The sequence below is a fragment of the Penicillium argentinense genome (assembly GCF_028826775.1).
Source record: "Penicillium argentinense strain IBT 30761 chromosome Unknown utg000004l_segment0_segment0, whole genome shotgun sequence".
NCBI lineage: Eukaryota > Fungi > Ascomycota > Eurotiomycetes > Eurotiales > Aspergillaceae > Penicillium > Penicillium argentinense.
Genome location: NW_026622663.1, coordinates 4,579 through 912,742, shown reverse-complemented (window position 1 = coordinate 912,742; position 908,164 = coordinate 4,579). Strand labels below are relative to the sequence as shown.

General features: G+C 51.5%; 309 protein-coding genes across 309 annotated transcripts; 162 read left to right on the top strand and 147 right to left on the bottom strand.

Moving 5' to 3' along the window:
• Nucleotides 1-332: 332 nt before the first annotated feature.
• N7532_003282 (uncharacterized protein) lies at nucleotides 333-1,373 on the top strand (the record flags this gene model as incomplete). Its single annotated transcript, XM_056615776.1, has 3 exons — nucleotides 333-538; nucleotides 710-769; nucleotides 830-1,373. 3 exons carry the CDS (start codon nucleotides 333-335, stop codon nucleotides 1,371-1,373), a joined length of 810 nt encoding a protein of 269 aa, XP_056476133.1.
• A 2,204-nt stretch (nucleotides 1,374-3,577) lies between these two features.
• N7532_003281 (uncharacterized protein) lies at nucleotides 3,578-4,419 on the bottom strand (the record flags this gene model as incomplete). Its single annotated transcript, XM_056615775.1, has 2 exons — nucleotides 3,578-3,838; nucleotides 4,084-4,419. 2 exons carry the CDS (start codon nucleotides 4,417-4,419, stop codon nucleotides 3,578-3,580), a joined length of 597 nt encoding a protein of 198 aa, XP_056476132.1.
• Nucleotides 4,420-6,199: 1,780 nt separating this feature from the next.
• On the bottom strand, nucleotides 6,200-7,774 carry N7532_003280 (ankyrin repeat domain-containing protein; the record flags this gene model as incomplete). The annotated part of the gene is made up of 3 exons (XM_056615774.1): nucleotides 6,200-6,501; nucleotides 6,881-6,899; nucleotides 6,965-7,774. 3 exons carry the CDS (start codon nucleotides 7,772-7,774, stop codon nucleotides 6,200-6,202), a joined length of 1,131 nt encoding a protein of 376 aa, XP_056476131.1.
• A 4,991-nt stretch (nucleotides 7,775-12,765) lies between these two features.
• Nucleotides 12,766-13,192, top strand: N7532_003279 (uncharacterized protein; the record flags this gene model as incomplete). The annotated part of the gene is made up of 2 exons (XM_056615773.1): nucleotides 12,766-12,824; nucleotides 13,000-13,192. 2 exons carry the CDS (start codon nucleotides 12,766-12,768, stop codon nucleotides 13,190-13,192), a joined length of 252 nt encoding a protein of 83 aa, XP_056476130.1.
• A 539-nt stretch (nucleotides 13,193-13,731) lies between these two features.
• N7532_003278 (uncharacterized protein) lies at nucleotides 13,732-14,702 on the top strand (the record flags this gene model as incomplete). The annotated part of the gene is made up of 2 exons (XM_056615772.1): nucleotides 13,732-14,030; nucleotides 14,174-14,702. 2 exons carry the CDS (start codon nucleotides 13,732-13,734, stop codon nucleotides 14,700-14,702), a joined length of 828 nt encoding a protein of 275 aa, XP_056476129.1.
• A 1,407-nt stretch (nucleotides 14,703-16,109) lies between these two features.
• N7532_003277 (asparagine--tRNA ligase DED81) lies at nucleotides 16,110-17,912 on the bottom strand (the record flags this gene model as incomplete). Its single annotated transcript, XM_056615771.1, has 2 exons — nucleotides 16,110-16,236; nucleotides 16,309-17,912. The coding sequence occupies 2 exons, from the start codon at nucleotides 17,910-17,912 to the stop codon at nucleotides 16,110-16,112; spliced, it is 1,731 nt and encodes a 576-aa protein (XP_056476128.1).
• Nucleotides 17,913-19,571: 1,659 nt separating this feature from the next.
• On the top strand, nucleotides 19,572-22,076 carry N7532_003276 (putative differentiation regulator (Nrd1); the record flags this gene model as incomplete). The annotated part of the gene is made up of 1 exon (XM_056615770.1): nucleotides 19,572-22,076. One exon carries the CDS (start codon nucleotides 19,572-19,574, stop codon nucleotides 22,074-22,076), a length of 2,505 nt encoding a protein of 834 aa, XP_056476127.1.
• A 931-nt stretch (nucleotides 22,077-23,007) lies between these two features.
• N7532_003275 (Iwr1 domain-containing protein) lies at nucleotides 23,008-24,991 on the top strand (the record flags this gene model as incomplete). The annotated part of the gene is made up of 2 exons (XM_056615769.1): nucleotides 23,008-23,074; nucleotides 23,262-24,991. 2 exons carry the CDS (start codon nucleotides 23,008-23,010, stop codon nucleotides 24,989-24,991), a joined length of 1,797 nt encoding a protein of 598 aa, XP_056476126.1.
• Nucleotides 24,992-31,958: 6,967 nt separating this feature from the next.
• N7532_003274 (uncharacterized protein) lies at nucleotides 31,959-32,228 on the bottom strand (the record flags this gene model as incomplete). Its single annotated transcript, XM_056615768.1, has 1 exon — nucleotides 31,959-32,228. One exon carries the CDS (start codon nucleotides 32,226-32,228, stop codon nucleotides 31,959-31,961), a length of 270 nt encoding a protein of 89 aa, XP_056476125.1.
• A 3,026-nt stretch (nucleotides 32,229-35,254) lies between these two features.
• On the top strand, nucleotides 35,255-36,010 carry N7532_003273 (uncharacterized protein; the record flags this gene model as incomplete). Its single annotated transcript, XM_056615767.1, has 1 exon — nucleotides 35,255-36,010. One exon carries the CDS (start codon nucleotides 35,255-35,257, stop codon nucleotides 36,008-36,010), a length of 756 nt encoding a protein of 251 aa, XP_056476124.1.
• Nucleotides 36,011-39,950: 3,940 nt separating this feature from the next.
• N7532_003272 (uncharacterized protein) lies at nucleotides 39,951-40,382 on the bottom strand (the record flags this gene model as incomplete). The annotated part of the gene is made up of 1 exon (XM_056615766.1): nucleotides 39,951-40,382. One exon carries the CDS (start codon nucleotides 40,380-40,382, stop codon nucleotides 39,951-39,953), a length of 432 nt encoding a protein of 143 aa, XP_056476123.1.
• A 773-nt stretch (nucleotides 40,383-41,155) lies between these two features.
• N7532_003271 (uncharacterized protein) lies at nucleotides 41,156-42,349 on the bottom strand (the record flags this gene model as incomplete). Its single annotated transcript, XM_056615765.1, has 1 exon — nucleotides 41,156-42,349. The coding sequence occupies one exon, from the start codon at nucleotides 42,347-42,349 to the stop codon at nucleotides 41,156-41,158; it is 1,194 nt and encodes a 397-aa protein (XP_056476122.1).
• Nucleotides 42,350-43,569: 1,220 nt separating this feature from the next.
• On the top strand, nucleotides 43,570-44,526 carry N7532_003270 (uncharacterized protein; the record flags this gene model as incomplete). Its single annotated transcript, XM_056615764.1, has 4 exons — nucleotides 43,570-43,688; nucleotides 43,754-44,107; nucleotides 44,157-44,368; nucleotides 44,417-44,526. 4 exons carry the CDS (start codon nucleotides 43,570-43,572, stop codon nucleotides 44,524-44,526), a joined length of 795 nt encoding a protein of 264 aa, XP_056476121.1.
• A 1,271-nt stretch (nucleotides 44,527-45,797) lies between these two features.
• N7532_003269 (glycosyltransferase family 69 protein) lies at nucleotides 45,798-47,363 on the bottom strand (the record flags this gene model as incomplete). Its single annotated transcript, XM_056615763.1, has 1 exon — nucleotides 45,798-47,363. One exon carries the CDS (start codon nucleotides 47,361-47,363, stop codon nucleotides 45,798-45,800), a length of 1,566 nt encoding a protein of 521 aa, XP_056476120.1.
• A 951-nt stretch (nucleotides 47,364-48,314) lies between these two features.
• Nucleotides 48,315-48,897, top strand: N7532_003268 (uncharacterized protein; the record flags this gene model as incomplete). Its single annotated transcript, XM_056615762.1, has 2 exons — nucleotides 48,315-48,415; nucleotides 48,447-48,897. The coding sequence occupies 2 exons, from the start codon at nucleotides 48,315-48,317 to the stop codon at nucleotides 48,895-48,897; spliced, it is 552 nt and encodes a 183-aa protein (XP_056476119.1).
• A 1,913-nt stretch (nucleotides 48,898-50,810) lies between these two features.
• mirC (siderochrome-iron transporter MirC) lies at nucleotides 50,811-52,903 on the top strand (the record flags this gene model as incomplete). Its single annotated transcript, XM_056615761.1, has 4 exons — nucleotides 50,811-51,031; nucleotides 51,099-51,229; nucleotides 51,324-52,064; nucleotides 52,113-52,903. The coding sequence occupies 4 exons, from the start codon at nucleotides 50,811-50,813 to the stop codon at nucleotides 52,901-52,903; spliced, it is 1,884 nt and encodes a 627-aa protein (XP_056476118.1).
• A 2,503-nt stretch (nucleotides 52,904-55,406) lies between these two features.
• cdc42 (Rho family GTPase CDC42) lies at nucleotides 55,407-56,364 on the top strand (the record flags this gene model as incomplete). The annotated part of the gene is made up of 4 exons (XM_056615760.1): nucleotides 55,407-55,426; nucleotides 55,479-55,598; nucleotides 55,790-56,168; nucleotides 56,269-56,364. The coding sequence occupies 4 exons, from the start codon at nucleotides 55,407-55,409 to the stop codon at nucleotides 56,362-56,364; spliced, it is 615 nt and encodes a 204-aa protein (XP_056476117.1).
• A 1,287-nt stretch (nucleotides 56,365-57,651) lies between these two features.
• On the bottom strand, nucleotides 57,652-59,012 carry N7532_003265 (agmatinase; the record flags this gene model as incomplete). The annotated part of the gene is made up of 3 exons (XM_056615759.1): nucleotides 57,652-58,640; nucleotides 58,697-58,823; nucleotides 58,878-59,012. The coding sequence occupies 3 exons, from the start codon at nucleotides 59,010-59,012 to the stop codon at nucleotides 57,652-57,654; spliced, it is 1,251 nt and encodes a 416-aa protein (XP_056476116.1).
• A 269-nt stretch (nucleotides 59,013-59,281) lies between these two features.
• On the top strand, nucleotides 59,282-61,308 carry N7532_003264 (putative beta-ketoacyl synthase (Cem1); the record flags this gene model as incomplete). The annotated part of the gene is made up of 8 exons (XM_056615758.1): nucleotides 59,282-59,504; nucleotides 59,735-59,901; nucleotides 59,961-60,068; nucleotides 60,133-60,204; nucleotides 60,261-60,347; nucleotides 60,398-60,664; nucleotides 60,720-61,088; nucleotides 61,144-61,308. The coding sequence occupies 8 exons, from the start codon at nucleotides 59,282-59,284 to the stop codon at nucleotides 61,306-61,308; spliced, it is 1,458 nt and encodes a 485-aa protein (XP_056476115.1).
• Nucleotides 61,309-61,704: 396 nt separating this feature from the next.
• On the top strand, nucleotides 61,705-63,264 carry N7532_003263 (deubiquitination module subunit SGF73; the record flags this gene model as incomplete). Its single annotated transcript, XM_056615757.1, has 4 exons — nucleotides 61,705-61,885; nucleotides 62,002-62,115; nucleotides 62,190-62,813; nucleotides 62,885-63,264. 4 exons carry the CDS (start codon nucleotides 61,705-61,707, stop codon nucleotides 63,262-63,264), a joined length of 1,299 nt encoding a protein of 432 aa, XP_056476114.1.
• Nucleotides 63,265-63,748: 484 nt separating this feature from the next.
• N7532_003262 (ribonuclease H2 subunit C) lies at nucleotides 63,749-64,413 on the bottom strand (the record flags this gene model as incomplete). The annotated part of the gene is made up of 4 exons (XM_056615756.1): nucleotides 63,749-63,787; nucleotides 63,839-64,053; nucleotides 64,123-64,197; nucleotides 64,257-64,413. 4 exons carry the CDS (start codon nucleotides 64,411-64,413, stop codon nucleotides 63,749-63,751), a joined length of 486 nt encoding a protein of 161 aa, XP_056476113.1.
• Nucleotides 64,414-64,927: 514 nt separating this feature from the next.
• Nucleotides 64,928-67,725, bottom strand: N7532_003261 (Nop53-domain-containing protein; the record flags this gene model as incomplete). Its single annotated transcript, XM_056615755.1, has 7 exons — nucleotides 64,928-65,525; nucleotides 65,587-66,040; nucleotides 66,149-66,186; nucleotides 66,327-66,539; nucleotides 66,590-67,528; nucleotides 67,593-67,630; nucleotides 67,681-67,725. The coding sequence occupies 7 exons, from the start codon at nucleotides 67,723-67,725 to the stop codon at nucleotides 64,928-64,930; spliced, it is 2,325 nt and encodes a 774-aa protein (XP_056476112.1).
• Nucleotides 67,726-67,983: 258 nt separating this feature from the next.
• On the top strand, nucleotides 67,984-70,493 carry cef1 (putative cell division control protein (Cdc5); the record flags this gene model as incomplete). The annotated part of the gene is made up of 3 exons (XM_056615754.1): nucleotides 67,984-68,009; nucleotides 68,070-68,103; nucleotides 68,169-70,493. The coding sequence occupies 3 exons, from the start codon at nucleotides 67,984-67,986 to the stop codon at nucleotides 70,491-70,493; spliced, it is 2,385 nt and encodes a 794-aa protein (XP_056476111.1).
• A 631-nt stretch (nucleotides 70,494-71,124) lies between these two features.
• On the top strand, nucleotides 71,125-72,999 carry N7532_003259 (NuA4 histone acetyltransferase complex catalytic subunit ESA1; the record flags this gene model as incomplete). Its single annotated transcript, XM_056615753.1, has 6 exons — nucleotides 71,125-71,207; nucleotides 71,302-71,329; nucleotides 71,392-71,456; nucleotides 71,517-71,551; nucleotides 71,609-72,777; nucleotides 72,841-72,999. The coding sequence occupies 6 exons, from the start codon at nucleotides 71,125-71,127 to the stop codon at nucleotides 72,997-72,999; spliced, it is 1,539 nt and encodes a 512-aa protein (XP_056476110.1).
• A 1,478-nt stretch (nucleotides 73,000-74,477) lies between these two features.
• Nucleotides 74,478-76,121, top strand: N7532_003258 (Mg2+ transporter protein CorA-like/Zinc transport protein ZntB; the record flags this gene model as incomplete). The annotated part of the gene is made up of 5 exons (XM_056615752.1): nucleotides 74,478-74,608; nucleotides 74,667-74,865; nucleotides 74,920-75,178; nucleotides 75,685-75,890; nucleotides 75,912-76,121. 5 exons carry the CDS (start codon nucleotides 74,478-74,480, stop codon nucleotides 76,119-76,121), a joined length of 1,005 nt encoding a protein of 334 aa, XP_056476109.1.
• Nucleotides 76,122-76,873: 752 nt separating this feature from the next.
• N7532_003257 (uncharacterized protein) lies at nucleotides 76,874-77,159 on the top strand. The gene is made up of 2 exons (XM_056615751.1): nucleotides 76,874-76,953; nucleotides 77,057-77,159. The coding sequence occupies exon 2, from the start codon at nucleotides 77,065-77,067 to the stop codon at nucleotides 77,155-77,157; it is 93 nt and encodes a 30-aa protein (XP_056476108.1). The 5' UTR covers nucleotides 76,874-76,953; nucleotides 77,057-77,064; the 3' UTR covers nucleotides 77,158-77,159.
• A 71-nt stretch (nucleotides 77,160-77,230) lies between these two features.
• On the top strand, nucleotides 77,231-78,141 carry N7532_003256 (uncharacterized protein; the record flags this gene model as incomplete). The annotated part of the gene is given in 4 exon segments (XM_056615750.1): nucleotides 77,231-77,332; nucleotides 77,348-77,382; nucleotides 77,398-77,606; nucleotides 77,621-78,141. The coding sequence occupies 4 exon segments, from the start codon at nucleotides 77,231-77,233 to the stop codon at nucleotides 78,139-78,141; spliced, it is 867 nt and encodes a 288-aa protein (XP_056476107.1).
• A 1,003-nt stretch (nucleotides 78,142-79,144) lies between these two features.
• N7532_003255 (uncharacterized protein) lies at nucleotides 79,145-83,193 on the bottom strand (the record flags this gene model as incomplete). The annotated part of the gene is made up of 4 exons (XM_056615749.1): nucleotides 79,145-80,750; nucleotides 80,798-82,421; nucleotides 82,482-82,646; nucleotides 82,707-83,193. 4 exons carry the CDS (start codon nucleotides 83,191-83,193, stop codon nucleotides 79,145-79,147), a joined length of 3,882 nt encoding a protein of 1,293 aa, XP_056476106.1.
• Nucleotides 83,194-84,076: 883 nt separating this feature from the next.
• Nucleotides 84,077-84,728, bottom strand: N7532_003254 (F1F0 ATP synthase subunit f; the record flags this gene model as incomplete). The annotated part of the gene is made up of 5 exons (XM_056615748.1): nucleotides 84,077-84,102; nucleotides 84,180-84,245; nucleotides 84,302-84,449; nucleotides 84,594-84,608; nucleotides 84,681-84,728. The coding sequence occupies 5 exons, from the start codon at nucleotides 84,726-84,728 to the stop codon at nucleotides 84,077-84,079; spliced, it is 303 nt and encodes a 100-aa protein (XP_056476105.1).
• Nucleotides 84,729-84,896: 168 nt separating this feature from the next.
• Nucleotides 84,897-85,803, top strand: N7532_003253 (ETC complex I subunit; the record flags this gene model as incomplete). The annotated part of the gene is made up of 3 exons (XM_056615747.1): nucleotides 84,897-85,255; nucleotides 85,325-85,435; nucleotides 85,494-85,803. 3 exons carry the CDS (start codon nucleotides 84,897-84,899, stop codon nucleotides 85,801-85,803), a joined length of 780 nt encoding a protein of 259 aa, XP_056476104.1.
• A 783-nt stretch (nucleotides 85,804-86,586) lies between these two features.
• On the top strand, nucleotides 86,587-86,906 carry N7532_003252 (uncharacterized protein; the record flags this gene model as incomplete). Its single annotated transcript, XM_056615746.1, has 2 exons — nucleotides 86,587-86,596; nucleotides 86,668-86,906. 2 exons carry the CDS (start codon nucleotides 86,587-86,589, stop codon nucleotides 86,904-86,906), a joined length of 249 nt encoding a protein of 82 aa, XP_056476103.1.
• A 2,834-nt stretch (nucleotides 86,907-89,740) lies between these two features.
• N7532_003251 (deoxyhypusine monooxygenase) lies at nucleotides 89,741-90,829 on the top strand (the record flags this gene model as incomplete). The annotated part of the gene is made up of 2 exons (XM_056615745.1): nucleotides 89,741-90,228; nucleotides 90,304-90,829. The coding sequence occupies 2 exons, from the start codon at nucleotides 89,741-89,743 to the stop codon at nucleotides 90,827-90,829; spliced, it is 1,014 nt and encodes a 337-aa protein (XP_056476102.1).
• A 183-nt stretch (nucleotides 90,830-91,012) lies between these two features.
• N7532_003250 (DNA-directed RNA polymerase I core subunit RPA12) lies at nucleotides 91,013-91,482 on the bottom strand (the record flags this gene model as incomplete). The annotated part of the gene is made up of 2 exons (XM_056615744.1): nucleotides 91,013-91,305; nucleotides 91,368-91,482. 2 exons carry the CDS (start codon nucleotides 91,480-91,482, stop codon nucleotides 91,013-91,015), a joined length of 408 nt encoding a protein of 135 aa, XP_056476101.1.
• Nucleotides 91,483-91,832: 350 nt separating this feature from the next.
• Nucleotides 91,833-97,777, top strand: N7532_003249 (putative sister chromatid cohesion protein Mis4; the record flags this gene model as incomplete). Its single annotated transcript, XM_056615743.1, has 4 exons — nucleotides 91,833-92,010; nucleotides 92,083-92,272; nucleotides 92,752-92,885; nucleotides 92,940-97,777. 4 exons carry the CDS (start codon nucleotides 91,833-91,835, stop codon nucleotides 97,775-97,777), a joined length of 5,340 nt encoding a protein of 1,779 aa, XP_056476100.1.
• A 621-nt stretch (nucleotides 97,778-98,398) lies between these two features.
• N7532_003248 (putative NADH-ubiquinone oxidoreductase 64 kDa subunit) lies at nucleotides 98,399-100,580 on the top strand (the record flags this gene model as incomplete). The annotated part of the gene is made up of 3 exons (XM_056615742.1): nucleotides 98,399-99,719; nucleotides 99,773-100,504; nucleotides 100,564-100,580. 3 exons carry the CDS (start codon nucleotides 98,399-98,401, stop codon nucleotides 100,578-100,580), a joined length of 2,070 nt encoding a protein of 689 aa, XP_056476099.1.
• Nucleotides 100,581-101,493: 913 nt separating this feature from the next.
• Nucleotides 101,494-102,790, bottom strand: N7532_003247 (glucose-induced degradation complex GID8; the record flags this gene model as incomplete). Its single annotated transcript, XM_056615741.1, has 4 exons — nucleotides 101,494-102,045; nucleotides 102,232-102,427; nucleotides 102,640-102,719; nucleotides 102,776-102,790. The coding sequence occupies 4 exons, from the start codon at nucleotides 102,788-102,790 to the stop codon at nucleotides 101,494-101,496; spliced, it is 843 nt and encodes a 280-aa protein (XP_056476098.1).
• On the top strand, nucleotides 102,777-104,849 carry N7532_003246 (uridine kinase family protein; the record flags this gene model as incomplete). Its single annotated transcript, XM_056615740.1, has 9 exons — nucleotides 102,777-102,882; nucleotides 102,974-103,263; nucleotides 103,337-103,464; nucleotides 103,523-103,667; nucleotides 103,719-103,761; nucleotides 103,818-103,931; nucleotides 103,987-104,028; nucleotides 104,081-104,312; nucleotides 104,366-104,849. The coding sequence occupies 9 exons, from the start codon at nucleotides 102,777-102,779 to the stop codon at nucleotides 104,847-104,849; spliced, it is 1,584 nt and encodes a 527-aa protein (XP_056476097.1).
• A 1,649-nt stretch (nucleotides 104,850-106,498) lies between these two features.
• On the top strand, nucleotides 106,499-107,152 carry N7532_003245 (uncharacterized protein; the record flags this gene model as incomplete). The annotated part of the gene is made up of 2 exons (XM_056615739.1): nucleotides 106,499-106,607; nucleotides 106,716-107,152. 2 exons carry the CDS (start codon nucleotides 106,499-106,501, stop codon nucleotides 107,150-107,152), a joined length of 546 nt encoding a protein of 181 aa, XP_056476096.1.
• Nucleotides 107,153-108,635: 1,483 nt separating this feature from the next.
• On the top strand, nucleotides 108,636-110,907 carry N7532_003244 (pre-rRNA-processing protein ESF1; the record flags this gene model as incomplete). Its single annotated transcript, XM_056615738.1, has 2 exons — nucleotides 108,636-108,714; nucleotides 108,797-110,907. 2 exons carry the CDS (start codon nucleotides 108,636-108,638, stop codon nucleotides 110,905-110,907), a joined length of 2,190 nt encoding a protein of 729 aa, XP_056476095.1.
• A 622-nt stretch (nucleotides 110,908-111,529) lies between these two features.
• Nucleotides 111,530-115,150, top strand: N7532_003243 (uncharacterized protein; the record flags this gene model as incomplete). The annotated part of the gene is made up of 1 exon (XM_056615737.1): nucleotides 111,530-115,150. The coding sequence occupies one exon, from the start codon at nucleotides 111,530-111,532 to the stop codon at nucleotides 115,148-115,150; it is 3,621 nt and encodes a 1,206-aa protein (XP_056476094.1).
• A 283-nt stretch (nucleotides 115,151-115,433) lies between these two features.
• On the bottom strand, nucleotides 115,434-117,959 carry N7532_003242 (putative sugar hydrolase; the record flags this gene model as incomplete). The annotated part of the gene is made up of 5 exons (XM_056615736.1): nucleotides 115,434-116,573; nucleotides 116,630-117,563; nucleotides 117,628-117,691; nucleotides 117,753-117,867; nucleotides 117,927-117,959. The coding sequence occupies 5 exons, from the start codon at nucleotides 117,957-117,959 to the stop codon at nucleotides 115,434-115,436; spliced, it is 2,286 nt and encodes a 761-aa protein (XP_056476093.1).
• An 815-nt stretch (nucleotides 117,960-118,774) lies between these two features.
• Nucleotides 118,775-124,267, bottom strand: iml1 (GTPase-activating protein IML1; the record flags this gene model as incomplete). Its single annotated transcript, XM_056615735.1, has 1 exon — nucleotides 118,775-124,267. The coding sequence occupies one exon, from the start codon at nucleotides 124,265-124,267 to the stop codon at nucleotides 118,775-118,777; it is 5,493 nt and encodes a 1,830-aa protein (XP_056476092.1).
• Nucleotides 124,268-129,456: 5,189 nt separating this feature from the next.
• On the top strand, nucleotides 129,457-129,812 carry N7532_003240 (uncharacterized protein; the record flags this gene model as incomplete). The annotated part of the gene is made up of 2 exons (XM_056615734.1): nucleotides 129,457-129,459; nucleotides 129,525-129,812. The coding sequence occupies 2 exons, from the start codon at nucleotides 129,457-129,459 to the stop codon at nucleotides 129,810-129,812; spliced, it is 291 nt and encodes a 96-aa protein (XP_056476091.1).
• A 1,824-nt stretch (nucleotides 129,813-131,636) lies between these two features.
• Nucleotides 131,637-134,177, top strand: N7532_003239 (putative C6 transcription factor; the record flags this gene model as incomplete). Its single annotated transcript, XM_056615733.1, has 3 exons — nucleotides 131,637-132,218; nucleotides 132,361-133,013; nucleotides 133,109-134,177. The coding sequence occupies 3 exons, from the start codon at nucleotides 131,637-131,639 to the stop codon at nucleotides 134,175-134,177; spliced, it is 2,304 nt and encodes a 767-aa protein (XP_056476090.1).
• Nucleotides 134,178-135,107: 930 nt separating this feature from the next.
• Nucleotides 135,108-137,614, bottom strand: N7532_003238 (transcription factor domain-containing protein; the record flags this gene model as incomplete). The annotated part of the gene is made up of 4 exons (XM_056615732.1): nucleotides 135,108-136,496; nucleotides 136,544-137,141; nucleotides 137,189-137,284; nucleotides 137,532-137,614. 4 exons carry the CDS (start codon nucleotides 137,612-137,614, stop codon nucleotides 135,108-135,110), a joined length of 2,166 nt encoding a protein of 721 aa, XP_056476089.1.
• Nucleotides 137,615-138,176: 562 nt separating this feature from the next.
• On the bottom strand, nucleotides 138,177-139,870 carry N7532_003237 (putative MFS transporter; the record flags this gene model as incomplete). The annotated part of the gene is made up of 3 exons (XM_056615731.1): nucleotides 138,177-138,475; nucleotides 138,624-138,933; nucleotides 139,373-139,870. The coding sequence occupies 3 exons, from the start codon at nucleotides 139,868-139,870 to the stop codon at nucleotides 138,177-138,179; spliced, it is 1,107 nt and encodes a 368-aa protein (XP_056476088.1).
• A 1,549-nt stretch (nucleotides 139,871-141,419) lies between these two features.
• On the top strand, nucleotides 141,420-143,172 carry N7532_003236 (Major facilitator superfamily domain general substrate transporter; the record flags this gene model as incomplete). Its single annotated transcript, XM_056615730.1, has 4 exons — nucleotides 141,420-141,533; nucleotides 141,631-141,777; nucleotides 141,847-142,389; nucleotides 142,450-143,172. 4 exons carry the CDS (start codon nucleotides 141,420-141,422, stop codon nucleotides 143,170-143,172), a joined length of 1,527 nt encoding a protein of 508 aa, XP_056476087.1.
• A 297-nt stretch (nucleotides 143,173-143,469) lies between these two features.
• Nucleotides 143,470-145,257, bottom strand: N7532_003235 (uncharacterized protein; the record flags this gene model as incomplete). Its single annotated transcript, XM_056615729.1, has 2 exons — nucleotides 143,470-144,827; nucleotides 145,104-145,257. The coding sequence occupies 2 exons, from the start codon at nucleotides 145,255-145,257 to the stop codon at nucleotides 143,470-143,472; spliced, it is 1,512 nt and encodes a 503-aa protein (XP_056476086.1).
• Nucleotides 145,258-145,724: 467 nt separating this feature from the next.
• Nucleotides 145,725-147,109, bottom strand: N7532_003234 (MCT family MFS transporter; the record flags this gene model as incomplete). The annotated part of the gene is made up of 2 exons (XM_056615728.1): nucleotides 145,725-146,845; nucleotides 146,902-147,109. The coding sequence occupies 2 exons, from the start codon at nucleotides 147,107-147,109 to the stop codon at nucleotides 145,725-145,727; spliced, it is 1,329 nt and encodes a 442-aa protein (XP_056476085.1).
• Nucleotides 147,110-148,349: 1,240 nt separating this feature from the next.
• Nucleotides 148,350-150,092, top strand: N7532_003233 (uncharacterized protein; the record flags this gene model as incomplete). Its single annotated transcript, XM_056615727.1, has 3 exons — nucleotides 148,350-148,482; nucleotides 148,545-149,558; nucleotides 149,890-150,092. The coding sequence occupies 3 exons, from the start codon at nucleotides 148,350-148,352 to the stop codon at nucleotides 150,090-150,092; spliced, it is 1,350 nt and encodes a 449-aa protein (XP_056476084.1).
• Nucleotides 150,093-151,656: 1,564 nt separating this feature from the next.
• N7532_003232 (tryptophan synthase) lies at nucleotides 151,657-153,875 on the bottom strand (the record flags this gene model as incomplete). The annotated part of the gene is made up of 4 exons (XM_056615726.1): nucleotides 151,657-152,897; nucleotides 152,978-153,324; nucleotides 153,378-153,681; nucleotides 153,740-153,875. The coding sequence occupies 4 exons, from the start codon at nucleotides 153,873-153,875 to the stop codon at nucleotides 151,657-151,659; spliced, it is 2,028 nt and encodes a 675-aa protein (XP_056476083.1).
• Nucleotides 153,876-157,420: 3,545 nt separating this feature from the next.
• Nucleotides 157,421-160,318, bottom strand: N7532_003231 (putative C6 transcription factor; the record flags this gene model as incomplete). Its single annotated transcript, XM_056615725.1, has 1 exon — nucleotides 157,421-160,318. One exon carries the CDS (start codon nucleotides 160,316-160,318, stop codon nucleotides 157,421-157,423), a length of 2,898 nt encoding a protein of 965 aa, XP_056476082.1.
• A 7,381-nt stretch (nucleotides 160,319-167,699) lies between these two features.
• N7532_003230 (hydrogen/calcium exchanger domain-containing protein) lies at nucleotides 167,700-169,973 on the bottom strand (the record flags this gene model as incomplete). The annotated part of the gene is made up of 11 exons (XM_056615724.1): nucleotides 167,700-167,709; nucleotides 167,802-167,944; nucleotides 167,998-168,011; nucleotides 168,074-168,637; nucleotides 168,691-168,938; nucleotides 168,997-169,038; nucleotides 169,087-169,134; nucleotides 169,188-169,251; nucleotides 169,305-169,564; nucleotides 169,623-169,839; nucleotides 169,970-169,973. The coding sequence occupies 11 exons, from the start codon at nucleotides 169,971-169,973 to the stop codon at nucleotides 167,700-167,702; spliced, it is 1,614 nt and encodes a 537-aa protein (XP_056476081.1).
• Nucleotides 169,974-174,291: 4,318 nt separating this feature from the next.
• Nucleotides 174,292-175,143, bottom strand: N7532_003229 (uncharacterized protein; the record flags this gene model as incomplete). The annotated part of the gene is made up of 1 exon (XM_056615723.1): nucleotides 174,292-175,143. The coding sequence occupies one exon, from the start codon at nucleotides 175,141-175,143 to the stop codon at nucleotides 174,292-174,294; it is 852 nt and encodes a 283-aa protein (XP_056476080.1).
• Nucleotides 175,144-178,709: 3,566 nt separating this feature from the next.
• On the top strand, nucleotides 178,710-180,344 carry N7532_003228 (glycoside hydrolase family 72 protein; the record flags this gene model as incomplete). Its single annotated transcript, XM_056615722.1, has 1 exon — nucleotides 178,710-180,344. The coding sequence occupies one exon, from the start codon at nucleotides 178,710-178,712 to the stop codon at nucleotides 180,342-180,344; it is 1,635 nt and encodes a 544-aa protein (XP_056476079.1).
• A 956-nt stretch (nucleotides 180,345-181,300) lies between these two features.
• Nucleotides 181,301-182,441, top strand: N7532_003227 (uncharacterized protein; the record flags this gene model as incomplete). Its single annotated transcript, XM_056615721.1, has 4 exons — nucleotides 181,301-181,412; nucleotides 181,460-181,654; nucleotides 181,706-181,740; nucleotides 181,914-182,441. 4 exons carry the CDS (start codon nucleotides 181,301-181,303, stop codon nucleotides 182,439-182,441), a joined length of 870 nt encoding a protein of 289 aa, XP_056476078.1.
• A 440-nt stretch (nucleotides 182,442-182,881) lies between these two features.
• N7532_003226 (cytochrome P450) lies at nucleotides 182,882-184,320 on the bottom strand (the record flags this gene model as incomplete). The annotated part of the gene is made up of 3 exons (XM_056615720.1): nucleotides 182,882-183,322; nucleotides 183,371-184,101; nucleotides 184,161-184,320. 3 exons carry the CDS (start codon nucleotides 184,318-184,320, stop codon nucleotides 182,882-182,884), a joined length of 1,332 nt encoding a protein of 443 aa, XP_056476077.1.
• A 397-nt stretch (nucleotides 184,321-184,717) lies between these two features.
• Nucleotides 184,718-184,993, top strand: N7532_003225 (uncharacterized protein; the record flags this gene model as incomplete). The annotated part of the gene is made up of 1 exon (XM_056615719.1): nucleotides 184,718-184,993. The coding sequence occupies one exon, from the start codon at nucleotides 184,718-184,720 to the stop codon at nucleotides 184,991-184,993; it is 276 nt and encodes a 91-aa protein (XP_056476076.1).
• An 840-nt stretch (nucleotides 184,994-185,833) lies between these two features.
• N7532_003224 (3-hydroxyacyl-CoA dehydrogenase family protein) lies at nucleotides 185,834-187,814 on the top strand (the record flags this gene model as incomplete). Its single annotated transcript, XM_056615718.1, has 2 exons — nucleotides 185,834-186,498; nucleotides 186,554-187,814. 2 exons carry the CDS (start codon nucleotides 185,834-185,836, stop codon nucleotides 187,812-187,814), a joined length of 1,926 nt encoding a protein of 641 aa, XP_056476075.1.
• Nucleotides 187,815-188,646: 832 nt separating this feature from the next.
• On the top strand, nucleotides 188,647-189,966 carry N7532_003223 (lactonase family protein; the record flags this gene model as incomplete). The annotated part of the gene is made up of 2 exons (XM_056615717.1): nucleotides 188,647-189,026; nucleotides 189,120-189,966. 2 exons carry the CDS (start codon nucleotides 188,647-188,649, stop codon nucleotides 189,964-189,966), a joined length of 1,227 nt encoding a protein of 408 aa, XP_056476074.1.
• A 570-nt stretch (nucleotides 189,967-190,536) lies between these two features.
• Nucleotides 190,537-192,493, bottom strand: rfeD (uncharacterized protein; the record flags this gene model as incomplete). Its single annotated transcript, XM_056615716.1, has 5 exons — nucleotides 190,537-191,226; nucleotides 191,285-191,616; nucleotides 191,661-191,700; nucleotides 191,768-191,919; nucleotides 191,986-192,493. 5 exons carry the CDS (start codon nucleotides 192,491-192,493, stop codon nucleotides 190,537-190,539), a joined length of 1,722 nt encoding a protein of 573 aa, XP_056476073.1.
• Nucleotides 192,494-194,591: 2,098 nt separating this feature from the next.
• On the bottom strand, nucleotides 194,592-195,623 carry N7532_003221 (type 1 glutamine amidotransferase; the record flags this gene model as incomplete). Its single annotated transcript, XM_056615715.1, has 1 exon — nucleotides 194,592-195,623. The coding sequence occupies one exon, from the start codon at nucleotides 195,621-195,623 to the stop codon at nucleotides 194,592-194,594; it is 1,032 nt and encodes a 343-aa protein (XP_056476072.1).
• A 778-nt stretch (nucleotides 195,624-196,401) lies between these two features.
• On the bottom strand, nucleotides 196,402-197,265 carry N7532_003220 (uncharacterized protein; the record flags this gene model as incomplete). Its single annotated transcript, XM_056615714.1, has 1 exon — nucleotides 196,402-197,265. One exon carries the CDS (start codon nucleotides 197,263-197,265, stop codon nucleotides 196,402-196,404), a length of 864 nt encoding a protein of 287 aa, XP_056476071.1.
• A 1,953-nt stretch (nucleotides 197,266-199,218) lies between these two features.
• On the top strand, nucleotides 199,219-200,520 carry N7532_003219 (uncharacterized protein; the record flags this gene model as incomplete). Its single annotated transcript, XM_056615713.1, has 3 exons — nucleotides 199,219-199,515; nucleotides 199,571-199,836; nucleotides 199,896-200,520. 3 exons carry the CDS (start codon nucleotides 199,219-199,221, stop codon nucleotides 200,518-200,520), a joined length of 1,188 nt encoding a protein of 395 aa, XP_056476070.1.
• A 2,505-nt stretch (nucleotides 200,521-203,025) lies between these two features.
• N7532_003218 (uncharacterized protein) lies at nucleotides 203,026-203,801 on the top strand (the record flags this gene model as incomplete). Its single annotated transcript, XM_056615712.1, has 2 exons — nucleotides 203,026-203,460; nucleotides 203,628-203,801. 2 exons carry the CDS (start codon nucleotides 203,026-203,028, stop codon nucleotides 203,799-203,801), a joined length of 609 nt encoding a protein of 202 aa, XP_056476069.1.
• A 1,052-nt stretch (nucleotides 203,802-204,853) lies between these two features.
• On the top strand, nucleotides 204,854-205,681 carry N7532_003217 (NAD(P)-dependent oxidoreductase; the record flags this gene model as incomplete). The annotated part of the gene is made up of 2 exons (XM_056615711.1): nucleotides 204,854-205,251; nucleotides 205,321-205,681. The coding sequence occupies 2 exons, from the start codon at nucleotides 204,854-204,856 to the stop codon at nucleotides 205,679-205,681; spliced, it is 759 nt and encodes a 252-aa protein (XP_056476068.1).
• Nucleotides 205,682-208,885: 3,204 nt separating this feature from the next.
• On the bottom strand, nucleotides 208,886-209,329 carry N7532_003216 (uncharacterized protein; the record flags this gene model as incomplete). The annotated part of the gene is made up of 1 exon (XM_056615710.1): nucleotides 208,886-209,329. The coding sequence occupies one exon, from the start codon at nucleotides 209,327-209,329 to the stop codon at nucleotides 208,886-208,888; it is 444 nt and encodes a 147-aa protein (XP_056476067.1).
• Nucleotides 209,330-211,901: 2,572 nt separating this feature from the next.
• On the bottom strand, nucleotides 211,902-214,884 carry N7532_003215 (anaphase promoting complex subunit 2; the record flags this gene model as incomplete). The annotated part of the gene is made up of 2 exons (XM_056615709.1): nucleotides 211,902-214,193; nucleotides 214,255-214,884. The coding sequence occupies 2 exons, from the start codon at nucleotides 214,882-214,884 to the stop codon at nucleotides 211,902-211,904; spliced, it is 2,922 nt and encodes a 973-aa protein (XP_056476066.1).
• Nucleotides 214,885-215,280: 396 nt separating this feature from the next.
• N7532_003214 (V-type ATPase assembly factor PKR1) lies at nucleotides 215,281-215,787 on the bottom strand (the record flags this gene model as incomplete). The annotated part of the gene is made up of 1 exon (XM_056615708.1): nucleotides 215,281-215,787. The coding sequence occupies one exon, from the start codon at nucleotides 215,785-215,787 to the stop codon at nucleotides 215,281-215,283; it is 507 nt and encodes a 168-aa protein (XP_056476065.1).
• Nucleotides 215,788-216,987: 1,200 nt separating this feature from the next.
• N7532_003213 (sugar porter family MFS transporter) lies at nucleotides 216,988-218,862 on the top strand (the record flags this gene model as incomplete). Its single annotated transcript, XM_056615707.1, has 5 exons — nucleotides 216,988-217,166; nucleotides 217,226-217,566; nucleotides 217,630-218,102; nucleotides 218,156-218,578; nucleotides 218,632-218,862. 5 exons carry the CDS (start codon nucleotides 216,988-216,990, stop codon nucleotides 218,860-218,862), a joined length of 1,647 nt encoding a protein of 548 aa, XP_056476064.1.
• Nucleotides 218,863-219,455: 593 nt separating this feature from the next.
• Nucleotides 219,456-220,823, top strand: N7532_003212 (acyltransferase family protein; the record flags this gene model as incomplete). Its single annotated transcript, XM_056615706.1, has 1 exon — nucleotides 219,456-220,823. One exon carries the CDS (start codon nucleotides 219,456-219,458, stop codon nucleotides 220,821-220,823), a length of 1,368 nt encoding a protein of 455 aa, XP_056476063.1.
• Nucleotides 220,824-221,130: 307 nt separating this feature from the next.
• On the top strand, nucleotides 221,131-222,738 carry N7532_003211 (F-box protein; the record flags this gene model as incomplete). The annotated part of the gene is made up of 1 exon (XM_056615705.1): nucleotides 221,131-222,738. The coding sequence occupies one exon, from the start codon at nucleotides 221,131-221,133 to the stop codon at nucleotides 222,736-222,738; it is 1,608 nt and encodes a 535-aa protein (XP_056476062.1).
• Nucleotides 222,739-224,036: 1,298 nt separating this feature from the next.
• On the top strand, nucleotides 224,037-224,797 carry N7532_003210 (uncharacterized protein; the record flags this gene model as incomplete). The annotated part of the gene is made up of 4 exons (XM_056615704.1): nucleotides 224,037-224,098; nucleotides 224,202-224,362; nucleotides 224,416-224,531; nucleotides 224,600-224,797. 4 exons carry the CDS (start codon nucleotides 224,037-224,039, stop codon nucleotides 224,795-224,797), a joined length of 537 nt encoding a protein of 178 aa, XP_056476061.1.
• A 280-nt stretch (nucleotides 224,798-225,077) lies between these two features.
• Nucleotides 225,078-225,981, bottom strand: N7532_003209 (putative pyrimidine 5'-nucleotidase; the record flags this gene model as incomplete). Its single annotated transcript, XM_056615703.1, has 4 exons — nucleotides 225,078-225,259; nucleotides 225,316-225,777; nucleotides 225,836-225,864; nucleotides 225,920-225,981. 4 exons carry the CDS (start codon nucleotides 225,979-225,981, stop codon nucleotides 225,078-225,080), a joined length of 735 nt encoding a protein of 244 aa, XP_056476060.1.
• Nucleotides 225,982-226,699: 718 nt separating this feature from the next.
• On the bottom strand, nucleotides 226,700-227,188 carry N7532_003208 (GlcG/HbpS family heme-binding protein; the record flags this gene model as incomplete). Its single annotated transcript, XM_056615702.1, has 1 exon — nucleotides 226,700-227,188. The coding sequence occupies one exon, from the start codon at nucleotides 227,186-227,188 to the stop codon at nucleotides 226,700-226,702; it is 489 nt and encodes a 162-aa protein (XP_056476059.1).
• Nucleotides 227,189-230,970: 3,782 nt separating this feature from the next.
• On the bottom strand, nucleotides 230,971-233,134 carry N7532_003207 (glycoside hydrolase family 15 protein; the record flags this gene model as incomplete). Its single annotated transcript, XM_056615701.1, has 5 exons — nucleotides 230,971-231,177; nucleotides 231,264-231,328; nucleotides 231,378-232,420; nucleotides 232,474-232,688; nucleotides 232,967-233,134. 5 exons carry the CDS (start codon nucleotides 233,132-233,134, stop codon nucleotides 230,971-230,973), a joined length of 1,698 nt encoding a protein of 565 aa, XP_056476058.1.
• Nucleotides 233,135-233,676: 542 nt separating this feature from the next.
• On the top strand, nucleotides 233,677-236,042 carry N7532_003206 (putative nucleotide-sugar transporter; the record flags this gene model as incomplete). Its single annotated transcript, XM_056615700.1, has 2 exons — nucleotides 233,677-234,621; nucleotides 234,696-236,042. 2 exons carry the CDS (start codon nucleotides 233,677-233,679, stop codon nucleotides 236,040-236,042), a joined length of 2,292 nt encoding a protein of 763 aa, XP_056476057.1.
• A 470-nt stretch (nucleotides 236,043-236,512) lies between these two features.
• Nucleotides 236,513-238,307, bottom strand: N7532_003205 (DNA-(apurinic or apyrimidinic site) lyase APN1; the record flags this gene model as incomplete). The annotated part of the gene is made up of 5 exons (XM_056615699.1): nucleotides 236,513-237,302; nucleotides 237,355-237,489; nucleotides 237,545-237,664; nucleotides 237,729-237,765; nucleotides 237,830-238,307. 5 exons carry the CDS (start codon nucleotides 238,305-238,307, stop codon nucleotides 236,513-236,515), a joined length of 1,560 nt encoding a protein of 519 aa, XP_056476056.1.
• Nucleotides 238,308-238,789: 482 nt separating this feature from the next.
• On the top strand, nucleotides 238,790-242,605 carry N7532_003204 (putative checkpoint protein kinase (SldA); the record flags this gene model as incomplete). The annotated part of the gene is made up of 3 exons (XM_056615698.1): nucleotides 238,790-239,785; nucleotides 239,892-240,324; nucleotides 240,387-242,605. 3 exons carry the CDS (start codon nucleotides 238,790-238,792, stop codon nucleotides 242,603-242,605), a joined length of 3,648 nt encoding a protein of 1,215 aa, XP_056476055.1.
• Nucleotides 242,606-243,792: 1,187 nt separating this feature from the next.
• Nucleotides 243,793-244,088, top strand: N7532_003203 (GFA family protein; the record flags this gene model as incomplete). The annotated part of the gene is made up of 2 exons (XM_056615697.1): nucleotides 243,793-243,913; nucleotides 243,970-244,088. 2 exons carry the CDS (start codon nucleotides 243,793-243,795, stop codon nucleotides 244,086-244,088), a joined length of 240 nt encoding a protein of 79 aa, XP_056476054.1.
• Nucleotides 244,089-244,675: 587 nt separating this feature from the next.
• Nucleotides 244,676-245,513, bottom strand: N7532_003202 (SDR family NAD(P)-dependent oxidoreductase; the record flags this gene model as incomplete). Its single annotated transcript, XM_056615696.1, has 2 exons — nucleotides 244,676-244,995; nucleotides 245,048-245,513. The coding sequence occupies 2 exons, from the start codon at nucleotides 245,511-245,513 to the stop codon at nucleotides 244,676-244,678; spliced, it is 786 nt and encodes a 261-aa protein (XP_056476053.1).
• A 1,672-nt stretch (nucleotides 245,514-247,185) lies between these two features.
• N7532_003201 (uncharacterized protein) lies at nucleotides 247,186-247,530 on the top strand (the record flags this gene model as incomplete). The annotated part of the gene is made up of 1 exon (XM_056615695.1): nucleotides 247,186-247,530. The coding sequence occupies one exon, from the start codon at nucleotides 247,186-247,188 to the stop codon at nucleotides 247,528-247,530; it is 345 nt and encodes a 114-aa protein (XP_056476052.1).
• A 1,900-nt stretch (nucleotides 247,531-249,430) lies between these two features.
• On the bottom strand, nucleotides 249,431-251,476 carry N7532_003200 (uncharacterized protein; the record flags this gene model as incomplete). The annotated part of the gene is made up of 1 exon (XM_056615694.1): nucleotides 249,431-251,476. The coding sequence occupies one exon, from the start codon at nucleotides 251,474-251,476 to the stop codon at nucleotides 249,431-249,433; it is 2,046 nt and encodes a 681-aa protein (XP_056476051.1).
• Nucleotides 251,477-253,207: 1,731 nt separating this feature from the next.
• On the bottom strand, nucleotides 253,208-255,039 carry N7532_003199 (cytochrome P450; the record flags this gene model as incomplete). Its single annotated transcript, XM_056615693.1, has 5 exons — nucleotides 253,208-253,647; nucleotides 253,713-254,441; nucleotides 254,501-254,603; nucleotides 254,654-254,767; nucleotides 254,815-255,039. The coding sequence occupies 5 exons, from the start codon at nucleotides 255,037-255,039 to the stop codon at nucleotides 253,208-253,210; spliced, it is 1,611 nt and encodes a 536-aa protein (XP_056476050.1).
• An 866-nt stretch (nucleotides 255,040-255,905) lies between these two features.
• On the top strand, nucleotides 255,906-256,774 carry N7532_003198 (putative pyroglutamyl peptidase type I; the record flags this gene model as incomplete). Its single annotated transcript, XM_056615692.1, has 2 exons — nucleotides 255,906-256,013; nucleotides 256,082-256,774. The coding sequence occupies 2 exons, from the start codon at nucleotides 255,906-255,908 to the stop codon at nucleotides 256,772-256,774; spliced, it is 801 nt and encodes a 266-aa protein (XP_056476049.1).
• Nucleotides 256,775-257,260: 486 nt separating this feature from the next.
• N7532_003197 (MOSC domain-containing protein) lies at nucleotides 257,261-258,373 on the top strand (the record flags this gene model as incomplete). The annotated part of the gene is made up of 1 exon (XM_056615691.1): nucleotides 257,261-258,373. One exon carries the CDS (start codon nucleotides 257,261-257,263, stop codon nucleotides 258,371-258,373), a length of 1,113 nt encoding a protein of 370 aa, XP_056476048.1.
• A 2,413-nt stretch (nucleotides 258,374-260,786) lies between these two features.
• On the bottom strand, nucleotides 260,787-264,029 carry N7532_003196 (DNA-directed DNA polymerase POL5; the record flags this gene model as incomplete). Its single annotated transcript, XM_056615690.1, has 5 exons — nucleotides 260,787-261,725; nucleotides 261,773-262,087; nucleotides 262,142-262,947; nucleotides 263,003-263,582; nucleotides 263,658-264,029. The coding sequence occupies 5 exons, from the start codon at nucleotides 264,027-264,029 to the stop codon at nucleotides 260,787-260,789; spliced, it is 3,012 nt and encodes a 1,003-aa protein (XP_056476047.1).
• Nucleotides 264,030-266,393: 2,364 nt separating this feature from the next.
• Nucleotides 266,394-266,597, top strand: N7532_003195 (uncharacterized protein; the record flags this gene model as incomplete). The annotated part of the gene is made up of 1 exon (XM_056615689.1): nucleotides 266,394-266,597. One exon carries the CDS (start codon nucleotides 266,394-266,396, stop codon nucleotides 266,595-266,597), a length of 204 nt encoding a protein of 67 aa, XP_056476046.1.
• Nucleotides 266,598-267,426: 829 nt separating this feature from the next.
• N7532_003194 (uncharacterized protein) lies at nucleotides 267,427-267,757 on the bottom strand (the record flags this gene model as incomplete). The annotated part of the gene is made up of 2 exons (XM_056615688.1): nucleotides 267,427-267,682; nucleotides 267,720-267,757. 2 exons carry the CDS (start codon nucleotides 267,755-267,757, stop codon nucleotides 267,427-267,429), a joined length of 294 nt encoding a protein of 97 aa, XP_056476045.1.
• A 2,350-nt stretch (nucleotides 267,758-270,107) lies between these two features.
• On the top strand, nucleotides 270,108-271,882 carry nimT (putative tyrosine protein phosphatase MIH1; the record flags this gene model as incomplete). The annotated part of the gene is made up of 3 exons (XM_056615687.1): nucleotides 270,108-270,337; nucleotides 270,434-270,501; nucleotides 270,561-271,882. The coding sequence occupies 3 exons, from the start codon at nucleotides 270,108-270,110 to the stop codon at nucleotides 271,880-271,882; spliced, it is 1,620 nt and encodes a 539-aa protein (XP_056476044.1).
• A 1,954-nt stretch (nucleotides 271,883-273,836) lies between these two features.
• On the top strand, nucleotides 273,837-275,273 carry N7532_003192 (uncharacterized protein; the record flags this gene model as incomplete). Its single annotated transcript, XM_056615686.1, has 2 exons — nucleotides 273,837-273,949; nucleotides 274,022-275,273. 2 exons carry the CDS (start codon nucleotides 273,837-273,839, stop codon nucleotides 275,271-275,273), a joined length of 1,365 nt encoding a protein of 454 aa, XP_056476043.1.
• A 557-nt stretch (nucleotides 275,274-275,830) lies between these two features.
• On the bottom strand, nucleotides 275,831-277,575 carry N7532_003191 (CwfJ domain protein; the record flags this gene model as incomplete). The annotated part of the gene is made up of 2 exons (XM_056615685.1): nucleotides 275,831-277,511; nucleotides 277,562-277,575. 2 exons carry the CDS (start codon nucleotides 277,573-277,575, stop codon nucleotides 275,831-275,833), a joined length of 1,695 nt encoding a protein of 564 aa, XP_056476042.1.
• A 370-nt stretch (nucleotides 277,576-277,945) lies between these two features.
• Nucleotides 277,946-286,112, top strand: N7532_003190 (uncharacterized protein; the record flags this gene model as incomplete). Its single annotated transcript, XM_056615684.1, has 2 exons — nucleotides 277,946-285,798; nucleotides 286,103-286,112. 2 exons carry the CDS (start codon nucleotides 277,946-277,948, stop codon nucleotides 286,110-286,112), a joined length of 7,863 nt encoding a protein of 2,620 aa, XP_056476041.1.
• A 1,381-nt stretch (nucleotides 286,113-287,493) lies between these two features.
• On the bottom strand, nucleotides 287,494-288,996 carry N7532_003189 (GTPase domain-containing protein; the record flags this gene model as incomplete). Its single annotated transcript, XM_056615683.1, has 2 exons — nucleotides 287,494-288,740; nucleotides 288,804-288,996. 2 exons carry the CDS (start codon nucleotides 288,994-288,996, stop codon nucleotides 287,494-287,496), a joined length of 1,440 nt encoding a protein of 479 aa, XP_056476040.1.
• A 736-nt stretch (nucleotides 288,997-289,732) lies between these two features.
• Nucleotides 289,733-291,103, top strand: N7532_003188 (P-loop containing nucleoside triphosphate hydrolase protein; the record flags this gene model as incomplete). The annotated part of the gene is made up of 2 exons (XM_056615682.1): nucleotides 289,733-289,817; nucleotides 289,869-291,103. 2 exons carry the CDS (start codon nucleotides 289,733-289,735, stop codon nucleotides 291,101-291,103), a joined length of 1,320 nt encoding a protein of 439 aa, XP_056476039.1.
• A 5,804-nt stretch (nucleotides 291,104-296,907) lies between these two features.
• On the top strand, nucleotides 296,908-298,593 carry N7532_003187 (uncharacterized protein; the record flags this gene model as incomplete). The annotated part of the gene is made up of 1 exon (XM_056615681.1): nucleotides 296,908-298,593. The coding sequence occupies one exon, from the start codon at nucleotides 296,908-296,910 to the stop codon at nucleotides 298,591-298,593; it is 1,686 nt and encodes a 561-aa protein (XP_056476038.1).
• A 261-nt stretch (nucleotides 298,594-298,854) lies between these two features.
• Nucleotides 298,855-299,669, bottom strand: N7532_003186 (uncharacterized protein; the record flags this gene model as incomplete). The annotated part of the gene is made up of 3 exons (XM_056615680.1): nucleotides 298,855-299,117; nucleotides 299,208-299,302; nucleotides 299,362-299,669. 3 exons carry the CDS (start codon nucleotides 299,667-299,669, stop codon nucleotides 298,855-298,857), a joined length of 666 nt encoding a protein of 221 aa, XP_056476037.1.
• Nucleotides 299,670-300,490: 821 nt separating this feature from the next.
• Nucleotides 300,491-301,949, top strand: N7532_003185 (ankyrin repeat domain-containing protein; the record flags this gene model as incomplete). The annotated part of the gene is made up of 3 exons (XM_056615679.1): nucleotides 300,491-300,493; nucleotides 300,689-301,047; nucleotides 301,103-301,949. The coding sequence occupies 3 exons, from the start codon at nucleotides 300,491-300,493 to the stop codon at nucleotides 301,947-301,949; spliced, it is 1,209 nt and encodes a 402-aa protein (XP_056476036.1).
• A 1,078-nt stretch (nucleotides 301,950-303,027) lies between these two features.
• N7532_003184 (Srpk) lies at nucleotides 303,028-304,304 on the top strand (the record flags this gene model as incomplete). The annotated part of the gene is made up of 2 exons (XM_056615678.1): nucleotides 303,028-303,701; nucleotides 303,752-304,304. 2 exons carry the CDS (start codon nucleotides 303,028-303,030, stop codon nucleotides 304,302-304,304), a joined length of 1,227 nt encoding a protein of 408 aa, XP_056476035.1.
• A 2,698-nt stretch (nucleotides 304,305-307,002) lies between these two features.
• N7532_003183 (uncharacterized protein) lies at nucleotides 307,003-313,309 on the bottom strand (the record flags this gene model as incomplete). The annotated part of the gene is made up of 4 exons (XM_056615677.1): nucleotides 307,003-312,074; nucleotides 312,130-312,405; nucleotides 312,471-312,804; nucleotides 312,869-313,309. The coding sequence occupies 4 exons, from the start codon at nucleotides 313,307-313,309 to the stop codon at nucleotides 307,003-307,005; spliced, it is 6,123 nt and encodes a 2,040-aa protein (XP_056476034.1).
• A 2,526-nt stretch (nucleotides 313,310-315,835) lies between these two features.
• On the top strand, nucleotides 315,836-316,269 carry N7532_003182 (uncharacterized protein; the record flags this gene model as incomplete). Its single annotated transcript, XM_056615676.1, has 2 exons — nucleotides 315,836-315,861; nucleotides 315,969-316,269. The coding sequence occupies 2 exons, from the start codon at nucleotides 315,836-315,838 to the stop codon at nucleotides 316,267-316,269; spliced, it is 327 nt and encodes a 108-aa protein (XP_056476033.1).
• A 1,497-nt stretch (nucleotides 316,270-317,766) lies between these two features.
• N7532_003181 (uncharacterized protein) lies at nucleotides 317,767-318,196 on the bottom strand (the record flags this gene model as incomplete). The annotated part of the gene is made up of 2 exons (XM_056615675.1): nucleotides 317,767-318,031; nucleotides 318,087-318,196. 2 exons carry the CDS (start codon nucleotides 318,194-318,196, stop codon nucleotides 317,767-317,769), a joined length of 375 nt encoding a protein of 124 aa, XP_056476032.1.
• Nucleotides 318,197-318,842: 646 nt separating this feature from the next.
• On the bottom strand, nucleotides 318,843-319,418 carry N7532_003180 (DNL-type zinc finger protein; the record flags this gene model as incomplete). The annotated part of the gene is made up of 1 exon (XM_056615674.1): nucleotides 318,843-319,418. One exon carries the CDS (start codon nucleotides 319,416-319,418, stop codon nucleotides 318,843-318,845), a length of 576 nt encoding a protein of 191 aa, XP_056476031.1.
• Nucleotides 319,419-319,720: 302 nt separating this feature from the next.
• Nucleotides 319,721-322,378, top strand: N7532_003179 (cullin family protein; the record flags this gene model as incomplete). The annotated part of the gene is made up of 4 exons (XM_056615673.1): nucleotides 319,721-319,765; nucleotides 319,827-320,213; nucleotides 320,269-322,154; nucleotides 322,207-322,378. The coding sequence occupies 4 exons, from the start codon at nucleotides 319,721-319,723 to the stop codon at nucleotides 322,376-322,378; spliced, it is 2,490 nt and encodes an 829-aa protein (XP_056476030.1).
• A 375-nt stretch (nucleotides 322,379-322,753) lies between these two features.
• On the bottom strand, nucleotides 322,754-323,608 carry sld5 (putative GINS DNA replication complex subunit Sld5; the record flags this gene model as incomplete). The annotated part of the gene is made up of 2 exons (XM_056615672.1): nucleotides 322,754-323,374; nucleotides 323,432-323,608. 2 exons carry the CDS (start codon nucleotides 323,606-323,608, stop codon nucleotides 322,754-322,756), a joined length of 798 nt encoding a protein of 265 aa, XP_056476029.1.
• A 653-nt stretch (nucleotides 323,609-324,261) lies between these two features.
• N7532_003177 (resistance to Congo red protein) lies at nucleotides 324,262-324,870 on the bottom strand (the record flags this gene model as incomplete). The annotated part of the gene is made up of 3 exons (XM_056615671.1): nucleotides 324,262-324,607; nucleotides 324,666-324,770; nucleotides 324,845-324,870. The coding sequence occupies 3 exons, from the start codon at nucleotides 324,868-324,870 to the stop codon at nucleotides 324,262-324,264; spliced, it is 477 nt and encodes a 158-aa protein (XP_056476028.1).
• Nucleotides 324,871-325,185: 315 nt separating this feature from the next.
• Nucleotides 325,186-325,490, bottom strand: N7532_003176 (uncharacterized protein; the record flags this gene model as incomplete). Its single annotated transcript, XM_056615670.1, has 2 exons — nucleotides 325,186-325,383; nucleotides 325,476-325,490. The coding sequence occupies 2 exons, from the start codon at nucleotides 325,488-325,490 to the stop codon at nucleotides 325,186-325,188; spliced, it is 213 nt and encodes a 70-aa protein (XP_056476027.1).
• A 925-nt stretch (nucleotides 325,491-326,415) lies between these two features.
• On the bottom strand, nucleotides 326,416-327,326 carry N7532_003175 (ADP-ribosylation factor-like protein; the record flags this gene model as incomplete). Its single annotated transcript, XM_056615669.1, has 6 exons — nucleotides 326,416-326,689; nucleotides 326,741-326,812; nucleotides 326,865-326,927; nucleotides 326,983-327,002; nucleotides 327,121-327,193; nucleotides 327,277-327,326. 6 exons carry the CDS (start codon nucleotides 327,324-327,326, stop codon nucleotides 326,416-326,418), a joined length of 552 nt encoding a protein of 183 aa, XP_056476026.1.
• Nucleotides 327,327-328,337: 1,011 nt separating this feature from the next.
• Nucleotides 328,338-332,138, top strand: N7532_003174 (DNA-directed RNA polymerase I core subunit RPA135; the record flags this gene model as incomplete). Its single annotated transcript, XM_056615668.1, has 2 exons — nucleotides 328,338-331,278; nucleotides 331,336-332,138. 2 exons carry the CDS (start codon nucleotides 328,338-328,340, stop codon nucleotides 332,136-332,138), a joined length of 3,744 nt encoding a protein of 1,247 aa, XP_056476025.1.
• A 2,504-nt stretch (nucleotides 332,139-334,642) lies between these two features.
• On the bottom strand, nucleotides 334,643-335,862 carry N7532_003173 (uncharacterized protein; the record flags this gene model as incomplete). Its single annotated transcript, XM_056615667.1, has 2 exons — nucleotides 334,643-335,108; nucleotides 335,192-335,862. 2 exons carry the CDS (start codon nucleotides 335,860-335,862, stop codon nucleotides 334,643-334,645), a joined length of 1,137 nt encoding a protein of 378 aa, XP_056476024.1.
• A 1,892-nt stretch (nucleotides 335,863-337,754) lies between these two features.
• Nucleotides 337,755-339,065, bottom strand: pre2 (proteasome core particle subunit beta 5; the record flags this gene model as incomplete). The annotated part of the gene is made up of 5 exons (XM_056615666.1): nucleotides 337,755-338,090; nucleotides 338,152-338,310; nucleotides 338,343-338,561; nucleotides 338,634-338,741; nucleotides 338,934-339,065. 5 exons carry the CDS (start codon nucleotides 339,063-339,065, stop codon nucleotides 337,755-337,757), a joined length of 954 nt encoding a protein of 317 aa, XP_056476023.1.
• Nucleotides 339,066-339,413: 348 nt separating this feature from the next.
• On the bottom strand, nucleotides 339,414-340,503 carry N7532_003171 (Eisosome component PIL1/LSP1 family protein; the record flags this gene model as incomplete). Its single annotated transcript, XM_056615665.1, has 3 exons — nucleotides 339,414-339,824; nucleotides 339,911-340,454; nucleotides 340,490-340,503. The coding sequence occupies 3 exons, from the start codon at nucleotides 340,501-340,503 to the stop codon at nucleotides 339,414-339,416; spliced, it is 969 nt and encodes a 322-aa protein (XP_056476022.1).
• Nucleotides 340,504-341,454: 951 nt separating this feature from the next.
• On the bottom strand, nucleotides 341,455-343,488 carry N7532_003170 (uncharacterized protein; the record flags this gene model as incomplete). The annotated part of the gene is made up of 3 exons (XM_056615664.1): nucleotides 341,455-343,014; nucleotides 343,100-343,360; nucleotides 343,453-343,488. The coding sequence occupies 3 exons, from the start codon at nucleotides 343,486-343,488 to the stop codon at nucleotides 341,455-341,457; spliced, it is 1,857 nt and encodes a 618-aa protein (XP_056476021.1).
• Nucleotides 343,489-345,507: 2,019 nt separating this feature from the next.
• Nucleotides 345,508-347,399, top strand: N7532_003169 (putative MFS transporter; the record flags this gene model as incomplete). The annotated part of the gene is made up of 6 exons (XM_056615663.1): nucleotides 345,508-345,718; nucleotides 345,795-345,828; nucleotides 345,896-346,060; nucleotides 346,144-346,615; nucleotides 346,688-347,015; nucleotides 347,089-347,399. The coding sequence occupies 6 exons, from the start codon at nucleotides 345,508-345,510 to the stop codon at nucleotides 347,397-347,399; spliced, it is 1,521 nt and encodes a 506-aa protein (XP_056476020.1).
• Nucleotides 347,400-348,572: 1,173 nt separating this feature from the next.
• On the top strand, nucleotides 348,573-349,612 carry thiA (thiamine thiazole synthase; the record flags this gene model as incomplete). The annotated part of the gene is made up of 2 exons (XM_056615662.1): nucleotides 348,573-348,915; nucleotides 348,966-349,612. 2 exons carry the CDS (start codon nucleotides 348,573-348,575, stop codon nucleotides 349,610-349,612), a joined length of 990 nt encoding a protein of 329 aa, XP_056476019.1.
• Nucleotides 349,613-350,049: 437 nt separating this feature from the next.
• Nucleotides 350,050-351,519, bottom strand: N7532_003167 (inositol phosphosphingolipid phospholipase; the record flags this gene model as incomplete). Its single annotated transcript, XM_056615661.1, has 1 exon — nucleotides 350,050-351,519. The coding sequence occupies one exon, from the start codon at nucleotides 351,517-351,519 to the stop codon at nucleotides 350,050-350,052; it is 1,470 nt and encodes a 489-aa protein (XP_056476018.1).
• A 180-nt stretch (nucleotides 351,520-351,699) lies between these two features.
• N7532_003166 (WD40 repeat domain-containing protein) lies at nucleotides 351,700-353,318 on the top strand (the record flags this gene model as incomplete). The annotated part of the gene is made up of 3 exons (XM_056615660.1): nucleotides 351,700-352,225; nucleotides 352,288-352,451; nucleotides 352,518-353,318. The coding sequence occupies 3 exons, from the start codon at nucleotides 351,700-351,702 to the stop codon at nucleotides 353,316-353,318; spliced, it is 1,491 nt and encodes a 496-aa protein (XP_056476017.1).
• Nucleotides 353,319-356,151: 2,833 nt separating this feature from the next.
• On the top strand, nucleotides 356,152-357,687 carry N7532_003165 (uncharacterized protein; the record flags this gene model as incomplete). Its single annotated transcript, XM_056615659.1, has 8 exons — nucleotides 356,152-356,249; nucleotides 356,321-356,368; nucleotides 356,436-356,565; nucleotides 356,618-356,661; nucleotides 356,711-356,810; nucleotides 356,874-357,230; nucleotides 357,282-357,360; nucleotides 357,410-357,687. The coding sequence occupies 8 exons, from the start codon at nucleotides 356,152-356,154 to the stop codon at nucleotides 357,685-357,687; spliced, it is 1,134 nt and encodes a 377-aa protein (XP_056476016.1).
• Nucleotides 357,688-357,888: 201 nt separating this feature from the next.
• N7532_003164 (Transcription factor) lies at nucleotides 357,889-360,366 on the bottom strand (the record flags this gene model as incomplete). Its single annotated transcript, XM_056615658.1, has 8 exons — nucleotides 357,889-358,037; nucleotides 358,111-358,325; nucleotides 358,583-358,827; nucleotides 359,101-359,602; nucleotides 359,748-359,916; nucleotides 360,067-360,134; nucleotides 360,202-360,247; nucleotides 360,303-360,366. The coding sequence occupies 8 exons, from the start codon at nucleotides 360,364-360,366 to the stop codon at nucleotides 357,889-357,891; spliced, it is 1,458 nt and encodes a 485-aa protein (XP_056476015.1).
• Nucleotides 360,367-362,262: 1,896 nt separating this feature from the next.
• On the top strand, nucleotides 362,263-363,978 carry N7532_003163 (TPR domain protein; the record flags this gene model as incomplete). Its single annotated transcript, XM_056615657.1, has 1 exon — nucleotides 362,263-363,978. One exon carries the CDS (start codon nucleotides 362,263-362,265, stop codon nucleotides 363,976-363,978), a length of 1,716 nt encoding a protein of 571 aa, XP_056476014.1.
• A 622-nt stretch (nucleotides 363,979-364,600) lies between these two features.
• N7532_003162 (tetratricopeptide repeat protein) lies at nucleotides 364,601-366,337 on the top strand (the record flags this gene model as incomplete). The annotated part of the gene is made up of 1 exon (XM_056615656.1): nucleotides 364,601-366,337. The coding sequence occupies one exon, from the start codon at nucleotides 364,601-364,603 to the stop codon at nucleotides 366,335-366,337; it is 1,737 nt and encodes a 578-aa protein (XP_056476013.1).
• Nucleotides 366,338-367,214: 877 nt separating this feature from the next.
• On the top strand, nucleotides 367,215-368,540 carry N7532_003161 (putative aminotransferase, classes I and II family; the record flags this gene model as incomplete). The annotated part of the gene is made up of 1 exon (XM_056615655.1): nucleotides 367,215-368,540. One exon carries the CDS (start codon nucleotides 367,215-367,217, stop codon nucleotides 368,538-368,540), a length of 1,326 nt encoding a protein of 441 aa, XP_056476012.1.
• A 3,366-nt stretch (nucleotides 368,541-371,906) lies between these two features.
• On the top strand, nucleotides 371,907-373,677 carry N7532_003160 (uncharacterized protein; the record flags this gene model as incomplete). The annotated part of the gene is made up of 4 exons (XM_056615654.1): nucleotides 371,907-372,308; nucleotides 372,373-372,553; nucleotides 372,606-373,069; nucleotides 373,123-373,677. The coding sequence occupies 4 exons, from the start codon at nucleotides 371,907-371,909 to the stop codon at nucleotides 373,675-373,677; spliced, it is 1,602 nt and encodes a 533-aa protein (XP_056476011.1).
• Nucleotides 373,678-374,664: 987 nt separating this feature from the next.
• On the top strand, nucleotides 374,665-375,978 carry N7532_003159 (MCT family MFS transporter; the record flags this gene model as incomplete). Its single annotated transcript, XM_056615653.1, has 1 exon — nucleotides 374,665-375,978. The coding sequence occupies one exon, from the start codon at nucleotides 374,665-374,667 to the stop codon at nucleotides 375,976-375,978; it is 1,314 nt and encodes a 437-aa protein (XP_056476010.1).
• A 243-nt stretch (nucleotides 375,979-376,221) lies between these two features.
• N7532_003158 (aromatic ring-hydroxylating oxygenase subunit alpha) lies at nucleotides 376,222-377,466 on the bottom strand (the record flags this gene model as incomplete). The annotated part of the gene is made up of 1 exon (XM_056615652.1): nucleotides 376,222-377,466. One exon carries the CDS (start codon nucleotides 377,464-377,466, stop codon nucleotides 376,222-376,224), a length of 1,245 nt encoding a protein of 414 aa, XP_056476009.1.
• Nucleotides 377,467-378,122: 656 nt separating this feature from the next.
• On the bottom strand, nucleotides 378,123-378,680 carry N7532_003157 (GNAT family N-acetyltransferase; the record flags this gene model as incomplete). Its single annotated transcript, XM_056615651.1, has 1 exon — nucleotides 378,123-378,680. The coding sequence occupies one exon, from the start codon at nucleotides 378,678-378,680 to the stop codon at nucleotides 378,123-378,125; it is 558 nt and encodes a 185-aa protein (XP_056476008.1).
• Nucleotides 378,681-379,282: 602 nt separating this feature from the next.
• N7532_003156 (YdcF family protein) lies at nucleotides 379,283-379,924 on the bottom strand (the record flags this gene model as incomplete). Its single annotated transcript, XM_056615650.1, has 1 exon — nucleotides 379,283-379,924. The coding sequence occupies one exon, from the start codon at nucleotides 379,922-379,924 to the stop codon at nucleotides 379,283-379,285; it is 642 nt and encodes a 213-aa protein (XP_056476007.1).
• A 729-nt stretch (nucleotides 379,925-380,653) lies between these two features.
• On the top strand, nucleotides 380,654-381,120 carry N7532_003155 (uncharacterized protein; the record flags this gene model as incomplete). The annotated part of the gene is made up of 2 exons (XM_056615649.1): nucleotides 380,654-380,844; nucleotides 380,898-381,120. 2 exons carry the CDS (start codon nucleotides 380,654-380,656, stop codon nucleotides 381,118-381,120), a joined length of 414 nt encoding a protein of 137 aa, XP_056476006.1.
• A 505-nt stretch (nucleotides 381,121-381,625) lies between these two features.
• N7532_003154 (enoyl-CoA hydratase/isomerase family protein) lies at nucleotides 381,626-382,669 on the top strand (the record flags this gene model as incomplete). The annotated part of the gene is made up of 5 exons (XM_056615648.1): nucleotides 381,626-381,688; nucleotides 381,744-381,894; nucleotides 381,950-382,027; nucleotides 382,079-382,591; nucleotides 382,647-382,669. The coding sequence occupies 5 exons, from the start codon at nucleotides 381,626-381,628 to the stop codon at nucleotides 382,667-382,669; spliced, it is 828 nt and encodes a 275-aa protein (XP_056476005.1).
• A 765-nt stretch (nucleotides 382,670-383,434) lies between these two features.
• N7532_003153 (uncharacterized protein) lies at nucleotides 383,435-384,873 on the top strand (the record flags this gene model as incomplete). Its single annotated transcript, XM_056615647.1, has 2 exons — nucleotides 383,435-384,634; nucleotides 384,736-384,873. 2 exons carry the CDS (start codon nucleotides 383,435-383,437, stop codon nucleotides 384,871-384,873), a joined length of 1,338 nt encoding a protein of 445 aa, XP_056476004.1.
• A 430-nt stretch (nucleotides 384,874-385,303) lies between these two features.
• On the bottom strand, nucleotides 385,304-386,452 carry N7532_003152 (ankyrin repeat-containing domain protein; the record flags this gene model as incomplete). The annotated part of the gene is made up of 1 exon (XM_056615646.1): nucleotides 385,304-386,452. The coding sequence occupies one exon, from the start codon at nucleotides 386,450-386,452 to the stop codon at nucleotides 385,304-385,306; it is 1,149 nt and encodes a 382-aa protein (XP_056476003.1).
• Nucleotides 386,453-387,986: 1,534 nt separating this feature from the next.
• N7532_003151 (glycoside hydrolase family 128 protein) lies at nucleotides 387,987-388,790 on the bottom strand (the record flags this gene model as incomplete). The annotated part of the gene is made up of 1 exon (XM_056615645.1): nucleotides 387,987-388,790. One exon carries the CDS (start codon nucleotides 388,788-388,790, stop codon nucleotides 387,987-387,989), a length of 804 nt encoding a protein of 267 aa, XP_056476002.1.
• Nucleotides 388,791-392,561: 3,771 nt separating this feature from the next.
• N7532_003150 (frataxin family protein) lies at nucleotides 392,562-393,323 on the top strand (the record flags this gene model as incomplete). Its single annotated transcript, XM_056615644.1, has 2 exons — nucleotides 392,562-392,939; nucleotides 393,048-393,323. The coding sequence occupies 2 exons, from the start codon at nucleotides 392,562-392,564 to the stop codon at nucleotides 393,321-393,323; spliced, it is 654 nt and encodes a 217-aa protein (XP_056476001.1).
• Nucleotides 393,324-394,026: 703 nt separating this feature from the next.
• dph3 (CSL family zinc fnger-containing protein) lies at nucleotides 394,027-394,354 on the bottom strand (the record flags this gene model as incomplete). The annotated part of the gene is made up of 2 exons (XM_056615643.1): nucleotides 394,027-394,083; nucleotides 394,160-394,354. The coding sequence occupies 2 exons, from the start codon at nucleotides 394,352-394,354 to the stop codon at nucleotides 394,027-394,029; spliced, it is 252 nt and encodes an 83-aa protein (XP_056476000.1).
• Nucleotides 394,355-394,586: 232 nt separating this feature from the next.
• Nucleotides 394,587-395,960, bottom strand: N7532_003148 (uncharacterized protein; the record flags this gene model as incomplete). The annotated part of the gene is made up of 4 exons (XM_056615642.1): nucleotides 394,587-394,869; nucleotides 394,964-395,562; nucleotides 395,637-395,735; nucleotides 395,817-395,960. 4 exons carry the CDS (start codon nucleotides 395,958-395,960, stop codon nucleotides 394,587-394,589), a joined length of 1,125 nt encoding a protein of 374 aa, XP_056475999.1.
• Nucleotides 395,961-396,792: 832 nt separating this feature from the next.
• N7532_003147 (putative transcription regulator BDF1) lies at nucleotides 396,793-399,472 on the bottom strand (the record flags this gene model as incomplete). The annotated part of the gene is made up of 2 exons (XM_056615641.1): nucleotides 396,793-399,274; nucleotides 399,369-399,472. 2 exons carry the CDS (start codon nucleotides 399,470-399,472, stop codon nucleotides 396,793-396,795), a joined length of 2,586 nt encoding a protein of 861 aa, XP_056475998.1.
• A 2,285-nt stretch (nucleotides 399,473-401,757) lies between these two features.
• Nucleotides 401,758-404,274, top strand: N7532_003146 (WD40 repeat and Utp12 domain-containing protein; the record flags this gene model as incomplete). The annotated part of the gene is made up of 2 exons (XM_056615640.1): nucleotides 401,758-402,305; nucleotides 402,366-404,274. The coding sequence occupies 2 exons, from the start codon at nucleotides 401,758-401,760 to the stop codon at nucleotides 404,272-404,274; spliced, it is 2,457 nt and encodes an 818-aa protein (XP_056475997.1).
• A 285-nt stretch (nucleotides 404,275-404,559) lies between these two features.
• On the bottom strand, nucleotides 404,560-405,240 carry N7532_003145 (uncharacterized protein; the record flags this gene model as incomplete). Its single annotated transcript, XM_056615639.1, has 2 exons — nucleotides 404,560-404,812; nucleotides 404,969-405,240. 2 exons carry the CDS (start codon nucleotides 405,238-405,240, stop codon nucleotides 404,560-404,562), a joined length of 525 nt encoding a protein of 174 aa, XP_056475996.1.
• A 283-nt stretch (nucleotides 405,241-405,523) lies between these two features.
• Nucleotides 405,524-408,341, bottom strand: N7532_003144 (uncharacterized protein; the record flags this gene model as incomplete). Its single annotated transcript, XM_056615638.1, has 2 exons — nucleotides 405,524-407,187; nucleotides 407,399-408,341. 2 exons carry the CDS (start codon nucleotides 408,339-408,341, stop codon nucleotides 405,524-405,526), a joined length of 2,607 nt encoding a protein of 868 aa, XP_056475995.1.
• Nucleotides 408,342-408,607: 266 nt separating this feature from the next.
• On the top strand, nucleotides 408,608-409,879 carry N7532_003143 (Rab geranylgeranyltransferase BET4; the record flags this gene model as incomplete). Its single annotated transcript, XM_056615637.1, has 4 exons — nucleotides 408,608-408,616; nucleotides 408,684-408,791; nucleotides 408,849-409,428; nucleotides 409,509-409,879. 4 exons carry the CDS (start codon nucleotides 408,608-408,610, stop codon nucleotides 409,877-409,879), a joined length of 1,068 nt encoding a protein of 355 aa, XP_056475994.1.
• A 2,383-nt stretch (nucleotides 409,880-412,262) lies between these two features.
• Nucleotides 412,263-415,279, top strand: N7532_003142 (putative GTPase activating protein (Gyp5); the record flags this gene model as incomplete). The annotated part of the gene is made up of 4 exons (XM_056615636.1): nucleotides 412,263-412,295; nucleotides 412,351-414,153; nucleotides 414,217-415,158; nucleotides 415,217-415,279. 4 exons carry the CDS (start codon nucleotides 412,263-412,265, stop codon nucleotides 415,277-415,279), a joined length of 2,841 nt encoding a protein of 946 aa, XP_056475993.1.
• Nucleotides 415,280-415,953: 674 nt separating this feature from the next.
• N7532_003141 (uncharacterized protein) lies at nucleotides 415,954-417,249 on the bottom strand (the record flags this gene model as incomplete). The annotated part of the gene is made up of 1 exon (XM_056615635.1): nucleotides 415,954-417,249. One exon carries the CDS (start codon nucleotides 417,247-417,249, stop codon nucleotides 415,954-415,956), a length of 1,296 nt encoding a protein of 431 aa, XP_056475992.1.
• A 1,176-nt stretch (nucleotides 417,250-418,425) lies between these two features.
• N7532_003140 (bZIP transcription factor) lies at nucleotides 418,426-419,937 on the top strand (the record flags this gene model as incomplete). The annotated part of the gene is made up of 3 exons (XM_056615634.1): nucleotides 418,426-418,484; nucleotides 418,543-419,253; nucleotides 419,343-419,937. The coding sequence occupies 3 exons, from the start codon at nucleotides 418,426-418,428 to the stop codon at nucleotides 419,935-419,937; spliced, it is 1,365 nt and encodes a 454-aa protein (XP_056475991.1).
• A 1,600-nt stretch (nucleotides 419,938-421,537) lies between these two features.
• Nucleotides 421,538-422,023, bottom strand: N7532_003139 (uncharacterized protein; the record flags this gene model as incomplete). Its single annotated transcript, XM_056615633.1, has 1 exon — nucleotides 421,538-422,023. The coding sequence occupies one exon, from the start codon at nucleotides 422,021-422,023 to the stop codon at nucleotides 421,538-421,540; it is 486 nt and encodes a 161-aa protein (XP_056475990.1).
• A 1,082-nt stretch (nucleotides 422,024-423,105) lies between these two features.
• N7532_003138 (Homoserine dehydrogenase) lies at nucleotides 423,106-424,265 on the bottom strand (the record flags this gene model as incomplete). The annotated part of the gene is made up of 2 exons (XM_056615632.1): nucleotides 423,106-424,166; nucleotides 424,229-424,265. 2 exons carry the CDS (start codon nucleotides 424,263-424,265, stop codon nucleotides 423,106-423,108), a joined length of 1,098 nt encoding a protein of 365 aa, XP_056475989.1.
• Nucleotides 424,266-424,847: 582 nt separating this feature from the next.
• Nucleotides 424,848-426,444, top strand: N7532_003137 (NAD-dependent succinate-semialdehyde dehydrogenase; the record flags this gene model as incomplete). Its single annotated transcript, XM_056615631.1, has 3 exons — nucleotides 424,848-424,871; nucleotides 424,926-425,013; nucleotides 425,066-426,444. 3 exons carry the CDS (start codon nucleotides 424,848-424,850, stop codon nucleotides 426,442-426,444), a joined length of 1,491 nt encoding a protein of 496 aa, XP_056475988.1.
• A 2,402-nt stretch (nucleotides 426,445-428,846) lies between these two features.
• On the top strand, nucleotides 428,847-430,568 carry N7532_003136 (uncharacterized protein; the record flags this gene model as incomplete). The annotated part of the gene is made up of 7 exons (XM_056615630.1): nucleotides 428,847-429,007; nucleotides 429,075-429,088; nucleotides 429,150-429,222; nucleotides 429,281-430,175; nucleotides 430,229-430,256; nucleotides 430,310-430,425; nucleotides 430,482-430,568. The coding sequence occupies 7 exons, from the start codon at nucleotides 428,847-428,849 to the stop codon at nucleotides 430,566-430,568; spliced, it is 1,374 nt and encodes a 457-aa protein (XP_056475987.1).
• A 280-nt stretch (nucleotides 430,569-430,848) lies between these two features.
• On the bottom strand, nucleotides 430,849-432,691 carry N7532_003135 (uncharacterized protein; the record flags this gene model as incomplete). Its single annotated transcript, XM_056615629.1, has 8 exons — nucleotides 430,849-431,166; nucleotides 431,226-431,310; nucleotides 431,370-431,539; nucleotides 431,591-432,097; nucleotides 432,147-432,228; nucleotides 432,290-432,365; nucleotides 432,418-432,550; nucleotides 432,617-432,691. The coding sequence occupies 8 exons, from the start codon at nucleotides 432,689-432,691 to the stop codon at nucleotides 430,849-430,851; spliced, it is 1,446 nt and encodes a 481-aa protein (XP_056475986.1).
• Nucleotides 432,692-433,301: 610 nt separating this feature from the next.
• On the top strand, nucleotides 433,302-435,250 carry N7532_003134 (acyclic terpene utilization AtuA family protein; the record flags this gene model as incomplete). Its single annotated transcript, XM_056615628.1, has 3 exons — nucleotides 433,302-433,926; nucleotides 433,994-434,605; nucleotides 434,664-435,250. The coding sequence occupies 3 exons, from the start codon at nucleotides 433,302-433,304 to the stop codon at nucleotides 435,248-435,250; spliced, it is 1,824 nt and encodes a 607-aa protein (XP_056475985.1).
• Nucleotides 435,251-435,324: 74 nt separating this feature from the next.
• N7532_003133 (fungal specific transcription factor domain-containing protein) lies at nucleotides 435,325-436,816 on the bottom strand (the record flags this gene model as incomplete). Its single annotated transcript, XM_056615627.1, has 2 exons — nucleotides 435,325-436,417; nucleotides 436,479-436,816. 2 exons carry the CDS (start codon nucleotides 436,814-436,816, stop codon nucleotides 435,325-435,327), a joined length of 1,431 nt encoding a protein of 476 aa, XP_056475984.1.
• Nucleotides 436,817-438,557: 1,741 nt separating this feature from the next.
• N7532_003132 (S-adenosyl-L-methionine dependent methyltransferase) lies at nucleotides 438,558-438,812 on the bottom strand (the record flags this gene model as incomplete). The annotated part of the gene is made up of 1 exon (XM_056615626.1): nucleotides 438,558-438,812. One exon carries the CDS (start codon nucleotides 438,810-438,812, stop codon nucleotides 438,558-438,560), a length of 255 nt encoding a protein of 84 aa, XP_056475983.1.
• A 743-nt stretch (nucleotides 438,813-439,555) lies between these two features.
• On the bottom strand, nucleotides 439,556-441,798 carry N7532_003131 (fungal specific transcription factor domain-containing protein; the record flags this gene model as incomplete). The annotated part of the gene is made up of 6 exons (XM_056615625.1): nucleotides 439,556-439,915; nucleotides 439,974-440,340; nucleotides 440,396-441,005; nucleotides 441,057-441,426; nucleotides 441,466-441,665; nucleotides 441,780-441,798. The coding sequence occupies 6 exons, from the start codon at nucleotides 441,796-441,798 to the stop codon at nucleotides 439,556-439,558; spliced, it is 1,926 nt and encodes a 641-aa protein (XP_056475982.1).
• A 369-nt stretch (nucleotides 441,799-442,167) lies between these two features.
• N7532_003130 (ankyrin repeat domain-containing protein) lies at nucleotides 442,168-443,382 on the top strand (the record flags this gene model as incomplete). Its single annotated transcript, XM_056615624.1, has 1 exon — nucleotides 442,168-443,382. The coding sequence occupies one exon, from the start codon at nucleotides 442,168-442,170 to the stop codon at nucleotides 443,380-443,382; it is 1,215 nt and encodes a 404-aa protein (XP_056475981.1).
• A 221-nt stretch (nucleotides 443,383-443,603) lies between these two features.
• Nucleotides 443,604-444,015, bottom strand: N7532_003129 (Dabb family protein; the record flags this gene model as incomplete). The annotated part of the gene is made up of 2 exons (XM_056615623.1): nucleotides 443,604-443,816; nucleotides 443,914-444,015. The coding sequence occupies 2 exons, from the start codon at nucleotides 444,013-444,015 to the stop codon at nucleotides 443,604-443,606; spliced, it is 315 nt and encodes a 104-aa protein (XP_056475980.1).
• A 1,776-nt stretch (nucleotides 444,016-445,791) lies between these two features.
• On the bottom strand, nucleotides 445,792-447,025 carry N7532_003128 (IucC family-domain-containing protein; the record flags this gene model as incomplete). Its single annotated transcript, XM_056615622.1, has 3 exons — nucleotides 445,792-445,887; nucleotides 445,945-446,410; nucleotides 446,463-447,025. The coding sequence occupies 3 exons, from the start codon at nucleotides 447,023-447,025 to the stop codon at nucleotides 445,792-445,794; spliced, it is 1,125 nt and encodes a 374-aa protein (XP_056475979.1).
• A 731-nt stretch (nucleotides 447,026-447,756) lies between these two features.
• Nucleotides 447,757-448,983, bottom strand: N7532_003127 (4-hydroxyphenylpyruvate dioxygenase family protein; the record flags this gene model as incomplete). Its single annotated transcript, XM_056615621.1, has 1 exon — nucleotides 447,757-448,983. One exon carries the CDS (start codon nucleotides 448,981-448,983, stop codon nucleotides 447,757-447,759), a length of 1,227 nt encoding a protein of 408 aa, XP_056475978.1.
• A 682-nt stretch (nucleotides 448,984-449,665) lies between these two features.
• N7532_003126 (Ctf8 family protein) lies at nucleotides 449,666-450,142 on the bottom strand (the record flags this gene model as incomplete). The annotated part of the gene is made up of 1 exon (XM_056615620.1): nucleotides 449,666-450,142. The coding sequence occupies one exon, from the start codon at nucleotides 450,140-450,142 to the stop codon at nucleotides 449,666-449,668; it is 477 nt and encodes a 158-aa protein (XP_056475977.1).
• Nucleotides 450,143-450,574: 432 nt separating this feature from the next.
• Nucleotides 450,575-451,174, bottom strand: N7532_003125 (Cnl2/NKP2 family protein; the record flags this gene model as incomplete). Its single annotated transcript, XM_056615619.1, has 1 exon — nucleotides 450,575-451,174. The coding sequence occupies one exon, from the start codon at nucleotides 451,172-451,174 to the stop codon at nucleotides 450,575-450,577; it is 600 nt and encodes a 199-aa protein (XP_056475976.1).
• A 1,883-nt stretch (nucleotides 451,175-453,057) lies between these two features.
• N7532_003124 (Chromatin modification-related protein eaf3) lies at nucleotides 453,058-454,650 on the top strand (the record flags this gene model as incomplete). Its single annotated transcript, XM_056615618.1, has 4 exons — nucleotides 453,058-453,209; nucleotides 453,461-453,695; nucleotides 453,988-454,366; nucleotides 454,424-454,650. 4 exons carry the CDS (start codon nucleotides 453,058-453,060, stop codon nucleotides 454,648-454,650), a joined length of 993 nt encoding a protein of 330 aa, XP_056475975.1.
• Nucleotides 454,651-455,090: 440 nt separating this feature from the next.
• Nucleotides 455,091-457,471, bottom strand: N7532_003123 (ARMH3 family protein; the record flags this gene model as incomplete). Its single annotated transcript, XM_056615617.1, has 8 exons — nucleotides 455,091-455,754; nucleotides 455,811-456,221; nucleotides 456,278-456,612; nucleotides 456,667-456,779; nucleotides 456,843-456,996; nucleotides 457,056-457,136; nucleotides 457,200-457,325; nucleotides 457,388-457,471. 8 exons carry the CDS (start codon nucleotides 457,469-457,471, stop codon nucleotides 455,091-455,093), a joined length of 1,968 nt encoding a protein of 655 aa, XP_056475974.1.
• A 785-nt stretch (nucleotides 457,472-458,256) lies between these two features.
• On the top strand, nucleotides 458,257-459,029 carry isa1 (Fe-binding Fe/S cluster assembly protein ISA1; the record flags this gene model as incomplete). The annotated part of the gene is made up of 2 exons (XM_056615616.1): nucleotides 458,257-458,932; nucleotides 458,992-459,029. 2 exons carry the CDS (start codon nucleotides 458,257-458,259, stop codon nucleotides 459,027-459,029), a joined length of 714 nt encoding a protein of 237 aa, XP_056475973.1.
• An 881-nt stretch (nucleotides 459,030-459,910) lies between these two features.
• On the top strand, nucleotides 459,911-460,921 carry N7532_003121 (DSC3 family protein; the record flags this gene model as incomplete). Its single annotated transcript, XM_056615615.1, has 1 exon — nucleotides 459,911-460,921. One exon carries the CDS (start codon nucleotides 459,911-459,913, stop codon nucleotides 460,919-460,921), a length of 1,011 nt encoding a protein of 336 aa, XP_056475972.1.
• A 332-nt stretch (nucleotides 460,922-461,253) lies between these two features.
• N7532_003120 (v-SNARE protein VTI1) lies at nucleotides 461,254-462,097 on the bottom strand (the record flags this gene model as incomplete). Its single annotated transcript, XM_056615614.1, has 3 exons — nucleotides 461,254-461,341; nucleotides 461,401-461,807; nucleotides 461,918-462,097. 3 exons carry the CDS (start codon nucleotides 462,095-462,097, stop codon nucleotides 461,254-461,256), a joined length of 675 nt encoding a protein of 224 aa, XP_056475971.1.
• Nucleotides 462,098-462,809: 712 nt separating this feature from the next.
• Nucleotides 462,810-464,378, bottom strand: rvb1 (RuvB family ATP-dependent DNA helicase pontin; the record flags this gene model as incomplete). The annotated part of the gene is made up of 4 exons (XM_056615613.1): nucleotides 462,810-463,274; nucleotides 463,343-463,890; nucleotides 463,950-464,169; nucleotides 464,235-464,378. The coding sequence occupies 4 exons, from the start codon at nucleotides 464,376-464,378 to the stop codon at nucleotides 462,810-462,812; spliced, it is 1,377 nt and encodes a 458-aa protein (XP_056475970.1).
• A 291-nt stretch (nucleotides 464,379-464,669) lies between these two features.
• On the top strand, nucleotides 464,670-465,350 carry N7532_003118 (mitochondrial 54S ribosomal protein bL28m; the record flags this gene model as incomplete). The annotated part of the gene is made up of 1 exon (XM_056615612.1): nucleotides 464,670-465,350. The coding sequence occupies one exon, from the start codon at nucleotides 464,670-464,672 to the stop codon at nucleotides 465,348-465,350; it is 681 nt and encodes a 226-aa protein (XP_056475969.1).
• Nucleotides 465,351-466,083: 733 nt separating this feature from the next.
• Nucleotides 466,084-467,128, top strand: N7532_003117 (putative alpha-1,6-mannosyltransferase subunit; the record flags this gene model as incomplete). The annotated part of the gene is made up of 2 exons (XM_056615611.1): nucleotides 466,084-466,600; nucleotides 466,656-467,128. 2 exons carry the CDS (start codon nucleotides 466,084-466,086, stop codon nucleotides 467,126-467,128), a joined length of 990 nt encoding a protein of 329 aa, XP_056475968.1.
• Nucleotides 467,129-467,800: 672 nt separating this feature from the next.
• Nucleotides 467,801-468,916, bottom strand: N7532_003116 (trans-2-enoyl-CoA reductase (NADPH) TSC13; the record flags this gene model as incomplete). Its single annotated transcript, XM_056615610.1, has 3 exons — nucleotides 467,801-468,480; nucleotides 468,578-468,793; nucleotides 468,880-468,916. 3 exons carry the CDS (start codon nucleotides 468,914-468,916, stop codon nucleotides 467,801-467,803), a joined length of 933 nt encoding a protein of 310 aa, XP_056475967.1.
• Nucleotides 468,917-470,691: 1,775 nt separating this feature from the next.
• On the top strand, nucleotides 470,692-474,292 carry N7532_003115 (peroxidase/cytochrome P450 family protein; the record flags this gene model as incomplete). Its single annotated transcript, XM_056615609.1, has 6 exons — nucleotides 470,692-470,943; nucleotides 470,996-471,093; nucleotides 471,161-471,209; nucleotides 471,259-471,451; nucleotides 471,532-473,710; nucleotides 473,773-474,292. The coding sequence occupies 6 exons, from the start codon at nucleotides 470,692-470,694 to the stop codon at nucleotides 474,290-474,292; spliced, it is 3,291 nt and encodes a 1,096-aa protein (XP_056475966.1).
• Nucleotides 474,293-475,249: 957 nt separating this feature from the next.
• On the top strand, nucleotides 475,250-485,007 carry N7532_003114 (uncharacterized protein; the record flags this gene model as incomplete). The annotated part of the gene is made up of 2 exons (XM_056615608.1): nucleotides 475,250-475,297; nucleotides 475,369-485,007. The coding sequence occupies 2 exons, from the start codon at nucleotides 475,250-475,252 to the stop codon at nucleotides 485,005-485,007; spliced, it is 9,687 nt and encodes a 3,228-aa protein (XP_056475965.1).
• A 205-nt stretch (nucleotides 485,008-485,212) lies between these two features.
• N7532_003113 (uncharacterized protein) lies at nucleotides 485,213-487,719 on the top strand (the record flags this gene model as incomplete). The annotated part of the gene is made up of 2 exons (XM_056615607.1): nucleotides 485,213-487,553; nucleotides 487,625-487,719. The coding sequence occupies 2 exons, from the start codon at nucleotides 485,213-485,215 to the stop codon at nucleotides 487,717-487,719; spliced, it is 2,436 nt and encodes an 811-aa protein (XP_056475964.1).
• A 454-nt stretch (nucleotides 487,720-488,173) lies between these two features.
• On the top strand, nucleotides 488,174-489,347 carry N7532_003112 (ribose-phosphate diphosphokinase; the record flags this gene model as incomplete). The annotated part of the gene is made up of 4 exons (XM_056615606.1): nucleotides 488,174-488,250; nucleotides 488,318-488,409; nucleotides 488,493-488,865; nucleotides 488,921-489,347. 4 exons carry the CDS (start codon nucleotides 488,174-488,176, stop codon nucleotides 489,345-489,347), a joined length of 969 nt encoding a protein of 322 aa, XP_056475963.1.
• Nucleotides 489,348-490,890: 1,543 nt separating this feature from the next.
• N7532_003111 (40S ribosomal protein eS6) lies at nucleotides 490,891-491,988 on the bottom strand (the record flags this gene model as incomplete). Its single annotated transcript, XM_056615605.1, has 5 exons — nucleotides 490,891-490,987; nucleotides 491,042-491,459; nucleotides 491,551-491,571; nucleotides 491,674-491,746; nucleotides 491,884-491,988. 5 exons carry the CDS (start codon nucleotides 491,986-491,988, stop codon nucleotides 490,891-490,893), a joined length of 714 nt encoding a protein of 237 aa, XP_056475962.1.
• Nucleotides 491,989-493,453: 1,465 nt separating this feature from the next.
• On the top strand, nucleotides 493,454-494,841 carry N7532_003110 (SGNH/GDSL hydrolase family protein; the record flags this gene model as incomplete). Its single annotated transcript, XM_056615604.1, has 3 exons — nucleotides 493,454-493,690; nucleotides 493,791-494,524; nucleotides 494,709-494,841. 3 exons carry the CDS (start codon nucleotides 493,454-493,456, stop codon nucleotides 494,839-494,841), a joined length of 1,104 nt encoding a protein of 367 aa, XP_056475961.1.
• Nucleotides 494,842-496,233: 1,392 nt separating this feature from the next.
• On the top strand, nucleotides 496,234-498,516 carry N7532_003109 (putative HMG box transcriptional regulator; the record flags this gene model as incomplete). The annotated part of the gene is made up of 3 exons (XM_056615603.1): nucleotides 496,234-496,675; nucleotides 496,831-496,976; nucleotides 497,029-498,516. 3 exons carry the CDS (start codon nucleotides 496,234-496,236, stop codon nucleotides 498,514-498,516), a joined length of 2,076 nt encoding a protein of 691 aa, XP_056475960.1.
• A 1,209-nt stretch (nucleotides 498,517-499,725) lies between these two features.
• On the top strand, nucleotides 499,726-503,557 carry N7532_003108 (DEAD/DEAH box helicase; the record flags this gene model as incomplete). Its single annotated transcript, XM_056615602.1, has 2 exons — nucleotides 499,726-502,666; nucleotides 502,728-503,557. 2 exons carry the CDS (start codon nucleotides 499,726-499,728, stop codon nucleotides 503,555-503,557), a joined length of 3,771 nt encoding a protein of 1,256 aa, XP_056475959.1.
• Nucleotides 503,558-503,845: 288 nt separating this feature from the next.
• Nucleotides 503,846-504,861, top strand: N7532_003107 (ribosylnicotinamide kinase; the record flags this gene model as incomplete). Its single annotated transcript, XM_056615601.1, has 2 exons — nucleotides 503,846-504,024; nucleotides 504,087-504,861. 2 exons carry the CDS (start codon nucleotides 503,846-503,848, stop codon nucleotides 504,859-504,861), a joined length of 954 nt encoding a protein of 317 aa, XP_056475958.1.
• A 398-nt stretch (nucleotides 504,862-505,259) lies between these two features.
• Nucleotides 505,260-507,745, bottom strand: N7532_003106 (uncharacterized protein; the record flags this gene model as incomplete). Its single annotated transcript, XM_056615600.1, has 2 exons — nucleotides 505,260-507,590; nucleotides 507,650-507,745. 2 exons carry the CDS (start codon nucleotides 507,743-507,745, stop codon nucleotides 505,260-505,262), a joined length of 2,427 nt encoding a protein of 808 aa, XP_056475957.1.
• A 482-nt stretch (nucleotides 507,746-508,227) lies between these two features.
• On the bottom strand, nucleotides 508,228-510,330 carry vosA (the record flags this gene model as incomplete). Its single annotated transcript, XM_056615599.1, has 11 exons — nucleotides 508,228-508,466; nucleotides 508,539-508,653; nucleotides 508,726-508,939; nucleotides 508,987-509,052; nucleotides 509,127-509,235; nucleotides 509,293-509,339; nucleotides 509,406-509,490; nucleotides 509,556-509,701; nucleotides 509,807-509,876; nucleotides 510,084-510,151; nucleotides 510,281-510,330. The coding sequence occupies 11 exons, from the start codon at nucleotides 510,328-510,330 to the stop codon at nucleotides 508,228-508,230; spliced, it is 1,209 nt and encodes a 402-aa protein (XP_056475956.1).
• A 4,414-nt stretch (nucleotides 510,331-514,744) lies between these two features.
• N7532_003104 (uncharacterized protein) lies at nucleotides 514,745-518,308 on the bottom strand (the record flags this gene model as incomplete). The annotated part of the gene is made up of 4 exons (XM_056615598.1): nucleotides 514,745-517,449; nucleotides 517,534-517,581; nucleotides 517,674-517,753; nucleotides 517,824-518,308. 4 exons carry the CDS (start codon nucleotides 518,306-518,308, stop codon nucleotides 514,745-514,747), a joined length of 3,318 nt encoding a protein of 1,105 aa, XP_056475955.1.
• A 657-nt stretch (nucleotides 518,309-518,965) lies between these two features.
• Nucleotides 518,966-519,492, top strand: N7532_003103 (NADH dehydrogenase [ubiquinone] 1 alpha subcomplex subunit 1; the record flags this gene model as incomplete). The annotated part of the gene is made up of 5 exons (XM_056615597.1): nucleotides 518,966-519,013; nucleotides 519,063-519,155; nucleotides 519,222-519,225; nucleotides 519,313-519,407; nucleotides 519,472-519,492. The coding sequence occupies 5 exons, from the start codon at nucleotides 518,966-518,968 to the stop codon at nucleotides 519,490-519,492; spliced, it is 261 nt and encodes an 86-aa protein (XP_056475954.1).
• Nucleotides 519,493-519,651: 159 nt separating this feature from the next.
• Nucleotides 519,652-522,861, bottom strand: N7532_003102 (uncharacterized protein; the record flags this gene model as incomplete). Its single annotated transcript, XM_056615596.1, has 7 exons — nucleotides 519,652-520,158; nucleotides 520,212-520,257; nucleotides 520,323-520,738; nucleotides 521,052-521,169; nucleotides 521,224-521,624; nucleotides 521,684-522,412; nucleotides 522,475-522,861. Coding segments are annotated over 7 exons (2,604 nt in total), but the record flags the coding sequence as incomplete, so codon positions are not given.
• A 713-nt stretch (nucleotides 522,862-523,574) lies between these two features.
• Nucleotides 523,575-524,396, bottom strand: N7532_003101 (sugar O-acetyltransferase; the record flags this gene model as incomplete). Its single annotated transcript, XM_056615595.1, has 4 exons — nucleotides 523,575-523,664; nucleotides 523,730-524,135; nucleotides 524,166-524,200; nucleotides 524,253-524,396. The coding sequence occupies 4 exons, from the start codon at nucleotides 524,394-524,396 to the stop codon at nucleotides 523,575-523,577; spliced, it is 675 nt and encodes a 224-aa protein (XP_056475952.1).
• Nucleotides 524,397-524,990: 594 nt separating this feature from the next.
• N7532_003100 (Major facilitator superfamily domain general substrate transporter) lies at nucleotides 524,991-526,625 on the bottom strand (the record flags this gene model as incomplete). The annotated part of the gene is made up of 1 exon (XM_056615594.1): nucleotides 524,991-526,625. The coding sequence occupies one exon, from the start codon at nucleotides 526,623-526,625 to the stop codon at nucleotides 524,991-524,993; it is 1,635 nt and encodes a 544-aa protein (XP_056475951.1).
• Nucleotides 526,626-527,214: 589 nt separating this feature from the next.
• Nucleotides 527,215-528,384, bottom strand: N7532_003099 (uncharacterized protein; the record flags this gene model as incomplete). The annotated part of the gene is made up of 1 exon (XM_056615593.1): nucleotides 527,215-528,384. The coding sequence occupies one exon, from the start codon at nucleotides 528,382-528,384 to the stop codon at nucleotides 527,215-527,217; it is 1,170 nt and encodes a 389-aa protein (XP_056475950.1).
• A 1,547-nt stretch (nucleotides 528,385-529,931) lies between these two features.
• N7532_003098 (uncharacterized protein) lies at nucleotides 529,932-530,256 on the top strand (the record flags this gene model as incomplete). The annotated part of the gene is made up of 3 exons (XM_056615592.1): nucleotides 529,932-529,972; nucleotides 530,016-530,080; nucleotides 530,135-530,256. 3 exons carry the CDS (start codon nucleotides 529,932-529,934, stop codon nucleotides 530,254-530,256), a joined length of 228 nt encoding a protein of 75 aa, XP_056475949.1.
• Nucleotides 530,257-530,431: 175 nt separating this feature from the next.
• N7532_003097 (uncharacterized protein) lies at nucleotides 530,432-530,701 on the bottom strand (the record flags this gene model as incomplete). The annotated part of the gene is made up of 1 exon (XM_056615591.1): nucleotides 530,432-530,701. One exon carries the CDS (start codon nucleotides 530,699-530,701, stop codon nucleotides 530,432-530,434), a length of 270 nt encoding a protein of 89 aa, XP_056475948.1.
• A 164-nt stretch (nucleotides 530,702-530,865) lies between these two features.
• Nucleotides 530,866-531,303, bottom strand: N7532_003096 (FluG family protein; the record flags this gene model as incomplete). The annotated part of the gene is made up of 1 exon (XM_056615590.1): nucleotides 530,866-531,303. One exon carries the CDS (start codon nucleotides 531,301-531,303, stop codon nucleotides 530,866-530,868), a length of 438 nt encoding a protein of 145 aa, XP_056475947.1.
• Nucleotides 531,304-532,532: 1,229 nt separating this feature from the next.
• On the bottom strand, nucleotides 532,533-535,191 carry N7532_003095 (ankyrin repeat domain-containing protein; the record flags this gene model as incomplete). Its single annotated transcript, XM_056615589.1, has 2 exons — nucleotides 532,533-534,185; nucleotides 534,265-535,191. The coding sequence occupies 2 exons, from the start codon at nucleotides 535,189-535,191 to the stop codon at nucleotides 532,533-532,535; spliced, it is 2,580 nt and encodes an 859-aa protein (XP_056475946.1).
• A 2,658-nt stretch (nucleotides 535,192-537,849) lies between these two features.
• N7532_003094 (uncharacterized protein) lies at nucleotides 537,850-542,608 on the bottom strand (the record flags this gene model as incomplete). Its single annotated transcript, XM_056615588.1, has 4 exons — nucleotides 537,850-541,453; nucleotides 541,500-542,404; nucleotides 542,455-542,505; nucleotides 542,564-542,608. 4 exons carry the CDS (start codon nucleotides 542,606-542,608, stop codon nucleotides 537,850-537,852), a joined length of 4,605 nt encoding a protein of 1,534 aa, XP_056475945.1.
• A 4,661-nt stretch (nucleotides 542,609-547,269) lies between these two features.
• Nucleotides 547,270-549,249, bottom strand: N7532_003093 (uncharacterized protein; the record flags this gene model as incomplete). Its single annotated transcript, XM_056615587.1, has 1 exon — nucleotides 547,270-549,249. One exon carries the CDS (start codon nucleotides 549,247-549,249, stop codon nucleotides 547,270-547,272), a length of 1,980 nt encoding a protein of 659 aa, XP_056475944.1.
• Nucleotides 549,250-552,372: 3,123 nt separating this feature from the next.
• N7532_003092 (putative ABC transporter) lies at nucleotides 552,373-554,659 on the bottom strand (the record flags this gene model as incomplete). Its single annotated transcript, XM_056615586.1, has 7 exons — nucleotides 552,373-552,893; nucleotides 552,951-553,104; nucleotides 553,156-553,235; nucleotides 553,284-553,746; nucleotides 553,814-554,072; nucleotides 554,137-554,377; nucleotides 554,467-554,659. The coding sequence occupies 7 exons, from the start codon at nucleotides 554,657-554,659 to the stop codon at nucleotides 552,373-552,375; spliced, it is 1,911 nt and encodes a 636-aa protein (XP_056475943.1).
• A 1,025-nt stretch (nucleotides 554,660-555,684) lies between these two features.
• Nucleotides 555,685-557,792, bottom strand: N7532_003091 (arginine--tRNA ligase; the record flags this gene model as incomplete). The annotated part of the gene is made up of 3 exons (XM_056615585.1): nucleotides 555,685-556,105; nucleotides 556,176-557,470; nucleotides 557,571-557,792. The coding sequence occupies 3 exons, from the start codon at nucleotides 557,790-557,792 to the stop codon at nucleotides 555,685-555,687; spliced, it is 1,938 nt and encodes a 645-aa protein (XP_056475942.1).
• A 1,130-nt stretch (nucleotides 557,793-558,922) lies between these two features.
• Nucleotides 558,923-560,008, top strand: N7532_003090 (phosphatidylinositol phosphate kinase family protein; the record flags this gene model as incomplete). Its single annotated transcript, XM_056615584.1, has 1 exon — nucleotides 558,923-560,008. One exon carries the CDS (start codon nucleotides 558,923-558,925, stop codon nucleotides 560,006-560,008), a length of 1,086 nt encoding a protein of 361 aa, XP_056475941.1.
• Nucleotides 560,009-560,194: 186 nt separating this feature from the next.
• Nucleotides 560,195-561,202, bottom strand: N7532_003089 (metallophosphoesterase family protein; the record flags this gene model as incomplete). Its single annotated transcript, XM_056615583.1, has 1 exon — nucleotides 560,195-561,202. One exon carries the CDS (start codon nucleotides 561,200-561,202, stop codon nucleotides 560,195-560,197), a length of 1,008 nt encoding a protein of 335 aa, XP_056475940.1.
• A 373-nt stretch (nucleotides 561,203-561,575) lies between these two features.
• N7532_003088 (uncharacterized protein) lies at nucleotides 561,576-562,232 on the bottom strand (the record flags this gene model as incomplete). The annotated part of the gene is made up of 1 exon (XM_056615582.1): nucleotides 561,576-562,232. One exon carries the CDS (start codon nucleotides 562,230-562,232, stop codon nucleotides 561,576-561,578), a length of 657 nt encoding a protein of 218 aa, XP_056475939.1.
• A 3,635-nt stretch (nucleotides 562,233-565,867) lies between these two features.
• N7532_003087 (uncharacterized protein) lies at nucleotides 565,868-567,203 on the top strand (the record flags this gene model as incomplete). The annotated part of the gene is made up of 4 exons (XM_056615581.1): nucleotides 565,868-566,038; nucleotides 566,098-566,299; nucleotides 566,364-566,720; nucleotides 566,776-567,203. 4 exons carry the CDS (start codon nucleotides 565,868-565,870, stop codon nucleotides 567,201-567,203), a joined length of 1,158 nt encoding a protein of 385 aa, XP_056475938.1.
• A 1,201-nt stretch (nucleotides 567,204-568,404) lies between these two features.
• Nucleotides 568,405-570,205, top strand: N7532_003086 (uncharacterized protein; the record flags this gene model as incomplete). The annotated part of the gene is made up of 5 exons (XM_056615580.1): nucleotides 568,405-568,522; nucleotides 568,572-568,984; nucleotides 569,044-569,453; nucleotides 569,509-569,752; nucleotides 569,807-570,205. 5 exons carry the CDS (start codon nucleotides 568,405-568,407, stop codon nucleotides 570,203-570,205), a joined length of 1,584 nt encoding a protein of 527 aa, XP_056475937.1.
• A 430-nt stretch (nucleotides 570,206-570,635) lies between these two features.
• N7532_003085 (uncharacterized protein) lies at nucleotides 570,636-571,241 on the top strand (the record flags this gene model as incomplete). The annotated part of the gene is made up of 2 exons (XM_056615579.1): nucleotides 570,636-570,803; nucleotides 570,909-571,241. 2 exons carry the CDS (start codon nucleotides 570,636-570,638, stop codon nucleotides 571,239-571,241), a joined length of 501 nt encoding a protein of 166 aa, XP_056475936.1.
• A 957-nt stretch (nucleotides 571,242-572,198) lies between these two features.
• N7532_003084 (uncharacterized protein) lies at nucleotides 572,199-573,166 on the top strand (the record flags this gene model as incomplete). Its single annotated transcript, XM_056615578.1, has 3 exons — nucleotides 572,199-572,617; nucleotides 572,673-573,092; nucleotides 573,154-573,166. 3 exons carry the CDS (start codon nucleotides 572,199-572,201, stop codon nucleotides 573,164-573,166), a joined length of 852 nt encoding a protein of 283 aa, XP_056475935.1.
• A 331-nt stretch (nucleotides 573,167-573,497) lies between these two features.
• Nucleotides 573,498-574,001, top strand: N7532_003083 (uncharacterized protein; the record flags this gene model as incomplete). Its single annotated transcript, XM_056615577.1, has 1 exon — nucleotides 573,498-574,001. The coding sequence occupies one exon, from the start codon at nucleotides 573,498-573,500 to the stop codon at nucleotides 573,999-574,001; it is 504 nt and encodes a 167-aa protein (XP_056475934.1).
• A 1,058-nt stretch (nucleotides 574,002-575,059) lies between these two features.
• Nucleotides 575,060-576,853, top strand: cpdS (uncharacterized protein; the record flags this gene model as incomplete). Its single annotated transcript, XM_056615576.1, has 5 exons — nucleotides 575,060-575,225; nucleotides 575,285-575,430; nucleotides 575,494-575,914; nucleotides 575,974-576,702; nucleotides 576,753-576,853. 5 exons carry the CDS (start codon nucleotides 575,060-575,062, stop codon nucleotides 576,851-576,853), a joined length of 1,563 nt encoding a protein of 520 aa, XP_056475933.1.
• A 167-nt stretch (nucleotides 576,854-577,020) lies between these two features.
• Nucleotides 577,021-579,327, bottom strand: N7532_003081 (sodium:solute symporter family protein; the record flags this gene model as incomplete). The annotated part of the gene is made up of 4 exons (XM_056615575.1): nucleotides 577,021-578,334; nucleotides 578,393-578,670; nucleotides 578,724-578,985; nucleotides 579,040-579,327. 4 exons carry the CDS (start codon nucleotides 579,325-579,327, stop codon nucleotides 577,021-577,023), a joined length of 2,142 nt encoding a protein of 713 aa, XP_056475932.1.
• Nucleotides 579,328-580,214: 887 nt separating this feature from the next.
• On the top strand, nucleotides 580,215-581,476 carry N7532_003080 (xenobiotic compound monooxygenase DszA family; the record flags this gene model as incomplete). Its single annotated transcript, XM_056615574.1, has 4 exons — nucleotides 580,215-580,384; nucleotides 580,486-580,616; nucleotides 580,669-581,043; nucleotides 581,112-581,476. 4 exons carry the CDS (start codon nucleotides 580,215-580,217, stop codon nucleotides 581,474-581,476), a joined length of 1,041 nt encoding a protein of 346 aa, XP_056475931.1.
• Nucleotides 581,477-582,079: 603 nt separating this feature from the next.
• N7532_003079 (cytochrome b5 reductase family protein) lies at nucleotides 582,080-583,234 on the bottom strand (the record flags this gene model as incomplete). Its single annotated transcript, XM_056615573.1, has 4 exons — nucleotides 582,080-582,208; nucleotides 582,280-582,905; nucleotides 582,992-583,128; nucleotides 583,230-583,234. 4 exons carry the CDS (start codon nucleotides 583,232-583,234, stop codon nucleotides 582,080-582,082), a joined length of 897 nt encoding a protein of 298 aa, XP_056475930.1.
• Nucleotides 583,235-583,403: 169 nt separating this feature from the next.
• Nucleotides 583,404-584,274, top strand: N7532_003078 (GIG1 family protein; the record flags this gene model as incomplete). The annotated part of the gene is made up of 2 exons (XM_056615572.1): nucleotides 583,404-583,563; nucleotides 583,640-584,274. Coding segments are annotated over 2 exons (795 nt in total), but the record flags the coding sequence as incomplete, so codon positions are not given.
• Nucleotides 584,275-584,670: 396 nt separating this feature from the next.
• On the bottom strand, nucleotides 584,671-588,503 carry N7532_003077 (chromosome segregation protein SMC; the record flags this gene model as incomplete). The annotated part of the gene is made up of 5 exons (XM_056615571.1): nucleotides 584,671-584,963; nucleotides 585,020-586,917; nucleotides 586,971-588,181; nucleotides 588,238-588,397; nucleotides 588,466-588,503. The coding sequence occupies 5 exons, from the start codon at nucleotides 588,501-588,503 to the stop codon at nucleotides 584,671-584,673; spliced, it is 3,600 nt and encodes a 1,199-aa protein (XP_056475928.1).
• A 328-nt stretch (nucleotides 588,504-588,831) lies between these two features.
• Nucleotides 588,832-590,532, top strand: N7532_003076 (serine/threonine-protein kinase RIO1; the record flags this gene model as incomplete). The annotated part of the gene is made up of 1 exon (XM_056615570.1): nucleotides 588,832-590,532. The coding sequence occupies one exon, from the start codon at nucleotides 588,832-588,834 to the stop codon at nucleotides 590,530-590,532; it is 1,701 nt and encodes a 566-aa protein (XP_056475927.1).
• Nucleotides 590,533-591,269: 737 nt separating this feature from the next.
• Nucleotides 591,270-592,898, bottom strand: N7532_003075 (autophagy-related protein 17; the record flags this gene model as incomplete). The annotated part of the gene is made up of 1 exon (XM_056615569.1): nucleotides 591,270-592,898. The coding sequence occupies one exon, from the start codon at nucleotides 592,896-592,898 to the stop codon at nucleotides 591,270-591,272; it is 1,629 nt and encodes a 542-aa protein (XP_056475926.1).
• Nucleotides 592,899-594,213: 1,315 nt separating this feature from the next.
• N7532_003074 (F-box/WD repeat-containing protein) lies at nucleotides 594,214-596,298 on the top strand (the record flags this gene model as incomplete). Its single annotated transcript, XM_056615568.1, has 2 exons — nucleotides 594,214-594,543; nucleotides 594,595-596,298. The coding sequence occupies 2 exons, from the start codon at nucleotides 594,214-594,216 to the stop codon at nucleotides 596,296-596,298; spliced, it is 2,034 nt and encodes a 677-aa protein (XP_056475925.1).
• A 3,076-nt stretch (nucleotides 596,299-599,374) lies between these two features.
• Nucleotides 599,375-600,376, top strand: N7532_003073 (YoaK family protein; the record flags this gene model as incomplete). The annotated part of the gene is given in 3 exon segments (XM_056615567.1): nucleotides 599,375-599,690; nucleotides 599,750-599,913; nucleotides 599,930-600,376. 3 exon segments carry the CDS (start codon nucleotides 599,375-599,377, stop codon nucleotides 600,374-600,376), a joined length of 927 nt encoding a protein of 308 aa, XP_056475924.1.
• A 569-nt stretch (nucleotides 600,377-600,945) lies between these two features.
• On the top strand, nucleotides 600,946-601,444 carry N7532_003072 (uncharacterized protein; the record flags this gene model as incomplete). Its single annotated transcript, XM_056615566.1, has 3 exons — nucleotides 600,946-601,036; nucleotides 601,100-601,198; nucleotides 601,260-601,444. 3 exons carry the CDS (start codon nucleotides 600,946-600,948, stop codon nucleotides 601,442-601,444), a joined length of 375 nt encoding a protein of 124 aa, XP_056475923.1.
• Nucleotides 601,445-602,215: 771 nt separating this feature from the next.
• Nucleotides 602,216-602,674, top strand: N7532_003071 (uncharacterized protein; the record flags this gene model as incomplete). The annotated part of the gene is made up of 1 exon (XM_056615565.1): nucleotides 602,216-602,674. The coding sequence occupies one exon, from the start codon at nucleotides 602,216-602,218 to the stop codon at nucleotides 602,672-602,674; it is 459 nt and encodes a 152-aa protein (XP_056475922.1).
• Nucleotides 602,675-603,330: 656 nt separating this feature from the next.
• On the top strand, nucleotides 603,331-607,539 carry N7532_003070 (putative ubiquitin-specific protease UBP12; the record flags this gene model as incomplete). Its single annotated transcript, XM_056615564.1, has 1 exon — nucleotides 603,331-607,539. The coding sequence occupies one exon, from the start codon at nucleotides 603,331-603,333 to the stop codon at nucleotides 607,537-607,539; it is 4,209 nt and encodes a 1,402-aa protein (XP_056475921.1).
• Nucleotides 607,540-608,512: 973 nt separating this feature from the next.
• Nucleotides 608,513-609,394, top strand: N7532_003069 (uncharacterized protein; the record flags this gene model as incomplete). The annotated part of the gene is made up of 1 exon (XM_056615563.1): nucleotides 608,513-609,394. The coding sequence occupies one exon, from the start codon at nucleotides 608,513-608,515 to the stop codon at nucleotides 609,392-609,394; it is 882 nt and encodes a 293-aa protein (XP_056475920.1).
• Nucleotides 609,395-610,767: 1,373 nt separating this feature from the next.
• N7532_003068 (putative endo-arabinanase) lies at nucleotides 610,768-612,140 on the bottom strand (the record flags this gene model as incomplete). The annotated part of the gene is made up of 5 exons (XM_056615562.1): nucleotides 610,768-610,830; nucleotides 610,952-610,980; nucleotides 611,054-611,232; nucleotides 611,294-611,985; nucleotides 612,051-612,140. The coding sequence occupies 5 exons, from the start codon at nucleotides 612,138-612,140 to the stop codon at nucleotides 610,768-610,770; spliced, it is 1,053 nt and encodes a 350-aa protein (XP_056475919.1).
• Nucleotides 612,141-612,464: 324 nt separating this feature from the next.
• On the bottom strand, nucleotides 612,465-612,647 carry N7532_003067 (uncharacterized protein; the record flags this gene model as incomplete). The annotated part of the gene is made up of 1 exon (XM_056615561.1): nucleotides 612,465-612,647. The coding sequence occupies one exon, from the start codon at nucleotides 612,645-612,647 to the stop codon at nucleotides 612,465-612,467; it is 183 nt and encodes a 60-aa protein (XP_056475918.1).
• Nucleotides 612,648-613,471: 824 nt separating this feature from the next.
• On the bottom strand, nucleotides 613,472-615,662 carry N7532_003066 (Sorting nexin-41; the record flags this gene model as incomplete). Its single annotated transcript, XM_056615560.1, has 6 exons — nucleotides 613,472-613,567; nucleotides 613,632-613,745; nucleotides 613,801-614,859; nucleotides 614,922-615,188; nucleotides 615,247-615,512; nucleotides 615,569-615,662. The coding sequence occupies 6 exons, from the start codon at nucleotides 615,660-615,662 to the stop codon at nucleotides 613,472-613,474; spliced, it is 1,896 nt and encodes a 631-aa protein (XP_056475917.1).
• A 1,132-nt stretch (nucleotides 615,663-616,794) lies between these two features.
• Nucleotides 616,795-618,125, top strand: N7532_003065 (uncharacterized protein; the record flags this gene model as incomplete). The annotated part of the gene is made up of 4 exons (XM_056615559.1): nucleotides 616,795-616,854; nucleotides 617,289-617,607; nucleotides 617,740-617,778; nucleotides 617,836-618,125. The coding sequence occupies 4 exons, from the start codon at nucleotides 616,795-616,797 to the stop codon at nucleotides 618,123-618,125; spliced, it is 708 nt and encodes a 235-aa protein (XP_056475916.1).
• A 121-nt stretch (nucleotides 618,126-618,246) lies between these two features.
• Nucleotides 618,247-623,473, bottom strand: N7532_003064 (Armadillo-like helical; the record flags this gene model as incomplete). The annotated part of the gene is made up of 5 exons (XM_056615558.1): nucleotides 618,247-619,074; nucleotides 619,127-619,953; nucleotides 620,006-622,270; nucleotides 622,321-623,249; nucleotides 623,307-623,473. Coding segments are annotated over 5 exons (5,016 nt in total), but the record flags the coding sequence as incomplete, so codon positions are not given.
• A 291-nt stretch (nucleotides 623,474-623,764) lies between these two features.
• Nucleotides 623,765-624,441, top strand: N7532_003063 (protein transporter TIM23; the record flags this gene model as incomplete). Its single annotated transcript, XM_056615557.1, has 2 exons — nucleotides 623,765-624,358; nucleotides 624,418-624,441. The coding sequence occupies 2 exons, from the start codon at nucleotides 623,765-623,767 to the stop codon at nucleotides 624,439-624,441; spliced, it is 618 nt and encodes a 205-aa protein (XP_056475914.1).
• A 563-nt stretch (nucleotides 624,442-625,004) lies between these two features.
• N7532_003062 (uncharacterized protein) lies at nucleotides 625,005-625,493 on the bottom strand (the record flags this gene model as incomplete). Its single annotated transcript, XM_056615556.1, has 1 exon — nucleotides 625,005-625,493. One exon carries the CDS (start codon nucleotides 625,491-625,493, stop codon nucleotides 625,005-625,007), a length of 489 nt encoding a protein of 162 aa, XP_056475913.1.
• A 1,647-nt stretch (nucleotides 625,494-627,140) lies between these two features.
• N7532_003061 (Zn(II)2Cys6 transcription factor domain-containing protein) lies at nucleotides 627,141-628,640 on the top strand (the record flags this gene model as incomplete). Its single annotated transcript, XM_056615555.1, has 1 exon — nucleotides 627,141-628,640. One exon carries the CDS (start codon nucleotides 627,141-627,143, stop codon nucleotides 628,638-628,640), a length of 1,500 nt encoding a protein of 499 aa, XP_056475912.1.
• A 468-nt stretch (nucleotides 628,641-629,108) lies between these two features.
• Nucleotides 629,109-630,085, bottom strand: N7532_003060 (SDR family NAD(P)-dependent oxidoreductase; the record flags this gene model as incomplete). Its single annotated transcript, XM_056615554.1, has 5 exons — nucleotides 629,109-629,298; nucleotides 629,344-629,419; nucleotides 629,470-629,582; nucleotides 629,630-629,990; nucleotides 630,037-630,085. 5 exons carry the CDS (start codon nucleotides 630,083-630,085, stop codon nucleotides 629,109-629,111), a joined length of 789 nt encoding a protein of 262 aa, XP_056475911.1.
• Nucleotides 630,086-630,653: 568 nt separating this feature from the next.
• Nucleotides 630,654-632,273, top strand: N7532_003059 (flavin-containing monooxygenase; the record flags this gene model as incomplete). The annotated part of the gene is made up of 1 exon (XM_056615553.1): nucleotides 630,654-632,273. One exon carries the CDS (start codon nucleotides 630,654-630,656, stop codon nucleotides 632,271-632,273), a length of 1,620 nt encoding a protein of 539 aa, XP_056475910.1.
• Nucleotides 632,274-632,491: 218 nt separating this feature from the next.
• Nucleotides 632,492-633,718, bottom strand: N7532_003058 (uncharacterized protein; the record flags this gene model as incomplete). Its single annotated transcript, XM_056615552.1, has 5 exons — nucleotides 632,492-633,057; nucleotides 633,105-633,212; nucleotides 633,271-633,313; nucleotides 633,366-633,477; nucleotides 633,534-633,718. 5 exons carry the CDS (start codon nucleotides 633,716-633,718, stop codon nucleotides 632,492-632,494), a joined length of 1,014 nt encoding a protein of 337 aa, XP_056475909.1.
• Nucleotides 633,719-634,267: 549 nt separating this feature from the next.
• Nucleotides 634,268-635,218, top strand: N7532_003057 (alpha/beta hydrolase; the record flags this gene model as incomplete). Its single annotated transcript, XM_056615551.1, has 1 exon — nucleotides 634,268-635,218. The coding sequence occupies one exon, from the start codon at nucleotides 634,268-634,270 to the stop codon at nucleotides 635,216-635,218; it is 951 nt and encodes a 316-aa protein (XP_056475908.1).
• A 290-nt stretch (nucleotides 635,219-635,508) lies between these two features.
• N7532_003056 (uncharacterized protein) lies at nucleotides 635,509-636,408 on the top strand (the record flags this gene model as incomplete). The annotated part of the gene is made up of 1 exon (XM_056615550.1): nucleotides 635,509-636,408. The coding sequence occupies one exon, from the start codon at nucleotides 635,509-635,511 to the stop codon at nucleotides 636,406-636,408; it is 900 nt and encodes a 299-aa protein (XP_056475907.1).
• Nucleotides 636,409-637,691: 1,283 nt separating this feature from the next.
• Nucleotides 637,692-639,687, top strand: N7532_003055 (putative protein kinase; the record flags this gene model as incomplete). Its single annotated transcript, XM_056615549.1, has 2 exons — nucleotides 637,692-639,084; nucleotides 639,140-639,687. 2 exons carry the CDS (start codon nucleotides 637,692-637,694, stop codon nucleotides 639,685-639,687), a joined length of 1,941 nt encoding a protein of 646 aa, XP_056475906.1.
• A 1,180-nt stretch (nucleotides 639,688-640,867) lies between these two features.
• ilv3 (dihydroxy-acid dehydratase ILV3) lies at nucleotides 640,868-642,808 on the top strand (the record flags this gene model as incomplete). The annotated part of the gene is made up of 3 exons (XM_056615548.1): nucleotides 640,868-640,935; nucleotides 640,997-642,387; nucleotides 642,441-642,808. The coding sequence occupies 3 exons, from the start codon at nucleotides 640,868-640,870 to the stop codon at nucleotides 642,806-642,808; spliced, it is 1,827 nt and encodes a 608-aa protein (XP_056475905.1).
• Nucleotides 642,809-643,517: 709 nt separating this feature from the next.
• N7532_003053 (MFS transporter) lies at nucleotides 643,518-645,130 on the top strand (the record flags this gene model as incomplete). The annotated part of the gene is made up of 2 exons (XM_056615547.1): nucleotides 643,518-643,867; nucleotides 643,930-645,130. 2 exons carry the CDS (start codon nucleotides 643,518-643,520, stop codon nucleotides 645,128-645,130), a joined length of 1,551 nt encoding a protein of 516 aa, XP_056475904.1.
• Nucleotides 645,131-645,383: 253 nt separating this feature from the next.
• Nucleotides 645,384-647,917, bottom strand: N7532_003052 (uncharacterized protein; the record flags this gene model as incomplete). Its single annotated transcript, XM_056615546.1, has 7 exons — nucleotides 645,384-645,637; nucleotides 645,704-646,119; nucleotides 646,176-646,690; nucleotides 646,767-647,089; nucleotides 647,149-647,394; nucleotides 647,463-647,738; nucleotides 647,791-647,917. The coding sequence occupies 7 exons, from the start codon at nucleotides 647,915-647,917 to the stop codon at nucleotides 645,384-645,386; spliced, it is 2,157 nt and encodes a 718-aa protein (XP_056475903.1).
• A 1,084-nt stretch (nucleotides 647,918-649,001) lies between these two features.
• Nucleotides 649,002-650,659, top strand: N7532_003051 (lipase family protein; the record flags this gene model as incomplete). Its single annotated transcript, XM_056615545.1, has 3 exons — nucleotides 649,002-649,395; nucleotides 649,450-649,609; nucleotides 649,666-650,659. Coding segments are annotated over 3 exons (1,548 nt in total), but the record flags the coding sequence as incomplete, so codon positions are not given.
• Nucleotides 650,660-651,573: 914 nt separating this feature from the next.
• N7532_003050 (uncharacterized protein) lies at nucleotides 651,574-651,753 on the top strand (the record flags this gene model as incomplete). The annotated part of the gene is made up of 1 exon (XM_056615544.1): nucleotides 651,574-651,753. One exon carries the CDS (start codon nucleotides 651,574-651,576, stop codon nucleotides 651,751-651,753), a length of 180 nt encoding a protein of 59 aa, XP_056475901.1.
• A 2,063-nt stretch (nucleotides 651,754-653,816) lies between these two features.
• On the top strand, nucleotides 653,817-654,488 carry N7532_003049 (pyridoxine/pyridoxamine 5'-phosphate oxidase; the record flags this gene model as incomplete). The annotated part of the gene is made up of 1 exon (XM_056615543.1): nucleotides 653,817-654,488. One exon carries the CDS (start codon nucleotides 653,817-653,819, stop codon nucleotides 654,486-654,488), a length of 672 nt encoding a protein of 223 aa, XP_056475900.1.
• Nucleotides 654,489-654,607: 119 nt separating this feature from the next.
• Nucleotides 654,608-655,740, bottom strand: N7532_003048 (lysophosphatidic acid acyltransferase LOA1; the record flags this gene model as incomplete). Its single annotated transcript, XM_056615542.1, has 3 exons — nucleotides 654,608-655,340; nucleotides 655,394-655,631; nucleotides 655,710-655,740. The coding sequence occupies 3 exons, from the start codon at nucleotides 655,738-655,740 to the stop codon at nucleotides 654,608-654,610; spliced, it is 1,002 nt and encodes a 333-aa protein (XP_056475899.1).
• Nucleotides 655,741-656,012: 272 nt separating this feature from the next.
• N7532_003047 (putative MFS transporter) lies at nucleotides 656,013-657,830 on the bottom strand (the record flags this gene model as incomplete). The annotated part of the gene is made up of 3 exons (XM_056615541.1): nucleotides 656,013-657,060; nucleotides 657,124-657,370; nucleotides 657,464-657,830. 3 exons carry the CDS (start codon nucleotides 657,828-657,830, stop codon nucleotides 656,013-656,015), a joined length of 1,662 nt encoding a protein of 553 aa, XP_056475898.1.
• A 369-nt stretch (nucleotides 657,831-658,199) lies between these two features.
• On the bottom strand, nucleotides 658,200-660,906 carry N7532_003046 (uncharacterized protein; the record flags this gene model as incomplete). Its single annotated transcript, XM_056615540.1, has 3 exons — nucleotides 658,200-659,622; nucleotides 659,736-660,673; nucleotides 660,727-660,906. 3 exons carry the CDS (start codon nucleotides 660,904-660,906, stop codon nucleotides 658,200-658,202), a joined length of 2,541 nt encoding a protein of 846 aa, XP_056475897.1.
• Nucleotides 660,907-661,283: 377 nt separating this feature from the next.
• Nucleotides 661,284-662,036, bottom strand: nctA (negative cofactor 2 transcription regulator complex subunit BUR6; the record flags this gene model as incomplete). The annotated part of the gene is made up of 1 exon (XM_056615539.1): nucleotides 661,284-662,036. One exon carries the CDS (start codon nucleotides 662,034-662,036, stop codon nucleotides 661,284-661,286), a length of 753 nt encoding a protein of 250 aa, XP_056475896.1.
• A 665-nt stretch (nucleotides 662,037-662,701) lies between these two features.
• Nucleotides 662,702-665,607, top strand: N7532_003044 (RING finger protein; the record flags this gene model as incomplete). The annotated part of the gene is made up of 3 exons (XM_056615538.1): nucleotides 662,702-662,912; nucleotides 662,980-663,359; nucleotides 663,421-665,607. The coding sequence occupies 3 exons, from the start codon at nucleotides 662,702-662,704 to the stop codon at nucleotides 665,605-665,607; spliced, it is 2,778 nt and encodes a 925-aa protein (XP_056475895.1).
• Nucleotides 665,608-666,933: 1,326 nt separating this feature from the next.
• On the bottom strand, nucleotides 666,934-669,190 carry N7532_003043 (coronin; the record flags this gene model as incomplete). Its single annotated transcript, XM_056615537.1, has 8 exons — nucleotides 666,934-667,116; nucleotides 667,177-668,395; nucleotides 668,458-668,570; nucleotides 668,624-668,672; nucleotides 668,728-668,870; nucleotides 668,942-669,001; nucleotides 669,061-669,089; nucleotides 669,157-669,190. The coding sequence occupies 8 exons, from the start codon at nucleotides 669,188-669,190 to the stop codon at nucleotides 666,934-666,936; spliced, it is 1,830 nt and encodes a 609-aa protein (XP_056475894.1).
• A 622-nt stretch (nucleotides 669,191-669,812) lies between these two features.
• N7532_003042 (putative kinesin family protein (KlpA)) lies at nucleotides 669,813-672,846 on the top strand (the record flags this gene model as incomplete). Its single annotated transcript, XM_056615536.1, has 4 exons — nucleotides 669,813-669,830; nucleotides 669,907-670,045; nucleotides 670,108-672,584; nucleotides 672,670-672,846. 4 exons carry the CDS (start codon nucleotides 669,813-669,815, stop codon nucleotides 672,844-672,846), a joined length of 2,811 nt encoding a protein of 936 aa, XP_056475893.1.
• Nucleotides 672,847-673,265: 419 nt separating this feature from the next.
• N7532_003041 (translation initiation factor eIF-2B subunit family protein) lies at nucleotides 673,266-674,886 on the bottom strand (the record flags this gene model as incomplete). Its single annotated transcript, XM_056615535.1, has 2 exons — nucleotides 673,266-674,691; nucleotides 674,759-674,886. 2 exons carry the CDS (start codon nucleotides 674,884-674,886, stop codon nucleotides 673,266-673,268), a joined length of 1,554 nt encoding a protein of 517 aa, XP_056475892.1.
• A 563-nt stretch (nucleotides 674,887-675,449) lies between these two features.
• On the top strand, nucleotides 675,450-676,058 carry N7532_003040 (GFA family protein; the record flags this gene model as incomplete). The annotated part of the gene is made up of 3 exons (XM_056615534.1): nucleotides 675,450-675,557; nucleotides 675,635-675,796; nucleotides 675,855-676,058. The coding sequence occupies 3 exons, from the start codon at nucleotides 675,450-675,452 to the stop codon at nucleotides 676,056-676,058; spliced, it is 474 nt and encodes a 157-aa protein (XP_056475891.1).
• A 42-nt stretch (nucleotides 676,059-676,100) lies between these two features.
• N7532_003039 (phosphoribulokinase/uridine kinase family protein) lies at nucleotides 676,101-676,814 on the bottom strand (the record flags this gene model as incomplete). The annotated part of the gene is made up of 1 exon (XM_056615533.1): nucleotides 676,101-676,814. One exon carries the CDS (start codon nucleotides 676,812-676,814, stop codon nucleotides 676,101-676,103), a length of 714 nt encoding a protein of 237 aa, XP_056475890.1.
• Nucleotides 676,815-677,548: 734 nt separating this feature from the next.
• On the bottom strand, nucleotides 677,549-677,995 carry N7532_003038 (transcriptional regulator family TF; the record flags this gene model as incomplete). The annotated part of the gene is made up of 1 exon (XM_056615532.1): nucleotides 677,549-677,995. One exon carries the CDS (start codon nucleotides 677,993-677,995, stop codon nucleotides 677,549-677,551), a length of 447 nt encoding a protein of 148 aa, XP_056475889.1.
• A 348-nt stretch (nucleotides 677,996-678,343) lies between these two features.
• Nucleotides 678,344-680,608, top strand: N7532_003037 (uncharacterized protein; the record flags this gene model as incomplete). Its single annotated transcript, XM_056615531.1, has 1 exon — nucleotides 678,344-680,608. The coding sequence occupies one exon, from the start codon at nucleotides 678,344-678,346 to the stop codon at nucleotides 680,606-680,608; it is 2,265 nt and encodes a 754-aa protein (XP_056475888.1).
• Nucleotides 680,609-681,203: 595 nt separating this feature from the next.
• Nucleotides 681,204-681,473, top strand: N7532_003036 (uncharacterized protein; the record flags this gene model as incomplete). The annotated part of the gene is made up of 1 exon (XM_056615530.1): nucleotides 681,204-681,473. The coding sequence occupies one exon, from the start codon at nucleotides 681,204-681,206 to the stop codon at nucleotides 681,471-681,473; it is 270 nt and encodes an 89-aa protein (XP_056475887.1).
• Nucleotides 681,474-681,701: 228 nt separating this feature from the next.
• Nucleotides 681,702-682,022, bottom strand: N7532_003035 (Con-6 family protein; the record flags this gene model as incomplete). The annotated part of the gene is made up of 2 exons (XM_056615529.1): nucleotides 681,702-681,897; nucleotides 681,946-682,022. The coding sequence occupies 2 exons, from the start codon at nucleotides 682,020-682,022 to the stop codon at nucleotides 681,702-681,704; spliced, it is 273 nt and encodes a 90-aa protein (XP_056475886.1).
• Nucleotides 682,023-682,695: 673 nt separating this feature from the next.
• N7532_003034 (uncharacterized protein) lies at nucleotides 682,696-683,012 on the top strand (the record flags this gene model as incomplete). The annotated part of the gene is made up of 2 exons (XM_056615528.1): nucleotides 682,696-682,894; nucleotides 682,951-683,012. 2 exons carry the CDS (start codon nucleotides 682,696-682,698, stop codon nucleotides 683,010-683,012), a joined length of 261 nt encoding a protein of 86 aa, XP_056475885.1.
• Nucleotides 683,013-684,350: 1,338 nt separating this feature from the next.
• On the top strand, nucleotides 684,351-686,351 carry eng2 (putative GPI anchored endo-1,3(4)-beta-glucanase; the record flags this gene model as incomplete). The annotated part of the gene is made up of 1 exon (XM_056615527.1): nucleotides 684,351-686,351. The coding sequence occupies one exon, from the start codon at nucleotides 684,351-684,353 to the stop codon at nucleotides 686,349-686,351; it is 2,001 nt and encodes a 666-aa protein (XP_056475884.1).
• A 288-nt stretch (nucleotides 686,352-686,639) lies between these two features.
• On the bottom strand, nucleotides 686,640-689,991 carry N7532_003032 (uncharacterized protein; the record flags this gene model as incomplete). The annotated part of the gene is made up of 4 exons (XM_056615526.1): nucleotides 686,640-687,806; nucleotides 687,864-688,878; nucleotides 688,932-689,680; nucleotides 689,734-689,991. 4 exons carry the CDS (start codon nucleotides 689,989-689,991, stop codon nucleotides 686,640-686,642), a joined length of 3,189 nt encoding a protein of 1,062 aa, XP_056475883.1.
• Nucleotides 689,992-692,072: 2,081 nt separating this feature from the next.
• On the bottom strand, nucleotides 692,073-693,146 carry N7532_003031 (sugar phosphate isomerase/epimerase family protein; the record flags this gene model as incomplete). The annotated part of the gene is made up of 1 exon (XM_056615525.1): nucleotides 692,073-693,146. One exon carries the CDS (start codon nucleotides 693,144-693,146, stop codon nucleotides 692,073-692,075), a length of 1,074 nt encoding a protein of 357 aa, XP_056475882.1.
• Nucleotides 693,147-693,858: 712 nt separating this feature from the next.
• On the top strand, nucleotides 693,859-695,280 carry N7532_003030 (uncharacterized protein; the record flags this gene model as incomplete). Its single annotated transcript, XM_056615524.1, has 4 exons — nucleotides 693,859-694,029; nucleotides 694,093-694,228; nucleotides 694,318-694,441; nucleotides 694,500-695,280. The coding sequence occupies 4 exons, from the start codon at nucleotides 693,859-693,861 to the stop codon at nucleotides 695,278-695,280; spliced, it is 1,212 nt and encodes a 403-aa protein (XP_056475881.1).
• A 173-nt stretch (nucleotides 695,281-695,453) lies between these two features.
• On the bottom strand, nucleotides 695,454-697,561 carry N7532_003029 (putative glucokinase regulator family protein; the record flags this gene model as incomplete). Its single annotated transcript, XM_056615523.1, has 2 exons — nucleotides 695,454-696,818; nucleotides 696,875-697,561. The coding sequence occupies 2 exons, from the start codon at nucleotides 697,559-697,561 to the stop codon at nucleotides 695,454-695,456; spliced, it is 2,052 nt and encodes a 683-aa protein (XP_056475880.1).
• Nucleotides 697,562-698,425: 864 nt separating this feature from the next.
• Nucleotides 698,426-700,008, top strand: N7532_003028 (putative MFS transporter; the record flags this gene model as incomplete). The annotated part of the gene is made up of 2 exons (XM_056615522.1): nucleotides 698,426-698,599; nucleotides 698,665-700,008. Coding segments are annotated over 2 exons (1,518 nt in total), but the record flags the coding sequence as incomplete, so codon positions are not given.
• Nucleotides 700,009-700,186: 178 nt separating this feature from the next.
• On the bottom strand, nucleotides 700,187-700,949 carry N7532_003027 (uncharacterized protein; the record flags this gene model as incomplete). The annotated part of the gene is made up of 3 exons (XM_056615521.1): nucleotides 700,187-700,342; nucleotides 700,387-700,583; nucleotides 700,670-700,949. The coding sequence occupies 3 exons, from the start codon at nucleotides 700,947-700,949 to the stop codon at nucleotides 700,187-700,189; spliced, it is 633 nt and encodes a 210-aa protein (XP_056475878.1).
• Nucleotides 700,950-702,164: 1,215 nt separating this feature from the next.
• On the top strand, nucleotides 702,165-703,777 carry N7532_003026 (major facilitator superfamily domain-containing protein; the record flags this gene model as incomplete). Its single annotated transcript, XM_056615520.1, has 4 exons — nucleotides 702,165-702,248; nucleotides 702,327-703,063; nucleotides 703,118-703,493; nucleotides 703,544-703,777. 4 exons carry the CDS (start codon nucleotides 702,165-702,167, stop codon nucleotides 703,775-703,777), a joined length of 1,431 nt encoding a protein of 476 aa, XP_056475877.1.
• Nucleotides 703,778-704,114: 337 nt separating this feature from the next.
• On the bottom strand, nucleotides 704,115-704,972 carry N7532_003025 (uncharacterized protein; the record flags this gene model as incomplete). The annotated part of the gene is made up of 1 exon (XM_056615519.1): nucleotides 704,115-704,972. The coding sequence occupies one exon, from the start codon at nucleotides 704,970-704,972 to the stop codon at nucleotides 704,115-704,117; it is 858 nt and encodes a 285-aa protein (XP_056475876.1).
• A 2,249-nt stretch (nucleotides 704,973-707,221) lies between these two features.
• N7532_003024 (NAD(P)/FAD-dependent oxidoreductase) lies at nucleotides 707,222-708,497 on the bottom strand (the record flags this gene model as incomplete). The annotated part of the gene is made up of 3 exons (XM_056615518.1): nucleotides 707,222-707,887; nucleotides 707,947-708,218; nucleotides 708,275-708,497. 3 exons carry the CDS (start codon nucleotides 708,495-708,497, stop codon nucleotides 707,222-707,224), a joined length of 1,161 nt encoding a protein of 386 aa, XP_056475875.1.
• A 1,415-nt stretch (nucleotides 708,498-709,912) lies between these two features.
• Nucleotides 709,913-710,810, bottom strand: N7532_003023 (uncharacterized protein; the record flags this gene model as incomplete). Its single annotated transcript, XM_056615517.1, has 2 exons — nucleotides 709,913-710,356; nucleotides 710,421-710,810. The coding sequence occupies 2 exons, from the start codon at nucleotides 710,808-710,810 to the stop codon at nucleotides 709,913-709,915; spliced, it is 834 nt and encodes a 277-aa protein (XP_056475874.1).
• An 817-nt stretch (nucleotides 710,811-711,627) lies between these two features.
• Nucleotides 711,628-712,898, bottom strand: N7532_003022 (D-galactonate dehydratase; the record flags this gene model as incomplete). The annotated part of the gene is made up of 3 exons (XM_056615516.1): nucleotides 711,628-712,381; nucleotides 712,436-712,657; nucleotides 712,723-712,898. The coding sequence occupies 3 exons, from the start codon at nucleotides 712,896-712,898 to the stop codon at nucleotides 711,628-711,630; spliced, it is 1,152 nt and encodes a 383-aa protein (XP_056475873.1).
• A 498-nt stretch (nucleotides 712,899-713,396) lies between these two features.
• N7532_003021 (uncharacterized protein) lies at nucleotides 713,397-715,163 on the bottom strand (the record flags this gene model as incomplete). The annotated part of the gene is made up of 5 exons (XM_056615515.1): nucleotides 713,397-713,983; nucleotides 714,033-714,496; nucleotides 714,551-714,617; nucleotides 714,673-714,883; nucleotides 714,948-715,163. 5 exons carry the CDS (start codon nucleotides 715,161-715,163, stop codon nucleotides 713,397-713,399), a joined length of 1,545 nt encoding a protein of 514 aa, XP_056475872.1.
• Nucleotides 715,164-715,518: 355 nt separating this feature from the next.
• On the top strand, nucleotides 715,519-718,530 carry N7532_003020 (uncharacterized protein; the record flags this gene model as incomplete). Its single annotated transcript, XM_056615514.1, has 8 exons — nucleotides 715,519-715,606; nucleotides 715,661-716,648; nucleotides 716,700-717,028; nucleotides 717,315-717,375; nucleotides 717,433-717,526; nucleotides 717,586-717,640; nucleotides 717,697-717,896; nucleotides 717,958-718,530. 8 exons carry the CDS (start codon nucleotides 715,519-715,521, stop codon nucleotides 718,528-718,530), a joined length of 2,388 nt encoding a protein of 795 aa, XP_056475871.1.
• A 508-nt stretch (nucleotides 718,531-719,038) lies between these two features.
• Nucleotides 719,039-720,789, top strand: N7532_003019 (uncharacterized protein; the record flags this gene model as incomplete). Its single annotated transcript, XM_056615513.1, has 5 exons — nucleotides 719,039-719,117; nucleotides 719,192-719,698; nucleotides 719,758-720,034; nucleotides 720,082-720,358; nucleotides 720,415-720,789. The coding sequence occupies 5 exons, from the start codon at nucleotides 719,039-719,041 to the stop codon at nucleotides 720,787-720,789; spliced, it is 1,515 nt and encodes a 504-aa protein (XP_056475870.1).
• A 449-nt stretch (nucleotides 720,790-721,238) lies between these two features.
• On the bottom strand, nucleotides 721,239-725,099 carry N7532_003018 (DUF3433 domain-containing protein; the record flags this gene model as incomplete). Its single annotated transcript, XM_056615512.1, has 2 exons — nucleotides 721,239-724,909; nucleotides 725,045-725,099. 2 exons carry the CDS (start codon nucleotides 725,097-725,099, stop codon nucleotides 721,239-721,241), a joined length of 3,726 nt encoding a protein of 1,241 aa, XP_056475869.1.
• A 469-nt stretch (nucleotides 725,100-725,568) lies between these two features.
• N7532_003017 (sugar porter family MFS transporter) lies at nucleotides 725,569-727,428 on the bottom strand (the record flags this gene model as incomplete). Its single annotated transcript, XM_056615511.1, has 4 exons — nucleotides 725,569-726,329; nucleotides 726,397-726,782; nucleotides 726,847-727,047; nucleotides 727,121-727,428. 4 exons carry the CDS (start codon nucleotides 727,426-727,428, stop codon nucleotides 725,569-725,571), a joined length of 1,656 nt encoding a protein of 551 aa, XP_056475868.1.
• A 2,031-nt stretch (nucleotides 727,429-729,459) lies between these two features.
• On the top strand, nucleotides 729,460-730,985 carry N7532_003016 (alcohol dehydrogenase family protein; the record flags this gene model as incomplete). The annotated part of the gene is made up of 5 exons (XM_056615510.1): nucleotides 729,460-729,801; nucleotides 729,868-730,651; nucleotides 730,705-730,756; nucleotides 730,828-730,872; nucleotides 730,928-730,985. The coding sequence occupies 5 exons, from the start codon at nucleotides 729,460-729,462 to the stop codon at nucleotides 730,983-730,985; spliced, it is 1,281 nt and encodes a 426-aa protein (XP_056475867.1).
• A 261-nt stretch (nucleotides 730,986-731,246) lies between these two features.
• N7532_003015 (putative GPI anchored protein) lies at nucleotides 731,247-732,162 on the top strand (the record flags this gene model as incomplete). The annotated part of the gene is made up of 4 exons (XM_056615509.1): nucleotides 731,247-731,331; nucleotides 731,385-731,500; nucleotides 731,562-731,695; nucleotides 731,781-732,162. The coding sequence occupies 4 exons, from the start codon at nucleotides 731,247-731,249 to the stop codon at nucleotides 732,160-732,162; spliced, it is 717 nt and encodes a 238-aa protein (XP_056475866.1).
• Nucleotides 732,163-732,720: 558 nt separating this feature from the next.
• On the top strand, nucleotides 732,721-733,113 carry N7532_003014 (uncharacterized protein; the record flags this gene model as incomplete). The annotated part of the gene is made up of 1 exon (XM_056615508.1): nucleotides 732,721-733,113. The coding sequence occupies one exon, from the start codon at nucleotides 732,721-732,723 to the stop codon at nucleotides 733,111-733,113; it is 393 nt and encodes a 130-aa protein (XP_056475865.1).
• A 219-nt stretch (nucleotides 733,114-733,332) lies between these two features.
• On the bottom strand, nucleotides 733,333-734,169 carry N7532_003013 (uncharacterized protein; the record flags this gene model as incomplete). Its single annotated transcript, XM_056615507.1, has 1 exon — nucleotides 733,333-734,169. One exon carries the CDS (start codon nucleotides 734,167-734,169, stop codon nucleotides 733,333-733,335), a length of 837 nt encoding a protein of 278 aa, XP_056475864.1.
• A 3,453-nt stretch (nucleotides 734,170-737,622) lies between these two features.
• On the top strand, nucleotides 737,623-739,840 carry N7532_003012 (glycoside hydrolase family 71 protein; the record flags this gene model as incomplete). The annotated part of the gene is made up of 4 exons (XM_056615506.1): nucleotides 737,623-737,757; nucleotides 737,827-738,644; nucleotides 738,699-739,156; nucleotides 739,215-739,840. The coding sequence occupies 4 exons, from the start codon at nucleotides 737,623-737,625 to the stop codon at nucleotides 739,838-739,840; spliced, it is 2,037 nt and encodes a 678-aa protein (XP_056475863.1).
• Nucleotides 739,841-743,389: 3,549 nt separating this feature from the next.
• On the bottom strand, nucleotides 743,390-744,623 carry N7532_003011 (major facilitator superfamily domain-containing protein; the record flags this gene model as incomplete). The annotated part of the gene is made up of 3 exons (XM_056615505.1): nucleotides 743,390-743,997; nucleotides 744,048-744,465; nucleotides 744,531-744,623. The coding sequence occupies 3 exons, from the start codon at nucleotides 744,621-744,623 to the stop codon at nucleotides 743,390-743,392; spliced, it is 1,119 nt and encodes a 372-aa protein (XP_056475862.1).
• Nucleotides 744,624-748,109: 3,486 nt separating this feature from the next.
• N7532_003010 (sugar porter family MFS transporter) lies at nucleotides 748,110-749,729 on the top strand (the record flags this gene model as incomplete). Its single annotated transcript, XM_056615504.1, has 1 exon — nucleotides 748,110-749,729. The coding sequence occupies one exon, from the start codon at nucleotides 748,110-748,112 to the stop codon at nucleotides 749,727-749,729; it is 1,620 nt and encodes a 539-aa protein (XP_056475861.1).
• Nucleotides 749,730-749,927: 198 nt separating this feature from the next.
• N7532_003009 (uncharacterized protein) lies at nucleotides 749,928-751,136 on the bottom strand (the record flags this gene model as incomplete). Its single annotated transcript, XM_056615503.1, has 5 exons — nucleotides 749,928-750,048; nucleotides 750,110-750,223; nucleotides 750,274-750,449; nucleotides 750,507-750,724; nucleotides 750,776-751,136. 5 exons carry the CDS (start codon nucleotides 751,134-751,136, stop codon nucleotides 749,928-749,930), a joined length of 990 nt encoding a protein of 329 aa, XP_056475860.1.
• Nucleotides 751,137-752,288: 1,152 nt separating this feature from the next.
• Nucleotides 752,289-752,621, top strand: N7532_003008 (uncharacterized protein; the record flags this gene model as incomplete). The annotated part of the gene is made up of 1 exon (XM_056615502.1): nucleotides 752,289-752,621. The coding sequence occupies one exon, from the start codon at nucleotides 752,289-752,291 to the stop codon at nucleotides 752,619-752,621; it is 333 nt and encodes a 110-aa protein (XP_056475859.1).
• Nucleotides 752,622-753,056: 435 nt separating this feature from the next.
• Nucleotides 753,057-756,626, bottom strand: N7532_003007 (DUF3433 domain-containing protein; the record flags this gene model as incomplete). The annotated part of the gene is made up of 4 exons (XM_056615501.1): nucleotides 753,057-753,298; nucleotides 753,339-753,564; nucleotides 753,622-755,788; nucleotides 756,205-756,626. The coding sequence occupies 4 exons, from the start codon at nucleotides 756,624-756,626 to the stop codon at nucleotides 753,057-753,059; spliced, it is 3,057 nt and encodes a 1,018-aa protein (XP_056475858.1).
• A 3,616-nt stretch (nucleotides 756,627-760,242) lies between these two features.
• N7532_003006 (uncharacterized protein) lies at nucleotides 760,243-760,461 on the bottom strand (the record flags this gene model as incomplete). The annotated part of the gene is made up of 1 exon (XM_056615500.1): nucleotides 760,243-760,461. One exon carries the CDS (start codon nucleotides 760,459-760,461, stop codon nucleotides 760,243-760,245), a length of 219 nt encoding a protein of 72 aa, XP_056475857.1.
• Nucleotides 760,462-763,151: 2,690 nt separating this feature from the next.
• Nucleotides 763,152-763,978, top strand: N7532_003005 (uncharacterized protein; the record flags this gene model as incomplete). Its single annotated transcript, XM_056615499.1, has 3 exons — nucleotides 763,152-763,240; nucleotides 763,327-763,809; nucleotides 763,867-763,978. 3 exons carry the CDS (start codon nucleotides 763,152-763,154, stop codon nucleotides 763,976-763,978), a joined length of 684 nt encoding a protein of 227 aa, XP_056475856.1.
• A 5,036-nt stretch (nucleotides 763,979-769,014) lies between these two features.
• N7532_003004 (HAT dimerization) lies at nucleotides 769,015-769,857 on the top strand (the record flags this gene model as incomplete). Its single annotated transcript, XM_056615498.1, has 2 exons — nucleotides 769,015-769,022; nucleotides 769,527-769,857. Coding segments are annotated over 2 exons (339 nt in total), but the record flags the coding sequence as incomplete, so codon positions are not given.
• Nucleotides 769,858-771,760: 1,903 nt separating this feature from the next.
• N7532_003003 (uncharacterized protein) lies at nucleotides 771,761-772,327 on the top strand (the record flags this gene model as incomplete). The annotated part of the gene is made up of 1 exon (XM_056615497.1): nucleotides 771,761-772,327. One exon carries the CDS (start codon nucleotides 771,761-771,763, stop codon nucleotides 772,325-772,327), a length of 567 nt encoding a protein of 188 aa, XP_056475854.1.
• Nucleotides 772,328-776,278: 3,951 nt separating this feature from the next.
• N7532_003002 (sugar porter family MFS transporter) lies at nucleotides 776,279-777,943 on the bottom strand (the record flags this gene model as incomplete). The annotated part of the gene is made up of 3 exons (XM_056615496.1): nucleotides 776,279-776,997; nucleotides 777,056-777,281; nucleotides 777,332-777,943. 3 exons carry the CDS (start codon nucleotides 777,941-777,943, stop codon nucleotides 776,279-776,281), a joined length of 1,557 nt encoding a protein of 518 aa, XP_056475853.1.
• Nucleotides 777,944-780,503: 2,560 nt separating this feature from the next.
• N7532_003001 (uncharacterized protein) lies at nucleotides 780,504-781,876 on the bottom strand (the record flags this gene model as incomplete). The annotated part of the gene is made up of 3 exons (XM_056615495.1): nucleotides 780,504-781,082; nucleotides 781,210-781,369; nucleotides 781,476-781,876. Coding segments are annotated over 3 exons (1,140 nt in total), but the record flags the coding sequence as incomplete, so codon positions are not given.
• A 5,292-nt stretch (nucleotides 781,877-787,168) lies between these two features.
• On the top strand, nucleotides 787,169-788,185 carry N7532_003000 (arginase family protein; the record flags this gene model as incomplete). The annotated part of the gene is made up of 1 exon (XM_056615494.1): nucleotides 787,169-788,185. One exon carries the CDS (start codon nucleotides 787,169-787,171, stop codon nucleotides 788,183-788,185), a length of 1,017 nt encoding a protein of 338 aa, XP_056475851.1.
• Nucleotides 788,186-789,840: 1,655 nt separating this feature from the next.
• Nucleotides 789,841-791,067, top strand: N7532_002999 (DUF3716 domain-containing protein; the record flags this gene model as incomplete). Its single annotated transcript, XM_056615493.1, has 1 exon — nucleotides 789,841-791,067. One exon carries the CDS (start codon nucleotides 789,841-789,843, stop codon nucleotides 791,065-791,067), a length of 1,227 nt encoding a protein of 408 aa, XP_056475850.1.
• Nucleotides 791,068-795,104: 4,037 nt separating this feature from the next.
• N7532_002998 (C2HC-type zinc finger protein) lies at nucleotides 795,105-796,274 on the bottom strand (the record flags this gene model as incomplete). The annotated part of the gene is made up of 1 exon (XM_056615492.1): nucleotides 795,105-796,274. The coding sequence occupies one exon, from the start codon at nucleotides 796,272-796,274 to the stop codon at nucleotides 795,105-795,107; it is 1,170 nt and encodes a 389-aa protein (XP_056475849.1).
• A 1,884-nt stretch (nucleotides 796,275-798,158) lies between these two features.
• Nucleotides 798,159-798,500, top strand: N7532_002997 (DUF4219 domain-containing protein; the record flags this gene model as incomplete). The annotated part of the gene is made up of 1 exon (XM_056615491.1): nucleotides 798,159-798,500. One exon carries the CDS (start codon nucleotides 798,159-798,161, stop codon nucleotides 798,498-798,500), a length of 342 nt encoding a protein of 113 aa, XP_056475848.1.
• A 1,843-nt stretch (nucleotides 798,501-800,343) lies between these two features.
• Nucleotides 800,344-801,501, bottom strand: N7532_002996 (uncharacterized protein; the record flags this gene model as incomplete). Its single annotated transcript, XM_056615490.1, has 1 exon — nucleotides 800,344-801,501. One exon carries the CDS (start codon nucleotides 801,499-801,501, stop codon nucleotides 800,344-800,346), a length of 1,158 nt encoding a protein of 385 aa, XP_056475847.1.
• Nucleotides 801,502-801,750: 249 nt separating this feature from the next.
• N7532_002995 (uncharacterized protein) lies at nucleotides 801,751-802,578 on the bottom strand (the record flags this gene model as incomplete). Its single annotated transcript, XM_056615489.1, has 1 exon — nucleotides 801,751-802,578. The coding sequence occupies one exon, from the start codon at nucleotides 802,576-802,578 to the stop codon at nucleotides 801,751-801,753; it is 828 nt and encodes a 275-aa protein (XP_056475846.1).
• Nucleotides 802,579-805,643: 3,065 nt separating this feature from the next.
• Nucleotides 805,644-806,093, bottom strand: N7532_002994 (uncharacterized protein; the record flags this gene model as incomplete). The annotated part of the gene is made up of 3 exons (XM_056615488.1): nucleotides 805,644-805,670; nucleotides 805,749-805,796; nucleotides 805,881-806,093. The coding sequence occupies 3 exons, from the start codon at nucleotides 806,091-806,093 to the stop codon at nucleotides 805,644-805,646; spliced, it is 288 nt and encodes a 95-aa protein (XP_056475845.1).
• A 2,879-nt stretch (nucleotides 806,094-808,972) lies between these two features.
• N7532_002993 (uncharacterized protein) lies at nucleotides 808,973-810,008 on the bottom strand (the record flags this gene model as incomplete). The annotated part of the gene is made up of 2 exons (XM_056615487.1): nucleotides 808,973-809,910; nucleotides 809,972-810,008. The coding sequence occupies 2 exons, from the start codon at nucleotides 810,006-810,008 to the stop codon at nucleotides 808,973-808,975; spliced, it is 975 nt and encodes a 324-aa protein (XP_056475844.1).
• A 2,987-nt stretch (nucleotides 810,009-812,995) lies between these two features.
• Nucleotides 812,996-814,410, top strand: N7532_002992 (male sterility protein-domain-containing protein; the record flags this gene model as incomplete). Its single annotated transcript, XM_056615486.1, has 3 exons — nucleotides 812,996-813,129; nucleotides 813,186-814,018; nucleotides 814,088-814,410. The coding sequence occupies 3 exons, from the start codon at nucleotides 812,996-812,998 to the stop codon at nucleotides 814,408-814,410; spliced, it is 1,290 nt and encodes a 429-aa protein (XP_056475843.1).
• A 5,981-nt stretch (nucleotides 814,411-820,391) lies between these two features.
• On the top strand, nucleotides 820,392-822,210 carry N7532_002991 (uncharacterized protein; the record flags this gene model as incomplete). Its single annotated transcript, XM_056615485.1, has 4 exons — nucleotides 820,392-820,470; nucleotides 820,527-820,922; nucleotides 820,988-821,427; nucleotides 821,488-822,210. 4 exons carry the CDS (start codon nucleotides 820,392-820,394, stop codon nucleotides 822,208-822,210), a joined length of 1,638 nt encoding a protein of 545 aa, XP_056475842.1.
• Nucleotides 822,211-825,041: 2,831 nt separating this feature from the next.
• Nucleotides 825,042-832,385, top strand: N7532_002990 (uncharacterized protein; the record flags this gene model as incomplete). The annotated part of the gene is given in 4 exon segments (XM_056615484.1): nucleotides 825,042-827,700; nucleotides 827,736-829,399; nucleotides 829,417-830,160; nucleotides 830,214-832,385. The coding sequence occupies 4 exon segments, from the start codon at nucleotides 825,042-825,044 to the stop codon at nucleotides 832,383-832,385; spliced, it is 7,239 nt and encodes a 2,412-aa protein (XP_056475841.1).
• An 840-nt stretch (nucleotides 832,386-833,225) lies between these two features.
• Nucleotides 833,226-834,955, top strand: N7532_002989 (uncharacterized protein; the record flags this gene model as incomplete). Its single annotated transcript, XM_056615483.1, has 2 exons — nucleotides 833,226-833,361; nucleotides 833,424-834,955. 2 exons carry the CDS (start codon nucleotides 833,226-833,228, stop codon nucleotides 834,953-834,955), a joined length of 1,668 nt encoding a protein of 555 aa, XP_056475840.1.
• A 6,757-nt stretch (nucleotides 834,956-841,712) lies between these two features.
• On the top strand, nucleotides 841,713-843,986 carry N7532_002988 (ankyrin; the record flags this gene model as incomplete). The annotated part of the gene is made up of 1 exon (XM_056615482.1): nucleotides 841,713-843,986. One exon carries the CDS (start codon nucleotides 841,713-841,715, stop codon nucleotides 843,984-843,986), a length of 2,274 nt encoding a protein of 757 aa, XP_056475839.1.
• Nucleotides 843,987-845,939: 1,953 nt separating this feature from the next.
• Nucleotides 845,940-848,840, bottom strand: N7532_002987 (uncharacterized protein; the record flags this gene model as incomplete). The annotated part of the gene is made up of 1 exon (XM_056615481.1): nucleotides 845,940-848,840. One exon carries the CDS (start codon nucleotides 848,838-848,840, stop codon nucleotides 845,940-845,942), a length of 2,901 nt encoding a protein of 966 aa, XP_056475838.1.
• A 510-nt stretch (nucleotides 848,841-849,350) lies between these two features.
• N7532_002986 (uncharacterized protein) lies at nucleotides 849,351-852,216 on the top strand (the record flags this gene model as incomplete). Its single annotated transcript, XM_056615480.1, has 4 exons — nucleotides 849,351-849,719; nucleotides 849,801-850,137; nucleotides 850,228-850,503; nucleotides 850,565-852,216. 4 exons carry the CDS (start codon nucleotides 849,351-849,353, stop codon nucleotides 852,214-852,216), a joined length of 2,634 nt encoding a protein of 877 aa, XP_056475837.1.
• A 4,630-nt stretch (nucleotides 852,217-856,846) lies between these two features.
• On the top strand, nucleotides 856,847-863,159 carry N7532_002985 (uncharacterized protein; the record flags this gene model as incomplete). Its single annotated transcript, XM_056615479.1, has 3 exons — nucleotides 856,847-857,651; nucleotides 857,715-857,984; nucleotides 858,043-863,159. The coding sequence occupies 3 exons, from the start codon at nucleotides 856,847-856,849 to the stop codon at nucleotides 863,157-863,159; spliced, it is 6,192 nt and encodes a 2,063-aa protein (XP_056475836.1).
• A 765-nt stretch (nucleotides 863,160-863,924) lies between these two features.
• N7532_002984 (uncharacterized protein) lies at nucleotides 863,925-864,460 on the bottom strand (the record flags this gene model as incomplete). Its single annotated transcript, XM_056615478.1, has 2 exons — nucleotides 863,925-864,295; nucleotides 864,343-864,460. 2 exons carry the CDS (start codon nucleotides 864,458-864,460, stop codon nucleotides 863,925-863,927), a joined length of 489 nt encoding a protein of 162 aa, XP_056475835.1.
• Nucleotides 864,461-864,914: 454 nt separating this feature from the next.
• Nucleotides 864,915-865,865, top strand: N7532_002983 (SDR family oxidoreductase; the record flags this gene model as incomplete). Its single annotated transcript, XM_056615477.1, has 1 exon — nucleotides 864,915-865,865. The coding sequence occupies one exon, from the start codon at nucleotides 864,915-864,917 to the stop codon at nucleotides 865,863-865,865; it is 951 nt and encodes a 316-aa protein (XP_056475834.1).
• A 2,502-nt stretch (nucleotides 865,866-868,367) lies between these two features.
• Nucleotides 868,368-869,755, top strand: N7532_002982 (putative solid-state culture specific protein; the record flags this gene model as incomplete). Its single annotated transcript, XM_056615476.1, has 2 exons — nucleotides 868,368-868,756; nucleotides 868,807-869,755. 2 exons carry the CDS (start codon nucleotides 868,368-868,370, stop codon nucleotides 869,753-869,755), a joined length of 1,338 nt encoding a protein of 445 aa, XP_056475833.1.
• Nucleotides 869,756-878,292: 8,537 nt separating this feature from the next.
• Nucleotides 878,293-879,107, top strand: N7532_002981 (UDP-glucuronic acid decarboxylase 1; the record flags this gene model as incomplete). The annotated part of the gene is made up of 2 exons (XM_056615475.1): nucleotides 878,293-878,455; nucleotides 878,512-879,107. 2 exons carry the CDS (start codon nucleotides 878,293-878,295, stop codon nucleotides 879,105-879,107), a joined length of 759 nt encoding a protein of 252 aa, XP_056475832.1.
• An 880-nt stretch (nucleotides 879,108-879,987) lies between these two features.
• On the top strand, nucleotides 879,988-881,645 carry N7532_002980 (UDP-glucose 6-dehydrogenase; the record flags this gene model as incomplete). The annotated part of the gene is made up of 3 exons (XM_056615474.1): nucleotides 879,988-880,027; nucleotides 880,078-880,472; nucleotides 880,524-881,645. 3 exons carry the CDS (start codon nucleotides 879,988-879,990, stop codon nucleotides 881,643-881,645), a joined length of 1,557 nt encoding a protein of 518 aa, XP_056475831.1.
• A 2,316-nt stretch (nucleotides 881,646-883,961) lies between these two features.
• N7532_002979 (uncharacterized protein) lies at nucleotides 883,962-884,465 on the top strand (the record flags this gene model as incomplete). Its single annotated transcript, XM_056615473.1, has 1 exon — nucleotides 883,962-884,465. The coding sequence occupies one exon, from the start codon at nucleotides 883,962-883,964 to the stop codon at nucleotides 884,463-884,465; it is 504 nt and encodes a 167-aa protein (XP_056475830.1).
• Nucleotides 884,466-884,509: 44 nt separating this feature from the next.
• On the top strand, nucleotides 884,510-888,226 carry N7532_002978 (uncharacterized protein; the record flags this gene model as incomplete). Its single annotated transcript, XM_056615472.1, has 1 exon — nucleotides 884,510-888,226. The coding sequence occupies one exon, from the start codon at nucleotides 884,510-884,512 to the stop codon at nucleotides 888,224-888,226; it is 3,717 nt and encodes a 1,238-aa protein (XP_056475829.1).
• A 502-nt stretch (nucleotides 888,227-888,728) lies between these two features.
• N7532_002977 (uncharacterized protein) lies at nucleotides 888,729-891,903 on the top strand (the record flags this gene model as incomplete). The annotated part of the gene is made up of 2 exons (XM_056615471.1): nucleotides 888,729-891,609; nucleotides 891,806-891,903. The coding sequence occupies 2 exons, from the start codon at nucleotides 888,729-888,731 to the stop codon at nucleotides 891,901-891,903; spliced, it is 2,979 nt and encodes a 992-aa protein (XP_056475828.1).
• Nucleotides 891,904-901,651: 9,748 nt separating this feature from the next.
• Nucleotides 901,652-902,591, top strand: N7532_002976 (uncharacterized protein; the record flags this gene model as incomplete). The annotated part of the gene is made up of 2 exons (XM_056615470.1): nucleotides 901,652-901,698; nucleotides 901,775-902,591. 2 exons carry the CDS (start codon nucleotides 901,652-901,654, stop codon nucleotides 902,589-902,591), a joined length of 864 nt encoding a protein of 287 aa, XP_056475827.1.
• Nucleotides 902,592-905,008: 2,417 nt separating this feature from the next.
• N7532_002975 (uncharacterized protein) lies at nucleotides 905,009-905,197 on the bottom strand (the record flags this gene model as incomplete). Its single annotated transcript, XM_056615469.1, has 1 exon — nucleotides 905,009-905,197. One exon carries the CDS (start codon nucleotides 905,195-905,197, stop codon nucleotides 905,009-905,011), a length of 189 nt encoding a protein of 62 aa, XP_056475826.1.
• A 1,833-nt stretch (nucleotides 905,198-907,030) lies between these two features.
• Nucleotides 907,031-907,684, bottom strand: N7532_002974 (uncharacterized protein; the record flags this gene model as incomplete). Its single annotated transcript, XM_056615468.1, has 1 exon — nucleotides 907,031-907,684. One exon carries the CDS (start codon nucleotides 907,682-907,684, stop codon nucleotides 907,031-907,033), a length of 654 nt encoding a protein of 217 aa, XP_056475825.1.
• Nucleotides 907,685-908,164: the final 480 nt, after the last annotated feature.

Sequence of the window (908,164 nt, the reverse complement as noted above, 5' to 3'; positions counted from 1 at the left end):
GTGGCCCTGCTCTAGGCTATCTAGGGTATTCTCGGACCCCCCGACTTCTTATCTCTCCCCACTCACAGCCCGTGATAACCTCACCACCCACCCCGAATCGTGACACCGCTGACCACTTATCAGCACCCTTTCTCCAAGCATCTGGGGTACATATCCCTCGTTCACCTCCGCAAGGGCTCGAAAAATAAACATCGTGAATTCCAGTCGTCGATCTCGCGTGCTCGCAGGGTTGCGCGCTAGCTCCACACATCTGAAGGCCTTGATTAAAGGACCCTATCTGGCTGAGATAAGAGTGAGGCATTTCTGAAGCCAACGGCTTCACCGCCATCGCAATGACTCAATCCACCCACCGTCGTTCTCATTCCTCCTCCCATCCCTCCAAACCTCGCTCGCCTAAGTCCTCGCGTCCCGTCCTGCACCGCCGAGGCGCCTCCAGCGTGAACGTCTCCATCTCCAAGCTCGGCTCCGGCTCGCACTCGACTTCCACGAGGTCAACCGACGAGACCGATTTCGACATGGCCAGCTTCCTCAACTTCTGGTAAGACATTCTCCTCGGTCTCTCAGCCTTATCTCTGCTCTCGCCCCTGCAGGGTCCTTCCTGGGTCCTTGCATGCCGGCTGCCGTCATCCGCCCTCTTATCTTGATCTATATTTATCCTTGCCACTTTGTTCGAAAATCAACATATAAGAACCCAGCTAACACCTCCCAGCGCCATGTGCGAAAGACAAATCACCGTCCCGAACGACACCCTCCTTTACTGCAGTGAAAGGTATTCAATTCCTCCACTCCTCAACTTAATCAAATCATTTCATACTGACTCACTGAATAGCTGCCGCCGCAAAGACTCCTGCAAACCCCTCTCCGCCTCAATGCCCTCCATGACCAACATGTCCACCGCCACAACCACACCTCCGTCCTCACCCCCTCTCTCCCCCCGAACAATCGTCGCTCCCCTGACCCCCACCCGCCTGGGCACCTCCAGCAGGATATCCGCCGAACCCAGCCAAACCGGCACAGATCTGGACCCCACCGAATGGAAGCCGGTAATAAACACCGCACCCACCGACGCCTGGAACTACCTCTCGCAATTCCACGGCGGCGCCCCAATCCACCGACGCAGCACCTCCAACCGGAGCACTTCCAGCCTGCCCGCCCTCGTCGGCGGCACTGGCAACGCCGGTGAGCGTGAGCGCGGCACCCCCTCCCTCGCCTCCTCCGTCTCCAGCATCGCCTCAGACTACCTGGGCATGTACGAGCGCCGCCCGCTCCCACCGCGACACAACCCGTCCTTCAGCATCTCCAGCAGCGCCGCGAAAAAAGGGTGTGGGCCTGGTGATGCCGCATGTTGCGTCGACGCCGGATATTGTGGTTGAGCTTGCGGATTCCGGGTCCATTTTTCCGGCGTCCTCGGCTGTTTGGGAGGATTTCGCTGAGGAGAAGAGTCCTGCGCCGATTACCATGGCTTGCGCTAGCGGCCGGTCCGCTGTGCGTGGTTGATTTCTTTACATTTACCTTGGCCTACCTGGCGGTAGGTGGGTTTTTAGAGCTTGCTTGATTCGATTCGATTGGATTTACCCTCCAGTAGCGGGAGGCATGATGGATTGCTGGTTTCCCTAAGCTTTTAATTTCACATAAAATGATGGATTAATTTCATACCGAACATGAGAGTTGACTCCACTGATTCGACCCTGCTTAAATCCTATATGAAAGTAATTGTAAATTGTTTTCAGCCGTTGATTTTAGCGTAAGCCTTATCTAAGCTGAAGCAAGTTTGTCGGCTGCCATATTCTCCACGATCGTGACTACCCTAACATTCGGCTTGAGGTTCAGCTCTACATCGCTACCACCGGCCCGGTCGGCCAGGTACCTACCCGGTAGTGTGATATTTTTAGTTTGGTTCACCTGTGTCTCAGACAATGTGTCTAATACCTTAAGGTAAGGTTGTTTAATTCTTATCATATCTAATGTAAAAATAAAATCGACCCTGGCAGCATACATATTGTTTTGAATAATAATCTCACATTCTACTACACCTTATCGCAATGCTCTGCAATGCATATATCACTTATTTCTTTCAGTAGCCCACCAAAACACCACCACCACAATTGTTAACGTTATCTCTTTGTTCATTCAAAGTAAAATCCAACTAAAATAAAACACGATGCAGCTGAAAAAGGGGGAGAGACCCTTAAAAAATGGGTATGGACCAAAAAAAAAAAAAGTAAAGGCCCAAACCGGGATTTGAACCCGGGACCTCGCCGAGTTGAGATATTTCGTTAGAAATGTCGACCCAAACGGCGAATCATACGACTAGACCATTCGGGCTTTTATTCACTTTATTCCGGGGTGAGATCATTATCAATGATGAGAAGGTGCGCGTTCGTCCTGATTTGGTTTGGGTATTCGGTGTTCAGCGGTCGGCGCTGAATTGCGATCGCAGTTGTGGTATTATTTTTTAATTTTTCAGTTCTTGACATTATTATCTGAAAATTGATTTCGGCCTAAATTACAGTGGCAATGGCTGCCTGTTCTTCTTAAATGGGGTCCGGTCGGCGCTGTTGAGGGTGTACTTGCGATCGCTAAATCGGGTACTATTTTTTATTCTTTTGTTCATAAAAAGAATAATTTATTTAATAATTTAAGAAGGTTTAATATTCCCAAGCCCTCCTGTCGTCTAAAATCAAGATGAGAACACTCGTTTCGTAAGTGGTTCAACAAAATCAAAGGTAATCGCCCGGCCCACTTGTTCAAGTAGGAAATACTACACTAGTGTACATTTTGCCATCGAGCGAATCATGTAGTACTGCTAGCATTTGGCAGGCCTTCATTGCATGGAGCAGATCTCTGCTACATGCGCCTGAAGCGCCTCAGCCTCTCCATGCCGATTCTGTGCCGAGTATATATACCCCAGTTCCTCCATGCAAGCTACTGTATGAGGATGACACGGCCCCAGCCCTCTGCATGCATACAACACTCGCAGCTGCAGCTCCTCAGCCTCATCCCATCGACACTGATTCGCGTATATGCAGGCGAGATTATCCATCTGTCGCACAATATCCGGGTGCTCTGGCCCAAGCACTCGTATATCCAGCGTCAGCGTCTGCAGTCCCTTAGCTTCGGCCCATCGATCCTGTCCTGAATACGTGCAAGACAAATCGTCCATGCTGGTTATTGTCTCGGGGTCATGTGGCACCAGATCTCGCTTGCACCCATCCAATACTTGGACTCGTAATTCCTCGGCTTTGTCCCACCGGCTTAGTTTTGTGTATGTGTACGCCAGATTTCTCATACATCTTCGAATTTTTCTGCGTCCGAGGTAAAGGGTCTGCTGTGCATCTCTGGAATTTTTGTCTGATGTGATTCGACAGCGGCCCATCGATTCTGCGACATGGTGCGACCCAGATGCTCCATGCTCGTTGTATGGAGGTGATCTGTCCCGAATATTTGCTTTCGCGCATCCAGCACTTGCGTCCGTATGGCCTCGGCTTCATCCCATAGCTCCTGTCTCGAGTACGTCAATCCCAAATCTTCCATAAATTTCATAATAATTGGGTGGTCTGCCGCAAGGACCTGCCTGCTAGTCTCTATCGCCTGCATCTCCTTCTTCTTCTGCGAGACGGCCTTGTCCGGCGTAGATCAGAGCCATGTTTTTCATGCTGGGCAACGTGTCCTGGTGATGGAGGCCTAGGACCTCCTTGCTCGTTTCCAACACCTGCGCCTCTATCACTTCTGCCTCATCATACAAGCCCTCGCGGATATATGTCACGGCCAAGTTGTTCATGCTGACCAGCGTTTCCGGGTGCTTGGAGCCAAAAACCTCCTTATGGGTTGCCGTGACCTAGAGCAGGAGCTCTCTCGCTTCCTTGAACCGGCGCTGTTGTCCGTACATAATTGCCAGGATAGACATGGTGCTCACTGTATCCGGATACGTTGGTCCATGGACTTGTCTGTTCGCTTCCAAGACCTTCAACGTCAGCTCTACGGCTTCCGTCGACCCAGATCCCATTTTATAAAAGCCAACTTCACAATGCTTGTTGGAACATGAAAATGCTCCAATTCCAGCATCTTATTGTAGGCCTGTACAGCCGGCATTTCTAGCTCCTCGGCCTCTTTATTCTGGCCTAGGAGCAGGTATGTCGAGGATAGAACCGCCATGCAGGTCAATGTATCATGGTGCGTCGGTCCCAAGACCTGTCTATTGGCTTTGATAACTTGCACCAAGATCTCTTCTGCTTCCTTCCACTGTCCACAAGTATTATAAGCCACCCCTAGCATCCCAGTACTGAGGAGCGTGGCTTCATGTCTTGGACCAAGGATTTGCTCCTCGTCGCAGCCGCGAGGCCGGCCATCCTTTTCGTCGCGCGAGAGTACCTCGTGATATTCGTGTACCGCGCCGCATTGTGGAGTATGGATGCCCATTTCAGCAATGCGGACTCGGCATTCGGCCTTTGGCTGGTCATATGCTGGACATGGGGGAAAAGGACGCGACAAATCGGCCAGGTGCGATAGGTTCCTTCCGGGAAATGGGAATTGAGGCATTGAATGAAGCGCGTGTTCCAGTATTCGAACTGTTCTTGCGCTTTGAGCCATTCTTGCAAGGCTAGTTGAAAGAGTCGGTGCATTTCAAAGTCCGTTCCGCTGGTTCCGTTCGATATGAGTGAGTAGTTTGTCAATATGAAGATATCATCTTCGAATCTGTCGTCATTTTCCTTCGTTTGGTCTTTTAGAACGAAATCTGGAATCCCTTGGCGATCGAAAAAGCTCATGAGAGCCAGCAAGTCTGCGACTGATGGCCTTGTTTGTCGGAGATGGTCGAATGAAATTTGCCATGTGAGAAATATTGCATTAACCGCATCCTTGTCGTGGCGGAGCTGACCCCCTTCATGACGGAGAAGACCGATCTTTTTGTGATCGCTTTTCTCAAATCCATTCTAGATATTGAGAGACTGAAGTTCGAGGTGCATGCTGCTTGATATAAGCTGCTGCCTGTACAATTACAAGTGGCATAGAGTCTAGCGCGGCGATGAGTCGATGGACCTCTTTTTCTTCGGATGGCATGCCGAGTTTCTTCTCGAATAGCGCCACGCCGTCAGTTTGGTCCATTGGTTGGATTTGAATGATGTCTTCGGCTTCTACCAGAGAAATCGCGACATTTTTGCTTCGGCTTGTTATTAAGATCGATCCGGGTAAGTTTTGAGTGAAGTATTCCCAGATTGTACGTTCTAGCATGCCATGTCCTTTGGTCTGTCTGGCCGGTGGGACCTGATGCAGGAACTGGTCGTCATCCAGGTTGTCGAGAATAAGAATCCAGTCACCATTTTTCTCATCGAGAAGCCAGTCACGAAAAAACCGATAGATATTCGATCTTTGGTCCTGTCGGCCGGGAATCTTCACCCCATCAGCGATATCCCGACAACTCTGCTCGAAGCGCGTCGCGTTGCTCACGTGGATCTAAAAAATCCATGTCTTTGGCGACTGCTCTTGGACACGGTAAGTATACTCGATGGCGAGTTGGGACTTGCTTCAATATGTTAGCAGCGAAGAGGTCGGGCTGCCATTTGAAAAACCCACCCAACACCACCGAGGCCGACGAGCGCCAGCCTTGATCCTGGGATCGAAGCCTTGCGAATTTGGTTGAGCAGTGTTCGGCGCTCGACAAAGTCTCCATCGCGCTTGAATGGGACTGTTGATAATGGGCTGGGTGGTGTTTCGTCTGGTTGGCCTGGAGAAGCAGCGGTTAGTCAGGTCTCGGGCCCGCCTGCTGTTCCCGACATACGTGCTGCTAGATGGAAGACTGGGTTGATTGAGCCGTAATTGTACCCCACCTGGAGGCTGTGGTTGTGGTCACCGAAGGTAATCGGCTCCATGATTGATAGCTCTATGCTGCTAGAATTTTTGCGATAAGGCTTGTTGACTGTCAGCTAAGGGGCTGTTGTCTATCAGGTGATCTTGGTGGCCCCATCTGCACTATATTGGGCTGCTTGCTAGAATCACTAGCAGCTGTTGAAATTACTGTGCTAAAACCAGAAGACACTGTGAAAAGGCAATTTTCAGATTGAGATGTATTTTGTTGAAATTGACTAGCCGGATCCCGGTATCCCAGATTTGAGCCTCTGTGCTTCTGAGTGAGAGATCTATACCGGTACATCACGATAGATCGAAGCTGATGAATTCATCCCAAGGGTAAGTCTTCGGAAAACTAAAACGCGTCTTTATTGTCTACTTCAGCTATTCTCAACCCACGCTGCATCAAATACTGCATGATATCAAAATTCCCCAGCCGAATAGCATAGTGAAGAGCAGGCCGGCCATTAGGAAAGTAAAGTGAAGTATCAGTTCCCAAGTCGAGCAGCAATTGCACAATATCCAGCGACCCCTGCGCAGTCGCAAGATGTAGAGACCCGCTGTTTGTCAAATCCCCAGATCTAGGCTTCAGCTCTGCAAGCAATTTCTCCATCCCTAGGAGCACCGCATCAACCAGTTCCTCCATAGACGACTCGTCTGCAAAATCGCGCTGGATAGTGCATATCGCCAGAAGAACAAACTGAATTTCGATCCACGGTCTTGCGCAGCCTTGCCTAAGGCCATTTTATCCCACTTCTTACTCTGATGGAGTTCAAAATTCAAGAAATAATTCAATACCAAGTTATGAACTCAACAATCCGAATCCCAGTTCCAAAATCCTAACCTAATTTTCATTAAAGCAGTATATAAACCCGACAAAACCACACTAAAGAAACGAAATTTAGCTCGCTCAAGCTAAATCAACCTAAAGACCCCCTGAGAAAAATATCAAAATACCCCAAGAACTCCAACCTGATCCCAGCCCGAACCCCTTAGAAGTTCTCAGGAGTAAAGCAGCACATATAGCACCCCTCACTTTTGAGCACGGGCGAAGCCTATACAACCATTAGCAACTAATCCTCAGACCTCAAAACGTCTTTCGAGAAAAAGATAAACTCACATAAGGCTTCGAGCAACTAGCCTCCTCCTCAGAAGGATAACACTGCCCCATACAGAAAGAATTACCCACATCCGCACCAAAGCTCTTTTGTGGCTGCACGGGAGCAACATTCGTTCCGGGAGCCATGGGGGCAACAGGCGCAATATCCTTGTCGCTCCCGACAGGTGCCTCTCCGCCGGCGCCAGGACCAAGCTGGTAGTTACTGCTCTGCTGTGCCGGTGCGTTTCCTTCAGGTTTATCAGCCTGTAGTAGCTGGGGAGCCTCCGCGGAGGGGGGCACGCTCATTCCGCCGGCTGGAATGCCGATGTTTCCGTTCGGCACGATGGCGGAGGCGTGGTGCGCGGAAGGTGCCTGGGCACCGTGGTGGGCTGAAGGCTTAGGCGCGGCATGCAGGGCGTGACTGAAGCGCGGTGTCGGGGTAGGCGTCACCATTGGCATGTACGAAGGAGCCATGTATGAAGAGGGCGTGGCGTGTGCATGCGAGTGAGGCTTGACGTGATGATGCTTGATGGCTGGGTGCGAGGCCTTGGGGGCGAATATGTCTGAGGCGTAGGGGCGGCTGGAGGCCATGGGCATGATGGAGTGCTTTGCGCCGGAAGCCATGGCGACCATTGTCGAGGGGGTGGCGTGGGCCATCGGCTTAGGGGTTTGAGCGTGTTGCTGGTGTTGTTGGTGGTGGTCTTGGTTGATTGGGCGCCATTTGCCGGGTCCTTCGAAGCCGTAGGCGTGGGCGACCTGTGGCACGAAGGATTGCACGAATTGGGCGCTTGTGCCCGCTGCGAGCAGGGTGGTGAGGAGGGTGATGTGCATTTTTGCCGGCGAGTCGGTTGGTGTCGGGTGTCGAGGTTGTCGAGGTTGTCGAGGTGGGAGGTCCTGTCTATATGTGTGGGATGAATTGGCTTTTAGGTGTCAAGGGGTTGGTTTGTTTTGGTGGTTATCGTTGCATACTTGGACGCGTTGGAATGTTGTTCGTATACTCTAGGAAAGCTTCGGATGGATACTCTCGTCGACTTTAGCAGATTAATTCATCTCAATTTCGATTACAACAAGGATGACATCGCATTTGATGATTTTTATTATACTGGATGGCTTTTATTGAAGATATTTGTAGTGTTTATTATGGAAGTGAGGTTGCGACCTGATATGCGTACGAAGCGGCGAATTCTCCCTACATACCGCGCCGAACTGACAATCATCAGCCACCCAAGCACCGATTAACTACTACCCTATTTCAAGTCATCTGACTACCAGCTGATGATTTTCAAGGGATAGTATAATCAATCGCTAATTCGGTAAATCAAAGTATACCCCAATAGAGTCATATCTTAAAAAAAAAAAAAAAAAAAAAAAAAAATTGGAACCCATAAAGCGTAGTAACCCCCGACATAGAGCCCACACTGTAGTTCAGCAACAGCCCACCTGCAAGACGATCTGCTAAACTACAGCAAAGGCTCTAAGACCCTACTGAATTCCTAAGATCCGCAGCGCTTGATTCTAAGATGAAACAGAAATTACCTACTGTAGGTAGGGCGCGGGGCGAAAGGGAGGCGCTGCCAAGCATACCGTGCGTCAAGCACTGCGCAGGCTGAGCCAATATCATTGTATCTACTAGTACAGTAGATAAGTTTCAGCAAGGTAGTCAAACATCAATCTACACCACAGCAAAGGAGTGAATTCCAGCATTGGAACAGATAGAGCTAGCTTCAGTTATATGCTGACATACTACTGGATAACATGCGATCATTGCGTCACCGTAAATAATTTCCACCACGTAGAATGACGCTCTACACTGGGAGATGGAAACTGTACCTACGGAGAAGAAAGGAGGTAATTAAGGAAAGGCGGACATTTAAGAACCTGATAATTCAAAGGGTAGACGGAAAGATTCCTCGTGTCTTGAGTAATACCTACGTCTATCTAAGGGCGGGTAGCTAGATTACGTAGCTTGATCAGCTGCTCTCTGTGGCGAATACTGCCTTCAAATGATTTGGCGTTGCGGGTTGATCAGCTGCGCAGAAATGGTTTGCAGCCTCTTACCCGCTCTACGCGTCAGTGATATCTGTTCGCGATAATCAATTTTTCTTCTTTCTCCCCAAGGGTTGTGCCAGTGCTTCAGATACTAAGGGCTAATGGAGCTGGTCCGTCTGCTTCCTTACAACCGCAACTCATTCCGGATGTTTCGCCGGCGGAATTGCTGGCAGGTATCGGTGCTGGAAGTGAATTGGATAGATGTACCGAACCTGCTTTCTGTCTGCTTGCTTGGGACAGCCCGCCTCTTTTGGGTGGGGCGCAGGCAGGTGGAGCCGTGCTCCAGTAACCTCGCCAGGAACCTATTTCCTTCATGACGGGTAGCCCCATTGGCGCTACAGGGAGGAAAGATAGGCTTTTCCCTTCTATCCCGCGCCCTTTGACGGGCAGCGGCTTCTTTCTCTGACTGACAAGATGGACGGTGCCGACGAAGCACGGCGTTCACGGCACTTCGCCTGGACAGATGATCATCGTCCTGTTTTCACATCTCGAATACTTTTTGGCTTTTGCGAGGATCCGCTTCTCGGTTTGTCTCGGAGAGTATGCTAGATGGAGGTTGGACAGTCGGATCGATGGTGTGGGAGCGGAATCATGACAAGACTCAACAACGACTCACGCAGCATCATCATCATCACCACCTTCATCTCATCGGATTCCGGCTGCTGAGCATGATGTCTGATCAGCAGTGACGAACAGTTGCATGCCATCTGGACGAGTTTTCACGGACTCATCCTGATGACTGCTGTGGCAACCAAGATGATCAGACGCGTCTTTCCCAGCCGGCCTGTGGATGGACCACATCTAACACGGAAAAATCAGAATTCGTTTCCAAGTAGGAGCGAGAGACGAGTGGCCGGGGGTGGAACCCGGAGATGATGGACAAGCTCATCTTCCACGAGTTCCGGATTGCACAACAGTCAACGCACTAGCCGGGTTCCATGGAGGAGGACCACATCCTAACACTAACGCCAGAAACCGGACTAGGATGGACGATGCCTTCGATACCGATGATCGAAGTCAGTCACGATGCCTTGAATGATGACACCAGTCCCCCGTCGATGCCGTCAACCACGCTGCCCCTAAGCTCACAGCGACCCTGATCCAGGTACACACCACACCGGCGACACCCACACGCCTTCATTGGCCGAGCACCGCTCTCAGCACCTATGACAATCGCCACTGCCATGACCAACAGTACTGCGGATGATTGTAGCCCATGAAGCTCCAGAACGGAACAGTCATGGCACTGGCGGAGGGTTGAGTTGGGTGGCTGCTGTTGTCGATTTCATGGCGGGTGCAATTCCTCGGCATTAGTTCGTACAAGACGGCTCACACCACGGCTGCTAAACATCATGGAAGTAGGAGAACGGGAAACGAAGCTGATTGATAACATGGACAAGGATGTCGGAGGACAAACGGAAGTGAAATGGCCGATCGTGCTGGACTTGGCTTCATTTGGAGCCCCATGTTGCTTATGTGGGCCGTTCGTGGCAGATGTGTACAGCCCGACATTGACTGGTATAGTTCGACATCTTCCAAAACCAGATCACCCAGCATTTGGCAAATAACGTGCAATCGGGTGTGGGACCGTTCGATAACATGCGCAAGACTGTTGGGGGGAAATCGGGTGGAATGGCTGGTAACTCGACCCATGTGCTGCATGTGCGAAAGCTGACTTCAACTCCAGTTGCTCGACAGGTGCCTGGCCTGAACTCCGCTTCCATGTTTGCATAAACGTTGCACGGGGCGCTGTGGGTGCTGCAATGGTGCATCATAACTAAGATGCCATAAACCCGAGATAGGCCTGTTAGGGTTTGGGCCGGGTGTATTTTCCGGTACCCGACGACGACATACCCAAGACACGACAATGAACCATATACGCCAGCGATGGCTGCATATCCTCGTTTTATTGGTCGTCCCAGAGATATCGACATTGTTGCGCCTTTTTGTCCATGCGTCTGGTATCGAGAGTCGACCAACGCCCGCGGTGTGACCTGTCTGTTCTGTCCCAGAAGTATCTTGCAATGCTCTGTTCTGCGAGCGCAATTTTCTCCAATTCCTTCATGGTATTGCTGCGCTTTTGTCGATGTTTCTGACTTGGGGGACACTCGCGAGGACTCGAGGTACTTGACGCGCCTAACCTTGCCCCATGAGGATCTTGCGTGCACCATGCTGTGATGGGGGTCTTGCTGCATGGCATTCCCTTACGGTATGGCTGTATCGCAGTCGATGCCCTTCGCTGCCATAAACGTGGTCATTGTATGTGGCGATGGCTGCATTTGCCATTTGCTTTGCTTTGCTTCTGGAGGATCTCTCAAGTCTCTCCCAACGATGAAGATTCGCGGTGGAAGAGAATCTCATTTCTATCGTCCGTCAGGGATCCCCATCGTTGAGACGACTCTGCTGAGTCCTCTCGAAGTACTCCTCAGGACCTTGGGTAATTCTTTCTTGGTTTGGGATGCTCGTTGCGATGGGAAAAGAAAGGGCTAACGACGTGATTAATCGGCGTTGAGGGGGCGGCATGGAGGGACGGACGAGCTTCAAAGATTAGTATTCGAGGAAAGTATGAGATTGAATTGCGACGGAGGGAAAACAGGCTTTCGTGGCTGGTGGTCGTGTTGGACGTGATGGAGGTGATGGTTCTGTAGGGAGGAGCGTGTTAACAACAGCCAGCAGATTTCCGGGGAGAGGGAGAGGCACCTTTATGTGAGCCATCGACGATGACATCTCTCCTTCAACCTCCTCGTCTATCATCTTCCTCGCGTCTCTGTCCTCGGTCAAGCAACCTGCATCGATGGTCTGGCTGAATAAAGGTGGTGAAGAACGTCAAATTCCGGCACTGGTCTGGCCGCCCAAACTCCTAGGACCTCGGGCGACTCTAGTGTCCTGTCCACCACGACCACCATCATCCATCAACTTGGAGCCACATGAGCGACGATATAGGGGTGATGCATCAGGGCAAGTATTCTGCATCCGAAAAAGCAGTACCCAAAAAATGAAAATGGGAGACGGCTAAGCCGGTGATGCTTCGCGAGCCCGGAAAGATGGATGGATAGAGACACCGACGATTGGCCGGCACTTTTATCCGGCACAAACGAATTCGCTACGATTAGTGAAGAGTCAAATAAAAATGGGCAAGATGGAGCCCATCGCAAAACACACGGACATGCCCCAGCTGCGATTGCCACGATGCGAAGAAAAATTAAAGGCCGCTGCGGTCGAAGATGACATCGCCATGGGCGCCTCCGCGGCTGGCTCAGGGCGTGTTTTACTGGGAATAGTTCAGAGCGGCAATGCATGGTTTAAAATGTCCCGCTTTCTCCGTCTTCTCCTTCTACCCACCCCGCGCCGACTGGATTTCCTGACGAACTGCGTCCCGTCCCATCGAGTTGGTTTGATCGTCGCGTCGACCCGGTTTTCAGATAGTCAAGTATGGCCGACCGCTCTCCTTCCACCTCCCTCTGCCCCTGCTCCACACCGTCGCCGCCCTCGCCATTTATAGTCCCTGCTTTATGCTATATATCTTTCCATCTGCCTCTTTTTATTCGTCCTCTTTGCATTTTCATCTTTTCCATCCTGATGCTGCTCGACTCGTCGAATACTAATAGACAGAATCAACAGTTCGGTCAATCCGAGGACTCTGCCCTAACAGCCTTGCCACGGCCTGAAAATCTTCAACCGTACTCATATCGTGACTTTGATCGTGACCTTTTCTTCAGGACTTGGTGACTTGCATTTGACACTCGAAAGTATCGATTGATCGCGTTGACGAAATGGCTTCTCAAAACCCCGCCCAGGGATTTGGCGGCAAGGCCCCGCCCAGCAGTTCCAGGTAGGTCGACTGTCCTCTGCGCTGCCTCTTTCTCGGCGTTCATCCTTTTGTATCGCGCTTCTCGTCTGAATCTCTAGAGGCTAAGACGAGGACGACAGCGAGACGACAGCTGACGACGTCGATGAAAACAAAAACCCACGTCCATCCCCAACGGACGCCTGCTGACTCTCAACAGTTCGAATCCAGCCTCGCAGGCAACCCGCGACAAGGAGTTCTACTCCTCGTTCCTGCAGAAGCTGCTGGACGTCATCGGGCAAGCCGACGATGCCACAGTGAACCACGTCGTCACTACCGTTCGCTCGGGCGCCTCGCATGACCAGATCCTCGCGCTCGTCAACGATCTCTCGAAGCGTGGGAAGGGCACGTAACCAGCCCTTTCCCCTCCAATTCGAATAAACGCCGCCTCAAAGGATATTCGCCTTCAAACCCCAAAAAAAAGACCCCGGAAGCGGACGAGAAGGGAGCGGTTGCCCGAAATCCCTGATATGTTACCAGAAGCACGGACGACGTGCGACAGTGCTTCTGGCTACCATCGGCGAGGATCGTGGCGGGGAGGGGGTTGGTTCCCGGGGTCCTGGCGAAAAAGGTTGAAGGTGGCAAGACGAGATAGCTCATGTCGTTTTATCTCTTAGCAATGCTCCATTATGCGCCTTGGTTCATCGATCTTGAAAGTTAAGACACGAGTGCTAGACACACGTAAAGTGTGGCGACATGGACGTCGACGCCATAGCAGATGCAACGTTTTAAAAGACCGACGCGACCTTAAAACTTTTTGAATATTCGAGCATGTTGCTGACGCTGTCATGGTTAGATAAGCTGATTGCAGTGTTCAAAGCCGTAGGGCGACTGCGGAGAAATTCGCCTCCTGATATCATCTCGAGTTTGACCCTGGCGAACCATCAGATTTATGGACCTTCGCCCGTGGATGCAGTATGACGTTGGTCTGTCCCGGTACCTAGGGTACGAGGAAGGTATGACGGAACCGAACCACTGGCTGTTGGAACCATTGGCTGTTGGAACCACTGGCTGTGGGAACCACTGGCTGTGGGAACCACTGGCTGTGGGAACCACTGGCTGTGAACGAGGACGAGATGTAATCAAGATGACTGTGTCGATGATTCAGCAGTGTGCAGAGGCGTTGCAATATGAACAGGCGATACTAATCACCTCAGCTGTTGTCCAGTCAAAAGTCATAGGAGGTATGGGGTTAATCTGGACCCAGCTGATCGATAATGGAGACGGCAGAAGAGAAAAAAGGACCAATGTGGATGCGAAAGGAAAAAGGAACCAGGCCGGATCGACGAGAGTCCGCTAGTCACGCCCCTGCAATGCAGACTAGCCCTTAACAGAACGAAACGTCCCGACTTCGTGAAGGCAGGCTCAGATAAAGCTGGATGTCTCCGACAAAACCTGCGGATCTCGGACGAGATCTCAGACGATGATGAAGACAGATTGTCCCAGCAGGGAAAGTTTGTTCGTGCTCGAACCCAAACAGCGGAATGGGTACGACTGGTGGGCTTCTCGGATTCTATCTCCGGACCGTCTGGTGCAATAATATCACCCCAGTGGAGCTTGCACCAGGCATGTCCCATTGGTCCCCTGCGAACAGACGGTCTCGCGCTCTGCGTGCTTCTTCCTGGGGATGGGATCAAGCACTGCAGATGGGATGCCATCCTCCACAGGATGGGGAGAGCAAGAGACTGCGAGACGATCTGCTTTGACGCACGGTATCCAACGACAACCCCAGTTTCTGCCGACGCGGCAGAGTCAGGACAGGCCGCTGAATCTCATCCCAACGGAACGCTCATCAAGACAGGACTTACCCATCAGCTTCTCTACTCGGGTTCTCTGCTCAGTTTCTCTGCTCAGCTACGCTAGTAACGACGACTATCATGTCTACCCCCCTACCATCTCACGAGACGCATGATGAACCAAGCAACGGCCGGGTTGGAAATGAGTCTGACAGGGGGGACTGGCTGTGTCCGCAATCCCGGAGACCTGGTTCTCGGGAGGGCTTCACGTGTCTAGGTCGGTGGTGGACCGGATGGATGGTTTGACTGGACCAGGCAGAGCCTTCATGCGAGTGATGACTTGAGCTTATTCTAGGGATGGTTGTTGGGGATGGACAACGCGAGGCTGGGACTGCCAGGGCAGAGTTTTACAAGGTTGACGCCTGGTCTCCCTACGTTGACAGCTGAAACAGACAAGAACACAGACGCCAGCATTGACGATACTCCCGAACAACCTATCCAAAGGACGAGGCTCAGCAAGAGACACGAACGCGAGACCGAGACTACCACCGCAGATTGACACCTGATTGACAGCAGGCATCCCTTCGTTGGCAGCAGATACGGACACGGACACCGGAGACGCAAGCATTGACGGCACGCCCGAGAAATCCGACCAAGGGATCAGAATCAAGAATCAGCAAGTCACGAATACCGCGAGTTGGCAGCGAAAAGCCGAGCACTACATCTATCCATGGTGGTATATTCTACAACGGACCCCATATCATTCGATCTTCAGTGCTGAGTGTACAAGCGACCCAGCGAGTGTTTTTTATCGGAATACTGGGATACAATTATACACCGACCTCTCAACAATCCGCCGCCTTCGATTCAGCAAACTCACAAGTTACGACATCTTATGGTACCCCCTCGGTATTGGTGTATTGGACATGGATAAACAGTGCTATGCATGGATGTAAAGGGTTTGGGAATTCACTTTCCTAGCAGAGGCACGGGCTCACAGCTCACGTCTGGTCGAGGATCTGGATTTCGAACCCTTTTACGTGTGCATACATACGTGTCACTGTTTGGATGCTTTGAGAAGATCTGGTGTCCTGTTTCTGGTCCTCGGGTTAATATTCAGGTGTGCCGGTTTGTGTGGTCGTGCATCGAGATTGATATTGGGTCGTGGGCTGGACTGCACGCTTAATTTTAGTGTACGTTGTAGGAATATCGTACTGATTTGGTTTACAAGTATGGTATATTAGGGATTTATCAAGTTTAAATGCTATAGATCGTAGGAGGCACCTCGAGGTCCAACAGGACGGACGGTACATGCAGCCTGCATGATCAATCAATGACCATAGCACAACGTCATGACAACTTGAAAGTAGCAGACTAAAGAACCAACTACTAGATACTACTACATCCGCATTATAAGATTTAAATACCAAAAATTGGTCTTTAGAAGACACTCATATGATCCATCGAATATAATTCCTCATAAATGCATTTTAACTCATAGGTCTCCTTTTTATGACATCTAACATTACGCCGTTTACGGGGTGCAACGGCCAGTGAAGCGCGGGTACAGCGAGCAATCACGAACAGTGTACCGGGCACACAGCCAAGCAAGGAATCGCTCGAGACCGAGGCCGTATCCGCCGTGCGGGGAGGTTCCGTACCTTTTTGTTTCATATATATTAGCAGATATTCAAAGATCCCCGGTAGGGGCTGGGGGTGTTGAAGGAACTTACTTGCGCTGGTCGGTGTACCAGTAGTACGGGCTGGGATCCATGCCCTCACGCTTATACGCGGTCATGAGCTCATCCCAGTCGTCCATACGCATCGAACCACCGACAATTTCACCGACGCCGGGCATGAGGACGTCGACGCTTTCAGTGACGCGCCGGTCAGAGTCGTCCTTCTTCATGTAGAAGGCCTTGATCTCGGCGGGGAAGTGGGTGAGGAAGATGGGTTGGTTGATGATATCGGTCATCTTGCGCTCGGCAGCCTCAGCAATGTCATCGCCGAACTTGTGCGGCTCGCCTTCTTCGTTGGGGATGTTGTGTTCGACCAGCCAGTCGATGGCGTCGGAGTACTTCATACGGCGGAAGGGACGGGTCGGCTTCTTGAAGTCCGGGTTCAGCTTGTTGATGTAGCCGGCGATCTCGGGCTCGGCGAAGATGTTGTCGATGACGCGGCAGATCACTTCTTCGATGTGGTCGAGGAGGTCCGCGAAGGTGATGAAGTCCAGCTCGGCTTCGATGTGCGTGTACTCGGACAGGTGGCGGCGGGTGAGGGACTTCTCGGCGCGGAAGGATGGGCACACGCAGAAGACGTCGCCCATGGACGGCAGGCAGGTTTCCAGGTAGAGCTGCGAGGATTGGGTCAGGTAGGCGTTTTGCCCGTAGTAGTCGAAGCCGAATAGGGTGCTGCCGCCCTCGACTTGGGTTTGCACCATTGCCGGAGGAGTCACTTCCAGCAGACGGTTCTCCTCAAAGGCCTTGCGGAAGGCGCGCAGGGTCGCGGCGCGCACCTTCATGACGGCGGACGAGGTCTCACCGCGCAGCACGAGGTGGCGGTTGTCGAGCAGGGTATGGGGATCAGCGTCCTTGGCCACGCGGGTGGTGATGGCCTCCTTGTCACCGGCGGCACGGCCGATGATGGTGAAGAAGTCGGCATGCAGTTCACGGTCGTTGGGAGCGTGAGCGCCGGCGGGGACGGCGCGCATCTCACCGTGGATGGACATGGAGGTCTCGAGGGTGAGGGTCATGATATCGTAGGTCTTGACCAGGTCGCCGGTCAGAATGCACTGCATGTATCCGTAACCATCGGTAAGAGTAATAAAAACAACGCCCTTCTGCGCACGCATACGGTGCACACGACCCAGGACGCGGACCCGCGTACCGGGGACATCAGAGTCGGCAGGGCGTGGCTTCACGATGGCGGGATCGACGACGTCCAGACGAATGCGGACGGGGGCGGGCAGCGAGGTGTCCTCCTTGATGATGACCTTCTTTGCCTCGTCCAGGACCTTCTGGCGGTTATCGGCCTCGGCCTTCTCGCGGATGGCCAGCTCTTGCTCCTTGGCGGCCTTCTTCTTGCGCTGCTCCCACAGGTTGGTGGCCTTCTTCATGGCGGACTTGGTCGCGGCCTTCCACTCCAGCTTGGCCGCGGGGTCGACATTGTCGCCGGGGGCATCGGTCTGCGACTTGCGGGTGAGGTACTCGATACCCTCGGTGGTGGGCGCGTGCTGCACGAAGGCGTGGACGAGAGTCTTGTAGGGAGCGGACTCGGTGCCAGTGGCGGTGGTGTCGTCCCGGCCGACGTCCTCGTCGATGTAAATGGAGAGCGCCATTGCATACAATGTGTCAATTGAGCACAGTGATCGAGGGGGAGGGCTGGAGGGGCGCGGAATTCTGCGTGGACGCAATTTAAATTAGTTCGCCGCACGTCTTGCATGTGAGTCATCTCGCAGGAAGGAGTGGGAGATAAGAGTGTTCAGCGCATATGCACTGCGCCGGTTCAATTGCGATGATTCTGACAAGAACATACCTATGGTACCCTGACCCAAAGTGCGCGAGATAATTGTCGTAGTGTCAAGCCGCGGGAATCGCACAGAGCGAAGAGGAAGTGGAGGGGTAAATTTCCGTTCCCCACGGTTGCCTGAGGCAGCGACGGGAGGTTGTTGCGATGACTACCATGCCTTAAGGTAATGATGATTCGATGAAAACCCTAGGGTAGATTAAGTATCCAGTGAGGTGATGCCATACGAAATTCGAATGATTCAAAATGACCTGTATATTTATTGTGAGATATATCCGAGGTGCGCTGGTGTGTATTGCCTGCACTAGTTAGTTATATATTTTGGCTGACCAAATTGATCAGAATAAATGATTCATCCGATCATACTCCATGTACTTATCCATTATGATATGATCACATCAACTATTACCACCCATATACATACATCGTGTATCGTGCTCGTGCTCTCCTCATGCTGACTACTACTGGGATGTCACGGGTTGTGCCTGATCTCCCCAGGTTCGGATTGGCGGGGCTGTTCCAGTTCTGCAGGAGCCACGGAACTTTGTTTACCACTCCAACATCAACAAATCTTCTACGATTTAGCTGGGCTAATAGTAAAATATCTTATTATAATGCCTTAATTTTTATTCTCTATTAAACCTTAATACCGCAACACTGAATACTTACAGGTGAATACTCTCAGCTTCTCGACAAAGTGGATCGCCACGTAAAACTCCAGTGGAACGGCGGTTCCTGGTTGCCGGGCCCCTTAAGGGTGAACGAACTCCTTTTCGCGGAACCCCTTTTACCATCCTTGCTCCTGCTGGCCTGGTCCTTGCCGTTCATTCTTTCTTCATTCCTTCTCCGAACCTCGTCGCTCTCTTTTTTTGTTCGTGTTGTGTCTGGTAAGCCGCCCTTCTCCACATCTCATCTCTCATCGCTCTTCCCTCTTCCGCCATCCCCCTTTCTCTTCATCTTCAGCCTTGTCCCCTTTCGGCTCATCCTTTCCACTTATCCCTTTTCAGCTAATGTCGTTTCTGTCTGGATAGTCTCTTTTCTTCTTCGGCTCCGCACCTTTTCTTTTGCAGGATCCCCGTATATATCTGACATTCCCCAAAACGAAAAAAAAAAAAAAAGGTGCGATGACCCCCCTCGTCTCGCGCCCTCCCGAGGCACATTCCAATCAATTAACCTTTGGCGCCTTTTCAGACACGTCTCCAGTCGCTTCGTTTCCCCCCGACGGAGTCCCGTTTCCTCTTCTCCTCTCGTGTTCCTTCCCCTGGTTGTCGTTGCGGAAAGAGGTGGTCCCCTGAATGGTGATCTGATATACCCGTCGTGACCGCATCCCGGCTCCCCCAGATCTTTCTTCCACCCCCTGGACCAACACGCTCAAGAAGAAAGACAAAGAAGCTTCCCCCTTGGTTTGCCCTGGCTTGGTGTCTCCCACACGGGACGATTCCGATTTCCCTCGTGAGCGTTTCATCTCGCCATGCAAACCTCGGATGCGTCCAGCATCCCGAACAGTTCGCGTTTGATACCTCCTGGCTCCAAATACCTCAACGGCGACACGGGCTTTTCCCACGGCGCGTATAATTCCAACCATCCCAATCAAGGCTTCTCCAATCGAAACGGTCGTCGCGCCAATATCCCCTCGATCAACACCGCTGCCGCCGGTCAAACCGCCGACATGGCCTCCGGTGCCGGCTTCGATATGAACTACACTCCCCTCCTCCCGTCGCAGCTGCTCGTTGGCAGTCCCTTTCAACCCGGAACCCCGTCGGCCTTTGCCTCTCCCCAGTTTGCCAACTTCGGCGGCTTCCCGCAAGCCAATGCCAATGGACACGCGCAGAACTCCCAGAACCATCAGCTCGGCAGCCCGACCCAGGGCATGCAGAACCCCGGAATGTTCCCGGGAATGATACAGACGGATGGGTTGGGCGCGTCGCACCTGCTGGGCCCCCAGTCTCCCATCAACGGAATGGGCGGCCTCGGCAACGCGGCTTTGGGCAGCCCGGCGGCCTCAGTGACACCCGGAATGTTGTCGGGCACCAGTCGCACAGTCTATCTGGGGAATATCCCGGCTGAAACGAGCGCCGAGGAAATTCTGAACCATGTGCGCAGTGGCCAGATCGAGTCGGTGCGCCTGCTCCCCGATAAGAACTGCGCCTTCATCTCCTTTCTCGACAGCAGCTCCGCCACCCACTTCCACTCCGATGCCATCTTGAAGAAGCTGGCCATCAAGGGCAATGATATCAAGGTCGGCTGGGGCAAGCCCTCGCAGGTGCCGACCTCCGTGGCGCTCGCGGTCCAACAGTCCGGGGCGTCGCGCAATGTTTACCTGGGTAACCTGCCGGAAGAGACCGCCGAGGATAACCTGCGCGAAGAGCTCGGCAAGTTCGGCGCTATTGACACTGTCAAGATTGTGAAGGAAAAAGCCATTGGATTCGTGCACTTCCTGTCGATCAGCAACGCCATGAAGGCCGTTACCCAAATGCCCCAGGAGGCTCAATGGCAGGCCCCCAAGCGCGTCTTTTATGGTAAGGACCGATGCGCATACGTGTCCAAGACGCAGCAGCAGAATGCCGCCCAGTTCTTGGGTATCGCGCCGGGCTATGCTCATGTTCTGAACTCGGCCGATCGCGATTTGATCTCCAACGCGCTGGCTCAACAGTCGGTCGCGGCGGCCGCCGTTGCGACCACTGCTGGCGGTGTCAACAATCTGGGCAACCGCACCATCTACCTTGGAAACATCCACCCCGAAACCACCATCGAGGAGATCTGCAACGTCGTGCGCGGCGGCCTTTTGCACCACATCCGCTATATCCCCGACAAGCACATTTGCTTCGTGACCTTCATCGACCCGACCTCCGCCGCCTCCTTCTATGCTCTGAGCAACCTGCAGGGCCTGATGATCCACAATCGACGATTGAAGATCGGCTGGGGAAAGCACTCTGGTCCTCTCCCGCCGGCCATTGCACTGGCTGTCAGCGGTGGCGCTTCCCGAAACGTTTACATTGGAAACTTGGACGAGGCTTGGGCCGAGGAGCGTCTGCGTCAGGACTTCTCGGAGTATGGCGAGATTGAGTTGGTGAACACCCTACGCGAGAAGAGCTGCGCGTTTGTCAACTTCACGAACATTGCCAACGCCATCAAGGCGATCGAAGGCATGCGCAACCGTGAGGAGTACCGCCGATTCAAGATCAATTTCGGCAAGGATCGTTGCGGTAACCCGCCGCGCCAGGCCGGTAACCACTCCAACTCCCAGCAGGGTCGCAACGGCCAGGGCTTGGAAGGACCCCAGTCGCCTACACCCGCCATCAATGGATTCCAACAGCCCCTCAGCCAGTCCGGCTCTCAGTCAAGCCCGACTCGCCCTGCCCTGTCGCCCGCCCCTGGCTCCACTGGATCACAGAACGGACAGCAGCGTCACCCGCTGCAAACCGTGTCTTCTCCCTCGGGTGTGCTGAACGTGGGTTCGAACAACCCACTGACCATGTACCTGAACCAGATGTCCGCGCAACAGTCGCAGGACCAGGAGAACAGTCTCCGCGACCCAATGGCCCTGACTGGCCTGCAAGCTCAGTCCCAGGCACCGCAACAGTCTCTCTATAACGGCACTACCACCGGCGAGCTTTCCAATGGAAACATTGACGCTCCGCTTCACCAACACAAGTCCTCTGCCAACGGCTACCTGAGTGTCGGCTCTGGCAATTCTGGTCCTGGCCATCACTCTACCGCCAGTACCAGCAACCTGAGCGTGCCCCGTGCCTCGCACTCTCGCGCTGTTAGCCTGCCATCATTCTCGCAGGAGCCTTTCGGCCCCGTCTCCGGCCAGAGCGGTCACATCCGCACCGGTACCACCCATCAGCCCCAGAGCAGCTTCTCGAGCTTCTCGTCTGCCCTCGGTGGATTGAACCACTCGGGCTTTGGACTTGCCATTCAAAACGAGAACTCCCTGCCTGGCTGGGCCGAAGAGGAGATCGGAGCTAAATAAAGCTGCATCCCTGCATCATTTGGAAGATGCATAATTCCGACTCATTACCCTTGGTGAACCCATCTAATGGCATTTACTCCCTTCTCTTTTTTCTTTTACTTTTTACACATAGTTCATTTTGATTGTGACGCCATCTCTGCATTTGACTTCTTTTCTTGTATTGGTCTTAATATCTTGATTTTTTCTGACTTTCGACATTCACTTCTGACCCCCTTTTCTTTTTCTGTTTTTCTCGATGTTTTGACTCTTTGCTTTGTCCGAACATGTTTCCTTCACCGACGATGACCTTCTACTCCCTTTAATCCGCTTCTCTTTACCACTTTGTATTGCTAGCTGGCTATGGTTTTTATTCTCTTTTTGACTTTCGACCGATTTCTATCGAGGCAAGGGTGGCTTTTTGTCTTTTTATTCTTTCCCCCTTCTGGAGAGCTTGCACCTCTCGAGCATTTCTGAGGTTGTGTAGGTCTCCTCTGCCTTCAGGTGTCGGCCTTTCTTTTTTGATATGGATTTAAACGTCTGCCGTTGGGCAGGTTGCATCGGGTGTTACGATCCAGTGAAAAATACCCAGTCTCTTGCTCGCTGGCCCGTTGGCTTGGGCGGTTGAGCTGCAGATGTGTAATTACATAGTGGAGAGTTCCCGGGGAAGAATGAAATGAGTCGACGCAATGGTGGTTTTTTAGTGTGCTGATGTGTCTGGAATAACAATAACAAAGTTATAATGCGACAAGATGTCTTCGAACTTGAAAGTGTAGGAGAATAATGAGGTAGCTGTAGAAGTGCTCGAACGGCTCATGTCGTGAAAGCACGTGACCATATGGACATTTCTGACTCAGCAGCCGCACCCTAATCTTCCCACCTGGGAAGGTGAATCTTCACTGCATCATTCACCTTGCGTTCCATTCCCACAAACGCCATCCTCGTCACTTTCACGATGGCGCTTCCACCGGAACAGATCAACATTAAGCGGCGTCGTGAAGAGGAGCCCGTCGAGACGCTGTGTACGTCTTCCTGCACTTTTTCCCTGTGTTGTTTTTCACCCCATGATCTACACCCCACCAAGATCTGACCATGCATCAAATGCCATCGGTATTCGACGCTCAGCCAGTGTCCCTTACCCTGCACGCTATATCTTAATCTCTTCGACGTTCGCATCCTGTCATGACAGATCAACTAACAAATTTTCAGACATCCAATCCGCGCTCCATCAAACCAAGCGCCGTTTCACGGACTACGTTTTCCAGCGAGTCCCAATCAAGGCGGGCGATGGAGATGCACCGACTGATGCTGGTGCACCAACCACTGCTGCTGCCCAGAGACTCTTGCGCAGCCCTCGCTCTGTGAGCAGCCTGCATGTGAACCGACGTGCTCCCCAGCAGAGCACCACTCCTACTCCTGGCATCACGTCCAGCGGTGTTCCGCTCGTGCGCAGAACATCTCCTGGCGCCGAACTTCGTGATGCACAGCGCCGAGCTGCTGCACTGAAGGAGGCCGATGAAAAGCGTAAGCAGGCTTTGCAGCCTTCGCCTCTCCAGCCTTCGCCCGCACAGTCTACCCCACAGGATGAACGCCGTACGCCTGCAACTGGTACTTCTGGATCTGGTGCTTCGTCTAGCCGAGATTCTGCCATCCGCCGCTTCCAAATCTCCAAGGCTAACAGCCCTGCACTCCGAGCTGCCGGCGGTGGCATTCAGAAGCGTCGACCCGGTGCCCCGCCCGGCGTTGCTGTTCTCGTTGAGCAGCTGCAGCGTAACCATTCGCGGAAGGCATCTATGGTTGACGACTTGGTTTGCCAGGCTGAACTCGATGACTATGTGAATGTGACTCCGCCCTCGGAGCCGGCCAAGCCACGCAAGCGACCCGTCGTCAACCAGGCCGAGAAGAAATGGAGAGAAGAGCGCAAGAAGGAGATTGCCGCTGCTAAGCAGCACATATCCGAGGGGCTTGAAAATACCGCGAAGTCGCACCAGAGCACCTGGGAGGAGGAGTCTGACCGGCTGGCAAAGGAGTTTGAATCGATTGCGCTGGAGATCGAGAATGGCATGGAACTCGATCCCAGCAATGGAGGAGATGCCCTGCCTGGCCACGAAGATGCTCCCGCCAAATCTTCTTACTCGCGATTCTCACAGCCAGCCTCCTTGAAGTATCAACCGCGCTTCCCGAACAAGCTTCGCGCGCGGGCTTCGGACTCGAACCAACCCCCTGCTCCCGAAGATCCCACGGAAACGGATGGCGCCGATACCCAGGCTGTGGATGACAATGATGGAGACTTCGTCTACGATGTCTACATTCGACGACCGCTGACGGATAATGACAAGCTTACGAACCCGTTAGCTGAATTCGAGTCGGACAAGCAGCTGAAGGAACTCGAAGCAGCTGCCAATGCTGGCGTGGGTGTCATCGTGATCACGGAGGAGGATGAGGAATACTGGGACCATTTCATCGAAGATGATGAAGAGGAATGGGACAGTGAGGACGCGGACTCGAATGGTGAGTTTCAACCGGACCTCCTTGCCAATCCCGGCTTTTACGTTCCCTCCAACCCTTATTTCCTTCTTGCTGCCCTGATTGGCTCAAGCATTGCAAATACCCTTAGCTTGGACCGTCTTCCCACTCGAAACGAGACAGAGCCATTGGAAGAAGGATGGGACAATACTGATGCGCCTGTAGCTGAGAACAATCCGGCCAATGATTATCCAGAGGAAGAATTCTCGACTGGCGACGAGGAGGACGATCCTACCTCCTTCTTCGGCAGACGTCACATCGCGTCCGACGACGAGGAATTCGACATTGACGACTCCGACATCGAGGGTGGCGCCCGGCTCGGATCTACTACCCACACTGGCTATGGTGGATATCTGTTCTTTGGTCGATCCCCGACCGACCGACACGTGGATTCGGACGACGAGAGCGTCTGATAGGAGCGACTTTTTTCATGGTCTGACAAAAACCGGATTGATTCAAACATGACTTGGACAGACAGACCGGACAGGTCTTCGTTGGGGTGGCTGGTTGCGATGGTGTGCCAGATGCAGATAGCCGTGAGTTTTGATCCATTGCAACCCTGTATTATCCTTTCCCTCCCCTTATGTTGGTTCTAACGCAGATCGTAATTGGCTAGCTTTCAGTCGTGTTCTTCTGCAGGCGCCGTGGCTTTGGTCTTGGGTCAATATCCTCTCAACGACCAAAGCCCGGTATGACGCCAAGGATAGACGTAGGCCCTTGGAAAGAAGAAATCCCTGCGACGCCAACTGCCAGTTGCCAGTGGCTCTGACGTGTCGATCTGGAATGATTCCGACTAAGCCCTCCAAAACTTTTCCTCTTTCCGCTCCTCGCCCGAGGTCATCCGGCCCACCATCGCATCACAAATGCCCGCTTTGGCTACTCTGCTTGCGATCGTCGGAAGTTTCCTTAGCCTCGGAAAAGGATCGTGGGCTTAACAGCCACTCATGCCACGTGGGGGGCTGATGCGGGGTTGTCGTTGGAATACGTAAAGTGTAGGGGTAGGATAGGCAGTCGGGTATTGTCGGTGCTGACGATGCTTGTCTGCCATGAAGAATCCTCCTGGAAGTTTGGGAAGGATGAGTGGTGGAAAGTATTTTGCCGTGACGACTCGAAAAGGCAGTTCACTACAAATTTCTCCATAGCCAGAGCCTACAATCTCCAACTCAGGTGCTCCTGTCAGGAGCTACCTCCAGTACACTGTGTATGGGTAGGGAGGGTCTGCTGATAGAGTATGAATGATATCAGCAAACTCAAACCCGGAAGTAGGAACTAAATGCCGATACTATATTTGCTAGTCGTAACTACCGACCGAACCTAATCCCATCAGCACAGCACTTTATTGCTCATTCGTATAAATCTCTTTCAGGAAGGAGACTCATATCCCAGATCCATCGCTTGCGCGGGATTGGTCGGATCTTGCGACCGATCGGTCGTCCTGCAGCGCTGAAACAGTTTGCTATGCATGCAGGCTGTGCTGATCTCTGTTGGAATGTCGTTGCATCGCACTGTGAGGAAGGTCGAGACGGACCGGATACTGGATCGGATGTATGTAGTATTGGCTTTGGGTGGGTTGGATGCATGTTTGCTTGAGTACCAACCCTACCTTAAGGCAGTAGTAGGTATTGGTAGACGAATAATATGATTGTTTCGTGTTGGTGTAATTCGTATCACTACATGTATTGTTAAGCCTCGCCTAGAATAGCCTCAGCCAAGGCGCGTACTGCACCAGTGTGTAGTGTGTTCAGACAAGTCTGAGACATGTCTGCTGTATACTTCAGAATTGGATCAAAAATGGATCTCCCTCAAAATACTGTGCCTAGAGTCGGTCTCAGGGTAAGTACTCGTTTTGCATAAACTTCTCAACCCCGTCCTCACCGGCAGAATCCTACACAGTCAGGTTAACTAACATCATATCCCAAATCACCCGCCATCTAACGCTCAAGATGAACCAGGCTTTGTATAAATCAGTGTAGACACTTCAGTAGGAGTAGCACCAAACACCGAGCTCCACTGTGACGGAGGTTTACTGCAGGTGACTCAGCTGAAGAAAATCCCCTCTCCGTGCCCGCGTTCTCCGTCCCGCGGTGGATTACGGAGGAAGACGGGCGCATCCGTGGATATCGAGTCAATAATTGCCCCCACCGTGGCCAGATTGCGAGTGTTCAGGGCAGGGTAAAATTAGCGATCTTGGGTTCGGTATACATTTAGATTCTTCCCTCAACACAATTCTCTCCCTGGGTGAGTTCTATCCAAGACAACTGGTGAGGAGCCACTCTAGCCCCTCAAATACTGCAGGTTTAGTCTGGCACTCGACGGCAGCCAGGCGGGTCTCGTCGTTAGTTGCTCTAGTCTCGATGGACGGCGGGTCTGAGGAGTACTGTGAGGCTCTGCTGGTTTCAGGTATTGTGTTACGCGGGTTTTGGTGATACAGTACGTGTAACTAAGTATCGGATACCAGAATACTCAGCAGTGCCGTCGTCGTCGTCGTCGTCGTTGTTGTTGCAAACAAAATGAGGTGTTTAGTAGTATACTAACGTTGGATATTCTACTTGCTGATAGTTGTCTTAGCCCAGAAATAGACCTACCCTAAGATAGTAGAGTCGTCACCGACTCGGAGACGAGGCTGATTACAAAGCGTAACCGTACCATACTTGGTATTAAGGAATGCCAGCCTTGTCGCGATACCGCTAATCGCCGGGGCTTCAGGAAAGTTCAACCAAGCGCATAGCCGACTCCTCGTATCTTTTCGATATCCACTAAAGATGTCGTCAGGCGGCCCACGGCGATCAACAAGAGATCGTCTCAAACAGAGTATCGTGGATCCATTGCGTGCCGGAGATCACCGAGGAGGTCTGGATTGAGGTGGGCCAGACAGTGCCCGTGGAACAACTGACAAAGGAGAGTATCGGGGGACGAACCAGCAAACCAGCCCTGCAAAAGGGTCAACGGACGCAGGTATCCTAGGGTAGGAAAGAATTCTGGTGACGGGACGAGCTCGTATTACTGTGGAGCTGCCGAAAGACATCGGCCGCGGAGATACTGACGGTCCGTGAAGAACCTGTAGGATCACCAGCGACTACACCTTCACGCAGGCAGTGCCAGGCCAGCCATAATGCGACCTCATATCGCATCGTCCTCAGACCCCCAAGAGTACATGTACGATGGCAGGTGCAAGGATGCGCAGCGCAGCCCGTGCTAGCCCGACGCTAATGCCCCCTACCGACCCGGGTGACGGGCTCGCGGTGTGATGGTTGAAGCATTAGTCCCGTCGGAGTTGTCGTCAGTGCCTGTGTCCGCAGTGATTGGATTGTCGAGCAGAACTTATCCAACGTCTGGTCTGCATCGATCCCAACGTTTTGCCCGTGCATGGGCGGTCGATTCATTTTCAGAGTCGGAGATAAACTCGACTCCTTCCACTGTGAGCGAGCTCGCTCTTGCCACGCGAGTGCTTGGCGAGTGCTTCGCGATATCCGAGGCAGACGTCCGACTTGGTCCAATTCACCAGCAAAAAAAGGCATCTCCGATCGGGGTTGCATTATTGAAGGAAGGCCGTTGCGACTATCGGAATTCGGGGATAAGACTGTGCCTTACTCGACCGAGAGTACCACCTTGCAGAGAAGGAGGAGTGCAATGAAAAACCAACACAAAACTCTCGATATCATTCGTGCTGGCACGCCACGATTATCAGCGGCCGCGTCGAATCAGATCCACCCCAGGTTGGAGAAGGACTCCGTGCAATTATCATCCTGCAGTCTTCCCACTTGATGCACTTGCAGACACGCAGACCTTGCCGGCCTTTGAATCAGGCCGCGATGGATATTCCGGGCAGTACAGTGTACTGTACTCTGGAGGTACTGCACGCTGTAATGTCTGTGCTAGTGTAGGCTTCAAAATTAGCCTGCAGAACCTGACCGGATCGCCGTTTCACGACCTTCCCGTCATTCACCGTTTCACCAGTCCCTGATCAGCTCAACCCACCACTATTGCAGATCGTCGATACTTCTTACAGTGGATGGATATGCCACGGTGTATGAGAAAATTTACACTATCTGGAGTATGAGCACGTATTACTATCTTACTCTGGAATCGTGCCACGAGGTTTTGTGTATTGGCAGGGAATGCAGCGCAGGATATTGTATGGGCCCAATCCAACACCGACCAGTTTGCAGAAATAGAAACCCCTTAGCAAGCCTACGCTGCTTGCGCGCGGAGAGATACCATTCGAACACGGAATCCCGGAATCCTTCGACGCCTCCGCCCCGCCATCGAGGCCACGATCAGGAGATTGCCAATTTGGCAGAAAGAGCGAGCTGGAGGCCCGAGTGCCTGTGCTTTTGTCGCTGTGGGTTTGCTTTTCTAATTCCCCGCTAGGTCCTCACGAGGCTGTCTCCATCAGAAGTCGGGAGGCATTTCTCCGCTGCTACTAAGCACCAAGTTCCGACGAATGTAGAGTGTGCAGTGATGTTCCTACCGAGGTCGACCCGCCTCATAAATTACATCCACATCCGCAAATTGTGGCAGGCGGTTAGTGGGGCCAGCAGCGAGGCGATCATGGTTCATCTGACACCAAAAGCAATATTTTGTTTTTCTCTTCTCTGGGAGTAAATGTATCACCGCATCCGAAATATTTTGCGAGTGCCTCGCAAAGGCAAAAAAAAGCCAGCGATGCATGCCACAACATCACAATGCTGTACAACCTCTTTGCTTTTTCTTCACGCCTCCCTCCACTGTCAGGAAGTACGTATCTCCACACCCCAACCTTCTTCATGATCAGCAGAACCCAGAACGCGTCCACTCACGCCCCATGACGATCACCGCGACAATCGTGTGGATAATCCTGCAGACACTGTAAAGGGAAGACTCTGGCTGTGATCTAAGCTCCCCGGAGGACATTTCCACCGAATCCACATTCCGAGTGCCGCGCCCCCCGGTGTTTTTCCTTAGTGTATGCTAGTCGTGTTCCCCGTAATCGAGGCTCCATCGTGCTAAGGAGCAAGAGCCGAGGAGCTTACCGATATCTTGCTAACACTGACCTTGCTAAATTTAATCATTTGCGCTTTGACAGCCTGCTTTGGGTAGGAGTCCTAAGCGCTAGACTTTGACTAGACTGATTTCACTACCGTGCTACCCACTTGTCATTTCTCGCTGAAGTCTACTTTATAGGGTTGATTTGCGTTACTATTGCCGAATAAACGCCGGATATTAAACTTGCGGTGGTTCCATCCCACGAGGCTTCGCCTCAAGTGTCTCTCTTAACGGCATGTGTCACCGACCGTGGCAATTACAATAGATAGATGGCACCTTTGATGGGAAGCTGAATCTAAGACATACCCACACGGATGTGGTTCGACTGTTTTTACAGCAAGTGAAAATGATCCAAGCTGACTTCGCCACGTCCTGAAGAAGATCCGCCGCGGCCTCCAATGGCGCGCGTCGGAATTGCGAAATCACATCGGATGAGATCCTGGTGATTGCTCCGATGATTTTGGCCGAGCATCCACCCCAGGTGGAACGTGCGCAATACTGTCGAAGGGGGTAATTTGAAATTCAGCAGCCTTGCGTTTTTTTCAGCGGTACCAAGCCGTATCCAGCCGTATGCTCCGGTATTGAACCCGAAGAATGGAAGAGGTCGCGATTGGAGGGTGGGGGGCAATTTCTTCCTCCCCATACAACATACACATTACCCAGTTTAGAACGGATTGACGTGGAGAACCATAGGCAAGACGTCATCTACAGACGGTGTAGTTGAATACTGTGAAGACCGTGTCGATCGTGATACGTTTCTGATATCACACCTCTGGCCAAGCAAGCAAGGCTCGCGAAAGTTTCCGGGCGCCGCGCTCATTCGCCGCTTCGCTTACTCCTTTCTTTGATTGCCGTTGCTTTGCGGTGATCTTTCTAGAATCGTCTTGATAACGGCTTGTATGTCGCTGTCATTTCGTCATGAGCAACGGTTGAACCAACCCCGAAGGTTAAGAGTCTTTTCATGGCCATTTCAAGATTTAGGTGAACTGGACAGGTACTGGCGGGTGGTTCCTACAGTACCATATCACTACTGTACAAGTTAGGATGACGTTACCTTTATAGTATGTTGTACCCAAGTAGCTATCCTCAGTATTCATGTGTATTTACTATAATTTCGTCCAGTTCAGCTCCCGCTTACACAACCCACTTACACAACTCACTTACACTGTACTTTAGAGTTAGCACTCCTTACGATACTTCACTGCACCTACAGTGTCATTCTTCAGACTGGCCACCTACCTGCACCACCCAGCAGATCATTATTCTGCACACCTACTATAGAAAGTAAATAGTTTACCCCAGCACCGATCTCGCACACGACACACAGTCGGACGGCCGCCCCTACTCCGGAGTGAGCAGGAAGTGCGAAATGGAGTCCCGCCCGGTGGAGATCGTCCTGCACAGCGCTTTTTAGCTCGAATATTCTTACTTGCGTACAGCAGCGTACTGTGTAATGAAAATACCATCCCTCTTCCCACCTCAGGAAAGTACATAAGTAAATACGGTAGTGTAAGTGTATGAAGGGTCTGTTCTGCACAACCATGCGGCTGAAGATTCACAGCGCGTTCTCGGGCCCGCCATTCGGCCGGTTATGGGCCCACTTTCGCTGATAGACTGAATAGGTTAGAATTGCGAGCTGTGCATAACCCATTGCTCAGAGTTATTTGACTGTACCATGAATACGAGGACACTGCCCTAACACAATAAAATGTCGCATTACGGGTGACCAAAATTCGAGTCGCTTGACTGACTTTCAATGCACAGTTTAGGGATTGCACTCAGTGGTAGAAGAGACAACTGCGAAGCTCACCCTCAAGTGTAATTTCGTACCTTACCATACACCACGGCTGCTGGCCCAAGCTCCCGCGCTTACGGCTTCAACGGCCACGCGTACCGATCTGACAGTTCGGCGCAGTTCGGGGCAAATTTAGGGTTTGCCAACCAATTCCATGCAGGTTTTCGAACAAAGAATACCGCCCCAAGGCATGCCATGTTCCACGGTTGACGCTGGACATTTCCCCTGCCTGACCTGACCGGGCCCATTCCTAGTCCTAGTACTAAGATCATGTCGTTCTGAAACCCCTGTCGTACCCCGGTCTCGACCATGATAATCGCGCCCCCTCAAAGTGGTGAAGTGCAGAGAGAAGAGGGGGATGCGCGACTCGGCTGCTCGAGTCCAGTGTACTATTCTGGCGTAGCGGTCGGCGGACCCATTTGGTAGAAGAGGAATGACTGCGCAACAATTTGGACAGGGGTTGATGCAGGATTGATGACGAGTCATCTGTTCGCCGAGGCTCGTGGTCGCTTTACGAGCAGCCTCACCTACAGGGGAGATTCCTACTGCTCAGGGACTACTTAGAGGAGTAAGTGTGGTGCTGCGAAAAGTAGTACCTCGCCTACAGCGTCGTATTCGTAGGCCTCCCGCGGCGCAGGCGTCGGCATCCTAGCGGGCTCTCGTGAAGCACCGAGGACATAGGTACCACCACCAGTAGAGGGTAGTTCTCCGTACCTGAGTTCGCTAGGACTGTCGGATCGACCAGAGTCGTCGGTACCGGGCTTGGTGCGGCGGCTATCGCTAGCACTTTCTAGCAGACAGACGACGCGTGAAGGGATGGATCGGTCCATTCCTTACCGGCAGGTGGCATAATGATCGAATTTCCAAATCCTGTTCGGGATCGGCCAGACGGGACCGATTCGACAGGTTCATCTTTTATCACCAGGGCCTATAGGCGTTCATTGAGTTGTATTCTAGTGTATCGAAGAAAGGGGCGTTCGATCTGCAGGAATTCGACACATCGCAGAAATTTGGTCCATCACGGAAAATGCATGGGGCGGCATGCTGTGATTGGGGCAGCCTCGAAATCCTGTGGAAAAATATTGATTGAGCGCCCACGTTCGACCCTGGTCATCTGCCGATGAGTGGCTGATCGTTCCTGCACGACATGACTCGCGCGCTCTCCGCCGCCAGTGGTTGCGCCCTTGTGCCGGTGGTTATGGGAAATGCGAGTGGCTGGTTTTTTCGCCGCTCGAACCGGAGACAACAGTAGAGTCGGGTTTTGGCGCACGATGCACCTGCTGGAGGCCGAGGGACAGGGGCGTATTCTGCGTACAGGAAAACCCCTGGAAATGTAATATCCACGGAGATGCCACGGAGGCGCGGGCTTCACGTGATTCACTCTGTCTGCGGCTACGCGACGAAGACTGGTAGATGATGTGACATGATTGGCATGGCAGGTAGGAAATTGGAAGTGGGCCGGCGGGTTAGCCCCGGGGGCCATGTTGATCGGATCTGCACTGACAAAAAGACGGAGGAGAAGGATCGCTGAAAATGCCTCGGGCGAGCTGCGAATGTGGACTCTGCGCTGCGAGACAAAGTGCGGTACAGCTGTCGGCTGTAGGGTCTCCTGTACCTCTGTGGGAGAAGAAAAGGAGGGAGGGAGCGGGCCCTCGTTGCCACCATGTAGCTAGCAGATGGTGCAGTTCGTCTTCTAGAACAGCGCGGTTATCGTGAGACACGGACCTGCGACCCGTTGGTCCAGGCCGAGATGATCATGATCGTACTTTTGCTGCAGTTGTCCATGCCTGGGTAGTTCCTCATTCACTTCCAGTCAGAGTAAGTAGTAATGAAGAGGTGTGGTCAGTCCTACTGTAGAGTCACGCGTCTGACTACTCCGCTGACTACTCACTGAGAGTTCCTCCCGTGAAGAAAATCTCACCGTTGCCAGCCTTGCTGATCTTGCTTGACATCACGCGCACGACTCCTACTCCATTCGAGAAAGCTCGAGGTGGAGAACCAACAGCGCTTGCATCCTCGAGTGGAGGAGTGGAGAAGCACGGTGTGAAAGAGAGCCGAGCACGTACCGGCGCCAAGTGGGCAAGGGGACATTCGCTCGACGTTTTCCCCAAAGCGCAGCATCCCCGCGTTGGTCGGGCAGGACCATGGTTCGCTCTATCTCAGAGTCCACTTGGTGAAACAATTCATATGCGCTCGGTGGCTCCGAGATCTCGAGGAAAGTGGACTCGAGAAGATTCGGCATCCAAGTTTTGGCAATGAGCTCTCCTGAAGACACCCTCCGTGTCCCGGATGGACTTGACATTGACCGCAGTCAAGTATGTCTGAGAATACTCGCAAGCAAGTTTCTCGCCAAATTGAGCTGCATTAGCCCCTTCCTCCCATTCGCCCGCCCGTCCCAGTGCCATGGCGGGTGTCGCAACAGGTGACGGTCGCTCTCGCCAATAGACGCCGCGCGTTAACTGTTGGTTTTTGCTGCTTGTACTTGCTTCTGCCAAGTGCTTGCTTTTGCTGCACTCTGGCCATCCCACTTGCGACTCTTGGCTAGTCAGATCACATCCGGCAACGTCAACCCACTTTTATGAAGAATGCCACCTTCACTGCCACCCCTCTTCGACAGCAGCTGGATATTGCCAGTGGATTGACACCAAAACAGAAAATGCACGCGAGAGCCGGTGGACTCCTGATTCTGTATGATTATCTCGAGCGGGTGCGCGGATTGGCCCAACCTCTGCTTGGCCCCCGGTGGAGGCTTGCGTGCGCTTGCAGGCGAAGTCAGAATCCGCATTACTCTCGAGCGTCTTCACGACTAGTTTCCCGTAGGGGAGCTAGCTGGAGGGTACGCTGTACGGGGTATTCAGGCTGATCCACAATTTGTCATGCCCGTATTGTATTGTTGGTTCCCCGCATGTATTAAATCAAAATGACCGAGGATCGGCCTGGAAGAGTGTGTCATTGCGCGCAGTTCCACTATTGCCGCGTCTTGAGACAAAGAGCTCGTAAATATTTAGAAACTAAAAAAATAAAAAAAAAATTATAATTAATATTTTTATCACTAGGGAAGATTTGATGGAAAATCAGCCGATCATAAATTACCCGATCCAAAAACCAAAATACAAATACTCTCCTTAGTGAGCATGGAGTAGGTACACCACGCCCCCTGGTACAGTGTGTAGACGCAGACTCACCGATCGCCACTTTGATATCAATTCCCTCGAATCGCGATCAGTGCTACTAGTAGGTCGAGAGAGGGGTGGCGAGAAGAAGTAAAAATAAAAGGAATAATAAAAAAATGGATTTCACCGGCCCATCTGCTCGACCCTAGTCTAGTCTCTGGGGGTGGAACCTGCCCACCCTCCCAATTTTCCCCTTGGCCCAACGAGCCTTGTGCTGTATCCGCGGTACACTATGTACAAGGGGGGCCAAAGGAACAACCAGCCCGACCCGGGTCTTCGGTACGCTGCACCCAACAGTGCTGTTAGCCTCTGCCTATTTTTTGATTCCCTCTTAAGCCCGCGTCTTCCAGTGATCTCCGCGATTTCTTCGATCTATGTTTCTGACAGTAGATCTATACCACCACAACACACCACCCACAGCAAAGCAGAGCAAACGCAAAGCAAAGCAAAATAAAACACAACACTTGCACCACACTACACATAGACCACTGGCTGTCATTGCATTGCGCTGTCTTGCAAGGTGTGACGTCTGCGACAACTGCAACGGTCCGCAGACGAAACAGTTTCACGATATCCACGATCTATAAACCCGCAACAATTCAGAAACACAACCCAACCAGCCCACTGGCACTGCCAGTATAAGCACACCACGACCACCACAAGACAAACAAAAGAAAACAAAAATGGACGACTATCCCGCCAAACGCCAAAGCAGAATGAAAATCGACTCCCTGCTGAACCCCGACTCGGGGGCCGACAGCCACGCCTACTCCCACGCGAGCATGTCGCACGGCTACCAGCACTCCCCCGGCTACCCGCCCTCGCCCGGAAACCATCAATATTTCAATGGCTACCGGTACAACTACCACGACACCTCGCCGTCCTCGACGGCCACGACGCACAGCAGCGCCTCAGGCCCGGCCCCAGGCTCGCACATGTTCCTGTCCTACCGGCCTTCATTCACGTCCACACAGGGGGAGTCGGTGCCCTCGAGCCCGGATCCTTACCACCCGCGTGAACGGTACGACTCTGTCTCGAGCACTTCGTCGAATAACGGCGCCGATCGACGACGGCCGCCCCGGCCCAAGTACGAGGAGGAGGAAATGTATTTTATTTGGTACCACCGTGTTGACCTGTGTCAGGAGTGGAAGGAGGTGCGCGAGAGCTTTAATAGGCAGTTTCCTTCGCGCCAGCGTCGCGGTTTTCAGGGCATCCAGTGCAAGTTTTATCGCTTTATTAAGGAGAAGAAGTGTCCGACTCTCCGGGAGCAACGGCGGATGCGTGATGGGGAGTTCCTTCGTGAGGGTGCCGCACTGGGCCCGGACTCGGGGGCACCGCGGTTTGGCGTTATTGAGTGGGCGAATGTGTGGTATCCGTGGATGAGGGAGGATCGGGAGACGGCGTTGCAGAGGCAGCGTCTTGCTGCTGCAGCGACTTGAACACAGAGGTGGCTACTTTCTTTTTTTTTTTTTTTTTTTGCGAGGGTTGGAGTTTTTGCTTTGGGGAGGCTATTCGTCTTTTTTGTTAAGATACCTCATGGGCGTTCATTTCTGGCGTTTTATACTCATGACCACCATGGGCGAATTTGTCTCTTTTATCATGATACAGCAGGCCATTCAATAGCCTCTCTCTTTTCTTTTCTTTTCTTCCTTTTCTTTTTTTCATTTTTTTTTAATGGCTTTGCCTGAGCTTCTTCAGTGTGTTGGTACGACTACTCGACAGTGGACAGAACAGTTAACAGCCAATGACAGATCCAACGTAATTAACATTCCTCGATGCAAGCCGTCAGCCTTCACCGACACTCCAAATACCCGTGCTATATTTGCATCAGCCCCTCCTGTTCTCGAGTTAGCCAACTGTACGATGCGATACAGGTCCTGCCAAACTAGCCCGGATTCGAAACTAACACTTCACATGTTAGTGAACTAAACACACAGCCTTGCAGCCTTGTCGCTGATGAATTCGCAATATATGATACATACATTGCAGTAGGGGACTTGGCCATATCGGTGCTATCACGGCTGAGTCGAGTATCCACAGACTTAGAATATTTAAGGTATTGACATTGTGCTAGACTATGAACGGCCTCAGATTCATAATCGACTTCTCAGTATATGTGACTCGAAGCTGAAAAAAAAGCCAGTCTTGCCATGGCACCCATGAAACAAAAAAGGCAACCCAACCATTTCCATATTCTCTCTAGAGTAGGCTGTGCCACGCAACCCTGAATCTCCACCAACTACCGAAGCTCCAGACCAGGCGCTCCAGTAACAAGTAACGTCGAGTGGCAATCTTCACTATCTCCACTGATACCTCACAGCCACCTCCCCGCCCGATCGGGCTGATCTAGCTGGGGCCCGGTCCGGATTCTGGGCCCCCAATGCACATTTCGAGAAAGGAGTTGCGAGAGCTGCGACCTTGTTCAACTCTCCCTGCCGTTCTCCGTTCTTTTCTGGCCAAGCATCTGACGACCCGGATCTGGAAGGGATCGGAGAGTGGGTTGAGCGATCCTCCAAGTAGTGTTCCCGGGCAGATTTCTTATTTTAGTCAAAGGATTCGGCGAGGATCGAGGTTGTTTTTATCCTTAAGGTAGTATGGTCAGGGTGAATAATCCGTAATAACGATGTACTTATTCTACTAAGTAGTAGAGTAGGTCTAACAATGACATTATGCAGCTACGAAGTATGAGGTATTGCTGGTCAAACCATAAAAATGTGTCATTCGTCACGTACCTCATGATCATCTGTACTATACTAGTCATCCATGAACAGTAGAGCTGACAAAAGACGACTCACCACCCGCGTCGCACTTCTAACCTAATCGGACTAGCCTAACATCGGACTAGTCCCCGTATTCTTCACACCTTCAACGTGATTCTGCCCGCCAAGATCTCGCACTTGAGTACTGCTCGCAAACTACACCACAACCATCGCCACTGCCGAAGTGAGTACATCCCATAGCCACCTGGATTTCCTACCTCCTGAGAGGGTCATAGTGTTGCAGAAGTGGACTCTTACGACACGGTCGGGTCCTACTAGTAGGTACATGGACACCCGTGCCGTCTTAAGAATTCAAACGCCGGTACCAATTCCTGAATCCTTACCTAGGCACGTAACGGTGAGCACGTAATCAACCTATACTTGCCCAAGTGGGCTACACTTCAGGATCTGGAGGTACCGCCGGATCTCGAATTGAGCGACCCCTAAGGAGTGACCCTTCAAGTCATAGTTTGTCATAGTCGGTCGGTCGTAATATACAGTGGAGCAGGATTACGAATACAAGGCATTGACCTGCGATCGTCGTTTTTCGGGGGTCTTGCAACTTTGACTTCCGCGAATCGGCTTGGTTTTATTCGGCTTTAATCATGCCGTGCAAAAAATATTTTGCACGGCATGACCTTTTTTAGGCGTGCAGGTCGATGAGTTGATCAGCTTCCTGTGCGAGTTGTACCTAGATATTTCATCACATCCTAGCGTCAGTGGCCCGAACTCGTGAGAACACTCGGCCTGGGTATCTGTGCCGTGCTGGAGAGATAGTGTGGGCGAAAAAGAGAAAAACGGTTCGCCGTCATCTCCAATTGGGGGCCTGTACGAGCTCTAAGGCATCCACGGTCCGACAGTAAAATTATGTTACTTACCTCCTGCAGAATTCTTCACCTCGTATACTCGGCCAATGAGCAGAGAGTAGGGAAATCCACACCCGAAAAGAGTATCATGGCACGACGAAATCATCTTCACCCATACCGTCAGGGTTTGGGTTTGGGTTTGGGGTTGGGTTTGAAGAAACAGATCTCGTAGCACCGTCTTACAATACCCTACCTTAGGTACCTCCTTCGGACAGTGATACCGGGTAATCCGAAAGACATCCATTTTCGGCCGTAAGCACAACCCAAGGTTTGTTCCCGAAACTCAGTACCCAAAACACTGCCAACACCAGTGTGTATCTTGGACGCAGTAATACAATGGTGTACCTGCCCGGTTCGTATATTCATCGAAAAGCACAGTCAGCTCTACCGTTATCATTGACCATAGTAGTACCTACTTTACCTTAGTAGGGATAGTGTAGGGTACAGTGTAAAAACGGCAAAGGATCCAACCCGGTGGCTTGACAACTGTACTAGGGAAAGCCGGCTCGCACGTACTGTGGCACTGACTGGGGCGTTCTGTGTTTTCTGGCTTGTAGTGACTGGGGTTGTGGAACATATGCCGATTCTGTCTCCTACTTGTTTCGGAATAGTGCTGATGCCGATTATCTTCAGGAACCTAAATCTGATGAGAACATATCCGGGCTCATGAGGAAATAATTCGCGACCACTTCGGTGATTCGGAGATATTTATGTGGGCACTAGTTGTGCTAGTAGCTGTATTTGAGGGTTTGGTTAGGTTGGACTTGGCGAGCGTTGAGGACAATGGGCTTTGAGTCGTGGCTTGCGGGCTATTTCTGGATCGTAATCCGGCCGAATGGTTTTGTGCATTTTGGCCGGGATTTGACTGAGGAAGGTATGAGAGCTTAATACAGCGTTAGCTAGAGCTAGAGTTGCTCCTTGGCAAGCGGAAAATTTGGCCGTTGATCCGAAAGGACTGACAGCTGACATCTGTGTTGGTTTAAGTGGTTACCGCGGGCCGATAGTTCGTTGCTGATTTGAAGCTTGAGGGCGTGAAATCGAAGGAATGGGGGTATGTCTAGCATCTTGACCGAAAAAAGTATCAAGAGGAATGGCAGAAATTCTAGAGCTTGTTAGCAGTTCCAAGTTCAAGGTAGAGATGAAACGGATACAAAGAGCGCATTCGTCGTGGAACAATATCTAATGATATGAAGCTTGGGGAATAATGAAATCGGTGCCTGCCAGCGCACCTTCACCAACAATGCGGTATGGGTATACTGGCAGCCACGCATGCTGGCTTGAGCTCTTTCGATTGTGATCTTGGCAGTAGCAAGAACAGACACTTGAGATGAGAGGACGCTCGATTTCTTGCGAGTCAAGGGACATTCCATAATTCCAACAACAAAAAAGCGAAGAAGCTGGAATTGATTTGAGAAATAAGAGATTGTCCTCGGTCGTCTCCTTGGTGAGGCTGCCGACATGGCCATGAAAATTCATCCACTTCCCCGAATAGGAGAGTTTCGAAGGACTCGTCATAAATATCGTTCAGGACATAGCGCCCTTGATTGCCGCGAAGAGTCGTGGATTGCAAGGGAGTATACCGGGTCAACTTCGACACGATCGCAGGGTCATTTTCATACAGCTTCACAGTCGTCAGCTTGAGCGTCATGCTGATCTGGTACAAACGCGGTATGAAGAGACGCAGGTTTGGCGAGAGAAAGGGTTCCAGGACCATCATCTCCACTCAGAACCTGTATGCTAATCTCAGAGCTCGACTATGTCTGCGTGTTGGTCCAGCACCTGAGACCAGAGAGGTACCAGAGATCCTCGTTGTTGTTAGACATGTACTCCGCCATTATGGCCATGGATCCAGCCTCAGACTCCGTCATATGCGAGCCAGTGTCGGAAGTGCTGGGCACCAGCTTCACCGTTGAGGCCATACGTTGAGCTCTGGCTGACGATGTCTTCGTCGGAGTGGGGGTAGCGGGGGCATTGGATACGGTATCAGCGGCGCTTTCAGCCTTACCACCTGGAGTAGCAGGGGTATAAACCCTCTGCCTGCGCTTGCGAACCTTTACAGGCGTCACTCTCCTGGATGTGTCAGTGGCTACAGAAGGTGCTCTGGAAGGTGACGACGTGCTACGAATCTCCCCGGGTTCTACGCGGGCACCGGTTTTCGGTGGTCTGGTAGCACCATCTGCCACCATCTGGCGTATGTCGCCGCCACCACCGCTACCTGAGAGCCTGACGAAGATAGAGACGCTTCTGTTGGGGATCGCTGCTTCGGCGGTGCTTCCTCGAACAAGCTTAGCCCATCCATTGCAGTCTTATCTTCGTTGAAGATGACAATGGCGCAGAAGTGGATTGGATGGTTCGAGTAGATGAGAAGCGAGCACATGTTTAACCTAGGTCTTTGTAGTTCTTGAGCAACTCCACTGGAAAGCTTCTTGTTGAATTAGGCTTCCGTGTTCTCCTGGAATAGGGATGGGGAGTTGTCCCATACATAGGAAATGTCCCAGATTGTCGTTCGTGTTCACGTGGGGTTTCGTCGTTGGTTCGTCGGCGCGAGTGTTGCTGGCTTGATCTTGACTTGCGTGTGCTCAACACAAGTTTCGCCTCTTCTTTTGTGGTTCGAGAGCCCAGGTATAACCTTGATCTTCGGCCGCACATCTGTATTGAACCCAGTTATAAGTAAATTTTTAATACAAGTGTCACCTATTCATGCTCTTGCTGTGCTACGCCTGGGTGATGCGCAGTGAGAGAGGAAACTAGTAGACCTATAGAAATCGCCTCTTTGCAGATTATCGATTAGAATAGGTGTAGATTCCTAAGCACTCTCCTCCTATCAGGGATTCCCCTATCGAGCTCCATGATCTAGTGTACCTATATGCTATTATTATCTTAGCGCTCTTGACAGGCTGGGGTGTTATTATAGGGATAGCTGACTAGTCTTGCTACTGAAGCGTTGCTGAGGGTTCGATTAAATGTCGCGGATATGCTTAGAGATACTATTATACCATTCGAGTGGATGGAAGTGGAGATGGCCTGTTCGTAAGAAAATAGCTACAGGTTGATCGAATAGCCATAGTTTGCTCGCAGGGATATAGGTCAAACTCGCGATGGCAGTGCTATCAGGTGCCAGGATGACGTCCTTGTCCATATCCCAGCAGAATCCTCTCTCCTTGATTGTACCGAGGGAAACGAGGTTCGTGTGGAAGCCAGGGCAGTAAACTGCATCGATCATGGTCAAATTAATTGGGCTTCCGCTGACCGGGTCTGCAACCTGCATGACAGCATTTCCGATGCCTTCAACCTTAGAATAGGTATCTCGGGTTTTGACAGTGGTGGAGATAGGTTGGAACATGGTAAACAGGTCACGGCGGTTACAGACATGGTAGGAGGAGGCACAGTCAAGAGTCCAACGGCTTTTCAACAGGTCACCGGCAGTGGTGCTATTTGCCGTGCTTTTTGAGATGATGATCGTGTCTGGGAAGCGAATGCCGACTGTGTTCATGGCCCACCCGAGGCTTGATGCCATGGTGGTAGCGATTGTGCTGTTCGCCGAGGGCTGTACTGTAGCGGGCTTCTCCTGCGGGTTGTTGGCATTGTGTTCCTTGATCTTTTGATCAATCCATTCCTTCCACTTTGGCTCGGCATTGAATTTCTCCTCGATTCTCCTCCTTGTTTCTTCACGGAGAGCCCAGTTCTGCGGGCGAATAGCCTTGTTAAGGGCGTAGCAAGTCTGTGGCTTGTGCCTCCGGTTGCCGCAGGGGCACCAACGGTCCTTAAAGGCTCTTTTCCGAGGCTGTTGTTGTTGATTCTGCGAGGGATCTTGCTGCTGCTGGCCAAGCTCGTTGCCAGCTTCATCAAAGCCATGAAACGTGGAGAATGCTCCACGGGATAGGTTTGCCAACGGCTTTGGCTTCCGCTCAGCGTAACAGCCACGGAAATTCTCCACAAGGTCTCGGACTTCCCAGGTTTTTGTCTTCTGCATAACGATCTCTTGGAAGCGCATCTCGTGCCATACAGGCAGGAGATCGGAGGTTGCAATCAGGAAGTCTCGTTGGGCATCGTCGGTGTGGAGCTTGAGAGTTACGGCTTGTTGCCAGAGATCGAGCCAACTATCAAGCCATTTGTTAATATCCACGCCTCTCTTTGGCGGTTGTGATGTCATTATCTTCCACAATCGCCGGATTTCCTCCTCATGCGCTCCGGCGATTAGCACATTAAATAGTCAGATTGCCCTGGACTTTTTATAAGTTGAATGGAGTTGAGTTGTTGGAGGAGGGAGAGAGAGAGAGAAGTAGCAGTAGTAGTGTTCATTAGGGTTCGGGCAGAACCAATGTGGCAGAACATTGCGACCCTTATTCTAATGCATCTAGATACATCTAGATGCATGTTGGGCACTCTGCACCAGTAACGACCTCCTTGTCCGCGGGCCTCCCAGGGGTATAGTGGAACGTGCTAAGGGGGAGGGGGGGAAATAATGACATGAAAATGGAGGCCCCTAGAATCATACCATGAAAATGACAAATCCCGGTCACCGGCAGGAAGAGAGAGAGCGTGATAAAATTAATCGCCACGAGCTCGTCGCTCGGTCTTGTATAAAGTATATTGCGTACAGGAGTATGGCCAGGTTCAGGAATTGCTGACAGGAGGTATGCGAAAGGGGAATATAACGGCGATACAGAAGGGAACTAGAGATGAGGGATAATCTATTTAGATCTCAGTTAGCAATCATTCAGATTGACCTCATCGGCTCCGTATAAACCAGGCCCGCAAACTTGCCAATTAGTAAACGTGTACTGGAGGGGGATGTTAGAAAAACGACCGCCTACAAACGCTCCCCATAGAAAGAAAAAAACGCAAATAGTGAAAATGATCCTTTTAAATGGCTACCAGTAAAAAAATCACATCAGCACCACCGAAGGATCGGCGAACTTACTCAAGGTTCCTAGCAAAAGAAAGGATCCGTTGCCCCGGGACACAAACAACAAACAAGCCGCTGACCGGCACGACGATGAGACATCAGGGACAGGAGTCCCTGGTTCAACGTTAGTACATATTTAAATCAAACAAAAAAAAAAAAGACAAGAACAAGCCCTGGGAAAACTCACCTAACATCCCACACGCACGGCAGGGCATTGCTCGAAACCGAAAAGAAGCAAAACACCGGGGCAACACAGAGATCAACCGAAGGAAAGGTGACAGTGTCCTTAATCAGATTTCAATTAGTAGAAGTTCTAATTGAACTTTGATTAGTGCCCAATCTTACCTTATCCTTCTTACCAGTCAGGGCCAGATTAGTTCTGACCCTGGCCCTGGCCCAGGTTCTTCCGAAAGGCCGGAGTTCCAAGGTCCTGGAGGGAAGCACGCAGGACATTGAAGTTCGCCATGAACTCCGTGGAAGAGCCGAGTCTTGGCTCAGACTGGGTAGGGGTGGAGGCAGCACGCTCTTCCTGCTCGGGGGAGGTCTTGGCCTCGGGGGGCGAATGGAAAGAGTCCGAGGAATAGTCAGTGACCGAGTACTCGGGCTCGGCAGGGACGAGGGAGTTACCATGAGCGGTGTATTGGCCAGCGTCATCGTGGAAGCGGCCAGAGACACGAGAGAAGGTATCACCTTGCTCAGCAGAGTCGGTCGCGGTGTTAGGAGCTTCGTGGTCTCCATCCTGGCTGAACTGGGCAGAGGAACCAGACTCAGCGTCATTGTCGGCGGTGTACTTGTCCTTCAGAGTGAAGGAGAAACCGGAGCTAGCCTCATCGTTGGCGTGACGGTCCACAAACGAGTCGAAGTAGTCAGAACGGGCCTCGGAGCCAACAACCTGGATGTTGCCCTGCATGAAGACATCAGAGCTGAAGTCGCCTTGGGTAGTCTCGTCCTGGACATCGGGAGGGTTCTATACAGATTAATCGTCAGCAATGATCCAAATCGGTGTTTTCACCATAAGTTAAACGAGAGAAATAACTCACCTTGACAACAGGGCCACCCAGGGATCGCTGCTGAAAATACTGCATAGCAGACAGGACCGAATCCTTTCCAGAGGCCATGAAGTCCTTAGGCGAAGCAATACCCTTGTAAGCAAGAGTAAGACGGACGGACGCAGCGACCGTGCCAGGAGCACTCACCTGGAGTTGATTGTCCGAGCCATTATCATCATCGACAGGAGTATCAGCGAGAGTGTCGACAGTCACGGTAAGAGCCTGGGCATCCTCGGTAGAGGTACTACGCTTGGGCGTGTAGATGATAGTGCTCACATGGCGGACATCAGCATCATCGGTCGCGCTTTCGATAACGGCACCATCACGACGAGCTTCCTCCTTGGCGTAGTGCAAAGCCTATTTATGAAATGAATTAGCAAATATTCATAACAATTGTCGGGATGAGGTTTGTTGTCACAAGACATGACAAGACATGACAAGGTCATGGAGGATAGGTGGGATGTCCCGTCCTCGATGGACAAGCGACTCGAGAACACACCTGGTAGCGAAGGGAGTTGAACAAAACCGAGAAGTACTTAGGCATCTCGACGCGTTGATCCTTGTTGACAGACTGATCCACGCCGGATTTGAAGACCATTTCATGCGTTTCCTTGATAAGATTGTAAATGATCTTGCCCAGTTCACGGAGGGCGCGCTCTCGTGCAGCTGTAGCATCGGCCATGGTGGCTTCCGAGACCTGCAGGGCCGGCAGAGAGTCCATGGTGATAGAGAACGATGAAAACTAATGAAATGGGATTGGAAAATATGAGGTTGGGAATGGGAGTTGGGAGTGCGAAAGAGGATGAGGAAAAAGAAGACGAGGATGGAGGGGGTGGGAGAAGTAGTGGGCGCCTGGACCACAACAAACTCGATTAGTCGTTATAGCGACTAAGCGCGAGTACATGCAAAAGTATCTATTCGTTTCCGTGCAATTCCAGGCCGCTCCTTCCTAAAAAGAAAACCACCCTTCACACCTGCCGAAAAGGATAAGCCGCACCGAAGAATGCCTTACGGTTCCCAGAGGCACATGCAGCGCCAGTTGTGTGGCCATGAACAAAGATCTCATGCAGAATTATCCGTGGATACACGCTGTATGGTACAACAGGATAATTCTACTTGATCTAGAGAACCAATGGAAGCATCATTGCAGACACACGTGAAGCAACAGCTCCATTGATACGGCTTTGGAAGTTGTCAATGTATTCATGTCCTACTTGTGATCTTTCACAGCACCTGCAAAGCACAGAAACCACAACAGTGTGCTTTTTAGTTGTTTTATCCGCAAATTGTAAATCAATTCCTTGTGCCTGGCTTGATTGCTTACTGGCATGAACTGCCCAAACCGTCCCAGGTCTTTGTTGTATTCTTGGCAGGGCCACCTGACCATTGAGCTACAGGGCCGACGAAAATGGCTTCCTTTCTCTTCACATATTCACAAAATCTTCTGATTGTATGCTCAGACCATTTCGAAGTACTCGAGTGGTCCTCTTATAGTCCGTTTGATAGGGCTGACACAGACTAACGCTTTTAGGTATAGTGAGCCACCTCAACTCTCTAGATCAATATTTTCAAATCTCTCATCCAGGAGACATCAGCAATACAAATATACATTTAATTCGCTTATATTCATATGCGATCATGAATTAATATGGTACAGGAATATCTTCAAATCCCTTCTGGCCCGGCTTGCGGTCTTCCACAATAACCTGCAAGCCACGACGACCGCAAAACCCATCATTTCCAGCAATCCGATCGACCGTCTGGAAAGATCCGCTTCCATTTCCTCCGCCATCAGGAACCCAAACCGTCTCCTGGACACTTTGGCCCGGGCCCTCGGTTCGACGGGGGTTGTGCCAGGGCAAGCCGACGAGGTAGTTTCCGAGCCGATGGATGAAGGAAAATAACTTCTCGAATCGCCTCGTTACGCCTAACCAAGAAAGTGTCCGGCTATCATACGCAACCCGCACGTACGGATTCATGTAGATTCCCGTATCGACAATCTTGTCCACGTCCATTTGTGGGTCCTGGATGTCCGCGTGGATTAGACAACATTCCGACGCCTCCCAGAATAGATCCGGTCCAGAGCGGAATCGGACTGGGGATGTACTTGTTGGCATTGGGGTTTGGAAGTACTTTGCGTCGAACGCTACCATCCCGCCCCAGCAGCTCCTTACGCGTACCGCATCCTTGCCTGCTAGCACATCGTGCCGACTCTCTGCTCGCCCGGAGCTGGAAAACCACGGGAAGAATGGGAGGCCCATGCTGTAGCCCTGCAAGTCGCGGGTTGCATATGTATCGTAGAATTTGAAGGGGTTGTCGAAGTCGACTGCACAGGCGGCGCGATACTGCGCCTTACCCGAGTCGTCGGCGTTCGTCGAGAAGAGTAATTGCAGCGCATCCACGGGGTCGAAGAGGATATCATTCAAATAGAGGAGTTTATCGTAGTGGGTATCGGGATTCTCTTCCAGTGGTTGTAGCGCCTTATTGCGTACCTGCGCGAGGTATTCGATGCGCTTCACGCGTTGCTCGCCGCCCGGTATCGTTACACTGTGCATGCTCTTGAAATCAAGATGTTCTTCGAAGACGACACGCTTGGGCGATGTGATTCGCTGTTCCAGTTCTCGTAGCGCGGACTCTCCCTCCTCACCGCTGTCGTTCTCGTAGATGCTCACGAATACATTGTCGGGTCCGATCAAGTCGACCAAGTCTAGCAATTGCGCGCCCCATTGGCCTCGTGCGAGATTTCCGTCGCGATCGTACAGACTTGCTGCGATGAAGACCTTCTCGTGTCGTGGGTTGCCTCGTCCGGGATCTGAGGTTCCCTTTACGGATTGTTGGAGATCTGCGTAATGGGTTGGAGGTCTGGTGTAGGAGGGTCGGAAGATAGAGGTAAGTATAACGAGAGCGAGGATTATTCCGAATACGACATGGATGTAGCAGAATCGGCGGCGAGGGAAGCAGCGGCGCGCGCAGGTTGGTCGTGTTGTGCTGGCGAAGATTGGTCGGCTGTTGGTCTTTAGGCGGCGGTAGCCGGATGAAGAGAAAACGGAAGTGAGGCGGGTGAATAGTGACGGGCGCGCATGGATTCGAAAAGTGGAAGGGGTCTGGGATTCGAAATCGGCGTCGTCGAGGTTGAAGGTTCCTTCAGAGTCGAGTGATGAGCGCGATGCGAGCTCGTACTCGTCCGGATGGAGGAGGCGGGAGGACATGACGGGCGCGATCGAGCGATCGAGCGGGTCGGAATGGATCTAGTTGAGCTCATAGTCGGACATTTCTGTACTGTGAGGGTCCCTCGACGAGGTATGTTGGTATATGCCAGACGTACTGGCAGGCCTCATGTTCATGTCCAAACGAGGTTAGCCCCTGTCAATCTACATCCCGTTATGTCATCGATGTCACATGACGGAAACATGAGATCGAGTCAGAATTGAACAGAATATTGATGAGGGGAGCTGGAGATAACAATTCCAGTAGTTTACGCATATCCTGTGGGTATCCTACAGTAGAGGAGCTTTTTGAGGAAGGTGCCCTTCATGGCGTGTGGAGCAAGACCGCGGTGACCTACCAAGTTATCCTCAGGCAGTCGAGGTATGCAGTAGAGGTACCTTCACCACACCACTTACAACTCAGCAGTTCCCTATCTGCTTTTGGTGTATATCCGATAGGTAGAATTTGTCCCGCAATGTCACCCTAGATGACCGTCATTGAAACAGACGCAGCATCCAGAGTATAGTCCCCACATTCTGCGGGCATTCATCCGACGTCTTGCATCCTCCAGGCCAAGACGAAGACCACTTCCCAACCAGTTCAACAGATCCGACATGCAACTAGCTCTAGCAGTCATTTGCCGGTGACATCCGGAAAAAGTACCACCCGCAACCAACCAACGGCAAAAGCCGATAAGTCGCAGGGTTGTCCGTGTGAGTGACGTAACGGCCCAAGTGTAGAGCCGAGTCCGCCTTCCATATCCGGGGTAGCTTAGCTTTCCCTTTTCACCTACCTGCTACGGTAATTCCTCTTGCCCCAGATATCCTCTACTTGTAAAACTCATGCCACTCTCACCAGTCTGACTCAACCCCCTTACAAAGGTCAAGGCAACAGATATAAACTCGAACCCCCGCATCGCCATCCCAACCCCGCATTGCACCAATTCAACCACCATGACCCAATTCCAATTCGCAAACTCCGACGACCCCGTCCCAGGCAACGGCAACCCACCCGCCGAATTCACCATCAAAGCCAAACCCGGCCGAGACCTCTGGTCCAAGCCCCCTCCCCACCGAGGTCTTCAGCGCTCCCATCCTCTACAAGCCCGTCGCGCTGTCAGCCTTCAAGCGGGCACGCGTCGCCTTCAACGCGCAATGGACACACAGATACGACCAAGGCGGTCTCCTCTTTGTCCTGAACTACCGCGACGGCTCCCGCAAATGGCTCAAGGCGGGCATCGAGCTTACGCACGGTAAGCCGCATCTCAGCGCCGTCACGAAGGATCGCTATGCGGATTGGAGTCTTCTTCCTGTTCCGTCGGGTGGGAATGCGGCGACGCTAGAGATGGTGCGCGAGGCGGATAATAGTCTCTGGGTGTATTTGGTGGAGGGGGTGTCGAAGTCACCGATTCGGGAGGTGACGTGGGTATTTGAGGAAAAGGAGGTGACCGAGTGTTGGGTTGGTGTTTTTGCGGCCAGGCCTGGGAATGAGGGGGGTGAGTTGGAGGTGAATTTTGGTCATTTGATTGTTGAGTAGGTCTGTGCTATCATTCTGCCAGTGGATTGGAAGTCGAGGTGGATCTCAGTATAAAAGTCTTCGTCTCATCTGGATATGAATGTCATTGTCGGTCTATATTTAGGTATCACGAATGAGGATAATACTACACCGGGGCCTTGGGGTAGGATAGAGGCTCGCACAAGATTCTATGCCGATTAATAGTGTGACTCAGGACAATACTTTGTCCTAAGGCAGGGGAGCCAAGAGATGCAGGACTTGCAAGACGATTGACTCTGCAAATCACCGCGCTTGTGGTGGTGATGGCACGGGCCACGATCACAGGGCAGTCGAGTTGACGTGCAGACCTTATCGCGATCTTCATGCGGACGCAATCCGAGTGGATCGTAGTATACTCCTCGCAGTACTTTGTTTTGTCACTTGCGACTACAATTGTATATACTCTGTAGTACCTAAGTGCTCGAGTACTGTACAATGTTGAAAGTATTGAACCAAATTCAACTACCACGTGCGGCATCATGAGACAGCGTCACACCGCACTCTGCAGGGGCATCGACATTATTTCTATACACCTGTGCGCTTTGCACTACACCAAGATTATCAGAGGATATCAGGTCAGTATCGAGATCTTCAATGTCCGAATACATCCCGGTCTTAACACGCTATACTAAGCCCCCACTTGCTGCGCCGCGACCGGGGAATGCACCGGCGGTTCCAACCGACGAACCAACACCGCCGCCAGCATCTTATCGATCAATCATATCTGATGCCGAGCCTCTTTTCCGGTTACCTCCTGACTCATTTCCTTGCGAGTCAGCCCACTCAACTTGGAGGACACCTTGCGCAGGAGTAAAGGCTACTCGCTTCCGAGGATCCGACAATCACCCCACCGTGTGCCTGACATCTTGCCACACTCCACTTGTCCCTCGTCAGCCCCGATCTTTTTCAGAATCTGTCTTCACGACGGCGACACGACCAGAGTGCGAGAGTGCGCAGACGCCTGCATATACCATCTCCTTACATGGTACATATGGATTCGATAGCAGGGAATCGGCCCACCTGAATCGTCCTCGTGCATGAGCTGCTTCGAAATGCTGGCGAGTTCGGACCGCGCCTGACCACTCGTCCTCTGCCACCCCCATCGACGTGCATAAGTGCGACCGACGATCGTGCGGCGTTCCATCAGCCCTTCCTTCATGTCCTGCTCGGCCACTCCCCTTACACTTGGCCGCTCCCTGCCTGTCTGCATTTTGTCAACTACCGTGACAACTGGGCGGATCTATCCTTCACTCCCCCTCCCCACCTTTCGGACTTGGTCCTGCTGAATTGAAGGTCTAGCTGGGAGGGTCCGCTGGAGACCCTGCTCCTTCGAGCATAGCCCTCACCTGCCATTTATTCGACTACCGCGTTTGCCTATTGTTATTGTCTATTTCGGACGAACAGCGCCCCATCTTTTTTCGTCTTGAGGTATTTTCTTTTTCATTCTGTCCCCTGATCGTCCCGCCGATTTGCTGGTCGCATGCTTTTTTGCGTGTTTACTTTTGCTTGCTGCATCGGCCTGCGATCCTGACTGGCTCGGGTTCAGCTCGCCCCAGGGGAGCCCACCAGGCGCGCTGCCTGCGCTGTCCCCTCGGTGCCTAAGTGGTGTTGGGTTGGTCGTGACTCCAGCCGGATTTCCTCTCCCTTTTTTCGGCCAGGGTTTCGAATAGTATTTGACAAGAACTCCCCGTCGTGGTCACGCCGATGTTGCATGAACACTTCGATGATTTTCTGGTCTACTCTTCAAGATCGCCTACCGTCTACATGCTCTGCCCGCCAACCTCGGCTGCCACCTGATTATATGGAATACCTCCGCTGCGCCCAACTCGTGATCGCATAAGCAGAGGAATACTCACGTCGTGTTTCTTGTAGCGATTGTGTCTTTCCCCGCGGCAATGCCTCTTATCGACCCTCGTACCGGTCCATCCTACGGCGCTATCGACCATGGAGAGAATAGCAGAGACTACGAGCAGGATCGGTTGTTAAGGGATGAATACGAAACAGAAGAGGAAGAGAGCGAGATCTCATCGCTGGGTGAGGCTCAGGAAGGTGTTCGCAAGATCGAGGCGATCAATATGACCTGGACGACCCGCTCGTTGATGATTGCCTACGTCAGGTTCGTGTGGCTTGCATTTGCAGCATCCCACCATCCGATGATGAACCCCCGCTAATTTGGCTTAAAGTATATTCCTCATGGCATTCTGTACTTCGCTCGAGAGCCAGACTGTCATGTCCCTGTCAGCCTATGCGACTAGTGCATTCAGCAAGCATTCGTTGATTTCCACTGTGCTGGTGGTTCAGAATGTGGTTAATGGTAAGTGTGGAAATAAGATAAATTCCGTGCTACTAGTAGCTCGGATGGAAAACAGTAACACTCTGATGAATGGTCTGGCTAATTAATCGTCCAGCCGTGATTAAACCGCCCATGGCCAAGGTCGCCGATGTCTTCGGTCGCTTCGAGGCGTTCTGTGTGAGTATTCTGATCTACATCCTCGGGTACATTCAAATGGCCGCCTCGACCAATGTGCAATCCTACGCCTCCGCCCAAATCTTCTACTCGGCTGGCTCGACCGGACTCCAGATCCTGCAGCAAGTCTTCATTGCCGATAGCAGCGACCTGCTGAATCGTGCGTTTCTGGCCGTCCTCCCCGAATTCCCGTTCTTGGTCACTGTCTGGCTGGGACCGACGATTGCCGGAGCGGTGCTTCGCTCGTCATCCTGGCGATGGGGCTATGGCATGTGGGCGATTATCTTGCCCGCGGCCTTCCTGCCTCTGGCACTTTCGTTGCTTTTGAATCAGCGGAAGGCGCGTCGACTCAACCTGATCAAGGCGTCGAAGAAGATGAAGCGCAGACGCAGTTTTTTTGCCATCATCCGTCGCACCTGGTATGATCTGGATGTCGGTGGTCTCACACTGCTCTCTGCGGCCGTCACTTTGATCCTGGTACCTCTCACCCTTGCGGCGAACGCCAAAAACGGCTGGAAGAATACTAGCATCATTGTGATGATCGTTGTGGGTGTCGTGTGTCTGTGCTTCATGCCATTCTATGAAACCTCGAAGAAGCTGGCACCCAAACCACTTCTCTCTCTGCACCTCCTGAAACAGCGAACTGCGCTCGCAGGCTGTGCTCTGGCTTTTTGGTATTTCAGTATGTTTCTCTTCCATCCACATTCACCCACGATACTAACCCCAACAGTGGCATTCTACTTCTCCGTTCAACCATACCTCTACTCCTACCTTCAAGTCGTGCAAAACTACGACGTCGCCACCGCAGGCCGAGTAACCCAAACCTTCGCCTTCACCTCCACCATCGCCGCCTTCAGCGTCTCCCTCCTGATAAAGTACACCCGCCGCTATCGCATCTTCATCACAATCGGTTGCGTCATCTACATAACCGGCCTGGCCCTCATGCTCCTCTGCCGCAAAGAAAACGCTTCCCACCTGCAAGTCCTCGGCACCCAAATCCTCGTCGGCTGCGGCGGAGGCCTCCTCAACGTCCCCGTCCAACTAGGCGTCCAAGCCTCCGCAAGTCACCAAGAAGTTGCAGCCGCAACAGCCATGTTCCTCACCTCCATGGAAATGGGCGGGGCCGTCGGTGCCGCCATCTCCGGCGCCGTCTGGACCCATTCCATCCCGCAGAAGTTGCTCAAGTACCTCCCCGAGGAAACAAAGTCTCAGGCCGCGGAGATTTTCGGCTCCCTCGCCAAAGCCCTAGAGTACCCGATGGGCTCGCCGACTCGCATTGCCATCAACCGCTCCTACCAGGAGACGATGAATCGGCTTCTGACGCTTGCGCTGATCGTGACGCTGCCGCTCATCCCGCTCAGTCTGGTTATGGAGAATTATAAACTGGATAAGGTAAGAGAACCTGACCCGAATCGAAACGAGGAGTTGGAACCTAACGGAATGCAGATGAGTCCGAATAGCCATGATGGCGAGGATGAGTTGCTTGTGCGGCCTAAGGATTCGCATAAGCGGACGAACTGATTTTGCATTGAATATGCCCATCTCCCTCCCTTTTTTCTTCCAACCCACTCTCCTGCCATCTACCTGCATTTTATCCTTCTGCTTGCAGATTTGCATTTTGCACATGCTGAGCGGAATAACGACTGTACGAACCTGCCTGTGATATCTTACGCCTTCATCTCCTGCATCTGAGATCTAGCCGGCGTTTTTTTTCTTTTTTCGGTTTTTATCTACATTTCCCCCTGGGTTTGTGCTTCATGTTACATTGGCGTTGTAGACACCTACCAATTCCCAGAATGTACACCTGGTTTTATAGACGTGAATAAAATGAGTTGAACCGTATACTTCCGATTACCATTTATCGTGAACCTCGGTATGGCCCTTGCCCAGACTGATGCAGACGAAATTTGACAAGATATTTTTATCCTAATCCTAGAAGCCACTGCATCCTGCGCCATCCCGCTAAAGACGGGTGAGACTGAGCTGGCAGCGTCGAGACCAATATTCCGACGCCGTCGGGTTGCCGTGCAGCCAGTGCACCAAGACATTGAGGTGTTCTATTTATCATCTTATCATAGATGGACCTCTCAATAGCAAGCAGTACTTCATCTACATACTACTACTGTAAGCCGACCGTACTTCTTGAACGAATAGCAGAATTTAGCTGGTCGCGCACTTCCGTGGCATGCGTGGCATTTCAACCCCGGCCGACAAAGTACCGTACATACTGCTTTGCTGGATCCTCTCCAGGAGTTCACGCGCTACTTTTTTCTCTGCAAACTTCACCTCGAACAACTGGGATAAGGACGATGTTGCAACGTCATCATGGCACCGATTCAATCAGTTGGCCTGTCTGCCACTTCTACTACAGACAGTGTGTTGTACCTAATCATAATTCATGTATCGCTGCCTAAGCTCATAAACACAACTTAACTAATCTCGAACACCCCAGGACTAATTCAAATCCTGCCCCTGCCACGTCCATCTCAAACTACCTACATACCTTTGGTGTGTTGACAGGTCATACTTCACAGCCTTTATAATCGCTAGTCTGTTTGAACGATGTACCTCCCTCCCCCTTTCAACGACTCTCATTACAACACTTGCGAAGCTGAGTTTAACTAGATCGAAAATAGACTAGCTTTAATACTGGTGGTAGCCTCATCCCGCCTCATTCTCCGCCTCGCTGCGAACTTACTACGACCTCGTTTTTTACTCCCCTAGAGTAGTATGAAGTAATCACCCCCCTGGATTGGCGCTGCAGGTACCTGCATAATCGCTGCATGCACGCATACCAGACATGCCCCGTTGGAGCCCCGTGGAAATGGATCGGGCCGTGCCAAGGGCTTATCGACAGCCTCAGATTCGCAACGGTCCTACAGTACCCTAGGGTATCTACTTGTCAGTGGTGAGTACCTGTACCAAAGACATCGGGTACCGGACGTACAGACTCAGGTACCGGTACCAGTGCCGTGTCAAAGTGGACCTTCCCTCCTAGCTCTCCTAGGGTAGGTACATCGCGACATCTTCGCAGCTAGCAGTGAGGCTTGAGTAGTGCCGTCCAGTCTAGGGGCAGATTGTATTAATTGAGTGATCTTGTACGCTGTCTTTCTAGCTGTATTGGGATCTCGGAGTCCGGGGTGAAACACCCGCGAAATATAGGGGGCGTCTTGGTGTGTGCGTCTAGACGGGGCGACCCGCCTCACCCCCTCCTTTCTTCTTTCGCAATTTTGAGGCGTCGGGTTGTTATTGACAGAGGCGATGGGATTACTAGAGGCAGTCTGTTAGTTATACCAAGGCTTCTTGAGCGACCTACTCGTAGAGGAAAGAATGAGCGGATTAGCCTCATTGATGGCTGAGAGGCATTGGTAATGGAATTACCAGTTTTGATCTATACATTTGAGAAAGCTCCAAGGATATGGATCCGGTCTGGCGAAAGCTTCCACCCTAGTATACGGGTATCATCACCCTCTCACTGCCTCTTTGAAGTACCTTCTGAGCTCTCGCGACGGCTGGTACCTAGATTAGGTAACTCTTGTACGTGCCTCAGGTATAGCAACGGCACGGCTTTGTGTCTTTGTCCCGGCCTAATGGCCGGTGGGATGCGATGTTTGCCCCGGCCTGAATGAAAGCCCACTCGAGAATAACGGTGAAGTGTGTCATGACCCAAATTGTGGATCGCGCGCTTAGCCGACGCGGTTGGCCGTCACCGTTCGGGTTGACTGCTGTGTCGATAATCACGAGGAGCAGTGCAAAAAAGAGAGAGAGTAAAAGAGTAAAGTAAAGAGGCCAGGCACGCAGTCCGAATGAGGGGTGGTGCTGGCCCTGGCTGGCCTCGGATCAGGTAGATGTAGATGTGATAATGCAGTGTGGGTGCAGCCGTCTAGACTCGCGGGTGCCCCCAGCAATCCCCGTGCAGTCTGGACCACAGCTCTTCCTCCCTTTTTGTCTCCCACAGTCCGCCTTTTCTTCCTCCCCCAACTACCTCCATCTCTTTTCCACATCTGCTTCCGTCGTCAGAATCATGGTTGTCGCTACCATCAAGTTTGTCGCCCCTGTTCCCTCTGTACCCCTCTCCTTGCTAACTCCAGCACAGGTGTGTCGTGGTGGGGGACGGTGCAGTGGGCAAGACCTGTCTGCTCATCTCGTACACTACCAACAAGTTCCCCTCGGAATACGTGCCCACTGTGTTCGACAACTATGCCGTGACAGTCATGTGAGTCGCTTTCCACCCTGCGCCGCTCGCGGTCCGCGGTCGCTATGCCATATCCCCCCCTCAAGCTGAGCAGCAACCGCCCGGCTCGGGGAGCGGAGGCTTTCTCGGCGGCCAACGCCACCAGCACCGACAAGGGGAGAAAAAAAAAAAAAAAAAAAGAACATCTGCTAATATCGTCTTTCGTTTCGCAGGATCGGCGATGAACCCTACACCCTCGGACTGTTCGATACCGCCGGTCAGGAAGATTACGACCGTCTGCGCCCGCTGTCCTACCCTCAGACCGACGTTTTCCTCGTTTGTTTCTCCGTCACCTCCCCCGCCTCCTTCGAGAACGTCCGTGAGAAATGGTTCCCCGAGGTCCACCACCACTGCCCCGGCGTTCCGTGCCTCATTGTCGGCACCCAGACCGATCTGCGCGATGACCCCGGTGTGCGCGATAAGCTCGCTCGCCAAAAGATGCAACCCATCCGCAAGGAGGACGGTGACCGTATGGCCAAGGAACTCGGCGCTGTCAAGTACGTCGAATGTTCCGCTCTGACGCAGTACAAGCTCAAAGATGTCTTTGACGAGGTATGTGTTTATATGACTCCTGTGCTTTTCGTTTCCCGCGTCCCTACACCCCCTGATCGAAAAAGCTCGGACTGCTTCCGATCTTGGTCTCCCCCGCCAGCTGTACACCGCTAACTCACCTCTCACCGAAAAGGCTATCGTTGCCGCCCTCGAGCCGGCTCCCAAGAAGAAATCGCGTGGCTGCCGTCTGCTTTAATCGCGCTCCGATGGATTTCTTTTGATCTGCAGGTTAGTTTTGTTCTCCCGCTCTACGCATGTTTTATTTTCGGGGAGGGGGGCAAAATGGCAACTAACATGGTCCTCGTTATGTTTCTAAGATACGACGGAATGAACCCTATTTGTTTTGCTTTCTTTCTGAGGGGAAGGTAAGCCCAGCTACCTGACTGGGTGATTTTGCTTTTTTTATGGGATATCCACATGCAGCGAGAAAAGAAAGGAATTGTTTACGAACCAGCGTTGCTATCTAAGCATTTCACTCTTCCCGGTGCTTTGCTGAGTTCCATACACCCCAAAGTTCTGGAGCTCTATCTGGCGATGGCGAAGCTGCAAATACACAGTAGAGCCGGAGCGAGAGCTTTCTCTCCGCCTTACTTTGGTACAGCTCTGCTCATTCCTTCCGAGTACTCGTGCCCAGATATCCCTGAAAGGCAACAACACTCAGTCTCCGCCCCGGCGAGGCCTTCCCTTTGTTTACTTTTTTCGTTTTAGCTTCGCCCGGCCGCGTCCACTGCCTGCGGATCCCTTTGTTCTCCCCTTTTACTTCAAGTTACCATCCCCCCAATCCTCTCCTTACGATAGCGCCTCATCCTCCTACCATTCTCCCGCATTTCTTTCCACCTTCCCTTTTCATCGTCTCTCGGCGTTGGACGTCTGGGCGTCGTTTTGGCTATGATTTCCGTCCTGATCCCCCCACCCTGTGCTTGCACTTGTGTGTTTACTTGTGCAAGTCCCGCCCTTTGAATGATTTCTATCCTCCTCACGGTGCTTTCGACTGGTTTGTCCGTCGACCTGCTGGTTATTACCACGGGGTGCTGGCGATGTGCATGCGCCTTCTCTATATTTCTACTGTGCTCGCGATCAGCTCTAAGATACAAGCATTTCGTTCAGTTTTGTTTCCCCCATGCGCAGCTCTGTTTATTGGTGAGCTTGTTGTATATGCTGGTTCTTAGAATGCTGACAGGGTTTCTTGATGATATTGGTCATTTTGTAATCAAATATTGAAATTGAGGTTGTATGGCCTTACCTAGGAAGAGTATTGTTCTGTAATTGTTTTGGTCTTTTCATTGCATGGTAGCAGGGGTAGGTCAGCACTGCCGTGAATTGGATTAGTCAACCTAAACCAATGAAGGAAAGCTCCATAGTGTCTGATCACACTACACTTTGGAGTATTACTGTTCAGAAATTGAGTATCATTGCATTCATTCATTCTTATCTTCATCTATCATCACATACTACAATCATATCTCATAGTTTGATACATCATCTAGAGCTCATCCCGAGAAACATCGGCAGACTCCGTCTCGCCAACAGAAGCATCCTCGTAGAGGTTACCATACCAACCACCCAGATCCTCCTTAACACCTGACTTGACCATGCTAGTAATAATCTCAAAAGCAACCTGAGCAGCCGCAAGCGCAGTAGTCTCGCCCTTGTTATCATAGGCAGGCGAAACCTCCACAATATCCGCACCAACCAGGTTCAGCTTCTCAAGACCGCGCAGAATACGGATGAACTCGCGCGTAGTCCAGCCGCCAGGCTCAGGGGTTCCAGTTCCGGGGGCAGTCGAGGGATCCAGGACATCAATATCAACGGACAGGTAAACCGGCTGCTCGGGGTCCAGACCAGTACGCTGGATGATAGTCTCCACAACGCCCATAGGACCAAGGTCATCGATATCATCCGCATGGATGCGAATAAAGCCCTGCTCCGGTCCGGGGTTGGTATAATCGCCCGCATCCACGCCGGTCAGACGGGTGCGCAGACCTGCGTGCGCGGAGGTCGAGTTGCAAATCAAGCCCTCGCGACTGGCCTTGTGGAAGAACGAGCCGTGGTTGAACTGCGTCTGCTCGCTCTGCCAGTACGCGGAGTACCGTACGGGATTCCAGGTGTCGAGGTGCGCGTCGAAGTGCAGCACCGTAATCGGCTTCTGGTAGATCTGGTGCAGGGCGCGCAGGGCCGGCAGCGCAACGCTGTGGTCGCCGCCCAGTGTGACGAGCTTCGGGTGCCCGGTTCCAATGCTGTCGCCGCCTTTCGGGGCCTTGTTCACGACCTTCCGTGAGCCCAGCTCCAGGAAGGCTTCGTACATTTGCCGCTCCGCGAGCCCGTTATCGAAGGGCGTGATGGGGATGTCGCCGCAGTCGGTGATCTTAGCCCACGATTTGTAGGGGTTGATGCCAGCGCGCGTGTTGAAGGATGTACCGGACATCTGGCGGGCGCTGGCGGCGCGGATGGCGCGGGGTCCGAAGCGGGCGCCTTTTCTTTCATTAGTTTGACTCTCTGCGAGCTGGAGAGAGTGGTGGTTGTCTTACCGGGTCGGTAGCTGACGGCTGTGTCGAATGGCGCGCCAATGACGGCGATATCATAGTTCTCGCTCGGCTCGATAAGACACTTGACCGGCTTAAGGTGGGCGAAGCTAGCAATGCCAGAGAAGGACCACTGCAATTATTAGTATTGAGTATTTCAAGCTGTAGCTGTCAAGGGTCAATGTACCTCTTGGTCCCACTTCTTCAGCAGTTCCTCGCGCTCATGCTCGGGAACGACCTCGGTATCGCCGTGGTGCGCGCAAGAGACAGCGCCACCAGCCAGCGCCAGCAGGCCGACAAGAGACTTGGTCCAGGCGGGCATTGTGAAGCTCTAGAGATGCGAGAGCAATTGCTGAAGACGAGGAGAAGACGTCGCCACTGGTTATATATGCATGCTCGGCGTGGCTCGCAGCTTCTCCGCCGAACTTCCTAATCAGCGGCGGTTGAAAGGGAAAGACGAACAGACGGGCCCCGCCTGGATCCGCCATCCCGTCGTGCAGACCTTCCCTTCTTGGCCACTCTCCTTCTCGACTCTGCTTGCACCAACCTCACAGCGAGAGTATTTGCTAGACACCTGAGCTCTACGATGCCATGCGTCGCGTTGTCGTGACGGGTTTGGGCGCGGTCACGCCACTGGGCGTTGGTATGTCTTCCTATGCTGCTCTCCTCTACCTAGACACAGCTTCACCACCAACCCCATCGCGTCGCGACATCTCCCTTCTCTCCATGGATCATTGTCCGAGGGCCCCCGATAGAACTATTGCGCCCGCGCGACCGGAGCACGCACCGCAACCCCAGACTGCGGGCTGGGCTGGTTTGCTGCTGAAAAATTATCGGGGATGCTCCACTTCGCCGGAAAGGGAAGGTCATGTCAGCCAATGACGGCAAGCGCGATCGCGGGTGTTGATCTATAGAGAAGTCGGAATGGAGATGGAGATGGAGATGCCGAGAGAAGCACCGGACATCAACGGAGACGGCGATCGTGGTGGTGGATACTAGTATGGTGGATGCGGAGTCGCCTGTGGCTAACTGTTTCGGATGCAGGTCTTCGTCGGACATGGAAGCGTTTACTCGACGGTCACTGTGGAATCGTGAATGTTAATCATCGTGATGCCCGCTTCAAGGAGGTGCCTTGTCAGATTGCCGCTGTTGTGCCGCAGGGAAGTCGCAAAGATGGTGGCTGGACAGCATCGGAGTGGTTGAGTCGTGGGGTAGGTGTGGTCTGATCTGTCTCTTCGTTTTGGCATTCCCTACTAATGTCGGTCTTTAGGATGAGCGCAAAATGGCTATGTTTGCACAGTATGCCATGGCGGCTACAGAGGAGGCTTTGGAAGATGCGGGGTGGAAGCCCGAGCCTTTTGAGCAGAGGGAAGCGACGGTATGACTATATCGGATGAATTGCAGCTGATCTAGGATGAGAATATGGGCTGACGTTGTCAAAGGGTGTCTGTCTCGGCTCTGGTATTGGAAACTTCGATGAGATTTATGACACTGTGGTCGCATACGATAAAGGGGTGAGTTTGATCTGTTGACGTTCAATGGAGCATTGCTGACCACGTTCTTGCTGCAGGGCTATAAGAAAGTCAACCCACTTTTCGTACCCAAACTGTTGATCAACCTTGGCGCGGGCCATATCTCCATGAAGTATGGATTCATGGTACGTTTGTTGTTACTCGACAATTGGTTCATCACTGACTCTATCCTCAGGGTCCAAACCATGCCGCCACAACAGCTTGCACAACTGGCGCCCACTCTGTCGGCGATGCAGCCCGCTTCATTGCCTGCGGCGATGCCGACGTAATGGTCGCCGGCGGCGCCGAGTCCTGTATACATCCATTAGCCATTGGTGGCTTTGCCCGGGCTCGAAGTCTGGCCACCGACTTCAACGATAATCCCGCAAAGGCTTCCAGGCCATTCGATGCAGACCGTAAAGGCTTCGTCGTTGGTGAAGGTGCAGCAGTCCTCGTCCTCGAAGTAAGTCACCCTCCTTTTTTGTCAGCTTTCCTATGCACTGATTGGTATTTTATAGGAACTTGAGCATGCCCGCTCTCGAGGCGCCCATATCTACGCCGAAATCAAGGGCTATGGCTGTTCTAGTGACTCGCATCACATGACTGCACCCAAGGAGAACGGCGAAGGCGCCTTCATGGCCATGAAAAAGGCTCTCAAGCAAGCACAGATCACGCCCGCGTCGGTGGACTATGTCAATGCGCACGCGACCTCCACGATTGTCGGCGATGCTGCGGAAAATGCAGCCATCAAGTCACTTCTTCTTGGGCCTGACGGTAAGAAGGAGGCGCAAGATGTCAATATCAGCAGTACCAAGGGTGCTGTGGGACATCTTCTTGGTGGTGCGGGTGCTATTGAAGCTGCTTTTAGTGTTCTTGCTATTCAAGATGTGAGTCACTTTCCCTGTTTTACCTTGGTTGTGAGATTCCCGCTAACTTTTTTAGAATGTTATGCCACCGACTATTAATTTGAATCGTTTGGCGGATGGCTTCGACTGCAACTATGCCGCGAATGAGGCGCAATCCAGAAAGATCGATGTTGTTTTGACGAATAGTTTTGGCTTTGGCGGGACGAATAGTAGCTTGTGCTTTGCTCGGCATGAGAAATAGAATGGTTAGTGTATGATATGTAATAGTACCGATGCCGTGAATTACTACTTTGCTTTCCTTGGGTTGTTTCCAAGTGCCTTAGACTAAAAGGACGTAGCACCAGATGCATCAGTATGTAATGCTGGTCGTATGTGAACACTTGTGAACTAGCCAAATCACATATATATTAAACGTCCTCTACTACAGTCTGGTGCAGGTACACCTGCAAACATTTAACTAGAATGAGTCCAAGGCTCTCCACAATCAGCGATTAAACAGCTAGCAGAAAATAAAAAAAAACTAGACATTTTCAATTTCAACTCTTACATGCATCTCAAAAACATAAGATACCATGTGAAGTTCCGCACTGATAAGTCCAGTCGAAATAACATTTGCGAAGCACGTGACCCACCCCAAATGCGGAGCCGCAGCCCGACCGTCCTCTCCGGATCTCGATGTGAACGCAGCCGTGGGATCCACGATACCAGACTCCACACCACCACCAGAAATCTGCAGAGGGTGAGAGAACAAGACTCGACGACTCAGGGCATCTACGAAATCGCCCTCATCATGGCGACCAACGGCGACTCAAGTCGAGGTAAGTGCGCCATGCACCCGACCCTTATGGCGCGAACAAGGAAACACCGCGCTCGTCCTCAAGGCAAACAATTTACACCAGATGGATTGCTTAACCTCTTTTTCCCTCTTCAACAGTATCGGGGAGCTTGGTCGATGCCTCGGGCTACAAGTTCTCGGAGAAGGATACCAAACCCGGCAAGATGAAGGTTAAGAAGACGTCCAAGGCGTCGACGAAGAAGAAGGCCGATGGTAGGACTACGAGTACCTTGAGATGATTCAGATCCTCTTGTGAATGGGACATGTGACTAACGTAGTGTTTCCAGATAACAAGGATGGACCCCTCGACACCTCGCCCGCGTCCTCGCCGCTCCCGAAATTGGACCCTAAACTCGCGGCTTTCTTCCCAACTGGCAAGCCGCGCGAGTATGATCTTCTCGAAACTGTTATCTGCAAACACTGCAAGCGTCCGACCCTGAAAGCTACCGCCGTCGAGCACATCCGCGGCTGTCTGAAAGCCAAGCAAGAGAAGGCGCGCAAGAAAAAAGAGGCGCGTGATGCGGCGAATCGGGCTAAGGCTGGTGATGCGGGTGACGACGATAAGGATGGAGGCGATGATGCGATGAAGGGCCAGAAGAGCGCGAAGAAGAGTGCTGTTAAGGGCACGGATGATACGAAGAAGGGCAAGAAGCGCAAGGCTGATGAGGATGATACTAAGCCGACCAAGAAGAAAAAGAAGGATGAACCCAAGGCAAAGACAGCCAAGCCTAAGGGTCCTGTTGATGTTGAGAAGCAGTGTGGTGTGACATTGCCAAATGGTGCGCAGTGTGCCCGGTCCCTGACGTGCAAATCCCATAGTATGGGTGCAAAACGTTCGGTACCGGGCCGGTCATTGCCATACGATATGCTGCTTCAGCAATATCAGAAGAAGAATCAGGCACGCCAGCAGAGTAAGTTAACGAACCCAAGTTTCATCCTTGCTATGAGGCAAAGATGAATTATTAACCCGATATGTTTACAGAGGCTGCTATCGACGCCAACGCCCCTCTGCAAGAGGATCTTGAAACGAACGGCCCCGTTGACTCGGATGAAGAAAGAGATTCTGTCATGGCGGCCATTGCTCGATCCACGCCAAAACCACTGGCCGAACACACACTAATCACCTCGAAGTCGAAGTACAAGTATGTCCGGATCAAGGAGCAAATGCTGCACGCCATCGGCGGACGAGGCGGCGGTTCCCTCTTCTCTACCGACGACAGCCAACCTTCCTCTCTTTTCGGCGGTAACCTCTTCCAACCATTCGATCCTACTGTGGATGGTTCTTCGTCTCCGATTGTTCCAGCCATGGACCCCAACGATCAAACACAAGCTGCTCGTAAGACGCCCGTGGCGGCCACTTGAATACCCTTAGGTCCTGGCAGGCTCGTGATGATTTATGATTCTTTCTCGGTTCTCGGTTTTCTGGTGCAATGGACATGGTCATTGGCGTTGAGGTGCTGGCTCCCTTCTTTCTTGCACACTTTTGTTTTACCCCCTGGATTGGGTGTGCGACAGGCTGGTTCTGTTTGATTCGGTGATGACATGATACCCCGGCTGGCGTGACTACGCTTTGAGTAGTTCGCGAGTTGCTTTAGTGGAATTTACTCTTTCCCCTCATAGTCAGGTTCTTTACCTATGTAAGGTGTGAAAATGGGCATGAACATGCGTAGCTGCCCTACGCTCTTCAACAGACAACATTTTCAGGATCTGTTATCAGGGTATGCGTATTCAATCAATGAGGTGGATAGGTTATTTATCCGTTAACTAAACCATCAGGGTATTATTCTCAACCTCCAACTTCTCGGAATCCTCGAGTCTCCAATCCAGTGACCTACCTACTCGTAGATTATTTCTTCCCATTCACAGCAGCCGGCGTCCCATGTATCTAATGAAAATCGTCAGAACCTGACCCCACAGCGTTGAAAACGAAACATACCGTCTCAGCAAACTTAATCCACTCCTCCAAACCCTTAACATAAGCATCATCCGCCGCAGGAATATGCTCATGTCCCCAAACCACCACCTCATCAAACGTCCCCTGGACTTCAAGAACCTTAACCGGTTCCTCCGGCTGGACTTCAACGAGTTCTTCGTTCTTATCGATCGTTTGCGAAGAGGGGAGAATGCGATCTGTTGGTGTTGCAATTACACCTGTGCCATGTATACCATTAGATCTGATCAGTCCCACGGTGTGTTCTATGTTGCTGGGATCGTACGTACCCTGGTATCCATCCGGAATGGCGACGCGTCGGCCGCGCAGTTTCCGGCCGCGGAAGTGCGATGTTTCGATTTTGTCTGCGCCGTGAGTATGGTTCGGGACAACGTGCGTAGTGAAGGTGTTGAGGGTGTCCTACCTTGCTCGTCTGACTTGGGGGCCCAGAATCGGTTTGCGGACTCGATGGGGCCGTCGTGGTGGATTCGGCAGGGGAGGATGTTGGGCGTGTATTTTGTGCCGTTCTCTTCTGATTGTGTACTTGGCATTGTGCCTTGGAAGGCGTACAGGCCTGGCATTGTTTCGAGAGATGTTGCTGGAGTGGTCCTGGGGGTGTGTTTGGAGATAGCTGGGAGCCTTGTACTCCGTCTATTTGGTGCAATTATTCGTGAACAACAAGCAATCAAGTGAGTGGGAGCTGTTCTTGCGATTTGTGGCGACACTGTGGTGGTTGCTGAGTCTGCGGTGTTGAGGTCGGCGCGTCGCGTGCCGCGTTAAGTGGGATTGGGCGGAGAACGGAGGGCTGCATTTCGAGTATGCTCTACATGGTACAATTGCAGACAGCACTTACTGTTAGAATAGCAACAACAATTAGGCTCGCATGATACAGATTTCTGCTACGATTAAAGATTCAAAAAATCATCATGTTGATTGTTTGATGGTAGGTGGCACATTCAAATACATTTCTCGAACTCCATACAAATCGGGGTATTGAAAGCATTTCAAAAACACAGTCTCAGATCTCACCAACAGCGTGAAAAAAGCATCTCAACAGACACGGCCTCGGATCTCACCGAAGCGCAAGCGCGAGGATCAACGCTTCTTATTCTTCTTCTTCTTGTTCTTCGATCCATTTCCCTTGTCCTTGTTCTCGACAATGTTCCGAACAGGCCACTTCTTCGCATGTTCTCGCTCAAACCCGTCCTTGTCACGACGATACAAAGCCATAGTCGCACGAGCATCCTCAACACTAGAGTGCGCTCCATCCTGGATCTTCAGACCCAAGAAATACTCCGCAAGCACCTTGAGGCGCGGGGACCATCCACCAGCAATCTTCCGGTATTCAGGGTGTTTGCTTGTATCGCGAATATCGCGCTTCGGGTGTCCGATCATAAGAGCATCCAGATCATTGCTCACAGCATGACCGACCAATATCCGTCCATCCATGATCTTGGATACTTCTTTCTGGACGTCTTCGAGGCTTCGTGCTTCGACCATGTGTTTGGGTGCGATGCCGCTGACGTGCGTACGCCAATCCGTGACCATTTCTTTGGGGCGGACGTAGGAGTCATAGACTTGTTCACCGTTGAAGTTGACAATACTAACTCGAGCGAGCACGGAGTCGTTATCGGGATTCGGGCCGACGCCAACCATCTCACAATCCATGGCGATGTATTTGCCAACCTCGGCACTGAATGGCGTCGTGTTGGTAACGTGGAAACAGCTATGAGATCAACTGGAATTAGACGTACCTCTTCGAGAGACCCTCGTTTTCCTTTGCTTTGGCTGTCTCGGTCGTAGTCTGCGCCGAAACACCGGCGCTAGACTTCAGCCGCAGAGTATTTGAGGCTGGATCGGCCTCCGTTCCGTCTGCCAATCCGTCGGCCATTCCCTTCCGTCTGGGTGCTGGTTTTGTGTTTCGGGACTTCGACTGGTCCTTTTGTGTGGTCTTCGTTTTCTTGACTTTCTCGTGTCCGGAATCGCGGTCCGCAGCCTTGCGTTTCGAGGTTGGTTTCGAAGCCGAGGTAGAGGTCGAGTCACTTCCTGTCTTGAGTGTCGCCTGTAACTTTTTCCAGTTGCTGGAAAGGCCTTTTTTGTCCATTACCGGATGCAAATGTCCTTGAGGAACCAGGACAATGCGTAGAACGAGCGTACTGGGAAGGATGAGGATGGCACTCACCTTTTTTTTGTCGGCAGAAAAGGTGGCTAGACAGACGTAGACAGACCGCCTTCTATGATAAGGAATTTTGGGTGGGGGCCGGACATCGGCACTCGGAGAATTTGCTTAACTGTGATCTATGCTTGTTTACTGACATCCCAGGGCTACGATAGCACTTTGAATGCTGAAGGTCCTGATATAATTGTGAAATTGTGAATCTCTCTATTTGTCCAGAAACAATATGTCGAGCGCTGATATTTTGCCCATAAATGTATGTCCAATCATCCATGTACGCCGTTTTGATAGTAACGAAAACCAAAAGATTAATCTTACTCGTAGCCAGTCTTGAAGTCCTTGGCCATCCACTTCTCGGTCACCTTTCTCTTCGCCTTGCGAGCTTGTGTCACGGGCTTTCGGGACTCGAGCTTGCCCTGCACGATCAAAGTACGGAAGCGGTCATCCAGAAGGTTACCCTCGGGCTTGAGCAGTCGAAGAGAATCCTGTAGCTCATCGGGAAGAACAAGTTCCAGCGGCTTCTCAGGGGCACTGTTACAATTGTTAGAAGTTGCTCCAAAACAGTATTTGAGTGTACGTACGCATTTTTGCCTCCAAAAGGCTTCCGTCGGAGCTTGGTTTCATCACCCTCCTCGTCGTCATCGGCATCCGATTCTTGCGCACCATACAGCTCGCGCTGCTTGGCCAGTTCCGTGAGCTCCTCCACTCGCCCCATCTGGGAGTTCTTCTTGGCCTGCTGAGCCTCCCACTTAGCCTGTCTTTCGGCTTCCTTTCTCCGCTTGATCTTGTTGCGTTGAGACTTGGTCTTTCGTTCGGGACGTTTCTTGTTAAGCCACTCGGGTTTCTCGTATTCACTCTCGAAGCCCTCCCAAGCGCTCTCGTCATCAGACTTGATTTCACCATCGTCATCCTCAGCCTCGGCGATAAGGCGTTGCCTCTCTTCTTCCTTCTTCACTTCTTCCAGCCGCTTCTTCTCCGCCTCAACTGCCTCCTGTCCATGTGTCTGAAGTAGTTGATCCCATTCCTCGAACACGGGGTTATAACTGGTTCCCGCATGGGGTGTGCGCACCGACGGGATGGTTTTTCCGTTGGCAGCAAGCGAGATAGGAGCGTGCTTCAAGGTCTCCGGGGCGACCTTAGGCTTAGGCTTCGGCAAGAAGTTGAATTGAGGGTCTTCAATCACGGCGGTTTCGTTGGCATCGTCCGCCCAGGGGTCGTAGAGTTCACTGTTGCCCTTCTTGCTAATATTGGCGTCCCTGGCTACCTGCTTCAGGCGCAGCATTTCCTTATTGGAGACCCAATCCTTCTTCGGCTTCTTGGTCTTGGGCTCGATAACCCCATCGGTGACGTTTGCGTTACTACGCTTGCGAGAGTCGATTGCGGGAATGGCAGATCGTTGGGCGATGATCTCGTCGGCCTTGAGCTGCTTGTGTTTCTTCGCGATGGCCTTGCGCACATCCTCGGCGCCAGTCTTATCGAAGGTAAAAAGCTCACCAGATGGCTTCTCAGCAATGACGCCACTATTGGAAAAAAATCAGAAAAAGAACGGAGATATTTAGTAGAACAGCCCGAGCGCAAACATACCCTTTAATCTCTTCATCTTTCAGCAGGCGCAGGCCCTCCTGCACCTCTGTAACATCGACATTCTTGCGCCAGGCCTTCTTACCCTTACGGGAAGGCTGTTTGAATTGCTGAGGGCATCCACCTTGGTCGACATGGTTGATGATCTGTCGTCAAGCCTTATCTTTTTTTTTTCCAAACCAAAAAAAAGTCAACGGGATCCGCTTACCTAACGCGGGGGCGGCCGGGCGGGCGGTGAAGGCACTTGGACTTGCCGAACTCGCTTTTCTTCCACTTGAAGCTCCACCACTGCGCGTCAAGTCGTGTCCGGGGCGCTCTTTCTATCTGCCCGAGACTCACCTCTTGATTTCATCTATTTACAGGGTCGATCAGACGTCTGATCCTATCGTGTGCCATGCCTGTCGTCAAGGGAGGTGTCTGGTAAGTTTTACCGTTCAAGTCCGACGTGAGAAGTGATCAGAGACCAACACTTATGCACAGGACCAATATCGAGGACGAAGTCCTTCGGGCGGCCGTAAGTTATCTGCGAAATAAAGGGAGTTGAATCCGCGATTGATGCAAGTACTTACTCGACAAAAGGTATCGAAATACGGTCTCAACCAGTGGGCCCGAGTTTCCTCTCTTCTCGCTCGAAAGACGCCGAAACAATGCAAAGCGCGCTGGATTGAATGGTTGGACCCGGGCATTCGCAAAGTCGAATGGTCGCGTGAGGAGGATGAGAAACTTCTGCACCTGGCCAAGTTGATGCCTACGCAATGGCGCACCATCGCCCCTATCGTCGGTCGCACCGCCACACAGTGTCTTGAACGTTATCAGAAACTTTTGGACGAGGCCGAAGCCCGCGAGGACGATGAATTGGGACTGGGAGGCCCTGAAGGTGGAGAGGCCGCGGCCCCCAGTGCCGACGATGTGCGACGTCTGCGCCCCGGCGAGCTGGACCCCGACCCCGAGTCCAAGCCCGCGCGCCCCGATACAGTCGATTTGGACGAGGATGAAAAGGAAATGTTGAGCGAAGCTCGTGCGCGTCTTGCCAACACACAGGGTAAGAAGGCGAAGCGCAAGGCCCGTGAGCGTCAACTAGAGGAGTCGCGCCGCTTGGCTGTTCTACAAAAGCGTCGCGAGCTCAAGCATGCCGGTATCAACGTCAAGGTGGTTACCCGAAAGCCGGGTCAGATGGACTACAATGCCGATATCCCGTTTGAGAAACCCGCCGCGCCCGGGTTCCACGATACGACCCAAGAGGAAGCCCGTAACGAACGCCAGCGAGAAAATTTCGACCCCCGCAAGCAGCAGCTAGCGAACAAGAGAAAGGGCGACCAAGACGACGATAATGAACGCAAGAAACAGAAGAACGATAAGAACAGCAATTCGGCTGCTTTCGCGGCTGCAGCGCGCGCTGGCCAAATGCAAAAGATTCGGGAGGCAGAGCAGAGGAGCCATCGACGAGCTCTGAACTTGCCAGCGCCGCAGGTTGGCGAAGGCGAAATGGAGGATATTATCAAGCTGAGCTCTGCTCAAGAAAAGGCCGCCCAAATGAGTGGCGAGGATGATTACACCCGTGCTCTTATGGGTAATTACGGAGCCATGGTGGGAGGAACCCCCATCAGAACGCCCCGAGCTGCCCCCGAGGAGGATCATATTGCCAATGAGATCAAGAATATTCGGGCTTTGACCGAAACCCAGTCGTCTCTGCTTGGAGGCCACAACACTCCTCTTCATGAGGGTGGCTCTTCCACCGGCTTTGATGGAATTGCTCCTCGTCGACAAGATATCGTCACTCCTAACCCCATGGCTACACCTTTCCGACAGGGCAGTGCCGTTGGTGCTACTCCTATGCAGGGCGGAAGCGGGCCTGGTGCCACGCCGCTACGAACACCACGACGAGACCATTTCGCCCTGAACCGTGATGGACCCCAGCCGGTTGGAAGTACCCCGCGTGATATCAAGATGCATGAGAATAACATGCGCACGGAAATGCGCAGCAGGCTTGGCTTCCTCCCCAAGCCCAAGGAGACCGAGTGGGAGCTGGAAGAGCTGCCTTCTGAGTCCACTGAGCCTAAAGCTGCTGTCGAATGGACCGAGGAAGATGCGGCTGAGAGGGATCGTCGTGAGCGTGAGGCGCGTGAGAAGGCCGCACAAGCAGAATTCAAGCGTCAGTCGCAGGCCTATCAGCGGGGTTTGCCTCGGCCAGCCGTTCTCGATCTGAATGCTTTGATGGAGCGGGCCTCCCACGTCGTCGATCCGGTCGAGGCGCTTATAGCCAAGGAAGCCGCTACCATCATTGCTCACGACTCGCGCAAATATCCTGTGCCCGGCGCCAAGGTCGAGGGCAAGGCACCCCAGTTGGATCGTGTTGACGACCAGTATGTGGCGGCTGCGCGGGCTGCTGTTGCTGCCGAGGTGGCATCTGCCGAAATGCAACAGCAGCAAAAGAACTGGCAAGAACAGTTTGACAATGTGTGGTCATCATCCCGTGCCCAATCTCTACCCGGCCTCGAGAACTATGACGATGAAGAGGAGCAGGATGCATTCCAAGAAGAGCAGCGCATGATTGCTGCCTTTGATAACGTCCAAAGCTCTCTCCTTGCCACCGCCGAGAGAGGGAACAAGCTCGAAAAGAAGCTGTCGCTGCACTACGGTGGATACCAGAACCGTGCCAAGATGCTGCGTTCCAAGATCCTGGAAGCCAGCGCCAACTTGCCCAAGGCTCAAGATGACCTTGATGCATTCCGCACGCTACAGATCTCTGAGGAGGCTGCTGTATCGAGCCGACTTGAGCGACTGCGAGAGAATGTTACCTCGGTCATGCGTCGTGAACGTGAGGCACAGGAGTTGTACAAGAGCCAGAAGGACGAGTTGGATGAGCTTGTTGCCGGGACAGCGACGATTAACGGCTGGCATTAAGCTGCTTGCTGATCTGCGTTGTATTTTTTTGCTATCTTTTGGCTGATCATGACCCATTACCCGCTTCAGTTGTATCATTAGGAAGGTTTGCCTATTTGCGTCATAAATGCAAATCTATTCGGAGTTCAAAATGGCATTTATCATTTGATGCTTTAATCGTTAACCTTGTATTTCTCAGACCCCATTCAAGCATGCCAATTGTTAGCAAATACAAATGTTTCAAGCTCTTGATATGCGGACTCGAGGTCGTCGTTGACGATGATCTTGTCATGAACTCCAGGGCAAGTCGTGTATTGAATCTTTGCCCTTGCCCAGACTAGCCTTTTTTGAATGGCGGATTCAGAATCTTAGTAGCAGTGGATACAGACTACCTGATGCCATAATTTCGAGTCAGTATCCAATAGACAATAGGCGATGGCAGGCTGCTTGGTAGTGAAATGCGGATATAGTTACTTCGGCCGCAGAGTGAATGGTCGTGGGCGGTCAGGCCAAGTACGAGAAGAACTGCCGCCCTCCGCTGCTTCCGCCTTCATCACGCTTCATCGCGCTACCCTTCTATCGCGCATCGCATCGCGTCCATCGCTTTTCATCCCGGCGTCTGAAGCATCGCTTCTGCACGCAGCTGTTCAATATGGGCGTCCGAGATTCCCACGGTGAGGCGACGGGGACGCCCGACCCCGTCGAGAAGGGGTTCGCTACCCTCAACACCATCCGGTGAGTCCAATATCGATCGCAATGGTTTAAAAACCATTTCATTTGTGGCTTTGAGTCGCTTTTTATCGGTCGCATTTGCTAACCCAGTCGATAGGATCGGTGTGAAGGCCATGGTGCAGAAGGTTCGCCCCCCAGCGCAGACTCTGGTGGCCATCACGTGATATCATACTAACGTCCATTTTAGGATGGAGAACTACGCAAGGCGGAGATTCTTTCGATCAGACAGCGCAAGGACGGGCCTTCGTTCTAGTATGTTCACATCATATCTCCTGGACCAAGGGAGCCTTGCATGCTAATATGAATATCTAGTGTGCACTATGTCGACTTCAACAAGCGTCTTGATGGTATGTCAGCACCAAATCAGCAGATGGCGCAGCCGAAATGCTAACATATCATTCTAGAATGGGTTGCATCTTCGCGAATTGACTTGACCCAAGAGGTCGAGTGGCCCCAACCAGAAAAGACCGACAAGAAGAAGGCCGCCTCCACCAACAAGGCGCCTAGCAAGAACCCCAAGCAACAACGCGTTGGCGCTGATAGTCGCGAGCAGTCCGGCACCCCGGACGCTCTGGGCGGCAAGAACATGAATGTCGGCAAAGCTTCACGACCCTCCAAAGCCGGCGGTAAAGAGAACCAGGATATCCCGACCCCGGGTGATATCTTCGGGTCCGAGGCCGTCTCCGCTGATGGCACGCCCAGGGCCGGCGACTCAGAAGATGTGGAAATGACCGATGCCCAGGATGAGAAGATCCCCAACGAAGATGAAGTGAAGACCGTCTCGGGTGAGGTCATTACCCGTGAGGAGGAAATCGAGCGTCTCCGTACAAGCGGCAGTATGACCCAGAACCCAACTGAGATTCACCGAGTGCGAAACTTGACCCGTCTTCAAATGGGAAAGTTTGACGTCGAACCGTGGTACTTCTCACCGTACCCTGATTCCTTCTCAGACGTGGATCTGGTCTACATCGACGAATTCTGCCTGAGCTACTTCGATAACAAGCGTGCTTTCGAGCGTCACCGCGCAAAGTGCACGCTGGTTCACCCGCCCGGCAACGAAATCTACCGCGATGAGCACATATCTTTCTTCGAGGTCGATGGACGTCGCCAGCGGACCTGGTGCCGAAACCTTTGCTTGCTTAGCAAGCTGTTTCTCGACCATAAGACCCTCTACTATGATGTCGACCCTTTCCTTTTCTACTGCATGTGCACTCGCGATGAGACCGGCTGCCACCTTGTCGGCTATTTCTCTAAGGAGAAGGACTCCGCCGAGGGTTACAACCTGGCTTGTATCCTGACGTTACCGCAATACCAGCGTCGTGGGTTCGGCCGTCTGCTCATTTCTTTCAGCTATGAGCTGAGCAAGCGTGAAGGCAAGCTCGGCTCGCCTGAGAAGCCGCTTAGTGATCTGGGTCTCCTTGGTTATCGACAGTACTGGCGTGAGACACTTGTCGAGCTGCTGATGGAGCCAAACCGAGAGGCCATGAGTGAGAATGAGTTGGCAGTCTTGACCGCCATGACTGAGAAGGATGTCCACGAGACACTGGTTGTCTTCAATATGCTCCGATATCACGTATGTTACCCCCTAGCTAACCCCGTGCTAACTACTGGTGGTATTTGCTAACTTCCATTACAGAAAGGAAACTGGGTTATTGTTCTTACGGACTACGTTGTTTCCGAGCACAACAAGCGTCTTCAGAAGGAGAAGGTTAAGGGTGCGCGCAAGATCGACCCGACCCTTCTGCAGTGGAAGCCACCGGTCTTCACGGCTTCTAGCCGTACTTGGAACTGGTAGAGAGGATTTGGCATCTTGACCGATCTGGTTCTTTCGGAGTTGTGTCTCGAGTGATATTTAGGTGGGCTGGATAGAGACGTCAAGTTATGGTGATTTCGTGGCGTATGTGCTTTGTTACGTGCGGTGTTTGGAATCGGAATTTTTGGGGCGTGGTGTTCTGGATGGGATGTCTTCGGATTTACTTGATACCTCTATTCTATTATTACTGTACACTAAATTATTTTACATTTTCTTCAAAAGACATTCAAAAGACATTCAAAATTTCCCAGCCGCACTTCATTTCAGTCCTCAAGCTACTCTGCGCGTGTCTATGGTGGAGGAGGCTGGCCCGTCCAGGGCCTATATCTTCTTAACTCGACTCGAGTCTGACTTGAGAATTCCTTTATTGGATTTTCCAGCTCGCATGGAACGAGCTGCAGTGGTTATCTCAACATCTGTACTTGGATGCTCACTTGACCTGTGTCTTAGTCACATTACTATATTCAGCGGCAGTACAGGATGCTCATAAAAACCGATAGAGAGATACGAACTTCATAATAATCAAAAAATGGATTAGTGAGGACTTTCAGGAAGAAATTTTTAACCACACGAGGCGTATTCGCGAAGGAAAAGCACTTGGTCAAATAAACAAGGATAAAAGCGATCTGAAATTTACCCAGCAGAGCTTTTTACCCAGCCAAAACTTCGAATATGAGCCGCCTGAATGCCTTTCAGAACCCCTGGGTTTTGATATCAATCTGAAAACGCCTGCTGTCAAGCGACCTGTCGATGAGCTGAGAACCAATCCATCTCATCGCGGTTATCCTAGCCGAAGTCTTGACGTCGTTGGCTCACAGATGCCAGACTATGGAAAAGTGGTTCTGTATAAACGAAACGCTACCGTTGATGAGAGCCAAGATGTCCAATTCTCATGGAGGTAAGTTTTCGCAAAGCTGGACAACTTACATCGGACTGACCCATTGGCCATCACTATCAGCCACATGCAGGCTGAGACAAGAAGCTTCGACGACTTCATGGTAACTCAAACACTCGAGAATAACGATCAATGTTGCTGATTTTTGACTTTATATAGCGATTTGCGTCCAACGTGCCGAACTTGGCCGACGAAGACAGAGCTCTGGTGGTGTCTTTGCTCAAACGAGTGTAACCAAAAACGACAAATATCAGTCACGTTGCGTAGGTTTGGACTCCACTGTGATAGATAAGATGACGAGTGAGAAGTCTGCTATCTTTGTCGAGTTTCCTTTCTTCTCCGTGCAGGAGAGCAACGATGCCGCGAAATCTCGCTACAGGACTGAAAGGGCCACGCGCAGCTTCATCCAATCTTTTTATCAGATGGACTCTACTCAAAAGCAAGTCAGAATGGTCCCCGTATCAGCTTGAGCTTCCCTCCAGTCTTTACTTGGCCGGTCGGGAAAAAGCACCACCTGAAGAGAGTACAGGTTCTAACCTGAGCGGCCATTTCCACAAACCCAATGATGGCCATTCCAAACCAAAAAAGAATACTCAAATGGACTAGGGAATGTTGTGGACGAGGAGGAAAAACAATTGATGATGTGTCTTCGCACATAGATACACAGCTCCTCAGGACTGGCAGTAAGGAACGTCGGTAGCTCTACAAAGACGCGCCCACGAATTCTTATTTTGATTTGGATGCAGTCATAAAGAAAAAAATATTCGATCTCGCTTCCTACTTTCATCGCCACAGAAGGACATGTCGAAAATAGTGTGAAGGATCCACCGTGGGAAGCAGACCTCAAAGAGGTCTTTTGTACCTTGTGTCGTCTTTTCAACTTCTTTATCCCTCTTGAATACCCTTGCAATGTTGGTCAGAAGTTTTGGGGAGCGGTTCAGGATCTCATAGAGGTATGTTGTCAAATCACCCCTGGTACAAACAGCTTCTAATACCGAAGAACTCAGAACATACCTCGGATGTGCGAAATATCCGCCATGCAGGAAATGACCAAGCGATCACGTCGGTTCCGCATGGTGAAGTCCTTCTTTGTGGCCGATCTAAGTCATCCGAAGTACGCAGACGTTCGAGCAGGGACTGATCTGGAGCTACTCATCCAGTACCCCGACGAGTGCGCAACGTGCAAGACTCAGATGGCATACTCCTCGCAATCAGATGCTTGCGATCATTTATTTACACATCATCTTCAGGCTTCTCCTGAGCAGCGTGCCGCTATAAGCTCCCAGTCGCAGTGGGTCATGGACGTTGGCCAGTATTTTGTTGAGATGGGCTACGACGAAGCACTGAATATAGAATGAGGGCCTGCTAGACAAATCGACCTTAATGAATTGGCAGAACTTTGACTTGACTGTGTTGTGTTGAACTGTCTACATGCCATTCTGGGGGTATTTATTCCTGAACGGGCGGCAAGCCCCTGACAGTAGTAAATCCCTCATAATCGGTCTCGACCAGGGTCCTTCCATAAAGATCTCCCGAATGTAGAATATAATGGTGGCAAGAGCGCTTGAAGCGCATATCAAGCTCAGTGCCTCCGGTTTCCCTGGACAGGCATGCCAACAGAGATTGGGAATGAGGCAACAATTCGGTGCCTTATACTGGAACCTCAACATATTTGACGTTCATTTGTCGACGAGCGGGCCAGAATATTCTTTCCTGGCTTAGAGAGTACTTGACCATACTGGAGAAGTTGGCTGTTCAGATTCAACATGCAGTGTCCGAGAATGACGAATTAGACAGAGACACCTATCGGATCCCCTCGAGTCTGGTTGAAGGCTTCCAGCATCTTTTAATGATGCTCGTGACGACCGCGAGCCTGTCAAAGTCTGCACTGCGGAACCGAGAAACTTATGCTGATCCTGATCCTGTGTCGACATTTCTCCAACCCTACGAATCAAACCGGGTCGGTGCATACGGCTCAGTCTGAGATATTTCTAAAGAGTGCGATTGTAGAGATCGTTCTCATGGCTATACTGACGACAGAACTGATGTCGTGGCCTATGAAGCCGTAGGGCCTGGCTTGGCTCTAGCTCTGGTCATGGGAAACATCCAGTCAAGTGACTCGAGAAACAACACTGTGGACTTGCTCGATATCTATCGAGAGTCTATCAGATGTCTCGCGAGTCCATACAGTTGCCTACTCGGGCACTGATATCTAGATTCATTGTCGCTGATACAAACGATTATAGCAATTCAAAGTCATTCAGCACCCGCAGCAGCGCTTATTGCGAGATATTTATCTCGTCAAAGAGAAGCTAGATATCAATTCCAAGATATTCGCCAATAGAGGCGGGTTGAGACGATTTCGGGACTAAAATGAAAAGTAAAATTAAAAAGGATAGAAGGAATTGTCTTGGTAGATGGGTTTCTGGCCCAGCATAGCCACCAGCCGAGGAGTCATCAAGGGGATTTTCGTTGTTTGAGCAATTTTGGACCTCGAGCCGGGCACTCACTTGGACGGGCAGAAAAAATAGGAGTGTCTACTGTTTCCCTTCTTCCCGTTCCTCTGTATCACCCGCATGCGCATTGTTCTCTTCTACATCCGAATCCCGGCCATTTCCTCTCTGCCAAACTTTGACTCATCTTCAATTCTCCATTCTTCAGCACCGAATGGATGATAACAACTTGATGAATGCCTCTCATCCAACCAACTTTTCCATCCCAGGCAGCCTGGCAGGACAAAAGTCATTCTATTGCCGCTCTGCTAAGTGGTAGAACCACTTTAACTACTCAGTTCCGTCAAGTGGCCCACCCAGTCAAGGATAGCACGTCTTCAGATCAAACATCTAGCGTCTATCGTGAACAACCTTCAAGATGAAGTCCCTCAGGCCAATCTTTTCTATGTCTCATTGAGGGAGCCAAGAACACAGTTATACGACAACGGTGATAATGCGAACAGTCCAGTTAGTACAACTGCCGAGAGCGTCACTGACTCCACAGTCAAGACAAGCCCACGACTCCTCGACCGCTGGCTCGACGCAGCCGTAAGATTCGCCGGATCAGACCCCATGTTCCTATTCCTCGTCACAGGACTGCATTTGATACGGCAATTCGGGTATTTGGGTGGCTGCAATCTCGGACGTCCAGGCTATCCTATGCTACATCTTCGACTCGCTCATGCGCCAGCTCCTTCGTGCATACTCCGAGTTCCAGGTAGCCATGGCTTGTTTCCAATCCCGCTTCGCTAGCTAGGGACGCATGCTTCGCCAAGTGAAGGAGTAGCTGGGTCCGGATTGAATCGCTCGTGTGTCTGAACTGTGCATGAATGAGACCCTGCCTCCGTTCGATCGAGGACTGCGTGCCCAAGGCCCTTTTGCTCGAGTCAGTATTTTTTCGGCGAAGATTTTCGGACATGTCGCTCCTGTTGGTCTATTCTAGATTGGTGTTTTCGTGTGGTTGGAGTTTGGGCGTAAGTGAGTCTGGTCGAGTCGGTGGCAACTGTATACCAATTATGCGACATCTGCGTTGATGACTCTTGTCTTTGCTTTCTTGGCTTGTCTGCGTGAGTGCTATTGTACTTATACGAATATCTGCACGGACGTCATTTTCAAGTTGGACGCAACGCTTGAGGGAGAGCTCCGTCGACTCAGCAAGGATTCAATTCCATATAAAACGGAGGATATCATGCCTCCCAAGGGTAACTCCAGGTAGCGATCTTCTACTATGGAGATGTTATCGGTACACTCGCGAGTATCATCTTCCTTGTGATTGTCATCATCACCTGGGTGGCCGTCGGTCCAGTTTTCGAGTTCAACAACCCCTGGTGGCTTCCCATCGGCACTTATGCTGGGCTGGTTGGTCTGTTCGATAGTTTTGTGCTGCGCAATATTCAGAGCAAGGTCAGCGAATACACTAACGAGCAAATCCGGGCTCTGGAAAAGCATGATATGGCATTGTATTATGGACTGTTGATGCCGATTCCGTATGGTCGACTGAAGGCTCCCTCGCTGAGCCAGCGCATTTCACGCTACATCAACACCCTCAGTTCGCACTTGTTTAGGGTTGTTTCCGGGGTTTCTCTCACTATAGGATGCATTGTGGCTTCTAGTGCGACGCGTTGGAGCTTGACAGGTCAGCTGGTCTCCAATGTTCCACCTAGTATTATCGGGACGTTCTTTATGATCATTTTGATTACTGGTCACAATTATGCCGAGAAGAAAATGCGTGTTTGACATTACGGATATTTACTATCGACGACAGCGTCTTTTGTCATTCGTCGGTCATGCAAGTGTCATTGAGACTGGAGAGGCTGTTGAGTTGATGTGGAAGTTGAACAAATCGAAGAGGATGAGAATGCTAGGTGAATGCCAATGCTGAGGACAGCTGTGATTAGGAGGCTAGAGGCTAGTCGGTCAAAACCAGAAAATTCGTTGATGTTGAATCTGTAAACAAATATGAACGAGTGTAAGCAGCATGCCTCTAGGGCAACTTGGGGTGCTGCGAAGAGATTAAAGCACTGAATTGATTCGGAAGGTAGGTCTACATGACAAGCTTATAACGAAAACGTAAATCTTCCTACAATTTACCAAGAAAGTGAAACGTATTCAAGTTGCATACTTGATATTGGCTGAGGGAGCACTATCATAAATCCGGCAAACCTAGGCCTGCGCCGCCATCATGTAAATGGCATGCCAGTAAAATGCCTGGTGGCAAGAGAGCTTGCGCCGTAAATGAAAATTAACACGCAGACGGATTAGACTCGCATCATCTGATTCATGGCATGAAGGTGGAAACCAGTAACAATTTCCACGACAGGAACGCCTCGAAATCAGCATAGTGTCTTGGTGCGAAACCATCCTCATTGAAAACCATTTCAAAAAGCAGAACCACCCTCATTGCTCATGTTGCAGCGCGCACAGCTGTGGCGGCAGGTAAAAAGACAGAAAAAAAGTACATAACACGAAGAAAGCGTTGCGGTGATGAAGGGTGGGGGAAAGGTAGAGAGGTAGAGAGATTAAGGTGGAATGAAATGTGTCTGATGCTCTCCATCACTCACACAAGTGCCTTTGGTTTGACAGTTGAAAAAAGAGGATGGGGCAGATCACAAATGATGTAGGAAATTGATCCGATGACTAAGCCATCTTCCATAAAATTGCTGACCGGAGACCAGAAAACCGAAATAACGAGCACATCCAGAAATTGCCATCACGAAAGAATGACCGCAAGGCCTTCCCTTCAGTTGGAAGGGCTGACCTTTCGCGGACCCCAGTTTGCGTTGCGTGACTGGTGACGGTGGGAGGATGGGGCACTGCCCTGCTGAGGAGAAGGTTTCTTGGACGGAGCATTGTTGCCAGAAATGTCACGCGGCTTGGGACCACGACGAGACTTGTTGTAGCCGGAGGAAGAACGTTGCTGGCGCGGTACCTGAGCCTTCTTGGGAAGGCTAACAGTCTTCACTTCAGTGGAACCGGGAAGGCGAATCAAAACCTGAAGGTGGCCAGTATGATCCCTGTCGCTTGGTCCAAACTGGTAGGGATAGGCAGTTTGGAATTGCAACTTCCCATACTTTGGGCGGATTGGAGCCTGCGAAGGCGCGGGAGCTGAACGCCAGGCGGCAGGCGGAGCCATATTGGGAACACGGACAGGAGGCTGAGAGCCTGGCTCACGATCTTCGAAAATTTCATCCTGCTCATCGACTTGGCGAACGGCCAAGTCTCCGTCTCCGCTCTGGGAGCCAATGTCCTTGCTTGGGAAAGAGACAGAGACAGGCACAGCCGTAGCAGGGCGCTGCACATCGAGAGGTTCCTTCGTAGCGGAGGTGACTGCTAGAGAGCTCTTCTTCTCCGGAGGAGTCTTCTTACCGAACAGACCGTTGATCTTCTCCTGCCACGAAATCGCACCTGCGGGTGCCGGGACGCCACGCGGGGGTGCAGCTGCCATCGACGCGAAGGTGGGTGGAGGGACAGGAGGTCCATGGGCCTTAGCCTTGGCAGCCTGGGGAAGCTTGACGACCGGCTTGGGGTTCGGAAGGTGCACGTGAGGGCGACCAGAACGACCGCCGTACACAGGGTGGCTCGACTCCTCGGGAGGAGGAGGGGAGGGGCTTCGTGAGTGTTCAACCTTGGCAGAAGCCTTGCGCTTTGGCTGTTCGGTGGCGTGAGGGAAGAATCGCGAGCTGCGTACAGGGACACTAGCAAGAGGGCGGCCGTTATCCGTAAAGGGGAGGCCATCAGCGACAGCATCAAGCCCAGTCAGCGGGTTAGAGGGTGAAGCATTGTTGTTAAGCTTCTTCTCTTCCACATCGTCCCGCTTGACCCGTCCCTCGGGCAAAGGCTTAGGCTTCTTCCAGGAGGAAGTGGCCTCCAATGGGGCCGAGCGTTGGTCATCCTGGCGCGCCTTTTCAAAGTCGATGCGCCTCTGCTTCCCCTCTTCGATTTCCTTTTCGCGGGAAAGTGCATGGAAGCTGCCCCAGGTGCCCACTGTGCGCTGCAAGGCAGCCGGAATCGGGAACGAAATGCCCGTACGAGAGCCGGGAGGTGCAATGGGACCCGGACGGCCGATGGGGCTCAGAGGTTCGTACGCAGGGAGGGTGGTCTCGGGGGATGGCAGAGAAGGGAGGGCCGTGGCCTCCTGGGGCCCCGATAAAGTCTGAGCAGACATTGCTGGCTGGTCCAGACCCAGGCTGCTTCGTAAAGGCAGTTCTCGTGGAGGGAATCCTCCAAGGGCTTGATCGAAGATACCGTTACCGAGAGTGCGATCGCTACTCAGCGGCTTCCAGGGGTTTTTGACTGAAGGCGAGGTCGCAGCGAGGTTGGCGTTAGTGGACCAGGGTGGATAGGAGCTGGCGGTGTTCAAGCCTCCACGCCACTGGTCGGCGTGTTCAGGCACACTCGACTCTTGTGGGGGACTTTGATCTGAAGATTGAGGTTGCGTCTGGTGTGGAGGAAGAGGTTGCGGAAGTTGAGTTGGGTTGGAAGGCGGGGGTGGACAGGTTCACGTTTTATGTCGCGGGGAGAAGTGGTCTGGCGGGAGTGAATGGCGGGCGGCTTGGACGCGTGCTTCTCGGCGCCACGGTCCCGCTCGCTGGCATTCACTGGTTTCTTGATCGAATCGGGAGGGTGAATCTTGATCAAGCCATATTGTGTGGTCTCGCCGCTGGGTTCAGGGACGGGGGGTTTGGGGGGTGAATTCACTGGCGCATTCACTGAAGCCGAAGCTGTGGGTGGGGCCTTGCGGGATTCACTGTCCTTGCGCGGCTTGTCCGGGGGTGGGCCCAACGCCGCCAGTTTCTGCCGGATGCGCTCCTCCTTCGCTTGTCTCTCCTGCTCTTCCTGCTCCAAGCGCCGCTGCCGGGCCAGCATGCGCGTCTCCTTCATGATCCGCTCCTGGAGCGCAACTGGGTCTTCCTGTGGCGCCTCAGGGACCGCCGCAGATGGATTCTCAGCTGCCACACTGCCCCCAACACTCGCAGCCGGAGAAGCTTGAATAGGCGCGCTAGGATGATGTCTTGGGGTCGCATCGTAGTGATGACCGTAGTCACGTTCCATCAGAGCAGGGTCTACCATACCATTCGACAGAGAACCTCGCCGAGCCTCGAAGTGCCGGGGAGGTCCATCCACACGGCCAAACGACGGGCGACGCCCATATCCTCCACTACCACCACTTACATTAGATGATGTACGACGGCGATTCCAACCCATGCCCTCCTGGTGATGCCGGTGGGTCTGGAAAGCGGCAGAGGGCTCTGCCGGTCCATTCATATCCTGACCAGACCGCTGCAGCACAGCCGGAGCTCGAGGGCCCTGATCATGCCGCCATGATGGTCGTCGGTTATCCGGCACCGGTTCATACCGGCCGGAACGTGAGTTGAACAGCTCACGCGGCGCACCCGGCGGGGAATCCCGCCATTGACGATTGAAATCGTCGGCGGCGATTTCTTGAGGAGGCAACGATGCATGATAATGGTCGTCCCGGTGCTGATAGTGAGGGGGAACGCGCGAGGGAGGTAGGGGGTGAGCTGTCTGATTGACTGGCGAGACTCTCTCCACTGGAGGCAGAGCTGCCCATGGTGATTTAGCCGGGGGAGGTGCAGGGCTTGTAGATCCAGAAGGGACTCTGTCGTTAGATGAGATACTAGCACCCTTGGCCTTGCGCTCAGCGTTGCCTCCGAGTCGAAGTACAGTCGGATTCGGTCCAACCGATGTTGTAGGCTTGGGGGCTGCGATCTTGACGGGGTCCTTTGCGGTGATAGTATCAGGTGTTGCATCTTGCTTCGGCTCTTCCTGGATATTCTCTGGGGGAGGCGCATTGTCATTGTGAGTGAGAGTGACCTTCGTTCCATCGGTCCACTCAATGGTCTCCGGAGCCCAATCATCCTCGTCATCATCAATATCAGCCCATTTGGCTTCCGAGCCGCCGCCGCCGTCTTCTTGGATCCGAGATGTCATGTGGATACCATATTGCTGCTTTAGCTCTTCATCGGTGAGGTGCTTCGTCGGAGTTGGCTGGACGGCTAAATCATAAAGAAGGTTATTTAAGCCAATTAGGACTTCGTAGTTGCGACAAAACTTACGTCTGTTTTTGTTCCAGACCTGGTTCGGATCTGGCCCCGTTCCTCCCGGTTTCGCAGTGTTGGATCCGGACTTTGACAGAGAGTTACCAGGTGTGGTCTTCGCTACCAATCGTGGCCTAGAGCTTGGTTGCGGTGTTCCGAGGGGAGTAGTCGAAGTAGAGGGAACTACGATCGTATTAGTTATCAAATTCAGAACAGCACTCGCTTTCACTCTTTTTTGCCTACCTTTCTCTGGAGCCTTAGGTGGCGCAGCAGCTCCGGGAGCCTTTGGTACGGCAAATTTGGCAAAGGAAACGGGTTTGAAGGTAGCAGGTTTCTTGACGGAGCCGGTACGAGTGTGGTGTCTTCCATCTGTTCGGCTGGCATCTGACTCCGAACCACCTTGTGAAGCTGTATCGTCCCCAGCATCCGAAGCTGATCCCCCTCCGTTCAGTTCGAGTGCTCTAGACGCAACCAATCCTGCCCCGATATTCTCGCTCTGAGGGTCGGGCGTGCATCTCGTGTCGTGGTTCGATTGCGGATCTGTTGAAGATTGTGTAGTCAGGTTCGTCGCGATATGCTTGGTCTCCCCCTCGTCCCCTCCAGCAGTGAACTTGTCGTTGGTGCTCGCAGGAACGTCGGAAGGCGAAGGCTCGCCGCCCGACAGGGACTGATCTACCACATCGCGGCTGCTCTGCTCTGCCATAACAATTTTTGAGTCTGTAGCGGACATCGAATGTGACGTCGGTCAGAACTGCGCTTGAAGAAATCTAGTTGGATGAAATCGAGCGAGACGTGAGCGGGCAGCCGCCAGGTCACGCTCGCATAGTATCGGGGAAGAAACTGGCGATAGCGTACCTATGGTCAGGTCTCAAGAATCGCCGCGGTAGAACTGCTCGCTGGACTGGTTGCACCCTCAAAGATCGGGATTTCACAACCAGGGAAGGGGAAGTTGGGCGGCCAACCTCCAGGAGCTGAGAACGCCGGGTAATCGTGTTTCGGAGAGCGGGCGGAATCGAAAGGCGCGCGAGGAAAACCGCCAGGAACTCCCGGGATAGGAAGGAGGGTGATAGGGATGTGGTCGGGAGAAAGAGGGGTGTTGATGGGGAAGGTTGGCTGCGTTGTCGATGGTTCTCGGGTTTGAAGCTGAGTGTTGGCTGTTTTCGGTTAGTGCCATCCGGGCAAGTGAGAGGTTTCGCAGTGGCCGCCCACGACAATTTAGGCAGGAACCAGGCAACGAAAGCGGTATTTATAACGACAGTAGACTTAGTAGTGCCTGAGAAACTCTCACACAATGTTTCCTTTGCGCCGTGCGACAGGGGACAAAAAGCCCACTATTTACGAGTATGTGTGGTATGATTTGAGCTGGTGCGGCGGTTTCCTCCCGGCGCCCTAGCATCATTACCTCCCTCTACTTTTAAATACTACAATTATAGATCGGATCCCTGCCACTAAAGATGGGAAACAGACCGGGTAAATGGGAAAATAAAACTATTATAATGAGACAAAATGAGATTCCAGGATGGCTCTCTAATTCCTACACTGCCTTGCTCTGGGTCAGAGGATGCAGTATGTACATCAGTCCTCCTCCCATGATTGAATCAAAAGAAATCAGTTTAGTGAGGGTGGTTCTTGTGGTGACCTGTAGTAACACTTCGTTAGCGTGTGGAACAGGCCGAGCAACAGACTGGATAAGGCGAAGCCTCGCGCGAAACTTACGGAGGTGGAAGTAGTACTCCATGCTGTAGCCGAGGATTAGGATACCAGCGATGGCGTGGACGATGGCTGTTCCAGTCAGATTATGTCACTCTACTTATCTCAACCAATATATTAAAACTTACGGACGCCGGAGTTCTGGTCGAAGTAGCGGGCCTTGTAGCGACCGAGGATGCCGGTGGGCTTGACCTGGGGAGCAGGGCCACGGGGGAGACCGGCGTAAAAGTTCACGACGCGCTCCATGCGGGCAGCATCCTGGGCAGCACCAATGGCCTTCACAAATATGTTAGCCGTTGTCCGGGGAGCAAAGAGTGATGTATATGGCTTTTAGTCGGCACGAAAAAGCCTTCGGGAAGGGACGGGGCCGAGAGGGGTGCGAGGTGCATTCGAGGAAAGAAGGGCATTCAGGGAACTCACGTTGGGGGAGGCGATCTAGGATGTCAATTAGTATCATGAAACAAAGGCACGACGGTCATTTTGGGTATCAATTCGAGGGTATCGTACCTTGGGAGGGATCAGGGTCGACAGACCACGGCGGACGATGTAGCTCATCTTGTCGGGACTAGAAGGAGTCAGAAGCAGGTCGCAATGAACGCAGGTGCGAAAGAGAGCAAGAGCGTGATCGGGAGAAACATACGGCGATTCGCAGCGCAAGTGAACCGGGGATTGATGATGCAGAGGGGAGAGAACTTGCGTACGTTCGGGAAGCGGGTGGTCGGAATGGCCTGCTGCCAAGCCGCGCTAGTCCCTTTTCGGATGTGCCGTGACCTGCACTTCGATCCGCGCAAGGCCTCCTCGACCATCTGCTGCGTTGTCGACCTCATTCTTCTCCCAACTCCCCCTCCGTCCAGAATGTCGCTTCTCCGAGTTGGCGGCGTCGCTCGCCTTCGCGCCGCCCGGTTGGCTGCCCCCCTCAATGCCCGCTTTGTTTCCAACCCCGCCGACCAGGTCAAGACCAGCCCGGCCGATGCTCCCACCGACACCCACAAGGGCAGCTCCTTGATCAACAAGCAGAGCCCTGCTCAGTCTCTGGCTCGTCACCAGCCCGATTATGAGGCTACTATCGACCACGGCACCTCGTACGTTCTCCCCGCCATCAATGCCGTGCGCAAAACCCTTTCGCTAATCGCCATATCTCTTTTTCACAGATCATTCTCCCCGGTCCCCAAGCGTGTGATGGATGGCAGTGAGCCCGGCACTACTCTTCCCGCCGCTGTTTTGTCTGGTGCTCCCACTGACCTTCAGGCCCGCACGGTCCGGTATGCAGTTTTCTCGAGTTTCCCCGATCGATAGACCACAAGCTAACGAGATATATAGCATCTACCGCCCCGCGAAGCCCGCCTCTCAGTCCGGCACCTGGCACTCTCACCACTGGCGTATGGACTGGGACATCCTGCAGAAGGGCCACCGTTGGGAGAACCCGCTGATGGGATGGCAGTCGTCCGCCGACGGCATGCAGGGCACCAACATTAAGTTCAAGTCCAAGGAGGATGCCATTGCTTTCGCCCAGAAGCAGGGCTACGAGTACTTCGTTCAGGAGCCAAATGAGCGCCGCTTTGTGCCTAAGGCTTACGCGAACAACTTCCTTCACGAGCACAGGAAGCTCAAGCACATCAAAACCAAATGATTGTGCTGTCTGTGTATTATGTACATATTTTTTGCGGTTTTCCTTTTCTCGATCAAAATCAGACCCATTTCAACGATTTCATTATCTCTGCTCAATTCTGCCGCGGAAACGTTCCTTTTGGCGGTAGTTCGGTGGTGTTGTTCTTAGTGACAGCCTGGGACTCGGTTTCATGCTCTTTGGACATCGTCCTCGGTTACTTACGAAGGCAGGAAGAAAAATTCGGTCGGTGATATGTCAAGGCTTGCATCAAAACAATTATTTGCATGCATTCTCCCGGGACCTTACGTTCATTGCTAGGCCTGTCGATCAAGTAGATATCGGTCTTGTGGCAGTGAAGAAGAAATATATGACTAATCCACACCCACCACCTTTTTTATATTCAAAACCACTGGAAGCTTGTTACAAAAAAAGGGAAATCAAAACGCCACGTGCTGGTCGATACGATATGTCGTTATGCAAAACCGCAAAGTTATAGAAGCACTGGATGCACCTAATAGACTTTCCCCACACTCGACACCCAAGGTGCCGGGATGGGGTCGATGATGCGCTCACCACTCTAGCAGCCTATAACAAGACAGTCGCCTTGGAAAGTTCCCATTATGCATTGTGAAGCTCCTCGCAATGACATAGCTGTTCCATTGTTCCCCGCTGTGGTCGAGCATATATTTAAGGGTATGATCTCCGCCGCCCGGCTAGCATTCTACCATCACAGCCGGAATATCGCCCTGCATAACTTCATCCTATCGAACGAGTAACCTTTATCGAGTGGACACAACAGACATCATGTCCGACCGTGAGTTACTTCTTCCACAAGATTTGTCTTCCTTTTCTTCCATCCTATCCTGCGAAACTGACTATCTGCAGAAAGCAAGGCTCAACCTCCCCATGAACATGAGGGCTTTTTCGAGCGAATCCTCCACCACCATATGGGTCAGCAGACCGAGGAGAAGATGAAAGATCACCATGAAGACCACGACGAGGACGAGAATAATACTGCGAAGCAGGAAATGAACAATAAAGGGGAGATGGATAAGATGAAGGACTACTTGCATGAAGATGAGGAGCTGGAAGAAAACGGTCAGACCTATGCTGGCTTGATGTAAACTGTGTCATACGATTGCTAGATAAAATTGAAATGAATGAATGCTTGATCTTGAATATTGAGTACCCGAAGCTGTCGTATCACATTGGTACCTATATGTATTTGCGTTGATCAGCTCAACACGATTTTCGGATGTGCCGGATCGAATGCGAGGGCGCTTGGAGTTAATTGACCAGCCACTTAAATGTTCATGATAAAAAACCGCTACATAAATATCGGACCAAATGAGAAGCTTACCTTTTGAAAAGAGAGAAAATCTCGGGGCTCCTACATTGGACAATGAGCTCACTCATTCGTAGGTCCTTGGGGAGGTGAGTAGGTGTGACGTAATATTAGGACTATAGTAACTAACTAGAAACGCGAAAGGAAAATCAACAAAAGATACTTTCGATGATCATGACCTCAATTACCTTGGAGATTCTCAGAAATTTCAAGAACGTACAACTCGCCGCTCGTGTTAAAGCTCCCAGGAAAACCCAGCCTTCGTCCTGTCAGAACAGTATTATACACTGGCCGAAGGTAAGCAATGCCTCTTCGACGGAAGAAACACCTCACTTAACTGCAACAGGCTGTCCTTTCGCAAGCAGCAGCAACGACGTTTCATTGCGAAATAACCAAGGCGGCACTCTCGGTCTACTCCAGGACACCCAACTACTAGAGACAATTGCTCATTTCTCTCGCAAGAGAATCCCGGAGAGGCGCGCGTGGATTATATGAGCAAGAATTACCTGATAAACTGACAGTAAAATATAAGAGTGGTCCATGCAAAAGCAACAGGGTGAGTGTATCCGCAACGGCTTGAGACAATTGTTGACGAGAATACCAGGGCTTACGGAGAGTTCGAAGCAAGGGCCGATTGCTCAGATATCATACGTGCCAGCTTCCTCAACAAGGCTGGCAAAAAGTTTCCTGTCCTCCTTCGCGTTTCGCTTGTTGCCGGTGAATCTGGCGCCGCGGACACGTCTCGGGATGTTCATGGTTGGGCTATGGAACTCTATACCGATGACGGGAATCTGGATTTGGTGTTTGACAATAATGTAAGGGAGAGGAAAAGCTGGACTGAGGCTTTTGCTTACGTCCATGTAGCGTGTTTTCTTCATCCGCGATCCGATCAAGTTTCCCTCGATGAACCGGTCGCACAAGACGCATCCGGCGACTCATTTGCAGGATTGGAATATGGTAAGTGAAGTCGGCCTGGAATGAAACAGATAAACTGACGAGCGTAGTTTTGGGAGTATGAAGACCAATTACATTCTCAAGGGCTGTTCTAACATGATTAAGCTTCCATACTGGCAACCCAGAAAGAATTCATGAACTTATACAGCTGTTCAGTGACTGGGAACTCCACAATCGGTTCGACATCTCAATGGTTATAGTGGACACACATTCAAGTTCACCAAGAATGTCAGAAATAATAAATTGACTTCCGGTCATTCCATCCCAAGAATAACCGATGTGGGTGCAAATAGGACGGAACATTCAAGTACATCAAAGTTCACATCAAAACTCGACAAGGTATCAAAAACTTCACCAGAGAAGAAGCGACCATGATGGCTGGAGAGAACCCAAATCATATTATCAATGATCTCTACCACGCTAATAATAGGAAAGATTACCCGGTGAGGGATGTCTATGTTCAAGTCATGGATCCCTCAGAGGCAGAAAATTATCGATGGAATACTTCGACATGACGAGAGTTGGGCCACATGGGGACTTTCCCCCGAGAAATATTGGAAAACTGAGAAAACTGACAATCAATCGTAATGTACGATCCTCTATGATTGTGGCTTTTTAGAGTGGAAGTCGGATTGTGACAACCCCGAAACTAGTTCACCGATATCGAGTATGCGGCATTTTCTCCGTCTACGATGGTGCCAGGATGGGCAGCATCGGCCGATGCAGGTCCGTCTTATTCCTTTAATCATATCATGCTTTTAATTTATCATCTAACCTACTCGCAGTTTTGCAAGCATGCTTTTACGCCTATCCCGATGCAGCCCGCTATCATATCGGGGTCAACTATGAATAATCCCTACAAATGCCGCCAAAGCCCCCGTATATTGTCCGTTCCAACGAGACGCAAAGATGAGATTTGATGAAAACTACGGTTCAGATCCTAATTATGTCTGACCATCGCCCCACTCGCTCAAATACTACCAGGACTCCAAATTCGTCCAGGCTAGTTCGTTGAGTCAGATCACGAAAATGAGAAATGGGTTGGAGAAGTGGTATGTTGTACGAGCCACATCTGTGCCGAAGATTTTGTACAACCGGCCGCACTCTGGAAGATCATTGGACGGGATCCAGGACATCAGGACAGACTGATTGGAAATCTTGCTTCGACCATCAAAGGCGTCGACTCAACGCAATTGCGCGAGAGGTATATGTAAGTCGCCTCGTTACCCCAGTATACCCATAAATTTCAGAAATTTCGGAATGGTAAGCTGACTCTGCTTAGCTCTGTTTTCTTGTGTTAATCAAGATCTTGGCGCGCGACTTGAAAGAACGACGGAGGCCATTCAGAAGTCATAATGTGGGGTTCTTTCTTTGTCGATAAGTTCTTTGTTGAAATTGAATACTTTTTTTTGCCTCAAGTTCGAATCCCAAAGAAGGATTGTCTCGTATAACACGGTACCGTAGGATGTCCTAGGGTAGGATGTAGAGAGAGGATGGTGCTAAGCCCCATTTGATAGGTTGCGCGGATCAACACAAGCCGAATCGGCACAGGCACAGATTGAGCCCCGCCACCCCACCCTAAAAATCGATGATAAGATCATCGCCAACTTTTCCAATCCACCATTCCCTCCATTCCCTTTGTCCCTTTTGATACCCAACATGGCGCCCGAAGCCACCGAGGACCACGGCGTCGACCAGACCGTCCTGGCCCTTCGCAAGGTCCTCGTCTCCGAGGCCGAGCCTCTCGCTCGCCGATTCCGCGCTCTCTTCTCCCTTAAGCACCTGGCTTGCCTGCAGCCTCCTACCGAACAGACCCTCCCCGCGATCCAGGCGATCGCCGCTGGTTTCGTGTCGCGCTCGGCGCTGCTGAAGCACGAGCTTGCCTACTGCCTGGGTCAGACTCTGAACCGCGACTCTGTTTCGTACCTGCAGCAAGTCGTGAAGGATGTTGACGAGGATGCGATGTGCCGCCATGAGGCCGCTGAGGCCCTCGGCGCCCTGGGATATGATGACAGCTTGGACCTGCTGAAGAAGCTGCGTGATGATAAGAATGAGTTGGAGATTATTCGGGAGACTTGCGACATCGCTGTCGACCGTATCATTTGGGAGAACTCCGAGGAGAGGAAGGCTGAGAAGTTGAAACCTAGGTATGATTTACACCTTGAAACATAATTTTGGAGTTGGGATGGAGTTTACTAATGTATTTTTGTTCGATTGTGCAGTGACTTCACCTCCATTGACCCTGCTCCCCCTATGCCCCTGCAGGCCAGCGAGCCCTCCATTCCCGACCTCGAGAAGACCCTGCTCGATACCAAGCTTCCTCTCTTTCAAAGATACCGGGCTATGTTCGGTCTCCGCGACCTCGCCTCTCCCCCTGACCTCCCCACCGCCGTCGGCGCCATCAACGCGCTTGCCAAGGGTCTGAACGACCCCTCTGCCCTGTTCCGTCACGAGATCGCCTTCGTCTTTGGTCAACTCTGCCACCCCGCCTCTATCCCCTGCCTTACAACCTGCCTGAGCAACATTCAAGAGGAAGGTATGGTGCGTCACGAGGCCGCCGAGGCTCTGGGCAGCCTGGGCGACGAGGAGGGCGTGGAAGAGACCCTCAAGAAGTTCTTGAACGACCCCGAGCAGGTTGTGCGCGACAGTGTCATTGTGGCCCTCGATATGGCCGAGTTTGAGAAGAACGGAGAGGTTGAATACGCATTGATTCCGGACGGAGCTGCCACCCCGGTTTCCGCGGCATGAAGGATGATCTTGAATGAATTGATGAATTGGAAAAAAGTTCGTAACGTCGTTATTTGATACTCTCTGTTATACAACCCAATAGACCCTTGTCCCATACTTGCACACCCTTCCCTTTTTGCTTTTGCTCTAGCTTTTTCGATCAGTTGTTCATTGTTTCCCTGTGGTCAAAAGTAAAAGTAGTGGTTAGGAGGGTTTTATGGAGCTCTGGTAAGGAGTAAAGTTGATAGTAGAGTTGATAACGTACTTGTGACCGCAGACGCAACGAAGGAATACCGTACTACCTTCATCGGCACTGCGCAGCTGGACGGTAGTGAAGAACATCTCTTTGCGACCGCACTTTTCGCATGTGTGGTTCGTGACAGCCTCGGTCTTCCGATCTTCGGCGGAGAGGGTCTGAACCGCAGAGCGCTTGGATCTCAGTGCGGACGGGAAGGCGGAGGGCTTGGATTCGGAGACAATGGTTTGCGGAGTAGTGTCTGTAAAAGTATTAGAGAAAATTCTGGAAGAGGAGAATTCCAGTGTCTGTTCAGCCACTGACCTTTGTTGCGAGTACCGCAGACATCGCAGTGTAGAATCGCATCGGCGTCTCCAGTGGACTCGCGAAGCAGATTGCCGCAATCCGTGCAGAAAATGAGAGATCCGATGGCCGACATGGTGATAGTGAAGAGTCAGGAACAGCAGCAGGAACCCGGGCTCTCTTGAATGGAATTATTCGCGATTGACGGCAAAGTCTTGAAATTCATCGGAGGCTTTTTTTTGGTCGCACGGGCCACTCGCGATACCCGTGCAGGCGGTCGGACGCGGCAGATCCCGATGAAATGATGAACGAATATGGTCATCGTGAGCTCTCCTGTCTCCGAGAATCCACTCGTTCGCAGGAAATCCGCCCCGTGAAGCATGTCGTAGATGCTCTCAACGCACCTGCCATGTCGCTGCGTCGAGCAGGCCTCTCCTCCCCACATTAGCGCCCTCCCTATTCGCCAATAACCATCACAGCGCCATCATGGATCAGAATGGACACCCGAGTGTCCAGGTCGTCATCAACGCCCATTCGCAGTCGCACGCGGGCTACGGGTCCAACGGGGCCAACATGCCCTTCCAGCAAGCTCAGTCCCGTCCGCTTTCAGTAGACGAGGCGTTGCAGTACTCCTCCATGTCTAGCGCGCCGGTATTTGGTCTAGGTCAGTTCTGTGAAAGAGAAAGCCGCTAAGTTTGAAAGAAACTCCTACTAATGCGGATTTTGAGGATTTTAGACTGTGTAATTCGCCCTGACGTCGGCCGACCCTCTACTACCACCTCCATCAACCATGTGCTTCAAGCTGGCCGGAATACCCTGAGTGAACTGGATGAGGAGATACAGTCTGGACAGGACGAGTCGAACCACCTCGAGACCTCTCGTGAATATCTTCAACAATTGCTGGATGGGGACCAGTTGACAGAATTGTAAGTTTCTTCACAGTCCATGGACGGTTCATAAACGGTTCATGGACAATCTCCTTTTCCTATGCATTTGCATATTCCAATCATTTCCACTCTACACCAATTCCATTTTGTGCTCATTTCTATCTGGTGACCATCTTCATTTGGTGACCGCTTTCCATTTGGTGACCGTTTTGCAACGGTTGTTCAACCGCATTTCGTTGTTCAACCATAGTTCATGGACAACCATATTTCGTTGACAACCTTTTTTGTTTGACGACCATATTCCATTTTGCAACCATTTTTCGCTCTGAAACCGTCTTGCAACCGTTCTCCACTCCGCAACGTTTTCCATTTGGTAACCGTAACCCAACGGTCATACTACGGTATCCATTTGGAAAACGTATCCACGCGCAAAACACATCCGTCTTCATGACAGTATTCATTGCAAAATGGTATTCATTCCAATACGTATTCAGCTGACTCTGGACCCCGCCTCACAGCAAATTCAAGCTACCTTCCGCTCTTTCTCGGAACAACTCCCATACCAGCACCCCCGATGGCAAGCCCGCAACCCATACTGGACTCGGCCCGTTCGCCCAGATGATGCTGAACACCACGGATATTGCATTCAGATGTGAGTCTCAAGAGGCGCTTGGCCTGATCGACCGGCCCTACTGACTGTTTACAGACCCGGAAGTTGCCTCGACCAATGTCAAAGCCGAGAAGAGAGACGTCCCCAAGAAGGCCCCAACTGATCACCACCACCAAACACCTTCTCAGATTCCTTCGAAGCCCTCGTCTGTTATCACCCAAACTTCAAGTCAGATCTCAGTTGTGGTCCCCGTGAAGCCAACAACCGTCAAACCTGGAAATCAAGCCGCCGTGAAGCAAAAACGCAGCGTGGACAGCGAGATGACAGCTATCCGCCTTAAAGATCAGAAGGCTGAGGCAGACGACGCGCTCATGAAACTGCAAGATCTCTTACTCGAAATATTTGAAATCGAAGACCAGATTGATCCTGACATGACGATTGATCCAACCCGACCGAACCCTACCTTTGTCAACGCCCGATCCTTAGAAATTACCGGCATGATATTGTCTTCCGATGCTCACACTCGCCTCCAAAAGGCTATTCGGAAGGTAGCTGGCTTTGATCGGCTGCCCGACATTCCCTCAGACTACCTAAACCGTGTACAAAAGCTGTGCGAGAAACCAATTATTGCCGCGCAGGCTCCGGATCTGAGCCTCAACGACTCCTTAAACGAATCTGAATCCCAGGACTGGATCAGCAGGGTTGATGATGTGCTGAATGCCATGCTTGCAATTGGTACTCTCCTCCAGACAATGTCGGGACGCCAAACGGAACGTGATCTTTGTCCCGAGGATTTGATCGAGGCTATTCCAAATGTGTTGAATCAAGCCTTCGACAACTGCATTATCCCCGCAGTGGAAGCGCGCTCTAATGGGAAAGATTCCGAACGCTTCTCTTTCTTCGCCAGCCAGAAACGGATCATTGGTAGTCTGATCAATCAGAGCAAGAAAGTCCTCACCCTGTTTGCCGACTTTTTGTCTCGTATTGAAGTCTCGGAAGGGACCATCACGTCGGCTGAGTTCTTTGCAGCGAAGTTGATTTTTGTGGAAAATGCGCATAATGACAACCAATCTGCTGTCGGCTATCAAAAGTACGAACCTGCACGTCGCGGCGCAATGGACGTGCTGGCAAAAATTTTCTCCAAATACCCTGATCAGCGTCCATTCATCTTGGACGAAATTTTGGTCTCGTTGGAAAAGCTTCCCTCCACGCGTCAAAGCGCTAGGCAATTCAAGCTTGCCGATGGCAAGAACATCCAGCTTCTCACAGCCCTGGTCCTTCAACTCGTGCAAACTACTGCTCTGGAAGTACCACGAGCGTCGAAGGCCAAGCGCCGCCTTCAAGCGCAAGGCCATGGCGAAGACGAAGACGAAGCCATGACTGACGGCAATGGAACCAAAAGGGATGATTCCGAGGACGAGCAAGAACTGGACGAATCTTTGGAGCGTTTGGCCACAAAGGCCAATCGCCTGTATGATAACGCGTCTCGCAGCGCGCAATACATTGTCAAATTCATCGTTCAGCGCGCCATGACATCCACAAAGAGTGGTGACCAACCATACCGCAACATCCTTGACCTCTTCACCGAAGATTTGATCAATGTACTCGGATCGACAGACTGGCCTGCTGCTGAGCTTTTGCTTCGAATCATGGCATCACACATGGTTAACATCGCGGATCAAGAAAAGAGCCCGGCCACCGCGAAGAGCATGGCTCTGGAACTTCTGGGCTGGATGGGATCTGCAATTTCTGATCTCATCGCCACGGCGCAACATATGCTTCCGGCTTTGGAGGATGGTGACGCTGATATAACCGACTACCTCAAACAGCAGTTTGACGATTTTACATCCCGAGCTCTCCACCCACAAGATCTCGTTGCTCCCAACGGTCCGTATCGTATGGCTTTGGAGTATCTGTCGCACGACAAGAATTCGGACAATTGGCAGTTAGCGAGCGCACGAGGCTTTTATCTAGCCACATGGGCCAAAACCGTTTGCTCCCTATACTACAATGCCGAGGACAAGGAAGAAATGGCCCATGACGACATGACCGATGACTTGGTGGTTCTCCTTTCAAAGTCATTTCACGATTCCCGCTGGTTGGAAACCCACCGCCAGTTCGATTCAATCTCGAACGTTCACGGCAGATTCGCGTACATCTTGACTGTCTTGAACTCGAGTTTTGGTAAAGCCTTTAATACGATACTCAAAGTGCTTTTGAACTCTATTGCCAGCGATCAAGCAAAGGTTCGAACCCGCAGCTTGAAGAGTGTAATCTACATGCTTGAGAAAGATCCAAACCTTCTTGACCGCGATGCTTCGGTCATGCGAGTTATTCTCCGATGCACAACAGACGCCTCTCCAATGGTCCGAGACTCGGCCCTTTCGTTGATTGCGAAGTGTATCGGTCTCAAGCCGAAGCTTGAAGAGGACGGATGTAGAAGTATCCTCGCATGTGCAGCTGACCCTACTGCTGGTGTTCGGAAGCGTTGCATTAGTCTGCTAAAGGAAATTTACCACAAAACGTCTCGACATGAATTGAAATTGGCAATTCTGGACAGTTTCCTACAACGCACAGGAGATCACGAAGAGAGCGTTGCGACTTTGGCACGTCAGACATTCGAGGAAATTTGGCTTGTTCCTTTCCACGAATCCATCGAGTCTACCTCGGATGGACCCAAACTCAAGATGGCTCTTGGCGAGCAAGTTGGCTTGATTGTCAGTCTCGTTCAGCGCAGCGATGCCGCTCTCGATTCTCTTAGCACTTGCCTGAAAGCTGTGTTGTCAGACAAGTCGAAGTCGGCATCTTTGAACTTCAAGGTCTGCAAGTCCATGGTGGCCATTATGTTCCAAAGACTCGTCGAAGATGCAGATGCCTCGGGAAAAGATTTCCAGCAAGCTCTTCTCCAGACGATAACCGTTTTTTCTAAGGCAAATGCAAGACTGTTCAGTCCCGACCAGTTGGAAGCTCTGCACCCCTATATTGGTCACCTTGCTACTGCGGATGATCTGTTCATATTCCGCTCAGTTGTCGTCATTTATCGCTGTGTCCTGCCACATCTTTCTTCCGCGCACAATACACTCCTCAAGGAAGTACAGAACGACCTCTTCAAGAGTGTAGCCAAGCTTGCACGAGCCGAATTGAATGAAGTCATGGCCTGTTTGTGGACAATCAATAGTGTTTTGCAGAATACAGACCGACTGGTCAAGCTTACGGTGTCTGTGCTCAAACCGCTACAGCAATACAAAGCCTTGAAGGACTTGGGAGCAGAATCGAATGCCTCTGTGCTTGCTCGTGCAAAGAGTTACATCCGAATTGCTGGTTGTGTTGGTCGACACTGCGATCTCGAGAAATACTTTCCTCATTTCAAGAGCTCGTTCCCCACCTGGTCCGGCAGCACCGTGGCCGATTTGATGGTGGACTCCATCTTACCTTTTACATCCTTCAATCAGCCATTTGATCTGCGAGTCATGGGTCTAGAAAGCTTGGGATCAATTTGCCAATCTTGGCCCGGCCAGTTCGGCCGAGATCCTACGCGAAAAACATTTGCTCAAGTCTTCAAGGAGGATGCACCGGGTCTGCAGAATATTGTGCTACGCTCATTCGCAGACTTCTTTTCCATCCACGAAGGAAGAGCCGAGAAGGCAGTTATGCCGACTGCCGAGGCTGCTGCTCAGGAGGATTCTACTCGGCTGGGGGGCTCGCTTAGGGCCAGCGATAATGACGGAGCCGCAGCATTGATCGCTCAGCACTTCTTAAAGAACATGCTTAAAGTGGCGCAATCGCGCCAAGACACATATTCGCTTACAGCTATCGAGCTGATTGCGTCTATCAACCGACAGGGACTTGTCCATCCCAAAGAGTGCGCAGGTGTTCTGGTCTCTCTGGAGACCTCAACTGTGCCGGCAATCGCCAAGGTCGCCTACGATACCCATAAGATGCTCCATTCGCAATTCGAGTCCATGTTCGAACGAGAATACATGCGAGCTATCCAGGAAGCTTTCTACTACCAGCGTGATGTGGTTGGCGACTCTAACGGCGCAAGTGCTCGACCGTACGTGGCCAAGTTGGCACCATTGTTTGAAATCGTCAAGATCAGTAACAGCAAGTATCAAAAGAAGTTCTTATCGAGCCTGGCATTAAAGGTCAATTTCGAGCTTAAGGAGCTCGACCCATCCGGAGACCCGCCAGAGCATCTGCTCTTGGCTCGGTTTATTTCTCAGAACTTGGCATTCTTCGAGTACAATCAGTTGGCTGAATTGGTTCCCACTATCACTGCTATGGAACGCATCGTTTCATCGACAGGTACCGTTGTCGCTCATGCCATTGAGGTGGATATTTTCCCAAGCCCAATTGGTCCGCCCGTGATCGACACACCGACTGGAATGATGGGACTTCCCACGGAGATGGCGATGCAAACCAGCATGCCACAACAAGTCGATCCGACTACCCTGCGATTACTCGCTACGGCCGCTGCATCCCTCTCGATGCTTTGGGAGGCACGAACTTACCTGCGACGTCTGTACAACGTCAATTCTCAAACTAAGGACAAGGACGGAAAGGCGGCCGCCAAGGAGCTCAACAAGGCCGCGTCCAAGTCTCATGGCGTTACCGGCGACAAATTCTGGGAAGCCATCGCGAGAAACATGGCTGCTCTCAGCAGCCAAGGTGCTATGGTTGCTAAGTGTCGAGAATTCTCAACCCTCCTCGCCATAGATGAGGAGTTCAAGGTCGACCGAGGCGATGATATTGAAGGGGATAGTCTTGATGCTATCGGCGAGGCTGATGAAATGATGACTGGCCCTGATAGTACCCGTCCACCGAAGCGCAAGAGCTCAGTTTCGAGCACGGGCGTTAACAAAAAATCTAAGAGCCGGAAGTCTTCCATTGGCAAGAAAAGGTTCAGTAATGAGCCTGATGAGGCATGGGACTGATGGACTGTCCCATGTGTTTTGCGTATGATGATCATCTTTTTCTTTCTTGGGCTTTTCCTCCACCATTTTCTTTTTCCCATGATTTCTTTATCATTCAGCATTTCAGGAGTCACCATCATGTTTTACGCGATGTTATGCACGAGGCGATCTATGTTAAGACCGGGGACTGAGAGTACCTTTTGTTCTATTTTATGCATCATGCGGCGGGGCTGGGGAGTTATTTTCTTCTTTGGAGCCACCAGGCCGGTTTCCTCGGGCTCGCAATATTCATGTCTATTAGTACATAATAGAATTCAATTCATGTCACAATATTGTTCTACTGTATTGATCTGGTCTCGCCGAACCCGCTTAGGGCTGTTTTCGGGTGTGCCGGTTTCCGTGCCACGTGATCTGTAAATGACGTCGGCAACTGCGCTGGCGCCGCAATGTCCGCGAGTGTCCCTGGCGCCAGTTCCTCCTCCCAAAGTTTTCAAGTTGAGCACAAAAGCCTTCGTTGCATTCTTTCTCTTACGGTCGTTTTTTTCGCCTGCACAGGGTGGGCCGTCGATCTGCTTTGTTTTCCTTGGCAACCGTTGATCTGCGCTCTTCCCCAGCTGTACTGCAGTCCGCCTAGTACTCAGTATGAGCGTAGCGTTGCTTCGGAGTCGTCCAGAAGGCTCCACGCTGAGGGCAATTGGGCGCTTTCAAGCTCCATTGCACGCGCCCCGGACGCCATTGACTGCTAAAATTCCTGTCTTGCCTCACTCGCGTTCCTTGCACACCACCTACCGACGTCCACTGCAACGACGTGCCTCCGGTCCCGTACCGAATGTCGCGTTCCCGATCCGCTTCAAGTCCGACGATGTGGCGACAGCTGCTGCTCCCGCAACTCGTTCCAATACTTTTCGGGTGTTGGCGAAGATTTTCTCTTACTGTGGTTTCTTCGTCGTCGCCTCTGGTGTTATTGTCGCCGCATTCTTCGTCTACGACGCCAGTACATACCGCGAAACTCCCACTGCGGAGGATATCCCTGTCTCTGAGCTAGCTCTCAATCCACGCCATGGTGGTCCCAAGAACCTTCCCATTGCCGATTTCCTTGTGGGTGACTATGACTCCGAGTCAATGCTGGAACAGAAGGATAAGCCTCGTCTGGTGATCTTGGGAACTGGTTGGGGTAGCATTGCGCTGCTCAAGAACCTGAACCCTGGTGATTATCATGTTACTGTTGTTTCCCCGACCAACTACTTTCTGTTTACGCCCATGCTGCCTTCCGCCACAGTCGGTACTCTGGGCCTTCGCTCTCTTGTTGAACCCGTGCGCCGCATTATCGAACGTGTCAATGGCCATTTCTTGAAGGCCTCTGCGACAGATGTCGACTTCTCACAGAAGTTGGTTGAGGTCTCGCAGGTTGATCATGATGGTAACAAGAAGAACTTCTATCTGCCGTATGACAAGCTTGTCGTTGGCGTCGGTTGCGTGACGAACCCGCACGGCGTCAAGGGATTGGAGAACTGCAACTTCTTGAAGACCATTGATGATGCGCGCCAGATTAAGAACAAGGTTTTGGAGAACATGGAGTTGGCTTGTCTGCCTACCACTACTGACGAGGAGCGCCGTCGTCTGCTTTCCTTCGTTGTTTGTGGTGGTGGACCGACTGGTGTCGAGTTCGCTGCTGAGCTGTTTGACTTGCTAAACGAGGACCTCCTTTACTCTTTCCCGCGCATCGTCCGGAATGAGATCTCCGTCCATATCATCCAGAGCCGAACCCACATCTTGAACACTTACGATGAGGCCCTCTCCAAGTACGCCGAAAGCCGCTTTGCTCGCGACGGCGTCGAGGTCCTGACCAATGCCCGCGTCAAGGAAGTGCAAAAGGACAAGGTCATGTTCAGCCAGGTCGAAGATGGAAAGACTGTTATCAAGGAGATCCCCACCGGATTCTGCTTGTGGTCTACTGGTGTCTGTAAGTGATATAGAATGCTCCCAGCGCTCTGGATTGAACTAATTCGTTTGCAGCCCGCGCTGAAATCGCCGAAACTCTCTCCAACAAGCTGGAAGGTCAGAACAACAAGCACGCCCTCGAGACTGATTCCCACCTCCGTGTAATCGGTGCGCCTCTCGGCGACGTCTACGCCATCGGTGACTGCTCCACGGTTCAAAACAACGTCGCCGAAAACATCATCCGTTTCCTCCGTACCATTGCTTGGGAGAAGGGTCGTGATCCTGAGAAGGTTCACCTCACCTTCTCCGAATGGCGCGATGTCGCCAACAGGGTGAAGAAGCGCTTTCCTCAAGCCTCCAACCATCTCCGCCGTCTTGACCGTCTCTTCGAACAATACGACAAGGACCACTCCGGTACTCTCGACTACGGCGAGCTTTCCGAGCTCCTCCACCAGATCGATACCAAGCTTACTTCTCTTCCCGCCACCGCCCAACGCGCTAACCAGCAGGGTGTGTACCTGGGCCGCAAGTTGACCAAGATTGCCGCGTCCCTGCCGGGCCTGAAAGCTAACCAGATTGATTACGGTGACCTTGACGAGGCAGTCTACCGTGCTTTCAAGTACAAGCATCTCGGCAGTCTGGCGTACATCAGTAACGCGGCCATCTTTGATTTCGGTGGCATGAGCTTCAGCGGCGGTGTCATTGCCATGTACCTCTGGCGCAGTATTTACTTCGCCGAGAGTGTCAGCTTCCGAACTCGCTGTATGTTGGCCATGGATTGGGCCAAGCGAGCTCTATTTGGAAGAGGTATGATCGTTCCCCTTGGGTTGACTTGATGAAATAAGATGACTCTAACGTTTTGCCAGATCTCATGAGCTTCTAGATTCATTTGGATTTTGCGCCATTTCGAGTACTTTCGTCTGGGGCGTGAACGTTGTTCTTTCTTTCTCATCTTTGCTGGCTCAAGGGGTGATCTCGGATTTACCTTGTATCTCGCATCTACGGACTGAGCGACGAATGGTGGATTTTTTCCAAGTTCCTGGTTAGTCTTTGTGGTCACATTATGTTCATATGTACACATCAGCATTTCATGTCTCTTTCTAGTATGCATGCCTCGTTGTATCTAATGGCTGGATATATTCTGGCTTCTGCGGAAATTATGTTGATACTACCATGATACATATTCGATATGCCAACGTCTTCGGAGCAGTACGACAATATATCGAGGTCAGCATCAATTGATTCGTAACACTAGCTGTTGCAATGAATAAACATATATTTCAAGTTGAATGATACCACGTGAGACGTATTAGTGGCTCGCAATAATGAGGCACCTCACATGCTTTTCACGCACACTGGTGCAGTGAGAGTGACTGCGCCTCGGCATACCGTGCTGTATCACAGTAGTGCACCTACTACCCGTCACCTTGGCACAGCATTAACGAGGACGCATCTTTTGAAAACCAATAGGCGTCATGCGTAAGGTGGAGAAATACACTAGCGAACGGCCATATACTTATACGAAAGATTAAATGCAGAAGAAATTTCGAGACAGATGAACTGCGCGTAAGAATAATATTGTGTGCACAGCAGTGCGACGAATTTACCTGTATCTGGACTGGTAGACCAACTTCCAAAGAACTCCGCCAGGAAGAGAAATAGATGGAAAAATACACCGAAGCGCCATCGCTAAGCAATCAAAAACAAAAGCCGGATGATGAGTGGTTAGAAACGGGGAAGAATTTCCCCGAACAAAGGCAGGCCGAAGCCGATCACGCCAGACTAGATCTTGGTTTTCAAGACATCATGGAGTCGACATCGCCGTTGTTGGTCATGACTATGTCGCCGTTTCCGTTGGTGGATCCGTTGACGTGGTTATTGTTACGGGAATGGGTGCTGTCGTGAGTTTCGCTGAGCAGGCCGATGTCCAGTTTATCAGGAATATCCTTCTTGGCCTCGCGGGCCTTGTTCTCGGCAAAGGCCCGAGTCTTCACCAAGTGTCGGAGTCGCGCCTCTTTACGGGCGCCCTGGTGCTCCAGGATAGCTTCGTTCACACGAGCAGCGATTTCTTTACGGAGGCCTGGGTCTAGGAGGGTGGCTAGGCCGGGGACCAGTTGGTCCTTGGGGAAAATCAGAAGCGAGAGGGTTCGCTCCATGTCCTCGAGGAACTGTGGGTTGGTAGGGGCTCGCGGGGCGAGTTGCAGTGTCGCGAACTCCAAGGCTGGCTTGATATCGCCATTGGGAACCGAGGTGCACGTACGAATGAGCTCGATCAGCTGCAGACGCAGCAGCGCGAAGTGCAAGGATTGGTTCTGGTCCAATATCTGGTTTATCTCGTTAGCCTTGCACTGAGAAAGGTGTTGTGTGCGTTGGTAATGTGAGATGAGTGATTGCTGATCATACTGAGGACTGAAGATGTTTGTTTTTCCGCAACTCCCCGGAGGGTATGTAGGAGTGGTGCATGAAACTGATATAATCATAGCAAGAGGGGAGGTGTGATGATGATGGTGCTGATGCAAAGAAGGATTGCTTACCTCTGGGTTCAGCTCATTAAGCTTCTCGATCGCCAACTTGATATCGCCCGAATAAATGGCACTCCGTATCTCAACCCGTTCGTGAATCGATTCCAGATCCGTCTTGAGTTGGATGTTGGCTTCCGCTGCAAATCTCTTTGCGGCACCGGGGTATCCGTTGGTGATGAGGTAGTCCATAACCAGATGATTGATATCACTGCGAATTGCTATTAGCAACTATGCGCCAAAGTATGTGTGAAATGATACGAAGATCAAATGAGGGCAATTGTTTCAGATAGACAAGTTAACATGTTCTCTTCAGTTTTTTTCAGAGAGATTCCCAACTTGATTTTCAAGATGCATCATGCAACAGGGTAGGTTCGGCAGAGCCGATGGGCGGTAGGGCCGATGGGGAGGAGGGCGACTCACGTCTTGGTTGTCTTGACCTCGTCAACCTTGCGCTCGAACTGGTTCCATACCGGCGTCGCGGTAGAGGGAGTACGAGACATCTGTGAGGTGTTAGAAAAATGAGTAACCACGGGTGAGAACACCCCGGGCATCATACAATGTTAGCAGACATGCTGAGGATAGCTGCTGCGATGTGGAAGCTATCCGTAAAGCTCAAAGGCAGCCCGGGAGACGACGGCCATGGAGGAAAGGCTGAACGCTGGGGTGGGAGAATGCCCTGAAGAGATGGGAAGAGAAGAAGATGGGAGAGCTGCGGGAGAAAGAAAATGACTTAAGCGATTATGTCAGCCGCAAGCGAAACGGGTCCGCGCTAAGCCCGATCGATCGCCGCGATGGAGGCCGACTCGACCCTCAACTCTTCGAGTTAAGACATTCGCCTCGGTCAACGTTCCGCCGGTGGTGTATGAAGGGGCCATGGAGTCTGTCTCTCCCTTTCAGTCGCTGACCCCGGAGGTCAACTACTCGCCGCCATGGCAGGACCTGAGCATCATCGGTATCGCTGGGAGCTCCGGCTCCGGCAAATCCTCGGTGGCTACCGAGATCGTCAAATCGTTGAACTTGCCCTGGGTGGTGATTCTCTCGATTGTATGATTCGCAGACTCTATATATATGCTCTCTGGCTGTGTGATATTCGGATTCTAACATACGGTCGGCTTAGGATTCATTCTACAAGTCGTTGAGTCCCGAGGAACATCGCAAGGCGCATGCGAATGAATATGATTTCGACTGCCCGGAATCAATTGATTTTGATATCTTGGTGGAAACTTTGCGGGACTTGAAGAAAGGGTAGGTTTGCGTGGTTGAGCGTTTCGCCCCAGTCGACCTGACCGGAATACGTTATCAGCAAGAAAGCCCACATCCCGGTCTATTCGTTCGCCGAGCACCAGCGTCAACCACAGACGCAGACCCTCTACTCGCCTCGAGTGCTGGTTCTCGATGGTATCCTGGCCCTTCATGATCCCCGCGTTGTCGATCTTCTGGATGTGAAGGTATGGTTTCATGCTCCACCCCACGTGCGTATCTGGGCTAATCCTGCATAGATTTTTGTTGAGGCGGACATGGATGTTTGCCTCGGCCGTCGCAGTAGGTGGCCTGACTTCTAGAAATCTGGTGGTCCTCGCTAAACAGAATCAATTCAGTTCTCCGTGATGTTCGTGAAAGAGGACGTGACATCGAAGGCATCATCAAGCAATGGTTTGCTTACGTGAAGCCATCGTACAACAAATATGTGGAGCCTCAACGGCGCATCTCTGGTATAAATGAATTTCCTTTATCCGCTAACTCTGCCAGGTCTAATTGAATCTCCAGATATCATTATCCCCCGCGGAATCGAGAACTTGACTGCTATCGGTAGGTGATCTCGTGACTACACTTATCCAATTTTTGACACTAATCTATCCAGACATGGTGTCCAAGCACATCCAACGAAAGCTTCAGGAGAAGTCAGAGAAGCACACTGAGGAACTCCGCAAGCTTGGTCTGATCGCAGCCAAGGTGGAGCTGCCGCCAAATGTGCATGTGCTGCCCTCCACGCCTCAGTTTCTAGGCATGAACACTATTCTACAGAATCCCGATACTCAGCAAGATGATTTCGTGTTTTATTTCGACCGACTTGCCTCAATCCTGATTGAGAAGTACGATTTTTTCTGCATTATTTGTCAAAACATGCTAACCTGAACTTCCATAGGGCCCTCGACATGTCGACGTATGTTCCAACCGCCGTGGAGACTCCTCAAGGCAATAAATACCTGGGTCTAAACCAAAATGGCACCGTTTCCGCTGTCGCGATACTCCGTGGTGGCTCCTGCCTAGAAACAGCCCTGAAACGAACCATCCCCGATTGCATTACCGGCCGACTCTTGATCCAGACAGACGAGAGCAGCGCAGAGCCGGAGCTCCACTACTTGAAAGTACAACAGGGTATTGAGGAACACTCTATGGTGATGCTTCTGGATCCCCAGATGACTAGCGGCGGAGCAGCTCTGATGGCTGTGCGAGTGTTGATCGATCATGGCGTGCGACAGGAACGCATTGTCTTCGTGACTTGTGCTGCAGGAGAAACTGGGTTGAAGCGATTGACAGCGGTTTACCCCAAGATCCAGGTCGTCGTTGGTCGGATTGAGAATGAAGGCGAGCCGCGGTGGATGGAGCGACGCTATTTTGGCTGCTAGTTAGCCCTTACGATAGAGATCATGGTGTCCAGGCTACGAAGTACATATACGAATGCTGCATATACTATTTCCGTGTTGAGAAACCAGGATCCCTTTAAGTCAGTAGTAGGACTATTCGAAGGTATGTTGCACACTTAAGTAAGATACGATAGAATGTGTTTCGGTCAAGTAGTCGGAGGTATGAATATCAAATGTTCCGAAAATGCTGCTGATTACATTCTATATTTATTCACTGTCGTAAATTGCATTTCTCGACCCCAAGTGTAGGTTTTCTACGTGGAGAACGCCTGGCAGACAGAGGTGGGACAGAAGCTTGTTGCGGATAAACTCCACGAGGTACCCCTGGCCGGCGCGTCGACCAAAAAATCATCAGCAACGCTAGACATCTATCCCGCGGAGACTCAAGAAGCGAGACTCTTATTACCTGATCCAAGAGCTTGCGATAGAGGGTCATGTTAGTACAGGATCGATGTGATTCCGATGGGGGTCACCCTCTGAAATTGAGCTCGCGTCGAGGGGGTAGCCGGTTCTCTTGCACATCTGCAACGACCCGTCCCAAGGCCAAACCCTCGAAAAAGTCTGCTAGATTCAGAGGCCATTATTGCCCCCCAAAACGGCTTCAAAATATTGGGGTGACAGTCAAACAGAGTAAATGCATCCGCAAGTATTGCAGTATGTTTCAAATAGCCATAGGTGCCTGTGGCTTGCTACAGCCCATCTGGCATTCGTTGAAGGTATGCTTGGCAACGTATACAAAAATGTATGGCAGCTCGGATAGGACATAGATCGGCAGTTTTGGATCAAGATATCGAGGTGCTACGCGCTGTGAATGGCAAATATCTACAAGGTTTTTTCAAGTGGCATTTATGCTGGGTTTTAACATGAAATTACCCTCGTTTCCAGCCATTTCATGCCTGTAATCCATGAGTGAGTCCCTCAAGCCCATGTACCTTTCAGAGCTATACGTATTCTGCCAAAGCGGTGACTCCTGCCAAGGCCACTTACTATTGGTTACCACTCAGAGCGTGATGCCGCCCCAGCCAATAGGAACGCGCCCGCGATTGCTCAGCATAAGAAGGCACATCTGCACTCACTTCATTTCTTCCCTTCGCAACTCTCAGCTTCTTCAACACCATCTCATCTCACCAACCCACATCGACTTGACCGCCTTCCGTCATGTGACCCATGCTACTACCACATCCTACCTTGGTCCTTCATCCTTCATCACATGTCTTCACTAAATGTCCTCGACACTTACCTGCCCTTGGGTCATGACTTGTATGCTTGGCTACATATAATCACTATTTGCCTTCACCACTTGTATTGCTCATGAGTACTCTCAATCTTGTTTGGTATATCCTTGGAGTTCCCCCTCTTTCGATCTTCGTTCCTTGCTGACATGCCCTTCACAGATCTCATGAATTGTCGAGACCTTCACGGGTCTTGACCCTCTTATTTCTTCACCACATACCAACATCATGTTGAGCCATTCGTTGCTTCACACCCACACCGGCCTTCACGAAGACACGTTGCCGTGGCTCATGTTGATGTTCATACAGCTTCATGAAGTTCCCTCATGACAAGTTAAGACATCCATCATCTGGCTTTACCACTGTCTTTGTCAGCGCCTCACCTTGCGCTTCGTTATCATGGCGACCTCCATCATCGCTTGTGGTCTTCATTCTCTTCCGACGTCCATCCTTGTCCATGACATTTCATCAACCTTGCTCTTTTCACCTTTTACCACTCTTTTGAAAGGTATATGTGGTCCATTGATGCCTTACTTCCCGGCCTCGAAACAATTGTCTAGGATACACTGCTAATATCCACACAGCTCTTTTTCGGGACTTCGATTCCCCACTCAAGTCCTTGCCTCGTGTCGGTTTTCCGCAATTCATTACGACATCCGACCGACCGATTTGAATCATTCTTTACATTTGCAACTCATCATCCACAACATCATCCACAACAACATCCACAACAACATCCACAACAACATCCACAACATCATCCACAACATCATCCACAACATCATCCACAACATCATCCACAACAACATCCACAACATCATCCACAACAACATCCACAACATCATCCACAACATCATCCACAACATCATCCACAACATCATCCACAACATCATCCACAACATCATCCACAACATCATCCACAACATCATCCACAACATCATCCACAACATCATCCACAACATCATCCACAACATCATCCACAACAACATCAACCACCAAACATGTTTCAAGTCCAAAAAAAGATCAACAATATTTGCCGGCTTCCGGGGATAATCTGAAGAGTAATACACTCAAGCTCTCAAATCCTTGCTCTTGAACCTTGCTGACAAGAATACAGGTTATGTCGAGGCGTTCAGTCTTTAATATGAACTACCTCTCATTTTGTTTCTGCATGCCCAGATCATATTGGACCGCGCGGTTCATACGGCCATTCACAACCTGTCTTCGCCCCTTCGCTTATGCAACACCGCTTCAATCACGTTCGACAAGATGCTGATTTTACCACCTGTCTTAACTACTTCGTTTTCGCGACGCCTTTCCGACTGCACCTTGACAAGATGCTCTGCATTTGCTTCGAGACAACACCACTACACGAGACGTTCCACCTCCTATCGAAAATCCTGCCCCGGTACCAACACAGATCGCCTGAGACAACCTTGAACTACTGAACAGCCAGGAACACCATTGATTTGGGTGCAGTTACCTTCGGGTATTTTTTTATTCTGCGGTGAGGTAGCGGGCCTTCGAAGTCTCTCATCAGGTTGGTACCAGCTAAGCTTCCCTTCGCGGTCTGTGACTTCACTGTTGCAGACTGGTTGGTAACCCCCTCTGGGGGAGTGGTTTGAAGCTTGCCGTAAATCCTGCTCTCAGAGACCCGGAGATCGCCTGCTACTGGCGCGAGCCCAACGTATGGACCTCTTCCTGTCTATCAGTATTATAGTGATGTCTCTGCCTTTTGTGTTGTCCACCGTCTGCCAGTGGATTACCGAACGTCTCGCGTGTATACGTCGACATTGCCTCGACCGAAAAATATCGACAACGTCCATCTACTGTCCACAATGTCTTTTGTCTCCTGTTTTCACTTCCAATTGGCACCTTCAGTATGGGGCTCTTTCTGGTTTAAAGGCATGAGGGAGATGTTTCTGGCTTCTAGGAGGTTCACTTTCTAGGGCGTCGACGACCTGGGGGTTTGTCCATACATATGACCGCGCGGGCTTCAATCATTCATTCCTTCGGGGTATGCAGCATCGTGTTTAATCAATTGACTCTTTACACCTCCAAGTATCTTCAACTGTAAAATTGTAATCGAAGAGACTAAATATTCCCGGGGCATGTATGAGCATTAAGGGCCTTGTGCCAATTGTACCTTAGGGTAAGACTCTAATAGAAGAACGTAAATGCCAGTGATTTCAAATGCATGGATGAGGATTCCGGGCCTTGCAATCAAGTCGATTCCATTCTATTCAATCCACACTCATGGAACAAAACAGCGATTTCCAATGTGTTCAAGCAAACAATCAGACCAGGCTTATTGGTCGACCGGTTCTGGTACCTTCAGCGGAGGTGATACAGTTCGACCGCCCGCCCTTACCGTTTTGAGCGACGCTGCACGTGCATCACCGCCTCAAAACATAGGACCGGCAGAAAAAAGAAATTTGTCCGCGCCGCAGTTCCTCCATCGACACACTTTATTGCATCTTTGAATCACAGTTCCCTTTGGCCTCAGTGTACTGTTACTCTACGGGCGCAGAACACAATGGCAGGCCAAGACAAGAAAAAGTCAAGGAAGGCCGGTGGCGCGAAAGGTGCCAAAGGCGAAGCCGGTCCGGTGATCAGTATGTACTACGCCGGCTTGCTCTCACCGTGCGGAAAATCGTGGGAAAAGAATGACAGTCGCTAATTAATTGATATTCATAGCCGATCCGCGATTCTCCAACATTCAAACCGATCCTCGCTATCGTCTCCCGAGCAAGCGCCAGACCCATGTCAAACTTGATAAGCGCTTTGCGCACATGCTCGATGATAAGGATTTCTCCTCCAACGCTGCTGTGGACCGATACGGACGGAAACTGGCCCGCGACGATACCAAGAAACAGCTGAAGAAGTTCTATCGATTGGACGAGGATGATGAGGAGGAGGACGACGATGTCGCAGACGATGTCAGTATCGACGACGACGATGAAGTGCAAAAGGAACTGAAGCGGGTTGAAGGACGCGCTTACGACCCTGCCCGTGACGGTGGCTTCTCCGAATCTTCGTCTGAAGAGGAAAGCTCCAGCGAAGAAGAAGAAGACGACGAGGTGGAGAACGAGGACGACGAGGTCGAATTCCCCGATAAGCAGCAGGCCAACGTGCCCCTCGGAGAAGTCACCAACCGCATTGCTGTCGTCAACCTGGACTGGGACAACATTCGTGCCGAGGATCTGATGGCCGTGTTCTCGAGCTTTGCCCCGACGGGAGGCCGTGTGCTCAAGGTCGTAGTTTACCCTAGTGAATTTGGAAAGGAGCGAATGGAGAAGGAAGAGATTGAGGGTCCGCCACGAGAGATCTTTGCAACCAAGCAGGGCGAGGAGGAGGACGACGAGGAACTCGACTCTGACGAGGAAGAGGAGCAAATCAAGAAATCTATGCTCAAGAGCGATGAGGGAGAAGAGTTCAACTCGACACAATTGCGTCGCTACCAGCTCGAGAGGCTCCGTTACTACTACGCAATCCTTGAATTCTCTACCAAGGAAGTGGCGAAGCATGTCTATGACCTCGTGGACGGTGCCGAGTATCTTTCTAGCGCCAATTTCTTCGACCTTCGTTTCGTGCCCGATGATACCGACTTCGATGACGACAAGCCCCGAGACCAATGTTCACGGATCCCCGACGGTTACAAACCTAGTGATTTCGTCACTGATGCTCTTCAGCACAGCAAAGTCAAGTTGACTTGGGACGCGGATGACAAGTCTCGCAAGGAAGCCCAGGCTCGTGCATTCCGTGGCTCGCGGAAGGATATCGACGAAAATGACCTAAAGGCGTACCTTGGCAGCGACAGCTCGGATAGCGAAGATGAAGATGACGAAGACGGTGGTGTGGAAGTTGTCGACAACACAACTAACGAAGGCACGTCTAGCAAACTCTCGAAACGGGAGGCTGAGAGACAGCGGATGCGGGCATTGCTGGGTCTCAGCACTGAGCCTACAAAGTCCAAATCGGTTGGGCCAGTCGGTGAGATGGAAGTGACATTTACATCGGGTCTGGCTGGTGGCCACGGCAAGGACACTATCTTTGAGAACGAGCCGGAGATCGAAGAGAGCACAATCGACAAATATGTGCGGAAGGAGCGTGAGCGCAAGAAGCGGAGAAAGGAGAAATTGAAGGCTAAGCGCGGCGATGACAATGCCGAGGAAGCCGAGGGGGCTTCAGATAATGACGACCAGGCGCCTGCTACGACCGAGGCACCGCAAGATGCGGAGGAGGACCTGGGCTTTAATGATCCGTTCTTCGATGAACCTAGTGGCAAGGCCGAATCGGCAGCACGTCGCAAGGAGGACAAACGCAAGAAGCGCGAGGAACGTGCTGCTGAAGAAGCTGCCTCCGCTGCTCAACGAGCCGAGCTGGAGCTTCTCATGGTGGACGACAAGAAGGCAAATATCAAGCACTTCGACATGAATGAGATTGAAAAGGCTGAGAAGCAGGCCAAGCGGAAGAAGGGCAAGGGCAAGGCTAAGGCTAAGGAAGCTGCCGCCGCAGTGGCTGCCGATGAATTCAATGTCGACGTCCAAGATCCTCGATTTGCTCGTCTGTACGAGAGCCACGAGTTTGCCATTGATCCTACCAATCCTCGGTTCAAGGCTACTTCCGGTATGAAGGCCCTGTTGGATGAAGGTCGTAAGCGCCGACGCACCCGAGATGACGGTGAGGCCGAGGCAGCAACTGAGCGCCAGGATAGCTCGAAGAAGCAGAAGAAGGCATCGAAGGAAGCAGGGTCTGAGGACCTCAAGCGGTTGGTGGACAAGGTCAAGCGGCAGTCAAAAGCATAAAGCAGACGCTCTGGTTGGAGCTCTGATGTTTAGATACAGGTTGGACAGATGACATATCACATAACACAGCGATTGATCCAGCATATCACACACGCGTAGCCAGGTATCAGACATGTAGCGCGCTTTCACCGAGTCGAGCCGGCGTAACCAGCGATGCGGTGTCACTGTGAGGCTGAGATCATGTGGCATACCCGTTGTCGCTACTCACCGCCCTTTCCATCCACTCCACCCTTCCTCTCCAACTCCCCACTCCATTGAAGAACTGCGTCGTCGCTGCTTCGTTTCTTTTTGACTCTTTTTCTCTCTGTTCACTGTGGGGTGCCCCCGCCAATTGTCTCCGACTTGCCTGTTGTACCCGCCCCACTGCTGCAGCTCATCCCACTTTCCAGTCACTGCTCTTCCATTTCTCCCCTCCCCCAGCCGCCTCTCCAGACTCTCGCCCCTCCGTCCGTCGATGATGGTAGCTGCCCGGTGGAATTAAGCAATGGGTACATGCAGTCTAGTCCCATACTAGCTGTCTGATACCCATCGTTACACTGCGTTCCTCGAACGGACCGTTTCTCTACACTTCCCGAGTACTTTCCCTGACGGCGGGTATCCCCCCTCGCCGTGGACTCCGACCATGTTGGGCCGACTTTTAAGCACCGCTGCGTCGAGCCTGAACCCGACCGCATATTCCTCTCGAAATCATGGTGCCCCTCTCGAATCGGTGACCGAAGAGGAACACACTTCCGGCCTTCTCTTCCCTGATGCCAGCCTCCTCCGCCGTTCGAACACCCATGCATATCCCTTACAGACGACCTTTCACTCTCCTAATGCGTCCACCGCTGGCGCCTATGATGACCGTGGGGGCATGGAATTGGACGCTATCAAAGACTTCCGGGTGATTGTGGCACAGAATGCGCTGGGTGACCGGGATGCCTGCGTTTTGTTGGACACACGTGCCTCCTCCGATTCACCCCCAACGGGTCTCGGCATTGACTCGCAGGGCCTCGAACAAACCAGGGCCCGGCATGCTCGTGCTGTATCCAGCCTATCTCGTGGCTCCCGTCGAAACTTCCTCACACAATCCTCCGTTGTCGAATCGAGCCCCCTTTCCTCCGCCGCCGATGCACGACGCTCATCAACTGCGAGCGCCGGCGCCTTCTCTCGTGCTCGAGGCCGCAGCTCCACGTTTGGTCTCACGGGGAATGACCCCGGTAACTCCCGACATAGTACCGACTCAAATGATACAGGCTTGCTCAACTGTATCTTCGGCAGTAGCGCATTTAGCTACCGGGGCTCATCTACAAAAATGCATATCATCTCCGCCGATGAAGATCCTGGGACCGCTGCAAGCATGCCACCTGCATCGCGCAGCCCTATTGCTCGTGCATACTCTACTGGAGGAGGACCGTCGGAAATCATGGGTGCAGCTCGTGGTCCGGATGGCAAACCACCAGCCAAAGTAACTATTCTGCTGACCCGCATGTTCAGCGTCAACATGCCGGAGGGAGCGGATGCTTCTGCTGACCGACAAGATTATGCCAATGCCATCTACCAAGAGTCTCTGCCGGAGATGGGCTTTCCTTTCCCGGACGTGTCGAAACGCAAGAAGATCAAGGAGAAAAAGACACCGATGTATGCGGTTGCCATCACGATTCAGATTCCCTTGCTAGCACGCAGTGCAAATCGGCCAGTGTCTCGATTTAGTACTCGTGGTCCTGACTCTCCTCGAGTTGGGCTCTCTAGCTCTCTGGACTCAGATTTCCGTTGGCCAGGAGGGCTTTTTGACGATAGCTTATCAGCTGCTTCTCCTCCAGCAAGTCTGGATGAGCGTTTGGACTTGCTGGTGGACCACTGGGATGTCATTACCAGGACCTTGTCTCACCTCGAAAGGCTCGCTCGGAATGAAATTCTCTTCCTATTAAGAAAAGTGGACTCCCTCTCTGGACCGCACCCGAAGCCTGCGAAACCACCCAACATGCAGCGCACCAATCAAACAATCGTCCATCTACCCGCAAACATTCTTTCAGTCAATTCCAAACTCAAGGAAGAGGCTCTTCGCAGCACTCGTCGTATCAGCTTGGCGCTCCAGACACCTTACGTCGTCACTGGCCAAAGTCGCTGGGGCGTTTGGCGAGAGGAGGGCCGTTCCATCGTCCGCGGCCTCGGCGACAAAGAATCCAATTTCTTCTTCTTGGTGCTTCTAACTGCATTCCTGGGCAACCACACAGAATGGCTTAATGCCCTTGGACCGGAGTGGTACCGGCGACGCCATAACCAGCAGCAAAAGGCACAACAGGACTCCGAACCCATTCTCACCCACCGAACCGTGGTGGTCTGTCCGGACAAGATGACAGCTCGTCGTCTGATTTTCCTCCTCTCTGCATTCCTTCCCTCCAAGCAGCGCCTCGAACCGTTGCCCTCTCCACTCCGTCCTGGTACCTCGGCATCTATGCGTGCCATCTCCCAAAGCCCACCTGCTGTGCCCGTTTTGCGTCAAGAATCTCTTCGCCGGGCAATCGAGCGACGCACACGAGCTCAACGAGGCTTTCCTGCAAGCAGCGAGAGCGATAGCCACCGACGTTCAGTCAGTGTCTCATCATCCCAAGAGGCTGCTCAGCGATCGACCGAGGGACTTGACATTAATCCACCCGCACATAATACGTCTGCCCGCAGGGGCTCAGATGCTCGATCGATTCGGACATTGGGGCCTAACCCCCAGGCTAGAGACCCGCGCGCTCAAAACACCAGTGGGGCAACTACCTCAATGACGACCCAAAGCAGTACCGTCCCTGTTCCTCATTTTACTTCACAGCAGAGTCGTACCGCGCAGGGAGGCCCTGACCGTGGTGGAGTGGAGGCCAATGATAGCCTGGCATCGGAGAACTTGCTGAAGAACCTGCAACGAAGCAACAGCTCTGCGATGAGCTCGAATGGTAGCCTTCCATCCGCCGGGGCCCGTTGGGGCGGACTTTTCTCTGGTCTATGGAGCTCCCGACAAGACTCGTCTACCGATGGCACCGATTACTACTCCCCATCTGAAGCTCGCAAGAGGTCTGTCTCAACAGTCGCCGGCCCTATGACTCGAGGCCCGCCCACGTTAGGTCAGATGGTCAAAGAAGTCACCGAGGACGAACCAGAACCTCGCCCTGAAACCAGGCCCAGTGGAAATATCTCGATCCCAACAGCTGCATCCCATGGATCTGAAGATGATTCCCCGGAGCCGTCATCTCTCACAAGTCAAGTCCGCGAGTCTCCACTGAAACTTTCCGTACGAGCCGAAGAGGGCGTAATAGACGTCGATCTTCCGCTCCCTGGATTTTTGTCCCTCTCCTCCTCTGGCGATTCCACCATTGCTTCACCTAAGAAAACCCGAACATCCGTGACCAGTGTCGATGCTATTGCTTCTACGCACAGTAGCGGCTCTGGCTTCCACAACGCCATGAAAGAGACGAGCGACGGCCCCAGTTCCCACGTGGCTGGTTGGCTAAAACTTTTCCATGAAGATTTTTCGCTGCAAGCCGTTCGACCTTATTCTTCTTTAGAAGCAGACATCAAACGTGCTATGCAAGCCGAACCCTCCCCATACATTCCATCAACTCCTGATGCAGATGGTTCTGAGCGATGGGTTGATGTCGCAACTACCCTGATTGCGGACACTCGCTCATCCTCTGTTAAGCGGGTTCGTCTCAGACGCAAGATTATTGTGGGCCGCCACTACGCAACAAGCCACACTCCTCCATCGCCAGCCAGTGGCCTCAACCAAAGCAATGGCCGTTCTCCCGCGTCCCAGTTCACTAGCATGTTCGGCTACAGCAAGTCACCCGAGAACCCCGTTGTCGATGGACTAGATCCCAACTATGTTGAAGAACGATTCATCGAAGAGCCTGTGATGGACCTTGATGGTATCCTTGTGGATGCCGTTGAACGTGTCCTCGGCCAGAGCGGATATTCCTCACTGGCACACTCCCGTGCACCGTCGCCCTCGCGCACCCGACGAGGTGATGATACAGGCCAAACTACTCCCCGCGGGGAGGATCCACCTCCAGTCGAAGTTCCTCGTGCCGAGTGCCGCAAGATGGTTCTCGGCGCTCTGGAAGAAGTGGTTCGCATCGTCACTGCTGAACACTGTCGTGAAGACGTGGATGCCGGGCTAGGGCTTGCTGATCGTGAGCGGCGGCGCGCCATGGCAGGTGCTGACAACACCTTGCGTGAGGGAATTCGGAAGTGGCTCCTCGATGTTGAGGAAGCCTGGTGATCATATCTATCCCGATACGGGCCTATCCAATCTCCGCCTACGTTTGGCGTTCATGATATGCCATTCATCCACCCCTAATTTTCCTATTGCCAATTGCAGCATACATTATTCTTACGGGCTGCCTGCATTACTGCTTTTTTTGACCATGATACCCAACTCTTTGTTGCTGCCTCAAGTATATCCTTGATAGGCATTGAATTTCAAACTTGATATTAGCATACTTTCACCAATTGCGTTGCACAAAACAAAACTGTCAAAAAAAATTGTTCAAGTAGATGGTCCACTAATTTAGATGCATCAAGACTGCCTCGTGCCCTTCGACGCTGACGCTATTCCCATCCGCAGCTGGAGTAATCCGAATTGTCTTCAATACCTCGCCCGTCTGCGCTGGATCCACGACCTCGACCAGCGTCTCACCTCCCAATTTTCCATTCACCAGCAGTTCAATACCTTTCAACGCGGGATCTTCGGGCGCCTTCAATGAGTGATTCATGATCGTGACTGTACCCGGCCGAACAAGAATAGGCAACGTATCAAACCCATGAGTTTCGGTGTACCACCTCCCACCCTCATAGATCTTCGCGTAATCAAACCAGCTCACCCAATTGCCGGCGTTCTCATCTTCAACCTGCGGTACGTAGAAGGTAACCTCGCCCTCCTCGCAGAAAACAGGTGCAACCATCAAATTTGACCCAAACATATACTGCGTATCAACAGCATACGTATTCAAGTCCTTCGGAAACTCAAGGAAAAGCGCCCTCATAAGCGGAACACCTTCCCTATGTCCCCTTAATGCCTCTTGCAAAATATAAGGTGTAAGCAAAATCTTCCTCTTCACACAATCCCGCAACACATCTGAACAATCCTCCCCATAGATCCAGGGAACACGGAAAGAGCTAGACCCATGCAATCGCGAATGAGAAGATAACAATCCAAACTGCACCCAGCGCTTATACAACGCTGGCGGCGGCGTTCCTTCAAACCCGCCGATATCAGAGGCCCAGAATATGTACCCGCTAAGCATTAGGCTTAGTCCGCCGCGCAGAGACTCGGCCATGGCCTCGAAGGTGCTTTCGCAGTCGCCGCCCCAGTGGACCGGGAATTGTTGACCACCTGGTGCGGTGCTGCGCGCGAAGAGGATTCCTTGGCTTTTGCCGACGCGTGCATTGAGCGCGTTGTAGGCGACGCGGTTGTAGAGGAGGGCGTAGTAATTGTGCATTCTGGCTGGGTCGGAGCCGTCGTGGTATTTTACTCCCTTGATTGGGATTCTCTCGGCGAAGTCGGTTTTGAAGCTGTCGATTCCCATGTCCATTAGTCGCTCTAGATGGCTGGTGTACCAGGTGCATGCGGCGGGGTTGGTAAAGTCCACGACGGCCATGCCGGCTTGCCAGAAGTCCCATTGCCAGACGGAGTCGTCTGTTCGCTGTTTATTTTCATGATTAGTCTGAAGTAGGTGAAGCGGTGGACGGCGGTTCATACCTTGATAAAGTATCCGTTCTTCTTTCCTTCCTCGAAGAGCGGAGACGCTTGTCCGACATATGGATTGATCCAGACGCTGAGGCGTAGCCCACGGTCTTTCAGTCTCTTGAGATACCCCAGTGCATCAGGGAACATTTCCTCATCAAACTCGAGGTCACACCATTGATACGACTTCATCCAGAAACAATCAAAATGAAAAACACCCAGCGGAAGATCCCGCTGTTCAAACCCATCCAAGAATCCAGTGACAGTCTGCTCATCATAGTTCGTCGTAAAGCTTGTCGTAAGCCAAAGATTGTAACTCCAAGCCGGGACGAGAGCCGGCTTGCCAGTCAAAGAAGTGTACCGTCTCAAGACGTCTTTCGGCGTCTCGCCAAAAACGACAAAGTACTCGATCTCCTCGCCCGGAACAGAGATGTTGACTCTGGTCGTGCGCTCGGATTGCACTTCCAGACTCACCCTTCCGGGGTGGTTGATGAAGACGCCGTATCCCTTGGACGAGATATAGAATGGGATATTTTTGTATGCCAGCTCGGAACTGGTGCCTCCATCCTCGTTCCAGATATCGACTGTTTGTCCGTTTTTGGCGAGAGGGCCGAATCGCTCGCCGAGGCCGTAGACTTTTTCGCCGACGCCGACGTCGAGCTCTGCGAGCATGTATCCCTGTCTTTCGGCGTAGATACCGTCTGCAGTGTTGTATTTTTCGCTGCGGGTGTCGCGAACATACCCAATTGAGCGCCAGGAATGACCGGTGAGCTTTTTATTTTCTGAACTACGGAAGACGAAATCAAGTTCGTTGAGTGCTGTATTAATGGTCAATGATAGAGGTCCGCTGGCGTAGGAGAGTTTTTTGGTGCCTCGATCCAGAGTGATTTTGGCGTGTCCAGTTTCTTGGTTGATTGTGTAATGGGGACCATTGTCCACCTGTCCAGCCCTAATGTTGGTTAGTATGCACTGTTTATGTATATTTGGTGTTTTCAAGATCGATAAGCGCATACCAATGCACAAGTTTCACGCCAATAACACCCTCTTGTGGGGACGTGACCTTGGCGGAGATCGTAGCTACAATGAACAGCTTAGTTGTCTGACATTGCAGTGAAATTACGGATTCTCGAGGGCTCACGCGAGTTAAGAGTGTCACCACGATGTCTCTGGAGCTTGTTCAAGAGCAGATCAACAGTCTCCTGCTGAACCCGCATTCTTTCGACATTGCTCATCCACTCGATACTAACGCCCTCCTAAGTAGCACAATTAGCATAGCGAGCGACCAGAACCCCGATAAAGAAGACAAACAAACCTGCAGACACCACATTCCCTCTGTGAACTTCATCTTGACTCAACTCTATCAGCGTATCGCGAAACTGGCCAAAGCCCCGCAGCGTGCGGGGAAATCGAGCTCAGGAAATTCGCTGTCAGAGGAAATGGTATTCAAGATATGAAAAGGACAGCAAGCCATTTTCAAGTCCCTCAGTCCCCTCTCACGAAACCACTTTCGACACGGAGCCGTTTCCGACATCACCAGATCGTGGGTCTGCAAGCTGCGTTGAGCGGGGCTGGTCTACCCACTTTGTTGGACGAGTGTACCTATGACAAGGATTGGATGCGGCGATGGCAGGGATTTTTGAGCTTGCACCAACCAGTTGTGCTCATGCGGGTCTCGGCTGAATTGGGTGTTTTGGCTAAATCCGAGTACGTCGAAGAGTGGGCTAGCCGTGGCGGGAGAGGTGGCTGACGGAACGACAGCTTACCAGAAGGCACACGTAGCAGGCGGATTGCGAAGACTTCAGACCAACGAACGGTGCAACTGCATCAGAGTTGCACATACCTTTTGGAAGCTAAGCAATTTCATATATCAGTCGTGTTCTCGGAATAGGATATTAGTCTCACAACTCGTCCATGGGCAAAGTTAACGAAACACGATAGTGGGTTCATCCAATGGACCCCAGTGCATGTATGCAAAGGGGTATAGAGTATATAGTTGTTTGAGAGGTGATAGCCCGGTAATTCTTCATTGAAACATATTCGCATACATTATAGCAACAACAAGAAGCGTACAGGGTATTCGTAACATCGAAAAAGCCATCGCCGGAGGGCGTCCGAGAGATAAGGCATGGGGGGAATCAAAAGGAGCTCGCGAACCTAACCCTAAATTAGAGGACGCAGAGTCCCACTCCGCGGACTGCGAGTATAACTCAAACTTTCCCCACGCGCTCTCGAACGCACAAGCTCTGGCGACCGCAGCCCCTCCCTCGACTCGCGATTCTCGTTCGTAACCCGCGACGGCAGTCCAGGCGGAGGCGAGATATGATGGCTCACCACACTAGCAGGCAATTCCAACGAAGGAATAGATGTATCCATCAGGTGATGGCCAGTAGCAGGCTCGACCTTCGTCGAAGCAGGACGCAGGTGCGATTCGTTGTAGAATTGTTCTAACTGAACCGAATCGTTGCAGAATTCCAGCAGGCCGTTGAGGATGTGTTCCGGTGCTCGGTAGAGATTCGCCGAGTCAATATTTGCTGGACCTGATATTGGGCTGCCGACGTCTGAGTGCAATGGGCGGATGAGGGGTGAGAGTCGGGGCGAGATTGGGTCGTGGGAGCCTGTTCGACCGCGGAAGTCGGTGCGGGTGTGGTGCTCGTGTCGGGCGTCGCGGCTTGCGCTGCCGCGAGTGCTGACAAGTCGGTTTGCGAGCAGGAGGAAGTCGCCTTCGTCGGTTATCTGGGCAAGGAGACTGCCTGTTCGGTGGATGAATTGCGGGTATTTATAGTCGGGTTTGCCCCAGGAGAAGGAGACTTCCACGTCTGCGGGGAAGGCGGTGCAGGCTTCGAAGTCGAGGACGAAGTCGAACTTGCGTAGGATGCATTTCTGGTAGTACAAGTGGTCGGGTGGGCCTGGTTGGGCGAATGAGGCGCTGTTGAAGACTGTGTGCAGGGGTCCTTTTGGTGGTGGTGTTTTCAGTTTTATTCTGTATGGCTTGCGGAAGGGTTGTGTTCGGTCGATTGCGCAGGCTTCGGCGATGGGAACTTGGACTAGCTTCAACCCGAACTTTTCGGCTGTCGAGGCCCACGAATGGACAGCGTCTTCGATGAGTTTTGGGGTTGTGTTCATCCAGCTGAGTTCGATGTGGAAGCAGTTCTCTGGATTGTGCAGGCGGTCATAGTGCAGGTCGATCACCTCAGCGCGATTCGATCGTTTTCGAACGTCCACATCGTACTTCAGAGACTTTGAAAGCATGATAGCAACCTTGTTCTTGGCCTTGGATGGAGTTGTTGGTGTTTGAGGAACACGATCATCGATACTGTCAGAGCGAGTGCGAAGACTTGAAGGTGAGTCTTTCACATTCCCAATGGCAGGCGTTGACGGGGTCGATTTGTCTACCCGAAGCTGAGGGAACCAGCTGCCGCCCCGGGATTCCGGACGTGTGAGACGATACTCGGCTGAGATTTGATAGAAGTAATTGCCGTCACGGAAATTGTGCCGCCTCTCGACGTGTTGGAACAACTCGTGCTTCATCAGCTCGTTGCCAAATTCAACAGCCTCGTCACGGGTATCAATATCTTTGAAGTTTTGCAGGAGCCAGGTGGTAAATTCCACACCAATGAAACAATTGTAGTGCAGTCTCCAATGCCAACGTCGATCCATCAGTCGCACTCCCTTCTCGCCCTGAATCCTTTGTGCTAGCGAGGAGAGATTCAGACTGGATCTCTCCAACAGCTCGGATTCCGGCAGAAGCTGAGCAGGCGGGTTATCGAGTCCAGGATCGGTAAGTAGAACCCGGTCCAGTTCGGCCGCGACAACCTCGGAAGGGTTACGCGTTTGATACATGATGTTGAGTGGATTTTGGTCTCTTTTCTTGGCTGATGACTCGAATCGCTTTTCTTCTGGTGACACGTATTTGTGCTTTTGCCAGAGAGACGTCAACTGGCTGATACCAAGCAAGTGGATTTCTTCCTCATTGTCCTCGTTGAACGATTGGAGGTGACGTCGGGAATTGGGATGCAGTTGCATGGGAATCAAGACGTAGCGAACTCGCCAGAAGTGCAGTTGTTGCGCTGGATTATGCAGGTAGTCGCGATGACCAGCTACATAGTTGTCTGCGTAGTTCCAGTTGTACTCTTCCGCAGTCGGATCCAACTTGATGTCTTTGATCTCATACTCTGGGCTCAAGATTGTTCTCATAGCCGGCTGGTACAATGTGAAGTTAGATCTTCTTGGCATGTGGAGTGCGGCAGACGTCTGATGTGTGAAGCGCGTGACCTCGATTTCTCCGCCCTGAATGCAGATGAGACGGTGGATGGCGCTGCCCTTGGACAGGAAAACAGTCACTCCGTCGCGTTCAAGACCTCGGGTGTCGAAGACGTTTAACGACTCCAGCGCTGGCTGTGAGGTAACTTCGGCCACATTCTTCCCAATAATTATCTGGAAGCCATGAGACAGTCGCAAAGATATCATCTCACGTAGCAGTATCCCTCGCGTCTTTGGTGCTTCGCATCCGTCCGCATCGTCATTGGGGAAAACGCGGTACGGGGTTTGCAGGTAGTCTGAAGCGAGTTCGCCCACTGTTGGGAATTCTTCAGTGGTCAAGGGAAGCACCGCAGGTGACTTCAAACTCTTCCACTTCACCACAGCGACATGAGGAGGACGAGGATATGCATGCTGCCAGCGGCCGAACCAACTGGTATTGCGCAACACATCCTTTGGGGTGTTGCACGGGTTGACAGATCGAACCCAGGGAGCCAAGGCTTTGCTTGGAGATCCCTTCGCGGATACATCGCGTGAGCCGTGGTTGATCGTGATTTCTGGCTTTTGCTCATGAGATCGAGCCTGTCCTTCCTCGCGACCGCCTTCGTCAAATGGATTGTCTGTCCCAGCTGCTTCGGTTCGTCTGTGCCCCTGCTTACCCGAAGATTCGGACGGTTTCTTAGGAGGAGCCCTGATGGAGATTGGCTTGGAAGGAGTAAGGCGACCCTCACGTAAGTCTTTGGGAGGAGTGGTTGGCCGAGATGACGAGACCTCCATAATTGTTGGCGTAGGGGTGGTTTCTGAAGGGCTCAGAGACGCGATACTTTTCGTGTCGGAAAAGGTGCTCCCAGGGTGTCTTTGATTTGACATGGGTAGTGCATTGGCGTGTTCAACATGGATTCCAGTGCTTGCTTGTGCTTTGGAGGGTGCAGTACTCAACCCTCGAAGGGCAAAACTGATTGTTCTGGAAATCCTCGAGGACTTCGGTGCGATCAACGGTTTCAGCGCCGGCTTTTGAGGCGATGAACTGCCATTCGAAGAGAGAGGGCTTTTGGGCGTGACCATAACCGAGGTGTCAATCCGTCGAGGGCCAGCTCGCATCGCTGGATTTGTCTCGAGAATATTGTTGTCTTTGTCCCGAAGACGAGAGATGGATCGAGCAGACATGCGTTCATGGGCTCCAGCAGCTTGAACTTCCGGTTCACTTAGGCGCTTATTCTTGGGTCTTTGGTTCCGACGCTGCTTGGGAGTTGCCACAAAGACACCATCGTCGTACTGATCCATCCATTTCATGGCTGACTTGCGTGGCTTTTGTTGGGATCTCGTTCGAAGTTCGCTTTGGTCTTCGATATTCTCGAGGAACGACCTCGGCCGGAGACTATCGCTATATTCAACCTTCAAAGAGGACTGCGCAAATCGAGCTTTGAGTGGCCCGCGAGAGATGAGGCTATTTTCTGGCCAGGACGCTCGTGGTCTCGTCATGTCACGGCCCTCCAGAAGATAAGGAATAGAGATATTTGACTGTTCGCTCTCCATGACTCCCATCATCTGTATCTCGTACATCCGAACGCGTGGTGTGAATGCTTTGGATGGTCTAGTAACAGTCAATGGAATTGGTGCATTTGGGTCGTTCTTCAAGATTCGTCGAGCTTCTCGGTAGGTTTCCGGGTTCCAATATGAGATATCGAGCCAGTGAGGAATGCCGTAATTCCAATCGTTGGCGCAAGGGGCTCCTCTTTCACGCAGTCTCGTTGCAGACAAGTACGAGCTCGGTGAGAGGTATGATGATCTGCTCACAAGACTGGAGATGGAATGGTGTATTTCCGGTGACATATTGCCCTTGGAGGTATCACTCGCGCCAGCGGTTGACGTCGACGGTCGCTGCACCGGTTCTCGATACTTGAAAAGAGGTACCGAGTGAAGGGGCATCGGACTGAGACAGACGAGATCGATGGCAATTCCACGGTTTGCCAACGCTTCCGTTGTAGAAGCCAATGACTCATAGGATACCTCAAATACACCGCTGCCTGGGGTGATGACAATGATGGAGGTTCCGGTGTGGACCATGTCTCGATCAATATGGTCATATGCTAAATGAGCCGAGGCAAGATGGATGGCCTCTAAAATGTTGCCTCGCAGAGCCGTGCTTGGTTGCCCCGCGATCGTGGCCGTATATGGCTTGGAAGGGATTTTAACGCCACTTCCAACTGCGACGTCGAGGTCCTCCGTCTTCAAAATCGAGACGTCTCTCAGGAACGTCCGAAAATTCCTCTTGAGCTCGTCCAAAATGGTAGTCCAATGGCCACTAGCCATATCGTTGACCACCACGCGATAGAAATCTCTGGTAGGCACATGATTTGGATCATTCGCACTCTTGAGGTTGCCCGTTGTCAGGGAAGAGATGCTTGGGTGAGCAGACGCGTCGTATTCCACTCGAGTGAAAAGCACGATCGTGACCAAATGCTTTGCGTCTGAATTTACCCATCTTTTGAACAGCTCCGGCAGGAACCCGTTGATCACTCGACTGAAAAGGACGTCTCCGGACCCTTCGGAGTCAAAATTCCACATCTCCCTGGACATCTGTATAAACAGGACATATTTGGCAGACTCGCTTCGAAAAACCGGGATGGTGTTTGGAGCAAAGTATCCCGAGAGCACCTTCTTCTCCCGAATGAAGATATTCTTGATTGTCGCTTTGATGCTGCCCATGAACAAAATCTTCTGACCCTTGTATATAATTCTATCGGCCAGTTCGGACATAACCAATCTCCACATGTCAGACCGAACCATGTATTGGTCTCGAAAGGCGATGTCCACATGAGACGCCGCACAGTGTTCGCGATTCACGATGGACAACAAAATCTGGGTGCGGTTCTTGAAGCCAAAGATGTTGGCAACACTATTGGTGATGGAAATTTCCAGTCTGGGATTCCGGGCCTTAATGTCCGGCGGCATCGGTTTCACCACGAACAAACAACGAGTCTGCAGCGGCGTCTTGAATTTCAACCGGCTGTCTGTTTGTGATGAAGTATTCAGATCCGGGTGAGATTCACGCGCTGTCTTGACGTTGATGTCCGGCTTGAGGCCCGAGTGGACTGTATCGCCGGCAGCGCGTACGGGCAGAATCTCCACCACATCGCCGACTTGAACTCCGCTTTCGCCCAAGGCGGATGGGTTGAGGAGAATCTCCTCTCGGGAGAAGGTCTCATCGTGGACCCAGAGCGTGCATTGGTGCCGAGTGAGGCTGGTCGACAGCCGGACAATGCGCTCGTCTGGCGTGGGGCCGGGATCGCGACCAGCGGTCTCCATGGAGGACTGCATGGTCGACACAGTCTCCAGGCTTGCGGCGCTCACCTGCCGCAGGTGCGACTGGCGCATGGGCCCGCGCAATGACATGGTATCACCTTGCTTGCATTGCCGAGCTAATTGACAGCTCTCAAGTTCGCGGCATTTGCTCTGGTGACTTGGAGATACGGGTGGCCACGTGATGGTTCAAGCTAGATCACGTGATTTATGGAGTGTTTGTGCCTGTGCCTGCGCCTGTGAATGCCTTGGTGCCTCAGCGTAATTCACCACTGAGTGACGCACACCTAAAAAACGCGTTCTGACGCCTACCCACCATCTTCAGCCACCCATCATGCCACCAACACGCGCTCAATCAAGCGAGGATTCGGCTAATCGCAAGAGAAGAATCTTATTAGCTATACAGGCTCTCCAAAACGATCAATACCTAGTCTTCGCGCTGCAGCCAAGACATACAGCGTATCTGAGGCTACGGTCCGCCGCCGATGTGCGGGCTTGTCTTCTCGCGCGAATACACGCGCTAATAGTCATGAAAATGACTGAATCTTTGAAGATGAATCGCTTATGCAGTGGATAATATCTATAGATTCTTGAGGTGCAGCGCCTAGGTCTTCTACAGTGAGAGAAATGGCTTATATTCTACCGACTCTGGAAACACCCCCTACTTACTGTTGGGATTAATTAGGTTACTAAGTTTATTATATACTGGAAGGAGCTTTGAATACGTTTTTCAAAGCTCTATGACTATCAATGTGCGGAAAATGTGAACCTAAAGTCCGTACGTGTTTATTCTTGTCATTGATGAGAACGATATCTAACTAGTGAAGAGGGGAACGCTCGATGGCAGCACGCGCTGAGACGTGCGGGTCGATTCAGTAGAAAAAACCACCACAAAACACACGCGTAGCAATCAGGAAATAGCGAGAACCCCAAATGTAGGGGTCAGGTCGGGGAGGTGTAAGGTGTATTTTAGAACTAGCTATCCGGCCACCGTATACTGCCGGCTATGTCACATAACATGGATGGCACCCATGTAGTAGGGCGAGGGGGTCTCCCCAACTACACTAGATAATATTTATAAGTTTGACAAGGCCTTATATCAGTAACTAACTAACGTGATTCCTAAACGAGTGGGCCACCGAAACGAGTGGGCCACGCGTCCACGCGTATCTCCAATTTTGATCTCTGGCAATTTCCAACCATCCAAAATGCCACCAAATCGCGTTCAAATTGGCCAAAAATCTACAGAACAAGAGGGCAGGATCCTATTAGCTATCAAAGCCATCAAAAATCAGGAGATCACCTCTGTTCGTGAAGCTGCGACCGTCTTTTCCGTCCCGCGTACGACTCTACAGAGACGCCTACAAGGCCAACAATTTCGGACTGAAATGCGTGCCAACAACCACAAATTGACTGCCAATGAGGAGGAATCGCTTGTGAAATGGATACTCTCTATGGACCTACGTGGAAATCCTCCTAGGGTCAATATGGTGAGAGAAATGGCCAATTTACTACTTACAAGCCGTCAAACCAACCCTCGACTTACGGTCGGACGAGATTGGGTCAATAACTTTGTTCGAAGGCACTCAGATGTGCTAAAAAGTCGCTTCACGCGCCGATACGACTATCGAAGGGCTAAATGCGAGGATCCTGAGGTTATTCGCGATTGGTTCGACCGGATTCGACAGGTTATTATCCAATACGGCATCGCACCTAACGATATCTTCAATTTTGATGAGACGGGCTTCGCAATGGGCCTAACTGCGACCGCAAAAGTCATCACTAGGGCTGAATACTACGGTCGGAGGGCATCTTTACAACCTGGAAATCGCGAGTGGGTGACAGTTATTGAAGCTATCAACGCCACTGGTTGGGCGCTCCCGCCATATATCATCTTTAAGGGCAAGGTTTTTATCGAATCCTGGTTTGATGAGCTTCCAGACCAGTGGCGATTAATGATTAGCCCAAATGGTTGGACAACAGACGAGATCGGACTCGAATGGCTTCAAAAAAGCTTTATACCAGCTATTCAAGGTCGGTTAACAGGCAAATACTGTCTCCTAGTCCTTGATGGGCATGGTAGCCACTTAACACCTCAATTTGACCAAATATGCGACCAAAACAACATCATACCAATATGCATGCCAGCACATTCATCGCATTTACTCCAGCCACTAGATGTGGCCTGTTTTGCCACCCTCAAACGTGGCTACGGCGATTTAGTTAAACGGCAAATCCACAACGGGATCAATCATATTGACAAGCTTGATTTCCTATCTACATATCCAATAGCACGGCAAAAGGCACTTATTACTGCATCAATCCAAAGCGGTTTTAATGCTACAGGATTAGTACCATATAATCCTGATCGCGTGCTATCTAAATTGACTATTCGTCTAAAAACGCCCACCCCTCCTCCCAGCCGAGGGAGCACTTCTTCAATTGCAAAAACACCTCAAAATACCCGTCAGCTACAGCGACGGGCATTATTGATGAAAGGCCTCCTCAAAGTAGGGTCTCAAAGCCCTCCTTTAGCTGTGCAAACCACGTTAAACCAGCTCGTTAAATGTTCAGAGTTACATATGCACAGAACAGCGCTTTTGACCGAAGAAGTTCGAGGCCTACGTGCAACTGTGGCAAATTTAACCCAAAAGCGCACTCGATCTAAACGTCGGATATCTCATAATAGCAGTATAGCTGCTCATGAGACCTCTACGTTGGTAGAGAGCCCTCAACATGCAATTCCGACCGAAGCAGCGGGCACAGCGGAGGTGACAAATCAGGCCAATACACAACCAAAAAGGGCACAAGCACGGTGCAGTGGGTGTCGAGAGACAGGCCATGATATCAGGACATGTCAAAAGCAGTAATTAATTCAATATCAGTACGTTGTGGTTGATATATATATATGTATAGTAAGTGTACTGTTGATGTGTGGCCCACTCGTTTCGGTGGCCCACTCGTTTAGGAATCACGTTAGTTATAAAAGGTGATTACTTAAGCTAAGTTTATGGTCGACGAGTAATTCTACAGCCTAGATGCGTGGCAGAATTGTGTGCATAGCCGAGTCAGAAGGCACGGTCAACCTACGGGTATAAGATCCATTACCTAGGGATTGATACGCTGAAGTTCTTTAAGCGTTAACCTTGTTAGCAAGGGAAAAGTCGCCGAGATCATTACTGCCTAGATGCCTGGCAAAATCGTGTGCATATCTGGGTCAGAACGAGCGGCTAAGCTACAGGTATAAGACCCCTCACCTAGAGACTGATACGCTTGAGTTCTCCAAGCGTCAATCTTGTGTTTACGAGAATACGTAAATCCTACCCTAAGTCTCTCTTGCCTACCACTTAGTCACCTGGCACCAACCAATCTGGCTTTTCTCTCTACAACTATCTCTCAATATATAGCACTACACTACTAGTGCAGATAAATACTGACCAAGGGGCTACGAATAAGAAGAAACAGCAAACATGAGCACGAACAAGTCGCTTAGTTCGATACGAACAGACTCTTACATTTTTAGAGAGGGCCTACCACCGCCAGTACAGCCAGTGCAGCCAGTTAAACAGCCACCACTCACCCTCGTCAATTCGGCTAAAGAGCCTATTTTGGCACCTCAGCCAGCCAGGCGAGCACCCCCTAGATGTAGTGGTTGCCAGGATGTTGGCCATTTAATCACCTGGTGCCCAATATAGATAGTTTTTTTGAATTAAATGGCGATTTTGGTGGTTTAATATGATCTTGAAAATTTAGTATTTGCTGCTGTTGGCTTGAGATTGGAAAAATAGGCTGCACATTCGTCAAGCCTACGGGAATGGAGCCGGCGCTTAAATGGACGCCAAACCCTGAAGCGTAAACGCTCAGGCGCGTCCTGGTCGAGTCCAGGTGTACCACCTCCGGGGTGGCAAGAGTGGAAAGAGCAGAGGCACCCGTTGTACGAAAACCACCTAGTCTGAGACGATGGGACGTAAAGTAGACAGCAACCCACGTGCTTTCGACGGAGATGCGTTGAAGGATAAGCGGGGACAACTCGTCGAGGGAGGCGCGGGCGCTGGACTGGCACAACCCAGCAGCAGTTCAAACAATCCAAACGACGGGCCCCTGTGAACCTGACAGTTCCAATCGACCTGTCGACTCTCCTCCTCGGCGTGTTTCGTGCACCACTCGACCTTTCTCCCGCCAGCAGTGTGGTTTCGCAATGCCGGGAGAGGTGACTTCCTGGCACGATGCCTTGGAGCACCGTCAGCGTCGGATTCTGCAACAGGCACTTTTAGATGGCGATGCTTCAAGGGCCCCTAAGGCCCGTTGCTCTGAAATGCGGCCCTCTGGTGGATCACGGCAGGAATCCCCGAGAGGATCAGCCTGTGCCGGCATGTAAATGGTGCTGTGATGCCGGAACCCTTTTCCGGACGGGCCAACAAACAAAACATCCCTGGGCTTTTCAAGAATTAACGTTTTCCTTCTTCCCTTCACGTCGGATGTCGTCTACCGGCTTCGCTTTAATTGCCCTGCGATGGAGTTTTCCCTCCGCACTGGTTGAGAAGCGTCCATCGAGATTGACGTATCGTGGAGACCCGATCGCACTTTGAAGCCACAGCCGCGTCGACCAGAGTTCTCTGAATTGGACCTCCGCCACAAAGCGCGAGGTGGCGACGCTGGCTGGCATAAGAACAGCGCGAATCAGAAGAGTATTCCCAATGCTTTTGTGAGCCCCAAGTACGGGTGCCGTGCCTTTCAGCGTTACGGGGCAGCCATGCTCCATGCAATCCAAATGTCGATCCCTATATCCGGCATTTGCAGCTCAAGCGGGAAACGACCAAGCTATGGCGGCGACCATTTCCCCACTACCTCCAAACGATCGACGACAGTTCTCGCCACAGATCGTGTATGGGTGGATGTGACTGACCAAAAGCCATTTAGTCGTTTCTGCCTCGTGGGCCTCGCGACGTTTGGCCCTGGCGATCAACGATGCACTACTGCCTGATGAATGATGTAACTCGATGATGGCTCCGAGTTCACTTTGCCCCAAACTGCCCTATATCCGCAAACTATCACCCGCCTCGGCCGCCATTATATTGTTTTTGAGACGGAGAGCGCCTTTTTTGAATGGTATCTTCGTGAACTTTCAGGGAATGTTGGACCCAGTACGTCTGGGACCGATACCCAGAACTCACTCGCCCCAGGAACTAGGTGAACTGTCCGAGTTGTCGCCCTGGCCAGGCATTCCAGTTCTTTAACCATATATCCCTTGGAATTCCAAGTATTCGGAGCTCACACAAGTCATGGTAATTATCTTCTTCGTCAAAACCTACAGAGAAATGGCCATGCTGACGTGGTTTTCGTGACACAGAACCCGCACCAAAATAGCCTTGACCGACTCTGGAAAGAGTACGACTGGCGAGTGCATTTCGCCAAAGGAAAATGTAACCAGCTGTCTGGAACCCTTCGCGAGCGTCTCATGCAGGACATTATGAACAAGCGAAGCCATCACATGCGCGAGAATGAACAACTCGACATCGCCGGTACGAACGCCCTCCTACTCCACCTCAACCAGGTCTGCATTACCAACCCCGCTAGGCCCGGGTGGTATTGGCAGCAACCGCAAGACCAAGTACTCTTGAAGCTCGGGGAGGTATGACGATTACCTCGTTCATGCTCACCCTGAAGCACCGCGCTGGCGCAGTGCGGCCGACCGTGCGAAAGGCCTTCAGGAGACGCAGGACTTGCCATCGAGAATGTACTTTTCAAGCCGTCTTTATGGTCGTCCCTTCTCGGTACATACGAAAGAACCTGGGTCGAGTATGGGATGAGTGCCATGGTTCGATCGGTGTTGCGTTGTCGGTTGAAGCTCGTCGCACTGTCGTTGTCCTAGCTCTGGCCACGGTTCGAGTGATTCGTCTGCTCCTCACAAGATGCAAAATCAACCGTCCTGCTCCGAAGCTCATCAGTGCCAGAATACCTCTTTGTAACTGACGACCCGCCACTGACCTACTGGAGTGAATCGCCAACTGTTCTTTGCCAGATCTGGTCCCTGCCATCGTGATATCTCAAGTCTTGTCAATTGCATTAGTAATTCCAAGCAAAATCATCACTATAAAATCGCCGCTCAAAGGGAACTTGGTACTCCTCAGGAATCCAACGGAGATCATGGCTCTGATGTCTCGGAAGGCCATTTTCGACGCTTGGTGATACTGATGAGTGTGTCTCTTCGTTGTTGTGTTGTGTCAAGGGTAGATTATACGATCGTCCCGCAAATTCGTCCTCCCCGGGGGAGTCAGCTCGCATTGTTGATGATCATGTGGCAAACGCAAAAGGAGGCGCCAGGAAGTCTCTGAAAAGATCCTGTCCACAGTAAGGAGTGATGGACAGTCTCATGGTATCCAAAGCCAGATGGTTGTCAGGATCATTGCTGATGCAATCCGATCCTAAGGGGGTCGTGCGTGTTGCGGGCCCCGTACTTGCAAGGCCCCGGAACAGGAATGGCGACGCCTCAGCTTCACCGGCTCTATCAGAAACCTACGACCAATCCAAGTGTCCTCTCAGCCACATCAGAACCTCCCTGGCCACTCTCACGGGCATGAGCACCCGGAGGGTCTACTGGATATGATTGAACTCGAGGCCAGCACCCGGCATATTAGGCAAGGTGGACCCTGAGGGGTATTTTGGTACGGCCATGGGCTTGCCAACTTCTCAGTCTGTGAGATTCACCGACAAAAGTCATGGGTACGGACAGGGAAGTACGCGAAAATCTTCGGTCCAACCAGCATTCTGCCCCAAGTACTGTGCCCACTTGAAGACCGCGGTCCTATCGGTCTTTACTGGTACCTAGTACAACTGCGGAATTGGCTCTCTATTTGTTCAACACTCACGTGCTGCCTGATGCTCAATTTGGTGGCTACGACCAGGGCCAATTGGTGGCCAGGTTTATTCTACACGACACCTCAGGTAGCAACCGACAGTACGGAAAGCGTGGAGCGACCTCCACGGCAGGACTAGGTGCGAACAGAAAAAAGAAAATAACAAAAGTCGGCCCCAAATTAAGCGCCCAGCAGGCTCTCCACTGCCGAGTGCCCAAAGCTCCTTGCAGATATCGCCTATGAAAATTACCTAGCGTGGTGCCGCGATACCTGGGGTTCATCGGGATTTGGTGGCAAAACAACACGGCTCTGCTATCCGACATACCACAGCGCAGCATTGAGCGGGCCCAACCCACACTTCCGTTTCGCTATACCACTGTGTGTTATTTTGCGGTATACAAGCCCATAAAACACATCGGCGATCTCAAATCGCAAATAAAACGAAAGGAAAAAAGGGCTATGTCTTGTGCAGGCCCCTCACTACTAGTAGGGCTAACTCTAATGGTGAGTCGCTTTCGCTGCCAAATCCACTAGGCTCGAAAGGTGCTCCCTGTATGCCCTTTTCCCACCTGGCGCGCCAAACGTTACCAGCCCACCTTGACGCGATGAGCGAGAAATTCCCCCCTCGCCTGTCGCATCCCGAGCAGGGTCGCGACGCCGCGGAATACGAGTCCGCGCCTTTCATCTACAACCAGCCGGAGCCAGGATATGTCCAGCAGCCATCATTTGGGTTTCACGCTAATATGGAGCCTATCCCTGGCGATGTCCGTCTAGGGTCCAACCCGGGGGAGCGGTCACTGAATGCCAAAGTGCCCATCCCCCGGTTTGCCTATCCCAGTGCCTCCACGGCCAGCGGGCGCACTAGTCGAGCCTGCGAGAACTGTCGGGAGCAAAAGGCCAAGTGCACTGGAACCCAGCCCTCCTGTCAACGCTGTCTGGACAACGGCATCAAGTGTTCCTATGGCGATCGGAAGCGGGAAAGGATGCTCAAGTGCGTTGATAACCCCTCCAACACCTGTCGAGTGGAGTTCATTCCGGTCATTCAACTAACTGAAAGCGTTAGAGAGCTCAAGGATCTCACGGCGCAGGTTCAGGTGTATGAAGGGCTGGTGCGAGACTTGTATCCACGCCTAGACTCTTCGTCGGCCCAGCATGTTGATCAGATGCTTGCCGGCCAATTAGTCAGGGTAAGCATCCACGTCCCTTTCATATCCTCTCCCAATCCTTGGCCCATCAACATGCCCAACCCCTCTGCCTACCTCCTCAAACTCTTTTTTTTTTTTGTGCCCAGAGCCCTCAATTGACATTCCAACATCTAACCATGACCAGTCCCCAGGGGCCTTGGGGTCTCGTTCCAACACTGGGAGGTTAGGAAATCCGATGGCCACTATGGACCACACTGAGGAGGACTTTAACCGCGACGAAGCATCTCAAGCAACGGGGTTTGTGGGGGAGCACTCCGAGATGGCGTGGTTATACAGGCTCAAACGCGATCTCGACCAGGACACCTCGACCCCCGTTGGCGAAAGCCCCGATCGCATCTCGATTTCATCCCTCAACTATTTCCAGGACGATACCAACATCGCCGGACCCGACGGTATTGACTTGATGGTCCGGCCACCTCAGCAGATGGCGGATCGGCTTGTTGATGACTACTTTCAAACCGTTCACCCTGAATTTCCCATCATCGGCAAGGAGCTCTTTCTCAGCCAGTACCGATCTTTTTACTCGAATTCCAACGTGCGACCCGGAAAGCGATGGACGGCCGTGCTCAACCTCATATTTGCCATTGCTGCCAGACATTCACATCTGTCCCAAAACCAACAAATCCAAGGAAACACTGCTGATCATCTGGCGTACTTTACTCGGGCCTGGCGGCTGAGCATAGGCAATGTTGCGTTATTGGATCATCCCAATCTCCAGCAGGTTCAAGTGGAAGGACTCGCAGCTTTCTACCTCCTATCAACGGGACAGGTCAATAGGTGCGTCACTGGTGAAGGTCTTTCGTCCACTCGACAATCTTTTCTTTTCGTTGGCTTCCGTTACATTCTCCTAACACAAATCTCGTCTTCCCTAGGTCGTGGCGGATTATCGGCATCGCGATTCGGTCAGCCGTGGCGATGGGTCTGAATCTCCGCAGCGAAAGTGGCAGCGTTGCTCATATGTCCAAGGAGACACGGTATCGCGTCTGGTGGGCGTTGTTCATGCTGGATGCCGTATTGTGTGTGATGACAGGGCGGCCTCCCAGTACCGGCGACGATTTCTGCACCACCCCGCTTCCAGTCCCCTATCGAGAAGAAGACTTCCGGGATGAAGGAGTCGCACAAATCATCACCGATCACAAATCGCGATTTGCTCTGTTGACGTCTCTGCTCTCTACCGTCGATCTATCCTCCCCTGGAGCCTCGGAGGCCCCCTCAACAATCTCCACATCGAGAACAGCGCCCGAACGTCAACCGCTGATACAAACTCCTTCTCCAAACATCTCCCTATACTTCCTCTATATGGTAGATTTGGCATTTCTAATGCGAGAAGTCATCGAGACGCTGTACGCGCCCGGGTCAAAACGGCGCTCTTGGCTGGAAATGGAACTGGCCATCTCAAACTTCAACACCTGCGCAGACAACTGGGTCTCTCGCCTACCCGCGGAATTCCAAATTGGAGACCTAGATCCAAACCGACCATTTGCTCGCCAACGAGCCAGCCTCGGCTTCCGCTTTTATACCACGAAACTCGTCCTTACACAGCCCTGCCTACGCCGCATCGCTTATCAAACACCCAATACACCCCCGTCTGGCATCGTCTGCGACTCGATGGCCACAATCTGCGTTGATGCCGCGCGGCAGATGCTTGATATTCTTCCCGAGGAGCCGGACGTCGATTGGTTATACGGAGTTTTGCCGTGGTGGTGTGTGCTTCACTATGTTATGCAATCGATCACGGTTCTGCTCGTCGAGCTTTTCACCCGTGCCCCACCGCGTACGCCAGAGATTGTTGTCCTGGTCGAGAAGGTGCAGAAGGCTATTCGTTGGCTTCGCGCCATGTCTGCCCGCGATGCTTCCTCAAAGCGAGCTTGGCTTGTCTGTACGGATCTTCTCTCACGACATGCATTAAAGCTGTCATTGAAAGTTGACATCGAGATATAGGCCCGGGTTCGAGTCTTGAGTCTGATTCTTCGCTCTTGCCGGTCCGTGTCCATGAAACGAGACGTCGATACTTGTATTTGTGCTTGTGCTGAGGGAACATCGGTGGGTTTCTTAAAATCCCGTGTATTTTTTGCCTTTTGAAGGTTATCTCTCCTGGCTTTTACATCTCTGCCGCATACTGAGCCCTGGAGCATTTTGATCGCGTCCAGCATTGCGTTCAGCATTTCTTGCGAGTCTTGATGAATTCCGAGCATATGTCATAGTCGACATTTTCTGTCTGTTGTTTCAGCCGGGGCGTGTCGTGGTTTGCGTTTTTCCTGCAAATTTGCATGTTGTTTATGCGAGATGTCTTTACACCCTGAAAGGTTTGCGGGCTTCGCATGTGTTCATGCCGAAGTCCGACTGCCTTACTGAAATCTGGCTTTTAGGCCGACTCAAGCCAGCTATAGTTGTCTCACACTACTGATCCACTGACCCTTCTACATTCAATACTAAGCTTAACTAACGGTATTATTCTCGCTGACTCAGACGAGGATGGCAGATTTTCGACGTTGCTGTATTGCTAACGAACTAATCACGTGACGTTCAAGCGATGTTTTAGCCCGGTGCTGAAAATATATCTGAATGGTGCATTGTCGATTACCTTAAAGTAAAAACTTAATTTTCTGGACATTAACACTACCCCACAGGAGCTCGTAGGATTCAAATGGCTATATCACAATATGATGAGACCTGAAAATTTTAAACAGGATATGAATATGTAACTCCGAATTTATGGAAGTTCTCAAGGTAATCGCAAGGATACATGTGGCTGAATGACCTGCGTTACCATACACCCATGATCCATGCCAAGTGTGGCAAAAGTGTGGCAAAGCAGAAGGTGTGTCATGAGAACCTTTAAAGTTCACACCCCAAGCCAGTATAACAACACTAAAATTCATGCGAAGTATAAAGATTCTCCGCCTCACTTAAAAATGTATCAACGGGATGCAAAAGCCCCAAATCAATATCCGATTGTGCAAGGAAATCCTGCATCGTCGGCTCCAAAAACGCCATCTCAGTCGTATATCCACTAATCGTTTCCCGGACAGGAAACGTATAAGCCTCGGCCGTGTGGACTACGGGTGCAGGTCCGAGTAGGTCGTTTTCCGGATGTAGCTCTGGCGCGGTGGATGTCGAGGCTTGGAGAACATTGCCTTGGCCTTGTGCTTGCATTTGTGTCATGGTCGAAGATGGAGCGAGGATGGGGGGTATATTTTGGTCTGGAGCTGCGTTTGAGATGGGAGCGTCGTTGGGTGCTTTGTCTCCGATGAGTCCGGAGCCAGAGCTGGAGGCAATGGGACCAGTGCCATCTCGACGTGGTCGTGGAGTCCCTCTGTAAGCATCAAGGCATACCTTGACTTGTTCGAGGTTGTGGTAGAATTCTGCGGCGGCTAGGTTCCCGTTCTCGGTCATGGAGCGGAGGAGGTCGAGTGCAGAATCGAAACAGCTCATGTCGTTCGGATTCCCGATTGGTACGAAGCTGGACATGGCGAGAATCAGCGCCGAGGAAAAGAGGTAGTGTGCGTGGAAGTAGCCGAAGGTTGGCATTGTTCCGTTTATCCAGCGGGTTAGGATCATTGAGTGTGAATGTCTTGCAGCGTGGATACAGGCTTCACTGAGTGTCAAGACGGGTTGGGAAACAATTGGTTCGGCCAGTTGGCCGTTATGTCTGCGTCCTTCCGCGGTCGATATGTTCTTCTTTTTCTTCTGCAGGGTGATGAGAAGATGCAAGAGTGTCGGTCTCGTTGTTAAGATCACACATTGGTTAAATGCCATGTGCAGCGAGACAAGTGGTTTCTTGCTTGATTCCAGATCTTCCATGTTCAGCCGTAGACTTTCGGGCAGTGTGTCGACCCAGTTCTTTAGTGCTTTGAGCAATTTCTGCACACGCTGCAGGAAGGTTTCCTGGTATTTGCGCCGACTGTACAGTTTTGAGATCGTTTCGCCGACAATGCGGGCTAGTTTGATGTTCGCTGTCATGTAGTCCGTGTCAGAGAGTTCTTCTTCGTGTCGCCAGCGTGGATTGATTGGGCTCGGCATGTCGACGTGGATGTCTTCGTCGAGGATTTGCATTGGAAGACCCATTTTGGAGCCCCACATTCGGTCGAAGATATAGATTGTCCACCAAATTTCGATACGGTGTTGGCGTTCGACTGGGTCGATGAGTTGGGATTCGGGGATGTTGTGGTTTAGACCGATTGTTAGGCCCATACGCATTGCGTTACCGATTAGTACATAGGCTGAGTGTCGGCGGTTGAGGTAGTAGGAGAATAGAGACTAGCCTTGTTAGCTTTGAGCATCATTTGGGTGTGTGAGAGTCTTACGAGAGTTAATAGTGTTTCGAGGTGGGTGATGCTCGTCCTTTCAGGTAGGATCTGAACCAAACTCATCGCCTTTGCGAAATATGCAGTCCCGGGAACCCGGAGACCAGGCGCAGGCTCCGAACGAATAGAATAAGCCTGTCCGAACGCAAATAGCGCGAAGAATTTGCATTTATTTGTCGCACAATCAAAGTCCCCAGTCAGATAAATTTCCTCGAGTTTATCGAGTGTTGACTTCCGCATCATGAGATGATACAGATACCCGACCTGGTGGATCGCGATGCGAACCAGTAGTCGCGCATGATGCAAACTGGGCCACTGGACGTCAGTCTGGTTCGCCGCTGCAGCGATGGTCTCCTCGCGCTCCCATTGAGTGCGGGCAATATGCGCCGTGGCATTGTTGCCTGTCAGAAATCTTCGGAAGCGAGTCGCGAATGCAGAGCAGGCTGCTTCTCCGATATAAATCGGTGGTGACGATGGGTCGTAGCGGTGGAACCAAGCGCGGTCACCAATAATGGGGTTCTGGATACTTGTTGGATCTGTTGCGTCTGCGGGTCGAGATGGTCCTCTGCGAAGCTTAGTATCGGGTGTTGCCCAGTAGCTCATCCATGTTTGGTGACATGCTATGCTAGATTTGGTGTGACATACCGCTCTTGTGGAGGGTCATTTGCTTCGGTCGCATCCGCCGAAGTCACAGATTGCTCCTTCAGCCGCCGATTCTCCGCTAAGAGCTGATCGAGGTAACTAGATTATTAAGATTCAGCCGGTGCATCATTGGCATTTGAATGGGTTGTGCCTACTTCTCGCTGACTTTGACCTGTCTGTCCCGCGGCGCGTAAACGCAATCATCAGCGCACCCGACGGCACGACATTTGCTGCAGGGCAAGTCGCCGGAACATTTGATTTTGTGCGCGTGGCATCTCTGGCACCTGTTCCTTGCGTCAGTGGGTTCTGCACGAGGTTCGGCGTGGAGGGTGGAGCTGGTACGCACGCGACGAACTTGCGGCGCTGCTGTCGGCCGTCGTCTTCGTCTTCGAAAAGCGAGCGTCGTTTCAGCCCTACACTTTTTGGCATCTTGAGAGGCCCATTGTCGGTCTTGGGATTGGTCAGTGCTAAAGGGAGGTTGAGGCAGAGAGGCGGGTGGTCGGCGATGCGCACCGAGACGCCGAGCAGTTCGGTGGATGTTGCCGAAGTTGCATCAGCTATGACCAATTAGAGACGAGTAGGTGGGGCGCCGTAGGGCGTGAAGAATTGTTGGGCAATATCTGATTCGTGCTGATGGGTTCGGCAGCATGTGGTGAGTCATGTTTAGACAGACAGCAGGTTTCGAAGAATGAGGTGCGGCTAGATATTCGCTGACGTGAAATCAATCATGGTGTCGTGGACAGACTTTTGACGGTTGAGTTCTACCGGAATACATGAGTTCGGACGAACAGCATGGTAAAGATTCAGTCAACAAATTCTAGAGAGATATAACGACATCAACTTCAAAGTATTAGAAGAGGTATCAAAACTTTCGAAAAAGTTCTTGTGCTTTTGATCTAGTCATCACGTCATGTAATCTATGCATATGTCTAACTCTATTGCATGGCCATGTTCATAAGTTCAAATGCAGGGAAATCGCTGTCAAGATGCATTACGTCGGCTTCGCCTCCTCTCCAAGCTTCTTTTCAACCCATCGCTGCATATTGATTCCCCATTTGGTGATAATCCAGACAAGGACTCCGCCGATGACAGCAAAAGCAACACCTACAATGCGCATTAGACTTGATCGTGGTCTTTTTGGCTGATAGTCAGACTCACAGATTGAAAATGTCCACCCCACACCAATGGAATTGATCAAAGGCTCGACGGAAGCCGTGGCAGCTGCGCCGAAGAGGTATTGCACGAGATATTTGCCACTGATTACCTCTGACCGCATCTGGGGCATGACCTCTGGGTAGAGTTAGCATCATTTTTTTCCCGCATGAGACGGTCGCAATTGTGCATGATATACCAGCTGAATATGTATTGAGCCCATTGAAGGTTCCAAGTAATCCAACACCGGCTGTGAAAGCAAAAATAACTGGCACCGGCATCCCACCTACTTCCTCCTGCAGGGTCCATGCGTAGATCAAGGTCGACGCAGGGAGCACGAGGAAGAGAGTGGCCAGACCGCTGTTCAGTCGATCCTGAGGAAGGCGGACGCCATTCCGGTTGACGATCCATTTCTTCACTGCTCGGTCGGATAGCTTGCCGCCCACAACACTTCCGATCAAGAAGCCGATTCCAGGAGAGAGATAGAACAGACCGCTGACTAGTGGTGTGGTTAGATTGAAGCGGGGGTTGAAAATTGAACGTGCAGATGTCAAGATGGCGTATTGAAAGGTAGCGAGGAGGCCGCAAGTCAGGTGCTATATCACTCAGTTAGGTTTGGTTTAGTTGAGGGAAGAGGTGGCGTACGCAGAAGAACACATTTGGATAGATGAGTGGGCGGAAGATGCGGAGGGGATTGAACATGCTCAGGATATAGGAGATGTTGCGTGTCTTCTGAGAAGCATCCTGTTTTTGGATCGTTGGAACGAAGAGAATTGACAGGACCAGGCCGAGTAGGGTCATGCCGAACTGGAGCCAGTAAATGATTCGCCAGTGGGCGAATGTGACGATGATGCCGCCGATACAAGGGCCTGAAATTGTTAGTTTTCTCATACAAATTTTGGGATGGAAATAATTTCTACCGATTGCAGGTCCACTGACTGAGCCCACCATCATGAATCCAGTCGCCGTCCCTCGAACAACCTAGTAGATATCAGCATGTGTGAGATACATTAGTATGAAGCGAGTCAGACTTACCGGCTCGAAGATATCGGCAATAATAGTTTGCCCAGCAACCATGAAAAAAGTTCCAGTGAAACCACTGAGCAAACGCATAGCAATAAACATGTGCAAGTTAATCGCAGCCGCCATACCAACCGAACAACCACATAGAACGACAATAGCCATATTATAGGCCATCCGACGTCCGACAATGTTCGCCATGGGACCCCAAATAAAGGACGAAAGCCCCATAGCAATGAGCACACCCGCATTGACAACATTAAGGATTTCCGTGGAAGTCGCGAATTCCGCGGCGATTTCCGGTGTCGCGGGCAGTAATGATGTACTGGAGAATGTCACGGACAGAGTCATCCAGCTGACGACGAACAAGATGAGGCATTTTCGCCAAAATGGAAGGGCATAGCCTGGCGAGGATAGTGGTGTTGGTTTGGGCTCTTCATCTGTGTCGGAGTCGTGAGGGGAATGTAGTTGCGGGAAAGGGTTTTGCGATTCCAGATCGGCGCGGGAATCCATTTTTGATTCAGCACCCATGCGGTGAAGACCGCGAAACTATAGCAAGGAGCGAGAAGAGTTCGAAATCCAATGTCGCATGTTAGGCTTCAAGGTGGACCGTGACAAAATTTGGTGGATGGTTGATTTAAGGCTGATCGCAAAATTCGGAGCCATTTTGTATTGCGCGCGCCTCGGCGTGTTGAGACGTCGCCGAAGTCCACTTGCACCCCCACTTCGGACCGATTGAGAGGATGCCGCTGGTTTTGACGGGTGTGAATTCATCGACGAATCTGTATGTCTGATTAAGGTGCTTTGAGTCCCTGAGCTAAGTTTGACTCACTCAGAGTCCGTAATTGGTGATGCCCTGGCTTGAAGGTTGAGGTTGTCTCGTGGTTCGGCCCGCAAACTTTGAAACAACTCTATACACAATTGGACTCTCGCGAATATTGTAAGAATATATGCTCAACATTAAAGGGGCAGAATGCGGACTATAAGCAGCTATTATTGAGTTCGAAGGTTTCGTTGAGTATCTCAAAGCAAGGGGAAAATCCTCACTTCGGTCAAAAAAAATTTCGAGAGGCTCCAGTCAAAAGTTTATGGTATACTGTAAGCTAATGATGCCTTCGTAGAATAGAAAAGTAGTAAATTGTTCAATGTTTGTACCCATGCCATGATGCATTTTATTGAGGCAAGACGGTTGGCCACCTTGGCGGGCAGCTCCGCGATCGGCATTGCCGTTTACGAAGTAGGGGCCAACCGGTGGTAAATCGGCGTCAAAGTCTACAATGAAGGATTGTTGCATAGAAATTGACTGCTCGAAGAGATCAAAAGTCATTTACCATAGAGCAGAATTGCAGGCTATATTCAGGGCATAGTTCAGTGTACCTGAGTCTTAAGAGCTCGGCCTTCAGCCACTATGAACCGACGTGGGTCTCGATATTTTCCGGTGGATTGCGTCGACAGCGCTGTCACCGCGATTGGCTTTCGTACCGATCCCATCTCAGCTGGTTTTCCCGCCCAGAATGGTCCCTGCTTCCATGATCGCGAACCTTACCTCGACACATCCAGCGACAGGGCATGAAATAATGGGCCACGTAGGATACACTGGCGTATCGCTACGCACATAGCTATGGCACGAAACAGGCCTCGGTCGCGCCACCTCGTAAACATAGCCGGATACGAAAACGCCCCCGGACGGGAAGAGAGCTAAGCTTCGCAGCCAAGCCCGATTGACTCTGAACATTATGCCAGCAGCCATCACGGACCAGATCAGCCTTACCAAGGACCAACAGCGCCTTGAGGATAGCTAGTAAAAAGATACCGCACAGTCATGAGCGCACACTGGGGCCAAAAGGCCAAGCTGACGTGTCTTAACCCATCCATATGCTCGGCAAAAAAATTAAGCGTAGGCCGCCAAGCCATTTGGCGGCGCATTAAAAATAAAAAATAAAAATAAAAACAAAACATCGCAGGCGGAATGTCGGAGCTTGGTGCCCCCTAACCCAGCCCAGCTGTTCCCCTAGCTCTCGCCCAGAGTCATCCACACCAACTTGACCTCACCATCAACGCGATGGACCTCAAAGAGTCACAGTCCAAGGACGTGGAAACGTCCCCGTCGTCGCCCGCGCACGATGCCCACCTCATCCTGATTCCCCAGCCTAGTGACCATCCCCGAGATCCTCTGGTATGTGATGTGATGGCCTGGCGGTCAGTCCCTGCACGCTCGTGAGCCCCAAGATTTTGCGGAGTCTGTGAGTTAACCCAAACCCACCGCTCCACAGAATTGGTCGATTCGACGGAAATATGTGATTCTATCTGTCTTGTGTCTCGCTTCTTTTTCGGGCGCGATCGCACCTCTGTCGGGGCAACTTAATCTTGCTGATCAAGAGAAGTTGTATCACAAGACTAAATTGCAGGAGTCCTATGCGGTATGTTCAAACATTGACGACTCTCGTCTGACCCATATTCTCGGAAGTATCAAAACCTAACTGGCATAGAACTCTGCCGCGCTGGCTGGCATGGCTGCGGGTCCATTCTTCTTCGCCCCAATCTCCCACGTCCTCGGACGTAGCTCAGTGATCTTCTGGTGCATCCTATGCACGCTCGTATGCCAGATCTGGGGCGCAATTATGATACATCCCAATGACTACATTGCGTACATCATCTCGCGTCTGTTCGCCGGATTCTTCGGCGCTGTGCCCACAGTCCTGGGCCCACGCATTGTTACGGATCTATTCTTTCTCCATCAGCGTGGCCGTGCCTTTACGGCGTTGCATATGGCGTTCCTCTTTGGCACGATCGCTGGTCCTACCTTTTCAGGATTTGTTTCTGCAAATGCGTTCTTCCCGGTTGAGTTCTGGTGGACGGTCGGGCTACTCGGCTTCACGCTTATTTGTTGCTTTGCTTTCTTACAGGAGACTGGTTTCGATCGAGAATGTCTCAAGAGAAACCCAGAGATTCCACGTGGTTTGGTGGCTAACCGGGCTGCGACGTTCTTCTTAGGGCAAAGTGTCGTGTTGCCGACGACTTGGAAGGAAACTGTATGTTCATGTTCACTAGCGAAACTCCTAGTCGTTGTTTGTCTAACCCACGAAACGCAGGCCAAGGTTGGAATCACTCCCTTCCTCATTGGAATCTGTCCCGTGACAATAATCATGGGTATTTTCACACTCATCTCATTCGGATTCTACGTTGGGGTCAACGCCCTTACCCCAGTCTGGCTACAGAAACCAGTCGAAGCGGGCGGGTACGGGTTCTCGCTCAAGCAAAACGCAGCCTTCACATTCTGTCACTGGATTGGTATTATCTTCGTCCAATTTTTCGGCCACTACCTTAACGACCATATCCCCCTTGCCCTCGCAAAGCGCTGGAATGGAGGTGCTTGGAAGCCTGAGTACCGGTTACATGTTCTCTGGCTGCCGAGTTTGGTGATCAATCCCATCGGGCTGGGCATCTTCGGAGCTGCACTGCAGTACCACCTGCACTATATGGTACTTGCGCTGGCGGTCTTCCTGGTTACTATCGGGTCCTTGGCTAGTGTGCCCGTCACTGTCAATTATGTCGTTGAGTGCTTCACGCGGTATCCTGCTGAGGCGGGTATTGTGATCGGTGCTTACCGTATTGTCTACGGATTGACGATTAGCTTCTATATCGATCCATGGGTTGAAGCTGTGGATGTGGGCTGGGTTTATGGGATGATGGCTTTTTTTGCTGTCTTCTCTTTCTTCTTTGTTATGCTGCTTATGTGGAAGGGGCATGCTATTCGGGGCATCCAGTTCTCGAGTATTTCCTCTAGCGAGGAGGGTAAGAAATTGGTTGAGTAGGAAAGTCATGACTTTCAGCTATTTATTTAGGGTCTGAGGATGACCAGCACCTTATTTGTAGTGTATTTATTATTATAATAAATTTCATTATTCAGATTCCCCCTGAGACCATCAGGACATCGTCCATGTTCTGTGTCGTATTGGATCATCACGAATGGTATGTGTCTCTCTCAACTAGTGTGAGGACAATCACCTCCCAGGGCCTAGTCACGATCTTTCTTGGCGGTCTGGGTACTAATCATAACAAGATTATGATGGAATAAATTTGGCTATCATCTCGGTTCCAATGTAGCCGCTTCAAGTCTTCAGCGGAACCAAGGTGGTGTGGATTGGAAACTCTGGCTTGAAAGGCCACCGAACAAAATTCATCATGATTTCAGAATTCTCCTCTTGGAGATCGGCCGAAACTTTTCGTATGCGGTGATTTTCCGGAACGTTGTTTTGGTCAGCGATGATAGCCGCGTCCTGTTCCTCTATCTCGATGATTCGCTGCGCACAGAGGCCAGTATAACGGTCTTGCCAGGCACCATGATAAAAGGGCGATTCGAGAATCAGATTAACTGCCCTTCGACGAATCAGAGGATGGCGACAACGAGAAGCGACGAAGAACATGGGCGGGGCGAAACCAAGATCGAAACTGAATAGCAAGCTGAAGTCGAGAAGCTCTTGCTTCCACATCTCGGTGATATCTTCGGCAAGACTAACGACTTTCTCGAATGTGGCAATGTATTGGTCGAATACCATCTCAGACTTGGAACTATGAGTCTCTGCAATGACCAAAGAAACATGGTAGTAAAGCTCTAGCAGCTTGTATGTGCAGTCGCGCAGAACTGGAGGCTCCTCAAGGAACACTGAATTATCCAGCGCGGTTTTCCATTGCCGTAAAGCCGTGGTGGGAGAAATTTCTGGAAAGCTAGGATCATAGGGTATCTTCCGTTCCGAAGAGGAAAACGTGTAGTGCATGATACGGTCATAATCCTGCCGGGCAGAATCCAAGGAAGTGTAAGATGGCGGAATGACCGGGAGTGGCAAGCAAAGTGGGACACCGAGGCTTCCTAATGCATGGCGAGCGTCCATGCACAGAGAGAATTGTACACGCAAACGTTGAAGGATCGGCGTTATCTGGTTATTGATAAATTCCAGAGTTGGCCGAGAGTATTCTTGAAGCTGGTTGTAGGAAGTAGTGCGGTTTCTCCACCAGTATAGCAGTCTAAGACCAGCGGTCAGATGGAGGAGACATGAGGCATCGCCGTTTCGAAATTGCTCGAAGCAGATGAATAGGATGCAGAGGGTCATGATAACATCTGGTCTGTGAGACATTGTTGGGGACTCAGTCTGTACAGACTTAATAGCGCAGGTATAGTGTTTCAGGGCCAACATTTGTGATGTGATCTGGGCATGCTTCTCGGACTGTCGAATACTGATGGAGGCATTCCCGGGTTCTGTGCTCTCATGTAGGGATGCCAGAGCGGTGACGGCATGCTTGATCGATGTTTCGTTATGGCCGAGTTGAAGTAAAATTGAGATCCAGTCATTGGCATCACGATGACCAAAAATCCGGTGAGCAGTCCGGCTACGAAAAAAGAGAAAGGCCCGACGTTCTTCGTCGCTCAAAGAGTCAGGAGAGAGGGTCCGCTGTGGCGGACTGGGATAGCCTTCACAGATTCGTTGAGTCGTAACGCAACGCAGACAAGAAGGTTTTGATTCATCACATTTAACACGTCTACACCAAAATAATGTTAGCTTATGGAAGGACATGCCGCTAGGTTTATTGCACGCATGTACCGAGATCTGGAGATCAGTTGTCAGCAGTGATACTGAAGAGCAGAGTTTAGCGAGACATACTTGCAGGTAATACAACCACTTCGAGATTTCCGGTTTCGTGAGATACTTGGCCGAATAACTTCCATTTCAAATTTGAGCCCAGGCACCGACGGGCAGCTTAGGGCAGCTCGTCGTGCCCAACGCCAGATGTGAGGAGTAGGCAGTGTGGAAGGCGCCAGGCAGATCTCCAACACCTGTGGTGTAAGCGGTAAGGAAGTCAATAAGGCCAAGCACCAGGGGTTGGGAGTAAGCGGGTGCCATGCGGCGGACTTTTGTCGATAGCTAACGTTCCGGAGGGATGCGATGTGAAGATCTGGAGGTGACGTTTGATTGACGCCTGAAAGGCAAGGTGTCACTTGTTGCCTTGACACCTGATTTCTTTTCCACTACATTAGTACTGAGACAGCCCGCATCAAACAGACACATCAGAATAGATGACAAGTCTCGATCGCCCTACGGCGTTTATGTTATATTCAATCGTGCGGTATATGCTGAATAACGGTGTCCAGAGGTCGAGACTTGTGCTGACACTGGCAACGCAGACACCGGCGCGACAATCACCGGGAACTTTTCAGAAGACTTCACGTGATTCTACATTAAAAAAATGCATTCGCGCTTGTATATACCATTGAGTGAGGATTATGAATGTCTAGAAAATACGTATGCGCGATATATAAGAGGGAAGTGCCCAACAGGCATGATGATTGACGCAACTCGGTAGGGTAAGATCAGATTTTGATCATCCATCTCCATTTCCAATCCAAAAGCGCCCAACGCGACAAAGTGATGCTTATCATACCAACAAGCAAAACTGCCGAGTAAAATCCAATAAGGACCTTTGGGGTGGTTGACTGCAATAACTTTCCCCCGACAGGAACCGTAAGCAATACTCCAAATGATGCAACGCTGTATATTGTCCCATAGAATCTTCCGTAGTCTTCAGTTCGGCATAGCTGCCCAGCACATACTGGTGCTAGGGACAACCATCCACCTGAGCCAAAGCCAAAGATAGCGACAACAACATAGAGTGTGACCTCATCATGAGATCCATATGGGAGCCACACAGCCGCCATAACGATCAGCGTAGCACATACCATGGACAGAAGAGTGTTGAATCTTCCTAGCTGGTCGGCTGCAAACCCTGGGATAACCCTTCCAAACAGACTCATACTATTGAGAAGCGTCAGGGAGTAGAATTGGACGTCTTCTGACATACCTGCGTACCGCACATACGTGGGGAGCAGGGCAGCGCAGCCAAAAATAATGAACTCGAAGGAGAAAACGGCGACCGCAAGGAAGCAAAGACGTGGTGAGAAAAATGCTTTTATATCGATCGTTGCTCGAGTCGTTTTCTTAATGGGCAGACGTTCCTTCACGAGAACTACGCCGAGTATGTAGCATCCGAGGGCCATGAACGCAACAATCCGGATGGACCATAGCCAGCCATATTTTTGCAGAAGTTTCCGAAGCATCAGTGGAATCACAGCTCCACCCATAGATGAGCCTGCCATACAGATTCCTGATGCAAGACCCCGGCGTCGATGAAACCAATGACTTAGGACTGCGATAGAGACTGTGGTGATAACAGCAGACGATATACCGCCAAGGACCCCCAGGCAGAGCATAAAGTGCCAGTATTTAGAGCATTGGGCCAGAATGATGTAGCAGAGAAAGTTGGCTAGGCTTCCACATACTATCAACACCCTTGATCCGTAACGATCAAACAGTGGACCGACCTGGACGCCCAAGAAGAGTGTCAAGAACACAAGCACGGCAGTTATCCACCCCACATCGCTAACACTGTATTCAGAAAGCTGGTTGGTGCTGATATAGTCCTGAACAGATCCCACTGAGCTTTTTCAGTTTATGAACGAGACAATCAGGAGGGAGGGGCTTGCTTCGTACCAGCAGTTTGGAATCCAAAGGACGGGAACATCATCAAAAAAGAACCCAATAAGCAGAGCCAAGCTTCGTGACTGTTCTCTGGAAACTCATGTTTATCGTCTTCGTTATCATCTTGTGAGCCTGTCTGCTGCTCCGGCTCTCCTGGTTTGTCGCCGATGGGCTGCTGCACTGATATTGTCTTGGGTCCAGGTACCGCCGATCGACGCATGTCTATTCGAAAGGTCCCTGTGATTTTTTTTAAAATTCGTTAGCGATATGCTTCTGGGAACAGGATATTTGGTTTTAGTGGTAATTGATGCGAACCTTGATTGATGTGAGGTCGGTACGTGGTGATCAGCGAAAATCTTGTAAATCAGAGACCTAGATATGCGTATATTTCACCTGATTCAAGCTTCTTGATAATAAAAACTAGAGTTGAATGAATGAGAGAAATCTGGCGCAGTGTTAGACTCTTTCTTGTGGCGAGCTTCTCGAGTCGCCCGAGAACGGTTAATGGGGCGGGCATACTGCTGCTTGGCTGAATGGTGTCTCGTGATTGGCCTGGTCGTTCTTTCCGCTCGCAAGCCAATGAGCGCGCAGAAATTAGGCACTGGATCCACATCTGGCGTGTATCGGTGTATCGGATGTACGCCGTGTTCGAACGGTATTTGCCATGATTTTCATGGCGAAGATTCAGAGAGATGACGATGATGAGCGGTGAAGGGAATCCCTACTATATTGAAGTGGCGGCTGGGCTATCACATGACCCTGAGCCACCTGAGCCTTTAAGGCTTGGGAAAGTCCGATATCACTGGAACGACGCAATTCATTGTCGACTTATCGATCCAGGGAGTTCGGCAAGCCAAAGAAGATCAGACTATTTGAACCTCTTCATGTTTCAAAGAGTTGCGAGAATCAACCGACTTGTCGAAGGGTTACTATTGAGGCAGAATGGACACGACGACACATCGGACTAGCTAGATGTAGTCGCATTCTCTCGACCACATCGCACTAACATCATGCAGATTAAATTAAAAAAGACTAAACCGACAAGAGAACGAGTCGGACCATCTCTAAATGGACCCACCCAATTTCAAAATGCTGTTGTCTCTTGGTGCTAATATATTGTACATTGGGCACAATACCGAAGAATGTGATTGGCTCTTCTCGCTGAGGTGCGATGAGACCAATGATAGATGAAGCCTCATCTCGAAGGGCCCACTTCTCCATGGCACGTACTAATAGCGTGCTTAATCCTACATGATCCGATCTGAAAAATACAAGAAGACTAGGTATGCAGCAGATTTTGTTAATTCCCACGTATTCCTCTTGGGCTTCATTGGGCCCTGTTCCACAGCAAAATCTGGGTTACACCGGACGGAGGCATTCTCGTGCTGATACCTAAACAAGAGATTTCGCAAAACATCATGCGTACAAATATCTTATCACGGAACAGCAAACTCCCAGGAATGAATATATACCTGGATAAGAGGAGCCCTAATGACGATCATCTCTACACTACGGGAGATCATATCGATGGGGTAGTCTCTGTCAGCACTGAACGCGATATTGAAATAGAGGGAATCCAGATCCTGTTTCGTGGTAGGTTTTGAAGAAGACGAGGCGATACCATACAAAGAAGACTTTGACTGATTTTAAGGCAGGTGTATCGCAGGTTGAAATCGAGCAGCTTTCCATTCAAAGATTATCCCGCCTAGAGCATGTATTCTTTTCAGTGCATCAGCCGATGGCAGAGATGGGAAATATTATTCCAAATGTGCTTAAGGAAGAACATAACTACGACTTCAGATTCAAGTTTGTTGTCCCTTCGAAATTGATGCCTCAAACCTGCCGCCACTTTCGACAGAACTCCCATATCTCCCAAGCTCACACGTTGCTCCCACCAACCATGGGAGGTGTGAAGCTTCAAATGTGCTCGGAGGGCGATGATCTCAGTCCTGAGTGTGTCAAAATATCCTACTCCATTCAAGCAACCTTGTTCGCGGTCTCTAAAAAAGCGGATTTCCCCAAAACATTGGCTAGCATGAGTAAACCGTTGAAAATAATGCCGATAGTTCACGAACAGCCTCCCATCGACCGTTCCAATAACGGCCTATATTGCTTGATGAAGGAGAAGACCATGAAACTGGGTCTTTGGAGATCCCCAACGGGAAGGCTTTTTGTATCGGCTTCTCAGCCTCAACCAATTGTCATCTCAGCGACTGGCCATCAACGACAAGAATGCATGGGTACCATTGCTACGATCGAGCTCAAGTTTTCTCCAGGGGGAGACGAGCAGCCCCCAGATTTACACTCTTGCACCGCAGGTCTCTCCATATATACTTTTTACAGCGCGAGACAATGGGAAGACTTTCCAGACTCGATATTTGCGACAACCCAATTTGGCACTGGAAGTCGAAGCATTCATCAGAAAGATATCGCACTGTCCAAGATATGTCTCAAGTCAGTTCAGTGGACTAGAGATGTCGCAGAATCCATTGAGTCGACCTCTTTGATTTGTTTCACGGCCTTGGTGCATGTCCCAATCCCAACACCCCGGAATAAGGTACTCGTTCCGACCTTCCATGCGTGCTTTGTATCGCGGGTCTATGTCCTCAACATTTCGATCGCCTACCATTCAACGTGGGCAAAGGCTTCGACATCAAGTGTCAAATTACGTGTGCCTATTCAAGCCATAACAGTCTGAGAGTCAAATCCGCTGTGCGACGCATGGAATATATTCTGTTTCTTACCTGAGCCTGATTATTGCTTTCGCCATTGCGGCCTCAAGGGAATTTCTCAAGAGAACCTTCCCAAAACATTGAAAATTTGGAGTAAATGACTCACTATTTGCAAACATCACATCGCATTGCATAGTTAGTGGATTGTTTTTCCAATCAAACACTAGAAGCCTTGAGTATGTAGATTTAAGTTGGTATAGATTTGCATCCCACCTATTGAAGCTGCAGACCGGACCCATTTCGAACGCATTCTGATCTCCGAATTCAGGTATGAAGTATTCTCACCGCCACAATGCGTCCCATCTGCCAAAACAGACAGAAAAAGATGCCGTCGTCTGCATGAGGAATCTCGCGAACTGGATCGCTGCCGTCGACGAAATCCGCTCCTGGCCCGAGGACTTGCCGCAACCTCTCCACGCCCTCCTGAATCTCGCGCGCTCATACAGGCCCAACCTCGGCTCCGAGGGGTGACCACAACCCCTACTGGTCCCATCCTTATCACTCTGTGGTCTCACTTTGCCCGTTTGCATATTCCTGAAATCAATTGAAGTACAGAACAACATTGACATATCACGTGACAATGCATCGTGCGGTGCTCATGAAAAGATGACGTTTCTACTGGAAAGGCAGTGCACGATTAAGGAACAAGCTGAACAGGGGGAAATTCGCCTTTGACAGCTGAATTAAGCCTCGCCCAGACAGCCAAGCGTCGTGGGGCTGAACAACGAACTTGAAATCTTACGGCACTCCGAAATGGTTGCATATTCGCCTTAGCTCTGCGAAGAAGCTTAATCCCTCAATTAACCTTATCTGCAAGAGGGCTGAGCTGGCCCTACAGCTTGTTTTGAAAAAAAAAAAAAAAAAAAAAATTTTATACAGAATTACTACGGTCGACACGATACTAGTTGCGTACTGGATGATACGCACGTAAACACAGCCCTCAGCTGAGGTGAGACGAAGTCTATCAGCTTAAATCGTACTTTCTGAGCTTGGAACATTCATATAAAAGCTCCCAAGCATTTTTAAATGAAATAGTCCTATTATCACCGATACATACTTCACTTCCATTAAATTATCTTTCTGTTCCGAGTATTCGATTCTCTCCGATTCAAAGATCGCTTTGTTCATCCGGTCTTCAAATCTCGATCCATACCATCCATCAAACCCGAAGATACCTTCACGATTCGTCAATATGACATCTACATGTGTCTCTTAATTCCATATTTTTACGCAAAAAAGAGGCACCAAGAACGTGCTACAATGGACGAGTTGCAAAGGGCCCCAGTTCCTTCCAATACGAGAAACCGGAACCAGGCATTCGCTGCACCGCGTTCATCCGAAACAGTGGACACCAAACCGCTGCCAATGACTTTAAAATGGATGAGTACATAAGTGCTACGATGAGGTTAGCAATCACACAATACAAAACTCAAGCTAGATTTTCTAATCATCTTTCCGAACAGGATCTTGGTGTGGATTATTTGAAAACGCATAGGTGACGGACCCATAGAAACATCATACCGTGTGTTTATGACGAACATTGAAAGATTAGAAGCCAAACGTCTATAAATAATGCTCGAGATATTCCAGATAATGTGATTAAAGTCCATGAAAACTTTAGAATCAATTCATCCTAGTCTCCTTTACCCGGAATCAAAGTAAACCCACGACTTCCCTCCCTAATAAGACGCGCCATGATATGTGCCTGTTGCACACCCGCAGATCGCGAAATAACATCAAGAGTGTCAAGATCAAGCAAGAGCTCAAGATGGGTTGCTGTCGAGGAAATGAAAGGTGCAAAAGAGCGTCTTATGTGATATGCTGCTTATCTGTATGAGGCTGAGGCTTCGAGAACAGTAATAACGCAGAAGCGAGGTGATATCAGGCAGGACGTGAAATAGAGAAATTTTGGAAAAACTTAATCAAGCAAAAATGCAATGCCTCAATTTTGGACTCCCGATAATAGCAGCTTCAATTCCATTTCCATAGTAATATCCACCTCGAGCTTCATGACTCGAGTCGAGTATATCTACTTCTACTCGATATCAGGCATCAGACCCGGAATCATCTTCGCAACCTGCTGCACATCCTTATCACCCCGTCCACTAAGACAAATAACAACCTCCTTCTCAGGCCCAAGCTCTTTTGCCACCTTCACAGCACCGGCAATAGCATGCGCACTCTCAAGAGCAGGAATGATTCCCTCCAACTCGCTCAAAAGCCGGAACCCAACCAAGGCATCATTGTCATTAGCAGCAATGAAACTTGCCCGACCAGACTCTTTCCAACTAGAAAGCTCCGGTCCAACGCCCGGATAATCTAGCCCGGCGGAAACAGAGTGCGTGGGAAGAATTTGACCGTCCTCATCTTGCAAGACATATGTTCTGACACCATGTAAAACGCCCACTGAGCCTCGCGCGAGAGTCGCGGCGTGTCGACCGTTTGAGGATCCGTCGCCGCCTGCTTCGACGCCGACCAGCTTCACGGAGGTGTCTCTGACGAATGGGTAAAACATCCCTGTTGCGTTGGATCCGCCTCCCACGCATGCGACTACTGCGTCGGGAAGTTTTCCATTCATCTCTTGCTGGAATTGTGAGCGGGTTTCTTCGCCGATGACAGATTGGAACTTTCGCACGATGGTCGGGTATGGATGAGGGCCGAAAGCGGATCCGATGACGAAATGCGTTGTCTTGAGGTCTGTCACCCAGGTCCTGAAGGCTTGATTCACTGCGTCTCGGAGAGTACCTCCTTCTCCGGCATGTGCACCTGGTACAGGGACAACTGTTGCACCGAGGAGCCTGATTCGGAAAACATTCAGTGCCTGGCGTTCGACATCCTCGGCGCCCATGAAGATCGTGCATTTTAGACCCAGCAGTGCGCATAGCGTTGCGGTCGCTACACCGTGCTGGCCTGCACCTGTCTCGGCAATGATAGACGTTTTTCCCAGTCGTCGTGCTAGGAGGATTTGTCCCAGAGCGTTGTTGACCTTGTGGCTGCCGGTGTGGTTCAGGTCTTCACGTTTCAACCAGATGCGGGCGCCGCCAGCGTATTCCGATAGACGGTTCGCTTGGTGGAGGGAGGATGGCCGGTTGGTGTACGATGCGTAGGAGCGGATTTCTTCCCAAAACGTGGGGTCGGCGGATGCGGCGTTGAATCCGTTTTCGAGCTCCGCGAGGCATTCAATCAGGGCTTCGGGGACATATTGGCCGCCGAACTGGCCGAAGCGAGTGTGTTTGTTCAATGAAAGTGCCTCAGGGTAGTAGGGGTATCTCGGCTCTCGGGGATGTCGTATTGGGTTATCGATTTAGTATCGAGCTTTTGAGCAGGAGGCGTGATGGTTCGCGCTTTTGCACGACCAGAGACGTGGAGACAGTACTCCTTGATCTTCTCGGCACCAGTACTCGCAGGTGCGTCTGCCAAAATGTTGATAATCTTACTGCCGATGATAACACCTTGTGCAATCCGGGCGATGTCCACAAAGTGCTCGCGCGTGCTGACTCCGAACCCTACCGCAGCTGGTACCGAGCCCATCGTGTAGCGGTCCACGCGAGCAAGAAGATTATCGAGTCCAGTATCCAGCGCTTGGGATACACCGGTGACGCCCATTCTGGAGGCGACGTATACGAAGGAGTCGGCGATACTGCAGAGCATCTCCATGCGGCTGTCGGCTGTGGATGGTGCGACGAGGGGAATGTATGATAATCTGCGAGCTGAATCAGTATTCTAATTGCCATTTCATGAGCGTAAATGACTCACCCTTCCGTCTTGCACGAATTTCTAAACCGAATAGCTTCCTCGGGCGGTAGATCGACGATGATGAATCCATTGATACCGGCGGCACGGCAGTCCTTCAGCATTTTGTCTTCTCCGTATGCGCGGACGGGGTTGTAGTATCCCATCAGTAGAACGGGGGCAGTGAGTCCCGATGCACGCGCACATCGCACGATCTGCAGAATTGTCGGGATTCGAGTACCGTTTGCTAAAGCTTGGGCGTTTGATTTCTGGATGGTCGGTCCATCTGTGAGGGGGTCTGTGAATGGGATTCCGAGTTCGATGATGTCTAGATGCAAATGACAGTTGTTAGCATAATTCGCGAATGAGGCTCTAGGGTTCCTCACCTGCGCCACCCGCCTGCATGGCCAGCATAATCTCAGGCGTCTCTTCGATTGAAGGAAACCCTGCAGTCACATATGTGACTAAGGCTGCGCGGCCTTCGGCTTTGCATGTTGCGAAGACCTGTTTGATTCCCTCCATAGTGAAGTGTCCAGGTGGTGGGCGCGAGTAAGGTAGGAAAATGGATGCGAGAGGGAAAATTAAGGAAGGTGTGTCCTCCTTAACTAACGATCGAAAATGAATGGGAGGCAACTTTTGGTTTTCCTCCCGCGAGATCTCACTTTGGTGAGTCAGAGCATGTCTCTACGGCAGGTGCGACCCATTAAACATAACGGGAAGGAATAGTGTCTTATTCATTCATAGTGTAACGATATCAGGGTATAACTACTAATAGAATTAAATGAAGCATAAAGCTAGTAAATTAATTGGGCTCTGCGCTCACGGCAACAATTCCCGAAGAGCGGATCAACAGTGAGATATCGGACCAACACATTTTTCGGGATGGTATTTGGAATTCCGATGACATTGATTTTGTTAGTAGCCTTCTGAGGAATGATTCATCAATTGACTGGTTTCCGCAATATTCAGTTTGCAATCAGTATAGGCTCACAGTGCATGCAGAAGCCAATGAGTCAGATGGGGTCGGGATCTAGGTCAGACCATCTAAAAAAAGCGGTTGTCGTGGAGCCAAATAATGGCTCAATTAGGAATAACCCAGCATTAAAGTGGGGCAGTGTATACTAGCACACTGGTGCAGCTCGCACTTCTTACTACTAGTAGCCACAGTCTAGTATTGCTGTGTTGGTCAATTCGCCGAGCAACGCGTCACCTGGTTGAACGGGCATAGTATTCAGGGGTATCGTGGACCAGGGATACTTACCTACTTTACACTGTCTTTATACCTGATTTCTGCTGGCAGAGAAAATATGATACGGGAAATACAAATACACCTGGCACTCAAGTCACTAAAAACTCGAGAATATCCTGACCAAATAAAACCAGCGAATATAAACATATTTGGAGCCGAGTAAGCGCGTTGCCACATAACGACTGATGAAACATGCGATCAGAAGAGTAGTGAGATCTACAACACACTCATACTACCACGAACCCTCCCTCTCTATCTTTACCTTTCGACATCCCTCCGCTGCCGATGTCACTTCGCTGGACCCATTCACCTTACATATGGCCAATCCCCGTTATTCTAGTGCCTGCACTGACTGGCGTGGGGCTCCAGGTCCTGCGGCTCTTACTGACACCGATCTCACTGGCCCCCTCCAAGCCTCCCCCTGACCTCCGTGGTCGTTCTGGTGTTCGCGGTCCCCCGTTACAAGACATGTATGAGTGGTTAAAAGGGCGATCAGAATTCAAAGGGAAATTCAGACTAACAGTAGGTAATCAATCCCGGTTCACGATACCCCTGCATAGGCGTATATGCAGACTAATATCAGTTCTTACATTCAACTTGAAATTGATCTCTTCTTATGTCCATCTCCGCCTTACAGTCGATGAGCAGGTTAATTAAATTCTTTCACCTGCAGCATCTATCATGATTTCAACGTATCTGTGGAAAGACTCGAAAGCATGATATCACGGAGCGCCATTCATTCCGAAGCGTGGAAGAGTCCGGCCTGTGATAGTATCCTCCCTTGGCCCGGTCCGATAATACCATCGGACTATCTGGATGAAAGCTTTTGATTGATATTAAGATAGATTTGAGCTTCCCAGGGCTCCAACCGTATGAGCCTGACATCATAGCCGCCTATCACTCCTCAATTACAGTCCCAACATCACGGTGCCACAGGTACAGCAGTATATGGACAGCTCCCGAACTGGGGCCATTCAGGGCTCAGCCGCATACAAAAACGCGAACAACACTTCGTATTCATCCAAACCGAATCAGCATGGGGAAATATCAAGGCTGGATTCTATTGGCTCTAGATTTCTCTTGTGTCGGGCCAAGGCTTCACCAGAGTATTTCACCTCGGTTCCCCTGAGGCCACATTGGAAACCTCTTGCTCTCTACCTGGACAGCTCGAAGTGGGTCCATTCACGGCTTAGCTGTATCTACCACATGGAAAAACATGAACGGCTGTAGCATTCATCCAAACTTAACTGGGAATACAAAGGCCAACGTTTATTGGCTCCTCTCTTCCTCGGGCTAATGCTTATACCCGGGCATTCTACCTCGGCTTCCCTCAGACCATATTATGAACGCCTAGGGCTTTACCAGTTTTCTTGTTCCCAAATGAATTCAAAGTCCCCATTATGGCTCAGACTTAGCTACAGAAAATAAGACGCAAGTGGCATTCCTCTTCCTTTTTTAGCGCTTACGAGCAGATCAGTTATCGTAATGTGATCACTCTCAGCCGATCTCAGAGCAGTTCCAAAGTTATTTGGAGTGCAGGGATTTTTCTGACGAGTGATTTTCAGTGTGACAATCAATTCCCGAAGGTCTCTCTTAGCATGCCTATACTCATTAGATGGGTCGTGTACATCTAGGGACCTGCATTTATTTGGTTTCCCCTCCTGAAGAAATGGCGATCAAAATGATTGGCACATAAGACCCACAAAGCGAGGAAGCCTCACTTCCAAGTAACCCTGATTGGCTGGTGCATGGATCAATCACGGCTCAGCTATAGGCGTTTATAGGGTAGAAGAGATCAGAATGGCATACTTGAGAGTAGATACGTAAACTCATTGGTTCGTACTGAATTTGTAGAAAGGTAACATTACCAGGATATTGGAAATTGCAAGGCAAATTACAGGCTTATTGGGCAGTGTGTCTATTCCGGCTTGATGGTCGTCTGATGGTGGGCTGATATTTTTGTTCTGGTGAACGAAATTCAGCAGAGGGGAAGGAATTCATGGTTATAATTGGTTTCTGCAAGCCATACTAAAGCCACCGCTTAAGTGACGGGTCTGTATTCAGAAAGCACTGCCCAACCTGTAATTACTAATCAGGAAGATTGAAATCCTTCCGAGCCTGACACTGACATAGGAAGTACGGTTTCAGAAGGAAGTAGCAAAAAGAATGAAGGAAAAAGCCCGCAGGCAAATAAATTCTCCACAGCATAACGCCGTATCTCGTCATAATCACATTCCGCAAGTCCGACCTTCGGCAAAGGCAAGGACAAAATCACCCGATCCAATCCATGAAAGAAAAGGGGAATAAAAACAACCCTGGGGGAAACAGACGCTCGAACAACAATACCAGGAAATCGAAAAGCGCTGGTTGATCCAGTTGCAAACACACATAATTTGGGGGAAAGAAAAAAAAGAAAAAAAAAGAAAAGAAAAGAAAAGAAAAGAAAAGAAAAGAATTCCATCCGGATTGGCCCGCCTGCGCCGGCCTAGCAAAACTTGAACCTCGCAAAAAAAAAAAAAAAAAAGGGAAGAAATGGAACGTGATGGGAAATGGAAGGAGAATCACGGTGGTGGGTATTGGTGAATTTTTTCCCCTTCCATTACTCCAATCGTTCGTTTTTGATCAAGCCAGATCACGCCGAATTGGGGATTACGGGCGTAGCTGGTGATCGAGATAAAAGCAAAATACCGTCCCATCCCCTTTTGACTTCGCCGGCGAATCGTAGAAGATAGTCGTACAAACGTAAGACGTCGGGACAGCGTGAATATAAAAGTACAAATGAAATCAAGACGCGCATGAGACGCCCCCGCGTTCGCATTTACCGCGTGAACTGGGTCCACACGGCACTGAGCCAGCCGACCGGGATGCCGACCTCGGATGGCGCATTGAGAGAGAGTTGGGCCCAGTCGCAGCCGTCCAGGAAAGCGAGGACGTCGTCGCCGCTGAGGCTAGTTGACAGCATGCTCGAGTCTGGCCCGTCGGTCGAGGTGAGAGGGGGCGAAGGGGCGAGCTGGGTGACTGAGCCCGGGGGCGGGAGGACAGGGTGGTTTTGTGGGGCGGCGTTGATGGGTGGGAGGGATTGAGAGTAGGGGGGTGGTGGCACGGAGGGGCGAGATGGGAGCCAGGAGTTGATGGGTTGGAGGCGGTTGCTGGTTGCGTTGAGATATGAGGATGGCGACTGGGTGGTTGCAACCAGTGAAGGGAGGTTCGGGGGTGAAGAGGTGTACATGGGACCATCGGGGTGGTGTTGCTGGAGGGATGGGAGAGAGTATGGGGATTGGGAAGGCATTGGACGGCTGTTCGGAAGAGGCAGACTGGGGCGGCGGTCTCCTTCGTGGCCAGGGAGAGGGAGACCGGGGCTGTTGATGGGAACCCATGATTCACGGCGGCCGCCGGCTCCATCGAGAAGCTGGTCGGCTGGATCGCCGACATCGCTCTTGACTGCGTTGCTTCCTGCGTCGCTGAGATTGGTCGAACGATCAGGCATTGGCTCTCCGGTGACGGCAATGGCGACGCCATCGTCGTCGACTCCGGACTCGTTCAGTTGATCCTCGATAGTTCCGAAGTCGAGGAACAGCTTCTCGAGCAGCTTGAACTCCTCGAGACCACCGCCAAGACCGCCCTCACGGATGGACCGGACTCCGTTCGGCGCATGATCAGAAGCATCCGACATGCTATCCAGACGGTTGCGGGAATATCGGCGGAAATCACGCTTGACTTTAATGAAGTAGCTGTGAAGGCGGTTGAGGGTACGGAACCATCCGGTGGTCATTCTCAGACGGGGTCGTTGCTCGCGCAGAATGTCTAATGCCTTGCGAACCTGCGTGGAGCCTAATTGGGAGCTGTCGTGGGCTGCCGGAGGAGCCTTGGAAGCCATCAGCCCTTCGGTATCCATGTGCTGGAAGTGCACACCGTAGATGCCAATGAATGCAGCATTGTAGATAGCAAACCCAACCAGTGGGCTCTCGACCAGAGCGCCACGGCCATGGCAGGTCGCCACTAGGTCGATCATCTGGCGAGCAGCCTTGAAGAGCTCACGAGAGCTATCACGCCAGAAGCCGTCAGGAGGGCCATTGACCTTGTCTGTGGGGAACATTGGCTCATCCAAGGGACCGACGGGCTCATTGCATCGGAGAGGCAAGAACGGGATGTATGCTCGGTGAAGAACAATGACGGACAGGAAGTAGACGACGTGCATGACGGTATATGGCGCCAACGTCGTCTTGTACATGATGTGGGTGTCGGTATTCCGCAACGAGTACTGCAAGTTGCGGGAAAGGCTGTCCTGGAATTCATTCAACTGCATCCGAAGAGTAGCGAAACGGGATTCGGGGTGCCACGGCGGATATTGTTCGTTTCGTCGGCCACCGGCACAAGACCATTTGGCAATGCTTCCCCAGATGCGAATGATGCGAATCACTCGACTCAGAACAGGCTCTTCGGCCCCGACCTCCCATCGATCAACGTCATCCTCGCTCGAGTCCTTGCGGCGCGAGACGGGCGACCAGGCGGCTTTGGGGTCCGGGGTACCATTGGTGGTGGGTAATTTCTCATCGGTGAATCCGCCCAAACTCTGTCGAATGCTAGGGATTTGCACACCTTGAGCGCCAAAGCTTGGTGGTCGGCGAGTTGTCGACTCATTGAGTCGGGCCGTTCGCACCCGTTCGCCGAAGGCAAAGGCATTGTCGCTCGGCAACTGGATCCCGAGCTCCTTTATCCGGATCATACGCGGACGATATTTGCCACTGCTCAGACAACGATCCAGAATAAAGCATGCCCAGAAAGTGCGGCGCTTAGTTTCCTGTGCAATGATGTCGTCGGATGTCTGTTCCTTGGGCTCCGATCGACGGCGGATCCCAAAGTGATCGGCCTCTGCCTTGAGACCCGGCGACGAACGGGACAGATCTCGTGGAGGGAATTCATTTTCGAGTTCAAAGGGCAGACCCATGGCCTGTGCGAGACGGATTGCCATTCCAACATAGACCCAAGCGCTCTTGCCGCGACAGATGCCCCACTCGTGCAGGGCGAGCATCAACAGCGCTTGGACCCGTGCAAGATCGGGCATTGCCAGGCTCACCCCGTCGAGGCCGGCCAGACGACTGCGTAGCGCGGTAGCATAGTATTCCGAGGCAGTAAGGGGGTTAGAGGCGTGGCCGGGCGAAGCCGGGGAGTGGTATGCGACGAGAGTCGGGTGGAAGCGAGCTGTCAAGGCAAGCACGCCCAGCGGGATCAATGACGACGATGGATCCGTCTTGGGGCTGGCAGTACGCATAGAATCAGGCCCGTCAAGAGCAGCCACCGGTGGCGGAGCAGGAGTCGAGAGTTGTCGGATCTGACCGAGGAAAGTGGCGGGATGTAGGAAGGGCAGCAGCGTAGCAAAGTGAGACTGGAAGAGGTCAAAGACGGCTTCCCAGACCTTGACGGTCAAAATCGACGAGTCCAGCGCATCGAGGCCAGCCTTGGAACCGGCGGAAGCCCCCGACAGCGTCATCTTGCGCGAGCGCTGGCGCTTCGGGCCATCCCAGTCGCCATTCCGGTCCTCACCATCCGCCAGGGCGGCCAAATCTCGTTTCGCGCCGCTCACACCGATCGCGGGGGTTGGGTAGACACAGTCTCGACCGGAGGATTCGCAGGCGCGGCAGGTCGTGTCGATGCCGGCATTGACGCACTTGATCTTACTGCGCCGGCATCGAGCGCAAGCGATGCTGGATCGCATGGTGAATGGGGCAGACCCAAGGTCTGCGGTTGCGACGACTTCGAAATCGGGTGATGTAGTGGCGTCGATTTTTCCTCTGGTCGAAATCGAGTCAAGGAGGGTTGCGGAGGGCCGAGATGTGAATGCTCAGGCTGGCGGTGCTGTCACTTTCGGGGTGTCAGGCGGGAAAGGGACCTTTGTTTTCGGGTCTTGCAGGTTCCGCGTCAGCATTGCATCTACCGAGCGCGCACATCGTGGGCGACTTACCTTGGAGCTTGAGGGCAGGCTGGCTGCAGGGCGAGGGGATACCGAGCAGTAGGCAAGGGTAGGAAGGGAGAGGGGAGAAAGTAGAGACAGAAAGGCCAGGCGGAGTGTGGGGGAAAAGAAGTCGGGGCACCGGACCGGCAGAGCGAATTGGGGTTCGGGAGGGAACGGAGTCGAGAACGCCGAGCAGACCTTCAGAAAAGAAAAAAGCCAAAATTCGCATGGAGCCGAGAGCCGCTGGAGAACTAACTGTTGGAAATTGCGGAGGCCCAAGTATGCAAGGACGCGATTCGTGGAGAGTGGAGCCCCGGGTTTGCAAATGTGGAGTGCACACTAACACATATTATGGATGTATGTGGCATCGGCCGGCCTCCGTTGGCTGTCAGTGGGTATATTCTCTACTACTGTTTGGTGCTGCCACTGTTACCACTGGCAGTCATGGTCTTACCGTCTGCTACCGACTTTACTAGTACTTCGGGTACGAGTATTACTTGAGGTAGGCACGAAATGCCGGGAACTGGGGAAGGGCCTGACCGCCCGGGCACACTTTTCTCTCAACTCTACCCGTACAAGAGTCAACACCAGGGGAGGGCTTGGTAGCCTCCCACCCAACACGACGGCTTTCATGATCTCATGATCGTCGCTCGTTCAACCCGATCCCCCCGACGCTCGCCGACCGAAGCACCGGAACAGCAACCAGCCGTGTGGAACAATCGACGTCGCACCCAGCCCGGTTGAAGATGAGCCCGAGTCTTCATCTTTGCCCATCGCTTTCTCCTGGTGCAGCCGTGGAAGGCGAGGTTGCCCCGGCGTCGGCAGGTTTTCTCCCCAGGATGATCCCACAGAACCCTGTCCGCGGCTGATGCCCGATCGGCAATTGCCCTGGATCGGATTCTCACGCGGACCCAAAGAAGACACCGTCTCCATAATTTCTTCTCCCTCGCGGCACCCCCATTTCCCGGTCGGGAACTCCAGAACAGGCAAGCGGGACGACCGTTCGGAGAGTACAGCGACTTGACACGGAGTCCCTTCCTGCTCCACCTACCACCGAGACGGTGATGTTGATGACCGGCCCTCAGTGCCATTGATCTCTCTCTCCTCTTTTAGGGGCTCTCTCTCTCTCTCTCTCCCTTCCTCTCTCCCCGTTGGAGGAATGCTCCATTCGGGTATCCTAGGGTATTTTGTACTATGTAATAGTGCTGGAGCTGGAGAGTATACCCGCTACCCGCCTGGCTCAGTAGGGCTCGCCCACATGGCTGCTGAAGGTCTGGGTCTAGTGAGGGGGAGCTGTTCGGGATTGGAGAACACGGCGACTCTTTGTCTGTGATCCCTCGGGTAATCTTCGACTGAATGACAGTTCCGCCTCCCAGGCCCCCCTCCCCAATCCACCTCCCCCGGACTTTGACCTCCCCCGGCGCCGACTGGACGAAAAAAGCAAGGAGGAGGCGCCCAATCGTCTGTGGTCCCTGAACCCCCGGGCATCCCCGCGGGGAGACCAAGGCGATCCGCGATTGATCCTCGTTCCTCCTCTCCGAGAAGTTACATTCGGATGGCGTTGTGAGTCGTCGCTAACCCGTGTCGCCCCTTGGCTGAGGAGCGGCCAGGATCGGCCATGGCGATTTTATTGTTCCCCAGGTCATGCCCACAAACCACGGCGGCGGTCGCCGTGTTACGGTTGCTCTTGCCCCGTCCGTGCTTTCCCCGTGCTGCCCCCAGTGCTGCCACTGCCACCCCTTGGCTCGTTGTTCATGTCTGTCGGGAGGATTGGTTGCTCGGCAGACCAGCGGAATACGACCGATGCATCACGGAGCGATCCCTGTCTGCCAGTCGCTGTTGCCTTTCCGTGCGCGGTGACATAGCGACGATGGATGGCTGCAGACAACCCGAGGCCGACCGCGTCGGCGATCCGAGTGATCCATCGCATCGCATGTGCATTCCTGTGCGGTCTGTCTGCCCGTTCTCGTGCTCGCATTCATGAGTTGTACCACGGCCTGCTGGAGTGCTCCGTCTCTCTCTCGAGCATAGTGACACGGAAAAGTCATACACCGAATCTCCACGGCACTTCGGCCCCGTCCGAGTGGCACGCTGATTGGCCCCCAGCCTCCGAGACGCCAGCGAACCGACCCCGGCCAACCCCGCATTTGCTGAATTCGCATTAGGTAAGTCGGCTATGGGCCGATCTACTCACCTTCCCAGGCATACGTGACGGACGAGTGTATCCTAAGGATGAGTACGAGAGTAGGGATACATTCTATGTTGAGTACTAGGTTATTCAACACATCTTTACTATACGATATCACCGAGTCAGGCACAGGCGACGACTGTACACATCCCGAGCAAGCCTAGACTCGACCCCGAACTGTCCGGAATTCCTTTTGCCTCGTGTCAAAGTGGATCCCCCTGACTTTTCCCCGGTGGATATTCTCGCCCAGGCACGAAAAAAAAGCGAAATATGATTTTCGCGGAGAACCACTCACAAAAAGGGAAATTTAAGCAGCGCCGAGTCTGTTACGACAATGTAAAATCAAGGTTGGCCTGACAGCAAGCCCCTTCGACCCTAGACTACCCGTCCCTCCCCTCCCCTCCCCTCCCCTTGAGGGTATACCCTACACTAGAGTACCGGGACGATCGAGATAGATTGGCAGCTGCAGATGCGACATGGCCATCCCCCACACCGACCCCGGCTACCCTCTGTAGAGTAGAGGCAACCTCGCCTAACACAGCCACGTTCCTAATTGTTGTGCCGCCGGCACCGACGGTAGAACCTACCCAATGCCACCCGCAATTCGATGTGGTAATCGGGGGAACGTGCCCGCCTCATTTCTTTTGCCATTATTGTCGCTGCCCAGGTGGTTCAAGGTTTGGGCCGGGACAATGACGCCCGAGCCGGGGCAGAGTCGCCCTCGCCCAGCTGACCCGACAGTTCCTGGGTGAGTGATGGCTTAGGGTAGCCCAGGGCAAGGCAAGTCTGTCGGAGAAATGAGCTCATGCAAATAAAATTTCTCCGCCAAAATAAAAATGTGACCCCCCAGCTGACCACCGGACCCGTAATTTCCACACCCCATCCCCACGCCGCAAATCTTCGTGGTCCTGATCCTGCCATTCCCACTTTTACCTACAGTAGGTTGCCGCCGGGAGAGCGAGAGCAGGCGTCCTGCGGAAATCTGGTCTGAATTCGAACTGGTTTGCTGGATCCCGCCGTCCGTGGCTTTCACCCTTTGCCCGATCAAACGAGGTTCCCGTGCCGCGCTCCGGACTACCGAATCGGTCGGTGTAGCCTGTTTGTCTGGAATAGGAATATTTATGAGCTCTACGTCTTCTATGCCATCACGTCTAGCTTATCTCAAGTAGTTTTAACTTATCAATGCCTGCCATTACCCTACCCTGGGTACATTATTTTCCAGTCAACCGAGACGTACCCGATCGGGATCTCGCCGTGTTTGTACCGGCCCCGACCGAATTATGTAACCCGGTCACTGCCAAGCCTACCTGAGGGGATTTCTTCATGCAAACGTCCAGACGTTTACCCTTGGTAGACTCAGGTTTTAGCTACTCGTGAACAAGGAAACCGTCCCGCAAACTCAAACGGTCAAGGAAACCGTCCCGCGACATCCTCAAAGGACCTCCCATAGGACGCGGCGGTGCAATCCCCACATCGGGTCGGGTAATAAAATAAAATTCAGCAAATCTCCGGTGACATCCCGATTCCGAGCCGATGGTTTCATGCCGTGTGATTGTTTAGCCCGGGACTCACATGTGGGCAGTGTGGGATTTCTGGGACGACGTGGGGGTTCACATGAGTAGGAGGGTGTGAGATTTTGCGGTTGAGAGAGTGCTTGGCTGGCGACTTACCTGGGAGTAAGTGGGTGATGGTTTCCGCGTATCCCACTTTTCTCTTTGCAATACATCGAAGAGCACCTGAGGCTTACTGGACGTGGAAGGTAGGTTTGCAGGGACTTGGCGGGTGTAGGATTTACAGCGGATCTCTGACGTAGTGTACCACGCGTGACTCTTGAAACTAGCCAGGTCCATATTTCGAATTCTTTTTCTCATGTACCTCCCATGTAATCATCCCGAGTCGATTTAGTTTGGTTCTTAGCTGCGTCTAGAAGATGTGGTTCCGGGTCGATTACTTTATCTGGGTGTTTAGTCTTGTGTGCGGAGCTTGCTTCGCAGTGTGTATTTCAGGAAGTACAAGTCTAGAAGGTACTTTCGCAGCGTACTCAAAGTCCTGGAGATAGTATGGTGTTGAGATATGTACGTACACAATACACAGCTAGTGTACCATCCAGGATCAATGCAGGGTCAACGATACACGACCGGCTCTACCGCCTGTTCTGTTTAGGCTATTTGTGTGTGGCGTGGGGTACGTAAGGTTGCATGAGCTAGCGTCGGGGCTGTGTACATCATAATGGATGAGTGTATGTATATATATATTCGAGGATCTTGGTCGATTTGGGGTCTGAGTGTAGTAACGATTCACAAGTGTTAACCGCAAGAGCCCGAGTGATGTTTATAGTTCTTAGTGTATTGCTTTGCATTCGGTGTTTTGTCGTGGTTTTGGCCTTCAGAGGCTGGATCCTGTGTTTTCCGACCGCGGTTTCTGCCTTCCTTCCATCCATCTCCATCTCAACGATCGCCTTTTTTTTCTTCTTAGACGCCTCCCCTAGTCCGTTCTAGGGGTTCCTCATCTTTTGCTTTGAACCTTCTTCCTGGACCTCGGGTGTAATCATAGAACTGGCTGATAATCATTGGAATGCAGTGTGTATCGCGATGAATTTACACTTCGCTTATACTCATCTCGAGATGGATAGTTCATCCATTCAAGGACTACAAGAACTAAGAGATAGAAGACGCATTGCAAACCCAGAGAGTCATTCCCCCACCCCCATTCAATTTAATCTGTTTATACCAACATCTACCTCGAACTCTCAAACTCCGCTCTTTCCCTCTCCCGCATCTTTCTGTTCATCCTAACAACCTCCCAAGTCGACACCAGCTCCCCTAACTCCCGACTACAGCCCAGGCGGAAGCCCCTCATTGCACCACCTCACAGCAAAATCCATCCCCACTGCACAGCCAAAAGATTGACACTCTCCATATCCCTGCGGTAGGCAGACCTCGAATAACTAATCCAAAGCCGCACAGCAACCTCCCTGAGACAAGGCGCAGCGTCCTGAACTGAAGTAAGAAAAGCTTGTACAGCGCGTATGGTGGAATACACGCCCCAGTTATTTCCCTCGACGCCCATATCTTGACGGAGGGTGAGTCGGTGGAGGCTGCGCGGGAGGAATGTTGAAATGTCTAGTTCTGTCGCACCTGGAAGGCCGAAAAGGAGGAAGGCGGGTAGTCTGTGGTTTCGAGGGTCGTGAATGTCTTTAATATCCCTCTAAACGGATTGACGCGTGGTGCCGGGTTTCTGTCGTCCCAATTCTCTTCTGAGACCAGGGGTAGGCATTCCAGTCCTATGGAAAAGTGTTGTAGAGTGTCTTTCATAGCACTGAGGCCGTATATAAGCCCTTCCGCACCGGCAAGTAGACCTGGCTCTCACCTACGGGTGACCCTCCGGACCCTCCAACCCGACCCGCACCACGGGTGGGTGAGGGTCTGACTTCTAAACCCTCAGGGTCGGACACCTCTATATCCGACCCTCAAGAGAGTCACCCGCCGGTGAACCTCAGGGTCCACAAACAGGACAAACAGGTAAAAAGCGTGACTTACTCGTGATGCATAAATTATGTAGATTTAGAGAGGTTTTCTGTGTATTCATTTGTAATTTTTAATACAGGATTGAAGATTTAAGAATCAGGAGAGAGATAAAATCATAAGAAACGTGTATTTTTTGTCTTACGAATGATTTGACATAGGATATATATAATAAAACAATGCAGTAATTATTGAGATCCAAGTACATAACCATTAAGTAGCTTCGAGCGCTTGCGCTTTCTACTAGATACACGCTGCTGTATGTCAGGCAAAGGTGGGTTTGTACAGTCGTCATCATCGTCATCATGATCTATAGCCTCTCTATCTTCAGGGTCAAGTGTTGCCGTGCGAGACCGTGGAAGGGACTGCGTATTAGGAGGCTGTGTACGCTCTGCCTCATATACTGGATCCTCTGTCTCTTCCTCAGTATCACTGATCGGATCAAACGATTCTTTCCATATTTTATTAGCCTCTGTTATGGCTGCGATCTCTCGGTGTGAGAGATACTCCTATAGCATAAGCCGTTTCTGCTCTTGGAGGTCAAAACTTATCGTACACATCCACAGCATGATATCCCAGATAGACTTTGGCTTTAAAGACCCTCGTCGATAATGACAGATGTCCCGAGCGGAGTTAAAGAGATGCTCCACTCTTGCTCCAGTTGCTGGGATCGACAATATATCCCGGGCAAGGCTTGCAAGTAGGGGAAATTCGCGTTCATGGTCTTTCCAAAAGACCCGAGGGGAGCCTCGTACGGTTGCTAAAAGAAAGAGTTAGTGTCATTTAGTAAGAAAGGAAGGAAGCACGTACGACTTTCAAGGTATCTCGTAAGCTCGTTCTGTTGCGGAGGCAGTGACGCTTGCGAGTTTTCAAATAGTAAATCAGCGTCTGTCATTGTCGTCATCGACAACTCGGCGTCTGATCGTAGCCTTTCTTCCGGATGTTTCTGGTCGTAAACGCTTCTGAAGTGAAACAGCTTGGGGCCCAAACGTTCGAGGTCCACTGCATCACCTGTGATCACCACCAGGAGCAGGACAGTGAGCCACTAACAAAAGGAGCTGCAGCTGATAGTTCTAGACTCATCTAAATATCATCGGTTAGAATCAGTCCGGTCAAGGCATTAGGTTCCACTCGGTTATCAAGTGGCGGGCAGGGGCACTCAAGGAAAGGAAAGAAAAGCAAGAGTTGCCAGACATCATCCTTTGCATATCAGAAACCAGTCAGTGTCGTTGAGTTGCTGGATTTTCTAGAGCACTCTCTATCTCATTTCCTACAGCCCGCAAGGCAAACCACTCAACGAAAAGAACCAATCCCAGATTATAGACGTAATATTCAAACGTGGGTAAAGAAGATAAGTATTTTACAATAAGAGAATCCAGAAGAGAACGGGCACCCAAACTGATTAGACATTACCTAATGGCTCCAGAGCGCATTAGAAGAACCTGTCACAAATTAGCACAGCACTGGAATCCTGGTATGGATCTGGAGCACTCTGAGAATATATTGAGCACCCATTTATTAGTTATGAACGTACCATGCGGCAAGGGCGATGATCAGGTACATCATCATAAGCAGGACACCCTCCAGCCAATGCGACTTGCCGTCGGCGATGAGGTAGTTTACCAGCAAGACAGAGACGAAAAGGAGGATTACTTGGAATCCGTCGAAACCCAGGGTCTATTCAGTATTAGTATTATACCTTGAGGAGTATTCGTGGGTGTTGAGCGTACCATGTTATCAACACCTGGGACAATGTTAGCCGAATCCGAGGAGAAAAGATACGAGTGAAAGAGCTGGGAAACATACCAATAATCCACCCCAAAACAACAATCAACGGCAAAACGAGCAGTGCAATCTGCATACTCGAGCCAACAGCAACCCCAATCGCAAGATCCATCTTATCCTTACAAGCAACTGTAACAGCAGTAGCATGCTCCGCCGCATTACCAACAATAGGCAACAAAATCAATCCAACGAAGGTATCAGAGATATTGCCCGTAGCCGTCAATCCATCAATGGAATCAACCATGAACTCCGCGCAGACGGCGACAAGCGCCGTTGAGGCCGCCAGGGTCAGTAAAGCCACGGTGATGGTTAGCTGAGGCTGCTCGGGCTCGTCCTCGGGGTCTTGCATGTCGATTTGCTGCGCGTTTTCACCGCCGATTTGTTTTGCGGCTGCGTTGCCTATTTTCGCGAGTCCGCGGCTCAGGTCGCCTTCGCTGATGCGGCGTCGGCGTTTTTCGACTTTCTTGCTCGGCTCGTTGTACATTTCTGTATGGGATTTTAGTTGGAAGAAGAGGTAGCAGCCGTAGATGATTAGCAGGAGGACAGAAGTGCCGCGGGAGAGAGCGGCAGTTTTGTCTTTGTTGCCTATTTTAGGAGTTAGTGGGTTGATGCTTGGTAAGTGGGGAGGGGATACGGACCATCAGACCACTGATGGAATGCGGTCGGAATGATTAGACTGCTGACGGCCAGGGCGAGAAGACTGGCGGCCGTCTGCGCGACGACGACGTTAAAGTGCTGCTCGAGACGGTTGACGCCGCCGAAGAAGAAACACATGCCCATGACCAGTAGCAGGTTGGAGAGCATGCTGCCGATCAGTGAGGTTTGGACGATGACGACTTCTTTCTTGACCAGGGCGATGATGGCGACGATTAGTTCGACCGCGTTACTACTGGTGTTAGATACACTAGTGCAGTGGCACATTCGATGAGGGTTGAGTGACCTACCCGAATGTGGCATTCAGTAGACCACCGATTGTCTCGCCGGTTCTGGGATCGTCAGTTGAGTTCTTCTGTGTGTTTTCTTGTGGCACTTACCGCAGGGCGATTTCCTCGGTTGCGTAGCTCAGCATGGCTGCGAGGGGACTATAGTAAATAGATTAGCCAAATCCAACCATAGTCGAGACAGTCGCTCTCACATGATGGCAATAAAGTTCACGACGAAGATGGCAATGGGATTCGCCTTGACGCAATAAAGCGCAACTAAACAAAAGAGTCAGCAAAGATCAATATCACACAATTAAAGGTCAACATACTCCCAGCAGGCGCCGCAAAAATAAGCACATTAATCCAAGAATTGAACACGGTCGCCCGAATCTGCGACGCAACCGTGAACTTCGGCGCGTCATCCTCTTCTTTGAACTCCTCCGGCTCCTTCTCATGACTAGACCGCTTAAATTTCAAGAACCGCGATCGCGGCTTCCCCGCCTCGACATCAGGCTCCAGCCCCCGCGCCGAACTCACATTGATCGGATCCTGGCTGCGCATCGACGGCTCGGGATCGCCGCGATACGGACTATCCGGCGCGACGTGGTCGCTGCCAGCGGACTCGGGGGGGGAAGGTGCCCGAGTACTCGGGGCCGCCGATACCGTTGGTCATTTCTGCGCGCCGGCGGTGGTCTTCGGAGAGGCGGAGGTCGCCCATGCTTCGTGAGGCGCCGGGGCCGTCTTCGAGCGGGATGGATTGGGAGTGGCGGGGGCGACGGCGGAATTTCTTGAAGGGGTTATGGGAGGAGGGTTCGCCTTCTTCGTCGTACCAGGCAAGATTGCGGGCTTTGCGGCGGTAGATGTCTGGGAGAGTATCAGGGAGGATGCTCAAAGAATTGGGTTTGATTGAATGCATTGAGTGCAATGCATTCAAGATGAGGTGTGGTTTTTATGTGCGCGAGGAATGGTATAGCTGCGGCCTTCTTTGACTTACGCATTTTGACAGTGTTTGAGGCTCGACGCCGTGAAAGGAGTGATAGCTTCTGAAAGCACAATTTAGCAGGTGTCCCAAATGTTATAGTATGGGATTGATAATATAGTGAGGTGAGGTCGGGCAGTGAGGGCGGGCTTCCCAACAGACCAGCACATAGCCGACGATGTTAAGATCAGGCCCCGTCAGGCGGCCACTGTTGCCTTGAGCTCACCGACTCTCGGACACGAATCGCATCACTTACGCGTTAAGGAAAGGGTTTCGGGTGGGCCATACAATGAGGCGCGAGTGGAGAGAGAGAGCGTATAGGTCGTGGCTCAGCACCGCCGCCACAGTCAGATCGAGGCTGGAGTTGCGAAAATTGCGAGGATGAAAGTCGCAAGAGTTTGTCGCGATTGTTTTGACCACGAGCGGTGGGAGGTGGAGCTAGCAATTGGCCACGCAAGGGAGAGAGGGCGCGAAGCGAATGCGTGATGACCAAGTAAAACAAAGAAGGAGGGAATGACAGGCAGCCTAGGGGAACATTGGAAAATGCAGGTGGAAATGAGGAAATTCAGGATAAAGTTGGTCAATTATTCAACACAGCCACACTCGCCAGGGGCGATCGCAGCGCTGCAGTGGGGGGAAGCTTGGCACGAGCAATCTGGAAGGGGTTTGAAATTGACGAGTACCACGTTCAACTTGAATTATCTGGTATAAACATGGCAATGCTGGTTGAGATTGAAAGCAGGGCTCTTGACGTTGGTGTGACTGTGGTGGTAGGCGTATTTGGGTTGGGGCGAGTTGGCAGTGTGTCTTTGTTCTTTGCATGTGTTCTGCTGACTGCGCACCCAAGCAATCTCCAAGCTTCTCCAAGACTCTTGGAACCACCCAAGCACCCAAGGCTTCGACGAAGCTTGGTTTCAGGTTTTCTGCTTGGCGACACTCAATCTTTCGATCGCGATCGTCGACACTCGTGAGGTCACCCTGCGTGATCGTCGATGCGCTGGCGACCATCCATCAGTGACACTCACACGTATTGTGGCACAACGGGTCCCCCCAGTCATTGGCGCAATCTAATGAAGACGTCTGGCAATTTCCCGACCCACGCCAAATTGTTCTGCTCCGCCCAATCGCCGACGCCACGAGCCCGCTGGTCCGGTCCAGTCGTCGCAGCCACGACGCGTTGGCAATCACGTGAAGTCATTTGCCGGTATTCACGCATTGTTGGCATTTTGGCATTCAGAGACACTCGGAGGACTCAGGCATTGTCCGGGGTCTCAGACAGTGCCACAACGAGGCGGCCGGGTAGTGATACGTCGGTGGCTGTTCGCCGATACTTGAAGCCGCACAGACGCGACGGCGGTCGCTCCCTCCAGGCTTCTCGTCGTGTCGTCTCAGCCACGGCCAGCGTTATGTCGGTGAGAGCCTTTCAAGAGTCCGGTGTTGCTCGTAATGCCTGCGTTGGCAGCGTTGGTCGAGTCATGGCGGTGCGCGCGGATCAAGTCAGCGTAGCTGCGTTAGTGAGCGCCCATTGGAGCCAAGAAAGCTCTCGAGACTAGTTGACCTAGTAAGGTAGGGGTGCAAGCGCCGCGGTCCACGTCAACGTGAGGCAGCACTGGAGGAAGGTATAGCTCGGAGTTCTAAGGTGTAAAGGTCTAAGCAGCCCTATGGATTTATTTCAGCCCTGTAGAGATGGGTGGGATTGCTGCTGCCTACGGCGGGTACTAAATTTAGGGTGCCTACTTGATTCGGTAGGTAAGCTCTCCCTTTGCTCGAGACGGCATGCATACCCCATGCCTACTGGAATCTGGTAAGAGCTTCTTAGCTTGGTCTGGTCTGTTTCTTGGCTTTTACTATTGTTTCAACTGCACTGTAGAATATCACAGGAGTGAGATGTGGTGCGCCGCGGGATCACCTCGGCCAGTGTTTTGTCAACACCCAGTATACTTGGGGCGTCGCACGTAGCACAGCAGTGTTATGTTATAGCAAAAACTGGATTAACTATTGGTAGTGTATGTTTAAGACTCGCATGCTTGGCAGGCGGCTGCATGTTGACTCTGCAATGCATCGGCCGCACAAACAAATCTCCGACCAGTCCACACGCGCTGAATGGCTTTCGTCTGAAGTTTTCTTGCTGGCAAACGCAACAGCTGACTCCAGAGGCGGTTTAATTCCCACGATCATCAATTGAATAGTGTCCGAGACTCTTATCTTGTTGGCAATTCATGTGATGGCGCATCTCCACATTCATCATGGGGCGAAAATCGCGAAATATATTTTTGAACATCTTCCTTGAGAACAACACCACTACTACCAGCCATTCCCAATCCAGTTTCCGTCATGTGACATGTGAAGGAACTTTACACCAAATCGTGATAAGAAGCAATACACCTGAGTCTGATGAACACTTGCGCAGTCAATGTCCATTGCTCCTTCATTGATGCTGTCGTCGGTGTGAAAGTCATGTATCACGCGACCTAGACACCCTTGCGATGCTTACAAGAAATTTCCGTATAGCCCAAATAGATGTGCTTATCGCTTCAGTACTCTGGTGTCGCGCAAAGCACCGTGGTCTTCAAGCTCGGTCTGGTCCATTTCGAGTTTATATGGAGACGATGAGAGGGAAAGGCGTTGTGCCGACTCGTTGCTTGACGTTATGTAATGTGGTCGAAAGCACCGTGAGATGTGGAACGAGTGCCTTTAAGGAGAAATCCGTTCACCCACATTTTCAGTGCTTCCACATAGGTGTCTGAATCCAGATTTCTGTCTTTCCAGGAGGGCGAGCATCCCCGTGTCCCTCTCTACTGCTTCATCCAGCGTACGAAAATAGACGGAGCCGATTGGGTGAAGAAAGAGTGGTGGTCTCCTGTTGGCGAGCTCGATTTGAGCATGCTTGCATTGCATGATTGAATACCATGTCTTGCCTTTCTCCATTTTGTTGTCTGCAGCTTGTCTTCGTTTTCGGAAGGAGGTACTATCGTATCTCTCCTGGGTCTCTGAACGTACCGGACATCCGCTCGCTGAGTAGTCTGGATTGCAGATCGAGATATACAAGTACGGGAGATGTAGCGACTCTTTTAGCTCGAGCGCGGTTCGGCGGAAGGCGGAAAGACATCATATCCGGTGAACGCCCACTAGGCCAAATCCCACACTAGTTGATTGTACCGCAAATGCCAGGACCACAACCCCAGAGTCTACCTGGCTGCCGTTTGAAGATCCGGCTCGGACAGCGTCTGAAAAACTAACATCTGCTCGAAATTCAAGTAAAAATATAGAGCCGGTATTCGAGAAAACACAGACACTCGAGGTTTGCAGGTTGTGTTGGACCGTCCACCGCGTTTCAGTCTGAGCCGTGACACCAATGACTGGACGTGGTTCGACTAAGAAGGAGCGGACCTCGCCGTCTGACGTAGGGGAAATACGTTAAAAACCGACTTAGGGATAAGAGGGAATTCATCAGTTCGTCTTTTGTCTTCGCTGATCTTGAGGCGATACTGCGAGTGGACATGGTATTGGGCATCTTCAAAGTCATAGCCGTCTGGGTAAAGATTTCGGTATGTCTCTCCTCGCCAGAGTAGTAATTGGCATCCATGCGTGGACCGAACTCGTTGAAATCTTATTCGTGCTTGTCGTGGGAGTAATGCCACTTTGACAACCACAACCCCATCATCCAGCTCATGACTAGTCCCAGACACGGGCTCAGAAGACTCTTCGTAACTCAGCCTCAATCGCGTCGACTATGGCACGAAGAAAACATTTCGGACTTCCTCGAGAACGTCGAGGCTCCAACATGTGTCGGGCTTGTTTACTTCCCTGATCCGGAATGCGAACGAGCATCAATTTGGCAAGTCCCTCTCGAATATGCTCCTATCAGCTTCTCGTAATAGGCACTCGTCCTTGTTCTCGCGTGGTCATGATTCCGGGGACCAGCCACTGAAAGTTCATGTCTCCAAAGCACCGGGGATTCACTATTTCCAGGAGGAATACATCCATGTCAAACCCCCACTCGCAATTGCGAGTTCGATACACCAAATCCTGCCGTAGTTACTCGAGGCACAAGTTGTCTTCCAGCACCTGGAGGCTCGGGCTATCTCATTGAGGCAGTCTCAACGAGCCCAAGCGGGCTCGAAGATAGCCCGCGCACCGGAGTTTGCCACCATTTTACCAATTCATTAGATGGCAGATTCAGGGCTTCCAAGAGCGTCCCCTCCTTCACATTTGAATGCAGCGGGTTCCTCCACGATGCTAAAGGTATTTGCCCCTGTTGACAGGCGACACCAGGGGCGCATTCGACTGGTTCATTCCCGAGTTCGCGAAGACTGCCACGAGACTCGATTGGTGTGTCATGGACACAGACGCCAGGAATGCGATATGCGACACTCCAACTTATCGCACACCTCGGTTTCATTATTAGAAGACCTAGTAGACCTTGTTTGGCGAGGTCGGGCTGAAGGGTTTGCCAGCAACTTCGCAGGCAGGGTAAGATTGTGACGGAGATATTTTTCGCGAAATGAGGCTGTGATGAGGTTGTTCTCCGTCGACAGCTCTCTTTTATCCAGAATGTATTGGTGGAAGTCAAGGGCGAGCGGCAGTACTGCTTCTGACCACTGATAAGTTTGAGCGAGATCGAGGATCTGCCTCATGAACATGAGTAGGTTGGGAACTGCCTTTGGATGTTTCTCGCCGAAGAGATATCCTATGACGGCTAGGTATGTAAGGAAGCAGCTCGTCCATGTTTGAGGGTTGGGGACCCAGTCCTTAAGCGATGCCGCTGCCTTCTTGAAGCCTTCTGTGCCTCCCGACTCGGTCATCTTGAAGACCCTGTCCTCCTGATCCAGCTCGGTGACTGATTTCTCTTTGAAGCGTATGAGTTCAGTCGCCTTCAACTTCCTCTCGAAGACGTGAGTAAGAAGGGCGGCGGAGACACCCGGGAATATGTCGAGGAGTGGTTTAACCTCAGGGGGTGGCTCGCGGTTTTCCTCGAGATTATCGTCATCTTGCAGGTCCACACGAGGCCTCCTGCGGCGGAGGTCGGTCTCTGCTACATCCATTTCAAGGCGCCTGGCCCTGTCTCTCTGTATCTGTTTTAGCCAACTAGCACGGTCCACTGCGCCCATGGTTTCCCAGATGTGGACCGGAGGCCAAGCAGAATCAAGTAGGGGAGGCGTGACACTGCTGGACTGGCTGAACGTCATGGTGGAGAGCGATACATGTATAGTCAAGGCGTATTGGCGCTGTTGCCGTAGAGGAAGGATGTAAACAAAATCGAGTCTTGACTGCGTGAGAGACGACAAGCTACCACCAGAGGCAAAGCAACTGACTCTTCAGAGGCAGTTGTAGGAGGAAGGAGCCCTCCGTAATGTCGGTGTAGATGTCATGTGAGACAGCGTGGGCAACGTGAGGCAACCCCAATAAAACTCCTCTCCTTATTGCACTTCCCAATGCTCGTCCGCAATACTCGGTTATGCCTCGTCGAAGATGAACCGCGACAGCCACCATCGTTGAGATACCAAGACCGCTGAAATTCTGCGCTTGTGCCAGGTGGAGCTCAGTTTATATGTTTCAGCGGTAGGCACATCTCAACCGAGCCGGCTGTTCTTTATGCCATATCCGAGTCATGGCGCAGCCGGGCTGTCTTACGCAAGGCGAAGGAAAAACAAAGTTAGCCCGGCCGGGGCATATCCTCGACCGGTAGACACACTGGGACAAATCACCTTTCTACCCCTAAGCTTCGGCTTACATATGGTAGCACGTCCAAATTTGAAGGTACTTGGACTCACTTTAGTGGGTGTTCCCTGCCCTTCATTGCAAGGTCAAGCACCGTATAATACCGCCCCGCTACGGGTGTTTGGAATTGACGAATGTCGAAGTTACTGTACTTGTCGAAACCCAGCGTGAAGACATTTCCGATAATGAGATCGAGAACGAAATCGACCAAGTCTGAAAAGACCACTCGGCGCCATTCGATTTACGGCAGGCCTGAGGAGGGGCGGGGGTTAGGTCTCTTAGGTCTCGAGAGAGCCAAGCGAGAGAGAGGTCGTTCCCCCGAAACAATTGCGGAGGATTGGACAGAACCAAAGCAAACCAAATCCGAAAAGCGCAGAGATTTCTCAGTATGGAATGCATTGGAAGGCCGTAAAGCGCCCGTAAAAAACCTGAAAACCAAGAAGCAGAACGAGACATGCTTCCAAATTGAATCTGGTCGCATCGCTGAAAAAGACTGATGGAGACAATGATTGTCAGCCAGATTGAGGTTGAATAAGCGCTACATCCAAGAAAAATGAGCCTGGAGGTTGTGAGCGCTGACTGACCGATCGCGCCAGGCCAAATATTATTTTGGGGGCTGGGACTACCCAACGAATTGTCTCCGGTGCTTCTTCGTGTCAATACTCAGCAGGGCAATGATGCTTGCATGCCAGTTCATGCTGGCGAAAGACCGTCACAAGTGCCCCGATTTCGGCCTAACGTTGGCCGACCACCTATTGTACGCGCGTTTGGTACCCCCTGGATTCCCGTGTATAGAGAGTACTACGTGTTGCAAGGCGGACTGAGTCCAATGCTGGCACCACTGCTCTCCCCTAACTACAAGGGAATGAAGTCGATGTACGACGGTGTGGAACGCCTTCGAATTTGGCTGGGCATTGTTGCGGCGACGCCTTGGCATGTTGCTGTAGCCTCTTAGGCTAGATTTAACTTGCTGGCTCGTGGTCAAGGAACTCGATCTATTGTTGCTGAGTTGGACGTACAATGCAGCAATAACAATAGATCGACATTTTCACGACGGCGTGCAGTGCTGACTGGCTATCTTCCCCTGACCAGTCATCGGCAAGGGAAGGAAATCATTACCAGCAGCTCGAGGGTAGGGTCGCCTATCCTTTTGACTCTATCCTTTTGACTAGGAGTCGCGAACTTTAACGGTGATCTAGTAGTCCGTAGCTGAGGTTGAATTTCCAGGATATACATAGTATCCGACTGTACCTAGGTAGCTTCGATGGTCTTGCACTGCAACCCGATGGACGGCACCCAGACATCGGAATTAAGAACTATTGACGCGATAAAGATTAAGTTGAGCTTTCCAGATGGATATTCCCGGCAAGATGGTAAATCGCGCACATCAGCGAACCCCTGAGCTCAGTCCTTGCGCCTGCAGGCTACGTCATTTGTCACGGATCAGCTTTTACGTCTCGCGAGGCAGCACTATTTGGGCGCTAAAAAGCTTGGTCGGTAGCAGATGGGGACGATGGAGCCCTCAATTTCGTGGCTTTCGAACCATTCGACCTGTGCATTAGCTTTAAGGGTACACAAGCAAGCGGGAGGGCAGCAGTGGTGTTTATTTGTGTTGTCGCCGCGTTTGCATTCGGCCCGCGATCGTCAGGGGTAGGGCCACCGCGATGAAATAGGATTTTGGTAAGGCACCACACGCATCAATTGAATGCCCTGAGCCCTTTGGGTAATTGTGTCCATTGTTGCGCAATCGCTCCTGACGCTGCCCATCTCTGATCGCTTCGATTTGTGCCGTCCTGGGGAAGCGGGAGACGCGGGAAAGCCAAGGTTGGGGCCCCACCGACGTGATTTTGCGTGCTTGCGACTGAGGGATCAGGGTCTGCCCTCTACGGAATATGTCTGCCTTGCACGCCACAAAAACACAGCAGAACGGCTGGAATGCGATATACCCCAAGAATACCTACCTGACCTTGAAGATTTAAAGACTGGTGGGTACAGACAAGCCTTGCTACAAGACATGCCAATTCGCCAAGGATGCTTGTCTCGTCGAGATTAGCCGCACGGACTGGGCGCAATCTCTAGATATTGTGAGGCGGAGGAGGCTGTTTGGAGTAAGGCCGAGATTTGGCCTTCAGCCCTGGGTTAGGGGCAGTAATAATAGTAATCCCACGGGTCGATTGGTGTCATCAAGAATGTGCCATCCGAAACAATGCTCCGAGCCTGCTGGGTGGATTCCAACGACATCATCCCAGGAGCGATCGCCCTTGGCGAGAGACAAGCTTTTCGACGCAGGCGATACGATGCAGGCACGGGCTGCCATCCAAGACCATCGGATCCCTTTTGGTCACGGAGGAGACCAATTCGGTCCAGTCGTTCTATCACTTTCCGTAATTTCCTGCTCCTTTTCGAAGCAGCAACATCAGGCGAGGGGACCAAACAGCGTCGATAACGGTCGGTGGGGACGACGTGGACCCTCGCAACCCCAGCCATTCAGGGTGCGCACCCCCAACTAGCCCCGGATCGAGAGACCCTGAATGGTCCCTGGAAGTCGGAAAGTGGGTATGCAAGTGGAACGGAAGTGTCCCAGGGGTCCCAAATTGATGCAGTTAATTGGGCCGATGGCGATAACTGGGTCTGGCGCAGGGAGCGAAGGGCCCACGGGGGTCAGACACAACAAACAATGAGAGCCCAAGTGGAACACCGCAGGGAAGCGTACCCACGTTGCAGGGCCGAGTCCTGACAAGCCTTTTCCAAGACCACCCAGTGATGTGCGGTGCCCACCGGCACAGCCCGGCTGATGATGCGTCACGGAAGGAAGTGGTTGTAGCACATGAAGTCGGCCAGTGATGGCAGATGCGGTGGAGCAGAGCAAAGCGACCCCAGGGGTCGGACTGGGCCCCGTCCCTTCCTCCCTTTTGTCTCGACGGCTACTTCTTTTCTTCTCTCCTCCATCCTTCGCTTTCTGGCTCTTCCCGCCAAGTCGTTCTTTCCACCCACTTCAGTTCGTCTCGACACTCGTTTCGAGCCGTAACACATAATGAAGTTTTCCCTTCTTGCCGGCCTGTCCCTTGTGGGCGCCGCCGTGGCCACGAGCTCCATCCCCTCCATTGAAGTCAAGGGCAAGAAGTTCTTCTACTCCAACAACGGCACTGAGTTCTTCATCCGCGGTGTTGCCTACCAGGCCAACTTCGACGGCGAGACTAGCGGCGGTGGCAGCGACAGCTACGTCGACCCGCTGGTGGATGCGGCTACTTGCAAGCGTGATATTCCCTACCTGCAGCAGCTCCGCACCAATGTCGTCCGTACCTACGCCATCAACCCTGACCAGTCCCACGATGACTGCATGAACGCCCTCGCCGATGCCGGTATCTACGTGATCAGCGATCTGTCCGCCCCCGACGAGTCCATCCAATCGTCTGACCCTACCTGGAACGCCGAACTGTTCACCCGCTACTCCCAGGTTGTCGACACTCTCGCTCCGTACCCCAACGTCATTGGTTTCTTCGCCGGTAATGAGGTCTCGGACGCCGTCAACAACACCAACTCCATGGCTTACGTCAAGGCTGCTGTCCGTGATATGAAGACCTACATCAAGGACAAGAACTACCGCTCGTCTCTGGCCGTCGGTTACGCTACCGATGACAACCAGTACGTCCGTGAGCAGGTCTCCAACTACCTGGTCTGTGACAACGCCGATGACTCCATCGACTTCTTTGGTTACAACATCTACGAGTTCTGCGGTCACTCCTCCTTCGCCAGCTCCGGTTACAAGGAACGCACCGAGGAGTTCTCCGACTACCCTGTTCCTGCCTTCTTCTCCGAGTACGGCTGCGTTCAGCCCCCCAAGGCCCGTCCCTTCGATGATGTCCCCATTCTCTTCGGTCCTCAGATGAACGAGGTCTGGAGCGGTGGTATCGTCTACATGTACTTCGAGGTCGGCAACCACTACGGTCTCGTTTCCACCTCCGGCAGCTCCGTCTCCACCAAGCAGGACTTCGACAACCTCTCCTCCCAGATGAAGAAGGTCACCGCCACCGGTACCAACAGCGCCGACTACAAGGTAACCACCACCGTTGGCCGCTCCTGCCCCACTGTCGGCTCCGACTGGCTCGCCGCCAGCAAGCTGCCTCCTTCGCCCAACTCCGACCTGTGCGAGTGCATGTACGACTCTCTCGAGTGCGTCCCCAGCGACGACGTCTCCAACAAGAAGATCAAGAGCACTTTCGACTACCTCTACGGTCTCAAGGCCAAGGGCACCATCGATGCCGTCTCCGGTGTCTACTCCAACGGTACTGAGGGTGTCTACGGCGCCTACTCCATGTGCAACGCCAAGCAGCGTCTCGCCTGGGCTATGAACCGCTACGCCAAGAAGCAGGGCGGCGCCTCCGCCTGTGACTTCGGCGGCCTCGGTACCTCCAAGAAGGCCACGACCGCCAGCGGCTCCTGCGCCACTCAGATGTCCTCTATCGGTGCCGCCGGTACCAACTCCGTCAACGCCGGTCTGGCCGCCTCCACCGGCGCCGCTGGTGGTGCTACCGGTGGTAGCAGCGCTACCTCTTCAGGTCTGGCTGCTGGCATGACCCAGCCCCATGCCGTGCACGTCGGCGCTTGGCAGCTTGGTGCTTACTCCCTGGCCGCTCTGGCTTCGGGTGTTTTCATGATTATGCTGTAAGCCTAAAATGGGTTATATTCACTTCTATTTCAGTCTCCTTTAGCCTGCTCGGCGCCTTCATGTGCGATACTTGGTCATTTCACCTGGCGCGATTCATATTGAAAGCTTGTTAGATTGTTTATAAATAATTTTTCTTTGGTCTTTAAAGACTTGTCACCCGTAAATCTACAACTTCAATATTAAACTTGTAATTCGATGACGTCTGTTGATATCTAGTGTGTAAAAAGCCGGGGACTTTGGGTTTTCGTGGTCATGCTATATAAGACGTCTTGATGTCAAATTAGCCTATTTTCTGCTTTGGCGTCCTCCAGCCACACCAACTCATATCTGCAACCTCCTCCAGGGCTGTCCGGCATCTCTTGAACACTTCAATTCTTACTTAGAGTCAATATCAAGTATACACTTGCAATTTATTTTGCCTTACATTAGGCATCTCCACTGGTCCACGACATGGTGAATGCCACTGAGAACTAGTGCAGCCATCTTTCCCACTCCCACGGAATACCTCAACTCTACATAAATTCAACACTCTTCTCCTTACAAAAGAAACCATTCCATGCCGAATGTCCAATCCACCACCGCTCATAGGGCGCAGGATTAAATACTTTACTACGAGGATACCGGGGCAGTCGCATGGTCATTCTGTGAAGCGATTGGTTGCTGTCCTGGAGCTCGAAGAGCGCCAGTCTTCGTGGGAAGATGGGGATGCCAATGTGAGGCGGTTTGGATCGTACTCGAGGGCTTTTTTAGGGCACTCAGGCAAAGCTCCGATGATTCTTAATGAACAGGGGAACCGAGATACTCCTACGAAGACATACTAAATACATCGCTTTTCCTCATCATATGACGCCTGTGAATTCAGGCATTAGTTGTCTTTCTTGGCATCCTGGTGTTTTACCCTCGTATTCCCGAAATATCCTCATCCCCTTGCCAATCGATACAACCCGCATTCAGCCATGGACATTCCCGAAATAATCTTCACAAGCCTTGGATTGGTGGTTCTTGATGAAATCAGGTTCTCCAACAAAAAGCCATTGACCAATGTTCTGGGCGGGTCTGGGGCATACGGTCAGTTTGAAAGACAAGCATGCGTGGAGCTTATTGACAATGTGTAGCAACACTCGGTGCTCGATTGTTTCTGTCACATCCACAGAGTTCCTCGGTGGGCCTTGTAATTCGAGCTGGGAAAGACTTCCCAGAGACTACCAAGGCACTACTGGACAGCTGGGGCGTAGCCTTGACTATGCAAAAGGAAGTTGACAGGCTAGCAACAAGAGGATTGCTTGAATACAAAGATACGACCTTCGGGCGTGGGTACATTATGACTTCGTATTGAAAGACACGGGCTGACATTAAAACAGCGAAGGACTTCCAGTACACAACTCCAGTTCTCGCGGTCAGTGATGCGAGTCTGGAGGGGACGGCATATCTCAGATCACAAGAATTTCACTATCTTGCCTCTCCTCAGGAAATCAGGTCTATCGTCTCGACCATTCTTGAAATGAGGAAAAGGGCGTGCATCCAAGAAGCTCCCATTATAATTTGGGAGCCCGCCCCCTCTCGTGCCAGGGCGGAAACGTCCAGAACTTTGTCGAAGCAGCGGGCTTGGTCGATGTCTTCTCTCCCAATCATATTGAGCTAGCTAGGATATTTGGTGAAGCTGTCGGTTCACTGTTTAAAGGAAAAATTGAGCAACTAGCCTTGAAGATTGTCGCTCGCGACGTTGGACAGGAAGGGAAAGGCGCCGTCATTATTCGCGCTGGCGAACATGGCTGTCTCATTGCCAAGAAGAACATGTCTCCTTTATGGCTACCTCCGTATTATGACATGGCAGATAACCAGAGAAACAAAGTCATTGACCCCACTGGAGCTGGCAATGCGTTCCTGGGAGCATACGCTGTTGGCTATGCCAAAACAAGAAGTGTTATCCAGGCAGCTTGCTATGGATCAGTTGGGGCTTCCTTTGCCTTGGAACAGGTTGGTATGCCGGTGAAGTCAGATGAAGGAGGGTGCGAGTTGTGGAACGAGGTTCATGTACAGTCAAGACTGCAAGAGTATATGTCAAGGCGCGAAGTTGCCGCGATTTTGGAAGGCTGAAAATCAAGTGGCAATTCAGCTCCGTAGCTCAGTCAACTACTGGAATTAAAAGTCAAATATCAATTTTGTATGATAATATACATGGAAAATAGAAAGCAGTGCCTTGCAAATCACGAAGTCTGTCGCAAGGATGTTCGATCAAACAGCTCCATCTCTCTTCTTCCCCCGTGCATAGAAGTTCAAAGGTCGAATGAGCTGGAACTCAGGGTCATATTCAATGGCATCAAAGCCCTCTCTGAAGAGCTCATATCGAGATACAAGCTACGAGAGCAGGATTTTCACTTCCAGTAGAGCGAAATTGAACCCTATGCAGCCACGCGGCCCAGTTGCGAAAGGAATGTATGCACAACGATGCTTATTCTTGACCTCATCACTTTGCCAGCGATCGGGATCAAAGCGGAAGGGGTCGCGCCAGTCTCCTGGATTCGTATGGATGGCATTCAGCGCGGGGACATTACACTGTTTTCAGGGAGGCGATATCCACCTGGTAAGATAACCTCGGTTTTCTTCGTGCGGCCCGGCTGGAAAAAGGCATTGTGTAGGCGTTGTGTCTCCTTGACGAAGGAATCCAAGTATGGGAGGCCGTGTGCGAGCTCGGGAGACCATTCCACGGGCTCCTTAGAATTCGCAATGCCATTTGCGCATAGCTCTTCGTATAGTCGTTCCTGCGTTCCTTCGTAGTTGACTAGGCAGTAGATGAGCCATGACATCAAGGCAGATGTCGTTGTGAATCCGGCGCCGGTGACAATAAGCATGTTGGCAAGAATGAGGCCTTCGGGAAACTCTTGGCCTGTTTCGTCGACTGTGTTGAGGAGGTAATCTACCACCCAAGACGCGTTGACTGCTGCTTCCACCATCGGCATGCCGGCAATACCGGAGCCCTTCACTTATCGATTTGCTCTTGAAGAAGAGTATATTGTTCGCTGGACCTGCTTCAGGCGCGCTGGATCGCCAAAAGGCAGATGCCGGTACCATTCGCCGCGGGCTGTGACTTTCTTGTTCCGCGAGAGGAGGCTGGCGATGTTCGTCACGATCGGATGCAGAGGGGCGTCGATGGAGGTGAAGTGTTCGAAGTCGGTTCCGAGCGAGAATTTACCGATGGTTTGAGAGGCAAGCTTGACCATGTACTGATGGACATTCCATGATTGGTCCTGCGAATCCAGCTCGTCGAACACGGCGAAAGACCTGCGCGCGCATTCTTGCATCAAGGGTGTGTAGTGGCGGACCGCTTTGAGCCCCATGGCTGGAGGGAGGAACTTGTGTGCGAGCCGCCAGTTCTCTGTTTCGGTGTCACCGACGAAGATGGCTGTATTATCTTTCACGCCCCAGAGTGGGTGGTTCTCGTTGATCTTTTTCGTCATGTAGGCGGATTCGGCAAGTGCCACGGCGGCTACCTCAAGGCTGTCGGTGAGGTACGTCGTTTTGCCCATGTTCGTTGTTCGGATAAGGTGCCCGTATTTGCGGAAGAGACGGTAGTGGTTGCCCAGATGGTCGGGGAAGATTTCATAGAAGCTGCGGACTAGCGGAAGGCCTTCTGGGCCTTGTGGGCTTTGAACAGCTTGACCATCAACGCGGAGGCCTATTGGTGATTCGGCGAATGTGTTCAGAATCTCGTCGACTGTAGTAAGCTCTGGGCCATTTTCCGCGTGGAATGTGATACCTGATATGCCGTGTGAGATTTAGACCTGTAACTAGTGTACTCAAGAAGTTTATACGTACCCAGCGGTTGAGCGACGTGCAAGATGCCACCCACGGCTCTTTTCACATCTTCCACTTTCCAATCCGGATCCAATGCGACATTCTGTGCTGTGGAAATGTCGTCACCAACGAAGTAAAACGAAGGGGCCTGGTTGTGTATGTCTGCAAGAGCGATGGGCATGATGATTGATGACTTGATTTCAGATGCACATGTTTTCAGCTCATTCATCGAGCAAGCTGCTCTTATGTAGTATGCATGCAATGTGTCCGAAAGTATTATGCTATGCTAGCTGCCTAGTGGACCTTGAATTGTGAATGTCTATCGACTCATTCGTTGTCTTCCGTTGAGGCCTTACGTCCGAAGTTCGGGCGAAATTCGCACGAGAGTAGTGTGGGTCAGCGGCAAATCGTGTCTCCATCATTAGGATTACTATCGACTCCGAGCAAATCCAGCGATATAAATTAACAATTTTTGAGGATTTATGCTCATGGGGGAAACACAATTCGCTGTATATATAGTTCGTGTGCCATTGTCGACATCAATAGTCGCAAGGCACTGTTGAAATCGGTACTTCGACATGTATACTCTTCAGGAGGTGCAAAAGCACAACAAACCAGACGATGTCTGGATCGTCCGGCACAACAAGGTCTACGATGTGACAAAATACATGGATGATCATCCGGGCGGAAGTTCTATTTTGATCGAAGTCGCTGGTACAGATGCCACCGAAGCTTTTGAAGAGACTGGTCACTCGGAAGAAGCACGGGATGAATTGGTCAAGTATCATATTGAAGATTTGCCTTCAGAGGCGAGTTGTAATCCGTGGAATCTGCATGCGCGTTGGGGTCAGTAGATTAAAATTGTGCTTTGTGAACTACTGCCAAAAGCTCGAGAATTCTATATAGCATTTATTTCAAGAATGCAAATAGATTTTTATCTCGTGGTTTCCATTCTACACAATCCATTCATCACCGAATATTCAAATCAAATGAATTGCGTATCTCGTTCAGACAAATGGTAAATTCCTTCTAAGAACAGACGAAAATGGTATTTAGACCCCCCTAGGAAGACAAATCGTACGAAGCTGTCCGTCCTAAATCTACCTGCATCTCATTTGCAGGTGTAATGAAGTTAGGGATGGTTGTCTACGGTAACTGGGCCGGCTCTATGTACGCCGACGATCCTCGGCTAGCCGAGATCCTTGCGCCGAATATATCCGACCAGTTTCCGTACCGTTTCTGAACTGAGTCCGGCCGACTCAATAAGCCGCAACAGATGGTTTACCCAAACATGGGAGCCCACGCAGTGGATCTATGCCCGATTGATTCCGATCAAATAGAGGGTCAGAGACTTTGCTACTTTGGAACTCTCTTGTGAATTGCTATCCATGAACCGAGTTCAAGGTCACTATTCATCCCAAACAGGAAATATGGATGCCGGGTTCCGGTGACGGAGGTCAAAGAAACCAGTAATAACTATCAACTTGGATACATGACCAGAATGCACAAACCCCAATAATATAGGGCTGCTCATGCTCACATGCCGACTCTAAAAAATATAAATAGCAATGTCACGTCTTTCGCCTCATATTCCCTCAACGCCCCCAGTACGTCATACCTACATATTCGCACTCGGCAATCGACACTCACAACCTGAACCTTCCCTCTCTCAACACCATTCCATTTCAATCGAGATGGCAGTCAAGCCTCGCACCGACCGTCCCGTGGCCGTCATCGGCGCAGGAGCCCTAGGCCGACGCATCGGCTCTGTTTTCATCGCAGCTGGATACAATGTGCATATCCAGGATCCCTCACTAAAGGCGCTTGAAGATTCTGCAGCCTATATCGAGGCTCACAAAGAGGAATTCTCACTGATGCCTCGTATCAGCAAAGAGAAAGAAGAGATATGTGGCGTGGGCGAGGGCGTTGAGAAAAAGAAAGAAACTGAGACGGCGATTACTAAGATTGATCTGGAATCTTATACCCAAGCGCCTTTCGGTACTTGCAAGGCGTTTACTGATGTTGAGCCCGCGGTGCATAATGCTTGGTTGGTTATTGAGGTTGTGCCTGAGAAGCTGGATCTTAAGATTGAGACGTTTGCGGAACTCGATGCGAAGGCTCCGGCTGATTGTATTCTTGCTTCGAATAGTTCGTCGTTTAAGTCGAGCTTGATGGTTGAGAAGATTTCGGCTGCTCGCAAGAAGCAAGTGCTGAATATTCATTTTACAATGCCACCTGCTATTCGGACTGTGGAGCTTATGACGGATGGGGAGACGGATCCTCAGATATTTCCTTATTTGGAAGACGTTCTGGGTGAATGTGGAATGTTGCCTGTCACAGCTCGTTGTGAGTCGACTGGGTGAGTACACCTTCCGATCTTGAGCGGGCAAGACCTAATCGAATCTCAAAAATAGGTTCATCTTCAACAGACTGTGGGCAGCTGTAAAGCGCGAGATCCTGCAAATCCTTTCTGAGGGTGTCAGTGATCCAAGTGAGATTGACCTGCTTTGGGAGCATATGTTCAAGAATGGGCCCTTGCCCTGTCAGCTCATGGACCAGCTGGGCCTGGACACGGTTGCTTTCATTGAAAACACCTATATCAAAGAGCGCGGACTCGAAAGCAAAGGAACAGTCGACTGGCTGCAGAAAGAGTACATCAGCCAGGGTCGCATCGGCAGAAAAAGCGAGAAGGGAGGTCTTTATCCACCTCTCACCAGGTCTTCATCAGCCAAGGAAACACCATCTCACCCACAATCGGCCGCCAAAGACATCTACCTACTCGACGTTGGCCTGGGTTCCAATGCCCGGGATGTCTCCCAGGTCCACCACAATGGCAAGATCCTGCGATTGAACCTGGCAACACAGCGCCTGACACCCGTTATGGTCGGTCAGAATCTTCCAGATGGAATTGACGTGTCGCTCGGTAAGCAGCGGATTTTCTGGACAAACATGGGACGCAGCACCGCTGCCTGTGACGGCTCTGTCTGGTCGGCGAACTTGGATGGCAGTGATGTGAGATGTCTTGTCCCACAGGGTAAAGTGCACACTCCGAAACAAATCGCCGCGCTTGAAAGCTGTCAGGAGATTTACTTTTGCGACCGTGAGGGCACCAGTGTGCATCGCTGCAAATTCGACGGCAGCAATCACGAAACTCTTCTCAAGCGACCCACAGACAAGAATGCCTCTCTTCTCGATCAGATGCGGTCGTGGTGTGTCGGAATCGCTATCGACGATGAGCGCGGCTTAATGTATTGGTCTCAGAAGGGACCCAGCAAGGGCGGCCGAGGCCGAATCTTCCGCGCTGGCCTTGACATTCCCGCTGGCGAGACTGCCGAGAATCGGTCGGATATTGAGATGATGTGGGATGACCTTCCGGAGCCGATCGACATTGAAATCGACAGTGAATCGCAAACTCTCTACTGGACTGATCGGGGCGAACATCCCTCGGGGTGTGCGCTGTATCGCGCCTACGTGGGAGGGGAGAGGATTGATTTTCAGAAAGTGATTTTGGCGCGGCATTTCCATGAGCCGGTTGGATTGAAACTTGATAAGGTGAACAACATCGTGTATGTGGTTGACTTTGGGGGTAGTTTGTACTCGGTCTCTCTGGCTGATGGCCTAAAGGTGGAGCTGGTGCGCAACAACGGTTGCTACACGGGTATTACTTTGGTTTAATCATGGGCTGTACATTGGGATGGAAAATTTATCTACTGTATATCTACCTCCCTTGCTCAACGTCATACCGTAGCACCAGAACTACTGATCCCAGCCTCGGGCATTGCAAGTACCTTGCGGTAACTAGTTAGTTAGTATCCAACCCCACACGGACCAAAACATGCAGGTCCATCCAATTCATTGTCGACTTAAAAGTACATCCGACTAGACCCATTCAATCAAAACCGGAGCTAAGATATGGCGACCATTGCTCCGAACTAATCTCTTCTCAGGTACACATTACCCCGTCACAGATCGAGCTACATACAGGAATTGATCGACAATGCCATCGGAGATAAGTCCAGGGTACCATCGACAACAATTAAACCCCACGATTTCTCCGGACTTTCTCCAGCTTTCAGCCCAAGCCTAGCCACTAACCATCATTACCAGCCCCCTCTCCACTCCTCATCACTCTGCGAGGTGCGAAGCCTTCAAACCCCCACGCAACCCGGATGACACTTCACTGCAACCCGCAGCCCCTTGACTCGCAACCCCCTCTCTTTCCAATTCTCCACCGCGCCTCCACCATAACACTACCGAGCACAATTACGAAGGAGAGCCCGCCGATCCATTCCAATTCCCCCGAAAGGCAGACGCGCGCATTCATTAAGAGTCCTGCACCGGGTTTTTTTCCAGCTTTCCGAAGATCATCATCCCACTCTCGCGTGTAGGTCCCGGCGCGTAGCGTACCAACCTCCACCAGCACTAAAGAAAGCTGATCCCCCGTCTCGATCTCTCTCTTCTTACTACCGTGACCGGATTGCGAAACCCATCATTGATAATCTTCACAATGCGCTTTACAAACGCGCTCCTCCCAGCGCTCCTCTCCGCGCCCCTCGCGGCCTCAAAGCCGGCGCGTCTCTGGGCAACGCACTACAACGGAAATGTCTACACCCTCACACTGGATGAATCCGACTTCTCCATAACCGATACGCAGAAGACGTGCGGTGCAATGCCGTCCTGGCTAACGTATGACTCGGAGTCGAAGACGCTCTACTGCTCAAATGAGGATGGGACGGCTGATCCCACGACCCACGGCTCACTATCGGCCTACCACCCCGATCGCGAGGGTAAATTGCACCAGATTGCGGAGGCGAAAACTATCGGCGGTGGCGTCGATAGCGTTATTTATGAGACAGGGAAGAAGAAGTTCATTGCTATCGCTCATTAGTATGTTAAGCTTTGCGTTTCCTTGGTCCCGAGCCATGCCGCCAACTAGCTTAAATGCTCGTACTTATACTAACTAACAACTTATTCCAACAGCGAGGGGTCAGCCGTCTCAACATTCGCCCTCCCACTCCACGACAACAGTGTCGCAAGCCAAGAATTCCACTTCAATCTGACGCACCCTGGCGCCGTCGCGCAGCAAGACAGTCCACACCCACACTCCGTCTTCCTAGACCCGACAGGCTCCTTCATCGTAAGCCCCGACCTCGGCGCCGACCTCCTGCGCATCTACTCCATTTCCTCGGAAACCGGCAAGCTAGAATCCTGCCCGCCAGTAAACGTCACCTTCGGCAGTGGCCCGCGCCACGGCGTTTTCTGGACAGACGGTACAGACAACAACAACACCGCCGTCCCCGGCGCGCCGACGCACCAGCGTGAAATGGCCGCCGTCGGTAAAACGATGATGTACCTCGTCAACGAAATCGGGGGCACGATGATGGTATTCGATGTTGCGTATGCGCGGTCTGGATGTCTAGATTTACAGAAGACGCAGACGCTTGTTCCCTACCCCGGTGGTAAGATGCCTGAGGGTGCGACGCCGTCTGAGATTCGGTTTATTGGAGGTAAGTTTTATGTTTCTGTTCGCACGGATCAGGGCTTTAAGCCTAATGATTCGATGGTTACGCTTGAGCGGTCACGGAAGAATGGGGCTGTGAGAGTTAGTAGCAAGTCCGATGCTTGGGGGAAGGTTCCGAGGACTTTTGCGATTAATCGTGCCGGTGACCTGGTTGCGATTGGGAACCAGGCTTCTGCGAATGTAGCGATTGTGCGTCGTGATCGGGAGACTGGTGAGCTTGGGGAAAAGGTTGCTGTTTTGCAGGTTGGGGAACCTGGGAAGGTTGGTTCGGCGGAGGGATTGAGTAGTGTTATTTGGGAGGAGTAGATGACTCCAGCATCATTGGGTATGTTCGGATTGTTGGTGGATGTAAATTGGAATGTCATTGCGAAGATGGTGTTGAGATTCACTGAATGAGAGTGGCTTCATCCCTGTTTTTCCTTTCCATCCTCTTTCTATAAAAAGATGATCACACATTGCAAGAAACGTACATATAAAATAGTGAAAATGAACTCATGGCAGTACAAGATTGCATTCGTATGAGGCAAGGCATGAACATCAGTAATCAGCGCGTGATTCATGATCCAAAAAGCATCAACATGAAAATTTAAAACCCAACTCAAAATGCCACCGGATTATTCCAAAATGAAAGACGAATACCATCTGAGATCAAAAAAGACCAGCTTTTTTTTCGTGATTTTTGTGTGTTCGGAAGCCTGCACCGAGATTATAAAATTGCGTGGGCGCGAGATAAGTGCACTGACGACGCCGAGGCTGATCTTGCCCTATTGCACGATGGTGAATATATATAAAAAAGAACGTATATCAAGCATTAGTCATAACATCCGTAAAGCCCTTCCAGTGACCCTCGGAGAGCTTCAAGCTCGGCTCCGGTGATCATTTGATATCCAGCTGGAAGGCTTTCCACTTCCCACCTACTGTCCGGCACCGCGGGCATCCGCGCGCCGCCCCAGCGCTTGGACTGGGAAAACTCGTCGGTGCGGGCGGCATGTTGAGGGAGCCATTGCCGGGACTTCGGAAGGAGGTCGGTGGACTGGTGATGAACATGCCAACGCATTCACGACAGACTCCACAGATACACTCTGTACAGGCGTAACATTCATTCAGGGCCCAGGGGCGCTTGCAGTGGGCGCAATAGATTTGAATTTCCCTGCTGCGGAACGAAGCTGGGGTGGGGTTCGAAAAGCGGTGATGCTGACGTTGCGAAACTGGGGGAATGAGATTCAGAACAGGACTTGAGTCGGAGTTGATGGAGCGCGCAATGCCTGATGCCGATGACGGGAAATTCTTTCCAGATGCTGTCGACATGGAATCCAGCGATGATTCGATCGATGGGAATGGTTCTAGATCACTGTCACGGCTACGCTGTCCTTCAAATGGTGGCGGGGTAAGAGACTTGTGCAAAGGCGACGCGGCGTATGAATGAGGTGGGAATTGTCGGTGCGACCCGAGAGGCGGGAGTCCCGAGCCCGACTGGAAAGCCGGGGGAAGCGACGAGCGATTTTTCGATCCGGGTGCTGATGTCACATTGGCAAGAAGTGGAGCGATCGTGGGAGATCGACCGGCCTGGGTTATGGATTAGAGAACTGAACATTATTCGCGGTCAGTCAAACTAAAGACCTACCTCAGAATAGCGTTCGTCATCAGCCTCCGTCGCAGAGGTGGCAGCTTCAATCAGATCCTCCCAGCGCTTGCCTTGGGCCCACGCAGCTGTCTGTGGTTCTGCTGACAGTGCTTTGCGATCACCGAGACTTGGTCGCCGAGGGAAATCCTTAGATCTCGGTCGCTCATGCTTGGGTTTCCTGGCCGACTGAGTGATGGACGATTTGCGCGGCCGGGAAAGCTTGTCTCTTCGCTGGATCGGGGGTAGGGTGGTTGAGCGACCGGGGGAGAATGATTGAGAATAGACGGGAGAAGTTCCCGTGGGCGAGGCGATGAGAATGGCGGCAGCGATTCCTGCTTGAAGTGGTCACGAAGAGACGGAAGTTCGATCGACGAACGCATGGGTCCTTGATGTATATCGGTGTCGGAGTGGGTATCCTGGGGAGAGCAACCGCGGGGTCAATTCTACAGCTCCGAACGCTCGTCGCGGAGAGGCGAGACAAACCATATCAGTGTCCCAGTCCGAGGCCAGGCGATGGTGGTGTAATTGCGCGAGGGCGACCGCGGCCGTGGCGGCAGCGGGGTGAGGTTCGTCGAGAGCTCGAGGAGTGGCCGGGGAGCTGGCGTCCGCAACGTAGATGTCCCTATCCGCCACGTCTGTCGATAGCCGTCAGCGCACCCGGCGGGCAAGAACAGCGAGAAGGGGTCACAAGAGAGGCAAACCTTGAAACTGGCCGTGTCGACGACGCGGCGGGGCAGGTTCTGGCGGCGACAGGTTGGCGCGTTGGTCGGGCGGGGTGTTGACCATTAGAAGAAAGCTCTCTTCGGTAGCCGGGAGCTTCGGAATGTAGTGATTCGGATGCGCACGTCGGATGTGCTCCTGCATGGAGCGATAGCGCTTTTCCTGCGGGGATATCACGATTAGATTGCGAACAAAGCTAAGACCCTTTTTTTCGAGCTCGACGCCAGCAGTAGAGCACAAATTCCCGGCGGCATCGAGCGTCCGGACGGCGATAGGTGGGGCTCGCCAGGCGCCCGAGAGGGGTGCGCGACGAGCGAGCACAGCTGCTGCCTCCGCTGGACGTCGCTGGAGGGTCGGTGGGAAAGGCACACTCACTCCGAGACATCGCTTGCGACAATTGGAGCCGTCATTATTCTTCAAGGGACACACCACTTCGTTGTTGGCGTCGGTGACCGAGAACGAGCTGGTCAGCGAGCTTCGGGGAGGCATGGTACATTAAGTCCCGGGGGCGGGGATGGCGAGGCGACGGTGAAGGAGGATGTTCAAGAAAGAAGGGTTCGAGAAGAGCAGAAAAGGAACTCGCACGAGTTACGAAGGGAACTGGAGAAGCCCGGGATTGGCATGCATGCTCTGGTGGGGAGGAGGAAGAGGAAGAAAGAGTGTAGAGGACCATACCTGGTGGTGTACTTGCTCGTAGTGCGAGCCGTGGGTATTACTGTAATTACCGTAATTTCCCCCGCGCGAATTTTTGGGATGGATCTGCTCGAATCAGACGACTACTACTGAGAGAAGTCCTGGTTTTCTAGAAGGCCAAGTTTTTCTCGTTTGCGTCTGTCTCGGTTGGTCTCCAAGTAGGCGCCGAGTCTCGGGGCCATATGCAGGGCATCAGCTGGTCGAGCTGGGCTGGGCTGAGTTGTATGGTCATTTCCAGTCGGAAATCCGGGTGGGACGCCGTTGCATCGTGGGCGAGAGAGCATCATGATCAGAGATGCATGCGAATCGACGTTTACAGGAAGATGAACTGGATGTCAGAGTGTGCCGAACAACACCAGAGCCGTTGCGCTGCTATCAAATCTACGGGGATGAGAGCGATAGCGCTATCAGCGGCCCCTCCGAAGCTCTCCCCAGCTCGAAGCTCGAGATTCCAGAAGCTCCCGAAGGAGGGAGCTCCGGGTGGCAAATTCCTAGTGTGACCGTATCTTACGTATCTTACCGTCGAGTCCAGCTTTATACTCAACCCTAGATGGTGAAGCGTATGCTGTGGCAGGGTTCGGCTTGATCGCCTCAATCGAACGTTCTCCTATGTACTGAGTGCTCCAGATCGATCGAACAAAAGGGTTATAAGTAAAAATAAAGCTTACCTGGACAATCGGACAAAGGCGCGCACGGAGTGGCACCTGGCCAACGCCGAGGCTTCCGGCTAGTACCTTTCCCCCCGACTACGCAAATGTAGACGAAACATCCCCGATAAAGCTGTAGATGCCAGCTCCCCAGGTACCGGAAGTCCCTGAGGTACCAACTGCGAGGAACCTCTGTATACATCTTAATTATTACCCATCCGAATATCTCGAATCCTCCGACTCTCCCCGTCAACTCTAAGCTACGTATGTACGAGGACAATACTGTCGGTAATTCTGGTACGGCGTATAACCGACCTCCACCGGCACGGGGCACATGCCAATGAAGAGCATCTAAAAGCAGCCTGATTGGTGCAGAGAGGGATAAATGGAGCCTAAACTTTGCCATTACCTGCACCACCATTGGCTGGCGGCCCTTGCGGCGAGGGCGCCATCCCGGATGGGGACGGCCGTGCAGGAGGGGGTTCGAAAAATCTGCGCTACTTCCAGACGAGCATGTCCCAAAGGAGCAGAGGTGTGAGACGAATGTATCTAGTATTATTGATGGAAGGAGCGATCCAGACGGGGATCGTGGTATGCACTGGAAGGAAAGCACCCCGCCCGAGGAGTCGAGGGAGTCATGTCAAATGCCCGGTGGGACGGTGGAGAGCCGCGGCTGAGCCGTACGGTATCCAGACTAGCACCTGCTCAAAGGGGCACCTAATTTCACGGGGCTGGGGCCGATTTTGATCCCGCGACTTCCTGCTTTTTATTAGCTAGCGAGAGCTCTGGAGCTAGTGCCACTGCGCGGATCCATATATATGCGAGAAAGTGGTTATCGATTAGGTGTACCTCATGATAACGATAGTGGGTAATGAGTTTCATTCTATACGCTATATGTAATCTAGTAATGAGTATTCTATGTACGGTTCGCCAGATCACCCACAGGAGCTACTGGTATGCTGTGTGTACGAACACGCAAGCCCGTTTCAAGGCAAACCCCGTCGCCACTACCGAGGGGCCCCTGATTGGGGCGCCGAACGGCTCAGAGCTGACCCATTTCATCGCTGCCCTTGCGGCTTCTCGATAAAAGCTGCATGCTTGATAAACTCAATCGGTACGCCAATCCGAAATTCGTGGTGGCGAATGTGTATACCATGTAAAAAATGGCCAAATAATCAAAATAAACCAAGATGAAATGCATATAGAACCAGAACAATCTGAGATTTCAACGTCATGCCCACACCACCTCAGCCAGCAAGTTGCTCCAGCGGCGGCGTAAGCATTCCATTCGCTGGGGTAACAGCGTCAACCTTGCGGACCTGATCTTCGCCCGCGAAGAAAAGGAGCACAGCTTCGGCTGCAGCCTTCGAGTCATCATCGTCGTCCTTGCCCGGTACGAGCGAGCGCTCGATCTGCTCCACGTACGAGGCCACCAGGGGCGCAGCCCAGTTGGCTCGGCGACCAAATTCCCGGCACAGTTCGCTGTTCAACCAGGCGTCGAATTCAAAGTGGCCTTGATAGGTCAAAATCCGGCCGGGATAATACAGCCCCTGGATATCACACTGCGCGCTCTTTCCGATGTTCATCCATGGCGCGGGCAGCGTGACCTCGGTCTGACCGACTGCTGCTGCGGCGGCAGCAGCTTCTTCAGTCGGCACGACGATGTCGCCGTGGACAAGCTGGATCCGGAATGGATGCTGTTCGGTCACGCGGGCGAGTGGTGGGAAGTTTGCGGTGAATGAAGGATCCAATGTGATGGGTTGAATGCCCATCTCGAACCCTTTGGCAGAATGGGCCACGCGAAAAGAAGATTGCGCATCTTCCGTTTGCCAGGCAGATAGTAGGGCCTGCGCGATGATTTGGTGGCCGAAGCAGGAACCGAAGATCTTCACGAAAGGATAGCTCTCGTGCACGGTTTGAATGAAGGACTGCAGCTCGCTGATCCACGGGTGTGGGTCGTATGCCGAGGCTGCAGAGCCAGTGATCAGGATCGCGTCGATCGCGCTTAGAGGGCCGCCGGCTTGAGGCTCTGCTGGTGATCTTGGGCTGGTGCGTAGACATTCGAGTGGTGGGAGGGTTCCTCCGACGGCGTCAAACGCCGTGACGTGCACGGCTAACTGGCCGTTTTGGAGGCGAACATCTTCGTTTTGATTGAGACGGTCGGCAGCGCCTTGGAGGAGATTTTTAAACTGCGAGCTGTATAGGCCGCGCTTGACGTAGACGGAGAGACAGGGGATGTCGGCGTCTAGTACGGCGACGTGGATGCGGTGCGGGGCCATCTGCTAGATCGAACACGCAGAGTTGGCGAGTTTCTTCAGTCTTTCTTCAGTCTTTCTGGAAAATGTCCTATCATGAACCAAAAGGGAAAGGGGTATCAAAGGGCTTGCGAAAAAGAATGAATTAAACAACAAGAAAGTAGTGAGGAACTGTCAAGAAACCGCGCTTGCTGCCGCCGATAGGGCGCGGGGTCGGATCCTGATTCCCGATAGGGATTTTCAGTGAGTAATCAATTCTGATCGGTGGAGTGGCCCGACCCAAAAAGGCAGCTAAATCCATGTTTGGGGGGAAGCGACTGGTGGTTCGTGACGATGTTATTAATGGCGTCGTGTAGGAAGAGCATTTGAAATGGAAGACGGAGGGCCATTAAACACCGAAGGAAGTCGTTGGGTTTGGCATATGTTGAGAAAATTGGAAGTATGGGCAGATGTCACGCTAATATTAGCGGAACGCCTCATTCAAACGCTCCAAATATTTTAGATGATTTGTTCAATTATTGGTTCTTACTGCTGCGGACCGTAACCCCTGGTCGTAATTAGATTGCCCCGGGAAGATCGATTCATTACCGACCCATGGCAGTATAGAAATATTGCCCCTGTCACTTATTGGCTTGCGAATCGTAGATTCGTCACTGGCGGCGTAGCCTAATCAGAACTTCTATCAGAACTTCTATTTCACGACTGTCGTGGTATTGGTGTTTCGATTCTATCTCATCTAGTAAATGCTTCATCTCACTTTCATTTGTCTCCTCGACACAATCTATGCCCGCAGAGAAATGGCCTATTCACATAAACTCAAAGACTTGGCATTCACATATATATGGGTCGGATTCGACATGATCCTCTCGAACTGACCAAATTTGTCCTCGACAGCTCCATCTGCCATTTCCCACTCAAAGACGCAGAACCAATACCACGAGAGCAATACTAACCTCCATATAAGCCAGGTTTCTCCCAATATAAGCTCGGCTCCGAGAGCCGAGTGTGAGGTTACTGAATAAGATCTGGCACGCAACAGGGAAACGCCATTGCAAAGAGCTATCTGCATGCAGTGTGGTAAAGCATAATCACGAATCCACGTCCGATCCGAAAAAAACAAAGCCCCTTGAACAGCAAGCAAAGAGCCGCTATTGTGAGCTGGGGGAGTTTCAGGCTGCAAGATGGGAACGACGACTGTGCTGAGTCCAATACCAATGTCGGCAATGATTCGGGAGACGAACATTGCCAGAAGTCGTAGGATGCGATCTGGATTGCTGCCCCGGTGATGACAAATGATATTGGTGACGATTATGGACTTTCTCCAGCTCAGCTTCTCGCTCCATATAAAGGCAGCGAGTGCGCCGAAGGCACATCTGAAGTCGTAGATTGCGGTCTGAAGACCCGTCATTGTCGAACCTGGGTTTCCTAATGTATCTTGTAGTCGCTGCCCGGCAAGAATACCTCCAAAGACACCTGGGTCATATCCAAAGAGAGTAAAGTCGAAGTCGGATGTTATGAGGATACTGGCCATAAGCGCCCGTCCGCGTAGTTTGGGGTCCATCATTTTGTCTTCGTAGCACTGCCAAATGAAGAAAAGTTTGAAGCGCAACTTCCATGCGATGACCGTGTCTGGGATATTCACGAGGATTATGAGGGATTGCTGCATTTTGTGATTCCCCAGCTACATCTTCGCAAACCCCCTGGCGAGCGGGGCGCATAGTATGTTCTGGGTCCATGGAAGATCAGTAAACCTAGGGTCTTATTCATCTCGATCGCTCGACCAATGAGCAATGGTCCAGGGCTGTATCAATGATGCAGAAGCGGTGATCTGGCCAAGAGCAGCGATGAAACTGTGACCGGACGTCTGTCGCCCCCGGGGAACTATTGGACGGTGGAACGGGCCATCTCGACGACGAATGAAGATTGACATAGTAGCACCGCCCTATATTTACCCTATTTGGGGTTTCTGGAGTAATTCTTTCCGCAAGGGAAGTATGCAGCTTTGTCTCAGCGTCGGGATTGGTCGGTGTTGGCCATTACGGTAGCCTCGACTTATTCGAGAACGAGCTCGACGGTTGAGCTCCAACGGAGTCTCGGAGAGGCCAGGCCTCAAATCACGAGCATTCTTCGACAAGGGTCGTAGGAGGAAGAGGACAATTGGTTTTCCTGTTCGCTGAAGTTCAACGATAGCCCGATCGAATTCTATGGTCACAAGGCTCAGGCGGTTTCGAGGTACCCGCCGTTGATGCTCCGCGCGCTTCGAGATTCTTCGTCAAAATAGGCTGGAGGGGCCCTTTTTTGGGTCCTGAGTGACCTCGTCCGCTTCTCCAGGACAGGCAGTTAAGGTTCTAGATCAGGAACACTGTGAATCGACTCTGGTTATGAGAATATAAAGTGCGAGGGGCTGGACAGAGTTGGTGTTGATACAGTTAATGGCGGCGGACAACCGGTGCGCTTCAGGAATGGTAAAGCAGAGCAATCTGGCGAGTCGGTCGGAGGCAAATCAGTCATGATGCCACAGTCTGACTGAAGTGCATTAATTTTTTTCCAGTCGTGAGACGCACCGCTACTTTTCCCCTCGATGCTCGCGAGGTACATAGAAACAATACCTTAGCTATCTCCAGAAAATGTCAAGGGTTTCAGGTTCTTATCCACTGCTGATGTAATCCAGTCCTGCATGGAAATTTCTGCCCGAGGCATAAAGCAACTGTAACCAAAGCTTGGACCCTCGTCTTCGGCCATGCAGCAACCTTTCCTTCGGTACCTTGAATTACTGATTGATAATGGTAGAGTATCTCACTCTCAAGTGGCCCTTCGACAGCATTACACCCTAAACGATATGACTACTGGCGCCTGTATTGATCGCTTCTTCTTTCCTACCGTGGCCCAATCAGGATGGCTCCTGGTCTAGCATACAACTCCTGCATATCCGGGTTGGCCGGCAGCACATACGGATCCCTGTCGGTGATCTTGTAACCTGGAGAAGGGCGTGTCGGCCGAGTAACCCTGAAACTGTCGGATTCTGGTTGGATTTCAGATGTCACAGCAGGGGTCCGTCGTGCCGACAGCCCGAAACTGAGCAGTACTCCTAATCAACATAACAACTACGGGCGCTTCACTACCTTACTACCGTAAAGTAGAGCTGTTATCGATTGCATCTGTCTGGAAACTCTTTAATCCGGTGATAATTTTCAAATATTCACCACGGTATTGCCACGCAATCCTCAATGCCACCATTTCTCGATCTCGGCTATACTGAAGTACGCAGTCGCGATTGGCCGGGGTTATCACAACATCGAACCCCGCAAATTGCGCCATTCCTGGCCCGCCAACCCAATCACCCACAACCACTCCCCAACTCCCTTCCTTTGCTTGACGATTACTACACAACAACGATGTACAGGTACAGTGGAAGGTGGACCGCCTCCCGCACGCCATACCGTCCACTCGATTCCTCACCACAGAAATAACGGCATCGACCTTGGCGATCTCGGCCGGGAAACTCCAACATAAAAAGGCTCAGGCACCCGATCGACGCACTTTTCTACTCGCATAGTCGCACAAGCCTTCGATTCCCTCTTTCGTGCCTGACCAGTGTCAGCTTTCAGAAGTATACATCATGGCACCCGCTCTTACGGACGCTCTGCCTACGGCCCCTCACAATCTGTCGGCCCCGCTGGAAATCTTCCCCGATGGCTTGCGGACCACTGGTCAGCACGCTCCACTGTATGAGCACATTCGACCTTTTGACCGCTTTCCGCGCGAGATCACTGGTCCTACTGTCTGGAAGGCGGAGGATTACCGTGAGAACCCGGAGAAGTGGACTCACAAGTTCACGCCCGAGCAGGTCGCGGAGCTTAGCACTGCGGCCGATGCTTTCCTTGCTTCCAAGACCCCTCTGACTGGTATCACTAAGGTGAGTTATCACTACGTGCAATTTACAGAATGGTTTGGGCTAATACTTCTTTCAGAGCAACTTTCGCCTTCCCAATCTGGCCGATTTCTTGGAGTCCCTCCGTCTTGATATCATCGATGGCAAGGGCTTCATCTTGTTCAAGGGCTTCCCTGTTGAGGAATGGGGCAACCACAAGTCTGCTGTCGCATACATGGGTCTGGGTACCTACCTGGGCTACTTCGTTAGCCAAAACAGCCGCGGCCACGTTCTGGGCCACGTGAAGGATCTGGGTGAGGATTCCACTCAGATTGACAAGGTCCGCATCTACCGCACAAACGCTCGGTATGTCACAACTCTCCCTTGTAATACTCAACAAGAAAGAGGAATTAACAAATATCCAGTCAATTCTTCCACGCCGACGACTCCGACATTGTTGGCCTCCTCTGTATCGCTAAGGCCCTGGAGGGCGGCGAATCAGACATTGTCTCCTCCCACCACGTCTACAACACTCTCGCCGCCGAGCGCCCCGATGTCCTCAAGACCCTTACCGAGCCAATCTGGTACTTCGACCGCAAGGGTGAGACCAGCAAGGGCCAGGAAGAATACATCCGCACCAGCGTGGTCTACCTCGAGCGCGGCGAGAACGGCCGCGTCTACACCAAGTGGGATCCCTACTACGTCCGCTCTCTCTCCCGGTTCTCCGACGCCGGGATCATTCCCCCTCTCTCTGCTGAGCAACAAGAAGCTATTACCGTCCTCGAAAAAACCTGCAACCGCCTCTCCCTGCACATGATCCTCGATGTTGGAGATATCCAGTTCCTCGCCAACTCGCACATCCTGCATGCTCGCACTTCTTATGTGGATCACGCCCCGCCTACTCCCCGTCGTCACCTGATGCGTCTTTGGTTGGCGACGCCCGAGAACGAGGGTGGCTGGAAGTTGCCGTTCTGGGATAGCAATGAGAAGAAGCGCGGGGGTATTCAGGTCGATGATCAGCCGCCTGTTGCGCCTTTGGATGCGGAGTAAAATTGCCTTGCTGGACTGACTTGCTATGTCTTTCTGGTGAAGGTTATGATATGACGAATATTTGTAGATACTATTTTTTACTTGAATGATACCTATACTTGAACTTCTGAGAATCCGCATTCGATACAAGGTAGAGATCAATTCTTAGATGCAAGTGCTAACAGCTCCGTAAACAAGGCTCCCCACTTCTGTGATCCTTTAACGTGAACCTATCTCCCCCAGGTATGCGTCCATCGCATCCAAGGCCTCCTTCAAGGTCTCTGGCTGTCCCGTTAGATGAATTCTCACAAACCCCTTCAATCCTTCACCACCACCAAATCCAAAGCAATGGCTAGCAGGCGCCAGCAGCGCCCCAGTCCTTTTCTTCAACTGAATACAAAAATCAACATCATCGACCGGAACATCCAAAACAACAAGCCGAACGAATGCCGTCGCGCCCGCATCAAGTTCTGATTCCTGGCAGTACGGAAGACGTCCGACAGCGTAATGGACCTAGCCACACTCGAAACACTTTTGTAGATTAGATGCTGCCCGTATTCTGCAGGTTGTTTTCTTGAAGTTTTATTCATTCAGTCTTTAAGCTTGAATATCTTCGATTGCGAAGTCTGAGTAGGCTTAAACTCACGTGGGCTTTAAGCTTAAGTTCATCCGATCCCGTCCATGTATTTTAGTGTTTAAGCTTAAAATAAAACCGGTTCTAAATCTCATTTCACCTGATCTTCAAGCTCAACCATGTTGCTTCCATCTTTTCTTCCCCAAAAATGTGACTGTTATGTCTTTGCATGTCGCCTCGCTCGGCAACCAAGGGCGGTTGCCACTGGCATGCTCAGGTGGCAGTCGACATGGAGACAAAAATGATCATTCTGGCAAAACAACAAAAAGATTGACCGACGCAGGGGTCGAACCTGCAATCTCTTGATTCGTAGTCAAGCGCCTTGCCATTGGGCCAGCCGGCCTTTGTTGAAGATAGTTCGAAAAAATTACCTACATGAACCTGAAGTGATGTCGCTCAACATAAATTGCATTTTCTGCAGCATATCTCAACAAGGCAAGCTTAAAAATGCCTCGAAATTATCCTTGGCTCATATGGGCAATTGCTTCCTGAGAAAATTTGCCTCTGATCCACTCTCGCTTGGTGCCGAAATTTACGGTGGATTCTCTGCTTTTCATTATTGCTTGCAACACATCGGGAGGTTTTTTCACCTATGTTTCTGGGACAGCGCTTTTTCTGTCAATGGCAAGCAGCTAGATACTTTACCGTTATTAGTAGGCAGCAGCTGAAATTGAGTATCTTTTCGTCCTGTTAGATTCGAAGGTTGGGAGGGGAGTGGGGCGGCGGAGGAACTCGACTGCTCCGCCCCGCCGGCGGAAGAACAGCGCGGCGGAGGATCTTCCGGATCGAGCCCTATCAATTACGAAACATCAACGCTCAGTATCTGCTTTGTATTGATCCGGGTCAGTTTATTTTATACAATCGAAGTTTTGACCTTACACCACATGGGAGGTACCTGTAATCCGTGTATTCCATACAATAATGTCGCGTAGTGTTCAATATATATTCCCGACCTATGGCCCCAGAGCACGTTGAGAGTGGTGCGACATGTCAGTTAGTGTACCCTTCCCGGGGGTTTCGAAATATATGGGATCAAATCACGAATCAATCCTGTTTTGAGTTAGAAGACTAATCACCTAGCGAGAAGAATTCAGCGAAGCAACCTGATGGCTCATTAATCCTGTCATGTGGTTGCTGAAGTGTGCACGTGACTTTCATCTCGGCCGCCTTCACAGGGCGTCATTCAATACCGACATCATCACCATTATATTCCTGTCAACTTCGAAAGTTACCTTAGCTGGAATGGAATCACTGCTGACTTCACGGAACACGGGAAAGGCTCCAGAGGAATGCAGGGATATATTTTCTATTTACTTTACGGATACCATAGTGTCACGTCACGTGAGTAGTTGGCTATTCACCTATTAGTCTCGCTCAGCCTTGCGTCGCGACTCTTGTGCGCATTAAATTCGCCTCAAATTATCGCAGTGAGCGACTCAATATCCGATTATTGGTGTCATGTCTTGCGACTATCTCTGCTCAGATCCGCCTCCACCATGGTCGCCTGATGATGATAACTCCGGGATCGGGGTGAGTATTCTTTCTCCGCATCATTGTCATGGCTGCTCTGCTTTAACTGACAATACTTGTCCAGGTTGTGATCAGCTATATGGTCACTGCTGGAATTGTGGTGTTTATAACTGTTTTTTATTACCCGCTATATACCGACTAGCAAATGATCCGTTCAAAAGCTCCGATGAAGATTCATAGCATGCCCGCCCGAACATAGTAGACGATTCCTACCTGAAAGCTATACGCCGAGTGGCATGCTCAATTTCAGGAGCTTCCAAAATAAGATCATACACGGAAAAGGTGGATAGAACATCCCTGCAGGTATTCTGTCAAACGCTCATTCAGCTTTTTTTCTTCGCTAAGCACTGTACATTCTTGCAATGAGCGACCTTCAGATTGTGACTGGCTTTTCCATTATGATTAGCGGCTTCGCACAACTCAACTGCGGCCTGACGACCTTCGAGTGGCAGATGATCATCCACCTTGCCTGGTTTTCCAGCATCTCATCATTCCTGCCTAACATTGCTGCGGAATCACCTTTATCACCACACAACAGAGCGCATTTGGCGGCTTTGTGCCAGGCAATCCTAGCCGGTCTTTTGTGTATGGGGATTTTATTCACTGGGAATTATGGTTGGAACTCGGCTGGACTTGGAGCTAACATACTCTGGACAACTTCAATTTCAGTGATTATGATTACTTTTGCTTTTATATCACGCGTGATCAAGTTGCATCGAAAGCTCTCAGTTGGTGCTTTTAAGCGAGCGAGGGGGTGGCTGAGCGACAGAAGCCAGCGGATTTTGAACAAGCTCTACGTGTGAGCGGAAGTGACACCTTGGCTTTTGGTGTACACGATCTGCTATCGTACTATTCTCGCTATTTTTATAGCTGCCCGGATTCTTACGGATGCATGGTTTTCTATGTTCCCAGAGGTAAGCTACCCCCTACATAAAGTAGTGATATAATCCTTACTTTATCGCAGGGGGTTTGGCTGATTCTTTCATTCAGCTGGGGCATTTCTAGAGCATTTCTCACAATCGAAGTGCCGAAAGAGATGGGATTGTTTGTCGGATTCGAAAATGATGCCAGTGACTGGACCTTCGGACAGGTAGTGGCATTAGTGCTCTTGGTAGCACCCTTCCTAATCATATTTTGATCCTATCGCCAAGGTACGGCGCATTCTGCAACAAAAACTACTAAAACTACTCGTGGAGCCTATGCTCACATTATCAGCAGATAACAAGACCATGAGGCCCTTCGCCAGCAATGAAACGTATGACTCTTCCACACTCATCCTGCCAAGACCAGACACCGGGGGAATTATCGCGCCCGTCAAGGTCCCTGAAGATCCCCAAAGTGAGAGCAATTGTAGCTTCCGAGACTTGGTGGTTGGTACGTTGTACATGTTGGCTGTCTGTATCCGACTGGTCGTCATGCTTTCCCTCCTTTACTTGATTTCAAAAACTGTTTCTCTATTGCGGCCAGGGGAGATTAGGTTACTACGTTGCCCTCGCTCTCTTTGGACTGTTCGGTGTTACTCTCCTTTCATTGGCGATCGAAACACCAAGAAAACAGAATTACTGGAAACAAAACGTCTCGTAATTCGTTGTGTTGAACTTTGCGGTCAGTTCCTTCCCTGCACCTCGTGCTGAGCCAGATACGGTCGCGGCCCGGCATCAGCGGGGATGGAGTTTAGCTTCAAGATTTATCTCAACCCTGGAATCTGTACTGTTGGTCTGTACCTTATGGACTGCCTCCTCTACAAATTACTGGCCCGAGTGAGAAGACTAAAAAACAGTACCACAAGTGACTGACATTTCGGACTTATCGGCAATTTTCATAGGTCAGCGTGACCAGTCTGAGTGACGCAGAGTTGTAAAAACTGGCCTGCAGGATCAAGCCAACGTGACTCGAGAATATTTTCCTCACAACCCTTGTATGCGACAGGAGCCCGGCAGAACTGGCAACAGTCAGTGGCCCGGCGCAACTTTGGCGGCGAAACTCTAACGGCGTGCCCCGCCGGCGCGAAGTTGGGCCGAGCGTCACCCACGTCGTCATACTTCCAAGTTGCTTTCGTATTTATACCTTCTTCCTTCCTGTACCTTCTGCCTTCCCGACAGTCGTTCACCTTTCATTCTTATCCAATATCCGAACTTCCGACGACTACCACTGCAAAACTCACGCCCGAAATACTTGAGAAAGACCACAATGAAAGTACTCGTACTGGGTTCAACCGGGAACCTCGGGTCCCGCGTCCTGTCTGCGCTACTGGCGAGAGAGCATTCAGTGGTAGCTTTCTTGCGAGACCCTTCCAAGCTACCTCCCAGTATTGTACCCAAGCTCACGGCGGTGGAACGCGGGGACGCGAAAAAGGCCAGCGACATCAAGGTCGCCGCAAGCAAGCACCAATGCGATGCGATCGTGAATACGGCCGGACTCGCTGCGATGGCACCCTGGGGAAAGAGTGATCTCCCGACCATCGTCGATGCAGTCATTGCAGCTGCGTTGGAAATCGGACAGGAGCGCCAAAGTCCGCTGCGTGTGTGGTTCTTGGGTGGATTGGGACTCTTGGATCAACCGCAGACGAAATACTTGCTCGTAGACTAGTGAGTCGTCCCCAAGTCCATCTTTTAAATCTTCACACGATCGGAGCTGATATCAAGACTTTAAAACAGCGTGCGCATGTTCCCGGAACATCGCAGTACATGGGCAAAGTTGAAGGCCTTGCCTCCTTCCAGCATGGAGTGGTCCATTCTGTGCCCGAGTATGATGACTCCTCGAAGCAAGGATAGTTATCCGCTTGCGAGCGGGTCTTCATCGAAGAATATCGTTGTATCGGCAGGTGCACCTCCTCAGTGGTCGCCACGATTTTTTAGCATGCCACTTGTTGGAGGATGGTTGAACGTCATAAGCCAGATCGGCGCGTTCAACACTACCCTCGAAGACAATGCCGACTTCATCGCGCAGGATCTGTCAGATGGAAATAATAGCGAGTGGATTTATCAGAGGGTTGGAACCAGGACGAAGACAGAGTGATCCAGACCATCGATGCTTTGCGAAAGAGATGGGTGTTCCCCCACACCCGGATACTTTCCTGGAAAATCTCTCACTTAATTCTTACATACGTTTCGAACTAGCAGTATTTAATCTTAATTTTTTCATTTCTTTAATAAAGAAACGCAGAAGACCTTCGGATCCTTTGTATGGCTTGATGCGGATCACTGCCTGGCCGCTCGACCGCCCCACTAGTGGATCTCTCCATGGATAGTTTGACGTTCCTTCATACCCTCAACTTTCCTTCTTCCCAACACATTCCTCAACCCTCTTCCATCACCGTGTAATATGCGCTTATACGACGCACTCACCACACAATACGAAGAGATGTCTATTTTCTGATCACTCCTCTAATAGCCTATGTCTCTTCTCTTGAGAAAACACGTCTACCACAACCTTTGCCAACGCATATAGCTTTGCAAGCTTGGTTACCGACGATGTCGAACTTAGGACGCACAAAGCTATGGCTTCCAAAACTGCCCCGCATCCAGCCATGGGCACAAGATCTTGGCATCAGAAGTTTGCAAGCAGAGGTGCACTTCCCCTACACCCCAATACGTCCGATCCAACCCGCATCCGTCATCCAGTCTACCGCCACAACATCCTGAGCCAAATAAGATAGGTTCAATGACCTCCTCACAAAGTGCATATATTGCCATGTGACGAAGGCGCAGAGGAGAACGCAGGTCCACCCATTTGGACTTGGCACTCCACATCCTTCCAAATTTTGTGCAGAAGTGAATCCATTTTCAGGGCTTGCCACCTCTTTCCACTCTTTTTCGCTATCCCCACCTCGGCACCAGCAGTGTCCGCCGATCCTCAAAACGAGGTGTCTACGAGACTTCTTCGAATCGTCAAATTCACTGGCCAAACCCAACACACCCGCCTGACGGCTGAGAGCAGCTGCTGACTGTCATTCAGCATATGGCGGATGGCAAGTGCAAGAAACAGCTGCCGCATATATCTGGAATCGGCTGTGTGCTTCGAAATAAAAGGCCCAAATGGACTCGGACTCGATCATCGGGGCGGACGACATACCATTTGTGCTCGTGATTGCAGGAAGTTATCCGCTTCTAGGCGAGATAGCAGCAATATAGTTATTGCGGAAGACCATAAAAACATGGCATTGGACATGGAAACGAGACGAGCGATCACCTAATTTACTTGGTCTGTTATATCCCGTATCAAGAAAGGAGAATCGAATATTTCGCTGCCGATGGCTTCGGTTATAATGCAAATCGCGGCAGAGCTCACCAAGTGCAACACGCTTTTGGCCTTCTCCATTAATGATTTTTTTTATATGCGATTTAGCATATCAGAAATCCCCGAGAGAAAGCGCCACAAGAAGCATGTATGGCTTTTCCTAAATTGGAAACATTGCAGAAAATGGGAGAGAACAAGATCCTGCATTTTGACCAGGATGTGGCGTATTCCACGAAGCTAGATCCCCGCCGAGGCGATCCAGTTCCTTCTCCCGCTTTTTACCTTACAGATAATTGGCAACGAACTGCCGTTCATCCCAGCCATGCACGAATGATACTTCGCTGTCAGATGCATATCTGGTCTGCTATACACCATCTACCATGCCGAGCTGGGCTTGTAGCAGGCGACCAAAATGGCTGCCTATGGTGCGAGTCTTTGAGCGCAGCCATCTCGTCGCTGATCATGCGCGGAGAATGGGGTCTGACGTTTTACCTGGGATCACCGGGTGGTACTGTTCCAGGGTTCTTCTAGCTCTACGCAGTTGGAACTACGTCTTTGCCAATTGCCAGAGATCATGGGTCTCGCAGTGTCCTGGCTATGAGCCACTCGTCTATTACGATTCCACTGCTGCTATCACCATACGAACGTAACTACATCACGTGTTGGAAGCTACCTTACTACAGCATAGTTAGTAACAACATCCCTTAGCCCTAACAAGAATACGATAGCCTTCTAGTCTCCAACCAGCAGGTAACAGCTGCATTGTAGAAGAGACGATTGAATACGTCTACACTGGTCGGTATGATGGCCTCCACTCTTCAGTGAAGCTTGATGGCGGATGGACCTTCCAAAAAGCAAAACAGGAACCAGGCTCCGCGTTTATATGTTGTCGTGGATGCCCCAATCCAGCCAGCTACAACATTGAGGGCCTTTGCATCTAGGCTGTATGTCGCTACGGCCATGCCCTTCCGTATGGATGCACCTGACTTCAAGTGACCGAGCCGCCATCAGACAAGGGAATCTGGAATATATCCAGTTATATGTCTTCACATAAAGCTCCACAGCTTATTTTAAAGGATGTTGAAGTCACCTTCCTGCTCGATATTTAGTATATATGCAGCTAGTTATTATTTTCACCATTAGGCTGCTGAAATGATGACTAGCTGCTGATGCATATGGTAATAATAAGGCCGCCCTAACGGCCACGAAAACATGGGCACTATCACGAACGATACTCGTTAACATTATGGAGTTGGTACGTAGAAGGCTGAAGACAGATCCCTTGCAAGGGTCATCCTGGCGATCCACGAGCCGTCAGCCTTGCTGTGTGGTGTACGACAGAGGGCCCGCGGAGCCAAGCGTGAGCTATTATTCATAGTCATTGAGCTTGTACCTGCAGTGTTAACTTCTTTCTACTATTTTCTTCCTAAAAAGGATATAGGGCGGAATATGGTCGTGGTAAATTGTCGCAAATGTCAGTGATTACCCATAACATATACAGCAGATATACACTAATACTGTAGTTCTTGTACGTTGTGGTTATGCTTCTGTCTACTCTCAGTAGTGAAAAAGCCTGGTAATATTAGTCCACATCCCTCGCATGGAATACTTATATGATTGTCCAGGAAAATTGCAAGATCTGCTCCTTGCATCCAGTCGACGTATTTTGCACCGGCACTCAACTTTCACGGTTCGGCGGGAATGTGAAGCAACAAAGCTATCATCTGCTCCAGGACAGGGCGTGAACTGTGATTATTAATCTTTAAGAACGGGTTCCAAGCTCGATTAGATTCCTGTTTGACTGCGCGTCATGAGTACTACGTTTTTAAAAGGGAGAACAAGCCAGATGATGAAAAGAGGGGTTGGTATGGTAATGAATTAAAACAAACCTGTTCGGAAATGTCCTACCGGGTAGGCGGCTGGAAGCAAATACGTCCAACCCAACGTTTCCGAGACGTATCTATCGGGCGCCGCGGAGTGGAGTTAAAGTTCGATTAGATAGTGCGCTCGCGATTCGTTAATGTGCGCGTTGAGGGCCTCTTGGCTGACAAAGGGGCGTTTGCAAGACCTACAGTTGTACTTGGGCTCATGCGCACTCGAGTGTTGACTATGCTGGTCGAGTGCCTGCTTATCCACAAAGCACCGATCGCAAGGCTCGCACTTGTTGCGGGGATCATGGTTGTGCGAGTCGCGGCCGTGTTGGTCACGAGCGTCCTCGCTGGCGAAGAGATGTTGGCAGACTCCGCACTTGTAGATTTTAGGAGGCGCAGGCGGGGCGCAAAGATGCTGGTCGAGAGTGCCCTTGCTGTCGAAGAATTGATGGCAGCAAGGACACACGAAGCTCCGGGCATGTGCAGTTGTGTCGCGGCGGTGCTGGACGAGAGCATTCTCGCTGACGAAGGGCCGTTTGCAGAGAGAACACAACATCGTGTTTCGGAAACGAGATTAAACGCTGTTAGAGAAGAGCATGGTGATGATAGTGGTGGATGTGGAAGGATGTGGATGGGTGCAGAGGGAGAGAGGGAGGAGGGGCTACGCGGTCTAGGTAAACAAGGCAAGGGCTATGCTGACATGTGATCCGCGAAGCTACCTGGTGCGTCAGTGCTTAAGATATGCTGAATGCTAACCAATAACACTATACAGTTTCATATGAGACTGTAATCTCTTAGGGTCTCCATTATCCATTATTATCAATGGTATTAGTCACCTTTGTATAACTGTACGTTAGTTCTATTTCGGACTCGCACCAATTGCCGCGCTTTCGATCCGCAATCAATCCTGGCTTCGGCTTCTCATGGATATTTGAGCCAGACCATGACCGTTTTGTCGATTATGACTTGTGTATTCTAACACAAGCCAGTCTTACTGTTTACAAAATATCGAAGGTAGAAATTTAGAAGAAAAGTAGCGAGTTCTTCAATTGTAGGCCCAGTATATGAAAATACCCAGAGGCTAGCCGGTGCGACTTGATGCAAAATCTGGTATGGAGAAGACGGAATTAGAGAGCCAACAGAAATGAGATTCTTCCTCGAAATGATATTGATACGCCCGAAAGAGAAAGACGCCACGGCAAGATCTCAACCCTTCGAATCCCGTCAAGGCCAAGCTTCATGGCTTCTCCATATAGCTATCTAGCAGTCAAAGGTGATGGTACACATGTGGTAGTTCTGACCGAACTTATCACCAAGTCCACCCTTAATATCCTTCTGGTCCTTATAATCGGAAGCACAAGACCTAAACACAAGCAACTATCAGCATCAAATTATACGCATTGTCAACCCACAATGGGAATATCACAAGCTCAAGTTACTTGATAGGAACCAAGATATCACTCATTTCGGAGGGCATTAGGTGAAGCCAAGGTTCCATTGCCCTTCAACTATTGCCCTCGAGGTCTCCATCGTCAGCCCAGAGCGTGGTGTCACCGCAGACGGCGTCGGAGTGATCGAACTTAAGCTTGGTGCCACCGCCCAAGAACACACTGATGGCTTCAGAGGATCCTGCGAATGTATTGCTGACTCGTGCTTCGACAGAGCAGGTGTCTGCCACGGTGACGGGGAGCTGGCGGCGGCGGCGGCCAGGAGAACGGGGGCGACCGGGATGAACATTTGTAAAATTGGTTGTTGGAGAGTTTTCTTGTTTTGTTTTGTAGTTTGAGATAGGAGTAATTGCTGATGAAGGGAAGAACTCAAAGCCGGGAGTTGAGAGACCTTTTAAATATTTCTAGAGTGCTGTCTCGCTTGGATTGACGTCGTTGTTTCCAAGCCAAGAAGTATCTCGTCTATGAGTGATTTCTTGGCGGGGGTCATGAATTCGGTAATGATACAGCCTTTCCAAAAATATTGTGGATATGTGAAGCTGAAGAGAACTGTCATTTGGCAATGATCCTGAGATCGTCGAGGAATCTGCCTTGACTTGCAAAATATGTTGATCTGCCCCCATGAGATGTAGACTCACATTTCCGAACAAATCAGTGTACCTAGAATAGACTGTGTTGACTCTATAGAAACTTGGTATAGGTCCTGGACGTATTTGGATGCCGTATCCGGACATGATAGTCTGATCTTGCCGTAGTCCCATCGGTTTACCCACCCTCGTATCTCCAGAATTAGAGTATAGAATCGCGGGGCTAGATTATTGAGGAAACTGTATGGTGTCCACCTGGGGCCGCATAGGATCACGACGGGGCTGTATAATGTCTCCTTGGCAAAGGTTTGGAAGGGGCCAGCGCTGACTGTTACTACCCAGACATATGCCGTGGCATGAAAGTCCGGCAGCACCGATAGTTAACATCAAGTGCCAATCATTCGGAGGCCAGTTGGAACTAACTATGGGAAATATTCTAGACCTGAAAAGCTCATTTGTCAGTCATATAATAGATAACTGAGTCCTCACGCAAAGTACAATGACATTGTCCTCACTATAAAGACCCGGCTCTTCCGTGTAGCAGCCGCAAGCATCAGACAGGTTTACCCGGTTGTGTTCGACCCACTCAATCGAATTTCCCCCAGCTACTTGTAAATGGCAGAGCACGCACAGACAAGGAGGCCAACCCTGCCGCGTCTATCCAGGTAAAGGCGATGAATAAGCCGGGGAGGAATCTGCATCTTGAAGCTTGGCCAAAGTGCCTACCTTATCAAGACAGACTAGCAACGAACTGAAAGACCGACCAAAAATTCCAGGGCCATTTAAAGGCCAAAGACTTTAGCGAAGGAAGCTTGGCCATCATGGTTCCATGTTCAGTATAGATCGTGTATCTTGGCGCTAAGTCCGCCCCAAGCCCTTTTGTTGACGATCGGACTTGGCAGAATCGATGCAGCCTTGTATGTATGACAAAACCTGTTCATGGTTTGCTTTTTATAAATCAGTCTCGCGAACGGGCACTGATGAGGAGAGCATGCAGTGTAAAAGTAAAATCATCATTCATCATGGTACAGGGTATACAAATACACAGCCAACGCCAGGCTAAAGAAACCACCCAAGACCGAATGCTAAGCAGCTACTGAACGAGCTTGTAATTTCCCCCACTGACAATTTCCAACTTGCCCTTCGACACCATCCCAGCGAGGAACTCTCGGAGCTCCTCGTTATTGAACGGGAATCCACCGGGAACAACAATCTTCAACATCATGACGATTTTCTGAAGGTTCATTGCGCCCTGGTTCGTCAACATACCCACAATGAACTGCCAGTAAAGATTCATCTTTTCCATCGCCGCAGCCTCTGCCGTTTCCTTAGCTGCTGCCGCGGCAGCTGCTTCGGCGGCTTCGGCGGCGGCTGCGGCGTCGACTGTGTCAATGGCCTCGACCGTGCCTCTATCTCCGGAGACGTCTTCGGGGAAAGCATCTTCTGAACTGAGATACTCGACTGCCTGGTAGTGGTCTTTGTGCCTCTCGACGAGAACGCCATGGCTTGTCCAGAAGAGACAGGCGCTGCGGACGAGATTCTCGGGCATACCGAGTGATTCGGCAAGAGACTTGACGTCAAGGGTGAGCGCGGGGCTCGTTTCTGGGTCGTAGTCCCACTGGGAGATCACGGTTGCTTGCCAGGTTGTGCACTTGAACTCAACGGTACGGTCGCCGAGTTCCAGTTCGACGGTTACTTGACCCAGACCCGTAAGCCAGGTGAGTTTGCGAGAGGATTTGAGGTCTTCGAAGCCTTGCGAGAATCGTTTTTGGCAGGCCTGGGTTACCTGGGGCAAGCCCGTGAAATTCACGTTGTCTTTGAATTCGGGCCAGAAGAAGCGCGAGAGGATCTTGACGTTTAGTTCGACATCTTGTCCGCTGGGGTTGTCCGAGTCCGGGGAGGCGGGTCCTTCGTGAAGTTGCCTACCGCGGATGGTGTCGTTGGCTGTGCGGGAGGCGCTGATATCCCGAAGCATGACTTCGCAGGCTTGGAGGGAGGAATCGCCGAAGCGGATTTTGAGAAGATCGAGGACGGTTTTTTCTTGGTTGAACGTGTCAACGTCTTGGAGGAGACGGTCGGCGAGGTGGGTTTGGAGTTCCTTTACGAAGGTCTCCTTAGAGTCGAATAGGCTGATCAGACTGTCGATGACATCGGCTCCCTTGGGCTTCTGGTAATCGGCAGACGCGTCCATAGGATCCGGCGTCCAGTTCATGTCGTTCCAGTCCAGGTCATGCGTGTTGTTTTGTTGAGAAAGTTTGTGTGCGTTGGATAATTCGGTTGAGAGCTCATGCAGAGTGTCGTCACCGGAAGGCAGGCCTTTGGGATCATGTGTACCACCAGGTTTAGCGAGGAGGCCGCGGACAATCACCTCGACAGTATCGTCGCGGTATCTAAGGTATTGACGGATTGGTCGAGCAATCCATTGCAGCAGAACACCCTTGGGGTCCAGCATGTGGAAAGCGCGGATGATGGAGATGTAGAGCTGCAGAATTTGAACAGTGGAGGCACCAGGATGCAATAGCTTATGGTAGAGCGTCGTGATGAATGAATTGCTGAGGTATTGTCGAGCTGGGGCATGCACTATGAAGTGCTTCAGATCTTGCATCGCTCCCTTACTTTGCGGCCATTGCGCAATGACCTCAAAGAGTTCGCTAGTACGAAGGGCTCCGAGGCGCGAGATGGCGATTGCCTGCCATTTCTCCAAATTCCCAAAGCTCACGTCCAGATTGCCAGGCACTTCCTCGGCCGGCTTGTGAATGATGTCAAGAACCTGAACGACAAGTCGACCAAAGACGTTCTCAACCCAGCACCGCAGATGTGATGCTGTCCACGATGGCGCCTCCCATTGAGAAGTATACGCGGCGCGGATAAACTCAGTCATCATGACATTCATGACACCGGCAAACACCTTCTGAGCCTTATCTCCACCAAGCCCAACGAGCTGAGACATTCCCAGCAATTTCAGAAGACGCTCTCGGGCCTTCGTCACCTTAATATCTTCACCCTCGGTCATCAAACGCACACGATCATCGCGCGGGGTTGCCTTCCAGTCCTTATAGGATACGGAGTACACTTTATCCACCTCCATCTTGTCGTCGTTGCTTTCTTGGGGTCGGGAGTTCTCAATCAATGTGTTGATACCCAAAATCACAACTGCATGCTCTGCGAAATAATTGGCGAGCAGGGGTGAGATCGTCCGCCACTGAAGGGAATATGCGACAACGGTATGGAAGCCTCGGTCAAGCCGGCTGATGATCCGGTGCCCTTGAGTGGGAACTAGTGGTATAATATAGCGACGAATCGGGCCCATGTAGCTTCGATGTGTACACTCTAGGTAGCAGACGACCGCTTTGAGCGCATTCCTCTTGTCGATCGCCTCGAGAATCTGTATTTGGGTTAGCAAAAAAGTTCTAGATATCCCAGAACTTAACCGTGATGTGCCATACCTCACGGAGTCTTCTTTGCAGGTTCGTCAAGAAATGTCTTCTCATTTCCTCGCTATACCAATCACACAGATCCCTCGAGGCAGTTCCACCTTGTGCGGCATTTGTGTGCTTGGCCGCGGCCAGCAGGTAGGAGAATGCCTCGACTGTGTCTCTCGACGGGGGAGGAATCGTGTTTTCTCTCTCCCTGCGCTTCACGATCTCAGAATCCTCGAAGCCGCGGTCGGGAATGGAGAGGTAGGCGGTTGCCGCAGCCCACGCTCGGTTCCATGTTTCTGGGTCGGAGGGGGCTTGTTCGTGTAGGGAGGTAAAGGATTGCGATTGCGGGTCTGTTCGCACGGTCGAGGATGATGCGGCCGATTGAAACGAGGCCTGCGACGTTGGGTCGGCGAACGGCGGCCGCGCTTCGATAGACGCGGGGGAGAAGACGGAGTGGAAGACGCGCCGGCGTCCCACATTGAGGGGGACTGTCGAGGCCATTGTGATTACGGTCGCTGCAGCATTCTGGCCCGTACACTGCGCTGTCGAGCCCTTCTGGCGGAGCGGAGGAGAGCTGTCGAAACGGACGCGGTTGGGTTGCGTGAGGTGGTTCGACTGTTTGTTGCCCAGCGCGTGGTCACGTGGGGCTGCCATACAGGAAGTCGCTGTACCCAATGCCAACTACAAGAGATACAAAACCAATAAAAATGCGATAGATTGCTCGTAGGGTATACTGGGTAGATGTGTTCTAAGTAAGCTTATAACTATATGTGCGCTGCCAAGGGCGTATTGGGTCGACCAGAGGCCAAAACAAAATTGATAATCACCACGATGCGCCGTGAAGCAGGAGAATGAGGAAAGATATAAACTGCAACAAGCTTCGGGTCGCTTGTGTGAGTAGTGCAGGATCCGACAAATGGGAACAGCTTCGCACCTAGCCGCCCTGTACAGCCCAGCGGAGTAACGATGGACTTTGCTGGCAGCTCCTGTCAGTCCCACCAAAAGCAAAACCCCCCCGGAGCTGCAGGCGAACGCTTGAAATTCCCGACCTCACGCCTTATTGCCGTCCACCTTCTCCCACTCACTGTCAGTACTTCCGTAGCCCGAGCTGTCGCCGCCGGTGCTGGTGCGCTTGCGAGAGCCCAGCTCCGGGGGCTGCAGTCTCGCAGACGCCTTGCCCATGTCCGTGGCCGTGGCCAAGCGTTCCGTCTTGCCCCGAGCGATCGACTCGGTCTCTGTCTCGCTGTCGGCGTTGGAGTCGGCGCTGTCGTGCCCGGATTCCTTCTTCCTGCCGTCGGCGGCGTCTGCCTCGGCCCTCTTCTCGGCGTCCTGGGCCGCCTGCGCGAGACGGACCTCGTGCGCGAACCAGTTGATGGAGTACCACAGGCCGGCGCTGATGATGGACAGCGCGACGAAGTGCAGGCTGTATGTTGCGAGGAGGAGGGCAAAGAAGACGAACTGGAGGGCGGCGAAGGTCACGTTCGTCGCGAGCAGGAGTGTTGGGGTGGGGCCCGGCGTGAAGACGCTGGACCACAGCTCTTCCACGAAGGAGGCCATGGTGAGGATGGCAGGAGAAAAGAGGTGACGTCGTGGGAATGGGGGGAGGTCGGAAAGTGAAATCCGTGCGGTTCGGAGAATGGCCTCCGAGGGGTGAAGCAGTGCAGAGGCCGCGGGTCCACCTTAGGCGGGGGTGCTGGTCTCGGGCTGCGATGGGCACAGGACGAACGAGCAACAGAACGTGGAGAATTCCGAGAAAATCGGGGCGATTACCCCACGGGGTCAGATGGTCGTCAGATGGGCAGAATGTAGGATGCTGTATTGCAGGTGATGGGGTCCTCTTACATGGTTGAGGCTTTGTATACCTCGCGGACCGTAGTATATTCTAGACGCTGTAGAGTCAAACAAGCCTGCCGAGACCGGCCCGAGTCCGGGTATGCGGATACCCCAACTTGCTCGCATCCTGCAGACGGCGCTTATTCCCAACGGGGCCAGGCGACTCGGAGCCAGGCCGAGTGCCAGAACTGAGTTTTGGGGCTGCCAGTGTCTGGCTGAAGAGGCGAAGGAGTGTCGATGGTCAAGAGTGCATTGTACGGCGTGGGGCATGGGCTATTTATTTGTAGTGAGCGGGAGCATGTACTCCCTCCGGCCTTCTACAACTACTCCCGCCTACGAGTCCCCCAGGGTTGTCGCCGATGCCTGCCTCGTGAGCAGGGACAATCATGGACAGTGACCTCGGGGCATATCAGGGATACCCCAGGTGTCTCCAACCCCCAGATTGTCCCCACGTCCAACCACGGCACCCGCATCCACGATGCTCGCAGCAATAACCGCTGCTCGTCACCAATGGTACCCCCACGATTACTCTGGCCTGCTCCACTGCCAACCTTAGCGGCCGATCTCCCCCGTCTTTTCCCTCTTTGAGCCTCCTGGACCGGGAAACCGCACATTGCCGTCATCTCGCCGAGCTGTCGCACTGCAACTGGGTCCAGTCCCCCGCAACCGCAGTCGGTATTTGCCCGTAACGCCCAATCATGTCGAAGCTTTCTGTAGAGCCGATACGTGCGTGCTAAGCGAAAATGAGCGGATTTTCCGGGGGTATATGAAAGGAGGGGGCTGTCCTTTTCCCGAATGGTATAAATATGCCCGACGCCTCACGCTGTCTGTGTTAGGAAAGCTTCCCAATCTGTCGTATCTCGGCGAGAATTGCCTCCTTGATTTGCCTTTCTCCAGCCCACGACTGCAGCCAACCCTTGCAAAATGACAGACACCACCCTGGCAAAGGAACTGACCCCAGAGGATGTCCATATCGAGGGCTTCGCACACCATGCCGAGGACATCACGGCGGACCGGGAGCCCTATGGCCCCCCAGGTCTGCGTGGCCTGGTGCAGAACCCGTTCGTGTTGATGTGCGCTGCGTGCTCGACGCTCGGTGGTCTGTATGTTTATACTCTCCCTACGAATCAGCCACGATCTTGGCTAACGACTCCTCCAATAGGCTCTTCGGATATGATCAGGGCGTCGTGTCTATAATCCTGGTCATGGACCAGTTCCTGGAGACCTTCTCTCGCATTGACAGCTCCAGTGGGGCGTTCTGGAAGGGTCTCTTGACAGCGATGATCGAGCTGGGTGCTCTGCTGGGCGCGCTGAATCAGGGTTGGATCGCGGATAAGATTTCCCGTCGCTACTCGATCGTCGTGGCGGTCATTATCTTCACAGTCGGCTCCATCTTGCAGACTGCCGCCGTGGAGTACTCCATGCTGACAGTCGCGCGGCTGATTGGTGGCGTGGGCATTGGTATGCTGTCGATGGTCGCGCCCCTTTACATCTCCGAAATTAGTAAGTGGCGCCTATTTCCTGCAGATCGACGTCAAGGGTCAAAGCTAATCTGTTCTCTCGTAGGTCCCCCCGAGTGCCGTGGAACACTCCTCGTTCTGGAAGAGTGGTGTATCGTCCTTGGTATTGTCATCGCTTACTGGATCACTTATGGCACGCGGTACATGCCTGGCGAATGGTCCTGGCGCTTGCCTTTCCTCCTCCAGATGATCCCTGGGTTCATCCTTGTCGCTGGTGTCATCATGCTCCCTTTCTCGCCCCGTTGGCTTGCCGCGAAGGGCCGGGATGAAGAGGCTCTCAACAGTCTCTGCAAGCTGCGCAACCTGCCCTCTTCTGATCGCCGTATCCGCCAGGAGTACCTTGAGATCCTGTCGGAGGTCAAGTTCCACCAGCGCATGAATGCCGAGAAGCACCCCAAACTTCAGGGCGGTACTTCGAAAGATGCGATCTTGCTCGAGCTGGCCTCCTGGGCTGATTGCTTCAAGAAGGGATGCTGGCGCCGCACTCATGTCGGTATCATGTTGGCATTCTTTCAGCAGGTAAATACTCTTCTTTCTCTCGTGTGATACATTCAATGCTAACAATAAATCAGTTTGTTGGTATCAACGCCCTGATTTACTATTCGCCAACCCTGTTCGGAACCTTCGGCTTCGACACCAACATGCAGCTGATCATGTCGGGTGTCCTCAATGTCCTGCAGCTGGTCGGTGTCACCACTAGTGTCTGGACGATGGATACGCTCGGCCGCCGCAAGCTGCTGATGGCCGGTGCCGTTCTTATGGCCATTTCGCACATTATCATCGCTGCCATGGTTGGCCAGTACAGCGACAATTGGCCCGCCCACAAAACACAGGGCTGGGTCAGTGCGGCTTTCTTGCTCTTCTATATGATCGCCTTTGGTGCCTCATGGGGACCTGTTCCATGGGCATTGCCATCTGAGATTTTCCCCTCGTCTCTTCGTGCCAAGGGTGTTGCTCTATCCACCTGCTCCAACTGGTTCAACAACTTCATCATTGTAAGAAACCCGCGCCCCTATCTTTCTTTGCCGACCGCTCACATTCCAACTAGGGTCTCATCACTCCGCCTCTGGTCCAAGACACTGGCTACGGTGCCTACGTCTTCTTTGCTGTTTTCTGTGTGCTGGCCGGTGTCTGGACGTACTTCTTCGTTCCGGAGACGATGGGTCGAACTCTTGAGCAGATGGACCACGTCTTCAAGGATAACTCGAATGAAGGCGAGCGCGCGCTTCGCACCGAAATCGAGACTGAAATTATCAATGCTCAGCGCGATGTTGTATGATAGCCCTTTGTTTTTGCATAGCGATAGTGCTGCTTGAGATTAGCAGGTAGTGGATCATGAATCACGAACATACTTTTGATATCCAGCACTTGTTCTCAGTAAGCTGCATGGAAATGGCAGCTGAGACATTAGTAATCCCTCACGTGCCCCCTAACTATCCTCAACAGGGTCAGCCTTATAGTGATGGCCCGCCTTCCACCACCTGATTTCCAGGCACAACAAACTCGAAAGGAAAAGCAAAAATCAGCAATCACCATGCTATAGTTATATCGCGAGCTACGAGTACCATTGACAAAATCCTCGATCTCAACTTCAATAATATCTCAGGCGTCCACACTAAGCCCGAATCAGTAAACTATGCTATAATTGGGATGCTGTCGGATAGCCAAGCCCCTCATTGGCGCAATGCAACACTAGGGCTGAGAAGTGGATCCCCTAAACCCGAGATATCAAAGCTAATCAAGCCGGCCTAAATAATCCTCACATGCGCATCTCACCGTGACCATGGCCTAGAATCACCTCAAGATACACCCCAAATACGTCAAAACAGAAATAGGAACCAACCTATTATTCCGCCTCGGGCCTGCTACACCATGGAACGAACAAAATGGCTCGACGGCCTCCGCGGCGTCGCCGCCGCCATCGTCGCTTTCGACCACTATTTTATGAGCGATGTCTGGCACCCCTTCGTGTCATACTGGTCCGACCCACCAGAGAATAATCGGCACCTAGTTCAGCTACAGCCTATTCGGATTTTATTTTCAGCTCACGGAATGGTCACCCTCTTCATGGTGATTTCCGGGTACGCCATCTCCATCAGTCTCCTGAAAGCGCGGGATACGCCTCAATTTCTGGCGAGGGTGCAGTCAGCTGTCGTGAGACGCGCTTTTCGAATATACCTCCCTGTTCTCGTGACGGCGGGCCTGGCGCAGGTTCTTTACTTTTTGAACTTATTTCATTGGGAATTCGACCAGGGTCTTGTGGATGATTTGCCAAAGCCTTTGTCCAGGCCATTTGCGCATCTTTCATGGCTCCTCAATTATATGGCGGATATTATTAATGTTGTCTCGTTTGAGTATCGCGGTGGTATTAATGGGCAATTGTGGACTATGCCTGTGGAGTTTCGCGGGTCAAATGTGGTTTACCTGCTCATTGTTGGGCTTGGAGGTTGGCGGGCGAAGACGAGGTTGTTTGCCCTGCCGCTTTTGGCCTGTTTCTTTCTCTGGTATGGGAACTGGGATATCTTCGGCTTCATTTGGGGTCTTTGGTTAGCCGAGCGGGCGAACAGTGCCTCTTCAGCTTCCAGAGAGACGCTTAGCACCGGGTTTGAGATGGCGGAGTACGAGAATGGCACCAGCCCTCTTCTTTCCGGACCACGAACCTTGAGCTTCTGCGGCGGACGCAAAGCGAGGAGCTCGAAGTCTCGAAACTGCCTTAGCTTCTCACGCATCGGCTCCTCCATGGTTTTCGTCGTCGGCTACTACCTCCTCTGCATCGGAAGCGACGGTCATCTCGCACCCGAGTACAAATTCCTTGCCATCTTCAACTCGCCGCGCTGGAAGGATGAATGGCACATCTACCACTGGTGCTGGAAGGTAACCGGGTCGGCCATGCTAGTCTACGGCATCGGCGAATTCCCCTGCTTGCAGCGGCCGCTGAACTCGCGCATTGTGCAATACTTTGGGAAGATCTCCTTCTCATTGTACCTGCTCCACGAAACAATTTATCAACTGTTCCGCAATCCACTGAGAGATATCATTTATCTTGCGCTTAGTGGGGAGAGATATGGGACTAGTGGACAGGCGTGGGGAGCTAATCCGGTTGCTTTTCACGTTTGTTGGTGGACGACGGGCATCTTTTTGGGATGTTGGGTTGTTGTGGCAGCGCATTTCTACACCACTTACGTCGATAATAGGTGTGTGGCTTTCGCGAAGAGGGTTGATCGGTGGCTTTGTTCCTGATATCTGTACATTATTATGATGCATCTTTATTAATTTGATGGCGTGACCTGTATGACAATCAAAGCGACCCGATAATATATTGGATCATTCCTCTTCACTTTTTGAGTCCGGCTGTCTAGATTAAAATGGCATTGTTGACTGGGTATGTAATGCTGTTGACTTGTTTGCAGCCATCCGTGCCTGAGGTTGCAGCCTAGCATCTGAGAACAACAAGGTCTATCGTACTCACTTCTTCCTCCGTCCCTCCCACCATCCCCACCCGTCTCCCACATTGCACTTTTCGTCATCCACTTTCACTGAACCTTTCATGGCTTCTCCTCCAGAGGACCTCATGGATCTGGACGACCCCATGGAACTGCATGATCCCATGAATCTAGATGACATCACAGACCTGGGTGACCCCATGGATCTGGATCCCCCATTTTACCCTCTTTCAACACTCCCGCTAGACTGCTGGATTCTGATCCTGAAGAATCTTTCCCGCGCTGATCTCGCTTCTGTATGCCGCACATCACGCGCCCTTTTCGCGTCATCGACACCGACTCTTTACCGACATGTGAAGATCAACTGGACTTACCCATCGCTAAGGGCGATTCTTTCGTTACTGACAGTCATCCGAGAACGACCATATCTAGCTGTTTGCGTTCGCGATTTCGAAGCATTGCCATCTCGATCACATCCACCTTCGAGATACGGCCCGTTCATACATCCGACCGTTCGACACAGGGGTTCGCTATGTGAATTCCCAGAAACAGTGGCCTTTGCGAAAGACATCATCTCCACGGCACAATTCCCCTCTCCCGAAGACTGGACCAATGCGCTAGAAGCAGGCGATCCCCACGCCTTTGTCACGATTCTGATCACCCAACTTAGAAATATTCGATCGCTGTGCCTCGACTACACCTTTGTCTGTACCGATGGCTGGCCTGGAAGAATGATTAAGCATGCTCTGTTTTCAACAGACAAACTACCCCGCTTCCCCAGGCTTACGTATGTCGAGTACGGCTTCAATGCCCCTCGACCCTTTGCCGGCGTGCATTCAGACAACGTTGCCGCTATGTACCCGAGCGGCAACCAGGAGCAATTTTCGGGTTGGTTCTATTTGTCTTCGTTGCAAAGTCTCAATATTTGGCTTCAAAGCACAGATGGAATTCTACCTGAGACGGAAGGCTTCTCGACTAATCCCGCAGTGAATACGCCTCGCCTGAAAAGCCTTCTGCTCGTGCACGTTCCGATGAATCAAGCCAAGGTAGGTCAGCTGCTGTCTTTTGCTAAGTCTGTGGATGAAATTCACCTTGGACTAATTTTGAATGTGCGAGATGATTCTCCGAACGCCTCGCTGGACCCCTTCGATCAGAGTCGGGACCTCTTACAAGGCCTTGTGAGCCTTCGCAATACCCTACGACATTTGTCAATTGAATTGGCAATATCTACATATCCAGGGGGACCTCCACTCGCTGATGCATGGCAGGCTGATTTGCTGGGCCATTTCGAAGGGTCATTGAAACAATTTGATCACCTTCGGTCCGCAGAAGTACCCATGGTATTTCTGCTCGGACTAGACAAGGGTGACGCCGAGATGAAGGCCGCGAATCTCGCAAGACTACTGCCAAGAAACCTGAGACAGCTTTGCCTCCGAGATAACTCGGTGACTACTAAATGCCACTGGAGTATACCCCGTATGATATCAGCCGTGCAACACATGGTGCCCTATGTGCCACATGCGACCCCGTGGCTGGAACAAATATCGTTGCGATCTTTCTGCGGCCTTGGGGGGCGATTCAGCCGACTGCACGCCTATTTGGCTACAGAGTCGTGCATGAGTGTGAACAGGGGCATCAAGTTTGAAGTTCGGAATGATGCCTGGTCCCCCGGACTTTGGACTGATTTCCGGAGTCTGATCAGATGGCTCTAGGGGTAGACATCTTGGTCTGGGACTGGTGGTGGTCCCATTGTCTGTGTTTGTAGAAAAGGAGGGGAGGGGGCTAACACGGTCTGCCTACTCTCGAAGGCACTCTTTCCTTCCTGCTCCCCTCTCCTCCTTCTTAGTTAGTTCAAATTCACTCAGTTACATGCACCTTCTGGCTCACAATCTAATCACCAACTACTCTCAATTATCTGAGAGCTGCTCCCGCTCCACCTTGGCGGATACTTCGGGAGACAATCCACTTTGTAAGAAACAAAGCTCCGCTCCGTGCATGCTTCTCCTGTCAATTCTTTGGAGCATCGTCACTGAGTTATGGATGTCATTGAAGTAAGAATTCTTGGAAGGTGATCTCAATTTGAGTGTTCAGTGAATAAGTAATTCATTCTCCTTGTCGTTATGTTCTTACCTAGACGGGCAAGTTGACACCGAGCCGAGTCCCGACGAGAGCCTATCTGGCGGCGAGAACCTTGAAGTCTTGCACTATCGGACCCCAAAATGTGCATGTAACGCAATCCAGAGCAATCCAGAGAAATCGATGTATACACATGGCCTGCTTCAAATATGGCATGATCGTTTTTCAGTAGAACAACTGCGAATCCGTTCTCGCAACTCACTTTCCTCTCACGATATGCGCACAACATGGACTCTGTGGCTTATATGCAGCTCACTCGTGGCTGTAATTGAATATCCTAGACCCTGCTAGATCGCAACCAATGAATTGAGGATTCAATTGGCGCATACGTGACAAACTTGGCAATTTGAACGTTTGGCCCTTTGAGAAAAAGTGTTGTTTCGCCGATGAAAGGGGCCATGGGTGACGTGCCAGAATAGGCTTTTGCCGTCCTCTTCTTCTACTGGTAGTATTAACGGAGCCTGCAATAGCAAAATATTCACTCGCCCCGGGTCACTGCTAAGGATATGAATCTGCTTTGACACACTCCGAGTTTGAGCTGTCGCCGAGATTGGGGCTGTAAGACTTACCATGGCCTACCTCTCAGCAGACGATGGCTCCCTGCAGCCGACATTTTTGGCAGTGATGACAGTGTTGTTCGGGCCCGACGACTATCTTGTATTGCCTGGGTTGGTGGGGACAAATCGCGATGGGAGTCATGAATGGTTTCCACGTTAGCCTGGGCACAGGGCTAGTGTTGTCGCTTCAAACTCGACTTCGGTCGTGACTGAAAGATAGCTGGCGACATATTGCGGATTTGCCCCCGTAGAAATTTCTTGTTTCCACACTCGAGCATTGGTATGTCTATCAGCTTGTGTATCCGCTTGCGATCGGAATGGCCCACTATCGCATCTTCCCGGTCAAAATTTTTCGCGCTGCTGTCATTGGGATGTTCGTGTTTGTCTTCGCTTACACGATGATCGTGATTTCTGTCAAAGTGCATCTCCACTTTCTCGATTCCCCTCTCATTCTAACCGGCAAATGCATTTGAATGCCACAGTGAACCTTGGAAGGCATGGAATCCGTCATTCCCAAAGGAGTGCAATGACCTTCATGCAACGTACTTTTCCACTGCTGGAATCAACATCCTGACGGATCTGGCCATCCTACTCATGCCCCTTTCTCTTCTCATGAAGTTGAATCTGCATGATCGAAGAAAATGTGAGATTATGCTCTTCCCGGTCTAGGGAATATGCACTTGCTGACACGGACAGATGCATTGATTGCTATTTTCATGATTGGAGCTTTTGCCTCTGCCGCATCGATTGTTCGTCTCAATGCACTCTACAGATATACTATCACAGGCGATGTGTTCTACGATGCGATACAGGTACATTGACGCCCTGACGCTTAGCCTCTCGACTTTCGAATCATCATGCTAACTTCTGTCACTTATAGATTCTCCTCTGGTCTCAGATAGAAGTCAACATCGCCATCATCTCTGCCTCCACCCCATCTCTCCGACCTATGTTCCCCAGCATCTTCAAGAGCTCTTCTTATGACCGTTCCTATAATTACCGAAACCAATCGAACAACATTTACGTGGCTATGGTGGTAGCTATGACACTGGGAGGTCAAACTACTGCCGATCTTTGAGACCTGGTGCTTCTGGAGCAATCGAGCTCACCTCGCGGGATGATGAAACTCACGGAGGTTAGGGGATATCAGACGATATTTCGGGCTCCAGATCACCACATGTTCGAGGGGCTAGCCAAGAGCTTGTCTTGGAGTCGATCATCACAAAAACTGTTGTCATCGAAATGACAAGAGAGCAAAGAACCTGATCAGGCACCTCACAAAAAAGGATAAGAAAATGGCTTCAATTCATATGCAATGCTTCTACACAAATCCATTCAATTCATACACATGTCAGCAATCAAGCCAAGACTTCAACTGTGGTCTTTTTGAAGAAATGCGGCCAAACCCCGTTCAGCTCCTCCAGTTCGTGTATTTGGTGCTGAGATGCTTGGGACGCTGGAATTGGAAGCCCCGTCTCGATCAAGTGGCACGCTGTCCAGCCAAATGTTTTCGCGCCAACACAGTTCCCAAACGAGTCATCTGCCGGTCAAATTAACATCGAGAAAGATTCTTTCGACTTGGGGTCTTTAACTTACCCACAAAATAACATGCGGCAGTGTTTTCAACACCGGCTTCTTTCATTGCTTTTGCGAACATGCCCGTCTGAGGCTTGCAAATGAACGGAACTTGGGTATAGTCGCAGTACGTGATTCCTTCGAAGAGATCATCGATACCGAGGAGCTTCACGACGCGCTTGGCGTGGGTTACATATGCATTCGTCAACAGCCAAAGCCTTACTTTGGTTGTGTCGATGCTTTCTAGAAGCTGACGCAGCTGTGGGTTGGGCTTCAACAGAGTTTCAAGTGGCAAGGCGTCGTCCACTTGCGAGTTGTAGTGGATAGCATCAACCTCGTGGTGCCGGACAAGTCCTTCAACAGTCTGCCCATATTTTTTGAAGTACTCCTGGTGCATCTTCACTGCTTCTTCTCGAGTCAGGCCTAGTTGTCTCTCAAGGTAGTCATCTATCAATTCTGACAGTGTGTCCTGAACGCTGCTGCCTATATCGCCTGTTAGGACAACGTCTCTTCATCCCGAGGTTGCTTCAAGTGTTTTTACTTCTCGGATAGAGACAGTTGTCAATGTCACTGTGTGCTGCTGTTAGCCAGACAGTTCTAATTCTCTTTTGTCTGGATGACTCACAAGAAGAGAACTGGCAGACTCGCGTTGGCTGTGCCATTTTGGGAGGGCTGAATTTCGACCATGGTGATTCTTCTCTTCTCCTGATTTTCTCTCCTTTTGTGTCAGACTTGATAGTCGTGAGTGATGTTGGTGAGTGTCTAACTTTCAGATGAAGGAAGCTTTCACGGGGTAAGCCGATACTTCCCCACTTTTGTTGGCTTCGGGCAACCAAAATGGCAAAACGTATACGAGAAGGGTCAAGCTCCCACGTGACATTCTCGGCAACAGCATAGATTCGTCTAAAGGGTGCAAAGTACGCGATCGTATGATCTGATCCTAAATTCGATGCAGTTTGTTGGGATAAGGGCTTCTTGCAGAGTCTGGTAGGAAGTAAGCACTTCGCACAACATCCTTGCCAAGAGCTTGCTAAAGATATATCGTGACTTTCAAATGTAGATGTAGCAATGTTGCAATGGAGTGTACAAAGGCTGAATTATCAGCATCGTAGTGGTGTGTAGCGTTGACAGTGTTTCGGACGAAAAGCACACAAATTATGATTATTGGAAATTTTCTAATATTCTAGCTTTGAGAAACAAAAAATTTGATTGCATTTTCAATTCCTCCACTACACTGTATCAAATCCATACATACATCGCGTCTCTTAACTTCCTAAACATTACGACATCGGAGCAATAGATCGCAACAAAAAGAAGCGACAGGCCGAAAAAGCCAATGGCCGACAAAAAAAATATCTCAGGCCGTGGCGCTCCCTCAGAAAGATAGATCTATGACATGCGTATCCTATTGCAGCTTGTCTCCCACTTCCTTGAGCGCAGTCGTTGCACAGCTCTCATCAATGTCTCCGCTAGGAGCACCACCAACGCCAATGGCGCCGATTGTCTCATTTCCGACCTTTATTGGGACACCACCGGCAAGAACGAGGAAATCATCGATCGCCACAAGTTGAGCGGCGCCGGGATTTTGAACGTTCTTCACAATTGTACTAGTCACCGTACGCATGGAGGCAGCTGTGTAGGCCTTCCGGCGCGCCGCATCGGGTGTGTGAATAGCTGCATTGTCGGCCCGAAGCAGAGTGCGCAAGACACCCTCTCGGTCAACAACGGCTGCGGAAACGCTGTACTGCTCGTCGGTGCATGCTTGGATCGCATTCTGAGCAATTTCGACAGCGAGGTTGAGAGGAATGTTTTGTTCTTGCAGGAGATTAGAAGCTCCAGCCGTTGAGATGGCTGCCGCCATGCAGCTGGCGATGATCCAGAAGTTCTTCATCATTTTCCTTTTTTTTTGGTTCGTTATTGCTCGTGGAGGCCAAAGGAATCGTGAAAGATGAAGTAAGAGGCACTAGGATGATTGAAGAACGCTGTTCGATGGAAAGATGAGGTAGTAAACTTAATATCAAATTTCAAGGCAATTCGACAAGCTTAAATAAAAACAAAATCAAAGAGACGTGCCAATTCAATCGGTGTTACCGGTCCATATGAGGGAAATGCCAAGCATCTGCTAGTGTCCGGAGTCAATCCATGTATCGACTTCAACGCTGCGCCTCAATGACAGCCGAGCGCCAAGAATCCCGAAGGCGACACTCTTCTTATATTGCAGGAAGTCAAATTAAATACCTCCAGCGTCCAAAAACAGATAGTAGAATTCACTGTCTCTATTTCATCTAAATCAGGAGTAAAGACTTCCGCTGAAAGCTATGATGGCAAGCGCGATTGTGGGTACCCTCGTGGTAGATTGCGAAGGAAAGAGCGATAAAGCTTTTGATTTTTCAAACTTTACCTTAATTCTCGATGGCTTGGCAATGAGAGTGGCTGGGAAAGAAGAATCCCCACGCAGTCTAGGCAGCTACCTTATCAACATCTTCCTCGGCTTCCATAACGCCATCCGTGCCGAAAATCTGACGATGCGGCAACTGCCGAACGGCGCACTCCGCCGGATGCCGACCGCACTGACGTATACAAACTGATGCCTGGGACCTTGGCATCTAGACCGTGTCCTTAGACCCTTCTTCGAGTATTGTTAGGGATTCCTTAGAATGAAGCGTTAATACGTGAATACCGTCTAATGATCTTTGAAAGTTTTATCCAAACTTGAGAATGATCTGATCTCCAAAGGATTCGTCCCAGATTTTGCACCTCAGTCTCAGCCATGTTCTGTTCCAAATCAAAGCTACGAAACATAATCCGGCTCTTTCTCTAGGCGAGCCTTCAGCCTCTTGCTGATGTGAAGCATCCTGCCACTATTCCAGTCCCAAACATCAGCTATATCCGCGCCTCTCATCAGAATTGACATCATTTTTTAAGATATTGGCATCGGTAGAAGCTATACCAGCTTCCTGCAATGTCCGTGCGGTGGGACTGCACTTTATCCGTGACGTGCTCCCCTTTTGCTGTTGCTTTCCCCTTCAATCTCATCCTTAAAATCAGTCCCTAGAACAATTGACTTGCGAGTGAAGTTAGCTCTTTTGTCATGCAGCATCTCCGTTCCATGTCTAATATGCGCCCCGGCACTCTCCGAGAGAGGCGACATATTGTGATGATTTCTCAAGGATGGATCGACGTCCACAATGATTCGACCCACAGATGTGGGATTACTGCTTCCACTGAACAGTGCGGCATAGTGCAATGGTGTTTCTCCGTCAGCATCCTGGATATTGGCGAGGCTTCCTGGTGTTTCCAAGTTGCATGTTGCAAGCAGATGCTCAAATATCACGGAAATCATGAGTGGAGCGTGACAGGCAAGAAGATGGAGCACGGTCTGTTTGTGCTTGGGTGAAGTGTATAAACAATTAATGGTCGGATCGCCATTTCCCGGAAAAGTGCGACAATCACATCCAAGGCATCATTCAGATAGAACTTGTCATATCTAGCCAGCAAGATCTCGATGGGTACCAGACCTCCAACTGACACCACGGTGTACGATGGGATTTGATCTACCCGAATGTTTGCTCGAGATTTTCCGAGATCCACTTGGAATTCCGGGTGCTTTCGCGAATGTTGTGATCAGTAGGATGGTGAGCGTTCAATTTAGTTCGAGGATTTTTATAGCTTCGACACGGGCATTCAACACGGCAATGTAAATGGTTTGTTCTCGACGGCTGAACTCGGTCCCTTTGGTGAGACAGTGCCGAGTCTCCGATAAAGCTTATTGGACATGGACATCTCTGTAGCAACTGGATTGGCCTTCCAGAAAAGAAGGTTGCTTCAAAGGCCAAGGCACACGCGAGGGTGCAGAGGACTACAAAACTCTCAACTGCCTGGGCTACTTTGAAGACGAATGACGAGAGGACAGCCAAAGAACAAAATTGATCGGCTTCCTCTCCCAGTACCCATTTTGAGCCGACAAAGTCAAGCATCAGTTCCACCGGCTAGCCTTCTCACAAAGTCTTTTTAAAGCGGGGATCAAGGTAGCATTCCTAGCCTCGGGATGCGCCTGAAAATCGCACGAGGCCTTGCCAATACACTCTACTAGCTCCAGTGCAGTACCTGGCTCCACCAAAATTTGAGCAGGCCTCAAATGCTTTTCTTTCATGACAAAGATTCCGCGAAGGGACTTCAACTTGATAGTCCATACCTCGTTGGCTTCCAGTACTCTCGACCGGATGACATTTGCAAGAGAAAGTCCGAGACCAGATGGCCAGTTTGCTACTTCAGAGGGCATCTAATTTAATAAAATTCTCCCAGGTATTTATCTACCCTCTTCATCCGCCAAGGGAGGATCGAGGAGGTACAAGCGCTCTGATGATATGTATAGCTAGACTGCGGCAAAACCGCGGTTTTGGATATCATTTTGAAAACCGCAACCACAACCGCAGATTTGCGGTTTAACCACGGTTATCCATGGATAACCACAAGAAAACCGCACTAGCATAACTCTCGCTTCTTTAACCGATTCTAGCCCATCAGGTGGTACTTATGCAGCTTACATACCCCTGTTTTTAATTTAAACTTACACCTGTTCTGGTTAAAACGGCACAACACTGCAGTTTTCCTTCTCACTCTATAAAATAATAAGAAATAATTAGGTTTTTCTTAGATTAACAGCCGAATACTGATATATGATCTCTTATTTTGCTTAGCTTAAGTGATAGTTGTCTGAAATTTTTAAGACTGCTAAAGAGTTCAGATTGTTTATTGCGAAGATATATTTTACATGCATATGAAGTAAGTCCACCCTCTCAGTCAACTTTATAATATTGAGCGGTTTGAGTAAATCGGGCTGTTATGGATTAAAATTATTACTAAACGATATAGAAGAATGTTCTATACTTATATTCTACTTTATATTAGTATATTTACTTAGAAAATTCAAGAGAAAATCAGACTTGTACTTCAAATTGCGTGGACTTTAGTGATTTTTCCCCTGGTGGATATTTTGCGGTTTTTGTGCGGTTTTCCAAAGTGAAAACCACAACCGCCCGCAGTGCGGTTTGCGGTTGCGGTTTTGGTTATCCGCGGTTATCCATGGTTTTGCCGCAGTCTATGTATAGCCCAGGGGTTATTCTATTCGAGATCGCTTTCTAGGAGCCTGCCCACATCTTCTTGAGAAGGACGACACGGTCCAGAGTGCAGCGGATATAACACTCATGACCGCCAACGATAAGCTCGCCTCAGAAGTGGCTGAGGTATTATCACACTGGTTCTCCGGTGCCTCAAGGGACTGCAGAATGCCAGTAGCCGAAGGGGCCTAGGCTGGAACAAGAGGACCTTCCAGAAGGTGAATATGATGGTCCTCATGAAGGAGAGGATCCGGAAGATGGTCTTGAGGTGGACTCTCTATGGAATATTTTGCGAGATATTGAAAAGTGCAGAGTATGACAGGATTTACTATGCACATAATGTAGTTGAATTATCACGTGATCCTGCAATGTCCGCTTGCTATTGGAGCTGAATCATATGGGAGTGCTACCGACTGCCTACGAAATCATTTTGAAAACGCCCTCATATGACAAACTAACTCATTATTAAATTCCATTAGACATGAAGCATATAGTATAAGTAAACAACAAAAATATTTTGAGTGAGCAGTACGCGCCAGTCTACGAGGCCCTCCAACTATTCTCGACTCAGCTTCTCCAAATTAATGGCCGCACTGATGCAAGCCAAGTGACTGAAAGCCTGGGGTGTATTGCCCATCTGTTCGCCTGAGATTGCCACTTCTTCAGAGAACATTCCTAGATGATTCGAGTACGACAGGATATTATCGAAAAGCGAAAGCGCAAGCTTCCAGATGTTGGGAATAGGGACGTCGAAATTGGAGGCCTGTATATTGAATCCCATGCAAAGTGGGCAATTATTAGTGGCTGCAACTCTCGTAAAAGCTGCACACAAAAGATGGGGCAACATACCCGGGCCATGGCTTCAACAAGCCAGAAGGTTACCATAATGAAAGCACCCTCGCCTCCACCCACACCTGTAAAACGTCAGAGTCAAAACCACGGATTGATGTCGGGGTTAAATACCGTCATTTGCTCTCAGGTGGTCGTATCGGAAGACCATCTTGGCGCTGGAAAGACCCTCTTTCTTGGGGCTCTCAAGGAGTCTCTTCAAGGTGCTAATGAACCGAGGATCGTTCGGTGCAACAAAGAAGACCAAGGGTGCAATCAGGATGGACGCATCCAGAACCTCGGGGCTTTCGTAGCTCTGACAGAAATGACCGCGTTCTTTGTTGTACCCTTTTTCCATGATCTCGTCATAGAGCTCGTCACGCACTTGGATCCATTTGAATCGGTCGGGGCATGGCAAACTGGCACGCTTCTCGGCAAGGCGGATACCGCGGTCGAGGGCCACCCAAAGCATGAGTTTGGAGTAGATGAAGTTCTGGATTTGACCTCGAGACTCCCAAATGGACATGTCCTTCTGGTTGCGCACACTAATGACATAATTCACCATGCGGCGGATAGAGGCCCACTGATCGTAGGTGATGGGATTTCCATGCTTGTTGTAGAGGTAGATGCTATCTAGAAGCTCGCCGTAGATATCCAACTGGGTATGAAAAACGGCTGCATTGCCAATCCGGACCGGCTTGCTGCCCTTGTAACCATCAAGATGATCGAGCTCCACCTCGGGTATGTCGGATTCGCCGCGGATCGTGAACATCAGCGGAAGGAAGGGTCGCTTGCTCCCTGGTCCCATATCCTGCCCGGCGTGCGGGAAGATCCGATCGAAGATAAAATTGACGTAGGCTTCGGCCTCGCGACTGTATCCCATTTTGAGGAAGACATACAGCGTGAACGCTGTGTCACGCACCCAGGAGTACCGGTAATCCCAGTTACGCGAGCCACCCACGTTTTCAGGAAGCGAGAATGTGGGTGAGGCGACGATGGCTCCTGTGGGCTTGTAGGTCAGGAGCTTCAAGATCAGAAGACTGCGCTCAACGGTTTCACGATAGTGCCCTCGGAAGGCGCACTTGCGAGTCCAGTCTGTCCAGTAGTCGGAGGTCTCGTCTTCCATCCTGCCCAGATACGCAGCCAGGGTTGATGAGCTGGGGACGGCTTTCTCGGGACTATGTAGCACCAGATGCAGGGTCTGGCCCTCCGACAGGCGAATCCAGGCCACAACTTCATCCCGGGCCGTTCCTCAAGGGTCATTCTAGTGTGGGGATAACCATTTTTTTCGGGCTCTCGCGAGTCGGCAAAAATTTCGAGCTGCAGCCGCTCTGTCTCACTCTCGAAATGAACAGTCTGGAGTCTGTGCTTGCACATGTCACTTTCCAACTTTGCTCGGGCCGTGTGGGTGTCTCGGGCATAGTTAAAGGCCGGGAACAGCTCGACCTGCAATTCCATCGTGCCACGACTGCACTCCAGCTTTCTGATCAAACCCGAGTGCTGCAGTCCCGACTTGAATCGGTTGGCGCCAGGGCTCGTTGCAAGGACAATATCCCGAGAGCAGTCGGCCCGACTGCGCGCTTTTCTTCGGGGTGACAGGAAAATAATCCAGCATTATCACGACACCATCCTCGTTGGTCCAGCGTGTCTCGAGCAGGTTAGAATACGGCAGATATCGCTGCTTGCTATGCGGATCGACGACCGTCTTGTAGGGCTCCACGGACCAAAACCCCGCCGATCTTGTCATCCAGCAGGCGACAAAACACCGAGGGTGAATCGAAGACGGGCCAACACATATAGTCCAAGCTCCCGCCCTTGCTGACGAGGGCACAGGTGTGCATATCCCCGATCAGACCATAGTCCTCAATGGCATTGTATGCGGGTTCTGCCATGGTGCCAATGAGAACGGGAAGCAGACAAGCTAGAGGGGAAGCTGAACTGAAAGAATATATGGATCGATTTTGAGCGTGTCAGTCAACTGAACAGTCGGCGATGTTCTCACACACGGGTGTGAGATGGGAATCCCTAATTCCCCCGCCATGGGACATATATGAGCCTCTATGCTGGCTGGGGGGCACTGGCAACCACGACATGATGATGTCCCAGTGATCAAGGATCCCACTGAGGTCATTGCGATGTTGCGCCGGAAGACCCAATCATCTGGCACGATGCGGAGGCTCCAGAGAAAAAGTCGCTTTGCCGGACAGACCAGCGCATCGTTGTCCCCATCATCATGATTATGGAAGAATGCCCAGTGTGTCGTGAGCGTGCTCGGTATATACTACTATGGACGTACCCCAACAGACCACAGATTCGGTTGAAATTGCCAGGATGTCCTAGCGGATGCACGATCAGAGCCGTGAGACCACGGGCAGCCAGCGGTTTCAAGAGGGGCCACTATTCGACCCAGTGTAATTTCGCACCACGTCGAGCCATGCAGACGGACAGCGACCATCGTGGTATCCCAGCAACCAGGCCGCAATCGCATGCAGGACAAAAGGTGCTGCACACTCAGGGTCGGAATTTGCTACCCACCAATGGGCGTGACAGCGCAGAACCAGCACCTGAGCAGCGATTTCGTGCTCTTTTTAACCCTGGGACCCCGGATCGACCGGACGGTGGAGCGCAGAAGCCCAAGTGGAGCGGTGGCGGCCAGTCACGGCGGCAGAGCGAAGGAGGAGAAATCAGCACCTCCAGTGGATTCCGTGTTTCTTCACCTTTCTTCCCCGTGACCGCCTCTTCTTTCCCTATTCTCTCCGTATCTCGTGCTCATTCCTCTCCAACTGCTGACTGCCCGTCCATCCTTCGACTTTATTTGCTCCGATCGCCTTTCTTTTCGCCATCCCACGTTGCACCCTCATGGGGCAAGCATTTCTCGCCTCCTTTCCCATCCGTGTCTAACCCCTCGATCCGACAATGGGGTTGTCTGCCGCCGGGAACCATCACCGACGGCGGAGCTCGGTGCTCACTGGAAATCCCAATGTGCACCCCCCAGCTTGGTTCCTCGGAGCGGAGAGATGACAGCCTGCGCGCGCTCGGAGACGGGGGTCACAAATGGGACGAGCAGGAGCCCTTGACTGCTGAAGACACCGATGCGTCCGACCTGTCAGCCGGGGCGGTCGAGACGCGAGAACTCGACGCGATGAGCTCGGATGATGCTCAATACGACGAGGAGACAGGCCTCACAGCAACTCAGAAGCGCCAGCGGCGACGACGGCGTCGACAGCGCCGGAAGCTGGATGCCCGAATTGCGGACACCAAGTCATCGCGCTATGCTATCCTCCAGCTGGGTCTGGCGGATCGCAACGTCCTCCGCAAGCTGCTGGTCAATGCTGGTCTGATTTTGATGTGGTACTTCTTCTCATTGTCTATCTCCATTGTAAGTACCTTGGCGGAAAATCAGCCCTGGCCATTATCCGAGTCGACATCATCCTAACCATAGGTTCGCCATAGTATAATAAATGGATGTTTTCCGAGAGCGACATCGTTTTCCCTTTCCCTCTTTTCACCACTAGTCTACACATGGCCGTGCAATTCAGTTTGGCCACGCTCTTGCTCTGGATATTTCCGTCGTTACGGCCGCAACACCCACCCGAGTCCCTCGCCAACTCGCCCATCGAGGGATCGAAGGAATCCGAACCGATCCTGACCAAATATTTCTACATCACACGTCTCATTCCATGCGGTGCCGCAACATCTCTCGACATTGGACTGGGCAACATGTCCCTCAAGTTCATCTCCCTCACGTTTCTGACCATGTGCAAATCCTCCGCACTTGCCTTCGTCCTTCTCTTTGCTTTCCTCTTCCGCCTCGAATCTCCTTCTTTCAAATTGATTGTGATTATCGCCACAATGACGATAGGTGTGGTGATGATGGTCGCCGGTGAAACCGCGTTCAATGCCCTTGGCTTTGGACTGGTCATCGCCTCGGCGTTCTTTTCTGGCTTCCGATGGGGTTTGACGCAGATACTCCTTCTGCGCCATCCGGCGACTTCGAATCCCTTCTCTACCCTCTTTCTTCTGACGCCCGTCATGTTCGTTTCTCTAATCACCATTGCGCTCACCGTCGAGGGACCATCGGAAATCCACAAAGGCTACTTAAATCTGGCCGAGAAGCACGGAAACGTGCTCGGATCCTGTCTGCTCGTGTTCCCCGGCGTCCTTGCATTCTGCATGATCTCTTCTGAGTTTGCCCTGCTCAAACGCTCCTCCGTCGTCACCTTGAGTATTTGCGGCATATTCAAGGAAGTAGTAACGATTAGCGCAGCAGGTGTTATCTTCCACGACAAGCTTACTGCCGTCAACATTTCCGGTCTGGTCATCACCATCGGCAGTATCGCAACCTACAACTACATGAAGATCTCCCGCATGCGCAGCGAAGCCGCCATGAATTCCTGGAGTCGGGATGGAACCCCCGAGTCCGACACCGAAGATGGCGACCTCACCGGCCCTGAGAACGGAGACTATCAGCGAGTCGCTGGCCGGGACACTGATATCGTCAGTTCTACCCCGGGCGGCCACTTGAACGATGATCTACACGCTTCCCCAGCCGGAGATCAGCGACGATCGTTCCGCGTGCGGCCCAGCGGTGCAATGCAGGGGCTTAGCATCTCCACTACGCCTATTCCCGAGGATGACGGGCCTTCGTCGCCTATACGTTCTGCTCCTCCGACCATCACTACCATGGCAGAGGCAGGATTCCCGACGCACCTAAACGCACCTGATCGTGAGAACTCGCCGGGCGTGCACTCCGCTTCATCTATCTCACCGGTCCGAAGCCAAACACCTCGCCACCCGTAACTTTTCTCGTGATACCACTTTTTCCTATGTTGATCTGTCTCTACACCATTTTAATGGTCCGTTCGTGTTCGGTAGCCCACCACGCCAGCAACCCTTTCTCTGCTCCCTCTGAGGGGGCCGGGATTAGCCCGCAAGAGAACGGACAACGCTGGTCGTTGCATGCTGCCGACATTTCATGTAAACGCTGTCTCGGGTTTTATGGAGCAATGTGTGTCTTCAAATGGAGCTTTAAAAGACACGTTTTTTTTTTCTTTGCATGGAGGCTGCTTGTTTGAATTCATTTTCTGAGCGGCGGCTTGATTGATACCAATTGATTTTCCTTTCTCGGGAGGGCATGATGCCTTTGCAATTTGATTGACTCCCAGATCCTAATTGTACAACCCACGTGTCCTACACTTCGATAACTGTCACCAAACACTCATGACGATTCACCTCCTGCTTCTGGCAGGTCGTAGACAGGCCGTGCTCTTTCATTCCTTCTTCATCATATCAACCACACTCTTCTGCTTCCCCTTCGCCTTCGCCTGTTTCTTCTTCTCAGTCTCCAACTTCCTCTCATACTGCTCCATCTGCTTCTCCCTCATCTCCTTCCCCTCATCCGACAACTTCTTCTCCAACTCCCGAAACTCCTCACCCTCAACATCCATCCCGATAAGAGACTCAAGTAATTTGATCTCTCGAGCCCAGACACCGGGATCCGGGACCGTAGGCGCAGAAGCACCAGCCGGCCTCTTACTCTTTTTCGACTTACCCTTACCCTCATCCTCACTTCCATCGGCTTCAGCACGGTCAATGGGCGTTTCCAGAATCATGGGCATATCCTGGAACCGAGGCTCATTCATCACATTGTGGAAGGCGCGGAGACCCAGGAATCCGGTTCCAATGTTCGCGTGCAGATCGCGGTGGCTGCCGCAGGGTGCTTTGGAGTCGTTTAGGTGCAGTGCCCGAAGATATTTGATGCCAATCAGATTTTCGAATTCGGATAGGAAGGCTTTGAAGCCTTCCGGCGAGACGAGGTCGTAGCCCATGGCGAAACTGTGGCATGTATCGATGCAGATGCCGATTCGAGAGTGGAGCTCCTTGGGGATTAGAGTGAGGAGGTCTTTGAACTCAGATATCGTGCCGCCAATTGTGTTGCCGTGTCCGCACATTGTTTCTAGCACTGGGATGACGGTTGATGTCTCCTTGATGGCGTTGGTGAGGGCTTCGGCTAGTCTGCCGAGAGCCTCGGGGAGTGGGTTTCCACCTGTGCTTCCGGGGCTGTTTGGTATTAGAGGGAGGTTATCTGAGGGGCAATTTGGGAAAGACTGACTGGAAGTTGTAGAGCTTGATGCCGAGAGCTTCGCATCGACGGAGGTCATCCAGAAAGGATGTGTATGCCTGTTTGGCCTTGGCCTTGTCTTCCTGGGCAAGGTTCACGAGATAGGACCCGTGGGGAAGGACATATCTATAGAAGAAAAATTAGCTCCATGCAAGACGTTATGCTAAGGAAGATGATTCACTTCGCAGCATCATAGTTCTTCTCGGCACATAGCTTGTGGAACTGGTCCCTGTGGTCATCCTGCAGAGGCGGGTTATCCCACTTTCTCTGAGACTTCAAGAACAAAGCAAATGCATTGCCTCTGTGACAAATGTTAACTTCATGCCTAATGTGCGAGATACCTGTTGTAACAGTTTCTAGCTTACCCAATTTGCTCGCTGTTGTGGATCGAGTTAAATATCCCTGTTCGAAAGATCAGTCAGCTCCATGCTCATATCAAAAATACATATGTCGAGACAGTACATACCCTTCGCAGCACTGACGTGGGCACCAACAAACATCCGCAGACCCGAAGTCCGTGGCGCCAAAGGCATGGCTTCAGCCTCTTTTTCTTCCTTGGTCTTCTTCCTTCGCTTAACAGGCTGTTTCGCTGGTTTAGAAGCGGCAGCACTTTTGCCCTCGGCCTTGACGGTGGCCTCAGTCTTCGAGCTGAGTTGACTATTCTCGCCCTGGACGGCGGGCTCAGTATCCTGGTCTTCCTTTTTGATGGAAGATGCAGCTTGCGCCTTCTTGCGCGGGGCCTTCTTGTGTGCAGGCTTTGGCTGCTCCTCAGTCTCAGCCTCAGACTCCTCTTCTGATGAGGCTTCCTTCAGACTGACTCGTGACTTTTGGCGTTTGGTCCGTCTCAGAGGCGAATTTTCCGGTGTTCCATTGCTGAGATTCCTCTTGTGGCCGCCCTTGGATGCCGCGACGGGTTCTTCCTCGTCTGGGTGAGAGGCACACATCGCACTGGGTTGTGTCTTTGCTCTTGAGAATCCGGGCGTAGATGACCTGATAAGAGACCGATCCAGACGGCCGTCTGAGACTTGGTGGATCCCTGATGTGATTGGCGGCTTAACCAGCAAAATCGACACAATTCGGCCCTGAGTCGATGAAGAACGCTCTTCAGCAGAAAAACAGAGAGAGTTCGAAAATTTCGCAGGGTACTCGTTTTCGCCGGTTACTCGTTTAATTTGCGGTAGATGTATCCTGTAGTCCTCGGCACTCCCATCGCTGCCTCAGTGCTACCATGCGGCATCGCTCATACTGTAGAGGTCACGTGGTAATCACCGGGGTAACGGTCATGTGATGTTTATCGATAACCCAAACGGTCCGAATTTGGGAAAGCACATTCGCTGCCCCTCGATCTCGACCACTCGACATTCGACCTCCCACCTGCGACCCCCGACCCTTCTTGCCCTGGTGAGATTTGCACGATCTCGGCAAGATGGCGGCATCCGACGACCTGATTGACTTCGACATTATCGAAGCTCAAAAGGAAAACGTCCAATCCCTCCCCGGCGGTAGATCTGCCCGACAGCTCGCCCAAATCTTTTCGGCGGGCAGCAACAGCGACAAAATCCCGGCTCCTTCACCAAACGATACCAGGACGATCAACGGTGCAATCCGACAAGAATACGAGACCGAACTCGAGTCAATCGCCGAATCGGACGACCCCCTCGATGTTTACGACCGCTACGTGAAATGGACACTCAATGCGTATCCCTCTGCCCAGGCCACGCCCGAGTCCGGCCTACTCCCACTGCTCGAACGCGCAACGAAGTCGTTCCTTTCGTCCTCCCACTATAAGAATGACCCGCGGTACCTGAAATTGTGGCTTCATTACATTCGTCTCTTCTCCGATGCCCCGCGTGAAACATTTGCATTCCTCTCGCGACACCACATTGGCGAGGGACTGGCTCTCTTCTATGAGGAGTTTGCTGCGTGGCTTGAGGGCGCTGGTCGCTGGAACCAGGCCGACGAAGTGTACAGGCTGGGTATGGACCGGGAAGCTCGCCCCGCCGAGCGGTTGCTGCGCAAATACAGCGAGTTCCAACAACGATACGAGGCACAGCAACAGGATGCAGGTCCTTCTTCCCCCGCTCTCCCTGTAGTTCGTCCGGCACTGGCCGCAAAAATGGATCCATTCGCCCCATCAGATGTCGCTGAGGATCCGCAGGCTTCGCAGCAGTCACGGCAGCCAGCTGCCGCTCCAAAGACCAAATCAGGAAAGCCCAAGATGGCCATCTTTTCCGATGCCGATGTGGGTGCATCGAGTCAGCCTGCCGTGAGTGGCGGCGAAACAAAAGGATGGGAGAGCATCGGGTCGATGCGAGAGCGCAAGAAGGAAAACGAGGTGGAAGCGAAGCCATGGGTTGGAGAAACTTTGAAGGCTGGGAAGAAATCAGGGCCAATCCAGAAAATGGCCATTTTCAGGGATGAGGTGAGCTAGCAATTTCAAATTGCACACCCCTGTTCGGATCTTCCTCATATTTACGATCACAGGACTAATTACTGGCTTGAACTATGTGTTTTGATTGTGTGAATAGTCCAATCCAAATCCACCTCAAGAAAAAAGTTTCCCCAAGCAAGTACCGGAGCATCATGTAAGGGAAGCGGTAAATCAACGAACCGGACGACGCGAACGCGTCTTTGTCGACTTGGAATCGGTTTATCCGGATCGCCAAAATCCGACACATGAAGTTAGCTTCGAAGAGCTGAGGGCGATGAGACGTGGGTGGATGAACAAAAACTGGCGGACTCAAAAAGAACCTTTGAAACAGATTTCCGGGAATGCCACTGGTGCCGATTCTCTGACAATCAATTCCAACATAGCCGACACTGAAGAAGATTTGCCAGAGCAATTGAACCAGAAACTTAGCATCGATGGACAGCAGTCTCGACAAATCGAACAAGATGCACAACGCGAAGCGAAAGCTGCGAAGTCCAAGAAGTTCAAGGTTCATGGAGATACGCAGACCGGTAAGGGCTAACACTGATGCTATTTGCTTCCACTTTTGTCAGTCTTACTGATTCATCTCCAGTCAAAATGAAGTTTGATTCTCCCTCGAGTTCCAAGGTCCGGCGGAAGAGCACTCGGGAGCCGACAATGACCATGCATACTCGTGCTGCTACCGATGAAATCTACAGTATCTTCAATCAACCTCTCAAAGCCGAGGAAGAGGATGCCGCCGATAGTTTGTATGGCAGTGAATACGAAGATTATGATACAGGAGATAGCACAGGCACCGGCCACATCTCTGCTGCATCAAGTGACTTTGGGGATGAGGAGACCCAAACTTTCCACAAGTCGTTTGATGACACGGAATATGCTGACACCACCCGAGCCGAGAGCGTTGTTGGTGATGACTGGACTGAGTTTACTGCCAGAGACGTCCCCGGTGTTGAAAGCGCCGATGGTACCTCCCATTCTGTTGTCAGCGAAGATATTCCAGAAGGTTCGCAACATGGCACTCCGGAAAAGGAGCGGTTTGTTCCGCAGATGCCAGAAGACTATAATCCGCCATGCGGTACTTATCGTGATCCTGCCATCATGGCACAAAATCGTTTGCCTTTTATGACGCCAATTGTGGAACGAACGGAAAGCTCTATCTCGATGACGGCTGCTCGAAACACGATCTACAATGCAAAAACGCCAACGAGACCTCGAACACCATCTGGTGTACCCCAAATGGGCGATTTACTTCTTTCGAGCCCATTAGGTGCGCCCACACCTTACCACGGTGATAATACGATCTCTTCTGTGGCAGATGTTCCCTTCAGCCCTACTGCATTCAGGGCTCTTGCACCCAAGCCAGGTCGTCGGGAGGCAACCATCAGGGATTTGCAGTGCAATCCGACTGACAAAGGCATTCGAAACACCATTTTGAATTCCCTAGAACCGCCGCTTGCGACCTATGCTGGATATCATGGGCACGTTAAGGACAGCAACTACGCATCTATGATTCAAAAGTTTGTCAAGGCTCACAGCAGGAAATCGAGGGCTGCTGCTGGCGATGATGAGGAATTTGATACACCAATTCTGGAATTTCCAGGTGCCGAACGGAGCTATATCATTCGTCGAGAGCTTGGAGCGGGTGCATATGCTCCTGTCTACCTGGCCGAGAGTGTGGATAGTCTAGAGTCATATGACTCTGACTCAGGTGCAGAAGATACCAACCCAAGCAGCCTGGCAAGCAAGATCAATCCTTACGACAAACCACGATACCAATTTGAAGCCGTCAAGGTAGAGAAAGGCCCCTCAAGTGCCTGGGAGTTCTACATGATCCGCGCCGCATATGAACGCCTACGCCAATCAGCAGGCCACGCCCGTGCAACCGACAGCATTGTTCGCGCTCATGAGCTTCATGTTCACCAACGCGAGAGTTTCCTCGTTGAAGACTATCGTGGTCAGGGGACACTCCTTGACCTAGTCAACATCGTCCGCAATGAGCACAATTCCGACAGCGGGCTCGAGGAATCTCTCGCAATGTTCTTTTCAATTGAGCTCTTCCGCGCCGTCGAAGGCCTCCACGCCAACGGCATTCTGCATGGCGACATCAAAGCAGACAACTGCCTGGTCCGTCTTGATGAAGCCAATTCAAACTCGCCCCCAGAAAAATCCCTCTCCCTCCTCGATCTCGATGCCAACGATTCTATTCCCGACGAGCGTGATAGCATCTACTACTCGCCAAGCGGCTTACACGGCTGGCGGAACAAGGGCCTTTCACTGATCGATTTCGGCCGCGGAATCGACATGCATGCCTTCCAGCCAAACGTCCAATTCATTGCGGACTGGGAAACAGGGACGCACGAGTGCAACGAAATCCGCGAAATGCGCCCCTGGACCCATCAAATCGACCTCTATGGCATCGCAGACACAATCCACGTCTTGCTCTTCGGTAAATATATCGAGTCCTGCCCCGTCCGCACAAGTGGTGGGGCCGGAAGTCCCGGCTCAAGAACCTACCGCATTCGCGAGTCGTTGAAACGATATTGGGATCGAGCGCTGTGGTCTGACGTCTTCGATCTGCTGCTCAACCCTTCCTCTGAGCGATGGGTTGCGATGGAACGGGAGGATCGCGAGGATGTTGTTGAGACTGAGTCTGGTGCTGCCTTACCTGTTTTGGCATCTATGCGCTTTGTTCGGCGGAAGATGGAGGATTGGCTTGTTGCGCATGCTGAGAAGAAAGGTCTTGCGTTGCAGTTGAGGAAGATTGAGGCTATTCTTTCTGAGCGGAAGAAGAAGCTTGAGCGGTCTTAGTCTTGTTGTACTGTTGTTGTTTTTATTGTTTGATCTTTCATGTTTTCTAAAGTTTATACCCCCCATACCCATTTGGCTTTACAGTGCCGACCGTTATTGCCTTCTGTATTGGAAACGGAGACACATTTTCAAACCATAATCACATGAGACACTAAACTGTATACGACTACCTCCATATTTAGAAGTGTCAGGTTTGCATGGTAAGAGGAAAAAAGTATGAAGCTGTATTTTCATGTACTGGTACAGGTCCAAAAATAAGAACCCCCCCAACCCCCGGGGGCCGCGCTCCGGGGACCCCACCATGGCGTCGTTCGTTTACACTCAACACTCCTCCCAACCCAGCAACTGCAGTCACTCAAAACACCTACAAAGTGGCTAACTAAGAACATTGATTCCTAGCAGCGTAAGATGATTGTTCATATGATCTGCAGCAAGAACAGACTATGTCGCAAATGGCAAAGATGGCGAAGTGTAGTGACCATTCTATCACTAACATACGCAAGAACTTGCGGCTATTCGGTACAGCCAGATCTCCCCCAGTCTGCGTCGGTGGACAACCAAGTATCGCCCCGATCATGCTTGACCCCCTCTGTGACCACCTCGCCAAAAATCCTGGCTATATGTCGAAGAGATGGCTATCTTCCTCTGGGATGTTATATCTCCATTCGATGGAAGTAAAATGTTTTGATATTTATGGGGTCCGTTGATACGTCGGACAATCGTTCAAGAAGAGAAGGGAAGAGGAGCATCCGGTAAGTCCCTTGAATATCTGTTGGGACGCAGAGGATTCGATTGCCGTAAATGCTACATCATCTGTCACAAGCCATCGAAGTATGTTCTGTTCCAATAGAGCTCCGGTATCGCGGTCGAATCGGGACTTGGATATTGAAGCAATTGAGAGCTGTTTCGTCTCGCTGGAGCCCTCACACGGGTCCTCTGGATCGGACTTCTCAAAATTGTTGTGCTTGGCTAGGTGAGTCTTCATATTGCTTGTCAATGTTGCCCTCGTCGAATCTGTGGTATTCCAGACACAATGAATGCATTGAATCTCTCGATCCTCGAGCAGCTGTCGGCTTCGCCTGGATCGCCATTGCTTGCCCGGAAGAGGGGGTTACAGAATAATTACAGCGTACTCCCACGAAATTATTCCAATCTAACTTTTGTTCAAGGTACTCTGGCCAAGCGTCATGCCTTTGACCGGACATTGTCTTTGCGAGGCTGTGAGTTATGTCGCCAACGTGGCTGAGCCAGATCTTGTGGCTTACTGCCATTGTGATGACTGCCAACGTCAGAGTGGTTCGACTTACTGTGAGTAAATATTGCCTCCCTGGTTGGGAAGTTGTTGAGTTCAACAACTCATTTAGCTTTGGCAGCGTTTCTTTTCATTGTCCCGAAGGACAAGGTTACCATAAACGGCCACGACCGAACTTTCAGTAGTCCAGGCAGCTCCGGATATGCTGTTCTCTGTCAATCGTGCCCCTAGTGTGGTAGCCCCCTATTTGTCGAAGCTCTCAGTTTGCCTGGGGAGCTAGCCATCAAAGGCGGTTCTTTGAGCAGATGTCAAAAGGAAACGTTAAAACCAGTTGGTGTCTACCATACTCTGGGTTTAGTGTTGAGGCTAATGTATATCGCTAGACCACTGATAATCTTGGTGGCTAATAAGCTGCCATTTGCCAGGTGCATTTGTCAAATGCGTACTGGCATATGCCTGAGTAAAATTTTTTTTTTTTTTTTAAAATTTTTTATTTTTTTTTTTGGACTGATTCTTCATTTCCATGGCTCATTGTAAGGCCGTTGGCCCTGACTTCCTTCGGCTCTTTCTACCTTTATGATGTCTACCCCAGAGTGGGATCGGGGATAACGTCACAGGATACATTATATATGACATATATTCTAAATTTCAGCATAATCAGAGTGAAATTTAGAGTGGAAGCTGATTTCAAATTCACTGCACCACTGTATCTGCAAGGCATATCCAATTCACTTAGCAAGAATTGACGCGGTGATGATAAATGACAGTAGTCGGAACGAGGAGACAACTCAATCACCGAAAACCCATTAAACAAACCATCAGCGTCTCAACCCAATGGTGCTTAGATCCGCATCCAACGCAAGCGCCTCCTTTTTAGCCATCAACTCGGTTACATCCCAGTGGCTTGCCAAGAACTTTCCCTTCAAGAAATCTGCCTCTTGGCCAGCCAACCAGACAACAAACTGACCTGGCAGGTCTTCCTCATTCCAATCAAACATATCTTCAGTCATTCCCGCTGCTGCACCTGCCTGTGTGCAGACGGCGCCAGGATGTAAGGTATAGACGTGTAGTTCTGGGTGCTTAATTTGCACGTGATGCATCAAAAATGAGAAGGCATCTTTGCTAGCGCCGTATGGGCCTGTTTGTGGAAAGAGCATATAGGACGCGTAGCTGGTAATATCCACAATGACCTTGCCTTCCGACGTTCAAGTTGCCGAACACGTTTGTTTCAAAAATTGCCTTTACTTCCAAGGACGGAGTTTTGGAAAGTGGTTTGTCGGCCTTTGCAAGGGCGGCGGATGTTACGAGCACATCGATGTCTTTGTTTCGCGCGTCCTGTCGGACAGAGGAGAATACTTTCTGAATTCCGGTTTCGTCTGTGATGCTAACTGCATACACGAGGAACTGGATGTTCGGAAATGTAGCAGAGAGCTCTGAAAACGCTCTTTGAAGTGTCTCCTCACGACGAGCAAGAAGCACAATAGTCGATGCTCCAGCGATGGCGAAATTCCGAGCCATGGCGAGACCAATACCGGTGGCACCACCAGTAATCACAGTCGCTCTCCCGGTAGCTGAGCTTGTTGGCTTCTGAGGATCGATTGCAGAATACGGCGCCCCGGTGTAAAGTCGAGATGAACGATAGCTTATCACGGACATTCATGGTGCTGGAATGATTTTTGCAGCTTCAAAAGTCAAGTAAGGAAATCGATGGATCTCTGATGCAAATGTTTCTACTTCTAACGCCCTTATATATGCAAGCCATAGTCTAAGCAGAACAAATTTTGCTTTCGTAGTTATTATTCAACAATTATAACGAATTGAGTATATCTGACTGACAAATTCGGCACTGTCTATGACGATTTGACTAATAAACTTAGAGTTGCCTGTATGTACCTTGGTTAACGCACCCACACATGGTTAGTGCGGATGAGAACGGTCTGGGGTGCTTGGCACAAATTGTCTTCCCATAGTTAGTTACGTTAATGTGGTGACTGATAGTATTAATAATAATTTAGGCAGCACACAGACGCTAATTTTGGATAAGTTAACGATATCTGGTGGGAAGGATGATTTGTTATGCATAACTATCCTTGCCAGTTTGCTTATCAAGCAGCGTAGCCCCCACCTACCTTGCTTGCCATACTGTATACCTGACAATCCCTCCTAACAATGCTAACTCAGATGATTACACAGAAGCGCCTCATTTAATTACAGCATTATTAGCCTGCTCCAATAACACGTTCTACGATACTTGCCCCAGAATTCTGTTGCTTCAAAAGGATGCCTCGCCAAGCGATAACCGTTTCCCAAAAAGCCTCGCTCCGGGCCTATCATGAATCAAACCCCTCCTCGACACAAATCGCTACGCCGATGGTTTCGCCAACAATACGATCGAAAAATTTCCCAGTCAAGTGTGTCCGAAATTTTATCAGCTCGATATCAAACTCTTGATCGCCCCATGTACCAGCAGCATTTCCATGATGCAAAAAGACGCCGTTTAGAACGCCGGCCTCTAGTTGAAGCTGCCCTCCAGCAATAGCTCGAGGAAATAAGCGATCAAGCTATGATAACTGCTGATATGCTACGAGAAATGGCGCAGTGGTTTTTCCACAGGATCCCAGAATACCGAGGGATGACTCTACCAAAATTCGGCAACAGTTGGATTGTAAAGTTCAGAGCTCGACATACGGCATCATCACATATGTCGGAAGGCAGCGCTCATGCTCCTCCAGACCGATATACACGCCAAATAAGACACATGCTCTCTGCGTATCAGCCTCAGGACCAGTATTTGTGCGTTGAGACGAGTTTCTATTGGAAGAGGGTCTGTGCTTACTCAAGTGCCGATTTCTCGACTAGAAGAAAAGCGAACGTGACTTTCGGCTCTGCTCTGTACAAGTATGGATGGCTGGTGTCGGCTACCACCTTGGTACATTGGCAGAAACCCTACTTTTTCGTGCCGTCCATTCTGCGGGCAGCCGTATACAGTCATTAGATATGATCTGGAGATACAATATCTCAGCTAAGGTGACAATAAACGCCTTCCGAGAGTTCCTGCACTAGTTTGATTTCTCGTTTGGTCGGCAGAAATGTTGCTCTTCTGCTTGATGCACTTTCGGCACGACGACTTGTTGCCAATTCTCAGCTACAAGATTCTCGAAGTATTAGCCTCACAAACATTACTATTATCTGGTTACCACCATCCTGCACAGATGCATACAATCAAATAAAGCAAGAAGTAACGGGGCTATGGAAGACCTTCTATCGCAGATACTGGGTGCAATTTATCTGCAACCAGCTCAGTGCTCATCGAGACCCGCTCACAACCATGAATGTCATGAAAGTAGTAACGTGGGCTTGCTATGCTTGGCATGTTGATGGGATCTCGCAAAATATCCGAAATTGCTTCAGCGGATCTGGGTGGCTTGATATTCCCGTAGGGGATCAAGCCGATGCGGAACAGGAAGAACTCATGGCGGCCAGGCAGTGGCTATGGCGCAGTGTTGAAAAGCTCGAACAAATAAATTTTATCCACAAGGCTATGGAGGTTAATACCTTCATAAATCCTCCTTTTGAGTCTTCTGAGAGGGCATTTATCGAGGAGGAGCAGATGGCAACTCAAGCCAGCTCCGTCGAAATTCCAGAGGGTGACTCAGATGAAGAGGTAGAATAAAGTCCACGGACCTCACTACATTAATCGCTGGATGTCATATCAAGTCTGCAACTTTCCGAGGAGCAGGTTGAGGGGTTGCTGCAGCGCCATTATTTTCTTTGGCCACGATGAGTAAACTTGTTTAGAGATATGATATACATGGCGTAAAGGCTGGAATATTTAGTGGGCTTGTCACCCCCCGAGATACATCAGGTGGCGGATTCAAATCGAGTCGGTAAATCGACAGCAGTACAGTACAGTACCTTTTGGGAACTACGCAGATATATGAAGCCAGTACGCCAGTGTGCGCTGTTCTGTACAGTATTCGCTATATAATGTATAGACTGAATTTCTATTATATCGTGGCAATTGATCTTCCACGTCGCTTCACCCTAAAGACTGACGTCGCGTACGAACCGCCGGGCGGCACCCACTTTCACGCCACGCTTGACAAAGCCTGGGTCTTCCGATTTCGTTTAAACTGTTTGCGTTTCTTGGAAGATTCTAATTCTCTGCTTACACTTTCGAGACGCAGGTATGTAACTTATTCTCCTAACCATTTGTATTCCTTAATACTGGAATAGTAATATTCCGGTGGCATCCTAATATAGTTCCTTCTGGCGTAAGGAGCCGAGAAACAATGAAAGAGTGTAGGTGGTGACACCGATTTCCGAAAGTACAGTACAGGGGTTGCAACTACAAAACCTAAAATCTACAGCAAAATCTCAAGACAAGGTATGAAAGATCAAAGGAGTAAAGATTGAGCACATTGTTTCAATGTGATTATTGTAAAAGCCCCAAGCTACCACGGGCAAACGCCCCCGGTCGCCCTAGAGGCATCCATGGATGGAAGAATCAAAGATAGAATAAGATAGTAAGATAATCTCGAAAGAAAGGAGCAAATCAAAGCAAAATAGATCCAGCAGAAGCACGCTGGGCAATAGAACCTAACACCTCGCTTGCATTCGGAATGTCATTGACCAACAGCGTTGTCATGTGCGTTCGTTCATTTCTCGTCTATGATTTGCATGTGTCGTCGTCTTGCACATTTTGAGTCGTTGGTTCGAAGAATAGAATCATTTCTTCCTCAACCCTTTCCTTTGTTCTGTCAAGAAAAGAGGTAGGTGGGTGAGGAGGGTGGGTGCCGAAGAGAAATTGGCGAGTTGATGGACAATTGAAAGGAAATTGTAGAGAGTGGATCGCGATAACCGGAGAGTAATCACAGTGGAGTTTTTGGTGATTTTCGTGGATATTTTCGTGGTTTTTTTGTTTGTGGTTTTGTTGGTTTTTTCTGGTGCTTCTCGGGCCAGACGGCCACTCGAGAGCGGATATCGAAAGGAAAAGAACAGATCTGTCGAGTATGTGTAGAGAATGTATGTGCATCGTGATCGGTCGACAATGCCAGGAACAACGACTGTCCATATTCACAGTGGCCAGTCGACCCGATGCAGAAAAGGAAAGTTTAACGAAGGTCGTTTCCAATTGAGTCGGTGGTGATCAATTTGCAGTCCACGATCTAGATATCGCAGAATCAATATCTTCATCGATGCAGAAGATCAATCAATCAAGGCACACAAAATTGAAAATTATCGAAACCAAATCGGAAATAAAAGCAGCCCATCACAGTTGTTTCTCTTCGGTTGGGTGAGTATGGTGTGTATTGGCAATTTTCGGGGAAGCGACAGGCTCAAGAGTTCAGGATCGGAACTCGAGCCCATCTCGAAACTCATATCGTTACAGTCGTCAAAGGCCGTTGCTGTCATGAAAAAAGGAGCTGCGAAAAGGGAGGGGTTTCAGAGATAAACCCCCCGCATGTATCTCGTTCAAGTCATTATGCAGAGGGGGAAAAGTTTCGCAAACGAATCGGCGCCACAAGAACGGAAAACTCGGGAGACAGCAGAAAAAAGAGAGGACGCGCGCTTTAGTTGCGCGTAAAAGGCATGCTCAGGATTTGCCGGCGGATCCGCTCGGCGTCGGTCAGACCCTCCTCAAATGGGTTCTGCAGCGATGGGACCGACGGCTTCCCCTGCTCCTGGATGGGAGTGGAGCTGCCCGCGGGACCGGTGTAGGGCGGGATACCACCGCTGGAGAAAGGGTCCGACAGAGACGGTGCGTGTCGAATGTATCGGCCAGGAGCTTCGCTACGCTTGAACCCTCCCTCCACTTTGAATGGAGAGCCAAGTCGCTTGATATTCTCCCCGCCCAGGTTCAGGAAGGCGTTGACGGGAGGCTTCGAGACCGGAGTGGTTTCTTCCGGCTCGGCCTGGGAGGAGTTGAGCGAGGAAGGAGGAGAGAACAGCTGGCTGACATCGCGAGCACCAACAGCACCGGTCGTGGCCCCACGGTTGCGGATGCGGACACGGCCGTGACCAATATCTTGGAATTTGTTGTCGTGCATGTAGTCCGACAGGCGTCGGTGCACCTCCTCCTCGGAAGGATCCTTCCCAACGTACACATCGCTCGAAAACACATCATCCGTTTCCTTGGGTGTCCAGTGGATGTGGGTGTTGCGGCGCATGCGGCGGCCAGGGACGTGGACAGTCTCACGGCGAGGTGCCGATGGGAGGTCGGACACTTGGCGGTTCGACCCTCCGGGACCCCAGGTGCTGTACACGAACGGTGACCCAAGGCGCGGCGGGATGTTGTAAGGTTGAGGGCGGAGATATTGGTTGGAGGAGGAAGGTTGAGAGAAGGTCGTCCTGGGGCTGGTCTTGGGGCTGGCGGCAGTGAGAGTGGCCGTCGGAATGGGACTGTTGAACCATTCGGTCGACTGGTCCACCGGTGGCTGGGCCAATTGCGCCAGCGGAGTCGGGTCGAACGAGGCAGCGAGCGAGACACCCAGATCGCGAGTTGCGTAGGTGGTGCAGCTCCCTTCGGCGAAGGTGTGCACACGGGACTCGGCGTTACCGAGCATATCGGCGACCGGCTCGGGGCTGCGGGACTGCATCATGCGCTGGTAGTGCGGTGCGATGCAGAACTTGCGCCGGCAGAGGTGCTTGAGACGGCTGCGCGTCTTCGCATCGGATTTGGGCCAGACCGACCTGGACGACTTCTGCTCATCAGCCCTAGGGGTGGAGCTTCCGCTGCGGTCGGCAATTGGCAGGGTGGAGGTCAAGCGCTGTCGCTTCTTTTCCCAGGTGCGCTTCGCTTGGCGCGCAACTCGCGACGTTACTCCCAGGGGTGGGATGCTACCCGGCGTCATTTTGAAGGGAGTCATCGTAGGATCTTGCAAGTAGAGCTGGTAGGTATTCCACAGGTGGTTGTCCATGTCTCGCGTCCAGGACTTGTCCTTGACCTGCGTGCGCTGCACCTTCTGCTTCTTGGGCAGCGTCGGAGAGGACATTTCGGGCTCCTTGGGGATCTCCAGCGGGAAATAAGCGTCGAGGTCGCTTTCAGCGCTCGTACAGCTGCCGCCTCCGATGGACGGTCGCGATGCATAGGTCTCGATCGATTCGACCGAGGAATCGGACAGGTTGGAGCACGCGGAGCCGGGTCGTTGAATGCTATTCGCCAGCGGCGTCTGATCCCAGGAGGGCCACGGGTTGGTGCCATCGCGCGATTCACAGGGCGTGCCACGAATCTGAGCCGGGGGCGTCTTGAAACTCATGCGCTCGTGAGGCGGCGCGAGATATCGGCTGTCGTTGACGTTGGCGGGCACCGCGGTGTATGGCCCATCATATGACGTACTTTGCTGGGGAACTTCAATCGAGGGCAATGGCACATCTTCGGTGCCTGACCCTTGGAATCGGAAAAGATCGAGATCCATCCGAGCGCATACATCGGTTCCGGAGCGCACGCGGACGCGGGGTAGACGGCAGCTGGAGAAGGAGTGGCGCGGAGCCCTGGGAACGTCGACATGGCGAGAGGGACGCTCGGGGGTTCGAGGCTCCTCCGTTGCGCCGTCGGCGGCCAGCGACGGGAACGTAAAGTTCTTGGGAAGTGTGCGAGAAAGCTGACGTTGAGCCATGACGGAATCGATCGTGCCGATTCTCACGGTCTCTGTCCAGAATGTGGGGGAGGGGGTCGATTTGAGGGGGGAAACTTTTGGGTAATGTCGGCGTCGCCCGAGGTAGGTGAACTTCAGTATCGCGATCTCGATTCGGAGCGCGCCAGTCGTGTATTTTTTTTTTCTTTGTGGGAGAGTAGATTGGTCGTGAGTCGTGATGGAGAAAAAGAAAGGGGAGAACGAAAGCGCGGGAGCGGTGTCAAGGAAATAAGGCGGCGATGGCACTGAAGTCGTTTCGTGTGATCGTGTGGTGCCTGCGGAATGCGCGAACTGAATATCACCAGATCACATCTGCGAGCCCATCCCGTCGTGACAACAGGGAGGGGTCATCACCGAACGCCCGACACAAAAGAAAAAGAGAAGCTGCGACGGTCTCGCAGGGGGGGGGGGAAAGCGAAAGGGAATAGGAAAGGGAAGGGGAGGAGGTGAAGAGAAGGGGGAGGTTGGGCGCCCAGAGAGTGAGGCGTTCGGGGGGGTCGCAGGTCGCAGGTACCTGGCGGGCGGCGTGTGTGCGGGCGCGGGTCGCGGTACTCAGTACACTACGACAGTACTGACGGAGAGTCTTCAGGGCCCACCGATTCCAGCGCTACGAAAGTACGGTGAAATTTATTCTCTTCTTCAAGCTGTTCAGAGGAATGTGTTGGGTTTGTTTATTTTCTCGAGTCTGGGAGGCCTGCAGGGACCTTACGTGGTGCAGATGCAGCTCAGTCATGAGGGTATACTCCTCCCTTCATCACGATTCTCAGGTCTACGAGGTATCCGCCAGTCCTTCCAGTCCTTCCAGTAAATGCTGTATTGATCATTTCAGGGCCGGGGGGGCTGAACGCACCATTAAAATTGCCGGAGCTCAGTCCCCACGGGCGATCGTGCCAGTGCTCGGTTAGGCCCTCGCCCGTGGTCTTTTCTCTGTTACCACAATGCTTTGCTTCCCCTCGAGTACCTCGTTGAATCTGCAAGGGCTGATCTTCCCGGGTGATGTCCAGTGCAGCCGTGCAAAATCCCGAGTTGCGGCGTTTGCATCTACCTGCTTCCACACGAGGCCCAGCACGGTTCACCTGTTCGAGGTCCTTGATGAAGGCATTGCCATAATAAGATGGCCGTGCTCGCTAATTTTTCTAGAAAAAAAAGGGGGAGATCCAGGCCGATCATGGCGATTTTGGATTTCGATTGTGCGGTGTGTACTTTCTCCCGCCTTAGGGTCGTTCTCTTACTCGCAATATAACCTCATCCGGCCTGCTCCACCCGCGACGCGACGCGTCGCGTCGCGGGTCGTGTCGTGTTTTGTGACGGTAACAAAACGGTCAGCTGACGCGCATCCATCAAGCAACCTACTAACTCGTTAGGGCTGACAGCTTACGGAGGACAAGCTGGGTAGCTGCACCATCCACGAGGATTTATCGTACACTCTGCATCGACACCCGGACCTGATGGCAATCCAATCTCGAGGTCACGAAGTCACCGTGTCAGCGCATCTCAATACATCCACATCTACTCACATTCTCCTAAAGCTACTAGGTAATGCTAACCGCTGATCTACTCTGGAATAAGCTTTTGTCAGATCAATAGTTAGTCGCTATATCCTTTGGCACGCCTGATCCGAGAACTAAATAAGCTGCTTATGCATGCCCAGCAACAGCAACAAGCTATAGCAATCATAAAAACAAATCCTGCATATACCTGCAGCCGTGGATCCTACTCACCCAGCGCCGCCAGGTCGATCTCTGGCTCGCGGGACCGGAACAACAGCTCAACCGTTGGGTCCGTGATGATCTCCGTGCCATGCTCAAAGTTTGCCGGCCGTCCGCGGTCCTCCTTCAGTTGCCAGTCGTACTTCAGCAGCAGGTGAATCAGAAAGATCTTGGTCTCGTTGGCCGCGAAGAATCGGCCCGGACACGCGTGTACCCCGTGCCCGAATCCGAAACTCTCGGTCGTCGTCGTCACGAACTGGAATCGTTGCTCGTTGCCGGGTTGTTGGCGTTTGTTGTAGAAGCGGTAGCCGTTGTATGTGCCGGCATCCGGGTAGATTGATTCGTCGTGGTTGACGTGTGCGGAGACACCGAGGGTTGCGCCCTTGGGGATCACCGTGCCGTCTGAGAGGGGGATTTCGGCTAGTGCGAGGCGGTTTAAGGAGACTATCTATCGTGTCAGCAAATGGTTCTTCACCTCCACCTGAGCGGAATCATGCTTGAGTCCTTACCCATTGACACCGGGCTGAGTCGCTGCGTCTCTTTCATCACGCTATCCATCAGCTTCAACTTCAGCAGACTGGTCTTCTTCAGGCATCCATCCTCAGCCACAACGGCCCGGATCTCATCACGGAGCGGCTGCATCAATTCCGGGTGCGCAGCCAGGTCGTACATGATATTCGTGAAAAGGTTCGATGTGGTATGAATCGCAGCCAACGACAGCGCCATCTGAGCATGCGCAACATTAACAGTGCGATTCAACGACTCCGAGATCTCATCAATCCAATCCAGCGTATCAACCTGACGACTCTCATCCTGCGGCAACTTGCCCTGGCGAATCAGCTCGCGACGCTGCAGCTCCTTATCGATGATCGAGCGGCCCAGCACGAGATTCTTGCGCAGCTTCTGTGCGCTGGGGAGGAAATTGTGCACGAGCGGACGGAGGATACTGGGCCACTGGCGCAGCTCGCGGGCGGCATTGAAGGCGTTGATGGCGTAGTTGACTGAGATGTCAATCCAGTCTTCGTTCCGCGCGACTTCCCGACCCAGGAAGGCCCGTGTCGAGACCCGGGCAACGACGTACGGGATCTTTGCAGCAAAGTTGTACGAAACCCATTCTGCATTACCGATCAGCATTGGGGGTTTCGTCTTGGTTTGGGATGCATGGCGTACCGTTGGATGGGGAAACATTTCCTTCGCTACGTCGGCGCTCTCTTGCGAAAGGGGGATGGTCAATGAGCCTGGTATAGATGTTAGTAAGGAAAAGAAAAGGAAGAGACGAAAAGCGGGGTTCGCATACCCAGCGATTGAGTCAACTTAGTCCGCACCATATCGACCAGCACCTTATTTCCATTCCCTTGATGAAAAGGCTCAAACCCGGGAATCCGATTCTCGAAGAACATCTACGGGCGTCAACTGCGATGCTCTTCTCGTCCAAGATCGAAACACCTACCTTCGCCGTCGCCCCCTCAAAAGACAAGCTGGGGTGATTCTTGATCTCATCGATAAACTTAGGATGCAAAACCACCAACGGCTTCTGCCCCATCACCTGAAAGATATCCGCACCCTTCACTCGATCAGCATGAGGTCGTGAGTTCGTGAAGTTTGTCCTACCTTGGCGAATCCCTCGCGGATCAACTCTCGCGCGCCCGACGTGAAGCGTGCCCGCGCCTTCTTGTTGAAGAGATCATACCACGTCCTCCCCACGACGGGTATCCGGAAATGGGGAATCTCGTCTGCTAAATCTTGCCAGAAGGCTGAGATGAACACGGCGAGTAGAGCGACATATGCGCCCTGGACCACATAGGGGCTGTTAAGGAGCTCGGCTAGGACCGCCATGGCTATGCGAGCATGAACAGCGACAGATGAAGTATGAAGTAGTAAAAACAGAGGGTGGAATTGAAAATTTGGAACAATGCTATTGATTAATATTGAATGGAGTACCCCCCAGTTTCCACACAGGTTATCGAGGCACCGAACTGACCAGTCAGGACGGCCGTGTTGTAGATTGCGTACTCGGGACTTGGACAGCCGGTGCAGAGGCCCCACTGCATGACGATCGGAAGCGGTTGGCGCCGAAATCAGGGCGATCTGTGAAGAATCGGTCTAGCGGTCTGAGCGTCCGGATGGTGCGATTCCGAGATGCTGGTGCTGTGATTTGAGGAAGCTGAACGAGAACGAAGGCCAGCTTTTCCTGAACAGGCATCTGGAGAATTGGGACTGAGTCTGTTTCCAAGCCGTCTCGGATGCAGCAAGAGGTGTCGCCAACCCTAGATGCCGGGGATGGGACGAGTGCTATCCGAGATCAATGGCCTAATGGAGAGGTGTGCATTGATTAATGTGTCTGTGCTGGTGTTGGTGGTGTTAACGTAGGAGGTTATAAGTATATTGTACATGAAATATACTATGTATATTCTAGATGGGTGCCGCTCTGCCATCCGCAGCCGACTGAGTAACCGTCTGAGTACACCGCCTCGTCCATACACAGAATAAAATATAGCACCAAAAATTGAGTGCCATGCATCATTTATTAAACTGTCATTCTGCACCAGCACAATGGAGTAGTGATTTGTCGCATCAGCACCTTGTCCCATCACATACCTGCACTTTTACGGTTGTAGGCCAGCGTGTGTCAGCGGTAACCGCCAAGCCCCCGCATTCATCCTCGCCTCCCCGCAACTTCTCCTCTTCGCCAACGACACACGATGGGAGACTTCGGCGCTGTGACCCAAACCCAAACGTCCACGCCAGCAGGCACGCCCTGTCCCGCGCCCACGTCTAGAGAGATATCCGTCCTAATCACGGGTTTTGGGGTGAGTGATCTGCACCCGGATCTCGCGATCCCGATCCGAGACTCCATGTCCCTCTCTAACTCCATCAGCCCTTCAAAACCAACCTGGTCAACGCCTCCTACCTAATCGCATCCTCGCTCCCATCCTCCTTCGCCTACCCAACCAAAGATGGCATCGACCGTCGCGTCTCGCTCCATGTCCACCCAACCCCCATCCCGGTAGCATACGCCACAGTTCGGGAAACCCTACCGACGATCCTGGAAGAGTACGCTGCCGCGCACGATAATCGACGCCCAGATCTCATCATCCACATCGGCATCGCCTCGCCGCGCCTGTACTACTCCGTAGAATCATTGGCGCACCGCGACGACTACAACATCACCGATATCAACGGGCGCTCCGGCTACGAGGACGGCGAAAAGCGGTGGAGAGGACTGGGGCTGCCGCCAATCTTAAAGCCTGGCCCTGCGGACCCATCCACCCCGGGCGTGCTGTCCAACCCGTCTCCACCGGGCGACCACTTCTTGGAATGCTGGAAGGAGCTCGCGCCGCCTGATACGGATATTCGCATCTCCCATGATGCCGGCCACTACCTCTGCGACTTTATTTACTATACCAGTATGTCGCTGGCGTTCCGGGCGGGTCATGATCGGAATGTGCTCTTTTTGCATGTTCCCGGTGCGTCGGAGGATGCGAATATCGAGCGCGGTCGCAAGGTTGCTATTGCTCTTATCAAGAGTATGGTTACTTGCTGGATTGATGAGAAGCATGTCGCTGTTTAGAGGTGTCCAAGACTCGTAGAAGTTCGTTACATACTCACATTATGATACATTTCGGGCGCATCATCCAGTTGGAACGGTGATTGCGTTGACCTTTCTGTGTTTCTTTCGGTGCTTTGCATGATGCGCGCATGGTGTTGGGGCGATCTCTCCTTTTCATATTCCCCGATCCAATCTGATTGATCTTGTTAATATCCGTTAGCGCGAATAAACATTCTACATACTTCATCACTGAAGTAGTACGTACCATAAGGTACAAGTAGTATTTCATCCCCACATTCCTGCGCGGGGCCAGCACCGGCTAAGCGGCTTAGCAATCCGCCTCGTTCCAGCCCCCCAACTTTTGCTCCATTTGATGTCATCCCAGTCCAGATATTACAGTGTATACTTGATCTTACTTTTTCCCAAGACCAGCAGCAGCAGCAGCAACAACAGCAACAGCAACAGCAACAACCCTACCACTGTGACACTGCGCATGCAAGAGTCGCAATGCTAGACTCAACAGCTACCCCCGCAGGCCTAGTCCTAGCCCTGGGCCTTCTCCTCCTCCCGTTCCTTTTCCACCTCCAAAAAGAAGGCTGGCCAAGGCCTAAAAACCTCAACCTCCACACCTTCCTCCCCCGCCTCCGCCTCCGCCCCAACCAATCCAGCGAAATAATCTCACTACGCATGTACCCCATAAAATCCTGCCGAGGCTTCGAAGTCACCTCCACAACCCTAAAAGAACACGGCCTCGACCTGGACAGACGCTGGATGTTAGTCGACGCATCTACGCACGAATTCCTAACAATCCGGCAAATCCCCGACATGACGCGCATCTCCACAGCACTCTCACCCGACGGCTCGGAGCTAATCATCTCCATCCCCATCACGAAGAGCCGTAATAAAACCATCCAAATTCCCAGCCACCCCACGCCTGAATGGCTGGAAACAAATACGACGATCGCCCCGGTCAAAATCTGGGACAATGATACGGATGGCTACGTGCATGGCAGCGAAATAAATGACCCGTTCTCCGCGTTCCTGGGCCGGGATGTCTGTCTTGTGTACAAGGGTCCCACGCCGCGCGTGTTGAAGGGAAATGGGGCACCGAGTTTACTGGGTCGTGTGCAGACGACGGGCTTCCCAGACGTTTTTCCCGTTCTTATTGCGTCGGAGGCGTCACTGAAAGAACTGAACGGGAGGTTGGAGAAGATCGGCGTTGATCCTATTACCGTTGAGCGATTCCGGCCGAATATCGTGGTGAGAGGGGAGGCGCCTTGGGTTGAGGATTCGTGGAAGACGGTGCGGATCCGAAGGGGTGGGGAAAGCAGCAATAACAGAAGTGGAGCTGGATCGAAGTCAAGTGTACCTCTGGATCTGGATATCGTGGCTAGGTGCGCCAGGTGCCAGGTTCCGAATGTTGATCCCGAGACGGCGGCTAAGCATAAGAAGCAACCGTGGGATACGCTGATGTCGTATCGAAGGGTTGATGAGGGGATTAAGTGGAAGCCTTGTTTTGGAATGCTTAGTGCGCCGAGGAGTGAGGGGGTTGTGGAGGTTGGGATGTCGTTGGAGGTTTTGGAGGAGACGAGGGAGCATCGGTATATTACTGGGTTTTAGCTAGGGTGTAAAAGTGGGATTTAGCAGAGCATTTTGTTTTATTTCGATATCACGCGATTCTTAATAGTGTATGCTTAGTTCAAAACATATTACTCTGTCGGTCTATATATAGATCAATGGGAGGTCACAACACTCCACGTGTAGACTAACCAACATCGGACCCGCCCCCACAGATCTTCGTACCACGCTACCCCATCCTCACCCCGTTCGGGTCCTCCATTTCAACAACCCATCCATGCATGATGACAGTAAGTAACATTATAACCTATGTCCTATGGAGATGTGTTCCCCGGATTTCACCAGCCCAGTCCAACTAACTCGTCGCAGGACCAGCACTCGGACCCCCCAACCGGGGACCACCATCATCATCACCATCACCACGATCCACACACAGAGCCCATCCCAAACCCGCAGCCAGGATTAGACCATGCAGGTCAAAGCCTACACGGGATGAACTCATCGACCTATCAAACGTGGTACGGGACGTTTCCTGAAGACGACCCTGATGAACCACGTGCACCGATGTGTCTTACCCGTGGGGGAGAGTTGCAGGTCATCGTACTTGTGATGGTTATGTTGTTTATAGTGGTGTTTGTTTTTGCGAGGTTTACTTCTAGTGGGGGGTTTGATGGGATGTGAGGGTTCATATCTTTTATCCTGGCGGGTAGACAACCTATTCATGGTTTTGAATTTGACTACCTGAGACTGCCCTAGACATCTGGCTTGGTTCGGACTGGCTGCTAGGGTAATACGTCCGGCTCAGTCTACTGAGAAGGTAGACTAATTAGCATATTTAATCTCTGATCCCGGCTCAGGGCGCAGGAGATAGTAGTAGTTGGGGATGCTGTTGCAAATTGGTACCAGCAAAACCAAAGAGGTAAATAAGGGCTAATACAGAATTATGGCTCAGTTGAACCATCATCGGCAACTCACGGTAAAAACCGGCAAGGAATTTTCAAACTGAATCGCCAAATGCTGCCCTTTTCCTTCCTCGTGATTGGCCGAGGGTATGCATGGTGGCTTGCAGCGTAAGATCACCACCAAGGCTTTACCTTGTTCTTACAGTTCCAGGGTGAGATCTGATGGTGACTTATCTTATCTACACAGAAGATCACGGCTCAGTTCTCCACTACCGTTCACTCAATATGGAACTAAATCAATGGGCTCTACCCCCCTTCCTCTCTGTGATTGGCTATAGAATTTAAGCTTGAAACCTCATCCATGAGTTCTACCTTCTTTTTGTCCTACGAATGGCTATAGAAACAACTACTTCCAGCACTACCCACGAGCCTACACTGACCTGTGAAACTTCTATAAATGTTCTTGGAAGCTAATTATCTACTTTGCTTGAGCCATATAATCACGTTTTATAGGCGACGAAATAGACCATTTCGGTAGCAACTACTCAAAATTCTCAAGACTCAATACTCTCATTGCCTCCCCTCAAAGCCTCAGCAGCCCCGTCAAAATCACGGCTCATTCCCAAGCAGCACAGATCGAGCGGGTCGTGAAATATGGAACCAAATCAATGTCAAACGGATGGGCACTATCCTCCTCCTCTATAATTGGCTATAGCTGATGATAGCCTCGAGTTCCACTCCTTTGCCGCTTGACTGTACTGTAACACTGATTCTGGAAAGATGACCAGCAATGTGCTCCAGAGCGCTAAAGCCCGGGCAAAACTACGTCTCAGCTACATAATGGACCCACCAGCGAAAAGCGACATTAGGCAGCATCTTGAAACCAAATCGATGGGTGACGTCTTCTTCCCTATCCATGATTGGATATTGTCTATGGTAGCCCCAGGCACTGTCCCATCGCCACTTGATTGATTGCTGCTTCGGGTCTCAAGAGGCCGGGCAAAATCAGGGCGCAGCACCGAGTCGCCGATTCGCCGATTTGAAAAAATGAAACCAAACCAATGGACACCATCCTCCTCCCCCTCTACAATTGGCTAAAGTTGATGATAGCCGCAGCATAGCCCATTGCCTTGCCTTTGCTTGCATCATTCCTTCAGGGTTCTGCGCCCAACGCCTGTTCTAGACCGCGCCAGCAACGGCCCGGCTATCATGATTGGCTGAAAATCGAGCATTCAATGCCTCCAAGTTTTTCAAGATAGCTTAGTTTCACGGCTCAGAGCTTAACAGGTAACGCCCTGAATGAAACTAGAACAATTGCTAGAAGTTGGGTTGATTGTGCTTATTGGTTGGATGAAAACGGAGCCCTTGATCGCAGGAACGTGATATGGGGTTTGTCCTTGAGTCTTGTTTGGTGCAATGAACTAGGAGTGGTGTGTCATGAAACATGACTCGATTTGAACTTTTAATCAGATTGCTAAGTCTGCAATATCTACAAAAAGCCCCCACAAATACCCCACCTGATCTTAAACCCACCTGAGGCAGGCAACCCTAACCTAATCCTTCCCCTTCAACTGCTTACTAGCAGAAACACACCAATTATTCCAATCCGTAAAGAAAGAAGGCTGCACATGCGACTTGGCACTAAGCAACATCTCCTTCCTCGTTTCCCCATACACATCCACGACCCCAGCAACAAGGCCCTTCTCATGTCCGACAAGAACCTTAACAACAAGCAACGAAGCCTGACTAACAGCGGTCGCATGCGCAGGCGGTCCAGAATGCCCGGCTTCCTTGTGGATACTCCGCAAAAGCTCCCAAACAGCCTCAACGCCCTCCTCGGAGTCAATACTCGGCACCGCAGAGCCCTTGCATAGCTTCGTGTACTCGCGTAGCACGCCGGCTGCCTTATTTGCGATTTGCTTGTTCGTTGACCGGCGGGTGAGACGGAGGAGGGGGAGGAGGAGGTCCAGCGCGAGTAGGCGGGAGTGGGACTTTTTCACGAAGATCTCCAGCAGGTCTAGCACGCGGTTCTTGAAGTTGACCATGTTGGAGCGGGCGTCTTTTTTGTCTTTTTGGGCGGAGACGGCTTTGCGGCGTGCGCGGAAGACGTTCGCTAGTTGCGCGTCGACTTGTTCCATTTCGTCGTCGTTCATGTCCGCGTCTGAGTCGGATTCTTCGGCGTCGAGATCTTTGTCGGCGCGGTGCGTGCCGAGTGCGGCTGCCAGCTTAGCTTCGAAGTCGGCGACTTCAGCGGCGTCTTCTTCGTCTGTGCCGGAAGCTTCGTCGTCGTCGTCTTCCTCGTCATCTGAGGCGTCACCGGCGTCACCGGTGTCGCCTGCTTCGACGACTTCGACGTCGCTGTCTTCTTCACCGTCGATGTCTGCCATTTCTACGTCGTCATCATCGGAGCCGGAGGCTTCTTCGACGTCATCCTCGTCGTCTTGGTCGAACATCTCTTGCTGGCCTGCCAGACTTTCCTTGGCTTCCAGGATCTAGAAGAGTTAGTGTGTGACATTTGGTAGGTGAAGCGGTTACATACCGAAATCAACGACTCCAGGCCGTTCTCTGTGACCTGGTCAGCAAAGGCACCGAAAACCTGCTCGCTCATACGGCGGAAGAGCTGCGACTGCTTGGACGCAAAGCTCAGCAGAATTTCAACCAATGCATCCGAGGCATCCGAGGTATCTTCCTTCTTTTTCTTCTTCGAGGCCTCGTCACCCAGGAACTTGGTGTAGCAGAACGCCAGCTCATCGAGCATGGACACGGCATCGGCATCGCCATTGTACACTTGCAGCACAGTCATGGAGTACAAGAGTTTGAAGGCGGCAATGCTGGATGTCTCTCCCTTCTTTTCCTGAGAATCTGTCAGTAAATTTTGTCGGGTCGGACCAGATGTTGGGAAACTTACCTTGCTAGAGAGCCTCTTCAAAGACTTAAAAGCAGTCTTGACAGACTCCTGCAACTTCTCATCAATGTTGATGATGAACTTGCCAAACTCCTCCGATTTGGAAGCGTCGCGGATCTGCTTCACAACCGCGTAGGGGATGGAAGCAGCGTACTTCTGCGACGTGAGAAGGCTGTTCAGAGCAGAGCTGACCCGGTTGCGCAGCAATTCCTGGGTAGCCTCCGACACGGCCGGCTCCGCGGCAGACGAGCTCTTGTCTGTGAAATAAGCGAAACGCACAAAGATGAACAGAATCTTCTCGAGAACCGACTCAAAGTCTTCCTCGGAATCATCGTTGCCAGTCGAGGACTTGGCGCGAACGATCGAAAGGAGCAGACCGGCAATATATTGACGGTTCGCGGCCGCAATTTTGTCATCGCTAGTGGCGGGGCGGCTGATGAGCTCTTCAAACAGGGGGATGATATCCTTCAATGCGTCAGAGCTGGCGTCGGCCACGATCTTTTCGATGGTCTTGGTCTTGGTGACTTGGTCGAACAGAACGGCGCCGCCGGTTCCCATCAAGCCGTGGACTGCAGGGCCGGCGAAGCTGGGATCCTTGGAGACGCGAGCTTGCATGGTCTTGGATGTCTTGACGGCCATGCTGTGCAGATATCGATCTTCCGCGGCGAGCTGGTTCATCAAGCAGCGGACCAGGTTCTTGGTGAAGATCTGGGATGCCTGTTGAGGCGATCCTTCGTTCAGAATCTTGTTGAAGAGGAGGAATCCCCAGAACTTGCGCTCCTCAGAAGAAGCAGAGGCAAAGAGACCATCTGTTGAGCCAGTTAGTTATATAGTTCGTAATATCCGAGTACGATGACAACTTACTGTCCACCACCTCAATCCAGAAATCAGAGAAGCTCAGCCGGGAGGACTTGGAGCCCTTCGACTTGCTGCTTTCGTCACTGGCACGGGAAAGAACCGCATCCCAGGCAAAGTGCAGCTTGGAGTTCCAGACTCCGGAAGACTTGATTGACTTCTTCTCGCCCTCGCTCACTTCAGCCGAAGACTCCTTCATGATCTTCGCCAGGTTGTTGCGCTCCTTCGTGTCCAGCGGGTCGTCGTGCTTCCAGATCTTCTCAGGATAGTTCGCCTTGGGGAACATCTCCTTGGCAGCCAGCCAGACGGCCACACCCTCAGGGGAGCGGGCCAGGTCGTGCGAGCACATGCCCTCAATTGCAGCCTCCACATACTTGACATCCATCTTGCGCGCAGCGAGATCGTACACGCAGCGGTAGACGACCCATCCGCACTCCTCCCGAATCCATGGCTTCTTCTGCGCGAGCTCGAAGAGGAGACCGAGGACCTTGGTCCATTGTGTGAAGGGCGAGGCAGGTTGGAAGAGGACACCAGATTTGATGAGGGCTTCAGCGCCGAACAGGCGGCCAAAATGGTGGTCTCGTTGTTCCTATCAAAATCACTCCATTAGTCTCTAACTCAACATTCCAGATATTCATTCCTGCCGAAGACTAGTGAAACATACCTGTCCCGACTCACTGCCATTAGAATTAGACAGCGACTCCCAAAGCGACAACGCCTCCTCAAACGTCAGCGACAAACCCTCCCGCGGAATCGAGAATATCTGCGTCAAGAGCTCCGTCAGCGCAACAGAGAATCCAATCCGAGCTGCCTTGCGACTACTGCAGAGACCACGGAACAGTCTCTGGAGCGTCTTCTTGATCTGATCATCGGTCGGGTTCTTGTCCGCGGTGAACTGCGAGATCAGGCTCGAGGCAGCCTTCAGCCGGATCTCGTCCTTTGCGCTGGCGAGATCCTCGTAGATCTCCACGAGCTTGGTGTCGATATTGTAAGCTTCGCGGCGGCGCTTGCGCGCGCCGTGTTGGTCGAAACCCATCGTGGAGAATTTTCTCAGGTGGAATTGGCCGACTCCGTGTAGCGATCAATGCTGCAGCCTCGTAGAAGCTGGTCAGACGGTCGCGCCTCGTCTGGAGTGATGGTGTCGCGCAAGGTTGTCCGCAGAAAATTCGGGATGTTGCCGTGTTGGGACTAGCGTGGTGTGATAAGCTGATAAGCAAATTTTTGATGCCTGAGGCATATTTTGATTTAACCTGGAGGCATCATGGGGAATTGAAAAGGAGCGATCGATTAAAAGTGCAGTTTATTGTTGTGGAAGTGCTGAATTTCATTTCTCCGACCATTTGGAGCAAAAATGTAGCATGTAGAAGGGATGGTGCCGTTGAACACCGCAAGGGTTACCACGAGTGGATATATATCTCGTGCACCCCTGGCTTCCAAACCACATGGGCCGGATCTCTATGTTTAATATCACTTTGATATAGAACCTTAGGTTATACGAATAACAACTTCTATTCCAGCGACTTCAACGCCCTCAACCCCTCGGCTTCAACGGCGCAAATCCTCAGTCCAACTGAGACAGCCTCGACAATCCACCCACTCCACAAAAGTGAAGCCCCTGAAAAAATTTGACAGGTTGCCATGGCAAATGACACTCCTATTGTCGCCACTTTACGTCAACCGTAAGCCCAAAAACGAGTCAATCTGATGAGTAGTGCTGGTCGCTATACTGCGGATCTGACCAGTTCTTTTCTACGCAGGTTTCAGGGGTTGGTGGTTGATGAGTGTGTCCGCTGCACCAGTGTGGGAGCTTGGAGAGGTAATGAGAAGACCGGATAACCTCCATCACGACCGAAGACAGTGGCTGTACAATAACGCAACCCTTCACGATCGTATTCCGAACTTGTAAAGATGTAAAGACAGAAATGTCAAGTGTAAAGATGGAAATTCGAGATGAATACCGTTAGTTGCCTCATGTCCGAAATATACAATATTACCATGCACCCGCCTGGTGGTCCGCAGTGGAATTGGGACAAGCAAAACGGACGTTGTCAGGGTAGCAGACCCAAGCTAGTGATTTAGGAGCCAAATGTCTCCAACAAGACCGTGGCGAAAGCGATCGCAATAGGATATATATTATTCACATGGTGTTGGAGAATTGGGTTCGGGCAGTGCTGCATTATATTGAAGTCTCCCAGCACATGTACATGCTAGCAGATTATACTCATCGCATATATGTCGTCTCGGCTTGAGGCTCAACCACCGAATGAGCATAGTGGATGCACCATCTCAGAAGGAGTAAGAGGTGAAACCCCAGCAACGGCCTGTGGGTATCCGGCCGAATCTATGAGACCGTCCACTGGGGAGCCATCGCAAATAATTGCGCGGATAACCTTGGGCTGCCGCTTTGGCACCGGACACGTAGAGTCGCACAAAGGCGACAGCGCTACGTGGGCGATGCGCGGTCTGCGTTTAACCCTGCAGCGTGCATGGGTGGAGAGTAGCCGGTTGACAGCTTACCGCGGGAGGCGTGCGGCGCAACGACTATAGATGGAACTAAGGGGGGCATGCAGACGGAAGGATCCCATCGGCTTTCGGTGGTAGACTGCTCTTACCCTAAAGAAGGTATTTTCAGGACGGAGATTTGTGCTACATCGATAAGGCTCTCGATTGCGGTTGATGTGTATGGTACACTACCACTGTAAAATGGTAGAGGCTAGGCTAGCCCTCTCGCTAATAGATTACAGTTTTACAATAGTAGATCGTAGTTCGCATGGCGAGGGCACCTGTCATCTGTCCGTGGAAAAGAGGTGATCCTCGTCCCGTACCACGATCGGGGCTGTGCGTGGTGGAGTGCGAAGTTTTGAAATACTGAATAGCGCGTAGGCGCGAGTTTACGCAGGCGCTACGAGCCTCGCGGCGGACCTGGCGGGCTCAACTCAGTTCCCTAGTACCATAGGGTAGACCTACCTCGGGTTAGTCGGAGGCCAGAAAGGAGGGGGCTCTTTCTCCGGAGTCTGACAGGCACGCCGAAGTGGGCGTGGGCGAGTGCATGGCTGACGGCCGGGGGATTCAATAGCGCCGTCGATCGGAGAGGCCGAGCTGGAGAATTAATTGACAAATCGCCGCCGTGGAGAGGTGGGGGGAGGACCGAGGAAGCCTCAGGCTGAAGACAGGCAGTGTAACTATGAGCGTCAGCAGACAGGGTATGGGTATTTCCCGTATTGGAGATACATGCAATACCACGACAGGGTACAACAGGACTGGAGAGTCGGAGAATCAAGATCTAGCAAGGCGGATGTTGTCATCGGGACAGAACAGGCCAGTCTGATCACGGGATTGCGCATGTCGTTCGCGTCCCGAACTTTGCTTTGTTTACTTCGCATCCAACATTGACATCACCATGAGGGGGAGGGAGTCCAGACTGCTCACAATTCCGGATGTGATGGACCCCGCAGCTGCAACAGCGCACCATCGCCCCGACTCGAGCCATCACTGGCTCGAAGCACATGGCGCCGTGACGCAGGTAACGGATCACATCGTCGGCGCTTTCCCCGTCTCCACATCAGCTGCTGCCCACAGCCATGGCGCAGCCAAAGATAGATGAGCATCGGACTGCCCGACCGGCCATATCCCGGCTGCTGATGCGCGTTATCAGGGTCTGCGCGCAGAGTGCAACCGCCCGCCAGTGTGATTGGGTTCTCATTGCATGGTCTGTCTCGTCAGGCGCGGCAGTAATACGCGAGCGAAGTCGATCACGGCTCGCCCGATCAGGAATCATCATAACAATGCCATACCAATACTCGCGAACCGAGGGAGTGCTGTCAGAACTTACAGAGCAAGGCAGCCCGACTCGACGTCATGAACATCTGGGTTAACCGGTTGGTCTGTAACAATGATTGCTCATTGCTCTCACAGACCAGCCGAGTGACGTAGACTCACGGACCAACATGGGGTCAACTTGTGCGACAGCGACGACTCCGCGACTTCCCGGAGGAGTAAACACGTCGTGCGAGGGCTCACCGCATCGTGCGTCGAGTCTGCACCGCTCAGCCGTCATGCAGAACCTGCGACAAGCGGGATGCGTCGAGATCGCATGGCCATGCAGCGCCTCCCGACAGCCATTGGGTGGGCTGGACCATCATGGAGAAGACCCCCAATGCGTCCGGCGTTTCACGCGAAGAGGGGTTGAGAGCTCAGAGTTTCGCCCAGAATAGCAAGTCGTGGGGGTGCAGGATTTAGGTCGATCGCATGCCCACTGCGACTGGATGAACTGTCGCCAACTCCATCCACTAGCAGTTTCAGGTCCGTTCTCAGAGCCGCTTTTGATATCATGGTGGCGAATTGCTCGCTTGGTCTGTGCTTGTTGTGTCGGCGCTGAGGATCTTGAGGATCTCGCCCCGGATGGTTGCCTCAGGGGTATGGTTCTGACTGGCTCAAGCGAATTTCCCGCGAGCTTCCATCGGTGATGGGCCGAACTTTGCCGCCATGTGCCTGGTTATTCCGGCAGATCGGGTCGTGTGATCGTTGATGCGCTCATTTGTGATGATCCGGATCTCAGCGCTTAGCGGCGTTGTGGTTTTCTGGATGTTAACACCCTTCCGATCTGGGCAGGTTGATGCTGTGGATGGCCCCCCAGTCACCGCGATGGTGTTCGCCATCGTCATCAGCACGGGCGTGCTCGGCGCTCGGCTATATTCATCAGTCAGCGTGTATCAGACGAGCGCACCGGTTCATTGACCGGCCAAAATCGCGTTGCTCCAGCATCGGGAGTGACAAGTCAGCACGAAAGTTCAAACAGTATTACCGATTGCCATGACTGAGTAAGGCCGCACCTGGGATATACGCTTAATAGCTAAAACATCCTACGAAGGGGGCGACAAGGGATGCGCGACATTGAACGATCCCCTCGCGGACCCTTGATCTACCAAGGAATGCACTTTGCGGACGTGCCCAAGTAAGGGCAGACGGCTATGGGCACGATAGCTTCTCATCTTCAGCAATTTGGCGGAATGGAAGACGAACCCCATTCCTTACTCGATGTGACCCTCTGAGCTTCCTCCGCACCAGATGAGATGGTGGGGTACGATCGCTGTTCCTGGGTTCCCAAACGGGCAAGGATCCTACCGCACGAACGCCGATGATGCGATGGACAATGCCATTCATTGATAGTCCCGGATAATAGGGTACCCTAGGGTAATTCTGTTCAATTTCGCCAGAGATCAGGAAATGCAGCTGTGCCAATCAGCACCTCGGTCCAGCTCCCGAGTCATTTTGCCTACCCTCGCGAGTTCACGGAAGAAGATTCCCCGATTTTTGGTTGGTTTCGACCCAATTTCCCGTTCACGATCTTCGGGAATGATAGTCCTCGTTGCAGTGCTCCATTCGTGCTCTGCCAGCTTGCCTGATCGAGCAAACCCGATCCGCGAGCACATAATTACCGTTTTCACAGTCGCTGTACTGACCGAACCATAGCTATCCGGTACATGGCTATGGCCAGCAGTAGAATGACGTGGGAAATTGAAACGGCGATGCTTTATTGCATTGAGGAAGCCATTCCATTGGAACACCCGTTGCCATCCTTGCATGGCGATCGCATCACTTGCATCCTCGTTACTTTGCTGACTTTATTTTTTCCGAGGTGGGCACCTTCGTACGCAAGTGGAGCCGCTGGCCTTAGGCTCGATCTCGCTCCGTTTTTTTTCAGCTGAGCTGCGGTTCTGCGGCACACACGGGCGAGAAGAAAACTTTTTTCTTCTCTTTACGGTGGAGACGGAAAACCCTTGGAAGACGCACGGAAAAGAAACCTCTTTGGCGGCGAATGGAGTTCGTTTGTTCCGTAGTACCCTATCTTAGGGTTAGTATGGTTTCAGTGCGTACCTGTCTCGATATATACAGTCGACTCCTCCTACCCTCAGTAGAGTGAATACCCTATGGTACCGCGTAAATTATGGAAATAAAATGAAATCAGATTCAATTGCACCTTGGTAAGATTTAACTTGGAACATGGTTTGTCCCCTCACTCAGTTTCCCCATATTCTGTCGCTTGTCGGCCAGGAGGGAGCCAGGGGAGCAATAGCTCACCCTGCTCGGAGCTGGGGGAAACACATGGGGAGTAACCGTGCACAACTCCTTCAGCCAGCCTAGGAATGACTGGGTTGCTGCGCAGCCGGGTACCGTCAGGCTAGGGTAGTCGGGACGATGGGCGGCAAGGGAGCCCGGGCAACCAGCACTGGGGCCAAGCCGTAACCCTTCCGGGTCACTTTTCCTTGGCCCCTGGGAAGCGTGGGAGCGCATATCCATACTCTGTCTGGCTGCAGCAGAGTAACTTGCATTGCATACCAAGCGATCGTACCTGACGCACTCCGCGCTGCAGGCTCCACCGTCTCTTCGTGCTCGTAGTGCAGTAGCTTAGAGAGGGTGTACTGAAAGGCCGTATCGTACCGATACACGCAGGCGTTCCACCGTACGGGTATTACCGCCAATACGGGACGCCGTCCCTATCTGGAGATCACTCCCCACTTGCGTTGCCATTGCAACAGACCCATCCCTTCAGCTTCACGAGTTTCTTTCTTCTAACCGTCCGTTCCACCTTTTCTTTCCCTTGTTCCTCTTCACGATATTCTCTGCGACACAACTTTTCGACACCCTCGCTGCCGTTGACACTCCGGCCGAACATCTCGCTCGACGTAAACAGCCGGGTCTACTTCCGCTGCCGACAACATCGTCCCCTCCCGCCCACGAGCTGTCCGCCGCGCCCCTCATATCACCTGCATACGACCTCCGCCATCTCCACCGGTCATGCCTCTTTAACCCGCCATCTCCTCCCGACCTCCAGAATACGTGCAAATTCCCCGCCTCTCCGCGGCTCGAGAGTTTGGGATTTCTGGGACTTCCGTGACGTCGCTCAGCGTCAGGTACAGGCATTGAGCCGACAGTGGCTATTTTAGTGGATCGAGTGGATGTCGACGTGGGAATTGAACCTGGATTGCAGTGCATTGCCAGGATACTTGGGACGATTCGACGAAATTGAAGGATTGCAACTGGATTATCGGTTGAACTTGGTAAAGGTGGAATTGCGTCATCGCTTTACTCCTCAGCACCGAGTAGCCTCACAATGGAACACTCGTCTCCGCTGGCCGCCATGCAGCCCCCGTCCATGATGTTCGGACAATTCTTCCGCAACGAACCTACTTCGTATCCGTCTCTTTCGAACCCGTTCAACTTTAAGGATTTGTCTATGAAGAAGTCCGGTTCCGATTACTTCAACACGAAGCCGCTACAGGGTTCGTCGCCCGCAGCTAGCCTGGCCGCCGACCTGTCGCAAAACTTTCATATCGATCAAAGGTAAGTTTATTTGCGTCGCCTTTTTTTTTTTTTTTCTCTACTTTGTTTGCACCTGCACAAAGGGAATTGCTGTGCAGGGACATGCTTACACCACAGTAGCCCGCAACTGGCCACACCCCGTCGGTCTTTGTTCTCTTCCAACCTTCTCGGTCAGGCCAATGGTGGTAAGTTTCTAACAATTTCCCCATCTACACAAGAGCTGGGGCACTAAAACAATGACTAGACCATGTGATGACCACCCCTCCTCTCGAGTCCTCACCCGCCGCTCTAGATATGATGGAGATGTCTCCCCTTCCACACAAGAAGCCGTCCTATGTGATCACCACCGAGGTTGAGTTGCACTCGCCGACGCCTCTGGACAGCCCCGTGGACTCTCCCATCCACTCTGTGGCTCCTAGTCCTTTGCAGGCCTCGCCTATGGAAGCTCCTGTGCAGCGTCCCCGTCCGCGTTTCCCACGCCCTAGTCTCGCAAAGAGCAAGGCTCAATCGTTCCAGCTGGGCATGACCCGGCCTACCCCGGAGAGCAAGGCCCCTCCGTTCCGCTTTAGCACGGCTAAGACTTCGTTGAGCACTTCTACTTCCCTGGAGGATATGTTCGGTGACTCCCCTCCCCAAGAGCGGACTCTTCCCCGTAATCATTCGAGCAATCTGGCGCCGCCCCGTCTGCGTCCGCCGATGCACCATGCTCGTAGCAGCGGCTCGCCCGCTCCTAACTCCATTCGCAAGCCCACTCATCCCTTGATGCGTCCGCGCAAGCAGACCCGACGCTCACTGAGTATGTTTGAGAGCCCTGCCGATGTCATTGCCGAGAAAGAGGCCAAGGTACCCACAAATGCACCCCTCCAGCCCATCGCGGATATGGAAACTTCGCCCAGCCTTCAGCTGCCTCACTTTGTCCCTGAGGATAAGGCGGACTCACTGCCTCGCATTAACCAGAACACCCTGCTGGAGGTTCTGGACGGCAAGTACAACGACAAGTTCGACAACATCATGATCGTGGATTGCCGCTTCGAGTACGAGTATGACGGCGGCCACATTAACGGCGCCATCAACTACAATGACAAGGACGCTCTGGCGGGCGAGCTCTTTACGGCCCCCAAGGCCCACACGGCCCTAATTCTTCACTGTGAATATTCCGCGCATCGTGCCCCCATTATGGCCAAGTACATTCGCCATCACGACCGTGCGGTCAATGTTGATACCTATCCTCACCTCACGTACCCCGACATGTACATTCTGGATGGTGGTTACAGCTCCTTCTTCGCTCAGCACCGCTCTCTGTGCTATCCGCAGAACTACGTTGAAATGAACGACAAGGAGCACGAATTCGCCTGCGAGCGTGGCCTCGGCAAGGTCAAGCAGCGTTCCAAGTTGAACCGCGCCCAGACTTTCGCTTTTGGTCAGCACTCTCCCCAGATGGAGGACAGCCCGACAGGTCGCTGTCGTCTCGGCAATGACCGCAGCCCGGGATTCCTTCCGTCGTCCCCCTTCGCAGAGAGCCCTGTTCCCAACCGCACTCCCGGCCGTCGCATGCTTTCGTATTAAATATCCTCCATCTGGTGATTTTGCATTGGAGCCTGGCGGATCTGATGATTTTTGACTTGTTCTTGGAGCGAGGTGTTTTTCATTGTGGCATTTCTCGCAGATGATGTCCTATTTTCTATTCTGGGTGGCTCTTGTTTACACTTCTTCGCTTTGTTCGTTTCTCGCATCCAATTTCTTTCGACCTTCGACAAAAAAGTTCGGTTTGATGGCGCAATGGTCTCCGATTCAACCCTGGTCTGCGACTGGCACCAGCCCTGTTTTTGAAGCTGCGCAGAGCGCGGCCGTCACCGGCTTCTTTCGACTCTTCCACAACCTTCTGACCTACCGACCCGATATCTTCTCGTGAAGTTGATATCGTCTTTCATTCCTGGACTCATTTCTTTTTCCTTTTCTTCAAAAGAGTTCCGCACGATACCACCGTTTTTATTTTTCCTTTATCTCATTTCTCGACACGATTTCCGGATGATCGATTTTTTTCCTCTTTGCATGGTCGACATCAGCATTGATTTGAGCATACGCCACGACGCTCGATCAAGAACACTATTTTCTATCTACGATATGACCGACAGACTCGGCTCGCGCCCGAGTACTTTCCTATGTTTCGATGACCATTTTCCCACGACATCCTGGCCCCCACTCGGAAAACTTTCCCTTTCAAATCTGCTCGGGATGCATGCTACAGACCATGCATACCCCCGTCGCGACCATACGCGACCGCCTAATCTGCCGCGCCCCTGGGCATTCCATTCTCTTTACACCTAATTCCCTTTTGACATCTACTGCCTGTTTAATCACTTCCTTGTACAGATACGTCTTTCTTTTTTTTTCGCACTTTGTGGAATGGATTCATTCTCCGCCTGTACTGAGTTGCATCCCAGGCACTGGCTTACTTACCGTGTCTTGTTGATAGCGCTTTGATTGTGGCCCTTTTTGAGGCTTTGCGAGCGGGAGTATTGTTTTCCTTTGCAGCGTTTCTTCAATTTAGCGCACCGTGTTGATCCTTACTTGAATTGTTTGGATGCGGTTGGGCCCGAGGAACGGATTTGCATACGCAGTGGCTGTGCAGCTGTACATAGCAGAGATCTTGCAGTGAGGAGAGAGGTGATTGCTCTCTGGGATTTAATGGTGTGGCTGGAAGACCTCACGGCTGCAGATACTTTCCCTTTGTTGAGCAGAATGAACAATTCTGATGATTCAGCCACCGCCATAACAATAAGCTCTCCCTAGGGTAATCTTTAAATTCTTCGGTGATTGCTAATTACAGTCCATCCTCCCTGATTTCGTATATTCAAATTTGCACGATCGGCAAACGGTGGAGCACGACTCCTCAGTTTATGACGATTGGCGCTTCGCCGTCTCCCGCGAGAATGCGGAGACGCTGATAGGCGGAGGCGGCTGGGGCGGGCCTGTCAACCCTTGCCGTCCCTTCGACCCCCTCCGTGTTTCATCCTTTTTGCGTCTTCACTCACCTTCGTTCTCTCAGACTCGGACGTTGCTGCGCTTCCAGCTGTCACTCTTTTGGCTGGATCCGCTGCCTTCGTTCAGTACTGGCACGACTGCGCCTCCTCGACCCGTGTCTCGCAGATCGCCTTTGCGCCTCGCCGAACCCTGTTGCCTATTCGGATCAGGCCTCCATTGGACCCTGTTCCCTCCGTTCGTTGATTCACCTCTCCCCGCGAATCGGTTTGTCGGTCCACCTCACAAGACAAGAAAAATTGCTGGCTGCGTGCGCCCCGCCGTTTCGTACTGGTTCTATTTTGAGATTCCCGGTATAAGCATTGGATCCCGCTGCTTATCGGAGCACACCCCGGATTTAGTCTGCGAAGGTCGACTTTTGAGAAACGTCTTCGCAAACCATCGCCGGAGTCCTTTTTTCCACTCTGCTGGAGGAATGAAAACTTTATCTCGCAAAATCCTCTCAGTCAAATGACCGGTCGCTTCTAGCGCGCTCATTATGCATATCCCCAATACGAGCCCGGCGCCCCCGTCGGTCTTTGCTCGCAGTATCGCCGATGAGGTCAAGTCTGTTCATGACTGGAACTCGTGTATGCAATACTCTTGGTGCAAGTAAGTCTTCGCTCAAATCAGTGCGCAATTGATTAGGGTCGCGATTTCAAATGCTAATCGTCCCCGTCATAGATGGCCAGTCATTGTCGGTATCATCGTCGCGTCCGTGATTGTGATCGCAATCCTGGGCTGCATCATCAACTGCCTCTGCTGCGGTTACCAATGCTGCAAATGCTGCTGTGGCTGCTGCTGTCCCTCCGGACGTCGTCGCAACAAGCAGCCCAAGTACTATGATGACCCTCCACCCCCAATTGTCCAGCCTCCTCCCCCAGTCCCCAATCCGGCATACCAAGCCTCGGCTGCCCCACCCCTCTATCGTGGCGCCACGCAGACCGCGACATTCGATACTCCCAAAACCGCGAATTCGCACGTCGACGAGGATGCGCTACCCGCAATGCCGACCTGGGCCAATGCGGTCGATAAGCATGTCGAGGACGATTCCCCCCACGAGGACGTGGAGATGAAGCCATTGAATCCGGCCGATCGAAAAGGCGCTGGCACGCCGATGCACCCTGGCGGCGCTTACTCGGACTACACGGGCAATAAGAACGTCTCCCCGGGCGGCTACCGGGGCTTCAACCCTACAGACCCCTATGCGCGCCGATCTCCAGGTCCGCAAGCCGCTTTGAACCCAACCGACCCCTTCGCGCGCCGGTCTCCAGGTCCTCAAGCCGCCTTCGCCGCAGCACAGGACCCCTACGGCCGTCGTTCGCCCGGTCTCACATCTCCTTCTCCAGCCGTGGACCCCTACGGCCGCCGCCCTTCGCCCGGACCGCCTGCCATGAACACCTACGCCGCAGCGCAATCCCAAGACCCCTACGGCCGACGCTCGCCCGGCTTCGCGTCCCCCGTCGGCGCCCCAAGCCCATACGACCACCAACCCTACGACACGGGCATGAACTCAAACGGCTACCACGCCGTCACATCCCCCAGCCCTGTCGCCGGCTACAACCCGCACAACAATTACAGCCCCGTGCCCATGGCCTTCTCCCCCTCCAACGAGCAACAGGCCATGACCATGCAATCCCAAACCCCGACTCCGGGTTTCACCCGCCAGCCCTCCTTCGGCTCCAGCCAATACCCACCCTCCTACACCACTCAACCCCAACAATACCGCACCTTCTCCCCCGGCGCCCCTTCCTCCCCTCCCCCGCCCTTCCCAGCCCCCTCGCCGCATGAGTACGCCTCGCACGAGTACGGCGCTCCGGCCCCCGGCACCGCGGTCGGTATGGCTGTTGGAGCGCCTGAGCCGAGCCGCGATCGCCCGCCGAGTCTGTTGCAGAGTGGGCGGAAGCCTGCGCCGAATACCTATCGGGATGTATAGACAACCCCAAGGTGCAGGTTGATCTCTTGAATATTCGGGGCTATGATTTCTGTTTTCTTCTTTCTCGTTATCCCGTTTCTGATGGGGATGGGCGAGACTTTTTGATTTTGATACCATGGTCGTTTTTTCACCCTTGCTTCTCGGTACCTAAGGATTGGGTTTTGGCAGGATCTTCATTGTCGAGTTTCTCTATGCATAGACTCACTCCGTCTTATGCTGCTTCCGCCGGCTGTTCATTGTATGTGTAGGCTTTGCCTTTGATGTACATACTTTCTTTTCCTGGTTCAGCTAGGGCTATGAATTTCTTTTGGATTTTAACTTTTCTGAGGAGTTCTCAGGGTGCTTGGTCGTTGGTACTACTTGTATATTGTGTACCTACCCTAGACACCCTCATGACTGAGTATCTAGACTACCGAAAGAGGGATAGAACAAGGGCATTATGAGCCAATAATCTGTGCGTTTCGTACGAGTGCACAGCTTTTTGAAAAGCCGCACACGTGAATACTCAAGTAACTTTACTGTACATGTTTTTCACAAAACTCCACAAATCCAGCCAGTTACTCCATAGAGAAATCATACTTCTTGAACGCAGCCTTGAAAGCCTCAGCATCAGCCTCCTCTTCCGCCTGCGACTGATTCGCAGCCCGCCAATCCATCCGACTATCGAGCTCAAGCAACTTGGCCATAACACGACGGCCGAATTGGAGGTCGAATCTAAAGTCAGGGCTAAGATCTAGATTGAGGGTCTTATTTGGCGCCGGGGAGCTGGACTCTTCAACGGCTTCCTTCTCCTCTGTCTTTTCCTTTTCGGCCTTTGCGTTTGCGCCCCAGATGCAGACGCGGAAGAAATCGCCTGGCTCCGCGCTGCTATCTGTCGTGGAGATGGTTGAGAAACGTGGGTATTTCAAGTTATCTCCCTCGACCATGAATGCGGCTTCGACGAGACCGTCGTTGATGAGTTCAATGGGGACGGGGAGGAACTGCCAGTGTGTGTGGATTCCGTTTCCGCGACTAACCTCCCACACGACGGAGCCGAGCTTACCGCCCGAGCGCTCGACAACCATGTTATGGAGCGCGGTGTGGTACCGCTCCATTTCAGCGTATGTGTTGGCGCGAGTCTCGGCCTCGGAAATCGAGTTCAAGGTAGGCGTGTGCGGGAGTGGGATGATGAGGATGTGGCCTGGGAAACCCAGGTTTGGGAAGAAGTTCTTTGGTGGGAGTGGTCCCTTGGCGGTAGTTAGGTAGCTTTCATTTCCGATGGAGGTGATGAGATGCATGGCGATGTTGGGATTGGAGAGGCAGAAGAAGCATTGATCGGGTCCAGGGGGTGGTTGGCGTTGGCGGCGCTTGTGTGGGCGTTGGTTGTGGTCGTCGTCTGTGGTTGCGAAGCGCTTGAATGATTCTTTTTGGCTGGGGAGACCTTTGCCTTTGCCCTTTGGCTGGATGGCTCGGAGGGGAGATGCGGTTGCGCCGGCAGGCACTGTGAGTGGTGGAGCTTCGTTGACGTCGAAGGCGAAGGCGTACATGGCTTTGTGCTTTGAGCCGAAGGGGGCCATTGAGATGAAGCGGGTCAATGGTTTGGCGTTTGGTTCATCTTCGGTTGGGAGGTGGAAGAATGGCTCGCGCTCGTAGAAGAAGGCTTCTGAGGAGCAGAAATGGTATCGGGGTTTCAAAGTTGCGGTGATATCAGAGACGCATTGAACTTCAGTTGGCACGGTGGAATTTTCCACGTCCGCTGGGAAGTCAGAGCCAGTACGGATCCCCTTGGGCCACTGGTTGGTGATGAGGATGTCGGCGCTGTGCACGCCGAATAGGGCTCGCGCGTCTGATTCGGTGTATGTGGGCTGGAATTTGCCGGAGGCATTGGTCTCGGGCTTTGCATTTGCATCTCCATCGTTCAGATTGCCTCCGAGCGCACTGATGCGAACACCCTCTAGGGTCTTCAGAGTACCTCGCTTGCCGAGGAAGTACAGGTGAGGGCAGACTTCGCCATCTGCCTCGATCCGTTCCACGATGCGCGGCGGGAGGGGCTTGTCGCCCAGAGTGAAGTAGGTCGGGATAGGAACAGTGATTAATCCTGACAATAAAGCGCTGATTTCTTCAGCATCGCTTTCTGTCGTCCCGTCGCCGAAGACATTACCAACGAGAATCGCACATGAGAAATTCTGCTTCGCATGTAGCTTGGTAAGTTTTGTGAAGGCGGCGCGAAGCTGACAATTCAGACTCCCAAGAACAATTCTGTTTATCATGTTAGGATGTATTGAGCGACATGGGAGTGAAAGACTTACATCTTGAGAGTCATGATGCCGGAGTAAGGGCTATTCAGGACAGGGTCGAGTTCCGTGGGGGTTTGATACTCTTTGCAGATAGTGGGGCGAACTTGGATGAAAACAAAAGAAGAAAAGATATTATCGCTGCTGGCTTCGACGTTGACGGGCGCTGCAGTGCTCGTCGCAAATTGGAAACTGCAACCCGCTGAATGAGCGGCGCGGCTGGAGCTTGGGCCAACCCGTGATTCCGCTAGCCGCATACAGAATGGCGCAAACTTGCCTCCGGGGCCCGGAACAAAGTGGTGCCGGCGCCGGTCAACTTTTTTTGTATTCCATGCGGGCAGATAAAAAGTTACTCGAGCACCTTTTTCGTCAGCAGCGCTACCGATACGATCTGTCAAGATGGTAGCGCAGGGCTCACGAGCCAAGCCGGTTCGGCGCCTGAAAAAGGGCACCGAAACCACAAAATCCCACCGCTGGGAGCCCTTTTCGCAACGCATCGCGAAGCTCAAAATCGATCCGATCCATCGCGTGCGCCGGGCGAGCTTTGGTGAAGATGCCGACGAGACCTCCTCCTATTTTCGGTCGGCCCTTGACCATTGGGTCGAAATGAACCTGTCCGACAATTTCAGCACCTTTGCACGCCGTGTCAATTCCCTCTCCGAAACCCTCGCCCAGATCCTGTACCACGAAGAGAAGATAATGGCGCTGTTGGTGGAATTTATTGAGAAGAGAGACCAGAACTCCATAGAGCCTCTGATGAGTCTTCTTGCACAATTTGCTAGAGATCTGGGAGTTCGTTTTGAGAAGCACTTTGCGGCGTCCGTTACTCTGGTGGCGTCTGTTGCTGCTACACACCCCGATGTCGAGGTCGTGGAATGGAGTTTTACTTGTCTGGCTTGGATTTTCAAGTTCCTTTCTCGACTTTTGGTGCCAGACCTGCGACAGCTTCTGAGTATCATGACACCATATCTCGGTAAAGAGCGACAAAAGCCATTCGTTGCTCGGTTTGCAGCCGAGTCCATGTCGTTTTTGATCCGCAAAGCCGGTCTCGTCTACTATAAAAACAAGACGCCCCTCGAGAACGCCGTTTCCTATCTCTTTGACGACATTTCGAAAGCAGCACAGGAAGGGAAGAACATTGAAAACTATAAGGAAGGCTTGATGTCCATGTTTTCAGACGCTATCAAGGGATTCAATAACGGCCTTCATTCCAATGGAATGGATATTCTTCGTTGTGTTCTGAACCAGCTTCCTCCGGCCAATGAAAGGCGCAGCGAGCCAGGGGACGTTGCATACGGTTTGGTGATCAACCTTGTCCACCACACCACCCCCGAGACTTTCGGCCCTATTCTTGACACAGTCAAGGAATATGTTGAATCTCGATCAGAAGGGTCCAAGAACCCGAACTTGCCCGAATGCTGCCGTCTGGTCTTCGTATGCTTTGGAACCCGCAAGGCAACCCGAATTAGAGACTGGAAGTCTGTTCATCAGACCCTTGTGTCATTGCTGAAGCAGGTGGCCGCAAACCCGGATAAAAACTCAGAAACCATCCCTCAGCTTCTCGCCGCTGTCGCCTACGCCCTGCAGATGTCTCCCATGGATGAGATGCTGCCATATCTGCGCCCCTTGATAGAGCAAGTGTCAACAGGACCTCTCTCGAAGTATTTCCTGTTTTTCTGCACCACATTCTCGGAATGGGGTTCCGAGCGTTTTCAAAGTCTGCTCGTTCCATATTTCCAGAAGTTTATCAATTCATCTTGGCAAGCGCATGAGCTGGAGATGTGTCTGACTCTGCTCCGGCTTAACCAGTCGGGCTGTATCACATCTGAGTCATCGAAGCCGGGCTACGTCTCATGTCCTGACGGTTTGAACTCTCGCATTTTCGATTCATTGAAATACCCTATGAGTGATGAACAAGTGGTGAATGCGTTGGTCAAGATCCCGAAGGCCATCTCATTGTTTGCAGACTCTGCTACTCTACCCAAGATTGTGAAGAAGCTGCAAAATAATCTTGTGTCCGCCTTGAAAGATGCTGCTACTGAGACAGACGGCAAGCAGAATAATGACTTAATTTTTTACCTGGGCCAGGGTTTCAAGATTTATGTCGACCTAGCGAATCAAGCAGGAAAGCTCGACACAGATCTTTGGAAATCAATTCTTGCAGTATCGACCAAATTCGCTCGCCTCCCATTATTCCTCGAGGGTGTCTTGCCTTTTATCACTTCACTTCCCGAGTCGTTCGATCTGGAAACTCCTGCCTTGGAAGATTTCGCCCGCAGCCTGATCTTCAACCTGGCTAGCCCCTCGCAGAGACTCAGACTTGTATCTCTTCAAATCCTACGTGAATTGATCGCTAGAGTCCCTGGCGACGATGTTTCTCCCGTCTCTCTAGCAATTGAAGTCGAGGAAAGTCCTTTGACCCTGCAAAGCGCTAGAACGGTGTCGATGCACGTCAGAAAGCTGGCACTTCTCTATCCTCAAATCGCGTCTCACAGGTGGATGGCTAGTCTCATTCCTTACTTCTGCTTTGGTTTGTTTTCGAAGAAGCTGACTCCTCTCTGGGACGATTCCGCAGCTGCTCTGAAAACCATAAGTGAACATCCAGAGGGAGAGAAGATTGTCTCGGACTTGTCTGTTCAGTGGCTGCAGGAGCGGGACTCTGGTGCCACAAATGAGGATGAGGTCGAGGAAGAGAATGAAGATTCGTTTGTTTCAAGTCACTTCGAGTGCTTCAATGTGCGCAAGATCGAAAGTGTCTTCGCTGCCAACATGAAGACTATGGAGGATCCCTCTGCAATCTTGTCTCAGCAGTTCGACAAAGATCACAAGATTGCTGAACTTGTTCCCGGTTTCCCTCGCAGCCATGCGCTTCGCGTGTTGAATGCCACTCCCAATGTGGCCGAAAAGCGATCACGCCAAGTCATGCCTTTGTTCCTCTCCTGGGCTACCCGGGACGATCAAGATGATCTGCCTGCCACTGGTGATGACACCGAGGAAACCGACTCTACGCCAACTCGATGGGGCTTCAAGGATCGACTGGCAATGCTTGGCCTGCTTGGTCAATTCGTCAACCCTAAAGTTCTCTTCAAGGCACCAGAGGTTCACGACGCGATTCTCGGCCTCCTGTGCCACGGTAACTCGGAAATCCAGAAGGCTGCTCTCAAGGCGCTCTTTACCTGGAAGAACTCGCATGTTCTGCCCTATCAAGAGAACCTGCTCAACATTCTCGACGAGTCTAGATTCAAGGACGAAATGGCAGTCTTCGTTCGTGTTGGCGGCGAAGACAGTTTGATCGAACAGGAGCACCGCCCTGCTCTGCTTCCTGTGCTTCTTCGACTGCTTTATGGTCGCATGATCTCGAAGGCTGGTGCCTCTGGTCAAGCTGGTCAGGTTGGACGAAGAAAGGCCATCCTGAGAACCCTATCTCTTCTTTCCGAAGAAGACTTTGGACATTTCATGCAACTCGCATTTGGTCCTCTGGCGGAGGTTTTTGTTGTCAAGGACAACGCCGAGAACTCGTCTGCCTTCTTAGAAGAGTTCACCAGCCCTAGGAGACAACTTGGTCTGCTCAAAATGCTTGACACTGTCTTTGATACCCTTCAAAGCCGCATGGCTCCTTACTCCACACAGACCATGAACGTCGTCATTTACTGTCTGGTCCGCGCGTGCCGAGCCATCTACGACGAGGGCAGCGACATCTATGTCGACCGATCTGATGAGCGTCTCCTGGCCATTTTCCAGAACATTCGTCAAACCTGTATCCGCTGTCTCAATCTCATCTTCTCGGTCGCCTCGGATCGCGATTGGACTCCTTATGTTGGCATCATCTTCAAGGAGCTGATCAACAGCAGACTTGATCAGTTCCCCATCGAGACCGCTCAGGGTGTCTCAGGCCTCCTCCGATTGTTCCATACCTGGGCGTCCGCTCCTAAGTCGACATTCTACCTGGTGCAACACAACAAGGATGTCTTGACCAAGGTCATCGACTGCCTTGCTGTTGAGTCGGCACGCGATGAAGTCAAGATCTTTGTCATGGATGAGGTTCTTGTGCCGCTGGTCCAGCAGTCTACCGGAAAAAAGGATGACGAAGATATGGAGATGTCTGATATTCCCCCAGAGCAGATTCGATCTGAGGTTCTTTCTCCCTACTTGGAACACGCCCTCTCTCTCCTCGGTCCCCTTCTGAGGGTCGGCCCTCCTTCGAAGCCTGTTCTCTATTCGGGTGTCAACGCTCTTTCGCTGATCGCTCCTTGCGTCGAGTCTTCCAAGGAGACCTCAAGCTTGATAAGCATTTCCACATATCTTCTTCGCCAGCCTCCAGACCGTGTCAGCCCCAAGACCAAGTCTGGTCTCTTGCGCATTCTCGAGTACTTCCTGCCTCTGTACAACCCCAAGGACGATGCCAAGCTGTCGCAGCAGGTCTTCGAGGCTGTCTCCTCTATGTTCGACTACTTCAAGGATGATGCAAATCGAGAGGTTCTGGCACGAGTGTTCTCTGCTCTGGCTACCCATGACAAGGAACTTGAGGAAATCGCTGAGTTGTGTGCGGACCTGAACTCACGCTCCATGAAGAAGCTAGAGCCTGACTACGAACGTCGTCTGCTTGCCTTCCGGAAGGTCAATGACGAGCTATCCCAGACTCTCAACGCCAAGCAGTGGAGACCCCTTCTCTACAACATGCTTTTCCACGTTAAGGACGAAGACGAATTAGCTGTTCGGTCAAGCGCTTCATTCGGTCTGAGGCGCTTTGTCGACAAGGCTGCCAATGAAGTTGGAGTTGATGAATTCGAAGCTCTCATCAATGATGTTCTGCTTCCCTCGCTGAAGTTTGGAATCCGCAACAAGTCAGAATTGATTCGCTCTGAGATCGTCGCGGTTCTTGGTTACTTCGTCAAGTCGAACCCCAGCCGGCCTTCTGTGCAGGATATGCATGTACTCCTCGTCGGCGATGACGAAGAGGCATCTTTCTTCAACAACATTCTGCACATCCAGCAGCACCGTCGTCTTCGTGCCCTGCGACGTCTGGCTGGCGAGGCTGGCAAGGGCAATCTTCAGTCGACCAACCTGGGATCTATCTTCCTTCCTCTCGTCGAGCACTTCGCATTCGAGGGAGCAGAGGACGAAGCTGGTCACAACTTGATTGCTGAAGCTGTTGCGACAATCGGTGCTCTTGCTGAGTGGCTGGACTGGAGTCAATTCCGCAACAACTTCCGAAGATACCGCGGTTACATGCAGAGCAAGCCTGAAATGGAGAAGAACATTCTACGACTTCTCGGTCGGATGTCCGATGCTTTGTCTAGCGCAATCGACCAGAAGAAGGAATCAGGCAACGAGGCAGATGGCGATGCTATGGATGTCTCTGAAGTCAAGTGCACTCTTACGAAGACAGTGCCGGATCACGCAAAGGTCTCAACTGAGCTGACAACTAACTTTATTCCTTTCCTGACTCACTTCATCCACCACAAGAATGAGGCGGAAATGAGTCTGCGTTTGCCCGCTGCCGTCACTACCATCAAGCTCTTGAAGATCCTTACTGAGGAGGAAATGGCCATTCGCCTGTCACCCGTTCTCCTTGATGTATGCAGTATCCTGAAGTCCAAGTCACAGGATGCACGCGATACCGCTCGGAAAACACTAAGTGACATTGCTCTTCTGTTGGGCCCTACATACTTCGGCTACATACTGAAGGAGCTGCGTCATACTCTCCTGCGAGGTTACCAGCTACACGTCCTGTCTTTCACTGTTCACTCCCTGCTGGTGGTTACTACCGACCATTTCAACCCGGGTGATCTCGATTACTGCCTAACGGATCTGGTTTCGGTCGTCATGGATGATACCTTTGGTACCGTCGGTCAAGAAAAAGAGGCCGAGGACTATGTCAGCAAGATGAAGGAAGTGAAGAGTAGCAAGAGTTACGATTCGATGGAACTCCTTGCTAAGAACGCCACCATCCGCGATCTCTCCAACCTCGTGCGACCGCTTCAAGCTCTGTTGCGCGAGAAGCTCAACTCCAACATGGTCAAGAAGCTCGACGAGCTGATGAGACGCATTGGCATCGGTCTGCTACGGAACCCTGGCGCTGAAAGCCGGGACATGTTGATCTTCTGTTTCGAAGTCATCAAGGAGTCATATCTGGATGATAACGCGGCTGCCGATCAGAATGGCCCCAAGTCTGCGATTGAAGAGCGATTCCTTGTGAAGCTCCAGGGCGCGAAGCGTGGCGAGAAACGGGGCATCACTTCCTCTCACATTTACAAGCTTACCCGGTTCTCGCTTGATGTTCTTCGTGCTGTGCTCAACAAGTTTGGATCGCTGATGACTGCTACGAACCTGGCTGGCTTCCTGCCTGTCATTGGTGATGCGCTGGTGCAGGCCCACGAGGAGGTCAAGATTTCTGCCCTGCGACTTTTGTCTACGATTATCAAGCTTCCTCTGCCAGAGATTGACCAGAACTCCCATGTCTATCTCACCGAGGCTGTGAAGTTGATCAAGGAGTCGCCCAGCACCAACTCCGAGGCGTCTCAAGCGTCTCTCAAGCTGATCTCCGCCATGATCCGTGAGCGCAAGACCACCAAGCTTCGTGATGGACACCTTGCCTACCTCCTCGGACGCCTCAAGGCTGACATCGAGGAGCCGGACCGTCAGGGTATCACCTTCAACTTCATTCGTGCCGTCATGTCGCGCAAATTTGTCGTTCCCGAGATGTACGAACTGGTTGACTCTATTGCCACTATGATGGTTACCAACCAGACTCGTTCCGCTCGCGACCTTGCCCGTGGTACCTATGTTCATTTCTTGATCGAGTACCCGCAAGCCAAAAACCGATGGACCAAGCAACTTGGTTTTCTTGCGAAGAACTTGGACTACAAGCATCAGGAAGGAAGACAGTCAGTCCTGGAGGCAATCCATCTGCTTCTTTCCAAGACTGGCCAGGAGTTGGCGCAGGAAATCATCAGCACTTTCTTCCTTCCCGTGGTTCTGGCCATGGCCAACGATGATTCACCCGAGTGCCGTGAGATGGCCGGTGCTCTGCTGAGCCAATTCTACAGTCGCGCTGATCGCGAGAATATGAAGACCATGCTGACGCCGCTCCGCTCATGGCTCGAGCAGACTGACAACATGGCCCTCGGCAGTGTCGGCCTGCAGGCTATGCGTATCTACTTCGAGGCTGAGGAGACAGAAAAGGACAAGCAAGGCCGCTTCGTTGTCGGTATTCTACCGGGTCTTATGAACCCTATCCTCGCAGCCTACGAAGACGGAAACTGGGAGACACTTTACTTCGCTCTGCAGCTCTTCACCAAGTTGTGCAAGACCGTCCCCGCTCTCGCTCTCAGCCAAGACTGCTCCTCTATATGGGCCTCTATCCGGGAATCGCTATTCTTCCCCCACGCCTGGGTCAAGGCCTGCGCGGCAAACCTCGTCGGAACCTGGATGTCCGACCTCGCCAAGACACACGCCGCTACCGGCTACAGCGCTCTTCCCCTCGCGGGTAGCTCTGGTCTCGTTCTAGACAAGGAAGCCATGCTCCAGCTCGTCCGTGCCAGTCTCCGCTGCCTGCGCACCCCGGGTATCACCGAGGAACTGGCGATGCAAAATGTGCGCAACCTTGTCTTCCTCGGCCGCTGCTGCGCCCAGAACGGTCTCGAGTTCCCGACGTCCGGAACCGAGGATGATGTCGAGTCGGAAGATGAAGAAGAGGATGAGAATGAGGCTGAGGCTGATGGCGAGGCCGCGACGAACGGCGCCACGCCCGCGAAGACTGCTATGCACTACATCTTCGGACAGATTGCTTCTCTCCTCCGCCGAGAAGTCATCTCTACCCGTCCTGCAGCACTGGTCCCCAAGTCCGCATCGATCACCCTCCTCGCTGCCCTCGCCCGCCACCTGGAAGCCGAGCAGATTCTGCCCTCACTCCCTGTCATCCTTTTGCCACTTCAGCACCTGACAGACACAACAATCCCGGGCCCTCGATCCACAGACCCAACCTTCCAAGAAACCTACAAGTCGCTCGTCTCGAACTGCCACGAAGTCCTGGACTCGCTGCAGAAGAAGCTCGGTACTTCCGAGTACATTGCGCAGATGGCCAAGGTGCAGGAAACTGTCAAGGAGCGCCGTGAAGGTCGACGTGTGAAGCGTCGTATCGAGGCTGTTGCTGATCCCGAGAGACACGAGCGTGATAAGAAGAGGAGGAATGATCGCAAGAAGGAGAAGAGAAGAGAGAAGGGGGTTGGAGCATCGTGGAAAGAGACGTGGTTGGTAAAGAAGAGCGAGTGCATATTTGTTCGATGTTCATGTTGCATATTTATGATTTGTTCGAATGGCATACCAAAAAGCTGGCGTTTGGGGTTTTTTTAAAATATGAGGATGTATATACCTAGATCGAATGATTTATATTGTACGCTCAATTTTTCCTGCCTGGCAGTGGTTTTGTTGCAAAGCTACTTGAAGATAAGTTGAACGACATATGGTATGATTTACTACAAGACTGTGATCACGGTCTTACTGTATGAAGGGCTGATGGGGAATACCCCGAGGGGTTCATTGATCGAGAACTAGGCCCGAATAATTATGAAGGCCATATATAATACTTAGAAAAAATGGAAGAACAAAGGAGCTAAAGGTTTTTTTCTTTTTTTAAAAAAAGAGCAAACACCAGCCGACAAAATCTCAATCTTTTCTTTTTCCTTTTCTTTTTCCTTTTCTTTTTTCTTTTTTTTTTTTTTTCCCACCACCCCCGCTCCAGCTCTTGGAGCCTCTCCTCCACAGCAGCGAGTAGCCGGCGAACTTGTTCGATGGTGAGCAACTGGAGCATTGGGGTCCAGTTGATGACACCAGCTGTTGTTGGTCGCTCGGGGCGAACCGAGGGACGTAGGTGGCTGTAGCCACGGAGGTGGTGTTGGCCGAAGCTCCGGACTTGGACGCAGCGGTGGCGGCAGCGGCGACCTTTGCTTCGGCTAGAACAGCATTAGCAGCTGTTCCGCGCTTGGCCCATTGCATCAGCGCAAAAAAAAAAGATCCCAGAGTCCCATGGAGGTCAACATACCCTTCTCCCGCCGAATACGACCCCCCACGACGTCCCCGATATCTGGGAGCGTTGTTGTTTTTGTTGTTGTTGTTGTTGTTGCCGGGATGCTGGAAAGTGTAAAAATTCTCGCCAATATACATGGATTCGGAGTTCGGACGGATTAGGGACACATACGATTGACGTCTCGGCCGCCAGCCGGTTGAGGGTGTGGCCGAAAGAGACACAGGATCCGCAAAGCTACCAATATCGTTAGCTAGTCACTGTTCTCACTGTCCACTACGGAGCTCGGTTGGTGGAGAGCAATGAGGGCAGTGAGAGAAGTGAGCTGCTTCTACATAGAACCACGCAGACGGCGGAAAGTGCTTACCGGAGGGCGGTTGGGTCCGGCCATGGTGGCCATAGAAGACAGCACGAGGAAGTTAAGCAAAGAAATGTTTTTCAAGAGGAAAAATTGTCTGCCGTGAGGCCTTGGGAAAAGAGGAGGAAGATTGGGGAGGGGGAGGGGGAGGGAATGGGACAAAAGGCACGGGAATGAAGTCTACTCTGCCGATCTACTTCGGGAAGGAACGCGATCCCGTGGAAGAAGGAACTCCAGGGGCAGAGGGCAAGTGCCAAGACAAAGGCACAATTGCGGTATTTCGAAGGGATTAGTACAGCCATACCTTTGAGATGTCCATTAGTACTTCAGAGTGAATCGGATGAGTGTCGGGAGAGTGAACTGAGCCAAAACGGAAAAAGAATAATCAGGCGAGCTCAACATGAGGTGAGAGTGAAAGGTAGAAATGGGTCAAAGTGAAGTCAAAGTAAAAGGTTGAAGATAAGGTTGAAGAGAGATGGAAGTGAGAAATCAAGGTTATCTCAAAGTGAAGTGAGAGTGAGAGGTGAAGGATCCATCAAGACAAGGGACGGGGCTCTGTATGGCTCATTCTACATGACCACACATAGAAGAGCCCCAGACATGGCTATCCATAGCTACAATTAGCCTATTAGAGATTGAATAACGCAAGTCGAGTAACATACCTCCAGTAACAATCGCCGTTGTAACCCCGGCTGCCATCCCGTTCGCCAGTCCATTCGTGATGTTCCCCGTTTGTGCCTTAAGTTTTTCATGCGCATCCTTGGCCTGTACTACTTCTTCTCTTGCAGCCTTGACAATATTCTCATGTCCTTCATACTCCTTATCTGCTTCGAATGACCATCTGGAAGACATAGACATAGTCTCTTCACGAATCTCGCGAATTGAGTCCTCCAGCTCTTCCAGTTCCTCCTCCTTCTGCGCAATTTGTTCTCTGAATTGTTTGTCGAGGGTTTGTATCTTCTCCTCCCAAGCTCTTTCTTCCTCTTCGTGTAGCTCTGTCATCGACTTTCGAAGCGACTCTTTCTCTTCTTCGGCCTTCTTCAGCTTTTTCTGGATATCGGCTTTGAGATCCTCGAGCTCTGCGACGTGCGATGCGTCGGCTTGGGCTAGTTGGCCTTTTAGGTCTTCCTCCAGGTCCCGAAGTTGCTTCTCGTGCTCCTTTCGTGCCTTGTAGAGGTCTCCTGCGATTGCCATACCGGCTGATGTTTCGCCGAGCGTCTTCCTTTCTTCGATGATCTCGCGCTGGAGACGGAGAGCGGGAGGCATAGAAGTGTCAGACTCGGTGATTAGATGCGATACTATTTGGCGAGCTGAGAACATCTCTTCGTTTGCGTCTCGTCGGCCGTTCTTGTTGTGTCTGAATACACGTGCCCCCCTGGCGACCAATTCACCCAGGAAGCGCTCTTCAGTGAAGAGCTCCGTCTCGCGTTTCTCTAAGGCTGCTCGATCCTGGTCTTGTGACTCAGTGTCTAGATAAGAGCCGGAGCCAGAGTTCGAAAATGAGTAGCGAGGCGGCCACATCGTCGTCGCAACGACAAGATTCTCATACGAGGTCCATCCGCACATCTTCTTAATCATCTCCACGTTGCGCATGCTGGTCCCGCTCATCCTGTTATCCGTAATAGGATGCAAGACAATTATGCCATGGATAGACACGCCATTTGCATAGGACGCGCCGAGATAGCTCGCTAAGACGGATAGTGTTTCGATGTCGGAGCGATTCGTGTCGTTGAAACCGGGGGTGTCGATGAGGTGGATGCATCGGTTCTGGCCGGGGATGATATAGCTGTATGCATCTATGTCACTCGTACCTAAAATCTGTTAGTATTTATCACATCGCAATGGCGATACGAGGTATAGAAGGGTGCCCATACAAGAATACAGTCCATGGCCGACCGTGACATCCTTGTCAGTGCACCTCGCAACAAAGCTACTCTTCCCCGAGCCGGTCTTGCCCATGACGAGGAATATTCTGTCACGAGGACTAGATTTGACAAGGCCCGTGATCGCCGAGAGGCGTTGGGCCTGGTCGGTCAGTTGCTGCGCAGTGGAACTGAGGATGTCCATATCGAGCTCGAGCCTCATGTTATTCTAGGGAAGGGTGTATCACATCAGTGTGATGAGAGACCGAGGAGATGAGGGAAATAAAGCGCGAGTCATGTTGAATATGAGCTGGAGACGCCAAGGCTAGACCGCAGTAGAATTGAGGCTGATGTCGAAAACACCCGGGTTCACGACTGGTGTAGCAGCGCCCCGCGTATCCTATCATCAGCAGGTAAGCATGGCTTGGCGACAATGATTGGTCTCTGTTTGACGGAAATTGCAAGGCGCAGCCATGTGGCTTTTTGCCAGGCTTTTATAATAGGGTAAAGTGGCGTGTTCGTGGACATATCGCTGCGGCTGATGTACCGCAAGGTATACAAGGGTAGTTGAATACATATAGTATAGCCGACGGCCCCTCCCGTCCCAAATCCCGTCTGACATCTTCACCATACATTGATATCAGGTTCTCTATTCTCTCACCCCCATCGCAGTTTTGGTGTCTTCACCAGCCAAGATGTCCCTGCTTAGTATTATTTCCCTACTTCCTTAGCTCACGCCGATACTGGTCTTGACCATGTGCCGCAGACAAACGGTCTTCCCGCCGCAGCGTGTCCGGCAGAGTCGATGCCGATCCAAACGATCGGAGCTATATGACTTTCCGCGGTGGCCGGGCCCCTGGGTATGTTGGGACCTAAATTGCAAACTGGAGCAGTGTGTCGCTAAACTACTATCTAGACCAAACGATGTCTTCATCGCCGTCATGGGCGTCACCGGCTCCGGCAAAAGCTCATTCATCTCGCTCTGCTCGGGGAAGGTCGTTAAAATCGGACATCACCTTGGCGCATGTAAGACTTTGTCTCATGACAAATGTTAATTGACCAATACTGAGTCCACAGGTACATCAACTGTCGACGTCTACGCATATGAAATCTCCCCTAGGCAGACCGTCTACCTCATCGACACCCCCGGGTTTGACGACACCAACCGCAGCGACACGGCCATCCTCCGCGAAATCGCGAGCTGGCTAGGTGATTCATACAGGAATAACATTTTGCTGAACGGAATAATATATCTTCACCGAATCACTGACATCCGCATGCAGGGGTCCGCGAAGAAGAACTTGATCATGTTCAAGCAGCTCTGCGGACAAGATGCACTGAAGAAGGTCATCCTCGTCACGACTATGTGGGATAAAGTCCCCACCAACGAGGCGGAAGCTCGTGAAAAGGAACTGATCGATACACCCGAGTTCTGGGGGTGGATGGTGAGCAAGGGCAGTTCGTGCCATCGGCATCACAACACGGAATCGTCAGCCAGAAATATCGTTAGTAAATTAGCAGCCCACAAGACACCCATTGCGACAGACCTACAGAGACAATTAGTCGACGAGCACAAGTCTCTCGACCAGACCTCTGCAGGTCGGGAACTGCAAAGCGAAATGCTCAAGGAGAAAGAAAAGTGGGCCCGAGAACGGAAGGAGATTGAAGAGCAGATGAAGGCTGCTATAAAACAGCGAGATCGGGAAGCTGAAGAAATGATGCGTGAGGAGCGAGATCGGTATACAAAGATGATCAAGAAGGTGGAGAGTGATACGGGGGCTCTGAGGTCTACTATGAATAACCTGTTAGCGGAGCGAGATAAGCGTGTTGAGAGGATGGAACAGCAGATGAGGGAGCAGCAAGCCGCCCATGAAGCAGAGCTCAAAAAGATATCCGAGCGACAGAAGAGGGTCGAGAAGGAGAAAGCTGAGCTGGAAAAGCAGCAAAGACGAAGAGAAAAGGAAGAGGAGAAACGGAGACAGCGGGAACGGGAGAAGCTCGATGAGCAGAGACGACGACGTGAAGACCAGGAAGAGAAGGAAGAGCAGCAAAGACGGAGCCAGGCTCTGACTCAAGCTCCAAAGACATCCACCTACTCAGGCTCGACCAAGTTTGCGCCTTACTCGGTCACAATCACCAGCGGAAAGTACTTCTGTGTCAGCCAGAAGCATTTCTGCAGTAATGACGACAATCCTGCGCAAAAGGAAGGATCCTCATGGATCAGAGCTGTCAGTCTGGGCGATCATTGTCGCACTGGTGGTAGGCACTGGATTGCAGGTTATTCGGATGGGAGGTGGTGTATGGACCCTTGACCAAACCCGAGCAAGTTTTGATGCACGACTAAGGATCAACAGGGGCCGACAAAGGCATAGCCCAGGGCTATCCCAACCTCAGCGCATACCTTAATGAGCGTGGTCAGAATAATCTCGAGATGTGCACACTCGGACCAGATGGATCATACTATGCCCGATGGCGAGATGGACGCTGGATGTCGTGGGCGTCAGAGGAAATCAATAATGCAATCTCGAACGCGCACAAAGACGGTCGCCAGGTCAAAGCCATAGCTTTCGGGTACAATAATTCCTATATCATCTCATACGGACACAAATCGACCACCAACTGGAAGGGACTAGGGACATCATGGAATTTGAAGGGGCAATACCCGAGTTTGTCGGTGGACAAATACCTTCGGGGTACAAGTATTGCTGTTTGTGACCAGCTCCGTGTTTTGAAAATTCGTAGCTGACTATTTGCAGGCTGTGACGCTCGATATGGATAACGGAACCGACTATATGATTGTGTACAGGGTTGATAATAGCAGTGATACTAGGATTTGGTTTGCTAAGTCTCTTTCGCATGAAAATATCGTGAGTACGATTGATAACTGGTGGGAGAACGCATAGACAGTCATTATTAGGGTTGGTTTTGGGGCCTGGCGTTGTACCTCGAGAGGATTTTGAAGAATGTTGCTGATGAATCAGATCACAAAGTTCACATGCTCTGGATTCGGACCTAAATCAGTATAGAGTAGATGATCAGGCGGTAGATCACGTAGGTAACAGGGTAGCTGACTGGACTGATGACCGGGCAGGTGAACGGGCAAGTGGTCTAGTAATGGTGGGATATTTCGTGGAAAGAGTGTCTGTAACAAGATCAAAGCAAATGTAGCAATTAGCGAAACCTCAGGCCTGGGGGAGGGGTATAGCATTGAGAGGGGATAATTTTCCCTGAAAGTAATCTTAATCTTTTGCTGACCACTCATTAGTAACTGATGATTCTACCTTTGTGCCACTTCTAGATTCTCAAACAAGCAGTTGTCTAGGCCTTGATCCCTTACCTAGTGCTCCTGTTACCCGCGTCGCGTCCTCAGTCGGGCGGGCACCCTCGGTTAGACATCTTCAGGGCCCCTGAAAGCCCAAGCCCGACCCGGCCCGACCATGCGCGTGCGCCGGCTTTCGAGTCCAACGCCCACGCATGGGGCCCATATAGGCCCCCAAACTCTGCTAAAAAGTGCAAACAGCGCTTGGCCCCGTGACTACATAACTTATGCATTATTTCACTGGTATTTGAGTATTTCATATACAGGGATGCTCTTAAACCAGAAAACAGTTTCAGCATAATATTCCATAAGGCTTTATTTATCTATTCAACTAATTTACTAGTAGTGCTGGAAGTCATTATCCTCCCTTATCTTCCGTTTCCTTCCAGATACACGTTGCTGGGTATTGATTTCTGGTAGTTCTGGTAACGGGTCAGGTCCCGACCTATTGTCCAAGCCAAGCCTGTACGATGTGATCTATCAGATCCCCCAGGATATTTACTCACCGTTGGCCACACCTATTCTTACTGTTGGTATCACCAGCTAGGTACTGTGTACACTGTTAAGTGGACAGTGTGTATGCTCCAAAGCAAAAGTCAATTGATTCCTGTTGGTAGATGTGTGTAGATGTTCAGTCTAGTTGGAAAAACACCCCTAGATCCCACACGCCGGCCTTCGGCGGTCACAACACCGAGGCCACAGCCCAGCGCAAGAATGCGTACACCAAGCAAGGGATGTTATCCATCGGTCACTAGCAGTGGGTCACAGCCAGTTTGTTCTGACAGGAGAATATATCCCGACAGCTGTAATCTAACTAAATCTTCCTGAATATAAAATCTTCAAAGCTTAAGGAATTAGTAAATACTATTTAATCAGTACATTATAATATAAAGATAGAGTGAAAGCATAGCATGTTTATGGGAATTGTTGGACTTTGTGATTTTGAATTCGCTCTTATGCGGATATCAGTTGGATAATTATTGGATGTCCAGCGGATATCCACAGATATCCAACAAGTATCCAATTTAGTATCCACTCGAATCTTCTTAACCAATCAGAGATCTAGTTATAATCCTCTACTAGACTATATGTCGAGGATAGTGGGGTAGCACCCGAAATAGCTTAGTTCCGTTTGTGTCGTGATATCTTCATTTGTACTAGGGGATTCTCGACACTCCGAGATCAGGAGGTTCAAACCCTCACCCTACTCATGTAAGCAAGGACACCCTAACGTGTCCTCGCAGCATGCGCTCTTTTCTCCTTTTCTTCAATTAATTCATCCTATCTTTTTGGATTGGTTCCCCTTGGTAGATTAGCCCCATTCTTGCATACAATGCCATACTGTATCAGCTAGCTGCCACATGTAGTAATTCTTGCAGCTGATGTTCGTATAGCTTCATGCAGTCTGGTATTGATCAATTCGCCGTTGGCAAGGATCGAAAGTGGTTCTCAATTCATACGGAGTTAATCAGCTCTTTTCCAAGCGAGATTCTTCGACCTCCCATAGTCGAGGAAATTAACGAGGTATTATTCGGCCGTTGTTGCGAGTTCGTATACACGGGCAATTACTCCGTCCCTTCTCCAGTTTACGATCCCCGTAGTGGTCAATGCCGCATTGGTAATCAATTACCGAAGGGGTCTGTGAAACGATGGAATCCTACCAATATTGCCTTAAACTTTTTCCATCCAGAAAAACTATCGAGAGTTCGGGCCGACTTACTGGGGCGACTTGATCAGTGTCCCAACCATCGGGCCAAGGAAGAGCTGAAGACCGACCCTAAATATGACCATACTGAAGTATTTCTGTGCCACGCTGAGATATGCCGTTTTGCTGAAAGGACAAACTGGGCTTGTCTATGCAATTTATCACTCTACCGACTTCTACAGTTACTGGCAGATTTCACGCTTTGCGAAGAACGAACCGGGGATGTTGTAACTCTGATGGAATTCATATTTGAGGAGAGTGATGATGAACATCTGGGAAACTTGAAAATCATGTTGCAAGACTACACATTGTGGAATTTGGAAACGCTGATGCAGAATGTCGATTTTCAGCGTCTACTCTATAGAGTGCCGTCTTTAGAAGAGACCATTTTCCGCATGATGTGGGAATGAAGTGCATTGCAAAGGCTCTTTCAGATAAAGTAGTTGTTATTTATTGTATCAGGGTGCCAAAAGAGGGTACAAAGCTTCATTTTACAGTGAGAAACCCCTGGCTTATTTTTATTTATTCTTACAATCCCTAGGAACCATTATGCTTCTGGGGCCCTGATTTTCACAGCCAAGGGATTGTCTCCAGGCCTGTCTTGCTCTTAATTATGTCGATTAAGGGTTGTAATATCCCCTGAGGGGAAGCATCCCTGTCTGTAACTAACTCTGGCAATGGTCCCATCATTTACGGTATTGCCGAGTCATCAGTCAACCAATCAATCAATCAACACTCTATTAACCTGTTGCAGTCTAAATAGTGGCGTAATGGCTATGCAGGCGCTCCATCCGGCGAAAGCAAGAGTGATCCGAACGCCAGACCCGCGCATGAAACTATAATAGAAAGGAAACGGCGTCTTGCATAGAAAATCAGTCCGAAAACAATACCAAAACGCCCTCACCGCCCTCAATCCCATAGAGTATCACTCAATCTACCCTCACGATGGTCTGCTGCTTCCTTTGCATCTCCATCTATGCCCTCTCTCTCCGGTATCCAAACCATCCACCTGCTTCGTTCTCAATTATTGGCGTTCGCTGTTGTTGGATATAGTCGTCCACGACCTCTCGGTTGGCCGTGAATTTGGCATTCCTCCTACCCAGCTTCTCCACCACCTGTGCCTGCTAGTCCCTCCTGTTTTATTGTTTCATTGCCTCCGGGTGGTTCTGGCTCGATTTCGACATGTCGGAACTACCCTAGTAAGCCTGTTTGTAGCATAAGTTCGGCCACGTAGTGACTAGCCAGCGAGTGTGTTTATTGCCATCATGGGCACTGCTTGGAATTACAAACTTGCTTTAGTCGTTATTCAGGGATTTCTGACACGAGCAGGGCTCAGATTTTTTCTATTATCTCCTGGGCCTTTAGCATACATTGCCTTCAAACCGCAAGAAGCATCCTACCATATTTTCCGCCTCTTTCAGCAATTTCTCTGCTGTGTCTATGATATTGCTGTCTAGCAAGCCATCGACAGATATACCAGCATCCTCGACTTCGTCCCTATCCATACTCTTGATCCAACCCTTGACTTGGCTATTGGAGTTTGATTCAACCTTGCGCGCTTTCGGGTATGGGAGATAGAAGGAGTTGAACGATACAGGAAGTCACAATGTCAGTGACATGGAAAAGAATTTGTCGGAGAAGGGTCTTGCTCCTTGCTCAGGATCCACGTGGCAGGTTAAAATATCTGACCAGGCCTCGACAGGCTATCAGGTCGTGGATCATACTCACAATGCTCGTCCCTTCAAATTATTACCGATAGACCGTATTCATGTAGGCGGCCTGGCATATCACCGTTTTGTTTGAGAAGACCACAGGCTGAATTTCTCTGCGTGCCCAACTGGGAGTCCAACAAGCGGGGTGAAGGTGGGGTTCGGGCTGACTTCCAGACGCTCACATGATCAGAACCTCCCAATCAACCATTCAAACCGCGTATCTTTCGCCAACACTATTGCAAGTTATTAAGGGCACATTAAGCATACCCAGCAGGAGTTTGGATTTGATAGGCATTCTTTTCTGTGCTCGCCTTTTGTTATCGAATTGCGAGTAAGCGATGCGGAAAACTCTCGCTTCCTGTGAGCTTCCCATATTTCCCATATTTCCCATATTTCCCATATTCTCCATATTCTCCATATTTTCCATATTTCCCAGTACGTGATGCATCTGGGCCCATGATTGATTGGCATAATTGTGGCTTATGATACTCTTTCTCAGGCGTACAATGTCATCTAGGGCATGCAGCTCAGTGTTCGTACTTTTGTCCACAGAATAAGACGATCAAAGGGCCGGCGTCGGCAAGGATGATACCTAGGTTGGAAGGTGTCTAAACAATTGACCATGTTCGAGGCGCTCATCGTGCATCTCGGGGCACATTGTCATACCCCTACACGCCCATCGGCATGGGCGACAGGGTTACGAACATATAAAAAGGCAATTTCTCGGGCTCTCAGCGGCCTTTCTGTTCGTCATTGACATTCCAGTCTCTTGGAAACTTCATACCAGCTTCCTATACTGCTCCGATATTTCTAAGTTGTTTAAATTGCACAACATGGCATTGAAGAGCTAACATGCGATGTAGACACTGCGTTGGTTTCTTAGGTAGAAGGTCCTAACCTGGCAGCGTTTATTCTCAATCTCACTGTCATGTGACTTTCTGGGCGCGAAGTTGTGTTTGGTGTTCAATTCTATCTTTAGAACAAGGTGTGGGCGTATGTCTTGTCAGGAAACTTACATTTCCATTATGACGGATTAGGGGACCTGTAGCCTAACCCAAATTAACCTAAGCCTTTTCACCATCATCTTGGCGGTAGGGCTTGAGATAGTTTCTCCGTGCAAAACATGGAAGCCAATTTCGAATATTGCTGTACTGCGGAGGAGTAGATTTGGGGGTCTCCGAAAGTCGCTCGGACCCCGGTAAATTAAGTATATTCGACGTATCGTCAGGCAATACAGCACTGTGACGAATAACCCAGATTGTGGTGGAGTTTCCGTCAATATTGCATCCAGTGTATTTAAGTACTAGGGATTCTCCATCCTCCTCGACCTCTCCATTCCCACCCATCAGAGAAATACCTTGAACCCACAGATCTCCCATAATGGGCAGATCAAAACCCCGCCAGCAAAACTTCCACCTGGAGGATCTTCCATGGGAGAAAAGACTCAAAATCACCCTGTACAATAAAGACGACTGCAATGGCGCGATTCGCGGACAAAACATTCCCGGTGGCCTCGGACTGAAAGTCCAACGCTTCGCCGTGATCCGTGGCATTCGACACCACGATGGTTTCGCCCACGAGTTACGCGGTGTCGCACCGGAATTCACTCGTGCACTCAACGCGCGTGCAATCATGAGCGGAGTCATCCCGGAGATCAATGACTCCTCCGAGATACCCTATTGCATCTGGTACCCGGAGCCTCCGCCCCAGGAGACCCTGCGCAATCTGGTGAAGCGTTATCCCAACATGATATATCACGCTGCTCGCGCCTGTGCCGTGGCGGGATATTTTGATCTTTACTCGGAGCTTCATGTTCTTCCCGAGGTTCATGTTGCCGCCGAAGCTCGCGACGCTAGCCGGGCAAGGAAGAACAAAGGCAGCGAAGCAATATACGAGCAAATAATGTCGAAGCATTTGAAGTTCGAGATAATGAATGATTATGATCGATCCGTCAATCTTGAAAACCCGCGTCCGGCACATCTAAATGGAGATACGGCGGTTTTTTCCGATCTTACTGCCCACATGCTTCATGCAGGAGTGGACAACAGCAGCAAGCTTGGCGTCAATCTTGTTGACTACATCGAGTGGGATCCGAAAGAGTACAATACGTATAGCCACTTCAACATCACTGAGGACTTGGGAGTCGACGATCATAGTTGCGGTGCGCCTGAGCCTTTGGCCAGCTTTTGGCCACTTCTGTATTCGCCTCTCCCGACAGACCTTCCACCAGTGAATAAAGACAACCTGATCCTATCGGCTGCATATACAGGTGACGTGGATCGATATGTACGCCTTCGACGCCCACAGATGATCGAACAAGAATTCCACGCGATCATTCTGGGGATATACCATCACCCCCTTTGGGCGCGATGGTGGAGCACACAGGTGCCGGAGGTTCCCGAAAGCAGAGAGGAGGTATCCATACGGCGCGCAGTTAATGTTCGACGCATCATCAGTGACGATATCACTTGTATCACACCTGATACCCCAGAATCGCTGGTTCCTCGCAGAATCTGGTGGCCTAGTGTTGCTTCTCCGGTGACCTATGTGCGTCTCGCACAGAAAAGGCCTGATATGATTGATTCTTGTCTACGAGCATGTATTGTCGCAAATTACGAAGCGGCATGGGATGAGATTTTGCTCGGGTCATCCGATAGCCCGAACGATCCCAAAATCACTCGACTTTCCAAAGTCATCGGGTCGCATATCTATGCCGAGGCTAAGGATTCGTCAAATCCGCACTACTTGGACGACATAATGTTGCTTGGAACAGCCAGCGTGGAGAAGCTTGAATCCGGGGTGTACTACCTGGATGACATGCGCACTGCGAGATGGACCTATTCGCCGCGCTCAACTGCCGAGAGAGTTGTGATCAAAGATAAGCCCTTCGCGTTGACATCGGGGGAGAGCGCCACAGATGGACTTTCGAGAGAGCCTAGTAATTTGGGATTCACAATTTTCGGCATGGATGCAATTGGACTGGATGATAAGATATGGGATCAGAGAAGCCACGTTGAAGTCCAGGAGATGTACGACATTCTTGATGCCAGAGATCTTTCAACATAGTAGTACATTACATTGAATAAAGCAACAGCTTCAGTCAACCCCTCCTAGAATTATGTACCGCGAGGTCAAGTACCTATGAAAGTCTTTCAAGTTTAGGTATTAGATACATAGAAACAAAAAATCATAGGCCGTGTACCGCGGACGATTGACGCCAATTGCTCACAACCTCCAAGGCCAATAATATCTGCCTCGGGCAATTACTACTGTATAGATCTGATGTTTACTCAGTCCAATACTAGTGTAACGCCTACCGTGGAGCGCTCATTCGTTGCGGCACACACCTCCCAGCATCCTGTATTTCGCTCTCTGGACCTCTTGAATATTCGCCGCATGATTGTCGTCCTTCGACGTCGCATCGGATCCTGAAGCTTCGAGTGTCCCAGCTCTATAAGCCTTGTAGTAATCATTGATTGATACTGTCACTTTCTTCTCTTGCTGGATTGCATCGATAGCCGACTTCAAATCGCAGTCTGGTACAACATTGCCGTTCGGAAGTATGTTGGAGTTGTCATCCCTAACCAAACCTTGGTAAACAGGTTAGGTTCCGTCCACATTCGCTTCGTCATATTGGGTTCGAAGAGCCAGGCTGATCGTCAAGTGACTTTCAGCAGTACGGATCACATCAACTCGCTTTCGAGCAAGGAAAGCGTCACTGAATGGAGGGTGACTGGGGTCAGGTTGCTTGCTCTTGTAAATCGCGCCAATAGCCCTGTTTTTTTCCTGTGAGCGCTCGGAAAACTGTAAGTCGCACTGGGCTATTTAACGTACTTTGAAACTTCTTTAAAGACATTGGGCACATCATAGACGTTGTGAATGACTCGAAATAATCTCATCGGTTTTGTTATGCCGTTGTCATCCAGCCACTTTGCCCCTTCATCTACGGAGGCGGGAACGTAGTCCTTTCCATTCTGTGCTTTATAGGCTGCAAATTTAGACTTGGTCGTGTCCTCATCCGCTGCATCAGCAATCCATGTAACGAACTGGGCGAAGGAGCACGACTTGCACGACGTAGCAATTTTTCGATTGGCCGCGTCGACATATTGCTGCTCCATCTGGTAAGCTGACCAGTACCACATTCGCTCATAGGCGCCAGATAGACCGATGGCAGATATGCGAAGGGCAAAAAAATGCCACGAGATAGAATAAGATCGTTCTCATTTTGACGGTGAAGAAATGCCAACGGAAATCGTGGTTTGGAAGAAAATATGATTAACCTGGCATTTGAATGCGAGACTTGCAATGTGGACTTGGGAATCAATCATACTCTAATTCATTTTCATCTCCTCGGGTCCGCCTGAAAGAGCCTAGCTGTATGTAATACCCATTTCGATCTATCCATTTCCTTAGTCTCTCTGCGCCTTGAGTTTCACCCTGCCTGTGAGCCTCTCGTTTTCGCGATCGGCGTTGTCGGAAGTTAGCATGCTGGTAGAATATTGTTCTACCTGGGGATCATACTTTGCTAGCGCTCCGAGCCAAGGAATGAACCAAATTCAGGGAACAGGGCCGGCCCCCGGGTGTTAGAGCAGGGTGTGATTCTAAATTCGTTTTGCTAGCCCCAGACCATTCAAACCATGTACACCATAACATGAATCTTATGCAGTTGTTTACTGAAACATCGGTAGCCTGTAGTCCAGCCTCGTTCAAGTCCGTGCGCGTGATCGTCCGAGGTTGGGGGCCGAACGACTAGACAACAAGTGCTCTACACAGAAACTCTGTAAGCTATTGATGGGCGTCGGCGCTAACGGAATTAGAGATTGAGTTGCGGAAGCGCGGGTATTCTGTACGGATGATCTTTATGCATTGGTATAGAGACAAAGAACCAATGGTCGAGGCTAAGTTTTTTGGTCTACAGCAAGAACCAGCAATACCAGAAACCTCCTTCTCCAAAACGAAGTAAATGGTAAACACTAATAATGTGCCAAGTATAACTCGGCTATTATACGCCAAGATAGGCTAATTTCGCTCGGAGTGAAGAGCGGAGGCTTCTTGAATGCAAGAAGCAATTACAAATTGCTTAGTCGGATCTCACCGTAAAGTCTAACTGATGGATAACTAATTCACTGTATAGTTAGCAGCGCGAAAATTAATCGAATAGCATCAATCAGAGGGCGCCAAGGTCAAGCAAATTAAGGTCTCTATCGTTCTGGACGCGTTGAATGAATCGAAAACAAGGGATGATGTTCTCCTGTGGATCAAGGACGTGGTATCCAGGCCAGAGTTGGGCCATGTCCAGCTACTTTATACCAGTCGAGTTGAATCCAAGTTCCTGCGCAATATTCCCCCTTTGATAGGAAAACAAAACTGCCTATCGCTTGATAAGCAGGCTGTCGACGCCGATATTCGATCGTGGGTCACAGCACAACTTTCTCAACGGCGTGATTTTAAAGAGAAGCTATTATCCCAGGATTTGCTCGAGGCGATCCGGACGAAGGTTGGCGACGGGGCCAACGGGATGTAAGATTTTGCTGCTTCCATCGATATACTAATAGTTCCCTGACGCTCTGCTTAGGTTTAGGTGGGCGTCCTGTCAACTGGAAAGCCTGGCTCGATGTCGCCACGAGGCAGCTATGGAGGAGGCTCTCGCATCTTTGCCACTGACTCTACATGAGACATACCGACGTGAGCTTGCAAGCATACCGACTGAGCTAAAAGACGACGCAATACGCCTCCTTCAATTTCTAGTGCACTCCAAGCGACCTCTTAAGCTAGCCGAGGCTAAAGAAGTAATAGCGACGAAGATTGAGAACGAATCACAAGGGTTTGACACCAAGCGTCGACTGTTCTGCGAGACTAATATTTTGGATTACTGTCCCGGTTTGATGACAATTGTTCACGCCACCGAGAAAGAGCTACATCTCGCCCACTTTTCCGTCAAAGAGTACCTCCTTAGCGAGAATCTTTTCAGCATTACGACTGCCAGCATTTCCATCACGAGGACGTACTTAACTTACCTTACGGATATCAACGGTAGCTACGGAGATATCATAAGGGATTTTCCGATGGCAAGACGAGCGGCGGAATGCTGGACAGGCTATGCTGCGTTGTGTCAGGCTTCCGAAGATATAGTTCGAACGATAGTCACGTTCCTCGAAAAGGAAGCGACGTTCCAACGATGGACCCGCTTGTATCAAGCTGATAGGAGTTGGGCCGCTGACCCAGGCCCTCCGCGAGGTTCCAGGCTCTATTATGCTTGCTTCGCTGGTCTCGTAACACCTGCACGAGATCTTATAGATAAGGGAGCAGACGTTAACGCACAGGGTGGCCGCTACGGCAACGCTCTCCAGGCCGCCTCAGAGGGAGGCCATCAAGAGATTGTCAAACTGCTCTTGGCCAAGGGAGCGGACTTTAAGGCATAGGGCGGCTACTACGGCAACGCTCTGAATACGGCCTCAGCAGGAGACTATCTCGGCGGATGAATTGGGGGTTTGTACTTTCCTGGGCTCTCACCTTGTATGTCTCACGCAACCTTGGTCTGATAAATTTGCTAAGATCTGTAGAACCGTTACTATCCTACACCGGTACACAGCACCGAAAGGGATCACTAGCAAGTGCTGTATGGCGCCTGGAGCAGTTACAGGCAATGATGTGATGCTATGCGAAGTGAAGTGCTATGCGAGCCTAGCTGTGACGCAGTGCCCAACCAGGAATCATCGGAATTGGCCGCTAGGGTTATTTCGTAGTCTTTCTAGCGATCATTAGAATTTCAGTGAATCAGCTCTATCATTGGAATGTGGGAAGGATACAGGTCGGTCATGGACAGTATCGCCGGATAACGGCGCGTCTCGATTGTGGCAGCTAAGTCCATAAAAATATGCATTTATTATTTCTTTTTGCCCCTGCGACTTTGCGGACCCCTTCTTTTGGCTCTCCGATGCTTTAATTTGGTAGAATAGTGAACCTGCAGTGAAGCAGAAGCGCGATCCGGAAAATAGCTGGTGATTTCCTTCCATGTTAACTTCCTTTCCTCCTTCAACTTCACCAGCAAGTCGTTCGCATCAGTAGAATAGGTTCGGCGTTTGCTTTTCCCGCGAGTTGAACGGCTTGCACTCACTGGCGGCTCCAAAACTCGACGTGCTTTCTCACAGTTGTGGGGAGGACTGTGCGCCGCAACGTATTTTCTCATACCCCGCTCCACCCAATGATTGACCACACTTTTCCCGAAGCACGTCGCGTTACATTTCGTCATGAGCCCCTTGTCAAGCGCCGAGTACGTAACTCAAGCAATTTGTGAGATATTTTCGTCTCCAATATCCAACTTCTTCTGGCTCAAGTTTTCCACATGATACAGCGATGAGTCAATTTTTGTCATTGGCCTTCCGGTTTTTGCGCCCGCGTTATTTGTGTTCCCCAACCATCCTCCCTCGTTCGATATATCTTCCACTGCGTCATCACAGGCAGCTCCGCTGCGCATTGACTCATACCGCATTCAACTCAATGAAGAACGACGAAGAACTTGATACTCGTCTCCTCTACGAGCCTCTTGAGGGAGTCGAAAGACTTGAGAACTATCGACCAGGTGGCTATCATCCCATTCAAATCGGAGATCTCCTCCACGGTCGATATCAAGTTGTCCATAAGCTAGGATATGGGTCATATTCAACTGCGTGGCTGGCTAGTGATGAAAAATCGAATAAATATGTTGCAGTGAAAGTTGGCACAGCAAACGCGAATCAAAAGGAAGTGGATATTATATCCACTCTCACTCATCCTCATCGTCCTCCAGTCAATCATCCAGGGAAGATGATGGTTCCTTCTATTCTAGACAAATTTACCCTTCACGGCCCAAATGGCAATCATGCCTGCTACGTTACGGCGCCCGCGAGCGCTAGCCTCTCCGACGCGAAAGATGGTTCATGGATCCGTTTATTCCAGCTTGATGTAGCCCGGTCATTGGCTGCGCAACTCGTCCTTGCTGTGGATTATGTGCATGCTCAAGGAATCGTTCATGGAGACCTTCACCTTGGGAACATTCTCCTCAAAGTTCCGCCCAATTTTGATCGGCTTTCACCTAAACAATTATATGAGAAATATGGAGCACCGGAACTAGACCCAGTTGTTCGTCAAGATGGCAATCCGCTCCCACTTGGCGTCCCAAAATATGGGATTGCGTCCATATGGCTAGGGAAGCGAGTGAAGAAATTACACTTTCAGACACCAGGATCGTGCTCACAGACTTTGGTGAGGCCTTTTCTCACTCAAAAGAATCGAAGTATAAATCTTGCACCCCCCTTGTCATCCGCCCCCCTGAGGCGCGATTTGAACCAAACAAGCCACTGTATTTCTCAACAGACATTTGGACTCTCGCCTGTACCATATGGTCTATCATCGCGCAACGGCCATTGTTTGAAGGATTTCTCGCAACAGAGGACGACATGACATGTGAGCATGTCGATACTCTTGGTGTTCTGCCATGTGAATGGTGGAGGAGGTGGGAGGCGCGACGACTGAAATTTACCGAAGACGGCAAGCCAATGAACCGCAACCCTTTCCGATCTTGGGACGATCGGTTTGAGGATAGCGTGCAACAGCCCAGGCGAGATAGTGGCATACCGTCGTTTGATGCAAACGAGAAGGATGCAATCTTCGATATGCTACGGCCGATGCTCTCATTCAGACCTGAGAATCGCCCTACTACCAAGCAAATTCTTGAGTCAGAATGGATGGTAAGATGGGCTCTGCCTGAATATGGCAAGATCTCGGATAATGTATGAGTTATTCTAGAGTGGATTGCATGCATTTTTTTTTTACTAGATTAGATGCATACTTTGCAATACATACCTCGCAGTTCCTGGATTATCGCAGCAGGTGATCATTTGCTATTTTATACTAAGAGTGGACGAGTCGCATATGCGCCCATTGGTAAACTATGCCTTCTTCAGAAACTAAGGCTCTTGCTGGCGAGATTCTTATCACCCGGTTCGCGCGACGCTGGAACTGTGCTCACCCAGTTTTCTCTCGGGCACCGTCATGTTAGCCAACCACTGTTCGGACAGATGACGTAAAGTCACATGTCTCAAAGTAGAGAGCGAATAACAATTCATCTGTTCGGCTCACCTTAAAATACTTTATTCACGTAATTTCCTTACCAAGGCCAACGCCGACGCCAGGAATGAATGGAGTTATATGTCATCTCTGAGAGAGCCCTTTGGAAGCATACACACTGTCCACTTAACTGTGTACACAGAACCTAGCTGGTGATACCAACAGCTATAGTGTCACTCAATTCCCATGCCACCACTAGGAGATAACCCTACACAGACTACACAGTTTAACAGATGTAGCGGGTGTAGTATCGTAAAGAACCTTTAGAGAAAACGGCCAGGTTAATTGGCGCCAGGTGACTAGGTGGTAGGCAAGAGGGACTTAAGGTAGGATACGTCTATTCTCGTAAAAAACAAGATTAACGCTTGAATAAGTCAAAGCGTATCGGCCTCCAGGTGAGGGTCTTATACCTACAGGTTTGACCGCTCGTTCTGACTCGGTTATGCACACGATTCTGCCAGGGATCTAGGCAGTAATGATTTCAATGACTTTCTGTTTGGCAACAGGCCGAAACTTACAGCTTTTAAAGATAAATTTCTACACAACTAGGCTTCTTACAAGAAAAAAAAAAATAGTAATGTTAGATGGCCTGAAATCAGCTCTACAAAATGGTGCCATAGAGGTGTACAAATGATCATGTACGGGCCCTCCGATCAACTTCTCACACGCCCACGTCCGGCCAGATCCCCGCCGTTCAGATCAGTTGGATCCCCGCACATGTGGGCGTGCATGGTAATGAAGCAGCTGATGTTCAAGCTAAGGTTGTTGCGGAGAACGGAGATGGGGCGAAGAATAGTGCTCCCGAAGCATACCGCATTGCCTCCTCAGCGAGGCGCTGGGTGCGGCAGCGGATGAGGGATAGATGGGCAAAGGAGTGGGCAAGAGAGAAGACAGGAAGACCGACCTATCGACTGGTCAACACACCGCACAAGAAGGCTCTAGGTCTATATGAGGGGCTCTCAAAGCCCTACACCTCAATCCTCATTCAGATGAGGTTACAACGAATTGGGCTTCGACATTTCCTGTTCAAGATCGCCACCGCACAGCAGAGGGCAGAGGGGGCCACAGACCGGTGTCACTGTGACGAGGGCAGCCAGACTCCCATGCATGTCCTTCTCCAGTGTCCGTTATACACCGGGCTTAGGACCTTGATGTTGAACAAGATCTGGTACAAAACCGACCTGGGGAGAACAACCGATTATGACACGATCATGTCGGACTCGCAGGCCATCCGCTACGTGGCCGAATTCATGCACCGGACAGGACTCCTCGGCCAGTTCAGGCACGTGGACTACGAGGATGTTGATGCAAACATTAACGCGCCAAAATAACTTGGCAAGGTGGCAGCAGGAGGTGAAGACGCTGGGTATAAGGAAGAGATCAAAAACCTACAGCGACGAGAGGCAGTGGGAGAAATACAACGCCGATGAGGAACGATATCGAAGGAACAGGGCATGTTGAAAAACGGCATGCCAACTGGAGCAGATGTGGAAGCAGAAGCATGGGATGGTGCGGCAATACGGGGATGGGATGTGGCCGCATGGCACGGCGTGTGCTGGCATAAGCCGATTACATTCATTTTGAGCGTTCTATGACGATTTTTGTGAGATTGTCACTTGTTTTTGAATCGCGACATGCAGTGTTTTCTTTGTATTTGTTTCTGTTGGGCGTGGCGTTTGGACGAGTTCTTGTTTCCGACGGAGGAAGCACCTGCATAGCCATTACGGTCTAGTTGGGCTGCATCAGGTTAATAGAAATTTGAATTGAATTGAATTGAACAATGGATACGGCGGAAAATGAGAAAATACAAAACTGTTGACCCCCCTTCTGAACAAAAATTGTCCCCTCTTATCTCGCACAAATGACCACATGAATGGAACTCAACGTTCGTGCCGGCTCGATATATAACGAACCTATACCCTTCGATCCTAAAATGTAACGAGAGAACATCCATCACCCATATATCCTTATCGGAACAGGATTTTATTTTATCAACTTTAAGATTTATTAGATCATAGGACTCAATTTAAGTAGAAGATTGGATTGAAGGTTTGAGAATAACATGAGATAAAAAGGGCAGGTTGAAATACCCTCGGGCCAATGCGTGGGATACGCCGATACTTGGTGGTTATAAACACCAAAGTTGCCGATTTGACGAAAGTTACATGCAAGACAAAAGAAATATGGGATTCAGTGTAACCAATCAGGTCCTAGTGGTAGGCTATGACACACCCCCGCAGCATCGCTCAGGGACGGAGGTGTATCTTTGCTAAAACCCAAAGGAGAAAGACAATCACAAACATAGACAAACAGAACCAAGACAAAAAGGTAAAAAGGACAAGGACTTGATACTTCATCAGATTGTGCTCAAACGGCAATGGCCAAGCGCTCGTGATGAAAGGAGATCAGGTCATCACTGGCCTCAGCTTTTCCAGACCCAAACGACTTCAAATTCCATTTGTCGACGCCATCCACTCCCTCCAAGTCATTCGCAAATGCGCTGAAGAGATCGTGGCTAAGACGTTCATACTCAGAGTACTCCTTTGGCCAATCTCCGAGGCGCTCGACGGCAAGTTTGAGCATACGCAAGTGCTGTCGGACATGTTTTCCGTCTTCCGCATTTTCGCCTGGGCTGGAGGCGGACGAAGAGGACGACATGCCCGAGATGACCTCTGTCTCCACATCGCTCGCAGGACTCGACGACGGATCGATAAACACGCGCAAAGCGTTTTCGTGCAGCGCAGCCGCTTTCCGATAGTACCGATAGGCCAGCTCGCGCCGACCCTTCTGGCTTTGGTAGCCTTGAGCCACGCTGGTGTACATCTGCGACAGCAGCACGGTGATCTCGACGGTGCTGGGGTGGCGAGGCCCATGAACACGAGCGCAGTTATATACAAGATCCTCCGCAAGTCGAATGGATGCCGTGTAGTCGCCGATGAGATAGCGGGTAATGACCAACATACGCCCAAGGGCAAGGGTATATGCGTGCTGTGGCTGTAACAGGCCGTAGGCGTCCCGGCTGTTCCAGAGCGAGGTGAGAACCCAGGCCAAGGTGTCGTAGTCTTGTTGCTCATCGAGCACCTTGATCAAGCTATTAACGCTTGCCATATCTAGCTGCGCGAGCCCAACATTGTTGTCTTTGAAATACCCCAACGTTTCGCGTAGAATCGTTGCTGACGTGCTCAGCATGTCCTTCTTGACCGAGACACCTGGACGAGCGTCAGTTTCTCGACCGGCGATCAGTAGACCCAGTTTGAACACTAGCTTGAGTGTCGTCTGAGCCGCGTAACCGTGGTGGGCGCCGATGTATTTCATCGCCGCCAACGCGAGGTGGCAGGCAGCCTGGTAATCCTCGGACTCAAGAAGCTGGGCTGCGCGGTCGTAACTCGTGATGGCCACCGAACGGATAAAATCGCGTGAAGCATGAGAGCCGAAATACTCTAGAACCGTCCCGATGAAGACCTTGGCCTGGTTACGGTCGATGCCCAGACTGGAGCCCTCTGTAGCCAGGAAGAAGCTGGTATACTGGTCCGCCACCTGAGTGGCAGCTGACTTGCGGCTGCGGCTAAGCAGGAACGCGTGCAGGCGGGCTACCGTGGCCGTCGTATCCTGGAGCTTAGCAGTCTTTGAGCTGAGGACTGACCGGAACTGCTCAAAGTATAGATACTCCGTTGTCAGGGAGGCGTAGATCTGGTTCAAAGTTACCGAGACGTCGACGGATTCTCGGAGGCTGTATTCGAGCTGAGCCAGAAAAACAAGACTTAGCCGCCGGTTTGAAATATGGCCAAAGCCAAATTCACTGGCATTGCTAGTGTCCTTGGTAATAATCTGGCGATAAATCTCCCCAGAGAGTTCCCTGGCCTTCTGAATTTGGCCGGCTGTGATGTAGCCGGATGCAATGCTCTTGGCCGCCGCAGCCAGCTTGACGGAGGATGTTTCGGTCGACAGCACCTGCGCCGTTGCTTTCTGTAGCATCGACACAGCCTCCTGCGATTTCTCTTGCTTGGTATAGAGGGAGACAATCTGTACCATCTGAGACAGGGCTTCCTCATGAGCCCATCCGTAGCTAGAGACGATCGAAGTCAGTCGTTGGGTGCGGATAGAGAGCACCTTCTGTAGCTCCTTTGTCGACATTTGCTCCACCTTCGAAGCAGTCAACGAGGCACTCTGCTCATGATAGATGGCATCCAGAGTGGCGCGAATGTCTTGATGGTCAATTTCAACTTCGCTAGGCTCGGTCTGCAACAGCTCTTCGTAGAGCTGGACCGCTTGAGCTTCGTACTGCTTGATTCCTTGGCAGATATTCGCCAGCGTTTTGGTCGCCTGGATGGTAATCGACGCGCTCGCACCGAAGAGGCTAATGCATGATTTGCGATATTGCACCGTCACATCGTGGATGACGGTGACGTCGCTGTGAGTCACACGCAGACACTGTACATAACGTTCGTAGATGGTCTGGATGAATGCCGGGTCCCGCAATTTTTGGTTAATCTCCGGACTCTGCAGAGTGGTGAACAATACCCGGCAAGGCTCCAGCGCGTCCGCATACCGACCTTGCCCCAGGAGCTCTGTCGCCACGATCAGGAGTGGCTCGAACGCATCCGGATGACAGATCTTCGAGTGTTTGTTCAGGAAGTTGATGATCTGGCGATAATAATCCACTGCGATAGGGCGCGGGCGTGTCAGCTCCGCTAGGGTCCAGAGTTCCTTGGTCACAGTGGGATGTTCCCCGCCGAACCGCTTGGTATAGTCATGCAGTATATCCTGGTGGATGGTTATAACCTTGTCGGATTGGGAGGTACGCTCATATAGACGAAGAAGGTTCACGGTAACTCGCTCTAAGAGTTGATCTCCACATGCTGGTCTATCGTGCCGAACGGCATGATAAAGCCGGGTCCGGATATCCTCTTCTTTGATCAGGCGACGGCGGAAGCGGTAGCAGCTAGCAAGGCAGTCCGCGAGCTTAATGCAATGATCAACGTGGTCCGATGGCAGGACGACTTCCTCAAGCGAGCGCGCAAACATTGCGGGCCACGCACTCCGCAGCACTCGTTTCAGCACGCTTGTGGCGTCATGCCACCGCTGCCGAGACATGTACGTCTCGACCAGTGATGTGGCCGCTGTGGTGGAAATGTGGTCAACAGCGGATCCGCTATATATCAATTCTTGGAGGGTTGACTCCGTCACCAAGGAGTTTGTAGACGATGAGTGCATCACTTCCTGGGAGGTGGACTGGATATGTTTTTGCACTTCCTTGTGGATGGCACTCTGGCTACTGGTACTTTGTGCACAGTGTTTGAAGACTCCGAGGGCGAGCACAGATAGCCCGACGGAATTCATAACCTGAGCAATCTCCAAGAAGTGGGACACCAAGGTTTCGGCACTGGAGGTAGTTTGCTCGTACTCCTCCCAAAACCCGGCAAGGATCGAGGCCGCTTCATTGTCTCTCTTCTGGCCTTTGAGGAATTTGGCATACGCGAGGACAGCCTGCACCATAGAGATCTTGTTTTCTGTGGAGTGACTGAGCCGATATTCCTCGCTAGCCTGCTGCCACAGCTCCACATACGTGCGCTCGGCGTCCGCCATCTGACCCTCTGCCCTCTGTCGCTCGGCTTTGGCCTGAAGAGATTCCAGGTCAAAGGACCATGTAATCAGCTCATCCGCCTCTGTCCCATTCAAAGCCAGAGTGGTGCCTGTCTCTGTCAACGTTGTGTCCTTCCGGCCGTGGAGGTGAACCAGCAAAGAGTCGTCTATCTGTCGGGATCCGCTCCGCTGGGCCGTACTGTCGGTGGCGGAACTCTCCAGGGATGCATGTATCTCATGCGCTTTGCGATCCTCCTTGATGTAATGATAATGCTCGGACAACTGCGTCAACGTAGAGGTGACCATGACGCTCGTCACTCCATGGTGAACCTTGTAGCATTCCACCAGCAGCTGGAGCATTTCAATGCGGCGGGTCATGACTTCCGTCTTAGACTCGGTGACTTGATCCGCCGTGGCCTCCAAGAAAAACTTGGCCATCTGCATAGTGATGAGATGTCGGACGGATAATATGTTCTGGCTGATTGTCGCGGCCTCGTAGAAGATCCGACTGCTCTCGACAGGCACACTGTTGTAGATTTGTCGGTAGAAGAGCGCCTGGGAAATGACGGCTTGAAGAGTGGCCGGGTGGTTACTGTTCAAGATCTGGCGGTACAGGCGTGTCTGAACCTCGTGAACGGATCGGAGGCACGGAGTTGCCTTATTTGCCCAGAGTGTCATCTCCAGGAGTGGCACGACGGGGCTTGTAGGAAGCACAGATCGCAAACTCTTGCCCGCAATAGCGACCTCTTGGTCGCTGGTGCAGCCAAACGCAATCTTGACATGACTGGCCCAGTAGCGAAGCGCAAAGTCCAGCAGAGGATGCTTCTCCAGCAGATGTTCCGTCACCCGCCCATTCAGTGGATCCAAGGAGGGTTCATGACTGTCGGCTACGCTCTGCTTGGTGTACAGTAGGAGTCTTTGCGCGAAGTCCACATGTCTGTCCTTTATCGTAGATAGAAGTTTGCCTTTCGAGAAGACATCCAGGATAGCGGCGCGCACCTCTGCATGCCTAAGATAGACCAAGTTGTTATGGAAGAAGACGAGTGAGGCGACGTTCTTCAATAAGTGACGGAGATCAATGTCGCGGAGCTCGGCGATGGCGGCCTTGTCGGGCTGGATGGAGAGAAGGGCGACCAGCTCCCGCTGGGTGAGAGGGCGGTTCGCAGTGGCCAACCAGACCAAGACCTTCTTTGTATCCTCCTCTAGCTTGGACTGCAGGGTATACGCGACAAGATCAGTGATCTTGTATCCCGCTCGGACGACGCTATCCACGGACTTGGAAAGCGCAGCCTCATTTGGCAGGTGCTCATCGCGCACACGCTTGGCGGCCAGCTTTGCCCAGAGGAAGGATCCATCGGATGCTTCTGTGACTCGAGCCACGGTCATCTCTTGGTCTTCGTCAGACATGGCGTTGAACGCGGGGCTCTGGCGAAGAATCCTGCGGGTGACCGCCGCAATGTCGTCGAAAAGAAGCCCCAGGTTGACTCGCACCGTTGTCTGGGATGCGACTGAGTCCACCGGCCGAGAGGCAAGCGCGATCAGCTTCACGGCGGGACTTTTGGACGCCACTTCGTGTAGTCTGTGCGACAGGGCTTTCTCTCCGCAACTGGCCTCGTCGACGCCGTCGACGACCAGTACTAGCTCTGTAGCGCCTGCCCGACTGGCCTGGAAACTCTGCGTCAGAACATTCCATAGCAGATCGTCATACGACGCTTCGTCGACAGTCCGCTGGCTCTGACTGTAAGCGTCGGCCAACATCTGATACAGCTGCACGTTGCCGATGCGCTTGTCAAACAATTGCGACAAGATCATTTTTGCGACGGCCCTCAGGGTCGTGTTGGCGGGGATCCGACCATCTGCAACGGCTGGTTAGGAAAGTGTGGGGATGAGTTTGGGGGCAACACGACTGACTGATGGGTGCCAGGACGGACGTATACCTCGTCCCTCCTACGGGATGCTGCAGATAATCGTTGATCACCGTCGACAGGACCGTCTTGCCGCAACCCGGCTTGCCGGTGATCGAAAGCACCTGCTGTTCGCCTTTCAAGAATCGCGTCAGGTATGGCTTCACCCACATGCAGGTGGCCTCCTCGCGCTCCTGAGCCGAGGGCGCTGTGGCTTCGGTGACATAGGCAAGCACCGGGTCTTCGGGCTGCAACCAGTCTTTGAGTGTATTGATTCCGACGGCTGTGAACGCTATAGTCAGACCTGATCAAATGATCCTTGGGAAGTCTATATAAAATGAACGGTACCTTTATCGCCATCAAAGCCCTCACGCGTCAATTGATGACGCCACATAAGTTCTGAGACATGCTCACAGCGACCACGGAAACTATCGATCGGATTGGGGAAGGTGCTATAGATATCAATCGAAACCGATTCTCCGGAAACTAGCAAACGGTGGAAGTGCGTGGCCACGCCGACGACAAGGGTAACCAAGTCAGCCAACGCGAGAATAAGCTGATCCTTGATGTCTGATGAGACCACAAAGAGCTCCGCACAAGCAAGCAGGTTGCCGAGACCGGCGGAGCATCGGTAAAAGAAGCCAAATAGGTCCATAAGGGCCGAGGCGTTTTGTTCACCCAACTGTACCGCCATGGTTAGCGCAACGGCTCCATTTAGGCCCAGAAGCCAGCTATGATTGACGAACCTCGAGCAGGCTCGCGCAGTACCCATAAGACAATTTGGCAGCAAGGTGGCTGTCTCCCGCAAACTGCTCGATCCCTGAATCGAACGAATGTACACGCTCGACGAACAAGGCCGCCCAAACGAGGGCCTTGTCGTAGCTGCTCCCTTCGGGCGGCAGCTTCTTCATTCTCTCACACCGAATCCACTCCAGCAGGCTAGCATAGTCAGTGTCGGACACAAGGGAAGCCGTTGTGTCATCGCTGTCCCGGCGAGCAAGCGAGCTGACTACGTCAGCGAGCGTGGTGTTCCCGGCACTGGACGGCCTAGTGATTTGATGGTATTGATGGCTGAAGCTCTTCTCCTTGGTCACAGTCGCGTGTTGCTCCAACAGGTCCGATGTCCGCCGCAGATTGAAAAGGGAAGCGGAGGCTTCAGGAAATACGCCACGGGAAACTGAAGCCATGCTTTGGGTTTTTTTTGTTTGTCGTAGTATCAAGTTGTCGTAGTATTATGTTATGAGAAATTGTAGGAGTGACTAAATCACGTAAAGGAGCATCTTTAGGTCCTTGGTCGGGTGAAGGGTCTTTTCTTCCTTATACCTTTTCTCTCCCTCCTCTCTTTCCTGAATAGGTCGACGGGTTTCTCCCGCAAAATGCACGACGTCAGGATGAGGCAGCTGAGATTCAGCACGGTTGCCCAGCCGAGCTGAGAGCTACGGCATGCCCACGGGAAGATCGTATCCCCCGCCACAGATAATGGCATCGTTTAGTCGGGACCACGCGGCTTCGTATTGGTCGCTCGGAACCTTTACGGTGGTTGTGTCATTTATTCAACGTGAACTAGATGCAACTAGATGCAAACAGCAACATGGCCGAAAACCCTCGAAGCCATGACATAGAAGAATAGATATTGATGTCTGGATCGGTCGGGAAGGCTCGCGAACCAGTTCGATTCTATGAGATCCACATCGGCCCCACCGCGGGGCATCCATGGGCATCTCCAATACATACATGATATAGTTATTTGAAAGCACCGACATAGGCGAAGAAAGTTAACTGAAGTCAGCAACCCTGAAGCAGCTGGTCATGTACCAAGAGCGTACTTTTGTTATCTGTCATTTCTTCAAACATGAGCAGCGAATTCATATTTTAGAACGCCCTAATCCAATTATCTATAGATTCTTGGAGCTCGGCTCCAAATGAATCGCGATTCATTTTGTTTTTCTTAGTGCACTGCAGGGAATTCCCGTTCATAAGCTCCGAGATGGCCTGAAATTTAATAATAGTACAATGACGTTATTGTGGATCCCCGAGCCGATCCAGAATGATAACACCATGTGAACATATTGATCTTGATTGAGACAGGAAAATTCCGAGGAGATGTCGGGATTGACACACGATCGAGCCGCGGGTGAAATGTGTTGATCCATGGATATGACTCGCACTGTTCCCACCAGCCGCGTCCCGATCCTCCCGCCATAAACTTATTGTCTTGACCCACCCGGACGCGACCGGCTTGCCGAAAACAGCACGGTAAACTTTGTTCTCCCATCAGAAAAAAAAAATTAATAGTAGCTTTCTTTCCCCATGCCATGATCAGTTATCAAAAGTACGACACATTGCGGTTGGTCTCCGCTATACCAAACATTGCCAAGGTGTGGTTGTGGTGGGAACTTACGTCATGACACCGAAAGGGGCTATTGACAAATGAATTTCATCGATTTGCTTCACATTCAACTGATAGTTCAGACCTAGGAGCGACAGTCGGTGAGCAGTCTGTTTTATTGGAATATGACGCATTTTACGGAGCTCCGAACCATACTTCAAGCCAACCAGGCAAGATCAGAATTCGGCCACGGTTCGCTTGATGTGATTTCTAGTGCTTCCGCAGCGGAAGGTAAATCACCCCCATCGTCATACTAATCGATGTATAATCTCCAAAGACCCTGGTCATCCTCCACATCTAGCTCTTCAGCTGTCTTGTCGTCACTTGGAAGTCGCACGGCTAGTCAGCCTTCCCAATCCTGTGGTGTGATCTGTTCTTCATCTTGTGTCCAGTCGAAAAGACTGCAGATATTTCCCTCACTATTCTGTTCCCCTCCCCACCGCAACTCATGGGACTGGGGGCTTAGATAGATCCAGCAGAGTTTTGGTGGCGTTTTGCCAGTGATGGTAACAAACCTTGCCGTGTTATCAGGGGAGAACTCGGGGTTTTGATAGAAACCACCATTCAGTAAGGCAAGCTGTGAACAGGAGGATTCGGTGATGTATATCCAGGATGTAGTCAGTAACAAGCTAACTCGGTTTCAGATGTTGCTGTAATCAAGATAAATGCCTAATTTCATTTTGGTGTAGGGCTTTATGTGCTGAAACCATTACTCATGGATATTAGCTGTACTCATGAGTTCTTGCTTGCTCATTCTAATAACTTTCCAGCGACAAGATTTGACTGGTTCAATTTCAAGCCTAGATACATATCTGTCGTAAGACATGTCCCAAACACACCAAAATATTTGAAGTAAGGAAGAAATTAGCAAATTTTACGAGCAGGCTGGATAGAGGCAAGGATTGGGACCCAGTCGTCGTCACTATGAGAACACGCCTGATTTCTGCACACGGCTAAATGTGTGTTTTGGTCTCGGCAGCTCAAAGGAACCATGGGTGTTTGGTCACACCACGGAGGCAAATTTTAATATTGCCTTCATCGCTACACTGCGGGATTTTAGCCAATACTTAGACTCCTACTGTTTCGTGTCGCTGCATTCATCATACTAAAGGGAGATACAGGTATACCTCATCTAACGGGCTATATATCACCCATCCTCTCTGCCCGGAAATACCATCTGGTAACAATTAACCGTATGGGCCAATTTTTACCATAGCACAGTCAGTGAGTTTCACCATGGACTTTCTTGTATGATCAACAAGGAATACAACTAAATGCTTTTTATGTAGGCTTTATCCCACACAAACAGATTACGAGCACCAAGATGGGCGACCCTGTTCCAGCATTGAGGTACATCAAATCTCAGCTCATGCTCTGCACCCTTCTATTTTCTCAATATGCAACAAGTCTCTCACTTTCCAAGTTCCAAAGGCTAACCCGAGAATTAACCGTTGCAGCAGCGCCGCCCCCCCCCTTGGCAAAGGAAATCGGAGGGGTCGCCAGGGCTCGGAAAGCTCGTCCTCGAGCACCGACCCTATTGAAAGTCTCGTTGATCCTGAGACGCTGGCCAATGGAGAAGGCCAGCTGATTGGACCCGCCGCCGCCCGTGAACTTGACAAGAAAAATAAGAAACACGAGGAAGTGGAGAAGGACGATAAAGGCAGCTTAAACATCAAGATTCATCTGGACCTGCATGCCAAAGTGAAGTTGGATTTAGAGGCTGACCTGTACGGAGATATTGTGATTGGGCTATTGTGATTAATATGTGTGCAAGGTGTTGGCTAGCATTAGCTGAAACCCCTGCTACAAGCTCCAGGAATACCGTCGCTTCCTCCGTACTTTGTGATCGCTTGTCAAATCAAGCTAAGATGGTATTCGATAGCAAAATTGGCATCTAATGGTCTCAAATGGAACGGTCGGATAATTGATTATTGATGGTAAATTCTGGATGAGGGCGTTGTTGACATACTGGAGCTGAGGATATTTTACCGCCAACACCATGATGATTCAGCACATACCAGTCTCCTATAGTTACAGTAAGGTAGATGTACATTTGGCCAATTTGAAACAGCACCTAACATACAGCGTAGAATTTGGTTAGGCCCAGTACAATACAGCCCTACAGGAATTACGGGGCAGGGCTAAAATCAGACTTGCGTATTTCAGAGTGCAGCGACAACTCTGTTTTCGAATATTACCGTAAAATATTGTTTGAAGGATCACATGGCCGTCTTCCTCGAATACCGTTCCACTTTTGAACCTGAAAATTTTGTCGATTATCTGTACCCTTATTCATATTTATGAGTCTACGCCGAATGTGACGAATTCTTAAGATGGAGAATGAATGAGACGCCTAACCACTGTTCCGCTGGCGCACAAAGTGGTATATTGTACGCTCTTTTTAATAATTTTCTCTCTAGGAACCAGGCCAGAAAGTACGACTTCATCGCAATTCGCAATGATCGCCTTGGTCCTAAGCTCTTCTATCTATCTCTTTACTCGGTCGACCATCTATCTAGTGAGCCTCATGTATCCCTACAACTCGAGCCCTCGCAAAGCGAAGGATACGATTAGCCAAATTTATCTATGTGGCACTTTAGTTGGTGCTGGTTCAGGTAAATTAGCCACCATTGACGCCTGCAATTTTCTACTTTCTTGCGTGGTAAGGTAGATGTGCTTCGCAGCCTAAACATGTAGCATTTATTTGCAGCATCTTTATTGTATACAGTAATGGTTTACTATAACAAGCTAAAGCTCACCCACAATATCATGCTCCTTAATTCACGCATCATGTGTTAGACTTGTCTCGTAGCAGCAGCGCTGGAGTGACATGGCCATTCTGAAAAACATCCTATCATTCAACTATGTTCATAGATCATGTTTGTTAACGAAAGCACCATGGTGTGTCCTCTAACTCGCTCATCTGGTTTAGTTGTCTTTCAAGCATGAAGAATTAGAATTTAGGCACATCTACCCAACAGTCTTTACCGAATGAACAGAAGCGGATAAAGTGTTAAAACCACGGGTGTACCGTGAACGAGTCTTGGTACCCGAAGGAGTAGGCATTATACTGGATAGTCCTAGTGGTTTACTTACTTTTGACCAAGCATTGAATGAGTAACACGAGAAAGAGCCGGGAGGTAGTCTTCAGCCTGGTTTGTAAATACGTATGATTATCAAAACCAGACCTTGTGGGGAATGCTATAGCATATCAGGATTCCAACGAACACCGAGGATCGCCTGATTCCGCCACCCCTAACCAGAAGCAGGCATCTGGGTGATTGTCATGGTAATGGTTTTGCTGTTCATGACAGTAGTGGCAATGGAGTAGGAGGTGATCTCTGGACGTGTTCCGAACTCGGAATCTGTGACCGTGACGAAGCCGGGGATGTTCATGGGAATAATGGCGCTGGATCCTCGAGAAGGATACTTAATTGCCTCTGACTTCAGGGACCGTATAACGGTAGCGCAGGTCTGAATAGTCTTTTCCATGACAGTCGTAGAGCCACAGGTGTATCCACTGCAACAGTTAGTACATTTCCCATTGCGGCGCTGATGGGAAAGATCTCGCATACCTTGGGCAGCAGCCAACTGCAGTTTCAGATTCAGTCACGTCGTATAGGAATGAGTACGGAGTAGCCTTCCAGTCGTCGTGCCGTATGCGCTCGTGTATCCCACAGGGCATGAGATGCCTGACGAGTAGAAACCGGTCAGATTGTAGTTTCCAGTGTTGTACTTCGCTGGAGGCCAGCAAGAGGGCTGGGCCTCAAGGAAATTGCCGCCGCACGCGAAACCTTGCCATGCCTGTGAGTATGCTTCGCATTGCATGTACGCTATCGTGCAGGATGTCTGAGAGTGCGAGAAGGCGGTCGTAACGGGGCTGAGGTTGGAGCGGTCCACCAGTGGGGTGATGGTGGTCCGTGGAGGTGAGGGCAAATCTGCACTAGGTGCCCACCCCATGTACAATTGACAAGCCGCGCTGCTAGCTGGGGTTAAAGTCGCGTTTCCAACTAAATAGTAGAATTTGCAATTTTCATGATGTGAATAAATGGTCGCTTGAATCATTTGTTAAGTGACTCGGTATCTAAATGCTATTATACAAGATCATATTGTTACATTAGCACAAAGTGCCTGACAGGAAGACATCACCTCTATGATACACCACTCCGCCAAATCATTGTCTCGTCGTCGATGCCTGGAACCCGCCACGCAGAGTGGAGAGTCGCAATATTATATACTTTGCCCCAGGTATAATGATCTGTAGGTTCGCCAGCATCTATCAAGCAAATCACATACCCCAGGGACGATTATTAGAAAACGAGCAGAGATTTTTAAGAAGAACCCGACTCGCCCTGCGCATTGAAGCTTTTGACGGTGCCATCATCCCAGAACTCGAGGTTGCCGTCGGTGCGGCCGTGCTGCAATGTCTGACCCTTCTCCTTCAATAGATCTTCCAGAGTTGTGCCCTTGTCGAAGAAAATCCCTAAGTGATCGCTCATGAGGTGTCGGTTCTTGCACGAAGGACATTGAATGAGGACGGTGCCGCGGTGGTAGCCTTGCTTGGACATGCGGTGCGTGGATCCTGTGCCACATGGCTTGCAGGTGAATGTGATTTGATAGGCCTCTTCGTTCTTTCGGCGCTCCTCATTCCGCTTCTCACGCTCTGCGTCGGTCTCGGCGGCAGTTGCGGGTTGTGTCAAAGGTGTTGATGCGGTAGAGTTGAACCGGCATAAGGATGGGAGGGTCCGCTTCGGCTCAGCGATCAAGTATGATGGCGTAGCACGTCGGGGATGTACCAGCTGGGTTGAGTAGAAGCGAGAAAGAGGTGTCCGGCTCGATGCGAATGATGACTTTTGGGAGGTAAGAGAGCGTAGAGCGCGCAGGCCCGGTGGCGAGAATGGGCGCATAGTGAAGTATATTCGGATAACAGAAGAGTCATGCAAAAGTGCAGGAAGCTCAATGTGAGTGTAGTTCGCACGTGCAAGTCGCAATATATAGCAACTCGTGAGGGTGTGAAGGATGGTGAGGTTGTTACTTGCAAAGTCTTTCGGCATCACGAGAGGGCGTCAAACGTCGGTCGGAGCGGAATAACTATATGCCGGCCATCCTCCGCGGAGTGCAGGTTGTCATAGCACTCGCACTTCTGCTCAAACTTCGCCCTCGACAAAGTCCTTTCTTTTCATTGAAATTAAATCCGTTGGCTCCGAGAATGGCTGCCATGAGGGCTCGTAATAAGATTCGAGTCCCTCGTCGGGTATGCCGTACTCCTCAGCCCCTCCCCACAGAGCTTCCCACTAACAGATCTTATACAACAGGGCCTCACCAATACGCGAGGAGACGACTTTGACTCTCTATGGATCGCCTTGAAAAAAGCGCTGAACGAAATAAACACGAAAAATGCATCCACACTGTCCTTCGAGGAGCTCTACCGCAACGCCTATCGGATTACCTTGATGCAGCGGGCTAACGATCTCTATGAGAACGTTAAAGAGCTTGAAGGAAAATGGCTCCAGGATACTGTCCAGAAACACATCACCGACACAATCTCGACCAGCCTTATCCGATCCCAAGGTCCTTCCGAGCTCCAGGACCAGTCGAATGAACGCCGCGCCGACGGCGAAAGATTCTTGAGCGCGATGAAGGAGAAATGGGAGGATCATCAGGTTTGCATGGGCATGGTCACTGACGTCCTCATGTACATGGTTCGGAAAATGCATTCGGGAAATTTATGGGAATTCGGGGCTAAAACTATCTCAGGACCGCGTCATTTCGGCAGACAAATCGAAACCCGGCATCTACTCTGTCGCCATGGCCCTCTTCCGTGACCACATCCTCCGCGCCTTTGCCCGCACCGACTCCGACATTTCCATTTACAATGTTCTCGAATCGACCATTCTTTTCATGATTCAACTAGAACGCAATGGTCATATGATCGAAAGACCCTTGGTCCGGCAATGTATCCAGATGCTCGAGGGACTCTACGACAGTGTCTCAGAAGATGAGAACACCAAGCTTTACCTTGTCTCCTTCGAGCCCCAATTTCTCAAGGAAAGTACAGAGTTCTACCAAGCCGAGGGCCGTCGTCTTTTGGAGATTGGAGACGCTTCCGCCTTCTGTCGCATCGCGTCACAGCGGATCGCCGAGGAGCGGGAACGGTGTCTGTACACACTGGCGTTGTCGACTGAGAGTAAGGTGCTGCAAACTCTGGACGAGGAGCTAATCCTCAAGAACATCGACGAAGTTGCCCGACTGGAAGGTACTGGCGTTCGCCATATGCTGGACAACAATCAGCTGGACGGACTGCTGAGTCTCTACAAGATAAACGCTCGAGTGGACCCGAAGAAGACGGCTCTCGTCAACGTTATGAACAAGAGAATTATTGACCTTGGTAAGGAAATCAACGCGGCAGCACTCACCGCGGCCCAGGGTCAGGCCTTGTCCGGCAAGAAAATCGAGGAAGAAAAGAAGCCCGAGGATGGTAAAAAGCCTGAGAAAAGCAAGGAAAAACAGTCAAGCCAACAGACCCTGTCGGCCATTAAGTGGGTCGATGACATTTTGGCGATGAAGCGCCAGTTCGACCAGATCTGGGAACACGCCTTCATGTCTGATCAGGGCGTCCAAAGTGCGATCATGGCAAGTTTTGCTGATTTCATCAACATCAACCCTCGGAGCTCGGAGTACCTATCCCTGTTCTTCGACGAAAACTTGAGGAAGGGCATCAAAGACAAGACCGATACTGAGATTGATACCTTGCTTGACAATGGTATCACCATGCTTCGCTACATCAAAGACAAAGATCTATTCGAGGCGTATTACAAGAAACATCTTGCTCGTCGACTGCTCATGAAGCGATCTGCCAGCATGGATGCCGAACGCCAGATGATCTCCAAGATGAAGCTCGAGGTTGGTAACCAGTTTACGCAGCGCATCGAGCACATGTTTAAAGATATGACAATATCGGAGGACTTGACAGCCAGCTACAAAGCACACATCGCTCAAAGCGCCGATCCCGATCAGAAGCGTGTCGAGCTGGACGTCGATATTCTCACTAGCACGATGTGGCCACTGGAGTCAATGTCGAACACCGATCCTGGCGATGCCCAAAAGCCATGTCTCTTCCCCAAGGAAATCGATAACCTCAAGGAAAGCTTTGAGAGATACTACCTAGGCAAGCATAACGGGCGTAAACTTACTTGGCTAGCCAACATGGGTACGGTAGATATCAGGGCTACGTTCCAGCGTTCTAACGGCAAGATCCAGCGATACGAGCTTAACGTGTCTACTTACGGCATGGCAATCCTATCACTTTTCAACGACCTTCCAGATGGTGAGAGCTACACTTTCGAAGAAATCCAGGGACGCACACAGATCCCCAGTTACGACTTGATCCGCAATCTGCAGTCACTTGCAGTGGCGCCGAAGACCCGAATCCTCGTCAAAAAGCCCATGAGCAAGGATGTCAAGCGCACAGATCGATTTTTCGTCAACAACGAATTCAGCAACCCCTTCGTCAAAGTTAAGATTGGCGTCGTTAGCGGCGGAGCCAACAAGGCCGAGAATCCGACTCAGCGCAAGGAGACCGAGGGAAAAATCAACGAGGAACGTGGCAGTACGATCGAGGCTGCCATCGTCCGTATCATGAAGTGCGTACAATCGATTCTACTGCTCCAATGGCCAATAACTAACTTTAATCAGGCAACGGAAAAAGTCGGTTCACTCCCAGCTCATAGCGGAGGTCCTGGCACAATTGGCTTCCCGCTTCGTGCCGGATGTGATGATGGTGAAAAGGCGAATAGAGAGCTTGATCGAGCGGGACTATTTGGAACGGATTGCCGAGGAGCCGCCTACCTACGGGTACGTCGCGTGAGCCCCTGGCTGAACCGGGTCCAGATTGCATCTCTTGGGTTCTTCTGGGAGGTGCTTTGGCTTCGTTTTATTTTCTTGTCTACTACGGTGTTCCGTACCTGTGGTGGCACCTGCATGGCTGGTGTTTCTGATTTAGCAACGGGCGTTACGGCGGGAGATTCAAATGTTCATAGACGACGACCTTGATGCGCCTATCGCTGGGCAAAATTCCTGCTTTCCCTAGCTGAAATGACCTCGAATGACAATGGCAATGGCAATATGCTCCGACCCAGTTCGTAAATAACCCATACTCCGGAAATGCAACCTAAACTCCTTGCCCAAAAGACCTTTCAACCAGAACCCACTCTATAGCAGCAGGATTAAGGATAAAGGGCAGTTAAAGCAACTCGACCTCACCCTTCTCCCAGGCAGACTTGATTCCCTCCCAGCGGACAACCCAGACATCACCCATCCGCATCGTAACCCCAATATCCTCCTCCCCCTCATCTCCAACAACAATAACCGGCACCTCACCAGCAAGGCAGCGCACAAAGACAGACTCCTTCGTATCCGGACCCTGAATCATACTCGTTCCACCCGCATTATCATCCAACCGGCGCAACTGTCGCGGAAACGCCTCCATAAAAGACCCACTGTAGTGCCCCGCCAGTAGATTCTGGTGCGAATGCACGAAATTGGCCTCGTTCTCAGACAACGGCGTGAAATCTGTGACAGTCGAAAGGTCCGGCACAGAGTCGGAGGGCGTAGCTTGACTTTGGCTCTGGGATTGCGACTGCGATTGCGAGAGCGGGTTTTTGTTTCCGGATAATTTGACCAGGTAGTGCATGCTGTACTTTGTAAGCTTTGCGAGGCGCTGTCGCAGCAAGCTGCGGATGAGGTATTGGGTTCGGGCGAGGTCGGTTTGTAGGATTGAGAGGCGGAGGTTTAGATTCGGGTTGTGGGTGTTGTTTGTCGGGACGTCTGCGGACGAGGCTGCCAGGTCTTCGATTGATTCGATCTGGTTGGTGTGAGGAGTTGTTTCTGCTGCGTCTTTCAGCCCGTCGAGTTGACTTACCTGCATTCGCACGCGATCCATCATTCGGTCCATCAGGACCGTGGGCCATGGTAGGACTTCCGAGACAGCGCGCTCGGCGACCCAGAAGCGGGTGAGGAGTTGGTGGTCCATGGCTGCGGACTCGGCGCTTGCGCCGGCGCCACGATCGACGGAGGCCAGGATGTCGTCGATGTCCATGGCAGCGGTTGAGGGGTGAGGTTCGATTCGATGCGGCGCGACGCGAAAAGCGCGGAGAGCAGGCGGAGCCCACCTGGGCAGGTGCGGGTCTTCGCTGCCTGGGGCATAAAGCGCAGATCCATCCAACTAGATGATGAGCTGTTTGGGGTGCAGCTGGATTAGCTAAATTGAGATAAATGTGATAAGGTCAATTCGTAGCAAAGATGTGATTAATGTAGTTGTTGCCGGTGTTTACGAGAGACTGGTGCGCTGGGATTACTGACATGATGTACACATACAGATCGAGCCGAGGTAAAATGGTTCCAGAATTGAAGTTTTTGAAAATTATGTCATTATTGGAAATCAATGTACCAGGAAGAGTCGTCGCAGCCCTGTAACCCACCTCTCACACGCTCGATGCAATCCTTGCGGATGTGGCGGGTACGCAACGTAAAGACATTAAGAGAGAAGCTCCCATGCGAGTTCTTTCGCGAATTCGATAATAATAAAGAGCAAAAAATATCTCAAGAAAAAAAGGCGCATCTCGCACAGACCCAGCTGGAAAATATCCCAAAAAAAAAAGGTATGTAAACGCCAAAATGTCCCTTGCAATTCAAACGACGTCATCAACGCCCCCCTTGTATCGGCCGAGTGCGAAACTCTTCTTCACGTGCTCATGCCCCTGTTTCTATGTGTCGCTCAGGCCTTAGCTGGTGGTGGTCCTTCAGGGGGGCGTACTCGCGGGCTCCAGGTCCGGCTGCGTAGTGCGCGTTCGGGGGTGATTGCAGCTCGATGCCATTCTGCTGTGGCTGAGGTGGGTTTTGAGCACCGAAGTAGCCGTACTGCTGGGGGTTCGCAGAGTATTGGGGCGGCGGTTGCGCAGGGAAATTGGGTTCGACTCCGTAGGGTTGTTGGTAGTAGGGTTGGTTTGGAGGAGGAGGACCCGGGGGTGGTGCCATCCAGGCGGTTCCAGTGTAGGGACGTTGACCGTGACGACGGCGGCGACGGGCGTTGAAGCAGCTAAATGAAAGGGGTCAGTGACAAAAGGCGTGGGAGCCAGGCAGGATGTAAAACGTACGCGAAACCGAAAAAGAGCAGGAATGCGCAGCCGACGATGACTGCGAATGCTACCCAGCGACCCCAGCGGTCCCAGTTGTTGCCGTAGCAGTTGCCATAGTAATCGCTGGAGAGAACAGATTCAGTCACAACAATTCCGAATATCCCCAGACGCTGTAATGCGATCGGAGGTGAACTCACCAGTAATAACGTGGAAGGATCGCCATGGTTTTGGGGGTGTGGAAGGAAGAAAGAGAGCGAGGCGACAAGAAATACCTTACTGAAGTTGTCATGGGGCTGGGGCTTGGCGCTAGGCTGCAGGGTTGATGATTCATCTACTACTTTCTCCCCAACTACGCACCAACTACTTAGTAAAAGCTCAGATACTGCACGGCAAGGGGAGGCGTATCGATCAGTACGTCCGATTTTGATCTTCCAATAATGTGGACGAATTCGCGACAAGCCGACGAGGGCGAGCGGTTGCGTGGCTGCGTGCGAGTCCGTGGGGAGGCGCAGCTAGTCGTATACTCGCTCTCCGCCAATCACGCCACTGTGGGGAGAGGCGCAGGGCTGACGGAAAATCCGGCACTTTCTGTTTCGGTTGCCTCAGTGCTGGCGGCGATAATCCCTCGATCGGCGTGGAGCAAGGTACTCAGAGCAGGCCTTTGTCGCGCCGAGGCATCCCAGCGCTTGCCGGAACGACCGGACAAAGCCAGTTGTTTCAGCAAGGCCGTATTACCCTAAGCGAGACGGGTAATATTCTTCAATGATCTTTCTTTGCTCCACTGAATTGCAATTTGTTTTTCGGGGTCCTGAGTCAGCTCTCACTTACGAAAGATGTCTGCATGAGTGGTAGGGTTCATAGTGACCCTGAGGAACTTAAAGTGACTTAAGAGGTGTGATATCCGCACTCACTTCACGTGGAACACGAGCACAGGCCGAGTCCGAATAGGCATTCTGCTGACCCTAAAAAAGCTCACATAACACTACTCCAAGTGGCTCCTAGTACTCTGCAGAATAAGGTATTACCCTGTTGTCGCGTAGATTCGACGAGTAATGCGCTGGACGCGCACTAATCAGAGCGCCTGTGAGCAGCGTCGCGACTCCACGCATGTGGCCCTTGGCAGGTGGCCGTCTGCATGGCCAACGCATCAGTTGGTCCGTGTGCGGATTCACTTACTTATGCCGGCCATCTCGCTGTTGCTGACCTTGGAGTCTTCTGCCGGTATCTTCTGAGAGATTTCTCGAATCGATCTGTCCGTCATTGGAGTCAGTCGAATTTCAGCGCAAAACCGCCTCAGGTTAAATCTACAAAGTACAAAGTACCGCAGAAGCACAAATCGAATCGAGTCCATGAGTTCATAGCACTACCATGCAGGCCAAACTGTGGGGATCGCCCGGTTTCGAATCCCCAATCGCATGCTCCAAACGCGCGACATAACAATAACAGACAACATATAAAAACACAAAGAATGAATAAATCGAACATAAATCGTTGCATCGTCACATCCGAGGCTGCGAGCCAAACCGCTAGTGTCTACGGGTTATAAACAGAAACACCCAGAACAACGCGCTCAGACCAAAATTCAAGAATAAACGGACGAGATGGATATAGTGCCACTGGAAATGCGTCGAGTCAAACTAACCGATGATTGCTGATGGAGAAGGTATACGAAGGTTTCAAGTGAAAGAGTGGGTGCGTATGGCGTGTGAGTACACCAAGATGGTGCTGAGCGTGAGAACTAACAACAGCAACGACCTGGGGAGAGCCATCATCGACTGGCCCGCGCGATCAACCAGTGCAAGACCGCGTCGAGGTTCGTCTCCTCTTTGGCGCTGATCCCGTAACAGCTGACCTCGCGGTGTGTGATGGACTTGAGGTCCATCGCATCGATTAGTTCGTCGACCGACAACTTGACCGGCAGGTCGGACTTGTTGCCGAGCACGAGCAACGGGATGCCATCCAGCGTGGGCTTGGTCATCAGCTCATGCAGCTCTTCGGTGGCGGCCGGCAAGGCGCTCCGATCGGCGGCGTCGACGATATATCTTGGGACGGATCAGCAGATGCCCCGCATGTTTCCCACTACCGCTACTTACACGATCGCATTCACCCCTCGACAGTATCGCTCCCACATGGGGCGAAATCGCGGCTGGCCGCCCAAATCCCAGCTGGGGCAGGATTAGCAATCAGTGGAACAGAAGGCCGAGGCAGAGGACGTACCATTTCAACGTCACATGGCCCTTTTGGACTCTTTTGGTGTTAAACCCGATAGTCGGGATGGAACTGCAACCTCGTGAGTGGGTGACCGCGAGTACCTACGGCGCTTTGACGAACTTACTCAACGGTGAATTCCCCGCCCTACACGACCAGTCAGAACACCCTCGGAAGAACCGCAACAGAGCACGCGATAAAAATGATAATGAAAGGAGAGAGATGGAGCGGGAAAAACACACAAAAAAGAACAAGGAGAACATACCGCCAACACTCGCAGCAGCGAGGATTTGCCTGCATTTTGCAAGCCTATCATGGTGACATCCATCTCCGTCGCCCTGCAGGGGTTAGCCAGGCTTCATGCTTCATCTGCGGGGAACGGGCCGGGAGTCTCCCGCCGCCTCGACGGCCCACTTCTTACCAGAACATCCTCAGAAGCCAGTCGTAGATGGTGCGAAAGATCCCAGCCATGGTGACTGACGGTGGTGCAGAGCGCCTAGGAAGGATGGCGAGCAACAGAGAACGACCAGCGTGGAAACCGGGGCGGGATCCAGGGTGGAGGGGAGCTTTAGTATATCAGGAAGAACAAGAGTAAAGTCGGTGGCTGTCGCGGGAAAGTTGGAAAGCTGGAAAGCAAGCGGATTGGATTGTGGTGGGAGAGAAGGCGTGGGAGTGGGGTCGATGTGCGGCGCGGTACAGAGAGATGGAGAGGAGAAGGCGGCTGATCAGGGAAGAACTGGGGAAATGCACGGAAAGTCGAAATTGAGAAAAAGAAAACAACGCACAACTGAAAAAAGAAAAAAAAGCAGTAAAAAATGGGAAAACGTCGCGAATGTGTCAAGTATTCGGCGCGTAGTGATAGATCTACGCACACATGACTGCCGTTGGAGAGGGGCGCTTAGGCTCCATTCGCAGCCTGACGCAGAGCGGTTGCCAGTGGCAGGTAGCGGAATAGAGTCACTGGGACGTCGTAGTATTTACCCTAGAGGATGGAGTGCGGAGACGTCATTCGGCATTCACTGCCCTAGGATTCGCTATACCCGACGGTATATATTCTACCTGGTTTGCATAGCTGCATATCCCACGAGCAACTTGAATGTCGATCATCCCAGTGCAAGTCCCCTGGTTCTGCGGCGAGTCCCCCGTTCGATGTTGCCGCCTCAGGCACCACGGCAGCACACAGCACACAGCACACAGCACACAGCACCCTATCATCACGTGGTGATAACTGGCTCCACTCTCGAAAATTTCCCCGAGTAGACCATCGCAGACCGTCCTCGTCTTCATCCAAGCTGCCTTTGCTGGCTCAATTCCCTCGCTTCTTTGGATCAACCCCCTAGGAGGCTGAGGCAGAAAGGGGCAATTGACATATTAATACCCGTCCCTCCTCAGAATATACGCACACCTCCTGAAATCCGGAATCAATCCATACTCAACTTTTTTTTTGGTCGACTTGGTCCCTAGACCGTTAAGCTTCCCACCATGGCGCCCGCGGCCACCAACACCGAGTGGTCGGTCGATTTCGACACTCTGAGGCGAGAGAACCTCTACAAGAACCCCCCCAAGGACCACACCGCATTCCCTTCCCTTGCCGAGTCCATTCGCCCGCATATCGACTCGTTCAATGCTCTCTTCGGCGACAGCAAGGTCCTGGAGCAAGGAATGAAGGATGTTGGCATTAAGACCTTCCTGGATGGAGAAGCTGAGACACCAGAGCAGAAGAAGGCTCGCCAAGCAGAGGGCCTGCGAGCCCCCAAGCGCAACCGCCTCAATGTTCGCGTCAAGGAAGTCTTCCTCGAAAAACCCGCTCTGCCCGCCACCAACAAGTACAGCCTCAAGAACCGCAATATCTATCCCGCCGAGTGCCGTGAGCGTCATGCGACCTACCGTGGTAAGCTCCGCGCACGTCTCGAGTACCAGGTCAACAATGGAGACTGGATGGAGTCTCTCCGCGAGCTCGGTCAGGTCCCCATCATGATGCGCACCAACCGGTGTCATCTGGAAAATGCCACTCCGGAGCAGCTGGTCGTACGCAAGGAAGAGTCGGAGGAGCTGGGTGGTTACTTCATCGTGAACGGTAACGAGAAGCTCATCCGAATGCTGATCGTTGGCAAGCGAAACTACCCCATGTCAATTATCCGTGGTTCGTTTGTGAAGCGTGGTCAAAGCTACACCAAGTTCGGTGTGCAAATACGATCCGTCCGCCCCGATCAGACTTCGCAGACTAACGTGCTGCACTACCTCTCCGATGGAAACGTTACCTTCCGTTTCTCGTGGCGCAAGAACGAATTCCTCGTCCCCGTGATGATGATCCTCAAGGCACTGGTTGAGACCAACGACCGCGAAATCTTCGAGGGCATCGTCGGCAAAGCCTCCTCCAAGGGCATGAAGAACACCTTCGTCACAGACCGCGTAGAGCTGCTCCTGCGAACTTACCAGGCCTACGGAAAGCACAGCCAATCCGACTGCCGAGCTCACCTTGGTAAGTGCTTCCGTCCGGTTCTTGGCGTCAGTGCCGACATGCCCGACGAGCAGGTTGGAGCCGAATTCCTGCGCAAGATTGTTCTCCCCCATCTGGGCAACTACAACGTCACCGAGACCCAGGACTACGATAAGTTCAAGATGATCATCTTCATGATCCGCAAGCTCTACGCCCTGGTCTCCGGTGACTGTGCTCCGGATAACCCTGATGCTGTCTGCAACCAAGAAGTGCTGCTTGGTGGCTTCTTGTACGGCATGATCCTCAAAGAGCGTATCGAAGAGTGGCTTCGTTCCTTCGGCCCAATCCTCCGTGATTGGAGAATGAAGAACGACTCGGCCAAATTCACGGACCCGTCGTTTGAACGGGACTTCGTCGGTAAGATCGTGAGGCGATCTAACGAGAATATTGGCCAAGCCCTCGAATACTTCCTCTCGACTGGCAACCTGGTTAGTCCTACGGGTCTTGACCTGCAACAAACTTCCGGTTACACCGTCATTGCTGAGAAGATCAACTTCTATCGATTCATCAGTCACTTCCGCATGATTCACCGTGGTAGTTTCTTCGCCGAACTGAAGACCACCACAGTCCGCAAGCTGCTGCCCGAGAGTTGGGGTTTTCTGTGCCCTGTCCACACTCCTGATGGTTCTCCTTGCGGTCTGCTGAACCATTTGGCGCACAAGTGTCTGATTGCCACAGACAACTTGGAGGTTTCGCATCTTCCAAAGGTCCTTACTGAGCTTGGTGTTCGATCCGAGTCCTCCGTGGCTTTGGATGACAGCGTGGTCGTTCAACTGGATGGCCGCATCATTGGTTTCTGCTCCCCTGCGCAGGCTCACAAGATCCACGACACGCTCCGCTACTGGAAGGTTGCTGGCAAGAACGATATTCCTCTTGGATTGGAGATCGGATACGTTCCCAACTCATCCGGTGGACAGTACCCCGGTATCTACATGTTCTCTCAATCCGCCCGAATGTACCGTCCCGTGAAGTACCTTGCCCTCGACAAGCTGGACTACGTCGGCCCCTTCGAGCAACCCTTCATGGACATTGCTTGTGTCGAGTCCGACCTGATTCCCGGCCTGTCCACTCACATCGAGTTCACCCCGACCAACATCCTTTCCATTGTGGCCAACATGACCCCCTTCTCTGACTACAACCAATCGCCCCGTAACATGTACCAGTGCCAGATGAGCAAGCAGACAATGGGTACCCCCGGTACATCCATCAACTACCGTACCGATAACAAGCTTTACCGCATTCAAACCGGTCAGACACCAATTGTCCGTCCCCCGCTGTACAACGCTTACGGTCTGGACAACTTCCCTAACGGCATGAACGCTATTGTGGCTATTATCTCATACACCGGTTACGACATGGATGACGCTATGATCATCAACAAGTCCGCCCACGAACGCGGCTTCGGTCACGGAACCATCTATAAAACCAAGATTCATACCCTCGCCGAGCGCGACAGCCGTCGCAACAAGTCCAAGCGAGAGGTTACCAAGCTGTTCGGTTTCGCACCGGGTGACGAAATCCGCAGCGAGATCAAGAACACCATCGACTCGGACGGTCTGCCGCACGTTGGTATCCGTGTGAAGGAGGGCGACAAGATCGCCGCCTATTACAACGTCCGCTACGACGGTGCTTCTGACAGTTACATCAACGTCGACGGCATCACCCACTTCCTGAAGTACAAGGATTCCGAAGTCGGCTACATCGAGAGTATGCGCCTGATGGGTGCGGATACTGGTAATGAGCCCCTCCAGTCTATCAGCGTCAAGTACCGTATCCCCCGTAAGCCTATTATCGGTGACAAGTTCTCCTCTCGTCACGGACAGAAGGGTGTTTGCTCGCAGCTGTGGCCGGCAGTCGACATGCCTTTCTCGGAGAGCGGCATGCAGCCCGATCTCATCATTAACCCCCACGCTTTCCCATCTCGTTAGTATTCCCTTTACTTTCACTATAGGAAGAACGTCCAATCTAATCTCATGAAAGGTATGACAATCGCCCAAATGATCGAGTCCATGGCCGGAAAGGCCGGCGCTCTCCACGGCCACCCGCAAGACTCAACCCCCTTCAAATTCTCCGAAGAAAACACCGCCACCGACTACTTCGGTCACCAGCTCATGAAGGCTGGATACAACTACTACGGCAATGAGCCGCTCTACTCCGGCATCACGGGCCGCGAATTCGCTGCCGACATCTTTATGGGCGTCGTCCACTACCAACGTCTGCGTCACATGGTGAACGATAAGTTCCAAGTGCGTACGACCGGTCCCGTGAACGCCCTGACCGGCCAACCCGTCAAGGGTCGTGCAAAGGGTGGTGGTATCCGTGTTGGTGAGATGGAGCGCGATTCGCTCATCGCTCACGGTGCGGCATTCCTCCTCCAGGACCGTCTGATGAACTGCTCCGATTCTCAGTCCGCCTGGATCTGTCGTGGCTGCGGCTCCTTCCTCTCGACCCAGGTTGCGGTTGCAGGATCTGGCGCTTCTCGCCGTGCGGCTGTTAACCCTGGTGCCATCGCGGCAGCCGCTAAGGCTGCCCCTAACCAGCAGGCCCCTGATGCCGGTGCGGGTGGTGCCCTTGGTGGTTCGACTAGTATTGTTCGTTGCCGTAGGTGCGCGCGCCAGGCTGACTTTAATGATTCCCGTGCTGAGGCTTGGGAGGATGGTGATGGATTGCGGTATGTTGGTGGTGATGATGTTACTGTCGTTGCGGTCCCTGGTGTGCTGCGCTACTTGGATGTTGAGCTTGCGGCTATGGGTATTCGTATGAAGTTCTGGGTTGATAACTAGTGTTCCTTTGTTGGATGGGTGCTGGTTGTTACCTATAAAAATTTGGTTTTATATTCGTTGGGTTTTTCACGTCATAGATGGAGCGTCTGGTTCGATTTTCTTTTGTTTATATGTATTTCCTACGAGGTCAATATCAAGTCTTAACATTATTCAAATACGACATTATATCATGTTATATGGGTGCAGCGGTTCAAGGTATCGACATTTGGTGCGGTCAATGTGATTAAGAAGAGATTACGGCACTCATATTGATTGTCGTTTGATTAAGGGCGCACTCAAAAGTACAATAATGTTCGAAACTTTCAATTCTTCAATAAGTCATAAAAGACTTTTAACCGATTCTGGATAGGGGCGTACGTCAAATTACCCAAAAGGAAATTCGGACCAAGAGTGTCTAGCGAGAGTGATTTCAAACGACCTCACAGTGTTCCTCGCCACTGTCCTCGTCACTACCCCTTTCCAAACAAACTGCCAGTTGGTCTGTCAAAAGCCCACATAAAGCACTCTTTGCTCCTTCATACTGCGCGCCAGAGGCACAGGGAAACCCCCTCTAGCAGCGGAAAGCGTTGACGCGATCCGAGTAGTTCTTGTATTCCGAGAATTTTCAGGCTGCCCAAGTCATTCGTGTTGTCTGAGCTATCCGGCTTCCCTTCTGCTGTTGACCTCGCACACGTTTATGAGCATCGTGCCAGTCGATTGCGGCCAATGAAGTGCTGTTAGTTTCCAGGGCTTGCCATATCCCCTCCAGTAAAAGGAAAAGTGAGGATTCCTTCCGATATCTCTGGATGAACCAGGCGATACTCATGCTCGATTGCCGCTGCTCGCGCCAGACGCTTTTGAACTTGGTCGTCGAAGTGGTCTTCGTCTAAGCCATGTGGAAGCTAGAAACCAGCGGGGACGCTTTTATTTGTGAATTTGCCGCCAATTGGTGGAGGACTTTCGCGGGCTCGTGGTAAATTGGGAAATCTGTTCCGGAATTCCATGCACCGCTTCTCTTTTGGTTGGCCAAGAATTCCATTCTACTTGAAAAACTTGGGAATATCGTAGATGTTCGTGCCGCAGCAGATGATCGTGGACGGTTGCGAGCCTGCAGTGATTGGTAATTAGTTTCATTACCACGAGACAGCAACCTCCCCAAATATATACACCTGCTATGCTACACCAAGATCCAAATAACGAGGACACTTGTAGTACTGCGAAGGTAAGACCTCATGGGTACGCTTTTCGTTTGCATAAACCTCTTAAAAGCAGGAAAGGAATGAATGGACGGCGGCTGCGTCTGTTGAATTTAAGTAGATCAATAGATACGATCAACCAGCTCTACTCAGCTAGTCTATGATGAAGGAGCAACTGGAAGACATCCCAGGCAAAGGCCTATTGAGCGGATCGCCACCAAAGTGCGGTTAAGATATATTTCCACTTGCACAGTAGGGAGTCTGGGCCATGTAGAGTGTCACACATATCAGGTGTTGCTTGGGGTGTTGCTTGTCGGTGCTGAGAAGTAGTTGCTGAAATCGGCGCAAATTCAAAGTGTGTTTGACTTTATTAACTTCCAAGGTTGTTTGGTAATGGAAGTTGATTAAATTCTGTCTATGATGAAAGCAAACACACTCGCGCTGAATAAAATCAGGGAATCACGCAGTACCCAGAAATCTTTCTTATTGCGACTTAAATTAATTGGTCATTCCTGGCAAAATATCTGACTCACATTTTAGTCTGCACCTGTCATGTGAAGTTCATCTGTGATAAATCCTGAAAGCATATTCTATGTCTGCCTTGCGACACTTTCCATGTCCAAGATTCGCCAAAACATGTCTTTGAGTCCAAGGGGAAGTCGATGTCTCTGCTCCAGTGTAGGCCGTGCAGAACAACTTTCAGTTCAAGACTATTGTAGTGGCAAGGCCAGGCGTATCACCATGAGACCCACGTGAAGTATAGTCCAAGCAAGTAAGAATATGAATGACCCAATTTTCATTTTCCATAAGAACAGCCCAATTCTGAGTGTCCCTTTGGTTTTTCGGATCGCCCGATCAACCAAAAGCTCGTACGCCTTCATTTCGATGCGCAAGTTGGAGGGCAACCGAGTGGCTTGGTCAAACCCGCGCTAAGAAGTCTCGATGGCGATTTGGAGTTAGCTCTTAGTGCCAAATTTATTTACTGCTGAAATCTCCGCTGCGAGGATATCATCGTCGGGGTCAGGTCTGTTTCTTTCGACTACCTCCCAGTCGACTTTTAAAATCTCTACATTCAAGCTACACAACATATCTTATAATTAGTGGGCTTTTTGACTAAGAAGATCTCCGGGTTCGGATCTACATCAGTACAGAAATAATTCGTCATAGAAAGGTCAGTGCAGGGGAGAGGGGTTAGCTGAATTGATACTCAAGTCACTCACCTCTCGAAATGCCGTTGCCACTTCCCAATTATACACCGTGCAGGAGAGGGTACACCTGAACAGATTTAGAAAACAACTCACCTAGGCTCACTTACCAGTACCAAGGCCACTACGTAGAATCCTGTGGTTCCTGACATTCGTTCTTTTCCTCAGAGCTGAGGCTCTCATCCTTATCTGACTCGCTGGGGTCCAGGACTGCCGGGTCGATGCCGGTAAAGTCGATCGCGACGAGGCCGTCTGGGAGGTTTGGCGCCATGGCCTCACGGTATGCCTTCTCAATGGCCGCTCCCCGAGCAAGGCAATCTCTAACTTGCTCATTGCAATGGTCCTTGCTAAGACCATGGGGAAGCCAGAACCCCAAGGTGTTGACGTCCTTGGGGGCGTGGGCGTATCCATACTCATTTTCCGGACCGGCTCGCTCTTGCGGCCACTTGAAGATGATCCGGAAGTTTGGGTGGGCCGCCTCCCAGAACCAGGACCTTGTCCTGTCGACGTCGTCAACGAGCGTACTCTTTTCGAGTACAGTGACGACATCAGCGAGGGGGGTCCCGCACCGGACGATGATGGTCGCTAGCCTGTGTAAAATCAAAACCATGAGCTATCTTTTCGTCAAAGTTCATATGAAAGAAAAGTGGGGTCAAAATGTAAAAACAAATACCATTCAACGTCACTCAGCCATTGATCGGTTTGGCTCTGGAGAGGAATTTGGGGGTCAGTGGGGTCGGCGGGGAACCGTAGCTGCATGTCGAGCTCCGGGAAGCAGGTGAGGAATGAACTCACCACATCCGTGTCATGGGTTGACACGGGGATCGAAATCGGCCTCGTGAGGCACTTCCAGTCAACAAGTCCCTCGTGCAGGAGCAACTGGAAGATGTCCCACACGAGGGCTTGCCGAACTGACCTCCAGTAGAGGTTTGCCAGGACGCTCTGACAGTCCGGCGCGTCCTTGGCAAGTTCTTCAAAAACACGGGCATCGGGAGGGTATTTGGCCTTCGTGTCGACTAGGGTGAGCTCGCTGTCCACGACAGCTTGAGAGTTAGACGGGAGAGACGTACCTTTAGGACCCCTAGCTGCAGCATTGCTGCGTGCACGATTGACCTGTTCGGCCAAATGCTGCTGGACGGCACGAACGGCCAGGATCCAGGAAAAGTCGCGGGAGGGTGGTTTGTCGTCGCTGTGGGTGTCCTTATGGCTGCCAGAGCCTCTTGCGTGCGCGAACTGCTCCAGTTTCTCGTTGAGGAGCTTGCGGGCCTCTGGGCTGTCCATGGTGTGGAAGCCCGAGAAGGTCGAGTCCTTGGATGATCGTGTTCCGATGTGGTAAAGGGCCATATTTGCACCGTGTTCTTGCTGGAATTGCCGTGACGTGGATAAAGGTGACGGAATGGGGAGGGTGAAGTGGGAACGGGCCGTCGACGCCGCAGGTGAATGGTTGGGCACACCTCCCAGACACCAACGCCTTCATGGACCACGACTAAGAATGCGCAGCCCTTTTTCTGACAAATACTATTCTGTCGCCTTTTGCTTTTTCTTTTCCTATTTCTAACACACCTAGCCCACTTTCCTCTAAGCCAAGGGCATTAATGAACTGACTGATATATAGCCTGATTCCTTACAGCTTCTCTGTACCTAAATTTTCCAGCATGACCTGTACAGTACTGTAGTTGCGTGACTGACACAATTGGAACTTTTATAAACTAAACTACAATGAGAATTTTAGAGAAAGAATCTGCAAATTCATAGTTCGTTGAGACACTGTATCAGAAGAGATACTCTTCTAAAATAATAAAATAGATATGATTCAGCCATTGTGAAAAGAAACGACCAGGTGGACTTAGGTAAATCATCAGTTGAGCCATATTTCTGAACTTGAAAGAATTCTCCTTCTTCACAATTTTGAACCACTCAAAATTTTTTGCAACCGGAAAGCAGTTTCACAAAGTTCCAGCCGATTCCTACCCTTTGGAAGGCCTGCGTAGCACCATAAAATCCCCGAAGAAATGGGGATGCAATCGCAATCTAGCCCTGCAGGCGACAAGATTGTAACTTCTGGAAGCTTTGGATGTGCCCCAAACCGCAGCTTGGCCTGATTCCAGCGCTGATCTTAGGCGGACGCTTTGTATGGGTTCATTGTAAAGTTGGGAAAGAGTTATGACGGGTTTGAAGAAGGGGTTGCCGAAAGGGAAAGTCCCGACGAGAAGACGAAGGTTGAAGATGTCGTTCTTGGGAAGAGCGGAAGAAGTTGAGAGAAGTATCGTTGTTTGCCTTTCATAGGAACGGTGATTCTACCAGCGTGTCGTTTGCATGAGCTGGTACGACGCGTGTTGCGTTGCGAAGAGTAAGAGTGCCGTAAAAATTAAACCTCATGAGGAGACTGAAGCTATTTAGAGAATATTGGGAGGGCCCCACGGGGTATTGATACTACCAGACACATCGAGTCGACGTGTAGACTACTATAGTATATTGAACCACTAGTTTCACGAGTAAAGGGACTAGACCTTATAGACAACAGATGACCAGGCTGCTAAACATGAAGCTGGACAAATAGATATATGGCTAGGTAGGCGACTACCCTTGTGATGATACAGCTTACGTGGTCGAAGACCAGCCCAAATATTGGGTACGTGACCCGGTACGTGATCAGGAATGTACCTGATTGAGGTAATAGATAAAGGATAGCACTGAGGATGGCAGGAACCTCTTAAGCCATGCCCCATCATGTCCTCGCCGCAAGAGCTGAACACCAAGAGTTCTAAGAGTCACAGCAAACGGCTTGAATATTTCTTCTTGACGCGCACCCCGCAGACCTCTTCTTCCCATCTTCACATTAGACCCATATGTTGAGGAGGATGATTCGTTGGTTTGGAGTGTTGGTTATAATTCGGATTCTGTCTCGGGTGGTCTGATTCAGGAGTTTTTAGAAAGTCTTGAAATGGAGATGGGGGTGGTTGGAGGACAGATCCAACTGAGACGACGATTGATCTCTTCCTGTTGCTTCTCGTTTCTTGAATTATACTTGTTTGCTACATTCCAGGTTGGCTACTTTGTGCTTCCGAGTCAAAAGACACGTTGTTCTCCTTGTCAATGGTTTCCATACTCCCGCTGGCCTAAGAAAATCGCATAGTACTACGAAATAATCAAATTCAAATGCATGGCAGGCAGCAGACATTATGACGAGGTATTATCTCATTCAGCCGATCTCATCCATAATACAAAATCCTAGCCTACAACTCAGACGTCACATTCGAGAATTCCCCACGATCCAGCTTGGTCTTCCAGAAAATAGGGTTCATATCATCGAAGCCGTGGTGCACCCATCCTTCCTCCTTAACGTGGTAGAGGTTAATAAAGCCACCAGAGTACGCGTCACGGTGCATGGCAGCCAGGATGGCACGGCGGCCCAGATCCAGCGCCTCCTGCTCCGTCAGATCGTACTTGTAGTTCGCGTCCAGTACACCGTAGGCGAATGTTTGTCCGGATCCGACACAGAACAGGTTGCCTGGCAGGCGAGTGCCGTCTGAGTCGATGTAGTACAGGGCGGGTCCTTCTTGGGGTGTGACCTAGAGACTCGAGATTAGTTGCTATCTGGGCGGAGATAGGGCAGGTTGTAAGGATACGTACACCTGCAAGCATGGTTCCCATACTCAGACCGTAGCCCTTGTAGGCATAGGTCAGGTTTGCGAGAATTTTCGAGGCGGCCGCGACGGTGATTCGGCGCTTGTGTCGGATCTCGTGCAGAGTGCACTGCTGACTCAAATACCGCAACCAATATTGGCAATCCTGAAGTTCACCTCGTCAGCACCGATTCATACCTCCGGACCAGCTTCCATCTCATCGCCGGTCTCATCACCCATCAAAGAGTAGATCAGACTTACCGCCGCGCCACCGGCCATAGTACCCAGCAGACCGGGCGTGGGGTCCTTAGTCGGCTTGTCTTCACCACGGCTCAACCGCGACACCGGGATAACCTTCTTGACAGTCTGACTGGCGATCCAGTTACCGGCCGTTGCTCGGGAGTCGGTGCACACAATCTATCTCGCGAATCCATTAGCACTGCGTTTCTGCGTTTTCTCGTTTCTGCTTTATTTCGGGGGAGAGCGTACGATGCCGCCCTGGAATCGGAAGGCCAGGGTTGTTGTGCCGTGAGCGAGCTTGATGGGACAGCTGGGGTTGGAGTGGTCATCGGTCATAGCGCGGAGGAAGGAAGCTGACTGCATAAATCAAAGAGAGATGATTAGCCTGGATGTTCATCGCATTGAATCTCGTGTTGCGTGCTCGGAGCTTCCTTGCCGCATAGCTAGCGCTGATGGTGTCGGAAGTCAACGGGCGCGGACCGACTTGTCGCTCACATTGCCATCAAGTCTCAATCTGAGGAAAAGTCTGCTAGCTTGGGAGCTACTTACGTTGTCGACAGGAGGCATGGCGAACTTGAGAGAGAGCGGAGGGAGGCTCTCTGTGAGGTCCTGTTGCTCTTGCTCCGAGTAGAACTCATTCTGATGCGGCGGACGCGAGTACTGGGCGACCAGCTTGTCCATTATGTGCGGTTGATCGGAAAATAACGAAAAATAGAGAGGATGGCAGGAGGTCGAGGATGAAAGACTCGGGGCAGGTGGTGATGATGGGAGCTCCGCCGAGCTTGGGATTCCGCGTCACTCGGGCGCCTGTGGTCACGTGCCGGGTCTGCATTTAGGCTTGGTTCAGGGTCTTCCACCTTGTCAACATGTTCAATTATCAACTATTCTGGAATACAAAAGGTGCCTCTGGTCAATTTAAACTGTCCAACGCCTTACATTGAATATCAAGAAAGCGACCCAATCTCCCGAACCCTTCACTCAATTAGCCAGTTTACACGGCAACAAGAATATAGCTACAGATATGTCACACTAATACGGGACAGGCTCGGCCTCCGACTTCTCCGTCTGAGGCTCTTCCTGCTGCTTCGAGGCGGATGGAAGATCGTTGGCCATGGAGTCGCCGCTGGTACCGACCGCACCAGTAGCGTTGACCAAGCTCTCCGCCTCTTGGTCGGAGGTGCCGGTGGCAACGTTGGCCGCGGAGGTGATGGGCTCGATGGTGGGCTCCCAAGCACGAAGGTCAGTCTCGGCATCCTCGAGAACCTGGCGGGCATGGAGTTCGTGGTCATAGGCGGTGCGAGTGTCGCCTGGGACAACGGGGCTGTCATCGATGAAGTTGAGCAGGCGGCGAGCGTGGCGAGCCAGGATGATCTGCTTCTCTGCGCGCTCGATAGTTGCAGCCAATTGGATGTCATATGCCTCCTTGAGTTTTGTTCGAGTCTGCGAACGAACAAAAGTTAGCCAAATGTTACTCGCAACAACACAAAGAATAAAAGAACGCCGACAAGCCGAGAAAGAAGACATACGGTGTTCGACAACTGCGCCTCAGCAACCAAGTTCTGCGCCTCAGCTCGCACCAGCTCATGCTCCAGCGTAGTCAGACGGGTGCTATTGGGATCCTTGTACTTGAGCTTGGCAATCTCATCCGTGACCTTCTGGCGCTGGTCCCGCGACGGCTGCACCGAAGCTTCCATATTGCGAATGTGCTTCAGCATACCGCGAGAATCTTCGAGGTTCTGCGCATACAGGTCTTCCTGTTCGCCAATCTCGGCCAGCATGACGCCGAGCTTGTCGGAGATGTCGGAAATGGCATCGTCCTCAGTGGACTCGCCCCAGTCGGACAGTTGGGCGGCGATGGAGCTACGTTCACGACCGGCTGCTTCGTATGCGCCGATCGCGTTGTTCTCGCTCTTGATCAGTCGGGTCAGTTTGCGGCTGAGCTCTGGCGCCTGGATGCCCCGGAAAGTGGAGATGCTGAACTTGTGCCGGCCGCTGGCGGGTTCGCGGTCTCGGCGAGAGCGGATTGAAAGTGCGCGGTTCCTGTGGGTGATATCAGTCAGCTCTTTTGGTCTGTAGTTCTGCTGGCTGAGGGGGCATCACCGTACATTGCCATCGGCATATTGGCGGTTGTAGGTCGATATGTAGATACAGAGTATTCACGATGTTAGGTGGAGGTGGAGAAGCAGGGATGCTGCAAGTAGGGATCGGCTGCTGGTCACGGACAAACTTCCGGTTTATAGCACGAACGCTCCTACCCTGGCCTCGGGTAGCTAATAGCCCTTGGGGAGGTATAGATGACGATGGACCCAAGCCTGTCGTCGGCGCACCTGCTGGCCAGTGGCTGCGTGACGTCACGACGGGGAAGGACGGAAGGTGCGCCGCCGATTGCAGTCGCCGTGATCCGCCCAGCAGCCATCCTGGGCCGTCGGTGACTGGCTAAGACAAGCTGGAAGCTTTGGAGGGGTGGTTAATCATGGACCTTGAAGCTGGCCTCGTGCCAAAGCTGGAGGATCGTCATGCTCCACACGTAGAGCGGCCCGATTATCTGAGGTGGAGACGCCAGCTTCACGCCACAGTGTAGATGAAAAAGATAGAGGTAGAATAAACTATCGGTCTCATCTAAAGTAATTCATAGGAACACCTGAATTAGTAGATTGATTTCCCCGGGGTCGCATAGTATCACGCTCAATATCACATGAGGTGCATACATTGCATACTTAGGGTACCTTAGCTTGATGTGATTATACGTGCCTTAGCACTCCTGACAGGGTAGCTATTGCAGGGCTGACAATTGCACCACAAAGTTTTAAGCTACAGCAATCATATGCACTACGAATTGAAATCCACTCTTGATCCAACCCAGGCAACCGCCCGGAAGCAAGATTCTCTGCCATTTTATTATACAGCACAAAGAAAGAGCAAATCAACCGTGCATCAAATCCAGGACGTCCCTACCCACGCACCAACACCCGGAGCAGACTGCAAGAACATACAGTGAGCTATAACGCAAATGAACCATTTGAACAACCTTAGAAGAGTAAAGCGCCTTCATAAATTCACCATTCACAATCTACGACATTTCATCCGCATCGGGGTTGTGTCCGTGCTCATTGTCCGAGGCATGGAACGCATCGCCGAATGCTGAATTGTCCAGATCCGGCAGATCCAGTCCGTCATTTTGCTCCGTGTACGCGGCCAATGCATCCCCCGCGCTGTCGATGTTGGTGAAGTCGAATCCGCTCTCGAGGCTTGCGTCGCCGCCGGTTACCTTGTTCTCATTGTTCACCATTACCCATTCGTTGTTTTCGCCAGGGCCGCCGCCAAGTTGGTCGCCGAGGTCCATGTCAACGTCTGTGGAGATCCCGCCGCCGTGCAGGGACTGCTCCGAGGTGCCGTCGGCGCCAAATTGGTTCAGGAGGTGGGAGTCGCCGTGGTCCATCACCATGTCGTTGGTGAAGGATTCGGGCTCCTCCTTGTGCTCTGGCTCGATCTTCTCCAATAGACCTCCCTTCTCGACGCACGACACCTTGGGCTCGGGCGTGATCTGCTTCTTCCAGTTGGTCTCCACCTCGCGCACCACGTCGTCAACCTTGTACTTGGCTTTCTCCTCCACGTAGTCTTGCGGGTTGGCTTCTTCTTCCGATGGGATGATGATTCGGCCTTCAAGGCGCCAAACCTCGGGGCCGGACTCTGTTGGGTCGGCAGCAGCTTCACGGAGACGTAGCTCAGCATCTTTGAAAAGCGAGCTGCGGTTGAATCGCTCCATGCGTTGCGCGTGTTGTTTCTTGAGTTTCTCGATCTCGGTGGTCATCTCGGTCACCTTCTTGGTGACCCGGTCTGCGAATTCCTCGGCCTTGGCCGGCTCAAGTTTTGTGGCATCGGGGACATCGTCATCTGCGCCTTCGCCACTTCCAACAGGGGCATCGAAGAAACCCTCTGTCAACGACTGAAGCTCCCCTTTCCTTCCTAGCCCCAAAGACACCGGTGTGATCTGTGAGATGGAATAAGGTGACGCGAAGATCTCCTCCATCCACTCATGGTGCTGAATGTATCGCATCTTACTAACCTCGCGGGCTGTCAAAGAGTCAAACATGTCGCCGTTAGAGACATCTTCATCCTCCATCGCGAATTCGCCCGCAGCAGTTGCCATGGCCGCCGATGAGGCGCGGTGAGGACGAGCAACCTTGGCTTGCGGAGCAGCAACCTGAGCCGCGGTCGCGGGGTGGCCGTGGGCTTGGGGTGGATAGTAGCCCGGTCGTGCTTGTTGGGCGTTCTGATAACCAGGTTGGGGTTGGGTGAAGCCTTGCTGGCCCATTTGCGAAGGGAAGTTGATAGTGGGCCAGTTGTTTCGGTCGTGCAGCAGGAATTCCTTGCGGGCAAGCTGGCCCTGGCTTTGAAGGAATCGTCGTTGGTTCATGATATTTTGTACTTGTGGGCTGTGGGGCACGCGGTTGGCCGGAAGGTGGTCATTCTGAGGAGCGCGCGAGTAGTGAACAATCCACAGAGAGGGGTCGGGAGGAGCAGCACCCGGGACTTTGGTGCTCACGATGCGATAACGCTTGCGGGTGTGGCTGGCGATGTTCTCGTTCGGAGGGTGGTAACCACTGCGGTGGATGAACACTTCAACAGTCTGTATCATCGCGGCGTTAGCCGACTCAATTCAATCACGCTGTATTGACAGCATCTAGAAGCTGCGGAAGCTAGATTTCACATACGTAACCTCGGACTTCAAGGACATGCCCCTGCTCGGCATCGGCCCAGACATAACCATCACTGGCAAAGTTATTGCCCAGATGTTGCTGGGGCTGCCATGTAAGCATAACCGTGCCATCAGCGGGGCCATCCAAGAAAGTCCAATGCATGGGTTGTGACTGGCAGACACGAGGTGCTGTAGCCAGGTACTCGACGGCGGTCTCCGGGGGCATCATGTGCATGTTGGGGTAGCGATTCCGCGAGACAAGGTGCATATGTGGCAGCTACAACCATTGCGACCGGTTAGTTTCCATTATGCATGTGAGAAATTGCGCGAAGAATTGCAAATGGGTTCAATGGTGTTGGGGCGGCGTACCAGTTGCTGCGGGATTCGGGTTGCCGGGTCCTCCATCGTGGCGAGACCCGTATGCGGGTATGCAGATCGGGACAATTGGGTCGCGAGTGCCGATAAATGGGTCAGATGGGATCAATGGGAATGTATCTGATGGGGAGGCGGCGGGCGCGGGTCGGCGTGGTCAGGGCTGATGGAGCTCCTGGCAACGCGACGCGGGAGATTTTTGATGCGGTGCGGGTGGACACAGCGACCTAAAGCGCACGACACCTGAGGCACCAATGTTCAATGTAGATCAGCAGTCGGCGTTTTAAAACTGCCTTCCACAACTAATTCTATTACTCTTTATGAGACTTTAGCGACCCTGATTAGAATTTATCATTTTCAGCAGATTATGAATCAAATCATCGGTAAATAACTTGGAAATGATTCTCATAAGTGAGCGCAGTATAGCGTGACTTCAAATCAATACTAGCAAGACAGCAGGATATAGGAATGGCGAGGGAAAAGGAAAAGCGCACTGGCAAGTGGTGCTCTGAAACACTGTAAAGAACCTGTGAGAGCTAGCTTGGCGCATTGAGGTCACTCGTTAAGAGGCGATGAATAAAGTATTGAGTTCAAACTCTGAGATCTTAGGTGGAGTCAAAAGCTTTCCATTGACATTGAAAAATTGAAAAATAAAAAAAAAGGAAATAAAAAATTCTGTACTAGGAGTAATTCAGTAATTCACAACTGAGCGAAAAGGAGACTTAACATAGCATGCCGTGGACTTGAACGATCGACATTGCCGTCGCCGTTTTGATGTTTTCCCCGCACTGCCACATCCTTGTCCATAAGGAAGACACCGAACCTCATGGAGATCGAAGTAGTGTACCCAGAACGTGGCAGTCCATAACAACTTCAAACGCTGCGGCAATATGGAAATTGAAATCCACAAGCATTACGTGGTAGCGTGCCCCACTCTAGTGTATGGGTATCAGCTTTTATGGCGTCATATTATACAGGGTGACCTTCAAGATGGTACAAAGACAGTATCAAATTTTTGAACGTAGCCCGTTCAGCGATAAAAACGTAGCCCGTTCAGCGATAAAAAAAATAAGATACTTGAGCATGATAATCCTCAGTTCGCACTAGCAGCCACGTTCCATGGTTCGTAGCTAGTAGCTTCGGGAGAGATTCAATGTCAACACTTTTGCTAGGATTACGAGAATCGATACATGAAATCTACCTTTTCATATGCGTTTCTTTCGAAATGCTCATGTCTAAGAGACTAAACAAAGCCAACGCGAGGAGCCGCACTTGACGTCAATCCAGCACAGCTACGTCAATTTTGGCGTGATCGCATCGGAGAATAAACCCACCCATTTTTCAGGCGCTGGGCCCGACTATCGAATGATTGACGTTCTTCCCTCGACAAGATTTGCTGGCACACCCACGGTCAATCAAAAAGATGAGTTCATACTTTACCTTATAATGCCCTAGGATAGGGTACTCTCGCAGAGCCCAAACATGCCGTGCACAAATTTCGGGCCGACATATTCTCTCGGACTCTGCCTCGTTGCATTCTTTGCATCTCCACCGGGAAGACCCTCTGGAACCACGGGCCCTTGCGTCGCAGCACGGTGGATACAGATTCCGACCGACAATTTGCTGCATAAAAGTGCACAGCAACCGTGCGATGACCATAGGGTATAATGGACAAGAGAGGCGTCCGAAAGAGGCAGAACGATCGGAGGTGACGAAGAGCCGAGGGTACGAAGCTTTGCGGCTCCACCGGCTCGCATTTCCTCCACCCCCGGTCTCCTCCTCACCACTCTCCAGTAGCCCTGTGGAGTCGCGGGTGTTCATAGTCTCTCCAGGGTGTGGGGGAAGCTGCTGGCCCCCCCCAATCACTGAGGTGACACCTGCTGGATTCCACCGAGCAACTCGAACAAGTCCGAGTCACTTGCCATTTGACGCCGATCGAATTCACTACTGCTTCCCCCGCGTATAAGACGATCCCGCTTCCCCGTTCTCCCCGTGAACGTCGGAGCCCTTTCTCTTTTCCCCCACACTTTGAAATTCCCTTATCCTGCGGCCATGGGTTTCTTTGGCAAGTTTGATCCCCCCGAGGACGAGATTCAGCGCGCGCCGCCCGACGTCGATATTGAGAAGAGGGTACCCTCTCATGAAGAGAATGAGCCCGGACAACCGCCGGCTGTGGTGGCTGCTGCGCCGATTGACCCCGAGCTGGAGCGAAGGGTCCTGAGGAAGCTAGACTGGCGAGTCCCGACATTGATGGGATTTCTCTGTATGCCATTGATCTTGAGACTCTACTCTGAACAGCGAATTAGCCCTGGAAAGCTAACATGTGCCGTGCAACTTAGATCTGCTCGCTTTCCTCGACCGAAGTAACATCGGGTACGTTGCTGGACTCGTGCAATGTGACACCTCACAAAAAGCAGATCCGAAACTGACCGCTGGGTAGCAATGCCAAAATCGCCGGCATGGAGGAGGACCTCGCTCTCACCGACGAAAAATACTCATGGCTCCTCACCATCTTCTACATTTCATACACGCTCTTCGAGTTCCAGGCCTTGATGTGGAAGATCATCAAGCCGCACCAATGGGCTGCTTTTGTCGTGTTCTCCTGGTATGCGCCCACGTGGACGATGATCTGCCCCCCTAAAACGGACATTTTGATACACTATACAGTACATACTGACGCGCATCAAGGGGGTTGGTGTCAACGTGCCAAGCGGCCACAAAGAATTGGCAGGGTATGATGGCCCTGCGATTCCTGATGGGTGTCTTTGAGGCGGGTTTTGGGCCCGGTGTACCATACCTCTTGTCATTCTTCTACCGTCGTCACGAGCTCGGTCTCCGATGTGGTCTGTTCTTGTCGGCGGCCCCGCTGGCAAATACGTTCGCTGGTGCCCTTGCTTATGGAATCACCTCGGGCCATGGTGCCATTGCCAATTGGCGCATTTTGTTCCTGGTCGAAGGTCTCCCGGTCTGTGCTGCGGCGCTGCTGGCCTGGTTCTATGTGCCGGATACGCCTGCGTCGGCTAGATTCCTGACTGAGGAAGAGAAGGATATTGCTCGAGCCCGTGGTCTGCAGCAGGCTGGTGAAGCGGAGCGAGAAGGCAAGATTCAATGGAAGGAACTGGCCATGACTCTACTGGATGCGAAGGCGTGGTTCACAGCAGTGAGAACCCTCCATTATTCATAGAGAGAACGAGAGAACGACAAAAAAGAATTGCCACTAACGTCTCCCTAGTTCATGTACTTTAGCTGCAATGTCAGTTTCTCCTCGTTGCCCGTTTTCCTTCCAACCATCCTGAAGGAAATGGGCTACTCCTCCGTCAACGCCCAGGGCCTCACAGCACCGCCCTTCTTCCTGTCTTTCCTTGTGATGATCGGGACCACTTGGGTGGCGGATCGGATCCAACAACGTGGATTGATGATCGCGATTCTCTCCCTGATCGGCGGTGTGGGGTACATCCTGTGCGTGGCCTGCACCTCCGTGGGCGTGCGCTACTTTGGCGTCTTTCTGGCCGCGTGTGGAGTCTTCCCGTCGATCGCCAATATTCTGCCGTGGGTTCTGAGTGAGTCATCCGTTTCCCTTGAGTGCCAATCACACTCTCGCAACTATTTCTGACCAGCGTTGTGTGTCACTAGACAATCAAGGCTCCGATACCCGTCGTGGTGGAGGTATCATCCTGCTCAACATCATTGGCCAATGCGGCCCTTTCCTGGGAACAAATGTCTTCCCAGACGCAGAAGCACCGCGATACATTAAGGGCATGTCGATTTGTGCGGCATTCATGTTCTTCACGACGCTGTTGGCGTTGTGTTTGCGGACGCTGCTTGTGTGGGAAAACCGGCAGCTCGACAAGAAGTACGGGCCCAGGATCGAGGTGGATCCCTCCAAGGCCGATGCTGCGCTATCGGAGGACAACTACGGCGCCAGCTTCAGGTATGTGTTGTAACCTCTGTATGGAGGATGCGTCGGACTCGCGAGGGGCGAATTGAAATGCCCTCACTCTGTCTGTCTCCACATCTGCCTCAGCTGCGTGCTGTGATGACTAGGCATGATGTCAGACCCCCACGATGGCACGCCCGCTTGTATGTATTATCGATGTTTCCTTTGACGTGAATGTACATATGCATGAGTGTAACATCTTGCTCTGTTGTCGTGGACACGGGCCACTTCTTGTTTCGTGGTGACAGTGGGAAGCTCCAAAGTTTCGTGAAAACTCGCCCGGAGAACTGCAGTCCGGAAGCTTTGCCGTGGAGCTCGGAATCTCCGACGCAAGCCGAGCTTGTATTTTCGCCGGTGAATCTGATGAGCACGTAGCATTTCAAACGATGGTCATTTGATAAATAACTCAGTTAAATTCAATATGGGCGGGAGTCATGAGGTTGTTGAGATCGGCTTCCCGCTCTCCCTCACATAGGGTCCAAGCTCTACGGAAGACCGGTTGACGAACACAGGATGAAAAGTACTTGGAGTAACTCAAAACAGAAGGCCAGAACAAATGGGAAACGTCATTATGTGATCGAGAACAATATTCCCCTCTCTGTTCACCGGAGACTTTCGGAGGCGACAGCAGTCAAGCCAGTGTGGGATGGTGGGGTACCCCAAAGCATATAAGGTTGCCTGCCCCTCCTCACTTCACTTTTTCTTTTCTTCTCTCAACTTCGTCAGTTCTTAAAAATCGATCACAGCAACACTCACGTGTGACAAATTATCAAGTAACTATTAACCCTCCTGCTCTCAGTTCCGTCGCTGACCTGTCCATCCCAGACACCTGTCAAGTACATATAGCCCTCCCTCAAGGGAAGCCATGGAAATGCTTTGGCTGGGCACATTATCTTCAAGGGATCAAGGTATACCAGTAAACTTCTGGGCATGAGCCGGTGTTCGTTCTCGCGTCGGTGGAGATCCACTTCCTCAAGCTGAGCAGTCTTTGTCATTGATTACCACAACGACTCTCGACTGGAAGGCTCTATCGACGCAGTTCGTCCTGAGATTATACGGCGAAAACTTGATCTGGATAATACCAGCGAAAGGATCATGCCTTCCCCCCCTCCCTTCCCCCTTGGAAGTGAAACACTAACGAAGGCCCAAGTCAATCTCCCGACTTGATCCCCAACTCACCATGTCTCCCCCCGCTGCTATCTTCGAGCCCACCACTGCCCCCACCGGCATCAAGGGCAAGGTCATCGTCCCCGAGACGGCCACCACCACCCTGACCGGCCAGGGCCAGAGCAAGCTCCTCGAGCAGTTCGGCGGCAAGTGGGATGAGTTCAAGTTCGCACCTATCCGCGAGAGCCAGGTCTCTCGCGCCATGACTCGCCGCTACTTCCAAGATCTGGACAACTACGCCGAGAGCGATGTCGTTATCGTCGGCGCTGGCTCCTGCGGTCTTAGCAGTGCCTACGTCCTCGCCAAGGCCCGTCCGGACCTGAAGATTGCCATTCTTGAGGCCTCTGTGTCTCCTGGTACGCTATTCATCCTACATTAATCCATAAATCAACCTAACAGTCAACAGGTGGCGGTGCCTGGCTCGGTGGCCAGCTCTTCTCTGCCATGGTCCTGCGTCGTCCCGCCGACGCCTTCCTGACAGAGCTGGGTGTCCCCTTCGAAGAGGAGCCCAACAACCCCAACTTCGTGGTCGTCAAGCACGCCGCCCTCTTCACCTCGACCCTGCTCTCGAAGGTCCTCTCCTTCCCCAACGTCAAGCTCTTCAACGCCACCTGCGTCGAGGACCTCATCACCCGCCCGGACGGCAACGACGTCCGTCTCGGCGGTGTCGTGGTCAATTGGACCCTCGTCACCCTTCACCACGACGACCACTCCTGCATGGACCCCAACACCATCAACGCCCCCATCATCATCAGTACCACCGGCCACGACGGCCCCTTCGGCGCCTTCTGCGCCAAGCGTCTCGTTTCCATGAACGCCATCGAGAAGCTGGGCGGTATGCGCGGCCTCGATATGAATGCTGCCGAGGACGCTATCGTCAAGAACACCCGTGAGGTCGCTAAGGGTCTGATTATCGGTGGTATGGAGCTGTCTGAGATCGATGGCTTCAACCGTATGGGTCCTACCTTCGGTGCTATGGCCATGAGCGGTGTCAAGGCTGCTGAGGAGACTCTGCGAGTCTTTGACCAGCGTAAGCGTGAGTGTGCTGAGTAAAATCGTGCACTTGCAGAACTTGGTCACGTTGCTCTTGCTTTATGATTTTGATGAGGTTGATGAAGGCCGAGATGGTTACTTGCTCGATTCGCTTAAGAGAATGCACTCCACACTCGTTATGTGCTAGCAATACTTTCCAAGATCAGTAGCCGTAGAGTAAAATCGTAAGCTTGTATGTGTTGATTAAATCGCAGAGGAATAATTTGATTGCCATGGTAGGTGATGGTTTTCGATCACCGCTGACCATGGATGGAAAGATTCGTGTTTTACTCGTGCTATATGCTCTATACTAGTGGGAAAGGTATATTGGCAGTGGAGAATACTGCCAACGGACGCATTATCTATTAATACCATAGGTATCTACTCTACTTCAGCAGAGCAAGCTAATTTATACAATCAATCGAACTTCCAACCCAAAGGTTTTGAAAACACCCCAATCACTTATCTTTCTTCTTCTGTTCAGGACTCTCTCCCGCCGCAAGTAGCAAGCTTCTCGCATTCCGTACCTCCCATTCAAATTCCTTCAATGCTCGCAGCTCGCTCGACACAAATAAGCCCCCAATCAATCCATCGAGAATTCCAGCCCCAAAGTTCAAGGTACTGACCAGGATCAAGATAAACCCAATATACGTCCGGCTTCCCACCCACCACACGCCGACCATACAGCCGATTGAAACCACCAGTGACACCAAGAAGTGGATCAGGCGCCAACGGCGCTGAGAGCGTTCACGACGCACGTATGTGTGGATCATATCGGTTATGTGGTCGTACGTTTCTGGAGAGAGACCTGCATTGGGTGCAAGTTGTGATGAGGTCGGTTTGTGTAAAGATGCGGAATTCGGCGCAGAAAGGTCGTGTACCTCTGATGTGAAGGCCGTCTCATCGCTAGGTGTGCGAGCAATGACGGCTTCGACAGCAAAGTGGTCACTCAACGAGCATCGGAGCGTTGGATGGCGCTGTGTCATGCCCACATTGGCCGACTCGACCGACCAGCGTGGCGGCGGGAATTTAGGTGCGTAGCCGCCGTCGCCGACGAAGATATAATCTAGACGTTTCGCGCGGGGATCAGGAACATCTTTATCGACTGCCCGATCTTGACCCTTGTCCAGCTCTTTGCGATGCGCCTTGGACCATCGCCATGTATTGTAGGCACCGTCGCATGTGGCACCGTTCTCAAGAAGATTGTATTCTGCTGAGGGGATTGGCCGATTTCTCGCACGCTCGACGGCGTCAATTGCGGCGCCGACGGAGGAGTCAGGGTGTAGCTCGCGCCAGACGTCGCGAACGGGACTTTGGGCTGTGATAAGGCGGTGGGCGAAGGATGATGGGAGCATGTTGAAGTCGCCTAGTCCGATGACGAGGTGCCCGCGCTCGGCGGCACCGCGCATAAGTTTGGAGATTTCCCATGCTTGGGCGGTGCGGTGGCATAGATAGGAGTCGTTGGGTTCACGTTCGTATGGGGCGTGGAGGTGTGTGCAGAAGACTTCGGCTACATCTGCGGTGCCAGGTCCAAAGCGAATTCTCGCACAAGCAACGCCTTTGCCGACGAACCAGTCGCCGCGGAAGAAAGCTGTTGGTCGTCCGTTCAGTGGATATCCGAACATGCTGCTCTCTTCGATGGGCCATCGTGAAAGAATTGCCAGTCCTGCACCGAAAATTCCTCCGAAGTAGAACTTCCCGTATGGTAGGATGTGTCGAGTCTGCTCGTGGATGCTCTCGTAGTCTTGTTGGGTCCAGCACTCCTGAAGTCCAACTATCTCTGGCGGCGAGCTGGCCAGTGCCAGCTGTCGTCCAATCTCAGATAGTCGTTCATGGCGATACTTCGACAGAAACTTCAAACCCCAGCAGTTAAGCGAGAAGATCCGGATGTGCGAGGGAGCCTCGCTGGGTACGATCGAGGAGGGCATTGGGGCCGAAAGAGCTGTTGCAGGCGCATCTGCCAGCGGCGTCGGAGATGCTCCACCAGAACGGCGTCGATCAGTGATGTAAAGTGTGCCCTCACCGCCTTTCGGACGCGCCTTTTCTTTTCGCGCTGCAGAACCCCAGCGCGTTTGCGATGCGACTGTTCCCCGTTGTTTCAAGCCCCCATGGATCATGCGCAGAGAACTCGGAGCCGTCGAGAGGAGACTCGTTCGCCGTCGCCCATCGACTCGTCCACGGACGAATTGGCTGCGGCCTCGGATCATGAGGAAGCGCAGCGCCGCCGCCAAAGCTGGTCGCACTCGAAGAATTTCACCCCGCGACGCGCCAATCCCAAGAAACGCCGTTTCGATGACTCTGAGAGCCCCGATGAACTGACTGTTGACCCGGAGGAATACTGGAGCGCATCGCATAATCGCCGCAGCCCTTCGCCTATCAATCGCCCCACCCCCACGGAGGGCAGCCACGAAGACCGCTCTGGGGAGTCTGATGAGTATGCCGATAACCGTGTCCGGAATGATATGAACGACGATCGATCTGATACACCTGTCCCAACTGCTGGGGCTGCCCCGCCGCCTCCCCCGCCCAAGCCCGACCATCTGAACTACAAAGAGAAATATGCGCTCAAAGCGCATCTTCGTGGTATTTCGACAGTGCAGTTCTCGCCGGACTGTACCATGATTGCAAGTGGAGGTATGTTGCTTGGTCGGATTTCTTTATTTTTCATTTGCTAATCAATATCTCTCCTTTTGCAGGCTCAGATGCAGTGATCAAGGTCTGGGATACCTTGACGGGCAATCTCATCTACACATTTGAAGGCCACCTAGCGGGTATCTCTACACTGGCCTGGAGCCCAGACGGTCAGTGGATTGCCTCTGGCTCTGATGACAAGACAATCCGACTTTGGAACGTTAGTACGGTATGTGACCAATCCCCTTACCCTATAAACATAGAGTAAACAGGACTGACTGATGATGTTGTAAAGGGCCGAGCTCACACTAAATCTTTCATTGGCCACCACAACTACGTTTACCAAATTGCCTTCGCTCCCAAGGGTAATATCCTCGTCAGCGGGTCCTATGATGAAGCCGTGTTCATTTGGGATGTCCGACGTGCGCGTGTCATGCGCTCTCTCCCTGCGCACTCCGACCCCGTTGCCGGCATTGACGTCGTCCACGATGGAACCTTGATCGTCTCCTGTGCCCATGACGGTCTAGTCCGTGTCTGGGATACCCACAGCGGCCAATGCCTGCGCACTCTTGTTGTCGAAGATAACCCAGCTGCTACGTGTGTCAAGTTTTCACCCAACGGCAAGTACATTCTGGCCTGGACGCTGGACGGCTGTGTGCGCATGTGGAACTATGTCGAGAGCCGTGTTGTGAAGACTTTCCAAGGCCACGTCAATAACAAGTACAGTCTCTCTGGGTGCTTTGGAATGTACGGCTCGCCCGAGGTCAGATACTCGACTCCTCCCTGCTTTGCTGTCAGCGGGAGTGAAGACGGTGACATTCTCTGCTGGGACCTCGTTGGCAAGAACATTCTGCAACGTATCAAGGGACACACTGATGCCGTGCTGTGTGTGCATACTGGTAAGCTGAACGGTAAGCGCTTGATGGTTAGCTGCGGCCTTGACCTGACCGTGCGACTGTGGGAGGAGGTTCCTGAGGATACACACGAGGAAATCCCTCAGTCTATTCCCAACACTGATGGTGATCAAGCAATGGCTGATGCCTCGCTCGACCCGTCAGCTGAGATTACCCCTGCGCAAGATGTGATGATGACATGATTCTGCCCGCGTTCTTGCTTCTTCGCTTTTAGCTTTACTATCTGTTGGAGTTCGTGTGCATCGGCGGCCGGTCTCTGCTTTATATCTTGGGAATACCCGGTGTATGGTGTTAATTTGGTGACTTTGGAATTTGCATGGCACTGAATTTGGTCTTTCGGGCCTTTGAGATGTATTTTGCTATTGATCTGTGACAGATTTTACGAGGTATTTACACGGAATATCAACTTGAATCTTACAATTTTGAAGGACAGACCGTATCAATCGCCCGCGGTAGTATATGGCAAGGAAGATGTGGTGTCGCGCCTGCGGGATCGTGGAGTGAAGACGGATGCCGGGGGCATGAAGGGAGAATCGGCTCTATCGGTCGCTGCACTGAGGAAGTATGAGGAGCTGGTGTACATGCTTCTCTTACACAAAGCGAACCCCAATGTTGGAAAGAATGTTGGCAAAACACCTCTTTCTCAGACGGTGGCAGCAGGGAGTCTCAACATTGTCAATCTGCTACTGGACTACGGGGCCGACCCAAACGCCCTAGGCCAGTCTGGAGAAACCACCCTTATGCCATCGTGGCCAAAAGCAATGCTCTTAAAGTAACACGACTGTTACTATGTCGTGTCGCAGCTATAGACGGAACGAGGTACCTGGGAAGGACGGCACTACTCGCAGCCGTCAATGTAGGAGGTCAGTCGCCGGTGTCTCTTGCCATGGAAAAAATGCGAATACGAGATTCTTGATGTGTTTCCTTGGTTTAGGTATTGGCCTTACTTCCCCCACAATGGCAGGCCGGGCATGGGAGGCGCCGTGGCTGGGGGGTGCAGGCGTCGGCTTTTTGTTGGGGGGGGTTGGTTGGGTTTAGCAATTTTTGCTTTCCGGATAGAACTCTAATAGCTACTTTGACTGCGTCTTTCGGCTCTGTGAGAGGCAACGAACGAACGTTTACGAGAGCATTCGCAATGTACGCCTCATGTCGCGTACTCGCCTCAGGTGTCTAGTTGCGTATGCAACAGACTCCAATCGAGATAAGATCCGCTTGGTGAGAATAGAAACGACTGGTAATATGACAGGCACACCCCAGGCGTGGGTACACTAATGTACCCCATGGGACAATTGCCGGCATGTATACTCCAAGATACATCCATACAGAAGCCCTGTGGCGGTTGAGCTGCTTAGTAACCAGCTCCAGGCACCCGGCACGTCATACCTTGCCACCAACGTCAAACAAGATCCAGCAGGGGCAATCCTCGTGCCTTTTCTTTAAAAAGAATAGGGGTGGGACCTGAACAGTATGTCTTACCAGAAAATTCATCCATCATGACGGGAATTCTTCGCGTGGATCCTCCTGTCTCTCAGGAGCCCGGTAGAGATGAACTCGGGAAAGACCACCATGACAAAGGCTCTATTAAAAGCCGTCAAAATTCGGAAAAAGCCCGTCAAATCGGCGCTCATGAAGACGGCTCGCGAATAGAAGGTCAACCCTCTGGATTCTGAAACTTGACGAATATCAGGCAGCAGTGCTAACGGGTCTGTTACAGAAAAGTCGATGAAGCGTACAGGCGCGCCATTCCGACAAGCCGAGAGAGCAGAAGATACCCGAAGAATGTGAATGGCGCACCGGAGTCTATCAGAGTCAATTAATAATATGGCACGTCAACTGTCTCCCGGCGATTTCCGCGGAGAAGCTTGGGCCGTGCGAACTGTGAGTCGGTTCAAAGTCAAGCATTTCGAATTGTATACTTCGCACTGACACTGGATTAGGCTTTTAAGTGATGAATTTCTTGCCATTCAATATAGCAACATCATTTTGAGCGAAGTAAGGGAGATCAATACAATGCGATTTATGCTCTTTAGTCGAATGCGCCCAGTTCCATTTGCGTAATATCTAGAGGCACCGGTCCAACATAAACACTACGGGATCTTCTCAAAGCCCCTCCGCCATGCACTTGGTGGTTTTACCAGCAGTCTCTTTCGCAATTTCATCACATGAACCTTCCCAAGCTTTGTGAACAGCTGCCCGGACACATTGTTTCTGTATCTCAACACTACAGTGGCTGGTCGCTTTGGGGACCCTGAGCTAAACCCCCATGATGTCATCGAGATATTAGAGGGGCATTCCCCACCCCACGACGAGGGATTGTGTTGGCCACACTTCGAAAATTCGAACCCCTTTGGCACTGGCTCGGTCTCATACACAAAGTCGATCACGGCCCACTATATGATGAGGTGGCGGCAGGTACCCCGTGGAGTTCGTACAGCTAAAGATCGAGCCGGGTGAAGCAGCCTCCCAAGGAAGGAGAGCGTGCGGAGCTCAAGCTCTTCTCTTTGGAACACCGAGCCAACGCCCGTTGGGTCACATGGGGCGGCCCATGGATCAGAATGCTAAGGGAAAATGCCTCTGTTTTCTTCCCATTGGATTTTTACAGTCCGTTTTCCGCCGCTGATTTGTTGGAAGGGTTAGCCGGCTAATGAGCTATTTTAGAGTCGAAGATCGTGTGGGGCACCGCATCTCTCAGCAGATTGCGTGTGCCAAGAGCCCACTCCCCTATGCACTTTCCCCATTGCGGTAAAACCGACAGTACTCCTAAGCGTTAGGGGTATATCATTCGATGTCTACTCTTATTCCATCCGGAAGATTCGGCCTGGGGCCACACAATACAGCCCCGCTTATCTGTTTCGCCATTTTATGTATAAGCGCAAGACTTTTTCCGGCTCCAATCTCATCTTTTCTTCCTCGCACTTTTTATTCTGCGTTCAAACAAAGCGTAAAAGCCATATTAATATACGGCTGCTCTATCCAACATCATATTACAGACAGCCACGCGGCACTGCCCTACTCATGTCTGAAACACAGAGCCAAGCCATAACCCCGGGCCGGCAAATGGCCCAATTTGGTGGAAATTCCATCTTGGGTGTCAATTTCGAAACCACTTCGAGGTTCGCTTGACTGAGCGAGTAACAATTCGTCGGAGACCGTATGTCTGTAGCTAATACGGGCGCTTTTTCAGATACTCCCAACTAGAGGCCATTGGGCTGGGTGCTTCCGGTTTAGTCTGGTATGATTTATTAGTTCCCAGCGACCTACGTCCAGCTTTTACTGACCTGTCCTGATGCGTTTGTTAGTTCTGCAAAGGATCAAATCTCGGGAAAAACCGTTGCCATCAAGAAGCTTACGGAGCCCTTCAAAACTGGGAACATTGCAAAGCATATGTTCAGAGAAGTGAAGCTCCTCAAAGAGCTTAAACATGACAATGTTTGTAGTCCAGCTCAGAATTTCGGGAGTTCGAGGCTAACAAATGAAACAGATTAGCCACTTGAGTGATATCTTTATCTCCCCGGCGGAAGATATGTATGTTGTTTGTCTACAATTGACGGCCTTTTGCTGACATTACTTTCAGCTATCTCGTGACAGAACTCATGGCTACGGATCTTCACACGCTCTTGAAGACCAAAAGGCTTGACGACCAATTCACTCAATATTTCCTGTACCAAATGATGGTATGTGCGGACAAATTCCTTCGAAAGCCTCCGATATAATCTTCTTCTTAACTTTACGAGTAGCGTGGCTTGAAATATGTTCATTCCGCTGGAGTCGTCCACCGCGATCTGAAACCAAGCAACATATTGGTTAACGAAAACTGTGATTTAAAAATTTGCGACTTCGGCCTTGCTCGTGTACGAGAGAGTCACATGACTGGATATGTTTCGACCCGATATTACAGAGCCCCTGAAATCATGCTTACTTGGAAGCGGTATAACGAAAAGGTGGATATCTGGAGCGTTGGCTGTATCTTTGCAGAGATGATTCTAGGCAAACCGCTGTTTCCGGGGAAGGATCATATTGATCAGTTCTGTGTGATCACACAGTTGCTTGGGAGTCCGCCCGACAATCTGATTGCCAATGTCACCAGCTCTAATGTATGTCACTCATCCCGATGAGTGAGTACAGCACAAAGCTAACACTAGCAGACATTGAACTTTGTTCGTTCATTACCTAAGAGAGCCCAGAAGCCTCTGTCGAGTCTTCTTCCTACTGCAAATGCTAAAGGTAAGTTGGACATGATCTACGTTCTTTCACATGATACTGACTTTTTCAGCCGTCACACTGTTGGAGAAAATGTTGCAAATAGATCCAGAAAAGCGCTGTTCTGCCGAAGAGAGCTTGACAGCAGAATATCTTGCACCGTATCATGATCCAACTGATGAGCCGGAGGCAGATGAAAAGTTTGATTGGGCTTTGGTTGAAGCTGACTTGCCAACTGACGTCTGGAAAACGATCATGTACTCCGAAGTTCTTGCGTACCATGACGGCGCAGGAGTTTCGGCGCCCTCACGGGCGCCCACGATCAAATCGGACGATATGGATTTGAGTTGAAAAGCAGTCTAGCTCATTTTTTGGTATATTTTTGTCAGTGGTTTATTAAGCGGTAGAGCGGTTACACTTAATAAGAGCGAAACTTCTTTCACAGGTCGGGAGAATCCTGTAGGTGGTGTATATTTGTCCTTTTAAAATGACCGAAGACCGTACTAGATTTCGGTTCATAGACAGAAGCTCTGGGTCAGAAGACGAGCTAAATCACTCGTGAAAATGAGCAAGATAGACAGTCTCAACCTCGCGTGCCATATCCACGACACCTCCAAAAATCGCGTTTCCGGACATGAAATCACAAACAGATTTAACTCCATGTCTCAGCTCTTCGATGAAGCGTTCGGCATCCTGGCGCTCTGTCCCGGGTTCGGTATATCCAAGCAGATAGCGCGACGTAATCATGTTATCAGAACATAATGAGGCACGAACCTTCCGCAACAACATCATAAGCACGTAGCAACACTGCATCCCACAGCATGCCATATATGGCAAAGAGCGCGGATATCGGACACGATTCAGGGAAAATATCGAGGGACCGCTTAGTTGCCCAGCTGCTTCGAAAGACTTTGGACCGGAAGAAGAATCGGAATATGAAGTATTGGGCCATGGTATGGCTCGCAGGGTTCGAGAGAGCACCAATGCCGCTTTGAGACAAATTTGTGTCGACTCTTCTTCTGTGAATGGGAAGACAGCATTGGATTCTGAAAATCGTCCAGGTGAAATTGTGAGGGGCATATCTGAAAATAATGAGCTGTTGATGGAGCTGAGGTCGCAGAATTTATCGAGGAAGACAGGTTCGTTCCCGAAGGCGCGGAAGCGGTGCAATTTGATGCGTGCTCTTGAGGTGAAGAGGTTGTTAATACTGCCTGTTAAATAGATTGGTTGTTAGGAGAAAACTCACGTGTGGGCTAAGAACCGAGCCATAAGCCATTTGTTGAATATCGCCACGCCATCGACCCCTTCCCATGTTGAAAGTTCAGGGGGTTGGTCCAGGTCGGCAATGACAGCTAGAATGAACGAGTCGAGCTCACGAATACGTTTTTGGGTGTGCTCATGACTTCCTTTTATGTTTCCCTCTGTCATCTGCTTGGCGACGAAGCCTGTCTCGAGCAACGCTTCTTGGGCTCTCATTGAAGTGGACCAAAGCTAAAACATCGGTTAGAATTATGGTACTATCAGATAAGGGAAATGAGGAAGTTGTACCTTCTGACAGCCATGAAAGTCCGGAAAAGGCGTGGTTATTCGGCAGTCATTCATTAGAACAATAGGCGACTAGATATGGGCGTCAGTAATGGGATACTCGGAGTGGAAGACGGTGAAGACCCACAGAATGATTAAATATGGCCGATTGATAGACTAGAAACATCTTCATACTCTGTTAGAAACGTATCAAGTCATCGACTGGAATTAAAACTATACCGTATTCCACCACACGCGGGCCTGGATAATCGAATGCTCAGAATTCGTCGGCTGACAAATATGAAGCGAGAGATCCATGGCTAGTATTAACGCGCTGTATATTCGAGCGCGCATTAGTCGCCGGTTGCTGTTTTGACAGTATTCGTAGACGCCCAGGAGCAAAAGGGCAAGCACAGGGTCTAAGGTAGAAGGTAGCTCAGGATGAATCGCACTTCGTGGGACGTCGTCCATCCCTGGAGTGGATACGGGAGCTGCGCCGGTTTGCTCTTGACCACTGCAGAACCCATCAACGCTCTCAAGCGCCGCTCGGGCATAAATATTTGCATATGAATTCCTCACTTCGATTTGAGTCTCTCGCATCGGATCGAGATCTTCTTGAAGAGGCAACAGGACCAGAAGTGCCATGAGTGCGAGGCCGAAGGGGGATGACGGCCAGAATGGCAAGAACGCCTGGTCAGGTGCGAGCTGTGTCAGGAGGACTTTCTGCGGATTATCTGCGTAGCTGGATATTGATGGTGGTGGCAGTAATGGAAGATAAGGGTGAATGAAGATATAATATGCATTCACTCTACGCAATACCACAGGGCAGCGATGTTAGTGCGAGTCGCGACATGGCCTGGCTAGCCGAAGGTAGGGGCGCTCCTTACAAGTCCTGTTCGTTTTGGTATGACCTGATATAGAATGATGATTCCACAGACTGAAGAGTACCGTGATTACCAACGGCAGGGCTGGGGTTCTCCGTCATCGCGAAGTCCCTGCTGTCCTGAAGCGGGCGGGAAGGGTAAATTATGTTGGCGAGATCATGTATAAAGATTTCTGTTGAAGGTTAGCACGGCCTCTCGCTATCCCAAATGACCACTTGCGGTCTTCGTCTTGGATTCTTTACCATCTCGCTGAGGTGACTCAATGGGCGCAGATATGGCGCTATTTGTGGCACTGGCGCGCTGCCTCTTCGCATTTTGATACCGCTCGCCTCTGCGGGCACCACCGCGCCTGCTTGGGCGATAATTACATTGTCTTTGGTTATTTGCGCACTATGGGGTTGTCAGTATTGGTCTTCAAGATGCGATGCGGAGAGTGTTGAGAGTCGAGGTGCCTTACATTTGCGCACGGGAGCTGCCCGTCGCAGCGCGTTTTGTAGGAGCGGCTATGAGTCGTTAGTTCATGATCGTCCTCGTTGTGAGTACAGAATGAAGCCCCACCAGGCAAGACATGCGAGCTTAACTTGCGATTTTGAGGGCGGCATTCTCCTGCAGTGGATGCCATGCTGGAGTAGAAGGCGGAAGAGAAAAATTCCCCACAGCGCCGGGCTTTGGTCAATCGCGCCCCACCGCCAGCTACGGAGGGTTATACCCGCCACAGCTCACTTTCCGATATCAGTCGGGCTGGATGCTTGAATTAAATTGTTTTGTGTCGCAATATGGCCGCCCTACATACTCTGGTAGTGTTCAGTTATCTGAAAAGTCACCTAATCTTGTATGGTGTATGAAGGCTTAATAAATTTTATGAATATGAAATATTTCCTACGTTCTTCTAGTTGATTTTCGCCCATCGGTCTTGCGTCAGACATCAATTAAAATCGCCATGGTCGAAAATAGTAGAGCCCTCGTCGTAGATTATTCAAAGTTGGATAGGGGTTCAAGTGATGCAGGCTGTCATCATCGTAGCCAAAATAGGCCTTCCCTTTCCTATTCACATCATCCATACCCATACCGTCTGCCTGAACGTTCACTCGGCCCAACCCAAAATAAATCCTCCCTCATGCTGCCAGCATGGACATATCGGACTCTGAACTGTTGATGGATCTTCAAGGCGTATCGTCACGCTATGATGACGTTGGGCAGGATCTACTGAAAGCGATCAAAGAGGGATTCGTTGGTAATGGTCTAGTGTTGGATTTGCCAGAAGTGATTTTCCAACAACTTACGAGTGATAGTGCCCGCGCGTGGTTCAAGCGGTGCAGTACTTTCGTAACTTTACCCAACGGTCACTGCGTGATAGGATGCTCAGTCAATTTCATAACAAGATCATCGGCGTAGATATCATCGGCTCGAAATTAAGTGATGCTGGTCTCTTCTTCTTACTGCTTGTGTCTCTGTTGGCAGTCCTGAAATTCAGCTGGGAGATACTCTATTTCGGCCAGATGTTGCCTTGCGCCTGGTTAACAAATCGGTTATAAAAATCATTCTCGAAGTCGGAAGTTTAGAGACGGGGACGAGCTCCTGGACGCTGCCAACCACTTGGTAGGGCAGAGCCCAGGCATCGAAGTGTGTCTGACGATCAAGGTTTACGATGATAGAACCTCTACGATGATAGAACCATACTCTCAGTCTGGAAGCCCGCAAATTATGCCTGCCCGGGACCAAAAACAAGAAGCGGTCACCATCCTGCTATCATAAATGACGCCGTTAGCATTTCATGTCGGGTACCCAGGTGACTTGGCAATGCGAGAGATTCATCTCACTCTGTGGACGTTCATTGGATATGTCCCTCGTTCGGACGTCGATGCCGATCCGATGGGAATATTGCCATCACCGAGGCAGATCTAGCTCTTCTCGGACGGCTGCACTGAACCAGCCCCAATCTACTATAGCTGAATGCAGAACTCCAATGCTTTGAATTTCTGGCGGGGCTTGCGATCATGTCGAACAGGCCAAGAATCAGGGCCGGGTCGATTCTCGGGGTGATCGGGCTTTGATCAGGATCGGCAGATATACTTCGGCGTTTGAAAAAGGCTCCGAGTAGCCAAGCTTAGCACTAAGCTGCTTTGAGAAGCACCCCCAAATTAGCTACATCGCACTTAGAATTCTCCAAGGCCCTCATGCCCGCGAAAAATATGAAATATCTCTACTTGGGGTCTATTAAAACCTTATAAAACACAATACGCATCTCCATCGACTCATCTGCTCTACTCACTTCGCAGACCGTTCACTTGTCCCGGCATTCTGCCACTTACCAAGTGCATCCATTCCAATCAGAGCTAACGGAGACTTTTCCTTGCAACCCATCGCGGGGTAATGGGGGATTTATTAGTAATGTTTATCACTTTTTCCTTCTAAAATCCTATCCAATTCGGCAATCGTGCAGTTCTTGAGCCAAATTCCGCGTGCAGCATCCTTTGTTTCGGCCATATCAATTCGCTTCCTTCGGAGACGCAAACCAATGTCTACCTCCGATCTCTGCTCATCGTCAGGTCTAGCTGAAGGATATTATGACCTCGGAAAGTTTAGTCGCCCCATAACCACCAAAAGCCAAGATGCCCAGATCTGGTTCGACCGTGGGCTGATCTGGTCGTACTCGTTCAACCACGATGAGGCATACCGGTGTTTTGAAAAGGCCATCCAGCATGATTCAAAGTGCGCGATGGCTTACTGGGGTATCGCCTATGCTGTCGGTCCGAATTACAACAAATCGTGGCAAATGTTCGATGCTCGCGACCTCGACAAAAGCGTGAAGACCTGTTACAGTGCGGCGAAGACTGCAAATCAACTAGCAGCTGCTGAGCGGTTGACAGCTATAGAACGAGCTCTGATTCACGCTATTCAGTTTCGGTTCCCGATTGACCACCCTGTTTCGGACTTTGCGGTTGTGAATCAAGCATACGCGGATGCGATGGAAGCCGTCTATAATGAACATGGAAGGGATGATATGGACGTGATCACACTTTATGCCGATGCATTGATGCATACTTCTCTCCGCAAATTCTTTCATGTGAAGAGCGGCCTGCCTATCGAAGGATCGCCCGTTCACAAGGTCAGAAAGGTGTTTGATATTGCTTTGAAACATGAAAAAGCAGAGACGCATCCTGGAATTCTCCATTTCTGGATCCATTTCATGGAAATGTCTTTCGAACCTGGCATTGTTCTTCCGGCTGCAGACAAACTTCGAAGTTTGGTCCCCGATGGCGGCCATATACACCATATGCCAACCCACATCGATGTTTTGGTTGGTGATTATCGGAGGTCAGTCGACTCTAACACGGCCGCAGTGATTGCAGATGAGAAATATCTGGCAAAAGAAGGAGGAAACAACTTTTACAGCTTCTACCGTTTGCATAACTACCACTCCCTGATATACGCCGCCATGCTATCCGGACGACGTAAGGTGGCGCTAGATGCAACCGATAAGATGGAGATGTCGATTACCGATGACTTGTTGAAAGTTGAGACGCCCCCGCTGGCCGATTGGATGGAGTTCTTCAAAGCAGTGCGCGTGCATGTGTATATCCGGTTCGGCATGTGGGAGGAAATCGATAATCTTCCTTTACCTGCCGACCAAGCTCTTTATTGCGTAACAACGACAATGTTCCACTATGGCAAGGCAATCGCTTGGGCCGCCACACAAGATGTGGAAAAGGCAATCCAAGAGCGGGATCTTTATTACAAGGCTGCCAAAACAGTGCCTCCGACGCGCAAGGATTTCCCCAATCTCATATCCGACGTTCTGAAGGTGGCCAATACAATGCTGGATGGTGAGATCGAGTATCGTCAGGGTAATTATGCTCGTGCCTTCGAGAGCTTGCGCAAAGCTATTAAGCATGACGATGCCCTTCGATATACCGAGCCATGGGGCTGGATGGTCCCCACGCGTCATGCCTACGCCGCCCTGTCTCTGGAGCAGGGAAAGATCGAAGAGGCGGCACGTGCCTATGCAGAGGACCTTGGACTGGATGGTTCCCTCACGCGTGCTCATCAGCATCCTTATAATGTTTGGGCTTTGCACGGGTATCATGAGTGTTTGATGCGCCTTGGGAGAGACCGGGAGGCCGGCATCATCAAGCAACAGCTTGATCTCGCAATGTCGTTCGTCGATATACCCATCAAATCGTCCTGTTTTTGCCGACTGGGTAGTCCTTCGGTGGGAAAGTGCGTGTCGTGAGTCAGATGATAGCAGATATATAGACATGAGTCTTCAGCCTGGGAGATCGATATTTGGGCTTTGTTTCGGATTAGTTTAATCAATAGCATATCGTTTCTGTGTGCCTGTCTTCCACGATGTAGATTGAGCGATTTCGCAATGACTCTCCGTACGACGGCCCTCATTCGAAAATGGCCTCCAGTACACTCCAACACGGTGAACTTCGTTTGGTTCCTTTGTTGCCATCTTCTTGTAAGGCCCAAATCGGAATCTGAGAGAAGCCTTTCCACATGGACGATAGCAGTCGATTATCTCGTGCGGGCTGCGACGGAAATTCTGGAATCGACGATAGCGTTGAGAATGGCATGATCAGTTGCCGTACATAACTGACTAGTGTAGTGTAGGATTGATGAGATCGGGGATTGCAGTGCCCCGCCCTCGGGGTTTGATAGATGAATCATCGCGGACACTTTCTCTCCGACCCACTCGACACTTCCCGCCCGCCACCCCAAGTGCAACTTGGACTCGCCAACGCCCTGTTATATATAGCCGCATCGCGATACATTATGGTTGGCTGTCAAACTGCACGTTAATTTGGACCTCCTTCAACTTCGGTTGTGTTTTTTTGCGAACTGACGCCATCATGACGCGAGAAGTTGTCTCTCCGATTCCTGCGAGCGCCGAGTACTATGACCTGGGTTCGTTTGGCCACACCATCACCACCGCCAGTGCCGATGCGCAAGAATGGTTCAATCGAGGCTTGATCTGGGTGTACTCCTTCAATCATGTGGAAGGCGCCTATTGCTTTGAGCAGGCCATTGCCCATGACCCGACCTGCGCCATGGCGTACTGGGGTCTTGCTTATGCTGTTGGCCCCAATTACAACAAGCCGTGGGAGAAGTTTGACTTAGGAGATCTCCATACATCTGTCAAGCGGGGATACGAAGCATCGCTTAAGGCGAAAGAATGTGCGACAAAGGCGACTTCGCTTGAACAGGCTTTGGTTGAGGCTATCCAGTACCGCTTCCTTACCGACAAGCCTGCGGAGGATTATCCAGCGCTTAACAAGGGTTATGCCGATGCTATGAAGGTCGCATATGATCAATTTGGCGATGACTTGGACGTCGCTACGCTTTACGCGGACGCCTTGATGAACAGAACTCCTTGGGCGCTGTGGGACCTTTTCACTGGCAAGCCGAACCCGAAAGCTCCGACTCTGGAAGCCCAAGCTGTACTAGAACGCGCATTAGCAGAGGGAGGAGATGCCGCAGATAAAAACCCTGGACTACTACACCTATATATTCACTTTATCGAAATGTCGCCTGAACCCGAGCGCGGTATCAACGTGGCAGATAAGCTACGCGACCTTGTCCCGGACGCCGGCCATATCCACCACATGCCCACTCACTTGGATATCTTGGTGGGCGACTGGCGTCGCTCCTTGAGTTCAAACTACAGTTCGACTCTGGCAGACGACAAATACTTCCAACGATCGGGTGCCAAGAACTTCTACACCTTTTATCGCATGCACGACTATCACTCTTTGGTATATGCGGCCATGTTTGCAGGCAGATCGAAAGCTGCCCTCGATGCGGTTACTCGCATGGAAGCTACAGTGCCGGAAGATGTGCTTCGAATCCAATCCCCTCCTATGGCAGACTGGTTGGAGCAGTTCGTGGGTATCCGACTCCACGTGATGGTTCGATTCGGTATGTGGGAAGAGCTCAAGAACAAGGAGCTGCCCCATGATAGGGAACTGTTTGCAGGTACAACAGCCACCACTCATTATGCCCGCGGTATCGCATACGGAGCCACCGGTGACATCACCAACGCGCGGAAGGAGCAAGAGCTTTTCCATCAAGCTTGGGCTCGTGTTCCGGAGACCCGTCGCGCCTATAACGGCAAGTACGTTGACGTCCTCAAGGTCGCTGCCGCCATGTTGGAGGGTGAAATTGAATACCGTTGCCAAAACTATGATAAGGCTTTCGAGTCTCTCCGTCTGGCGATTGATCTGGAAGATAAGCTGCCCTACAGTGAGCCCTGGTCATGGATGCAGCCTGTTCGCCACGCATACGCCGCGCTTTTAATGGAACAAGGACATCTGGAGGAAGCAACAGCAGTGTATCGCGCCGACCTTGGTCTTGACAAGTCGGTCATTCGACCGCGTCGTCACCCTAACAATGTTTGGTCCCTCCAAGGCTACCATGAATGTCTTGTTCGACTCGGAAAGACAGAAGATGCTCTCATGCTCGAGCAGTCGACCAAGCTAGCTGTTGCTGCTGCCGATGTTCCGATTAAGGCATCATGCTTCTGCCGTCTGGACACGAGCCAGGCGCCTAGCATCTCCGAGTTTGCCTCTCCCAAAAACTGCTGCTCTTAAATTGATGAGCTTGCATGGCTACCTCAGCTGCAAGAAGACCGGATTTCGGCTCCATCTACAAATATTTATGTCGCTTATACAGGTTTCTTGCATTCCCAGATAGATGTTCTATATATTTTCTGCTTCTTTGCGTATAAAATGACAGATGACATTTACCCATCCGAGAAAAAGGCTCAATTTTTGCCGATTGCCATTCATTCAGGTGATCTTTCTTTACACTTACACGCTTCCATTGTTGCACGGGACTGCACCACCTGGTATTTGCAAAAAGGAAAGAAATAAAATGAAAAACAAGACAGGTATACCGGACAGTGAGTTTTATGGTTTCGATTGGTGGATGCGACTCTTGCTCAACGACACTCTTGCTCAATGACCGAAGGCCAAGAGCGAGGAGGAAAACCAAGAAAGCAAGTAAAAAAATCCCGGGGCCTTTCTCCGCTCACCCGTCCTCGCGGGCTTCGGGGATCATCGTTCAAAGTCCGGAGGATGAGGGAATAAGATCTCCTTTTGGATAGGAAAGGTCGCCTCCCGGGGTTAGTTCCACTCTTGGCTAGTGAGCCAAGGCTAACTTCCTACTTCACTTTTCGTGTCGGCATTACTCGCTCCTACGGCGATAGAAACAACAGGGGATTTTGATATGGCTTTGACCATCTACAGCTCTGACCACGATCTCCATCATATCCTTCGTTATCCGATATCGGGTAGTGAGAGCACAACCGAGGAACTGGGACCAGACTAGAGGGGGTAAGAGGTTAACGGGCCTACATATTTGAATCGGATAATCACGATTCGGAACTACCTCTGACCCCAGTTACTCCCTTATCACAATTTCTTCAGTCAACCAAAGCATTGGCCACAGTGGCTGTCTATCTTCAACATGGGATCTATCGGTAACCCAAACTTTTATTGCTTTGAAAAATTTTCCAAGCGTGGTCGAAATGCCGTCGAGCTGGGATATAAACGAAAGACATGGCAGATCATCAGTGACATGTGGCACCCCAGTACCAACCCCTCTGGCATTTTGTCGGTAGGCATGGCTGAGAATACTCTTCTTCACGACACCCTCGTGAAATATATCAATACAAATGTTCAGATCACGCCTAAGCATCTCACCTACAACAATGGAAGTATGGGATCGAATGGGCTGAGAAAGGCAGTCTCGCAGTTCTTGAACCGGCATTTTTCACCCTTTCGTCCTGTCGAGCCTGCTCATATCATCATGACAAATGGCTGTTCTTCTGCAATCGAACACCTGAGCTTTTCGATCCTCAACCCAGGCGAGGGTGTTCTGCTCAGCAAGCCATACTACAGCACCTTCATCGCAGACATATCTCTTCGACCTGAGTCTGTGGTGGTACCTGTTGAGATGGGATCTGTGGACCCTCTCAGCCCCGAGGCTGTGGAAGAGTATAAAAAGGCAGCTGTGGAGTTTGAGACACGCACCGGGAAAAAAATAAGAGCTGTCATGCTCTGCAATCCGCACAACCCCCTGGGACGCTGTTATCCTCGCGCCACAATCGATCGGTTGATGCAGTTCTGCCAGTCTCGGCAAATCCACTTGATCAGCGACGAGATCTACGCTCTCTCCGTATGGGAGAACCGTGTGGACAAAGAAACCAAATTCACTCCATTTGAGTCTATGCTTTCACGGGATACAACCGGCCTCATCGACCCAAGCCTCGTTCATGTCCTTTGGGGCATGAGCAAGGATTTTGGGGCGAATGGTCTCCGGGTCGGAGCCATTATCTCGCAATCCAACCCAGAGCTCCACATGTCTCACAGATGCCTGTCGCTCTACTCCTTCGTTTCTGCCGTGTCTGATCAGATCACATCATCAATACTCCAAAACAATACCTTCACAGATAATTACATCGAGACAAATCGGAAGCTTATTTCTCAATCCCATGAATTCCTGACCGGGATTTTGGACAAGAATGGCATTGAATACTCTCACGGTTGCAATGCCGGGTTCTTCGTGTGGATCAATCTCGGCAAGAGGTACCTGGAGAAGCATCCCGAGGAGCGAAATCAATCGATTGAGCTCACGGATTATCTCTTTGAGAAGCTACTTGTGGAGAAGGTGTACGTGGCTCATGGAATCGCGTATGGGTCCTCTCAACCTGGATGGTTCCGTGTGGTGTTTTCTCATCCACTTCCTTGGCTGGAAGAGGCCATGAGACGAATCCTTCGTGCCATCGACTAGGAAATTCTAGGAGATTGAGTCAGGGTTGCGTCCCGATTTCCAAACGCCGTGACATGATTCTATGTCTCACGTTGATTTTCTATTTTCGGACTCTTTCTAGTCATTGTCATGCTTTTCATGATCAAGATTGTTTTGGATGTATATTTTGCTTTTGCCTTTCTTTTCTTTCTGTCTTTCATCTTCCTCGACTTTTCTGACGATGATGAGTACGCTGGAATTTTGAGTGACACGACTTCCGAGGTTGCAAGCTGAGAGATATACACGTTATTTTGTTATCAGTAGCAGAATTTATTGAATTGAACTTTCTTCAGAATATGGTATGATCCATACAAATCTCTAAGTCGGGCCAGGAGTTTGGACCCTGATGCTTTCTGAGATTTTAAATGTATACGTTGAATTAATTGGACCTGGTATATCACATCTAAGCCTAACTGCTGACGGTTTGGGCCGGATATCTCTCACAGATCTATCTATAATACCCAATACCACACTTTTGCAGCGTACAATTGATCGCGCCTTTTCACATTATTGCCACCTCCACTCGATTCGACGAAGCTGATCGGCTAGTCTAGAACAAACTAGACTAGCGGCTTGTTTGGTCGAATACCCGAGTTGCATAAGGATCGCCAATCGGCACCTGGGCAATCAATAGTCATCGAGTCATGGTGGCGATAATCAACATTAGAATCGTGGTGTCCTGTTTTAAGGTCATGATTCTGACTGGTACCCCCTTCGCCACCTTCCTTGGCTCACGGACCAGAAACCCTCCTTTTACGATTTACATTTTTCAAATAAATGGCTTGTCTTTTCACTATGACAAGATTTATTATCGACGGTCGCAATGATAAGATGACTGACTGCAGACCGACCATGGGACATGTAAAGGAAGCCCAATTATAGCCTTATTGAAACTCTTCTTGTCATCAGGTAAGCCTGGGGCTATCTAGATTGTGGTATCAATCATTACATAAAATCCCTGTCTGCTGGACTCTATGTGCCAAGAGTAGATACACCGGTTCCAATCCAAAACGGAAATACGGCCACTAACGTAACCCACAAGCGAACCGCCCACACAAGCGAACCGCCCACCCATCTCAACCTATAATTTTGATTTGCATATAAAATAACCACAACGCCATTAAATTATTAATATCACTGCTTCGGACATCTATTTATCTTATGCCCTATCCCTCCACAACCACTGCATCTTGGTGGCGCCCGTTGTCGTGGTGTATTAGTCTCATTTGCGACCGGAGCTAGTTCTGGATGAACAGGATCCAGAGATTCAACGGCTTGGTTCGAACTGAATATTACGTCTCTTCCCTCCTGAATTGACATGCCTTCAGTACGGTCGATGCGTTTATTAGACCTCTTGCGTTTTTGTTTCCGAACCTCATTGGCAGCGCGCAAATCCCGGATTTCTTTCTCCAACATCGCTAGCCTTTGAAGCGTGACATGGAAGCCTTTAAGAGTCTGCTCTATCACATGCTTTGTAGGCGTTGGAGGGCTCACGGATCGATATTTGAGTAGAGCTTTGACTGAAGATTCTTGCCGATATAATTGTTTTGTGTTGAGTGGTGTTGTAGGGCTCCACTCACTTGATCGGCTTCCTGGTCGGCTTCCTGGGGGGTTGGTGTTCGAAGCTGAATATTAAGCTTCGATATAACCCGATCGGGATCAAAGGGTATTAAACCAGCAGATTCGAATGCGCTCTGAATTATATCCGAGTGATATGAGATCTCGCGAGCGTGCGGGTAGGCGGCAAGGAAATCAAGCTTGTCAATATGGTTGATATTGCATCGAGCTTTCCGCTCAACCAAGCCACCATATGCGCGCTTTAGGTTCGCAAAACACCCGACATCTAGTGGTTGTAGCAAATGAGATGAATGCGCTGGCATGCAAATTGGTATAATATCATGTTCAGCGCAAAGTCGGTCGAATTGAGGTGTCAAATGGCTACCATGACCATCAAGGACTAGAAGACGATATTTACCCTTTGTACGGCTCGCCGTACTCGGAATAAAGAGATCTTTCAGCCAGCGAAGGCCAATAGCATCAGTTGTCCATCCATTATCACTGATTTCGATCCTCCAGTCCGGTCCTACCCCTTTATCTTCGTACCAAGCCTGGTGATGTGTCTTGGATTTGAAGATAAGACAAGGTGGTAATTTGAAGCCCGACGCACCAATACACTCGATAGATGTGACCCATTCACGATTTCCAGGTTGTTTAAGAGATCTCCGACCGTAGTATTCAGCACGGGTGACGACTTTTGCAGTAGCAATAAGACCCATTGCGAAGCCAGTCTCATCAAAGTTATATATATCGTCAGGTTGGATGCCGTTCTCATTAATCGTGCGTTGAACCAAGTCGAACCACTCTCGTATGACCTTTGGATCCTCGCATTTTGCTCGTTGGTAGTTGTACTTTCGAGAGAACCGAGATTTAAGATCATCATGGCGATTAACAAAGTTGTAGACCCAGTTGACGCCAACAGTCTGCGTACAGCGTTCGGCTAATAGAAGATTGGCCATTTCTGCCACCATAGCAGGCCGAGGAGCTGATCCACGTGAATCCATAGAGAGCACCCATTGTAGAAGTGATCTCTCCTCGTCTTCTGTCAATTTATGGTTGTTGGCGCGTGTTTCTGAGCGACTTTGTTGACCGTTGACGCGATCGCGTAGAGTGGACCAGGGGACGTCGAATTGGCGTGCTGCTTTGCGAATAGAGGTAATTTGACCATTTTGAATGGCATGCAGGGCTAATGAGAGTCTGCCCTGCCTATCCTGCGAAAATCGGGCAGAACTAGATCGATTTGGTGGCATGGTGGATGGTTATAAAAGAGAGGTTATAGTACTCAGATCAAAATTGATGGGGTGGGCGGTTCGCTTGTGTGGGCGGTTCGCTTGTGGGTTACGTTAGTAGTTCTATGGAATCCGGGCAATGAGATGAGATAAAGCCTATTTTCAAACACCGCAGGGCAGTCAGCCCAAAAGGAAATGCTTATTGGATCCCCCGCATTTTCCGAGACAAGCATGTTCCCCACACTTTCCCTCTTGGCCTTATCTGGCACATTGGAGGGAGTATGACACCTGGCACTCGGGATCTCTACTCGTTATAGGTTTGTCACGGCATTAGAAGGAGGATTATCGGCTCGAAGCTAGTGATCATTGTCAATTTTGGAGCGATAAGAAGTCTCGAAGTTCTCCTTGGAGTGGGGGGGAGGGGGCTTGTTATCCCTATAATAGTCTGATGGATTCCGTGGAATTGACCTCCGCAAATAAATTTCTGTATCCCTTTACATTTGATATTAAGCTCAGGATGGAAGAAAACCAGAGCCACCTCAATTCTCCAAGTCTACATCCTATGGACGACCATACGAATAAGTGGTCGGATGACCTTGAATACGTTCCCACGAAAGCTGAAGGTCAAGCAATTGATCATGGCGCGGATACAGAGCTTCATCGCTCTCTTGGGACGCGCCATATCACCATGGTGGCCCTCGGGTCTGCCATTGGTATGGGAATGTGGCTTGGAAGTGGTACATCTCTCATTCAGGGAGGTCCAGCAAGTCTCTTTATTGGATTTCTGATTAGTAGCTCTATAGTCTGGGCCGTCAGTCAGTCCATTGGCGAGATGGCTGTCATCTATCCTCTCCCCTCCGCTTTCGTTCAATGGTCCACCATTTTCATCAGTCCTGCGGCAGGATTTGCTCTGGGATGGGGATATTGGTTTTCCTACTGGATTACAATTGCCAATGAGCTACAGGTATGCCTTGCATTGCGATTCCTGAGCCTCGCTACCATTATGCAAGTAGCTAAGTGTTGTACAGGGTGTCGTGACTGTTTTAAACTACTGGACCGATGCAGTGCCAACGGCCGCCTGGATCTCAATTTTTTGGGTCGTCATTATTTTGATCAACGTATGGGTCGTCAAGTTCTTCGCCGAAGTTGAAGTTTTCTCTTCGAGTGTAAAGTTCGGATGGATGATCATCGCAATTGTCGCACTTATTGGTAAGTACTAGGACCTTCTATTGAACATTTTGCTAATATTCACTCTCAAAAGTCGCTACAGCTGGCGGAGCTCCAAGTGGAGGCCCTATTGGTTTCCGATATTGGAATGAGCAGCCATTCAATAATGGCTTCAAAGGCTTCCTCGCTGTTCTGCCGACTTGTGTGTTTTCTATGGCCGGTTCGGAAAACGCGGCGTTGGTCGCCACAGAGGTATCCAACCCTAGAAGGTCAGTCCCGAAGGCTGTGGGATCTGTTTGGCTCCGTTTAGCTATATTTTATATCCTCGGTAGTTTGATGATCACCCTAACTGTCGACCCGAATGATCCCAACCTATTCGGAGGATCCGGTAGCAATGCATCTCCCTTTGTCATTGCCTTTCGAAATACCGGTCTCCCAGTCATGGCACACATTACCAATGCCGTCATTTTTGTTTCGATAATCTCGACTGGCAGCATCTCCGGATACGGTGGATCGCGCATGTTGATGGGTTTGGCGCACGTGCAAATGAACCACCAGGTATGTATAGCCCGCTTCCGAGTCCGTATGTCTGTTTTGACTCTTACATGTAGATATTTGGTCGGGCTGACTCTATGGGCCGGCCATGGGCGGGATATATTGCGACTATCGGCATCGGAGGTGCAGTGGCGTATATCAATGTCTCGCATACTGGTGCTGAGGTTTTTTCCTGGCTGTCCAGCTTGGTTGCACTCCTGACCCTTTTCGGATGGGGCATGATTTGCCTCACGCATCTTCGGTTCCGGTATACCTGGAAGCTTCAGGGTCGTGATGTTGCGCACCTTCCTTGGAAGACATGGACCTTCCCTTACGCTGCTTGGTGGGGATTGATTTGGTGCATCCTGATTATCATTGTCGAATTTTATCTGAGTGTCTGGCCTCTTCACGGGCTTTCGAGCGCCAAAAACTTCTTTGCAAATTTTGTCAGTGTTATTGCTGTTGTCGTCATCTGGATCGGGTCCCAGATTTGGTACAGGTGCCCAATATGGGCCGATGCGAGCAAGATCAACCTTGATGAATTCCGACGCTTCTATAGGGAGGAGGTTGATGAAGAGGCCGTACCTACGAAGGTGAAGATCTGTCGCACGCTCAAGGCTGTCTTTGAATAAACCTCCAATAGGTTCCATTAGAATTTATATGCATGAGCTTGAGAACATGTATAAATGCACAACACTCTGAATGACACTCGATTTTATACTATTTGAACATGTCGTATGATTTATTAGGGTATATAACCTAGACATTTCGGAATGCTCGAATCAAACAATCGCTTTCCAGTGCACAAACGAGTCGGTAATTACTGAACCTTTCCCTCGCGATTCCCTCGCGAAGCTTGAGAACTTCGTAGTACCGTCGGGATATTTTTTTCCTTGGAGTCTCATCGGATTTCAAAATAGTAGATGTGATGATAACGTGGGCATTAGCCTCGGACAGTTTCAAGGTCAATTTGAACTAACTAATCAAATTCGCATCGGCGATTGAACTGCGAATAGAAACCCAAATCCACGAAAATGTGGGGCTCTCCCATCTTACCGGAAACACGCGGTTGACAACTCCAGAGTTTCTTTGAACCCCCGATCGCCGAATTTCGACGTATACATTTTCAAATGCCTGACTACTTAACAGTTCCCGATTGTTTTCATCGAAGTCTATTATTCTTCAGACGTTGTTATCGGCACATCGCAGCTCCACTTTTCATTCCCCGGGCCGTTCGAAGATTACTACTGCCATGGGGACAGATCCGGCGGCGAGATTCGCACTAGATACAAGCCAGAGTCGTGCATTCGGCAAAGATTATGCCCAATTTCACTCCATAGGCTTGCGCAGTGTCTGCGTTTTTAGGCCCACATATCATGGCCATCGTTTGCGAGTGGCAGACGTGTCGGTTTGGATATTATATTTAGGACTTGCACTGTTCACGCCGTTTCTACCTATCTCAGAGCATCCCCTCTACTACAGACAGCGGACTCGGGTCTCTTCGGTCGGTCATCTCGCAGCCTACGAGCCATTTAGAGAAGTCGGTCTCAACCTTTGGCATTACTATGGGAGCGCCATCCCACCATGGGGCCGTGTCCTCGCTGCGTCGCTTTCTCAAAATGAAAGCTACCACAACCGAAAAAAGCGGATTCTCACCACAAACACCTGAAGAATCACTGCGTTCCGAGCACGGCTCCCCTGTAGTCACTCCCCAAGCCGACGCCCCGCCTGATGGGGGTTACGGATGGGTTTGCGCTGTGGCTGCTGCAATCGTCAACGCGCATTCCTGGGGCTTCAACTCTGCATACGCAGTCTTTTTGGCTTACTACCTCGGCCACGATACATTTCCCAACGCCTCGCGATTAGAGTACGCCTTTGTCGGCTCGTTGAGTCTGACCACCATGTTCCTGATCTCTCCCATCGCGACGATTTGCACACAAAGATTCGGGGTTCGAAACACAATGTTTGCGGGCGTTATCGCCGAGACGGCAAGTCTCATCTGCGCGAGCTTTGCTTCCCAGATATGGCATCTGTTCCTCACGCAAGGGATCCTCTTTGGGATAGGAATGGGCATGTTATTCATCCCCGTCGCGTCTGTTGTCCCTCAATGGTTCACAACTAAGCGATCGCTTGCTAGCGGTGTCTCTCTGTCTGGTGCTGGTCTCGGAGGCCTCGTCTATTCCCTTGTCGCCGGAGCAATGATTCGAAATATTGGTCTTAGCTGGGCTTTCCGCGTACTCGGTCTTCTCGCTTTCAGTGTGAATACGACTTGTGTGCTCCTAATCAAAGATCGGAACAAGCCGGTTAAGGTCAAAAAGGCGTCGATGAAATTCAGCTATTTCAAGTTCTTTGACTTTGACCTTCTAATCGGGTTCAGCTTCTTTACCATCCTGGGCTATTTCATCCTAATTTACAGCCTAGCCAATTACGGCCAACAGATCGGACTCACTTCGTCCCAGGCCTCGCTGGTCAGTGGTATACTGAACCTCGGTCAGGCTGTCGGTCGCCCTCTTATTGGATATTTCAGTGACAGTGTTGGACGCATCAATATCGCTGGCACCACGACCTTTTTCGCCGGGGTTGTCTGTCTGGCTGTTTGGGTTAACGCGGAAAGTTACGGCCTTTTGATGTTTTTCGCCATCTTCGAGGGCCTCTTCGCGGGTAACATCTGGGCAACAATTGCACCCTTGGTGGCGGAGGTTCTTGGTCTAGAGGGCGTATCTCATGGTATGAATCTTGTCTGGCTAAGTATTGTTGTTCCATCAACCTTCTCCGAGCCAATCGCCTTAAGCCTGACCAGTGCGACGGGGAAGTTCCTCAGTGAGCAGCTTTTTGCTGGCTTCATGTATATTATAGCATCATTCTTCTTGGCTGTCCTTTGGCTTCGTCAACGATCACGTACCAAGCGGGTGGGTAAACAAGGGGGTCCCTGAATAAAAAATGAGATGCATTTGTGGAGTTGGCATCGTCTTCTTCATCAGCATTCTTTGAGCAAATGTCCATTCTGGATTCCATGTGCATTATGTGATATGTAGAAAGAAGCTAGTCTAAAGAATGTACGAAGAAAAGATAGACACAATCTAAAAAGTCATAATCCATGATATCACGCTGAGCTTCAAACGAGACGGAGCAACCAGACTCCATCAAATGCCCGATAACCCACTATGTGGAGTCCTCTACCACGCCAAAACCTCTCGCTGAGATCCACAAGCCAAACCCGCGCACATCTCCTCATCTTTATCGCTCGTCGGCGCATATCCAGGGACCTTCTGCTTCGCCGGCCAAATCTCATGTCCCTCAGCCTTCTCACGTTCAAAGTGTTCAGTAACGACGTCTCGGCAGGTGCTCTGGAAGAAAATGGGCGCCTTCTCGTATTTGGGGTGCAGCTGGCCGTTGATGAAGACGCCGCGGTCGAGGTTCTTCTGTGCGTTGTGGCAGAGAACCTTGTCTTCCTTCATCACGCGGGCATAGAGCTCACTGATACGCTTGAAGTCTTCGTCGCTGGAGTGTCGGTTCCGGTAGACTTCGTAAGCCATCGCAGAGCTCTTTGGCCCTTTGGGCATGAACTTCTGAATCATGATAAAGTGCGGCGATACGACCATCGCGGAGGCGGGGAAGTAGTAGGTGCTGGCAGTGTACAGGCCTGCTGCTTTCTGTTCTGGCGTCGATTCGCAGTGATGCTGGATATGTCCGTCTTTCAGATCACTGTCGAAGGATTCGAGGTTGAGGATATCGGGGATATCGGCGTGAGTGGTTGGGCAGTGGTAGCACTCGTTGAAGTTGTCGGCAAGAATCTTCCAGTTGAATTCTCCGTCGAGCTGGTATGAGTGATCGAGGTCGTAGTTGTCGAAGTTGTAGGCCTTGTAGCGCTCCTGGGTGTCGACGTTCGCGAAGTGTTCCTCCCAAGAGACTTCGGGGGTCTCCTTTGCATCCATGTTGATCCAGATGAACCCGTTGACATCGACCTTTGTGTGAATGCGGAACAAGCCATTCTCTTCCTTCTTGAGATCTTCCTTGAAGCCAGTGGCTTTGGCAAGCTTGCCGTTCAGTCCATATGACCAGCCGTGGTATCGGCAGGCCAAGATCTTCGAGTTCCCGCCGCCCTCTTTCTCGATCACGGGGTAGGCCCGGTGCCGACAGACATTGTGGAATGCGTTGATGTCCCCCTGCCGATCCCGAGTCAGGATAAAGTCGAATCCGGCCATCTCGTAGCGGAGCCAGTCGCCAGTATTCTTCAGTCGCGAGCTGTGGGTAATGAAGATCCACCTCCTGGAGAAGATGGAGCGGCGCTCTAGCTCATACATCTCCGGGGAGGTGTACCAAGAGGCTGGCAGAGCTCGAATCGGTTCATCATTGGCGGGTTCCTTTGATGGAGGTGCGTCCTTGCCGAAGCCGAGGTAGTGCAGCATTGAAGATGCCATTGTGGTTTGGGAGTTGAGTCCGAAAGGAGCTTCACAGTTTTGGAATTGTTCAGGTTCTGGTTCCAGACATTCCCAGGGCCATAGCTTCTACTCTTTTATAGATCGCGCTGCATCGAGGTCAAAACAGGCCTCATGTGGCCTTGCTCCTAATTAGGGTTCAACATGCGCGAACCCGCCAGGCAGCATTCCGATTGGGCGATCCAACCCTGGTTGGCGTGTTCGATTACCCAGATCAGACATGCGACCCACCACTTCAGCGCTACGGGATTCGACACCGAATGGATATGATAATGGCCAACAATGGGCCAGCTGCTGTTTGGCTCAATCGAAAATCTATAGACCCAGAGCATCCACATATCGCCCGTGCTAGCTAAGCCCCGTGACGGGTATAATGACAGCATGGCCACTCGGTAGGTGCAACTCTGGGGAAGATCCACTAAGGCTGCTGCCCGGATAATGAACCAGCGTGCCATTGGAGGCATCGTTCCCGACCGGCTCGGACAGTGTACCGATAGCCGTCAACCGCAAGTTGCTCTCATTCTTCATCCCGCATCTGGAGTCCAAATCCACTGATCTCTACTCAACAGTGGTACAGGGCGGCGTGACCGGGTAAGGCCCGGTCACTCTGCATATAACTGCCCGACAAAGACGGCTATTCAGGCAGCGATGGTTTCCTGGATCTCTTTCTCGAATTGCACAAAGCACAGGTCCTCCGGTAGTGCCAAGTCAGGGTACATCTCACGTGGGAAAGGCTTTGTCTCTTGAGTTGGAAGGTATCCACGTCGGCGATACCACGAGATGAGGGCCTGGCGCGTGGATAGTGCATCTAGACCGAGCTTCGAAATGCCCCAAATTTGCTGACAGTATTTCTCGGCGTAAGTCAAGACCTCCCGGCCCAGACCACCACATTGGGATCGTTGGTCGACAGCGAGCATGAAAATGCGGCCGTAGCCAGGTTCACGCTTGGATACTCCGACGGTCGCCACCAATTTGCCATTGCTGTCGGTCGCTATCAAGAAATCGCTTTCTGGTTGCGTAATGGTTTGTTCAATGTGGCCAATGTCAACGGTGAAACGCGAGTTGAGGGCCAGGTCGGCCACCCACCCTTCTCTGTTATCTTCAGCACGAAAGGCAGACTGGATGAGCTGCTGAATCCTCCCGGCATCGCCCGTGCCGGCAGTGCTGAATGCAAGATTGCTGGTGGTTTCTATCATGCTGGCGGGTGGCAGGGGGGAAGGGTTCTTCCGGATGTGAGTGCAAACAGGATTGCTCCGAATGTGGTATCTCTTATAACACCTTGACGTGGACAAATCTCAGACAAACAGCTCCAATTTAAATCTCGCACAGAGCGACGTGTTGCGTCGAAGCCACTTTATCTCGAGGCGTGTCACGAAAAGGCGTGTCAGACGAAAGCGCGCCCTGTGGGTGACAAGCCGCGTTTACGGACTTAAGTCGCGATTCGTCGTATCTCCGGGTGAATTGCAACATTGCAATCTTCGCGCTCTGCGCTTTCTTCTCTTTTTCACTTGGTGATTTTTACTGAATGAGCTGACACTTTCGTTGTCTATTTTGTTTCTAGTAATGAATTGGTCCGTGGTGGATGCTGGGTGGCAACCATTTTCGCGGTTGACAGAGGCGTGCGATTCATGAGCACGAATTATCTGGAGGATCCCAACACTGCATTCAAGCGCGACCAAGCTGCTTCAATCACATCTGGAACGTGGATATGGCAGATGAACCCACGCCCGTTTGGCCCGTAGCCATTCTCATCGTCTCGCAGTCTTGGTATCTCACCCATAATCAACTCCAAAAATCGTCACATTTCCCAGAGTCCAGAAACACATTCTGTTTTGTATTTCAGAGAGGATGTGTTCGATAGCTGTACCCTGGGGATAAACATGGGACACGATGTGAGCGAGAGCCCGGGCTGCGTAGCTCCAAACACTTTTCGAAAAGAGGCATATGTCCGGAGCATCATTGTCGGATCCTGTATGACTATGCAGGTTTTCATTCTGTCGTATCCAGACTTCTCTAGCAGATTGCGGGTAAAGATGGCATTTTGGCCACAGTTCGTGGACTGGTCCTCGACAAGAATTTCGCAGCCCTCCCGGGTGATGGCTGATCTGTCAAAAAAGGTGTCGAGGATCCATTCGAGTACACGTGCCTCTGGGAGGCCCTGAATCTCGTCGCCGATGCGGGAATAACGGGGATGCTGTCTGACTGCATCGTACATCATGGGAGTTGAGTGGCCGATCCCGCCGCAGAGCACCAGGCATTTGGTAAGTGACGGCCTCTCTCCGAGTGCCTTGAAGATTTCCTCAGCGGCATAGAGAACCGCTGAAGCGCATAGCACGATACAGTCGGTATCGTGGAGAAGATGTGTCTCCAGGCCGGAGTCGCTGAGGAATGTCGATAAGGAGTTGATGTCATCAACAACAGTGGAATCGATGGTCACCATGGTTCCGTAGGGAACTGGCACTGGGCCAAAATTTGACAGTGCAGATTGTGTTTGCTCTACAGAGCTTCAGATTCTGTGTGGAAAGGCCCCATCTGCCGCCATACACATAAAATGATTACGTAAGACAGCGCCGCTGCATTGAAGATGCCAGCTTGTGGATGGTAAAGCTGAACTCGAAAAGCATGGATGAAAAGGCGTGGGAATAAAATAATATGATACTCGCTCACTCTCGCGCAGCTTATGCTAGGATAAGAGGGTAAAAAAGGAAAAAATAGGACCAAATGACCCCGAAGCGACTCGAACGCTTAACTTTCAGGACTGGAATCTGACACTCTACCAATTGAGTTACGGGGCCTCCCAGATGAGTAATCCTTGGATCGAGCGCTATATTAATCTGCATTTCCCGAGGAGCTGGTTCGTGCCTCGGTCGGTAAAGAACTGATCTCGCTGGTGTTGATTAATGAAAGCTCTCAGGACGAGTATTCGGTGGGTGGAGTATAGGCAACATTCATTAGCCTTGGACCACTCCGCCAAATTGCTTTTCCCGAAGGAGGGGCTCCAATCACGACATCTACAGGAGAGAGGCTGGGTTTACAGCACTTCGACTACCACGCCCCCTCCAAGCCCCCGGCGCTGCCGGGGCCCTTGATGGGGAGGTACATCCTCGAGAAATCGAAGAGATATCTCCGACAGACTTTCGAGGTTAACACGATCTCCCACTTTCTCGTAATGAAGGAGTTTCTTCCGTCGATGATCCGCACGAATCGAGGACACATGGTGACCATCGCGAGTGTGGCGAGCTTTGTCGCCGTCGGCGAGATGGTCGATGATTGCTGTTCGAAGGCGAGCGCGCTTGCGTTCCATGACGGACTCCGGCAGGAACTGAAATATTGGTATGAGGCGCCGAATGTGCTGATCAGGTCAGTGAGCCCCTCTAATTCCTTTAAAACCACAAGGTGCTAACTGTGGCTAGTATCGTCCATCCTCTCTGGGTCAGGGCACCCATGATCAAGGGTTTCACTTCGTACCAAGACGAGTTCCGTCAGCTGTTCAGTCCGAAGGTTGTTTATGAGGCTGTCATAGAGCGTCTCGTTTCTCGCAAGCGTGGGCAGATTGTGCTCCCGAGGCGTATTCGAGTTGCTGGGTCGTTTAGATGGTTCCTGCTTTGGATGCAAGAGCCTGTTCGGTCTCACTAATTTTCTGGGGTTGTGCGGCGCTTGAGTCATGTGCGATCTGCTGGTAAAAGAGTGACTCGGTAATTTCATCATTTATTACTGAAGGTTGTATGATAAAGCATGTGCACTAGGCTACCCTCTCTCATGGATTCTGCTCAGCTCTACTCTTTTCGTTTAGTACCTAGCTCAGAGCATATGCAAACAAACCCCTGCATCTAGCGAGTAAGCCAGTTAATTAAGAGGGGTTCATCGGCTAGGCTAGCATTGGAGAAGGTTCCTTTCATTCTCTGTGAATTTTCTCGATAGTAGGATCTACATGAGCACTCTGACATAAAGTTGGCGCATAAACCGTGCCTCGGTCCAGCGGTGTGGAGCCCATCCGAGGTGCTCTGGGCGGGGTTTAAATACGGGGTGAGGCTCGACAGGCCAAAATACCACGCAAAATTAATGACTGGAGGGCTTTAATTCGATATAGACTGAATTCGAGCCTATTGTTTTCCATACCCTCGGTGACTCTATCGCCAAAATGGCGCCTTATACATACACCGATATCAAGGTCGAGGTGAAGGGTCAGATTGGCATCGTCAAAGTAGAGTCCAACCCTTATCATGATCTATACTGTTCGAAGAAGCTGATGATCCTAGTTCAATCGACCAAAAGCACTGAATTCATTCGGTGGAAACCTTCTTATCGATACCCTGCATGCTATCCGGGACCTGGATGAAAATCCATTTACCATCTTCACGGTCTTGACGGGTGAAGGGCGTTTTTTCTCTGCCGGCGCTGATGTCAGGGGTTAGTCGGGATGCGTGACGCCTTTCAGATGAAACGCTAATACTTGAGTGTAAAGCGCGACCTCTCGCGGACGGGCTTGATAGTCTCACCAAAGTTGAACAGAAAGTCGCGCATCTAGCCCGGTTTTCACTGAGTGAGAACGACCCCTTTCCAACCCAACTCGCATAAACTAACAGTTCACCAGTGGCCGAACTCGTAAAAGCCCTAATCGACCACAAAAAAGTCTTCGTTCTAGCTCTAAACGGCCCCGCCGTCGGCGGCGGCGCAGCCTGGTTCCAGGGCATCGCAGACATAATCCTAGCGGCGGAAAACACATACCTGCAAGTACCCTTCAGCTCACTGGCCCTAGTACCGGAAGCAGGATCCGCAACCAACCTGTCCAGACACATGGGCGTGCTGCGCGCGAACGACTTTCTCATGTTCGGGCGGAAATTGACAGTCCAGGAGCTGGAGCAGTGGGGTTTGGTGAATCGTGTGTTTCCAGTCGAGGGGTTCCTTGACTCTGTGATCAAGTTCCTGGAGACGCAGCTGGATGTTAATGATGGGGCGAGTATGATGGAGATGAAGCGGTTGCAGAATGTTCCATTGCGTGGGGAGAGGGTTTTGGCGCTTCATAATGCTACTGATGCGCTTTCTGAGAGGCTGGCTAGTGGGGCGCCGGCTGCAAGGTTTCAGATGAAGAAGGCTGAGTTGGAAGGTACGTTTGCGTTTTCCAAGGTTGTTGTTGAGGTGCCGCTGCTAACTGCTGATAGCGAAATCGAAGTCGCGACTTTAAGGTCGAGTTCTCTTTTTGCTCAATATTGAATACTAGAGTACCTAGACACAGACAGTATACAGATGCATATCCTTCTGTTATTCAGCTTTCGTTTCTTTTCGATGTCACATTCTCATGCCAATTTCATACACAGGACGTTAATTCACATGACATAGCTCGGATAGAGAGCGGCATCGAGGCCCTCGCAGTACATACTATTACACCAATACAAGTAACTTACACCCACATCGCACACAATATGCCGATCAACACGTACCAACCATCATACCCTTAACCAATGAAGTCTACCGCGGGACGCCTAACCTTTGAAGTAACCACTCTGGACATCGCTGCATTCATCCCAATACAGGACCTCATGCAAGCACATCTCCAAGCAGTGCCACAGCCGTCGCAAACCCACAATTCTGACTGGTCCGCATACAGAGCGACGTTCAAATCAGCGGCCAGTACCGCAGGGTTAGCTCACACTAACATTGGGAGAAATAGATGACCTCCAGGCCCCTCTCGCACCTTGACGCACATTCCATGACGCTAGACTGAGACCTTGGATGTAGGGTACGCCATCCTACTGGATGTGGCAAGGACACGGAATAGAGGTGGTATCGGTTGGGGGCCTAACTTCCAGGGTTTAAATCGAAAGGGGTTGCCTTGGTGGACAATTGGGGGGGAGGGGGTGGGGGGTTATAAACATAACTCATTGAAGACTGCCGGTCAGTCTTTACTCTACGCCCTGGATCTTAGAATATCTTCATTCAACCTGCAAAAATGCCCAGACAGGAAACCCTCCACCTCCACCCACACGGCTGGGAAACCGACCCAGAAGAAGAACGCTTCAAAGTCTCAACATTAGACTACTTAACCGGGCTAACCTACTGCAACTTCGCGCTCTTCTTTGAGATCACCGATAGCGACAAACCCCACATAATCGAGATCCTAAAATCCGGCCTCGAGCGCACCCTCTCTCAAGCCCGGCATCTCTGCGGTACAATCGAAAAAGACGCAGCAGGCGGGCACTCCTTCGTCAAAAAGCGAGAAAGCACAGTCCGCTTCATCATCCAATGGCTCGACTCGCCCGAAGATAGCTCCAAATACCCCTCATTCAACGACCTCGCCTCCCAAAACTTCTGCAGCACAGCCCTCACCGACCACAGCGAGTGGAGCGTCCCGCCCATGACATATGGCGAGAAACCCGAAGCGCACCCCGATTCTAGCCCCATCGTTGCAGCGTATAAGGCGAATTTCATTCGCGGTGGACTGGTCTTCATCATGGCGCATCATCACTATGCGGATGATGTGATGGGCTGGGCCGGGCTGGCGCATCAATTGGCGGAGAATTGCTTCGCGATTGTACATGGCACTCCGTTTCCAGAGTGGGATCCTTCATGTCTAGACGTCTCGCGTCTCACGAAGCCGATCCCCCCTGCTAAACTGCAGGTTGAAGGGCGGGCGCCGCCAGAACGACATCCAGACCACATCGATGCAGAGATGCTCCTGTTCCACCTCCCGAAGAGTAAAGCAGCACAACTAAAAACCCTCGCCACACCACCAGACGGCACCCGCATCTCAACGTACGATGCCTTCTCAGCCTTCCTCTGGCGAACTCTAACCCGCCTCCGAGCCCCATTCTTCAAAACCGATCTCTCAACCCCACTCTTCTGGGCCGAAGCAGTCGACATGCGAAGACGCATGCACTCGCCTCCCGTCCATCCGCGCATCCAGCAGAACGTCATGTCCGCATCTCTCTCGACACTCGCACCCGTCACACCCCCGACGGCGGGTGATGTGATAGCAGACTGGCCGCTTTGGCGACTGGCGCTGTACATCCGGGGCATGACGAACTGCGTGACGCAGGAGGCGTTGGATGAGACGTTGTCCGGCATTGCGGGGATTCGTGATAAGACAGTAATGAATATAAGGATTGATTCGTTTCCGCCTTGTTCTATTCTTCAGACGGATCATCGCAGTGTGAGTGTTGCCGGGAGCGATTTTGGGTTTGCTTGCCCTGTTATTTATCGGGTTCTTGTTGATCGGTTGACGCAGGGGGTCATTGTTATTTATCCCTCTAGATTTGGAGAGGGGGGGGGGAAGAGGGGCCGGAGTTTTCGATTTCGTATGAGGTTGTCTTGAAGGACGGACTGCTTGGGGATGAGGAGTGGAATGGGTTTTTCGAGTATCGGGGTGTAGATGCTGTTGATGCTTCCTGATCATTCATTCGTCGACCGGGCGAGTGTTTGAGGTTAAGTCGAGTCTCTTGTTACAGTAGTTCCGGAAAACACTGTCAGCACCTATACTCTTTTTCATTATTTCCCGAACCCTTATGTCAAGTTATGCTAAACTTTATTAAGAAAGGAATGGAAATAGTTATTAATTTTCCGGTTTCTTACAAATGCAGATACATACAGAGCGAAAGTTACATCCCGCATGTTCATGTGTTTATGGAGATTATGTGTATTGCTGGGAGCTTCCAAAAAAATGCAAACAATTCAAACAACTCCAGCAGCGCTGGATCAACCACCTGTCATCTTCTCCGCCTATGCGGCCGTCCGAGTGGCAATCCTAGCGCATACTGGGAACCGGGGACGATGATCAACAATGTGGCGTTCGTTTTCCTCTACCGACTTCTGACTTAAGAGGTTAAAGATATGGCGCAAACATTTGTTGAGACCTATCACCCCAGTAATCCGGCATCAACCCGAGGGGTGTTACACCGTGATTATTATGGATATGAGGGGAGGCTCCCCGTTTCAACAACGCAGTCACCAGAAAAGGCTGCTGGCTATAGAAGGCCAAGTGAAGCGGTGTGTTTCCGTCCTTACCAGCCTCTGAGAGTGCTTCCGGACGGACATCAATTACAAACTCTGCGGCATCGATATTATGTTGTACTTGACCGTCGTCAAATGGGTCAAATGTATGACCAACAATGCAGTGCAGGACATTGTTATCTTCACGCCTGGCCGCGAAGGAAACCCCTCTGGCTAACAGTTCCTTAAGTAAAAGTCTGTTTCCCCGCCACAATGAAACGCGGAACAGAATCTCCTCGCCTATTTGTGCCAAATCGACTTGGTCTAATAGCAGTGATATCATCTCGGGAGACGTGGAGAATGCCAGAGACATAATATAGCGGTCAAATTGCCTTGCGTCCACCCCGAAGCCCGGTGAGCCCGGTTGCAGCCCTTGGGATGAAGGAGGGTACAAGAAATCGTCACAATGTCCGCTACAGGGTTCTCGCGTTAAGCGTGGCGATTTGTCGATAGTCGCTGTAGCCACCGTCTGCTCCTTGGAGCCCTGGGTATTGATATAGGCCCCGTGATTAATCATCCAGGCGACAGCATTTATATTATTCCTCCGAGCAGCGGTATGAAGGGGAGTATCGCGCGGATTCTCAATATCAAGCCCCAGCATGTTGATATCCGCTCCTCGTTCTGACAGTAGCGCCACAGACGGGACATGGCCAATGATGGCCCCATAATGAAGAATATGGTTAAGATCAGCCTGCCCCGGTGCTGGATCGCTTTGACTGCAATCGAGAATAATCCGCAAAAGTTGCTCATTGTGGAGATTCAAGGCATGTTTCCCCAGATTGATCCAGCTTTTCTTTGAGATCTTGCTATGCTGTAATAGTCGCTCAGTCATGGCCAGGTCATTCCGATCCATCGCGCCCTGTATCATGGCGGGCATAGTGGCAGCGTCAAATGTCTCATGTTGCTCTTCCATCGCGGTCAGCAGCATCTGTACCCACTCGTATCGCCCTGCCTCTACCGCAATTTGAAACGTATAGTTCATTGTGTCGGGATAGCTCTGATAATCGAGACGGCTGTGTTGAAGAACTTTCTTTATCGTCGATGTGTTGTTGGTCGAAACAGCATAGGGAGTAATTCCACGGCACTATTTATGCTGGGTTGGGATTCCATTGAGAGGTCTGTCGGATCGAGGCTCATATTTTCAGCCGCATTTTCTTCAAATTGCCATAGTATTGGGTTGAGCAGCTCCGCTAAGCGACGGTTTGTAAGGATTAAACTGTTCAGCACGCTAATGGGAGATACTTCTCCTAGATGTAGGAGAATCTCGTTGGGTAGATCTAGAAGACTGATCACCATAGTGGGCGGGAGCTCAGCGTGTTGTCCTACTTTGTGTGCGGTTTGTGGATGGGGTTGTTACAGCCGGAGGGAGACGCAGTATATAAACTTATTATCATGAATCATCTGAGTGTGATCGCTCCTCAATACGAGCGGAAATAACGATCATCTCCGTTTCACACGCCATTCATGTGAAAATCATGTCTATTCTCGGATAGACTGTCTTCTGCCGAGACCACAATGACTTAGGAAGTGATCGGCATTCGTATCTCGCCAAGAGGATTATGACTGGTTGTTCAACCTTGGCTTTTCTTCGTCGGAGCACGATATTTTAAGGTGCTGAATATTAGAGTCTTATAAGGTAGTTAGTCCAACACTACGAATCATCTTATAAATTAACACCAGTATAGACTTGGCTAGGTCGGGAGCTATGGTTCGTTGCACCCCAGTGGAAGTGCTAACTAAGAAACTCGGGTGAGGCTTGGGAAAGTTGACTTGGGGCACTGAGGTGGCAGCTTTTAGATCTAACAGGTAATAAACATAATTCTCGCTATTATAATGATCCAGTAATTTACGGTACACTGCCGAAACCAATGAGGCTGATATAGCTTCTTCCAAAAATATTTTAATGTTTCTTGGCACTAGGGTTCGAGAAATAATGAAAGAGTATAGGTGGTGACACCATTTCTCGGAAGTACTGTATTAGGTATGAATGAATACTTAGTTCTAGGCGTTGGGTGTAGAATGTGGCGACTTTCTGTCATTCCCGTTTGGGACATGACATGCCAAGACATATCAATGAACTCTACTTTGGAACACCATGTGGCAAGCTCGAGGTTGAACTACGTCCAAGTCCGGTGTTTCAGGAACAAAGACTGTGGAACTTACCCCCGGTTCGTGTGGGCGACAAATGAAACAAAGTAGGGTATATAGGGCATTGACATATGAAACACGAACGGAACCACACCACTACCGCTCCGAATTATTTAGCCCGACTACGGAGGATGAACTACAATTGAACAGAAATAAAACAGAGACCTAATCTCATATTTGCTCGTTCTTAATATGGACAAAGAAAGAAAAATCAAACCCAGATGAGACCGTAAATTCGCCGAAACTCGCGGGAAGACGAACAACCTTCCATTGCAGCTGTTCGCTCCGTGTAACGCCGATAACCAAAACCCATCTTGTTCGATTCGATGTCCACGCGAAACATTTCCCACATCACACCCTGGTACTGCTTAGGCGGAAGTAGAGCAGTAGGCGCTGCCAACCGAGTTGAGAGCGCTACCGCTGAGCAGGTAGTTCTCGGCCGCCATAAAGTACGAGTAGCGGGTGACAGACGGCTGGCCGTCGAGGTAAGGGATGACGTCGTTGAGGAAGGCGACGGTGGTCGCCTCATCCACAACACCGTTGATATCAGCGCTGAGGGCGAACTCGGTGATCCAGACCTCGGACAGGGAGTAGCTGGAGGCAGTATCGATGGCCTCCTGGACGAAGGACTTGAACTCGTCGGCGGTGCTACCGTACCAGTGCACAGCCAGACCGGTAATGCCGCACGAGGTGCACTGGTCCATGAAGGACTTGAACCAGCTCAAACCCTGGCCGTCGGTGGTGGACGAGGTGACGGCGGGGGAAATGAGCTTGGCCTGGCCAGCGTAGGGGGTGATGTAACTCTGGTAATAGCTGGCGGCGTCGGAGGAAGACATGCAGGCCTGCGACGGCATGTCGGGCTCGTTGAAGCCGAGGATGTACTCGCTGCCGGAGGACAGGGCCGTCTCGATGGCGGCGACCCAGCCGCCGAAGTCCTTGGCACCCCAGAGCATGGGGACGAAATCGATGCCGCTTGGCAGGTCACCGGACAGCGACATGGCCCAGTTGTAAGCCCAGGCGACGGTGCCGGTGTTGGTCAGGGCCGAGACGGTGGAGATGTCGTTGTAGGCGGCGCCGCGCTTGCTGGTGCTGCGCTTCTGGACCTTGACGGGCACGGCCAGGGTGCTGGTGGCCAGCAGACCGGCGGTAAACAACTTGGTGAAGGAGACCATTTTGTTGTTGTTGCGTGATCCGAAAGGAATGAGGATCAAAAAAAAAAAAAAAGAATGGAGAAGCCTGTTCTCGAAAAGAATGAAGATGTACCGAAGGAAGGACTAGACCGTGCACGGCACAGGAACTAGAAAAAGCACAAAAAGGACCGACGGGTCGAAGGAATGGATGGAACGAGCAAGCTGGAGAGAAGAGGAAGAAGAAGTAACAAGGGAAGGGCGGCACTTTATAAGTGACTCGGTGCGTGCCTGGCGATGCGTCAAACCTACCAGCCAACCCGCCCGCCTGGAACCAGACCGTTCTTCACCCACATCCGCGCAGGCAGTGGATCAGGTACTGGGAGAGTGATTGGACACCACGGGAGGAAATACTGAATGAGGAGAAGAAAAATAAAAAGGGCATGGGACCAACCAGTGTGTGGCGGGCGTAAACCGTGGTACCTCACAGGGGTGCATCGACGAGGCACCAGGGGGAGGCAAAACTAGGCCTGACAGCCACTTAGGAACGGATGCGATGTGTCGATTGGCGCAGGAAGCAGCGGAGGCGCTGCATTTGCTACATTATTACAGCTGAGTGGAGACCTACGCCTGGATTCAGTACTGCATACTGGAGGATGGACAGAGTATTGCTCCACTGAGATCGGCCCTCCACAGCGTCTGGACCGTGTGATGATACTGTATACTCCTGTGTCCTTGCCCTATCCTATTGTAGCGGGTACCCTTAGGGGTGACATGACTTCATCCAGGGCTACAGGGAAGGACGAAGATCAATTGATCCTACGATTCATACAGTGAATTAGATGCCATGTTCCTGCCTCGGACAACTCGAGGGATATCCTCCCCCTCCCTCCTGTTACTCTTTCTCGTCTTCCTTCTCCCTTTTACACATGATAATCTCGCCCACCACAAATACGCCAATGCGAGCCACGGAACGGCTTGCATGTTCTGTTGCTGTGATTGGCCCACCGCCGACACGCACAGTGGTTCCTTTGGTTCCGCCAGGGCACGCAATCTGATTGGCTGCGGGCAGCTAACCCTAAGAAAATCGGAAGTGGCTCGATTGGAGCAATCCATTCATTCCCCCTTCCTCACTTCCACTCAGGTACACATTATTGAGCCCATTCATGTGCACTCCTCCTTGAGAGAATACATGAAACACCAGACAATGGGACAATGGTCAATGGCAACGACTGACAGCTACCCCAGATTGCCTCAGACTCAGATTCGTTCCCTCCCTGCGGCAGCCGCCACCCATGACGACATCCGCCAGTCACAGCGTCCGGGGCTTTCGTCCGATCGACGCCATTGTTTCACTCGACGCGGGCCCACTGTCTGCGCGGCAGCTGAAGCGCACATCCATCCTGAGACACGCTAGGAGGGCAGTTTGCCCTAGTACCCTAGGGTACACTCCTCCTGTACACTATGTACAGTACATACGACCCGATGGACTGGTACTGAATCCCGGTGGAATTGGGCGAGTTCCTCCGGCACTCTTAGTAGTTCGACGCTAGCCAGGCGAAGCCTCGCCGGCTGTGCACTACTCGGCACCTTGGCAATGGGGCGGTGGAGCTGGTCTAGCCCTCGTCGCCATGAGGCCAAGCCAGCATGCATCGTGTCCCTTGTGGCTCCGGACTGTGTTCGTCGCCCGGTGGAAGATGACGAACAGTTCAGTTTTTTTCCGCTCATAGTCCCACTGCGCAGGAATGCCAATGGATATGGGCAATGGTTACTCTGCTCATTGGTGCCGGGCTGGTACTTCCTGCGCTTCCTATAGGCTTCCTTTATAGGCTGTTTGGGTGGGGGGCTCAGGCACACGCCCTCGAGACGTCTGCCAGCACACTCCCGCCCGTGGTTGAGCCAGGGACGTGGCTAACACTTGGAGAGCGGGTTGTCATACTCCAATGACTCCAATAATGAAGTCAGAGTCGCCTCAGCCTTTTCCTCGCCCTGACTAGATGCGAGTGTGGTAGTGACGACTGTGCGGGGGTGGCTACTTCCAGCAGTTTCGACTGCGCTAATCCTCTACAGCAGGAACGATGCCCCATCCATATGACACTTACTAATTAGAAGTTACGGGATCCTCCGGCGGCGACTCGTCATCGGATTCCCGCCGAGAATAAGTACTATGTACGTAGGTACTTCAGGTACGAACGCTCACGCCATAGCCGACGCCTCTTCCTGCATGGCGCCAGTACCTTTTACAAAATCAAAAACGCATCGCGGGATCACTTAACATCCGCTAGCGTGCAATTTCCGGCCCTGCCGGCCCGCTTAGAACCTCTAGCCTTCCAGCCCAAACTTCTAGTCCAGCCACCATACGTCACCCGCTAGGGCAAACATAGTGCTCCTATTTTCGTCCAAAGTACTTTTGACTATAGCTATTTCTGTCATGTTCATAGATTATATAGGTTAGTGCTCGATATTAACCCATATGCCCCTTTTCTGCGATCCCGGGTTGGAGGTTAAAGTCAGAAGATTACTCTGTGTACATACTATCGGGAAATACGACAGCGATCGGGCATATCCGCCCCTTTCAAACCGGCCGGTCAGTCGGGTAGGGTGGAACTGGTTCGGAGGTGATACATTTAAGTGGGTTGCGAGGTCCGAGTGGATAGGTCATACACAACGATTGCGGTACTCAGATCTCGGGTGGACTGGCTTCGAGTTCAAGTTGTACTTTGATATTGTTTGACCAACATTCGCATGTGTCTCGGAAACCCGATGGTCAACTGAATCAATCGCTTCCTCGTATAGGCGGGGGCTAAGGAGGCGGCTTTTCTCTGACCGCTCGATGTTTACCTCGGGCACCATACAACATATTTTGGCTTCTGTGTGCCAGAGCATTTATAGTGTTCAACTAACCATGATAATATCTGTATCGCATTTTCTGCTAATCGCGTTTCCCTAATCATCTTAATTTTTTCTATCATCTACCTCATGTCTGCCCAGTCCAAGTGTTGATATTTCCGAGACCGTGGACATCCGTTGTTCAAGACCAGCTATGGCTACTTAGATTTACTTCCTTTGAATCTCCGAGGCTGCAAAGCAACAACGTCATCTGTCTATTTCCATATTTCCCACCTTTTTTATCTGAGTTTCATATCTCCTCTTTCATCCGAAATGCCGAGGTTCCTGTTCTCGAGTAGACTGTTCTCGGGATAGATCATCTACGGTAGTCCCCTGGTCAAGCACACCCTCCAATTCTACCCCTCTTAACTATAACTCTCTTTCAAGTGGGGCGCTATGATCTCAACAGGCCGCCCTTGTGACAAGGAGTAGCTCTCAAGGGAGGAGGGATACAGGGATAGTCACCACCACACCACGCAAGGAGGTTAGCCCGTTTCTGACCAATTTGCAGACGGTTCACATCTGCTTTACTCTTGTTTGCTCTAGTTCGATCGGAATTAGTGAAGTATCCACAGCTCAACTCATTTTAGTCAGATGGGCAACATCGTCTCTGGTCGAGACAGAGTGGCTCGCATACTAAGCTCCGAGTCACCTCCCCGCAATCCGCGAAGCGTCCTCACAACCACAACACCACCATCACCATTAATTATACACAATTCCCAAACACGTATAAACCAAATTCATCTTCTGATTGATCATTTATACCACCTTCCTCTATAATGTCACCCAAGAATAAACATTAGCCAGTGTCAACCCCACCCCCATATCCCCCAATCCGGCAAGCGGTGGCAAAAAACCGATGATGTCGCCCTCTCCGCAACTCCAAGCTCCTCACACCAGCATCAATCCACCCCCAAAGCAACAACAATGCTCTCCCGCACAGCTCCCCGGGTCCTCCGCTACACCGCACGGTCTTCAAACCGTCTCTCCTGTACCAGTGCCCCTTCCCGCACCCTCCGCCCAAGCTCCGGCTCCAACTCCAGCTCCAGCTCGCTCGCAGCTGCAGCTGCAACCCGCTCGTTCCACTCGACCCGGTCCTTCGCCAAGGGCCTCCAGCCTGACTCGGAGGATCCCCATCCGCCGCAGCCTCAGGCGCCTGTCGCTGGTGCCGCGGCACATGTTACGGAGCCGAGTCCGTTGACGCCAGAGGAGTACTATGAGTACTCTGAGCACTACTTTAATGTTCTGCTTGCGGCATTGGAGAAGGTGCAGGAAGAGGGAAGTGATGTTGAGGCGGAGTATAGTGTGAGTTGATTTCCCCTCGAACTATCCAGTCGTTTGTTTTTCGACCTCGGATCAACTCGACCTTACCCTTGAGTACGCAAGGAATTAAGCTAATCAATGTGATTTTAGGCCGGCGTGCTAAACATCATCACCCCCGCACATGGAACCTACGTTTTAAACAAACAACCACCCAACAAGCAAATCTGGCTTTCCTCGCCCATCTCCGGACCGAAGCGGTACGACTGGATCGTCGAGGGCGACCGCATGCACGAGAAGCAGGAGACTCGCGAGTTTGTCCATGGGCAGTGGATTTATCTGCGAGATGGATCCAATCTGACGGATTTGTTGAATGCGGAGTTGACGCTTAACCTGCCTAAGGATATTTACTCGCAGGTTGTGGAATAGATTACTCGCCCGTCGGTATATCGGATCATGGTCTACAGATGTAGTGATCGATGGGATATGCCCTGGTGACAGGTTGATTGTATTTTAGGTGTGCATTACATTGATCTATTTTTGGATTTGAATATATTGTATTGCTGTAGGTCTAGATAAGAATTTGTATGCATTCTGGTTTAGCCTCGCTTTGTTGGCGCTGTAACTTGGTCATCTTGGATCCAGCAAGTGTTGCTTATCCAACGTAGCTGCAATCCTGTGCGACTGTTCCTGAGACGGGGAGTAATTACTCTGAACAGTCGCGCATCTCCCCAGCGCGAGACACCCTTCCCTTCCCGACAACAAGAACCCGGGTGTCGGTGTGTATCATGCAGGGGCCTCGGTCAGTGGCTAAACCCAATCACAGAAACTTCAGTGTCAAGTAACGAGCCACCCATCGCAATAACATTCAAGGTCGCCGCAGAGATCGTGGCCAAGTCCATCTGCAGAGTAAGCCAGCAATGTGTATCCCTCGCCAACCAACTGATCTGTCTCGGGCGATTGAAACAGCATTTAATAGGAGCGGATTTGACTTCGGGGTATGACACAAGGCTCGTCGTGATCGCAGGAACAGGGCACCAGGCCTCATCTACCCATCCATAATACCAGGTATCGTGCACCGAGGAAGTAGTCGCGCACATTCATCAATCAGACTTCAAATCCGATCACAAAATCACGCCTGCACAGCCACAGCACCAGATGTCTGCTCATCCGCCTTGGGCAGATCAGCCTTCAGGAAAGTTAGAAAAAGACAACCACAAAACGAACTCCGGCTCCTTTAAGAGTCTGTGCGGCGTACGACTCACCAGTTCGAAAATCACTTTTATCATCAGTGAGCAGCTCGGGCATACGGCGATTTCTTCGCCGTCGCGTAGGTCGTCGATTGCGATTTCGAAGCGGTCGCCGCATGGGCAGGGGAAGTGGTAGATTTGCATTGCTGGGTCGAAGGTCATGTCTTCGATTTCGATCTCGTCGTAAATGGAGAGTGCGTCGTCTGCCATTTTGGTGGTCGTCTGTCTTGTGTGGGCTGGGCTGGTGGGGTGAGGAAGTGAAAGTGAGTCAGGAAGCTTGAAGTCGCAAATCTAAAAAAGTTATGGTGGCGGAAAGTTTGGATTGGCGGGGTGTCATGTGACTGCGGAGTATACTTTTGGCAGCAGGCGGGCGGCGGTTTGGGATCTTGGATTGGATCTTGAAGATTGAGTCATTCCATTATTTGTCCTTTTCTGGGGCTAGTTACTCTCCAAGTCTTGCGATTTCCATCTTGACCGTCTCCACTTCTCTCGCGAGAAGTCCGTAGCGACGAGCGATTTCTGCTAATGTCCCTCCATCATGTCCGCTCTGGTCAGAGTCCATTTCTGAATCTTCTGCATAGCCGTATCGTTTTAATTCTTGCTTGGCAGCAAGTTGCCGACCGTCAAATCGTTCCCGTGTATCTCGTAGATGTTTCTGATACCGACTCAGTGCAGCAATTGTCTCGGGCGTGTACAGCATCGCGGCGATTTCGAGTTTAATAACCCTATATCTTGTCAGTCCAGAATTCACATATCGCCATTTACCCAAGCTGCAATTCAATGCAATATCTGCCGGCAGATGCTTGGAATGCAACATACTCAAGTTTTCCCTCAATACCCTGCGCGACGGTAGCCAAATGCTCCGCCTTTGCCTTAATCGCCCTCGCCAAGGTTCCGTGTTTCGCCCGCTCGAGAATAACAATCGTTCTCTCAAGCAATAGCGTCTGCACGGCTAGAACCGCAGCTGCAATCGCAGCCATCTTACGTCGGGCCGCGGGTAGCTCCGATAACTGCGCATCACGGAGGGCTCGAACCCGGTCACGCAGCTGGGATGCCAGAGGTGGGACGGGCGCCATCGAGGTCCGGACTCGTCTGTCTCGGGCGCGAGCGCGGGCATGGTGGTTCGAGCCTGAGCGTTGGTGGTTCGCTCTGGAGGATGGGTGTGCGGGCATGTCTTCGATGGTTTCGGGGGTCGTGCTGGATATTGTGCGGAGCTCGGTAATGGCATTGGAAAGGAGGGCTGAGAAACTCGATACCAGAGACGGTATACGACTGTAAAATGTCTCGAATTCCGGTGCGAGTAGGGAGAGCGCATTGTCTTGATTCGGTTCCGGGCAGTCTTGGCCTGTTGTCTTGGGCTCGATTACGGCGGACGGTGTCTCGAGGTAGAGGGATATCAGGGCGAGATTATCATGACACTGTATTGAAGCAATGGTATTAGCTCGCGCTTGCGTTTGGACGTTCATCACTGGCAGTCTTCGCGGAGACGCACCTCATCCGGGAGCCCGCTGTCGGAATGAAACGCGAGCTGTTTGAGAGTTCGCTCCTTGATCTTCCTTTTTGCGCTTCGGTGCTGGCATTGCCTCAGGTCCTGTTTGAACGCTATTAGTGTTCTGCCGTCATCTGACAGTGGGTTTGATGCGCCAGTTCCTGCTGGCGCGTCGCGACTTACCTCCGCAACCGCGGCCCGCGCTGGGTCGGCACTGTTGGCGCGTGTTGAGCCATCCGGGTTGAGGAGATTGGTCGTCAGGTTCTCATATAGTCGTTTGAACTGGGGATTGTGTTCGAGAATGGAGGGATCGCAAGGGGGTATCATGTTGTGGAGGGAAAAGGAGGTTCACCGCCGACTGCGGGATCAACAGGGATCAACACTCCCGCCGCACTAACGCCGATGACGAACTATGCCGTGAATAAACAAAGCAAATGAATCTCTGTTGTTTTGTCGCATCATGTTGTTCTTAGTGTAGTATGGAGAGCAGTCTCTACTCTATTTTATACTAAGATCTAAATCAAGTATCTTGTCAGGTAAGAATTCGTGTTGAACTACCATACACTCGCTGTAAGCTGCCCAAGACTCAATAATGATAAGCTAAGATATGACAAGTTGGCAATAAAAGCACAAGTACCAAAGGGAACCAGTTGGCATTTCCGCGTTTCTTTCGTAATCATACATAGAAGCTACTAGATGTCCCATTCCTGCCTGTCCCCTTCTGTTTTCATCCTCGAGGTCATCGAAGCAACTTGAAGTAAGCCAAGCTTCAATAACCATACCATTGATTGACAAATCGAGGAAGCAGTAGGCAAGGTTCAAGCAATCCGATCCTGAACTTGAGCAGCAAACCCAGGATACTCCAGGAAAAAAAAAAAAAGGTATGTACATGAAGTTTTTCGAGACGAACGGTTCACCAGGAGAAAAAAAGGAGGGGCACGCACGCATAAACGAAAGCACGCGCAGCTTCAGCGATTCAGTTTCTGGTTCGGGTCCATGGTTAACGATTAAACCAGACGTGCGAAGATTCGATTCGGGGGAAATCGCAGAGGTTAAAGATAAAGGTGGAAGGAACGCTCAAACGCAAAAAAGAATGGCCCGTCCTGCTTCCCCGGGAGGTTCAACAGAGCGGGCCATAAGAAGGTAGACAAAGGGCCATCTACTCTTCTTCGCTCTCCTCTGAATCATCATCCGACTCATCCTCGCTTGACTCGTTGGCCTCAACAGAGGGCATCGGGTCAGGCGAGCCACCGTGACCACCCTGGAAGCGAGACAAATTGCTCTCGAGCATGTTAATCTGCGCTTCCTGTTCGAACTTGCTCATAGGCTTGTTCTTCTTGGGCTTGGCGGCTGAGACGTTGTTGTTCATCGGGACGTCCTCTTCGTCGTCTTCGAGGTTCGGGGCGTGCTTCTTGACGAATTTGAGCAGTAGCAAAAGGACGTCGTTCGGAAGTTCGTCGATGTCGAGCTCGATTTCAGCCTCTTGGGCTCCCTTAAACGTAGAACGGTGGTGAGCGAATGTGGTCAACCTTCCTCGACGGAAAACGGTCATTTGGGTTTGTGATATATATACCTTGAGATTAGGGACATTGTTCTGGATGATTTGGAGGGCTTGTTGCATCTTTTTATCAGGAAGGGTACTGATCCCATTGGAGATCATTTGCTTCTCATTGTAGGAGACGAAACGAGTCTTCTCAGGCTTGGCAGCAGCCTTCGTCGACTTCTTCTCCTTCTTCGAGCCGCTCTTCTTGGGCTCCTTCTTGGTCCCCTTCGCCTTGCTGCCGGACTTCTTGCTGGCCGGAGGGGTCTTCATCTTCTTTTGGGTGATCATCTCGACCTGGCGAGACATCTCCGCGATCTTTCGTTGCAGCTCCGTGAGCTGCTCGTTGTCGTCTTCGTCGCTCTCCCCATCATCACTGTCATCATCGGAAGAATCAGAGTTGTGTTCAGGGTGAGGCTCGTGACGATCAAGGTATTCCTGCTTGTGTTGCCACTTTTGGTCGAAAACCTCTTCAAGCTGCTTGCCGGCCAGGTAGGTAGGATCACCGGGAAGGTTGAATCGGTAGCAGTTCTTGAACATGAGACGCACATCGGCTTCAAACTCCTTCGAGTTCTCATATTGGCCGGTGGTAAGCTTGCTCTTGATGGTACCCATGTCCATCGGCTTCTTGATGATGCTGTGGTAGGTGGGAATGTTGAGTGCGACGGGATCCACCGGAGCATAGAAAGGAATGGCATTGATTTGATGCTTTGGTTTGAACAGCTCCTCAATCGTTTCCTGGCAGAAGCGGAGCTCCCACTGGTACTTCTTCTTCTTGGGCTTAGAAGCATAAGGAAGATCGCGCTTGGGAGGGTGGATGGATCGCTTGGGCCGGCCATCGGGATTCGTCGAGTCTCGTCGGATGACTGGAAGACCTTCCGGGCCCAGCGCAAAGGTGGTGGCTTGGGGAGAGGCCGCTTTGGCGGTCGTGCTGCCGAGAGATGTGCGAGGCTCCCGTCGGGCAGCAGACGTCTTCTCCGCGGTTTTCTTGGGCTTCTTCTCCTCAACTTCGTCCTCCTTGGGCAGGTTGGTCATCTGCTTATGGAACGTGTGCTTGAGCTTCTCGCCTTCCTGGTACACCAGGTGGTCGGCCCCGTTGAATCGCAGCGAGTTGGCGACCATCAGATCGAAATCGTCGAAAACTGCCTGCGCAGTCGGATACTCATTGGCCTTGAGCTTCCGTTCGATGGTACCGAGATCCATGGGTTTGGTGATGACCGAGGGATAGTTGGGAATGTTCAACTTGATGTAGTCGACCGGTTCCCGGTAGAATCGAGAGTCGTGCATGCGCTTCAGGCTTGTGAGAGACTTTTGAATGAACTTTTGCTGCATCTTGGTGATGCGGGCCTCGCCGCCAGTGGGCTTCGATCGGGATGTCTCAGCGGAGGCGGAAGGAACTTCAGGAAGCTTGATGTTGACGGCTGCGGATCCTTCGTTTTCGACCTTGGTGCGCTTGGAGGCCGGCTCCTCAGCAGGGTCGGCCTCGCGTTGACGGGATTGCTTGGATGGAGACATTGGAGCGCTAGGTGCGTCCTTCATCTCAGTATCGGTGTTCTGAGGAAGGCTGGTGGTAGAGATATCGGTGGTTGGATGGTGAGGAAGTTGAGTTACCGCGGAAGAGAGATTAGGAGAGTCAATAGCCATTTTATCATCACCAGCATCGGTTTCACCTGCATTCATTCCACCGTTCACTGCGTTGAGGGCAGGACCGCTAGTCGCTTCTTTCACTCCACCATTCACTGAACCTGCGGCATGGCCATCCGTCGAGTGACTTGTGGAAACATCCGCGGGAGGGACAATGTTGTCAGCAGGAGTGCTCTCAGCTACTGAGGGCGCAGCGGGCTGCGGTTCAGCTGGAGCGGGTGTCTCCTCCGGCTTCTTAATTTCATTATGTTCTGATGGCTCGGCATTCGGCTTTGGCTCGGTCGAGACCGACGCAAGGGATTTTGGGGGAGACGCAGCTGCGCTGGCACCGTTCGTCTTGGGGGGCACGCTGGGCGAATGGCCGTTGGTCTTGGGGGCATCATTATCGGTCGCGGGTGCAAGTGCGGGAGCAGACGCGGTAGATTCCGTCTTCAAGTCCGTTCCGGCATTTTGACCGCTGCGACGGATGTCAGCGCATATTTGCGCATTGGGAACTGATGATTCAGGACCCTCAACCAACGCGACAAGAAAAAAAATTACAAACTACTCACCTAGGGTGCACCTGGTCGGGCGCGGAAGCTCCGGCTGGGGACGGCGGAAGCTGAGGCTTCTCCTCCTTGAGGGGAGGGGCAGCCTCGGGAGGCGGGGTGGCCATATGGATGGTCGCGGAGCAAGAATAAAGGCTTCAGGGAAGATATAACAGGATTTCGGGTTCGCGAGTTCAAACTGGATACAGCAAAAGTCACCGCGCGCAATTGCCAACAACTGAGCAGTCGCGCGGGATAATTAAAAAACACTCGACCAACGATGTACCGACAGAGACGATACAGAGGTTCGGTATCGGGGATGGTCCGGAAGATAGAAAGAGTGGAGAATGCGACGCGGACGAAGAATTTATACTGCCAAGAAAGGCGGTATGATGGTCACGTGGGCGGTGGGTGTGGGACAGGAACCGGTAACCTAGAAAGTCACGGGTTTGACCGAAAACGGATGGGGGGATGGGAAAAAAAATTAGCGGGCGAGGGTGGGTGCCTGAGGTTTGGGGGAATTGTGCGGATAAAAAAAGGGAAGGGAATTATGAAAGCAGGGCGGAAGGGCGGGTTAAAAAAGGGGGGCACGCGACGCGTAGTGTTATGTTTAGGGGGTAACCAAGGATACGTGGGCGGTCAGGGGGGACAAATAGGTAAAAATAGGAGGAGCTCCAGGACGGAAGCAGAAAAAGGCTCGGAGGGGATGCCAGAATCCTTAAGTACAAACGCACTGCAGCGCCGCGAGTTCCACCGGCCTCGCTAGCCCGGATTCTGCTGGGCCCGCCCCCTTCTGATTCGCCATGCTGCGCCTGCGCGGCCCCCTGATTGGCCTGTCCTGGGTACCGTACCGTATTGCAAAGCTGGAAAATTTTTGCAAATTGTGATCCCTTTCACTCATCAAAGAACCCGGTCGCGCAAAGCTGATACTGCCATCATCGATAGAAACGGTCTATGTTTACGAATTCTTCGTATCAGGGTATTGTTCAGATGACTCACGATCTGCAGGGGATGCGACGAGTTCATCCCCAACTCCTAACTCCAAGCCCTAGGGTTGGCCGAATGCGGCCTAGCGTATGATCCGTCGAGTCCAGACGTCACTTCACGTGATTTATCCTTTCCGGCGATCGCTGGGACCGAAGTTAGATCTATACTACAGGTCGTCGTATCTGAGCAGAGGGGTCCGTCAAACACATCCTATCATCTTCAAGGGCGACCACTCTAGGCTCTGATATAGATCGCGGCAAGGCATGAGCACGCTAGCGCCTGTCATCCCCCAGGGAGGCCCGGGAGGCGCCAAGCCCTTTGGGGAATTTCTATCTGCACTCGACTTCGAAACAGCCAATCATTGGCCCCGTCGATGGGCCCTTACAGATCAGGCAGATCAGGCAGGATCCGGGCCTGGACCGGGCAGCCACACCACATTTGACGTCGAATTATGACAGAATTAAAGCGACGAGCATCACATCTATGGATTTCCAGCAGAACATGGTTGCCTCGCCTCCAACGCCAGTGAGATTGTGGACAAAATTAGGCAACCATGAATCCTGAGTCGCGAACATAGGCCAGTCGAGCAAAAACAAAAATGGCATTTGATTGTGGTCGCTGTTACAGCTTTGCAAAAGCAAGAAAGAAAAAGTAAACAAAAAATGATGGATAACACTATTGCCACGTTTGCCGATCCCTGCTGGGGTACGCTCCCTTCCGGTTGTGACATCGCGACATGGATGAGCTTTGAGCCACAACAATAAGCATTTGATGTTGTGGCTAGTGAATGTAGAATTCAGAACAATGAAGATAATAGTATAGATCACAAGTATCCTTTAAATTTTAATCTTATTGTTATGTCTTTTTGCCTGCAGCAGCTGATCGCATATTGAGATTAGTTGTAACGGAGAGAAGATCTATCAGCTAACATATATATTCGCGTTGTGAACAGCTTCACAAACTACAGTAGGCCATTCAAAGCTTCCAGATTGAAGATCGAATAATAAAACATAGGCAGATGAAATATTGATGCAATTTATTTTCATCACAACCTCTAATAATCACAAAAATACTACATTTAGGTATGCATTAATTCTGGGTTGCTGCCTTGACACCTCAAATTGGTGGTCTGCACAGTTGCCCGATTAGATAAGGGAACAGCCGCTGGACACGCTAAGCCACATCTAGCCTAGTGCCCCAACCGGCTGTCTACAGAACATTTTTTTCCTTTCCGCAACAGACCTCCAGAGTCCCAGAACCCTTCAGCCCGTCGTCCCCCGGGGTTAGTGAAAAGATTGTGGGAATCTCCTAGATATTTAGGGGACCGTCAATTATCGAATTTTGATCCACATCTGCCCCTCACTCGATCCCCAAAAAGTTCACCTTCGAAGGAGCCGAAAAAAAAAAAGCTCCGCCATCCGAAAAAATGGGCAAAAAGACATCTCGTCCTGCGACAAAGGCCGCGTCGGCCGCATCGCCGGCGTCGGGCCTTTCGCACGCTAGCAAATCATCGATCCTCCGAGCTGCATTTTCCCCATCCGAGTACCAATTGGCCCTGTTCGCATCCGTTATCCAGGGTCTCGATGCGCAACACCTCCGCATCCACGATACCAACACCGGCCGACTACAGTGTGAGCATGCGCTGAGCCCGAAGGAGACAATCACCTCGCTCGATTGGGGATACTATGGTGGCCAAGGAAAGAGCCGTGACCAGTCCAAGAAGAAGCGTAAGCGTGGATCTGATGTCAATGGCCTAGACCAGGGAGATGTGGTTGTCGCGTTTGGTACCAGCACCTCGGATATCCGCATGTACTCGCCTTCGGAAGATAAGGTCGTCGGCACCCTGACTGGCGCGCACGACAAGGGTATCAAGGACTTCAAGTTCACGGCTGGCAAGCCCGCCCAAGAAGCCTGGAGTATTGGTGGTGATAACAAGCTTGTGCAGTGGGATCTGCGCACTGGTCAAAGCATAAGGTATGACATTTCGGTCGCGATCGATTGAAGACCTTTCCCTCCTAACCCGCTCTGCTCTAGAACTATTCACCTACTCGCATCTTCCGTCTTTACTGCCCTCTCCCGTCCTGTTCCTTCCAACCCGCCCGTCATCTGCGCATCCCAAACTCCATTCTTGGTCGACGTGGAGAACTCCGATGAGCCCGCCAAGTTTCCGGCGATGCGCAACCAGATTCACACAGTCATTTCGTCCTCGCAAGAGTCCGCCGGCACGGGCGCATTCCTCGCCTCCGACGGTGACCGATTTATCAACGTCTTCGATGCCTCGACCCAGAAGCTTGTGCGGAATCTTGTGGCCGATCAGGAGGTCACTTCGCTTTCACTGCACGCGAGCAAGGCCGCTCTCGAGAAGCAGATTTTGGCTGTTGTGACCGAGGACGGTTCCATCGAGCTTTTCACAAAACCTTTCGTTCAGGCGCAGAATGCGCAGTCCGGTAGCGCCAAGGCTAACCGGAAACAAATGACCCAAAAGGCCAACGCCACCCTCAAGATTATCCGTTCCGATTCCTCAGATGCATGCGTACCCGTAGTATCAACCTTGTTCAACGGCAACGAGATTGTGGTTGCCTACGCCGAGGGCGGCGTCATTCCCGTTTTTGAGCGCGTGAAGATCCTCGACGAGAGCACCGATGAGCTTGCGTTCACAGGAACAAAGGCTGTCGTGAAGAGCAAGTCGAGCTCGGCCGTTGCATCAGTCACCACAAATGGCACCAAGAACGCTGGCGAGAGCCGTGTTGATGAGTCGCACATGGCCGTGGAGCAAGGTAACTTGATGGATGAGGATGTTGAGATGGGCGAGTCGCGCGAGGATGGCGCGGACGATGTGTCCGGTAGCGAGGACTCTGATAACGGCGATGAGGTCAAGCCTACCCCCGCCGAGAAGAAGTCGAAGGCTCCCAAGAAGGCCGAGCCCGAGTCGGATGTCGAAATGAACAACGCCGAAGCGGACGACGAAAAGGAGGACGAAGAGGCTGGCGCCGAGCCCTCATTTGGCGAGCTCATGCGTGCCAATGCTGGGCAAGAAGTTGATGTTGAGGCCGAGCTGGACGACGAAGTTCTTCCTGGTGCATTGATTCCTGGCAAGCCCACAGCTGCCGTTCAACAGATCCCCACTGGCGTGTCATTGTCGACCGTCCTTACGCAGTCCCTCAAAACCAACGATGGCGCCATGCTCGAGTCTTGCTTCCACACCGCCGACACCTCCATAATCCGCACAACTATCCAGCGTCTCGAGTCTTCCCTCGCCGCTACTCTGCTCCAGAAACTCGCTGAGCGCCTCTCTGCCCGTCCCGGTCGTTATGGTCACCTGCTTGTTTGGGTCCAGTGGACCTGCGTTGCCCACGGCGGTGCTCTGGCCGGCCAGCCGGAGCTCCTGAAGCGCATGGCTACCCTGTACAAGGTCATGGACCAACGGTCATCTAGCCTTCCCTCCCTGCTGCTTCTCAAGGGTAAGCTCGATATGCTCGATGCCCAGCTCGGCTTGCGGCAATCTATCCGAGGTGGAGACGAGGGTATGGACAGTGAAGATGAGGAGAACCTCATCTACGTCGAGGGTCATGATGATGAGGATAGTGAGACTGAGGCTAAGCCCCGGACAAAGTCTATCCGCGATTCGGCCTTCGACGAAGAGGATGAGTCGATGATGAACGGCATTGATGAGTCTGAAGATGATGAGGATGATGGAAGTGAGGATGACGATGACGAGGAAGATGACATCCTCGACGTCGAGGCCGAGGAATCGGCCGGCTCCTCTGATGCTGAGGAGTCGCTCGAGGAGAACGAGGATGATGACGACGAGGAGAGCGAGGGCTCTATGGTTGATTTCATTGCCGATACCGAAGACGAGGGATCCGATGATGCCGTTGAGCAGGTCCCGCCGCCATCGAAGAAGGCGAAGACGGGTGGAAAGAAGAAGGGCGGTAAGAAATGAAGATCCGATAATTGTTAGATGGAAAGATTCTCTGTACGAATTTTGGAGAAAGATTTGATTTTATTTTTGATTTCTTTTTTTTGATGCTTTCACCAAAAGATTTTATATACTGGCATGCATAACTGCATTTTCTTGCTGTGTGGGAACTGTGTCCATAGCCACACCTGACTCAATTGAATCAATTTACAACATTTCTGTCAGAGTAGTGTCACACTTGATACATTTTGATTAATGTATTCTTCTAACGAAGATTAACTAATGCCCGTAGCAATGCTGACCTCATGTCTAAACAAGCAGTTCTTCGCCTTTACAAGGACCAGCATGCAGAACCCGATGTCCAGGAAGACCACCTTCGCCAAGGGGAATCTGGAACGCAGTCGTGGTCTCCTGAGAAGGGTACTTGGTGATATGGCCCAAGGCACTAACATCCGCAGTATCCAACGCAAGGATGGCACCCTGTTGTCCACCGGGAATCCAGGCCTCGGCGGTCGAGTTGGGCAGAGTGATGTGCGCCAAGCCAGAAAGGAAGATTACCCATCTGATAAGGTTAGCCAAGTATAAACAAACGGAGACAATATAGCCCAGAAAAACGGAAGGAAAATAAAAGGAAGATAAGAACAGGGGTAGATGGTGTCTTCCGCGTCTTCCGAAGGCATTACATGTACAAAGACTGAAGAAATTTGGAAAAACACACTGTTGAGTGGGCGCGTTGTGCCGACCACCGTCGAACTTGGCCGGGAGAACCGAATACGATGCATTACCCGCCTGCGCGCCTCCGATAAGACCCAGGTTTAGAGCTTCAGAGCCGGAGGTTCCGGCTGTGGTGGAGGTCTGGAAGCCCGGTTCCAGGGCCCAGCATTCGAGCGTCGAGCGGTTGTTGCGGGCGCCGAGGACGGTGACGTTTAGGGTACTGGCGACTGCGAGGCTGGAGGAGGCCAGGAAGGGAAGGATAGTTGAGAGGCGCATTATTGCGGGTTTATTTGAGTGATTGAGGAGTAGGATTGCGGTAGGAAGTTTGGGAGGAAAAGAGAAGGTGAGATGATGACGCCAAGAAATAGTATGAGGAACAGCGGGAGGGATCGATAGGTCCACATTCTATTCCTGATTTGGCAATAAGGATACATGGTGCATGAAACCATTGGAGGAGTCTGTGTTGCATGCGAAGTCCTGTTCTAGGTAGTTCTGTTGTGAGGGTGTATAAGGATAGTTCGTAGGGGTTCAGGGGGGAATTGGACAGAGGACTGAGCCTCTAGCGAATGACTTCACTGCCGGATTTATCAATACCCTCCATGCTTTCGAGAATATCACTGCCTCCGAGAAGTCCACTGGAAGATCCAAAGCTGGTTCGTCGTCCTGTCCAAACCTCGTGGAATTTCACGGTCTGGTCGCTTGATGCGACAATGATACATCCTTCCTCCATCGTACGTGAGCACCACATTCCACCTTCTTTTTCTTTCGGCCGGACCGCTTGTGTCCCTTCAATTGATACAGGTGTTTCACGCCCTCGCTGCGATGACCGTGTGCGACTGGAAGTGGGAGAGGTGGGCGATGAGGGTGACGTCGCGCTTGTGGGACTGCTGGCTTCCTGCTCGAAACTTCGGCGTGGTCGTCCCGGGTAACCCACAGCCCACAAAGCACGTCCACAATCAGAGTTGGCAATGCGGTCGACCCCATCCCAAGTGGTTCCATAAGGCCCCCAAGGAATGACAGCAACCTGCGCGCAGCTTGGCCAAGCAAAGACCGCGATGCGGAACGGATGATCTGGCTGGGCGTACCCAAATGTCGCAACAATCTCGCGTCGAGTCTGGCTCCAGATCAGACTGGTCACCTGCGCAAAAACATTGATGGTGGCTAGACAAACACCGGTGCGTGAGTGGAAAAAGTGGATCGCTCGATCGTTCGATCCTCCTCCGGTTGCCAGCAATGTGGGCTGCCATGGTGCAAATGCAATTGCCTTTACAGCGGCAGCATGCGGCAAGCGATGCTTCTGACGGTTTGGTGCAACCACGACTGTCGTCCCGATGCCCGAAATAAGAGTTCCAATGTGGCTCATAACTTGATTTGTGTGAGTTGGCCCTCTGCTAGGAATAGGTTGGAACGCCCACGATGGCAAAAACGAAGTGACAAGATGTTCTCTGTTGAAAAGACGTAGTCTTCTCGGAGGGTTGCCAAGGTTGATACGTGGGAATGCAGGGAAGCTTCTTTCGTCAGACGAAGTGGGCGACACAGAAGTATATGGCGAGTGATCTCTCACTGATGGCGGAATGATATCTTCAAGCTCGAAGAGCAAACACACGTTATCATTACCCCCAGTAGCAAGGAACCGTTCGTCAGGTGACCATGCCAGACCACAGACTTGTTGAGTATGCGCGGAGATCTTGGCGAGTAGTGTCATCGATCCAGACCAGCTCCATTTGTTCTGAATTACCGGCCACTCGACTGAATAATACCATACATTGCCGATGTCGTCACCAGCCACAAGTTCTTCCGCGTCAATCTCCAAACCAGGAAACCGTTCTGAGTTTCTGCGCGTGGTCTTCGGCTTGAATGACACGCATGATATGCTATTTGGGTGGCTAAGATCAAAACGGACTCTGTTATCCAAGGCACCCCAAAGTAATAACTGACCGGACTGGCGACCCACGGCGAGGATACTTCGACCGCCATATTCCGATGAGAAACAAAGGGATGTAACGTAGTTCGATGGATGCACGTCGCCGAAGGCGGGGTGATTGACCGTAGTACCTTCGGACCAGAGATAGACATATTGAGCGAGACCGACAGCAAGTATTCCACTCGTGAAGGAATACGCTAGGGTTGAGCAGTAGAAATCGTCACGAAGGTACGGCGCGTCCAAAATTCGGAAAGGCTTGGGCGGCACAGTTTCTCGCGTGGCACGGGCAGACGTAGGCCCTGGATAACACAAAAGGTCAGTTGATGCTACAAAAGAGAAGACTGAGGGTGAATTTGCCAGACCCTTTGGATAAGTGTAGAGCTATATTTTGTAGATATTTTCGACCTCGTCTAGAGGCAGTAGATAAGACCCAACCAAGACCAGAATGGGAAAGATGCCATGCAAAAGCAAAGGCCACGCCTACGCATGATCATTTTCGGCAAAACTTACAGTGGTCTTGTTCTCCCTTTTTCCAGGCATTGTCCTTCCACACAAAAGGTGCATACCGCTCATAGTCTGGGGATGTTGGACTGGCCTGATTCTGTGTGTACGGCGTAGAGGTACCGAGAACTCTGGTTGTCGGATCAATATCCAATGCGAGAGCGAGTCTTGACTCATGCTTTCTTTGGTCCTCGGCAGCGGTTCTTTGGGGTAAGAGCCGTGCGGCGTAGCTGGGGGCAGTCGTGCCTCTGTTCGCAGATTCTCGTGAACCATTGAATGCCGAGAAGTCACTTTGAGTTACAGCAGCTCCGCCAACATCCCAGACAGTTCCCAAGCTGGCCTGCGGTAGCCCATGTTGACCAATACCCCTCGCAGGCACCAAGCCAAGCGCTAGACTCGGCTGTTGGTGTGGCCGTTGGCGAAGGTGGGCGGGAATTGGCTTCTGTCCAGGGAAGGCAGGGCAAGGCCGAGTTGTTGGAAGAAAGGGGTCATCACCCGGAACACGACGTCGCAGGAATCGCTCTCGAGGTGACAGTAAGATGGTGGGTTTGCTGACACGGAATGGCGTGGATGAGGAATCTATACCACTGGTATATTCCCGCGTTGGAATAAATCGATCTGGCGAGGCCGGGCTCTGAAAAGTCCTGCGGCGTTTTTCTCCGCCGCGAGATTGCTTCACCCTCTTGCGCCCTCTTTCTGACGATGCTGAGTTTTGGGTCCTGTTTTCCTTCTGTCGTATAGTATGAGTCTCTTCTCGGGATTTGTTGGTCAGTGATGCGTGAGAAGTCGAGCGCAGGTCTCGGAGCGATAGGTTAATAGTTGCAAATGATTCAGTGAGCTTCACCGAGCCACTGCTGCGAGAGGACTCGGATCGGGAGCTAGACGTTAGTGAAGCATGGTGTTTGCGGAGCGAAGGTGTATCCTCGAGGGAGTGACACCGCGAATCGACCATTTTAAGACCAATACAGCCACGCTGCAAAATATGTGCTGTGCCAACAATAAAAAGGAATGTGTCGCGGAGCCCCCAGGACCACAGTAGGGCCGTCGACGAATGTTGACTGGACGAACGTATTCCCTTCTAGTTTGGCTTCGTCGAAGCTGCCCTCCGACGTGCTTACTCAGCAGCGGTCAGGCCACAAGGCTGCCAGCCAAGAAGTGGCGCGGTTTCCCAAATTGCCCTCGCCGATCCCCGCCAGCCTCGAAACTCGCGAGTTCACAATGGCAAGCGTGAGTGGCAGCCTTGCGGATGATTCGTGACCCGTGGATTCGACCCAGAGGCTGACGGACTCGACAGCATGGCGTTCGCCGGTTTAAACCGGTGGAGAAGACCCCGGAAGAGCGACAACAAGAGTTGAAGCAAATAGAAGAGTACAGATCTCTCGAGAGTTTTGTCTCTAAGAAGGTTGGTTATTATTTGGACGTGCCAGTCATCCGAAATCGATACTGATGGTTCGACTAGGTCACCGCACAAGATTTCTCCGCAGAGACATTGAAAAAGATCTCAGACTTGCTGAGTCGCAACCCAGAGTACTACACGGTCTGGAACTACCGACGACAAGCTCTTCGGCATCAATTCTCCGAGGCGGGTGACTCCGCAGAGAATGTGGCCGAGTTGATCGCCGAGTTGATTAAGGATGATCTGATGTTTTTGATCCCTCTGCTGCGGAGCTTCCCCAAATGCTACTGGATTTGGAACTATCGCCTTTGGCTACTGGATGAGGCCCGCCGATTGCTCCCACTGCCGGCCGGCCGCCGGTTCTGGCAGGAAGAGCTGGCATTGGTAGGCAAGATGCTAACCCTGGACAGTCGCAACTTCCACGGCTGGGGGTATCGACGTCTGGTAGTGGAGACATTGAAGCAGCTCGGCACTGCGGAGGAGGCGGCGTCCATGACCCAACAGGAATTTGAGTACGCGAAGAAGATGATCGGCGCCAACCTATCGAACTTTTCCGCGTGGCATTATCGCACGAAGCTTATCCTGCGGCTTCTGGAGGAACAGAATGCCAGCGATGAGGAGCGCCGGGCGATGTTGGATGACGGTTTGTGTTCCCAGCGGCCGTGATACGTGATACCTTGGAGCTCGTGATGAACTGACCTTTTTGCTTTCTATGTATTACAGAGCTGGCTCTCATCCATCAAGCTCTAATTGACCCCTACGACCAGTCGCTGTGGTTTTATCACCAGAATTTGATGTGTGTTTTCGACCCATCGGTAGCGCCGCGGACCATGGCTCCGAACTTGGGCACGTCAGAGCGACTTCAGTACCTGCGGGACGAGATCGCCGCAATCGAGGAGATGTTGGACGGGGCGGAGGACTGCAAGTATATCTATCAATCACTGATCGAGTGCACCCTGCTGGTCTCCAAGGTGGCGGGCCACATGGCTGCGGAGGATCGCACACAGATTCTGAGCTGGCTCTCAGAACTGAAGCAGCTCGACCCACTCCGCCAGCAGCGGTGGCTTGATTTTGAGAAAACGGTATCGACGTGATGCTGGCAGAATTCTGAATTGAGAAATGAGAGATGAGACATTGTGGTTTCTGCTGGCATTATTGTTGTAGCACGATATGTAGTGTCTCGTGCAAGAATGGGACCATCTCTGTAGGAGTGCAGGATGCGTAAGCGCGGAGTATAACGTAATCGGTAAGCGAGCCGCGCATGTAAGCCAGTCGCGCACCTTAAGCAACCTATTAATTTTAAATGCATTTATTTCAACAAAAACGCTATTAATCTAATTCAGCTAACTTGCTGGTCTATCTGGGCATGTCTCCCTTCTATGTCCCGGGCGCCTACATATTCCACATCCTCGCTGGGCCCGCGTAGGTGGCTGTAAACCCTCCGAAGGCCTTCCATCCCCGGGGGGTGGAGCGGGTTCAATTGCTTGCTGCGACTGCATTTTTAATGCAGAGGCCTCGAAAACCGAGAGGCCCTCAGTGGAAGGCATCTGCCTGCGAGATCTAGTGCGTTTTTGTTTCTTCTTCTCGTTTTCCGCCCGTAATCCTTTGACTTCCTCCGCTAGTAAAGTAGCGCTCTGCATCGAAAGTTGGCAGCCTTTAATAAGCTGGTTTAACGCTCGATCTGATGGGCTTGGTGGACTTCGAGACCCCGTACGAAGTAAAGCTTTGATTGATGAAGCTTGCCGACGTACCTGTTTATCGGTAAAAGGGGTTTTTGGTGTAAAATTCTGGCTTGATTCGCTATCCCGGCTCGGAGGGGGGTCGGGGTTCGAAGACAAATATCAAGCTTTAAGATCACTTGATCGGGTGAAAAAGGTACCAAACCAGCTGCTCTGAAGCTATTTAAAATAGTATCGGAGCGGAAGGCTTCGTTTCGCGCGGAAGGATAAGCCTCGAGGAAATCAAGTTTGTCGATATGGTTGATTCCGTTCCGCATTTTCGTTTCAACTAGCCGACCGTACGAGCGCTTTAACACGGCAAAACAGCCGATATCGAGTGGCTGTAAAAGGTGAGACGAATGCGCAGGCATACAGATTGGTATAATATCGTTTTTTTCACAAAGTTCATCGAATTTCGGAGTCAAATGGCTTCCGTGACCATCGAGTATCAAAAGTCGATACCTTCCCTTCACACGCGAAGAAGTCGACGGAATAAAGAGCTTTTCGAGCCAACGAAGGCCGATCTCATCGGAAGTCCAGCCATTCGGACTAACCTCGAATCTCCAGTCTATCGGAAGATTATCGAACCAACCCTCGATCAAAACTTTGCCTTTAAAAATCACACACGGAGGGAGCGCCCACCCTGAAGCATTCGTACACTCGATTGTAGTCACCCACTCGCGATTTCCGGGCTGTAAAAGCGATCGCCGACCGTAGTATTCAGCCCTCGAGATAACCTTCGCGGTCGCTGTTAATCCCATCGCGAAACCAGTCTCATCGAAGTTATAAATATCGTCGGGATCGATGCCGTATTGAAGAATGGTGTTTTGAACAAGATCAAACCACTCCCTAATGATTCTTGGATCTTCGCACTTCGCACGTTCGTAATTATAACGTCTTGAGAATCGGGATGATAGGCTTGGGTGTCGTTTTACGAAGTTATAAACCCATTTTTCTCCGACGGTTTGAACTGGTGTAGTTCCGCGGGCCGCGAGAAGAAGATTCGCAGTTTCGCGTACAGTAGATGGCCGGGGCGCTGCTCCGCGATCATCTAAAGAGAGTATCCATTTTTGAAGTGATTCCTCTTCGATTTCTGTTAATTTATGCGAATTTGCGCGAGAAATCGCGCGATTTGTGGTGCCGTGACGACGATCGCGAAGTGTAGTTTCAGGCACATTATAAATGCGCGCAGCTTTGCGAACGGAGGATATTTCTTGATTTTTAATAGCCTGGATGGCTAATAATATCCTACCCTCTTGCTCTGTTGAATTTGTAGAGCCTCTGGCACGAATTGGTGGCATGGTGGGTGGTTGAATGAATTAAGTGCTAATTCATAGACGCGTTTTGGGGTGGGTGCGCGACTGGCTTACATGCGCGGCTCGCTTACCGATTACGTTAGGTCTCGCGTAGATGTATAGGTGGCTACATAGCAGCATCTCGGGGGTGAATAGCATCGGAATGCCGACCCCTGCATACACTGGAAGGTAAAGTATTCGACCGATCGCATGCACTAGGCCGCATCGCCCCTAGCACATACTAGTCCATCCTACTATGTAGTAATGCAGGCTGAAATGTGTGGGAAATGCATTCCAACCGTTCCGATCGACAGGTCGCCCGCGCCCGCCCCACAACCAATCACCGCGGGACGTGCCTGGCTCGACCTCCGATATTCTCCCTTCCACATCGACTCTCCTCTCCATCTTTCGCCGGCCGTGGATGTGATGTTACACTCGCTCATTGCTTGAAGTCCCCCTACGCCATGTCGAATCGCAACAGCAACGACTACGTCGGGGTGAGTGCGCGCTCCGCCCCGTGTTGTGCGTTGTCATGCTAATCGCCCACATCAGGAGTCCTTCGACGATGCCCCCGAACACTCAGAGAACCTCAATGTTACGATCCCCAAGTCCGCTTCAACTCGCTCCTTGACCGACAGCCCTCCAGTCGGCACTGCGCCCTCCCCCGACACGACGGAGAAACCATCCTACCCTTCTGCATCGCAGGACGAGCAGAAGGACGACACCACGGAGGGTGAAGCCAAAGGAAAAAAGAAGAACAAGAAGAACAAAAAGAAGAAGGCCAAGAGCCAAGATGGTGATGAGGAGCAGGTCAACGATACCGAAAACACCACCCCCGGCGATGGCCCCGTGGAGGATCCCGTGGAGGAGGTGAAGCTCCAAATCGACACAAGCGATGAATTGAAGGATATGAACCAGCAAGACCACTCGAAAGAGCAAGAAGACCTGAAAGAAGAATCTCTCCAGACCGAAGAGTTGGATGACGGCGACCAGACACCCGTCAAGAGTGCCCCGCAGAAATCCCCCCTACTCACCTCGCACCGCCTATCCACTGCTTCATCGCTGGACGAGGTGGTCTTGACCAACAGCAAGGAGGACGAACGTATCGGACCTAACGATGCAAACCCAGAGATCAAGCGGGATTCACCCCCAGTCCCTGCCAAGGACGGGGTTGTATCTCCGCCGAGCGGAGGCTTGATGGGACTGTCCGGAACTCTGCCATCTTTGCCCTGGGGCCCGCCTCCAGTGAACAAGAACCCTGCGCCTGCTCCTCCTCCACCACCCTCTCGCAAGCCCAGCGGACCTTTCGCCTGGTTCTCCCGAAGCTCAACCGGTACCAAGGACGTCAAATCCCCCCAATCGAACAGCCGACGAAACACTGCCAACTCGGTCTCCACCCTCGCGAGCAACCTGGATCACCGATCCCATGATGGCGAAGATGGGGACGCATCGAGCGTCAATTCGAAGAGGCCCAGACGGAACAGCCTGAAGGACCAGTTTAAGCTGTTGCGTATGCGAGAGGAGGCGTCGCTGCACGCGCACGAGAATGACGATGGCAGTGTCCGATCCGGCCACGGCAGTATCAGCCACACTGGAGCTAGCCCTCCCATCATCCCCGAAGAAGGCGAGCAAGGCATCCTCGCCGCCCCCGCCTCAGCTTCTGGAGCGACACCGCCTGGAGTCCCTCAGTCCACAATCAACGCCAACTTGGCCCCGGGTACAGTGTCTGGATTCTCTCGATCCGCATCCGATGCGTCTACGCCCGTGGACTGGGATATGTGGCAGCAGCTCGTCAATAGCGGACCCCAGGCAATCGCGAGCTCGGAGGAATTGAACGCGGCCATCAAGCGAGGTATTCCCCAGACTATTCGGGGCGTGATTTGGCAAATTTTGGCCGACTGCCACGCCGGAGAGTTGGAGGATATTTATCGTGAACTTGTGGCCCGTGGAACGGACAAGGACCGTCGCACACCCGACCTTCAGATCAACGGCACAACTGAGAAGGAATCGACATCCTCCTCGCGCTCTTCCATTCGATCCAACAACTCCGGTTCTGCCACACAATCCACCAGCGTTAGCCCATCGAACGAAACGGACCCCGAGCGATTGGCCAAGGAACAAGCTGCCAACGCAAGCGCTCGTCTGAAGAAAGCCAAGGACGAAGCCGCCGCCTTGCAGAAGCTGGAGAAGACTATCCGGCGAGATCTGGGTGCTCGAACTAGTTATTCGAAGTATTTCATCTCCCAAGGAAGTCAAGAGAGTCTGTATGGACTGTGCAAGGCTTATGCCATTTATGATGAGGGCGTGGGATACGCCCAGGGCATGAACTTTATTGTCATGCCTTTGCTTTTCAACGTAAGTGGCAGAACAATGTTGAGATCAATATATGAAACGTTGGCGGGCTAATATCAAATCTAGATGGACGAGGTGGAAGCTTTCGAGCTACTCGTCAAGTTGATGAACAAATACGGACTTCGTGAGATGTTTATTCAGGACATGCCGGGACTTCACCGCAGTCTTTACCAGTTCGAGCGTTTGCTGGAAGACCTGGAGCCCGCTCTCTACTGTCACCTTCGCCGACGTGGCGTTCCCCCACAATTGTACGCCACCCAGTGGTTCTTGACCCTGTTCGCCTATCGATTCCCTCTTCAGCTCGTCCTCCGCATTTACGACCTGATCTTTGAGGAGGGTCTCGAGAACACAATTGTCAAGTTCGCCGTTGCAATTATGCGCCGCAACACCGAGACACTTCTCGGAATGAAAGACATGAGTGTCCTCACGACCTTCCTGAAGGAGCGTTTGTTCGACGTGTACATTGATAAGCAGCCCTCGGCATCCTCGATCCTGGAGTCCGGTTTCTTCGGAAGCTCCGGTGCCGCAGATAAGGAGGTCTATCGAGCCGACATTCTTGTGCAGGATGCCTGCGATATCCCTCTCACGCAGGAGATGCTTGCCTCCTATACCGCTGAGTGGGAGGAAAAAACCCGAGCGGAGAAGGATCGTGAAATCGAGCTGGACCACCTTCGTCACACTGTGGTGACGCAAGCATCGCGTATTCGCCTCCTTGAAGAGCGCGCTGAGGCATCTGACAAGGAACATGTTCAGCTGGCATCTGAGCTGGTGCACGTCAAGGTCGAGAACGAGGAACTCAAGGACCTGAAAGAAGCTTTGGACCTGCAAGTAACCAATCTCAAGGATGTCGTCGACAAGCAGCCTGCTGAGGTTGAGGAGAAGCTTCGCCTCGAGATGGAGCGTATCATGCAGCGCAACATCGAAGTCCAGAACGAAAACCGCTCCATGGAAGAAAGCATGGCGGAGATGGAGAAGGAGCTGGTAGAGACTAAGATGAAATGGGCTGAGGTAAGTTCAAAAAAGTCCTGTGCATTCCTGCAATGGCGCCTGATCTAACCACACGCAGCTCTCCGAAAACCACGAGACGCTCAAGCAGAAGTGGAGCGACCTCCGACGAGCCCTCGACTAGGAGTCGAGTCACCTCCGACAACGGTTTTTCGACTAAAACCATTTTCTCTCACTACTTTCTTCTCGGTTCCCCCGCCTTTCCCCTGTACATTTCAATTGGTGAAGATGGAGCGAGTCTGATCTGCGATCACTTGCCATCGACACTAGCCCCACGTCTATGGGCCGGATGTTTGTTGTATTTCGTTACCTTCCCCCGGTTTGTTTTCAGTCATTGTCCTAACACCCCCTTTCCCCCTTATGACTGTACGGTGATATTTCAGTCGTGTTGTTTCCAAGCCCAGCATGTCAGAATAGACGGCCTCGGTGTTCCGATTTTCTATTTTCCTTTCACCCTGTGTGTTTCCGAGACGTTTTGTGCCTCTTGGCCTATTCCTTCTCGTGCCCAGTTATGCTTCACATGGGCATGCTCGATGTATGTAGAATGTACACCCCGAATGAAACAAGCCAATTCAATTACTGGTCTAGCGTGTAATGCAGGAGTCTCAATGTTCAAAGATGAATTGAATGAACGGTGTAGATCTAATTTAACAATCACTTGATGGGGTATGAGTCTAATTATGTCCTGACAGCAAATTTACTCCGCGCAACGCTTTTGTGAAGAAAAACAACAGGTATCAAAACAAAGTGGTATATAACAAAAGAAATGGAATCAAAAATGAACGAAAAACAAGTATCTTACTCCTTGCCCATATAAGCCATCTCAACAGGCACATTTAGTTTCGTACTAGAGCCACGGAGACCCGACGACATTCGGTGCCCGAGAGAAATGTCCAAGGCATAACTCCGGGACACGGAGCAAGAGTGGAAAGTCGGCAAGTAGTTCTTCTTGGGCAGGTTGATCGGGACCGTCACGGTGGCCGTGTAGCTGCACTGATTCCACGATTCGATCTGCTCTTCGCCCGGGATGTATGATACGTCGGATTCATCGTCGCCCTTGAGTTTGCCAACGATTGCAGAGAAGGAGGGGAGTTTCTCCCATTTCACGTTTGAAAGGTCTAGGGAGGAGAGAGACATGCTCTTCCCGTAAACTTCGCGGTCGACTTGGAAGGCGGTGATGTCGTTTTGGCTAGGGTAGTTTTCCCAAGGGACGGTGGCGTAGTAGGTTGATGTGTTGAGGTTGCATTTGAGAGAAGAGAGACGGGGAGGGAGTTCGTTCTTGACTGGATCGAAGCGGAGGTGCAGCTGCAGTCCTGTGGACGAGGCGTTGGTTGAGCCGGTGGTTGTGGAGTGGAGGTTGATCGGGGCAGGTTTGATGGCGGAGATCTCCAGGCGGCCGTGTTCACGGCGACCAAGGCCAGATGTGAGAGATTGCTCCTTGAGCATGTAGAGGACCGAGGGATCTTGAGTCTTGTCTGTTTGGGCCGTCGGCATCACGCGGACGTTCTGGGAGAGGTCGCAGATGGGTTCCGGGGAGGATTCCCCGAACATCTGGACGCGAACTGCATATTGGATACGGCACATCTCGGGAGAAGCGTCGGGAGTTGATCGCAGATCCCAGAATGGGGTAGGCTCGCTGCCCAGAGTAGGAGGCAGTTGGAGGTGTGCGTTCTTGACGCTGGCATTTCGGGTTTCGTGGGTGCAACACTGAGGAAGAAGCTGTTTGGGAATGGTGAAGCTGAAAGGAAGACGATATTGCTGGCCCGGTAGAAGTTTCTTCACGTTGGGGTAGTCGGTTTCATTTGTTGGTTGGCGAAGGTGCAAGAACTTTTGGCAGGATTCCCGGCGGCCGGGAACAAATGCGATGGCTCGGCTTAGAGAGGTGAAAGAGATTCCTTCGAAAGAGATGTCGACGCGGTCGAGAGGGATTTCTCGCTCAACCTCGATCTTAATATGCCCTTGGACTTCGTCGGATGTAGTATAGATGGCATTTTGGCTTTCCTTGTTGTCCAGCTCAATCCAGACGTTGGGAGTGGCAGAGGTCAAGGCCATTGGCGGCAGACTGGCCACGCCACAAAGATTGGGACATAGCATTGTTGCTTTTGAGTTTGTCCAGATTATTGGAAAGTCTGTTTTCAGGTACGTCAGCCACGAAGCTTATTATAAGTTTGGTGGTGTTTCTTTTGTCTTACCAGATGTAGTCCGAGAAGGTTTAGTCGCTGAACGAACAAGCTTGGGTTTGCAACAAAGTCACTTCAACAGAGCTTCTCAGGTAGTTAGAGAGTATTGAAGAAAAGAAAATATTCACAATGACATTATCCAGAAGATTAATGCCATGAAATCCGGCCATTTTTTCAAACCCGAATGTTTTGTCCGATTTTTCTTGCGCGTTGTATGCCGACGGCTCGGAACCGAGACTCACGCTTCAAAGCCGATCGCGCATGGAAACCGAGAATTCTCGGCTCTCGGAAACTGCGTCAGAGTTTGCCCCTCGCCTCTAACTACTGTACACTGTTGTCTGTCGGCTTTGAACTTGCCCGTTCTAGAAAAATTCTAGAAAAATTCAATGACAGACCAAATGACGACAGTGAAGCGATAAAACGATTCTAATTGACTTTTTACGAAAGCGTGCCTGCCATGTGGTCGATTTACCACTGCTTGTCAGTGCCTGCCCCACTTTTTCGTTACGTGGTCGCCATGTAGGTTTAGAACAAAAACGATTTAAAAGTTCTATTCTCTAACTTCAGTTGTGTAGACCCTATCTGAACATGTCCGTTATGTCACTCGTTTCCCCCGGAGTATTGTGAGTATTGCCAGTACCTACTAGTAGCCCCAGTTCTCTTAAGCATCAGACAGAAAGCAGGGGAGCTTTTTCTCAGCCACATTGATCAAGACGTGGAGACATTCCCGATCTGCAATTCATAATGAGCCAACCAAGAGAGCATGAACATGTATTTAGAGAGCTCAAAACATCATGAATGCGCTACTTGCTTTCATGGTTAGGAGGACACTGGCTGATTTAAACGGCATTGACTGGTCCTCGGCAGCAGAGCGGGAATAAGCGGGAAAGACGGGAATACCGGAAATAAACTACAACCTTTTCGCAAATGACTACCCAATAAAGCAGCCACGTCCTGACTCAATGTCCTATTGCTTGTGCTCAGGCAATTGACTGTTGGTAATCGATCGATGAATACTTCAATCCACCCGGCAGACCTCGACTGATCTCCCATTACTGCACCAAAGGGTTATCAAACTGTATCCCAAGTGATGGCTCCAAGTAACAATCAAACTAAGCACGCGCCAGGAAATACTGATGTGGAGAAGCGGTGTGTAAATCAAGCTGCCCCGTTGCATGAACGGACTTTTCTAAAGATGACACTGCAGAAAGCTGCGAAATCGATTGGCACAGCGGGCCTTTCGACGCAGACAAGCAGACCACTTGAGAGAATTACGCGATCGCGCTAGCTCGAGCAATCTACCGCAAGATGAGAAGATTCAGAAGCTACAGGAGGAAAATAGTCGCTTGCGAAAAAGCCTTATTGATGTACACGCGAAATTGTCACGACTATCTGCGAACATGCATTCATGGTCTGAGGCTATCTCGAGCTCGATTGATGAGCTAACGAGTCCAAAGGAAAAGACTAGTTCGAACGAGCCAAGCTTCAACCTGAGCAATATATTAGAGGAGTTCGAAGCGGGGGCAATTGAAGACGAAATTGTGTGTGTTCACGGACCTGCAGATGCACAGCAAATCGTCGTGCCGTCCAGAAGTCCCAAGGCCACGTCGCCGATCAGTACATTGAATATCCCTGAGCCGATATCCAGACTTCTCGAAGCACCATTGGGGGCAGAAGATATCTCTGCAAGAGTGAGCAGTCTGGCGCAGGAGATACCCAGCATCTGGTCTTTTGAATATCAGATGGGGCAAGATCCATACACCAAGGCTTTATCCAGCAACCAGAGCTCGAGAATGATCATGGGCAAAGACTGGACGGAGACGAACTCTCCATTTTCAGACCATATTCAGATCTTGCGGCAGGTCCTGAAGGGGAAGGTGGAGCTCAATAGACCTGCGACGGGGCCCGCAATGCTTTTGTGAGTTTGCACAATAGTAAATCTCTGTTCTGGCTAACACAGAGAAGCTTTTACCAAGAAGTCATGATGCTACTTTCACTATTCAACAGTCTCACACGACCAGATGTGATGAAATGGTATGCCAAAACACGGTTTTACCATATCGTCAACCTTACAGCCTGGCAAATCAACCCTTGCACCAAGACATACAACTCTATTCATCCTCAATATCGACCTACCTCCTTCCAATTACAGCGCCAATATCCAAGTGTCATCGACTGGATCCCATTTCCATCCATCCGTGACCGACTCATCCAGCTTCATTCCGCCAATCCGCAGATCGACCAAATATTCTGCGACACTGTCAGCAGCTATGTTGTGGAGACTTGGATGTCAGATCTGATTATCGGAGCTCCTACCATCAAAGCCTACATTCGAATTACCGACATCATTGCAAATTTCGATTCAAAGGTTGAGGAGGACCCTGCAATACTGGCAGCTGCTCTTCCTGCCCCTGATATTGCGACCATCTTTGCGTCGCCGATTTGCTCGCGAGCCGTTTTCAAAAAGCTGAATATGGCGTGTGGTGTGTCCAATTATAAGATTGACCCTTCTTTTTTGGAAGCTATCCTGAGCTCTACGATCAGAATTATGACATTGCAGCGCAAGGGATTCCACTACGGCCGGATGTGCAGTGCCGCCTAACCTGTCCAAGGCCCCTGGATACGCAGACCTTCCAAACTTACCGCAACTTTGTGGACTTTTCATATGACTCTCCTATGTGGACAACCTGGGTCTCTGCTTATAATTTTTAATGTTCATTTCTGAATTGAAAGAATCGACTTGAACGTATCATAAACCTGTGCTCCATCTCTTACTAGGAACTCTGCCTGAACTTACCACAACGTACTTCGCCTCCAACTCCTGCATTATCTCGTCAACGAGATGCGTCCGCTGAGAGATATGCTTGATCTTCATGTACCTTTCGAATGATTATGCCTGATGCCAGTATCCAATCATCTTGGAGCAACACACCCATCGATCTGCATTCAGATCCTCAAGACTCAGTCTGGGGACGGCAATATCGGCCAAATGATGAAGACCCAGCGCCCCCAGGGCAGTCATGACCTGTTTTTCCAGAATTTGCACTGCTCACGGTTGTTGATGGTGCTGAGTTTGGACAGCTTTATGTGAAATAGCGAGACGGCAAGTTCGTACGGACGCAAGCCAATGGCCTGACTAGCGAAACGGAAGTGTTCGCTCTCATTAGGCAGGCGATCCCAGTTGTTTCCACGACTTCTGATAGGTGGCAGCGTGGCTGGATGCTCGGAAGTATTTGAGGGGGAGTAGGTGGACATGATGGACCTGAAGCACAAGCAATGATCGCACAAACATGTTTAGACGAAGCCAGCGCTCTGAATTGTGGACATCTCGAGCCGGCCGGGCCACGCGTGTGTTCACCAAGGACTCAAGACCCAGGCCTCGCAGAGCCACCACTATCTTCTGACTCCAGCTACGATAGTCGTTGTAGTTGGTCTCTTGACGCAAGGGGAAAATTTTGGTGAAGAAGAGAGGATAGGCATCAACTCGTAGGGAAGCAGATTTTGGGCTTGATTGGATGGGGCCTACTTGAGGATATTGTTCCAGTGTCTATCTCCATTGCGCATAGCCTCAATACACTTCTGAAGCTCGATTATTTTCTTGTAAGTTTTGTCGTCGTTGGTTATGATTAGTTTGGAGAGCGTAAAGACCCTTAAGAAGTAGAGAGCGAACGAGTACCAATGCTAGATTGAGGTTCAGGGTATGTATCTACCTTTACTTTTGAGGATCTCAGATTAACTGTTGATGGGACGGCCCGTGAATTTTGAGAGGGAGAGAGGAGTTGATAGAAAGATAAGAAAGTGAGAGAAGATGACGTTTAACGTAGGAAAAAGCCAGAAAAACCGAGTAAGCTTCCAGACCAGGTGCAAAAATCAGTATGCACCTGATGTCTGAGAGATGCAAGCGCAGACGTTAGACCGGCATTATCCCGGATTCGTGCGACGTTATACGCGTAGGTGACTACATTGACTCCCTTACGATATTGAATGCTAAAGGGTTGATTAAGATGATCCAGGAGTGGTAGAAAAATGAAAGTTGATTTTGTAACGCGTAAGACGCAGCAAACTGGGAGAGACACTTGCATTGGGTTTAGAAAAGCAACAGAACCACCGCTCCAGAAAAGCTTGACAAGAAAAACAAATGAAAAGAGAAAGAAGGGGAAAACAAGGGCAAGGGGAATGAACTTACATGCAGAATGGCTAATTCAAGAATCTTCCTCACTCTCAAGACGGCTGATAAGCTCATCGATTTCCTCGGAAGTTGTGCCGAAACGAGCCTCAATTTCTTGAAAGACTTCGTCGGCAAGAACCATCCGACAGGGTGCCGATTCCTGGATTTCCAGGAAAAGCTGCTCCTCGATGTGCTGTATCAGCCAGAATCCGACGAGCCTGGATAGCCGGAGCCAGTGATGCACATTGGGGTCATCCCGGCCAGGGCGGGGGAGACCTGCGTAAATCAAGTGGTCCAGGTCCAGAGCCTGCAGGGCCATCACTGCCCTGCGTCGCCAGATGAGGTATAAAAAACAGTCCCTGGTATCAGTCAGGAGAGGGAGTTCAATGGAGAAGAGGTGAACCGTGGCCTCGTACGGTGGCAGGTCTTCGGCCTGGTTGTAACGAGTGCGGACTGTAAGGACGCGCCAATCGTTGTTGGCGGATGTCAGAGAGCCGTTCCATGATGCGATACTCGGCATGGTGATGGCCGAGAGGATGAAATAGATTCGGGACGATGGTGAATTGATGGGTAAGAGAGGATATACTCACCGACTGTTTGGTGTGAAAGCGAGAGTGCAGGTGGAAGGAGACGCAGACGCGTTGGAGAAAACAAGGCCTCCATCAAAGAAGCGGCTGCTGACAGAGCATTTGACCCGCGTAGCTGCCTTCTGGAGAAAACTTCACTTTACCACAAGCATTCCCACTATGTAGACCGTTGTATTTTGCGTTTATAAATTTCCTTCCCCCACTCCCAACGCAAGTGAGTGTCTCCCTCCCCCAGCATTTCCCATATAGAACTAACAATAGTTAGTTGACAGCATAACAGAACTACCTCGCCCATCCTGAATCTAGTATGTCTACCAATTACAAATACTCCCAGGAGTAAGAGGATGAGGCACATACAGTGTCATGCCTCAGAACAAGTCCTGGTCGTCGCTCAAAACAGCCACCCAGGTACCCAACTGGTGACCATCAAACATTTTTGAATGCGTACTTAGAGAGTTGAATGAGAGTAAGCATGCTAGAAAGTTCTTCGGTACTAAAGAATGATCATCGAAGTCAGTTGGGAAAAAGTACTTACTAGTAGGTAAAGAAGAAGAACGGTAACCATGTCATGCGTGAGACTTGAGGAAGGGGCAGGGATATACTTACCACGCATCGAGATTATAGGTGCTATCAACTCATGCAGATCCATTGAGAACAGAACAGAAATGGCTTCATACGGCAAAAGATTCTCTGCTGGCTGGGAGAAATGCGCCTATCCCATATCCAGTCATGAAGGATGGCCCGCGTCTCATCGTATGGAAGTTCTGTGACACAGTCAGGTTAACAAGGACCAACCACACATAGGGGAGGCAGGTGTGGTACTGACCGGTGTGATAAAGTCAAGGGTAGGCAGGGAAGAGGGATGAGGGATGAGGAGAGGGAACCGTCTGTACATTGAAATGGGATGGCACGCCTCCCGGCAGAAGATGCGACTCGGCTACCGCACCAAACATCTCCCAGTTAAATGATACACACAGGGAATTTGCATTTGTTATTAGTGCACTTCTTGCTATTCCTAGCCCAGCTGCACCAGGACCTTCAACAGATCTCCCGATACACCCATGGCAGTCACATCGCCACCAGCACCCTGTCCCCGCACAATCAGCGGCATACTCCCATAGCGCTTGGTGTGGAAACTGATGATATTATCACTGCCCTTCAGCGTCGCAATCGGATCCGAGGGATAAAACCACTCCATTCCGACCTTGACATGCTTCGAGACCATATCGATACTACCGATGAAGCGAACCACCTTCCCAGCATTCTGCGCAGCAACCTTGTGCTCCTCCATCCGCTCATCGAACTCGGGCAACCGCTGCAGGAATTCGTCGCCACTCTTCGCCGACTCCAGCTCTTTCGGAATCAGACTCTGAACCGGGAATGAATTTGGCGACTCAATCGGCAAGCCGGCTAGTCGGCCCAGGATCATCACCTTGCGAGCGACGTCTAGACCATTTAGATCGTCGCGGGGATCAGGCTCGGTGAAGCCGAGCTCTTTCGCCTTCTTGACGTTATCCGACCATTTGCTGCCCGTTCCCCGTAGTGGAGCGAAAGAATTGAAGAGGTATGACATGGTTCCGCTGAAGACGCCTTCGATCTTCGTGACCTCGTCGCCCGTCTGAACAAAGTCCTTCATTGTGGAGATGATCGGCATACCGGCGCCGACTGATGATTCGTGATAAACCAAGGAGCCACCCGATTGCGCCGCGGCAAAAATATCTTGCCAGAGCTGGTAGCTCCCAGAGAATGCTTTCTTGTTTGGCGTCACGATGCTGATCCCCCGTCGCAAAAAGGCTGGATAGGACTCGGCAATCGCCCCCGAGCTGGTGTTGTCTACCATAATGACCTTGTGAGGAGCGCCGGCGAGATAATCGATGATTGCTGGGATCGCCGGCAGTGCACTGCCTGTTGCTTCCATGGTTGCAACGGCAGTGTCGATGTCTATCTCTGAATAATCCTTGTGGTAAAGGGCCTTGTCGATCATAGCGATATAGCAGAGGCTGAAGTGCGTTGAAGGTGTGTGCTTGGCGATCCATGCTAGCTGCGAGAGGAAGACTGAGCCGACACCACCGGTGCCTGGAAAGAGAGACATGAGGTATAAGATTAGGACTGGAATAAGGGAATATCGTCTTTCTTACCGATGACAGCAATGTTGACATTCTTGGGAGGTGCCATTGTGAGAGTTGTATAGGTTTTTCGGGTGTCACAACTTCACGTTGACTAAAACCCCAATTGGACATGAGATGAGCCAAGCTTAAGTACCGACATCAAGAACTTGTTTTATCGGCTTGCGATATCATCATCGCCATGTTCTAGTGATGGACAGTCATCCTCCGATCACGCGAATTGCGGCCCGTCGCGGTTATGTAAAGCACCGCTTACATGTTCTCGTCTACGGCCTTCCTCTGTCACCACTCTTACCTCTCCAGATCACCGCGAATGAGGGGCTCATGGTTTAAAGTCGATGTTATCGATAATTCGGCGATTATGAATCCCTCATCGGCATGATTGGTTCGGTCCACCGTGGTGTTGAAGCTTGATTTCCCCTCGGTAACACTCGGTCCTGGTCTCCAACGTAATCGCTGTGTGAGGTAAACCATGATCGACCAGGAAGAAGACCGACCATCAAAGCTCCAAGAGATTAAGAAGCGGAAATGAGCGTGGGCCGGGAGTCACAAAGGCCTGGAAGATATAAAGCACAGACAATTCGCATACCTCGGAGCCTGTGAACTATCTCTTAATTAATAGTCGGGCATCATGGCCAAGTCTGTAGTCTTCCAGGTTGGTCCTACTCGGACATGCATTCTTGGGATTGAAGAGCTGACAGCCATTTAGCTAAACGACCCCTCCCTCTTCCACGAGGCATCACTGTTGAATGGTGAATGGGTCAAGGCCAAATCGGGCAAGACATTTGACGTGGAAGGTGAGCACATACACTCCCTGACTATCCAACCTCGAATACTAACAACCCACAGACCCCGGATCAAAGAAAATCTTCGCCTCCTGCCCCGCCAACGACACATCAGACGTAGACCAATACGTCGAAAACTCCCAAACCGCTTTTGAAAGCTACCGAATCATCAACCCGCGACAACGCGCCAAAATTCTCCTAAAATGGCACGAACTCATCACCAACGCCCGCGAAGACATCGCCACGATCGTTGTCTACGAAACCGGCAAGCCTATGACCGAAGCAATGGGTGAAGTCGACTACGCCCTGGGCTTCGCCTGGTGGTTTGCCGGAGAAGCCGAGCGTGTCCGAGGCTCCGTTGCCCAGCCTTCTATCTCGAACCGTCGCACATTCGTCATCAAGCAGCCTATCGGTGTCAGTGTTGCGCTCGTTCCGTGGAACTTCCCTGTCGCTATGATTATTCGGAAGGTGGCTGCTGCTCTTGCGGCGGGCTGCTCGATAATTGTGAAGCCTTCTCCTGAGACGCCGTTGAGTGTTATGGCGTTGGCTGATCTGGCTTTGAGGGCGGGTTTGCCATCTGGTGTGCTTAATGTTATCTCGACAGATAATGAGAATACCCCTGCTGTGAGTGAGCGGCTGTGTAAGCACCCCTTGGTTCGAAAGGTCACTTTCACTGGAAGTACCCGGGTTGGAAGTATTGTTGCCAGACACTGCAGTGAGGGGTTGAAAAAGGTTACCATGGAGCTGGGTGGAAATTGCCCCTTCCTTATTTTTGATGATGGTGATCTCGAGCAGGCGGTTGCTGCTCTTATGATTCTCAAGTGGCGTACTGCTGGTCAGGCCTGTACCCATGCCAACAGAGTCTATGTCCAAAATGGGGTGTACGACAAGTTCGCCCAGATGATCTTGGAGGCTACTCAGAAGCTCCGCGTTGGACATGGTGTTGATGCTGGAGCGACGATGGGTCCTCTCACTACGAGCCGGGGAATCGAGAAGCTTGAGAAGCATGTCGCGGACGCCGTTAGCAAGGGTGGCAAGATTATGTGTGGTGGCAAGCAACCCGTTGATCTGAGCGGGTACTTCTTCGAGCCCACAATCATTTCAAACATGACCTCGGACATGTTGACGACCAAGGAAGAGATATTTGGTCCGCTGCTTGGTCTTTACAGGTTCGACACCGAGGCGGAAGCTGTCAAGTTGGCGAATGATACCAACATGGGATTGGCGTCTTACTTCTTTACCAAGGATGTCGATCGGACCTGGAGACTCTTGGAGAATCTCGAGGCTGGTATGATTGGCATGAATACAGGAAATTCATCCTGCGCAGAGTCTCCATTCGGTGGGATCAAGGAGTCTGGTTATGGAAAGGAGGCTGGCAAGGATGTGGCGATTGAAGAGTACTTGATCTCCAAGACTGGTACTCTGACTGTTGCAGAAGCCTGAGTCTTATTACTTTTACCTATCTCATGAATCTGTATATAAGCCTTTCGCTGCAGCTAGATCAACGTCATCCATTATGACTGGACACCTATGCACGGAATGAGCAAGCTAGCATAAATTGACCAGACAGCCTTCATTTACGACAACGCTGTGACCAGTCCTCATTCGGCCAAGACTGATCCCCCAGATTCCGCACAATCTGCACCGCGAATCTGGTAGGCCAACCATGTCTCAAAGACGCTATCGAACTCCTCTTATCCCATCCCGAGAACTCCGTTCCAGCCTCATCAAAGAATCGTCTCAACCAGCCTCTAATATTTTCCTCGGGAAATATGAACGGCGTCTCCAGGCCAGAAGGAATGCTCGTTGATGACGTGCATGGCAGCATCGTGAACTCATACCTAGACCTCGTAAAGAGATTATTGATATCGTCCTGCACCCAGAACAGTGTTTTGATCCTGACGCTTGCGAACGGGTGGTCAGTAAATGTGCATTCGTGGTCGAGGCCGCCTGATGCCGTGAATGATGACGGAAGAGCTGAGCCATGGCTTCGGCTGGAAGGAAATCGCAATTGTTTGAAGCGGTCATCTTCATCGAATAGCATCTCCCTGGCACACCTAATGGCCTCGATTAAATGCAGCTTGTCTCGAATAGTGATAGTCAAACACGGACAAATTTCCACCTCGCCCACACACGGTCTGATCCCATGCGGTCTGGGCAGAGATTCGCCCTTGCGATGTATCGCAACATGATGTAGAACCCGCTTGCATAGCTCAAAGTAGCCTAAGCTCAGGGAGTCGCTTAGATTCAACGTGCCTTCTGTCCTAGGATAGAGATACCAGCATTCATTGCAGAATGCCCAGCGATGATCCTCAAGTCGACGGAGTAGTCTCACTCTGCGCCGCTGGTCAATGTCAACTTTGCGGCAGAGAAGAGGACGCTCATAAGGTGGGACGATCTGACAGATTTTGATTCTGCGTGTATCGAGGAAGAAGATGAATGCTTCGTAAGTGTATTTGCAGCATAGCGATAAGCAAATCTGGTCTAGTGTCGAGAGGGTTTTGAAAATGGCCAACACTACCTCCAGTGGGACTTTGGGGTAGATTGAGAATACTGGCTGTTGTCGTCGTAAGGGCGCTGACATCAGAGAGCGGAGTCGCTCTTTCGTACTGTGGAGATCCATCGTGGAGATAGTGTGGATATTGTTGCTGGAGGTTGACGTTGGCGGTGGGAAGGCTGGGATGCATGATGTTCATGCCGATCAAGCTTGAAGCATTACGCTGGTCTGCATCATACACTGTATACCCTTCTGAGAAAAACTAGAGCCTGCTTGATTAACTAACCACCGAGGCCACATTTGGCATGGGAACACTAAAAGGGTAATATAGAGGGATTCAAGATGTACTTCACTGAGTTCTACAGCCTTCCATCGCTGACTGCCCGAGTTGGGTCAGTGGCTAAACTCCGATATCTCATGTTTGTCATCGGTGCCCAAATGGTTAGTTAACACGAGTGGAGTGGGCTGGGGCCGGGGTCGGAGTCTTGAAACACGATCACCTGGAGACGCGAGTTAGTCATGTATGTTATCATTTCTCACCGAGTCCGATTCTCCGCAAATCCCACGCGGTGCCGGCACCACCGGATGGCGGATAGTCCACATCGCCCGCCTAACTTCAGAATCGGCGACCACCATGCGCTCGGTCTGGTGTTTATTCTCTACGGCCGGGGTGGGGCGCTGTTCTACCTTCCTTCTGGAAGGTGCTTGAGTCCCGGTTCTCCGCACAAAGGAGCCCCGATCCCTGGGCTAACTTCTCCCCTCCGTGCGGGTTTAACTGGACGGGATTGTATCGCATGAGGGGCCCCGGGGGGTCTGCGCCGGGCCGGTTGGGGTTGCGCCGGGCCGGGGACAAGCCGGACACGGGGTTGGTTCGTTCGTGCCCGAAGGCAAAACCCCGACAACTAGTCAATATTAGGCAGGCGGTGCGTGAGGGCTGCAGTAAACTCAAATTTTGTGGATTATGTCAGCAGGGCTTAGCAGTGCAAAGTTCAGCTAGGCGGGAGCTATAGAATGCGATGGGAAGCGCGTTTGGACTGCTTATCGAGGGTTGGGGGGAAATTCTGCAGAGAAAGGCTCTATTTCCGCACCTGGAGTCTCGGTGTACCGGAGTGTACCTTCTAGATAATCTGCTATCATCCGCTATCGTGAGTAACTAGTTGTGAGTACTTATGAGTTTATGTAATTTTCTCCATTTTTCTCCATCGCCACGCGCCAAGGAGGAAAAATATGGGTCTCTATGTCTTCGTCTCCGGCCAACCTCCACGTCGCGCGACCTCCGGCATATTTCTCTCCTGTCTCTCTCGCCCGGTCGCTTGCTTTGTGCCATCTCCCATCGAACTAGACCGATATGAACGTCCGCGAAGCCCCCCAGTCCGCGCCTCAGGACATTGAGGTCTACAATGATACGACCGACGCGGAGAAGCAGTTCCAGAAGGAACCGGCTCCCGAGGAGGATCCTTTTGGAAATGAAGAATCCGGGGAAGTCAAGTATCGGGTGATGAAGTGGTGGTAAGTCTTTGGCTGTCCTACGTTTTCAAACCAGTATCATGAATGGATTAACCTGACATCTCGGCAGGCAAGCCGGCATGCGTAAGAGCCCCTTGGACCACTGTACCTGTCCATGGAATTATTGACTAACCTATTCACACAGTGATGGTTGCTGAGAACATCTCGCTTGGAATTTTGTCTCTTCCATCCGCTGTTGCCACTCTGGGAATCGTCCCGTAAGTACTACTAGATCCTCTATACGTCTGGCGTGGGAAGCTGACCACCCACCCATAGCTCCTTCCTGATTCTTCTCGGACTGTCTGGCATCTCATGGTATACCGGCTACATCATGGGCCAGTTCAAGCTGCGCCACCCCCAGGTGCACAGCATGGGTGATGCCGGCCAGCTGCTCCTGGGTCCGTTTGGACGGGAGCTGTTCTACTTTGGCCAGCTGCTGTTCATCATCTTCCTGATGGCCAGTCACATTCTTACCTTCTCTGTGCTGTTCAACACCATCACCGACCATGGTACCTGCACCATCGTCTTCGGCGTTGTCGGCCTGGTTGTCTGCTGTATCGCCGCTCTGCCCCGAACCTCCGGAAAGGTCTTCTACATGTCCACCGTCTCTGCCATCAGTATCCTGGTTGCGACTGTCGTCACCATGATTGACATTGGAGTCGAGGCTCCCGAAAATGTTACGAATGAAATCACCACCAGCCCCACCTTTGTCGACGCTTTCCTGGCCGTCACCAATATCGTCTTCGCCTACATTGCTCATGTGTCCTTCTTCGGCATCATGTCGGAAATGGAGGATGCGCGCGAGTTCCCCAAGGCCCTTGCCATGCTCCAGGTTGTCGATACCATCATGTACATCGTGACTGCCATGGTTATCTACTGCTATGCCGGACCCTCCGTTATGTCCCCGGCTCTGTCCTCGGCTGGTCCTTTGATGAAGAAGGTTGCCTACGGCCTGGCCATCCCAACTGTCGTTGTTGCTGGTGTGGTCTTCGGCCATGTCGCCTGCAAGTATATCTATGTCCGTATCTTCCGTGGCGAGCGTTCGCACCACATGCACCAGAACAGCCCCTTGGCTCTGGGTACCTGGGTGGCCATCGGTCTGAGCACCTGGACTATTGCCTGGATCATTGCCGAGTCGATTCCCGTTTTCAATGATCTGTTGAGTCTTATTGTACGTTCCTCCGCAGACCCTTCTTATTGGTCATTACTAATATCCTCGTGCAGAGCGCCCTTTTCGGTAGCTGGTTTAGCTGTAAGTTTTCAACCTTCGTACAAGTTCCCCAAATTAATACTAACTTCAACTAGATGGCCTCCCCGCATTGTTCTGGATCGTCATGAACAAGGGTCAACTTTTTGACAACTGGAAGAAGATCACCCTCCTGATCGTCAACCTCATTATCCTTGGAATTGCCTGTGCCATCGTAAGTTCATCTCCTCTTCTTGTCTTTCGCTGTCAATTCATACTGACAATTACCAGTGCGGTCTTGGACTGTATGTCTCGGGCAAGTCCATCAACGAAAGCTCGTCGACCGCCACCTGGACCTGCGCTAACAACGCCACCTAAATTCGACCGTCATCGGATTTGGATTACCTCCTGTCGCATGTGAGACGATTGTTCTATAAATTGTTTTGGTTTGTTTGCTAGAATTGGGTGTGCTTTTAGATGGATCGCTATAGAATGGCATCACTGGCTAGGCGTGCCTGGTCATTGTAAATAGATATATGCTCTTTACATTGAATCTTTGCATTTACATGTCTACATGATTATGATATCTTTCGTTTTCGAAGAAGACTGTTACTCGATTGCTACATCACTTATAGACAACTTGCAGAACAAAGCCAGGTCAATACGCATATGCCGTTATACCGGCACCTTTACGGTTCAGCCGTCCGTAATAGAGGCGTAGCAAAACACACCCGGCTGCCACGAAAAATAACAGCGCTGCATTCGTCCAGTGACCTGTTGGGTAGCCCTTCTCTTTTTCGTTTGATTTATAGATCCAGACACCGACAATCTGGCCAGGTGCACCGAAAGAAATATTGAGGGCGATGGCGAGACCGGCGGCGCCTGTGGAATGCAGATTGGAGGACAGCCACCCCAGAAGTGGGGGAATGCAGGCAAAAGCACCACTTGATGCGACAATAAGGCATCCATACCGATGCTGCATTGCTCGATTAGCTCAGGACTCTGGGAATTCAGGGCGTGAGGATAATTGCTTACCGCGTACGCGTCCGCCGGCAGGACAGCGGAGGACAGAAAGCCAATCGCTCCGATTAAGGCAAAGATAGTGGAGTGCAACCCGCGACTTAACCCGAAGTTGTTAGCCAGGATACCGAGGGGAAATTTATGTTTCATCATACTTACGCATTGAAATGATCTGCCGACCAAGCTACTGCAACAGTCACAACGTACGCAGTCGCATATGGCGGGACGGTCATTAGCTGGGCACGCAAGTTGGAGAAACCCAGTCCAGCTGTAATCGACGGTGTGAATAAGGAGAGACTGGAGAATGGAGTAGAAATCCCAAAATAAATCTAATGAAAGGTCAGGCGATCGGTCCATCTACATGAGAGATCGGAGCATACCAAGTAGTGAGCATAAAGTCGCCAGTCGATCAACGTCTGCTTTGCCTCGACCCAGGTCAGTCCTTTTGAATCTCCATGAGATCCTTCCACTGCTAATCGCTCGCGTGATAGATCCTTCTCCTCTGCCGACAGCCAGGTAGCCGTCTCTGGGTAATCGGGGAGGAGAAACCAAACTAAGATCGCAGATGCGCAAGATGGGGCACCCTCGATATAGAAAAGATATCGCCAGCCCGAAACGCCATTGATCCCATTCATTTGGCCGACACCGTATGCGATCGCACCTCCGAAGGCTCCTGCAAGAGTCGCCGAGGCAAGGATCAAGGCTACCCGCAGCGACCTTTCTGAAGGTCGGTACCAGAATGTGAGATAGTAGACCAGCCCTGGGAAGAGGCCGGCTTCTATAGCGCCGAGGAGAAATCGAACGGCTGTGAGCTCGCCGTAGTTGTTGACGCCGCCTATGCCGATGGTGAGGGCTCCCCATGATAGCATCAGGAATGCAATCCATCTCTGCCTCTTTTGTTAGAAAAGATTTTATGGAAAGAGAGACTGGACGAACACTAGGCTTCAATTTCTTCAGGAAGTAGTTAGAAGGGACTTCGAATATTGCGTATGCGATCAGGAAGACCATCAATGCGATCCTGAACGCCGGTCAGTATCTCTAGGTGAAGGCATTCGCAGGGATAGATGGGCTCGACGAACGTGTATTCAAAATCGGTGATACTTGTTTCCGTCATCAAGTCGTTGTGCGTGTCTTCATTCAGCGTTTTGGCATTTCCTTGAGTCGTCGTTAGGAAGGAGTTGGAATCCCAAGTCACACGAGTCCTCACCAATATTCGACCGGTCAAGGTAGCAGAGCAAATAGATGAAGGCTGAAAGCGGAACGACTCGTAAATCTTGCTTGAAGATAAGAGCCTTCCTGCGAGCGGCATTGACAGATACAGCACTCTCGTTGCATCTCAACTGTTTTATCCAATGTTAGGTCTCGGCCAGTGTGAACTATGGGAGGAAGACGGATAATGTCCATACATCTTGTTGTTCCTTGGCCATACCCTGCTCCACATCTTCGGTCAATTCAAACCCACGTTTTGGTTCCTCCTGCATGATGATGACTGGGTGTATAATTGAAAATCTGGGGCCCCAGATGAGACCCTGAAGGGTCGCTTTATAATGAAAGGTGGTGATGCTTTAGCGTGTTCGGTGGGCGGGCCCGTTTCCCGAATGACTCCGCACAAGCGAGTGTCGGAGTTCAAAAAGTTAAGTGAAATGAAACGTGAATTTAAAGCTCTTCCGGTGATCACGGTGAACAAAATCAATGGTGTAAAGTCTATCAAGACGGAAAGGGATGTTGATGCAGCAGTTTTACGTGGCTGCTGCAACCGGGACTCGCTATGCCAACAAGGCACATTAGTTGGCCTATGGGTACACAGAAAATTGTGTAATTCTGCAGATTTTAGTTTGCCCTATATGAGGTTCCCAGTTTTCAATCATAGGGGTCTTCGTAACTGTTTGTTGGGGAAGCATAGAACACCGGGACCGACGGCCGACGCGCCTCAACATCTCCGCACAGAACGAGATACAACGCACCGAGTTCGGGGCCTCGGACTGTCGGACCGACAGACTATTAAAAAGCCCAAGACGTCTTCTTCATTGGGTGATTGATCCTTTGGACCTTTTTCACACCCAAAGTGTGCCTCAGCAACAGATCGACAACATGCGACAACGGCCGCTGAGAGTTGGATGTGTCTCGGGCGCGACAGGCGACAATCCGAACGCGATGCTCCGCATGGCGCGAGACGGAAATGTCGACATTATTGTTGGCGACTGGCTGTCGGAAATGAATATCGCGTGGAACGCCATCGCAAAGTCACAGGATCCCTCGCTGGGATACGAGGCTGGGTTTCTGATGCAGCTCGACGAGTCGATCAATTTGATAGCCGAGAAAAAGATCAAGGTCGTCACGAATGCAGGGGCACTTAACACGGAAGCTCTGGCCCAGCAGGTTCATGATTCGTGTCTGTCGAAGGGATATCGGGATACGAAAGTTGCTGTTGTTCTTGGAGACGACATTTCGGAGTTGGTTTGGGATCCGAAGACGCGACGCAATTTGGCTCATCTGGATCACTCTGACTGGATGTGTGGAGATTGGCCACTTGAGCCACATTGTGGTGTTGCGTATATTGGGGCGTGGGGGATCGTCGAGGCGTTGAAGGAAGGAGCCGATATCGTGATCTGTGGTCGCGTGACCGATGCGTCGCCTGTCATCGGCGCGGCGGCGTGGTGGTATCAATGGCCTAAGGACGCCTGGGATAATCTTGCTGGTGCTCTCATTGCAGGCCGTATGTCTTCCTCTGTTTTTATTGTACTTGCCAGTCTGTTCCTAGACGCCATCGCTCACATTCGCAGATTTGATCGAGTGCGGTCCTTACGTGACTGGGGCCAACTTCTCCGGCTTCAAAGCAATTTTGCCCAAGCTGGTCGATCTTTCCTTTCCCATCGCAGAGATTGAGGAAGATGGCACTTGTGTGATCACTAAATGCCAGGAACATGCTGGTGCAGTTACCAAGTATAACACCATTGCGCAGTTCCTCTACGAGCTCCAGGGGGAGCACTACTTGAACTCGGATGTTGTTGCAGATCTTCACAATGTTGAGATGAAAGAGGTCGGTTTGGATCGGATTCGAGTTCGTGGTATTACTGGAAATCCTCCTCCAGAAACGACCAAAGCAATCATCGCGGCGCCCGGTGGTTATCAAGCCGAGGCAACTTTCTATATCAACGGACTGGATGTTGCGGAGAAAGCAGAGATGATGCAGAATCAGCTGTCGAATATATTCCGGGATAACAACTTCAGTAAGCTTTCTATCGAGTTATATGGGTCTCCAGCCACGGATCCGAAGAGTCAACAGGCTGGCACTGTTTCACTCCGTGTTTTTGCACAGGCGAGAAAGCTGGAAGATATAGCTGCCCCGGAGTTTAAAATTCCGATTTATGCGCTGCGTATGCAGAGCTATCCAGGTATGAATGGCCCTGCAGGGACTTCGTGGGCGTGCTGAATGACATCTAATTTGAGCAGGATATCATATGAATCTCGACTTCCGCACCATGGACCCAAAACCTTTCATGGAGATCTTCCCGGTCTCAATAAACATGAACCTCCTCAATCACCGGGCGAGATTGTTTCCCAGTGGAACTGAGGTCCCCATCGCTCCACCTACCGTCACCCTCAAGCAACCGGCACAGAGACCCTCTTACGAAACTCCCCACCCAGCACCTCTAACATCCTTCGGTCCAACACAACTAGCACCGCTGGGAAGCATCGTTCACGCTCGCTCAGGCGACAAAGCCAATAACTCAAACATCGGCCTTTTTGTCCGAAACGAAGACGAATACCCGTGGTTGCAATCATTCCTCACCGTTTCTCAATTGAAGGGATTATTCGCAGACGACTGGAGCGAGAAAACAGAGGATGATACAGAGAGAAGGGTGGAACGGTGTGAATTCCCCAAGATTCTAGCAGTGCATTTCCGAGTCCTCGATTTCCTGGATGGGGGGATTGCCAGTTCTAGCAGGATCGATGGGCTTGGCAAAGGCATTGGAGAGTTTCTCCGTAGTCGGGTTGTGCCTGTTCCTGTGAAATTCTTGGAAAGGGGCTGGATTTGATACAGTCCAGTACTAATTCTTCATATAGTATGGCAGTTTTATATCATTTTCTGTTCAATCTGAAATATAATTATTCACTCTCCCCACAGATGTACAGCCTCCAAGGCCATGCCCCCAATCTCATGTAGCCAGTCCTGGGAGAGTTGTCGGATTGGACCATCCCCACCATGTGCATCATGGAAGTGCTGCAAGTCCTCAAAGCAGTCACGAAGGACGGTGTCTACGCCCAGCGAGAAAGCAGCTGAGGTATGAATTGGTGCCATCGAAGCACTGGGATCGAACATAGGAGGTTGAATATCTGGCTGAGGCTCGCCAAGTGCGACCACTGGGGCACATGAATGGGCAGCTGACGATGGTACAGCAGTTTTTGGCTTTGTGTAGAAAGGAATGACATCCGCGAGGACGGCATCGCCCAGGCGATCGAAGACTTTGTGACAGTGGCGTGGCGTGGCCCACCGCTCAGATACGGCTACCAAGACGATCGAGCAAGATCGACAGGTATTTACCACCTCGAGGATAGTCGGATCGGTGGCAAGGGTGTCATCGGTAACAGACGTGTTTGGCTCTGCTCGTCGAGCCCGAAAATGGCGGCTCACGGCGTATATATATGAGAGCCCAGCCATGAAGACCGCATGCAGTGTAATCCAGGTGTAGTTTATGCGCTGGGATGTATGTAGCATTGCGTATCTTGAAATGGCTTCCTTTGAGGCATTAAATATTGGCTGAAGGGCCGTAGGAGCTCGTGGTGAAACGTTAGACAGTGCAGGGGACGGTCGATAGATCATCAGCAGTGTGTTGTAGTAGAGTAGCTCGTACCATTCAGACGATAAGTAGCTTGATTGGCGCGTTTTGTGAGTATCGGCTATTAGTGATAGGCTTTGTGTCTGTGCTCGCCATTGCTCTAGCTCCTCGGTCAACTTCAGGCGTGTTGTAGCAATAAATTCTTCGTCGTGACCTTGTCCGCGTGGACTATGTAACGATTCCATCACCTTGCCACTTAGTATTCGGTACCATGTGATATGGCTGAAAATTGCTGTTGGTGATGGTGCATTACTGCACATTTCAAGGCCTGTTTCGCTTGATTCGTCGACATGTGGCTCTGGGAGGGTAGTATCCACATCCTCGACATGGATGGCTAGCGGTCGGCCGAGTGTGATGCTGACAACCCTGCAGGCTTGTTCAGTATCGAGTAAAGTGATGGCAGTCCTGCAAGCCAAGAAGTATTCACCTATCCATATCGACAACTGACCAAAAGCATCGACGGCGAGTCTCACTCTCGGCCAATAGCTCGTTGTTGACGGCGAGTCCGGCTGGGGTATAGTATGTCTGGTTTCTATGCAGTCCCATTTCAAAACACATTCGAGCCGCAATCCCAACCATATGCCAAAGGCTGGCAGATGTCTCTTCGGCGGAGCTGGTCATTCGATACTGGCAAAGGAGGAGTACAGCCTGCAATGCCTGAATGCCGCCGCCTTGTAGAACTTCTTTCACACGCGTCATGGCCCGAGCCTGGAAATTTTCGCTCTCAGGCAACGACTGCCATTCGCATTTATGCGCACTGGCCATTGCGATTGCAAGTATCATATAGAATATGAAGGCAGCCCCAGCATTCTTCTCCAGAACCGATCCATCGGCATAGATCCGATCGAGACTTGTGAGAGTAACGCGACGATTGAGGAATGGAAAGCACAGGTGATCGTGGCTCAGATATGCTTTGTGTAGGTGACGAGCCACCCGCTCCGGTGGTAGTGTCTCCTGTGCTATTGATAGTGATGAGGATGGTTGTGTAGCAGACCCTGAAGATGCATGACGAGCGGTTTGTCCATGTAGCATGGAAGGGTTCAAAGCAGCCACGCCTTGGACAAGATTCGCAAATACCACGCCACTGGCGACACCCAAATACTGACCATCTCCTCCAGCCTGTCTCGAGAGAAATGACACTTCATCTGTGACTTCACTGCGGTCAAACGGGAACGGTGTCTCTAGCGAGTATAAAGGAGGCTGAGGATTCCCATCTCGGTCCGGCATAGAACCATTTTGGTTGAGCCCAGACGACCGGCAAGAGGCGAGTTGCGAAGATAGTGCTCGGTTTTTGGCTTCCATCTGTCGCAGCCGGCGTTCTACTCGATCGAAGACTTCCCGGCGGACTGTGGGCTCTCGTGTCCGATCAACATACTTGCACAGCGTATTTGCTTTCTGGCATTGTCCGCACGCGGGGATAGCTTTGTCGCATTTTGACTTGCGACGATAACAGCGATCGCAGGCCTGCATCTTTTGAATCTCAGGAACTATGTACTGCTAGTTTCGTGAAATCGTGGGGAAATGCGGAGAGCCTGGGGTTGTCACGTCGGGCGTCGGCGCCGAGGGCCGTTCGCCTGTGGTGGCGGCTAAGCGGCTGTATCGAGTAATTTTGGGCTTTTAAGCATCGTCATAACGCTGAATTGAGCTATGAATTTAGATATTACTCTCATTGCCATATTATGCTAGGCCTGTGAGCAAAGGGGAAAAAAAAGAAAACCTTTGGTCAGCACTGTAGATAATCATCAATTTCCCTCAACTACTGCGATGCTAGAGAGTCATGTGACTTGGAACTACTGCTGAGTTCGGTTAATGGTCACGTGTGTGGCGCCGGTCCTTTCGGGTAGGCAGGCGCGGCCAATCAGGCACCCGCACGCGTGCCCCATCCGTCAGCATACTAGTAAATACCGCCGTCGTCTCCAGCTCTCTTTGCCTTTTGGCTTAGGTCAAGTGTAGTATCTGTTATTTTCAGTTAAATCTCTGAAAACCTTCTCCGGAGGACATTAATGATTATTCAGTTTTTGTCGTTCACAGCCTGGCCTCTGTGCTTTGTGCATGCCTCGTCGCACAGTGTCATCGGACTTATACTACCTCCGATCGGCGCGACCTTTTTCATCATTCGGTCAGCTTGTCTGGTTGCTTGGAGAAGAAGTGGTTCATTTGAGATAATACGAGTAGCACTTAATGTTGATCTCTGAGGGACCGTCACAGTGTTTTACCTCGGGCTACTAACTCCCTTTACACCATCGCTGCGGTTATGGTCGAGACCATTGTCCTAGTCGGCAACATGATTACGATGTTGATTCCCATGAATCGGCCCATTTATCCTCTATTACTCCACATCTAACATAGCATACATAATGCGAGCGTCTTGTGGTTTCGCAGAGTCCACCGCATCTTTAGAGCTTTAGCTGCGAAGCTGAAACAGGAGGACACGTCCCACAACCTTCGTTTCAACTTCTGCATAGTATTTGCAGAGGGCCTTCCGAATTACCTTCTCTCCATCTCCCTAATTGCCAAAGATGCCCTTGCGATTGTAAAATTTCATCAGGAGGCTGCCAAACCATTTGTGCTGAGCATCCTTCCCCAGGATAGTCGTTACATACACGACTCCATTCGGTGCCAGGTGGGGCTTCAATTCGATGAAGTGTTTCATATTGTCTTCCAACGGCCTGGGAAGACAGTGGAGAGGAAGAAAAAATCGATATCGAATCGTAAAACCCTCAAATGACAGCGACTGCGTAACGTCGGCTTCGATCGTCATGGTCGATGATCTGCCGAGTCGCTTCTTAGCAGCCTTTAAGGAGTGATGATTGAGATCCATCAGAGTCAGCTCGGTTTGCTCAGGGATGTTGCCATGTCCCAGATAGTAGCCGGTACCACGTCCGATGTTCACATGTCGTTGGCCGATGAATTATTTGAAGAATGGTAACTGGATGCTCTTGGTCGGACGGCGCCAGGGTTATGGATTGGAGAGTTCCAGGACCCAGAGGTGGTAAAATGATAGGGTGAAGGGCGTGTATACTGCTGCTCCGGCTTCCACAGATATTTTGGTGTTTGCGACAACCATATCGGCCCGGCTTCCAATCGGTTGAATGAGAAAGTACAAGTTGGACTTGAATGATATTTGAACCGCGTGTGTGCCGGTTGCAGTTCCTCCCCCTATATATCATCCATACCATAAGGGATCCTCCGAATTAGCTGAGTATGACGGGCATGGTGAACCACGGAAAGATAGTGAGATTATAATCGTTGGGTCCCACCGGCGATCTGCTGGAGCAGGCTAGCCCAGTTGCGGAAAGTGTATAGACGCCACTTTGAATCCTGGCGGGACCAGAAGTCCCGAACAGCCTCACTTCAGAAAATATTCTGGTGAGCTAACCTAGTCATCGATGCTGACTATCACGATAGATAAATAGGCCACACCGTTTAAGGTGGTGCCGATTGCCGAAAAGGTCGGTCTGGATTGAAGATATTGATTTTGATAGATTAGAATTATGTCCGCGTTTATTCCGGATTATCCGGCTCTTGAAACACAGACAAGTTAATGTCATCAAGAGACCCCCACCAATGCGACCACATACCCTGCTCATGAGCATACGTGCTAACTTCCGTGAGCAGGTTGTTGAGCGGCATATCCAAATCAAGCGAGTCTGTTCCAGGATTCGTAGCAGGAGTAGGCACCGGTACTGCCTCTCTTTCAGCGCCCTCAATTTCCTGAAGATGCTGGTCGGATCGGTCGACGACACGAAACTCGTGGATCGACTGGTGTAGAACGTCGAAGTCTGCGCGCGACTTTCCTTGGTATCGAGATCTATCGGCGGTTGCTCGCTGGTACAAGAGGGAGGCGTTCTTGATCGTTGCAATCTGGGGCATAGATTATTAGGAAAACTCAAGTCCAGTGCTAGATCTCGACGGTACTTACCCAGCTATCGGCGAGTTTCCAGACCTGTCGGAAGTTCTCCAGGTAGGTCATGCAGTAATTCAGATTCCGCTCTGCGTTCTGGCTGCGGCCTAGGTTCATCTGTGGAAATCTAAATACATAGAGGTTCATGTAGGCGGCTGAAAATGCACAGAAGCCAACAAATGGTGATATGATTTCTGCGCCACACTCGGAGGCATCGTGTAGTAGCCGGGCAATGTTTTCAGCTGCCCCAAATAGCTCGAATGAACTTGCCTCCCACCATCCTTCGGGCGACTCCGCTTCGAGAGTCGGTGGGTCGATCGGTCCTCTAGGTGCTGATACTCCGGTCGGCATGAAGGGGAAATATTCGCGGTGAAGCATTAATGTACTGTATAATCGCAAGTCAGCAAATTTCCAACTGGCCAGAGTCAATTAGCACCTACCATATTGAGTAAAGAAGATTGAGATAAGTGAACGACTCCCCATAACCGAGAGTAGTGTGAGCCAGCACACTATTCTCAGGGTAATAGAGCCTATGGTGTTGATTGGCCCTCCATGTCTGTAGATGATGCCTCGTCTTGGACCACGGGGATTCCGGCGCCCAGGGACAATTCTGCGGTGCACACATCCCCGGGGCTCGGCGACCATCATTGTAAATGAATGTCATGACCTGTGCCCAGATATCAAATCCGGACACGAGGACCTCGAATGATTGAGTAATGTCGAATAGAGCGGTTTGCTCACGCTGCGGAGTAGAGAGATTGTGTTCCATGGCATTTGTCTGCGACACAAGGTCGGGCCCAAACGCAAATTCGACAGCACTCAGAGGCCGGGAGACCTTCAATTTTTCCATCTCTGACCAGGGAAGCATTGGTGGGTTATAGGTTCCGGAACTGACCATCCGGTCCAGGATAAAGCATGCCCACGTGGTTCTGTTCTCAATGGCGAATGAAACGGCTTCGCGTTCGCGCTCTCGCTCACTCGGCGTGGAATCGAGTGGATAGGGTGCGATTCGAGAACTGTTCAATGCCTGCATGATCCGAGTCGCGATGCCTGTTACTCGTCAGCCATGAAACATTAGTCAAATTCCTGCCTAGCACTTACCACAATATATCCAGGCGCGGTGGAACTCTCGCGTACCCCATTCGTAAACAGTCATGATAAGCAGAGCCTGCGCCACCTCGAGTCGTGGAGCCTCGAACGAACTTTTGGACAATCTCTCCCGGGCATACTCCGCATAACGTTCTTTGGGTAGCAGGGAGCTTTCCCATGGGAAGGTAATGAGAAGAGGGTGAGATCTGGTGATTGCCAATAGAGCAGCCAGTAGAGTTTTGATCTCTTTGGAATCCTGAGACTGGTGCTTTTTGGCAAACGATGGCAGATGCAAAATTGCAAGCTCAGGGTATTTGTTCACGAACACATTCAAGGATTTCAGCACGAGGTCGGTCGATAGACTTGTCAAATGTCTATCTACCTGTGTGTTGTCTCCATATTGTGCGAAGTCCTGGACGACCGATTGGGAATTATACCCAGGTCTTGCAGGCGAAGCTGCTGAACTGGAAGGCGCATCGCTTTCAATTTCAGTGGTAATTCGCTGGCCAGGCGTTGCATGTCTGGCGCGATGAGTAGCTTTGCGGGGTGTCCTGTTGGACGGTCTGCTCAGTTCACACCCCGGGATTCTGGATTTCGAACATTTCTGGCATGGAGCAGTGCCTAAATTGATGCATTTAATTTTCGATTTCCTAGTTGATATGTCGGGTTAGCACTTTGTTTCCGATGATGTCATTTCGAGGAGAGTGGAGTGGCATCCTCACCTGCAGAACTCACACGAAAGACTAGATCGCATCCCGGGCGAGCTTGGATCCGGTTTTCGCGGGAATCTGGCTGGGTCACAAGGATTGATGCGTCTCGGATCTCGCCTCGTCGGGAATGGCGGCTTCACAGTGTGTATTCTGCTGAGTCATCCGATCTCGGCTTTCCACCGTCGGCTCTCGCATCCTAGGCCGCACCTTCCTTGACCAGAGGGCAGGCACCACTGGCAACAACATTGTAGGGCATTAATTAGAGGCAGGCGTGTTTTAAAAGAAGGCTCACCCAAGAGCTGCTCCTCTTCACCGCGCCGTACCTCTTCATTACGCACCATTTATCTGCGATTTTCACGCTTACGCCAAACCACAGCTCTAGGACTTCAGTGTAGGGCAGTCTTGTCGACACGATGAGTACAGACACCGAGACAGTAAGTCTTCCCACGCTCCCCACCGAACTCCTTCTCACAATCGCAGATCGGCTGGACCAGAATGACATCAACTCGCTCGTGAAAACGCATCGGTCCCTTTACCGGCGGCTGAATGGATCACTATATCGCAGAGATTCTGGATCCCGGGGTTCCATGCACGCCCTATTCGACGCGTCAATGAAAGGATGTCTCCGAACTGTCCAGATGTCGATCGAGTCCTTTTCCGAGCCGAAAGACTGGTACAGCGTCCAACCGGGCGTTGCTTACTGGGACCGCGCCCAAGAGAAAATCCATATTGCTCTTTTCCATGCCGCCAACTACGGGCACGCCGATATCGTCACTTTTCTCCTTGGGCAAGAGGGGACGGATCCGAATCGAATCTGTCCTGCTTCGTCTTTCCCCCTATTCTCTCCCCTCCATTCATCTTCTTCATCTCCAATCCTGAGAAAAACCCCTCTCGTGGCGGCCGCAAGTGAAGGGCACGTTGCGGTAGTCAAGGCACTTCTTGCTTCAAAAGACATTCGAGTAAATGCGGCATCCTATCTGCACACCCCTGCCCTTACGCGAGCGGCTTTCCTCGGTCACACTGAAATCGTCAGCTTGCTTCTAGATCACCCTGGCATTGATGCCAAATTCGTCGACTGGACTGGCCGTACTGCACTACTCCACACTATCGAACGCTCGCGGACGTCCACCACCGCATGTTTCCTTCACCGTAAGGATTTAGACATTGGAATCAACGTCGGCCTTAACCATGGCGATGACGAAGGCAAAACGCCATTGATTCTGGCGTGTGCCCGTCGTTCGATTCATTCGGCGCTTCCTCGTCTTATCTTGACCGCTCCCGGCGTCGATGTCAACGCTAGAGACAAACACAACAGGACTGCGCTCTTTTACGCAGCTGGAAATGGATCAATCCAACATGTTGGTCTCTTACTCAAGCACCAGGCTGACCCAGACCCCGTGGATTTTGACGGCCTTACTCCTCTTCTATTGGCAGCCCGAAGCGATTCTCCTGGTATTGTGAAGATGCTGTTGGAAGCTGGCGCCGACCCGAATCGTAAGCATGAGATATTCGGAACCCCGTTACATGCAGCGACGGTGAGGCAAATTTGGTCGGTCGTAGCAGTCTTGGATCCTGTCACTGGTTATGACCACGAATGCGACGATTCTTGCTTCGCAACTTATGATTAGTGATCTCGATACCGCGAATTCTTCTGCAGCCTCAAGCTCGCAGATTTACCTAAAGGAAACTATCCTAGGCGATAACAGTCGGGAATTCATATAGCGTTTAAGTAAGTATCAAATTCAATCCCAGTCAGCCTGAAAAATCCCATGCAAAAGACCTCAATTCTACTATGTACAGATTGTAATCATCACTGTTTCAAAGCCAATTCACGGATACCCTGGTATCTTCACAGGACGTTCTCGTAGTAGGTAGTCAGAACATCGGTCTTGACTGGGCCCGCAACAGCCTTCAGTGCCTTGTGTGCCTCGCACTCGGTATCGTAATACTTCATATCGTCCAGCGAGGCGAAGGTAGTCTTGACCGAGATGTTGAAGCCCTTGTTACGGGGATCGTCAAAGGACTCGCCAACGGCGGCGGCGAGGATGTAGGGCTTGCCATCCTAGAAGTAGAAGTCCACGTCAGCTGTCGGTTCTCTAAGTGTGTATGGCCGGGCAATGGCGGATTGCGACAGGTGGTAAAGCGCGAAGCTGGCATACCCTGGTGGCAGTCTTCGCAAGGACCTTGTACTGCTCAAGCAGGCGCTTGCGGTCCTCCTCCTTGGGGACGTTGAAGAGAGTGATTCGCTCGATAGGGGCCATGGTGGACGACGTAGAATATCGGCGCAGGTTGCGAAGAGAGTGAGAGAGCAATCCGACGGAGCCGCGGGGCATCGCGGGGGTTCTTATATGCGGGATGTTGTGTTCTGTGGGGGCCAAGAGGATGGCATCGCGCCGGCTAATTATTAATTGGCACCATTTGGTCCGATTGGGGCGGTTTCCGTCGGGTCGGAAGCGGCGTCAGTCGTTCTTGTATTTTGCATGTTGAAGTTCTTTCTTTCTTCTCTCTTGCGGCCTGCGATTGCGATTGCGATCTAGTTCATACATTGCCTGGTAAGCAAATGCGATGATGCAAGTGCGGAAATATTCAGCCGGCGCGTCGGAATTCCGCGCGTCCCACCGTCGATCAAATCGGCCTCGGGAGATGCATCGCCTTGCCCCTGTAGGGTCGCTGGTCTGTGCTTTTGTACAAGCATCGAAATGGAACTAGCGTTGGGTCCCGCTCCACATTACTGTAGTATGTAGTGGCTTGTTTGCGATCTGGGGATGTGACTGCGTGCGTTTGCCTATTACGGGAGAGTGATTTGGATCACTGCCCGAGGTTTGGAAATATCTTGGGTAATTAAACCGACGCACAGGCGTTCTTAATAAGAGAAGCTCTTTAGCCTGCTAACTTGATGTTGCGGCAATAATATAATCCTCACATGGGCCAGAATCCCGACGCGCTGGTCCACGCGATGTTTACGTTTCCAGTCCGCCGGGTGTTTGTCTCTCAACATACGAAGTCAACAAGCAGATACAAGAGAAACAAAAAAAGATAAGGGTGCCCTCTGGTATGTCGCCGAGCTCTGGCACATTTGGTACCGGCCAGTCTCATGGGAGCAAGACTTTTGATCGGGGAGTGTTGTTTACTCGCACGCAAATGTCGAACAGTCTCCTTGCTCGGTGGAATAGAGAAGTGACGGCCTCGGAAGTCCGCAGCTGCTTGAACGCCGTATGGGAAATCGGAGGTTATGCGGGTATGGGCAGTGAATTCGGGGACGGCTGCTTGGGCGCGGTACGAGAGAAAGTGGGATACATGGAAATGGGTAGTCACTTCTGCGACAGGCTAGCTCGGGGACAAGGAAGGTATGGGGATAGCATCAAGTTAGCAATTAAATGGTCAGTTGGTGGCTACAAGAGTAATTTATCTGTACACTAGAACCATGCAGGCTAATGTGCCTGCGTGGTTAGCATCTGCATGGTTAGTCTGGGGTTTGAGCGAGCTGTGGGGTTAGCATCTAGATGATGATCAGTCGGGAGTTTCAGAGGAGGGGGAATTCACCTGCATGGTTAGCATATAGATGGTGGTTAGCCCGGGGGTTCAGGTGAGAAGGGGGGAGGGGGGTTTCTACGAGATGGGTGGGAAAGGAAGAAGAGAAGAGGAGAGAGTTGATGAGGAAGTTGGTAGTTATTTATGCTGACTCTGTTGGCGCCTCGGGATCCAGGCAGCCACGGGCATGACCTTCGCTGCCGCACTATCATCTTTTGCGTACTGGGCACTGGACATCACCGCCATTGTGCGCGATGACCGGTACTCGTCGGGCTCAGTCTTTTTCATGATTACCACCAGATCGCAGACCATTATACCTCTACCACGTTGCCATAAATCCGGACCAGATGCTTTCATATCAGACATAGCTAACTTTCGAGTCTGCAGAACAATTTCTCCTAGACACTGACATCCTGCAATGAGCTGCTAAAACGACCACAACTGAACACCACGAAAGTCGAGACGGGTCAGTCAACTGGCCACCTGCGTGTCAGATGACGCGCTCGTCAAGTGGCATGAAGTGAGGGCTGGTATTTCTCCAAGATGGACTTCCACTGCGGTGAATCCATGAGAAGCACATTCGGAACCTCTCTCTCGACATACTGCCAACATAACAAGTTAAAAAGCTGGTAGCGCAACCCAGGACGTCAACCACTTACATCACGGTACTTGCTCTCTATTCTCATCCGCAAGAAACATTTAAACGGCATCGTCTCCCTCGTGAAGAACTCGAACAATCCTTTCCCCGAACCGTCCCCGTCGTGCTCCAGTGTTGTCGAAAGCGCTTCCAAAACAATCGCCCACCCGCCGTGATTCTCCAATCCAAGTGCATTCAACAACAATCCGATGTGATTCTGGACAATCGAGTGATGCACCTTCGTCCACACGTTTACCAGATTACCCGTCAAGGTTGCTGCCCCAGGCGGCAGCGCGTCAAATTTCACGCCCAGCTTCTGCAAAGTCGGTACGTGCATTCTTATCCCACCGAAGTCTCGAACGGCGTATCCTTTGATCTTTCCAGTTGAGCGACACACGCGCGCCACGAGGTTTTGTCCGTGGCCTTCTATTCCGACTCCGTATTGGACGAGTGGAGGGAGGACGAGGTCGAATAATACCTTCACATATCTGTTTGCGCAATGTCAGCAAAGATCCATCGGCACTTGTGCATGGGACATACCCCTGGAACCAGTCTTTCTTTTGGGAGATTGTCTCTAAGCCATACAGAATCTCCGCATATGTCCGACTATCTCCATAAGGCTTCTGAGGGAATGCCGCTGCGATGATCAGAGCCTCGTCATTCACCTGTGCCCTGGTCTCTAAAATCTCCCGCAAAATACAGGAGAGATGGCGCGCATCATTAAAGTCGTCTTGACCTCCCGAGACAGCCGCGGTTTCTCTGAAAACCCAAAGGTCATCGGGCAGGAATTTTTCCAGAAGACCCGTCTGGATCGGACCACCGCAGGTCGTCCAAGGCGTGATAGTTCGAAGAGCAGAGGTAATTTGGCAGGCCAAAGACATCTTCAGATGGTATTTAAAGTCCAATTCTGGTCGTATGGTGAGGGTGCGCATCGATGCCTGTGCATCGACACAGTTCGGGACCAACTTCACGATGATAGCATCGGGGAATCTCTGGTGGATGGAGGGCAATTGCTGCTCAAGACATGGGATAATTATGCGGTCGCTGGTAGCCTTTGGGATCCCGAGTTTCTCGGTCAGCGGTCGAATTTCTTCTTTGCCCATTTCCGAACAGGCGAGAGGATGGGATCGAAAGACGAAGATAGCTCTTAGAAAACGGGGTTCTAAAGCGGCGATCCTGAAATGGGGAAGGGATCGATGGCTTACGCCGGGCGCCCACGGGGATGGCGATTTAAATCTCGATCCGGAGACTCCTGTTGATCCGGAAGATGTATTTGGGTTGGACGTTACGAGTTTGCCAGGTGGTCTGCGTATTGTGATTCCGACGGTTCATGTTTATGGACGAGTTGATCCGCGATTGCCGGCTTCTTTGCAGTTGGTTCATTTGTCGGATCCTGCGATGCGGTAGACGTTCGGCATGAGGGGAGACATAATCTTCCTAGGAATCCGGTTGCTGCTGAGGACATTGCGAGGTTGATGGATGAATGCGCTCAGATGGTAGGACGATGAATGTGGGTATAGCGAGCGGGCTGCTAGTTAGGTGGAGTGTAGAGTGTTGTCTAAACTTCTTTGTTGCCAGCCGGACATCCGTCGGAGTGTGATGGCAAAGAAGCCTATCACACGATGAGTCGGAGATGATGATGGCCAAGCATGAGGGCCAGGTGGTTTGGAACGGGACTGCATTCTATCAAAGGTAACCATTCGACTTCATTCTGGGCATTTTAGCTGGTTGACTGTCTATCTCCATGCACTTGAATAGCTTGGACGCATAATGCTTCTTGGTACTCGGCTGCGCATGCAACCGTTTCAAAAAAAATAATAATAATGTGAAGGAATCACCAATTCCCTCGTAGCGCCTGTTCCCTTTCAAACGCCTCAAATAGACTCTTGAAATTGCCCGCTCCAAATCCATCAAAGCCTTGCCGCTGTATCACCTCCACAAACACCGTTGGTCGGTCTCCTACATGCTTCGCGAAGATCTGGAGGAGGTACCCGCGCTCGTCAAAGTCGACCAGGATATTGAGTTGCTTCAGAACGTCCACGTCTGCATCCAGCGTCCACGATACCTTTGACAGGCGCTGGCGCAGATCCGTGTAGTACCCTTCTGGGACACGTAGGAATTGCACTCCACGTTTTTGGAGATGCGTCACGGCCTCGACGATATCCTCTGTACGGAAAGCAATGTGTTGGACGCCGGACCCATGGTAGTAGTCCACGAACTCTTCGATCTGGGACTTTTTCTTGCCGGCGGCTGGTTCGTTCATTGGCATTTTGATGGTCTCATTCGGGGATGCGACCACTATCGAACGCATTGCTGAGTAGTCACTGCACATGGCTTTGTCGTCGACTGTCCAATAGCGGTGAAATTCCAGGCATTTCTCATAATACTGCACGACTTTGTCCACTCCTCCCCATGGCTGATTCCCGACGCAATGATCGATCTCGAGAAACCGCACGGACGGAAGCAGTAGGTTGATTGGGTCTCCCTCGCTGGCCTGGACGGTTTGAAAGCCAGGCAAAAAGGGCGCGCTTTCGGGGTAATTTTCACGATTGATCAGCGAGTGTACCGTGTCGCCGTATGTCCCGATTGTAGCCGTGGTGATCGACCCGCCTCCCTCGCTCGCAACGGTCCGCGGCTTGGAAATGGCCGATGCCCCGTTCTCAATTGCCCGTTTCCATACCGCTCCAATATTACCTTTGACCTCGAAAGCCACGTCGGCTACCCCGTCGCCGTGAATGGTCAATTGTTCGTGGATGGCGCTCAAGGTCGCACGATCTTCGGCAGTGGCGTTCTGCAGGGCTTTGTTTTCCGGGTGCGAAGGGCCACAGACTGGACTCGTGAGGATGAAGACGGCTCTGCCGTTGGCGATTGCATAGCTGGCTAGGTACAGTGATCCCGTCTCTGGGCCGCGGTAGGCAATCAGGGCGAAGTCGAAGCGCGTGATGTAGTACGAGGCGGCTTGCTTGGCATTTCCGACGTACCACTGGATATGATCAAAGCCGACATATTCAGGGCCCAGGTTAGATGGGAAGATGGCCTCGTCAGGTTCGGGGACCGTCATGTTGCCGTGTGGGAAAGTCAAATTATTGGGTGGGAGGGGGGGGCTCTATTAGCGGCCGTCAGGAAGATGACTCCGTTCGAAGCGAAGGGACCTTAGCAATTGAGTTGAAGGCCGCAGCAATGCACTTCCTCGCGGCTTCGAGGGAGTTGGCGGAGTGAGGGAGATTAAAAGGTTGGGGAGCGGGGGCTGCTGCATAAGGTTTCACATTCCTACCGCATGGCTTTCCGCGGATAGGCGCAGTTGCACTTGGAATTGCTCTAGGCGGGCTGAACACACAGGAATGAGGCAAGGCTGAAGTCATTTGGTCCGGTTTTATCTTGAACAAAGCCCACAGAGCCCAATTCTGACTGCATTGACGCCCAGGGTTTGGAAACTGCCGTCCGTGGTTCGTTGCTCGTGGTTGTTGACAACTGACTCCCGACGGATGCGCCAGGTAGGAGACATAGCAGACTCAAACGAGCCCAGCCATTTCAGTATGCAGCATGCGGGTGTAGACTTGAAAGTACCCGGTTGTCCAATTGCACCAAGAAGAAGCACAGTGCATTGGTGTTTATTCTGCTGGAAAATTCTCTCCCGGACGGGCCAGCTGCACGAAGGACGACACTCCCAGCTTCCAGTCACCTGCAGGTATATCTGATCAATCTCCATCTCTCATATCAATCAACTTCCTCCAACAACACGATCAGATGTCGTTCACAGGCTCTGGTCGGTTCTTGAAGAACACTTTGTAGCGCACAATTTCCACCACCTCCAGCTCTTCACTGTGAGCAGCAGAAGCCCGCTTCTGTAAGACGGCAATGGGGCGCGGGAGCTTTTTCACCTCGCCCGTCATCCGCTGGTACCGACCAACATAGAGGTACGCCCGTTTCATCCATTTGGTGTCGTCCGGGTTCAGCGGCGAGTAGTCCGGGAACATGAGCTTTCCGACCGGCGTTTCGAAGGAAGCACCATGTTTACTCGAGGGCGATCCATATTTCTCGTAGTATTCTTCTTCGGCCTCGATCGAAGGCAGGTTGATCGTACCCTGGAGCTCGACAATCGCCAGGCCCGAAGGGGTTTGGAGGAGTTGAGGCAGCGGGTTGCTGGCAGCGACGGGGACCGTGGAGGACGTTGTCCTAGTTGCGTCCGAAGAAGTCGGGTGCAAATTTATTGACGGCATGGCTCTGGGAGGTTCGGAGACGTGGTGGTGCTGTGCAGGCGTGAGTCCGAAAGTTGAAGTTGGAGTTGAAGAGGCCGGCGCGACGCGGGTCGCGTTGTCCCCACACGATCGTGGGGTTCTCGAAGTGCAGCCAGACCCCACGGCGTAATTAATTCCTGGCAATCAGTATTACTCTCTCAAGCAACGTTGCATTAGATTGTGGTTGGTAGTCAACTAACAACTAGTGTTTTACGTTGGCTTCGGCCGATGGCCTGGTGGCTTCTTACTACTAGGGAGTAGTACCTACTAGTTAATAGTCGTTTTAAAATAAAATAATGCGCCAATCCATCTCAACTCAATATTATCATGTCGTAAACTTCATAAGAGGCAGCCCAAGGGCTCGTAAGCGCTAGAACAGGACATGAAAACAGAATAAATAGTGTACATAGAAATTTACTTGCTTGTCCCCGCCATCCCTCGGTAACAAGCATCCTCCAAATGCTCCAGCCCCCGAATCGCCTCCTCGCCAATATTGCTCTCCATACCAGCCAGCCCTTGCAGCTTGCCATAGCGCAGATCACTCATATTCCCAACAGTCGTCTGTAACTCCGTCAAAAGGCCCGCAGCCTCGCCGTCCACATCGGCAATCTCACGCTCAATGTTGGCACAGGCCGCCTCCATCTCATCTAGAAGACTCGCAGTGGAATGAAACCGTTCTTGATCACTTGAATTCTGGCCAAAGAGTTGAATATCCATATCGATCTCACGCTGCTCGTCCGCATTAGCGGCCTCCACGCCTTCGGCAAGCATGGCTTTGCGTAGCTCGGCCTTTTGCCGCTCCCCTTGCTGGAGCTCGTGGTCGATGTTCTCGTTCACCCGGTCCAGATCATGTTCACGCACTTGCTGTAGTTCCCGGTACAGGGTCCGGATGTGCGGATGGCCCCGGAGACGTTTGGGGAAGAGTTCTGTGAATTTTTGGAGAGAGAGCACTGTCGGCAATGGAGCCGGGGACAGCAGGAACTTGCTCAGGATGGATTCCTCGGTGGGTGCCATCTTGGCGTTTGGAAGGTACGCTTCTTCTTTGCTTTCAGTTTGTGCGCAATGGCTTCTCGCGATATTGGTCGTCGTCCTTCAACCTGACATCACCAAGTTGGGCGCGTAGTCCGAATCGGGACCGCGACGCGTCTCGCGAATTTTCGTGATAATTTGGTCACGTGATGTATAATGAAGTGAAAAGTCCTTAGCCCACAAAAATGAGAGTATGGACACCTTGGAGGTAGACAGACGAAGTGGGATGAAGGGTTACACCTGACAGGGCATGAAGTGGTGGTGGATGGCAAAGCTGGCCTCTCTGACGATGGGCGGCGGCCGCGGGTTAAGTCAACCATCCCGGCTCGGACCATTTTCAACAATCGTAAGAAGCACATCGCATGGCTCTATGGTACTGCCGTTTCTCTTCACTTTGAAGCTCATTTAATTGGTATATAAAACATAAGCAAGGAAAGTATCTAATTCTGCGGTTCTACCAGTCACGATTCTTCCAAAATAGCGCAAGAACGTTGCCTACACACCAAAGAGTACAGCCGATGAACCTTTTCTTACAATATCATCTCTAAAGTCCGTACCGACTCGGAATCTCATAAAATAATTGTATTTCCTGTTCATCCCTTTGCTGACTTACCCTTATATAGCTGTGATACAGGGGCTTGAAGTCGAGATCTCTTCCATCCTTAAACTCCTCGGATGGTAGATTCTTACTATCATGGGCCGCTAGATGCAATACATATAGAAAGAAATATAACCTTCATCAATGGCTCAACTCCGTTTGGCTACGCTACTTGCTCTAAAATTATTTTGTGGCGGTGTCCTTGAGTGGCCACAGGCCCGAGAGTTCCAAGGTTGCCATCGAATGAAACGAAGCACCATTGTTCTGACACACGGTACTAGCAGCAAATACTTCGAGGGGGAGTTCTGCGAGTGCTCTTTCAGTTAGCCTATTGATAGTATCATAAAGCGAAAGCAAATCTAGCTATCTAAGGTACTACTAATATATCGGGTACCCAGCACATCATCGATCACATCACGAAGCGTTTGAAAAGCATCCAGGCCCTTTCCTAGGGCTATAGACTACAATCTCGCGCTCTGAAACCTCCTTATCTAGTGAGATCTGTATCAGTTCTCGGGTTTTCCTCAAGCTTAGGGTACTCCGGTCCATTGATGGATACCAGCGACGGGTAAGGGCAGTCAGGGTAGTCTTGTCCCTGCAGTTTCTCAACTTGCTTGCTAGTAGCAGCTCTTCTGCGATAGAAAATGCGAGCCAATTAAAATCAATAAAGCCTCCTCCTGGCTCTATCTCGTATAGGTACAAATCTGCTTGGGCGTCAAATGGTGTCTAGCTTATGTCATGTCGGAGTGGCACATATTTGCGGTAGCGCGGGCCCAGTCGAAGGGGGCAAGTTTGACGCGCCCGCGCCGCCTCTTTGATCAGCCTCCCCATCGACCACTCCAGCCCTCGCCTTCGCCAGCCTGTATCGGCCGAACTATTTAAGCCAGCCCTACAGTGCTTGAATCCCATCTACAATCGTAACGGGACTTTCAACCGTCTCTGGGCCATATCCCCACGGGAATCCTGTCCGACGGGGTTAGACTTGCCCCGACACTGCCACTACCCTGGCCAAGATATCACCTCGCCATCGATATCTACTGGGCCGTCGCGAGCTTGACAGAGATTGCTCTATCTGCCTGTCCATTTATCTGCTCTGAACCCGCGCTTTATCGCCGAATCCGCGCTCTGGGTGTCTGAGCCCTATCCGTCGACAGTGAATGAGCCCGGCTTTGCGCGACATTTGATTTCGTCTCTGCGCATCTAGCTTCTTCGCCTATTCAACCATCTGCGCCGTCGACTTTCTGATCACACACGCAAATCCTTGGTCACAATGTCTTCATCTAATTATGTCAAGGACGAGAAAGTCCTTTGCTTCCACCATGAAATCCTCTACGACGCCAAAATCATGGAAGTGCGCCACCAAGACGAGAAGAAGAACGGACCCCTGGAGTTCCTGGTCCACTACAAAGGTTGGAAAAACACGTAAGTCTCTATCTCTTCCTTTTTCCACTACTTCCTGTTCTTTGCGAGTCCCTCCGGTTTTTTTTGGTATCGTGTGTTCGGACGCAACCATCGTTCTCATCTGTCCCCTTCCTCTTTCCATCTGAATAACCCTGTATTCGGATTCCCCGTATCCCGCTTCCCTTGTATTTTACATTGCAAGACCGGCTGCATCAATTTCAGTACCTGGGCCCGGACTCAGAACTTTGAATACGTTGCTGATCATTCCGCAGCTGGGACGACTGGGTCTTCGAAGACCGGCTTCGCAAAATCAACGAAGAAAACCGTGAACTTCAGACCATCATCCGCCGCGATGCGGAGGCTTCACTTCGACAGAGGAATGCCAAGCCTAACAAGAACAAGCGGACGCTCTCTGATCGTGGCTCGGTGCGAGACAGCGAGGAGCGCGGCAGTTCAGTTCCTGGGCGAGGCAACAAGCGCGCCAAGGGTGACAGCGAACTCGAGAAGGTACGTCCAACGCTTCTGTATTGCGGCCTGCCTATATGAACACAATTGCCTGTGGCCCCTACCATCTTGTTTTTCTTCCTTCACTTCCTCTCAGCCCTTCCAACGTCTTTCAACTCCCCCTCCTCCCCCCCCAACCGTCCCAATCCCTTGCAGCACTTCCTGGACTCCATCGTGTATTCCACTCGCAACGCCCGCGGCTCTGAAACTAGTTCGGCAAGTCCTCGCGAGATTGAATCGATGCATCGAGTTAGTCGAATTTTGCATCGACTTACTCACACCTCATGTCGAACAGGAAGAAGCTTTCCATGCGCGCCCGTCCATCCGCATCCCGATGCCCGACAATCTCAAGGCTTACATCGTCGACGACTGGGAGCACGTTACCAAGAACAACTGCGTCGTCAAGCTTCCTGCTGAAAATACCGTCCGCATGATTTTCCAGGACTACCGTGATGAAGAGGCCCCCAAGCGCTCGGGCTACCGTCTTGATGTCGATATCCTCGACGAGATCATCGCCGGTATGCTGGAGTATTTCGACGTCATGCTTGACACCATTCTTCTCTACCGCATTGAACGTCCTCAGTACCGTATCCTCCGCGAGAAGTTCAAGCCGCTCCGCCCCAAGCAGGGTCCGATCGATGTGTACGGTGCTGAGCACCTCATCCGTTTGTTCAGTATGTTCCACCCTTCCACTCACTACCTCTTGAACACTCTTGCTAACTTGTTGCTAGGTCTTCTTCCGGAACTCCTCGCCCAAACGAACATGGACCTCCGTGGCACCCAGCGTACCCGTGATGAGCTTGCCAAGTTCGCTCTGTGGCTGAGCAAGAACTCGGAGAAGTACTTCCGCACCGAGTACATTCCTGTCGAGGAGTCGTACGCAGACGACCCCGAGGCTCGCTTTCCTAAGAATGCCACCAAGACGAAGTCGCCCAAGGCCACCAAGGCCTCAAAGTAGATACTTGTGGCGGCTCTTGGTCGGTACACAATCAGGTAAGATGAATACTCGTATCTCTTACCTCGAGCGATTCTTTTACACCCTTTATATTTTACCTGGATAACTCCGGTAGCCTCGCTTAAGCATGTCATGGCTTGCTTTCTTCTCTTTCTTTTTTGTTGTTAATAAGAACCTTTTTTTTTGGGGCGCAATCTAAACCAACCAGGGGTTCAAACAGAATCAGTTCAATGAATTCTTACTTTCAGATAATACGAAACTCCAACTGTAGAACAAAGTCGTATGTGACAATGTCGAATGTATTTCTAAGGATATCGTAAACGAAAATAACAATATCTTCCCATCCCCGTTCTCCATATGCTCAATGCATTTGCTATGTACCACTGCTCTCATTAAAGGGCTAGAATAGGAATCAAGAAACCAACTTGACGTTGCACACCATATCAGGCAACTAACTGTCGCGCATCATCAACGGCACACCGCGCTGCTCTCTTCAACTCACTCTTCCAATCCGTCTCCCTCCACCGCAACCACGCATTCAATCCCTCCGGCGGCTGAATACTCAAAGTATCGTACCCCTGTTTGATAATGCGATGGACCTCGCGCGGGCTAAGATTCTTCTTCTTGATAGAGGGCAATGCAACAGGCGTTGGTTCACCATCCGGCTTAGGGCTGGGCGTCGCAACAGCCACTGCCTGGTCCCCGTCAGATTGAAAAAGAAGGGTGTAGAAGTGCGTCGACACAGAGAGAAGAGTGTCGACTGCTGCAGACTCGGAAGGCTTGGAGCCGGTGGAAGAGGTGGGGAAGTAGGCGTCGCGGAATTTCGTGATGACGGGTCCTGTTTCGACGAGCTTGTAGAAGAGATCGTCATAGGAGGCTGGGTCTGGGAGGAAGGTGTCGCCTCCGGAGACGCAGAAGGCCATTACGTCGGCGAGGGAACTAGTTAGGTTGTGGATTTTGGGGTTCGTTGAGAGGTCGGTTGCGTAGGTTGTTAGGAAGCGCATTAGGGAGAGGAGGGTACGCCAGAGCTCGGACCAGTGGTATGTTAGGCGGATTTTGTTTGTTGAAAGGTATGAGAGTAGGCGGAGGGTAATGGCGATTGCGTGGCTGTGATTTACGTGTTAGAAGTAATGGTCAGGAATGACATCGGAGGGGTTCCTTACCTGTACAGGTTCACGTCTAGCCGCTTGCGAAGGTTATGTGTGATAGTGTCGATCATGATGTCGAAGATGACGGTGGCGAGGATGCGGTCACCACCGACGACTGGAAGGAAGGGTTGCCTCTGCCGGCAGATTCGGACTCTTCGCTTTCCATCGTCGCTGCAGATGTGCTTGCAGAGAGTTGGGTCCTCGACAAGGATGCGGAGTGTGAACAGGCTTAGCTCAGCATAGTGCGCAACTCTCGTCGACCGATAGGCATGCTGCAGGAGATAGGAAGACAGCGACAGGAAGCTAGAGAAAGCTGATTCGTCCGTGTTTTTCTCTGGCTTTTGGTGGACCATGTGGTAGCCGAAAAGCTTGTTCGATTTCGTGAAGTCGTAGGTGGCCATCAGAATGGCGGCCTCTTGGGCGGGTCTGGCGGTATATGTGAGCAACGGCATGCATTTCAGCGCATTATCTGAGAGACTTACAGCTCTGCAAACATTCCTTTGGCTTCCTCTGCGGTGGGAGGGTTGGCCTTATCCCGCGCCCCTGGTGCCAAAGCCCTGAGTCCAAAGAAGATCAGAGTGTTGGTCAGTGACCAGCCTTCGGGGATATCATCTTGGACTGCGATATATCCATTGCGCAGGCCTCCACTGGCCATACCAACGCCTTTGACTATCTTTTGGATGCTCGCCTCGTTGACAAAGTCATCCAGCCGCAGCTGATAGGGGTTTTGGAACTCGAACTTGTTATAGTTCGCCAAAAGTCCCAGGAGGAGGAAGGGATCAAACACTTCCATGGGGGTTTCAGAGTCTTGGACGAACTAGTTTCATCAGCATTGGCTTTGTTTGATCCTTGTCGTAGAGGGAGAACATACCTTCATCATCGAAGGGAAGAGATCTCGGTGGGTGAAATAGGAGACGAGACTTGTCCTATAAGCACCGCTGGTCATAGCAATAGCCACTCGGATTGCCTTGCGTCGGACCTCGACTGAAAGTACCAAGAGTCAGCTTGCCGTCTCTGTCACAATATCAATTTTGGTAGGTCACTCACGGCTAGAGCCACCGCGAATGGTACCGTCCAGAACGGTCACGAGCTCGGAAATGGCATGGTCAACTTCATCAAGACCTGCCAGGACGGTAATGATATCCGAGCTGGGATTTGTGTATTTCTTGCTCAAGATGCTGGTCAAAAAGATCGTCAAGGTCTGACAACGGTGTCAGTTATATACAGGTCTCTGCGCAACGTTGGTGCCTAATCACTCACATCTAATGCGTAAGCATCACTCGGAGCAGTGTTCGAGGCCGCTTCACGGATCGCCCGTGAGAACAGAAGTCGAGTTTGAGTCTGTAGGGCTGAAATTAGCGCTCTGCGCGGGTCAAATAACCACATTGAGACAAATGGACTGACCTGCAGGCCCAACGTCTCATCGGGGCTCAGACCGTCCAGCAGGGCGTGCAATTGACTGCGATCTGGCGGCAAGAGAAAGAATTCTCTCCAGAAGCCCTCGGAGGGCTCCTCGACATCATCGGCGGGCTGTTGTAGGCGTATCAGTATTCACCATGCGGCTGTGACGTCTCGGAGGCGCGGTGGCATACTTTGAAAAGCGTCTCGTAGAGCTGGACAATTTTTGGCTGAAAAGTCTCCGGCCGACTCTGCTGCGTGAGGGGCGAGGCCTCCATGGTCGCGTGATGATCTTCAACCGACCACCGGAATATGGAACATTGATGTATGGGACTTCTTTGAACAAGCGTGTCGACTCCGAACCACTTGGCATCAGCCACTTTGTCAGCGGATCCAGCCACATGTCCTTTTTACATAGACGAGCCGAGATTGAGATATTACATTAGATTGGAGTTAATTTCAAAATGTGCAAATGGCATTAACATTTACGTGGGCTTTCTGCAATTCAATTTCGATCTAGATTGCCATGTTTTAAGTCACCTACCCCTCACTATACTGGATTTGCACACGTTGGTCGCCCTGGCGTCAAGGTGGTTCCTCCGGAAATCGGATAAATCATGGGGCCGCCACGCTCATGACTCAGCTGCCGATTGCCGCCACTGTGTACCGCGGTGTGTTCGACCAGTATGTAATCATCATCACACCTCGAAATCCAGCTTCACTTGATTAGATCTCGGTGACTTAAGCCTCTATAGATACTCTTATTAATTTACAAGGTCCCCATTTCAAGCTCTCTACTATTAATAATCTCGTACTACGCCAGCAGATCGTGCAGTGGCGCCACCGCATGTGTAGAAACACCTGGCCTCTGATTGGCCCGGTCGGCATCATGCAACCGCCTTACTTAAGCCCCCGAAGTCACCGGAGAAGCGAACGGTTTGTTCATCCATGACTTTCCTCCCTCCATCTTCAATAACCACCACATTGCCTCGAGCCAGCGTTCTCATGCGTGCATAATTGTCTCTTCGATCTTACTCAAACCACCTACCGCTCCCTTTTCATTATGAGTTTCTGCACCACTATGCAGCGCCCGGTGACATCATCCGCCACACTGCTCCGGTACCTCAAGCCTTCGGCGGGACAACGCTGCTACGCTCTGCGCTCTTTCTCTTCATACGGAAATGCCTACCAATCTTCCAAGCGTGACATGCAAACCGCTACCGCCTACCGCCCGCACACCCTCCCTTCGTCTTTCCCGCCGCCTCGGAGCACTGGGGGTGCGGACACCTCCATCTCGGCGGAATTCCCCCTCCCTTCAGAATCAAGCCAAACTGCGTCGCAATCAGAGTCCTCTCGGACCAGCCTACGCGAGGGTGAGGCGCAGAAGTCCAAGCCCGCTTCGACTGCTCCTCCCAAGACTTCCCCGAAGCCTCGTCGACCTCTCCGGCCAAGAAAGGCTGCCATGAAATTGACTCCCATTGCTACTCAGCAGCTTCGCAAGCTCATGGACCAACCGGAACCGAAATATATCCGGGTTGGTGTCAAAAACCGTGGCTGTTCGGGTCTTGCCTACCACCTCGAATATGTCGAGAAGCCGGGCAAATTTGACGAGGTTGTAGAGCAGGATGGTGTGAAGGTTCTGATCGACAGCAAGGCTCTATTCAGTATCATTGGTAGTGAAATGGACTGGCATGAGGATAAACTGAGCAGGAGATTCGTTTTCCGCAACCCCAACATCAGTGAGTTTTCCCCGGGAAAGTGCATACCGTTTCCATCGAAATATTAACAATCACCCCAGAGGAGGAATGCGGCTGCGGAGAATCATTCATGGTTTAATCGCTCTTTCTACGATATTTCCCTTCGATTTTTCGCGTCATCCTTCACGGTGCATCGGGCGGCGTTTTTATACGGTTTCCTGGGATTTGTGGCCGCTCTTTCGGTCGAGTAGATACGCTTGATATGCTGTCGATATTTTTACTCCACTTTCCTTTTGTTCGAATCGACAAGGCATACCGGCTTTCTCTAGGAAAGATACGGGATTCAGTGTCGAATATGTTTTAGAGCTCTCACCAAGGGTTCTTGCTTGGGTTGTCGCTTTTCCATCGATGCTAAACCGGCGGAACTTCGCAACTCAGATGTTACACTATTGTACAATGTCTAAACTAGTCCAATGGACAAAATTGAAATGGGGTCAAAGCGCCGCGGTCTAAACACTACTCTTAAATGACTTAAGCTCTCCGTGCCCGTCCCACCAGTTATATCGCTATAACCACCTGCCATTCATGGCTCCAAGATGACGGAGAGCATTCAGCACACGAAAATAAAGAAGTTCCGATATCTGGCTAAAGACTGTATATGACTAGTCATTCCTGGATATCAGTCATTTCATGAAACAGCAACACCAATAACCCGACCTCCCCTGAGCCCTTAGTACGGCCGATATGTAGTGATACGGTTATGCATCCACACCCCATAATGCATAGTAATTTGGAGACGTCTATTCTAAAATTCATCCCATCTAAAAAAATAGAGACGACAATACCAGCACTAAACGAATACGATGCCACTTCGGGGATGCGGGCGCTTACGTCACATGATGGACGAGCCTCGGCCAAGCCGAGCACTCCAATGTATCTCCCGTAGTCAACGCAGGTACCTTACGTTTCCAGGGATCCTCACAGATCCCTCATGATCCGACAAGGGTAGACCCAGCGACTATGGCATCGTCGGCGTTTCTCACCCCCAAACCGGGGAACAGCACCCCGGCTGAGGCCCTCCTCATCACAGTCCGCTTCTCCGCGTCAATCCCCGACCTCCCTTTAGACGTCCCAGAACCACAAACAACCACAGGCGCCGGCCTAAAACAACTTATTCGGGAGAAACTACCCTCGGATTTGTCTTCTCATCGACTCCGCCTTATCTACGCCGGTCGTGGATTGGACGATACAACCGCTCTTACGGCCTTCCTCAAACTCGCACCTTCACCGACACGTTCTCCACGCCCTGCAGATGACTCTGAAGATGACTCTGGGAATGGAAATGGAGGGAGTAAGAATAAAGGCAAACAAGCGGTCCGCGATACCCGACCTAGGATATACATCCACTGCTCGATCGGAGACATTGCGCTCTCGGAAACGGATCTCGCTACCGAAGCCTCCACGGCCTCGACTATCCTTCTACAAAAGCAAAAGGATGTTGAAGTGAAACTTGGTCCTAAACATGGATCTTCTCTTTTTCCTTCGAGCGGACAGGGATCCACGTCCCAAAATCAGCAGCCGCGCCGGCCATCACCACCACCTACAACAACCCCTGCCCCGCGCGGCTTTGACCGTCTCCTCTCGGCTGGATTTACTCCCTCTGAAGTAACAGCTCTTCGCTCACAATTTCTCGCTGTCCACTCTGTCTCCAGAACCCCGGATACTATGCCCTCCGGCGAGGAACTGCGTGATCTGGAAGATCGATGGATGGACGAGGGCAGTGGGACTATGAACTTTGGCGGCGGGGATATAGGAGGGAGTGGCGCTGAAGATGATGGTGCTCTAGGATCTGGATCTCGAAGCGCAATGGACGATATGCTGTGGGGTGCTGTGATGGGGTTCTTTTGGCCGGTTGGTTGTGCCATGTGGCTGAGACGGGAGGAGGGGGTTTGGAGCTGGAGGAAGGGTGTTGCGGTTTTCGTTGGTGTTATTTTGAATGCCGTTTTTGGAGCTATGAGGATCATGGATTGACCTCTTTGGAGATGGTCGATGATCGAGTGCTTGGTTAGTTTTTGCATGATACCCCTTCGATAGCATTTTACAGGCTTCGACTTCCTGTGATAAGTAGTACATTATACGCTGCATACACACTTCTTGCCTCGTTTACTTTTGCAGAATTGCTTGAATCTGATGCAACGGATCCATGAATGTAACATGGTATCCAATGATCAATTACCGCGTCATGAGTGTATTGAAAGAGATGATAGCCCTAATCATTGCCAGAAATAAATTCTACCGTAGAATATCCAAAAGAACGGCAGAAAGACAGTGCCAAAATGAGAACGCCAGAGAACACCGCAACGCTAATGGAATTTGCTCCAGATGACGGCAATAATGAGAAGCACGAGAACTGTAATGATAGCGATGGTGATTATCCGATTTGTAGCCATCCTGTGAGAAGTCAGTCATCCTGCAATATAATGTATAAAGGGGACATAAGGGCACTGTACCTACGGGCCATGCCCCTCAAAGTCTTGATGCTGGTATCGACATAACCCTCGCTCTGGTGAAGATTTTCGCGCGTGTGTTGGATTGTCTGTCGCTGGACATACAGATCGCCCAGCACGCCACGTCCAATATCCTCGGTCTCCAGAGCCATCCGCTGGCTGTCCTGCAGTCTGGCGGAGCTGCGCTCTAGCCGCTCTGTACCGGAAAGAAGTTGTTGGCGCTGCTCGAGATGCTCGTCTTGCGGATCGTCGGTGTATCGGTCGCCGAAGAGTGCTTTACGGTCATCCGAGAGGGTCTTCATCTTGCGCTTGATTTCGTCAATGTCGGAGGAATAGTTTCGGAAACGCTGGTTGACTTTCGAACGAGAGGCTGAGGGGATATTTTGCTTCTCCATGCGCATTTGATCGAGCTGTACGTTTGATTTAGTTAGCGGACTGGCTCGGGCCTTTGGGGTCCTTGGACGCTCTGCGGGGTTTCGGGGAGTTTTGCGGTTTGTCTGGGTTTCTGCGGTGAACTCACCAGCTCTGTTGCCTCGTCTAGGACCTGCTCCGCCTGTCGGATGGCATTCTTGCGCTGTTCGCCGGTGGCTTCGGCGATCTGGTCCAGCTTCTGGTTGAGATCGGCTTGTACGAGTTTGAGCTCATTCTCGTAGCTAGCGAACATCTCCGAGCCCGCATCCGTGTCCAGGGGGTTCGACATCTTGGTAACGGTATTCTGAGGAGTATTGTAGTTCAAGAAGAAGAGTGCGTTGGCAACAGTTTCACGTTGTGGTGTTGGCTTCGACCGCAGGCTCCACCGTTATCTGGGGGATGGACTGATGGGATGCGGATCTGTTGGGGCAAGTGGCGACAGGTCGAGAGGTCTGCTGGGAGAGCTGCCACGTGTAGCTAAATGAAGTTCTGTGATCGTGTGGGGTAATGCTTCGCTGCTGCTGTCGAATCTTGAAATCAAGAGAGAATGCTATGAGACGATGAATCGGAGGCTGGGGAGGATGACGATTAAGGTCCCACACGTGATCCCGACCGAGGCCGGGGTTTCGGGTTACATCGCCATGCCACTCAAGAGATCGAGAAGCGATAACTAGTCTTTGTACTTATTACTCACTAGGATCGACACGGTGGCCCAATAGGTTGCTCTCAGTGTTCCCGGAGAATATGGCACTTAAATGCGTCCTGCAGGCACACGGATGATCAGCAGATACCCCGGGGTGCCTGGCAACTCTACTTGAAACGGCCAGCTAAGATGGCCATATCGGTAACATCAGGTAATTGTAGCATTAGCGTAAAATCAGGCCTACAAAAACAAAATTCGCCTTTCAATAAACAAAAAGATACCCCCATGGTACACATGACAGATCATGAACTCCCTCTTTTCACTTTTCCCTTGATATGCTCAAAGATGACGAAACCATCTAGAGAAGGAATTTGTCACTGTCCTGGTTGACGATCTGAGCACTGCGCTTAGCGTCCAGGAACAGATCTTCGCACTCAGCAACGTCGGCCGCCTCAATACCACTGAGATGTCCGTTGACGCGAGCGATGATGCTAGCCGGGGTTAGCAGCTGCAAGGCATACCGCAGGCTAACCTTGCTGCCATGCTCGGCAACCTTGTCCAGCGCGGGATCGGTAATGTTCAAGCCTTCAGTCTTGACGCGGAGTCGGATAATGGTCTTGATCTCTTCGGGGGAGTAAGGATTGGTGGGAATAATGAGGAGGCGGGCAAGCAGGTCGGGAGGGATGCCGTGGGCAGCGCTGATGTCTTCGGTGCCGCGAATCACAGTGTGGCCACGGTTAGAGGCAAGGATAACGATAGGAGAGATGGTAGACTCCAAAGCGCGGTTCAGATATGTGAAGCACTCAATGTCGAGCATGTGGACCTGGTGAGATGTTAGATCAGGCCCGCAATGGATCCGAGACAGGGTTATAGGTAGATGGTTCAACTTACTTCATCAATGAAAAGAACACCAGGAACAAGCTCAGCAACGCCCTGGTCAATATACCGGTTGACAACCTTGTTGATCTCTTGTCGCAGCTTGTCGGTGATCTCGGTCTTCTTGGGCTTCATCAGCTGGCCCATCATGCTCATCACATCCTGTCCACCCTGCGGCCTGGCATTGGCCATATCCAAGTCGTGAAGGGTCACATCCTGTACAATCTCCTTCTTCTTGTGCACATCACCCTTGGGAACGGGCACATACTCCTCAGCCTCCAGGTCGAACTCGGTCGCGTATGCGTCGGAGCGGCCGACGCGCTTGCATGCGCCGGTGTTGGCCTCAATGTAGATGACATCTCCAACGGTCACGCGCTCCTTCTGGATGGCCTCGTATATGCTAGGATCCAGTCGCAGCTTCTTGCTACCCTTGGCCGACTTAAGGCCAATAAGCAAGTGGCTGATTGTACGACCGTACCCGCCCAATGGGTTCTCGGTTTCCTCGGGGGTGAGCTCGGTCACCTCACCCTCGTACACCTCCTTGGTTTCACGAACACGCAGGCCTAGTTTCTGTTAGCTTGATATTCCTTCTAAAGGTATGCCCCATGGGCGCATCGCGTACCAATTGCCCTCCGGAAGTTTTCCATCAACGCCTCTGTCTTCTTGACCTCCGCAGAGTAAATCTCACTGCCGACAATGGGGCAGAAAGGCACTTTCGTTCCCAGCTCCTGTGATACGGCGAGCGCAAGCGCGGTCTTTCCGGTGCCGGGGCCACCAGCGAGCAGGACAGCCCGGCCGGCCATCTTCTTGGCCTTGATCAGATCGACTACGACGCCGCATGCCTGTTGGGGAAGATAGAATCGTCAGTCACAGCTACTTCCCCAATCAAGGAAATGGTGTCGCTCACCTCTCGGGCAGTTGCTTGCCCAACAAATCCATCGCCGGTAATTTCAGAATTTCCATCAGAGCGCAAGCCCAACCCGCGAATGTGGGTGTGCGCAGCAGTCCTGTTCTCGCGCGAGTTGCCCTTAACCTCACTGATCTGGACCATGGTTGCAAAATGCGGCCTCGTAGCCACAGGTGTAGGGAAGAGGAGAGACAATAGGTTAATTCGGGTGTGCCGAAATCAAGGACGAGCTCGAACGACCACAGGCAGATAGCTGAAGGAAGGTATGCGATGGGTCAGTTTGCTCCGTATGCTTCTGGCCGAAATTCGCGAGCAAGGGATCTACGCCAGTCACGGCGCCGCGCCAAAGGCGGTCAGCCGCCTCCCAAATTCTTCCCGCAACTCGACGAGCACGCTTCTCTCGCCGTGATGCTCGCCAAGTGAAGTCGCCCCTAAATGGCAGGCATCCAGACTCGGTCCGCCATGGCGGCTCCTTTTTCTCTATCCGTGGCCTTCCGCAACCTCTCTGTGTCGACTCCAAAGCGTTCGTTCTCCACGACATTGGCACCCAAGGCCAACAAACCGCTCCCCGATCACATCCCACCCTATCCCTATGGTCCGAAGCAGTGGTACAAGCAGGCCGACACTGGTCTGTACGGCGGTGCTATGATTCGTTTCGGTAACAAAATCTCCGATGGTCGCAACGAGGGCAAGACGCGCCGAAGCTGGAAGCCCAACGTCCGCCGGAAGAAGATCTACAGCGATGCTCTCGACGAACACCTCTTCATCAAGGTAACACGCAAAGCTCTGCGCACAATTCAGAAGGAAGGAGGTCTCGACAACTACCTCCTGGGCAATTCACCATCCCGCATCAGAGAGCTCGGCATGTTCGGATGGCGACTTCGGTGGCAAGTGATGCAGACTCCCAAAATCCAGGAGCGGTTCCATAAACAGCGAAAGGCCATGGGTCTCCCGGAGCCGAAGACTTTTGAGGAGTGGATTAAGGATAAGGAGGAGGAGATTCAAGCGACGATCGAGGAGCGACTCAACATCAAGTCTGCTACGACGCCTCGCCGCAAGGGTCAGGCCGACCCCCAGAAGGTATCACAGGAGTCTCTTGAATCACTGCCTCTGTGATCGCGAAAATATCGATTTGATTAAGATACCTGGGGAGGATGTTTAATTTTTTTGGTTGGTGTCTTGCACTGCCCAGGGCATATACGGACGGGCGCTTCTACTACTGTACCATTATCGCGACGAACCCGTTGACGCTATTTGAGCATCTCTTTTATGCCGACTCACCCCAGTGCTACGAGCTCCTCTCCGTTGGACAATGCGATGCGAAGGCTTCGCATGAGGGTGAACCTGCTGGGCTTGCCTATTAGATTTACTGTATATTTATACTCCAATATCATCTGCATTTTGTCTGTCCAATCTATTATTGGCCAATGATGCAACGCAGTTGCCCTTGGTACACATCGATGTCAAAGCTACTGGCACCAACCTTGAGTGTTCCAGAATTGTTTTAATCGCAACATGGTTGAATCTCAGGTCATTAAAGGTAGCACTCCCAAGAACTCATTGCACTGTTTCATTTCACTGTTGAGTGCTTCTTCTGGAACATATCGCAATACATATTTGTAAACTGCTTTGTAATCGCGATGTGCGCGGTCTTGCCAAATTCGAGATGACGGTGGTCCTTTGCTCAGCAGCTACATTATATATCTGTACAAAGCAGAGAAGTGCTTGAATGATGATCCGGCAACTAACTCCGTGACCAAACATACGGAAATTGGATTCAATTGAGCCCAATACATGCCATATCTGTCGTTATTGAGTACTAACTCGAAACGGGCAGTGTTGGTGGGTGATGGAAAGCCGCTGGAATGCGCGTGCAAAGGCCACCCGCATTCGGAGATGTGAGGAGGCCAGAACAGAACCCGTCGAACCTCAAAACACTGGAACCTCACTCGCACCCGTGCAGCGGACAAACTTCTCGAGTACACTTCTTTCGCGATCATCAGATCATGGTTTGAGCTCCTCAGCCCTATCGCGTCCCTGCCCAGCAACACAGCGTTGGGAGCTATCCCTCGCCATGCAATTCGCATTACCTCCGCGGAAGAGCTCCCATCCTCTCCCCGGTGCGCGAGCGACTCGATTGCCGTACCACCGCAAGAAGCAGCTGAAGACTATCGCAATCATCGCAACCGCGATCGCTGCCATACTATACCTCTTCTCTCATCTCACTTCTTCCAGCTCGTCATATGCCGTGGCGCCGGGTGGCACGGCTGGGGTGGTGATCGTCACTGTTTTCGATCGGAATGCGCTCAGTGAGAGCTATATCAAGAAAATCGTGGCTAATCGGGAAGACTACGCGAAGAGACATGGTAGGATTAGAATTTTGCATTGTTCTCATTCGAAGTATGCTAACGCTGTTTACAGGTTATACGAACTTCTTCGCCAGCACGTCCGACTATGAGGAAGCTGTAGGCGGCTTTCCTCGAAGCTGGGCTTTGCTCCCTGCTGTTCGACATGCCATGGCCAAGCACCCCCGCTCAAAATACTTCTTTCACCTGAGCCCCCACGCCCTCATCATGAACCCGACCAAGTCACTGGAATCACATCTGCTGGACCGGAGCCAGCTCGAGTCGTTGATGATGAAGGAGCTACCCGTTGTCCCACCAGATAGCATCATCAAGACGCTCGGACATCTCAAAGAGGAAGACGTGGACTTGATTATCTCGCAGGATAGTGAAGACTTGTGTCCTGGAAGCTTCGTCTTGAAGAATGGCGATTTTGCTCGGTTCTTTTTGGACCTCTGGTTCGACCCTCTCTATCGACAGTATAACTTCGCGAAGGCGGAGGTTCATGGACTTGTAAGACACCCTTTGTTCAAGGGAAAAAATGGATCATAGAATTCCCACTCACTGACTTCCTTTAGGACCATATCATGCAGTGGCACCCAACAGTTCTTTCTCGAACAGCCCTAGTACCGCAACGCGTCCTGAATGCCTACAGTAAAGACTCACCAGGCGCAGTTACAGACGGCAGCTACACAGACGGCGATCTCATTATCCGATTTCCACGATGCGACGGCAAAGAGGAGAACTGTGTCGAGCTGGAACCGTATTACATGCTTTGGCAGAGGAAAACTATGAATTCTTGAGAGCGCTTCCAATAATTATCCTAACAAGGGCGCAGTGCATTATTCTTGCTTTTGGTTTCGGATTTACAGGCGTCTTTGTTCTTCTCGGGAGCCTACTACACATAGCGAGGTGCTCTACTACTATCATGGGCGAGCGTCGGGTCGTTTTAAAGGAAACATGGTCATTATTTCTTCTATGTTCACTAACGGAATACATGCTTCATCACTTCGCTCTCGCAGAGATAACATTGAATTCTCAATACCAGCAGTGGACTTTTTACGAAATCCCGCGCAAGAATACTAAAAACGTTTAATTTTGATATCGAGTAAGATTGTCCGAACAAAAGTCGAGTTGACTGTTGTTGTATGTAGGTTCCTCGGCAGCGCAGTGGACATTAGCCCATCTTCCACGCGTGGTTTCCGAGTCAAGAGGTGAAACCACTTAGCAGAGACCAGCCAGCAGGACGGTGCGCTTCTTCTTGTACTTGTCGCCAAAGTCCTTGCGGTAGCGAATCTCCTTCTTCCAGGCCCAGCTCCACATCTGCAGACCACCGACCAGAGTGAAGATGATGACGCTCCAGTTCAACTGGCTAACCAGGTAGATGCCCAGCCAAGCAAGGATCTCGAACATATAGTTAGGGCAGGTAACCAGGTTGAAACCAAAGCCCCGAGGAATACCACGCTCAGTAGTGCCGGGACGACGGAGATCACGCAGAATCAGGTGAGCATTGAAGTTGAAGAACTCGCCGAAAGCGAACAGGGCAAGACCAGCGTACACGAGGGCCGTATTGGGTTCAGCAGAGGCAGCTGCGGCGTCAGGACGGAAGACCCAGTAGGCGATGTTGAAACCAGCCAGGGCCCAGTAGTGAGCGCTGTTCTTGAAGATGTTCCGGGCAGGCATGGTGGCATTGCTGAAGCGGTGCACAAAGACGGTCTCATACTCACGTTTCAGGAAATGCAGGGTAAGGAGAGCGCAGACCAGGAGTTGCGTGTCGGAGGGGTCTGGGAGCTTGTCGAAGTTGAAGTACAGCAGCGGACGGAGGGGGAAGAGGAAAAGCGCGGGGATCAGGAGAGGGCCAAGGTACTCGATAATGAAGACGGTACGCCAGGCGATCTGGGGTCCTGTTGGAGGTGTTTGTTAGACAATGTTTCGAGAGCTGCGGGGTGCTGACTTCTGTGACATGCTCCGCTGGCAATGCATTGTCCCAATAGTACGCACCCAAGTCCTTGATATGAATGACGCTCGACTCGCGGAGGCCAGTCTCATCGATGGTGGTGCCCTTGGAATTGGGGACCACGCTGCGGTCACTTCCCTTGGTGATGCGCAGGCGGTGGACAGAGGATCCGGAGACCTCAGCCAGCATGTTGTGGAGATCCTCGCCAGATGCATTGAGAGCAATTGTGAGCTGCTTGGGGAGCCTACGAATGGACTTGCCTATTCATTGTCAGCGCCTGATGACTTGTTGGGAGTGTCCCTTAAAGCTTGGGGTTCTCGATAGCATAGCAGCTGTGAATACATACCCCGTGGTTCCACGGTGAGCGTGATTTTGGACGCCATTGTGTATGGAGTAGCCTGGAAATATAAGACTTTAGAGAGTCCTGGCGTTTTGAGGCCCGGATGAGCTTGTTGAGATCACACGAAGCACCAAGAGATTGTTCACGCTGATCGATTGGTCGTGCCGGAAGACCTCGGTTGACATCACGTGGCACTAGCGCCTGAGGCAGAAAGGCAGCCTTGGTTACAGGAAACAGCGATGTGCTACGTGCTACCGTGCTCAATGCCAAATTCCTACAGAGTGGAGGAATGTAATCCACAAGGCAGTCAATCATCTCAAATTCATTATTACCACCGTCAGGTACATGGTATGGTGCAGCTGATCTCCCGGTTTCCGCCCTTCCACGAATATGCACTCAGCACGCCAAAACGGGCCGTCCATCAGCTCCATATGCCATTGTCAATCTTGTCATTCGCCCATCTTACGCCAAGGATAACCCAGCCAATTCCGCAATCCTCTTCAGCTGCACCTTCAAGCTCATAAGCGATCCAGCTCGAAAAGCTGAATGGGCGCAAACGCCGGAAAACAATCTTTCATAAAGTCGGACCCGAGGAGCGAAACCGCCCCATTTTAGCGCTTGCGCCAGCAGTAACCAGGGAGTCATGCAGACCAAAACACACAGTTCGTTGCCTGTTTGCATTTGCAGGTGCCCCGGCCTGGTCTCAGCTTACTTGACCAAATGGCGCAGTTGTGCGGCGTCGGTTAGACTGGCCGAACAGCGTCGCCAATCAAAACCCGAATCAACACTTCTCTGATCCGCCTCTGGCCAGATCTCGAACACATGGAGCGCCGCATGCAGATTCTCAATTCCTGACACGTAGATCTATGCAGTCCATGTGCTCGGAGCAACCAGACAATAATGCATTGTGAAGTGCCTAGATAACAAGAGCGGGGCCAAGTGCAGCCGTTCAAATTGTTCGGAGAACGCTACTGGGTAAGCCGATCTGTCACTGCGCCAATACCCGGGCGAAATCCATTTACAACCCTGCCACACGCATCTTCCGGGATTCGTTGCGACGGGGTGCCCGGATACAGCCAGCTCGTATTGTAGGTTTATGCTGGTATGAGTCTTCACGGAGTCTCGACATTGCACAGAAATCTACTTCATATGGTTTCGTGGAAAATGGAGGAAGACAGTTTTCCCGTCCTCAAATGCAATTCGACGCACGAATAAGGAGTGCCCCATAGCTCACATTGCGGTGGGCCGCTCGTCGTCTGTCTTTTCCCATGCAGAGTCCGAGGCGCACAGCTGGGTGGTTAGGGTTGTGGCGCTAGATGACAGACTATCACCGAATTCAGCAAAGTCTCTACAAAATATGGAGTCGCTACGGCTGTGTTGTTCAGCCGTAGATTGCCCCGTTCGCATGGCCTCGGATTACTCCGCTGAAAGCCTATAACTGCTCCAATACGCTCCGGCTGGCTCTCTTGGAGGATAATTTTCTTTAAACTGCTCACCGTGCACCTGATCATTTACCTCACGACCAATCCAAACCCATTATATTTTTTTGGTACGTTACTACTAGTCTTCGGACACCTGACCAACTTGAAGACCCCAGTCCTCTTCTTTGGGGTCATTGCTTTTGAATTGGTAAGACGATGGCTTCTTCCTCCCATGCCCGTGGAAATATCCTCGCGCCGAATGAACATATGTCTTGGGTTATTCACGGTCTCGGGATTTTCTTTCTTCGAGAGCCACATGTGCCGAGCTAATATCTGGGCCTACAGCTTGAGTAGCCCGTTGGTTTCATTTTGTATAAATCAAAATACCCACGTCATCATGACCGATAACACCAACGGCGATGGGAATCCAATTAAAAAAATTGAAAAGGTCGTTGAAGCATCTTTGAGGCCTTTGCCTACTGAAACTGGCGATGGTACCTACGTCCTAAACAAAAAGGCGACCGGACTCGCCAAAGATCTCGGGCATATCGACCTGAAAGATATGAAGACACTTGTCGATGTTGCTAAGAGTGCGGTGACAGGCGAGCCTGTCAATGACAGAGACTATGTCATGGAGAGAGTTATTCAGGTTTGCGAATTCATGAGACTGGTCTTGGTGACACGTTACTCATGCAATATAGCTTGCGGCCGAACTTCCTGCGACATCCCGGAATGGCAAGGAGTTGACGAATACTTTCCTCAATATGCTATGGAAGGACTTGGAACACCCGCCAATCTCGTGCGTTCAACTTGTCTACTCACTCAGAATTTCGTGAACGAATACTTACCTCGATGATTGTGAATAGGTATCTTGACCGTGATTCTAGGTATCGCAAAGCCGATGGATCTGGAAATGTATGAGAAAATCCTTGACGAGACAGAATACCTAACTAACTTGCTCCAGAATGTCTTCTGGCCGAAGCTTGGAGCAGCAGGAACTCCATACGCTCGATCTGTCAGACCAAGAACTGCCCAGCCGGCTGCTCTTCCAGAGCCAGAGACGCTTTTTGATAGCCTTCTAGCCCGGAAGACTTTCAAGGAGCATCCAAACAAGATCTCCAGTATTCTTTTCTATCTTGCGTCTATTATCATTCACGGTAAGTGGGGTTGAGCCAGTCAAACCGAACCTGCATGATACCTGGCATCGTGGATACCCGACGGGACTGACAACCGGCAGACTTATTCCAGACCGACAGGGGGGACAGTTCAATTTCGCAGACTTCCTCATATTTGGATTTGGCGCCTCTGTATGGTAACAACCAGGAGGAACAAAACACGGTCAGGACTTTTAAGGATGGAAAACTGAAACCTGACTGCTTTTCCACCAAGCGAATTCTGGGCTTTCCCCCTGGAGTTGGTGTGATGCTTATCATGTTTAATCGCTTCCACAACTATGTTGTCACACAGCTGGCAGAGATCAATGAAGGCGGCCGATTCACCAAGCCCGATGAAACCAACGCCCCAGCATACGCTACGTGGGACAATGACCTTTTTCAGACAGCACGCCTGGTCACTTGCGGCCTCTATGTCAACATAATCTTGAAAGATTACGTTCGAACCATCCTTGATCTGAACCGCACTGACAGCACCTGGAGTTTGGATCCCCGATCGGAGATGAAGGATGGTCTGCTCAGTGATGCTGCCGGACAAGCCACTGGAAACCAAGTGTCCGCGGAGTTCAATCTGGTCTACCGCTGGCACTCATGCGTGTCTGCTCGCGATCAGAAATGGTCAGAGGATCTGTACAAAGAGTTGTTCACTGACCAAGATCCCAACAACATTACGCTGCAACAGTTCACTATGGGCCTTGGACGATGGGAGGCATCTCTTCCTACTGACCCTGTTGAACGTCCATTTGCCAAGCTGCAGCGTACCGCAGATGGTACATTCAGCGATGACGACCTGGTCAGAATCTTCGAAGAGAGTGTTGAGGATGTCGCTGGAGCATTCGGTGCCTCTAATGTGCCCACTGTCTTCAAAAGCATCGAAGTCCTTGGCATGAAGCAGGCCCGGTCCTGGAATCTGGCAACACTCAACGAGTTCCGCAATTTCTTCAATCTTACTCCATACAAGTCTTTTGAGGAAATCAACTCGGACCCGTATATCGTCGATCAACTCAAGCATCTCTACGAACACCCTGATCTTGTCGAGTTGTATCCTGGAATCATCGTGGAAGATGCCAAGGAGCCGATGTCACCGGGTAGTGGCCTCTGCACCAATTACACCATTTCACGGGCAATTCTTTCCGATGCTGTTGCCCTAGTTCGCGGAGATCGCTTCTATACTGTTGATTTCACTCCTAAGCATCTCACTAACTGGGCTTACAACGAGATCAACTGCGATGCCTCGGTGGACCAGGGCCATTGTTTCTACAAGCTGGTTTTGAGGGCATTCCCCAACCACTTCCGTGGAGACTCGGTCTATGCGCACTTTCCAATGGTGGTGCCTCAAGAAAACAAGAAGATCTTGACCAGCCTTGGCCTCGGCAGCACGTACAGCTTTGATCGACCCAGCTACCGGCAGATCCCCCGCCTCATCAACTCCCACGCTGCCTGCAAGTCAATCCTCGAAAACCCAGATGTCTTCAAAGTGACATGGGGAAAGAAGCTTGAGTTCATTCTACACCGCGATGCCCACCCGTACGGTCGAGACTTTATGCTGTCAGGGGACCGTCCGCCAAATGCAGCGTCCCGGAAAATGATCGGCCACGCTCTGTACCGGGACGAGTGGGAGTCTCAAGTTCAATCGTTCTATGAAGAAATTACGCTGAAGCTCCTCGGGAAACATTCGTACAAGATCGCCGGGGTCAACCAGGTCGACATTGCGCGCGATGTGTCCAACCTTGCACAGATCAACTTTTGCGCCCATGTGTTTTCACTCCCGTTGAAAACCGAGTCAAACCCCCGAGGTATTTTCACTGAGATGGAGCTTTACCAGATCATGGCCTTGGTGTTCACGTGTATTTTCTATGATGTGGATGTCGCAAAGTCGTTCCAGCTCGGACAAGCTTCTCGCAGTGTTGCACAGCAGCTTGGCGAGCTGGTCATGGCCAACGTCGAGCTTGTTGATAAGGCTGGGTTCATTGCCAATATTGTGAATCGTCTTCACCGACACGATGCGTTGAGTGACTACGGAGTTCACATGATTCAGCGCCTGTTGGACAGTGGATTGCCTGCCAAGGAAATTGTCTGGACGCATATCCTTCCCTCGGCCAGCTCTATGGTCGCCAACCAGGCACAGCTGTTTATACAATGTCTAGATTTCTATTTGGAGAAAGAAAATGCTGCCCACCTTGCCGAGATCCAGCGACTGTCAAAGGAGGATACTCCTGAGTCGAATGATCTCCTTCTGAGATAGTAAGTTCTTTTGGCTTTACTGATTGAGTTCCCTAAATAATCTTGTGCTCACACCTTTATAGCTTCATGGAAGGCGCACGTATCCGATCTTCAGTGGCACTGCCGCGAGAAGTCGCAAAGCCAACAGCCTTCGACGATAACGGGGAGAAGGTCACTCTGAAGACCGGCCAGCAGATCTACTGCAACCTGGTAAATTGGGCTCCTTTTTCACACTATGCAGCATCCATGGATCTAACCAAGGTTTCCACACAGGTGGCCGCAAGTCACGACGCCAAAGCCTTCCCCGACCCCGAAAAAGTTCGCTTGGACCGGAACTTGGATGAGTATATTCATTTTGGGCTTGGCCCACACCAATGCCTCGGCCTCGGGGTATGCCAGGTGGCACTGCCGACCATGCTTCGAGTGGTGGGACAATTGAAGAATCTTCGTCGAGCCCCGGGCCCCCAGGGACAGCTGAAGAAGATCAAGGCGCTCGGCGGGATCACCATGTATATGGACGTGGAACAAAGCAGCTTCTCCCCATATCCCTCGGTCATGAAGATCCAGTGGGATGGAGAGCTGCCCAAGACCAGATACTCGTGACAATCTTTCTGAGCTAGGGCCGAATACCGGGACAAGATCGTTCAGGTCGCAATAGTTCTATTCTTTCTCCTGTGTATTTTCTCTATGTACTTTCTCTTGATATTTCAATTTTTACTCAATTGCACAATTGTGACTCGTGCACTGTATAACTGAAATACAGGGGATTCGTAGAGTGTAATTGTAGTTGTATTCTTTGTGTACAAGTTGTACTAAGGCATTGTAGGAACCTCCACGAGTGTTCTGGTCGGAATAGAAATGTTTGCGAGTATGCCCTGGTTCTTGAGTAGACTACACACCACCTCAATTTACTCTGAGCGGTACCTCGTTCTTCTTCATTCCCCTTCCGCCAGTTTGATGGATACTTCCGGTAAGTTGACGCTGCCTTAGCGCCTGACCGCCTCAGCGGGGAATCAGCCAGGGCCGCTCCGCCCAACTACTGCCGGCCTAGACAGCTCAGTCAGGTTCACGAATCTTCTTTCCTTTCACCTTTCTTCCCTGCAAACTCCCCCTCTTCCCACTCCATCCACCTTTCGCATTTCCTTCTCAATCATTTTGATACCTTCGTTTTCGATTGTCACAGCTTCAGGGCTAAACGACCTGCACCCGTTTTCCCTGTCAGTTTTGACGCCTCACATCCGCCGACCTCTCACCATCCATCCAGCTCGAGCTGTCGCCGATCCGCAAAGCTCGATCTGACGTGGATGATCGATTTTGCCTGATTCTACCGACTCCGAACCACCTTCCAACCACCCTTCCGACAGGAAAAGCACGAGTGCTTCGACGTCAAGTGGACTCATTTTTCTGCGCTGCTGGAGAAGAGGACCAAAAACGTCATAAGGCACTCTCGCGCTTGCTCCGCGACCCGGTCGTCTCGACCTCCCCACTCCACCCTCGAGGAGACCACACTCCTGGTTTTTCAACACCTCCTCATGGTTGGCTGTCTCGCTGATCGTCAACATGGGGAGAATTAAGAAGGCGGCTAGCCAAAAGCATGAGGCTACGATTGTAAGTTTGCTGTTCCCCGATCAAGTCTCATCCAAGAGCATACTGACTAAAATTTTTCTTTCTCATTCTAGTCGCCTTTCCTTGAAGAATTCATCGGCAAAACGACGAGTCTTCCAGTCCCCGAGCTTCCTGCACACCTCAACTCGTTCCCTCGCTTGTGGCCCTTCCCTCGCGGCGACCTCTACCACTGGATCACTGTTCTCGACCGCTTCGATGGCATTCTGGCTACCGTTATCCACAAATACTTCTTAAACATCGGCCCCCAGACTCAATCATTCGGTCGGACTGTTCTGGCGGAATCATATGCTGCCGATCCCAGCAAGGCCCCCGCGGAGGGCATCGACGCCAAGCTGAATGCGCTGGGGTACGGACCTCAGGGAGACCGAGAGCTACTGGAGGCGATCTTGAACTTCTCGCGCCTGCTCCTGGAGAAATGTGGCAACCGCAGCCTTTACAGCAGCAGCGAGCGGCTTGGTGATCTTTTGAACACTACCTCACTCTCACTTCTCGAATGCACCCTTCGTCTGGCTCTGTGTCTGGCACAGCGCTACCACTCCCGCCAACGGGGCACTCATGCGCAGAACATGCTGGCCACGCATTACAACATCGATCTTGAGAAGATGCAAAAGATTGCCGCGCCATTCCCTCGCCCATTTGTCACGACCAAAACTCCAACCCCTGCATCTCCCGCCGTCGGGGCTAAGGGGAAGGACAAAGCTCCTTCGACCAAGCTGAATGCAAACGAGCTCGTCTCTCTTGTGCGCGATGACCAAGGCTGGGAAGAATGGGGAAATGTCCGCGTTCTCTACTATCCTTCCGGGAACACGGAACATACCAGGACAACCTCTGAATTTGGCCAAGGTGAACAGGGCCCCTATGCCCCATCTACGCCTACGCCGCTGCGTCGGAGTACAACTCATCCCACTCCACGTTCAAGCCGGGCTCCCAATGGGGACGAGACCCCAGCACCTGCACCAATTACAGGTGGCAAGGCCGAGGAGCCTTCACGCAGCGGCAAAATTTTGGACCTTCCGCATGCCAAGATCTCTGCTGGAAAGGCCGAGGATATTCTCGCAACAAACGTGCCACACTTGCCCTTGGAGTCGAAGTACGAACTGCTCCAAAAGGTTCGCGTTGCCCAAGCCTTGTCCGGGTCGCGGGAGACACGAGAGCAGATCCTCTCGATCCGTGTTCTTGCTGTGACAAACTTGGCGTATGTCCAAACCGAGTCTGCGTTCCAGCAGAAGATTCTTCAGTATGATTTGGAACAATCAAAGCGTCTTCAATTGACGTACCAACTTGCTGAGTTGGTTCACCTCGGTGCTAGTGGCGACTTGGCTGTCTCGCGGACCCTGCAAACGTTGGCAATCCAAGCACTTGATGCCCTGGCAAAGCACAAATCTCGTGCCGTCGATGTTTGTGGCGCCTTGAGTGTTAACGTCAACCATGGCGTTCTGATGTTTCTCACCCGTAAAGTTGTCAATGAGCTGGGCACAGAGAACGATGGTACCGATGATTCATACCACGACGAATGGCGCGATGCCCTGCTTGCTCTCTTGCGGACCCTCCCCAGCTCAAGCTCACGTACGCCAGAGACCCTGGTTGCGGCTGGTCTGATCCCCATGTTCGTTGATATTCTTACACTTCGAACCGACAAAGCCCGCCGGGTTTATTCTCGCATTATGGAGTTCCTGGACACATTTGTTCATGCCGTTCGAGATGCTCTGGCCACGCTCACAACAGCAAAGGGGTTTGATGCAATTTCTGATTTGATTGATTTTGAGACTAAGACTGCGTTTGAAAATGTTTCGAACGGAGCCGGGTTCCCTGATCGGTACAAGAACCCTTCGATCGATTACCAAATCCCTTATTTCCAGCAGCAAACCTTGCGGTGGATGTTCCGCTTTGTCAACCACATAATGCAGCACAATGGCGGAGGGTTTGACCGTGTCTTGCGAAACCTCATTGACTCCCCTCAACTCCTGACCTCGCTGAGACTGGTGTTCGAGAATGCACGTATCTTCGGCTCGCACGTCTGGAGTAATGCCGTGAACATTCTGAGCAGCTTCATTCACAATGAACCCACCAGCTATGCGGTCATCGCTGAAGCAGGTCTTAGTAAGAGCCTTCTTGCAGCCGTGATGGGCCGTGAGCTTCAGGCTGAAGAGAAGCCACCTACTGTGGAGTCTGAGGACGCGAATGCTGAAACGGCGCCATCCGCATCATCTCCGACCGCGGCTGAATCTACTCCCGCGCAAGAGAAAAAAGAGGGCCGCGAGTATGCTATCGTGAGACCTCGCAATACTTCCCTCGCCCCAGGTATCATTGCTGCCGCCGATGCCTTGGCCTGTATCCCTGCGGCCTTTGGAGCTATCTGCTTGAACTCTTCTGGATTGGATCTGTTCCAGTCATCCGACGCGTTGGAGAGCTTCTTTGAGATTTTTGAGAACCCAGAGCATATCAAGTGCCTGAAGGACGACCCCAACCTGATTCGAAACCTTGGTACGACCTTTGATGAACTTGTCCGTCACCACCCTGCTTTGAAGACATCCATCATGTCTGCTGTTATTGTCATGGCTGCTCGCGTCAATATGCTTGGCAGAGCCAAGGCCTGGGAATTGGGAATGGGCACCAAATTGTGGATCGAGGATGCGCAGGGACAGACTGTCCTCGCTGGAGATATTTCGTCTCTCTTCCGGAGTATTGGTCAAAATGTCGATATGCCAGTGACCGATCCTGCCTCGCTCGGAGTGCCTCATCTAAATGCTACATCGCTTCCTAATGGTGGGAAGCTCGTTCTCGGTGACCTGAGCGGGCTGCTTCCTTCACCGGATGCTAGCTTTGAGCCGAGAGATCTCGACGAGCATGGTCTTACTGTGACTGACTACGTATTCCCTGCGATCAGGTTCCTTGGCGCCTTTTTTGAGAACCAACCCAACTGCACAGCGTTTATCCAGGCTGGAGGGTCGGAGTTCGTGCTTGATTACGCGACTCTACAAAGCATGTCGTTCGATTTCCACAACACCGATGCCAATCAGGAGCTCACGGTGCTTGTACACATGCTATCCGAGACGAAGCCACACCTCATCATCCCATCTCTGATGCACCGCGCACAACTCGCAGTGGATAACCTCGCCCTCTTTTCCACGTCTCCCAGCTCGACTGGATTTTTCACTGCATTGACTAGACCAACGAATCCCAAGGAGCGGGCTCCGGAACCTTCACCGGCTACTGAGCAGGGTACATTCTTCGCCAAGCACCTCAACGCCGTTCTGATCCTCACGGATCTCCTTCGCGAGATTTTCGCAATGCCGCTTTACCAGACTCGCTCAGCTCAGAATGCTGTTCCTTTCTCCCAGGTCAACCTTGCGGACCGGTACTGCAATTTGATTGCCTCTCTTGGCAATCTTCAAGCAGCATGCGTGTGGGAAGAGATCATGCTCGAGAAGAACATCCCCGAGAAATGGGTTCACTCTACGAAAGCTCCTGCGAAGAAATCCACCGAACCCTCCCAGGGCTCTTCCGACCCTCTTGGTGGTATCCAACGCGAGAGCTCTGGTGCACCCGAAGGTGGAAAAACTCCCGCACCTCAAGATAATGAAAACGACGAGACCAAGGAAGACGAGAAGTCCGCAGCTTTCAAGAATGTTCAGACTCTTCGTTACTTGTTGAGCTCTCTGCCATCCTCGGTCACTGGTTTCTTCCACAATCTAGGACTTGGTCTCATTGGCAAGAGACGGCCAACTTCTGACCAAAAGGCAAAGCAGAACGCCAGCACGGTGGCCAATGCTATCGCCGAGTCCGTTCTTCGCCAGCTTCAGGTGCCCGCTGCCAACCAGTGCGACAGCCCGAAGCATCGATTTGCATATCTCATCGTCACTCTTTCCTCGTTCTCGCACCTGCTTTACGAGATTGCAACCGATCGCCCTCAGTCGAACTACCTTACTCTCGTCTTGGTAGCATTTAAGCGACAAAACGGATTGAATGTTTTGAAGGAGATCAGCGACATGTTCATGCGTGAGATCGAGTCTCTCAAGCCAGCCGAATATGCTCCTCATACCGACAAGAAAATGCCGGATGAGCTCACCTCTGCCTATGGTGGAATCAAGATCATCCTTGGTCTGTTTTCCGAGCTTGTCGGTGGCAAGAGTATTGTGGACTCCAGTCAGACCCAAGGCTTGTCTACCCACCAGGACCGCGATCGTGGTAGCCCTGAGCACTTCCAACCAGGTCAATTCGTTGTGGATCTCCGTATGGAGATTCTTCCAATGGCCCAGGAAATGTGGAACTCCGACTTTGCGACCCAGTCCGAGAGCGCGATCATTAAGGGTCTTGTTGATATTCTGCGATCATCGCTGGACGGTGAATGGGAGACCGGGGCTGCTCATGAAACGGATACCCTGCCTGTTCTGACCGAGGTTTCACGCAAGCCATTCGTGGTTATCAAGGAGCGTGCGGCTCATCTTATTGAAAAGGGATTTCTCGATAACGAGCTTAACAAAGAAGCCCTCTATCGCTGTAACAATGTCGTTGCCCATGCTGAGGAATATTGCAAGGCACAGAAATGGCTCCGGGCACCCCCACGACTCGCCCCGGCTTCTAGTGACATCCAAACCGGACCCTCGGAAGTTGCTTCTGGTGGAGAGGGGGCTGACGAGCCTGTCGGTCCAGATGGCACGCCATTCAACAGTGGTTTCTTGGAACGCTCTGGTCTTGCTATGCTTCTGGCCCAGGCTACCGGAAGACCTGTGGATGATCCTATGAACCAAGAGCATGAAGATGGGCGTGACATGGATCCCCTCATGCGAGATGGTCTTGCCCGCGCCATATCTAATGTCCTGCATGACGATGAAGGCATGAGCGCAGAAGACCGAAGTGGATCGTCAAATCAAAGTCGCGGCCAGGACTCTCATTCCCACTTGCCTCCTCTCGAACCCGCCAGTGCTCCTCAGCCTCCGGCCGCAGCCGAGTCTACCCCTCGTCGCCAGTTGATTACTATCGAATCGTTGGACAAGGAGCGCGAGAAGATTAGATCTAATCTCATCGATCGCTGTCTGGACGTATTGAATGAGCATCATGACGTTTCCTTCGAGCTGGCCGATCTTATCAACTCTGCTATCAAAAAACACCCTGAGCCTGAGAGTTTCCGACGAGACATTGGAGAGACTCTTGTTCAATCTCTGGTGTCTCTGCAAATGGAAAATTTCCAGACTGCCGGAAAGAAGATTGCTGCTTACGCCCACATTCTTGCATTGGTTCTTCAGGACCGGAATATGTACAGCGCAACTGTTGACGAGCTCCGGGATTGCTTCTCTACTTTTCTTGGATTCGTCAAGCTTCCCGAGAACTCCGACGATGACAAGTTTCCCTGGGTCGGTCATGTGCTTTTGATTCTGGAGAAGCTCCTGTCGGATGACTGCAAACCGCCTCAGATCAATTGGACTCCGCCAACTCCCGATAATCCCAACTCTGGTGGCGAGGGCCCTGCTCATCTGGAGGAGCCAAAGGTCCCCCTCGAGGAAAAGACCAAGCTTTTCGAGTCGTTAGTGGAAATCCTTCCCCGCGTTGGCAAAGACAGCACCCTCGCTCTGTCCATCTGCCGCGTGCTGGTCATCCTTACTCGTCACCGCAGCATTGCCGCCCGCTTTGGCGAAAAGCGAAACCTACAGCGCCTATTCGTCATGGTCAAGCAGCTGGCCAGTGCTTCGAATGACAAGCTTCAAAGTTCGTTCATGCTTATTCTGCGACATATCGTCGAGGACGAAGCCACCATCCGGCAAATCATGCGGAGTGAAATCGTCGCCAACTTTGAGTCGAAAAATTCACGCCAGCTCGACACTCAGGGTTACGTGCGACAAATGTATCACCTGGTCATCAGGGCCCCCGAGATTTTTGTGGAAGTGACCAACGAAAAGCTGAGGTTGGTTCGCTACGATCCTAGCCAGCGTTCACAAGTACTTGGATTGAAGGCCGATAAAGACCGTGCTTCCCGTCTTCGTCAAGGCAAGGCACCTGAAGATGCTAAGGCCGAGTCAGCGGGTGAACCATCCACTTCGGAGGACAACGAGAAAGACAAGAACCAGACCAAGGCAACTGAACTCAAACCACCTGTGGTGGAGAACCCAGATGGCGTGATTCATTATCTGTTGTCTGAAATCCTCTCTTACAAGGACGTCGATGACAAGGAACCCCCTACGGAATCATCAGGAAATTTCGACAGCGATCCCGAATCTCAACCCCAAACTGATGTCGACATGAACCTGGAGGACAATGAGCCTGTATTCACGTCTGCTGTCACACCCGAGCCGCAGACTAATCGTTCTGCAAAGAAGGGCGAGAAGCCGTCATTCAAGGCCGAAGAACACCCCATCTACATCTACCGCTGCTTCCTTCTCCAGTGCTTGACGGAGCTCCTGTCGTCGTACAACCGGACCAAGGTGGAGTTCATAAACTTCTCCCGCAAAGCCGATCCTCTTGCTACAACACCATCGAAGCCTCGTTCTGGAATTCTCAATTATCTGCTCAATGTACTGGTTCCCATTGGTACTATGGAGCATGATGAGTCTCTGGCATTTAAGAAGCGCAGTATCACTTCGACATGGACGATGCAGGTGCTTGTTGCTCTGTGCACGAAAACTGGTGAATTTGGAGGCGTCGGCCGCCGTCGCAATGAACACAAGCGGAATGAAGAAGATGAACCAGAGCTCACCTTCGTGCGCCGTTTCGTTCTTGAACATGCTCTTCGATCCTACAAGGATGCCAATGCTTCTACCGAGCCGCTAGACTCCAAGTACTCCAAACTGATGTGCCTCGCGGATCTCTTTGATAAGATGCTCAGTGGCTACTCTTACTCTCAGGATGCCGGTTTCCCGTCCTCAACAAGACAGCTGGCGAAGACAATGTTCGAAAAACACTTTATCCCAGCGCTGACTGCCTCTGTCGCTGAAATCGACCTGAATTTCCCCTCGTCGAAGCGCGTCATCAAGTATATCCTCCGTCCACTGAACAAGCTTACCCAAACGGCTGTGCTCCTCAGTGAAACATCTGATATCTCGAATCTTGGCGAAGTCGATGACGATGAAATCTCTTCGGCCACTTCTGTCTCTGACATGGAGGATGAGCGGGAAGAAACGCCTGACCTTTTCCGTCATTCTACTCTCGGAATGCTCGAACCCCGACATGAAGAGGAGACCAGCTCGGAAGAGTCCGAAGGCGAAGATGATGAGATGTACGATGACGAGTACGACGAAGAAATGGACTACGAAGAGGACGTCCCCGAGGACGATGGTGAAGTGGTCAGCGATGAAGAAGACGAGGACGTCGATGGTGTCGGTCCCATTGAAGGTCTTCCCGGGGATGCAGTCGAAGTCATTATCGATGAAGATGACGAAGATGATGACGATGATGACGACGATGACGACGAGCACGACCACTCTGACATGGAAGAAGATGAAATGTTCGCTGGTGAAATAACTGGTGATCACGACAATGACAGCCTCGCAGACGGCGAAGAGGACGAGTGGGAAAGCGAAGAAATGACCGAAGACGAAGAAGAAGATGAGATGATGAACCAGCTCGAAGATGATTTGGCAGACATGCATCAATCCAGTCGCCAAACCGAAGGTCACCATCGCATCGACGATCTATTCCGTGCCCTGAACGATGCCGCAGGAGGCGGCATGGGTGATCTTCACGATCAAGGTCTTGGGGGAGATATTCACGATGAAATCCTTGACGAACTGAATGAAGACGAAGGTGAGTTATCAGCGGGCCATACGGTCACCAGCGAATCCTCGTTTCGGCACTCACGACGTATCACAGATGACGGAGACGAGATGGATGAACTAGAAGAGGAAGGAGATGATTATGATGACTATGATATGGAAAATGGCTCCGATGGGGAAATGGAAGGTGAGTACCATCTCTACGACTCAGATGACTCTGACCATCCCGTGTTCCTGTTCGATATGCCTTGGCAGGTACTCGAGTGGCTTCGTGGCCCCGATGCTGCGAGGTATGTTCGCGGAGCGGGAGGCACAGGGTTAGTCATAAATGGTGTCAGATTTCCTCTAACAGGTCCTGAAGATGATGATCTACTCGAACCTTGGGGCTGGGAAGGAGACGAACTTCCGGCAGCTCGTGGTCCCAACCGCTTTCGCGGCGCTCCAGGACCGGCCTGGGCGACTGTCACTGAAATCATGCCTGGTCGCCATGGCGGCCTCGTTCCTATCCAACCTTACCACCGTGTCCACCGAACACAAATTCCTGGAGGACGTGGTAACGACGACGGTACAAACCCCTTGCTCTTGCGCAACGACCGCGGGGATGGCGCTACCCAGATTCGTGGACAAGGTCCCGAAGACTTCACTAACTGGCCTCCTCTGGATGCCCAAGGGGGACAGGGCCGCATCGTGGGAATGGACAGCCCCATGAGCTTCATGAATGCTATCATGCAGGCCATCGGTGGTGGTCAAGCACAGCCTGGTGTGGGAGTCGTCACTCGCCCAGATGGCATTCATATCCACGTCGACCGCAGCACTGTCCTGCCTCATAACCGCCTGAACGATATGTTTGGACTCAGCCGAGGACAGACCAGCCCCCCTCGCGGCCGCGACGATCCCCATAATGCTGTGAAGTTTTCCTTGTCTACGACCAAAAACCGCTGGCAAGAGGAAGCCCGCATTCTCTTCAGCAGCACCTACATTGAGAAGACCCAGCGTGTCATGAACTCGTTGCTAGCCCTTCTGGTTCCTCCTGCCATGGAAGAAGATAAGCAACGTCGCAAGCAGCTCGAAGAAGAGCGTAAGAAGGCTCAGGAGGAGCAGGCGGAGAAAGAACGTCAAGAGCGGATCGCCCGCGAAGAGGAAGAGCGCGAACGTAAGCGCAAAGAGCAGGAAGAGAACGCTCGACGACAGGCCGAGCGGGAGCAGCAGGAAGCCGAGCGGCAAGCCGCTGGAGGCGATGAGCCTATGGAAGATATTCAGCAGACAGGCTCTGCACCCGAAGATGCTGCTATTCAGCCTGGGGCCGAGCCTGCTGAGCCTAGAGAACGAGTTCACACGACCATTCGTGGCCGTCAACTCGATATTACTGGCCTCGAAATCGATCCTGAGTACCTTGAAGCGCTGCCAGAAGAACTCCGGGAGGAGGTCATTATGCAACAGCTTGCGGAACAGCGGTCACAAGCCGCTGCCGCGGGCGAGGAACCCACCGAAATCAACCAAGAGTTCCTCGAAGCCCTGCCTGCGGAGATTCGTGAGGAGTTATTGCAGCAAGAAGCCGCTGATCGACGCCGACAAGAACGTGAAAATGCCCGCCGACAAGCCGCTGCTGGCGGTACTCAGCCGCACGCGGAGGAAATGGATACCGCCAGCTTCTTCGCCACTTTGGATCCTTCTCTTCGCCAGGCTGTTCTTGCAGAACAGCCAGAGGAGGTGCTCGCGAACTTGCCACCTGAGTACTTGTCAGAGGCACGAGCCCTTGGCGGTAGACGCATGGCACAGTTTGGCGATATCTCCGGTATTCCTGGAATGGAGGGTCGTCAGCGAGATGAGCCCACTGAAGATCAAGAACCGAAAAAGCAACAGCGGCGACAGATTGTTCAGATGCTGGATAAGGCCGGCGTCGCTACACTTCTCCGTCTGATGTTCATGCCCCCTGCAAGGCAATGCCCGACACCAATTGAACGATATTCTTCACAACGTTTGTGAGAATCGCCAGAACCGAAGTGAGGTTATTAGCCTCCTCCTATCTGTCCTTCAGGATGGTAGCGTGGACTCCTCCGCAATTGATCGCAGCTTCTCCCACCTGTCGCTACGCGCCAAGGCCCCAGGTGCGCAAAAGACTCCTCAGTCGGTCAAACGCAACCCTGCCGTTCAGTCGTCCTCTAGTGTCAGCACCGATGTGACCCCAATCATGGTGGTTCAACAATGCCTGGGCACTCTGTCCTTCCTGTCCCAGTTCAACCCGCATATCGCTTGGTTCTTTTTGACCGAGCATGATTCCGCTTCGTCGCTCAAGCTCAAGACATTCCGCAAGGGCAAGGGCAAGGAGAACCGGGCCAATAAGTTTGCCCTGAACTCGCTTCTCTCTCTTTTGGACCGCAAGTTGATCATGGACAGCCCCAATTGTATGGAGCAACTGTCGGCTCTACTGAGCAGCATTACTCAGCCTCTCACCGTTCTTCTTCGCCGTGAAAAGGAAAGACAGGAAGAGGAGAAGGAGAAGGGCAAGCAGCCTGAGGGAACCCAATCCAGAGACGCTACTGAGCAACAGTCTGCTGGGCCTGAAACTGGCTCTGATACCCCCATGGTTGATGCCCCCTTGCCCACGGTGGAATCTGCTGAAGACCAAGGAACTACTGCCACTGTCGAGGGTGATCAAGGTGCATCGACCGAGAAGGATAGCTCCAAGCCTGGCGAGGAAGAAAAACGGAAGCGCAAGTCCATCGAACCGCCTGTTGTCCCCGACCACAATTTCCGACTGGTTGTTCACATTCTTGCGGCTCGTGAGTGCAACGGCAAGACCTTCCGTGACACTCTTTCGACCATCAACAACCTTTCCGCTATTCCTGGGGCTCGCGATGTCATTGGCAATGAACTTGTGGGCCAAGCGCAAGCCTTGAGCGATACAATTCTGGCGGACCTGGAAGAGCTTCTGCCTCATATCCACCAGGCCAAGACTGGCACAGACATGCAAGGATTGGCCCTGGCCAAGTTCTCTCCAGCCAGCTCTGATCAAGCCAAATTGCTGCGTATCCTCACCGCACTTGACTACCTCTTCGATCCTACTCGAGTGGACAAGTCCAAGGGCTCTGAGCCCGAAGCTGCTCCAAAGGAGGATGTCCTCAAGCGACTCTATGAAAGCGCTACTTTCGGACCTCTGTGGACTAAGCTCAGTGACTGCCTGACCCTTATCCGCTCGAAGGAGAACATGCTGAATGTGGCTACAATCCTTCTCCCACTGATCGAAGCTTTGATGGTTGTCTGCAAGAACACCACCCTTAAGGATCAGCCAATTAACCGCAACAGCCGCGAGACCTCTGTCACTAGTGCTCCCGATGTTGGTCCTGGCATGGAAAACCTCTTCTTCAAGTTCACCGAGGACCACCGCAAGATTCTGAACGAGCTTGTTCGCTCGAACCCTCGGTTGATGAGCGGTACCTTCTCTCTGCTGGTCAAGAATCCCAAGGTTCTGGAATTTGACAACAAGCGCAACTACTTCACTCGTCGTGTCCACTCCCGTGGTGCTGAACCTCGTCAGCCCCACCCACCTCTTCAGCTTTCCGTTCGCCGAGACCAGGTGTTCCTTGACTCCTTTAAGTCTCTCTACTTCAAAACCGCCGATGAGCTCAAGTACGGCAAGCTCAACGTGCGCTTCCATGGTGAAGAGGGTGTGGATGCTGGTGGTGTGACTCGAGAATGGTTCCAAGTTCTTGCCCGTGGCATGTTCAACCCCAACTACGCTTTGTTCACCCCCGTTGCTGCCGATAGAACAACGTTCCACCCGAACCAACTTAGCGGTGTCAACTCGGAGCACCTTCTGTTTTTCCGATTCATAGGTAGAATCATCGGCAAGGCGCTCTATGAGGGCCGGGTTCTGGACTGCCATTTCTCTCGCGCTGTCTACAAGAAGATCCTCGGACGATCCGTGTCTATTAAGGACATGGAATCGCTTGACCTTGACTACTACAAGTCCCTGCTGTGGATGCTGGAGAACGACATCACCGATATCATCACGGAAACATTTGCCATCGAAACCGATGCCTTTGGTGAGAAGCAGGTGATTGACTTGATTGAAAACGGCCGCAACATCCCAGTCACTGAAGAGAACAAGGAGCGTTATGTTCAGCGGGTGATCGAGTACCGCCTGGTCGAGTCTGTCAAAGAGCAAATTGACAACTTTCTGATGGGTTTCCATGAGATCATTCCTCCTGACCTGATTGCCATCTTCAACGAGCAGGAACTGGAGCTTCTGATTTCTGGTCTGCCTGAGATCGACGTGGACGAGTGGAAGAACAACACCGAGTACCACAACTATTCCGCTTCTTCGTCCCAGATCCAGTGGTTCTGGCGCGCTGTGCGCTCGTTCGATAAGGAAGAACGGGCCAAGTTGCTCCAATTCGTGACGGGTACCAGCAAGGTTCCTCTCAATGGCTTCAAGGAGTTGGAGGGCATGAACGGTGTCAGCAAGTTCAACATTCACCGTGACTATGGCAACAAGGACCGCCTCCCCAGTTCGCACACATGCTTCAACCGTAAGTTCACCATCCCCGTGCCTTCAACTAAGATTGCGGATCACCAGATGCTAACTCTTTTTTGTCTACAGAGCTTGATCTTCCCGAGTACGAAAGCTACGAGGATCTGCGTCAACGTCTCTACACGGCGATGACGGCTGGTAGTGAATACTTCGGCTTCGCATAGACGGAATATTTCTCATTGCGGGTTACCCACGCATTGGGTGGCATCTGAGGAACGATTGTGGAGAAACGAACGAATGACGAAAATGAAAGCAGGGCTTGGGAGTATCTAGTTGAAGTGCAGGTCAATTAGACTACCCTGACTCTTGCCTAGCTTATTTGTACTTAGATTGCTGTTTGTAAGGGGAATATCCATATTTTTGTTTGTAGTTCAATTTGACCCTTGATCCCCTATGGTATTTCATTCCTCTAGCCTTTCATCTCAACTGTGATTTTGTTCTTTTAAGAATTCGTATAGTTCTGCATCCGGCAGCCCCGGGCGGTGAGGAGTCACGGGACGCGAAAAAAAATGCGGGGCCCAGAGTGGAAGTGGCAGCGGGATCGATTTTTTTTTTAAGCTGCGGCTTAGCCTCGACTCTTTGGGAGATCACTCTCGCTCATTTCTCCACGCATTCACCATGTCGTCCAATTCCAACTCCATCAAGCTGTTGACAGGCAACAGTCACCCCGAGCTGGCCCAGCTCGTGGCTGACCGGTGCGTTCTGCAGGGCCGATCTCCGCTTCTGTCGATGCATACGGGAAACTAATAGACGAGCATCTAGACTTGGCATCGAGTTGACCAAGATCATGGTCTTGCAATACTCCAATCAGGAGACCAGTGTCACAATCGGTGAAAGTGTGCGAGACGAAGATGGTACATTATATGCGTTCTCGACTCGACGCCGGGAGGCGGGGATGATTCATGGAATGCGGTTGCTAATGCTTCTGTTTCTTCAGTCTTCATTCTGCAGTCTACACGACCTAACGATATCAACGATGGCCTCATGGAGCTCCTGATCATGATTAACGCCTGCAAGACCGCCTCCGCTCGCCGGATCACCGCCGTTATCCCCAACTTCCCTTATGCCCGCCAGGATAAGAAGGACAAGAGCCGTGCGCCCATCACCGCCAAGCTCATGGCCAACATGCTCCAGACCGCTGGCTGCAACCATGTTATCACTATGGACCTGCACGCTAGCCAGATCCAGGGTTTTTTCAATGTCCCCGTTGACAACCTGTACGCCGAGCCTAGTATGCTGAAGTGGATCCGGGAGAACCTGGATGTGAGCAACTGCGTCATCGTCAGCCCTGACGCCGGTGGTGCGAAGCGGTATGTTCTTTGAATAATTTGCAACTGCTTCCTTCCTCATTCTAACGCTTCACAGTGCCACCGCCATCGCCGACCGCCTCGATCTGCAATTCGCCCTCATCCACAAGGAGCGTGCCCGCCCTAACGAGGTCTCCCGCATGGTCCTCGTTGGCAACGTCAAGGACAAGATCGCTATTATTGTTGACGACATGGCCGATACCTGCGGTACTCTCGTCAAGGCCGCCGACACCGTTATGCAGCACGGCGCCAAGGAGGTCAACGCCATTGTTGTCCACGGCATCCTCTCCGGCAAGGCCATCGAGAACCTCAACGGCAGCCGTCTCAGCCGCCTCGTGGTTACTAACACTGTTCCCCACGCCGAGAAGAAGGAGGTATGCGATCGTATCGAGACTATCGACGTCAGCCCCACCCTTGCTGAGGCTTGCCGTCGTACCCACAACGGCGAGTCTGTTAGCTTCCTCTTTTCGCACGCTGTCGCATAAATTCTTCCCAATTAAAAAGCAAACACAAATCCCTATATCCATTTGAGCCCTCAAATACCCATCTTGCTTGCCTGTTAAGTTGGGGGGTTCTGCGTTGCATGTGTATCCCGGTTGATGCAATGGGTGTGTTACGTGGGAAAAGCAAAAATACGATTTTCATGACCATTTTCCTTCTTTTTTTCAATTATTTTTCCGATCAAGGCTTTCGGGGTTTACGTGGTTCTTCTTTATGTGGACTTCTGGAGAAATGACCAGTTGATTTGACTTACATTTCCGCTTGAGAGGTTCCAATTGCATTGTGTATGCCTGGATATGATGTTTCATTTCACTCTTGCACTCTTTTCTTTTCCTTGTTTATTTACAAATCTGACTGGGCTTTCGGCTCCATGTTCGTTCAAGTCATGAAAGCCTTATCACTATTGGATTGATTTGACTTGTCTTTTTTCCCCGTGATTTTCACGTCTGTGTATGTACTTCTACGGCCGTTTTGGGAAGGTGTAACATCTTGATAGAAAATAGACCATCTTGAAAACCTTGTCTGTTTCCCGTTCGTTTAATTTTTTTTTTTTTGTTGGCGTTTGTATTCTGCCTGCTGTCTTAAGTCGCGGGGGATGTCTCGGGTGTGTTGGCGGCGGGCTTGGCTGAAATCGGACACTGCGACATATTAGTTTCGCAATTTCTTGTCCTGTAACATGTTATGAGCCGTGAATTTTAAATCCGATCAACATAATTTTGAGGTGATTTGTGGATTCGGTGGAAGTTTTGGTGATATGGTGCGCTGCGACTTGGTCAGTGCTTGATATATATCGCCAACTCGAGTATGCGTTAATGATGTGTAGACCCCACGAGCCCAGTTAGGCGTCCAAATGTGACGTATTAGGCATGGAAACCGAGATTAATGTTGCTATTGTTAAGTATGTTGACAATCTCAACAATCACTATGTAGTATAAGTAGGCCTACGTGTAGTTGACCGCATGACTTGGTCACTACTAATGCCGAATCATACAAGTGCTTTTGTCATTGTGGAGTACAGCAATGATAATTTCCACCCCACTCAACGCCCCGGTCCACAACCAGCTAAGCGTACAGCCTTGAGATAAGGTTAGATCACCAAGTCGAAAGGCAGACTACGATACGCAGTATCCAAGTAGAGAAAAAGAAACAATTGAGATTTGCATGCACCCCATTCAAAAAAGAGGCTGTCAAAAGGTTGGTTCAACAGATGCACCCCTGGGACCAGAATCACCGTGGCGCCCAAGAGGACAGAACGGGAGGTTTTATGAAAAAGCCCAATCGCCTTCCATCTTTACGTTAGAAAATAGAAACCCGGTCCTGGCTTCCCTTGGATACCTTTTGATCTGACCCATTTTTTGATTTTTCTGTATCAGACATAAATTCCGCGTTCTCCGCCCAAGAGAAAATGATTTCCATCCTTTTTGGTAGTGCAATTCCCATTCAAATCATATCCCCGGAAACGTGGAATTCCTCCATTATACCCCCATCACCGCAGAAATAAAATCATGACATCGCGGATGATGAGATCTACTTCCGCATCGAAGACGCCCGGCGCTTGCGGAGCTCATCACGCTTGGCCTTCTCCTCGTGGACACGGTTGGCCAGGAGCTTGGCGTAGTCGTTGCTGTATCCTTGTTAGACCATGGTCCAGTAGTGGGGTGAGTCCGGGGAAACTTACGCAGCCTCACGGGAAGCCTCAGCACGGCGGCGCTTGATGGCAATGGCGTGACGCTTGCGCTGCAGACGCTGGGGAGTAACCAGACGCTGGATCTTGGGGGCCTTGGTGTACTCGGGCTTGCCCTCTTTGGTGACGGTACGGCGGATGACGAACTTGCGGACGTCGTCCTTCTTGTCGAGGCCGAAGAAGCGGCGGATCTTGGTGGCACGCTTAGGGCCGAGGCGCTTGGGGACGACGGTGTCGGTGATACCGGGGATCTCACCCTCACCCTGCTTGACGATGGACAGGGCAAGAACGGCAAGGTCCTGACCGGTGATGGCACCACGGACGGACTTGCGCTTGCGCTCACCGGTGCGGCGGGGGCGGTAGCAGCTGTGGCCGTCGGCGAGGAGCAGACGGGTACGGGTGGGCAGGAGAACTGTAGAGAAATGGGTGAGCATGCTGGATTGAATTTTGACGTGGTCCTCGGATTTTTTGTGTGGACCGTTTGGAGTCGGCTTAGAACGTACCACCCTGCTTCATGGGGAAACCTGTAAAATCCTGTCAGCAAATCTGTTCACAATATATATATCGATATGTGCGCCATTCAAATAGGCCTTGAACGTATTTTAAAGGGATGTGGGGAGTCGTACCCTGCTTGTCGTTACCACCGGTGATCTTGAACAGGTAACCCTTGAATTCATCGCCGAGGGAGTCGCCGGCAACCTAATCGAAGAAAAATCCATCAGCCGTTCGTTCTTTATATCTCCGCGGTGTGTTTGTGTGTATGTATTTTCGAGAGATTTTGGGATTGGGATTTTTGATGTGTGCGGATGCGTGTTTGGAGATCGGGGAGTGCTGACTTCGGTGCCCATGCGCTTCTCCATGAAAGGACGGAGCTTGCGCTCATCGTCGACCTCGATGATCTTTTGCGACCCATTGGCCGGGTAGGAGATGTTGAGCTTCATCTTGACGGGGGTTGCGCGGTCAAGACGGTAGCGCGGAAGTTGTCGACAGGTGAGTTTGAAGGGTTCGGTCGTGTGGATTTTTCGAGTTCCAAAGGTTTGGTGTAGCGAGTGTGTGTGGTTGACTCAGCAGGCACTAGCCGAGTTGGGCCGGCGGGTAACCCTGTCACGTGTGCCAATGATATGGAGTCAGGTGATTTGGATTGACTGCTGCCTCAGGCATATAATCTGGGTTGAGACTGGCAGAAAAATGTTGTTTCCATTCACCGCCATAGCCGCCTCCCCACCGCCCCCACAGGCTGCTTGGCGGCAACCGAAATACTTCCAGTTTGTTCTTTTTGATTGGTCTGTACGGTACTCAGCTCATCTTGATGGCAATCCTTCAAGACCGCAGATGATTTTGATGGGGTCATGCCATGAGATTGCTTATGTGCCCATCGTAGTCGACATATTATGGAGTCTCTCAGATCACATCTAACCACCCGATCGCCATATTGACCGACTCGTCCCAGCATGAGAGCGACAAGCTTAAATCCTGTACGGGGTCAATCCCTGATGTCTCGATGCCTTGGCGCTATGTCGGATGCCTCAGGGGGCGCCTTATCCCCACTTGTGTCATACGAGCCCCTGGCGCTGGCGTCGTCATCCTGCGCAGCAAAGCGCCAAGCTGGATCTCAGCGACCGGGATACGTACAGTCCCAGAAGATCTATGTACTTGGTCGACTGTGGATTTAGAGATTTTAAGGCAACAGATTTCTCGTAAAAGACTTCTGATACGAGTGCTCAATTAAATCGGAACGGCCGAAGCTCCTGCAGTGCAACGCAGGCGCACGCGATTGTTTTCCACGTTGAGTGGCTCTCCCCGCCACGGCCACGGCCACGGCCACGCGGCAGCGTTGTGGCATTCCAGCCAGCCCGTAGAGTACATAGACTTGAGTAAAGTACTTGAGGACGTTGGAGGCCATTCGCCTGACCATTATAAACACGCTGGCGCTAACCGTTATCATTTTGGGGTCCAGGGGCTCGACCAATCCTGGTTAACTAGCCTCGTTCAACGTCCGCAACTCCGTTCCCACTTGAACTCGCTGGGCCCGCTGGGATTTTCCGAGCCTCCCGAGATTTCGCTACGAACCTATTTTCTCCTTTTCCGCTGATCTTGAACCGTGACGGATTCGATCCCCTTCGACCACTTCCCTTTCGCTTTTTGTCGGAGTGGCTCGTGAACGCTGTTAGTGGCGACATCCTCCGATCCGCAGGACTGAATGCGTATGCGCGGAGCCTCGGCCACCACCTTGTCGTCCCCTCTTCAGCCGACCTCAACGTGAGCGATTTGTATTGCCCTCGCTACAACGGTATTTACGGACGGCATATACGAAGCGAAGCGAAGCGCTGCGGCGCACGAAACTGTTAGACACGACACAAATCCCTGACACTTGACTCGAAGTTGAATTGAGGCAGGCAAGACACGATGCTACGCATGTTCAATCGGTTCTACGGCCTGTGTGCAATCGCCGTCTGCTCGATTCTATACACGGCCTGGTTTCTCTCAGGGAGGAATTTCGGCGATGTGATCCCGTTGAAGTCGAGCAAGTTCCAGACCACACATGAGTTCGACCAGCGATTGGTGGTCTTTGGTGATTCATGGAGCGATAATGACACGGAGGAACCTCAAGGGAAGGTGTGGACAGATTGGCTGTGCGATATGGTATTCACCTACCCTCTCCCTCATATTGGATGAGCGGGGAAATGACACGAGACCAGAATGTCTCGGGAAGATGACTCGCAGATGACTGACGGACTTGCAGTTTTCATGCCACCAAGAGAACCTTGCACAGACGGCCCGGTCCGCGCTGAGGGGGAAGTATTCTGGTGCAGTCGTGAACAACGAGGAGCTGGATCTCCTGGGCCGACTGTCTCAGATCCGGGTGCCCGATTTCAAGCACCAACTCGACCAGTGGCTGGAAGCCGAGATCCCCGCCCTACAGGGCCTGTCGGAGGAGCAGATGGCCTTCCGCAAGGAGCACACCCTGTTCGTTGTCTCGTTTGGTATCTGGGATGTCTGGAGCCTCGTGACGAGTGATTATGAGACCGCGGCGGCCTCGATCGATCGCCGGATCAGCAAACTGATTGAGCGGCTTGATGAATTGTCTGAGCGCTGGGGGTCGACGGAGTTGAAGGTGATCTTGACCCAGACCGTGGATGTCACTTTTCTGCCGGCCTTTACGGCGACAGGTGGAGACGAGTATAAGAATGCGGTGCGGATCTTGTCGGAGTGGAATAGTAAGCTGCGCGATGCGGCCACCGAGTGGACACGGGGGTATATCTTCCTGTTCGATACGAATGCCTTTGTGTTAGATCGAATCCGGGACTGGCAGCTGTATGCCTCGGGCATCGAGGAGGAGAACGGAATGGGCAAGAACCAGGAGCCCGGGTGGGAGAGTGTGAACAAGCCCTGCGTGTCCATCGAGAGTGGGTTCCAGGTCATGATGTCAAAGGAGGAAACGGCACGGTGTGAGCACCCGGACAAGTATCTGTTCTGGTAGGTCTTTTCCCCCTGTCCCCGTCCCTGTCCCTGTCTATCTTCCCCCTGCCCCAACACTCAACATTTTAAATTCTAAACCGTGGGTTTTACCCATGGTGTCTCCCCTGATACGATGACGACATGGACATGGGATAACCGGATCGACGGTGTGTGAATACCTCTTGTACTGACCGACTTCTAGGAACGAAATGCATCTGGGACCGTCTGCCCACAAGCTCCTAGCCAGCGCGGTATACAAGGAGATCGATGGGGTGCTGTTGAACCCTAAGCCCAAGGCTGAGACCACGTCCGCACGACGGGGCATTGCAGCTTGAAACCTGAATCCAATGATCTGAATATAATCTGCTATCTGTTCTGACTTTTCATTTTTCAATTTCCAATTCTCAATTTGAGTCGCCGAGACCAAACGACTTCCCGAAACGGCGGGATCGGGACGTTGTACTTGCCGGCGTAGCACCGATCGGGCCCACCATGAGCGTACCACGGGAATCGAGGTGTTCCTGAGTGAGGTTGGGAGTTCATGAGGTAATGAGGTAAATCGTGGTACCCGCCAACATTAAAGTCGCCAGAGCCAGCCGTGGTGACATTGTTTCGAGTAGCAGTGGATCGGCATGAGATCACAGTGGAGCTGACAGCTGTCTCAACGGCAGCTCGTAAGGTTGTTGGGCTGTCCTTGAGAGATTCCAGGAATGTTTACAAATTGTTGGCATATTGAGGTGACTCGTCGACTCCCCAGGGCACTTTGACTGCGTCGGGGAAGAGGCCCAGAAACTAGCGCAGCTGCGTGTTTGCACTTCTTTGTTCCGGGGAACCGGTGTGAGCGCAGCCGCCGCCCGCCGGCCAATCAGGGCCCGCCAGACGGTAGGGTTGGCTGCTGGTCGCCGCATCCGGAGACAAAGAAAACAATTTGGAACAATACTAGTTCGCGGACTAGAGCAAGGCCCTGCGATCGCGTTTGCTCGATGCGACCTCCGATCTCAGCTCGGCTGGGAACCAGCACTTTCTGGTTTCTGCTTTGACGTGGTAATAGTCAGGTGGTAGATATGAGAGTCCCAGACCAGTCGGAATTATGGTACAATTGAAGGTAGGCGAGGATGATCGCATAGATAACAAAGCCCCGAACCTCTCTAAGGTGCGGTAGTCGCCTAGAAGACCCAACAGATCTATTGTCAAAGACCGCCACCGTGCAGGGATTGCTGCACCAAAGACAAAGAAACTACCAATTTTGGGGCCCTTTGTCTCTGGCGCTGCGAGTCGGCTCTTGCTGTGCCGCCAACCCAGGTGATTCCCTCGCCATCACATCGTGCGCGTTAAATTTGACGGGGGTGATCTGGTATAGATCCATGTCCTTTGTCTCGCTGCCTGCCACCGAGCATGTCCCCAGTTTAGGCTCTTACACCTACCCCCCTTCCCCCATCCTCTCTCCCCATACCTCTGACTTATTTTATCTCGCTTCTTTCATCTCCTCCCTCTACTGCCACCGGGCCGTTGATTCTTTTTTTCCTTTCTCGCCGACCTCCCCCCCCCCCGGGAACTATTATTCCTCTCTCTCCCCCATCCAACCATCACCCCAATCCTTGTTGTCTCGTACCACGTTCCAAGCCATTACGCATTGCGAAACAAAGGACACCCCTCGGACTTTGCCGTCAATTCGTTTCTTTCTTCAGTCCCTTTGCCGCGTGTGCCTTTCTTCGCGGCGCAGATAAATGTCTTACGATCGAGTGCTCCCCGCCCCGGTTGGTATGCACCATGAGTCTGCCGGTTCGAATCCTCTGCACAGTAACCCGTTCGAGCATAAGATCATGAATGATCTGCCCATGTCCCACGGGGCACTGCCATACCGACCAGACCCGCTGGGATCGGCCTGCAGGTACACCGACTATCGACCCAAGCCGCAGATGCAACAGATGGCAATCTATCACGGCAAGGTTGAACCTTACAACCCGCCCATCGAAATCAATCACAACATCCCGCCTGCCACCGAGTTCTACCCCAAACAACCCTCTGTCTCGACAAATTCCATCGCTTTTCGCGAACGTACGCCCTCGTCCTCGGGCAGCTCCAGTCCCACCAAATCGGGCAAAGAAGAATACGCTGGCCACTGGTGTCTCTGCAAACCAGACCCGAAAATCCCCCGACCTCGAAATGGTGAGTCGATGCCGCACGCGATGTTAGACGAACATGGCAAGTCCCTTTCTTCTTTCATTGTGTGATAACGTCCCGGGGATTGATTGGTCCTGGGAAATATCTCAAATGTTGAGAGATGCGAGTCGCATGGGCCTGATTGCTAACAATGTTGATAGCTTTTATTCTCTATCGCCAGCATCACCAGGCCGCGGTCGTGGCCCACCACCCCGGGCTGGCGAACCCGGATATCTCGAAGATCATCGGCATGCAATGGAGAGCTCTTACTGAGGCCGAGAAGAACAAGTGGAGGGCTTTGGCAGAGGTATGCTCAACCCTCAACGATCCTACAAAGAACCAAGGCTAACTCGAGATAGGAAGAGAAAGCTCGACACGCCCAGCAGTACCCGACATATCGCTACCAGCCAAAGAGAGCAGGCCGGGATGGCAATGCTCGCAACTCGGGCTCCGGTATCAGTCATAACCCATCCGGAGGCTCGACGTGCAACACATGCGGCGGAAAAATCATGAATGCACCCTGTTCACCCATCGTTTCATACACACCCAAAGGCACAGAAAAACGGTCGGCAAGCATGTCCACTGCTCCACCGGGACGGACGACGACGACTATCATGACAGCTCGCAGCTCGCACGGCGCAGAGAAACAGCCACAGCCTATTCGAATTGACCAGATGGACAACCGGGCACGGCCACGAAAGTTTGAGGAAATAGATGACCAGTCGCAAGACATGAAACGTCGTCGCATCTCACAGGTTTCCATCAAGAGTGACTTGCCCACCAACCGGCACCGAAGCCCCGAGTCCATGTCCCCGTACCCGATGTCTCCGTACCTCACTAGTGCTCGCCCAGATGGTGCTCCACAGCGCCAGCAATTACCATCCATCACTAGTCCATTCAGCAGCGCTCCAGTCCCCGCCCCCTCAGGCCCAGACCCAAGCCTGAAACTGGCTCCTCTTCAAAACTCAACGTCCAGCATGACACCTCTCACACCATTTTCCCAAGACGGTTCCTGCTCCAGCTCTGTCGAAGCAACGGTCATGACAATCCCCTACCTGAACAAAATCAAAGTCCTCGCCAAAATCTCCCCAGCCCTCCAACCCTCCTTCCGCCAAATGGATACCAATGCCAACCCCATGCGTGGACCCGTCGTCGCTATCGACGGTCAAGATCCAGACCTTGTCCAATCAGCCATGGAGTTTCTCACTCGCCTATTCAAGAAGGAAGCGAAGTACTCTGTCCGCGTCTTCCATGGCCCAAATATCAAAGCACCCTTGGCAGAAGTTACTACTGCCGATCCTACAGTCGAATACCTCGACACCATTTCCGCCTGGCACCGTGTCTCCGACGAAGTCAAGGACTTTGTTCGCACCGTGCCTTCTTCCGACACCCCTGACAGAAAGTACTCTCTCGATGACGGCTCCGCAAGTCCGAAGACCGTCATTCCCAAGACCACAACCTTCCAACTCCACTCGCCCGATTCCAGCGAGAGCGGCTCCATCATCGGCGCGCACACCGCGCTTCCCTTGGCAATTGTACCCCGGTACCAGCTTACCACAGCTGATGCGTTTGCCTGTTCGATTCCCATAAATGATTCTTACAATAGCCTTGATCACTGGCAGTGGATGGCGAGTTTGTGGCGCGCTTGCGTTGGCCCCGATATCACGGTTTACATACGGGAATGCTCGTGCGAGGAGCTGGAGCGGGTCGGTGGCAATTCTGTGGAGATGAGATTGCAGGATGCTCGGACCATTGTTCTCCGGAAGGTGATCGGTAGCCCCGGTCTTCTGGAGGAGAAGGCGTTGAAGCGGGTTGGATTTGAGATTGAGGATTATCTCACGCAGTAGTTGACTTCGGGTACGTACTTTTCCCGCTTTTTCGTTCTTGCAGCCATTGCCCATCTTTATTTTTCCGATGTAACTGGCCCCGCGGATCCGCCGCTCGTCAGTGTCTTCTATGGGGCTTGAACCATGCTCCTTTGTCATTGTTATGTTTGATTATCTTCTCTATCCTTGCGCTTGACTGATGCAACTTCCTCTTGTTAGCAGATGTTTTATATTTACGTTTCCATGGATCTAGCCTTGGGTGGATTGATTTTAAGCGCGGCTTACATTGACCTAGCGTTCGCTGGTGTTTTCATATAGAGTTTAATTCTCCAGGATGGTGGAACCCAGCATCTTGTACCCATTGATGCCAAACTCGAACTTAACCGGAGCAGAAAATAGGAGTTGCACACAGGCCCTTAATTCTGATCTAAAAATGTCCAACGAGATGTTGAATGATTATCTTGTCCCCTTGATTGTGGCACAGCTTCATGTGCGGATGCGTTGTCTTTTTCTGCGTTGTCTCTGGATACTTTCAATTGGCCTGTCTCCTTGGAGGAATTATCCTATTCTATTGGAAATTTACCAGTTTTCAATTGGTTTTGGTGAGATATGCATGGGATGGAATGAGCCTGGAATGATATTGTCTTCTTGTTAAGATTACCTGTCAATTTGATTGTAACTCTCCCTAAAAGATATTTGATACAGTGCGTCCCGAAACTGGTGCAACCACCTACACTCTTGAAGGGATTCTCTAGCCCCGCCAAGAAATACTAGTTCATATTGGGAATAAACCCTGAGTATCAATATTCCTGTATCAGTCTCAATACCATGACTTAACCATATTAAAATACAATTGTTTGTCTGGTAGTTGTATCGGCAACCTAACAAAACTAGAATTTTCAACAGCTCGCTGGATTCTCGAGGCACTCTCCAGCTCTGGTGTTTGATTTATTTACATTGCTATCACTTTCCTCTGCCACTCATGTCCGGCCTGGACAGTTAGTCGAAGAGCACCGGTGGTCGCACCAGTTTCGGGACGCACTGTAGATAATCTTCCACGTAAAAAAGTTTTCTATTCTCACCATGGTGGCCTAGTTGGAGAAGCCCTCCGCAGGTGGATCCGGATGCGGCGGGCGGTGAGTGATCTGCCGGCCTCGTATGTCTTGGCGTCAGCAGGTCAAGGTACATCCCGAATCCCGATCTTGGAGTCGCCATCCTCGCCTCGTCGGCATGTATCCAGGACGGCGTCCGGAGAGTTCCGTTGAGGCTGCATGGCTACTGGGAAGTCTGGGCGACCCCAATTACCAGCAAACGCCTTTCCACCAGCCTCCCCCGGATCGTGGGGGCGTAGCTGCACATGCGGAGACCAGTTTCAGTGCTCCTTTTCAGCCGCATGTCAACTGCGAAGAGCCCACTTCTCGCGCCAATTTGCGCTCTAGAGATTCTTGGTCTCCGACGGTCGTGAAACAGGAAGGGAACGATTCGTCATACAGTTCCGTTCGGCCTTCTACTGCCAATATAAATGCAAGCACGAATGCGAACTCGTGGCACTTACCGCCTGAAGCGAGAGTAGAGCATACAGATATACAAGATGAGCATCCGGATCTACCAAGTTCCTCGACAGCCGAAAGGGATAACGATGCCAGCATAGTCCCTGGACCTGAGCAGGTCGCTGCCAGGACACAGCCGGCTGCTTCCCAGTCCAATGACGAGAGTCAGGAACTCGCCAACTTGCTTCCGCTGGGAGTCCTCGACGAGACTACCGCATCTGCAAAATACTCTGCTGAGATGTCATTGTTAGAAACACATAGCTGGATTCGCACTCGACCTATCAATGGCAATCTTCGAATTTACATCAACCCGACTCTGACCCACCGCACCAATATGCAAAAATCCGTCAAAAAGCTGCGAGAAAGCTTGAAGACTTTGATGCCAAGAATTGACAACTCGCCTGAGTCTTGGAACGGACAGCACAAAGCTTACTCTAAAAACTCCAATGATGAGGAAGATGAATCCCTGTGGTACATTTTTAATACCCTGCTAGACCCTAACCCACAGCCAGAAACCATTAAAGATAAATGGTCACAGCAGGCAATGTTTGATCTCTTGTCCGATGATGATTTTTCTGAATTTGGCCTCAAAACTCGTCTTCATCCGTATCAGCGTCGGTCAGCGGCTACCATCATTCAACGGGAGGTACAACCAGCTCAGATTCTTGATCCTCGCCTCCAAGATTGTCGCACCCCGACCGGACAGGAGTACTACTACGACAAAGAAGATGCTTGCATTACCCTCGAGAAGGTGTTATACTCGGAAGCTTGTGGTGGCATCCTTGCCGAGACCATGGGTTGCGGAAAAACCTTCATATCTCTTGCTGTGATCTGGGCCACCAGAGGCCACGTTCCCAAGATACCGATCAAATACCTTCTGACGGAAGAAAGTGACCTCACTCCCATTCGTGAAAGTACTGGATCCCTGGTGGAAATGGCAGCTGCTGCCGCGGGCCGGCATTCTGCGCCATGGAAAACCTTTTTCGAGGAGAAGAAACTCAACGGAGAATTTCATGATAGTTGTATCAAGGCGTGCAAGCGCAACTGCGGCTTCTACGAGATACCCCCACACCAAACCAGATACCAAGGCCGACGCAGCATGTCCTACACTCGACCCCCGGCCAAGCGTGTTCGCTTGTGCACGGGGACACTAATCATCGTCCCTAATAACTTGGTCGATCATTGGGAGCACGAGATTCAACGGCATACGGAAGGGCTGAATGTGTTGATTCTGAAACGAGGCCCTGAAAAGGATAAGACCCCATCCGCCGACGAACTTCTGGCTTACGACATTATTCTCTTTTCCAAAACGCGATTTGAGAAAGAAGCCGGCGAGCCAATTCATAATAGACGACAGCGGTATGTGCAGATGGAGTCGCCGCTCACGGAACTGCACTGGTTGCGAGTCATCGTCGACGAAGGGCATAATGTGGCAGGCCATGGCTCAAAGACAAATATGATACATCTTCTCGGTCAGATGCACATCGAGCGTCGATGGGTGATCTCGGGAACTCCGTCGACTGGACTTTATGGCGTGGAGGTTAGCCTGGCGTCTCAAGAAGCGATGACGAGTGATACCGACTCTCCTGGAGAGGTCACGGCTGCTGCTCTCGAGGGTCGAAGGAAAACTGGAAATGCGGCGGACAATGAGTTGAAAGACCTCGATCGACTGAAACGCATTGTAACTGGGTTTTTGGAGGTGCAACCGTGGTCAAATGCAAGGGACGATGACCCAGCTGACTGGACCAAGTACATGAAGCCAATTGGCGCCGATGGCAAACGTCGCAAGTCGCCGGCAATCCGCGCAACACTACAGGGTCTAGTAGTGCGACATCGCCTCGAAACTCTGAACCAAGAGATTGCTTTACCGGATCTCTATAATCGCGTCGTATACCTCGAACCAACCTTCCACGACCGGCTTTCGATCAATTTGTTCCTTTTCGGTCTTGCGGTTAACGCCATCACATCTGAACGACAAGGACCGGATTACATGTTTGACCCCAAGAATCGAAAACATTTGAACCAAACCATTACCAATTTGCGGCAAGCTGGATTCTGGTGGGCCGGCTCCGAGGTAAACCCGCAAGATTCCATCGACCACGCGCTGAAATACATGAACAAAAGTCGGGAGAAGATGACCTCAGAAGATATCGACCAGTTGACCTACGGGATTGAAATCGCTCGAATGGCAATAGACTCGAGCAGCTGGAACGAATTCAAGCATCTCCACGAACTGGGAGTTTTCGTCAGCGATTTCCCCGAGGAGAATCGCGCTCATTGGGCATTGGATCGAAACCCGGACAGAGAACCATTCTTAATGGGAATTACGCAGGCTCGTCGTGCTCAGCAATTCGTCACCCAGAACCTGCGATTACAAGATCCAACACAGGGTCTTTCTGGTGCCGGTATCAAGGTCCGTGGAGAACTAGAACGGCGAGATCAAAAGGCCCCGGCCAAGGGCGCCCCGGAATCCGCCAGCGCATCCACACCTTCCACTGCCAGCCCGGGGCATCTAAAACACAGCCCAAAGTCCCAAAATCACAAGTCGCCGAAGAAATCATTCAAGAAAAACCTCTTCCGGAAGCTATCAGCTAGCTCCTCCCCTCATGAAAACGCAATTCGTGGCCACGTCCTCGGCCAAGCTCACCTATCTCCTGGACCAAGTATTGCGGTGGCACAAAGAAGAGAAAATCATCATCTTCTACGACAACAGCAACTCTGCCTACTGGATCGCCGAAGGCCTCGAGCTTCTGGGAATCGAGTTCCGTATTTATGCCAGCACTCTCAAGCCCGAACTCCGAACTCAGTACCTTGAGCTTTTCCGTGAATCTAGCGAAATCCGTGTCTTGCTCATGGATCTCCGGCAAGCCTCTCACGGTCTTCACATCGCCCAAGCCTCACGTGTCTATATCACCAACCCGATTTGGCAGCCGAATATCGAAAGTCAAGCGATCAAACGTTCCCATCGAATCGGGCAGACAAGACCCGTCTATGTGGAGACTCTGGTATTACAAGATACGCTCGAAGACCGCATGCTCCGCCGACGAAAGGAGATGTCCGAAGCAGAGATGCAGCATGCAGAACGGAGCCTGCTGGATGACACTGCCATGAATGATATCATCCAGAAAGAAAAGTTTTTGCCTATGGTTGATAAAGATGGGAACCTTTTTGATGAGGCGCGGTATCTGCAGCAACCGACCACATTCTTTGATCAGCATCCCTTGCCTATTCCGGATGATGAGGAGGTTGGGCGACACAATGTGGCCAAGCGTGGTCTTTTCGGTATTGAGTCAGATGCTGATGATGCCGATACGCCTGGGCCTACCGGAAGTCCCACGCCCAAGAGACCGAGGATTGGATTTGCTGCTAATGTGCAGGTCATTGAACCTGAAGCTGAGCTGGAGCAAGAAGATACCGCGGATGCAAAGTCTGCACCTGAAATTCTATTAAATGGGGGTGGCGACTCCCCGGTGCCCCGACGAAAGTCGTTATTTGGAGGAGACGACCTGTAAACATTGCGGGTTTCTTTATGTGTACTAGCTGACACTGGATACTTGGCAAGTTTTAATCTGTTACAATAAACATAATTTCGACTGCCTTTCTCTGTTCTCCTGAATGCTCTAAAATATGACAACTTGCCGTGTTTAGTAGTCCTGTACTAAACCCATTGACGTCAAGCTCGACCTTGGTCAGCAACCCGATAAGCCGATAAGCAGCCCCTCATCAACTCCAACTCCAAAAATTACGAGCTCAATCCCACCTTGCGTCTATTGTCCTTTCACGAAGGAAAGATCCCAAAAATGGCGAATCAAGCCTCCCAACAGCAAACATTCATAGTCGGAATCTCCGGCCCCTCCTCCAGCGGCAAAACCACCCTCGCCCGTCTCCTCCAACGGATCTTCTGCGGGGTGCAGCTGAAGTCCGAACAGCTAAACACATTCATCATCCACGAAGATGACTTCTACTACTCTGATGACCAGTACGTGATCAACAATGGCAATTATACAGCCGCTACAATTCGAACACAAGCTAACTAAATAGAATTCCTTACACAACCCTCCCCTCCGGCAAACAAATACAAGATTGGGATACCGTCGCCGCAATCGACACGAGCTTTCTCGCGCAGGCACTCTCCTACGTCCGGATGAATGGCAGTCTCCCGCCACGACTATCTAGTAAAGAAGATCAAAATGAGAAAGGGGAGAGTGGAGTCGAAGATTCCCTCGTGCAGGAACTGAGGGATCTTGTTTCGAGCCGACTTGCCAATGCGCCTTCGAGGACAATTGCGTTTATGGAGGGGTTTCTGCTCTATGCTCCGCCGTCTACAGCTACTGAAAAGGGGGAAGATAACCCTCTCACGAAAGTCCAGGCCCAAATTCACCTCCCTCTTTTCCTGCCTGCGCCGTATACAACTGTGAAGGCTCGTCGCGAGGGGAGGGCAGGATACGTTACGATCGGGCCTGGGGTGGATCAGCCGTCACCAGGGGAGGGGAATACGGTGGATAAGGAGGATAAGGAGGTTGATCTGGAGGGCGAGGATGATCGGCCGCCGCAAAATTTCTGGGTTGATCCGCCTGGTTATGTGGATGATATCGTTTGGCCGAGGTATGTTGGGGATCATTCTTGGTTGATTATTCCTGATCATGGAGAGGGAGAGGGTGGTGATGGGAGGGATTTGGTGAAGAGGGTTGGAGAAGGCGTTAATGTTCGGACTGATGTGGGTGTTTGTGTTGCGCCGGGGAAAGGGGCTGTTGGAATGGACGTTGTGGTAAGGTGGGCGGTTGAGGAGATTTTGAGACGGTATTTGGGAGTTTGAATCTGCTGATCAACACGGCCTGTTGCTTGGTATAAATAGGGGTGTCCTCAAAGAGCTTGCATGAATTGATAGAAGAATTGCTTTCGACTACATCATTGCCTTACTTCTCAGGAATCGAAAATGTTGCCAGGCAATTTTGATCGAACATCGTTCCTATTGCTTGGAGATGTTATCGTTAACAGATACTCACGAAACTGAAGCCAGCTAATGGATATTTGACTAGAATACCAGGTGCGCAGCTAACGTGACCATACTAGTACACAGGATTAGCGCTGGCAAGAATTTCGCAGTACAACAAACATTATGAAACCTACCATAGAACATCCGTTGAAAGTCTCCTTAACCTCATGAATCGCTCTTGTACGCCGTTGAAAGGCTAGAAAGAAGAAAGAAACGACTTAGAACCGCTCGATAGGGCCTCGCCATCCCAAGAAGTAATCCACCTGGTCACGTAAAGGCGTAGTAGGGACAGGCACAAATCGCTCTTCAGGATTTCCGTCAGCCTGAGGCACCACAGTCACTTTGAGGTTTCCGGCCTTCTCAGACTCCACCTCAAGCTCGTGGTCAATGTTCTGTTCATGGCTAGGCTCATCCTCATCTTCGCCTAGAAGCTCCGGCTGGAATATAACATCCACCGGCTTCGTCACTTCACATTGTGGAAGTTGGTTTTCAAGACGAAGACTATCCAGCACGCGCACGTAAATACGGAGGCAGATGATCACGAAGGTAGAAATAATGAAATAACGGATCACTCTTCTCAAAGTCCACTGGGATCGCTGGATTTCTGAAGGGACAGGAATGTCCTTAATTTTCTCTTGAGGATTTGCGGGAACTGGATCGACGTCACTTCCTGGCTCGCGTATTCTGTCAGCCCGAACAACCTCGAGCATATTGCGAGCTCCCTGCTGGACGTATTCCTCGCGTAACTCATCCTCCATTTCGAGCAAGTCATTTGCTCGGATCCGTGGCATCCAAGTCAATGCCTTGTGGTTGGAAAGCGGAACTTTCATCTCCCAGGTGATAGCGAACTTGTCAAGAGTGGCTCGGCTGGCTAATATCTCGAGTCGTGTAACTCCGACTTCGTGGCCAGACGTTTCCAGATGGATGGTATAAAATGGTGGAAGAAACCCAGTTCTTGGAAGTGCGCAAAGGAATGCTCCCTCCGGTCCACCATGAATGTAAATCCAAAAGCCACATCTCTCAGCCCAGAAGTCCTGCTGAACCATGTCAAGAGAGCACACGGCGTGGTACTTGACAAGACGAATTGATTGCTCTGCGTTATGAATCTCCTGGCCGATCTCTGCCTGAACCGCTTGGGTCACATTAAAATCTCTAACATAGCCATAGAAGTTCAGCTCGCAAGTCCGGAGATGTAGGATGAGTTTCGTAGGGGTGAGCATCTGGGCCATCAGGTAACCTTGCATGACCTTATGACGCTTGAAATGTATTGTGCGAAACTCGAATCCTTGATCCTCGGGGATTTGAAAATACAGATATCCATTGTCATCCGGAGCTAGCCGTGGAAGTCCTGAAACGAAGAGCTGCCACCATCCCGGCTTGCCATCCTGGAGCGGCACTGAGAGATTGATTTTGACGGTGTATGTCGAAGACTTCGTACCATGGGGAGTGAATATGTGGAATCTGCCATCAGTATAAACAAGGCGAGGCATATCGGACCCGTTCGTAGCATAGTTTTCATCGGCCCAAATGTGTGGCGTGTTTGGTTGCACAAAGGGGTCTATTCCGGCCTCGCTCTTGTTCTCGGGCGATGAGACGGTGTCTGAACCATCCGTTATTCCGGTGTAGTCACATGGGCTACCAGCAAATGCAACCGTGGAAAGCTTCTCCAGATCCGCCGAATCAGTCACTGTATCATCGCTCGAATCTCGATCTCCTTCTCGGGCTAGGCGGCCGGGTTTGGAAGGTGTGGCGGGGGGTCGTAGATAATGGCGGACAAGAGCACGTCTCCGGTGCGAGGGGATAGTGTTCTCTTTGATCTTACTGTTCGGTGGAGCGCTATTACTCCCAAGGCCGCGGAAATCAACGTTGAGGGCTGGAACTGTATCTCTGGGCAGGCCCATCTTGGATGGGTCGACTGAACTTGGGCGTTGAACAGCCACACTCTTCGGCCGGAGTCGAGGTCGAGGAATCATGCTGTGTTGGCGACTGTGATTGACAGAGCGAGTCGATGTCGATGTGGAGCCAAAAGAGCTCTTGTCAGCTTTGAAACCACCGTACCCTCTCTCCGAGTCTGTTACTGAATCGGGCAATGAGGCGGCCTTCGCGGATCTCTTGCGCGACGTCCCATTCAGACTGCCTGCATTGATTTGAGCTGGGCCACGCGGCTCCAGGGATAAGTCGGAGTAGAACGGGTCGGGGAGTACGCTGGAACCGAGGAAGCCATCTTGATGCAGATTCTCCTGCACGAGAACACTTTCTGAATCCGAGTCGATCGGGGGCGTATCTGCGTCGGGGAGAGAGTCGGTTTTCACTGTGGTGGCCGGATTGGAGAGGCTCTCACCGGTCGTGAGTTGGTGTGGGTATGCGGCACTTACGTTGGGCGAGGGAGTAGGCGTGTGAACGGTCGAGGTAGGTGGTGAATCGACGTCCTCTATCTGCGGCAGTTGGAGGAGTTCTTGCTTCGGCGCGAGGGAGAACTCCTTCACGCGAGAATTAGCTGGATATCGTGTGTCGAGAACGACCAGGCTTGTGCCTGGCGTGCAACAGACCTGGTGGTCATGAGGTTAGCTCTGTGTCAAAATGCGGGTTTATACGACAGCTCACTTACATCAACGGAGACGGAGACATCCACATCTGAAATGGGATCGCCTGTCCATTTGCAGGAAACATCCAGGTTGGTAAATGGATTCTCTGGTGCAGCCATATTGCCGTGTGTCGCGTGGTTTGAAAGTGGTGAGATGAGAGAGACAGGCGGGAGGGGAAGAAGTAAACACCGTGACGGGAGAGGTTACTACGTGAGGAAGGAACGCGTCCGAGGGACGGAGCTGAGGAGATGTCATCGAGCATCAATTAAAGGACAGCGTGGACTGCTAGAGCGAGTATGTACACAGAATAGAGATAAAGGTGAGAACACTTTTGGAAAGACAAAACCATCCACCCTCCCTTCTACCAGCGCCTGAAAACAAGAATAAAACAAAACCAGAGAACCCACCCTCCAGTACCCATCCAATGTAACCAGAACCCATCGTGATCTCTTAACACCCTGGTCTATCCAGACAGACGTAAAAAGAAAAAAAAAGGCCATATCAAAACGATGCCACACCGGGCCAGAAAAGAAAAGTGTAGAAGCCAAGAAGACCGTCGAGGTCACCAGCCAGGCAAATGAGCAACAAAAAAGAAAGCAAGTCATCGAGGAGTCCCGTTCGCAGACCCCGGGGGATCAAAGACTGCCGGACCGGCCGCGCCTTCGGGCATTTGAGAGGGAAGAATCGGGGTAGCGGAGAGCGAGCTTGGATCATAGTAGCTCCCGTTGGTGCCCGGGGGTAGTTGCGATTCCGTTGTAGCGGGGGAAGGATCGTAGAACTCGTCGAATACGCAGACCGGGGGTATCCCTGAGCCATCATCGCTCCTGTCGAATCCGGAGACTGTTTGGATACTTAGCCAGGGTGTTCGCCCACACACTCACTGATTTGAAGAGGGGTGCCGTACAGGTGTACCGGGCTGGTTCATCGCCATCAGCTGTCCCACTGCGGCATTCTGACTGGAACGAGCCTGTGCCGAGGGATCAGGCATTTGAGACAGAGGAGCTGACGGCGGTAGACCGGAGTACATCTACAAAGTAAAGTGATTAGTGACTGGGGATTCTCCCGCGCCGGTCCAAGCCTCTCCAAAGAAGGAACGCACCCCATAGTCTGGCACCACTTGACTGGTTGGATAAGACTGCATAGGTGTCTGGTATGGTGCCGGCTGGCCCGCATAGATATTGGCCGGCTGTGTGTACGGATCCATCGGGCGAGCCATTCGGCCATCCGCGTCGTAGATACTCTGGCGCCCATAGTCCATTGAGGTGCGGTGTCGCTTGACGGGGGCTGGTAATAAGTATAGTCTCGACTCGGAGCTGTAGGATATCCAGCAAAGCCTGTTGCAGGGGGAATCTGAACGGACTGACGATCTGGCGATCGAGGAGGAATCGCTTGCGGGAACTCGTCTGGCCGAGGCGCTGAGCGTTTCCTGGAAGGGCTGTCAGCGAGGTCCATTCCTAACCCTGGGTACCCTTAACACCTGGCAGGAACTGATTCACTCACATCATGGTCCGTGGCTCCTTGCGAATACGTAGCTTGACTCCCTGGTCCGCAAAGGAGCGTGAGAGGAAGGTGGACTCCATCATGCCGGGGAAGTTCTTTGGAGGCGAGACTGTGGCTCGTCAGCATTTTCACCCCAGCCCGGATGCACCGGACGGGACCTTCTTACCTCTAAATCGGTCTGAGATAATTGTTTTGAGGTAGATGACTTGTTGCCTGTAGGGCCTGGTCAGCCTCTTTGCGCTCGACGACTGGTTTCCGACCGCTCGTTGAGCAACTCACTTGCGCATCTCGAACAACGAGAACTTTAGGCGGAATTCGCCCTCGATCTTGACGGACAAGTCTCCAAAGACGAAGAAGCCTCCATCTGGCATGGGTCAGTCCGCCGGTCTGGCCTCCGCTGGTCTGGGCTATGAGAAGGAAGCAACTTACCGCTGTTGTCAACATCTTTCAATCGGTGAAGGGACGAAACCAGCGTTCCAGCTAACGCTGTCGACGGAGCGACAGGCACGGGACGATCATCGGAAGCATCGTACAAGCTACAGGTCATAAAATAGTAGGGGCTTTGCAGGTAGTGTCTGGAGACGCACCGCAACGGCGCGAAGAGGTCAGCGGCGAACTTGCAAAGAGACGGTGCACGACCGGTTCAAAATTGGGAGCAGATGGACTCTGCGGCTACTTACAGCGCCAGATAAGAACCCTCCTCTCGCACCCGGAGCTGGACGATCGGGGGAGGATCGATGGGCTTGCGTTCTGCGCGAGGTTAGTCGTTGGAGCTCGCTCTTTCTCTCTGCCTCTCGCTCTCTTTGAGAGGCCTTGGCCTTTCTTTTTCGGCCTTCGGCCCTTGCTCAGCACGCCGATCCAAGCCCAACCCCACTTCCATGGCCGATGCCTGGCGGAGGGGAGTAAGCTGGAACGTGCGAGCCCGGCGAGCCGATCCATCGACAGCGATGAACGTACCTTTCTCTTTGCCCCCGGCCACGCGCGCCCGGTCGGGCTGCTGGCGAATGGTGAGGTCAAAGTCAGAACTGTTGTTGGACAACATGGTCAGTGGGAAAATCCCTGGAACGACCGCGTAAGAGTTGCGATCCGGTCAAAGCACAGATGGTGGCAGGAGACAAGTTGAGGGCCGAGCGACGAAGAAACGGACTACGAACCTCTGGGCTTCGCGCGAGACAGAGGCGTCGGCGAACGTCGATGCACTCATCAAGGCGAGTGGAACCAAGCCGGAGCGAACACAGGGATTGAGCACTCGAGAACCAAGTAGCGGGCGAGACTGGAACTGGATCCTCGGGTAGATGGACGGAGTATGAGAAGAGAAGCAGAAGAAGCTGTGGTGGGGGGAAGATGAAAGGTGCGGGATGCGCGGACTACCATGGATCGACGAAAACGGCGGGCACGCAAGCGGCAGTCGCCAGCAGGAACGACGTAACCGGTCGCTAAGCAGGCGCTGGGTCGGGGCCTACAGTGACCGTGGTATAGATGGGGGTCAGTCGGCCAGGATAATCAGATCGGTTGTTTGCCCAGACCACGGAAGGTTGCGTGCAGACAGATAGGCCGGGCAGTGTACGTGTAATGTACCTGCAGGTGTGGAGAGTGGCGCCCCTCCAGAAAAATCGATTTCGTCCAGGCCGGGCCTGAGGCAGCTTCTCCACGACGAATCACCATCAACACGCTTCAAAGAAAATTTTCGCGGTGGAGCCACCGTTGGGAAAAGTGGACGAGGGTTCAGCTGGCGTTGGCCGGGGCGCATCCGTGGTTCAGGGATGATGCGCACATTCAAGGTTCTCACTAGTCTGGCGGACGAGGGATCGGGGATGCCTTGTTATCGCAGCAGCAGGAGGACTAGCACCCCTAGGGCACTACTAGTACCTTAAGAGTAGTAGAGCAGATCGAGAGGGTCTCCGGCTATGCAGGTGATGATGAAAAGTGGACTCGGGCCCTGGTCCGGCGTTTAGCATTCCAGTGAGCGTCGCTGGAGTGGGTTCCGGCGAGGCGCATCTGCAGCTGGCGCTAGCTGCGTAAGTGCTGGGATCGTACTGCTCGTACAGTGTATCAGAGGCGAAGCAGGGAATTGAGGGGGGTTCCCGTGATCTCCGCAAATCGATCGCCTGCGCAAAGTCAGTCTAAGGTTCGTTATGTCATCCGAGGGGATCGCGACGTCCGGGGCCTCCTCCGCATTGTTCTCCTCGAGGACAGGGGCTCCTGTCAAGCGTGATTGCGCTCACCTGCGATTCTTCTGCTGCGACCGCGAAAGCCCGAGCTCGAGTTCAAAGGCACACTGCGCAGCTTCTCCAAAGCGGTCTTGCGGTGGGCGTGTTCCTGTGTCGCGCGCGTGCAGTAATCCCGAATGCGATCCCAACTCGACTCCGATCAATGCGATGCGATGCGATGCGATGCGATGCGATTCGTCTCGTCTCGTCACAATCAACGCAACACTCCGATATCTTGCGATAACCCCGTGATCCCTCAAAGACCGGCGCGATAGCGAACAATCGACTCCCTCGGCGCACAGCAATCACAATCCCCAGGCACACGGGTCAGTCGCACCGAACAAAGGCGAAGTCGCGAACTGAGCACGTTAGGCCGACAAGAAACAAAGGCGTTCAGGCGAGGCATCCCCGCTCATAATGTGAAGCAAAAAGAGGGACTCGAGTCACGACCTCGCGCGCCACAGAGAGCAAAGAGTGAAAGGGACAGGCAAGGCGCAAACGCAAACCCACCAAAAAGGAACGGGGAACAGATTGAAAGATGTGATCGCAATAAGACAGAAGCAGAAGAGAATCAAAGGGGTAAAATATGAAAGCATAAAAAAGGAAACAGGGCACGAACCCTCCTGCATTTGAGGACTCGATGCGTCACACGGTGCGCGTTATCATGCAGGCTGAAATCCTGCAGTCCAACTATGGAGAACGGCTGTCAAGACCGCTGGGGCTAGCTTGGGGCTGATCTGGTTCTCGGAGATCGCTCGCAAAAGGCTACATGCATCCTGTTGGCCCTTGGGTTCGTCAATGGTCGGGAATCGCGACAAGTCCGGGGAAACACCTAGCGGCCACTCTGCGCGACTCGGGCATCGTGCATTCAGGTCCTTCCGCCGCTGCTTCTCGCTATAAGACTATCCCATAGGGAAAGAGGGGGTCAGGGCGGGGCTGTTTGCAGATCAGTTGCTGCTTCTTTCCTCGGGCCTGACATTTCATGGACTACTTTCGTACGTCGCTGCGCCACACCTGTCCTTCTGTCAGTGCTTGGTTCTGCACTGCTGCGGCTGAGAGGAGTAGGGAGGGGGCCGATGGGACGGGGTGGAAAAAAAGCCTGGTGATCAGTACTTTTGCCCAGTTGCCTTCCCGATCAGCTCTGGCTACAGCAACCGGCGCATCATGAACTGCACTTATCCGAGAACGGTTCGTTGTTTACCGTTGCTGCATTGGCGATGAATCAGAGGGGAGGGGTACAAGAGGGGATTCGGATCAGAACACGAGAGGCGTCATTTTGACAAATAGAGCTCCGAGACTTCGCATCGTTGGGTGGATGCCACTGGCAGTTTTTGGGGGGGGGGGGGGGGGGGGCGTGCGCCATCGAGGAGCAGCGTGGGCTGCAGATGCAGCCAGGTATGACAAGCGATCCACATCTTCCCCAAGAAAGCCAGATGCATCGATTCTCCGCACAGGGACCGATAGTGCGGCGATCATGCAAGGGTTGTCAGGAACTCAACCTGCTCTTGCAGGTCTCCATCGATGCCATGTTGGGCCAATAGTCGGAGTCCCACCAGGTTCAGTGTCCGGTGGACAAGGGACCCGCTTTGCTCTGGAAAATGGTAAGTGATCCACTGGTGGACACGGTAGAAAAACCAAAGCAGACGGCTGGTCCGGGTTGAAGAAGTGGTCAGCATCAGAGACGGACGCAGGAACAAGAGAGAACTGGTGGCCCTCGGAGGCCAGCCACGAATCCTGAATGCATCTGCCCGTGCACCTGGTCAAAGTCTCAGACCACGCATGGTCCTGCTGCCACCTGCAATAGCTGCTCGACGCAGGTGCGGTGCCATCATCGGGTAATCACCGGAATTGAGAGGAATTGGACAAGACTGCCAGAGTATGCGCCGCCGCTTGAACCTAGGACAGAATCTGTCTACCTGTCCATTTCTGACCTCAGAATCGAATGCGTCCGAGTCGTACATGGTCACGATGAGTCCCAGCAGAGCGGGTCGGGTAAGAACAGGGGAAAAGGAAAGGGAAAAGTGACAGGGAAAAATCCTGCAGAAGAAAGGGAGGGGAAAAAATCAGGAAATTTCTGCCATCGATGAGCAGCGTCGAGGGGGTGGAGGGGGAAACTAACGTGGGGACGAACAATGATGAAGTGGCACCGGAAATTTTAGTCAGGACGCTGGTGGTACGAGCTTGCAGAGGAGTACACAAGTGGCCGACTCACTCGATGACAGCGGCATCCCCATCGAGAACCACGGCACCCTGGGAACGCTACGTTATGCTTAAATGGCCTCCCGTCGGGCTCCCTGGTTCGGTTCCAGGATTCGACCGCCGATCAGCCGGTTGATTTCTGATTCCCGTAAGCACACGTAGATGATTGTGTTGTATACTACAGTAGATTAATTACATCGATGAATGGTCAATGGATGGAGAGCAAATTCCGCAGCGGTACACTCTGTACTCTGGTTTGGTATTAATTCTCCGATGCGGGATCGGCACGACCCCCTTGATAGCACAGATCACAATGAGCTCCGAGATCTGCTGGCAACTGCCTGGGGCACCGATGTCTGACAGTCGCAAGCTGTCAGTGCGAACACGCGAGTTTTGAGCAGGGACCCCTGTGCATTTGACACCCCGCGTTTGTAATTGAGTTTGTCGGCGTCGGCCGTGCGGGCGCTCGGTCTTGGAAATAAAAAACACGCTGCAGCGTGGGGCGCCTATTGCATGCACTACATTCATATATCACTGTGATGTGCACTTTGACGCTTCAGCACAGACAACTCTTTAGTGATTGAGTTTAGAAGGATCAATCATGATCCTCGCTCAGATCTTGCTATGCCTCCGCCATTAACCTCGAGATCATATTTGATTGATTTTGGCTTCCAAATCAAGACGTGGTTGAGATACGTCAGGTGACGGCCAGCTAAATGCGCCTACCTAGGTAGGTATGTACAGCGGAATATACGATGAACAGTTTGTTGCTACACTAGTCTAGTAGCTACATCTATACATTTGACCTCAAGAGTACTACGCTGAAACTGTGATGAAGGCTACATGTAGTAACCATCAGAGTACAAGGTAATGTATTAAAAAGGTACCCAGAATGAGCTTGAAACTCCATACTCCGCCCACGCTCCTGGCTGAACAAGTAAGAAACCCGCAAAAGCACCTAGCAAGATCGGATCATGATGTTCATCCATAAAAGTAGAGAAAGATCTGTCGCCAGATGACTGACAGCTCTAGTAGAGACATGTGACTCGGAAGTTGGGATACAAGAAATGTTCATAAGAGGAACTTGAAAAGGAAGAAGCAAAACAAAACAAACCAGTGTTCATAACGCCTTCTCCAGATGCGTGTCGGCAGGGAACTATGTGATGCTGCCCCGCTCGCAATATCATGACAGAATCTGTCTGTGGTTACTCATGTTTCCATAACCACATCGCCATCTACTTCATATTCGCCGTCGGCATCGGGATCGTCTTCGCCTTCTGCGTCGGCGTCAGGATCAATGCCGTTGGTGTTGGTGGCAGCCGCTTTCTTGGCAGCCGAACCCGGGTCCGCGGGAACCACCACTTGGATCTTCTCAACCAGGGCCTTGCGACTGACTGACTGAGGAGTCCTGGAGGGGTTGTCGGATTGCTTCCCCTTGGAGCGATGGGAAGTTGCTGTCCGAGGAGACTTGGATGTAGACTTTGATTTTTTCTTAGGGGTTCTGGGGGACACTTCGACTGCCGGCTCTCCGTGCTCAATTCCATCAACATCAATTGGAACGACTTCGTCAGGTTCCCCATCGGCATCGGCATCGGCGTCAGCATCAGCATCCATATCCTCGTTACCGTCGCCGTCGCCGTCACCATTGACTTGTGCCGTAGCTTTCCCACCGGTCTCGGACGTCTCGTCAACAACGAGACCGAGATCCTCAGGACTGGGATCTAACACGGCCTCCTCATCAATAAGCTCTTCCTGTTCCGGGTCAATGCCATTTGCTTGCGTAGTGGTGTCCGCCACAGGTGAACCGTCAAGCTTGGCGCTGCGGCCGCGACGCACGGGGGTGTTTCCAGATGGGGTAAACAATGGTAGGCCAGAGGGTCTCCGCGGGGTATTGCGGCCGCTGGTACGAATAGCTGTGGGGGTAATTGATGGTCGAGATGCTCTGTGACTGCCATTGGGACGACCGGCCTTGCGCTTAGAGCCAGCCGGTACATGAACAGGAGGCCAGAGTTCAAATCGGGACGGGGGAATACTGGCGGCAGGGTTCGGAATAGGGGGTTCAGAATGGTCAGACTCGTGGATACCGTTTGTCTGTAGGAGAATTGTAGAAGGGGGCCCGGCAGAATCTCCGAGACCGTCAGGGTCAATCCCATTGACGGCAGGCCCATCATCCATATCTCTAGCTGCTTTGGCCTCTACCTCTTCCTCGTCCTCTCCGTCGTCTTCTCGTTGCGCAACCGCGTGAAGGGGGGCCCGGTCGAAGTGGGTTTGATTGTTGCGCCCCATGATATAAGGTGTCCAGAGCAAGGCATCTGGGTTAAGTGTGACATAGCCTTTGCTTTCCCAGTTTTGAATTACCTCCTCAAAGTACTTGGTATCAAGGCGGAATGCGTAGGTCTTGCTAATAGGGTCTCGCACCAGAGCACGGAGCCCTTCCAGTGCGGAAACAATGTCATCGGCGGTCATGCCGGTCCGATCGGAGAGATCTGCGATACTGATGGGTGTTTTGAGATCGCGAAGTTGATAGGAGAGTATCAGTCGCCAGTAGTTGCGATAGGAGACTAAGCCCATATCAGAGAGGGGCTTTTCGGGGGATCCGCTTTTGCCCTCAATGCGGGTGAGGAGGTAGGAGAAGTCAATGAGGAGGTTGCCGTAGCCTTTGCGTTGGTGAATGGGGAGGGTGAGGATACAGGAGACGTTGTTAGCGGAGCTGGGTCGCTTTTCTTTACTGAAGTAGCCAACAAAATGGCACCCCAGGTCGTCGTACTCTGCCATGACGTAGAACAGGAACGGCTCGACATCGTAGTAAAGAGTCTTGGAACCCAAGAAGAGCTTAGCAAGAAGACAGAGATTTTGGCAGTATACCGGGTTCTTTCGACCATCGACCTCGAAGATCGAAATGGAACCATCGCGGTAGATCTCATCGCCGGGTGGGTGCTTTGCAGGACACTTGAGCTTATGCCGCCAGGCGACATAGTCTGAGTTCATATACTTGAGGCAGAATTCGCAGATGTAGAGCACCCGGTTGCGGCTGTATTCTTCCGGGTAAGGCGCGGCATACCACGTCTCGATCTCAAAGCCACCGAAATTGATGTACTTGATCTTGGATGGTGGACCCGATACCTTCGCGGATGCGGTCGGTGTCGCCTCACCATTTAGTTCTGCTTCTCGTACTCTCCGCTGCCATTCATCTTCGGCCTTTTGACGAGCAGCCTCGAATTTATCGCGGTCGGCCTGCAAGGGAAGGGTCTTCGACGTGTCTGCCTCCATTTCGGACAGGATGCCACCGTACGGCTTCTTCGCCTCGTCGTTCTCACGATCGTGGAAAGGGGTGAAATGGTTGTAAGGAGCGGCGGGAATGGGGGCGAAATGAGCCTGAGGTTCCTGATGGACAGGCGGAGGTTTTGGCACCTTCTTCTTGTGACTGCGCTTCGGTCGGCTCACGGGCTGCGTGTCAAGAATTCGGTGGATTTTGTTCTGGTCCAGGCGGAAGGCCACCACAAGTTTGCCGTGTGATCTGGTAACCACGCGGAGGTGTTCGCGGTCGACTGCTCGGGTACGTCGTGGTCGCACTGAGCGAGACTCTTCAGCAGGCGCATCGCCGATGCCTTCGAACGGCACGTCGGGCCCTTCTGAATGATCTGTTTGTCGCCTTCGCTTTCTCAACACAGGGACATGTTCAGCTTCGATCGATGAAGCTTTCCTCTTCCGAAGTGAACGTGAGCTATTCAGCAGTTCGCTGCTGATGTCAGTGTCAAAGATGGAGTGAAACCCTGACCCTTGTCTTCCCACGTGTGCTGGCATAAGCTCCTTAGCGAGGTAGGTAGCACCACCACCCGTTTTTGGACCCGCCGGGGTTTCAACAGAATTCCCATCGTTCTTGCCCTCGAGGCACGAGACGCATTTCCAGGGATCTACACGTTCCACGTTAGTGGGTGGGCCCCATCGGAAAGTATCCGGGGAACGCCAAACGCGGCGTTTCAAATGTTTTTACTTACCTTCTGTATCGTTGAATGCCTCTTGATCACGGGCACATTGCCGATGCGCTGTCGGGATGCCGAGTTAGCCACCGTTCCAAGAATGGCATTGGGAGGAGGTATAAGCTTTAGCCCAGCCACCTTCCCGCAGGAATACTCACAATGATCGCCGCAGCTGATGCAAATCAGCCATTCCTCGAATTCTTCACCTGGGTCGTGTTCCTCGTCTTGACTGCAAAACCTGTAAACATTTATTAGCACCCGATCTTACATCATCCTTTGCAGGTCATCTCTGAGTCGTCTGCACTTACAGGCAAATCACGCGGCTGCGATTGTCGGTATCTGCATCTTCGCGTCCATTGCTCTCTGCCTCCCAATCCTCTTCATCAGCTGCTGATTCGGAGTCGCTGGATTCGCCATTCGACGCATCCTGGTCTTGATCATCCTCGAATGCCGAGTCCACATCTCCGTCCGCATCAGCCATTCCAGATTCGGCCTCTGACGAATCTTCTTCCTCATTCAGACCCTTCACAGCACCAACAGGTGCAGTCTCGTCGTCTTCGCCACCGTCCTGCGCATGGCTGGTGCCGGTGCGCGCTCCTCCAGTTGTGGTGTCCGCGTCCTCTTCGGCGACCTCTCCACTGTATGCTCGGTGCACGGCGTCTTGAAGCTGTTGATCCATCTGATACAGGTCGGTTTCTTCCTCGCCCTCTGCGTCCAGATCACTGTCGATCTGATCCGCAGGCGGGTCGAGCTTGCCCGGATCCTGGTTCACTGGCGGCTCTGTCGCCGCCATTCTCCGCGCTACTATCGCCGCCAGGTTGGAGGGAAGGGATTGCGACGAGCAGCGCGCAAGGGATTGGGCGGATTGTCTTTGTTTGAAAGAGCCGACTGAGATAAGCTACAGAGCCACCCCGCTCACTTCGTTGTTGAGCCGGGGGTGCATCTGGAGCCCAGGCTGAAGCAGGGAGGATGGCGATCAACAGTCGGGACGGCTAGAGCTCGCGAATTGTGTTTTGGTCGTAAGTGGGATTGTTAGGGCGCAATGTAGCTGGAGGTCAGAAGAGGTGTTAGTAGGGTGCTATCGGTCGCAAACACGTGTCGCAGGCAGCCGGGGACCTACCCCGAAGGAAGAGCTGTTGATAGCAGGTAGAAGAGATGAACAAGACGCGTCGGCGAGCAATCCAGACCGTAGCGAGAGATCCTCTGGCGATCGAATGCGATCCGCTTCCCCCTTGGTCCTTTGGAGAGTGTCGTTGCAGCGGCTGAGTCAGGACGCGCTAAACCGCTTTGGGCATCACAGACCTCGCAAACCGTCGCCCGCCTGTCACTGCAGCACCTCCGACTCCCCCTCCTCCCGCAATTGTTCGACTGTGCTGCGACAATTCGGTCCGCTGCCTATTTTGAGGCTTTCAATCGCCCTATTCGTTTGAAAAGCCCCTGATCATTCACCATGCCTGTTCCCTTCGAGGCTCTCCTGCCCTGGGGCATCATCGGCACCGTACGTCTTGTGGACCACTCCCTGTCGAGCTATTACTCACCATTCACAGATGTTCTGCGTGACCGGTGTCGGCCTGCACTACACCAAGCGTCTTGGTAACGACGGCAAGAAGACCCGCTGGAACAGGGACCTGTGGGATAGAGTAAGTCACTCCTCTATCGGCTGCGGTCGGAACTCGGGCTGAATATGCCGGCTAACACTCATGCAGCAAAGTAAGTGACGACTCGATTGCCACCGACTCGATCGAAATACCTTGAACGGAATGACAAACACCGGATGGAGACTAACATATCAACCAGTGATGGAGCGTGACCTCCGACTCACCGGGTCGTGGAGAGGGCAATCCAGTAATCCAGAGGCGCCGCCAGGGTTCGAGCTTAGCAACACTTGGAAGGTATGGCAGACACCGACCGACAGAGGATACCACGTCCGAGCAGATAACTGACACCACTTTGCAGATCGAGAGGCGGATTTTCTAGAACCAAAAATTTACAATGTTCTTTACAATGTCCGCGATTTTGACTATTTTCCCGACCACTCTACATACCTTCTACCGCAACTGCTAGAAACGTCGCTGTATCATATCAATTGGTCCGTTCTATTTCCAAGACTTCCTGATAGTTTATATTCTGGGATCTTTATTTGATCTCCGAGGTTAAACCTCGAATCCCCTGGGCCTCGCTGTTACGGAGGTGCATGTCAAAATTTTTGGCAAGCGCCTCGACGCGATCTTCCTCGCTGTTGAAGACTTGCAATATCTCCGTCTGGCCGTGCACTCGTCTCTTCAGCTCCTTTTCAGCCATGATCAACTGCCCAATCACCTCTTGCCCGTCCTCGTCCAGGAGCATCCGCATGCACACAAAGATCTTCGTAAACCAACTGGTCCGCTTTTGACTGACGGCAAAGTTCATAACTTCAAAGTCTTGAGGCAAGAACTCGACGTCTGAGAAGCAGATCATCGGCAGCCACTCGCTTTCGGCGGTGTATTTTGTTTGGTAAATCCAGAGCTTCTGGCTCTTGTCCGTATACTCCGGAATAGTATCCCTGATGAGGCGCATCTTCGAGGGCGCAATCGATGTAGCCGTAGCGCCATCTTGTAGAGGCAATGGTGCGGTCGCGCAATTATTGCCAAATCCAACATCGACCTGCAGCAGCGTTAGTACCAAAGACCCCAGTAGAGAGATTGGGGTTGACTGACCATATACTTGGCTCCGTCAATGATCACGATAAGAACCATGTGTCCCCTGTAGTGTACCATTTCGGATTAGTATTCAGTCGTGCTATAGTTGGCAAAGGAGCAGATTCATACAATGGCGAAAAGAATCCAGGATCCTTCCCAGTGGACGCAGCCGGGCTGACCCTGCCACCAGTGGCATAGATAAAATAGCTCAAGGATCGCAGCACAATGAAAAAGAGCCCGGTATTTTCCATGCAGTAACCATCGAGGCGTCGTTCAACCATCTTCTCGAACAATGTGTCTGGGTTCAGGGAGATAGTGTGGTGCTGCGAGTAATGCAACCCCGAATTTCCCCACGGGATGGACGCAAGATGTCTCTTCTGTATTTCAGATAAAGCTGCAAGTGCATCTTTATTAATGTTCTGACGGGCAGCTTCGATGAGAGTGTTCTGTGTTGGATTGGGGGGTACCCAATACGCCGGAGGTACGTTTCCAGTTGTTCTTCGGTATACGTAGGCGGGGCCATGGCGAGAGATGTGCGGTTGTACCTGATTCGGACAAGACACTGTAGTAGTGATTCAGATCAAACAGAAAATGTCGCGAGAGTAAGACTGGCAGTGTTATGAAGCTCGCGGCGGTGGCGCGGAACCGAATCCTTGATGACCAATGTCAGCTACTAATCAATGCGACCCCACAGGCCGAGGCTCAACTTTTTGAGAACCAGAGACTGAATTGCACAAGTATGCAGAACGAGATCACCAAGCTACCAGCAGCTAAAAGAGATACCCCGATATAGTGCCAAAATGAAACCCTGACGCCAGAAATCCAAAGGTGCCATCAGCTGCTATAATATGCTCGAACAAGTCGTGTAATGCTGATTCCATCGTCCAAAATTTCTGCAGACTCTTCCAACTTGTATCCTCCCCACTGAGGTAATAGTACTGTCCACATATACCAATAGAGAACAGCAAATACGATTCTGCTCAGATGTTTTAGCCTATTCTTTGTAGACAGTTTGATGGTAGAGACTTACACTGCAATGCCCACGATCGCATATGTTGCATAGAAAAAGTCAACATCACCCTGCCAGTTCGGAGGCGGGACGAAAGGCGCTGCCAGCAGTGCCAGACAAACTATAACACGCAACCAGACAGCTGGAAGCCATGCCTTAAACGGTCGAAGACGATTTGGCTCTTTGTATCGTACTATCAAAAGACCGACCGTGACAGCTAGAGCAAATAATTGCCCGGGGTATGCCTCCACATCTAGAATGAAATTATAGACATCTTGCTGCGGGGGCAGAGTGATGACCAACATGGATGGGATGTAATGAACAATGAGTCCTCCCAGAGGCGTGTCCCATGGACGAGAGGACGAAAGAAGCTTCTGCCATGGTAAGAACCCTTGTCGTGCTATTTCTTGGTTGACTCGAGCCTGGAATTCAATCAGGAATGGCAAATAGCATGATCCAACAGAAACATTAGATCACTTACAAGTGCATATGTTACTACCATCACGTTGCCAGCAGCAGAGATGGCAATGGCAAGCGGGAAAAGAATTCTTCCAATGTTGTCGCCAAAAAGACGCTCAAAGAGTAGCGCTCCGACAAGCTCCCCACTCTCTTTGATTTCTTCGAAGGGAATGACTAGGAGGTAAGACAGATTGGCTAACAAGTAAAGACCACCTGCTGTGACAAGCGCCGTCGGGCACACCGTTTTGATTGTTTGAACGGGATTATGTACTTCGTTCAGCACATTGTTGATGTTGTTAAGGCCCGCGTAGGAATAGAAAACCTTGAACAGAGATGTGGAGAGTAGACTCCAGCTCCAATTCGAGCCTTTCCACATATCACCCCACGAAGAAAGTGCATGGGGAGCCGTGCCGGGTGTAACTTGGTGAGAGTTTCCGAAAACTTGAAGCAGGAGCACCCACATCCCCGTCAGTGACATAGCCCCGATCAAGAAGATTTTCACCCAGCCGAGGGCGTTCTGAATCGCAATTCCGGCCCGCAAAAAAACTCCGTGGATAATGGTTATCAGGGTGAGTAAACCGGCAGCAAGCAGCTTGTTATGAAGATCGGTCGGCTCAACTCTGAATGCGAAAAGCGTATACTTGGCGAAGATAATGCAGTTGCTAGCCGTGAAGCCTAGTACGACTGCCTGTACTGCAATCAAAGTGGACGCAAGAAATTTCGGTCGCGGATAAGTATACTCCAGGTACACCTGGTAAGGGCAACTTTTAGCCGATGTGATCCTCGCGTGGAGCTGGTCAGAGTTCAATCTACCTTGTCCCCACCCGAGCGAGGCAGCATGCACCCATACTCCATCGACACGGATAAACCGCAGGCTGCTAGAACGGTTCCCACAAACCAGACTAATAACGTGAGGCCAACGCTTCCGGTGGACTTGACGATGGACCCGGGGGTGGCGAAGATGCCGCTCCCGATTACGCGGGACACCACGAGGATGTATGCGCTGGCCCAGCTGAGGCTTTTCCCATGGCTCGCCCCCGGAAGGCTATCGGGGAACCCATCGGTCAGGTCTGTGGAGGCAGAGAGTTGGAGATAGTTCTGGCGATCTTCTGGGTCTAGCAACGGTCGCGTCTCACTTGTGGCCATAGTACTTAGTGGACGGCGATGGATTCGGTATACTTTTGACCGGGGTTCGAGCGATTCTAAAATTAAATGTAGCTCTATGAATGGGAATTTTACTGGACCAGTCGCGGATTTGGCATTTTAAAAAGGGATTGGGAACGATGTTGCTTGGAAATCAGCTGGCCATTTTGCCGGCACGTCATTTGGGCTGAATGTTAGGTGGCCGTCCTTGCGTGATGGATAACACGACTGGTCAAATCAATTCACATGCCAATCAGGATCGCGCAATAAATCAATCCGGAAGGTTCGGATAGAATTCTAGAGAGGCTCGGAAAGGGCTTGATTCGTCTGGATAGGGTCGGACTTGGTTATGGTCAATACTAGTCCTACGAAGCTAAGCTTTCTGCCTGTTTTCGGTTCCATCTAGGAAATTATAGGCACTACCAATAGTACCCAGGAATAAATGAACAATCTAGAATTAGATGAATGGAATTATGAGTAGTTTATAGACAGCAATTTTCCTATCTTTTATGCTTGTTTGAAGGTGGAGTGGACTGAGAAGTAGTTGGTCGTTGAGACAACAACAAACAACGCTCTATGATTCGTCCGTATGTTCAGATGCGATAGGAACAATACGAGTTAATCTCCCGAAAGCTCGCAATTAAAAGTAGGATGCGACTTGACAAGACAGCCAGTGTGATGCCTTTGAGGGGCAGTCTTTAAGTGCGGGGTGCATTTCGTAAATCTATACAAGCTCTATATCTCTAGTCATTATAACCATCCCATTTATCTTATCCCTGACGATCGGGTTCCATGTCCGTATCAATACGACGAATCACCCGCGCCGAGTTGCCCGCACTAAAGTGGAACGGGGGCACATCCTGGAAGCGTCAGCATGAATTCCCATTTGGAAACATCACAGTCCATGTATTCAACAATCACTTACCTTGGTGACAACCGAGCCGGCTCCGACAGTACTTCCCCGTCCGATGCGCACTCCAGCCAGGATCAGAACACTGCCTCCAATCCACACATCGTCCTCGATGTGTACCTCTTTTCTGCCGTCAAGCCCTTTCAAGCCGCGTCGCACGGCCGGATCCAAGGGGTGCGTTGCACCGTAAATGCAAACGTTGGGACTATTTGCAAATAGTACGTTCTCTCCGATCGTGATGAGGCATGTGTCAAGAACGAGGAGGCTGAAGTTGAGGAAAGTACCCTTGCCAACTTTGAAGTTCAAGCCATGGTCCACTGAGATAGGTCCGTCAGCAAAAGGGTCCGTTCCATCAAAAAGCGCCTCGTCGGCCTTTGGATCTGGGTTGACGGGAGGCATTGGGCGTTTATCCACAACGATACTAAAGAAACGTTAGCGATCCGATTGTCACAGTCCAAACATCAGATATTTCGAGTCCACATCTGTCTCGTTGAAGAGAGCGAGGAATTATCGCGGCTTATTCGCGCCAAAGCTCTACCTTGCGGCGTCGGGAGACATCCCCAGCAGAGTTGAATGCATCACAGGCGGCCTTGCACCGGGTGCGGTTCGCTTGCAGGTCCTCATCCCAAGCCCAGTAGAGCTCGCCGGAGACCATCCTCTGCCATTCCTTGGATTGCGCCATGTCGGGCTATAGCGTGAGGTTATATGCGGATGAAGACGAAGCGACGATTTCAATTTCTATGTGATTGTAGAAAAGTAGTGCTGGCTTTTTTATACAAGGCCTGCGATGACGCGCAATGGCGACCAGACCAGGAGCTCTGCCGCCGTCTTTTACCCGATCGGGTAGTAACGTCAGCAGCGCCCTGAACGAGGTGGGAGTTCATAAACCCGCACTGTGCTTCATCATTGGACAACGGCAACCTCGGCCTTGTCCTGATTAAAAAATAGGAGGTTGAGAGTAAGTGAGTCGATGAAACTTGGGGCATGGCACAATTGGCGGGGGAGGGGTAGTTTCTTATCGTACCCATTCGATTTGACATCAGGATTTGAGACACCATTTATCTGACTGGGATTTGATAAGATGCTCGACTGCCATGGAAGAAAAAAATGCCAATAAATATCCAATAGAAAATCTCATAATCGTAAGATTCATGCTAGTATTAAGGTAGAACAAAGTATGTGTCCGGACAGAGTATTTACTACATAGTACCTTGAATACAGCCACATGGCCAGCCACCATTGTCGCGGCCTAAATATGAGACGGCAGGTATGACCATCACGATGCAAGAAGCTCGGCATGAGGCTCGCGCGAGAAAAGATCTACCGAAGTAGTCGCAAACTTCCTCGCACTAACCCTTTGTTCGAACAAAATGTCAATCTCGGCGTAGGTTCTCCCTTTGGTCTCCGGCAGACGGAAGAAAGACCAGATGAAGCAAAGGAGACAAACACCCGCCCAGAAGAAGCCCGATTTCGCTTTCCAGTTCCAGGCAGTCGGATTCATCATGTATGGAACAAGCACATAGCAGACGATTTTGGCAATGTTGTACACATTCCAGGACAGGCTGACAGTTTTGGCTCGCAGTCGAACACTGGAAATCTCCGAAATTATTGCATAGAGGGTAGGTCCCACGGTGGACTGGTAGATCAGGGAAAATAATATTAGCAACGCAGCTGATCCCCAGGGAGCTGCATGATTGTCTGGGCCGACGGTCCCCGTAATTCCTACCCCAAGAAGGACCCAAAACTGTAGAAAGAGGCCGGAAACGTATAGGTGCCGGCGACCGGCGCGTATCATGAGCAGCCATGCAAGTAGTATTCCCACAATCCCGATCGCATACTGTGCCATGGTAATGTCAAATGCATTCGAAGGGTCCATTCCGGCCTGCTCGAAGAAATATGCAGAGAAGCTCATCAAAACGAAGCCAGAGATACACCCGCAAATCGAGGTCAGGCAAGCAATTTCGGTCCGCCGGAGATTGTGAGCTCTGAAGCAATCGGCGTAAGTGGCACCCTTTGATGCCTCCACCTCGATTCTGTTGGTATGCATCATGACCTCCACCGTTGCATCAATGTCAACTGCATCCTTGACATTCCGAGCTGTAAGCGACCGAAGTGACGCCTTGGCTTCATTCGTATGACCGTGCCTGATTTGCCACCAAGGAGATTCTGGCGCAAATGCGATGCCGACAATGAGGGGGACAGGCCACATCCATTGAAGAGCGTATGGAATTCGATACGACCACTGATCGGTTCGACGGAGTAATGCTCGTAATACACCAGACGCAAGAAGTTCACCCATCACCCAGCACACATTGATGTAGGTCGCCAGGTAGCCCCGAAGCGCGACAGGACACACTTCTGACGCATAAGAGACAGGGAGTGCCTGGAAGACACCCAGCGGTATCCCCATCAGGACTTCGCCAGCCAGGAGGACCTTCACATTGGTCGCGAAAAATGGGATGAAAATGAAGGCCGTGATCAGACCGAGAGCCCCGATCATGGTTTTTCGATAACCGAATCTTTCGGCAGCAAATCCATTCAGAACAAGACCGATCAGCTCGCCGACAGTGGCTGCATTGGAGAGTCCAGACTGCCAGGCCGCAGATAACGAATGTTTGCCATCGGACTGCAGTTTGCCGAATTGAGTCACCCACGGGTCAAACGCGAAAAAGGACGAGATCAGGATAATATCGTAACCCTCCATAATCAGAGCTGTCGATAGAAGTATGGACCAAATAATAGCCTTTGGGTACAGCCGAAACGCAGTCGCGATCGACATCTCTTGCTCGCGCTGGGTGGCCGCCTTGATATGCTCCTTTGAAAGAGCAAACCTCGGCTCATCGTGCGCAGATTCCTCATTTTTTTCGTCCCCGCTTTCAGAGGACAGCGTCCCTGGCGCAGGGGCGGACATCCTGGCGACTTTGCGCGAGACCGAGGAGTGGTTGAGGGATGGTTGCGGGGATATCGAGGAGACGAAGAGGGAATGTGCTGGAAATCCGTGTTAGTACTAGTAGTCCCTCTAATGGGCCCTCGAAAATGCTGTACCACCTGAGCGCCCGTGCTGATCCACCTTCGGCCATCGCCGAACGAGGACATTGGTCGAAATGATTGATAAGCGCGGTAGATCTGACGGTACATTTGTACCTGAAAACTATGCAGTCGATCTTTCAAGTGCTCTCTCCGATCGGACCTCGGGGCCTCGGAGCCATGGCCGGTGGGGTCTAGATCCATTAGATCACATTGGAAGAAAATAGTCCAAAAAAAGATTATTTTGCAATAAGAATGATTCCATATCCATCATTGGTGTGAATCGTTATTTACATTCTCCAGTTGTTCCCATAGTAATCCATATTCCAGTAGAGCATCGCTTGAACCAAACAAAGAAAAAAGCATTCCCATAACCCGTTGCGTATTGAAGGCATATTTCCAGTGCATAATAGTAGTCTTCACACAATTAAGAAAAGCAAAACATAGAATAATAGTCGTCTCAGAGTACACTTCTAGTCGCTGTCTTCCAGACTGTCACGACGGCGACGATGGCTTCGCTCATCACGACCATCACGGCGGTAACCCTTGGTCAGGCCGGGGATGGGGTGGTGATAGCTTTTCGTGCCTGACGACTCCTCACTGTCCACGTTAGAATACTGGTATTCCGAACGGGAGCCGGCGGAGGAGAAGTCCAGTGGTTCAGTGAAGTGGCCCGGCATAGAGCGACGATCCTTCTTGCGGGGGCTGCTGGTCCGTGACGAAGGTGCGGAAGGATGAGCCGCGCTGCGACGGTGCTCACGGTTACGGCGGCGGTTCTGACGGCGCTGGGAGGGGTCGCGAAGCTGAGACTCTTCGGTGGCTTGGCTAAGGACATCTTCGCTGCCAGCAGTGAAGGAGAAATCGCGGGTGCTGCGATGGTTCTTGCGAGAACGCTCATAGGCGTAGTCTCGCACCTCGCTCATCTCGCTCTGTTGGTAGTTGGTTGGCACAGCGGAGGAATCATAGTCACTTCCATGGTAGGTACCGTCCGCTTCACGGTTCATACCACCAATACGTGCGGGCTTTTCCTCACGATAGGCGCGAACATCGTCATCGGCTTCGCCTTCCCAGCGCTCGTCCTTGTGGCGGCGAAGGAACTTCTCCTTCAGATTGCGGCGCTTCTTCTTCGGCTTCTCTTGGGTCATTGTGGTCGCTGTTTCAGTATAGGTATCGTTATCATAGTCGGTGTATGTATATCCATCGTCACTATAGCCTTTGCCGACGACACTGCCACCTCCCAGCTTCGTACTCTTGGTCGCATTACTGAGGGTTTTGCCGTCAGGACCCTTTCGTCGCAGAACCGTCGATTTGTAGTCGTCCCAATCACCCTTGCGCCAGACAAATCCGCCATTTCTGGCCCAGAAGAAGAACCAAATGCCGGCGATGACGAATGCGGCGCCAATAAGGGCAAACAGGGCCATAAGGCCCTGCATCTTGATGCTCGACGGACTGACCGTGCCTTGGCCATAAGCGGGTTTGGTGTGAGTGGCCGTGTTGGAAGAGTCGGATCGTGCAACGATGGTATTGAAGTTGAGGGAGGATGTCGGATCAAGAGAGGCGTCTTCGGGTGTATCGCGAGCCTTGACGGCGACGGACAGCGCTGGAATGTCGGGGTAGTCCCCGATCGGCAGAGCGGGTGCCATGGCGAAGAAATGAGAGCGGTCAAGAGCGCAGGGCCCAAGACGAGACTCTAAGGAATGTTAGTGATCGTGACACATTCTTGAGGGAATGAGGGCGTACCTTAAATGAGTGTTCAGCGACAAAGCAACTGAGTAATGGGAGGAAAGGCAAATAGAAGCAGGTGAATCGCGATAAACAGAATCGCAGTCTACCTGGGGGGTGGTTAGTAGATTCGAGAAGTTGCAAAAGTGGGATGATACTTGAAGCCAGACGATGACAGACGGTAGCCTTTTGGGTGGTTGGAGTGGGTGGCTGGGGAGGTTGGGGAAGTGTTTACACGGGCGGGTTGGCGGGGCGACACAGTTGATGTAATCACGGGACAACCGTAGCGATTTGCATTTGGACCCCACCTTGATGTCGATCACCGCCAAACCGAAGCCTTTGCACGATCGAGAAGAGTGAAAATTCTGCTCCGTAAATAAGTAGTTGGCTGTTCATGAAGGTCCCTGAGTCTGTTATATGGACTTGGGCCGCGAGGCATCATTGTACAGGATAGGTGATTATGTGGTAGATCATCTATGTGACTCGTTAAATGACCCGGCAAGTGAAAGAGTCAACAATATATAATGAATGGAGATTCTCAATACAAAAATAAAGGTGGGAAGAGCCTCGAATGCTACCCTGGCGAAGCTACACTCCCGGAGTGTGCTCTTCGGCCACAACCCATTATCACCAATCGTGCGCATCTTCTACGAAGTCATTTCAAAGCTCATAGTCCCCATAGGGTGATCAGGCGTATTCTGGGCCAGCAGGACTTTTTCTTTCTTTTCGGTCCTCCAGCCGTAAATCACGAAACAAGTGACGATACAGAGACATACAACACAGTACTCCACCAACAGTCCCATCATCAAGAGTGGAACGATATCTCCTGTCATGTTGTTCCATTGCGGGCATAAGGGGTAGAAGACTGAGAGGAAGAGGTAAAGCATGCGAACAGTTATGAAAGGTGTTGCAACTGTCGCAGACTTGAGAATCCTTCAAGAAACAATTAGTATTCATAGGTCATCTGACGAAGCCTAGAAAATGTGAACATACAGTTTGACTCTGAGTTGAAAGTGTCGAATATTCAGTCCAGAAATTTGTTTGTATGGAAAGTAGACATGCAGTAAAAACCACGACGACACTGTAGCCCGCTTTGATAAGCTTGATACCAGTTACCACATCGCTGGGTGTGTCGCTGCCCTGCAAAACACACCACCAGCAATAGCAAGGCCGAGGGCCACAAAGAAGAGTATGCGGGAGATAACGAGGCATGAGCGGTGATACGGACTAGGCTTTGTTAGCCTGAGGCTGGATGGCGGTGATGCGTGGGACTCACTGATCAAGAAAAAGATCAAGGTAAGCTATTCTATACGAGGTCGACCGAGTCGATGAAATGCAAGGTAAGCCGGAAGGAGTGTAGCTGGAACATATAAGACAACTTGGGCGATTCCAAGCTTTGAGTGGCTGTTGAAAATGGTAGTAGTCCTCGACTTTGTGTATAGAGTTTTTGTAGAGCGTCGATAAGCCAATGGTCAGTAACTTGATTTCTGCAAGGGATGAGGAAGAACAGTATGTATAAAAGTCCAGATTGAGATAGCTGACCCTTTTATAGCCATCACCTGCATCATGAATTCCCAGTTGACAAGCATCGCGGCTGCTGGATCTCCGCGAGTCTTGGTGGGTCTGCGGCGCAGTTCGCAAGATCTTAGCGCGGCGCTAAAACCAAAGTAGTCTCATCATGGAATTTTGTGGAGCCTCACCTCGAACTTGTCGACTACGTCTCACAAGCGCTGGATGGCGATGGCTTGGGCATCTCGCCCCCGAGCGCCTCAATCTTGACGACAGTCCGCTAAATCGGTCTGGTTCGAAAAAAAGGCCTCCACGCTCTCCGATATTCTAAGCCGCGGGCTGCCTTACCGAATAAGTGGACTTGCTGGAGAAGTTTGATAATGTTACACTGTTTAACGTCTGTAAGACTATAAGGATTCTAAATTCAGCTTTCTTCACGAACATAAGCTCCGTCACCGATTAAATCTTCGAGATGAGATACAGCTTCCGCTTCTCATTGTCCATTGCGTGGAGAGTATCGGCCTCTCCTTTCTTGATTGTCAGGTACGACGAAGCGATAAACGGCCCCATGATATCTTCTATATCCCGGTCTGCCACCAGAGCGGCGAAACTGTCATCGAGTGTATGACGTAACGTCTCTGTGAGACCCAACTTTTCTCGATCTGCAGGGGACAATTTGGCAGCAGTCCCATCGCAGTGACCACCAGTCAGTGGCAGGCTAGCCCGCATTCCGAGAAGACCTGCGCTCAGCACTGCGCAGAGTACCAGGTAGGGGCTCGAAATCCCGTCTACCAACTTGATCTCGAAACGATTAATTGCGATCCAGCGCAATGCAATCTCTTTGTTTTTCCAGCCTCACGCAGCATATTCAATGCCACTCCAGATGCCGGATGTCACGCGGTCGTAGCTGATGTCGCTGGGAAGCGCGAATGCCAAATGGAAGGAAAATGTTTTATGACGCCATCAAAGAAAGATTCGGCATTGGACTTCTCTAGCAGTTGTTCCTTGAGATGGTCGGACGTCTGTATGGTCTTCGCAGAATGTCTCGCGTTCACCGAAAGATGCACATGAGCCCCGTTGGCGGGTTGCTGTGGGAAATGTTGGGTTGAATTCGTCGCTCGGTACCCTAATGACTGTGCGACGAGCATTACTTTTTCGTGAGTGTGTAGCAAAACACCGACTGCCTTCACAGGGTCCGCAAGTGGCGGGACAGATTCCCACTGGCCGGGGCTGGCTTCGGCTTGGAATTGCTCGATCGCGATGTCGACGGAAGACAAAGCTCGGGCGACGCTCTCGATGAGATCTAGGAATTGCAGGCCCTCAGGAGTCATGTTGGTGAATGCATGCTGCAAAGGCGAATTGAGGGTTGGTAGTCCCCAATGGCTGGATCTTCATATTTGGGACGCAGGAACATAAATTCCACTTCGAAATCCAACAAAGATACTGCAGTCGGTCTCTCTCTGGATATTCTCATGGAGACATTGAAGTCTTGACCGCACGCATTCCTCGATGGGATTGCCGTACTCTTCAGCCCAGTCCACATGGACGACTTCACGGGTACCGTTCGAGCCGAAGTGACAATAGGTTGTGCTGAAATCTGGGTGTAGATGGAACTTGCCACCGGGACTTGCGTCGTCAACGAGTCGATCGCCAGGCAGGAGATGGAGAAGGGCTCTGATCAAGGCGAGACTTTATCCATTGAAGAGCTATAAACTAGAATTTAGCGACGGGGATGATTTGGACGAGGTTGTTCGATATGTAGGGCATGAATTGCAGCCAGACAAACACGACCTTGTCATGCTTCTGCAGGAAGCTCTCGAAGGGAACGAGATTATCTGATACCTTGAGATACTCCATTATACAATTGGCTTAAATCATTCTCTGGAAAACAGTTCACCCGAATTGGAAGGACGCGGACGAAGAAGGAACGACGGTGGGGCGAAGGGGCCCCAGAGGCAGGGGAAATACTTTATGGACCGCCTGGTCATCTGCAGTCCCGATAGTGACACATTATGTGACTGGTATAATGCATCGCCAAGTCCCTGGGAAATACCATGGCTTGTTCAGAACGCGTACGAAGACGCGGGGTAATTCTTCCACCGCTCCGAACCCACCAAATCGTCAGCTGCATGAGGCTTCGCCCCGTCCATTTGGCCCCATTCAGCTCGCGCTGCTTACCATCTGCGCACTAGGCGACCCAACAAGCCACCCGTCCAATGCCTGTCGTTAATTGCTGCACACATTGGCTCTGCTCTACCGATGCACAGGGTATCATGTGGTGATCTCCAGCCTCTGCTTGTCTGCGAGTCCCGAGGCACCAGTTCAAGCGCAGATCATCCAGAACTCTACATTTCCTGGGGAAAATTCACTGTTTTTGAGATAAGCTGTTATACACAGGACTATGATCAAAACCATTACATTCAACTCAACGAAAGTGCGTCAGAGGTGTACAATTGAAGGTCAGGGTTCTTCGATGTCGTGTCAAATCACCACAAACCCGCTGATGCCAGCAGAACTAATTATCAAAGGAAATAGAGAGAGGGTGTCGCCAGAGAAGATATCACTGGCGAGAGTTTTCAAGTAAAAGCTGCAATCCTTCCGGCCAGCCGGAAGTTTCAGCCATCTCCAGGACTGTCGTGCCCGTCTCATCCTTCTGAATAAGATCAGCAGGACCGCTCTTTTCAATCAAGAGTTTCAAGAGTCTCAGGTCGCGGTTCTCAATGGCCTGCATGATAGCATTCCAGTCGCGATAGCATTTATTCGGGTCCGCGCCCTTCTCGAGTAAGAGTTCGATCATGGAGAAGTCGTCATCGTCGCATCGGCGTATCGCCTTGACGAGTGGAAGATGTTCGCCTGGAGCATTGGGGTCGGCGCCGCCCTCATCCAGCAAAAAACGAACCATATCTGCATGTCGCTCGCGCAGTGCTGTCGTCAGCGGGGAAAATACGCCGCCATTCTTCCATTCTATATTGGCGCCGGCTTCGAGCAAGAGCTTAACGTTCTCGAGATGGTTCGCTTGAACTGCCTTCTCCATGACTCCCTTGTGAGCACCGAGGTCTGTTATCCCCGGCAGAAGTAGCCTCAACATGGCTGGCGACCAAACTGCCATATAGATGGGCCAGTCTTGGCCGCGGATGTTGGGATTTGCCCCGTGTGCTAGCAGCCATTCGAGCATCTCTGGGCGGTCCTCTCGGATTGCGGTGGTCACAGCGGTATGGCCTTGTGCATTGCGGTCATTGGGGTTGGCACCTCCTTGCTCTACGAGCCAGTGCAGAGCTGATGAATTGTTGATTTGCACGGCACACTCGACTATACCCGGTGGTTGATGGAGGTCGGCACCAGCTGCCACCAGCTCTGGAAGGAAGTGTAGACGATTGTGAGTGACACACTTCCAGGCTGGGTACTCTGATGCCATCAGATTAGGGTTGGCCCCATGACTGAGCAGGAGAGCAATGATATCTGGGCGATCGTCGCGGATTGCCGAGCACAATGGGGTGTAGGTCCCGTCTTTTTTGAGGTTGGGATCTATACCAGCCTGCAGCAGGATGCGTACAGCGTCGATGTTGTTGACGCTAGTCGCCTGTTCCATGATTCCTGGAGTCTTGCGGATGTCGGCGCCACGCGCGAGCAAAATCCGCAGACAGCCTGGCCGATAAACGGCAGGCCAAAGGGGATGCTCAGGCCCAGGCAGATTGGGATTCGCGTTATGATCGAGTAGGGCTGTGACGATGGTTGGTTGGTCGCTTTGGACCGCTTCGCATAGCGCCGTCTTGCCGTGGTTGTCCTTGTGATTGGGGTCGCAACCAGTCTCCAGCAAGACTTCGATCATCTGCTCCGGCGCCCGCTTGCGTATCGTCTCAATCAATAATATTGTTCCACTCGGTGTATCTTTGTTCGGACACCCTCCGTGAGCGAGCAGGGATTGAGTAAGGCCGAAATTCTTTTTCGCAATACAACAACTAAGAGGTGATTCGAGCTTCGCGTTTGTTCGGTAGTTCGCATCCGCGCCATATTTGAGCAGCATCATCGCTCCGTCAACGAATCCCTGCTCCACTGTCAAAAGAAGTGGTGTTTTCCCTTGGGGATCTGGAAAGTTGGGGTCGGCTTGAAAGACTAGTAGCAGCCGCATGCTTTCAATATCACGTTGGTTGACAGCTTCGTGGAGTGGGTAGAAGTCTCCCTCCTTGTCTGGTGACACTCCGCTATTCAGGAGCTGTTCAATTGAAGCGTGATTGCGTTCTCTGATGGCAGATGACAGACTTTTTCGAATATTTGCCCTCCCCCCCTCCTACCATCTTGACGGGTATGCGGTTCAATGTGGTGTCTGAATCCGTATCATGTCGCACACTGATCTCCCTCGCCGAAGTTGGCGTGCTCATCTTGCCCGGTCGATGTGGCAGTGGCCGGTGGTCGAGAGGCGAGGACATTACGGGCTCACGTCCGGGTTGGGAGTTGAGGAATTGATTCAGAGAAAGGATGGACGACATGTCGTCCGCGTTGCTGCCGCGATCTTGTTGAATTCTCAGGCTAGATTCTTCCGTTCGGAAGTCACTTGGGCTATTTCCATGAAGCGATGGTTCCTTCGGTGGCACAGAAGGCAAAGATCCGTCGGACTTTGACGACTGACTCTGAATTGATGGTCGAGGTCCGCTATGGTCGAGAGACGGAACTTTGTTTATTCCAAGGACAGAGCGGCCCTTGGATATACGGTCCAGCGCAGCAGCCAAGCTCGCATAGCCGATTCCCACTGATTCTTCCAATCGCGCCTCCCCAAGTGACCAGTGGAAGGCCATACCACTGATCTGGAGGGTTTCATTTGTTTTTTTCAAGGATTCGTGGATGCGGTTCAATTCATGAACCGGGCGGTGCCATCCCCGCTGCAACTTTCCCAGTGTCCCACCGTGCTCATACTGAACAAGTTTGAGAATGACCTTGTCAAGTTGCTGAAAGTCACGGTATGCCGTGACGAATTTCTTTTCCACCTCGCCAATGATCACTTCGGGCAAGGCACGGTTAGCAGCGGCCAATTCGGTCACTCCGGTTTCAATCGCCCAAAGAGTGCGACACGTATCAAGGAAGGTATTCGAAAGCTCGCGGAAGCCGTCAGGTAGACTCTGAGTCGTACTCAGGTAATTCAGCATGTGCACTGAGATCTGGTTTCCAAGTTGTGTGGCGGAAGCCGAGACTGTGCGAATTGCTTTTTCTGTCTGCGAAGTCATGGCGACGCAATGAACGAGAGACTCGCGCTCTGTCAATGTCAAGAGGGCAGAATGAAGATGGAGAGGAGGGGGTTCGTGAGATCCAGAAGGATCGCACTACTGCTTGAATCTGAATCACTGAGGGTCTAGATCGGCGGGTCCAGCACCTTGGTGTGATTGCCGGGCCGCTTCGGGGCCAAAAGATTTAACGCGTAAGCTGTATCTATCTGGATGACGGATGACGGAGGACTCGCGACGTCTTTATAGACGTCAGTTGCCATTTTCTCGGGCTAGTTCTCGTGTGTCAAGAGATGCTGAACTTTGAGATTGACTGTTGACACGTCGGTAGAAATTATCGATCTAGGGCGCTGCTGCGCCCCACACCAAACCCTAAAGAACCCCCATGAAACCTCCGGGTGCAGGACGAACTCCCAGGAGCGCGTAATTTCTCACTAGTGTCTGCATTGGTGTGTTGGGGCGTGTCGGAGTCTTCGTTGCTGTCGATCCTTCCAAATTCTGCCTGGCGGCTCGATGGTCGATGTGAGCTCGGAAGTTCAGGCTGTTGAGACAGATAGATCTAGATCATGAGCGCAGAGTATCTATTTCTTAGATGCGAACCCTTGACACCGGTACCTCCTGTTATTTCAAACTTTTCAGCTTGCTTCAGAATTGTTTCAACTTTCGATGGATACACTTTGGGGGACTGTAAATGCCAAGGCCTATCAAACCCCCGAATTTGAGGTTTCAGAAACTGAAATTTGGCCTGGAACCCTGCGCATCACGTAAAAATTCACACCATTGTCGCGGCAGATGAAGACAACGCTGCTGGAAGATGCTGTGGGTACCATGCTACTATTACCATTTTAGACTAAGCTGGTTGTGCTGTACAATTTAGAATGAAGACCGAGGCACGTGCATTTATTCTTGGTCGTCACATAATGCTTCCAGAGGTAGTATCACATATGGTACACTCCATCGGAATCAATGGAGGCAACGATTGGACAGTTGTGAATGGGATGTGCCGTGGAACGTGGGAAAACAATGAACAAATGAGAGAAGATCTTATCTAGTACTGCGCCACGTGCGGCACAATGGGGCTCGGCTCGGACCTTTGACCAATCAGAACACACTGGCAGTTTGACCAATCACTGATCACTCTGTAACTAGTCAAAAGTTCAAAACCCAATAATAACTCTTTTCTGAAAACGAATGATCGCCTGACTAGAGAGCGTCTTTTGAAGTTAAATTCCACTTATGGAAAGAACTGGTGACGCGCGCTTCGCAAGCTTCGCACGCCGATGCCCTGAAACGACAAGGAAAACGAAACGAAACGAAGGTTAGTATAGGAGAAAAGTGATGTTATTGGATACAGCCATAAGGGGCAAAAGAATCGAAGGTTTATATGGTCCGAAATGGGAAAGGGCAGAGTTTGTTGAAACCTTATCAGTTGAATATATATATAGGCCAGTATCTCCGCGGAACTCAGTTTAGTAGGCCTCCTAAAATAAAATTTTCCAAGGAAGGAATTCGATCGTAATGGCTACACGTCCAGTTCGCTTTGAATTCACCTGCGAAAATACGAGCAACAAACTTATGTTCTACCATAATATTCCTAGTCACCTGATCACAGTCGAATCTCAATCCCTGCAGCACCGTCCTGCATATGTGAATAGCTTTCTCAATGCTATAACGCCTATTATGAAAGCACATGAGAAGGATTGTCGTCGGGCGTCAGATTCTCACTGTGGAAATTGTGGCTCACCTACTGTCGGAGTCCTGCAAACTCCGATGTCTTTTCTACATGTGGACGAACCTTTCGTTTCAGTATTTGTCCATCCTATATGCGACAAAGAGAAATGTGAAACGCAGACCAGGCAGGAAATCGAGATTATAATGGCCGAAGTCGCACAAGAAAGCCATTCCAACAGCACCTGGGGACCTGAGGAGATACTGTGTTGTAAGATTTGTGGCAGAAGAGAAGGTGCGAAGAAGTGCGGGCGCTGCAAGGTGGTGGCGTACTGTGGAAGAGATCATCAGAAGGCGGACTGGAAATTACATAGGAAGGTCTGTGTTTCCAAAGAGCAATGAAGTAGGTCAAACTGGCAAGTGCTTGTAATGTTCGAGTGTGTCTGTGTATACTTCTAATACTTCCAGCAACATATCTCAACAAGGCTGGAAGTTGGTCTTATTCCAGGTACCGATAGTTTCTTCCTGAAGCCTCTCGAGTCGTTTCATCTCAGATATTAGCCGAACGTCAGGTGCAAATTCAATATCTTCCACAGAAATCTTCTGGAGAAGATGAAGTCCGTTGGATGACCTAAGTCTAGACAGTTGGACATAAGTGGAGCAATATTTTCTGTGAGCATCCCAGCCCCGTCTGGTGGGATCGCTCTTGAGGTCAAGAATGGCTTCAGTGAAGGTTGAGCCTTGGACTTTGTAGTCGGTTAGGCAGAACGCTGGGCACATGGGTACTTGTTTTCTTCGTACAGAGAAGCCTTTGAAGGAGATAGATCGTTCTAATGGGAAAACAGGCATTACCGAAAACTCAAGGTTGTCGAATTCGGCGGATTGCGGTCGGTTCAATCTCAACAAAAGACATGCGGGCGGTTTGGTGCAAAACATGTATAGGTTGTTGAGTTCAAATAATTGTGCTGATTGGAAAATTTGGGTCAGCGCAAACTATTTTCGGGAGAAAGACGACTTGCCTGTCGGGTCTAGTACTACACCCACCACCGTTCCCAACGCGCCATTCACTTGGCCAATACGGGAACAAATATTGGTCAGTATCACGGCTGGCATGTTTCGGGTATAGAGAAAGAGACCAGGGAATGGGATCTTTGTCCCTTGGTCAGGTTGCTGGAGCAGGTCTTCGGCCCGTAGCCGCGTTTTGGTGGCGTTTTTGGTTTTGATACGGCTGTGCTCGGCAGGAAAGACACAAATGGTCTGAGATCTGGTGATTGCAAAATGCTCTATCTGGGTGCGATTTATCAGATGTCGAATGGAGTTTAGCTTGGTTATGGCAGTGGCACATTCCAACCGAGGCTCTAGAAGTGAACTGATGGCTTTGGAATTGAGTCGATCTACATCTCGTTGTGTGAGAGCTGCTCGCCGCGCTCGCGTGAGAAGGCTATGGAAGGAAGGGTCTTCTGATTGTCTCATTTGTTCGTCCAAGATGATGACTTGTTTGAATTGATGCCAAATCATTTCGCCGTTCACATCTTCATCGTTGCCGTCTCTTGGTTCCTTCCACAGAGCGGGACCTCGCACTGGAGGGAATTGGAAGAAGTCTCCCATGAGAATGACCACGGGTAGTCCCCCAAAAAGTTCAGTGGAGGACCTGTCCAGTGAACGAGCAATCCTGCAATGGTTGTTAACCACACTGAGCATGGTCAAGTCCATCATGCTCATTTCGTCGATGAACATAATGGTCTTGTGTGCCCAGAGACTTCTGACGCGGGAGCCCATTGAGCTCTTCTGCAGGCGATTGATAGAGATGCCCAGAGATGTATGATACGTATTCCCACCGATGGTGTCTGCAGCAGCTCCTGTCGGGGCCATCAGCATAATCTCATCCTTGCGACCAAGGAGGTCCATGGCGGCGACAATGGCCTTGGGAATCTGCGATTTCCCTGTGCCGCCTTCTCCTGTGATGCAGAGTAGGAGTTGCTTCCGTCGAGAAGAGTCATATGGATGGTCTGCGCATGCCAAAGCTTCGGCTAATATTTTTTCCACGATCAATCGTTGCTTGCTGTTGAGAGGAATATCTTGACCAACTGAAGATACCAGAGAGGCGGCTGTTGGATTCTCACCAAGCTGAAATCGACGATCCTGTAGAGAGTGGAACACGTCCGAGTCTACTAGCATAGGTTGTCGGAAGCCATCTCCAATGTCTTGGTCGAAATCATCTAGCTGGAAGGACGAGTTCTGCTGTTCAGCGATGGAAGCATTGTCTTTCGTGCTCGCAAGGCATTTGAGACGACGTTCCCAGCATTGTAGTACGGAAGGTGGAAGAAATCTGACACCCAAGATATCATTGGCAGAGGAAGTGGGAATGGTAATTGGTCGCGGGTTGAAGTGTTGGATATTCCGCCCTGGTGTTGTTCCGCGGGCTAATACAGGGATTCGGTGCGCTGTGATAGTTGACTCTCGGCTCCAGACTTGTCTGATTGTGTGGTAGGCGGCGATCAGAGTCTCTGCGGTAAAGTTCTCACTCTGAGCCTGGAAGTCGTCATCGTGCTCATCACTATCAGAATCGAAACTTCCTTGGTCGAGATCAACAATCTGTCGGTCAAAAAAATCGTCGTTCAGACGAGTCGATGCACGTAACTTCGCATCTGCCTGGCAGTCTTCTTTAGACTTGCGAAGAAGTTCAATATTCGCAGCGAATTCTCGATTATGCGGTGCGAGGGTTGGTTGCGCAATGGTCCACACTATGGAGTATATGTTTACTTGAGACGTAAACTGGCTCAAGATCGCAGATAAATCATGCCATGGAACAAACAGGCCCAATAGGATCTGGGCGACATCATTCAGAATGGCTTCTGTTGCAGGATGTCCTCCAGAAATGGCATCTTCGGCTTCTTGGAACTGAGTTAGCTGTCCCTTGAATATAACAGTAGCCACGTGAGCAGACTTTTGAGCGAGATGCTGTACGTGTGTGGTGTATCTCGGATGTGCCGCGTCGAAATCGAAGTCGATGGTGGCCGCGCCTTGTTTATCTCTCATTCGTACTAGCATGCAATATTCAAAAAACGTGAGAGTGGCCAGATTTTTCCCTCGCCATTTATAATTGTCGAATAAGCTCACAGGAGCAGTGTCGCCAACTTTATACGTGCAGGCTTCCTCTCCTACAGTACCTTGTAGTTCTTGTGGATGAGTCATAGCGCGAATATACTGCCTTAGCCACCAAAGATTGACGCTGACGAAGTTGTAATTGACGGTGTAGTAGCTTGGGAGGTGAAGTAAAGTACTAGCAACCTGAACGCCACTGATTTCACGGTCATGTGCAAGAGTATTGAAGCATCGCAGGGCAAAGTTGTTCATACCTTTCTCGCGTAGGCGCAGGTCTGCTTCTGTTGGAGGATCCGCTACTCTTGCCTTTTCAAGTGACTGTCTGAGTAAGGCAGCTTTCGCAACCATCTGCCATGGTGAAACGTCGTCCTTGGCAGCGTAATTGGTAACGTAGTAGATCAGCGACAGGGATTTGGCAACCGTTGGTATCCACGATATGTCATGATTCGAACGGAGGCAGCTGGCCAAGGCCGGATTCCAAGGATTAATGCAAGGGTGGTTTCGGGCGAGGTGAATCACACCGAGGTCATCTACTCTCGGGGACGGCACGAGGTCTCTGGGCATACCAAAACGACAGGAATCCTTGTTAGGGTGATTCGACCGGTACTTGAAACAGGTTGCGAAGTGGTGTCTTGAATGCAGCTGCTTTCGCTGAGCCACCAGGTTGCTGTCATAGGACAGTCTAAGATGGAAGTCACTATCGGATTGCACGTCACGGGTCGACGGTGGCATGGGTGAGAGATTGACTTCGGGATCATGTGGCATGTTTTCATCTATGCTTTGGATGATGACCTTTTCCAGGTAGCTGATCATCCTAGCAGCAAAGATGGCATCTTCGAGTACACGCTTACGCAGAGTCTTGAAGCCAAGATTACCTCTGAGCCAAACCAGGGCATGCAAGTGAAGCATACCACGGCCATTGGTCTCCACCACACCATAATGATTGGAAACTTCACCCAGAATTCCAATTTTTCCGGTATTGCTTCCAAGAAGTCCCTCGAAGATGGCTTTGCATACATGATGAAAGAACTCGGCGACAGCAACCGGGTTCGATGTAGCAGTGGCTTCACGGATAGCCGAATTAGCAGCGGCGAAAATGTCACCAGAATACTGCACTCCTGCTAAAATCAGGACAAGAGGATTTCGTAAATCCGAAGGGTTGATCGTGACCCAAAACCCGGGCATTGCAAGCCGGATAATTAGGCCTCGAATTTCAGCTCGGAGTCTCAGTTTTTGGGCGAAGGAGCCTGGAACCCGCATCGCGATACACTCCATTGTGTGCAAAAGTCGACGGATGAGTGGATCCTCAATCTTGTGATGTTGTTCGACAGCCTTCAGTGCTTCAAGTAGTCGATCCTCTGTCAGATCAGCCATGTCATCAGTTGCTGACTTCCAGTTCTGCCGTTTAATAAGGAGTCTATTTGCCAATGAGGAAGTGCGGAGCTGCAACATGTCGTAACCAAGGTACATGAAAGTTTTGTGGCGAGCGAACCTACAGAAGTTAGTAGAGAACTGGTGTACTTTTAGAAGGAACACACCTTCTACTGTGGTGTCGCAGAGCCCACTCCATGAATGATCCTAAAGATACAGAGAAAGGGCGGTCCTCAAGATGGCCTCCAGTACCTGTCGGAAATAGGGTCGGAAACGCAGCAGTGAGGTAGTGGGGGTCCGTCCATTGATCCACTAAGGTGATTTGGCCACGCATGGTGTAAGAGATTACTGGTACACTATGCCTATTGTTCTGTTGCTGGGACCTGTTGGAGACTAAGTCCAGTAAAGTACTCAGAAGTCGCTTATCGGGGTTTTGCCGTTCACCGTTGATATCAGTCGAAACTGAGCCCGTGGTCAGAGGCTCGCTTTCCCCAGCATCAAAGCTGCCATCTTGGGCAGCTTGCAGATCATTTTCGTAGCTACTCCGGCCTAAGCTGACCGTGTAGCCCTCCCGTTCACAGGAATCAGGCTTGTCAAGGTAGATAATGTTGTCACGCACGTCAGGCGGAATAAAGTCATCGGTCCAGTCGTCTATCATGTGATAGTTGATCTCCACGTCTTGATAGATCTGGTTGTGTTGAACCAAATATTGGAGAGCAGCGAGTACCCTGATTTTTCGTACAAGTAAGAAAGGCCTCAATTCCGCATCGACCGGGGGATCTCTTCCGGCCCAGAGAACTTTGATTAAGTTATCCAAACTTAATTCGGGGCTAGGGAGAATACGTAGTAGCGGTTTGGGGTCCTGTGGTATTATAATGAAGTGACCCCGTACTGCACGATAGCTGACCGGTGATGAGTGTCCCCCAGGACGCAGCTTCAGTACAATTCCAATTGGATGACATTTGGCAATCAAACATTCCTCAACAGGAGTCAGCTCTTCAAGAACAGCGGGATAGTGTTGGCAGAGCGTCACATTCACCAGATTCTTGGCAGAAAACTTTGGGATTGTTTGCTGAGAAAGTGAAGTCAGGCATGCCGAGCATATGTTCCAGGAGTGCTCACGTTGGCCGCAAAGGTCAAGTTTGCCACGTAGGAGTCGCATCCTAGGATCCCCTTTCACAACCTCATGTATATCTGTGACGTGGAGGAGTCTTCCGCAAGAGGCACATACGGCTCGTTTGCTAGCAGCCTCGATCGCTTCTTCATATCGGGCCATGGATGAACGAATATGTGCAGGCGATACATGTGGGGGAAACGCATTTGACGCTTCTACCCGTGCATCAAGCTCTTGCCGTAGAAATGTCAAGGCTCGGTCTGTGAGATATTGTACTCTGTTTGGGTCGGGCGGTGCATGGTTGTTTGGTTTGGGGTATAGTCTGGTTTGTTCGCACTCGGACTGGTTTTGCCCCCTGTCGCATGTACGGGATTGATGTGCAGGTTGGTCGCAGGAAGTTTCAATGATACACGGGTTAGGGACGTGCTGTACATGTGGCGGAGCTGGGGCCAGTGGCGGTAGAGATGACTTCAGAGAAGGAGGGCGACATGTTGTTGAACTTGGCGATTGAAGTTGGCAATTGGCGATAGAGCTTGGCGGGTGGGAAATCTTAGGCGCCAGCGGTGGTAGAGGTCTTTTCGGAATATCAGGAGAATATTTTGTTGAACTTGACAAGTGATTGACCTTGTTTTGAAGGGGCTGTAGAGAATTTAGGCTGTAATCAAATTGCGAAGGCTGCGAAGTCGGTAGCTGGTCATCATTGGTTTTATTTACAACGGGGACATCCGGAGGAAGTGGCAAAATTTTCGGAAGTAATGGTCGTGGCGTTGACATGGTTTTTGAAGATTGAGTAGCAAAAGAAGTCTCTTCGTAATGAGGATTGGTAAATTATTAGAAATTAGCGATGGTGGGTTATAAGAGTGTCTTGGGTAACGATAGATTGATGTTGACAAAGTGTACAGAAGGATATGGATACGAGGAAAACACATAACTTAGAAAAAACTTTTAGAATCATTCGATTCATCCTCAACTATGACGTAACGGAAAGGGTTAGTTATTAATTGGTCTTCGAGAATTTACGACTCCTCTGGGGCCGATGGCCACTGAGAATTGTGTCTGCTGATGAATTGTTTTCCGGGGGAGTCAGGTGCTCAACAGTTGCATCCCTGCTGAATTGCCCATTGGGGTGCTCAGTTTGTATGGGAACATGTGCGTCACTGGATGGAGTGGTGGCTGAAGTAAGTGAAGGTTGAGCAGTCTGCTGACCTTCGTCTAGGCCATGGGAATCAGAGACGGATATTCGCCTCTGAGGCCTCTTCATCGGTGTCAGTGGGCTGGCGCGACTGTTCCATCTGTCTGCTTTGTTCTGCTTTTCCGCTGATGAGGCAGGAGTCACGGGGGCAGTCGTAATGGAGCCGAGATTCGGAATGAAATAAACATCATCCACGCCAATTGCGAGCCGAGGCGTGTTCGTAGTAATACCGAAAATGCGTCCAGCGATAAATACGCGAGACTGCGCAGCAAGGACAGGAAAATTCGTCCAACGGTTTCCGTTTCTGAAGTAAATAGAAACCGTAAATGTCACGGACGCTTTGTTGGAGACGTCATAGACATTAGCCTCGAGGTCGTAATGCAATAGATTAGACCCATTGTTCAACTGCCCCCCTCCGCCTCGGACTATTCCCAGTAAGCTAACTGTAGGGAGAGCGGCCTCTGGGCAGTGCATATTGTATGCATGAGGATCAGAATGGTCACCAGGATGGCTAAGGAAACCTTCAGCGGTGGGGAGGCAAGGGTGGCGTTGTGATACGGGATCTCACCAGTCAACCTCATGGGCGTGTAAAATCAAACGTAGAGACCCTTCCGGGTCGACACAGGTTAAGAACGAGCCCCAAGCATAGATGAATTTGTTGGGTTCGTAAGATTGAGGGTTACGCGGCGAGGCAAAGAAATGTATGGTAGTCGGAAGCTCATTCAATTCAACATCGTCTGAGTAGAGATCCGGTTGGAAAGGAAGATGTAAGGACGCCTCAATTTGTAGAGCAAGTCCCTGGCTGGGCCGAGATGGGTCGGGTCCCACGCTGTCTATGAAGTCCCTCAAGTGAAGAATAGCGGGCGAGTTAACCTGAGACGGCATAAGGGCAACGATCTGGGAGGAAATAAAGACCGAGATAGTGCAAGGCCGAAGGGTGATGGACAAGAAGAAGTGGCATTCAAGACTTTCACAGAGATATGAAATATATGTGTAAAAAACATCTAGTGTCTGGATATCAAATTGATACAAGATTGGCAATGCAATGAAACGGAAAACTTTACAGTATTATTTCCAAGCCACACGGAGAAATTTGATCGTATATAGCGAGCGAGAAGGCTTGGGAAAGTAAAAGTGCAGAGCGCATGATCACAACACCAATAATAATGCCAGAATATCTTCACTAAAAGAGAGTGATGATGTCGACAATGTTGGGCCAAGAACGTAGACAACGGTCCCCATCACAAGGATACGAGGTCCACGACGAAAGGGGGCTGCATGGGTGCTATCACGTGTTAAAGTTCCGGAAACGCGAAGCCGAACCCAATAAGAATCCTTTCAGTGATTTTAGCGCGAACGCCATCCCCGAAACGAAAATAGCAGCAAAAACCCAATGGTGCGGATGGAGTCAGAGTGAGCAACAACACTGAAAAGCTACAAAAACGCCAGCAGGGGAGCGGATTGGACAAAGAACGGAAAACTAGAGTCGTTTCCGGTATAATTAGTGTCCAATATCACTGGAAGCATGCGTCCAATATCAATGGAAGCATGCGTCCAATATCACTGGAAGCATGCGTCCAATATCATTGGAAGCCTTTGTCCAATAGCACTCAAGCCTTCGTCCAATGATACCGAAGCACGGCGAGCCAATCATCGCGATTTCGGTCCATTTTCGCCACGATTTTGTATGGACCTTTGGCAGTCTGTTGAGTCGCGAAAATAAAATATATAGTTCGTGTCACGTGCATCCGTTTCCCCTTCCTCTCACTTCGTTCGTTTCAGGGCAAGCACGGCGAGCCAATCATCGCGATTTCGGTCCATTTTCGCCACGATTTTGTATGGACTTTTGGCAGTCTGTTGAGTCGCGAAAATATGAAAAAAATATATAGTTCGTGTCACGTGCATTCGTTTCCCCTTACTCTCACTTCGTTCGTTTCAGGCCAAGGCCCATCTTCAGGCCTCGCATGACTTCATGTGCGAAATAATATTGAAGTTGTACACATCAGCAGGCAGGATACAGAAATGAAGCTTAAAGCTGCGATATGGAACAAAATATCAAGTTCAGCGTTCCATAATGAACCCGTACTCTCCCGAGAAGGAAGATCGCGATCGACTGCATCTACCAAGACACCGTGGATCTCTCGAATTTGTCGTGGTCGGATGGACCCTATGATTGTCATTCACATCGCAAAGCTTAACGCTTTGAGATTCCATTTACCGTTTTGCAACGTGCTCGTGAATTCTGGCCAGCTCCCAGAGGATCGAGTCCAAGGTCGATCATGCCTCCGCTTGGCTCCACATAAAAAGACTGTGTTTTTGCTTAGACCAATGCCATGGTTATTGCTGAAGCCTGCCCAGTTGGCCAGGCGAAATGGAGACGCGTGTAGTACTCTCAATCACCACCCTTCGATTTGTTTCCGAAGGATCTGCACTGTCTGATATCACTAGCCTTGCCAAAATATAGCAGTGCGAATCTGGTGGCGGCCAACGAAGTAAGGTCCAGACTCATCATTTTATCCATGAAAGGGACTCCAACCACAGCCTCAAGAGGAAACTTGAGTAGTTCTACATTTAGTCACGTGGAGAATTAAAATACCGCCAAATTATTCACTACGTACTGGAAGAATTACAGATACAAGAACAGATTCAGATATCCATACGGCCAAATCAAAAGGTAAAGATGACATGGTGTTGAGACATGAGTAAACACGAACAATAATAAGCATGGGTATAATTTCTCCCCTCCGACTCGGACGCAAACCAGTAACCAGGAGAAAGAAGCCCAATATAACAAAAGGCGGCACCCGTAGGTCCACAAGAAGTATATGTATGAAATGCATATGAAAAAGGGGAGGAAAGAAACAACAACATGAAGCGTAGTGGACATGAACATGAAGGACATCAAGCATGAGCTATACACGCTGGCAATGGTAGACGTAATGAAATCAGCCACATGAAAATAAAAAGAAACAGGCAAAGCATCATCGAACTTGTCATCGCAGGTCATCAAAATCGTACAATCATGTCACCGTACCGGGAGTTCGTCGACCGTCGAATTCACCCTCCCCAACAGATTCGGCGCAGTGTAGCGATAGTACCACGTCGTTACTATCGCAAGGGTTCACGTCGCTTCCTGTCGCATCACACTGCACCGGATTCTCGCGGGAAGAATCTTTGTGCCGACATCGCCCAAACGCAAGAGACAATTGCAAAAAGACAGAAAAACCAGGGAATCCTCCCAGTCCGACGAGGACAGGTTGGCAACATCTTCCATCTCCCTATCTTCCATTATCCAAGAAATGGAGGACCTTAAGGAGATAGATCAGTCACCCGAAGAAAGAACCCGCCCTAAAAGCTTTGCTCAAAACACCATTTTTGTTTTTGGTTCCCAATTCCAACCACACAAGACCCGCCCAGACGTAAGCGCTTCGCAAAAAAAAAAAAAAAAAAAAAAAAAAAAAAAACAAAAATTTTTTTCCAACTTTTGGAACAAGGACCCGCCAGCTTTTCGCGACGCAGGAGGTGAAGATAAAAAAGAACATGAGGCCAATCCATTATGAAACATGGGATCGAGGGATGAAAGACAGAGAGAAGCAGGAGATGAAATGGCATCCCCGGCGGTAATCATCGTTTAGAATCGATTCCGGCCATAGGTGGACTGGGAAGCCCGCCGGCTAGATCGTTCCGAGCGGCGATCATCGCGTGGGCGCCGGACATCTTCCAGCTCTCGACGGCTTGCAGTGCCCGTATGGTCGGAGTAAGAGGAGCCCGCAGGCAAATAGGCCTTCTGCTTGCGGCTACCACCAATGCTAAGGTGGAACCCGCCTGCATCGCCACTTCGGATGTTAATCGACTTGCCCTGGACAGCCTCCTCGGTGAATCCAAGTTGCACGCCATCCATCACGAGGCTGATGTTCTTATCAGCGCCTGCCTTGGAGCCGGTCCCGCTGCCACTGCCGCGGCTACTGTTCGACCGACTCTTCTGGCTGCCGTTGTCGCTCCCTGCACCGCTGGCCATCATCGGAATGAGTGACTCCGTTGACATGGGTAGTGCGGCTTGACCGGGTGTTCGACCCGACTTGGCGGCCTGATATTCCTCAATACCTCGCTCTTGGTCTTCCAAGCTCGCATGGCTGGTGCGAGCTTCGTAGTAGTACTGCTCCGAACGATCGGGTCGACGTCGACGGGAGTTCTCGACTGCTACTCGGGCACCACGGCCAGTGTCGTGGTAAGAGCTGGACCGCTTGCTGTCACGCAGACTCTGGCTCCGCTCGGGCATGATACCAGCCTCTCGGGAGAGACGACGAGTGGCGTAGTCTGGCAACGCATTGGCGATTTCCGACATATCCATGCGGTCGGCCGCTCGAGAACTTCGGCGTGCGGGAATGGTTTGCACCGTCTGAGATTTGCGAGGAGGGTCGGGCCGTTTGGCCTGGTGGATCTGTGGGGCCGCCCTGGGTTTTGGTGCTGGTGCTGGTGGGGGTGGCATCTTATAATAGTCCTCGTCACGGCCTTGGCTATACTTGGAGCTGTGTCCACGAGGTATTTCGCGGGAAGAGTAGCGCTCGATGGGCTCCATCTCCTCGAAATCCTGGAAAACCTCTTGATCCAATGGGTGACGCTCGTATACCGAGGCACGGCGAGAACGAGATGGCTCACGGTCAGCCCGTGGAGGTCGAGATCGAGATCGTTCCCGTGGATATTCCGATGGAGCACCATACTCCGAGCCAGCATAGCCACCCGTGTAGGATCCCTGTCCATACGGCGATGAACTGTAGAAAGCCGAGTTCGAGGGCGGTGGGCCATATTGCTCATAGCCATAACTCGGAGGATACATAGGCGGCACCATGGAGGACATCTCGTGGATGCCCATGCTCATGGGTCGGTCATGATGGTAGCCCCCGGAGTGACGGTACGAGTTGGACCGGCTGGTTCGGTTGGAGGGACGGTGGTACTCTTCGTAGCCCTGAGCCCAACGAGGCGGACCGCGTGGTGACGAGGGACCAAAGTCGGGCATGGGCGGACGGCCCAGATACGAGTACGGCGGAGCATACTCCATGCCCGGCGGGAAGCGGTCGACGGGAGTCGAGATGGAGGTCGACGAGGGATGATAGATGGGGGCACCACCTTCGTAGTGGTAGTCGACGTCGTGGTATTGACGGATGGTCGAGTCGCGTCGATCTCGTCGACGAGACTTGGACGGCGACCGGGGCACGTGAGAGGAATGATATTGGGCGGGGCCCGGGTAGGCACCAACCCGCATACTCTCGTCGTGGCTGGGCCGGGAGCGTTCCTTGTCCTTGCGGTGCTGGCGAGTTGAGCCTTTCCTGGCGAGGTCGGCTCGCTGCTTGGGCATGTCCAGCTTAAGAGGGGCCGGAGGGGATTTTCCGCCCGACGGCCCAGATTGGGTGCTGTTGGCCGTGGCGGCGGTGCGACTAGAATATCCTGAGTCACTGGCGACGTCGATCAGCGGCTCCGCTGGGAATCTGTGATCAGACCTGGTCACTACTTTGGCCGCGGTATTGGCCACCTGCCGGCTCTCGGGTACGATGTCATCCTCATCCTCATCGAAGTCCTCGACGCAGGCCGGACGAGGTTTCTTGCCCGCCATGGCTAGCTGCACGTTCGGAAGGCGTGGGAACTGGTTGCAGGCCGCTTCAGCAGGGAATCAGGTTGGTCCCGTTCGGGACAACAGGAGTGGGATTGGCTTACCCACCGCACCGGCAGCGAGGGATATGCTTGGTTGGCAGGGCTGCAAGCCACCTCTTTTCTCTCTTGCCCGATGGGAGACCAAGATGACGGGGTCTATCCACTGGAGGATTTTTTTTTATCGTGGGGTGGTTGTTTGTGCGTAATCGTCTGTGGGTGGTTTGTCGGTAGGTAATTTTGTCGTCCAATCCTCCTCCGATGGTTCTTTTTCGTCCCTTTTTCTCTCCTCCCACCGTGTCTCAGGCGCGACGACCCAGGCTGGGCGACGCAACTCCAGAAGACGGACCTGCCGATCGCAGGCGCGGCGATGGCAGGAAAACGTTGAGGAGCTGTCAGCGTGCGGAGAGTGCGAAGTGGTGTTTTCCAGAACGCAATGTCTCCATCGAAATGGGTGGCAGATTGGGCAGGGCGGAAACGAGAAACGGTCGGGCGGCGCAGCGAGCGTCGTTGGGTGTTCGTGGGTCGCAACGAAGTCAGCCGAGTGGTTGGGAATGGACTGCAGCTGCAGCTTGTGCCTTGGGTTGGATTTGGATCCTCTGCCTGACTGGTACCCGGTGGGGATGTGGAGTAGTAGTAGGGCAGCGATCAAGGGGAAGGCGGCCGTGCAAACGAAGGTGAGATAAAAAGGACCAGATCCAGGGCCCGATGCGATAAGCGATGAGCGATGAGACGAGACAACACGCAGAGGAAAGGAAAAAGGGAAGAAACGAGACGAGGTTTCACGATGGTGCCCAACAGAAGAAAAAAAGAGAAGTGGGGGGCGGCGTCATCCTACTAATAGCCCGCAACCCTACGGAAACCGCCAAACCGCCCAAACTCGTCTGTGCAACGCGTTAAGCTCGGGACCCGCTCGGGTTCCCTGGTTCCCTTGTTTACTGAGTATACCCCGACACTAGCATGTATACTGCGCTTTGAGAGGTACCCGGCGCTGGGGTAGTTATTCTTACTGGAATATCGTGCACGAACGGAAGCATTGCACTCGGCCATTTCGCCTTTGCATCGGCATTGCATTCTTTTTCGCGGATCCAAGTCCCCGCCCGACGTATTGCGGCCCAATCTCGCCTCCACCGAAAACGGCCGCAATATTATCAGCAGAATACTATAGCATCAGAGGAATCCCGTGAAAAATCGCATCCTCCAAATCGCACTCCTCTCGATACAAGACTGATTTCCGGCTATCAAAGTTCAGCAACGTACCGGGTACGACGAAATGTCGGTGGGGATGTCTGCACGTCTTCCTCGACTGGCACTAACCTCGCCCTCCGGCCACTACTGTAAGTGTAGAAGCGAAAATTGCCACATCCATGGTGGGACCGTCGAACCACGCTAGAAAGGCCCTCTGTGCGTCCCGTCCATGTGGCGGGTCCGAATTGGAGGGCCTCTTCGAGCCGCTTCGTGACTCATCCTGCTTTTTGCCTGGAGCCTGCGGAGGCTGTCTGTGTGCGCTGAGAAATACACTACGTAGCTGATACTCTGTGCTGTCCCGCAGAATATCGCACGCTTGAATGGATGGTACCTGTACCTGGGGATGCCAGTGAGTAGTGAACGTTCGAAGGGGAAGTGGGAGTATGACATGCAGCACGGACGCGATCATCCTTTCCCTTCTCAGCCCTCACTTCACCTCCTTGCGTCCCTCGACTGTCGCCATTTCCACATCCCAGGTTTGATCCCCCGCACGTGCGGCGGCATTGTCTTCTCGCCAAAGCTGCGATGAGGACAGCGGGTAGGTCCATGCTCGATGAAGCCAACAGGTACAAGTACACGGTACATCGTGATCAATCTGAGACAATACTTCCTCCCACCCAGCCCGAGCTCAGCCCCGGAATCCAGATCGAGGTTGATCCATGCGGCTCAACGACTCGGTCACCAGCTGGTCACGGTTGTCACTGCCTGTTGCCTGCTGCTGGCTGCCCGCTGTCCGGTGCAGGCTTATCTTCTCCTTAATTTGACCCCGCCAGATCGATCTCAATCAGATCGGGTCAGAATTCAAACATCAGACGGCAGCAGAGATATATAGCCTGGGACGAGCAGGGACCAGGACAGGGACAGGGACCGGGGAGTCGATGGATGGCCAGGGATCTCGTCATTCGACAGCCGCATGGTTCAGCTAATAACCTTTGCGCATGTCATTTCCATCATGCTCGGAGGATTGTTAGTACCTTCTCCCGCCTGGGCTCGGGTATGTCTATAGTAGCGTAGAGGATGTAGTGAGTACTCCGTCTGGAGTACCTCCGAGTCCAGAACCCCCTTGCTTCGTCTTCTGCAGGGTGGCATCAGCTCCTCATTTCCCCCTTCACCGCTCTTTCTACACGCTGATAGCAGCACGCAAAAGGAGGGGTTGCGACGATGAACATCCTTTTCGTCGGAACTCGAGTGCCGCTTTCAACCAGCGATGAGGGTTTCTCGTCTTGTTCCCGGACTCCGGCGATAGCAGTAGCTGGCATCTGCGTGACTTGCAGCAGTCCCCGCTTTGATAATCATGGCGGGTGTCGATCGCTCGTTTGACTTTGCACGTTCTATACTCTTCTGCCCGCACTACACCCATCTTAAGAGATCAGTCAGCTCATTTTTTGCATTCTAAGTGCTGTCGCAATCGATCAATGGATTTTACGCTTGGATCGGTCGTTGCTCGGGTGACGCCGCACTCGAGGGTCGTACAGACTCGATAGTCGTGGCAGATTCTGGCTGGTTACGCACAGCGGTGATCTCTGATTTGTGGCCGGGGTACTACAACAGCCTTGAAGTGTCCAGACGATGACTCCTCGGAGATTTAGTGGATAAATGGAGCTGTATCGATTCGAATTCGGAGTAGCTTTTGGGGAATTCAGTGAAAAATGAGAGTAGGCAAAGATCGCAGATACTATTGTACACGCCTGGCATCAGTTCCCATCGTACCCCTTGTACTAACTCCGCAAGATCATCCTCGACGCTACCCCTCTATACTTAGTAAATAGTACACAAGAGAGGCTGATACCACGCTTGAAGCGCCTGTCCAGCGCATGACCGCTTCGGAGGTAAAGCACAATCACGTCTTGCGCAAGTGAAGTGCAATCCATCCGAACAGTCGATACACCGCAATGATTCCCACGAGGATTCCCACCCACTTCCCTGTTCTGCCGGTTGCGTACCCATACGTCTCCAGCACGCCTGTCCCGCGAATCTGGCACTGATCGGCCAAGTCCGTCGTGTACATGCAGTGGCAGCCCGTGCCGCACGAGTAGTTCCGCTGCGAGAATTCATTGACCATCATGCCCTGAAAGACATAGGCTTGATAGTCAATGTAATGAAACACGTATTTCCAGAAGGGATTGAGGATCTTTGGCGTGACGAGGAATCCTCCTACACTCATCCATAAGCCATTGGCAAAGGCCACCAGAGCCAGGGAAATGACAAAGTTCGGGAACATGGCTGTCACGAAGACGACAAGAGACTCAGCAGCCACGAGGTCAAGGAAGATCCACATCACCCAGGTCATGAAGGCGTCGCCGCCGGGCCGGAAGTTGGAGAGCCAGTAGGAGACAATGGAGAAGAGCATGGAGATGATGACTGTCATAATAAGTTAGTATCATGGTTTCTTCAATACTTGACCCTGGGACGACTTACAGAGGAATGGCAGGCCGATGAGAAAGTTTGAGATGACGAACGGCGTCGCGCCATACAGACCATTTGCTCGCTCTTTGGCAAAGTTAGCTCGGTCTTCCAAGAAGGCCGGGACGTACGCCACCGCCATGAATGACATGAAGGCGGATCCGAAGAACTATACAGTTGTTAGTTGGTTCAAACTCAATCGAAGACAAGGAAGACACACAATGGCATTAACGAATGGCTGGATGTAGTCTTGGGATGGGTGAAGGCGCAGCCAAACCGTTCCCATCATTATGGCAAGTCCTAGAGACTGTTAGCTTGTACCAGTGCAAGGACCAAGAGGGTACGTACCTAGATACATCACGATTCTGATCCCATATGCCACCACATCACGATAACTCTTGATAAATGACCGATGAAGCAGGGCGGCCGTAATTCTGGCCCCTCCGGGCCGAGCGAGATCGTCCACCTCGACTTTACCGTCATCCTTGCCTTCCTGCCGAACTTGATCGGACACCTGCCGCGTGATCGCCTGTGCCTCTGCCGAATCGGCCCAAGACTGCTGGATCTTTTTGACCCGGTCTTGTGCAACCCCAAGCCCCTTTGCGTTTCCAAAGTCTGAGCTGACAATATCGAGGAGGAATTCCGCGGGGTTGGTGTGATCAGGGATCGGGTGACCGATATCTCGGAAATAGTCATCGACGGCCGCCACGGGACCGAAGTAGCATGTCCGTCCTGCGGAGAGCAGCAAAAGCTTATCGAAGAGCTCGAAGGTCGTCGTGGAGGGCTGGTGAATACTGGCGATGATGATGATCTACCACGCACACATTAGCTAACGTCCCTCGACCTGCAGTCTGATTGACAATGCAACTGAAACTCACGTTGTTGGCTCTAGCCAGCTCCTTTGCGTAGGAAATGACCTCGAAGCTCGCTCTCGAGTCTAGACCGCTGGTCGGCTCATCGAGAAACAGGATCTTGGGGCAGGTGATGAGCTGGCTGACCACGCTGACACGTCGCTTTTGGCCGCCGCTGATGCCCTTGCGAATGGGCGTGCCCACCAGAGTGTTGGCTTGCTGCTGGATACCGAATGCCTCGAGGAGCGTCCGGATCCGCTCGATGCGTTGTCCCTTGGACACAGAACTAGACCAGGATATATTAGCTACCGGGTTCGCTCGACTAGCCTTCCATGCTGGCATTGACATACCTGGGAAGTGATAGATCCGCTGCAAACTTCAAGGTCTCTCGCACGGTCAATGAGCCGATCAGAGCATCCTCTTGCTCCACGTATGAAGTCATGCGGCCGAATGCGCCGTTGTCGATTCTCACGCCATTGACATAGCTGTCTCCCATCACCTTGGCCCCTGATCCGGCCGGTCGTCGCGCCAGCACATTGAGCAGGGTTGTCTTTCCACAGCCCGATGGGCCCATCAAGGCGACCAGCTCACCTAAACAGATAATCTGCGTTAGTATGCGAGATAATCCGGCATTGTCCTCGCTGAACCAAGCGATTTGAGAATGAAGAGAGAGGGTATACCTTGCTTCACGTCGCCCGTAATGCTATTGATCAGATCGGTCGCCTGTTTGCTCTGGCGGTCTTTGACGGTCACCGTCAAACCACTCCAAGAGAAGTTTTGCACAGTGCGGTTCATCAAAAACTGCTGGCTTTCGTTGCGCTCCAGGTCCGGGCCCAGGGTCCCGGTATCGACCAAGGGAATTGGCGAGCCCATCTTGTTTGAAACTGGAATGGAAAACCTGTCCGTGGTTGGTTTCAGCTGAGAGGACACTCAAGCTTGGATGAGAGGGTGAACGTGGATGCGGAGACGGATGTGCTACTAGGACGCGGCTGCCGTGCGAGGGTGTGTTGTCTGAGTTGAGAATCGTGACTGCGCCAGTAGGCGTGTTAAATACAAATGTAGATCTGAACCGCGGGTGCCTGTCGCCGACCAGGGACTCGGCGACCTTGTTGGACGCGGCATCTAGTCTTATTTACTAATTTTCAGGGCCTTGCCCTTAGCACATTAGCACACTGATAGTACTAGGGTCAGATATGGTTCTTTGGTGGGGTGGTCCCCGATGCCCGGCCCCTCAGGAGAATACGCATGCTGTTTTAGGCTAGCACGAGGAGCCACGGCGGGTTTGCGTCGGGGCTGTCCGTGTGGCGGCGACAGCTGAGTAAGACGATGGTCCCCGTGGACGCCGCATTTTTTCACAACAATCTTTTCAAAAGCCAGACTGGAGCCCGACACAAAACTGGGGCATTTCTTGCTAAGCAGCCGCTCGAAAATCAAGTCCAGATCTTATGGGTGAGTTAAGCTCGGCCTTTGGTGCCACCCGATCAGAATTGGATGTTGTGCAATCTCAAGATCCGCGGGCTCTGGCATTCTCCGCAGGATCGGATCGGCTGGGCTGGCCCGCCGCTAATGCGCCAAGACGCCGCTATCGACCGAGGAATGCGTTGGACGCCAATGGTGCCCCCGGCTACGGTGCTCACGCAGGAGAACAGCTCTCAATGGCATTGTTCTCGAGCCCATGTTATCACAGTCACAGTCACTCGGGCACGGTTACACACCCGCTACGGAATTTTCATTCGGTCAATACTTATATATCTTTGGGTAGAAGTTCATAGAGTATCATATAGCCAAAGAGCTAACTGTATTTTGTTATTGGCAGACCTTTTGAGCGCCGAATGCATCAAGAGATATCATGGAATCGGAGGATTGAACGGGGGAAGGGAAACAGGTGCAGTGGTGATCTACATCCGCTGCACGGGGTTCAGGCCCAGCACACGCATGCCATTGTTCAGCACCTGGCGCGCAGCCGCGTACAGAGCCATACGAGACTTCTTCAGCTCCGGCTCGCTGCCGATCACCTTGAGCACATCGTAGCTCGAGCTCAGCATGTGAGTCATGCGGAACAGGTAGCTCAGCACAGTGATGGGCTCCTGGGTCTTGACCGTGTTGATCAGGACGTCGGGCCACTGGGCCAGCAGACGGCACAGGTCAACGGCATGTCGCTCGGTCAGGAGGTCGAAGTTGGCGGTGTTCAGCTCATCCTCGTTCAGCTCAGACTTGCGGGTCATCGAGCAGAGACGGGCGTGAGCGTACTGCAGGTAAGGGCCGGTGTCACCCTCGAAAGAGGTCATCGCCTCCAGGTTGAAGTCGTAGCCGTTGATACTGCGATGAAGAGTTAGTGTAAAATCTCGACGAGGGGGGAGACCGAAGGGAGAAGAGAGAAAACACTTACCGCTTGCCAGTCATATCCTGGACCATGACAGCAGTGATACCGAGAGTATCGGCAGTCTGCTCGGGGTTCTCGACCTGCGAGTATTTTACCTCGTTCTTCTTCATGACCTCGTGCATCTTCTCGCCGACATCGTGCAGAATGTCGTCCAGGAACTTCACGGTACCCTTACGGGTGCTCATACCGCGGACCATACCGAAGTTGATGTGCTGGCAGCGGCTGGCCAGGTCTTTGTAGCCCATCAGCTCGGTGATTTTGAAAAGCTGGGCCAGGTGGAGATCTTGCTGCATGGCGACAACGTAGATCATCCGGTCGAAGTGGTAAGCCTCGTCACGCTCGGTGATGGCACCAATGTCACGGGTCAGGTAGAGAGGAGTACCGTCCTTGCGGACAATGATGGCCTTGCCGAGCTTCTTCGCGCCGTGCTTGGTGAAGTCGGCAATGATGGCACCCTCAGACTCCTCGGCGACACCGGCCTTCTCCATAATCTTGTAGGCATTGGTCATGCTCTCGGCCTTGACCTGCGACTCTCCGGAGTAGACATCGAAGTCGATGTTCAAGCGGGCATACGTCTGCTTGTACTTGGCGATACTGAGATCACGGAATCGGCGCCACAAAGCCAGAGCCTCGGGGTCCTGGTCCTCCATGCTCTTGAAGTAGCGGCGGGCCTTCTCGTCCTCACTGGCATCGACCAGCTTGGCAAGCTCGGCCTCGAGGGAAGAGACATCCTCGCTCTTCTCCTTCTTCTGCTTGATTTGCTCCTTCAGCTCCTTGATAGGTCCTTCCTGCTCCGAGACAATCGCGTTGACCTTAACGTAGACATCGAAGAGGTGGTTGATGGGGTCCTTCAGAAGAGCCTCCTCGCTACCGAAGTACTTGAATCCGTTAGCCAGCAGACCGTACTGCTTGCCCCAGTCACCGAGGTAGTTCATCTTGATCACATCCCAGCCCATGACAGTGTACAAGTTGGCAAGGAAACCACCAATGATGGTACTGCGCAAGTGACCGGCGTGGAAAGGCTTGGCAATGTTGGGCGAAGAGAACTCGATGATAATCTTCTTCTTGCCCTTAGAGGGGTCGGAGGGGTCCTTCAGACCCTGGTTGCCGTTGGTACCATAGGCGGCCTTCTGGTCCAGGATACGGCCCAGGACGGTCTTCGCAAGGGGCTGGCCCTTAAAAAAGAATTGCAGTTGGGGACCGCTAGCAGTGGGTTTATTGACGAGGTCGGATTCGGGGAACTTCTCGGCGAGCTCCTTGGCGAGCTCGATGGGGTTCTTCTTAATTTGAAGGGAGGGAACCTAAAGCGCCGAGGGGTATGTGAGTCCGTTTGGTCCGTCCAAGGGCGGTATCAGATCTCTTCTCCGTCTGGGGGAGGGATTGGGGTATAGTTCCACATACCGGCAAGGTCAGGTCGCCCTTGTCCAGAGTGTTTGTCCATTGCAGGCGAGAGTAGACCTTCTGAGCGTCAATCTCGGCAATCTTGGCCACCTCCTGCGCAATGTGCTCGCGATAGATATCGACAGGGTTCAGAGAGGGGAAACAGCCCTCGAACTGGGAGGTCTGCGAGGTCGACTGTAGAGTAAGAGCCTCGACGGAGGCGGGGAGGCTTTCGGACGCCATTGTTCTGTAGTGGCCGAGTCGCGCAGGGAAGCGAGGGGCGCAAGTGAAGGAGAGGTTCGGGCGGTGTGTGGACAACGAGCGGGATGGGGGAAGACAAAGAGGCACTGATCGAGAAAAAAGACGCTCAGCCGGGCCCCGCTTAACAGACTGCGACCCATATGGAGGGGAAATTTCTCGGGGGGAACTTTTTCTGCTGTGACTCAGTGAGGGCAATCCCCAGGCGGTGAGTCACGTGTTGTGACCTACGATGGGCATTGTTCGATCAACAAAGAATGACTTTTGATCGGCTGGCTGTGTATTAGGTGCTATAGTAGTGGCTGCAGATGCAATGTGGCACTAGTTGTCGAAATTACGTCAAAATTCAGCGTTGCTGCCTTGGAAAAGGTCACACATAAGAATTGAGGCATCGGTTAAAGGACCATGCACCAACGCTTGACCATATCAAATATATAGATCGATTACCCTTTTGCTGATTTTAAAAATCTTCTATAGTGAGTTTATCTCGTACCTCACACTGATTCTTTGCCTAGTAGCCTCATAGATCTACGAGTGTCACTGCAGTGTGCGATCAGTTGCTTGGTCACAATTGTTCTCTGTACATTGAAGCGTCAGAGCCCGACGCAACACAGCCCGACGCAACATTTGTGAAATAAGACTATGGAGGCTTCAGACAAGACCATTTGCTTAAACAAAATAAAAGCCTACCTTTCCTATTCGTTGAAGTAGCAGACTTAACACTAGTTGGAATGTGCTATCAGATACCACACCTAAAAGCCAGGGTGTGTGGCTACACCTTCATCTCGGTAGACATTTGGTGCACTCGAGGAAGACCTGGAGGCATTGCAATCTTTAATATGAAGGCGAAGTTTTCTAACACTTAGCGTGAGAACTTCGACGTGGCGCTCATTTTTCGTTCCTATTCGGATGCATCTAATGGCATCTATACTGTATTCTGCCGCAAACTAGTCGTGCGACCACGCGATCGGCCGATCCTCGGGGTGACGTCATCACAATGCCATTAGATGAATTCCTGCAAAAGCAAGCTTCATGCAGCAAACATTCCATTGCATATTTTTACTTCTTTGTACAACGCTCAGCGCTGCTCAAGAAATAATACTGCTAACGATACCATGGGCACCAAACGCCGAGAGAAGGCTTTAGCCAAGTCTATCCAGGCTGGACTACTGCGCGATCCAGACCAGTTCAAAAAATCAGTATGGGGCTCTATCTTGGCCTTCTTCACCCTGCATCGGATCAAGCTTCTGCGACATGAAATGCACTTGTTTGCCAAATTACGCCAAGAGATATGGCAATTCAACGAGGATGAATATCATTCGAGTTTCCGGACAACGAGCGGCCAGCCGCCGCTGAAGATGATGGGCGACTTAGGCTATTCAGGCTCGGTGAGTAACGACAATCAGACCGGTTTGAAGAGAAGTCTTTCAGTTGACAATGTTGTTCAGACATTCATCACCACGACGGATGGTCGTTTTGTGATCAAGAGCCTTCCTCGTCACTTCGAGTATACATTTTTTCAGTCCGATCTCTTGGGGCCATATTATGAGTTCATGCAAACCCACCCCGATTCAGTGCTTGTATGGATAACAGATTATATCCTTTCCCCATATGTCACCCTGGGTACACTTTGTGGATGCACCCCTGCCCATCACATTATAATGGAAAACATCTTGTGCGGACAAGCCGACGATCCAAACAGCGACAAGTGGGAAACCTACGACCTGAAGCCAATCGACTATTTCTACCCAGAACGCGATCTGGTTCCAGAGCCACTTGTTAGCGAGGATACCATAAACAAATTAGCGGACGTCTTCAACGACAAGCTTCATCTATACCGTCAAGATTCTCAATCGTTCTTGAGAGCCGTTGAAGCCGATACCAAATTCTTGCAAGATGCCAACGTGGTCGACTATTCACTGTTCCTTGTACGAATTCCCGCCTCGTCAAGGCCCCCAACTTTAGGAAGAAAAAGCCCTTGGAGAGAAGGGATTCTATCTGCAGATGGGAAGTGGAAATATAGGGGAGTCATACTTGACTTTTTCTGGGCAAAGCACAAACTGCACGCCCAGGCAATGTCGGGGGCGGTGCAGACGTTCAATGTTGTGGGTCGCAAAGGTCCCATGTCAGTCACGACGACAGCAGATGAATACCGGAGCAATTTTCTAAAGATGGTGAGGGAAATGGTAGAGGTTCATTGAAACAGAGTGGCGGAGCATGGCCATCACAGATACCAAGAAGCTATGTCAAATGATTTTCTTAGCTATAAGTACTTAAGAGGCTGCATATAATTCCAACTTTCAAGAATTCAAGTCCCAGAAACGGATTGCTTAGCACCAAATGGCTGATGGTCATTTACCTATTGCTAGAAGCTACTGACATACTGACTATACAGCTACTGTCTTGTCGCCTTTTTCCACTGGTACCTTAGGCATTACCGGTACATCTGCACAATCGACTTGAACAACCTGGTGTTCAATTTTTCCGCTGGCGGATGAAATAACAAGTGCACTCAACTGGTTCCCGTACAAACACGCCGAGTCCAGCCCGATCGCATACCTGCCACGCTGCAAACGACGCTTTGCATCATGGCCGAAAACTACAGTAGTCTTGGATACTGACTTGTCTTGCCATCGATCCCATTCCATGATCCAGCCTTCGTTTCCGAAGGCCTCATCTGGAACAAGTTTATCGTCATCATTCGACTGACGGGTGAAGCTCCGCATATGAATTATGGTGGATGGGTCCTGCTCTTCAAGTGGGACACCGGGAACGAGCCCTGCATGTACGACAATAAGACTGTCCCCCAAGGATGTGGACAAGGTTGGAGGGAGTTTGATGCGTAATATCAAAGGTAGTGAGGCAAGCCAGTCGAGGTGGAAGGTCGAGAGTAATGATGCCGTTATTTGAGATGACAGGCCCGATGTGGGTTTGTCGGGGACCTCGGGTTTGTCGAATGCATCCTCAGGCAACATGGTATCAGCATTTTCGGGCACACCCAGATCGCCAGTCATCTCCGTAGTTTGCGGTGACTGATCCTTTTGTGCATTGATTTCCGCGGCTGCATTTAGAACCGCATTTTCGTGGTTGCCTCTCACTGCACTCGCGCCTAGCTTCATCGCTATATCGACAACTCCTGGGCTATCAGGTCCTTTGCTGACGAGATCACCGACCAGCACAAGATGGTCTTCATTATTCTTATTGAAGCCGACTTTGTCCAGAAGTGACTCCAAAGACTTTCTCATCCCATGTACATCGCCCACGATGACCAAGCGCCCACTGGCAGAGCCATTTTCGGGGGTGGATGAGAGGGGTTGGAGGATTGTGTCGGCTGGTAGGTCTGAGATAAATGTGGAGATCGGGAATATCTTTTTCGTTGCTTTAATTTGTGACATTTTCCCTTGACTAGGAGGTGTCTTGGATCGGGAGGAAAGAAAAGTAGGGAGGCAATGAGACCCGGGTTTCGGGAGAGTCTTGACGCTTAAAGTATGGAGTGGTCCACAAGTACTCGACAAATGCACAGCTAACACATTGGGATGAACACCCTATGGAATGGTTGACGTTTTCTTCAAGAGCTTGGGACACATTAAGATGATATGTGACAATTCATTTTTGTATTGACCGCCCTCATCACCGCCTCTGCCTAATTACCTATTGTATCTGCTCTAAAAAAAGAGTAATCCTCATTCCCTTCACCCAAATCCCGATCCTGGCTTTCACGAGTTTTCTCATATCTCACTGAGCAGCACATCCATTTGTTCACCAGGCTCAAGACACCCATGAGTAATCTAAAACGGGAATCTCAAACACCGGTGCCGTGCAGGTCGCGTTGAAGTACGAATCATGCGTACATGTCAGTGGGAAATCCACACTTCCATAATAGGTGATAGAGCTTCCATTAGCACACTTAAGCGCATGCCCACTGCCAAGGGTATAATCCATGTGACCGGTCGAACTAGCTTCGTTCGACGATCCATAGAAAGAAACAATGCGGCCCGCACCACGATCCGCATAGCCGCAATTGGTCTCGCCGTGGGCGATATCATGGATGCGGTATCCGATGTATTCATCATGGCACGTCAGACCATCCTCGAAGTCGATATCGAGGGTCTGCTTCGGGCCGTAGCCCCATGGCTCATAATTGGGCATTCCGGTCCAGCAGACGTTCACCATGGACCCGTTGCAGGTCGCAGGATTCGGATCACACCATGCTCGGCCGCAGAGGCATCCTTGCGTGTTGCGATCGACCTCGTTGTGGATGCAGTCAAGGCTGTGGGAGCCATTGTACCAGTGGAACGTGCTCACAGTCCATGTGGGGATGGGGCAACCCTCTGGCGGTATGATGGAGCGTGAGTGGAGAGCTGCGGTGAAAGAGCTGGTCGACAAGGCCAGGAGGCCTGTCAGGAGAGACCGAGATGGGATCATGATTGGGAATTTGAAATGTTGATGTCGATCGGGAATAAGATCTTCGGTAGGATGTTTGTGGGTCTTATAAAGATTTTCGCTGCTCGATCTGGTCCCCGGATGAGGTGAGCACCATTGCCTGTTGTTCTGGGCATTGTGGGACTATACGGATCCGATTCGTGGTGATTGTGATGCTGGTGCAGAGCGTGCGAGAACGTCACGCTAAAATATTAGCAGCGGCCATGTCCGCGACACAAAGCCAATTATGTCAGCGTCGTGCGATCGGTGTGTGAGACACGCAGTGGCTATTTGCCGTCGAGCATGATCCATTGGATTCTACCAAATGCAGGGTCTCCACGTTCCTAGTTGACTAATGTGCCTTAGACGGCCGGATGAACTTCCGGGGATCGAGACTGATCTCGGGGTGAGATCTCGAGCACCGTAGCTGGAGGGATCAACTCTCGGTCGCACGTTCTCGATCCGGGGCATTTGTATTTGTACCTGCAGACGGCAGAAGCATCTGTTGGCAACGAAAAAGAAAAACAGCATGAAGAACAGTGGGCGGAAAAAGGGGAGAAAAAGCAAAAAGAAAACACAGCGATCAATCAAGTCGGTCGTCTGACTCATTTGGTCGCCACAGTCTGCCACAATTGCAGTAGCTGACAAGGACTAAACATTGTTCTAGATATGCATGTAAAAGATACTACGGTTTCCTGGAGAGGAAAGTCGGGCGCGGGCGTGTCGACGACGAATGAGACATTATGTTCTTGCATCCGAAGAGGATCGCGGGCGTGGAAGGATAAAGATCTCAAGTAGCAAAAATCCTGGACTCCTTCCGGGCGCATTCGCATTGTCGCAATGCAGAATTCGACACAATTCTGCACCTGGATCAAATAGTTCAAAGCTGCTATTGGCACAATCTTGAATAAAAAAGCATCCAGGTGCATTGCACCGCAGACTGGCCAATAGCCGTGGCGTCTGAGGGGGAGTTTGCAGTGGAGATGTGGCTTGAGGGACCAAGCGATGTATTTGGAGTTCGATAATTTATCCGCAACGAGGCTTTACAACCTCAAACCAGACGAATCTGAATGAGGTCCAATATTGATGAGATATCGATTGGGCTTGTATCGGACCACAATTGCAGTGTCGCGCAGATTGTTGCCGACCAGTCTTGCCGACGGGAATCAACCGTGGGAGCGATGGCGCAACCATGGGTGGGATCCACGTGGAAAACGTGTAGGGCATCCGAGAAAAACAAAGGCGCTGTGCTTGCTTTTTGATATGCGTTTCGAATTTGAGTCGAGAAGAATACTTGCTTTTTTTCCTTCAGTTTACTAGCTCTGCGCTTCCGGCAGAACGAGAACAGCGACCCAAGCGTGTTCCCACGGCGAGACCCGCCAGACAAGCTCGCAAAATCCGTCTTGGTCGGTATTTTCTTTGGAACCGACAATCACAATAAGGAGACCAAGCAAACTATCAAACCCTGTTTGGCAATGTTTCCGCGCCCGCGTCGATCAACCGGGCGCGTTCGGTACTCCGTCGGATGCGCTGTCCGTGGAAGCCAGACTCGTTCTGGAATGCCATAGCCAAGGTTGCTTGTTTTCTCTCTAGCGGCAGTGAGTTGAGTCGAGGGGAACGACCCAGGGTCAATCAGTAGCTATGTGCCGGGCTCATGCCTCGTCATACAGTTCCCACTTCCCACAAAGGAAAGGCAACGGGCAGATCTCATGGCAAATGTGAGACACGACCTTGTCTCTAGTTGCGTCTGAACGGAAGATCTACACAAAGGCGCAGACTATTGTTACGCCAGCGTGGGCATCCATATTTGCCATCTTCGCGATCTCCTCTCGGCTCTTCCCTGGATGACAGTGCCGACTCATTTTCGAAATGGACCCGGCCGCCCTTCCATCGCCATTGGTTACTTGGTTACCGAAAAGTCAAGTTAGAGTGTGTTCTTCGCAATAGTCTTGCTTCTGCAAAGGTAATAATAGGCCACTGCTGGAGTATGGATTGGAAAGAGCGCGAGCGAGCTAGACGGAAGTGGGTCTCTCTGGAGTGTTTTCATGTCGCAAGGTTCGGCTGCAACGGCTTCGCCCAGGTGGTTCGTTGGCCGACAGGGATTTCCGTTCCTGGAGGCTATCATATCCCGCTGCGCGGGAGTTTTCCATCAGATGGAGAAAGCAAGGCACTGTCGTACCCACGACTGGGGCATTTAACTGGAGCATTACCGGGAACACCACCTGGAAGGGACGTTTGTACCGATACGCCCATATGGTTCCACTTGCTGCGAGCTGGGGGAGGAATGAGGGGGTGCGTTCGCAGCCTTGTCAGGGGTGCATGCAGGGGCAATCTGCCATTAGAAGCATTTGATGGAAGCCGGCGCAGATCAAGTAGCCGATCACTGTACTGGAATTGGATTTCGCCGCGAGGCTCGAGAATTTCATGAAAGGCTCTTCGTTGATATATCCGGCTGGTCAGCGGACGAACTACCGAAAGCCTTATCACCCGCCTGATCTGGCAAGCGCGTTGATCGCTCTCCACCGGTTCAATGACTCGTGTGAGCAGACGATGTGGATGGAGTCGAGGCGATCGTTGCTTGTTCGTGCTGTTAAAGTGGAGGCCCATTGCAATGGCGCGGCTCATTTACTGGGAGGCTAGCGATAGTGCCGGCAATGCACCGCGAAATGGGGCCCGCGGTGGCTGTTGACTTTTCTGGCAATTGTAAGTGGATGGATTGAATGCAACGCCGGCACTAGCAAATTGTCCCCGTCTGGTGCTGGCGAGTTGCTGCGCTGCTTTTGTGGTGGATGCCAGTGGGTTCACAGCTGGAGGATGGACGGTGGACGGCGGTTTTTGCTTTTGCATCCCCAGCCAACACCAACCGTCTTCGGACAATTCGGTCCCCACATTCCACGCGACTCACAATGGGATCACCTAGGTCCCTGCATCATCAATCCGGCAAGGATTCATATGGCCAACGCGCGACCGAACCGAACAGCACGATTCAGGGGGAGAAGTTTGCCGATGCAGGGTCCCCACCAGAACCGTGGGACGAGGTTGGGCTGCTGGTCGAAGCCTTTCGCAATACGAACTCCATCCTTGCAGGACCCAATCCCAACAGGCCCCGGAGATTTGAGATTTTACGTTCGTCGTCTCGTGCAGGTTGCAGCCGATCCGATGCGACCAGAAACACCCGAGGTTGTTGGGACGGGCTAGGCTCAGGGGACAAAGCACTGCAGGGACGTTCACGAGGGGACCTTACACAGGCACAGGGTTGACATCTGTCAATGGACCATTGTCATATTGTCATTGTGGCCAGGTAAATTGGGTCTGTCCAGACACAACCAATAACCCGCGGACGTCGGACCCTCCATGCCCACCGAGCCTTTCGATAGTTCCACTCGATCGACCGCGGACTGTCCCAACCAAGCCTTTTTGCTCCTGCTGCACGTTCCCCTTCTCCACGGCACAATTTGCAATTGGATCGTGCAGCGTAGACGGCCACCTCCGCTTTTCAGCCTCGATTTTGATTCACTCGTTCTTATAAGCCCACGCGGTCCTGGGTCCTGGGGCCGGATCGTGAAGACTGGGCCCCTCTCCTTTTGAAAAATGGGAACCGCTGTCTCCAACGCTCCCCGGTCACTCTTTTTTGTATAATGTCGCTTCACGACAAGTACCCGGCCTACGGCGAGCGTGGTCCTACGGACCTGCGCCTGGGCATCTCTCTCGCCATCATTGCCACCATCTTTATGGTATTGCGGGTGTATGTGCGATTGCGTGTGAACAAATTCGGTACGACCGCGTTAATATGGTCTCTCGTTGCTTGGGTATGATATTCCGAACTATTATCAACATACAATTGGAACAATATACTGACTCAACACAGCTATTCACAGCCATTACCCAAGTCTTTGGTATCCTGTCTGTTCTGCACGGTCTAGGTAATCATATCACACTCATTATTAAAGTTGGCCAACTCCACAACTTCCTTCTCTTCACTTGGATCACCGTCTTCTTTTTCAATCTCGCTATTCCCACCGGCAAGGTGGCCGTAGCCGCGTTCCTTATTGAGATGAACGGACAAGGCAGTAAGTGGCCACCACCGCAACGCTCGTCGGACTCATCCGCTAACATTGATTTCTCTTTGCCCAGACCCCAGGATCCGCAAAAGTCTTATCGCCGTTGCCGCGCTTAACATCGTCCTCAACATTCCCCAGGTCCTTATGGTCTGGTTCCAATGCTCTCCAGTCGATGCTCTCTGGGATCCACTTCGTCAGGACCAGTGTGACCACCGGAAGAGCGTTTACTATACATACTTTGTCGGTGCCATCGCCGCACTTTCCGACTTCTACCTGGCCATTGTCCCCATCCACATGCTGGTACCGTTGAAAATCGACCGCAAGCTGAAATGGGGTCTGAGCTTCCTGATGGGCTGTGGTATCTTCGCCGGAGTGGCTGCCATCGTCCGTACATGGGCAGCCAAGTTTATTCTTACTGAAGATTCTTCCTGTAAGACCTTCATCATTTCACTGTGCGTTCGAATCGACTTACTAACTTTCCTTAGATGGCGTCGGAACCCTCTTCCTTTGGGGTGAGGTCGAAGAATGGGTCGTTCTTATCACCATGTCCATTCCCCCAGTCTGGCCACTCTTCCGCCCCTTCACGACCCGCTTCATCAAATCCAATTTCTCCCGCACCCCCGGACCAGACTACAAATACAACTACGGCTACAAGCGTCCTGGATACAGCTCGACAGCCGTGGCCTCACCCATGTCGCCCAACTTCCCACCACCAATGATCACAACTACTATTAACATTTCCTCGGCAAAGGATGGCGCGACGACTATCATACCATCTGAGACGGGATCGCGCATCTCGGACGAGCGAACACCCCACGATATACTCGATAAGAATAGTAATGCGCAGGGTGGTTGGGTAGAGCTCGGAAAGGTGCCGGATAAATATCGACGGACACGTTCGCCGGCTCAATAGGGCTTGGAGGAGATTCGATATCTTTGACCTCGTCTATTACGCTCACCACTAATTTCATGACTGATGCCACTATACAACTTTTTAATTTAACCTGAGAAGATCCCTGAATCCTACCTTTACCATGATACAGTGGACGATGATTCGCCTCTTTCCTGAGAACTGCGGCAATGGTGCGGCTTTGCGCGTCGTTGAATGCGGTGAACTTCAAGAATTGTTCTCAAGAATGGTTCTCGCGAACCGCGTAGCGTATACCCTATTGCTAGGTCATTTTTTAAGGCCTCAACATCACGATGGCGTCCAAACTCGCCGTCGCAGTTTCTCAGCGGAGTAAAGAAACAAGACAGTATGTTGGGCCGCGCATGGGGTTATATTGCCGTTCCGACATGAAATCCCTCAAGGCTAACTGCTGCCCTAGATCTAGCCTTTGCGATGGCGTAGGACAGGAAAGCTATTACCCCAGGTTCTAGTGGATGGGGCATCCGAATCCCCGAACCCCCCATCTGTTTATCTGCCGAGATTTAGCCGGCGGGGGGAAGATACCCATCATGAGAAGATCTAGTTGGGTCAACTTGATCTAACGAGCTTCTGGTATGGCTTTCATCATCTTCTTTCGACACTGCTTTTGGATATCAGTGCTAGCTCCTCTACGGGAGTCATAGTGTCGGCATCTGCCGAATTAACTTCAAAGGATACTCTCTCCCCTGGATGGAAGAAGGGGGGAGGGGGGGCTAAAGCGAGGCGACAATGTCATGAGTTTGGAACAGCTCGTAGACGAATATGAGAGACACTAACCCAATGCACAGAGAAGCTCGTGCTCTCAAAACACAAGTCTTGTCGTAAAGTGTCTCGCGCCATGGCCGTTCCGCGCCTGGGGTTCCCAAATCGGTTGGCGAGTATACGATCCAGACCACCACTGGGCATTCTCTGGACATTGAGCAATCCTGAAAGACCTTGAAACAAGCAGTCGGAAGCGCTGTGGCTCGAAACGGCAACTGGGAACACTGGTTGGCGCTTCGAGAGGAAAGGATTTGTGGAGAAGACCGGGTTCTCCGCAGAATGAGACTGCGGGTCCTTTCACATCTCCCCACGGGGTGCCCTGATTGGGGTGCTGGCGACAGGGGTGCATCCCGGTGACAACTGAATCCGCAAAGGTTAAAAGGAACCGTGTCTGCCAGAAGGAGCAGTGCAGTGGTCAAGCAAGATGGCCGACGAGAAGACTCAGGCGCACAGCGAACATGTGGAGAGGCAGCGGGCCGTGGGGAGCAACCGACAGATCACCTGGACGGAGGCCTGGCAGAGCAGGCGGGTTCTGTTGTGGTGTACGCCTTCTTCTCTCCTACTCCAGGCCTGCTAACTGATCACAAACAGGCCTCTTCATCTTCCTCCTGCCCATCAATTTCGGCTACGAAGTCAGCACCGTCGGCAACCTCCTCGCTGTAAACTCCTTCTTGAACCAATTTGGCGTCGAGGTCAACGGAACGCGCGAGATTCGAGCTACCGACCAGCAGATTCTCAATGCTGCTTCCACGATTGGTCTCTTCTGCTCGGCCTTTGCAACCGGCTTCATTTCCGATTTCATGGGCCGCAAAAAAACCATCATCATCGGTTGCGTTCTCTGCGTCGGTGGCATCATCTTGCAATACTTCAGCACCTCGATCCACGAGTTGTTTGGTGGGAAGCTGCTGAGTACATTTGGATTCGGCTTGGGTCACTCCCTGGGGCCAGTCTTTGTCGCTGAGCTGGCGCCGCCCAAGGTTCGCGGTATCTGCTTGTCGCTGGTCGTATGTTTTCCGTCCACTTGCCATATTCCAAGCCAAATCTCACTGACTGACCTTGTTAGAACACGATGATTGTCCTAGGCCAATGGGTTAACTCTGCGGCCATCCTCGCCTGCTCAGATCGACTAGATGATTCGGCATGGCGCATCCCAATCATCACGCAAATGATTCCCCCTGGCCTCCTGCTCGCCGGGCTTCCTTTCCTAGCCGAGTCCCCCTCGTGGCTCATCATGAAGGGCCGCCCAGAAGAGGCTGCCAAGTCATTCAGATATTTCAATGGCCCTGAATTCAATGTCGACGAGGCCATGGCAGTAACTACGGCTGCTGTCGCACAGGAGATGGAACTGGCGCGCACCGGCTCTGCCTGGCTGGACTGCTTCAGGGGCCCTGACGGACGTCGCACTCTGATCATTTGCATGGTATATATCGCGCAACAGTTTGTCGGTGTCAATTTTGTGTCCGGATATCTCACGTATGTTTGTTTCATTCCGCTTTTCCTACTTCTCGCTGACCCTTGGTTCTGCTAGGTACTACTTCAAACTTGCTGGGGTTACCGATGCCATCGCCTTGGCCCAGGTTGCATTCGCCATTCAGCTCTTTGGAAATATCTGCTCATGGCCTCTCGTCGATCGTCTCGGTCGTCGACCGATGATTGTTGGTGGAATGATAATCATGACGGGCGGTCTCTTGGTTATTGGAGGTATCAGTACCATTGGCTCCAGCCCGGCACTGAAAGCAACCGTGGCTTTCATGTGCTTGTGGGGATTCCTGGTTCGTTAATCAAGACCCGACTGCTTCTCAGGATAACTACTCACTCTGTCACAGTACCAAGCTACCCTCGGTGCCGTCGCGTATGCTGTCGGTGGGGAAACATCTAGCCCGTTGCTCCGACAAAAGACATACTCGATCAACATCATGTCAGCGACAGCTGTATCGTGTGCCGTATTGCAAATCCTCCCTTATTTGCTCAACACGGACGAGGCAAATATGGGCGGCAAAGTGTGCTTTATCTTTTTCGGCCTTTCACTGCCCATGTGCGTGTATCTATACTTCTGTTTTCCGGAGCTCAAGGGACGCACGGTGGCCGAGATCCAGGAGATGTTCCAAGCCAGTCTTCCGGCGCGTAAGTTCAAAAACCATATCTGCCAGAATGACGTCGTGGCTGTGGCTGGAAAGGGCATCGTTCGTGCTGCATACGGCGAAAATGAACAGCCTGCTAGGTAGTGATGGTAATTCCTGTGTTCGTAAGTTCTGACACTTGAGACATAATCCTTTCTGATCTTTCATATTCAAAATAATTGCTCAGACTCTGTAGATCCGTTGCACCGTAGCAACATTTCGGATCCGTACCTGCAGTGTGGTGTTGCCTAATGTTTGTTGTTGTTACTGCTGCCTGGGTCACATGTCTGGCAGGTTGGCGCGCTTGCCTTCAAAGCCACCCTCTCGCTTCTCTTTTGTTTTCCCTCCTACACTTTCGCGATCGCCAACCACCATCCCCTTGCAAAGGTTGTTTCACTAAAATTTCTATCTTTTTTCGCTGTTTCATCATTCTTTAACCTTTTTCCACTGTTGCCAAGTGTGTTCCTCGTGCAAAACCGTCACTTACCAGAATCTAAGCTGACTCGAGTGTAGGATGAGTGCTCAGGGAGCAGTGATGTGGATACCCGTTCGGCTGCGCAGGGAGAATTCCGTCAACCTCGCCTTGGCCTACGGGGACATCGCAGCCTACGTCCAAGCTATTTACTCGCTGAAAATTGCCTGTAAGGAAGCCCGCTCCCAGGTTCTCAGCGGAATGCCTAATGAGCACTTCAGATCGGCTGTCGTGAATGATCCTCTCTCCCATGAAAACCAGGACACCACGGAATTCTTCGACGACCTGGCATACCTCAACAACGCCGCCGCCAAGATTCACCTTCCGCCAATTCAGGTAAGAGACGATGGGATCCCTATCACCCCTGCCAAGATCAACACCTTGATTGGCATTATCGAGAGACTCCGGGCTCATTTGGGCATGCCCTTTTGGGATATCGAGGCAGAGGCTGCGCGTTTCGGGAATGTGAATGTAGGTCCCGATCAAGAGTACATCGACGACCTTCTGCATGTGCTCATCAATAACTCCCAGTACGCCGAGGCCATTGAATTCCTTGACGAGTGGCCGTGTCTTGATGATTTTGATCTCAGTCGCATTGGTGAGATCTGGTGTCGTGAATGTATTGAACGCTATGCAGAATGGGTGTCCCAAGAGGCCAGCATGCTCTAGGTCATGTATTCCAAGGTTCCCAGGCGGTTGACCCCCCTTGCCCGCCTTTTCCCCGTCACCCCCTGCAGTTTAGCCAGTTACCCTAGGCTAGTAAATTGACAGATACGTTTTCACCAATTTCCGTTCCCGCCCCGATTGTTTCTCTCTCAGTTTTCTTCATTTATCGTTCACTTTCTTCTTGTCAAGCCCTCTGGCTCATCCCTAATCGACAATTTCACTCTCTACGAAGTTATGCACTCCAGTTCTTACTATCCAATGCATAGAAGGACAAAAGGCTCAGTTGTAATCAATGCAAAAGTTGCGAAAGAATTCACTTTTTTTTTCGTATGGCTATCGCCACACAGCTTTACAGACCCGAGCCACTTGCAATCTAACATTCTTGGAATCGCACCTAGTACCCCCAAACCAGGCTATGAATTCAATCCAGAAGGATAGCCGAGGTTAAACGGCAGAAGAGCTTTGTGGAGACGTTGGCCGGCTTAGTTCCCCACGGGGAAGAATGATCTTAGTCGCTTCGACTCGTGTGGGGGTGCACGTCAACAACAGCCGCCAGCCACCGTCGTATGTGAGGCTTTCTCCGAACATATTGGCTCGCTCGTACTGCGAGTCAAGGCCGCTCTACCTGCCAACTAGCGATATGACGGGCGGTCGAGCGTGGGGGTGAGTTCTCATTTCTCCAAGCCTTTTCTCCGAAGACGCAGAATGTGGAGACTATAATGCCTTTTCTAGGGATAGCAGGGCTATGGCTTTGTGATGTGCCCTCGATCGGATTCCCCAGACTTGGAAGCCGATCAGAGGACAGCGCTCATCGATTCGTTATTTAATAGTCACTCGGTGGGCACATTGAAGCCATGAGTCAGTTATCATTTGGGACATCCTACTTTAGAAGTCAAATCTTTTTTCTTTCTTTGAGATCTGAATTTCGAACATTGTGACCCTCGGGTCAATATCGCAAGCATGTTCGGCATCAACATTGGCTTCAAGTATCACAAATGGGCGATTCTCTATTGCTCCATCTCCGCGATCGGAGCGTTCGTCTTCGGGTACGACAACACCTACTATAGTGGCATTCTGGGAATGCAGGAATTCAAAAACGACTATGGCAACTACTACGTAGATGGGCAAAAGGTATTGGCGACGAGTTTTACCTCCCTGGCCACGTCGAGTATCTACATCGGGGACATGGTCGGCGCGTTCACCTCTGGCCCGCTGAATGATCGCTTTGGGCGCCGAGTTGTGCTGTGGATAACTTCTTGTCTTGTTCTCGCTGGGGGTGCTACTCAAACTGCCGACACCCATATTGAAGGCGTCATTGTGCTTGGTCGGATTCTCATCGGACTGGGAGTCGGCAACTTCACCGTCACTTCGCTACTATAGTGAGATCACCTTCTATAGGTCTCGGCAATGCAACTTTGACCAACACCGGCTTAGTATGAGAGAAGTCGCGCCCCTCGACATTCGAAGTCCAGCACTCTACATGTATCAGTTCATACAATCCTGTTCCCAGCTCGTCGCATCTGGCACTACACAGGGTACGAACGAGATAAAGTCCTCCTTATCTTATAAGCTGCCGGTGGGAGGTCTGGTGATCTTACCACTCGCCGCATTTGCCCTTCTTCCCTTCATCCCCGAAAGCCCGACCTGGTACGCTTTCCGCGGCAGACGCGACGATGCCGAGAAATCACTTCGAAAGATCCATCAAAATGACGCAGAATACGATCCCTCCGCCGATCTCGCCTTACTGGAACAGACACGAGAGTACGAGGATGAGCAAGCCAAGGCCTCTTCCTGGAAGGCCTTGCTGTGTGACCCTGTCGAACGCAAGAAGCTGATTTGGGCGGCTGGTGGAATGTATGCGCAGCAGATTTGCGGGATCATCTTCTTCTACAACTACGGTGTGGTTTTCGCGCAGGAATCGGCGTTGATCAGCCCTTCACCATCACCCTCATCACCATGATCTTGCAGATTGTCGCGGTTGGTGTGACGGATGACCCTGGGAATAGCCTCGTCTCGTGGAAGGATGCCTGAGGCATAATATTGGGTCGTTTGCACAACGCGTTTGCTGGGGACTTAACCCCTCTTTTTCTGGCGGACTTTCTTTCTTTCTCTTTCCTTCTTCATCTTCGAGATTCTCGTAAGTAGGCACCGAATGAATGTGTTTCTTTCGAACGGCCCGTAACAGTTGGAGCCTCGGTTTTGACGGCCAACAAGCTCAGAAGGAGAACAAACCTCCTCATGACGACGGGTGTTATCATCATGGCGTTTATTGTCATCGGCGGCATCGGTACCCAGAAGGAACTCTCGACGGCATCCAGGTATGTCATTGTGGTCTTTTCCTATGTCGTGATCTGCGCGTATAATTTCGGCCAGGGACCCTTGACGTACGCGGTCACGCGCGAATTGTCCGTTGGTGTCAATCAGAACAAGATCATCTCCGTGTCGATTGTCGCTCTGTACTTCTTCCTCTGGGTCATTTCCTTTACTGCGCCTTATCTGTACACCGATGCTGGACTGGGCCCTATGGTTGGGTTTGTTTATGCGGGTACGACACTGACCTCGCTCGCTTGGGTGTGGTTCTGTGTGGGGGAGACGCAGGGGAGGACACAGTTGGAAATTGCTTCTTTCTTCTCGGAGGGAGTTCCTGCGCGCAAATGGCAACATCATATCTTTACGGGGCTGGCGGGACGTGTGCAAAAGGACATGGAGGCGGCCGTGGAGAAGTCTGAGGCATCTTACGTCCAGAGTTCTCAAGTTAGCTAACTTAACTAATCGCCTCAGATCAAGGGTATTGCTATACTCGTGGAGTAGGGAGATTTGACCGCAATAACAAGCCTATACCTATATGTATACACTGTCTCCTTGTACGATTCCATCATAGATTTTCAGATGACTACCGGGAGTCTTGATATGAGATCAGGTGGAAGAGCTCAGACTGTCGCATAGTCTTGAACGTGCGCTACGTAGATGAAGAGTAGTCGAGTAGTCACATGATACCCACGTTTCACCGCATTCAAGAATAACCTCATTATAGCAGACTCGGCGGTGGAACAAATATGACACCAGGTACTCGCAATGGATCTGATCATAACCTTGGGACGAAGAAACAAAGTGTTGTTCAGACTGTCCACGTCTCCACCTGGTTGCCGATTGACAGCCGACCAGGGGCTGCACGAGCGGAGACCGGGTCTAGCCTAGGGGGTCCATGCAAGTTCCCATTGGAGATTGATAAATCACTGTGAATCGATAGCGAGGTTTCATTCTTGCAAGACGAGTGGGATCTTGCACTAGACTGGTGCTATCGTGCTAAGCAGCGGACCAGTGTTGAGTGGCTGGCTGCCTTGGCATTTCTTGTTTCCCCTTCACCTCCACCGTTTTCCTCTGCTCTCCACTCTCGTCTCGCTGCTTCGCGTGTCTCCAGGCAACAATTAAAATGGGTCGTTCTGCAGGGCTCCAGGAGTCCGTCGGCTTTCCCAGGCCTCCACTCTCACGAAACTCGAAGCTTGCCATGACGCCATCCACTACCATGTCACCTTCCTAGTTGTCGCCAGCGTTGCAACGCGAAGCCTCGGAGGACCCCGCTGAGATCCTCGACCGACAAATCGATGCATCAGGGCGGATCGTTCCGCCACGTCCCTGCTCGCGCGATGCAGGCATTGGCAAGGCTTGGTCTGGGAGTAATCTCGGATGGGTCACTCGCTGCACGATGATCGCTCGGTGCTCCACCCCCGGCTTGCCCAGAAAATACATAAACAGGACCCCTGAGCGCCGCTGGATCTTGTGCATTTCGGTTTCCGCCAAGAACCGACCGAGATCTCACGATGCGCGTCCTCGTTCCTTTGACTGCCCTGGTGGCGACGGTCGTAGCCTTGGGTAGCCCCCACCGCAAGGCTGCGAAGAAGCCGACCCCTGCCAGCCACATTCACAAGCGGGATACACATTCAATCCATGAGGATGATTATCAATACTTGAACAAGAAGACACAGCGTAAGAGGCAGCAATGCATTAGAAGGTCTGGAATAGTGGAACTTACCAGCTCGCGATAGAATTCCTCGTCAACGGAAAGCACTTCCCCCAGGTGCCTTTTGACATTGGCGAGAGCTACTCCGGTCTGCTGTCCAACACCCCGCATGGTAACTCGAGCCTTTTCTTTTGGTTCTTCCCATCTACCAACCCGGATGCGAAGAAAGAGGTAATTCAACCAGCGCAATTAATATCGCTCAGCACCTCCAGCTGATCGCTAATCTGATTCTAGATTACCATTTGGCTAAACGGAGGCCCTGGTTGCAGCTCCCTCGATGGCTTGTTGCAGGAGAACGGCCCGTTCCTGTGGCAATCCGGTCAATATGAGCCCGTCCGCAACCCTTTTTCCTGGACCAACCTGACCAACATTGTCTACATTGATCAGCCTGCTGGAACTGGGTTCTCGCCTGGCCCGGCCACTGTCAAGAACGAAATAGATGTCTCCAACCAGTTCAATGACTTCTGGAAGCGCTTCATTCAGACCTTTAGCATGCAGGGCTACAAGGTCTACCTCACTGGAGAGAGTTATGCTGGACAGTATATCCCTTATCTGGCGGCCGGCATGCTGGACCAGAATGACACAACCCATTTCAACCTGAAGGGTATCCAAATCAATGATCCTTCTATCAACGAAGACGGTGTTATGATCTATGGTACGGTGACGGTGATACACATACTTATATTCTATTCAATAACTAACAAAATCCCCTAGCTCCCGCCGTGGCAGCTCTGAACCACTTCTCATCAGTCTTCAACCTGAACGACACCTTCATGTCCGACATCAATGATAAGGCTGAGAAATGCGGCTACAACAAGTTCCTCGATACAGCCCTCACTTATCCCCCACCTAAGGAATTCCCCATCACGCCCGACTACACCAAGGAAGGTTGTGATGTCTGGGACCAGATTCTGGTGGCTGCCACCTACATCAACCCATGCTTCAACATGTACCACCTGACTGACTTCTGTCCTTTCCTGTGGGACGAGATGGGCTTCCCTTCTCTGGCCGGTGGCCCGAACAACTACTTCAACCAGACTGCCGTCCAAAAGGCCCTGCACGTCCCACCTACCAACTATGCGGTGTGCGGAGGCGATATTTTCGGACCTTCCGGCGACGACGGGTCAGTTCCCAGCTCCCTCGGTCCGCTCCCCAGCGTTATCGAGCGCACGAACAATGTCCTTCTCGGCCATGGCTGGTACGACTACCTGCTCTTCCTCAACGGATCGCTCGTCAGTATCCAGAACATGACCTGGAACGGCGCCCAGGGATTCCAGAAGCCGCCCACTGAGCCCCTCATCGTGCCTTACACCAGTGCTCTCGACACCATCGCCAACCAGCACGGTTCCGCTCCTTGGAACAACGATGCCGGCGGTGGTATTCTGGGTACTGCTCATACTGAGCGTGGATTGACTTTCAGCTCCGTCTACGGCTCTGGTCATGGTAAGTCCCGATCTTGCTTTCGGTTGATTCATTTACTAACGCTCTTACAGAAATCCCTCAATACGTTCCTGGTGCGGCATATCGCCAGCTCGAGTTCTTGCTCGGTCGTATTAAGAGTCTTCAGGACAAGGGCCCTTACACTACTCAGTGAGGGATCGACATTTACAGAAATGGTATATGCCTTGATGCATCCATTTCGGCACTACGATGTTTTTCCCACCTTTGTACATAGTCCCAAGGGATTTCTGAAGAGTGATGGTCATTCATATGACTTGTGTATATTCACCGTCTCTGATCATTGTATTCTATCTGCATCTTCTAAGAACGACCCCTTTTGCCAAGGTATTCTCTGGACGAGTTCCAAATACCCCTTGTACCAGTCGCGATGGCATGTCTTCCATCATAAAGAGGGTAGATAACGACGGCACCGAAAGCCCCAAACTGCCAAATGATAGCCACCGTAACCCATCCAGAAAAAAAGGACTTGGTAAAGATATAGTCCCGATATAACGGAAGAGGCCAGGCGACCCATGTAACCAGCACGATGACCACAAACATAATCACAGCAATTCTCAGCCACCGGTATAGCTCTTTCAGTGTGCCCTCGTCGAAAGGGTGCTGAATGTCGTCCAGACTTTGCTTCTCTACCGGAAGTGATAGCTGCTCCTTTGCAGGGGCCTTTTCGTTCACTTCATCGATCCGATCTGAGTCTTCTTCTTGCATGGACTCGGATTTGGGTATGTTTGTGATGGATTTGACTGAGTCCTTTGCATTCTTGGAGTCAGAATTCTCATAGCCGCTCTCACTGGGTGTTCCCGAGTCGGAATCTGCGTGCAGCTTGGCTTCGTCTTGAAGTTCGATGCGAAGGAATTCTCGCCAGTCGAATATGTAGGGCTTGTACAGGGAGAGGATAGCGGAGTACAATGCGGGGGAAAAGAAAGAAGCGATGGCGGCGTAGAGTGCAGGATACTCTTCAGAAGTAGCTGCAATATCCACAGCGCCGTACATTGACCATGCAGTTGCGAGCCAGACAGCGAGACCGGTGAAGAAGCCAAGAACTGGGGAAATGATCGCGGCAAGTCGTGTTTGGCGTGACCAAAATAGTGTCAGGATGAGAGGGATGATCCCGGGGCATGAAATGACGGGTCGCAGATAGTTGATCCAGGTCATGTTGGCCCCGCCGTAGTTCATGGCAATAGAGATACCAGTGATGAAAACACCGTGGATGACAACCGTAAGGTGACTGACCTTGACCAGCTTCTTGTCTGTCACCTTTGGATTCAAGTACGTCTTGTAAAGATCGTAGGAGAGAATACTGCTGACTGCAATCATGGATGACGAGACTGTGCTTGTCAGGGCCATGAATAGCAGGAAAAAGAACCCGATTATACCTTTGTCTCCGATGAGTGCTTTGATAGTATACGGCATGACCATACCCATGCTAATCTCAGTCGAGGTCAGGGTGCCAGGATAAGTCGGGAATATCGGTGTGTTGTGAATCGCCCTGGCCGTCAGTCCGATCACTGTTCCCAGTCCCCAGGGGATTCCGAAAACAGAGATCGCGGCGATGTTGTACCCGGGGACTGTGGCTTGCACTTCGGTGGCGAATGACTTTTGCCAGAATGCGGTGTCCTGGAAATTGGTTAGCATCACCACTGCACTGAAGGCTTTCGAGATTCCCAAAACCTACCATCACCACGAGGGCCAAGTTTCCGAATTTCAAAATCAATCCCCAGATAATAGCGCCCTTTGACTTGAATGTCAGGACCGATCCTTGATAGTTTCCAGAGATGTAATTTTCTCCTGCGGTCGCGACCACTTTATCATACAGGCCCCCCAAACCACCGACAACCGGGTTTGTGAGAACAGCGATGGTAAAGTAGATTATGAGAATCAATGCGATGGCCGTGTGGAGGAAATCTGTTAAAAATGTTGCCTTGAGACCACCAACTGCAGTGTAGAGTACAACTAATACGTTGTCAGCGAGAGCCCAGAAGAGAGCTGATCCAACAATAACTTGCCTCCAAGTGGAATCAGGATTGTTGCAGCAACAAAGTGCATGCCGGAGACTCCGTAGATAAGTTGAGACCCGGTCATGATCATCGATGCGCAGCCAAAAACATTATTCACCAGGTTGAGCACGATGAACACTAGATGCCCGATTCTGCCGTAGCGCATCCGAACGATCTCAAGTGATGTGTGCGCGTATGGAACTCGGATCTTGGCCATCACACCCAGAGCGGCCATTAATGCAATCTGGAAACAGAGTCCAGATCCCCACCACTATACCGGTGTCAGTTTGGCTCAATAGGCACGGTTTTTTATCCATTTTCATACCAGTGGAAGAGCCAGTCCATAGTTATAGCACATCGCTGCTGCTAGTACAGTTTCATTGATCCACATCCAGGATGAAAACACAGCAGATGCTGTCAATCCCGTTCCCACTGAGCGATTGGCGACCATGAACATCTCTGATTTGCCTGAATCCTCAGAAAGATATGCTTTCTGTATTTTGACAGCGATGAGGATTACGCCGCAGAATAGCACACCTAGGCCAATGAGGAGGCCATAGGCGGCACCTTGCGAGATCAGGGCCAGATTGGCCGTATCTAACGTATTCGACATGGTGGATGTGGGGTGCCAAAAGGATTGGAAGACCAAGAACCGAGACGTGCTGGACTGGCAGTTTTATTTATCGAATGCAGGGTCCATTTCATCTTTGGCCTGGAGCTTGGTCTGCTCTAGAACCAATCGAAGCGAGTTTTTGCTGCCCATCGCAGTTGGGAGTGGTCGAGGCTTCTCACGTCGTCGAAATCCGATATTGCGTTATGGGGACATATTCCAACATGACGTGCCGGAGCATTATCAGGGTATTATCGCTTGCATCAAACGGGTAGACTGCCCTTCTCTCGACGCACTAATGAAAATACATCAGTGTTATTGGTCGCGGCAGTTCTGTGGTGCATCGTCAGTCGGATTGCGTGCCTCCATGACGCGATAGCGATTTGATCCCTCGCTATCGGGCACCAACAAGATGCCTCGCTGCTGCTCCACTTTGGCATCACCATGTGGCTGTCAAAAATAATCCGATCGCTGTCGGCCGATAGAATGGCATTCGACATCAGCCTTGGCAATAGCGAGATGGAAGAAATGGCCAACAGAGCGGTGCTAATGTGAGCAACTATGTTGCCATCGCGGTGTATACAATGTTCAAAAGACGTACATGTCCATAGTCGCTCATCGACATCCAGGCCTCCTTGAAAACCTCCAGGTTCTAAATTCTGCGTTGCAAAGATAACGCGCACCGCCATGACGATTTTCAGAGCCTGAATGATGGTGGAAATCCACCAAAACCCAAGAAGCAGATCATCTTGAATGCATTTGTGATGAAAATGCCCGGTCATTTGGCCCCAGGTCTGTGGAAGCATCCGAACAACCAAACGGACCAATACATGAAGCTCTAATTCTGGACCAATCTGGCTCAGCTGTTGGACAAGGCCAATTTCCATGCGATGTTCATCGCCGATACACTCGGCCGCTATAATGTATACAAGGGCCCGGCCATTGTTGTCCCATCACTTTCTTCGGGCGCGCAATTCCCCGTGAACGATCTGCTATATCTGATTCCTGCCTTGGCTGCAGTCACAAAGAATCTCATTTTCGGAGTCACCGCCAGCGTGACGTATGAGAAGCCCTATGCTCTTACTCGCAGATTGTCCACTGTGGACCATCTCAGCGAGGGCCGCCTGGCATGGAATATCCCGTCAGTTCTTACTTGGATAGTGCTGCGAGGAACCATGGACTGACGGAGCAAATACCGCAAGATGAACGATATGCGATTGCACATGAGTATCTGGAAGTGCTGTATAAGCTCTGGGAAGGGAGCTTCCGAGACGGCGCCGTGCTCGCTGATCGTGAGTCTGGTGTTTATATCGAAAGCGACGGTGTGCGGCAGATTAATCACAGAGGAAAATACTTCGATGTTTCCGGTCCGCACTTCTGTGAGCCTTCTCCACAGCGCACTCCCTTTCTGTTTCAGGCAGGTGTCTCCGAGACGGGGAACGCGTTTGGAGGGAAGCATGGCGAGGCCATCTTCAGCGGGGGACCAAGCTCCTGAAGCGACTCGTGGGACTGTCGACAATATTCGAAACATTGCGAAGCGAGAAGGTCGTGATCCTAGCAATATCAAAGTCATTGTGGGCATTAATGTGCTTGTCGCGGCAACGGATGAGGACGCAAAGGCTAAAAGAGAGGGGTACATTCATTTCGCAGATGATGAAGGTGCCCTCGCGCTATTTGGTGGATGGCTCGGAGTTGACTGTCCACGTAACTCGACAACGAGTATTTCCAGTTCAGCGACTCGCCACGGGTGCAGTCGATCGTGCGAAGATTCTCCGCAACGCTTCCAGGCACGGAGAACCTTCCCTGGACCAAACAGAGAATCGTCGAATACATCAGCGTCGGCGGGCTTCAGGCTAAACTAATCGGCAGTCCAACGACAGTTGCCGAAGAACTGGAGCCATGGGTCGACATTTCCGGGGTGGATGGATTTAATCTTGCACACAGTACGAACCCGGGGACGTTTGAGGATATCATTGAGTTCCTTTTGCCAGAGCTCCGACGTCGGGGCTTGTTTCGGGCGAAGGTTGAGAAAGAGGGTGCGACAGCGCGAGAGATGTGTATTGTATCGCGGCGACTGCCCGACGATTATCCGGGAAGCCAGTTCAAACGGCGCGCCGGTGAGGAAGTTCCTCAATATCAGCGAAACGAATAAAGTAATGAAATTAGAACATAGATTCGCCCAGCTGCTGTGGGTACTAGTGATATCGGGCAGAATCTATAAAATCGCAGTAGTGTGGCATTTTGTTCTGTACATAAAACAATTTGGACCTGGACCCAGTAGCAAAAAAATCCAGTGTCAAGAAACTGGCACCATATTGCATCTCGGTACATTTCAGCATTTTACTAGTACTGAGGGTGCGTTGCCATTCTTCAATGGCTACTGGGCCATTGACCAAGCATTACCTGACCCACATTGGGGCCACTGTCTAAATGGGCCCTGAAATAGGGTATGTGAACATCCGCGAGGCTCAAAGTCAGGGGCATCAGGACGAGCATCGGAATCAGAACAATGTCAATTAGTCCATTCAAAATATGTGAACAGAGAATAAGCGATATGCAACATCATTCGGAAATCCCCTCGAAGGCTGCGCTTCGCAGGGTTCTCTATTGACACGTCTATTTCCTTTATTCACCCATTTACACCATACAGGCCCGCTTAGAAAGCAGGCTCCCGCCACTTAGTCCGTAAATTATAGAAAGGGGCCACTTTTTGGGGTATCCACATCAGTGCGTTTAGAAGCAGAAGACCTGGTCTTCAAGCTTGCTGACAGGGGCGGGCCTTGGTATAGCCCAGAGACTCGGTAGCCTTCTTCATGGCGCTGACCATGGGGGGTGGACCACAAAGCAGGATCTTGACATCCGCGGCGGGGGCGGGGAGGCGCTCCTATAGTAGATCATATGTTAGCTAATATTCACCTCGGCCGAGATCGATCACATGTGCGTGCGCCCACTCACCTTGATCATGTCCGGGGTGACGAAGCCGACACCACCAGTCCAGTTCTCGGGCGGGTTGTTCAGGACGTAGTAGACGTTGAATCCCTCGTCCTCCTTGGCGAGATTCTCCAGTTTCTCCTGGAGCAAGATATCCTCAGGGTTGACGTTGGCAAAGATCAAATCGACCTTGGTGGTGTCGTTGCCGCCGTTGCGGGGGCGGTTGCGGATGATGGCCTCGATTATCTGGAGCATGGGGGTGATACCAGTGCCACCGGCAATCATACCGATGTGGCGGCACATGTTGGGGGTGTAGACCATGGCACCCTTGGGACCGCGGACCTTCATGGTCTGGCCGACCTTGAGGGTGGTCAGGTACTTGGAGATATTACCCTGGGGGTAGGCCTTGACCAGCAGATCGAAGTAGCCGGCATCATTGTCGGAGGAAATGGGGGTGTACGAGCGAACGACCTCCTTGGGCTGGCCGTCGATGGTGGCCGCGAGCGAGATGTGCTGGCCGATGGGCAGACCGAGGATATCAGTGGGACGGGGCAGAGCGAAGCGGTAGATAGCAACATTGTGGGAGATGTTGTTGATCTCCTTCAGCTCGAAGTCCTGGAATTCGGTGGGGTTCAGGACCTTGCGAGGCTCTGCGACGGGTAGAGTCAGTGAGTTCCCGGGGAGTTACACGGGCACCGCGAGCCGCGCGAACGAGGATTTTCTGGGGCACACGCACTGCTGCTGCCGGTGAAGAAGGCAACGGTCGTGAGGACCGAAGCGGCGGCGGCGGCATATGCGGCAAACTCGGGCTTGACAGCGTAGACGCCAGCGACCAGAAGGGCCGAGGGGACGAGGGCGGTGCCGACGTTGAGACTGCGATGGTCAGTACATAGGATCAATGGCACCGCAACAGCCATGAATAGAGCTCGAGCTGTATAGCAACGGCCATCTGGACAGCCAGGAGCAAGACGTACCTCATGGTGGCGGGTTGGAGGAGGGGTGAGAAGAGAAAGTCGCAGCTCGACCGAAGAAATGCAGACGGGGAGGATCGGCGGGCCCCAACGGAATTTCGCACCTGTTTGGGTTTCCCCGCCTCCGACCTCGTCTTCCTTCGAACGGAAGACTGCTGACCGCGTGAGGCCTGTAGACACGGCAGTTACGAGCTACGTTGGGAATTCGAGTGTGACATAGCACCTGAACAGAGCATGGCGCAGCCCTTCAATCTCACCGCGCTGGACCACCAGCTGCTGGCCATGACCGACGAGGAGTTTGTTGCGCACGACTGGGAGGATCTCCGCGATATCATCGGTGAGTGACCAGAGACCCCCATTTGGTCTCCTCACGGCCGTCCTTCTCCAAAAATTCCCCTCACTCACCCACGTAGCTCGCAACGATCTCGGCGCGCTCAAGCGCAAGCCCTCCGATCTGCGCCGATACCTGGCCTGGAGTGCCTCCACCAAGGCCGAGTATGGTTCCATCATTAATTACATATGCCAGCGCCGACTGGGCTGGGCTTTTCCGGGGACAGACACGCCGGCAGATACGCCCAATGCCACACCCTCCGCATTGTCGTCGACCGGCTCAACACCGTCTCCTCCGAGCGGCGACGATTCCGCACCCGCGGTTATTCAAAGTGGAGTCCCGTTCAGGAACCCGCGTCCATTTGCCGATCCCGAGGACTACAAGATCCTCCGAAACGACTGGCCCTACGGCTTGGACGCCGGCATTTCGCATCTCGTCGTCTGGCTGCGCACTCCTATTCCCGTGAAAAGTGCAGAGGGACATCTCACCGACGAATCTCGAGCGTTAATCGAGGATTTTGTCCAGCGAACTTTTGTCGATCGCCTAGCCGACGATCCGCAACAGCGCTTCAGCGATCCGAAGAATCGAGTCCTCTGGTTCAAGAATTGGGTCGGTTTGCAGAGTGTGCGCGCCCTCGAGCATGTCCATATTCTAGTGAGAGACGTTCCAGAAGATATTCTCTTGGAATGGTCAGGGGAGAGCGGGGATAAAGAGTAGAGGTGCACACTGCATTGCATGACATCGCAACAATCTCGTCGCATATATATCACACACATCTAGAATAGACACTACATTTTGACATGAAAAATTTGCGATTCATTTGGCATACACTAGTTCATGACCAACCATCATAATCCTATCATCATCACATCATGATTATGACTGGGCTATTGAAAAGCAATTTGATGGATAATTCAAAGATACGGTAGTACTGACTTGATCAATCCATGAAATTGCAAGCAGAGCAAAAATAGCGGTAGAATTCCTCAAGGTAAACATATGAATGAAACATAAAAAAATCCGGTATCACGATGCGCCAGTCCACCACAAGCAAAATCCAGAATCAGAAAGTATGAGAATGTACACGGCTACGGTCCCTGGCTCCAGGGTACTTCACGACTTCTGCTCCTCCACAAACTTGAGTGCCTCCTCTCGGGAGACCACGTCAATGGTACTGGCTTTCTGCCGGAAGCTGACACCATAGCACTTCTCCGCGACGTGAACCATCTCCGGTCGGAAAGTGGTGCAAATGAACTGGCCGTTGGTCGAATCGGAGATGGACTGGAGCATCTGCGCAACCGCAGTACGGTACTGAGCGTCCAGGTTGGCATCAATCTCGTCGAAGAGGTAGAAGGGTGCCGGGTCACAGGCCTGGATAGCAAAAACCAGAGCAAGAGCGCAGAGACCTAATTGAATGATTAGCAAAAGAATGACGAGAAAAATTAAAGGGAAGGTGACTTACTCTTTTGACCTCCACTCAGCTGTTGGATACGCTGCTGCTCGTCGTGCTTACTGTTGAAGCTGACGCTGATGCCAACACCGACGTAGTTTTCGACGCTCTGGCGAGCCTCCTCGTCATCGGAGTCAACCTCATCTTCTGGTCGCAGTGACCGGTCTGTTTTACGCTGGATGATTAGACGACCACGGCCAGCCGGAACCAGCTTCTCGAAAACATTGGCGAACTCGCGAGACACCTGCTTGAAAGTACGCTCAATCGCCTCATCCTTGCGTTGGTCCAGAACCGAAATGAGGTCGTCAATGGACTTTTGCGACGCGTCCAGCTCCTCACGACGAGTGGTAAGGGTCTCACGTTGCTTGGTAAAGCTGTTGTACTGTTCAAAGGCCTTCTTGTTGACATGTGAATACTTCTTCAGAGCCTCGTTCGTCTTGTGCAGCTTCTTGACGACCACGTTGGAGTCGGTGTTTTTGTATTTGGTGAAAGCCTCATCCGGCAGAACACCCAAATCCCGGATATTAGCAGCACACTCAGCGGCCTGCTTGGTAAGAGCAGCCTTCTTCTGCATACTCTTCTCCATTCGTCGCTGATGCTTCTCGATAGATCGGGCAAGATCCTCCAAGCCGCGCCGAGTTTCGGAGTTGTGTTGTTGGAGCTCATTGGCACGGCTATTTTGCTCCTCGATTAAAGTGTCGACCTGCTCAATACGCTTGTTGAGTTTCTCCAAGGCTTGGCTGAGGCGCTTCTGTTCGCGCTGGGTTTCCTTCAAGTTTCCTTGAACCTCTTCTTCGGCCATATCGATATCGTGGTTCAGGAGCTGATCCAGGCGAGGGTTCAAATTTTCCCGTAGTTCGACCTCCAGCACAGACTTGCGAGCCTCCAGTTCACTGCGCGCAGAAGAAAGCTCCTGGTATTGCTTCCGAAGGTCTTGCACTGTTCCGCTGAGGGTCTCCAGGCGGGCTTCTTCCTCGTTTGTGAGAGCCTTCTGAAAGGGCGAGGCCAGCTCGGCCTCGAAGGCGCTGACCTGGTCATGCAAAGCGGCCAAGTTGGATTCAACGTTGCGGAGAGCACGACGCTTAGCATCAAGGCCATCTGTTTTGTTTTGCAACAGCTCTCGCTTGCCGCGCAGTTCCTGTCGCAATGGCCCGCTGCTATTCTGGGCCTGATGTCGCTGCTGCTCAAGTTTCTGTAGTTCACCAACAGCCTTGGTAATAAGCTGGTCGAGCTTATCCAGTTCCTTGCGAATTTCTATTCCACGGTTTCGCTTAGTTTCGTATTCGTCTCTCCACTTGCCAACGTTCTTGACGGCATCCAGCCGAGACTGGCGCGAATCGTGGAAGCCACCAGTCAGAGCACCGCGCTTGTCAGATCGGTCACCCTCGGGAGTGATGGCGTTCACGCCATGGCTGCGTGCATACTGCGATGCGACCTGCAAGTTGGGGCAAATGATGGTCTTGCCAAATACATGCTGGAAGGCACGCTCGTAGGCGGGATCAAATTGGAGCTTGTCGATCATGGGAATCGTATCGCTAGCACGGGGCATGTTCACGGGGTTCGACCGAAGACGGTTTAGGGGCATGAAAGTGACACGGCCGGCCTTCTCCTTCTGCAGAATCTCCAGAACAGTTGTTGCAGTTTCATCAGTGTCAACAACGTAGTGGAACAAACTCTGCCCAGCGGTGACCTCAACAGCGGTGCGATATCTATCGCTCACGTCGAAAAGTTCAGCCAGCGTACCATAGACACCCTCCAGATTGTGTTGGCGCTTGATTCTCCGAACAGCTGCGAGTCCACGGCTGGTGTTGTGATCCATCATGTGAGAAAGGCTGCGCTCAGCACGATCCATTTCCTGCGAGGCACTGGAGAGGACGGAATCGAGTTTTGCCTCTTCTCGCCAGAGCTCCCTATAAACATAGTTAGTATTCGAACTAAGTCAATTGACCTTGAATACGCTTACTTTCGCTGGTCCATCAGACGGTCTCTCTCATCTTTCGCATTCTGAACCTGCTGGTCGAAAGAATGCATCGTGTCACCACGTCCGTCAATCTGCTTGCGGAGCTGTTCGGTTTCTGGCTCGAGTTGTGCGATTTCGCCCTCTAGTTCTTTAATGTCTTCTTGAGTCTGAATCACAACACCTCGCACTGTCGTAGCCGACCGGTTGCCCTCTCGAATTTCCATCTGCAGCCACTTGTCTCGCTCAGACTTATTTTTGAAACGCGAGTTGCGGCCCTGCTTGGCATAGAGACGCTGGCGGGATGTGTCCGCCTCGGTCAATTGAGCCTTGACACCGTCCTCCTGGTCCTTTGAAGCGTTGAAGCGCGGCAAAAGCTCCTGCAGTTCAGATTCACGCTCGCGAATAGCGCTTTGGACGGAGTTGAGATCGGAGTCATGACGAGACTTAAGTGCCTGCGCAGCAGCTTGATTATCAGAGAGAGACTTGGCCTGAAGTTCGACTTGGGCCAGCGTCTTCGAAGCCTCACGGCGCTCGTCTTCCAATTGGGCCTTGTCAACTTTCAGGAATTCAATTTGCTGGCGACATTCAGCAATTTCAGCATCAATCTGAGCCATCGCCTTTTCGCCCTCATTGAACTGTTCACGGTTGTTGTCTGCATCTTCGACGCCATTCTGCCGTTGTTCCTCCAGGTTGTCAAGCACATTGGCAATTTCGTGCTGTTCGCGGGAATAGATTGTGTACTCGAGGCATCGCCGTTCCCTGTCTTTATCTTGATAATTCCGGAGTTCGTCTTTCTCTTCTTCTAATTCAGCCAGACGCTCGTTGATGAAGTCAAGAAGTTCGTCAATCTTGGATCGCTTGCTGTTCGTGTCATGCATGATCTTGAGAGACTCGGCGCGGCGTGCCTCGTAGACCTGGGTGCCAGCAACCTCCTTCAAGAGAACCAAACGTTCCGAGTCCTTCATATTGGTCAGTGCTGTGACTCGACCTTGAGGTACGATGTAGTACGGGTTGGATCGAGAGAAACCGGCGGATTCGAGAAGATTCATCACGTCGTTCTTGGTGGCATTCTTGCGGTCAAGGGTATATTCGTCCTTTTTTATACCAATCGTGCGTCGAAGCACGACCTCTGGCTTTCCGGTTGGGAATCGATCGTCCGAGTTGTCGAAGATGATCTCGACGTAAGCCGACATTACGGCAGAACCTGAGCCTTCCTGTGCGAGGTTAAAAAACAGATCCCATGAGGACGGATTGTTGAATCGCAGCATACATGGAGAAGGGCCTGGCGTTCCTCTCGGCCCAGGTGAGTGTAGGCATCACTGAGGACAAAGCGAATGGCAGCGAAGAAGTTACTCTTGCCAGAACCGTTGCGGCCAACGATGACATTGTGCTTGGGAGAGAAGGGCTCAATGACCGTTTGGTCCTTGTAGCTATTATCACAAAGAGTTAGTGGTGTGTCCTTGGGAGTCTTTCCACTGATCATGGGGGCTGCACATACCTCTTAAAGCCCTGGATGATAATCTGCTTGACATACATCTTGTGAAGACGCGCGACGCGATGATCACTAGTAACCACGCATTACGTGGCCAAAGCCGAAATGTGAAATGAAGAAAAAGTCAAGACGCTGCCGTTCTGTCAAGCCCGTGCACTGCTATCGACAGAAGCGCGAAGAGCCGGCGTGAGCTGGAAGTCGAAATCGCGGTGGACAAGGGGACACGCGCAGGAGCAGATGCGCGCGCGGCGTCTCGTTGGGCGCGGGGTTCTGCCGGGCGGTGTGGTGGGCACAGAAAAAAAAGTATCTCCCAAGGTTTTGTCGCTTCGTTTCGGACTTTGCGCTGCCCCTCATTTAGCCCAACCCACAAAGATGAGCTCGTCTGAGACTCCTGTCCAGACTAATGGCCTGGCTGATGGCCACGAACCGTCCCACACCTATGTTCCCAACCAGGGTTATGTCAATCCCGAAGGCACAACCGCTGCGGCGGGGCAGGAATCTACCGAGTTGCAAGACGAGGAGGGTGAAGATGAATACTACAACGACATTTTCGACGAAGAACTGGACACAGAGGATTTCTCATCATCCAATCCCGCCGACCTTACCAAAGCCTACAACCGCCAGCGGAAATTGAACGATGTTGCCGCCGATCCAAATGCGCCGAAATGGACCTACCCAAAGACCAACACGCAAAAGCCTACCATCAATACGCACGCTTCCATCGACGACCAGGTGAAGTCTCTGACTCGCCACGCCGCCAAGATCAAGCTTGATGAACAACAGTCTGGTCTGTCAGGCAAGGGTGACCGCGGAGGAGATCGTGCGGACCGTGCGACATCGGAACAAGTGCTGGACCCCCGCACACGTATGCTGTTGCTGCAAATGATCAACCGTGGAATTGTGTCGGAGATTCATGGATGTCTGTCTACCGGAAAGGAGGCCAACGTATATCATGCTATGTCGATTCCCGAGGAGGAGGACGCTGCCCCAGTCCATCGTGCCGTCAAGGTTTATAAGACTAGTATCCTGGTCTTCAAGGACCGCGATAAGTATGTCACTGGCGAGTTCCGCTTCCGCCAAGGATACAGCAAGAGCAACAATCGGGCGATGGTCAAGCTCTGGGCCGAGAAGGAAATGCGCAACCTGCGCCGAATCTATGCCGCTGGTATCCCCTCCCCAGAGCCCCTTTACCTCCGTTTGCATGTTTTGGCTATGGGTTTCATCGGTAGCTCTAAGGGCATTGCTGCCCCTCGTCTGAAAGATGTTGAATTCGACCGGTCCGAGGCCGGGGAACGTTATCGCTCTCTGTACATCGAACTGATCGGCTATATGCGAGTCATGTACCAGACCTGCCGCCTGGTACACGCTGATCTGAGCGAGTACAACATCCTCTATCACAAGAAGCGTTTATACATTATTGACGTCAGTCAAAGTGTTGAGCATGATCACCCTCGCAGTCTGGAGTTCCTTCGTATGGATATCAAAAACGTCAGTGATTTCTTCCGCCGCAAGGGTGTGGACACCCTGCCTGAACGCACTGTCTTCCAATTCATCATGTCTCCTGAGGGCCCGACCACTGTCACTTCTGATGGCGAAATGGACCTAGCGATTGAGAAACTTCTGTCTGCCCGTGAAGAAGGCGATGATGCCCAGCACGAATCGGAGGATGTCGATACTGCCGTATTCCGTCAGCAGTATATCCCTCAGAATTTGGAGCAAGTCTACGATATTGAACGTGATGCTGAGAAGATTCGTGATGGTACTGGTAGCGACCTTGTGTACGGAGACTTGCTTGCCGCTGGCAAGACCAAATCCACACCCGCCGATGAGGATGTCGACGAGGAGTCCGATGCTAGTGGTGGTGTCTCCGTCTCCGGCTCTGATGATGAGAGCGAGGAAGAGAAGGACCCGTTTGCACCGAAACAGCCTCGCGGAAAGCGTTTCGAAGACAAGGATGCCAAGCGTGAGCATAAGTTGAAGGTCAAGGAGGAGAAGCGCGAGGCACGCTCGAAGAAAATGCCTAAGCACATGAAGAAAAAGCTGGTTTCTACTTCTTCTCGCAAGAAGAAATAAGCTTTCGTTTTGGTTTTCACGTGCATGGTTATGTTGTGGCATGAATTCATGATTATATGCATATATGGGATGGAGCATTTGGATATATACTATGATTGATACCTGGGTATACATAGACAAGATAGGATATAAGGTTACGTTGGTCCAAGGTACTTTGACTCCAGTACATCACTTTTGAATTGCACACACACACACACATACACACACAAAAAGACTCGTAGCAGCCCTTCCAATGTTCCTAAGGGTTTGTATAATGGGGCATGAACGCCTCACAAGTATTGCAGTGTGTTTAAACCCCTGAAACCGAATTAGTGCATTTGCAGCAGCCTTGTATACTACCCTAATCCAATATGATGAGATGTGTCTATCACATGATGGTGAATTGCCTATCAGAGCTCTCTTTGACAGTCATGTCTAGCGTCTCATTGCCAACTTTCTCTGCAAAGGCAATGCTTACGTCCTTTGCGAATGCAAGGAGTATGCATCTTCCATAACAAGAGGCAGGAAATGGGCTAAGATCAGACAAATTGAAAAGGTCTTCATCATGTAGGACTCGAAAAGCGAGGAGAAATTCGAGATATCCTGTAAGACAAAAGCTCGAAAAAAAAGGCCAAAGCGGAAGAAAGTGCACCAATAGAGATCTGCAGCAACTCTTTGTAGTATTGAGTATAGACAAATGTGAGAACAAAAAAATTCATGCATTTGTGAAATAATTACCTTTGATGAAAGTATTCCGGTTATTCCTTCACAAGATCGCGCGTTCTTGCCTTGACTCGCGCATACGCTCTTTCAATGATATCCTTCGGGAGAGATGGGATGACTTCACCTTCAGCGAGATCTTCAGGAGTGGTGATTTGGGCATCAGCACTAGTGTCGACCCCTCGGTCTTTAGTGTTCTCCTCAGCCGTGAGAGCGCCTTCGAGTTGGCCACCCGAAAGACGGAGGAATTTCACCTGCATCGGCGCCCGGCCAATCCCAGGCCAGATGTCCGAGGGCAAGAAATCGCCTTGTTCGACACGAAAAGCTTCCCGAGAGGCGACATCGTGTTCGTAAAGTTGTGTCAACTTGTGTTGGGTATCATGCAAAATCTTATCCACGCGCTTTCGAACGTGGGCTCGGCGAGTGACCTCCAGAATCAAGCTGTCATATGCATTGAGGAATCCTTCGTACAGAGCATGAAGGTCGGATAGCTCCGTCAGGCCCGAGTTGATGCGCTCATGTTCTTCATTCCAGACGCGCGTGAAGTTATGCGCTTGCGCAATGAAGCGAGGTAGACGTGTTGATGCAAGTTTCGAAAGGTGACGATGGATGACGACAGTAGCGTCTGAGATGGCGAAGATTGAATCCCGTTGTACAATGACCTGCTCAAAAATGGACTCCATATCGTTGATACGATCTTGAAGCTCTACTACCACGTCCTCTGCCACTGGCGTGTCATTCACAATGACCTCTAGCATGTCACGGTACTCTTTAGCCGAGATGGGGGCCTGAGGTGCGTCCAATGTTTCTTCGATGTTCAGGACATTTCCGGCATTGACATCTTCGGTAATGTCACCCGTAATCGACCGGGCAGCAGCACCACCGCCTTCTGTATGCTTGAGCACCTTGACACAGAGATCGAAGTGGTTAACAAGAGATTCCAAGTTCCTTGCCATTTTACGCGCATGTTCTTCTAGTGATTGGAGCATGCCGGGCATGAGTGACACGGCCTGAAGATCGGATTCGGACGCTGAGGATGATGAAGAGGATGCTGAGGCCCGAGAGGAGGCCAACTTGGTGGCTGAACGGTACTGATGGAGTGCCTGCCGAGTAGAATCGAGCTCATCATCAAACTCCTGATTCGAAGTATCCAGATCGCGCCGGGCGGTATTCGTACGGTCGATGGAGTCCTTCATCGCGGTATTCAACTCCTCCACACCGCGCTCATCTAGGAAGCCATACAGACTCTTTGGCTCCTCGTCTTTCGGCCTGAAGGACGCATGCACAAATGTCTCCTTCAGGAGGTTAATAGTACTTCGAAGGCGGGCATCGGCGGTATCCAGACTATGGATCGCATCCGTAAATTCACTTCGACCCCGTCGGGATATCTCTGCCACCTCAGATCGGACCTTGTAAAGCATGCGGAGCTGGCTATTCAGGCCACGGCGCAGAAAGGTGGTCCGTGACGAGGCGACGACGCTATCTTCCAGGGCGGTGCGGGCGTCCGTGACGATCTCGTTGGCCCTCCAGACATAGTGATAAGAGGATAAGCCGCGTTTGGCTACGATAAGATAGGAAACAAGGGTATCCAGGGTAGGCGACGCGTCCTGCTTGCTGTATTCGTTGTCACCCCGAGGGATGGAGGCTGATGATGATTGGGAATACATCGCCGGAAGAGTCGGTGGCACTGGTCCAGCCCCGGGAGTGCCGATGTCGAGCGAGTGCAGAGAATGGTGTGCGATGGCGAACCGGTTTCAAATGGTTGTCTCCGAGCGCCAACTGCCGCCGGGGCTCCGGACTGAATTTGGGAAAGAAGCTGAGCCGCGAATCTAGATCGATCCTATCGATGAACAGCATTTAGTTGGTGCTCCCAGCATGCGCAGTGATGTATGAGGAGAACGCCCAGGCTCCCTGCTGCCAAATTTGGTCGCTCCAATGATAGGTCTCCACACCGAAAGAGAAGTACAGTCACCAGAGAAGGAAACTGTAGCTACCGCATGGCACAGCGAGGACTCATCGAATGCTTACCCCAACGGGAAACGTATGGATTCCATGAAAGCACATAATCAACAGGACGGGACAGAGCAGAAATACAGGTCAACACGATAACGAGGGCAATCTTACCTGCCAGCAGCTTGGACGTCGATCACCTCATCGGCCGAGAGGTGTTCAAGATGATGTGCGCGGGCGGCAGAAAGTCGGTACCTTGGGACAAAAGGTGGTCTGGCAGCCCCGGTCGATCATGTCCCCGTCCGCCGTGCTGGGCGGCTTAGTGTGTCGGGACTTGCGGGTGACTTGGGGCGACTAGTCACTCTTAGTTCTGCGAGGTACTAGGGAAGTACCCTAGGGCTTTCTCCCGGTTGACGAAGGTGAGGTGACGGAAGGCGGAGATGGCGCCATCACGTGGGGCGACTGCCTGATTTGGCCACTGAAAGGTCTGATTGCCATTAGCTAATGCCTCACCGCCCGCGCATTCAATGAGTCGCCCCCGTTGCGTGCTTGCACCCGTCGCATTTGGCAGACAGCTGAACCGACGAGTCGATGTCGCAATCTGCCGGTTGATCCGCTCGAATTCTGTGACACTTATATATTTCGAGATCGCCGTTCTTCCCCTTTGACCGCACTTTCGATCTCGACTTCTCCGATACCAGGGTTGGTCACCACGTGAAGATCCGCCAGGGTACTCGTCACCGCCGATACGCCGCTGGCGCTCGCCCCTACGATCGACAACCTTGGTGGAAACGGGACGATCGATAACTGCCGCTTCTCCCTGATATTGTTGTCTTAATATCCTCACTTTTGTGATTGGCACCTTTCAACGCGTTCGGATATTCGCATATTGCAGTTCACTACCTGGATTTTGTCGTCGTACACGGCCTTTGGAGTGTCGATACTCTCGCCTGGCCATACCCTAGCCTGGCCATACCTAGGGGTTGGCAACACTTTCTTTCACAGAGATTAGTCCATCGCGCGGCGCCCATTATGGATCAGAATACGCAGCTCCCCTCCGCCTCGAAGGATTTTGTCGAATTGGCGACCGAAGCAAGGAAAACTCCAGCAACCTCTGAATCCCATCACTTTCTACCCAATGATAAGACAGCCACTTCTTCAGAATCACTCGCAGAGCTGGCAAAGCAGAATGTGGCTCCGTTTCTCACGAAATATCATCCTCGGCAATATGCACCCTTGAGTTCTGAAGACGGCACGCCCTCCATCCCTCGTTCGGTGAATGCCGGGTACTGTTATCGCCACCAGCCAGATTCGAAATGTCGGCGCCAGGCCGATGAACAATCCATGCGTCAACTACAGCAGGTAAGGGTATACATGGACTTATATTCCGCATCCATTGGCTAACATGATCAGGAGTTGGAGACGCTTCCTCAAGATGATCAACAGGGTATCGCCCACGTCTGGTCGCTCTTCTCTGCTGCGCCAGCTAAGCAGCGCAAGTTGATGCTCCAAGGCATCTTGGCGCAGTGCTGTTTTCCACAACTTTCCTTCATTTCGGCCAGCGTTCGTGAATTGATCAGAATCGATTTTTTGACCGCCCTTCCCCCTGAGCTCTCCTTCAAGATTCTACGGTATCTTGACACGGCCTCTCTCTGCCGCGTCGCCCAGGTTTCTCATCGCTGGAGAGCTCTTGCTGATGACGATGTGGTTTGGCATCGCATGTGCGAGCAGCATATCCGCCGCAAATGTAACAAGTGTGGCTGGGGATTGCCGTTGCTGGACCGCAAGCGCCTGCGAGAAGCAAAGCGCGAGATCGAATTGCGTGCGACCAACTGGGGCAACGAGACTGTGAATCAGTCCTCGAACACGCCTGGCGATGGAGCACCAAATGGAACCTGCTCGGTTGTTACGCTGCCAAGCAGTAATAAGCGCAAGATTGAAGATGAGCAAAGCTGCCACCAGATCAAACGCCACTGTGTTTCGCCCGCGTACAAGCCCGTTGCAGACGATGACTACTACAAGACCCGCTACCGTCCATGGAAAGATGTTTATCGTGATCGATTCGAAGTGGGTATGAACTGGAAGCACAGACGTTGTTCGGTCAAGGTCTTCCGCGGCCACACCGACAGCGTCATGTGCCTTCAATTCGAAGACAACATTCTGATGACGGGATCCTATGATGCTACAATCAAGATCTGGGATATGGAGACTGGCCAGGAGTTGCGCACTCTTCGCGGCCACACCGCGGGAGTTCGCTGTCTCCAGTTTGATGATACGAAGCTGATCACCGGCGGCTTGGATCACAGCATCCGAGTTTGGAACTGGCGCACTGGAGAGTGTCTCTCGAGGTACAGCGGTCACACAGAGGCGGTCATCGCTCTTCACTTTGATTCTACTCTCCTTGCCTCTGCTTCCGTCGATCGGACTGTGAAGATTTGGAACTTCAAGGACAAGTCGACTTTTATTCTTCCTCACCCCGAAGGCGTGAATGCTGTCAAGATTGATACCTCATCGCGTACTGTCTTGACTGCCTGTGACGACGGCGCCGCTCGTCTATGGGATCTTGACACCAAGTCCTGCATTCGAGTCTTCCACAACCACATCGGTGCAGTGCAGCAAGTTATTCCTTTGCCGCGCGAGATTGAGCTCGAAAGTCACCTGGCAGACTGTGAGAATGATCATATCAGCACAGCATCTAACAATGGAGATGTTCCACCGAACATTCTCTCCCCTATTCTGGAGGCGAAGTCTCTCGCGGTCCAGCCTTCCTCCTTTGGCTCATCCTTCGACCAGGATCAGGATCGTCTTGAGCCCCCACGTTACATCATAACCAGCGGAGTTGACGCTACTATTCGCCTATGGGAGACCAACACAGGCAGATGTCTGCGTACATTCTTCGGTCACCTGGAGGGTATCTGGGCTCTCTCTGCTGACACCCTCCGTATTGCATCTGGAGGCATGGATCGCATGGTGAAGATCTGGGATCCTCGTATTCCCACCTGTCAAGACACCTACGAAGGCCATTCGGCAGCGGTGAACTGTATTGGTCTCAGCGACAGCCGTTTCATCACCGGTGGTGACGACTACCACGTTCGCATGTACGACTTCCGTGCCTAATTATTACCTCTCTTACTGCGCCCTCGACTCCGATATTACACTATCTCTGCCTTTTCGTCACCCGGGGCAGCTTGCATTCTCGCATTCTACTTTTTTTTATTGCGGCGCTATGAACTTATTTGATGGATGGATACCCTGGCGCTTTAAAATATCGGCTTTGTACAAGTTTCGGAATCGATCTTGGTTTCTCTGTCGATGATCGTATTGGAGGCGACTGTACTTTTTGGAGCTTTGACTCCCTAAATGACTATACTCACGGTTACTTGTTACTTTTCAGGCTCGGATCGTGTGTGATCTAGTCCTAGATATATTTTCATCATATTATTTTTATGGTAATTACTGAGTATCCAGTGTAGAATCTTCCGTAGCTTTGTTTTCAACGGCCCGCATACCACCACTTGAGCATGTGCAACAAGCCACGTAACCTACCCTATTCAGTCTTCAGAGTTCATTAATCAGTCGGAACCGAGTCATGATCCGCGATGCCCCCTTCTAACGAGATGATTGCGATAGGCAATTGTTGATCAAGACGCTTGTGGATGCTTCCGAACACGTTTACTAGCATAGTTACTTTGCACAACGTGATATGCCAACTTACCTGCGGGTATCCCCTTAGATCGAATGATATGTGATACAACCATGCCTGCCGTCATTTTTGGCGTATTTTGCTAAATTTTCACATCTTGTAGTCTGCGCAATGGCAGATATGGAACCTTCTTCCCCCAACAGAACGGTCGCAAAGTATAGATTGGATGAGGGAAACCGTGCGCTTGGCTTGGCAGTGCACCAGTGTGGTCTCACTTCCACACGTGCTGCTCGAACTTGGCGTATCGTATCAGTGGATGAACAGTTATTTTCCACTCTTGGTGTTCGGTCACTTCGTAGTCATTAGTATCTTGTTCATGAATGCCCAGGAGCACGAATGGCGATGGACATGGAGGATTCAACGTATGAATCCGGAATACTTCAACCCTTTCACAGCACCTGCGAGATGTGTACTAAAGGAAATCCAAAATTGGATGACACTCATTCTAGAAAGAAAAAGCCCCAAAAAAAGGACGAAAATATGAGTATATGATCTATTGAAGACATAACATGACTCATGAGGGGACATCGTCACTCAAGTGATGAAACAGGAAGATACGTGTCTGTGACATGCCTCACCACTTAGGGCACTTTGAGAACGCCGAATATAATTCGTCGCAATATTTTACAAAAACCCAAGATTTCATCGATTCTGGAATACAAGATGTTTGGGCCACAGTGAATAATCTCCTTGCTTTGAGGTCTTGACGTTCTCATAATAGACATTCTCCTCTCGCCCAACCCTATGGCTATGGTTGGCCGACTCGCCATAGGCTCGAGTTTCCGAGACGGCAGGAATTGTGTCTGAAGAGGGGCAGCTGATCTCGGGTCAATCCTTTCCCGGGCTGTATCACATTGGGTCGGAGGCGGAGGAGAAGAGCGGCCTTGTTTGACTTGGCGTTGTCAAGTTTAGGCCATGGCGTTCTTCCGATAGCAGCCTTCCTGGTAACTCTTGGAAATTTCTGGATATTTCATTGATCATGGAAATTGGTGGCGTGAGAGTTTGCTTCTTGGTGAAAACAAAATGAAAACAAAATCTCATAGCTTACGCATCTGATGCATCAGATCCACCTGCGCGTCGTATACTTGGTCTGTAGGTTGGTCTCGGCAAACGAGATCTTAGTAGAGATGCTTTCATTGATTATACCCCTATCCCTACGAGGTCCTAGTGCTATTTGAAATACCCTTTACGTGATGGGGAGGGAGTTGATAGAGGAACCCTGTGTCTCCTGCAAGGAGGCCCAATGAGGAGTCCGCGGAAATGAGCATTATCAATCTAGATCCCAGAGCGTTTTTCCGAACTTCGGGGAAACTGGGTGACGTGGGGGATCAGCGACCTGACCAGAGGATCGGTCTAGGCAGACGTGTTTGGTAGTATCCAAAAACGAGGAATGGTTCCGACGTCAGCCCGCGATGAGGCGGAGCAGAAGTATGTGCTTGCCAGCTCCCGACCCACCGCACGACCGTTACCATCCGCACTAGACATCCCGTACTAAACATCCCGTACTAGACATCCCGTGTCGGATCCTCGGCGGGACTGGCATCGCGCAAACCGTGAAGAATCTCTATGCGAGAGACAAGATTCCGCCCCTTAATATCGACCACTGGGCGGCGGCCCGAGCAGCTGAACCCGCTCCGATCGGCTCAGCCACGCCGAGCCCAGGCCCACGGCGGAAGCTGCTTGGCGCGAACTCTCCCGCCGAAACCTTGACCAGGATCTGGTCTGCTCGTTGATCATCCTCGTCACCGCTTGGCATTCATCCCTGAAGTATTTCCCCCAGGAAGTCCTCGTCCTATCAACCGAATGAGTTACCCACCTTGGGGTCCAACGAGGCGCGGTGCTTGGCGTGCCCACCGATCTGCACCGGCGTGATGCCGTCAGCACTCCTCGATTAGCCTCTCAGCGTCTCACGATAAGCCAGCTGCCGATTGCGGACGCCCGCCAAGCGCGCCAAGTGCAATAGATGATGGACCAAGGCAATCCGTATTCATTGGGTCGGAATCAGTGTGTTGATACTGTATCGCTGCAGCGGGCTGGGTGATTGAATGTCCGTTCGGGAGACCGACATGACAAAACACATGGGCATCAACTCAAACTTGAGCCCATCTATACATCGTTTTTAATCAATATAACTATTAAGATTAAAGAAATACGCTTGAACGTTTCTCATTTTAATGTTGTTCTGCGGGTGAAGCCCCCTGCGTCCCTCTGAGACGTGCCACGGGACTATCATTGCATCAGGATGAATACCAAAGAAGACGGGTGGAGAAACCCAAGATTCCAAGAAAAAGACGAAAACTACCCGCGTATAGATCCCTGCCAGGTGCCATGATCTGCCATGTGCCCCTCGCGGTCGATCCCCGAAGGTCTAGTCTAAAAGACATATTATCTTGTCCCGGGGATTGGGTCGTGGTCCTTCATCCATTTCCTAGTCTGGTGCTCTCCTAGATACTCTAGACCAACATCAATTTTCCCAAACTATTGGAAAAAATGCAATCTCCGCGACGGTCACTCTCCTCTGCCACTACGGAGGAGGGTATCGATACTAAGAACATTCCTGGGGACGGCGTGCAAAGGAGTCGAACGGCTTCTATCGAGAATGGCACCGATGTCTCCTACACCGGTACAACAACTGGGACTGGACAGGGCCTACCACTCCCGTCTGGGACCCAGATATCGCAATATTTCCTCACAGAGCTAGACCCAAGACGTGCAGATATTGTCTTGATCATCTGCGGATTCGTTGGCGGTCTGGTCGACGGTTTATCATTCAACGCATGGGGAAGTTTTTCAAGCATGCAGACTGGTACGTGTTGACGCTCAAAACCGGTATGGTGGACTCTTTCTGATACTGATCCGCTTTAGGAAACACCGTATTCATTGCACTCGGTGTATCTGGACAGCCAGAATACCCAGCATATCTTTGGGCCAAGTCCCTCATCGCCTTGACCGTCTTTCTCCTGAGCAACATCTTCTTCATTCACCTATCTCGCGCCCTCAACCCCCCTCCGTCGCTCAACTCTCATACTGTCTTTCGGACTCCAGACTGCTGCCATCATTGTCGCTGCGTCCGTGGTCCAGGCCGGCATCGTCAGCCCGAAGCCAGAAGACCCACGCGCCCCGATCGAGTGGATCCAGATCTTACCGATCACACTGTTAGCATTCCAAGCGGCGGGGCAAATATGTGCGTCCCGCCTGCTCGCCTTTGATGAGATCCCTACTGTTGTGCTCACCACCCTTCTCTGCGATCTACTCGTCGACACCAAACTATATACTCGGCCATGGTCCGCCAACCCCAAGAGGAACCGGAGGATCGCTGCTTTTCTGGCCTTGTTTTCCGGTGCCATGACTGCTGGGGGTCTTTCCAAGTCCTGCTCCATGGCCAGTAGCTTATGGCTGGCTGTTGCGTTGAAGGGCGCAATTACTGTATCGTGGTTTGTTTGGAAGGATGTCTCAGGATCCTTGAGACCCAAGGCAGACAGTCCTGTCTAGTGCTGTCGGCGCCTTACGATGAACCTAACTAATATTTTGATGATTCGATGAATTGTCTCCTCATGTCAGATCGCCCGATCGCCTTTTTCGAAGTTTCGTTCTAGCGCTTTGTTCGTGTTATGTGTAGGATGTGATGTCCGCAAGCGTTCTAGAGTTTTTCAGTAGTAATGTCTGATGAGCAATCGGAAATCAAACATTACGGGGGTATACAGCTCTTAGTGCGTTTCCCATGCCTTGAATCGCTCTATATTCTTCGCCGTGCATATTTCATCCGCTTCGAGGGTCGGCGTGGGAGACGGGCTCCAAGTCACCTGACAGGACCCAGCGATGCGCAGCGACTAAGCTCATCTCGACCACTCAAAAGGAACCAGACCCGACCTGGAAGAGTTATATTTCGTACTATGCTCAGTTGTGTTTCAGAAGTTAGCCCATTACCACTACATGGCCAGGGCAATTGAAAATGATTTGGGTGCCTTTCAACTGTTTTCTTCATCCATCTTCTTTCACCTTAACCTGCACACCCTTTCTATTATTATATTCTGGATTATCTGGACCGCCAACAGCACCGAATGGCCAAAAACTTCGATTTCGGCTTGTCCGACCCCCACCCCGGGATTCCCGGTGAGATCTATTTTGGAGAGGACTGGGTTCCTTCTTCTCGTACGTACCTCTTTACTTGCATTGATCCATCTCAAGGGTTTCAATTCATTTGACAAACCACAGCCGTACCCGACGTAGGGTTCGGACGTGCGATGATTGATATCTCGGACCTTCCGTCAGTGGAAGATCTTTCCAGAAACAGAATCAGGCTTCCTGAAGTGTGTAAGTCTATTATATCGCAACTGACAAATCATTTTTGGTGATGTGTTCTGACCAGTTGCAGTCGCAGCATGGCGCGAGAAGCTTGCGCGCCCTTTCAAATCCAAGAAGAACAAGGGGAAAGAGTCCGAAAAATCTAGTGACAAGTCGCGAAGCCGGGAGCGGAGCTCGCTGAACATGTCCTTGTCGTCACTGTCGTCTCTGGGGAACACATTGAAGAAGAATGTTATCTTCCCTTTCCGTCGTTGAATTTTCATTCACATGCGGTGGCTGTCGACGGCTGCTCCTTTCATGTCGAAATATGCTAGCTGTGCCTGTATTGATGCTGGCGCTCTTGGCACTGCTGATGCTTGTTCATGTGATATTTGCTTTGCTGTTGTCCAGGTGGATGGAAATTTGCTTGGTTTTTGAAAACATGTTGAAGTATGCCCATGTCTCTTTACATTCGCCTTTCACATGCCTTCAAATATGACACCTATCTTTTGACTTTATATTTCATTCAGTGGTATCCACTGGCCTGGCCAACTCCCACTTCTGTGATGAGCTCATGAAGGATCGCCTCTTCCCTTTTTGAGCCATCTGATCCATCATCGAATTTGGGGTCTCCGGTACGTGGATTTACATATCAGTTGACATCATTGCCACTCTAAAATCGGGGATTGAGCTATTTCAAGGTGTACTCACAATCTCACAGTTCTTCTGTCAGCACGTGAACTTCATCACAGCAGCTCAGAATATTTCATCGAGCGCAGCATTTCCCCTCTATTTCGATCGTTCAACCGGCAGCATCCTCCGTTCCCTCAGATTGATACCACATCAGTCCTGCTGCCAGACTCAGATATCTCGCTCATCTTCAACTGCTCGATTCATCAAAGGCATGTGATCCCTTCCTATATCATCAGTATTTGAATACATGAACCCAAGTCTGACCTAGCTGCTGGCCCAGTTACCCTTTCAACTCACCATCGCCACATCAGCTCGAATCCACCCGAACGCCTTCATCCGAGACTGGCAGCAAAAATGGCCTACACTGAAGAGGAGTACAAGACGATCATGGAGCTCTTCAGGGACCACGTGTACAAAGCTTACAACCCGATCGACCGGTACCCAGCCGACATGGACTGGGATATTGCTCATGGAATGGACCGGATCGACGACAAGAATGACAAGGACTATGATCCGTCGACAGATGAGTCTAACGGGCGCAGAAGACGTTCCAAAGTCAAGAAGGCTAAAGTCACAAAGTCCAGAGTCATGAAGCCACGAGCAAAGATGACGAAGCCCAAAGCGCACAAGGCCAAGAAGCAAGTTGCACCCAGTGCCTATTCCGATGCTGCAGGGGAGACAATGGAGAATGCCAAGAGTGAACACACCATGCGGAGTTCTTCATCCGAAGAAACCATCCTCGAAGCTGCTCAGCGCGGAACCTCCGCTGGGTCTGTTCTGGCGGGCTCTATGCAGGCTGTGAGCCCACTTTGAAGCGAGCAGGATTGATGTCGGCAACGGAAGCGCAGAGAGGAAGAGGAAGAGAGATGCCTGGGGACCTACCTCCTTACAACCTGAGCGACGGAAACACATTCGATGGCTAAGACCCAATGCGATTTTTCGGGTTTGAATTCTCACAATGGGCCTGAATCAATTCTGCATAGCACTCGGAGGTATCTTTTCCTTTTTTTTTTTTTTTTTTTTTTTTGTTGTTGTTGATGTGGTGGTGGTCTAGGACGGGCTGGGCTAATTGTGCTGTTTTGCGTGGGGTTTGTTTGTATAGTTCGGGTGGGTTACCAACTCCCCGAGGCTGGAGTAAATGGGTTCAGTATTCGCGCATCGCGGTCTCCGATCTGGTCGAGTGGTCTATAGGATTGTAAAAGACTCGGCCATGCACCATGCTGTGCAGTTCGGTGAATTGGCTCCGACAGGGTGATAGTTGTATTCACTGGCAACGCTCGGGTAGGGCTCCCTGTGTAGCACACAGGAGTGACTGGCATTCACTATACGAATTGAGAGTCACTGCCCTCTCAAGCAGCATAAGGTCGAGGTCGAATCCACCGATCTGAGCCTCTTTCTCTCTCTATCTCTCTCTATCTTTTTTTTTCTCTACCCATTTTTCCAGTTGTTTGCCTTGCGTGTCTCCCACAATGCGTACTGTTCGAGCTTCTTCCGTTCCTCTGCGCCGCGGTGGACACCCCGACACCCGCCGGGCTAGGGCTGGCTCCGCTCCGCCCGGCGGAGCGAAAAATCTCGCCCGCGCGCTTTCTTCTTCACTGGACGAAGACACCAGACCCCGGGAGTCATCCGGTGAGCCCTCACACTCCTTTTCTTCGTTGCCCCGAGCTGCCGCCGTTTGCGCGCAGCTCCACGTCACCACGTCGCCTACCAAGCGCCGCAAAGTTTCGCCCAGCAGCCCTGGAGAGGCAACCCACCACTCCGACACTTTCCTCTCCGCTGCGTTGCCACGCTCGCCAACCTCCTTCCACCCCTCGGCCACCTCGCCGGACTTGCCACCATCCTACATCCCTTCCCACCTGCAGTTCCCCGCGCCCGGGACTCCTTCGCACAGCCGCTCGCCCACGCCCGCGACCGCGACAGCTGGTTTGACGCTGGCGAGCGACCAGTCGGATATGAACAAGGACGCGCACGAGGCTGCCCCGAGCACCAACGGGGCCAGTCGATCTCCCTCTCCCGGCGACAAGCGTCCGGCGTCCGAGATTGACGACTCCGAGCCCGAGGGAGGCGTGAGGACCGCCGTCAGCAATGGCGACCAGCGTCCCTCGATCGACGAGCAGATTGCTCGCGTGCAGGCCACCATGGAGCCCGACCTCCGGGACCGCCAAAAGGGCTTCGTGGTCGCCATGAGCTGGATGAAGACCATCCTGGCCCGCAGCTCCGCCTACGCCAACAAAGTCGACACCAACCCGCAAGACGACAGTGAGCTCGGCCCCGTCGACAACTCGGGCCTCGTCCTGGATACGGGCCCCACCGCCGAGAAATTCAAGGACGAGAAAGGGGAGCCCTTCGTCCCACTGCGTCCGGGCTTGAAGCCGTCCGAAGACTTCGAAGTCGTTCCGCAGGAGGGGTGGGATCTGATCCAAAAGTGGTATGGGTTGGCCGATCAATCTCCGGTCATCGTCCGATATGCGCACAATGTCAACCCCCGCGGCGAGGACGAGCATATCGAGTACGAGATCTACCCTCAAATTTACACCATCTACAAACTGGTCAATCCGTCCGTCGGCTTCTCCCCCAAACTGTTGAAGGAGAAGACCCGTGCTCCAGTCAAGCTTCTGGCGCATGCCAGCAAGAACTTCCAGAAGTGGCTGAAGGAAGCCAAGAAGGATGCAGGCATTGAGAAGTCGACCAAGGTCCGCGTATGGAAAGTCGCTGGCGGCATCCCCAGTGCCACCGCTTCAGCCGCAACAACCCCCGCCGTCTCCCGCACGGCCTCGCCTGCTCCGCCGTTGGGCCTCCTCGCAACAAGCAAGCACCTCATCCTGGACCCCAACACTTTCCTCGAACTCGCCGAGGGCACCGAGCTGGAGCTTCTCGACGAGCAAGTCAAGGACCAAACCGACAACCCCAAGTACAACGGCAGTATGACGATGCGCATGGCAGGCCTGGTGGGCACCGAAGTCGTCGTCTTGGAGGAGCAAGTGGGGTCGAAGAATGGGAAATGGGCCTCGGAGGTGGTTAAGCAAAAGCTCAAGAGCAATGGTCTGCGTCCCGACAAGGCCAAGAAGGAACCAAGCGCACTCGCAACCATCACACCGGCGGACAGTGCCCGATCGACCCCGGTGCAACAGCAACAGGCCAAGGTCGAGCGCGTTCGCCCGCGAGGACCGCCCATGGGCAAGACTGGAATGGACAATCTCGGCAACACCTGCTTCCTCAATGCAGCCACCCAATGCCTCCGCAATGTCGAGGAGTTGACCTGCTACTTGTTGAGTGACAAGTTCAAACAGGAGCTCAATTTCGACAACGCTCTCGGCTACCATGGCGCGTGTGCCAGTGCGTATGTCGAGCTGCTCGGAAAGATCCACCGCCAGCCACCACCGTCCTCTGTGGTACCTCGACCTTTCCTCAAAACCATGCTGAGGTGTTTTAACCAATGGATGGAAGCAATGGCCCAGCACGATAGCCAGGAATTCCTGTTGGCTCTCATGGATGGCATTGCCGAGGATCTGAATCGAATCGTCGACAAGCCTTACATCCCGAAAAGTGACTCGACGGACGAGATGGTGACCAACCGCGAAGCGTTGGAGGAGTTCGCGGCCAAAACGTGGCATGAATACAAGGTCCGCAATGATTCGGTAATTGTCGACCTGTTCGCTGGAATGTACAAGTCGAGCTTGACCTGTCGCAACTGTGACAAAACCGTTATCAACTTCGAACCGTTCCTCAACCTGACCCTTCCTATCCCCTCCAAACAGGTCATCTACCGGGAGGTCTTCGTGCAACCCGTTGAAAAGCCTCTGTTCAAGATGCTTGTCGAAGTCGATATTTGGCAGCCCTTGCATCATCTAAGGGATGAAGTTGCCAGACGCGCTGGACTCCAGAGCGATCGGCTCGTTTGCACTGAACTATACAGAAGTATCTTCCATCGGATGCACCCCTTTGACCCGTCGCAGCGGGCTTTCGATGTTCCTTACCAGGGATTAAGAATCGGTCAGAAGGACCAACTTCTTTTCACAGAACTCGACGGCCCGGTCAAAGAAAGCACCGTGATTCCCGTGTTCAACCGTTTTCACTCGGGCGAGACCAAAAGTGGAAAGGCCAAGTTCGAGGCCTTTGGCATTCCCTTCGTCATTTCGATTCGCGAGGACGAGTTTCGTGACGTTCAAGCGGTTTACAGCAGGGTGATGAAGCAGGTGGCGACAATGACCTCGCAGAACATCCCAAATGTGAAGGGGCTCGAGGTGGATCAACCAGAGCAACTCTCTCCGTATGGCGATGCGCACCCACTGGCTGGCACCATCTCCCGCACTCTTCTGAACCTTTTCGATGTCAAAGTCGTAACAACCGTCAACACCTTCCCCACCGGCCGTGAGCTGGATTCGACTCGCGAGTACCCATCACTCACTCCCAGCACTCCGGCCCGAGCAGCCACGAATGGATCTGAGGATGAATCGGAGGCTTCCGCAGAGAGTGATGCCGATAGTGCGCACAACAGCGAGGCTGCCGAAACTCAGAGCCTAACTGACGAAGTGGAAGACGACTCGGTTCTCCCTAAGCAAGGTGATGCCCTCGTTCTCGACTGGAAAGATGACGTCCGAGATGCCCTTTTCACAGGAGACGAGAATGATCCGAAAGATATTCGGGACATGGTAACCTTCCTTGACCCCGATCTCGTGTTCGATAGCGACGTCATGGAGGCTAAGGTCGCCTGGGAGCACCGGGAAGCCCACGGTATGGGTCTGGACCAATGTCTTTTCGATTTTGGGAAGGAGGAGGTTCTTGACGAAGGCGAACAATGGGAATGTCCCCGATGCAAGGAGAAAACGCGGGCACAGAGGAAGTTCGATCTTTGGTCGAGTCCTGACATCTTGGTTGTACACCTCAAACGTTTCTACCAGGTGACCAAGAATTCGCAACGCAAGCTGCAAACGCTTATCAATTTCCCTCTTGAGGGATTGGACATGCGAAGGTATATCACCGGCCCGCATAATGGGAAGCCGCTGCTGTATGATCTCATCGGAGTCGACAATCATATGGGTTCCATGTCCGGCGGTCACTACACGGCCTACTGCAAGAACTTCGAGGATGGGCGCTGGTATTCATACAACGATGGGTGTGTTGATGACATCGAAAATTCCAAGCAACGAGTCGTGTCCCCAAGCGCATACATCCTGTTCTACCGCCGTCGATCTTCCGAACCTCTTGGCGGGCCTGCTGTCAGTCAGGTCGTGAAGGCCTTCCGCAACCCCTCCGAGGTCGATGAAGAGGCCGAGGGCGGTCCCTTTGCCGCTCAAAACGGCATCTCGAAGAAGGCCCCTGAGCTGGATGCTACCTTTTCCAGCTCCGACGAAGAAAGTGATCACGAGCCCTCTACCCACCTCAACTACCTCGACTCCGAGCCCTCGTGGTCATTTGGCCCGATGACGGCCCCTAGTCGGCTCTCCGATGATGAACACGACCAAGCCGACGACAACAATGACCTCTTCGAGGAGGACAGCAACGTTGCCGTCGGGTCCGACAACGGAGATCGCCTGCAGGACCTGGACCATCCAGGTCCTGCCTCTGACCACGACCTTTCCTTCGAGGAAGTTCCTCCGCTCCAGGAGGACGGGTCGGAGGATGAGCTCCCCGTGAAGGAGCTCACGGTTGGCGACAACGAGATGACGGACATGTAGTCCGATCGCCGCCGGTGGGGGCAACCTCGAAGTTCGTCCACTTTCTTTCTTTTTTATTTGCACATGGAAAAATTTCTTGTTTGATAAATCTGGCGAAAATGGCGTATAAAAAAGGGGGCGGGGGTGTTTATTTTCTAGTTCAATTAACATTCACATTTAGTGATTGTTACATGCTTCCTTTCCGTAATTTTCTTACACGTAGCTCTTTGTAATCCTCGCTTTGGTTCTTCATATAAATCTCAAATTCCTCTCTCTTTCGGTGTACCTAATGTCTCTTCTCGCATAGCTGGAGCTCTGCTTCTACGCGATATCGGTCCTCGCAAGAGATCCGCGTCATATCGCAAAATAGTGGATGGTGGATTTTCAATCCATGTTGTAAAGAGCGGCAAGACTAAAAACATGGTAACTGCCGTGTGGCATGAATAATCGAACTGTGGCTGCTTTTCTGATATTTGGGCCACACCGGTCTCTCAAACCAATCAGTTTTCTTCGTTGTTGCAACCTACCTTTGAAGTCAAGTTGCTCCTCTCGCAGGTTGGCGTTCTCTTGATCTCATTTGCTTGAATGGCAGTTTCGCTCGACCTCGGGAGTCCGCCTCTTTTGTCACTCATGCATTGGCACATCCAACAGAACAATATAAGGCCATCATATCTCTCTCACGGCCCCATTATCTTGGTTGGTGATAGGTACCAGAGGATATATCAGAACAGTCTGCAAGTAGTGTAAAATGCCCTTGCAATTTATTTCAGCCCCGCGCGAGTTGCTTTTCAAATCCACATTGTGGAGCATCGTGTGGTTAGATCATTGCATGTAGTAAAGGCGAGACCAAGCAGCATCACGTTCCGTCTTCCTCCATGCTCTTCCCACATTTACCTTCCACTTCACTCTTACTTCTCCCTCAACGCATCCCCCCTCCATCCCCACAGAAGCTCCAAAAACCTCGAGTCAAATTGCCGCTGACCTCAAGTGCACCATGCCGAGGCTGACGATTAAACCACCCAGGCCAGAAGCTCACAGAACAGACACCGAGTCCGACGACTCAGATAAGCAAGACACATCTGCCCCAATGGACCCTGCCGACCCTCTCGGTCTTTTGGCATGGAGAGAAGCACCCACCCTCAGCCCTTCCAATTACCCACCTCTCGTCGGGTCGAACGCCCTCCTTTCTTACAATGGATACCCACGTGCTCACAGACAGCGCCCAGGACAAGGTTCTGACAGTGAAATCAGCCATCTCGACCTCGACGTGGCGAATGGCAGCCATCAGCAACAGGGTAGACATTACCAGAGACACCATCATCGAGATTCTCCCACGCCTCGTGATGCTCGCCCTCGAGCTTCGGCAGATAATGTTCATCGAAGCAACCCTCCCTCGAGCCAAATGTTCAACGATGGACGGCGTCTGGCTTTGGGCAACTACAACCAGGTAACCCAGACAGTCCAGACGGCCTATCTTCGCCGCGAGGAACTCGAATCACAGAGAATCTCGTCCGAGAGCGCTTTTGTCCAAGACGCAGATCGCCAACGTTTGACGCTGGTACACCGTATGCGTCGACAGAACCAGAGGACTCAAACAACCCAGAGGGTCCGGGCTACGCGAGAGACTTGGCCTGCAACGGGTGACATTCACAATTTGGGATGGGGATATGGATATCATGGATACCCCTCCATGTTAAACTATCGACTTGACTTTTTTGATGGTATCACGCCGGTTCTGCCTCGTTCTGCCGCGGATTCCCCACCCGGACATGCCTCGGATTCTGACTCCTATCGCCCTCGCCTGCATTGTACCGGCATTTCGTTCAACGGTATAGATCCTGGCTTACTGCGATGGAAGCATGAGAATGGGCCATAGCCCAGGAGGCTGCCAGACAGGCCCGGGTCAATATGGCCTCTCCACGTGGCTCCTCCTCGAATGCACCGGCTGATGATGGTGATCATATGGATCTAGATTGAGGTTTTCGTGAAGCACATGGGTGTTCTATGGTGAAAGGCGGACATTGAATGCAAGGTGTGAGGTTTTCAAGGTTTCAAGAAAGTATGGGGCTCTTCGGACAGGTTGGATGTAGACCTACAAACAATCGGCTGAAGCTTCGTTCGCTGTGATCCGGTGTTGGCCATCCAGGGTGTCCATCTCCTGCGATCTTCTTATCTTTTCCAGTTTGAGTTATATTCCCGGGAATTCGTGGGTTCCAGTATTTAACTGTTATCGATATCCCATGGAGTCTGTCGTGTGCCTATGGCATTCGATTGCCTTTTCATTTTCAGCCTCAGATCTCATGTATACACCAGCATTTTACTCAGGCTAGCCGTGTACGATAGTTGAGTAACACAGGACTGAAACTTTTCGAACCAGTCAATTGGTCAGAAAGACTTCCAACTGTTCATCCACGCGAGACTAGGAACATCACAATCTTATCATGAAACAAATAAACAGCACTAGAATATGAAATATTACAGTGATAGTGACATAGAAATATCACAATTAACATTAGAAGAACTGTAATATGATTGGCGATAGTCGTCTTATGTAGTCAAATATTCTCGGCATCCTACGAGTTACTGACTTCCTAACCATGAAGGAGGATTTTTGACATAGTGAACAACAAAAGATCTCAACCTTGCGGTCATACGCACCGATCGACAATTTCTATGAGCTGGTCTGACTTCACTAGTGCCTGCACGTAGAAGGAATCTTCATGGCTGACAATTACAGCACGTTTAAAATTGCACCAGAGTAAGAACTGCGATGGAATATCGGGTATGCAAACTCCTTTTCACAGGAAGTAGTCGAATCCGACTCCTATGTATTGACCTCAGCACCTCCACACTATATATGGCAGTACCATATGTACAATCCTTTATAAACCCATAACGCCGCAAAAAATAAACACGAACCGGGGCAACGCGACGAATTAAACCCAATAAGTAAATATAGAGCAAAGAAATGTAAACGCCCCGAGATGCAAAGAATGATTATTTTGAGCGAGATCGACTGGGGCTCGGTCGATCAGATCACCGCGCAAGCAATCGATGGGATAAGCGCTGTTCTATAGTTGATGAGATGTTCAGAAAATGTGGGCATTCCAAATGGAGAGCACAATCAGTGTCGGAAAAAAATAGAAAGACGAAATGAATGTCGAATGTGGATATGATGACTGTAGGTCGGGATCTTCCAAGCGAGGTGAGGAATCGTGGTTGCGAAATGAATGACGTGATGTGAAACAATCAAGCTTGGGCAACGGGCCATCCGTTGACGTACTTGAGTGGATTAAATCCGAGGAAGGCATCCTGGCAGAGAAGTGTTAGTCCATATATCCTGCTTGGATACCGAAAGGGGGAATGAAGGAGGATCGGCAAGGGTGTGGCTTTTCGATCTCAATCCACAAGCCTGCCATTATGGGGTACTCACGGAAAATGCAACTCCCACTGTTTTGTTCTCTGGAAGTGGGGTTAGCAGTTTGTATATTTGATAACGATTGACATGGTTGCGATGTGAGGTGGGTCCACTTACGGTAGTGATAGTAGAGCACGTCGGTCTCGCCGACGCGGATTACGCCTTGACCACCAGGGGCATAGGTCTCGCCGTTAGAGCCATAGATGACGGTTCCACCACCATTAACAAGGTCTTTTCCAGACTGATCAAAAAATGGACCGCGGGGGTTCGTAGACCGACCAACGCGAATGCTATATCTGGAGGGCTGTCAGTATCGGGCATGGCAGATGCGTAGAGTTTTATAGAGCCAAAACTTACTCCTGGCCTGCAGGTGGCAGGTTGTCCTTGTCCAGGTTGCAGCAACGTCCGTGGCTGAACCACAGATAGTAAAACCCGTCATGGTACGAAATGAAGGCACCCTCAATAGCATGGGGTCCGGTGGGATCTCCACAGATGGTGTTGGCCTTTCGGTTGGGGCTGCTGACGGCGTTGGGCTCGTACGCCAGATGCACAGCGTCTGGCTCGGTAGTGCTGAGCGGGGAGATGAGGTCCTTGGCGAGAGGAACTTGATAGATGCCCTTCCAATAACTGCCGAAGGTGAGATAGGCACGTCCATCCGGGGTGATCAGCGTGCTGGGGTCGATAGCATTGGAGACAGTATACGGAGACACATCGGACCCATTGCCTGTTCCAGTCTGCACAACCACACCGTGGTCATGCCATCCACCCGGCCCCGGGGAGTTGGAGGTAGCAACACCAACAGCACTGTCTCGGCACCCAGCTCTGCTCACACTGTAGTAGCAGTAGTATACACCATCCAGGGCAATGACTGTAGGTGCCCACGGAACGGCCCGATCACCTTTGGCAATCACACTGTTTGCGTCAAGCACACTACCGACATGCTTCCATGGGCCGGCCATGCTTGGAGCAGTATGGATGAAGATATGCTCGCCGACATTGTAGAGGTAGAAGGTATCACCCACGTGGAGGATGGTCGGGTCGTGGGTATGCTGGTTAGTCTGGCGCGGCGGGGGAAGTGGACGGCGGCGTCCTGCTGCTGTGTTTGCTGGTCGACATTGGCATTATCGACATCTCGGATGTGCGGAGTCAGGCTCGCACTCAGTCCGAGAGAAAGGAATCCAACCAAAGCCAGAAGGAAGAGCATCTTTATCCAGCGTCGAGGAATCGATAGATGCCACAAAGACCGCGAAAACCACCCCTTTCGAAAGTCGTCTACATGGCCAGAAAGTGGCATCCCCGGCCGTGATATGTGCCCGCTCCTGACGATCATCCTGTCGGCCATGGATCCAGGCACATATCGTTTTCAGTCACAACGCACGGCGGACCACGCCTCGGCCAGAATGGGCTTGCGATGCGGGACACCTGCCCGAGGGGCTCGCCGTGAGGGATGCAACGCGGTCCACTCGTTATCGTCTCGAGAGGGTTCCACTGCCGGGCATGCCTGCAAGGCACAAGAATGCAAAGAAAATCAATCGATGTTTTGCAGAAGAACGATCCGCAGAGTTTTGTCGGGGATAACGAATGCGGAAGGATTCGTGGCACGTTTCAGATATCTGCGATGAACGCCAGCCAGCAGCTTCCGCTGGGCATTCGGATGTGCTTCTCGGAGCTGAACGAAGCGGTTGTACAGCTTCAATGATCGAGGGACCATGGCACTTGGCAGTGCATCGAGGCGATTGACATGAAGCAAGGGCGCGCAGGTATCAGGGTCGAGGGTCGAGGTCGGCGCCGATCGCATGCGGTTCCTGTCGATCGTGGACCCTCTTCCACGCCCCACGGACCAACAAGATTGTCTTCAGTGTAGCTCCCTCGGTGCCGCTGAGAATGTGCCCTTTCCCATTCCCGTCGCAGGGGCCGTTTCTTCGGTTCGCGGGGTTCTGTCACTTTTTGCCAGGGCTGCCGTTGACGGCGCGGGCTGGCACCTGTGACAGGAGACCAGTGCCCTTTCATCCTTTCCCAGGTTGTTCGCAGGACGAGACAAGGTCGCAGTCTGCTCCAACGGGCCGGTGGTTGGGATGGGGATGAGTGTGTCCAAGGTACAAGGGAGGGTTGCACGGGAGACAAAGGCGGCTAAGACAATGCCTTTACTTCCGCTGGTCTCGCCGGGCGACAACACAATCCATTGTACACCACAGCATGGGATTTCCCCCAAAACTCGGCCACACATTGAGCGTCTACAGGAGCCAAGTGCATAATGGATAGGATGGTATATTGCAGAGTGCAAGGGTACAGGTGATTCGGCATCCAGGACGACAAATAGTGGCCAGCTATACTCTAGTACTCATACACTACGTAGTATTGCTACTAGCAATCGATGTTCACAGAATTCGCCCTAGGATGTATTGCCCGGACCGTTGAGCTTTGTATGTTGCTAGCCATCGTGAAGACGAAGACGCAAATTAGAATCAGAATCAGAAGGAACACGCCACCAAAAAACCCAACTCCGTCAACACCATCGTGAGAAGAACCGGCGCTCTACCGTGCAACGATCTTGTCCACCTCGTCCCTGGCCTCGGTCCAGGTCTCGAGATTCTTCCGCGCCCAATCCAAGTGACAGCGGGCATATGCGACCTACACAAATGCGTGAGCCATGGTTAAGGAGGATCCCAAGTGGGGACTGGGGCGCCGCGCATACCATGTATCGCCGGAGATCGACTTCCTTATCCTTCTGGAAGCGTCGCAGATCCTGCAACACGCCCACGCTAGCGTCCTTTACATCCTTCTCCGACACCTCAAGAGCTTGCTCCAACTGCGAATTCCGTTAGTGGGTGGAAACCTTGCCGGGCGCGGGCTGGGCCACATACCTGAATGAGACTCTCCTTGGTCTTTCCGATCTGATCGCGACGCGTCCGTTCGGGGTCGACGTCTGCAAAGCCGTGAATTGCGTGACTGATGCGACCGAAGAGCTTGTTGGTCACAAAGCTCCCACTGGAGGTTTTTCGGTGGGCCGGGGGCGAGGATGCTGATGCGTCCGGCCGACTCTGCGACGCCACCGAGGGATTGAGAGACTCGCCATGGGTGGGTGGGAATTCCGCGTCGGCAGAGGTCTCGACAGCACTCCCGCCTTCGCTACTGGCGGCAGATGAGGTCGACAAAGAACGCCGCGGCTTAGTATTTGGAGTTTGAGAAGTCGTGCGGTTGAGATACTGTTCAATGCGTTTAGCTTCGAGCTCGCTCCGTTCGAGAGAGTCCAGCAGGGTCTTCTTTTTCGCCAGTTCGTCTCGAGTCATGTCCTCCTGGACGCGTTTTAGTACACGATAGCGCAATACCCCACGCACTACGCTCGCAAACTGAGCGCTCTCACGCATTGGCTCGGCGAAGTGGGCGCTCAGCGCATTAGAGAGCTCCTCGGTTTCGATGTACGATGTATCCGCTGCCTGGCCAATGCGCTCAATAGCCGCAGCCACAGTGGGCGATTGTTCGGACAAGGAAAACCCATTGTAACGAGCGCCCAGCTCCATGAGATCTCCAGATAGAGACGACAGGTGAGACAACGTTCGCCGGCTCACCTTCTCGATATTGCCTTGCAACAGTAGCTCCAATTCCCGCGTTGAAGCCTCGAAGTTCACAAAGTACGGGTCCAGTTCCTGCTCACTCAGCTTACGTGATTCAGGTGGGAAGCGTCCAAGGATCTCCGGGCCAGGGTTAGAGGACGGCGGCCCATCGGTGGTTTCGCCTGGTGATGTTGAGGATCCTGCCCCACCAGGGGACGCGCTCATCCCGCCCGCATGTTTTAGTTTCGCGGAAGCGGAGGGTACAGGCAGCCAGCCGTGGGCCTGTGTTGGGTTTGCGGGGTCAAGGGGAGGCGCTTTGAGATTGTTCTTTGGCACGGATGAGGCTGGATGGGAGTGTAGTACCTCGTTCTGTATATCCGTCAGCATTGCGAGCCTTCCTTTCGCTGAAAGAGTTACACAGCGCGACTTACCCAGCTCACATTTGGATCAAGGAAACGCCACCAGACCCCATCTTCGCGGATTTCCTTCATCCGGCGACATCTATTCAGAAATACTGCGAGCATGCGCTTGCGTAGTTCAATGATAGCCGTGTCCTCTTTAGCCTTGGTCGGTTTGGCGGCGTAATCCGCCATGCTATGCTTCTCGGGAATCGGGGGAACAATCAAGGTCGGATGAAGATTAACAAGGGTCTGTCGTAGAGAAGCGAACTCGGAATATCGTCGGCGAACCTCGATGTCCTAGATATGTTGTCAGTTCAGCACCAAGCTTAAGCTTCTGTCGTGGAGCCGACCATACCGCAGTGCGAATGGTGTAGACTATAAAGCTTCCGCCACCTTCATGATTCTTTCCCGCATCCGTGATCATGATCAACATATCCGGGTTTTCGTAGAGGATCTGCTCGATACGGCTGTCGTAAACACTCTTTCGCGGGTATTGCTGGCTCGCGGCACCATAGTCGGCCTCCTCGGGATCGCTCAGATCTTCCGGACGAGATATGTAGTCCGGCGGGTCAATATTGGAGTCGCGACTGGAAGGAGGGGTAGAGTCATGTTCAAAATTGGCTATTGAAAGTCAGCGCCGGGGCACCGCCGCGGCAAACGGAGGATGGTGAGCTCACGAGCGGAGAGTGCGGCCGAATGAAGCGAGTCCGACAGATGAGTCTCATGCTGGTCAAATGCCCCATAGGGGTTATTGTCCTCGTCGTTCCACATAATGCAACTGCCACAGAGGGTCAAACACAGGAACGACCGAGCCTTCGGGGTTGGAAGATTGGAAAGCTGTGCCTGGGGGATCTGCGGGGGGGTGGCTCAACGTCACTGACTGCGGCGGGCGGCAGCGACCAGTAGCGTAGCAATACAATGTATACAAACAGGCACTGCAATTTGCAAGACGTAGGTAGCGATCACTCCTTCATCCTAGACTCATGTTAAATACACTCTTTGATCTGCCACAGTATAACAGTAGATGCAAAAGTATGCAGAATGGCAATGATCACTGAAATCGTGTCTATCCTCCAGCCGGTATAATACTACGAGACGAACCAAAATGGTTCGAAATATGCAGTGGGTCCCTTCATAATGTTGTTCGGTATTCTCTGTTACACTGAAAACAAGATAGTCTCTATGCATCCGTAATGTAAGTAGCTTTCCGAGGTACAAGTAGTGGAGTGAGGGAATTTACACTTAAATATATTCCAGCAATCTGCGATCTGGATGGGTAGTGGCACATAATATTGAAATAGGAAGAGATCGAGTTTGAGGAGTAAAGAAGGAAAGAATGAACAACAAGCAAGAGGAGCGAGAGGTATTCTCAAAACCACGTGACAATATTCGATATTTCCGAGAACCCCCATTCTCCTTCCTACACCTCGAAGACAACATCGACGCTTTGGTTTCTTTCACAACAGGAGAAAGGAAGCAGCATCAGCACGAAAGTCATTTCTCTCACTGTGGAGCGAAGCGAGGAGATGGCGCTGCCCGGTCGTAGAGATATTGGGAGATAAATAAAAGAGAAAAGAGAGGTGTTTGAAAAGTATGGAGACGGGGAATGACTCTAAATGGAAGGTGCATCAGCTTATCAGGTGTACATATACAGGCAGAGTTTAGGCAGCTCTAAACCACGGCCAGGGCTAAATTGTACTAGTATCTATAGATTCTGTGCGACTAGGGTAGGCGTGGGGGTTTGAAACAGATCAGTTAAAGAACTGGAATATTCGTACACGGTGGTCACAAGTCGTTAACTAGCAGTATTAGGGATTCAGATATCAAAAGTGAGTGATATTTACCGTGCTCCAAACCCGGGGTACAAAACACACAGACACACACAAATCGGTACCGACGAATTATGCCCCAAAGTCTACTCAACTCAGGATTCGGTGGTCTCATCGGGGTCTCGCTTCGGCGAGTGAGTCTCCTTCTTAAGACCGGTCAAATGGCGAGCCTGAGTCAAATGGATCTTTGAAGTGACATCGGGATCAACATAAAGCTCATCAGCCCTGTAAAAAGCAAACCAGAAACGTTAGGACGTAAACAACCTCAACCAAGTAAAACAGTGTAACGTATCAGTATGTGTGTTTACCATGCGTTGCCAGGCTTACCAGCGTTGCTAGCCTTGGGACTCCAGCCCTGTTTCTTGGGAGAAGTAGTGGTTCCATGGTGACTGGCGGGGTTGTCTTCCTTGGACTGGGTCTGTTGGTTTATAGCAGCAGGACTACCGCCTCGCCAGGAAGGACTTTTCTGACCAGCGTTCTGGTTGGGCTTCGAGGCGGAGGGACTATCGCGTCGGCGGGTAGGGCTGTTCTGGCCAGCGTTCGGGTTGAGTGCCGTGCGTTCCATTAGTTCGATATTGAAGTTCCCGTCATCGTTAACATCCCAGCTGCTGGCGCCCCGTTGGTGCTTGTTCTTCTTGGCCTTGCCACGCTTCTGCTTCTTCTTGCGTTGGCGTGGGTGTGCCTCGGGCCGGTGCTGGCTACGGTCGACACTAGCACCCTCGTGGCTGTATGTGCTGTCATCGTGGTCGTGGTTGACCTGAAGCCTCGGCATGATCAACAGTACCTGGCCATTCGGGCCACGTCCAAAGCGATATCCATCCAGAAGACCAGCGTCCTCGATCTGACGCTGAGTCCAGCCTTCACGGATGGCCCGTTGGTAATCCCAGGTACGAGCAGCAGTGTCGTAGATCGCTGGCTTAATCCAGTAGAACCAAAGGAAGACATAGAAGATGATGACCACAAAGGTGATGATCATCATCATGCCGATGGTGAGGTTTCCGAACATGATTGCTGATCAGAACGCGTCGAGTGGGAAGGAGGAGATTTGAACGGGAAAGGTGAGTATTTGAAAGAACAGGATGTGGACTTGAGAAAGCTGAGGATTTGACGATCAGCTGTTCTCAGACGATGGTACGGCTCAGAAGATGCAGAAGCCGATGAACGCGCAGAGCACGAAGAACATGGGAAAGGAATGAAGGAAAAGAGGGACAGAGGAGTAGAGGGGAAATTGGAAGCGAGGGTGGGCGACGACATGCTGAGGATATTGCCTGTTGGCGGGTGGGCGGTGCGCGCCAAAAGGGAAGGCGCGGCGGCGGCGACACTTGCCATAAATTGCTCGAGCAGCAGGAATCCCCCGTTCCTGCTGGCATGCAGGACTTGTTTTACTTACGACCCTAAGGTATAGCCTAAGGTATAGTGCAGGTGGAACAGCAGACCGTTTGTTCACGGAAACGCTTTTGTTCTTGGATCTATACTACCCTATAGCTACTACTGTTACCAGTAGTTACAGCACCGAGAGCGGGCCCTCAAACCTCCAAGTTTAGTGCAGTTCGAATCCTCAGGAGCCACTGGTCATGAACCGAGGCACTCTGACCAGCATTCAGCAATGAATGCAATCTTGAGCGCATGACTTGTTGGTCCGCTTCCAGAAGCTCCGGCACAGCAAATCCTGGCGATGTCAATGCAGCAGAGATACTGAAGATTCGAACGCCCAGAGTGAAGCTTTCCGGTTTTGAGAGCCACCCAAGAAGCCCATCCTGTCCTGCATCTTGGCTGACCAGAGATAATAGATATTGCAGTCCCTCTGATACCCAGCTTGAAACCTGGCGCACCAGAGTCTCCGGGCACGCGTTCTTCGTCAGATGTGTTAAGGCCGGGGCCCACACGTCGATTTCGCGCACTTCATCGATAAACAAGTTCTGCTTCTCCTCCACGAACAACACGGTACTCTCCTGGCGATACTCAGCAACCAAGTCCACAACGGGGATCAAGTGGGTTTGATCATCAGAGCCACTGATTCTAGATTCTTGCCCTGTGAGATAGCGAATCACCCTCCGAGCAAATTGCGCAGAGTGCGAATAATGTTCGGTGACAAAGCTGGCGAGCAATGAGCTTGCATTCAATGGTCCGAGCATGACAGCGGTACCCGGCGAGACAGAAGAATATGAGAGAACCCAGGACGCAGTCGACGCAGCGCTGTCTCGCACTTCATCATCATCATCATTGAGAAGATCGTATAGGACCAGGTAGATGTCCAACAATGCAGAATCAACGCGAGGGGGGCTGCCTAAGGGACGGAGGCCTTGTGAGAAACTATGGAGGGACAATGCTGCGGCATAACGTGTGGTGAACTCCTGCATAGCTTTTAATATTGTATTCCCATGCATCTGAGAAGCTAGTACTTACGGTCTCCTCACTGAGTGCGGATCTGAGCTTCACGGTCCAGGTTTGGAAATCACGGCTGAGAGGAGCCAGGGTCTGCTTCTCGATCGATGCCCGAATGGCCAAAAGACATCCCTGAAGACGAAGCTCTGCATCCGTCGCTTGCCTGTTCCAGGTCTCTATGGCAGCGTGAGGCTTGAAGCTCTTAGCCAGATCCTCGTACGGCAAGGCAAAGTGAGCTAAATCTCCAGTGGAAGAGAGCTGTTTTTCAAGGATTGACGCAAGATTTGAAGCCGCTGCAATCCTGATAGAGGGCTCATAACTGCGCAATAGAGCAGACGAATACAAGTCTGCCAAGGGCTTCATGTACTTTTCTGTCATGTCAAATCTCTCTTCGAGCTGTTCGCAAATCCAGGTCGCAGCATCGGGATCGAACGTGGCGACTCCACCAAAGTATGTAGGTAGTAAGTCCCACTGGCCCGAAGAAAGGATGGTCAATACTTTGCACCACATAAGCGATCTTCTGAGAAGGGAAGAGGATCGAGTGGTGCTGGTGAGGTTCCAGTTTCTTTGAGAAGCATCAAATACGTAGTCTGAAATGCCATCAAGGTCTTGTTTTGCCGCGATCTGTTCGACGAGAGGTCCAACCCGAGCTACGAAAACGATGTTAACACTGGTTATGCTTTGCACATAAGTAGAGAATAACTTACCTTCAACCCCAGCCTCCATACTACGCTCCAGCGTGTCGTTTAGAATTTCGACCAACGCGGTTGCAACAAACGGTGACTTGGCAATAGGGAATACCGTCGCCAAGATGCATTCCAGAGTAGATAATATTTCATCGAGATAAGCTAATAGAATAAGTATGATTTGAATAAATCGCGGGGATGTATGTCAACTCACATGTCCAGAAAGAATCCGTAGTCATCGCAAATCGGCGCAAAGAGTAGCGAGCACAGAGGACATTAGCGTGGAGATAATTTTCTGAGATTTTATCCTGCAATTGGCCCATAAGAGCACGCATGTCATGAAGAATATTTGTTCGAGTAAGAAGAGAGGCGTAGACGCGAGCAGCGTGCTCTCTGATTCCCCAGACAGGGCTCTTAAAGTGCTCCGAAACCAACTCACAGAGCATGGTGTCATTATTGTCGGCAACAGTAGGAATCTTCTCACCAATTAACTCTAACGCAGGGAAGATACGCTCAGTAACGATATCGGTTCCTTCGGCTGTAGCGTCTTCGGATGTGGTGAGAAGACTAGACAACAGCTCAAGTAATCCTGGATACTTGGGGAAGGAAATTTTAGACCCAGGCTCTGACCCAGACTCTCCGCCAAAGCCAGCGCCAGCTCCATAGACCAGACGGCACATTCGTGTCAGGAGAGCGCGGAACAGCATGAGCCCAGAGTTTCGAAGGGCCCAGATGGGTGAGCCCAATCGTTCGGCAGATAGGGTGAGAGCTGGCATGATGAATCGCTCGGTGTGTGGGCCGAGCTTGTTGTTTGTGAAAATATCTTTGAGGCAGTTCATGGCGTGCACTTGAGGAAGTTTAAGATATTGCTCTTCCTTGCTATACTCCACTGGCAGACGGGAGATATCATGAAGCTCGGTCAGAGCCTGCTTGAAGAATGGAGAGCCCGGGGCTGCACAAAGAATACCTGTAATAAGAGCAGGCAGACCAGCAGATCGCCGAGTAAGCTTGGAAGCCGACTCGAAAATAGTCTTTTTTGCTTCCTTGTACCAGATTTCTGGTAGCTCTTGGATAGGTGCATCCTTCGACTGGCTGCAACGTTGACAAGTAACTGTGAAAGTTGTCGCGACAGTAGAGAAAGCACCGCGGTGTCGCAGCTCAGCTAACTGTGTGAAGCTGGTTCTGCCAACCTTCTCAAAATCTGCGCGGTTGAGCCCGTCTGCACCCTCGGGACCATATGTGGCATTGATGATTGTGGCATGCAGCAGTAAACTAGATTCTCGCAGGGCTCTCCAGGAATAGGAAAGGATGTCCTTTGGACCCACAGAGAGATCTTGAATAGGTTCGTCCGTGTGCCCTTCTGGAGAATCGATGCACAAAACAGGCTTCACCTCTTCCCAAACCCTATCACAGATCCCGATGATTCGGTCATGAATGGACCTCCAAGAGGATGAGTTACCATTGACTGGTAGGAGTGTATGGAAGTTTGGCATTAAGACAATGTATCGGAGGCCCGACATATAGCCGTGAAGGGGCGCCTCGCGCATCGAAGAATTGAATAGACCCTTGGAAGATGAGAGACGCTCTTCCAGCCTTGTGACGATCGTGTTGACAACTGACGCCTTCGTTGACCAACAATCAGATGCCGCTACGGACGAGTTTCCGAACGACGCCGCACAGAACAGAATGTGATATAAACGAGCAACGGTATCAGCGTGGTCGGCACGACTGGTATTGCTCGCCACATTTTCAGCTCGAGTGAGAGCGTCTGTCAGGCGCATAGCGACAGCCGGCTGCCGGTCGATTAGGCTACCAAGGAGAATCTGCTGCGGGAACAAATTGATGATTGAAAGAGAGGTTTGCCGGACTTCTTCGAAGGGATCCAGAAGCAAGTCAACCAACAATCGCAACAGGCGGGCATCGAAGATTTCCACATGTAGCTTCCAAGTCGTGTCAATATCAGCCTTGTTGGAGAAAACATCCGATCTTGGGTCCAGGCCAGAGATGATCAAAAGTTTGAGAGCCTTCAAAGCACTAATGTGACGAGCATAAGATGCCGTAACACACAAATCACTTCTGAGAAATTGCAGATAGGTCTCCAGTGTGTTCCGAGTCTCGGTGTCGTTTCTGCTCACAATGGCAGATGGTTGACCCTGGGCCGCATTTGAGACGTCCAAGACATCTTGATCTCTAACAACACCGCCCTTCATGCGAACAATGAACTTTCGCGTGAGACTCATAATTTCTCCTCGGGAATGGGCGTCGGACTCGGCGTGCATAGATGGGAGTCCTCGCAGAATTGCTATTGCAGCTGAGGTTGTGAATGGTTTGACGGTCGACAGCGCGTTAATCAATAGGGATAAAGCCGCGATACGGATACCAGGCACGCTATGAAACAGAAATCGGCCGATGATATCACTCTTCAGCACCATTTTAGGAAGGGTGGTCCCTTTAGATTCGCTAGGCTTCGAAAAGTCGACTGTCAAAGTTAGCAGGGAAATGGAACGAGGTCGCAAGCCAATGACATACAGTCGTCGACGACAAGGTTGATTTTCTTGCCCATCTGAAGCGCTGAGAATAACAGGATGAATTCTGATTCTGCGGCACTGCTCATATCACCAGCAAGCAAGCTTTCCAAAGGGAGTGACTGCACAAAAGACTTGAAGCCAGTGGGGTCAATTGTGAACAAAGGCTGAAGAACCTGGTTGGCGAGCGATTCGAGATGATTCATGTTCTGCAGCACCATGTGTCGCACAGGTGCCACCCAGATGGCGGACAAGTTTCGTGAAGGGCACTCTGACTTGAGCTTCTTCACAAAGGCTGCCAACATACCACCGGCACTTCCACACATCTCTCGGTTGTTGGTCTGGTTCAAAAGACCGAGAAAAAAGATGTTGGCGGCCAATTCCTCGGATGGGTCAACAGAAATTAGATCAAGAGTTGCCTGGGAGCCATTCATCAAAAGACCTTGACAATCTTTCTCGAAAACGGGCACCCATCGAGTGCGATTCTCGATCATCCAATTCTGGACCAGATTGATCAGCTCGGAGGACAGAATGGCACCCTTGCGGAGGACGAGTTCCAAGCACACGAGGGAGGCTTTCAATCGAGATCGAGGTTCACCGAGTAGAACACTTGGGAATGTGGCATCCGCAATTGCCTTCTGGAGAATTTTCTTAGTTGGCTCTTTGTGATGTTTGGCCAATATGGTTATCAATGATGCCAAAATTTGTTTCAGCGGTTTGGGTTTGGCATCTTCGTAGCGACTAAGGAAGACATCGAATACATCCAACCAGCTTTCTGGTTGTAGAGCCAGTTCACGAGTACCTTCATTCTGAGCATTTACTGCTGCATCCAGAAAGGCCGATGTCGCATTGCAAACAGCTAGGCTATGCAGATGGGAAAGAGATGGGGTGCATAATGTTTGAAGCAATGATAGCCAGACTCGCGTGATTTGCCTGATAATCTATGTTAATAAGTAATATGTGAAATTAACATGTGCTGAATTAACTCACTCAGTATCCGTGCTGTTCAATGTCAATTGAACCAATGGGCCCTTTGCGATCACTTGCAGGGTCTTCTCAGGCAAGAATTGTATATTCTGTGAGATATCCTCCATATCAGTGGGAGGGGCTCCTGTCGTGCCGTGGGATGAATTGCAGTCCATGGCCAGCGCAATCCCACTTGCTCGAGCGATCAGCAGGTATCAAACTTGATGCTCGGCAGAATGCACGAATTCAAAGCAGACCGTGAAATTTGCCCGCCATATTGCTGGCCTAAGGCAGCGATCAAGTGGGATATCCCGATAAGGACTAGCGTCGGCCAAACACTTCTCCGGGTCGGACTGTCACGGGACCGAAGTTTTTGCTGGCGCCGACAACTCGGTGGAGCTGCGATTCAACGGCCTCGTCTTCTCTTCTTCGTGTACTTTTAATAATCTTATCTTTCCATCCCCTCCTATAACCTCTTCATCATGGGCATCTGGGACTCTCTCAGTGGGCGCAAGGAGGGCAACGCCCCCCAGGCCTTCGACCCTTCTACGGCCCAAGACACCTCTTCCTTCCTCTCCGAGGTCGCCCTTCCCGATCCCACCAAGCTCCATCCCCTGGCCGGCCTTAACCAGGATACTCTCGATTACCTGTCCCTCGAAGACACCGCCCTCGATGAAACCCCCGGTTCCCGCTCCTTCCTGCCCTCCCGCGGCTGGTCCGACGACCTTTGCTACGGTGCCGGCACCACATATCTGGTTGCGCTAACTGTCGGAGGCGCATGGGGTCTTGCGGAAGGCCTGAACAAGACACCAGCGACCGCTCCCCCTAAGATTCGTCTCAATGGTGCTCTTAACTCGATTACCCGCCGTGGCCCGTTCCTCGGTAACTCCGCGGGTGTTGTCGCAATGGTTTACAATGGATTCAACTCTTCAATCGGTTATGCGCGTGGCAAGCACGATGCTGCCAACAGCGTTGTGGCTGGTGCACTGAGCGGCATGCTTTTCAAGAGTACACGCGGTGTGAAGCCCATGATGATTTCCGGTGGCATTGTCGCATCTATTGCCGGTGCTTGGGCCGTACGTACCCCCAATCTGACTCTCATCAAAATGAAGGGAATTTTGCTAACTCGAAATAGGTGACACGAAAGGCTCTCTTCTAAATCAGCTGGTCTGACCAGTAACCCCCTATACTCCTCTCCGGTGAACCATACCTCCACACCCTCCGCCATATTTTCGACGACTCCTGGCGGTAGACACCCACCGCAATTATTCTGAATTTCTCCCTGCGATGTATTACAACGGCTTCTATTATATCTTTTCCCTACGGATCTCTTCACTCCGGCGCTCAAAGCATCCATGTTTCGCATTTCTGCGTGGGTTGGGAAAGGGGTGTGCAACTGGGTTTGTACTTTTTATCTGCTTTTGATTTCCCTGTGTACATAGAAAAGTCTCTTGCATATCCGGGGTTTATCGACTACGACGTTTTTTCCCGTCTTGTCCTGTAACCTTAATGCTGCGAGTGACTTCCAATAGAGAAACTATTACGCCCACAACGCATCTCGTTGGCCATGCATAATTGCGGTCTATTCGGCTCTAATCTATTGATAAAATATCGGCATAGAAGTTGTATCAATGCCACGAAGAGAAGGAAAACAAAAATGGGACAAGTGGTTCTGTTTTGGGTTACGTCTCATTGGGGTGCCGAAGCCACAACACACACTTCCTAGATGAAGAGTCCAGTAGCTGAGCCAACTAGCAAAATGCTAATCATCCCAATCGCAGACTTGGAGATCGAACGAGGACGCATGGTATGGGCACCAGAAGTCGAAGTTGAGGTGGAAGAAGAACCACTTGAGGTACCAGAAGCAGTCGAAGTTGCTCCGATGGTTGTCGTGCCTAAAGTAACTACCCCAGTGCCAGTCGCAGTGCCCGTGGCCGTCGCGGTGGCATTGGCATTGGTATTGCACCAGACCTCACCGGGCTCAGAGGCCTTGATGAGACATTCGGCCAGGGTGCCGACACTCTGGCCTTGTGCGAGACAATAATAGTCGCAGTCGTCGTACTCAACCACAGAGGCAGATGAGCAGCATTCGGTCATGATCGAAGAGTAGTTGCTCTTCATCGGCATTGCACAGGCGGCATCGTGGGTGGGGATGTCGTACAGCTTCGCGTGGCAACTTGAAGTGGCAGAAGCCGAAGTGGTGGTCACCATGGTGGTTGCCGTGGTGGACATGATAGTGGATGCGAGGTTGCAGGAGATTGAGTGAACGAATGGAATGAAGTTATGGAGACTCCGAAAGGAACAAGCTGAATGAGTCTGCTTGGATCGCGATGGACAGGACAGATATCGACTGGGTAAGTTGGGACTTTATAGTCCCACTACAGTATGGTATGCATTATGGCTGGGTATAGAACGCCTCCGAGGTTGAGTCTCTTGGCTGTTTCCACTTATGATGCGGATATTGTCAGCCGCAAAGGGGCACATGGTCGAGCCAGGCTATTTGGTTCCTTGTGGGCTGCTGTCCCACTCCGGAACTGCCCATAATCTGCACTGGAAGATCCATCATGCTCAAACGGATGATTGTCTCAAGCTCAGGGCAGCCAGACACTAGCCGAGGTGGATCACCAGTGGAATATGCAGACGTAAGCCTATTGAGAATTGGTATTCGGGAGTCGACTATATTTATCGAGGGTCTTCGCCTACCCGCTTTGCTGAACTTGCAGGACCGAGTGACGCGTCGACGGAAGTTGGCCTTGATGATAGACGGTAATGTAGTCATGCAGATAGCCATCTAAAAAGGAGTCATGATCAGCATTGAGAGCCGGGATTGGCTATAAAAACACGCTGAGGCACGGTACATGGACAGATAGAAGTGATGTGGATAAATCTATATCAGCTCGAGGAAATATCAGAAGAATCGTTCCTTTGCTTCGTACCGACCGTCCACGAGGTCGACGGCCTGATGACAGGCTGAAAACATTGATTTATGATAGATTTTTGTAATCGACCATTCATCTTCATCATTGGAGTATTACGTTTGATATTCATCGTATGGTTACCCCTTGGAGATAGCCTGGGCACACTAATGTGATCAATGTCAAAAGTTGATGCTTCGGGGCTTTGCAGGTTGTCGAGTCGGGCAGTGCCGACTTATGTTTATCCGGAATTATTGAAAAGTGACATTCCAAATGTGTGGTATCGAGTACATGCGAATTTGCTGGTCAATTTCTTTTGATGCCGTAAGGCTTGGCGGAGCGGCGGAGTAATATATAGCAGGTGTCACCGGCGATGCGACTGAGATATAAATAGCGATCAGATCATCGGGCCGAAGTTGAGTCGCACTTGTTCAAGAAACAGGATCGGACATTTTCGGCTTTTTGCAGCCACGAAGCATGCGACAATTGCGGAATCGCTATGATCGGAATCATCATGAATCCTCAAGTGGTGCCTATGAAAACCATGGGAACGCTTGTCGGCGAGGTGAAGATCCCAGCCGGCCTACGGCATTTCCGGGGTGCTCATTGGCCCAACCAGCCTTCTGCAGAACAATAAGAGGTGCAGGAGATCGGTCCAGTTTGGCCTAGGCAGTACCAAGGCAGGACCGAGGCATAAAGGGTATGACACCTGAGTTTAGGACAACGCAGATGGGCCAAGATGGCCGTGATATTGTTCAGTTGTTCCCAGTCGCTGCCAGTACCTCATGCTGGAGGCTTTGCGTGTTCCTCATGCGGAAGTTCCAGCCAGCGTCGAACTGCCTAATCGTGCACGCGGCGGATGCCGACGCGGGGTGCGAGCTGAAGAAGAAATCGGATCGCCCGTTTTCAGCATCTCCACCACCTCACTTCGCAGAACGTGGGAATGACGCGGACTGCAGACAATGTGAAGCCCCCCAAACTGCGCACCAAAACCTTCACCGGCTGCTGGACGTGTCGGGACCGCCGCGTGAAGTGTGACGACCAGCGGCCGGCTTGCAGACGCTGCCTGCGGAGCGGGTGGGTGTGCCAGGGTTATGGCCTGCGCCTGGGATGGTCGCAAGCGCCCGGCTCGCGCTCGCATCGTCGCCAGATCTGGTCCTCGACTCCACAGTCCTCCCTTGACCTCTCCTCGACCGCCGTGACGGCCCTCTTGGCGGAGCTCGATGGCTGCTCGGCCGAGGGTTCTGCCCACCAGCGCGGTCCTTTCTCGGTGTTCTCCGCGACCAGCTCGGGCACCAACAATGAAGTCGGCGAGGGCGAGGGTGAGATGTCGAGTCTAGCGGAAGATCGATCGCTGGGACCGCAGATGGGAGAGAGCAACAATGGCAACGGCATTGACAATGCGAGGGAGAATAAGAATGGAAATACCCCGAGCAGCGGTGACCATAGTGATGAATCCTCGTCAGACCCTCTAGACGTGCAGTCGACAATGCCGACGAGTCCGTCAATCGCAAGTCCAGCGAGAGGATCACCGGCATCATCCGGCCCTATTAATCTAACGCATAACGTGCGACACGATGCGATCTGCACGATCCGCCGGCAGGCTGCATCTCGTCGCCTTCCTCGAAACGAAAACGAGCTCGCGACCAATCTGCCTTTCTCAAGGAACATAGGATTCGTCATGTCTATCTATCCCATGCAGCTCCCCAAACCGGAGACTGAGCTGGTTCATCACTGGGTCGTCTTCCTTAGTGGAAACATGCTGCTGATCGATACCCCAGACAACCCATGTCGGACAATCTTCATGCCAATGGCATTGAAGGGACTGGATGCAAGCTTCGAGGAGTCTAATATCCATCTCTCCATCTTCCACGCTATCTGCGCCTCGTCCGCATTTAGTCTTTTTCATCTGCGCGGCGATCCACGCTACCAGTCAGTGGCGATGCACCATGACCAATTGGCATTGCGGCATCTGAGGCATAATCTGCAGAAAGCGAAGCGCTTGGACGAGCCCACCCTCGCTGCCGTCCTTTCGTGCATCACGGCCGAGGCCATGTCCGGGCGGCGCACGCGATGGAGGACGCATGTCGCCGGCGGCCTGGGCCTTCTTGAGAACGAGTTGAACGGCGGTTGGATTCGTGGCCCAGCTGCATCTCGCTTGCTGCAGAGCTACTTGTCACTTTCATCTCTCTGCAATCTCCCAATGTCGAGCCAACTCGTGTCTCTGCTCAATGGGCCGTCAGAGCTACGGTACTATCTGGAAAGATCCCATGGTATCACGACACCACTCGTCCAGTTCCTGGCCTACATTACCACCATAATCGAGTCCAAAGCAGAGGTATCAATAGAGGAACTCGATCGACTAGAGCTGCAGCTCTACCTGAACTTCCCTGTCTATCCAACCCTGACGCACCGGGAGCTACTACGATTCAACACGCTTTGAACTCCTTCTACTACGCCACCATCGTCTACTTCCGACGAACCCTCCGACGTGCATCACTATACGAGGTACAGGAGCTTGTCGAAAAAGCCGTCCAGGAGCTAGAGGCGGTGGATGCGTTGACAAATGATAGAGGTGGCTGTGCATACAACTGGGCCAGCTTTGTCGTTGCAGCCGAGTGCCAACGTCCAGATCTGCAGTCCAGGATGTTGGTCTCATTTGGCCAGAAGACCCGAAATGGTATTCAAAATACAAATATGCTGTTTGAAATCGTGAAGGCCCTTTGGGATCGACGGGCACGGGCTGGACCTGGCGTAGATATTCATTGGCAGGAGATTGCGAAGGAGACCGATTACGATATAATGCTTGTATAAACAAATCCATCTACGAGAGAAAATAACCATTATTACTTCACAAGTATTTGTTTGATCGTCATTTCAAGACTATATCTATTGTTCTCGTTGTTCTTGTTCAAACAGTATTTCCTCCATCCACTATCAAGGCGGCACCGCACATGTAGCTACTCATGGGAGATGCGAGGAAGAGAAGGGCATCCGAAATCTCTTCGACTTGGGCCGGCCGGCCGATGGGGGTCATTTCAAATGCGGCATTCATCGATCCAGATTCGATCTGCTCTTTGATGATGGGTGTATCGACAAAGCTGGAAGGATTAGATATGACTGATGATCTGGACGGAATGTCTTACCCAGGGCAGATCGCATTGATGCGAATTCCTTCGCGGGAATATGCTTTGGCGTCCATCTTGGTAAGACCCACGACAGCTAAATCATATTGTCAGGCAACTCAAGCGGCCATGACTTGGAGGACATACCATGCTTCGCAGCTGTGTAGTGCGGGATGCTAAACGGTCCAGGGGGTCCCGCAACGCCAAACATCGACGAAACGTTGACAATCACGCCCCGACCTTCACGAACACCGCGAGAACTGCCAAATATCAGCATCTGCAAGGACCAAGGCGGAGAGACACTCACTCCTGCTTCAACATCTGCCGAATCAAGGCCCTCTGACACAGCCAGACTCCCGTTTGGTTGACATCGATGACCTTCTGCCATTCCGCCAGGGACATCTGCGCCGTGGGCGTGGGTATTCCACTAATTCCGGCGCAGTTGATACCAATATCGATGCGACCGAATCGACCTGCCGTCCGTTCCACTGCGGCATTGACGGACTCTTCATTGGCAACGTTCACTTCAAGTATTTCCACGTCGAGGTTCGAGAATTGGGCTCGGAGTTCATCGCGGATTCGCTCGAGGAGGAATAGGTTCAAGTCGACAAGGACTACTGCGCTAATTCCGTTCTGCGCAAAGGCTATTGCGGTACTCCTGCCGATTCCTACTTCAAGTTAGTCTGCTTCGTTAATGCTGGATAGACAACATACCTGAGCCACCACCGGTGATGAAAGCGATTCCCTTGACCTGGCACGCCATCTTTGCTGTGACTAACTTGCGCTCTGAACCAAACTGTCGATCTGCACCTTGACGCGCCAAATAAGCTCTATTTCTACATCAAAGCGGCATGTATAGAGCCCGGTGCCCGGACTCTGGTTCGACGGTTTCACCTCGGACTCGCATTGTCGGATGCGGAAGTGGCCACTTCCGGAGTGACAGCCGTAGATTGCTTTGGCACTTTTAGCGAGGACTTCCTCGATTGAGACCCCGTTGACACCCTTCCTTGTGCAGCGTCGGCTGTGGCGTTTCGCGTCGCCAAGTCCCGCCGGGTGGGGCGCCTCCAAACCTTCTCGTTGTCGATTCCCTTTTTCGGCTGCCCGATCTATACGCTCGTTGTGAATAGCTTCGAACGGATGGCAATGCCACTAACTGGCCTCGGAACCATTGTTTCCGGGGTCCATTATGCGTTGCAGGAGATTTATATGTCACGGCGAGCTGAAGAGGGAAAAAATGGCCTTGTGTAAAAGCAGCCCGATCCGCTCTCTTAGGGATTTTGATCCAAGTCGCCGACTTCGTTGTTTTCATTCTTTCTCTCTCAATATCGGAGATGACTCGCACCGGTCCTCATGTTGAAGTCGACGCCATCGTCGTCGGCGGTGGCTTTGGCGGTTGCAACTCGCTCTATAAGTTGCGACAACTGGGCCTTTCCGTGAAGCTCATCGAGGCTGGTAGCGCCTTCGGTGGTGTCTGGCACTGGAACCGCTATCCCGGTGCCCGTGTGGATACGGAGATGCCCTCATATCAGTTTAACATTCCGGCTGTGTATAAGGGGTGGAACTGGTCGGAGCGCTTCCCGGGCGATGAGGAACTCCGCGCATACTTCCACCATGTCGACAATGTGCTGGGTTTGAGCAAGGATACTTTTTTCAACACCATTGTCAGCCGTGTGCAGTATGACTCGGTTTTACAGCGATGGAATGTTCAGACCGAGACGGGCTTGACGGCCACTTGCAAGTACCTCATCGTGGCGACCGGATCTTCGCACAAGAAGCACTATCCCGATTTCAAAGGACTGAACCAGTTCGGTGGAAAGCTGGTCCATGCGGCTGACTATCCTAACTCTTTGGATGTGAAGGGTAAGCGCGTTGGCATTGTCGGAAACGGCGCTTCTGGTCTGCAGATTGTGCAAGATCTAGCGAAGGAAGACTGTGATCTGAAGGTCTTCATTCGCACGCCTTGTTTTGCCATCCCAATGAAGCAACGTCAAATCGCCCCCGACGAAGCGGAGATGATGAAGGGCTACTACGATGCTATCTTTGACCGCAACTACAAATCCATGACCGGCTTCCCGCACAACACCCGATTCCAATCTGCGCATCAGGCTACCCCTGAGGAGCGCAAGGAATTGTTCGACGAGCTGTGGGATCGCGGTGGCTATAGCTTCTTGGTCTCGAATTACTACGATTTTCTCCTGGATGAGGGTGCCAACTCTATCTTCTACGACTACTGGGTTCAAAAGGTTCGCGCTCGCATGACGAACGTCGAGAAAATGGATCTGGTCGCTCCTCTGAAACAGCAGATGCTGATTGGTACCAAGAGGCCTAGTCTGGAGCAGGACTACTATGAGATGATCGATCGGCCGAATGTGACTCTGCACGATCTGAAGAAATCACCAATCATGGAATTCGACTCGAGCGGAATGGTGACCAGCAATGGCGCAGAGACTCAGCACCATGACCTGGATGTGCTCATTTTCGCTACTGGCTACGATGCCGTGACTGGTAGCTTGCTTGACCTGTCTATTTCAGATAAGAACCAGGTTCCTCTGACCGAGAAGTGGAAGAATGGTGTTCTGACACATCTCGGAATGATGGTGCCTGATACTCCGAACCTGTTCATGGTCTATGGCCCGCAGGCCCCGACTTCCCTGGCTAATGGTCCGCCTTTCATCGAGATGGAGGTTGATTGGATCTGTAAGGCCATTGAGAAGATGCAGAAGGAGGGCATCGAGTCTATTGAGCCTACACAAGTGGCTGCTGAGGGTTGGCGCGAGGAGGTCATTGCTGTCAGCCAGTATACTCTGTACTCCAAGACTGATTCTTGGTACATGGGTTCGAACATCCCTGGAAAGAGACGAGAGCCTCTGGTTTATCTCGGAGGTATGCAGCGCTGGTGGAAGAGCTGTACGGATGGCCTGGAGACGTGGCAGGGATTTGCTACGTCTTGAAAAGACGTGTCTGTCCATGTTTGACTAAGCTGCATGAACCGTCAAGTTAATCAAGCATTTTCCCATAATTTTCCTTGACATTCTTCTGGTATTAAGTTTGATAAAATTGATCGTATTAGCCTAGGGCACTTTTAATACCATATTATTATCAAGTCCAACCAAATCTTTCATTTTATAACCCGAGCCTATTTGAAAAATGCAATATGGACCGATCGAGTTCAAAGAATAGCTAAGGCATTGGGAGGACTGCCAACTCCACCAGGGACATTGAGAGGCGATGAGGTTAGCAAAAAAGCGTATCGCTTCTTCTCATTGCATTTCTCAGACAGCTCCTTCAAGTCCCAAAGCTCACCAAGAGGCATACCGAACAAGCCAAGGCACCACTGATGCAGAATTAAATTAGTAAGGGGCAGGACCTCTCCATTTGCCATGGGTGGCATGGCTTCCACGGCAACATTGTCGCTCGCAACGGCAGCAAAGTGGTTGTTCCAAAGCCAGCGTGCCATATCCACAGTACCCTCAAGACCGCAATACTTGATGCTAGACATGGCAGCTGCTTGTTCTTCACCGGTCATGTTGCCAAGGGCCTCGGTCATACCGAATCGAATGATTAAGATGTCTCCTGGGCGAAATGTAACTCCTTGGTACACTGCCACTGCTTCGATGTCGGCTGGGCTGAGGCGGAAATCGATGAAAGGCGAGAAGTCGATGCCCTTGGCCTCCGCGTAGGATTTGAAGTCGATCATGACGCCTCGTCCAGCGACGCAGCCGCGATTGTGCCAATCTGGGATGGTTAGAATATGAAATATCATGGAGAAATGCGCCTCTCACGATCAATGGTGGGGAGCTTCTGATTCGCTTTGGAAGAAACTTCCATATCGGCGACAGTCGGGTATACCCCATTGTATGCCTTCCCAGAGGGTTGATGCATGAAGTGGCCTGGCTTCCAGTCAGCTAATGTAGATTATGATTATCTTGAATATCCACTGAAACTCACAAAGACTATCCCACTGGCTACTAGCCTGTGTATTGAATGACACCTTGTTCAATCAACATTTATGCATTTGAGATACTCGTTTGGATTGGCTTTACCTCATCATCAAAACCATAGTGCAGACCCGATTGATGATCTTCCAGCTTCATCACCTTGTGATCCAGGCTCTTCCTGAAGAATCCCGGCATCTTGATACTTCCGATGGGCCAGCTAGTACATCGCACTTAGTCGATGCAAAGTCACAACACGGAGAGATGGCAACCGACTTTAAGGAGATAGAGATACCATCTTGAACTTCCTCAGCTGCAGCTTTCACGGTCTCAGGCGTCAAGAGGTTCAAAGTTCCATAGACATCCTTTTCACCATCTTGATCAAAGACCCCCCACGCACATCCCTGGGGCATACCCTCAACGGCAGGCAATTCATCGAATGTCGGTAATTTGACAGCCATGATGTGCTTATCGAATACAGACGAGATGTGGTATTGAGACGGCCGGTGAGTCAAATGCGAAGCCCGTTGCAATCAGTCGTTGATACCTGCTTCACAACAGGTCGGGAATGAGCGATACCGGGTATCCGAGCAGATGAAGTCGTAAGAGGCAGCGGAGTGCGAAGCTAGTCTGGCCGCTAACGCGAAGACGGGCCGCGGATCGCCAGTCGAACCTCGCCGTCGCCTGCCTGAAGGACAGTCTCCACAATGTGGGGAAGCGACCCTGCCGAACCGCACTTCTCGGATGCGGGTGATGCTCTCTCCGTGAGAGATGCAGAGTGGAATTGGAAGGGCGCGTGGCAGTTGTGCGGATGTTGAGGTGTGACTGGGAGAAGCGAAGAACGGAAAGTGGAATTCTCAGAGTTCACACCGCAACGGATCTGGTTAAATGCTTACGTTCACACCGCAACGGATCTGGTTAAATGCTTACGTTGGGGACCCCAGAGACAAAATAGAGCGATATTTATTTTTTATTTTTTTCTTTTTACAAGCTTGTCACCCACCTCAATTATGTCTCTGCAGTATGATCCCGAATTTCTCGAGCATGCAGCTCCCATCCTCAAGATGCTGGAGGGGGCTGCGAAGCTTCCGGCGCATGACGTCGCGACACGGCGAGCCTACTTCAGCAGCTTCACCAGGCAAATGCTCCCACTCCCAGACAATATCGAAAAGATCGTCCATCATGTCCCTGCATCCGACGGTCACAACATCCCCGTCATCCACATTCGGACGAAAGGCAGGGAGACAAGCGCAAATGGCGAGCGAGCAATTGTTCACGTCCACGGCGGTGGATACTTCCTCCTCAGCGCCGACGAGTGCTCCCCTCCACTTGTGAACGCCGTTGCACAAACTGGAGTGCAGATACTCTCCATCGATTATCGACTCGCCCCGGAGAACCCATACCCCATTCCCTTCAACGATTGTTGGAGCGCACTACAATGGGTTTACGCCAACGTCGAGGACTTGAACATCGACCCGAAACGCATCGCGGTGATGGGAGAGAGTGCTGGGGGAGGTCTGGCTGCGGCTATGACAATCAAAGCAAGGGACATATCCTTGACACCGCCGATCGCCAAGCAGATCCTGGTGTACCCCATGATTGACGACCGCACGACCACCAACCATGCGGGCAAGATGGCGTTCTGGTCCGAAGCCGACAACATTACCGGGTGGACGGCGTATCTGGGAGCGGATAGGGGTACGGACAAGGTAGAGCCGTATGCTGCTGCTGCCCGGGTGGAAAGCGTTGAAGGGTTGCCGCCGCTGTATTTGGACACGGCACAATTGGACATCTTCGTTCACGAGGACCTGGAGTATGTTCGCCGGTTCGTGGCTGCCAATATCCCGGTGGACTGTCATATCTACCCCGGCATGCCTCATGGATTCGAGGCCCTGGCAGCGGGTGCAAGTGTGACGAAGCGCGCATATGAGAACCGATACAAAGCCATGACTAGTTTCTGAGGCCGCGGAATAGAATGTCTGGTAGACCTGAGGCAGCAATGAAGCTTCAATTTGTTTTAATTGTTCTCGGTAGGAGAAAGGCCAGATTTCAGATTCAGGCGTTCTGTGCCAACCGAGTGGGGCGAAAGCCAAGAGAGACCATCATGGATGTCCCTCGCTGTCGGTTGCTGCTGCGGAAGCCCGACCTGCCGAGCCCGTGTGGAGCCTCGGATGAAGTTGTATAAGATGTGGGCATTTCCCACGGAAATTGTACCAGGCAACTTCGAAATAATTTGATAAGTAATTCGACCATGACATCGACAAGCCGGCCGAGTCGAGAAACTGTGCAAGGTGTCGTGGGCGGCAAAGTAGCGATTATCACCGGTGCCGCTCGCGGTATCGGCTTTTCAACAGCATCGCTCCTCGCCCAACATGGAGCTCGCGTGGTTCTCGTCGACTTGAACGAAAGTGACTTGAAGAAAGCATGCTCGGCAATTGGAGGTTCTTCCACATATCAAGTCTGCGATGTGAGCAACTGGGATCAGCAAGTGGTCTTGTTCAAGACTGTCAAAGAAACGATCGGTCCCATTGGCCTGCTCCTTTGCAATGCCGCGATCAATCCGGAGATATCTCTGCTTCAAACCTCGGATCCAAACCAGCAGTGTGCAATGAACTCGCAAGTTCGGTACAACTTCCTTGCCGATGAGGAGGATTATCAGACAGAAGGCTCGCCCCTTCTGCGACCCCCCACCCAGCTCTTCGATATCAACATCAACTCGGTGCTTTTCGGCCTCAAACTGGGCATCCACCACATGAAGGCAAATGGTGGAGGGCGTATCGTCGTCACGGCATCTGCAGGATCCTACGTTCCCATCCCATCCCAGCCACTCTATGCTGCGAGTAAGCATGCTGTGGTGGGTCTGTGCCGCAGTACATCACAGATCGGCGAGGTCTTGGAATCGGGCGTTTCCATCTCGTGGATCGCCCCCTGGCTGACATTGACCTCGATGGTAGAGGGCCTCGAGGCGACGACTCATCCTGATACTATGAAGAGTTCGCCCGAGGACGTGGCCTGGGGGATTCTGGCGGCTGCCACCGCAGACAGTCCCAATGGCAAGGGGTATTGGATTCAAGGCACAAATATTAGTGAGGTGGAAGGGGCGTATGGAGAGGTGGCTGGCCGGTTGATTCATCCGGCAAATCGGTTTTAGTTGTTTGCATTGAGAATGTTTTGATCTGCCGAACGAGCATCACATTGATTCACCATTTTTCACCAACGGTAGATGATTTCGATTTTCTTGGCTTCTTTGACCTTCTCTCTCTTTTTTATTTTATTTTATTTTATTTAAGGCGTAATCGTGTGACACCAAATAATTCGTATCCCGTGGATAGTGCCAGCCCATCAGTTAAGGGGGTTTGCTTGATGAATCCAGGGATGGCGATATTTATAGCGCGGTTAGCATGGGTTGGATCTGATCTTGTGTCACCCGACTGATCAATTGACGGTGGCTGTGTGGCTGGGAAAAGGAAGCATATCGATCAGCTCCTGATTCAAGAGGCTCCATTTTTCAAGCCTGCAAGGTTAGCGCTAGTTTCCGGGCGCTCCTATCGGTACATGGTGGCCAGGATGTATCCAGATAAATTTGATCCCGAGCATCGACCGAGGGTTCATCGGTCTGAACCCCCACCGTTCGTCCGGTCATGACCAGATCGAGAGAGGCTCGATTCATCGAGGGATGTCAGTGGCGCACAGGACGTGCTTGGCCCCTGCAGCTGCAGCGGCAGTGGAACCCCCGCCGGCAATCGTTCCTTGTTTTGTCTCCAATTCCAGCGTGCGTGGCCCCTAAAAATGTGAGTTCGTATTGCAAGCTTCGGCGGGTGCAGCATTGGTAGAAGCACAAAGCTGGATCTGCTTCGTCCGCTTCATTTGAAGTTTTCATCGCGATCGGTCCTGTGTAGTATAGATGGCTATCTCGCGTGCTCCACTTATTCCAGGCCCGACCGGGCTGTTTGCTTCTAGAATGAAATGAGTCAAAGCTTGGCTCAACAGACCAACAAAAGGTACATGCCAATGGCCGTGGACCGTAGTACTCCGCGAGACCCTAACCCTCCGAGGGTCCTGGGGCCACGAGTAGACGTACAGGACTAGTGAGTATCCTGGAGTAGCAGCGATGCGACTGCTAAGAATAGCGTGGATGTCCCAATCTGGCGCTTCCGAATGCGGGGGAGCGTCAGCTGACTTTCGTCTCCCCGTTTTTTTTTCGATCGCCGACGACCTCATTTCCATTCTCTCTTGTCTTCCCAACTCCCCGTCGCCTCGTGCATGCCGGGCCTTTCTGACCGTTAGGCCGTTGACCCCCAACGGGTCCTCTAACCTCCCCGCGCTAAGGCCGTTTGGGTGAGGCTGAGAAAAAGACCCTTCCTATACCTTATCGCGGTCTAATCAACTCAACTCGTAGGACCGCTTTCGGATCGGTTCATTCCACGTCAGGGGATGGTCGCTCCCGAGTCCGGATTGACCGAAAGGTCAGGCCTCGCCATCGCTTGCGATGATCTCGACCATCATGCTGCCCCCAGCCATGGCGACGACCACCAGGCGCCCGTAGACGCCGCGGCCGTACTTAATTCCCCCTTGCCGTCGCTCCAGATTCGCACCGATTTGCCCAGCATTCGTCCCTCGAGCTCGCATCGCGATTCCGATCCCCTAGCCTCGCTCAGCGTATCCTCCGGCAGCCTCCCTCAGCGCACTCCAAGCTTGCGCGCGTTGATTGCCCCGCCCATCTCGAGTACGGGTTCCTTATCCCCGGCCTCGATTATGTCCTCGCCCCAGCTGAATGCGATGGGCGATATCACTCCGTTGCCATCGCCGATTGGCGGTGCATCTCCCTGGAGGCGGGGTGATTTGCCATCGCTTCCATCCTTATCGCGCACCTCGTCCACGGCATCTAGAAGCGGCTCCAGTTTGCGACTGAGCGACTCATCCCAGATGCTGGGGTTGCCGCCATCGCGCTCGCGTGGAAAGACATACACCGGTCTGAATGATCTCGGGGAGGAGTCACCAGTGGCGAATCGAGTCCGGCGTGACTCGCCTCACAAGCACGCTCGTAATCGCAGTTTGAGCGATTATGCACCACCCGGCCGCGCGTCGCTGCCGCGCCCTATTGCTGTCTCGCATGCCGTCCCGAGCATTGCGCCTTCCTCGAGCACCGATTCGAAGTCGACGGGCCTGCACCGTGAGCAGTATCTGGCCGTCCACCGCGGCATCGCCTTGCCGACGGTTCGCCCACCCAGCCCTCCTCGCAGTAGTGGCAGTGGTTACGGAGACAGTGACTCGGAACCCGTCATTCAACACCCCGCACCCCTGTCGAAATCTGAGGAGATTTATACCGTGCGCTCTATCAAGACGCAGCAGTCTAGAATGTACAGAAAAATCCGCATTCTGGGCCAGGGCACCTTCAGTCAAGTCAGCCTTGCGGTTCGCGTAGAAGCAGTCCCACAGACTCCCCTCTCGCCTTCGACCGATGGACCTAGTAACGTGATTCTTCCTTCGACGGCAACTCAGAAGCTGGTCGCAGTTAAGATCATTGAACATGGTCCCGCGGGAGGCGCCGATGAAGAGCGACTGGAGGTCTCCCTGAAGCGAGAAGTAGACATCCTCAAGGCCGTCAATCATCCGTCCCTGGTTCAACTGAAGGCATTCGGCAGCGACGAGAAGCGCGCTCTGCTTGTGTTGGATTATTGTCCAGGAGGAGACCTCTTCGAGTTCGCGACTTCAGGGGCTCCTCCTATGTCTCCTGGCCTCATCCGCCGCATTTTTGCCGAATTGGTCAATGCGGTGCGCTACCTGCATTCCCACTACATCGTGCATCGGGACATCAAGCTAGAGAGTACGTTTGACCCAGATTCGATGGGACCACATTTCACATTTACTCACCTCACTAGATGTCTTGCTCACCATGCCCCCGCATGCCATGGATGAAGTGACAGATTGGCGCATCTATGACCGCGCCGTAGTCACCCTCAGCGATCTGGGACTCTCTCGTCGCATCCCCGAGCCACCCGAGAGCCCACTTCTCCAGACTCGCTGCGGAAGTGAAGACTACGCCGCCCCGGAAATTCTCATGGGACAGCCATACGATGGCCGTGTTACGGATGCCTGGGCGCTTGGTGTGCTGCTGTATGCCATCATGGAGAACCGGCTCCCATTTGATGTCCTGCCCGGGACTCGTGGTGACCCAGCCAAGCTACGCGCTCGCACACCACACCGTATTGCTCGTTGTGAATGGAGTTGGTATCGCTATGCGGACGAAGACGAAGAGTGGGATGCTGAAAAGGGCCGCGACCTGGAAGGTGGCCGTGACTGCGTCGAGGGTCTTTTGAAACGCAACACTAAGCGCAAATCCCTCGATGACATCGCCGCCATGCCTTGGGTTCGTGATGCGATTGAAGTTCCCGATGGGATCAAGCGAGGTGACAAAGAAGTGCCATAGAGCTGGCCTCGCATGCATCTTCGACGTCTTTCCACCCCCACTTTCTCTTATTACACTTTTCTCCCCTATCTTCACTTTGTTTTCATTTTCCCACTTCTCATTATACGCCTTTCACCATACATACGTCTCCCATTCTTTTTCTCATTCGACATTATCTTTTGACGAGACACGTTGACGAAACGGTCGTTTTGGAATTGGAATTTTTTTTATTCTTGTGGCTAGACCAATTGTTATACCCCTTTACAACTATCAGAGCTGGTAGGCTTAAGAAATATGATCCAAAAAAAAGCTTTCTTGCTTTAGCTTGATTCTTCCAGAGGCCTGATTAACCTGAGTCGGCTCACAGTATCATTAGATTATCTCGTAGCCTGAATGCAAGAACCTTAGGAGCTTCTCCTCAGTGTTCCACATCAATGAGAACTCGATCTCATTGATATCCGATAAGCTGCAACTCTAAGCTTTCCTTGCGAGAATCTCTTCTTCTCGGAGCGAGGACCAGGAGCACCCGACCTCCTCGGTGCAGCGTGCAATGTCATGGTGCTTTCTCAAGGTTAGTCTTTTGACCGCTTATGCACAGGGTTGCTTCAACCTCCCATCCCACTAGGTCAAATCTACATCGATTTTACTATCCCACAGAATATGCTAATGGCACTTGAAGAGCCCACATATTTCATCTAAAGAGTAAACATCGGGATTTACGGGGCCATTATGTACATAGCACAGTTTCCACGCACAAATGGTCTGTCAAAACCTTTCGCAGAAAATTGTACGTGAAATCAGTTATTGGTGACCGTTTTGTCATCTCCAGGCACCCAGGCAACCATCCGGGGTACGTCGGACATCTCGCCGAGGATGATATCGGTCCATTGATTGAAATGGGATGGATATTTGGTCTAGATTGCATGTTTCGAGTCATTAACTCGAATCCTTTGTGCTTATGCTGAAATTATTCTGGAGGGAACTGAGAATTGTGAAATGTGAAATCAACAGTGGCTGCGATGACAATTGCGGAGCCCGGATTGGCCCGACGCGGCGTGGTGGAGCCGGGGAGCAGCAGGCAAACTCCGCCGCCGGCCTTCCGCTTGGGAATTTCCTCTCCCTCCCCGGGAGCCCCCGCCATCCACCACTCTTCTCTTATACCCTGCCATTGCGTGTGTTTGAAGCTCCTCCAAACCTCACAATGCTTCCTCGAACACGGGCCCGCGTGCCCGCGGCTCTCCGCAGCCTGGCTCGGTCCACCAACGCCGCGTGAGCTTCCGCCCTTTCCATCCCATCTCCGCGCCCTGCTAACAATTGCTTCTCTTCCCAGTCGCGCGCTCTCGACCACCCACCCCCGCTATGAGAAGGATACCGCCCTTAACAAGGTGTCGCGCAACATCACCCAGCCCATCTCTCAGGGTGCCTCCCAGGCCATGCTGTACGCCGTCGGTCTCACTGAGGAGGACATGAACAAGCCCCAGGTCGGTATCTCGTCCGTCTGGTTCAACGGTAACCCCTGCAACATGCACTTGCTCGACCTCAACAACAAGGTGCGCCAGGGTGTGCAGGACCAGAACATGGTCGGCTTCCAGTTCAACACCGTCGGTGTCAGTGATGCCATCAGTATGGGTACCTCCGGCATGCGCTACTCCCTCCAGAGTCGCGACCTGATTGCCGACTCCGTCGAGACTGTCATGGGTGGCCAGTGGTACGATGCCAACATCTCCATTCCCGGTTGTGACAAGAACATGCCCGGTGTCCTTATGGCCATGGGCCGCTTCAACCGCCCCAGTATTATGGTGTACGGTGGAACTATCAAGCCCGGCTGTGCCGTGACTCAGAACAATGCCGATATCGATATCGTCTCCGCTTTCCAGGCCTACGGTCAGTTTATCACCAAGGAGATCACCGAGCCCCAACGCTTTGACGTCATCCGTCACGCTTGCCCCGGTGAGGGTGCCTGCGGTGGTATGTACACTGCCAACACCATGGCCACTGCCATTGAGACCATGGGTATGACCCTGCCCGGCTCCTCTTCCAACCCCGCCAACTCCCAGGCCAAGTACCTCGAGTGTCTGGCTGCCGGTGGTGCCATCAAGAAGCTGCTTGCCGAGGACATCCGCCCTCGTGATATCCTGACCCGCCAGGCCTTCGAGAACGCCATGGTTGTTGTCAACATCACTGGTGGATCTACCAACGCCGTCCTTCACCTGATCGCGATCGCCGACTCCGTTGGAGTCAAGCTCACTATTGAGGACTTCCAGGCCGTTTCCGACCGTATTCCCTTCCTGGCTGATCTGAAGCCCTCCGGCAAGTACGTCATGGCCGATCTGTTCGGCATTGGTGGTACCCCAGCCCTGCTCAAGATGCTGTGGAAAAAGGGTCTGATTGACGGCTCTGGTATGACCGTAACTGGTGAAACCCTCGCCAAGAACCTGGAGAAGGCCCCCGACTTCCCCGAGGACCAGAAGATCATCCGCCCCTTCTCCGACCCTATCAAGCCCACTGGCCACATCCAGATCCTGCGTGGCTCCCTGGCCCCTGGCGGCAGTGTCGGCAAGATCACCGGTAAGGAAGGTACTTCCTTCACTGGTAAGGCACGTGTTTTCGACAGTGAGGATTCCTTCATCGAGGCGCTGGAACGCAACGAGATCAAGAAGGAGGAGAAGACTGTTGTTGTCATCCGCTACTGCGGTCCCAAGGGTGGCCCTGGCATGCCTGGTACGTATCACTCGCCAATTGAGCCCGGAAATTTCCTCTAACACATCCTCTAGAAATGCTTAAGCCCTCTTCCGCTCTAATGGGTGCTGGTCTCGGTAACTCTTGTGCCCTGATCACCGACGGCCGTTTCTCCGGTGGTTCTCACGGCTTCCTGATCGGTCATATAGTCCCTGAGGCTGCCGTTGGTGGTCCCATCGGTCTCGTCAACGACGGTGATGTGATCACCATCGATGCTGATAACCGCGTTCTTGACATTGATGTCAGCGAGGAAGACCTGGCCGTGCGCCGCAAGGACTGGGAGGCCCGCAAGGCTGCCGGCAAGCTCCCCGAGACTGGTCTGACCATGCGTGGTACCCTGGGCAAGTATGCCCGCAACGTCAAGGACGCCAGCCAGGGCTGCGTCACTGATTCTGTAGAGTAAATTATGTCTGGGTGTTTCGGTCTCCTTGGGTATCACCCCCGAGCATAAAAGCGCTGTATTTGGGGGCCTGTGCTATATAATATGATTTCAATACAAAATTTATGTTTATACGGTACCAAATGGTTGGTCCTCCTCTAATTAAGGACCGGAAATATTCGTGTGTGTGTGTCTAGTTGGTTATCGCGTCAAACGTTTTAGCATTATACTGGAAGAAGTGTCAGCTCAGATATCAAAGGGGAGCTAAAAGCTCAATCAGGAGACAAAACGAGGGATCCAGGTTAGTTGACGCCGCAGATTGTTGAAGGTCTTGGAATAGTCTTGATTTCTCAATGCTAGCTTTGTCTTGGTTAAAAATCTGACCTGTGAGGAGATTTTCTCATCAGCGGCACAGATGTTCGAACGAAATGAGTGGAGATACATCTCCAACTCCACAGTCCACCTCCAACAACTACCTCCACACCCGCCACGCTCAGCGATATTTTTCATCGGATGAATTAGAAATGCAGATAATTTGTAATCTACAGCGATCATATCATTAAGTTGAGTACTAGTATATCTGACAGGGCTTTTTGGGTTAGACTCATCACAGTCAATATCAAATCACCCAGCAGTCTCAGGACATATCCGAAGTAAGTTTTTCCTGGTCTTGTCCACGGGTGATGATAATAATGCACGGAAGTGAAGTACATAACTAAACCGAACCACAGAAATGAAGCTTCAATGGCTTCGCGATAGCTTCTTTGGGCAGTGTGTTCGTCATTTTTGGACACCCTCCTGGGCCAAATACCCCGAGGAATCCGCGAACTGGTTAGAAGAATGCAAATTCGATAGTGCCGACCAACATCAGAAGACCATCCATGTGAATTGGTACTCCGAAAATGATGAAGACAATCCACAACTTTGGCCCCAGGCAAAAAAGGCATTTGTCGCTGGAGTGATTGGTGCTTACAGCTTCGTGGTGTACATGTCCGCGCCGATATATACCCCGAGCGAGAGCGCGTTCATGGAAGAGTTCCACGCAAGCAATTCCGAGGCCTCTCTTGGACTTGCACTTTACGTGTACGCTGCCATATCCTGTGATCTCTCGTTCGACCTTCGTGCTGAGCTGACTCTAATTATAGGCTTGGTTATGGCACAGGGCCCCTATTTTTCAGTCCCCTGAGTGAAATCCCTCGCATCGGACGGAACATTCCGTACGTCATATCGTTCGCTCTATTTTGTATCATCAGTATACCAACGGCAATTGCGCCGAATGCGAGCGGGTTTTATGTTTTGCGATTTCTACAAGGGTTCTTTGGCAGTCCATGCCTAGCAACCGGCGGCGCATCTATCGCAGACGTCTATTCATCTGATGTCCTGCCGCATGCGATGACAACATGGGTATTTTGTATCTTTTGTGCCCCTGCTATTGGCACTCTCGTATCCGGGTTTGCGATTCCGGTGCTTGGCTGGCGCTTTTCGATGTGGGAGATTCTGATGGCAGCTGCTCCGATTCTTCTTCTACTTTTACTGTTGCCCGAAACCAGCCCCGCAACGATTCTACACCGACGTGCACGAAGATTGGAAAAGATCAATACGTCGAAAGCTCAAATATATCAGACTGCAGCCGATGTTGCTCAGAAAGATCTTTCTTTCCACAAGGTAGTTCGAGAGTCGCTACTCATTCCCTTGAGAATCACACTTCTCGATCCAGCGATTCTGTTTTTGAATTGCTACACCTCTCTCACTTACGGTATCTATTATTCTTTCTTTGAGGCTTTTCCAATTGTTTATCAAGGGATATACGGTTTCAATCTGGGCGAAATGGGTGCTGCCTTCCTTGCTATTGTCGTCGGCACAGTCATTTCGTTCGTCATATACAATCTGTACATCCATCAGACCTTCATCCCATCTGCAAGAAATGGGGCACTTAAAAACCCAGAAGATGTACTGGTACCTGCGCTCTTCGCATGCTTCGGACCTTCAATCGGCCTCTTTCTTTTCGGGTGGGCTGCCCGATCAGAGGTGCACTGGATCGTGCCAACGATTGGAATCGTCATTTACCCTGCATGCGTGTTTATCCTGATGCAGTGTGTTTTCCTATACATTCCTGATTGCTATCCGCAATATGCTGCGAGTGTTTTCGCTGCTACTGACTTCACTCGGAGTGCATTTGCTTGCGGTGCGGTTATCTTCTCTCGGCCTCTTTATGTGAACCTCGGAATTGGCCCAGGCTGCAGCCTGCTTGCAGGATTGACAATTGGCTGTGTTTTGGGGATACACGTGCTGTATAGATATGGTGAGGCATTGCGTCTGAGATCTAAATTTGTCTCTAAATGGTGATCCAGCGACCCTGATGCGGTCCAAGATCAGTGGATTCAAGAAACCGGGTCGCACGACCTCATGGTAACATGATTCGATATTTCGTTTTCTGGGTAGTCAAATTTGCCATTATACAAGCACTATGTTATAGATTAATCAAAATCTGGACTATGATTGTTTTTGATCCTCTAATTCCTCAAGATGCGTCGTGCTATATCACTGCTAGCGCCGAGACGTAGAAGTGATGGAGGGCTAAGAGGATAATTATTGAGCTTTAAATAGTTCCTTGGGACTGTGCAAATGACGCTTCACTGCGATCGCCATACTCATCGAGACCATCGCCAATGACTTTCAATATAGCCCATTGTTCATTTCCTCGGATGAGCCGTGCCCATAGCTTGACCACTGCATACCCTAGATAGACACAATTGGATAGATCTTCAGGTCGGGGCCATAGGTCCTCATCGCCAGAAGTTCGGCCCTCTTCAACAATATCGCTGATCCAGCCGATAAGACGTGTTTCATGTTCTATTCGAGAGTATCAGTCGCATATCCGAAACGATATCTCTTGCAAGCAGTTCGTGTCAAGCATACCGTCAAGAGGGCGTTTGTTCTGGCTCTCGGATATGCGGAATAGCCATTTGCTAAGAAATATTGCGAATTCAAATCCACACAACGAGTGCTGGATACTCCATACAAAGGCATGGCTTCGGGCAACAAAGCTGACTCCGAGCTTGACGGGTATACTGAGCGCATGGGTCGCATGCAGAATTGCTGGGAGCAAGTGAGGACCTGCAGGGAGTGATGGCATTTGCAGTAAGCGATTCGCGATTTCACTGGCCTCCCGGGAGCGGAGTATTTTGTATAAGCCCAAATCAAGACCTAGCCGAACATAGGCTAGACCAAGTAGGGCTGTTGAAGTAAACGTCACTGGACCGTTGGGGTTGCGAGGGTCCAAACTTGACTCTGGGGCCCTTTGCCATTGAGAAGTCCATGCATGAAGTGCGCTTCTATATGGAAATAAGAGGTCAACATTGATCAAATCGACGTATTGTTCAGTACTCACCGCATGAGCTCCTTCTGTCCATTCATCAGTGTGTTTTCATTATCGTTAAATGAACGAAATGCCTGGTAGGCAAGGATGATCCTTTGAATCAGTGCATGAAGCAATATGTAGTTTGCGAGAGGAGATGGGATAAGATGTGTGCCCGATGAGCTTTCTTCTGCCGAATTTTGCATCAGCTGCCCAACAGCATCTTGGAACAACATCTGATCTTGAGGAATTGACCGGCGAACCATTGTCCACTTGGTTTGGTTGGGGGCGATCCACTCGAGGCAAGTGCACGGGAGACGAAGATTGATCTCATCACTCATGATGACTGGCGGGGTGCTGAATGCAATAGAATGCAAATTCAGGATTGCAAATGAGAACAACTTCAACCTCCTGTCGGACTCTTGTTGGACCCATTCATGCCAGTCTGAGATATGTATTAATGTGTCGGGGGTTTTCTTCCAGTTGGCACTCCCTGACGCATCTTGCAAGATAGCTCTGGAGATTAAACGCTTCTTGGACAACCATTTCTTCACTTTGCCATGTTGCAAACGCAATTAGAAAAAAGGCGCAGCGTGCCTGACGCATTACTATGTTGTAACGGACTTCGTTCTCATCCGAGATTTGTTGCAGGGTGTCTTTAGCCGCATAGAACAGTAGGACGGCTTTTCGGTGTTCATGTCGGTATTGGGCCCCTAGCGCGGACATGGCTAGAAATATCTCTGGTTCACAGTCTTCGATCTTGAATGTCGGAATATGCACCACCGGCATATGGGGATAGAATCCATCGAAGAAACCATTCATGAATCGAGTGAGCGAATGGCAGGATGGCAGATCATATTGCGAACTTTTCGGAAGCGCATGAAGAAGGCGGTTCCGATGTTGATTGGTCACCGTTAGTATGGGAAATGTCAGAACTCCAAATTCGGCTGTTGAGTCTTGTTAACACTTCATTCCTATCGCAAGTCTCTGAAGGGTGAAAACTCACCGACATTCTCTCTCTCGACAGGGAGCTTGCTGAGAACGTTTCTCGATTGTGGATGCTGTGCCTGGGTTGAATAAGGCGAGGATGGGATTGGAAGAGCATTGAAACTAGGCTCTCCGGTAAATATCTGTGTGATACTAGGCTCCGTTGGGAGATACCACTCGGTATTGAGACCCATGTTTTGACTGAAAGATTCAAGATCTTGGAGGACCAATAGGTCTTGATGATTGAACAGGATATCGCCTTCCACTGGAAATGTCAGTATCTCATAAGCTTGTCCTACTGCCCTGCATGACTTGATTCGATAGTTGGCTTACCTTCGAAATGGAGATCGGGGACATCTCCCTGCTGTATACCTGACGCGGTAGCAGTATGATGAAGATCGGGAAGTTCCCACAGGGACCCGCTTCTCTCGGGCACCGAGCCCTGATCAGCCTGAGGCTGATGGGTTGTACTTGGAACTAGGGTGTTTGGCGACAAGTGTGATGGGGCAGGGGTATCCGGAGAATGCCCGATCTTTTGATGGCGCTTCAGGAGGTCTCGACGACCAAATGAAGCACCGCAAGCACATTTGTATGGCTTTTCATTGGTGTCTGGAAGTTTCAGTCAAGCCTGCCCGGTGAACCTCGCGGGAGATGTACAAACGAATGCGAAGATGCCGTTGGAGGTGCTCGTGGCGGCGAAATTGGCGTTTGCAGAATTGGCAATTTCGGGGCTTTCTCCTGCCTGTGGATGTGTCTCCAGGTGTTCCAGTGCTGAAGGATTGGTCCATCTTCACCACTGTGTACACCTAGTAAAGTGCTAGTCCCCTAGTTACTGCTAATGGTGGTATTCCGGACATGTCGCGGGACGTGGTGGCGGAGGAAGGCTCGACGTCGTCATCGCCGCAACTGTGGGGACAGCCTCCAAACACCTCCAACGCCTCCACTTTGTCGTCTACTCTCCTACACAGCCTGAGGGTACCCTCACGGGGAGATTCAGCCAACGTCCCACATTTCAGGGCTGTCGGGCAATGTGTTTCACCGGTTTCACACATGGTACTTATTGTACCTCGTTATGCACTTGCAACGCCAGCTACTCGAACCACGCTGCGGCGGGCCTAAGGATCGATGACTTCAAGTTATCGCCGCATCGCCGCCTTCCACTTACTACGCCTTGAGACCAATCATGGTTCAGGTCGCGAAGATGAAGCAGACGGTGTATCGAAAGTTGAAGTCCCGACTGCATCAGCTGTTGGGTGGCCGGCTGTCTCTGCCCTTGTTTGATGGGCGGATTTCAAACTTGGAACGCCTCCGATTAATTACGGGCGAAGCTTAAGAGGGTTAAGATTCGATATCAATTTATCTGCGTCGACCCTGCATTCGACTAGCTAAGGGTATCTTTGGGGTATACCTCGACCTGTCGATCATTTGTCTGGCAGCGGCGTGGATTGGTTGGTTTGCTGCGCGATGCACACTCCATTGGGGCTGTGCGCACCACATCTTGACCTATCACTTCTCGTCGCGTCCACCTTCTCAGCTTGAATGTGGCGTGGATCTTCCGATAATGCGACAAGTCGAGGGAACCTGCATCCCGCCTGCATTTCATAAGCTTGTCCTTGCTCCACGGGACCTCGGCGGCAGATGCCACTGGACCCTTGCCTGCGTCATGGCCGTTTTGTGTCTGTCCCCGGACTGACTTCTACTTCATCGGAGCCTCATGTTCGTCTCTAATCTCTCCATTATTTCCTGCCATGGCTGAAGTACAAGCGCCCCCCACTCCAAAGCACCGTCGTCGCCACCGGAAGGACAGGGTAGAGGCCAGCGTCACAATGCAGCCAATTTACATGAATCCGACGGGCGCATACTCTGTCCAGGCCGGTTCCCCCATATGGTGTGCCTCCAGCTCCATTTCACCACCCTCACGCAGTTGCCTCCTTGGATCACCTACCTCCACGACCAAGTCGCACTCCCGCGCCTATTCCGTATCACCATGTCACACCTGGAAGCCCACCACCGGGATGGTATCCAAGTCCCAAGCCCTCGTCGGATCTCACAAAATGGACATCGTGCACGAACTTGAGCCAATCTGTCTCCAACCTTGTTGCGCATACGACTGGGAAAGCGAATGCCACCATCTTAGAGCTGGAAGCACTCGTCTTACAATGTGTGGGTGGCGGCACCAATGTTCGAGAAAGTACATCGAGGCTACTAGACCAAGTCGTGACGCTGATTGATATTGGATCTTTCTGTGGAAAGGAAAATGAGCTTCGTGGGTCTCGTTACTTGAGTCATATTTCACCGCTTTGCTAACCAAAGACCACAGTGGCTGCATGCGCCCTCCCATTCCAACCCGACGAACGAAAGAGAGATCGCTGGTCATATGGGCCAGGAAGAAAAAGGCATTCAATATCGGTCAATTACTTCTCCAAGACATACCTATATGCAAACTCGCGCATGCCCCCGAGTCTGCCACATCTTAGATTGTAAGTTGATTTACAGGACATCGACACAGGGTTCAATAGCTAATTTTAATGGCAAGCTACCCGGCTACATACCCCTTGCTCAGACTCGCAGCTCGGTATTCGCGACAGGTCTATGAAAAGCCAAACGGGCCTGAGCGGCATTCTTACGTCAACTCAGACTGGCTCCAAGGCACAAAGGCAATGGTCATCAAGTCCCTCCCAGTGGACGACATGAATACTATCGTGTTCGCCATTCGGGGAACCCAAAGTTTCCTCGACTGGGCTGTCAATGTCCACACGGCCCCCATTTCACCCTCCGGCTTTCTCGACGATGCTTCAAACAAATGCCATGCCGGATTTCTCTCTGTCGCCAGGAAGATGGTCTCTTCCGTTGCGGCACGACTGCGCCATCTGATCGAAGAAGATCCGAGCCGAATGGCATATACGCTTCTCATAACTGGCCACTCCGCAGGCGGTGCTGTTGCTAGTCTTCTATATCTCCATCTTCTTTCGGAGTCTCCTGAGGTCAGATCAGAGCTTACGTATCTTCGTGGATGCTTCAAACACATCCACTGCGTCACCTTTGGTGCTCCTCCTGTTTCTCTCCGCGCGTTACAACGTCCACGGCATACGAAATCATCCAAGTCGATGTTTTTTTCCTTTATCAACGAAGGCGATCCAGTTACGCGTGCCGATAAAGGATATTTCTTCTCGTTGCTGGACTTGTATGCTTCTCCCGCCCCTGGATCTGTCTGGTCAGTACTTGATCCTCGGGGCAAGCGCACGTCATCTGTTTACTGGCGAGTTCCTCAATCTACCCTATCTAATGCGGGCCGAATCGTCTTGCTTCGTTCCCGCCATCAAATCCACGGTCGTTTGGCCATGGCACCGCCAACTAGTCCTAGAATATCATCGCCGCTTTCCCCTCGCGAAGAAGTGGAGGCTTGTGGGACGACTGATGCTGATCTTCGTGGGTTGGTCTTTGGGGATCCATTTATGCATCTAATGGATCTCTACTCCCGGAGAATCGAGACTCTTGCAAGGGGCGCTTCACGAAGCACAATGCGTTAATCCCATCGGCTAGCTATTATCTTTCAATTTTATGCGACCGAAAACCAATCACTTCATAGATAACAGTTGTAGTTCAGCTTGATATCAAGCAAATCTCACAACGCAACACGCCAAGTTTTTGCTCTAGCAAGTTCTACTTCCAAAGTTTCTGCGTCAGCGTTGGCTAAACTTCCAAATTCTCCTTAAATCAGCACCAAGTCTCCGATGACTCAATCTTGTTAATGCTCTGGAATGTCGTACTCGGCTCTGCTGAAAAATAATGCAACGTTGATACAGCCCCCCTCCGAGTCCCTCTCCTTTGACCAGAACACGCGTCAAACAACAGCTGTTGCCAAGGTGGAAGTCTACTTTTCCCAATTTTATATGTCTTGCTACTTCATACCGAACAAATCATCTGTTCAGTGACAGTCAACAACTATCGCATTCAGGTCAAGATCGCGACCGAGCCGCTCCCCCTAGAGTGTGTGAGATCGCACCCCCAAGATCTCGGTGGGAGACCGTTTATTCATGTCTGTGTCCGGCCCGACATGGAAAACCTCCAATGGTCGTCTAGATCCCGCTGTCATTATCGAGGTCGGACTCGGTAGAGGCCATAGAGAATGGGTTTCCGTGCAACGCCTAGTGGCAGCATGGGCCCGTGTTTATACATGTGATCGGACTGGGTATGGCCGCACTGACGACTCATTCGCGGTTCCTACTGCTAAAAACCGAATAAAAGATCTATTAAATCTTTCGCAGAATGCAGTGATTAAGCCGACTTATGTCCACGTCCACCATTCATAAGGAGGTGTGTTTGTCGGGGAGATTTTGCGCCAGAATCGAGATATAATATGGCCGGGATGGTCAGAGTGGAATCTTCGAGAGTACTCCTTTGCCTCTTGAATGGCCGTCACTGCTTGTTTCATCAAATTACCATGCCTTCGTTGGATTGGATTAAAATTTTTGTGTTCGCGAAAAAATACAAAGCTATCAAACAGGACGAGATTCGCAACATGAACACTGCTCATATTGAGGAGAAACATGTACACTCGAATACGGAACAATTGAATGCGGCCATGAAAGTCGGCCTTAAAGCTTTGGGTGCCCGCCGCTGAATGACTTGCAAATGAATCGGCTGATATCCAGAAGATCCTGGACTTTGGGTGGCACACGAACATGGCACCACGGTGGCACGAGATGCGCTATAAGTATGTCTTAAAGACATGGGTCAGATTGATGAAATTGGTAATCGAGTGCATCAAAATTTTTCAGCCGTAGTCGACTGGTTTCTGCTACGGGGAATGTGGGAACGCACAATCTACAATACGTGGTTCCCCGGATAATAGCTGATGAGATATTCTGGGTTCTTTCTAAGCTGTAAATTCGCAGTGGAGAATGGAAGGCCGCCATGTGCGACTGTTATCTGGATAACCGGCTTTGAAGGATTGGATCTCTAAATGTAATAAGGTGATTGGGAGCGATTGATGACTTTTTTACTGGTTTACAACATTTCACATAGTTAACATGGTTTGATTTTATTGGAAGATTTAGCTCACCGAAACACATCCAGAACTAGCCAAGTGATCCGGGCTTTAATTGAATTTCACTGATAGAGCTTGAAGATCCCTGGAGAAACAGGCCGCTTATTCTGTCGCTTCAAATAGGCACGAAGGTCCTCGTGGAGCCATTCCAAACGGTAAGTTTGGGCAGGCAGATTGAATTGCTCCCTGTACTTCTGAAGCTCTCCACGCAGTTTCTTTCTAAAACAGCTTGCTTGTTTTCCTTCACTTCTCCCAGTGGAAGGACTAACCTCTTCCAGTACTCATCGAAGCCAAGTAAGATGGCATCGGCATCACCCTCACGGTGGTAAACACGGCAATAACGAAGGAGTAACGCTTCGGTGACAGACGCACTTTTGGCCTTTAAACTTGTGGAGTGTTTATATAGCATAAAATTTTCGACTAGCAAAGCACAAATTCCTAAAGTATACCTAATTCTAGGTCGCTTCAATTATTATTAGTGACAATCATTAGGTCTCTACGAGCCTAACCGTCCATTAAATGTGCAAAATAGATAACACAATGAGTGGATTGGAGAATTATGGTGATCATCAATGTTCATGAGATACGATTATCTGATCTGAAAGAGACTTAGGTGACTCGGACTGCTCGAGGCTTAGTGGGTTGAATCCGTAAAGAAACCCCGCCGAACATGATCTTCTATACCAAGACTGAAATCATAACTGTTACTTTTAATACATTATACTTCCAGCTTTTGTTAACTTTGACGTCTTAGGTATGGTCAATGAGCATGCAGATTACTGCTAACCCCAGCCTGCGGAAATGTTCGTGCTTATTGGTGGCGAATTTTGTTTGTTTATCATGACAAAGATTATATTTCAACAAAGCCCTCCTGCAAAATGATAAATAGCAATAATTTTTGGAAACTTATGATATATCTAGCTTGCCCAAAGTTGGAATGATCGTTCGTGCTACATCACTGAACACATGATACTCAACATGATATTCACCAGGGTAATACCTAGGTACATTTGATACAATGTAGTAGTGGCAGGCTTATCAGAACAAAAAATTACAAGCTGAAATTCAGCTGCAACGTAGAACCTAGATTTAGGTACACTACCTAATTGAGATCCTTTTAGGCATGTAGTTTAGCTTTCGAAAGCGATCGGCTTTTTTCTGCATGGAGGTTCGGTGTATGAATGCGGATCCCTCCGATCTATATTTTTCTGCGCTTATCCGCTGCACCAGGTGAGCCGACACTTGAATCCACATGGATAGCTATCGTGGCATTTTTTCTCGATTTTATTAACAAATAGTACAAATATGTGTTTATATAGTAATACAAGATAAGTTTGGTAAAGCGAACACCATAAAGTGGTATTTACGAGGCCGAAATCGGACAATGTAAGCGCCATCTCCAAAAATGGGACATCACGTCCCGTGAGTCCGTAAGTCACGGGCTAGCAGTAAAGCCTGCTTCGCCTTCAGATAGTCATTCCAACCTCGTACCTAGAGGATAGGGTACAGCTCGCTTCATTCCCCAGAGTCAGGATTTAGAGACCTCCACATCAAAAGATCGCAGGTACCACTCTCCCTTCAAATATCTCGGCATTTGATACGTTCCGATTCGATAACTCACCGATCGTAGTAAACAAATGTCAGCCGACGACGACTCATTCCGAATCGAACTTCGGAACATAAAGGTTCTAGAAGGACCATCTCTAGAACTCGACATCGATAACTTGCCCGATACCCCTCAAGATGCCTTCAAATCCTGGTTCCATGAAGCAGTCAAGGCCGGCGTGCGCGAGCCACACGCCATGACCGTTTCCACGGTCGACAAAGAAGGATATCCCGATGCGCGCGTTTTGATTCTCAAGAATGTTGATTCACGTGGCTGGCATTTCGCGGTGAATGCCGATAGTCCTAAGGGCAAGCAGCTGGCGAATAACGGCCGTGCTGCGTTAACGTTCTACTGGCCTCATCTGGCTCGTCAGGTTCGATTGAAGGGAAAGGCATTTACTCTTCCCGAAAAAGAGAATGCCCAGGATTTCAGAGATAGACCGCTTGCATCGAGGATCAGTGCTGTGGCGTCCAAGCAGAGTGAAATTCTGCCTGATCGCAAGGCTTTGAGTCAAAGTCTTGCAGAGACCGAGGCCATCATGGCCAAAGATCCTTTCGCCGGCGTGAAGAAGTGGGTAGTCTACGCAGTGGTGCCTGATTCAGTTGAATTCTGGCAGGGTGATTCGAGCCGTTTGCATAAGCGCGTACAATTTGTGCGCAACCAGAACGAGACGAGCTGGAAAAAGAACATGCTCTGGCCTTGAAATATTTGCGGCCCTTGTTGCGAACTTTGACCGAGGTAATTTTGGGGTCTACGGATACGTAATGACCATGATACATTCCAGTGTCTATATATTGCAACAACCAAATACGAAGATAACAATCACCAAGTCTTCCTCATCTTGCTCCACATTCGGACAAAGTCTACCTTCTCCTTGACTCCCAGTCCCACTCTCTTCACTCGTCCCAGCCGAGCCAGAGAATCGCCTACCTGGTCGAGCAATGCCTTTTCAGCGCTCGTAATATCTCCATCGATCTCCTGGTCTAGGGTATCAAGGTAGTTTGTATTGTAGGTCGTCTGGCGCGTGGATCGTGCGGGTGGTGTGTCCAAGGCATTAGCGCCGCGCTGGACACACTCGGCAATGCGGACACGGATACAATGCGTAGGCTTGCTCAGCAGGGTCCAGAGGAAGCTGATGTAGCTGCCTGGGATTGGAGTGACAACATCCACAGGAGTGTACCGCAGGCTGACGGGGAATATCTTGGTCTTGGAGTGTACGCCGAGGAGAGAGTGACTGAGAGGCAAGATGCCGCGACTGTTGGTGGTGGTGCACTCAGGGAAGATCACAATTGGGCGGTTTGGGTATTTGGAGACGAGGGTCGCAACATCCACCAGTTGGGTACCGGGTTCAGGAAGAACGGAAGGTTGTGCGAAGGCGCGCAGAATAGCTTGAAGGAGAGAGATGCGCTCAACCCGCTTCGTGTTCGGATAGGATGCTGTAAAGATCGGGTCGAAGATTGCGGCCAGGTAGACTGCATCGATGGGGGAGGTAAATGATGACGCGATAACCGAGCCCGGTTGAGGGAGGCGAGCTTGCTGGTGTTTGGAAAGGGAGCTGTAGACAAACTTTTAGCCCAATACCACGAATTGTAGTGGTATCAAACGAACCCTTTTCGCACACCGTCCACTTGTAGGTCAATCCACCATATACTGGGAACACCGAGGATGCACCACAGCGCAGCTTTCTTGCCCAGGGACCCGATCGGTAGCCATTGGAGGATCAGGAAGTAGGTCAACGTAATAAACAGGAACAGTGGTAATCTGAAGCAGAAAAGGAAGAAGCGGAGGGGAGCCTGCCAGCCGAGGGGCTCTGAGGGGATAGGGAGAAAGGGCGCGATGCCCGAGCCTGACGGTCGGTTAGTGATGCCCATGCTGGTCCGTGATACCCGCCAAGGGGAGAACAGTAGGCCGAAGAGGAACTCACCGCGATCGCGAAACTGCGAGAACTTCTCCATTAGGTTCCTGCCGGCAAGTGCGATAGGGAGAGGCTGGCTTCTCCGAATTTCTGGGCTTCACATGCGAGTGTCACGTGACAATATATCATGCATAAATAGCCTAAATACACCTTTCAAGGTTGACACGAACCATACCTTCCTAAACTGGCCGGCATAGTAGAAATTGCATGTGTACGCCTGATACGAGTATACAAAGAACCAGAAATAAATTGAGCACCGAAACACCCGGCGGCGAGGCCAATACTGTACAAATTCTATATGCGATATACATGCTATTCGTCGTCCCCAAATTCCCCGACGACAAACTCCTCATTCCGAGGTGCAGGCGGCAAGCGGAAAACCCAGATTGCAGCAGCCACCATGCAAAATAATGAGCTAGTCACCATCCACGCCAGCCCAATCCAGAATCCCCCGAGCCGGAGACCTAGCTGGAAAACGGCGGTGATGGTCAAGCTGGCTACGACATTGCCCACTGACTGGAGGATCTCAATCACCGTGTACAACCGAGCGGTCTGATCTCGCTCGACAAGTGTAGTGATGATAGACCGTGTTAGGAACACAAATCCTGAACCAGAGGCCTGAATAACCATGCTGGGGATGAGGGTGGCAATCGCCGGAGATAACCCGATCCCCAGCGTGCCGAGGGTGAAAAGAAGAATACTTGCCCGTGCAAGAGAAAGATCCTTCTGGGTGGAAGAGTGTCGAGCATTGAGATAGTATTTTTTGAGGTAGGGGAGACCCCATAGAAACATAGGGATAGAGATGGTGGGCCGGAAGGCCACCAGCAGGTTGGCCTCAGCCAGTGTCCAATGGTAGCGAGTCGAGATGTATTGGGTAAGGAACCATGATGAACCGCGGCTGAGACGGTAGATGAGAAAAACCGAAAGTAGAAGCAGTACTGGCTTGTGGTTGAGAATGAAGAGGTAGGGCCGCAAGTAAAATCGGATGTTGGTGCGGCACTTGTCCCACCACGCTCGGACTCGCGAAGTCGTCTTTGGATAGCTCCATGACATGTGTGCATCCATAGACGGGCGGGTATGCATTTCGTTATCCGAATCGTTGGGTTTGTCGAATCGGAACTTTGATTCGTCATTCCCATCAAGCTCGGAAAGCTCCACATTGGTTGGCTCGGACCTCTGTGGGGTGAACGCGTGTTTGGTCTCCGGCAGCACCAGTACCAGCAGCAAGCCAAAGAAGATAATGATAAATCCAATGATCAGGGGTACCCAGGGATTCAACGCCATGAGCCACGAGCTTGCCGCGGTCGAAACAAAGTCGGCTCCCATCGATACAATGCCGAATTGGAAGAATATGCCCGCTCTAGAGCGGAATTTTGTTAGCATGCAATGATTTCACCCCCTAGTCACAGGAAATATCCCATACCTCTCTGCTTCAGTGGTTACGTCGGCCATCATAGTCCAAATAATTGCAAATGACACAACCGGGCCACCACCAATCAACCAGCCCAAGGATGAAAGCCAGATCGCTCGCAAGGGGAAGATATCCGAGAACCACATCACAGCCAGTGAAATCATTGAATTGACGGCAAACCCGGGAATCCCGAGGGCCAGCGTCGATTTGCGACCGCGGCGGTCTGCCAGCAGACCGTACGGAAAGGCCATCGCAGCACCTGCAGAATGAGATCGGAATGTCAGACCACGGTTTCCTTATCAGCTACGGCCCCCTGTGGGGGAGGGCCTGACGATCCAGACAGTGAACATACTCAGCAACCCGTCAAAGAACATGTGGTATCCCTTCACGGCGGCCAATTCCGCCTGAACTTCAGCCACCTTGCACTGGCCTTCAGGCACGTTGCCATTGGCGCCAATTTTAGAGGGATCGACTCCGGCGAAGTATTGACGGCAGGCGATAGATTCCAGAATGCGGACCATGGGGCCTTCCAAGAATGCGAGACCGACCTCCACGGCCAGAATCATGGTGAACAGAATCATCTTCAGCCGGAAGCCGATCTTTTTGGCGGAGGCATTGTTCTGGTCGTGCCTGGGCTTCGCATCGACAGGGGTACCGGGCTCGGAGAGGAACGGGGCGTCTTCACGCTCCTCGCGATCGAATTCGTGGTCGGGGGCCATGAGGGCCGGTCATGCCGTGATATGTGAGGAGAGGGAGAGGAGCAACGAAAGTCGATTTAAAGCAATGACATATTAGGAAGAGCGTGTAAGAGTGTCCGTCAGTTAGCGATCTTCCAATCGTCGCAAGCGGAACAGTCACGCTGTCTTGGCGCGATGCGTCGGATGGCCCCACTTGGGTTGGGCGACTCAGGGGAGTCCCGTGATCTAGCAGCGCATAGATATAGAAGAGAGGCACATCATTTAGTATGTACAAATGTATACAGGGCGAGATGCCCGCAGGCACCTTCCTAAAATACACCCGATGGATATTCGCCGAGCCACATGGTATATGCTACAATACTAAGACATAGGAACATCGTACACTGTACATCAATTGTATCCCGCTTCCTCAAACAGACTCCCCCGCGCCTGTACTACCGCCGACAGCTCCAGGAGGAATTCGTACAGGATGACCACATTGGTGAGAACGTGGCCTAGCGTCGCCGTGGGGGGCGAGTCAGTGTCGGTGCCAGTCGCCTCGGCCTCATCGTTCGCCTCGGCGGGATCGGCTAGTGAGGGTGCAGGAGGGAATGGCGTGGCAAGGCGCCGACGGAGGGCCTCTACAGCTGCCGTTCGTGAAGTTGAAGAGCCACGAGATTCAATCGGGCGGGCAGCAGAATCACTCCTCATAGCACTGGGAGCCATTGCAGGTGAGTTGACGTTTTGCGGGGAGCGCCCGCGTGACCCAGGCAGAGAAGCCTCGGGGGATCCAGGAAACGATGGACGAGACGGACGCGAGGGATCGACAGACGGCGGGGCCGGAGGTTCAGATGGCTCGCGCGAACGAACGGGGGTTTGGGGACGCTCGCCCTGGTGCAGGAGCTCTCGACGAGCAGCGACTAGGACATCAAAGTCGGGCAAGTCCCGCTGCCATTGTTGCACCTGCTCGACCAGCTTTTGAAGTGACGAGGTTAGGGTAGGGGCGGCACTTTCAGGCCAGGTAGGAATCTGATATGCCTGGTGAACTCGATCAAATTCGTCGGATGGCTCTTGCGATGGAGCGTCGTAACAAGCCGGGTCGACTAGTACCCAACCATCTAGGGCAAACAGGTGCGACGAGGCTAGACTCATCAGCACCCCGGTCAGCGCCAGATTCACGATGACACTATTTGTGAAGAAAGAGTTGACACAGCCAAGAAGAGCCTGCACGATCGGATCGTCCTGCTGAAGCTGCTGTGGAAGAGGGACGGCTTCGTCGGCTTCGTCGTCGGAGACCGGAAGGCATAGACGGGATTCGAGAACCCAGGTTGCATCCGCCACATAGTTATCGTAGGACTCGTTCAAGGACGGTTCAGTGATCAGTGATGTGCCTAGGCCCAGAAGCTGTTCAAGCTCTGCGTTAAACGCCCCGACTGATCGCTGGCGTGCCGGCTGACTGGGGATGGTATGGATAAGAGATCTCGCAAAAGGGTGATGACGTTGCAGCACGACATTGAGCAGACGTAAAGTGGCCAGCACTGTCTGGCGGTTCGAAGACTGTAGTCCTAGAAGCGCCAAGTCACGAAGATTGAATAAGGACGGAGAAGGCTGGGCCGCTTCAGACGCCAATGCGGCCAGCACATTGAGCGATTTTCGCCGGCTCGCCGACATATCCATCTGTTCTTCAGGCTGAGGCGACGAGGCCAGCAAGAAATGGAGAATCCGGTGCACCAACTCGCCTTGTTCGACAGAATCAAGAATACGGCAGAGATATGTGAGCACGGCGGCTGTCGAACCGCCTGCCACATCGGACGATTCCAGCAAAGATGGGTACCTGAGAGTAGATTAGTATTGACTTGTGGCCTGGAATGAGGGCATATTTACAGAAGTTGCTCTAGAAATAGAACCTGGAAATGGTCCAAAAGAGTGTCGTTTACTTCGGCGGACTTGCAGTGGTCAATTGTGTCCTGCCAGAACAGCAGATAGGACATGAAGGTGTCCATTGCTTCGCTCAGAGTGGGCTGGAGAGCCGTCTCATCTTTGGCATGGTCGGAGAGAGCGACAACCCGGGGTACATTCTCATCTGCAGGTGTAAATTCAAGGCTATGCTCGATCCGATTAGCAGTTGCAAAGTGGTCATCAGAAAAGTATATGTACCTCCCCAATTGACTGTAGAGGGCACCCAGCCCGGTAGCCATCAAGGTCGCCAAATCACTTTCGATCAACCATTTCTCCAAGCTCTTGGAGCGAGACGCGGTCTCAATGAGGTAGAGGAGTCCGGTACGCGCAAAATCACCGGCGCTCTTGTCGCTGTGAACATAGTCGACGAGCATGTAGAACAGCGGGAATTCATCCTTGCGCGTCGCGCCTGCGAACTCCGCACCACCACCACTGGGCCCCGTGGACTCGGTATCTGACCGGATGGGAGTGACCCGTGGTTTGAACCATGTTGATAGGGTCTCGGGCTGCAGGCGGATATTGTTGGCGATGCCGAAGAGCAGCTCCACCAACAGCGTTTCCGTTTTGTCTGATGTTTTGTCGGCTTGGCGGACCAGATCAATCAATGCGCGGGAAAATGCGGTCGATGTGCTCTCCTTCTGTCTTCCCCGGCCTCGTTCATTCTCTTCCTCTGTCTTCAGGATGCCGGCATGAATGATGTGATTAAAGAAGACCGCGGCGGAGCGCACCAGGTCATCGTCGTGATAGGCGAGCGCGATCAAGGCGACAGTCACAAAAATGCGTGAGTTGACAGCGGTTTCGACACAGTTGTGGGGTGATGGGCCGCGCGACTCGTCGGTCAGGAGGAAGTTGAGACGTTCGAGATAAGTCCGCGCGAAGGCAATCGACTCCTCGACGGAGCGGGACGAATTGGAGTTCCAGAAATGCTACATTCCGGACGAGTCAGTCAGGGCGTCGACAGGCGTATCGATCACCTTACCTGGAGGGCATTGCAGTCGTGGATGAAGACGGAGTGTCGTTCAAGCTCCGACGGAGGCCAGGGCTTCTTGCCGGCGATAAGCCGAGTCCATTTCGATGAGAACCACTGTCGAGCAGTTAGCAATCGCAGGCCGCGATTGGCACGTCCGGTCCACTCACACTCGACATGATGCTCCGGCATGATCCCACGACCGAGGGGAACCTGGAGAGGGGAGGTGGAAGGCGATGGGGGAGGGAAGGTTGAGTGGAGCCGCGGTGGGAACTTGTGTGTCGTGGTGATCGCTCCACATGTACTCCCATGTCTCCCAACTGAACGACCACCCTCGGGCAGTGCAACTACGACCGTAATGGACCGACGAGGGCAGATTGCGGAATCAACGGAGGGGCATGATTATTGCCCGCGTGAGAAATATTTGCAGAGAAATGCGCTAGTAAGTATATGATAAAAGGTGAAGAACATGAGATCCTAATCCCGCAAACGCCGCCAGAGAACCCAAACAATCAATGCGCCTTAATCCCCCACCCGTCTAGCATCGTCAATCGTTTTCATTTCCACGCCTAGTCACTCTCCTCTTTGGGCTTCCGGCCACCACGCTTCCGGCGACCTTCATTCTGGTCGCTGCCATCGCCATCTTCATGTTTCCGGCCGGCAGGCTGGTCGGGCACCTTGGCAATGATGTCGGCAAGGAAGTCTAGCACCTCGTCCTTGGCGACGGCATGCTTGAGATGTGAGGCCGTCACGCGCTTCGAATTGCGGTCCTTTGCTTCCTGGGCGGCTTTGGTGACCAGCGAGATCATGAAGAGCTCGAGGGCTTTGGCTGTAGTGGAGGCAGTTAGCTTCGAGATGCAAAACAAAGAGCTTTTTGGGGGCGCGATGGGTAACGTACACACTGCGATCGGTGTCACCTGCGCGACCTTTCCGACATCCTCATCGGCTTGCATGATGCGCTTGATACGCGCGACGGGAAACTTGGTCTTGACCTCGATGCCGGCGCCGGGGCGCGCGTGCTGGGGGTCTACCATCTCCATTGGAGGTGCGACAGCCATCGGAGCGGGAGCTGGGGCTTCGGGCAGAGGCGCGTCTTCCTGCAGGCGAGACGAGCGGCGGGCCATCTCCAGGTCGGGCTCGTAGGGTGGGACGTACTGCTGGGGTACGTGACTGGAGGTCGGGCGCTGGTAGGCGTTGAAGAACGGAGAGTCGTCGTAGGAGGCGCGATGAGCGACGGGGCTGTGGGGGTTGGAGGGAAGAGGGTTGAAATGGGGAGGAGAAGAGAAATCGGGCGATCGTGGGCGGTAGTTGTCCTCGCTCATGCTGGTTCTACAAATACATCGGCATATCGTGCTGGTCCAAGCTTGGGGGCGCTTGAGAAGAAAGTCGGCCGGGGCGGTCGCGCCCTTTTTAAATTCCGCCGGTGGGCCTTTTTTTTTACTTCCGTCGATTTTTATTTTGCTTCTCGACTCCACTGCTTCTTGACGCGTCGACTCCGCGCATGGGATGGCCCCTTGGATAGCGTCTGATAGTGAAGAATGCGATCTGTTTGTGGTGGTCTTCTCTCTTCTGTTTCTTGTATTTTAAGCATAGTCATTCTGTACCTGTAGATGCCGGATCCAGTCGATGACGAGAGCACACGTCCGGAGGCCGCCAGAAGAATCACACGTTGGATCGCTGTGCCGCCGCTGATGGACCGAAAATACTTGATCTAATCTGAGGCTGATGGGGTAAAAAGAACATTGATTTGAAACAACCCTGGGGAAGGTACTAGACTAGAACTGCCGCATCTTTCGCGTAGGCATCCGCTCCTTCCTCTTCCGCAATCCCGCAACCATTTCCAGCGCAATCGCATACTCCGCGGACCGGCCCAACCGTTTCTCCGGCCAAATTCATCCGCCCACCAGCTCTCGCCGCAAACGCAACATCACTTCACTTCGCTCTCAGTCGCTTCACTTTCTCCCGATCTGTGTCGCCTTCTCCCGCAATGGCTGCGGCGGACCCGCCGGCAGGTCTCCTGGACATCGCCAGGTACGTGCCAAGCGCGCGCGAAACTCCCGGACTCCACGATCTGACTTCTGTTGCTAGTACTCTCTCCCCCGACGAGATTCCATCCAAGCTGCGATGTGCCATCTGCAACAAGCTGGCGGTGAATGCGTTTCGCCTACCTTGTTGCGACCAGTCTATCTGCGAAGCCTGTGAGTGTACTCTTGCAGACCGATTGTCACGCGATACGTGATCGCTAACTGCTTTTTTCCGTTCTAGGCCAGACAACGCTCGTCGATACCTGCCCGGTCTGCGCTCACACGCCCGTTTCCCCTGATATTTGCAAGCCAAATAAGGCTCTGCGCACCACACTGAAGGCGTTTTTACGGACCGAGGAGAAGAAGCGTGAAAAGGAACGTCAATCCGCTGCGACCCCCACTCCGGTGGCCGAGACCCCGGCGGAGAATGAGCATTCTTTTACAGAGGCTCGAAACGACCCGGACTATGCCAGAGATGCTTCGTCGCCCGTCCCCAAGACCCTTCTACAGCCGGAGGCGACGGTGTCGAACCAAGCTCACGCTGAAGGTGCTTCAGCCGGAAGTGCAGCACCTGAGACCGTGCCAGAATGTAGCACGGAATCCAATGAGCCCGTTGTGGAGGTATGAGCCGCTATGTATTCCCAAGGCACCTCTGTGACCAATTTACTGACCCGATATACAGTCCAAGGCTATCAATGAACCTACAGAAACCGCCCCCAGCGAGCAGGGAGACCACGAAATGACGAATGGAAACGCTATGGTCGAAGGCGAGACCATTTCCGTTGCCCCGGAGGGACCGCTGCAGGGCCAACCCCAGCAATCGAATGTCAGCATGATGAACATGGGCTCTGGGAGCTTCTTAGGCACGGGTTGGAATGGGATGAACCCATACATGTCCAACATGGCGAACATGTATAGTTTTCCGAATGCGATGGGTACGTACGCCGATTCAAACTGGTGGCCGTGGCGACGTACTAACCCGTATTATTATCAAGGCATGCCCATGGCGATGAACCCGATGGCTGCAGGTCAAGGAATGTTCGGAGGGTACGGAATGAACATGACTGGTATGGGTATGAATATGGGGGTGAACTTCAATGGATCGGGCATGTATGGATCCTCAGGGTGGGATGACTATCAGCAATCCATGTGGCAAGGTGGTCAAGATAATTTCAATCCAAATGCGTTTGCAAATGGCACAGGCCCTCCGCACGGAGGAGCATTTGGCGGGTCTAATATGTCATACCCTTCTAACTCGGACTACCAATCTGGCTACTATGGGCCGGATTATGGCCGTGGGGGATTCCGTGGGGGATTCCGTGGGGGTGGTCGTGGTCGTGGTGGCTTTGGAGGTTCTGGCCCGGGTTATTCTCTCCAGAACGCTAACTCGGATTGCCCCTCTCTAGCAGACCTTAACGGGGAGCCGACTGGTCCAGATGGTGCTGTTACCAATGGAGGTGAGTCTCAAGGGAACGAAGGCAATACCGGACCGCCAGCATCTGACGATGCCGTTTCCGCGATTGCTCACCCTGCATCAGACGAACAACAAGCGGTAGGCGAACAGCTACAAGGAATCCCCACCATCGATAGTCTGGATCAGCCCGCCTCAAATGGCCATGGTCCGATGGGCTCCGGCTTTGGCCGTGGCGGATTTAGAGACCCTGCTGGCCGCGGCGGTGGTCCCTGGGGTGGCTCAATGCACGGCTCATACCAGCCTCCCATGCCACCCAAGCCACCGGTCGTTGAAGGAGCACCGGCTGCTCCTCGAGGCATGAGGCAAGGTCTACCCAATACCAGTATGCTACGCCAGCGCGGCTACCAACAGGGACGATCACAAGGTAGCAATGGTGCACCGAGCGTGTCCCAAAGGTCCGTATCTGACACAATCAGTCGACCCGAGACTTCCCACGAGATCGGTCTTTCTTCTAACGCTGAGCACAGCGGGACCCCTGAACTTCCCAAAGATCCGTCGCCGCCGGTCTCTCTAAGGTCGCCATCTCGAACACAGCCAGCTACGTCTCGGTCTCGGTCTCGATCCCCTGCTCCGAGCCGAGACTCTCATTCTCGCTCGAAGAATGACCTGTCTGACGATAATGATTCGTCAAGCCGCCGGGAGCGTCAGCGTGAGCCCAAAGAATCCGCCGGTGCGTATGAAGACCGAATGGAAGAGCACCGATCTTTAGATCGGCACCAACGCGACAGTGAACGGGGTCGACGAGAAGACTATCGGGGACATCGATCACGTCGTCATCGGACCCGGGATGAAAGCCATAGCCATAGTCCCAGCCGCAACGGCGATGGCCGCCACAATAGCCGAATTTCACGGATCACGGGGAACCCCCTCAAAGGACATAGAGCATCCTCAGAGGCTGGCGAGTCCCGTGGTTTGGCCGACCGCATTGGCAGCCGCCGCTCCAGCAAGGACCGTTCTGGACGTCGCGATGACAATCGTGAGCATGGCAAAGATAGAGACAGAGCCCGGGACAGTCGGCGCCGGGAGCGTGATCGCCGTGGCCGCGATGGAGATGCCACTGATCGTGATCGTCGCCGGGACCGCGATAGGGACCGTGAGCGCGAGCGCGAAGGCCCACGCGAGCATGGTCGCGGACGAGAAGGCCGAAACCGAGATAGCAAGAGATCTCGTCGTGATCGGTCTGAATCAGCTCATCTCAGCGATCACACTTCCCGTCCACAGCCTCGACGTGTCAAGCGCGAGCCCGAAAACAATCTTCTCAGGGATTCTTCGCCCAAACCAGAGAAGGAAAAGGACCCCTACACCCTCGAGCGTGAGGCCCGCAACCGGGAGCGTCTGCTGCGCGAACAACAGAACCGTGGAGCCAAATTTGATCGGAAAACCAGCCGCCGCTGATAGTCGACAGGAACGCCGGTAGCCGCCACATCAACTTCATATACGAAAACGAACGCTAGGTGCTGTGGAGGAATCTTTTCGTTTCTCCATTTTGCTTGCTTTCGATATTTAACCATATCGTTTTTTTCTTGTGCATCTGACGAGTTCAATCATGGCGGGATGGCGTCTGGGACCCTTTTTTGCTCGCATTGCCGGTCTGTTGTCTTTTCTTACCTACCTTTTTTTCCAACATTCGGTATGGGTTGCTACTCTCATAGAGGGCTGATGATGCGTGAGATACGATTAAAAAAGGTTCGAGAGCCTCTGGTACGTACACAAGTTAAGAATTCAAAATGCTACGTGATGCTCTGAAGCGCTCGCACATAATAGTATGATAGTGTCAATTACCCCCGACGTAACTGATATCGATAAAGAGACTGAAAGTAGCCGTAGTAGACTGTACAATTGTAGTATTAACGATGGAAGGGACCGAGTCTATCGAAACATATACTTGTCAATCGTGGTGTGTGAACACCTGGCCCACATTGAGGTAAAATGGCCAACTAACAGTTATCTTTCACCAAATTTGAGTATAAGTGTTGCGATTTCATGACAGGCTCAGTAAACAGAGGTGACATCCATCTCACTTCCCCCCATCACAATGCAATGTGACTACTTCACCGGTGCAATATTGTTACCGTCGTTAGACACATTGGGGTTTGCGGGGGCTATCATCTAACGGCCTTTCGCCCATGTCAGTGCCCTGCTTTCGATTGATTACTGATCCAACACCGACAGATGGTATCGTTAGAGAAATGATAGTTTCCATATCCACGTTTAAGCCTTCATCGATGGTACAATTCTTGGGAAGGGAATATTGGGTGACTGTTCAGATGACTGTTCCGCTGGCCATTCAGAAGAGTGCGTCGGCGAATTTTTTGATGACTGTTGGAGTATCCATGTAGGGCGATCAGCTTCGGGCACAAAGAAAATCGGAAAGTGAGTATTGGTCGCTATAACGTCCACATGATATGATCGAATGCGATGTCCTTCGTAACAGGATCGCATACTCATAAGGTTGGATTTTACAACAGACGAGTACGGCCCGTCAACGATTCAAACCGTGATTTGCTGTTTATGTACGCTTTGGTATTTTTCTGAAAAGTCAATATATTGACAGAACCGTTGAAAGATAGAACAAATTATTCACATGCAGCAGTTCACCCTGAGTATGGCAAGGTGACGAGCTGTCGGTTCCATGTAGATGTCCAGATGCGCCAACACCATATAGTCACCACAAGAGTAATTGCAGAAAAGCATGCTGAATGTTCACAATGGACCTGGATCTCAATTCAATTTGGCCTTGAGAGATTCAATCTCGGCGGCGAGCGTCTGCATCTGTTGTGCCTGGGATGCAATGGTCTTGGTTTGCTCGGCGATAAGATGTTTGATTTCGCTGATATCCTGGTGCACAGCACTTGTTGGAATGGTCGATTCGCTAGCAGGAGAGGAGGGAGTGGGGGTGGCGGTCTATCCTGGTTAGTCGCTGGCTTTTGCTATTATGGGTGGGGGAGGGCGTAGGACACTAACAGAGGAGACACGAGGTTCGGGTTTGACCTCCGGCTTAGGCTCCGGCTTTGACTCCGGCTGCTTGGGTCGCAGGGGGCTGCTAACTTGAGGAGACGATGCTTCGACGGCAGGGGAGCGAGGGGCACGCTCCGCCGGCTTGGGAACTTCTTCGAAGCTAGAGTCGTCATCGTCGACAGTTTCGGCCTCATCTTCCTGGTTGTCGGCGAACTTGTTGACCATTGCAGCCATCGAAGCACCCTGGTCCTTCATGGACGCAGCGGGACGAGCCGCAGGTGTCGGCTCAGAAACAGGTTCCCGGGTGGGCAGCGGAGCGGGCTCGGCCTTCTGAGGAGCAGGCTCAGCTTTCTTGTGGGCGGGCGCATCCACGGCACCAGTAGGCTTATCCTGCACGCCAGAAGTTTCCTTGAGGCCTTGGCCGTCAAACAAGCTCTCCATGGAGATCTTGGGCGGGATGGCCTCCTTACCCGCCTTCCATTCAGCCGAAGTCATGGCAGGTTTGACACCAGTCGTGGGCGGGTAAATGTCATCCTGGAAGGCGTCCGATTTGCGAGGGACGATGAACGAGACGGGCTCGATAAATGTGTTGCTGCTGACTACCTTGTAAGCACGCATTAACTCATTCTCGTGCAAGTTCACGCCGCGCTTGGGCATGAACCCAACTCCGCGTTGAGGTTCCGACGAGTATTCATCCAACTCATGGAATTGTTTGCCATCAAGTTCCCAGTAAGAAATTTTGCCATCACCACGCCCGGCCGTGTACAAGCACTTGGTGCTGTCGTCCCAGAAGGGCATGTTCACACCGGACGCTTGACCCAAATTTTTGAAGCCATCGACTGGTTCGTTCATGGAACGAATATCCCACAAAGCTAGTTGACGGTTACTGCCGAACTTGGAGAACCCGGTGGTTGCGATCTGGTCGAGTTCACCGAGCCAGACACAACGACTGATACCAGCTCCGCCGTGTCCCACGGTCTCAACGATGGCCTTTTGCTGACGTGGATCCCAAATTTTGAGCCTATTTGGGTCTTTCTTATCGAATTTCGAGGTGGTGGCCAGCAAGGACCCGTTGGCGCTCCACGATAGCGACGAGAAGGCGCCTAGGGTGTCAAACGAGTAAACCAACTCTTGAGTCCCAACGTCCCAAATGTTCATTGTATTGTCCGAGGTCGTTGCCAGCACATTTTCCGCTGCGGGGTTGAATAGCACGTGGCCAGCTTTCCTGCAGGGGGTATTAGTATTGGTTCCGCACCCTCCCCTCATGACTATGGTGGAGGTTCTCACTTGGACTTCGTGTCCTGCAGAATCGCAGCAGGCTTCAGGTCTGCCTCAATGCTGTCGAGCGCTTCCGGGTCGGGGCGAATAGTATGATTCTCGGGGACATCCCAAAGGCAGATCTGGAGCTGGTCAGCTGGAACTCAATTGCGCTGACTCTACTTGAAGAACTGACCTTGCCATCGGATGAGCCCGAAGCGATCTTGTTGTCGTTGAAGGGGTTCCTGCAAGACAGTTGTGAGCTTCTGTCTCCGCGGTCTCGTTCCCTCTTTCCCTTACCAGTCAGTGTCCAGCACAGCCTGTTTGTGTCCACGGAACAAGGGAATGCGCTCCGGGAGTCTGCCTGTTTCGTTGAGTGGGATGACAGCGAAAGCTCCACCACCACTGGCTTGCCAATTGACCGAAAGGTATTTCGGGTTGACCTGTATCGGAGCTCGTTAGGGCGGCTTTGGAACGAAACAAAACGTCAGGGGGTCGTGGCGCAACAACACACCTTGATGAAGTTGGAGTCCCAGGCATTTTCGGACACGTGAAGGTTATCGTAGCATTTATCCTAGGGATACAATTAGCATTGCCATCATCAACAACTGAGGGGTGCCGAGTAGACGGTACCTTTTTCGCCGACTGTCCGTAGACGTGGCCTTGCGAGATGATCAACGGTCAACGGGCCATGCTGTTAGTGCGGGGCGCATATAGACAGGAACTCACGATACTTGGAGGCACGCACAAAACGCCCGGACATGATGGGTACCAAGGGCCAAGAAGGGGAAGAGAAAGATAGAGAGAAGATAGGAGGTGAAGGTGAATCAAGAAGGCCCAGCTGTCTGCAAGCAACCAGGGAATGCGGGAACTGGGGCCTCCGGTGTTTCGAGCGGGCCGAGTGGAGTCCGCGCTGTGTCGGTGATTCGAGCGGCGATTGCGCGCAACACGCTGGAGGGGATGCGATCGGAGGACAACAAACAGGCGCAATTGCTACGAGAGCACACTAACTAGTATGCTGGGTGGACACCCTGCTTCAAATGCTTCGATGTGCCGCCGGCGCCGTTACGAGGGCGTCACGTGTCGACCAGCTGGTAATATTTGATGAGCGTTATATACGTAATTTTACCGTATCGCTACCGCTGATCCCCGAGTAGGTGGAGCTAGTCCCGATTGGGTGTAATGCATCTGCTGAGTCATCGTTTGTTTACAGGCGTCTCTGGAGAAACGGAGCTCCCATACTCACGTTGCTCTTTGCTGGCATGCCCATCTCCCTCACCACGCAGCGGCGCGCACGCAACTGAAAAGAGACAGTGGCTGGACGAGAGTTCTCTCTACTCGCTCGGATTGTTTACTCCGTGACCTGGCGATCCCCAACTGCCACCATGGATGATGAGAATCTGGTATGTGTTGACTGGTGTTGACTGCCCGCACCCCGCCCCGTCGCATCAGCAACATCGTAACTCACCCCAATCGCAGACTCAATCCCGTGTGGCAACCTCGACTCGATCGCGTCTTCCGCAACCTGGGCTACGCGAGATGACCTCGTCGACAACAAATTCGCGGTCTGGCATCCTACCGCCCGGCAGCATCGCCAAGCAGGCCGCCAGTGTTTCCCGTACGAATGCCCTTTGATTCCATGTCGCTTGGTTCGCAGCCGATACTAATTCGTGATGCCAGCTACCCGACCCAAAGCCCCCAATCCCACAGACACCAAGCGATCCGGATCTGCGTTGCGACAGCCCACAAACACGACAAACACACACACCCGCGGCCACTCTTATGCCTCGTCGACTATGTCCCGAACTGGTTCGACAGCCTCCCGCTCCATCAATGCCGGTTTTTCTTCCACCATCGGCTCTGGCAGCACTCGTCCTACCTCGGCGATGTCGCGACCAAACCCTTCTGTCGGCCCCCGCAAGTTGAATGGTTCCTCAATGCCTCGTCCCGCTACGTCAATGGATACCCGCGCCGATGAGAATGCGGGCAGTGTACTCGGAAAACGGAAAGGTGAGGACTCCCTTCCTTCTTATCGCCTTCATTCTTGCCCCGATGTTCTTGCCCAAGGATTCGATATGAGCGACGTGCGCAACGAGATCTCATCGTCCTTACCGACCTCTGCCAGTCAGATTGATGCATTGTCCACAACGTTGTCTCAAATCAACCTGAATGAAGATGGCCCCCGAAAGCCTGCCATTTGGCCACCTCCCAAGAAACCCCAAGCCTACCCTATCCCATCCACTCCAAATCGGCTCGACGGTCCCTCGCGGGTTCCCGTTGCGACCCCATCTAAGCCCTCCAAGCCGCAATCATTCATGACTCCCCAAAGAAGCCCTCACAAACAAATCATGCCACTATTCCTTACCAAAGATTCATCGACTCGAGGTTTTAACTGTCCTACAGATACCGAGTGGGATCATGACCTGCGAGAAAAGAATATGGACGAATTCTTCGCCGCTTTCATGTCGCGCATGAACCAGCAAGGTCAGAACAGTTTCGGGCTCAAGGAGACCGTTGACCTGTACAAGAACCGAAGTACGTGGCTCTTCAATCCCCCGATGAATCATCCGGTCATTAACCATCTCTCTGAAGTCAATGAACTTGAAAAATCCCGCGATGCATTAAATGAGACCAACACATCTCTTCGTGTTGAGACAGAAACACTGAAGAGCCAACTAAGCGCAGCTGAGGATGGGCTGAAGGCTGCCCGGCGCGAACAAGAAATTGCGATGGACGACCTTGACCGGCGTCAGCGCATCGAACTGGAATCAGTTCGACAGGCAGGTAAGCAAGAAGCCGAGGCATTGAGCAGCCGGCATCAAAATGAGCTTCAGGAACTTAAAAGGAAGTTGGAGAGCGAGATTGAAGATGAAAAAGCGGTGCGCGTCCGTGAACTCGGTAAATTAACGTCGCAATCCGCCTCCGATCTTCAGAAGACGGAATTCGAGCTGAGCAAAAAGCTCCGTGAGATTGCTTCAATGAACAGTCAACTTGACTCCATGAAGACTGAGTTGGACCGCGAGCGAAAACATGTCAATGACCTCCGTCAGAACCTTGATACCGCCAGTACCAACAGCGTCACTCTCGAATCTACGATTCGGGCGCTGAAAGCCCGTATCGAGTTTCTCGAAGGTGGCAGAGAAGAGCAATCTCAGGCTTTCGAGCGCTGCAATCAGGAGATGATGGATGCTTTGCAGGAAACGGAGGCGATCCGAGACAAACTACGCAGGGAAGAAACGTTGCGCCGCAAGCTCCACAACCAGGTGCAGGAACTCAAGGGCAACATTCGTGTATTTTGCCGTGTTCGTCCCTCGCTGAGGAACGAGGGTCCCACGGACATTGCTCCAATGCAATACCCCGACGAGTTCGAGGATGCCAAGGAGATCAACATCGTGGGCCCCGAAGAAAAGAACAGTTTGGGAGCTGTCCTTCGAAAGAACAACAATTTCTCGTTCGATCGAGTCTTTGGCCCCCGTTCAGAGAACGGCGAAGTTTTTGACGAGATCAGTCAACTTGTGCAGAGTGCCCTGGATGGCTACAACGTATGCATCTTCTGCTACGGTCAAACCGGTAGCGGTAAGACACATACCATGTCTTCAACTGATGGTATGATCCCGCGTGCTGTTCACCAGATCTACGAGACCGCCCAGGGCCTGGAAGAGAAGGGATGGCGATACACGATGGAAGGAAACTTTGTGGAGGTCTACAACGAAAACCTGAATGATCTACTCGGCAATCCAGACGAGCTTGATAAAAAGAGGCACGAGATCCGTCATGACCTGCAGCGCGGCAAGACCTTTATCACGGACATTACCACGGTACAATTGGATTCTCCTGAAATGGTGGAATCTATCCTCAAGAAAGCAGACGCCAATCGTTCCGTTGCTGCTACCAAGGCCAACGAGCGTTCTTCCCGGTCTCACTCCGTCTTCATTCTCAAGCTTTTTGGCGAAAACCACATCACTGGAGAGCGCAGTGAGGGTACACTCAACCTGGTCGATCTGGCCGGAAGTGAACGGCTGAGCCACAGTAAAGCGACTGGCGATCGTCTCAGGGAGACTCAGAACATCAACCGCAGTCTTAGCTCCCTAGGTGACGTGATCGCTGCTCTTGGACAAGGAAAGGAAGGTGCTCATATCCCGTACCGCAACAGCAAGGTAAGCTCTCCTCAACCCGGTTATGACTAATCATTTCATTTCAAGCTAACTGACGTATTTTTTTTTTTTTTTTTTTACAATATAGCTGACCTATCTCCTTCAATTCTCCTTGGGTGGCAATTCAAAAACCCTCATGTTTGTCATGGTCAGCCCGCTCCAGGCCCATCTGTCGGAAACCTTGACCAGCTTGAAGTTTGCCACGAAGGTGCACAACACTCACATCGGCACGGCCAAGCGCCAGGCGCGTGTCCGCGACTCTTGAATATCATGATACCTCTTTCCTTTTGCATATAGTTCTAGTTCCTTGTTTGTTTTATGTGTTTTTATGGGTGGGGGTCTTTAACGATCCTGTCCTCTGCCCTGGCGTTTTTCCGGTTGATGATTTTGTCTTGTTACCTGTTCAAGATGATGGTCTCTGAAGGTACTACTAGAAGTGGTTCTGTTTCAGCCCGATGTGTGATTTACTTGAACATGATTTTGCCTTCGATTCTATGCACAGTAGCGGGGTTTTCCATGTCATATTCGCACGTTTTCAACTTGGTCAATACTTATAGTATGCAGCATTCGAGTTTTGTAATATCGGGGTCCGTTCAATTGCTGACGACTACTATCGACTACTACAATGTGCCGTTGTAAACTCTTGCCCTGGAACCTCACATGCAGGGATTGCTCAATCCTGCTTCATAGCGAATCAAAGTATGCCCTGCTATTTTCCCTCACTTCCTGTGCGCACTTTCGAATGGCTGCCGCAGAAACCATCCCTTTTTCACAGATATACCCGTCGATCATTTCGGAGGGTACCCATTCAAAGTAGATATTTTTGACTTGGACATGGCAATTGGCAGTCTTGGGAGGTATGCCTCGAATACCCTCTTCGAGGATGTTCACGCCTCGGACACTGCATTCAATCCATGGAATCATCACTTCCCGATAGTCATTTTCTTCGGGCTCATGCTCGTGCTCTGCACCGGGCTCAGCGACCTTCTCTAACCCACTGAACACCAAGACCTTACAGCTAGGGCTAACATGTTTCGCGCTGAGGACAGCGGGGAGTGATCCAGTCTTATTGCTGACCCAGCCCGATGACGAGAGACGGTCGGCTCCTAGAAGAACAAACTCGACATTTGTTGCGGCCAGCGCGGCAGACGCATCGGTGTACACGGTGAGTCTGAGATGTCGACCCGTCGCTGCCGGAAACTTCGATTCAAATGCCGAGAGCAAAGACGAGGCCATACTGGCTCCTTCAAAGAGCGGACGAGACTCTAGGATGCGCAGGTCCAAATTTGGCATCGGGAGGGATGAAAAGGCATCGAGGATACTATCTCGAATCGTGGAACTCGCAGACAGTGTGAGAATGGACAAGGTCTGTGTATCCCGTGATCCGTTGGCTTGGAGATAGGCGACAAAAGAGTCCTTGATGCATGCTGGCATTTGCCGGCGGACCTCCAGGTGATGGTCAATCCTTCCCAACACGCGATCCATTGCGCATTCGTCGTCCAGGCTGAGGTCTTTCAGGTCATCTATGTCGGCCAAGACACCGAGAAGAGCATTCAAGGTCGCCGAGCCCATGCTTTCTCGTCCGTTTTTCCACAGATGCCATGCTGCCATCCGGGCAGTCTCCCACCATTTGCGATCGCTGCGGAGATGAACGAGTATATCACGGAATGATTTCACGGCAATCGAGGTCAGTTCGTGGGATCCGCTTCGATGATCAGTCTTTAGTTCTTCGAGGCCCGAGCGAAGGGCCCCCGCTGCCGCTGGGTTCATGTCCATTTCGAACCAAACCCGTCGCAGGCTCTCTGACAAACGGGGAACGCCGCCGAATTGCTCGTCGTCGGACACCTCATTAGGGTCGTACCAGCTCCAGCCTTCGTGCTCCCAGTTTATTCGGATCGCGTCGTCTTTTGCGGTGCGGAGGCAGAATCCAAAAGGATAGACCGTCCATTGTCGTCCCACGGAGGAGTCATCGAACGTAAATGGCTTTCCCTGCCGCCAGAGCTCCAGGTGTGAAGTCGTCAACGTTGTCTCTTCCTCGATCTCGCGCCATGCCGCTGCCACTGGCGATTCGTTGTTTTGAATGTGTCCTGCTACCGGTGCTAGACAGTGGCTTCGCGTGGTCAGCATAGGCTCATTCGGATTTCGGGGTTTACTTCAAGAAGCACGAGTTCACCTACTGATAGGTCGAGACTTTGTCGCTGCGTCGAAATAGCGCAACTCGAGGACTGCCGTTGGCGACCGTGAAGATGAAAGAGGAGACCACCGATCTTGTCTGCAGCCCTGCCTGATTCTGTGCGGTCGGCATTGTGTCAATCTGGCAAGTGAGTATCGAGCCAACGAGGGTTCCCAATCCTTATCGGTCGCTGTTTGAAAGCGATGGAGATTTTGTCACCAGCTAGGATGCATTCCCCTGGGTGTCATGGTCACATCACCCCCGCGGCGTACAGCGGCGAATTTCGTGCAGAAAGTCCCTTGCAGAAAACTGAAACAGGTGGCCAAGCTGGTACAACTCGTTTTTGTTCTCAGCCGTTGCGTTTGATGGACGTTGTCAGTTGTTGGTTGAAAGAGCGGAGATGAATCAATGGGTCTATCGGGCCGGTCATAACATAGACTCGGAAGTGTTTGCTGATAGACAACCTACACAATAGTCATATGACCAGTCACCTAATTGGTGATATCGCCACTCCCAATCCTGTATGGTCGGTACAGAGAAAAGTGGATTGCTTGCAAGTTGCACTTGTTGCGAAGTTGCGCTCCTGCAGACTGCTAATGACGTCATTGCATGTATGACCCTGCAACTTGTTCGCAACACTTCTTTTGTACATCCACCAAAGACCAAAATCCCATTCGCAAGATCCATATTACAGCATGCCAGTCTATACGGGATCGTGTATTTGTCGTAAAATCGAGTACGAGCTGAAGCTGGCGTCTCCGGATGATGCTCGGACCTCACTTTGCCACTGTCGAAACTGCAAGGTATACAAACGACCTAGGTAGTAGAACGGGGTTGGAGAAGATCATTCACTGACCGAGGGCATATTTGTTGGACTTAGAAAGCGTTTGGGACCAACTATGGCCTGACTGCAAAGGTTCCGAAAGACGCCTTTTCCTACACACGGGGAAATCCCAAGGAGCATGCTGCGGACAATGGGTCGGGGGCTATTATCTATCGCGAGTTTTGCGATACCTGTGGAAGCTTTATTCTGGAATATGGGGTATTGATCCCTGAAAAGTCTCTCATAATATTTGAAGAATTGCTCACACAATCTCCAGGAAATGGCCAAAGATCAGTTCCGGTATGTTGCTGTTGGGTCCCTCGACGACCCAGAGGCGTTGCCTCCGAAGGGGGAGTTCTTCTGCAAGGCGCGGGCCAGCTGGATGCCGGAGATCCCCAGTGAGTACAATACGAATTACGAGCTTCCAAACTCAAGTCTAATCAAAGCAGACGTGTTTCATAAACAGGAAGTCAAGCAGTAGTGCTGAATTGTATCATCGTATAATTAAAATATTCTATTCCATCTATACTGTGCCATTTGTAGACACGCTTTTGAGCACAAGGTCCGGGATGATTAAGTTTTCCTGAATCGACACCCCATTCAAATAGTCATTACTGTCCACCCGTCGATACCCGTCCTCGATGGTCTTTTCGATGCCTGCCTTCACATGCCTCTTCGCTGTCCGCTCCCGTGCCTCCTGCGGGTCGGTTTCGACGAAAACGCGATAGTCGGCCAATGCGGCGAGATCCCGCCAGTCCGGTTCATTGAGGAGAAGATAATTGCCCTCGACAATGATGATCGAGGCATCAGGGGTAATAGAGATTCCGTCCTCGACGGGGTCTTTGGCTTCGTGGTCGAAGGTCGGTGCTTGGAGAATATCACTGGAAGCCCAGGTGCCGTCCTTGGCGAGAGGTGTGCTATCTGCCCAGTTGCGCAGCTTATGCATGAATGTCACGAATCGGGATACATTAAACGTCCACGGCGCACCTCGGCGGATGTGCGCTTCTTCGGCGTTGGGGAGTTGGTCGAGTTCGCTCCGGGACAGATGAAAGCCATCCATCGAGATAAGGGCAGCACGCCCCCGTGAGTCTGCATTCAGCTGGCTGACCACCGCTTCGGCCGTTGTCGTTTTGCCCGAGCCGGGAATGCCTGCGATGGCTACGATGTAGCGAGGCTTCGGGTGGGTGCTGGCCTGGTGGCGAATTGTGTCCGCCAGGCGGAGGTATTCGGAGTCCATCTATGTAGACAGTTAGCGAACTATTCTGAAAGATATCATCTGGGGAAGGTGAATCCCACTTTCTATCGACTTTTGTATATCGGGCGTGGGGGGTATAGTATAAATGTTTGATATTGGATTACAGAGTAGCCTCAACGGCAATGCTTCTTCAACAGATCATACTGTCCCAAGATCAAATTATGGCTATTGATTGACAGTATGTGATGAGAGTAAATACTTGCCTAGGGTATGGCCATTGCTATGTAGAGTGTGGTGGAGCTACCCCGGCCGACTGTGCTCCACGGACGAGTGTCCTCCGACGGCATGACAGTCGGCGTTGATCCGAATCGGCTGGCCGATGTTACGGGCAATACTCCCTTGACCTGCAGTTGATCCGGTTTACCTTAAAAAAGAAGGGGAAGCTGGCAGTGTGGACGGACGGTCCATCGCCGTTGTTGGTCCATCGCGCCGAGGTGGAGGAGTTGAACTCAATGCCCCCACCATCTTCCCGGTCTCCAGGGAAAAAAACCGGCAGATTCATCAAGGAAGTGGATATGGAAACAGGTTCCCGGTGATGACCCGCGGGGTAGCGGGAGGGGAGAAGGGGAGAAGCAACTGTGGCCTGGTATATTTCATTACAACTTCTAGTGATGCGTCGCTCTCTCGTATGCTTCACTTGGCTCTGATCCATTTTTCCGCCTGGGTACAATCCCGCAACGCCAGCGCGCTATTATTGATATGTTTATTATGAGTCGTCAAACGTCGTGTCGGGTTTTAGCGACAGTGATGTCAGGCCAATTCTGAGTCCTTGGATGTCGCGGTCTGGCTGCTCCCCGCTCGGACGGCACCACTGGTCGCAGCGTCGGCACCGTCGTGTTCTGCTTGGGTTTGGGTTTGCGCTTTACCGCCGGGTCGACGTAAAAGCAGAGGAGTTGTTGCTGGTAGCAGTGGGCGCACTGCGGTCGGGCGTGATCGCACTCGACGTGCCACTCACGACAGGCCTTGCAGTCGTAGGGCTGGCGGGTCGAGCGTGGACTGGGCTGCGAGGGCGCGTCGCACGAATTGCCCCACCAGCCAGGCCACAGCCAGTGAGAGAGTCGTCCACAGATTCCCCGCGAGATCACAACCGGCTGGACCGCCGACGCCGGCGTGGAGGGTTGGGGATCCCCATGGGGTCGCGCGGAGCTGGACGGATCAGCCATAAGGCAAGGACAGAGCGAGCACCAGAGCACCAAGTCTAGGTCGGGCGCTCTCGAAGTCTAGGGGTGCACACGAATAAGGATTTTGGTTATTCGTATTCGTCAATTTTCCTCAACTCATTATTCGTATTCGACTGGCTATTTTCGTGACTTTATTCGTATTCGATTCGTAATTATTCGTAATTTCCGCCAAGACTAACTTACCCATACTGTAATAGAGACCCACCGCCCATCTAACGATGCTCAACGCGTCGCGTGATTGTTTACACTGCAGATACACGACCATAATTTCGTTTTCTACGCACTTCTTTCCTATCAGTCAACTATCAGGACAAATTTCTCGCGCTACGAATGGACGAGTCCACGGAGTCACAGCGCAAACGGCCATACAGGTCTCAGCGAATCAATTACTGTGCGCTCAATGATGGCATCGACGAGGAGGCTCCACCAGAAGACCGCATTATTGAGATCCCTCCTTCGAAAAGGGCACGCAGTAGCGTTGAACCGATTACTCCTGATGACTCTGCAAGCCAATTAAGCCGGGCTCGAAGTCCACTCGTGGCGATCTGCTCCCAAAATGAACTGACTGCGGAGGCGTTGCCTGACGTGGTCAGTATCTCCAATGAATCTGGCCTTTCTCGAAGAAAGATGCAGAATCAAGCTCTCTGGGCACATTTCGACTGTTCCCCGCTACCGGGAAGGATGTGGTGGCCAAAAAGGGGAAAGGGCCCAATCAACGACCGGGAGGTGCGCTGCAAGAGATGCAATTGGAAAACGACAGATTCTACAAGGGCAACATCAACATCCAATATGATGTTCCATCTCTCTAAACATGGTATTATCCTAAGTGGCCCTGAAAACAGTTCGGAGGACGACAGAAGCAGCATAAAACAGCCGTCAGTTAGCAGCTTCTTCCAGAAGCGGACTGAGGAGCAGAGAGCAAAGGTCCTGGAGCAAAACCTGGTTCGGTGGGTGGTTATAGACGACATGGCATTTGACGCCATAGAATCGCCCCCCTTCCAACAGATCTTCCAGGACTTGGGTGTTTCACTCCCTTTCGCATCTCGCATGACAATGGCTCGTCGAATCGATCGTGATTTCGACAATTGTCGGGAGCAGTTGATTGAAGAGCTAGAGCAGACGTGCCAAACGATCTCTCTTTCGCTAGACGCTTGGACGAGCAAGAATTCAAAAGCCATGTTCGGGGTTGTTGGCCACTGGTTGACAGTGGATTTTCAGTACCGAGAGCGGGTTCTTGAATTTACGGAACTCCACGGCATTCATAGCGGAGAGAACATGGCAGAAATTCTTCAGACGCTTCTCACAGAACTTCGAATCGAACACAAGCTCCTCGCGATCACAGCAGACAATGCCACAAGCAATGAGCGCTTGCTATCGGAATTATATCTCAATCTCACCGAGAAATTTCAAGCCATGTACGGAGCCGTGAGTGCTGCAAGAGCCCTACGATTTCAAGGAGTGGATAGTTATATTCGCTGCACTGCGCATGTGCTCAATCTGATTGTCAGCGATATACTCGTCATGTTGCAAGCAGGGGACCACGCGTCGGCGAATGCAGCTTGTGATCTCATGCAGGAAAACAAAGAGATTGGCCCGCAATCACCGTTGGCTCGCCTTCGGATTATGGCGCTTTGGATTGCAAGAACCCCGCAGCGGAAGCAGCAGTGGAAGATCATCTGCCAGAGCAATGGGCTCAAGGACAAGTTCATCGAGTACGACGTGGATACACGGTGGAATTCGACACACCGAATGCTCCGAGACGCCCTGAACGCGAAGCAGCAAATCAAGAAATGGATCCACCATCAGTTAGATTTTCCACCCTTCAGTGCTGAGGATTGGGATCGTCTCCAACAAATTGAGGGCTTCTTAGCCAGGTTTGAGGAGTTCACCCTCACTGTTTCCAAGCGTCAACCGCAAATTACCTTAGCCATCCCCATTTACTATGAACTGCACGATCTGTTGCATGATGCTGCGTCTAGGGAGGGAGAATTCTCGGATCTGCACCTGGAGATTTCTGCTGCTGCTGCTGCGGGCTTGAAAAAGTTCCAAAAATACTACAACCTGATGGATGGACAAGACGCCTATTATGTCGCCCTAGTGCTTGATCCGCGATTTAAAACGCTCTTGCTAGACAGAGATCTAGGCAAGCTCACAGCACCCCAAGTTGTCACGCACATCAAAGAACTACTGCATGATCAATATCCATTGGCAGTCGACTCGTCGGCAAAGCCCTCTAAGGAGCAGCCGAGCCTGAAGAAGAGCATAGAGGCCCGTTTACTTCAGAAGCTGCAACCTAAGAAGAAACATTCATCTGACATTGACCGGTACTTTGAGGATGACGTCGTCACGATAAATGAGTCGATTTCACAGGACAAGAATTGGCTTTTATCGTGGTGGAGAGCACAGAGGAACGAATACCCACAGCTAGCTACTGCTGCACGAGACTATCTGGCCATTCCTGCATCATCAGTGTCGGTGGAGAGACTATTCAACAAGGGACGAGATTTACTGGGTGTCAGGAGAAACACCTTGAGCGCGGAGACTATGCGGCGGTTGATGTTGTTACGAGATATATATCTCTCTGAGGAATATTAATCACACGTGATTTTTACGAATAATTTACGAATAAGACACATTTTATTCGTACGGATATTATATAAGCGACGATGCTTATTCGTATTCGTAAAATTTTACGGTATTCGTACGAATATTCGTAAAGTGATTATTCGTGTGCACCCCTATCGAAGTCGAGATCCCGATCGCGACGAAGATGAAGATGAAGATAGCAAAAAGACTCACCGGGAGGCGACACTCATGGCTGGGCTGTTTGCTGTTTAATGTTCGCTGTCGGTGCGCGGGGAGGTGACAAAGAGAACAGGGTCTCGCCCTGGGGCCCATGGTTTAATTAGTAGGGCTGGACATGTTCAACGGTCTGAACGAGGATGATCAGTCGGTGGAGTCAGATGATTTGGCAAGGGGTCTGCTGGCCTGCTGGTGTCAAGACTGCAGTTGGTGGAGTCGGGACTGACTTCCTCTACATTAATCCGAACGTCATGCAAGTGAGATATCGAGTGTGGCAAGGTCAGGCAGTTTTTGATACTAGATCAGCGCTTCTGGTAAGATGCAGGAGTAGTCGAACGACGTGGACAAAGTGCCCATCAGGCTGGAGTTTGGAGTTCTGGAAGGAAAGATGGAACGCATCTCTCGCAGCATCTGCGTCGATCACCGCCAACTCGCCCTCACCTACCGCCAGCTGGTCGACGCCGCTGACGACGACGAGCTGACCCGCTACCAGAACCAGCTCACCTGGCAGTTGGCCCGCCACGTCGTCGGCGAAGAAGTCGTGCTCTTTCCGGCCCTAGACCAGCATCTTCGCGACGGCGATGCGGCGGGTGACCGACACCAGCATCGGACGCACCGAGTTCTTTGCGCCGACCCGAGCGCATCCCTCGTTCCCTGATCGTCCGCCCTACGAGACCGCCGCCGGGCTCGTTACGGCCCCACTGGATCTACAGGCTTTATTTCGGCGGTGGCCCGATCCTGCACGCAATCCGAGTCCACCGGTAGAGGAGTTCTAAATAATTCGCAGTCGCTTGCAGGAGCACAATCATGGACAATTGAACTCATTGACATGCTCCTCAATATGTACCCGATATACTACTTTGGGAGATTGGTGGGTCCTGCTGGATTACAGCTCCGCAGCACGCTCGTGGTTCCTCCCGTGTGGATTGAGCGCTCGCATGCTGGCTGCCACGCTTGAGGGATTCGGATGTTCATGCGCAGCGTAGACTTCGCGGCGGGGCGTATCCCAGCCCAACTCATTGTTCAATACGTCGGAGGCTTCGTGTTTGGCCTTGTCCGATACACGCGGATTTTTCAACACCCTATCCCATCGTTAGCCATGGCCAGCCAATCGCAAGGGGCTCGCCTACGCCTGATAACTGCGCATCGCGCTCACCCTTTCCTCGGCGTCGACTTCAACTTCGTCATTGGCGGGCGACTGCGACATGGCTCGTTTGCTTGATGGGCTAATTGACAACAATTTTCGGCTGGGGTTGTACCTGCATCGGCGGTACCTCGTAGATCTATTCGGCTAGTAGTTTATTAGTAGCACCGCCAGATTTGCCTCCATCGGTGCTGACTGAAATCTGCGTCATGTCGACGTGAAGTCTCTGGGTATTCCAGATCAGATCCGGGAGTCTGGAACCAGCGACGATGCAGGCAACGACCGCACGTCCATGATTTGATGGGGAGTGTGGTATCCTCTTTGAGGTCTGGAATCCACGTGAATTAAGGTTATCTAAGATATCGGATGAGAGAAGGTCTTTCGTTTGTTTTCATTGTTTTCCGCTAGAAAAGCACGAATCCACAGTGTTTCAAATCGATTCCGACCGACTGCTTTTCCCGCCGCTCAGGCGGTTGAGAGAGGAAATCGCCAGAACGACAAGTCTGGACTTTATTGATGTCACCTTTGCGTGCAGTGGCACTGGTGGCCAATATGAGCAGGCAGATAGTATATAAAGGCCGGAATTCCGGACAAGGGTCCCGATCTCTTTGTCCAGAGTCATCATCGCATCACGATCTACTTGGAAGTCAAATTTCCCCAGGAAACTGGACATCGCCTGCATCGTTACCAATTCCTCCTTGGTCGACCTAGTTTCCAATCTAGCCACTTCGGCGCCATGTCCAACTCTGCCAGTGAGACCATCCTGTTCGAGTCCGTCCCTGACGGTGCAGAGCCCGCCTATGGTCAGGTCATGCAAAACACCTCCCCGGTCGGGACTAATTCCGATCCCGGGGACATGCTTTCTCTTCAGGTGGACGAGCTCGACTTGGAGGACCCGCTGAGCTCGGAGTACCGTTACTATGACGAGCCACTTGGTATGTGTGGAGTGGGAGGCTTTTACGCGGAACGTCACTGATTGGAATTTGTATAGCCCAGGACAAGGGGGATGAGAGCGCCCGCTTGCAGTATACTCGGCCGCTGCCAGTCAATTAGGGGTCAAAGATGACACCGACATCGATGCTACGCTTTAGTTATAGTGTATGGATGGACTGGCTGGTTTTATCTACAGTATCTATTTTGGGTGGAGTGAATTTGAATAGACTTCGAGCTTTCAGTTGATTTGATTCGATCTATCTTCAGTATTTTTAAGGACGACATGGGCCACTATTGTATGAAGCACTGCGGATATATTTCTCCCGTCTGATAAGATGAAATCCGTCTCCCTGACGCGAATTTCTGCAGTGTGACACATGCACTCCACATGTTCGTGTAATTCAACAATGTCTTTTTGACGGCAGATAGAAGATAATTCGCTGACTGACATGTATATCTCATTGTGCTGTAGATGTGATACAATGCATTGTGGCTGTCCCCCTGGGGCAGGTGGAGCCTTAGGGGCGGGTGCCGCCTTCCCGAAAGGTAGGTTTCCCTCCGGTTCCCTTTCAAACCATTCTACTTCTTTCCTCAACACCGGAATGCCCGATCGCACATTGAGGCATTGTCCGATTTTCTGGCGTTCCCTCCATCTCGTTCGCCAATGACGGGGTTTCTTGGCTCCTGGCCACTGCACCACCCACTCGCCGCGGTCTGGGGACTGGAAGACCTGGAGACCGTCGAGGATCGACCGGGTGTGGTCTCGGGATCGACGCGGGCGCGCTCCAGCAACAAAGCCGGAATGTGAGATGAATCATCGTTCATCCATCACTGCAACAACGCCATCGCCACGAGGCCTCGCACAAAGACATGGAGAACCAGAAAATGGCGGGCGAGCTGCCCCCTTTTTCGCCGTTCCTGGGCGTCCTTAGTGGGCTTCTGTTTCACTGGTGGTTTGAGTCGAACAGAGGCGTTTCATGTTGACACCAGCAGCTACTAGGCGCCGGACGGTGTGGCCAGTGACGCCCTCGCCGCGCCCCACAGCCGTGAAGAATGGGCGATCGGCCATGTCGGGTGGACTCCTGCCTGTGGGCTAGACTGCTGGGCACGTCGGTCTGGCGTAGCGACGACGCCGACGACACCACGGCCACCGCAGCCATTTCTAAGGGGGTTGCACTCGCCAGGCACGCGAGGCCGCTGAGTGGTGGACGTCGCAGAGAACACAGTGAATGGCGGGTCCACCGAATTGTGTACAAAATGCCAGCAGCTGCCCGGGCTCGCGCCTGCCTCCCCACGCGTACATTCTTTGCTCCTTGTTGACAATCTGGAATTGTCTGCCTCTCGTTTGTTCCTTTTTGCACCCGTTCGCTATTTTACTTTCTTCCCTTCTTGCCTCCCTGCGTTGAGCCTTTCTACTGGATTGCTTGCCAAAGGCTTTGTTTTTCACACGAGGAAACCATGTTGTCCTCCACTTCGTTCAGCGCTGGTTCGCTTTTTCTCTTGGGCCTGGCTTCCTCTGCGACAGCCGCGTCGAGCTACTCGCTGGTTGAGAACTGGCAGGGCAAGAATTTCTTGGACTACTTCAACTTCCACGTCGGCGATGACCCCACTAATGGCTTCGTGAACTATCTCGATCAGAGTAGCGCCGAGAGCACGGGGCTGGTCAAGGTGCTGGACTCTGGCAGTGTGTATCTTGGTGTCGACCACGAGAAGATTATCTCGACCAGCGCCAAGGGACGTGACTCGGTACGCATCGGCAGCAAGAAATACTACGACCGGTCCCTGATCATCGCGGATATTGCCCACATGCCCGGCGGTGCTTGCGGTTCCTGGCCTGCCTTCTGGTCCACGGGCAAAGAATGGCCTAGCGACGGCGAGATCGATATCATCGAGGGTGTGAATCTCCAGGACCACAACGAGATTGTCATGCATACTGCCGGTACTTGCAGCATCACTGATTCAGGTATGAGTGGAGTCGTCAACGCCACTGGCTGTGGTGAGGACCTGGGCACTATTGGCTGTGTGATCGAGGGCGAGCAAGGCAGCTACGGTACCTCCTTCAACAAGCAGGGCGGTGGTGTTTACGCCATGGAATGGACTGAGGAGTATCTCAAGATCTGGTTCTTCCCTCGCGCGAAGATCCCCGAGTCGATCACAGACGGCAAGCCCGACCCCAGCCAGTTCGGCATCCCGATGGCGCTAGTTCAGGAGGACTGCGACGTTGCCAACAGCTTCAAGCCTCAATCTTTCACCTTTGACGTGACTTTCTGCGGTGACTGGGCAGGTGGTGTGTTTGGAGACTCTGGCTGCCCTGCAACCAGCTCCGACTCCTTCCAGAGCTGCCACAACTACGTTGCCAACCACCCGGCTGCCTTCAAGGAGACCTACTGGGAGATCAACTCGGTCAAAATCTACCAGACCGGCGTTAACGGCATCGCAGAGACCACCACCTCCAAGGCTGTCGCTACCCACGCCACAGCCACCCACCAATCTGTTGCCCACGATACTGCAACTAAGGCCTCCGTCACCGAGGACACTGATACGAAGTCTACTGCCACTCACGTCGCTGCTACTCAGGCTGAGGCCCATTCTTCGGCTGCAGTCGAACCCTCCTCCGCCGAAGAGTCCCACGCCGCTGCTACTCCGGTGACCTCGGAGGCTGTTGGCATCATCGGCGAGCTGACTCCGTCTTCGACTGCTACGCCTGCTCCCACTGCGGACCACACTGCCACCCAGGCGGTTGTTGAGTCTGCGACCAAAGAAACCACTTCGAAGACCACTCGCTATGTGACCCAGTTTGTCACTTCCACTACGACTATCTGTCCGGTTGCCGAGAGCTCGTCGGCCGCCGCCGCCGCCGTCGAGAGCCATGCCACCGTTGCCGCTCCCTCTTCGGATATCGCAGAATCCCCTGCCACTGCCAACACCGCCAGTGCTCATGCTGCCAACTCTTCTCCTGCCGCCGCCCAGTCGGATGTCGCTCAGTCTCCTGCTACGGTTGAGACCGCCAACTCATCTCCCGCTGTGGCCGAATCGGCTCCCACTCAAGCACCCACCGCGACGCAGTCCACCAGCGCAGGTGAGACACAGCAGCAGAACGCCGTTCCGACTCAGGCCGCTCAGACTCCTGCTTCCACCGCTCCCGTGGGTGCGGACGCTGCCTCAGCCTCCCGCGGTTCCCCAAGTGAGCAGGGCTCCTCCACCGAGCGTCCCTTGCCCACCATCATTCCTGCCCCCGGTGTCGACGCCAACTCTGCGAGCGCCATTGCCTCCCACGCCGCGCAAACCTCGAGACCCCTAATCCCGACCTCGACTGGTGCCTCTGCGGCCACCGGCAGCACCTTCCCTGGCACCCCCAGCAGCTCCGGCAACTTTGCCCACTTCACCAGCGGAGCTGACAAGCTGTCGGCCAAGTTCTCCCTGTTTGCCGTCGTCCTCGGATTCGCCATGGCGGCATGAGCGGCTTTGGTCTTCCATTTCTTCTAGCCTCATAAGCGTTCTGCGTTGGAATTTGATGTGACGGTGGCTCTTTTTTTGATTTTGATAAGTTTCTGTAAAATACACCATTCTGCACCATCTTTAGATCGTGATAGTCGAGAATACCATCCAAACATACAAACGATATTCGGTCAAAAAAATAATCAACTCAATCACCTGAACCAGGATCCTGAAAAACAAACGTACTAAAGTTTCACCCTATTGAACGCCGACACGCCGCGCATGAATTGAGTCCAAGTTCCATTCCTATCAACTCCGCATCCATCGGTTGAGCCAGTCTCGCACGTAACAATTTAGAATCCCATCCTCGACCATCCTCAGCCGTCCGTTCCGTAGGGTAATGCTATCTCGCTCGGCCTTGTCCGTCATGAAAATTTTCGGACTCAGTAAGGATTTCTCACCATGCACTGCCTCATAATGATCAATCAGTTTGACGGCAGGGTTGACCAGCTCTTCGCCACGAGCCTCGCTATCTCGAAGCAACTGCATCCATTTTTCAAAACTGACGGTCTCAAATTGGAACCCATTCCTAGCCAATGACAATAGCAATGTCGACCATGCAAACCCGCACGGGTTACACACGTTGTAGATCGAGTCATCGGCAGACTTGGCCGCCGCCGACAGGGCGCCATGTGTGTGACCCTCCGATGTCTTACTTGCACCAGCACCCACTGCCCAGTCAAGATTCGAACATGTCTTGCCTAATTCGACAATTGTAGAAGCGAGCTTATCGACCGGGAGCCAGGAACACTGGCTGTTGAGATCGGGCAGTGCTTTTAAAGTCAACGCTGACCGAATGAGCAGCGGCAGCGCCTCCGAGTCGTTCCACAGGCCCTTCTTTGAGTGACCTGACACCTGGCCGATCCGAAGCGAATAGGCTCGGGCCCCTGATTCGCGTGCAACGCTGACAATGTGTTCGCCGATCAATTTGGACTGTCCATAGCCCATGTAGGCGTCCGTTAGGTTGGCGGGGGATTCGCTAATGCTTGGCGAAGGCGACTGGAGGGTGGTCGAGATTGAGGAACAGAATAGGAGAACAGCTGGTGAAGGTTGGTGGACCGAAAGGGAGAGTTGGATCAGATTGTGTAGGCCTTGGATGTGTGGTTCAAATTCAGAGAGTGGGAGGTTGAAGTTGACGGGCCAGGCTGCGTGAATAATTTGGGTTACGCAGTTTTGCATTTCATGGTAGATGGTTTGGCCCAGACCGAGATTTGGCTGATCAAGCGCACTGTCCAATGCAATAATTCGAGATGCCTGTTCGGCTGTGATATGTAGGTCCTTGTCGATAAGACTGTGCAGAATGGCTTCAAGTGGTGATCTGCGTCGGGTGAGGCAGAAGATAGCAGTGATGGATTCGTCTTGTAGGAGCTCATATAATGTGTGAGCACCGATTGATCCAGTTGAGCCTGTAAGAACCTTGGAATTGTTAGATTTGAGAGCTAGGGGTTGTGAATATTTGAGCTTTGAACATACCACACCCTTTACATCGGAGGAAAAACCGGTCCGAGGAGAATGAGGTGAGAAAGTAGAGTACGTGCCAATCAAATCCGACATCAGATTTTTAGTTTCATCAACTGATGGCTCATGTGTTCCGCATTGAACGCCACAGATATGTGCTGCAAGGCGCGCGATACTTCCAGTCTCATAGACCACGTTCAATCCCAAGCTTTGGGCTCCCAGATCTAGATTTTGTAAAATTAGCCGTCGAAGATGGATTGCCTTTAGACTGTCAATTCCTTCGGCAAAGAAATTTGCGTCCATGTCGGAGAGAGGGACTCGAAGTTCATCATGACAGATATTCATCAAGAACGACTTTGTGCTGGCGAGGCCGAGCTGAAGATTTCCGCTGATCCTCTCGGAATGAGAGTATAGCTCCTCGATGAGTTGAGAGTAGTAAGAATAAACCTGAGCTCGAATCATTGACCCTTTATCTGTTCGGGGAAAGTGCGAACTAAGGGGAAGGACAGCGATCATATCTCGAGATATTTGAGAAAATTGCTCAGCGCGGCAATTGGCTTCCTCGATTATTGACCAAATGGCGCCAAGAAAATCTTTATCTGAAAGATTGAGGTCCTCGGTTTCTTGTGAACGGAAGAGAAGAAGTCCCGGAGTAGCCTTGCCTAGTCCCACAACCACTGCTTCGTGTACCAGAGGATGCTGCTTGATGAGCCCTTCGATGGGAAGTGGAAGGACTTTTTCACCGTTGATAAGCGTGATCCGGTCATCGAGTCTGGACGCGTATTTCCATCGATTGTAGATTGTGGGATGAGGCATGAACACATCTTTCGAATGGAATGAGCCTGGGGGCTCATTTGAGTTTGAGGCCGTCAATGCTGGATGGCCTGCCAGGTAAACGCATTCATATAGCCCACCCCCAATTGGTTTCATCCAAATATAGGGTCTAATGTTGTCGAAAAACTTCAAGTAATTCCAGTAAGGGTCACCTTTCGGCCTTGATATTGATTCAGCGACAAGTCCTGCCTCGGTCCTAGATGAAAGGTCAGAGCAAAAGCATTTCCGAGTATAAAGATGCTCTCTTACAAGCCAAACGAGCCACCAAACTGCACACCCTCGCGCACAAGACGGTCACCGAGCTCATCAGGGCACGGAGCACCACCATATGTGACAAGCTTGCACTCACGAAGGGCCGCAATGCCGCGAGGACTGTCTACCAGGAGCTGCAGCATATATGGCACGGCGGCCACGGACTCTGGTCGGGCTGCCTCCAAGACCGAGGCCACAGATTGTGCCGTTAAAGGCAGTGCAACGTTCCACAAGTACGCCACCTTTCTCATCCACATGGCCTGCAATGCAGTGGAAAGTCCATGCAAATGGTACCATGGAAGCGGGTTGAATGAAGTCAGTCCAGGCCCTCGGAGAGGGTGTGTCATTAAAGCGCGATGGGTGAGGTATAGAGGTTTTGGGGTTCCGGTGGAGCCCGAGGAGTGGAGAATGAGAGCGATCTTGTTCTTTTGTGTTTCAGGATTTCGATTACGATGCAGGACGAGGAATGATGTCTCGGCATCTTCGAGTGAAATAGCTGGCATTGGGCGACATGAGATGAGTTTTCGTTGAAGAATCTCGCCCATGGTAGTGCGGATGCTGGTAGTGTTGCCGTAAATGACATTCTCGCATCGCACTGTGTCCAGCAAGGAAACGCATGCATCCCCTGACAGGCGTGGGGAGAGCATCATGACTGTGTATCCGAGTCGGCTCAACGCAAAGAACGTTACGACCATGTGAATATCGGAAAGGGCCAGAAGAGCCACGGAGCATGCGTCGTTTTTGGGCTGTGCAAGCGAAGTTTTAGCGCTGCTGTAGGTGAATTATCGGACATACTGACTGGGTTGAAACCATGCTTCATGAGTACTGCAGCAGTATGGTCTATCATCTCGTCCAAGTCCCGCCCGGTATAGTAGTTATAGGATGCTGCATCTTTTTCATTTCGAGGATAAGCAAGGATGGGCTGCTGAATGACATCCGCAGCGCGAAGGCGTATGAGATCATCCAGAACATGAAGCTGCCCAAACTTTTGCACCAGTGGATCAGAGACACTAGATGAGCCTGCGGCGGCTGTTCGATCGTCGCGTTGGATACCCATGATTTCGCACAGTTATCCTGAGGAAGAGAAGAATTGTACCTTATGTCGGCGGACGATATCGGCCGACAGGAAATAGCGGGACTTAAGAGCTCCTCATCGTAATTGAAGTCAGTGCTAATTTCAGCTCGGCCCTTAGTGTCGCACACTTGCTGTCGACTGCATTCGGGCCCCGGGAGGATGCTGGTCTTCCGTTTTGGGGAAGGCTATCCGCTCGCACTGTGCAAACCCCCGAAGAACTTTCTCTCGGCCTGCCAACCAAGATTTATTTTGATGTTTTTGCAAATGGTGCCACGCTAGACCGCTATTCCCAGCCATATAACCGAGGCGGTTGGCGATCCTATAGCTGAACTTGATATGCCACCCACAAGCCATTATGTTGGATTGACTGACCAGCGAAAATACACCCTGCTACCTAGTAAGTGACTACTGCTGGCTCGGTCACGTCGCATCGACCACAGACCTATAATCAACGAATAGAAGGCCCTGTCACGCCAATAATGATGTGCCGGCCGTGTGATTCGACGATGGTCCCTAGCAGTCAGTTTCTCAATTGGTGAACCGTTCTCCCGGACCAAGCAGCCAAATCCCAGGATTCAATCTTCGTCTTGCGGGATCGGATTCTCATCGTGTCTGGCGGAAATGGTTACACTACAGGAGAACCCGAACCCACTGATCCAGTCAAGATTGAAATGCCAGCGATCGAGAACAGCCTTCCTTCCGCTGACACAATCCGAGGGGAACAACCTAGTACAATTTTTGCTGAATTCGTCGGTGTCAATTTTTCCCGGCAGAGTTCAGACAGAATGTGCCACGGAAATAATTTTTTTTTCTTTTCCTTTCCTTTCCTTTCCTTTTTTTTTTTTTTTTTTTTTTTTTTTTTGTGGAAAATGCCTTTGCTGCTGTGTCTAGAGACCCAGGTAAGGGTCCCTGGTTTGTTTCCATCAATCCGTTCTTGGTAATAAGTGTTCCAGGCATGCCGTTTCATTTTAAGAGAAGACGATCTTTCCAAGACATCACTATTATCAATCTAAACCCGGTTGGGCTGGGGGTGACGACAATCCTTGAAGGTTTTCGTTAACCTGCCGATGTCTGTTTTCCGGAAACGTACCGGGAGGCGTTTTATACTTCTCTCTGCTTGAGGGTTGCGGATTCTCCAACGAGAAAAAACATATTAGCAATGAATACTTGGGTGGGAAATGGGATATCTCGACCTGTGACAGGGTGAAAACGGCTTCAAGAATGATCCTCCTAGGTGATATCACGGAACATTCAAGGGCTCGCATGACGAACCCTTCCCGGTAATCGATGTCCCCGGCATGGAAGCGTGCTGGACCGTTCTGCATCACCCCGTATCCGCGGAAGCTTTCTTCTCTGGTCCTGCCCCGGGGGGAAGCGATCCGAGGAATCGGAATGCCGGCAGATTCCTCTGACGATCGCTGGAAACGGTCCTGCAGAATCCCTCTGGCGGGGCAAGGTGAATGAGATCGGTTCTCCCGTTTGTCGGGAGGAATGTCGACCGTCCGATCGGGTCTGCGCATTCCAACCTTGTTCAATGTTGTTGTTTCCTGGCCCGGGCCGAGTGGATCGAGGCGCATTCCTCGCGGAACCGCGCAGATCGTCCCGGTGCTGCTGAAAAAGGACGTCGGCGGTGGCCGCGGCGGGTCTGATAGATCATCTTTTCTAGAAACCTTATGCGATCCCGGTTCTCGGTAATCTGCACATTCCTCCCATCTCAAACATCTTAATGATCCCGTCTTCCGGGACACGGATCCGGCTGGCATGTTACTGAAGACAATCTGCTGGGTCAAACGGTATGGGCCCCGGCGGACCCCTCAGGGCCTCCCCGGCAGGGATGGTTTGTGAGGTAGCTGCATCTCGCTCTGTGTCATTCGGAGACGACCGATCGATCTGAGATGAGAATCAAAGGATGAACACTCCATACACCGACACTTCGCTGTTGAAAATTCCCTTCCGGGATATGCTGAGTCAAAAAGCAAAACTTTCTATATTCGGAATGCTATGAAAAGTTAAGACACCAAGTAATGCCCAAATTAGAAAATCCGAATCCAGATCAAACTCTACTACGTGGCTTTGTTCATCCCGTTCGCTGTCAACCGCTCCAGCATTCGTTTCCATGCCTGGCTAGCCCTTGCGGCATGTTCTTCTGGCACCGACGGGTCATCTACCTGCGTCGTTCGCGAGAAGACTTCCATGCTGACCCACCCTGCGTACCCTAAGCCATTTAGACAGGCTTCAGCCACCAACTGAATAGGGAGATATCCGCCCCGCTCTTCTTCACACGGGAACAGACGAGCATTCCGTGACCAGGCAAGCAGCTTGGGCAGCTTTGATTCTTGCAGGAAGGGTGCTTGTGGGTCGACTCGTTCGCCATCTGCCAGTTGCACCATCATCACTCGCTCGGGATCGATTTCTTGAACCAGCCGTTCCATCGAGAGTTGTAGATCCTGGTCGACCTGGGCTGGCCCCCGTCCTGTTGGACTGGTTGGGTTGGCCCACACTCGTGCTGCAATGTTGAAGGTATCCAGACAGATACCGAGGTTGGGTCGGTTGGCCCGCTGGACGATTTCCCAGGAACCTTCCCATGTATTGATATAAGTGCCCCAGGCTAAGGCCTCGTAGGCAACGCGAGTCGGAAATGCCACGTCGGCCGCCTCAGCGAGGTCGGCCACTAGCCGCTCCCGGTCACCAGTGATTTCCGAGGGGTCGAGGAAGGAGGATGGAATGAGAATGAAGAGATCATCCCCGAGAATCTGCGACAGCCGCACCCAGTGCCGGAGTTCGTCGATACGTTGAGCATGCCGCGCCAGATCGCGCAGGCCTTCATAGTGCCTGAACGGCTGCAGCGCTAGCACTTGCATGCCCCGCTCGGCGCATAAATTGCGAATTGCGTGCGCGGCATCGATCTCGTAGTCGCGATCGGAGCGGCCCGTCGTCTCGCATTCATGGCAGCGCAGCGTCTTGGCCAGCTGTGCGAGATCGTCGTGGAATAATTCGAGTCCGCGCTGGCCATTCTGTGCCGCCGCGTCGATTTTGGTGGCGATGGAGTGTAGATGCGCGGCTCCCAGACTCACCGTCGCGATGGCCGGCCTCCAGCGGGCGGCCGAGTCGGACGGCAGAGTGGGCAGGGAATGCATGGGAGTGATGAATTCTACCGCGTAGATGTAGAGTGGAGATTGATTCGATCGATGCGATAACACAACGTCAAGATCTCACTATCCCAAGGTCAAACTCTCAACGGAATCGAAGTGGTCAAGTATAGTCTCGAAAGCCAGTTGAAGCAACGTGCCATCGCCACGCTCCCGCACTTTAAAGGTTTAAATCTTGCAAAATCGATAACGCACCCGCCCTGGCTTGGGAGGACCCGTGTCGATCGCAGCAGGCCAGGGGTGAGCCAATACGTCAAATAAGTGGGCCGGCGCCGTCAAAACGATGGGCGAGACTTCAATCAGCCCAACGAGGTGGCTGCGTGCAACCCCCCACTCCACTCACGCGGCAGACTTCGCCCCGAGAAATTGCAAAGTATATGCTACGATCGGCCGGGACATCCTGGAAATGCATGGCGTGTGCTGTTTTCGGGCAGCGCGGCTGCGAGGTGGTTCCCCGTTGAGCCAGCAAGGAGCCTGTATGGTAATGAGACCCTTTGCTGGGAACAAACCCTCCGAAAAGAGCGCCGCATCCGATGCAACGACGAAGGCACCAGGGCCAGGCACCGTCCTCGTCGTTGCTATAAAATGGCTCCCTTGAGCCCATGAAGGGTGTCTGCATACTGGTTTATTCTTCTGGCTGTACAAGTCAAATCGTGACCGAATCTCGCGGGGGCGGCTTCTTCTCAGTTCCCTCGTCACCATGACGGTCATCACGCCGCTGAACTCGATGATCAACCACCTCCGACAATTGGCGCTGCGAGAGGGCTCGAATCCATCGCCACAGGCGCATCTCGAGTTGCTGCGGATGATCGACCAGCTCAGGCTGCTCGTAGAATCGCCGACAGAAACCGTGTTGCGTCTGATCTACCAGGTACAGTCAAGCTCCACTCAAAAATCTCCTGTTCGTAGATTGTTGAGCTGACCGGCCTCCAAGCCCCCACAAAATGCTGCCTTGCGCGCTGTCGTCGATATGGGAATCTTTCCGTTGCTGGTGGAGAAACAATATCGTGAGACAGGGATCTCGGCGGAGCAACTGGCGGAGTATACTCAGGCAGAAACTGATCTGATAGGTATGAGCCCTCTTTTTTCTTCTACCAAACCCCATTCTCCGCGGCACTGGCGCACTTGGCGGGTTTTGCTGATTCTAGAGACGGTATAGTTCGTCTGATGCGTGTTATGACCTCCTTAGGGTTGTGTTCAACCCTCGCAACAGAGGTGTATCGTGCCAATGAGAAAACTGTGGCCTTGACCCAACCTATTGGTAGAGATGGTGTGCCATGCATGTAGGTCCATGCACTTTGTCATGTTTATCTCGGTCGTGACCGCTGACACGCCTGATAGATATGACCTCACAGTGCCCACCCTGAGCAAATTATCCGAATACCTGCGAGTCCACGACTATTGCAATCCGCAGGAATATGCCCGATCCCCTATGCAGTGGACCGTTGGCCAAAGTCAATTCGAATGGCTGGCGAGCCACAAACGACAGCAAACCTTGTTCAATTCGTACATGGCGAGTCGTCGCCAGGGCCAGCCAATGTGGTTCGATACGTATCCGGTGGAGCGGCTACTGGGCCATGCAATGCCATACGGGGACACGCCTTTCGTGGTTGATATTGGTGGTAATCAAGGCCACGATCTGAGCCGATTTCGACAAAAGTACCCGCATCTGCCAGGAAAGTTGGTTCTGCAGGATCTTCCCAAGGTCGTCGATGGGGTGTCTTGCCGAGACTCGGGGATTGAAGTCATGGGATATTCGTTCTTTGATCCTCAGCCGATTCAAGGCGCACGCGCATACTACTTTCGCTCCATCTTCCACGATTGGCCCGACCACATCTGCCAACAGATCTTGCAGAACACGATCTCTGCGATGGCCCCCGACTATTCCCGCATTCTGATCGTGGACTTCGTATTGTCGGACACGGATGCGTCTCTCATGCAAGCTTCGCTGGATATCCAAATGATGAGCATCGGGGCAGGCGTGGAGCGATCAGTGCGTCAATGGCGAGACTTGCTGACTAGCGTGGGACTGACAATCACCGGAATCTGGAATCAGAATGCGGACATGGAGTCTGTGATTGAAGCAGTGCCGCGGGCGAATGTCGTGGCGGAGAGAAGGTGAAGCTGGGAGGCAGAAGTTGTCTCGTGACCCAACGTGAAATCGCAGTCTGCTGGCTCTTGCCTTAATTTATCTTGAGGGAACATCGGTGCTATGGGAACTCATGGGATTGTGGACTGCATGTTCCTACAAAATTCATTGACTTAGTCTTTTCCTACTCTATTGTACTTCTAATTCTAATTCAATGCCAAACACGTCGCAGCAGCTTCTGCCACATCTTCGACCACGCGGACTTCCCGAAAGCGCAGCCCACGCTGGCCAAGTTGCTGCCGCAGCAGCGCTTGATATTCTTCGTTCTTCATCAACCCTCCTGCCAACACCAGCTCGGATTCCTCGGCGGGTGTGAAAGTGCGGCACTTGCGATCATTGAGACGGTCGAGGGTCTTGTTGAGGAAGCAGGTTATTTGATCTGTCACAATTGCCTTGGCCGCATGATCCTTGACTGCCAGTTTTAGCACCGTCTCTGCGACCCCAGCAATGCGAGCCTTGATATGTGACGTGTGTTGGCGTGAGAGAATATCAGTCAAGAGGTCAATACTTCCATCCTCGGTCACCGGACAGTCCAGCTGCTTGACCACTGCCAGCTCAAGCTCTCCGAGGTCTTGATCACGCAGGCCCAGCGTCCGCTCTTCCAGCACAGTCAGCGTATGCTTGATGGATTCACGGCCAATCGAATAGCCCCCGCCCTCATCACCTAGAAGATGACCCCAGCCGCCGGCGCGAGCGACCCGAACATATCCCTGGCTCTGGTTCCAGGTGTACCTCATAGCCACACTTCCCGTGCCTGCGATGAGGACCACCACAGGTGGGTGTTCCTCCTGCTGGGATGCTGTTCCCGGCAGGAGATCTACATCGCTAGTTAATCGGAAATCGGTCGTGGTATGATCCAGGCCAAACATCTCGCTCAGCTTCGGAGCTAACTCGGCTTGCAGTCCAGCACGATCCAACCCGGCCAGGCCAATCCAGACAGACCGGAAGGAAGTCTGAAGGCATTGCCTCCAGACTGACTCGGTCAGCTCCTCTCCATGCAGATGCTCATTGAGGGCACTCTTGGTGGCATTGATCAGGTTAGCCACCACTCCATCCACGTTAGAGATGCCGTCAGTCCTAACAGATTGGATTAGCCCGGGCCATTCTACGTTCCCTGAAAGGACGTCAACATACAGATTGCTTGGGCCAGAATACCCATGGCTGGTGTTTCCCGACGCATCACAGACTACGGCTGCACATTTGGTGCCTCCACCATCAACGCATAGCACGAGTTTTTTCGTTAGCTTGTTCACCACTGGTCTTGCCGGCTGCGCAACACCATCTAGTGCCTTTGACAGAATGCCTCCTGCGGACTGTAAATGCTTCTTACAGTCCTCAACAGATTTCCCCGTCTCCGCGACGAGAATTGCCAGCTTGACACTGCGATCACACTTGACGAGGAGAGTATCCATTTCAGAATCGGACAGGGCAGCACACACCGTGCTTAGTCGTTTCAAGATGTTCTTCGAACGCTGCTTCAGTTTCAAATTTGACGCTTGCAGATCGACCATCTGTAAAGCAGGTCAGCATATGTGAATTCCGATGTGAATCAGCCAGTGACCAGTACCATATTGCCGTAAGTCTTCCCCGTCCGAATCATCGTCCCCGTGCTAAGCATGTTCAAAACCAACTTGGTCGCTGTGCCGGCCTTGAGTCGGGTACTTCCAGTCACCACCTCTGGGCCAGGAAGAGGCGCAATCAGATAATCCACATTGCCCGATAGACCCATTACCGAGGGCTCTGTGCAGACAACGCCAATGGTCAGGCAGCCCAGACTCTTTCCAAAAGCGAGACACCCCATCACGTAGGGCGTCCGGCCGGAGCTCGCAATGCCGATGATGCTATCGAGTTTGGGATCGAGATTGAGATGCTTCATCTCGTCCCCGCCGGCTTGCTCATTATCCTCGGCACCTTCTTGGGCTTGCCGAATTGCGGCATCTCCGCCCGCAATCAACCCGACGAATTGCTCGCGCGATGCGGCGAACGTCGGAGGAATCTCAGATGCGTCCAAGATGCCAAGTCTGCCGCTCGTACCAGCCCCGACGTAAATCACTCGGCCTCCTCGGCGCACGCGCTGAGCCAGCCCGTCGATGGCACCCGCAATCACGGGCAGACACGGTGCAACACTCTCGGCGACGCAATGGTCATCGGCATTGATGACGCTGCACATCTCCAACGTCGACATCCGGTCAATAGTCACGGTCCGGGGATTGACCCCTTCCGTCTGCAAGTTGGCCAGGCTGCCGAGATCCATCGTGGCGAGGACAAGAGTCGAGTAGTCGAAGCCAGGCAATCCCACGACCCTCAAATGGAGAACTGCGATGTCTGCAGAAATATGCAAAGTGCTACTAATCGCGACATGAACCAGGACTACTCATAATGCCGACGCTAGCCTGCACGCCCACCCGCTGCCCACCATCCAAGCCCTAACCGACATCCGTCCCAAGGCGATGCCCATCTTCTGCGGGGTGCGTTGCCAGCTGGTGTTGCAGCGAAGGCCCCAGGTTACGTCCCTGACACCACATCGGCCTGGGCGCCACTCAGCCGACTCCTCGTTGGCACGTCGTTCTGCATATGTCTTGTGCATTTCTTAATCCAGGATGCGCATCGACGCGGCGGTAGTCTGACAGAAGCGCTCTACTCCATCTCGACCCCCAACCGAGTTCCTTAGGGATTCTACCTGGGAGGGTAGGGTCCTAGTACTCCCACTGCAAACCCTTCATGCCCGGTCGGCACTGCATCTCGACGGCTGTCGCACAAAAATCGACGCTGGGCCGACGTGGTATTCGGCCCCGACCCGCGGTTGGGGCCCCAACACGCGAGGCGTGGAGAAAGCCGTTCCCCAGACAGCCCCCGAGGTGGAGCAGGCGGTTCTCGCCGTCGCGGTGGTTTCTGCACGATCTCCAGACTGGCAGAGGTGCCAGCATGGGCCACGACTAGTCCGGCCTGGCGGGCCTGATTGGCCTCTCCATTCCAGATACCACCGCGTCGCTGGAATCCAGGGATCGGCGTCAACAGGGTCGCAGCCGCACGCCCCCGTCTCATTGCTTGGGTCGCCTTAAGGCCCGCTGGTCGTGTCTATCTTAAAAGACCCTGCGATCGCCGGCCTATCTGAGATCGACCGTTGGAAACCCGTGCTGCACAAATCACCATGGAGGACGGAACGCGCGTTGGGGATGCGACTGGTTCGCCCGTGGTCCAGCAGCGCCAGCGCTCGACGCTGTACACTGTCTACTCGAACTCCTGGTTCCAGATCCTGCTGATCAGTTTCATTTGTTTTTGCTGTCCTGGTGTAAGTTGATGCAGGCCAAATGGCTCTCCGGTGTGACGCGATGCTGACGGCTCTGCTTGGTATAGATGTACAATGCCCTCACAGGATTGGGAGGATCCGGACAGGTCAACCAGGCCGTCGCCGCAAATTCCCAGGTGGCTCTGCTATCTGCAACCGCCGGAACTGCGCTGTTTGTCGTCGGCCCCATCTTCAATCGCGTCGGCCCTCGTGTATGTCTTCTCCTCGGCGGATGGACATATCCCTTGTATTCGGGCAGTCTGCTCTGCTTCAACGGTATATCCACCAAGTTCTCGTATACAGTGTGTCCTGGACTGATCATCGCTAATCTTATCTCATCAGCAACGAACAATGGTGCCTTCGTCATCGCCGCCGGTGCCATCCTCGGTGTCGGCGCATCCTTCCTCTGGGTCGCACAGGGAGCCATCATGACCACCTACGTCCCTGAATCGCAAAAAGGACGCGCCATTGCGACCTTCTGGATTATTTTCAATCTCGGCGGTGGTGTTGGTTCGCTCGCCAGCTTCGGACTCAACTATAACTCGACCAGCGGTACAGTGTCGGACGGCACCTACATTGCCCTGTTGATTCTGATGGCGATTGGGTGGCTGCTGGGCGTCTTCATTTGTCCTCCCTCGTCGGTGCGGGTTCCCCAGCTGGAAGCCACTCCCGAGGAGGAAAAGAACTGGAAGCAGACTCTGCAGGTCTCGGTACATGCCATCGCGGATTGGCGCGTGCTGTGCATGTTGCCCCTGTTCTTCTCAGCGAATGTGTTTTATTCGTACCAGCAGAATGTGGTCAACGGGATGACCTTCAACATCCGCACCCGCTCGCTCAATGGCGCGCTGTACTGGATCGCGCAGATGCTGGGCGGCCTGGTCATCGGCCTGATCCTTGATCTGCCGGGGTTCAGCCGTCCCACACGTGCGCGCGTAGCCTGGGTATTCCTCTTCGTGACGGGCATGGCCACCTGGGGTGGTGGATATGCCTTCCAGCTGTGGTCCGACGATCGCATGGCGCAGGGTATCAAGCAGGATCTTGACTATACTAACTCACCCACCTCCGTCGGGCCCATCTTCCTCTATATCTTCTACGGCGCATACGATGCCTTCTGGCAGTCCTTCTGCTACTGGCTGATGGGCGCCCGATCCAACTCGCCCGCCGTCACGGCCGTCCTCGTCGGCGCCTATAAGACCTTCCAGAGCGCGGGTGGTGCCATGGCCTGGCGCATCAACGCGCTGGGCAAGTCCAACATGACGCAGTTCGCAATGGATTGGGGCCTGTGCATGGGATCGTTAGTGGTCGCCATCCCGGCTGTCCTCGCAGTGACGCTGACCAGCGAGTCGGACGGCCTCGTCGAGCAGCGCATATCGGTTGACGACGAAAAGCCCCAGGCGCAACTGAAAGAGTAAACGCATTTTCTTGTTCCTCTTCGCACTGCTTTCCAGCGTATCTCTACATTAGATACTCCTTCTGAATTAATAATCGCAAAGACTCGTATTCCACACCGGCTGAGGATCACCCAACTCGGTACTTGTTCATTCGTAGACCATTAAGACGCGGGTATGTACAGTCGATTGTCGCAACCACCTATTTCACGCAGTTCTTCAAGATGGCAGTCTCCAGCCACAGCTTAGTGTACTGCTGGTGAAGCCAGGTCAAGACAGGCCCCATGGGGGAAACCTCAGCCTTGCCCTCGCCCTGGTAGAAGCAGCTCTTGAGCTTGAACTCGGCCACGCCCTCCTCCTGCTTGACGATGGCAGACATTTCGAAGAGTCCGTCGGAGGGACGCACATCGCGGTGTCGGGGGTGTCTCCGCAGCGAACGATGATGGTCTCATCGGTCTTTTCAAGGACTTCGAAGTGGTCGGTGATCAGGGTGCCGACCTCGTAGCTGTTTTTGAGGAGGTCCTTGCGTTCCCAGAGGTTGTTGGCGGTCTCGGGGCCTTGGTATTTGCGGGCGAGGTAGGCGCGCTGGGCCATGTAGCCTTTACAACGAGTGCGATGGCAGGTTAGCAGTGTGCGCACGAATGCGATTGTCGATGCGAATGCGGAGCAGTGTCAGCCGACTCACCCATGCCACCCCAGACACCCGCACAAAAGGCCTCGACGAGCTTGCCCTTCTTCTCTAGCAGGGAGGGCTCGATCTTGGAAAGTTCGATGCGACGGACGCACACATCGTGGAGGGTGGGATTGTTGTTGGGATTGAACTTCTTGAAAAACGGCGACTGGAAGATGGGATCGGTGGTGTCCATGGGCTGGAAGACGTCATTGCGCGTCGCGCCGAAGAAGACACCGATCGAGGCGACGGTGCCGGCGGCCGTGACCTTGAGAGTGCGACTGATCAGGCCCATGGTGCAAATGAAGCGGCGGAGGGGATTGAGGGAGCTTGGGGGAGGAGTGGGCGTGGAAGCTGAAGCTGCGGAGACGAATTTCCTGCGGAGCGGAGAACCACTTGGGCAGTTGCCGGCGGGTATTGCACCGGGTATAGCAACCCTCGCAGTTACCACCAGTACCATGACAAAGGAACTGCAACTAGTCCATTGGTGATAGAATTACTTCATATCCATCAGATCAACCCGCGATTATCCAGACACCATATTATGATGATCAGTTGGGCAATACAAATATTCTCGGCATTGTGAAGTCGCGTCCGGAGCATCTCCGACCGAGAGGGCCACTGAGGGCTGAATACGGCAACCAGTCACGGGAGTATCGCACCCAACGGACGGAGTGGCAACTTAAATTGTCTATACCTTGCTTATGGAACAAATATCGGTCCTCGGAAAAATGAACAGACTTTGTATACACAATTGGAATCGTATGATGTGTCTGCTGTTGTTGAGTAAAGATGCGGAGGTATATAACTACAGGAGCACCTCACTTGCCCCCTCCCCACCTCTTTCAACATGTCACAAAAGTCGTTTCGCCCCGAATTTCAATTATTTGTGGCGCTCGAGCGTCCATTATTGATCGCTTGCTGCCCTTGAACCTTCGATGAAGGTCCCCACAGAGATCACAGACCCTGAAAGGACGATAGATCGGGAATCCCGACTGCTCCAATCCCAACAGTCCCGACTTGCACGCTGCTCAGCTGCCAAATGGCCTGGCACACGGCATTCCCGACATTCCCCCGCAGATCACGATAAAATGACATGGAATGAACGAAATCCAATCATGGAACCCAGGCAGGGCGCTCTCTGGATCCTGGCGGAACATGAGGATCTCGCCCATAACGACACGACTGACCGACGATGATCTCCATTCGCGGCAGAAAGTCGGAATTGCCGGACTACACGCGTCGACAACCACCCTTTGCCTCTCCCACCAGGCCCAATCAGGCCCGTCGAGAGCCAATCGTGCGTGCTTCCCCATTCTTTCGACTGTGGGGAAGCTCTCGTCGTGGGTCGAAGAGCCGGGGGTTATTCCAAAATCCTGCCTCGCCCCCCAGTGATCGACTCCTGGATCTCGGGAATCGATTGTCCCATATGACTACCGACCGGTGACGCAGCATGACAGAAATAAAAGAGAATTCGGCTTTTCGAACTACATCCAGTCATCTGGAAAATATGGCGGACGCGGATGAACGAGTCGTCCCATCCGTCAAGGACTTCAAGTCGTCTGAAGAGGAAGACAACCCGAACAACCCCCAGGTGAGGGACATCCGGAGGACCTGATACTCTGTGCATCAAGTCCCGCATCAGGCAAAAGCTAACAGATGAAATGACCAGAATTGGTCCTTGACGGCCAAACTTTGCACCTACCTAACCATCTGCTCCTTTACTTTTTTGGCGAACACCAATTCCAGCAACTTCACTGTTGCAGTCCAGGCCATCGTCGAGGAATTTCACGTTAACCAAACCCAAGCGGGCTCACTCGTCTGCTTCAATGTATTCCTCTTTGGTGTCGGCAATATCTTCTGGGTTCCACTGATGCGGGTGATTGGCAAGCGGCCAGTATACCTGCTCTCCATGCTGATGCTCTGCATGATGAACGTTTGGTCCAGCCGGGCCAGCAGCTATAATGAACTTCTAGCATCCCGCATCGTTTCTGGATTTGCTGCCGCCGCAGCGGATGCCACTGTACCTGCCGTGGTAGCAGACATGGTCGCTGCCAAGGACCGTGGTCATTATATGATGTTTTTCCACCTGGCCATGACTGCCGGTCTGTTTGTGGGTCCCATGATCAATGCATTCCTTGTGCAGCAGGAGGATTGGCGCTGGATGTGCTACTTAATGGCTATAGCAGTCGGCGTGGTTTTCGTGATGTCGATCTTCACCATTCGCGAGACCTCGTACCTCAAGCGCCACCAAGGACAGGGCAAGCGGACTCAACTACAATGGATGTCCATGACCATCGGATATAACCGAGAGGCCTCATTTTTCCAAACTCTGCTAGATATCTTGGCAAACGCCACCTACCCGCCCATCCTCTGGTGTTCATTCACTATCGGTATCTCTGTCGGATGGTAAGTGCTCCCTGCAATATTTTGCACTTAATTCAATGACTAATTGTGACCCAGGAACATCGTAGTCCAACTCACTTGCTCTCGCACTTTTACGAAATCTCCTTACAACTGGGAAATGGGCACCGAAGGAACGTTTCTGCTCTCAGGCTTCATTGGGGCCGTGCTGGCATTCTACCTCGGCGGCCGATTAATCGACATCGTCTCGACTCGGAGTACAATACGACATGGGGGTATTCGCATGCCCGAGTATCGTCTCCCAGCAATTGCCATCCCGGGCGTCATTGGTCCTGCCGGCATTCTGATTTTCGGACTCTGTATTGCACACAAGACGCATTGGGTCGGACCGGCATTTGGATTTGCTATGCAAGCATTTGGCTTGGCTGCAATTTCCAACGTGGCAGTCACTTACTGTCTAGATTCGTATAGACCGGTAAGTTAGTCCAATACCCTTTGATCTTTCATACAATTGACTCGAGATAGGTGACTGGCGAGGCTCTTGTCATCATTTTCGTTATCCGAAACACTATCGGGATGCTTCTGTCCTTGTATACAGCGAACTGGATCGAGAAACAGGGCCCTGCACCTGTCTTTGGTGAGATGACTGCGATTCAAGTTGTCAGTATTCTTTTCGCCATACCACTCTATATATGGGGCCGGCGCTTGCGTGACTTAACCTCCACATATGGGCCTATGAAGCGATTTCAGCATGATTAGACTATTTTTTCAAATTCTACTTTCTTTCAAATTATAATTCTCGTCTTCCACTTCTGAGACAGTCTCTCTTGACGAGAGTCATAATGTAGAATTTTCAAATGTTAGCCTGCGGATTAACGGCGACACTCTCACTTGATTTACGGATAGAAAAAATTCAACAACTCCAATTTTTTTTTATCTTAGTAGTATACAGCCTGCAAAATCCCCGGAAAACAACTCCAACATTAAACGAGTGACAGATCAGAGAAGGTCTCAATGCTAGCACAGCCAGCATACTAACCCAAATTGTGACAAGTCGGCACGTTCATCGGCACGTTCACCCCACCTCAAACCACCCTTAGGCCAGAGGAAAGCCGAGGAAGGACGGACCAGTGGAAGTGGGAATGCCAGAGGACGAGGGAGTAACAGAGGGAGTAGCGGAGGGAGTCACGGGAGTGAAGCTGGGGGTGAAAGATGGAGCATTGGAAGGAGTGGCACTGCCGCTAGGAGTCACTGGGGTGCTGGTGGGAGTAGGAAGAGGAGTGGAAGACAGGCCACGCTTCTGGGAACCGCCCGAGGCGAGGGCAGCAGCAACGGACTGGGCATCGGAAACCAGGGAAGGCAAGTCGGTAGGAAGGGCAAGAGAGTCGTCACGCTTCAGAGCACCAACAGAAGCAAGGGCCGCGGCGACAGACTGGGCATCGCCAGCCAGCGAAGGAAGATCAGTGGGAAGCGAGAGCGAGTCGCCACGCTTCTGGGCGCCGGCGGATGCCAGAGCAGCGCCGATAGACTGAGCATCACCAACCAGCGAGGGCAGATCGGTGGGGATGGACAGGGAGCCGCCGCGCTTCTGAGCACCGGCAGAGGCCAGGGCGCCAGCAACGGCCTGAGCGTCCGAGACCAGAGAAGGAAGGTCGGTTGGGATCGAGAGATCCTCTCCACGCTTACCAACCACGGAACCAGGCTGTTCGCTGGAAGGAGTGAATGTGGGAGGCAGGCTGCTGGAGGAAGCGAATGGGTTGGGAAGGGGAGGATCGCTGGAGACTGTGCCGGCGCTGCTGCTGGGAGTACCATTGGGGGTGGCACTGGGAGTGCGCGAGGGAGTGGGAATTCCGGAGCCGGTGGGATAAGAATGAGTGCCGTTGGAGGAGCTGAAGGGGACAGCCATGGCAGAGCCCCAGAGAGCGAGGGCGATGGTAGCAACGGAGTTCTTCATTGTTAATAAAAGTATAGAATCGAAGTTGTTGTTGTTGTTGTCAAAGAACGATGGATATAGAGAGACTAGTCTTAATCACTGGAGAGTGTTGATCCGTAGAATGATGAGCAGACTGGAAAGATTCGACCCGGGCTTTATATTTCTTTCCTCGGGATATTCGTTATTCTAAGGTCCGCATGTCCTTCGCCGAGTAGCCGGAGCGGCGTTCACCGTTTAGCAGGACGATCCTGCTTTTGGAGCCTCCACATCGTGAGTTGCTTATCGCTGTCGATGGTGTGGGTGCTTCTCTCCAAGGTCCTTGCTCCAATGTGACTGGCCGAGGCGAGGAGATCGTCGGCCTTCAAAATCAGTCGGCTCCAGTGTCGAGAGTGGTCGAGAGCATGGCGCGACCTGGATGGAGACGAATCGATACCCCGATGTAGATCATCTGCCCGACAGGGAAGAGTTCCCCCTTGGGTCAACAAGTGGTACGGAAAGACACCGTGAGTGAGAAGCAGGAGAAAGTCTCTGCGATTTGTTGATTGCCAGTCTCCACAAAGGGCATTTAGGTTTCGTTTCAGATATGACCCCCACAGATTTGCGACGATGCGAGAGTACGGAGTATCGCGGAGTGACGAGTATAGCGCGCATGGTCGAGGGCGTTCACCACGACGGCTGATAAGAGCGACGGACGCATTTGGAATGAGGCCCGGACACGCGAGGGGATATGGGAATTATTATTGGCAGAGAGAGATACAATGTGAAGAGAATTGTGGTTCGTCAGGGACTTCTCAAAGAATTGTCGTCGGTGCCGATCGACGATCCCTGCAGATCGCCGTTGAAAGCACCAAAGAGCGCCGGATTTGTATAAATAACCGATCGACAGCTCTCTGGTCCGCGTATCAGCGCATAAATTCTCCGCTGAAGAACCACGGTCTCCTCGGCTCGTCTCCACATCGGCAAAATGCATTCTGGACGCAGGAACGTAGCAGGGACCAGTGCATTTCGTCTTGTCGGCAATTCATTTCTCGACACCCGGACGTATCACCTCAGGTAAGGCACGAATGGTGCGCATGGTCACGTCACGTTTCAGGTCACGCTATGCAAGGCATCTGTCGCGTCCCTTGGAAACGGCGATCACCGGTGGCGGGTTCCACGAGATCGGCAGCCTCACAGCGTGCATATGGCGTCAAAAGGAATACCCGGCATGATGCCATTTGACTTCAAAAAGTAGATCGGGAATCGGCTTCCTCAGGGATTGGTAGATCATTCGATTGATTTTGAGTCGATCAAGGTGGGACGGCCATCGCGAGTGTGTAGTTTACTCGGCCGACGAAGATTGTCGACTCGGGCCGATATAGACGTCGTTCGGGATCGGCCTCACTCTGGCACCGTCGAGTGGCTGCGCAAAGGATCCCGAGACATTTTATCTGCTGATATATCCTAAAATTTCCAATATGGTGTTCAATCCTCAGTCATATAGTCGTTTCTCCCAGGAATTCTCATAGCGGGACTGCTCAACAATCGTTAACGACAACCTGGAGACCTCGGGGGTTGGACACTGCATCTATAGCAATCTCCACAGCCGGCATCCAGGGATCTTCGCGAACCTCCGCTGCTCCGCAAGACTTGAATAGATCCATCGCAACCAATGGATGCTTGAAGAGCCAACCGCGTGGTCACCAGGACCCGGAACTTGGGATAGTGGCGATTAAATACGGTCGCGAGCCGCTAGCCGAACCAGTCTTCTGCAAATAATGCGGATAGATGCAATGCCGAAGTACCTAGCGACCTCAAAGCTGCACGATCAATCGGGTGAAAGGAGAGCTGGGTAGGTGACTGTTCAGATGACTGTTCAGCTGATCGTTCGAAAGACTGCTTAGGCAACTGCTTCGATGACTGCTATGTAGGGCGGACAGATTAAGGTGCAGATCTCTATAATTCAGGGTCGAGCCCGACTGAAAATGGAAAGTGAGCTGTGGCCGCTATACCATTCCGTAGCTGGGATGTGTGAGCCGACAGAATAACCCAGTTCGATTCTTGTCGTGAACCCTGTCGAGTCGGAACACTGACGGCAACGACGCATCTACTCGAATTCTGCTATTGATAGGTGTGATTGCTTTTCAGGCGGAGATCCAAATTATTCCATTATTCCATTACGGGTGATTATATCGTAATTCGCCATGCTTTGTTCTGACAAGGCTATTTGTCTCCATGACCCAGTGCCAAATCACTGATTCGTAGCCATCATGTCGAGTCATGCAGCGAGTTTAGTTGCCGCGCTTGACCTTCTCCCACTGAGGCTCGAGGTTGTCGCCAATGGCGCGGCGGGCCTCCTTCTCCAGTTCGCGAAGATTGAGGTTGGCACGCTTGGAAATCTTCGACTCCGAGTCCTCACGCGACATCTGGACGTGCAGATACACGGCGGCCTTCTTGCCGGAGAACATGGCGTGGGGCACGTTGGTGCTGCCGTCGCTGTTGGCGTCACCAATAGCGTAAACGCCGAACTCGCTGGTGCGCATGCCGCTCGTATCAACCTTGATCTTAGAGTCGGTCATGTTGAGACCCATGTCGTAGGGCAGATCGGTGCGCTGGGCAGTGGGGTAGTTGGTGATGAAGGCACCACGCTCGACGGGGTCGCCCTCGGTGAAGTGGACCAGGAATTTGTCGTACTGAATACCGGCCGTCTTGTTCTGGTGGGTGCCGCCATCCTGAATACGCTCGATGGATGTGATTGTCCGGTTGTCGATCTTGACATTCCAGGCCTTGAGCTGCTCCTGCCAGTCCTCGTGCGAGGCGGTGGCCTTGGCCTCGCCCTCGGGGGTTTGGGTACCGTTCACAAAGGCAACGATGTCAGAGTAGAGGGTGTTGGTCTCAAGAACGCTGCCGAGCACATCAGACAGAGCGCCCAGGACACCAAGAGGCTGGTCGCGGTGCTAAGTAGAAGTTAGTACTGCCGTCGTACACGAGAATGGAGACTGTGACTAGCACTCACCTCCCAGCCATCGCACCACGGGCACCACCAGATACCCTTGCCAAAAGCCTCCTGCAGACCCGGGACGTCGGGCAGGACATCCTTCAAGCCGGTTCCGAGCACGATCTTGCGAGCGGTATAGTTCTTGCCCTCGCCATCGGTGACTGTGAAGGTAGAGACCTCGTCGTTGCCGGTCGGGGTAATAGACTTGACGGTGCCGTTTCTGAAATGAGCAGACGGGTACTTGGAGATTTGCTCGCGGGCCAGACCACGGAACTCGGCGGGAGGAGTACCTTCATCGGATGTCAGCGGGCGGGACATGTGCTCTGTGGGGAGAACGGATATTTACCATCGTTGCCGATCACGTCGTGCATGTTCCGTGTTGGGCCATTGCGGTAGCGGTTGTCGTCAAACAACAATGCACTGCGACGCACACGCGAGACACCACTCAGGGCGCTGAGGCCGGCGGGGCCACCACCGACGACGATGACATCGTAGTCGGTCTTGGGGATCGTCTCGGCCGAGGCGGCCAGTACGGACAAAGAGAGCGAGAGGAGGGACGCGATTCTCATGGTGGCAACTCGGGAGCAATTGAATATCTCCACGCAGACAAGAAAAAGAATAAAGCTTCTGGGATCAGCTCACTGGGAGCTTTATAGGGGACCGCGATCATCGTTGCCGAGCGACCTACAAATGTAGTGCGTGCGAGAGCTCGGGCAGCTCGCACCCAATGAATCGCGAGGCTGGCGAGTTTGTGGAGGAGAGCAGGGCTTGGCATGCAGCCATCGTTCTTGTCGGAGCTGAAGACGCTGAACACTAGTGCCGCGATCGTCGGGATCGGCAACCCTTGCAGAAACCGCGCAGCGGAGAAGGCAGGCGAGATCAAGGCCCATCTTCTGATCAATGGCAAGTGCAGAGATCATGTGCATATCACGGTAGATTCCCCAATATTTCCCTTGTCGTGTTCGGTCAGTAAAAAGTCGCCGAGATCCATGCCTCTTTTGTGCCAAGGTGAAATGTTCAATGAGCTTCGAACCGCCTTCTGGGCCTTAAGAAATTGGGCGTGAGATTGTGCTGATTCAATCGTTTGAGCGGGTATCGTGAATGTACATGCAGGTATTAAGCACCCCGTGGGACTGTAGTCTGTGTTCGTCTCAACTTCCTTAAAAAGCCCATTAGGTAAGAAAAACCAAGGCAGGAAAGACCGGGGCAGCACCCCAGGGATTCGGAGGATCGGAAGGAGCAGCCCTGTAGCTACTCTAGAATCCGCTGAAGGGATATCGGCCTGCCTCTTCGTCCATAACGGTGAGGAATTTCCGGCATCCTGTGTAGTATTTGTTGTATGTTGATGATATTAAGAGCATCTAGCAACGATATCGGATGAATCCATCGGTGTCAGCTGAGATCGCGATCCCCACATGAGGACCCCCAAATCGAGCCCGGGCGAGTTAGAGTTGGCTGTCAGCTCGATCAGCGGCGAACCTTGACGGAAAGGAGGCCACGCGTTGAATATAGGATGGTGCTGGACGAGCGAGCGAGGTCGAAGTGGAGGTGGAGCGGAAGAACTGCGATCGGCGGCGACGACTTCCGGGCTTGGCGCTCTCACATTCCGCGCCTTCTCCAATCGGGGGATTCTCTGCTCTGCTCGGCTCGTTCCTCCGCCATGCAGCGCGTTACATCGCAGAAATCCCGGCAACATTTCTCCTGCGATGTTTGTGTTGCCAGACATCCTACCATTCTGCTGGATTTTCCTACGAGGAGATCGATCGTCAGCTGGCTCAATAGCGTGGTGGCGCGCAGCCCGCGGTGGATCGTAGTGGCGCCCGCTTGAGTTCGCTGCAGTATGAGATCATGAGATCGTTCCGCAGGCTTTATGGGGTGGAGAGCTGGAAAACAGCGCATGCACTTGTGATGATTCCTCAATTGGCTTCCAGAATTGAATCTGGATCGTGCAGGAGATCTGATCTCGGAGCTACTGAACACTGAACTACCGGCCCATCCACCCCCCATCGACCGTCAACACCTCTCCACTGACATACGCGCTCGCCCGGCTGGCCAGATACACCACTGATCCCTTGAAATCGTCCGGATCGCCCCATCGCCCCGCCGGGATGCGCGCTAGGATGCTAGCGGCCCGCTCCTTGTCCTGAATCAGGGCTGTGTTCATGTCCGTCGCGACGTATCCCGGTGCAATCGCGTTGACATTGATTCCCTTGGATGCCCATTCATTCGAGAGTGCCTTGGTCAGTTGGGCAACGCCGCCTTTGGCGGCCGCGTAGGCGGGCACCGTCAATCCGCCTTGGAAGGAGACCAGTGAGGCAACATTGATGATGCTCCCGCGCTGGCCCGACTTGTTTGGGGCGCGGGTGAGCATGTAGGCTCCAACGTCGCGACAGAGAGTGAAGACCGTGGTGAGGTTGACTTGGAGGACCTGCGGAAATTCGGAATCAGCTACTGCCGACACTTTATGAATGGAAAAGCATTGTCAGACTAACCTCATCCCAGTCTTCGAGTGGGAACTGATGGCTTGGGTGTCGTCGCTGGATGCCAGCGCAATTGAGCAGGATGTCGATATCATGACCGTCCTGCGTCACGGTTGACACCAGCGACAATACGGATGCTTGTGAGGACAGGTCTGCGGTATAGATGGTTGCTTTGCGCCCGAGTTGCTCAATCTGCTGCTTGGTGGCTTGATTGCTGGTGTCTCGCTGCCAGATGTCAGCCCTAAATCTCGGCATGAGATTCAGCTCCTTGTTCGAGATACTCACTTGCACCAATACAATGTCTGCCCCAGCCTCGGCCATCGCAAGGGCCATGGCCTGGCCGATACCGCGGGTCCCGCCCGTCACCAGAGCTGTTCTGCCTGTGAGTGAGAAAAGATCCATGGCTATGCGAGAGTTTGGGGGTCACAGGACGCGGGGGAAAGGCCGACTATATACCTCGTCTCGCGGCATCCTCCTCGGACCCCCACGCCTTCCCCGCATTCAACAACGAGTGGGATTTTTTGGGGGGGGGGGGGGGGTGTGTGTGCATTGTCAAGCTGGCTGTCATGCCATCATGAATGTTTAGCCTTGTATGACTGGGTTGTCGAGCTCTTGAGGTTTACTTGATTTTATCCTCTGCGTCAACGATTGACTGATATCCTACCAGGGTATACCGCTTCTAAATATCGGACTTGTTCCGATCACAGATATCACAGCACCCGGTTCGAACTGCGCTGTTGACAGTGGGAATTGATACAGCCACACAGCTTCTGCCTCAGAACACACCCCCTCTCTGACCTTACAGGTGTCTGCTAGTTCTTCTGTTTGAGTGTCCTGGCTTTACGAGTCGAATAATGAACTTTTTCTGGTCTATGTTGGAGAACTATTCTAGCCCGATCCCATTCATTTTGCATAGCGCATCACACTCTAGAATAGCTATCCCAGACAGCTGATCACGTAGGTGGCTGGGTAGATGACCAGGTAGCCGACCAGATAGGTGGGTGAGCAATGAACCTGGCGGTTATCAATACCATAGTCAAGGTGGTACTCGACGTCGAAATTGCCCAGCACTATGTTGGATGAAGTGTTCTAGTTCCGAGCGAAGCCATGACGGGGGTGGTGTGGTGTTTGAGACAAAACGGGTGTGGAGGCAACAATCTCCTGGACAATAGAGAAAGAGAACTTGTTTAATTGAAATTATATCTATACCTGGAATGTATTACCACTCCCGAATCGACCCGTCCGGCCCGTAGAACTCCTTAGGCAGCCACGGCTCGGTCTCCTTACTGATGCGTCGCACCAAGTCCTCATCAATCTCAATACCCAACCCAGGCTTGGACAGTGCCGGCACATATCCCTCCTCGATCTCAAATACGGTCTTGTCCACCAGATAGCTGTTGAGATCGATATCTCCCGCCTCGACATTGTAGTGCATACCCAGCGACATTTCCTGGATGACAAAGTTGGGCGTCGACAGCGCGACCTGCATGGATGCCGCCAGGGCAATGGGGCCGAGAGGACAGTGAGGTGCGATGGCGACATCATAAGTCTCGGCCAGAGTCGCAATGCGCTTGGTTTCGGAGATTCCACCGGCATGTGCGATGTCGGGCTGCAAGACATCGACGGAGCTGTCCTCGAGGAAACGCTTCACGTCCCACCTGGTGTAGAGACGCTCGCCGAAAGCAATGGGAATGGTGGTGTGGTTGGAAAGCTGCTTGATGGCTTCGGGGTGTTCGCAGAGGAGTGGCTCTTCAATGAATAGAGGCTGGTAGGGCTCGAGAGCTTTGGCAAGCTGCTTGGCCATTGGTCGGTGCAGACGACCGTGGAAATCAAGACCGGCATCCAAGCCGAGTGCCTTGACTTGCTTGAGACGCTCGACACAGGATTGGAGGACGGAGGGGGAGTCGAGCCAGTTCACGTCTTCAGTGGCATTCATCTTGATGCACTTAAGCCCTTGGGCAATACGTGCCTTACTATTTGGTGTTAGAACAGACTTGGTGTATTTTCTTCAGTGATATAGTACTCACGCAGCAGCTTCGACATCGCTTGGCCGGTCGCCACCAATCCATGCATACACCTGCACCTTGTTGCGCACCTTGCCACCCAGCAGCTGGTAGATGGGGACGCCCAGTCGACGACCCTTTAGATCCCACAGCGCGATGTCAATGCCCGACATGGCGGACATGAAAACGGGACCGCCGCGGTAGAATCCCAATCGCCACATCAGCTGCCAGATGTGCTCGATGTCACTGGTTCGGGAGTGTTAGCGAACGACCACAGGTCAGACTTCCGACAACAAGGAGATGCGACTTACTCTGCTTCCAAGCCGATGAGACGCGAGATGATCTCGTCCAGGGCGCCCTCCACAGCCAGTGAGTGGCCCTCGAGAGTGCCTTCACCCCAGCCAAATTTGCCCTCTTCATCTGTGACCTTGACAAATAGCCAGCGCGGCTTGACCCGGAAGTATTCGATAGACTTGATCTTGGCCATGGTGGTTCACGATGGTTTAAAGTGGGAGGATGAGGATGGGAGAGACGCGACCGCGGGGCAGCTGGCCAGTATATGAGTCGCGACACAGCTCTCCTCCATGGCATCCCACTCGCTCAGCTGCATCCCACGCGGGGGCAGCGTGGGAGTTGTTTCGGCTTGGAGACGCGAAGAGCCGTCGCGAAGTTGAGGGGAAATGCGGAGATCCCCCCGGACTTCCCCCGAATCGCCCCACGCGTGTCTTTAGGTGTTATTGGTGGAAGAATCCCCAGGGAGCGACAGGAATGAGGTGGAGAACAGCTAGCCAAGTTGTTGTTATGGGCTGGTGAGCTCCGTGGCATCGTCATCGCGTGGGGGGCGCATTTCACAGGTGTTGAGGTGGAAGTGTATACGATGGAACTATAGGGAGTATACTACTCAGAACAATCGATATGAGCGATATAAATGTTGGACAATCCTTAATTGGAGCGTTCTGCTTGCATCTACTTGCATTGAGCTGAATCAATACAAGTACCGGAAATTCATGTTTTCCTTGTCCGTCAAGTCGCTAAACGCCGTGCGATCGAGCTCGAGCTGCCGCATGTAGTCTGCATCGCCGCCAGGAACAATGTCCTGCATCCGATCACGACGACGGTTCTCCCATGCGAGACACGCCCCGAGGAAGAGAATCAAGCCAATTTCGACAAAGTTCGCAACGATCATGGACCAGATTCCCAGAGAGTAGCCGGGGGCTTGGTCCGCTTTGTAGAAGAAGGGGCCAGCGATGTTGCCAGCGCAGACGCCCAGGAAGATCATGGCGTTGGTGATCACCTTTTTAGTATGACCGGCAATATTACCAGTCAGAATCGATAGAATGATCACGAACGAGGCATTGTATGATCCCGTCAGGTAATAGCAGATCAGTCGGCCGACCTGATTGGATTGGGGCACGTAGCAGAGACCGAAAGACCCGGCTAGATTGGGCAGTAAAAAGACCACGGCCACGATGCACCGATTGTTGCGGGGGAGTCGGTCGTTGATGAAGACGGCTGCCAAAATCATGATTGCAATAAAGGCGCCGTAGGGAATTTGCATGAGCGTGGTAACCACTAGAAGGATTGTCAGCGGCGTTCGGACGTTGAGAGGTTGGGCACGTACAGGTACTGAATCCAAATCCCTTGATGATCAGAGTTCCAAAATTCGAGATCCCTCCATTAGGGATATTTCCCGAAAAGCCCAACAGAAAGAAGGTCCACACCTTCCAGTCCAAAAAGGCCTCGAGGATCTGCCGCGGCTTGAGGGTCCTGTTCTCGATACCGGTTTGGTTGTCACGGAGGCGCTCAACCGCCAGTCGTTTCTCACGGTCGGATAGCTGCGGTGCTGTCACTGGGGAGTCAGGCAGAAAAATGATCATAACAATGCCCCACGCAGAGCAGAGAGCGCCGATGATCAGGAATTCATATTTCCACGAAGCGAGAGCGCCCTTGATCTGCCCAATGCCATAGCCGAGGAGGCCACCGACGGCAATACCGAAGCCATTGGCCGTATACCAGAGGCCAATACGAATGGGCTGCTGGCGACGAGTATACCACATACTCGTAATGAGCATGAACGCAGGGTCGCTATAGACATTCATTAGTATTTTTGTTCTATGCCTTCGAAAAAGTTGAACTTACCTGCATGCTTCGGCAGCACCTGAAATGACGCGAAGGACGGCTAGTTGCGTGAAATTCTTTGCAGCAGCTGGAATTGTTAGAAGGAAGGTAATCAGGAGAGTGGTTTGGAAGGAATCGCGTACCCTGAAGCATCAGAAAGAATCCCCAGAGGAAAATGTTGATACCCAAGTATTTACCGATTGGAAATCGTTGCATGAGGAGATTGGTTGGAAGCGACCAGACGAGGAAGCCAAAGTAGAACACACTCGACAGCCAGGAATATTCGGTACCAGATAGATTCAAATCCTCTTCAATGCCAAATATGGCCGCATAGGAGAGCGTCGTTTTGTCGATCTAGTCATCACAATTGCTTGTTAACTTCCTGCATGACCGAAATAGAAGGCTAACGGTAACATACATAGTAGAATGCATAGCAAACAGCCAGGAAGGGCAAGATCATACAATCGATCTTCCGAACTAGGCGCTTCTCCTCGCCTGGCTCAAAGGACTCGTGCATGTCCTCGAGATTTTCGAACAGCGCCAGCGCCGCGTCGCCATTGTGGATTTTGCCGGTGTCGGTGCCTTCGACATGCATCGCGGCGGGTTTGGGGGCGGCGTTCTGCTGGTCAGTCATTGCATATACTGGGTGAGCGAAATGGTACAGTCTCCCAGTGTGCAGGAGTGTCAAAGTAGGCAATCCGGGGCGAGGAGATATATCAGGCCGCTCCGCTCTTCTCCGCGTGGGGGACTCGGCTTCACCCCGGATTCCCCGCCAGCCCCAGCTGGAGACCGACGATCAGGCTAGAAGTGGATTACAGCTCATCCCAAGCAACCCCAGCGCCTGCAGGGTCGGATTGGGGGTTGTCGGGCGAGAAGTGCACCCCCACGCCTCCACTCGACGCGGGGATCGCCTCGGGCTGGCGCGGTCTAGTACTTTTACAGCGTCATCCGCGTCAAGCAGGACTGCCCAGGACAGAACCACAGACGAGATGGCGGTGACACGCGCTCAGATTCAGCAGCATAACAGCCGCCAGTCCTGCTGGGTTGTCATCCACGGGGCCGTGTACGATGTGACGGGTTCGTCTATCCCATTTCGTGAGATGCGTGGAAGCCCGTGCTAACAGATCCTAGAATTCCTGGACGAGCACCCCGGTGGCGCAAAGGTGATTTTGCGATGCGCTGGAAGAGATGCGACCAGCGATTTCGACTCCGTACACTCGCCCGAGCTGCTCGCAGAGGCACTGCCAGAATCCGCGCTACGTGGGCACATTAATGCGGCTGAGCTGGCAGAGTGTGCGGAAGCAAAAAGCGAGACGAAGACCAGCAATCACCCATCACAGACAGAAAATAATGGTCCGCCACCGCTGAATACGTTGATCAACCTGCACGACTTTGAGCAGGTCGCTCAGCGTTACCTGACCCCCAATGCCTGGGCCTACTATGCCTCAGCTGCCGACGACGAGATAAGCAAGCGGAATAACGCAAAGGCGTACCATAAGGTCTCTCTTCGACCTCGCATCCTCAAAAGTGTTCATAGTGTGGATACTGCGACGTCCATCCTGGGTCATCGAGTCGCCCTGCCTGTGTACATGTCGCCCGTGGGTATCGCCAAGTATGCGCATCCCGACGGCGAATGCGCACTTGCCGCAGCGGCGGGAAAGGAAGGGCTGGCACAGGTACTTGCCAACGGCTCCAGTATGTCGGTCGAAAAGGTTCGAGCGAGTCGCGTTACCGAAGATCAACCACTCTTTTTCCAGCTGTATGTCAATCGGGACATTTCCAAGTCAGTCGAAGCCGTCAAACGAGCAGTCCAAGCCGGTGCCCGAGGTATCTGGATTACGGTGGACTCACCTGTGGTGGGCAAGCGCGAAATGGACGAGAGGATGAACCTCGATGTGGCTGCCACCGATAGCAATGCCCAAGGCGAAGGCGTGGCGAAGATCATGGCCAGCTCGATCTCCCCGTTCATCGATTGGGAGATTCTCTCGTGGCTACGGGATCTGACGGATCTTCCGGTAGTAATTAAGGGGGTTCAATGTGTGGAGGATGCGGTTCTTGCCTATGAGCATGGGGTTCAAGGCATTGTGTTGTCCAACCATGGCGGCCGCTCTCAAGATACGTGAGTGCACGCTTTCTCCACCAGGAGGAATAAGCTACTGACACACACCAGAGCACAATCTCCCCTTCTGACTCTATTGGAGATCCGCAGATTTGCACCACACCTCCTCGACGGGAAGATGCAAATCTTTATCGACGGCGGCATTCGCCGAGGCACCGATGTTCTCAAGGCTCTTGCCCTAGGGGCTACGGCCGTCGGCCTCGGACGGCCATTCCTATACAGCTTGTCGTCGGGGTACGGAGAACACGGTGTACGTCGGATGGTTCAGATTCTACGACAGGAGATCGAGGCCAATATGACCTTTTTGGGCGCCACCAGCTTGAAGGAGCTGCGCCCGGAAATGCTCAATACGAGTCGACTGGAGCGGGATCTTGTTGGAAGTGTGAAGCTGTAACAGATATCTAGGAATACATTTAACATTCGTCATAAAAGTGTTGACATAATTTACCACTACTATATTCTGGTATACTGCTAGTAGTTGGTTACTGCCCTAGTTAAAAACTACCCCCGGGTACTCTATGCAATGCCCCCACGCGGACGAGGGCCGACCCCCGCGGCCCCGCGAGAAGCGGGCGGTGGCGCCGTGGGGTGCTCGCCTGGCGGGGAAGCCGTCGATTAAACCCCGGCGTTCTCATCGTCAATCGTTGCTCTTGATCAAATTCACAGTGACCCTCTCCGGCAGCATGTCAGACCACCAGGTTGATGTTCTTCTGTATGGGCTCGGAGCGTGAGTCAACCCCATCCATCATTTCCGACTGCGCCAGCGGCTTAACACCCCGCGCAGGATCGGCTCCTTCTATGCCTTCATCCTCCATCGCACCGGGCGTGTGAGACTGACGGTGGTCGCGCGATCCAACTACGAGGCCGTGAAGGCGAATGTGAGCTCCGATGGCCTCTCAGCGTGCAAGCACTTCAAAAATACTAAAAATTAGGCAAGGGAATCACCATCAACAGCGAAAATCATGGGCAACACACATTCCGCCCGTATAATGGTAAGAACCGACGCCCATCCGATATGATGAACTGCGCTCAATCTCAATCCCATCAGTGGTGAAATCTCCTGCCGAGGCAGGGCCCGTCGACTACGTCGTGTGCGCACACAAAGCCATTGACCAGGAGGACGTGTCCGCGAAGCTGGCTCCGGTGGTGGATCAGGCCCGGACAACGATTGTCATCATCCAGAATGGCGTTGGGAATGAGGAGGCATTCCGCAAACAGTTCCCAAAGAACTCTATTTTGAGCTGTGTGGTAAGACAAGTACCTCTCCGACGCCAGTTCGATGCAATGGCTAACGCCCTACGCCCTATAGACCTGGGTGGGCGCAATCCAAAATAGCCCCGGTATCGTCAAGCACACCAAGTCGGAAGACATGCAGATTGGCCTTTTCCCAAACCCCCAGGTAGAAAACGCGACCGAGAATCAGCGCCTTTTTACCTTTGTGGAGCTCCTCAAGCAGGGTGAGACCCGATTTACCGTGCTCGAGGACATCCAGCGCCAGCGATGGGAAAAGGTGGTTTGGAACGCGGCCTGGAATTCGCTGACGGCATTAACTATGGTCGACACCCAAACCTGGCTACACTCCTCGCCCGATGCGGAGCCCTATACCCGGCGATTGATGCGCGAGGTAATCCAAATCGCCCGTGGCTGCGGCGTGCCCTTGGCCGATGAGCTGGTGGACCAGTTGATGGATCGCATTAATGCGATGCCTGGCATTGGCAGCAGCATGCAGACGGATTGCAAGAACGGACGGCCGATGGAGATTGATGTCATTCTTGGGTTTCCGGTGCGCAAGTCGCGCGAGCTGGGCATCCCAGCGCCGTACCTGGAGAGTCTATATGTGATTCTGCGCGCGGTCGATGGCCGCATCCGCGCGGCATTGTAGTTCACATGCGATGTACATAGCAACCCCCAACCTGCACATATCCTCGGCCGCATGAATGGAATGTATTTCCACCAATAACCATCTGCTGCAATGCATGATCAACTTGTCGGTTACTGCTTCGAGAGATAGTGAGACTCCCCCACGCCTGGCAATCCCACGCGGCCTTGCAGTGTGCCGGTGAAGGCGCGGAACAGGGGCCGTTTAGCAGCTCGGTCGGTATCTCCCCGGACGATCAACTCCCCCGCCCGGGATCGCTACCCCATACAGTTGTACAGTTGTCTTCTGGGGAATGCTATCATCGCGCCTGAAATATGGTAAGATGGATACTCCGGGGAGAGCGCTGCTGCCCCCACCTGGAAAGCTTGATCTGGTGATCCGATGATGTTTGGCTCGAGACAGGGTAGTGGCGGTATATAAAGCACAGAGCACGTTTTCCTTCTCTGTACTCTTGAATCACCCCGGTTGATCAAAAGTCCACCAAAATACCTGCGATTGACAGAGACACGCTATGGTATACCTAGGGCTCTCGGGGCAAGGCCTTATGACAGGAATTTCCTGTTCTACGGGCATGGGCTTTGTTATCTTCGGTGCGTGTCTGCTCTCGCCAACCCTATACCCAGGTCCACGGGTACCTTTTATGAAAGCTGCTGACACGCTTCAGGATACGACGATGGTGTCATTGGCGGGCTCCTCACAGCCGATGCCTTCAAAGAGACCTTCCACCTCAGTTCCTCGATGGAAGGGACCGTAACCGCCCTTTTTGTCATCGGCTGTTTGTTCGGCTGTCTGGGAACCAGCTTCTGCGGCGGTCGCTGGGGCCGACTCCTCATCGCACAAGTCGGATCGGGAATCCTGAGCATTGGTGCCGTCCTTCAAGCGTCGAGTTATACCACGGCCCAGCTAATTGTCGGGCGAATCGTCGCCGGGGTTGGTCTTGGGTTAATCTCCAGCAACCTGGCCGTGTGGCAGTCCGAGTTGGCAACGCGAAATACCAGAGGTACGCTGATGGCGATATCGCTGACCTTTCTGATTTTGGGCCAGGTGCTGGCGTACTGGATTGACTATGGCCTCTCCACCTATGAGAGTAGCGTTTCCTGGCGCTTTCCCATGGCTTTTCAGGCGTTGTTGGGGATCACGCTGAACGTAATGCTTCTTTTTATGCCAGAATGTAAGAATCCCATCGCTCTCACCTATTATCGGTACGTACTAATACTTACTCGACAATAGCTCCTCGGTGGCTGTTTCAGCATGGCCGACAACAAGAGGGAATTGATATTCTCCGACTTCTTCGCTCGTCAAATGGGAACGTGGATGAGGCCGCCATGACCACCACAGTGGCGGAAATTCAAGATGCTTTGGCTCTCGAAAGCGAGCAAAAGGGGTGGAAAGATCTTCTCAAAGATGATCATGTCCGTTCCAGGCGGAGAGTATTCCTCGCGTGTCTTTTGAATGCTTGTCAAGCATGGAGCGGCAGCACTCCGATCAGCTACTACACAACAGTAATGTAAGAAGTCGCATCCACTACCCGTCAAATCATTCTGACAGACCCAGCTTCGAGAACTCAGTCGGCTTTGATCGTCATTTTGCCCTTCTGATGTCCGGCTTCTTGCAGATCTGGTTTCTCATCGCCTCGTTCGGGACCTGGTACAGCATCGAGAAACTTGGTCGGCGCAGGTCCTTCATTACCTCTGCCATCGGCATGGCGTCTGTGATGGCGATTATGGCGGCAATGCTGGCGATTGATACTCATATCTCGGGCATCGTTGCGGCCGTCATGCTGTTTGCATACCAGGCCTTTTACACCTGGGGGTTCATGGGTGGAATCTGGGTAAGTCTGGCCATGACGACAGGCAGATCTAATGCTAACGTTCAGTGCCTCATCAGTGCTATGGACCTGAGGTCCTGCCGTTGGCACATCGTTCGAAAGGCATTGGCCTGGCCACGGCTTTTCTATGGCTTTCTACTTTCGTTGTCATTGAGATTGTCCCTGTCGCCATTGACAACATTGGATGGCGCACGTACATCATTTTTGCGGTCTTCAACCTCGCTTTCGTGCCCATGATCTATTTCCTCTATCCAGAGACAGCCGGGTTCAGTCTCGAGGCGGTAGATCTGACTTTCATGGATCGTACCAAATCCCCGGTGAAAAAGGCGGATGAGTTATGGAAGTCGATTCGTCGCGGCCAGCAAGTGACGTTGACAGAAGAGGTGGACCAAAAGGCCGAACGCCCGCATGTTACTCACGTTGAAGCTGCTTGAGTGTTTGGGGTTTCCCATGGCTACTTATTCTTGGAAGTATCTGTCCAAATGCGCATTCATCAAGTCATTCTCATTCAAATCTCAGAGAAACTACTCCTACATTTATGGGTAAAAAGAGCAAATCGTGTGCAATACTAGTTCATCAAATTCGTGTTCCTTACTATTTGATACTACCGGTGGTGTTATTCTTCCAATACCCAGCGCCCGATGCAACAAGACACGAAATGAAGACCCGCTTCAGTTGTCGGATGCTGATGCCAATGGTAGTCTCTATCCAAGACGCCAAATGCTATCTAAAATCACTCACAAACGCCAGTCCAAAAAGGTGCCCTTTACAAGTTGTGGTATCCAGTTATCCCAAATCAAGTCCCAAATACAAAAAGAAATTAACAGAAAAATCAGTTCATATCGTCTTCACATGGCACCAACGCAAATGTGTTTTCGGTGCATTAATTTTGCCTTCGTGACTGCAGCCCCGTCAGCTCCCGCAGCTGAATTGATGTAGTCTTGTTGGCCTCTGGCTCAGGCGGGGGTTCAGGCGTGGGCGCTGCTGGATCCGCCGGTTTGGGCTCTTCATCCACTGCAAATCGCCAGCGCCCATCGTGCCCCATGAACATGCGGAATCCGTATCGCTTGTTTAGAACAGCCAGGTGATCTCGGCGTTGCGTGCTATTCCAGTGGTGTGTGTCGCCAAAGTCGCTGAGCATGCGACTATGTGCAATCCAAGGGATGATTGCGCCAATGGACCGTGGCATCCGCGGACCTCGGAAGCGTCCTCGGCGGGTTCCGAAGACAACGAGAACGACCAGCGTGTCAAATGCGATGATGATGAGGGCGATGGCGAGGGATGGCACAGACGGCTGCATGGCCCAAGTACTTCGCATGATAGTGCCATTCGTTGCTTGAACCGGCTCGTAGAGTGGTTCGAGGTACAGATCACGCCAAATGGAGAAGTATGTACAATAGACCCACTGATATACCGTCTGGGTAAGATCGGTCAAGCGAACCGGGTCGAGAGAATTGAAGTCGGGATCGGCGCGCTGATACAGCCGGGCGATCAGGAACCCTGCCCAGTCGTACGAGGAGATGTTGTAGGTCCCATTGTTAGAGGTACTATTGCCCACGTAGCTCTCCGGGATAGCGGCAAACACCTTGTTGAATTGGCCCAAACTGACAGTGGCGTTGTCGAACATAGTGCCGTTGAGAATGGCACTGCCTGCAACCCGGTCATTCCAGTCAACCTGGCCCTTCGAGTCAAATGTGACGGAATAATCCTGCAACCGGACCTGTGGCTCGCAGTGCAAGGCGATGGTGTTGTTGTCGGTGACTGTGCTATTGGGCATGTAGTCCCAACGCCCCACGACGAGAACAGTAGATGTTTGACAGATATCGGATTCACTGACATCGCTCGGCGACAAGAAGTGGATGGAGAGGGATATGCCCTCGTCCTTGCTTTGCAAGTTGGGCATACCGGCGACGCATTCCACCGACTTGTTGTCGAACAATTCGTACTTCCAATAACTGTGGCCGGTTGTCTTATTATGAACCAATCCTTTCTCCGGAGATAGGGTCTGGCACTCTAGGGACGCGCCAACGCCTCTAGTGTTTGCTCCGTACAAGGCATCGGGATCGCGGTTGTGGATGTGGAGGGGCACGAAGGATTCATTGGGACTCGTCCAAGGCAACATGGGAACGCCACTCATGATGCTCGTTTGAATCAGGTCATATTCGGTGAACTCGGCGGCAAAGTCGTTCCGCCAAAAGATGGAGGAACTGTAGTTCATGGTCAAATCCTCGGTCGACATGACCGACGTTGTCATCTCCTGCATGAAAAGACCACCCGCCACGACCGTCAGGACCATGTTGATGACACAGGCCAGAGATACCAGGCCCAATAGGACATGTCGATCTCGAGCAGCCTTGAAGAAAATGGCGAAGGGGCTCTGCGAGGAGTAATTCAACGACAAGGAGGATCGTGCGGACGCCATCCCGCGTTGTAGATGAACCCAAGGCTCCAGGACGCTGAGGTTCCGATGGATCGAGGTACACAAGGAACTCACGGACGAGGCAACCACCGAGGGCAGAAAAGAGAGGACAACTTGCAGCGAGCTCGAGTCAGACTGAGTCAAGTGGCGGAAGCGGCCATCTCGAGCGAGAGATTGAACCACCAGTGCCATGAGGATTATAACAGCCGCCAGGGCGAGAAATTCGACAATAAAGAAGGGAATGACAAGGAAATGAGGCATAGGGTCGTTATGGGTTCGTAGGTTTTCACCGAGCTGGACTGGCGAGCCATCCTCTGCGAGAATCTCCAATCGATCTCCAGATGGACCTGGGCGCCAGTAGCATCGGGCGTTCTTGAAGATGCGTCGCATCTGACGGGTTGAAAACTGATGGAATTCGGCGTGAGGTTCGGAGAGGATGTTATTGGGGTGGAAGATGTCGGCGGCAATACTGCACATGGCACCGATAGAGCCGGGGTCGCTCTGAAGGAAGGTTTCGCGGGAACGGTAGAGAAAAAGAAGGTATACAGCCGTCAGAGCAGCGAGACCCAGGATGAGCTCGGACCAGACGGCCGCGAAGGTGACGATGGCGATGGCGACTTGCGTGGTACTGCGGATAGCCGGAATGATGGTAGGAGCATGATCCGGGTCAAACAAGCGGCCCAGTGTCAGGATAAAAGTCTGCTTCACATCCCGCGTGATCTTCGAAGTGAACTCTGCCCGTGTCATGATCGACGAGGTATCCAGCACCAGCAGTGGTTGCAAGTCACCGAGTTCCTCGCTGATGACAGGCAGTTCAGTCACCGTCCGGCCACCATCCGTGGCATTCTCGCGGATGAAGATCATGTCACTGGTATACGGAGCGCGTTGCGAGAGGAGGGCCTGGAAGTGTTCGGTGTTGAATTCCCTTGCAGTCAACGTGCGAGTCGAGGCATGGTGCAAACGAATTGACTCGATGGAGCTGTTGGCGTGCATGGCGACGCGGGCCTGGGCTTTGTGATAGCTGATATCGCAGGCAAAAGCGATCCCGCTGGCCGAATACTCCTTGTGGGTCGAGTTTTGAGAGGATTGGTTGGTCGCGTTGACGGAAATCAGCATGCCATACAAGTCGTACGGGTCGCAACCATTAGCCGTGAATGCTTTGGTGGTGTTGGGGTACTCGGCTTCGGCAGTCGCATCAATGACGGGCTCCCAGTAGCGGACCTGGAGGTAATCGGTTTCGGGGAAGAAGACGTTATCATAGTGAAAGTCCAGCTCGCACTCCTTCGCACTGCCATACGTGTCTGACAAGTCGATGCCCGAGGCATCCCATGACACTCGGGGAAACCCATCGTCAGGGTCGTCAATGGCCACGGTCAGTTTCTTGTCCACCGCCACATCCTGGCACGAAACCTGCGCCCAGTACAGAGCTTGATCCAGTTTCCACAGCACATCGCCGTCTTGATCGTCCTTGGGAATCTCGACGGGCGCGACCGCATATTCGCTGGAGCGGGACCGGCGCAGTTGTTCGTCAGAAGAGAGCACGGAGTCGACGGTGTTGTTGGCCTGGGTGGACATCCAGTTGGCTTGCGTTTCTAAGTCGACCAGCGTCGGCCAGCTTTTCATATCCTCATGCTGGATCACCTTCACCTCTCGCAACTCCAGGATGGTACTCTGCAGGGCCGGCAGGATCATGCGAATCGAGAGGGTCAGCATGGAGACCCACAGGACGACCCAATGGTGGCGGCGGGCGGCATTGATCGGGGTCAGGATGGTCTGGCCGAAGTTGTAGTTGATGAAGAGCACGCTGGCCGGGGCGCCCCCGGGCATCGACAACTGGAAATAAGGCTCGAGGCGGAGGACATCGAAGTCGGTGACGGACCAGAAAACGAGGAGGATCAGGGCGATGATGATGGGGACGTAGTTGTAAGCGAACGACTGGACGGCGGAGACATCGTCGGTGTCGGCGAAAAAGACCAAGCCGCCCTGCCGGTCGCTATACTGGCGCAGCCCCTCGAGCAGGAGGAGCATAGTCACCATCAAGCAGACCAGGGACGCAAGGTAGGGCGGGCGCAGGGCGAGCGGCCGCCAGCCCTGACGCTGCCGGTTGGCGGGCGCCAGAAAGGGTGCGATGAACGCTGCGAGGGGGGAGGGGGCCGGGTTAGCATGGCGAACCGGACGAACTGGCTACTCTGCCGCATCGGAGAATTCTATTCTGTAGGCTCTTCTGCAGGGCTCGCCGACGAGCGCTAGACTTCACGAAGGGGACTCACCAGCCCATTGAGCGCGGAGACCCAGCCCCCGCCGCTGGTCTCCGTCGACGGACATGCTGACCGGCGGAAGTGGTGCGCGGAGGAAGTGGTCAGGGGCATTGCCGGATCATGAAGATGAAAAGGATAGCAGGGCAGATCGTCGAGGCCAAGAAATCTCGGACGACATGACGTCGGGAGGGAAGTTGCAAGAGCTGAGGGCGAAATTGGGACGCGCGGTCGCGTGGGGCGAGCTGCCGGCTTGGCTGGTCTTGACTTGCACTACACAGAGTATATTGTAGTTTTTAAGGTGACCTGTATTGTGTATTCCTCCCATTATGTGTAATGCAGGTATTATCCTGCTGACTATTCTCCTCCCTGACTACTAACTACTCAAGTATGTACACAAACTACCTGCAGTGCGCGAACCCTGGAAAAACTGGGCAGTGCCTGAACCGCCGATGAAAGGCTTGGCGCTCGCCCGTGGTTTCCTCCCGTCCACCCCATTCTTGTTTCCCGGTACTTCCCTCTCTCTCAACCACACTGCACTACCGCATCTCCTTGTTGTCGCCCACCCGCTCCGTCGTGCTGACCGTCGGCCTCGACTCCGGCTCGCGCGCCTTGGCCGTCTCCAGGTCACCGTGCTCCAATGCCACCGTGCGGCTGGTGATCACCCGTGTCTTCCAGGCCGGCGTGCCCAAGTATTTGAAACCGTTGGGGTCCTCGAACATGGCCTCCGTCTCCTCCAGGGTCTTGCCAGCGGTCTCCGGGAACATGAAGAAGACGTGGATGAACATGGCCGCGTTGAACACTCCAAACAAGACATATGTGCGCCAGGTGATGTTCTCAAAAGCCGGCGGGGTGAAGAGTCCCAGCGCCGTGTTGAAGGCCCAGTTACCGGAAGTCGACATGGACACACCCTTGGATCGCAGACGCAGAGGGTACAGCTCGGGCGGGTAGGTCCAGGACACAGGGCCCCAGGTAGGTGCGTAGGAAGCTACGAACAGATAGGTGCACGCAATCAGTCCCTTCGCCGCGGAGCCCGTCAGACTCATGGACTGCTCGGGTGTCGTCCGCTCATCCATGGGCAGAATGCGGGCATGGGCGCCGAGAATGCCGGCATTGGCGAACATGAAGCAGCACATCAACAACGCACCGACTAGCATAGTGTTGCGGCGACCCCAGCGATCCTGCCAGATCAGGGCGGGGAGAGTCATCACGACGTTAATGATATACTGGATGGACGAAGCGAGCAGATTGGCATTGCCCGAATAGCCCGCCATGCCAAAGACATATCCGATATAGTACACTAGAGACACTGATCAGTACACCACTCACAATATAGTGGAACAGCAGAGAGGCGTGGGGGTACGGACTCATGACATTCATGCCGGTCAGCTGCGACCAAATTTGCGTAAACAGGCCAACCATGGTGCGGTTCAGCATCTTGGGCTTGAAGAGATCCAAGTATCCGGCGTCCTTGAAAGTCCGCTCCAGCTCGCACATCTCACGGATATCCTGCAGCTCGAAGGCGACAAAGGCGTGGTTGCGATCTCCCTTCGCGTGCACCAGAGCCAAGACTTCGTGGGCCTCCTCCCAGCGGTCCTTGCGGGCCAACCAACGGGGCGATTCAGGCAGGAACGTCATGGCGAAGAAGAGGAGGATGGCCGGGATCATCTGCAGACCCCAGGGAACGCGCCAGGAGGCCGCGCTCCAGTTGTCGGAGTCGCGGCCTCCAATGAAGGAGCAACCGTACGAGATACTACGATGGTCAGCCGCTGCCATCTCTCTTTCCGGACCACTGATGGAAAAGATAGAGGACATACTAGTACATGATCAAGATACCCCAGGTAATGGCCCACTGCTGCAGACCCACAAAACGACCACGCTTAGAGGGTGGAGACAATTCCGAGATATAGACAGGGACCTGAGCGGATTCGATACCAACAGCGAGACCGTTGATTATTCGACCGACAATGAGCATACCGATGTTTTGCGAGGCGCAGATGAGGGTGGAGCCGACAATCCTGGCCATCACATATTAGCCTTGAGTCGTGTCGAGTGGTCCGATTCAAGTGTTCTCTCTGGGAGAGGACTTACCAAATCACGCAACCAGTCATGATTGCATACTTACGGCCCAGATGGTCCGACACAAAACCAGAGATCAGGGCCCCCAGCCAGGAGCCTGCGGCCATCGAGGCGGTGATACCACCCTGAACGAGCGAGTGCGGACCACTGCAGTCGGCACCATCGTTGGTGAAGGGCGGGCCATTAGGGCCCTGGTTGAAGTAACAGTTGTAGGAGTTCTCGCTCAGCTGCGCCGACAGGGACGCAATGTCGAAGCCGAACAGACCGCCGCCGACCACAGCGACGGACGCAATCACGTAGATGTTGCCGATGAGCACCATGATGGACCAGAGCAGACCACGGCAGACAGTAGCATGTACCGCATAAGCGAGAACGCGGGATCAAGGGGGGAGGGGGTGGAGGAAGGGCGTGCCGCAGGAGGTTATATACATCGCCGGCCGAGGGGCTGCTGGCCACGATCCGTGTTCCGGAGGGCGTGCGCAACCTCCCGGGGGTCTAGTTTGGAAGCCATGTCGCATCGGCCGCGAGTGGTCGAATGGACGAGGGCGAGCTCGCTGGCCGTCTCCAGTTTTCTGGTGACGAGGCCGGCCAATTGCGCGCGTGGCTCTCGCGTGGCCCCCATGGGGAAATGCGACCCACCCCTCCCCAGACGGCCGCGCGTGGCAGACCCTACGGGTTTCTTCTTTCTATCTGCTCCTTTTCGAGTAAATTGTTGCTCTGGGTCATTTTTATGTGTTCTCGTACTTACATCGCGGCCCGATGTAGTTGCGAGCCATGGCAAAGCTTGGAAAGCTTGGCTGGTGGCGTCCGGCTGCTGGTGCTTCTCCCGTCAGGCAAGACCAACTGGGCGACCCCCTAATCCGCTCACGGCGTAGGACGCATCCACGCGAGGCGGCCAGTGCCCGCTGGACCAGCCGCCAAAGCCTTGCATCCTCCGTGCAGCCCTGGTCTAGCGCCGTGCTGGCTGCCTGTCCTCCAATCCCCGCGGAGGGTGGCGGACGGGTGTGACGCGCGAAAAGCGATCGATCGACGCCCAAAAAAAGTCAGCCGTCGGCATAAATCAGGCCGAGAGCTGCTCGAACCGTGGGTAAACAGAGGCACCCTGCGCCATAGGCTGGCAAGTCAGGATTTTGCCTTGTTGACTCCGCAGCAGCCAGGGGAGAAAGAGTCACCTGTCACGGGGAAAGAGTCATCGACTTCGCGGGGATAGCGGGGAATCGCGATGAACCAATCCGGCTAGGAAGATGCAGGCCGTCGATAGATCGAGAGGAACAGTGCACGCAAGACACCCTCGGAGCTTGCATCCGTCAGCAGGGCCAACACTGGGCATCCCAGCAGAGACTGGCCGGGACCTCCATGCAACCCTGCAATTAACAGGTGGGGCCTGCCATCGGGCTTCTGTCTCAATGTGATTCGGAGTGCTCTGCGATATTTGTCCGATCTGCTCTAGGTTGACAGGTGGTTCCCAGGGTTAGCTCTACAAGGTACCGCGAGGGATATGGCTGTCTCAGAACGTGGACAGACAAGAGGAGAGAGGGTGACAGGAAGGTTTTGCTCAAGGGTCGAGGATCCAGCATGTTCTGAGCAGTTCTGAGCAGGGTTGTTTCCGGACGATGTTCCGGTCTCTCGGTTCGCTTGCAAATTCGGCCGATGCTGGACACGACTCGCTTGGTGCTCTACTCGAATTGACACCACTGGAGAATGGCGATTCAACGCCACAATTACCTCGACAACTCTATCCTAGGGGTGTTCATCGTCTACATTAGCGACTGCAATCAAGTCAGGTGGATCATCACACGGCAGAGGTTCAACTCAGCTGTCGGGGGAGCTGCTGCAAGCCGTGCTGCTGGTGGATTACCGCGGGCATGCAAGGGGTTCTCCCTTTCCCGGCGCTCGACCAGTTCGATCCAGCCTTGGTACATCTAATTCTTGTATTTGGGACGTCTCCATGTTGTGTGCATTGGACCGCACAGCCTTTCAGACCGGTCTAGCGTCGCCTCAAGCCCCGATCGGCCAATCGTGGGCTGTTGTTAGCCTCGGGAGTCTCCAGTGTAGTACCGCGGTGGCTGTTCGCCCGCCCACCGCCATCTGGGGATCGATAGACTGTCGCAGGTGTATATAGAACGCCAATGTATCCTGTTCTGAGTTTTAATACCTTCCCCGGTATGCCGGGTGGATGTGATGGACTTTGCTTTCTCCTGTCTACTACTCGGTCCATAATGTTATTGGCCACATGACATGCCGTCACCTCAACTTTATACTAGGACCCTGCACTATGGCTACTATTCTTTCAGATCAGCGAAGCATGATGCTGCTCGTTGAAGCAGGTATAGCCTCACCTCTCCAGCTCAATGCCAAATACACTCCTCATCGCCTGCTGTGATGGCGCTGTACAGCCGACTCGCATCCGACAGCCGAGGCCCAGCGACGAGTGGATGGATGCAGCTGCGAAGTACAAAGTCCGCGACCCCTCAGCAAACACACCAACCATCTCCCCTCACCTTGGCGATACCCCAGCAATAACGACCACGAAAACACATCGCATCGATTCCATCAGAGGGATTCTCACCATGCAGGCCGTCATTTTCAAAGGACCTCTCCAGGTCGCCCTGGAAGAACGCCCGCGGCCCCAGCTGCAAGAGCCCACCGATGTCATTCTCAAAGTGAGATACACCGCGCTTTGTGGCAGGCAAGTTAGACCTCGTTCACCTCACACGGCACCTTCATCGCGGGGTCCATGGCTGTAGCACTAACTGTAGCATAGTGAGCTGCATGTCTTCCGCGGCCACCAGCCCTCCGGCACCGGCTTCATCATGGGCCACGAATTCACCGGTGAAGTCGTCGAGACCGGCGCCGATGTCAAGTCTTTCAAAGCGGGCGATCGTGTCGTCTCGCCGTTCACAGTGAGCTGCGGATCGTGCTTCTATTGTGAGAGCGGCTTCTCCTCGCGATGCGCCAAGGGCCAGCTCTATGGAAGCGCCATCCTCGATGGCGGACAGGCCGAATACGTGCGGATTCCGCTGGCCGATTCAACACTGTTCCAGGCGCCGGCGGCTATCGATGAAAAGAAGCTCGTATTGATGGCGGACATCTTCCCCACGGGGTACTTTGCGGCCAGCAATGCCTTCCGTTCGCTGGAGCCCAAGGCAATTGCAAACAGTACCGTGCTCCTGTTTGGATGCGGGCCTGTCGGTATTTGCGCACTCGTTAGCGCTTTGGAGTATCGTCCCAAGCATCTGATCGCCATTGACAGTGTCCCGTCACGTCTGCAACTTGCCGAGAGCCTCGGGGCTGAAGCGTGGAACTTTGCGGAGAACGAACAGGGTCTGCGCGATCGAGTCAAGTCCATCACCGACGGCCGCGGTGCGGACGTGGTCATTGAAGTGGTGGGTCATAGCAGTGCGCTCCGCATGGGATTTGAGCTGCTGCGTCCCTGGGGCGTGATGTCGAGTGTAGGAGTTCACAATGGGGAAATTCCCTGGACGGGCAACGAGGCCTATGGCAAGAATCTGCGTCTGCAAATGGGTCGCTGCCCTGTTCGCAGTAAGTGTACCCTGCTATACAAGCATCGGAGGATGAGGGCTGACAATGTACAGGCATCTTTGCGCCGGCCATGGACCTGCTGGCGAAGAAACAGGACACACTCAAGTAGGTTTCTCTCTGCAGCGCCCCGTCTTTTGATCTCTCCCATTTGAGGGTTGTGCTCACAAGGTCCCCAGTTTCATGGCCGAAGACATACGCCCGCTCTCGCAGGCTGTCCAAGCGTAAGTCTAGCCCATTGAGGTTTGGGTTAGCGACTACTGATCCTGAGACGTGCAGGTACGACGACTTTAACCAAATGAAGAGCCAGAAAGTGATTTTCGAGGCGAGTAAATAGGATAACTCTTACTACGGCTGCTATATTGTGAATGAATGACTAAGTTGATGCCATTAAAACATTGTGACATGATCCACCAGTCGTGGATCTATATATCTCAGTAGTCAGCACCACCACACCAGCGGCACCTTGAAATACCGCGGTGCATCATTGCATGTCGATTTGAGTTCAGTGCATCTCGAGTTATGCACAGTATTCCTGGCATGAGCCTGGATGCAATTCCCCACGCAGACTGACCTCACTCCCAATCGCATCGCCCAAATGCGGCCGTCGAGACCGGATGGCGTTCCCACCCAATCGCCGAGTGGATCCTGCGACAATTCCCCATTCAAATTCGAACTTCCCGGTTTGTCGTCCTGTTCCTTTCTACATCCCCTCTCGCACTCAACATAATGTTAGGCAAAGCACTCTTGACACTAGGCACGGCCGCTCTCGCTGCTGCGGAATCATCGGTCGTCTCACTGTTTATTCCCGATGTCGAGGGCACCGCGCTGGTCGCGTCCGTCGTGGCCCAGGTTCGTCCGGACCCCGCTGATCGGCATCGACTCCGCTGACCCTGTGTTTTTGCTGCGATAGAGCGCAGGCATGACAACCTACAGCATCAACTGTCCGTCCGGGACTGATAGCTCGGACTGCGGCGTTGCACCGGGCTTGACCCTGACCTCGGGGTCCAAGACCGTCGAATGGAGCATGAGCGAGCCCGGTGAATTGTACATTGCCCCCTCCATCAGCCCCAGCACTTGAAGTGTGACAATAGATCACAATCAATTGCTAACCCCAAGGGTGTTGGGTTAGCTTTGGTCGCATTGTCTGCGAGATGGGAGGCACCACCACGGCCACCTGCACCGAGACTGACAGCGGGTCGGGGGCCAACTTCCCCGGCACCCACACGATGACTTTCGCCAGCAGCGACATCAGCTCGCTTCCCGTCACCATCACGGCTGGCGCGGCCGCCGGAGCCACCACCGGGGCTTCGGTTGCGACGACGGAGGCCTCGGTCACCTCGGACCGCACGTCGCAGACGTCCACCAACACCGAAGCCACCACCGGGCCCTCCGACTCGGCAAACGATGGCATGTCCTCGGCCACCAGCACGGGAGGCATCGCGCGGATCACCGGGACTCCGGCCCTGGCATTGGGCGGCGCTGCGATCGCACTGGTTGCGGTCGCTCTGTAAGGTGGTATCAATGACCCAAAGGGCTGTTTCGGTCGTCCATATATACTAGTAGTAGGTAATATACTACCGGCATTGTAGAGCATGCTGTAGATAATCATTGCCGAACCCAACAGGGTTTGAATTTCGTACATGCAAATACTTGATCAGATCCATGGATGTAGTGTATCGATTTTATCGTTTCTTGGCGGGCTTGGAATCGGATGCTCGTGAGGTACAATACTGAATTATGCCGTGCAGTGTAGATGTGAGGACGAATTGGCCTCCAAAGTTGACCGTCGACATGCGACTTCGTAGCCTCGCTTACTTACAACATTTACCTTCCTCAAGTTCATCAGCTCGACACATCTGTCGGTCAATACCATGCCCCTCCCCCCTCCGGCCCAATCACTAAAGTCTGGCTGTGCGAGCTAAAAGACCCGCAATCCATAGCATCCCCGGAGCTCCGCCAGCTCGTCGAGGACATTCTCAAGCTGACATCCTCCTACACCAATCCGGAGCCAGGCACCCAAGAGATGTATGCGATATACCCAAGACACCAAACAACCAGCCCAGCTGGTCATGATCACGAGTTACCCCTCGCAAGAGCTCAATACCGAGGCCGTCGGCGTGTACGCCGCGCAGTATCTGCCGCGCATGACTGAATTCGTGAGGTACAAAAGTCCCTGGCAACTCGATCTTGATGTTCGAGATCTGTCTCTCGCAGACACCATTCGCGCGTTCTTTGGAGAGCCGGCAGTTGAATTCGGGCAAGAGAATTGGAAGTTGGGATGTCTGGCCCAGATGGTCCAGGGACAGAAGATAAGAGGCATCGCCGGCGGCGCAGGCGACCAGGAGAGGATCTGGGTGCATTTCGTTGCCTGGCAAGGTCAAAGCGAGGACCATTCGCCGGGGAATGGAGAATTTTGTATCTCAAGAAGTTCATGGGCCGTTGACATGCCTGGTATCGACTGAGGGATGATGTGAGAAGCGTTGCGAAAAAATAAGTCTCGGGGTCTGAGTTTAGTAAAATCATTGTTGAAGTATGCTGTAAATATGATACGAAATAGTTTCGCTGAAATTTGTAAGTTCTTTATTATTCATGAGGGTATCTTGCTCCTGGAGCGGCTCTGAAAGTTCGCGATGCTAGTGACATGTACTCCCGATCATTTCCCATTTTCACAAACAGTATGCTTAAACCAACGACATACGGTGCGGGTTAGCAGTTCCAGCAGTGCCATGCTCCATGATATGACCCTTACTATTCGCCGGCACATTATTGTCGGGCGTGGGGGATGTGGCGCTCTGCGGAGGGCAGGAGTCGGTAAAGGGATTCTGTTTGAACATCATGGAGGATCGCTCTGGGAGGAGGTTGGCGGTAGAGTTGGTTTTGGAATGCGCCAATGGCTCGCTGGACACAGCAGAGGCCTTCAGCAATTCTCTGGCGGCAATCCGTCGCGACTTGGCTCGGTCTCGAGCGCAGTGGATGATGCTGATGCCAAGGAAGAGGGAGATCAGGCAGACACCGAAGATGATGGCGGCGATGTTGCCCTTGTGGTTGTATGCCTTCATCGCCGTGCTCTCCGTGCTGGTCGCAGTTGCGGTGCTGGTGCTCGTGGTCGTGGAGGCAGTACTCGTGGTGGTCGATCCGCTGGTAGTCGACGTGGTAGTCGCAGATGTCGTGGTTGATGATGTGGTAGTTGAAGTGGTAGTCTCTGAAGTGGTCGTTGATGATGTTGTGGACGAAGTGGTTGTCTCCGAAATAGTTGATGTGGTGCTATCAGTGGTAGACATCGTCGAGTCTGTGGTAGTCGCTGTTGTAGCCCGAACAACAATCCTCGCCTTGTCCGAGTCGCTATCGTCCCCATGACGAATTTCCAGGACCTGCAAAATTTCGCCATAGGAACGATCGACCAAGGTCGGGTGGTGGTCGTCCGTCTGCGAGGCCAAATCGGATGGTGGCACCGAATAGGGCTGGCCGAGCACCTGGGCGCATTGTGCGGCCAAAAGGAACAGGATTGACTTTTGCATCCTTGCTATGTCACAGTCGAAACGAATGTTTGTGATGATCTGTAGATAGGGCAAAAGAAGAAAATTTTTCCATTGGAGGGAGGCTCATTATCTAGTGGTTGACTACATGGCGACGACTGAGGGACGCGCCGCCTGCTGGGCAGTAGTCCCACTGTTGGGGTGGCTATTTCCAGACCAGAGGGCCGGACGCTTGTATTGTGCAGGTGCTTCGCCGTATCGCCGGCTAGACGACTGGTTTATTTTTGTAGCACGCGACGCGGACTGGGCCAGTGGTGATCGGTGGGGAGGGCTTTAGTTCGATGGCACACGCAAATGCCGCGCGGCAGGTTCCCACAGGGCTGACTGGTCGAATCACCGAGGGTTGAAGTCTGTGTTCCTTCAGCATCTTGATCGAAGGTTATTTCGATTGCGATTTCTAGGAAGCCAGCTTTGCAACTAGCCAGTCTGCATGACCGTGGTCATCGGGAAGCCGACAAGGCGATGTGGCCGGGATTTGCGGCCAGAAACCTCCTCTCTTTGTCGGCCCCCTGTCGCCGTCGGCCCTGCTGATCGCAATGCAGAGAGCAGGGTCTTGCTGCTAAAGTCATATCCGCAAAAGCCCTCAGCTCTATTGCTATAAACATGGTGGCATGGCAAAGTTTTTTTGGGGAGGGGGGGGGGGGGGGTTGACGATAATGCCAGCAGTCACTAGCGAGAGTCAAGGAGGAGGGAGCCCGCGATGCCTCGGCGAGGGAAAAGTTATTCCCGCCATCGCTCGACATACCCGCGCTCAGCCTCAGTCTTCTTCCTAACACTGTGAAGTCTTCAGTAGCGCCCTGCGTTACTGTGCTATGCACCTCAACGCCCTTCCTGAGGATCGAAATTTGGAAAGACATCACCATTTGGGTTATTGATTGTGGCACTGAATGTTCAGCCTCAACCGCCCCTGAGCCCCACCGGTTGGCGCTTCGCCTGGCTGTCATTGGCTTCACCGTCGTTCGCTAGTCGAGGCGATGGAAATGGAAGGCATCCACCGCAGCTTGGCAGCGAGCTTATTCGTTTTTGGGAGGCTGTCTATCAATCGGCCGTGGCATTTTCAATCCTCAGCGGGCACCTCCCGAGTGATACTAATCAATCATTGGCGCAATGTTTTCATACCTTACTGTTTAATTGTTTTACATGCAATTGGGACTGATATTCAAGGAGGTTACTTACGCCACAGATGACATACTGCAGGGGATCTCCACCGAGAAACGTGAGCAGATATCCTAAGGCACTTCTTAGTCACCTGCCAGTATGGGAGATTTGTGCTACGGCGACAACTCTACTTCAGCGACCTTCAGAGGCATCCCGAGTCAGAAATCAGATGACTGCCAGTTGACCGCTCCGGGGGTGCCACCCATCGCATCGACAAAGATCATCTGGGTCGAATCCTCTGTCCTCTTTTGGCTAGCAGAACTTCAGCAAAACTCCCGAGATCGCTCTCCTGATTGGCGGTTCAATCTATTTGGACAGCAACAGTTTGCACAAATGACGCAATGCGATTCAGGGTAGGTCGGGAGAATGCACCAGTATTTCGTGAGAAGGGGGCGGCTGCGTCACTCCATGATCGATATCTGACGCGGGAGAGGCCAATCGACAGCTCAAGGGCATGATGTTCAGAGGGAGTTCAACATGCAGTCGAGACAGCACGAGTCCGGAGTCCACCGAGCCCCTACATGCCTTTCCACGAGGCACTGACGTCGTGGCGGGCAATTGGACCTGCAAGGCTATCGCGATGGCGGTGCGAGCACCGGCGTAGCTGTTGATGTCAGTTGTACAAGGGGCACTCCCTTCGACGGATCGTGATGTTGTATATAACCAGGCTTGGCGACCAGGTCACGAAGTGATGTTCTCGACTGCACGTTGACAGACGGCGCTACAATATTATTGGCTAAATCTCGATTGCTGAGCAAGTCCTCGTTTTAGTATTCATCCTCTTTCTACCAATTCACCATGCCGATTTTCCACCGCGACTCGATCGCCAGCTCGTCCTCGGGTCGCAGCATCGAGAAACCTCACCAGGCGCACAGCAACCATAAGCTATTTGGCAATCGCTCCTTCCGCTCCTCCGTTTCATCCAGATCCACTCAGTCGTCCAGATCAGGCTCATACAGGCATGGTAGTCGCCGTCATACTAGTCTTCTCCATCGCACACCCGAAGTCCCATCCATCCAGGCGGCCCGCGAACAGGTTTTTTTTCCGAGCAGAAACCGCGGAACAAGAGGCCGACAAGGCCCTGATGGCGTCCAAGATTGCCGTAAAGGAAGCGAGGGATCATGTGAAGAACATTGAGCGTGAAGCGGCCGAGGAGTGTATACCTATGATCTTCAGATGAGGACACCCCCGAGCTGCCAGTGGCCGTGGGTGGGCGATCATATGTCAACGGTCTAGCCGGGTGCCTACCGCAGAGCCTGACTGGCCAAGATCAAACAGGACCAAGCCAAGTCCATCTCGAAGAGAGCCAAGCCACTTGGGCGTAAGCGCTAACCTTGGCTGGGGCAAATCAAAGGCCGCACTGACAGCCGCGTGTACCTAGGTCATCACTAATGCGGGGATGGTCACACATAACCGCCGGGCGGATGGAGTGCATATGATCAACGCGCAATGTCTCGATTCAGTCCATGCCAGTGTCAACCACGTGTATTATACTCTACCCTTATTGTTAAGCTGTGGTTGATCTTGATTAACTGTGGCTTCTGCTTGACTTTGGTTCTTGTGATGATATTTGCGGAGCCTTGCTGAGGTGTCGTCGTCGATTCAAATACACTAAACGGTGATTTATTTTTACTCTATTCAGTCATGCCATGCCCTGACATCATCGAGTTCCTTTCGTATTAAAAAAACTATTCTCATCATTTGCGACATCACGCTCGCAGAATATTCTACGTGCGCGTGGGTTACATTCGGAACGTTACCCCATAACCGGCTGATAGGACGGATTTTCCGCTAGTCTCTGATGTCACGGCAAGGGATCTCGTGCCGTTGCCACTATACAGTGTAGGAGGATCCCGATGGTCGTTGGGCCCCCTCAGCATGCAGTGCCAATGCGTGGGCGGATTCTGTCCGACCTCTGCCTTCACATTCTTCACCGACCTGGGAAAGCGTGATTGCTCATAGGCCCGCAGTCTTTCGGGGCGAGTCTGAACTTTGTCAGGGGCAGGTTTAAGCTCTGACGGACCCCGAGGCATCATTGCGATGACTGTGTGGAGATGCCCAATCATGATATAGGAAACTAGTATGGCTGGTGTGCAGGTGGATATCGTCGATCGAGTTACACTCCGGTGATCATCTGCCTACGGCCATAGTCATTCCCGCCAGATTAAATGGATATGCGATCTCTTTATTAACGGCTCCAATGACCCCTTTTTCCTGAAACCATGTCTCAGCCCTGAGGCAGAGTTACCAGAAATCATCCCCGAAAGTCAAACTATCATGATCATGACGAAGATCCTTGTGGCGTTGGTGTCCTGTCTGGGTATCTTGGCTCATGCTTTGCCGGGGATGGCTGATGGAGGACACTCATCCAAACTAGAAGTGACAAACCGGCTGGTGTTTGCCCATTTCATGGTACGCTTCGTCATGACGGTGTCTTCGTGTATCTGCAGACAGCATGGCTGAATAGACCTACATTTTTAGATCGGAATTACGAGTGACAGACACAGCGCCGCCGACTATGATGATGACATGAAACGTGCCAATGCATTAGGCATCGATGCCTTTGCCTTGAACATTGGAGTCGATCCATATACGGATCAGCAATTGCAGTTCGCATACGACTCGGCGGCGAGAAATTCCATGAAGGTTTTCATCTCGTTCGACTTTAACTGGTGGAACACCGGACAGGCCTGGGCTATCGGCCAGAAGATTGCACAATATGCCGATAAACCGGGCCAACTCATGGTTGACAACAAGGTGTTTGTCTCCTCGTTTGCTGGCGATGGTCTCAATGTGGAATCCTTGCGCGCTGCCGCGGGGAGGCCCATCTTCTTTGCGCCCAACTTTCATCCCTCGGATGGGACTGATATTTCTTCCGTCGACGGTTTGTTGAACTGGATGGCCTGGCCCAACAATGGGCAGAACAAGGCCCCCACGCCGGGGCAGAATGTCACTGTTGCGGATGGTGACAAAGTATACGTGAATGCGCTCGCGGGGAAGGCGTACATCGCACGTGAGTCGGCTCCTCCTATTCTCCGTCCCCCGGATGTCTCTGACACCACAACTCCTCCAGCGGTCTCCCCGTGGTTCTCGACCCATTTCGGCCCCGAGGTCTCCTACAGCAAAAACTGGGTGTTTCCCTCGGACTTGCTGTGGTACGATCGCTGGAACGAGATTCTCCAACTCGGACCCCGCTTCATCGAAATTGTCACATGGAATGACTACGGCGAATCGCACTATATTGGACCGTTAAATTCAATCCATACGGATGACGGTGCATCCAAATGGGTCAATGACATGTGAGAGTTCACCTGGATCTTCTCCTCGAAGGGACCATTTACTAACAGGCCCAGGCCCCATGACGGATGGCTCGACATCTCAAAGCCCTTCATTGCGGCGTTCAAAGACGGGGCAAAGTCTGCGACCAGCTATATTAAGTCCGACGAGCTGGTGTACTGGTATCGGCCAGCTCCTCGCGGTGTGGACTGTGATGCAACCGATACATGCATGGTGCCCGCGAATAATGGCAGTGGGAATTACTTCATAGGTCGTCCAGACGGCTGGCAGTCGATGCAAGACGCGATCTTTGTGGTTTCGCTCCTTCAGTCCCCTGGAACCGTCCAGGTCAACAGCGGTGGTACGTTATATCAATATGAGGCTCCTGCTGGAGCATTCGCCCAGCAGGTACCGATGCAGGTGGGAGTACCTGCTTTCACGGTTCTTCGCAACGGTAGTCCAGTCCTGTCGGGAACAAGTCTGAAACCCATCATCAACGGATGCGTGTGTGGCTTGTACAACTTCAATGCGTATGGTACGTGTATGATGCTGATCTGTTGGGTTAGAATGCTACTGACAAAATTGAATACTAGTCGGGACACTGCCCCTCGAGCTTAGCGATCCTTTGCTGCAAGACGGACTTGCGGCTTTCAATCAAGGCCTTCGCGTACAGACATGTCAACCCAGTCCCTCATTGGGCACAGTGCCTCCCCCATCAACAGCTCCGACTACCACCTCGTTCATCGGACCGACTACTTCGACACCTCCAACAACGCCCCCAACGACCCCTCCTGACACTCCCCCAAGCACCCCACCGACATCGTGTCCCACGACTTGCCCGACCACTAACTGCGGAGGATCAACAGTCACTGTGAGCGTCACGACCACATCTACTACGACGCAGACCGATATTGTGACTGTATCTCAGACCGCTCCAAGCGAGCCCACGGGCGGCGGCGGCGGTGATGGTGGCCGCAATGATTGTACTGCTGGAACAGGCCCAGGGAACTATGTTGGTCTATGTAATTTCTGTTGCAAGTTCGGATATTGCCCTCCTGGTCCTTGCACCTGCACCGGGTATGGCTCACTTGTGCCGGCACCCCCAAGCACAGGGTGGCACGGCATTCCCCTCTCCAGCGAAGACAACTCCTATCTCGGGCTTTGCAGTTTCGCGTGTGACCATGGGTACTGTCCGCCGACGGCCTGTATGATAGTCTAACGCGCAAGTACGAGTGATGGCTAGAATTTGACCAAGGGTCCATTTTTATCTGGTCAGTTGGTGGGGGAATGTTTATATCCTCGAGAGAAAAGATGTATTTGGAAATGTAGTATGAGAACTGAGGTTTACCAATCACATGGCTCACTGTCTTTCAGTTCGCCTCCTTATCATCAGTATACAATCGCCCCTAAATCTCTCCTGCCCCTGCCGGCCTGGCAGCAACCGCATGGTCGAGCTTTTCATTGACCGATACGGAAACTAAGCGGAGATTATTGCGAGGCCACCAAAGGTGATACTGACCAGGAGCACTGCATTAAAGGAGTCGGAGCAAGCAGTCTTGAGAGCTTGATGTGTTTGACATGTTTGGCCATGCTGACGGCCTGAGGTTTGAGTGTCTCACATGATCTTCTGGTCCCCACGTTCTAGAAAACGACGCGTCGAATAAACCAGCTTCGGTGTTGAAATGTCTCTCTCCTCTACCCGATATCATATAGTTCAAGCAATGGCCCTATGAATTGAATCTCGATCCAACTGAGGGAATTTTTTTTTTTTTTTTTTTTTTTCACGGAAGTTTTTAAAAACAGATGACCAGTGTTATTGCCAACAATATGAAGTGCAGCATATTTACCAGGCCAATTTTTCCAACCGACGATATTCTGGCTCTAAGAAGGGCACATCAGCCGCTTATGCTGACAGCAGGACATCGCATGTGCGATACAGGAAGTCTGATTGGACTGAAATTTCTTGGCACCCAATTCTCCAGTAGTTGTCGAAAGGCTCTCAGAAGCTAAGCCTCAAGATATGCAAGGCGCGCAAAATGTGCCCTATTAGGCTTAGCTTATGCGCCAACATGACCTGCCTCGCGCCGCAGACCTGGTGTCAGATTCGTTGCTCGAACGTCGCCCAACGTCGAATTCTGCTTTGGGTCTGATTTTACTGTCTCTGGAACTGATCTTTGGGCGAGAGAAATTTTCCTGGTCCAAGGAAACACGAGAGGCCAGACTGTGATCGTAGTCCTCTGGCCCAAGTCGTCTTGGACTCGTTTCCTCCTGATGGGCGGTGTTCCTGGCCGATCAAAGGCCTGTCGTACCTGCAGGAGGCGGAAAAAAGGCGTACGTTTCACGGCAGTACGGTGCGCGGATCGCGCTGTTATTCGCTCTGGATTGCTGTTACGAATCCTACTAACTGCATTAGTAGTGCGACCTGCAGAAACCAACGTGTGGTCAATGCAGGAAAGCCTGTATCCAGTGTGACGGGTACAAAGATGGTCTTGAATTTTATCAGTACAAAGCTCCCAGTAGCCATCACGGGAATGAATCTGATGCTAAGGCGCCAGTTTCATCGCGCGTATCCAAGGACAACAATATTCAGCGCATCTCAGACATACCGGAAAGAAGTTACTCTCTTTCTCAAAGGGCTTGTCAGGTGGGATTGGAGGCTTTTTTCTGGAGCGCATATATGCCAAATCGACATTCATACCAACTCTTTGATGACACGCAACGCACACTGGGTGGTTCAATCAGCATTCTGCAAGACTTGATTCCACAAAGCAATCTTCTAAGAATCGGGCTTGGGGCAATGGCCATGAGGACCATTATGCTGAATAATGGAGGCCCTCAATGGATGAAAGAAGAGGCTATGAGGTTGCACACCCTGGCCTTGAAAGAATTGGGCAAATCCCTGGCCGCCCCACAGAAAAAGCCTCTTGAGCTTCTTGGGACGACCCGCTTGCTGAGTTTCTATGAGGTATCCGTTAGCAATGAATACCTTTTTGTTCCAATTAACTAACCTGAATCCTCTCAACTAGGCCTTGTATGGGAGCGACTGGGGAGGTTCTTCAACCCAAAATCTCAGGTGGATAGCCCATCACTCGGGTGATCTTGCAGTGACGCTCTCGAAACCCCCATTGTTTTTTGCCACTGGTCAGGCCCACAGACTATTTGTTGATGGAAGATTCAATCATGTAGGCAGTCCCACTGCTTCAGCCTTCTTGGTCTAATATTGTCAGTAGGCTATATGTGCGATGCGTGCCCGAAAACGATGTGTCCTTAGCGATTCTGCCTGGATGACGACACCTTGGACACACCACCCCAAAACGCCCAAGGATTTGCTCATCGATATTCTCGTGGACATACCAAGTCTCTGTGAGAATATTGATATCCTGGCGTGTCAGGTGGATGATCGACTCAAATCAGCCTTTCAAGATACCCTTTGCAAACAGGCTTTGGGAATAGTCGAGCGTTTGGCTGATTGGGAAGCAAAGTTTACGCTCAATACTATGCTCTTATACCCGATTGAACAGCTACCAGAGCATATTTCGAGTGATGATCTCGCCGCTATCCATATGATGACATTATTTTGGGCAATCAGCATCACCGCCTATCGTCAGGTTTCCCTGGTCTTGCCGTGGGGTGAAGCAGAAAGGCTCCGTCCCGGAGAGTGCTGTTGCAGCATTATACGCTCTATTCCATCGCTCATTCATCCATCTGTTGGTATTTTCCGTCAACATCTTGTTCCCTTCCCAGTTGTCACAGCAATTTCGTATATGACAAGTTTCGAATCCCTAGATTTGGAGTCAGCCCGCGGGCGCCTGAATTTCCTGTTGCAAAAGCCTGAGTTTGATGCCATGCGCCCTTTCATGACAAGTATTACTTCACCTGCCTTTTCAGAAAATTCTCGATGAAATGACTGGCTTCTTTTGATGGACACTCCTGAGATAAACTATGTTAATATTTTTGTTTTCTTTTTCTCTTTTGTTTTCGTCTGGTCAGCTTCAACGACCACAACTATTCAATACACTCAGCGGCTCTCTGAAACTCGCCATAAGACGCAAAATTCCACAATGGCCGTAACTAAAAATGACCACGGATTGCCAGCGAAGCTCGCAGCAGGGCCCGGATGCATAGACCCCGGTTCGGGTTAGACATGCTGCCTCAGGCCGCAATAAATTCGGTTTCGGAGCTAATCGGGATCTTAGCGGGGGAGATCGGAATGCATCGGCAATCGGAGCGACTGAATTGCCGATGCTCTCGGTGATCGGTCGGCCGGCCAGGATCTTAATCGGCATAGCGAACACGACACCAGAAACCGCAGCGATCAACACAGATGATTGTTTAGCCGCATAGGAGGCTCTATCCGTTGTCGTCGCACCGGGTCGTCCTGGTGGACACCTCATTAGCGGGCCGCGTGGCAAGAATAGACACTCCAAGGCTCGGCCATTTGGTGCAGCCAAGGGAATTATTGCTTGTTTCAAGACTGGAGACGGCCCATTCTAATGCCGACCAACCAGGCGCGGACGGCAGAGAGAAAACAAATTGTTCTGCTGGACGGCACATCCAGCATCCACTATGTATGTATGTAGTATGTATGCGTCATGTCTACTTCTGCGTCAGATTGCGTATATCCACTTCCTGTAGTGGTCAGCCAATCTGGTCCGTCCATCCGGGTCTGTTGCGATGACTGCATTGCAGGACAAAATTCCATTACTCATGTCCATCCGAGCATTGACTCTTGGCATTTTCGTGCGAAGGTCCAGGTCAGTGAATTAAATTAAATCCTGGCCTTGGCGATGACCCCGGTCGTGGGGAGCTGAGCTGTGACGAGAACTACAGCGCCCAGCAGGAAGGTCAGCCCGCCCCAAATCTGCGCACCGATGTAGCCGTCGGACTTGGCAATTAGTGCGCCACCCAGCGGTGGACCGGTTAGACACGTGAAGCTGACAATGGTGAAGCCCGTCCCGATGCATACTCCGGTCTTGATCAGGTCGGATGTCAAGCTGGACAAGGTGGAGGGCCAAGGTCTTGGACACCGTTTGAAAAGATGCCATAGAGAACGGCGAAGGCATACAGCCTCCCGGTCAAGTGCATGGCGATCCAGCAAAACACCATTAGACTTGCGCCCAACGTCAGTGGGATGGTGTTCAGCGGACCAAAATGAACGATCGGCCAAGTACGCTGGAATGAGTCGACCGACGATTTCTGCTCCGTTTATCACGATAATGAGGGTACTCGAGTCGCCATAGCTCAGGCCGAGGACGCTGTGGTCAAAGGCACCCACATAGTAAAGGCGAAATAGAGGCCCCAAAAATTCCAAAAACGTGCCCAGGTAGAAGAGCAGATAGGTTGGCTCTCGGAACGCCCTCCATTCCACCACCGCGCCTGTTTGACGCAGCAGAAGTCGCGGTTGCAATAGCACCATGGGGGAATACTCGTGCCGAGCATCACAAAGCCCAGGATGCGCAATGTCCACGCGAAGCCCACGGTGGGGATGAGAGTTTTGACCAGGCCCAGAAAGAGCATGCTTCCAGCGCCGCTGCTCATGAGCACAAACGCCGAGGCAAGCACTCGCCGACCGGCGAAGTAGGTGGCCACCAGCCCCGTCACGGGGAAGAACTGGAGGCCATTGCCGAGGCCGGTGCACACGCCCTGCCAGTATTCGGTCGCGAGGGAGGTCAGGAACACCCCGGCCAGTTGCAGGAGCACGCCGGTGTGGAACGTCGCGCGAAAAAACCCGGCGTCGAGGGCGCGACCGGACAAGATGCCGACGAAGAAGATCAGAAACACGTGCACGGACCCAGCCCACGAGATGGTCGTCGGGGATAGCCCCAGGGCCGACTGGTAGTAGGTCTGGAAGACGCCAAAACTCGCGATGAAGCCCCAGGTGTTGAAGGCCACGAGTGGCCCATGGCGACCTGCGTCCACACCTGGAGGCCGCCATCTGGCGGGTTGAGGTTGGGCGGGGGATCGGTCGGGGCCCCGGCCCCTCCAGTGGGCGCTTGCCCCATGATTGTATACGCGGAGTGATAACGACTTGGACTATGGCATATCGTCAATACCCTCGTTCCTGACAGATTCAGAAGAATCCGTAAGCTCAATTCATTAATCATCGTTAGCCGATTCAGATTAACTAACTTAGTAGTTTATGTTTTGACTCATCGGTCGCGGATTCGTCCGACTTGGCAGCAACACTCCTGGTCCATCAGAACAGGCTAAGGTACTTCTGGGCTGAGCAAGCGATTCCATTGTTAAACGGTGCACATTATGTGGTTAAGTAGTACCCTGAATAAGTCATGGTTTCAGTCGGCTCTGCCTCGAGGCAATTGGAACAAGGTTGTGTCCTCAGAGCCGAGGGAGAGAACACCTCTGCAAGGGATGGCAAAGAAGATCAGTTCGGCAGCAACCATGGGACGAAAAACACGAGGGTGTCCAGGCCAGCCCCTGGGAAATTACTCGCACATGCGAGACGGAATCCAACCCACGTCTGGAATAATTTTATCCGTGGTTGCACGACCCGTCCGACCTGAAAGGATCGTGAGCGTTGGGCGGACGCGGTGTTGATCCACCGTTCCTTGGGAGTTCTGACACCGCAACCGCTGCAGCAGGATACATGGTGTATTATATATGCACATCTCCCTCTGCTTCCCACGGCACCATCCGAGGATTTGCATGTCTCTGAGAATCCGGACCATGCAATCATCTGCATGTCGTCGGTAGTCAGAATTTCCCATCTGCATCATCCAGTGGAGACGGGGTGACCCTAATCCAGCAAGTGCAACCATTACCCCTGTCGATCCGATCGGGTACGAAACTCGAGAGCTCAAAAAAAAAAAAATAAATAAATAAATTGGAAATAAATAAAAGCAATTATCGCGTGTACAGCAAGGATCAGCAGAGCTAAAGAGATGGAGAATTGGCTCGCTGCATGTCGCGGCAAGGCAGGTGCAGACCCAGGATCGACACCCGTCAGTGCCGGCGTATACAGACGGGTATAGATTATGAGAACGACGTTGTATACAGTGATATCAACCATGGCAGCTATGGTGTCGTCCAAATAAGGATTTTCTTGGTAGTGCTCTTGGCAGTCAACTTGGCGGACATGGCTAAGAAGTCTTGGAATATCTTGGACAAGGCTTGGGAAAGGCTTGGGAAGGCTTGGGCAAGTCTTGGGTGATGCTTGGGCAAGTCTTGGTATTGCCAAGACATATATCCAACAACACCTCTGCATGCGCAGCACCTGTGCAGTATTCATGAGCGGTCACTTTCGGTCGCTGCATCTGTTTCCGCTACAATCACTGCGCACACCCAGCCTGCGGTGTTCCTGGGATCTACAGGGCCAGATCGGTCGTCGCCGTTGGCTTGTTTAAGGTTGATCGGTGGTGGTGGTGGTGGCGGGGTGGCCACCCCTCGCGGGTCCCTGGCGGTGCTCCTCGCCGTCGTTTGCGCGGTTTGCAAAGGCACGAGTGGCGCTTCCGTACCTGAAGAGTAAATGTGCGGACGATTTCCACGTTGGGTATCTGCCCTATGCGGCAAGTCTGGTAGGGCCTATGGCAGCGAAGGGAGCGCGAGGACCGCCTCGGCCTAGTTCCGTTTTGTGTGTCGGCGTGTTTTGTTGTATGTAATGGATTAGGGCTTTGCCTGGGCTGGTCGGTTTTTGTTTTTCCGGTCCTGGACGACTGGAGCAGGCATGTAAAACATCCCGGTCACTGTATTCCTCTCGGCTTGGACTCGGTGAGCAAGTCCCACGGGTTGGGTGATGAGATGAATTTTGGCGAAGCGACAGGTTGCAGTAGGCGTTGCCACCATCGCCTGTCGACGAGGCGGTCGGACAACAGCAGTCTAGAAGCGATGGATCTCGAAGACATCGCCGATAGTCAGGACCTACCTATTCCGGCGGAGCCAAGGCGTCGGGGAAAAAGTCATTGTGATCGGTGACGTACGGCGGCCAGCGCGCACGACGGCGGGCCATATCCGCCCGCTGCAGCCTCATCATAGGATGGGACGATGACGGGCCTCCGCACACACACACACACACACACACACACAGGCCTATCGTTTAATCTCTTCGTCTCCTTTGGGCGGTAGCGCCAACGGATCCCCAACATCGGAGATTATGTGCGGCGGCCGCGAGTGGCTCCAGAGGCAAAATCTGCGTCGGTACCGGCGTACGATAGGGCGGACTCGAGCGACCGATGGAGTCGGGCCTCACGCCGTGTCCCCGCGGGGAGGTTGCGAGAGGCGCACAATTGGCCCATCGGGCACCCGATATGTGGGGGGTGGTGCGGGTTTGGCGACGAGGTTCACGCAAACCGGCCGTCGGAGTCGGGCTCAGCGCACGTACGGTCGGAGCCAAGACGGGGGAAGAAGGCAACTGAGGCGAGTTTCATGAATAATCTGGCACCATCTGATTCGGCCCTGACCCGGATCGCTTGCACCAAGGTTTGGCCAATTTGACCCAACGAGGACGAATGGACAAATCCCATACCTCTTAGGGTACGTTAGGGCATACGAGGCAGAGAACTGGCAAACCAGAAAAGAATTTTCAGTCTGGTCCACCGACAACCCCCGTTTTTCCCCGTGGAGGGTCGGGCGAGATGCCTGTTGCGGCAGAAGAAAGGTGATCCTCCACCCGCTCCAGGAAAGGATCCACCCCCACGAGGCGAGTGCAACCCCTAGATGGGCGCCTACCCGGCCCGATGGGGAAACAATGTGGCCGCAAGCAGCAGGAGGAAAGTACGGATGCATCCGGTTTAGGCCATGGATGGCGGTTGCGGTGATATCCACCGCAAGCTGCAAATTATTATTATTATTGTCGACGTTATATTCTGTAACAATATTAATTGATAATCGTCAAACTTTATAGGGTCGTCGCGAACGGGTGGCGCATTTTTGCTTAGCGGAGCTTCTTCGCCCTTGGCAACGGGCATCGGCCTCGGCGCCAACCCTTCACCCCAGCCGGAACTTCCATCAGCGTCATCGCCCATTCTTCGCGCTGACTTTCGCGCTCCCCGGCCGCCACGTTCGCACTCCCGCAGCCACCCACATGTTGGTGGCGGCCGAAACCGAAAAAATCTTAGTCCCGTCCGCGTCCCTTTCCATAGGGATGAGGCCGCTGGGTGAAATGGGTCCGCTGGGACACACTATGGCCGATGGGGCGCTTGGCCCTCTCGCCCGCGAGACCTGCCCCACGCTGCACCACGCAACCCACTGTGTGCTCCTCCACCCTTCCACGACCGTCAGTGAGAGGACCTCGGCCCCCACGGCGGGTCGCGCGACCTGCCTATCGCACTCAAGCCGCCGTCGTCATGGCCCAATTTTTCTCTCCTTGGCGCATCACACGCGTGGGGCGGGCCCTGACGCCCGCATCCGACCATCAGGTACAAAATGGTCGCCCATGCCCCCCCAGAGTCCGTGCCGCTCTGCTCCTTGTTTCAGTCCTTCCTTTTCCTCCCTCAAGCAACTAGGTCGAGGAACCGCATAACGGTCTCTCCAAGATGTGGACAACCACCTGTGGCCTCCGGGGCAAGAAGCTCCACTGGGCCATCACCTTCACTTCCGTCGTCGGTTTCTCCCTGTTCGGTTACGATCAGGGTCTGATGTCCGGTATCTTGCAAGGTTCTTCTTTCATCGGCGAATTCCCCGTCCTCGACAAGTCCTTGGGTGATGAGCAACACGTCTCCGTCCTGCAGGGTGCCGTCACCGCCTGCTACGAACTGGGGTGCTTCTTCGGCGCCATCTTCACCCTGTGCTTCGGTCAGCGCACCGGCCGGACTCCCCTGCTGGTTGCTGGTGGACTGCTGATGGTGCTGGGTACCGTCATCTCCACCGCCGCCTTCGGTGAGTCCTGGGGTCTGGGCCAGTTCGTCATCGGTCGTGTCATCTCCGGTCTTGGAAACGGCATGGACACGGCCACCATCCCCGTCTGGCAGTCCGAGTGCTCCCGCGCCCACAACCGTGGATTCCTTGTCTGCTTCGAGGGTGCCATTATTGCTGTCGGTACTTTCATCGCCTACTGGATCGATTTCGGTCTGTCCTACGTCAACTCCTCCGTCCAATGGCGGTTCCCCGTCGCCTTCCAGATCATCTTCGCCGTCATGGTTACTGCTGGTGCCCTGATGCTGCCCGAGTCGCCCCGTTGGTTCATGATGCAGGGTAAGGATGATGAGGCCCTCCAGATCTTGGCCCAGCTGAACGACAGCTCGGTCGACGCCGAGGACACCCTTCGGGACTACAACCTGATGAAGGCCGATATGAGGGCGGCCGAGGCCCAGCAGTCCGGCAGCTGGAAGACCCTCTTCACCTTCGGCAAGACCCAGGAGTTCCAACGTATGATGATTGGTTGCTCCGGTCAGTTCTTCCAGCAATTCACTGGTTGCAACGCTGCCATCTACTACTCCACCCTCCTTTTCGAGAACAACCTGCACATGGAGCACAAGTTGTCCCTGATTCTGGGTGGTGTCTTCGCCACCGTCTACGCTCTCGCCACCATTCCCTCGTTCTTCATGGTTGAGAGGGTTGGTCGCCGCAACCTGTTCCTGATCGGATTCCTCGGTCAGGGTCTGTCGTTCATTATCACCATGGGCTGCTTGATCGACGAGAGCACCCAGAACGCCAAGGGTGCCGCCGTCGGTATCTTCCTGTTCATCTGCTTCTTCGCCTTCACCACCCTCCCGCTGCCCTGGATCTACCCGCCCGAGATCAACCCTCTCCGCACCCGTACCATGGCGGCCTCGGCCTCCACCTGCACCAACTGGATCACCAACTTTGCGGTCGTCATGTTTACTCCCGTGTTCTCCGACGCCAGCCCCTGGGGTATCTACTTGTTCTTCGCCCTCGTCAACTTCGTCGGCATTCCCTTCGCCTACTTCTTTTACGTTGAGACCGCTGGTCGTGATCTCGAGGAGGTCGATATCATCTTCGCCAAGGCTCACGTCGAGAAGAAGTGGCCCTTCCAGATCGCCCAGCAGATGCCCAAGCTCACCGTCGCGCAAATCCACGAGATGCAGTCCGACTTGGGTCTGTCCGTCCCCGATGCGCACCACGCTTCGGAGGCCGAGAAGGTCGAGATGGCCACCAGCAGTGGCGAGAGCGAGGACAAGAACGCCTCCGACTAATTGTGTTAATAAGAGGGGTACCCATGTATAGATGAGATCAAGATGCTGGTTTGGAGGAGAGGATTTGGCAGTGCCAAATCCATGAATCTTCGCCTCTGAAAAAGGAGGTGGGCTGGGCTTTCATGAAGACGCCCGCCCGTTTTTACAATGATATTATTATACCATTATGTTATTTCCTACAATTGAGATTGTTTTCAATCATTCCATGGGGGTTTCACTTGTCAGATCTGTAGACTCGGTGCCGCATGGCAGCCAACGTTCATTAGTTCCTGTCGTGTTTGGATCATCCCGGATAACCCTGTTGGCCATGACCGTCTCGCTAAAAAGGACAGTTAGGGACGGATGACATTTAGCAAGCAGAATTCGGGAATAGTGTTTACCGTGGACTGAACCACCCGGACTTGTCTCGCGACCAATTGGCTGTTTGGCACGGTCCATGGGGCATAAGAACATAAGCTGAGAGACCCATCAAGAGAGTGATAAGACCCTTAAGACTGTGTTAGTCGCTGATCTAGCTGACTTCCAGTGAAATATCCACACGTACCTCGAGCAGAAATAACCAGCGCCAGTCTGATCGTCCTTGAACGCCACGCAAGTGCAATAGTCCAAAAGCCAAGAAGCTCTTGCAATGATATCTGCAATATTCATTACAGTCCAAAAGAATCCTAATCGAAGCGAGAGCTCTTGGTGCTTGTAGAAATACGACGGATACAGAATCACCTAGCAATTTTGTTAGTACGAAAAAAGTCAAGATGACAACCTTGGAAGCCAACTCACATCAGGAATAAAACCACCTTGTAAGATACCAATGAGTGCACGACAGACTAGGAAGGTGTTCTTCCCCTGCAGGCCATATTGGCCCATAGCCACAGCCGACCAGAGGACCATCTGTGTTGGGATCCATCTATCTGGCCCAACCCATGTACTGACACGTTGCGAGGGCAATTCAGCACAAAGAAACGAGAGACAGAAACGGTATTTCCGAGGTTGTAGGTCTACCGTTTATTACCGTGGCCTCTGTATCGCACTGGATTTGATAACAATACCATTCGTGTTCGTGCCAAGGTCGTTTAAGACATTGTCAGTCAGAGCCTGCTGGAGGTTGGATCGATCAAGCTCCAGAGCCGCGAACATAAAGCAAATAAAGACCATAATCCAAAGGTCAATTTTGCGAATTAATTGATGCTCCTCACCCCAAGTCCATCGTGCAGAGGGGTCAAATCGGTGCAAATTCTGCCAATCGGCTCCGGGCTGATATTCCTTTGCGGTATCTGGGTTGTCAAACACTGATGGCCAGGTGGCGATCGCTTCTGAGTTATAACTCTTTCGCACGTTGGATCCAGAATTGCCGCTCGTCACTGGGTGCTCCCAGCGGGGTAAGGTCATCCCCGAACGTGTCAGTCCCATCATGGGCAGAGACCAACTCATTCGGTCCTTTTTTCAAGAGAGACTCTGGAAATAAGATAGCCATGGCTGCTTAAACGGTGGAGGTCGATGCCGCTCGTAAGTATTCGTACACTCTTTTGTACTAGCCGCTCATTCACCTCTGGGTGATCAATAGGAGCAATCTTCCACATTGCCAAGTAAACCATGACAGGCTTATCCACTCGCAACCTTGGAAGCGACCAGTGCTGTTCCTTTATCGTATGCGATCCCACATCTTGGAGGGAAATGGTCAAACTTCCAAGACTAGTGTTATATGGAAAATACATTGTATCGGCTTTTCTGGATAGTGATGGAAATGTGACGGACCCCGGGACTCAGGCTAACCTATGGATGTGATGTAGCATCCTAGGTACTTAGCACCGTAGTCACTAGTGTAGTATATTACGATAAGGGAGGCCCGAGTATATATATTCGACCTTCCCCTGCACATGGCATCACGTGATTTGGTCCAGCATCGTGCGGATGGCGGCTTGATTTGATCAGTCAACCATTTTACAAATGCAGAGGTCTAGCGACAACACGAGTTAATCCAATCTACCGTTGGCAGGATATTGCTGATTACTGTAGCGATTTCGTGGCAACTTGGGAACTGAAACTCAACCCGGTCTACGCCTGGGCAGAACTTGACAGAATCCCTGTCATCCAACCTAAGATTGACGCGTACACCGGGCGGTCTGGCGACGACAGCCCAGGCAACCAGGTACTGCATGTATATGCTCATCAGTTCACCGAAATGTCATCTCATGAAAGTTTAGCCTTGGCCTATGACGGACCCCCGAACCAGGCTGAGCAGGGGCCCGATGATGTTATCGTTAAGGATGTTGGGGCGCTTTCCCTGCCGATCTTACCCGGAAGAGGCTCTGCGCCACGCCCCACAAGGCGATGTGCACCGCCCGACGGCGATTCATGTGTTCAGACAGCCGGACATGATCTGCTTTTTTTCTATTTTCGTCGTCGGGCTAGGCGACAGGATTGAGGCCATCGTGCCACTGCGACCGCCAGCACATATAAAGATGCCGGTAAAGCGATGTCCTAGACTGGACCAACGCATCCAGATCCATCGTTGCCTACAGTACCCAACTACATCAAACTACATCCACCCACCCCGACAAGATGCACTCTACAATCCTTCTTTCCATCAGCCTCCTGGGATCCGCATTCGCTATGCCAGCACAAAACTATTTCTCGAGCTGGGCGCCCTCATCCACGCTTTCCGCCGTCCCAACCCCGGTCTCCGTTAGCCCCGGCTCCTCGGCCAGCCCGTCGGTCCAGGCGGCCGAGTCGAAACTGCTGGCGGACTACTCCAGTTTCCTCCACGCCACCGGCACTGCACAGGGAAGCCTGTATAGCAAATTGAACCCCGATATCCAAGCCATTCAGACCGCCAAAGTGGAAGCGTGGTCTTCGTCCATTCCTCTGGCCACCGAAGCCCCCAGTCGTCACTAAGCGTGCGCCTTGATGGAGACATGAACTGTCCACAAGATGGAAACGTGATGCGAATTTTATGCCTTTTCCTTTGTCCTAATATTAATGTGCATGATTGGCGCGGAAGTCATGAGAAATGACTTTGCCTGGGATAGATACTTAAGAGTCGGATGAACCGAAGAATGTAATTAGCTCTGAGCTAGGAGATTTCTCCAAATTTGGCTCGATGTATGTGAACTCATTGAAAACTTGAATCATTGGTAAATCAGCTTTCAAATCCAAGATAGGAGTGATCGAAAACAGTATGTCCGTAGATCCTTCGCATAAAAACTTCATTATGCGTTCGGTGTCTTCCTTTACAATATCAAATCAAATCTTTTCCCACACGGTTTCAGAGGGCCCGGAGAATTTCCAAGCAGGCAAAATGCAAATCTCTATATTTGGTAAGTCACAAGTCTATGTACGATGGTTATGTTCATGGGTATTAGAGTCCATGCTGGGAGGAGAACCTGCTCCTGCTTCTTCCGTCCGAACCACGCGAGGTAGTTCGTACCCGCCCATCTCGTAATCTTCGTCGCCGGTCAGTTTTTCGTCATAGTCCAGCGCAATGCGCCCGTCGGCTCCACCCCACTCCCCGAATTTGTACCGATGCCCGAGGCACTCGAGGTGCTCTTTCCGCTGCTGTTCGGTCCAGCTGCCTTTGCCCCTAATGTCGTGAAGCATGCGACTGTGGATAACCCAGGGCACGAGAGAGCCGATAGAGCGGGGGGAAAGGAGGCCCCGTGTAATGCCCATGGCGCAGCCAGAAGACAGCCATGAGGACCGAGAGATCGAGGGAAAGGAGAATGATGATAATAACAATTGTTGTATTCGATGGCGTGATCTCCCACACGGCTGACATCACAGTGCCCGGGATGTGGATGTCTTTATGCGGCGTTCCAGTAGGGGTGAGATGGACATCACGCTGGAGACTTAAGTAGCCACTGAAAGTTGCTTGATAGACCAGCTGAACCACACGAACTAAGTGTGCCTGTCCTTGAGCCTCCGTACCAGAGAAACCTTTGTGTCGGTGTTTGCGATCAAGATGGTGGTGGTTGAAATGCGACCGGGAATGGTCCGGTGACTTCGGATGAGAACCGAGGATATCGTAGACTTGAGATGTTAAGAAGGCAGGCCAGGAGTCATCAGCTCCAGAATCGTGCACGAAAGCCTGGTTAAAAGCTGCAAGACTCTTCGAAACGTTGTGAAACATTTGTCCGCCTGCGACAGAGCCCCCAGATACCGACTGATAGTCCTGAATCATACCGTCAGGATCAAAGTGAACCTCAAAATCATCAATAAAGACTTTGGGGCTGCAATGGAAGACGGTTGGACTACCCCCAGAATTGTGGGCATTACTCGTGTCGTTGAAATCTCCATATCGCGCTACCACGAAGGATGTCTGACATGCGAGACTGGAGTTCACCGATGTGCTGAATTCAAGGGATGTGCTGGAGGAATTCATGTCGTTGGACGGTCGATGTACTTCTGCAGTACACGGCATACCCGAGGTATTGACAGCTGGCATATACGTCCAGTATGAAGGATCCGACAGCTCGTCAAATAGGGAATGGTTAAGAAAAGTCTCACTGCAAAGAAGCTCCACCCCGATCCCACGTGTCTGGGCACTGTACATCGTCCAGTCGGTGTATTCCGCATCGGAATCGTTGATTTCCAATGGAAAGAAGGAAAAGTTTGTCGTAGTCCAGGATAAAAGAGAATTACCAGTGAATAAGCCGTCCACTATAAGATTAAAGCCACTCAAACTGGCTCGAATCGTAGGGCTGTCAAAATGAGAGGCGTTGTACGGTGCAGAGAGGGAAGTTGTATGATCTGTCCAGCGATCGACAGATGGCTCGAACATTCCACTACTGACGATTGTTAAGGAAAAGTCAAGTAGACATACAGCCGATAGCATGATGAGAAGTGGAGGCCTGTTCTCACGAAACTGTCTCCAGATGGTTAAAGGCGTGTGGGAGCCATAATTCACCGTGAGGGTAGAGCCGGCCAGGGCCATCCCCTCTCGAAGTCGAACCCAAGGCTCCATGGTCCCGATATGCCGATGTACAGAGACAAAGAGAGAGCTGATCATAGATGCAATGACTGTTGGACCGTATATGAGAAAAAGCGCAAGAATCGTCGTCCCAGCAGAGTAAGAGGTATCAAACTTGTCGAGACGAATGAATTGAAAGGACACTCCAAATGCTCCAAGCACACCTGCCATGAGGAAACACTCAATGAGAAACCAAGGAGGCGTCAAGAAATGGGGCCGGGCGTTATGTCGTATTCTGCGTGGCGCTCGGGATGCCCGGGAGCCAGATGCCGCCACTTGTGTCTCACAGCGACTGATCTCGATGGATTTTCCGTTGGGTCCTTCAACTAACCTGCACCAGAGAGACCGGGAGAAATGGCGAAGCTGTCGAGGAGTCGCGCGATAGAAGTCGATATCAGAGTTTGTCAACAGGTCAAGAGAAGAGAACATGTCTGTGACCAGAGCACATTGTGCCACAATCGAGCCAGGGTCGGACAGAAGAAAATTAGGCCGGAGTGGGTAGAAGAATGCCATCAACAACAGCAGCAGAAAGGCCGACAGAAGCAGAGCCTCTGCAACAAGAGCAGAGTGAGAAGTGACGCTGTATATGATAGTGTCTGTACTGCGTTTTGCTTCAACAGTTGTCGGAGTGGTAGTTGTATTAAAGAATTTGCCCATGGAGACAAGGAAGTGTTGATTCCACAGTCGACTGATGCCATCTTGATACTGGCCAATGCTCATCAGGCTAGAATCGGTAGGTCTGGAAGTGTCATTCGAATTCGTAATTGCAGGATAATCGAAAGATTTGCCGTTGTTCCACAATGCGAGATCATTGGCATGATATCTTCCGTACAGAAGATTTTGAAATGCTGAAATACTGAAATCGGTGGCCGTGAGTGTTGTTGTGTCTGCCGAAAGATTTGTGGCATCGGCTATGGAAGAGTTTTTGGGCAGTGTGATATCCGCAGTTGCGCGCAAATATGTGCTGAGACACCCAAAGGTGGTCGCATTTGCTGTAAGATCCTTCGATGTTGCATCAATATCGACGAGTACGCCGACAACCGAAAAAGTCTGACAACCAGCGCCGTGTAAAGCAATGACGGCCGTGGAATCTTTCCTAAGCCGAGCGGCTCCCAATGTCGTATCTGGAACCATTTTTTGCCAAGTGGGTATGTGCTGTTGAAGGTGACTTCAACAGCACAGTTCGAAGCTGAGCCAGTAGCCGGATTATTATGGACGAGCTCATTTTGAAATTTCCAAGTAAGTCTCGGGGTAGTTGAGTTATTATGAAAGGACGTAGTTGGAATAACGTCCGAGTAAGCTTCCACACAGCTTAAATCAGCCCAGTAAACATCATGACTAAGCTCCCAGGTCGAGGTGGTAGAATGAGAATGCACCGGCCTTGAAATGGGTGGTAATGAGTAATTTAACGTTTGGTAAGAGAAAAAAGTATCGACAATTGATCCTGAGCGGTTTGCGGACTGGAAGGCAGCACGATTGAGCAAAGCGTTCTGCATTTCCACGCCGACTAACTTCGGCCAAGTATTGAGATGTCTTGTGGCGACGATGGTCGGTTCATCCAGATTGACGAGCCCGGAAAGAATAGATGGTAGCATAACTCGGAGAACTAAAGCCATCGAGGCGACGCTTGCAACAACCCAATGGCGGTTTCGTACCGCCATTATCGGCGTCAAGATGCCGTAGAAGAAGCAATAGTTGGTGAATAGAACGGAGCCAGATGCTCCTTCCGGCTTGGCGAGTTGGAAAAAAGGTTCCAGGCGGAGAACATCCAAGGCGCAGATGTTCCAGAGCGCCACCGCTAAGATCGCAAAAGCCGTCGGGACATAGGTGTACACCCCTGATGTGACATTGGCCAGATCCTCGTACGATTTGAGATGGATGACTCCATGATGGCGATTTGAATATTGGCGGAGGAACTCAATGGACAGAGCCATTAACAGAAAAAAAGCCGCCAGAGAGAACAGAAAAGGGCGCTTCAACGAGGTGGGCATCCACGGCTGGGCCTGCCCGGTTGGATTGCTTTGGCCGCCTGCTCCATTTGGAGACGCCGTCATATTCCCCGCCCGGATTATAGAACAGGCAAACTAGAACGTCATTGGGGTCGTTGAACGGTGACACAAAGACATCTGGTATGTTGCGCCTAGGTCGACCCGTTCTCCCATTGCATCGCCTCTGCGTCAGAAAGTAAGATTTGCTGCGAGGCGATGCAGCAGCCACGTGACTGCGGCACGAGTGGGAACTAGACCTCGCCAAACGTGGGTTTGGGTTGGGTTTTCAATTTCTTTACCCGCCCACGGGTAACCCATCGCGGGTTTTGACCTTGGTGAACCCGCCCGTGGGTTCTTGGCGGGTACCCACGGGTTGCCCAAAATACCCAAAAATATGCATAACACATAGGGGCGCATATAATATCTGAATACCATTGCCGTACAGTTTAGATACAGTAGTAGATTTAAAACAAGTAGAATACTATATTGACGTGTCAATATAGTTTAGATACAGTTTTAGATTAAATATAGTATTGAAGACACTACAGTATTAAAGACAAAATACGGTTATGGTCTTCGATACTGTTGTTGCACTAATACGGTTTTGCCGCCTCAATACAGGTTTGCTGCCCTAATACGTTTCGCCCCTCAATACGGTTTGGCAACCCTCTCACAACTGTATCGCAAAACTGATTCGCTTACTCATTATAGAGGTTCCATATCAGGTGACTGTATAGTGTGTTCCACACTTTGTGTAATGATTATATACAGTGCTAGAGTGCCATTCCTCATTACTATATAGCTCTTATTAGTGTAGTATAGTATTGAGATACCAAAGTTTCAGTGCGCGCATTATATAAGGTTATATGATGAGAGAATTATACTACCTATGTATACGATTTAATTTACCACGAGCTAATAATATATTTATGATGTTTCCTGTACTTAGCTTAATTTGGTTGGTTAAGCACTAGCCACCCAATTATTCAGGAGAGTACAGAATAGGAGTGCAAGCTCAGTTGCTATGAGGTCGCCTATGTCTCAGGGCGTTATGTCTTGGTAGGGGATAAAGAAAGTATTACAATAGGGGCAAGAAATTAAATATCTCTAATGTTCCGGATCCTGAATATATCCTCGAGGACTCTCTTTTCCTTGGCATCTAAAGGAGTCTACAGGAAAAGTGGTAATCTCCCAAATATTACATTGATCATCAAAGACGAAGTAATTGACTGAGTAATAATACAGAAAAAAGCATAATCGACAACCCCTCCATCGTCTTTGGAAAACCAAAAAGCAAAATTTAGTACAATCTTGGATAGGCTCTTGTTTAATCAAAAAAAGCACCATTTTCATCATCGACCTCTTCATCTCCGCTGTCATTGACCAACACAGTCGCAGTTTCAACTGCGATCTCAGCAAAATCTTCCCTTTTAATGCTTCTGAGCTTCACACTATGAGGTGCTTTGAAAAAGAATTCTTTAACGATCTTCAGCAGATACCCGGGGGCGGTGTCCCGAATAACCTTTTCACTGGAGTGTAAGAGGTCATAGTGGGCTTTGCAGTAGGATGCTAGGTTGGCAAAAATAGCTATAATTAAAGTCAGATTAGCTTATGCCAGTAGAAAATGACGTGTGGAGATAAGGACCGGGGTTAATATACTCTTGATATAATTTTGTCCTTCTGCAGTTGATCGATCATAGTCTACTATGTCTCTGACCCACGAAAAGACAAGAAAGTAGTCATGAGATGTGAATCTTTCCTTAAAATAGGTGTAAAGATTCTTTCGATTCGTGATGGCCCTGAGGCGCTCTGTGGACCGAGATTCTGAATCAGTGAAGTTGACCCTGTCCCGAACATATGCCTGCGATAATTAGCCATGGGTAACTATAGATAGTCAGGAGGTAGCCTTGGACTATACCTGCATGCTCTTAATCGTATTAGACTTCCAAACCTTAACCAAATTCTGGGCATGGGTGAGGTGTGACCCCCATTCAGGTTGGTTTGGCGTTAAACCAGGCTGTGCTTTCTGCACAAGTTCATCAACATTATTCGCATCCACCCAGAAATATAATAGGTAGTGCCAACGGCAGTAGTAGATAAGTTGCCGCTCGTAGAAGAGGGCCCTCTCTTGCTCAGCTCCCAGTGGGAACTTTGCATGAATATGATATGGTCGAGTGCCTCCTCTTTTTCTTTTTCTGTTTCGCTGCACTTGTCTATTTCCATCCCCCCTGGCATAGAACAAGTATCTTGTTCGAGGGTCGATAAAATGATATCTTCGCTTGTTGGGACATCAGTCGGAATCGGGGTTTCACATGGCTCAGTCGTTCCCTGACTTATGGCTAAGCTAGTAGTGCTTATTGTTGCCTGGGATGATTCTTGTAGGGATGAGCTGCAGGGTTCTTGATCTGTGGTTCGCGGTCGAACTGTCTGTACTTCAGGGAACTGAGGAGGATCTTCGCACTCTGAGATTCTAGCCTATATGATTTTGATTAGTCTCTTGAATCTTGAAGCCAGATTTGGAAGTATGAATAATCACCCTTTTGCTGAGACTTTTGCCCCGTGACTGTGAGGCGACAGAAATTCCTGAAGGCATAGTAGATGTTGGACTGTAGAAATGTTAGCCAGGGGTCCATTATAACAGTCAATTACCATTCCTCACACAGCACCTGTGAGGTTAGGACTAGTGGAGTGACTTACCCACAGAGTTGAGCTTTGCTGAATGATACTGAATTTGGGCCTTGGGGTCCCTTAAAAGGGCAGTGTAGTTGATTTGTTGGACAGACGGAGAGTTGGAGCAGTGATTAAGTCAGGATGGAGGATGTGAGAAGGGTGTTGTGGATGTGTTATGATAGTTGGCGTCGCGTTTTGCGGCAGTCCATAATAGTACAATACAGTATTGTAATCAGCAGTGTACCCGTCATACTCTATAGTACGGTCCATATAGAAGTAGTATGGCTCAAATGTGAATTTCATTATTTTTAAAACCCCAAACAGCTTGCAATCTTTATTTTATATTTTTATCACTTCTAAAAAAATTTTCCTTACTTCTAAAAATGAGGTTTCTAGACGACAGTGCTACGATTTACGTTTTCAATACCGTTCTGGTCCAGTATCTTGTGATACTACCACCAGACACAACACTGCACCATAAATATGGCACTTTAGGCAGGCACGCGTGGGATTTTGCCGCCCACACCTGCTATACACTACAGGGCGCCTTAGTGCCAGGCCAAAACAAATATGTTTACTTACACACGCTCTTCTGTCAACAACAATCCTTTTCATCAGCTCTCCTAGTATCCAGTCCTCTATTTTCGCTGGCATTTCACACGAGCCCCAGAAATTTCCCCATGCCCTAGGTAAGACACACACTGTCCCAGCCTGTGCCAAACGGTTACCGGCTTTGCAGACTGAACTTTCTCAGTGCGATCACTCCATCAGGATTTCAGGGTCCTTTCTCACTCTGCTTATCTCAACAAGTTTCCATACTTAAGCTAACGAGACTTTAGGCCTGACCTCGCCCTGTTATTTATCTTGATTCCACAGCCTCACCAAGTCATCCTCACAATGTCGCGACGCGGACATCGCCGGCCCATTCAGTACCTCCGATACCAAGAAATGCTTGGCCATGCCCCTGAGGAAGGACAGCAATCTCGTAGCCAGAAGCAGCAATATCACCTTCAACAACAGCACGATCCTTCTCAGGGACTTCAGATTCCCCTTCAAGTACACCAGCAGACACTAATGCAGACATCGAACCCTGCTGGGCCCATAGTACCATCTATTGAGCAATATCAAGCTGGTGATGCTGACGTGGATATGCTTGATGTCAGTACGAGTGATGATAACCCATCTATTATTTTAAGCTCGCGGCAACTGAGCTTAAAAGTAAGTTCCTCGACAACACCTGAGTTGAATTACTTACTAACTATATTTTACTAGTCTATCAAGAGCGATCAGGATTCAGTCCCAGCCCAACAACAGCATTCCTCTTCAGAGCAATCAGACGGTAGCCTAAGCCCTGAGCCTGAGAGCGATGTTGGTCATATGGTTGCCCTGAAAGTTCTGGATAGTACCCTGACCAGAGAGAGAATCGCTCAGTTAAATCAGGATGCCCTAGCCTCACCAGAGTCTGAAGAAGAGGAAGGGCCACAGGAGTCAGACACAGAAACTATTACAACACCCATCTCCGCTTCTCTATCAACACCGAAACTATCTATGCCTCCTCCCAAAGGCATATATCACTCAGCCATACCAATATTCCAGGATGTCTCCTTGGATGTTGTTCCTGTTCCTCAGACAAGAACTCCAATGGACGCATTCAGTGCTGCACTCACTTTGCTGATGATTACGATGGCAATATCTCGAGAAAACTTTCAGCTCCTTTGTGAGCTTTTTGAAAGTATTAAGGACCTACCCCAGCTCCCAGAGCTGCCATCAGATCTTGGGACCTTGAAAAGACGTCTCAGGGGTCAATTCAGACAAATTCCACTCTTAGAGAGACAAATCTCAATTATTCCAACGAAACTGCCAACACTCTCAGCAGCAGAGCGACGCCTTGTGAATTCTGAAATGCGAAGTATCTATGTTATGGACCCAATTGCACTTGTGGTTAGGCTTTTGCAATCACCAGAGTTCCTTGGTAAGATCTATCAAGGATTTGCCAAGGTAACCGAGGAGCCGTCTGAACTTTGGGAATCACAAGCTTGGGGAAACTCCATTCGGACAACCTCCGGAAAGTTCGCGATGTTTACAGACAATACGCCAATCTTTCCTGGAGATGTTATTTCATATCAGTCACCTGATATCGTTGACCCATCTCATCTTGAAATAGGACGTGTTCTCTGGATTGGGGCCTACCAGCAGGGCTCCACTGAGGAAATTGTTTTACAAGTTCAACGCACCTATCACTGGGAGGATATCCCAGATGAACAACGAGGGCTGCTAGTACAGCTAGGAGGACCTGAGATTACCCAGTATGAACTTGTCCTACGTGAGAATGAGGATGTCCTGATCTCTCCCCATCAAGTCCTAGGAAGGATTGAGGTTGGCCGTGATTATCAGTTTCAGAATCTCCCAAACAGTCACATCCAGTCACCAAGACTGCCAAATATCTATACAATTGCTCGGATACTCAATGAGCATGAGAATCAACAATTGGTGACACCACTGAGGAACTCTTCTCCTTTACGAGGCGAACTTGAAGTTGATTTTTATGGTCGGCAATATCTGGTAGAACGTCTACATGGAGTGCGATATATTTCCTTTCCGTACCAACTATTTATTGATGGTTTTGGGCTGTATCGAAATATGTATCGGACTCTGATGGGAATCTACTTGATTTGCGCTGCGCTACCGTGTGTAGAGCGTGTTCATTCGGCAAATTGGATAGCTCTCACACTTGGACCATACGGGGCAAACTTTAGTGATACTATTGCATCACTAGATCCCCTCCGCAGACTAGACCATGGTATTGACATTACCTGGACTGATGGCCAGCCGATGAGAATCATTGGCTTTGTTTTTTCTTTGCTTGGAGATTTCCCACAACAACAGCAGGGTGCTGGCTGTAAAGGGCCTATCGCAGAGAAAGGCTGTCGGAGATGTACAGTCTCTAAGTCCCAACGGGGCAATTTAAACTTCGATATACGACGGAAAAGACGAGGACATTATAAGTTACTCCAGCAGCACCTTTATGCATCCCAGATCCGGAATGAAAGTGCCAGGGAAGAATATAGGGCTAAAAAAGGGATCGGTAGCCTGAAAGAGGTTACCCCTCTTTTCAGAATTGCGCCATGTATGAACTTGGTGACATTTTTCCCGATAGACCCCTGTCATTCCGAGTATGGTGGCTTATGCAAAATGGCTCTTGAGCTCTTAATTGAAGGAATCCTCAGTCCCAAAGGCTGTGCAGCGTTTTCTAAAATCCTTGAGACATACCCCTTCCCAGCTGGATGGACACGGATCCAGTCGCCTACGAATCATCTTGCAAATTTTCAACTGCAAGAATATGCAAGAATGAGTGTGATTGTTCCATTCATACTCTCTCAATCAATGGAGAGGAGCTGGATCAATGATAAGTTTTATAACCGCCTCCTCTATGGCCCAGTTGCAGCCCAGGTCTCTTGTGAAGCCAGAATTATCCGTGCTTATGCAGGATTTGCAAAAAGCAATTCAGTGCTGGTATCACCAACAATCTCATCAATGGACCGACAAGAGTTTGATAAGATTGTGAGACTTCCTCGGCTTAAACTACAGAGCCTCCTGAAAGCAGCCTATGGGGCAACTATAGGACGTGGCTTAGTATCTAGATCACCATCAGCATCGCAAATCAGGGCTCCACCTCCTCAACGCCAGACTAGCAAAACCGCTTCACAGCATGGAGCTTCGTCTATCCCTCGAGTCAAAGAAAAGCCAGCAAATTTGACTAAACAAGGGGATAAGTTCTATAATATGTTGTCAAGGCCAAATATGCATATTGCGCTTCACTTTGAAGAAGACTTAGAGGAGTATGCCACTCCTTTCAATAGCAATGTCCTTCCTGGAGAGAACAAACATCGGTAAGAATAACCCCAGTCATATCTAGAGTCTTAGAGCACCTTGACGGCAAGTTCAATTCTGATCTATTTACTAACCTAAATTTTAGGCATCTGAAGAAGCTTGCAGAACAGACCAATCATCAGAATCCAGAAAAGCACCTGCTCTTGAATGAATGCCTTCAAAGGGGTACACAGCTTCGGATGGAAGGAGCCTATGCTATCGATGACCCAGATGGAACTGAAATGGCTCGTAAGGTCGCCCGGACATGTCCTTCTCTAATCAGATCTCGCTACGGTGTTGCTATTCCAGATGATCCTTCCAAAACTGGCTCAAATTCTCGGAAGAAAAAAAGCATATTAGGACAGTCCGAGAATCCAGCTGAAACTCCATTCCACTCCAACATCAGGGCGTGGTCTCCTAACTACCAGGATCATTTTGGGATCCCCAACCAGCTTTCTTTATTACGAATGAAAAGCTCTTTCCTGGACCTTTTACGTCATTCCTATAATGCCGATTATTCGATTCCTCACATTGTGGACCCAGGTCCAGGCTATTTACGCTGGTACAACAAGATAACATTCCAGTACAGGTATATATTAATAAATTTTCCTTGACGCAAGACACTCACTAATAATCTGATTTATAGGGATAAGACATCAACCACAACTCTGTCTACAAACCAGTTCGCCAAGTTCCAGAATGGAAGCTTTGTGCTAATCCTTAACTTTTTTACTCACAAGTTACTGGGGGGAAACTGAGGGCTTTTCTCTACGGGCATCCAGTCCGACCAGTTGTGGGTCCAGGGGCTACAGACCCTGATCTGGGCCTCCCGCGTTACATTCTTGTCCAAGACCAATTTATCGTTGTCGGGCTCCCTGCAATTACAGATGAGCGTCCTTACTTTACAAGGGCTGCAAAAATCACCAACATCCAAGGGCAGCAGATAGGTGACAAGGAGCCAGGACACGTACTGGTTTATTGCACCTGGGAGATCTCGTTCTTCTAGAACAACCAGATAGGGATCGGCGTGCACCAGATTTGGTTTCATTTTCAAAGCCAGAATCTACTTAGCGGCCTTCCTAAGCTTCTCCCTAGGAGCCCCCAGCCCCCACCCCCCTTTTGTCTATTCTATTTCTTTCCTCCACGCTAGAGTAACTGATCGCATATTGAAACAATGTCCAAGTTTTAAAGCAGGGCCTTTATAGGACCCCACAGGATGCTTGCTACAAGTCTAGTCATTTTATTACACAGTGTTCAATGTCAATCTCTTGGTAATCCTTCATATACAGTGCTGATTTCACCTTACTGGTTTTGTTTTATTTTACAGAACTACTTAATTGCTAACTTCATGTAGATCAGAAAAAACCATTCTGACACTACTAAAAGTTTCATAAGAATGGCTATATTGTAGAAGTGAGTACAGAGAGTAAACATAGTCCTGTCGTGGCCTCAAGTATATTCTAAAATTACGAAAATCACCTCTTAAAGAATACTACGCTAGACTGTATCATCGCCTCAGGCGAAAAGCTTACCTTTAGTATATTAGATTATCGGGAGAGTTACGCGTAAGTGTGTTGTTTTTCTTCCCCGGACGCGTGCTCACTCTCTCCCAACTTCACCTCCTCAACACCACTCTCTATGCCCACAACATCACTTCTGCCATTATCCACGAGCCATCTTATTATTTTGTTTATCATATAATGGACATTCCAGTCCAAGGGGAAATGAAATTTTCATATTCCATTCTCTAAGTGGACCATGATGCAGTTTTCCACAAGCTCCCACATGTCTTAGCTCTTAACTAACTTAATGTCTCTACTCTAGAAACCAAACCACTTCACGTTATCCAGTATTGGCCCACCGCTATATACAGAGTTTCTATTGTATATCGATCCAACTCACTGTCTCACTACCTAATATTTCCTTCCTTCGATATATCCGATCGACCAATCCAGCTCAACTTCAGAGCCACAAGAACCCCTGATATGCCTATGTTTTACCCCCGTGGAAGGATAAAACACTAATAGAGCAGAGCCCTTACGTATCTCGACTCTTCAGTTCAACAACTCTCTATTCTCTATCTAGACCTCTCTGGCCCTCTAAAAGGACAGGAAGAGACATGATCCGATCCAGCGACCATATCACCTTGTTCACAGATGATGGGGAACAATAATACCAAATAGGTGGATAAAGTAGGGAGATAGTAGGAATAAGAGCATCTATGGCTCTTCTGGAAGGTGATATAACAGATCTTTGTGTTCTGACAACCTTGGAATCCCTTAAGGTGGATATTTCAGACCACATACTAATAGAGGTTACAGTGATTTGGCAATAGTATTGCCTGAGGTTCCCAATTATATTCATGGCTTTCTATCTAAAGCCCAGCCGGGCCCTATAACGCCACTAGCCCAGGACATTGATTGAAAACCCACAGTAACAGGCCACATTTCAAACAAAAACGCAGAGATAATAATAAATGCTCTCTGAGTCTACGTCACTCTTGGGAATCTTGTACTTAAACAAGGGCACCAAAATCCAAATGATAGCCGCAATGCTAATAATTTCCTCTAGAGGGGCTAAGCGACAGACTGGCAAGAGCAAGATCTATTCTCCTTCTAGCTAATAACAGTGCGATAGCATAAAGGATCTAACAACTCAATTATTGACCCTAAGCTAACATTGATCATTTTAGATATCATAACTTTGCGCATCTGCCATACTCCTACGCACAAGATAAAATCACCCATACTATATTATGGGATCTTGGAGTGTGGTCATAGGGGACTCTTTTTGTGGGTGACTTGCTATCAACTTTGAAGTATCAACGATGGACCCCAGATCAACAACACAACCTTCCAAGTACAGACAGCACCAAGATATTCGAAAGATAAGGATACCCTTATCCTTTCGTGACTTTTTTGTCCAACAAAATTGAATCGAGCTAATTAGCGTTCATCAGGCTCGGATTCTACATCATTCCTTACCAACAGATGTCATACCGACTCATGCTATGGATAACTTCAACATATCCCAATCCGGAAAATCTAGGTTGTATGATCCCAGTGTATCTCCACACACCTAGTGCAGTATTATGATGTGATGGTACAGAACATGCGATGTACTTTCATCTCTCATACAGACAGCAATTATTGCAGGGTACATCCAGGAAAAGTCTGTACATTGTCACGACAGATCCAGTCTTTTTCCAGATTACATCATATTGGCAGTATACTGACCATGATACAGGCATTAGGTTCCAGATTCCTACTGTCACATACGCTGTGCAGTATATACTCTATTGCGATACGACTCCATATTGGTGTAATTTGACTCCAATCCGACTCCAATCCGACTCCAATATCATATTATGAGCATAGGTATCACAAAGCTTTCAGACTGAGCTAGAACAGTGCTACAGTGCACCACCTCTGACAGCAACCCGATTCTAATCCCAGTGATAACTCAGTTATACGAATCCTACAGGATCGCGGTATTGTATTGTGATTGAGGGCATACTGCTTGGTCTAGAGAAGGATAGGGAGAGGCGTGGCGCCAGGGTTAGCCGGGATGAAAGGGGCCGGGATATATGGAGCACCAGAAGGCGTGGGGGCAGGATAGATCTCGTGATCATGTGATGTACAAACACTATTAGTAATAGAGCATTAAAAGCATGAATCACGTGTACAGTCACTCGGGTCAATATCGCCAATACCTTTCTAGCCGCCAATACGTTTTCGACCACCCAATACAGTTTTGGCCCGCCAGTACGTTTTTTGAACCCCAATACTGTTTCACTACAGTCTTGTACGCCAATACAGTTTTTAATCTATAACCGTATCTTTACTTAAATACGGGATTCAGATTTCAATATTATATTAGCTTTTAAACACGTATTAAAACTTCAATACAGTTTTCGCTATCACAACGGTTGCTTAACGAAACTGAATTAGATACTATATTAGAATTCAATACTGTTTTCTAACTGTTATAATACAGTATTTAGATATTATATATTCCCTTATGTGAAATCGTGGATAAACTCGATTAGTCACCTAGTGTAATTTTGGTAATTTATTTCTGTCACGCCTTAAGGTGTGTGTTACGTCGAAACAATGTACGCTGACGGCATGGAAATATATATTTACTGCAAAGGGACCACCTCCTTCATCCCACCACTTCTACATCCCAAGCGATCAGGGGCCACATCCATGAATTCACGAGAATTCAATGAGTTTGAGCTTTATGAGCCACCTCGAAATGATTATTTGGAAATTAATAAATTAAATCGGCGACACACACTTTCTCAGCGTCTATACAAAGTCACGTCCATTTTGGGCTGGGTTGGGTCGGGTTGGGTTTTTGGGTACCCGCGGGTTTAACGCGAAGCGAAAGTTAATAGATCCAAACGCACGACACGACCCCCCAACAAAGTCCATTTCCAAGTTTTCACAATGAGAAAATTTATTCCCAAGCCCGATAGCACGCCTCTTGAATATGGCTTCTTCTTCCTCATCGTCGCGATCATTGCATCAGGCTTTCAGTCCTCTGCTTTCCATTGAGCCGTCATCTGACGCTTTCCTAGACTCTGACATTCAGTCTTCTGTAAGAGAATGGCCCCTCCTGCCCCTGAATATTGCGAGACCACCAACAGGTATGCTGAGACGACCTATAGCCTTTCACTAGATCCCGCAGTAGCTACGATATAATCGCTCGAAGGCCCCCAGGAACGCTGAGGCGTGTGGGGCCCCAACGAAGAAAGAATTGGATTTTGTTCGAATCGAGTCTAGAGAGAGAGTTCCTAGGGTGGTGGGAAAAAACGGAGTACGGTCAAAAGCTGAACGGAGATGGTCAGTCTCAGATAAAATGGTCCACCGAATCGCGGCATGCCGACGTTTGGAAGCACTTCGACCAAGTAGCTGACATCGATACTGGGCGTCCACGAGTCATCTGTCAAGCCTGTCTTACTTTGCTTGATCATCCGCAGCACAAGAAAAATGGTACAAGCGCCATGAGCAGACACCTGAAGTCCAATACTTGTCGCCGGGGGAAAAGAGAGGATCCCATCAAACTTTACTCTCAGATTCGTTGCAAAATCATTCCACTAGTGCATCACTCGCCGCAGACAGGGTCACAACATCTGAACTTGAGGAGCAGCTGCTGAAAACCATCACCTGCCTTCGGCTGCCATTTCAGACTGTGGAGAACCCCGTGTTCCAAAGACTGCTGAACATCTTACACTCTGGTCCGGGGGAACTGGAAATTCCATCAGCGAAAACCCTACGACGGCGACTTCGAGATGCAGTTACAGCTCAACAGGAGTCACAGTTACAAGATCTGCCTGAAGATGCTAAGGTGTCACTTGCCTTGGATTGTTGGACCAGTCCATTCCAGCAGGCCTTCATGGCAATCACGGTATACTTCATTGACAAAGACTGGAACTATCGAGAAATGCTTCTTGGATTTGAACCGCTGCATGGCCCTCACACGGGGAGCAACCTCAGTGATGTTTTGCACCAACTACTGAAGGAACGGAAACTCCTGGATCGCATCTTTAGCATCACTACCGATAACGCGACCAATAACGAAACTCTCATACGAGCCTTGCAGGAAAGACTGATCTCCACCGGCGCGATTGGCTCCAGAGAATCAATAGTTCGAGTTCCTTGTATGGCTCATGTGATTCAACTTTGCCTGAAACAACTTTTGGGGCATATGAAAGCAGCACCCCGGAACAAAGAGATAAAGACGTTTTGGTCTGACACCCAAGCGAATGGGTTGAAAGATTCGGTCAACCATGGAGATGTGGCTCATACTCTAACCAAAGTGAGCATAGATTCTCTCTGATTGGCTGTCAATATAAATGGAGCACTGATAGAACTAGATTCGATCATTTGCTGTTTTTGTCAACGCAAGCCCACAACGGCGAGATGCCTTTCTGTGTCTCCAATCAGGTGGAACTCGGCTGTTCCCGTTGCATGACGTTCAAATACGCTGGAATTCGACGTTTTTGATGCTTCGCCGTGCGCGCCGGCTAAGAAACGTTATCGACAAATACTGCTGCGATCATGAATACTCGCAGTTCAAGGTTACTGATGCTGAATGGAGGCAAATTGACTACCTGGTTCATTTGACTAAACCGTTCTTTCAGTTCACCATGGCTCTGATGAAGACCAGAGACATCACAATTCATAGTGTGTTCCTCGTGTACAGGAAGCTGCTGGAGCATATTGAAAGGTCGAATCGGAAATTGAAAAGAAAGGCAACACCCTGGAAGAAGGACATGTATGGCGCTTTGCTTGTTGCGAGGCAGAAGCTGAAAGAGTACTATGAAAAGACTTACCGCGACCACGGTTTTCTCTATGGCACTGGAACATTACTCGCTCCTCAATATAAATTGAGTGCTTTCGATGATAGAGAGTACTCTACCTGCCACGAAGATACGTCGAAACGGTACTGTGAATACTTGAGAGCATGTTTCACACAGTATCAGCAGCAGAACCCCGAGCTGTTATTCCGCACGGTGCAGCGCTCTTCCACTTTACATAGCTCAGAGCTTGATCGGCTACTTGAACCACCTGATGCATCGATGCTCCACGAAGGGGCAGAGTATGACGAAGTGGACCAGTATCTTAGAGAAGGTACGAGCAACTGGCATACTGTACTAGAACGACTGACTGACTTCTGATAGCAAATGTCCCGGTATCACCGCGGCTTTATTGGAAGGAACACGAATACGAGTTCCCGGTGCTCTCTCGGCTTGCACGAGACTTGCTTTCGGTCCCTGCCACCGGCGCGGGCGTAGAAAGGCTTTTCAATAGTGCACGAGACATTTGTCATTACCGTCGAGGATCTCTTCATGAAGCGACTATTCAAGACTTGATGATGTATATGTGCTCAGAAAAGTTCACACTAGAGGGACAGCAACTGACCCGTCTGGAGAAACCATTGGAGAACGACAGCCAAGAGGCACTTGAAGAGGATGAAGCGCTGAAGGCAATTGAAGAGGATGCAGAGCCGATCAGCGACGATGAAGAAATTGAAGAGAGCGAGGACTTCGAGGGTAATTTTGAGCTCGAGGAGCCATATCAAGCGGAGTGTACGCTGGCAGAGACTGGTCGGAGCACCATGGACAGCCAGACTTACGACCTGGAACAAGAGGAAGAGGGTATGGAGGAAGAGGGTATGGAGGAAGAGGTGGTTGAATCCGAGGAAGCAGATTTACTTCCGCCTCCAATCACGCAGTTGGGTGAGAGAAGCCAGAAGAGATCTTCTGGTCGGGTGACAATGCCCTCGAGCCGACTGCGAGGTTATGAGATATACTAGTCTTTATAGTTAGCCAATCTTATTTTCTTCGTCCATCATATTTGTTCCAAATCTTCTCAGCCGTAGACCAGGAGAACACAATCGATACCATTATGTAATCGAAAATTACTGCATAATTTAATGTAAAGTGATAAGTCAGCTTTTTTTGCCTTTTTGGGTTATCAAGGGTACCCATTTGGGTCTTGGGTTGGGTTGCCCAAATGACAACCCGCCCACGGGTTTGCTGACTAAGACCCAACCCAACCCGTGGGCCGGGTTTTCGTGGGCGGGTTTGGGCCGTGGGCGGGTTTTGGCGAGGCCTAGTGGGAACGCTTTAAAGTTTGACATCCTGTCACGTGGGAGGAAAGCCATTGGCCAATCATTGACCGTAACAATGATATCACGTGATCTACCAACACTGGCGTATAGTGAAGTACGGCAGGCGAAGAGCGACGCGGCAGTGAAGCTACTTTCCTTCCCCTCGCACATTTTTTCAAGACCAGCCATGTGAGATTAGCTAGTGTTTGCATTTCCCGTGACCATTTGACGAGAGGATTGATCTCGAACATCCCTACGAACTTGCATTGTGCCAAGAAGTGTAAAGCACAGTCGTGGGTGGTAAATTTCAACTCCTCCCAGACTGCTCTGCCTTTGGGGACCAGAAGAGAAAGCAGCCAAATGATGAACTGAAGCGTGCATGGAGCCAATTATTCTCAATGGCAATGAAGAAGCTCATTAGGAGCAAGTAGAATATGGCGTCGCTGAAGGAATCCATGGAATCCGGCGTCAAGGTAATCCCAGATCATTAGTGGCAGAGCCCGCTATAAAGACCCCCCACCAACCCTGCGACAGGCCTGCTAAGTCGACGTATGATCCGTACTTTTGTGCGCGAACAATCGACGGAACCAAACAAATAAGTTAACTCCGATAAGATGGAAACCGATCATATAGAGGACTGTAGTAATTCAAAGGAAGATTGCTTATATGCCTTCTGGACAGAAAACTTGAGGGTTTATATACACATGCGACCTCCAGATTGATTTCCAATCAAAGCTGGTAATTCCGTGAGGTTAGGAATTGATTCCGTTACGATACGACATATCACAACAAGGACAAGTACAACTGCTATAGTCTTAATTGCTCGGTACTCAATTCCGCCCAGCTCATCACGTTGTGTTTAAGTCAGGTCAACAAAGGTAGAGTTTCGGCCAATAGTTGGATTCCAGCTCAAGTAAGGCATGCTGTCGACTTCATTGTCCCTGGTTAGAGAGTGGATACTCCCCATCGATGTCCTTTTGCGTGGCTATGCGGCCGACAGAGCTAACGGCTTCAATACACCTTCAATTTCGCAGTCGGTACCACGCGTACTCATGTCAGGAAGTGTGGTACTGGATGGGGCCAGCCCAGACCAGCTTGCCCTCGCCATTGTAGATATACGGGCCGACCTGATACTGCTGGTACTTCTGGGTAGGTGCTTGGGGCGAGATTTGGCCGTACGGCGCGACGAATCAGGATCCGGGGGCCACTCGCTCGCGGTCATTATAGGTGACTTCCCACTTCAAGGCGCGGACTTCGAGGAGCTATACGAATTGCAGATCATTGGCCTCTGGTCAAGACTTGACTTGGCCAAGAAGGTGCGGAAAACAAGGCACCAAGGGGGGCTACCAACCGTCACGAATGACATCAAATCGCCATCTTTGCGCTGTGCGACGGCATTATGCAGGAACAATAGTAACAACGTGGCGGAAAACAACATGATCAAGGAGTGGCTAGGGAAGAGGACGATCTTCCCCGGTACGAAGTAGGGCAGCAGCAAAAATAAACGAGGGCGAACGCAGGGGTGGGAAAAGAGAAGAAGGAGGGGACGCTTCAAGACAGTCCTACAAGACAGCCCAATGACGAACATTCGGACGTCCCGACTGTCAAACGAGAGAAGAGCAGGCCGGGCCAGGGAGGGGAAAAGAGACTCCACGCAGTTTTTTGCCCGCTCAGGTGGCGACGGGCCTCGGGGGAGCGCATGGAATCTGACAATCGCGGCGAAGGCTCTTGGCATTGTTTCGATCGGTGGAACCGCGTGAGAGCAGCAACGCTGAGTGACGCAAAGACGAGCGAGATGCGAGGTCTTGGGAGAGAAGCGGACGCTCGATCCACTCGTATAATTAGCCTAGTCGGTTTCCACAGGCGACACTCCCATGGGGTCGAGTGTTCGGTGTAGTCCTCGCCGACGCGAGGGTGACCCTGACGACCCGGACCGCGACCCGGACCACGCAGATTTTAGGGCCGTAAGGTTAGACCCTGAAATGGGGTCAGGATAGGGCCATAAAATTCGCGAACCTACCCTCAGGGTCGTCAAACAAGGCAAACATTGCCAAGTCACGCGGAGCATATAGATTTTGGCTGTATTTTTGAGTATCTCAATTACAGTATTTAGAGGAGTAGTTTCTTAATTTGGCAATGTAGAATGAATTAAATCAAAACAAATCAAACTAATCAATCAACCGAAAAGAATGCCCGAATCTCGAATTACATATTTGACGTTTCATACCCATCTAGCGTCCTTGAGTGCTTACGGACTCTGCCTGACACTCGGTGCTGTATCTCTGGCAGAGGTATTGCTTCCGACTCTTGACCATCGTCTTCCTCCTCATCATCTCTCACATAGTCAGCTATATTTCTTATACGTCTTTTGCCGAGTGCTTTTGCGGACGGACCCAGGGCAGCCTGCGCGGTTGGTAGGGTCTGCGAGATAGCTCGGGGCTCTGCGAGATAGCTCGGGGCTGGGACCTGGCTTGGAGCTGTGTCGTAGACGCTTCATCCTCTTCATTGTCGCTAATTGGATCAACAGCGAGTTGCTGCTGTGTTCTCTCTTCCATTGCAGCCTGTATCTCCTGAGCCGAAGGATATTCAGAGAGCATTATTCGCTCCTCTTCATGAACCTCAAACCGTGATGTACACATATACATCATAAGATCTGGGATTGTTTGAGGTTGAAGAGGGCCTCGATGATAATGACAGATATCTCGTGCAGAGTTAAAAAGCCGCTCTACTCCTGCACCACTAGCTGGGATAGAGAGCACATCGCGAGCAAGCCTCGCCATCGTAGGGAACTTATCTTGATGATCTCTCCACCAGGTCAGAGGCTGGGCATTTGTGACTATATCTAAAGGACAAGTCAGTAATTGCTCAAATAGAGATCAAGGGATACTTACTGCGAACAAGATACCTTGCAAGCTCGTCTGACTGTGCTGGCTGTGAAATTTGAGACTGCCAAGCTAAATCAAATTCATCCGGTATCGAACTTATAGTCGGAGCACCTAACCTTTGATGGTCCTCGGCAAAACTCTCAGAGTACTTCTCGAGGAAGGACTCAAGGCTCTGGCGATAGGCTGCTCGGTAGTCGACCCCAGATCCTGGGTCTGGATCCCAGTCGGGAGTCGAGAAGAACTTGAGTTTATCCTGTGGAGGAAGGATTGTGCCAACTGCGTAGAGATGACTGTCAATCTTGTCGGTGTCTCTGTAGTAGGCTGAGAGCTTGAATTTTGCTGCTTCGAGGGATATAAGTATCACCTGCTTCCAAGCAACCTTCTTCCGTCGAAGCTGGTTAATCGACTTTTCAAGATGACCAAATAGCTTGTTGTAGACCTTGAAAACCCGATGGATAGTGATATTATTTGTTTTGCACAAAAGCGTTGTGAATCGGTGATGTTTGGATGGAGTGAGCTAAACAGAGTGCAGCTTGCCGAACGTTGTATTCGTAGCTATCTGGCTAACTAAGGAAGGAAGAAGGAAAGGAAGAAGGTGTGTGTGACGGATAAAGGGAAGTGTCAACTCTGAGAGAGGTAAAATACTGTGGATTCTCCACTCCTCTTGGTTATTCAGCATCCACCCACATTGCAATCGTAATTGTATGGTAATTCGGGTCATTCTCGGAAGAACTGTGATGTAATACGCAGTTTATAGCCCCTGGATCATTTTCATCAGATCGGAACACACACACACACTCTCGTTAATCCATCTCATGCATCAATTGGCCGTCCCTCGATACTAGATGATACACGTATCCGACATCCCGACAGGAAGGTATAGCCCGTCACCGCCCAGGTCCCGTGATTTCAGGTAACACCAATTTCACCAACTTTCTGTAAAACATACCACAGCAATTCCTCTTAGATAGAAAAGAGGGCAAGTTTAGTATTACCAAGCCAGAAGACGTATTCAAAGACTTAATTCAAAGAATCACATAGGGGGTGGATGAAAATTAATGGAATCATAGTTAGACATACAGAACAGGTATAAGAAACAGTAACATATAATGATATGTCAGCGAATTTATACATCCTAACCAGGAAAGGCGTAAAAGAATTATGCAATTCAGGGTAGTCAGGGTCGTAGTCAGGGTGACCCTGACGGGATTTTATGACCCTGAGGGTCGGTCCGGGTCATAAGGCTCGAAACCGGAACCATCCAGGTCCGGGTCGCGAGTCGGTAGGAGGGATCCAATATCAGGATCGTGGCGAGGTCTAGTTCGGTGTTGATTGCCCAAAGGCACGGCCACGATCAGATCACAACACGCGCAGAGCATTAGCATTCACATTGATTCAGAGCTGATTGACTCGCACTCGTACTTGTAGTACGCAAGACGCTCTTGACTCGTCACGCGCCTGACAAGGCTATCCGGTAGTACTCCGTAGACCCGGCACAATGGGGGCAAACAGGGATGGACACGAGGCCAGCCGGCTGGAGTGGCGGACACACTCCACGTCCAAAGGGGAAAGTCTTGGCGCTCTAACTGCAGTCGGCGTGATAAGCTCGCCATTCTGCAGACTACGCAGAGCTTTGCCTGCCCGTTCTCTACTTCAGACAACAGCACTCTTCGATTTTCTAGCGTCAGCATCGGCTGGCCCTGGCTAGCCGGTGGAGACGCGGCAAAGGCAATTTGCACAGGCGAAGCCAGGGCTAGCCCAGGGCTAGCCGTGACTACTTCGAGGCTATCACGGTTAGGCATGGTGTCTACGATAGTGTGATTCGGGGGTTTGATGAGGAGACTGGGGTAGAAGGAGGATGGCAGCATTGGAAGCAGAAGTATCAAGTCGAGAATTATCCCAATTAATCCGATTTGCTATCAAGGTTGGCTGCTACACAATATTAACAGCGGCTCAGAAGTAATAGACAAGACTCGCCAAATGCTAAAATGGAAATAAGAGCAATACTCTGTAAATAAGGAATAATGCCTTTTATAATTCATGGTTGATTCATGAATAATTGGTGTGATCGGGTGGAAATACATATATTTTTAACAAAAAGCAAACCAACTGCATCTTCTTGTAAAGGGCCACCATATAATATTTGTGGGGATATGGTGTATTTACACGAAGGGAATGAGCCAACATAGGCGTCCCAGAATGAATGAATTGTTTGTAATTGGGAATGGGATAACCTCTGAACGGAAGAGTACTTTATACTCTTCATCATGAATCATGACGACTAATTGTAATACAATAACAGTAGGAAATAGTCCTCTATAAGAATATACGAATGTAACAGGTCAGTGGGGTGTTTCCGGGAGTTCTCTGCGTAGAACAAGGCAGATTCCTCAACATCGAGCCGTAGCTGACATTTAGTTATAAAAAGTTTTGTATGTATATGGTGTATCGAGATATATGTATACGCACAAAATCAATTTTAGAAAGCCAGGGCAGGTCGCCCATCATCCAACAACCACATAGAAAATAAAAGAGTAATATATCACAGCTCATCTAAACATCAGTGCGCTCCAAATGAGTAGCCTTTTCACCCTCACGCTTCACCATAGCATCGTGCTCAAGCTGGGCAAGGTCACCGACGTTCTCGCCAGCAACATCACGGACATCACTGAAGTGGACGGAAGGTACGAAACCAGGAGACTTCCAAGCCTTGGAGACCTTGGCATAGAGCTCGTCAACCTGCTCAAGGGACAGGCCCTTGGTCTCGTAGACGAAGAAGTAGACGAAGACAAGACAAATGCAACAGAAACCACCCCAGATGAAGAACACTTTAGCCTGGAGGTTGGCGTTACCAGGGCCAGCGTTGACCATGTAAGGAGTCGCGTAGGCGATAGCCCAGTTGAGCAGCCAGTTGGTGGCGGTGGTGATAGACAGACACTTGGCACGGGCCTTAAGGGGAAAAAGCTCTCCAGTGACTACCCAGGCTACGGGGCCCCAGGAACTGGCGAAGAAGAAGATGTAGATACAGACGAAGGCGATCAGAGACTTGTTAGCGTGGGTGTCACCGGGAAGGGCAGTGCCGACACTGGCTACGATCAGTTGGCAGACGGCCATGCCAATGGCACCAAACATGAGCAGGTTGCGACGGCCCCATTTCTCAACCATCCACAGACCAGGGAAGGTGGAGCAGACGTTGATGATGTTGGTGATCAGAGTGATTGTGAAGCCGTTCGAGATGCCGGAGTTCTCGAAGAAGGTGGTACCGTAGTAGACTATGCAACGGTTAGCACCGTATTTTGAATTTGAGTTTAGAAAAGATTTTCAACGTACAGATGAAGTTCACTCCAGCCAGCTGTTGAAGAGCCTGAACAGCGCAACCAGTGGCAAGACGCTTGCCCAAGGTGCCCTGCAAAATGTCAAGATAAGAGGCCTTCCCGAGACGCATTTCGTACTCGTGGTTGGCCTGGATCTCGGACAATTCCTCAATTATAGCAGGATCATTGATATCAAGACGACGGAGACGGGCAAGGGCCTTGGCGGCAGCCTCATGCTTGTCCTGCTTGATCAGGAAACGGGGGTCTCGGGCAGGACCAGCATACCAGCGACCAAGATGATAGCCCAGGCGAACTGAACAGCGACGGGGATACGGTAGGAGCCTGTATCCATCCTGTGCTGTGTGGAATTGTTGACAATGGCAGCCAAGAGAAGACCGATGGTAATGGCCAACTGGTATGCACCGACGATGGTACCACGGATCCACTTGGGTGAAGTCTCCGACTGATACATGGGGATAGTGGCAGAGAGCAGTCCAACGCCCAAACCGGCGAAGAAACGGCCAGCCACGAACAGCGGGATGGCAGTGGCGATAGTCTGCATGATGACACCGATGGTGAATACCCCGGTGTTGAGGATCATAGCGAGGCGACGACCGAAGAAATCAGCCATGGGGGCAGCGAACAGAGCACCGAAGAAGGTACCAGCCGAGAGCAGGGACACGATCATAGAAGATTGAGAGGCAGTTACGTCAGGGTAGTTATCCACGGGGTTGATGTAGCCAGTCGAAAACGTCTTCCGCCAGAATTTCATAGCGAGGATACCGCTAATAGTACCGGTATCATATCCAAAGAGGACACCACCGAAAGCAACGAACAAACCTATAATGATTGCGGGGGCTGCTGAGCCGGCAGTATCATCGAGCTGCTTGATCATGAAACCCATGGTGAGTGAAATGTGGTAGGTCGAAGGATAGAAGAAGAAAAACAAATAAGAAGTCTCCAAGACCAGAAGAGAAGCAGAACTTGCACCGCAGCCTGTCAGAGGAAAGGATAGTAGAAGACAACCACTACTGAGAGGAGGAAGAAAAGAATCAGATCACAGCTGGGGGCTTCAAGCGGCTAAATAAACGGCGAGACCACCAGGAAATTTCATACCAACCACGAGGAAAATACAGTAAAAAAGAGGGGAAAAAACCAAAAAGCAGAAATTTCAAAGGCAATCACCAACCCCGGGTTCGCACTGACCTGGGTACATGACGCCCCGGACCTCCATGTGCGGGCAGGGGAAACATGGAGGAATGGGGATAGGGTTTGACACGGTGCGACGGGTGGGGAAGGCTGTTTGCGGATAGACCAATGTGGTCGCAGAACAGTGTGGATTGTTGGCGCTAGTCCGGAGCACCCATTGTTAAGTGGCGTATATGAAACCTTGCTGGGGGGTTGACTGGTGCGATCGTCGCTGTGTCCAGGCCACTAACCCCAGCTCGAAGGAATATTCATGATAGAAGTGGCCTGAGTATGTTAGAATCAGAAAGATAGGAATTTTGTCAATGATCATGTCATGTGTGGAAAACAACTGAACACGGAGGTCGTCAGGAACAGAGTGGGAATCGCGAATCATGAGCCGCATCATGGAAATACAAATGGGGATGAACGCCACAACATTCATACGACGATTTGGGTGCTACTGTGTAGTATCATTAGCAAGGATAAGTGGCAAGGTACATTCTTACCACAGAGTAGATCGCATTAATCTAGACTCACTCAAAGCCAGTGGGCGTCGCCAATGTACGAGAAACTCTGGTAGTGACAAGAACAGCCAGTCATATTCCAGTTGTGTCATCTCATCTCCAGATCTTCGCCCTCCACACATCCCCAGATCCTGGAGAATCAAACATGTCGACCGACCACCTACTCGAATCACAGCTGATCCTCATATTGTCAAGTTCCGTTATCGCTCACCGGACATGTAACTTTAACGGACCCTGCCCAAGCTCAGCTTCACCGGGCCCAAATTCAGACAGAGACAAGTGGGACGCCGTATTTTCGGGGACCCGGGAAACCTTGCCGGGATTTTTTACTTGAACAATGCATCCACCACAAGCCGAGACGGGATCTACTAATCAAACATCCCGTGTGGCGCGACTATTCCCATGGCGTGGATTGGACGGGTTTTCCGATGACACTCCGATGTTTTCCCGCCGTCGGCGAATCATAAATTATGCTGATCTCGGGATTGGCGTCTCTACCTGCAATCGTGACCTTGAGCCAACCTACCACCTGAGGTTTTGACCTCAAATCTTATATTTTCTTTTACTCACAGGCACGGAGAATAAAAATATACCCTCTAATTACTTCCACCTACCCTGGTTATTGAGTTTTTCGTCTGCAAATTTGGCGGATTCTTGTTAATTCTGCCGTGATACGATGATGGTGGGGCGAGTGTGTGGAGAGACCGCCTTCCCGGATAGGTTATTTTATTGACCCGCGCTAAACCCAAATGGTGGTTAGGGGTTTGGATCGTAACCTGTCGGTTCCGCTTTAGACTCAATCACCTGGACGAATCATAGATACCTTGTCTTCTGCATTGGTTATGTTCGTTCTCACATAGGAAGCAGGTCAGGCCGCACTCCGTGGGAATATATATTTTCCGAGAGTAGATGGTTGATTAGTAAACCATTATGATTGGTCAGGTTGAATACCAACTTCTTGGCAATACCAACCCTTTTCAATCTCCACACCCCCCTCCTCTCCACCAATCGTGAGCCCTCCCAACTCCCGCCTATTTTCATCAAGAACAAATTACAGTCAACTCTCACTTATGGCACACCCCACCATCCAACAGAATTTGCGTGCCATAAGTGAATTGTGCTTATTGTGATCGGATGACTAATTTGGTTATATTGATCGACATATATTAATTCCTAGTTAGGAAGTCATCCAATGGCCTCTGTTTCCTCCCATCCAACTGTAGCCTATTGAATAGACGTTCTAACCCCCCTATTTGACGTATATTTTCCTCAGTAGTGCCCTCTTGATGCTGAGCCCATAGAAGAGCTTTCTGGATACTATTAGTAGCCTCAGCACCAGACGGAAGCTCTGTTGAGATGGGCTACGACGAAGCACTGAATATTGAATAAGGGCCTGCCAGACAAATCGACCTTAATGGAATTGACAGAACTTGAACTTGACTGTATATTGTCTTGTCTACGTACGATTCTGGGGGTATTTATCCCTGAACGGACGGCAAGCCCCTGACAGTAGTAAATCCCTCATAATCGGTCTCGATCGGGGTTCTTCCATGAAGATCTCCCGAATGTAGAATATAATGGTGGCAAGAGAGCTTGAAGCGTAATCAAGCTCAGTGCCTCCGGTTTCCCTGGACAGGCATGCCGACAGAGCTTGGGAATGTGGCATCAATTCGGTGCCTTATCCTGGAACCTCAACAAGCTCTATTGGTGGCCCATATATATATATTCGTCATCCTGGTCATCATCAGTACCACCATCACCACCCTCACCAGATATGTCGGCGATGATATCAGATAAATCAGACTCACCGAAGTCATTTTCATCTGATGGATTTAAGAAATTATCCAATGACATGACTGTATGTGTATCGCTATCCACATCTGCAGGAAACCGGTTGATTACGCTCTGGTATAGAGGCATTAATTCAAGCGGTTCTGGCCTTGGCGCACTTTGTATCTGATCAGTGCAGCGACTAACGATAGTGCTCTTAATAAAGCAGTTCTGTATAGTCTGATCAAGAACATCATTTCGCCAGGCCTGGGTAAGCCAGCGGAGGGTGTAATTGAGGCTCATTTTCTTCTTCGGATCGAGGTTCTGGTCAAGGATATTAATCATCCATATCATCCATTTCCTCCGATAATGGTGCTTTAGATTTTGGATGATTCCTTGATTTAATGGCTGATAAACCGATGTCGCATTTGCTGGGAAAAATACCACCTTGATATTAGATGGTGGCGGTGCATCTTCAAGCGCACATAGAGGTGCGCTAAAATTGTCTAGCAAGAGCAGAACGCGTCGTTGCTTGCCAATATTCTTATAAAACGCGCGAAGCTATTCTCCCATAATACCACTGCGCATTCACGCTTTCCTATTCCAGCGCCAGGTACATCCGATCGCTCGGATATTTACACCCCGGAGTGCGTGGTGTCATTGCTGTACCAATCAGCCATAGAGGCACTCGGTCTGATCCAGTAGAATTCGTCAAAACTACTATAGTGACTCGGGCCTTATCTCTCTTTTGACCAGCATAACCATCTGTTGATAGACCACCGTTTGGCATACGGCGCCAGTAAAGCCCAGTTTCATCCATATTATATATATCCTCTGGTTGATATTGACTGCAGATCGCCTGAATAGGGTTTTATCTCATCGTGTATCGAGGTTGGGGCTGATGCAGATTCACCGTGGAAGGTATGGTAATGGAGGGAATGACGTTGTTTAAACCGAATAAGCCACCCATCAGAGAAAAGGGGCACTGGACGTTCAGCATATTCAGGGGTTTTCCTCCAATACTCAATAGCTTTAAGCCGAAGTAGTGGGCCTGTTATAGGAAAGCCGGCATCCTGATGTCGTTGCTGCCATTCAAAGAGAGCTTGGTCTAATATAGGCCAATGTGATGTCGATGAGCGCATATTTAGACTTGCTGGACCAATATCAAGATGCTGGTATTTGGATGAAAGGATCTTTGAGACAGTGGCCCGATCAATAAGTCGACCAAATTGGGACCGAAACCACTCAACGCAGACTCGCTGAGAAGGCGTAGGCTGTGTTTCGGATGCATAGACGCGTAGAGCCTGCTTCTGAGCGTCAGATATGCCCTTCCTGGCTCGCCTTGTGGTTGGCATTTTGGCCGAAAGTCCGACTGAATTCTGCATTGTGATTGGTCGGTGTATTATGACTAAGCCAAAAAAAGGAGAAAAGATGTGTGCAATAACTGAGATGTGCCATAAGTGGTATATGGTAAAAGGGGAAAAAGTGAGTCCGTCCACGAAAATTCGGGTGCTTTTACCCGATGTGTGTTATTTCTGGGCATGCCATAAGCGAGAGTTGACTGTATTAATCTTCTTTTACTCACATCTTGAACCCATTGACCGCGGGGTGAACAAGTATCCTTCCAAGATCTACATGAAATCCGATTGATCTTGAATGAACGTATGGTTGCTTGGTACAACCTGTATGTCGCTGGTTGTAAAGGATTGAAAGTATCGCTGAATGCAATATGCTGGCGAAGCTCTCTAACTCGTTGCCAGATATCCTCAGTGGCATACGAGTGGACCATTTGCTTTAGCTCAGGGTCTGTATATTCACATATTTTGACTCCTGTGCATTTGTAAGAACTATTTTGAATAGGGATTCTCTGTCCAAGCAGCGAATCACGCTGGGTAAGGCGGTTTCGATAGACTTGCTTCCTCGAGTACTGGATCTGAGAACGTTTAACATATAGTTATTACATTAATAATGTATTGACGTACCCCTTCAATTGATTGTTCAACCGCGAAACGAGACCCGTCAGGCACATTGATCACATATGTAAATCCATCAGGGTCCATACGGGGATACTCTGGTAAGGCTGTAGTATACTCGATAAAAGCGGGTTCGAAGCGGTGCACGATTATCATGTAGGATAGTTTTAAGACATTCCTATACATAATATACTATTAATGCACGGTTAATATATCCCTAGTTTCACATACCGGAGTTGCGTCTGAAGGCTCAGGAGACCGTTGGATAATAGGGGAAACTGCATTTGCCCTACTATTGAGGTCATGCTCGAGCTCTTGCTCAAGTTGCTTCTCTATTATTGCACTGACATCGAGGTTGTTTTCTAGAAAGACTGCCATGGTTGAGTAGTGCGCAATCTAGGATAAAGAAGACCAATTTTCCCCGCCCGACCCATGGCACTGCGCTATTTAATAATGACAAACTGAGGGGGTGGTCAAATACCACTAGGACACTTCGGGATAGGCTTATTCATCGTTCACCCAATCCTCCCTAGTGTGGTTTCATAACAAGCCACAGTTCGATTATAGAGACCCCTGAGATTGCTCAACCGATCTCAACAACCTCCAATCTATCATCTGATTCTATTGGACATCGTCAGTACTAACCAGTACATCAATTTCTCATCCTGACACTATTTCATAGTACATGAGTAATTGTCAGCATTCGCTGGTATGTGATGAGAAGCTGACTGATGCTAAATCATATAACCAGGAATGTGTGAAAGAAGAGTGAGACCTGTCAAAGAGAGAGAACTGTTTGATTAACTAATGATGTAACTAAGTAGATATATATAGACCGAAAATAGAACAAATAGTGCAAACAAAATATGCAAGTGAAAAGGGGCACGAACAGGGGTAGTTCGATACATTAAACGCCATGCATTTAATGTGGCTTCAATATATTTGACGCCACTCATAGGGAAGGTTCAGTATTCAGAACTTCGGATGAACCATCGGCTGTCACTCCCAAGGGCAATCACTTGTGATTTCCCGATAGTAATTTAATAACTATTGTAGTGGGGAGACCCCCTCCCCCTGCTACCTGGGTGCCATCCATGTTATGTGACATAGCCGGCAGTATACGGTGGCCGGATAGCTAGTTCTAGAATACACCTTCTTACACCTCCCCGACCTGACCCCTACATTTGGGGTTCTCGCTATTTCCTGACAGCTACGCTTGTGTTTTGTGGTGGTTTTCTGCTGAATCGACCCGCACGTCTCAGCGCGTGCTGCCATCGAGCGTTCCCCTCTTCACTATCTACTGCGGCGAGGTATTTTAATTCAACGGCAGGGTAGCAGAGTAGGCACGGATTTTCTTGATGTTTTTTACTTTCATAGAAGAGGATTCTCATGGCTCTTTATAGTGACTGGCTAGGCACTAGCTCTGCACTCAGTCACGGAAGAGCGTCCGCCACGCTGTTATACTGTCGTCCAATGAAAGTCACTGCAGAGACACGCTCCTTCAGTAAAGGGGTAAGGCAATGAAATTAACCCTCACTGGGACTGCGGGGTTGTTCTGCTGAGAACGCCGGCTGATAACAGGTCATCGCAATAGTAAACAGCCAACAATGATCCACAGCGAAATCTGTGAGCAAATAGAGTCGTCCCTGAGCGGGTCTCGATATTGAAGATATGGAACTCCGCAATCATGCTCGAGGTATATGCATACTGTATCGCACCTGCTCCATGAAGAAAGTATGTGGTACACTATGTATAGAGTCTGCGCACAAAGTCCATCATCGATTTTCACTTTCATTAGATTAGCGTCTATTTCCTATGCCTTTTCCTACATACGGGTTGGGTGCTATTTGAAAGCGTCACAGGGCGGATTGGATGCGTGGTTTGGTTGGCTGATGGAGCTGACTAAGCGATCCTGATTTAGGACATCTCTATTAACTAGATAAGCGAGAGAATATTGTTTCCATCGGTTGTTTCGTATCCTGCTACATGGTTTGTACATAGTCGACCGTTCTTGCCTTCCATGTCAGAAATATGAGAGGCCCTCTTTCAGACCCTAGTTACATGATAGACTAATCCTTATATGGTTATAGCGTATTTAACGGCCTGTTCGGAGGCTGAAATGTTATAATGCTAAACGAGCAAAAGACCTAGGTATTTGTGGATGTATTGTTACATCTACACAAAATAAAATTAACGTAATCGGTAAGCGAGCCGCGCATGTAAGCCAGTCGCGCACCCACCCCAAAATGCGTCCATGAATTAGCACTTAATTCATTCAACCAACCATGCCACCAATTCGCGCCAGAGGCTCTACAAATCCAACAGAGCAAGAGGGTAGGATATTATTAGCCACCCAGGCTGTTAAAAATCAAGAAATATCCTCCGTTCGCAAAGCTGCGCGCATTTATAATGTTCCTGAAACTACACTTCGCGATCGTCGTCACGGCACCACAAATCGCGCGATTTCTCGCGCAAATTCGCATAAATTAACAGAAATCGAAGAGGAATCACTTCAAAAATGGGTACTCTCTTTAGATGATCGCGGAGCAGCACCCCGGCCGTCTACTGTACGCGAAACTGCGAATCTTCTTCTCGCGGCCCGCGGAACTACACCAGTTCAAACCGTCGGAGAAAAATGGGTTTCTAACTTCGTAAAACGATACCCAAGCCTATCATCCCGATTCTCAAGACGTTATAATTACGAACGTGCGAAGTGCGAAGATCCAAAAATCATTAGGGAGTGGTTTGATCTTGTTCAAAAAACCATTCTTCAATACGGTATCGATCCCGACGACATTTATAACTTCGATGAGACTGGTTTCGCGATGGGATTAACAGCGACCGCGAAGGTTATCTCGAGGGCTGAATACTACGGTCGGCGATCGCTTTTACAGCCCGGAAATCGCGAGTGGGTGACTGTAATCGAGTGTACGAATGCTTCAGGGTGGACGCTCCCTCCGTGTGTGATTTTTAAAGGCAAAGTTTTGATCGAGGGTTGGTTCGATAATCTTCCGATAGACTGGAGATTCGAGGTTAGTCTGAATGGCTGGACGTCCGATGAGATCGGCCTTCGTTGGCTCGAAAATCTCTTTATTCCGTCGACTTCTTCGCGGCTGAAGGGAAGGTATCGACTTTTGATACTCGATGGTCACGGAAGCCATTTGACTCCGAAATTCGATGAACTTTGTGAACAACGATATCATACCAATCTGTACACCTGCGCACTCGTCTCACCTTTTACAGCCACTCGATATCGGCTGTTTTGCGGTGTTAAAGCGCTCGTACGGTCGGATAGTTGAAACGAAAATGCGGAATAGAATCAACCATATCGACAAACTTGATTTCCTCGAGGCTTATCCTTCCGCGCGAAACGAAGCCTTTCGCTCCGATACTATTATAAATACCTTCAGAGCAGCTGGTTTGGTACCTTTTTCACCCGATCAAGTGATCTTAAAGCTTGATATTTGTCTTCGAACCCCGACCCCCCCCTCCAAGCCGGGATAGCGAATCAAGCTAGAATTTTACACCAAAAACCCCTTTTACCGATAAACAAGTACGTCGGCAAGCTTCATCAATCAAATCTTTACTTCGTACGGGGTCTCGAAGTCCACCAAGCCCATCAGATCGAGCGTTAAACCAGCTTATTAAAGGCTGCCAACTTTCGATGCAGAGCGGTATTTTACTAGCGGAGGAAAACAAACGATTATGGGCAGAAAACGAGAAGAAGAAACAAAAACGCACTAGATCTCGCAGGCAGATGCCTTCCACTGAGGGCCTCTCAGTTTTTGAGGCCTCTGCATTAACAATGCAGTCGCAGCAAGCAATTGAACCCGCTCCACCCCCTGGGGATGGAAGGCCTTCGGAGGGTTTACAGCCACCTACGCGGGCCCAGCGAGGATGTGGAATATGTAGGCGCCCGGGACATAGAAAGGAGACATGCCCAGATAGACCAGCAAGTTAGCTGAATTAGATTAATAGCGTTTTTGTTGAAATAAATGCGTTTAAAATTAATAGGTTGCTTAAGGTGCGCGACTGGCTTACATGCGCGGCTCGCTTACCAATTACGTTGGGGTATCGTGATGTCACCATGACGTCGTTTCACTCAAGCGTCCCAACCCAAGTGTCCCCACTCGCTTGAAGCGCTCACGAAATCCCAACCCACCGCTCGATGGCATGGAACCTCGATCCCTGGCAGCGTGTGCACTCCGTCTCAAGTCGCCAAGGTGGAGAAGTATGGTGAGCATTCTGTCACCAATATGCAATACGCAAGGATATGCGAGTGTTCGGCAGTCCCAGTCTCCCCCGATCTCCTCTTCCTGGCTGACTAGCCACGTGGATCAATGGTAGAATGATCACCCCTTTACACAGTATTAATAATCCGCCTCGTATTCTTGATGTTAACTGAACAGTTTTGCCCTCTGGACTGTTCTCCGCATCATCCAAACCAATCATAAGCCCAAACTTTTTTTGTGACTCACATTTGACTCTGTGCGTGGTTATTGCCAATCCTGTGTGAAACATCAACGATACAATCCCTTCCCATGTCATCATCTGCAGTGTTCGGCATCTTTTATTTGGGTTGATCTCTTGCAATTCACTTTCATTGATACTGTATCTGCTCTTTATATTTCTTTTCGACAGAAACCTCAAGCTTCTCTCAGCACCTACCATACCATGGCTGCGTCACGCTCAATCTCCATCACCTACGTGCCCGCGGATTGCGGCTCTATCATCCCAGGAAAATCCAAAGCACCCAAAGCATTTCAAGATGTGCACATCGCCAGCAAGCTGAGGGACGCAGGTCTCTCATTTGTCTCAGAGCACCACCCACTAGACTCTCCCGCGACTTACGTAGCAACAACCTTCGCTCCAGGCAGCGTCCGCAACGAAGAAGTGAACATCTCGGTCTGCCAACGTGTCTGTCGCACCATTGCACAAAACCTCGACTCAGCCGTCATCCAACCCCCATTCCAACTCATCCTTGGCGGCGAATGCTGCATGTCCCCAGCCATCCTCTCCGCCTTCTGGCGGCACGCAGACTCCCAGATACCGCCCTTACGCGTCGGCCTCATCTATATCGACGCCGACACTGACCTTGCCTCTCCGACTAACCCCGGCTCTACCGGCAACCTTGCAGGTATGAACATGACACACCTCATCCGATCTCCTGGTGCACTACAGAGCATGGAGCAGTTCTCACGCCCTTCCGGCGAGCCACTCTGTGACGCCTCCAACACAGTCCTGTTCAGCATCAACATGTCCTACCCAGGAAATAAGGAAGAGCACTTCACGTACCTCTTCGACAACAACTACAAGGTTGTCAGCTCAGCTTCCGTGGCACGTGGGCCTGAGCAGCGCGCGAAGGAAGCCTTACAGTATCTGGAGAGCAGGGTCGATGTTATCATGGTGCATCTGGATGTCGACGCCATCGACCCGTTGCTTTTCCCGCTAGCAAACCTGCCAAACTTCACGGGAGTGACATTTGAGCAGATGATGCGAGCATTGAAGGTTTTCTTAGCTAGTGAGAGGGTGGGGGGATTGACGGTCGCGGAGGTCAATCCGGATCACGATCCCGAGCTCCGGATGGTGGAGAGGCTGACAGATCAGATTGTGGAGATGCTAGGGGCGAGAGGTTCGAGAAAGGCGAGTGGAGTCAAAAATAAAGCAGAGAAGAGCACACATGAGGAGTGAAATCACGTGGGACGGACATAGCCTATCAATGGGGATGCAGGTGAGGGAGCATCTGTGAGCATACTGTACATGGTAAACGACTATGGGCGAGGGTATGGGCTATGGCAAACATGAAATGAATGATGGGGGGATTCAAGAACCTCTCTGCCTCGTTTATTCTATTTGCGTGGATTAAGCGATTTTGGGATCCAAGGTGATCGGAGAAGAATGGCGCTCCTATATTCGAGCAGCTTGTAAATAAGCTTTCGCAGGGAAATTCAGCTTTACAAACGCCTTGGTGAGTTGATTCCAGTGGACCTGAGCGGCGACCACTTTAGCGTATCATGTAGGGTTTGAAAGAGCAATCCCTATGTTGCCGACATGGAAGGCAATCCTGAGTGGGTCTGTAGTAGCAGGTACTTGACAATGCTGTCTCATTGGTGCTTGGTTGGATCCCAGGTCACGTCCCAGGTCACGTTCCTTCCTTCTCGTGTTCGGTTGTCTCTGCTCGTCTCTTTGCTCTCCTGTCCTAGTACAGTACCTGCTTTGCAAGTTTCATCCTCGTAAATTGTGCCATGTACCCATTCTGTCCGCTATTGCAATAATCTTCCAATGCCTATGCTGTCTCCTCATTATGCTGTCTGCCTGCTGCTCTTCTTGCTATTCGCCGGTCATTCCGCCTCGCCCCTCTTGCCCGCTTCTCCTTTCACCCGTCAATCAGTCTACAGCCCCTACAAAATATTTCAGCTACCTTTTTCATCTAGGTTTGATGTGCTGCAGATAACGTTATGCCTTCAAATTCAACTTGTCCGCCTATTACTCATGTTCGAGACTTCGTCGAGCATGTCGAACCGGAGCCTACACGTCCCGGTAAAGGCTTTCAATGCAAATCCGTATATCACTGAACATACCGTTAAAAGACATTCAATCAGAGGAAGTTGAAGAAATTCCTACCCTGGTTAGATTTTTTAATGAGGGTAACCAGTCTGACCATTACAAGCCAAACACCTGTGTGATAACTCAACAGAAGGGATTGTCTAGTTCTGAAAACTATCTGGGGCATACGGTCTTATATACACTAGCGTACTGAATCGGAGATTCAGTATTCCGAATGGAACTTAGTAAGCCTGTTCCACACTGTACTGACTGACCTAACCAGGGTTGTCAGTACCAGACCATACCGCGTATTCTGTGCCAAATATCACATCCTCCCCCACTAGATTCGAGCTCGCCCTCGAGATCAAAGACGGGAGGAACTCAGATAGCAATTGGGTAGTAATCAGAACCGGAGTAAGCATGTCAAACAAAGAGTACCGAAATTAGTTCAGGGAAGAGCAGGGATTCGGTACTCCACGTCTTTGTTCTGTACCAGTATCATCTCCATATCCACCTATTGAAGGATAATCCTTTCAGTAGTGATTCAAAGAGATCAAAGAACGTTTGGTCACCGAATCAAAGACGGTATCAAGGAATGTGTTATGGAAAATCAGTGGGTAAGGGACGTTAGCCTTATAAGGAGTGAAAAGGCTCTTCTGTCTCCGTCTGTAAACATTCAACCACTCATCACCATCGTCAGTCCCTCAGCTGCCCGAGCGGCTTCGGACAGCCTGGAGGAAGCTGCTGTGTCAGCGGCCCGTGAGCGACTGGAATGCTTGTGGTCGCCAGAACCCGCCATCATGGCCGGTTCTCAGAGCGGAGATTCGGTTTCTGGGGATCCTCGCTCCTTACGTGACGGAACGCTGCCCTCTCACCAGGAAGAAGCAGAGGAAGAGGAGGAAGAGGAAGAAGAAGAACGGACGGTTCCTGAGGAGGAGAATATTGAAACATCTTCTCCAGTTCCTCGTTGGCGTCTGCGTTTTCAAAGCCAGGTTCCGTTTTTCCAATATTCCGGTCTTCCAACAACCAAACTAGCAGAGTGGTGCATTGATATGAGAGGAAATTCCCTTGTTTCATCATTCACTACCGATGCAGACCGAGCGGTAATTAGGAAGCTGCCTGAGCAACCTCGGTACGTGGATTGGAGGGTGGTGGATGGTATTCCACAGTTCAAAAACTGCAACCGCGCTCAACAGCGCCGAGCAGCAATGGCGCAGCGTTTCGGACAGCTTGCACCTCTGGGTGAGGAGTGTAGCTACTGTTCCTCTGGAAAAGGTTCCTTTGAGAGCTGCCGTGTGGCGATAGATGACAGCAACACTCTGATGTTCCAGGGTAGTTGTCTGTGTTGTGCCTTTCTGGATGGAGGAGCCAAATGCAGCTTCCGTACCATGCGTCCTCTCTGGATAAGGGCGTACGAGAATTCTGAATCCCTTGCAGCTACAGGCTCTGCTCCTTCAACGGTTCAGCGACGAGGTCGTACCAAAGCTTTGGCCAAGACCGCTCCACCTCGTTCTGGCACAGTGATCCGGCATTTGGAACAGCCTACTGCCCCTGTTACTCAAGGCCACAATGGTCAATCCCGTTCTGGTGTTTTCCGAGGATATGGAGCTAGTTCCACTCCGGGAGGCCATTCCCATGGCTTAACTAGGGGTTCTCGTCGTGTTCGAGTCCGTTCCAATATTCAGGAGCATCCGCGCGCTTCAGTAGAATCACCTTCTCTAGCCATTCCGACCTCCCTGACCCGTTCAGGCTGGTATTTCGACCTTCCACCAGCAATTAATCCGCATGAGGACATGCCAGCTGTGGATTATCGCCTATATGTGTCCCCAACCACTCAATTGGATCGGCAGGAGTCTGATCTTCGTGTTCTGCGCCAGGCCTACCATGATGCGCTTTCAGTTCGCCAACGAGCGACATGGGATGCATACCGAATTGGACGTCGGATCCAACTTCTAACCCAGAAGCCACCTACTCAGAGCTCATGGCAAGGTAGTGGTCTTTCGGAATCAGAGAGAGAGCAGAACTAAGAGTCGTAGTGGACATGGTTGAATCTGTCTCTTCTTAATACTGGATCAAGTCAGGGTTTCGGTCTTTGGTTAGCTTCCTTTGGCGCGTGGATTTCCGGATGGGTTTCAGTATCTCCAGAGCGCTCCTGCCCTCCTGGCGGTGGCCAGATGTACTGTATTGAAATGAATCCAATTCAGTATTCAATTGTCGTTCGGTAACCTTTCTAGCAGCCCTAGTTTTACGAGTTTCCGCTCCTTCTGTATCTTCTTTACTTGCAGCAGGGCCTTTTGCTGCGGAAGATTTGACAGCCCTCACGGTACGTTGCTGCTTCATTCGTTTCTTCGAAATGACACGTTCCGTGATAGCCTCATCCTCCCCCACTGAAACTGAATGTTCCCCTGAACGTTCACGTGCTTCCCACTCAGCTCTGGTGATGGTGGAGAGTTCTGAGTATGAGGGGGGTGTAGGCTCCTCGCTGTCTAGGATCTTGCGAATTTCCTGTGGTTTGTGTAGCGTGTAGCCCGCTTTTTGAATAGCCCGCTTTGCTAGTGACGATGTCCACAGCCTATCTGGATTATCAACTTGCGCTTCGATAAGCCTCGCTCCGTTGATCAAATTCCTCAAGACCCTTCCTCCTGGTTCGGCCAGCGCATATGTGCCCAATGGATGCGCCTTCAAGATCTGGTAGGGGCCGTACCAGCGGCAATCCAGCTTCTGTCGATACTCATTCCGAAGCAATACCCATTGTCCTGGTTTGAAACTCGTTTTGGTCACAGCTTCATCCCTAATTCTCTGGGTTTTGATAGCTCGATTTAACAGAAGCTCATTTGCTTTAGACGGCGCATGATTTATCAGACGGACTCGATCTTCCCAATCTTGGAAAGGTCCTACTGAGTCGTCCCATTCCGAATTCTCGTCACTCGGAATCCTTGGATGTTCTCCGTACACCAGATAGTACGGGCTCACACCGAGCACACTATGTTCATGAACCCTTGTGGCAAAAAGAGCTTGCGGTAGGTATTCATCCCACAGTCGGGTTGGTTTACCCATTAGGTATTTTGTCAGCATCCGGCCCAGTATCCCGTTAAAGTTTTCAACTTTCCCGTTCGTTCTGGGGTGATACGGGGTGGTGGTCCGGTGCTTGGCTTTCAAAAGTTTGATGTAATATTCCACTGCTTTAGCAATCAGGTTCCGGCCATTGTCGGTAATTATTTCCCGTGGTGCACCGTATTGAATGAAGATATCCTCGTGTAAGAACTGGCCAATGGTTTCTTCCGTGGCATCCGGTACAGCACGAGCCACAGTCCAACCAGTAGCGTAATCAATGGCGGTGATGATCCATTGGTTACCGTTCGGAGTCGTCGGTAAGCGACCCACAAGATCGATCCCCCACCTTTCAAACGGACGGATTCCTTCCTTCACAAGGTGCTGTGCAGTCTCTCTTTCCAGGGATTCGTTTAATCCCTGGGCAACCTGACAGTTTGGACATCTCTTAACAGTTTCCTGGATGTCAGTTCGTATTGTCGGCCACCAGGCGCGGGGCCGTGTTACTCCCTGAAGACCAGGATATCCCAAGTGTCCAAATTCCTCGTGCATTCTGCGCACGAAATCCTCTCGGAGGGGCATTTCAAGATATGGTGCCACCACCCCGTCAGCATGTGTGAAAACCAGTTGACGGTTAGTGTCCGCATCAGCTCTCATCGGTAATTTCACTGTTCTGTAGCCGAGGTGTGGTGCAAATTTTCTGACGTATCGGCTCAGCTTCTTGTTGGTAGGGAGGTGTCCAGAACGCAAGATTCCTCAGTGGCTTTGAGCCAGTCTTGTTCTGAAAAATCCCCTACTGTAAGAGTGTTTAACTGAGCCACCCAGTCAGGGCGATCTTGAGCTATATTGGCTGGTGTGTCTTCGACGAAATCCGGCCGCCGACTGATTGCATCTGGAACCACAGCTTCTGACCCCTTTCGGTACTGAATCTTAAGGTCATACTGCTGAAATTCATCCACCCATCTAGCCAGTCGCTTGCTATATGTTTTAGTTGTCTGGAGGTATTGCAGGCTGGCATGGTCTGTGATGATTCTTGTGGTGGTTCCGTTCTCGATGTATCGATCCCACAGTCGGAGTGCTTCCTTGATTGCAAGCAGCTCCTTTTCATGGACCGGATAATTCAGTTCTGCGGTACTCAATTTTCGACCGTCAAATGCTACTGGATGCAACTTTTGATCCTCGCCTTCTTGATACAATACGAAACCGATAGCCCATTCTGATGCATCGGTCTCGATAATGAAGGGTTTGAGTCGGTCTGGCTGCATCAGAACCGGTGCAGTAACCATGGCTTCCTTAAGATTCCGAAAAGCCAATCCTGCTGCGGTGTTCCATCTGACAGGACGAAATTTTTTTACCCGAAGCTGAGCATCAGCTTCTTTTAGAAGCTCATGTAGCGGTGCTGCAATTCGTGCGAAGCTTCGGATAAACCGTCGATAATATGTGGCGAGACCAAGGAACTGTCGAACTTCGTGCACATTCCTTGGCCGTGGCCATTCCTGGATGACTTTGATCTTTTCTGGTTGGGTACGAACTGTTCCATTTCCGACGATATGACCACAGAACTCTAGTTGCTGGGTAGCAAATATGCATTTTTGCGGTCGTGCATATAATTGTTGCTGTCCCAATAGCTGTAGGACCTGGTCAAGATGTCGGTAATGGTCATTCATTGATTCAGAAAAGATTAAGATGTCGTCCAGATACACAACCACACACTTTCCGAGAAGTGGCTGTAAGGTTTGATTCATCAAAGTCTGGAATGTGGCGGGTGCATTGCACAGCCCGAATGGCATGGCGAGCCATTCGAATTTCCCCCAGACTGTGTTGAAAGCTGTCTTCGGAATGGCGGATTCTTCCATACGAACCTGCCAATATCCCGACGCCAGGTCAATCTTTGACAAGAATTTAGCCTTACCGATGATATCAAGGAGTTCTTGAACCCTCGGTAAGGGATAACCATTCTTCAAAGTGACCTCGTTCAGTGCTCGGTAATCAATACACATCCTCCATTTATTGTCCGGTTTCCGAACAAAAACGACTGGGAACCCCCATGGACTTGCGGACGGTTGGATCAGGCCCTTCTGAATCAGATCCTCAATTTGGCGGCCCAACTCATCCAATTTCTCCACGGAAAGCGGATATGCATTAATATTCACAGGGTTGGCGTCCCCTGTATCCACCTCATGCGCGTGGTCACGTTCTGGCGGTAGCTCCTTCGGCAATTCTTCCGGAAAGACCTTCTGATGCTTCAGAAGAATCTCCCTAACTCTCGAGTCGTCATGGTGCGGAACGACCAGCTTGAATTCCGAACCCTCAGCCTCATCTTGTGTAGGCTGCACAAGAAAAAGATAGGCCTGAGTAATGCGCTTCCTCAGAGCGCGTCTCACTTGCTTTCCTGTAAGCAAGTCGAACGAAGCTATGCCCTTCGTGACAACCGGGCTGCCCTGCAGCGGCAGCACCGTATGTTCCCTTCCTTGGTCATCTCGAATCCGCATTTGCGAAGTACGCCAACTTAGCCGCGGGTCGTATTTCCGAAGGAAGTCTCTGCCTAGGATCATATCATGTTCTGGGATATCAAGAACCCAGACATTGATCCTTCCGAACCATCCTCCAATCCTTACAAGGACTGTAAAGGATCCATGGGTGGGGATCTGTCCGCCATCCGGTAATCGTACCGAAAGCGATCTCCCACCTTTCTGATACTGAATCTCTCCCCCCATTCTCCGCACTAACCTTTGTGACACAAAGGTGTGGGAGGCTCCTGAATCAAGGAGTATCTTAACAGCGGTTGGTCTAGCTGTTCCCTGTCTTACCGTCCCTGCGAAATAGATCAGCGAGTCTCCTATAACGTTGAGGCTCGCGTCCAAAAGCTCTCGTTCCGACACTACAGTCTCTGAATCAGAATCCGAAATTGCAGTTTCTGAATCTGATGAGTACTCAGGATCCAGAAGATCCTGTACTTCCAGAGGCTTCTGTCTAGAGGCTTTGTCCATTTGGTCGATCAATGCCTCCACATTTACCGACCACTCACTTTTCCCGACGGCGATGTCATTGTGTTCTGCGTTTTCCTCCTTGAGGTTTGGCAGTCTCTTTTGTAATGTCCAGACAGGCCGCAATTGAAACAACGGCCTCTTGGAATCCTGGGCTTTGACTGCTCACCCTTCTTCTCTGATGTCTGTTTGAATTCTTTCTTCCTCCCTGAAGTGGATCCTAGCGGTGCACCTTGCATGTATGAGAGGTCCATAGGGTCACCTGTTATTGATACAGCATGTCCTCTAGTAGCTCCCTCTTCCAGGCCCACAAAGGCTTTCACAACGGCGTTCCATTCGGTAGGATGCTTTGGTAAAGCATGCCACCGGACCTGGAGATCTGCCTTGGCACCATGAATCAGATCCGCTATCATCAGGTCTTCGGACATATTTCTGAATTCCAGATCGTCTGCCGCTTGGCGTAGGTCGGCTGCATACTTATGAAAAGGAGTTTGGTTCCCCTGGGTCATCCTTCGGTATTTGGCATACCTCTTTTCCGGACTGAGGTATTCACTGAATTGTTCTTCAACCCAAGTTTTGAACTCTTCCCATTGCATGCCTTGAATTGATTTTCTTCCGTACATGACCCGCCATCGGTCTTCGGCAGCTTTCCGGAGATTCGATTTGGCTGCAATAATTTTCTGAGTATCTGAGATCTCGACTTCGGTAAGCCCTTCCACATCCTGGAAGTGGCGCTCACACGCGAGTATCCATTTGCGCGCCGCATCGTCCTTGAATTGCCCCAAGTACTCAGGGATTCCCACTAGGTCCTTGAGGAGTGCCTTCCGAGTCTCCCAATCTGCTCTCCCAGGAAGGAGTCCAGCTGTGCTAGCTGTTCCACGGATGGCTGATCCTGAGGAGTTACTCGGAACGTTGGCTGCCGCTTCGGTAGCTCTTTGTTGTTCCTCCTGTCGGCGCTGACCTTCCTGGATCCCCCACGCCAAGGCCTTGATGGTTTGGACCTGGGCTGTCGGGTTTGTAGCGGATAGCCACTGAACGTACTGGGCTTCCGCCATGTCTGCTGGGAGTGCATGCAGAGCTTGCATTGTCCCAGGTGATATGGCTCGTGACAATTGGGGGTTCGGAACGGCCCCTGGGGTACCAATGGTCTCCGGTATCGTCCCTTGGGTAGGACCCGTGGTTTCGCCCGATTCCATAAGGTCTCCTTGATTGGACATAGGGATTGTATAAGAACGATCAACAGAATAAAAGATTGAAGAAGCAGTATCAAAGAAACGCAGAACAAAATTGAAGACATAAGATAAAATTCAGTATAGGATGGTTCTTTCCGACTGGATGGTCACTATGAGTTGTTCTCATAGACACTCTTTCTCAGCCGATTCCGAGGCACTATTTATGCCCTCGAAATAGCACTTCCACTTCATGTTGACAAGGAGATTTCAACTGAGGGGGTCCTCTCGTATTCACTGAGTCCGCATCTCAGTAGCCAACGCCTACCAATGGGCGTTCAAGAACAGTGTCGACTTGCCGTTCTTTCCACAAGAGGTCGTCATAGGCTTCAGAATGAGGGACAAAACACACGCTTCCACTAGCCTTGCTCGCTCCTAGCGGCTTCCTGAGGCGTTTCCCCGCTCGAAATAAGATTTCATGACGTCCTCGATGTGTACCGAGCGTCACGGGAGGAGTTGACTGTCCTTATTCCGGGGTAAATGGTGCTCCCACATCTCATGGTAGTCCAACTGTGGAAGAGTATTCTCATTCCTGCTCCTTATCTGGCACCCTCAGTCTCCTGTTCAGGCCCTTGATCGAACTTGGGCACGTAGACCGAAGTTGATGGCGAGTAAACAAAGCTCGCATATTCCGAAGAGCTTTGGCCGAAGCTCATCAGAACGAGCAGTTGCCTGCCGGCCAACACACCACTGGGCCTGCCGTAGGAGGCAGGCCTAGTAGGACATGCTACCAGATGTGATAACTCAACAGAAGGGGTTGTCTAGTTCTGAAAACTATCTGGGGCATACGGTCTTATATACACTAGCGTACTGAATCGGAGATTCAGTATTCCGAATGGAACTTAGTAAGCCTGTTCCACACTGTACTGACTGACCTAACCAGGGTTGTCAGTACCAGACCATACCGCGTATTCTGTGCCAAATATCACACCTGTATATATTCCTCGGGATCGTTCCTGACTACCTCATCCGAGGACGAGGAATTTCATATTATTATCCAAGCTCACACTTTGGACCGGTGAGTTTACTTCATCTCCTACAGAACCAAGCTAACACAATGTAGTCATTAGGGTTTCCGGGTCATGAAGAAGATACCGAAATATATTTCATGCACTGTCCCGAAGCTGCTCAGCCCACAGTGGCGTTGCTTGGTGTTGTTCTTGAACGCGATGGTCAACTAACTGGCGGCCCAACTCATTCTTCACTACCGTCTCCACAGACTACTTTTTACAACAGTTCCGCTCGAACCTATCACAACTTCCCAGTCACCGCGTACTTCAAAAATGGTCAGCGGTGGGCGAACTTTCCACTACTGAGCCCAAATTCCTGTCTTCATAACAGATCGCATTTTCAGCCTCGCAAAAGAACATCGCCAATCAGCAATCATAACGAATAATATACATTTCCTCCCAAAACCAAATTATCATTTACCCGCCACCCATTCCTCAACCAGTAAACGAAAGCATATAGACCATTAGTCTCAAATAGCCAGCCCTCAAACCCCAACTAAATCGGCGGCAAGTTCACAAACTGAACCACTTCCTATCACCCATCCGCGACTACATTCCCCTGAAGTAGTTGCTCTTGTTGTGATATGTCGTATCGTAACGGAATCAATTCCTAACCTCACGGAATTACCAGCTTTGATTGGAAATCAATCTGGAGGTCGCATGTGTATATAAACCCTCAAGTTTTCTGTCCAGAAGGAATACAAGCAATCTTCCTTTGAATTACAACAGGTTATGAGCCCGGGTGCTAACTTCTCGGGTGTCGTCTCCACTCACTCTGAGAACCACTGCATACTACAACTTGTTGAAGCTATATTTACCCCGCACTTCAGGCACAGCCACGATGCCTGCACATCTTACCGAGTCTCCCGACCGAAATGTCGCGGCTATTGAGCCTTTAACAGGGAGTGATAATTATGCAACGTGGAAGCATCTTATGACCTCCTACTTAAAGGCAAGACAAGTCTGGGATGTCGTGTCCGGAGATCTCCAACGCCCTAACTGCCTTTTTAAATACGCAAAACCGATTACGGCCGACATTGTTCCACTGGTTGATGAACGCCTTATTGGAGCCCCAAGACAGAAGGCTATCGAAGCTCGTCTAGAAGCTGAAGTCCAGGCTTTTGAGCGACATCAGGAATGGTCCAAACGTGAGGCTGAAGCCTATCACAACATCTCTCCATAATGAGGATGAGGAGACCAGACAAATTACATAGCCAGATACCACTGACAAAACGAGCCCTCGTCACTGGCTACCACACCCCCTCCAGAGAGGCGTTCTCGAAGACAACGTAAAACATCATACATCGATATCCTTGCACAATCGAAATACAATGGCTAATTAGCAATTTTCTGAGTTTTCTGTTTTCCAGGGTGTTTCGGCTATTAGTCATACTGTACGCCTTTCTCATTGGTCAGTGCTTATTAGGCTCGGCGGGAGAGTAGGGTGTGTGTTTCTCGCAGTGTTTCTGGCAGTGTCAACGTCGGCGTCGGGCAGCCGTGGGGTTGGTAACCCCTTCCACTCCGTTCCTTCGTTTCAGGGCATCATCATCATCATCATCATCATTGTACTGTAGACGAGGCCCATCTGGAGTCGGTTGGGGGGATGGAAATGGAATGGCCAGCAGTGACAATACTATCTTGGTGAGGGTCAACTTCCCAACCTGTCCCGTGCCGCAGCTATATGCAGACCATATGTTATTCACATTCCCCTCTCGGTATCCTCAGCTCTGTCTCATCGTATCAGGATTTGCTAGATGATTTATCCGCCCCATGTCGAGCCATATGATGTCTTCGTCCAACTCGTGGTCGCGACCCGTTTGTCTCCTAAATAGTAGGAAGAATTTGTATAAGCTACCCCCTCTCTCTTCCTCATGTATCTCTTTATTATTCTAGTTTCTAACCATTCGGAACTTACTACAATGTCTCAGTCCCAAGTATCCTTTTCCTCCGATTCCTTTATCAATCCCAATCTTCTTCAATCAGATGACCTTCCTGATTTACCAAACAGTCAACTGACCGTGACTTCTATTCCTTTTAATTCCCCTCCGCAATTTTCTTATGCGCCAAAATCACTTGAGCGCGTCGGACCAACACTTCAAAAGTTCTGGATTCTCTATACCAGTGAGCCTGAGATGGAAGACTCCCGGAAGCAATTCATGGAATGGTGGCTAACTACTACGTTTGGATCGAACCCTCAATGCCGAGATGCCCTACATTGGGATGGGAAAAAAACATCAGTACTTTGGGAGCATTTTGAACAGGTTGCACATGAGAGGACAGGGGAGCCTAAGGTTATGTGTAAGCGGTGTTTTACAACCCTTACTCATCCAGGTCATAAGCGTACAGGAACCTCTGCGCTTAGAGCGCATTTGAAAGGAGGTACGTGTCGCTTAGAAGAAAAAAGGCGTGGAATCGACCAGTTGATACATGATTTAGTAAGTTCTGCATATGTTAAAGATACAGAGAGATATCACTAATATTAGCATCATCCATCACGTCTAGGAGCTCATCCGCCTCAGCGTCTTTCTCAGCACCCCCCCCCCCCCCCCCAAGACTGGGTGATGGAGATTGAAGTCCCAATGAATAACCATGAGGAGGAACCAACATGATATCTGTCAGGTAATATTGCTGATAAGAGTTGCACTGCTTTATTCGTCCCTTGGTCATTATATATGTTCACGATTCGCAGCTCAGTCGACACCCTCTTCACCCGAAGCTCCTGACAATCGCAGAGTGAACGATGTGCGTCCAACTTGACGTGGCTAATTGCTTGCCACAAACATACACACTCGCGCCCTGCCCCCTGGTGGAGCCGGAGGGTAAAGAAGCTCATGTGTCTGCTTGGCAGGGTGGTGGGTGTCATCCCTATAAGGGTTTCTCCATGACTCCTTGAATGCGATGATATCGGGCTTGCAGAACGACGGGATCCCGCAGGAATTGAGCCATCACAACGTCTTTGGAGCGGTTCACATTGTACTGGTAGATAGTAAGCTGCTTTTGTGTGTGTTGAAACTGTCGTGATGGATTCATTGGCGGTTGGATGTAGCTGGTTTCCTCCTGAGGGTTTTCCATTGGCCACTTGGCCGAATATTGAGAGAGATGCTCTCACTGTGAGGTTGTTTTCTTTTTCTGCTTACTTTGCCTGTCCTTTCAGGCAGAGTCGAGGATGGCTGGAAGTCCCTATCACTATAGCGCTCCCCTGTCAGAGATGACAACTGATCCTGGCGGAACTGTCGTTCCAGTTCCTCCATATTGACCTCATCAACCTTAGAACTGAGCTCTGACTGCTCTATGTCATGGTTTGCCCACTTCACGAGTTTGTTGATCCTGGTTGACCTTCGCTTTGCAGCAGACTCCATTGATTCTGTCAATCTGGACTGGCCGCCTTTTTCACTTCGCTTCTTTGCTTTCTCTTCCCTGGCCTTGGCCATCCGAGCTCTCGCTTTCTCAGTATTCGACAAAGATTTGTCTGTGTCGATGATAGCGGCGGCGGTTGCCGGTTGGAAGTCGATACCGCAGGTTGAGCGGTTGAAGTTACTGGTGGCGTTGAATTGCAGTGGTTCCTGAGTACGTGCAAACTTATATGATGGTGTTTGCGTCTGGTTCCCTTGAGCAGGAGACTGGGGTCGGCCAGCTCGCTGCCCGCTATTGATATCCCTGGATTGACTCTGCTGGTCTTCGGCAGCAGGAGCCATGGCTATGTCCTTAGCCGGTTGCACCTTGGTAGGTCTCCCTCTCCTGCCTAATGACACTGTTGTAACTGACTTGGCTGTCTTTCCCGTTTTCCTTGTGCTATGGCTCTGCGTGACAGTAGCGGTTTGACTTGCGGATGGTGGGCCTGTACCCTGCTCCCCGTTACTGGAGCGTGCGGCCGGCACAGAAGCGCTACTTCCTGTGCCGCTTGACTCTGAAGTCCCTGAGATCTGCGGTGTTCCCCACGAGCTGGGTGGAGGAGGTTCTAGTGAGACAGAGGGCTGGTGGACGCTGTATGGCCCCGGGACGCGATGATATATCCCCCGGAGTTTGGTGAGCTCCCTGCTCTGTTCCACCGCCGCCCTCCGCGTCTCACAGTCATCACTCCACGCAGCATGTGCGCCCTCGCAGTTAGCGCACTTGTGCTCGCTATGTGTACGCTTGAAGCAATCTCGAGACTGATGCTCCTCCGCACAGTACACACATCTCATGTTGTTGGAGCAGGAGGTGCCCATGTGTCCATATTGTTGGCAGTTGAAACACTGACGCACTCGGATCGCCCTGCCATACAGGATGGCCTGATAAAGGTTTGAATCCCAGAGGACCCCATGTTGGATTGCCAGATTCGCCGACTGCGGCGTCGTGAATTCCAGGATGATCGAGGCCAGCTTGGTCCCATCTCTCGGCACCCGCAGCCAGCTGATCTTTGAGATAGTTGCATCCCCCAACCAATGATGGTTTTAAGCAACAATGGCTTCACCCTTACTCGCCTGGACGTTCCGCAATGCCTCCACCGAGGGCTTATCCACCAGTGACTTGACCTGCATGCCGTGCACGATCACTCCCCAGGTTGGCCGATGCACAAACGCCGTACGGCCAAAGACTTTCACCCATTTCTCCCGATGGACCCGCATTAGCTCTGCCTCTTTCGCATCTCGCACGGTGAGCCGGATATCACCCGATTTCAACTGGCGAGCTGCCTGTACCATCACCGAGGAGAGGGTCGGCGTGCCCGTGGACCTCGCATGCTTCGCTCTGACCTGGTTTGCCTGCGTCACAATCTCCGCGGAGGTCTTTCTGCGATACTCGGCCACCTGAGATCTGTCATTGAGGCATATCACAACCTCGTGGTCACGTGAACTGTCCGGGCGCGCAGGGGAGCTGGATGCAGAGCCTGTTCGTGAGAGCTGGTGGGCTGGTGCAGGTGCCCTAGCTGCGGATTCAGCAAACGACCTAATGCTTTGCCTCGCTGGTGGCTCGGTGAGAGCGGCTTTGACAGCCTGAATCCCCTGGGAGAGCTCCTGGCGGAGCTCCCTCAGCTCATGCTGCCAATCGTTCAGGGGCAACAGCACAAGGTCTTTCGTCAGATCCTTCACGGTTTGAAGGGGATTCTTGACTTTCTCTGGCTTCAGGCCTTTCTGGCTACTGCTCATCTCCTCATGCAGCACCGTGGCATCACTATAGAGGTTCTGTACGCGTTCTCTGTTCGTTGGCAAGTTTTTCCCTGGGCGTCCGGCAGCCCCCGTCGGGCCGCGCCCAACAGCCTTCTCCGCGTGCGGCACCGGCATATCGTCCTGGGGGCTTCACAGCGGGTGTCACAAGATAGCGCGAGAAGTTGGATTGAAAATGCCGTTGAGTTTGTTACTCTAACAGGCATGGTTCCTGAGATATAACAAAAATTCAATTTTGCGCTTGAGTTGTTGTTTCCTCGACGCTTTCATCGTATGACGAGATTACCGAAAGGCTGCTGGCTGCAAAGGACATTGATGTCAACTTGATCGGCGGCTCTGGTCGACTTGACACACCCTTGGCACCGTTGCACCATGCCGTGACACGCTTGAATACCATGATTTTGAAGCAGCTGCTTGCGGCTCCAGGAATCGATCTGAATGTCTGTGCTGCGAGACAAACCCCCTTTTCTGCCGCCACTGCTGCGGGCAGAGTGAACACAATGACGATACTTTTGGCCCTGAGGGGTGTGGAGACCAATGCCGGTAGAGAGTTGATCGATCCACCTCTAGTTTAATAACAACAATTAATCTTCCTTTGAAATATAACAGTTACTACAGTACTCTGACAGGAGCGTGCATCATGACCGGCTTCTCCACAATTGCCACAGCGACGATGAGCTTTTTTACTAACTGAGAGAAATAGGCTTGTGCATAAACCGCGGATCAGAGTCAGTATGGCAGAACTTTATTTCCAGAGCCAAGCTGGATTAATCTCTGACCAGGTTTGGGGTGGGGGCTACGAGTGGGTGGAACGAGCGGGGCGGGGTGGGTTGTGCGAAGCTTACCTACGGCGGTCTGCGTCGCCACCAATCACAATACTAGAAATTGTGCAAAGACGATGTGACAGCATGCTCCACACATGGGTCTATGCCTGTTTGCAGTAGTTCGTTCCGTCTGCCGAACAAACTGTAATTCTTGCGCATGTGACAGAGCGCTCACTACACTTCGCCACCTCGGCTATTTTGTGAATGATGTGGCGAGTCTGTTCCTGCGTATGGTATGGAGAATGACTTCATACTGCTAGGGATCGAGGCTTCCTGTCAGTTTCTGGTGGGTTGGTTGGGGCGACGACGCGACGTTATGGTGGGCGTGGTTTATTTTTGAAACCGTAAAAGTCCGTGAGAGCATCAGCATACTCAGATTTCAGTGGGAGTCTGCGTTTCAAGGTCAATAGAAACCCTTGCCTTGTTTTGAGGAGCTTAGCAACGATTGATTGCGAAAAGAAAAAGCGCATGGCAAGATGCCGAAGACTTAACCATGATCTAATCTAGTAGCCGAATGATCCTCCACCGAGCAGTGAAACAGCACGTACACTTGCGGTTTGCCGCGGAAAAGTTAGTACTCTACTTGAGTTGCTCCTGATACTTACAAGTCATCAGCGTGTCGATTCAAATACGTGTATATAGCAGTACTAGAGCATCTAGGGAACTTAGCAGACTATAGGTTTCTGGAACCAACAGGTGACCATGTTTGCTCCCAGTTCTACTCTCCAGTCGTGACCACAACCTAGCCATTAAAGTTTCTCGCAGATTACCACTCAAGCACGAACTATCCACCCTCGGGTACGGACACCAACTATGCAGCATCCTTACGGTAAACTCGAGATCTACCTTTACCTAGAACATAGGAGGGGACACGTTGTTCAGAGTTTACTCCTGTCTCCTTTTCAAGCTTGGATGATATTTGCTGCAACGCTTGCAAAAGCTTCCTAACAAGTCTCTGCTCGAATGTTCGACGTCACTTCGTGAAGTACATAATAAGGTTAATTAGCGTTACATCAAGCTTAAACATCGAATTAAAATGTAACAAACCAATGGTTTAGTTTAAGGTTTCATCCACGCAACCTTAAATTAGCCAAATTCACCATATTGCTACGTATTAATCATTACCCTAACTTGTTCTACTCAGTTGAGTTTTGTGTTTAGGGTCTAGACCTTCACGTCATTTCTATAGCCTATTGTTTAGTATTAAGTGAAAAAGGAGCAGTACCTCAAACGTCATGATGTCATGCTCAGTTCATGACGAAGAGGAAAACACTATAACAGGTATCCAGATGGTCCGAGCTATCTATAAATGAAGTGCTCCCGGCTAGATTATCCTTCTTTCACGAACCTCATTCACAGAGACATTGGACACCAAGAACCCTTAGAACTTGAGACTGAGAGGCTTGAGTTATATCTTCTCCTAAGCTTCCCTTTATTCTCAGCTTTTTAAAGATACGGATGCATTTCAACACTATCATCACTCTTACCCTAGCGGGTCTTGCAGCCGTGTCTGCTTCTCCTGCTTCTAACTTGGAGCAGCGTGACAAGATACAATGCAAAAATAATGAAAAGGCAGTTTGCAAGGTTAAGGGTGTGACTATCCTCACCATATTATCTGACCTCGACGCCTTGAACTGCGTCAATGTGTTGAATGGAAACCAAGTTTGCGTTGCTATTTGAGGATACAATGTGAGCGATACACTGTGAGTGACCAATCATGCCCCTACAGTCCTTATCGACCTTACCTAAAATATATGTCATCGCATGGAGTGGTAACTTACCACTCGCAAGCGATTGATTACCTAGTGTCGAGGATAGTGGGGTAGCACCCGAAATAGTTTAGTTCCGTTTGTGTCGTGATATCTTCATTTGTACTAGGGGATTCTCGACACTCCGAGAATCGGGAGTTTCAACCCCCCTCACCCTACTCATGTAAGCAAGGACACCCTAACGTGTCTTCGCAGCATCCGTTCTTTTCTTCTTCCAATTAATTCATCCTATCTTTTTGGATTGGTTCCCCTTGGTATTAGCCCCATTCTTGCATACAATGCCATACTGTATCAGCTAGCTGCGACACAAACTCTAGTCACATGATACAGTAAATAAACACGCTGTGTATCTATCCGTAATAATAGCGGGCCCTTTCTATAGATTGTAAGACAGATACAAGAGCCTATAATTAGAAGCCTGCAAAGTTCACCGTTCAGGAACATTGGATCAACCTCAGTGAAACACTAACAAACATATATTTACGCAGTACTTGTACAGTAGCCTGTATATCGCTTCATAAATTGATTTCCAGGTCAAATCACGGGAAATTGCATTAATGGACATAGCAAGTTAAGGTATCTCTCAAACCTATGCGCCCGCGGCGTCCCACTTTGACTTGATAGTCATAACAAGTTAAGTGAAAGAACATCCCTTCCATGAAGGGTCGCTCCAACCCCACCCTCAACCACAAACCTCATCAGCGATTGCAGCCCATGTCTCAGCCAACGCCAAAGCTCTCGCCTATATATAGTATTAGTTTGGCCTCATCAGAGATCCTTTATGAGGGTATAGTTGACATAGCCCAAGCGGAGAGAAACCTCGTACCTCATCTGCCTCAGGGTACTCCTCTCCTCTAAGTGCTGAGAAGATGATATTAAGCTTTAATGTGGCCTCTGTGCATTCAGCTGAGTCATTTTGGGGATCTGGGACACGGCGGGCAATGGTCGCCAGGATATCGCGGCGAGATAATGGGGCCGCTGCTGTTGTGGTGCAGATAGTTGCGGCGAGGACGAGGGACAGGGTGCGGATAAAATACATTGTGGATTTAATAGATATCGAAGCTGACGAGTTTAAAGTAGGCCAGAAGTAAGACAGAGAAAATTCTGTGTAGATTTGTATAAAGGCAACACTCCTAGACATAAGACACAGATTGATGCTTGATGCGAAGTATTTATACCTCTCGCACCTATCCTCATTGGCAAATCCAAAGCGCACATATCTTAAGGTATATCAGTGCTTTGGTGTGATGTTGCGCTGGCGACTGCAAAACCTATGAATAGCCCTGATATGATAGGCCGCGTTGGGGGGGTGGGGATCACATATCAGGGCTTGGCTGGCGGCCTAACAGTGCTGGGAGCATATATCATTAAACGCTATTCACTATGCATGTCGTCACACACACCACACTCTACTAAGTAAGATTATTGGGGGCCGCTTTTGGGGGGTGGGTGAGGGCGGAGTGCTCCATTTTTGTTCATGTGGTGGCCTAAAGCGGTGCATACGCCACTGTGGAGCTCGTCCTGTAGCGAAAGGTGCTAATTCCCCGCTAAAGATTGGGGTGCCTGCTGACTTATAAGGTGGTTACGGTGGTTACGGTGGTTAAGGTAGTTACGGTGGTTAAGGTAAGTTAAGGTAGTTCAGGTAAATTAAGGGCGATTCCGGGCCGGGCCGCGAAAAAGCAAAAACCCGCGTTTCAGGGTTGATTAGGTATTTGTTGGGAATTTCGAGACACAAAACACCAGCGCCACAACGCTTGTTGTACGTTGAATTTGGTATCATTAAATTCACAATAGTGGTCTGCTCCCAAAATTCCTCTGTCTTTTAATCACCCTCGAAGATGGTGGCAGGATAAGGCAGATATTGTTTCGGCCAATAGAAACTCTGACGAAAACCCAGACTAGTCACGTGCCATTCCCTCTACTGACAGGTAGACCTCGCCATATTGCTTTTTTGGGTACCCTACGGGTACCCGCGAACCCGCCAAGAACCCACCAGCCCGTATATTAAGGAATACCAGTTGTAATACTACATGTAAAACATATAAATATGTGTAATATGGTATATATTATCTGTATTCAAATCTCTTGGCGGGTTTTGGGTCAAGGGTCGAAACCCAACCCGCGATTTTGACGAGGTCTAGTGCTTGGTTTTGTGCCTTACACGTGATCTCCGGGGTTGCGCGCGTTTCCTTTGCATGATTGGTTTTAAGCCGCCCTTCAGTAAGCCGCCGGCCCTCATTGTTGCAGGGTCCGTAACAACTCTCCATGTGTTAGATTTAGCGCCCGATGCTCGGCAGTTTAAAACTAGTCGTCCGTGGATACAGTCTCAAGCAGACACCTGGCGGTTCAAACTCGGTCTCTTATGAACGAATTGAGGATTTATGCACGCTTTATCGGAAAATAGTAGCAAATAGGAGATACTCCGGGAGGGCCCATGACAAAATATAGGGTGATAAATCAGACGAACCCTCAAAGCCAGAGGTTCAACTTGACTGGCAGAGATCCTCTGTCTGGGTAGCTTTTTCTCGACCTTTGACTCAGTAGTCGAGAATGTGAAAGACTGGCTGGGGTCATACGCTGGAAGCGGTCGCCCGAAAACTCATTTGATAAAGTAGATAGGCTATTAGATGGTATTGGATTTAGGCAAAGCTTAACGAAGATGGGATGTTGATTCTGAATAGCTTTAAAAAATTTACGAGACACATGTCGCTATTCCGACTCTAAGGTAACAAATTGAACGCGCCCAAAACTGGTCACATCCTGTCTTCGATTTGCCAAGAAATCGTTGTTTCTCCAGTACTTTCGGTATTGTCTCATAAAGCCCTACTGGGAGGCTGATAAGAATACCAAAGAATAGCACGACCTATTGGTAACAAGGTCTACCTTTATAGAAACCTGCCGGCCACTACCAGTGATTGCTGGGATGACGGAAGAGGTTGAGAGCCCGGGCCCCACACAACTTGTATAGAATTCAATGCGGTTTGGCACTCCGGACCAGCTTGGATGTAGCCCCCAGATCTCAAAAGCTCTAGGACTTTGCTGACCCAGAATCTACAACCTTGGCCGCCGGCGGCAAATTGATACTTGTCATATTTACTACCAGCGACAAGCGCCAGCAGTTTTGCAAGGGTCAGGCCAGGCTGGGTCGACAGTTGGACAGTTTTGACCGCATTGTGGGAGTAGGCATAGGTTTTCTTCGAAATGATCAGAACCATGGAAAAATTGGGACCCGAAGGACTCGGGTCAATTCGCACGGACTCGTTTGGGTTGATAACACAATGAAGGACCCAGTGATTGGTCATTTGGCCACTTGCGGAAGTACCAGGTGCTCCTGTCTGGTTTGGAGGGTGCGCGCAGGCAAAAATGGAGGATATTGGCAAATTGGATACCGACGAGGACAGTGATGGAGGAATATATTGGACAGTCGACATATCGAACAATGATGTAGATCTAGCCTCCAAATGAAATTGATAAAAGAATTCAAGCTGTTTTGAAAATTCGGGTATATCGAAAATATCATACGTACGCTCAAGTCAATCCACGGATTATATACCTTGAGGTCATTTAAAAATAGATTAACCCGAAGCTCCGAGAGAGCACTTGTTAGATAAGTGTGCTCAGTATATCCAGTCATTGGTATGTGTTAAGCCATTCATGAAACACAGTCATGTTTAACCGCCGAACTCAGCTGTAGACGTGGAGACAAGGCATGCTTGCGCCAGCATGTGGGTGCAACGGGCGCTTACTGATAGGTTCTAATCTCCCGAATCTAAAATATCTCATAAACGACTCAATTAAAATTCCAATGTCCACAAAAAGGCCGTGATTTGACAAGATGCTCTTGGAAACTCATGTGAACTAAGGTACGGTTCCTTTTTTGGGACGGACTATGTTATTGAATGCTATGTTGCTTCGCTGTCAACTAGTGTTTTCAAAAACGTCACATTTAATGGACGGCTTGCATAATGCCCCCGTAGTCAATGCAAAGGATATCGCAAACAGGCGATCAGTCGCTTCCTTATACTCTTCGTCCCCCAGTAGATCCAGTAGACGTTCGAAGTATGGATCTCTACCATGCCTTAAAATGGTGGCTGTTTCGAAGTAAGCCGGGTACATTCCTGCGTAAGCCCAGTCGATCAACCAAATCTTTCTATCACAATCGAGGATAATGTTGCGCGGGTGTAGATCCATGTGACACATGACTAGACGCTGGAACTCCCCACGGAAACCTCGTTGCGCTTGATCTGCAACACCAAAGTCACGGCAGACAGCAAGTCTCTCGTCAAACCAGGTCTCCATTTCCTCCTTTGAAGAAAAAGGCCCCGCGCCGTAGTCAGTAAAGAAGGCACCTTGGCACACACCGCCCCCAACCGGCCCCGGATATTCGCTCTCGGTTTTGCGGAGCTCGCGTATGAAATAATGCAACTGCTTTTGGATATCCTCGCGATGGGTACTGTGTAGTTCAGACCAGACTTCGTCGAGCAGCCAACCGTCTATGTAACTCATAACGATGAAGCAGATACCGGTTTCGTCATCCACACCTTTATCTTCATTTTCCACCCATGCATCGAAAACTTGCGGAAGCCGGATCGTGGTATGTTGAGCCACGAATGCCATATTCCTAGCTTCCAAAAGCTTAACATCATATCCATACTTGACGACGGCATTGTCAGCAATCCGAACGATCTTGATCCCGCCATTTTCCCATATGGTTGGCGCAGAATCCAAAACTCGGACGACTTGACTTCTTTCGATAGTTTTAATCTCGTTTTCACTGAATGCGTACGGGCCATTGGTTTTCATCGGTCGCCGAAGGCCGGGAAGCTCAATCGAGGGCGATACAACGTTCAGACCAGCTGGTTTGTGATTTAGCCTGCATGAAGCGAGATCCAAAGCGTTCCAGAGTAATACACTGACCCTTATCATCTTGGCAGGTTTTGGATTCCACAGACATGGTGCCGGGTATGCATGCTTGTAGTGAAGCTGGCTTAGCTTAGTGAGGTAGTAACGGTCAGAAAAACATGGGAGAGCGGTGCGGGTGCAAAGCTTTCCGCCGGATTAGTCAGCAGACTATGAAACAATGAATCTTTCATTCATATCTCTTGTTGTGGCTATGTGCAGATGCCAAGGAGACGAGCGTTTCAGGTTGCACTGGGAGGACGGAGGGTGAGTCTCACCCGCTCTTACCCTTTCCTCGCCCTAGCTATTTCGCACTCACCCTAGGCGCGCGATGCTGAAACAGCACTCCCCCATTTTTCACCTGGGCATCATCCACCGACCACTGGCTGTACAGATGACGTAATGTCCAATGGGCAAATTATGGCAGGTGACCATACCACCACAACGTCCGGATGGAAATAATTTCAGTATGGATAGAAAGCTCACATGCTCCAGATTCCAAAGCAGTTTTTATTTTTACATATTATTGAAAATTGATGGTGGGAAACGTGAATACTCTCAGCCAATAGAAACTCGAACGAAAACCCGGACGAAAGTCACGTGGTTTTAAAATCCAGGCACAAACTACAAGCGCCACGCCACTTGTTGTGCGTTGAATTTGGTATCATTAGAATCGAAACAATGGTCTGCTTCCAGAATTCCTCTATCTTTTAATCGCCCTCGAAAATGGAGGCAGGATAGGGCGGATAGTTTTCAGCCAATAGAAACTCGGACGAAAACCCAGACTAGTCACGTGCCGTCGCATTTACTGACTGGGGCCTCAACACGTTTTTCTGACTACGAGCGGCGGAGTCACCTGACGATGCGGCTGAAGTGCCCCTCACTTGGCTACTTGGCCAGCTCCTACTAACCCGTTTCCTGAAGGTACTCTTGACATTGTATGAGTTGCTTTAATCATGGCGTGGAACTCATTTGGCAGCAAAAACTCTGGGCTCCAGATTGGGACTAATAATGCCCCTTAATCCATAATGCCTTAAAGGAGGGAGGGCTCCCTCCGACTTCTTCGCCGTCTGATTGGTCCCCCGTGCGTGCTCCCGCCACCCTCGGTGCGTGCCCGGAAGGCCCGCACCCCATCAAATTCGCGAAATCCGCGACCGCCGACCGCAGCGACCCTGCCAGGCACAGCCATAGACTATTCACGATTCATTCGGACAAGAATTGCTATATGATGCAGTTGGAGAATCATCCACACTCCGGTCGCACGATCGTACCAGACCTAAGCTTCACCACACCGAATTATCACATTTAGAGTATAGATGTGTATCCCCGTCTTTGCGGTATATATATTGAAGAGGGGAACGCTCGATGGCAGCACGCGCTGAGACGTGCGGGTCGATTCAGCAGAAAAACCACCACAAAACACACGCGTATGTAGGGGTCAGGTCGGGGAGGTGTAAGAAGGTGTATTCTAGAACTGGCTATCCGGCCACCGTATACTGCCGGCTATGTCACATAGTCTGGATGGCACCCATGTAGGAGGGGGTCTCCCCACTACAATATATATCTTTACACTGTCAACCCCAGTTTGCCGGGTGCATTGGGCTCATATGTGATCTGCCCAGATTGACGTGTTCCTGATAATTCCGAGGCCATACCTGATTTGATTCCCCAACGATTGATCTCTCGAGAGAAGCACATCCTATCTCGATCTCTCGATGTCGCTATTTGTTGCATTGCGCTGGAATATCTAGATCGGTCAGCCAGACCTTGGGCAGTCCCGCCCCCGCGTGTCAGATCCCGAGGTACTCTCCGGGATGACCTATCACATCGGCCCCAGTGCCGTTCAACCCCTATTCCCTGCCTCCCTAGATCAAGATCTTTGAATCTACACCTTGTGCTTTTCTATATCTACCTCACTCACCGCTGCCTTCTCCACTAGCGCTCTCACCAGGACGCCATCGGGGTATTCTTCACATATAATGCCACATATCGGTTATGGATCTGCAAGACCTGTCAATATGTGGTGGATGTCAAAACCATGATTGCCCACCTAGACGCAAAGCACCGACAACGCCCTATGGCCCGCACTGGCGACCAACGGGCAGCTATTCATACTGAAGCCATTAAGGCGAACACATGGAACCCTGACACTGAGCCATTCACCCCACCACCCCCTGACTCCCGGCCAATTCCTGGATTAACGGTCCATCGTGGCTACCGCTGTCCCGCCGACGGCTGTCGATACGCGTGCCGCACCCCAAGCACTATGGGCAAACATCGTGGAGATATGCATCGCGATGTTGTCTACCCCCGGGGAGGCCACCAGTCGACCCAGATGACGATATACTCCGACTCCGAACCCTGGAGCCGGTGTACTGCCAGCGATTGCATCCATATGGGCCGCATAGTTTCTACTTCGCTGTCACGCCCAATCCGGCGGACCCCAAGGCCCCGGCCCCGGAACTCGATGAAGCTGCATATATCCGATCCCGGGTGGACTTGGCGCTCCTCCGATCTGATGGGATCGCGGATGCAGAAGACCAGATGGCGCCAACGGACGAGAATGCCACCGACACTTCCCCGTGGCTGGAGCTCACCCGATGGCCTGAGTATGTTCGAGGGCATGCGTTCCGGGACATCGCCCAACTTGCCTCCCACCCGGACCCCATGAACGAGCCAACCCTGGTCGCGATTGGCCTGAGCGTGAAAAGACTCATTGATCGGGCATTTGAGTCGATCGTCTCTCATCGTATCAACGAGTTTGACTAAGTGCGCATCAACAGCTTTGTCCAGAAGCCCGGTATCTGGCAGCGCCTCATCCAGATCAAGCTGCGGCCCAAGACGTATCATGGCTATTCCACTGATATAAAATAAGGGGGGTAGTACAGTACTTTAGGTGTGACGATCCGGAATGCTTAACTGGGACAACGTCATGCCTCCAGGCTTTGCCGTTACACCTTAATCTATGAGGTCCGATCGTGCCTTGTCACTATATTTGTAGCAAAAACGCAACATGAAAGTGTAAGGACAGACTCCAGCAAGATGTGGGAACGCTACAGAGGAAAACATATTCTTATCACAGGGGATTCCGGATTCCTGGGTACGACGCTCGTCTACAGACTGCTTGACAAAACCTCTGTAGCCCATTTATATCTGGTTTGCAGGAAAGGCATTTCGTACGTCCTTTTATGAACAATAAAAAGATGCGCTTCTCAGACTGATGGCACGATAGGAACCTTAGGGAAGTATGGGTTCAATGGCTTCCAGAACTAATCGTTCGCAAAATGCTCAACCCAGAACGGGTAACAGTATTGACAGGTGACATTTTGAAGCTAAATCTAGGGCTTTCTGGGAGTGAATTGGATATATTGCGCGATAAAATCAACATTGTCGTCCATGGAGCTTCTTCCATCAATCTAGTCCATCCGCTATACAGGCTCTCTCAGAGCATTACTGGCGCGAGTGAAAGGCTTACAAATCTTGCGCTTCAATTTGCAAAGCTCGAGCGGTTCGTCTATGTCTCGTCAGCATATGCAAACACTCATCTATACCATGCAACCCCCAGCGGGGATGTTTTGGTGGAAGAAAGCATACACCCGCTCTCGGACGAAGCAAGCAACACGCAGTTGGAATGGAACGAAGTCCAGAAGAAAGGGTCGAGGGCTGAGTTTCGCTCACACAATTTCCCATGGGCATATGGATATGCGAAGCATTTGACCGAGCGGCTTCTCTTCGACAAGTTCGCCCAGGAAAACTTCTCTGATACGCTTTTCATTCTGCGACCGTCCATCATCGACCCGGCACAATCCTATCTATACCCAGGATTCAGTTTCCCACTCTCGACTCCAATGCACATCTTCACTGCAGCAGCTTGCTTAACGTCGTTATTTTCGGCAGGGGTTGCAACAAGGCATGAGAACCCCGAGAAAGAAGCTACCAACGATGTAGTACCTGTGGATGTTGTCGTCGACCGCCTATTGGCACATCTGGCTGCCCAGACACTTGAACCAGTTCATGCTGTCAGTGGAGCTCGTGCTCGACGAGAATTAGGAGTTGTGTGGAGGAGTGTGTGCGAATTGTGACGATACCCATGGGATCCTCGAATCAAATGGGCTGGGAATGATTGGCACTCAGAGAAGCTTCATCCCATTGCCCGTCTCTACAAGATTATGGGTACATCAATTTTGTTCTCAGAGAACAAAACGGTCACTCTGATGGAACATTGCTGTGACGAAGAGCTGTGGGATTTGGAATTGTTCACGAAACCTGTATCTCTGCTGCAAGGTCACTCTCTTCTAAAACATCATGTATGGTATTGTATGGATTGGATGAGGAAAAAGAGATTCTTCGCGAGGTTTGCGATGAAATTACTGTACCGAAAATATAAGGTTAAAGAGCCTAGGAAGGAGATACTAAAGAGATGTTCATGCTCTTGTCCCGAGGTGAAAGTTCAATGAGGTTTGTGCCTTCATCGAATCAGGTAAATTGGAAGAAGTCCTACTTAATTAAATCTTCCTATTCCATATCGTTAGAGACGACAGTCCTTTCATATACTACTTCCTGTATTTATTGAAGTTATACTCCATCTTTTGCCACACCTTTTGTGGCAATCTCCCTTGTATCAGATACCCTCCTATCTCGTTGTCAATAGGCCCTTTGTCTTGTTTAAGTATCCCCAGCAGGTCATCAACTGCAATACCTAGTATTTGCAAAGGTCGACAATATCCGATAGAGCCGTTCACTGATTCAGGTGATTTTCCTCCAATATGAAGTTGAAACAGCGGCTGTCTGGTCCATGACGTGACAATAACTTGAGGGGAACGTGATCCAAATTTTCTTGGGCATAAGGGACGGCTTTTAGCGTCGGAATGCTGGTCGAGGCAGGACTCATAATATGGCCCCGAGACTCCCTCCCTCAAAGTTGCAGCTCATCCGTGATATGATCGAGAGCCAGTCACTTACCACGTCTCAAATGGCCGAAGAAGCCGAATGCAGCAAAGTCACGATATTAAATGTTCGCAAAAACTTGCGGCAGTTCGGAAGCGTCCACGCACCCCCAACTCGAATAGGCCGGAGACCGACGGTTACCCCATTAATGATCGAAGCGCTTTGTGATCACTTATCTGCGAAGCCAGGTCTGTACCTCGATGAAATGGTCGTTTTCCTATGGGATGAGTTCTACACTATGATTACAACCTCAAGCCTCAGAAGAGCCTTGAAAGCCAAAGGTTGGTCCAAAAAGACTGCCCGGTAGCATGCTAGAGAGCGAAACGTCGATTTGCGAGAACTATATCTACACAATTTATCGGAGTTCCAATCGTACCACCTAGTTTACGTTGATGAGTCTGGATGTGATAAGAGAGCTGGGTTCAGGAGGACGGGCTGGTCACCACTTGGCGTAGCGCCGTTGCAGGTATCACAGTTTCGTCGTGAGCAGCGATACCAGATACTACCAGCGTACACCCAGGACGGCGTCCTACTTACGCGTGTTTTCGGGGTGCAACAGATGCCGTCATATTCGAAGACTTCTTAGCTCAGCTACTTCAGCACTGCGGAAGATGGCCAGACCCTAAATCTGTTTTGGTCATGGATAATGCCTCATTTCATCACTCAGAACAGGTCTCGCAGATGTGCGAGGACGCGGGAAATTGTGGCCATGGTCCAGACACAGACGATCGTGTCTGGTACTGCATTCGTTCGCCACTGCTCATGATTTTGAACAACGGCATTTAGTAGACGAAGCATGATGAAGGTGCCTCCAGTGACCATTATGCTCTTTGTCAACCAGTGGTGGTATGCAGGCCACACATAGAATGCAAATACCCACATCTGCTTCAGGGCCATATAGAAAGCCGGCCATTTCCCATATAGGAGAGCAAGTATAACAGGGGCAAGGCACCAACTTATCAACCATCGGACGCGGGCCTGCTTGACAGTGATGAGACCTGATGGAATTGGCCGGTGAGGCTTATTTAATTTGTCCTCTTCCACAGAAGACGTTGTGTTGGCAATATCGAACATGTACACCCATATAAGACATGTTATCATCACATTTAGTGAGGCTATAGCTCCTGTTGTGAAAGGTACCGGGTTAACAAGAAGCCTTGGGATAAATCCTCCCATAAATCCCGCTAGATTTCCAGGGAAATTGTTCTTGCAGAGAGCCCATGTAATGGCGCATTCACGTTTAAGAAGTTTACACAAAGACGAGGCCTGATGGGAAGGTTTCGGGCTGTGGCTGAAAAATTAGTATCAAGGGGAAACTAAGAGGCTTCAAATGCAGTAAACTTCTCTTACTATTTTTCGGTAAACTTCTCTTTGATAGGAAAGGTTTTGTTGATGGCAGGTTGCAAAACGCTTGTAGCTGGCATAGCGGGCTAGGGATGCGTGTATTGTAAAAATAAACGTTGTGAACATGGACAAATATTTGAGGTATTGATGGTGCCTTTTGCCCAAAGCGACTCCGTGATGTATGTTATTTGCCGCGCCAGCCGTCATATTTGATGAGTACGTGGGCCATCCCAATAGTATCACTAATGCTTCTCCAATTATGTTACACGAATCATGCGGGTTGATGCAGGATCATTCACCGCTTGATTGTTTTGCGCTTTTGTTGATGTGTCATCTATTGCAGATTACGGAAAGTCTACTGTCGGGATATATTCTCCTGTCAGAACAAACTGGCTGTGACCCACTGCTAGCGACCGATGGATAACATCCCTTGCTTGGTGTACGCATTCTTGCGCTGGGCTGTGGCCTCGGTGTTGTGACCGCCGAAGGCCGGCGTGTGGGATCTAGGGGTGTTTTTCCAACTAGACAAAACATCTACTTCTATCAACAAGAATCAATTGACTTTGCTTTGGAGCATACACACTGTCCACTTAACTGTGTACACAGTACCTAGCTGGTGATACCAACATCTACAGAGTAGTTTGTGGATGTGCGCTTGCTGCAGCCCGCAGCTAAGCTATCTGGGGTTCGGTTAGTTCACCACACATACGTAGAGTAACAACGCGCTAATTTGGAACGTTGGTGCGATTGTAACATCTGTCTGCGAACAACAATTCATTTCTGGATAGGAAGTATTGCAGTTGATAGTTATATTGCTGAAGAATGCAAAAACCTCATGAACAGAGCCAACGCCTAACCTGATTGTTGCTAATTAATCTCACAAATAGGAATTACTCTCTTCACGGTATCGGCCCAGCACCGAATGTCCTCAACAAATCGCCGATCAATACCTATTTTTACCCCTTTGCCAATAAAAAAGTTGGGGTCTTGATCCTTGTAGACCTGCTCAAGCTCAAGACCATTCTCAATCATCACATCGCAGACTTGTCGGAAAGAAGCCTTCAAGGTATCATCGGTTACATTTGACATCTGCCACTCACTGTATTCCTTAACCGCTTCGTCCCTAGGCCCAGGAATATCAAGCGGACTAGGAACCCTAAAGGGGTCATCATCGGCTTTCTGCGGGGCAGAAGTGTCCAGCTCAGTAGCGGAGGAATGCGGTGGCAAGACATTGTTAGTAATACTGATAGGGGGGTATGGTAAGCCATTCTCGATGCCATGCTTCCCTTTGCGACTACAGTATGTGTGTATGTGTGAAATCATTTACCCTGACCCCTCGCGAGTTGAGACCCTGAATTGAGGTACGAGTGTGTTGATCATTCTCTAGCTATGCGAGCAGGCGCAACTATTTGTAGTCACAGTAGCTACCTTCTGCCTAGAGTGGTAGTGGCAGCCTGATAGGCTGCCACTCCAATATGATAATATCTGTCGGCATTACCTTACGAATACTGCATGAAACCGGGTCTATGGATGATCCGACGGCATTGCTTATGTAACTAAATTGGACCATAAAAAGCGTGAATAGGGGTAATGGAAATACAAAGTCATTGATATCTCCAATTGGTCGGATACTATACGGAAGTTGACACCTGATGAGCCGCACGTGATGACACCACATTATAAACAAAGTACCGCGACAACGACGAAACAAGTGCACGACATGTCGAACCACCAAAATTTATACAATATTACCTCCGCTGACTTCAAGGACGAGACTGGAAGGCACAAAACTTCAAAATAAAGGCGCTAAGGCGAAACAGCGAGGGCTGGAGCATCACACCGAAGGACGACCTGCCAAGATTCCAAGGCAGGATCTCCGTGCCTAACGAGCCTGCGCTTATCATCAAAGTCCTGGAAAACCACTACGATAACTCTATACCGTGACAACCCCTTTCCAGATATACGTTTGATGCTATCGCGGCAAAGTACAGAGGTCGACGATGAAGAGAGAAATCAAGGAATATATCAGTGAATGTGTGTCCTGCCAGAAGACTGCGGCCCACCGACATCGACTTTGTGGTCTCTGACAGCCATTGCAACGGCCCAAGAGAGCGGGAAGGTGGATCGGTGTCGACTCTATCACAGTGCTACTCCCTTCGAGGTGGGATGACAGAGTTTACGATGCAGTACTCCTCGTTGATATGTTCTTGAAGTACTCAATGTACGTCCCGTGCGACAAGGATATCACAGCAGGATTATTGGTAGTGATCTTTGGCACAGGTGGGATTAAAGTCTTCGGATTCCTAAAACATCGTCAGCGACCGAGGCTCTCTATCCACGAATGTGTTCTCGTCTTTATTCTGCAACCTATTAGACATCTGTCGCCGGCTATCGACCACCCTCCGCCCCCAGAGTAACGTCCAGACCGAGAGACAAAACGGGAACATCGAGTACTTTCTACGTCTCACAAATCCATGGACAAACACTCACCGCACAGTACTACGGGACGCCCGCATGGACACTCCACAAGAGCTTCGACGGACACTTTCTAGGAACGGTCGCGCCAGCGCCGAACAAGGGTCTTACAGACGCGACCACCCTAGAGCGGATAATCTGCAACGTCGTAGAGAACCTACGATCGTCGAAGGACACCACGAATGGGGCCGACAAAAACCGACTGGACATTGATTTTCCACATCGATGACTGAGAGTTGCTACAAAATAAGGACATTGCTTTCGTCCAATTGTCACAAAAGCTCGACGCCAGACTCCCAGGGCTGTTCCAAGTCCATGAAGAGGTCGGCCGTCAGGCTCATCAGCTGATCCTTCCGGAAAATACGCCCGACACTCCATATCTCATCATTGAAGAAGACGGGCTCAGTCCGGCAAAGAGGACAAAGAAAAGGGAGAGAGAAAAGAGAACCACGAAACTTTCGAACCCCGACACAACGAAAATAACGACTATCCTACGGCTTGTAGATTGGATAATCCGTGCTCAGAACGTGCTTTTGAGGTTTCGGGTCCTCACCTGAACCGTGACTCTGTCGCGTATAGCTGCGGAAGCCAAAGCAACCCCGGAATACAAAGCAGAAAGATTTTGCTCCAAAAGGCGAACACGGAAATAGGCTATATCTCACACTGCTTCGAGATGCCTAGCACTTTTCTGCCAATTCCAGTCGGGTATTCCCATGATCTCTCTCTGAAAACAAACGATTCGTTGCCAGATGTAACCCCCTCCCCCCCCCAACCCCCGAGGTCGATAACAATATTCCCACTTATACCACTGAAGAAATCGCTGGCCGTCACACGCCCGAGGGCAGATGAACGACTGGCGAATTGACGCCCACCAGGCCTGGATGCGCTGAAGCGCCACCCAAACACCACGGTAGGAGATACCACCTGTACTTCCTTGCTATTGACCTACACGCGAGGTCTACGGCAGTCGACTGGCGAGTCCACCATGCATTTATGCTTGAAGCTGTTATCTGAGCTAGAGCTTCGGCGGGCGAGGCGGAGGCTCCGGATGAACTAGACCCCCCTCCCCAGCCCCGAGCTGGTCCTGTGCCTAGTTTAGCTTAGCACATCCCCATGCCCCCTGGGAGGCCTGGAGGGCTTAGTTGGGCCCTACCTGGACGTTAAATGATACCACCACCACTGAGAAAGAGCCAAGGAATTTACAGCAAAGGCCAATGTTATCCTATGGGATTCTTGTCTAAGAAGGGTTATGCCTCAACCAGCGAAGGGGAGCATATTCTCAGAGGCGCTATGTGGCAGACAGTAGTTAAGAGGAAATGGTGGCATAATGTCCAAGCGTCACCCTAAAGTCACCCTACGGAGTTGAAATTGTGAGTTTCATGAGGGACGAACTAGACCGGATTTGACCGTTCTGCTACCACGGTTCGATCGGCAGATCTCTGCTCCGCTTTCCGCCTTGTCGCCTTCCTTCCTGAACTATCCACAGCGCAGCTGCCTAGCTCACATGTGCCTGGATTTCCTCTTGCCAGCTTCACGTCATGCGGACATTTCCTGAATTACCTCCTGTCTCCAAGACTCAACTGGGCTCAGGCTGATTCCTTGAATCCGACTTCTGACTACAAGTTGACTCCACACTCTACTCGTTTCGACCACAACTGCTTACCATCTCGAAATGTTGGCCACTTTAGCTGAGACGCGAGACGCCCGTATTACGCTGGTTTCAACACGGCGTGAAATACGAGAAGTCGAATGTAGGTCCCTGTCTTTTGCTCGGGCAGCAAGATCTTACGAGGCTCACTTTATACAGTTCTTGAAGAATCCCCCGATAGGCCAGAATTCGCTTTGACCACCGAGGCAATTCTCGCGAAAGAAGTCGTCCCCCAAAATGAGCGCTTCCTACGTACATTTCATCCAGCTCTTCGCTCTGAGCCCAGCGTCTTTATTCTCCATCAAAAATACACGAACAAACGATATTGGGTCATCTTGTGCATCCGGGGCCGCCCCCTTCTACATACCCACGTCGGAGGGCTGGAAATCCTGATTCAGCCCTGGTTCAGATCCACGATGGGTGAGCGAGTCACATTTCAGGCTCATCCTGATCCTATCGACGAGTTCATCGACACGACAAAATTCCTAACACCGGTGCACATTAATATTGCGCGTGAATATTGGCCGGAGGCAGTTGGGATCCGGATCCTGCGGTGTGAATGCGCTATTGTTTTGTTTCCGGACCGTTCGAGCCTTGAGCGTGCTTGGTGGAATTCTCAGGTTTGCTCATTCGGGGGCTGGAACTTGGGTTCGCGCTAATGGAAATGAACCCTTCGACACTGCCGTCCGCTACTCTGGCTATGGTCGAGACTGGTGATCAAGTCCGCGATGCGGCCAACCCGAAGCTAATGATGGCTTGTATTGGCCTCAAGCTACGGCTCCCAGGTGGGCAAACTAACAGTGCATGCCAAGAGGTTTTAACCACGGTGACTCATGGCTTTGTGAAGGAGCCTGTGCATCTCGAGAATTGGATCGGTCCCTGGCTTAAACAACACTACGTCAAGATCCGAAGCTCGATCCGACGTTTCTTGCCGGCCCCTCTGCCTCAAATTGTTGAGGTCCAGATTTGCGAGACAAAGCGAAGTAACCGCTTGGCTAATCCCAGAAACTCAAGCGGTCCACTGGGGAGAGTAATTGCCCTTGCCGCAACCGGTCAGATCGTAAGACTGCTGCCCTCTTCTTACTGTCCAGATGTCGCAGCTAACAGGATGACAAACTAGGTCGGCACGATTACCACGACTTTTGATCGGCCCTCCCATGATCTTCCCTTCCCGGCAAGATACAGGCATGATCTCTCACTCATTACCAACCCCGAACTTATCGATTTCTGTGCACCACCCGGTGTGAATATCGTCCCTGAATGGGCCAATGCGGAAGACGCGCTAGGTGGACAACCTGTCTTTTGTTGTATGTTATTCACACAGTGGAAGGGTGGCGCTCCAGATGCGAATAAGATGACCTCTAAACGGAGATTTACACGTGGAAGCGTTGTTGATCAAGGCACGAGGCAGGCAATGATAGATGGGGCCCAGTATCACTGGGACAAGCAAAGCCGAGAACCCACGACCAGTCTACTTTGGACAACATTGTTCGATTCCGAGCGTGTCCTTGGCTGGTCGGGTAGCTTACTTTGCCTGGGAACACCGCACAATGGCGAGATTTCCAGACCTCTCCTCTTTCAGAATTTCGAGTTCCCGTGGCAAAGCCATCCCACAGGGAAACAGGTACGACGAAAAAAGGTGTTTGGTATTTCTTCATTTACGAAAGAGTCGGTAAAGGGAGGCTTTCTCCTCCCCGCCCAAATCAGGAACTCCCGAATTCTTCTGGAACCATGGTCCGAACATACGCGACCTGTATCCTACGATCAGGTTATTTTAACTCATCCTGCTTATGTTGCTCAGCGCGCTCAGGTGCATCGCCAACAGCTGACAGACCCGGCCTAATCTGTCCCTTGGCAATTGGAAAATTTCCGCCCCCCTATATTACATATCCTAGCTTCCAGTTGTCTTGAAACCATTAACTATTAGCTCATGGAGCTTTCATGCCCGTTCACTCAATATCCGTGATTGATCAATGGTAGGTCGAGTGGCCTACTAAGCTAAAGGCCTGGTGACGAACTACTGACTTCGTCACTGATCGTGACCCTAAATCAATATCCCAGGGAATATTTTACTAGGATAGACATACAAGTGTTAATTACCTGCTATAACGTAATCGGTAAGCGAGTGAGACATGTAAGCGAGTGAGACAGAAACGCGATCGAGCCCCAACGCGTCAACATTATCATTTCAAATACCCACCATGCCCCCAATTCGCAGTCAAAATTCACGAAACTCTATCGAGCAGGAGGGTAGGATCCAGCTCGCCATACAAGCCTATCAGAATAAAGAAATTCCTACAATTCGCGAGCCTGCGCGCCGATTCCAAGTACCTCACGCAACTCTTCATCGTCGATACAATGGCCAAACCTTTCGCTCCGATACCCGCGCCAACAATTATAAATTGACTCCTAACGAAGAGCAATCGCTTCTACAGTGGATTCTTTCTATGGATACGCGTGGATCAGCTCCCCGACATAGTATGGTGAGGGATATGGCCAATATTCTGTTAGCAGAGCGTGGTGGTCAGACTGTTGGAACTAAATGGGTTTACAACTATACCACTCGCCAGATTCTCGACGGTATAATCACCAGAGGGCAAAATGCGAAGATCCTCGTATTATTCAGCCATGGTTTGAGCTTGTACGACGCACAATTGACGAGAATGGTATCCAACCTGAGGATATCTATAATTTTGATGAAATTGGCTTTGCAATGGGGCTTATAGCTACTGCGAAAGTGATCACAAGAGCTGATTACTACGGTCGGAGGTCAGTTCTACAGCCAGGGAATCGCGAATGGGTCACATCGGTTGAATGTGTGAATTCAACGGGCTTTGTACTCCCACCATGCATTATCTTCAAATCGTCAAAGTACCAACAATATGCATGGTTTGATGACCTACCCGACGATTGGAGAATCGAAATCAGTGAGAATGGCTGGACTACAGACGAAATTGGGCTTCGATGGCTAGAAAAGCTATTTATCCCTGCGACTACTAGTCGTACTAGGGGTAAATATCGAGTACTAGTTCTCGATGGCCATGGCAGTCATTTAACCCCCCATTTTGATCGATTGTGCGAGCAAAACGATATTATTCCGATCTGCATGCCTCCGCATTCATCTCATCTACTACAGCCTTTGGATATAGGCTGTTTTGCCCCTCTAAAACGCGCATATGGGAGTTTGATTGAACGCAAAGCACGGTTGGGGGTCAATCATATCGACAAGCTTGATTTCCTCGCGGCATTCCCACAAGCTCGCAAAGAAGCCTTTAAACCAGAGACTATTCAAAATGCATTCGCCGCAGCTGGTTTAGTACCATATGATCCCAATCAGGTCATTTCAAAGCTTGATGTTCAACTTCGGACACCTACCCCCTAGGCAGTCGACCAGGAAGCCAATCGAGCGCGTGGAGCCCTAAAACGCCAGCAAATCTCAAACAATTGAATCGACAGGGCTCTTCAGTCAAGGCACTGCTTAAGAAACGTTCGCAAAGCCCTCCGACGCCTACGAATAAAGCTATTGATCAGCTCCTCAAGGGCTATCAGCTATCATTGCATTCTAATGCAATCCTTCTAAAGGAAATCCGCGATTTACGGGCTGAAAACGAGACACAAAAGCAAAAACGCAATAGAACGACTAAGCGCGTAGCTCATACAGAGGACTTTACGGTCCAGGAAGCTAGGGAGTCGATGAACCAGGCTCATGAAGCTCCTAATACTACCCCCGCGGAACCAGAATTGTTGTGATATGTCGTATCGTAACGGAATCAATTCCTAACCTCACGGAATTACCAGCCTTGATTGGAAATCAATCTGGAGGTCGCCTGTGTATATAAACCCTCAAGTTTTCTGTCCAGAAGGAATATAAGCAATCTTCCTTTAAATTACAACAAGAATCGTCAGCTTCGCAGCCACGTACACGGGGCCAGCGGGGATGTGGGATATGCAGGCTCCCAGGACATAGAAGAGAGACATGCCCAGATAGGTCTAATAGATAGAAATTTGAAATCAATGGCGTTGGTGGTTTAATAAATTGGTTTGAAATAGTAGTAGCTGGTTTTCTGTCTCACTCGCTTACATGTCTCACTCGCTTACCGATTACGTTATAGGGTGTAAAGATCGGAGTTCTGTAGTGACGTCATTACCACAATCTCAAAAGAGTACAACCCTTGCCTTCCGCATCCGTCGATACTTGAAAACTATCCCTTCACTTTGAAACCAACACCCCAATATGTTTGCCTACAATGCCTGCTACCCTACTCCTTTCCCAGAGCCGGGATCCCGAAGAGCTCTTCATATGGACTGCTTCAAACCCTTATATTTCTTATACCGTAATGTGAAAAAGTGATGACAGACGCACAGACCATGCTGTTCGTCGTGTCTAGAGATTGAACTAGAAAGTCTCAGCTGAAAGCGGACCAAGGTCTGTAGTAACTTGACTGAACCCCAGTGGCACTGATTCCTCTTTATCTCCATAATCTACCTGGAAACATGCTCTTAAGTGTCCGCCATCATTTGGAAAGTGAACGAAACGAAACTCATATTCCCTTTGCACGAAATATACGTAATTTCCGGCAAGCAAAATCTGGTAAGTTCCAATAAACTATTCGCAGAATAGTGCAAAGGCTGCCATGAGACCAATGCTGAGAACAACTCATTGGCCAGCGGAGAATGGCCGAGAGAAAGGGAGATGCAAATGGTAATGCACTAGGGCAACAACTGCAGGCACGATACGCGACGAAGCACGATATTCGAGGCATTTTCTGGCATCATTGTGGCGTTTCGCCGTCGACAGTTGTGCTCGCAGCATGGTCCATTCTGGCTACACGATACTCTTACTTAACCAAGGCGAACTTTTATTCGGCAATGTCATTGCAACAAGCCGCAGTGCCGGTTGAAGTCATGGTTGAATCAGACAACGTCGTAGGAAAGCTGTTACAAGAGCTGGAGAGTCGGGGGCTGGACAAGAAGGTTCAAGGGCAACCGAATGATTGGCATACTCAGCCCTATAGACCTGACGATGGTGGCAAGCTCCAGGCCCTACTGATTGTGGAAACAGTCGCCAAAATAGGTGGAAAGGATTGTTCGACACGTCAAGCAATGGGAAGCTCACAATACGACGTTGGAGATACAAATACTTTTGGCGGGGACGCGATTTTGTTGAGGTGCCAAATCTATGAACATGCCCTGCATCTCTACGTCAATGTTGCGCCTGATATGATGAGGCGCGAAGAAGCCGAAAGTGTGGGCTATTGGATGGAAAGGATTGTCCGCCAGTTAACTGTTGAGGGAGGAGAGGTAAAAAAATTAAAGGACATCGAAATGATTACTGAGCGTGACCTGCGCAGTATCTGGCGCTGGAACGCCACGGTTCCCGCGGCCATGGAGGTGTGCGTGCACGACCTGATCGCAGACCGGACTCGGCAGCAGCCAGATGCGTCGGCAATCTGCGCCTGGGATGGCGAGCTGACGTACCGCGAACTGGACGAGCTGTCGACGCGGTTGGCTCACCATCTACTCGGCCTGGGAGTCGGCCCAGCGATAATTGTGCCGCTGTGCTTTGAGAAGTCGATGTGGACGCCGGTGGCGATGCTAGGAGTCATGAAGGCTGGCGGAGCGTCGGTTGCCTTGGACACGACTCAACCAGAAGAGCGCCTGCGAACAATCATCCAGCAGGTCCAACCTTCTGTCGTCCTCGCATCGGCTGCGAACCAGGATCTGGCGGGCCGAGTTGGGGCTAGCACCGTGGTGCCGGTGGATGGAGCCAACTTGGAGAGGTTCAGTGCGTTTCCTTCGACGCGCCTGCAGCCTGTGGACCCATGCAGCCGATTGTACGTGGTATTTACATCTGGCAGCACTGGAACTCCCAAGGGCGCTGTTATCACCCATGTGAACTTCAGTAGCGCCATTAAGCACCAGCAAGGCCTATTACGATTCTCCACAGCGTCTCGTGTATACGACTTCGTTTCCTACGCGTGGGATGTGTCCTGGTCGAATATATTATACACACTTACTGCAGGAGGCTGCCTCTGTATTCCGAGTACGACTGACTGCCATAACAACATCGCAAAGTCAATGTGTGAACTTGCTGTTAACTACGCTAAGTTAACCCCGACTGTATCCCACCTTTTCAACCCATTGGATATTCCTACGCTACAGGTTTTGGTGCTCGGTGGTGAGCCGATGAGCAAGGCGGACATGGTGAAGTGGAGCGAGCATGTTCATATGGTTACCACGTATGGGCCGGCTGAGTGTACAGTGGTAACAACGGTGGATATAATCGGCCACGCGGATTTGCAGGATCAGAGTATCGGGAGAGGGGTTGGAAGTCGGACTTGGGTGGTCGATCCAATTGAGACTGGTCGACTCCTTCCGGTCGGTTGTACTGGTGAACTTGTCATTGAGGGGCCACTTGTTGGACAAGGATACCTAGGAGACGCGCAGAAAACGACGGCGAGCTTTGTGGAAGACCCGGCGTGGCTGCTGCGCGGAGGGCCTGGGTGTGCAGGGCGACGGGGCCGGCTGTACCGAACAGGTGATCTGGTGCGATACAACCCAGATGGCTCGCTAATCTTCATCGGGCGCAAGGATGCCCAGGTCAAGATCCGCGGCCAGCGGGTGGAGCTCGGCGAGATCGAAGCCCACATGGCACGCCACTTTTCCATACGGCAGTCCGCGTCCCTACTCCCCAAGTCCGGCCTGTGCGCGAACAGACTGGTAGGCTTCTTCAGTCTCAAGGGAATTCAGCAGGATGACAACGATAGATCCTCCATCCAACTTGTTCCTACCAAGAATACGGCACAGGTCCGACGGCATATCGAGGCCCTGGAGGCTCTCTTAGGTGACGCTCTGCCCACCTATATGGTCCCCTCCATCTGGATCGCGCTCAGGGACATCCCACTTAGCGTATCCGGCAAGCTAGACCATAAAGCGCTCGAGGCATGGCTCTTCGGCATGGACTCGGAGACTTATGCAAAGATCTCAAACGCTGATTGCAGCTCTACGTCTCGGGAGCCTGCGACTGACGCAGAGCGCGTGCTCCACGACGCCTGCAGCCGTGTACTCAACGTGCCAGCATCTAGCATCGACCTGCAGCGCTCATTTGTTGCTAATGGTGGGGACTCTATCTCTGCCATGCGGCTCAGCCCGCAATGTCGTGCCGCTAATATCGTATTCTCCGTTGCAAGTCTGCTCAAGAGCAAATCGCTCGCCGCGGTTGCACGATCTTCAAAAGTTACAACGCCCTCTGAAATTTCTCGAGAGGAAGATTTCGACGAGCCCTTCGGCCTGTCTCCGATCCAGCAGTGGTTCTTTACTCAGTCTCCCCCGAGTATCTCAACACCAAGGCCCACTACTGCAACCAAGGCTTCAACGTCAAGATTATGCGAAGGGTGTCTGTTGATGAAATCTACCGCGCAATTTCTAAGATTGTGCGGCAGCACTCTATGCTAAGGGCGCGCTTTCAAAGATTCGCCGGTAACTGGACACAGCGCGTTCTAAAGCCTAGCGACGGCCTTTACCACTTTGGAGCCTCGCAGCTGAAATCCCTGCGTGAGGTTAAGTCTCTCACTTTGCAAAGGCACCAGGACTTGGACATTGAAAGGGGTCCGGTGTTTGCGGCGGACATGTACACGCTACCCGGCGGGGACCAGTATCTAATCTTAATTGCGCACCACTTGGTGGTTGACCTCGTGTCCTGGCGCATCATCCTGGGTGACCTGGAGGCTCTTCTCGCTGGCGACACACTGCAAGTGGGACTTCCGTTCCAGGTGTGGAACAAGCTGCAGACTGAGAAGGCCATGTCCTACGAGCTCGACCCCGAACACGTCCTCCCCACAGAAGAGATCAGCAACGACTTTGGGTTCTGGAGCTTTGGCCAAGAGACTCCGAATGCAGTCGGCGACCACGATGTGCGCTCTGTGAAAGTTGACCAGCATACAACCTCTCTCCTCCTGTATGATGCCAATAACGCCTTTAACACTGAGCCGGTGGACCTGCTTCTCTCAGCGGTTTTTGACGCCTTTCTTTGCATCTTCCCTAGGCGAAAGGGACTCACTATCTTCAATGAGGGCCATGGCCGCGAGCCATGGAGTGCGGAGATTGACCTGTCGCGGACTGTCGGTTGGTTCACCACGATAAGCCCAATCCACATATCGAGGTGCATAGGTAGCGCCCCGGCAAATATCGTGAGACTCGTCAAAGATGCGAGAAGGCGGCTCCCCTCAAACGGCTGGGCCTATTTTGCTTCGAGGTACCTCAACCGCAAGGGGATTGGTGCGTTCCAGGCCCATCGCTCTACCATGGAAGTGGCCTTCAACTATCACGGCCAGTTCCAACAGCTAGAGCGCGATGACTCCCTCTTCCACAATGTCACTCTTGACGGGGTTTGCGGTAAAGGTCTCGCACTGCCCGCGTCGGCCATATTTGACATTAACGTCCGGATCGAGGACGGGTTAGTCTACTTCTTTTTCTCCTGGAACCGCCATATTGCCCACCAAGAGCTCATTCACGGTTGGATCACACAAGTCGGCCCGTCACTACAGTCTATCTGCGATGAGCTCACGTCCATGAAGACCTCAAGCACACTCTGCGACTATGAGTTCCTGAATCTAGACTACAGGGGGCTCGAAGAGCTTGAGAGCCATGTAATCCCGCGTATCGTGTCCGCAAACAACGCCGCGGTAGAGGACGTGTATCCATGCTCGCCCATGGTGGACGGTATCCTGCTAAGCCAACTTAAGGAGCCGGATTTGTACAAGACTTCCCAGGTATACAAGATAAGATCTCGCGGCCCCAACACGGTCAGCCTCGATGGTTTGGCAGTGGCATGGCAGACGGTGGTTGCCCGGCAGCCATCTCTGCGCACTGTCTTCATTGCAGGGATCGACGGGATGGCCGTATTCAACCAGGCGGTTTTAAAGTCCTACTACGGTGAGGTCGTTCTGCGGAAGAGCCAAAGTGAGGCTACTGCGCTGGACATGCTCAAAAAGCTGCCCCCGGTTGATTACCGGCGGCTCAAACCCCCCACCGTCTCGTGCTGTGCCAGGTTTCCGACAACTGCGTCATCTGCCAGCTCGAGATGAGCCACGCCATCACCGACGGAGGCTCGATCGGGATTACGCTGCGGGACTGGGCCAGGGCGTACGCAGGGTCTTTGAGCCCCTGCGATCTGCTGGAAACGAGCCGTGGCTTCGCTAGAGCCCTCAAGTCGAGCCCTAGGACAGAAAAGTTAGCTTATTGGAAGACGAAGTTGGTCGGTGTGGAACCCTGCCATTTCCTGCACCTCTCAAGTGCCCCCCAACAGGACAAGGGGATCTCTACATACAGCATCGACATAGGAGGCGAGGTGTTTTCTCAAATCCGACGTTTCTGCGAGGCACAATCCATCACCATGGGTAGCCTCTTCCAGAGCGCCTGGGCACTCACTCTAGCCGCCTGCACTGGGAAAGACTCTGTCTGTTTTGGTTATCTTGCATCTGGCAGAGACCTGCCGATACCTGGTTTGGAGGAGTCCATTGGCGCATATGCCAACATGATGATCTGCCGCGCTGACCTCTCACGAAAGTGGTCGGGTCAGCGCCTGGTTCAACACATCCACGAGCAAGTGTTAGAGGACTTTGGCTTCCAGCACTGCTCCCTGGCGGACATCCACCACGAGCTCAACCTACCAGCTGGACAGTCGCTGTTCAACACGATCATGTCATTCCAAAAACAGGATCGTGATGGCGCAGAGTGTGTAGAAAGCCACCGCCTTGAGTTTGCCAATATTGACGGAAAGAACCACACTGAAGTAAGTGCCATTCCAGCTAGGTTTAATTGCACACAGCACTGAAGGACTAGTAGTATGACATTGCAGTCAGTGTTGCACATGGCATCTCGCAGTTGTGCGTGTATCTGAACTGCCGGGTCTATTGTTTATCCACAGAGCAGGCCTGCCGAGTCCTCTCACTCTTGGAGACAATAGTTATCGGGCTGGTGAGCGAAGGTCCTATCGGTTCAGGCGGCTCTGTGGGCGCTGGAAAGGGACAGAGAAGACTCGGCGACATCGAGCTCGTCAGTCATCAGGACCTTGAGGACATCTGGCGCTGGAACGCCACGGTTCCCGCGGCCATGGAGGTGTGCGTGCACGACCTGATCGCAGACCGGACTCGGCAGCAGCCAGATGCGCCGGCAATCTGTGCCTGGGATGGCGAGCTGACGTACCGCGAACTGGACGAGCTGTCGACGCGGTTGGCTCACCATCTACTCGGCCTGGGAGTCGGCCCAGCGATAATTGTGCCGCTGTGCTTTGAGAAGTCGATGTGGACGCCGGTGGCGATGCTAGGAGTCATGAAGGCTGGCGGAGCGTCGGTTGCCTTGGACACGACTCAACCAGAAGAGCGCCTGCGAACAATCATCCAGCAGGTCCAACCTTCTGTCGTCCTCGCATCGGCTGCGAACCAGGATCTGGCGGGCCGAGTTGGGGCTAGCACCGTGGTGCCGGTGGATGGAGCCAACTTGGAGAGGTTCAGTGCGTTTCCTTCGACGCGCCTGCAGCCTGTGGACCCATGCAGCCGACTGTATGTGGTATTTACATCTGGCAGCACTGGAACTCCCAAGGGCGCTGTCATCACGCATGTGAACTTCAGTAGCGCCATTAAGCACCAGCAAGATGCTTTGGGCTTCACCTCCTCGGCGCGGGTGTTCGACTTCGCGTCGTATGCATTTGATGTGTCCTGGTCAAATCTATTACACACGCTTACTGCCGGAGGCTGCCTATGCGTGCCACATGAAGCTGACTGCCGCAGGAACATCGCGCACTCGATGTCCAAGCTGCGGGTCAACTATGCTCACCTTACGCCGACAGTTGCCCGTCTTCTGAATCCTCTCGATGTTCCGAGCCTTCAGTTGTTGAGACTTGGCGGCGAGCCAACGACCAGCACAGACGTCGTTGCATGGACGCCACAAATTGAGATGATCAACAGCTATGGGCCTTCTGAGTGTGCAGTGTCTGTAACAATAGGAAGAATCGGCCACTTGGAGTCTCGGGATCCTAGCATCGGGGCAGGATTCGGCTGCTGTACCTGGGTAGTCGATCCGGTCGAGAACGACCGACTTGTTCCGGTAGGTTATACCGGTGAATTGCTAATCGAGGGCCCGATAGTGGGCGACGGTTACCTCTCCAACCCAGGGAACACGGAGGCCAGTTTTGTGGAAGACCCTGCGTGGCTGCTACGCGGAGGGCCCGACTGCCCAGGACGTCATGGACTGTTGTACAAGACGGGCGACCTGGTGCGATACAACCCGGATGGCACACTGGTCTTTATTGGGCGCAAGGATACCCAGGTCAAGATCCGCGGGCAGCGGGTGGAGCTCGGCGAGGTGGAGCACTATGTGCGGCAGAATCTTGCGAACAATGTCGAGTCGGCCGTGGTGGCCGAGGTGATTACGCCACAAGGCAGCACCAACCCAACACTGGTAGCATATCTAGCGATAGGGAAGGAGGCACAGGGGCCCCAAAGCAATGTTCAGGCAGCCCTGCAGCGGGCAACCCAGGGACTGGAGGACCGGTTGGCCGAGCAGCTGCCGGGGTACATGGTGCCGAGCTCGTACATCCCCGTGGACGAGATGCCGATGACGGCGACGGGCAAGACGGACCGGCCGCGGCTCCGTGAGATCGGCGGGGCTCTGACGCTGGAGCAACTGGCGGCGCTGCAGCCATCGCGCGGCGAACGGCAGGCGCCGGCGACTGAGATGGAGCGGCGGCTACAGGGCCTGTGGGCGTCGGTCCTCGGGATAGACGCCGTCAGCATCTGGGCGGACGACAGTTTCCTGCGGATCGGCGGGGATTCCATCGGAGCGATGAAGCTGGTCGGGGCGGCGCGCGAGTGGGGAGTGTCATTCACCGTGGCCGATGTCTTCCGCACGCGACGCCTCAGTGACCTGGCACGGGTGGTCTCTGAAATCACACCTTTCTACGAGGACCCTCCACCCGTTTCGCTCATTGATACTCGGAACGGTTCTGGGCTTCCTTGACTTGGCATTTCTAAATGTGTTTCTCAAAGGACTCCTCCAATACCTTTCTTCTTGTGACGGATGATCCTGGGAATAGCCTCGTCTAGTGGAAGGATGCCTGAGGCATAATATTGGGTCGTTTGCACAACGCGTTTGCTGGGGACTTAACCCCTCTTTTTCTGGCGGACTTTCTTCCTTTCTCTTTCCTTCTTCATCTTCGAGATTCTCGTAAGTAGGCACCGAATGAATGTGTTTCTTTCGAACGGCCCGTAACACTTCTATCGGTCTTCTCATCCAACAGACAAATTGTGGCAGGTGACCACAACACCACAACGCCCGGATGGAGATTATTTTAGTATGATTAGAAAGCCCGCATCGGCCAGACTCTAACGCCATTTCTCTTTTTACATATTATTGAAAATTGGTGGCAGGAAAGATGAAATACTCTCAGCCAATAAAAACTCGGACGAAAACCCAGACTAGTCACGTGCCATTCCCTCTACTGACCGGGGTTCTGTCTGTTGTGCTAGGCGTAAACAGGAGGCAGTAAGCATCCAAAACATGTATTCTCACAACTAGACAGTCGCATAATCATCAACATATGACATCATGATCCAATTTAATCATGGAACACACAAATCTAGATCCATTGACTGCCATTCGCGGTGCACACACATATGTTTCTGCCAGTGAGCGCTGATTGTTGTGCTCAGTGCCAAGAAATGATAAATCCAATCCATGGTGTGTCATCAGGGGTGGACTGCGCTGTCAAAAGTTGACAAACGCACCTCTCACACTTATGAGGGCCAACCATGCTACCTCATCCTATGCTGTCCTGGCCACCCTTTAAAATCTAGCATAATGGGTCGAAGAGGACCTACAACGACATACAAAACAAGGGCTGCGAGAAATGCCGCTCGACGGCTCCGCTATCAGCAACAAAAGCGAGCTCAACTGCTATCCCAGGAGACTTCGGTCCCAGCACGTCCACGAACACGTAAGATGGATATAATTTGCCAATTTGATTACGCACCGCAACTTTCTTAATATTGACTGCAGTGTTAGAACCGGTCATTCAACCACGTGAGCCAAGACAAGACGCAGACTCACCTCCGCGGTCCGGGACCGCCCCTGAGCCTGCAGCTGCTCCAGATACACTTGATGCGGGGCCTATACCAGAGCCACACCTCAGACCGGAAGGCTCACTGCCTTTATCCAATGATATTGACTTCTTGCTGGATGATCCTAGTGGGTTTGATTCTGATGGCGGAAATGCTCTGCAACCGGCGGAGGCAACTATCAGGTATAACCTGTCTGCTGAAGCAATTCCAGATGATGATGAGCCCACTGAAGGTCCTATCTCGGCCGCTGACTATGAACCGCTTCTATTTGGCATTCCTGATATTTCAGCAGACTCAGGTACAGATGACCTGTCAGATAACGCATATGGATCAGGGGATAGCGACAATGGCTATCCACAGTCTGATCGATTGAGCACTGGCACTGAGAACCTTGATAGCCTTGGGGTGCGACTAGCACAACAGATCCTCCAGTTCCAGGGTTGTTGCCCTGAGTGTCATCAGCAGTCAATGGAGCCGCTGGTTAATCAGGAGAGATCTTCCATCCCAACCATCAGGCTGGCCGATCTGCAAAAGTGGCACTGCCCCCAGGTGCTCGGTAGCCCACGACTACCTGATGCAGAGACTACCTGGACCAAAAATTGGTCTGCTACCGACCGCCGGCAACTATTCTGTGGCATTGGCAATGATCAAGAGACACCACCAGTGGTCTTGATCACAGATGAGGAAAAAGAGCTGTTGCCACGAGACATTATGTTTGACACTGACAGTGTAACAGCCTTTATAGGAAGTCTAGCCGCCGCTCGCCAAGGCATTCGGTGGCAACCCGTCCAGCGCCCGGTGTCTGACCTCCAGTCATCCCTCCACCTTGATCCTCTACCGGTGGAGTATACCGATCGTCGCAGTGGCCGTTCTCGCCGAACCCATATGCCAGTTCATAAGATCAAGCACTATACACTCGGTCGAGTGGTTGGCATGGAGGATGCATCAATCTATGTTCTCTTTCCTGGTCTTTCCCATCCACGATCGCCTACTGCCCGCCTAAGCGGGGAAGATTTTGGGACTTGGATGGACCAGGTCTTTTTCCCGGCCCTTGAGGTAGCTTACTCAGGGCACTATCTTCAACACTATCCGTCCAGCTACGCTCATGCCCTACTGAACACATGGGCGGCTTGGAAGGAAGCGCGCTCTGTAACCACCCAAGCGAGACAGCAGCAGTTGAATCATTTTCTTCCGCCAGAAGGGCTTGCAGCAATATGGACAGCAATTCTTGAGATCATTGAGCAAAAGGACCTCCAACAATTTCAACGCCCTTATCTCCTCCTTGCTGCGAAGAACCTGAAGGTTGCAACTAAGAGTACGACCTGGCTTGGTATGCAACAACGATTCAATCAGACCTGGTCCTCAGCCATTGACGTGCAGCACGTTATAACCATGTACCGAGATATTGGGAAGGAAATTTTTCCTATGGCTCCTGACCAGAAGCCACTGGTCATACCACTGGGCCACTAAGCCCTGCAGAGCCCCTAACATTTATATGGCGTCGATGCTGTGTTGAAAAGTACCGGGCAGACCATCAACCCCCAAGCGCTGCCTCCTCAACCTTCTTCCCCTTCTCCTTTCTGCGGGACAGTGGATCACTAATCATGGAGACTCGGAGCCATTCATCGCTCCGAGCCGATGGCCTTCTCTATACTCAGTTCTATGCCTCGGTGAAGGAAGTCCTATGTGCGGGGAAGCTCTATCCATTTAGCAACCGCATGATGGAGGCAATTGCGCTTGATCCGAGCGTGAAACAGAATTGGGAGCATTGCGGGCGGGGAGGCAGGCAGAGTTTGAAAACCCTGACTGATGCCTATCTCCATGCCAAAATGAGGAGTGCAAGGGCCCTCCAAAACTCAAGCACTAAGTCTTTTGGGGTTCGGGAAGAATACCGGCTTCGAGCGGACCTTCTGCATGAAATCGACCAGGAAATTCACCGGCTCGGGCTTGCGAATCATGTTATGGGCATCCGCGGGAGTCCGTTGTCATTCTCACTGCCCTTTTATGTTTGTCATACATCTACTATTCTGGGCTGGCTGCAGTGGAACATGAATAAGCTCTGCGCGGGATTCGAGATTGCTTATAGTCTATCCCAGCGCGACCTTGTTCTCTGGGAACACACACGCGTGATGCTGTTATTCCTACGCTGCCTTCGCTTCTCATTTGGCGGAGGGGGGAACCATCTTTCTCGGAGCTTTGCTTGTTGGCAAGACGTTCGAGACCAGCCTCCATCTGATGTGACTGACGAGTAGTCCACTAACTCCACTGACCGTCGCTGGGAGGGGATTGGGATGAAGATTACACTGGAGAGGACAGGCTACGCATGGTTCCTCGACAAGATTGACTGGGAAACCATGTTCTTCCACATAGCCCACCGCCGGTACATGCAACTCCACACCCCAAGCGTCCTTGGCAGATATATTGAACGGTACCAGGCCGTGCGTGGTGCTAAGCAACAGTTTCTAGAGTTGGAAAGCTACTTACTGGCGCTGGATATTGCACATTATAGCGCAGATCCTGCGCGGATCTATGCTCTGTTATCCTTGTTAGTGGATTTCTGCCTGTGAGCGTTTCGAAGAGACGTTTTTGAGAGCATCCAATCTATTATTCTTCCGGATAGTCGAGAAGCAGCACTTGCCGGGTCCATTCCTCTTTGTGGGCCAGCCCTGCAAGACCATATTGTTCCGGCCCACTTACCGCTGTTTGTCGCCCCAGGCCGCTCACGCCGAAATCCGTGTGGGGTATCTGATATCCTGCACCGGTTCTGGGAGCCGCAGCTAGGTTCTGAGCTGGTCCCAGGAGTAACCGAATATGACACCGACTCAGAACCGGATGACATTCAGGGAGTGCAAGGAAGTTGCCACCAGGCTAATTTTCCGGCTCTCAGAAGCAAAACATACTGGACACTTTTTAACCGTTGCCTGAAGAGAATCGGTCATATACTTGGGGGCCAACAAGAGCAGGCCTGGTGTGAAAACCTTCAACGCCGCTTCATTGCAACACACTGGGTGATCCCGTATCCAAGCTCGGGTTCTTTTGTTTCGAAGATGCAGGTTCGGAGGACAGGAAAATGGAAGTACCGTTGGTGGTCGAGCCATCATCCCGCGGTGACGCATGCCTTTCCATATACAGTTGACGGTTCGCCGCCTCTAGTCACAGCGGTGGTAGTCTCGGATCTCCCAGTAGACGGGTGGGAAGGGTCAAAAACAATCATGGACATTCGCATTGAATTGCCTGGAATGCCTTCTGACCTTTCCGCTTTCCTCTGCAAACTATCTGTGTGTGCTACCTCGGCCCCCCCCCCTCTAGTCGATGGTGAGATCATATTTCCGGTCGACACTGCTCGGCCGCGATTCCAACAGTCGTACCCCGATAGCCTTAATTGGCAACCTCGGCAGTTGAGAAGCCGTTCTGTGCATTGCGCGTGGAAGCCGGCCACGGCTCCCCTTAATCCATAATGCCTTAAAGGAGGAAGGGCTCCCTCCGACTTCTTCGCCGTCTGGTTGGTCCAGTGCGTGCCCGGGAGACCCACACCCCATCAAATTCGCGAAGTCCGCGACGGCCGACCGCAGCGGGACCCCAACCCATGGGCGCAAATCCAATGTGCCGTAGGGTTTCTAGGGTTTTAGGGTTGCCGTAGTAAAATGGGTTTAGGGCCCATTGAATTGACATTTTGCTGACAAAGATACCCCAAATCTGAATATGTTGTAAAAACAATTCGGTTGGATAGTCAAGTCCAATTTGAGGCCAGTCCATATTGATATAAGCATGGTTTCCGGGGTTCGAAAACGCCCGATGTTTTTGCAGGGGCGCACATCACCCGCCGACCGAGGTCCTCCGCCGTACCCCGAAAACCCCCCATCAGGTTTAGTTCACAGGACGAGGATTTTTCGTCGAGATCTCAGGGTTAATTGCCAGAGGATTGATTGATATCCCATATTTTAAGAGCATCATAGCCCCCATCAAATTCGCGAAATCCGCAACCGCCGACCGCAGCGACCCTGCCAGGCACAGCCATAGACTATTCACGATTCATTCGGACAAGAATTGCTATATGATGCAGTTGGAGAATCATCCACACTCCGGTCGCACGATCGTACCAGACCTAAGCTTCACCACACCGAATTATCACATTTAGAGTATAGATGTGTATCCCCGTCTTTGAGATATATATTTACACGCAGGTACCTATGTTAACCTAAGTTTGCTAGGTGCATGAGGCCATGCCTTAATTCTTGACAATTCCAAGGCCACTCCTGGTAGGATTCACTAATCATTAATCTCTCAAGAGAAACACATCCTATCTCTATCTATTGCCACGCTGTAATATATAGGTCGGTCGGTCAGCCAGACCTCCGTCACTCCCGCACCCGTGTCAGATCCCCTACTCTCTAAGATGACCTATCATATTAGCCCTAGTGCCGTTCTAACCCCTATTCCCTACTTCCCTAGATTAAGATCTTTAAATTTACACCTCCTGTCTTTCTATACTATATATTGTAGTGGGGAGACATCCCCCTACTACATGGATGCCATCCATGCTATGTGACATAGCCGGCAGTATACGGTGGCCGGATAGCTAGTTCTAGAATACACCTTCTTACACCTCCCCGACCTGACCCCTACATTTGGGTTCCTCGCTATTCCTGATTGCTACGCGTGTATTTTGGTGGTGGTTTTTCTGCTGAATCGACCCGCACGCCTCAGCGCGTACTGCCATCGAGCGTTCCCCTCTTCACTGATTAGCTATGATCACGTTAGTTACTAAATACAACATATAACAAGACAAGGTTCCACACATTCTGACACCTTGATTTCCACTTGGTTTGATGCATTCAAGGCAATAATTCACAATCATAGTGAGCTCAACCCAGCCAACAGAAATAAAATCAAAACAATAACAAATTTTCTGTGAGAATTTTCACTTCGTTACATGTCTTTGTAGTATCCCAAAGCAATTCCAAATCTCTCTATACTTCTCTGACGAAGCATCAAGAGCATGTCCGGATTTGAAGAAGTAGGCGCAAAGTCAATTTGAGCATTACGTGCGTTCCAGAATATGCTGACTTCTACTGTGGAGCATGACTAATGTTACGGTCTTAATATAGGTTGTCTCGCTGATTGCAGATGACCAGGGAGGGTGCTGGGCAAATTCTGAACTCCCCAGGAAGATGTTCTTCAAGAATCTTCCCGCTGACTTGACTCATAAAGGATGAATCGCTTGAGAGGGTCCTGCATACAGCAATCGACTAAGGAGGTGCCTACATTGTTATCTACAAAAACGGCCAGGTAGACTACGACCTCAAAGGAAAGTTCAAGGGGTTGGAGTTGCGTTTCCAGAGCTGACCGACAAAATTCTTGTTTGTCAGCATGAGCATTTACATGGATGGTGTTTACTTTTTGACATACGAAAATGGCAGCGTGGTCTATAAATTTTCCAAGGACAATGGCAGCAGTCATATCTGAGATGCTATTGAACACTTGACCATTGACTCCCCGAAGCTCCATGTTCATTCTTGGTTAAATGAGTGAGCTAGCCAGTGAACAGTGAAAGAGTCCATTCAAACTACTTGGGCTAGCTAGAGAGAAGGAAGGAAGAGAAGAAGGCCGAGTGGGTGGAGAAGTGAGTGGAGTGGGCGGTGGTGGGACCCACCGCCCTGGACATACCACTGCCTACCATTTTCTCAAGCAATTCCGATGATGTGACAGTTTAAAGGTAAGACAAAAGAGGATGAGGTGGAAAGGCCTTCAAGGTCTACGAACGAACCAATCCCAGCGAAGGAGGAAAGTAGAATACCTCCGGAAATTAGCCCAATCGCAGAAACCACTACAACGCCACAGGTCAAGCGTACAGAGAGTTTCGATCGATCAATGGAGAAGTTGGGGATACGGTTTCAACGCGGAGATTGGACAAGAATTCCAGAGTTTTTAGGGTGTGGAAATGTACTTTATCTGCCTGACGCATAAGCATAAAGTATCATGATGCATAAAGTGAAGAATCAAAAACGTACACAGGAGTCTGTTGATGAGACACCATTTCCCAACCTTCCGGTTCCTCTTTGTTCATACAACGGCGCCATATACTGGAGCAAAGTGCAGCGAACACCGCTTTATCCTCTCCGTTTCCCATCCCTCTTTCGGCAATTACCCTGTACACAATCAGTGCACATGTTCCATTGCTGTCAAGAGGAAACACTCGATCATCAGTTATAGTGTATGTCTTCCACGGTTGAAAAGTATCCCCGGACAGAGTTGATCGGAGAGTTTCGTCTGCGAGCATCATCCCGCCTGGAAAGAGCATTACGCAGTCCTTGGCGAGAAATGGGATGAGGACGACTCCGGACTGGCAAAGGGCATTCCATGCGCTGGCCTCGCATGTACGAATTTCGGAGGTGTCCATGGTTTTCGGTAGAAGAGTTGCAAAGAATGAGAGTTGTAAGTAAATCTAAGTTGTTAAAAGGAGATTCCCGTGAGAAGTCGAACTTATTAATCATGAAATCGAGTAACTAGTTAGTTAACTTGGAGAACGGGTATGCGCTGAATCATCCTGCTTCTGGCGGTAACGTATCCTCCTCTTCAATCGACAAAAATCTACCCCCTCCGTGCGGGGTAACCGGAGCTCGTAGTCACATAATCGTCCTCTAACTAAATTAGGTTACTGGAGAGCAGCAAATAATGCCTATTGGGCAGAAACTCGTGTTAGTGGGCTTCCAACAGGCAAATTGTGACTGGTAACCACAACACCACAATGCCCAGATAGGAAGGATTTGAGGTTTAATAGAAAGCTCGCGTCCGCCAGATTCCAAAACTATTTTCATTTTTACTTATTGTTGAAAATTGGTAGTATGAAAGCTGAAATACTCTCAGCCAATAGAAACTCGAACGAAAACCCGGACGAAAGTCACGTGGTGGGAAAACCTAAACACAAAACACCAGCACAACGACGCTTTTTATACATTGAATTTGGTAAAATTTCAATCACAACGGTGGTCTTCTTCCAGAATTCGTCTGCCTGATCCATAATGCTCTAAAGTCAAGTCTAACGGGTAATTCATGACTAGGACTAGAGCCACCCCAGCGTCGCAGGGACTCGGTGTCGTAGTCACGTGTTGCCTTACCAGGCCCTTGTGCTTGTGGCGTAGTGTCAGTGATGGTAAGGACGACGCCTGTCCCGGCGTTCCGTATTGTAACCAACTGGTTTCCTGGTGACGCCGTATTTGGCGTCTCGGATGCACTTGACTTGGTTTGTACTGTAGAAGTACCGTTCCCTTGGAATCATTGGCTCTCGGTGGCCCATCAGTAAGCTGCGGCCCCTCAACTACCACAGTAAGTTCCATAGAGTGCTTGTGGCTGGGCTGAAGCTCGCATGTTCAAACAATTTGAAATATAGATAATACTGCATTATGACGTCACGTTACAAATGGCACTTGTACATGCGCTGAAACCAGTGCACCTCGTCACAACTCATCCCATCAAACCTCCACTGATCTTCGCAGGTGGGTCTCAGTTTGCTACAGAGAGCAGGTTGTTTCATGTCTCTCTGGCGATGAGATACGTCTGTAGCTGTACGATGAGGAGCTATCTCCTGTGAAACGTAGTTGTAGTTTATGATTGGTCTGACGAACTGTAGCGGTGTAGTGATTTTGTCCGAGATAGACAATTCCACACAATTCAAGTCCCTCTTGATCGTGAGAAGTATCTCCTCTCCACTAAAATATCAAACAAGAAAATGCATTGACTTTCCGTTGTATTGTAGTGAGACCCCGGAATTGCCGTCTTTGGCTATATAGCTTTAAGCCCAGTTATAGGAAAGCACAAGAAGCTGACGTCGTACAGGGCTAGTCATGGACCCACCCTACAGTGGGGCTGCTGGCTGCCTCCTCAACCCGTGGAGGTGCGGCCGTGCCAGATGCCACACCTTTACCACTGTAGCGGGGTAGATTTCCACTTGCTCCTTATTGGTGCTGTGTCATGCATTATGGTAGAGTATTGACGTGTCTGCTCCCCGTAATATTTCACTGAATGACAGCAGTGATGACACCACAAGCCAACTGTAGTTCGTTATGGGCCTAATGAATGACTAAACCACATGTTCTTGGCGCATTTTCTCGCTCTATAGATAATCCGGTAACCGAATTACCACCGGCCTGTTCCATCCGACAGTTTCTTCTGCCGCCCCACCTCCCTCGAAAACTACACTGGCAATCCCATCATCCACTATTCAATAATGCAATACGGTATCAGAAATCTGTTATGCTTTCCCAATGAAATTCTGGAGATGATCACGCAACATTTAGAGTATGCCTATGAGATTAATTCTCTTTCACGAACATGTCGACGCCTCTATAGCGTCCCCAACTGCTGTCTCTTCGCGCATTATGCTAAAGAATGTTCTCCGCCTGGACTTGAGCGCATTGTTAGGAACGACAACACGGGCGCACTCTACAAGCTCTTGGTTAATGGACTTGATTTCGATCAATACTTTCGCATGACAGGACGCTCGACGCCCATCATATTGGCTGTCGATAAGGATCTGTCAAGAACTGCGCAGTTGCTTGTTGTTTACAGTGAGGTTTTTCTGCAAAACGACCGATGCAAGTATGGCTCGTCGCTCGGCAGCCCGGACCACAAGGCACATAGAGATGACCTCGAAAGAACTCTTTATCGTGCTGCGAACAAAGGCAGTTTGGGCGTTGTCAAAGTGCTCGTGTCTTCTGCGGCAGTGGAAAATTGGCAAAAGGCCATTGCTCTCGCTTACGCGGTCGATCGAGGCCACTTGGCCGTGGCTAGGTGCTTGATCGAAGAGGGAAAGGTCAATGTCAACCAAAAGATTTGTCTGACCGGTTTCTTTGCATCATTTCTCGCACAATCAGCGAGTCGGGGAGCTTTGGAAATGGTGAAGCTTCTCGTGGAGGCAGGCGCTGCCCTTGATTGCCCGAGCTTCCAGCGCATGGTAGAGTCCCCTCTTTGCATCGCTGCTGCCAGAAATCATGGAGCTATAGTACAATATTTGATTGAGATGGGCCTGCGCTTCCCGCGTGTGAAGTTCTTTGACATTTTGGATTTAGCAGAATTTTCTGACATGCCAAACTACACGATCTGGAATTTGGTAAAGGGGGGGGGTGATCTTCAGGCAATCATGACTGGCCCTCAGTATCAAGGCTGTGGGGGCTACGCCCGAAGCTGTTTCTACAGGGTGATCGCAGCCTGCAATAATCAGCCTCTCTATCAAGAATGCTGGGATATGCGGGGTGCATCACACGATTGGCAGCATTTAAGGAGTAGTTTCGGAATCGCTGTCCTTCATGGAAATTTGGCTCTTGCCCGATACATCGTCGACGAGATGGTAAATTCTCACCGGATACTTTGGGGACGCGAATGGTCGAATTTCATCTCTTACACAATATCCTATGAGAGTGTTCCCGCCTTTGATTTGTTGTTAAATCGCGGGCCACCAGGAGATCTACCAGAAGCTATGAAGGGCTGGTTGAATGATGTGCTCGCCGAAGCGAGGGGTTATCCCGAGCACATGGCGGCCCTTCTGCGTCATGGTTATCTGGACGAAACAAAAGATATCTGGATACTCAAGGACATGCTTGCGGGCGCGTTCGAAGTTGGCAACCTTGCATTTGTATGGCGTCTCATAGAACACGGCGAACTGGGTCTCCTCGATGCACTCAACGGCCCGGATCTTGAGCACCACGACCAGGCGGTCTTGCACATTGCAGCGCAGTACAGTCCCCGGAAAACCTTCCAAGAATTCCTGTCTACCGGAAATCTAACCCTAGACCCGAGTCACCCCACTCATTGCGCCGCGCTGGTCAGCGCAGCTGTGGGAACGAACGTCTATGTTGTTAGTTACTTTCTGGATGCAGGCTTTGAATTTAATGCCTTGTACGAAGCGTCCGCGTCAAAAGAAGATCACGTGCCGGAGGCTTTGATGATCCAAGTGGCAACAGCACACGCCAGCACAGATGATTATCTCGATAAAAGAACTTGTGAGGATGCCGCAGCAACAATGATGTTCTTTCTTGATCGCGGGGCTCAGATAGACACACAAAGTTCGCGAGGGCGGACAGCGTTATCTCTCGCATTGGAGAACGGCAACCCCGAACTCGCTAAGGCGCTGCTCAACAGAGGCGCAGACCCCCTGATTGCACTCGAATCGCACGATAATCTCAGTGCATTGGAACAACTAGTCCTGATTTTCATACGGCATGAGTACGATGTGAGCCATCTCGACATGCTGCAGGCTTCCCTAGAGACGATGGCTGCTAGAAACTATCAAAGTGATGATTTTTTCCGCCTTATGCCGAGCATTGAGGGTACACTTTCTCGACCGATCGTAATCTCACAGATTGAAGACGCTCCGAATGTTAAGGGTCCCATAGCATTGCCATACAACGAGGACAAGGACTATGTGCGTTGGTCACATTTCTTTCTGATCAGGGAATTGAGAAAACAATATTGGCGGGCCAAGCATCCAGTATCGTCTGAATAAAAGTGGAAGGAAAGAGAAGACAAGCACCAAGCGGACTAATTCTTGAGCTGTAAGTTCATGAGCGGAGCGTACATGGGTAGACAACATGTGATGGGAAGACAGCAAGTCGTTATGATCCACCCGACACTTTAGTATAGCCTGTACCGAGAAAAGGGGTGTGACCCTGGCGAATGGTATGTCCCGACTTAGCCTACGGGTACACGTCCACGTACGATGCTCGATCTAGCGACAGGTTATCTTCGGATATCGATCAAACCCGGCGCAATGTTTCGTTCGCCATCAATCGATCCAGTCCGGCTTACCGCGCTTCAGTTTGAGTTGCGGTCTGACGAAGACGAGATCTTTCTTGGTCCTGTTAACAATACTCTTCTCCGCCTGGTGCTCGCAATAGACTGCGTCCTCGATCGATGTGAGGAGATAATTTGTCATGTACTGTGGGTCAAGCCTTTGCGACCAAGAGGTTTCATTTAACTGTTGGCGTTACCCTTGAGATTAAGCAGAACGGCCAGAACATGACAGGTAATCATTTAATTGACGACCGGCACGAGTTTTAAGAGAGAAAGACACAAAGCGTCTCAGGGGATCATACCATGAGACGGGTGACTTGAGTGCGATTGTTGTGATATGTCGTATCGTAACGGAATCAATTCCTAATCTCATGGAATTGCCAGCTTTGATTGGAAATCAATCTGGAGGTCGCATGTGTATATAAACCCTCAAGTTTTCTGTCCAGAAGGTGTTGGTATCACCAGATAGGTACTGTGTACACAGTTAAGTGGACAGTGTGTATGCTCCAAAGCAAAAGTCAATTGTGTTGATAGATGTAGTTGTTCAGTCTAGTTGGAAAAACACCCCTAGATCCCACACGCCGGCCTTCGGCGGTCACAACACCGAGGCCACAGCCCAGCGCAAGAATGTGTACACCAAGCAAGGGATGTTATCCATCGGTCGCTAGCAGTGGGTCACAGCCAGTTTGTTCCGACAGGAGAATATATCCCGACAGAAGGAATACAAGCAATCTTCCTTTGAATAACAACAGGTTATGAGCCCGGGTGCTAACTTCTCGGGTGTCGTCTCCACTCACTCTGAGAACCACTGCATACAACAACTCGTTGAAGCTATATTTACCCCGCACTTCAGGCACAGCCACGATGCCTGCACATCTAACCGAGTCTCCCGACCGAAATGTCGCGGCTATTGAGCCTTTAACAGGGAGTGATAATTATGCAACTTGGAAGCATCTTATGACTTCCTACTTAAAGGCAAGACAAGTCTGGGATGTCGTGTCCGGAGATCTCCAACGCCCTAACTGCCTTTTTAAATACGCAAAACCGATTACGGCGGACATTGTTCCACTGGTTGATGAACACCTTATTGGAGCCCCAAGACAGAAGGCTATCGAAGCTCGTCTAGAAGCTGAAGTCCAGGCTTTTGAGCGACGTCAGGAATGGTCCAAACGTGAGGCTGAAGCCTATCACAACAATTACCCCGCTTCCCCAAACACCCAGTCATGTCATTCTGTTGTAATTCAAAGGAAGATTGCTTGTATACATTCTGGACAGAAAACTTGAGGGTTTATATACACAGGCGACCTCCAGATTGATTTCCAATCAAAGCTGGTAATTCCGTGAGGCTAGGAATTGATTCCGTTACGATACGACATATCACAACACCAACAATGGCAAATGGGCAGGACCCTCTTCCCATGGGTCCACGTTTTATACACTCTAGGCCTACTAGTATTAGTTTACTTCCAAGTTAGACAATATATACGTTTGAATCTAGATCATTAGGGTCGCTTTGGACACCATTATTGGAAAGGTAATTTACTGATGGGTCATAATTTATCATGTTACTCCTACACTATAAAAATGATGCTCAAAGAGGACTGGAAGGAAGCTTAGCTATATACAAAATTAAGTCCAAACAGATACAGTGATCCTTCCATAGAATCTAGGCATCTTCAATGGCGTTTGCCCCATGACTAATAAGCATTTGACAGACAGCAATGTGCTTTTTCGCTAGGGAGAGAGGGGTTCGACCCTGCAAGTCTCGAGTATTAACATCGGCCCCATGCTTGATGAGGAGGTTAACCACATTTTCATCCCCTTGACGCGCAGCGAGACAGATCGGTTTATTGCCAAACCCATTCGTAAAAGTGGCATCTGCACCATAGTCAAGCAGAAGTTGAACGATATCCACATGCCCATATGCGATAGATAACAGGAGTGGGATGGCACACTCACGGCTCCTTGACGAAGCATTAATGGCATGCTCGAGGATCATCTTAACTATATCTGCACGTCCTTCCTGGGCAGCGTACGCCAGGACTGTGCGACCAGTAGGACTGGGATAGTCAACACCCGCCTTTTCAACCTTGATCAAATATTCGACCACAGGTGCAAGATCAGACCGATAGGCAAACATGAGAGCATTATCCCATAAATGTTGTTGTCCTGGCTCACAGAGCTGCCGAGCCAAGGGCGTGAGAGAGTCCTCAGATTTAACATTGCATGACTTGAAGTGAGTCATCCAGTTCTGCGTGGAGTATTCCTTGAGCATAGCTGATTCCTCGGACTGATCCGACACCAGGCACCATGTACAAAGCTCTGCCATAACCCGATTAGAATCCTGAAGATCGATAGAGGCCTTCCAGGTGGAAGTCCCAGATTGGGTGTTGGAATCGGACTGGACCAAAAACTCCCTGGCGGTTTGATGGAGCAAGTACACCTGTGAATGTATAACGACCACAAAGAGGCCGCAGATCTCTCGGAGCGTGTTTTGGAATTCCTCTGCGGACTCGAGGTAATCCTCCACATCCTCTGACGCTTCACGGGCTTGGTCGACTGCAACTGCCAGAGCCATTTCACTGACAGACAATGGTCTCGTCGCAGCAAGGATCGCATGCAAGATGGTTTTCGCTCGATCAGGCGCCGGGGTTCGGCTCAGAATTTCCTCGTAGGCATCATTAACCGTCGAAGGAATTCGTTTCATCGCCGTCCTGATGTTCCCCTTGGTGAATCCAGGGGTTTTGGCGATCACATCCATAGCCAGAGTGACCCAGAGGTAGGTACGGTTGGCGACTGGCTTTATCTCGTGTAGTAGCATTTGACATTGTTCGGAAGTCAAGCCACGTTTGCGGCTAATATCCTCCACCCGCTTTTGAATGACAAGATCGATCTCTTTCGTGATTTGACCGATCTCCTCCTCTCCCTCACCGCTGAGATGCACCGTAGAAAGATCTTCCTGGACCCCTTGGAAGTCCCGGTAAATGTAGGAGTACGGTCTGCTGGTGACAAGGAATTTCACCTTGCCACTTCCTACGCCTCCCTGCTGGGAACGAGTCACTGCCTCTATGAGACGGCCGCGTTCATCATCCTGACATTCATCGAGGGCATCCAAGATGCAAATAGTCTCTCCCATGCTTGGATCCGCTGTCATGCTGGTAAAGATGGACCAAAGGTCACTGAAGGATTTTATCAAGTTCTCCCCGTCCGCGGCGAATTTGTTCAGTATGTGGTCCGATAGCAGGTGTGGCTGTGACAAAAAAGTCTGGCGCAGAATTGCACATACTGCACTTGTCGCAGTCATTTGTTCCAATATGCCATCCTTGAAGAAAAAGTAGCAAATAGTGGATTCCTTTGTAGCGGGAAGCAAGTCGTCAATGAGGTACTTGGCCAGCACAGATTTGCCGCAGCCAGGATCAGCAGACACCCAAAGGAGACTGGAGCCTTCTGCTCGCTGCCAGTTTTCAAACATTCGGTGATGCGTAAACCATTCACATGTTCCAGGCACTCGTTTATGATTGACGTCTTTTCGGTCTTTGTATGGGCATGTATAGAGAGTCTGCAAGAGTTTCATAGCCAGCCTGTCGCGTTCGGCAATGGCTTGACGGTTTGCTTCGTACTGTTGCGTGTTTTGGATTGCCCGGAGTCGCTGATCCACGTTCGCGGCTCCGATCATCTGAGCGTCTTTCTCTGTACGGGTTTCGTGATTTTTGATGCCCTGCAAGACACTACTCCATCCTTCCACGTCGAAAGCGTCACTGAATAGCCGAATCACACTGCGCTTTCCCAGATAGTTCATGGCACGGGCATGAAATTCGAGGATGGCAGCGTATAGGTCGGTCAGGTGGTCCTCGAATCTTCCGAGCAGATCGGCTTGGTTTCCTGCCGACTTGGGGGCGTTCGCATCCGATCGGTGAACATCTTCCATGACTTGGTAGCGACACATCAGGTCCGACGTGTATTCCAACGTTTCAAGAAGAATCGCCTGGTTGCCGGTTGCTTGAAGAACGAGCGTGAATACGACTGACAGCCCGGCACAGGCCAGCGCTGCCGGAGGACTGGCGCTGGCCGCGGTATCGATCAGGTCCTTCACCATGAGCACTTTTTCAAAAGCGCTGCTCACCATGTCCTGAACGCCCACCTCATGATCGCCGAACTGAATCGTCCATTTTTCTTTCTCAAGGGCATCCGCTCGGCATTGGAATAACCGGTCTAACTGCGCCTGGCGGGCCGCCGTTCCAATCGGCTGCAGCTCTTCCCCCAGCTCTGCCGTCAGGGATTGATAGGAGGCTTGAAGGAGTTCCTGTGTATCTGGACTGGCATTTAATTTATCCTCTGCTCTTTGCCAAAGATTGAAAGGGCGGCTGTTGTCCGGAATTGGTTGGACTTGTTGCGGCGGATGCTTGGGGAATTGATTCTCAACACTCTCCACTGGTTTGGTTTCAGTGAGAGGATTGCCCACGAAGGTATCTTCCGGTGGAGCTTTTGGAATATCGTTTGGGGCATTTTTCGGTTTGCGACGGAAACAGTTTCGTAATTTGGCTCTGAAGCCTCGAGCACCCGCCATCTTGGACGACCGTAAGAAGAGGGATATTGGAATGTCTTCAGGGGTGACTGGGTGGGAAAAAATGTGATAACGACTATGCAAGGCCCTGGCTATCACATCATATCACATTTGTTTTCTTTTCCACTGCTTTCCCACTTGCGGTGGAGATGGGGTGCGCGATTTCCCAGCCGCGGTCCACAGGAAGTGGAACTCAATATCGCAGAATGATCGAGTGATCGAAGGGAAGCGACAATAGGTACACGGTAATCGTCCCGGCACGATGGAAGACGCGGGTCAGGAATATTTGACGATGGAGACCTCCCCCAGTCGTGACATCGAGATCGACAAACACGTCTCTCGCTAGTAAATCGTGGCCCACTTGGTTGCATCGAGCTGAACTGAGCGGAGCTGAGAAGTGGATCGAGCACAATATCACTGAGAAGTCGGCGGGGGGGGGAATTTAACCATTATGCTCGATGACGAACCCGATTTCCGCGACTCCGGACACTCAGAAATTTCATCCTATGCAGCATGTTTGTCACGCAGCCCATCGCAGATTCTACCGTTGCCGCTGGCACGCTGAGACGGACTAGGGACCAACAGGATGATAGCCCAACGCCACTCGCCAAAGCGGTCATTTCACTTCTCCGTCGCAGTCAGGAGGAACTGCCGCCTGCTGCGTTTGCACTACTCGGCGAAGCCTCGCATATTTCACTGCGGGAATGGTTGTCGCGCCAGTACAACGAAGTTCTCCCTGGGGCAGGGAGTGCTTGGGATAACGTGCTGAGATGGGCTCAGCTCTTTGTCGAACGATTTCGCGTCTTCGAAATGACCCGATTTGACAGCGACACCAATTTTGCTACTAGACTTGCTTATGGCTATGTAGCTATGCTTCTTGAAGTCTGTTCTCGCCCCTGTCTCAGTTCATATCGTTGGCGGGAATTGTACTTGGTGATCTTACAGGCTAACACATACATTTAGCTCGGAAGGGAGAATGCACCCGCACTTATGATTCCATTCAGCTTCTTCTATGAGACTTCGTCAGAATTGGAGAAGGTATCACGCTCGGCGGAGGTCATCATCAACCAAGAGGTCAAGGACCAACTCTCATTCGCGCTTTTCGATCTACTGTCTTTGGTTGCTGAGGTATCTACCTATTTTCATAGGGCCATCTCGGACTTCACTTCCAGTTCAGTCTCTATCGACATTCGTGACACATTCACTGCTCAAATCGAGCAATTCAAAAGTCGTTGTGTGAAAGTCACGTTGGCGGTCGCACGCCATGTGTTAGTCAAAGAGGGCGTGGACCCAGAGAGAGGTATGTGCTTTGATGACTAGTTTGGATATCTATAAGTCCGTGAAAAGGAGAGAGAGGGTGCAAGGCTAATTGAACCTGATCGCTGAAAAGTTCATATCGTTAACAAGATTCGATCTTGGCTTGTCCCTAACGATCCCGTCATTGCTGCTCTCGCTCAACCAACATCATATTACGTCAATGTCCGGGAGGAAATGACTTGCCGATGGATAACTCCTTACCTCAAGCAATGGGAGGGAGACCAGTATACCCAGATTCACATTACTGGTCACCGGGGCTCAGGGAAGAGTATTTTATCCTCAGTCATTTTAGACCACCTGCACGACGCCGTTGATGCGAACGCTTGCCTGAATCTGTCGGTCTCCATCGGTGCGTATATAAGCTCTTCAACATCCTTTAATATACCTGCGTCTAATTCAAAATGCCATAGGCGCCCGGATCCCGGTTGAGAGGACCATGTGTTCCATTGTTCGCTCTATGCTTTTTCAGATATTTGACAGATCTGTCGCGAATGTTCCACTCTTGACAACGCTGGGTGAATCATTACAGAGCAGCGGGAAGATAACAGACAACACTGCTTATGACAATCTTTTGTGGGACACACTCAAACGGGCGCTGGAATGCTCTTTGCCCGATTTCAGCCGAATCGCCATTGTTGTGGATGGTGTTGACGAGGCTTTGTGCGACGAGAGATATCTGTTACAGAAGCTCGTCTCTGTACTTCCGGAGGCACGAAACGTAACGCTTATTACCCTCGGTACACAGAAGCCCCCGGAAGCAGACGGTCGGGCCCTTCTGGAGGTCACCCGCGATGTGACTTTGGACGATATATCCAAAGTCGTCCGAAGCGGATTGCGAAATGTCAGGCGTTTCAGAGAACTGCCTAGAATCAAGCAGGAGGCCATCGTCCAAGATATTGCCAAAGCCTCTGAAGGCTCTTTTCTGTGGGCCAAGCTTGCCTCAAAGCACCTCAGGATCCAGGAGAACTCCGATCATCTTCGCAAGGCTGTAGACACTTTCGCCACTACCAAACCCAGCATCGCTGATATGGTGTTCAAGAGTCTGGGTGGAGAGGATGTGAGCATGGAGGCCAAACAGTTCCTTACATGGCTAGCTATTGCTCAGCGTCCCTTACACCTTCGAGAGATCCAGGCCTTTGCCTCTATCCAGGTTGACGAAAAAATAGTTCGTGACACGGGTATCATCAAGGCCCTCAAACCTGTCAGCAATTTGCTTTACTTTATGGACAAATTACTATTCTTTCGGCATGGTATGATCCGAGATGCAGTGGTAGATCTATCGTCCCAAGGCAAGCTAGTCCTTAATGATGATCCGCACGCCGACTTTGTGACTCGGCTCTTCGTCTATTTGAAATCTTGCTTTGAGGAATCGAGTGAGCCCTCTCTCATGGTTCTCGATTGGGGCGAAACCATTTTCCTGCGAAACCAAAATTCTCTCCTCGATTACGCTTCTCGATACTGGCCTCTTCATCTCAAACAAACGGGTCTCTTCACGCAACATGGCGCCATCGGGGCCCTAGAGAAAATCGCAAACGTCCTCCCCATGTCGACGACCTTCATCAGGTTCCTAGATATTACCTGGGAGAGGCTACCGACGCCCGAAGCCCTGTCCTACCACGAACTCGTCACTGAACTCTACCGCAAATCTGCTGGAGACAACGTGGTCAGCCTCCAGTGTATGATATCTTTAGCACTCAAATACCGCAAGGTATACCACGATAAAGCTACCGAACTTATCTATGAGACGACTATGCTGAGCAAGACGTTCTTGACGGAACGACACATCATAACGATCAAACTCGCCGATATCTTTTTGGAGCTGTCAGCGGACCAGATCACGCGCTCCCATACCGAGATTATGAAGAGGAGAGGGGAATGTCTTGCGCTTCTTTTCGAGGCCTACACGCTGCCCGATGTAAATACTTCTGAGAAAGTGGTTGCTGCCAGGAGTGCCTTGGCGGATCATTACCGCACTCTGGGCGAGGAGCAAAAGGCTGACGAGGTCATGGCCTCTGTCCAGAGCTCTACCGGAGACGATCTGCCATCTGAGCAGCCACTTTAAGATGGGATGTGATAATCGTCTGATGTATTACGATGTAGGAAGCACCTTGATAGAAGGATAGGATAAAGAGAAAGAAGGTCGACCCGTACCTTTTTGGCTTACTACAACTAGAATCTGAGGACCTGTGAAAAGGACACCGAAAATAACCGCTTTTGGCGCCAGAAACGGCTCCCTTTCCACCCGTAACTTTGCACATGGAGCGCTGCTTGACTGCCCACTAACTAGCCGTGGCTCCACCCACCTACACCGCTTTGCGCTGTAGGTGGGCTTCAGCCACCCGAGCTGTTGATTTATAAGTGATGCTTCAGTGTTCATGTTGTTTAGGGGAGTTGATTGTGTAAGATACAGGTAGACTGGTGAACAGGTATATAGGCATGCTCGTGATCCCAGCCCACATGATTATCCCAGTAACGTGATATTTCAACACTCCCACTCGCTGATATTCTTCTGACGAAGGAGATTAGCGATCTTTTATCACGGTTGTCAAGCCCCATTAAAACGTCCCAAAACCAGTGGTAAAAAGGAAGGAAAGGGTGCTTGCATGCCGGTCTTTTGTTTTGTTTTCTTTTTCTTTTAGTTTGAAGGCTCGTGTCTGACCGGGCTATTATTCAATGCCGAGGCCTTCTCGAAACCATTCAAATCTGTCTCGTGCAAGGGGCTTCGTGAAACCATCCGCTATCTGTTCTGACGTTGGGATATACTTGAGTTCCACTGTCCCGGCATCTTGGACTTCTCCTTGCCACTTTCGCTGGATTTCCATATGCTTTGTACGCGAATGATATTGAGGGTTTGAGGCCAGCGCAATGGCTCCCTGGTTGTCGCCGCAAATGATCGTTGCCCGTTGTCCCTGGCCCATTTTCAGCTCGTGAAGGAGTCTTCTCAGCCAGATAGCTTCCTTGGTTGCTTGTGTCTGGCCTATGAATTCGGCCTCGCAGGTTGACAGGGCAACAACATTCTGGCGCTTTGATTGCCAGCTGATTGCTCCACTTCCAATGTTGAAAAGATATCCTGCCGTCGAGCGCCTTGTCTGGCGACAGCCGGCCCAATCTGCATCCGTGAAGCCACGGAGCATCTGGAGCTGGCCTTTATATGCGAGACTGAGAGATTTGGTGCCTTTGAGGTATCGAAGGATTCGACGCGCGAGCTTCAGATGTTGTGGGCCAGGATTTGCCAAGTGTCTGCTTGCCGCTGAGACAGCGTATGCAATATCGCCTCTAGTTCCAAGCATGACATACATCAGCGATCCGATCACGCGCTGGTATTCATTCTTCATATTCGACGGGCAGATGTATTCAGGGCCGTTTTCTGGTAGAGGTGAGGTGTCGATGGGTGTGCTGACAGGAGCACAGTCCAGCATCCCGAATTGCTGAAGGACTTTGCGCACGTAAGCCTCTTGGCTCAGATAGAGGATTCTGTTCTGCCGATCTCGTCGGATAGTCATGCCGAGATAGTAGCTGCAGGGGCCAAGGTCTGTCATATGAAAACGGTTTCTGAGGCTTCGCTTGATCTTCTTTATCTCTGCAATGCTTGGTCCGATGATCAAGAGGTCATCGACGTATACTGCGATGTACATGCTGCTCCGAGCAAAGATACTGATCGGCGTTGATGGGCTCAAAGCCAAGATCTCGAAGGAAATTGGTCAGCGTCTGATACCAGATACGAGGTGCTTGCTTCAGGCCGTAGAGTGCTTTGCGAAGCTTGCAGACCCTCGATGTGCCGTCTGTAGCGTGATGAGACTGTTCAACAAAGATCTCATGGTCTATCTCGCCGTATAAGAACGCTGTTTTGACGTCCATTTGTTCGATCTTGAGATCCAGAGCTGCGGCAATTGCGAACAAGGCTTTGTAGCTCATTGGTTTGACTACGGAAGCAAATGTCTGATCATAATCGACCCCTTCTTCCTGGGTGAAACCTCTGACTACCCATCTGCACTTGTGGCGGACGATTTCTCCGTAAAAATCCATTTCCTGCTCAGGATTCGGCGATCCCTGGGAGGGTCAACCATTTCCCAAATTTTGTTTTGTTTGAGTGATTGTATCTCTTCGATCATTCCCTTTTCCCATTCGAGCCACCGTGGATCATTCTTTTCTTGTCGAAGGGACTTTGGTTCGAAGGGTTCTATCTCTTCCGCCGCAACAGCCAAGAAGGTTGGAATGACGTTCTTGTCGGGGATATTCATCAATGCGAGTTCTTCTTGGTCATAACCGGATGTGTCTCGAAAAGTTTGTGTGTCACGGAGCTTGAGTTCAGGGTGGCGTTCCAGTGAGACTTTTTGCACTATGTGTTTTGCACCACCCTCTCGTAGCTCGGAATAATCTAGCTAATCTGGCGTACCAATGATTCTGCCGTCTTCTAGCAGGATGCGATAGTTTGTATTACCTTCGTATCCCAATAGTAGACATGGCCTTGTTCTTGGTCCCGTCAGCTTCTTTCTTTGTTTGGGTGGAATTAGATACTCTCCCTTGGATCCTATGACTCTCAGCCGTGACAGATCAGGCTTGTCACCATACCGAGCTTGGTACGGAGTCATATTGCGTTTGGATGATGGTGATCGATTTGAGAGGAATGCCGCAGTTCGCGCAATCTCCGGCCAGAATTTGGGCGGTAGTTTCGCATGCCTGAGTGTTGGTCCGACTCGGTCGTAAATTGACACACACACACACACACACACACACACACACAGAGGGAGAGCGTGTTTGTGAGTGAGAGAAGGATTTCAAGGCGTTTATGAAGCGATCCATTAGTTACGTTGAAGACGAGGTCTTGTTAGTCAACAGCAAATAACCCAGGAGCCAATAACTTATTGAATTCATTGTTTCCCATTCCAATGTCCTTTCGTCAGCCATTATTGCAAGCTAGCAGGATAATACGTTGCGTTGTGATGCTGCATGCAATTCTTCCGTTTCACTCTCCTCAGGCTATTTCCAAGGTCGCCAAACCATGTACAAGAAACTCTACAAACCTCCTCAAGGCTGTACGATATGATGGATAGCACATGAAACTGTCTCCAAAATGTAAACCTAGTACACTATGAGCCGGAAAAATGAATTTTATTCAAGAGTGAAATCACTTGGTCATCCCCTTTGGCCCTTACTTTTGCTAACACGTATGACGCAAAACCCAATCCTCGCTGAGCGTCGCGTCCATGCGGTACTTTTGTACTTCGCTGGCCAGAACATGGCTTTTTTATTTGCCAAAAGATGCTCCGATCCTCGTGGATCGGTTCGGTAAACAAAGATCCCGGCAGCTCGGGCGGTGGGGAAAGGCACCCAGATTTTACTCCACCTTAGCTCACCACCTGCATCCACTTTCCCCGCTTCAACCTCCGCCACCCCCGATATTGCAGTTGCTGTACGCTATGGATCTGCCCTTGGCTGAAGCGGGATCTATGCACTCAATCGCCAGGCTGCACCTGTTCATCCCATCACCCCCACCCACCCCGCACACCAATGTACATACCTCCCGATGAAGTTGCTCCCTTCGACGATCGTTCAGCCATCACATTTTTCTGCATGGTACTGTTTCACTGCAACTATGCAGAAAATTTGAAATCACCACTCCCCGGTCGAAAGAGGTTCCATGAATGAACTCCCCTGAAATTGTACTTCAGGACACTATAACAAATGTTACCGCGAGCCAGGTCGCCTGTGCCAACTGCGCATCTACTCTTGCACAATTAACTTTTTTCCCCAGGACATCTTCGGAACCGATCGCGGGAAAAGCGGGAGCTAGCAGAAATTTTGCGTCAGCGCTCCTGTACGGTTCATGACCATCACCGATCGGCCTCGAAGGATGGCATTCACCTCAAGACCGCACGCCGATGGCGTCCCGCGGACCAGCCTTTGAGGCTGAAAAGGCCATACAGAATATGACATTGATGGTATTGATAGTTTTCAGGAACCGCTTGAGATGGGATGAGCTTGGTGGTAGGACGCCATGAGTGAAAACGATCGGGGTGGTGATATTCTAGGTGCAGAGCAGTCATGATCCATCGACATCATCTTGCAGAATACTGTGCCGAACTCCACCTCGTGTGCATCTAGTTTCTCGCTCCACATTCCAGGATAGTTCGCATGCTGAATCAATACAAGCGGTTACGAATATCCCTCAACAAGCTGTGTCATGACGCCTTATACCAGCCTCAGTCCGTTCATGTCAAATGCAAGTCGCCCACCTTACAGGGTGGAACGAGGGTTGGAGGATTGACAGAATGCACTGCCCCACTGCATCGAATATCCCATCTTGCGGTGCCACCCGTAATGCATTGCGGCGGTAAAGATCAATCTGTGTACATACGCCGCTGATCTGAAGAAAAAATACCTTCTGGTGGGGAAAGAGCTGGTCCGAGTCCATGGAAGCTGAAGCCCCATGCGCCCTATACTGCTTTCGAGAGTGTACCCTGACGTCAATCTCGGCACAGAGCTCCCAGCCTTCGGCCACGAATGGGGAGCTGAATTCCCCAGCTCTGCTATAAAAGGGTTGCCCAGCTGCCAGCTCCCTGGGATGAGCTTTCTTTCCTCACTGCACGAGTGAGGCTGCCGAAGTGACGCTATTACCCTTCCACAGTCTACTTGAACATTATTTTCTACCTCTACACTTCTACGACTTCACGGGACCTTTGACGATCAAGATGGCGCCCGGAATTATCTCTCCGGTCCCTGGTAACATCCACTCTGCCCTTTACAAAAACCTACCTGGAGGTTCTCGACAGACCTCTGGTATGTCTACTTTTAATGAAACCGAGATTTTCTCACTGAGTGGGTTCTCACAACGTCGCGAGTCTGGCATGATCCGCAAACTTCACTCTAGCAATCCTGCCGTCAACAGCCTCGCGCAACGCTTTCAAAGCAATGGCGGCGCTCAGATTGGAAGCCCTGTTTTCCCCCTCATGACTGATGCCCAAAGCATCAGGGAGTGGATCTCAAACGAGCGGATGATCTACCTTCCCCCTGAGGGCAGTTCCAGTGACAAGGTCCTGTCCTGGGCCCAGCTTTTTGTTTGGCGCTTGAACGAATTCGACGTGGCTATAAGAGATGATAGCGGCGCAGCAGCTACTATTTCTTATATGTGCGTCGGAGAGCTTTTGCGCCTTAGCAAGGAGAACGAGGACAATGCTGAGGCATTGATGACTTCTTTCGGCTTCTTCTACAGTCTTTCCGCGAGCCTTTTGAACCTCCTCGAGCGAACAGAGCTTTTCGATGTCTCAGCAGATGTCAGAAGGCATCTTGTTTCCGCTTTACTTGCTCTGGTGGATCTGGTTGACGTTGTCACGAAAAGGTTCCAGTCGCATATCCGTGCTGGCAAAGAAGCGATCACCATCGAACTTTATGAATACTGCAGTGATCAGATCACTTCCTTCCGCGAGTCTTGTGACTATATCGCAGAGGCTATGTGGAAGCACCAGCTGTCCCGGGAGAGCTTTGGCTCTGTCTCAGGTATGTATTTATTTGGACTTGTCGTGGGATTGACATGATTCTGACAAATACTCGCGCCTATAGACTCGGACATTAAAAAGATTCGCTTCTGGCTCGCCCCCGAAGATAGCGTCCTAAGCCGCGTCGCCGAAAACACCTCCCACTTTGCCCACGAACGCGAGGAGATGACATGTCGATGGGTGGGGCCTTCTCTTTCAGACTTTTTGAAGAGCCCTCAGAGAACTCTGTCGATCTTTGGCAGGCCTGGATCTGGAAAGACCATTCTGGCTTCGGTTATTGTCGACAGTCTTTCAGACCAGACCAACGACTACATGACTTTGTTCGTTCCGATTAGTGAGTTCCGCCATACCTTTACCGGCTGTTCTGGAACAGTTATCTAATTCTTGTGCAGATGCTTGCATCCCCGCCGCGACCACTTTGACTTCAATCGCAAAGACAATTCTTTTCCAGCTCTTTGAAAAACGCATTGGCAACGTTCGTCTTCTGGAAATTCTAGATGCTGCGTATAAGGAAAGTTATTCGATCGTCGATGTCACCAAGTACGAGGACATTCTTTGGGGTGCCGTCAAACGCGCCCTGGCTGCCGCCCTGCCTAAAGCCAAGGAGCTCGTGGTCGTCGTCGATGGTCTGGACGAAGCCTCTTGTTCTGAACAGGCTCTTTTCAAGCGCCTGACGGCCGCCGTTCACAGCGCTCCCAATGTTAGGCTGATCACGCTTGGTACTGAAAAGCATGTCGACACCGAATCGGAGGAGATCACGAGCATGTCCGTCAGCCAGAATCGCATCTTCGAAGACATTTCGGTTGTCGTCCGAAAAATGTTTACCAACCCTAAGGCGGCTTGGTTCGAAATCTTCAACACTATCTCTTCTGAGCTGGAACAGGAGATTATCATTGACAAGATTACTGAAGCTTCGCAAGGATCTTTCCTGTGGGCTAAGCTGGCCACCAAGCAGGCTTGCCTCCAAACCACACCTGAAGCTATGAGAGAGAGAATCGAGACCCTCGTTGAGCACAGGCCTAGCGTCAGCGACTTTGTGGCCCATACCCTTTCTACCTCCAGTGTCTCAGAGGAAGCCAAGTATATGCTGCTGTGGCTTGCGACCGCAGAGCGTCCTCTGACCCTGAAAGAGCTGTCTGCCTTGGCTTCTGTCCAAGTCGATAGGCAGACCGTGACCGACCCGATTGCCATGAATTCTCGCAGAGTGTTGCAACCCGTGACTTCTCTTGTTTTCCTTGATAACGGCCAGGTCTACCTTCGCCATGGACTTATCCGCAATGCTATCTTGGATATTGCGTCCAAGGGCAAGTTAGTCCCGGTTAAGGACCGCCATCAGGACTTCACCACCCGTCTGTTGGTCTATATCAACAGCACTGTCACCGGGGAGCATGATTTGTCACTGGGCCCACTCAGCTCATACGAGACCCTGGCGCTTGTGTCCAAAAACCATCTCCTTGAATTCGCTGTCCGGTACTGGCCCTTCCATCTCCAACAGACAACTGTCTACACTACTGGGGGTGATGTTCCCACTTCCAAAGAGTTCACCAGGCTCCTACCAGCATCTACCACCATCCTTCTTCTACAGACTGCTCTGTGGGAGAACCAATCAACTCCGACGAGATGTTCGCTTCAGAATACCGTCACTGGTCTGATACGCCAGAACTTCACTTATCAAAGTCCTGTCACTCTACAGTCAATCCTCAATCTTGCCAAGTTTTATCATGACATTGGCCAAACCCCCAAGGCGACTTATTTGATGTATGAAGTGACCGAATTCTCACTGGAGCTTCTGGATGATAAAAAACTAGTAACTCAAGAGATCGCGGTCCTTTTCCTTGAGCTTACTGGTAAGCCAGAGAACGTTACCTCCCTGAAGAACATTTCAAGGAAGAGGGAAAAGATGTTCAGACTTTTGATTTCCTGCTACGTGAATCACTATGGCACCTACTCTGACCTCGTCATCAAAACGTACCATGCCCTCATTGGACATTACCAACACACGAGGGAGGAGTCCAAAATCGAGGATGTTAAACTCGAGATCCGGAAGATCACTGGCCATTATTATGATCAGAGTGGGAGTTATGATGAGCTCAGGATCGTCCTTCGTCCTGGGGAACAGCCGACAGATCCCTTCCATTCTGCTTTCAACTTGAATATCTGGCAGGACCAGACCAAGGATGAAGCAAAAGGGGCCTTTGATTTCCATGCCTTACTCCAAAAGGCCGAGCAGTACATTCAGGAGAAACACTTTTCCAAGGCCGAACACATTTATGTCCAGGCTTGGCAGCATGCCAGCAGGAAGTGGTTGACCCAGTACTCCGAATACTGGGAGCAGATTAGACTTCGAGCAACTGTTGTCTACTCTCGGTTCCTCCAGTCCCAGGACCGCAAGAAGGAGTCTTCTGCTATTCTCAACAGTGCATGGGAGGAGTACAGGTACAAGAGTGTGTTTGTATCTGAATCTACATCTTCCTTTTTCCGAGAAATTGCTGAGCTGATGGAGAGTGTCGAGCTTTTCACTGCCGCACTCAACATCTTCAAACAAGTGAAGCAAGTGTCCAGCCACAGTCAATCTACTGTCTCTGAAATTGAGAAACACATTCAAAGAACCCACCAGAAGATTGTCCACCAGGCAAGATCTTCGTCTTCCACTGTGTCTGAGGTCACTCTGATCGAGATCATTTACGATTGCTCTCAGACCGGCGTTGAGGTTGATGAGAGCATGTTTGATGCCCTCATCAAAAAGGTGAAGCAACATACCAAAGAATATCGCTGGAAGGATTCTACTCGCCTCGTCAAGAAGATCCTCAGAAAGCTGTGGCCTTCCCTCTTCTCTTCATCGGTGAACGATGTGACTCTCCCGAAAGATTACACCGACCGCTGCGTGTACCTCGCTGGGCTCCTTGGTGATTGCTATCACTACCGTCGCCGTTTCACCCGCGAGGAGGGTATCCGCTTCCGCGTTTATCGAGCCCTTCGTGTTGCTAGGCCTGTTGATGACCAGAAACGCATCAATGCCACTGAGGCTCTTATCAAATTCTTCCGCCGATCATCACAGCCAGACCGTGTTATCTCCATCAAGCAGGAGGTTTTGTTCGACGTCGAGAGCCACTATACTCGTGAGAACCCTTGGGTTATTGAGCTTCTGAGGGAACTAGCTGAGCTGGCTCGTCCTCGTCCTGTCTTTGTGGACTACCATATTCGCATCATCGAGATCCTTAATAAGGACCAGCCTCACTGCCATCCTGGTGCGATTGACAACCTTATCATCGTTGTTGACGAGCTCTGGCGACAGAGCCGTTACACTGATGTCCGCCACTGGCACAGTCTACTCTTCAAGACATTCCTCAAGGACCCTAAGCAGCACGAAAAGCTCCAAGACCCTGTCTACGTTCATACCTTCTTCTTACGGTATACCGAGTGCTTGCGCAAAGTCCAAGTTGAATATGACACCATCCTCAAGGTCACGAAGCAGTACTATGACAAGGTCCAGGAGTTCTTTGTTGCAACAGTCTCAATTACCGTCAAGGCCACTCTCATGCTTGCCATGGTGTACCAGGAGACCAAGGTGAATAGGCCACTTGCTCTTGGCCTCTATGAAAGTCTGCTTGATATCCAGTCCAACGAGATCGAATACAACGATATCAAGGCCACGATCCATGGACTTCGTGAGGAGGAGGACGCCGCCGCTCTTCAGTCACCGTCGTCGGCTTCGTCCGAACAGATCAGAAAGACGACGGTCATTCAGAAGGAACGGTTTGAAAAGTTCGTTGAAACGTATACCTGGTCTTCACATGAGACTTTGTCCAAGCTAGAAGAGATGGTTTCCTTCTGGGCTAAGCACGAGGAGTCTTCGGAAACCCTATATCAAGAGCTCCAGGAATCGACATTCCAGATTCTGTCCACCGAGCTATCCTCCACGCAACTACTCTCCGCCGCCACAGTGATTGCGAATGGCTATCTTTCTACCAAGGAGTCTTCACAGGCTTATGAATTGGCTAGCGAGATCTACCATCAGGTCATTATGAAATCCAAGTCTCACTCGGCAACTCACAAGCTCGACTTGACTCTGGGCCGTCAGAGCTTGGTCTTCCTGGCTCAGCTTGAGCACACTCTCCGCGCCAGTCGCACCTCCACAGTTGCCGAAATCCTGGCTTCTTTGACTGATGAGTATCTCTACTTTGAGGAGTTCCGCAACCTCACGTCGTCATCGTCAAAGTCTGTCTCGTTCTCCTCGGTCTCTCAGACTGTCTCCAATCTTTACACTCTCCTGCGCGATAACAAACGCGACCAGAAGATTGTTGACAGCGTCTACGATGACTACGTCGCCTTTTTCCTGGAGACTGAGGGTCAGCGCATTCAGTTGACCGACACTGCTCAAGTGCAGACGCTGCTCAGCACCATTCTTCGATATCTCAGCGAGCACGAGTCCGACAACTTCCTACGCTCAGTGGGTGTCGCCAGCTACCACGGTATTGACGACTACCTGATCAAGAAGGATTATGAAAGCGCATCCAATTTGGCCCTGGCTGCTTTCCGCTGTCTTTCGGTTGACAGTGATGAATTACATACCGAGGATCGTGTCAAGTATATTGTCAATATGGGTCTGTTGATTACTGGTCACACTCAAGCTTCTGAGATTGATCAAGCCGCTGCTCAGAAACAGCTCTCCCACGACTCTGGTCTCCTCATAATAGAGGCCGTTCGTGTTCTCCGCGGCCTGAATGTTGATATCTCGCAGATCGGACTGGACAACTTGAATCTTCTCATTGGTGTTCTCGGTCAGCAGAAGCAGTACGACGGTCTTCTTTGGATTCTATCCGGCCTTTGGCAGAATCGCAAGAAGCACGCTGCCTGGCCTGCAAGTGTCACTCTGCAACTTGCTCGCCAATACATCCTGGCTCGCTACCTCACAAGCGATGGCCTCAAGGCATCTCGCCTCGCAGAGGATATTCTGTACAACTGTCGCCGCGTGAACGGCCCAGCTCACCCCAGCACTCTCGAGATGTCAATTCTGGTATCCCAACTGTACACCGGTGTTGCTGACCGGCTTCAAAGATCCAATGGAGGACAGCACATGGCACAGAGACTGTACAAGAGGGTCGCCGGTGTGCATGAGCATCTCCTCCGCGTTTTCCTTGACCCTAATCTCGTGGACCTGGACAGCAGCCTTGAGTCCAGCCTGGATGGCTCATACTATGATCTCGATCTCAATGACTCCACGGTCGATGTCAATCAGTCTGACAAGGAACATCTTCAGCAGCACCTGCAGTTCATGAAGCTTGCTATCCAGCGCTTGGGTGACTGGCCCCAGGATTCACGTGAATACAAGAAGCTTGACGAAAGGCTCTTCCAGTTCTTCGAGAGTGATCTGGAAGGTGTTGACCACATTGATACGTGGGACCTGAAGAGCTACGGCTCCGGCAAGGCTTCCGCTTCAAATGATATTCTGGATCCTGAGGCCGTTTCGTGGGGACTGATCCTCCCAACTTCCCAAGGTTTTGAATAGGCGTGAAAATGTTTTTCGATCTGCTTTTATGGTTAGATCATTAGTTTGAGCTTCTACAATTCACTCGGTTTATGCTTTTCCAACAGGCAAATTGTGGCAGGTGACCACAACACCACAACGCCCGGATGGAGATTATTTTAGTATGATTAGAAAGCCCGCATCCGCCAGACTCTAAAGCCATTTCTCTTTTTACATATTATTGAAAATTGGTGGCAGGAAAGATGAAATACTCTCAGCCAATAGAAACTCGGACGAAAGTTTTCAGCCAATAAAAACACGGACGAAAACCCAGACTAGTCACGTGCCATTCCCTCTATTGACCGGGGTTCTGTCTGTTGTGCTAGGCGTAAACAGGAGGCAGTAAGCATCCAAAACTTGTATTCTTAGACAGTCGCATAATCATCAACATGTGATATCATGATCCAATTTAATCATGACACACGCAAATCTAGATCCATTGACTGCCATTCACGGTGCAGAATATAGGGCGTCGAGGGCGGTGGGCGGTCAAGCGCGGGCGTGGCGGCCAAAGTTACGGGTGGAAAGACGGCCGTTTTTGGCCTCCGGAGCGGTCATTTTCGGCGTCAATTTCACAGGTCCTCATATTCTAGTTGTAATAGTCCCGTAGTTGACCCACACCGAACACCTGAAGCGGCGTGGGTCAACTACGGGACTATTAGTGTAGTGCTTGCATCAAGCCTTGCGAGCCTATCAATAATTCGTCTTCCCATTATGACTCTATATGGATACACTCGCCTCGCCCTATTACCAGTAGAACATCTCTCCTGGTTCAAGATTTTCTCTCTCCAGTATAGTTCCAAGTGTATGTTTCATTCGAGAAGCCGCCGCCCTGCAGTACTCCTCTGAACCTGGAGTAGGGCCTGCCTTCGTCTTGTTGAGATCCGCTTTCAACCAAGGCATCTTTACTGTTACTGGCGAGCTGGTAACAGCCTCGTGGAGTCGAGTGATAGCTTCCTCGTCGTATCCGCCTCCTAGAACGATAGCCTTGGGAAGAGCCGAGTAGTTTTTCGAGCCCAGACTGCCTTTGTCATTGACCGGGCTGGAACCGGACAGGATAAGAGGAAGGTCGCGTATACCATCCTCGACGCTCATGATGAAATGTGTTACTAATTCCCCTGTGAGATGCGAAAGAAACCACGTTGGTGTTTCGAGCTTTTCTTACCTTCATAGTCAGGTTCTAGCTCTGAGATCACAATGCGACCCACTTTCTCCAGCCGGCCACAAAGAACAATTGGGGTGGGCATATTAAATCCTTCGAACAGGAGAAACTCACGCTGCATTAAGGACGACGAAAAGCAGTGCCGAATCAGCTTGGCTTTTATAGAAGCAAGACGCAAACGACTTGCCAAGTCCCTGTGCGTCACTTGCAAAGAAGCTTTGTAAGCGCTCGGAATTTCGCCTGCGATCTTCCGACCGTCTCAATTTCTAATCAGAACCTAAAACCCTCGTGTCATAAACTTTATAAGCTCTGCGCTGTGAAAGTCCCTGAAATTATAGGCTAACGAGTTGTGGATAACTAACAGATTACTCAGTACAGAGTTCTCGGGGACCTTTTCCATCCCGAGAACACGGCAATGTACGAGTCCGAATACCGACGTCGGCCAAAAGAAATCCTGTCTGAGCGAGAATGCAGCGCAAGCATAACATCGTCGACTCGGGTTTTTATTCACAACGATTCCCAACCGTTCCATTTTACTCTCATTCAGATCTTCACAGCCTGACAAATTTTCCGCTATGCCTTCCATCTCTACTATCATCTTTGGCCCCACCGGCCACGTCGGCTCTGTCGCAGCTCTTTTCGCGCAACAACACGGTGCAAAAGTGGCCCTTGCTCTGCGTAACACCCAAAAGCTCGTTCCTGGCCTCACTTTGGAGCAGGAAAAGGCAGCGGGCTTCGAAAGGGTCCAAGCTGATCTCACCAATCCTGAAACGGTTCACGCTGCCGTCCGAACGACTGGAGCCAAGCGGGCCTTCATATACCTTGTGCACGGCACAACAGACCACATGAGGCAAACTATCGAAGCTCTAAGGGCCTCTGGTGTTGAGCTTGTTGTCTTTCTGAGCAGCATTAGCGTTCACGGTGACATCAGAAAAATAACGCCGACAGACTTCATCGCGTACGCCCATGCACAGGTCGAGGTCAACCTTGACGAAGTCTTTGGCAGTGACGGCTACATAGCGATTCGGCCGGCATATTTTAGCACCAATGCGTGTTGGTGGGCGGGTATGATTCGCGAGGGAGAGGTGAAAATCGTGTATCCCGATTCTAAACTCGACTGGATTTCGCCCGAAGACATTGGTAGGGTGGCCGGAACGCTGCTTGTCAAAGGGATGCAGACGAGCGAAGGTGCCGAAGAACGCAACTCGATCTCTCTCTGTGGACCAAAGCTGGTATCCCAGAGAGACGCCGTGGGCATATTTGGCAAGGCGCTTGGCAAAGATATCAAGGTCACCGAATTGGATGAGAAGGAAGGGGTGGAAAACCTGTTGAAGACTGGTATACCAGAGTTTGTGGCTGGGAGGTTGGTTCAGTCGTTGAGACCGAAGAGTATGCGCGGTGATGAATTTGACCCGTTCGAAGGAGAGACGTACGAACAGGCAGCCACTAATCTTCGAAAGTACGCGGGCCGGGCCTCAAGCTTGGAAGAGTGGACCGAGACAAACAAGGAGGTTTTCATTTCCTAGTGGAGCATTATATATTTAATAGCAGTTTAGGTAGATTCATGCTCTTATGGCGATTCTCATACAGTATAGTACCTTCCATCTAACAGGCAAATTGTGGCAGGTGACCACAATAGCACAATGCCCAGATAGGAAGAATTTTTGTATTAATAGAAAGCCTGCATCCGCCAGATTCCAAATTCATTTTATTTATACATATTATTGAAAATTGGTGGCAGGAAAGATGAAATACTCTCAGCCAATAGAAACTCGAACGAAAAACCCGGACGAAGGTCACGTGGCGGGAATTTCGAGACACAAACACTAGCGCCACAAGGCTTGTTGTACATTGAATTTGGTATCATTAAATTCACAATAGTGGTCTGCTTCCAAAATTCCTCTGTCTTTTAATCACCCTCGAAGATGGTGGCAGGATAAAGCAGATAATGTTTCAGCCAATAGAAACTCGGACGAAAGCCCAGACTAGTCACGTGCGATCGCATCTCCTGACCGGAGTTAGTTGTGTTGGGGCGCAAACAGAGGCAGTAAGCATCCAAAACTTGAATTCGAACAACTAGACGGTCACATAATTGTCAACGTATGATATCAACACAATGATCTAATTCAATCGTAGAAAATACAAATATATTTCCATTGTTTGCCATTCACGGTGTGCGCAGATGTGTATTCTGCCAGCGCCGATTGTGTTCAGTGCCAAGAAACGATATAAGTCTATCGTGTTTTCAGCAGGGGCTGACTGCGTAGTCAAATAGTCGACCAACGCACTTACAAGCGCCAACCATGTTACCTTATCCTATACTCTCCTGGCCGCCCATCAAACACGAGCATAATAGGTCGAAGAGGACCTACAGCGATGTACATAACGAGGGCCGAGAAGAATGCAGCTCGTCGGCTACGCTACTAGCAGCGAAAGTGAGGTCCACTCCTGTCTCGGGAGTGATTAGTCTCGGGATATCCACGATCGCGTAAGTGGGTTATAATTGCTAATTTGATCTTACACGGCCAGTTTCTTAGCTATAGACTGCAGAGTTAGAACAAGTAGGCCGGGATCCACACGGGCCTAACCCAGCAGGCAAATCGTGGCAGGTGACTACAACACCACAATACCAGACAGAAAGCATTTCAGTATGAGTAGAAAGCTCGCATCCGCCAGGTTCCAAATTTATTTTTATTTTTACATATTGAAAATTGGTAGCAGGGAAGGTAAAATACTCTCAGCCAATAGAAACTCGGACGAAAAACCTGGACGAAGGTCACGTGGTGGAAAGTCAAGACACATACTACCAGCGCCACGACGCTTGTTGTATATTGAACTTGGTGACAAACTGAAGGGGTGGTCAAATACCACTAGGACACTTCGGGAAAGGCTTCTTCATCGTTCGCCCACCCAATTTGCCTTATTGTGGTTACACAACATGCCACAGTTCAACAAGGGAGACCCTTGAGATCGCTCAACCGATCTCAACAACCTTCAATCCATCATCTTATTCTATTTGGACATCTTCAGTACTAGCCAGTGCATCAATTCCTCATCCTGACATTTTTCAGTCTGATATTTATAGTGTCACGGGCGAGTGTCCGGTATTGGTCACGTGTATCACGAGACCTTGGCGTAGACCTCGCCATATTGCTTTTTTGGGTACCCTACGGGTACCCGCGAACCCGCCCAGAACCCATCAGCCCGTATACTACGGAATAACAGTTGTAATACTACCTGTAACGCATATAAATAAGTGTAATATGGTATATATTACCTGTATTCAAATCTCTTGGCGGGTTTTGGGTCAAGGGTCGAAACCCAACCCGCGATTTTGGCGAGGTCTACAGGCTTGGCGTATTGACGTGGAGAACGCGCACGGAGAACTTCTCTTCTTCAAGCTTTTTGTGCACAGTTCGTGGCCTAGTTAGATTGAGTTTAAGTCTTGCTCCAGCACTTCACATTGAGAATGTTGAAAGACTGTGGTGGTCGGTGTTGTGATATGTCGTATCGTAACGGAATCAATTCCTTACCTCACGGAATTACCAGCTTTGATTGGAAATCAATCTGGAGGTCGCCTGTGTATATAAACCCCTCAAGTTTTCTGTCCAGAAGGAATACAAGCAATCTTCCTCTGAATTACAACAGTCGGAACTCTTGAATTTTCAAAGGGGACGATGAAACCGCCACGCACTGGGACAAACGGGAGCACGCACGGCGAATGAGGACGCGAAGAACTGCAGTCAGGGCTGATATCAGTTGCCGCTTAGGGTAGAAAAGGTTTAGTTGAAATTTTTGGAATGTACGGATTCATCCAACAAGTCCACCAGTTTCTCCTATTTGAATCGCAGACAGCACGACGATCGTGGGCAGTGAAACGGTCGCATCGATGGGCCCGAGAACGGAAACCCCAAGGCATCCTCAGCGCTCGGGATGCGAATCCGTAGAAACGTAAATCCCGACGCTTTCTCTTCTCTCTGGGCTAAATATTATTCCAAATCTCATTCATCGGTGTGCGTTGACTAAAAATGAATCGCACATCTCCGATCACCCTCGATTATACTCTCCACGATCTCTACGCAGCTGATTCGGAAGATGGCCTGAACGGAGTCCTCGTCTACTACTCTATACAGTTACAGCACAATAATGAGGGTACATCGACCAAGTTTGCCTACGTGTACAAAGTGGAAGAACAGGGTGAAGACGCCACGTCGTCCTTGACGATGGCCGCCAACTTGGTACCACAACGATACGCGTTCTCCGCCGGCAGGATGCCTCTGGTTATTCTGGACGTTATTGCACAAAGAAAGTTGAACAGTGCAAGTCAAGGGGATCCTCGAGCGGCTGATTCTGTGCTCGCACATCGTCTTAATATCTACCAAACATTCTCCCAGTTACAGCCGGACCAGCGGCCAATGTGAGTTTTGCAAAGAGCCCGGACAGTGTAGAGTTAGGCTTTGATGCGAGGATCGCCGTTCCACGGCCTACCGACTGCCTATCGCATTTACCACACCTTACTTGTCCAGAGACTCACTATGAGATCCTGTCAAAACGTGGGCTGGCTGTGTCCGGATTACCAACGCCGCCGTCTCGAGTGATGGACACCATTCTTGTCGACTATGAGGATTATAGTCTACTTGCCATAGAGTCTGCCCGGATGACTAGGTTAATCGAGGAACATCAGGTCCCGTTCATGGTCAAACTCCCCCAGTCAATTTCAGGGATGGGAACCTTTGCCGTGACCTCCGAAACCAACCGAACGCGGATAAAAGCTATGCTCACAACCCAGTTAGTATTCATGCTACGACAACTCAACCAAACAAACCGACATCTTCATCCCTGCTCGATAGTCTTGCAAGACTTTGTTGACGGACCTGTGGTGGCTCTGTCATTGTTCGTCACGAAGACCGTTCAACCAATATACATTGCCTGCTGCGAGCAATTGTTCGATAACCACTCACATTGGATTGGTGGGAGTATCTCGTACCGGCAGCAGGCAGGGTTTCGAAAGACGTTTTCCGCGCTCATGGGCAAAGTGGCTGCGTTCTTGCACCACAAAGGTTATCATGGCCCGGCGGGAGTAGATATTGTCACCGATCAACACAGCGGGGAGCAGTTGGCTATTGATCTGAATGTTCGGGTTACTGGTGCTTTTCATCTAGGGCCACTCATGGGGCATTTCACTCGGCGTGGGCTGTTAGAGGCTGCCATGACTAGCGGGGAACTCTTATGTACGCGAGATGTGTTTGAGGAAATTTTTTCGGAGGAAATTCGGCAAGGGAGTTTGATTATTAGTGGTTGGGTACATAACGAGTCACAATCAAAAAGTCATGCTGCGATTACTGTTGGAGCTAGGGATTATGATAGTTTGCAGGAGTACCTTCAGCGGGTTAGAACTGTCGGTCTACAGAATTAGATTGTGTGTATATAGTATTGTTTTTTTAATGCTTATCCGTGTAAAGGTGTGATCTACTTTACAAGGTAGAAGGCTTGCCAATTAGGTAGGAGAAGAAAGCACTAGGTCCCAAGTTGCTTCAAGACTGTTTCTTAGGGTTTCTGTGACAGATGAACCTGGGGATAGCCTCATCTCGTGGAAGGGTGCCTGAGGTATAATTAGGCTGCGGCAGTATCCAATGGGATTACCCCCTGGGATATCCTCTGACATCAGCTCTTGATCCTACTCGTTGTCACTGATTGGTTCAAGATCCTCAAGAGAAGGAACTGGTTTGTAAGCCTGATCAAGCATTGCAGCTTCTCCAACGTCAAGGTACTCTTTCACAATATCTAACGCACTTTGTTCAAGCTCAAAGTTAGATGAGAACTGATGCAGCATTAGGTGTTTGATTGTATCTGGCTGAAGACGACCTCGGCGATAGTGACAGATATCTCGCGCACTATTAAAGAGCCGTTCAACACCAGCACCACTCGCAGGAATTGAGAGAATATCTCGTGCCATTCTTGCAAGAACAGGGTACTCAGAGCTCATTCTGTTTCCAGAAGAGACGTGGGCTTCCTTTCACCAGACCCTTTGCCAGATACCGGGCAATCTCATCATCTTCTGGCTTCTCAAACTCCTGTAAGAGATGATTCTGCGAATCACGTAGCATCTCAAGATCCTCCTCGTAGCTGATAGGCTCTTGGGGTGCGATTTGGGTACCTGGGGCCAGATCTTGACTTATCTCGTCTTTGTACCGTGTGAATTCTCGTTCAAGAACATCCCTATAACGCTTAACATAGTCAATCTCACCTCGCCAGTCAGCAGACTGAAAATATCGGAGCTTCTTCGATGGGCAAAGAATTGTAGCAAGGGCATATATGTCACCATATGCTTCATTGTCAGTGGCAGCATAGTATTTTGAAGGTTTTCTCTTTGCTGCGCCAAGAGCCTGAAGCATGCGTTTCTTCCAAATCACTCCTTTGTTCTTCAGCTTATTTTCAGCCTCACCCAGATGGTTGAAAAGCTTGTTATAGATACTGAAGATATGATGGACTGTGATATCCTTTGTTTTTGAAAGAATATTTGTGAAGGTAAAGACCGGCTTTGTGAGCAGAAGAAGATACTAAACCTGACGCCATTCCTCTTGGTCAAGTTTGAAATGCAGATATTGATGCATTCTGCAATAGAGGTCAAATACTTGCTGTAGCTTCTTTGCACGATTCAGCATCAAGAATGTTGAATTCCAACGTGTGCGGACATACTGAATTGGATAAAGACGAAGTTCTTGTTTTTGAAGCTCAAGAAATGCCTTTCGGCGCTGCGAACTGGCATTGACAAAGACAGCTGTTGGTATCACCAGCTAGGTACTGTGTACACAGTTAAGTGGACAGTGTGTATGCTCCAAAGCAAAGTCAATTGATTCTTGTTGATAGATGTAGATAGATGTTCAGTCTAGTTGGAAAAACACCCCTAGATCCCACACGCCGGCCTTCGGCGGTCACAACACCGAGGCCACAGCCCAGCGCAAGAATGTGTACACCAAGCAAGGGATGTTATCCATCGGTCGCTAGCAGTGGGTCACAGCCAGTTTGTTCCGACAGGAGAATATATCCCGACAACAGCAAACTCTTGAATCTTGGAGTATCATCTATTAGTAAAGGCTGAAACAATATGATCTAGAGATAGACCAATCATACCTTCTTGAGAGTATCTGCAATCTGTCGACCTCCACGCTTTGATTGTAGTGAATGGGTTCGCTCATCCGACCATTCTGACTCAGCATGAGAATTTGAAGGAGCTGCATTCAATTTTCCAAGGAGATCATTTAGGCTGAGCTGAATCACATGTGAGATACAGGGTACTCGGAAAATAACTGTATCTGGCTGTATCTTTGATCGAATAGCATCTTGGACACTGGTCATCAATGTGACATTGTTTGTTGCATTGTCAGTTGTGACTGACAATACACGATGAGTAATGTTATGCTCTTCTAGTAGATTGAAAGCAGCCTTGCTTAGATTCTCGCCAGTATGTGAGTCTGGAGCATGCTCAAACCCAAGGGGGATATCACAATAATGCCAATCTGCATCCAAGAAGTAGCCTGTGATAGCCATAGATGGCTGACGGAATGGGGATGTCCAGCAATCAAGTGCAATTGATATTTGGCGTCCTGGTGGCAGCTTGCTAAGTATCCTCTTTTGACTATCTTGAACAGCTGTATTTAATGTGCGTCGTAGGTTCCGTGGAAATGGAATAGAGATTTTGCTTGGCGATTGCTGAATAAGATCAACCAGGTTTTTGAACTGAGGATGCTCCACAATACGGAAAGGTAGCCGAGCAGCTGAGATGAACACTAGTAAATGGTTTACTAGTAGTTCTTGTGAGAATGCTGAGGCTTTTGGTTTATGTGCCTAGCAAAGAGAGGGTATGGAATTAGTTCGCATTAATAAAAGCAGAATATAAGGAGCATACCATATCTTGTAGTAACTGATCAATTCGTCGGTTTGAGATAGGCTTCTGTTGACAGTATTTTTGAGATGGGCTATCATTGGAGAGGTTCCAGCGCGTTGAGATGTTCCAAGACGCTGACGTTGTGGATGAACCAGTGTAGATGAGCATTGCTTACACAATACCTTTGGTTCCCCAGTCCTCTCATGTGCAACCTGTTCAAAACTATTCCAGATTTCCGATCTTTTTGGGCTACTCCATTTGAAGAGGGAATTCTGCTTTGATCCTTCCAGACCGTCCCTATGCGCAGTGCTCAACTTTGTCCCATATTCAGTTGTTAACCACCAGTGAACAAATTTTTGTCGGGATTCATCCACACCAGGAGCACTTGAGTAAAGCACCCAGACACATTGGAGAGGCGGGCCAACACGAGGAAGCGATATTGGGGCAGAGGATATGCGCACTTCTGAAGAAGTTGTTCTTGCTGTCACAGCTGGCTGGCTGCTGAGAAAGTTATGAATATCATCAGATACCAGAAGATCGGTGTCAAGAAACGACTCCGATTCAGGATAAAGAGATCCTTGTGACTGAGAGATATAAGACTGCAACATCTTGTATTAGTCTAAGGATGCTCAATATGAGAAGAGATAGAGAGCTCACCTACAGAGTGTTTGAGCTGAAAATCTCAGGGGTAGGAGCAAACCGGTGCTTTTGACATGTTAGCGACGTGACTCATGAATTGCTGAATTCTCATTGGCTAGATGGGTGTAATAATGTGGATAAAGTATGGATATCCACGTTATCCATAGTTATCCACAATTATCCATAGAAGATTCCAAAAAATGGCTTAAGTCCGCGATTCGAGAACTTTGAATGTGAATTTCATTGGTCTTTTTGAATGAGATTCTGTCATTTAAAGGACATATAATGTAGAATTATATATTATTACTATATGTCAGCATTCGCTGGTATGCGATGACAAAGCAAGGTGACTGATGCTAAATCATACAACCAGGAATGTGTGGAAGAAGAAGAAGAAGAGTGAGATCAGTGAAAAGAGATAGAACCGTCTGATTAACTAATAATGTAACTAAGTAGATATTGAAGAGGGGAACGCTCGATGGCAGCACGCGCTGAGACGTGCGGGTCGATTCAGCAGAAAAACCACCACAAAACACACGCGTAGCAATCAGGAAACAGCGAGAACCCCACATGTAGGGGTCAGGTCGGGGAGGTGTAAGAAGGTGTGTTCTAGAACTAGCTATCCGGCCACTGTATACTGCCGGCTATGTCACATAGTCTGGATGCCACCCATGTAGTAGGGGGAGGGGTCTCCCCACTACAATATATATAGACCGAAAATAGAACAAATACCGCAAACAAAATATGCAGTGAAACGGGGCACAAACAGGGATAGTTCGATGCATCGAACGCCATGCGTCTAATGTGGCTTCAATATATTGGACGCCACTCATAGTGAAGGCTCAGTATTCAGAACTTCGGATGAACTATCGGCCGTCACTCCTAAGGGTAATCACGTGTGATTTCCCGACAGATAAGATGGGTGAGAACAGATGATGAGATTATTGAGAGAAACTGTCTCTCAGGGTCTGACTGAGTATCTGCCTGACTAGCTAACGCTGGAATCAATCTCATATAAATAGACCAAAATATAAGCAAACAAGCAGACAAACAATATAAGCAAAAGCGGGGTAAATTTCGTACTTTCCCCTTGACACACGAGCTAACCCTCTTCTGATCCCAGTGAGCTGATCAGAATTACATCACAGCCTTAGAAGTCAAGTGTTGAACTACTTTGACGTCCAACAATATAGTATACCTTGTGATCGCAATCCTCGAATCGACAGGAAAGCTCTCCAGGAAGAACAATAACGCTACCATCATCATCCTAGAAATACATATTAGTCATATATTCAAGGTCGATATTAGGATTTTTTAGATGCTCAGATGACGCATTTATTGAATGCCCAGGACAATCAGAAACCCCACTCAATCAGAGATGTTTGCACTCACCTTCTCATACGCGGGTAGCTCTAGCATACCGGCCTTCGCATCCGCCACGTATTGCTTGCATGGGGCGTGGGACTCCAGGAAATGCACCATCTTGACTCAGAGACCTGTACGGTGTAACTAACTACTGCTGGATAACGTAATCCACGGTCGAGCTGACAACACGGCCGAGCTAACAACTTTGCCCGAACGCGCGCGTTTCCGCCAACCTACCTTCTTCAACTGCCCACCATGCCACCAAAACGCTCTCAATCATCTCGAAACTCCCTTGAACAAGAGGGTAAGATCCTATTAGCCCTCCAAGGGCTTAAAAATGGCCAATATCGATCGTTAAACGCGGCTGCAACGCTATACGGTATACCCCGCTCAACGCTAAGAAATCGCGCACTTGGCGTATCCTCACGCGTTGACACACGCGCAAACGGCCATAAATTGACCCAATTAGAAGAGGATTCGCTTGTCAAATGGATCTTCTCTATGGATTCGCGTGGAGCAGCGCCTAGGCCGTCTACTGTGCGAGAAATGGCAAATATTCTTCTTGCGGCGCGTGGATCAACTACTCCCTTGACCGTTGGCGTGAATTGGGCATCAACCTTTATAAATCGCCGTGACGAGCTCCGTACGCGCTTCTCAAGACGATACGATTATCAACGTGCTCTAAACGAAGACCTGAAGTCCCTACGTGAGTGGTTTACGAAGGTCCAAAGCGTGGTCAATGAGAACGGTATTCAACCTGAGGATATATATAACTTTGATGAGACTGGATTCGCGATGGGCCTTATATCAGCGCAGAAGGTGGTTACCCGAGCAGAATACTACGGTCGGAGATCGATTTTACAGCCAGGAAATCGCGAATGGGTTACTGCGATCGAAGCAATCTGCGCTGACGGCTATTCGCTGCCGCCATGCGTCATATTTAAAGGCGAGGTCTATATCGAGAGCTGGTTCGATAACCTCCCGGGAGATTGGCGAATTGAAGTTTCGAAGAACGGCTGGACTACCGACGAGATTGGCCTTCGCTGGCTGCAAAAGCTATTTATTCCATCAACGAATTCGCGTGTTCGAGGTAGATATCGGTTATTAATTCTTGATGGCCACGGTAGCCATCTTACGCCTCAATTCGATCGAATCTGCGCAGAAAACGATATCGTACCGCTCTGTATGCCATCGCATTCCTCGCATCTACTACAACCGCTTGATGTTGGATGTTTTGCTGTGCTTAAACGCGCGTACGGTCGCTTCGTAAGCGATCTTGCCCGGGTCGGATACAATCATATCGACAAACTCGATTTCCTCGCAGATTATCCTCAGGCGCGTATAGAGGCCTTCCAAACACAGACCATTCGAAATAGTTTCGCAGCTGCAGGTCTTGTTCCAATTAACCCAGAACGTGTGCTTTCGAAACTGAATATCTCACTCCGAACGCCTACACCACCGAGTAGTCGACCAAGCAGCAGATCAAGCTCATTCAGCCCAAAGACGCCTAAAACTGCCGTTCAACTAAATAAGCAAGCTTCGATGCTTAAGGAACTACTAAGGCAACGGTCAAATAGCCCTCCGACACCGTCAAAAATCATACTAGATCGGATTATCAAAGGCCACTATCAATCGCTACATGACACAGCACTACTAGCACAAGAAATCGCCAATCTACGCGCAGCGAATGAGAAGAAACGCCAGAAACGCACTCGATCTAATCAGCAAATAGTACATAAAGGGGGCCTAACGGTTAAAGAGGGCTTACAGCTGGCTCAGCAGCAAAATCAGCAAGTAGAAGGTGAAAAGGCAGTATCGCATGCGCAGAACGATCTGCCTATCCAGCCCGATCAGCCAGCCAGGAGGGCTCCGTCAAGGTGTAGTGGATGCAGAGAAATTGGCCACAGGATTAATTCATGTAATAATCGCTATATTTAAACAAATTTATGCGTTTTGGTTGGAAGGCTTCCAATTAGAAAAGTCGAGTCGGGCAAAGTTGTCAGCTCGGCCGTGTTGTCAGCTCGGCCGTGGATTACGTTATACTACTTACTAAGCAGGAACAAAACGGCCGGGATGAGATAGGAATAGATGTTGATTGATTCATTGTGGATATATAACTAACTGCAGAACAAAGCGTTAGGCGAGCCTGAGATAGGCCGATAGCCACAGAGAATCCACTAGTTAGATTCACAGCAGAAGTATTTTAATATCTCATTTAACGAGAGAAGAACTAGGTGCTTTGCCTTGCTAGCCTTGGTTGTGGTGTCGCTGATAGATTCTATTCCCCGCCCTTTGTGCGTCTCTAGCGGCTGCGGGGAGGCGCACAAGTTAGGGAACTGATAGGAAAGAAAAAGAAAATTTTCGAACTATCTGTGTGTTCTATCTGCTTAAATCTTTTTAGTTGATCACTCGTAGGCTTCTATACAAGGTAAGAATCGTCTCGAGGATCGTCTCGACGATAGCTGAATACTTTACTAGAGTTATGTGTGGACTGGAGTAGGAGGGAAGGAAGAGTGCGATCGCACGAGCCTCGGCCCACTTTCGTGGCAGTTGCCTTTCTAATACCGTCAGCGATGATCAATCGAAATGGAACTCTTTCCCCATCTAAGCCTCATTATTCTCCGGTAAAAGTCGCTGTTTTCCCTATATTCTCTAGTGAGCTAAATATAACACGCTCACAGGGGTAGTTATATGTTTTATGTCAACATAAGAGGACGGGCCTATCAAGAAGACCGGCCAGATTAACGGAAATAACAAGACCCAGCCGCTACAGACGACAGTGTGTAGGGGTGGAGACACATCGATCTATTCCTAAGACGAAGAGCGGTATAGAATTAGCGCACGCACGAAAGAGGCCGTCGAAGACGCGATTCTATTTACATACCCGACCTTCACCACTAATCAAAATTAACAGAAGCAGTTGCTCTGTAATTGTAGGTATATACCTAGGTCAGTACCCCACCACGCAAAAGCTCACCCATGTGTGGGCACCCCTACCTATGCTCCCCCATGAGTTCACGTTCGGCTAGGCCGTAATATACCGAGTATGAGTGGTACAGAGATAATGGTTCAGTGGGCCCCGCTAGTGACGTGGCTACCGATTTAGATCTTCACGAGCTGAAAGGCATGGTGGGGTTCTGTTCACGGACCAGGTGCACATTAAGAAGTATTCGTCGTTTCAAAGGGCCTCAGTACGCACTGGTATTCGAATGGACTAATGATTTGATTCAGACCGCCATTGGGATGTGGTCGATTACTCTACTTACTATATGGGGTGGGCTATTTCGATCCTAGTGAGAAAAGAGGCACATTGGGTACGTGAATGCAGAATCGCAGATTAGTATACAGAGTGGAGAAATGAATGTTCAATCGATACATGAATGACGTGACGTGCTAAGACCTAGGTTTATCTGGTAGCTCTATCGTGCCGTCCTGTCCCCGCTTATACCTCGATATACTGCGTACTGCGTAGTTCAGATGATGTGTGCTGATCTTCAACTAAAAGAATTGGTTCCATTCTGCTGGACACCCACATTGTGGCTTAGGTTACGATCTCACGTGACACTAGGGCTTAAATTCTTGGATGCCACTCCAGAACACTCGTTTCGACGCATTTGATAAAATTTGGGCCTCTATGTATTTCTCTTGAAGCAGCCTCTGTGTGGCCATTGTCCAGTGTTTCCCATTCATTGTGTACTTGCTTTGCCATTTTCTCTTTGAGAAACCCTGGCATTATGGTTGAATCAAACCATATCATACCCTTGAAGGTCTTGGTCACTGGAGTATGTCACTCGATTACCGTGTATATGTAAGATACTAATTTTCAGGCCGCTGGTTTTCTCGGATCCCATCTGGTCGACTTTCTACTACAAAAAGGCCACGAGGTTATTGGCGTCGACAACTTTCAAACTGGATCGCCTGCGAATTTGGAGCATTTAGAAAAAGACCCCAGATTCACGTTTTTCAGGTATATTTTACCCTATCATAATCGACCAATATCTCGAAATTCTCAGTAATGACCGATCAGCCATAATATTCAAACCCCACTTGAAGATTTAGGAATGAAAAATATCGATCAAATCTTCAATCTAGCCTGTCCTGCGAGTCCGATTTATTACCAGAAAGACCCTATCTCCACTCTCAAAACCTGCTTTCATGGTACGGAAAATATCTTGGATCTGGCGGCGGAGAAGAATGCTCGCATTCTCCACACAAGCACATCTGGTGACTCACCTTCTTGTCTTCTCCCCCAACCTTAGACACTGACCGGTAATCATCAGAGGTATATGGTGATCCACAGGTTCACCCTCAACCAGAAAGCTACTGGGGATATGTCAACCCATTTGGAGCCCGCTCCTGCTATGATGAAGGCAAACGGGTGGCTGAAGCACTCTGCTACGCATATCAGGCAAAGTATCAAGGTATGGAAATCCGGATTGCCCGTATCTTCAATACATACGGGCCTCGGATGTCCTATAGTGATGGTCGAGTTGTATCCAGTTTTATCGGTGATGCTCTTGCCGGTAAGGAAATTAAAATCACTGGAGATGGAACGGCTACTCGGTCGTTTCAATATATTACCGACTGTGTCGAGGGGTTATATCGACTCATGAACAGCGATTACGCTCTTCCTGTTAATATTGGTAACCCCGGGGAGTTTACAATTCGCGAGTTTGCGGATATTGTTGTCGACATGATCGCTGAGATTGGGAAGCCTAGAGTGCCCATTATTTATTTGCCACGACCTTCCGATGATCCGAACACGAGACAACCTGATATCACTCGGGCGAAGGAGGTCTTAGATTGGGAGCCCACAGTAGCTCTGAAAGAGGGGTTGAAAAACACTGTTGAGTGGCATCTCAAGCAAAGCATATGAGTCGTCCCCCTAATGAAAAGAGACCATGTATTGGAGTTGATATTTGTTCCCCATTTGAACATTGAGTGGGTCTAATTGGCTCGTGTGCATGTTTGACTGTCAGGTACATAAAATACACGTTTAGGACTGAAACTGTGTCCTTGGTATTCTTTTGGCCTAGCGGTATTGTTTACCGAGGTTCGCACCATTTTGCTTCCAACACGACTCGCTGGCAGTGGGGAACACCCATGGGATGCCACTGGATTGGTTGACAAGTCGCAGAATATCCCCTCAAATCCCACCACCAACTTAGTTTCTTCCACAAGTCTTATAGCTCATATATAGAGGGCTATTTAAAATGTGCGTCAGACGACATAGTGCCTTTAGAGCCAGGCTTGTTTACCAGTATTATTGATGTCATTGTGGGGTAAGTCAGCTAAGACCATATTGAGGTGTGCTCAGCTGCGTTTGCACACGCCACATTATTTTGTGCGGGTGATTTAGGTTACACAAAAGCTAAATCGTGTTAGCTATGCCGATCTGAAACCCAGTATGGCATGAGATCTGACTCCACCCCGTTCAGCTTACTAGTTAACTAGTTACGTCTTCCCAACACTTAATCAGCACAAACACCAGTTTGGTGAGGTACATGCTTACATACCCACAATGCCGACCAATCAGATAGAATTATAAGTTTAGCGAGGCGCTGGCTGGAGTTCAGGTACCTGCGATGCTGCAGCAAATGCGGCAAGACAGAACCGATCAAGGGGACCGGTCGGAATATTAAATCTTTCTTTCAATTTCATTTCCACGTTGATTTTCGAGACGTCATTCTATCTCCTTTGATATCACCTTTGTCTGGGCGCACTATAACGTGTTATATCTCGACTTGCGATCAATCATGGTTCAGAAAATAACCTGTATTGGTGCCGGATTTGTCGGTATGTAATTTTTTCCGGTCAACATGAACAGCTGCTGATCAAAGTTTCAGGTGGTCCATTAGGCACGGTGCTTGCCTTTTGCTGCCCAGAGATTTCAGTAACCGTTGTTGACAAAAATGCAGCCAGAATTGAGTCATGGAATTCAGATGATTTGCCAATGTACGAGCCTGGCTTGAGTGATATCATAGCTCAGGTTCGACAACGCAAAGATGCTTGCAACCTTAGCTTTTCTTGCGAAATCAGAAAAGCTATTGTCGAATCAGATATTATCATGCTATGCATAGATACACCGACTAAGAATCATGGGGCTGGAAGTGGAATGGCTTTGGATTTAGCTCACATTCAAGAGGCTGTGCGTACGATTGGTGAAGTAGCCACGGCAGATAAAATCATCGTTGAGAAATCAACGGTTCCAGGCGGTACCACGTCAATAATACAAGACTTAGTAAGCTCATTTGTTACGTCCTACGAGTACACCACTGATGATGAATGGTAGCTCGAGGCAGTGTCTACAGGAACATACAATTTTGAGGTTCTCTCCAACCCCGAATTTCTCTCCGAAGGCAGCGCAGTGAACGATCTTCTACACCCCTCGCGAGTGATAATTGGATGCCAGCGAACAACATCAGGCCAGCTGGCAGCAGAGAAGTTAGCAGCCGTCTATAGGAGGTGGACTCCGCATGAGCTCATTATTACCATGAACCAATGGTCTGCTGAACTTTCTAAGCTGGCATCTAACGCACTGCTGGCACAACGAATCAGCAGTATCAACTCATTGAGTGCTATCTGCGAGGCAGTTGGCGCTGACATCAACTCCGTCGCAGAGGCGTGTGGCACCGATCCCCGGATCGGCAATAAAATGCTGCAGAGTGGACTAGGGTGGGGTGGAAGCTGCTTTCCCAAGGATGTGGCGGCCTTGATTTATCTCGCACGAAGCCTCGGGCTTAACTCTGTCGCAGACTACTGGGCGGTCGTTTTAGAAATGAACGAAGACCAGCAAAGCCGATTTGCCAAACGCATTCTCAGTTGTATGCACGGTTGCATCAACGGGAAGTTGATTACAATTCTGGGATTTGCATTTAAGCAAAATACATCAGACACTAAAAATTCTCCGTCCAAGAACTTGGCCCGCGAGCTTCTGCGAGAAGGGGCTACGATTCATATATACGACCCAATGGTTTCGGAAGCCCAGATTTATAGAGATGTGAATGCTTCGGATGAGCAGTCAAGGCGACTACGGATTTTCTCCACGGCGGGAGAAGCATGTGCAGGTGCTGACGCCGTCGTGGTGGCCACTGAGTGGGACCAATTCAAAACTCCAGACATTTGCCAAGCTCCGTACGAGACTAATGTCGCAGTTGGTACAAATGGCATGCACACCAAGGATATCCAGAACAATGGCGCCCACCATGAACATGAGACGGGAGGAATTGACTGGGCTTCCATTGTGGACAACATGTACCGACCTGCATTCATATTTGACGGAAGAAACATTCTGAATGCCCAATATCTGGAAAGCCTGGGCTGTCGATATGTGGGTATTGGTCATTTGTCAAAATGGGACAGACAGCATCACGGCATTTTCGCGATGGCTCCAAAATTATATGGCATGATTTAGACCTTGTCACAGGTCAATGCCCGATATTGGTCACGTGTGCCACGAGACCTTGGCATATTGACATAGCGAACGCGCGCGGGAAGATCTTCTTTAAGCCTTTTGTACACAGTTCGTGGCCTAGCTAGATTGAATTTAAGTCTTGCTTCAGCCCTTCACAATTATACTGAGTTATGTCTAGTCATGCAAAATTATGGAAGAATATGGGTTCTATGGGAAACCCATGGGTAGGCTGCGGCATAACCGCATTTGCGGTTTCCAACAGGCAAATTGTGGCAGGTGACCACAACACCACAACGTCTAACCTGCATATGAATGCAATCACGTACCACGCTCAGCATCACAAATATAGCAAAGATTAGAACTAATCGGATAGAGGATTCCTCAGGCTCCACAAAAATATCTTTTTTATTTCTCTATGACTAGTATTCGCGAAGTTATTCACGTTTGAATTTCATCCGATATGGGCGGGGCGGGCCTTCCCGATCGGTCGAAACCGTCACTTAAGGTTATTCCTAATCGGTCAAAACCGTCACATAAGGTTATTACTTAAGCCACGCACGCTAACCGCTTCAGGAAAACCGTCACATCCCCCACAAGTTCTCTATTTCTGCGTTCGACGTTTGATCAAGACTTTGAAATTACACACTCATAATTTGATCCATCCTCTAATTGTCACGGGCCAGTGTCCGGTATTGGTCACGTGTGACACGAGACCTCGGCGTGTTGACATGGGAACGCACGCGCGAAGAACTTGTCTTTTTCGAGCTTTTGGTACACAGTTCGTGCCCTGGTTAGACTGAATCTAAGTCTTGCTTCAGGGAAAGACAGGTGCGGCGAGTCAAAGGAGCCGGTTGCCAGTTTCGCGACGTCGCGATCCCAATGGTCCTCAGCCATCTGGTCTCTGATCCTACGGGGTTTGAGCGGCAAGTGGTCCCTCAGCTGGAGGCCATTGGAGAGCAGCCTCCTGAGATTACTAATATTCACGACTGGTTTTGCGAAGAGACCGATTTGCAGGGCCTTCGCACGATCCGGATCATGGCGGTTTTTCACTGGTTGAGTTGACCAGATATGCCATAGGGCGTAACTGTAATTTGATGATTAATGCCTTCGGCGGTTCTCAATCCTACTCTATCTCCGTAAGCGCACCTCTTGCCCCAGATTCTATTGTCGGGTGAGCGGTAGTTAAGGGGTGGGGCCCACATACCCGTGGTCAGTCAAATATATATTCTTGCGTACGACACACCTGACTCCGCGGGGGCTTCTTAACTGTCACAATATATTTATTCAGCAAGGGGCATCTGCCGCTACCGAGCTCAGTTGGTTATGTGGAACGATAGTTATCGACGGGTTTAAGTTCCCATTAGGCTTTGAGCAATGAGTGTATAAGGCACGAGTGATAAGCGACGAGTGATAACCGACGAGTGATTAGCGACGAGTGATAACCGACGAGTGATAAGCGACGAGTGATTAGCGACGAGTGATAAGCGACGAGTGATAAGCGACGAGTGATTAGCGACGAGTGATAAGCGACGAGTGATAAGCGACGAGTGATTAGCGACGAGTGATAAGCGACGAGTGATAAGCGACGAGTGATAAGCGACGAGTGATAAGCGACGAGTGATTAGCGACGAGTGATTAGCGACGAGTGATAACCGACGAGTGATAACCGACGAGTGATTAGCGACGAGTGATAAGCGACGAGTGATAAGCGACGAGTGATTAGCGACGAGTGATTAGCGACGAGTGATAAGCGACGAGTGATAAGCGACGAGTGATTAGCGACGAACAGGGCATATAGCAGTAGTGCGTGGCTGAAAGCCATAAGCGACGATTCTCTCTCTCTCTCTCCCATGTACCGGCCAGCATTTAAGTTTATGACACCAAACACCATTTGAATCCGCCAAGGTTGTTCTAGATCATTGTCTGGTCAATCAGGAATGCCAAACAATGCGTCTCATGACACCAGAATAGATTCTGCTGTCGCACCTCACCGTCGAAAAGTTGGCGATTTCGACTCTCTTGCCAAGAGCGTGACGATTTCCTGTTCCGGATTAGTGGATAGACTCAAGACCAGGCCAGTACCCCAGATCGCTCAGCCGCAGCCAATAATACCGATCATATCCCTGTCAAGGCCTGAATCCCTGCCAAACTGGCTGACTTCCTGCGATGATTGGCTGATCCCTGAGCCACGTGTTGTTGAATAAGGGGTTCGATTTGACATATCAAATTATCCTTTTCTAGCTTCGTGCACTTTCGCACTCTCCCCTGAATGAAAGTCTCCGTACGTACTTTTCTTCCTGTTTGGCGTTCTTCAAGATGCCCAGAAAGCACCCATCTCAATTGAATTGTCCGCAAAGATCTCATCCGCGTTTTAGTGCCGATGACGCAGAGGAGCGGACACGGGAGCGCCAACGCCAAAATCGAGCCCGTCGAAGAGCAGTGAAGACATCGAACGACGCGCTGGTTACTCCTGTGGAGGATGAACGTTGGGCTGAGTCCCCTCACGTACTTTCGGAAGAGGAAGGCCCAGAGCATCCCAATGAGCGCAAAATTATCGCCTCCGACTTGGACCACGCGAGACGTGTGAGATTTGCCCATGACAAAGATGAAGATCCTCAAGTCACCCATCGCCGTCGTCTTGATGCTATCCGAGCCAAAAATTACCGAAATCGCCGCAAGAATGAGCAATGCGTTGGTGCTAACACCAGCACGCGGTACACGCCTGCCATTGGCCCCCCTTGCGCCGAACCTGCCTGTACAGATCAGGTGATTGAAGCAACTTATCGCCGGCCCCACCGTCACCTCTACTTGAGGCTGTGATGGAGAGTGGACTACGTGACGATGTCAATGACTCGGCCTGTGGCATGGCCGCCGGTCCCGGGGACGAGACTCTCGTTAATGAAACCAGTGAGGATGACATTGAGTATTATCGGCATCACCAAGACGACCCGGTTGAGTTGGGCTTGGCCGATGACGAAGGGTGTGAGACCGTCCCTCAGATTCCAGAGTGGTATGTCGAAGACTCACCACATCTTGTCCATAAAAACAGCTCGTCTACTGATCTGGAATACGCGACGGAGAAGCTTGCTCAGCAATTTTTGGTGGGGATCCATGGATGTAGCGCTCAGAAGCATCGGGAATCTCTTGCAGCCCACATCGAAGCTGAGGAAAGTTGCAATCATCATAAGTTGGATCAGCTCTTCCATCACGCAATCCCTCGCACACTGGATAAGTCACAGCTCTTCCCACGGCAAGCTCTCCAGGAGGAGACGCCCCTTGTTCCTGACCAATGGAGGGAGATATTCTCGGGAACAACACCCCAGTACCGAGATGGCAAGCCGAAGCAGGTCTGCCTTCATGCCGAACGGAGCCAGAAGATGCCATCGATGACCTCCTTTGACGTAGACAGCATCTTGGGCTTTGTGGACTCCCCGGCGGTAGCGGTGCATGGGATCCGGTTCTATTCGGCCCCGCAATATTACCAAAATATTCACAGCGATGTCCACATCACCATCAAACGGGAGGCTGGTAGTCATCAGCGGCCCCGGCTGCTCACATCCCGATTGAAAGATGTGCCACATTTCCTCTTTGCACGAGTTGAGGGCGCCGATTTTCTCACTCTTCATATATTCTTTCCCCACCTGCCGCACTACTGCGACTTTACGAGGTTAACTGACGAGCAATTCTCGCGGTGGTTTGATCAGATCTTCTACCCTGCCCTCCGCCAGGTCTGTGCTGTCGATCACCTCCAGCATCTGCCGGCAAGTTACCAGCACGCCCTGGCCACCTGTCGTGCTTCCCGGGTTGAGAATTGTTTGCGTGATACGCCCGGTCATCAGCCTCAGCTTCAGATGTCGTATTTCTTGCCACCGCAATGCTTGGCTCAGCTATGGCATTGCATCCTGGCGACAGTCACGCAGCTTGGGTTACAGGATTTCCGCGAGCCCGAGCTATTAGTCGAGGCAAAAGGGACTAAACTACGGTTCAAATCTGCCGCTACGCCATCCGACATGCTCGCTGTCCTGGAAAACTTTGATCGCGAGCTACATCGCACTCTGGATTTTTCCCACGTTTGGCATGACCGGCTGTACGTCGACGTGGGCAAAGAAGTATGCCCTCCACATGTCATTCCTTCAGAGGACACGGGTGGGGTTCCACCACACGAACCGCAAACATACCTCTGGCGGCGATGTTGCCTCCGACATCACCTCCATCAGCTCTATGACGGGGACGTTCCGAAGTCGAACCAGAACTTTTATCATGAGTCGATGCTTCGAGATGCGGGTTCTTTGACGACTCTGACGCCTGCCCGCTCCCGTCTTCGCCGTGGAGGTGTGTTGTATGGTCAAATGTACAACCTCACCAAGGAGATTATCGATGCCACTCGCACGTTCCCATTTCAGAATCCGGACCTCCGACAGCTGGCACTAGATTCTCAGCTCCGCAACAGCGCACAGAGCCTTCGCAAGATGTCACCACGGGCCAACGGGGTCACCGAACGCGCGTACCTTGCCAGCAAACGTCGCTGCCACTATGGTCTGATGGACTCTCGACAGCGAGCCTTCGGCATCCGAGAAGAATATCGTATCTCATGGGCATTATTTCACGGCCTTATAGCGGTCCTGCGCTCTCTCAGGCGTGTGAACCTCTCCACTAGGTTCCTAGAGCCCCCCCAGCATGTGTGGGTGATTCGCACCGCCGACTTCGTCGATTTCGTCTGGCACAACCTCAACAAATTTACCACGGGGTTCGAGCTGGTCCGAGCTAGATGCTCCCCTGGGTTGACTACGTGGGAGCAGACGAAAATGATGGATATGCTCCTCTCCTGTCTTCGGGTCGCTGTTGGGGGGCATGATTATTCCCGACAAGGCTCGCTGTGGTGGAGTCGTCGAGAATGTCCCCCACGGCCAGCCAGACCGATGCAGGTGCAGTATGGGCTTGGGTTCAGCCAAACGCTAGAACAGTATGGTTACTGCTGGCTCGAGCCTCGGATCGACTGGACTCGAATGACTTTCCTCCCCGATATCACTGACTTAGTTCTGTTTGGAAGTGGCACCCTCCAACGACGATATCTCCAATGTGGCGGCCACATCCAACATTTCTTTGATCTTAGTCGCCGCGCTGACTGGGGCCTCGAATGGCTACAGCAGCATCCTAATGAGGACGTTATCACCAATCGAATTCTGTCATGGTTAGTTCATCTATGTCTCCGGCAGATGCGGTTAGACACTCTGCGCGCTGTCCGTCGTGATATCCCACCGGATATTCGCTCTGCGATTCTGGACGATCAAATTCAGTTTTGCCGGAGCGGCCTATCAGCGATCTTGCCGAGAGGCATGACCGCAGTAACAGGCAACCGGACTAGTATCAAGAGCCCTCAAGAAGCAGCTCGAGCCCTATTTGGCTTCGACGATGGTCGACTACGTGTCAACTGGGATAACAAGCCATTCCGCACACTTTATCAGCGAATATGCGCAGCCTTGCAACAGGTTCCGGCGGACCGAAGATTACCACATGTATTTGCAAACCGACTTCTCCGCTACCTGTTTGAATACCACTGGGTGCTTCCGTACCCGTCCTCATATGAACTAATGCAAAAAACAAAACATGGCAACCACCGCTGGTATTCCCTTGATCTCCGACCCGACTCCCATCTTAATCCAGAACATGCCGCGCTGGATGATTGGTGCTGGGCAAGAAACAAGTGGCGGCCAGGCTGCCCGGCACCAGTTCCTCGATGCCTCGATTGGGATAAGCATCAATGGCAGTCATGGATCGATCGTCATCGTGGTCCACAGCCAGCAGATATACCCTGGGAACTCCAATTCGACCTTGACAGCTCCGCTTATCATCTATCGAAATTTCCCAATGAGGCCCATCGGTATCCTGTACGGAGTACTCGTCGAATCATTTGGGACGTAGACGAAGGCCCGGATTCCTCTCTTACGGATGCAGAGGTTGTGCCGGGGAGCATGCACATCTCTGAATCGCCTGTAGGTCGTTCAACATCCGAGGCGAACCTAATGGAACCGAACAGTGCCTCGGAAGGCCAGGAGGGATCTGATACCATTAATGAACCACTTCTTCAACCACCAGACCTCCAAACTGTCCCCTCAAGTCAGCTGCGTCTCCAGCAGTATGAGTCGGAACTCCAGTGTGAGGTTGCGGTCCATCAACAAATGGAGCAGAGCTTGGCGACTGTTCGAAAATGGATCACATATGGCTGCGAGCTGGCCTTCAGGCAGCAGGAATTAGCTCAGATCCAGTCTAGTATTCAGGGATCCATGACGCTCTTTGGTGCATCACCGGTGGTTACTCAAGTGCAGCCTACCCCAAATCTTGCCCGGCCGGTGGAGATCCATCAACCGTCTCGACGGATGACGGCGAATCATCATAGATCCCAAAGACAAGGCCACAATCCATCTGGAAAGCGAGGCCGACCTCCAAAGTATGCAACTCGACAAGAGAGGCTGGCGGCTAATGCCTATCGACGGCGGGTCAAACGGCAGCGTGAGGCTTCCAACAGGCAAATTGTGGCAGGTGACCACAACACCACAACGCCCGGATGGAGATTATTTTAGCATGATTAGAAAGCCCGCATCCGCCAGACTCTAAAGCCATTTCTCTTTTTACATATTATCTAACGGGTAATTCATGGCCAGGACCAGAGCCACCCCAGGGTCGCAGGGATTTGGTCTCGTAGATAGAGGTTAAAGAAGATCTGCTTAATCAGAATCCACACTTGAAACTCCTCCAACATCTCTGGTTGAGCCAAAAGAAGGTAGGGAAGTTGGGGACTTTTTGAAGTTCATAATTTCGGCGACAGTGATCGATTTTCGGCGACAGCTAAACCGATTTTGGAATAGTGCCAAGTTAAACCTCTTTTGGTCATTAGTGTAACTTTCTTACTCTTTGATCAGAGATGCATTTTCTGACCTATCGAATCTTGTGTCCTCAATTAGTGCCGCGAACTTATTCATTGCAGCCCCTATTTCCATCCGCCCTGTTGACCATGCCTTGCAGGGGTGAATCCAGCGCTTCTCATCCCCACGTGCGATCGACCGCTGAGGAGCCAAGTTTAACATGACATTACTAGCCACAGGTCCTAATATTCGAAAGCGTGGCCGACCACGAAAACACCCATCCGTGGAGCAGAGGCGCGAGGCTCGCACGATTCAACGACGGCATCAGCGACGGCGACAGTCCGCCAGGGCTGCCGAGGCTGCCAACTATGCGTCTCAAATCGGTCCGTACTGTGCCAATCTCGCTCACGTAACCGCCGAGCCTGTTGCTGGGCTTGTTCTTCCTACCACTCCCTCTTTTGCCCTTCCCCGAGAGGAACCCACGCTGCCTGGAGACATTCAGCCGCTCTCGCTTCCTCTGAGCCCCACACCAACTGCAGTCATTGAACCTGGAAGTGCCGCTCTCCCTCGATCTCTGTCCGCCGACTCGACCTGTATTTTGCCAGATAGCATACCTGTGAACGCAAATCCAGATCATCATCCGCTCGATCCCTCACGGACTAGCGAATCATCGCCCGCGGCACTGATCAGCGAGGATAACGAAGAATCTCCGATCCGATCCCCTAACCAGTCCGGCTGTGATCATACACGTATTCTGAGCGACACGAATGACGTGTGGCCTGATGTGGACGTGCCAGATCCTGACATCATCGTCGATTCGGATACCGAGCTAGAGAGTCCCACTCCAGACCAAGAAACGAAAAGTACCGGAGCGCTACTCGCGGAACAGCTCCTCCGGTCTCCCGAGTGCTGCATTGATTGCCATACGCGATATAAGCACGAGCGGAACCCAGTCGGATCACCGAGCCACGGTCTGAACGAGGTCTTCAGCTGGCCCTGTCCCGACGTGCTCAGCACTACCAGACTGGCCAGGTCTGGTGACCAATTGATCGAGGACTGGCCACCAGAACAGCGTGAAAAAGTCTTCTGCGGAACCGATGCGGGACAACCCAGCAGCGTGCCTGCTATCTGCTTGGCCCGGGGAGAACAGAAGTTAGGGCCAGCAGCCGTCCACTTCGATATTGACAGTGTCTTAGCTCATGTAACCAGTCCAGCTGTCTGTTCCCAAGGCCTCTACTGGTATCCTGTTCAGCGGCCGGTCTCGGACCTCCAGTCGGATCTTCACTTAGATCCACTCCCGGTTCAGTTCACAGATGGCCACGGTCACCTACATTGCGTCTCAGTACCGCTACATCGCGTTAAGCACTACACGTTTGCCCGGGTGTCGGGATTCGAGGATGCATCGATCTACGCCCTGTTCCCTAGACTCCATCAGCCCCAGCAGAAGTCTAGCCGACTGCCAGATGATCAGTTTCGGGTCTGGATAGACGATATCCTCCTCCCAGCGGTCCATCAATACTACTCCGATGCCCGGCTACAGCATTTCCCTTCCAGTTTCAGTCATAGCAACTCAAACTCATGGGCGGCGTGGGCGGAGGGCCGATCGATCCAGACACAGTCCCGTCAACAGCTACTCAGCTACTTTCTGCCCCCCGAGCACCTAGATCATATCTGGCAGGCTGTTCATCAAATTATTCGAGCAAAGGGGCTAGACGAATTCCAGGGGGTTCGTCTTTTCCTGAGTGCTAAGAACCTAAAGCTCCGTACACAGTCCGCGACCTGGTCCGATATGCAACATCGGTTTCAACAGTTATGGAGCAGCACTGCCAACCAGAGTTATATTCACGAGGTCTTCTTTGATATTGGGAAGGAAACATGTCCTATTACCCCCGATTCTGGCCAGCCCATCCGGGGGCAAACTCTGCTCTGGAAACAATGCTGTCTAGACAAGCTTCTCCGCTCCCCGCTAGTCCAGAACCCGGGGAAGACAATATTTTATCCTTTCTCGTTTCTCCGAGATACAGGGTCCTTGACGATCCAAACCCGGACTAGATCTCACCTCCGTAAGACCGGGCTCCTTTACAGCCAGTTCTACAACTCGGTCAAAGAGATCTTTGCGGCTGGAAATCAGTACCCCTTCAGTAATCCACTGTTAGAGGCTCCAGCCCTGGACCACGAGTCATATCAAACTTGGCAGCATATCGGGAAAGGTTTTCATGACCGAAACACCCTCCATCGCGCGTACATCCACAGCAAGTCCCGGTGTGCCACTGCAATCGATGCATCTATTGGAAAATCTTTTGGGACCCGGGAAGAGCATCGGGTGCGCGAAGACCTCCTGATCCAAATTAATCAGGAGTTTCAGCGACGCCGCGCGACTCAACGGGTGGTTCAAAATCCATCAAGTCAACCATTCTATATCCATTCCACTGCGACTATCCTTAAATGGGTCCGGTGGAACATAAATCGGCTATGTGCGGGATTCGAGTTAACAAATAGTCTGCAGCGCCATTCTATGGTGTCCTGGGATCGCACCCAGGTAATGATCCTGTTCCTCCGCTGTCTCCGACGGGCATTTGGCGGAGGCGGGAACCGGTTAGAGCAAAGCCGGGCGTGTTGGCAAGACGTGAAAGAAGTTCCGGGGTCCAATGGCCAGATTCAGTATCGGGAGGGCATTGGACTGGGAACCACTATTCAACGCCACGGCTATGGCTGGTTCCTTAACAAGATCCACTGGGATACTATGGGTTTCCGCCCAGCCCATCGTCTCCACATGGACCTCCACACACCAGCGGTCATGGCCCAGTTTCGAGTCAATTACGAGCGCGTCCGCAAATACCAGAATGATTTTCTTCTACTCGAGGATTATTTTCTGTATATAATTCAGTATCAGCGAGACCATACCGCGTCTACTGCGCTGCTCTCCCTCCTCATTGACTTCTGTCTGCGCGCCTTTCGGAAAGATATTCTGACTGTCTTGCAGGCGGGCATACGCCCTGAATTTCAGAGCATTGCAGAGACTGGGCAGGTAGCGCTCAGCAAGCCCTCCCTACAACGGGTATTAAAAGACACACACTGGCCTCCTGCCATCCTGACTGGCAGTCGTTGTGGCATTAGGCGTGTTGATCATTTATTTGCTTGGCTATGGGGGCTGCATCCTGACGAGTATAGCCGCCTGCACTGGGCTCATAAACCATATCGTACACTGTACCGCCGCTGTGTGATCAAAATCCAAGAAATTTATGGTGAGGAAATAGCCACTTCCTGGCAAGCATGCCTGAAACATCGCTTTCTCAGCACGCATTGGATGCTGCCGTACCCAGACCAACAGACCTTGTTCAGCCGGGACAAGCACCAACGGTATCGCTGGTGGTCGAGCTGGAATGAAGAACTGATACGGAATTCGCTCCCGGCATGCGTATCTAGGTGCCCAATCATTCCCACTACGCAATATGGACATTTACCTCAACATGGCTGGATATCATTCGCCCAGGCAATGCCCTTGGATATCGAACTGCCGCCCATCCCAGGCAATATCGAAGCATTCCTCAAGATGGTATACTCTAGAGGGTGTTCCACCCGGGGCCCGCTCGACTTCTTCGCCCTCTGATTGGTCCCCCGTGCGTGCTCCCGGCGCCCTCGGTGCGTGCCCGGAGGGCCCGCGCCCCATCAGATTCGCGCAGTCCGCGACCGCCGACCGCAGCGGGACCCCACCCCATGGGCGTAAATTCAATGTGCCGTAGGGTTTCTAGGGTTTTAGGGTTGCCGTCGTAAAATGGGTTTCGGGGCCCATTGTGTTGACATTTTTGCTGACAAAGATACCCCAAATTTGAATATGTTGTAAAAGCAATTCGGTTTGATAGTCAGATCAAATTTGAGGCCAATCCATATTGATATAAGCTTGGTTTCTGGGGTTCGAAAACGCCCGATGTTTTTGCAGGAGCGCGCATCACCCGCCGACCGTGGTCCATCCGCCGTACTCCGAAAATCACCCCCATCAGGTTTAGTTCACAGGACTAGTTTTTCGTCGAGATGTCAGAGGTTAATTGCCAGAGGATTGATTGATATCCCATATTTTAAGAGCATCATAGCCCCCATCAAATTCGCGAAATCCGCAACCGCCGACCGCAGCGACCCTGCCGGGCACAGCCATAGACTATTCACGATTCATTCGGCCAAGGATTGCTATATGATGCAGTTGGAGAATCATCCACACTCCGGTCGCACGATCGTACCAGACCTAAGCTTCACCACACCGAATTATCACATTTAGAGTATAGATGTGTATCCCCGTCTTTACAGTATATGTATTGAAGAGGGGAACGCTCGATGGCAGCACGCGCTGGGACGTGCGGGTCGATTCAGCAGAAAGACCACCACAAAACACACGCGTATGTAGGGGTCAGGTCGGGGAGGTGTAAGAAGGTGTATTCGAGAACTGGCTATCCGGCCACCGTATACTGCCGGCTATGTCACATAGTCTGGATGGCACCCATGTAGTAGGGGGAGGGGGTCTCCCCACTACAATATATATCTTTACACTGTCAAGCCCAGTTTGCCGGGTGCATTGGGCTCATATGTGATCTGCCCAGATCGACGTGTTCCTGATAATTCCGAGGCCATATCTGATTTGATTCCCCAACTATTGATCTCTCGATGTCGCTATTTGTTGCATTGCGCTGGAATATCTAGATCGGTCAGCCAGACCTCCGGCAGTCCCGCACCCGCGTGTCAGATCCCGAGGTACTCTCCGGGATGACCTATCACATCGGCCCCAGTGCCGTTCAACCCCTATTCCCTGCCTCCCTAGATCAAGTTCTTTGAATCTACACCTTGTGTTTTTCTATATCGACCTCACTCACCGCTGCCTTCTCCACTAGCGCTCTCACCATGGACGCCATCGGGGTATTCTTCACATATAATGCCACATATCGGTTATGGATCTGCAAGACCTGTCAATATGTGGTGGATGTCAAAACCATGATTGCCCACCTAGGCGCAAAGCACCGACAACACCCTATGGCCCGCACTGGCGACCAACGGGCAGCTATTCATGCTGAAGCCATGAAGGCGAACCCATGGAACCCTGACACGGAGCCATTCACCCCACCACCCCCTGACTCCCGGCCAATTCCTGGATTAACGGTCCATCGTGGCTACCGCTGTCCCGCCGACGGCTGTCGATACGCGTGCCGCACCCGAAGCACTATGGGCAAACATCGTGGAGATAAGCATCGCGATGCTGTCTACCCCCGGGGAGGCCACCAGTCGACCCAGATGACGATATACTCCGACTCCGGGCCCTGGAGCCGGTGTACTGCCAGCGATTGCATCCATATGGGCCGCATAGTGTCTACTTCGCTGTCACGCCCAATCCGGCGGAGCTGGCGGACCCCAAGGCCCCGGCCCCGGAACTCGATGAAGCTGCATATATCCGATCCCAGGTGGACTTGGCGCTCCTCCGATCTGATGGGATCGCGGATGCAGAAGACCAGATGGCGCCAACGGACGAGAATGCCACCGACACGTCCCCGTGGCTGGAGCTCACCCGATGGCCTGAGTATGTTCGAGGGCATGCGTTCCGGGACATCGCCCAACTTGCCTCCCACCCGGACCCCATGACCGAGCCAACCTTGGTCGCGATTGGCCTGAGCGTGAAAAGACTCATCGATCGGGCATTTGAGTCGATCGTCTCTCATCGTATCAACGAGTTTGACCAAGTGCGCATCAACAGCTTTGTCCAGAAACCCGGTATCTGGCAGCGCCCCATCCAGATCAAGCTCCGGCCCAAGACGTATCATGGCTACTGCCGGACCTGGGTCCGTCTCCTGAGTTTTGCGTATCGCACGAGTCAGCCCGACCAGCAGCTCCAGCTTCGCCACCAGTTCACCACCTCCCAGCTCAGCGCCATTGACGACATCCAAGGCTCCCTCCAGCGGCTGTTTCATGCGAGGGACCCCGGTTCTATGCAGGACGCCAACGTCGATCCAGGTCTCCCGCCCCGCGACCAGACTCAGACACCCACCAGCCAGGCCATGAAGGATCTTGACCAAGCCTGCCTGGACCTGTCTCTCGCGCTCCTAGACCATGAGATCCGTGGCGATTTCTTTGAGAGCCCTGTGGTTGCCTTCATGGCAGCGCTAGGTGTTGATAGCAAGAACCAGACTTACTTCGAGCCTGGCAGCTATACCACATACCTGTCCGCCTTGGTGAAGATCTCCCAGATGCTCGTCACCCAGCAGGCAGTCGATCTGGCCGATCGGAACGAGGTCAAGCACCCTGGCGATGCGCTTGAAGAGATGCAAGAACGTTTCCTGATGTATGGCGTCCGATATCCATTCAGCTGGATCGCCCGTCTCCGCACCTATGGCAAGAAAGTGCAGAATACATCCACCAGCCTTGGATTTCTCATCTGGAGTGGTGATCAGCAGTCACTCCACTACCGGGATCTCCAGCTTACTATGGATTCCCTGGCCGCCTTTATCCGCACGCAAGTGGAGCTTGCCCAATATGAGCTTGAGAGACTCTTCCTGCTTAATGAAGGTGAAGCACGCGCTGGTACGATCCCAGAGCTGCCCCTGCACCAGCTCACTGATGATCCAGTCAACAACCAGCGTGGGTGGAACTTCCTGAAGCATAGGAAAAACCGCCAGCTTCTCTCCACGCGTGGTGACAGATGGATGCTGGACCGCATTATGGCCACCGAGGCCCTTCGCAAGGACTTTGTTGAGGTCGGCCCAGCCACCAGGACTGAAGTTCGTCCGGCTGTGAAGTGGAATAAAGCTCTCCTCCTGGAATATCTTAACTGGGTCGATGAGTTCTTACAACGGCTGCTACTGCTGGTCCACATGACTTCCGGCCAACCCGCGCGTGCCACTGAACTGATCTCGATTCGGTATTGCAACACCCCGGAAGGGAGACATCGCAACGTCTTCGTGGAACATGGACTGGTCTGCATTGTCACTAGCTACCATAAATCCAAGAGCGTCACCAACTCCATGAAGATCATCCACCGATACCTGCCACGAGTGGTGAGCGAGCTTGTGGTGTACTATCTTTGGCTGATCCAACCATTCGCAGAGCAAGCCGCTATGTTTGCCTGCCAAAGCAATACCCGGATGCGGTCGCCGTATTTCTGGCCGAAGGGGAGGGGGCATTGGGATGCGAAACGTCTTGGAGCGGTGTTGAGATCACAAGGGGAGGCCCATCTGCAGACCAAGCTGCATGTGCTTAACTGGCGCCATGCAGCGATCGGTATTTCTCGCGTCCACCTGAAATGTGGTGGATTCAAGCGCGACTATGGGCCAGATGACCCGATTGTGGATGAACAGGCCGCGCATGGGTCCTGGATGGCCGGAACTACTTATGCACGTGGCTTGAAGGAGGCGCCCGGAGTTATTGAGGCGAAGCGGATCCGGTTTCGGGCAATCAGTTCTGAATGGCATAAACTGCTGGGTTTCGACGCTCCAAGAGGTCAGAAAAGGCGTTATGGTCAGCTCAGCGATAAAGAAAAGGTGCTATCTGCACAGAAACGCCGAAAAGAGTATATCACTATTGACTATAGTGATGATGAAAGCTACTAATATAGAACTGCGAGGTAGATGGCTAGTTAGAGCTAGGAAACCATGCGGTAGAAGCCGACCTGACCTTGCATCACCACCACATCCTTCGAGGCTAATTCTTGGGATTCTAGTACAATTAATACCGTATACTTTGATCGTTTTATCACAATTTTGATTCCTTGTGTGGTTCATGTAGTATAATGCGTTGAAGTTGGGCTTGGGCGAGTTCGTTGAACTGGATTACTTAATCACGGAACCCCATGTTTGTCCTCAAATTAAGCCCGTTTCGCGTTAAATACTCAAAACGAAACTCTTTTGCATGATGACTAACACACCAAGGCCATTGGAACAAATGTATCCTTAATGTGATAGATCTGAAGATAAAGCTGACAGACATCCTCATAGCCCCAATTCTGTCGAAGGTTGGTGACCGGGAACCACGCTAACCCGGTCAGGCCTAGTTCCCGCACCCCGGAGATAAAGTTGATTTAGCGCCATATCCAAACCGACTTCAATCTATACAATCCAATCCACGCTTTTCAACCGCCCGAACCGCAACGCAACGCAACGCAACGCACAGGGGGTAGACCAGCTGGAGGCCATTGGAGAGCAGCCTCGGCCATCAGGGTTGCTCGAATGGGCCCGAGTCGAGCTAAAATTAGGGTTTTTAGGAGGGGAAAAATTCGAGTGGCACTGGGTCGCGCAGAACGTTCAAAGCCCCGGTCGCGCATATAAATAGGGTCGCAGGGATCCCAAAAATCAGTATGTTTTATGTTGGAGTTATGTTCATAACATAATTGAAGTTGAGCGCGATCGGAGCATGTTGAGGGTGGTTTTGCGATCGTGAAAATGTGGGCGATGTTTTGATGGGGTAACCGCCACCCGCCGGTCGCGACCAGTCACCACGACCATCGCCGGCCACCACCCCATTCAGGTTAGCGACCAAATTGGCTTTTGCGATTGCAAATTTCAGGGGTCGATTCCGATATCCCGCCGCATCATCCCATTTGATTTTGAGCCCGATCCCAGGAGGTCGCGGTGTCACCATTCCCCCGCATCTACAACATCAACCCGTATAGATATTTGCAGATCCACCATGGGCCGCGCATACCATGCCCGCGACATTTTTTGCGTCAACCCCGCGTTCCAGGTGTTGATTTGCCAGAAATGCCAATGTGCAGTACGACCAGGACAGGTCAAGGCCCATTTAATCAGTACCGCTCATCGCATTCCCATGGGGTGGGCCCAGCACATTCACAGCGTCATTCAGCAGTGGGATCACATCGACGAGCAGCCCCAGGTCGACCGTTGGCCCCATCAGATGGACGAGCCCATCCCCGAGTTACCCGTTTATCAGGATGGACTCATATGTCGGTTCTGCGACCAATACACATGTCGTCAGATCGATGTGATGAAGAAACATTGGGGCAAGGCCCATGACTATCGTGTGTATGAGGGCCGTGGTCGCCCCACGCCCACCCAGATTCGAGCCATCCAGGGCCGCATTGAAGCCCACTGCTGGACCGTTTCATGCCAACGGTTGTTTAAGCAAGGGCCCGGGTCCCATTATATTTGCGTGGGACAGCCCGACCCCGCAGTGCCCGTGAATCCCGTTCCCGACGCCGATGCCATCCGCCGGTTATTGCACACCGTGTCGGAGTATCAGCAGGAAGACCAACAGGCCCAGGACACCATCATCCAGGCCGGCGATTTAGACGAAGCCACGCCATGGTTGAATCGGACGGGATGGGTGCGGTATTTACAAGGGATCCCCCGCAAGCCATTGGTCGAGAGCACCCGGCGCCCCAAGGAAAATATCGAGGGACCGGAGCGCGCCGCATTCGTGATTTGGCAGGCCATTGAACGATTAGCGCATGTGAGCCAGGAGATTGCCAAGGCGTGTGGTCATTTATTGCGGATCGAAGTCGTCCGCACCACCAAGGACGAGAGCCCGCACAAGCCATTGTTGGCATATTTGGATGCCGCCGCCATTGCAAAGCATGTGGCGCCGTGGCAGCACATTTTGATGTTTTTTGCGCGGACCCAGGTACGTTGTGTTCAGTGAGGGTGTGCCCAGAGCATCGTGTGGGTATGCCAATGCTCCCGTCCACCGGCGGAGAGATATATTGCCGCGTTGTGGATATTCCACCGGGGTGACCAGCCCGGCCCGACCCGCACCAGTCGACAACCCAATTCCCACCACAACCCATGTCCATTCCGGACCGACCATATTAACCAGCACAGATCGAACACGATTGGGAGTCCCCCCAATATTCATTCACCGAGCGCCAGCAGCAGTCGTGGGACACCGTGTGGCATCATGCGCAAGCCCGTGCCGGTAGCCCCGAGCCCGGCGACGAGGAGGACGAGCCCGAGCCGTTTGAGATCCGCCCCATCGAGAATGCATTGCTGAATTTTTGCATCGATTTGTTACGCCAGGAGATCCGGAACGATGAATACGGGTGTGCCATGGTTTGTGCCACGGCCGTCATCGGTTACAGTGAGGTCGGTTGGGCCACCCCCCAGAGTTTCCCACCGCAGATATCCAGTTTGATCAAGATCACGCGGTTTTTCATTTTACACAAAGCGTTGCGGTTGGACCCGAATTCGGAGGAGATCCGCCGTCGATTGGCCGGGCGGCAGGACCACCAGTGGGTCGAGGGCGATATGATCGAGTTTGACGACGCATATTCATACGAGGACGAGGGATACACGAGCGCCCCGTCCACCCCCATGGCCATGCGGAGTTCCCCACCCCCGACCCGCGACGACATGATCGGGCCATTCACGCAGGAGCAGCGCCGGCACCCCACGCGCACGTTCGCCAAATGGGTCAAGTATTTGGTGGATTTGTTCATGGTCCGTGGCACCAACGGTCCCGTCCAGTGGTGGATGGATTTGCGCACGTACGGCAGGACGATCCACATGAACACGCCCACCGAGGGCCACGTGGGGTGGAAGTCGGGCGATGAGTTGTTGTACAAGCAGTTCCATTTCACCATGGGCGATTTCCGCGGATTCGTCCATGGGTTGGTCCACCAGATGCGACAGCGGGTCGTGTCCGAGTTGCTGTTTTGTCATGATCTGGATCAGCCGCCGCCCGCCATCCCGTGGGACGCGTTGTATGATGATGCCACGCAGAGTGCGCCCGGATGGAGCTTTTTGCAGGATTTACGCACCCAGTGGCCCGTCGCCGGGCGGACGTGGTTGCTGAAGCGGGTGAGCCAGGAGCCCAAGTTGCGGCGGCGGTTCATCCAGACCGACGGGAGCGGGTTCCGGATGCCGGCCATCGATCGATTTTTCCGGGTGGTGGCCCAGTTCCGGGAGCAATTGAGTGTCGCCGTGCACGTTTGTGCCGGCCAGCCCAGCCGGGGCCCCGAGTTGATGAGCATCCGCCACCGCAACAGCGAGCGCGAGCGCCGCAACGTGTTCATCGAGGATGGCATGGTCACATTCGTCAGCCGATACCACAAGGGTTTCCACGTGAACAACGACACCAAGGTCATTTTCCGATATGTGCCGCGGGAGATCGGCGAGCTGGTGGTGTGGTATTTGTGGTTGGTGTTGCCGTTCGTCGAGCAGATGCAGTCATACCAGCGGCATGTCCGGGGGAGCCCGCCACCGTGGGCCGTCGGGCCGAGTATATATGGTCCCCCGACCCCGATCGGCACACCGAATGGAGCGGGGACCGGTTTCGCGCGGTGTTACAACGGGAGACCGCCCATGGATTACGCGGGCAGCGTTTAGGGTTACAGGCGTACCGCGACATCGCCATCGCCATCAGCCGGCGGTATTTACGCCCGAGCAGCCAGTTCAAGAACAACGCCGAGGAGGAAGCCGACGACATCGACGACGACAGCAAGATGGACGACGAGGGCATGCGGGCATTCATCGCCGACATCCAGGCCGCGCATTCCGCCAGCATCGCCGGGATGAACTACGGCCGCATGTTGATGGAGAACCCCAACAGCACGGCGCGGCACCGCGAGTTGTTCCGGGCCGTGAGCCACGATTGGCATCATTTTTTGGAATTCCCGTCCGCCGTGGAGCCGCAGCGCCGCCGAGCCCCGGGGATCACGCGGAAGCCCAACCCGTGGGAAGACGCCGCGGCCGAGGCGCGCATCCAGCGCCGATATGATTTGCATCAGACCAACATGGCCGAGGCGTTCCAGAGCATGATGGGCAGCACCGCGATGGCGTTGCGCGGACCGCAGGGCCCCGTGTTGCAGGCGATCAAGCACGGCGACAGTTGCATCGTGGCCGTGATGCCCACCGGGGGCGGCAAAAGTGCGTTGTTCATGTTGCCCGCGTGGGTGAGTGGCCGGGCCGGATTGACCATCGTCGTCGTGCCATTGACGGCATTACGGAGTGATATGATGGCGCGATGTCGGGATTTGGGCATTGCATGTGCCGCGTGGGATCCCCAGCGTCCGCCGGACGGGGCATCCATTGTGTTGGTCACGCCCGAGGCCACCCCCAACGAGGCATTTGTGAAGTTCGTCAACCGGCAGCGGGTGTCCCAGCGGTTGGACCGCATCGTGATCGACGAGTGCCATGTGGTATTGAGTCGCAACCCGGATTTCCGGCCATTGTTGCAGCAAATGGGCGCGTTGCGGGCCGCGACCACCCAGATGGTGTTGTTGACGGCGACATTGCCCCCCCGCGAGGAGCAGACGTTGTGGGATCGCATGGGGTGGCAGCGGGACCAGGTCAGTCTGCACCGCAGTCCCACCAGCCGGCACAACATCGCGTATCGCGTGCACACCATCCCCGTCGACGACGCATATGACGAGCAGTTCCAGTGGGTGGAGATGCCCCGGGTGATCCGGTTCATCCAGGACCGCATGCGGCGGGCATACCCCGGGCGGGTGATCGTGTATGGCACCGTCCAGTCGCATGTCACGCGGGTGGCCGAGCAGTTGGGGTGCCCGGCATTTTACCGCAACGCGGTCGACAAAGACGGGATGTTGGAAACGTTCCGCCGCCAGCCCGGGGCCGTGATCGTCGCCACCAGTGCGTTGGGCATGGGCATCGACATTCCGGACATCCGCAGTGTGATCCACGTGGGCCAGCCGCGGAACATGTTGGATTATGCGCAGGAGAGTGGCCGGGCGGGTCGGGATGGGCAGCCCAGCGAGGCCATCATCGTGCAAGCCGAGGGCCGGACGATGGGCCGGGAGATCCGTCCGTATTGGATGAACGATGCCCCCGAGGCCGAGCACACGCAGGTGGTCGAATATATGGACCGCGGCGCGATTGGGTGTCGGCGGGTGATATTGGATGCATATTTGGATGGGGAGATTGGCGGATACCAGCGCCAGCGATGCGGGGACACGGTGCCGGAGTCGGTGTGTGATGGACATGGATGCCAGCCCGATTGGGAGGACCACGAGTCGCGGATGGGGTCGTCGTCCCCGGGGGAGGCGGATGCGATGGATGAGGATATTGAGATGGTTGACGGAGATGAAGGCATGCCGGATGACATTGCGCCCCCCGTTGTGTCCGGGCCACCGATCGTTTCCACGCGCATGTCCGAGGTGGCATGCAGCAGTGATAGTGGGAGGATAGTGTCCCAGGTGGCATGCAGCAGCGATGCTGGGAGGATTGTGTCCCAAGTGGCATGCAGCAGTGAGAGTGCGAGGATTGCGTCCCAAGTGGCATGCAGCAGTGAGAGTGAGAGGATTGCGTCCCAAGTGGCATGCAGCAGTGATACTGGGAGTATTGTGTCCCAGGTGCCGTTTATATCACCAGCCGCAGCGAGGACGGCACCAGCAGCAGCGAGGACGGCACCAGCAGCAGCGAGGACAGCAGCAGCAGCAGCAAGGACAGCACCACCCACGACCCCCAGGGTCGAGCCCACATCCATTCCCGCCACCACACCCCGAACCATCCCGACGGACATCCGACACCAATTCCGGCAGCAGGACATTGAGCGCGCCCACATCGCGCAGCGGCATCACGGTCCGGCCGGGCCCCGATTCGACGACGAAGCGTTTTTGGTCAGTGAGGTCGACAAGTGGGTGCATCGGTGTTGGACATGCACGCAGAGGGGATATGATGATGCGCATGAGATGTGGCGTTGTGGGTTTACCGGGGCCGGGGGAGCCAGCAGGGAAACCCAGGCGAATAAGGATTGGATGAAGATGGTCCGCGGGAAGGTCCAGTATGCCAATTATACCGCACATTTCCCGTGTGGCATGCCGCAGCACATATGTCCATTGGGTGATCATCACGCGGACCATAGCGAGGAGGTCCAAAAACGGTGTCGAGGATACCGCACCGTGTTGATTCCGATGGTGGCCATGATGGGCAAGGGGCCGCAGCGAGATGCGGAGGTCACGCAGCGATGGTTCCAGCGATTGGCGTCGCGCGGGGTGGTGGATCCGGAGCGGAATGATGAAGGGTTGATTCAGTATTTCGGACAGCGCGCGCCGGGGACGGCGCAGAAACGGTCGCAATTGACGGAGGAGTTTATTTGGTTACGGCGGGCATATGATGGACGGGAGAGGTGCAGTGATTAGACGTGGGTCATGTTGATGGCATCATGTGGGCGTTTCACAAGGGTTGTTTTACCAGCAGGAATATATGCATGATGATTTTCATATATATATTCCAGTCCATGATTGGCAATCGCCCAGTATCAGTTTCGCAGTCCCAGCAGCGGTTGTAGAATATTGTGCGGCGTCATGCGAGGCCGCGACACCAGCGGGCCCATCCAGTGGTTGATCGATTTGCGTACATACGGCCGGGTCACCGACACGCCCGTGGAAGGCCAGATTGAATGGAAATCCGGGGATGAGTTATGGTAGAAGCAGATCCATTCACCATGGGCGATTTCCGTGGATTCGTGCATGGGTTGGTGGGGAAGACGTGCCCGATATTGGTTGGGCAGTTGATGTTTTGCCCGCCGGGCGCCCGTTATTCCATGGGATCATTTATACGACGACGCCAGCCAGGGTGGAATTTCATCCAGGACCCCCACGCAGTGGCCGGTCAATGGATCGGAGTGGTTGATCCAGCGGGTGTGCCGTGGGCCATTACGCCGGCAGTTCATCACGCCCGAAGGCATTGAGTTTCATATGGGGGAGATCCATCAGTATTTCCGTGTGTTCGTCAATCCGGGAGATGTTGAGCGTGGGCATCCACGTATGTGCCGGGCAACCCAGCCGTGCCCCCGAGTTGTTGAGTATTCGACAGCGAGCGAGAGCGCCGGAATGGGTTCATTGATGATGGGATGGTGATGTTTGTCAGCCGATATCAAAGGGTTCCATATCAACAATGACACCAGGTGATTTGCCGATATTTACCGCGGGAGTTGGGGGAGTTGGTGATATGGTATTTGTGGTTGGTGTTGCCGTTTATCCAGGCCATGCAGTCATTTCAGCGAGGGTTCCGTGGGCAGCCCGCCACCACCGAGCGACGCGCCGATTACATTTGGTCCCCGACCCCGAAAAACAGAAGGAGTGGAGTTCCCCGATTCGGGAGATATTGAAGGCACAAACCCGCACGGGGTTACATGGCACCGCGATCAACATCCAGGCATATCGGGAGATCGCCATTGCCGTCGGCCGGCGGTATGGACGCGGGAGCAGCCAGTTCCGGTCCATCCAGCACGGAGAGAGCCCGATTGTCGCGGTGATGCCCACCGGGGGTGGCAACAGTGTATTATTCATGTGGCCCGTGTGGGTGCGTCGTGGCGGGATGACCATTGTGGGTTTGCCATCGATTGCATTATGATGGGACATGCAGCGCCGGTGCCAGGAGGTGGGGATTTCGTGTGCGGCGTGGGATCGCCAGTGGCCCCCCGATGGAGCGTCCATTATATTAGTCACGCCCGAGAGTGTGCCAAGTCATGAAGTCCGGAGATTCATGGACCGGCAGCGGACGTGGAAGCGGTTGGATCGGATGGTGATCGACGAGTGCCATGTTGTGTTGAGCCAGGACCACGAATTCCGCCCAGTAGTGAAGAAATTCGGCCCGTTACGATCCGCGCAGACGCAGATGATATGTTTAACCGCGACATTGCCCCCAGTGCGGAGCCCGAGTGTTGCCGGCGGATGGGGTGGACCGACGGGGACGTGACATGGCATCGAGGACGTCCCCATCGCCCCCATGTGGCATATCGGGTGCATACCGTGCCCCCCGGCCCAATTCAACAGCAGCCGCAGTGGGTGGATATGCCCGAGGTGATTGCATTCATCCAGGATCGGATCCGTCGCGCGCGGCCCGGCCGGGTGATCATATATGGCACCGCCGTGGCCCATATCACCCGGATGGCCGAGTCATTAGGGTGTGCCGCGTATCACCAGATGACAATCGACCGCGATGGTGTATTGCAAGCATTGCGGGACACGCCCGGCGCCGCCATCACCGCCACCACGCATTGGGCATGGGAATTGATATTCCCGCCATCCGGAGTGTCATTCATTCGGTCAGCCACGCACGATGTTCGATGACGCACAGGAGAGTGGCGGCGCGGGATGCGATGGGCAACCCAGCGAGGCCATGATCATCCAGGCCGACGGTCAAAGGGTTGGACGGGAGCAACGGCCGTTGGATGCAGGGTCATAGTGTGGCGGAGCATGTCGGTGTTGTGGAGTATATGGAGTGCGGTCCACGATTGCCGGCGTGTGGTGTTGGATACATATGTAGACGGGCACATTGATGGATCCCCCCGGCAGCGTTGTGGCGGTATCCACCCGAGTCATTATGTGATGGATGTGCGCCCGAATGGCAGGACCAGGAGCCCGTGATGACCGGGGCCATTCATATTGATCATTCCCCCGGGGGCATTACGGTATATACCAGCCCCATTGCCGCCGGCGTTGAGAATGCCCAGAGGATGCCCGTCATGGCACGACCACCCGAGGTGTGCAGAGTTATGAGGTTTCCATTATGGCCCGTCGGCCCAGCAGCAGCAGCAGTGGCCACAGCAGTGTCAGTTTGAGTTCGCCATTAGCACAAAGTACGCAGCCCATTGTGCGGCGGCATCGAAGAGGCCATCCAGATCCATCATCGTGGGCAGGAAGCGATCATACGAGCATGAGCCCGAGTCACCACATGCCGGCACCACGCATCCACCGCCAGTATCACGGCCGCCAAACCAGATAGGATCCCGATTGCCCATGGCATCGATTCCGGCCGCAGGACATTAAACGTGCCCGTTTATCAGATCGACACCATGGCACGGCATCCCAGCGATTTCAGGACGAGGCATATATGAGCAGGAGGTGGAAGGTTGGTTCCATCGTGGGATGCCGCAATACATATGCCCGCAGGCGGATCACACGACGGAGCATAGTCCGGCGGTACAGGATCGGTGTCAAGGGTTTCGGACGGCATTGATCCCGACAGTGGTGATGATGGTGAAAGGGCCATATGCAATGCGGAGATATCGCCGCGGTGGTTCCAGCGGTGGTTCCAGCGGTTAGCCGCAGGGAGTTCAGAACGTGGAGCAGGACGACGGGGTGTTGATAGGATTTTTGGGACCGATGGCGCCGAATACAGCACGGAAACGGGCGCAGATCACGCAGGAGTTCATTTGGTTGCGGCGGGCATATCAAGGGCGCGACGATGCCGGTAGATGTGGATTCGGGTTGATGTTGACAGCGGTACCACGGTTGGAAGCCATTGATCGATATTCAGCAGGCCACGGAAGTCGATTTTCGAATTCGAATGCCATATGATTTTTTCAGATTTATCAGTAGGGTTTGTTCGATATTGAATCATGGCGATTTCCAGGCGAATGCCATGCACGGCGGAAAGCAGCCCCGATAGCCGTTTTATACCATTCCACAGCAGTAAAGATTGGATTACAATTACGGGAAAGAATATTTCGGATACATTATCATTCGGACACGATCAACACGATCGATTATATATAATTCCGCAGGTGACAGACCGCAATATATATCGATTCCGGCGCCGTTCGAGAGTGCAAATTGAGCGACGAGCAGTATACATATTCGAAGGCCCGAGCACGGACACATTTATAGTTTCCAGATATCAGAGCATAACGGAGATATTCAGGGATTGTAGTAGACGTGTTCATGGTTATGATTCGGCAGGTGACGGACAGCAATATATATCAACCCCGGTCCAGTGAATGAAGGCAACAGCCACCCGCAATATATATATTCGAAGGCCCGAGCACGGACACATTTGCAGTTTCCAGATATCAGAGCATAACGGAGATATTTCGGGGTTTTGGAGACGTGTTCAGGATATGTGAGCCGTGTGTTGAGGGTTTTAATCCATATGTTCAGGGTTATCGGCGTCGAGGGTTATCGGGTGTTGAGGGTGTTTGATGGGTCGCCATTTCCAGCCGAATCCATGGGCGGCGGAATACAGCCCAGATAGGCGTTGTATACAATCCCACAGCAGTAAAGATTGGATTACAATTTAGCCGAAAGAATATTTCCGGTACATTATCATTCGGACACGATCAACACGATTGAATATATATAATTCCGCAGGTGACGGACAGCAATATATATCGAATGCGGTCCCGTAAATCAGGGCAATAGCCACCAGCAATATATATATTAGACAGCCAGAGCAGAGACCCATTTATAGTTCCCAGGCATCCGAGTATAACAGAGATGTTCAGGGGTTTTAACAGACGTGTGCAGGATTTGTGAGCAGTGTGTTCAGGGTTTTTAATATTACAGTTTATTAGCACATACATGTCGAGAGGCACGAGTTATGATTGTCAGAGGTGTAATTAAGCAGTGTAGCAATTCCCAGGGCGGATAAAAGAGGTATTAACGGATCGATTATGGTGTATATTGAGGGATGTTAAGGGAATTAATATTGTCGGTTGCAGGTGTCGCAGTCGGGTGACCGTATTTGCCATGATTAGGAAGGAAGAAGTGATTGTTTTGAATGAGCACATAGTGTCAATATCCGAAGGTGTGAAGATGGTATTTCGGAAGGATGATCGCAGGCGGCAATCGAGGCATCACGATAGGAGGGATTCAGTGATGATATCCGGGAGGGTCCGGCGGATAGGGCAAGAGGTGAGATGATTGATATTCAAAGGGATATTGGGGACATTCCGCAGCGGGGGACGTATAGGGTAGGGACACACGGACGGGTAAAAAGGATGGAGGGGAAAGATGGCGAGAGGATGTGAATTGGCGAGGAGGAAGGGGCATTGGACATTCCGCAACGGGGGGACGTATAGGCCGGGGGCACAAGGACGGGTAAAAAAGATGGAGGGGAAAGATGGTGAGAGGATGTGAATTGGCGAGGAGGAAGGGGCATTGGTGATGCGGAGAAGGGGGGGGGAGTAGGGTGGATGGGCGGTAGGGTGGGAGTGGGTTTTCCGGGAGTATAGAGGATGGTCAAAGGGCGATGGTAAGAATATGGCGGAGATACGGTTGGGTTGTCGGTGTTGCGGGTTTTGATCAACGTTTTCAGTGTTGTCGGTGTTGAGGGATATTGATGATGTTGAGGGATATTGATGATGTTGAGGGATATTGATGATGTTGAGGGATATTGATGATGTTGAGGGATATTGATGATGTTGAGGGATATTGATGATGTTGAGGGATATTGATGATGTTGAGGGATATTGATGATGTTGAGGGATATTGATGATGTTGAGGGACATTGGTGGTGTTGAGGGACATTGGTGGTGTTGAGGGACATTGGTGGTGTTGAGGGATTTTTTATCAATGTGTTCAGGGTTATCGGCGTCGAGGGTTGTTGACAGTGTTGAGGGATAGTGACAGTGTTGAGGGTGATTGATGGTGTTAAGGGTAATTGAACATGTTCAGGGTGTTTGATGGGGTCGCCATTACCAGCCGAATCCCAGGGGCGGCGGAATGAAGCCCAGATAGGCGTTTTACACGATTTCACAGCAGTAAAGATTTGATTACAATTTATGGGAAAGAATATTTCGGATAGATTGTCATTGTGACACAATCAGCGCGATAGATTATATATTATTCGGCAGGTGACAGATGGCAATATATGTCGATCCCGGGGACGTTCATTAGAGCAATAGCCACCAGCAATATATACATTGGAAAGCCAGAGCACGAACCAGGTGTGAGTGGAGGAGTATATGCAGATGGGTGATCCCGGTTGG

What these genes read in the sequence shown, in the direction of transcription:
- N7532_003257 (XM_056615751.1), top strand. Translation starts at nt 77,065, where the DNA reads ATGCTACATCTTCGACTCGCTCATGCGCCAGCTCCTTCGTGCATACTC.